The sequence below is a fragment of the Heloderma suspectum genome, chromosome 5 (assembly GCF_057233095.1).
Source record: "Heloderma suspectum isolate Gila_16-S chromosome 5, 16-S_ref, whole genome shotgun sequence".
NCBI classification, from domain to species: Eukaryota; Metazoa; Chordata; class Lepidosauria; order Squamata; family Helodermatidae; genus Heloderma; species Heloderma suspectum.
Genome location: NC_139462.1, coordinates 149,569,572 through 150,723,004, shown reverse-complemented (window position 1 = coordinate 150,723,004; position 1,153,433 = coordinate 149,569,572). Strand labels below are relative to the sequence as shown.

The 1,153,433-nt window shown below is 43.2% G+C and overlaps 11 protein-coding genes, 1 long non-coding RNA gene and 2 pseudogenes across 35 annotated transcripts; 6 read left to right on the top strand and 8 right to left on the bottom strand.

Annotated features, from left to right (window-relative positions):
• The first annotated feature begins 126,527 nt into the window (after nt 1-126,527).
• Nucleotides 126,528-132,069, top strand: LOC146344645 (uncharacterized). The gene is made up of 3 exons (XM_084857804.1): nt 126,528-126,894; nt 127,557-128,096; nt 131,336-132,069. Exons 1-3 carry the CDS (start codon nt 126,840-126,842, stop codon nt 131,338-131,340), a joined length of 600 nt encoding a protein of 199 aa, XP_084713930.1. The 5' UTR covers nt 126,528-126,839; the 3' UTR covers nt 131,341-132,069.
• Nucleotides 128,152-155,250, bottom strand: C5H7orf25 (chromosome 5 C7orf25 homolog). Of its 4 annotated transcripts, XM_084857799.1 has the most exons (3): nt 147,462-147,525; nt 143,028-143,215; nt 128,152-138,025 (listed from the first exon to the last, which is right to left on the bottom strand). In XM_084857799.1, exons 2-3 carry the CDS (start codon nt 143,105-143,107, stop codon nt 136,765-136,767), a joined length of 1,341 nt encoding a protein of 446 aa, XP_084713925.1. In that variant the 5' UTR covers nt 143,108-143,215; nt 147,462-147,525; the 3' UTR covers nt 128,152-136,764. The 4 variants fall into 4 exon arrangements, with proteins under 4 accessions (XP_084713925.1, XP_084713926.1, XP_084713928.1 ...); XM_084857800.1 differs by lacking the exons at nt 143,028-143,215; nt 147,462-147,525 and adding an exon at nt 149,593-155,250; XM_084857802.1 differs by lacking the exon at nt 143,028-143,215 and having other exon boundaries at nt 147,425-147,525.
• A 101-nt stretch (nt 155,251-155,351) lies between these two features.
• On the bottom strand, nt 155,352-170,283 carry PSMA2 (proteasome 20S subunit alpha 2). Its single transcript, XM_084857803.1, has 8 exons — nt 170,213-170,283; nt 164,889-164,965; nt 163,287-163,419; nt 161,806-161,928; nt 160,687-160,768; nt 159,064-159,137; nt 155,823-155,880; nt 155,352-155,736 (listed from the first exon to the last, which is right to left on the bottom strand). The coding sequence occupies exons 1-8, from the start codon at nt 170,251-170,253 to the stop codon at nt 155,620-155,622; spliced, it is 705 nt and encodes a 234-aa protein (XP_084713929.1). The 5' UTR covers nt 170,254-170,283; the 3' UTR covers nt 155,352-155,619.
• A 390-nt stretch (nt 170,284-170,673) lies between these two features.
• Nucleotides 170,674-176,305, top strand: MRPL32 (mitochondrial ribosomal protein L32). The gene is made up of 3 exons (XM_084857805.1): nt 170,674-170,876; nt 172,623-172,804; nt 174,645-176,305. The coding sequence occupies exons 1-3, from the start codon at nt 170,780-170,782 to the stop codon at nt 174,897-174,899; spliced, it is 534 nt and encodes a 177-aa protein (XP_084713931.1). The 5' UTR covers nt 170,674-170,779; the 3' UTR covers nt 174,900-176,305.
• Nucleotides 176,306-275,344: 99,039 nt separating this feature from the next.
• Nucleotides 275,345-566,768, top strand: HECW1 (HECT, C2 and WW domain containing E3 ubiquitin protein ligase 1). Of its 2 annotated transcripts, none has more exons than XM_084857788.1 (29): nt 275,345-275,857; nt 338,069-338,126; nt 361,649-361,976; nt 372,667-372,774; nt 407,482-407,576; nt 419,089-419,164; nt 427,912-428,081; nt 451,379-451,521; nt 453,734-453,834; nt 464,543-465,964; nt 472,210-472,311; nt 479,351-479,501; nt 495,069-495,199; nt 497,602-497,723; nt 501,771-501,956; nt 502,457-502,591; nt 504,653-504,758; nt 506,832-506,928; nt 509,457-509,540; nt 513,136-513,245; nt 517,289-517,409; nt 520,481-520,594; nt 524,676-524,828; nt 545,731-545,829; nt 547,279-547,408; nt 551,960-552,106; nt 554,521-554,635; nt 555,916-556,114; nt 561,152-562,247. In XM_084857788.1, exons 2-29 carry the CDS (start codon nt 338,100-338,102, stop codon nt 561,261-561,263), a joined length of 4,884 nt encoding a protein of 1,627 aa, XP_084713914.1. In that variant the 5' UTR covers nt 275,345-275,857; nt 338,069-338,099; the 3' UTR covers nt 561,264-562,247. The 2 variants fall into 2 exon arrangements, with proteins under 2 accessions (XP_084713914.1, XP_084713913.1); XM_084857787.1 differs by lacking the exon at nt 338,069-338,126 and adding an exon at nt 566,228-566,768 and having other exon boundaries at nt 275,642-275,857; nt 561,152-561,293.
• A 7,235-nt stretch (nt 566,769-574,003) lies between these two features.
• On the top strand, nt 574,004-601,683 carry STK17A (serine/threonine kinase 17a). The gene is made up of 7 exons (XM_084857790.1): nt 574,004-574,438; nt 588,196-588,408; nt 593,401-593,545; nt 595,355-595,481; nt 595,814-595,862; nt 595,954-596,130; nt 598,735-601,683. Exons 1-7 carry the CDS (start codon nt 574,278-574,280, stop codon nt 599,060-599,062), a joined length of 1,200 nt encoding a protein of 399 aa, XP_084713916.1. The 5' UTR covers nt 574,004-574,277; the 3' UTR covers nt 599,063-601,683.
• Nucleotides 601,684-604,545: 2,862 nt separating this feature from the next.
• On the bottom strand, nt 604,546-712,789 carry COA1 (cytochrome c oxidase assembly factor 1). Of its 7 annotated transcripts, XM_084857793.1 has the most exons (8): nt 712,731-712,789; nt 706,268-706,388; nt 647,201-647,284; nt 617,376-617,498; nt 614,623-614,726; nt 611,210-611,361; nt 607,659-607,735; nt 604,546-606,397 (listed from the first exon to the last, which is right to left on the bottom strand). In XM_084857793.1, the coding sequence occupies exons 4-8, from the start codon at nt 617,420-617,422 to the stop codon at nt 606,307-606,309; spliced, it is 471 nt and encodes a 156-aa protein (XP_084713919.1). In that variant the 5' UTR covers nt 617,423-617,498; nt 647,201-647,284; nt 706,268-706,388; nt 712,731-712,789; the 3' UTR covers nt 604,546-606,306. The 7 variants fall into 7 exon arrangements, with proteins under 7 accessions (XP_084713919.1, XP_084713920.1, XP_084713921.1 ...); XM_084857794.1 differs by lacking the exon at nt 647,201-647,284; XM_084857795.1 differs by lacking the exon at nt 706,268-706,388.
• LOC146344639 (fidgetin-like protein 1) lies at nt 667,950-668,625 on the bottom strand (annotated as a pseudogene).
• Nucleotides 669,461-671,212, bottom strand: LOC146344638 (fidgetin-like protein 1; annotated as a pseudogene).
• Nucleotides 712,790-714,525: 1,736 nt separating the features above from the next.
• On the top strand, nt 714,526-749,029 carry BLVRA (biliverdin reductase A). 8 transcript variants are annotated; one of them, XM_084857778.1, is made up of 8 exons: nt 714,577-714,815; nt 730,702-730,836; nt 733,344-733,470; nt 736,054-736,173; nt 736,783-736,880; nt 738,802-738,909; nt 740,648-740,819; nt 744,997-749,029. In XM_084857778.1, exons 3-8 carry the CDS (start codon nt 733,352-733,354, stop codon nt 745,268-745,270), a joined length of 891 nt encoding a protein of 296 aa, XP_084713904.1. In that variant the 5' UTR covers nt 714,577-714,815; nt 730,702-730,836; nt 733,344-733,351; the 3' UTR covers nt 745,271-749,029. The 8 variants fall into 8 exon arrangements, with proteins under 8 accessions (XP_084713908.1, XP_084713904.1, XP_084713902.1 ...); XM_084857776.1 differs by lacking the exon at nt 714,577-714,815 and adding an exon at nt 730,399-730,441; XM_084857777.1 differs by lacking the exon at nt 714,577-714,815 and adding an exon at nt 730,399-730,517.
• Nucleotides 749,030-750,489: 1,460 nt separating this feature from the next.
• On the top strand, nt 750,490-862,669 carry VOPP1 (VOPP1 WW domain binding protein). Of its 4 annotated transcripts, XM_084857783.1 has the most exons (7): nt 750,490-750,663; nt 754,919-754,974; nt 755,153-755,310; nt 843,898-843,956; nt 851,937-852,014; nt 854,750-854,886; nt 858,744-862,669. In XM_084857783.1, the coding sequence occupies exons 1-7, from the start codon at nt 750,584-750,586 to the stop codon at nt 858,923-858,925; spliced, it is 750 nt and encodes a 249-aa protein (XP_084713909.1). In that variant the 5' UTR covers nt 750,490-750,583; the 3' UTR covers nt 858,926-862,669. The 4 variants fall into 4 exon arrangements, with proteins under 4 accessions (XP_084713909.1, XP_084713910.1, XP_084713912.1 ...); XM_084857784.1 differs by lacking the exon at nt 750,490-750,663 and having other exon boundaries at nt 754,805-754,987; XM_084857786.1 differs by lacking the exons at nt 750,490-750,663; nt 754,919-754,974; nt 755,153-755,310 and adding an exon at nt 755,421-755,562.
• Nucleotides 862,670-870,479: 7,810 nt separating this feature from the next.
• LANCL2 (LanC like glutathione S-transferase 2) lies at nt 870,480-905,754 on the bottom strand. 3 transcript variants are annotated; one of them, XR_014792270.1, is made up of 10 exons: nt 905,516-905,754; nt 897,002-897,119; nt 888,338-888,545; nt 883,504-883,651; nt 882,191-882,337; nt 879,910-880,092; nt 878,011-878,187; nt 875,886-875,958; nt 871,191-872,463; nt 870,488-871,130 (listed from the first exon to the last, which is right to left on the bottom strand). XR_014792270.1 is itself a non-coding variant. In XM_084857772.1 (9 exons), exons 1-9 carry the CDS (start codon nt 905,735-905,737, stop codon nt 872,348-872,350), a joined length of 1,392 nt encoding a protein of 463 aa, XP_084713898.1. In that variant the 5' UTR covers nt 905,738-905,754; the 3' UTR covers nt 870,480-872,347. The 3 variants fall into 3 exon arrangements, 2 of the variants coding, with proteins under 2 accessions (XP_084713898.1, XP_084713899.1); XM_084857772.1 differs by having other exon boundaries at nt 870,480-872,463; XM_084857773.1 differs by having other exon boundaries at nt 870,488-872,463; nt 878,082-878,187.
• Nucleotides 905,755-905,913: 159 nt separating this feature from the next.
• LOC146344633 (uncharacterized) lies at nt 905,914-908,544 on the bottom strand. The gene is made up of 3 exons (XR_014792271.1): nt 908,103-908,544; nt 907,462-907,952; nt 905,914-907,280 (listed from the first exon to the last, which is right to left on the bottom strand). It is a non-coding gene; the product is annotated as an uncharacterized LOC146344633 (long non-coding RNA).
• Nucleotides 908,545-922,213: 13,669 nt separating this feature from the next.
• Nucleotides 922,214-1,144,929, bottom strand: EGFR (epidermal growth factor receptor). 2 transcript variants are annotated; one of them, XM_084857770.1, is made up of 29 exons: nt 1,144,820-1,144,929; nt 1,144,549-1,144,715; nt 1,000,330-1,000,481; nt 996,527-996,704; nt 995,546-995,698; nt 992,167-992,235; nt 990,921-991,039; nt 989,136-989,277; nt 987,463-987,579; nt 983,721-983,841; nt 983,547-983,620; nt 981,219-981,309; nt 978,091-978,290; nt 975,921-976,053; nt 968,655-968,754; nt 965,562-965,719; nt 956,401-956,436; nt 953,513-953,654; nt 952,498-952,620; nt 952,047-952,145; nt 945,971-946,156; nt 942,545-942,700; nt 941,434-941,509; nt 938,141-938,287; nt 933,701-933,798; nt 932,317-932,484; nt 931,766-931,816; nt 931,462-931,564; nt 922,214-929,162 (listed from the first exon to the last, which is right to left on the bottom strand). In XM_084857770.1, the coding sequence occupies exons 2-29, from the start codon at nt 1,144,670-1,144,672 to the stop codon at nt 928,786-928,788; spliced, it is 3,693 nt and encodes a 1,230-aa protein (XP_084713896.1). In that variant the 5' UTR covers nt 1,144,673-1,144,715; nt 1,144,820-1,144,929; the 3' UTR covers nt 922,214-928,785. The 2 variants fall into 2 exon arrangements, with proteins under 2 accessions (XP_084713896.1, XP_084713895.1); XM_084857769.1 differs by having other exon boundaries at nt 1,144,549-1,144,929.
• Between the last annotated feature and the right edge of the window lie 8,504 nt (nt 1,144,930-1,153,433).

The following is a 1,153,433-nucleotide window of genomic DNA, read 5'->3' as shown; positions in this document are numbered from 1 at the left end:
GCCTCACCTGAAGTCGGAGCCGCCACAGAGGATAGAGAGGGAGAGGGTGTGCCTGTGGGTGTGCTGGTTAGAAGGACAGGGAGCACGGGGCAGGGGGCTGAGGATCCATTGGATCCAAAGCCCTTTCAGGCCCCAGCTCTGCTCCTGCTTCCAGCAGCTAGACAGGCTCAGAGGCCCATCCAGCAAGAATTATTGAAAAGGGTGACAGTGTGGCTCTAAAAGCCTCTGCCGTTATTATCGTCCTGCACATCTCTGGCTGGCAGGGCATTGGATGAGCAGAGGGCTCCAGTCTCACAGCTCTCCACCTAAAGAGCGGCATCCTTCAGCATTGCACTCTAAGAGATAAATCTACTGTAAGTTGCAGCCCTAATAGCATGTCCTATTAAGCACCTCTCTCTCACACACAAATTAGTCTGTGAATTGTATTTTTTTTGTTTTCAAATGGATAAAGACCATGTAAAGATATGCTATATTACGCATATTTTTATTATGTTTCTTTTTCTTTTGCACAGTTATACAGCTCAATGTATAAGGGATGCTTTGAATGAACATTGCTACAAGCAGCACTGCCTGTTTTTCTGAATCCCTCCAAACTTCTTCCATCTTTTTTTCTCAAGAACCGAGGCTGGAACAAAGCATAAAGCCACCTTCAAAATGCTTGTGGAGTAAAAGAGCTAGAAAAGGAGATGAGAGCCACTGGGATAGCAGCTGGCATTCTCATTTGCTGTCATTAGCTTGGATCACATGTCCGTATGGGGAGAATTGTTTTCTAACTCTTACTGGGAAGAGGAGAAAGCCGGGAAAGAGGGGCCATTCATCCCGCGTCATTCAGAAAAGACCTTAAAGACCTTTTTATTATGCTGCCGTCTTCAGGGAGTTTGCTGGGAGAGTCCGATTTCCACTGTGATATCCTAACTAGTGATGGAAAACAAGATTCTGAATAAGTGCTCTCCCATCCTCCCACACTGCGCGTGCAGGCACACACATACACAGAAGTCTGATTTTCAGGTTAAATGGCATTCTTCTCAGTTGCGCGGGAGTAAGCTCATTTGGTCAACGTTAAATCCCATTGAACTCCAAACTTAGTTCTGGGGAAACATGGACAGGTTCACACAGGCAGGCACTGGTCCTCCTTCTTATTTCCACAAGAATTGAGGCAGAGTGGTCCGCACAGGTAAAACACTGCCAGTGAGGCCAATGGGGAGAGTTATCCACTATTTTGTATGCTGAAAAACTGATCTGCTGCACAACAGTGCCGTTGAACAGCTACTTGCCTGCATCTTCAGCTGCTAGGGTGCATGTGGAATGCTACATGCACAGACCTAACTTTATGTTCTGTGAGTCAGCTAAGATGAATTCAAGCCTGTCTACGTGAGGTCAGACCCCTACAGCACTAGCCCCAGAAGGGTTTGCTGTCTACGGTGGAATTGAAAAGAAACCAAAAAAGAAGCAATGCGGCTATTTAAGAGTAATCGAAATTCTCATCACCTGAAGTGGATGCTTCACTTTATGTCATGACTGGGCCAGCCCTGCCAATGTGCTTTTGGATTAAATCCCCTGATCTTCGGGGTGGATGATTTCCTGTAATACATGAACTGGTGACCAGTCATACAGCAAACATGAAGAAACTTAAAATGATCACCACACCTAGGCAACCACCAAATGGTTCTTCCTCTTGCCCTGGGACAAAATGGTAGGCCTGGGCCAAAGTACAAGTGCAACAGGGTGAAGGGTCGGGAGGACAGAGCCTGCACAACTCGATGATGTTATACCTTGTCAGTTTCCTGCATGAGACAGTCAAGAAGTATGGACTCAAATAGTGTTAATTAAAATCCTGCAGCCAAAGAATTAGCTGGTTAGTTCAAATCATTCTCTAGAATTCACCACCCCACTCCACTGCCTCTTATCCTTATCATTCCCTTAGAACTGGCAGGTTTGAGTGTTGCAGTGATGGGCGAATTCCCTCTTCTGTGCAACTCTTTCAACCAAACCAGATGTGACATAGGATACCCATAGTCAGGATCTCCTGCATTAAAAATAAAGAGCAGTTATGGGGGAGCATTTGGAACTAGTGGTTGGAACTGCATTTGGAATTAGTGGTTGGGGAGAGGTGTTACAACTCTTTCCCCCATTCCATTTTCCTGATCCAAAGCCCCCCACAGAGCTGCTATTTGTCCCATGGGGAAAATGTACAGGTACCACATGGGTACCCATTCTTTCCTCAGTCTAACATACATCAATCCACTATTTGCTCTAATGTGCCCCTTTCCTTTAGCCACTTTGCTTATGGGCTATTTGCTGCTTAGTTTTCGTACCTTCCAGGACCTCATCCTAGTCCGCTTTCTAGTTTGTAGCCTACCACCATAGCTTCTCCTTCCATAGGGTCTATCTGATTTATTAATCCCAGCCAAATCGACAACTGTGCCTTTTCACAGATGTTGGACTTGAAATGTTTTGTTGCTGTCAGTTTTGATCCTCAAGTAGTTGGAATGTTCATGGACACCCCATATAATCCGCCTCAACCGATCTGTGCCTGAGCCTTCACAACCACAAATACAATACAATACAATATAGAAATAGTGGCCTAAGACTGCAATTTTGGCTGATAGCCTAGTCCTCGGTGTCCTGAAAATTATAATTCAACATATTCCTTTCTGTATGTAATCCCATCTACATATACATCTTAACAGATGTAAATCAATGTAGAAAAATACATTTAAACATGGAGAAGAGTATAACAGTAATATGGCATAGCTTAAAAAAATATTATTAGGCTTATGCTTTTCACTGTCCTTCTTTTTGTGGGTCAGTCCTGTAGGCCTGCTACATGTCAAAGGTTCATGTGGCCATCTAAACTGTCTGTTTATGCCATAGGAAATTGCAGTGGTGAAGGCATGGCGCATGGGTCACATGGGCCTACACCAGGCTGCTACAGATAGAGAGCTATTCCCAATTTAAATAACCACCACCTCCATGCAGGAAATCAACCCTCCTTTTTTTCTTACTATTTTCTGCTGGCTTGGTTATTTATGTATTTATTTCATTTCTATACCACCCAATAGTCGAAGCTCTCTGGGCGGTTCACAAAAATTAAAACCAAAAAGCACACAATAAAACAATACAAAATATAAAAACATTAAGACCACAGTATAACAATACAACCAGAATAAAAACAGAATAAAACTTAGCAGCAATGCAGACATTTAAAAGACAGATTTAAACAGCAAAGCTAAAAGTCTAGAAAGCTAAAATGCTAAAATGCCTGGGAAGATGAAAAGGTTATAAGGACGCCTCCTCTCTCTTTTCAGCAGGGCTCCTGTTCTTTTAAAAGCAGCTTGACTAACAGAATTGGAACAGGTACATCTCTTCTTACTGCAGTCCCATACTGGGAAAGGCTGCAGCTGTTACATTTCTGCCTGCCAGGCTGCTTTTTCAAAGGCACAGCAGCCTAGCAAACACTCTTTTCCAACAGCACAAGAGACGACTCTACACATGGACATCACCAGATGGTCAATATCGAAATCAGACTGATTATGTACTTTGCAGCCAAAGATGGAGAAGCTCTATACAGTCAGTCAAAACAAGACCTGGAGCTGACTGTGGCTCAGATCATGAGCTTCTTGTTGCAAAATTTCAGCTTAAATTGAAGAACGTAGGGAAAACCACTAAACCATTCAGGTATGACCTAAATCATATTCCTTATGAATATACAGTGGAGGTGAGGAATAGATTTCAGGGATTAGACCTGATAGACAGAGTGCCTGAGGAACTATGGACAGAGGTCCGTAACATTGTTCAGGAGGCAGCAACTCAATCCATCCCAAAGAAAAAGAAATGCAAGAAAGCCAAGTGGCTGTCTGATGAGGCTTTACAAGTGGCTGAGGAAAGAAGGGAAGTGAAAAGCAAGGGAGAAAGGGGAAGATATATCCAACTGAATGCAGAGTTCCAGAGAATAGCAAGGAGAGACAAGAAGGCCTTCTTAAATGAACAATGCAAAGAAATTGAGGAAAACAACAGAATGGGAAAGACTAGAGATCTCTTCAAGAAAATCGGAGATCTCAAGGGAACGTTTTGTGCAAAGACGGGCATGATAAAGGACAAAGAAGGCAGGGACCTAACAGAAGCAGATGAGATTAAGAAGAGGTGGAAAGAATACACAGAAGAACTATACAGGAAAGATCTGAATGCCCCTGATAGCCATGATAGTGCGGTCACTGAACTTGAGCCAGACATCCTTGAGAGTGAAGTCAAGTGGGCCTTGGGAAGCATTACTAACAACAAAGCTAGCGGAGATGACAGTATTCCAGCTGAGCTATTTAAAATCCTAAAAGATGATGCTGTTAAAGTGCTGCATTCAATATGCCAACAAATTTGGAACACTCAACAATGGCCGCAAGACTGGAAAAGGTCAGTTTACATTCCAATTCCAAAGAAGGGCAATGCCAAAGAGTGTTCAAACTACCGCACAATTGCGCTCATTTCGCATGCCAGCAAGGTGATGCTCAAAATCCTACAAGCTAGGCTTCAGCAGTATACGAACCGAGAACTACCGGAAGTACAAGCTGGGTTTCGAAGAGGCAGAGGAACTAGAGATCAAATCGCCAACATTCGCTGCATCATGGAGAAAGCAAGAGAATTCCAGAAAAACGTCTATTTCTGCTTCATTGACTACGCTAAAGCCTTTGATTGTGTGGATCACAACAAACTGTGGCAAAGTCTTAAAGTGATGGGAGTACCAGACCACCTTACCTGTCTCCTGAGAAACCTGTACGAGGGTCAAGAAGCAACAGTAAGAACCAGACATGGAACAACCGAGTGGTTCAAAATGGGGAAAGGAGTACGACAAGGCTGCATATTGTCACCCTGCTTATTTAACTTATATGCAGAGTACATCATGAGAAATGCCGGGTTGGATGAATCAGAGGTCGGAATTAAGATTGCTGGGAGAATTATCAACAACCTCCGATATGCAGACGATACCACCCCAATGGCAGAAAGCGAAGAGGATCTCAAGAGCCTCTTGTTGAGGGTGAAAGAGGAGAGTGCAAAAGCTGGTTTGAAACTCAACATTAAAAAAACGAAGATCATGGCATCTGGCCCCATCACTTCCTGGCATATAGAAGGGGAAGAAATGGAAGCAGTGACAGATTTTACTTTCTTGGGCTCCAAGATCACCGCAGACGGTGACTGTAGCCATGAAATTAAAAGACGCTTGCTCCTTGGGAGGAAAGCTACGGCAAACCTAGACAGCATAGTAAGAAGTAGAGACTTGCCAACAAAGGTCTGTCTAATCAAACCTATGGTTTTCCCAGTAGTACTGTATGGCTGTGAGAGCTGGACTATAAGGAAGGCTGCGCGCCGAAGAATTGATGCTTTCGAACTGTGGTACTGGAGAAGACTCTTACGAGTCCCCTGGACTACAAGGAGGTCCAATCAGTCAGTCCTAAAGGAAATCAACCCTGAGTGCTCATTGGAAGGACAGATACTGAAGCTGAAGCTGAAATATTTTGGCCACCTAATGCGAAGAGAAAACTCTCTGGAAAAGACCCTGATGCTGGGAAAGACTGAAGGCAAAAGGAGAAGGGGACGGCAGAGGATGAGAAGGCTAGATAGGATCACCAATGCAATGAATATGAACTTGAGCACGCTCCGGGAGAGAGCGCAGGACAGGAAGGCCTGGCATGCTATGGTCCATGGGGTCACGAAGAGTCGGACATGACTGAACGACTGAACAACAACAACAAAAGGAGCAAGTTGGGTTGCCACACTTCTGCAGCAGATTAGCAGCAGCTGAGGCAAAGCAAGGGTTAAACCACCACAGCAGGGGTGGACAACCTGTGGCCCTCCATATATTTTGGCCTACAACTCCCATCAGCCTTAGCCAGCATAGCCAATGGTGAGGGCTGATGGGAGATGTAGACCAAAACATCTGGAAGGCCACAAGTTGTCCACCCCTGCAATGCAGACTGGAGGATCTCAGCAGCATCAATTTGATTTAATGGCTTTTCCTTGGTCCTGGCTTGAGATTTTGGTGGGAAAATGATCTGCGAATGTTCTGGGGTCCTTCGGACATTACTGCAGTCAAAGAATGCTGCAGTCAAAGAATGCTTCTTTGACCCCAAAGCTGGGGTCAAAGAAGGAATCAGATGGGAAGTCATATGTGTAAACCAGGTATTTCGGGCAATTCCAAATATGCCAGGATCTTGTTTGGCAGCCCACCACCCACAAAGTCCCCTTCGCTTACTTTAGGGTGGTCATATCATTATTATTATTATTCCTCCATCTCCTCCTGTGTCTGTGAGATACTGAATATTTACAAGTGAAGCTTTTCCTGGCACGCAGATAAGTAGTGGGGGAAGTTTTACATGCTAAACGTCACTGTGTCAAGCTGCTATCAGAGGCTCACGAATAGGTCCAGTAAAAAGATGCCAAACTAGGGTGGCCATGTGTCCTGTTTTAAAGAAGTCTGTCCTCTATTAGAAAGTGTCCTCTATATGAAGGGCTGTCCAGCCCAAGTCAGAGCAAAAGATAAAGAACCCTAAGAACTACTGGATGGCGGTTGTTTTCCCGGTTCAATTCAAGGTCTTGGGTTTTAACCTTTAAAGTCCTAAATGGTTTAAGACCTAGCTGTCTAAGGAACTGCCTGTCTCATTATGAACCTGCCCTGTTATTAAGATCTACAGGAGAGACACCCTTACCCACAGAGGTCCTCTTGAGGACCCCCTTACCTGCAGAGGCCCATTTGTCAGGTACACATGAAAGGGCTCTTTCCTGTGTTGGTTCCAAACTATGGCGTGTGCTCCCTCAAAATCTATGACTGCCCCATCCTCTCTTTGCTTTTAGAAAGGACATGAAGTCACCTCTTTTAATTTCATAGACTAGTAGGGTTGGAAGGGGCCTATAAGACCATAGGAAAGGAAAGGTTCCTCTTGTGCAAGCACCGAGTCATTACTGACCCCTAGAGGGATGCTGTTTTTCCTTGGCGTTTTCCTGGCAGACTGTATAGTGGGGTGGCTTGCCATTGCCTTCCCCAGTCATGACTACTTTCCCCCCAGCAAGCTGGGTACTCATTTTACCGACCTCGGAAGGATGGAGGGCTGAGTCGACCTGAGCCGGCTACCTGAGACCCGGATCCCACTGGGATCGAACTCAGGTCATGGGGAGAGTTTCGGTTGCATTACTGCCACCTACCACTCTGCACCACATGAGGCTCATAAGACCATGAGTCCAACCTAAAACGAAAATTTAGCCTTTTAAAATTTGTCATGGTTTTAATGTTTTACCATTTTTAATGTTCTTTTTCTGGTGTTACAGTTTTATTGTTTTAAATGGTTGTTCACCACCTTGATGGCTTTTTAGCAAATAAGGCAGTATATAAATGTTAATAATAAATAAAATAAAATAAATAAGAAGGGAGAGCTGGATCTTGAAGTTGCCCATCGAAGTTAGCACCTGGACAGCAGACTGAGCAGGCACACAGGTCACCTGTTTAGTCTTCCCCAGTATGGTGAAATGTAATGTATTTCTATTTAGAGTATAGTAATATATAGATATATAGATATAGATAGATATGGATATGGATATGCAGGTTTTATACCACCCTAATGCCAACTCTATGCTAGCCACTCTCCATTTTGACTCCCTGCCCAGCTTACATTTCAATGTCACATGTTTCATTGAGGGATTGTGATTGGAACAACCCCATCCCAGAACTTGCTCCTGTGTACTCTGTCTAGTTCAAATCTATTTGTGAAATGCAGATCTCCCCCCGCCCGCCCACACCCACACCCAAACACACCCACTCACCCCCAGCTGATGGCAGCATCTTAGGTCTATTTTCTCCAGAATATCAAACCTAGCTAAGAATAAGATTCCACATAGACATACATGAATAAATGAGTGCAGCCTTTGAGTATGCATGTCTAAATGTTGAACACATTTGTGGGTTGGCTCATTGGTTGCACCTCTGCTTTCCCAGATGTGTCAGGCCATCTCTCTCTCACCCTCAGCTCCCTACCCTTCTCACTGTATCACTTTTCCTTAAAAGCTAAGAGTAGTGTAGAAGAATATGCCAGTGGGGTAGATTATGTGACAGATTACATGTTGCATGGAATTCTCCTCCTGCTGCAGTATCTCTGATCTATTGCCTTTTAGCAAAAGCCTGAGACAAAACACAGCGCTCACTGTTTTAAAAAAATACAGGGGGGAAACAGAAATAAAACAGAAGTGACAGAAGAGTGCTCATTCACTATGGGGCTTAACATAATATTTTATGTGATCTCAATCAGTTCTACAGGGTTTCCCCTTAAAAGGCCATTATGGTACATTAATTGTGATTTCTGGCACTGTGCCAGTATAGCCCTCTCCACATTTTCACATTCCTGAATACAGCAGATGTCTCAATGTAAAATTAAGCTTTAATAAAGGCATTGAGAATCAGCTTTTTGGCTACAGAATTTCATTTCTTCTTTCTGATTCTGATTCCTTTTTTTGGTATTCCAAATCTTAATCTGAAGGATTAATAAAAATGCTCGGAACCAAATTCTGCCTATTAGCCAGGCATTAGTTCTTATTAAAAATGCACCTTCAAATTGTCAGGTTGAGAGACAACTGTGTGGAATCAAGCCATTGAAAACTAGCACCATGGCTCTATCTTGATTTCAGCTAATGTAGGGCACATTTATTGAAATGGAAGAATTACAGGGAAATGTCAACCTATTGGGTCATTTATTTGTAAAACAACCCTCCTAGGTTGCCACCAAAGTTTGTTTGCATTGTCTTGGAGTTCTGGTTGTGGGGGAAATCATTTTAGGGTTCAATCCTATGCATGTTTAGACAGAAGAAAGTCCTACAATTCCCAGCATTCCACAGCTAGCCCTGGCAGCTATTCATGGAAAGCAGTGATGTTAGTGTCCTCTTTCCAGAGACTTGTTGGAACTACAAAAATTTTATGTAAGACTGTTCCCATCTTTTCTGAAAAGGCTGCTTGGCATTTTTTATTTTTTTGCTGCAAACTGGTTGAAATTTTAGTCTATGTATGAATCTGATTTCTTTTTATTCTTCTTCCATTTAAAACTTGTCAAGAGTCCAGAAGCTCAACTAAAGCACTAGCCTAAAGAGAGACAAAAATTCCTTTGCAGAACTGGGAGAAGAATCCTTCAAGTGTCAGCCTTATCAGAAAATCCAGGGAGGCTTATCAGATGATATCCATCCAGATCCCCCCCCCCTCCTTAGCTTTTCTAAACTTCTTCTCCTTAGGCTTGAAAGTCTGATATCATTGCAAGGCATTTCCAAGGCAGAAGGAACAACAGCAGCTTAATCATTCCACAAGATGTCAATCAGTTTCAGTAATTATCATAATAGATGTTTAGCTCATGTATTCTTCCTGGGCAAAAAAAAAAAAATACCATGTCCTATAAATTCTACAATACTAACATCAAAGGAGCAACATTGGAATGCAGATTTGGAAACGATGCTGATATGTCAGGGTACAGATTTGATCTACACAGATTTCTTGTGAAACACTTGGAATCTCAAAAGTAATGTGTGAAACTCTGTAGCTAGCAAAAAAAAATGCCATTAACTTTAAACAAATCTACAAGAGATCAGGGTTGAAGTTTGAAGGCTGAAAGTGGCATAATATTTTTTTCCCCCAGCAGAAATGCTTTATGGCAGAATGCTTCATTCCAGCACTGCTAAGTTCAAACAGTGCAGGTCTGCAGCACTTGGATTTCTTACATAGTTTTCAGGCAGGAATTAGTTTCTGCATCATGGTTTCATGGTCACAGGAGTTTAAACCAGGTCCAAAGACAAGATGAGACCAAAAGTGAGAGAGAGGGAAAGCACCAAAGATAATTTTGTGTTAATTGTACAAGTTTCATTTATTTATTTATTTATTTATTTATTTACAACGTTTGTGTACTGCTCCACATCTAAACAGATTCTGGAGCAGTGAACAAGAAGACATAGAATGAACAAAAGATAAAAAAGAAGAAACGCAGTATTAAGATTGTTGTTTAAAAAACAGAGAGCCAATAAAACTGAGGCTGGCCAACCTCAGTTTCTTTTCCTGGAAAAGAGCTGTTTTCAGAAGGCACCAAAAATAACTCAGTGTTGGCGCCTACCTGACCTCCAGAGTCAGGGAGTTCCATAAGAAGGGGCCACCACACTGAAGTCTCTTCTCCTGGTGGACTCTAATTGGGCCATAGGTCCATATGGAACCACCGCAAGCATGCCCTCTGATGACCTCAGTGATTGGGCAGGTTAGCAAGGAAGAAGGCACTTTCTGAGGTATCATGGTCCCAAGTTGTTTAGGCCTTTGTACGGTAGTACCAAAACCTTGCACCTGGCCCAGTAGTGAATAGGCAGCTAGTGCAATTCTTTCAGCAAAGGAGTTGCATGCTGCAAAGGGGCAGCTCCCGATAACAGCCAAGCTACTCCATTCTGCACTAGCTCCAGCCTCCGGAGCAGCCTTAAGGGCAGCCCCACATAGAGCACATTGCAGTAATCTAGTCTTGAGGTTACTAGCACCTGGACCACTGTGGCCAAGCTATCCTTGTCCAGGACAGGTCATAGCTGGTGAACCAGCCAAAGCTGATAAAAGGCACTCTGAGCTGCCATGGACACTTGGTCCTCCAGCAACACTGATGGATCTAGGAGTACCCCCAGACTACGAACCTGATTCTTGGAAATAATGTCCTCAGGGGTCTACACATGCTTATTAGCCAGACATGATTTGTGGTAATCACTGACCACTCTCTTCCCCAAATCCCATGGCATGTGCAGAGAACTCCAGGGAAGGGAGGGGTGTCTGCTCTGGTCTCATGCTGGGCTTTGGCAGCAAGCCTTCCCTGTGAATTCGCCATGGAGAAAGCTCATTGTGCTAAGCTTTTGCAGAAGGTAGTGCCAGCAGGACCTTACTGCTGCTGAATGTCCTACAAAAGCCCAGCATGAGGGAGAGAAATCACCCTTTCTTCCCCCAAGCTGGTCTAGCATCAGCACCTGGTATCCTTGAGCATTTGCTGGGGTCCCAGCACCTTGGTAGGGCCCACTGGCACTGGCACCTGCTTTGGGATTGGGCCCGCCCGCCCTTAGTTCAGTCTTACCTATAGTGGTGGCAGCAGTGCCAGGCAACTCTAAGCCACCTTCCATTATAAATCACCCACAATGCCTCAAGTATCCTTTCTTCTCATCCATGTGGGAACAAATGATACCGCCAAGCGGAGCTACGAAGAAATCACGTCAGACTTTGAAGCTTTGGGAAGGAAACTCAAGAACTTTGGGGCCCAGATAGTTTTCTCATCCATCCTTCCAGTAGTTAGAAGAGGGATAGAAAGGGAATGAAAAATACTCCGGGTGAATGACTGGCTACGAAGGTGGTGCTGACGAGAGAGATTTGGATTCTGGGACCACGGGCTATACTTCCTGGAAGATGGGCTGTTGGCAAGGGACGGGTTGCACCTCACAAAGGATGGGAAGAATGTGTTTGGCCACAGCATGAAGAACTTCATCAGGAGGACTTTAAACTGAATCCTACGGGGAAGGGAGATGTAATGTTGGGGGTAACAATGGACATAGGTGCATGCACTGCAACGGAGAGAACAGCTCTGATAGCGCCCAATAATAGTCTTCAGACACATGTAGGAAGAAAGCCAGACTATGAAGCACATGGTCTTCGATGTCTATATAGTAATGCCCAGAGTATGGGAAACAAACAGAACAAACTTGAACTCTTAATACAGGAGGGAAATGATGACTTGATAGGTATAACTGAGACTTGGTGGGATGACTCTCATGACTGGAATACAGCAATTGAAGGATATAACTTGTTCAAAAAGTACAGGAGGAACAGAAAGGGAGGTGGGGTTGCACTGTATGTGAAAAATACATATCTCTGCACAGAAATACAGGAGGAGGAGCTTGGTAGCCCCATCGAGAGCATCTGGATCAAAAAAAATGGAGCAAAGTATAAAAGGAACCTGATGGTCAGAGTCTACTACCGGCCACCCAACGAAGGAGAAGACGAGGATGAAACTTTTGAAAAGCAAATAGCCAATGTTTTAAGGAAGCATGATGTAGTAGTAATGGGGGACTTCAATTTCCCCGATATTTGTTGGGAGACAAATTCTGCAAAACATGGCCCCTCCAGGAAATTCCTGACTTGTGTGGCGGATAACTTCCTCCTACAGAAAGTAGAGGAAGGAACTAGAGGATCGGCTATCCTTGACTTGATCCTAACCAACAGAGATGACTTAGTGGATAAAGTAGCAGTTACAGGAACTCTGGGGGAAAGCGACCATGTTGTACTTGAGTTCTTGGTTCTAAGGGAAGCAAAAGCTGAGTGTAGTCAAACACGTACCCTGGATTTTAGGAAAGCTGATTTTAATAAACTCAGAACAATGATCAGTAAGGTCCCATGGCAAGCGACGCTAATGAGAAAAGGAGTCCAAGATGGGTGGGAGTTTTTAAAAAAGGAAATTCTCAAGGCACAATCACAAGCAATTCCAACAAGAAGAAAAGGTGGAAGACAACAGAAGAAGCCAATGTGGCTTCACAAAAAGCTTAGGGATGACCTGAAAACAAAAAAGGACACATATAGGAAGTGGAAAGAAGGCCAAGTAACAAAGGAAGAGTACAGGCAGGTAGCACAGAATTGCAGGGATGGTGTCAGGAAGGCTAAAGCTGAGAACGAGCTGAGGTTAGCGAGGGATGCTAAAAACAACAATAAGGCTTTCTTCAGCAACGTGCATAGTAAAGGCGGATGAAAAAAATGGTTGTTCAGCTATTAAATAAGAATGGCAAAATGATAACAGATGACAAAGAAAAGGCAGAGGTGTTCAATTCCTACTTTGGCTCAGTCTTCTCCCAAAAGAGGGTCTATGACCCCCCTGGCAAAGGCGAAGTACAGGCTGAAGGGGCAGGATTGCAGCTTGAGATTGATAGGCATATGGTCAAGGAACACCTAATTACTTTGAATGAGTTCAAATTTCCAGGGCCAGATGAACTGCATCCTAGAGTAATAAAGGAACTGGCAGAAGAACTCTCAGAACCGCTGTCTATTCTCTTTGAGAAATCATGGAGGACGGGGGAAGTGCCAGATGACTGGAGGAGGACTAATGTTGTCCTTATCTTCAAAAAGGGTAAAAAGGAGGAACCTGGGAACTACAGACCAGTCAGTCTGACATCAATCCCTGGGAAAATTCTGGAGCAGATGATAAAGCAATCCATCTGGAAGCACCTTGAAAACAATGCCGTGATTACTCGAAGCCAACATGGATTTGTCAAAAACAAGTCCTGCCAGACAAATCTGATCTCATTTTTTGATCAAGTAACCTCCCTTGTAGACCGTGGGAATGCTGTAGACATCATATACCTCGACTTCAGCAAAGCTTTCGACAAAGTGCCCCATGATATCCTGATGAGCAAACTAGCTCAAAGTGGGCTAGATGAAACAACGATCCGGTGGATCCACGGTTGGCTACAGAATCGGACTCAAAGAGTGCTTCTTAATGGGACCTTCTCAAACTGGGGAGAGGTAACGAGTGGGGTACCGCAGGGCTCAGTCCTGGGCCCAGTGCTCTTCAACATTTGTATTAATGACTTGGAGGAGGAGGTGCAGGGAATGCTGATCAAATTTGCAGATGACACAAAATTGGGCGGGATAGCTAATATTTTGTAAGACAGAAACAAAATTCAAAGTGATCTGGATAGACTGGAGCGCTGGGGAGAAAACAACAGAATGACATTTAATAGGGATCAATGCCAAGTTCTGCACCTAGGAAAAAGAAACCAAATGCACAGTTACAACATGGGGGATACGTGGCTCAACAACACTACAAGCGAGAAAAATCTTGGAACTGTTGTCGATCACAAGCTGAATATGAGCCAACAATGTGATGTGGCTGCAAGTTCCCCTCTACTCAGCACTGGTTAGGCTTCATCTGGAGTACTTGTGTCCAGTTCTGGGCACCACACTTTAAGAAGGATGCAGACAAACTGGAGAGGGTTCAGAGGAGGGCAACCAAGATGATCAGGGAACTGGGAACAAAGCCCTATGAAGAGAGACTGAAAGAACTGGGCATGTTTAGCCTTGAGAAGAGAAGACTGAGGGGAGATATGATAGCACTCTTCAAGTACTTGAAAGGTTGTCACAGAGAAGAAGGCCAGGATCTCTTCTTGATCATCCCAGAGTGCAGGACACGGAATAATGGGCTCAAATTACAGGAAGCCAGATTCCAGCTGAACATCAGGAAAAACGTCCTGACTGTTAGAGCAATACGACAGTGGAACCAATTACCTGGGGAGGTGGTGGGCTCTCCCACACTGGAGGCCTTCAAGACGAGGCTGGACAGCCATTTGTCAGGGATGCTCTGACTTGGATTCCTGCATTGAGCAGGGGGTTGGACTCGATGGCCTTGTAGGCCCCTTCCAGCCCTATGATTCTATGATTCTAAGTAGCCCTTTTCTTTGACACACCTCTTACTGTAAATCTTAATTGGCACATTGGAGGAAGGATGGGATTTTTGTGCTGTGTGTTTTGAGGAAGGGGGTCCTTACTTCTGGTGAGCAGGCATGTGGACTTATAGGATCCTGTTTGCCTTAAATCCCTCACTGTGTTTTTGTAATGTTTAATAAGAAAAGGAAGAAAAGACTTGGATGCTTCTAATGTCTTCTGCTTGCACTTGAAAGGAGGAGGGATAGGGCCGAAATAGATGATAGATAGATAGATAGATAGATAGATAGATAGATAGATAGATGATAGATAGATAGATGATAGATAGATAGATAGATAGATAGATAGATAGATAGATAGATAGATAGCTGAAATAGATAGGGCCGCTGACATATGGCCCCAAAGGCAGAAATGTATCACCCCCAAAAGTGGATGTTTACATACATTTTGCATATGCTAAGTTATATGCACTGAGGCAAATATAGAATTCATTACTATAATTTTAAGAGCAAAACATTACATTTTACCAGAGTGGGGAAGGCTGTGATCAAGTGACCTGGGTGCTTGCTCAAATTGTTGTGCAGGTGTTAACTTTTGATGGGCAGCTTGAAGGCTCCTGATCTCCTTTCTTATTATCTTTAAACTGGACTTGGGCTGGTCAGCCCTTCAAATAAAAGATGCCTTCAAATAGAGGACTGTCCTCTATAAAGTAGGACACACAGTCACCCTAGGGGGGAGCGTGTGAGATCAAGGCTTGCTGCTTCTCGTTTTTGAAAGGATAACACAGTACATCCAAACTCAGCCATTGTTGCCAATAGTACACATACTTTCCTCTTGCTCTAATCTCTAGACAACCAGAGTTTTGAAGTACTATAAAACCTGTTTGACCAGAGGTGATAGTGGAATGGGGGTGGGGGGTGGAATTGTTTCATGGCACTTTAAACTTTCCGGGAAAGTGATCTCTCTCCAGCCCAGGTATACTGAGGCTTTGCAGAATCCAGTAGTTACTATGCTGTTTTAAATAAGTCAAAGGAAATGAAGGATGGGAAAGAAAATGGGGAAAATACTGCAAAAGAGTATGCAAGAAAGACAAGGTAAAAGGAGCATGAAATCTATCGTGCTAAAATCTGTACAATAAAAATAAAGCACCATTTCTGACAGCTAATGAATTTCAAGCTATCATTTGGATCCTCCAGGTCACGTTCAAGCCCAATCACACTGTATAGCAAACTATTTGTAAACGTTAGGTTTATATTTATAATGTTCACTCAGGGGCTTATTTTGGTTAATGAAAATGTAGTAATAATAATAATTGTGATGATGAAAAAACACCAAATATTATTTCAAATCAGCACCTCTATGATGACATAGGTCACATTTTCTCTGTGCCTCTCCATTTCCCTTGTCTTACAGCCTCCTCCCTACAAACAGCACACAGACCTTCCTATCATTTGTTCCTCAGTTCTCCTTGACATTGATCCAGCTCTCCTCAGTACCCTGATTCTCTGTGCAGTTCTCTCTCTGCCCTCTGGCTTTCCTTCAGGTCCCTGTTTCTCAGCTCATTCTGCTCTGTCACATTTCTTCATATATGTGCCATCTGGGCCCTCTTACCCTCACCTCTGAAACCTCTTCCTACTTAAAGCTTATCTCCACAAGGCTGTTAATCCGCTGTATCTACTTCCTGTTTCATCACAGAATTGAGATCCAAGTGCTACAAAAGAGCATTTCCTGTCCTGCTTTTCTGCTACATAACCTGTAGGTGGCACAGAATAGCACAAATATACAAGTGAAAAAATGGTTTATTTCGCCTTCACAATTAAATGCCACATTTTCTCTGCTCTTAAAAAACTCACCAAAAGTGCTCACTAGACACAGAAACAAAACTGGAGGGTTATAACATCATCTAAAGAACCCATAAACAACTGTGAGTAAGGAATGACAAATGCACAATAAATGCCTCATGTAGAAAAGCCCTTAACTTCTCATCCCATCAGCATCCCAGAATATCTGCACAAATATTTTCTTTGCAGCTACACTGTTAGTCAACATTATGTGACTATCTCTTTCTCTACCTCTGGCAAAATTAGAAGATTTGTGAGCATCCCATAACATCACATAAAGTCAGCCCGTGACTAGGGAGGAACAGGAAGTCAATATTCCACTTTAAGACCATTATTATATATATGATGTCTTGCAGGTTCTATGATATTATTTTTAAAATTACTTATCATGTGAGAGAGGGTTGTATGGATATCAGTAATATAGATTCTGGGGGGATTTTTTCCTAAAAAAAACTTATCAGAAAAAATGTGGACAACAGGATCAGATCAATGGGAAACAAATTTAAGAGGATAGGAATTGAATTTAATTCTGTGGGGTGGGGGTGGGGGAATAAAAAGTCAACAGCCATTTTAAAAAGGAGAGTCATATGCTAATGATTATATTTTGCTATTATTGTAAGAAATGCCAAGATCTTCAAACTACTTCAAGAACAGAACATAGCAATGAAAAGAGGATCTTTGGCCAGCTTGAGAAACATTGCCAAGTACTTGTACCTCAAGCACCTTACTCCTCCTAACACAGATTCCTGCTTTCAAATGTATGGTGTTTTGGGAAAAAATAGCATTCCTCCCCTGCCCCCAGTACCATCAAGGTGTATCTCTGCTGAAACTAGAGCATCACAGTGGGGTGATGAAAAATGCTATAACTGAAACTCTAATCTACAAGCACAAGCATTTACTTTTTCAGGGACAAGGATTATATTGCATTTGTTGAATTGCTAAAAGGTGCACACACCACTCATATTCAAGAATGGAATGAATTCTAACAAGACCTTCCCCCCAAATTTTTAACATCTGTAATGAAAATAGGTCCACAGTGGAAGTACCCCACTGAACAACATGCGGATTGCATAATTCATTCTCTTCTAGTAATTTTGTGAACAGGCAAAGCATAATGGTGACCATTTTGGCAAACTAATGAGAAAATTAGTTGGATACCTCCTCATCTGAAAGCAAGCATCTTACAATAGCTGGTGCTAAACTCCCATGATAGTTAGCAGGCCTGCAAGAATTAATGTATTTTCTGAGGATCAGATAGAAATATGTAAGTGACAGTCAATGGCTTTATGGGGAACATAGGAAAAAACACTACTTCCCATACCTAATTAATCAGGTTATTGTTCAAATAATGGATCCACAGAACCAAACTGGTCCACAATGAGCTCAGAAAGCCATCATAAATCAACCACCAAAAGAAAATGGAGGCCAACCAAGAGGCCAGACATATTTGTTTACAACACCTATTGGTTTTAGGCACTTTAGAAAGACTAAATAAGCAATGAGGAAGAAATGTTTCCTGCTTTTACTCTCCCTCTCCATTTCACCACTCCATTTCTTAGTTCCACTGAAATGGTTGTGAATGTTTGGAGTTGTAGTCCAAAAGATCTGGGGGGTACCAGGTTGGAGAAGGCGGTGCAAGAGAAATGCTGGCAATATGTAGGGCTAGAGATCTGAAAGCCCAGGGGAAAAAAATGGACAAATTTGGGGAAGTTTTTTTCCATTTTTCCCCCCCAAGGACTGTTTTTGTTCCCCCCGCCCCCCGAAAAAAATGAACAATTGAACAGTTTTGGATTATGAAATATTTTCTTTTCAAATTTAAGACAAGGCATTTATATATAGTTACCCAGCCTTTACTCTCCCCCAAAATGATTTCTAAAAACTATGTAATAAGACAACTTTTATAGAAAGACTAGAGATGTCAAATGTCTGAAAATAATGATGCCATTGGGGAAAATATTTTTAATCCTCTCTGTAAGATTCCCAGCATAGTTAGTTTTTTCATTCCTTATTAAAATTATTGATTTAAAGTATATTTTACTGATACACATTTATGCTCAGTTTCCCAAGATATGAGTAGAGTCACCATTGTGCATTCTTGACAGCTTGGGTTTTTTTCTATAGAGCCCTGTGTTTCTGATGCTGTAGCAGTCAATTAACATAGTTCTAATCTATTCAGACAATAATTACAAATTTACTAAGTGAGTTTACTTTTAAAGTTTATAAACATAATGTTCCTAAAGCAGCCCTCCCCAACCTGGTGCGCTCCCCAACCTGGTGCCCTCCGGATGTTTCAGACTACAGTGCTCAGCATTCCTGACCATTGGCCATGCTGCCTGAAGAAGATGGGAGCTGAAGTCCAAAATATCTGGAGGGTATCAGATTTGGGAAGGCTCTCTTAAAGCAACAACGTGATGTTAGATCTGTAAAGTGCACTTTAAAAAGTATTTCTTATTTTTCAATTTTTCCAAAATGTCCAATGTTTCCACCCCCACCCCCACCTGGAAAACACCGTTTTTCTTCCATGGCCTCAAAATTTCCAGAAATTTTACATCTCTATGTCAGGCTCATCAAGGAACCTATCTTGTTCTAACTGTTGATCTACTCTTCAGAGTTCAATTGTTTTGAAAATAAACAGGGGGGTCAAAATGTCTAGTGTGGGCACATGATTCTACTAATACTGAGCTCATTTGAAAATTAAAATGGAAAGCTGAGAGAACTTTGGGGCAATGCATAAGCAAGTATGAAAAAAAGCAAAAATGGGAGAATTAATATTTGTCTTCAGAGATGCAAGGGAGGTTGGCTAATTATCTGCTTGGCATTTCCATGACTCCGCAGGCGTACGCACGCAACACTTAACTTTGGTGAACAATCAGGCCCATCAAGGTACTTGTTATGTTATAATAATTGTCTTCCCTGGGTATATTGTCAGACAGCGATCATAAGGCCAAGTGCAATTTGTTACCTGATAAATGTGATAATGATTCAACAAGGCATGCCCTGTTGAGCCTTACTGCAATTACACAATCTGTTGTTAGGAGCCTGGGGAAAAGACAAAAGTGATACATTTAACAGGCCATGGAAGTTGAAGATGTCACTCCTGCTGCAAAGACAGAGTCGTAGCCAATCAAATGGCTCAAGTACCATTTGAATTATTAAACACATGCAGCTTACCTTTATGTTAGAATTATGCACAGTGTGAAGAAGTACTTATTTTTGTCTGTCCTGAATCTCCCACCACTCAGCTTCATGGGATGACCACAGGTTCTAGTATTAGGAGAGAAGGTGAATTATCTCGTTTCTCCACACCATGAATAACTTTACAGTTTTGTCCTTTGCATTAGCGTGAAAGCATTAAAGCTTATTTTAGCTTAAACAATCAGTAAATTGGGATGCTGGTGACATGTTGATATTTCCTAAGTTTATATATGATTTTATTTAAAAAGATCACCGGGATAACAGGCAGGCATGGCCTTGGTGTACAAAATGAAGCAGGACAAAAGCTAATAGAGTTTTGCCAAGAGAACATGCTGATCATAGCAAACACTCTTTTCCAACAGCACAAGAGGCGACTATACACATGGACGTCACCAGATGGTCAATATCGAAATCAGATTGATTATGTCCTTTGTAGCCAAAGATGGAGAAGCTCCATACAGTCAGTAAAAACAAGACCTGGAGCTGACTGTGGCTCAGATCATGAGCTGCTTCTTGCAAAATTTCGGCTTAAATTGAAGAACGTCGGGAAAACCACTAAACCGTTCAGGTATGACCTAAATCATATCCCTGATGAATATACAGTGGAGGTGAGGAATAGATTTCAGGGATTAGACCTGATAGACAGAGTGCCTGAGGAACTATGGACGGAGGTCCGTAACATTGTTCAGGAGGCAGCAACGAAATCCGTCCCAAAGAAAAAGAAATGCAAGAAAGCAAAGTGGCTGTCTGATGAGGCTTTACAAGTAGCTGAGGAAAGAAGGGAAGCGAAAAGCAAGGGAGAAAGGGGAAGATATACCCAACTGAATGCAGAGTTCCAGAGAATAGCAAGGAGAGACAAGAAGGCCTTCTTAAATGAACAATGCAAAGAAATCGAGGAAAACAACAGAATGGGAAAGACTAGAGATCTCTTCAAGAAAATTGGAGATCTCAAGGGAACGTTTTGTGCAAAGACGGGCATGATAAAGGATAAAGAAGGCAGGGACCTAACAGAAGCAGATGAGATTAAGAAGAGGTGGAAAGAATACACAGAAGAACTATACAGGAAAGATCTGAATGCCCCTGATAGCCATGATAGTGCGGTCACTGAACTTGAGCCGGACATCCTAGAGAGTGAAGTCAAGTGGGCCTTAGGAAGCATTAGTAACAACAAAGCTAGCGGAGATGACAGTATTCCAGCCGAGCTATTTAAAATCCTAAAAGATGATGCTGTTAAAGTGCTGCATTCAATATGCCAACAAATCTGGAACACTCAACAGTGGCCACAAGACTGGAAAAGGTCAGTTTACATTCCAGTTCCAAAGAAGGGCAACGCCAAAGAGTGTTCAAACTACTGCACAATTGCGCTCATTTCACATGCCAGCAAGGTGATGCTCAAAATCCTACAAGCTAGGCTTCAGCAGTATGCGAACCGAGAACTACCGGAAGTACAAGCTGGGTTCCGAAGAGGCAGAGGAACTAGAGATCAAATCGCCAACATTCGCTGCATCATGGAGAAAGCAAGAGAATTCCAGAAAAACGTCTATTTCTGCTTCATTGACTACGCTAAAGCCTTTGATTGTGTGGATCACAACAAACTGTGGCAAAGTCTTAAAGTGATGGGAGTACCAGACCACCTTACCTGTCTCCTGAGAAACCTGTACGAGGGTCAAGAAGCAACAGTAAGAACCAGACATGGAACAACCAATTGGTTCAAAATTGGGAAAGGAGTACGACAAGGCTGCATATTGTCACCCTGCTTATTTAACTTATATGCAGAGTACATCATGAGAAACGCCGGGTTGGATGAATCAGAGGTCGGAATTAAGATTGCCGGGAGAATTATCAACAACCTCCGATATGCAGACGATACCACCCTAATGGCAGAAAGCGAAGAGGATCTCAAGAGCCTCTTGTTGAGGGTGAAAGAGGAGAGTGCAAAAGCTGGTTTGAAACTCAACATTAAAAAAACTAAGATCATGTCATCTGGCCCTATCACTTCCTGGCATATAGAAGGGGAAGAAATGGAAGCAGTGACAGATTTTACTTTCTTGGGCTCCAAGATCACTGCAGCCGGTGACTGTAGCCATGAAATTAAAAGACGCTTGCTCCTTGGGAGGAAAGCTATGGCCAACCTAGACAGCATAGTAAGAAGCAGAGACATCACCTTGCCGACAAAGGTCCGTCTAATCAAAGCTATGGTTTTCCCAGTAGTAATGTATGGCTGTGAGAGCTGGACGATAAGGAAGGCTGAGCGCCGAAGAATTGATGCTTTCGAACTGTGGTGCTGGAGAAGACTCTTACGAGTCCCCTGGACTGCAACGAGGTCAAATCAGTCCATCCTAAAGGAAATCAACCCTGAGTGCTCATTGGAAGGACAGATAATGAAGCTGAAGCTCCAATATTTTGGCCACCTAATGCGAAGAGAAAACTCCCTGGAAAAGACCCTGATGCTGGGAAAGACTGAAGGCAAAAGGAGAAGGGGACGGCAGAGGATGAGATGGCTAGATAGCATCACGGATGCAATGAATATGAACTTGAGCACGCTCCGGGAGAGAGCGCAGGACAGGAAGGCCTGGCGTGCTATGGTCCATGGGGTCACGAAGAGTCGGACACGACTGAACGACTGAACAACAATTTAAAAAGATACGTTAGTCATGTATTACAGACTTCGGTTTATTTTCAGTAGTACAAATTCTCTCAGCCATTATACGTGGGCATGTCTCATTGATGTGAGTAGATCTAATCCATGAAGGTAGGATAGGATCCCTGAGACACAATTCCCTGTGACAAAGAGCCCTCCAAAGTTGTCTTTGCTATTTAGCCATTCAGAATGTAAACCTAGGAAATCTATCTTGGGTGATGTTGGCGTTCCCTTCCTCTGGTGGGGAGAAAGATCTGGCTTTTTGGGGTGCTGAAAGAAAAAAGTTTGACCAAAGGTGTGCTCTGAGCTTGCTAGTCAGTAGAACCTGCCTTGATTCTGCCTGGGGGGTCACATTGGTAAGATGACCAGATGCCACAGGGGACACATGGCTCCGGTACGGTACCTTCAAAAGATCTGCAGAAGAGGGAATTTTGACAAGTACAGCTTGCTATACAGGGGTAAGAAAAAGCTGCGGTCAACAAAATCCCTTCTTTTGCATAACCTCTTTCAGCCTGGGGGCCAAATTCAGTTTTGGAGAAGCACTCAGGAGCCACACCCCAGGGGTGGGTGAGGCAAAGGGTGGGGCCATAGGGAAAGGGGGCAGGGCCAAATACCAAAAATGCCAGCATATGTTAGCCTAAACCTCTTCCTCCAGTAACTGAGCCCAAGAAGAGGCATTTCAACCTTTTAAAATGGGGGTGGGGGAACGAGGAAAAGCTGAAAACCACCAAACAATCAGCAGCCAGGACAAAGGAAGCGTGGCCTTTGGGGGGGGGGCAGATTTGGCTCCCGGGCCTAGGCATTTGCACCCCTGACATCACTAGAATAGGAACTAGTGCTGTGCTTAAAATTTCTCCCATATGTTTGTTGACCATTCTCATTCAATCTGATAGAAACAAAGTGGCTTTTGAAAATAAATTCAAAGGAGGAGAAATTTCAGAGAAATCCTCATGGCTTGGGTTTGGGGTTCTTGTCCTTCTACCTAACTTATGAAGTGGACGAGGAGCGTGCATGAGTGTCCTGTCTGTCATCGTACAATAATCTCTGTGGCAGCCTGTAGCCTCCTCGGCTTCCTTCAGTTAAAGCTGTCATGAGGAAGACACCATGATGAGGCAATTCCTCCCATGGGGCTTTTTCAGTTCAGGAAGTGCAGGTGGCCCAAGAGGCTGCAGAGTAGTGGAAAGATGTGTAATAGAGAGAGAAAACACACCCAGCACCCTCAGCCACCTTGTAGGGATTAGGCAAGCTCAAAAATACCACCAAAAGAAATTCAAGATTCTGCCTCAAAGTAGTGGAAGCCTCAACACAGTTGAGGCTGTTGCCAGCTACAAAAGCAGTGCAGTAAAGCAAAAACCCTGAGGAAAAAAGAAAGAAGCTGTGCTACAACCCCTGCTGACAGTGAGCCATATGTGTGAGAAACTGTGGAAGCATTTCTCCTCCCTTAGGAGAAATTCAGTGAAATTGTCCCCCCAATTTCTCTGCCCACAAATAGGCTGGAGGATTTTGAGGGGCCATTTGCGCACGGCTCCAACAGGAACCATCAGCAGCCTGGCCAACGCAATCCCCACAGTAATATTTTGGGCCATGCATGGTATCCTTTCTCCCGCTTGCTTACCAGTGTGAGGTTCATTGGCCTGCATCCCCAGTTGGGGTAGTGGACTAGAAGCTTCTCTTGGGTGTTTGGAGGCAGAGTACCTATAGGGTTTCAACAAGACAAGTATTAGCAATCTGCATCTCCTACATTCTGAGACCTGGCTCTTTATGTAAGGTGCCTTTCCACCATGGTTCCAAATCAAATGTGCTGGAACTGTTCACCAGGTGAGTCCCGAGAGTGATGGCCCCATACTGTGCACCTTACACTCTGGGTTGGGGCTCCATATCAGGGGTTTATATACAGGGGTTGGTGTGCTTTGATTGGGCGCCATGTTAGTTGGAGTCATATTCTCCATGACGGCTGTGGAGGTAGAGCAGAGGAAGATGGGGACAGTGTATTTTGGCTCCCCATCAAGTTCAATGGGAGTGTTTTGACTTGTATGCTACCCCAAATTCTGGTGAAATATTATACCAGTATAGGGGCTGGGAGCAAAGTCTGAGGGAGCTTAGGATTCAGACTTGGGTTGCGATACTATGCAAACTTACATGGGAGAAAGCTTCATTCAACACCTAGGATTGTGTTGTAGGTCTTACAGCTCCCCTAATATGCTCCCAATGTTGCCCACTTTTGAACCCTCCACTAGAGTGGGGGATTTGTTGTTCAGTTGTTCAGTCGTGTCTGACTCTTCATGACCCCATGGACCATAGCACGCCAGGCCTTCCTGTCCTGCGCTCTCTCCCGGAGCGTGCTCAAGTTCATATTCATTGCATCGGTGATGCTATCTAGCCATCTCATCCTCTGCCGTCCCCTTCTCCTTTTGCCTTCAGTCTTTCCCAGCATCAGGGTCTTTTCCAGAGAGTTTTCTCTTCACATTAGGTGGCCAAAATATTGGAGCTTCAGCTTCAGTATCTGTCCTTCCAATGAGCACTCAGGGTTGATTTCCTTTAGGATTGACTGATTGGACCTCCTTGCAGTCCAGGGGACTCGTAAGAGTCTTCTCCAGCACCACAGTTCGAAAGCATCAATTCTTCGGCGCTCAGCCTTCCTTATAGTCCAGCTCTCACAGCCATACATTACTACTGGGAAAACCATAGCTTTGATTAGACGGACCTTTGTTGGCAAGGTGATGTCTCTGCTTCTTACTATGCTGTCTAGGTTTGCCATAGCTTTCCTCCCAAGGAGCAAGCGTCTTTTAATTTCATGACTACAGTCACCGTCTGTGGTGATCTTGGAGCCCAAGAAAGTAAAATCTGTCACTGCTTCCATTTCTTCCCCTTCTATATGCCAGGAAGTGATGGGGCCAGATGCCATGATCTTCGTTTTTTTTAATGTTGAGTTTCAAACCAGCTTTTGCACTCTCCTCTTTCACCCTCAACAAGAGGCTCTTGAGATCCTCTTCGCTTTCTGCCATTAGGGTGGTATCGTCTGCATATCGGAGGTTGTTGATAATTCTCCCAGCAATCTTAATTCCGACCTCTGATTCATCCAACCCGGCATTTCTCATGATGTACTCTGCATATAAGTTAAATAAGCAGGGTGACAATATGCAGCCTTGTCGTACTCCTTTCCCCATTTTGAACCACTCGGTTGTTCCATGTCTGGTTCTTACTGTTGCTTCTTGACCCTCGTACAGGTTTCTCAGGAGACAGGTAAGGTGGTCTGGTACTCCCATCACTTTAAGACTTTGCCACAGTTTGTTGTGATCCACACAATCAAAGGCTTTAGCGTAGTCAATGAAGCAGAAATAGACGTTTTTCTGGAATTCTCTTGCTTTCTCCATGATGCAGCGAATGTTGGCGATTTGATCTCTAGTTCCTCTGCCTCTTCGAAACCCAGCTTGTACTTCCGGTAGTTCTCGGTTCGCATACTGCTGAAGCCTAGCTTGTAGGATTTTGAGCATCACCTTGCTGGCATGCGAAATGAGCGCAATTGTGCAGTAATTTGAACACTCTTTGGCGTTGCCCTTCTTTGGAATTGGAATGTAAACTGACCTTTTCCAGTCTTGCGGCCATTGTTGAGTGTTCCAAATTTGTTGGCATATTGAATGCAGCACTTTAACAGCATCATCTTTTAGAATTTTAAATAGCTCACCTGGAATACTGTCATCTCCGCTAGCTTTGTTGTTACTAATGCTTCCTAAGGCCCACTTGACTTCACTCTCAAGGATGTCCGGCTCGAGTTCAGTGACCGCACTATCATGGCTATCAGGGACATTCAGATCTTTCCTGTATAGTTCTTCTGTGTATTCTTTCCACCTCTTCTTAATCTGATCTGCTTCTGTTAGGTCCCTGCCTTCTTTGTCCTTTAGCATGCCCGTCTTTGCACAAAACGTTCCCTTGAGATCTCCAATTTTCTTGAAGAGATCTCTAGTCTTTCCCATTCTGTTGTTTTCCTCGATTTCTTTGCATTGTTCATTTAAGAAGGCCTTCTTGTCTCTCCTTGCTATTCTCTGGAACTCTGCATTCAGTTGGATATATCTTCCCCTTTCTCCCTTGCTTTTTGCTTCCCTTCTTTCTTCAGCTACTTGTAAAGCCTCCTCAGACAGCCACTTGGCTTTCTTGCATTTCTTTTTCTTTGGGATGGATTTCGTTGCTGCCTCCTGAACAATGTTACAGACCTCCATCCATAGTTCCTCAGGAACTCTGTCTAACAGGTCTAATCCCTGAAATCTATTCCTCACCTCCACTGTATATTCATAAGGGATATGATTTAGGTCATGTCCCAGGTGGTGGTGTATCTTCAAGATATGCTGGTTTAGGGGACTTAGATCAAATCCTAAAGTACTCTAACCTCTAGCCAGCATAGCTGGAGCATAAGATTGCACGGTTAGTCCTCCTATCACAATGTGCTTCATGTCCTTCATGTTCTGACAGCAAGAGTTAAAAACCAAGCAAATGGCTCATGTTGGTTGCTAGCCAATTACACCTCTTCTCCCCCACACACACACAACTCCTCCACCCCCTCATTCATTGATGAATTCCAGAAGATTTATAACATATCTTTGCTTGGGGACTGAAGTTCAAATGGCTAAAGAAATGCATGTGTGCCAAGCAATGGAATCCACAGCCTAACCCCAACAAAGCATTTTGTTTATAAATAGGAAGAGAAATTCCTAATAACAAGAGGCAGATGTGAAACATCTTGATTCACTTCAAATGTACGCTGTCTCACACACAGAATGGGAAGTCTAGGAAACGTGGACAAGAACAGCTTTCTTTCCATCCTTGAGGGTCACATTATCATATATATGTGTGCATGTGTGATATCTGCAGAGCCCATGAGCTGACTGCAAAACAGTTTGGAGCAAATCTGAGAGAGTTAATATGCCAAATGAGGACAGTTATATATATTACATCATGTCCTGATTTTCTGACTTGTTTAATAGTATAAAGAAATCAACATAACAAAAACAAAAGAGAGCATTGGCCTTTTTTTTTTTTTAACTACATTGATCATGTCTTCTGTACCTTCCAAATAATCTCGCTCCCATTCAGTATGAGTACATAAGTTATCGAATGCATTTTTGCGGCTTCAGTTGGTTCATGGGCCATTTAGACTTCCATTTCTGCATTTGTAATACATTTTTGCAATTCTGTATGGCAGAGCTGGCTTTGGGAATTGTTACTGTATATCCCAGGAAAGAGCAGCAGATGATGGGGCAGTGGCAAACGGGCCTGGCGTCAGAACCTCGGCCAGTATGGGCATGCTGGCTGCAACCAGGGCTGGCACAGCTCAACACAGCATCCTTTCTGTCTTTTTATTTTGAAAAACATTAAATAGCCAGGGTGTGGCCAGATGGGCATAGGTATTACAGAAGTGTATTTTTTTATCGTTTCTACTTTTACAATAAATTATGCTTTTCTACAACAAAATGGTGCTTATCCCTATCAGGGCAGCAGAAGCAAATTCCATTTTATTCTTGTACTCGTAATGGAGCTATGATTTAAGTGAGTTTAAAATGCAAAACTCTTGAGTGTCAGAGTATTCCTTTTCTTTTTATCCTGGTTAGCAAACAGGGTCCCCTTTCTTTGCTCTAACATATTAGGAATGTAGAATTAGTTATAATTTGTGAGCGGCAAACTTACCCCAAATGAATGTGTAGTTCCCCAGAAAGTAGCAAGTTCACCTGTGCAAGCTTGGACAAGGGTCTCCTTTAACTCATGTTCTTGTTTGCTGTATGCACATTTTTGCACATGTACAATATCAAACTGCGTCTTGGGAGCTGTCCTTTGTAATTGCATAATGCGTCATGACGTCATGCATCACGCATTATGTACACCTTCCTGCCTGGTTGTTTTCTCATGGTGTTCCTCTGTAATGTTTGCCTGCCATTGCCAACTGGTATATGGAGGAGAGACAACGGCACGTCCGAGTAACATCAACACATTTCCTCCTGAAAGAAAAGGCTTAAACCAACCGATTCAGTGCATGCACAGAAATGCTGTAGTTTAGAGGCAGACAGCACATGCTCCAAAGCTCATAATCTGTTCTGAAATTAATAATCAATTTGTAAGAAGCAATCCAAGCTCACAACAAAGGTGAACATTATAGTGCATGAGTTTCAACCAATGAGTGGATTAATTCGAAATTCGGCGGCATCACAAGTTGTAATGCATGGAGTGGTGGGGAAGGAGGTGTGGGGGAAGAGAAATTTTAAGTGTGTGCTTCACAGCTGAAGTGTCATCCACATGGCCACTTAAAGTGTGGCCCCCATAAGGCCATTAAGTCCAGAGTATAAAATTACCTAACTGCACCGCTGACCCCCACTCCTAAGTGACCTCCCAGCATGCCCTCACCTTCTGGGTCAGCATGGCTGAAAACCCGAAGCTGTACCCTAGCAACAAAATATCCACAACTGCTACTTTCCTATAGCCAAACCTGGACCTAGTAGCTCCCACCTTCCCTCTCTGTCGTGCTTTAGCCTTTCCTGGTGTTGGAAGTGATGGCCCATAATGTCCTAGTGCCAATAGTATTTATTCATGCTACGTTTCCAGCAACAAATGCACATGAAGCTTGGGTGCTGGAGGGTTTGCTGCTGTGGAAGATCTTTGGGGGCTCTTTTTATTCCATGCGCTACAGCCCGTACCGAATGCTCTCACAGCTGTCCTTAGGTCCGGATGCAGACGGTGAAGCTTGCTAACTTTAGCAGAGCATGCCATTCCCCCTGCCTTTACAAGACTGGGCAACACAGCAGACAGTCTTCACTGGCTCTGCTTTTTGTATGAGCCCTTGTTTCAAGGCACCTATTATCCCAGAGAAGCTTTGAAGAGGCTCGGATTTCATCTCAAAAGTCACACACAATCACTTCAATTGTAGGAAGTTATCTTCCCCATTCAAGGTGAAAGAGCCTCCTCAGCATACATGACACATTTTGTTCCTGCGGTTTTTGGCGTGAGTGTCAAATGCCTGATATTCCTTTGCTATTAGTCTCTGGCCCCGCGATGGTTCTAATGAGATTTTGTGTTGTTAAACAGACGTCTACTGTGAAGTCTTTCCTGTGGCAACCAAAACAGGAAATGGCAGTGTTTGTCTTTTGGCAAAACAGAATAGGGGAAATAACTAGGATGCATACGATGAAACGAACACTAATTATTAAAAGAATGACATCCAGCCATGAGCAACCTGTGACACTGCTCTACAGTTAGTTGGAGCATCAATCAGTTTTGAGAAGTCTTAACCTGAGCTCAGCAAACTCTAGTCCATTCAACACAGAGTTGAACCTCCCAAAGCACAGGTACTAAAGAGCCAATGAAGTTGGTTGCATCTGCCATCTCCCTCCACAATTATATCCAGGCAAACATGATGATTCCTCTCAACTTTGCATATTTTGCAACTTTAAACATGGGTGCTTCCATACTAGGTGTTTAGTGTGGAATTGCCATGCTTCATTGACTAACCTTTTATGGGGCATTCACACAAACACTGCCAGCCAATCATTGTCATCCCATATTTTCCCTATGGTTCTTCTGTCTTTTCTTAAGACCACAGAAAGTCTTATTTTTTTTCCAGAAAAACAGAAGAGCAGCAAAATTTCCACAGGTGTAAATGCCTGTAGAGCACCTTTCCATCTTTTTAAGGGGCAGGGTTTCTGAGGTGGGCACTGACATACAGGGCAGGTGAGCCTATCAAAGCTCAGCTCACATTCACTATAACTTTTGTTGTCAGCCCGATTGTCTCACTTCATTAATTTTTTTAATCAGTCTTTCATTAACACTAAAATGCTTTCCTGGCTATACTTTAAAAAAAAATTAAAATATTAACAAAATAGAACAATTGCTCCTCACTGTAATGCCTTTTGAGGCCCTAACTCTGTATTGAACTGAATATTGTAGTCTGATGCACCTTTACTCATTATTATTCCATACGCCAAAAAGATTGACTAGCCCATTTTAGAGCAATTTAGCACTATGGAGATTGTTGTGTTCTCATTTGTAATTTGTTTATTTGAACTGATTGGGTATCATACACACACACACACACACACGTGTGTGGGTTGGATCCAGATGTAATCATACTTAGAGAATACCCAGGAATTAAGTTAGTCATGACCTATTAAAATGGTCTGCCCCCAGAGGCTAAGGGATTTCGATGGATTCCAGAGGGCTCTGGGGGATTTTCCTGCTGGTATGGCTGGTGCTGCTGTCGAAGCCCAGGTCGCTCTGTGGAATGCAGAAATGACTCAGGCGGTTGACACAATCGTGCCCAAGCACCCTGTCCCTCTGAGCAGAGCCCGGCCAGGTCCTTGGTATACACCTGAGCTGAGAGCAATGAAGCAAGAGGGGAGACAGCTAGAACGCAGGTGGAGGAAAACTTGTGCTGGGTCTGACCAAACACAGGTAAGAGCTCACTATCGAGCCTACTCTGTGGCGGTGTGGGTGGCAAAGAGATATTTCTTTTCCACCACCATTGCACCTTCTCATTGTCATCCAGCACAGCTTTTCTGAGTGGTTTGTGGCCTGCTACACCCTGGGCCAGGTAGAGATTCTGTGGAACCCTCAGTAAAATGCTTTGACACGTTTGCATGGCACTTTGGAGATAAAGTCGCTCAGATTCATCATGATTGGACACCACGATTAACGCAGTTCCATTGGTAGAGGCATTCAGAGCACCGTCTGGTCCAGTTTTATTAGATGAGTTTCAGTTATTGAGGCCTGAGGATGCAGACAAGGTGCTTGGCCAAGTCCAGTCGACCATCTGTGTGTTTGACCCTTGCCCTCCATGGCTTAACACATCAAACAAGGAGGGGAAATCCAGGAGGTTGTAAATTTCTCCTTGAGAGGGCGTGGTGCCAGCCTCTTTAAAAGCAGTGGTAATTAGGCCACTCCTGAAAAAGCCTATCCTGGACCCAGAGGACATTAACATCTATAGGCTGGTAGCTAACTTCCCCTTCCTAGGCAAAGTGCTTGGGCAGGTGGTTGCAGGACAACTCCAGGCACTCCTGAATGAAACAGATTATCTAGATCCATTTTAAGGTCTGGTAATGGAATGGATACTGCCTTGGTCACCCTGTGGGATGACTTTTGCCAGGAGAGGGACAGGGGGAGTGCAACGCTCTTGATTTTCTTGGACCTCTCAGCAGCTTTTGAAACCATCAACCATAGTATCCTTTTAGATAGATTGTCTGGGTTGGGAGTTGGAGGCACTGTGCCACAGTGGTTCTGCTCCTAATTGGATGGTCAGTTCCAGAAGGTGGTCCTGGGGGATTATTGCTCTGTGCCTTGACAACTATGCTATGGGGTTCCACAGGGCTCTATTTTATCCCTCATGCTGTTCAACATCTACATGAAACTGCTGCGGGAGGTTATCTGGAGGTGTGGGCTGAGGTTCCATCAATACGTGGATGACACCCAGCTCTACCTCTCTTTTTCATCAAATCCAGGTGAAGCAGTGGCTGTTCTGAATCAGTGCCTGGGCACGGTAATGGACTGGATGAGGGCCAATAAACTGAGATGCTTGGACCCAGAACTGTCATTTGAGGCACAGGTAGACTCAGTGGCATGGAGCACCTTTTATCAGCTTAGGCTGATATACCAACTACGCCCTTATCTGGTCAAAGATAGCCTAGCTACAGTTGTCCATGCTCTGATAATCTTTTGTCTGGATTACTGCAATGCATTATACATGGGGTTGCCTTTGAAAGTCCCAAAACTTTAGCTGATCCAAAACAGGGCAGCAAGATTGTTGATGGGGACTGGCCAACGTGATCATATTAAGCCAGAATTTTTCCAGCTGCACTGGTTGCCTGTCGATGTCCAGGCCCATTTCAAAGTGCTGTCATTAACATTCAAAGCCTTAAACAGCTTGGGGCCAGGTGATCTGAAGGAGGAAGGCTTTTTAGTCAATCAATGTTTTTAAAATTGATTAATCTACCATTTCATTGACTAAAAATGTCTGCCCTAGTATCAAGAGTATTAAAGTAGTGAATCATTAAGTAACAGCTGGGGAGTTTATTGTGTTTATGAAACACACATCTGAACAGAAAGTACAATGGTTGGCACCCTGTGAGTAGAGAGACCACTAGGTTTTATATTAGTGGTGGACCGCCATTTTGATAATAGTGCTACAAGTCAAATCTGAAGTATAAGATAGTGTCACTCAAGTGCACTCAATAGTATATATGCAGTCCCGCCTGACTGTAGGCCATAGCAAGGCACATAGGCCTTCCTGCTCTTGTCCAGGAGTACCACAAATTCCTTTTGCTCCAGGCTCCAGCCTGTAGCACTTATTGATGGCAGGCTGGCCATCAATATGTTTGTTAAATAGAACTAAAAACAGTTGAGCTTCTCAAAATGGCAAAATCAAATTCAAGTTGCTCTTTCTTTTAAGACACCTATCAAATTGTCTGACACCAAAAATGGAGAATTAATTCTCTTTGGAAACTTTGATGCTCATTTAATTTTCTTGGCCTGCTATATCTAAGTCAGAAAGAAAAACTTTATTAGGAATTGTTGGTGCTGTTCCAGCATATGTGATGACAGCTAAAATGCTGTGCTGTTGTAAAATAAGACATACATCTCTTAATTCAGACACGCTACAGTGGTATGAGAAAATTTAGAAATTACAAAAACCAAATTGTGAGTTTGCAAAAGAAAAGACAAAGGAGACAAAGCTGAAGGCAAAATTTGCAAAAGTAAAGAGAGCTTCAAATTCGAACTGTATAAATGGGATCTGCAAAAACCAAAAACCCCAAATGTCACAGCTGATCTCCACTTTCCAACAGGAGTGCTTCTGTTCAAGGTTCCAGCCAGCTGTTTCGTCCAACAAGAGCACTGCACCACTCCCCCCAGTTTTCCATTTTTCTTTTGGTTACTGTGCATTCTTGGTCTTCCTTGAATTGTGGGTGGGGATATCCCCCCCCCTAGTTTTTCTTAAAGAGTTTTTTTACTTCCACAAACCTCAGGGTTCCTCCAAATTAAACTATGGAATTAACTACCATAGGAATTCCTGTGGCCGCCAACTTGGATGGCTCTCTCTTCCAGAGCCTTGATGCCACCTCCCAGCATCTTCTCACTGAGGTGACCATTGTCTAATGGTGGGGCCGGCCCTGATCTTGTCTCATTTTTGTTCCTGAGCATATTGAACTGGTTTACATAAGCTGAATCTATGAACTTCTGTCTAACTTGTGTAGCGCTGTGCCGAAAATTTCTCCCACATTTTTTTCAACCATTTTCTTTCAATCTGATAGAAAAGAAATTGGTTTCAAAAAGACATTCAAAGGAGGAGAAATTTTGGAGAAATTCTCATGGGTTGGGTTTGGGATTCTTGGGCTTACCTTACTTATGAGGTGGCTGAGGAGTGTGCATGAGTGGCCTGTCTGTCATTGTACAGTAATCTCTGTGGCAGCCTATAGCCTCCTCAGCTTCCCGCACTTCAGTTAAAGCCATCATGAGGAAGATGACATGAGGCAATTCCTCACATGGGGCTTTTTCAGTTCAGGAAGTGCAGGTGGCCTGGGAGGCTGCAGAGCAAAGGAAAGGTGTGTGTGTGTGTGTGTGTGTGTGTGTGAGAGAGAGAGAGAGAGAGAGAGAGAGAACAAACACACACAACATCCTCGACCACCCCACAGTGATCAGGCAAGCTCAAAAACATCACCAAAAGAAATTCAAGGTTCTGCCTCAAAGAAGGGGAAGCCTCAACACAGTTGATGCTGTTGCCACCTACAGAAGCGGTGTAATAAACCAAAAACCCTGAGGAAAAAGGAAAGGACCTGTGCTACAACCCCTGCCAATAGCTAGCCCTATCTGTAGGAAACTGTGGGAGAATTTCTCCTCCCCTAGGAGAAATTCGGTGAAATTGTCCCCCCAATTTCTCTGCCCACAAATAGGCTGGAGGATTTTGAGAGGCCCTTTGCGCACAGCTCTAGACTTGTGTGAGCCTTATGAGCAGTGCGGCTGATGGGGCAGCGCAGAACACAGTACTCAGCGACCACCACTACAGAGCAACCAAGAGGAAGTGAGCCCCATGCTCTTCCTGCTGGGCATCTCATGGCAGCAGTGGAGGCAGGAGTTTGCTGGGCCAGCACCGTGCAAATGTGCAGCTGGTGACTGTCCAGCAGCATCCAATATCTGCCAGTGAGTGACATCAGTTGGCAGTAATGGCCAATCAGCAGCCATACACATGGATGATGCTGAGCTAACTGCCTCAAGACACTCCTTGCTTAGCAGCAGCAGCAGTCAAAAACTACATTCTGCTGCACCTCACCAGCTGATACTGCCTGCAAGCAATTCTATTATTTCCCACTAATTTGTTAAAATCACATGCTGCAACAAAGAAGTGAACCAAGGTTATTTGAAACAAAACCTAGTAAGGTAAACATTCTCAAGGGAGTCGAAATAAGAACTTGGAATTTTTAATAAAACTTGAAACAGGCATCTTATATCCATCAAGTGTATTTCAGTCATTCCCCTGACCTTACCACCGCTACCACCATCCCGCAGAATTCAAATGCTTGGGGTCTCGACATTTCTCTAAGGAGGAGAAATTTCCTATGTAGACAAAAGAGGGGAATGTGCTGGCCTTAAGATAATGTCATGTGGTTGTTCGAAACTTTCCTGAACATTTCCAATCATTCTCTATAGCAAAAGTCAGCAGCTTCTTCATGTGAATCTGCTTTGTTGAATCCCAACAGGTCAGCTTCTTTTTCTCCTATCTCCCTGCCTTTTTTCCTCCTCTGTTTCAGCCACCTGCAGCTGCAGTCCTCCCCCCCCCCCCGCCTCCAGGGTCTCCTCAGGTCTGGAAACAATGAGCTGTTTGCCTCAGTAATGGGCGGTTTTTACTTTCAAACTCCTTACGGAAAAGGGTGTCAACTCACTGCCTAGTGAAAGTCATGACAGGCAGTCACACACACTCCAAACTCAATTTCACACTGGACTCAGACATGCACCATACAATTCCCAAAGTTCTCCCCCTACCATCCGCCACCATGGTCAAGCTGCACCAAGACAGCTGCCTGTTGCTACTCAGTAGCTGGTCAAATCCCACTAAATGCTTGTCAGGCTGCTTTAAAAAACCCTGAAAGTGAACCCCTTAAATTACATTTGTTGAAAGATCCTTGATATCTGTTCCTGCTTTCCATTTTATTCACAGCTAGGAAACACTACTGTAAAGTTTTCCCAACCCTCCTCATCCTACCTAATGGCCGGTAGACATTAACTTGATTCCAGTGAGTCTGCCCACCATATGTTTTTGAGGAGTGCGGTACTGTTTTCTGTCTGTACAGTGGAGACTGAATGCCAGTTCACTTCTATATTCATTCAAAGATGGGCATTCTCTTCTGGGTAGAGAGAAGTCTGTGATTGTTTTTTTTTAAAAAACTACACTTAAAAATCATGCCATACATTGGGGTGGGGTAGGGGGCAAACAGTTTTGAGAAACCCAGGACCCACCCGGTTTTTCTAGAAGCCAGTGTAAGAGCACATGCCTGGACATGCTCAGTAGACAACTGAAGTGTGGGGCACTCACTGTTATGGGTGGGGAGTGAGGAGTGAAAAAGGAAAGTAGACTCCATCCTCAGTGCAGTTAGGAGTTGGTGGCTAAAGGAGAAGGCGTGGCTAGCTAATTCCATTCTGTAAGGCCCTGAACCCCTAGGAGCAGGGCTAGAAACCGTCCTTTCTGTGTGAAAATGACTGGCAGCCATTTTCTCAATAAGATTGTTCTGTAAAAGGCAGCACATGACACAAACTTCCAACAATAATGTCTTCATAAAGCAGCATGATAAAGCAGCAGAGAATATTGCTAGAGAAAGAGACAGCTGTAAAGGAAAGACTGACTTAAGTGGACAGTACGAAAAATTTGGTTTTGGATCTTTCAGATACTCTATGTGATAGTACTTAGGTTGAAATATACGATTCCACACATATATGATTAAGCAAGACATTGTATTTTGTAAGAGACTGGTAGAAGTTATTTGTCTTTGCATAGATTCCTTTGCTGTGAGCCCCTCTGGAGCCCCTATATTAGAATCCTTGATTTAAAATACATTAAAAAAAAAGCAGAAAAGAGAGTTGGTTACCTCATCTTGGAAGAAAACTGAGGATAGATTACATCAGTGAGAAGAAGGCAACCTGGTCTCATTAGTGAATTCTAAGCCCCTACCCTCCCTACTTTTCCTTTTCCAATGCTCTGCTTATGCTCACAACCATCATTATAATTACCAGTGCTTCATAACTTCCAGAGCTGGGCCCTAATACTGAACACAGCTCTGGAGATGTACCCCAGGATGCCACAGTTAAAATTATAAAACACAGGGTGTTCAATGAATTTAAGATGCAGCAATCTTCAGGTATTTTCACCCACCCACTCACACACACACACACACACACATACACGGCTTAAAGCAGCTCTTGCTTCAGTGGGGCTTGTAATGGAAATATAAGACCTGCATTTGGCCAGAGGTTCATTCATATTACAAATGTTTCTCCTTTACTTTTTCTTCCTCACAAAAAACCAAAAACCAGACATCAACATAGATTGCATGGGAGGGGCTAAAAGGCAACTTGTATGGAAAACATCCCCCACTTACTTAGCATTACCCTCCTTTTCCACTTCATCTTTGTGACTTGGACTGTCACCTGTAAAGCAATTATATACAAATGAGGATCAGACAAATTTGAGGGAGAGCAGATTCAACAATGACAGCCAAATTTTTCAGGTACCATATTTTCAACCATTTGTAAGGTGACACTAAATCTCTGGAAATCAACAGGCCACCGCCCTAAATATTCTGAATGTGACAGGTTTTCCCATAATGGTATTCAAAATGCCTACCCCTTCTACATTTGCATCTAGTGTATATCTACTTTTTCTGTTTCTTCCCCAACTTGTGCTGCAGACTGCATTCCTGGATATTGACTCCAGACTACCTGACTATTACAGTTACCCCAGAGATTTTGGGCTACAACTTCCATCAGCCCCAGCCAGCATGGTCCATGGTCAGGGATTATGGGAGATGTAGTCCAACACATCAACCCACCCCTGGCTTAGACCAATGTCAGCATTAGGCAGGTGCAATGATGCAGTTGCTTTGGACCACCAATTCCAGATTGGGGTGCCATTCCCCTACAATGTAGGTAGTAATATGGACCAAATCCCAGCCTCAAACTTGCCTGGCACTGGCAGCCAGGCTCCTAGTTGAAGACCATCATGGTAAGTTTACATAGGGCTTCCAGCCTGTTCAAATACTAAACAAAAGGCCGAAGAGCAAAGAAGCATATCTGCTTTATGATAGCACCTTGAAAAGCAAGAAGGCTCTACAACAGGACTGCAAAACCTAGGACCCACCAGGCCAAATTTCACCCAACCTGCCTGATGTCTGACAACCCACTGGTGAACCTCCCTCCCACACACCCATTTTCCCTCCAATGGAGGCTTTTTTTCTTTTTAACCCCCTCCCCCGTGGGGGAATTACAGGGGGAAATGGGGGTGGAGTTTAAGCCCCCCTCCCAGAGCTCCATGGTCTCGATCCAAATTGGGGCCACACGCCCTTACATGACAGTAAAAAGTAAAAGAAGCCTCAGCTACACACTGCACAATTGGAGTAGCATGGAATTTGGCCCTGACTGAGTGAACCGATAGATATCAGGGGAGGAGAGTGAATGGCTAGGTGAGTGGTGGCTGCCACTCACTCCACCACTCTCCCAGTCTGCCGCCTGATTCATAAGGCTCACTTTGTCTCTTGGTCAGGTGGACCCTGAGTGCTGCAGGGCAGGGAGATCGCGTTATACTAGGGATGGACGAAAGTCCCTTACCTGGTCCCGCAGCTGTTTTCGGTGGGGGGGAGGCACTCTGTTTCTCCCCCCCAAAATTCTTGGCGGGTGGGAAGGCACCCCGTCCCTCCCCGCCGAAATTCTGGCCGGGGGGCAGCGCCCCGCCTCTCCGGCCGCGAAAGAAAAAAGTTATGTAAAAAAAACATGATAGGCTACGTAACGATTTACGTAGCCTATCACGGCTGACTTTGAAAATCTAGCCGTGATAGGCTACGTAAATCGTTACGTAGCCTATCACGTTTTTTGTTTTTATTTTACTTGGAAATGGTGGTGGCGGCAGCCGGTCAGAAGACCGGCCTCTGCCGCCGCCGAACCACTGCTGGGGACCCGCCGCCGAGAGGGACATTTGCACGAGGTAAGTCCCATCCCGGGGGGAGCGGGGGGGGTCAGAGAATTTCCCCACCAATTTGGGGGGGCCAAATGCGTTGGCATTCGGCCTCCTGGAGATTCGTGGAGAAATTCTCCGACATCCCTATTACTCAAAGCATTGCACTGTGCATTGACAGCCAATGTGATTTACCTTCAGCATCCTTGTGGGGCAGCTGGCAAAACTGAGAAACCACTGTGTATTCATTGTGAAAAACAAAACAAAACTCAAAACCAGATCACCTGAATAAGCCTGCATTACAGTGTGCTGAAAACAGAAGCAACTAAAATGTACCACTCTGGGGGTGCCTGCAGGGAACTGGTAATTTTAGTAATTACACCTAGATATCTCCAAGCCAGCTCTGCCAATATCCACCAATTGCTTACTTTTTGCATATAAAATAAAGAGAAGAGCTGATAGCATCTAACTGGAAAAACCAAACTGGAATATCTGTACGGGCACCTGCTAAATATATCCATGGCATTAATTTATTGAGGTGTGCTTAAAAGTTGCCTCTCCCTGGCTCCAGGCACATATAAAACCTTAAAAAGCAAGACACATTCAACATGGATTGGAGGAATACCAAAGGCCTTTCTCTGCACACCCAAACATGAATTCTTCCCGCTCTGCCACTCTCACTTAGTCAGCTCTCTCTCCACCAAAAATGCCTGGGGAAATAAATAGGCTTATATAGGAAATGTATAGTCGGGCAGGCTGCAGATGCTTCCATTATAAAAAGTTACCAACCACAACAACAAAGAAATATTGCTCCCAGACTAAAGTGTGTCTGCCAGCGAGATCTTGGAGATAATTTTTATGGCTTGGTTACATAAACCTCTAAAAAGGGAAGGTTAATGATGGAAACACTGACACAACCCTAATGAGAGCAATAGAAACATGTTGCCATAATGTTGTGAGCTAGGCCGTTGGAAGAATGTCGGGCTTATTGAGGAGAGAGGAGAAAGACAGGCCCTTACAGAACTCCTCCCACATTGAGAATGCTTACTTCAGAATTATTAGCTTGCTGTGCTTTACTGCTGAAGCACCTACAGTAACTAGGCGCTCTAAATACATTTAAAAAAAGAAAATGAGCATTGACCCTGCCCGCATACTCATTCTCTGAAGGCCAGACTAGAGAGGCAGTGCAGTATAGTGGTTAGCACGTAGGGTGGCCACTAGTAAATCATGGAGCAAGAGGGCATGCATCATAAAAAAGAGGACATCTATTTGCATAACATTTGCATATGCTAATTTATAAGCATATATTAAATTAAGAAAGAATTAAATTATTTATATTTAAATAGAAATATAGTGTCTCACCATAGTGGGGAAGGCTGTGACTCAGTGACCTGTGTGCCTCGCTCAGTCTGCTCTCCAAAGGCTAACTGTTGATGAGTCACTTCAAGGCCACTTCTGCTCTCCTTTCTTACGGTTCTTTGACTTCCAACCAAACTTGAACTAGACAGCCCTTCAAATAGAGTTCAGAACAGAGGACCATCCTCTGGCAGGCCTTCAAAATAGAGGACTATCCTCTGTAAAAGAGATATATGGCCACCCTATATCAGACTAGAACCAGGAAGACCCAGGTTCAAATCCTCCCTCAGGCATGAAGCTCAATGGGATAGTCACTATCTTGCAGGGCTGCTGTGAAGATAAAATGGGAGAGGAAAACCCTATGCACCACCTTGAGCTCCTTGGAGGAAAGATGGGATATGGCTTTAATTAATTGATTAATTAATTAACCAGACATGATGACAGAAGAACTATTCTTTCATGTGCCTACAAAGGGGAGGGGAAATGGGCAAATCAGGCTATTTCTGATCACTTTCAGGTTATTTCTGATCCTTTTCAAATATGTTCACCTATAAATCCATTCTATCCTATTTCTGCCCTGACCTGAGATTCTGGTTTTAATCCACACTAAAATTAACATTTGAATAATGTTTTTGAATATATTTGCTCTCAAAATGTTTTTGAAAGCATTTTTTAAGATGAGAACTGCATTGGAACATTCAGGAAGCATGAAAAGCAGAGGCTAACAAGTTTTGATCTGGATGTAAATCCCAGAGAGGTGGGTCAAGTCAGTTCATATCAGAATTTGCAGAGGGGGGGGGGAGCTTTAAAGTGCAGCCCCAGTAAGTGTGAGGATGAACTGAACTCTTTCCCTCACCAGCAATTTCCCATCAAGACCATTTTCCCCCTGCTGTTTGTCTCTCAATGGAGCTTCTTGATCAGAAGTAAGTGGTGCTCGGGGGAGAGCACCTGGGGAGAAGCTCTTTTGGGGGAAGGGTCAAGTTCCCCCTTCTGACTATGAAGCATTTTAAAGCTCCCCCACCCACTTTATTTCATTTCATTTATTATATTTCTGTACCGCTCCATAGCCAAAGCTCTCTGGGTGGTTCACAAAAATTAAAATTAAAAAATTAAATTATAGGAATTTAGTGAGACCAAAGTTGGGTTATGCTGCCACTGCATCTAGTTAGACTATGCACAGCACACGAGGGAAGGTAAAAGGTCAAGGCAGGAGATCAGTTTGAAAATGCCAGAATGAAGATGCAAGTTTCTAACAGGGATCTAAAGACATCAACAGAAAGAGGCAGGTGGATAGCAGGATGTAAACTTTTCAGTGAAAGGAGGCAAAGGCTGGATCTACACTTACCGCCTTTTTTCACTTCCAATGAGGTTTCACCGTCCACCTTTCACACTATGCAGTAGCCGCCTCGAATTGGAACCGGAATTTCCCACTTCCATGTTCCTGCTTTCAATACCCTAATATCCCAGTATTTCCCCTTAATGTGCTCTGATTTTCCGCCTTCGCTACCATATCCAGTCATAGTCAGCTCCCCCGCCTGTCCATATGCAGCGGTGTTTGTATTTCCCTCCTGTCCAATCACAGCTCTCGACGGCCCCATGTCTTCTTCCGGCTACTGATCGCATAGCTTCCTCAGCAGCCCCCATTTCCTCAGCAACAAGCAAAGGGCTGGATGTGCGTGCGCTTGTCTGATCTCGGAAGCTAAGCAGGGTCGGTCCGGGCCAGTGCTTGGATGGGAGACCATGGGAATCAGGCTTCCTGCACTGAGCAGGGGGTTGTTGTATCCCCTCAAATGAGACTAAGTTTTACCCCCTCCTATCCCCCACTCCGGATGTGTTTTTTTAAATTCAGGCATTATCCTCGCAGAATCGGGGCTTCTCCGCGATGTTTTTTTTCCTAATTCAGGCATGATCTTCGAAGCTTCGAAGTTGTGAAGCACACGCAGACAAGCAGGAAAACAGACAAGCGCGCGCTGGAAAACAGCAGGAAAACAGCACAGCGCTCGAGTGTGAACCGAGCTTGCGCATTCGATGAAGCACTGCAACGGGGAAAATGGGGGAGTGTGAATAATCACGTTTTAATGTGAGAGCATTTAATCCGACAGGACACTGAATTCATTGCGATGGCAGGTGCAATGTAGATCGGCCCAAGGTGTAAAAAAGAGTGAAAAGCGGGAAGGGAGGCAATATCACACAAATCTGCTCATTATGATCTGAAATAGGCCTCATTCTCTAAAACCTCTCTAAAGAGGCCCAACCCTCAGACCAAATATGAATTTCTTTGCAGCACATGTTTTCCAAAGGACCCCTTAAAGGCACAACCCCATCCTCTCACTTGCAGACACATAAAAGGGAGTTTCAGTTTGACCGTTCCAGAGTTAACAACTGCACCCTCTCTCCTATGACAATGTACAGGCTTGCTTTATAGGTTCATGGTTGTAGTTAGGCTGATCCAGAACTACCACAGAATCCATCGGTTTGGGGGAACATGATCTTTTGAGAATTGTTACACATTTTGTTCCTTTATAAACCCACATAAGCAATAGTTCGTGTGGCTTCATATGCCCAGCCTTTAAAAATGGAGACTATTTATTTATGTATTTATATCCCATCTTTTTTCCTCCTTAAGGAACCCATGCAGCATACATAATTCTCCTCCTCCACTTTATCTTCACAAAAATAACCCTGTGAGGTAGGTTGGGCTGAGAGAGAGTGACCGGCCTAAGGTCACCCAGTGAGCTTCATGGCTGTATAAGGATTTGAGTGTTGGTTTCCCTGCACCTAGTCCAACACTCTAACCACTGCACCACACCAACTGCAAACAAGAAGTAAGGGTAGGATAGAAATGCAGTACGTATGCAGTACACTGGCTCTCACAAATTTGTGCTTGTTTCTTCTGATCATGCACTGGGGGTTAAGGAATATTAAAGATAAAGGCCTTAGTTCTTCAAGAAGAAAAATCATCATTTCAATTTGTTCTTTTAGCATTCAGACAGTGTAGATTTTTGAAGGAGGGGAAGCAGCGAACAGGGCTGAAGGAAGCCTATCTATCCACCTATCTATTTTAAAAAATCTAAGCTGCATCTTAATTTTTTTTTACACAAAACTTCCCAAGTTCAATACAATAATAGTAAAACAACAAACATCAAAACATCGTAACAATAAAACTGAGAGGAATTAAACAAAGACTATACAATCAGCAACAATGCAATCAATCTAAAATAAATCTAACATGCCTGGGCAAATAAAAACATTTCATGCTGGGACCTGAAAGAAGACAATGTCAGCGCCAGACTTTCAGGAGGGTATTCTAGGGCTGCTGCCTAGAAAAAAGTCCTCTCATTCATTGATGCATAAAGCACCTCACCCACTGATAAAACTCAGAGAAGGGTCTCATCTGAGGGTCTTAATGCATGGGCAGGTGGGTATGGGAGGAGGCGCTCCATCAGATATTGGGTCCCAAGGCATTTAGGCCTTTAAAGGTAAGCACCAGCACTTTCAAATGAGTTCAGAAACAAACAGGCAGTCAATTTAATTCCTTCAGGATTGATGTAATATGGTTCTACCTAGATAAGCCAGTAAGAATTCTAGTATCAGAAGGTGAAAACCAGACTTCTTTCCGCTCATGCAGTGTGTGACTTCCCATGCCACCTCATCCCTGCCCCAAATCTGCTCTGGAGTGTCCCCCAACACTCCAGAGCAGTTTTTGAGCATGTGCAGGGGGGACACAGACTCTCTCCTCCTCCCTCTTCCGCTGACAGCAGTCATTCCCATTAGCAGGAGGATTCACTGAATGCCACCCAGAATTCTGCACTAGTTGAAGCTGCCAAACTATCTTCAAAAAGCAGCCCCACATATAGCACATTACAGTAATCCAACCTGGAGGTTACTAGAGCACTCATCACTGTAGCCCAGCAAAGGCCAGAGCTGATGAAGCTAGTAAAAGGTATTCTGAGCTACCGAGTCTACGTACTGTGTGGGTGCGCAAGAGAGACAGAGAAAGAGACACAGAGAGAACATGCTTGGGGGTTAATCCTGAAAAAGATAAAAGAGTTATTAGGGTAAGTGGATCCTTTGTGCTGGGAGTGTGGGGTGAGAGACAGAGTGTGGGGGTGAGGAATACTGACTGACTGAGAGAAATCTGGATTCAAAGGAGCATATTTGTGTTTTGCAGCTCAGACCCCAGCTCTGCTATGTATTCAGGATCCGGGCAAGTTGCTTGTCTTGTAGTCTCACCAGTTTGCCTCTCTGCAGAATAGGGTTCTGTTGGAGCAGAAAATGGGGTTCAAAAGAGTGTGTTTGTGTTTAGGGGCTTAGACCCCAACTCTGCCTTGTATACAGATTCCTGGCAAATTACTTGTCTCGTCAGATTGTATTTTTTGTGAAAAATGTGTTTTGTGACTGACCCGTGGCCCAGAAAAGTTGGACACTCCTGGTCTATCATATGAAGCACTAGTTTCCAGTTTGCTTCAGCAACAGCCTCCTTTGCCAACAGGGATATGCTGTTTTAAGCAACTATGTGCAGCTGCTAAGTAGGTAAGGAGAGTAGACATTCCTCCTACTCCTTTTAACTCTCAGAGGCTGAATCTACACATAGCAGTTTTACCTTTATCATACTGCAGTGATAACTACTGGTGCCCATCGGTGTCATGTGCACCAAAGGTTATCATTGCAGTATGAGAATGGTAAAACCGCTATGTGTAGATTCAGTCCCAAAGTGCAGGTTGAGGGAACAGTAAGCCAGCCTCCCGACCTTCTCCTGCATTGGCTGATTGGTCTAAAAGCTGATGAAACAGCATTCCCTTTCTCCCTCTGAATTCCAAACAGCTGGAAGAGGACTTCCTTTCAATGTGTGGACTGCACCACAGTGTGCCACATGACATAAAATACTCTTTCCAGAGAATAATCATGCAATTTCGTGCAATGCAAAAATAAAAGTCTTTAACAAACCTTTCAGTTCTTGTTGTGGTTCTGATAATTTTATATGGTTCTAAGAATTATCTATGGTTTCTGGTCATTTCTTTTTCTAATATTTTCAGGATGTTGTCCAAAGGACTTCATGTTGTTGACATATATGCACAATTTCTGTTAAGAGCTGGATTTTCCACAAAAAAAGCCACTTTAATTGCTCTCTGGTGTTTTCTGGGATATCAATAGAGTCTTTCACCACTGTGACCAACTTTGGTATACTTGCATGCCAAAAAAAGAGTGGATAAGAATAATATTAAAACACATTTTGTATATTGGCCAATGCAAATCCCATCTAATGTTGCTGCCTATTTCCTACTTTATGAGTAGGATTTGTTTGATTTGTTACCGTCACCTTAATGATGAAATGCAGTTAAAACACTGAGAGTGATTAAGGCCACTTCTACACGAGTCATTTATTGTGTGCTTGTGATTGGCCACCCATAGAAGTTTGCGGGTCCTGTACACAATGCTGTCAAGCTCCAGGATGTCTCTCGAGGTTTTTCCTGGTTATCCTGCCTTAAAAAAGACTGGAGATAAGATGAATATTAAAAAAACAACCCACCATTTCCACAGTGTGTAGTGCCAGCATACCACAGCAATTCCACTACTAGATGGCGCTGTTTCCTTGAAAAATATAGAAAGCCCCAGTAAGGCTGCTGAGAAAGGGTGTTTTCAATTCCATGTCACGTTCGTCATGTAAAGGAGCCAATCCTAATCGCACTGCAGAAATGGAAGCAAAATGCTCCAATAGGGCTGTGGGATTTTCCGTTAATCTAGAGACACCCAACGAATGATCAAACTGCCCCTTAGGGCAGCCTTCCCCAACCTGGTGCTTTCCAGATGTGACACTACAGCTCCTATAATCCCTGATGATTGGCCATGCTGGCTGGGTCATGCTGGGAGCTGTAGTCCACCAGGTTAAGAAAAGCTGCCTTAGAGCATAACTACATGGGATGCTCCCTCCCTTCCAGGTACATGTTTTAGTCAACAGTTAGAAGTGTAAAGAAACTGGCACTGGATTGTGCTTAGCCCATACACAACCAACAACTCCCTGCAGCTGTCAGGCTAACAAATTATAAATAAGCTGGCTGCCTCTGAGCCTCTGTCTTGTGTGCCCGGTGCCTGAAACTCCAACAGAAAATCTCCATTATCACAGGGAAAAAAAGAAGAGCTACCCATGTTTATGTCAGAGCTGAGGAACCTGTGGTCCTCCAGATGTTATTGGACTCTAGCTCCCATCAGCCCCAGCCAGTATGGTCAGTCATCAGGGGTTATAGGAGTTGTAGTAGCTGGATGCACCCAATCTCGTCTGATCTCGGAAGCTAAGCAGAGTCAGCCCTGGTTAGTACTTGGACAGGAGACCGCCTGGGAATCAGGCTTCCTGCATTGAGCAGGGGGTTGGACTCAATGGTCTTGTAGGCCCCTTCCAACCCTACTATTCTATGATTCTCCACCCCAAGTTTATTTGGATTTTTATAAGTCACCTTCAACCAGGTGCAAACATGTAATGTTAGTGTCAGATTTGGTAATTATTTACTTACATAGCTAGCACATTTAACACTGTTTAGAACATATACATACACACACATACACACACACACACACACACACACACAAAGCTACATGGAAGGCACTCATTCAGGAAGCAAGGAAATACAAACTTGTGCTTTTAAGTATCACTAGAGACCGTCAGCCCAAGTTTTGACTGGCTATTCCTTTCTTTAACTGTTGCCCATTCTTTCCTCCCCCAGACTTCTCCCTTTGGCCATTTCATATTCCCCTCATTCCCCTGGACCACTCCATCTACTTTCATTTGCTATCAATTTTCTCTCTTTCCCCACCGCACCCCTACCAACCCTCCCCCTTTGACCTGCTGACTTCTTTGGCTTCTATTTTCTTAAGCCCCTGTTTCTTTTAGTTTTTCCCTTTGCAATGTTATATGGATGTAGTGGGGGTGGGGGATCATGCTTGCCCAACCTCAACATATTCATAATAAAGGTCTGAAAAGAGTCTTCACGTGTACAACTGTATACATGCAGGACTTCTTCTTCAAGAAATCATGACCGTTTGCATAGAGAAAGTAGTGCTGTGCCGAAAATTTCTCCCATGATTTTTTCAACTATTCGCATTCAATCTGATAGAGAAGAAATTGCTTTAAAAAATAAATTCAGAGGAGGAGAAATTTCAGAGAAATTCTCACGGGTTGGGTGAGGGGTTCTTACTTATGAGGTGGCTGAGGAGTGTGCATGAGTGGCCTGTCTGTCATTGTAGAATAATCTCTGAGGCAGCCTGTAGCCTCCTCAGCTTCCTGCACTTCAGTTAAAGCCAGCATGAGGAAGATGACATGAGACAATTCCGCGTATGGGGCTTTTTCAATCCAGGAAGTGCAGGTGGCCTGGGAGGCTGCAGAGCAATGGAAAGATGTGTAACAGAGAGAAAAAACACACCCAGCACCCTCTGCCACCTCGCCATGATTAGTTAAGCTCAAAAATACCACCAAAAGAAATTCAAAACTCTGCCTCAGAAAAATGGAAGCCTCAACACAGTTGAGGCTTATTGCCACTTCCCAAAGTAGTGCAATAAACCAAAAACCCTGAGGAAAAAGGAAAGGACCTGTGCTACAACCCCTGCCAATAGTGAGCCCTATCTGTGAGAAACTGTGGGAGAATTTCTCCCCCCCCCCCAAGAGAAATTTGGTGAAATTATTCCCCCAATTTCTCTGCCCACAAATAGGCTGGAGAATTCTGAGTGGCCAATTGTGCAGAGCTCTAAGATAAAGTATTACATGCATAAAGTTGTAAATGCAGGGGTTCTTTCTGGATGTAATCCCCTGCCCCACTTCTTCACATGTTACATGAAAGCCCCCTTGCTCTCAGATCTGAGCAGTTCAGACATCAGAACCAAGGCCTTTCTGCCCACTCTCTGAGACATTAAGTGCAACACACCCAATCACTGCCAGAACTTTAATCACCACCATTACAAAACCCCTTATCCCATTACAATACAGTTGGGATGTTACACCTCAGGACTGTGGGCCAAATCCAGCCGACTTGGCTATGCCCGTTCCCTTGGCTCCACCCTAGGGATGTACGAAAGTCACTTACCTGAACCGAAATTTGCTTTGCGGTGGGGGGGAGGCGCCCCGTCCCTCCCCGAAATTTGCTTCGGGGGGGGGCAGACCGTTTTGCCACTGATTTCGGGGGGCCGAACGCTCTGGCATTCGGCCTCCCCGAGATTCATGGCGAAATTCTCTGACATCCCTACTCCACCCCATTCCCCCGATTGTTTGATGGTTTTCTGGTTTTTGCACTCCCCACCCCAAAAGTCTGTAACGTCTGTGCTAACATTTAGCTACTGGCAGTAAGACCTTTAAGCAAAAATATGCTGGCATCGCTGGCATTCTGCCTTGCCCTCTTTTGCCTTGGGCCATCCCCCGTCACTGGGATGCAGCCCCCACGAACTTCTCTGAGATTGATTTCAGCGCTCAGGCTGAAAGAGGTTCAACACCCTTGCACTACAGACTGTTTGACAATGATTGAATTAATATGTTGCGTGCATTCCAACAAACCAAGATTTTATTGTACATTTTGTTAGCAAGTCTTCCAAGAATTTTAGTGTCCTCAGGAGGCAAACTTTGGATTTAGCTATAGCATGCACACAGCAGGTTAGTGTACTCTTGATCTATCCAAATGGCCGTGACAGATTATGTACTGCTTGCATATATGTCTGATCTACCTTAGCTTTTGAAATCCAATAAATCAAGTGACTCTGTATGTGGAGCATTTTGCTTTTATGTGCATTCTCCATGTCATTGGGATTCCCTCCCCCTCCCCCCCTTTTTTTAAAGTAAGGCAGTAGTTAGTTCAGTAGTCTCCCTGCCTCATTGTGCTAGAACTTATTAGTGCTGCCCCCTTGCACTGTTTCTTTCACTGAAGCCTGACACCAAGCGCTGAAATAAACTGTTTTCTTAGGATTTCCTGCTGCACGTATTTCCTGTGGTATCTTGTTTAAGCTCCTAGTTGGCTTTCCACCATGTTGTGATGTGCCTCTTTAATCCCCCTTTCCACTTCTTTTTATCTTTATGCACCACAGAGCTGTTCAGACAAGTTCCCTTTCTACCTCCTCTTCAAGCCACTGAATGAACAAATGCTTCGTTACATCCATCCAGGGAGAAATTAAGAGGTACAAAAAGGGGGCTTTTTGTGGTTTATGAATAATACTCACATTCTGAAACTTAGTGCCAGATCTTCTGCTTCCTTTTCAGCCCACCTCTTTCCTAAGTTTTATTTATATTAACTCACCTCAGTTAATATCCTAGCAAATTATATTACAAGAGCATGTGGATAGATCGTGTCATAGAATGGGCTGCCCACAGCACATTTGGAATACATGAGGTCCTGGATCAGAGAGAGCCAGCTGGTTTAGAAGGCAAATTCAAAGTGGCAGATAACTATCAAGTATTTAATTTATTAGCAAAATATCTATCATTATGAGGAGTAGGATATGTTTGGAGGGAGGGCTTACATAGTGTAGGGACATACATTAGATTCATCTAAAACCCAAACCAAACTGGGACCTTTTCTGGTCTCTTCAGCGACCAGGACTGAAGCTGGGCTTGGATGAGGCGTCATGTCAAGATTTGGTAATGCAGCCATTCTGTCTCCTCTCCAAATAGCATCTTTTGGTTTCATTTCTCTACAGTGCTGAGAAGGGGGGGGGGAGTCAGGTTGAGGTAGATGGATGGGTCTGCCTTCTAATACCAGGACATGTTTTACCAAGGGCTTCCAATCACTGTGCTATGGGGGGTGGGGGAGGATGGCAGAATTGTGCTTTCTAATAAAAATTGTGTCTACGCTTCCATTTCTCAGTTGCTCCTGCTACCTTTAGCAAGCAAGTGGAAAGTGAGAGGTTCTGGGATGGGTGGCTGCACATTTAGCTTGTTCGTTGATTCCTTTCACCTTAAACTCAATCCTACTGTGATAATTTTTCCTACAGTGAAAAATCTTTTTCTGTTGTACTTTCTCAGTTGTTCCATATTGTTTTCTGTGTGTGTCTTTGTGTAGTATTAGGCAGTGGATCATCTTCCCCTCCCCTAATTCAGGAAAATAAATTAAATAATGTATTTGAATTTCATTCCTGCTCTTGGGGCTGGGGGAGAGAGAGAGAGTAGTATTCCCTTATTTGTCTGGGTATTGCTTTGCTTTCTCTTGTGAGTCAGGGAGTAAACCACGCCTTATTTTTTTCCCGTTAGGAATTTGGGGGGGGATTTAATTCCCAATCCATTTGGTTCCATTCTCCTTCTGTTCCTCATTTCATTGAGTTTATTTTGCATTACTTGCACATTATTATTATTATTATTAAATATTATATCCCAGTTTTTCTCCTGAAATTCTTTCCCTTCTAATTTGGGGCGGGGGCTTTCTCTTGTAGTCATGGGAGGCAGGCAGTTCAATCTGAGCATGAATCAGAGCTTCAGCCAAGGGTATGGAGAAGAAACAACGGGTTTTTACAGTGTTTCACAGGGAAATATGTAACATTTAAAAGAAAGCCAAATACCAACTCTTTTTAAATGTTGCTTTTCCAAGGGTTATCAATACAATGCAAGCACAGATTTGCTTGCACCTGCTGCTAGCAATCTGAGTGTTAACAGGCAAAAAAGAAAGAAGGAAAATGAGCACTATTCCTGTGAAATCTGAAAAGTCAGCAGTATAGGAATAAGGTAAGAACACTGGCTTGACAACATATCCTGAGGCAGTGAATTTGAATCTATTCCTTGATCTGAAAGGACAGAAGGCTCTCAGCCTTTTTGATATGCTTGGGCTGAGGCAGCTTTTACTGAAGCTAAGGGCAGAAGAACAAAAGGAAGTGAAAGGTATCACATCTTTGGCAGTTGATTGTGACTTGTGTTGTTAAAATATTTTGATGGAATGCACAAGGGCAGGTGATGAAGCTATAATAATAATTCTCACAGGATTTTTAGTGCCTCATGATTTATTGGCCATTGTTACTAAATGCTGCTCTTTAAGAAGCCTTCCTATTGTTGTTTTCTAGCAAGTAAGTTGTATCTTACACCTGTGTCACATGCTACAGAGATTATTCGCCTGGGGAGTAAGGGACACTGAACTCGGTGCAGCTTGCTTCCAAATATATACGTATACGTTTGAGCTCTTATTTAGCTCAGAGGTACTTATGTCTGCAAAAACATGTAAAGAACTGGGCTTTAGGTTACATGAATGCTTTGCACTTAGTTCTTGTTTAGTACCTAGAATTTTGCAGGGAGGATTTATGATGCCCTGATTGGACATTTCAAATTAGCAACCTGTTTTCAGGTTGCAATGCATTTGCCACATATAGAAGCACACATGTAGGTTTGAAATCTAAAGAAAATTCTGCCTTCACATCTGGCCTAACCTAATTAGTGCAAGAGACAATTTGCCCATAATGTTTGTCTCATCACTTATGAAGGCTTTGAGGGCTGGGGCTACTCCTTTTTCTTTCCAGGCCTTCATCAGCTTCTTTCGCTAGTTGTCCAAAGCGATCACAGCCTATTCTACTTCCTGGTGTCCCCATGGTGCCACTTCAGGGAAGTGGGGAGCTTTTTGGAGTTGCTTCCCCATAGCTTTGGAATTGGATCCTGGGCAAGCTGCAGATTGCCACATTGTTATTGTAATCTCACAGAACACAATTTGCCCGGCTTCTCAGAACTATCCTAAAAAAAACCCTCAGGCTTGTCTTCACAGGTGTCTTGTGTAACGACTTGGTTAAATGCAACAACAGTTAATGGCGAGGAAAATCCATTAGCTGTTAGGTAGGATAGAACGGGAGTCAACCTGATTTTTATTGCCAGCATTTTTATGGTAGCCTGATGCCAGAGCCTAAGAGGAAGCATGTCTGAGAATAACTGAAATCTATTTTTGCTTGTTAGTTACACTGGCTTTTTTTTTTACAGCCAATTATTGTGATCCCCTTAATATAGTTTTATATAAGGTGCATCATTTTACAAAGCAGGAGAAAATTCAGTAGGGTTTAACGTATTAAAATGTTCACCACTAATGGAGGTCCATGATAGCCTCTGCTAAAATATGCCTTCTTAGGCAATTCTGGGGGGTAGCAAAAATATGGATGTTTTCCTATTACATTACTTAGAGTAATGCATAAGGATAAGAGACTGATTCCGGTATTATTTGCCTCTGTTTGCTTTGCATTTGGGGCTTCAGAATGGAGAGAGTGTAAGAAATGTATCAGTTTTTTTAAAAAGATATTGAAAAGTGTGTGTGTGTGAGTGTACACACACACACACAAACCACACTTTGTGTACTATGTACTGTGGTACTCCAGTATTTAATGCCAAATTTTTCACACTTAAAGTCTCTTGCCATATTTTTCCAGGAATAATTTGCTTCGTGCATAATATTAATTAAGGTTAAAATAGGTTTGGTTTTTTTCATAGCAGTTATATATAGGTGCCCTTTCAGGAAAAATGTATGTTGCTTCAGTGATTCTCTTCCTTGGCTTTTCTCTACACATTTATTTTCTATGCACCAATCACATTTAGCAACTTTTAAAAACCATTTTGTTTGCCTTACGGGTGTAAGTGTGGGTCAAACATTTTACCACAACTTTATTAAAAATTGGTCATCTGAGGGAGCCCTTTGATTCGAGCAACTGCACTGGATGGTGATTGTAGCAGTTGATCTTAATGGTCCAGGTTTTGCACATGTGCCACCAATTAGTCATCCTTGATATAGGGCATTTATCCCACACTTTCCTCTGAAATGCTATTAGCACATTATTATTAATAAGCTGAACTATTAGTGCACAGTTGGCTAGATTTAGCCATTCTTTCCATTCTAAAAGGGAGAAAACATGAGATGAGAAGAAAAGTAGTAAGATCCAAATGTGATTGTATCCCTGTTCTAAACACAACTATTTGCAGTAAGTCCCACTGACTTTCATGCTGCTTAGTACAATTTGAAAGCATAAAATCAATTGCTAAAGTTACCATCCAGTGCAGTTGCCCAAATCAAAGGTCTGCTGCAGAAACTATTTGTGAAAATGATTTCCTTTATTAAATCAAGCTTAAAGTTTGGCCCAACAAACAATATGAACTGAATGGTTTTAGCAACTACTTACAACTGATCCATCATACTCCCTACAATTATTTATGCTTATCATGAATATATATAAAAATGCAGGATTAATTCATAAGTTATTTACTTAAAATGGAGCTAGATGTTCTCTAGTGAATTGTTGTGGGTTTTATTGGCTTCCTTTAATAAGATGTTAAGTCGAAAAACAATAATGAGTAACTGTGCTGTCTTATGCATGTTTCTCAGATGTAAATCCCACTATGCTCAATAGAATTTATTCCCAGGCAAGCATGTGCAGCACTGCAGCCTTTATCTCATAGCAATCAGTGGTACCTGTTCATGATTATGTATATATAGTGTCACAGACCTAATTTAGGCTGCAATCCTATACCCACTTACCTGAGAATAAGTCTCATTTAAATCAATGTGACTTAATTTTGAGTAGACATGTATATGATCACACTGTAAGTAATCTTTGGCATACACTCAGCAATTGCCATCTTCTGACAATTGTCATCATCTGACAATAGCGAACAAAAAATCTTAAAACTATTGTACCACTGAAAGCAATGGGACTTACCTACAAGTAAATGCTTTCAGGAATGTCCTTTGCTTTATTGCTGAAACATAGAACTTCCTTTCTTTTTCCCCATACAAATACGTTGTCTCCTCCTTTTTCCACACTGGGGGAAAGGTTCCCTTTGTAGCAGCATAGCATGTAATGGATTTCATTGCTCTTGGGAGCCAAGGAATTTGACCCTTAAACAACACATCACTAAGTAAAAAATATGTTCCAATCGCAGTTAAGTTGAGCTAACAGTACTGGTGGCTAGGGACCACTTTGAACATTGTTCCTATGACCCTGCTGTAACATCACAATGATCAATGTTTTTCTTGAGGGGTGTGTGTGTGTAAGAAATAGTAACCATTGTGCTGGGTGAACTGAAAAACAAGTCCTTACTTTCCCATATATTTTGTGAATGAAAAATGCATGGGGTTCCAGTTGGTCATGAATAATACCTTTCCTTTGGCATTGTGAACATTCAGATGATCACCAGGACTGCAGCTATAATTGGTTTAATAATCATAGGCTTATCAACTAAAGCATATGGATGCAACTGGATGTGACAGTGACAGGACCCTAATGGAGTCCCACTGATTCCCTATAAGCAGAGGGTAGACACAATTTAAAATGCAGGATGGGAAAGCAGAAAAGGGAGCTGATCCCCATCCCATGCACTTTTCCTTCTGCACTTTTTAAAAAACTAACTCTTTTCCTGCCACTGGTTACTTCTAGTCTGGGAGCCCTGTGAATGAAAACACTGTTGAAGTGAAGCTTCAGCATTGCCTCAACCTGCCCATGCTTAAATTGCTCTGCACACAATTTCTTTATAGGGATTTTGCTGCACACCTGATTCAGCACACAAGTCTGCCAGCATCACATCTAGTAATTGGCCTTGATAGCAATATACTGGGGAAATTTACTGAGAAGTAACTGCATAGGATTACACCCTCCATTGGCTAATCGTTGGGGGGCAATTTTCAGTTGGTGAGGACATTTTTAAGTTAGTGGCACTTAGATTTAAACATATGCTTGTTTCTTAATGGTTTTTAGCCTGGGCCTCTCAGTTTAAAATTCCATGTTTTTACTCTTAATAGTTTTGCTATATTAGATTAGATTTTAATGTTGTCTTTGTATGTGAGCTGCCCAGAGAACATCTGTGTCAGGGATGAGCCTAACCACTTTGAAATGTCTGACAGCTCCAATTCTGAATCAGAGTTGGAGCAGCAGCTAGATCAGAGGCTGGGGGAGGGACCCTCCCTAGTGAGCCAAAATGCTGGAAGACAGTCCTCCCAAGATCTTGACCAACAATGGCCTAGACTGAGTCTCTGCCCCCTCCCTCCACCGTGAGAATGCAAATTTCTGAGGAGGAGGAGGAGGAAGAGGGGCATGACTTGACAGATGCTAGGGCACAACACAAAGCAAAATGGGAAAAGTTAGGGGCAGGGCTCAGACACTCCATGCGGATAGCCACTCTTGGAAGCCAACATAGGAGGGAGCCACCCTGAGGGGCTTTACCGCAAAGCTAGCTCGGCCAAGAGGTTCATACCCCAAACTGCAGGCAACTTTCTCTCCCTCTGGTTCATCTCCTCTGCTTAGAGATTGTAGATTAGATGTACAAGATGTACAAGATGTTTAGAGCCTGGGGCAGCCTGAGAGTTTTCCTTGAATCTGCATTTGTAGAGAGACTAGGCTCTAGCGAAATAAAGTCATATTAGCCTGAAGCTTTGTCTATTGAGGTGTTGATTAAGAAGGGAAACAACAATCCAATTCTGACAATCTGTTATATAAATACAGTAAACAAATAAACATTTTTGTTATGTGTTACAGTATTTGGAAACGAACAAGAAAATATTAGACGTGACCTTGCCTTCAAACAATGTGATGCCTTTGAAGGGTGTTCTCTCCCACTTTCTTCAATACTCTCAAAAAGACATTTATATTGATGTTTGGGTGATATGCAATTTTATACACATTTAATTGAAGAAATGGTTTTCTTAATGCTTAATCATCTGCCTTTCAACTAATTAGTTTAGAGCTCAATTCTATGCATGTTTAGGCAGAAAAAAGTCCTACAATTCCCAGCATGCCCCAGCCAGCCACCCTGGCTGGGGCATGCTGGAAATTGTAGGACTTTTTTCTGTCTAAACATGCACATGATTGCACCCTAAACTAATTGTTGCGCCCTTAATTTATCTAAGGATTAATTAATTAAACTAAAGATTGTGCCCTTAATTCATCATCTAATATGCCAAATAGTCACCAAGGGTTGGATCCAGGATCTGCCTTCCATGAGAGGAAGGGCTCTGCTCATGGAAGGTCCCTCGGCCTGATTTTGGGGGATCCCTTTCCCTGTACACCATAGGTCACCCCATTCAGCAGGGTCTCCTGATTCTGTGTAGCATTTTCAGGGGACTGGAGGGGCTGCCGTGGGAAGGCGGTAAGGAAATCCACTTCCACCAGTACAGCTGATCCAGCATAAACTTGGATCTAAGCCCAAGTCTTAGTCATGGTAAATCTCTGTGAAAACAGAATTTGGACAATTCGTTCAGAATAACAGTTCAAAATGTATAATGCCTCGTTCTGTTTAAAAGTCTGTATGGGTGTGCCTTTAATCGGTACACTGCTGGCAGTTGTTTGTTTTTAAAATCAGAACAAACTAATTGAGCGGCGTAGAAAAAAATCAGATAAACTGTTCAAAAAGACATATATGTTGAACATCAAAAAAAAGTTGACCAGTCTTTATATGCTATGAAAAAATCCCCTCAAATCAGGACTTACATGAAAAGGCAATCCTTAACTCCAAAAGAGGGGTTTCATGCAGAATGAACATTCATCAAAAATTAATATTTATAATCAGTATAATTTACACTGTTTCAGATAAGTAATAACAATAAGAGGAAATATTTCCTAACCACTCAGCTGGCCCTAGATAATTAGCTGGCTTAAACATTTCCTGGTCCCACATGTATATTGTAACCCAAGCTGTTAAAGGTTCAACATTTTTCATGCTTGCTGTCACTCATTCCACAGGTTGGCAGCAGCTGAGGTGATCTGTAATAGCCTCCATGGGAGGGGCAACACTCTCCACTCTGAAAAATAAACACTGGGGAGATGACAGCATTGATTGGTAAGAGTTTTGTTTAGATTGGCTTTCCAAGTTTAGGTTTTCATTTCACCAGCTATATAACTTAGTTTGCCTGGGGTATCATTTGATTGGTGATAGATTAGGGATGTGTGTCACAAAGTCAGGATTCAGTGCCATCATCAGTGAGCTGAGAGTCGTAGGACTTAGTTTCACTTTCCCTATGCAGGAGCTTATTAGAACCAACCATGTATTTTGTTATGTTTTCCTTTAATTGCTTATGGCTGCAATCCTTTGCCTGGAAGTAAATCTCACTGAACACAGTGGGACTTACTTCTGAGTAAACATGTATAGGATTGCACTGTAAACCATTTTACTTTGATTAAGATCTGAGATCTTGGTGACAATGGGTGGTTCCAGACAAGGCTTTTCATGTGTTTGGAAGTGCCCTGCCTCATTCACAGAATTTTACAGGGGATCCCGACAATGGCAACTTCCTCTCGTAGCCCTCCCATGTTTTCCCACCACTCCTTTCATCTCTTTCTTTACCATGGAAAATCTGTTAAGGAAAAAAAAAAGACAGAATTGCTGCACGATGCTTTCTTGATCGTTAGCACTAGGAGCCCTTCAGCTGGAAGCACCCAAATACACATGGGCCACCACATTTCATAAATAATTAATATTCTGCCATTCTGATAGCTGTGTTTCACAAATCCAAAGAAGATGCACAATGTATATGAGATCCATCAAAAACGTCTCTGTACCTTTGAGGGGGGATTTCTCACAATCTGCTGCTACCCCAACTGAAGTGGGGAAAGCATTGTGCAATCACCCACCACAGTGATTCTCAAACTGGCCTTTAGCTGCGGCCACAAGTGAAAGCCACAGAACATTCATGATGGCTACAGGTGCGCAAATAGCCTCTTTTATATGTTGCTGTTAGGTGCTAGTGGAACTTGCTGTTCTGTTGCATGCAAGTCGATTAAATGAATACGCTCAGTTGACTTGAATGGGACATGGAAAAATGGCTGGATGCTGGCATCAAAAGCTGTTTGTGAAACCATGGCCTTGTAACAACTTGACATTACCCTGCTCTGCATTGCCCCACCCCAACCAGCCAATGACAGAGAGAGGCATATAGTATGATGATGTTACATCATACATTGTTTGATTTAGATATTACAAAGAATGGAATAAAAAGGCATCAAGTGGCAAAGCTCAGCATACCTTGTACCATCCAGTTTCATCCATGCTTTCCAAACCAGAACCGGTAAATCAGTGATCTAGGCCTGGAACTCCACAGTAGTGGGACATGCATTGGTAATGTGGCACGCCTCCATTTAGTCCTCTTATTTGAGGTCTCACTCATCCTTTCCCTGGTCTTCTGGGATAAGAGGCCGCTGCCCCACACACAACCCACAGGAGGCAGTTTGGGAAATGTGTAGAAAAGAGTCAGAATAGCAGGTTGAGCCTAGGAATGGATGAATCTGTCAATTTCAGTTTCTCATTTTTCCAGTCTTAGGTTTGGTTCACCTCAAACTTTGAGAATTTCTCCAGTCTTAAGTTTGGTTTGTCCCGAAAGTTGAGTTGCGGTTTTTAAGTTTGCATGAAGTTTCATAAGCATTTTTGTGCATGTTTCTCCTAATACATGCAATTCTGTGTGCGTTTTTGATTGGAAAACTCCATTGCAAAAAGCAGAACAGTGCGAATTTCAAAGGATACCTGAGTTTCAGTTCGTATAGTGGTTCAAAAGTGTGACATTAGGTAAGTTCACATTAAAATGAGAAGTGAACAAATTTCTCCCCCTTCTCTAATTGAGTCTTAGATGTAATCATCAGATCAGGAAGATGCTTGGTTTTCAAAATGAATGTAAAATGATCACATTCATACCAGCTCTACTGATTGGAATATGAAAACTTAATTCTTAGCAGGCTTGTTCCACTTAGGCTGTACAGAGAATCCAAGACAGCTGAGTTTGTACTGTGGTGTAAATCCGACAAGCATAGCATGCAACATGATTTATATAATGGCTAGTGGTCAGCCAGGGCCTGTCATTTTCACTGGTGTGCCTTTTATTTAGATGTCTTCAGACCCATTCTTATGGAGATGGGCTTTCTCCCAGCACCCTGTGGTAACTCTGTTGTCTTAGAGATGCAAAAGCCAGATTCTCTCCCCCACCCTCTGCAAAATTTCCATTTCCCAAGGTTAAATCAAACAGTGAAATGTCAGTTTTTCCTCAACTCCTTTACTCTAACAGAATAATTCATCTGCCAAGGTGACTTCTGCTGGCCAACATAAATACATCCTGTGGTGATTTTTAAAAGCACATGTGTAATTGTTTATGATTGGTATCTGCTTTTATTTAGCATATGATTGCTAGCACTGTCTTTTGGCCAGGACAGCCTTCCTGGAGCAAGAGATCTGCTCTTCAGGGATCTATATACTTTATGTACCTGCCCTCTTTGCCAGCCCAGCTGTAATAGAATCGATGTATCAAAGCAGTCCATTTGAAAAAGCTAAGGCAGCCTATCAGTAACAGAAAGGTTTTCTAGCACACACCGTTGACTGTCAGGAAGGGATTAATGCGCATTTGCTCATTTTCCTTTCCCGCTCTCCCCTCCTGCCTGCCCTCACCCTCATAAACAATAAGAGAGATGGGGGAGGGGCTGTCCCCTATGTTTCTTTTGTTGTTATTGTTGCTTAAAATGTTGAAAACACTACTGTGAAATTCAAGATGGCCAGCCTGAAGCCATCCTAAAGTGAAGAAGAAGAAGAAGAAATAAACAGCTCAGAACTTTAGTTCTCCTCTCCTCAGTTGACACGGAGAGAGATCATCTAATAGCAATACACAAGAGCCCCCTCCATTTTATTTTTCCCTTCACCGAATCAGGAGCCCTAAGTATATATTTTGGAGCCACTACTCGAACAGTTCGTAACTGTTCAGTCCATTCTCTCCCAGTCTGAGTGGAAGTTAAGTGCTCAGCCTATGCACTACAGCAAGAATGTAAAGGGTGGGGAATACTTAGACACCGTAGACTAGAGAATGGCTGGTTTGTTGTGGCATGTGGCTTAGTTTCATCAGCACTGGTGCGATTAGCTGAGGTGACAGACAGAGGATGAGGGAGGCCCCTGCCTGAGGCACAACTCTGACTAAGTGAGCAAAGGTAATGCAATATACTTACAGTTCCTGAAATAACATTAAATTATGTAACATTTTCTTTTCAGTTTGGAATAATTAGACATGGTTATAAGAAGCCAGATACCAGCTTGCTCAGTGGCTTGGGGAGCAGAGCAGGCCAGACAGAATGGCATCCTTGCAGCTTCTCCTTGCCCCAGACTTGCAGCCTAACATGGTATTTTATTACATTTTATTTATTATATTTATATCCTGCCTGTTTTTCTCTAGCAAGGAACCCAAGGCAGCTTACATGGTCCTTCCATCCATTTTATCCGCACAACAACCCTGTGAGGGAGGTTAGGCTGAGAGCCAGTGACTGGCCCAAAGTCACCCAGTGAGCTTCATGGCCGAGTGGGGACTAGAACCTGGGTCTCATGAGCCCCAGTCCAACACTCTAACCACTACACTACATGATTCTTCCTCTCCCTGTTTCATCTTCACAACTCTATGAGGTAGGTTAGACTGAGGGAGAGTGACCGGCCTAAGGTCACCCAGTGAACTTCATGGCTGTTTAAGAATTTGAATGTTGGTTTCCCTGCTCCTAGTCCAACACTCTTAACCACTACACCACACCAACTCCATACTAGAAGTGAGGGTAGGGTAGAAATGCAGTATATATATCAAATATTTCCTGACAGAGATGGTGGCCAGCAGTAAATTTTGGAGGATAATATTTCTGTAGTTATATCTGAACCCTTGCGTGCGTTTTCTCTTTTGCCATGTAAGTCCATTTTGTGCAACTGATGATGAGCAGTGCAGTTATTTCTTCTCCCAGGGCTGGCTGCGCATTCTGTGCACCCATGCCTGGGCTGACCTCGTTGAAAAGTTTGGTAAAACCTAGGAAGAGTCACACATAGGGATGTATGAATTGTGTACCTTCCGTGCCGCTTGACTTCCGCAGTTTGCGGCCAGTGCTCCGTACCGTCGTTCGCAAGACCCCGGAATTCTCCTCTTTTTTTCCGCTCCAAGAATTACGAAGATAAATCTGTACCAACAGCCATAATTCCAGTGCCCAGCCATCTCCGTGAGTCTGCATAACTTCCATAAGAAAGGCTATTTTTCGTAGATATTTACGTATTTTTTTCCCTGTCCTGAGACGTGCAGTAATTACTTTCAGCCAAAACACTTCCTCCTCCTCGGGGCTTCCCAAAACAAGGCTGCCCTAGGTGTGCCTGAGCGATGCACTCTTTGTTTAAAGCAACGCTGTTTGAAAGAAAAAAAGAAAGAAAGAAAGAAAGAAAGAAAGAACCTTTTAAAATGACCATGCCGGTCTGGAGCCCTGCACGAGTACTGTTCTCCGTGCTAGGCTTTCTATTTCCACATCCAGCATTGTTGTTGACGTTGTGAGGCTAAAATGGAGAGGAGAACCAACTCTGTGCATGTCTACTCAGAAATAAGCCTTACTGAGTTCAATGCGACTTACTCCTACACATGTCAGCACCTCACTTGTCCCCAGCTCAGCTTTGTATTTCCACATCCAGCTCATTAGCAAACCTCCCGTTAGTTATCTCACTGAGTGACTTTGGGCTGGCCTCTAACCACTACATCATACTTCTGTTATATGAAACTCATGAAGAAAAAGAGACAGTATAATGGAAAGTTCTTTCTGAAGCAGTCACACTTGTACAAATGCAGCATGAAGGGAAAGATCAGCAACCTTCTCTTTGTTTGAATAAAAAGCACACTCTGCACATGCTCAGGGAATAGACAAAATGAGGAATAAACATACCAGGGAATATGAAGAACTATATTCTTCACGCGCGCGCGTGTGTGTGAGTGGAATCTCCCTCAATCCAGCTGTTCCCTGGGGAAAAAAAACCCCATTCACCCAAGGGTCTTCTGAGATAACTAACAGGAGGTTTGATAATAATAAGCTGGATGTGGAAATACAAAGCTGAGCTGGGGGCAAGTGGGGTGCTGACATGTGTAGAAGTAAGTTGCATTGAACTCAGTAAGACTTACTTCTGAGTAGACATGCACAGAGTTGGTTCTCCTCTCTGCTCAGCTTTGTATTTCCACATCCAGTTCATTATCAGACCTCCTGTTAGTTATCTCAGAAGACCCTTGGGTGAATGTTTTTTTTTTTTTTTCCAGGGAACAGCTGGATTGAGGGAGATTCCACACACACACACACACACACATATAATGGAAGAATATAGTTCTTCATATTCCCTGGTATGTTTATTCCTCATTTTGTCCATTCCCTGAGCATGTGCAGAGTGTGCTTTTTATTCAAACAAAGAGAAGGTTGCTGATCTTTCCCTTCATGCTGCATTTGTACAAGTGTGACTGCTTCAGAAAGAACTTTCCATTATACTGTCTCTTTTTCTTCATGAGTTTCATATAACAGAACTATGATGTAGTGGTTAGAGGCCAGCCCAAAGTCACCCAGTGGGATAACTAACAGGTTTGCTAATGAGCTGGATGTGGAAATACAAAGCTGAGCTGGGGGCAAGTGAGGTGCTGACATCTGTAAGAGTAAGTAGCATTGAACTCAGTAAGACTTACTTCTGAGTAGACATGCACAGAGTTGGTTCTCCTCTCCATTTTAGCCTCACCATGTCACCAACAAGACTGGATGTGGAAATAGAAAGCCTAGCAAGGGGAATAATACTCGTGCAGGGCTCCAGACCGGCACAGTCATTTTAAAAGGTTTTTTCTTTCTTTCAAACAGCATTGCATTAAACAAAGGGTGCATCGCTCAGGCACACCTAGGGCAGCCTTGTTTTGGGAAGCCCCGAGGAGGAGGACATGTTTTGGCTGAAAGTAAACTGAGACGGAGGAGTTCAATTGAACAAGGCGGTGAGCACAATTCATTTTTTTAAAAAAAACGTACATATTTATTATCGGAATATACTACCTTGCATTTTTATTTACGAAAATTTCACGACTGTGCGGATGACCAAAAAAAAGCCACATGACTGCTGGCTCCGCAGGACCTCGTGGTGCCATTCTGCAGAGGATTCCGTGGCACAGAGTGAAGGGAATTTGATCCCATTTCAGTCCATGGCAGAATTCTCTGACATCCCTAGTCACACATCTCCAGTTTATTTCCACCCCTCCCACCAGCAGTATTCAGTGGCTGAAGGAGGTGGATCATGTGCCCCGCCTTGTGCTCATTGGAGGAAAGGTGGGATATAAATATAACAAATAAATAAAAAATAAAATGTATGTCACTCTAAGCTCTTTGGAGAAGAGTATGGTATAAATGTAATAAAATAAATATTCCATGAGTTGAGCTATCCCATGTTATTCTTATAAACTTGTGAGGCAGCATAGGCTGAGAAGCAGTGACTTTCCCCTGGCTAAGCAGAGCTCTCCTTAGTCCATTACACCAGCTAGCAAGCATATAGACTCAGGGTATTCCCTGCCCCTCTCCTCCCCGCCTTGAGACCAACCTGTTTTAGGCAGTGTCATCATTTTCTAGTTGAACAAAATCATTTCAACCTGACCTTGCTGCTATGTTTCCTGGAATAAAGAAAGAATTCGTTGCTGGCTACTCCCAAACAGAACAGTTGGATGCTGTTTTTCATCACCGCATTAAATGTTCTGAAAGAAGTCACTGTCTGTCTGATTGTGCAAATGAGCTAACAATTATACAAAGTAAGGGTCTAGGACTACTGGATACACAAGAAGTGAAAATGAACACCCTGCATTCGAGAAGTTCATTAACAGGGTCGTGCAAAATTGCAAGACGATTGCAAACGTTGTGAGATATCTGTCTACCTATCTACCTACCTACCTACCTATCTATGGTGCCAGACAAACTGAGTCCACATTTGCAAGTGCAAAGGGTCTCCCTTACCCTCCTAAAAATTCGAACATCCATCCTAATTTGAATCCCTGTGGGAAATAATGTATAGGCCCTTGTTGGCTTAGTCCAACTGGGCAGAATCTTTTTCAGTCTGAGGGCTGAAGCCCATTTCAGAGAAGCCCTGCGGGCGGGGGGGCTGCATTCCAGGGGTGGGGTGGGGGCCTAAGTCAAAAGGCAGCTGTGGCCAAAACTACCGGCATATTTTAGCTTGAAGCTCTTTCTGCCTTTGTGAATGGGACGAAAAGTGCACAAAAGCCAGGAAGTCAACAAACCATCTGTCATCAGGAGAAACAGGTTGGGGCCTGGGGAAGAGGGCCAGATTGGGACCCCAGGCAGAATGGATTTGGCCCCTGACCTGAGGTTCTGCACCCTTGGCTTAGACTCAGGGCTCCTGCACTTGCAGTATTCACTTAATATCATGTCCAGTAAGGTAGTTACGTACACACTGCCAAAACAGGAGGACAAAAGGGGAAACTATTTTGCATATGCTGATTTACATGTATAAATTTGTGCTGATTATAGTTTAACTAGAAAAACAACACGCCTCACCACATTTATTTCTTGGATTTATATTCCACCTTTTTTCCTCCTTAAGGAATCCAAGGTGGTATACCTAATCCTCCTCTGCTATTTTATCCTCACAACAACAACCCTGTGAGGTAGGTTGGGCTGAGAGTCTGTGACTGGCCCAAAGTCACCCAGTGAGCTTCCATGACCAAGTGGGGACTAGAACCCAGATCTCCTGCCTCCCAGTCTAGCATTCTAGCCACTACACCACACTGTCTCACTACACCATACTGGCTCACCATAGGAGGGAAGAGTATGACCTGGAGGGTGTTTCCACAACAACAGAAGGAGAAGCAAATGGAGGAATACCGGATTTTTTAAAAGGAATCAGCTTTGCTGCACTTTGGTCCATGCAGGTGTCCATGAGCGAGTGCTCTGCACCAGTAAAAATTGCTTCACAGAACATACTTCCAGGTAGGGGTTGGGGGTTGGAGTGAACGTCATCTAACTGGCAGGGGCTGCTCCCAATTAGAGAGGCTTCCCCCCCGCTCCCCCCCCCACTTTTTCCCTTTCCCTTGAAATTCCAGATGCACCTCCATTTTAAGAGCAAGACTCACTGAACACAATGGGAGTTACTTCCAAATAGACGCACACATGCTTGTGCTGGGAAAGGATGGGGGACACAGGGATGGGAAACCTGCCCCCTTTCTAACCTGATGCTGTGCAGGATTTCTATAATGAAGGTGCGAAGTAGTTGCTTCCTAAAGCAATAAACCAAACAACGGAGAATTGGAGCGTCAAGATCGCGCTTTAGAGCATTTAGGGAATTTGTGCTTTAAACTGTGCCATTTCAGTTGAGCGGGATCTCTGTAAATTTTGATGTGGGCATTCAGGGGACAAGCCTCACTGAGCACAATGGAAGTGGACACTACTGAGTAATTACACTAATTACTTCTGAGTAGACACTAATTGGTTTGTGCTGGGAAACACAGGGACAGGAAACACCCCTTGACTAGGTTCATGGTGAAAGGCACACCCCTGGCCAGGGCTAGCAGACCCAAGGTCAATGTGAGGGTTGGGGCACACAGCAACTATACTGCTGAGAACCTGACTTGAGGAAAAGAATTGGACTTTAAGCACTCTCAGAAAATCTGGTTTTTCCATGATAAGTTCCAGGGTGGCTGCTGGATGGCCATGACATCATGTATCCCTAACAACCCCCAAACGCAGCCAGCTCAGAGTAAATCACTTGTGGAGGAGTTAGGCCCTGGTGACCTGCTTAGTCCAGGGGCTAACTCTTGATGGACAACTTCAAGGCCTCTGCTCTCCCTTCATATGGTTCTTTGGAGTAGTCAGGCCTTCAAATATGGTTCTTTGGAGTAGTCAGGCCTTTGGAATAGTCAGGCCTTCAGGCCTTTCAGCGGCTTTCGATACCATCGACCATGGTATCCTTCTGGATAGGTTGTCTGGGTTAGGTGTTGGAGGCACTGCACTACAGTGGTTCCGCTCCTACTTGGATGGCTGATTCCAGAAGGTGGTGCTGGGGGATTATTGCTCTGTGCCATGGCAATTATGCCATGGGGTTCCACAGGGCTCTATTTTATCCCCCATGCTGTTTAACATCTACATGAAACCGCTGGGGGAGGTTATCCGGAGGTGTGGGCTGAGGTGCCATCAATATGCAGATGACACCCAGCTCTACCTCTCTTTCTCATCAAAACCAGGTGAGGCAGTGGCTGTTCTGAATCAGTGCCTGGGCACGGTAATGGACTGGATGAGGGCTAATAAACTGGAACTCAATCCAGACAAGACGGAGGTACTGTTAGTGGGTGGTTCGTCTGCCCGGCTAGGTGATATTCAACCTGTTCTGGAGGGGGTTGCACTCCCCCTAAAGGATCAGGTTCGTAGTTTGGGGGTGCTCTTGGATCCAGAACTGTCACTTGAGGCACAGGTGAACTCAGTGGCATGGAGCACTTTTTATCAGCTTAGGCTGGTATACCAACTACGCCCTTATCTGGACAGAGATAGCCTAGCTACAGTTATCCATGCTCTGATAACTTCTCGTCTGGATTACTGCAATGCATTATACGTGGGGCTGCCTTTGAAAACGGTCCGGAAACTTCAGCTGGTCCAAAATAGGGCAGCAAGATTGTTAACAGGGACTGGCCTGCGAGCTCATATTACGCCAGTACTTTTCCAGCTGCACTGGCTGCCAGTCCATTTCCAAGCCCGATTGAAAGTGCTGGTGTTAACATTCAAAGCCCTTAACGGCTTGGGGCCAGGTTACCTGAAGGATCGCCTCCTCCCATATGTGCCTGCCCGGACCTTAAGATCATCATCAGCGGCCCTTCTCCGTGAGCCCCTGCCAAAGGAAGTGAGGCAGGTGGCTACTAGGAGGAGGGCTTTTTCTGTTGTGGCACCCCGGCTCTGGAATGAGCTCCCTAGTGAGGTTCGCCTGGCGCCTACATTGTATTCCTTTCGGCGCCAGGTGAAGCCCTTTTTATTTTCCCAGGCATTTTAGCATTTTAGCTTTCTAAATTTTTATCTTTGCTGTTTTAAATCTGTATTTTAAACTCTTGCACTGCTGCTAGGTTTTATTGTGGTTGTATTGTTATATTGTGGTTTTAATGTTCTATATATTTTAAATTGTTTTATTGTGTGTTGTTTGGTTTTAATTTTTGTGAACCGCCCAGAGAGCTTCGGCTATTGGGTGGTATAGAAATGAAATAAATAAATAAATATATATAGGACTATCCTCTGACAGGCCTTCAAATAGAGGACTGCCTTCTGCAAAGTGGGACACAAGGTCACCCTACGTGCTCCACTGTAGAGTTTGTTAGCACTAGGGATGTGTGAACCCACCCCCATCCGGGTTCTCCGGGCGCCCGCCTAGCCCCTGCCCCTGCTCCCCAGTCCCCGGACCGTGCTCGAGCCCTTCCTGCGCTTGGCGAGCAGCCCACACTCACCCTGACAGCCTCGTCAAGCTCTGTGGTCACCATTTTTTGAAAAATAAAATGGCGATCGCAAAAATGCATATATTTGTATTTTTGCGAATGCACATATTTGCATGTGCTAAAATGCGCATTTTTGCAAAAAATACGCATTTTGCACATACCCAAATAGGCGCATTCACAAAATGCACATTTTCGCACATACACAAATATGCGCATTCGCAAAATGCACGTTTCCGCACGTACGCAAATATGCGCATTTGCAAAATGCACGTTTTCGCACATACGCAAATACGTGTATTTTTGTGATGGCCATTTTATTCTTTAAAAAAATGGTGACCGCGAGGCTCAATGAGGCCGCTGGGGTGAGTGCAGGCTGCTGCCAAGCGGGGAGAGAGGGCGAGCGGGGGAGGGGCTTGGTGAGTGGGGCTCGAGGGTGCAGGCACCAGGCAGGGGGGTTTCTGCCGGATTCCCGGATGGAATCAGGCCCCCACACCATCCCTAGTTAGTACTACATTGTAAGCCTGCGTACACAGACTATGCTGCATTTAAATCTTTGTACAGCACATAGAAAATAATAGTAATAATATCTAATAAAATAGATGGTCTCTTAATTACCATTCCGAAAAATATTTTGCTAGACTTCACTCCTTTTTCTTTTCTTTCTATTTAAAAATCTGATTGTACATTCTCTTCGGCAATAGATAGCTCATTTCATTTCTCTTTTGCTGCCTTTTTGCTCATACTGGCTGGTTCACAATCCCACACAATGGTGTCAAGATTTTCCCTTTCTTACTTATATTTCACATGCTCCAGCAAAATTAACAGTACCCAAAGAGAACACGCAGCAATCTGTGCATAGTTCTGGTTTGTTAAAAAGCCAAAGGCCAAAACAGACCTTACCTTAAAGATGTAGCTGCTATGTCTTTTCATTTTTGAGTAGGTGCAGGGGATCTGATCCAGATCAGGACCCTAACATGGGGGACAGGGGGCTGCAACCCTTTCTCCCCCCACTGTGGGCCTGATCCAGATCAGGGGGCTCATACCTGCAATTTCTAGTCCCAAAATACTGATTCATATAGCGAATGCCCTGTTCCAGAATCACAAAGAATGTTTTAACAGAAAGATGCAGCACATATATACTGTAAGTCATCCTTTCCCAACCTAGTGCTGTCCAGATGCTTTCGACTGCAACTCCAAGAATTTCTGACCATTGTCCATGCTAGCTAGGGCTGATGGGAGTTGAAGTGCAAAACTTCTGGAGGGCACCAGGCTGAGGAAGGCTGCTGTAAGCAAAGTTATAATGGGAACATAACAACATAAAAAGATCCCTGCTTGATCAGACCATCTAGTCCAGCATTCCGTTCACACAGTGGCCAACCAGCTGTCAACCAGGAACCCACAAGCAGGACACGAGTGCAACAGCACCCTCCTACCCATGTTCCCCAGCAACTGGTGTACATAGGCTCACGGCCTCTGGTACTGGAAGTAGCACACTGCCATCACAACTGGAGCCATTGATAGCCTTCTCCTCCAGGAATTTGTCTGACCCCCTTTTTAAGCCATCCAAGTTGGTAGCCATCGCTACATCTTGTGCTAGTGAATTCCATCATTTAACTATGTGCTGTGTGAAAAAGGACTTATTGTTACCTGTCCTGAATCTCCCACCAATCAGCTTCATGGGATGATCCTGGGTTCTAGTGTTATGTGAGAGGGAGAAAAGAAGTCTCCCTATCCACATTCTCCACACCATGCATAATTTTGTACCCCTGAGCTTCTGCAGTATTCAGGTACTTTGCTGCAGAGAAGAATCAACCATTCATAAAGCAAGAGTTTTTAAAAATTAAGGATAGCAGCACCTAAGGTGTTGATACAGGCACAGCCAGGGCACCATTTTAGAGTGGAGGAGGAATAGAGATTTTGGTGCAGGAAGGGAAAGATTTAACCAGGTGAAAAAGCCCACTCATTCGTACATTCAGTATGGTTGCCAAACAACAACAACAACAAACCACCACAGTTTGAAACTCTTTTGTCGTGTTTACTTCTTAAAACTTTATAGCTGGGAGATAAAATCCAGATTTACTCTGAAACACTGCCGGGATGCGGGTGAAAAGCCTGCCTTTACCATAGCCTCTGTGGAGCCCAGCTTAAGTTTGTTCTTTCTGAAATGTATCTCCCTTGGAAATCTTTTGTCTATCCGTTTCTAAGAGTCTAGTTAAAGGCCTGCCTGGTTCTCCACCCTCATTCCTTATCCATATCCCATGACTTCTCCAGATGGCATCACCACAAAGAGAGAATCAATACCTCCTGTTGGTAAGAGCAAAAAAAGAGAGCTTGGTTTCCCCAGTGTAAAAATATTTCATGAGAGAGATTTTTTTCTCCCCTAAAGAGACAAGTTAAGGATGGAACAAGTTGTCTGATCTAAACTTTTGCCAAGAGAACAAACATTTCTTTATGTTGTGGCGTTAGCACCCTCTGGGGGACAACTTGTATCATAGCACCCACATTAGCACTGGATGGTTTCTTTACAGGACCCTAATTCAAGCAAATTCGATTTAAAAAAATTTTTTTAAGCTTCCAAAATAGAGCAGTGAAATGGCAAATAACTCATCCCTTCTCTTGAACTATCTGTATTGCCCTTTGCTTGGATGCAACTGGAGCCCACTATTTGCATTACTGCAGCTGTGTATCGCTACTTCCTAGAGAATGGATCTCATACCACTCTGCTGTTTGAAGAACCGAAATATCTGGCATGGACAAACAACGTGAGTACTACTCACATCCGCTTCCTCCAACACCACCTCCAGTCTAGGCATGGGTAGTGCCCATATGATCCTGGTGACCCCACATGAATTGGATACTGAAATATTACTGAAATGGCATGAAGTGTAATCATGCTACCTTTGTGACATACATACCTGGCTTTATTTTGAACACCGCACTACATCTTGGGTAGATCTTACTTGTTCTTGTAGCTCAGTCCCTTATAACAACTGATAAAGTCACAAGGACACCTGTGGAAGGAGTTCCATCACTGAAATGTTGGGCGGGCTGGCACAAAATGAACAGGCACTTCTGTGATTTTTGTGTCACTTTTGTTGTTTGGCGCCTCCCTATTTTGGGCTGAACTCAGCCCCGTAGCCATTAGGCTATCCCACATCAGCTGTCTGTATCCAAGTGATCTAAAGCCTGATCTTACAAATCGGCATACCTACATGTTTATAAAACATCCCATATAACTTGCTAAATGTGATGCCCTGTCATACTTGCACAAAGGGCCATGGTGTGGGTCAGAGGTGGGCAACCACTGGTGTCCAGGGGCCAATTCTCCCCTCCCCCCAGCACCAGGTAGTCAGGGGCCATAAGGTCGGGGGGTGCACGTGGCCTGTATGTTGCCCACCCTGGTATAGGTGAAAGAAAGAAAAACGTTGCTGGTGGTGCTTACTTGCTAGTGATATGTGGACCCCCTCCCCTAGTCTAATTTTTATTTTAGATGACGAAACAGATTAATTAACCAGACATCCATTTGATGTTTCCCTGAGTCAATTACAAGTTAGGCTGGCCTCTCTGTATGCCCAGTGACACCACTGGGCACTTGAAGAATCCTAGCTTCCCTTTACTCTGTACCCTGCTGGCTAAATCAAGCTCTGACACCACTCTTTAAGGGCGCAATCCTATGCATGTTTAGACAGAGAAAAAGCCTACAAGCAATGCTGGCTGGGGCATGCTGGGAGGTGTAGGCTTTTTCTCTTCTAAACATGCATAGGATTGCGCCCAAAGTTCTTATAAGAATTCAGGGAAGCCCGTAGGTCACATTGAGCATCCAACAGTATTATGAGGTACACAAAGGACCAGCCTCAGGGAGAGCTGAGCCAATTCATTCCTTACAGGTCTGTTTAAAAGCATGGTCATTTTACCAGGTTTTGAAATTATGGGTCCCCCTAACCCAGCAGCATGACCTATTAACTGTAGGGTTTTGCTATCGCTATCACTTGCTCTCTGGCCAAGAGGGAAGGTAAATTAAAGAAGAGAGGGAACAGAGCCTTTCAGGGCCACATCATGTTTTACACTGGATGCAGAATGGATCCCAGGACAGTATGGGGAAAACAAGGTGACCTCAACTGGCCCCTTGCATTAAACACAATAAAAGTGTTATATAGGTGGAGGAAATGACTGTAAGACTCAGCAGGCCTCAAACACAACTGTCCTTTATTGATCACACACAGAACTGCAGAACTTAGCAGAAGCTCCACCCACTGCCACTTCTCCCAACTCTACAGGAGCTGCCAAGGTTCCAATCAATAACTACCCCACAGTTCCCCCCAACACAGTTTGTTGGGTTTGAATTGTAATGCAAGATTATCTGATTTGAATCCCACAGACCTGAATGCAGACCCAGATGCAATTTGCAGTTGGAAATATATACATTTTTTAGTTTTGCATTTCACAAAACAAAACAAAACCGTTCAACACAATCCACACTTTTCAAAAAAGCACAAGGAAAACACATACATTTCTAAAATGCACATCCTTTAGTCAATGGGTGCATGCATACATAACTGGGTACATTTGAAAAATGCACACAAAAATGCACACTTTTTGAAAAATGTGTAGAAAAATACGCATGAGTTTCTGTGCGTTGGGTGGGGGGAGCTCGTATGGAATTGAGATTGAACAAACCTAGTGTTGGGAATCTGAGAACCTGAATGAGATCAAACTTGACAGATTCACCCATCTCTACTGGAAGGAGTCAGGGGCTTTCCATCCCCTAATACTAAGACAAGTGCATTTCTCCTTACAAGGCCATGCCTCATATTTTAAGAATGATGGGTCTAATACTGTGACCTTTCACAAGAATCTTGGGACTCAGCACTGCTAACACCATAGCTTATGGGCTGGTTCATATACACACATGGTCATCATACAAGGACTGCAGCACTGGGTGTTTAGCATGTGATAACATGTCAGATGATACAATTCTGTTTGAAATGCATGTATGAATGAGCCATCACACAGATCAAACACTTCAAACAGAATTTTATCATCCAGTGTCAGTCAGCCCAAATATAATGCTCTTTAACGGGCACAATTCACACATACAGCTACAACTCTTAAAAGTGACACACATGCATAACTTATCATTGAGACTGCAGTGTTCAAGGAACAGAGCAGGACTGAGACCCTTGCACCACAGTATGTGCTTTAAAAAAAAATTTTTTAATGTCATGTTGTACAACTGGGATCCTTTTTCCCCTTTTGTAAATTTCTAAACTTGATTTATTTCTGAATTAACTCCACCCTCAAAACCTTTAATTCAGAAGCAGCTCCTCCCTTCTCATTTTTTTCATGCTTTTATAGTTCGGCATCACAAATGAATGCAGCCATTGATAATTTTTTTTTTTTAAACAGCTAAAAAATGGCCTAAGAATTGGAATGCTGGGATGGTGCCAAGACTTGAATCACACTAGCTCTTCAGTCTGGTACTGCTGAGCATCAAGTGCCAAGAAAGCAATCTGAATGCCATAAGTAAAAATAATAACATTCAATGAGCAAATCTACCCTGCAGACTTTAATCTTTTGAGATGTATACTTGGGCCACTTCCAGAGACACCACACACCTAATTTCATGTTGGAAAAATTATTTCAGGTAAACACAGAGATTATGAAAACAGGCTTTTTATATGAATATTTATTTTAAAATGAAAAACGTTGAACAAGGCCGATAACTTTGTTTTGGGACTAAATAGGTTTTAAAACACACCTGCACGTAAGTCCACAAAAGTTACTGACCCAATTTCACTTTATTTTTTATAGGCCTGCCTTGCAAAACATGCCAATGTATTATTTGCCATCTTTTATTTCATCAATTTATTTTTATCCTGAAAGAAAAAGATGTACTCAGGGAGCAATCCTATGGCCACTACCCAGCAGCTAGACGGCCATAGGATACATCAGTTTCCGGGAACCAGCCTTGAAGCCCGCACTCCGAAGTTGGTTCCCTGAGAGCTGACCTTCCTCCTCTCCCACGCTGCCTCGCAGGCAGCGTGGAACAGCCCTGTGGTCCACGCTCAGGAGAAGAACATGGAGCGGCAAAAACAGGGCATTCCTGGGGGCATCCCGGGGTGGGGAAGGCAGAAGTGCCAGTACAACACATCCTGTGTGTTATCCAGCAGCCGCTTCCCCCACTCCGCTTTCCCGCAGCTAAACAGCCAAAATCGGCTGTCTAGCCGCAAATGCAGGGCAGCTGAAGCGTGGAGAGGACAATCCCCTCCGCACTTCTCCTGTCCTGCATTGGATAGACGGTCGCCTCCAAGTTCGGAGGCGGATGCCTATCCCGATAGGATTGCACCCTTATTCTTCTAATTTACAAAATATTGTATGTCCTTCCGGGCGAGCTGGAAGCACTTCTTACCCACCTTGCCACAGGCAAACAGGCAAGTGAAGTGACTATTAACAAGACTGTTCTACAATGCTGGTGTAAGCAGTTATTATCACTAGGGTAGCCACTTATGCATTACCAAAAAAAGAGGACAAAAAGGACACAGATTTGCATAATATTTGCATATAGTACTTTATATGTGTCGATGCAAATTTAGGTATAAGTACTATAATTTAAATATAGATATTTATATCCTGCCTTTTTTCCTCTCTCAAGGATCCCAAGGCAGCTTACATTATCCTCCTCCTCTCTATTTTATCCTCACAGCAACAACCCTGTGAGGTAGGTTGGGTTGAGAGTCTGTGACTGGCCCAAAGTCATCCAGTGAGCTTCCATGGCTGAGTGGGGACTAGAACCCGGATCTCCCAGCTCCCAGTCCAACACTCTCACCACTACGCCACACTGGCTCTCTAGTGAGGAAATTGAAACTTCTGAAATGCAGAGGGGACAAATCTCTTGTCCCTGTTTCATTGGATTAGAAACCTTATTGGTCTGTTATAATCAAACTCTTAAGATTGAAAGAAAAGAAAGTAATTCTTGAGGGGAAAGGCAATATAATATTCAGCAGAAAGGAAGACAAGAATACAGAAAGGTTAGGAAGTTCACATTTTCTTCAGTGAAATTAAAAAGAACTATAAGAAGAAAGAAGCTCCTGAATTTGGGGTTTTAATGCTAGGGCCAGCTCTTAAAATACGGGATTTTGCAACCTACTACCCTTTGTAATAAGAAGCAGGTAGCAGCAGCAACGATGTCAAGATGGTATGGCACTTGCTGCCAGTTGGATTAGGAGTTTTATATATGACCTTCAGCATACTGAGGAGACTTCATCTACATTGAATAAAAGTAGATGAAGGTAGATAGAAAGGTATTGCATTTAAGGCCATTTTACCCATTGGAAGTCACTTTTGTGCAGGACCCTGCATGAATTCCAGACATGTCATGAATGCATATCAAAGAATCATAGAATAGTAGGGTTGGAAGGGGCCTATAAGACCATCAAGTCCAACCCGCTGCTCAGTGCAGGAATGCAAGTCAGAGCATCTCTGATGGCTGTCCAGCCTTGTCTTGAATGCCTCCAGTGTGGGAGAGCCCACCACCTCCCTAGGTCATTGGTTCCACTGTCGTATTGCTCTAACAGTCAGGAAGTTTTTCCTGATGTTCAGCCGGAATCTGGCTTCCTGTAACTTGAGCCCATTATTCCGTGTCCTGCATTCTGGGATGATGGAGAAGAGATGCTGGCCTTCCTCTCTGTGACAACCTTTCAAGTACTTAAAGAGTGCTATCATATCTCCCCTCAGTCTTCTCTTCTCAAGGCTAAACATGCCCAGTTCTTTCAGTGTCTCCTCATAGGGCTTTGTTTCCAGTCCCCTGATCATCTTTGTTGCCCTCCTCTGAACTCTCTCCAGCTTGTCTGCATCCTTCTTAAAGTGCAGTGCCCGGAACTGGACACAGTACTCCAGAATAGGCCTAACCACTGCTGAGTAGAGGGGAACTAGTACTTCCTGGGATTTGGAAGCTATGCTTCTATTAATGCAGCCCAAAATAGCACTTGCCTTTTTTGCAGCCACATCACATTGTTGGCTCATATTCAGCTTGTGATCTACAACAATTCCAAGATCCTTCTCGCTTGTAGTGTTGTTGAGCCACGTATCCCCTATCTTGTAACTGTGCATTTGGTTTCTTTTTCCTAGGTGCAGAACTTGGCATTGATCCCTATTAAATGTCATTCTGTTGTTTTCTCCCCAGCGCTCCAGTCTATCAAGATCCCTTTGAATTTTTTTTCTGTCTTCCAAGGTATTAGCTATCCCACCCAATTTTGTGTCATCTGCAAATTTGATCAGCATTCCCTGCACCTCCTCCTCCAAGTCATTAATAAAAATGTTGAAGAGCACTGGGCCCAGGACTGAGCCCTGCGGTACCCCAGTTTGAGAAGATCCCATTCATAAGCAGTCTTTGAGTCCGATTCTGTAGCCAACTGTGGATCCACCGGATCGTTGTTTCATCTAGCCCACTTTGAGCTAGTTTGCTCATCAGGATATCATGGGGCACTTTGTCAAAAGCTTTGCTGAAGTTGAGGTATATTATGTCCACAGCATTCCCACAGTCCACAACGGAGGGATCAGATTCGTCTGGCAGGATTTGTCCTTGACAAATCCATGTTGGTTTTGAGTAATCACGGCATTGTTGTCAAGGTGCTTACAGATGGATTACTTTATAATCTGCTCCAGAATTGTCCCAGGGATTGATGTCAGACTGACTGGTCTGTAGTTCCCAGGTTCCTCCTTTTTGCCCTTTTTGAAGATAGGGACAACATTAGTCCTCCTCCAGTCATCTGGCACTTCACCTGTCCTCCATGATTTCTCAAAGATAATAGACAGCGGTTCTGAGAGCTCTTCTGCCAGTTCCTTTATTACTCTAGGATGCAGTGCATCTGGCCCTGGAGATCTGAACTCATTCAAAGTAATTAGGTGTTCCTTGACCATATGCCTATCTATCTCAAGCTGCAATCCTGCCCCTTCAGCCTGTACTTCACCTTTGCCAGGGGGGTCATAAACCCTCTTTTGGGAGAAGACTGAGCCAAAGTAGGAATTGAGCACTTCTGCCTTTTCTTTGTCATCTGTTATCATTTTGCCGTCCTTATTGAATAGTTGAACCACCATTTTTTTCCTCTGCCTTTTACTATACAGGTATCTGAAGAAAGCCTTTTTGTTGCTTTTAGCATCCCTCGCTAACCTCAGCTCGTTCTCAGCTTTAGCCTTCCTGACGCCATCCGTGCAATTCTGTGCTATCTGCCTGTATTCTTCCTTTGTTGCTTGTCCTTCTTTCCACTTCCTATGTGTGTCCTTTTTTGTTTTCAGGTCATCTCTAAGCTTTTTGTGAAGCCACCTTCTTTCTGTTGTCTTCCACCTTTTTTTTCTTGTTGGAATTGTTTGTGATTGTGTCTTTAGAATTTCCTTTTTTAAAAACTCCCACCCATCTTGGACTCCTTTTCTCGTTAGAGTCGCTTGCTAAGGGACCTTACTGATCATTGTTCTGAGTTTATTAAAATCAGCTTTCCTAAAATCCAGGGTATGCATTTGGCTACACTCAGCTTTTGCTTCCTTTAGAACCAAGAACTCAAGTATAATATGGTCACTTTCCCCCAGAGTTCCTGTAACTGCTACTTTATCCATTAAGTCATCTCTGTTGGTTAGGATCAAGTCAAGGATAGCCGATCCTCTAGTTACTTCCTCTACTTTCTGTAGGAGGAAGTTATCCGCCACACAAGTCAGGAATTTCTTGAAGGGGCCTTGTTTTGCAGAATTTGTCTCCCAAAAAATATCAGGGAAATTGAGTCCCCCATTACTACTACAACATGCTTCCTTGAAACATTGGCTATTTGCTTTTCAAAAGTGTCATCCTCGTCTTCTCCTTGATTGGGTGGCCGGTAGTAGACTCCAACTACCATATTCTTTTTATTCTTTGCTCCATTTATTTTAATGCTCTCGATGGGGCTACCAAGCTCCTCCTCCTGTATTTCTGTGCAGAAATATGTATTTTTAACATATAGTGCAACCCCACCTCCCTTTCTGTTCCTCCTGTTCTTTTTGAACAAGTTATATCCTTCAATTGCTGTATTCCAGTCATAAGAATCATCCCAACAAGTCTCAGTTACACCTATCAAGTCATAATTTCCCTCCTGTATTAAGAGTTCAAGTTCGTTCTGTTTGTTTCCCATACTCTGGGCATTACTATATAGACATCGAAGACCATGTGCTTCATAGTCTGGCTTTCTTCCTACATGTTTGTGAAGACTATTATATTGGGCGCTATTAGAGCTGTTCTCTCTGTTGCGGTGCATGAGCCTTTGTCCATTGTTAGCCCTAACTTTACATCTCCCTTCCCTGTAGGATTCAGTTTAAAGCCCTCCTGATGAAGTTCTTCATGCTGTGGCCAAACACATTCTTCCCAGCCTTTGTGAAGTACAACCCGTCCCTTGCCAACAGTCCATCTTCCAGGAAGTATAGCCCATGGTCCCAGAATCCAAATGTCTCTCGTCGGTACCACCTTCATAGCCACTCATTCACACAGAGTATTTTTCGGTCCCGTTCGGTCCCTCTTCTAACTACTGGAAGGATGGATAAGAAAACTATCTGGGCCCCAAAGTTCTTGAGTTTCTTTCCCAAAGCTTTGAAGTCTGACGTGATTTCTTTGTAGCTCTGCTTGGCAGTATCATTTATTCCCACATGGATGAGAAGAAAGGGATACCTGTCAGTGAGCTTTATGACTGGAGGCAACCCTTCAGTCACATCCCTAATCCGTCCTCCTGGGAAACAGTATACCTGGCAAGTCCACGGGTCTTCGCGACATACTTGGGTTTTGATCCTATGCAGCAAGGAGTCTCCCACTCCTACAGCTACTCTTCTCTTCTTGTTGTTGTAGGCCTTAGTTTCATTGCCTCTGCTTGACTGACCTTCAGCCTCTTGCTCACTCTCATGCAGGTTCCCCTGTAACTCTTCCTCTGCAGGCTGTCCTCCAGTCTCATCCTCAAGTATCTGGAATTAGTTCCCTAGTTCTACTGCCTCCACTGGTGCAGAGTGGCTTCTAGTTCTTCTGCTCCTGTCACCCTTTTCCAAGGAGTATCCTCTACTGCACTTTTCCTCAACTCAGCATTTTCTTCTTCCGCCTCAGCTTTCTTTTGCTCTTCAAGCTTCAGTTCTTCACTTTGCTTCTGTAGTTCCACCATTCTGTCCAAGAACTCTTCGTGTTGTCTTATTCCCTGGAGGGTCAACAGTCACCGCTGCAGTCCTCTTACTTTTTCTTCCAGGAGCAGTGTGATCAACTTGTTGCACGTGTAGGCCATGTTGTTTTCAGGCGAGAAAACAAACATTGCACACACTTTGCAGGTCACCACCACTGGAGAGTCTTGTCCTTCCATAGCCTCTTTTCCCTTTTTGTGTCTAGCTTTCTGATTGTTCTAGAGTAGCCTCTGCTTGGTTCTCTGCTCACTGGAGGTTAAAAACAGAGTCCCACTGGTATGGAAGTGTGTGTTACAAGAAAAAAAAATTTAAAAAAAAATGTGGCTGGAAACTATCATCGGCCCCTGTCGTGTGTCGATGCAGTGAAATAGATCCATCATTAACATGCAGGATCCACATAATTTTCTAGATGGAAGTGATTTCCCTGTAACTAAATGTGTTTTGTTTGACAGAAGAGTATCATGATGGCTAAGAGATTAAATTGTGAACTACGAAGTCTACTGTTCTTCAGCTCTTGTCTTCTCCAAATACGTGGCTTCAGGCACCTGTGTCTCTCAGGCCTTCTCCACATTAATGGAAAATCCCACTGCTTTACCGAGGCTTTCTGCTTCCAGATTCTTTGCAGGATTATGATTGGCTCTATTACATGGGCAGACACAAGCAATTATGTGGTTTGAATTTAAACCTTCCGTTTCAGCACTTTTCCAATGTTTTCCTTTAGACAGCACCATCTATTGGCTGAAATGTAGCACAGTGGCATTACACACTACCGATTCTGCACATTTAAAAAAAATACCGGATTTAGTCTGAGGGGGTTTTACAGCAAGATAAACCTGAAAAAGTGCAGGAGGGGCCCTGGATGTCACTGACATAATGTAATGGACCCGCACATTTCCGTGAATGGCCAATCATGAGCATGCAATAAATTGCTGGTTTAGAGAAGTTCTCAGTCTCATTTCCCCCCTCTGCAATATGGAGATAGTAATATTTGCTGCCTTACAAATCTGTTTTGCAGATTACTGAGATAACATCATTTGTTCCCGCTGTCTCCATTTGCCAAGGAAAATCCCTATTGTCCAGTGCTACCTTTGGGGAAAATATTGGGTGTGCTTTCTACATTTTTTGTTAGTGCGCATGCAGATGTGCTAGAGTTCTTCAGGTTTCAGCCTTCCTCCCTGCAGCACTGGAGGTTACATCTCTGTGTGGTGATAGTGGACCAGCTTGTATCTTGACTCTAGTCCACATACATGCAAATATTCTTACATGGACACAAAATGTGCACAGACTCCCTTTCGCCCCCTAACAACCTTGTATTCAAATAGTAGATGTTTGCTGAATATCTTTGAGTTGCAGCTATCCTATAAAATGCAAGCAGATCTATTTTGAGATCCATAACCATGATTAGGAAACCATTATAGTCAATTTAGTAACACCCCCTGTTTCAGAAGCCAACACAAGATAAGGTATTGCAATAAATGAATACAATGTTCAGCAGGCAAAGACAGAAATAAGGTTTTTAGCGATCTGTAATGAAGGAGTTCAGGTAGCAATGCTTGGCGTGAGAATATGCATGTTACACATACACTCATCTGTGAAATGTTAGAGATTTTGTAATGTTCTGTTTTCAACTTCATAGGATGTACCTTATTATTTCTAATCTCTTATTGTAGCACACCGTAGTCTGGAGGTTGTAGGTTGATCCCTTTGTGGAAGGAAGGGGATTATGAATGGGGTTAGACTTGACTGATCTCTTTCAAACCCTCAGTGAATTGCACAGAATGGGATCCCCAAGTAAGACTAGGGTCTAACAAACATACGCTCTCTTTTTAACTTCAGCTGGTGTGCGTTTTGCTCTGGTTTTTTGCTCAAGAGCTTTATTGGCAAAGTGTTACCCAGAGGGTGTCTGGCAAATGTTACACACTGCATGCAAGTGATATAGCCAACATAATTTTGTGATGACCTAATTTGTTTTTCTGCCCCTATATTAATGAACGGGCTATGACCAAGTGTGGCTGAAATAGCCTTTCAGCAACAGCTTAAATGACTTGTTTCTAAGTTTCCAAACTGTTAACCATTACAGAATGTGTTTGGTAGTGTTACTACACTTGAAGGTGTGAGATGTTACTTTTCTGTTGTTTTATGTGCACCCTCTGACTACAGGCCCATAATCTGCACCTGGAATTGCTGGTGTGTGTTCTGTATGGAATGGCTGGGTTCCAAAAAAAAAAGGCAACTGTTAGGACTTGTTTCTGCATGGCAGGGAGGGAGAGAGGAGATGATGGAGCAACATTTACTTTCCTTTCTCCCTTCACTCTATGAGCAGTGATTGAATTTTAGTTCTGGTGGTGCCGCTGTTGCTGTGAGGCACTCATTTAGTAGTGCCGCTGTTTCAGTTCAGCCATGCATCTCAATGGTATGTGTGTGTGTTAAATAGTAGTAAATAGTGGAAAGGGTGAATTGCAGTACATGTTTGTAGGATTGTACCCTTAAGGGTACAAGTGTGGATTTTAATCTACATTAGAAACTGAAAATTTGAACCAGGCAGTAGTAATAATTATTCAGGATTAAATTATGATAGAATACAACAGCCTTTCCCAACTTGGTGCCTTCTAGGTGTTTTGGACTTCAGCTCCCAGTATTCCTGACCTGTTGGCCATGCTGGCTGGGCTGATGGGAGCTGAACCCCAGAACGTCTGAAAGGCACCAGGCTGGGGACAGGACAGCTGGAATATAAAGTGGAACTTGCATTTGTGTATAAGCACTCAGGCCCAATGGCAGCCTTGAGCAATCTAGAAGCAAGTAGCCAGGCCAAAGCCCAAAGGCCCAGTGGAGGGACCTGGTGGCATTCCTCAGCAACACACAGTGTGATGGAAAGCTGCAGAAATGAGTACTTTATGTCAGACATGTTGCAGCAGATTGGGTCAGGAGGATTCTGGGATCTTGTGAGAGCATCCCAGATGGAGCCAGCTGCAATCCCCATCCACCTCCAGTGATCAACCCTCCTGGCAAAGGTAGTAGGGAGTTCCACAGGACTCTTGGTTCAAGCCCCATGCCACCTAGCAATATGGTGGTGGGTGGGGTGTCACTCATTCACAGTATGCTCATGCAAAAGAATTCTCTGTTCTTCAAGTCCCTTCTCAGCTGTAGGAGCTGTCCACATGAGAAGTCTTTCTCACATACATCCAATGGGTATGCGTCAGGGGGTCAGCACACAGTACCAGTGGTAGGCAAAGCTGGCCTACATGGCCTCGGGACTCCTCCATCTATTCACTGAACATGCAGAGGGGTTTGTGTAAACCCCCTTATGTGAGCTAACATACACACATAAACACATATCACAACCCTATGCAAATTACAGTTATCATGTGTGTATGGGCTATCACAGATACATCACCATAACTAGAAAGCATGCACTGCTTCAGGCACAATGCTTTTCAGTACAGCCCATCCAACATTCACCTGCCACTCATAAAGTTTAGAGAATTCAGAAGTGAACTACATATCTTCAAGGAAAGAAACAGTCTGCTTAGCTGTCACAGGAATGCTTCCAGATGGAGGTCTCCTGGGTTGGGGTACGTGTTTAATAGTTAGTCCAGATCATAACATATGGATGTTATGCCAGCAACATGATATAATAACTGGATTTTATTTTGTTTTCCGCTCATACAGGTCCCTAGCTGGCATCCTTCTTAGAAAACAGCCGGGGGATCTTCACAACAATGGAATGAGAAGAGCATTGAGGTTTTATCTGAATTTTCATGGAATCGGCTTTGGTCCTTCAGGAACACATGAAGCAAGATAAGCCAAACGTACCGTACTTTTAAAATCCAGTTTTCAGGGGTCACACAGTGCTTGAAAGGAACATAGTTCTGGGTGGGGTGGGTGGAGTAGAAAGGAACATACTTCTGGGTGGACCCGAAGTAAGGAAAAAACCAGACTAAAAGTAGTCTCAGAAGATCCGGCTTTTCCATTGGAAATCTCCGGGGTGGCTGCAGATTGGCCATGATGTCATCTGCTGCCAACAACCTTGAAATGCTCCCAATTCGTGGCAGATTCCCTTTGAGGGCAGCCCCCTCATCTCTGGACCACGCTCAGCATTACCTTTCTAAACAAATAAATTTGCCTTTTGGCCACTAGGTGGCAACAACATGAACATACCTGACCTTAATCTGGATTTGGAAAACTGTAGGGATGGCAGAGAATTCCGCCATGGAAATCTGTGGTGGAACGGCCTGCCACCCCCCCACGGATCCCCCTGGGACGAGACTTACCTGGGGCGGATCTTCCGGGTGGTGGCAGCTGCAGCGGCTGGTCTTCCAACTGGCTGCCACTGCCGCCATTTGCAGGTTTTTTGTTTTTTGTTTACACCCACGTGATAGGCTACGTAAGTTTTTACGTAGCCTAAAACATCTGGGTAAAAAAAAAAAAAAGCGTACGCAAATGGTGGCGGCTACGGCTGCCACCATTTGCATTCCTTATTTTGGGCCATCTTAGTCTACATAAATAATTACGTAGACTAAGATGGCGAAAATAAGGGGAACGCAAATAGCGTCCACTACGCTATTTGCATTCCCCTTATTTTCGCCGTCTTAGTCTATGTAAATATTTACGTAGATTAAGACGTCAAAAATAAGGAACGCAAATGGCGGCGGCCGTAGCCACCGCCACTTGCGTACATGGTTGTTGTTGTTTTTTCCCCAGAGCCCTCCGCGGCCGGAAATCCGGCTGTGGACGGCTCTGGCCTGGCTGGGCCTGGCTGGCTGCTCCGTGGAGCCGCCGCGGAGCACAGCCGGCCAAGGAGGATTCCGGGGGGGGAGGAACGGAGCGCCTCCCCCCCGTCCAGGATTCCGGGCGGAGGGACGAAGCGCCTCCCCCCCGTCCAGGATTCTGGGGGGAGGGACGGAATGCCTCCCCCCCACCACCATCAGCATAATCCGCGAACAGGTAAGTGATTTTCGTACATCCCTAGAAAACTGTACTGGGATATTTCGAATGTGGCTCAGCTTTCTAGAAAGGATCTGCCTGTGGAAGGCCTAAACTATCTCCTCATAATAATCTAAGCCAGGGGAGTATTGGTGGACATTTTCAAAGGGGTTGAGTGTTTCTTAGGATGTCTAATTAGTTGCCTATTCAAATCAGAGAGCTGCTGACAGGAGGAGGCTAAAAGAATCACTAGGATAGAGGATAACCCTTTAGAGATGATTCAGCAGTTGACAATCTGTTTCTCAAGAGCCAGCAACAGAAGCTGGGCAAACTCCCTGCAGAGGGAAGGTAACAAGGGGAGGATAACTCAAGTGGAACTGTCTCTTTGTCAAGCGACAGAAGAGGAAGCTTGCAAACCCAAGCTGCATTCTCAAGCATGCACTCCCCACATGGTGGATAAGCAACACCCAGGTGGCTGAGCTCTACCACCTGGATTGCTGCAGCTGCTCGCTTGCAAGAAACATATAGACACAGGGACACCTGGGGGGAATGGAATTGTTCTTAAGTATTAGTAAATATATGATTGAGATGATACTCCTGGTGAAAGAGTGGTGTGGCAAGTCACACCATGAAAATTGGTTTCCAGGTTTTCTAGGTGGAGGCTCAAGCAAGTGAAAAGAGCCTCTTGCAGTTCATGAACCTGGCCACTGGGTAGCCCAAGGCCTCCTTTAGGCCTCCAAGGCAAGAGCAGAGAAAGCAAGAATGCATAGGCTTAGCCCCAACAACGTCTTGCTTAATTCAGCCGATGCATCTCTCTCTTCAAAGCCTACATCCTGGCATGATCCATTTACTCAAGGCGATATACATTGTTGGGCTTTAACAGGGACCAGTTTATGGTAGCCAGATCATGCTGGGTTAGGACATAGATTCATACAGAGAGACTGAAAAGGGGGGTGGGGGAGCAAGCTGGAATTTCCTATACAAAGGAAAGGTCGTATATGGAAAAATTAAGATTTAAAATGTGCATGAGGTAAGAGCAGCTGTTGAAGAAAAACACACTTATTTTTCCAGGAATATAAATTATTCCTTCCTTTTCATTCCCCAAAGTCTTTAAAATGATACAGACACACATGACATAGTGTGTGTGTGTGTGTGTGTGAGCGTGCGTGTGTGTAATATATAGTATATATATGTATGTTATAGGAAAAAATACAATGCTAAAATAGAACCTCATGAATCAGAATGCCAAGTGAAAGAGGAATCTGAATAAAGAGACATCAAAAAGGTTCAGATAGACATTTGCATTAACCATAGTATCATGACATAGGACTATGCTGGGCTGTGCTACCGAGTAGGTGAAACAGTTCTATTACAACTGTATGGGGTCTGGAAGTTAGTATCATGGGGTGCTACACATGACTTCAGCATGGAGTAATCCAACAGCTATGGCAGCATCTCAAGAATCCTTGCTTTAAATTAAAAAAAAAAGGCTTTGGGCATGGTCTTTGTGTGTGTGTGCGGCACTGCTATTGTAGAGTTGCCCCACCCTCCTAGTGTAGGCTGTAGGGTGGCCACTTACGAATCACCAAAAAAGAGGAAATGCATCACTAAAAAAAGAGGCCAAGAGAGGACACTGATTTGCATAACATTACATATGATAATTTATATGTATAGATGCAAATTTAGAAATAGTTATTGTAATTTGGAAAGAAATACAGTACATCTCCCTATAGTGTGGAAGACTGTGGCCAGGTGACCTGTGTGCCTGCCTGTTCAGTCTGCTGTTCAGATGCCAACTGTTGATGGGCAACAGTTCTTAGGGTTCTCTATCTTTAAACTGGAATTGAACAGGACAGCCCTTCAAAGAGAGGAAGCCTTGAAATAGAGGACTGACCTCTGGCATCCCTTCAAACAGAGGACTGTCCCCTATCAAAGAGGACATATGGCCACCCTAGTTTCAAGGTCACTAAGCTACTTTTTATTTATTGCATTTTTATGCCAACCTTCCTCAAGAGTTCAGGGTGACATATATGGTCTGAGGCGTGTTAAAACAGCTACCCTAAGGTAACCCAGTGAGCTTCATCGCGGAGCAGGAATTTGGATCCAGTCAACACTCTAGCCCAGGGGTGGTGAACCTGTGGTACTCCAGATGTTGTTGGACTCTAACCATTGACCAGTATGGCCCATGGTTAGGGATTATGGGAGTTGTGATCCAACAACATCTGGTGGGCCACAGGTTTCCCACTCCTGCTGTAGCCATTATTTACTTTTAAATTTTATGTTCAGCCTTTATAGCTCATCTTTCTAACAAATATTCAAGGCGGCTTACAATCAGAATAAAACAAGATGCTATAAAGCACCACGCTGGCTCTCTACATGCACTTTCTTAAACTGTTATGTGTGAATTCAAGACCTACTGCAAGGATGAAATTGACAAGTGGCAGTTTATTGGCAAGTGGGAGTTTGGTGGGAAGGATTGGTAAGTGACCTACTCTACTTCAAACTCCACCTGCTCCACAGCAAACTCCGAAACCTGTCAAGGGAAGCCTGGAAGTGGAGTAGATAATTTACAAAGAAATTGACAAGATGACTGTACTACTGCAGACAATACATAGCAACAGACGAATCTGTGCAGTTGCGAAGGACCAAGGGGAAAAAAATGAAAAAAGATTACGTACACGTTTGCACGGTTGATAAGCACTGGTGGGGGGGCAGGTAATAAGAAAAATTACAAACCCATTTGCATACTTCCGAAGCGCTGAAAAACAGTTCTTTTAAAAGGCTGCGAATGAGTTATGTACGTGTCCAAGTGCCATTTCCATATCGGTGGAGAGATGGACATCACTGATGAGGGAGGGGGGAGGCTGGAGGTGGCACTAGCAAGATCGCAAGGAGCAGCCGGGATTTTCGCCACTCTTGCCAGGCAGCTCTGTAGCCCATGCCGAGAAACCACTGACAAGCCATGTCATGACAAGCCACCCTGAGAACAAGCCGTGGATTCTCAGGGTGGCTTGTGTATTGTTAACAACACAGCGCTGAATTGTCTGCACCAGGTTCAGCCATCACAATAAGCCATGCTGACACAAACCAGGCTTACAACCCAACTGTGGCTTATCATGACCTGTGAACTAGGTCTTAAAGCTCTTGACCCTCAGAATCCCTTATCAGGTGTACAGGTCTATAGTGCCACCAAGTGTGAGCAAACTCTTTTGAATGATCCTAGACTATTCCTCCCTTTCACTCTAGATTGCAGATGGTTGTACTCCCTGTGTGCTGCAGTTCGTTGTGTTTTGGGGGTTGTCTTTTTTTCTTTTTTTTAAGAGTGAGATTTAACTGAAGTTGGAAATTTCCATCTGTTACTCCTAGAGCCACAGGCAATACTTTGTTACATGGGAAAGTGCCTCCAGGCAATTTAGAAGCTGTGGGCTTCTGAGTGTTATATGGATTCTCTAGATTCTTCCTTTTACATCCTTAACAGCTGCTTGCAGGAGCGGCACTGTGTCCATCTTGTCTCTGTGGAGCTATTGTGTCCCTCAATAAACATCTATTGCTGAAACGATACACACATGTCAATTATTTCTTGGTAGACACAATGGAACTGGAAAGGGCTTGGAATGTCATATTTCATTAGTGACACTGTGCTACATACATGGAGCAAAGCTAGGGGGCAGCCATGGGGCTGCTGCCAAAAACAGCAGGCCCACCTCCCCAGAGCATAGTATGAAGGCACATGAGGCAGCCACCTTGCTAAAGCTAAGCAGGTTTGGGTCTGGTCAGTGCTTGAAGGGGAGACCACCTGGGAACCACATGTAGCCACCTTGAGTTCCATGATGGAAGGAAGGTGGGATATAAACGTAATAAATAGATCAGCAGTGGTCTAGTTCAGGCTTCCCCAACCTGAGGCCCTCCCAGGTTGGGGAAGGCTCTTCTAGTTAATCCAAAATATGTGCCATGGCATCATCGCACTCTGACATTCCCCTCCTATGCAAGTAGCAGCCAATGACATGGGATGGGGGGCCGGGGCAAGAAAATCCACAGCAGAATGGTGTGTGTTTGTATTTGTAAATGCTTCCGGGGGAAAGGGAAGACTGAGACGTGGGGCGGTTCTTTTTGTGGCTGCCATGCAACTGCAATAATATATATGCTCTACTCTAGTCAATCTAGAGTATTGATTGTAAACTAGAGTAAACTCCTGCCGCAATTTCCTTTCCTCATAATTTTTATTTGGATGAACACCTCCAGTAAATATCGACCCACAAGGAGCATAAGTATGGGGAATCTATGCTAAATTCCAACATCCAGACTCCAAACACTTAGGGTGCTTCCAGAGAGACAGCTTCTAATGCTACCAATCAAAAGACACTGTGCAGCTATTCTGTCTTCCTCTCAACAGATTTTTGTGGTAAGAAAAAAAGATGGAAGACGCAGTGGGAAAACATGGGAGGATTTCAAATGGGAGACATCATCGTCTGGATCCCCTGTAAAATTCCATGAATGAGGCAGAGTGTTTACACAATAAAATCCTCACCTGGAAGTACCCTTAGACCCAATTTAACATAATGCTACCACATGAAAAGCACTATTTATGTGGACACTTCAGATGGCTAGAGTCTTTAAAAGGATCCTACTCTGTTTGTAGTGTATTTGCATGCCTGTGCAACATTTGCTAGGACCACAGAGCATGACACACATATGGGGCAGCATGTGGCATAAAGCAGGGCTCCCCAGTCTTCATCCAGTGAGCTCATTTGGGATTTTGATAGTGTGTAGTGGGCACTCTCATAAAATGTCTGCCATGGTGGGCATGGCCAGTCACAAAACATCCTTTTCCCACAATGCAAACTAGAAGGTGAGGCTAAAAGAAAAGTAACTTGCCCAAGAATTTGAGTACAAGGTGGAGTCTGAGCTCCAAAACACAAAAGCACTCTATTGAAACCATAGCACGCTTTCACAAAAGGCCAGCTAATGAGGCCCAGACACAAGTAACTTAGCCAAGAAACTGAGTATAAGGCAAAGGTGGGGTTTGAGCCCCAAGTCTTGTTATTTGCCTCCAGAACGCACGACAAAATATTTATTTCACAGAAGGCAACACACACACACGCAGGCAAAATCCCAATCCATCCCAAAAGACCCCAAGTGCACGCACACAAATAAACCAGCTCACACACACATTACATGCAAAAACAAAAAGCAAAGCAAAAAACAGGCCACACACACAAAGACCGCAGGCACAGACCACAGGCCCTCTTGCCCCACACCTTCCCCTCTAGCCACACAGGATGCTCCCCATCCATCACCCCCTGTGTTATGTATCCTGGGGGGCGGGGAACTGTGGGGTAGTTATCGACTTGAACCTTGGCAGCTCCTGTAGAGTTGGGAGTAGCAGCACTGGGTGGGCTTCTGCTAAGTTCTGCAGTTCAGTGTGTGATCAATAAAGGATAGTTGTGTTTGAGGCCTGCCAAGTCTTACAGTCATTCCTTCTACCTATACAACACCCAGCTTACCTTTTTCTTCTAGGTAGCTGAGCACACTTCAAAATGTAGTGTCAGGCTGCAGCCATCCACCATTTTTATTTTCTAAGAATGCCTCTGGAGCCCACGTGGGGGCCTACAGGCGTTCTTGGAAATAAAGATGGTGCTAGAGGTTGGCATGACACTTTGCAGCACACCAGCATCCTAGTTTTTAAAAAAATAATAAGATAGATAGATAGATAGATAGATAGATAGATAGATAGATAGATATCAAGAGGGGCAGAGAGGCAGGCACCACATCCCAGGTGTAAAGTATCTTTCAAACCTGAAACCAACTACGTGGAGTTTTCTGCATAGTTCAAAAGCAGTGCTTAAGCCTGTAATGTGCAGCTTTTAGAGTGAGATGAACTTTTCATTAAGTGGGTTGACACAGAGAATTCTGGCCAAAAGTGGTAAATGAGAGACTCAACACATCATTCCTCCTTTATGCAAAGGGACAGCACATTCCAAATGCCTCTGTGAGAGCTCCAAGCTGTGTTCTCACCTTGGAGCTCACTATCGAACTTTAAATCTGGCTGTTTGGGAGCACAGCTTCCCAGCTTGATTTAGGATCACCTCCTCCTGTATGTGCCTGCCTGGATCCTAAGATCATTCTCAGCGGTCCTTCTCCATGAGCCCCTGCCAAAGGAAGTGAGGTGGGTGGCTACCAGGAGGAGGGCCTTTTCTGCTGTGGCACCCCAACTGTGGAAAGAGCTCCCTAGAGAAGTTCTCCTGGAACCTATGTTGTACTCCTTCCAGCGCCAGGTGAAGACCTTTTTATTCTCCCAGAATGTTAGCAGTTTAGCTTCCTAGTCTTTTAACTTTGTTGTTTTAAATCTGTATTTTAAAACTCTGCACTGCTGCTAGGTTTTATTCTGGTTGTACTGTTATATTGTGGTTTTAAGCTTTCATATTTTATATTGTTTTATGGAGCGCTTTATGGTTTTAATTTTTTGTGAACTGCCTAGAGAGCTTTAGCTGTTGGGCAGTAAAGAAATTAATTAATTAATTAAATAAATAGTTGGCTATCCCTGATGCAGACTGAACGTGACTTCTCTACCTTTATCTTCATTTCCTCCCTATCTCCCAAGATACTGTGACCTGCTCAGCAAAGACTGGGTCACAGCAACCTATTTAGTGCAGAGTGGAGAATCTGTGGTCCTCCAGTTGTTGTTGAATGCCAACTCCCATCAGCCCCAGCCAACATGGTCAATTGGTTGATGGGAGTTGTAGTCCAACAACAGCTGGTGGGGCACAGATTCCCCTCCCTAGCTCTGCAGCAGGAGTGGGCAGCATGTGGGCTGCATGCGGCCCCTGGCCCTTTTTGAGGCCCACATAGGCGGAAGGGTGCTGTTGCGCTCACGTCCTGCTTGTGGTGTCCTGATCGACAGCTGGTTGGCCACTGTGTGAACAGAATGCTGGACTAGATGGACCCTTGGTCTGATCCAGCAGGGCTCTTATGTTCTTAAAGGTTCTGGAGAGAAGTTGGGCCCTGGACGTTGCCCAGCCCTGCTCTACGGCATGCATGAGTGTGTGAGTTTTGTGTTTGAGAGGGGGCAAGAGGAAGGCTGTGCATGTTTGCCTGTGTGTGTGTGTGTGTGTGTATGTACGTGCATATCTGTACATGCATATGTGCATCCTCCGACCAGCACTCAGCACCACATCTGGCCCTTGGGGCAGATTGCCCACCCCTGCTCTACAACTTGCCTTTCAAACTTGCCTTTGTTTCCCAGAAACAAACTGGAAGCCAGTGAAGTTGGTCTGGTGTAATGTGGCCCACAAAGCTGGTGTAATGTTGTTGACAAAGCTGACTCCTGACAAAGGTCTAGCCACCATATTTTGCACTAGCTGTAGTTTCTGAAGACATTTTAAGGGCAGTCGCATGTCACGCGTGCTACAGTAATCTATATCTGTTATTGGGCAAAGTCACTTTGTTGCCTCCCTCTTGGTTTTCTCCATCTAGATCCAGTGGCTTCTTTCTTTGCCTACCACCTGACAAGTAGTCGTGGTGGGTCCATTAGGACACAGGGTGGAGACCCGCTACGTGTGTCCCCCTCCTAAAACTCCCAGCCTGACCCCAAACAGAATATTGTTTTGCTGATACATGCACTGCTGTGTGCACACCACACAGCCCCCCCCCCCAGGCCACTGCTACTGAGTGCAACCTGCCAATGATCAGGGGAACCACAAGGATAGGGAAGAAATGGGCAGGAAGGAGACCCTCCAGAGGCCATCACATTAAAAAAAAAAAAACTGCTGCACACATGTGCAGAGGGAACAATTAGGGCATGACTATTCAGTCAGTCATCTCCTTCTATTGTCGTTGTTGTTATTTACATTTCTATACTACCCCATAGCCAAGGATCTCTGGGCTGTTTACAGACCTTATAATACAAATATTAAAATACAATATACAAAGTTTAAAATCCATTTACATAAAAGCACACAGACAATACACATAAACAACATATAACTGCAAACAACTTTGAACAGTCAGTCATAACTAAAGACCCATTCAGGACCGATTAAAACTCATCACATGCTGCCAAATGCTTGGGTAAAGAGATAGGTGTTAACCTGGTGCCAGAAAGATAACAATGTTGGTGCCAGGCGGACCTCATCCAGGAAGTCTTTCCACAGATGGGGGCCCACCACTGAGAAGGCCCTCTCCCTCATTGCCGCCTTCCAAGCTTCCCTTGGAGGTGACACCCGGAGGAGGACCTTAGATTCTGAGCATAGAGTACAGGTAGATTCATTTCAGGAGAGGCATGCTGTCACGTATCACGGTCCCAAGCTGTGACACAAGAGAAAGTATTGCAGCTGCAGCATAAAAGAGTGTGTGTGTGTGTGTGTGTGTGTGTGCACTCCTGGGGGTGTGAGTGTATGTGAATGCTCACTTTTATACCTGGCTCCACCCATCCCTTCCTGGCTCCACCACCGGTTGGCTGCTCTGCCCTCTGCCCCCCAGCCACAATGGGCACCAGCTGCCACAGGACAAGACCTCCTTAACTCTCCCTTTTCATTACATTCAATACAGACCTCGCTGTAGTTAAACTCTGTTGTATGGCCCACCTCACCCTCTTCACAGCCCTCATTGAGACCAGGGCCCCAATAGGCTGCTTCTCATCTAATTCTTCTTCACTCCTGTCATAAAGCCCATGGGAATCTTTACCTACCTCCTTCCATGGCTTCCTGTCCCTATGTCATCTTCCCTGTCGCCCTTCCTTTACTCCCCACTGATCCTGAGCAGGAGAAGCATTATGCACCAAAGCTGCTGATCATGGAAAGTCTCTTCAATGTGCCAACAGCTGTCTTAAGTGATCCAAGGCCAGCCCTGGCCAAGCAGCACCATTAATAAAACTCTAGGGATCTATTTCATGCCACTACCCAAGCATAAGGCTCTCTGCCTTGTATGGAGATTGATCACCAGTGTGCCCAGTTTCAGACACTGCATATTAGGTTACTTGTAGATGCAAACCAGAAACAGACCAAATATGCCCACTTAGCCAGACCATGGCCAGGTTTTATGACCAAAATAATATGACAGGCTTGTGAAACCGGCTCCATATGCATCTTGCCCAATCTTTCAGACAAACTGGAGGAAATTGGGAATAACTTCACTGAAATCAATAAATTTACACTAGCCTAAAAATGGAATGAAACAAAACAGACTCTTAAATGCATGATGTATGTGGCTAGACTACAAAAGTGCCCTGTCGAATCCCCAAAATTTGTTTAGAGGTTGCGACTGCCATTATGGTTAATTAGTGCCCCTGGGGCTTTCATGCAGCCAGCTTCAAGTTAAAGATAGCATCTGGTTTTAAAATTGAATTAGTTTCCTCCTGGCTTGCAGAGCCAAGTTGTAAGGTAGAAGTGTGGCTGTTAACATGGGATTATTTATTGTATCCTGCCTTTTTTCCAAGAAGCTCAGGATGGCAGACAAGGGAGTTTCCTATGTTATCTTCACAACAACCCTATAAAGGATGTAAGGAGGTTAGACTAGTGCTGGCCTAAGGTCTCCTGGTGAGTTTTATAGCTAACTCCCTGGTTCCATCCGTGCATACTATTCACTATAACACAATGGCACTCAAACTGAGGTTGTGATACATGGAGGGACCAATCCTATCTGGATCGAGAGTCACCTCTGAGCCCGGGGGCGACCGCCTGTCCAGTGCAGGGTGGGAGGAATGGTGAGGAGTGGATCTCCTCCTCGATCCCCCTGCCTGGCTTTTGCAGCTAGACAGCCAATGTTGGCTGTCTAGCCGCGGGACCTCAGAGTGCGGGAAGCGGCAGTCAGACGACACGTATGATGTGTCATACCAGATTTCTGACATCCCCACCCAAGCCTGCCCCTGGGAATGCCCCATTTTTGGCTCCGCACTGCTCTTATGAGTGCGGAGCACAGGGCCAATCCATGCTGCCTATGAGGCAGCTCAGGAGAGAGTGCGGGTCGGTTCTCCGAGAACCGACCTCAGAGCATGGGCTCTGAGGTCAGTTCCAGGAACTAACCTATCCTATGGCCATCTAGCTGCTGACTAGTGGCCTTAGGATTGTGCCCTAAGAAACATTTATTTATGGTCAAAGATATTTGGATATCCAGTCCTCAGTTATGTAGATTTCAAAGACTGAATCTAGAATAAGTTGACATGCTAAGAACAGGCTTTTAGTATCTTGTACATATGAGGTGCAATCCAGTGGAAGTTAGCTGTGCTTAAGTCACAATGATTTCAATGGGTCAAGTTAATCGCAAATTATCTTAAGTCCCATTACTTTCAATGCGACTTAAGTACAATACAGTTTCTCTGGATTGGCGCCACAATATCAGGCATATTTGTGGAGCTCTATTCATGGCTTAAAGATACATTGCTTTGTCTACATACTCAACTTCAGTTCTATGTTGGATAGAACACAATTGGATCCGGAATTAGTCATGCTTACAGTAGACCCACTGAAATCAATGGGACAAATTATACTGCTTCCAATCACCCCTCAGCCAGTCTTTGGCTGGCTTTAGGATTGCTCCATTATTTTTTTAAAAACTATTATTCCTAAGAATTGCCTTTCCTAAGACTTGCCAAGGGCCAAAATTCAATTTCAGAGAAGCTCTCAGGGACCACATTCCAGTGATGGGTGGGGACAAAGGCAAAAATGGTGGGCCCAAAAAATACCAGCATATTGTAGCCTTTGGCTTAACCCCATAGTCTTTGAATCCTTCTACAGAAACTAAGGCTAAGTACATGTATAACTGTATTTAAACACAGTCTCCTGCAGTTTACTCTTACATGCTTCTGTCAAGTGTCATAGATACTGATAGCACAATATAAATAACAGGAACAATAATATGCCAACTTTTAAAACAGATGTGTTTTTAGAAATTACTGGGGGGTATTTTATTTATTAAATTTCTATACTACTCTATACTGAATCTGAGCACAATTCTGGTAGTGTTGTGGAGGGAGAAAAGTAATTATTTTAATTCCAGGACATTGCTTAGGATAAAAGAATGTTGATGACTTCCTAAAGCGTGTTGTGTATATGTCAAGTGACAAACTACAGGGGCAAGTAGGATCGGGAAAACAGAGCTCTCATCTCTATCTCCAGTTTTGTTTTGCATTTGGAAGGGAGGAGAAAGGGATTTAAGTTTTAGAGGATCTGGATTCACTATTCACAATGTGTAAAACTATTTGATATCGAGGCCAGTGGAAAGTGCTAATTTCTTCTTGAAAGAACTGACGTGTAAAAGTGAACAAAGGAGAAGACTGAAAATGCAATGCATATTTGTGCTGGGCCAGTGACGGACTGGGAGCCGGGAGATCCGGGTTCTAGTCCCCACTTGGCCATGGAAGCTCACTGGGTGACTTTGGGCCAGTCACAGACTCTCAGCCCAACCTACCTCACAGGGTTGTTGTTGTGAGGATACAACGGTGAGGAGGAGGATAATGTAAGCCGCCTTGAGTTCCTTGCGAGAGGGAGAAAGGCAGGGTATAAATGCAATAAATAAATAAATAAATAAATATTGAGCATAAGAGACAGACACAGCAGGACGGAATCAATGACAATACAGCTGGGGAGAGTTTCTTTTTCATAAGAACCTAATCTTCCCTGTTCTGCTTCTTTTATTAGAATGCCTTGCACCCTTTTCTTGCTGTCTTCCTGACACTGTAAGTTATGCTCAAGCTAACTGTGACACTTGACAGAGCAGATCTCATTGCAATTCTGATAGATAGTGTTCTCATTCCCCTCATGCTGGAACAACATGTATACCCTGACAATTCCTGCAGCCATTGTTAGCGAAGATCTCCAATTGCCATTAAACATTCAAATCTGCAACAATTGCTCCAAGACCCCAAGCCTCCAACCATTTCCTTCCTAATAACTTCAGTGAAAAGAAGAGAATTCCGAGTAACCTGAAATTCATGGTGGTGACTGAGAAATACTGCTTCTATTGTAGTCTGACTAAAAGTCATATGTAATATTAAAGATAAAAGGCCAAAAGTTTTCAACAGGAAGTTTCATGCAGTCTTAGATTCTAAATCACCAAGATACATCCAAAAGAATACCTTTGATATATCCAAACATTGCTCTTGATCATTCAGCCCCTATAGCAATGATGGGAAGACTGAATGGAAGCTAAGCCACTGAAGGACCCTGAAGCCACCAGAAGTTGGTTAAAAATAGATTTGGATGGAGAGCTTTGCCAATGGGGCTTCTCCTGAGAGTTTCCAGCTGGATTCAGAAATTATGCATTCAACTCAAGACACTGTGGCAGCTGCTTCCCAAGACCTGAAGCTCATCTTCCTTGGACTCAAAGCTGACAATTCACATGGAGGTTACAAATTGTCTCCATGGTCTCACAGGTCAAAATGTGTTCCTGCACTTATGAAACTTGCTTTGGGACTCACTGGGCACTTTACCTGGGTTCGCAAAACATTCTCTCTGGGTGTACAAGGTAATGGATCTCCTCAGGCAAACACAGCAATAAAGTAGAAAGAACAAGGAGAAACTCTGGCCCTGGAATCTTGGGATGGGTGTCAGAGTAGAACAGAGAATCGGGCTAGGAAAAGGTCATAAGGAATGATATTAAAACCAATTGGGCCCAGGTTTATTCTCAGAGCTAAGACAACAGTGTGAGGGATGCCCAAGCAAAAGGAATGAACATTGACTGCTTGAACTCCAAGGCCATTGTTGGGTTTGAAACAAAGGGAATGAAGAGTTTGCTGGCTCAGTGGTTCAATCCAAGATGGGTCAAAACAAAGATAATAGTTTGTTTCTGGCAACTGAATAAAAGGTTCAGGGAGGTTCTTTGTCTCTTGATTAATTTTTCATCTAGCTTGCTATACAGAGTAGCATAGCCCACTCTTCAAAACAAAAGGGGTCATGAATGGTATCTGGGAGGTGGAGATGCTTCAGGATTGGACCAGATTTCCTGTCAAGGCTTTCTAGATTGGCCAGTTCAAAAGGTGCCATCATGACAATACCTGGAAACAGGCATCTGCATGTTTTCCACAACCCTCTGTAATTGAATCAAGGAAGAAGCAATATATGTAGAGTGGCCACTTAGGAATAATCAAGATGACGCATGGCATCCACAAACTTTTCACCAGGCAGGCAAGTCACCATGTGGTCTACATGCCCATCCTAAACCAAATTGTCTATGTCACTAATTATTAAATCACCCAGGACCAGGACGTTGCCACACCATGGAGTCATATCTCTGGCATGACAGCATATTTGTTCATCCCCAATAAATAGGTCCCTTCTATGGGAACACTTCCCTCTTCCTTGAAGTGTCACTCTCTTTCCCAGCACCCTTGTTCTCTGACAGCAGAGGATGCCACAATCATCCCCAATGGCCTCATACACCAGCCTCTCTTTCTCTCTCAGCTTTTCCAGGTCACCTATCTTGGCCTCAAGGGAGCTAACTTGTTCCCTGATAGCTAAGAGCTCATTAAACTGAGCACACACCCATGACTTCTGTCCAACAGGCAAATAGTTGCATACCAGATAACCCCCACACATCTGAATGCTTTCTACTTTCATTCCTGGTTTATTTTTTTAATTGTGTTTGTTTACCTGGAAAACTAACATTTTACTCCAAATCAACTGATATGAAGGTGATGCGATGCACATGACACTGTACTCCAAAACAAAACAAATGACCACCAATAGCACATCCAGCTTATAAATGTTTATAGATTTAAATGTCTAAATAAAGAGATTTTAAAATGTGAAAGGTTTTGGTATAAAACACCAGCTTCAGTAACATGACTGAAGCTAATGTTTTATACCGAAACATTTCACATTTTAAAATCTGTTTGGATAGATAGATAGATAGATAGATAGATAGATAGATAGATAGATAGATATTTTTAAATCTATAACATTTTAAAATCTATAAAAAAATTAAACTGGATGTGCTACTGGGGGTCATTTGTTTTGTTTTGGAGTAGCTTTTTACTTCAAAAGGGGAGACGGGTAGAGTGCCCTGACCGCCTTCCCCTGTTGTGAAATTCACCTGTCTGCTTAACTTCTTGTTACCTTTTGTCACTGGGCCTCCCCCTTAAGACCCTGCCCCTTTAAAAAGACTGAATAGTAATACCAAAGGCATCTACACCTGTGCAGATTGCGCTATTCTTCCATTTTGGGGGGGCGGTGGGAGTCAGACTTACTTGGTGAGAGGAAAGATAGGTGAACCACATGAAAAATGCTGGATGACTGTGATGATGCTGTTATGTGGATGCCATGTAAAGAGTGAGTGAATAAAGCATAGCAATTCCACACTAAACACCTAGTGTGGAAGCACCCTAAGTAGTTTGTTCCAGTCAAGCTGAACGTCTGTGAGGTGTTAGGCAAGGTCTGAGAACTGGTCTGGGTCAATAATAAGCAATAAGGGGAAGCATGTAGGAACCTATCTACACAAGGCATTTATTGTGCACTTGTGATTCCTCAATTACAGTAGTTTGTGGATGCTTTACATAACGTCATCATCCTCTATAGCCTCTCCCATTCTTTTAACCATTTCGGGGTGGGGGGGCTATCGAGGAAAAAAAGTCTGATATTATCTGGAAATGGTGAAATGAAACCCTCATGTAGTTGCACAATTCTGCTATACCACAGCACCACCTAGTGGTTGTGTAATGGAACATATAGAAAGGCAGAGAAAGAAAACCCATGGAAATAAACACATGTAAAGGATCCGATCTTAATCCCACAAAGAATCTGGGGGACGGGGATGGGGCACTTGGAGATGTAGGGGCAGGGCAGCATGCTTAACCCTGTCCCAGTACACACTTAAAGCCCTCATGAGTTCAGGTGAATGCCTGAAGGTCTTGAGAATACAAGACCTGTCCATCCTTCTGTGAAAAGGCGATGTATGAGAAGGACAGCCCAGAAGCATATAATGCAATAATGAGAAGAAACAAAAAGTACACAGGCAAAATCCGGGGAGTATTCTCCATATAGCATCTGGGTGGGGATGAGGAGTGTATTTCGCCACACAACTCAATCTCCTCAGCTGCCATCAAGCTCTGCAGTATGCGCTTGACAGCTATGGTGTGCTCCATCAGTTATAGGTATCCTCACTTACACATATGCTCCAGCACATTTATAAGTGAGCATTACATATGAAAAGGAGATCCAATGAAGTGTGGAGTATCACTCTCTCACTCTCTCACCACTTGAAAGCATTTTTTTTCTTTTTGATACAAGTGAAACCATGGGCATTTATGTTATTTTTACCATACCATATTAGAATTCATCAGAGCTCCAAGGGGCTGGATAAAACAGCTTCAGGGGCTGGATCTCGCCTGAGGGCTGCGAGGTGACCACCCCAGTCTAACCCCTGAAAATATTACAAGGCAGACCAATTAATATAGCATAATTTTCAAAATCAGCATACATACAACTGAAAATAAAAACAGGAAATGTCAACTTCCTTCTTATTCCAGCCACTGAAAGCATGTCAAAAGAGAGAAATAATCTCACACTGCAATATTTGGCAACAGCTAGAAGAATAAGTAAATACAAATGGTACAATTCATCTAGAGGTTCTCTGGTGCAATTAATGGGAGCAGACACTGCCAGTTCCAGGTTTCTGAGGACCCTTGGCAAGACACCCTCAATGGGCCCACTCCCTCAGCGAGTCTGCCTTCTCACCGCCATTGTCTCCAGCTGTTATTACTCCTCATCCTCTTACTCATTACTTCCCTTCTTGACAGGCAGAGAGCAAGTGAGCAAGTAGGCAGTGGCATCTACTGCTCCTCCTTCTCACTGCCACTGTTGCCTGGGCCAGAGCGAGAGACAGGTGAACAAGCAGGTTTCAAAGGTGAAGAGTAGCAGCAACTCCAGGGGACCCTTGTCAGTGGGCTCCTGCTGAGGTGTGGGCCCTTGGCAGGTACCCAACCATGCCTACCCTTGATGCTGGTCCTGGGAGCAACTCCCACTACTGTTACACAGTTCTCACCCTGGCTTGGGCAGGAAAATTTCCTAGTAGATTAAGTAGCGCAGGACTTGTGAAGCAGCACCATGCAAGCTTGAGCTCCAGCACGGACAAGCGTGTGTGTCCATTTTGCATCTACGTGAGCAAAAGATGGTTTCATGAGAGAGTTAGCTTGTACCCTGATCCCTTAAAAGCCAGATTGCCAAATGTTAAAGGAGCCGTAAAACATTTCCTTTTGGAAGGAAGCCATGGGATAAATCTTTGAAGTAAAATTGACTTTTTGATAGAGTTTAAGTCCTTCAGCTTTAATATGGCAGGGTTTGAGCTCATTTACTCACTCTGGCAAGTTACCATTTCAAGTGATTTTTTTCTTTAAAGAAAGCCTTCATCTAGTTACTTTGTTAAAGTGAGGAAATTCATCACATTGTGCATAATTTCTCTTGGCTTTTTTTTTTTTTAAACAGCGTCAGGACAATCTTGAGAGGATATTAAGGATGTTATTAGTACATGCTTCCTGACTGATGGTTTTGGTATTCTACTCACATGATAAATCAAAACAGTTATGTGTAGGCACTGTTGAGGACTGAGATGGCCACAGTAGAAAAGGAGCGGATAATGTTCTGGCAGATCCTCCTAATACACAATTGCAGTTGAGGAGCATGAAACAGTGAAAGTCAAAGCTGCATCTACTTAGAGAGCAAGTCATTTCATTTTATACTTAATAGGTTTACATTTGTGGGGGGGGGGATTGCAAAAGCATGCCAATTGTTCCCACCAAAAAATGAGACCAGGTTTCCAATGAAAACAGGCGCCAGTTCTCCAGCATTAAAGAGCTTGCTTGCACATTTAAATAAAATGAAAGCTTATGTTTTGGCAGAACCTTGATTTTAAAATAGTGAATGTGAATGGAGCCAAAGCCCAATTGCAAATATATAAATAGTGTCCAATTGGTAAAGCACATGGATTATTAATTTTACATTTTCCCACTGGAAGCCTGCTCTCCAAAACTGACAGGGCCCAACTGGTAAGTTAAGAAGCTAATGGTTCTTCCTTTATATTTCAGTTACATATCCAAGGTTAGAAATAGTCATTTTCTGCACATTGTCTATCAAAACCTCGGTGTCTTCCTTCTCCTATCTATACTAAACCAGCGATTTTCAGGCTTTCTGCCTTCAGGGAAGTCTTTCCACATCAACCTGTCCACCAAGGAATTTGTGCATATCTTCCATGAGATCTCTGCACATTGCAGAAGATTCTGGAGAGTACTGTAGGCCAAGGAGGAGCAGGGAGCTAGTCAGGCCTGTTGGGCCTCACAACTGTCGTGCATACACTGCCTGAAAACATACCTGTGTCTGTGCAGCAGGGGAAGAGTGACTGATACTGATCTTCTAACTGAGGAATTCATGTTACACTTCCAGGGGAAAAAAAGGGTCCTCAGGAAATATGATTAGAAAATCACTGCTTTAAACTATACCCTAAAACAAGTGTAGCAACTTATGGTCCTCCAGATGTTTTGGCCTAGGGTGGCCATGTGTCCCATTTTACAGAGGACAGTCCTCTATTTGAAGAGCTGTCAATGGACAGTCCTCTGTGTGAATGTGTCCTGTATTTGAAGGGCTGTCTTGTCCAAGTTCAGTTTAAAGATAAAGAACCCTATTAAGAAGGTCAAGCAGGGGTCTCTTGAAGTTGGCCATCACCCTAGCCAGGAGACTGAGCAGGCACACAGGTCATAGCCTACTCCTCTGCGGAGAGATGTATTACATTTCTATTTAAATGACAGTAATGATTTCTACATTTGCATCTACATCTATACATTGGTATTACATAGCACCTTGGAGTGCTACCTAGATATTAAAATATTTAGACAAGTGACACAGGCCCTGGCCCCATTAGTATTAGGTGGGACTATGTCTAAATGAAAGCAGTCCTTAGGCTCACTGCTTTAGTTGGATTGGGGCTATAGTGTTCATGAGATACAGCGCTGAAAGAAATTGAAGTCTGCATGCTCAAACAAACCAAGGACCAATCCACACGGCCAATTTAGTGCAGAGCGAGAGTACATCAGGGTTGTTCATGACAGATGACACTGTCACCAATCTGCAGTAACCCCACAGCTTCCCTCTGGAATCAGCGCATTTTTGCAAAGTCGTTTTAGTGCACTGTTTTCCTTAAATGCGGCTCCCATGCAGTTCCTCTCCCTCTACATTAAATCCTGGGTGTGCCTAGGGGTGTTTCCGTGACCTGGCAGTGACAATCAAGGGGTGGGGCTGCCCCCTTTTTCCCCCATTCCCTCTTTTGCCCATTTGATGTAGGGTGCTTTTGGACACAGGCTTCCTTTCCCTAGTACTTCGCAGTAGCACTGTTTTAACCATTCACAATATCGCAGGAGCCTGCTTTACCCATTCATAATATCACAGTAGCACTGTTTTATCCATACACAATATCACAGCAGTGCTGTTTTTCCATTCACAATATTGCAGTAGCCTGCTTTAGCCATTCACAATCTGTAGCTGCAGTGTTTCAACCATTCACAATACTGCAGTAGCACTCTTGTAACCTTTCACAATATCCCAATGGTGGATGAGAGGGGAGAGGTGGGTAAACTACAGGGGCTTAATTCAGTGATTCTACTAAACTTCCCTGAGCAGGGGAGTATGGACACAGGCAGGGAACAAGCCTCTCTCATTGGCTGAGCAGCACCTACACAGTTGATGACGTTCAGTTCTACTTGCTGGACTCCACCCACCCAACCCCAAAGTACAGCAGTCTCAAGTGCTGTGTGACCCCTAAAACTAGAGATGTACGAAACACTTAGCTGGTTTCGTCCAGGGACATCCGCGGTGGGGGGGAGGCGCTCCGTCCCTCCCCCCAAAATCCTCAACGGGGGGGAGGGGATCTGTTCCTCCCCCCCGGAATCCTGCCTGGCCAGCTCCGCTCTGCAGCCAGGCCGCAGAGCCACCGGCCAGGCCAACCCGCAGCATGGCCTCCAGCCGCTGCTGGGCTGGTGCGGACGCAAATGGCGTCCTGAGTAGAGGACGCCATTTGCGTCCCTATGGTAGCCCGTGATAGGCTACATAAATATTTACGTAGCCTATCATGGGCTACCATAGGGACGCAAATGGCGTCCCCTACTCAGGACGCCATTTGCTTCTGCACCAGCCCGGCAGCAGCCAGAGCCGCCGCCAAAGCCGGAGCCGCCACCAGAGCCTCAGCCAGATAGGCTCCATTTCGCGGGGCTTTCGCGGGGTGGTGGGGCAGGTTGCTCCATTCCGCCACGGATTCCGGGGGGGGCGAATTCACTGGAATTCGGCCCCCATGGGATCCGTGGTGGAATTCTCTAACATCCCTACCTAAAACCATTTTTTTAGATAGTGTATACTCCGCTTTTCTTGCTTAGTGTGCCACTGATGGACCAAAGCAATTTCATGAAAATCTGGATATAACCACAAAACACTTCAGAAACTGTTGCCATGTAGATTCCCGCCAAGTCTGTCAATTATGTTAAACTATGCAGTCCCACAAAATTGGAGTTTTGGAAATAAAATTGTCTTGAGAATATTTTTCAAAATTTCATTCTGACCAGGCCAGAAATATAGCAAACCCAATGTCTTCTGTTGCTCATAAGTGTGTATCTTGATTCCAAACAGAGTTAAAACATTTTTTTTAAATAGTACAAATTAAAAAAAAATAGTGATGGAAAAATATTAACCAGACATTTCAGAACCAGGGCAATTTTTGTTCTAGATATACCCCAATGCGTTAGAATAGCTCTTATGTTTTCCATATCAGTGCTTAAATCCTTAAAATGTACAGTATATTGTATAATATCCTTGATGCCAGAAATAATTTTCTTTGGCAAGGTAAATGGAAATTTAGCTTTTAATGAAAACGATAACAGTGCCAAAAATCATAAATGCAGTCCTATAATGTCTATACACTTGTCCTTTAAAAATATAAAGCAGAGAACCTTACAGGATGGGCTTTTTTCCTATTTTGATTGGTCTGGAAGCTGAGTTAAGAAGTGCCCAGTTTAGTTGCTCATATTTTCTGAAGAACAGAATAGGGAACCTCTTAAAACGAAAATAGGTCCTTGTCAAACAATTTTAACAAATGAAAATGGCATGCCCATTATGCTGGTTTTCCAGACATTCATCAACTTCTGTTGAATCTGTGCTCGGAAGAAGGCTTGCACTGTTTATTCTCCACTTTGCATTTTGAGATCAAAGAGCTGTGAACAGGAAGGTGTCTGGTATCTAAGAAACACTTTTCTTATTATGATATTATGATGCTTAGCTGTCTTTATAAGGCTTTCAGAATGGCAGTACGTCTTGTAGGGCTTTATTAACTGTCAGGCAACATTCTGCAAAGGCCTGGGGTGGATCAAGGTTTTTATTTTGTTTGCTACCCAAGCCAGGATGGGGCATAGGCAGAATAAGGGCATCCCTGTATGAGGGGAAAGTGTGTTCCAGAACCTCATATTACATTACAGAGGATTCTGAGGTCCATGTGGGCTAGCCTGCTGTGCTGAAAGAAACATGAGAGCTTGCATCTTGAATTCTGCCTAATATATATGTATGGTCGAGGTGGCACTGGTAAAGGCTTGCTCACAGAGTGCTATAGGTGTCTTAGCCCTGATGCTTTCAAATACATTAATTTCAGGAGCAAAAGATTTCCCTTCTGTATTGCCTGAAATGCCACTTAAGCAGGAAGTAAAGTACTGCAGCTCCTCTCAGCAGTGCCCCCTGGCTAAGAAGAAAAGGGGTGACTATTCTGTATATCTTTGCATTAAGTAAGGGATTATTGGCAATAGTGGATTGGTTCCTTCCACTAGAGGAAGATTTTTGGACCCAGCCCATTGTTTTCGAAACGTTAGTCAAACATTTCTGCCCAAGTGGGCAGAATGTATCAGGCTTACAGGGAACCAGTACATAAGGAACTTGGGGGCAACACAGACATGACGTTACTCATGCAGTTAGCAATTGCATGGATTTTTTTAAAGGGCTTTGATAACCTTTGGTAACCAAGGGTTCCTTCACACGGAGCTTACATCCTGCGATTGAGATTGCTCCTTCACGGAAGTTTGCAGGCTCTTTACATGCCACTGTGAACCTCCAGGGCATCTCCTGCACTAAATGTCCTTTGTTCCTTTTTTAAATAGATCGCAGATAATGAGCTATCAAATTACCCCATTATGTTCCGCTTCAGTTTCCTCCGTGAAAAGAGTTAAAGCGGCAAGAAGAAGAACGAGATCAATGAAAGATAATGGAAGACTCAGAGACGGGGAGGAGGGGGAAGGGGAGGGGGGAAAGGAAGCACGTGTAAAGGGAGTCAGTTGTGATCCTGCATTTAAAATGGAAGTAGAAAGCTGGACTATAAGGAAGGCTGAGCGCCGAAGAATTGATGTGTTCGAACTGTGGTGCTGGAGAAGACTCTTACGAGTTCCCTGGACTGCAAGGGGGTAAAATCAGTCCATCCTAAAGGAAATCAACCCTGACTGCTCATTGGAAGGACAGATACTGAAGCTGAAGCTCAAATATTTTGGCCACCTAATGAGAAGAGAAAAGTCACTGGAACAGACCCTGATGCTGGGAAAGATTGAAGGCAAAAGGAGAAGGGGACGGCAGAGGATGAGATGGCTAGACAGCATCAGCGATGCAATGAATATGAACTTGAGCACACTCCGGGAGAGAGTGGAGGACAGGAAGGCCTGGCGTGCTATAGTCCATGGGGTCACGAAGAGTCGGACACAACTTAATGACTGAACAACAACAAGAGATGCCCCAAAGCCGGTCTTTAGGTATGTGAAAAGTAAAGATCTGAACCCAGTCAACTGCGGTCAACCTTGCCATTTCATTCAGAATTTGAAAGTTGATAAAAAGCTCTAAAGATACAAAATTTCAGATCTTTCCGTGAATATGGACCTTTCTTCTCTTCCTGCCCAAACTTGTCCCCAACCAATCCAACCTTTTCCTTTTTATGAATCCTTATTCAAAAGTGAAACATTTGTTCAGTTCAGGAAGATTTTCTCTAGAGAAGCAGATAATATTATCAGTGAGACTCCCTGGTGATCAGGTAGACTTGGAACTGCTCTTAATCAGCCTTTTTGACATGGTAACTTAAATATCACTTCCCATGATGCTTTGTGTGTCTAGCTTAATTCTTTGCTTTTGAACTCACCATGACTTGTAAGTGTCTTTTTTTCTCTTTGTATGTCTGAAGTTATCCCTCTATTAACTTTAATTGGAAAGGTACCTTTTGTTCCCCCAGAGCAGTCATGCACTGAGCACTGAACTCCCTAGATATAAATTTCTGGGGTAGCAAGAGTTCAGTTTTCTGATAACTCGAATGCAAAAAAAAGGAAAGGGAAAAAATCCTAGCTGATAGATCTGATAACTTTATCATTTCTGTTTAAAAAAAAAAGAGAGAATATTTTCACAAAGTAAAAAATGTTACACATATGCACACACACGTACAATTTAGGCCTTAAGTTCAGAAGTAAACAGAGCAAATATGAGCACAGACTCATATTACACATATTGGGCTGATTTACACAATCAAAATAAGCTGTTGTGGGGTTTTTTTTAAGTATGAGAACAAAGTCATTATGAATATGAGCTTCTTAGTTCCTTGGTGCATAAAGTGTGTACAGTTTTCATTTGTATTAACTTCTGTTTTAAAAGTTCGGTGGTCTGCTCTCCATACCATAGTACTACTTTAAGACACCCCTCCTGCACCATCAATTATTTATGTATTTATTTATTGTAATACTGATACCTTACAAGTTTGTTTACCAATGTGTTTCATTAGTGTGTTTTCCATATACCATTATCCTAAGTCAAAATAAGGTCAAGAATGCTTCGGTAAGTCACTCCTGCGTCACCTCATGTCACGTTAACATGCATTAAAGAGTGTGGGGGTAAGTTGCTTGAAGGCAATTTGGGGCAAGGAAACAGCAGGAAGGGAAAGGGTCTCCCATCCAAATCCACCCCCATCTTGAAACAATTTCGAATTAAAAAAAAAAAAATCAGTTGCAGGCATGCTTACACACATTACCATGCAACATGTAGCTTGCCTCTTAACTTGCTCGGATTTGGATATTTCTATCGAAAACCTATTCAAGTACCTCCTGTTACACATATTAAATGTGTGTAGTTTTTAATTGCAATATGGAAAAGGGCCTGAAGGAGAATCAGTAAGTAGTGTTTCCACTTGTAGTAATCTACTGAAGACATATCATTTTGGAGGCTCCATCCTAATACTAGAGATGGTTCCAAGAACAGAATGAAAATGGGAAGGAGGAACAGGAGAACATTTTCTTGTTTGAAAGCCTTCTTCCCAATGCACTGGTTTATTCTCTGCAAGGACAGGTTTCATTCCACAGAAGATCAGTTAAACATGCAAGCCTCATTGCAGCTTGAAGTTATTCCATTCCCATTAGGTGTGATGGCTCATCCATACATGCAAGTCATTACGCAATGCTCAATGTGATGTGTGTGTGTTGTGTGTATATGCTGCCCCTTAGGATGGAGGGCTTGAAACACAGGTCCATTATTATTGATCAGACCAGGCGGGAAGAGGATAACATGGTTTTGTTTGTTCTTTGCAATCTGCATCTTTTAAAAATATAGTAAATTCCACCCAGTGAGGGCATTGTCGAGTTCTCTTTCGGTTTTAGTATTTTTGAAGTTAACCAATCATGTGTACTTCAAGAATATTCTGAAATATTAAGCATGCCAATCCATATGTTTTCAACTTCTGATCAGCTGCTTATGATCAATTTTCAAATGCATGTCACTTATTCTGTACCTTGATAATATCACAATTCCATCCTATCTTCATTTATTTTATTTTATTTTATTTTATTTTATTTTAAGCGGAGGTGATTCCAGACCTTAAACGTGTTTTATCATCTCAATAGTGCACCTCTAGAGATAAAGGGTTGAGGATTGAGTTTAAAAGTCTTTGATCACTATCAGGCCTTGCAAGTCTCATACTTCATACTCCTGCAGCTGTATGTTGAACAGGCAATATAAAAGAAAGTTAAGGCCAAAATCCCTAAGCACTTAAATCGCAAGTAGTCCACATTAGGTCAATGGGGCTGCTACTGCAAAGGAATTTGTTTATCATGGACGGCCATCTAATCATCCTGTCTACCAAATCCTATTTACAAACTGATGTGAGAGCTTGAACAGCTGGAAAGATGTAAAGTGGGTATAATTCCCCTACTTATTTATAATGCATGTGTATCTCCCACCAAATCTTAAGAATATCAAGCAAGCCCAATTTGTGGCATATTCATATATCTAGTGCTTGTTTTGCTGCTGACTTTCTCTGCAAATCTTCATTCCTGTAGTAGGTCAATAGAAAATGTCTAGCATAAACAGATGGACTTTTAAAAACTCATTTAGGGTGCAATCCTATGCATGTTTCATTTAGATAGAAAAAAGGCCTACAACTCCCAGCATGCCCCAGCCAGCAATGCTGGCTGGGGCATGCTGGGAGTTGTAAGACTTTTTTCTGTCTAAACATGCATAGGATTGCACCCTTACTCACCTTAATGGCAGCAGCAATACAGAAACAGTTGTAAGAAGAGGAAAGTAATGGCTGGTATTATGGATCCCAGTGGGAAATGTAGCAGGTGGGCCTATCCTGAAGGCAGAGGGGAGAGAGAGAAAGAACCTGTAGCCATGTGAAACCCCCACCAAATTACACAAATATGGAGGCAAAGACTCTCAGGGTAAAAATGCTCAACAATCATCAGAGTTTTGCAACAGTAAATACTTGAACAGTAGAACCCTGCAAATGACATTTGCATGCTATAATTGTTTTATGATTATAAATAAAAAACAGCCTTTGATGTAATTGAGTGAGACTGTTCCAGATGAACGTCAGAGATGCACCAATTTATAAGTGCAGCTTCTTGGGCCCTTAGCCTATTGAGGACTAGAATGTGCAACCTTGGGTTTAGTCCATTATTGTGAATGTTTTCGCATGTAAATATTAAAAAGGCCGTTTTGACAATAGCAACTATTTTAAGCCAAGGAACACAACATATGTCAATCTAAGATGCATTATGTTTCCCATATCTAGGGATTCTTTATTCTGAATAGTTCCATACAAGCAGCTTTCTTAATCTCTCCAGTGCAGTTCCTCTATAGATTCTGTATCTAAAGGAATGATGCACAGCTTTTCTCAATAGATGTGTCCTGTATTTACTTTTGAAAAAGCCAACCAGGCACTAGGAGGAGAGAGATTGAGGTCTGTCTTAGCATTTACTTCTCTGGGGCTTGATCTGTTGTGGTACAAGACGTTTTCTTTTTCTTTTCTTTTTTAGAAAAGGCTTTAAGAAAAAAAAGCATTTGGTTTTCATTTGTCTGAAACTGTTTTGTAGCCTTGTAAAAGACCGACAAGTTTTATATAAGGAAGTTAACTGGTTGTCTTTGGGCAATAGAAAATTCTTTCATTTATTGCTGGGTTTTTAAGGACAATCTCATGAGCTCTGTCAGAGCAGAAACATGGCACTGATTTCATTTAGATTAAAAATAAAACTAAGCTGCATTTTTAGGAAAATGTTAACTATTAGTACAAAGGCACTGACTGTATAACCTTTTGTTTATTGTTGTTCCAGTATGGAATGGAAAGAATTCTCCATAAGCCATCAAGTTCTGTCCTTTAGGGACATCCTGATGCATGATAATCATGTTTTGAGTGTCCACCGTTCAAACTGTCATCCAGCTAGCTGGCTTCCTTCGCCCTCTCTGTCCATCCAATGGGAAGTTAATTTACCAATCTAATCTCTCCCTTCAGTACTAGGCTCCAGGCAACAGGCAATTTGCCTGCCAAATCTTACATTTGGCAGAGCTTTGACAGAAATAGTAACAAATCCCAAAGTAGCCTTTCCCTTTGTAGTATAGAGTAGCCTTTCCCTTTGTAGTATAGGGCTCTCACTTTCTAAGGTAAGCCTTATATTTCACCTAATCTGCAACAATATTAAACCCCTCATGGAAACCACTGCCCTGAAAATTGTCATAGGATCATCAGCTGCAGAGTGTCAAATCCATCTTATATCTATTCCACGTACTTTCCTATCAGCTATTTATATTATTGCTAGGTACTACAGGAACAGGCACTTACCATAAAAGTGTAAAATAATGAAAATTCAAATTGGCCAATTTCCTCCAAAGTACACATACACTAAAGGAATGTAGTTTTAAATTTTAATTTCGCAGTACCTCGGTAAAAACCAGATTCACCATGCCAAGGAATGTTTCCTCATATATTTTATGCGTAGGCATGTAAGTTATAGACCAGAAAGGCCTGAATGAATCTTAATATAATGGTCATCGAGTTCAACCACCATCACCAAGGTAGAGCCTAACACATCTAAACATTAGGTGAAAAGGGGTGTCAATCCAGTTCAGACGTTTGGAAATCCTACACACGCAGCTGCCCTTTGGGTTCAGCTGCATGGAGGAGGTAACATCTGTCTCCATGCATCTATGGATACAGGTACCACTTCCTGGCAACAATTTGTGCAAACCTTTCAGTGCTTCTTCACACATCCCTGCAACAATTTAGAGTTTCTTCATCATGGTGCAGTTCCACGTGGCTGATATATGTATGAGAATATCAGGAGCATAATTGCCCTGCCCACCCCACCCCCAGTCAACTGGCCACAAACATATGGGAACACTCAGTTGATTGGCCCTGCCCATGAAGCTCTGGTATTCACCTACACACCACATCGGCCTGAGATCACACCACAGGGAAGTGGCTGTCATGCTGCTTCTGCTGCATATGAAAGGGCCTCAACTACCTCACCCTTGGAAATCACCAGCAGGAAGTGATATATTCATGGACATGCCTGGCAATGCTGGTTCAAGTTTTGGAGTGCCCTTGGGTAAGTTGTCTCCTGCCCCTGAGTGTGTCCACCTCTTCACCAATTCACCTCCGGGACCAATTCACACTGCCTCTGAGACTAGCGGGTGAGAACAAGGCATGCAGAACTTAGTAGTCTGTCCACTTATGCATCACAAAAGAAGATGACAAAAGAGGACAAAGATTTGCATAACATTTGCATATGCTAATTTGTCTGTAAAGATGCAGATTTTGACATAATATAAGTAGAAATGCAATACATCTCACCATATTAGGGAACACTGTGAACAGGTGACTTGTGTACCTGCTGGTGCTAACTCTGGCAAGGGAAATCCCAGGCCTTGCCCTGCTTGCACTGGCACTGAGAAGGAAAACTCTGGACGGGGCCCCCATAGTTCTGCACCGCTGGCTTAGATAAAGGGATGGAGGGAATGCTTATCAAATTTGCAGCCAACACAAAACTAGTGGGGATATCCAGTGGAGGCTGGAGACTCCAATTTCATTGGGGCTGTGAATCCATTTGGGGATCAGGTTTAGCACCTTGGATAGCTCCTTTAGAGTTCTGACTGGTGGCTGCAGGACAACTCCAGGCACTCTTGAATGAAATGGATTATCTAGATCCATTTCAATCAGGCTTCAGGCCTGGTTTTGGAACTGAAACTGCCTTGGTCACACTGTGGGATGACCTCTGCCAGGAGAGGGACAGGGGGAGTGCAACCCTGTTGATTCTCCTGGATCTCTCAGTGGCTTTTGATACCATTGACCATGGTATCCTTCTGGATAGGTTATCTGGGTTGGGAGTTGGAGGCACTGCACTGCAGTGGTTCCACTCCTATTTGGATGGCCGACTCCAGAAGGTGGTGCTGGGGGATTATTGCTCTGTGCCATGGCAATTATGCCATGGGGTTCCACAGGGCTCTATTTTATCCCCCATACTGACCAACATCTACATGAAACCTCTGGGGGAGGTTATCCGGAGGTGTGGGCTGAGGTGCCATCAATATGAGGATGACACCCAGCTCTACCTTTCTTTCTCATCAAACCCAGGTGAGGCAGTGGCTGTTCTGAATCAGGACCTGGGCATGGTAATGGACTGGATGAGGGCCAATAAACTGAAAGTCAATCCAGACAAGACGGAGGTACTGTTAGTGGGTGGTTCGTCTGCCTGGATAGGTGATATTCAACCTGTTCGGGAGGGGGTTGCCCCCTAAAGGATCACATTCGTAGTTTGGGAGTGCTCCTGGACCCAGAACTGTCACTTGAGGCACAGATGAACTCAGTGGCACGGAGCACTTTTTATCAGCTTAGGCTGGTATACCAACTACACCCTTATCTGGACAGAGATAGCCTAGCTACAGTTATCCATGCTCTGATAACCTCTCGTCTAGATTACTGCAATGTGTTATACTTGGGGCTGCGTTTGAAAACAGTCCGGAAACTTCAGCTAGTCCAAAATAGGGCAGTAAGATTGTTATCAGGGACTGGCCAATGAGATCACATTACACCAGTACTTTTCCAGCTGCACTGACTGCCAGTCCATTTCCGGACCTGATTCAAAGTGCTGGTATTAACATTCAAAGTCTTTAACGGCTTGGGGCCAGGTTATCTGAAGGATCACCTCCTCCCATATGTGCCTGCCCAGACCCTAAGATCATCCTCAGTGGTTCTTCTCCATGAGCCCCTGCCAAAGTAATTGAGGCGGGTGGCTACCAGGAGGAGGGCCTTTTCTGCTGTGGCACCCCAGCTGTGGAATGAGCTCCCTAGAGAGGTTTACCTGGCACCTACGTTTTATTCCTTCTGGTGCCAGGTGAAGCCCTTTTTATTCTCCAAGGCGTTTTAGCTTCCTAGTCTTTTAGCTTTGGTGTTTTAAATCTGTATTTTAAATCTCTGCATTGCTGCTAGGTTTTATTCTGGTTGTATTCTTATATTGTAGTTTTAATGCTTTTATACTTTATATTGTTTTATCCTGCGCTTTTTGGTTTTAATTTTTGTGAACTGCCCAGACAGCTTTGGCTATTGGGCAGTATAAAAATGAAATATTTTTTTTAAAAATCCAGAATGGATTCACAGCCCACCGAAATCAGAGCCACCAGCCTCCACTGGGGATAGCTAACACCTCAGAAGACAGGAAGACCATTCATAATTGCCTTGATAGAATGGAATGCAGCCAAGGCCAGGGTCAGCCCATGACATTTTGCTGCCTGAGGCACTGCAGCAAATGGCACTCCCAAATCTATTTCCCTGGGCATTTCCCTGACCTCTAGCATTGTTAGCTACCCTTGGTTATTTTAGTGAGATGTTTTACTGTTTTATTGATTGGTTTTATTGTATTTTCTCATGATTTTACTTTGTGATCCACTTTGGCATTTTTAAAAAATGAAAAGCAGTATAAAAATTTCTGAAACAAACCAATGAGCTGACTTAAGAAATTCTGGAGAGTAGGCCCCGGTGTTTCTGCCTGGGGACTATTGCTCTGCCCCATGGCCACTGGCTAATAGAGTGCTGCAGGGTTCCATCTTGTCCCACATGCTCTTTGACAGCTACCTGAAATTGCTGGGTGAAGTCAACCAGAGATTTGGGCTGAAATGTTATTAGTTTATTAGTAACATTAATAAAAGTTCATTAACTTTGGAGTGGAGAGTAGGCATTATCATGAATTTCAGACAAGGGCAAGTTTACTGTCTGATTTGATAGAGGGCTCCCTCTTCTGGATTTTTATTTAATTTCATTTGCTGAAAGAATTGTTACACTTCCTAAAATAGACTTAAGATGAATTCACCTTGGTCACAGATTCTGCTGAAATGTGCCACCCTGTCCCCACAAATATGAGCTCCTCTCCACCATCTTCAGGTAGTGACAACAATGCTAGTTAATGAGGAGATGAGCTCAAGACTTCCTCTGCTAAGGCAACTTCAGAATCAAGCCCTATTGGAAGGCCACAGCCGTGCAGAGTCGTCCAGTCTGGATGAATGACTACTCTGTCTAGGAGGAAGGGGTGTTGTGTACTGCGTCTTTAAGAGGCAAGACCAGAAGGCCTCAGTAAGCCACGCGAGAGGTACGTTTTCACTTTTGGCCGAAGTCTCCGGGAGCAGTTTGGTCTACATAATCTCCTTAGAGGCCAAGACAATCCTGGCCTATATGACTGTACCAGTTACAAGGTTGTTCTGTATTTCTGTAAGTTATAATAAATAGCTGTTGAGTTTGGAGACATCTGGTGTGTGTTGCAGTTTCCCATATAAAAAAGTAGACTTGAGATGAATTCACAAGACTGATTTTTTCCCCTTCCTTCCAACACAAAGCATGTTTTTTTCTTTTTGATGACAAGAGTCACTGTAAGAACTACAGTTCAGCCAATCCTAGCACTTCGAAGTCTTGTTGAATCCGAGTTAAGTATGGGCTTAAGCTTTCTGCATAAATTAGGAGTGCAGAACAGAGACCCGGGATCCAAATGCAGCATTCCCAGATGACCATGCCCGCTTTTTTCCAATCACCAGTCGTTTGATCGTTTCCTGGTTTTTGTGCAGTTTTTTCCCTATTCTGAAAGATTGAAATGTTGCTCCTAATCCTTAGTTACTGGAGGTTAAGGGGAGACTGCGTCTTTAAGAGGCAAGCCCAGAAGGAGGTCTACATGATAGAGGTCTACAAAATTATGCACAGTGTAGAGAATGTGGATAGGGAGACTTTTTTCTCCCTCTCTCATAATACTAGAACCCAATGGAGTCATCCCATGAAGCTGATTGGTGGGAGATTCAGGAGAGATAAAAGGAAGTCCTTCTTCACACAGCAGCACATAGTTAAACTATGGAATTCACTTCCACAATATATAGTGATGGCCACCAATTTGGATGGCTTTAAAAGGGGGTTGGACAAATTCCTGGAGGAAAAAGTATCAATAGCTACTAGGCTTGTGGGCTATGTGCTACCTCCAGTACCAGAGGCAGTGAGCCTACATACACCAGTTGCTGGGGGAGAAAACTATCAACGGCTACTAGTCCTGATGGCTAATGCTACCTCCAATATCAGAGGCAGTATGCCTATGTACACCAGTTGCTGGGGAACATGGGGGGGTGCTGTTGCGCTCATGGCCTGCTTGTGGGTTCCCGGTTGACATCTGGTTGGCCACTGTGTGAACAGAATGCTGGACTAGGTGGACCCTTGCTCTGATCCAGCAAGGCTCCTCTTATGTTTTTTAGTAAGAGCATTAAGCTAAAATATGCTGGTGTTTTTTGTATTTTGACCCTGCCCCTTTTGCCATTGGCCCTGCCCACCACTGGAACATGACATAAGAAGAGCCCTGCTGGATCAGACCCAGGGTCCATCTAGTCCAGCATTCTGTTCACACAGTGGCCAACCAGCTGCCCTCAGAAAACCCACAAGTTAGACACTGAGCGCAACAGCACCCTCCCGCCCATGTTCCCCAGCAACTGGTGTACATAGGCATTCTGCCTCTGATACTGGAGGTAGCATTAGCCATCAGGACTAGTAGCCGTTGATAGTTTTCTCCTCCAGGAATTTGTGCAATCCTCTTTGTCCAAATTGGTGGCCATCTCTACATCTTGTGGAAGTGAATTCCATACTTTAACTATGCTGTGTATGAAGAAGTACTTCCTTTTATCTGTCCTGAATCTCCCACCAACCAGCTTCATGGGATGACCCCGAGTTCTAGTATTATAAGAGAGGGAGAAAAATGTCTCTCTATCCACTTTCTCCACATCATACACAATTTTGAGCACTTCTATCATGTCTCCCCTTACTCACCTTTTTTCCAAGCTAAACAATCCCAGCTGTTGTAACCTTTCCTCATAGACGAGTTGCTCCAGCCCCTTGATCATTTTAGTTGCCTTTTTCTGCACTTTTTGAAACTCTGTCCTTTTTGAGGTGTGGTGACCAGAACTGTGCACAGTATTCTAAGTGTGGCTGCACCATAGATTTGTATAAGGGGAGTATGATCTTTGCAGTTTAGGGGGCCAAATGTGGACCCCAAAAGGTTCTCTGAGATGGAATTTGGCCCACAGGATGAAAGTTGTTCTGCATTCTTGGCATAAATCAATAGGACTTAAAAGGGCTTTAAGCTATATTATGCCCTGCGTTTCTTGACAAGGCAAGCACTCCTTCAGTTCCTATGCACTCAGTAACCCCTGCTTTCTGAATAAGACAAAACTGGCAATAGCCCTGCAAGTCATGGAAGAATTGCATGGCTATTTGAATGCTGAGGGAAATGGAATATCTCCAAAACATGACTGTACATTTATCACACTATTACCTAATCATGGAAGGGTTTTGTAGCCCTAGGTTACAAAACCCAGCAAAGGAGAAGAAACAGGACATGCTTGAATTAGTCATATGCAACCCTGCAGGAGAATTCCATTTTCAGCTCCATTTTCTCAGGTCCAAACAATAGATTTTCATGGAGAATTCACCAGTTTCAGCTGATTCTGATTGTGTTTCATATACTTCTATACTATAACAATTGTCTGTAGGTAACTTTTGACCATGGTTACAAAAAACCATGGGGTTTAGTCTTAAAGCTGCATACATATTGGGTAGGATCCAGACTAAGGGCACAATCCTATGCATGTTGAGACAGGTCAAATGGCTGGCTGGAGAATGCTGGGAGCTGTAGGACTTATTTTTCAATCTAAACATGCATAGGATTGTGCCTTAAATTAGTTGAACTGTGCTCCCACTGAAATCAATGTGTCAAGTTAATCATGACTTAATTCCCATTTATTTCAATGGAAACTACATGCCAGTAACTTAGTCTGGATCCAACCCACATTGTTCTCCCACATATAGAGCAGCCATGTATCCTTTGTACAGAACAGTCCTCGACTCAAAGGGCTGTCCTCTATTTTGAAGGCATCCCCTATTTGAAGGGCCGTCCAGTCCAAGTCCAATTTAAAGATAAAGAACCATCGGAAGGGAGAGCTGGGCCTTGAAGTTGCCCATCAACAGCACCCGGGAAATAGACTGAGCAAAGTACACATGTCACTTGGTCAGTCTTCCACGCTATTGTGAGATGTACTGTATTTCTCTTTAAATTATCATCAGTCTTTTAAAACTTGCATCTATACATACAAATTAGCATATGAGAAGTGTATGCAAATTGATGTCCTCTTTTGTCCACTTTTTTGGTAAGACATTTCCTCATTTTTTGGCAATTCGTAAGTGCCCTACCCACATACATATTTGCTCACGGTTTTGTAGTGTTAAGGTTTCCTACAAACACAGTAGATCACTTTGCTGGCTTGGCATGAAAGTTAATTTTGCAGGATTTTATTAGATGATAGCCATGGAGAGATTAAAATACCCTAAAAATACAGATAATTTGGTGCTAAAATGTTTAAAAAGCACTATGATGCAGATATTGTAAGAATGCATCATTCTCATTTGACACAAGCATGACATTTACAGTTTTCTGGTCCAGAGTAAACATGCAATGGATTTGTCAGAAACAGCAGATTTCAGCATAGTTGTCAAGATGGGATCCAGATTTGCAAATATTGGCAGTACATCTAAGGGCCAAGTGACATGTTGCATTGGAGCCCTATTTTGGGGAGCTTCTGACGTAATTCTATTTTTTGTAAAAATTATGGTGGGCTCCATGGCTCACAGCTGCTCCAGGTGGGACAATTTGGATATGGGCACACCCTGGATTAGACCACCCTCTCCCTGCACTGCAGGCAGGCGCTGAGCAAACAGGAGGAATAAAAGGCAGTTATAAATACCACCTGCTACATCCAAGCAATGACCACTACCAGCTCCCCTGAATTACCAAAGAAGGTCATAAAAGTGGTGGTGATAGAAAATTCATTAGCTTGGATATGGAATCTGTAGCTGGTCCTCCCAGGACTGATGTGATATAAAACAACATGAATTGTTGCTTTGGATGGCTAGTTCCAAAGCAGACACTATTTTCCTGTCTCTGACCTCCATCCCTGAATATATTTTATAAAATGACCATGGAAGGATTATGGTTGTGATTTTTTTTTTTTCACTTCAGGTGCCAAAATGGCTAAGAAAAGGAAAGGAGGAGCATTGGCTCTTCCATTTTTCCTCTCTCCCATTCTGTCCCTGAATTGAAAGTTGTGGTGACATCAGCGCTCAGCCCAAGTAGTTCCTCCCATTAGTCTTGGCAACCAGCAAGGGCATTGCTAGGCATGTAAAATATTCTGGGCCCAGGCCCATAGGATATTCATCTGCATAAAATTGGCAATATATTTAGAAATAATTACTAGGATTTATTTAAATTTCATAGAAGGCAAAGCCAGCCAATTAAGTTCTCATCCAAATCACCGCAGATAAAATAAATTCTTCCATTAATTAGCACATTGTCCCAGATCATCCCAAATCACAAGACCGGGATCTAACACACACTTGGAGTTCTTGGAGAAGGACCTCCTGCCAAGACTGTTTAACCAATTAGGAGGGTAAAAAACACTTCTTTCTCTCCTTCTTGCCCATTCATCCCCCTGCCCCCTCTTCTCTCCCCTTTCTCTCTCTCTTCCCCTCCTGGAGGGAAACTGGCCCCACCCCATGCAATTAAGCTTAGAAAAAAGCTTCCATTGGCACCAATGAACACCTAGGCTTATGGGTAATAGTCTCTGAAAATAGACTGGGTGCAGGGCCTGATGGGCTCAGACCTATCCATGCTAATGGCAACCAAGCATCTGACTAGTTGGGGGAAGTAATGATAGGATGAATCTCAGCTTGGTGCCTGAGCCCATACAACTCTTGTTTGCCACCAGCCAGAGCTCCCTTCCCTATTGGTCCAGGGAGAGAAGGGATGGTACTGAACCAAAATGTATGAGGCCAATTGCGCTGGTAGAAGGGATCCCGTCAGTCAGCTGTAACTCCCCAAATCATGCCAACAGGGAAGAAGATTATTTGTTTGGTTGAACTATCATGTGCAGCTCCACCCTAAGATATTTTTTTAATTGGGAAAAAGTGCCCCAGCCTTCCTGATCATTAATGTTTCTATACTGTTGTTTGTGCACAAATGTATCCATTCACACAAACAGCCAGCTATGCTTTTCCCCCTCTGGGAAACCAGATGGAAGTTGCTTTTGTACACACCACCGTTTGCATGAGAGCTTGCATATTTACATACTCAAAGAGGCTACACCTATTCCTGACTGTTCTTGCTATAATGTTACATGACAACACTGCAACTAGAAGTACTTTACCCTGCCTTTGCTATAATGGTTTGTAGCAGTTGCAAGGTACGTATAAGCTAGTGGAGGCTGGTGGCTCTGATTTCAGTGGGGCTGTGAATCCATTTTGGGATTTCGTCAGAACTCTAAAGGAGCTATCCAAGGTGCTGCACCCAATCCCCAAAATGGGTTCAGCACCGTGGATAGTTCTTTTGGAGCTCTAGCTGAAGCCCAGAGCAGAGTCACAGCCCAACTGACTGACATCAGACCACCAGCCTCCACTGGTATAACCCATTCTGCATCCAGTTTAAGGTGCCCTGACTTCATCTTGGAATCTCAGCATTTGAGAACAGAATGAAGCGGCTGCTTCACACAAACTACTCTGCTTTGCCAAGGAGCAAAACACTAACATTAGGAAAATCTGCTGAAAGGATTAACAAAACTGAAAAGGGGTCAGAAGCCCCAGAGGGAAGGGCAACTGGCTGGCCTAAACTCCATCTGCTTTGGGGGAGTATCTTGAGACAAGAAATTGGCCAACAGTGACTGGAAAGCTCTGAAAGTGCTGGAAGAACCAGACTTACAAGTGAAATTCATTTTTTTCCTTATTCGAGAAACATTCCTGTACAGGGGAGGAAGGCAGATAACTACTTATTCTAAGTAGAACAGATAAGAATAATATGTGGAGTGTAAAGGTCTGATACTAAAGTGGCATTCATTGCTTATATCTAATTTTTGAGGAGTGGGTTCAGGTATGACATATAATGATGGACTAATCCTGTAGTACAAGAAAGATTACGTGTTTCAGAACCTATCCTGTTTCAGCCAGGCTGAGCACCCATCAGATCAACAGGAAGGACCAACCTGGAGCAACCAGATATAGGATGGTGCAACGAGTAGACAGCCAAGAGGCAGTTACAGGAAAGCTCTGAGGCATAACAGGAACTGACCTAACAAATGTCCAAAGCTTGATTCAATCGTTATCTCTTCAAGAGGAGTCTAATAACTACCAGAGCCCCATCCCAAGGTGAAGTTGAAAGGGATTTAAAGCAGCAGCATTCTGATTAAGAACACTGTACGCTGTACCTCTGTGGTACATTGTTTGCAGAGAGAGCAATCAGGGTTACACACACTTGGCCTAAGCTGCAAGTTCCATGTGTTACTACGTTTGCAGAGGAACCTATGTGTGTGTAGATCCCCTGTGTTCCATCCATGCCTTCCATTTTTCTAGGCATGTTTCCATGGCTCCTCTGCAAATGTTGGCTCCCCTGCAAATGACACAGTGAATGCACTGAGGTCAGGGAGTGGAGACAACAAGGGCAACCCTGATCTCCCTCCCCACACATTCATTTTAAATGGTTCAACAGTGCTTATGCCATTGCTGAAAGTCCCCACATTGCACCTTTTGCTTTCTCTTGAGGAGAGAGAACAACTCTGGGACCAGTAATGTAGTGGCAAATTCAGAAGTGCAGGGTCCCTTCGTGACAGTCACAGCACATCCCCTCACAGCCACGCCCCCTCCTAAGAGTATACAGCCTTGTAAGAAATACAGCCTTCAACTGGGATGCAAAAACAGTGCAGCTGAGAGTAAGGCAGTGGTATTTCAATTGGACATCTGAGAAAAAAGGCAGGGGTGTTAAAATCTTTTTCACTCACTCACTCAGACACAAACATTTTAGGTTTTCAAGATATGATACTCTATGGAAGCTTCACCCTCTCAACTCAGCCCTCATGGACAGATCCCTTCTCATTTAAACAGCCCCCTTGCACACTCCCTTAGCGCCTCAACATTACCCATTAGCCTTCCCTAAGCTCCTTCATTATATCTCCCACCTCCCCCTCCAACAGAAACGTCCACACACCCAGCTGGATTGAGCTACACACACACACACACACACACACACACACGCACACACACACTGGTGTAGAGGCAAATCCGGAAATGCAGGAGCTCATTGTGACAGTCTCCAAGGGCAGTCCAAAAATTTCAGGCAGTTGTGTCGATCCATATCAACAAGCCAGTTCTAGGAGTTTTCCTCTCTACCAGGAGCACATCTTTGGTAAAGCGAATAGGTCTTAACTGCCCATTCCAGACCAAGTCATCCCAAACACTTTGCATTCCAACATGGAACACTATACTGTTTCTTGGAAAATTCATTCCTGCCACAGCTACAGTGAGGATCGCAGCTAAGCTCAGAGGGAACAGGGAATTCTGAGGGGGGTGGCAGACGACATCAGAGTCCCTGCTAATGAAAAAGTTCTGGGGCTGTGTCCCTGCAAGCCCTGCCTCCAGTACACCACTGTCTGGGACTTATTTAGACTCCACATTTGAAATATTTGAACAGCTGTTCCCAGATTTAGAGTCTAGGAACTTCTCTTGTTCCTCCTTCTCTGAGAGGTTGACGGGAAATTTTCCATCTATGTTACAGTGAATGCAGGCAACATTTGCCAGTGTGAAAAAACAAAATAGGGACAATTGGCTATTCCTTGGGAGCAGAATGTCTATTAATTTGGCTTCAAATTTAATGTTTTCTTGAGTGTAGAGCACACGCCTACAGTCCTATCCATAACCCCATCTATTCAGACCTATCTATAGCACACCAGATTTTCCCCACCATTCCAAACTTTGATTAAAAGGTTATGCCCAAGTATGCATTGTATTGGTCCCATTAAGGGTTATCTGAGGAACTATGGACGGAGGTCCGTAACATTGTTCAGGAGGCAGCAACTCAATCCATCCCAAAGAAAAAGAAATCCAAGAAAGCCAAGTGGCTGTCTGAGGAGGCTTTACAAGTAGCTGAGGAAAGAAGGGAAGCAAAAAGCAAGGGAGAAAGGGGAAGATATATCCAACTGAATGCAGAGTTCCAGAGAATAGCAAGGAGAGACAAGAAGGCCTTCTTAAATGAACAATGCAAAGGAATCGAGGAAAACAACAGAATGGGAAAGACTAGAGATCTCTTCAAGAAAATTGGAGATCTCAAGGGAACGTTTTGTGCAAAGACGGGCATGATAAAGGACAAAGAAGACAGGGACCTCACAGAAGCAGATGAGATTAAGAAGAGGTGGAAAGCATACACAGAAGAACTATACAAGAAAGATCTTAATGTCCTTGATAGCCATGATAGTAATGTCCTTGATAGCCATGATAGTGCGGTCACTGAACTTGAGCCGGACATCCTCGAGAGTTAAGTCAAGTGGGCCTTAGGAAGCATTAGTAACAACAAAGCTAGCGGAGATGACAGTATTCCAGCTGAGCTATTTAAAATCCTAAAAGATGATGCTGTTAAAGTGCTGCATTCAATATGCCAACAAATTTGGAACACTCAGCAATGGCCGCAAGACTGGAAAAGGTCAGTTTACATTCCAATTCCAAAGAAGGGCAACGCCAAAGAGTGTTCAAACTACTGCACAATTGCGCTCATTTCACATGCCAGCAAGGTTATGCTCAAAATCCTACAAGCTAGGCTTCAGCAGTATGCGAACCGAGAACTACCGGAAGTACAAGCTGGGTTTCGAAGAGGCAGAGGAACTAGAGATCAAATTGCCAACTTTCGCTGCATCATGGAGAAAGCAAGAGAATTCCAGAAAAACGTCTATTTCTGCTTCATTGACTACGCTAAAGCCTTTGATTGTGTGGATCACAACAAACTGTGGCAAAGTCTTAAAGTGATGGGAGTACCAGACCACCTTACCTGTCTCCTGAGAAACCTGTACGAGGGTCAAGAAGCAACAGTAAGAACCAGACATGGAACAACCGAGTGGTTCAAAATTGGGAAAGGAGTACAACAAGGCTGCATATTGTCACCCTGCTTATTTAACTTATATGCAGAGTACATCATGAGAAATGCCAGGTTGGATGAATCAGAGGTCGGAATTAAGATTGCCGGGAGAATTATCAACAACCTCCGATATGCAGACGATACCACCCTAATGGCAGAAAGCGAAGAGGATCTCAAGAGCCTCTTGTTGAGGGTGAAAGAGGAGAGTGCAAAAGCTGGTTTGAAACTTAAAATTAAAAAAACTAAGATCATGGCATCTGGCCCTATCACTTCCTGGCATATAGAAGGGGAAGAAATGGAAGCAGTGACAGATTTTACTTTCTTGGGCTCCAAGATCACCGCAGACGGTGACTGTAGCCATGAAATTAAAAGACGCTTGCTCCTTGGGAGGAAAGCTATGGCAAACCTAGACAGCATAGTAAGAAGCAGAGACATCACCTTGCCAACAAAGGTCCGTCTAATCAAAGCTATGGTTTTCCCAGTAGTAACGTATGGCTGTGAGAGCTGGACTATAAGGAAGGCTGAGCGCCGAAGAATTGATGCTTTCGAACTGTGGTGCTGGAGAAGACTCTTTTGAGTCCCCTGGACTGCAAGGAGGTCCAATCAGTCAATCCTAAAGGAAATCAACCCTGACTTCTCATTGGAAGGACAGATACTGAAGCTGAAGCTCCAATATTTTGGCCACCTAATGCGAAGAGAAAACTCTCTGGAAAAGACCCTGATACTGGGAAAGACTGAGGCAAAAGGAGAAGGGGACAGCAGAGGATGAGATGGCTAGATAGCATCACCGATGCAATGAATATGAACTTGAGCACGCTCCGGGAGAGTGCACAGGACAGGAAGGCCTGGTGTGCTATGGTCCATGGGGTCACGAAGAGTCGGACACGACTGAACAACAATGAAATTGGAAACCACAGTGGGATAAGGAGAGGTTCACAAAATGCAGATCTCGCTATAATTCTTATTTTCTTTTTAAAAGACAACAACATTAACCAACTGAAATCCGAAACTCGTTTATAAACTATCTGAGGTGAGTAACCAAACTCCCTCTGCCGGAGCCACTTTACCCCTGCAGCGGATGTTTTGGGCAGCAGACTGTCCTCATCTGATAAGAAAGGAATGAGATGCTGTCATCACCTTTCTCACCTTTCCAGAAAAGCTGGCCTGTGATGCCGAATCTGTTAAGACAGCCCTCTCCCCCACTACCCCGGTGTCTTTTTTGTGCAGCCCAAAGGGAGCTACATACAAGTGAAACTTTCTCTTAGTGAGCAACCTCCAATCTCTGAATCGGAAATCTGAACTCACTCATCTGTTTTTGTTTTCTTCAGTGGGTGATTTGTTCCCCACTTTATAGAACAAATATGGTAAACTCTTCCTTGTTCGTGTTGTGTAGACTGGACTCATAATTCCAACTATGGTTTCTGCTCACAATGATAATTCCCCACAATCTTTTTGTGAACAGCAGGCATAGGCTGCTATGTTGCCTGTGGCTACAACCCTAACCTTATTTAGGAGGGCGCGGGTTGCTGGCAGCTAGTCTAGGGCATCCCCTAATCAATATTACTTTAAAACATGTGCCCAGAAACCTGGGCAGATGATTTTGCTTGAAAACGAGGTGCGCACTTCCCACACGCCTTGTTTTAAAATAAAATCATCCCTTTTTTCCACTGTCATTGCTGCACCGCTGAATTTCAGTGATACGTTTGACGATGCAGGGGCAGCGGGGGGCAGGAGTGCAGCCCCCAGCGGGGTCCAGGGAGGCAATGGGGCCCCTAAGCCCTGGAAGTTGTACATTGCTGTAGTAGGGAGTAAGCCCTACTGGATTTACTTTTGAGTAAACATACATAGGTTTGTGCTGTATTTTCATTTATATAATTATATGCCACCTTTCAGGGTTTCAGCAGTAGCCATTCCAGCAGGCTTCCAAAGGGAGATGAGAAGGGAAGCAGGAACGTTCCACCAACCCTGCTGAAAGATTACTTAAATGTTTTCTCTTCCCTCCCCATCCCTTTTTCCTTGTGTGCTGTGTCTTTTTAGATTGTAAGCCTGTGGGCAGGGACTGTCTTGTTTTACTGATTGCACGTAAGCCACTTTGAGAGCCTTTTTGGCTGAGGAGCAGGAGGAAAACACTTTAAATAAATAAATTAAAATACTTTAAATGCATATTCCGAGGCGACTCACAACGTATTAGAAACATAACATTCATTATACAGTGTTACCAATTATAAAACCACAAACACTGAAACATCTAAAAATATTCTAACAGCAGCAGTTAAATAATACCGGTGGGGCGGGGCAGGGGGGAAATCAAGCTAAATATATAAACAAGCAGCAAAACATGAAGAATTAAAACAGCAGTAGTTAAATACAGAGCGCTAACAAATCAATTAAAAGAGCTTGGAACAGAAAAAGTCATCAACGTAGGGATCATACATACCTGCCTAGGGAGGGAATTCATAAGCATGGAGCCACCAGTGAAAAGTGCCTATGTCTAGTGTCCACCAGTGTAATACTTCTTGATGGCGGGCTTACAAGCAGGGCCTCAGCGATCCAGGCAGGTTTATATGTGTACAGGTGGTCCTTCAAATACTTTGGTCCCAATCCATTTAGAGCAGGGGTAGGCAACACATGACCTGTGGGCTGCATGCAGTCCCTGTCACAGCAAATCTCCCCCCCGCCTCGCACGCCTAATGGCCACATTAGCACCACTACAGAGTGCTATATGAGTCAAATTCAGCTTCAAAACATGACCATTTTTGTGAAAAAGCATTTCAGGCATCCCACAGAGTGCAGCCCATGGGGGCCCTGAGGGGGGGGAGGATAGTCCCCAGAACCCCCAAAGTTGCCCACCCCTGATTTAGGGCTTTAAATTACTACCAGCACTTTAAATTGTGCCTGCAAGCAAATTGACAGCCAGTGCAGTGGATACAAAATAGGTGGTAAATACTGCAGTCGCCTGGCTCCCTGGAGCAACCGGGCAGCTGAAGCTTCCAAATGGCCTTCAAAGCTCACCCAACATGGAGCACATTACCATAATCTAGTCTGGATAGAACTAGGGCATATATGGCTGTGGCAAGATCCACTTTCTCTAGACAGGGTCACAGCAGGGTCTCGGGGGGGGGGGCGGTTGGCTCTGTGCTAGAGCTCCTGCTCTACATGCCAAAGGTCCTAGGTTCCTGGCATCTCTAGGAAAGAATCCTGGAGAGCCTCTACCAGTCAGTGTCGACAATACTTGGCTACATGGCAAATCAGTCTAGCTGATAAAAGGTCATCCTACCTACCTGAACTACCAAAGCCACTGACAGCACCAAGTCCAAGAGAAGCCCCAAACTGTGAATTTGGTGTTTCAGGGGAACACTATCCCCTGATGATGCTCCATCAACCCCATCCAGAACTGGTTGGACACCTCCATCCAGATCAGCATATTTCCCACCCCAGTAGCGCCATCTTATCTGGATTAAGTTTGCCCTCATCAGTTCCAAAACTGATCAGCCTTTAGACACCAGTTCAGGGTTTCCACAGATTCTCTAGAGCCCCTTTGCAGGTGTGGACAGTGGGGTGTGTGGCCGCTGCGTGCATCAATAGCAGGGTTAGTGCCTGCACCCCAGGAATCCCATCACATGTTTTTTCAACACATGGGGGTGGTCATCTGAACTGTCCAAATGATCAGATATATAGATAGATGTGACTAGTTTAAGAATGAAGAACAAGCAGTTGGGGGAAAAGGAGGGTGACACCAGAGAGGAGGTAGCAGCCAAGCAGCCAGTGGCACTGAACAGGATCAAACGAAGGTTAATATTGGCGTGGCCTAAGTATTTTCCAGGAAAAATAGCTACTTTTGACCTGAAAATCAAAAGTGGAGAAGTTTAAGCACAGCCCCTATCGAAGTCTAAATTTCCTTTGGTCCTCAAACAAAGCATGAGAAATGAATGTGAAAATAGGGTTCTCTGAAGACATATAAAGGAGCCCCGAAAGAACACATTAGGATAGAGTTCTCATCCCCAGAGACAGCCCTAGACTAGCTGCCAGCAAATGATGCCCTTGCTGAACCATGCAACCAGTGCCCCCACCCCCAAAACCCCAGGGGAACTCCCCCATATACATCTTCAGAAGCAGAAATAGTATCATTTATAATAAAACACGCCCAAAATGTTGTTGTTGTTTTACTAAGCACTGTATCAGCGCAGAGGGTTTGATAAAAACAACACAGGAGACAAGCACAGCCCTGGAAGAAGGGTCCTGGTTGCATCCCTAGGGCAACATGGCCAACTCAGCCCTCCGAGGGCAAAGGAAGCTGCTATTCGGGGAGGGGCTCTCACTCCCTGCCTCCAACTTGGAGCAGCAGCACAGCAGAAGAATATCCCGCATCGCCTGTGGGAGGACCGGGTCCTGAAGGTGGGTGGGCAGTCTGGCTTAGCCCCACCATCCCCAGTCGGTCTCTTGCTCAACTCCACAGCCTTAGTCATATTCCCTCTGTACACGCATGGGATCTGAATTAATGACATCTTCATTATTTTGTTTGTATTTTTTAAATTTGTATTTGTTTCCTCGAATTTGGCACCCTGCTTCACTTGCTGACTGCCTGGTTCGCCTGCTCCTCCCGAGCTCGAATGTAGGGCTGCAATTCCAACAGTGCGATCAACGCCTTCTTATGACACTGTGCCGAAAATGTGCAGCAATCTCCACTGACTCTTCACCTGTCACCGACTGCCCAGAGGCACTTTCTGTTGGTCAATTCCCACCGCAACAGTATCGAACACACTCCGCCAAAGAGTACCCAGATAGTTTGCCTTGAGAAATCTACACTGCCAGAAGCAAATTGTTCTGGGCTTTGCTCTGTTGTAGACTCTTTTCCATGACTGTGCCTGTTACCAAACACCTGCAATTTTCCTTCAAGCTTAGTGTCTAAAGGTTATCTTTCTCTGAGATAGTGAAATGGAATTTTACCAGTGGGAATGGTGATCCCTAATCCCACTTTGAGTCTTTACCATAAGGGGTGGAGGGTTTTTATCTTGCAACTCCTTTTGAGGGTGGAGATACATTTTGAAGTGAGTAGAGGCCAAGGGTTTGCCTCAATAAATACAGCCAAAACTCTCTTCCCATGGGATACTCCAGGCTGCTTCTCTCTTGCTTGCAATCACAAGAGGTAACAAGACAACAATGCTGAGCAAAAAATCAATCCTCTCAGCTCTGACACTGATTCTGATTATGCAAGGTAAGTAAAACATATTATAAAAGCACAAGTTAAGGGAATATGATTGTTATTACTATTCATCATGATATATTTCTCTAATGTTAGATGAAAAAACAATAATGACTTTAGTCAATTAATTTCAAAGCAATGATTAAAATGGAGGGATGATGATGTACCATGGCATGTATTCTGTCTGAACAACTTCATAGCTAAGACTGCCATATATTTCAAAATTTCATTGCAAAAAGGTAATATTCTAATTCAGGGGATGAGCACTGGCTGATTTCCAATGATTTCCAATGGACTACCTAGCAGCTTTGGTCCTGAGGATTCTTACAAAGAATTATGAACTAGGTAGACCTTGGCCTGATCCTGCAAATGAGTTCTTACATTCTTTGGCAAAAATGCATATTCACATTTAGTTAACACGGATCAATATGCCTTAACTGTTAGAAAATCCTGCATATGCGCTCTTGCTTTATAAATTTAAAACACATTGATGGACCACAGGGTTGGTTTGGGGGGGGGGGACAAGGAAGATTGCACAGTCCTGAAGCCAAGCAACCTCTATTCTCAGGCTGCCATCCTACTGTACTACATGCTTGTATTCAGGTACTTGATATTCAGTAACAGACAATAGGAATCTTGCACACTATTAAAGTGCATTATTTTTAATTTTCCAGAGGCATCTCTTGCCCCAGTGACCCAGGAACCAAGCACTGAACCAAGCAAGGTACCAACTGTTGAGTCAAGCAAAGAACCAAGCAACGAAGAAAGCGGAGAAGAACCAAGTGCTGAACCAAGCTTGGAGCCAAGTGCTGAACCAAGCTTGGAGCCAAGTGAGGAGCCAAGCTTGGAACCAAGTGAGGAACCAAGCTTGGAACCAAGTGAGGAGCCCAGCACACAGGCAACTGAAGACCTGAGTGGGGAATCGAGTGGGGAAGCCAGTGGAAATTTCAGTTGGGAATTCAGCGGGGAAGGAGTACCAAATATGGAACCAAGCCCAGAGCCAACTATAGAACCCACTGTAGAAGCAAGTGAAGAGCCAACTGAGGAATCAAGCACAATGCCAAATGGGGAACCCAGCCCAGAATTCAGCCTAGAACCAGGAGACTTTTCAAGTGTACCGCCAAGTGAGGAACCACATGGAGATGTGAACAAAGAGACAAGCACAGAATCAGTCCTTCGACCAAGATCAAGTACAGAGCAAACAGAGATGGATAGTAAGTTAATTCTGCAATTACTATTGCCTTGTTAGTAACAACTGTCCTTCTTAGAACTGGTGTGTGTGTGTGTGTGTGTGTGTGTTTTGCATGAGGATTGGCATCCTCCATCTGGTCCATTTAGGACAACTCACCACATGGGTTAGGGCCATAACAAAGTGAGTGTCCCAGAGTGTTGCAGTCTCTGTCAATGGTGTTCACCAGTAGGCTACATAAACTCAGTGTAACATTACTGTGGCAAATATAACATATAGACCAACTCTTATACATTTCCTGAACAGATACAGGCAAGTATGAACAAAAGGATCTGTTCATTCTTTGCATCAGGAAGAACCTCACATTTGTTCATAATGGGAGAGCAGGTGGACCTCTTCCAAATGATCAGATATTGTTTTCTAATACAACATGCTCTTCTTAATGACATGATAAGTTGACATGACGTTCATTCCTGTTAGTAATGATGTATTAATTATTCTAATTTGGAATTTATTGGCTCATGCAAATGTGTTCAGAGGCTTTATTCCAGAGGATCTATGGATTCCTGCATACTTTCCAGCACACAGGAAAACGCTGCCCATGCTCACCTCCAGACTCATCAACCCACTATTAAGTGGCCATCTCTAACTCCTAGCACATTGTGCACATGTACAGAATTTGGCTTTTACATGCCACATTTAAATGTGGACTGGAAGTGGCATGCCGTAAATTAAACTATATGCATGTGAGCAAATACACATGACCAACTTATAATTGGCTGACATCCCAGAAGTCAGCAATCGCAATGCTTTTTCCACAAGGTTGTATACATGGGAACTAGCTGTGTACAAAGCAATATAAAGCGGGGACTTCTAATCCTATGATTCCCCTAGACACATTGAAGAAAAAAAAGAATTTTGCCAGAGTCTCAGCTAATCAAGCTGATGTTTACATACTAAAATATAGGCACAGCAACTTACAGTGGAATCTTCAGCATGTTTACTCCGAAATAAGTCCCTCTAATGGGATTTACTCTTTACTCTAAACACTCTTTTGTATTTAGAATTGCATCCTTAAAGCAGAATCCTATACCAAAGTAAGTCCCACTGAGTTCAAGAGACAGTGTTGCAGCGAGGGCTAGACTTTTGGTCCAGGGCCCCCCAAATGACTACAGAACAGCAGATACTGGCATGGACATGCCAGCCCAGCCCACTGGGGCTGATGCTGCTCATCGCAGCATCCTTTCTTTTCTTACTTTTTAAAAAAATTATAATCGGGGTGGTCAGGCATGGTTACAGATGCTCATTTTATTATTTTTATTTTAAATATATATTATCGTTTTCTACAGCAAGAAGGTGCTTATTCCCAAATAAATGGTGTTTGGCAAAAGAAAACTCCATTTTATTCCTGTAATCATGATGGTGCTATGATTTTAAGTGAGTTTAAAATGCGACCCTGCACATGCTTTAGAGTATTTCATTTTTTAATCAGGTGTGGAAAAGAGTGTTTGTTTGGGGGGTTTGCTCTAACATATCAGGGATGTAGAATATGTTGTAAAGCATGGATCCAGGATGGGGGGGGGGGCGTCAAGAAATGTGAGTTGTGTGCTTCACAACTGACATAATACACATGGCCAACTGTAAGACCATTAGGTCCAAGGCCTAAAATTACCTACCTGCACCACTGCCAAGAGATCCAGTCAAGGATCTCTTGTGCAACATTCAAACTGGCCCTGAATGACCAAATGGACAAGAGAAGGCAACCACACCATCTCTATCCCATCCCGCCCCAGGTTCTGTCACCTTAGGAACATAGGAAGCTGCCTTCTGCCGAGTCAGACCCTGGGTCCATCTAGTCCAGTATTGTCAACACTGACTGGCAGCAGCTTGCCAGCATTTCAGGCAGGAGCTTTTCCAGCCCTACCTAGAGATGCTGGGAATCAAACTTGGGAACTTCTGCACGCAAGTGCTTTACCACTGAGCTACGGCCACTCCCCCCTTCTGCTCACCACAGCAGGCTGAGAGTTGTAGTCTCACACATCTGGAAGGCACCAGGTTGGAGAAAGTTGAACTAGCACCACTTAATAACCACCTTCTTTCCCTTTAAACTGACTTTTTGGAAATGTTATTTACACTTAGGTACTAGGGCTGCCAACTTCACCCAGGTGATTAAGTCTTGAGTTAACTAACAGTGTTGCCATTGTTTTTTTTCTGGCAGAGTTCTTGTGCTTTTAATAGCTTCAAGACAAGCAGAAGTTCTGCAGGTGGAACTCCTCCCATATTGTACCTGCATGCCAAGGAAAGCTGGTTGCTTCTGAACTTCTAGTTGTCTTGCAGCTGATAAACGTACAAGTGTCCTGCCAGGGGGCCAGCAAAAGAAGAAGAATGGCAATTAGTTATGTAACTAATGCCTTATTTACTCACCAGAGCACATCAGGTATGTTAGCAATGCAGAACAGTGAGATCTCTCTGGGCAGTTCATTTTTGTGAACTGCACAGAGAGCTTCAGCTATTGGGCAGTATAGAAATTAAATGAATGAATAAATGAATGAATAAATAAATAAATAATCGATCTCACACTCTCACCACCACATCACGTAACTCAAACAATATGTTAGTAAAAACACATATGAGAAAAACTCCCATTTGAAACTAGCTTTCAAATTTATCTGCTCCTAACTCATTTTTCCCTAGGAATTATACGTACAACATTTTGAGCAGTAGTGTAGTGGTAAATTTGGAAGGGCAGGTGCTCATCATGTCAGTCTCCATAGCCACGCCCCCAAGGAGAATCCAAAAATTCAGTCTGTTGCGTTGATCCATATCAACAAACCAGTTCTAGCAGTTTTCATCTCCACCAGGAGCAGACCAAGCCACTACAAAATACTTTGCAATATAACAGGGTACACTTTATTGTTGCTGGGAAAATCTATTTTCCCCCAGCTGAGAGGATTGCAGCTAAGCTCAGAGGGAGCAGAGCATTCTGAGGGGTGGATGTAGCAGATGACGTGTGAGCCCTGGCTCCTCTACCCCACTGATTTTGAGTGCTTTTTAGTGATAATAGCAATAAATACGCCAATTATTTTTGGATATGTGCTCCAATGTTGTGCATAGCCCTGAACCAAATTTTGGAAGGGAAATCCTCACTTTTGCAAAATTAATTGAATTTGGAAGCTATGTACAATTTCATTTCCGTTGCAATGGTCTGCTATGCAATCTTGCCTCTCCCTGTTCTGTAGCTTTATTTCGTGTTTTTGTCTTTAGAATAGAAAGAACATTAATCCAGAAACAGAAGTTGCATTGATGTCTTCTTGATGACTTTGGCTTGACTGAAGCAGCTCTCCAGGAGATGGGAATACCAGAATTCTCTGTTGTTTTCTAACTGGCAAGGCTTAAAGCTAATTGATTTGAGTTTCAGTGAAATTCAAATCAATTCATCCCCCCTTCCCCATTTCACTTTATTTATTAAGGTGTGACACATCAGAAAGCTCACAACTGACTTATCTACCTGGGGTATCCAACAACCAGAGTGCCCACAGACACCTTTCTTGGTGCCTGCTGGGCTCCCTGCCCAATTTTTATTTCATTTCTTAAGAGTTGTTTAATTGCATTTTTGAGAGGCTGGCATGCTGCAAAGCAAAGTATTGCCCTCCAGTACCATCTTTATTTGTGTTTTGGAGCTCATCCCAGACCTCTACCTTGTACCTCTGTCCTTGGGCAAGTTACTTTTACTTTCTTTTAGTTTGCCTTCTGGGAAATAAATGTTTTGTGATCAGCCACACCTACCCCTTTTATGAATGGGCAAATCCCACCACCATGGCAGCCATTCTACAAGAGTGTCCACAACACTCTCAAAATTCCAAAAGGGTTAGGGACCCTTGAGTTATACTGTATTAATGCTATTCACACTTCTCCCTCCCATCACACTCCTCCACTTTGTCAGCAACGGGCTTCCTATACTATATGTAATAAGTGTACCCTCTGCTTTTAGAAAACTTAAAATAAAAAAGAATGACATCATAAACTTTTGTAGTTTGCTTTGCTACTGTTGCCAATTAATTTCTGTTTCTCTTGTCCTTTCATCTGGATCTTATCTATATGTACTTGGAATAAAGTACCACTGTTTGGTACTTGTATGACTTTTTTCTGTCTAAACATGCATAGGATTGCACCCTTAGTTGCGACTAAGTATACTTCAAATTACTGGGTTAAAGTTCCATTTTTAAATGTGTATGGATTATGGCAGGGCTGCAGAAACTGTGCCCTCCAACTGGACTCCAACTTGTGGCCCTGTAGTTGGACTCAAATTTCTATTAGCCTCAGCTAGCCTGACCAACAGCAAGGGATAATGGGAACAGTAGTTCATCAAGCTCTAGAGGACCACAGGTTCCCAATCTCTGGCTTATGGAGAGACAAGAGATATTATATAAATATACTTGCACCTTACTGGTATATTGACTGCGCAAACCTTCACATGTTTACTTGGGATGAAGCCCCACTGTGTTCAGTGAGACTTTCTCCCATGTAAATGTAGATAGGAGAGCAGTATCACTTTCTTACAAGGGTATCAAAATTGTTAAGGTCATTCTTAATAAGCCAAAGCCCTAAAGTGTGGTATAGATGTAGTCCAAGGCACTCCAACTATAACTAACTATACAAATATAGGAGGACACACCTGCACGCCTCCTCCTCGAAACAGAGGATCCAAATGGTTCAGATACTTCTGAGCCACCCACAAAACTCAAAATTGGCACACAGACATGCACACCAAGACCTTATTCCTCAACAAATATGAAAATTGGCCATTTTTGCATCTAGTAGCTGAAACATGAGGCACGAAGTTTACCTCATAACGTCGGCCAAGCTGCATGTGGGATGGAATGATGGCCTGTGGGCATTCCGTTGCTTCTTCAGGGTTGGATTTGGGGAGGGACCATTCCAACAGAAGCAGGGCACATGGTGCAACATGCACAAAATGCAAGCTTCATTTACCAATGTGTGTCTCAGAGATGCATACACACACGATATGGTGAGCTGTGAAAATCCAGACACATTTTTATTGGCAGAACTTTCTGTGTTTTCCCTCATGTACATGCACTCCCCCACCCCACCGCCAAACAAACAAGCAACGGTACTCGCAAAGTTAGGGCTGTTCAGTTCTATCCAGAATAGAGTGTATCTTTAAACATTCTAAGGCAATGTGGTATTTCACAGGTGAAGTTTCCCCAGCTCATCACATTTTCTCATTATAATGAGAAACGCTACCACCTGTAGAACTGCTATCTTTCCAAGTAGGGTGGCCACTTATGAATCGCCAAAAAAGAGGAAAGGCATCACCAAAAAATAGAAGACACTGATTTTTATAGCATATGCATGAGATAATGTATACATATAGATGCAAATTGAGAATTATTATTGTTGTTGTTGTTATTTAAAGAGAAATACACTACAGTATATAGTGTGGAGGACTATGACCAGGTGACATGTGTTGACGGGCAACGGTTCTGATGGTTCTTTATATTTAAACCAGAATTGGACAGGGCAGCTCTTCAAACAGAGGACACCTTCAAATAAAGGATGGTCTTCTGGCAGCTGTTCAAACAGAAGACTGTCCTCTGTAAAGAGGACACATGGCTACCCTATGTTCTTAAAGAAACAGGAGTTGTGTCCCAGATAATATCACAAACCTGCATGCCAAAATGCCCAGCTGTCTGTAAAATATTAGAAATTGGTCTTTTTACGTTTAAATGAAGAAAACAAAATCAATTCCTTGCCAGCTCTGCTGGCAAAAAACACCAGTTGATGGTGCAAATTTTAGTAGTTCATAAGAGAAGATACTGGGTTTTGCCTAAAAAAACTGAGATAAGGGAGAAAGGGGCAAAAATTACTCTGATAACCTTCAGATCCAAATCCGCTACTACTGTTGCATGTTACATTTTGTGGAATGCCTGTGAGCTAGACGTGATCTGAGTACAAGCATTATAGACCAAAGTAAGTACAGCCATCAGGCCTCAATGTTGAACAAAGAGCCTCAAGGCTCTCTCCCCTTTGCAAACACACCACTTAAAATTGTGCAACTGAACAGCAGTAAGTGAGCCACAAAAATGAATGGGAAGTCAAGTTTCCACAGGAGAATCATGGAGCGGTTTGGCTTGAGAGCTCTCGACTTGAGTGGATGATCGCCACACAAAAGAAGTGTCAAAAGCTGGCTGCATTGAGGGGAATATTTGCATATTCTTTGTGTGGGGAAGAACGCTTGGAATAAATCAGGAAGCACATTTCAGAGGGACCAGAGAAGGAAAATGGGGGGCTTTTCTAGTAGAGTGAGCACGTTCCACTGAAGACTCTCAGAAAGGCTCAGATTCCCGCCCATATTCCACCCAGCTTTCTTCAGCGAGTTGCACCTACAATCCTGCACAAATTTAGCCTGCTTAAAATTCCAGCTACTTCAATGGGAATAAGCAGCCTAACTTTGTGCAGGATTGCCATCATACAGTGCACCTTTCAGCGTTTTCCCCTTTCTCCTATTTTTGAAAACTAAATACTTTTATAACTACCACAGAAACCCAGTCTTAACAACTGGCATAAACTCCGGCAAATGGTTGCTGTACCAGAGGAGTGTTGCATGGAGTTCTGAAGCCATGTTTGGCAGCAACGCACGGTCTCTACATATTCTATTTAAAAGCACAACCCCCTCTAACATTTACAGACACACACACACACACACACACACACACTACGTTTCTAGGCCTCAGGGGTGCCAAAAGCAGCTTGCTAACATGTAGGAAAGCGCTACAGAAGTTTCCCAACGCTGTCGTCCTATACATGTTTACTTGGAAGTAAGTTCCTCTGTATTCTGTGCAGCTTATTCCTAGGTAGGTGCACAGAGGACTGCAGCCTAAGTCACTAGGCAAAGACTTTCGTCAGTCAAAGATGTGGCTGCCAAGCAGTCTGCAAGATCCCACCATAGCCATACACCCATTTTCTGTACTCAAGACTTACTTCTTCAGTCTCTATACTCTTCTATATCTGTTCCCCACTCCATTTGCCAAACATATCAGGCAAAGTACTGCAAAATGTCTCTAGCACATGGCGCCCTTGGGGGAGGGGGGGGGGAAGTGCTTTATAAATATGATTTTGATTGTTACAAATTTTGTGATAAGGAAACAAGTGCTGTATTCAGGTGTTGCTCTTTTTAAGCCCGCAGTAGACATAGGCCTGATAACCACGCTGAACAAGTAGCACAGCTCATATTTGTGTTAGAATGAACACAGAATGAGTTTGCAATTCTTCAACTTTTACCACAGTTTCTCATATTTAATTCATAAATATGTTGTGTAGATTGGGGGGGGGGGGGAGAATGTTAAGGGAATGTTTAAGGAAATGACCTATTTCCTTTTCCTTGTCAGAATGGGAATCTAAACAATTGACCTAGAACACTAATAATAGGGCAGGGTATCTATCTAAATATAATAATTTAAGAGCTTTCAGAACAATCCTAATTCCCTCAGTCAGCCATCCAGTGGGGGTTAAGATGCAGTGGAGGTACCTTTGCGCTGGCATTAGGGTAGTCCCATGTAAGCCCCAATTACATCCACAGAAAGGCCAACCAGTGTAAATCTACCCCGCCACTAGTACACACACAAATATAGAGTTCCTTCCCCAATTCTCCAAGCCACATAAAGATTCCAGCAGCTAAATCTAAAAGTCTTAAAGTCAGCCTCCAAGTACTAAGCCTACACAGACAGATTCTGTTTGAGCAGTAAAATTGTAATGATATATTGTACGATATCAACATAATAATTATCCCCAGTAAAGTGTTGGACTAGGAGCTGGGAGATCTGGGTTCTAGTCCCCACTCGGCCATGGAAGCTCACTGGGTGACTTTGGGCCAGTCACAGACTCTCAGCCCAACCCACCTCACAGGGTTGTTGTTGTGAGGATAAAATGGAGAGGAGGAGGATAATGTAAGCCGCCTTGGGTTCCTTGCAAGAGGAAAAAAGGCGGAGTATAAATGCAATAAATAAATAAATAAATAAAGAAAGAAAGAAAGAAAGAAAGAAAGAAAGAAAGAAAGTAAATTACAGTGGAGCCATCAAATTGAGAATCAGGAAGATTCCACAAAAATAGAAAGTTTACAATCCAACCAAAGCAAGCTGCTGCTTCTTTTTTTTTAAAGATCCATCATTTTCAGTGGGAGAGTGTACAATGTGCTTAAACCTTTCACATTTAAATCAATGGGACTTAAAGGTGGTTAACTTTGATTAACTCATGGTGTATTCTGCAACTTATTCCATCTCTTCTTTCCCTGTATTTTTTATTGGAAGATAGATCCTGGAAAATATAAGATTTTATACCAAAAACAGAACTTTGGGGCACAATCCAGTCAAATTTAAGACCTTGTAGTCCCACATGAAAGTTAAGCATGCAGTTGTTACAATGGCAGAAATCTATGCATCTTAAAAGTGCTTGACCCAGGGCAGAACCAAACTTTGTAAAAAATACTGGGCTACCACCAAAGTGGTGGAACTCAACACAGGGTTCATGCTTCGGTGTTCCTTGTCAGGTTTCGTTCTGCCCTTTCGATGGATTGTGTCTATAAATTTTGTTTATGAAAGTGCTTCTGCTACAGACAGTGCAAACAATAAACCATCACCTGGGAAGACAACTCGTATGCACTCTTAGGACCCATCTCAGTGCTTTGGTAAAGGTGTGGCAGAAGATTCTCTGCTTTCTGTTAACGCCCTTGGCTGATGAATGAACACACTAAATCTAACTCCCTGGTTAGCTGCAGCCCTAACAAAGCCACTGTTTGCGGTCACAGTGATGGCCTTTAAAGCATCTCCTGTCCCAAAGATGGTCAGAGAACGACTATTGATTTTGGAACTAGGCACTAATCTCAAGGCACGCTCTGAGGGCTGGTCTGGCACCACATTGACTCTCTCCATGAGTAGTGTGGCTCGGCTTTTCTCCGTTGGCCCCCCTAAAGTTTCTAAGATGACTTGAAAGTCTTTGATTGCAGATTCACATGCAAACAGCTCCTTGCCCTTCATGAATTTCTCCAAGATTGGGAGAACACTCTCTTCTCTCTCCTGCACTGCCTGCTCAGATAAGACTTTCTCCTTGAAGATGAAGTAACAGCCCCCATAGCTAAGGGCCGAAACATACGTAATCAGTGTAGTTATATCCAAGTTAACCCTACTGCACATGTCTACTCTGATTTCTGTAGGAAAAGCAACACTGGCTATTAAGGTGTCCCGATCGACTTTGGTCACCTGGAGGCATTCGCCTTCATCATCAGACCCACTAGAATCTAAGTGGAGGTCTTCGTTAGCACACTCCATCAATGTGTTCACAGCAACTATGTCCCCCCGCACAGATGTGCCCATCTCTTTTAGCCTCTCTGCCATTGGGCAGGACACGCCATTGTAGAAAGCAAAGATAATGTGCGGATTACTGAATTGCACAGGTTGCTGGCTGCTTGCTTGCAGGAAGTCCTCTGCCTGCTCAGTGATGCTCTTGTCACCATACTGGCCCCTGCCCAGCCAGATGTTGTGCAAGGCTTCGGCCTTTCGGCCAATCGCTTTCACCCAGGTGTGACCACTGTTTGCAACTACATCCACCATCAAGCTTTGCTTTTCACCAAATTTGTCCTCGTAAGTAAAGACATGGAGGACACCAACAACCTCCTCCAAGTTCTCCGCTGACTCGATGATGGCTTGCAGGTGAGTGAGATTCGTACTTTGCAGGTGAGACTCTTTGATGCCCACCTTACCGGCCTCCACTTTGTGCAAGAATTTTAGCTCTGCCTTTAGTTTGCTGCAGAGTTTTGAGCCCCCTTCTATGCCACCTTTTCGGGACCTGCAAAGGACTTCTGCCCTCTTGATTAGCTCCTTAGCAAGAGTAATTCTCTCGCACAGCAAGGAATGAGCAGACATGCTGGTAACATTATTCCTGAGAAAGATAAGAAAAAATATACTGTTACTTCAAGCTGTAAAGACATTGATAAAGAAGCTTCTCAAATTAGGGCAATAATTCCTTTTCAAAAAATGTTTTTTAAAAGTCAACAAGCAGAGAAACAAAACTCAGTACTCCAAATAAGCTAAACACGTTTAAGGTGCAATCCTATGCACGTTTATTCAGAAAAAAGCCCTACAACTCCCAGCATTTCCCAGCCAGCCATGCTGGTTGGGGAATGCTGGGAGTTGTAGGACTTTTTCTGTCAAAACATGCATAAGATTTCCCCCCCTTTTCACTTTATCAAACATAATCATTTAACAAAATAAACAAACTTGTTACAAATCTAAGATTTTGTAGAACTAGGGCTATACTTTCTGGGACTGACAAAGGATGTGAGAAATTTGGGGCGAAGACACTTAGAAATTAGGCATAGAAAATCTGAGGAGCAGGGACTCTTCCACAGGATTATTTTAGGAGAGTTTAGCGATCCTGATTTAAGATTACTTCAGCCAAGATAGCTAAGGGTTCTGAAAACGGGTTATTAAAAAAAAAATCATGTACAACATCATCCGCCCAGACGTCAGCCCTCAAATACAATTTGCATTGGTAATGTGGGAAAAAGTGAGGCTTTCATGCCACGTAAATGCATCTCAGCCAGGTTGTACAATAGTAAAAAGTTAGATTACAAATGACTGCCATGGTAGTATCCTATAATTATGATAGAAATGGGTTTAGTTACGCAAAATACTGCCATCTGCTGGACTGATAGTAGGATAGCAATGGAAATACTTTTTAATTTTGGTCTAGGGCAGCCTTCCCCAACATGGTGTCCTCCAGATGCTGAGACTTGTAGTCCAACACATCTGGGGGACACCAGGTTTGGGAAGGCGGATTTAGGGATAGGCAACTAGAGGCCCAGGGTCCAAATCTGACGTTCTGTTTGACCCTCTGCATAGCTTCTGATCCTAAAAGAACCTGCTCCCCCACCAGCAAAAAAAACCCAATTGTGCATCTCAGCCCTCTTTCTCCAAAGCTAAGATTTAGGCAAAGGGCTCTTCAACTTCTACTTCTTCCTGCCACTAATTAAGCCTAGGGAGAAGCATTTCAACCTTTTAGAATGGCGGGCGGGACCCTGCAGCACAGCCAGGAGACCATCAAACAACCAGCAGTTACAGAAAGGGTGCGTTGCCAGAGGAAGGAGCGGGGGGCTCTCTGGGGAACCCTGAAGAGCCAGATTGGGACTCCAGCTGGGCCGGATATGCGGGTTTTGTACCTCTGGTTCAGGAGAGACACCCCTAGTCTAACATACTTTGCAAGAATCCCAGCAACCAGCAGGTGCTATATTTGTTGTTGTTCAGTCGTTCAGTCGTGTCCGACTCTTCGTGACCCCATGGACCATAGCACACCAGGCCTTCCTGTCCTGCGCTCTCTCCCGGAGCGTGCTCAAGTTCATATTCATTGCATCGGTGATGCTATCTAGCCATCTCATCCTCTGCCGTCCCCTTCTCCTTTTGCCTTCAGTCTTTCCCAGCATTAGGGTCTTTTCCAGAGAGTTTTCTCTTCGCATTAGGTGGCCAAAATATTTCAGCTTCAGTATCTGCCCTTCCAATGAGCACTCAGGGTTGATTTCCTTTAGGATTGACTGACTGGACCTCCTTGCAGTCCAGGGGACTCGTAAGAGTCTTCTCCAGCACCACAGTTCGAACGCATCAATTCTTCGGCGCTCAGCCTTCCTTATAGTCCAGCTCTCACAGCCATACATTACTACTGGGAAAATCATAGCTTTGATTAGACAGACCTTTGTCGGTAAGGTGATGTCTCTGCTTCTTACTATGCTGTCTAGGTTTGCCATAGCTTTCCTCCCAAGGAGCAAGCGTCTTTTAATTTCATGGCTACAGTCACCGTCTGCGGTGATCTTGGAGCCCAAGAAAGTAAAATCTGTCACTGCTTCCATTTCTTCCCCTTCTATATGCCAGGAAGTGATGGGGCCAGATGCCATGATCTTCGTTTTTTTGATGTTGAGTTTCAAACCAGCTTTTGCACTCTCCTCTTTCACCCTCAACAAGAGGTTCTTGAGATCCTCTTCGCTTTCTGCCATTAGGGTGGTATCGTCTGCATATCGGAGGTAGTTGATAATTCTCCCAGCAATCTTAATTCCGACCTGTGATTCATCCAACCCGGCGTTTCTCATGATGTACTCTGCATATAAGTTAAATAAGCAGGGTGACAATATGCAGCCTTGTCATACTCCTTTCCCAATTTTGAACCACTCGGTTGTTCCATGTCTGGTTCTTACTGTTGCTTCTTGACCCTCGTACAGGTTTCTCAGGAGACAGGTAAGGTGGTCTGGTACCCCCATCTCTTTAAGAATTTGCCACAGTTTGTTGTGATCCACACAATCAAAGGCTTTCGCATAGTCAATGAAGCAGAAATAGACGTTTTTCTGGAATTCTCTTGCTTTCTCCATGATCCAGAGAATGTTGGCAATTTGATCTCTAGTTCCTCTGCCTCTTCGAAACCCCGCTTGTACTTCCGGTAGTTCTCGGTTCGCATACTGCTGAAGCCTAGCTTGTAGGATTTTGAGCATCACCTTGCTGGCATGTGAAATGAGCGCAATTGTGCGGTAGTTTGAACACTCTTTGGCGTTGCCCTTCTTTGGAATTGGAATGTAAACTGACCTTTTCCAGTCTTGCGGCCACTGTTGAGTGTTCCAAATTTGTTGGCATATTGAGTGCAGCACTTTAACAGCATCATCTTTTAGGATTTTAAATAGCTCAGCTGGAATACTGTCATCTCCGCTAGCTTTGTTGTTACTAATGCTTCCTAAGGCCCACTTGACTTCACTCTCGAGGATGTCCGGCTCAAGTTCAGTGACCGCGCTCTCATGGCTATCAGGGACATTCAGATCTTTCCTGTATAGTTCTTCTGTGTATTCTTTCCACCTCTTCTTAATCTCATCTGCTTCTGTTAGGTCCCTGCCTTCTTTGTCCTTTATCATGCCCATCTTTGCACAAAACGTTCCCTTGAGATCTCCGATTTTCTTGAAGAGATCTCTAGTCTTTCCCATTCTGTTGTTTTCCCTTGCAAATCTGCTAGTAATTGTCCTGTGGGCCACAACTTCCTTCTGCCCACCCCTGATTGAGACCATGCTCCAGCAAACATTGAGCACATTTAATTCCCATGGATTTTAGTGGGAGAGTTAAGGATGTGCTTAAGTCTAGTCCATTGAAATGGCACTTAACATGCCTCATTTTGGCTGTATCGTGCTGTAATTGGATGCCCAACGCAAGACCTGCGGGCTGAAAGTGCCTCCATCCTTTTTAGTGGCCCCCTCTGCTCCCAAATGTCTGCCTTGCCACTGAATTGCGCATGGTGGCAAAAAAAAAAAATCTGGATTTTGCTTTCAAACAAGGCAACCTCCCCACGCACCTTATTTTAAAGGGAAAATTTGTATATTTTGCCAAAATTCAGCGGTAACTTGGCGGAGCTTTGGGGTGGTGGTGGAAATTGGCCCTTGGCCCCTCCAGCATTGGCCACCCTTGCTCTAAATATACCATTTCACACCATTTGCTGTATATTTACTGAATACAATAGCATGCTGCTATAAGCAGGGCTTGGTTTAGGTTCAGATTCACCAGAGCTTAGCTCTGTAATTTGTTCCCAGCACTAATGCATGGTTCCTGAACATGTGTGGAGTAGTAATAAAGAAGAGATTGCCTTTGGGAGTGTTCTGAGTGCCCCACACATCTGGGCTTTGGAGTAAATGTAATTTATTTATAAGCCACCTTTCTGGACCAAGCCTGGGACAGTGTGTGATCATCAGACAACGTTCTTGGGAATTAGGAATGGTTGTAAGCCTTTGTACAGATGAATCATCATGACACTGGCACCAATTAACACAATTTGCAGAGGTGCTATCTTGCTTTCTCAAAAGGGAGCTGTAGGTTGCTTTCATATGTAACACGATGAGAGGAGGGAGAGAAAAATAGAGAGACTCTATGAGCATCTCTACACCAGCCTAAAATCCCACATTTAAAATGGAGCTTTCTGCTTCTACAACAGACTCCCTTTCCATGAAATGTTAATCATATAGAAATGTTAATCATCAACATCATCTTCCATGAGTGAGCAATCTCAACAGAGGGATAAAAGCTCTGATTGAAGAAGCCCTATTGGTCTGTGAAATGGGGCTGTCCACAAGGTTAGAAACAGGCATTTGGAAAATATATGGCCATCTGGACTTTGCAAGTTTCATAAAGATGAGATGAGAACTGAGAGACAGCAATCCCACACTAACTTAGTCGCCCACACCCCACAATGAGAGAATATGGGTGATTTTAATGGAATGCTTCCTCCTGTCAGATATATCCATACTGTTATCATTCCTCGTGACCTAGACTTGAATTCCACATGGGATTTCTTTAGATGTGTGGCCAGTAGTGATTATTACTATTGAGAGCTTCGGCTATTGGGCAGTATAGAAATGAAATAAATAAATAAATAAAAATATTATTTAGAAACAAATGGTCATTATTAAAATTTAAAAAAAAAAATTCTTGCATTTACTGAATTAATCTGTCATTTGTGAGCATCACATATATGAGTTGGATTCAAATTTACGCTGGATCAACTGTGCTGATGGAAGTGGACTTCCTGTCCCACCCCTTTACATGGCAGCCCCTCCAGCCCCCTGAAAACGCTACACAGAGAGCCAGGAGACCCTGCTGAATGGGCTCAGTTGTGGTGTGGGGGGGACCCCAAAATTGGGTGGAGGGATCTTCTACGAGTGGAGCCCTTACTCTCATGGAAAGCAAGGTCCTGTCTCCAACCACATATCCATATATATGGACATAGCTGGGTTGACATTTAAAAAAAAAAAACCCACCTCAATATAATTAAATAATTCATATACTATGTAATATTCATTATTCCTCTAATAAGATCTTCAGTAATGCAGCTAGTTATGCAGCTGTTCCTGTCATTCTGTCTTCAGTACCTTGTGCTGTGCAATTTCTTCAGAACAAAAGGATCAAGATTCTTGCCCTTAAGCCCATTCTTGAGGATGGTCCCCAACATGGTGCCCGTGGTACATGCATATCCCCAACACAGCGCCCGTGGGCACCTATGGATGGGTACCCAGCATGGTGACCATTGGCACCCATGAAAGAGTCCCTAACATGGCACCTGCGAAAGATACACACATGGATTTGTATGAAACGTATGCCATTTTCTAGCAATTATACACAGGTTTCAACAAAAGTAGACCAAATATCCAATTAAGTATTCATTTGAAGGGGGCAACTAGATACCAGTCTTTTAGCTGTCAAAAGGGCGTGGAGAATCCATTTACGCTGATAATTTGTTAATTTCCATGAAGCAGGTAAATAATTTTCAAGAGCATGTACATCAGTGAATATTAAAGACTGGTCCAGTACAACATTTATCTGTGTAACTACCACCGCCCCAAAAGAAGCAACTACCGGACATGGCCAAAACATATGTGTCAAAGAAGCATTAGTTGTACTGCGCTGCAACAGACACGAAGCAAAAGGTTTTGCTGACTAAGACGCAGCCTAAGATCCATAGACGCGACAAGTCGAAGCCAAAGCAGCAGTCCACTGATGAGGCATTTTGTGGCGGTGCCCACAGCATGGCCACAAATCCCCAAATGTGCCCACAGGTCCAAAAAGGTTGAGGACACCTGAGCTAATGCGTCTTCATTGCCCATGCAAGACAAAGCTGCCACCCCCACCCCCAATATTCTGCATTACAACAGGGATAGCTCACAACAACATATTGTTGCTAGACGAATCCGTCCTGCCCCCCCAGCAAATGTGAGGACCGCAGCAGAACTCAGAGGGAACAGGGGAACCTGAGGGATGGGTGGGGTGGGGGTGCGGGTGGCAGATGATGTCAAAGTCCCTGCTAACAAACAAGTCTGGGTGCTCTGACCCTGCAAGCCATGGCTCCACTCACACTTCTATTCATTCAACTAATCATCGGAACATTCCAACTAATCACGCAGTCATTTAAATGATTAGTTGAAGAGAGTATGGAATATGTTAGATATCAGCCTTCTTCCAACCTGGTGTCTTCCAGATGTTTTGAACTACAACTCCCAGCATTCCTGACCATTGGCCATGCTGGCTAGAGCTGATGGGAGCTGACGTTCAAATCATCTGGACCCACCAGAATGGGGAAGGCTGCAATATTGCAAGAGTGCCAGCGCACGTAATGTGGTTTAGAGAAGGGAGGGAAAGGGTCACTAATGTAAGGGATTTTATCGGGGAAGAGAGCTTCGGCTATTGGGCCGTACAGAAAAGTAATCAATCAATACATTTTAGATTGATTGAACTGAAGTCATCTTATGCTGCTCCTCAGATAAACAAGCTCCCAGAGTAGCTTAGCCAGAAATATCCCATGTGATCTGAAACACAGAGGGGTCTACAGGGCACCTGTACTATGCCACAGAAGAAGTCTAATATATGGTTGTGTTGTGACGAAAGGCGCTGGGAGTGGCAGCATTCGATGAACTTCTAAATGCAAGAGATCTGTATAAATTCAAGGACAGAGCTAGAAACCCTACAACATAAGAAGAGCCCTGCTGGATCAGACCAAGGGTCCATCTGGTCCAGCATTCAGGTCACACAGCGGCCAACCAGCTGTTGACCAGGAACCCACAAGCAGGGTATGAGTGCAACAGCACCCTCCCACCCATGTTCCCCAGCAACTGGTGTACATAGGCTCACTGCCTCTGGTACTGGAGGTAGGATATAACCATCAGGACTAGTAGCTATTGATAGACTTCTCCTCCAGGAATTATGCAAGATCTGGGCATACAGCAGGGATGGGGAACCGGAAGCTATCCAAATGTTGTTGGAATACAACTCTCATCATCTTTGGCCATTGACCATGCAGGCTGGGGCAGACAGGCACTGGTGTCTAAAACATCTGGAGGGCACCAGCTTGGGGAAAGTTGGCATAGAGCCCTGGTAGGAAAGAAGCTGTAGGCAAGCAACGAGGAGATGCAGCACTAGACACTCTTAAGGGTCTCCGAGGCTGCATGAAAGCAGCTCTTGCTGCACACCGTTAGGCTGCTTAAACGGCACCCATGAAATAAGACAGGATTTACAGTCCTCTCCTACACATGTCTACTCAGAAGTAAGTCTCACTGTTTTCAATGGAGCCTACTCCTGGGTAAGTGTGTACAAGGATTCCAGTGTTAGCATCTTAACTGTATGCAGGATTACAACCTTCCATTTTTCTCTAGAAAAGAACAACTCGGCCTTCCCCAACCTGGCGCCCTCCCGATGTGTTGGACTACAATTCCCAGCAACCCCCCCAGGGGATGTACAGGTGGTGTACATAATCCTCCTCCTCTCCTCACAGCCACACTGTGAGGTAGGTTGGGCTGAGAGTCAGTGACAGGCCAGAAGTCACCCAGTGAGCTTCATGGCCCAGTGGGGACTTCAATCCAGATCTCCCCTGTCCGAGTCCAAGACTTTAACCACTACATCACACTACACCCCTGGGGGATGCTGGGAGTTGTAGTCCAACACATCTGGAGGTTGAGGGAGCCTGGAGGTTGAGGGAGCCTGAAGCAGATGAGATGAAGTGAAGGTTGGGAAAGTGAGGCGAAGTGGAGCTACGCATACAGGAATGCAAAGGGGCATTTTCATCTGGCCTTTTGGCAAATGAAGTACCCCGAAAGCAGAACTTTCCCAACAGTGTCCTTAACTCCAGTTCTGAGAGAGGCAGGATGTGGCTTCTATGCACCCAAGAGGCATCACAGGAGCAAAGTCTACTCCACCATGTTAACCGATGGCAGCAATAACCTGGAATAGCCTTTTGCCCCAGCTAAGGCCTCCATCACACGGGCGGAGAATTCCACATCAGTGCCGGTTCTTTCCCCATCCGGTATCATTGCAGGACTGGGTCGTTCTCTTTAGATGGCTGTCTCCAGCCGCATTATTTTTCGTTTCTTTCCTTCTCGGGGGGGCAGGGGGGGTGATGCTGCTTAGGATGTAGTGATAATTCCTCCCTGGTTCCTGCCCCTTTCCCTTCCCTCGCAAGTTACCGGTGGATGGAGATTGACACGCTGTAAGTCTGCAACCCTCAGCACACTTACTAGGGAATAAGCCCCATTGAACTTAATGGGGTGCTCTGAATCAACAGAGGACATTGCTTCTGAGCTTGGTGGGGTGGGGGATCAGATCTGTCTCCCTTCATTGCAGGGAGGCATTTTACCTGCTTCTCCCTCCAATCAAGAAATGTGCTCAAGCATTTACTTGGCAGACATGTGGTTTGAGAGCAATGCACTTCTTTGGCGCCAGTCTGGTGCTGGTGTTGCTGAGCGGGCGCTGCGTTGCACTGCAGCCAGGATTTGGGCAGTTTGGCAGGGGGGCCGCCTTGAAGCGAAGGCAGAGGGTTGGGCGCAGATCTTTCCTTCCTCAGCAAGACTTGAGTGGAGGCAGGAGTCGCCCTCAAACCATGCGCCCTCCTTGCAAGGAAGGGAGAGAGCACAAGCCCTTGCGCCTGTCAAATCTGCCCGCAGCCCATTCTTAATGCCTTCGTCATCCTGACTGCGCCCCCAACAACTGAAAACAAATGCCCACAGCCGGTTTCTTCTGCTTTTGGAGAATTTCACGGGGAGGTCATGGCACTCCTGTTCCGTGGGCTGGAAAAAATACCACATTTTTTGCGTTTGGGGAAAACACCGGATAGGCCAGCGGAAATGGAGGGAGACATCCTGGAGGGTAACAGCTTCATCTAAAGAGCCTGTAAACTTCTGTAACAGAGCTATCTCAATAGTGGGATAAAAGCTCCATGTGAGGAAGCCTTAAGGTTGCGATGGATTTTAAATAGCCCTTTGGGTTATATTTTAAGAATTTCAGGGAGAGGAGGAAAAAACCCCAAGCCCAAACTCTTCCACAATCATTGGTTAACTCACGGCGTAAACAAACCACGGCACGTGAATGCAGACGTGTGGGAGAGCTAACAAAAGCTTATTCCATTGCTTCATCTGATGCAATTGCAAGCGCAAGGACTGCTGGTCCGGCAAACACCACAATCTCTACATCAGAGCATGCACTCTGCATTTTGCTGGGCTTACGTTTCTCATCTAAGAGCAAAACAAAACCCGGACTTGCCCCGGCGCCTTGAATTAAAATCACTGGGCAACTGACACGTTTCCTGGAGGATGCTTAGATCTTGGGGTCTTTCTCCTCTTTTCATACCATGTTTTAACGAAAAAGCAGCCTGGTTTTCTCACAGCTGCTGAACCAGACGCACTACTTACACATTTTTATGCAAGAAATGTTCGGTCCTGTCTCTCCCCCACCCCCAGCACAAAGCAATAGCTCCCATAACTTGGAGTTTTAAGCGCGCACTCACACATATTCTTCTGCTTGCAAGACCGACCAATACTTACAACGAAGCCGAGCGCTTCTACATCACGCTACCGCCCGATGGCAATTTCAGCTACTTCCCCCTTTATACCATAGAGAGAAAGACATGACAGGCTCATTCTGGCAAGGAGCAAACTGACAAGATTTCCGGTTCCGATGAGACTCCTCCATCTGCGGGGCAGGAGCAGTGGAAAGGGAACAGAGGGAGAATCTTTGTTTCGTTGCAGTGCTTCGAAACAATCAAGTCCTCGACGCAGAGCGCAATCCTATCCATGTTGAGACGGAAAAAAACAGTCCTACAAATGGCTGGCTGGGGAATGCTTGGAATTGTAGAACTTTTTCTGTCTAAACATGCATGGGATTGCACTTTTCAAAATGTTATTTTGTTCACTGTTGAATAAAACTCGGGGTTAAAAAGAAATAAATGGAATTTGGGAGCTTGGCGAGAGAGAGAAGGGAGAAGACAAGGCACTGAAGCCGTTAAAAGCTGCCTTTCATTGTATAAGATTTGATTTGCTTATTTAAAAATTTGGAAATTCAGTGTCTATCTGGGAACTGTCTCCAGCAAAGGAGATCGTTACCTTGTCGTGGTGCTGGAGCTTGAGCACCTCAGTGACGTCATGAGCTAAACCGTGAAGGGACACCCGAGACTGAAAGGTCATGGCAGAGAGGTCAGACTAAATATGATCCTTGGGGAAGGAAACGGCAGCCCACCCCAGTATTCTTGCCATGAAAACTAAATGGATCAGTACAAAAGGCAAAACTGAAGTACTTTGGCCACATCATGAGAAGACAGGATACCCTGGAGAAGATGCTGCTAGGGAAAGTGGAAGGCAAAAGGAAGAGGGGCCGACCAAGGGCAAGATGGATGGATGGATGATATTCTGGAGGTGACGGACTCGACCTTGGGGGAGCTGGGGGTGGCGACGGCCAACAGGAAGCTCTGGCGTGGGCTGGTCCATGAAGTCACGAAGAGTCGGAAGCAACTGACCGAATAAACAACTGGGAACTGTAGGCCAAAATATATGGAGGGCCACAAGTTGCTCACTGCTGCTGTAGGGAAACCTCCTGTGCCTCCAGAAGGCTGCCTAGCAGACAGAAATTCAACCGATGCAACCTCCTTCACTGATCTATATTCATGGTAAGGAGGAAGAACGTAATTAGCAGTTTTCTTCCTGTCACACAGGGCTTTGGAAGGTGCAGAAGCCCTCGTCCCCATTTTTAAACTCTCGAGTATCTTGTTTTCTGTTTCTGGATAGAGGACATGATGCTTTGAGAATCCTGTGCCTAAGTTATGCCCTTGTGCCATTAAAACAGGGCCAGTTCCAGGTTTCAAGAGGCCCTTGACAAAGTCTGTTGGGGCCCCTCCTACATCAGTGGGCCTCCTTCGGGCTGCCCGGTGGCAATACCAGAGAGCTGAGTCCAGACGTTACTATTTAAATTTTCCCCAATGTAAGTATCCTTCCAGGGCATTGTGGGAACTTAAAATAGCACATCCCAGGCCCACAGGCCAGGTGTCTGCACTGGCTACTACGCAGGGATGCTGTGTGCTGATAGCGGCCTTGCATTCAAATTTAGATAGCAGAGAGAAATTAAGACAGCAAGGCCCCTCTCATCACTGCATCTATGCATGCTGAGTTTCTGCTTGTCACAAAGCATTTTCAAAGCACAACAGCCCTGTGGGGTGGTTGGAGACATCTTTGTGTAGCTTCTATTGTACATTATTAGGCAGAAGCCATAGCACTTCCACAGCATCACAAAAAGAGGGCTTAAAACAACACCACCACCATTCTACTGCTTTACTTGAGTTCATTCTTATAGAATTCCAATGCTCTTGGCAGTGATTGCTACAGACTGCAATCAGGATCCAGAGTTGTTACTAAAAATCATTATGACTGCAGCCCTGTGCACTCTAAATCCATCCCAATTGGCCAGACAAGTCTGCACTTCCTCACCTTCCTGCAGCTGAATTTTCTCTTATCTCCAACCGACAGCGCCACTATGTGGGCAAGGTTTCCAAGGTAAGGAAAAGATACCGCTCTTTTCCTTTCCCATCAAATGTGTTTTTTTGCAGCAGCCACACATACGATCAGCCGAAGGGCCGGTTCATACACACATGTGCACTGCTTGTTTTCCCAACACTTGATGACTCACCTAAATTCATAAACTAGACCCATACTGCACATGGCAATCAAATTTTATCACAGCAATCTTGAAAGGTAGGTTAGGGTAGAGCAGTGGTCTCCAAACCTTTTTGATCATGCACCCCTATCAATACAAAAAAAAAAAAAAATGAGCATGCACCCTCAGTAGATGTATATTTATTTATAAATGATATACATGTACTACTGTACTAATATATTTGGTACATTATAAAATATATTCAAAAATAGAAATTAAAAAAGGATGAGATAAAGATAAAATAAACAATACTTGTAAAATAATCTATTTTATTTATTAACAATATAAAAACCCTTTTTGCTCTCACTAAAGAAAATTCACTAAAAATATTTTAATTTTTTTTTAGTGAGAGCAAAAAGGTTGCGTCTACATGGCACTGATTTCATTGTTCGCTCCATCATATCTGCACAGTATTAGCCCTGCCAATTAACCACTGGCACGGTACACGGCAGTTAATGCGGACTTCCCAAGCTGGCAACTCCGATGTGCGACAAGCCCCTCTGCTCTCCCTCCACCCCACGCTACTTTCCCTTCCACCAATCAGCACCATTTCTACCGGCCCGCTTCTTCATGCCTCTGTAACTGTGCAGCTGTGAAGGAGGAACAGGGAGGGGCGACACATAGTGATGCCATCACTAACAACACTGCATTGTCAATCCGAGGAAGGGACAGATAGCTCAACCCCCATGGTGAACCCTCAGCAAGTGAAGAATCCACAGCAAATGAGGAAATCCAGATTTTCTCTGTGGAAACCATGATGTGGCTTTGAAGAGGTGACTGTGTTATATGTCCAGAAGAACTTCCCTTCAAAGTGGCACCGGAGCAAATGGCTCATGTAGATGGGACCTGGGGTAGAGGATGGCAACTAGCCCAAAATCACCCAGTGATTTTCATGATGGAGTGTGAACTCAAAACTCAAGGTATGTTGGTCCAGGTACAGCAGTCTACTTACTATTACAACACAAACATATATCACTTTAACAATGGATGGTGCACAGCTTAATGTGTGGAGGGTTTTGAAGGAGATATTAAAGTTCTGTACTTGAGCAGAAGAAGTCACACAGACAAGTCACCACTCAAAGCTAGTTATCAGGTGATAAGCACGCACATCTGCACCAGCTTCCAAGCCTGGCTCGCTGTTACCTGTTATATCAATCTGAAATGGTAGTTGGTTTTAAATATGTTAATAATTTTAGTGCCTTATGGGCAAGCACTGCAATCCTGTGGATACTTACCTGGAAGTACATCAAGTTCAAAGCTATGAAATTTACCTCCAAAGAAACATAGATAGGATTAGAGTGCACGCTCTCTCTCTCTCTCTCTATATATATATATATATGGATTTGTACTGTCTTACATTGGACCTGCAAATTTTCTCATCCCCTACCTAAGGAATGGACCTCCAGATGTTGAACACCAGCTTCCATCAGCCTCTGCCAGTGAAGTCAATAGTCAGAGATGATGGGAGTTATAGTGGCCTGGAGGGCTATAGGTTCCTCTACTATCATAACCAAGCCAAAGTATGTGTAAATGAAGAAATACATGTTCTTTCGTTCCTGTCCTCTTCCTCACCTCTGTTGCCCTTCCTTCAGTAGAATTTTAAGATTAGCTCCTTGGGCAGCAAGCTGTTATTTTGTTTCTCTGTAATACACCATTCACATTGATTATGCTATATAAATATGTCCAAATCAATCCAGACCAATAGAGGTACTGTTGGGTGGGGGACTTCTCCACACTGAATGGTATTGTCTGTTCTGGAAGGGGTTACCCCGCCCCCAATGAAAGATCAGGCCCTTTAATATTTTTCTTAGCCACCCAGAGAACATAGGCTATGGGGCATCCCATCTAAATTTAGTTCATAAAATGAACAGAGCAATCCAAGGGTTCAGACTGGGAGAGTCCATAGCAAACTGCCACATCAGAGCCCTGCCAGGCTTGCGCCACCAACACAAGAGATGACAGAGGCCTGTCTCTTACCCTTTTCACTATGCCAGGGCCAGGGCTGGGTTAATTTGTTTCTTGGGAGCATCTTTGAGGAACAAGGGAGCTTTGAATCTTGTAGATCCAAGGCCTCCCTCAATCTGCCCCAGCACATACACTTTTTCTCCCTACTGCCAAAGCATCCATTGTGGAAGTTTTCCCCAGTATCAGACTTAAAGCAGAACACCTCCACTTCCAACTGCAGACATCTCTCTCAACTGATAAGGTCCACACAATCCTATGGTCCCTGGGACAACCTCCCAGGGTCCATATGATTGCACTCTAAATTACTCAACTTTTAGAAAACCATTAAAAGCCTAAAACTCAACAGAGCATGAATAGACACAAGTTTTGTCTTTAGCATGCAGTCCTAAAGATTGTCTACATCCTGCTTGATAAGAGCATCGACCTGCATCCATGGTCCCACAACCGAAATAATGTATCAGACTGTTGTGGGCTTGGTGGGTTTTGGTAGACTTAGAGGGATTCTTCCTTTTCCCCAGAGACCATTTGTTTCTGCAGAGTCCCACTACTTTGGGAACACTAAAGCATACCAAAGAGTTGCTCTTCCCTTTTCCTTGTACATTTATTCATGCATCTCCATCTATGTGGTATGGAGAAATTCCTCTATTTTAACAACAGATACAGATATTTAGCATCCCAGTGTCTTTGTTCACATAACAGCATGATAAATTAATCAACATTATAAATATTGTTGTTTTATACTCTTAAAATGCAATGTCTACATTTTAGCAGCGAGGAAAGGGCTATACCTGCAGGAAGATGGCTGGGGAGGGGTGGGGGGTGTTTCCCTCTATTCAAGACAGAAGTCAGCCACCAAAATTACACATCTAAGACCTTTTCTAGACACTGGAACCAAACACATACAAATTCAACTGTCACATTTCTAGGACCTATAGGATGAGCGTTTCTAATTAGTGTTGAGACAAAAGGGCATTTGTAGTAACATGTACAAAAAAGCAGCTTGTTTATTGAATTATTTAAAATTACTTTTAGGCTGCCATTAAGGGTAAAACCCCTTAAGGCTTTTCCAGATGTCATTATCATCCCATTGATGTGTAACATGCAGTGAAATCTTCTGCTGTTTGGTGTACCTGAAGTAAACGGGCTTTAGGCGCACCTAACTTTGCCTGGCATCAGGCTACAATAATATGTACACATAGGTGAAATCAAGCCTCATTGAACTGAAGTTTATTCCCATGTAAATATGTGTAAGATCAGACAGCACAGTTATGATTGTATGCAGATGTACTTGAAAGCAAGTCCCACTGAATAAAGTACGTCTTACTTCTGAGTAAATAATGTACATGATTGGCTGCACTCATTACTTGGCTAGCAACCACTACAAGCAGTAAAGGAAGGTGACAGAATAATCACACTTGGTAGCAGATCAATATATTCAACTCTGTTATAACACACCATATAAAATGGATTTTAGACAGCTCTACAGCTGCTACAATCCTCATACGTTCTGTGTTCTATTACAGGAAGAGGAACTGTCACCTTGGAGGAGGAGCAGGGCTTTCACTGCAATACTCCTCAGCTCTGGAATAACCCAACTGAGGTCAGAATCTCTCTTTCTGATGGCATTCCAGACAGTGTACAACACTAATCTATTGCACATGAAAGTGATTGATGCCCACAGAAAGTAGCTTTCATTGGTAAGCTGTGGACTTCTTAAAAATAAAGTTTACTGAATCTGGACTATATTGCTTTTAAAATGGCATAAAAAAGTAAATGGTCTTTTATTATGAAAACTACCTTGAGCTTAAGAAAAGCAGCGTAGGTATATAAATGTCAAATAAAATTACTCAGGCCTATATGCTTAACAAAAGCAGCATTTTAGGTCCTGGCCTGAACTTGCCCCTCATTTTTATTATAATTATTTTAGGAATTTAAAGCCTGCCCTTCAGTCTTGAAAAGACACCCAAGGTTGCTATCATCAAAATATGAAAACACTCCAGAATGTTTATTCTTCTTTGCTGCCCAAACCCAACCCACCCTCCTGTTCTGCAGTGTGTGCCTAGATCCTTGCAAGCAACGATTTGCAGGCTCAAGCACTAATCCAAGAGGAATAGGACATCTCCAATCTCCTCTTAAATCAATTCAGAGAAATATTTTAACAGAGGGAGCAATCCTGTCTGGACCGGAATGCCCCATTTTCACTTCTCCACACTGATCTTCTGAGCCCGGAGCGTGGGCCGATCCGCGCTGCCTGAGGCAGTGCAGGAGGGGGAGTCAGTTCTCCAGGAACTGACCTATTCTGTGGCCGTCTAGCCACTGACTAGTGGCCATAGGATTGTGCCCTAAGTAGTATATCTTCCTGGGCTCCCATCTTCCTCAATCAGCTTGGGATAATGGGGCAATAGAGGAGCAGCTTTCCCTCATAAATCCAGTATGAATGAATTGTGGTCCTCTTTCAAAGGACACTGAAGTTCTTGGCTGGTGGAAGGCCAACGAAACCAATCCCTCACACATCCCCCATTCCCTCCGTACTTGTAAGCCACAGTATAAGAATCTAAGATTAAATGTATTAATAAAAGTGCAGACAGTCACTGGAGGGATCCTGGGTAAAGGGGCTGTTATTAGTGCAAGAATGCATGCATTAGGATCAGGGACACGGGCAATACAATCACAAATATATACCTATAGCAGTTTTAATGTGCATTGCTGTGTCTGTTGTGGTAAGTTGTCTGCACTACTGACCACAAATAGTGGGTGCAATTCAACTCCATTAGAAATAACATCTGTTGTACCTTCTCAGTGGGTGCTACGAGCTAATAACCATTTTTTCATTTTCTGCAAAAGACAAACATTTATCACAAGCACCAAAGTGATTTCCCACCCTCACCCCATGTATATAGTTACATCTTGCAGCAAGTGAAAGAAGAGGAACAGCCGCTTTTCCTTGCTGCCCTGTTACTTGAACCCAGTCCATTCCCCACCATCAAAAACGACGAAACAGGCTGCAGATGAGATAGTGAGGCATTGTGATTAAGTCACTGCATTTGAATTGTTGGCACACAACATTGCCATCTAGTTTAGTGCAGAGAACTAGATGCACAGAAAAACTCAGCATTATCCAAAACTTCAGTAGTTTTTTGTCTGCTCATTTAGATTTCCTAGTTTTAATCTAGTTATACAACCATGCCTCTGCAACATATAAATGATTCTATCAGGGCTGTGGTATTGTAATTCAGATGGAGAGCAGAAATCTTGGGAAAACGGAAGGCATTTCCTGGGGTCTAGCAGATTCTCTCATCCAGCCACAATTATAAGGCACTAAACACACACCATAATGAAATTCAAGACTCTCCATATGGTAGTAGGATCACGGTTCTGACTGGTAGCAGCCATCTTAACAAAAGGCCTTCAGTATATATGCAATTTCTGCTCTGAGCTACAGCCCCTCTCCCCAGTATAACTGTTCCCATGCATAACACTGTAAGTTCTCAGTCACGCTTAACTATACATTTAGAAAGCTTCTAAATGCACATTAAGAATGCAATCCCATAAAAGTCTAGATGGAAGTCCTACACCTCCCAGCATCCCTCCAGCCCTGAGAATTGTAGGACTTTTTTTCTGTCTAAATATGCATAGGATTGTGCCCTAAGAGTGTAGGGCCAAAGGATTGAAAATCCATGTTTTAAAACCATGTTCTTCTTAACAAAAACTGAAAAACTAGAAGTAACCTGTTACAGTTAAAAGCCTTTTGAACTGTTACCCAGAAATTATGTCACCATTTGTATGTTTATTTTTTTCAGATTGTGTAAACTCCTCTTATATTCGTGTACAGTGTTTAATGTTTTAAGAACAATAATTCCACATCTTAATATTAGGACAGTAGCATTTGAATCCATAATATTTCTTTTAAAAAATCTATCGGATAAACAAAGTAGAAAGGAGAGTGCAGAAGCCAAATATTTAAATGGCTGAAGTTAAAAAAAAAGAAACGAGAGATATCTTTGTATATATCCTGGCAGTTTTCCTTAACCCACGTTAGGCAATTGCAGCCAGGTAATCTTTAACTTCAGTTGGAGTAAGTCTTCGAAATCCTGCCTCATTACAGATGCCAACCTCTATGTTGTCTTCTGTCATTTGTCCTTCAAAACTTTCCTAGAGAGGCAAAAAAAGAGTTTCCTTAAATAAAAAATGTATCTACATATTAAACCTTTAACAAATTTGCTGGGAATATTTCTCACCTTTAGCGTCAAGATAGCAGTATGAATTGCATCTTCAAGCTCTAAATCTTCGTTGTACCTGCAAGAAGAACAAAAATTTCTCTAACAGCCAAAATCCACAGAACTGAAAAACTAGTTCTATATGTGCATGTGTTGTGTTTCTCAAAGAACTTCCTATGTTACATGGCAAACTCCTTTTGAAACCTAAAGAGTCTCAAAGCATTTTGTGATAGGGAGTAGGGTCTACACAAACTCCTGGACATGCTTAAAGTATCTTTGGATGCTATCAAAAGCCTCTGAATGCCATCCAATATACAGTCAGGGCCAGAAATATCAGAACAAGGATAACTGTTTTGGCAGTTGGCCTCTGTATACCACCATATTGAAGTTGAAAGGAAACACACCTAGATGGGAGCGAAGTCAGGACTTTCAGCTGTAATTCAAGGGGTTGGACAAAAGTGGGGCACCAACCATTCAGGAAGGACAGCCAGTGGCATACACACACACCCATCGTTGGTGGCTCATAAGTAATGGAACAAACCAACATCATTTCAAACTTAAGGGTCGCCTTTAATACCTGGATGAAAATCCTTTGCAGTCAATGACTGCCTGAAGTCTGGAACCCATGGACATGACCAAATGCTGAGTTCCCTCCCTCGAGATGCTTTGCCAGGCCTTTACTGCAGCTGCCTTCAGCTGCTGCTTGTTTGTGGGTCTTTCTGCCTTCAGTCTTGTCTTCAGTAAGTGAAAAGCATGCTCTATTGGGTGGAGATCAGGTGACTGACTTGGCCATTGAAGAACATCCCACTTCTTTGGCTCGAGAAACTCTTGGGTAGCTTTTGCTGTATGTTTTGGGTCATTATCCATCTGCAATATGAAGCGGCATCCTATCAGTTTGGCGGCATTCGGCTGAATTTGAGCAGAAAGTATAGCCCTATACACTTCAGAATTTGTCCTGCTGCTTTTATCAGCAGTCAGGTCATCAATAAACACCACTGACCCGGTTCCATTGACAGCCATATATGCCCATGCCATAACACCGCCTCCACCATGTTTGACAGATGATGTGGTATGCTTTGGATCATGAGCTGTTCCTTTCCTTCTCCATACTTTTCTCTTCCCATCATTCTGGTACAAGTTAATCTTGGTTTCATCAGTCCAAAGAATCTTATTCCAGAATTGGGCAGGCTTTTTTAGGTGTTTGCTGGCAAAGGCTAATCTGGCCTTTCTGTTCTTGAGCGTTACCAGTGGTTTGCACCTTGTTGTGAAGCCTCTGTATTTACATTCATAAAGCCATCTCTTGACTGTAGATGTTGACAATGACATGCCTACCTCCTCAAGAGCATTCTTGACCTGGCTAGATGTTGTGAAAGGGTTCCTCTTCACCATGAGCAGAATTCTGCGGTCATCCACTTTAGTTGTCTTCCGTGGTCTGCCAGGCCTTTTGCTGTTGCTGAGCTTGCCAGTTCATTCCTTCTTTTTCAGGATGTTCCAAACTGTTGTATAGGCCACTCCCACTGTTTTTGCTATCTCTCTGATGGGCTTCTTTCCTCAGCCTAATGATGGCCTCCTTCACTCGCATGGACACCTCTTTGGACCTCATGTTGGGAGTTCCAGTGAACAGCTACCAAATGCAAATGTAACACTCAGAACCACCTCTAGGCCTTTTATCTGCTTGATTGGTCATGGGGTACCCAGGAAACAGGCCACACCTGGCCATGCAGCTGCTTGTCAGCCATTCGTTCCATTGCTTATGAGCCACCAATGATGGGAGTGTGTGTATGCTACTGGCTGTACTTTCTGAATGTGTAGTGCCCCACTTTTGTCAAACCCCTTGAATTACAGCTGAAAGTCCTGACTTCACTCCCATCTGGGTGTATGTCCTTTCAATTTCAATGTGGTGGTGTAGAGGCCAACTGCCAAAACAGTTATCCTTGTTACATTATTTCTGGCCCTGACTGTATTTAGAGAAATTCAAGTTTACCAGAGAACATGCAGCTTCTATACATTCCTAAATTCCAGAAGGCAGTTCTATAGCAGACGTGAGTGTCAGAGGCCCTAGACACCTTTGTTCTGAGAGGACACAAAGACACAGTCCTTCGACCACTGGGTAATACCATCACATTGTACCTAAACCAGCTGTTTATTTAAGTGTAGAAATTGCTTTCTCTTTCCCAACTTACATGAGTCCCAGAAAGTCTGAGGATTACCAGAGGTGAATGCCTGAAACTGTTTTGCCCACCTACCCTGAAGGTGAAGCAAGCATATCACTGGCACCTCTTGAGCAGTGTCCAGGCTTGGCAGTAAAGTCACAACTATGTGTGAGTAGACTTTCCCTATACATGAGAGTAGTGTGGGCTGCCTCCCTTTTTTCTGGCTCTGTGGTGAGTGGGCAGGTTTGGAATGAGGGTTTCAGTGTCTCATGGCTCTTTGTAGCCTGTGCTCCTACTGTATTGATCAGCTGTATCTAGTTCTTCTCTTGGCTTCAACTGGCTTTGTCTGCTTTAACAGTACACCTGCATAATCTAATATATCAGCTGCTGGAGTAGGGATAGAAGTGCATCTGTCTTTTGTAAAATATGGGTTGTATTTTATTATCCCCTTGTTTACTGATTAATGAATTTGTTATTCTCAATTGGCATATCGTTAACGGAATTTATGTTTTCTGTACTGTGTAAATGTTTATAAGTTTACTGTAGTATTTTTGTCTGGTAATTTTTCACACTGTACATCTTTTGAAATTTATTGTATTTGTTTTTGTATGGCATTAGCTGCTTTGGACTTTCCTTTGGAGGGAAATTGGGGTACAAAATAACTGAATAAATGAAATTTACTTTCTAAATTTTTCATGGCCTTATATAATTGTGTAGCATTTCTAAATCAAATTAACATGGAATACAGAGTTTTTGTTTTGAACGCAGATGAAGAAGAATCCCATGTATCTTGGAAACTCACTTTCAACATCAGTCCAGTTTACACTGCACTTGCTTTATATGTCTTGTTCTATGGGATCACCATGCCGACCCAAGCCACACAAACACAAGCTTGTACTGAACAAGACAAATTACTTTCTTGTCCAGTTTTCAGATGTGTTTCTAGCACTGTTAGTCGCTTCTAAACTGTAACCCAAGAACTAGAAAAGGGGCATGCTAGAAATTGAAAACTACTAACAAAAACACAGGACTTCACAGAATTCTCTGTTATCTTGAGAATTTTTACATACTGCAATTCAATCACAGGAAAGGTAAAAGAATATTATTACCTCTTTTCAAGGAATGTCTTTCCATTCACATAGTTTTTCCCCATCGCAGTTGCTTTCCATGCAAAGTAAGCCCCCTGGAGAAATGAAAAATACACATAATAATGAGAATGTAGTCTTAAGCTGCAATCCTACACTAATTTACTGAGGAGTAAGCCCATTAAACTCAATGGGGCTTAGTTCCAAGTAGACATGCATTGGATTGCACTGTAGAACTATCTTCTATTCACTGACAAAAACAGTGAATACATAGTCTTACATAAGACTATCTATCGACTTGAAGATATTTAACTCCTCACACTATTTCAGTGTTGCAGGCTCTGGAAAAAATAAAAATAAGTTGACTATAGCCTCAATCCTGAAGTATGACTCTGCTAGATCCATTTATACCAGATGTTCCCTTTTAACAACTCTACCTGCTGAACTCCTAAACTGCTGCTTAAGCCTTGAGTTAAAAAACAGTTTTAAAGATCTGTTGTGCGACTTGCTGAAATGGAAAAGGAAACATGCTAATGCACATATATCAATGCCTATATATTAACATTTCTTCTGTTCTTAAAGTATATATATTCTTTTGTATGGAAAGTACCATGCGGCTTTAGATGCTCTCTCCCCCCACCTCATGCCACAAAAAAGTTTCAAAAGCAGACTTTATGCAGATCAGATGTTCGAAGACGGTAGGGAGAGTCAAACATTCCACTGGCTGCGAAGAGTCTTGAGAACAGTCAGTTCTTTCCAACTGCCAGTTGGTAGTAGTGGGCTAGACTGACCAACAATCTGATTCAGTAAACGGAACAGATTCTAGCTCAGGCCCATCTCAGCTATTACGATTTGATTAGGTCAAAGGGGAGAAGAGAGGAAGGAGTAGTCTCTTTAAGACAGTATCCCTAATGGTTACAGCAATACAAAGTGGCAGAAGACCTGACAGAATCTAGTAAATTTTACTTCACACTGGAAATAAAGGCAGGGCATAAACTGAATCAATAACTCTGTAATCTCTAAAGTTATGAATCACACGGAGAAAGCAGGGAGAGAGGAAAGTATTGCTCTTTTATAATACTAAAACTCAGCGTCCCCCGCAAAAAACTGATTACCAGCAGATACAGGACAGAGAGAATGAAGTACTTCTTTGAACAATACATAATTAATTTATGGGAAATGTGGTGATGGCCACTGGCTTAAATGGCTTTAAAAGGGGATTACACAAAATCATGGAGGATAGGCCTATCAATGGCTATTAGCCATGATAGCTAAATAGAACTTCTAAGTTTGGAAGCAGTATGCCTGAGGGTGAGCAGAAGGAATTGCTGAGGTGAGAGGCGGCAAATGGTGGTGGAAGATTCCGTTACCTCATGTCCCCTTTATGGGCTTTCATGTTGGATAGTGGACTGGACATACCCTTGGTCTGATCTAGCAGGTCTCCTTTATGATTTTAAAACTGATCAGCCAAGATGTCTTGAACCTTATTCTATTCTTGAATTGTTTACCATCCACTCATTTGTATTAATTAAATACAACTAATTCACAGAAAGAGAGCAAGGGAATATTTAAGAGGTATTCAAGTTAATAACTACGTTAGCTTTGTTAAGTTTACATTTCTCAAGAAACCTCAATTTTAATACTTACAGATGGATCAGACTGGAATAAATACGGTCGTCCTTCATTCCACCCACATATTAGCAATGATACTCCAAATGGACGTACACCTCTATCAGGCAAAAGATTTGAAAAGGGTTATCGATATCAGAAGTTATCTGGGAAGCCCTTAAGATCACCATTAAGGATGCTACTGACACACTGATTAATAAACACACTTTGCCACAAGCATGTTCCCCTCCTCTTTCTGAGAGTTACGCAATGTCTTATGCAAGTATCTTGTGCACTTTGGTTCTCAATCATTTAAAGCTGTCAATTGTTTTGCTGGTTCTGCTCCTACGCCTTTCAACAGCAGCCTGACATGAAGAAATTACCCAGGTGATGATTTTGCTGGCATGGAGATAGAGTGATGAAAAAAGATGCAGCTGCTTAATTTCAGCAAGCCAAGCTGCTGTTAAGGGTACAGGAGCAGGGAAAAGTTAGCAATTCTACCTTTGCCACTCAAAAGATTGGCAAAATGCTAAGTACTACTGGTTACAAATAAAGCCTTAGCACTAAAAAAGGCATTTGTTATGGGCAGTGAGAGAAGCTGGCCTCCAGAGGTGCAACAGTCACTGTATTTCCTGCTCTTCATTTGCCTTTGCATGAATAGCTACCTAGGTCATAGGTGGCCAACCTGAGGCAAACGTAGCTCAGTCAGCAAGAGATTCTGACACTGCAGTTGAGGCCGCAGCAGACTCAGTACTATCCTAGATTAAATGAACAAGGCTTTTCAAAAGTGTGCAGAAGAACAATTGGAGCAGGAGAGTCTATGAATCTGACTATGGCATAGAGATGAGACTATACTCCTGCCTGCTTGTATGTCCAGAATTATTTTGCTGTGTGCCCCCCAGCTCAGTAGACGGCGACAAAGATCTCAACCAAGGCACGGGGCAGGGCAACTACATAACAGTACAGTCTAATCTTTGTACAGTCCTTAGTAAATTTCAGTTTAACAAGAACAAGAATGACAGTGTATCATGCTTCGACCTTAACTTCTGGCACACTTGTCAAAAAGTATGGGCACTACTGTCTTGAGATGGAGAGTGCAAGAAGTAAGTCAAGCAAAAATTAATCTGAGACTGGTAGGATTTAGGAAAAATAGCATACCCGGACTGTGTGTATTCTTGCATCACAGAAGCAATCCTCTGTACTAGCTGAGCAGTTGGAATAGGCTCATGATAAACCAAGTAGTACTGCTGGGCCAGTTTACGTGCTCTGTGAACAAGTACTCTGACAAAAAAAATGAAGCAGTTAGAATATCCATTAGAACTTAAGATCCAAAGCAATTTGGAATGATTAAATTTAAGGATTCACCAATACCAGTTAATGAAAGAAAATGGTTAAGATATTGTGCTGGAATATATCTACTCAAAAGCCATCCCAAACGCATTTTCAGCTGTGTTTTTTGACCTGAACACTGGTGAAGCTTAAGCACTCACTGGCAAAACTATGTATTTCATATGCAATGCAAGCCACATATTCATTCTGCTAGATCAGAACGAGGACACATCGAGTTCAGCATCTCATTTTCAAAGTTGACAGCCAAATACCTCTAGGAAATCTGGATCCTATGTGTAGTAAAACTCTGCAAATTTAGTGCTAAAGTGCTCTGTACCTCACACTGTCTTCCAGCCTTCCTTGTACTTGTCCCTTTTGTGTGCATGAACTGAAGATATCCAATACTGGATAAGCAACTACTCTAAGCCCCATAGTATCCTGGGAAGTGGTAATCCACAAATCTCCAAGCATGATTCAAAAACAGACATTAGCCCATGAACTGATATCATGAACCAAGCTAGTTGGCAAACAGACCTAACACGAATGGGACTAGAAAAAACACTCAACCATGGTAGGTATGGAGCAGGTATTTCAGAATACCCCAACTGTTACTGAGTGAGGGTCTTTTATGCCTTCACTTCTATCTTGCTGCATGCTAAGGAAGAAGCCACAGCTGGCCACAAAATCTTGGGAGACAAGAGACCTGCCCAAACTTGCAACACGAAGGGAAATTAAGTGTAGAATGGTGTTGCAGGACCATGCTACTGACCCTGTCCCCAAGGCTGCACATGCGTTAAGCGTGGACATGTGCAAGGGAAAGTTTTCACACAGAGATCTACGCATGTAAGCTTTCCCTTGCAGATGTCCTAACCTCTTAGAAAGAGTGGATGTGTAGCTCCTGTCCAACTACACTAGTTAAGTCTTGAAATGACATCACGGGCCTGACACTGCTCACTGAAGAACAAGACCAACTGTGGTCCCCCATGGGTGCCCTAACTCCCATCACTGAATTCCTCCATCCCACCCCACGTGCCTGTGCTCTCCACTTCCTCCCTCAAACATTTTCATTCAGAGCACTCTTTCCCCACCACTGCTAGCAGCAAGGAAAGAGAAATCTGTACTGGAATCACCAGGAAGTCCACGCGCACGTGAGTGTGTACAGACATATGTTGTGTGTGCATGCCTCAGTAGGTGTATGTGCATACATATGTGTGGGTGTGGCCCTGACACAGAATCACATGCAGTCCTCAGGGGTTGTGTACCATACCCCGAAAAGGGTATGTACCATGTTATTTTTTCCCACCAGGTACCTGTAATCAGGGCCCATGCCGCTATATACCAAGCCTATGTGTTTGGTAATGGATTCCACTTTGTGTACGCTCCGTTCATCATACAGAATGGATTTCTGCTTTTTCTCCGTTGCCAGTACCACACCATTTGCAGCTGCGTAAAGAAAATAAACACTTTACTCAGTGTAGCTAGGCCTTCTTCCTCTTTTCCTTGCAATCCTTTAAATCTTCCCTGCTTAAAGCCAATAGCTAGAAGAATTCATTTACCTGTACATTTTTTACTGAACATACCATATAGATCCCAGAAAGTATTTTATATTGATACATAATATAAGAGCCAGTGTGGTGTAGTGGCAAGAGTGTTGGACTAGGAGCTGGGAGATCTGGGTTCTAGTCCCCACTTGTTCATGGAAGCTCACTGGGTGACTTTGGGCCAGTCACAGACTCTCAGCCCAACCCATCTCACAGGGTTGTTGTTGTGAGGATAAAATGGAGAGGAGGAGGATAATGTAAGCCGCCTTGGGTTCCTTGCAAGGGAAAAAAGGCGGGGTATAAATGCAATAAATAATAATAATAATAATAATACATATAGAATCTACTTCAGTCTTGTACTTGTACTTAGGTGTACTTATTATGTGTTACCATAACATCACTAGAAGTACTGTCTTAGAGAAAAAAAATCTTCAGTTAAATTAAAAATATCCCTTTTGTATATAGATTTCTAATTTCTTACAGACACAAAATGCTATTTAGAACCCTGAATATATTTTCCAATCTGAGAGATATAATTCCACACATGAAATGCTTATGCAATGCAAGACTTTCCCTCTCATAAAAAGGAAAACCCTTGCATGGGAAAAGCTCTGTATCTTTCTCTACGCCTTAGATCTGCAAGTGGCATACATATGGGTCCCAGGCAATCTTCCATCCCCAAACTAGCCAAGCTGAGATCTGCCTAGCTTTAGAGCCAAAGCAAACATGACAGTAGCAAACCCTATGTTAGGATTTGCCACTGCTGAACGCCTACAATGCAGGAGTGGTGGCAGAGGTAAGACTTAAAGAACTGCTTAGATGGGCAAGAGGGGAGACTTGAAATGTTTGCAGAACCCCTCCACTTTTCAAGCACAGGAAGGGGGACCCGCGGAAGAGTTCATCCCCCACCCCCACATCCATTTTGTTCATTTCTTAAATTTGTACCCCGCCTTTCCATCAAATAGTGCTAAAGGCAGCTTACAGTGATAACGTACAAAACATATAATAAAATACAAAGCAAAGAAATAAAAATAAGACAGGTAAAACATTGATAAAACTGATAACAAATAAAATCACCAGCACCACATAGACACTGGAGAGATTTACCACAGCACAGATTAGGTCAAGCCATGTTAAATTGAGTTACAGCCTGAGCAATGGTACTTTCAAATCATTTTCCAGCCATCGCATTATAGCAGACTTAATAGCTATATCCCAAATCTCCTTTGGCAAGTAGGAATAGCTTCTAGGAAACCAGACAGTTTTAGAAGTTCACTCTTTTCAGCCACAAATTGTCAAAGTAGGTACATGCAGGCATAAAAGCTACTAAGGTTTTTGTTGTCTTATTGATCATGTAAACACTTTTTGTACCTTTAATTCCAACTGATGGGGCTCCTGCTGCAACAGCTGCCAAAGCATATTCAATCTGAACAAGCTTTCCAGAAGGGCTGAAAGAAAGCAGTTTATTCGTGAGACAATTTGGTAAGAAAATATTTTCAAGTCTGAAAAATCCTAACAATTACTCACTTAGCCTCTTTTCAAAAAGATACTGAGCACATTTTAGAAACTAACAATACATACAAGCAGAACGGAGCAAAATTCACTCTCTTCAAAATAATTGTCTATGGCTGCAATCCTATGCACACTTTCTTGGGAGAAGGCTCTACTGAATTAAGTAGAATTTTCTTTGGAATAAACATGTTTAGGATTGCACTGGATGTTTCATGCAGTCACGAGCTTATATCCAGCCAGGCAACAGGCTCCTGTTAATCCGAAAGTTAAAACTTCCAAGAAAAACGCTGAAGATAACTTCACTTTCATTTTTGATTTCTGGAGGAACATCAGTTCATAATGCTTTTTTAAAGACACAGCTGTAACACTAAACACACTTACTACAGAGTTAGCCCCACTAAACACAGTGGGACTTCTTTCCAAGTAAACATGCATAGGATGGCACTGTAAGGCTGCAATCTGAATGAAACTAATTTGGGATTATCTGTAAATCCCACTGAATTTAATGGGACTTATTTTCAAAGGCACACCTCACAGGATCTGAATAAAAGAATTGTTCATAAAATCGTCACATGTGTAACAAGTCAGTACAGACCTGCATGTTTGTCAGTCTACAACCAGAGAAAAGCTGAAAAGCTCTGCATGAGTGCTATTAAACATGACTGTATTAGTAGCTAGAATTAAAGACTAGGATCCAGAGAACCAAGAAACTACTGAACACAACCAAAAACTGTTACACAGAATTAAAAGTGATTGGCTGCTGCACATATTGTGCAGTTTTCAAACTATTTTTGTGCTTATTAACTAACGTGAGCTTTTAAAATAGCAAATGAGTCATTACTTTCAATTTTGATTTCCCCAGTTCTCCTGTATATACTGCAACCTAACTTCACTTTGGAAAAATCAAACAGCATTTCTGAATAAACATAGGATAGGACTACTCATCAGTCACTCTTACTAATATTTCAAATATGTCATATTACTCTGACATATTATGGACAGTCCAATAATTCACTGTGTCAGTGGAATAAAACAGTAGTAAATCAAAGTGCCCCTTCATGGATCACTGCCTTGTTGTGGCGAAGGGGCTTGAGTAACTCAGTGAAGCCATAAGCTATGCCATGCAGGGCCACCCAAGACGGACAGGTCATGGTGGAGAGTTTTGACAAAATGTGGTTCCACTGGAGAAGGAAATGGCAACCCACTCCAGTATTCTTGCCAAGAAAACCCCATGGAACGTATCACAAGGCTAAAAGACATGACGCCGGAAGATGAGCCCCTCAGGTCGGAAGGTGTCCAATATACTACTGGGGAAGAGCAGAGGGAATTTCCAAGTAGCGCCAGAAAGAGTGAAGCGGCTGGGCCAAAGCCGAAAGGACACTCAGGTGTGGATGTGTCTGGTGGTGAAAAGAAAGTCCGATGCTGTAAAGAACAATATTGTTTAGGAACCTGGAATGTCAGATCAATGAATCAAGGTAAGCTGGAGGTGGTCAAACATGAGATGGCAAGATTGAACATTGACATCTTGGGAATCAGCGAACTAAAATGGACAGGCATGGGCGAATTTAATTCATTAAATAATGGTGACCATTATATCTACTACTGTGGGCAAGAATCCCTTAGAAGAAATGGAGTAGCACTCATAGTCAACAAAAGGGTGGGAAAAGCAGTACTGGGGTACAATCTCAAAAACGATAGAATGATCTCAGTACGAATCCAAGGCAAACCATTCAACATCACAGTAATTCAAGTCTATGCCCCACCCACTGAGGCCGAAGAAGCTGAGGTTGATCAGTTCTATGAAGACCTACAACACCTTCTACAACTAACACCAAAAAAAGATGTCCTCCATCACAGGGGACCGGAATGCTAAAGTAGGAAGTCAAGACATAACCAGGATAACAGGCAAGCATGGCCTTGGTGTACAAAATGAAGAAGGACAAAGGCTAATAGAGTTTTGCCAAGAGAACATGCTGATCATAGCAAACACTCTTTTCCAACAGCACAAGAGGTGACTCCACACATGGACATCACCAGATGGTCAATATCGAAATCAGACTGATTATGTACTTTGCAGCCAAAGATGGAGGAGCTCTATACAGTCAGTCAAAACAAGACCTGGAGCTGACTGTGGCTCAGATCATGAGCTTCTTGTTGCAAAATTTCGGCTTAAATTGAAGAATGTAGGGAAAACCACTAAACCATTCAGGTATGACCTAAATCATATCCCTGATGAATATACAGTGGAGGTGACAAATAGATTTATGGGATTAGACCTAATAGACAGAGTGCCTGAGGAACTATGGACGGAGGTCCGTAACATTGTTCAGGAGGCAGCAACTCAATCCATCCCAAAGAAAAAGAAATGCAAGAAAGCCAAGTGGCTGTCTGATGAGGCTTTACAAGTAGCTGACGAAAGAAGGGAAGCGAAAAGCAAGGGAGAAAGGGGAAGATATATCCAACTGAATGCAGAGTTCCAGAGAATAGCAAGGAGAGACAAGAAGGCCTTCTTAAATGAACAATGCAAAGGAATCGAGGAAAACAACAGAATGGGAAAGACTAGAGATCTCTTCAAGAAAATATGAGATCTCAAGGGAATGTTTTGTGCAAAGACGGGCATGATAAAGGACAAAGAAGGCAGGGACCTAACAGAAGCAGATGAGATTAAGAAGAGGTGGAAAGAATACACAGAAGAACTATACAGGAAAGATCTGAATGTCCCTGATAGCCATGATAGTGCAGTCACTGAACTTGAGCTGGACATCCTCGAGAGTGAAGTCAAGTGGGCCTTAGGAAGCATTACTAACAACAAAGCTAGCGGAGATGACAGTATTCCAGCTGAGCTATTTAAAATCCTAAAAGATGATGCTGTTAAAGTGCTGCACTCGATATGCCAAGAAATTTGGAACACTCAACAATGGCCGCAAGACTGGAAAAGGTCAGTTTACATTCCAATTCCAAAGAAGGGCAACGCCAAAGAGTGTTCAAACTACCGTACAATTGCGCTCATTTCACATGCCAGCAAAGTTATGCTCAAAATCCTACAAGCTAGGCTTCAGCAGTATGTGAACCGAGAACTACCGGAAGTACAAGTAGGGTTTCGAAGAGGCAGAGGAACTAGAGATCAAATCGCCAACATTCGCTGGATCACGGAGAAAGCAAGAGAATTCCAGAAAAACATATATTTCTGCTTCATTGACTACGTGAAAGACTTTGATGGTGTGGATCACAACAAACTCTGGCAAATTCTTAAAGAGATGGGAGTACCAGACCACCTTACCTGTCTCCTGAGAAACCTGTACGAGGGTCAAGAAGCAACAGTAAGAACCAGACATGGAACAAGCGATTGGTTCAAAATTGGGAAAGGAGTACGACAAGGCTGTATATTGTCGCCCTGCTTATTTAATTTATATGCTGAGTACATCATGAGAAACGCCGGGTTGGATGAATCACAGGTCGGAATTAAGATTGCCGGGAGAATTATCAACAACCTCCGATACGCAGACGATACCACCCTAATGGCAGAAAGCGAAGAGGATCTCAAGAGCCTCTTGTTGAGCGTGAAAGTGGAGAGTGCAAAAGCTGGTTTGAAACTCAACATTAAAAAAAAACGAAGATCATGGCATCTGGCCCCATCACTTCCTGGCATATGGAAGGGAAAGAAATGGAAGCAGTGACAGATTTTACTTTCTTGGGCTCCAAGATCACCGCAGACGGCGACTGTAGCCATGAAATTAAAAGACGCTTGCTCCTTGGGAGGAAAGCTATGGCAAACCTAGACAACATAGTAAGAAGCAGAGGCATCACCTTGCCGACAAAGGTCCGTATCAAACCATCAAAGCTATGGTTTTCCCAGTAGTAATGTATGGCTGTGAGAGCTGGACTATAAGGAAGGCTGAGCGCCGAAGAATTGATGCTTTCGAACTGTGGTGCTGGAGAAGACTCTTACGAGTCCCCTGGACTGCAAGGGGGTAAAATCAGTCAATCCTAAAGGAAATCAACCCTGACTGCTCGTTGGAAGGACAGATACTGAAGCTGAAGCTGAAATATTTTGGCCACTTAATGCGAAGAGAAAACTCACTGGAAAAGACCCTAATGCTGGGAAAGATTGAAGGAAAAGGGAGAAGGGGACGGCAGAGGATGAGATGGCTAGATAGCATCACCGATGCAATGAATATGAACTTGAGAACACTCCGGGAGAGAGCGGAGGACAGGAAGGCCTGGCATGCTATGGTCCATGGGGTCACGAAGAGTCGGACACGACTTAACGACTGAACAACAACAACAACAACAAATCAAAGTGGCGTATTAGACAAAATTTGCAGATAGCCATGTTTATCCATCACAACAAACCCAAAAGAACAGTAAGATCTTTTATTAAGACCAACTGAAATGTTACAACGTACTGAGGAAAACTTCCTTACTGTGACCACAGTATAATCACAAGTCACAAAATTTTTATGATTTAAATTAAATCATTAAATAAACGCTAAAGTTGATCACTAATGTGGCACTTTAACAACAAAGAGGATATTGATTAAGGACATAATCCTAAACAGCTACCCACAGAACTCAGCAGGACTTGCATCCAAACAGACACATGCATAGGACTGCACTGTAATTCAAGGAGGCATTACTTGCGCGCTATTTATCGTTTTCCAACCGGGATTTGGTTTCTCAGGAGGGATAACCCACAAGGATAAAATATATGACTGAATTCTACCCCAAAGGGGTTTTCTGGGTATTGTTTTGGGAGCGCTGTATGTTTAGTCTGTAAAAGCTGTGAACAGGAGGCGAGCCCTGTTTCTACCGGGAAGGGAAGCCAGGCCTGTCTTGGGTCAGTGACTTGACCGAGGCCGCTCCAGGCGTCTGTGACTACACTCGAGTACTGAACCCAATTCTCATATTTCATGGGGATCACGTGCTCATGGGTGCAGTTTGGGGTCTTACGGCGATTTCCGCGCCACTCTCCCCTGCGTGTCGCTTCAGCCAAGCGGTGCGTGCAGGACGAGCAGCGACGGTGACTCCACAAAATCCCGACCTTCCCCGGCCCAACGGGGCAGAGCGACCCTGGCCGGCCTACAGCTCCCCCCCTCGATACTGACTGTGTGTCGCTCGGACCGCTTGGGCCCGCTCAAGCGCGCGCGCCTCACAGGGCTTCTCCCCGAAAGAGCATTTCGTACCTGAACGTGGTGAGGGAGAAGCTGTAACCGCGTTCCGCCATCTTGGTCCGCGCGATCGCACACCCTCACTCGCCCCTCCTCCTCCTCCTCCTCCTCCTCCTCCTCGCGACCGGCTCTCGCCTCTGAGGCTGCGCACGCTCGAAGCTTGGCGCGAGCGCAACACCGGCGACACAGACGGGGAAAGCGAAGCTGAAGACGACGACGCATAGACCGAACTTCCGGCGAACCCTGAAAGCCGCAAACGACCGTGACTCTCTTAGGCCGCCACTCTATCCCTTGGCGCCTCTATGGTGGAACCCCTCCTCTCCTTCGCACGGCTTGCAGTCTCGCCTCAACGCGAGGCGTACGGAGCTCAAACATGAAAGAGACCGGTAGCGTAGCGGGGCTGCTGGGAAGTGTAGTTCAGCTCCTCCGCAAAGAAGTGGTTTAACGGAGAAGGGCCGGAAAGGAGGGAAGATACTGGGCTTCCCAGCATTCTCTGGGGCCGGCGCTCTCTTGTGCTTTCAGGCTCCGTCGTTGAACGGCAGCGCGGCGAAAAGGGGCCCAGAAGGCGAGCGACCAGATACCATGGCAGTGTTGCTGGTGTTCCCGTCCCCCTTGCCGAAGCTCCGGAGCTTTCTCCGAAACTGCTGGGCGCAGCTCGGTGGGCACAGCCCTCCTTGGGGTAGGCGTCTTTGTTTCGTTTGTCGTGTGCTTGCCTTTAGTGCAGCAGACTAGTCCTCAAGAGGTCGGCGGAGGCTGCGTGCGGCTCCCCTTCGCCGTCACCTCAGTCAGGCTACTCGGTGGAGGTTCCCCGTGAGCGTCGTCAGTCCGCTGTAGATTCGCTTCAAGTGGTAACGCCGCCCGATCTCTCGAGTAAGCAGCCCGGCCTGATCGCTGGCATAGGAGGCCGTGGTTCTGCTGCTGCTTTTTTCCGGTGCAGAAGACATCTTCCAGAAAAAAATATGGCATGCGCCGAACGGCGCAGGGAGAGAGTGGTTGCGGTTATTGAGACAAAGGAGAAACTGGGTGTTGGTTAACAGAGCAAAGCAGTATGGTGGGGATTGGGGGATTCTTAAAATAGGCCTCTACGTTTCTGAGCTGTTTATTTGTTACTTATTTAAAATATTTTAACCCACTTTTTCAGGGCGTAGCGAAGGCTGATTATAATATTATAAAAACAGGAACATGCAAATTACAGCTACACACACGTGCAGTGTGCAGAGCAGTAGGGGCAGCAAATGATTTTCAGGCAACAAGTGCAGACTGGAATAATTGTGTTTCGAAGTTAAAAAAAATAATAATAATAGTGATGAGGCTATATATATATCTTTGGGGACAGAGTCGCTGGTGGGCCAGAGAGTAGGGCCTCCAATGCTGATCTTAGTGTTTGGGCAGGCTCATACAGGTGTATGTGGTCTGAAACCATTCAGGGCTTTAAAGAGCAAAACAAGCACCTAGCTCATTGTCTTAATCTGCGAAGCTGCAAAACACAGAATCAGTAGAAAGTTCTGGAGGAGGAAGCAAGAAAGGATATTTAATTCCTTCTCTTAGAAAATAATTGGATGGTGTGAGCATACCCTAGGGTGTAATCCTGTGCTTATTTACTCAGAAGTAAGTCCCTTTGTGTTCATTGGGGCTTACTTCCTTGTAAGTGTGTTTAGGATTGCAGCTTTAGCAATAAGCCCCATTTAACATAGCAGGATTTATTTATCAGTAAGCATGTATAGGGCAGAGCTATGTATAGCTAGCCCTAGATGTTATTTGTTCATACTCCTCACCCCAATAAATCAATGGAAGACTTGCATTGAACAAAACTATTCCGTGTAGCATTGCATCTGATTGATAAAGCTGGAGTACTGTGTCCAGTTCTGGACACCACACTTTAAGAAGGATGCAGACAAACTGGAGAGGGTTCAGAGGAGGGCAACAAAGATGATCAGGGGACAGGAAACAAAGCCCTATGAAGACAGACTCAAAGAACTGGGCATGTTTAGCCTTGAGAAGAGAAGACTGAGGGGAGATATGATAGCACTCTTCAAGTACTTGAAAGGTTGTCACAGAGAAGAAGGCCAGGATCTCTTCTTGATCATCCCAGAGTGCAGGACACAGAATAATGGGCTCAAGTTACAGGAAGCCAGATTCCGGCTGAACATCAGGAAAAACTTCCTGACTGTAAGAGCAATACGACAATGGAACCAATTACCTGGGGAGGTGGTGGGCTCTCCCACACTGGAGGCCTTCAAGACGAGGCTGGGCAGCCATTTGTCAGGGATGCTCTGACTTGGATTCCTGCATTGAGCAGGGGGTTGGACTCGATGGCCTTGTAGGCCCCTTCCAACCCTACTATTCTATGATTCTATGATTCTAAGCTTAGCAAACTACATGTACTGGGTTATTTGTAATGCAGTTGTCTGTTGTAATCCTTAAGCTCCTGCTTTGGCTGTGCAGGCTCCAGCTTTTTTGCCTGAGCCTGCGGAAGAAAAAACTTTAAGTGATGAGACTTCAAGCTTTTTAGACAGCATATTTTGGATGGCAGCTCCAAAGTCAAGGCGGACCATTGAAGTGAATCGCTGCAGGCGAAGAAATCCTAGGAACCTTATAAAGTTAAAGGTAATTTGTTACATTCTATTGGTTTTTTCATTTTCCTTGTTGTAAGTTTCCTTCCTTGTGATGTTCCCAAGATGTTTGTAGTTTTTTAAATACTAATAATAGTGTTGTAAGATTACTGTAATATCATGCAAACTTCTTTAGCAGTAGTTCTGCTGATTCTAAAGTAACCTACACTCATCATTGGCCTTGAATGCATTGCTGCCTGCTAACTTTGAGCAAAAAATATTTAAGGGAAGTGCTTTTATTGGACCAAGGTCTTGACGTGTAGGAACATAAACTTTAGAGTTCCACAAAACACTTCATTAGCTAGTTAAGGATGTAAACATTTTTACAGCCCAACACAAAAACTTACTGGATTGAATGCAAATCTATTCATACATGGGCATAAAACCTATTCATTTCAGTGAATCTGTGTTTGACTAAATCTGGAAACAACCCACTGTGTTGGAATAAGTATTTTGGGTTTCCTATACAAGTACATCAGGACAACCTATAATACAGTATGCCTCACAGGTGTAGCTGGGGCATTATAAGTTTGTTACTGAGCAAACGTTTGGTGTGTCGCATATGGAAACCCTTCCTAACCAGGATTAGTCATACAAGGTATGCGTGCAGTTTTCTAACATATATGTGCTGGATGTAGCAAACCACACTAAATGTGACATCTGTTATGGGGCTACAGATGATTTCATTCTTGTACATGGAATAGTGTAAGGTTGTCAACTGGGACAGCGTTACAGCGCACCATGTATTTCATCTAAAACCTGCCACCAGGTAAGGGGATTTTTAAAAACTGGTTGAAGTATAGCTTCAGCACTGCGAAGTGGGAGGCACACAAAGAACAAGAAAAAATAAAAGAAGAAAATGTGTGATTGTGAACTAACTCCCTTTTAAAATTAGCTAATTTTTTCTCTTCTTGAGAAGGAAACAATTTGAATAATAAAATCCTATTTACACCAGAATGTCAAGCCAAAACTCTGTAGGCAAGCAATTCCCTCCTTCCTTACCTGTCTTCTAATATTGAAATGCCCATTCTTCAAAGTCTCCTATTGTCAGTTTCATTTCTCCTCTCACATGCTCACACATACTTTGACTTTTTGCACTACATTTTACTGCCTTTTTTCAACATTATTTTAACTCTCCATTTTAATCTATTTCTTCAACATTATTTTATTTGTGTGGTGTAGTGGTGAGAATGTCGGACTGTGGGCTGAGTTCTAGTCCCCACTTGGCCATGGAAGCTCACTGGGTGACTTTGGGCCAGTCACAGACTCAGCCCAACCTACCTCACAGGGTTGTTGTTGTGAGGATAAAATGGAGGTGGAGGAGGATAATGTAAGCCGTTTTGGGTTCCTTGCAAGAGGAAAAAAGGCAAGATATGAATGCAATAAAATAAATAAATAAATAAATAAATAAATGTGATGGTGAACCAAGATAAGAGCACTCAGCACTCCACATGTAATACCCTGATAATTCAGAATATGTATTCTGTAGCATGCTAAATAGATTTATGATAGGTATATAAATCAATAAATTGTGAGATTATCTTGCATATTGTGAATTTTACATGGCACTGGGCTATGCATGAAGATAAAATATGAAATCTGTCTCAGGCTCCTGTGCCAAATCTTCATTTTAAAATGAGATGGTGCTGCACTTATTGGAAAACGTAAAACTTTGTGTTCTAATTGACATGAAAGCTATCCCAGCTTGCTGGAAAACCATGTATTAAAGTGGTAATGAGATTCTAATAGTTATCGTCCTGCATATCTTGTAACATTTGTGAAACCTCTTTTATCATACATTTTAAGATTGTGTTCTCTCTTTTTTTGTCTTTTAGAAAAATATAGATGTCTGTCCTCAATGCGGCAACTTGAAACAGAAGCATATTCTTTGTGGTTATTGTTATGAAAAGGTTAAACAGGAAACTTTTGCCATAAAGAACCAAATCAGGGCACAGGAAGGAGGACCACATAAGGCTCCCACTGTAGAGACTATTGTACTGTATGAAGGAGAGAAGCCCAGAGATAAAGATGAAGGCAAGCGGATCATAGAGAGAAACAGGAAACGTCCCTCTTGGTTCACGCTGGACTGACTTTGTAGCACAGTGAAATCTCCAGTTACAAATACCAAAAAAAGTGTCTGATACTACACAACCCCAAGATGGGTAAAAAAAAAAAAAAGGACCATTACAGTATGATGTCATTGCTATGTTTTGAATATTTTTTAAAAAATCTAAAGATAGAATCAAATACAATCAGACAATAATTGTGCATTTGGAATATACCTGGATAGCTAAGTTAGCTACTGTAAATTTAGTCCATCATCTGCATTATTAAAGTAGGCTGGGTGAGTATTTTGCAGGAGTAAATTCTTAGTTCATACATCTTGGTGTCATGACACTGCACCTTCTTTTAAGCTAAAGCATGGATTTAAAATGCATTTGCAGCAAAAATAAAGCATATTCAGCTCTGTAACGAGTGCTGTGTGTTGGTCTTTGAAGTTGTAGGCACTTCTGAGGTATGAGGAATATTGACATTGTACTATATGGGAATGTATGAAGTCAAGCAGACTAGTAGAACCTATGAACAATGCACTGAGTTGACGTTAGGCTCTAATGCGATGATAGTCCCATGGCTGTGTGGTGCTTTGTTCTTTCATTGCTAGTGACTGCATCTGCATGTGACAGCCCCTTAACACTGGCTTCTACTCTGAAGTCTGTAAAACACCTAGTTGCATTTGCAGCATTAAGTCGCTGAGAGGCCCTTTGAGATCCTTTCATGACAAAGGCAGCCACATTAAGAGTTTGAGCCAGAACATGGGTAAGCTGGAGTACTTAAATTTAAGCTAACTTCATCTCATTGATTCACCATCTAGTGGCACAAGTTTAATCTCATTGATTAAATGACAGTGTGACTGAAATACCATGTGTTAATTGGGTTGTGGGCTTGTAAAAAAGCTGTAAGGTTTTTTAATGCATTCTTGGAAAATCAAATTGAGCTTATCAGCTACCACCTCTCATGTGGACCTATTTTTTTTCCTGTGTTAAGTCAACAAAGAGTGCATGTTTATCATGCAAGTAAAACTTGTTTGCCTCAACAAAGTGAAATTGTATGCTTTGGCAGTTGCACACTTTTTAATGTTATTATCCATCTTTTCAAAGAAAAAAGTTAGGCCTGTATGTACTCCTTTCCTTGGGGGGAAATTAAGAAGTGCCCAGAAAAAAACAAATTCTGTGCTATGTATTATGATTGCATTGGTCAATGTTTTGCAGAATTTGGAGTTATTTAGCTAGAATTGGGTATTGGAGGACTCCAAGGAGGGAGAGATGTGAGTCATTATGGGGCAAGGCCAGAAGGTGAGGGGATAACTACAGGTCCAAAGGAAGCCTTTGCCACCCCACCCCCTTTCTGATATTTTCTGTTTTAAAATTCTTCTCTACAGCCCTAATGATTAGAAATTTGTAAAAAAAAAAAAAAAGAGAGATTCTCAGGTGAGACCTTTATGCCCAAGTCAGTGAGGAAGAGCACAGAATCACATGGAATATTGTAATATGAAGCTATAGACAACATGATGTTGGTCTTAACAAGGAATGCTGGTCAGTTCATCAGTACAACAGAGCAACAGTGATGTCAAGAAACAATAGATGTTCACTGTATTACCCTCTTAGTGTACAAGTGCTTGAAGTCCTGTTTGTGTACAATGGCTGGCCATTGATCATACTTATGAAACACTACAGAACACTATTAGTGGCTAGATTGGGACTGCAGATAGCAGATAAAATGAATATAATTACCGAATGTTTGAATAATCCTAGGGGCAATAATCTGTTGGTTGTGGAATGCCCAGTAAGGCCTCTGTCGATTTCGGGGATCCACTGGGTGTGTATAAAGGAAAGTGGTCAGCTAGGTATGAGGAAAAGTCTTGATAAAAGCTTTTGTAAGGGCTACTGTGTGATAAGTGAAGTACACCTTTCAGATCGATAGGTGGCAGTGAGTCTCTAGTTTTCTGAAGATACAAAGTCAGGCCATAGCAAAGAAAGATGTGTACATGTGATTTCAATGGATAATGAAGGGAAAGCATGGTTACTTGCTGCAAGCCTCGGTTATTGTAACAGATTGATCAGAAGTCCATACTGAGAAAGGTGACTGGTTTCAATTTTACATGTCTTTTCCATTCCTTCTGCTACTGGGTGATTTAGTCAAGCTATGATGAGTGGTATGGTCAGCTGGTGGCCTACAGACTGGACCTTGTCCCTGAGGCAATTTCATTTGGGTCTGGTGTCCATCATTTTTAATCAAGGTATGGTAAGAGGGTCACTCAGTTTTGCTGGTAAGGAAGAGACCATTGTTTTCAAAAGGTGGAGGAGATGCAATGTGTTATGTCCCTCGCTTTGATTCTGTAACTTCCCCACCCTGTTGCAGAGCCTAACCACCTACGAAAGAATTGGGCTATGTGGCAAAATACGCTTCCTGTTCCCAGAAGGATGAAGCCCACAAGAATGCAGGAGTTGGTCATCTCTCGCACAGATGTGAACCTGAGGTGGCGGCGGCTGTTGCTGCTCCAGTTGCTTTTTCAAGAGGCTTGCAAATACTCAGGAATCCATAGAAACAATGAGAGAATACACAAATATCCCACTGAGAAAAGGCATAGGGAACTTCCTCTGAAGGTCATACGGCGTTTCCAAAGATAGACGCGTTCATTACAATGTTAATGTTTCCCCCAGAATTTGAGATACAGGTGTAACTCCTGATGGTAGATTTGTCTCTCTATAAACAGCAGGAGAAATGGCTCCTACTGCTAATGATAGGGGTAGTTCAGAGTACACTTGACCTTTGATGGACCACTGTTCAGAGGTGATGGAATGTAATATACTTTCATGGTGCAATCCTATGCATGTTTAGATGGGAGAAAAAATCCTACAACTGCCAGGATTCCCCAGCCAGCATGACTGGCCAGGGAATCCTGGGAGTTGTAAGATTTTTTTTCCCTGTCCTTGAAGAGCAATGATTTTAAAAAGTACAGGGATTGTCATTTCTAAAATGCAGCTATATTGTACATGGGAGTTGCCAGTTCATCTAGAATTTAAGTGATGTTCCATCAAGGAAAGTTCTAACATTGGTTTTTGGATCTCATGAGTGAGAGGAAGCATCTTAAACTGGTTTTGGGAGCTGGCTGCGTGTCTAGCTCAGCTTTCCCGAACCTTTTACTGGCTGGAGGTGATCTAGAGGGCAACATGTTCAGGAGTGCTGGTCTAGTATATGGGTGAGAATCATGGTGCATATTTGCAGGGCCGTGATTGAGCTAGCAGAGGGGTTTTACATTTTTAAATAGCTCAGTAAAATTTGTATTGTTTCAATGAGTTATTTTAATTGGATTTGTTTGTTTTTAACCTGGCTTAAGCCTTGGGAATGGGGTGGCCTATACATTTAATTAAGTAAGTCCAGTTTTACTTGCTTGTTTCATTTTAAACTGCCTAATGACTTAAATTCTCTGGACGATGTACATATTAAAAACAAAATACAAATGGCAATAAAAGCAATGATCAAACAAGTTGGATAAAAACAGGATTAAACAAGTTGGATAAAAACAAGATTAAAACTAGCAGCAGCGCACAATAAAACCAGCAGCAAGGATAGAACAGTGTGAAGGTTTATCGGCAATAAAAACATTCCTAAAATGCATGGGAGAATAAAAAGATCTTCACCTAGTGCCCAAAAGAGCATAAGGTAGGTGCTAGGTGAGCCTTTCTGAAGAGGGCATTCCACAGAGAGGGTACCATCACTGAAAAGGCCTTCTCTCTTCTAGTCAGTCACCTCACCTCATTTGGCAGGGCACCTGGAGAAGGACCTCAGATGATGAACATAGGGTCTGGGTAGGTAAATATGGGAGGAGGTGTTTCTTCAGGTAACCTGGACCAAAGACATATAAAGCTTTAAAGGTAAAAATCAGCACTTTGAATTGGGCCCAGAAAGGGACTGCAGATAGCAAAGTGCTGATGTAACGTGATCATCTCACCCAGTCCCCTTAACAATCTAGCCACCCTGTTTTGTACTATCAGAAGTTTCCAGACCATTTTCAAAGGCAGCCCCATGGATAACACATTGCAATAATCCAAACAAACATGAATAACCCTAGCTGTACTCAGAGGCAGCAAAATAGTTGGGAATTGGAGGGATCTGTGAAGAGAACTGACACTGTTGTTTCTTCTTGTATTCCTCCTGATTAAATACATGAACTCTGTTTTCCAGCCACTCAAGTATATACCTCACCATACAGATTTGACAAGTGCTGGGGTTCCTGCCCCTGTCAAATATGCTGTATCACTGTTCATCAGAATCAATTGGTAACTGCTTTCAGTGGGCTGGTCTTCATTGCCAGTAATTTAATTTAGCCCACTTTATTGATTACTTTTAATGGCTTTGATTATAATGACATTGTCTTTCCAGCAGCATACAACTGAGCTTTTTATTTCCTCACAATCATTTGTTCTAATAATCATCCTGATCCAGCAATTGTATTCTACATGTGGTAGGTGTGTTGAATGTACAGAACTGCTGTTCCATGCATGCAGCCCCACTCCATACTAAGGACCCCTGCTATATGCAGGGCAAAACAGATGGCCGCATGGTTCATCTGTTTGGACATCGAAACCCACAAGGGGTCCCGTATGAGGAAAAAAAGTCATCTTGCACAAATAGGTACAGAACATCTGGTCTTCTGTATGTGCAAGGTCTTGCACATGCAGAGGTAATCATCACAGCAATACAGCACGCATAGTTTGAGAGCCTGGGAGCAGCCGCCAAGAAGGTCCTCGGATGATGCCTTTGATGGTGGCAGGATAGAGATATACACCTCTCTCAAGAATCTTAAAATGCAGGCTGGCTTTTCTTTTAATACGTAGGCCACTTTTCGGCAGCTGTCTCTAAAGAAATTGCAATAGAATAATTAAAATACATTAAACAATAGCAGCAGACACAATGTAAACAAGAGTCAGATAAATACACTATCTGTGTTTTATTTTTATTTGGGAAATGTAATTTATTCCAAAGTGAAGACTCAACCTAAATATTCTGAAAAAACAAACAAAGGAGACTAGGTGAGCTTTCAGGGGTGGAAGTTCCAGAGTCTGAGAGCCAAATCTCAGAATATCCTGTCCTGCATAGCCATCAACATACGTCAGATGGTGGTGGAAGATGGAGCACGGTCTCCTTGCCAGACCTTAATGGGTGAGCAGGATCCTTCATTGCCATTCTTAAAAGCTTATAACCTACCATGTTAGAAATAACACACTTATTAATAAACATCTTTCTTTAGATAGTGTCTGAACATGAGGCCTATTATGCTAGGTCTATTACAGAATATTCAGCCTTTAATTTCTAGGCATATAGGAAGCCAACATGTGCCAGGTCAGACTATGGCCTGGTTCACACATAATGCTAGCCCATGGTTTATTTAGCCCATAGTTTGTTGTCCTAGCCAGCATTTGTTTTGCAGACAATTGAAAAAAATGTTTTTTTTAAATCCATGGATTGTTTGTTTCCTTCTTCCTTTACTTGCTCCTTCCCTGTACCTCAAACACCTTTGCAACACTGTAATATTAGGCAAAAGGAGAAGGGGACGGCGGAGGATGAGATGGCAAGATAGCATCACTGATGCAGTGAATATGAACTTGAGCACACTCCAGGAGAGAGCGGAGGACAGGAAGGCCTGGCGTGCTATGGTCCATGGGGTCACGAAGAGTCAGACACAACTTAACGACTGAACAACAGCAAATATTGGCATGTAGAGTGGGTGGGGGTTTTCACCCTTCTTGCCTACATCCTCTGTGATGAAACAACCCCTGAATAACCCATCGTTCTAGGTTCATACAGAATGACAACTCATGGTTTAAACAACCTAGAGTTCGTAACCCAACAACAAACCATGGGTTCTCTTTCTGGTTTGTTTGTGGTTAAAAAACCATGGTTTTTTAGTCCAGCCACAGTCACACATCACGACCCAGGGTTCAACAGCCCAAATCATGGATTATTACATACAAACCTGATGCATTTGTCCATCTAGTCCAATATTGGCTACTCTGACTGGCAGCAGCTCTTCAGGGTCTCAGAGGGGAGAGGTCTTTCTCATCATCTGCTACCTGATCCTGTAAGTATGGACTGGATCTGGGGCTTTTATCATGGATACATGACTGAGCTGTGATCCTCCATTTCTAAAATGAAAAGGGCCAAACTCCACCCACCCCACCCTGCTCAGAGGGAGGTCCTCTGATCTGGAAACAGAGATCTATTGCACCTTTAAGAGTTGAACTATTATATGAGATAGAGCTGAACCTAACAACCCCACCCGCACCCTGCCGCCACCTCCCAAAGAAGATTGATGGCTGTGTAAAGAATGCAAATACAAGGTGACCCCCGTCTCCCCGCTGCATCCCGAGTTTCAGCACTCTGCTTAGCAAAGACTTTCATTCTTGCCTGTTGAAGAGCTTATTCTCCCCCAAGGTTTGTGTGAGGGAGAAGGGAGTTGAGGGAGAAGAGGCGGGGTGGGGTCATGTGAATCCCTGGCTAGCCTTTCTAGTGATGGATGGCCCCAAGAGTTTTTCCCCTCACTCAAGCCTCAGTTTCCTTAGTCCTCATCTGAGAAGCGTTTAAAAGTACAATTGTTGTTCCCTTGCTGTTAAGAGCCCTGCAGTTCAAAACTGCCCTGTAACTCTAAGTTTACTTTTGCAAAGGGGAGGGGATCATAGCTGATTCTGATTCAATAACCTCTGGCAACCTCGTCTCCCCCTGTATGGTGTGTAGGTATACGTGAAAAGCTTTTAGAATGACAGCCAATGTCGAGCTCTCCTTTTCTCCTTGCAAAAGAGATTGTTTTATTGTTTCTAATGTGTTTGTATACTCCCCCCAAAACAGCTAACCCTTGATAACACACCTCGACTTCTATAGACATGAACCTGGCCTTCTGGCCATAGCAGTTTTTGCTAATGGACATTGTTACTGTTAAATCTTGCTTCCAAGGTTATACCCCACTTTGTACTAGTACATTTGTTTGTTAAGTTAATTTGTTTAAAGTCCTAGACCAGACTGTTTGCCCCAAATCTGCCTTTTAAAGATTCTAGCCATAAGCTGAATACTTGTAAATTAGAACCTTTTGAAAATGAAGCTTAGATCATTAACACTGTGTTGGTGTTAGCTTTTCCCCTGTTAGTTTCACCCAGTTGACATGTTTTCCAAGACCCTTCCTGAGCTACACCACTACCTGTGTTCTTGAACTATGCAGTAGTGGGGGAGTGTTTGAAATAGCGTATTTAGATTTCCAACTAGACCCATTGAAAGCTCAGAAGCACTGGCAATGTCTTTGCAAGCTCCCTAGTTAGACAGTTGCTTCCCCTCAGCAATCTCCGAGCAACCCAGCTGGGAAAGTGTGAGGGGAGGGAACTCAATTTTTAGGGTGGGGAGGCATTATGGGAGTGGGGATCATGTCAGGGCCCAACTTCATTACTGCAGTGGGCCTTGTAGGTTATAGCCAAGATTTGATTAGAATTAAGATTGCCGGGGGAATTATCAACAACCTCAGATATGCAGACGATACCACCCTAATGGCAGAAAGCGAAGAGGATCTCAAGAGCCTCTTGTTGAGGGTGAAAGTGGAGAGTGCAAAAGCTGGTTTGAAACTCAACATCAAAAAAACGAAGATCATGGCATCTGGCCCCATCACTTCCTGGCATATAGAAGGGGAAGAAATGGAAGCAGTGACAGATTTTACTTTCTTGGGCTCCAAGATCACCGCAGACAGTGACTGTAGCCATGAAATTAAAAGACGCTTGCTCCTTGGGAGGAAAACTATGGCAAACCTACACAGCAGTGTAAGAAGCAGAGACATCACCTTGCCGACAAAGGTTCATATAATCAAAGCTGTGGTTTTCCCAGAAGTATCGTATGGCTGTGAGAGCTGGACTATAAGGAAGGCTGAGCGCTGAAGAATTGATGCTTTCGAACTGTGGTACTGCAGGAGACTCTTACGAGTCCCCTGGACTGCAAGGAGGTCAAATCAGTCCATCCTAAAGGAAATCAACCCTGAGTGCTCATTGGAAGGACAGATACTGAAGCTGAAGCTCAAATATTTTGGCCACCTAAATGCGAAGAGAAAACTCTCTGGAAAAGACCCTGATGCTGGGAAAGACTGAAGGCAAAAGGAGAAGGGGATGGCAGAGGATGAGATGGCTAGATAGCATCAGCGATGCAATGAATATGAACTTGAGCACACTCCGGGAGAGAGCAGAGGACAGGAAGGCCTGCCGTGCTATGGTCCATGGGGTCACAAAGAGTCAGACACGACTTAATGACTGAACAACAAAGCCTGGAAGGGCTTGGGCCTATCAGTTTCTGGAATGTCAGCATCTCTGTGAGCTTATCTCTGTTGGTGTTCTCAGAGCAGAGCCAGGGGGAGTCACCCAACTGCTTGTCCACCTTCTGGTCTGGGCTTGGCAGGCAGGCAGGGAGGCTGGAAGCTGTCCTTGAGAACCTGACAGAGGTGGGGTGGGGTTTGCAGAAAGGTTGCCCAGGTTGAAGCATCACTGCTGGAGGGCTGAGCAGTGCCACCCTGTTTAGACAGGGGCCTTGCTGAAAGGCTGAAGGCCCATGTCTGTCAAGGGATCTGGAGGGGGTGTCCTACAGTTATGCCTTCCCTTTTAAGCTGATGCAAAGGTGAAAAGCCTTTGCTAGGAACATCTCGTCTTCATTGCCTGAAGCCTTCTCTGTTTGAATCCATCATCATCTGGGCTTTTGGAGGCATTCTGCACATGGACTCGAGCTTTGGATTGTTAAGGACTTGCCATGAAAAGTACTGTGAGGCTTTTCATAGACTTGAACTCTCGTGCCTGTGAATTGTGTGTCTGTGTTTGTAGTCAGCTCAGCGTACGGCAGGCTGGGTTTGATCTACGGCTTTTGGGCTTCCCTCTGCCAGAATCCATGCAGCGTGGAGTTGCCAATGCAAAAGTGGTGGCCTGGAACTCCTTGCATGTGTGGGTATGCCCTTCCCTTGATCTTGATGGGCCTTGACCATGTAGCCTGGAGTTATCAACAAAAGATTCAGAGTTGGACTCTCTATGGGTGTGGTTTTGTGTAGGCCTTTCAAGAAGTTATCCCTTGATTGCCTGATGGGTTCATTCCAGGAATAATTCCCTTTCCATGTCTGGGGTTGGAACCCCATGAAAAGATTATCTGGGCTAGGTACCCAGGAATCCAGAGTTTCTTCCCTTGTGTTGAGAACCATGGAGATGGCAATGGAGAAACCACGCTGATGATAATCTCAGTCACGGTAGTAGTGTTTAGCTTTGGACTTTTCTGGAATTACATAGAGCCTATAGCTATTGACCATCATCTATAAGACTTCTGAAGAGTGTAACCATTAAGCTTTTGCCGTGGGATTCCCTGCAATAAAAAAATCTCACTGATTTGGGTGTCCAGTGTCATATTGCCTGAGCGTCTGTGCTGGGGGGATCGGGAAACCTGACACAAGGTGTGTGTACATTTGTACTAACAAATGCCAGGCTCACACGTGACATCTTTCATATGGTGCTGTGTGCCCATGTGCTCCCAAGGCCTGCTACTCACTATGCAAATGAGATTCCCACTGGGCTAAATGTCTGAGCCAGTCTTTAGTCTTGAAGTGATTAAACGGAACCATTTTCCCATTCTTACACGGACAATTGCCACACGATTCAGAATTAACTCTAGTTAGAGTTTCCAGGGCCCATCTACGTGGACATGCTCTACGATGAGATTCCATTTAAAGCTGGATTTTCATGAATTCAAATTTGCTCCTACCATGGCACATGTAGCCAGTAAAACAGTGTATACATTAAAAACAAAACACCCTGCTTTCACATGACAAACAGCACTGAACCTCATTAACTGGGGGTGGGTGGGCAGAAGTCCCACGAGTTAGGACGGAACATCATCAACTGCACAGGTGCTGTGCAACAAGTGAGTGGAGGATTGCTCCCTGCCCCTTTCTCTGCTCCCGTGCTCAGTGAACTGCAAGTGAAGGCAATGCATTACTTCCAAGTAGACATGTTAGCCCGCTCTCTTGTGTCTACCCTTTCTCAGCAGGAATAAGGGCCATTTGGGGGCAGTCACCTCTTAAACTCATTAAACCTATGTGCACCTTCCCCTGACAGGTCTCCTGAGCCTTTAATAGTTACTCATGACCAAATTTCAAGCTTTCCCCAGCATAGAAATAAAGAGATGGGGAAAAGCTTTGCCTGTTGAATTTTTGCCTGTCAGGCGGTTCTTAAAGCTCAGAACCTCTGTCAGAAAAATAATTTGCAATGCTAGCCTGGAGGTACGTTAATCTCACTGCCAAAGCATCAGACAACAGCAAGGAAACTTCCTCCCACAAAGCTTATACCAAATTAATCAGAGTTGGACTATGTGTCAAATAATCATCTTGCTAGCTTCCTCTGAAGCCCTGGGGCACTTTGTATTACATGATTTAATGATGGAGGACAGTAATCCTTTGCAGTTAGCTGGGCTTCAAAATTCTTTTGTCATAGGTTTACCTAAGACATTTAGTGGTTCTGAACTAAAGTGTTCAAGAAAAAATAGCAATGGGCAAAGTTCAGTGGGACTTTTCCCAAGTAAACATGCATAGGATTTCAGCTGTAGGCTTACTAGCTCCTGTTGAACTACACCATATTAAATCTATGTATTGTTGATTTGTGGATCTAGATTATACTTATACTGGATATATTTTTAAGGGTGTGTTGCAGTTTCCAGTAAAGCTGTAAGAGAATATTGCTATCTTGAAGTTTTGCTGTTATTGACTGGCTACAAAAGATGGGGCTTTGGACTAAAATAAAGCTGTAATGCATTACTTATTAAGCTGTGACTAATATGGCTTTATGTCTTATTTTAGCTACAGATAAAACCCTGGGACGATGAGGGATTACCAGAAAGCAGTAGTTTGAGAATAGGGACATGAAAAGGTAGGAGCTGGAAAGTGTCCAGTGGTAGATTTCTATAGGCACAATGGCGATCCATGGAGCCATTAATTGCTTTTAAATTGAGATACAAGTTGTGAATTAGCCTATACAGTTTGCCAATTAACCATGGAACTGGCCACAAATTCATTTCATACAGTAATAATCTGCACCAATGTGTGGGTTGTCTTTGCTTTCCTTCTGTATTTTAATGCTATCTGGCTCCAGTGTTTTGTAATTAATTCCTCTTTTATTTCACTTTTTAAAAAATTGCACACAGGAGTGAGTGTGTGTGTGTGTGTGTAATCTATTCAGTTGTGTGAGAACTTTAATTTAGTTTGTTATATCTGTTAAGCATTTTCTTCTTTGTGATGTACACAACCATGGATTATTTCAGAGTTGTTTAATCCTCAAACAACCCCAGCTGCCAGGATTGACACAACGTGACAACCCACGGTAAGCCAGGCGCCTTGCAGAAATGGCACCTGTGTGCACCCAGCACGATACAACAGCGCCCACAGGTAAATTAACCCGTGGTGTCATGCTGTGCAGATCAACCAGTGGAAGGATTTCTCTCAATTCTGAATGTTTGCCCTACGTAAATGCTAAATTACTAATAGTAGCAAGAAAATATGCATATGAGTTGATAGCTCCTGAGATCTCAGCATATTTGGGCAGTTCTCATGAGCAGACAATGCATATACTGTTTTCACCTTATGATTTTAATCTAGCATGACTTTTGGCAGTGACCGAAAACCAGGGGTGTAGGAAGGGTGTAGGATAATACAAACATTAAAACCAAGTAACCAATTGCTAAGTAATTGTAGTCATTTGCGATTCAGAGTTCACTTTCTCTTTCACTTCATTATACCTTTACCAATGCATGTTTGGTCAGACGTAAGCCTCACTGTGTTTAATGCAGTGGTGGAGAACCTGTCCCTCCAGATGCTTTTGGATTACGACATTGCACTGCTGATTGGAGAGAAGAAATTTTCCCTGCTGGGGAGAGGGAGCAGGGCCTGGGGAAGAAGTTGCCAAGTGATACAGTCCGGCTTACCTCTGAGGCTTGCCTGGCTAGTAGACATCCTGCTCATGCTTATGCTTATTTAGACATGCAGAGGTGTAACAGTTTGGGTGCTCTTTGAAAGTGTTGCTGGGTGATTTAGTCCTGCTTATTTCTGAGTAGACATGCATAGGCTTGGTATTCGGTGTACCCCTGAACTACAAACCCCATCATCCCTGACCATTTGCAATGCTGGCTGGGGCTAATGTGTTTTGGGGATCAACATCATCTGGAGGGCAAGAGGTCCCTCACCCCTGGTGTAATGATGCTAATTCCCAGGTAAGCTTGCAAAGAATTGCATTCTATCTATGGCCCAATTTGGGCATAATGGTGAGCCATAGTTTAGTGCCTTGGTGGACAACATGCCTCCCATGAGCTGTATGTGTCTCCCTTTGGACTTTTTTGTGGCCCCCACTGACACTGCTGCTAGTTTTTCTGTGACGGTGGCAAAAAGGGGCAATTTTCTTAAGAAACATGCTCCTTGCACACCTGGTTTTGAAACAAATCACACTCCTAGAAGCCTCCCAGGAACACAACTTTGCTTCAAAACAAGGCATGTGCACCCTCCTTATCTTGTTTTAAAGAAAAAGTGCCATTTGTTTGCCACCATGCCATCAAATTTCAGCAGAAAATTCAGGGGTGTGAAGAAGGGGTGTGGCACCAGTTGGGTTCTGGGGGGAATTGGCCCCCAGACCCTTAGAGGTTGCCCATTCCTGCTTTAGTGCTACATAAACAAGCTTGCTCAAGCTTCAGGTTCAAGTATCCCCCCCCCCTTTCCTCCTCTGGTACATGGCAGAGAAGGAGATTGGAGGCATCCTCTTCCTGGCTTAAACTAACCATGGTTTCTTGTTGCATCCAAACCAGGAGTCTGGATGGTTTAAACTAGCCTTCTCCACCTTGGTGCCCTCCAGATGTGTTGGCATAAAACTCCGACCATCCCCTGCCAACATGGACATTCTGGCTGGGGGTGGTGGGAGTTGTATGTCAACACATCTGGAGGGCACCAGGTTGGGGAAGGCTAGTAAACTATGGTTTATTGGAACAAGCCAGGATCAGAAACCACAGTTTTATCTTGGCTTCTTGCAGTAAACCATAGTTCACAGTTAGTCCAACCACTGTTAGTTTAAAGCCAGATGCGGATGCTTCCATCTTCTCCTTTGGTATGCACCAAAGGGGAGGGGGAAGGGGAGCAACAGCACTTGATCCCAAAGCTCAAGCAGGCTCATTCATGTAGCATGACTAAACAATGGTTTAGTATTATGTCCAAACTGAGCATATGATTTTAATGTTTGCCTGAATTACAGTCTAGAGTAGGGGTGGGCAACTTGTGATCCTCCAGATATTTTGGTCTACAACTTCCATAAGCCCTAGCCAGCATAGCCAATGGTGAGGAATGATGGCAGATGTAGGCCAAAATTATCTGGAGGACCACAAGTTGCCCATCCCTAGTCTAGAGAGTCTTGAAAACACGCAACCCATTTCCCCAACAGTTAATGAACAAATAAAATGCTTCTATCGTGCCATGAGTCAAAGCTTTCTTCAGTTTTTACAATGTGGCAGATAACTTTTGTCACCTGCATTGACCTGTCTCTTTAGATCCAATATTTGCCATTTGTTTATTTGGCAACCTGACATTTTCTGTGTAAACCCATCTGGACTAATTGCTTCGGCTTAAGAACCATTGTATAAAAAAACAGAGTGACATTTAATAAAGGACTGATACTGCTGAAAGGAGGGTTAACTCTTACCTTAACTCCAGACATCAGGGTAAGACACCAACATCATAAAGGCTGCAGGAAAGTAGATAGTTTTCTTCACACTTCACAAATTTTTCAACAGGCACAGATTTTGTCATGCCTGCAGGCTCAGCCACAGTTGTCAAACTGCCATCTTCTACACAACTATAAAAGGATATTGTGGGAGACATCGGCTCAGTTCACGTCATTGTTGCAGCCCACCCTGGCTTATTTAAGCCATGGTGGGTTATGGTATGTGCCAGTGGCCATTTTGAATATTCAAGCTGCGGTAGGTGGGCACTGTGACTTACAGTGACATTCGAACCCAGTGAGGGTGGGTTGTTGGTGTGGTTAACAGCCAATGGGTTGTGGGTATTTTGTTAACCATACCAATAACCCACTCTCACTGGGTTCAGAGGACACGATAAGACACGGCACCTGCTATGGCTGGCTGCCAGCATGCACTTAGGTGGCTTAAATAAACCATGGTGGTCTGTGGTGATCATGGAAACTGGGCCATTGTAGGCGCCATTTGATGTAACTCACAAGCCTCCCCTCCTGACTCCCCCCAATTTTAGTCAAATCATGCTCCCCTGTAGTCTTCTCAAAACAGTAATGAGTGGGGGCTGCTGCCAAAGGGAAGGGAGCAGCTCCCCTTTGCCCCTCTGCAGTTCAAGCACAGCTGTGTCAACAGGGCACCCTAAAATGCTGCTGCTGCTGCTGCATTCCTGTGCCTGAAAATGTGGTGTGCAACCTGCATAGCAGCAGGACAGACCTAAAACCTTTCCAAAGGTCTGGATGCACCCGATCTCAGAAGCTAAGCAGGGTCAGCCCTGGTTAGTACTTGGATGGGAGACCGCCTGGGAATCAGGCTTCCTGCATTGAGCAGGGGGTTGGACTCAATGGTCTCGTAGGCCCCTTCCAACCCTATGATTCTATGATTCTACCAGTTGTGGGAAATTAAATGTTATTGAGCAAGAGTGGGCAACTTGTGGTCCTCCAGACATTTTGGCCTACAGCTCCCGTCACCACCAGCTAGCATAACCATTAGTGAGTGGAATTGTAAGCCAAAACATCTGGTTGCCCATTCCTGCCCCAGAGCAAACGGAGGGTCAGGGAGGTGGAGGAAAGACTAACCAGGCATGGCATCAGCAGGCAGCATCCTCTATCAGATGCCAAGGGGCCACTGATGCCCTGGGAATCTTTTTCTGGCACTCCAAAGACACCAGTGCACTGTGGGCAATTACAGTGGCAGTTGCCTGGTGCTCACTGGAAGAGTACCACTATCACTGCTGTTGTTCTCCTAATCTTCCTTCCCATCCCTACATCCTCATGTCTGGTGAAAATAAATGGCAAGAGGCAGTGGGAGGGTTTGCCCATCAACATGTGTGTGTAGGGGGTCCTTACTAGCATAAGGACCCCAGCCTGGGGATCACCAGAGTGCCTCGTGCCGAAGGCCTCCTCACACCTCATTGTAACATTAGAATCGAGAATGATGTGATGCGAGATGATCCAAATGGGCAAACAAAACTCCGCTGAACGTGCAAGAAACCAGCCATACAATTGCACACAGCTCACACTGCAGTCGCGTGGCACAGTGCAGATAATGAGGGTCAGTTGCACATCAACACAGGTTAGTAGAGCCAGGTTAGAGGGAACAAGCAGCGTATGCTGGGTACTTCTCAGTCCATCATCTTGATCAAGTATTTATTCATACATCCTGAATGTACCCCAAGAAAACAAAGTAATGCCTCCTCACTGTAAAGCAAGAACACGCTTGAAGCTGAGCTTGGGGCATGTCTTGAATTACAGAGACTCTTCAAAGCCCTTTACAAACTTGACAGAAATGCAGGCAGCTGGTGCCAAGGGGATGATTTGTGTTTCATAGCCTATGTCTGTGGAATCCCGTAATCACTTGTTCAGGTTTGGGGCATTTGCAGTGGCTCCATCCATCCCCCCACCCCAACCCGCTAGGTTTAGAAACAGCGATACAAGAAACAAGAGCCTCTAGACAAGCCTTCTTCCATTCACCGAGGGGCTTACTTACTTGTCTCTAATCAGGTTCAGCAAACCTCTTCCAGCGGCACTAACATCACATACACAAATCAACGCAGGGAAATCAAAACAACTCTCTCAGCTACTGAGCAGCTTACATGAAAAATTGACTTTAGGAGAGGGAAGGAAGGAAGGGAAGATTGCACCTTATCAGGAATCTTTATTGTTCAATTTGGGGCAGGAGAATGAGTGAAAACAAACTGATTGTCAAAGTTCTGGTTAAATAATTGACTGAGCTGGATAGGAGGGTGGGTTGGAAATTCACTGGCACAACATGTGGAGATGGTCACTAGCTTAGAACTGGATTGTGAATCTTGCAGGTACCCACAGGGACTTTGTGTTTTTTATTCATGTGTCATTCCTATTCATGAACCTTAGGTGCTTTTAGAAATAACACCCGATGATGATTATACAAATGCTATACCACCCAATAGCTGAAGCTTTCTGGGCAGTTTACAAAGATTAAAAACATCAAAAATACAATATACAGAGATTAAAAACCAATGAGGACTGCAAGTCTGAGGAACACGACTGTTCCCTTCTGAGGCCTTTGATGCTATAGATCGGTGGTATGAAGTGTTGCAGTGTGAACTGGAAGATGTGAGATTAACAGCACCATCCTATGCATGTCTACTCAGAGATAAATTCTGTTGAATTAAATGGGACTTAGTACCACATAAGTGTGTATAGGATTGCAGTCTAAATCTTAATAGTGGCATCTTTCCTAACACCTGGTCAAATGTCATTATTCCTTGAATAAATATTTTCACTTAAAATATATTAAGGCAGTAGGGAAAAACTGAATGCAGCACTTGGTATCAGCTATAAATTCAGTACAAATATCCCTGCATACTTTGTGCCTGCATTCTGAGCCTTCAGTAGACACTACCCACACACTTTCAAACTTTTCTCGGCACTCACCAGGGATTGGTGTGTGTGTGTGTGTGTGTGTGTGTGCGTGTGCACTTTAGGAAAAAATAGAAGCTGACATCCTCTGAGAGTTGAATTCCGCACTACACTCTACAAAGTTGAAGCAGAATTCTGCACATAGTCTAAAGAAGCTGAGTTAAATTAAAAGAGAGCTATATTGTGGGATTTAGCAGTCTGGCCTGACAAATGGAAGAACAAGAGCAGAGGGAGGTTTTTCTGATTGAGGACGGTGGGAGAGAATCTGTAAAGTTATTCAGCAGGAAACAATTTATACTGATCATATTACTATCACAGTCTCTGAAGCAACTCTTTTCTGGAGAGAAAAAAATATTCAATCATTCAATAAATTATGGGGTGCTAATGTGTTTCAATACATAGCTCCTTCATAGTAGTTGGCGGGGCTGTGGTGTCTGAAGATATTTCAATGCATTTGTTACTGAATAAGTATTTCATTTTCCAACAAAAATCCACAGCTCTTTTCAACTCAGACATTATTTTTCACACAGCGGGCTTAATTTATTGAAATCATCTGCTATCACATCTCCATCTTCATATTAATTAGTATTTTACTATCTGTATGATGGAACTCTATTTCATCAAAGTCTCTGTAGAAATTAGAAAGATAATATCATTGAAGCCAACACTGCTATTCATCTGTAAAATTGGAGCTGGGTCAAATTTGGGTTGTCAGCATTTTGAGAAGGCAATTGTTTGGTAAAATCTGACACACACACTGCTCCCCAATTATGGATTCTATCAATCTGATTTTGTATTATCATAGATGAGCAAAATTATTTCCATGCTATTGTGTCTGGGTGGTGTCCCCCCGCCCCCCGCCGCATTTATAAAGCTGATTTGACAACATATAGATGAGGATGGGATTTCTGGTTCTGTGAAGATGAAGAATCCAAAAGTCTGGCAATATTTTTTGTCCCAGACTAGACCCAAACTCAGTTTGGAGTGATGGATTTTCCAGTAAACAATGAAACCTGGTAGACATCATTGTTCACCTTGTTTGTGGAATTTTGGCCATTTTTTCACCACTATCCAGTAATACATTTATTAACAGATCTGGAGGCAGAATACAAATACATAGTGTCAGGGCAAGGGACAATTCTTATTTTCTTCATAGAAAATATAATATAAAAAGTGGCTACAGAATGTCCTGGTGCCTTCCCTAAATTGATGGAAATTTATCATGTAAGTGCTTAATTTTGTTTATTTGTACATATCTGTGCACTTTTACATAGATAATGCTTAAATATTCATTATGACTCCTGGATAGCCTTATCATACCACCTTCCCTTTACCTAAACTAAACATTTGCTGTTAATTTTGGATGTCTCCTTCAGCTCTTGGTTGAATCAAGTTGTAATGTTCCGTACATTTATGATCTTCAGAATTACATGGATACTTTACGAAGAGGTATGTTTGGATTATATGAATAATGTATAAGAATGAATGGTTTTAATCCATATGAACAGATGTACAGTTATTATTTTCCTTTTGACTTCAGATACTTATTTTGAAGAAAGCTGTAGAGATCTTTGGTAGTGATGAAAAACCAGCCACTGTAACTTGTATTGTTTGGGAACTAGAAAATGTGGGACTCTCCCAACTTCAAACCCAGAATTATTGGGATAGTGGGACTCTGAGGGAATATCCACACTACAAATGTATACAAGTTTTGTACCAGTTTAAATGTCATGGCCTTTCCCAAAGAATCCTGTGAAATCTAACTTAGTGAGGGTGCTGAGACTTGGAAATCCCTAGCCCTACGCACAGAACTACAGTTTCCAGGTGAGAACAATGACTAACTGCAATCCTATACTTGTCTACTCAGTGGGACTCCGACTTACTCCCCCAAGTAAGTAGGTATAGAATTGCAGCCTAAGCCATTTTAAATCTGTGATATAGATTATGGTTACCAACTGGCAGATATTTAACCTTGCTAGTCAGTACTTTTGTCTCAGTTTCAATATCAGGTATTTTGCAGAAATACACTACATATTTTTAGCTGAAGAAGAGGTACTTTTTTTTTTAATTGACCCCAGACACCATGATATATCCGGCTTCACTCCTGACCAAAATGCACTAGGTTCAACCTTTTGACTCCCCAAAACTGCCAGATTTTGCCCTGCATACTGTCCAGGGCCAGTGTCAAGGGTAGGCATGGTTGGGCACCTGCTAAGGGCCCACATCCCAGCAGAGGCCCACTGACAGAAGCTCCCTGGAGTTGTTCCTCCTCTTCATCATTGCAACTTGCTTGTTCACCTGCCTCTCACTTTGGCCCAGACTTCAGAGGTGGTGAAAAGGAGGAGCAGTAGATACCACTGTTGACTTGCAAGCAAGGGGTGAGGAAGAGGAGGAAGAGGAGGAGTGACAATGGTGGTGACAATGCAGACTCACTGAGGGAGGGGCCCATTGAGTGTGTCCTGCCCAAGTGTCCTCAAGAGTCTGAAGCTGACACTGAACCTGTCAGTAGGATAGCAGGCTCTCCCCTGGTCAAAGTTTCACCAGGTTCCATCCTCTCTGACCTCTCAAACCCAGCTCTGTCTCCACCCACAGACTATATGTGTGTGTGTGTGTGTGTGTATGTATTTATTATTACAGTTATATCCCGCCTTTCTTTCTCTTGCGAGGAAACCAAGGTGGCTTACACGGTCCTTCTCCTCTCCATTTTATCCTTACAACAACCCTGTGAAGCAGGTTAGGCTGAGAGTCACTAAATGGCCCAAAGTCACCCAGTAAGCTTTATGACCGAGTGGGGACTAGAACCCAGTTCTCCAGAGTTCCAGTCCAACACTCTAACCACTACACCACATTGGCTCACTTATGCCTTAATATGCCTGAATTGTGCTGACATTTTTCAAGGTACCAGATCGGCAGGAAAAAAGAGTTCACCATTCACTAGCGGCCCAGACAGCTTGTGTGTTGGTAGCAGCAGCTGATGCACTTGATCAGAGTGATACCACCTTCCTTTCCTTTCTTGCTCTCTCTGTTCATTATCTGCATGCTGCATTTTGTCTTCATGGCTGTAAATAAGGGAAAGGTCTATCTAATTTGTAATGCTTCCTAGGGGCTTCTCTGCACCTGCGATTTATCACATGTTCATGGTTGGCCGCTCACGGATTACACAACGTCATCATCCCCCAGTGATTTTCCCACCATTTTCCCCTGCCTATCCCATATTATCCCCAAACGGTATTTTTTCAGCCTGTGCAACAGGAGCACTGTGGCTTGCCCGTGTACTTCTCCCGTAGCACGACAAAGCCGCTTTGTTGGGGGTTGTTGGGGGTGCAGTCATGATGATGCCGGCAGTGACGTCAGCGTGGTGGGCGTGTTGGCATACTGACCTGCCGGCTTGCTGCCATGCTGGCTTGCCGCTCTGCCATGACTAAATGCAATGCACCAACTTTTGCTCCCGACTTTGGTTGCTTACTCCACAACACAGAATGGCCGGCATGCCGGCACTACAGCAGTTCACAGGGAAACTGGTGCCTGCAGGGGTGGGTTTGGGCAGTTTGGCGGAGGTTGCCGTCCACCTGCATTGCATGTCAATCGCAACCAAACCACCAGTAATCTGTGAAGGGAGGGAAAGGGGCAGGAACCAGGGAGGAAATTTCACGAAGCCCCTAATGCGTGTAATGGCTTTTTGTGGAAAAGTAGCCACCCCGTGAAAAGGTAAGGAATGGAATATAACAAGATAGAAACAACTGTGTAAAGGAGCCCAATCTAATCCTGTGATGAAACTGAATGGAGAAAGCCCTGGTGTTGATGCAGATCTCTGCCCCCACGTGATGAATCCCTGAGAAGATACAAAGCAGCTGAGGAAGAACAAGTGTGTTATGTGTGCTTGTTACAGTGGCCACTTACACATTGCCAAAGAAGAGGAGAAAAGAGGACATATATTTGCATAACGTTTGGATGTGCTAATTTATATGCATAGATGCAAATTCTGAAATAATTACTGTCATTTAAATAGAAATACAATACACCTCATCCCAGTGGGGAAGTCTGTGTGCCTGCCAAGTCTGTTGTCCAGAGGCTGACTGTTGGTGGGCAACGTCAAAGCCCCTGCTCACTCTCCCTTCTTATGCTTCTTTATCTTTAAACTGGACTTAGACTGGACAGCAGTGGTACAGTTAGGACTGGACCTTAGGGCACAGCCCTCCCCACCACACCCCAAATGGCTGCCCAGACAGTAGAAGGTAATCAGGGCAGCAGGAGCAACCTCCATTTTATTCTTGTAGTTAGGATGGTTCTATGATTTAAGTGAGTGTAAAATGTAAAACTTCACATGATCAAAGTAATTTTAAAAAATCAGTGCTGATAAACGTTTTTGTTGTTGTTCTAACATATCAGGAATGTAGAAGCAGTTGTAAAAGATGGAATGGTGGTTGGGGGATGAAGAGAAATGTGAGTAGTATGCTTCACAACTGAAGTGATACATATGGCCATCTAACCCCCCCCCCCTTCATTCCATGGTCTAAAAGTACTAGAGCTGTGCACAAATGGCCTCTCAAAATTCTCCAGCCTATTTTTGAGCAGAGAAATTAGGGGGACAACTTCACAGAATTTCTCCTAGGGGAGGAGAAATTCTCCAACAGTTTCTCACAGATAGGGCTCACTTTTGGCAGAGATTGTAGCACAGATCCTTTCTTTTTTTCCTAAGGTTTTTTAGTTTATTGTGCTGCTTTTGTAGGTGGCAACAGCATCAACTGTATTGAGGCTTCCACTTTTCTGAGGCAGAATTTTTAATTTCTTTTGGTGGTATTTTTGAGCTTACCTAATCACTGTGAGGTGGCTGAGGGTGCTGTATGTGTTTTCTCTCTCTATTACACATCCAGATTCCAGCTCAACATCAGGAAAAACTTCCTTACTGTTAGAGCAATACGGCAATGGAACCAATTACCTAGGGAGGTAGTGGGCTCTCCCATACTGGAGGCAATCAGGATGAGGCTGGACAGCCATCTGTCAGGGATGCTTTAACTTGGATTCCTGCATTGAGCAGGGGGTTGGACTCGATGGGCTTATAGGCCCCTTCAAACCCTACTATTCTATGATTCTATCTTTCCATTGCTCTGCAGCCTCCCAGGCCACCTGCACTTCCTGAACTGAAAAAGCCCCATGCGACAAATTGCCTCATGGCGTCTTCCTCATGATGGCTTTAACTGAAGTGTAGGAAGCTGAGGAGGCTACATGCTGCCACAGAGATTACTGCACAATGACAGACAGGACACTCATGCACACTCCTCAGCCACCTCACAAGTAAGGCAAGCTCAAGAACCCCACACCCAACCCATGGGAATTTCTCTGAAATTTCTCCTCCTTCGAATTTCTTTTCAAAAGCCATTTTGTTTCTATCAGATTGAATGGGGATGGTTGAAAAAAATATGGGAGAAATTTTTGGCATTGCACTAAAAATTATCTAGCTGCACCACTGCTGGTCAGCCCTTCAAAGGATGCTTCTAAAGAGAGAAATTTCCCCTTCAAATAGAGGCTTGTCCTCTGTAAGTTCTCTAAACTTGTGTGACCAGTGGAATATTAAGCTCCCCTAAACCACCTCTACAGAACTCCCTAATACATATGTCAATATGAATGCAGCTTGTGCCAAAACTTGAGCCATTTTGGTATGTTTTCATAAGCTAATAAGCACGTATGCACGGTAGGATGAAAGCTTGGGAGAAAAAATCCAAATATCACCTTCCTTTTGGTTAACAACAGCTATATATTGTCCCATATTAACACCCCCTTTTTTTTGTCCTCAGCGGGCCCTGCCCTGCAATTCTGGCAAATTAAACATTGGCTTCCTCAGCCCCTACTGCTTTCTTTGCATGATATAATCTGGATGACATAAGACTGGGGGCAATGTAAGAAATGTGATATGTTATTTACCTTCTGGCTCCCAAACTCTAAAAGATACAAATTACAGGTTGCATGGGGTTGACAGTTCACAGCAATATTCAAACTCCCTTTCTGGAAAGCCTGTGTGTGTTTGCACCTATTTCCTTTTGTTACCCTTTTCTTGCTGCTTCTCATGCAAATATGCATGCATTTAGAAAGGTGAAGAAAATTAAGCCTTTTCAACCCTGTTCACACAGAGAGTTCATCTTTAGCATAATGCATGAAACTGTCCCATTATAAATAGATTTGGAACTCTCTGTCCCCATCTGTGTTGCACCTAATGCTTGCTTGTAATAGCATAGCAACTCTCTTTTCATTTCCAATTAGGCTTAAGTGTGTGTGCGTGTGTGCGTGCGTGCGTGCGTGTAAGCAAGTGCATCCCCTTCCATTTCACAACTCATTGATACAAAACAAGAGCACAGGAAGTGAAATGACACCAGGCATGTTAAGTGCTGCCATGTCACACACTCTCAGACGAGCACAGATGGAGTAATCAGCTGCAGCAGGTGCTGGGAAGACAACTCGAGCACAGAATTATTGTGAATCATCTGTATGGGTCTATTGTCTGGGGCCATCTAACTCTGTCACATACTGCACGAGGCAGCGATGGCACCAATAGGAACTAATTGAATCGCTGCTTTTCATTAGGAAATGGCAAAGTTGGCCTCCCGTTCCTGCCTCCCATGATGATGATGTGATGCTCGCATATTGTTTGCACCACTGGCTCCATCTACAATCAGCCTATGCTTGTGTATGAAGTTATTGGAGGGAATAGTGATTGGAATGGATTGACAGTTCTCCACTCTACTGTATCTGCTAACCTCCTCCTAAGAGGATCGCTGCTCATTTATATTGAAGCTAAGCCAGGCTGAGAGGGTAGTTGCTGTCGTCGTGCCGGCTTCATTGGAACACTGTTTTGGTGTGCCTTAATTAAATGTGGTTCAGACAAAACAATGCAGAATTATTGTGAACTGGTAAAAATGCAAGCAAAAGTGCACCAAGGATTTCAAATGGGAGTAAGAGTACAACATTTACAGATAAACTGAATCTTCTAAGAAAGTTAATTTTTTATGGATTAAATAGACCTAATTGATCTGAATATATAGTTAACAAATTGTGCTCATGAAATTGCATGGAAAATCCAATGTAAAGTACTGAATCTAGAAATTACTAAAGGGGTTGACATAGAGCAAAACACATTATGGGAGCAATCCTATGGGCGGTAGTCAGCAGCTAGACATCCATAGGATATGGTTCCTGGGAACTGACCTCAGAGCCCATGCTCTGAGGTCAGTTCCTGGAGAACTGACCTTCTTCCCCTCCTATGCTGCCTCTCAGGCAGCTCGGAACGGCCCTGCACTCCGCACTCGGAAGAAATGCCCATACTGTAGCAAAACTACCCATTTTAGGGCACAATCCTATGGCCGCTAGTCAGCAGCTAGATGGTCATAGGATGGGACGGTTCGCTGAGAACTGACCTCCACCCCCTCCTGCACTGCCTTGTAGGCAGTGTGGAATAGCCCCACGCGCCGCACTCAGAAGAGGAGCATGGAGCAGCAAAAAAGGGGCATTGCGGGGTGGGGAAGTTGGAAATGCTGGTCCAACATATCCAACGTGTCATCTGGCCGCCACTTCCACCGCTCCGACTTCCTGCAGCTAGACAGCCAAAATTGGCTGACTAGCCGCAAATGCAGGGCAGCTGAAGTGCAGAGGGGACAACAAACCCCTCCGCACTTCTTCTGCCCTGCAGTGGGTAGGCGATTGCCTCCAAGTTCGGAGGCGGCTGACTACCCTGATAGGATTGCGTCCTTAGAGACCTATTCTAGGTTATGATGGGGGGGGGATCAATTCCTGTGCTGTTTATTGTTTTACAATATTACGTTGTATTTTATTCTTTTCAATATTTGTATTGTACTTTAAGTGCTTTATTTATTTATTTATTTATTTATTGTACTTTAAGTGCTGCACTCAGTATAACAACAAATCTGGAACACTCAACAGTGGCCGCAAGACTGGAAAAGGTCAGTTGACATTCCAATTCCAAAGAAGGGCAACGCCAAAGAGTGTTCAAACTACCGCACAATTGCGCTCATTTCACATGCCAGCAAGGTGATGCTCAAAATCCTACAAGCTAGGCTTCAGCAGTATGCGAACCGAGAACTACCGGAAGTACAAGCTGGGTTTAGAAGAGGCAGAGGAACTAGAGATCCAATCGCCAGCTTTCGCTGGATCATGGAGAAAGCAAGAGAATTCCAGAAAAACATCTATTTCTGCTTCACTGACTACGCTAAAGCCTTTGATTGTGTGGATCACAACAAACTGTGGCAAATTCTGAAAGAGATGGGGGTACTAGACCACCTTACCTGTCTCCTCAGAAACCTGTACGAGGGTCAAGAAGCAACAATAAGAACCAGACATGGAACAACCAATTGGTTCCAAATTGGGAAAGGAGTACGACAAGGCTGCATATTGTCGCCCTGCTTATTTAACTTATATGAGTACATCATGAGAAATGCCGGGTTGGATGAATCACAGGTCGGAATTAAGATTGCTGGGAGAATTATCAACAATCTCAGATACGCAGATGATACCACCCTAATGGCAGAAAGCGAAGAGGATCTAAAGAACCTCTTGTTGAGGGTGAAAGAGGAGAGTGCAAAAGCTGGTTCGAAACTCAACATTAAAAAAACTAAGATCATGGCATCTGGCCCCATCACTTCCTGGCATATGGAAAGGGAAGAAATGGAACCAGTGACAGATTTTATTTTCTTGGGCTCCAAGATCACCGCAGACAGTGACTGTAGCCATGAAATTAAAAGACGCTTGCTCCTTGGGAGGAAAGCTATGGCAAACCTAGACAGCATAGTAAGAAGCAGAGACATCACCTTGCCGACAAAGGTCCGTCTAATCAAAGCTATGGTTTTCCCAGTAGTAATGTATGGCTGTGAGAGCTGGACTATAGGGAAGGCTGAGTGCCGAAGAATTGATGCGTTCGAACTGTGGTGCTGGAGAAGACTCTTACGAGTCCCCTGGATTGCAAGGAGGTCCAATCAGTCAATCCTAAAGGAAATCAACCCTGAGTGCTCATTGGAAGGACAGATACTGAAGCTGAGGCTCAAATATTTTGGCCACCTAATGCGAAGAGAAAACTCACTGGAAAAGACCCTGATGCTGGGAAAGACTGAAGGCAAAAGGAGAAGGGGACGGCAGAGGATGAGATGGCTAGATAGCATCACTGATGCAATGAACATGGACTTGAGCACGCTCTGGGAGAGAGCGCAGGACAGGAAGGCCTGGCGTGCTATGGTCCATGGGGTCACGGAGAGTCGGACACGACTGAACAACAACAACAATTGTACTTTATATTTTAACTGTTATATGGCATTTTAGTTTTTAAGGTTTTTTTAGTTTTAAGTTTTTAGTATTTGTAACCTGCCCATAGAACATTAGTTACTGGGCAGACTAGAAATGTAATAAATAAATAAATAAATTCTGTGGGAAACATGAGTGGGGCACATATACTTAACCTTTCTACTGCACACCATTTCTTTCCTGCAAGTGTCCTCCCCCCCACCACCAATTTTTTATTCCCTCCGCCACTCCAGCCAGACTCTGAAACTGGAGCTAAAATGAGGCATGGGGCAGGGCTACTGTATATATGGATGCACAAATGATGGGACTGCTGGTTGTTTTGACTGCTAACAAGTGACATGATGAAAAAAGAAATCTCCGAGAGCTGGGTTTCTCCCTTTCCTTCTGCTTTCCCTACTTCTGCCAATTAAATTAGCTGCACTTGTTCAGAGAGAAGAGAATTTATTATTTGCTTTGCTCCTCTGTTTTGTGCCTTTAGATTCTAGAAACATCTCCCTGAGACCAATTACAGGTTTCTTACATGAGAAGAAACTCACTGCTGCTTACTTTCTGGCAGTATTAACCAGGTGGTATGCCATCATAAAAGGAATACCAAGTGAATAGCTGTATGGAGATTAATACTGCTCTCCCCCAGCATGAAAGCCGGCATGCAAAACCAAACATCAGTTAGACTGTTAAAAACAATTTAGGGTGCTTCCAAACCAATCAGAGATAAATAAAATAATAAATAAATAAAATCACTCTTAGCGCTACCAGTCAAATGGCATTGCACAGCTATTTGTCTTTTTCTTCTTAACTGATTTTTTGCAGTAAAAAACAAAGATGTAAGAAGTGGTGGGAAAACAGAGGAGGATTACAAGTGGAAGACAACAGTGCTGTCTGGGTCCCCTGAATGAGGCATGGTGATGGAATGATAAAAGCCTCACCTGGAAGCATCCTTGCTCCCACTTGATGAAACACTGGTTTGGGTGGAGAACATGGGAGGACAACGAACAATGAGGTGAACCTCAAAATGTGCTAGAGAAAATTGTTGCATTTATTTGCAAAAGCACTCCAAATTATTATTTTACCTAATTGATTTCTAGGAGGATGCTAGGAACAAAATGGCTTCTCAACTTCAAGTGCACTTTTCAACCCAGACAGCAAAACGTCCTGACAAAGGGCAGACTTGGCAGCGATGGCAGCAACTCACTCCACACTTTTCAATATTATGCCAATAAAAATGGAGGCAAACTGGTGTACCTCTGTTCTCTCAGTGACTCCACGGATCCGCTCTATACACACTGCCCGTGAATGAAAACATTGATGAAAACAGGGACAAACTCTTGTACTTGTAATATTTCTGTCCCTCACACCAATCACTGCCTGAGCTCCACATGCGCATCCATTACACATTACTGAAAACCCTTTTGTACCTGTTGTATATTGTCTTCATTTTGTCTGCAGTAGTTTTTCCTGCAGTGGGTTCTGAAGCAAAATGTATAACCTGACCATATGTCTTGTCCCATCACCTTTCTGCCAGGACAGCCCTGGAACCTGAGGGCACCTCGGAAGAGGAGGAGGATACTGTCGCCAGTCTTCGTGGTCGCAAGGGTCAGGGGAAGTCGAAGGATGCCATTAGCCTTCCTGAGACCACCAGTGGGAGCAATACTCCAGTTGACGAGGCTGTGGCATTGGAGGAACCTAAACTAAGAGGTCCCATCCCCTGCTTGAGATTCACCAGGATCACCCCCAGGACCCCAGGAACAAAGATGGCAGTGTGTATGGACAAAAGCCCAAAGCTGGAGATGCAGTGCCCATCTGGCAGCATGTCAGATATCCTTGAGCCTACTCATGAGATGGAATATGCTGTAGATGGGGGACAAACTGACAAGCCAAGAGTGGGGCATTGGCATTCCTATACAGCTGCTCAGTTGGAGCCTAGTGTATTGGCCCCAGGCCTGGAACCAAGGCACCTGTGGTGTTAGAGGGGCCTAGAGATCCATAATGCTTTGCTTAAGTTCATTATTAGTGCAATTCCCTTGCTCATGGGCCTCTGAGCATGTGAGATGAGTCAAAGGTCGATAGTGCAGCCTCAGCACATTCCATGCTAATGAAGGCTAGTATCAGGGCCTAGTATGTGCCTGGGAAGCGAGGCTATGTTTATGCCAAGCTGCAGGTGTCTGTGCTAAGAAAGCTCCGATTGTTTTCCTTCTGAAGAAGCACTGTGAATCTATGTTGGGAATGGAATGCTAATTAACACTTGGTGTTGTCATGCTGCCTCACTGCTAACATGTATGGTATAAAACCCATTTTACCCCATGGCTCTGGGTTCAGAGAACCTGTCTGATCCAACCACTGGGTACGCCTGTGTGCTGATTGTACTCGATAAAGTATTTCTTTGTAAGTAAACCTGGATCTGATTTATCACTATCTTGGTGACAGTGTTCTAAATTAAGAGTTCGAAGCCTACTGCAGGGGCAATACACCTAGTCCTTGCTGAAGCAACATCTTTCACACTGTGCTTGCTGTTGGATAGCTCCCCCGCTAGCCTGTTCTTCCTGGTCTTTGAACTATAGAACTGTTCCTGATAAGCTTAGGAACCGACTGTCATGGCAAGGATGGCAGGAATGGGACACCTTATTAGATTGTGTGGTGTGTGTGTGTGTTTTAACTTAAGAATGTTTAATGGATCTGGCTGTACTTACACAGTCATTGCAACTTGATCCCCTTTGTTAGCATTTACTACCTGGATGGAGAGAAGCAATACATCTACACTATGTGTGCAGAGCTGGCTCCATGACTTTGGAATATCCTCCCCAGAAAGGTCTGCCTGTAGTCTAGGCTATCCTTCAGGCCCCAGGGAAAAATATTTTTGTTTTCTCAAGCTTTTAAAAATTGTTAATTTTTGAACTTTCAGTGGGTGTTATTTACTGGAGTGCTGCCTGTTCCTGTAGTCTTATGGGGTTGGATCCAGGATCTGCCTTCCTTGAGAGTAAGAGCTCCACTTGTCAAAGGCCCCTCTGCCTGATTTTTGGCAATCCCCCACTCCCACCACAGCTCACCCCATTCATCAAGGTCTCCAAACTCTCCGTGTATCATTTTCAGGAGACTGGAGGAGCTGCCATGGAAAGGAGGAAGGGAGGGAGAAATTCCATTTCTGTGTGCACAATTGATCTAGCGTAAATCTGAATCCAATCCATAGTTTTTATTTTGTATCTTTTTAATATTGTTAATGTTGTATTTTAATTTAATTTGTATTTGTTAGCCACTGTGTTAGTACAAAATGGCTGTTGAAGGTACGAGAAAGAAATTTGTAAATAAAATTAATGGCCAGACTAGACAAGATGCCATTCACACAGTCAGCAATTGCATGAATGGCTTTAAAAAGGTAAGTAGTGGGTGACAGGGCCCTGATGCAGTTATGGGGGGCCATGTGCTTGTTTTACAGAGGACAGTCCTTTATTTGAAGGGGTGCCCAGAAAAAAAGTCTTGGCTGTGGCATGCTGGAAATAGTAGCAGGACTTTTTTCTGTCCAAATATGTATAGGACTGTGCCCTTACTTATTTTCTAAGGCAAAGAGAATTTGGGCAGGTAGTTTGTTCCTATGGTTTCCTATCACTGCTGAATTAGACCACAACCATGACGTTTCCCAGGAACACATATTGTGATTGTGCAGGGGGTAGTTTCCAAGCCCTCATGCTAAGCACAATCAAAGGCATGTACTTTTAGGGCAGAGCCATAAGACAATGGTTGATCTGATGCATTTCATATAAAATGTTCACAGGTCAGTCATGGGTTTCTCCAGGTAACAGGATTTCCAGTAGCAAACTCAAAAAAGGCCTCTTTCTGAGGGCATGATGGTGGCCACTCAGTGTGTTTAAAAATTACATAAAAGGTGCTGCCCCAATCATAGATGATACAGGACATGATCTCAGCTGGACAAAAATCACTTGGGAAGAGGGACTGTGGGGAGGGGGAAAATGCTATGTGCAGGTTCAGCACCCCTCATCTGAATGCTCCTTTGCTGTTAAAATTGGAACCCCCCCCTTTTAATATGATAGGGATGGTTCCATGTTTAACACAGTATAGCTGTGATATATCCCTGCTAGAGGAATCCTCCTCAGAGGAGGAACTGGAGGTCCCAAAGAGCACCCCAGATAAGCAGGTCAGAAGACCAGGAGGAGCCTGGGCCCTTGGGGGAGATGGCCACACGTCCATCCCCATAAGTGGTGGAAGACTCCACCTTTAAGGTGGAGGCTGGACGACCCCCTGGCCCCCAGTAGGGTTTCTTTGAGAAGGAATGCTTGATTACAAAGGAGGACTCATGAAGAGGAAAGGAATCCTCATGAGCAAGGCCGTTCTCATGAGTAGGATTTTTGCCAGAGGGCTATAATGAACTGCAACTGAGCCCTGGGTATGGCTCAGGAAGCTCTGGCTATATAAGCCTTCAGTTTCAGTCTAGCTAGAACAACATTGTTTTGTTGGCTCCAGTGCCATGCATCCCTGACCTTGCTTTGTGGCTGAATCCATGCTACTGACCCTTGGACTCCTGCTGGACTCTGCATCTTGGACTGCATTTTGTATCTGACTGTTTATCTGTGTTTTGACCATGGCTGTGCCTCAGACCTCTCTTCTGGAAACCACCGACTTGCCTGGTAATTCTCTGCTTGACCATTTGTCTGCTTAACTGACTTGCCTATTGGTAATTCTGGTAATAGTAGAACATGCCCTCATATTTAATGTGTCCCTGAGATTATGGAGAGTCACAACCAGACAGTTGGTGATCAGCCAGGTGGACCTGGTCTGATTCAGTATATGGCTGTTTTAAATGTATTCTGATGCTGAGGGCTGCTTCATGCTTGATGATGTTCCTGTTGTAATGATATGACACCCAGGAAAAGGTATTTTATTTAATAGATTTCAGCCAAAGCTTCTGAAGCAGCTTGGAAACATTCTGAATTGGAATGTGTAAAACAGCCCCTGATTACTGGCAAACTCCTGCAAAAAACATTGTAGTGGCAAGACTTTTTCAAGAAACCAGATGTAGAATAATCTAACCCAATCCCTAGAAAATGGGTTTATAGCTCTGAGGCATGAGTTTCTTTGTTCTCCCATAGTGGCATTAACTATAACAGCCTTGGACTTCTCTTCTGGCAATAGTGCAGATGTTAAAAGAATCCATCACTGAAAAATTCACTTCTAAAGGTTGGGTGATTGCTACATTTTGTTACAATTAATTACTCGTGCTTCTCAGCACTGACTCTCCCCAGTTCACAGCTCAATCTCTTAGCCACCATAGTAGCTGAACTCTCAAGAATGAGGCATAATTTTTATTCTTGCATTATATTTATAGGGGGCTGCGGTGGCTTAGTGGTTAAGATGCTGAACTGCAGACCGGAAGGTCGGCAGGACAGCAGTTCGAGACCCGAGTGCCACGTGACAGAGTGAGCTCCCGTCTTCAGTCCCAGCTCCTGCCAACCGAGCAGTTCGAAAGCAAGAAATTGCAAGTAGATAAATAGGTACCGCTTCGGCGGGAAAGGTAACAGTGTTCCGTGCACCTCGGTGTTCAGTCATGCCGGCCACGTGACCACGGAAGCGTCTTCGGACAGCGCTGGCTCTTCGGCTTAGAAATGGAGATGAGCACCACACCCTAGAGTCGGACACAACTGGTTGGGGACACCTTTACCTTTACCTTTTTATTATATTTATAACCCACCTTCGTTCAACAGAACTCAAAGCAATATAAACAAGGCTTCCCAGGCGGCCTCCTATTTCAGGACCAGATCCAGACTTTCCTAGCTTCATCAAGGTTCTGCTGCATCAGGTGCCTTTAGAGCAGGGATGTTTCAGTCTACAACCCCCATCGTCTCTCACAACTAACTACATTGGTGAGAGCTGATCAGATGTTCTGGCCCGCAACTCCTGAGTGCCACAATTTGCCTACCCCTGCTTTAGACATAGTTCTGCCCCAATGAGGAATGAGAAGAGTCACTGACTAGCGACCATAGGATTGCACCCTAAAGTTATGAGACATAGGCCAGACCTAGACCTTGTGTCATATCATTATGTTCCCATCATGGTAACACTATATCCCTCTTGCCCATTTATACCTTGTAGGACACAAAATGACATTCGTTGTGGTATATTGGATAATGTGGAATAAAAAGCAGGAAATGATACTACAATAGCAGTATATCGATTGTGTAATGTGCCCCAACAGTTATTGGTGCACTTCAGTACTGCTATAAAGCAGTAGTGTAGAACTGTGCTCTGCCTATCAGCAAGTCCAGAGTATCAAGCCAAGCATCCAGACCTATCCTCAGGGAATCTGTAAGGCAGGCACGCAAGCATCTGGGCCCTTTCCTAAGGGATCTGGTATTCAGCCTCAGGAGATGCTATTAAGATTCCACTAATAATGAGGCAACTTGTTAACATTCATGTTGCTCACAGTTCTGATTCATTTGCATCCAGCTTGAAAAATAAATCTTAACAGAGATATTCCTGCAATGTTTATTTTGCATTAATATTCCTCATACAGTTGTATTCAAAAAGGTTTAATTGAGATGTCAGTCAAATGACATCATTTCAACCATTAGCAATGAGCAGTAGGATAAAAGCTCAAAACCTTGTAGAAAACTTTTTTATGTAGGCAGTAAGGCTGCAAGCATTCGTCAATGAAGTGGTATAGTTAGTCCACTAAAACTTTAGTTACAGATTATATTCTGTCTCAGACCATGTGCTTTATTGATCACTGGTGTCTCCAGGCAGAGCTGTGAAAGTCCCCTATCGGAGACCTTGGAGACCTACTGCAGTCAGTGTAAAGGAGGTATGTTGAACCTCTTTCAGCCAGAGGGCCAAATTCCATTTTGGAGACACTCCCTAGGGCCACATTCCAGTGGCAGGCAGAGCTGACAGCAAAAGGGGCAGGGCCAAAATTACCAAACATACCAGCATATTTTAGCTTAAAGCTGTTACTGCCAGTAACTAAGGCTTGGGAGAGGCATTTCAACCTTTTAGAATGAGGAAAAAATGCACAAAAGCCAGGACATCACCAAAGAATTGCTGGCCAGGGAAAGGGGTTAGGGTTGGGGGAAAGGGGCACAGCCATCTGGAAAACCTTGGCGGGGCAGATTGGGACCCCAGGAGGGTTTAATCTGGCCCCAAGGTCTAAGGTTCCACACCCCTGGTGTAAACAATAACTGAGCTAAATGGACCAATTGTCTGACTCTGTAGAAGACAAGCTCATATATGCTCCCACCCAATTAATCAAGAGTGGGCCAAACAATAAACCAATGTTTTGGGGTGTGGGATTCTTGCAGGACTTGCCACCATGCAGATCATCCCGATGTGCTGTCTTTGTCTTTCTTGCTCAAATTTGAAATGTAAAGATGGCTTTTCCCTTATGTTTGTGCTCAAAATTGGCAATAATTTGTTCTTCATCATGAACCTTCTAATGGGCTTTTCTTCAAACAATAACAATCAAAGGCTCCAAACTGATCATGTCAGTCTTGTCTGTAAATTGTATACCTTAGTAAGTACCCGAATCAACCATAATATACATCCATCCATCCAAGCTCCACATAATATCCTTTAATTGCAAAGTTTGTTTGCTTCTGGGAGGTTGGAACAATCAATCCAGCTGTCAGACACATCTGCTTTTCATATGGCAGGATTGGCATGTGTCCATCTCTTAAACAGTAGCTCAGATCTTGTGACTCTGCTTACGTTATGGGTAGAAGGTTCCTTGATCTGTTCCATGAAGCCAAGTGCAACCACTTTGTGGTGGGCAACATGAACATCTGACATTAGAAACCAGCTGTAATGGGCCAGATCTGCAGGCAGTTTAAATCTGTGTAACATGGACATCAATAGAACTACACAGATGGCACCAGCTGAGGATGTGGTCTTTGGAATATTAAATGTTTAACACTCTTCAGTACAGAAGACAACTGTATTAGTTGCTGCTAAAACAACAAAGAGTCCTGTGACCCCTTAAAAGACTATCACATTTATTTCTGACATAAGCTTTTATGGACTATAGCCCATTTCATCAGATTCATGGCTATTAGTCCATAAAAGTTTGTGCCATTCCAGAATTAATTTATTAGTCTTTAAGGTGCCATAAGACTCCTTGTTATCACTGCTTATGATTTTGTAGCAGATGAAAGGTTTAATTTGAGGTGGAGGTGGGCAGCAAAAGCAGGAAGGAGGAGGACCGGGCAGGGGCATTTTGTGGCACCATGCCCAATGGCACTCAGAAGTCTAACACCAGCCCTGTTCTCAGGCCTAATTCACACATACATGTACATCACTTCATTTCTCTATAGTCTATTAATGTACATTTTACGACAGTTTGCCTGCAGCTGGTGAGGATGAAACTGTATCTCTTGTGTTTTTTTTCAACTTTTGATGCACTTCTATATTTTTATTATGACCTTCTGGGTATTATTGTTTATTAAAGTCCAGTATTGTTTGTTAAAGGCTGTGTAAAATTAGTGCAATTTAAAACAACAAAAGTAGGCACTCCAGAGTCCCATGGAGAAAGTAAGAGTAATGGAAATTGTTCCAAAAACACAGGCTTTCACTTCAAGGGCAGTGAGGAAGGGGATATTTGTGTTTGTACTGTTTTCCCAGCCCTGAGCTGATGTATCTGATTAGATGTTCTCTTCTGACTGGATGGATGGCAGATGGAAGAAAGCGTCCAGTATGTCTGTTGATGAAACAGTGGGAAAAGCCATGGAAGTAGTAAGACGTAAGTATCCCCTTCCTTCAAAATGGATGCAGCTGTTTCCCCCTGAACCTTGTTGAATCAAATATACCTTCATCTTAGCCAATTAGCCAGATTCTTGGCACCCTTGTAACAATTCCCCTTGGGCCCTGGGCATCTCCCCATCTCAAGCATTAAATCTGCTTCTATCCTTCTTTGGGGCATTTAGCCTCTCAATGACTGGGCTGGAATTGAGCTGGTGCTTCTGGTGTTTTGAGAGCAGAAAAGATGTAGTGCTAATAATGCACTATTTTGATGTTGCACTTTTACACCTTACTTTTTAAAAAAGTTAGAGGCTTCCTGATGGAGCATACCTATACTGTGAGGATGGCCACCAGAGTTTAGCGGTAGGCAAGGTGAAGTAAATACCATGAGATAGCTCAGAACTACTGAACAGCCAGCTGCGAAATGGCAGAAACATCAGGGGAACACAGGCAGGGAAACATTGGGGAACACCCCTTGACCAGGATCAGTGAGGTCATAGCCAGGTGAAAGACACACCCCTGGGCAGGGCTATCACGCCAAAGTAAATGCAGAGGATTGGTGCACACGGCAACAGAAGCCCAGACAAGCTGAATTAAGAAAAACAATCGGACTAAAAGTATCTCAGAAAAAACGGTTTTTCAGTGCAAAACTCCGGGTGGCTGCAGGATGGCCATAATGTCATGTGCCCTGAATGACCTCCAAAAGCAGCAAACTCACAGCAAACTCCCTGTGGGGACAACCCCCAGGGGATGAATTTTGCACTTTCTTCAGCAGCCCCAGAATGTGTTTTATTTCTCTCCTTCCCTGCAGACCAGTCATCTTTGGGAAGAGAGGAGTCCTCCAGGGTTCAGAGGATTCTGCTGGTCCAGCCTTGCCAGTCTTCTTTTGGAAAAGCTCCCTCAGCTTTTCCAGCCTAGAAAAGAGTGGGGAGAAAGTTGGTTTGCAATGTCTTTGTGCTCTATATGCCTACACTGAGCTGGAGCCACTTGAAACCTCCAGGCTTAACAGGATTTTGCTGCCATGTGAATCTTGTGCTGATGCTTCAACATCTACATTGATTGCTATTTAAGTACTAGAACTCTCTCCCGGGGAAAGTTCTCCTCACAACCACAACCGTGGAAAGTTCTCCTCACTAGCAGAAATGGCAGTCCTGGTTTCTAGTCCCTGTCCAAACCTCTATACTTGTCTGTAGCTATCCAACAGTTGATGGTGCCACTAACTGGACACACTCTGGCTTCTGCCATCAACCCACACACCAAGGACCGCTAGGAGGCTGCACCCCAATTCCCAGGAATGACATCAAGCCTAGGGGGTGTCCAGCCTGGCCCATCCATTGGCAGTTGCAGGGAGCTCGCTTCCCCCTCCCTGCCAGAATGAACACTCAGCTTCTCCAACTGCCAGTTGCCGTGGGACCGCAGAAGGAAGTGGAAAGAACACTCTGCCCCCACCCATCAGCCAAATAGCCACGAATTGCTATTCAAGCAAGACCACTAACAAGGGAAGGCCACCCTGGCCCAATGTACATTTACAGGCCCACTTATTGCCCACCACTTTGCTCTGGCCTTGAAAAACGTATCTCCCTTCTCTTCCGTTCCCTCGACTCCCCTTTCCTTGAGTGTCTTGTCATTTTAGTTTGTAAGCCTGATGGGCAGGGCAGGGCCTGTCTCCCTCTCTGTTCTTCATTGATATGAGCAGCTTTGGGAGACAATGGCCTGAGAAGTGGAATAAAAATGCCATAAATAAAATAAACGGTTTATTGTGTTTTCTTCATCTTTTGATGTGCTTCTATAATATATATTTTTATTATGACCTTCTTGGTATCATCATTTATTAAAAGCCAGTATTGTTTATTAAAGGCAGTGCAGATGAGTACAGATTTAAAACCACCAACTGCCTGATAAGTACTGTGCCAAAATCTCTCCCATTTGCCTAACTTTGCTAGTGTGTTCACAGGCTGCACTTTTCTTTTCTTTTTTGTGGAGTGGGGGCATTTTCACCATTTGGGAAGGACACAAACAGGGGAGAAGTATAGGGCAAAATCCCCAGTGATGGGCTGCTGTTGGGTGCCACTTATTATTTTTTTTACAAGTCTTCATGCTGGAGAGTTGTAAGGTAAAAAAGCCCCAATGGTGTCACCCACAAACAACCAGAAATAGGATTAGTGTCACTGACAGGCGAATGACGCAGGCAAACAAACTGAACTGGTGGTGGTGGAGGTTTTGTGATTTTTTTTGCCCAGCCTTAGGCACAGCTCCCACTTTAAAGTTAGCTTAAACAACAACAAACAATAACAACAACAACAACTTCTGGCTCAGTTCTGTGCCTTGGGGCTTCAGAATAAAGGTCATGGGACCAAAAGGTCAGTCCAAATTCAAACCCTCTAGATGGTGACCCACTGCTTGATGTTTTTATTACATTTATATCCTTCCTTTTGTCTATGGAGCTCAAGATGGTGTACATGGTTCTCCTCCATGTACATTTTACCTCATAATAACCCTATGAGGTAGGTTAGGCTGAGAGAGTAAGTGGCCCAAGGTCATCTAGTGAGGTTTGTGGCTGAGTGGGGATTTTAAACTCTAGTCCCTCGGCCCTAGTCAGACACTAACAAAAACACCACAAGGCTTAGTTCACATTTCTTGGGCATAGTATCTCTGTTACTTTGTCCTCTCTCTGTTCAAACAGTGGGGAGGCAGTTTCTCAATCAGATAAAACCATAGATACAGATTCTTTTAGGGTACCTCTCCCAATTTAAGACCACTGTCCAAACGCACTCCAGGACCTGGCCCTGTTCTGAAGCCATTCACAAAGGAAAAGTCTAGCCCTTTTACTTGAATCATTTAACCTCATCCTGAGGATATAACCTGGCAATGGCTAACCACTAAGAAACCCTAATCACAATTTTGTTTCTCTCTCATCCTCTCCCTCACTCTAACAATTATCTCTCTTTAACTTCTTAGGGCAAGTTAGAGAGTTGTTAAAACTCACTCTTACCAGGGCTGGCTCTGGCATTAGGAAGAATGAAGCAGTTGCCTCAAGTGGCAGATGTTGGGAAGTGGCAGCAAGGTGTTGGTAGAATGACCTGTGTACCATGTTGTCTGCTCTACACCTCTTAAATTAGCCTGTTGCCTTCAGAAGCAGTGGAGAATGCTCTCCCATCATCAGTGTTGAAGACAGATTCATCTGCTAGTCCAGTTGACTTTTTGTACATGGAATAGGAGGGGCTGCCATCTTGTCCTTTACTTCAGGCAGCTCTCTAACTCACTCCAAGATCTCTAACTCTGTCTTCTTACTCCCCTCAAAGAACTACTTTCACACAAATACCAACCAGCAGGGGACATGTCATAATGGAGGACATGTCACCATTGCTTTAGCAACCTTGCTTAACAATGGACATTGCTCTTAATATTAGCTTAGCTTTTTAAATGGCTTTTAAGCCATTAAGGACACAATCCTATGGCCGCTAGTCAGCGGCTAGACAGCCATAGGATAGGTCAGTTCCCAGGAACTGACCTCCACCCCCTCCCACGCCACCTCATAGGCAGCGCAGATTGGTCCTGCACTCTGCGCTCAGAAGACCAGAGTGGAGCAGGGGAAATAGAGCATTCCCGGGGGCGGGCCAGAGTGGGGATGTTGAAAGTGCCAGTATGACACATCCTATGTGTCATCTGGCTGCCTCTCCCCACACTCCAAGGTCCCTCAGCTAGACAGTCGAAATCGGCTGTCTAGCTGCAAAGGCAGGGTGGTGGGAGCAGGGAGGAAATTCGCCCCTCACCATTCCTCCTGCCCTGCACTGGATAGGCAGTTGCCCCCAGGCTCGGAGATGACCATCGATCCGCATAGGATTGCTCCCTACGTCTGTTATATATTACATAGGTGTTCTGCAGGAGTCCTTAGTTTTGGGCTGGCCATAGTTATGGTCACCAAGTTTATCTCCCTCTTCGTACAAGGAAGCATGCTCCCCACCATCCTTTCCTATGGGAATGGCAAGAGGGGAGTGTGCTGTCATGGGCACTGGTGGGAAATTTGGAGCTGAGGGCAAGATGGGATTTGTTGTGCAGATGCTGGGATACTTCCTGCCCACATCTGCAGCTCCAGAGTTGGGAGGAAGGCTGGTTGCTTGTCATGCTTGCCAGAGGATAACACCATACTCTTTGTGGCAAGCATTGCAAATGTAAAAATGGAATCATGGCCATTAATGCTTTTCACAATCTTGGAAATGAGAAGGTTCAAAATTTCATCCAATTAATGATGGGAAATAGAAATTGCCTGTGGAACTGACTACGTAGACAACCTGCACAGCAGCCTGGGTTTATTTATATGTTTAGCTCTAGAACAGGGGTGCACAATATGCAGGCTGTGGGCCGTATGCAGCCCCTGGACACAGGTTGAGTGGTCTGCATTCTTCCCCTCCACTGCCAAATCCCCCCCTGCCAATCAGCATTGCTGCTTTCATACCGCTAATGGAAGAGTGAAAGCAGTAATGTCAATTGGCAGCATCAGGCTAAAGCATTCCCCACCTCCTAGCAACCCAGAAGCTGCTGCTACCACTGTGTCCAAGCTGCTAGTGGTGGGGAGAAAGCAGTAATGCCCACTGTGACTGTGGGGATGGAGGAGGCTTTAGCCTCTCTTTCCCTCAGTTACCCTGCAGCACCCATGCCAGCAGTGTGTATGTGCACACACAGCCGCTGCCCCGCCCCACTGCCAATGCCCCATGTAGCCCTTGGGCCCAAAAAGGTTGTGCACCCCTGCTTTAGAGACAGACACAGGAAGATTCCTCTAGCAATACAGTAAAGCACAGGTGCTTCATGAAGCTATACGGGATCAGCACAACCATCTTTGCTGAGTTTTTATGCTGGAGAGAAAATCTAGTGGATTCTATGTCCAATGCCTATTACTTTAGTTATAGAATGTGACCTCTCAGGGTCAAACTGCATATTACTGCACATACGAGGAACCTAGTGTAGGAGGTGCAGTTCTCTCCATTGTCTTCTTCCATTGTCCTCTCCCACTCTGCTTCAGATATGCCTCACAAAAAAAAGTCCTCCTCAGAATCTCTTAGGGAAACTTATCAAGGCCAAAAAGCATGCTCAGAGTTAGGAGGGGGAGAGAGGGAGCTACTGAATCTTCTACTTCTGAAAGTCTACCTTCTTTCCAATCCAATTTTTCTCCTTTGCCTGAAACATACTTGAGGAACTTTTAAAAGGTTAAGGATAGCCCTATCCACAAACACAGTTGGAGAGCCCCCTAAACCCTACTCCTGGGTGTTACATGCTTCCTAACATCATTTTGCAAAGAGAAAAGTCACTGGAAAAGACCCTGATGCTGGGAAAGATTGAAGGCAAAAGGAGAAGGGGACAGCAGAGGATGAGATGGCTGGATAGCATCACCGATGCAATGAATATGAACTTGAGCACACTCCGGGAGAGAGCGGAGGACAGGAAGGCCTGGCGTGCTATGGTCCATGGGGTCACGAAGAGTCAGACACGACTTAATGACTGAACTACAACAACAACATCATTTTCTTAATGCTAAATAGTTTTTATGTGGGAATAATCTTTTGCTTGGCAGGGCCAGCCTTTAAAATTGCTTTTAATCTGGCCTTTTAAATTGTTATTAGTGGTTTTAATGTGGCTCTAATGTTGAGCATGGTTTTATTGTTGATGTTGATGTCTTTTATAATATTATTGTCTTTTTATGTGATTTGTTGTACTCCACCTTGGTGACTTGTATGGAAAGGTGGTATAGAAGTATTATAAAAATAAAATAAAAATAAAATAAATAACCACACTTAATGGCAATATCTTCAGTTGTGGTTCACTGCCAAACAGGAGTAAAGCAGGTTGATGGTGGGTGGATGCAATTTCCAGCAGATGGTGTAGGGGATAGAAGGCGGGTGGTGAACCCTTATCTGACCCACTTTTTCTTTGCAACCCATCTCCTAGGATATTGTTCTCTCAACTGGGCTCATTTCCATTCGCAAAGCCCAGCTGGGAGAAAAATGGCTAGGAAGTGATGGTTGCAGTGGGAAAGTGTTCAGCATTCGTTCCTACTTGTCACTTCATTTCTGGAAATCTCTCCCAGCCCATGATTTATCTGCATTCAAATACCTCTGTAATTCTTCTGCCTTCTTTTTTTTTTAATGGGAAGGAGAGAATCTTCTGTTTTGCCTCTTGCCACACAGCTACTGAATAATTATCCAACAGATATTGCACCATGACTATTAACTCAGATATATTGCTTTTAGATTTGGATCATCAGAGAAAATGGCTTGCTGAGTATTGATTTCTGCAGAACACCATTATTGAGAGGAAGATTTTGTTTTAAAAATCTGGAGTTGCTTCTGCGATTAAAATACTTTGGGGAGCAATCCTATGGCTGCTAGACAGTGGCTAGATGGCCATAGGATATCCTGTTTTCTGGGAACCGACCTCGGAGCCTGTGTTCCAAGGTCAGTTCCCAGAGAACTGACTTCCCCCAACTTCCAACTTCCACACTGCCTCAGAGGCAGGGCAGAACAGCCCCATCCTCCGCGCTCGCAAGAGGAGCATGGAGCGGCCGAAAAGGGGTGTGTCTGGGGCATTCCGGGGTGGGGAGAGCAGCAATGCCTGTATGACACATAGGGATGTACGGATTCCCCACCTTCCATTCTGGTGGGGAATCCGCCCGGGGCGGGCGATCCGTATCTCCCCCCCCCCCGGATCCTCCGGAGCACTTCCTCTCTGCGAGGATTCTGCAGAGCCGCCCGGCTTGAGGGAGGCTTACCTGGACCCGTTCGCCTCCACACCAATTGCCATTTTTCTTTCAGAAATGGTGATCGGCAGGATGTGCCCATAGACATATACACAAAATAGAGCCATGAATCTTGCGTGTAAGTCTATGTGTCCATAGATCGTTCCAGTCTCCCCTTCCCATTCCAGGCCAGCTACACAGGGGCAACAGCTTGACAAGATTCTTGACTCTTGTGCCGTTCCGGCCAGAATCATCCTGGAGCAGAGGTAAGTGGGGCCGTTCTGCCGCAGATTCCAGAGGCCGGATTCCAAAGAATCCGGCCCCATTTGAATCCACGGCGGATTTCTCTGGCATCCCTACCGACACATCCAACGTGTCGTATAGCAGCCTCCTCCCCTGCTCCGTCCTCCCATGGCAAGACAGCCACAATCTAGCCAAAAATGCAGGGCAGGAGAAGTGCAGAGTGAACAATCCCCTCTGTGCTTCTCCTGCACGAGAATAAGAGATAGATAGGAGGTCACCTCCAACTTCAGAGGCAGCCGCCTATCTGGACAGGATTGCACTCTTATAGTGCTTGAGGTGTTTCACCTACTACATTCTCTCAGTAAGCCTTACAACAACCCTTTAAGGTAGATCAGTATCATTATCCCCATGGTGCAGACGAGAAGGCAGAGGAAGAGGAAATAGTAGCTTGCCTAAGGCCACTGAGTGAGGGGTGAGAGCAATCCTATGGCAACTAGACAGTGTCTAGAGGGCCATAGGATTTTTTTGGTTTCTGGGACCGAGCTTGGTGACATGGCTCTGAGCTTGGTTCCTAGAAACCACGCTCCCCTCCCCCACATCCTCCTAGCTGGTGCAGTTCTCTCCATGCCGGCTGCTTCTCCATGCTCACAATCAGAGCATGGAATGGGTGGAAAGGGGGTGTTCCCAGGTGTGGGGAGGGGAGAAGACCACCAAAGCTTCTTTACAAGGCTTCCTATGCACTGCGCAGCCTCCCCCCCTTCCCGCTCCGACGTCCCCAGTTAGACGTGCAGAATCGCGCATCTAGCTGAAAATGCAGGAATTCTCTCTGTGCTCCAGCTGCCCTGCTACCTGATTTCAAAGGCTGATGTCTGTCTCCATAGGATTGCACCCTTAATTGCTAAGACATGATTTGAACTAGGAACTTCCAAACTTACAACAGGCTCTTAATTACTGCATTATACCAACTCTCTATTAACTGATAGCACCACTGTGTTCTTATAGCCCTGTTCAGTTGTGTCTCTCCCCCACCCCCTGCACATATACCTAACACATACGGAAGTGGGATCACATCACTTCCTTCACATGTTCCATTGAATGGGTGAAAAGGGCCTCTATGTGCATATTGCTATATGCACATTGGGGTTTCCACATGATGAAGAACCCTATGTGATCAGGATTCCAAATCATGTAGAAGCTCTTACGCACAGAAATTGGGGGCATGGCTAGCAGGCGCTGCTAAATCACTCCCCTCTCCACAAGTTCAATGAATGCATGGAGGGAAATGAAGGAACAGGGGTGGTATTCCATTCATAACTTAGATGAAACATTACAGCAATTTTCAACTTATTGTAGTGGTGCTCATTATTTAAATTCCTGCATTAAACTAATTCCTGGCAGAGACTGTTTACTGCTCTATCTTAAAGCAAGTTGCCATGGCATCATTTGTTAAGGTTATTATTAATAATGCATTTTAGTAAACAGTGTTCATTGTAAGAAACATAAAAATCAGCTGCCTGGATTGGTGGCCTTCCAGCTACAAACAGAGAATTTCTAAGTCGCTAATCTGAGTGACAGCAATGCTTTGCAGTCTAGCTGTGCCTTTAGCCTGCAGAACAGTCTCCAAATACTCATGTTTTAGAAGCAGTTCAATGAAGTCAGTCAGTCAAGCCAAAAACAAGATAATATATATATGGACATACATTGTCTATTCTACTTATCAGAAATAAAAGAATAAGAGAGCGATCCTATGGCCTCTAGACAGCATCTGAGGGGCCATAGGACACAGCGGATCTCCCTCTCTGATGCAGGAGACAGAGCTCTGACCTTGGAGGAGGAGATCCAACTGTGGTGGATCTCTCCCCACCCCAACCCTCTCCCAGAAAGCTCTGTGGCAGTACCCTCCCCCAAGGTTGGAACTCTAACCTCAGGAAGGAAAGAAATGGATGTGTTGGGGATGAGCCAGTGGGCAGGGAGGTGAGAGGGCATGGATCCACTGGATCTTGGCCCCTGTCCCCACCTTCAGCAGAGAGAACAAGTTAGACAGGCTCAGAGGCTCATTTAATGAAAACTGCTGCAAAGAGGATGGAGAGGCAAAATCAGCCTCCATCACTCCTCCTGCTCTGCTGGCAAGAGCCTGTCAAGGCTTAGGATGGTTGTTGTTGTTGTTACATTTCTATACCACCCCCCCATAGCCAAAGCTCTCTAGGCGGTCTCTAACACTAGACCCCTCAGTCATTGGGGCTAGATGTCCATAGGATTGTGCTCTAAGTTTAATTTATACAAGATCTCACTTTTAGAGTAGCATAATCAAAATTAGCTTTGCAATTATTAGTATTTGAATCTTTCCCTCCAAATGAATTACAACCCAGGCATCTGAAAGAACGCCTCTCCCTCTGCCTATGCATGTTCTTAGATCTGTGCGGAATGCCTGTCTTGTCCCATTACCGGGGGAAGTACATCTAGTGGTGACACAATAGGGCCTTCTCCATGGTGGCAACCCAACTTGGGAATGCCCTCCCTCAAGTGGTACACCTGGCACCAACTTTACTAACATTTCAGTGCCAGGCTAAGACCCATTTCTTTACCTGGACATTTATGAGTGGTTAGTTGTCGCTGCAGTGAATAGGACTGGAACTATTGTCAATTATTTGTTTTCTCTGTGACTGTTTATTGATTGTATTATTTTTTCATATTTTATTGTTGATTGTTTTTAATGTTGTTGTTAACAACTCTGAGGTTTTTATGAAGGGATGGGTATAAATAGAAGAAAATAAATAAACCTTCTCCAACCAGTGTAATTATTATATTTATTCAGGATAGGATAGCAATGCATTGCCCACTTAGCTCCTGATAGAGAGGATAATCCAAAATACAATGTCATAGAATTTTAATGTCCACAGTACAACAAATATATAATCTCAATTCTAGATGTTATTTTTAATGTTGACCTTCCAATACCTTTGAACACAAGGCTAAGACTACATTAAATTAAGGGAGCAATCCTACTGGGTTAGGCAGCCGCCTCATTGACCACAATGGGAGTTACTTCCGAGTAGACACACATATGCTTGTTCTGGGAAAGGGAGGGGGAGAACACAAAGAGGGAAACCAGCCCCCATTTTAACCCAGAGTACCTCACTGACCACAATGGGAGTTACTTCTGACAAGACAGTAATAGGTTTGTTGTAGGGATGTATGAAAGGCACTTACCTTTTGCGGATTATGTTGATGGTGGGGGGGAGGCGCTCTGTCCCTCCCCCCCCCAGAATCCTGGCCGGCCGGCTGTGCTCCGCAGGGATTCTGCAGAGCCGCTGGCCGGCTCCGCCAGCAGCCAGACATCCAGCCACTGGCTAGCAGGGACGCAAATGGCGGCGGCCATAGCCGCCACCGTTTGCGTCCCTGCAGTCAGCCATGATAGGCTACATAAATGTTTACGTAGCCTATCACTGCTGACTTAAAAAACAACAACAATGCGAGTATGCAAATGGCGCCGGCCACGGCCGCCGCCATTTGCATTCCTTATTTTGGCACATCTTAGTCTATGTCAAGATTTACATAGACTAAGATGGCGAAAATAAGGGGAACGCAAATAACGTAGTGTCCGCTACCCTATTTACGTTCCCCTTATTTTCGCCGTCTTGGTCTACGTAAACCTTGACGTAGACTAAGACGTGTCAAAACACAAAGACAGAAACCAGACCGCATTGTAACCCGCAGGATATCTATAAGGAAGCTGTGAAGTACTTTCTTCCTAAGGCAATTCATCGGAGCCTTGTAATCCCACTTGGTCGCTTAATTGCATTTAAAGAATTGGGCTTTAACGTGTGCCATTTCAATTGAGGGGGAATCTCTGTAAGTTCTGATGTAGGCATTCAAAGGCAAGCCTCATTCAGCACAATGGGAGTTACTTCTGAGGAGACACTAAAGGGTTTGTTGTGGGAAAGAGACTAGTAAACACAAAGACAGAAACCAGCCCCCATTGTAACCTGCAGGATATCTATAACAAAGCTGTGAAGTACTTTCTGCCTAAGGCAATTCATCGGAGCCTCATCACTTGGTCGCTTAAATGCATTTAAAGAATTGGGCTTTAATGTGTGCCATTTCAATTGAGGGGGAATCTCAGCCTCATCCACCTCAATGGAATTTACTTCTGAGGAGACACTAATGGGTTTGTTGTGGGAAAGAGAGTAAAACCAGCCCCCCTTTTAATGCACAGGTTCTCTGTATGGGAGCTGTGAATGAGTTGCATCCTAAGGCAATGGACCGAAGCTTCGAGATCGCGCTTAATCGCATTTAAGGAATTGAGGGCTTTGATATGTGCTGTGTCAATTGAGGGACTTCTCTGTTATTTCTGTGGTCATTGAGAGGGCAAGCCTCCTTCAGCACAATGGGAGAAAACACCCCTTGACTGGGGTCATGGGCTGTGTTCTAGTGCTTATTTTCAATTATGTTTTAAAGGTTGGTCCCTCGGCATCCTGCTCCAAAACAGTGATGAAACTTCCGGAAAACAGGGAGGGAAAGGGTTGGGTCACTGAGGTCAGAGTGACACACCCACAAAGGCTGGGCTACACACCCATGGGCAGGATTATGATACCGAACCCAGTGTGGTTGTGGAAACAAATCACTAATGGAGCTGAAGTAAGCTGGAAAACCCAGACTATAAGCAGTCTCAGAAGAAGCGTTCTTTCTGCATTAAAATGTGGGCCTGGTGCTGAATGGCCACGATGTCATGGAAACACAGAGACCTCACCACACAGCCAGGTTGGAGTAAATCGCTGATGGAAACTCAGCCCAGGCGGTGGAGGAGAAAGCACCAAAGCTGCAATCCTAGATCCACTTACCTGGGAGTAAGCCCCATTGAACTCAGTGGGTTGGATCCAGTCTTAAACATACTTAGAGTAAACCCACTGAAACCAAGGGACTATCATGACTAACAGAAGTCCCATTGATTTCAATGGTTCTGCTCCAAGTATTACTAAATCTGGATCCAACCCAATGAGATATCCATGTAGATATGTAGATGATTGTGCTGAAGGCTGACTTTCTGTTTCTTTGAAACTTTTAGAGTTGGCAAAGAGATAAAATGTTGGGAAATTGCTATTTATATGTAGAAATGGTGCACAACGGCACCATTGGGTCGTGTTTACCATGCATTGTAAACATGTGATATAGTTGTGGGCTATAGCACAATTGAATGCTCATTATGCCTCAGAAGGTATCTGCTAGAGTGCAGGATAATGAGCGTCAGATGAAAACCAATATCCACTTCCAATGCAGGCTGTAGTCCATTAATTGTCTTCTGCAACATGACCACAAAGCCTACAATAGCAGCTTGGATTCCAGCACAACTCGTCCCCCCAGTATGGCTTGACCTTGAGTGAAGCAAGCTCCTTGACTGGTGGCTGCTACACCAGCAGCAGCAGCAGGCAGCGATGTCGATCGCGAACCTCCAAAACTGCCGACCCAGCGCTAAATTGAATGAAATATCCATGAAGCAAAAATAGTTAAATGTTACCCTTTTTAAAAGTCCAATAATATCATTTTATTTTCCTTTTTTCTGATGCTATGGCAAAAGATGCTTCCAACTTGGCTTGCCACGTTCCATTTCTGATTGTCTCAGCAAGCTGCTGGACAGCTATGTCAGCAATCAAACTAAGGAAATATTTCAAGTTAACAGTTACTGGTGAGCAACTCTTGTTGAGAATCGTAAACAGGAGCTACAGGGATATTCCACTGGGTGCCCTCGTAAATTAAAGGGTATGGTTTTGAGCACATCGCTAGAACCAGTCTTTAATTTTTACACTGGAAGCCCTGCTTTCCATTGAGAGCAAAATCACACAATCTTAGTGCGCAGTCCTAAGCATGTTTAGACAGAGAAAAGGCCTACAAGGCTGGCTGGAGAATGCTGGGAGTTGTAGGCCTTTTCTCTGTGTAAACATGCATAGGATTGCACCCTAAAGCAAGTCTTTAGAATAGAATAGAATAGAATAGAATAGAATAGAATAGAATAGAATAGAATAGAAGCCCAGTCTTGGTAAAGGTCAAAGAGTTAGCAAATGCCTGATAGGTTATCTCTCACAAACTAAGGAAAGGAGAATCAATGGGAATGCATGTCACTCTGCCCTGAAAGTTACTGTGCTTTTACCTTGTGGTTGGTTTTTAATTCAATACATCTGTAGCAGGTCTTTCTATTCCTTATGACGCTCCCCTGTTAAAACCACATCCTGTACTCTGCATACATTGAATTATTCTGAAATATAGTGCCCTAAGTAATGCATGGTTTTGGTTTGCAGTCCAAGAACCCCTACTCCACCCCACATGCATATACACACTTGAAGTGTCCCATCAGGCCCCTATTATAGCCCATGATCCCAAGAACCACCCCTTCTTCTAATGCACCTCAGCAGTTTTCTAACACATGAACAGAGATGTGGGCTAAAGGCTCTTGACTTTATTATTGTTGATTTATTGCATTTGTATGCTGCCCTTCCTCCAAGGAGCCAAGAACAGCATACATGGTTCTCTCCCTCTCCACCCATTTTATCCTCATGAGATGCTGAGAGATAGTGTCTTGTCCAAGATCACCCAGTGTGCTTCATGACTGAGCAGGTATTTGAACCTGGGTCTTACCGCTCCTAATCCAAACCTCTTCCATCCCTGGTGTGTGAATTATAGCACAGGCTGTGGCTGAACCCTCATTTTATTATGCAATAAGCTTTGTTGCTCCTCCCTCCTCAGGTATGAAATAGCAACAGGTATGAAATAGCAACAGCCTCTTTCAGAGTTCTCCTATCTATACCTCTCATCCGCTGACTTTCATTCACAAGCCAAGAAATTGGCAAATAGGAGTGAGCATAAGGGAAGAACTCTGACAGAGCTTCTTTTGCTGTTCACGTTTGGGATGGAGAGCGCTGAGGGCGGCCTTGCCTGTCTCTCAGCTTGCACATGAGTGATTCAGGATACAGAACCAATAATACTGGCAATTCAGCCTCTGCTTCCTTCAAAGCATAGCCTTGACTAAAAAATCGTTGTTGACCAGGAGCATATGAAATGTGGCTAAAATATGGAGCTTAATGAAGGCCTCTCTTTCTCATAGGAATGAAGCTGGCTCCATCACTCTGCTCCGTCAACTTCCCGGCACAGCTTCACTGGGGAAATAGCTTCACACAGCCGACTTATAGAATCATAGAATCATAGAATCATAGAATCATAGAATAGTAGGGTTGGAAGGGGCCTACAAGGACATCGAGTCCAACCCCCTGCTCAATGCAGGAATCCAAGTCAGAGCATCCCTGACAAATGGCTGTCCAGCCTCGTCTTGAAGGCCTCCAGTGTGGGAGAGCCCACCACCTCCCCAGGTAATCGGTTCCATTGTCGTATTGCTCTTACAGTCAGGAAGTTTTTCCTGATGTTCAGCCGGAATCTGGCTTCCTGTAACTTGAGCCCATTATTCCGTGTCCTGCACTCTGGGATGATCAAGAAGAGATCCTGGCCTTCTTCTCTGTGACAACCTTTCAAATACTTGAAGAGTGCTATCATATCTCCCCTCAGTCTTCTCTTCTCAAGGCTAAACATGTCCAGTTCTTTGAGTCTCTCTTCATAGCGCTTTGTTTCCAGTCCCCTGATCATCTTTGTTGCCCGCCTCTGAACCCTCTCCAGTTTGTCTGCATCCTTCTTAAAGTGTGGTGCCCAGAACTGGACACAGTACTCCAGATGAGGCCTAACCAGTGCTGAGTAGAGGGGAACTAGTACTTCCTGGGATTTGGAAGCGATGCTTCTATGAATGCAGCCCAAAATAGCATTTGCCTTTTTTGCAGCCACATCACATTGTTGGCTCATATTTAGCTTGTGATCGACAACAATTCCAAGATCCTTCTCACTTGTAGTGTAGTTGAGCCACGTATCCCCCATCTTGTAACTGTGCATTTGGTTTCTTTTTCCTAGGTGCAGAACTTGGCATTTGTCCCTATTAAATGTCATTCTGTTGTTTTCTGCCCAGCGCTCCAGTCTATCCAGATCACTTTGAATTTTGTTTCTGTCTTCCAAAGTATTAGCTATCCCGCCCAATTCTGTGTCATCTGCAAATTTGATCAGCATTCCCTGCACCTCCTCCTCCAAGTCATTAATAAAAATGTTGAAGAGCACTGGGCCCAGGACTGAGCCCTGCGGTACCCCACTCGTTACCTCTCCCCAGCTTGAGAAGGTCCCATTGATAAGCACTCTTTGAGTCCGATTCTGTAGCCAACTGTGGATCCACCGGATTGTTGTTTCATCTACCCACTTTGAGCTAGTTTGCTCATCAGGATATCATGGGGCACTTTGTCGAAAGCTTTGCTGAAGTCGAGGTATATGATGTCTACAGCATTCCCAAGGTCTACAAGGGAGGTTACTTGATCAAAAAATGAGATCAGATTTGTCTGGCAGGACTTGTTTTTGACAAATCCATGTTGGCTTCGAGTAATCACGGCATTGTTTTCAAGGTGCTTCCAGATGGATTCCTTTATCATCTGCTCCAGAATTTTCCCAGGGATTGATGTCAGACTGACTGGTCTGTAGTTCCCAGGTTCCTCCTTTTTACCCTTTTTGAAGATAGGGACAATGTTAGCCCTCCTCCAGTCATCTGGCACTTCCCCCATCCCCCATGATTTCTCAAAGAGAATAGACAGCGTTTCTGAGAGTTCTTCTGCCAGTTCCTTTATGACTCTAGGATGCAGTTCATCTGGCCCTGGAGATCTGAACTCATTCAAAGTAATTAGGTGTTCCTTGACCATATGCCTATCTATCTCAAGCTGCAATCCTGCCCCTTCAGCCTGTACTTCGCCTTTGCCAGGGGGGGCATAGACCCTCTTTTGGGAGAAGACTGAGCCAAAGTAGGAATTGAGCACCTCTGCCTTTTCTTTGTCATCTGTTATCGTTTTGCCATCCTTATTTAATAGCTGAACCACCATTTTTTTCCTCTGCCTTTTACTATGCACGTAGCTGAAGAAAGCCTTTTTGTTGTTTTTAACATCCCTTGCTAACCTCAGCTCATTCTCAGTTTTAGCCTTCCTGACGCCATCCCTGCAATTCTGTGCTATCTGCCTGTACTCTTCCTTTGTTACTTGGCCTTCTTTCCACTTCCTATATGTGTCCTTTTTTGTTTTCAGGTCATCCCTAAGCTTTTTGTGAAGCCACATTGGCTTCTTCTGTTGTCTTCCACCTTTTCTTCTTGTTGGAATTGCTTGTGATTGTGCCTTGAGAATTTCCTTTTTTAAAAGCTCCCACCCACCTTGGACTCCTTTTCTCGCTAGCATCGCTTGCCATGGGACCTTACTGATCATTGTTCTGAGTTTATGAAAATCAGCTTTCCTAAAATCCAGGGTACGCGTTTGACTACACTCGGCTTTTGCTTCCCTTAGAACCAAGAACTCAAGTACAACATGGTCGCTTTCCCCCAGAGTTCCTGTAACTGCTACTTTATCCACTAAGTCATCTCTGTTGGTTAGGATCAAGTCAAGGATAGCCGATCCTCTAGTTCCTTCCTCTACTTTCTGTAGGAGGAAGTTATCCGCCACACAAGTCAGGAATTTCCTGGAAGGGCCATGTTTTGCAGAATTTGTCTCCCAACAAATATCAGGGAAATTGAAGTCCCCCATTACTACTACATCATGCTTCCTTAAAACATTGTTATTTGCTTTTCAAAAGTTTCATCCTTGTCTTCTCCTTGTTTGGGTGGCCGGTAGTAGACTTCGACCACCAGGTTCCTTTTATTCTTTGCTCCATTTATTTCAACACAGATGCTCTCGATGGGGCTACCAAGCTCCTCCTCCTGTATTTCTGTGCAGAGATATGTATTTTTCACATACAGTGCAACCCCACCTCCCTTTCTGTTCCTCCTGTTCTTTTTGAACAAGTTATATCCTTCAATTGCTGTATTCCAGTCATGAGAGTCATCCCACCAAGTCTCAGTTATACCTATCAGGTCATAATTTCCCTCTTGTATTAAGAGTTCAAGTTCATTCTGTTTGTTTCCCATACTCTGGGCATTAGTATATAGACATAGAAGACCATATGCTTCATAGTCTGGCTTTCTTCCTACATGTGTCTGAAGACTATTATTGGGCGCTATCAGAGCTGTTCTCTCCATTACAGCGCATGCGCCTATGTCCATTGTTACCCCCAACATTACATCTCCCTTCCCCGTAGGATTCAGTTTAAAGCCCTCCTGATGAAGTTCTTCATGCTGTGGCCAAACACAGTCTTCCCAGCCTTTGTGAGGTGCAACCCATCCCTAGACTTCACACAGCACAGCTTCACACAGCACAGCTTCACACAGCCGACTTCACTCCTCCATCACCTTCCCTGCACAGTGCTTCAATGAGCTTTGCTCCACTGGGGAAAAGCCCCAGCAGAGTGAAGTTGGCTCCCTGACTGAAGTGGTAGCTGGAGGAGCATTTCTTCAGCCAACCCCTCCGTCAGGGAGCTTCACTCCCCCTGGGCTTTCCCCAGCTAGGAAAAGCCCATGCAGAGTGAGGCAGGCTCCTTGACTGAGGCCAGGGGTCCCTGATGTCATGGAAGGGCCCACACCTCCCAATGTCATCTGGCCCATGGAGGCGCCAAGTGTGTGTGTGTGGATCCAGCACCCCCCCTCAAATGGTTTGACATCTCTGCTCAACAGAGTTTATGTCTAATATTTAGTTCTGACATTAAACACACACACACACACACACACTTGCTTCTACAGTTACTTTCCCATCCATTTCAAAGTGTAGGTAGAGACATGTATTTAAATTTAAATGTATTTACATAACTATTTATTTTTTAACAAACTTACATCTTGCTTCCCTGCACCCCCGCCACACCCAGAAAGCAACTCAAAGTGGCTTACAACAGGAAAAAAATAAAAAATAAAACCAAATCCATACAATACATTAAACAATCACCAGAACATACCAATGTCATAATTCCCCCCCCCCAAAATATACAAATTAACAAAAGCAGCAACATAAGCCTAGAAAACCAAAATGAAGGCACAGACAAAGGAAAATAGCCTTAACGTATTCATCATGAGGAGAGACATGTTTTTCAGGTGAACAGCTTCCTAAACAACCAAGTTTACTTTGAAATATAGCCCAAACAAAGCTATTCTGCAAACCCAGATAAACATTAAGGGAATTACAGTAGTGCTAATTTACCTGAGGATTGTGTTTGTTTACTAATTTATTTATCACATGCCACTTTTCAGTTTTACAGTTCTCAAAATACAACAAAATAAAAGCAAGGATCAACAATCAAGCAATAACCATGAAATGTATAAAGAGCAACAGGAGATGGTACAAAGCACATACAACCAAAGATCAGCAGCTTGAAGGCCTGACAGAATAACAAAGTATGTAAGTGCTGAGAGCAGTTAAAAGAGCAAGGGCACTGATCTGGCAGATTGCTCTTGGGAATCCCACAAAACAGAAGTTGCCACTGAGAAAGCACATGCCCTTTTTAAGGGAGGGGTAATGGGGCTGTGCCCCTAACTCCTAATCCCTACAGGTACATACTAATGCCTCCTTTAATGTAGATCAAAACTCCCCTTCCCTCAGTGAGGCATTCTTCTCCACCACACCCCCACAACAAGCTACCACTAGGCAAGATGAGCATGGATCAAATGAGCAAAGTGTTGTCATAGATGAGGACTCTGAACCCTCATCTTCAGAGGATTCTGACGCCCTGTCCTCAAAGGAAGAGGCTTCAGACTCAGAGTTAATGGTTCAGGGAGAAGACTTGGCTACAAAAAAGTATTATGAGACTTCCACCTCCCTGGGACCCAGTTCTCCAGAAAGGTCACAGGGGGCAGCTCCCTTGCATCCAGGGGAGGTTGCATTACCATCCTCAGACTCTGAGGACTCCAGACATGAGGAACTAGCATGCCACAGCATTCCCATGTTGTCACCATCTGAGATTGCTAAAACAGGCCAAGCTCCTTTAAGAGACAAAGCCTCAGTCAGGATGGAGGCGGGGCCAACCAGCCTAAATCCCGCAACACTTCTATTTAAACCTCAGTCTTGCACTGCTCCCTTTTAGAGATTGGTCCATTTTAAACTCTGTCTAGTTTCCAGCAAGGCACTACTTGGAGCTTTCCATGGTGCTGATCTCTTTTCATCTTGTTTCCTGAGAAACCTGACCCAACTTGACCCCTGCTCTACATCTGACCCATAGCAGAACTCTGCAACCCCAGCCACATAACAGAGCATCATCAGAACCCATGGCCTGGAATGGTACAGGTGTTTAGATGAAAAGATGATTATACTATTTTGATGTAATTTATTTCTACTTTAGGGCTTTGGTGTGTGCTGAATGGTTTGTGCAGCAAGGGTTGTTGCGATGCTCCTCTATTTATTGGAGATGTTGGTCCTGCTAGACCGTGTTTAAGAAAGCCAGAAAGGGTGACTTTTGTAGGTACCTCAAGGAAGGACAAGACAACTGATTGATTCTGCCAGTTTGACATGATAAATACCATATCTGTCAGGGACAGTCCTCTGAAAATGTCAGTATCTTACAGCTAATTTGACTCCTTATTTTGATCAAGGGATAAAGTGACAAGCTACAGATTTTCAAACATTTAGGAGGAATATTTGCAGTTGAACATAACTATTAGTAGCACACAGTTAATCACAGCATTAAAGGGAACCCAGTGGAATATGTAGTCCAACCTCTGCTAACAGCTAGGTCACATGTGTATGTACCTAACTTAATTTACTGATGATTGATTATTGTATACCTGAGGACGGGCAGCTTAAAATTGTTAACCTATTTCCTTTGACAAGCATTGTGTTTGAGTTGATGTGAGATGATCTGCAAGTACTATCTGTTCTGTTATGTATAATAATCGCCCATTCACACATGCAACTCATTACTTGATGGCTGCAAGTGATGGAACATGCCACGTGTCAGAACCAGACTTGAGACATCTGTACAGTTACATCCTCCATGGGCAGCTGCTAAAAATGTGGTGGGGCTGTGATTCCATTCTGGGCTTTAGTCTGAAGGAGCTGTCCGAGGTGCTGAACCCTAGCCCCCAAAATGGGTTCTGCACTTTGGATAGCTAATTTAGAGTTTTCGCTGGTTCTCACTGAAACCCAGAATGGAATCACAGCCCCACTGAAATCAGAGCCATCAGCATCCACTGGATTGAGGGAGTTAATGGGCCACGTGTGTGTGTGTGTGTGTATCACTCAGTGCCTCAAGTCTCATTTACTTGCACTTGAGGAATATGGATGGCTAGGAAAAGTCAGCTTGATTCTCAGACGTATGCTGAAAAGAGCTCAACATATCATTCTTGACTCTCAGACAGATATTTTAAATTTTTAGTACCTGCCTGTGGAGGATGTATCTCTACAGATACTCCTCTCCTGCCCAGCTTCTTTTATCCTCCAACCACTTTACAATGAATTTCTGTCTTGGGGAACTGTACAGGTTACGCTGTAACACAAAGTGTTCCAGGGTCTCCACCTCAGACTGAGCACATAAGTACAGACACTCTTTCAGGGGAATCCCTCTATATTGTCCCAGTGTAACAGCAGAAGGAAAGTTATTCATTCTTGCTAAAGCGATTGCCCTTTGGAGTTTGGGGTATGTAAACTTATATACATAGGGAGAGAATACTTGATATCCAATCTTGGGTACAGAGAAGATGTTCCTTCCATGTTTATCTTGGGCAATGGTTCATGAAAGTCCAGTATCCATTGCCTCACCTGATCTGGTCCTGTGTTAACAGAAAGGCAGGGGAGAATCCTAACATGGCTGTCCACCTGGTAACAGATTTAATCCAATCACTATGCAGAATACAAGCCAATACTAGCATGGAAAGTTTCAAACTGCTTCCAAATCTAATATGCTATCATCCTAAGATTTACCAAAGGTATCAGCTTTGGTAAACTAGTTTCAGCTCATAGCAAGGAAGAAGATGTACAAAATGGAACCTGGACTATTATTCTAAGAAATTGATTTTGAATGGTCTCAATCATTCCCAAATCCATAATGCTCCATAGTTGGGCCCCACAGAGTAGCTGCCCCAGGGCCTTTGTACGGCAAATCTTAAGTACAGATGGAATTAATTTGCCTCCTATGTATGTATGTATGTATGTATTTATTTATCTACCAGTCCTCTGATTGTTTGGCCTCCATTTTCTTTGGCCGGTACCATGTGGGTTTTAAAGGATCCTGAGCTGGCAAAAATGATCCCCAAATATTTACACTTGTTAACTTGGTAAATCTGGTTCCCATGCAAAGTCCACCTGTGATGTGTCTTATCTTTTCCAACAGACCTAATTTGTGTTTTATCATAATTAATAGTTGATCTGGATTCACAATAATTGCAAACATTCCTCATTAGCCTTCTCAACCCCACCTGTGAAAAGGACACAAGGACAGTATCATCGGCATTCAACAAAACTGAGATTGGCCTAACCCCTAAATATACTGGGTTGTACGAATCATTTGATAAGATGGTAAGACTGGGAGGCTTTCTACATGAGGCTTTTATTGTGAGCTCATGATTGCTCACTCACAGTATTTTGCAGGTTCTTTATCACGGGGGTGGGTTTAGATTGAAGGAAGTGCAGTATTTTTCTGAATAGTGTTATATTTATAGTATGTAATTGCACAATTCCTCCATACCACAGCACAATCTAGTGGCTGTATAATGAAACATATAGAAAGGCAGAGAAAGAACACCCCCCGCCCCCCAGAAAAAAGCATGTGTAAAGAAACCAATCTTAATCCTGCAAAGAATCCAGAAGAAGAAGCCCTGGTAAAGGTGCAAGATAAAACCCTCATGTAGAAATGCCCTGGGTCTCACTGTCTTTCTCAGGCTATGCTGAGGTGACTATTCACAGGCACTATCCCACTACTGAATGGCACCGTGGCACGGGAGTTTTGCTCTGCTCCATCTCTGACCTGGGCTGGTTCACCCCTCCTTAGGCAATCTGGTATCCCCTGGCTCCCTGGGGATGCATGTGTTAAAAAGTTGCCTAGCTCTATTATAATGTGTTGGGATTTTTCCTTAGTTTTGAGATGCACTTACTTTCTTCCACAGTCACAATATGTCAAATGTTCACAGTCACTGCAAGATAGCCATCCTTTCTCAACAGATTATTTAACTGAGGAATGTCAGACTCAAATGATTTCGAAGGCTGAATTTCCCATCCAGCATCAGGCACCTGGAAACTGCATCAATAATTCTTCACCAGCTCATCAATTCCACCTAAATTAGAAAGTGTTCCTTTTGTCTGGCAAGAACTTTCTCCTTAAAATTAATAGCACAGATAACAACACAAAAGGATTTTGTATACCCATTGAATACATTTTGCTATGGCCTAGGGGCTCCTAAAGTGTGTTTCCTTCCCTACAGTGACCTCTACAAGTACCATGTATCTGGGATTAGGGGGCAGGATTTCTCAGACAGAGTTTGCAGCAGATGAAACTCAGGATCTCACTTTTTAGAAATTATGCACTATGCCAGGGCTGGGCAACACATGGCTGTTGGGCCAAATGTGTCTCCCACTACCCTCCAGAATGGCTCCTGCTGTAATTTGTGGTGGTGAAGAAGAAGAAGAAGAAGCTCTTTACTTATAGAGCAGTAAAAAGTTCAAATTTAGCTTGAGAACAAGCTAAATTTGATTACTTACTTCTTTGCAGCAGTTTGCTGCAGAATTTCAGCAGCAAACCGATGGCTTTTTTTGCCACCACCACCAGAGTCCCGCAGAAATTCTGTGCGGTGCCAGCAGCAGTGGCAGTAGCAGTGCAGCCCACAGGGTGGGAGTTTGGGAGGGAGCAAAAATGGATCCTAGAGCCCCACAAAGTTGCCGACCCCTGCACTATGCCACGCAGTAGAAGCAACTTTGCCTTACTACAAGCATCAGCTTTGTAGCCCACAGTTTGTGTAGACCTAGTATAGCCAGGTTCAAAGCCCGTTCAATACCAGTCACTAGGGAAGAACAGGGGGAAGAGGCTGTTGCCCTTATGTCCTGGTTGTGGGCTTCCCAGAGACTTCTGGTTAGCCACTGTGGGAAACAGGGTGTTGGAATAGATTGGCTTGTGGTCTGATCCAGCAAGGCTCTTCTTATGTTCTTAGAGTGGGCTACTGTGCCATGGGCTACCTTGCAGACCTACCAAAGGGCATGATAAAGCAGCAAAGCCTTGCATTTGGCATCCCTAGCCAAGCCTACCATGCTTCCTAAAAAACAATAACCTTCATTTCAGTAAAATGTGGGCTAAGAGAATGCTAAAAACAGCGTCTGTGTTCTTGACCTTTGGAAGGAAAATGTGAAGGGAAACAAACACAACAGTGAAATCGTCCATCACAACCCAAGAAACCAAATTAGAGCTTGCTTGCTGTTTGCAGTTTTTTTGTTTGTTTCTCATGGCAGTAACTGCTGCCTCTGGTTTCTTTCTTGCTTTTCCTTATTCTAAATAGTTTAACTGAAACAATGAATCATTCATGCTGTTTTTCTGGAAGCCCATCGTTTTTTTCATGAATGTCTAGAGGTATTAATTTTAAGGCTTGTTGCTTCAGCAGCAAGTACCAGTGTGAAATCGTTATAAATGAGCCTAAAGTCTTGAACTTTCTAAGTAATTACTCGCTGATGAGTTACTTACAAATAACTCTACTTAGGAAAAGTTGCCAGCAACTCAGAAACTTGCCAACTGAACAGTTATGTGGGCTTGGGAGTGTAGCTCTAAACCAAGAGATGGGTATTAGGTCCTTGTCACTGTAAGAACATTCTGCTTTAAATGTATTACTGGGTGACCCCTGAGAAGCCTCGCAGCAGGAGGCCATCTAGCTGAAGAAGCACTTAAAGGATTTATCCCCCACCAACAATTACCTCATAATTGTATAAATAGTAAATACTATAACTAAACATTAGTTAACAATAGCACTGTAACTACAGGTCTACCGTAGTCATTCCCAAATGGTCTACCATGAAAAGTTAATCAATTAATTCATTTATTTATGACCTTTGCACAAGCGCAAACTATCCAGAGAGGAAGCTGCCCTCTGTAAGTCTGCTAGTCTGCCTTTGCCTCCACCCTCTCATCCTCTGCTGGAGGTGGAGCATTCTGCCACATCTCTGCATTGTGACTGGATCATTTGAACCCTCTGCATGTAGACATGCCACAGAATTACTCACCCATACAGGAGGCTGTCTGTTGTGTAGCTGCAGGAATGTATGCTCTGGGCTTGCCTCCTTGCAAATCAGGAGGAGTGTCCAGAACAGTGACTCATGCAAAAACATGGAGGACAGAATTAGGTTTCTCTGAGGCAGAGCCATTCTTACTCTTACACGTTCCAAAAGTAAACCCTTTGGAGAGTAACAGTGAAGTGCATGTTCTGCTTGTGGGCTTCTCATATTTATCTATTTCAAGCATTTTTAGCTTCCCTTTTTCTTCAGCCGAAAAAGGCTCCCAGAGCAGCGTATAAAGATCAATAATAAGACCATCCCTGCCCTCAAGGCTGGTTGGCCACTGTGGAAAACAGGATGCTGGACAAGACAGGCCTTTGGCCTGAGCCAGCACAGAAGCTCTTATATTCTTCAGCATGTCATGTCCTTTTAATGCTCTCAGAATCTAAGTTGCAGTAAACCAACTGATACACTTATTTATTGAAGACTGAGGTTCAGTTGTAAGTAACTATTTACACAATTATTACCATCACGTGAGGGGGGAAAGCAAGGCCATGCTTGCCAGCCCTGTCCCCTCAGTCATGTGCCCATTGGCCAGTCGGAGGATATTATAAGGGGGTTGGGCCAGTGATTACATGGTTTCACTGGCAAGGAAGAATGACTGAATTGCTATGCCCTCGCCAGGGAACTGGGTTGGAGTAATAATTACAGTTCTTTAAGCAACTGCTTCTTCTGCTAGTCCTTTTGAGAGGCATCTCCAGGATCACACAATAATACAACCTTCCCCAACCTGGTGCCTTCCAGATGTTTTGGACTACAACTCCCAGCATTTCTGACCCCTGGCAATTCTGGCTGGGGCTGCAATCCAAAAGAGTTACACAAACTGACCCTTTCCACTGCTGCCAATTCTCTTTGAATACTTTATTTATTTATTTATTTATTTATTATTGCATTTATATCCCGCCTTTTTTCCTCTTGCAAGGAACCCAAGGCAGCTTACATTATCCTCCCCCTCCTCTCCATTTTATCCTCACAACAACAACCCTGTGACGTAGGTTGGGCTGAGAGTGTGTGACTGGCCCAAAGTCACCCAGTGAGCTTCCATGGCCGAGTGGGGACTAGAACCTGGATCTCCCAGCTCCCAGACCAACACTCTTGCCACTACACCACACTGGCTCTAATTTTTTAAAAAGTTTTAATACTTTAAAACCTCCTCATAGCTTGGTATAAGAGGCTTACGTGTGAGATGGGCACCAACACTAGACACAGTATGAACTGTTAAACAGGTTGTTTATTAAAGAGGTGTTTTGTATATAAATGAAGAAGGGCAATGCCAAAGAGTGTTCAAACTACTGTACAATGCACTCATTTCACTTGCCAGCAAGGTTATGCTCAAAATCCTACAAGCTAGGCTTCAGCAGTATGTGAACCGAGAACTACCGGAAGTACAAGTGGGGTTTCGAAGAGGCAGAGGAACTAGAGATCAAATCACCAACATTCGCTGGATCAAGAGAATTCCAGAAAAACGTCTATTTCTGCTTCATTGACTACGCGAAAGCCTTTGATTGTGTGGATCACAGCAAACTCTGGCAAATTCTTAAGGAGATGGGAGTACCAGACCACCTTACCTGTCTCCTGAGAAACTTGTATGAGGGTCAAGAAGCAACAGTAAGAACCAGACATGGAATAACCGATTGGTTCAAAATTGGGAAAGGAGTACGACAAGGCTGCATATTATCGCCCTGCTTATTTAACTTATATGCAGAGAGTGCAAGAGCTAGTTTGAAACTCAACATTAAAAAAACTAAAATCATGGCATCTGGCCCCATCACTTCCTGGCATATAGAAGGGGAAGAAATGGAAGCAGTGACAGATTTTATTTTCTTGGGCTCCAAGATCACCGCAGACGGTGACTGTAGCCATGAACTTAAAACACGCTTGCTCCTTGGGAGGACAGCTATGGCAAACCTAGACAGCATAGTAAGAAGCAGAGACATCACCTTGCCAACAAAGGTCCGTATAATCAAAGATATGGTTTTCCCAGTAGCAACGTATAGATGTGAGAGCTGGACTATAAGGAAGGCTGAGCGCCGAAGAATCGATGCTTTTGAACTGTGGTGCTGGAGAAGACTCTTACGAGTCCCCTGGACTGCAAGGAGGTCAAATCAGTCAATCCTGAAGGAAATCAACCCAGACTGCTCATTGGAAGGATAGATACTGAAGCTGAGGCTCAAATATTTTGGCCACCTAATGCAAAGAGAAAACTCCCTGGAAAAGACCCTGATGCTGGGAAAGATTGAAGGCAAAAGGAGAAGGGGACAGCAGAGGATGAGATGGCTAGATAGGATCACCGATGCAATGAATATGAACTTGAGCACGCTCCGGGAGAGAGCGCAGGACAGGAAGGCCTGGCATGCTATGGTCCATGGGGTCACAAAGAGTCGGACACGACTGAACAACAATATTCAGACATCAGTTTTCCACATTATCCTCAACTTTTTCCTGGTCCTCCTCTCACATTACACTCTTCAGAACTCTGACTGTCAACTTGCACTGTCGACCCCTTCACTGTCATTGAGCTCTACTCCTACACGGGCCTGCTACACAGTAACAAAGCTAGACCTCAGGTCTACTCAAATTACAGCTTCACAGAGGTCACACACAGTATTAAAACATTACAAAATATAAATTATAAGTTACATACAAGCATTTCTTCGCATACATTCACACATTGTAAAGGTAGCCTCAGAAAATAAAAAGAATAGTTGGGGGGGGGGGGAACCTGGAAATGTTCCCAGATACAGCAGAGAGCAAATAAAATGGGCATTAACAAAAGTGTCTTTGGATTCTTTTCTCACCTTTCTATAATGTTTTGCCTCTGTGGAAATGAACAACTAATTACACCCCTCTGTGTCCTGTCAGATGGCTGTCATTCCAATTAGATCTGGAGTTCTTTATTCCTACTCGCTGAGTATTTGGTGGCAACAGATTCAATTTTCTGCTTTATTTACCAGTTAAAATGCATTACATTTTCAAAATAAACATATATATATATATATATATATATATATATATATATATATATATAATTCCAAGTTCTGGAGAGAGGTGACTCACCTTGCATTTACACTAATCAATATCAGTATCCTAGCTAATGACTTAGTTTGCCTCTTGATGCCTATCAGCTTGTGTGACGCTACCCTCCCTCCGGTCCATCTGCCTCCACTTTGGGACAGCTGTCCTTACTGTCCTACAAGCTTCAGCCCCTAAATTCACCAGGTAAAAGAGACACGCTACATGCCTAATTGGTTCCCTTTAGCCAACCAGGAGAAGTACTGAGGAAATATGAACACTTTTGGTAGTGCAGAAAGATGAACAAGATGTGGGACTTTATAATTTAAAAATGAACAAATTAAAGCTTATTTAATACAAGAGATGTTATATCTTATAATTAATCACTCAGTTCTTGGTCTTACCCCACCTACTTTACCCCTTCTAACTTGTATTCTCACAACCCCACTATCTAGATGTAGCTTAATCAAACCCCAAGGTCACTAACTAACTAACTAACTAACTAACTAACTAACTGTCTGCTCCTACCTTTTATAAACTCAGCCTGCACGCACGCCCTTCCCACCTTTCACTCAATCACTCACTACCGAACAGTTAACCCTAACTTAAAAAGGTAAAGGTGTCCCCAACCAGTCGTGTCCAACTCTAGGGGGCGGTGCTCATCCCCGTTTCCAAGCCGAAGAGCCAGCGCTGTCCAAAGACGCTTCCGTGGTCATGTGGCCGGCATGACTGAACACCCAGGTGCATGGAACGCTGTTACCTTTCCCGCCGAGGCGGTACCTATTTATCTACTTGCAATTTCTTGCTTTCGAACTGCTAGGTTGGCAGAAGCTGGGACTGAAGACGGGAGCTCACTCCGTCACGCAGCACTCGGGTCTCGAACTGCTGACCTGCCGACCTTCCAGTCTGCAGTTCAGCATCTTAACCACTAAGCCACTGCGGCCCTAACCCTAACTTACCTAGGTTCTATTTAACACAGCAAACACATATTAACATTCATATAAACTTCACATGGCAAGCATTGTGATTTTGTCACAATGCCTATCAGCTGAATATGTGTAAACAGCTTCTGCTGAATGAAAATGTTGCCTTTGGAGTAATGTAAACACTCTTATACTTAATATGATGGCTGCAAGCTGCCACTTGATCTTTCAGTTGTCAAATGATGAGCAGACATTTGTGAAGACACCTTGAGAAAACAGAACTGAGGTTAGTTAAAGGTAAAGGTTGGTGAGGGGTCAGAGTACTCATGCTATTCACTGACTTGAATGGTTAGTGCTGTTCAACAGTCTTCCACCAAAAAGGTCTTACAGAAAAATGGTCTCAAGATGCACCTCATCTGTCACATTATTTGCCAGTGACCTAGGGTAGAATTACACATTATGGAAGACAACACAGAATTCCTATTCACATGTGACTCGAGCCCTATGCAGGGGTTCGCCTGCTTGTATGTAGGGCTAAAGTGTATAGGGAATGTGGGCATGCACTTAAGCTCTGCCCCCAGCATCCCCATGTGCCTGGCTTCTGGCTAGACCTTCATGCATTGAGCATGGAGGTCTAAAGAGGCTCTGGAACCTCATTCAGCCGAACATGCTTTCAGAGTTTTCACAATCATGAACCTTGCCTTATCAGGGTTTCTAATAATGGGAACTCGGTAAGTGCATTCAGTTGAGCATGAAAGTCTAACTGGGTGCATGGGGATGGTGGAGGCAGGACTTACATGTGTACCCACGTCTCCCTCCACATTTTAGCCCTACATGTGAGCAAGCAATTGCCTGCATAGGGCTTTGCTTGAGGGGGCATTGTGTGGAGAAAGGGCAGCAGGAGAAGTCAACATGAGTGCATAGATGCTTCATGCAATTGGGATGCCTGTATGAGTGGAGGTCCAGTTGCATGGAATACCTATGTGCATTCACTTATTCACACATAGGTGCCCCTTGGCAGATGTCCACGGTGATTGGGTGGCTGTTGAAGGGGCAGGGGCAGCTGCTGTCCTACTCCCCTTCAGTAGCACATCAACAGGGCTAGAGCTGCCACCAAAAATAGCATCCCTATGTTGAATTTTCCCACCCCATAGTGTGCATATTATGTACCCTGTATCATGATGGTATGACATGTGTTTCCCTAGAGATCTGGCCATGGTGACACATGGATGAATGTTTAATTACATCACGTCTGGATTATGAGCTCTGCATCAGGCTGCCTTTGAAGAGTATCTAGAAACTACAATTGGTAGTTTGGTAGAATGTGGAGGTCAGGCTATTAATAGCAGTTACCTATTGGGAGCATGTGACTCCCTTATTGAAACAACTACACTCTAATTTGTTTTGGGCCCCAATTCAAAGTGCTGGTGATGAACTTTAAACACCTTCATGGTTTGGGACATGGATATCTGAAGGACTGCTTTCTTCCGTAGGATGGAGATCTTCAGTGGAGGCCCTCCTGTGTGTCCCATGTCCCCAGAAGGAACTCTGATTGGGACCAGGGGAAGGAATTCTGGAACTCCTTCCCAAGGATAGCATCCGGGGCACCATCGGATGTTGCAGATCTCCTCCTCTGTGTCCTTAGACAGAGCTACAAGAGTGGAGGAGATCTGGTCATGGATCTCCCCCCCCCCAATTCGGCCACCACTGCCAAGCTGCTGCAGAAAGCCCCACAACAGCTCCTCTTTCTGAGGTCATAACAGTGACCTCGGAAGAGGTCGGGGAGGAGACAAGCCAGTTGGCAGGGAGGTGAGGGGGAAGAAGAGGCATAGATCCACAAGATCCAGAAGCCTCTCTGTCACCTGTCCCCACCCACTGGAAGGTAGGGAAGCTAGACAGGCTGAGAGGTCTATCTAGCTCAAAACAACAAAATTGGAGGAATGAGAAGCTGTAAACACCTCCATCTTGCTCCTGCCCTGCCTGGCTCAACCGACAGAGCAATTCATAGGACTCCACTCTTAATTTTATTGTTGATAGCTGTCTTGAGCTCTGCTGAGGGAAGGCAGGATATAGCTGTGTTAAATAAATGAATATAGCATATCAACAGACACATCACATGCAGCTTTATCCCAGATGTCCGGCAGTGTTCCATACAATAGTATCCACTGTGTTTCAAGACTGGTGATTGAAGCAGTTATGATAGAAGGCCCTCCTGAGGGGGCTCGGCCATGGAAGCTCACTGGGTGACTTTGGGCCAGTCACATACTCTCAGCCCAACCTACCTCACAGGGTTGTTGTTGTGAGGATAAAATGGAGGAGGAGGATTATGTACGCCACCTTGAATTCCTTGGAGGAAAAAAGGTGGGATATAAATGTAATAAATAAATAAATAAATAAATAAATAATGATAGTAGAAATTCTCAGTCTCAGGGATTGCAAGTGTGACTTTCACTCCATATATTTAGCTACAATGGAGATAGCTGATTGCATTCAGGCAATAATGAGAAGTTTAAAAAGAAAGAAACCTCAGCCAGAAGAAGGCAGCTGTCTTTGAAGTCACTGAAATACGTGTAAGAGATGCACTTGGCAAGCTTTTTAAATAGACTTTAAATCTGCTTACAGCCAAACTGCAAGTAGATTTAAATGCTATTTTTAAAATCAGCTTCCCCTTTTCTCTGTTGTGAATTTCTTCAGACACAGATGCTTTTGGAGTTGTTTGCAGGAATACTCCAAAGCCTGACCCAGAGAGCATGACCAAGGAACTTTTTAATTCTTTATTAATTGAGCTTCTAATATTTTAATAAATAGAAAATTGCTAGGATTTGCATCTATTATTGAAGTATTTGAAAGCCACTTTTTAGGGCTCTGCCCTCCCCAAGCAATGTACCAATTACAGGTGATCATATCAGAGCAGATGTACAAAAATTACTTACAAAGCCGTTTGCTGATATATGTATTATTATATTATTAATACTTAAATAATTAAATTTATGCATCACTTCCCACTGCCAAAAAAAAAAAACAGTCTCAAAGCTACTTACACATGCAATACAGAAATCCATGATTAATATAACAGGAAGAAGAAAAAAAGAAAAGAAACCCCAAAATCAATATAAATCATAATCAGCACAATAATGCAAATAAAAACAAAAACCACAAAAATATAATTTAAAAACAATACAGTATGAAAAATGTTCAGCCACAAATACACAATCTTCCCCCACTCACAGCTCAGAATGAACACCACAAGAGCAGCCCACAATAACTGGGCCATAACTAATATCCAAATGCCTGGGACAATAAGGATGTCTTTGCCTGGCGCCAAACAGGCTTCCTTGGGAAAAGCATTTAATAATCACAGGGCTATCATACAAAAGGCCTGTTCCTGTACTGATACCCCCTAGGAGGGGGCAATCAGAGAAGGGCCCCTGAAGCTGACCTCAGGGACCAGGTAGTTTCATACAGGATAACATTTTTGCGATCTTTTGGTTGGCCTAATAAAGATATTATTCTAATAAGTAGTTTGGTATTTTGCTTATGTCCAATGCAGCTACCTTTGCTTTTTGTGTTCCTACAAAACTTCTCTGCCTCCCCACCCAACCTGAAACAGTGCCCCTGCTCCTGCAAGGTGTCACTACCATGACAAGAAGTGGTTGCTGAGAGGCAACAGAGCACTCAAAACTGCACACATTAAGTTAACTGAGCATGTACAGGGATGTGTTATGATCCATGCTCACAGGGTGTGTTTGAATGCATCCTGTTGTCCATAACTTGCCCATCCAATTTCACAGACGGTGTAGCTTACCATCAGTGCTAGCAGCAGCTACCACACTGGGAGATGGTTGTGAAAATGGGCCTCAAGGTTTGCAGGCAAGCAGATTTCCACCTTGCATTTCCACAATGAGTCTTAACAGCAGGAAGTTGTCCTTCTTCAACTATGGCTTGATAATTATGCATAACACACTGGCTTCCCTCAGGCCAAGATTAAGAACCCCTGTCTCTTCAGAATATACTCAGATAGAAGGAAACAACATGTAGAAAGATGAAAGAGCACAATTTTCTTGGGCCTTTTATCATCCTTCCTAGTCCTTATGATTACTAGAACATTTTACCAGGTAGTACACAAATACACACGCCTATCTAATGAAAGCAAGAAAGAATGGACACAATTTTCATAATAAACGCAGAGGGGGCTGAGGAGATTAGAGTTTCCTGCTGTTTCAAAGAAGTGGTGCCCTCATATCATTTTGTCCACCTTGGGCAGTGACACTAACATGGTACTGCAGAGCAAATAGCCATTCAAAACACATTGTTTAAATTTCATAGCAAGTAACTTAAATCACTGCTCTGGAGCATGGTGAACGGAATATTAAGTTGTCATAATGTACTTTGGCTGAGGAAGGTTTCAGCCCAGGAGAATAGGAGTCCAAACTATTAGCTGCAGTAACAATCCATAAATGGAAAAAAAAATAGTTCAACCTTTTAGCCAAAAGAAGGAAGGACAAAAAATGTGGATTTTAAACACTTTGGCACTGAAGCAAGTGCATTTTGTCAGTGTAAAGGCTCAGTGTCCCTATAGCATAAAAGCATAGATCATTGTCTCCGTGTCATTATCTATAATTATTTTCTCTGTTAATCCTGAAGAAGTGGCACACAAAAGGGAGTCATGGCGGTGGAAATCTACTTAAGCAGCTAAAAATAACAGTTCTATTCAGCAAAGTGGTTGATGTAAATAATTGAGGAGTGATGTTATCGTATCTTGGTGTGCCACTGGGGTGAAATTTAGGCAGCGTCCAAACAGTTTCATCTTGAATATATCCAAGAGCAGGCCTTTGACATTTCTGGGGTGGGGGTGTAAGATGAGGCTTTCATCCTGCAAGTGTCTTTCCTCAAACATGGAATGTTCTGGCACAGTCCAGACATGGTTTTCTATTTCTAACCCTCCTGTGCTTTCTCACAACTTCTATTTTATTGCGAGATAAAAAAATCATTAAGGAGGAAAAGACAGGATAGGTGCACAATGCCTTCTAATTATTAGTACTAGGAGCCCCCCCCCCCCCGCCATCTGGAAGCACCCTGACTCTTGCCTTCCATAGAAACCTGAAATAATGATGCCCCCAGGCGGTAGTTTCCTCCTCCATCATCATCATCTAATTAATTTAAATGTATGCATTGCTTCCTACCACATAAACCAGTCTCAAAGCAACTTACACATACATCCATAAATCCATAATTAATAGAACAGAAAAAACCCAAATCAATATAAACCATAATGAGCACAATAATACAAACAAAAATAAACACCTTAAAAACTTAATTGAAAAAGAAAAGTGTTCATCCACAACACACAAGGTCTCCCCACCCTGTCCTAGAATGAACACTACAACGGTGCCTTGCTCAGCAATTGGGCCATAACTAATGTCCAAATGCCTGGGAAAATAAGGATGTTTTTGCCTGGCACCAAGAAGATGACGCTTCCTTGGAGGGAACGTTCCATAAATGCAGAAAAGGCCTGTTCTCAAACTGCCCCCACCCCCCGCAAGCTTCTCTCAGAGGGAGCACGCAGAGAAGGGCCTCTGAAGCCAATCTCAGGGACTGGGTAACTTCATCCACAGAGAGGTGGTCCTTGAAATATTGAGGTTCCGAGCCATATAAGGACAGAATTATTTTTGCCTTTCCCCAGTCATAGATATATGTGTTTTTTAGGAATAAATGTTCTCTCTAAAATCTTCTCACCAAGCTGCAGGGCAATTTTTCAGAAACCTCTTTCTACTTCCTTCTTTGGTACTTACTTAGAGGGGTTGTGGCCAGAAGGTCCCAGCATCTCCAGGTCGTTAGGAAAGAAATCCTGCCTGAAGACCTGGAGATCAGGGCTTCAGTATTCAGGGCTTCAGTATACTGGAGCCCAGTATTGTCAGCATCAGTGTTGACAATAATGGGCTAGATGGACCAACAGTGGTGTAGTGGAGGCAGGGCTCGCAGGGACGCAGCCCCAGCACTTTTTCATTAGCAGGGACTCTGATGTCATCTGCCGCCCCCCTCAGAATTCCCTGTTCCCTCTGAGTTTAGCTGCGATCCTCACTGTAGCTGTGGTGGGAATGAATTTTCCAAGCAACAATATATTGTTCCATGCTGGAATGCAAAGTGTTTGGGATGACTTGGTCTGGAATGGGCAGTTAAGACCTATTCGCTTTACCAAAGATGTGCTCCTGGTGGAGATGAAAACTCCTAGAACTGGTTTGTTGATATGGATTGACACAGCTGCCTGAAATTTCTGGACTGCCTTTGGAGACTGTCACAGTGAGCTCCTGCATTTCCAAACCTACCAATACACACCACTCTCTCTCTCTGTGTGTGTGAGTGTGTGTGTGTGTGTGTGTGTGTGTGTAGCTCAATCCAGCTGGGTGTGTGGACGTTTCTGTTGGAGGGGGAGGGGGGAGATATAATGAAGGAGCTTAGAGAAGGCTAATGCGTAATGTTGGGGCGCTAAGGGAGTGTGCAAGGGGGCTGTTTGAATGAGAAGGGATCTGTCCATGAGGGCTGAGTTGAGAGGGTGAAGCTTCCATAGAGTATCATATCTTGAAAACCTAAAATGTTTGTGTTTGAGTGAGTGAGTGAGTGAGTGAAAAAGATTTTAACACCCCTGCCTTTTTTCTCAGACGTCCAATTGAAATACCCCTGCCTTACTCTCAGCTGCACTGTTTTTGGATCCCAGTTGAAGGCTGTATATCTTACAAGGTTGTATAATCTTAGAAGAGGGCGTGGCTGTGAGGGGGCGTGGCTGTGACTGTCAGAAAAGGACCCTGCAGTTCTGAATTTGCCACTACACTACTGTGGACCAACGGTCTGACCTCAGTATAGGGGTACAAGGAAGGAGCCTCCTCAAAGATTGTTGTTCGATTGGGCATACCCATTGCACCGGCTGATCCTTCTACACCTGATCGAACCGCAGCTCAGCGGTGTGACGGTAGCTACATTTTGGCGGAGCAGAGTTTGGTCTGGACATGACACCACGACGACCTCGGTATAAGGCAGCTTCCATATGTTCTGTATACTTTCCTTATTTGGGTCCCGCCACTGTTGTTCAATAGACAGTGTTTGGATTAAATCTGAGAGATAAATATTTATGGTTTTGCTAGTCTTTGAAGCACCTAGAGAGCTTTGGGCAAATCACTCTCACTCCACCTAGCTACAACTGCAGGGATAAAATTTGTTGCCACCAAGTGGAAAATCAATATGCAGAATGAATTAGAGCCATGCCCTGATTGCTAGCTCTCCTTCCCATGCAAAAGACCCATTTCCCTCTGTGCTAGAATTTTGTAATCCCCATCACCCCTTAAAACTACTCTCCATATCAGCAAACGTCAGAATGAATTATTTTCTTTCTTGCATGAAGCAACGGTTGGCATAATCATTCCACAAACCAGTTGTATAGCCACCCATGTAAATCTTCTTTTTTGTTAATCGGGTGCCACGTATCTAAGAGTTGGGCTACTACCTGACCTGGAGCTGCAAAATATAATGACCTCTTTCGAAGCTCTCAGCAGCCACCAACTCTGGGAAGGTAGTAAGAGGTCATTTGACTCTGTCAGAGGAAGGATATATATCCAACACCCAGAAGCATTGCTTTTATAGTGTTCTTTATTATTTTTCAGAAGAAGTAACCACATTAATAAAAAAAGCTAATGATAATTGACAGTGATGACATCTGGTTAGATCTGTCCTCAAAGATGCTCTTGCATCAGGTCAGGGATTGCCTGCTTTGTTGTTGTAGTCTCATTAGCCGGTGACCTCACCATGTTTCCTTCTCCTCATGCCCACTGCATTTTCCAGTTCAAAACACTTATTTAAATCAGGGGTGGGCAACATGGAGTGCACAAGCCACATGTGGTCCCCTAGCCTTTCCCCTCCACCCCACTGTGTGGCAGCACAGTGGCAGTAAAGCAGGCATGATTCCACTGTTAAACAGTGTTGGTGTAAACCAAAACCATGCTCCCCAGAGGCTTCGCTCTCTGCGCACCTGGTTTAACAGCAAAATGGCCTCTTTTCTGCTCTTGCTGGACCACCAAATTTTGGCTACAAATTTGGTGGCATGGTAGCAATTCCCACAAGGGTGCGGCCCTCTCTGAGTTCTGGGAGGAGTTCTCCCCGGACCAGTAGACGTTGCCCACTCCTGATTTGAATATTGTGGATGCTCCTGCATCTCTGGTATGAATTGTACTGAAAATATCGGATGGGCTTCTTCTCACTGCAGCAATCCTGACCTAAGCATGAGGACATCATGGAACATAAAGCTGCTCTCTATCCTAGCGATCTGCACTGGCTTGGAGGGAGGGGAGAGTAAATGGGCAGCCATGAAGTCACAGTATCGCTGCGCAGTAAAGAATGACTTCCATGCAGCTTCTAGAGCAGGGGTGTTGAATGGCCCACCTGTGGTCACAATCTGGCCCTCCAGGGTTTCCCAGATCACAATGCTCCCTTCCCCTGGCCTCACTGCCTTTCCCAGGGCCACCAATCATTTGGTGCATTCCCAGCTTTTGCACAGGTTTTTTTTTTGGGGGGGGGTATTCTAAAAGCTTGGAATGCCTCTCCTAAGGCTTAGTTACTGGCAGTGAGAGCTTTAAGCTAAAGTATGGCGGCATTTTTGGCCCTGACCCTTTTGCCATTGGCCCCGCCCACCACTGGAATGCAGCCCCCAAGAGTGTTTCTGAAACTGAATTTGGCCCTCAGGCTGATAGAAGTTCAACACCCCTGTCCTAAAGGTTTTATGCATCAGGACTGCGGGCGGGGGGGGGGGGAGCTGTGCACTAACTATGAGTATGGTTATTACTGCTATTCCATTGATTCTTGCACCCCAATTCGTGTGATATCCAGATACAGGGCTATTATGTGGAGAAGGGGGGTAGAACCATGCTGCTGGCCCCACCCTGATGCTATGCAGCCTACTAGTCCTGCCCCCTCAACACCTGCACATTCAATGTAACATCTCCAAGGGGAACCCACACTCAGTCAGGAGTCTTGATGGTCCCATTCATGTGGAGTGCCCATTAGCTGGTCACGGGGTATAGGCAGCCCTTTCCACATGCTGAATGACTGGACACCGAAGGGATGCGGCTGGTGTAGTGTGGGTGGGGGCAATGCAGTCCCACTCCTCTTCTCCACACACAAGTTTGTTTGTTTGCTCTGTGGAGACAGGTGCAAGGAGCAGCAGCTACCATCATGGCAGAATCACTGGACAGGGCTGCCCAATTTGCAAGATGGGCAGGTCCAATTAACGTTCATGCTTGTGAAGGAGTGCTAGAGCTAACCCCAACATCCCTACAAGGTAGGACTGCACAGACCTGGCCTCAAGCCCCAAAAGGCACCCAGTAACTGCCCTCTCCTGCCAAGAGGCACTGAATTTAGCTCTGAGGTTGAGCAGAAAGGATGATACCAACTTGGAGTTGGTTAACTGTTTATTGTAGGGAGAGGGATAGAGGGAAGGGGAGAGTTAGAGGTGGTAGGTTGTACAGAGGGTTACAAGGCTGAAAACCTGCAAGGAAACCAAAACATACACTGAGAGCCTTTATGGCGCTCCCCCACACAAAATAACCAAACTAACTAGCCCATCCTTCCACATATCTAGGTACGGGCCTCTCAGGATAGCATCCAGCTGTCAGTAGGTCCAGAACCACCAAGATGAAGGGAGACAGCCCGCCTGTCCCTCGACCTCCTTTTAAGGCCCAGCCTCAGCAACCCAGGGCAGATTTCCCTCAGCCAATCACCATCTCAGCCCCCAAAGGGGCCACCTTCATCCAGAAGAGGTAGGTTCTTCCCACCAAGTCCAGCTGTTATCTATTTCCCAATTAGTGGGGACTGAGCATGGCCTTGAGCAACAGGGCCAAGGGGCTGGCAGATAACACACCGTTCCAGGTGGATGCCTGGGACATGAGGCCGAGGCCTGGTCTCATGGTGGGAAACAGGCTGTTGTTCGTGACAATGCTCAAAATATTTCGAAATACTATATGACTGGCCTCTACTGTACTGATACAGAAGTAAACTGAGCCAGGTAGGCCACTGATGTAAATGCACTGCTTCATGTGATCCACTAACTGTTTATGACAAGGGCACCGAACCTCTTTCAGCTGAGGGTTGAATTCAGTTTTGGAGAAGCTCTCAGAGGCTGCATTCCAGTGGTGGATGGGGCCAAAGGCAAAAGCGGATCGTGTCAAAGTATCCAAACCACTAGCGTATTTTAGCTTCAAGCTCTTACTGGCAGTAACTCAGCCTTAAGAGAGGCATTTCAACCTTTTAGAATGGGGAAGAACATGTAAAAGCTGGGAAGCCACCAAATCGGGTCTGGAGGATAAGCAGAATTCACCCAGTGATGTGGGGAAGGGAATGTGGCCTTCTGGGGACCCCAAGAGGGCCTATTTTGCCCCTGGACATGGGGTTCAACAGCCCCTGGTTTATGATGAGTTCATATTTTGATCTGATTGCTATCAGTTAAGGAATTATTGATTGACCCCTTCTGTTCCCAATCTGTCAGTCAACCTTTCCCATACTGTCTCAAATGTGTAAGGGAATCTCTGTAAAGGGTGGTAAACATGACTGGTGTTGGTCACAAATCACCAAAATGGCAATTCAGTCACATGGTCATATCCTTGGTAAACAAACAAATCAGAAGTGGGAAAGAGCACCATAGATTGACAGTGAAGAAGGGGGAGACAGGCTCCCATGCTCAAGAAAAAATTCTCTCATCGAGACAGCAACAGACCTCAGTAATAGCGTTTGCAAGTTTCCAGAGGAAATATTTCGGTTGTAGCAGCCATATCAGGGGTCAGACTAAGTAGCCTCATGCAGTCTCATGCTTCATGTTCTTGCTGAGCTCTTGCTCTCTAAAATATATGTTTGTAAGCTGACGAGACACAGAAATTTCTTATCTTGTCAACAAAGGCTAAGGTCATAGAATTGTATATCATGTTCTCTGCTGTTCTCTTCTGTTCTCTGCTTATCATGGCTACCCTATAACCCATTTCTTGTATTATAAACAATGGTGATAGGAGAAGAAATGTTGAGGACTGCAACCCCACACGGGAGGGAGAGGAGGAGCCGTTTCCTATGTGTCACAATATCTATAAAAACAACGTGCTGATGTAAATTGGGGCTTTTGGCTCTTTGGAAATGATTCCAGCCTTAAGCCCGCGCGTTAAATAAAGAAACTCTTTTTCCTTCACTCCGTGGTCTCTCTGACTCTGAGTTCTGCAACAGGTATTTCAGAACAAGAGACGAAACAGCTGTTAACAGCTCCTGAGGAAGGAAGTAATCCGAAACACATAGAGCACAATAATAATAATAATAAAAATTCTCGTGCACAGAGCCTGTCTTCCCCTTCTTCACAAACAAACAAACAAACAAACACCATGATGAGCTAGAAGAAGCTAAGGGGAGGATAACTGGGCTTCCTCTATCTTCTCTGTTGATTGTTTTTATGACAGTGTGGAAAAGGTACAACACACAAGCACCACTGTAGAAAAATGTTTGCCTAGAAGCTAATCTACTTGCTCAGAAGTGTCAGGGAAATTCTGACTTATTACTGCAGCTCTTGTCAGAACTGATTACTTGTGAATGCCGCCCATTCACACACATCTCCCATGCACAGTTGATGCACCATAATTTGTTTCTCTTTGTAGAGGGGAGGCATTTCCATACGGTGTCTTCCCTTAACTATGGATTTAAACTGCAGTGATGGAGAACAGAATTGGCCTCCAAGTATTGTCACAGCATCCTGCCTTTCACCTTAAAAGACAAGCCCTATATTTATTTCTCTATTATGTATCATAAATCACAGGAAGATGGTGTGAAAAGGCACCTGCTTAGGTTAGTCCAAAGGAGACAGATACTTTTTTCAATGTAAAGGACAGTGGTTATTCTGCTTCTCAAAGTCATGGACATAAGGTGATCAGTATTCAGTACTGCCCAGGATTTAGAATTGGTACGTCCCAAAGATTTAAAACAGCCCTATCTCCTCTTAATTTAAAAAAAAAAGCCCCCAAATCCTCTTGATTAAAAGCAATAATTTAGTTTTGGGGGTTTTAAATTTTTTTCCAGACTTCATGGTAAAAGAAAGACTAACAATAGACTGGTTCCCATATTACCCTGCTAATGTAGGAACATGATTTATTACGTGTTTATTTGTAACAGTAGTCATAGGCCATCATTTAGAGCGTAGTCTCGCAACAATAAAAAAAAAAACATAAAATAAAATCCCTGTAATGGAGCCCACTCCACCTGTCCTGGCCTGTGGAAGAAGTGAGTAGTCTTGATCAGTGTTAAATTAAGGTGGCACCTGGAATAATCATGAATTGGCAGTGACTCTTTCCAAGAGCATGAGTCAAGGAAAGTGCCAGAACAGGGAACCTTCAGCCACTGCCTCTTTTGGTCACCAGTGAAGAGAGCCTGCAACCTTCTTCAGGAGGCCAGTATGGGTGGACAGGGCCTTAAGAGGTTAATGTGTGAACCTGCCCTTTGTCATATCGCCACCACTCAGGCCAAGTGTCAATACTCATCACCCTCAGGAAGCTACTGGAGCCAAACTCCAATGCCTGCCCTGGGGCACTCTTTTAAAAAAATAAAATTGGCCCTCAGCACTGGGTGACAGTTTTAATTTCCCATGATTCCTCCATTGCTCTGGAGCACTCTGGGAAATCAAAATGCTGACTGCTCCCAGTACCCCTCAGAGAAGTGCCACTTCTGCTAGGCAAGCCTGCGGGGGGGGGGGGGCTGACATAGGCAGGGACCCAACATAAGGCACTATCCCCAGGACCCCTTTCTGGCCCTCAGCCTTGGTTCCTCAAACGGCGGGAAGGAAAGAAGAAGCATCTACTTGACAAAGTTGTTGGAAGACTAATGAAGTAAGCATCAAGAAGCTCTTTGGGTACTATGAGCTGTTTCCTGAAGACAAAAGTGCCTGATAAAACTCTGAGAATCTAATGCAGCTGTTATTGGGCATGCTGTGTGTGCGCTTTCCCTTGCAACCTGAATCAATCTGATGCAGTTTTTGATCTGAAAGTAGTGTCATGAGTGCAAGTCCTCTTGAATTGGATTGGGCCATCCTGAATGCCTCTGCTTTAAAGAGGTAAGTCCACTCAAAAGTCTTCTTAATCTTTGCCCCCCCTTCTCTGAAATCCAAATATCACGAATTTCAGCTATACCATTTTGTGGTGGGGGCAACCATCTGTTGTGCTGAAGACGTTTGAAGAAGGAAGACAAAGAAGAAAAAAAAAACAGGCCCTGAAAAGTTTGCTAGAAGGCTGAAAGTGAACAGAGCAAAATAAACAAGTATTTGGAGAATCCACATTGCCTTTTAATTCCATGTGTGAAAAGGTTTAGTATAAGATAGAAAAAGTGACCGATGGATGGATAGATTGAAAATGTTAATAATAAAGGGTAAGTGTAAATTGACATACTGCAGAACATGCTCCGTTAGAGGAGGGATGAAGCCAAAGGTGGTAGATCTCCCACCTGCTGCAGGGAGTGGGGGATCTGAATCTGGCATGCAGTGCTGGGGTGGGAGGTGGGTTTCCCCCATGCAATTTTTATGATTTAAATTGCGCCCTAAAGCAGCTATTACCTGTATATTGTACCTGCTTTTTCTCCCTTCTGCAGTTATTAACAACGTCAAAGGGTGATTTAAACTGCGAAAACTGCATTGGGGAAAGAGTTAATTCCCCTCCCTGGTGCCCTGCAGATACTTTTTTAAGAAAGAAAAAGTGTTGTATAGGTAGAGCGAATCACTGTAAGACTCAGCAGGCCTCCAACACAACTGTCCTTTATTTATCCACAGAGAACTGCAGAATTTAGCAGAAGCTCCACCCACTGCCACTACTCCCAACTGTACATTAGCTGCCAAGGTTCAAATCAATAACTACCCCACAGTACCTACCCCCACCCCCCAGAATACATAACAGAAAGACATTGGGAGACGTGGTCACTGAGATCTCATGTCATATTTGTTTGGCTCTATGCCAGAGAGATCATACCTTGTCTAAGTCCACCCAGTGCATTGAACCAGGATTTCCAGGATTCAGCCATCGGCTGAAGAAAGCTTCTTTTTTTTTTTCTCCCTCTCTCACAACACTAAAACTCAGGTTCCCCTTCTCTTGAATCTATTGCCAAATGGATTGGCAATAGATTCAGGACAGAGAGTGTATTTCTTCACACAATGCACTGTTCGTGCAGTAGAATTTGCTGCCCCTTTAAAGCAGGGGTGTTGAATCTCAGGCCCATAGGCCACTTCAGGCCTGCCTGCCTAGGGCCCCAATCCAGCCCTCCAGGGTTCACCAGATGGCCATGCCCCCCCTCCCCTAGTCCTGCCCCCTTTCCCCCAGTTGCTGATTGTTTGGTGGTTTCTTGGCTTTTGCCTGGGTTTTCCCACCATTTTAAAATATTGACATGCCTGTTCTAAGGCTTAATTACAGGCAGTAAGAGCTTTAAGCTAAAATATGTTGGCATATTGGCCCTGCCCCTTTTGCCTTTGGCCACACCCCCTTTGCCTTCAGCCCCACCCACCACTGGAATGCAGACCCCAAGAGTTTCTCTGCATTTGGTCTGTGGGCTGGAAGAGGTTCAACACACCTGTTTTAAAGGGAGAATTAGACAAATTCATGAAGGCAGCTCTTTCATCAGCTCTTAATCATGATAGCTTCAGGGTCAAGTGCCTTATACCTGGTGCTGAGGAGAAGCAATGGGGGGGGGGGCTTTATGTCTTCTTGCTCTGCTTGAGGACTTCCTGCAGGCATCCAGCTGGCCACTGCTGGAAACACTGTGCTGGACTAGAGGGGCTTGGATTTTTCCAAGAAGGCTTCAGTCATCATCAGACATCACCACCACTACCACCACTACCGTCACGTTCCTTCGTCCTTCCCCTTCGCAGTCAACACACTCCAGGAAACAAGGCTTTGGGCTCCACTACTTTATTAGTTAACAACTAGTTTCTTTACAAATGCAGATTCTAGGAAACTCTCAGACTGCAATGAAACTACTAATCCACACACTTACAGATATCAAAAGAGGAACCGAAGTGGAAGTTAGAGAAGTTGCCAGCAGTTTGGGCAACAACTTCTCGCCCAAACCTGTTTGGCAGGGATGCCCCTCCCTTAGGGTGGCTCCCTCCTACATTGGCTTCCACAAGTGGCCGACCTGGCAGAGCGTCAGAGCCCTGCCCCTAACTTTTCCCACTTCACTTTGAGACGGACCCTAGCATCCCTCAAGTCACACCCTTTGCTGTGCTCCGAAACCTAGGTTCTAAGGGTAGAGGAAAGGGTGGGCATTCAGGCTGGGCCATCTGTGTGTCAAGGTCTTGGGAAGAAAGTCTTGCCGTATCTGAGCTCACTAGGGAGGGTGCCTCCCCCTGTTCTGGCTGTTCTCCTTCCGAATCTGAATCTGAGTTGCCAGACATCTCTATACACTCAGATTCATTCTTGACAAGAACCACCTGAAATCTTTTGTTTTCTTTCCTTAACATCTTATTCTTTTAAAAAATATATTGTGAGTTTCAACAAAACAAAACAAAAACAAACCCAGAATTTGCAATAGCTACATGCTTTAAAGGCCTCAGTTCCAAATATTACAATATTCTTAAAATAAAAAGAATAAAGAAGCAATAGATTATACATAAACTTCAGTAAAAGCAGACCAAATTTCCAAATATAAATCGATTTGCAGGTGATGCCTATATACCACTCTTTCAAATGTTGCTAGTGTTGTTAGGTCTTCAGTCTATTGCAGAACCTTATTCTTGATACTTCAAGGATCTTGTTCTTCATTCTCAATTAGGGGACAATTTATGAGCAAAAGTATTTATAGAACTTTTATGAAATCATTGACAAAGATAAAATAACGCATTGCTATGTTATTTTGATCAGCAGTAAGAAACCTGAAGGACAAAAAGGGAAAGAAATCGCAAAATAAAAAACTGCATGTGTCTTTTGGCACAATATGTAACATGTGATTTATTATGTATCATATGCAACTTGAAGCAATGGGAAAAATACATCCATGTGACTATTACTTTTTATATCATCACATTATTCCAGGGATGCAAACACATCATTTCCTTTTTACCAAGACTCTACCTAACCATTTCAGCGCTGGAATGGCTCCACAGGATTTTGGACTTGCAGAATAAGGAAGATGCAGTTCTCTGGGAACTGAAAATCAGCTGAAAGCCTAGTGATATAATCCTAGGAGCAATCAATGGGTCAGGGAACAATCTCCGAAATTAACTGAGCAGATGCTCTAGGACAGGGATGGGCAACTTCCAGGGAAAGTATTAAGCAGCCCTCTCCCTGCTATTTTTCTGCTCTGAATTCCCCTTTCTGCTTTCTGTTTTTAAATGGCGGGGCAATTGTACATGCGTAAAGGATACACGCTGCTGGACCAACCTTTGAAGTGTATGGAGAACTGTGCTCCATCAGGAATGCTGTGTGTGCATTGGAGTTTCATATGGAACTCTGCATAGTCATGCAGATTATTATGTTTATTCATCCACCTTGCCCCCCCCTCCCCTATTTATTTATTTATTACATTTATATACTGCTCAACAGCTGAGGCTTGCCAGGCAGTTCACAAGAATTAAAGCCATGAAATACAACAAGATAAAACCTAATATAAGATGTTAAAAGTTTAAAAGCAGCATGTAAAAGCAGAGTAAAACCCAACAGCAGTTACAACCCAGGGAAATCCTGGGTGAAAAGGTGGGTTTTTAGGAGGCACTTGAAAGAAACCACATTTTCTGCCTCCCAAACTGCATGGGAGAGGGTTTTCCAGAGGGTGGGTTCCGCTACAGAGAAGGCCCACCGTCGGGGTTCTTCATGGTGAAATTCCTCTCATTTTGGAATGACCAGCAAGGCCTCCTCTGATGATCTTAAATGTCGCCTGGATATATATAAGGGAAGGTGGTCTGCTAAGTATCCTGGTCCCAAGTAGTTTAGGGCTTTACATGATAATAACAGTGAACCTTGCAATGAACCTTGTTTATAAAAAGTGCTTGTGCTATTTATAACAGCTTTCTATAGTACCTATAGTGGCTTAAGATAGAAAGTATGTTGATCCACATAGGTTAATATTTTATGCAAATGGAAATGTGTTTGCTGCCAAGTATGATCATTACCAACCTCTGTCTGTTCTCCAATGCATAGGTAGGCAGCTTTAAAACAAAAGGAAGTTCAAGGGAAAGAGATGTAAGGGAAGAAAATTTAAAGGTACTGCATTTTCACATAGAAAGCAATTTTTAAAACTAGGCTATGCAAATTATTGTAACCCTGGGGCTGGAATTAATTTGATCAAGATGGGATAAGGGCTCTCATAATGTAGTGCTCTGGTAACACACTCATGTCGCCATACACTAGGTAGAATGGAACAAGGGTATGTTATACAGTATGTGTACTACATTATATTATGTATGGTTTTTGTTTCCCCAGACTATAAATAAGCTGCATTTTTATTTTCATTTTTAACATGATAAATGCAGTGTTTATTCCTTCTCATCAATTCCTTGTGTTCCACAGCAGTAAGAAATTTACTGAGCATCATTCTCATGGGTAACCATAACTTCAGCCTTCCATCTTCATAAATGTTTGATGTGATATGGCATCATGAGAAATGTGGGAATAAGTGTGTACTGTTGCTGCAGAGAAGTCTTTTGTAATTATCTGTAGATTCAGAAGATTGAATGCCACGACATCACAGCACTCCATGAGCATAGCAGCCAATTAAGTATAAAGGGCGCTTGGGGAACAGCCATGTCCCCAGAATGTCTCCAGCGCTTCCAAATTTATACTGTGTTGGTCCTGCCAATCAAAAATGTCAAAATTTGCAAAATAAACCCCCCCCCTAACATTTCAATCAGAATATAATTTATTTAAATATAATAAATACCTAACAAATGTGTTTATACAGTTTATTCTTGTTTCTGGATTAGAGCTGTGTGTGGTGAATTAAGGATGAATTCCTTAACAACCTTAATTGGCTTTATAATCCTAAATGGTGATGTGTGTGCAAGCTCTGAGAATGTAAATGTTATGCCCCATGCCCCGTAGAGCTGTATCTGGAACTCTGCTCACAGCTTTGATTGAGCATCAGCTATATTATAAGTGTGAAAGACAGAAACTTTGCATCCATATTGTGGGTTTGAAACTCTCCACTTCACATTAGGATATTCACTGTCAGGAATGAATCTGAGCATGTGGAGATGTCTGGCAGCTTGGGGCATGACTTGCAGGATGCTAGGGTCTGTTGCAGAGCGAAGCAGGAAAAGTTAGAGGTGGGGCTCAGTTGCTCCGCCAGGTTGGCCACTCATGGAAGCCAACGTAGGAGGGAGCCACCCTAAGGGAGGGGCATCCCTGCGAAGATCCTTGCCCAGACTGCTGGCAACTTCTCTAACTTCCACTTCATCTCCTCTATTGATATTTGTAGGTGTGTGGATTAGCTGTTTCATTGCAGTCTGAAAGTTTCCTAGAATCTGCATTTGTAAAGAAGCTAGTTGTTAACTAATAAAGTAGTGAGCCTGTAGCTGTTTCATGGAGTGTGTTGATTGTGAAGGGGGAAGACGAAGGAACCTTGTTCACACCACAATAGAAGTGACTCTTTCAGCCTTCTTAAGCATTTAATTCAGGGGTGCAGTACTTCAGGCCTGGAGCCCAAATCTGACCCTCTGGGATTCCCCTGAGGGCCATGCCACCTTCTCCTGGCCCCCACCCCTTTCTCCCAACCACTGAATGTTTGGAGGCTTCCTGACTTTTATGCAGTTTTCCTCCATTCTAAAAGGTTGAAATACCTCTCCCAAGGCTTAGTTACTGGCAGTAATAGCTTTAAGCTAATGTATTTTGGTGTTTTGGCCCCATGACTTTTCCCTTCAGTCCCACCCATCAATGGAAGGTGGCCCCCCAAATCTTCTCTGAAGTAGAATTTGGCTTTCAGGCTGAAGGAGGTTCTGCTCCCCTGATTTAATGTACCCTCAAACACTTCGAGGGTCATCACTGACTACAAAGAAGTATAACAAATACAGAAAACGTTTCTACCTAAGCTGTGCCATTTTGTACTCCATGTGTTCTCTTGCCTGTGTTCCCAGTGTTCTTTGTTGTTTCAGCCTGCCGCCTCTTTTCATTTCAGGGGATTGGATCTAGATTTAGGTGTGTGGAACTGGGCTGGTAGAAGCAGACTTCCCCGCCCCCTTCTCACCATGGTAGGCCCTTGAACCCCCCCCAAAATGCTACACATAGGGTCAGGGGACCCTGCTTAATGGGGTGAGCTGTGATGATGCTGGGGGGTGGGGAATTTGAAAGATTCTCAGAAATCAGGAGGAAACACTTTTTGCGAGTGGAAGGCAGATCCTGGGTCTGACCCCAAGTTCTATTGAAATGGCATTGGGGTCAGTTATCCCCAACTAAGAGCGCAATACTAAGTAGATAGGCGGCCACCTCCAACCTCAGAGGTGACTGCTTATCCAAAGCAAGGCAGGAGAGGCACAGCAGGATTGTGCCCTCCATGCCTCTCCTTCCATGCCCTTTTTCTCTAGACAGCCGTTTTCAGCTGTCTAGTGGCGGGGGGGGGGGGCTGGGAGAGGAAGCTGCCGTACGACACACAGAATGTGTCATATGCACAGCTCCGCTGTCCCCACCCTGGAACGCCCCCCAGCCATGCCCATTTTCAGTCGCTCCGCGCTCATCTTCCGAGTGCCGAGGCAGCATGGACGAGGAGGGAGGTCGGATTTCCGGGAACCGACCTCGGAGTGTGGGCTCTGAGGTCGGTTCCTAGAACAGAGCATATCCTATGGCCCGCTAGACAGTTTCTAGCGGCCATAGGATTGCTCTCTAAATGAATGAAGGAAAATCAAACATTTTACATCCAAGTATGGGAGGAGAGCTAAAAGACCCCAACATGGTGCAAGCTCCCACTTAACAGCACAATAATTATTGATGTGACGGTTAAAGTAGTTATTGAACCAATCAGTAACTTTTTTTAGGAGGTTTTCCATTTAATGAAAAAGTACATGAACAACAAGATATCCGGGGTCTGTTAGACCCTATGAGAATTAACTTTGGAGATTGTGACATTACACGTCTGTATATAACGAGTAATGCCTTCTTGTTATATCTCTGTCCTTTATGGTGAGTATCTCTGATGTGAGAGTGAGATGTGTGACAGGAGGAATGGTGGATCGGCATATGTGTGATGATTGGCTGAGAGAGTGAAGGGGGTGAAGTGTATGTGCTGTATAAAACTGTGTTCTGTGTTGAGAGAGTCAGATAGAGATAGTGAGGGATAAGATCAGAGATAGTGATGAGATAGGTCCGAGGGATGGTTTAGATCAGAGCTAGGATTTGTGAGGGGCAGGATTTTAGGGTTTGAGAACAGAGAGAGACAGACAGAGAGAGAGAAAGTCTGTGGTGATTTGGGAAGCGATTGTTTGAGAAGGTGATTTAGAGAACAGTTCAAGAGAGAACCTGTATTAATCAAGCCATTAAGAGTTACCTGTTTATTATTGGACAACTTATTACTGTAATCAATAAGGCTTTCCTTGTTTATAAATCCTGCGCCTTCTGCACTTGGCTATGTGAGAGGGAGGTAATAAAGGGAACAGTACAAAGTTATAGACAAAAGTCTGTGTGTGTCCAATACAAGGATAGAGTAAAAGGTTGGGCCTGAGCCTTAAAGGTCCTGGTGGCAGCAAACCCCAGTGTGTGTGAGAGAATGTGGTTCCTGCTAGGGGTGAGAAAGGCCTTAGAAAAGGAGAATTCTCACTGGGAGAAGGCAGGAACACCACTGAGATCATTACAGACCCCAAATGGCATCCCTCTATAGTTGATTTAAATATTCATTGGATTGAATCCATACCGAGTTGGTTGCAATCAGCAACAAAATATTTAACCAGATAAAAACAGAGCTTATTTTATTTTATTTTTTTTAATTATAAACCAGCCTTAATTCACAATTGTTCCCAGGGCAGCGTATCTAACAGTACAAAAGGGAAAATACCACATAATAATAAAATTATGAAATAAGTTGTGACTTCAACAGTTTGGACATTGTTCATATTATGCCAAAGCCCAGGTCACTCTGTGGAATCCAGAGATGACTCGGCCAGTTGACATGATCACGTCTAAGCGCCCTCTCCCTCTGAGCAGAGCCCAGCCAGCTCCTTGACATACACCCGAGCTGAGGGCAATGAAGCAAGAGGGAGATGGCTAGAATGCAGGTGGAGGGAAACTTGTACTGACCGAACACAGGTAAGATCTCGTTATTGAGCCTACTTTGTGGCAGTGAGGGTGGCAAAAAGAGAGTTCTTTTCCACTAGCATTGCATCTTCTCAGTGTTGTCCAGAGGAGCTTTTCACAGTGGTTCACAGCCTGTTATATTCTGGGCCAGGGAGAGAGACTTTGGAATCCTTGGTAGCACACTGTGATGAGTTTGCATGGCACTTTGAAGATAAAGTCGCTCAGATTCATCATGAATTGGACACCGCGATTAATGCTTTGGTAGAGGCGTTCAGAGCACCATCTGGTCCAGTTTTATTGGATTAGTTTCAGTTATTGAGGCCTGAGGATATCGACAAGGTACTTGGCCAAGTCTGATCGATCACTTGTGTGCTTGACCCTTGCCCTCCATGGCTTATTACATCAAACAAGGAGGGGATGTCTGGCTGGGTCCACAAGGTTGTAAATTCCTCCTTGAGAGAAGGAGTGGTGCCAGCCTCTTTAATCAGACCACTCCTGAAAAAGCCAAACCTGGACCCAGAGGATGTTAACAGTTATAGGCCAGTGGCCAACATCCCCTTCTTGGGCAAGGTGCTTGAATGGGTGGTTGCAGGACAGCTCCAGGCACTCTTGAATGAAATGGATTATCTAGATCCATTTCAATCGGGCTTCAGGCCTGGTTTTAGAATGGAAACTGCCTTGGTTGCCCTGTGGGATGACCTCTGCTGGGAGAAGGACAGGGGGAGTGTGACCCTGTTGATTCTCCTGGACCTCTCAGCGGCTTTCGATACCATCAGCCATGGTATCCTTCTGGATAGGTTGTCTGGGTTGGGAGTTGGAGGCACTGCACTGCAGTGGTTCTGCTCCTACTTGGATGGCCGACTCCAGAAGGTGGTGCTGGGGGATTATTGCTCTGTGCCATGGCAATTGTGCCATGGGGTCCCACAGGGCTCTATTTTATCTCCCATGCTGTTTAACATCTACATGAAACCGCTGGGGGAGGTTATCCGGAGGTGTGGGCTGAGGTGCCGTCAATATGCAGATGACACCCTGCTCTTCCCCTCTTTCTCATCAAACCCAGGTGAGGCAGTGGCTGTTCTGAATCAGGGCCTGGGCACAGTAATGGACTGGATGAGGGCCAATAAACTGAAAGTCAATCCAGACAAGACGGAGGTACTGTTAGCGGGTGGGTTGTCTGCCTGGCTAGGTGATATTCAACCTGTTCTAGAGGGGGTTGCACTCCCCCTAAAGGACTACGTTCATAGTTTGGGGGTGCACTTGGACCCAGAACTGTCACTTGAGGCACAGGTGAACTCAGTGGCACAGAGCACTTTTTATCAGTTTAGGCTGGTATACCAACTATGCCCTTATCTGGACAGAAATAGCCTAGCTACAGTTATCCATGCTCTGATAACTTCTCATCTGGATTACTGCAATCCATTATACATGGGGCTGCCTTTGAAAACGGTCTGGAAACTTCAGCTAGTCCAAAACAGGGCAGCAAGATTGTTAACAGGGACTGGCCAATGAGCTCATATTACGCCAGTACTTTTCCAGCTGCACTGTCTGCCAGTCCATTTCTGGGCCTGATTCAAAGTGCTGGTATTAGCATTCAAAGCCCTTAAGGGCTTAGGACCAGGTTATCTGACAGATTGCCTCCTCCCATATGTGCCTGCCCAGACCTTAAGATCATCCTCAGCAGTCCTTCTCTGTGAGCCCCTGCCAAAGGAAGTGAGGCGGGTGGCTACTAGGAAGGCGACTTTTCTGCTGTGGCACCCCAGCTGTGGAATGAGCTCCCTAGTGAGGTTCGCCTGGCACTTACATTGTATTACTTCCAGTACCAGGTGAAGACCTTTTTATTCTCCCAGGCATTTTAGCATTTTAGCTTCCTAGTCTTTTAGCTTTGGTGTTTTAAATCTGTATTTTAAATCTCTGCATTGCTGCTAGGTTTTATTCTGGTTTTATTGTGGTTGTATTGTTATATTGTGGTTTTAATGCTTTTATATTTTATATTGTTTTACCCTGTGCTTTTTGGATTTAATTTTTGTGAACCGCCCAGAGAGCTTCGGCTATTGGGTGGTATAGAAACGAAATAAATAAATAAAATATATATTTTTTGGTCTTGTCCCAAGATTGAGAAATTTTGGAGGTCAGTCCTGGTAGAGATTAAGAACATTACGGGGATGAGCTCCCTTGGGATCCATTAATAGTTTCATTTGGTTATATAAAAGAGGTGGTGAGTTCAGAGGATACTGAGTTGTTGATTTATTTATTAACCACAGCATGTCTGTGTGTAGGTAAAAAGTGGAAAGAGATCAACCTGCCAGCAGTTGATGAACGGTATTCGAAAGTTTGGGAAAAGATTTTCATGGTCAAACTCACTTATTTAGGGAGGGTTAGATAGGGAAGGCAACAAACAGATTGGTTCACTGAAAGATGGATTTAGTTTATAGTGTACTGGAATGATAAGGTTCAAGATGACCTTCAGCCATATATTGTCAGTGCCCAGATTCAGTACTTCAGTAGGCCTTGTAGGTTATAGCCAGGATTTGATTGGAAGTAGCCTGGAAGGGCTTGGGCCTATTCAGCCTCTGGAATGTCAGAGTCTGTGTGAGCTTATCTCTGTTGGTGTTCTCAGAGCAGAGCCAGGGGGAGTCACCCAACTGCTTGTCCACCTGCTGGTCTGGTCTTGGCAAGCAGGGAGGCGGGAAGCTGTCTGTGAGAACCTGACAGAGGTGGGGTGGGGTTTGCAGAAGGGTCGCCCAGGTTGAAGTGTCACTGCTGGAGGGCTGAGCAGTGACGCCCTTAGACAGGGGCCTCGCTGAAAAGCTAAAGGCCCGTGTCTGTCAAAGGATCTGGAGGGTCTCACAGTCACACTTCCCTTTTAGGCTGATGCAAAGGCGAAGAGCCTTTGCTAGGAACATCTTGTCTTCATTGCCCAAAGCCTTCTTTGTTTGGATCCATCATCGACTGGGCTTTTGGAGGCACTCTGCACATGGACTGGAACTTTGGATTGTTAAAGACTTGCCATGAAAAGTACTGTGAGGCTTTTCATAGACTGGAACTCTCATTGCTGTGGATTTTGTGCCTGTGTTTGTAGCCAGCTCAGTGTACAGCAGGCTGAGTTTGATCAATGACTTTTGGACTTCCCTCTGCCAGAACTCATGCAGCGTGGAGTTGGCAATGCAAAAGCGGTGGCCTGGAACTCCTTGCATGTGTGGTATGCCCTTCCCTTGATCTTGATAGGCCTTGACCATGTAGCCTGGAGTTATCAACCAAAGATTCAGAGTTGAACTCTCTATGGGTGTGGTTTTGTGTAGGCCTTTCAAGAATTTATCCTTTGATTGCCTGATGGGGAAATTCCAGGAATCATTCCCATTCCTTGTCCGGGGTTGGAACCCCATGTATGGATTGCCTGGGTTAGGTATGCCAGGAATCCCGAGCCCCTTCCCTTGTGTTCAGAACCGTGGAGATGGCAATGGGAAACCACATTGATGAGGATCTCAGTCATGGTAGCAGCATTTAGTTTTGGACTGTTCTGGAATTACATAGAACCTATAGCTACTGCATCAGCTATATGATTTCTGAAGAGTGTAACCATTAAGCTTTTGCCATGAGATTTCCTGCAACAGAGAAATCTCACTGATATGGGTGTCCAGTGACAGATTGCCAGAGCGTTTGTGCTGGGGGGATTGAGAAACCTGACATATATATTGTTAGGACTAATACAGTTGTTTTTCTCTTTTCCTTTTTGGTAAATTTAATTCAATTTATTTAAGGATTACTGTTATGAAATATCATCTTATTTCTATTTTGTTAATTTGTAAATTTATTTTGTAAATGTGTAAACCTTTTAAAATAAAATTAAAAAGCAATTAAAAATTACAAAATAGGGACTTCCGGTTGGAACCGATGTCACTCTGGCAGCTTCCCACGGTTTCTCCCGTAGGAGCTTTCTCAAACAGCTTTTTAAAAGGTTGAAAAACCTTTTCATCTCCCCCTTGGAATTAAAGGGGGGGCAAGGCTGTATCTGGACAACATATTAGAGAAAAGTACCCCCCTGGAGATAGTGGGGGGGGGGGTGGATTCTAGGATTATCTCCCCAGAGCTTTACCAATGCAAAAAGCTGTGATGAGACTCCTATTTCATAGGAGAAAACAGGGCTGATGTGTTCCATGATAATATATGCTTCAAGAAATATCAACAACTCCTATGGGATGATTTAAGAAATATTAACAACATCTGAGAACATCTGAGGACCTGTAAGATCTGTTTGAGAGAAACATGAATGCACTGAAGAGAAGAAAGGGGATGGCTTCACCGCCAACTCCCCCCATACCTCCTGTGTCAAAAATTTAGAAAACAGAAGATTTAGGGGAATTAGTTACTCGGATAAAGACTTTATCTTCGCAATTTACAGAGCAAGCTAAAGGTTGGATTTAATCCAAAATTCCATCACCGCCTTGCAAGGAGCCGTCGATTTAATTAATGCGTCATGGCAAAAAATGGAGACAAGAATTAACGAGCTAGAAGCCCGAGTAGCAGGGAATGAAACTTCGACACAAATTTGTTTTAAAAATACCTCTGACAGAATTTCTCAACTGGAGGCCTTCACGAGAAGATACAATGTATGTATTATTGGGATTAAAAATCTGTCTAATGATGTAAAATTGCCTATTTTTGTGGATAAACTTTTGCATGAGATACTCCCTATCCCATCTGATTATTTACTTGATATTGAGCAGGCATTTCATGTGCCAAATGCGAAAGGGACTGACTATACCATCATAGTCCAATTTGCAAAAGTCTCCACAAAGAATTATATCCTGTGTTTGGCAAGAGAGGCTGGAAGTCTTTCCTGGGAACAAGATAAAGTTATGTTATTTCCAGATTACATCAAAGAGGTGGCGAATAAAAGAAGCCAATTTATCAAAGCAAAAAATATGGCAAAACAAATTAACTTACAATATTACTTAAAATATCCTGCTACACTTTGTATCGTGTCTGAAGGTCAGATGAAGAAGTTTATAAATCATGAAATGGCGGAGGCATGGCTGAACGTAAAAATGCGTGAGATTCGTGTTACAACCCCATGAACTGGAATCTGTAAACAAGCTTTGTTAACTGTTTGTGTTTAGTCTACATGATCCAGGCTAGATCAGAAGATAAATTATTTATATATATATATATATATATATATATATATATTCATTTATTCTCTTTCATCATTTGTTCTTTCTTGCTTTTCTTTATATTTTTTATTTCAAAATAGATATGGTATGCTCTATTTAAATTAATTGTTTGAGGGTACAATGTGTACTTATAGATCCAGTATAAAATATAAAATATATTACTGACTGTTGAAGGTTTATTTTAAGTTTTATTATTATATAACACTATATTCCTTTTAAAAGAATTATTATTGTTAGTAGTAATACTCTACGCTACTGGGAATGAACTGTAGACCTGTTTCTTGGATATAAGTTTGATGATATGATATTGAAATGTAAGGTTGTTTATTAAACTGTAAGATTGTTAAGGTTGTAGATATAGTTTGTAAAATAGAATGGCATCGGAGGCTGGGGGGTATTGGAGTTTAATTTAATTCTTTAAGGGGGAGGGAGAGGGAGAGGGGGGTGAAGGGGAAAGAATCTTCTTCCTTTTTCTTCACCTCCTTTCCTCCTCCCTTTGCCTTTTTTTCCTTTTTTCCCCTTTTTCCTTCTCTTTTTGTTATTATGATGTCCTCATCAGAATATTCTATTGTTGGGAAATTCTAGTATTGATCAGGTTGTTGGTATGTTTGGTATTGTATATTTCATTTATAAAGATAAAATAAATAAAAATATATTTTTAAAAAATTACAAAATAGGAGGCATAACAACTATTCAATCAGGAAAGAAACGAATGAATCAATTAGGAAAAAACATTTAAAATTTAAAATGCCTGGCGGAAACAGGAATGTTCTGATTTGGCACTGAAAAGAAAGCAATCATATCTTCCTTGGGAGGACTAGGGATGTTGGAGAAATCCACAAATGAATTCAGCTTTTGATTAATCCAACCATCGGATTCCACAGTGGACCAGCTTTTCCCCTATCGGGAGGATTCCATAGACTTGTGGACCATTTTTCTAACTTTCCCAATTTGCACAAATTTTGACAGAAAAATATGCAAAAAGTACCCCCCACACACAAAACCTGGCCAAAAATGTGCTTTTCTGCATAGCCTAAAGCGTAAAACTGCACATTTTGGGGATGTAGCGTATTTTGGAGACATTTGTACATTTTTTGCATGTGTGCATTTGCGCTAATGCGAATTTGCCAAATTTGGAAACTAAAAAAAAAAATCCAATTTCATTGGACAAAAGGTGCCTGACAATCTGTGAAACGCAGACGGAACTGATTTTACATAATCCATACATCCTTAGGGAGGCGTTTCAAAGTAATAAAAAGAGCCCTGCTGGATCAGAGCAAGGGTCCATGACACCAGCACAAAGAAGGCTCTCTCTTTTGTAAGTGCATAATATATTTTTCCCACTGGTTTTACACTGGCCTCCTCTGAAGATCCTAATTTATAGGCAGGATAATATGGGAAGAGGCGCTCCTTCAGGTGTATGGGCTCCAAGCCATTTAGGGCTTTAAAAGTAATAACCAGCACCTTGAATTGGCTTGGTAGCAAATAGGAAGCCAACGTAATTCCTTAAGAATTAGCATGACATGGCTCCAGCTAAGTAAGCCAGTCAGAATTCTAGCTGTCAAATTTTCACAAGGTGAAGCTTCTGAACCATTTTCAAGGGCAGTCCCATGTATAACACATTTAGGGATGTCAGAGAATTCCGCCACGGATCTCGGTGAGGCCGAATGCCAGTGCATTCGGCCCCTCGAACTCTGTGGCAGAATGGCCTGCCACCCCCCCGCCCCCCGCGGATCCCCCCGGGACGAGACTTACCTGGGGCGGATGTTCCGGGTGGCGGCGGCGGCTGCGGCGGCTGGTCTTCTGACTGGCTGCCACCACTGCCATTTGCAGTCTTGTCTTTTCTTTTTCTTTTTTTTTACAGAGATGTGATAGGCTATGTAAGTTTTTATGTAGCCTATCACGTCTCTGTAAAAAAAAAAAAAAAAAAGACGAAGAAAAATAAGGAACGCAAATGGCGGCAGCCGTAGCTGCCACCATTTGCGTGTGCGTTTTTTTTTTACCCAGACGTGATAGGCTACGTACGTTTTTACGTAGCCTAAAACGTCTGGGTAAAAAAAAAAAAAGTGTACGCAAATGGTGGCTACAGCCGTCGCCATTTGCGTTCCTTATTTTTCTTCATCTTTGTCTACGTAAATATTTACGTAGACTAAGACCAAGAAAAATAAGGAATGCAAATGGCGGCGGCCGTAGCCGCCGCCATTTGCGTATGCATTCCCCCCCCCCTTACCCAGAGCCCTCCACAGCCGGAAATCCGGCTGCGAATGGCCCTGGCCTGGGCCTGGCCGGCTGCTCCGTGGAGCCGCGGCGGAGCACAGCCAGCTTTCGAGGATTCCGGGGGGGAGGACCATGGATCATGATGGCAAGACTATGATGAGCCAGGAAAGGCCACAGGTGACTAGGGATGTATGAGAACTCCATTTTGGAGGTGAAATTTTGACAGATTTTACTGGTTTGGTCCTGGTGGATTTAATTCCATTTTCTGCCTTTGGCATTGACTCCATCTGTAACAAGTCAATGCAATACATGGATTTCAGATTTTTTAAGTGTTGGTGGCAATTTGCACAATTGGGATCATGGGTTTTTATTTTTATTTTTTGGGGTCCCGTGATTTACGCAGAATATATCAGGAGGATGGACAAGGATAAATAGCTTTTACTTCCTCCTCAAAAACAACTTCCCCATGTTAACATACCTTTAAGTAATAAATGTAGGAAGAAATGAGGAAACCACCACCTCTTAGCTCATCGCCTGTTGTTTCTACAGTTCCACATGTTCACGCAATCAAGTAATAGTTACAGTTATTAAATGGATAATGTATCATATGAAATAAGGTAGAAGGAAAGGGAAGCACCTTAAATGTGTGCTTGATGCAGCTTTTCATAAAGTTGGGCCTCTTTTCTCTTTTCCATCTAGTTTATTTCTTACTCTGCAAAGAGTCACAGCCAATAGCAAAGATACTGACAATCTGGGCACTCTTTGAGAACTGTTTTCCTAGCATATGGTATGCTCTACCTGGTGTGACCCGATAAGAACTCACACCTCCCTCCATTGTTCCAACTCTGATTATTTGAAACTCTTTGTTCTCCACAGACTTCCTCTCATGACACAGAGGACAAATCTCACAGTGATTCTCGTGATAGCAGGCATGAGATGCCTTCTTATGGGACTGTCTGCCAGGGCTGGGGCATGGGCAGAAGGCTCTAGCAGGCCAGGAGTTGAAAACCAGGAGCCATGGACAACCCAGGAGTCAGGATTGAAGAGTGTGACCCTGTTCAGATATCACGCTAAGCCATGATGGTTAGGAGTTTTGACCTAACCATTTTGGCTTAGTGTGATGTCCGAACAGGCATCTGTCACAACCATTGTGGTTTATTAACCACAGACTAACCATGTTCACTAATCACTTGCTGCAAGATGGTTAGTGGGCTCTACCATGGCTTAGCATGACATCTGAACAGCCTCAGTAGTTAATTGACAGCTGCCATAGAGCTCCGCAGCAAGAGTGGCCAAAGAATGTGTTGCCAAGCACCAAAAAGGCCGACAGCACAAAGACCACTGGGATGCATAGCCACCCATCTGGAGGATTGTGGGAGAGAGGGTGGTTGGAGAATGGTTAGTCTAACCACATTACGGAACATGGGTACCTGCATGTGTGGCAGTAGCACTTGCAGTTGTTAGTGGTAACCACCATTCAGCATGGTTAACCTAACCACCCTTCCCCAATGTGCGTCTGAACAGGGCCTAAGGGTGCATCCAGGCTCCTAGCAGTACTGATCAAAATACATTGCACAGTTATTGCATCTTTTCCTCCTTAATGGTTTCATTGTGGTGTGGTGTGGTGTAGTGGCTAGAGTGTTGGACTGGGAGTTGGGAGATTCAGGTTCTAGTCCCCACTTGGCCATGGAAGCTCACTGGGTGACTTTGGGCCAGTCACTGCCTTTCAGCCCAACCTAGCTCACAGGGTTGTTGTTGTGAGGATAAAATGGAGAGGAGGAGGATTATGTACACCGCCTCGGGTTCTTTAAAGAGGAAAAAAGGCGGGATATAAATATAATAAATAAATAAAATAAAATAATAAAAAAGAGGGAAGAGGTGTTGAGGAAACATGGGAGGGTTGCAAGATGAAGGCAATGCTGTCCAGACTCCCTGTGAAATTCTGTGAATGAGGCAGGGCAACAGCATGATAAAAGCCATGTCTGGAAGCACCCTAAGTCAGAACCAAAGGACATATCAGCAAGCAGGATGGAGGGGCAGCAAGCTAGAAATCCGGACTGAAGAGCAAATCAGACAAAACAGGAGGCAGGAGTTAGAAGCAAGCCAGAAGTCAGGACAAACCAAAGGAGGCAAGTACACAACAGAACTTAGGAAGACCTTGTGCTCAAGCAAGGCTTAACTGGAATGGGAAGCCCCCTTATACTCCTTCCTGTCCAGGAGGATTCAGTGTCCAGCCTGAATGGGTGGAGTCAGTCCAGGGCCTGAGGATACTAAACTGTCTCGAGGCAGATGCTGCAACATGCCATTCAGTGGCTCTCTACGTGGAGCAGTTTGAGCCATGTTTTGGCCATGGCAGTTCCTGACAATGGCTCAGATGTCCCATTTGCTCCACCATGATCCTGTGAACATCAAATCCAATTCTAATTAATTTACCATTTGAGTTCTCATCAGGAACAGATGGTATGTCAGAGCCATTCCTACTACAGAGTAATCTAGGTTCCCCATTACCAAACTGTTCTGGTGAATTATTACTATCATTGTTATTTATTCAATTTATGAGGTGCCCTATAGCCAAAGCTCCCAGGCAACATAAGCAGTTTCAAAAAAATACAACAAAACCAATGATAAAACAAATCCAAAGAATTATTTACCATTTTAAAAGCAGCAACGATAATTAAAATAATGTTAAAAGAATAACACTAGATTCCAATGTGCTGTCTTGGTCCCTATTGCACAGTCTTCCTGCACTGTAACTCCATGGGCACATAGTTAATATGACAATGTCACACCAACCATCTTACCAGCATATTCATAGCATAACAAAAGGGCAAGTATTTCCCTTCTTGAAGATCCTAGCTGCTTTTGTGACTGATTGTGATGGTCAGCTCATATAGTAGCTGAATGGCATAAGAGCCACCTAAAAAAATTATTATTAAATTTATATCCCACTTTTCCCGCTCCAAATAACCCAAGGCAGCTTACATAGTGCTCTTTTCAATTTTATCCTCAAAGCAACTCTCTGAGGTAGGTTAGGCTGAGAGTCAGTGACTGGCCCAAAGTCTCCCAGTGAGGTTCATGGTTGAGTGGGGATTGGAACCTGGATCTCCCAAGTCCCAGTCTCTAACCACTATACCACACTGGCTCATCACACTTCCCCTTGGTCTGGTCCCACCTTGCTCCAGCAGTGTCTGAAGAAAAGCCCTCATAGATTGATCAGGTTTCCTACACTGACATGGGAAGGAAACATATAATTTGAATCAACCAGGTGTTTCCAGTCCACAGTTGTTTCCGGAGCAGGAATTATGAGAATTCTGTTTGGGGTGTGTGTGTGAAAACTCAATAGATTTTTCCGGTTCAGCCTTGGCAGATTTTGTTCTGTTTCCCCTCGCTGGCGTCGACACGATCTGTAGCAAGTTGATTCAATATGTGGATTCCTCTGTTTTTTAATGGTGGCGATTTGTGCAAATTGTTTTTGTTTTTTGGTGTGTATCTTGACATTTGTGCAAATGGGGTCATATCTTTTAAAAGACAAAAACAACAGTCTTTCACAACACTGCAAATGTAGCTGTCCAATATGTGTAGTCTTGCAATGTTAATTTCCTTGTATGTTTCAGCTGTCCACTGGAGCACCAAAGTGGAGTTGGTAACATACAAGGAAAGTGATGAGGCAAGACTTCATATAGCCTAATTTGACTACAGGGAAGCAGTTCCCACATCTTTCTGGTAATATAAGAATCAGGCGCGAGTAGTTAATCAGGGAGTGGTAGTTTTTTTTAATGGATGAATCAATGTAGAGTACAATATGGAGTACATATGTGTATATAAAGATGGGACATATGTAAAAAGTGTCCCATTTAGCTAAGCTTCATATTGTCAGAATGCTTTGGACATCTCAGAAGTCACTTCCAGCAACTGCCCTACACTTTCCTCCATGTCCAGGATATGGTCCAACCAGAAGAGTCAGCAGCAGTACATAGTGAGATAAGGGGCATGAGGGAAGATGCAGGAGTTCTCTTCCATCAAGGAAGGAGCACAGTACAGGGGAAGAAGGGGGCACAGTATTGGGTGGGGAAATAAAAGGACAAGAGCACAGGACTGCAATGAGATAAAAAAAGGGATACAGAGGGGCAGGGGCGTTGCTAGGTTCTTAAAAGATCCAGGGCACATCTCAGAAGGTCTGGGGCCCATACTCAAGTGGGCCTTCTCTAATAACGCTCCTACAGAGGAGCAATGCTGTAAGTAGTCATTTCTATATCTGTGGCAGGCTACCAGTTCTACTGCCTTGGAGAAGTTTACAGTGGATGCTTTGGGAAGTATTAGTAAAATCTAGAGCAGGGGTGTTGAACCTCAGGCCTGCGGGCCAAGCCTGGCCTGTCTGCGGTTACAATCAGGCCCTCTGAGGTTCCCCAGATGGCCATACCCTTTCCCCTGGCCCCACCCTCTTTCTCTTGACTGCCTGATTGTTTGGTGGTTTCCTGTTTTTTTCAGTTTCCCCCTATTCTAAAAGGCTAAATGGCTTTCCTGAGGCTTAGCTACTGGCAGTAACAGCTTTAAGCTAAACTTTGCTGGTATTTTTGGCCCCTTCCCCTTTGCCTTCCACCCCACCCACCACTAGAATGTGGCCCCTGAGAACTTATCAAAAGTTGAATTGGGCCACTGGGCTGAGATTCTGCACCCCTGATCTAGGGTGTGCGCACATCACGTCTCACATCTTCTCCTCTCCCCCACAGTATTCAGTGGCTGAATGTGATTGATTGTATTAGGCTGTAGGAAAAGAGCCAATAAAATGTTGCAAGGATGCCATTCTACCTGCCCTGATGGCTTCACCAAGCTCCTGCAAAAGTGGGTATCTGGTTTTTCACCTACCAGCTTGAAAACATATTTGATTATTCCAAATTGAAGAGAAAATGTTACACAACAACCTTGTCTATTATATGACGCCTGAAGCCCATTTTGCACTGTTGACCAAACTGTGCTTGAGACAAATGCTTCTCTTGCCAGAACCTAGTTACACCGGTTCAGACAATCCTGTCCTGGGTACCCTCATGGGGCTGTTCTATCTGGATCTTTGGAGCCTGTAAAAGTGATTGACTTTTGCTTACCAAATGAATATGAATTAGAGCTGTACACAAACGGCCTCTCAAAATTCTCCACCCTATTTGTGGGCAGAGAAATTGGGGAAACAATTTCACCACATTTCTCCAGGGGGGAGGAGAAATCCTCTACAGTTCCTCACAGGTAGGTCTCACCATTGACAGGGGTTGTTGCACAGTTTCTTTCTTTGTCCATAAGGGTGTTTTTGTGTGTGTGCTGAACCAACACCAGTTGTGTTGGGAGGCCTGTTTTGCATCCTTCGCAATACAGGTGTGAGCGGGGCGGTGTTGTGTCTAGCTCCTTAACTTTTCTTCCCCCATGAAAGAGGCTTCCATTGTTCTACCTCATTCTCAGGGTGTTTTATAATTTACTTCTGTGGTATTTTTGAGCTTACCTAATTGCTGCTAGCCTCCCAGGCTGCCTGCACTTCCAGAGCTGAAAAGACCCTAAGGGAGGAATTACTTCATGATCCCTTCCCCTGGGCTTTAATTGAAGTGTAGGAAGCTGAGGAGGCTACAGGATGCCAGAGAGATGATCATACAATGAAAGACAGGGCACTCACACACACACCTTGGCCACCTTCTAAGTAAAGTAGGCACAAGAACCTCAAACCCAACCCACGGGAATTTCTCCGAAATCTCTTCAGCACTGAATTTCTTTTCAAAAGCAATTTCTTTTCTATCAGGTGGAAGGAAAATGGTTGAAAAAATGTGGGAGAAATTTTCGGCACAGCACTAATGCAAATACATCATCCACTTTTTCTGCAGTACATATACACTGCAGCCTCTGTCCCCAGCAGCCATCGCCCCCATCTATGTTTGGCCAGTTGATTTATGAATGAGTCAATCCTCATACAAATGCAAAATCTACAGGAGCGCAGCACCTTTGTGCAGAGAATTAGCTGCAGTTTGCAACATGCAACTGAACTCCCTCCCCTTTTCTAATGGGAGATCACCACATTTCTTTTCTACAAACCAACCAACCAACCCTGCCTATATGCAGAGAAAGCAACGGGGTGAGTAGAGAGCAGTGACATTCACCGTTAAATAGAAAGGAGGCCGGGTGGCTGTGTGTTCTCCCAAGAGAGCGAAGTACAGCTGTGAAAGCGGTAGCAGGACCTTCCTGGGCTATCGTTTCAATGAGGTCCCTTTGTGTGTGAGAAGAAAATTAACGGCAAAAGGCCATAGAAATAAACGGCTGGACTGGGAGAGAACACTGGCTGTCTGAAAACCACACAACAGTTACAGTGCTCTGCTGAGGGCAGTGAGCTGAAATCAGGGGGATCTCATTTAATTTACTCTGCATCATTAAAACAACACTGACTTTAGAAATCTTATTCCTAGTTTAAATCATTAAAATAGCGAGGAACAGAACCAATATCAATAGCAAAAGCTATAAGGGAGAAAGAAAAATGCTGTTGTTGGACCATACGCATGGCATTTTGCGTGTGCAGACTCCCATTATTGCAGAAGCTGAAAAGAGGGGAAATCCATGCCTGTTTCTTAGAGGAGAGAGAGAATTTCATCACACATATGTGTGATATTTCTTCAGTAGCTGAAAGAGGGGGGAAAGGAATCTACATACTCACAAATGGGAAGGAATTTGGTGTTCTATTGGAATATTCACCTATTAATTGGCTTGGGAATGTATTCAGTCTTAAATCTAGCTTGTTGGGTTATTTGCATATATCCCTGAGGATGTTGCATCTGAAACCTGATTGTGAGTGGTTAGAATCTGATGCTATTAATTAAAAACCCACCAGTTATTTGGGTTTTGCAAGCTATTTCCAATATTTGAAAAAGTTAGTTGTGAAAATTGTTTTGGGGGTCCTTAACTGTGTTACTTGAAAACAGTTTGCTGTCCAGGTTTATGGTCCTGAATGTACAATTATGCTGCTAGAATCCAAGAATGAATGCTCTGGGAGGTTGGGGAGAGGATGTTGTCTCAGCAGAAGCTGTAGGGGAAGGTTTTAGCCCTTTGATATATATTGCATATGTGCAAACAGGGGAAGAATTCATCATGTGCTTTGGGTTGTGTGCAAACATTGTATTTTTTAAGGAGGGCCTGTAAATTGCAGGGGCTCATCTCCTATGCTTCCTTCTTTCTTCCCAGAGGCCCATTTCAAGCAAAAGCACCATTCTTAATTCATGGCGCTATATTCTTTTAGGCTCTGGCTGCCTTCCAGACCCATAGCACAGGCAGACAGGCCAACAAAACATGTTTTCACCAAAACCTTGGTAAATCTTTTCCATCTCTCTCTCTCTGTCTCCCTCCAAGGTAGTAAGGAAGGTACTAAAAGCCAATTCAGGATTCTGAAAAGTAAAATGACATTAAAATAAAAGGTCCATGTTCCACTTCAGCCAGGGGACTGTAAATTGAGTGGTGCTACTCCAGTTATTGGAAAATACAAAATCTTCCCCCAAACTTGCATTCACTGAAGCTGGACACCCACCCTCCCAGCCTATCTAATGAGGAACAGCAATCCTGCAAAATAAGTGGGTGGTGAACTATTTTCCATTTAGTGGGAAAAAGATGCTCCCTACCTTGCAATATCATATTTGGAACCCCACAGGGAGGGAAATTGTGGGGTGGGATGGGAGTTCAAGCAGAGAAGAGGTGGGCAAGGAAAGGGTTAAGCATCTTCCCTCCCTGATGCTTTACTACTCTATATCATGCCCTCTGATGCTGCTTTGTTGCAGAGAAGTGGACCACTGAGCTTTCATTACAGGTGGAATATGTTTTTAGACCCTGGGTTGGATCCAGATATATGCTGGATCAACTACATTGGCAGAAGAAGTGCATAGTTAAACTGTGGAATTCGCTACCACAATATGTAAGTGATGGCCACCAATTTGGATGGCTTTAAAAGAGGGTAGATAAATTCCTGGAGAAGGCTATCAGTGGCTACTAGTCCTGATGGCTATGCGCTACCTCCAGTATCAGAGTCAGTATGCCTATGTACACCAGTTGCTGGGGAATATGGGTAGGAGGGTGCTGTCATACTTGTGCCTTGCTTGCGGGTTCCTGGTCGACATCTGGTTGGCCACTGTGTGAACAGAATGCTGGACTAGATGGACCCTTGGTCTGATCCAGCAGGGCTCTTATGTTTTCTTCGCCCCCTTCTTCCCATGGCAGACCCTTCAGCCCTGTGAAAATGCTACACAGAGGGCCAGGAATGGGGTGAACTGCGGTGTGGGGATCCCCAAAAATCGGGCAGAAGGACCTTCCGGGAGCGAAGCCCTTCCTCTTCTAGAGACAGAACTCTAAAGGAGCAATCCAAGGTGCTGAGCCCATTTTGGGGATAGGGTTCAGCACCTTGGATAGCTCCTTTATGGTTCCGGCTGGTTCTGGCGGATTCCAGAATGGAACCATAGCCCCACCGAAATTGGAGCCGTCAGCCTCCACTGGAAAATGCCCCCGATTGCGCACAGAGTGCCTTTCTCTCACTCTCCAGCGGCTCATTCGCGAGAGCCCCGCGCACATCGGTGACGAGGGAGAAAGGCTTGCCAGCGCGTGGCACAGCACAGGGCATCCTTCCCCCCAGAAACGAAGCATTGCAGAACACAGCATTACAAACAACCGCCTTCGACTATTGGGCGGTACAGAAACGAAACGAATCGTTAAAAGAAAGATCTGGCCGCAAAAAAACAGAAAGCAAGGCGCTCCAGCTTAGCCATCGTCGCCAGCACCAACGAGGACCCTTGAACACGGCGTATGCGGAGAGACGATGAGCACGTGGACGGTGAGATGCTCTGGGTCCCTTGCGGAGTTTCCGCACATGAAAGCAGGGGAGGGGCGATGTCCGAATGAAGACAAAACTGCGGGGAAGGGCCTGAGGAACGAACGCGGCCCCCGCCCCCGCGGTGCGAGCGGCGGGTCCCCGCCGCGCTGTGGGATCGCGCGCGGGCGTCGGGGAGCCGCGAAGGAAGGATCCCGCTGGCACAAGCGACAGCGCGGCGCGCCTCGTGGTTGGCTCCTCGGGCTCGGTACCCAGAGAGGGGCGGAGCCGCGCCGCGGGAGCCGCGGCGGCAGTCTCAGCATAGGCGTAGGAAGCGCCGCCGCCGCTTCTGCTGTCGCCGCCGCTCGGACTAATGGTGGTGCCGCCGTGAGGGTGGAAGGGGCGGGGGAGGAGGAGGGCTTGCCGCACGCGCGCCCTCCCTCGCTCCCTCCCTCCCTCGCTCGCGCGCGCGCCTCTCTCCGGCGCTGTCGTGGAGGAGGCGGAGGCGCAAGGGCAGAAGGGGCTGGAGCGGAGCGGGGAACCCTGGAAAGGCCGGGGCGCTCCCTGCCTGCCGCGCGAGAGCCTGGCCGGCGCCCAGCCATGAGCCGCACGTGGGGGATCTGAAGCCTGCCCTTGCTGCCGCCGCCGCCGCCGCCGGGGAAAGAGCATGCTCTGTGCCCAGCCCGGCTTTCTCCAGGTAAGGCGCCGCGAGAGCCGCCCCGCTGCCGGCTGCTGCCTCACTCCCTCGGCTGGCCCTTCCCAATGGCACATCTCACCTTGGCCGGCGCCCCTCGTCCCCAGCCCCCCGCCTTCAAGAGCGCCGCACTTTTCTCCTGACTCCCACGAAAGCAAAACGCGCCTTTTCTGCTCCATCTCCAGCACCCCTAGGAAGCCTAACTGGACTCTTGGCAGAAGTCACAGGGTGTTGTGGTGGCTTTGGGTTCCTCTGCAGCATTTTCTCTCTCTCTCTCTCTCTCTCTCTCCCTCCCCCGCCCCCCTTCCTATGCTGGGCTTTTCTGTTGCTGTGGGTTTGGGTTCAGGACGTATTATTCTGGGTGTTATGAAATGGATCCCAGTGGAAAGCATCATTCTGCTGGGCTTGGGGGCGGCGGGGGGGAAGAGAGGCTGTCTGGTCTTTGCTAAGTAGAGTTTAAAAAACACACCTGATTTCCTGTGAGCAGGAGGAACCGAAATGGGCCTTTGGTTTAGTGAGTTATAATAAGGGTGATAGTAATGGGCCAGACGTTCTCAAGTCATAAAACACCCAGCCCTCCCTCCCTTCCTTCCTTCCTTCCTTCCTCCTTTAATTTCATGAAAATATTTCCTTATTTTTGTTTTGTAACAGAAAATGGATGAGTGCAGAGTGACAGCAAATGTGTGGTTTTTTTACTCACTTGCTGGCACATGACTGAAGATGCAGCGGGTGGGAGGGTTGTGTTTATGTGTACGATACAGCATTTGTTTCTGGGCATCTTTACACGGTGCACATTCCCCCTCCCTTTATTTTGCCCGGCTGTTAAGGGAATTGGAAGTCCATCTGCCTATGCAGGAAGAGCCTTCTGTTGCTGGGAGGATGGGGGAAAGGTGGTGTGCGTGTTTTCTTTGCATTCAGCATCTAGATTTGGTGTGGTGCATATAACTGTTGGCCTGTCAGAACTAGCAATAAAATAACATAGAAATGTATGAGAAGCCCCATGCTATATTGGTAGTTCACGTTTGACAGGGTTGCTATAACCCTGTATTGGATTTCTGATGCTTGGATTTCTTTTTTCTTTAAACAGTCCCTGACTTAGTGTCAATGCAGCAAATTCTTAGTGATGAGTTGTTTGCTTCTCTTCTGTCTCCCCCTCCCCACTTTCCCCCTGCCTTGTTTCAAGTTAATGAAAGACACATTTCAGTGACTTGGGTTAAGCACCTTTTCTGTTTTGTTTTCACATGCAGTTGAGGTTTAAGATCAGTGGTGCAACTGTGAATAATGCAGGTTTTTTTAAACAACAACAATCTTTTCCTAGCTGCATAGCACAAATGCACACACATACAGAGCTCACTGAGTTTCAGTTTGTCCCTTTCAGCCATGTGTGGTGTTTCCTCAAATTAACGCAATTATTTATCTGGCCTGGATCTACCTGTTTACATTCTTTCTTTTTAGAACTGCAGAGGCACCCCTGTTATGCTGCACTCAGCAGAAGTGCAGAGTCGCTGTACAGCAGTTACTCAGGCTAGAAGGAGAACCTTTCCCCTGATTCCCTTTGCTGTTTGTCCGTGTTTTTAATAATGTGCCATCTGATTCAGTGGGGCACATCCCTGGTCAGAAGAGAACAGCATTTGCCAAACAGAAAAACTGCTGCCTAGAAGATGTAACATAGCAGGTGGTCAGCTGTGCCTTTGTTGAGCAGTGAACATAGGAGGATTCTGGTTATTACAGTAATTCATTGTAGCTGAGGGATTCATTTGAAAATTTGGATTTTCCACTAAGAAGGGATTATCATTTTTCTGCTGGCTGTGTGTGTGTGTGTGTTGTAAAGAAACGGAGTACAGCACACTATGTGTCTTGGCTGCAGTCTATACTTGTCTTTGCTATTTCCTCTAAAATACAGACATAATTATTCTTAAATAGTGTGCTACTATTTTTATTCCTATTCTGAGTAGAATTATACTCAGTGAGTGGTGTACATTAGTTAAAAACCTTCCAATGGGTTGAAAAGACATGAGAAAAATCTGGTTTGAGAACATGCTGTTTGAGTTTCCAAAGAGAACATTTAGTCATTTTTCTTTGCTTTTTTGTTAAGTCTTCAAAAACAAATAGCTGATTGAGAGTGCCTGTTTTATTAAAATAGCAGACTGATGCTAATCAGACTTTGAAAAGTTTGGCAAATGAGATTGGGACAAAGTCAGACTTTATGTATATGTACCCCTTTTTGGTTTTCTGGTCTCTAACTAGAAAGGTTCATGCACATTACAAAAGGCAATGTTTTCTTCTCCACCGAAAGCTTATGGTTACAGTTAATTCCCGTAAGTGCTATTACAGTTTTTCATTAAACATATGTCACGTGAATATTGCAACAGACACTACTAGATACCATATGCAGTTTTCTTTTTGTCACCAAGGTTTCCTTTGGGCTTCAAAGCAGCTGGTAGATATTCTCTTCAACTCTCTTTGTATATACATGATTACGTCAAAGCCTAGTGAGCAGAGTTGTGTGCTGATATGATGTGGAGAACAGTTTTAGATCTGTGGTTTTCAAATGTGTTCCAGGGAATCCCGCAGCTCCTGGGGGAGCTTGATGAGAGGGGTTTCTTGATGAGAAGATTGGTAATGAAGAACAAACTTCCCTGAAAGACATCTTTCAGGAGCCTGCCTGCTCCTTGCCAATCTTCCCATGAGATATGCAGCTGCAGGGGAAAGTTGGGTGTGTTTTAGGGCACACTCCAGGTCATGTTGTCATGATCCCGAAACCCAGCAGCAACTCTGATATGGACACAGATATTAATTTAAAAATAGGTAAGGGTACAAAGGGTGAAAGCCCAGTGGTGCTGATGGAGGAGGCACTGAGCCTAAGCTCCGCTGTTCATCCTCAGCCTGAGCCAGACAACTATGGACCCCCAGAGTCTTGCGCTCCACCAAACCTGCTCACCGATGCAGGCAGCATGTCCAGCATGAGGCCATGGAGAGGTGACAGAGTGCTAGACGCCAGGCCAGAAGACTGCCCCTTTAAGGCTCTGTACTCTTGAGTGTGGGGGGTGGGGAATGAAGCCTGAGAGGGGTAGTCAGGCTCAGGGAGCACATCAGAGCTCAGTTCAGACTACGCTGCTGTTAGAACAAGCCAGCTGCTCCTTGGGTTCTGAAAGGCCTACCTCCAACTGCCTTTGCTTTCAAGAACTGTGATCCTGCCTGAACCCTGCCTGTCCATTTCCTCCCAGTCCTCTTGTTCCATCCCAGACCGCTGGCTAAAGCTGTACCCCCCTGACTTGCCTGTGGCTCTGAAAGCCTGTGGGAAACTCATTAGGTCTGGTCAGTTCTCCAGATGAACTGAGTGTGCACCCTAGAATATGCCCCAGAATCCTCTGCCGTGCTTAGGGGTTCCATGGCAGACAAGTTGATGTGGACTGTTCCCTAAAGATAGAAAGTTCGGAAACCACTCTGTTAGATTAAAGGGTGCATAATTACACCTGTCGAATTTGTCTTTCTCCTACAAGCCCTTTACCACAAGGAAAATGTGGGCACTGCGCAGCCCCCAGATGTTGTTGGACTCCAACTCCCATCCGCCCCAGCCAGCATGGCTAATGCTCAGGGCTGATGGCAGCTGGAGTCCAATAACATCTGGAGGAACGCAGGTTTGCCACTCTTGGGGTAAATGAAGCATGGCTGCTTCAGTCAGCTGTCTGATTAGAATTCTGTGGCTTCTCCAAGATTAGGTTTGGGTTATTTGCTGTTCCACAGTTCCTAAACTGTGAATCCGCATCCCATTTTTAACCAGGGCTATCTTTTGAATTGGGCAAGGTTTGGAAGACCAGTGACACTGGCATTGTTCATTACTTACTCCTGTGGCCCAAGCCAAGGTGCAGGCAGATTACTCTTTACCCCCTTCAGCTCCTCTATTATGAACAGCAACAGAGACTTTGATAGAGAGCTGCTCATACACATTTGCCTGTGTCTTGGCTCACATAAAGAAGGCAGCATCTGAAATGCATAATGAGAAAAGTCTGCCAAAGCTTCTGTTGCTGTTCAAACTATGGGGAGGGTTTTAAAGAGCCATTTGCGTGTGTCTTGGCTCAATCCAGAGAAAATGGGTGAGCTGCCTAACAAGGGGGTCCTTTCTGATTGGGAGCTATGCTGGGCACTGCATTGGAAGCCTTTAGGGGGGAGTGGATTGAGCCTTCAGGATGCCAGTTGCATATCTCTGTTCCAAATCATACTGAGGCTGGAATCCTAAGCATATTTACTTATAATAAATCTCATCATTTCAGTGGGCCTTATCACAAAGTAAACATGGCTAGGATTTGGCTGTGTTAGCTATGAGCCAGGAAGCCTCCTTCAGATTCATGCTTTTTAGTAAGCTGCACGTTCTTTTAAAGGAAGCAGTCTCAAATGAAAGTTGTTAACTCATGTGATAGGATTTCTTTTGTTTGTTTTCAACACAGCAAAGATCTTGCTGACCCAACTTTATGAGTTTCATAATATATTTGTTTCATCTTAGCTGGCTTTTTATTATAGACTGACATTACAGATATTCTCTTCTTACCTATTTGTTCTTTGTTCCAATGTGTTTCTTGTGGCCTTTTCAAGTATATGCATCAATTAATATCTTTGTTCTGCCTTCTGTGCCTTCTGTAGTTTGTCAAGGCAGTGATGGGACACAAAGGTATTATAATAGCCGTTTGAAATATTTCTTTCTAGAGTATTAACACAAAAGATACCACTTTTGGGAACTGCATTTCAAACGTCTCTGTGCAAGCAAGTCTACCTACTCTTGAATCACTTCACTAGCATGGGAAGAAGGGAGGGAAAGATAATACTAGGGTATGGGAAACCTGTGACTTTTTTCACCTGGATAGAGCTGACCAAATGCTTGATCCCCTTAAGTATAACAGTAAGGAAAAGGCTATCTCAATGCATCCTCTCCCATCCTGGAACATTGTGCCTTCTCCCAGGTCCCCCCCCCCATCCCCTGAAGGGCCTGCCAACAGTTTGAGAACCTAGCTGTAGGGATTACTTGTCCCCTAGTAATGGGGAAGAAGATAGGAGGCTTAAAAGTTACTCCAGTTGCTGAGTGGGGTGGGGTTGGAGTAACCAAGGATCAGTGTTGTTTGACGTGTATGAGAGATGTGTCTCAGAAGCTTGTGAGATGGAAATTATAAATCTTAAGAGGGGTTTGGGGGGGGTTGGAAGGGAGGATTGTCTTTCAAGCCATTTCATCTTGACAGATCTACCACTCCTCTCTGCCAAATCCATCATATAATTTTACTTGTTCTTTGTGGAAGTGAAATGGTTCAGCTTAGCCTTTTTGAATCATTATTTTCCAAGATTTTCTCTGCAGCACTGAGGGTCAGAAATTTACTTCTTTATTTAAATGAAACAGTTTCATTTGATGCTGTCAAGAATCTTTGAACTAAGGAAAAAATTGCTGTATGCTGTGTGTCCTCATTCAGGAACCTACTCACTTCTGAAATATGAGATGAGCCACCAGTAATGACATTATTGGATGGTTTTGGAAGACAGAACTTTGGGGGAAATATCACTATTTGTTCCAGACTACACAGAAGACACAGTGCAAGCTGTCCAGATTTGGAAAGGTGGAAGTGGAAGAAGGATGGATATGTCTCCTGAATAAGCAATTGTAGGCTTATGCACACATACTGTCTTACTGGTTGATTACCATACCAAGTTAGTGACTGCTGTATTTTTAGAGGTAATTTTCCAGAAACAAGCAAGTATCTGCAGAATGTTTCTAAAATATATGATGCTGTGGCATGCTTCACTCTTATAACTGAAAATATTTTCTGTTAGAGTAACTGTTTGTGTGTGCTTCCTCAGTATCTCAATAAGGCACCTGTGCTGAGGTTTTGGTAATATGCAAACTTATTTAAATTGACCAATTGACTGATTATTTGTTTAAAAAGCAGATAATTCATCAGCTAAGGCTCCTTTAATTGGCTGGCAGTCCTAGTTATTTTCACAGCTCCATTTCTTGGATCCCTGTGAATCCCAGCATCCCCCATGGCTGGCTGGGGGATGCTGGGAGTTGTAGGACTTTTTCTATCGAAACATGCATAGGATTGTGCCCAAAAATGATCAAGGGACTGGAGCAATTCCCCTAAGAGGAAAGATTACAACATCTGGGGTTGTTTAGGTTAGAAAAAAGGCAAGTAAGGGGAGACAAGAAAGAGGTGTACAAAATTATGCATGGTATGGAGAAAAGTGGATAGGGAGACATTTTTCTTCCTCTGTTACAATACGAGAAGCCAGGGTCATCCCATGAAGTGGATTGGCGGGAGATTCAGGGCAGGTAAAAGGAAGTAGTTCTTCACACAGCACATAGTTAAACTGAATTCGCTTCCACAAGGTGCAGTGATGGCCACCAATTTGGATGGCTTTAAAAGGAGATTGGACAAATTTCTGGAGGATAAGGCTCTCAGTGGCTAGTAGTCCTGATGGCTATATGCTGCCTCCAGTATCAGAGGCAGTATGCCTACGTACACCAGTTGCTGGGGAACATGGTGAGAGGGTGCTGTTGTGCTCATGTCCTTCTTGTTGGTTTCCTGTGGGCAGCTATTTGGCTACTGTGTGAACAGAATAATAGAGTAGATGGACCCTTGGTCTGATCCAGAATGGCACTTCTTATGTTCTTATGTAAGCTTTTGTTTTACCTTTGCCCTTATCAAGGAAAGCTTTTTAAAGTTCGCAGGACTGATAAGTAGTTGAATGTAACATTTTTTGCACTGTGTTTAAGGCAATTTAGGGAGGTACTACTACTACTACTACTACTACTACTAATTCTGGAGAGCATGCTAGAGTGCCATATATGCCATTAAACAATGCGTCATATACTAAGATTGTGTGTCAAAGCAAGACAGGAAATGGGTTCAGTGTATATTAAGATGAAACATAGGGCACTTTTTTCTTTTTCTTCTATTAGCCCTGATTATCTCCCTTATATTAAATAAATAATGTTCAAGAGGCTAAGTAATGGTTTTATGAGTCATAGAGTTTTGTAACCTTTCTGTGGTTAGGACATCATGCACTTGGACAAAAGTATTTATTCCTGAGAGGTGTTCAATTTTGCCAATACTCTATAAGGGGAAATAATCTGGCAAGAGATGCTGCAGCGAAAGCTGTTGTTTTGTTCCTCTTGTGCTTGCTTCATCACCACCTTGGACAAAGTGGATACAGTGCTACCAAACACTATCTATTCTTGGTCAACAACCAGCTTTACAGGAGGGCCACTAAGAGGAGAGGATTAAGGGTGGTGGACCATATCGTACCGCATTCCCGAAATGGACTGCCAAAAAACCTCATTCCGCAGCCACCACACTCTCCATTCACTTCTCTTGCCTCCGGTTGAGATCTGGTGGAGTAGACCAGTCATTGGCACTGGGTCCTCCCAACTTTTGGTCCACATTATATATAATAGGAGTGATGTAGCTACACAAAGAGCACATGGTCTTAGAGAAGAAATTTTAGCAAAGTATCTCAAACTGAATTTGATTCCGGGGCCTCTTTTCAGTCAAGTGCCCTCTGACTTAAGTGGAGGTTTATAGCAGGATGCATCCCAAAATAGTGGATGCATTGGTTCAGTAGCAGTAACCTTCTATGTGTTGATGCTTTGCCAACTCAACCATGAAAAAGGGAGATACAGTTCCACATCTGTTAAAATGTACGTTTATGAAATAAGTAGTGAACGGACCCGGCTTCGCATGGGTGGGAATAGCATTGATACACTGAGGCCTTCAAGCAAACGTACACAGCTCTCAGAGTTGGACACATTGTTCCCACCCCATCTGAGTGAAGCCACACCCACTGACACCTCTAGGCAAAGCCCCTGCGTTAGTGCACCCCTATAGCCCCCTGCAGAAGGGGTCTTAGGGGGTCTTCCCCACAGCAGGGGGAAGGTCAGGCATATAACTGTGTCCCTCAACCTACTAATCTGCTGTGATTTGAAACTGTATGGAGTGCAAGGCTATGTGCTAGTGAAGTCTGCCTCTAGAGGCTGAAAATGTAACTGCAGGTTTCAACCACATGGACACACTTGAATTAATTAAAATAGATTTGCTTTAAAAACAAAATAACCCTGAAGTGCACATTCCTAGGGTCCCCTTAGTATACATGCCACATTTCAAGTGTCTAGCTTTCACGGTCTTGGAGCTGTGGTAATGACAGACAGACAGACACATCCTCTTTTATGATTATAGGTAATCTTATCGTTAAAAGTATGATTAAAATTTGCTTGCTGCAGTGCTGAATCATCATGCCAAGTTTGGTTGAAATTGATCAAATGGTATTGAATCTGTAAATCTTTAAAAAATTTGATCGGCCGCCATTTTGTGTCAAGATGGCAGACCAAATTTTCGCTGTGGCTAAAACCATCCCAGATAAAGGTGGAACAAATCCTAAAAGTTTCATAACAATCGGATGTATGGCTTTTGAGTCCCTCAAAAACATACAAATATTTCCTTTTATGTATATATATATCAGTAAAATAATTCTGGAATTAAATCCCTAATAGTAATCTCAATGTTCTTATGAACACACTCTACATTCAGTGTTCTCTTAATAGACATCCAATAGATGTCCATGGGAGAAAATGCATACACGTAAGAGGCACTGCTTTGACAGTTATATCTTTAGTTATATTTATATTGGTTATATTTTTAGATGATTTATTTAATAAGTGCGTTTTCTTTCATTTAAAGCATTGTAGATGTTTCCTATAGTTTTGTGCAGCTGCTGGTGGGGTACCGCCACCACTTGTTTTGAAAAACTCCAGTTTATAAACTGATCTAGGCTGTGAGAGAGGCACATATGTCTCACAACGAAATGGAACGCAGAGTGTTCCCTGCACTGATTGTTTCTTTAGTCTTGAATTAAAGAAGGCAGTACTCAATTGCATGCAGTTGTGTTTTCCCTTCATCAAACACAGCACCCATTTACAGTTGTTGTGCTCTGCTCTGCTGTCAAGTAGGGGTGTTTATTCCAGGGGTGGTGCCCATCAGAGGGCTGGGTGGTCACTGCTTTGCCCCCATGAAATAATTAAATGTAAACTCTTTGCCACGGCACCGCTGGCTTCTTCCATTGTGACAGGCAGCTGCTGCTGCATTTAAGGAAATATTTTGTGAAATAATTAAATGTAAACTCTTTGCCGCAGCACCGTTGGCTTCATCCATTGTGACGGGCAGCTGCTGCTGCGTTTAAGGAAGTATTTTGTGTATTTTTGTGTATTCTGTGTATTTTGTGACAGTGTTACACACACAATAGTATAGCATGCACAAGCACTGCGTTAGTGTAGACTTTCAAATTTCAATAAAGTATTAACCACTCCATCAAGGATGAAACAGGAATGTGACAATGCTTGTGTTGCCCCCAAGGCACTTTCTGGGTGGAGAAGAAGCAGCAGAAGTAGCAAGATTAGTACTCTTTCCTCTTCAGCCAACCTAGCACAAAATACCTTGTATCTATCTATTTGACATTTGTCAGGTTTCATTTGGCATAGAAGGGACTCCTATGCCTACAAAATTCATCCAATTTTGACAAAACGATGGAGACTTTTAAAATATGTTTTTCTTTATTTATCCCGTTGCAGGGGGGAATTTTGGGGAAAACGTTCAGGTGGGAGGAAGGTTTAACCCTCCCGGAGTGTGGTGGTCCCAGTCTAAATTGGGCGCACGCATTTACTCTAGAAGTGCAAAGGACTGGATGCACCCGATCTCATCTGATCTCAGAAGCTAAGCGGGGTCAGCCCTGGTTAGTACTTGGATGGGAGACCACCTGGGAATCAGGCTTCCTGCATTGAGCAGGGGGGTGGACTTGATGGTCTTGTAGGCCCCTTCCAACCCTATGATTCTATGACTGTGACATCTATTCTAGGTGTGACACTGCTTTGGATTGGGAAAACAAAAAGAAGACACACCTCGGCTACATGCTACTTGATTAGTATAACGTGTAGTTTGGCTTTCAATTTCTGGGAGAAGAGATCTTCCCTATGTTCTACTATTTTCTGAGTGCTCTGACACAGGGGTGTCCCAAGGTAGTCCACAGGCTGAGTCAGGGCAATACAGAATATTATCTCGCCCCTGGAGGTCCTGCCAAATTTTAATCAAGGTGTGAGAAAACATTTGTCCACATTGTTCATGTAAGGGAAAGTAAAGTAAATATTCTCAAATTGTAAGAAGTAAAGAAGAGCCTATAGCTTAAAGATCTGGTTTGCATGTCATGGCATCATTCTGTGGCAAGTTGTGTGTTCATAAACTCACAATTTGCGGGGATGCACACTGCATGTGAGCTGCTTCCAGTTTGCAGGAACAACCTACGAACGTCCTGTCTATAGGCTGTTAGCATGACGTGCAAACCCTGACACTTTGGCTTGTTCGTGGGTTAAACAACCCAAAGTTAACCTCTGATTTGTTCTTAGGTTAACTTTGGGTTGTTTAACCCTCAAAGAATCCAAAGTGTCTGGGTTTGGAAGTCACTCAACTACCTGTGACTGGGCTGATTGGAGATTGAGTGTGCAAACTGGAAACAGCTCATGCGTGGTGCGCATCCCCTGAAATCATGGGTTAATTAAGCCACAATTTGCTGCCAAACACTGCTGTGACATGTGAAAAATCCCACTGTTATACCACCCTTTGTTTTTTGGTATGAGACACCCCAGCTATACCATAGTACATGTGGTTAAATGGTGTCATCTTTATTATAGAACTTGATTATTTTGAGGAAGGTGTGTGGCAAAATATGTTTCCAACTCCCTGGTCATATTCTGGAGAATAGAATAGCCCTGAGGATACAGAAGTTGTCTATTCTTGCTTTGACCAATGACTTGGCAGTTCTGGTCTTTTGAGGGATTATTTACATGGCCAGATTGCATGGCAATGTTTATGATAGCTGCCTTCTATTGCACACACAGGGTGAGAAGAGTCCTGGTCCTTAGATAAGTTTTATACAAACTATTTATATAAACTAATATATCATCTGGTAGTTGCAGTTATCTCTCAGGCAATATGGTTTGGTGAATCATCCCTGACTGAAGCCTGGCTTTGAAGGAACTCAGCCCAAGTTTTAAGTTTCTCTGAGGCAAGGCTGGGCTTTTCAACAGAGCTTTCTGTAAGACTGTAGCTTTCTGTAAGTGGTTCTGTGCATTATGGGAAAAGCTATTTATGTGAACAGCATGCTGCAGTGGGGAAATGGGAGACTCCAGGAAGAGCCTGTCCTGTCTAGACAATGTTAGCATCTAAAATTATTGGGCTTACTGGTGGCTACAAAAGAGAAAATCACTTCTAAATCTTTCAAGATATATGTGTAGGTATATAGCCAGCTGCAAGTATTTGTGGAACTAGACTGAAAAATGGGAAATTTTGGTTCACATTCTCATTTGGTGATAGCAACTGTCCAAGCTGCTTTGACACCTTTGGGTAGTATTTGGCATCAGGTCATATTTGGTGCCTCCAATATATTAGTTACTGATATCAGAGTATGGGCCAAAATTGCCTGTCCCTAAAACTTGGGAGCTAAAAGGATGCTTGCCCCCTGCCTTCTTCCACACCATCCTGTGACATGGAAGGGGAGAGAACAAGAAGAAAGAAAAAGTTAAAGATGGAGGGGTGCTTTGGCAAATTCTGCTATCCTGTGTTCAGCATCCAAAGAAAGGACATTGAACAGATGAATAGCTGATTACATGCAGAAGAGCTATAACAAAGAAGGCCTGAGTAGCAATGGGTTGGCTGGATTTGTAATTGGGTTTGGTGAGTTGAACCATTCCCCACCCCCACATTGGAAAATAGTTGGGTTATTTCTGAGCAAAATCATGACCTCCTTTTTGACGCTGTTACACTCTCAGTGATATAACTGGAAGCAAGACAGGGCCCTAAACTTTCTCTCTAGCCCCCTGTGACCCCACTCTCCTGCCCTCACAACAACCTTCAAGCCTCCTACCCTAGTGGCTGCTGTGGTAGCAGCAGCAGCTACAGATCTCCCTCTCCTTGCCTTACCTGGTTGCTGCTATGGTGGCAGAGGCAGAAGGCAGATCTTTCTGTTCAACTCTGGCGGGTGGGTCAGTGCTGTAGGAGTGGTTCATGTGCCAGGGGAGATGGGCCGCTGCTTTCTGCCACTTCTGCCTCACAGCCACAGATGCCATACCCGCTGCAAACAGGTAAGGGAAAGGGACAGAGCGGAAGGAAGGGTTAAGTGTATGAGTGGGTGTAGGAGATGAATGAAGAAAGACTGAGTTGACGGTAGAAGTGAAGGAGGAGTCCTTATATGGCTCGGATTGCAGTCCAAGCTGGAAAAGAACTCTGAGTTCATTGTGTTTGCCTTGGATTGCAGGAGAGACTATTACAGATTTTGGTGACATCACAAGAACTGAGTTTAGGATGCGAAATTCCCCAAGAGAAATTTCACTAGTTTTATAAAACCTGTCATTTCCATCAGAATTGCTTGAATAGTTTCCCCCCAAACAGGAATCTTCAAACTTGCCTTGAAAGTACACTTCAGGCAAAATTTGGTGGCAGCTCCTGCCCTGGTTCTTGTATCATCACTGCCCATTGTGTAGAGACATTCTCCACCAGCCACAAATTCCTGGCAGGTCATCCAAAGCTGTGGGAAACAGATGAGCCCCACAGCACACCTTGAACTAATGTTTTTTGCAAATCCCAGGTGAAGAAGTACAGATCTCCTATAAGACATTTCACTGGTTTTAATTTTTTTTAAATGTACTTTGAAATTCATGAGATGTTTTGACCAAACAGGGCTCCCACAATTTGCCTCAATATTTTTCTTTAGGCAAATCAGCACACCTACCTTGGCTTGGGATTGGCAGCTGAATTGTTTTCTTATATGCGTTCTGTAATCTGACAGCATCTTTGCACAACATGTTCTGTGAGCTCATCATGTTCCCAGTTCAACTTTTCATTATGAGAAGCTGTGCAGAAGCAGAACAAAATAAACTTATTTCATGTATAAATTTATATCCTACCCTTTTGGTGCTTATGCAGCATTCAAGGTGGGTAACAACAATTAAAATGAGCAATAAAAATACAATAGAATTCCAAAACAGCAATGTAATAAAAACATAACTGTACTAGATAAAACAAAGACATTGGATAGAATTTACCCATCTGAGAAAACTAAAACCTGTCTAAACAGGAAAGTCTTTGGCATGTGCTGAAACACTGTTAAAGAGGGTGCCAAGCTATTCTCCTGCAGCAGAGAATTCCACAATGTAGGTGCAGCCACAGAGAAGACCCTCTCTTTTGTCCCCGTCAACTATGCCTCCATCATAGTTAGGAAATAGAGAAGGGCCTCTCAACAGAACTCCAAGGTTCTTGGAGGCATCTCTAGTGTGATGCCTTGGAGGCATCTCTACTGTGAGGCTCAGTGCAACCAGCAGATGTGGATATTTGCAGATGTGACACCCAAAATTGTTTTTGTGCAGACTAGCCTTTGCAATAGATAGGGATGAAGCACTGAAGCAGGACAAAAGGAGCAAACATGAGTCTAGAGCTGCAGCTGGCTAGCAGTTCTCCTGGCAGCTTGGGATAAAGAGATGACAGTTATCAACAAAGGCATTTGTGGGGATGTGGTGAATCAATTGATGGTGCGAAATATGTGAGGAGCTCTTTCCCTTTGAAGATAGGTTGATGTCAGAGGATTGTAGCAGAAAGCCCAGGCGCCTGCCGGAAAAGCCAATTCTCTAGTGTTGTCAGCTGAAGACTCATCGGAGGCAGTCATTTTGACACAAATTATGATCTGTACTGGCTGGGTTTGGGAACCACAAATGCCCTATAGCATGTGGTTATTTCTTTTTAATATTCATAATTTTTATTTAAGTTTTACCTTTCCAAATATAACCAAACTCATACAGACAAAATAAATACATACAGTTTTAAAAATAAAGGAACTATAAATATGTATAGACATATACATATACAATGAAAAGAATAAATACAATTCAAAATCCAAATCCATATAAAATGTCTCCTAGTCCAAATTACTCATAAAGGCTGAGATATGCTGACCATATGATAGCATGTTTGTCATGGCAATGCTATCTAGAGTAAAATACTCTCTCAAAGGAGCCAAGAGCTGTGAGATCCTCAGTCCATTGCATGGTGGAGGGGGGTACCTTATCCTTCCACCCCGTAGTATGAGTCTCTTAACCACCATGAAAGCCCAGTCTGTGGTTATTGCTGAAAGTTTAATCAGGCAAACTGAGTGTCCCTCCTACAGTGTAGAGTCAGCATCATGATTCAGCAATAATGCACATATACTGAGTCATGGTGGTGACTGACGCCAGGATAGAGGGTGCATTCTTGAAACTAATACCATGGTCCTGATGTAAGCAAAACTATTATTGAGGGTTGTGTATTTATTAGTCAGGTCAGATTTATTTATTTATTTATTTATTTATGCTATCAACCAATTCCCCTGGGAAGTTTGCAAACTTATAAAACAATAAAATACAAAATGAAATGAAATGACATCACAATTTAAAAGACTAAAAAGTTGCTCAGGCTGAGGACCTGACTCTGAGGCCAGGATTTATAGGGTCTGGCATGCCAGGATTGTCCCTTTGTTCAGCTAAATAAAGGCTCAGGCAGTCTGGTACACCTAGACAGCACCCTTGAAGCCCAAAGCTCAGCTTAGTATAGGCCCCATTCACATGTAAAGGTGGCAAATCCAGGTTGATTAATGCAGGATTTGCCATGTTATGTGCCATGTGTGAACCACTTCCACTTTGTATAATCAACCTCTGATCGGCCCAATCATAAGCTTTTGTATGACATGCAAACCTGGACACTGTGATTTGTTTGTGGGTTAAAGAACCCAAAGTTAACCTAAGAACTAATCGTAGGTTAACTTTGGGTTGTTTTAACCCACAAACAACCCACAGAGTCCAGGTTCACACGTCACGCAATAACCTACGATTGGAGGCTGATTATACAAAATGGAAGCAGCTTGCCATTAAATTAAAATAAATTTTAAAATATTAATTTTAAAATTAATTGAAATTGACTTTTAAAATTAAAGTTAAATTTAATTAATTAAACCATGTTTTGCTACCATTACATGCGAACCAAGTCATAGCACAGTGGTAGTAAATTGCCAGAGCCTAACTGATGGGAGCCCTGACTTGAGGCTGCTTCTAGATCAGGCATTTATTCTGCAATTGCTCAGCCTCAAACAGAGAATTTTACCAGCGGTCCAGATGTTATTGTCTTCCACTTGTAACCCTGCTGTGTTTTTCCACCATGACTTGTGTCTGTTTTCTTACCACAAAAATTCTGTTAAGGAGGGGAAGATGGAATAGCTGCATAATGCTTTTTAATTGATTGCCGCAAGAGCTGTTTGGAAGTACCGTGAGACCTCACTAGGTGCCTTACACTCGTGTGAGCCTCTCCATTTATTACATTTGTATCTTACACTTCCCCCAAAGATGTCAGGATGGCATATGTGAGGTTACTTCATTTTATCATCTCAGCAGTCTGTAAGGTAGGTTTGTTTGCGAGAGAGCCCTGGTCAAAGCCTCTCTGTTCCATGACTGAGCATGGATTTCAATCCAGGTATCTCTTTCAAAGTCCAGTGCTGTATGCCTTACACACTGGTTTTTTTGGGCTCAATGCAGCCTGTAGCCAGTCACCAATTGACTTCCCAGTTGACCTTCACCCATATCCTTGTAGAGACTAAACAGAGATTTTGAACCCCAGCCAACTTTCTTGTTATAACTGGCTAAAGTTCTCTTTCCCATTGCAGGAAGCATACCAGTTTCGAGCTTTTCACTTCAGCCAGCAGTGAATTGGCTGACACCAGAATGGGGAGAAGAGGAGATGGGAAGGATGGGATTCGCTCCTAGACTGTGCCTCAGAGTGACCTGTTGTTCAGTCTAGCTGCTAACCCTAAAGTTAAGGAATACTTGCCATTTCAAGGCTGCAGTGGCTGATAACATTTATTTTAATCTGTTAAGTATTTGCAGTGCCAAGTCAAGATTCTACAGTATGATCTCACAGTCAAGGCCTGGTGAATCTTCATTAAAAATTCTCCAGGCCTTCACTCCTTCACAACCTGCAAGTTTACTTTGCTTCAGTGGAGACGATGCACTGCTCCATGTTTGTTCTTCCTAGACTTATTTCTAAAGTACTGCTAAGGTTCTACCCTTGAGATTTTCCTCGAAGCTGACGTATCATTCTCTATTCCGTTAATAGCTTTGATAAAGAAAAAAATAAGTGGGTAATTGCAAAGTGTCACAGTTATCTGCAGCATGGTTAAACGCAGTAATTTCTAGGTCACATAATTTTCTTTATATCCCACACAATGGGAACATAGATTAATAATTTTCTTAGAATAAGATGTAGCCTTTTCAGAGCTTACTCATATGATGTAGGCAAAAAAACATAATGTGTGTGTTTGGACAATTATACCAAGACAGTTGTAATTACTACTTTCCCCCAAAAGATACTATGTCAGATATGTTAACTGAATGCTAAAAAACCTCTGAATCTGGATGTGTGTGCGTGTCTAATTGGGCAAAAGACAGAAGCAGATGCAGAATTCAAAATACTGGCTATACATATCTCAGGAAGTGAAAGGTGAGCGATTTTCATTTTTGGTAAGGTTTCCTTTTACCTGTGGTAAGAATGGTGTTACCCAAAGAAATATAAGTGGAGTTATAGTAAAGATGAGGGTGAATGATAACAGTGCCTTACACGTTATTCAGCCTGAATAAGATAATGATGTGGTTCGCATGACATGACAGCCCATGGATTAAACAAACGATGGGCTGTTGGGGAGGAGCGAAAGAGAGTGGACATGCTGTCTTCAGTGTGTCTGCCACTTCTGCCTTTACTCAGCAACCCACAATTGGCTCCTTCATAAGTTGCTGAGTGTCATGTGTGAACCTGGACCTCTGGGTTGTTTAGGGGCTAAACAACCCAGTGGATAACCCATGGTTTATTGCTGGATTAACTGCTGGGTTCTCATGTCACACTCAGCAGCCTAGGGGCAACAATGGCGGGTTGCTAAGTAAAAGCAGAAGTGGTTGTCTCTGACAGCCCAGGGGTTGTTTAACCCTTGGGCTGTCATGTTGTGTCATGTGAACTTGCCGAATATGTGTTTTCTTTCAAAGGGAGACACCAGTAACCAATGTTGGGGGAGAATATGACTAGCTGAGGTGTCTATAAGAGCTCCACTTTGACTTCCTTTTAAGGGCTGGTGCAGTGGCTTTGCCATAATTGGCCCAACTCCTTTAGGACTATCTGGCATATGGAAATAGATTTTTTCTGCACCATTATATCTCTGTCTAATGTCTTTGCAGTGTATCAGCTAGAGAACAATGTTTTTTCAAGCTTTCAACCCTATCCACATGAACTTGTCTTTGGAGGAACCACCACACAGCTGCCAGAGAACCCCTGCTCATTGCAGATTTCCCTCAAACCTGACACATCATTCTCCATTCTGAGGAGTGTTCTAGATTGCAAACTCACCATCGTTTTCCATGAAGTTGAGAGAACTGTGCTGTGGGACACAGCACTTCTCCGTAGTGTTGCACTGCAGGGAACAATTCATAGTGGCGAGCAAGCTGTGTTTCAGGGAAGTTTCTCTGCCATTAGTATTGAAGAACCTCTGTTAAAGTTTCTGAGGAATCCCAGGGTTGCTTGAAAAGCAGTTTGAAAACCACTGAGGTAGAAGATAATGTAGATCATTGTGGCCATATCACCCCACATCGCCTCAAACACAATGGGCCTGTTCAGATGTCACGCTAAGCCATGATAGTTGTGGGATTTCCACTAACCACAGTGGCTTAGCATGTCATGTGAGGGGAGGAAACCATGTTCCCCATGGTTAGTAAGCCACTCCAACTAGCCACTCCCCTGCAAAATTGTTAAGGGGCCCTGGGGTGGCTTACTGTGTTGTCTGGCAGATTCTCCAGTGGTTTAAACAGGCTGTGGAGGACTTCCAGGCTGCGACCATAGAAGCCGTCAGCTTCCACTACTGCAAGCGACTCTGTAGCCACTGTGGACTTACTCTATGGTTGTGCAGCCATTTGGGATGCTAGAGTGACCACCAGGGGCAAGTTCGCACTGCGCACAAGTTAGAGTGACCACCAGGGGCAAGTTCGCACAAGTTAACCACTCTGGTAAGATCACCAGATAACTATGGGGGTGAGGTAATGGAACCACACAGTGCCGTGTGGATCCCAGTCATATGACAGGCCCGCACGTCATTGTTTTGCTAACATCCCCCCTCCGTAGTTACCCTAACCACCCTTCCCCCGTGCACAGGTGAATAAGCCCAACGGGTTGCATCCAGACGTTACCTCCCTCCACAGGAAGGAGTCTCCCTTTGACAGAGAGTCTCCTCTGTCCTCTGGAGGAAGGTAACCTTTGGATCCAACTCAGTGCTTTTTCAATGGAGGTGTGTATTTCACACATTGAGCTATACTATGAATCATTGAGAGGATGGGCTGTGGGTCAGAGATAGAGCACATGCTTTACAAGCAGGAAGCACCAGTGTGGTGGCTCCCTTCCTATGGAACTCCCTGCCTCTGAAGGTCAGGCAAGTGCCAACATTGGGTTGTTTTTGGTGCCTCCTGAAAACAGCTCTTTTCCAGGAAGCCTTCCTTGGTTAACCAGCCTCAGTTTTAATGGCACTCTATGTGGTTTTTTTTTTTAAAAAAAGAATAATATTAATACCATGTTTCTCCTTCTTATCTTCTTATCTTTTGTTAATTTTATCTCTTGTTGTTCATGGCTCCGGAATCTGTGGATGTGGAGCAATATACAAATGTTGTAAATAAATAAGTGGATCATTTAGAATGAAGAAGCAACTTGTGTGTGAGTATGTTCGTGCCTCTTCCTACCCTGCCATTCTCTGCTCCATATACTCGATCAACCATGTAGTTTTTCTTCCTGTGGAGCTCAAAAAGCAGTTTTCAAGAGGATATAGCAGGAGGAGAGTGGCAGCAGATTAGGTAAAAGTGGGAGTGGCATCTCAAAATCGAGATTAATCCTCTATAGCAGGCCTGCCTGGTTGCCTGTGGTAAATAAGAATTGCTTCCAGGCAACCTGGCAGGGAAACTTTAGAAATGTCAAAGAGTTTGTTCATTTTTTCTTACAGGATACTGATATGCTACAATTGTATATGTGGGCTGGTCCCCTGCAAGGCATGAAAAATGCAAGTAGGAAGCCTGTGCTGCATGTGTGGAACCTGGCTTTGAACTCAATGGGTGCTTTATCAGAGGTTAAAACTTTCCCTCTGGGTATATACGGCAAATGGACCTCTCTGGGGAAATGATGAAACAAGGTGGTTCAGGAAGAACAGTGGGGGACTCTGGCCCTAGAAACATAGGATAGGAGCCAGAACTAGGGATGGGCGAATCACTTACCCCGTTCCGGGCAGAGGGGTCCGGGGGGGGGGAGATGATCCATTCCTCCCCCCCGGAATTCATCCAGGCTAGCTCCGCTCCGCCTTGATCCTGCGGAGCTGGCCACCAGCTCCACTTTGCTGGCAAATGTCGATACAGCCGGCAGCCATTGCTGTGCCGTATTACGGCTGCATTTAGGATAATCTACCAGCTTTACGGCCGCAAATGGCGCCCACTACGCCATTTGCATCCGGAGCCTGATTTACAGCGATACGGCACAGCAGTGGCTGCCGGCCGTATCGACATTCGCCAGGGATGTGGCCGGCTCCGCAGGATCAAGGCAGCGATGGATCCAACCTGGAAGGATTCCGTGCGGAGGTGGAGGTGAGTGCTCCGTTCCACCACGGGCCCCAATGGGGCCGGATTCTTGAAATCCAGCCTCATTGGGGTCCATGGCGGATTTCTTCCCCATCCCTAGCCAGAACACAGTGCTAGGTAAGGATCATGAGGAACAACTGAACCCTGGGTTCATCTTATAGCTAAGCTAGATCAACAAGTGTGAGGGATGATGCCCAAGCAAAAAGAAATAACATCTGCCTGAACTCCAAGGTAGTTCTAGGTTTAAGAACAAAACTACAAAGGACTCAGTGGCTCTGAGGCTGGACAGAGGATGGGTCAAAACAAAGAGAACAATAGTTTGGCCTTGGAGAATGAAAAGGAAGCCCAGGAAGGTTTCTGGCCACTTGACTGATTCAAAAGCTAACTGGCTATATGTGGCAAGAGCACTTTAGTAGATGATAACCAACACAAAAAGTATCATGATGATTGCCCAGGTAGTTGACCTGTCTGAGGAGTGAGAAAACTTCAGGATTGGGCCATTTTCCCACCAAGGCTCTGGACTGGCCGATTTAAAGGTACCCTTCTAGGTTCGCTGGCTAGGCAGTGGCTTGGCAATCAGGTTTCATGTTTTTATAGTTACATGGGAGTGACTTTCTTTAATTCAACTCAGCCTTCCCCAACTAGGTGCCCTCCAGATGTGTTGGACTGCAGTTCCCACCATGCCAAGGCAGCATGGCCAATAGCCACACTGCCTAGAGATGGTGGGGATTGTAGTCCAACACACCTGGACGGCACCTGGTTGGGGAAGGCTGATCTAATCAATGGAGGAAGCATGTACACAATTACTGTGGTCCTACAGAGACCATTTAAGGCCTCATCATAGTTCCTGGCAGCTTTCCATGCTACTTGCTTCCAGAACAAAATGGATTCTTGAGCCAAAGTGTCAGTGTGATGTCAAAGAGCCAGCACGAGCTCTTCTGTAACAAGATGGAGAGAAAAAGAGGGAAATACCAGTGTACATGTAGAAGTGCTTGCATGTGCATGAGAGTCTCTTTGGATCAAGGCCCACATTTTGAGGTTCTCATTAGACTGGTGGTTTCAGCCTTTGCCATGTTGATTTATTTGCCAAGAACCTTGCATACTGGCCACAGGACCTCTGAACATTGTACAGCAGCCTTCTCCAACAGGGTGCTCTCCTGATGTGCTGGACTACAACTCCAATCATCCCCAGCCAGCATGGCCAAGAGCACAGTTGTGGGGCTGTTGTAGAGGATTCTGGAATGTGTTCAAGGCCGTATTCTTGATACATGTGGGCTGCCATGCTGGTCTGTTAGGTGCTGCTCTTGTCCTGTGAACTGTGACTGCACACTAGAATGCACCCAGTACTCCCTTGAAGCTGTGTGATGTAGGGGATGCTAGGAAGTAATGGAAAAGCTGTCTTTCAGGAAAGCTTGTCTGCCATTGCTGATGATCGTATTGAAACCTTACCAGAGTTTCTTGAAGGAACCTCAGGGTTCCTAGGAACAGTTTGACATTTGTCTCACCCAGTGGTTTCCAATCAAATAATTATATAACAACTACTCTGTTTCAGAGGTAAAGAATATGTGTGACATTAAGAGGCTGAATCTTCTAGTACAATTTTATGATGCTGTGGGACATTTTTAAATACCTGAAGTGCTTTGTGCATATGCAAAATAGATACAGGGGAACTGTATTTAATCATATGAATGTGTATATAATACTGCTGCTAAAAGGCTCAGAAATCCTTTGAAATTTTGAGAGGTATATTTAGCGTAGTTTTTTTAAAAAAGGTGAATTGACTTGGGTTAATGAAAGCCTTTCAGTTCATTAATCCAATTCAAGTGTTTGTTGCCTCTGACTTGAGAGAAATTTGCCTTTGATTTAAAAATAGTTTAGTTGATCTTGATTTTCAGTTAATGCATCCTTGCAAAAACCAAACCCAGACTATTTACTTGTTTACTATAAAAGTTTGCTTGCAGGCAACTGCTCCTGTTTTATTTATTTGTTTTGTGAAATTTTGGTAGTTGTCACTCTTTCTTATCTCCCCCCGCCCCTTTCAGTTAAGGAAAACATAAAATCTTAATAACAAGGAAAGTCTTGTTATTAAGTCTGATTTTCTTACATTAGTCTGATTTTCTTACATTACAGCAAGATGGACATTCCACCCCTGGTATTTTCAGCCCTAGGTGGCATCATACATGTTCTTTGGGTTTGAATGTTGTGCTTGCGGCGATGGTAAAGTCACCATAAAATGAACACAACCCAGTCTCGTTCTGCTTAAGCCATGGCTCTTGAGCTGTTTAATGTAGACATGACTTGACAGACCAAGACTAAAGAGCATGGTGGGTTTACTAGGGTTGCCAGGTTGCAACCTGTTACTTAATGCAGGACCGGATACATCAGGAGGATGTGCTGACTCTGCCATCTCCCATCCCATTTCTTCTTTAGTCCCGCTCCTTTCCATTGTTGTGGGGCTGAAGTAAAGGCCTGCTTGTTTCAAGCAAGAAGAGGGTGGAATGATAGTATCTGGAAAGGAATCAGGCAGGAGGTGCACTAGTGGCAACCTGGGACCCAGTCCACACTGGTGGTGGCACCTGGTAGTCTTATAGACAGGGAACTCTGCAAGGCAGAAATAAGAACTACCAGTTCAGGAAGGACTACAGTAGGGGTGGGCAACTTTGGATGGTCCAGGGGCCAATTTCCAGCCTCCAGACCTCCCTGTGGGCTGCACTCCTGCCGCACTGCTGAAATTTGGTGGTGCCGCAGCCCCAAAAGGGGCAGTTTTCTGCCAAATGGGCTTGCGTGCAGCCCCTGCCACCCCTGCACTGCTGAAATCTGGTGGTGCAGTGGCAAAAGAAATGGGCAGTTTCCTGCCCAAATTTGGTAGCAAACCACGGTAGTTCGCTGCTGAATTTTGGCATCAAACCTCCGATTTCTTTGGCCACTGCACCACCAGATTTCAGCAGTGCATAGGTGGCAGCAGGGATAGCAGGGGTTGCATTCAAGGCCATAGGGTGCCACATGTTGCCTACCCTGGTCGAGAGGGTAGGCGAGGTGAGGAATGCAGTTGGATTGGCAGGGAACTGCTAAAGTTCAGGGTAACCTGGAAACACATTGTAAACAGTTAGGCAAGGAGGTCCAGTCACAGAGCTGGGGGTAAAGCTAGTTGAAACTATGTCAGGTGTCCTCTGCTGATGGAATTAGCAAGTTAGGCTAGCTCTTAAAGGTGGATGGCTTGTTAGGAAATTACAGGGTTTCTGATTTGAAGCCCACCAGGCTTGACAAAACTATTCTGTTACTTCTCAACTTCTTAGCTTTCCTTTCCTCACACCTTGTGAGCCTGGACCCATCTTGCATCTTTCTCCTGTAGTGTTCATTCACAGTGCTATTGCTAGCATCTGAATTCAGACTGTTTTTAAATTGGCAGAGTAGCTATTTTCTCACAGTAGGTTCCTGTTACTACAGGATGTGTACCTCATAATGAAGCACATCCTCCAAAAGGATCCATCTGGCAACTAGACTACCAGTTTTGTTCTCCTTGTAGACCTGGATTGAACAACTTTTCCTAGTGTAAACTGATTTCTGAAAATGATAGTATAATATTATTTATTTATTATTTATTTATTACATTTATATCCCGCCTTTTTTCCTCCAAAGAACTCAAGGTGGTGTACATACTCATCCTCCTCTCCATTTTATCCTCACAACAACAACCCTGTGAGGTGGGCTGGGCTGAGAGTCTGTGACTGGCCCAAAGTCACCCAGCGAGCTTCCATGGCTGAGTGGGGACTAGAACCCAATCTCCTGACTCACAGTCCAGCACTCTAGCCACTACACCACACTGGCTCTCAATATGGTGCTAAATTGGTATGACGCACTGAGTAATACATAGATTTTGCTGTCAGGAGGTAAGGATGTGTTTTGTAGGGGGTAAAGGAACTACATTTTGAAATTACTGTTCAAGAGATTTTGAAGAGGTGTGTCAGCAAAAGAGGCCCACAGGAAGCAGTGTGTGTGCGCCAGTACCATTAATTGTAACCCCACTGAGATCCTCTTCTTACGTTTGTAACAGAGGAGCCCCTCAATGTGGCTTCTGTCTATGCCACAGAGGTAACATCAGAAGCCCTGGGCTGCCTGAGGGAGCACACACTTCAGCTTGTCCCATGTCAGTACTGCCCCAGTTTCCAGGATGGTTTCTGGTACAGGGGAAACTGCAAGGTGGCCCTGGGCTTCTGACATTTTCTTTACAGTACGGGAAGGAGTCACTTGCACAGTCTGAGAGGGCTTTAGAGGATCTATTCTTGAAACTGGTAACACTTTTTGTAATCTAAGCAGTGTTGAAATTTTGGAGCCGGAAAAACACTTTGGCTCACATGGTAAGATTTTGAGCCCCTCCCCTGTATGTAGGAATCTGGATGGGATTCTGGGCTGTAGAATGCACAGCTGGCAAGAGATGGGGAGCATTAGGAGAATGGAACTCAGTAGTCATCATGGGACAGGTGGCATCATGATAGATCCGTGAGTTGGCTCAGCCAGTAGGGAGATAGGCAGGACAATGAAGTAAAGCTTTTCCTGATAGGGGTGAACAAAACATTCCCGGAAGAATATTTAGAAATGTCTGCATTCCCCTATCGTCTGTCTTTATTAAAATGAATGTTTCTGGCATTTTGTAACTAACAAAATGTCAGGAACAAGTTTCTCAACTAAAATACTGACCCAGCTCTACTTATAAGCATATATGTGGGCAGATACTGTGTGTGTGTGTGTGTGTGTGTGTGAGCGAGAGAAAGAGAGAGCACAATTTGATACGCTGTCATTCTCACTGTCTTAATATTCTTCCACTGTGGTGTGCATCTTATTGTCCCTTTATTCTCTTTTTGCTTTCAATTGATTTTTATATGAAAATATTATTGCTCCCTTTTAAAAATCTAGCTTTACTGGTGTCATGCAGAAAAGGCCAGCTGTCTGAAAAAGGAGTGTTCAAAATGAACTTAATCAAGAAAGAAATGTATTATTTCAACTTCTCATTTCCCTTGGAAGTATAAGCCAGAATTCATTACTATGAAGGGGAGAGTGATGATAGCTCTTTACTTTAGAAAAGTCTTTTTAAAGAACCTGTCTTTCATTTGATCTGTGACCAGTGGTTTTTGTTTTTAATATGCAAAGGTTTTTTCTTACCTTGCCCTGCACGTCACTCTTATTGTATTATTGTGAACAACTGTTGACATTGCTGAATCAATTGAAATTGTGAGGCGAATAATAAATATAAAGGCATATTTTCCATAGAAGATTTGCTCACTCATTCATTCCTGTAGATAAGGGCTTGTTAGAAAAATATGTACAGGAATAGGTTGTAAAGGTACAGCTTTAACACTTCATATGAAAATACTTATAAAAGGCAGAATTGAATGGCTTTATATGTTTAGTGCACATCAGTGTCACTGAAGCAGAATACATGCATATCTGTATTTTAAAGGAAAGGATTGGTTGTTTTTTTAACCAATCCATGTAGTATGATATGACTGGACGAATCGCATTTGTCTGACTCACCTTTAACATGTGGCCCTATAATTACAAATAGCTACTACAGTTCCATCAAGCTATCCATTAAAAAATAGAATAAATAGCCAAAAGTTATTATGTACAGATACATCTGCCTTATTGTGTCCTAGAGCTACTGGGCTGAAGCATTCCAGAAAGCCAGGTGTCAAAACTAACTAATGGGTGCAAGAGTGAAGGCCATTTCAGTCTGAGGCCAAATTCCATTTTGGGGAACCTCTCAGGGTCCACATTCCAGTGTTAGGTGGGGCCAAAGGTGAAGTGGGTGGCACCAAAGGCAAATGTGGGCAGGACCAAATATACATACATATACACGTACACCCATGCACACACAAACACTCACATACACCCACACTCCCCCTCCTCAAAATGCCTTCCACCATGTTGCAATTAGGCTTTTTTAAAAACCCTCCTTTGTTCAATAATGGAGGCTGTTTAAAAGCCTAACTGGAGCAGGGGAGGGGTGATTTTCCAAGGGGGGGTCATAGCATTGCGAAGGGAAGGTTTGCGTCGGCAGTGATCCTGCCCAATCAGCCTCCCTCCCTCCCCCGCCCGCTGCAATTAGGTTTTTAAAAAGCCTCTATTGGCATCAATGGAGGCTATCTTAAAGCCTGATTGCAGCAAGGGAGGGACAATTTTTGAGAGGCATTACAGCATTGGGTAGGGAATGGCTACCCCTTTGCTCCCCAGCAGTGCTCCCACAAATGCCCCCCATGCTGCATTTAGCCTTGTAAAAAACCTAAATGCAGCATGTAGGGGAGGGGAAGCAGGGGAAATTCTTATCTCCAATCAGTGATCAGAGGTAGATTTTCTGCTGGGAGGTCCACTATGAAAATCTCTTATCTCTGATCAGCTGTTGATTGGAGTTAAACATTTTTTAGGTTAGGGGAGATAGGGGCTGCGGGCTTGTGAGAGGGGGTAGGACCTGCAGAAAGGATATAGGGTTGGGGGGAGAAGCTTGGGGATGGAGGTGGACCCTTTGTGAACCAAAGGTTCTCCATCTTTGGTGTACAGGGTGTTTATGTATATGCGTGTGTGTTTAAGATAATGAATTTCTGTTGTCTTTTCAAAAGGCTGTTTTCTCCAAGTCATTCAGTTATGGCAACGTAATCTAACTTAGGGATGGGCAGAAGACAGACCTCCAGTTGATTTACACTTCAGCTCCCAGAAGCCACTGCCAACATGGCCAATAGTCAGGAATGCTGGGAGTTGAAGTCCGAAACATCTACTTTCTGCCCAACCGTGCTCTAACTGATGGAAGAAAGAGTAGAAGTTTCTACTCCCTAGCCTGTCTGCTCTGAAATATAAAATGCAATATTCAAATTGAAATAATCCCCAGTGATGATGCCTCTGGGAAGACTTAATTAAAGGGATGAAATTGAATTAAAAATGACCCTTTGTGGACTGCCAGAAAGCCATCCCAGAAAGCCATTTAAAAATATTTGAGAAATGTCTTTCTCTTTGTGAGAAATTGGCCATTGCACAAAGTCGACTTATTTTGATGATGGGTGGAAAGGGGAGAAGGACTGGCATTTTGGTTCGAATTATCCAGATGACCAGAGGATTTCATAACTATTGTATGAAAATATTGAGAGAAATCAGTGCATTATAAAGCCAAATACAGAAGGTATTGCAAGCTTTGGATGCCTAGGAATTTTGCAAAGTCAAGTTTTGGCTGCTAAAGTTTAGATTATTTTAACCATCATTATGGAACTGGACTTAAAGTGTGAAGTAAAATCCAGTTCTGTAGTGATCTAGTCTGTTACACCTTTTATGATGTGTGTGTATGTGGGTTATATTGGCAATTAAGCTTGGTTCAGATGCTTAATGTATTGTTCTTCCTTGTGGTGGAGTAGTGGGAATGTGCCCCCTCCTTCACTTTTCACAAGGGATAGGGGAGAAATTTGTTCAGTTTGCATTTTAATGTTAACTTACCTAATTTTGCATTTTTGAAACACTATGCAAACCGAAACTCAGTTATCCTTCGAAATCCGCACTTCTCCGAATTTGGCAATAGCATCCTCCAATGTTTAAAAATGCACATATTAGGGAAAATAACATTAAAAAATGCATTATATGAGGGAAATTGTTTACAAAAGGTGTATTTTTTACAAAAATGCTTACAAAAATGCATGCACTAGGAGAAATGTACATAAAAATGCATATGAATTTTCATACAAACTTTTCAAACTTCAGGACAAGCCAGACTTAAGACTGGAGAACTGAACTTAAGCTTTGGGAAATGAAAAACTGAGAGAAACCAAAATTGACAGATTTGTCCATCCCTACTTCTCACCTGACATAGTGTGTGATTCAGATACTGTTGGTTGGATCCAGATTTAGTCATACTTAGAGCAGATCCATTGCAGTCAATGGAACTTAAATTTGTCATGTGTACCCGAAGTCCCACTGATTTCAGTGGATCTATTTTAACCGTGACTAAATCTGGATCCAGCCCTGTTTGTGAAGCCAGTGTGCATGAAGGTCAAATTCATGTGAACTTCTCCATGCTCCTCAAAATATTTCATCTGTGTGGTTTTCACTAGTTGAATTGCTTTTATTTGTGTTTTTATTATGTTCAGAAAGAGAAGCATGTGGGGTCTGTAGAACAGAGTCGTATTTCGAGGCCGAGTTTCAAAGCCCAGGGCAGAGTTTGTGACCTTGGAAGAATTCCTGTACCTTGGACTCAGTTCATCAACTGTAAAATGGAAATAATAGTTACTTATCTTGCCGGCATGCTTCAATTACTCATGTGCACCATGAAGAAGATTCTGGGCCTCAGGAGCAAAAGTTAGGTTAGCATTTCTCAGACTTCTCAGACTTCTTCCCTTATGAAACGTCCTGCTCTGCTTCTGTCCCCCACTCCAGTTCCTCTGCTCTCCACATTGCGTTATCTCCATCCTGAGATAATTGGGCCCTCAGCAATCTGTGCCAATCTTCATGTGAGAGTGGAAGATCTGTGTCTTCAAGTAAACCCTATCATATGTAAAGTGGGTGGGGGAGCAAATGAAAGCAGAAAAGAGTAATGCAGGTAAGGGGTGCTGAATTCTACCCCTGCCCACTGCTTTTCCCCTCACAGTCCATCTTCTGAAGCAATGAAAGTTAGGTCAGCAGCAATAAAAGTAGCACACCCCACTTGCATACTCCTATTGTGCTTTAAATTGCACCTCCCACCCCACACACCACATTTCATATGTGGTTTGGACACACCTGTGTTTGATGAGATACATCTACCATTATCACACGAAATGTGGCCCTTAGGAACTTTTAACACATGAGAGCTTATTTACATAGGTTAACTGTGTACTTCGTGAATATTGTATTTCGCCACATGACCATTTTGTTACAAAGCAGCAGTTGGCACCAGGTCCCCAATAAGTTGAACATTGTCAGGTAATGGATTGCCCTTCCCCGTCGCAATCAACACCACAAAGACACAAAGCTTCAGGCTAATATGACTTTATTTTTCTAGAGACTAGGCTTTCTACAAATGCAGATTCAAGGAAGCTTTCAGACTGCCTCAGGCCCTAAACTAATCTGCGATCTCTAATAAGGGAAGATGAACCGGAGGGTAGTGAAGTTGCTGACAGTTTGCCTGTGAACCTCCCGGCCAAGCTTGCTTCGCAGTGATGCCCTTCCCTGAGGGTGGCTCCCTCCTATGTTGGCTTCTAAAAGTGTCTATCCTGGTGCAGCATCTAAGCCCTGTCCCTAACTTTTCCCACTTTGCTTTGCGATGCGCCCTAGCTTCTCTCAAGCTACGCCCCTTTTCCTCCTCTTCCTTGGAAACTTGAGTTCTTACAGTCGAGGGAGGGGGCAGCGACTTAGCTTGGGCCATCTCTTTGTCAAGGCCTTTGGAGGAATCTCTCCCAGTGTCTTGGAGCTCTAAGGAAGGTCCCTCCCCCGGGCTCTGATCTAGCTCTGATTCAAAATCAGAGCTGTCAGACATCTCAAGGGGTTTGGACTCATCCCTGACAAACATATGGCAAAATAAACTCATCACAATGTACATGAGCCTACACATTTTCCTCCCATACATCCATGTAGGTCAAAAACAGCCTGTATTGGGTTTGTTAGTACATCACTATGAATGTTTGTGTTTCGTAAAGGGAGCTGTTTCTTGCTGGCAGTTCATCCTGTGGTGAAGATGCAGTAGTAAATTGTACATAGTAATTTCCATGGCAACCCATGATAGTTTCCATGGCAACATAAGATTTTCACAACCAAGGGATTACAACTTTACACTACACTGTCAAACAATGGGGGAAAGCCAACGTAGATGGAACAAGGTTCCAGCCATGTGTATTATTTGAGCTGATGCGGAAATATTAAAGAGCTTACTTTACCCATTTAATTCCCTTTTAAAAGATCATGTTGGTATTCAAGTCCCTCTTTCAAAGCTATTGCTAGCAAGCCATGGCTCTCTCATAATGCCTTGTCCCATGTGTATCTGTAAAGGGCCTTTTAGTAGCTCAGGGATGCTTAATCGGGGCAAGCTTCTTTGTCTGCATGATACATGGGTTACTTATTTTGGTTTGCATGGCAAAAGTAAATTGTGTTGGAATTAAATGGTTTGAAATTTCCATTGTTGGCCCTGACCTATGATCTGTGCAGTGTTTACTTTGTGTGTGCCAGGCAGTCCAAATACTTTCCTGGAAAAGCTTAATTCTGTAATCTGCAGAAATCATGCACATTTTTCATATTGGATAATTTTGCAATGTTTGCTATTTCTTCATAATTTAATAATTTAATAGTGGGATGGGACAAGGAGCTATGCAGGACACTGATGCCCCCCGCCCCTGAAAAGCTTATCCGGTAACAACCCCGCTCAGCTTCCTGAGATTTTAGCATGCACTTTCAAGTACCTCTTACAGCTATAAGGGCTAGAAATGTGAAATGATGAATTAGATTCAACTGTTTAATATTGCTATTGATTTATATTTATTATTTAGTACTGCTTCATACTGTTGTTTCTTTTTTATACTGTGATTTATTTGTGGCCTTTGATTATTGGGTTGGATCTAGAGGAAATTACTCCCATTGAAATCAATGAAACTTGAGTTAAACATGACTAACATAAGTCCCAAGGACTTACGGGACTGATTACTGAGGCCTCAGTGACTGAGGCTGCAGTACTATAAACACTTACTTGGGAGTAAGCTGCACTGAACTCAGTGAAACTTCTGAGAAAATAGGATTGCACAGTAAAGCATTACTAACTTCCTCTGGGTCGACCCCATTGTTGTGGATCTATTCTTTTGATTGCTGTTCTGTTATTTATTGTTCTGTTTTTTGTTGTTGTAAAGCACTTTGAGCATGATATATATGGAAGTGGAATAAAATAACAGTAAGAATTTGCTTTTTAAATGAGATCCTCAGGAAGGCCCATACCACATTCTTCATTTTCCCTGCATTTCTATAGAATTGCAGCATACGTGCAGCCCTCTGTCAAAGGAATATTTATTTAGCACCTAGCATTCAGTTGGTGCTATAAGGAACAAAGAAGTGATGTGGTCCTGCATTCCTAGGGCTTCCAATCAAAATCAGTAATGGAATAGTGAGGATAGGGAAAAGTTAACTGATAGCTGACAGCACAATAGAAGAGAGATGGTTGTGATAGTTCAGGAAAGTTTGTGTAAGGAGAAATGGTTTTTGAAAGAGGATGGGAGGGAGGGAGGTGGCTTGCAAGAGAAAGTGGGTTAGCCTGTTCCAAACACATGCAGCCATATGGCAGAAGGCGTGAAGAGGAGAGTTGGAAAGCATCTGCCAACAGCACATGAGTTAGGAGCAGAATGAACAAGAAGGGAAATATGGGAAAATCAAAGAGGAGGTGTGCACAGGGCTAGTCCATTTTAAACTTTCCTCAGTCTTGCTAGTTAGGCTGGAATGAAAGAATTATTTCTTTATTTATTTCATTTCTATACTGCCCAATAGCTGGAGCTCTCTGGGCGGTTCACAAAAATTAAAACCAAAGAGCACACAATAAAACAATACAAAACATATAAAACATTAAAACCACAGTAAACAATGCAACCAGAATAAAACCAGAATAAAACCTAGCAGCAATGCAGGGATTTAAAATACAGATTTAAAACAGCAAAGCTAAAAGTCTGAGGAGCTAAAATGTTAAAATGCCTGGGAAAATAAAAAGGTCTTCACCTGGCACCGGAAAGAAAGTGGCCTCTAGTGAGCATCACAGCTGAAAAGGGATTTAAATTCAGGCTTTTCCTCCCCCCACCCTCTTCCGGTGCAAGTCCAACAATCGACTCCTCCACATTGGCATTTTTGTGTTCCAGTTTTCTTATTTGTGTGTGTGTGTACAGTCTAAGGTCCACTTCATTGGCATCAGCTGCGTGTACTGACCCAAGCAGCCCACCTTTCTCACCCACCAGTATTCATCCCTGAGGAGCGTCTTCAACAGAAGCAGCATTGTTCTGCCTGCTCCTGTTGCATGAAACCCCAGCTGTTCCTTGAGGTCATTGTTGCATATGGCACAGGTGGTACCTTGATGAAATTGGATGGGATTTTCAAACATATGATGATGAACAACGTGCTCAGAAGAGCAGAGAACCCTTTAGTGGAGGGCCTATACCTTGGTTTCAGAGCACGTGCTCTGCTTGTATAAGGTTTGAGATTCAAGCCTAGTTTCTCCTGTGCAAGCACCAGGTCATTGCTGACACCTAGAGGGACGCCACTTACTCTGGCATTTTCATGGCAGACTATAGCGGGGTGGTTTACCATTGCCTTCCCCAGTCGTGACTACCTTTCCCCAGCAAGCTGGGTACTCATTTTACCAACCTCAGAAGGATGGAAGGCTGAGTCGACCTGAGCCGGCTACCCGAGACCCGGCTTCCGCTGGGATCGAACTCAGGTCATGGGGAGAGTTTCGGTTGCAATACTGCCACCTACCACTTTGTGCCACACAAGGCTGTAAAGGAAAGGTTCCTCTTGTGCAAGCACCAAGTCATTACTGACCCCTAGAGGGGTGCTGTTTTTCCTTGGCGTTTTCCTGGCAGACTGTATAGTGGGGTGATTTGCCATTGCCTTCCCCAGTCCTAACTACCTTTCCCCCAGCAAGCTGGGTACTCATTTTACTGACCTCGGAAGGATGGAGGGCTGAGTCAACCTGAGCCGGCTACCTGAAAACCAGCTTCCGCTGGGATTGAACTCAGGTCGTGGGGAGAGTTTCAGTTGCATTACTGCCGCCTACCACTCTGTACCACATGAGGCTCTTTCAAGCCTAGTGCCTCCAACTAAAAGGATCTGAGGTAGCAGGCCTAGAAAGAATTCTGCCGGAAACATTAGAACAGCCTCTCCCAATCAAGCATCCTCCAGATACGTTGGACTGCAAGTCCCAACCACCCCCAGCCAGCATGGTCTGGGGGTGATCGGAGTTGTAGTCCAACACATCTGGAGGGTGCCCTCTTGGAGGAGGTTGCATTAGATAATCACTGGCAGTTAGAGCAGGTGGTCTGACTTCATATGAGGCAGCTTTAGAAGTTAATATAAACACTAATGCAGTTAAAAGTACCCAATTTCTGCTTACAATTGACTCCTAAACATGTTTGAATCCTTCTGTCAATTCCTATGTCACTGTATAGTTAGATTTGCTAATCAGTTCATGTACTGTGTATGCTGGAAGAATGTTATATTTTAAATATTAAAATATTTTAAAATTAATAAAATTTAGAAAATAATATACTCATTTTGTGCATTCAATCTCCCCCTCTCTCTTTTGGTAATTGCTACTCTTCTCTGTGTTGAAGTTTCATGTGGGTTGAGTGTTACAGACCAAGAAGTAGTCAATAGATCTGTTGGAATGAAAGCTGTGATTCAGTGTTTCCATGTGTTGTGAGACAGCAAAACCTCCAAGAGGATAGACTGAAGTGAGGTTGCTCATAAAGATTTTCAGTCATTCAACAATCCACTTGTAATTGCTTCTAGGGTACCATTATTCTTTTGTTCTCTTTGTTTGGAAGGGTAGAAGTTTTTAAACAATAGATGGTGCAGGTGGGGTACCTTTAACCTGCTTTGTAAGTGAAATCTTAAACTATTCCAGTCAGTGTGGAGTACTTAGTCTGAAATGTTGTATTGTAGCCAAGGACTTACATAGTTCGTGGCCAGGAACCTTCAGGCTTTAAGTCTGAAGATTCTTTCAGAAGAAGTTTAAATGTGCAGCTATCACTTATAACTCAATATAACCTTTTCTGAAAATATTCAATAATCCAATCTGCCATTTCTCAGCCCTGGTTCCTTTCTTCTTTCCTTATCTCTATGTACAACCTATCTCTGTGTATAACCTTTCCTAAATATAGACTCCATAGATAGTTGCTATCTGCATTTTGAACAGCTGTAATATACCAAAGGGAATATCTGTAATGTTGATCTTATATGCCAAATTTTGATGTGATTTTTTGTTTTCGCTTTCCACAAAAAAAAAAGACAATTCACTGTTACAGAAAAGCAATGGATGCGCCTTTATAGAAATGGAAAAAGTAACTTAAGGCGCAATCCTATGCATATTTAGACAGAAAAAAGTCCTACAACTCCCAGTATTGCCTTTCTAGCACGGTTGGCTGAGGCATGCTGGGAGTTGTAGGACTTTTTTCTGTCTAAACATACATAGGATTGCACCCTTACTAAGAATAAACTAGCAATGTAGAACTATTTCAGCTGGATCATACCAAAGGTCCATCCACTCCAACACACAATATCCTCTACTGACCAACCAGATTTATTTATTTATTTCATTTCTATACCGCCCAGATGTCCCAGGGAAGCTTATAAGCAGAGCAAGATGAATACAGTGGCCTTCTGAGCCCTTTTCATTCCCACTCTGGCACAAATTTCTCCCACCAACCTTAACTAAAGTTATTACATCAGTACCTACATTAACTGTGTTGAACCAAACCAAGGCTTTGCTAAACAGCTTTGAACTCTGGTTTCATATCCTGGTCAAAAGGAATACTGATTATCATTAACCATGGGTAATACTGATGCCAATATAATGCTTAACTGTAGTTACAGACTAGGAGGGAGAGGGAATTTGCATCTGATAGGAGAAGGAGCACGGGGTCCCATGGCTAATTCTGAATGTATTTTTTTTGTAACTATTGTTAATAGTTTTGCTGGTTTAATAGTTTAATACCAGAGATTGCTGGTATTAAATCTGTGCAGGCCTGATTGAAGTAGACACTCTGTAGAAATTTGTCTTGGAAATCGTGTTCCATATTTTCTAGAGACATTAGAACCCCAAAATATATCCTCTAACTAGAATGTCTGTGGTCTTGTGCTGTGCAGTAGCCAGCTGCAACTGGCATTGATTTTTGCCACTGGGTTTCAAAAATAACATCAAAATGTTTTCTTCAACTGTGCAGATGCACAATGGGATTTCTCCTGCTCCCCCCACCCCAAGTTAATAGTACCCCAGAGAGATATCATTGGTGTGGGGTTTTTGGGGAGGCAGCCAGTTAACAATATCACATTCCCTGGAGGGTTATATGCAGTGTGTCAGCAATTCAAGACACAATGAAAGCAGTGATTCTCCATCTTTATCATATGAGATCTTGTTAGGTTAAGAAAAGAGACTCTCTAAATCTAGATAGAAGGTCCACCTGGTAATACTCAGTCTTTTCCTTAATGTATAGGCAAATTGTTCAAAAAGTTTAGGCAATGCTCAACATGAGCACCTTGCCCTGTTATATAAAGTGGCAGGGTAAAAAAAGAAAAAGTTGGAAAATTATGTTGAAAACAATGTGTTTGTTACAGTTGATCCTTGATTTTCACCCAAGGATTGGCGCTCTGCTTCCTGGGTAATCAGCAGACCATTGAGGCAGGGGAACCAGAAATGAACTGGAGCCTTCCATCTCATGTCATCTTAAGTCTTCCGTTACACTTAGAGGTCCACTGAACCTGAAGGGGAAGGACAGAGTAGATGAGGAAGTGGAGTAGCACCCAAAGGCCTCAGTCAGGTTCAAGTCAAATAGGGTTGCCAATCAGTTAAGAATGTTTAGGGTGCAATCCTATATATGTTTAGACAGAAAAAAAGTCCTACAATTCCCAGCATGGATGGGTGAAGGGATGCTAGGAGTTATAGGACTTTTTTTGTCTAAACATGCATAGGATTGTGCCTTGAGCTGATTAAGCTCCTGCCTTTCACTGGTTAATTAATGCACTAATTTGCATATCTCACACATTAGTATGAATTTTCTTAATTACAACAACACACCAGAACCCAAAAGTTTAAGAATAAAGAAGCTTGTCCTTAAGTCTCAGCTTTGCCAGTTGAAATTGGTCCTCGCTAATTAAAATTAGCCCCTACCATGCAATCAACTAAAGCTTTAGTTGGTTAATCTAACAGGATAACCAATTCATGTTTTATTTCAGAAAACGAAATCTCAAAGTTTTCAGCCCTAATTTCAAAGACATCACTACAAATACACCACTACAAATAGAATGCTGTAAGGAGCTTACCTTCCAAGTATAATTATGTAATTAAAATGTTTATATACCACCCTTCAGCAAAGCTATCAGGGTAGTTTACCAAAAACATAATAAAAAATCAACATAAAATATAATACATTGCAGAAAGAGAGTGCAATAACAGAAGAAACTGTATGTGCATAATGGGGATGGAGACAATAGTGTGATCAGTTAAGAACACACATGAATTGAAACAATTTCTCCATGGCAAATTTACCATTCAGTGAATGCAACATCAAGAGATAATGTCCATATGTGAAACCACCATCCCAGAGATTAACAAGCACAGATAGAGCTTTCATGTCAGTGGGCATTGCCTCAGACACAATGGAAATCGTTCACATATTTGGCTGCAGATTGACTGGCGGGGTATCAGTAGCATACATAAATATGTGAATCAGCCATTAGTATCTCTTAGAACTTATTATTATGACTCTAAAATTCTTGAGCAGAAAAGCTTTTGAAGCAATTACTCTTGCCTTTAAAAATGAGGTATACGATAACATACTTTCCTGTATGAGACATCACTTTGCAAAAGTAATTCCTGCTAATTTGCCCCATGTTTTGTTTGCAGCTAAGTGATTATGTAGTAAGTAATTTTGCAAAAGAGCAGAAAAGACAATGGACATTAATTGCTGCTACAGCATCCCAAAGAAAGAGTTATATGCCTGACTTCGTATTTTTAAAGATCTATTTAAAATGGTGTGTTTTTAGAGAGAAAAAGAGTAACAAACATTCAAATGTATTTGTGGTTTCAATCCCTTCTCCTTCTTTTCAGTGCCAGCTGCTCTCCTTCGCATCTGGCTCCAGTCCCCCTCCCAGGTCTTTCCTGGTTCTCTCTTGCAGGGGATCAAAAGTTTATCTTCTATGTTAGCTGGGGCATGGGAGTGCAGGGGGCAAGGAGGCAGTGATGAATGGTTCATTTCTGACAGGGTCAAGGAGCTCTTACCAGGTTCCCTGGAACATCTTCTTGTTACCTTTCCTGGGGGAATAGGTTGTTTTCCCCGCTCCCTTTGCAGCCTTCTCCAGGATGTCTCTTACCTATTGTCAATTATCGTATTGCAGGGATGGACAACATAATGCCTGCAGGCCGCATGTGTCTCTCCTGGCCATTTTTGTGGCCCCTGCCACCACTCCTTCTGCTGTGCCGCTGAACTTGGATGGTGCAGCAGCAGCAAAAAAGCCACCATTTAGCTGTTAAACAAGGCATGTGTGGAGACTGCACACCTTGTTTTAAACCAAAATCGTACTTGCCAGAGGCTTTGCGGAGCATGGTTTTGCTTTAAGACAAGGTGCACATGTCCCCATGCTTCTTGTCTAAGAGCAAAATTGTATCTTTTCTGAGGCAACACTTGGTGGCATGGCAGCAATCCTGGGAAAGTTGCAGCCCCCTCTGGGTCCTGGGGTTGCGGGGAGGATTGTCCCCTGGACCAGCAGAAGTTGCCCACCCCTGACTTACTGTCTTGTTTTAAATACAATGCAGAACTTATCCTTTGGTAGCTTGGCACAGATTTCGCTATTGAAATCTAAGAGCACTGCCATTCCCAGCAGTAACTACTAGGGGAATGGTTGTCATTCCCTAATTTGTTTGGAAACCTATTGCCACCCCTCCTCTTGGTTTTTCCATCCTCCATGTTACTATTCTGCTACTAGTTCCCCTCCCAATTACCTTGCTGACACCAGGTACTCTGCCAGATGGTATCCTGGCTTGGGATAAGCAACAGGAATAAGCCCATATGCTGCTTCTAGGCAGTGCAAAGGAAACTACAGGTCTGTCACTCCAGTTCTTCTAAACCAGGCATGGGGAACCTCCAGCTCATGTGCCAGATATGGCCCAGAGGAGTTCCCCAGTCAGCCTTCCAGCTTCTTTCCTAGGCCCCATCCCCATCTCAGCAGGGAAAATCAGTACCTGAGGGATACAAAGCGCATATCTGCTTTAAAATATAGGCTTGGAACCCTGATGACAGTAGAACTGATGCCACATATTTTTAGATTGCTTAATATTTAAGGTTGATTAAAGAAAGGCTTTTGGGGTAACTTTAAGGCCATGTGGCAGGATAAAAATGTAAATAAAAAGTATCTAAAATAAACAGAACTGCAGGTGGCTCTAAATTAGTTGTCTAGATCCTTCAAAAACTGGGAGAAGAGGATGCAGTTGATGGCTTCTAATTGGCAAGCAGCCGCACAGTCGCTGCCTTAATTATCTGCAGCTTCCAGGAATATTAACATTTTCATTTCAGGTCTGTTTGAAAAAGAAGCTGTGTAACTAGACATGCCTTGAGTGTGAAGTTCCTTCTATCCAGCAACTTTTAATCTACTTTCTACTGAATAGCTAAGTATAGCACTACTTATTTTTCACTCCTTTCCCACATTTTGATATTGTCTGTGGCAGTTGCCTGCGCGCCAAAGCACAGACACACACTGCATAGCAGCAGTGATGCTATGAATCTAATTTCCATTGTGGATACTACAAGTATCCCCTTTTGCTCTATTTTGTCACTACAAAATTCCCGTCTTCCTAGGTTGGGAACATGGGCTGAAATATTAAACCTTGTGAAGCATACTTGAAATATACATGATATGTCAGTGGCCCTAGTCAATATCAGGGGTTACCAAGCCTATATCTACAGGGTGGCCCAGGAGCAAGACTGTAGTGAAGAAACAAGCTTAGAGTGGACCACATCTTGTTCATGTTTATTAAGTCTGTGAGTGTTTTGCTTTTGAGGACAAATATTAGGAAATCTGTGTAAACAGATGGTTGACAGTGCAATCCTGTACATGTCTAATGAGAAATAAGTCCTATTGAGTTCAGTGGGGCTTATTCCCTGGTAAATGGCTATAGGTTTGCAGCCTGAATGGTGCGTGTTGTCTCCCAGGGTATTCTGGATTTGACACATTATCACTCAACCGGAAGCACTCTGGGGAAAATGTAACCCTTTACTAAGGTACACACTGTACCAACATAGCAAAATTAACAATGGGATGGTCCTGCAGTTGTCCTCATAAGTAAGGTGACTAATAGAGGCTGGAATCGTAATGCATATGAGCTCTAGGGATTGGGGCCCTATTGGATGGAGATGGTGACTTGATCTCCACAGCGGGCATTGAATGTCCACATATTATTCCTCCTCCTGACCCTTTCTTGGTGTGCATTCGTTCTTTCCTTCATCTTTCTTGCCACACTTTCGGTGCCTTTATCATCCTGTTCTTCTTTTCCTTTCTTGCTTGACTCACAGCTCCATGTTTTTCAAATCATCCATCCTTCCATTTTTACTACTGTTCATTCACATTTTAATTCATGCCATCTTTTAGAGCCACCCCCCCCCACCCTGGTTTCTCCTATCCTTAAATCAAGAAAAGGAGCCTTGATTAAAAGGCAAAGGAACCTGCTGTGAATACCATTACTAAACAATTGTTCTTGTTGAAGAAAATGAGGTGAAGTTCTCTGGCTTGTTTGAGTGGAACCAACAATGGCTTCTTTGCTGAAAAAGCAAGGAGGGATTCCCTTGTCTGTTTTATAGATTCATTTGCTCCTAGTACTCTCTGACAGAAGTCAAGAGAACAATGTAAAATGTAGAGATCTATTATGTCTAATTTCACTTCTCTTTTTTCTCTAAACACTGAAATTAAGATTTAAGGAAACAAACTTTACAAAATGAAAAAAGAAATAAAAAAACGAAAGGAAAAATGTTGCAATAGTTTAGACTAATGTAGCTTTAATTTCTCACAATATGTCAGTGACTGCCTTGGGAGCAAAATTGAACAGGGACTGCAAATACAACCATTTACTTTCCCCAGAGTCAGATTTTAATTATCTTATTCATTTGTATTTGTGCAATCAAAGGTTCCAATTTGTGTGCCTCACCAGCCATACTAACAAGCACATCAGCATAAGATGGCAAAAAAGCTACAGCATTTTCAAGTACTGCAGACTGTAGTAAATTGAAAAGACTCAGGCACAACATTTACATGTATTAATGGAAGCAAGTGTAAGGATGAAGCCATCTGGATGTAAGGAGTTAGTGACTGTTCTCTAGCTTAGGGGGAGAGGTTTGTGTTTTGCTTGAATGAGCATTGCTAAAATAGCAATTACTATATTGTAAAGCTTTTGCTATCCAAGTTCAAAGCCAAAGGAGTGGTATCAGCAAACCAAGATATAGATCTTGGGCTTTTAAATGAACATGCTCCATGTATTTGTCCGGGAGATCTTTGAGGAGAGGCTTAGTCCAGTGTGTTGGGGTGGGGTGGATCTAGTCAATCACAGCAGAACTGGCAGAGTGCTGCAAGTAGTAAGTAAATTAAAGATTCCGGTGAACTTGAAGCATTCACCCTCAGAATAAGCTGTCCATGAGTGGGCAATTCTGAGTCATGTCCCTGTTGCATCAGTCGCTCTTGCAGAGTCAGTGTGGTAGTCTTGAGTAGGGATGGGAAGACCTGGATTCAGATCCCCAATTATCCATGAAACGTACTGGTTGACCTAGGGCCATCCTCTGTCTGCCTGCCTGCCTGCCTAATCTTATCTTGCAGGGTTGTTGTGAGGGTAAAAATGTAATAAAATAACTCAGACATGGTTTGCTCATCCAATCACTCTAGGTGCATATCTGATCTCTGGGGAGGTTGCCCATTGCATCTTTGCATTAATTTTGCACTTGTCACTGCTCTAGGCTTGCCTCCTTCCATCCAGGAGTTCTAAACCATATCTTGAACATTTAAATACATAATATATTGCCAAGGATCAGCAACAATGCTCTAGTTCCATGTCCAGATTAATTCAGATGAAAACAACAATGAAGCTGAGGATTTAAAATACTCTATACCACGCTTGGGTACTCTTATATTTCTTATGTTGTGATCAGTTTGTTTTAAACATTGCCTTTTAAACAATCAAAGGTTTATGAGCATAAAGTGCCCACCCATAGAAGAGACTGCCCACTGCAGCAGTATATAAGTTAGCACGCTGGACTTCTTCCAGCGAGGAGGAATATCCAGAATAGTTACTCAGGGATAAAAATACAGAGGCAGGTTCCTCTGAGGGCAGGTGACTTCCTTCTTCACATTCAGAAATTCAGTCTTTTTTAGTTGTAAGAATGCACTGTGTCCATAGTTTTAATTTACAAGGGAAGATATCCAAAAGGTTGTGTTTTTTTGCAGGGGCTGGGGGAACAGCCTTAGCCCTCATAGTACGGCTAAAAATGTTGCTGCTTTGCTTGTATAATACCAAGGAATGTACTTTTATAGCCCAGAGCTTTCAACACAAACTGATCTCTCTGCTTAAAAGCTCTACTGAGGAAAATGTGCACCTGAATTATCAAAAGAACAGATCCTTGTTGTTGTTCAGTCATTCAGTTGTGTCCGACTCTTCGTGACCCCATGGACCATAGCACGCCAGGCCTTCCTGTCCTGCGCTCTCTCCCGGAGCGTGCTCAAGTTCATATTCATTGCATCAGTGATGCTATCTAGCCATCTCATCCTCTGCCGTCCCCTTCTCCTTTTGCCTTCAGTCTTTCCCAGCATCAGGGTCTTTTCCAGAGAGTTTTCTCTTCGCATTAGGTGGCCAAAATATTTGAGCTTCAGCTTCAGTATCTGTCCTTCCAATGAGCAGTCAGGGTTGATTTCCTTTAGGATGGACTGATTTGACCTCCTTGCAGTCCAGGGGACTCGTAAGAGTCTTCTCCAGCACCACAGTTCGAAAGCATCAATTCTTCGGCGCTCAGCCTTCCTTATAGTCCAGCTGTCACAGCCATACATTACTACTGGGAAAACCATAGCTTTGATTAGACGGACCTTTGTGGGCAAGGTGATGTCTCTGCTTCTTACTATGCTGTCTAGGTTTGCCATAGCTTTCCTCCCAAGGAGCAAGCGTCTTTTAATTTCATGGCTACAGTCACCGTCTGCGGTGATCTTGGAGCCCAAGAAAGAAATTTACTCCTTTTATTGCCTTCAGGAAGACCATTGAAAATGGTATTGTAAAAAAAAAGAGTGGAATGAATTACAATTAAAATCTTGAAAACATTTTTTTCCATTGAGGGCTTGCATGAATTTCAGACACATTTGTTAGAAGTGGTGGTGGTGCCTTCAACACTTCTCTCCTTTCTTATCTTATGCCCTTGATATGACCATATGTTTTCTAAGAGGCTATAACCTTTACTTTTAAGTAGTATGTCTGCTAATATGGTTGGCGACAAGGAGATTAATTATACCATAATAATACTAGAAGGAAAACCATAGATAGTACTGAGAAAAAAATAGTTTAACATATTACTGCCATATGTAGAATTGAGTTTGGGCAGTTGATAGACTAAACGTATACTTTGTACACAGCAAGTGGGAATTCAACCCAAAATCTACCAGCAAGTATTCAAACAATGCTGAAGAACCAAGAAGAAGGCTCTAGGAAGGCAGGTGAGATGGAGATGGTGACTTGATCTCCACAGTGGGCATTGAATGTCCACATATTATTCCTCCTCCTGACCATGACCCTTTCTTGGTGTGCATTCGTTCTTTCCTTCATCTTTCTTTCCACACTTTTGGTGCCTTTATCATCTTGTTCTTCTTTTCCTTTCTTGCTTGACTCACAGCTCCATGTTTTTCAAATCATTCATCCTTCCATTTTTACTACTGTTCATTCACATTTTAATTCATGCCATATTTTAGAGCCACCACCCCCACCCTGGTTTCTCCTATCCTTCCATTCTTCACTCTTCTTTTTCAGGTGTCTGCATATCGTGTCTGTATATATGAATATGTGTGTGGGCATATTGGGATCAACCCTCTAAAAGAAAAAAAAGTATGTGTTGTTGAGAACAACAAGTATGCATTGTCTGCTGTATGAAACATGGATACAATAGCACCTGCCGTACAGTAGGATAATGGTCTACAATATTAGGTGAATTTCTTTAAAAAAAAAAACAAGGGAAGTTAATGGAATATAGTAGTATCAGATCAGACACTGGCTGTTAATTAACAGGGTTGGAAAAGGCCAACTCTTTCTGGAGCAGTAGTCTGCTTGAATATCTGAGAATACACTTCTTATGACATATTCAACCAGGAAACTGTTGAAGGAGAGGATAATAAGCTAGATGATCTGGCCTTACTGATTTAGAGAGCAATCCTATGGCCACTAGACACTGTCTAGAGCGCCATAGGATATGCTCTTTACCGGGAACTGACCTCGGAGCCTGTGCTGTGAGGTCAGTTCCCAGAAAACTGACCTGCCCCCACATCCCCACTGCCTAGGAGGCAGCATGGAGAAACCTCGTCCACGCTCAGAAGACGAGTGTGGAGCGACTGAAAAGGGGCGGGGCTGGGGGCGTTCTAGGGCGGGGAGAGCGGAGCTGCATGTATGACACATCCTATGCCTCCTCTCCCAGTCAGCCCCCCATGGCTAGACAACCGAAAATGGCTGTATAACAGAAAATAGCAAGGCAGGAGAGGCGCAGAGGAAATTATTCTCCCCCTCCCCAGTGCCTCTCCTGCCTTGCTTTGGATAGGTGGTTGCCTCCGAGTTCGGAGGCGGCTGTCTATCTTGATAGGATTGTGCCCTTAAGTTCTTAAAACTTTCTTGTCATGATGCTTGGATCAGACCCCACCTTTGGGGGATGAGGTTGCAGATTCTGAAGAAGGTGCAGAGCAGGGAGGGATTCACCCTCAGTGTAGGAAACCCCACTTTCTCCCAACGTACTGGAGCATGAGGTCATCCTAGAGCTCATTTACCAACACCTCCCTGGTCTGAAGAGGTCACGTTGCCATCACCTTTGTATTCCATGGACTCCAGTACTGTCGGAGCTAGTGTTTACAAAACTGGACAAGGCCCCTTTAAATGAAGGAGGCTTTTCCTTATGAGGCCAGAGCTAGCCACTTAGACTGAGCTGCAGCCTATTTAAAGCCTTTGTGAACTCCAGATTGCTGCTGAAGCAACATCTGAACTTTGCTTGTGCATTAGCATCCAGCCTGACCAGCCCTGAAGTCGGCTTTGAGCTGTCCAAGGTCCTGAACATGCCTGAGCTGATGCATGAACTCCCACTGAACCCCCACTTGGGCTTGAATCCCAACCTGGCTGTGCTCATTGTCTGGAACAGGATATCTTGTCAGCAGCACTCTTACTCTGTGGGGCAGCTGTGCAAACACTTTTTAAGAGAGCTTTTCCCCACCTTGGCAGCTTTACTCACGCAGGATGTTCTTAGCCCTTGTACCCCAGCAACACTTCTGCTCTCTTCTGCCTCTTCTCCCCACTTTCCAGGACTCACACTTTCAACCAAAAGCTCAGGAAGTTGTTACATGATGGGCATATTGTTGCTGATTGTTCTGCATATTTATGTATGTGAATTTATCTAGTTTTTTTCTTTGTCTTTGGTCATTTAGATTAATCAAAAGATATTTGGAATAAGTCTTCTCTGTCAGTATTTGGAAGGAATTGAGCCTATAGGAAAAGTTAATGTCAAAGAGGAATACATTAATGATGGTGACGATGCATTATTTAATATGCTGACCTACTTCTTAGAAGGGGACTATATCATTTTAAGGATATTGTCAGACAATTAGTTTAGCATCATTGCAGGCAGATAGTGGTAAGGTAAAAACACGAGAAGCTCTACTGGAACAGGTTAAATCCATCTTCTGCAATATCATGTAATAAATTTATTGACCCCAAATATCTCCACACACCCCATCATGTAATATGCTTTAAAAATTATAAGGAAACATAGAGTACTTAGAGAAACAGAGTCCCAATTAGTGGAGAGTTTCAGATGATGCATAGACAGTGAGTTCCTTGCTACTTGGTTCTTCGGCTTTTCTGTATCTCCCCACATATTGATATCTAAGGAACTCAGGGCATGGAGTAGGATGTTCATACTTATCATGAGGAAACCCTAAGATAATCTATACCAGCCTTCTCCAACCTGGTACTTCCCAGATGTGATTGGAGTTGTAGTCCAATACCTCCAGCCAGCATGGCCATTGGATTTGGTGAAAACGATATGGAAGCGATAATACGTAAGAGCTTATTGTATGAATATTTGAGATTGCTTGGAGAGTGCCAGCCACCACCAGGAATGTCTAATGCTGGTATAGACCCTTGTGCAGCTCTGGTAATCCATGTGGAAAGCAACTCTTGAAGATTGTGGCTTGTCTGCAACTGCTGTGGAGAATCATTTAGAGTGGCCTCTTCTCAACGCCAGCTCTCATTGAAGTGTCCTTTAGCAGTTCAAAATTGCAAATGCTCTCAAGAGAAATTGATTGTTTACTGTAATTCTTGTCTGTACTTGAAACATGCTTCTTAAATATCTTTTAATATTATTGGGGGTGGAGATAAAGAGAAAGAATACAAGTAGCTTAATAAATAGGCTCTTAGGGCGCAATCCTATGGCCTCTAGACAGTGGCTGGACAGCTGTAGGATTATTCGGTTCCCAGAAAACAGCCTCCCCGCCGCCTTGTAGGTGGCATGGATCATCCCGGGCTGTGCGCTCATAACAGCAGTGCAGAGCGAGAGGAAAGGGAGTGTTCCTGGGAGTGGGGAGGGGCAGGGACCTCAAAAGGGCCGGTATGACGCTTCCTAGGTATCGTCCATCCAGACCCCCCTCCCTGGCTCTGAAGTGCTGCGGCTGGACAGCCAAAATCAGCCATCAAGCCACAAATGCAGGGTGGCCAGAATGGGGAGAAGATCCCCTCCGTGCTCTGCCCACTCTGCATTGGATAGGCAGTCGCCTCCATGTTTGGAGGCGGCTGCCTGTCCCCATAGGATCGCTCCCTTAGTTTGTCTTTGCCAAAAGGGCTCCTTTTGACGTCTGTATGCCAGATAAAACTTCGTGAGAAGCCTTTTGCTTATGGCTAGTCATAATGAATTCATGAGTAATTAAAATTGCAGCTGGTTTTGAAAAACTAGAACCTTTTACTCTTGGAAACAAAGCTGATGTTTTGCCCACTGCAAAAGTGAAATGCGTGATGATTTTAACAGTCATGGTTTTCTACTGTAGTTTTCTAGTTTCTCATTAACATTTGGCTTATTTCAACAGTGAATACAGAGTATATCCCAATAACCCAACCAGAGAGGCCAAGTGTAGCCTTATTTGGATGCATCTCCCAGTATAGGAGTTCCAGTATTTATACTTAGCAAGGACAGACATTAAGTAGAGAACAGAGACTGGGAGGCTGACTCTCTTGGGGCATCTGGGTGAGTTCACTGTGAACCAGGATTTAAAATGAAGACGTACTAATCTTTCAGTACTTTGCTGTAGCCACCAAATTTATATGCACCATTATGATAAAGATGCAATTATAAATTTGGTGTCACAGGGGTGGGATTTGCTTTGATTCACATTCCTTCACTTTTTCAATAAGAACATCTGAATTGGTCTCAAGTACTTTGTTGCCTAAAAGTGTAGTTGACTACATTTGATGTCCATTTCTGCTGGGGGCTGTAATCCTAAATGTAGGATCAAGTTGCTAGATATATAGGGCAGGCTTGATGCTTCCAACTCCAGGTGCCCTCCCCTCATCTAACATCGGGATTTTTTTTCATTTGAGTTTATATTATTACTACTATTCAGAGTGGCGGGGGGAGCCACATGCAGCCCCTGCCAGGCCCCAGTATGGATTCTGCCACCACTGCCCATCATGCCGCCAAATTTGGCAGCAAAACAAATTACAGTGAAATTTGCACCTTTTAGTGCAATAGAGCACTAAAAGGTTGAAATTTAGCTAGAGACCGAGCTAAATTTAAGTCTTTTAGTGCTATGGAGCACTCTGGAGTGCTACAGAGTCATCTGTTGCCACATTTCAGCAGCAAACTGATGATTATTTCCCCAGTACTCCACGGACTGCATGGCACTTTGCAGAGTGTGGCCCGTGGGTGGGGTTCAGGGCAGCAAACATAGTCCCTGGAGCTCCTGAAGTTTCCCGCCCCTGATTTAGTGGCTCTGGTTGCTTTTCTACCAAAACAAAAATAGTAATCAAGTAAATTCACATAAAAATAGATAAAATCACAATAAAACAACAAAAGATTTTTTTTAAAAAAATTGAACTTGGCAAATAGCAGCAGCTATAAAAATACTAAACGATGAGAGGAAAGTACAGGGAAAAGGTAGGTTTTCATCTGTTGGCAAAAGGAAAGTAATGATGCTTCTTAGTAGGTCTCCCTTTGCAGGGCATTGCATAAAGTGGGCACAACCACAGAAAAAGCCCTGTTCCCTGTCCCCATTAATCTCTCTTTAAAGAAGGAAGGTACTTAGAGCAAAGCAGCATCATGACACCGGAAGGATAATGTATGTTGTATGACAGGGGGTCAGGAAGAAGGTGATTTGGGATCTACTGGTAGATGTCGCCGTGATTAGTAGTAGATTGGCAAGAATTTTTGACTTCCAGTTTAACGATAGCAAAACCAAAAGGCTTTTTTCCCCTTCTTTTCTTTCTATTTGGCCACTGAAACATTCGCAGGGAAAACTAGGAGTGTATTTTTGTGCGATAGGATTGTGAACTCATTTCTTGAGCTGAAAACAAACCCTGTTCCTTAATTTTAAGTGTATATCTGTCCCCAGCTACTGTTTTGCTCCTGGCTCTTTTTGGTGGATCTTGGAGTTTTTGTGGGAAAAAAAAATCCCACAAACTTTAAATCTGCCTCCCCCTGGTGTAAAATGTGTATGATTTTATGTTAAAAGGGATGCACAGGTCAGTATTTAGATACTAATTCCTTGGTAATTAGAAAAAAATCTGAGTAAGTTATCTTTAGAAGGTGTTAGAAGACAAGCAGGATTTGTACCACCACAACACAAATGAGGATGTGATCTCCCTAGTATAATGATGAGGTAACACATTTTAAAAATGCAATGTTGCAACTTTTCATTCCAAAAAGCAGAAGGCACTAGAGCTTTCAGCAAGAACAGATGCTGTAGGAATATGAATGTGAATGGAAGTGAAAGGTTGGTGCATAAATGAAATCTCATCAGAGCCCACCCATCTGGACACTCACTACCATTTGGAGAAACAAATTCATATTCTCTAAGAAGGAGGTGAGTAAATATGAATATCTGTTACAAAGACACACATCATTTTAACAAGACACTAACCAAGGAAGTACAGTGGGTGTCAGGCTTTCTACCTTCAGGGGAAACCCACCTCAACTCATCTGCTGCAGAACCCCCGCCACACTGTTTCCCCACATGAACTAGTAGTGTGGCTTAGAACACACCCATCACTCTCCTGTTGCTACACTTTGTAAGGGAAAACTAGTACTGATAGATAACCTATCTTTTAGAGAAGCTTGTTCTCCATGCTGGTCTTCTCAAGGAACCCAGGTGAGCTTTTAAGAAACCCTAGCATTCCCTAGAACACAGTTTGAAAATCACCAGTCTGGACAGTTAAATCTTGCTGGCTGTAATGTTGTCACCCTTTCTGACTAGTAAGAGTATTTTCAATTAATCTTTATGCCCAAACTTTTTTCAACAGCAGACAATTCCAAATATAGTTCTGAATCAAATTTTGTACATTAAATTGGCATATGAATTTCAATTTGGTTTTAAACAATGAAATATGGAACTTTGATTTCCAATGCCATTTGACATTAAAATGCATGTATATATTTTCAGTTTTATATCGTTGGTCATGACGTCTTGGCCATGATTACATGCTGATCATAAATATCATACATTTTATCATAAATAAGATTACTAGAAGTACAGTGTGTTCTGGATCAAAGAATCCCATATCTTCCCATTCTGCCTCTCCCATGAAACCAGGCTGGCAGATTTATTTATTTATTTACAGCATTCTTTACCCTGCTCTCCAGCCACAAAAGGTTCCCAAAGTGGCTTACAGAGATTAATATTAAGAAATTCCTTTCCCTCAACTTACACTCTAAAAGACATGATACAAAAGGAAAAGGGATTGGGAGGGAGGAGGAAAAAAGCAAAACTCAGGCACCAGTTCTTAGTTTCATAGTTCTTATAGGCGTTCTTTCTGGCTTGGAGGGATGAAGCAATCTCCCTGCAGCTGCTCCCTCTCTGGCTGATGTATGGGGGCAGGTTGGTCTCCCCCATACCGTGATGTTCTTCCTGGTAGGCAGGGAGTGCAGCCTCCCAGTGGTCCTTGGTTCCCTAGTTGATGGATGAGTTCTCCTATGTTCAAAAACACGTAATCTGAACATCTGCATAATGGCTGTATCAAGCTATGGCACTTGCCTCCCTTGTTGAATTTTCCTGGCAGGGGGCATTGGGAGAAGGGAATGTTGACATATATGCTGCTTCTGAACTATCTTGTATCTCCTGATACCCCCCACTTTGAAGCAGATGTTTTCAGGGACTGTGCTCCCCCTTACATCCTTCTGCAGCCTCACTGAAGCATATCTATGAGCATCCTCTTTTGCATTGGGGAAATTCCTACTAGATCATAGTGAACTGATCTCAAGTCCTACTTTGTAGAGGAGTTAATGTAGTGGAGGGGTGGGGAATCTTTTTTGGCCCGAGGGATGGATTCCATTTTGGAGAAGCTCTCGGGATTGCATTCTAGTGGTGGATGGGGCCAAAAAATCCACCACCCCCAATTCCATGTTAACCAATTCATAGTAGGAAGCAGGTCTACTCACAGGTAAGAAGGAAAATTCTCTTCATCTCTGATCAGCTGCTGATGGGAGATAAGAGCTTTTTCCTCCATTGCAGAGTGGGCTGGGCCAGGGGAAAAAGCTGCCAAGCCAGATGGGGAACCCCTGTGGACCTAATCAGGCCCACTGGCTGGAGGTTCCCCATCTGTGGTGTAGTGGTTAATCAGTCCAGTTACCAAAGATAAGCATATTGATGAAGTTAAAAAGAAACACTGAAAATGCTTGTGATGATCTATTTCACACTTTCCTCCTTTACCGAAAAGAGCAAAAATGGAGAATTAGTCTCTGTAGCTAGAGCTGATTTCATGTTTTTAGTTGTTAATTTGTACAAGGTGCTCTGCCATCTTTGATTACAAAAGCAAACCATCACCATCAGGTACTGTATAAAGAGAAAAGGAATTAAGAAAATCTATTCTGAAGTGCGACTATTTGTAAGTGTGCTCTTTTTCTCATTTACACCAAGTCCACTTACATCAGCAACCACGGACTATGGTTTCTCTGTTGCCGAGAGGATTTGTTTGATTCTCCTGATTCACATGTAACACATAGTTTAGCGCTATGTGAGTGAGCTTGAACAAGCCCCAGTGAAGGCTTGGGCTCACATGCTCTGCCTCCCCACTCTTCATCCCTTGTGGCTGTGAGAAGGTCTTCAACAGTGTTTAGTTTCACTTTCTTTGCATCCTGCCTTGTCATTACGTAGAAACCAGAGATCATGGTTTAAAACAAACAGTGGTTAATTAAAACAAACCAACTTTACAAGCCATTATTTGAAGTTCACTTGTTTAGGAACTGACCAGTTTTTGATTTAAACCACAATGTCTGTTTTTTTTTTTTAATAATGGCAAGCCAGGATTTGTGGAAAGTCACACTAACCTCTGCTGAAGCCCTCCTCAACCTGAGGCTTTGCTCAGGTTTGTTCAAGAGCAGGAATGTAGAACCAAACCATGGTTTAGTGCTATGTGCTAGCCAGCTCAGTGTATGTGAGATTGAAATGAAACTAAAGTAAAAACAACAACAAAAACCTTCCTCCTTTTCATAAAATGGTGTTAATGTGATATATATTGCACTTTGTTTTCTGTGGAATTTCATTAGAAAAATTGCTGTTTCTTCTATTTCTTCCTGCTTGTAGGACCTAGGGATTTAGGAGTAAGAAACTAGCATGAAATACTGTTCTTTTAAACACAGATGTCTCCAGATATAGGGACTTATTTGGGATGCAGTCTCATACACATTTACATGGAGTAAGCCCCACTGAATTCAGTTCCTCCCAGGTTCAGTTCCTGACATTACTATTTAAAGGAGCTCCAAGTAGGGCTGAAAGACTTCAGACTAACAGCATAATTCTTCTATGCATGTCTACTCAATGGGACTTACTCTCAGGTAAGTGTGTACAGGATTGCGGCCAATGAATTTGAAGAGCTGCTGCTAGAGGAGATAGTACTGGGTTAAATGGCCCATATTTGGCTGATAATAGCTCATTTCAGCTGTATTGAAGGTGAACATCTTATTGAGAAATCCAGACTTTTTAAATGGCTATTCCCTTCTTTGTGTTGGATTTTATCACCACATTATTTGGCTTGAACGTGTGTGTTTGTGTGCGTGTGTGGGGGTAACAACACACACTAATTACCAAGTCTTTGTTTGCCCTTCACAACTGCAGTAATTAAATGTCTATGATAGCTATTTAATCATTTGTAATAAAGATGTAAAAGCTTCCCCACTTCCCCATATTTTTGATATATAATGGATAAAAGGGCCAGCTTTATTTAGATCCACAATGTTAATTCTGCTATTAAACATTTACCCTGCCAACAATACTGTTTTGAGCTATGGGAAAAGCTATATATAAATGTAGTAAATAAAGAGATACTGTCCAGAAGTGAGACATACAGATCCTGAAGGAAGAGAGGTCTCCTCCCTCCTCAGTATCTGTCTCCAATTCTGTGATAATCTAGTGCAATCTTTCCCAACCTGGTGGCATCCAGATGTGTTGGACTAAAAACCCCATCATCCCCAGCCAGTATGAATGGCACCAAATTGAGGAGTTCTGCTCTAGTGCTAGTGAAATGGAAATGATGAGGTATGACAGAATGTCACTTTTATATGATATATTAGCAAATGCTGTTATAATGGGTGGCACTGTGTGTAAAAAATTAAGCATAATATAAAGTAGTGGGGGAAATGAGTATGCACAACATCAGCAACAATACCTCTTTCATACTATTTTCACAAATCTTAAAATATATTGCCTTTCTCAGCAGAAGTGTCCTTTGATATCTTTAAAAATGATGCATATGCTTTCATGTGATAGATCCATTTTGACAGATGCATCTGAAGCCCCCTTCACACATGGCTACTGTGGCATGGAGGCCACTTCACAGCAGCGTGATCTCGTGTCTCTGCATGTGAATGACACAACCATGTAGATAGGATCAACCTTGCAGGTCTTTCCAACTCATTTGGCACCTTCCCTTCTGGCTGGGTGCTGATAGAGTTGAAAGAACCAACATGATTAGTCCCACTCCCACCTCTGCAGTTGTGTCATTTGCCTGTAACCCATCCTAGAAGCAAATTGCTGTGAAGTGGTTCCCATACCACTATTGCAACATATGATGGAGGGCCTCAATCTTTTTGTCTTGCTTACAATGTGCTAACACAGCTACTGTTCTGGGGAGGGATAAGCTGGTGCAAAATACAAATCCGGTGTATTTACCCAATAGATACAGAATAGATCTCACAACAGATCCCCAATAGATATATATTATGTATTAATCAATGTGTTTATTGTACTAGTACATTTCTGGTTAAGGGTGACTTATTTTACTCTAACTTAAAATAATTCAGCGTACAAAAAGAATTGGGTTTTTAGCTGTCAGTTCTGGTAGATGTCTCAAGCACACACAAATGTCTATTGATCAAAATGTACAGAATGGCCAAGAGAAGAGACATACAAATATGTTTGCAGTTGTGACTAGAAACAATGCTCATGAATAGTTGACCTGAGGATAGTTAATTGGTGTAATTTTAACTACAGCTGTTAATTGATTATGTAAATCATTTGATCATAGATTCAAATGTGGAATTTTAATTGGATTATAACTTGGAGGAGGCTGCAAACCTGAAGCTATGAAAAAATCTTGGTTCAGATAAACTGAACTGGTGGGGCACATTAGAAGACATGCAGGCCGGTCATGTGAGTGGTTCCAGATGGACAGCTCCTAGGACTACTAGTCAAAAGACATTATTATGCTGCTATTCCATCTTTCCCCCCTTAATGGATTTTTGTGAAAAGATCAAAGATGGAAAAAAATGGTGGGGAAACATGGTAGGGTTACAAGCGGAATATGACATCATCTGGACCCTTCCACCCCCATGGTACAATTCCATGAAAGAGGCAGAGTGATTGCACAATAAAAAACCTCACCTGAAAGTACCTTGGTCTTACTGTTTACGTATTCCATTTATTTTTTAAGGTATATACTGCTCCACAGGAAGGCTCTCTGAGTGGTTTACATTAAGATGCAATAAATAAAATACATAAAATAAATAACGGGAAGAACAACAAAAAATAAAGGAAAAGGACCCCAGCTAAAAATCAAATTAAATTAAAAGCTCTTTGAAATAAAAAGGGGTTGACTGGTCATCTGATGACCAATCAGGAGGATGCAAACAAACCTCCCTGGACAGGAATTTCCACAGCTGGTGTCACCACTGAGAAGGCTTTGGACCATTTATAATGGCTTATAATTTGTTAAATTTAGGTTCTGGGTTTGGAACCATAAAAGAACTTTATGACAGCTGACATAAAAGTAGTTAAACAGTTTCTAATATATCATAAAATATTAAATTCAGTGGGATTTACTTTTTGAATAAACATGTGTGGAGTCTAGCTTCAATCCTGAACAGTCTTACCAGGAAGTGAGTTTCTGTTACCTCAGTGGAACTTATATCTTAGTAAAACTGAGAGGTTGCAACCCTTAATGTATGTACTTGGAAGAGGTAAATGTCTCTGCATGCAGTCTCCTCTCCTAAACACCTGACCAGCAGAATTTTAGCAGTTTTGAAAGAGCTCTGCATATACAGCCATGGCTGTTGGATCACACAAACACACAATCGTTTGTGTATGAGGTTTTCCATCCAACTGAGGATATGCATGTGGGAGCCTACTCTTGTAGTACCCCTACATGGACAGGGTTGAAACACATTTAAGATCAGGGTGTGAGGACTGCTCTATACATGACAGTTCATTTCCCTATAAGGAAAAACACACATGTATGTGTTTTGTACACCATCATGTGTGAAAATTGCACAAGTATAAACCTTGCTGTGATTTTGCATATCCCACTTTGAGATTGTTCAGATATGATGCCAAACCATGTTTTTCCATATAGGAACAAGCAGTGAGGAGCTTGGGGGTGGGGGTCACACACATCCTCTTGCCCAGCCCTTGGCAATTCCATCTCTCCAATCCTGGTTGGAGGCTAAACCTATTTTTCAGTTTCATCAGAACCAGCAAACTATAGTTTGCACTAGCCCTGCAAACCAGGAGCCAGGTGCTAGGATAAAATACCAGTTTCTGATCCTGTTCTGTGGGCCAAGCTGAAACTGTTGTTTGATGTTCAGATGAAACAACCAAATATGGTTTTCCTCCAACCAAGATTGGAAGGATGGAGTTGCTGTGTGTGATGGGTGGAGGGGAGTGCAGGAGCCCAAGGCTCTTCATTGGTCATTCACGTATGACCAAATCATGGTTTGGACATGTATTGGAACCATCCCTTTGATATTGCAATCCCTGTAATCACCTTCTCTAGTGTGTATTAATTAATTCTGGCCCATATTTCACATACAGCTGCATCGCTGGTGAAGGCTAAAATATGCCTTGACAATAAAAGCAGACAGATAGAAGGCCGTCGCTTCATCTTTTTTCCCGTACTCCAAGTCAGAGTTCCAACACATCAGCTTTAATAAGAGTCTTACAAAATGGATTAATCAGGTGAGATTGGGTAAAGTTATTTCCCATTATCTAAAAAGAGAGAAAGATCTCCCATTAGACAGAAAGTGGATTTTGTATAGTGAGTGTAGTGTCACGTAAGGGAAATAACTTCTTTGTCCAGGATCCTTTTTTTGCTTTAAAAATATTTAAAGCTTATTACATTGCAATGAAATAGCAGTGCTGTTTTTTAATTATATTCTGCTTTTTCTTAGAGGAGCTGCGGTGGCTTAGTGGTTAAGACGCTGAACTGCAGACCGGAAGGTCAGCAGGACAGCAGTTCGAGACCCGAGTGCCGCGTGACAGAGTGAGCTCCCGTCTTCAGTCCCAGCTCCTGCCAACCGAGCAGTTCGAAAGCAAGAAATTGCAAGTAGATAAATAGGTACCGCCTCGGCGGGAAAGGTAACAGCGTTCCGTGCACCTCGGTGTTCAGTCATGCCGGCCACATGACCACAGAAGCGTCTTCGGACAGTGCTGGCTCTTCGGCTTAGAAATGGAGATGAGCACCACACCCTAGAGTCGGACACGACTGGTTGGGGACACCTTTACCTTCACCTTTACCTTTCTTAGAAGTTGAGAGCAGCTTATATGAGCTTCCCAGTGACCAGGCCCTCATCCACTTAGGTTGAGCGGTGTCAAAGTTTCAGGTGCTCATGAGCCATGCAGTCTTTTGGCTATATCTTTTATAAATAAGTTTTGAACAGGCCAAGTTATATTTTCTACTTCCAGTTGATCTGACCTTTTGAAAAGATTCATAAAACATTTGCCCCTAAAAGAATAATGAAGATGATGATGATCAAAGTTTGTGTCATACTTTATCATTCAAAGCAAACCTCTCAAAGCAGCTGACATACAGAAAAATTGGAATTAAATGCAGTATGTCATTGTAAAAAAAAAATTAAACACAAAATATTAGTCGGCAACAGTGTTTTAAAAAAACAACAAAAATTACAGCAGCAGATGCAATAGCCTTCTTGAAAAGCTTTAATGAACAGCCTAGTTTAAAGCACCTTCCAGAATGTTAGGGAAAAAACCTATGAAGCACATTTCTTTGGGTTACTTGCAAGTTTGTGAATTTTTCCTGCCTGTTGGTATATAAGCCTGTGTGGGGTCATAGAAACCTGGAGGGTCAGAGCTCCAGCTTAAACCCCACAGCTGAGCTGCTGTGATGTCATGGAATGTCCACAAACATTCTGACTGAACCAATAAACTTTTCTGCAAGTGTCCACATCTTAGAGTCTTATCTGCTGTTTTGAATTCTTGTCTGTATTGGTTTTAGTATTTTTAGAATTGTTTGTATTTTATATCTGATATGCATACAGTCATTGTGTATAAGAAATCATTTTCATTTGCTTATTGCTACATCCTACACTTTAGGAGATAGCTCAGTTCTGAAATGAATAAAAATTAGTGCCAGTTAGCAGCCCCTTTTTGATCATCTCAGCTGGCAGGCCAAAAGCTTGCAAACTCAGCTGCCTTAATCAGATGGAGGGAGGACGATGGTTATTGTGTCACAAGAGCAGCATATGGAAATTTGCATTGCTGCTTCTCACAGGAAACCTCAGAAGGTTTTTGAACGTATATGCAAATTACTCCATTCTACCATTCCGAGCAGCCTTGGCCTATTACCATCATTCTCACAAATTCATATTACCTTCGGCACTATTTCTCAACCCCTGGCTGATAAGGGTGTTACTTCATACTTATATTTTTCATACGTTCTTCCTTCACTTTTTGTCATTGTGAACTAAAAATGAAGCCACCCCATCTAGTGCAGCTGGAGAAGATACAGAAAAGGGCAATGAAAATGATCAAGGTATTGTAGGATTTTCCCTATGAGGAAAGACTTAAGAAAGTGGTGCTTTTTTGTTTAGCAGAAAATGGCCTAAGCTGGAGGTGGTTGCATGTGCGTGATGTAATGTAACAGAGGTTATAAAACTATGAATAGTGTGGTGAATGTAGATAGAACATTCACCTCCTCACATAGCAATAGACCTTGTAGGGGGGCAGGGAGATCACCCAGTGAAGCTGTTAATGCTGGTAAATTTGGGGATGGGGGTTCATGGTGCTTAATCCCTTTTCCCCTTCTAGCTAGTGTGTGCAAAAGGTGGGATGATGTGTGTGAGATGCCCATTCACTCAAAAGGTTAAAAAAGAAAAAACTGACAGCAGCAGGGATGGAGAAGCCCAGCCAGAGCAGTGGGTGGGGTGGGAGAAAGTGAGGTGGCCAGTGGATTGGGGGTTCTAACATGGGCCCTCTGGTGGATGCCCTCAGAGCCCAATTCCTCATCCCCAAAGGATTTTTTGTGGCGTACAGGGCTTGCAAGCGGTGTGAGAACACCTGGTGCTATGAGCTTTACTGAAGCTAAGTAGGTACAGACTCAAGTCAGCAATCTGGATGGGAGACCACTGGGAGTTTCATATTAAAATGAAACTCTTACAAGTTCGCAAAAGGCAGAAGCCATGGCAGCAGTGCTGGGGGAATGGTGTTGCTCATCATTAGTGATGACAAGAGCTAATACGTGACTTTGACACTCAGCTTTGTCTAGTCAGATACTTGGTCAACCTTGGGATTAATCTTTTAAGCTCTCTTTCAACCCCAAAGGTGGTGATTCTTTTTCATTACTATCAGCTTCAGTTCAAATCTCAAATCAACGCATGGCCTGTGTAAATCAAAGGTGCTTCTCCCCTCCACCCCCAAATTGGCACAATCTTTAAAATCACTTACTGGTTTGCCCCCACTGCCTGCTCAGCTTGTGACTAGGGGAAGAGGGAGAGAAAAGCAGATCAACCTGGGTAGCGGCAGCAGTGCGTGTGTCAGTTCTGGGTAAATCTGGGTACATTTTCTGAATAAATCTGATATTATCTTGCTTATAGAAATGGCTTGCAATTAGCTACATGCATTAACTTATAATTACGACTACGTTCCATGTTAAATGGTTTCTGTATGTCTTCTAAATATTGTTGCTCAGCACTCTTGGGGGTACAAAAAAATCCTCAAGGGTTTCTGCCAGATTTTAGAGCAGTTGATTAGAACACAGAATGAACGGGAAACATAAGCCCATATGGGTCCAGCTTCCTTTCCTGTAAATGAGGATCAGCACTTCTACAGAGGGATGCAGCTCAATCTAGCATGCGTTACAAGCAGAGAGCAGGTGCACTGTAGAACACACTTGGTGGGTAAAAAAAATCCAGCTGGCCCAAAGCTTTGGATTTTGTCATCACTAAAACACATTTGATACATTTCTAATGTGAGTAGCAAAATACCCATCATTATGATGGATGGGATGTTTATGGAGGTAGGGCTTGTTTATTGCAAGAACTTTGGTGTGTGGTGGGATAAATCTATGGATCTCCCCTGTCAGTGGGGACTGGGTCATCCAAGGGCAGATTTTGACTTCAGTGCAACAGTGTCTCCAAGCACATTGCTTTACTTTTTATCATACGGGTGAATGACAGCCATTTACTTACATGGGAGAAAGTAAACTGGTGCACCTGGGCACACTCTTCCAGTGGAGGCGAAACCTTCTCTTGGTGATCCCAGCCACTGTGCTTCAAGCCTGTGCTTATGTAAATAGCTCTGCCTCTTCATCTACATTGCTCCATCCTGGATTCCGTGTCTTGGTCATATTAGGTATGTGACAGAATATTGAGAAATCTATTAGTTCCAAAACATTTATTTTGCTTGGGAAAGCCAGAAATAGAAATTTGGTTTGTTCAACATCTAGCTTTCACCCTTACCTATTGGTAATTCTAAGACTCCTAGTAGGCAACTAGGAATAAAAAATCCATACTGTGATGTTGCTGGGTGCCTGTTTCTGACAAAATGGAAATCTCTGTGGCAGTAATTCCCTCTGAATCACGTGGTCCTTAATATCTTCATTTTTAATTTTGTTCCTTTGTGCGTAGAAGAAGTAAAATTACACCCACACTCATGCTCATTTACTTCTTGCCTTCACCCCTCCAGTTGCCATGAGCTATATGGAAATTATTTCTGCATTACAGGTAGGCGAATAATCTAGCTTGCTTTCAACCTGGAGCATAGGCAGTAGTACTTGTCTCTCTGATCCTCCTATTGGCTCAAGTCATTTGGTAGCCCAACAGTGGTCTTCTCCCCCCCCCCCCCACACACATTTGAAGCCTAGGACAGTAACCTTTAAACATATGCTTGGTAGTGAACTATGTAAAAGAAGAGGTAAGGGCCTCATAATGTAGAGAAATCCTCAGTCATTGCTGTATTGGTATCATGGCTTACCTTTGCTGCCTTCTGTCTTCCCAGTCCCATAACCAACTTTTCCTGTACCCACTTCCTCCCTGTCTCTTATGCAGCTTCCTCTTTGTTACTGCATCTCACTTTATCTTTCCATTCCTTCAGACTCTTCACATCTCTCCTCGCCTCTCTTTACTTATACACTCTTTTTTGCCTTTCCATCACAAATAATTCTATATTGCATAGTCATTTCCATCTTAGTTTTATTCAAAGTCTCATGGTAAGTCCCTTTTCAGTGTGGCAATTAGGTCCATGACAGGCAGACAAGAATATGCCCAGAACATGCAATCAGGATGGGAAGCCTGAGGGCTCAGACAGGCTATGGGGGTGTCTCCATAGAAATGGAAGGAGAAGCCAATCATGCCTTACCCGGATTTTTCAAGGAGCCAGCTTTGGTCTGTGCAGGGCTCCAAAAATGAGTGAACCGTACCATTCTAAGTTCCTTCACAGGAACATATTTCCAGGTGGAGTGGGGGGATTAGAGTGAATGTCATCAGACTGGCGGGGGCTGATCAACCAATGCGAGAGGCTTCCCTCTCCAATGCAAGAAGCTTTCCCTTCCATCCTTACAGCTGACAAAGCTGAGAATGATAGAAGTTTAGCATTAATTACTCTAAAGCAAACATTAAAGAAACATAGGTGCAGCCTTCTTTCTCCCCTGAAGCTCCTGATGCTGCGAATGATCGAAGCTTCGAAGCTTTGCATTAATTACTGCCTTATAGCTGAGACAGCAGCTTCGACATAGCACTTCACAACCTTTAGGAGAGTTTATCCTCTGAATACTTGAAGCACCATGGCCCTAACCAGCCCCCTTTTTAATCCCCTTTCTCCTTTCCGCTGAAGCTCCCAATGCTGCAAAGGATCAAAGCGTCGAATTAATTACTTCTGAAAAGCAAGGAAGCAAACATGAAAGACATGCAGCTTTGACATTAAGGCTCCTAAATGAGTTATTTCGATGTATGGGAATCTCAGTAACTTCTGGAGCGCATTTTGGGATCAAGCCTCACGGACCACAATGGGAGTTACTTTTGAGTAGACACACATATGTTTGTGCTGGGAAAGACAGGGGCAGGAAACACAGGGATGGGAAACCAGCCCCCTTTCTAACCCGATGCAGTGCAGGGTTGAAGGTGCTAATTAATTACTTCCGAATGGTAATAAACTAAACAACGGAGAATTGCAGCTTCGAGATAGTGCTTTGCAGTCTTTAGGGAATTAGTGCTTTAAAATGTGCTATTTCGATTGAGGGACTCTCTGTAAATTCTGAAGTGCACATTCAGGGGACAAGCCTCAATGACCACAATGGGAGTTACTTCTGAGTGGACACTAATTGATTTTTCTGGGAAACACAGGGATGGGAAACACAGGGTCAGGAAACACCTCTTAACTGGGGTCACAGTGAAAGGCATACCCCTGGGCAGGACTAGCATACCCAAGGTAAATGCAGGGGTTGGGGAACACAACACCTATACCGTGGAGAACCCGACTTAAGGAAAATAATTGGACTTAAAGTAGCCTCGGGAAATCTTTTTTCCACGAAAAACTGTGGGATGGCCATGATGTCATGTGCCCCGAACGACTGTGAAACAGAGCCAGCTCACAGCAAATTGACCGTGGAGACAACCCCTAAGATTCTGAATGAGGGCTCAGACACAAAAAATCAAGAATGAGCTAAATTGAGGGGAAATTATGTCGTGACAGTCTTTTTTGTAATCTCTGGCTCATTGGCTCTTACGTTTGTTCGATGCTGAAAACATCAAATGTAGTTGGAATGCAGTGATATACTTTAAAAATAATTTAGAAGTGTTAGGAAGCCCATTTTTAAATTTTATTTTGAGTTGTATTTATTTTGAAGGCTCCCTCCAGAATCCATTGAATGTCATTAAATGGAATTATTTTTGTAGCACAGTATTTCAGAACACTGTGAGTAGCTTATTCCTTTTTCCTTCTGCTTAGATCTTGGCATTTTAATTTCATGATTTGTCAAATAGTTACTTTCAGCTTCAGTCCGCTGGGTGGTTGCGTGCTAAGACAGGACCATATTTTTATGTCATTTTTGTAGTATCAACACTCAAAATGTATTGCCATCATTAATACTCAGAGGAAAACCCGAGGTAAAAATGACTATTAGATCACATACTGATATTCTGAAGGAATTCCACAGGCTAAAAAAAGAGATTTAGGAGATATTGTCAGAGAACTGAAACAAAGTAGGGCCATTTAGCTGAGAGAGATGCTATGGGTTAAAATGGATTAAAGCCCTAAATCAAATAGAATGTGGTCATTAGCATATTCTATGCTAATATGTTGAAAGTTTATTATGGCAGAAGGTTTCATGGGCCAGAGTCCATTTCATCAGATGCATGGAATGTCATCCTAAGCTTGCAGATATATACGCATGGATGTAGGGACAAAAGAAAAACATTGGCTCTGAGGTCAGAAGGGAATGCAATGGAAGAAATTAGAAACAGTGGGTTGGTTCCAGGATCTGTCTTCCATGAGAGGAGGTGTTTCACTCATGGAAGGTCCCTCTACCTGATTTTTGGCCATTTCTCCCCCACCCCCCAAGCACCACAGCTCACCCCATTCAGCAGGGTCTCCTGACTGTCTGTGTTGCTGGAGAGCTAACATGGGAAGGAGGGGGTGGGGAAGTTTAGTTCCATCAGCACAGTTGATCTCGTGTAAATCTGGATCCAACCCAGTAATAACAGCATAGATATGTGCAAAATAATTACAGTGACCATTCACAAAATAGTGTTGATAAACATCCTGGCATTGGTAAGGTAACACTTGTATTATAAAAACCTGTAATCTTGATTCAGGCCAGGGAACCTGTGACATACTGAATTGTTGTTCCCATGGGCATTCCGGCCCAGGAACTCAGCAGGGTTGGTTCAGAGAGCCGAGCTGATGACTGAAGTAGCAGCAAGGCTTATATTTTTAGTAAAAAAAAGAAACAAAAGAAGAAATAAAAGTCTCTGCCACCTCGTATTTAAAAGGTAAGACTTCCCTGCCCCTCTGTTCATAAAATGGCATTCGCTTTCTCCCGAATGCTTTGGATGTGGGGCGGGGGGAATGTTTTCACCCTGCCTCCATACCACAAAATGCTGGGCGGCAGGAATGGGCAAGGTATTTTGACCCAGCAGTACTAACTTTGTCTTAATTGTGCTGCTCATCAAGTGTAAAGCTTAAGGATCATAGATTTAAATGAAAACTATATTCTGATGCTATCATCTTAAACTCTGTCACGGTAACTTCTTACATCAAATGAATAACGTGGATTTATTTACAAGCCCTTCTTTGGCTAAATGAAGTACATTTAACGATGTATTTTTCAAGATGCTTTCAGGTTACATCAAAGTTCTTCTTTTCTTTTTAGCAATGCAGGTTTTATTGGTTTATCACTCACATCTGCAGCGACAGGTTAATGGGAAAATGCTAAAAATATGTACATGAATACACATTGGCATAGCAAATTATATTTTGGGGTGAAAAAAACATGTTCTGTTTTTCATATATATAAATATATGTCTCTGTATTGATATGTCACTTTGGGATACATACTGAGTTAACCTCATTGAACTTTTCCCCAGGAATTGATGCACTTACAATTGGCGAGTCATTATGCTGCTCCACCTGTGTAGTGTTAAGGTCAGTGTGCTTTTCTGATTATAAAAACCATCCATGTCATTCCATTATAAATCCACAACCATTCATAATGGAATGGGCCATAGCCCAGAGCTGGCTGCAGGTGCCCCAGTTACACACTTTGCAGAGATCTGATGCAAGCACTCAATTTAGACAGTTTGGGTCCGATGAAGCAGGGGTGGGGAACTTTGGGTTTGGGGGCCACATTGAGCCTTCATGTTTCCACCTTTTCCATTGCAATTCCCCTATAGCTCTTGTTAACATTGGGGTGGCTTCTAAGGGACATGGAAAGGGTCTGGCTGCAGTGGGCTCCTACGTGAGAAAAGGGTCTGGTTAACAGGACCAAATTATACAAGCAGAACGGAAACTGCAGGGGGCATATGAGAAGTAGCTTGGCCCTGGGTGAAGAGAAGCATGCATTCTAAAGTATGGATGAACTGGTTTTGACATACATGATGTTTATCCGGCTGAACGTCAGGAGAAACTTCCTGACTGTTAGAGCAATACGACAATGGAACCAATTACCTAGGGAGGTGGTGGGCTCTCCCACACTGGAGGCATTCAAGATGAGGCTGGACAGCCATCTGTCAGGGATGCTCTGACCTGGATTCCTGCATTGAGCAGGGGGTTAGACTCGATGGCCCTGTAGGCCCCTTCCAGCCCTACTATTCTATGATTCTATGATTTGCTGCATTCTGAGGTGTTTGTTTTCAGGGCAGACGCTGAGTGAAATCCACACATTATGTGTGTGGACTTTTGCTCGTGCAAAGGGACTTCCCTGTCCTCTCATCCCCCCTGCAGCCCCCCATGCACACCCAAAATCTGTTTGGGAGGGTTCCCCAACCCCCTGGAGAAAATTTTGATGGGGCGTGGGGGGGGTGTCTGTAGGGGGAAACGGGAATCAGCTCCACTGGCAAAAAGTTCCATCAGGGGACTGTCACCATTGGATTTCACCCAGTGTGTGTTTAAATGATTTCCACCACCCTTAGAATGTCTGTCTGTTTTCACCTTCGATTGTTAGGAGAACTCCTACCCTCCAAAATCCACTCCAGTTGTTTGTAAGTTTCCCCCCCAACCAACATAGGGCACTCTAATGTTAGGGGAGGACCATACTTGGCTCTCCTATGAATCACAAAGTCAGCACTAATGCTACAGTCTGCCCCAGGGGATAATATGCCCAGCATGTTTCCTTCTTATTTCAAGTATATCTCCCACTAAATTGAGGTTCTTGGGCTGACATATCCTGAGTACATAAACTAGCAAGCCAGAATGCATGTGTGTGTAAGAGAGATAGTGTGAAATAGAACATAAATTTAGCGGCACAACTGTACAAGACCATTCCAGTGCGTTTTTCAATATCACCCACTAACAAATTTAAAATTTGCTCCATGGGAGAACCTTGTATCAAAAAGATTCCCTACCCTTGCATTATAGAGAAGACTAAAAAAACTCTTCATTTTAAAATGACATTTTTAAAAGTCTTCTTATCTTAACTGTATAAATGTTAAATTGTTAACCTTGACTTGATTCAAAGTCATCACGGTGCATAAATCAGCCATCTCGATGTGCACGATATATGAACTTCGAAGTATATCAAGCTTGGCATGAGTAATGTATATATGAGAATCTGGGAGATGCAGAGCATGCAATAGATGCTGGTTCCCATATACAGATTTTTGCCAAGCTTAGTGCTTCCAGATTATGGTGCATTTGTACAAACTCAAAACATGTGGTAGTGTTTTCCCTGGTGCTGTTTCTTTCTCTCAGATAAATAAAGTATTTTGTAGTTTGTTACTTACTGCATTCTCCTTTGTTGCTGAATTCACAGAACAGTTTCATTTCCGAGAAAAAAACAAATTTCCAAGAACTTCCTTGTGTTTTATAGATATGAACAGCTCATTATGTTCTACAATTTCAGGGTGATATGTCTTCTGCTGGGCATGGACTTTTTCAGTCTGACAGTCGAAAAAACACCTTGCAAGTTCTCTCTCGTTGTGGGGGGTAGTATTTGCAGCTTGTCTTTCTGTGTCGGGGTGAGGAATGTCCAGGGTTCGAGGAGGCAGTTTCCTTCCTTGGAACACAATGAGGCCATATCCCACAACTGCCACCATGCTTCCTAATTTGCCAGAGAAATTAAATGGTTGTGGGACAAAATGCCAATTTTCCTTTAAACAAATGGCATGGGGAGTGCACCCTTTGTTTTAAAGTAAAATCGTGCTCTCTGGACAGTGGAGCAGAATCCTGGGAGCGGAATTTTACTCTAAAACAAGGCGTGTGCTTCTCATGCACCGTGTTTAAAGGGAAATCAGTGGCTTTTCCCTGCCGCCGCCATACCACCAAATTTCAGCAGCAGATTTGGTGATGCAGCAGCGAGGCAGTGGGGGTGCATGTGACCTGTGGGCCATGTGTTTCCCACCTCTGGTCTGTGTGAACAAGACAGTGCTGTAATGGTTGAAGAAATGCATGCCCTCACTTTGCAATAACTGCATGTATATTTTTCCTAAAATCTGCACAATACTCATAGTTATTCATATGGAAGGATCACTCTTTGAATATACATTGAAAGGAAGAATCTGTGTACATATAACAACCGTCCCAGCGTAGTGAGGAATCATTCTGCTACTTTCTTTGCTGCTATAGTGTTCTGCAGCAGTGGGCAGTGTGGTGTGCTCTGGGAAGTCAGAGGTCATTGCTACTGAGCTGTGACCACGGGGGATCCAGCACCCTTAACAGCACCAGTGGAGGTACACAGTGCAGGTACACAGCTGCTGACTGACTAGTAGTGTTCCATGTGAGCCCCTGCCATTGCGGCCCATGCTCAGATGATGCTGACCTTGCAGATCCTCTGCTTCCGCCACTGCCTTGTGACATCCGCTACTAAGGACTAAGTTCCACTCCTCCCAGTCAGCACTCAGTAGTGAATTCTCACTTCCCACTGGACTATCTCAGTGATCGCCTCTGGTGGCCTCATCTGCATTCCGGATCACCCCCAGACATTTCTTATCTACTCCTTACTAACACATCAATACCTCTGTTTTACCCGATACATTTCTGTATGCACATCTGAATGTACCATACCTGTCTTTCCTACATACCCACATTCAAGGGTACCCTGGGCTCAAGGAATACTATGCCTTCCACATGTCATGCAAAATAGAAATGCCTTTGTAGGTAATAGCTGTAATACATGACAGTAAACCCCTCCAAAATCAGCGGAACTTAATTCTGAGTAACCTGATTAAAATCAGACCGTAAAACTACCCCAGCATTAACCACCTTAGCTGGCTATAATAAAACCATCACAAATATTACACGCACGAACGTGCGCACACATACACACACAATATCACCAATATATTTTAAGCTAAGAGTTTCGGCTTCCTCCCTTATCAGTAGCTGTGCCGTTAACTGGGTATCAGGGGTGGCAGTTCGGAATGCCTGGGGATGAAAGTTCCTTGGGAGAACAAACAGAGGTATGATTGGTGTAATGCTTACGAATTATCCTCCAGATTAAGGCCATTGGAACTAAGCATTCTGAGTCTGTAGATCTAGAAATGTCCCCTTTTGTCAAGCATATCAGGGTCTTTTGTTTGTTCTGTTGGAACCAACTGTAAATCTGAGAGACTATATGCAGGAGAGCTGAAATGGCTTGCAACAGGCCGCTCCAGTTTTTTGTAAGAATTGCAGAATTGTGGTTACAGAATCTTGTTCTACTGTGGATCCAGAGTCTCCTTGTTGCTCTGCTGTAGTGCCGCTTTACACCAACCTCTCTCTCTCTCTCTCTCTCTCTCTCCCCCCCCCTCTAAATAACTATTGATTCTGCCTTGCAAGTAGCCTGACAAGAAATTCATCTGAGATTGGTGATAAGGGGGCCACTTAGGACCCATTAGTTTCTATGTGGGAAGAAACATGTTCTTCCCATTGGCTAAGACCTCAAACTTGCCTCAAATCCAGCTCCAGTGGCAATACCTGCTGAAGAAACTGCCAGGAACAGACCAAGAAATGCTGCTTTCTCCCCCGCCCCCCGAATCATCTGATTGGAAGTAGAGCTATTCTTTGGTGAGCTCTGCTTGTCTCTGGCTTCCATTTAATTCCCAAGTATGTGTTTACTTTCTCCATTGTCAGACCCAGCTACTAATTTGGAAGGAAGCAAGGGCAGTTATAATCCCCCACCACTTTCCTGTCAGGATCAGACCAGAACTGAATAAGGCCTCCCCCTTAGAGGTGGATGCCATCACTAGCCCTAACATCTGTGGGGATCAAGGGAAATCTTGGACAAGCCCCCCCCAGCCCCCCCAAACAATGACTGCCTTGCCGAGGCTGCAGATTCCAGCCACCTGAATGCATCCTGTATTCTGACACAATGTATCCTGACAGTGTTGAGTTCCACCCCCTGATCCATCTTATCCAAAAATTACTTCTAGAGCCCCAGGAGCAGAGACAGCAGCATGTCCAAGCAGAAGCCAAGACCAGAAGGCACAGTGCCCGCCTGTCAGTACTAGAATTCCCTTTCCTGAGCCCTGCTTCAGAAGATGATACCAGAACCAACATGTGCTCTGGATCCGGGCCCCGCCAGTGTTCCACAAAGGGGTGAGGCAGCAGGGGCACCTATAAGGCTGTGCAGTTGGTGCCTAGTAAAAACTCATCTGGCCGAGCTCCACTACTGTTTTGCAAATCTTGGCTTTCCTAACGAAATCGTTCAAAGGCGATCTTTCATTCACTTGTTATCTCAGGTTTGGGGTACCTGCTATAAGTACCTGCTATAGTGTGTGTTCACCTCTCTGTAATTTGATATAGTTCTACTGGATTGCATTCTGGATTGCATTCCTTCAACGCTACCAATTCAGATGGTTTCAAGTAGATTTAGCTACTCTGGCTATCAAACAAGGAGCCCTAGAGATTTTATTTCTGTGGTGGGGCTAGCGTTGGTAACCATTAATTCTTAGCATCTTTACATGGTTACCATTCATAGGATTTGAGCCCAGGCAAGGGCTGGAAGCCATGATAACTAAAGTGGTTTCAAACTGGTTTACATTTGTTAAGTGTAGAAACTAAGCTAACAAAGAATGCCTGGCACGTTCAGGGATTCCTATGATTCTCTGGGGAAACCTGATGAAACTGGTTTCAAATCATTTTAAATGTATAGTGGAGCCACGTCCCAAGTTGTATTCTGTCTTAGCAAATTAATCGGAGGCCAAAGATGCAATAACACCCTGCCTAACTCAAGGTCAGTGGAAAACACTTGATTGCATATAAAAGTCCAGGTCTGTGTACTTGGCTCTCTTGATTCATAGCACCCCCATCCATATCTGAGCAGGCAAGACAATAACCCTTCTGTTCAAAAAGCCAGTGAAAAAGTGTAGCTCCTTAACACATAATTTAGGAAATCCCAAACCCAAGCATTTAAAGCAAGGCAATGAATGGCTAAGGACATCATAAATCATCTCCTGCCAGCCGAAAAAGCAAAAGCGTTGCTATTTATCGAGCATAAAGGGAAACGTCTCCTTTATCACAACAGAACACGGCTGTCGGAAGAGGACATTCTTTCTCACTGAATTCTCTGACATAAATTGGGTTGCCACCCATCAAGATAATCCACATCAGCTCAGAGAGCATTGCAATGATCAAGAAATGTCTCAAGATTGTCACGCTACGCAAGAGCACTAGTCTTCCCTCCCTCCTGCTCTGCTCTGGAGAGCCAGGGAGCTAATTTAAATACTTGCTACCGCAGCATATGAGAGTCGTTAGACACAGATGATGCACTGGGGAAGAGAAGGGTTGATGTCACCTTGCCTCTCCTTTCATTTAATCCTCCTTATAGCCTTGCACTGGAAGGGAAAGAGCATGAATCAGCCATGGCCTCTGTGCCTTGGGCTTTCCCTGGTGCTTTCTCCGAGGATTCTTACATTTTGGAAGCATGCACTTTCCCCTTCCTTTTGACTCCTTTTTGTGGAGTAGAGCCCATGTGACATGTGCTTTGTTTCAGGGATGTAAGGCACACTCTTGCCACCCTTATCCTCCTACAGTACCTGCTAGATTTAGAGTGCAAAAGAGGAGGAATTCAGGGTGGAACTCCATGTGATGGTGGCAGACCTGGGTCTTCCAAGGTGAGTTTCCTACAAACAACAGTGAAGTGGTGGGGTGGGTGGTGCAATTTACAGCAGAGAAGCGGTGGGTCAAAGGGGTTGCTGAAATATTCACCTGCTCACTGCACTTACTGACTGACTGACTGACTTACTATTTTTAAGATCCCTTCTCTCAGGGTGTCTCTACATTAAGCAAAAAACCTACATGCTGACCCTGGTTTTCTGCTTTCAGATTCTTTGTGGGATTATGATGGGCTCCTTTACATGGCAGACACGTGGTTTGAATCAAGGGAGCGCCTCCCTCCCTCACTCCCTGCCTGGCAGATGTGCAAAGGAACAGAGGATACTGGAGGGTGTGTGTGTCTTGTTTTCATCAGAACAGCTTAACTTGTGCTGTACTGTTTCCTCACAGCCCCGAGGAAATCTATGGCTTACTTCTGAGTAGACGTAAGATTGTGCTGTAAATCTGCAACCTTCGGCACACTTACTTGGGAGTAAGCCCCATTGAATTTAATGAGGTGCTCTGAATCAACAGAGGACATTGATTCTGAGCTTGGTGTGGTGGGGGATCAGATCTGTCTACCTTTGTTGCAGGGATGAATTTTACCCTCTTCTCCCTCTGATTGGCCTGTGATCGAAAAATGTGCTCAAGCATTTACACGTGGCTTGAATCGAGGAAAATCCTTCCTCAGCAAGTTCATAGTGCTATGCTGGCATCACACACTGCCGATATGGCGCCATTAACTTTTATTACTAGCTCATCTCCAGTCTTTTTGAAAGCAGGATAAAGGGGGAAATGTGCAGGAGACGTCCTGGAGGTTGACAACGTCATGTAATGGACCTGCAAACGTCTGTGAGTAACCAGTCACGAGTGTGCAATAAATCACTCGTGGAGAGACACCCTCAGTCTAGCAGTGCAATTCTAGACACGACTACTCAGATGTAAGCCCCAATGAGTCCAATGGGGCTTACTTCCATGTAAGTGTGTATAGGAATGCAGCCTAAAGGTTTCTTAAATGCAAAATGTATTAAAAGCACAAATAAATAAAATGATACAATATTAACACAGTCGATAGCCAGCAATAAAATCAAATACCATTAAAAGCTAGAAAAAATTAATGTATTTGCCTGTCACCTAAACCTGTGGTGGGCAACTTGTGGTGTTCCAGACGTTATTGGAATGTAACTTTCATCATCCATCATCACTGACTATGCTGGCTAGGGCTGAAGGGTGTTGCAGTCCAACAACATCTGGAGAGCCACAGTTGCCCACCCCTGACTTAAACACAGTGAAGGTGGATGGCTAACAAATGGATGAGTAGGGAGTTCCAAAGATGAGATGCCACAACCAAGAAGGCCCTGCTCTGCATAGCCAGGCATTAGAGGGTAGTTGGAAGAGCATCTTAAAGGTCGGCAGGTCCATATAGAAGCAAGCAGCCCTTCCAAGTATCCTGGACCTGTGCTGTTTAAGGCTTTAAAGGCCAAGATCAGCACTTTGAATGAAATCTGGAAACAAAGTAGTAGTCAGTGAAGCTCTTCAAGCACTAGTAGGATGTGCTGTTTCTAATCTGCACCAGTTATCCACCTTGCTGCTGTTGTGCAATATGGCAATCAAGCCTTTTCTCCAGGCATTGAGGTCAGAAATGAACCATCTTGGGGAGGAGAAACAGTCTGGTAGGAGAGACTGGGAGGAGGAAAAGCAGTGGGCAGACAAAGGGTTCAGCACCCGGCTACCATTTCTCCACTGGAAATCACCTGCCCAACCTGTTGTTTTACTACTGTTTTGCAGCCATCTCATCTGAAGATATTGTTTGGTTGCCATCACATGTAGTTCCACGCTTGGGCTTGAAACTGACCGCCAAAACCTGCCCTTGTGCCTGCTCACAGCAGCTGCTAATTGGGCTTCTCCCACTGTTCTGCTCCCCAGCTCTGACCACTACTGCTCCTTCAGTGACATCCTCTCTCATACAGCATTATCCCAGCAAATAATGGATCATTTCATTAGTATTATGCCATCTATGCATAAGCAAATCTGATTGGCAACAGGCTGTCATCATGAAGTCAGAATGAAGGCAATACTTCCTGCCCTGATTCAGAACTGGCTTTGTGATGTTGCCATATAGTAGTCAGCCAGATTGGCTGTGTGATGATGTCACAAAGCCAATTCAGAGTGAGAACAGAAGGCATTTCTCTCACTCTGAATGGGTGAATGAGTGTTGGGGCATGTGAATACTTTTTACAGCCCCTCCCTGCAATTGCTGAAAGAGAGTAACTTTTCAAAAGAAGCAAAAATGTTCATAAAAATTGCCCTCCCATTTTGGCTCAGCCCTAGCCACAATAATTGTAATGGGTGTGGGGGTGGGAATATTCTAGGACATTGTGGCCACAGTTACATTTTCTGTAAAACCAAGGAAGCTAGGAATGTATGAGCCAGATACATCTGCTCTGTTCTATCTTCTGGTGTCCTGATTTATGAGGTGGTTCAGTTATTCCTGTAAAGGTTTGGTTAGCATTGATCAGATTTAATCAGCATACTCTGCCTTTTCCAAGGCCATTAGTAGAAAATACTGAATAAAATATTTTCCAAAACAACTCTGCTGGATGCTTCAGTCCACTTTAAAATTGGCCTTTTGGCTAAATCCTTTGTCTTCTTCCCTTTTATCTAGTTCTTTAACCATCTGAGTGACTCGGTTCACATGTCACATTGGCAGTTCCTGGGTTGTTTAATCCCTAAACAACTCAGAGTTTCCAGGTTCAGATGTCATGAAACAACCCAGGAAAAGGGGGTTCCTGGCTTGTTAATTAAAAGTGGAAATGGCTTATGCACGGGTTGCACACTCCGCTCATTCCTGCAATTCCTGGGTTAAATAACCCAGGAATTGCCACCATGACATGCGAACCAGGCCACTATATTGATGGTCATCTTTTCCAGTGTAACTAGTAACCTTCATCAGAATCACCTCAGATATTATGTGCTAATTGTATATTTGAATTAACTATGACCCTTAAGCTTTGCCTCAGCCTCGGATCTGTAACCTATTTCTCCCACTGTTGAGAGTGGGATCACACTTGCTAGCCCTGCCCTGCCCTCCCTGTACATTCAACAAAAGCTGTAAAATGTGCCTCTCTATGCACATATGAACATAGAGGTCCCTGTGTGCACATAGAGGTCTGCTGGCCCCCAGGCTCCATGTGTTCCACTGAACATATGGAGGTTGGGGGCTGAGGGCCAGCAGATGCACAGAGGTTGTGGTGGGGCCAGCGGACACAATCGTGCCTCCCTTCTACATGCTCAGTGTATGTGTGGAGGAAAGTTCTTGCCTCTCTTCTTAACAGCTGTTTTCTCTAAGAACTGGGAATTAGCTGCTTATGCAGGGAGACTAAACAGTGGATGGTGATTTCTATCCCCTCCAGCTTTGTTTTCCGGTCAGGTGGCAGAGGCTTCAGAATTATCAACAGATAATGCTGACCTCCATTGCCTTTTTATCATGTAATGCCAAATAAGACCTGATTCTGATTTAATGCAGTTTTTTCCTCCCTTGCCCTGTCTTTAGGGCTTCAGGTGCATTGCAATATAACCTTGTTTAATTGCATCTTCACATCCCTGTGAAATATATTCAGGTAAGAGTTGTCCAGGGTCAACTAGGAAGCTTCTTAGCAGGACAAGGATGTGAATTTGGATCTGCCAACGTCCCCTGAGAGTAATTTTGAAACAGGAAAATAATGGGTCATGTCTAAGGGCTGAAACATCCCTCAGTGAAGTCAGTGTGAGTACAGATCATTTGCAGAATCAGTCTTTTAACACTAGTGCCTATTTTGGCATTAATTAAAAGAATTAGCTTTATGTGACAGAAGGAGGAAAATGCCATTGATTATCAAATGAACATAACATGATTAATGTTGTTGTAAAGAGTACCAGAAGAATTAATGAGTAGATTGTTATCCCAGAGCATTAAAATGTATCAACGTACCATGCTAAACAGGGTCATAGGTTTGCTATGAGTCAGTCCAGTATCCCAGGATAGCTCATTGCATGTACTAGTATTCCTGTCATTTGAGCAGCAGCTTGCCACATTTTCTGTATCACTCAAATGTGGAAGAATCAAAAGTGGGGCAGAGGATGTGTCTGCCTTTAGAATGAGAGAAAAACTATTTTATTGAATGGTAGAGGTTTGGGAGAGGTTTCATGGTACGGAAGAATAAAGGAAATCCTTTATTTCCCCAGACATTGGCAAGGAGTGTAGGCCAGCTTTTCCCAACCCTGTCCCTTCCATATGTGTTGGACTGCAACTCCCATCATCCCCAGCACATGGCCATGTTGGCTGGGATTGAGGGGTATTGCAGTCCCACACATCTGGAGGTCACCACATTGGGGGAGGCTGCTCTAGGCTGCATGTTAGAAAAATACACGGACAAAGCCAGTGTTTTCCAAACATCTGATAGCTGAGGCACAATTTGTTTCTGAGTTAAAATTGGGAGCACACCAATTATGTTGTGTACACCAATACACAACCCATAGATACACTGAGGATGCAATCCCATGCATGTTTAGACAGAAAAAAGTCCTACAACTCCCAGCATGCCCCACAGCTGGCTGGGGCATGCTGGGAGTTGTAGGACGTTTTTCTGTCTAAACATGCATAGGATTGTACCCTACGAGTTTTACTTTTAGAATGTGAAGGAGTAAGAATTACCTGTCTCTGGAGGAGCCCACCCCCTCTGCTTCTGCTGTAGCTGTAGCAGCTGTAGCTCAGCAGCAGAGCACGTGCTTTGCATGCAGAAGGCCTCAGGTTCGAGCCCTGGCATCTCCAGGTAGGGTTGGGAAAACTCCTTCTTGAAACCCTGGAGAGCTGCTGCCAGTCAGTGCTGACAATACCGGGCTAGATGGACCCATGATTGACTTATCCTGATTGACTCAGTATAAGGCAGCTCCCTGTGTTCCTATGTTCGAGGATGCATCATGATTGGAGTAGCAGAGATTCTGGCAGAGACACAAGAGGCATTCTCTTCTGCAGGGAATATTTCTGTAGCATTGGGAGTGATGCATGGCTTCATTCAGTCGCATCCAGTGCAAACACATGGCAGAGGTACCCACCCACCAGTACAGGCTAATTGGTGGGAGGAAAGCCCAGAAGACTGAATCCTGGAGAGATGCAGTGGGTGGTGGCACTGGGCTCAGCAGCCTTCCATTATTTAATTCTGGGGCTGGCATTGCAGTTCCCATGGGCATTATCGTGCCCCAAGACACACCTCAGTTGGTGCCCACTGAGGCCCCCTGCCCTCCCAGTTTTTTCTTTGAAAAAATGGAATTAAAAATTTAAATAAGCATTAAAAAATTACCTTGGGTGGCTGGAAAGCATCCTCTGAAATTTTTAGTTAATTAGTACATATTATTCAAGAATTAAAATGTAACAATTAAAATGTATCTTAATGTTTTGTACCAATGTACACCAAAACTAAATGTTTTGGTGTACATTATATATTATTTATCATGTATTTTAGATTTTGTATTCTTCAGTTCCCTTGATAAAGACCAGTGTCGAAACGCGTTGGGAATTCAACTGGTGCAGCTGTTTCTTTTTTGATTTTGGTTTCCAGCCTTACAGCTGTTTTTTCTGGTCCCTGTTGCTGGAAAGTAGCATTGCTGCAGCCACCCAGCCCTCCCCCTTTCCTCTCCATGGCATACCTTTGAGCCCCAGAGCATCCCTCAGAAAGGAAAGTGGGGGGTAGCCGGAGCCTGGTGCTCTGCTCCTTCCCAGCCACCCACCAGAACGAGAAGGGAAAAGGAAAAAGCTGCTGCCTGATAAGCTGGGTGGACTGGGGAGGGAAGCAGAGAGCGACCTGAGGGGCTTTGGGCAATTAACAGGAGGTGTTGGGGGGGCGGTCTCCAGAGAGAGTATGAGTGTATATGTTTTTAGGGGAGTGAGAGAGAGAGAGAGAGAAAGAGAGAGAGAGTGAGTTTGGGGATGGGAGGTGAACAGGTGTGTGTGTGTGCGTGTGTGTGCGTGCGTGCGTGCACACATGCTTTGGGAAGGGGGTGATCAAGAGAGAAGTGAGTGAGTGGAGTGACTGCAACTTTAATATGGGGAAGGGGGGAGAGAGTTTTGGGGGGATGATCCTGAATGAGGGACAGAACTCTGGGTCCAAAGGAGTGGGTTTGTGTTTGGGGGCTCAAATCCCACCTGTGTTGTGTCTTGGAGAAGTTACTTGTCGTTTAGCATCACCAGTTTGTGTGTTTCTGTGAACCCCCCATTTTGTGAAGGGACATCTCCCCATGGCATCCCATGACACTTTCTCTCAAAATTCCACATTTGCCCACAAAAGGTAGGAGACCCCTGTAATTTATCTGTTTCTCACAACATAATGGTGGTTCTCTTGCAGCATGCTAGCCTGTCTGCTACGTGATCTGGGAATTAAAAAAAGGGTGTTACATGGATTAGTTTATGGATGATATATTGTGTGGATTAGCAAAATCCATCCTAGTTATACAAACAATGTTCCAGCTTCGGTATTTTCAGCTCTTGAGGAACTGAAGTACTATGGCTCTTGAGGGTTTGTGAAACTTCTCAATCACTGAAACATATATATATGAATCTATGAAGAAGACTGCTCCTTAAGGAGGCTTTTCTTTGTAGCTCCCAGTGTTCAAAAACATTCCACCATAGAATGTGTTCTATGAACCTTTGAGAAGTGGATTGGCTCAACCAGCACCTTTATGGTTGTTATGTGCTGCGTGGATTGCTGAAGTTCTGCATGCAATTTGGCTTTTGATGAAGATGTGCTGAAATGGGTTAACCCATTGAGCCTCTGTATTTTTCCATGCAATTTCTTTGGACATTCTTTCAGTAATCTTTAGATTTCGAGCCCTTGTTCATATACTTTGTATTGTGTTTCATACTGATCTGACATTTCTAAAACTTTGTCCCCTGGCACCTCTGCATTATTAAAATATTATTTTTACTTTATGTACCTTTGACTTGTTATACTTAGTGGCTCCCTCCTTCTGTTTCCTGATTAGATAACCCCTTCCTTGTTTGTTCATGCTTCCATCTCTATATTGTCTGCTCTGTTCATTTGCTTTCCAACACAGGTATGATGCTGCTGCAAGGTCAAGGCATTGAACTCCAGTATTCACGTACCTCCTGCTTCCTATAACCTCCCAGCAAGCTTACTACTAAGGTACCAGGGGACAAAGTTCTAGAAATCCTGCATTATAATTTTCTTGTCCATTGAACATTTGTCGCACTCTCATTCTCTCATGTGCACACACTTTACCTTATATTTTCTGTAATGACCCTTGATAATAAAAATGTTTCCTTTTCAGCTTTGAACTTTACACTCACATAGCTCTGAACAAGTTTTTTTTGTCTGCCAGGTATTTTTGAACACCTGAATGGATTAAGGAGCCACTTCTGATTTATAAGATTGATCTGTCTTTTTCTTTACCTTTTACACCTGACATATGTGTAGGAGTGAAAGAGAGGCAAGAGTGGGTAGCAGCAATACTACACAGATCACTGTGAGTCAAATAGGTCAGTTTCTGCTCTCATGTACACCCACACAATTCTTCGGCTTGCAGGGATATATTCTTGGTCTGTAGGGTTTTAATTAAATTACGAACGTAGCTTTTGATATCTGTGCCGACTTTTTCCCTTTAGATTTGGAGCATTATAAATAATAAACGAGGCCTGTGCATATCTTGCATGCGTATAACATCTCTATTAACCCTGCAGGGCTTGCAGATATGGAGCATAGAACACCCGTCACTTGAGCTTTGTTCTTGATCAAGGAAGTTGTCAAGCAGAAAATTTAGTTTTAGAATGAACTTTGAAGTTTCAGCAGGGTTACAGTTAAGATTCTGCTGCACTGACACCTCCCATAATATACTTCTCCCCCCCCCCCCCCCAGTTTATGAAAAAAGGAGACTGTCACTTTTGGCAGATAGAAAACTATGGACTAGTGGGATTATGTTCCATCTTGTATATTCTCTGTTTCAGTGATTTTCAAACTCTGTACCCTCGAGGAATCCTTTCTGCATCGATTCACCTTCTAGGAAACCTCTGCATGGGTTCCACAGTATGTCGAAGAAGGGTGTGGGACATATTCTGGGTTGTGCACTCATTTCATGTGAGACAGTACAAAGCTTATTGAACCTCACTGCTGTGAATTCAGAATATGGCCAAGAACACACTGAATTTGCAGCTGTGCATTGTAGGAGAAGATGAGAAGCGGTAGGAAACTTGACTGATCTTCTCACTGAGGAATTCCTGATAAACTTCCAAGGAACCTCTAGGGTTCCCTGGGACACAGTTCGGAAACGAGTGGCACAGGCGTTCCTGGACAGAAGTACACACACTCAATAGTGTTCCAGATTCTGCAGGCCCACACAATTTGTAAGCCACCAAACCAGATGCAGCCCACCATCTGCAAATAGAGACCCACTAGGGGCTTAATAAGCATTCTCCTATTTCTGCTGCTTGCCAGGAATAGCAGAAATGAAAGAGTTGTGGGAGAGACTGTCCAGCACCTGGCAGTCCACAATAAATGGCTGGTGGGCTGCATTTCGTTTGGTAGGGCACATGCTGTGTAGTCCTTATCAAGGAGGAGGAGGAGGAAGAAGAAGGTTTTAGACCCAAAGGCTCCCTAAGTGGTAAGCAGCATATTAATACAAAAAGATGCACAATAAAATATAAGCAAGCAAGCAAGAGTCAATATAAGATAGCAAAACCACAACATTGGGAGACAAGAATAAAAGAAGGCCTTCCCAAAGTAATGGATTAAAGCTGTCTTCTCCAACCTGGTGCCCTCTAGATGTTTTGGGTTACAACTCCCAGCATTCCTGACCATTAACTATGCTGGCTGAGGCTGATGGAAGTTGAGGTGCAAAACCTCTGGAGGGCACCAGGTTGGGGAAGGCTGGATTAAAAAGTGTTCTCACCACCCCTACATCCTCCACACACACTTAGGGGCTAGAAACGTGAACAGAAAATGATATACTAAAAAAAAAAACACCCCACCTTACCCCAACTAGAGGAATGTTTTTTTCCATCATCTGCTCATTGATGGAATTGGACTTTTAAATTGGAATCTCATTCTACTTGTGCTAGTCCACATTAGCACAACTGTGCATTAGTACTAATGTGCACTTGCCCTAATGCACATTAGTGCAAATCCCCCCCCCCCAAGTGAAAAACTGATCTGCACTTCCACAGAATCCACACTGTAAATTCGGTCCTGTTTAACCTCAGAACCTGCACCAAATGGGTCCGAAGCACCCCAGTGGGTAACCAAGCAATCCCAACAGGTAAACATCAACCCAAAACACCACTACAGACAAGATTGTAACTTGAAACCATATTTATGGCTTTATTGCTGAAAATTCAGGAGAAATGCAAAACAAAGAAAATAGCATGGTGGTTATATGAGCGTTCGAAATTCTCTCTCCAATTACAGGGAAAGAGAATGCAACAAAAACAGAAGATAAATCAAAAGAATTGCAATTGCCAAAGTTGGTACTATGAACTTGGCCAATAAGATAACGGCTTGAGCTTCTAACATTGTTTTGACTCCTCTTTCTAACTTACTCCTGTTTACTACTTGCAGTTCAAAGTTAAACAAAAACCATTCAACCTGTGTGTTAACCTGCCTGTGGCCTCCTCCTGCTTCTTACGTGAATACAAAACTTATGCTGAAGCATTACTAAGTTCCTCTAGGCATAGGAAGAGTAGAGGAAGGAGTTGGGGTGAACAGAAAACTCAAAACTTGGGAATAATTCCAGTTCTCACCTTTGAAGATGGGATTCCAAATCCCCTCTTCAGATACAACCTCCAAGTCTCAAGCTTAGAAAACACTCCAAGTCCCAAATCCAGAGATCACTCTTAAGTGCCAAACTCAGAAATTACTCTAAGTCCCAAAGTCTAAGAGTCTAAAAAGGTCCATAGTTACCTAAATCCATGGGTCTGGTGGCACAGCAGAAAGAGGGAAGTGGAGCAGCAGCAGCAGCAGGAACAAAAAAAGCACCACCCTGGAGCTCCCATTGCCTGGGCTTTTATACCCCCACTCTGGTCAAAGGTGGGGCCCAAGGAGCAATGAGACAGTCAGCCTCCAATAGGAAATGGGGTGCACGTGGTTAGAGCATTTGCTCACCAATCAGAAACAAGGTGTCCCATCTATCTCTCATGATTTCATGTGTCTGGGGAATGTGTTTGGCACTATTTCAAACGGGCTACTTTAAATGTCTCCACATATGACCCAAAGTCTGCCATCTGGGCATGCTATCTTGATTGACACATTGCTCTTCGGTATATCTTCTTTGAACTCCCAGTCATCTTTGGCCATTTTTGGTCATATCCACCCAAACACCTCCTCCTAGTTGTTGCTCGTGCTCAGGGCTACACTTCCTCGCCCAACTAGTGTTGAGTAGGGACATTCTCTTATCAGCAGGTGTACACCACGGAAGTCAAAACAGTACTTTTCCTCCTCTCAGTAGGCATCTGAGCATGCTCAGTTCTGCTGTTCATCTCATTTAGACACTCTGCCGGCACGTTGTGGCCTTGAGCAAGCTCTGTGAAGCCGCTTGTAAAGACTGCTGCATTTTTTTTCCTTCTTCAAAAACAGTCCTGAAAAATCTCAGAGTCTCAGTTAGTGAAATAACATCATTTAGTATAGAATCAAACTTCATGGTCTTCTCGCCCAGGGGTCAAGAGTCTGGAATACAAAGCTGCTTATGAGTCTGGGGTCTTCTAGGGGCTCTTCTTGTAGGCCTCTCCCAGATTAAAACAGCCATCTTTACTCTTGGTTAACCCTTTTCAGTACCAGATTAACACACACAACTCAGAAAAAGATGGTCCACTGTAGAATCTGCAGGTCAACTTCGTAGAAATCTGAACTGATTTGAATCCATTGCAGATTTCTCCAGCATCCCTCCCCCAGTATTGGATACTGCCTTTGGATTCCTGATGACTAATAATACTTAGAAAAATCCTATGCAACAGGCTTCATTGCCTCAGCAGGTTTCATTTCTCCTCTCTGACCTCGTCCGTTCCTCCTCCATCCACCGATGACTTCATCCATCCCTGAGTGAACAGAGATAAGAGAGGCCACTGGCCTTGAGCCCATCAAGCTTCCTGCCCACTTCCTCAGAGTCCTCTCTTGAGGCCAGCTGAAGCCAGATTGTACTAGGTTGGCAGTAAGGGGATCCTTGCCTACTACTTACTAGCAAAAAAGCAATGTCGTGTAGCAAAGATTAAGGCCTTTATTGAGCAGCATCTGGGTCAAGAAGACCCAGAGAAGGAAAGACCAATTTCATGGGGCTGCCAACCAGTCATTCCAGCAGGGCTCTTGTGCTTTGGACAGTGGTTTGACTGACAGCAGGGTGGCAGGTGTAGTGTCCTTCACAGTAGCAGCTCCATGTTAGGTACACATTCACCTGTTGCATAACTGCCATGGAGCAAGGAGGTTGTCAGAGGATCATCCTGGTCTCTGCTGCTGGCTGTGGTGTGGGCCTGCCTGGTGGCCTGCCTGGAATGGGATGTGGGATGGATCCTGTACCTGTGGAGAGCAAGGGGAGGGAGAGTGATAGCAGTTGAAGCACATACTGTCGTCCCTGAACCTGGATGCACAGTAGGGGGTTTGAGACGGTGTGAGAATGAAGCGAAGAGTGTTGCTACCTGAGTGGTCATGCTTCAGCCTCCCTTCCCACCCCCATGAAGGTGGGGGATATGCAGTGACTGTGATTAAACTCTCCCCTTCCCCCTTGGGGGGCATGCCATTGAACTCTGAATGTCTAGGAACAGTTTGTTCTGTGGCATGCCTCTGCCCTGCGATGCTCCCTGCGTGGGGTTGATATACTGACGGTGGTGTGCTGCAGTTGGGTGTTGAGTTCCACCATATCTTATGATCGGTCATTGTGACATGGATGGGGAAGGGGCAGCAGCTACTTTTGTGGGGGCAAAAGTAGGGTGGGGTGGGAAGCAGCTACTCTATATTGTTTCCCCCCCAGACTGAAGTCAACAGGAGGCACAATTCTTGTGCCTGGTCTGGGACTGGTGTAAAGTTGTGTCATTGGCAAGGGCAGGGAGGAGTCTAGGACATGGTGTAAGTGGCATGTCTTCGCCAGCGGAACAGCTGCACCAGGAGACTGTTCTGCTAGCGTAGCTGATGCATCCCACTAATGTTTCCGCACTGCTGGCCCCACATTTCCAGGTTGTGCTACCATGCCCTGCTTCATCATTTTCCCCCCATTAATCAGATGTTTTGCTTTCTCCTTTTTCTGCTAAAGCACAAGAGCACAAATAAAACATAATTTTTAATTGTAGTTTTAATTTATTTTTTCCTTCAATCTCAATGGAGTGAAGTTAAATAAAAAAAAATTTTTTAAAGGTCAGTGATCAAATGATGGCATTGCTCAGGCTATGAAGAGGACATGAATAATTTTTTGAGTCAACATGCTGATGATCTTGCCTCTGGGGACAGGTACTATGGGACTGTTGTGGGGAACATAGCACTATATTAAGTGTCATGTGGAACCACTGTGATTTCAGAAGAGCAGCGCTGCAGCAGTGCTCAAGGGCCTTGGTAGGGAAAGGACCTTGATTGTCGCATTATTTCCTGTGGCACATTCCAGGTGGATTCACACATACAGTATTTGATAACTTGTTACTCAGCGACTCCCAGCTGAATGTGTGAGCTGCCTCCAATTAAAAGCACAGTGTTTCAAGTAATGTGAGACTATATAAATATAACTTCCAATAGCATATTGCCCTTATAGAAGTCTGTGGTACAACCACACTTGGAATACTGTGCACAGTTCTGGTCACCACACCTAAAAAAAAGATATTGTAGAGTTGGAAAAAGGGCAAAAAGGGGCAACTAAAATGATCAAGCAACTGGAGCAACTCCCCCAGGAGGGAAGCTTACAACACCTGGGATTGTTTAGCTTGGAGAAAAGGGGAGTGAGCGGAGACATGACAGAGGCATACAAAATTATGCATGATGTGGAGGAAGTGGATAGGGAGACATATTTCTCCCTCTCTCATAATACTAGAACCTGGGGTCATCCCATGAAGCTGATTGGTGGGAGATTCAGGACAGATGAAAGGAAGTCCTTCTTCACATAGCACACAGTTAACTATGGAATTCACCACCACAAGATCTAGTGATGGCCACCAGTTCGGATGGCTTTAAACAAAAAAGCTTAGACAAATCCCTGGTGGAGAAGGCTATGAATGGCTACCAGTCCTGATGGCTATATGATATCTCCAGTATCAGAGGCACTATGCCTGTTTACACCAGTTGCTGGGGAACATGGGCGGTTCTGTGTGTGTGTGTGTGTGTTCTGTTGCACTCATGTCCTGCTGATGGGTTTCCGGAGGGCAGCTGGTTGTCCACTGTGTGAACTGAATGCTGGACTAGATGGACCCTTGGTCTCATCCAGCATAGCTCTTCTTATGTTCTTATATGAAAGCTGTTTCTATAATTTTGGATCTGAAATGTCTGTTCTGTACAGGCATTTAATTGCTTGAAGTTCCATTTTTGAGCGATGAACATGTGTGTGTAAGTTTAGCTTCAGGGCTGCTTCGCAAATGATGCTGTGCACACAGGTGTTGAGGGAGGACACATTTGCATCCACATACACTGCTGTGTGTGAAGATAGATGCATGTATTTTGCTTTGCTGCTTATACCTTTCATTGGGAATTCACAGCCAATTGTGGCTTTCCAATTGATGAGTATTGGGTAAAAAACAACAACAGAGATGTGTACAATCTTCACACACGACAGTGTACACAGGCATATATCTTTCCTTTCCTACACTCTCCTGTGTGAAGTGGCTAACAACCAACTACAAAGGGAGTTTAGAAGGGAGCAAGTTCTGTCCTGTACAAGGTGGACTGTGGATCCATAGGGATGTACGAAAGTCACTTACCTTTTCGCAGGGGTGCTTCGCGGTGGGGGGGAGGCGCTTCGCTTCTCCCCCCGAAGTTCAGGCGAGGGGGTGGAGGCGTCCCGCCTCGCCCGGCCGAAATTCAGGCCAGGGGGGGAGGCGCCCCGCCTCGTCCGGCCGAAATTCAGGCCGGGGAGAAGCGCCCCGTCTCCCCGGCCACGAAACAAAAAGTAAAAAAACAAACAAACCCGTGATAGGCTACGTAACAATTAACGTAGCCTATCACGGCTAGATTTCCAAAGTCAGCCGTGATAGGCTACGTAAATCGTTACGTAGCCTATCACGGGTGACTTAAAAAAAAAAAAGTGCGTACGCAAATGGCGGCGCCCTATGGGTGCCGCCATTTGCATTCCTTATTTGGTCCCGGTAGTCTACGTAAAGATTTACGTAGACTACCAGGACCAAATAAGGAACACAAATGGCGGCGCCCATAGGGCGCCGCCATTTGCGTACGTGCTTTTTTTTTTTTCAGAGTCACCCATGATAGGCTATGTAACAATTTACGTAGCCTATCATGGCTGACTTTGGAAATCTAGCCGTGATAGGCTACGTTAATCGTTACGTTGCCTATCACGGGGTTTTGGGGTTTTTTTACACTTTACTTTGTAATGGCGGCGGCGGCAGCCGGTCAGAAGACCGGCTGCTGCCCCCGCCCCCGACGAAAGGCTGACGAACCGCTGCTGGGACCCGCCGCCGGGAGGGACATTCGCCAAAGGTAAGTCCCATCCTGGGGGAGGCAGGGGGGCGGAGAATTTCACCGCCGATTTCGGGGGGCCGAATGCGTTGGCGCTTGGCCCCCCGAAGATTCGGGGAGAAATTCTCCGCCATCCCTATGGATCCAGCATTGAAAGAATTGGTCCTTAAGCTTTCATCCATTGGCATAAAAGCCCCAGAACATCCGTGCCCTTCATACTGCAGGGAGGACAGAAACAGTGGAAAGGGAATGGAGATTATAGTTTCTGGTCATTGGCAGGTGTGGCATCGCCCTTCCTATGGGCTGTAAGTGGACTGCTGTCCCCCTTCAACAGGGTTAGACACAGTGGTGCTGTCAGGGAAGGACTTTGGGGCAGAAGTCCAGTGCCAACTCAGCAGAATGGCCAGGAGGGCCCCTAAATACAGCAGGCTTGTCTTCCCACATTTTGAAGCAAGTGAAGTAATATACATTACCATCCAAAGCTCCCCATAACACCAGAGTCTAAGATTACCTAACTGTACCACTGGGTGGACAGCATAAGACACATAGCCTGTATGTAAGTGCCTACCAAAACCTTTTGTCTGGTCTTCACAGCCTTGTGCTCCTCCCCATTTAGTTACTCAGATTTACATTGCCTACCATAATGTTGTACAGGGATCCCTCTGACCAAAATCACAAAATGGGGAACAGTGGGAAGGGAGGGAGGAGGTGCATCCATTGGCTTCAGGTTTCATAGTCCTGTTTCGGGCAATAATAGTAGATCAATAATAATACATGTCTGCAGTGTGGAGGCCACTTGAGCTCGCATCCTCAGGGAGGCTCCACTCAGCAGTTTGTCTGTGTGCAGTTGCTCAGCATGTGGACCAACCTTCATATAGCTTCCATCACACCACTGCAAACCACCAACTGGAATGTGTTGCTGCAGTGTGGAAAGCAAAGCCCATGGCAGATAGGTGGCGACGTGCTGCCACATTCAGCTTGTCCCGGGGATAGGGATGCACGAAAGTCACTTACCTGGTCTCGCAGCTTGCTTCGCGGTGGGGGGGAGGCGCTTCGCTGCTCCCCCCGAAGTTCAGGCCAGGGGGGAGGCTTCCTGCCTCGCCCGGCCGAAATTCAGGCCGGGGGGGGGAAGCTTCCCGCCTCGCCCGGCCGAAATTCAGGCCGGGGAGAAGCGCCCCGTCTCCCCGGCCGCGAACTTCAAAAGAAAAAATAACGCCCCTGTGATAGGCTACGTAACGATTAACGTAGCCTATCACGGCTAGATCTGCAAAGTCAGCCGTGATAGGCTACGTTAATCGTCACGTAGCCTATCACGGGTGACTTTGAAAAAAAAAAAAGCGCATACGCAAATGGCGGCCCCCATAGGGAGCCGCCATTCGCGTTCCTTATTTGGTCGCTGTAGTCTACGTAAAGATTTACGTAGACTACGGCGAAAATAAGGGCAACGCTATTTGCGTTGTCCTTATTTTCGCCGTAGACTACGTAAATCTTTACGTAGACTACAGGGACCAAATAAGGAACGTGAATGGCAGCTCCCTATGGGGGCCGCCATTAGCCGTACGTGCTTTTTTAAAAAAAAATTTTAAAGTCACCCGTGATAGGCTACGTGACGATTAACGTAGCCTGTCACAGCTGACTTTGCAAATCTAGCCGTGATAGGCTACGTTAATCGTTACGTAGCCTATCACGGGGGTGTTTTTTTTTTTTTTTAACTTTTCTTGTAATGGTGGCGGTGGCAGCCGGTCGAAAGACCGGCTGCCGCCCCCGCCCCTGATGAAGACCTGCCGAACCGCTGCCGGGACCCGCCGCCGGGAGGGACATTCGTGAAAGGTAAGTCCCATCCCGGGGGGGGGGGCGGAGAATTTCTCCCCGAACAACCTTTGGAGGACCGAATGCGTTGGCACTCGGCCCCCCGAAGTTTCGGGGAGAAATTCTCCCCCATCCCTACCCGGGGAGCAGGTCCAATATGGAAGTAATTCCCCATATGCGAGGAAGGCCTCATATTTTTAAAAGGCCTGTTACCCTGGCTGCTACTCTCCTTTCTCCCCATCTGGGATGATGATGCTTGGTGGTTGCTCAGAAGCACTCTCTGCATAGGAGCAGGTAGTAGAGAGCCAGCTATGGCAACAAGGTAGCTCAGCATTCGGGCACCAAAGGGATTCAGCTGAGATGCTCACCTGTGGTTCAGTATTACTACAGAGCAAGGAACTGAATTGTCAATAGCAACAGCCTAGGAGCATCCAGGGAGAGATCTCAGCTGGCAAACACCAGTGATTTTTGTCAAGGTGACTCTGCATCTTCTTGCTGAAGCGGATGGGCCAAGCAATGAAAAAAAAGATGCCTGCAATAGGACACAGGCGAAGATACTGCCTTAGCTTCCAAAGGCTGGTTATTATCGGCCAAATAAAAGAGTCAAATGGGAATGTGTTTTGCTGCTGAAAGTTCTGTGTCTCATTAAGTCATAGTGCATTTCCAGTAGAATGAATTCCACTTAGGTAAAACATGTTGGTACGAATTCATATTGCTTCATAATAAGAGACGGACAATAAAAATAGTAGTCTTAATAACAACCAGCTAATGGCAAATTCTTACCAATCTTTAATTCGTTAGATGCAGCTGTCTGTAGTATGCATGACGTGTGTTGCGCTACATCCAAAAGTTGTTAAGGGGGACGTTGCAGTCATGCAGGAAGATTGCATTCATTCACTTCCTCATTTTTATTTCCTAAAATGTGGATATATGTCAGATCCAGCAAAAAAGTAGTTTCTGAATCTCAGTGACTCCCCTCTTTGATTTTGACAGAATCTGTATCAGAACAGGTTCCTAAGCCTGGCTGCCATGGCGGCGTCTCCATCTCGGAACTCGCAGAATCGGCGCCGGTGCAAAGAACCTCTGAGGTACAGCTACAACCCAGACCAGTTCCACAATATGGACATCGGGAATGGTCCCCATGAGGCAGTCACTATTCCACGCTCTACCAGTGACACGGACTTGGTCACCTCAGATAGCCGATCAACCCTCATGGTCAGCAGCTCCTATTATTCCATAGGACATTCGCAGGATCTAGTGATTTATTGGGATATAAAAGAAGAAGTGGATGCAGGGGACTGGATCGGCATGTATCTCATTGGTAAGTCAATCCTGCGCTTCGGATTTTTCATTAATTCTACAGATATAAAGTGCATCTAAAGCAGGTCTGCACAGCATATGACCCATCAAGCTGAATACAACCCACAACCTACGTATTGTGTCCCAGTCCCAGTGTTCAACCCCAAATAGGCAACTTCAATAACAGAAGGTCTGTCAAACAATGACAGCAACAGGAGGTTTATAAAACTTTTTTTGAGCTGCCTTCAGCTTGGTGATGGTGAATGAATGCCTTGTTCTGATTTACAGGCAAAGATGTATATTTACAAGTAATTTAATTCAAGGAGACTTATATATGCTGCTTCTCATGTCAGATTAGTGGTGGTTTTCTCTGAAAAGCCAACATAACTCAGTGGCTGTTGTTTGGCTCAGGCTTGAAAAAGATGGGTTCAGATACCAAGTCATCCATAGATACAGTGGTTTTTGGTAAGTTACTATCTTCCAGGCTCCAGTTCTTTTTTCAAAAAAAGGAAATCATTGTGATGCTGTTGTAAGGACAAAATGCAACACATTTACACTCTGTGGTAAAGTACATTGCAAGTGCTACAGAAAGGGTAAACAATAAAAGGCTGCACAGCTTAGAGCCAAAGGAGACTTTTTTTCTTTTTTAAAATCCCCATGTGGCATTTTGGGAAGCAAACGGGTGTGGGAGGAAGGTTTAATCCTTCACCTCCTGGTGTGTGATGGTCCCAATCTGAATCAGAGCCAACCACACTTACTCTCCAGTAAAGAAAAGAAAAACGGATAGGCTCAGCTACACACTACACAATTAACATAACATGTCGTTTGACCCTCAGTCACCAAAACCGACAGCAAAAAGCTTGCTATCATACATTCCCTGGTAAGGAGCATAAGGTATGAATTGGCTCTCAGTTTATCCGCAGATGACACACAGCATCTAAGGGAAAGCACGCGCAAATCAGAAGTATCCACCATACGTTGTTTGATCATTTCATAGAGTGATCTCTTGCCTTGCCTTTTGTTACATGGCTCCACGTCTTGGGGGGAGGGCAAGGGGATGATGCTTGTCACAGTGATCTGTCTTGTTGAGCCGTTATCTCTGGGTCTCTGATATCAGTGCAGCACTGTCAGTATTCCTTTATGCATTCCTGGAAGTTAGTGAGTCAACCTGCAGAAAATTATGCTTACCACTATCTATTACATCTACATAAGCTTGCTGAGAGTGAGCCTCTGTTCTGGATTTCTGGGTGCCACCTCCCATTCTTAAGACTCTAAACTCTCTTTTAAACTACTTGAAATGGACTGAGGGATAATGAACAGTATAATATCTTGCAAATTGCAGAAAATGGTGAAACTTACCATTTTATTGGATTTTGAGAGGGAGATCAAAAGGGAACTGTTTCAAGTTGAATTATTGTTAAATAACGTATTGGAATCCTTGTAATAATATTGCATGATCTTTCTCTCTATCTCTCGTCTCTCTCCCACTCATAAAATATAGGTCTATCTTTCATTGCAATTTACTTGTGGTATATTACTTTTAGTGTGTGTATGTATTATTCTTTGGTTTGTGTTATTCCCTATAACCAAAAAAATGTGTGTATATCAGTGCTCAGTACTGGCAAGTAACTGATGTAGACAGCCTGTTAGCAGTTGAGTGGTATGGGGTGATCTCCCCACACAGCAGATTGCCCAGACTGAGGGAGAGCAGCATGTCTGGGAGCTTTATAGCAGGCAGTGACACAAGATTGGCTTTCTGGGATCACCTGATTTTCCAGGAGGTTTCTGTGTTGTGATTCCTAGTGTCCTAGAAACCGATACCTGACGCGCAAGGTTTCTGGATTAATCCCTGCAGGGCATGACACCATGAAACTGTTAAGAGTTTTTCTTCCTTTTAACTTAATTTTATCTTAAACCCCTGTCTGAATGTTTTGAAAATATATATATCCTATACAGAAAACATTTTGGAGCTTGTCAAACATAAGGCCCCATACTCTTTAGGGGTCCCCAGTTAGCCTGTGGCATGCCTTCTACACACATTTTTGAACCATCTTCAGGGCTAGAAACCAGTTGCCCTTAGTATCAGCCTACTCTTCCCCCCACTTTCCCTCTAACCTTAAGCTTAGAGTCAAGGGACACGTCAAGTACAGGAGAGGAGAGGAGAGGAGAGGAGAGGAGGGGAGAGGGCGGCACAGCAAACCAGAGGAGCAGTGATAGTGAATTCAGATGGAATTGACATTGTCCATGGGAAAAGAAATGCAAGAAAGCCAAGTGGCTGTCTGATGAGGCTTTACAAGTAGCTGACGAAAGAAGGGAAGCAAAAAGCAAGGGAGAAAGGGGAAGATATATCCAACTGAATGCAGAGTTCCAGAGAATAGCAAGGAGAAACAAGAAGGCCTTCTTAAATGAACAATGCAAAGAAATCGAGGAAAACAACAGAATGGGAAAGACTAGAAATCTCTTCAAGAAAATCGGAGATCTCAAGGGAACGTTTTGTGCAAAGATGGGCATGATAAAAGACAAAGAAGGCAGGGACCTAACAGAAGCAGATGAGATTAAGAAGAGGTGGAAAGAATACACAGAAGAACTATCCAGGAAAGATCTGAATGTCCCTGATAGCCATGATAGTGCAGCCACTGAACTTGAGCCGGACATCCTCGAGAGTGAAGTCAAGTGGGCCTTAGGAAGCATTAGTAACAACAAAGCTAGCGGAGATGACAGTATTCCAGCTGAGCTATTTAAAATCCTAAAAGATGATGCTGTGAAAGTGCTGCATTCAATATGCCAGCAAATTTGGAACACTCAACAATGGCCGCAAGACTGGAAAAGGTCAGTTTACATTCCAATTCCAAAGAAGGGCAACGCCAAAGAGTGTTCAAACTACCGCACAATTGCGCTCATTTCACATGCCAGCAAGGTGATGCTCAAAATCCTACAAGCTAGGCTTCAGCAGTATGCGAACCGAGAACTACCGGAAGTACAAGCTGGGTTTCGAAGAGGCAGAGGAACTAGAGATCAAATCGCCAACGTTCGCTGGATCATGGAGAAAGCAAGAGAATTCCAGAAAAACATCTATTTCTGCTTCATTGACTATGCTAAAGCCTTTGATTGTGTGGATCACAACAAACTGTGGCAAATTCTGAAAGTGATGGGAATACCAGACCACCTTACGTGTCTCCTGAGAAACCTGTACGAGGGTCAAGAAGCAACAGTAAGAACCAGAGATGGAACAACCAATTGGTTCAAAATTGGGAAAGGAGTACGACAAGGCTGCATATTGTCACCCTGCTTATTTAACTTATATGCAGAGTACATCATGAGAAACGCCGGGTTGGATGAATCAGAGGTCGGAATTAAGATTGCCGGGAGAATTATCAACAACCTCCGATATGCAGACGATACCACCCTAATGGCAGAAAGCGAAGAGGATCTAAAGAGCCTCTTGTTGAGGGTGAAAGAGGAGAGTGCAAAAGCTGGTTTGAAACTCAACATTAAAAGAACTAAGATCATGGCATCTGGCCCCATCACGTCCTGGCATATAGAAGGGGAAGAAATGGAAGCAGTGACAGATTTTACTTTCTTGGGCTCCAAGATCACCGCAGACGGTGACTGTAGCCATGAAATTAAAAGACGCTTGCTCCTTGGGAGGAAAGCTATGGCAAACCTAGACAGCATAGTAAGAAGCAGAGACATCACCTTGCCGACAAAGGTTCATATAATCAAAGCTATGGTTTTCCCAGTAGTAATGTATGGCTGTGAGAGCTGGACTATAAGGAAGGCTGAGCGCCGAAGAATCGATGCTTTCAAACTGTGGTGCTGGAGAAGACTCTTACGAGTCCCCTGGACTGCAAGGAGGTCAAATCAGTCAATCCTAAAGGAAATCAACCCTGAGTGCTCATTGGAAGGACAGATACTGAAGCTGAAGCTCAAATATTTTGGCCCCCTAATGCGAAGAGAAAACTCTCTGGAAAAGACCCTGATGCTGGGAAAGACTGAAGGCAAAAGGAGAAGGGGACGGCAGAGGATGAGATGGCTAGATGGCATCACCGATGCAATCAATATGAACTTGAGCACAATCCAGGAGAGAGCACAGGGCAGGAAGGCCTGGCATGCTATGGTCCATGGGGTCACGAAGAGTTGGACACGACTGAACGACTGAACAACAACATGGGAAAGGAACATGCCTGTGTCCTCCCTCCTTAAGCATGTAACTCAGTGGTAGAGCACAAGCTTTGCATGCTGAAGGTCTCAGGTTCAATCCCCGGCATTTCCAGGTAGGGCTAGGAAGGAACCCTTCCTGAGACGCCAGAACCACTGCCAGTCAGTGCTGACATTACGGGGCTAGATGGGTCAATGGACTGACTCAGTATAAGGCAACTTCCTATTTTGCTAGGCAAATCGTGGGTGTAGAATTTTGGCTCTTCTGTTTTAGAGTATTTGGATCCAAACTCTGTACCCCAAAAATTCCTTTATTGCATAAAAGATTAGCCATATTTCTACATTGTTTTTATGTGAATGAACAGCGTTATCACAAAATTGGTTCTTGCTTTCTCCAGTCTGGACATCTGTAGCTGCAACTGCAGCTTTGCCAACGTGTTTTATGCTGTTACACAGAATGAAGTGAGAGATGCCCTTGTACAGATTAATGTTGTTGGCAACTATCTGTTGATGAAGATATGCACTTTTCAGCTGTCACTGACATTTCTTTGTGGTGCAGCACAGCAGTTGAAAAAGGCTGGACAAGACCCTTTTTGTGGCTTCGTACACAAAGTTCTGGCTACCAGCGATACAATCAGGCTCATGTTCTCAGGATCATGGTGTTACAGAGGCCAGGTAAAACTGGGCCAGTTTGCATAACCACGCCAGTATCAGGCACAGTGTAATGCAATGGAGCCTAGTGGCTCTGATGTTAGTGGGGCAGTGGATCCGCTTCGGGTTTCAGTCAGAACCAGTCAGAACTCTAAAGGAGCTATCCAAGGTGCTCCGCTACTTTAGAGTTCTGCCAGAAACCCGAAGTGGCTTCACTGTCCCACTGACATCGGAGCCACCAGCCTCCACTGTATGTAGTTTCTCAGTAAGAAAGGAAGGTCATTCTACACCTGCTTTGTTGCACTGTCATTTAGATCCTATAACTTTGTTAGCATAGCTTCACACCTTGGATAGCAACTTTAGAGTTCTGACTGAAACCTGGAGCAGACTCCTTGCCCCACTGACATCAGAGCCACCAGCCTCCACTGGTTTAAACATGATTCCAGGTGTGCTGAAAAACATGGTCCCAAGATATGGTCTGAAGGCATATGAAGCAGCCACCTTGCTGAAACTAAGCAGGGCTGGATCTGGTCAGTGCTTGGAGGGGAGACCACCTGGGAACCAAATGTAGCCACCTTGAGTTCCACAATGGAAGAAAGGTGGGATGTAAGTGTAATAAATAAATAAATGGTGTCGTGTTTCAATTTGGGCATCACCATGGTATGGCATCCTGGCCGTAGATCCCTTCTGTGCCACCGTTGACCAAGTTTAAATGTGATACTAGCCATGTGGTTGGGTAAGTTTTTTTTGTTGACATGCCCAGCATGATGTTTAAACCGTGCTTCAGAGACTTTGGATCATCTTTTCCTGCATTTTACCGGTTCAGACTATAGGCAGCTTTTGTTTGCCCTTTTTTTGTTTATTTGTATGTTTGAATGTTCCCCCACAGAGGAAAAAATATCCTGTGCATAGAAAATAGCATTTTCTATAGAGAGAATGGGTCTTGAACAAAAGGAACAGAATAGGGAGAAGAGGCCTTAAACAAAAAAGAACTTCTAAATATTGACAACAATGAAAGTAATAGAAATATGCCATACAAGGAAGAAATATGCCACAAAATGTTTTTTAAAACTTTGTTGGGCATGCCTTTTTGAATATCAGCTGTAGTGTTAAGCCCCACTCTGCCTGGATACCATTGGGTAACTTAACATAGGTCACGAATGTCTGTCATAGAGTCCAGTACATAAACTATCCTTTCATGTGCCTTGGGGCGCAATCCTATGCATGTTTAGACAGAAGAAAGGCTGTCTGGCTGGGGCATGCTGGGAGTTGTAGGACTTTCTTCTGTCTAAACATGCATAGGATTGCGCCCTTAGTCCATGATTGCATGTGAGGATAATATAACACTGTGCTTATTGATTTACACCGGGCTTTCTTCTACAGTAACCTTCTGGGAAAGCCAAAACATTTTAAAGGGTATCTGATAAAAGTTCATTATGCACAGAACCTCTAGGGTCCAATTTTAGGCTGTATTTGTTCTTCTTCTTCTTCTTCTTCATTATTCAACCATTTCTTTTAAGTTTGTCAAAAATATTCTTGACCTAATTAGCTGCTGAAACTTTGCTTCAAAAATCGCATGCTTCTTTCTCTTCTCTCTTGCCTTTACTTTTATTTTCCCCCTAAAAGGCAAATCTCTCTAAAGCTATATGCAATACAAACCCCGCTCTAATTAGTGAGGTTTTTCTCAATGTACAGTTTACTTGCATAAAAACCCTGATCCCAAGTCCACTGAAGTTCACAGTAAAAGGAAATTAATGAAAGATCAACTTTGGACCAATGTTGTATTTCTTGTAGAAGGGCACAGTATGTACCCCTATAACACTGATGTACAGCTATGATTTTTTAGAGAACATTTTCCACATCAGTTTGCCAGCCATGGAACCACTGCACATTTCAGAGGATCTGTCCTAGAGCAGGGGTGCAGAACCTCAGGTTCAGCGGCTAAATCCAGCCTTCCTGGGGTCCCAGTCCAGGCGCTCCGGGTTTCTCCAGGTGGCCACACCTTTTCTCTCAACCACTGATTGTTTGGTGGTTTCATGGCTTTTGTGCAGTTTTTTCCCCATTTTCAAAGATTGAAATGCCTCTTCTCAGCCTTAGTTACTGGCAGTAACAGCTTTAAACAAAAAGATGCTGGTATTTTGGCCTCATCCTTATTGCCTTCAGCCCACCGCTTTTGCCTTTCACCCTTCCTACCACTGCAGTGCGGCTCCCAAAAACATCTCCAAAATGGAATTTGGCTCCCAGGCTGAAAAAGGTTCTGCACTTTCAGTTCACACAGAGCATGATGACCAGATCTGTTGTGCTGACCATTGTTCCATTTGAATTGAGTGTGTGTGCTCAGTTCAAATGAACATAAGAGCCCTGCTGGATCAGACCAAGGGTCCATCTAGTCCAGCATTCTGTTCACACAGTGGCCAACCAGCTGTCGAGCAGGAACCCACAAGCAGGGCATGAGCACAACAGCACCCTTCCACCCATGTTCCCCAACAACTGGTGTACAACAACTGCCTCTGGTACTGGAGGTAGCACATAGCCATCACTAATAGCCATTGATAGCCTTTTGCTCCAGGAATTTGTCCAACCCCCTTTTAATAAAACATACCCAACATTTCCCTGTGGCTGCGCATGGATTGGTCGTGGTGCTCAAACTAGTTGCCTTCACATATGAATCACATAAGGGGGCATCACACAATTACTGGGGAGCAGGGCTGCACTGCTGGTCCTGCCCCCAGACCTGCCCCAAGAAGACATGGGTGTCTGGGGGTGGGGGGAGCAGCAAGGGCCTGCTCCCTGGTTAGTGCATGTTGTTAATTCCCTTCCTGATGTTCGTTCCCTACCGTCTTTCATGGAACTTAGTCTGCCATGACTGACTGAGGAATTCCTGACAAACTTCTGAAGAACCCCAGAGTTTCTTTGAACATAGTTTGAACACTACTTATGTATATAGCATTACTTTGATTCCTTTGGCTGTTTTCAGCCTCTTGTTAATGGCACTCATTGCATAGCATGTTGCTGAGGGCTAAGTTTTTCTTTACTCTGTTGTAACGGAGCATGGCCCTGATGTGGATCAGGACCACCACCCACTGGAAGGGGAGGATGAAACCTTCCCTCTCCCACTGTTTTTTCACCAAAATTCCTCCTCTACAGTGGGGAAGAAACAGAGGGAAGGTTTCCATTGGTGTCAATGGGAGCTTTAAAAAAAACCCATAGGGATGGGGGGAGGGGGAGATTTAATTATTTATTTTATTACATTTCTATACCACCCAATAGCTGAAGTCCAGGGAAAAAATAGTTGTGGGGAAGATTTCATTCTCCCCTCTTGGTGTGTGGTGGTCCCAATCTGAATCCGGGCTGTGCGCACTTACACTATAGTAAAGAAAGACCTAACGTTCAGCTACACGATTAATGTCATCTGTAGTTTGGCTCATAGATTCCATATAAATAAAGGTTTGTGATTTGCTTTTGACTTATCTAAATGATCACTGGTGGGAAGAGAATAGGGTCCATGTGCCTCAGTCCAGAGAATTGTGGGAATTGCCCATGGCTGGACACATACTGTTGCATGTCTGGCTGCAGAGTGAACTGCATGGAGGCTTCTAAATGGAATTATGGAGGAGGCTGTATAATGTGTTGCTGGACATCTGTGTGTGTTCTCTTCTGGCCCCATATAGTGGATAAAGTGGAGATTTTGCCTATGAAGCAGATCCACTTCTGATGCACTGGTGCATTTGTTCCCATCCCAGTGATTGTATATCGAAGCCCAGAAAATCCCAGAAGCAGGTTCCAAAGGGGGACAGTTTTCATACCTCTCATGTCTACTGCCACATTTAAACAAAAAAGGAGCTCAAGTTCAGAGTCAGGGGACACCTTTTGCTTCAGGTGCAAAAAAGTCCAAAGCTGGCACTGCATATGCCAATTAATCTTAATTTGTCAAGCTAGCAATCTTGAACTGTGTAGCCAATATTGTGTTAACATTCTTTTTTTTAACTTATGGGAAAAATTACAACATTGGTGTTTAATGAAGAAATGGAGCGTGTGTGTGTGTGTGTGTGTGTGTGCGTGCGTGTGTGACTATGATCAGATCCATGCATGCAAATATATTTTCTTATAGGTCAGTGATAAACCATCCATGCAGATCATGCATCACAATTGTGAAATTGGCAAAAATACAATAAGAAAATGAGGTATGCAAAAGTTGAACCAATGGAGGGGGCATTGAAGATGCTCCTTGCTTGATCTAAGACAGAGGTGGGCAGCTATGGGAGGTCCAGGGGCCATTTTCCATGTATGCTGCCCTGAGCTGTTTGGAGGAAGAGTGGATTATACAAGTTATTAATTAATTATGACCTACAGGAGTCTGAACTTCATTTCCTTTGAAACTAATTTATTGTTTTTGCCTGAAATAGGATGGAAATGTCACTGTGTATGTCCATCACTATATATTTACAACGGCTAAAATTTGCCAACAGATTAGATAAGCCAAATGTCTCATTTTTCCTGTATGATTTTTAACTTGTCTATAACTACACTGGTGTCCCCAAACCATGTCTCCAGCTATTTTTGCCATTATGTTATGTCCATAAGAAACTTCAATAGCTGCTGGTTTTCTCTGCCAAAAGGCATTTTCTGTTTCCCTCAGGGATATGAAATTTACTCTTCAAAAATTATTTTGTGTGGGCAAGATTCAATACCTGTCTTGCTAATACTAACTCTGGAAGTATGGTGGGTTTAAAGTTCACCAGAGCGCATGTGCCTGCTATATCGCAAAATGATAGCTGTAGTTTTGTTCTGAGGAACTCCCAGCTTCCCTTGAGGAGGGAACCTTACTCTTAATATAGCCTTTCTGAAATCAATGGAACAATTTGTGAAGCAAATATTGTTTGAGGAGAATTTTAAGTTAACAATTTTAGATCAGTTGGAGATGTGACAGTACTATAAAGTATAAAATTGAAATACACTGGGAGACAGGGCTGGAACCTGTGCTTGTATGGTGCAATGCTATGAACCCAGACAAGTAAAAGGATCTTAGATAATTAGTATATGATGGAATGCTCCACCATGAAAAAAGGTTTCCTGCAAACATAGAAAACTCATGTGCCAGAGTTAGGAAAAGGCTGAGCTAGAATCTGTTACCCTGATGTCTAGTTTCCTATGTGGAGAAATTTATTTATTTTATAGAGTAGTATTCGGCATGGGGCAGGGGAAGGGAACATTTCCTGTCATGAACTTCCTTAAAGGTACAATCCTATGCATGTTCAGACAGAAAATGTCCTACAACTCCCAGCATGTGGTATGCTGGGAATTGTAGGACTTTTCCCTGTCTAAACAAGCATAGGACTGCGCCCTAAGTTAACTTGTTTTAGGAGCCAAGCGAATGTCATATTGTTGCCCAGAAAGAAATTACACAAATGATAGTAGGCCATGCTTTCAGACCTTAATATAGGAACATAAGAAAAGCCATGCTAGACCAGACTAAATGCCTTTCTAGCCCAGTATTCTGTCCACACAGTAGCCAGCTAGATGACTATGAGAAGCCCATAACAGAAATTGAATGCAATAGCCCCTCACACTTATGTTCCCCAGTAACGGGTATTGAGAGACATACTGCCTCTGATACTGGAGGAAATATATAGCCATCATGACTAGTAGCCATTGATAACCTTATCCTCCACAATCCTGTGCATATTTAGACAGAAAAGAGTCGTACAACTCTGTCTAAACCTGCATAGGATTGCGCCCTAATTTGTCTAATCCCTTTTTAAAGCTGCCCAAGTTGGAGCCATCACTACATTTTGTGGTATTGAAGTCCATAGTATAAGCATGCACTGTGTGAAGAAGTACTTCCTTCTCTTTACTCTCAAATAATTGGACCTCTTCTTTTTTTCATTTTGTTAACTTTGCAGATGAGGTCTTGTCTGAAAATTTCCTGGACTACAAAAATCGTGGGGTGAATGGCTCTCACCGAGGTCAAATTATCTGGAAGATTGATGCCAGCTCATATTTTGTAGAGCGTAAGTATTTTACAGTGCAGTTACACTATAGTTCAGTAAAAGCAGGAAGAGCTGAGCTCCTAGTGTTTTGCGGAGGGGGGGGCATTTCATGTGTGCGACAAAAAAAAAAATTGATTGCATGCCAGAGCTGTCACTGCTTTGTGAACGACAGCAGCTATTAATGCGTGAATGCAGTGGGTGGAATTGCACCCGTAATTCTTTTTATGTAGATGTAATTAAGCATGAACTCCTTATAACATCATACAATGTGAGGATTTCACAACAGGTGCTAAATGCTTCCATGTTTAGAGACAGCCAACCTGATTCTCATTTTCACTTATGCTTATTTGACATCAGGATAATTAAATCAAATGGGGCTTTTATTCTTATCCTAAACTTCTCTAGTTGGGATCAGTTTCTGGTTGAGCAAGTCTGCAGTTCCACTGCTTGTGTGCCTCTATGGTGTGTGTGTGTGTCTAGTATTTCTCATGCACTGGAAGTATCTGTATTGAAATAAGCACCTCTCCCTTCCCTGCTTTTGTTGTTTCTGCAAATGTTGAAATTTAGATTGTAGGCTCTTTGTGAAGGGACCTTTCCTTTTTTGTGCATGCTTATATATATGTTTTATAATGTATTTTTAAGGTTTAATCTTTTGTAAGCTGCCCAAGAGAGCTTTGGCTACTGGATGATATAGAAATGTTAATGATATTGATGTGCCATGTATACTGATGGTGCTAAATAATACATACACACATAAAGATATATACATTATAAAAGGAGTTCAAAGAAAATAATTGAATAGAAACATTTTGAACAATATATCCATTCTGAGATATAAATCAGGAATTTAATGTAATCTGAGACAAAGTAATTTTAATTTATATCATGAGGAAATAGAGGACAATCTAAAGCCACATGATTTTAGATTCTTTTACATCCTTCCTAAGAACTGGCCCTACATATAGGTCACAGCAAGAGATTGGTGCTGCTTCACCATCCATTACTTTACAAGTGCAGTAGCTGACCCTGCTATCAAGACTTTGCCAGAGCAACAGAGTACCAGTTGAAAGGCCTGGATTGTGAGTTTTCACTAGTCTTCAGCTATTTATTTATTTTATATTCTGCCTTTTTTCCTCCTTAAGGAATCCAAGGCAGCGTACATAATCCTCTTCATCCATTTTAGTCTCACAACAACAACTCTGTGAGGTAGGTTGGGCTGAGAGTCTGTGACGGGCCCGAAGTCACCCAGTGTGCTTCCATGGCTGAGTGGGGACTAGAACCTGGATCTCCCAGCTCCGAGTCCCAACACTCTAGCCACTATACCACACTGGCTCTCATTACCTAAAGACCCCTGGGCCCTTCTTGCAGGCTGCTTTTCCACCAAGCATATGTCAGTGCTGCTTCTAACTCTAGTGTCCTAGAGGCTTTAAGCCAGGATGACTGGGTGATCTTGAAGAAATAAGACCCAAGACACATAGGGCTTTTGAGATAATCACATGAAACTTAATAGGGCATCATTTTGTGTATACAGAAATGGATGGAATTCACAATTAAATGTAATCGTAGTGACCTGAAAATGACCCAAGGGAGTTGCATATACGTGGTGAGTTCCTAGGCTCGTAGTTCAACTTTGTAGATTACAACCAGGATGGGATAGCTGGTCAGACTACCGAAGAACACCTGGGGACAGATAGAAACAACCCTGCTGTATGAGCATCTTGGGCTTCTAATAAAAAGCATACCTGGATTCTCAGGAAACCTGCTAAGTAGCCCCAGCATACAGTCAACTTGCAGCAAGTCAGCAAGCAACTGGTGGGATTGAGGCAGTAGAAACTATCAAGACCAGAAAATTCCAGCCAAGAGACTTGATCCGGATGTGCCTTAAAATATCCTAAGACACCTTGCTCATGTAAACATGTACATTTCTGGATGACAACTTCTGAATCAATCTCTGGAATCTCTGAGGCTAACCTTGAGCAGTTTTAAATATAGGAATTAGTTGTGTGTTGGATGTGTCTGTCTCACTCTGCACAACTCATTTTTGATGGTGATGGGAGACCAAGGTGCACAAGGAGAGTCAACCCCATGTGAGTCAACCCCACGTGCCTTCCTCTCCATGTATATCACGATTCTCCCAGCCCACCAAAGAGCTGTTGGTCAGGCTGGGAGGAGCCCGCTGGGGTGGAGAGAGCTTCTGTCCTTCTCCACCCCAGCAGGGAGAACCATTGAAAGCCAAGATCATGCTGGCTGACACCAGTGCAATCCCTGCTTTCAGAGGGATCTCAGTGCACAGGGAGAGGCAGTTTAAGCATTTCCTTCCCTGCATGCTGAGATGGGGGGCGGGGGAGAGGAAGAGTGAAAGTGTCCCCTGTCTGTGTGCGTTTGTCTGGGTATGGAGAAAGACTGTGTGTGTGTTTCAGAGTGGGGAGATGAGGGGAAAGCCTGTGTGTGTGTGCACACTTGCAGCCCCCAACCCACCATCCTTTGGCAGAAGTGGCCCTCAGGAGGAAAATCAGTTGCCTACCTTTGCTTTTGTTAATGTAGAAAAACGTGCCAATTTACATTGCCTAAATCTAGAAATGTGTCTGGTTTGTTTACTACAACGTTGGCGTTCAACAGTTTCTAGCAGCTTTAAATTGCTGTTAAAAAGGGTCAACTGCCATTATGCAAATCTACATTTTTTAAGTCTGGAATTAATGAATTCATCATTTACTTACTTACTTACTTACTTACTTACAATATTTATATACCGCTCCCCATCAGATTTCAGAGCGGTGAACAACATGGTAAAAGAATAAAACAACAGGTTAAAAGAGTTAAAACATTTTTTAAAAAGACAAACCCCAGCAAAGTGGAATTTAACAAACCACGGCTGGTCATGCAAGGAAGGCCTCTTGAAATAACAACGTCTTCAGGAGGCGTCAGAAGGAACACAATGTTGGCACCTGCCTGACCTCTAAAGGCAGGGAATTCCACAGGAAGGGAGCCACTACATTGAAGGTTCTTTTCCTGGTGGACTCCAACCGGGCCATGGGTCCATGTGGAACCACCAGGAACATACCCTCTGATGACTTCAGTGACCGGGCAGGTTGGTGAGGAAGGAGGCGCTCTCTCAGGTATCCTGGTCCCAAGTTGTTTAGGGCTTTGTACACTAGTACTACTACCTTAAACCTGGCCCGGTAGCAAATAGGCAGCCAGTGCAGTTCCCTCAGCAGAGGAGTTACACGCTGAAAAGGGGCAGCTTCCGACAACAGCCGAGCTGCTGCATTCTGCACTAGCTCCAGCTTCCGGACCAGCCTTAAGGGCAGCCCCACATAGAGCACATTTCAGTAATCCAGTCTTGAGGTTACTAATGCCTGTACCACCGTGGTCAAGCTATCCCTGTCCAGGAGAGGCCATAGCTGGTGAACCAGCCGAACCTGGTAAAAGGCACTCTGAGCTGCCACGACCACTTGGGCTTCCAGTGACAATGATGGATCTAGGAGTGCCCCCGGACTACAGACCTGATCTTTCAGAGGGAGTGCAACCCCATCCAGAACAGGCAATGAGCCTATCTCCTGGACCCGGGAACCACTTACCCACAGGGCTTCCGTCTTACCAGGATTCACCTTCAGTTTATTGGCCTCATCCAGCCCATTACTGAGTCTAGGCACTGATTCAGGCCTTGCACAGCCTCTCCTGATTCAGATGTTACAGGGAGATAGAACTGCATGTCATCAGCGTACTGATGGCATTTACAGTAGCTCCAAATCCCCTGATGACCGCTCCCAGCGGCTTCATATAAATGTTAAACAACATTGGGGACAAGATGGTGCCCTGCAGCACCCCATAGTTCAGTTGCCAAGGGGCTGAGGAATAGTCACTCAATGTTACTTTCTGAAATCGGCCCTGTAGGTAGGACTGGAACCACTGTAACACAGTGCCTCCAATACCCATCCCACAGAGTCGATCCAGGAGGATACCATGGTCGATGGTATTGAAAGCTGATGAGAGATCGAGCAGAATTAACAGGGTTGCACTCCCGCTGTCCCTCTGTTGATAAAGGTCAACCATCAGGGCGACCAAGTCTGATTCAGTCCCATAACCAGGATGAAACCCAGATTGAAATGGGTCTAGGTAATCAGTATCCTCCAAGGGTGCCTGCAGTTGGTCCGCCATGACCCTCTCAAGTACCTTCCCTAGAAAAGGGGTATTTGCAACTGGGCGGTAGTTGTCTAATACCGTTGGGTCCAGAGTGGGCTTCTTCAGGAGTGGCCGCACTACTGTCTCCTTAAGGACAGCAGGGACCACTCCTTCCCATAGGGAAGCATTCATCACTCCCTGGACCCACCCAGTCATACCACTTCAGCTAGCTTTTATTAGCTGGAAGGGACAGGGATCAAGAGGGCACATGGTCAGTCACATTATTGCAAGCATCTTGTCCACATCATCAGGCTGTAATAACTGGAACTGATCCCACAAAATCAGGCAGATGGTGGCATCAAACACCTCGACTGGTACTGCACTAACAACAGCATCAAGGTCACTGCGGAGACAAGCGATTTTGTCCTCAAAGTGCGATGCAAAAAAGTCACAGCGGGTCCTCGATGGGGCCAGGGCCCCATTTACTGGGCAAGATGTTAACAACCGCCAGACCACCTGGAAGAGCTCCGCTGGATGGCTACTTGAGGACGCAATGGAGGCAGCAAAATAAACCTTTGCTGCCCGCACTGCCATGCAGTAGGCACGATTATGCACTCTAGAGCGTGCTTAGTTGTCTTCACTTCGAGTCTTGCGCCATTTGCGCTCTAGCCGACATCCAGCCTGTTTCATTGACCGCAGCTCCCCAGTATACCAGGGAGCAGAACGAGCTCCACAGTGCTGGTGAGGGCACTCATGTGCAATGAAGTCGATGGCCCTCTGCATCTCACTGTTCCACAGTGAGGCTAGGGCTTCGGCTGCATCACCAGCTCTCTCCACTGGAAAATCCCCAAGAGCATTCAGAAATCCATTGGATTCCATCAGTCACCTGGGGCAGACCATCCCAATAGGTCCCCCACCCTGCAGAAGGAGAGTAATGCTGTAAGTTCAAATCTCACCAGGAAATGGTTGTCAAGCGGTCGCCCCTGCCGCCTTCTGAAATCCTCAGGTAGCCAGAATCAACACGCAGACAATAGGGCTCTTTTCCAAGGCTTTATTCCCATTCAACCTAATGATGCTTACAGATGCTAATTGCTTGATCCTATCAATGAGACTTAAGAGAGCTGCCTACTCGGGGGTTCTAACCTTAGGAATCAGTTGATCTCCGTTTGGAGGGGAAGGCGGGAAACCTCTGTACTTTTGAGATAGGAGGAGAGAGTCCACTCTTTTCCTGTGGGGCATCGGGGCGCCACTGTTGCTGTCGCGCCAAGTGGGCTGAGCGCCTCCTCTCAGCGCCCGCCATGTCCCGCTTGATGCTGCGCCGGTACCTAGCGTCCAGAAACTGCTGTTGCGCCTCCCTCTCCCTGCCAGGGTCACTATCACTCTCAGGAATGTGTACCGGGAGGGGCTCTCCCCCTGGCTGCTCCTCTGAACAGCGCACGGGTTCCTCTCCTGGGGTTTCTGTCTCTTCCTCAGAATCAGAACAGCTTTGGGGCTCTCTGGGCTCCGATCCAACCCTGACAATGGTCTGACCATGACAATGGGGTTACTCAGAGCCCCCCAGTCTTCAGACTACCCATCTCACAAATTGGAGCAAAAAGCAAATCAAGGGTGTGCCCTGCTTCATGTGTTGGGCCGATGACATACTGAGACAGCCCCATGGTTGTCATGGAGGCCATGAAGTCCTGAGCTGGAACTCTGGAGACAGCCTCAGCATGGAAGTTGAAGTCACCCAGAACCACCGTCCTGGGTTCCTCCAACACCACACTTGTGACTGCCTCTGCCAGCTCAGTCAGGGAGGATGCTGGGCAGTAGGGTGGGCGGTACACCAGCAGCATCCCCAGTCTGTCCCTATGGCCCAACACCAGGTGCAACCCCTCAAGGCCCGCTCCAAGGTGGGGTGGTCTCCTGGTGATAGAGATGGAAGTTCTATGAACCATGGCAACTCCCCCCCCCCTACCCAGCCCTCCAACCTATGTTGGTGCTGCACTGAGAACCCAGGTGGGCAGAGCTGAGTCAGGTTGACTCCACCCAGCTCACTCACCTAAGTCTCAGTAATACATGACAGGTCAGCCCTCTCATCCACGATTAAATCATGAATGAGTGCGGTCTTATTTCAGACCGATCTGGTGTTAAATAGCAGCACCGCAAGACAGGAGGGCACAGTGGAAGAGCTACCAGCTACATGAGAGCTAGAGGAGGGGGGTAGAAGGGGAACAGTGTATAATCACCTGTGGCTCATTTTACTTCGATGTCCCAACCCCCTCCTCCTGCCATATCTCCTTCTGCCCCAAGTCACTGGAATAGTGGTGCCCCCTCCATGGGTCCCTGTATCAGAGTGTCCTAGGCGCATCCTTACCACTGTAAAAATACCCACACACTCTCAACAGCCACTCACCATTCAAATATACAATCAACCATTCAATACATACACTCCTCTCATCCAACAGTCACTCCCAACCAAACGAACACAGTCACAGTTTGTAATTTGTGGTCATCACCAGCCGCTGGTCACAGTTAGGACATCAGGCTTGTTAATCAGCCAAATAAAGCAGAGAACAAGTAAAGTGCTTATTTCTTGATCATACCAATCAATCAGTCACTGTTTTGAGTATTAATTCAAAAGAAGCATCTTATTTGGCAAACGCACAGCAATGACTATTCATTTATTGTGTTTATCAGCACAGATGTTAATTTTGTGTATGCAGGAAGGTGTATCCAATTCCTGCCTTGTTTGAGTCTGTATCTGTAACACAGCTAATTTGGGCGATGGGTGCGTTTGTGTGTGTGCTTGCTAATTCTCATGATCTTGCTGCAATAAGTACATATGTTCCCTCTTCCATGTACAGATATCCTGTCCCCAGAGAGACTAATGGATCTTTAGTTCTGTTTTGTCTTGTGCTGTCAGATGCTTTGTTGCAATTTACTTCTCAAGAGTCAGAGTCTTTCTGGCTCACTGAGTGTGGGGCCGTGGGATACCCTTGACTCCCATAAGTCCTGGTTTTGAAGCTGCTCATCCTAGTCAATTCCCACTGAAGTCAGTCTGAAGCGCTCATGGTCACCTGCACCGGTCTCATAGTGCAGGCCGTCAGCTTCAGTAGGCATCCAGGTGTATCACAGACATATTCAGCTTTGAGCCAAACAGCAAGCTATAAAAACAACCACAATGGATTAAAACAGGGAAAAGTAATGCAAAGTCCCTGCCATTCTGGAAGGTGACCAGGAAGACCAGCTGTGGTTCTAGTGGAACTCTTAAGCCTTAACGAAAACCAAAGGCCTGTGTTTAAAAACACATCTATGCAAGGGTATTGGGAGGAAAGTTGTACAGATATATGTTTAGGCTAATACTATGCCACCCTTGCATAATATCAGCCCTAAACATAAAACTTTCCAGATGGCAATGCTGTGTGGTAACACTTTTGTAACACTTGCGGCCTCTTACTCATGTTTGTCAACCTACTTGCAAGCATCATCTCTTGTTGTTGTTCAGTCGTTCAGTCGTGTCCGACTCTTCGTGACCCCATGAACCACAGCACGCCAGGCCTTCCTGTCCTCCGCTCTCTCCCGGAGCGTGCTCAAGTTCATATTCATTGCATCGGTGATGCTATCTAGCCATCTCATCCTCTGCCGTCCCCTTCTCCTTTTGCCTTCTCTTCGCATTAGGTGGCCAAAATATTTCAGCTTCAGCTTCAGTATCTGTCCTTCCAATGAGCACTCAGGGTTGACTTCCTTTAGGATGGACTGATTTGACCTCCTTGCAGTCCAGGGGACTCGTAAGAGTCTTCTCCAGCACCACAGTTCGAAAGCATCAATTCTTCGGCGCTCAGCCTTCCTTATAGTCCAGCTCTCACAGCCATGCATTACTACTGGGAAAACCATAGCTTTGATTAGACGGACCTTTGTGGGCAAGGTGATGTCTCTGCTTCTTACTATGCTGTCTAGGTTTGCCATAGCTTTCCTCCCAAGGAGCAAGCGTCTTTTAATTTCATGGCTACAGTCACCGTCTGCGGTGATCTTGGAGCCCAAGAAAGTAAAATCTGTCACTGCTTCCATTTCTTCCCCTTCTAAATGCCAGGAAGTGATAGGGCCAGATGCCATGATCTTAGTTTTTTTAATGTTGAGTTTCAAACCAGCTTTTGCACTCTCCTCTTTCACCCTCAACAAGAGGCTCTTGAGACCCTCTTCGCTTTCTGCCATTAGGGTGGTATCGTCTGCATATCGGAGGTTGTTGATAATTCTCCCAGCAATCTTAATTCCGACCTCTGATTCATCCAACCTGGCATTTCTCATGATGTACTCTGCATATAAATTAAATAAGCAGGGTGACAATATGCAGCCTTGTCGTACTCCTTTCCCAATTTTGAACCACTCGGTTGTTCCATCTCTGGTTCTTACTGTTGCTTCTTGACCCTCGTACAGGTTTCTCAGGAGACAGGTAAGGTGGTCTGGTACTCCCATCACTTTAAGAATTCGCCACAGTTTGTTGTGATCCACACAATCAAAGGCTTTAGCGTAGTCAATGAAGCAGAAATAGACGTTTTTCTGGAATTCTCTTGGTTTCTCCATGATGCAGCGAATGTTGGTGATTTGATCTCTAGTTCCTCTGCCTCTTCGAAACCCAGCTTGTACTTCCGGTAGTTCTCGGTTCGCATACTGCTGAAGCCTAGCTTGTAGGATTTTGAGCATCACCTTGCTGGCATGTGAAATGAGCGCAATTGTGCGGTAGTTTGAATTGGAATGTAAACTGACCTTTTCCAGTCTTGCAGCCATTGTTGAGTGTTCCTAATTTGTTGGCATATTGAATGCAGCACTTTCACAGCATCATCTTTTAGGATTTTAAATAGCTCAGTTGGAATACTGTCATATCCGCTAGCTTTGTTGTTAGTAATGCTTTCTAAGGCCCACTTGACTTCACTCTCTAGGATGTCCGGCTCAAGTTCAGTGACCGCACTATCATGGCTATCAGGGACATTCAGATCTTTCCTGGATAGTTCTTCTGTGTATTCTTTCCACCTCTTCTTAATCTCATCTGCTTCTGTTAGGTCCCTGCCTTCTTTGTCCTTTATCATGCCCGTCTTTGCACAAAACGTTCCCTTGAGATCTCCGATTGTCTTGAAGAGATCTCTAGTCTTTCCCATTCTGTTGTTTTCCTCGATTTCTTTGCATTGTTCATTTAAGAAGGCCTTCTTGTCTCTCCTTGCTATTCTCTGGAACTCTGCATTCAGTTGGATATATCTTCCCCTTTCTCCCTTGCTTTTTGCTTCCCTTCTTTCGTCAGCTACTTGTAAAGCCTCATCAGACAGCCACTTGGCTTTCTTGCATTTCTTTTTCTTTGGGATGGATTGAGTTGCTGCCTCCTGAACAATGTTACGGACCTCCGTCCATAGTTCCTCAGGCACTCTGTCTATCAGGTCTAATCCCTGAAATCTATTCCTCACCTCCACTGTATATTCATAAGGGATATGATTTAGGTCATACCTGAATGGTTTAGTGGTTTTCCCTACGTTCTTCAATTTCAGCCGAAATTTTGCAACAAGAATCATAGAATCATAGAATAGTAGGGTTGGAAGGGGCCTACAAGGCCATCGAGTCCAACCCCCTGCTCAATGCAGGAATCCAAGTCAGAGCATCCCTGACAAATGGCTGTGCAGCCTCGTCTTGAAGGCCTCCAGTGTGGGAGAGCCCACCACCTCCCCAGGTAATTGGTTCCATTGCCGTATTGCTCTGACACTCAGGAAGTTTTTCCTGATGTTCAGCCGGAATCTGGCTTCCTGTAACTTGAGCCCATTATTCCGTGTCCTGCACTCTGGGATGATCAAGAAGAGATCCTGGCCTTCTTCTCTGTGACAACCTTTCAAGTACTTGAAGAGTGCTATCATATCTCCCCTCAGTCTTCTCTTCTCAAGGCTAAACATGCCCAGTTCTTTCAGTCTCTCTTCATAGGGCTTTGTTTCCAGTCCCCTGATCATCTTTGTTGCCCTCCTTTGAACCCTCTCCAGCTTGTCTGCATCCTTCTTAAAGTGTGGTGCCCAGAACTGGACACAGTACTCCAGATGAGGCCTAACCAGTGCTGAGTAGAGGGGAACTAGTACTTCCCGGGATTTGGAAGCGATGCTTCTATGAATGCAGCCCAAAATAGCATTTGCCTTTTTTGCAGCCACATCACATTGTTGGCTCATATTCAGCTTGTGATCGACGACAATTCCAAGATCCTTCTCGCTCGTAGTGTGGTTGAGCCACGTATCCCCCATCTTGTAACTGTGCATTTGGTTTCTTTCTCCTAGGTGCAGAACTTGGCATTTGTCCCTATTAAATGCCATTCTGTTGTTTTCTGCCCAGCACTCCAGTCTATCCAGATCACTTTGAATTTTGTTTCTGTCTTCCAAAGTATTAGCTATCCCTCCCAATTTTGTGTCATCTGCAAATTTGATCAGCATTCCCTGCACCTCCTCCTCCAAGTCATTAATAAAAATGTTGAAGAGCACTGGGCCCAGCACTGAGCCCTGCGGTACCCCACTCGTTACCTCTCCCCAGCTTGAGAAGGTCCCATTGATAAGCACTCTTTGAGTCCGATTCTGTAGCCAACTGTGGATCCACCGGATCGTTGTTTCATCTAGCCCACTTCGAGCTAGTTTGCTCATCAGGATATCATGGGGCACTTTGTCGAAAGCTTTGCTGAAGTCGAGGTATATGATGTCTACAGCATTCCCACGGTCTACAAGGGAGGTGACTTGATCAAAAAATGAGATCAGATTTGTCTGGCAGGACTTGTTTTTGACAAATCCATGTTGGCTTCGAAGAAGCTCATGATCTGAGCCACAGTCAGCTCCAGGTCTTGTTTTGACTGACTGTATAGAGCTTCTCCATCTTTGGCTGCAAAGGACATAATCAATCTGATTTCGATATTGACCATCTGGTGATGTCCATGTTTAGAGTCGTCTCTTGTGCTGTTGGAAAGGAGTGTTTGCTATGATCAGCGTGTTCTCTTGGCAAAACTCTATTAGCTTTTGTCCTGCTTCATTTTGTACACCAAGGCCATGCCTGCCTGTTATCCCAGTGATTTCTTGACTTCCTACTTTAGCATTCCAATCCCCTATGATGAAGAGGACATCTTTTGTTGGTGTTAGTTCTAGAAGGTGTTGTAGGTCTTCATAGAACCGATCAACCTCAGCTTCTTCGGCATCAGTGGTTGGGGCATAGACTTGAATTACTGTGATGTTGAATGGTTTGCCTTGGATTCGTACTGAGATCATTCTATCGTTTTTGAGATTGTACCCCAGTACTGCTTTTCCCACCCTTTTGTTGACTATGAGTGCTACTCCATTTCTTCTAAGGGATTCTTGCCCACAATAGTAGATATGATGGTCACCTGAATTAAATTCGCCCATGCCTGTCCATTTTAGTTCACTGATTCCCAAGATGTCGATGTTCAATCTTGCCATCTCATGTTTGACCACCTCCAGCTTACCTTGATCTGACATTCCAGGTTCCTAAACAATATTGTTCTTTACAGCATTGGATTTTCTTTTCACCACCAGACACATCCACAGCTGAGTGTTCTTTCGGCTTTGGCCCAGCCGCTTCACTCTTTCTGGCGCTACTTGGAAATACCCTCTGCTCTTCCCCAGTAGTATATTGGACACCTTCCGACCTGAGGGGCTCATCTTCCGGCGTCATCTCTTTTAGCCTTGTGATACCTTCCATGGGGTTTTCTTGGCAAGAATACTGGAGTGGGTTGCCATTTCCTTCTCCAGTGGACCACATTTTGTCAGAACTCTCTGCCATGACCTGTCCGTCTTGGGTGGCCCTGCACGGCATAGCTTATGGCTTCACTGAGTTACGCAAGCCCCTTCGCCACAACAAGGCAGTGATCCATGAAGGGGTCATCTCTACCTACCAGAGCATCATAGAGCATCATCTCTACCTACCAGCTACCAAGGATATCCAGAGCTAGTCTAGAGACGCTGCACATGGTGTGAAATATTCTCCCCTTCATCCCTGTGCTTGTTCCAGAACTACAAATGTGAAGACATTATTATTATTTTTAAAAAAAACATTTATATCCCACCTTATATCATTACGATCTCAAGAGCAATTGAACGAATCCTTCTTCTTCCCCTATCATTGCATTGGCATATTTGGATTCAGTTGGATGGAAGGATCACTTATAAAGTTTCATACATATTGATGGTTTGTAATTGCCAATCAATTTCCAAATTAGGGGCGGGTTACTTGGGACTATTTCTATTTTGGGGAGCTCTAATCACCTGCACAAGGGCCTCCAGGACTAGAGCTATAATCTGTAAAGTATCAAACAGAAGACACCCCAGTAGTGGAGAGACATAGCAATTGTGTGCTATAAATAGCTTCTCAAATCTTAAGGTCAATAACATGACTTCCCACAAAAACACAAAAAGTCCAGTAGAGCCTTATGTTACAAGGCACCTAGCACGACTTGGATCGTAGAAGATACACAGTTGTACAGAGCATTTTCAGTTCATAGAATAAGGTCTGAACTTTGGATAAAAGATGTTTCTTTATTCAGTGATAATTTTCTGTAATTGTTTCTTAAATCACTCTAAGGGGGCTCTGCCTTATTTTATACAGTGTGACTTCATTGTGCTGCTTTCTTAAATGGACTCCTCACAGTATAGTCATCTGACACCTGAATCTGCTTCCAATAGCATCTAATTCTTTTTAAGTTCACACATCCCTCCATGTGTGCTGTCAGTCCCCGGGAGATGCACCATCATGCCCCATTTGGGGCTGTATGGTTTATGCTTAATTACCGTTCCCCTATTCACAGAGATAAAATATGGCTGTAGCCACTGAAATTTGGTTTGCCATCTTTTTCTTTCAAGCAGAGTCTCTGCCTTTAACAGTTGTACGACAGGCAAAATTCAGCAGGCACAGCTCTTATCCATTATTGCATTGGATAAGCATCTTCTAATGCTAGGAGAAGTTGCATCCACTGAGCAATGTGCTGTCAGGAAACAAAATGTGGCAGCCCTGTTTGAAAATGAAGAATTTCCTGCACATGTTCACTCTCTGCATATTGCTTTCATAGAGCATTTTTGTGTGTGTGTTAATTAATTAATTAATTAATTAATATCCTGCCTTCCTGTTAAAGAATGGCACTCAATGTGGCTAACAATAAAAACTGTTTTTAAACAAACCTGAATTGAAACAGCATAAAACCCAATACATTAAAAGCCACAATTTTAAAAACTTGTATTGTTCTTGCCTGACTCCCCAATTTGGATTGTAAATGTGATTATCTTGGATTCCTCTAGTATTGTCTGACATGAAGACAATCTGAATGCCCACATTAAGGCAACCTCATTTGCGTTGCTTGCGATCATAGCTTTGATTAACTAGGTGGCTTTGTGGACATGTAAGTACTTTAGAGATGCTTTAGGAAGTAGATCTTGCAGATTCCTATTTGAAATGAATTGATCCACATCTCTCAGATTAATGGGCAGATTAGAATTTGGATTTCTGCTTGAATGTTGCAATGTAGTTTTTTGCAGTTTGAATGTATCAGAATACACATTTGAATGTGTATTTTAAGAGAGAATAAACATTTAAATAAACATTAAAATACATATTCAGCCTATTAAAATGAACATTCAGTACATATTCAACTCCCATTTGAAGAATCAGGTTTGCAGTTTGGGGGTTCTTCTGGACTCAGGTGACACCTGTAGCCAGGAGTGCCTTTGTTCTTTAGTAACATGGCACATGGCTTAGTCACTTCTAGATTGGATTATTGCAATGAGCGCTACATGGGGCTAGCTTTGAAGAGTCTTCAGCAACAGCACTTGATCTGAAGTGAAGCAGCAAGGATGCTGATGGGTATTTGCTTATGGGATCATATCACACCTGTCCTGCAAGAGCTGAGCTAGTTACCAAAGGGCCAGTTCACGTGTCATGATAAGCCTCACTGAAAACAAGCCATGGTGGATTGCTTAATCGACTGCTAACCCACGATGCAGCCAACAGACAATCAAGTGCTCTCCAGCTTACCTTAGTTTGTTTCTCCCTTTGGGGCACAACTTGTATCCCTGGAGCCTTTGAAACTTCATATTAGCAGCCTTTTTGCTGTTGGTTGGCTGTGTGTGCCAGGCATGTTTTGCTTTATCCGGCTCCAGATGGAAACTTTTCCGCTGCTCCCTCCCCCCCGCATGCCACCTGCAAAGCCATTTTCTGAGTGAAACCAAATATGTTACTGGGTTTAATTCAAAGTGTTGGTGATTACCTTTAAAAGCCCTGAATGTCTTTCATCCAGGGTACCTTTGGAAGGATACTTCCTTCCATATCATCCTGCCTGCTCACTAAGATCTAAAGCAGAGTCCCTTCACTATGTCCCAAATATGGTGGAAGCTTGGCTGATGGGGATGAGAGACAGAGCCTTCTCTGTGACTGCACCTAAATTGTGAGATTATTTGCTTCCAGCAGGTTTGGTTGGTCCTCTCTTTTGGCATTTCACCATATGGCAAAAAACTTTCCTGTTTAGACAGGCATTTCTTTTATTGGATAGATGAGTTTTTATCCGATGCCTCTGTTTTATCTGCCACACCTGTCTGATGTATTATATTGTTTTGTGTGTGTATGTGTGTGGGGTGGTGTCTTTTGGAATGTTATTGTATTTGTGTCAGTTTTCATTGTTGTTAGCTATCCTGAGTAGTGTGTGTAAGCCCCAGAAAAAGTGTGGGAGAAATATAACTTTTTGTATAAATGAATAAATAAAACAAATACTTAAGTATTTTGAGAGGATTAAAAATGCAGTTTAATGTGAAAATGGTATGGAATGGGTAAAACTAGAGCTGCGTGCAAATGGCCTCTTGAAATTCTCCACCTTACTTGTGGGCAGAGAAATTTGGGAGATTTCCCTGATGAGGCCCCCTGGCGCCAACATTGTTATCTTTTCGGCACCAGGTTAAGACCTTTCCCTTCTCCCAGGCATTGAGCAGCATATGATAAGTTTTAATCGATCCTGGAATGTCTTATGGTTATGGTTGTTTGCTTTTGAGATTGTTTGTTTGAAGTTGTTTTAGATAAATGTTTCTTTTGTGTTTATTGTCTGTTCATGTGTTTTTATGTAAATGGTTTTTAATCTTTGTATATTGTATTTTTAATGTTTTTAATTTCTGTAAACCGCCCAGAGAGCTTTGGCTATTGGGCAGTATAGAAATGTTAACAACAACAACAACAACAACAACAGCTTCACCAAATTTCTCCAGGGGGAGGAGAAATTCTCAACAGTTTCTCCCAAGTAGGGCTCCCCATTGGCAGGGCTTGTAGCACAGCTTCTTTCTTTTTTTGGCAAGGGTTTTGGGGGCATTTAATGCTGCAACAGCATCAACTGTCTTGGCAGGCTGGCCCACCACAATGCAGTGCTGTGTGTAGCTCCAGGGATGAGGTGGAGCTGGTGCTCTGCCAAAATCTGTCCTCCAATTTCCTGAAAGTTTTCTCCCCCTATGAAAGAGGCTTCCATTGTTCTGCCTCGTTCAGGATGTGTTATAATTTATGTGTGTGGTGTTTTTGAGCTTCCCTAATCACAGCTAGCCTCCCAGGCTGCCTGCATGTCCTGATCGGAAAAAGCCCCAGGGGAGGAATTACCTCATGGAGCCTTAAACGGGGCTTTAATTGAAGTGTAGGAAGCTGAGGAGGCCACAGGTGGGCAGAGAGATGACTGTACAATGAAAAACAGAACACTTGTGCTCACTCCTCATCCACCTCCTAAGTAAGGTAAGCCCAAAAAACCCAAACCCAGCCCATAAGAATTTCTCCAAAATTTCTTCATTTTGAATTTCTTTTCAGAAGCGATTTCTCTTCTGTCAAATTGAATGAGAATGGCCAAAAAAATGTGGGAGAAATTTTTGGCGCAGCACTAGATAAAACATGCAAAAATGGCACAGACCAGAAATAGACAGATCCGCCCATCCCTACTTGTAAATTGGTATTTTATTGCTTTAGAATAAATCAGGACGGCAACACTGCATTGAAATCAGAATGGAAATTCTACCATCTTTTATATATCAATCCTGAATACCATTATTTTGCACAAATGAGGCTCTTTTCTTTATTGGAGTTACTAATGATTTACAGAGAGGCAAATAGCAGAAGTACTGAATCTGCTGCCTGCTGTAGAATAGAAGATTTTAGAATAAGAAGGTTTAAGCTTTAACAGCCCATGTGTAGCATTCTATGTCTAGCATTTCTAAGCGTAGCATTTCCATAATCCATGTGCAGCATTTAACAGCCCATGTGTAGGATTTCCCCGTGTGTCACGAGGCAGGCAGCTTAAGGGCCAGGGTCTTGCATGCTGGGAAGTTTAAACGATATATTGCCTTTAAAATTACTCAGCTTCTGTCTTTGGGATTTTTTGTTTTGTTCATCCCTAACTTAGATGGAGTGGGGTAAAAATTCAGAACATATAAAAATAAGGGGGAAAATGATTTGAGTGTGATTTTCTTTTCTAAAAAAATGCTGGCTTGAAAGCTCCTGCGTGTATACTTTGAGGCTGAGTTGGAAGACCATGAAAACTGGGATAATAAAGGAATCCTTGACAGCTGCACTCATCTATAATTACTTCCTCACTCTGGAAGCTATAATGATATTCAGTAGTATTCAAAGTTCTATGATAGCTCAGAAACTTCATAAAGCACTTCTTTTAAAAATAGCCTTTGAAAATCTCATTTTTAACTATGCAATGAGTGCAGGTAAATTTTGGATTAACCTATTTAACTACTAAACTCTAGTCGATGAGAAGCCTAATTGGGAGTCAGACTTATGATGGGAAGTGGTAATTAACAACCTCTGGTTCAGTGACTGTTACCTGGTTGATGAATGGATAGATGCAGCTCCCATGGTTACAGTGAGCTTTCATTTGTGTATGCCAGGAAGTTATTATTTGATTCATTCAGTTTCTCAGGGAGCTTTCCACCAGCTGGTAATTTCTATGTGGGAGGGAAAAAAAATACTGTAGAAGAGTTCTATTTTCTGCTGGCTAATTAACGCTAACAGGAGTTACAACATACGTCATCATACTATTCTAACGCTCCTAGAATGCAACATTCTGGGAACAAATGAAATACCAAATTTCAGGGAACACCAATAGCGTGATAATTACAGTAAAGGTGTGTGTGTGCTTGTGTTCATGGGTTCCCGTGCTGAATAATGTGGCTTCTGTTTAACCTGTGTTGGGGTGTACTGATTGTTTCCAAACCAGACAGAAGTCAGTAAAAATGACCTCCATAGAACAGCCAGAACCACCAGAGGCTCAAATGCGTAATTAGGGACGTGTGACAATTCGTTTTAGTTTGTTTCTGATGAGGATTTACCCATTTCTTCCAGACTGAAGTCCAAACATTTCCAAGCTTGCAATGTGATTTGTGGACCAAAGGATAAGCAGTTGACAGCGTGCATACATTTGAAAAATGCACATGAAAAGAAATGCATACTCCTGAGAAATGTGCACAAATATGCTTCAGTCAAAGGGAGAAGTATGCATACTTTTCAAAGATGTGCACAACTCGAGTGCATTTGGAAAAATATGCATGGATTTTCATGCAAAAAACAAATACGTGAACTAGCTAGTAGAGTGAGAGGTTATAGAATTTTCACGAAGACTTTAGTATGCCAGAGATAATTTTTGTTGGTGGTAGTTGGTCTTTTGTCACCAACCTACCCATGAGTAAGATGAAGAACAGGCCAAATATCTTCACACAGAAAGAAAGGAACAATATGTGTTCCATATTAGTATCAATATAGAAGCCTTCTGTCCTTTAAGAGCTTGGTGCCCAGTCCAGGAAGAAAGCACTTACGATGAAGGTGGGTCTTGATCGTCTGTTACAATACCAGAGGAGTTTGCTGGAGTGGCTGTTGGGGATCCTGCTAGGGATAAGAGAACCAGGAATATTTGAGCTTGCTGAAATGCACAGGGAAGCCCCTTTCCAACCCAGAGTTCTGTTGGCAGGTCTTCTCAGGTTTAATGGCGAAGCCATCGAGGAGGAGGAGGAGGCAACTAGTGAGAAAGATGTCATGGTGTAAAAGAGCAAGGAAGGACGTAGAACGAATGGAGGTTTAAAGAAGGAGGAAGTTCATGAAGGCAGTAAGGAGAATTTAGTCAGATGGAATAGAAAGGGAGAGGGAGAAGAGGAAGAAGTAAAGTGTGAATGTACAAGAGAAGAGGAGAAGCAGTTTCAATCTGGGGAGCTCCATCACTGTATCCTTCAGCTCAAAGAAAGTCTGCATTTTTATAATCAACCAATTCTCCTAACAAAGGGGTCTCAGGTCTGCAGGGTCAGGGCTGGGAAGACGTAATTGCACTCCAATGCAGAAGCAAGGGGAGAAACAGGAATCATATCTCATCCCAGGCTTGCGTGGCGGCATTTGCCAGAGTCATACCCACAGACCAGTGAAAGGTTTACCTGTTGGATACTTACCTGCTGGGATGTGATCTTCTTTACTTTAGTGACAGTGGACAATTTAAGACTAAAAATCAGTCATAGGAATGAAGAAGAGTAATTATGTCTATAAACAAAAAGGATATTTACCTTTTTGTAGAAACACTCGGGTGAGAGTGCTTTACCACAGAGAAGATGGACCACGGGGTTTAGGTGCTCCCCCCACCTGCCCAAGAACAGGTCACATTTCCCTTTCTGGTGCAAAATGAAGAAAAAACAAAGGCATGCTGTTCCTGCTTGCAGACTTGGACTAAGAGTTTTAACTTCCTTCACAAACATTAGAATCCAGCCCAAGTGTTTTATGTTCCCTTGAAGATTTGAGGAAACCTGAAGTGAGATGGCTTGAGACGTGCCTGATTTTGCATCCTGGTGCAGTTGAGGCATTTTGCCTTACCAGTAAAGATGGTCCTTTCACAAATCTTTTCACAAATCAAATACAAAGAATGTAGGAGTAACATGGAATCACCTTGCCTGACTTAAAAATAGAAAGGGACGTAAACCTTTAATTCATTATGGTTTTTGCCATGCCTGTATTTCTGCGAACAAAAAGCATAATAGAAGTGGCCTTTAATCACCCCACCCCACCCCAAATGCATTTATTTTTAATCAAAAGAAATAAGAGCCAACAAATGACTCTATGACAAAAGACTGGAAGATGCAGTAAGTGCTGGAAAACAGCTTAGTCCACTCTTTTGAATCCCCCAGCTACATATCTCTGACACATCTGTCTTCTCAAATGGACGATTCTTTGCCTTGTTGCCATGGAAATATTAGGCTAAAAATATCATAAGATGTGTAGTTGAGATAAAAGAAACATATGCATACTGTTTCTGAAATGTGATGAATATACAATGATTAACAGCGCTGGCCTCAGTGTGTGTGTGTGTGTGTGTTTAAATGGAAATATCCATGTGTTTATAAATCATACCTGATGACATAAAGTTTGATGTTGTGCACATAGCTTTTGACATGGTATATCTAAATGCAAAGCCACTCTTGGCCAGAACATCCATCCTTGACAAATCTGTTCAGTATCCTAATCAATGAAAGACAACACTCTTCTAGTATCAATATACAGGAGGAAAAAAATATGCCTGGAACCAGATTAAGTGTGGTTGCATACATTTTAAGTAGACTTCTACTATTCTACTGTCCCTTCTCCAAAACTTGAAAACACTTTTTAAAATAAATTACTCAGTGATGGTTGAGCCATATATATATATATATCCAGTTGGCATGTCACGACTAATCAGGCTGTTTAAGCTCTGAGGTGTCTCTCCCCAAAACAACTCACAATTCCGGGTTTGGACGTCATGCTAAATGTCAACATTCCAAGCCCTCCGACTGAATAGTGATGCAACAGAGACTTGCTGTGCAATTTACAAAGTCTTTATTCAGTAAAAGCACCTCTTCACACTTGCAGCATCTGTACAGTCTAGGAGTTGTCCTCTAAGCCTAGCTAAACAAAGCAAGGCAGTTGCCTATCAACTAAATGGATGGTTTTTGCTGTGCCTGACAGGCTTCTTCTCTGACTCCTAGAGAGTCTTAGAGAATTTCCTCCCCCACTCTCTGTCTCGACAAAGCTTCTGCCTCTGAATCTGCCTTAGAATCTAAAACCAAACTAGAGAACCTAAGTTCCATCCTGACACCAAACAACCCAGGAATGGAGCATCCCTGGGTTGTTTAGCTCTGTGGGAGTGGGGGCTGGATGGAGCCAGCACACTCACTCACTCCTGCTCATTCACGACTACCCAGAGTTAGTCGTGAATGAGGAGAGTTTGAATCTGGACAGAGCTGAGCAACTACCAATGTTTAATACAATTCTTGACAGTGCCAAAACATGCCTTCCCTTTTCAGCAGGGTTTTTTTCACCCTCCTTGTAAAAACGTTCACATTCATTTAAATTGCCCTACACTCATTTACCCACAGTGATGTCATTTTATATTTATTTAATAATTTATTTATTTATTTGATTTATACGGCACCTTTCCACCAAGGAAATGGTGCTCAAGGTGATTGCTAATAAGCTTGTTAATTGTCATGATTTCTTTACCAGTGTCTGGTGACTTCATCATGTCAGATGTGGCATTGTAATGTAACATTCTGGTCACTATGTAGTTCCTGATTGGGTGGGATCTCCAGTGTGACTCATTCAGGAAGGTACAGCCAAGAGAAAAATGGTGTCAAAGAAGCAACAGCCAGGAGAAACAATGGAACTGAACAGTACTGAAATATTCACACTATCATTCTAAGTGTTTTCAAGGGGGGAAATGACTTCACTGAAATGTCTCGTTTCTTTCAACTTCAAAAACCAAAATGAGTGAAAACTATGTGCTGCCCTAGTTTTAGCTTGCTGTTTGGTGTTCATGATTTGCTTTATGATCAAATTCTTTAGCATTAATTGCTCTAAAGCAGCGGCCCCCAACCTTTTTGGGACCAGGGAGCAGTCCGTGGAAGACCATTTTTTCACGGACCGGGGGGGATGAGACCGGGCTGCAGTAGGGGTGTGGGAACCCTCCTTACCATGGGTCCTCAGGGGGGGCGAGCTGTCCCTCCCCCCCCCGGAATCCTCGTCGGCCCTGGACTCACCGTGGAGCTGCTGGCTGGCTCCGGCCGGGGGCGGACTTCCAGCCGCTGGGACGCAAATGGCGTCCACATAGCGGACGCCATTTACGTTCCTGTTCTTTGCAGTAATAGGCTATTACTGCAAAGAACAGGGCCGGATCCAGCCAGCAGCTCCGCGGACTCGCCACGGAGCGGATCCAGCCAGGGCCGGTGAGGATTCTGGGGCAGGGGGGAGGGACAGATCGCCTCCCCCCCCCTGCGGACCCAAGGTAAGGGGGTTTCCCACACCCCTACTGTGGCCTGGTCCCTAACAGACCACGGACTGGTACCTGTCCGTGGCCTGGGGGTTGGGGACCCCTGCTCTAAAGGATCTCTTTTTCTTCCAGTTCCAACATACGTCGTGAAAAATCCATAGCTTACATATTTAGAGTGCAAGTTTCCAAACTGCATATTGTTCATTATTGGTGAGAAAGGAACTGAACACTGATTATTATTATTATTATATTTATTTATATCCCACCTTTTTCCCAATACTGGGACACAAGGCGGCTTTACAACATTAAAATCTGTACAATTAAAACCTATAAATAGAAGTATAAATAGAAGCATACAAAAGTTAAAAATATAATTAAATCATCAATAATATTAAAATTGTATAAAATACCAAAACGTTAAAAAACAACAAGAAATATAGTATCCATCCATCCTATTCTCACAGGTCCAGACTAGCTGTCCCCAAAGGCCTGCCGGAACAAGAAAGTTTTTACATGCCTGTGAAAACAAATCAAGGAGGGTGCCACTCTCGCCTCCCTGGGAAGGGAGTTCTTGGGGTAATGTCCACTTGGAACTCCAAGTGGACATTACCCTCCACACATGACCCCTTAGAGCTGAATAAATGTTAGTTCTGAAATATCTTAAGAAAACGATGAGCAATCAGATAAAGACTGAATTGAAAGGAAGCACTAATTTAATCACATAGTAGTGATCAGTGTCAATGACCACTATATTTAAGGAACATAAAATAGTAATTTGATCATACTATATTATCATAAGGTTGCATACAGTGCTAAATTAATTTATGGCACTCCTGTATGGAGCAGCTATCAAGCCGAAATGCAACTATTTTTCTTTCCCCTTTAATTCAATTTGCACATATATGCAAACCACTTCCTGATAGTTTCCATCTTCATATGAACACTCAGCGTATGCTTTCTGCTTACAAATAGAGCTTAAAATCTCCACCCCACCCTGAAATGGGCAAAATTGATTATCAAGAGGCTTCGGGTGATGATACTCCATCTTCCCTTAGTATTATTTACAAGAAAATGCTTAGCTAATGATTAATCAGCTTGTGGCTTTATTGAAACAAACAATGCCATAAAGTAAATTGCAACCTTATTGTAATACTATCTGCTGCCCATCAAACCTTCCTTGATGAATTGCAGGAAAACACTGAATAGTAAATACATGAGCTGTGTTTCCAGATACGATAGGTTTTAGCTATTAGAGGTTTGAGAGGGTTTGATAATCCAGGAGGGGGAACTGGCTTAATCTTGGCATTGTTGCTTTTTATATCCAAGATAATAAATCTACCCTTCTAGTGAAAGTTAAGCTCCTAAGGCCAAGCTGACCTTTGAGCAAAAGAAGAGCAGAGAGGATTATAAAGAGCAAGTAAAATTCTGAGCGAGAGAAAAAGGAGATCAATCTTGATGAACTGAGGTAAAGAAATGGGAGAATGGCAAGGATATGAACAGTTCTGGGAAATGATTATATCTAAATGTGGGAAATCTTACCTTGAGTTAGGGAAAAGGATTCCAGGTTGATTCTTTCATATCGATGGACATCAATCTGCTATGCCCACTTATGGACGTCTTCTTTTTTCTTAGATCTAGCAGGAAAACTGCACGGGCAGAAAGAAAGATATGCACATTTATGCAGACCAGAAATGGGATCATTGTTGGGATTTTTTCATGTTGTTATCTTGCATTTAATGTATTTGATATGTGTTTTATATTTTAAATTGATTTTATGATGGTATGGTTTTAAAATATATTTATTCTATTCTGCTTATATTACAAGCCACTGTGAGGAGGCTATTTGCCTGGAATAGTGAAAAATAAACAAACAAATAAACAAATGTTATTATACATATACCACTATCAATGTACAATGCACTTTCCAGAGTAACAAAAGCAAAGCAAAACACACACCCACACCCCCCGCAAACCCTGCCCCAAGAAACTTACTGTTTAAATCAGGGATGGGTTGTTTCCCAGCTGCTAACAGCAATCTGCATCTGAATTGCTGGGGATGGTGGTGGAAAGGTTTAAGCAATTTGCAGTGAGAAAACAGTGATCAGGATCACTGTGAAGAGGGTGAGGTTAAAGTCTTACCGCAGTGCTCCTGATTAGGGATGTTGGAGAAATCCGCAATGGAATCAAATGAGTTTGGATTTCTATGAATCCAACCCATCTATTCTACAGCGGAGAAGCTTTTTCCGAGTCTCATGGATTTTGCAGAGTTGCAGACCGTTTTTGTTTTACTTTCCGGAATTTTATGCAAATTTAGTAATAAAAAATACATAAAATAAAAAGCCAGCTCAAAATGCACATTTCCCACATAGGCTAAAGCATGAAAATGCACATTTGGGGGGATTTGCACATTTTCACAAGTGAGAATTTGCACAAATGTGAATTTGTGCAAATTTGGGAAATAGAAAAAACTATTCCACCAATGAGCGGGCAATGGAATGGAAGGCAGCTGATAATCTGTGAATTATCTAGTGATGTACGAAAGTCACTTACCTGGTCCCGCAGCTTGCTTCGCGGTGGGGGGGAGGCGCTTCGGTTCTCCCCCCGAAGTTCAGGTCGGGGGGGGGAGTCGCCCCACTTGCCCGGCCGAAATTCAGGCCGGGGAGAAGAGCCCCGTCTCCCCGGCCGCGAAATTAAAAGGTGAATGAAAACACACACACACACACACGTGATAGGCTGCGTAACGATTAATGTAGCCTATCAAGGCTGACTTTGGAAATCTAGCCGTGATAGGCTGCGTTAATCGTTACGTAGCCTATCATGTATGTGTGTTGGTTTTTTTTTTCATTCACTTTGTAATGGCAGCGGCGGCAGCCGGTCAGAAGACCGGCCGCTGCCCCCGCCGAAACGCCGCCGGGACCTGCCGCCGAGAGGGACATTCAAGGGAGGTAAGTCCCATCCTGGGGGGGGCGGGGGGTGGAGAATTTCACCAACAATTTTGGGGGGCCGAATGCATTGGCATTCGGCCTCCCCAAGATTCGTGGAGAAATTCACGGCCATCCCTAGCAATTATCCAGATTTACAAAATCCATGCATCACTACTCCACATATAGATTCCTGTTTCCTTGCTGCTAATAGCAGCGAGGAAACAGCAATCTCTGCACTGGGATCTCTGGGAAGAGGGAGACACCTTCCTCCCAGTGATCCTGATGAGGATCAGCATTTATTTACTACTAATAATGATCCACCAGCTAGAGCCATTAGGCAGGCAGGTACCAGGGATAGGGTTTTCTCAGTGCTGGCCCCACACCTCCCGAGGTGTGGCCTCATCAGTGCTGGCTTTAAAAGAACATGCACACCTGAAGACACATTTATTCCAGTCTGCATTTGGTGCTTTAAAATCTTGGGCAGCGGCAGCAGCTGCTTACTCACGCATGCGCACTCTCTCTCTCTCTCTCTCTCTCTCTCTCTCTGTCTTTCTGTATTTAATTGTACTTTGAGCGTTCATGTTTTTGTAATATTGTAAGCCACCTTCTGAGGGCAATGTGCACTGAAAGGCAGGTTAAAAATCTCATATTTAAATAAATAGAAGCAGGGAAACCACAATCTATATGAGAATTGCTAGTGAGTTAAAAGGCTTAAACCTCTCCACTTGCCCCCCCCCCCCCAGTGATTCTGATACAGATTGCTATCAGCGGCAGGGAAAAGGCTGTCTTTTCCTCATCCCCCAACTGGACAGTGGGGAAAAGTGGGTGGAGCACCCTGCAGCTCGGGGAGCTGCGTGTGTCCTACGGGCTGCAGGTTGCCCATATATGGTTTAAATGTTGAGAATGGAGCTGACGCTGGGAGGGAGGAAGGAAAGAGCCTGGCATGTATAAGTGACACCAATATGGCCTTGCTTTCAGAACTGCTAGCTGTGTTCATCCCAGCAGTGTACTCCTGGAACTACCTCTATAAGGACTTACACTTTACCAGTGGTTCATTGTTTAAGGGCACAATCCTATCAGGATAGTTGGCCGCCTCGGAAGTCAGAGGTGGCCAACTATCCAATGCAGGGCAGGTGGAACACAGAGGGGATCCTCTCCTCCACGATCTGCCCACCCTGCCTTTGTGGCTAGACAGCTGATTTTGGCTGTCTAGCCAGGTCACTTTGGAGCAGGGCAGGGGGAGGCCGCGCATTGCATAGGAAGCTTTGTAACAGAGCTTCCGTGGTCTCCTCCCCTCCCCACCCCCAGAAACGCCCCTTTTTGCCCTCTCCGCACTCGGTTTACGAGCACGGAAAAGAAAGAACCGCGCCGGCTACAAGGGGGAGAGGGTGCGGAGCATGGTTTCCTGGCTCTGAGCTCTGAGTGCTGTCTACAAGCTCAGAGCCAGTTAACCAAACAATCTAATGGCCCTCTAGACAGTGTCTAGTGGCCATATGATTGCTCTCTAATCAAGTTGATTACTGCTGCAATAGCAGGCTGAAGCATCCCAGGGAAAACAGTATGGAAGTCCCAACAAATCCTCTTCCACATAAGATTCAAGTGCTTTTTTTTTCCTTTTGGGGGTGGGGTGGGGGTAATACTAGGGATGTACGGAAGTTCTGCCACGGATCTCGGGGAGGCCGAATGCCAGTGCATTCGGCCCCCCGAAATCGGTGGCGGAACGCCCCCCCCCCCCGGGATGGGACTTACCTTAGGCGGATCTTCGTGGCGGCGGCGTCTCTGGCCATTTCCAGGTAAAAACAAAACAAAAAAAGTGATAGGCCACGTAAAGATTTACGTAGCCTATCACGGCTAGATTTTAAAAAAACACCGTGATAGGCTACGTACATGTTTACGTAGCCTATCACGGCTGATTAAAAAACACACACAAAAAACGCGCATACGCAAATGTCGGCGCCCATGGGTGCCGCCATTTGCGTTCCGTATTTTGGCACGTCTTAGTCTACGTAAACATTTACGTAGACTAAGACGGCGAAAATAAGGGGAACGCAAATAGCGTAGACGCTACGCTATTTGCGTTCCCCTTTTTTTTGCCGTCTTAGTCTACATAAATGTTTACGTAGACTAAGACGTGCCAAAATAAGGAACGCAAATGGCGGTGCCCATGGGCGCCGCCATTTGTGTACGCGCGTTTTTTTGTTTTTTGTTTTAATCAGCCGTGATAGGCTACATAAACATTTACGTAGCCTATCACGGCTGACTGCAGGGACGCAAACGGCGGCGGCTATGGCCGCTGCCATTTGCATCCCTGCTAGCCAGCGGCCGGATGTCCGGCTGCTGGCAGAGCCGGCCGGCGGCTCCGCAGAATCCCTGCGGAGCGGAGCCGGCCGGCCAGGATTCTGGGGGGGAGGAATGGAGCGCCTCCCCCCCCGGCCAGGATTCCGGGGGGAGGGATGGAACGCCTCCCCCCCCCAGCATCAGCATAATCCGCAGAAAGGTAAGTGATTTTTGTACATCCCTAGGTAATACCAAATGCATTACAGGGTGTAAAATGACCTGGTGTGGCTGCAAACTGAAACACATTCACTCTGAACTTGATATTTTAGAAAGGGTCAGGCTAGTATGATAAGTGATATGCACACAAGTACTTTGACATTACATCATCTCCAGGTTGATTAGCAGAACTTACATAAGCACTAGTTGAAAGAAGACAATGACCTTGGTTACCTGATCTACTAAACTCTTATTGAGGAGAGAAAAATGACAGCTGTAAATTTTTGTACAAAGAATGGAATAATTGTCAGGATTTGAACTCGGTTTTGAACTAGGAACTTGGGAATTTGAGACTGGGACCAACTCTGGTGAGCCACCACTGAGTATCATGCAGAAGGGGAGAGAGGTATGCAACAATGGGCTCCATGATTGGCAGGCAGTGTGAAGCCTCTGAATTGGGCAGGACTGCTGTCAATACTAGGACCCTGGCCATGGGCTTTGCTTAATCAGCAGAGCAGTACCTCCTACTGGCTGCACTTCAGGTTTCAGCTCAAGCTGAGGGGCCCTGAGCTAGAGAACACACTGTCCATGTCGAGATGCAGGTATGAACACCCCTGGCCTGATATTTATTTTGGACCTATAGATAAGAAAATTCCAGTTAAAATGAGCAACAACCTGTATGATCAGTTTGCTGTATTCTAGGAGACGCTAAGCAGCAACATTTTTTGAAATGCAAGTGGTTCACTTGCTTAATTTAGAGTACCCATGGTCTCAGAAAAAATTGTTGGAGTCTGTAGTTCTAGATAAAGCCCTTGTTCTTTTATAATGGCGTGTTTCTTGTTTGTTTGTTTTCCGCTATTTAAAGCTTCTGGTTTGTCTGGATTTCCTGGCTGCTTATTTTAATAGGAGATGTTTAAACATAGTACGGTCCTTTAAAAACAAGTACTTAGAAGTCCCCCCCTCCTCTTTTTCACTGATATTCACCTCAAATATATTCATTTTATTTGTTATTTCTGTAGCACTTCAAAATCCTATGGCAGGATCCAAAGAACATTGCAACTAGTTCTGTGTGACTGAGGGCACAATCCTATGTGTGTTCAGACTGAAAAAAGTCCTACAACTCCCAGCATTCCCTAGTTGTAGGACTTTTTTTGGTCTGAATATGCATAGGATTGCACCCTAAGGGAGGTTTGGATTTCTGTTTCTGAAGTACAGCATGAGAATCTGCTGTCAAGGAAAAACAGTTAAAAGACAAAAAATCCTATAATTTCTTAGGCTCACCTAAAGTGGCTGTTTGGAACCAGGCCTACGTTACTCATTCTCACAGTAACATCATGAGAAAGTGGATTAGCAACAACATTTCTCACAGTGGCCAGGATCCAAAGAGCCTCTTCAGACTTGCCCCGGGGCTCATGTGTGCCTGCAAGGGCTTTTTACTTTTTTCAGTTTCAAAAGAAGTTTGCCATGTGGGATAAGAGGTTACTGTTTGAGTAATATGCACCCAGAACCTCTTTGGGCTTGAAATAGCTTGTTTGAAGAGAGGTCTTCTATGTTCACTATGGACACTCTGTCTGATACATTAGTTCAACCTTGCTGTCTTGACAAAATCTAGAAAAGGAGCTCCATGCAAGCTTTTTTGCTACTCAACAAAAAGAAAAGATTAAGGCTGAAATCCCAAACACACTTAATAGAGAGAGTGCCTCACTGAGCACAGAAGGAGTTACTTCCTAGTTAACGTGCATAGGATTGCACTGTAAAGTTTGTATTTTGGTATCATTTTCAAGTCAAAGAAGATTTTGTGCACAAAAATGAACCTGCATGGTTCAATTAATATTGGTTTGATTTGTGGATATGCCCCTTTGGGCACAGAGACAACCTTAGATTTCAAATATTTATTTATTCAGTTCAGCTAAAATTTCCAAATAGCTAATAACATAAAAAGAATAATCTAAAACACAATGCTTAAAACAACAGGACCATAAGACCCGAAGCCACAGTTAAGGAAACTGGGGCACTCTGGAGAGCAGGGGAGCTGTTTCTTACCACCTTCCAGACCCTTACCCTACGTGGTTTTCCTGCTGTGTGCTGGACTGTTGCTCCTGCTATCTGGGAGAAACTAGCATAGCCGACAAGAGGAGAAAGTCTCCCACAGGCTGATTGAAAATGCAAGCCAGCTGCGCTCGATCCTGGCGAAAGGCCTTTATTTGCAGGGCCAGAAGCAGGGCAGTGGTGACCCCAGAGGGGACGATGCCAAAGGTGGTCGCCCCTTTGGGGGGAGTCGCTTCGGGGGGATGCAAGGGCAAAGACCACCCTCCTAACACCTCAGCCATTTTGGTAATTTAGTATCTTCAACAGGGGATTGGTTGCCTCTTAGGGCCTGATTATGTGTCTGGGAGAGAGGATATGGGGCCAAGTGGGGGGACCTGGGGGTCAGGGTAGAGGGAGATATGGCATTGGGAGGGCTAGCCAGGTAAGGGGAATCCAGCCCAGACAGTTAATGGCTGTGGCATGTTCCAGTTCTCCTCCCACCAGCAGGTTTGGGGGTTACCCTATCAGCCTGCCCTCGGGTTTCCAGATTCTGTGTCTAAATGCCAGATCAGTGCATAATAAGATCTCCCTCATCCATGGTCTATTAGTGGATGAGACAGCCAATCTGGCATGTATAACCAAGACTTGTATAGGCAAAGAGGGAGGAGTCTCTCTCAGTTGTGCGCACCAAGATACTTGATTCAGCATCAGGGTAGAAAGGAGGGCCAGGGAAGTGTGTGTGTGTGTGTGTGTGTGTGTGTGTGTGTGTGGAGGGGGGTTGCCATGATCTGTAAGAATTCTATCTTGCTGTCCAGGGTTCCTGTCTGTCTGACTACTGATCTGGAGTGTTTCCATCTTGTGTTGGGCCAGCAGGATAGATTGGGGATTCTGCTGATGTAGCGCCCACCCTACTACCCAGCAGTCTCCCTACCTGAGCTGACAGGTCTTGGATATGATGCTGACCCCCCCCCCCAGCTTCTGCTTTTGGGGGACACCAACATTCATGCCAGGGGCACCTCCTCTGGGGCAGATGAGGATTCCATGGCCTCCCTGACAACCATGGGACTGTCCCAACATGTCATCGGCCCAACACATGTAGCAGGGCACACTCTAGACTTGGGTTTTTTCAGCCAGTCATGGAGACAGTGATCTGAAAATAGGGACCGTGAATCAGGCCCTTCGTTGTGGTGAAATCACCTCCTGCTGAGGTTTAGATGGATGGTAGCTTTTTCACCTCTGCAAGAGTAGGGGACTTATTAAGATGGTCCACCCCCAGAGGCTAATGGATCTAAATGGTTTCCAGAGGGACCTAGGGGGGCTTCTAGCTGATATGGTTGGCTCTCATGTCAAAACCCTGGTTGATCTATGGAATGCAGAAATGACCTGGGCCATTGACACAATTGTTCCTGAGTGCCCACTCCATAGTAGGGCTACTTTGGCTCTATGGTATACCCCGGAGCTGAGAGCGATGAAACAAAATAGGAGAAGGCTTAAGTTCAGATGGAGGAAAACTCCAAGCGGATGTAATCAAACATTGGTAAGTGCCTATACTTAAGAACACTGAGGGGCAGTTAAGGTGACAAAACCAACATTTCTCTGCCTCTACTAAGTCCTGTGTGTGCCAATCAGTGGAGCTTGTCACAGTTGCCCAGGGATTTTTTCATGCTGGCTCTAAGGACACTGTGTATCCATCAAAGGCCTGCTGTGATAGGCACTTCCAAAATAAAATCTCTTGCATTCACTGGGACTTAAACTCCAGTGTTATATCAGGTGAGATATGCAGAGCACAGCCTTGTCCAATTTTGTTGGATGAGTTTCGGTTGGTACAACTTGAGGACATTGATACGGTGCTTGGATAGGTTCAAGCAACCCCTTCCATATTGGATCCTTGCTTCTAAAATCCAGCAGGGAGGGAACAGCTGGCTGGGCCAGGGAGGTGATTAATGGCTTCTTGCAAGAGGGAGCAGTCTATCTGAAAGAGGTGGCAGTGAGACCACTCCTGAAGAAATCCTCCCTGGACCTGGAAGTTCTTAACAACTTTATGCCCGTGGCAAATTTTCCTTTCCTGGGCAAGGTCCTTGATTGGGTGGTGGTAAACGAGCTCCAGACACTCTTGGATGACACCCATGGCACAGAAAACAGCCCTGGTTGCCCTGTATGATGATCTATGTTGGGAAAGAGACAGGCATCTGTGTGACCCTGTTGATTCTCCTTGATCTCTGTACTTTGCATGCAAAAGATCCCAAGTTCAGTCCTTGGTATCTTGAGGTAGGGCTGGGAAAAATTCCTGGCTTAAACCCTGGAGACTGCTAAGCAGTGTAGACAGTGCTGAGCTAGATGGACACATGGCCTGACTTGGTATAAGGCAGTTTCCTATGCCCTACCCTTAAGTCCCATTAATCTCAGAAGGAGTGTTAGGAATGTGCTCCCATGCCACTCTCTGAAATTAATGGGATTTCAAAGTTCTTAGCTTTGGTTGTATGGTGCGCTTTTCTCCCTCTGAATGTTCTTTAACACACCCCATTGAGGCCGTTATAAAGAATGTCACATTAAAAAGGTCTTTTTGACTCACCCCCTCCTTCCCATCTTGTCATAACTTACCCCCTTTTAATGAATATGCCATCCCTTCTTAATAGGCACCTTACTGATGGGCCCTCTGTGAAATACTACATGGGCTATTCTGTCTAGCAGCCAAGAAAAGCAAGCAAAATGCCTGCCAGTAGACTTTCTGTGGTTCTTGGTTCTTGTTCTCATCTTTTAATCCCCCCCCGCATCATCAATTTATTAAGTTCTAATTATAATACCTGAAACATGTCATAACCATAGTAAGGAAAGCAGCCTTGTAAACAGGTGCTTCTCTCTCCCATCAGTTGCACCGCTTCCTCTTATCTGGTAAGTTCTTTCCCCCTTCACAATGCTCATACTATAACCTTGCAAAGTTAAACTAAAATCAGTATCAGAATCATGATGGCGATGATGATGATGATGGAAATGTGTCTGAGGCTAGCAAGGCATGCCTTAGCATAGTGGGTGTCAAGCATCTTATGTTCGGAGAACCCCTTTCAAATGGACATGACTGCTTAGGAATCTTCTGGGCATCTACAATGGAACCCTTCATGCTGCAGAGGATTCTGGGGCATGTTTAGGACATGCGCCCAGTTCATGTTGGGCCTCCCAATCACCCTAAGTCAGGGGTGGGCAACTTGTGGCCCTCCAGATCAGTGGCTCAGCCAGGGCCAGACCACAGGGTGCAGATGCAGGTCTAGAGCCCTGGAGGGCCCTCAAATGATCCCCTGAGCTTCCTCCAATCCTGGCCTGGCCCTGGATTGAAGAAAAACAATCCTTGCAGCAGCCACCCAGGGAAGCCCCAAAGCCCCATATCACGCCATTTAAAAAGTAAAGTTTTTCTACATTTTGAATAGCGGCGATCTGATCCAATCAGACGTTGCTTTTCAGGGACCCAGCCAATGAGGGCACAGGGGTGACATAAAGACTGTCCCTTCTCCTGTGCCCTCATTGACCGTGGTACCTCAAAGGCCGTGTCTGATTGGTTCAGTTTGCTGCTACTCAAAGCTTGAATTTAAAAAAATCACTTTACTTTTAAAATGGTGCACCAGACTAGGAGGAGGAGGTGCTGACACCGCCACCACTGTTGCCAGATTTGTTAGTTTTTAAAAAGGAGGGAGGTGGTGGTGACCCCCTCAGGAAAGGAACTTGCCCAGAGCGCCCTCAAAGCTAGCTGTGCCTCTGCTTGAGATGTTTTGGCCTATAACTGTTACGATTCCCTCACCGTTGGTAATGCTGGCTAGGGCTAATGGGAATTGTAGGCCAAAGCATCTGGAGAGCGATAAATTGCCACACCTGCCGCAATTCAACTGAGAATGCACCATGGAACCCACCCAGTGCCCTCTGCGGTCTTGGGTTGCAGGAGATCATTCGTGTACTTTCAGGGAAGCTTGTCCACCATTACTGATTTCTTATTGAGAAACCCCTTGATAAACTCCCAAGGAATTCCTTGGCATACTATTTGAAAACTACAACATCTGCTGTTACTAGAGATTACATTTTAAATCCTTCATTTCGCCACCCATTGTATAGCAGCACATTGCTTACTCAAAGACATTTCAGGAAGTTAAAAGGGCAAGGTTCTTTTTCTTCACGGCATCTTGCTGCTCAAGCAGGTAAGGGGATTTATTTGAGTACAGCCTGTAGAGAGGGGTGTTTGCAAACATTGTCCCAGTCCTGGCTGCTCCAGACTACTGCTTGGGTGGGAGGATCAATTTTTATTAATTCAGAGAACCTGTCTCATCTCTATTGTGTGTGATGCCGTTATTTTGATACCATCAAGTTTTTTTTACAGTGCCTGGTGAGTGAGCCTTAGCTGCTGAGCTGTTAAAGTTCCTGTAGCGAAAATAACAAAATCAAAATGCTCTCTGAGCTTGCGGTTCAGCTGCTGCCTGGCATGATCACCCACCTTGATTGCATTCTGGAATAGACACAACTCCTCTTGCTCCCACAGTATGGTAGGATAGATAGCTCTGTAACTTAGCTGCCTCTGTGCGACTGCTGTTTTCACAGGGCTGAACCTAAACTACTTACTCCATTTTGTGCTCTTTTTCAGCTGCATAGAAAAGCACCTCTCACTTTGGGTGATTTTTCACCACCCAGTCGCAAACACTTTTGTGTTGTTTGGTGCTGCTCTTACAGTGTAATCCAATACATATTTCCTTAGAAATAAGTCCCATTGAGTTCAATGAGGCTTCGTCCCGGATCTAGGATTACAGCCTGCTGCTTCTTTGCCTTGTTTGCCCACAGTGCCATTTGATCCTGTTGGCTGTGGTGACTTTATATGGTTTTGTCCATGATGTCATGCCTCAGTGGCTGATAGGATGGTGTTGTGAACCCTTGCCACATCTAATTGGATTCAACAACATTGTGGGCAAATTCTGTGGAGGAATGTGAGAACAAAAAGAAGAAAAATGGTATTGAGAAGCAGCAGCCAGGGGAACAAAAGGGCACCAACAGTAACATGGATGTTGGGCAGAATGAACGTTTTTTGGCAGCTTGCTTGGTTATGCCAATCAAATGTACTACTTTGAAAGCAAAGACCAAAATTAGACCATACTCGGCAGAGCACTATGTTTTAATGACCAAGAGCCAGTAATTTCGAGGCAGGTCACTTCTCCTCTAAAAAATACTTTTCTAAATCTAATCACAGCTCTAATCTAATCTATGGATATCTGTTGGGAACAAGTTCTCCCACCGTCACTCCCACACCATTCTGAAATCAAAAATTGTATCAATGTGTCCATTCTTCCCTTCTCTACTATGGTTTTGATCTCTGTTTAGGTGTGGCTGATAACTCAGAGAAGTTATGTCTGGTGTCAACACTTATTAGACTTAGAGTCACAATCCAGAAAAAGTCATAGGAACATAGGAAGCAGCCTTATACGGAGTCAGACCATGGGTCCATCTAATCCAGAATTATCAACACTGACTGGCAGCAGCTCTCCAGGGTTCGAGGCAGGGTATTTCTGGGGATACCTGGGATTGAATCTGGGACTTTCTGCATCAAAGCACATGCTCTTTTATTGAGCTGTGATGACCCCTCCTCAAAGTCAGACTTGTTCTGCTGCTATCATGGGACAAGTTAGCGGTGATTTACTAAAGTCACCATCATTTCAGTGGGCTTTAAACACAATAACATTTATTTAAATGGGGGCCCTTGTTACTTATATCTCATTCGTGTATGACAAGAAGAAACATTATAATCTCAGAACTCACAGCAAAATATTCTACAACATGATTGATTGTATTCAACAGGTGAAGACCAGTAGCTACATATTGTTAATCCAAGATCACTCTTTCTTTTAGCTGAAACAAAGATCTGCTTCAAATACTACCATGGAGTCAGCGGGGCACTGCGTGCAACGACCCCCAGTGTGACAGTGAAGAATAACGCAGCTCCTGTAAGTTGTATGCCTGCTTCTTTACCGTGCCCATTAAAGAAACTTTGTGCTGCCTTTTGCTTATGAGTTTTGGTTCTAGGGGATCTGTGGTCCTCATCTTTAAACCTTGGTTTGCTGGATTGTTGCCCTGTGTTATCTACCCAAAGGAAGCAAGGTTGGCCTGCTCTCTGTTGTGCTTCCACTGACAGGCAAAGACATTTCGGCATTTCGGCTGATTTGTGGCTGAATGGGTTTTAAATTGGGTGGTGCTGCTTATTTCTTTCACTGTTGTGTTTTGAATTGTGCTTTTAATGTATGCTATGTTTAAATTAAGATTTTGTTTTAAATCTGGATTTTATCGTTAGCTGCCTTGAGTGCCTTTTTTGATACAAAGATGGGATGGATGGATGGATGGATGGATGGATGAAAGATCACTTGCTCTTATAGGTACAAAGATACGCTCAGAGGTATACAGCTAACCTCAAACCAGAGGGGTAACTCAATAAGATTTCAGGGAATGCGGAGGTTCAGTATCCTGCATAGATCCTTGCTCCTTCACATGATTAGCAGAATTCATTATGAAAAATAAACTTAGGCTGCAATACACACTTATGTGGGAGTAAATCCCACTGAATTCAATAGGATTTCCTTCTGAGTAGACATGCATAGGACTGCACTGTTAATTTACATACTTTCTACAGCTTGCAGAGTTCATCTTTCCTTGCCAGACATATTTGTTTTATCATTTTTTAGCACTGAGTACACACATCCCTGCTTCAGGCATTAAAGAACTACTTTACTGGGAGTGTTTAAGGCCCAGACCTGTTAGTCAGGAGTACCTAGATTCTAGAGTGGTTTGGTATGAATTAATGAAATCATTTCCAGGCACAGAAGAACAATAGGTCCCATGTTAAATTTAGAGTTCTCACGTCAGGTTTCAGCTGTTACATTTTGCAGGATAAATGATGAGTTGACCTGCTGATTTAAAAAGGAAATAGAATTGATTCACCCCTGAGCCTTTGTATGTGGAAAATGTTTATAATGTGTGTTTGATACATGCACAATAGGGGGAGAGGGTGAATGAGCTAAGGAAATGGTGCTGCTAAACTAAATTCCTAGATTTTGCTGCAGAATAAGGGAGCAACCCCCCCCCCCATATACAAACCCACATGGCCATGCTTTTACACTGAGTATAGTACATAGATTTCCCTCTCCCACTCCTGTCCCAGAGTGGGCCTAACGTCTGCAATCTGGCTTTTAGCCCTTGCCATGAGGCTGCAGCACCTGGCAGGTGTGGAAGAAAATGAGAGAAAAGTCACCCCCACTCAAAGTTAATGAGCTGAGGGTATATGTACTTTGTTCTCCTGGTCAGTGGGCTAGCTGCCTTCTGCTGCCAGCCACATTTGGCCCTGGAGCTATTAGTTGTTTTTCTAAAGCTTTACAGTTCTAGTCTTCCTAGGGTCTTGATGTCATCAGACTCATTTAGCACTGTAGTCAGCATCTTGTGACTTAGAAAAAATATTGAAACAAAAGAAATGAAGCAGACCTTGTCCTTGCCCAGCATTGCTGGCATATGGCAGAAGCAACTGTCATTTGCTGGATCGCGTGCTACCGCTTGACAGTAAACTGATCTTCTGCTTAGGTCTTCCTGTGCACTCCTGTAAATATTTGCACTGCAGCCTGCTGTATTACAGTGCAGCAGGCAGGTAAGCACTTAAAATCATTATGTCTGTGCCTTCTTCTCTGGCACCCTCTCCTAATTCAACTGTGGGTGGCGTTGAAATACCATGGTGGATATGAGTGGTGTGAGTCATTCCCTTCCAGCATAGACAGCCTTCGGTGTGAACTGAAACCACTCCCGGAAGAATCACATCAATGAATCTGGCCTAGGGATGGACGAACGTCCCTTACCTGGTCCCGCAGCTTGCTTCGCGGTGGGGGGGAGGCGCTCCATCCCTCCTCCCGAAATTCTGGGCGGGGTGGGAGGTGCCCCATCCCCCCCCGCTGAAATTCTGGCCGGGGGGGAGGCGCCCCGTCCCTCCGGCCGCGAATCTCGTCTTCTGCCGGGATGCAAATGGCAGCGGCCATAGCCGCTGCCATTTGCGTCCCTGCAGTCAGCCGTGATAGGCTACGTAAATGTTTACGTAGCCTATCACAGCTGACTTTGGGGGGGGGAAGCGCGTATGCAAATGGCGGCGCCCATGGGCGCCGCCATTTGCGTACGCGCTTCCCCCCCCCCAAAGTCAGCCGTGATAGGCTACGTAAACATTTACGTAGCCTGTCACGGTGTTTTTTGGAAATCTAGCCGTGATAGGCTACGTAAATCTTTACGTAGCCTATCACGTTTGTTGTTGTTGTTGTTTTTTTACTTGGAAATGGCGGTGGCGGCAGCCGGTCAGAAGACCGGCCGCCGCTGGGAGCCACCGCCGCCAAGGACATTCAACAAAGGTAATTCCCATCCCGGGGGGGGGGGCGGACCGTTTCTCCACCAATTTCAGGGGGCCGAATGCGTTGGCATTTGGCCTCCCGGAGATTCGTGGAGAAATTCTCTGACATCCCTAATCCGGCCTCTCCGCAATCAGCTTCTTACAAAGAAGACTTGGTTCACACTGGAAGCTCTTTCACCATACTATTTCAGTGTCACCCCAAAGATGAATATATGAACTAGAGGCATGGAAACTGTACTGCAAGCAGGGGCCTTCTGGAAGTGGGGGCAGGGAGAGAGAAAAACCTGTCACCTCAGAAATAACACACCTTCCTTTGGCTTGTGTTTCAAATATGTTACATCTAAACATTCTGGTTAAGTCAGGGGTTTTAAAAATCATCACCAGTTTTAAATAATAAATGCACATTTTGCTAGGTTCAGCCAAGATTCTACACTGATTTATGCTAACTGGAAGACTTGGTCGGTGTGGCTTTCACATTAATGAGGTTTAATATGATGCAGTCCCCATTGTTAGAAGGCTGATATGGAGGAATTCCCATTGCGTTAACACTCTGCCCTTGTGATTCCGGGGATATTGAAACACTGATACATATGATGTTTTATTATAACTTTTATCGGGGTCCAGAGCAAAATTGATTCAGTCACATCCTAGTTGTTCAGATGTGGTGCTACTTCTAATATGACTGGAGGGGCATGATGCCGGTGTTATCCAAACGGTTGCAATGTTTTAAAATGCAGTTTTAAAAATTAGACCAAAAATGCTTGCAAATGATGATTCTTGACTTTGCTCTTTTAACCATAAGTGTATGCAATTGTTGTCCCTATACTGTTACAAACATACATTTTGGTCTGTGTGTGCATTTTCCTTTTATTTATAAAGAAATATAAATGGTCTGTGGACTGATTTTAAAGGAACGGTCTTTTATTTCAGTGTGGCATCACTTTAACTATCTACATAACTGCTGTCAAAGACTGTGGCACTGGAGTTAAATATACAACAAAGCAAATAGTGCAAGAAAGAAACCAGGATGATTTTTTTTGTCCCTAAGAGCACTAAGAGATCGTTACCAAGGCCATTTGTTTGTTAATGGTTTTGATGCACACACATCTTTTAGCTGCGGCACTGCTCAGATCATGTCTTGCTGTTATGACCATATAATAGATGCACTAATAGCCTGTACATAATAACACTGTAATCTAACAAATTATACAAAGATACGCGACTACAAAGTACATTCGTAACCTTGCATGCTTCAGTGGCTCCTTCTGAGCTCATTACGTACATCAAGCAACAAAGCTCTTCATTCAGATGGCGCCGGTCAATTGCAAAAGTGCCACAAATCTTAATATGGCTCTGTTTTAACAGCTAAAAAAAATATCAAAGGAAGATTAACGACTGACTAAATGATAAGCATATGGGAGGGGAAACGCCTGATGATTGAAATGCTTTTAAAGTGGTTGGAGCTGGGTGAGCTCGCTTTGGGGCTAAAATGGAAAAAGAAAGGAAATGCCACTCTCTAAACAGTGCAATGTCTTCATGGAGGTAAGTCCCATTGAGTGCAGTAGGATTTACTCCCAGGTAAATGTATAGGATTGGAGTCTCAGTAGCCATTTTAAGGTGCAATCCTATGCATGTTGAGACAGAAAAAAGTCCTATAATTCCCAGCATTCCCCAGCCAGCACCACACCCTTACGGTCTAAGAAAGCTACCCAAAATCTGGGTGCCCCCCAACTCTCGAGGTCATTTTACTGGAGTTTTTGTTGTAGTATTTAATTATATTCCCGTGACACAAAAAGGGTGTGTGTGTATGTCTATCCACAGATGCACGATGGAATAGATCTATTGAAATACAAATCTGGATTTAATTTTGTTTGCAATCTGTGGAATTTGAAGGACTGTTTTTACTTGAATAAATATGTTTCGTCTTGCGAACAATTTCCCTCTCTTTTTTGTGCCTGTTAGTGGGAGTGGCCCTCCATTTCTACATTCTTTTGTGAGTCAGCTTGGCTGCCTCTCATAGGTTGAAAGATAGGCTTTATTTATTTATTTCTTATTGAGTATCCTATGGAGCCCAACAGTTCACGACTAGAGGAACTCTTACCCTCCCTATATCATGCCCATGACTATAGCCAAAGTAGCTTTCAGTGCTTGTGAACCATGGTAAAGTTGGAAAAGAATCCTTAAAAAAAAAACAACAACTACGAAGGGATACCTATAATTATGTTGTAAAACTGATTTCACCTTACTCAGAATTTTAAATAAATATCTATGTAAATACATTTATATAAGTTTAAATGTGTACAGTTTAGTAAAATAAATATATTTACCTGGGTTTACACACATACAATTGATGTCTCACAGCATTTGGAAGGCTGAGCTCTCTGTCTATTTCTGCTTCATCTGGCCAGTTTTAACCCACTTGGATTGTATTAAACCCCAAATACTTAACTGGAGCAAAGGTTTAAGCATAAGCAATTATTTGTCCTCTATTATATATTGCTTATTTGGTTGGTGTTCATGGTTATCGCATTTGCAGCTGCCTGATTAGTACATTGTTAAATAACATCCCGGGCTGGCCCTGCCATTAGGCAGAGTGAGGCAATCACCTCAGGCGGCAGATGCTGGGCTGCAACAGCAGCAGCTCTCTGGCCTTTCCTCCAGAGCATACCCAGCCAATCCCTTCCCTTGGAGAGCAGAGCTGTATGCCACATGTCCTGTCCCCCCTAAAGTAGCCTGTGTGGTGGATGATGTTCTCCTGTTGCCAATGCTGAAGTAAGATTTAATTTAATTTAATTGCAATTTAACTGAATAGAGGGTGGTGCCATCTTGTCCTCTGCCTCAGGCAGCAAAATGTCTTGGGCTGGCCCTGATAACAGTGTGAATTCTTATTGTTCAGGCATGCAATATAGTCAGCAACAATAGCACATTTCCTGTAACCTGGCTAAGCTTGAGACATCAAGAACCAAGTGGCCAAAAATATTCTTCAGTGCCCTTGCTTGTTTGTTTGTTTGTTTGTTTGAAGTGCTGCTCAGCCAAAAAGACTCTCAGAACAGCTTACCATATGATCTATTAAACAGGACAGAACAGCCCTGGCCTGCAGGCTTACAATCTAAAATCTAGAAGAGCCACTGGAAGAGGAAGTGGTGCTAGGTGCCTAAAAGGGATTAGAAATGCCACAGCAGGAATCCCTCAGGTTATCACAACCTCAGTTGTCTAATGGACATACCAAAGTCAAGGGCCCAAGAGTGACCTTGATGATGAGTCTAAGACTCCAGGGAGATCTTGAACAGAGATTCCCAACAGTCAGTCTCCAGTTCTCTGTTCTTAGCTAAGCCTGGTACCCTGACCTCAGGCCTTCAAGGGTGCCATCTAGGCTGCTTTGCCAGCTTGCCTGAGCAATCAGGTGAACCTGAGAGCCCATCCCAACACACCAAGCCTTTATAGAAGCCCTGGCCTCAGAGCCAGCCCTTCACTTGGAGCAGTTCTCCACTAGCATGTGCCTGGCTCCTGCTCCCTCTTCCTGATCACTATTGCGGATCTTTAGTGAGGGGGAGGGGGCTGCAGCTGCTTTTTGAAAGAGAAAAATATACTAGGAGCTCCAGGCATGGAGCTCCCCCATTACCCTTAGTTTGACCCAATGTTTCCCTACAATTCATGGACTATAGAACAGCTCGGGCTTCTTGTCTCTGGTCTGGTTCAGTGATGTTCAAATTATGCTAAAATACATTGCTTTCCAGTGCCTAGAAGTTGCCTTGAGAGGGAGAAACCCAGCTGGCTTTTAGCACCCTCTCCTGTTGATTAAGAAATAATTTTGATGATGCCAGAGGCAGGGGCTGTTTTTTGCCCACCCTTAGATGGGAGGTTGGTGGCTGTCATGGGGAGCACTCTTCATTTTCCCTAAGGCACTTTGCACTGTTCCATTAGATCAGTTTCAGAAGGGCTCACTGGTTGCCTTTAAATTGATTTACATTGAAACTGACACACACAATGAAAACCACTTACGTGGATGGTAAGACATGCTTTATTTAATAACACATATGAGAGTTGCATTATCATGCATTTCACAACTAATGATTTCTTGCTAAAGAAATAACGAGTATTTTTATATAGCATTCCTTGGCCCACCCTCTCTGTCTCTTATCACACAATATTTTTGTTTTGTTCAGAACATCCTCTTCCTTCAGATTATCAAGCACAGCAAATTCTTCTTGATGAAGCTGATGGTTCTTCATTTAATACAGTTAAGAGGCACTTTGGGCTTCTTCACATGGGCTTTTATCCTGCTATTAAGATCGCTCACTCACAGAAGTTTGCAGGCCATTTAGATGATGCCGTGAACCTCCAGGGCGTTTCCTGCACTAAATGACCTTTATTCCGTTTTTAAATATATTGGAGATAATGAGGTATCAAATTACCCCACTTGTGTTCCGCATGAATTTCCTCCGTGAAAAAGGAAAAGCCACAAGAAGAGGAGCTAGATTAATAAAACATATGGAAGACTCAGATAAGGGGGAGAAGGGGGGAGGGGAGTGAGGAAAGGAAGCACATGGAAAGGGAATCCATTTTGATCCTGCATTTCAAAAGGAAGCAGAAAGCCCCCTTTTTAATGAGGGATTTTAGGCTGGTGTAGAGATGCTCTCTAAAAGTAGTTCGGGGATGCTCAGAAAAGAGATCTCTTTCAATTCCTTAGGAAAGGTTTAAATGTAGGGGTCTGAATCAATGTTTCTCAAACTTCGGAATCCCTGCAGCACATTGTGATGATACTTCTCTAGAATTTCCCAACTGTATTGTTGCAGAACTCAGAGTCAGAGAGACCACGGAGTGAAGGAAAAAGAGTTTCTTTATTTAACGTGCGGGCTTAAGGCTGGAATCATTTCCAAAGAGCCAGAAGCCCCGATTTACATCAGCACATTGTTTTTATAGATATTGTGACACATAGGAAACGGCTCCTCCTCTCCCTCCCGTGTGGGGTTGCAGTCCTCAACATTTCTTCTCCTAGTACCATTGTTTATAATACAAGAAATGGGTTATAGGGTAGCTATGATAAGCAGAGAACAGAAGAGAACAGCAGAGAACAAGATATACAATTCTATGCTGACCTTAGCCTTTGTTGACAAGATAAGAAATTCCTGTGTCTCGTCATCTTACAAACATATATTTCAGAGAGCAAGAGCTCAGCAAGAACATGAAGCATGATACTGCATGAGGCTACTTAGTCTGACCCCCGATATGGCTGCTACAGTATCATCGATGCGCAGCAAAGATTTGGATTATGTGTATGCATGTATCTATGGTGCATGTGGCCTTCCTACTCCAGCAACCATAGTGGTGGATGCATGCAACATTGCGGCCAAATTTTTCAAGGTACATAGGCCCTTCTCTCAGCGCGCGAGTAAGCCTCAGCACATGGTTTGGGAATCATTGGTTAAATTCTTTGTAGGACTGCCAGTATCACATACTCAGACATCAGTGACAGAATGAATTTTGTCAGCATGTGTCATTTGGCAAAACAATAGGAATACAAAATGGAGAGAATAAGATAAAGCAGGGGTGAAGGACCTCAGGCCCAGAGGCCCAATCTGGCCCTCTGGGATTCTCTGGGTGGCCACACCCTTTCCCTGACCCCACCCACTTTCCCCTGACTCCACCTCCTTTCTCCTAACCTTGGATCATTTGTGCAGACATCTCAGCTCTTGTGGAGATTTTTCTCCATTCTAATAGGTTGAAATGTCTCTCCCAAGGCTTAGTTACTGGCCTTAAGAGCTTTAAGCTTCAGCATACTGTTATTTTGAGTATTTTGGGCTCTGCCGCTTTTGCCTTTGGTCTCATCTCCTTTACCTTTGGCCTCACCCACCACTGGAATGTAGGGATGGACGAAAGTCCCTTACCTGGTCCCGCAGCTTTTTTCAGGGGGGGGAGGCGCTCCGTTTCTCCCCCCGAAATTCTTGGTGGGTGGGGAGGTGCCCCGCCCCTCCCCGCCGAAATTCTGGCCGGGGGGGAGGCGCCCCATCCCTCCCCGCCGAAATTCTGGCCGGGGGGGAGTGCCCTGCCTCTCCGGCCGCGAAAGAAAAAAGTAAAGTAAAAAAAAAAACGTGATAGGCTACGTAAAGATTTACGTAGCCTATCACGGCTGACTTTGGAAAGAAAAGAAAAAAGCGCGTACGCAAATGGCGGCGCCCATGGGTGCCGCCATTTGCGTTCCTTATTTGGGCATGGGTAGCCTACATAAAGATTTACGTAGACTATGGCGAAAATAAGCCATAGTCTACATAAATCCTTATTTTCGCCGTAGTCTACATAAATCTTTACGTAGACTACCTGTGCCCAAATAAGGAATGCAAATGGCGGCGCCCATGGGCGCCGCCATTTGCGTACGCGCTTTTTTTTTTCAAAGTCAGCCATGATAGGCTACGTAAAGATTTACGTAGCCTATCACGGCTGACTTTGAAAATCTAGCCGTGATAGGCTACGTAAATCTTTACGTAGCCTATCACGTTTTTTTTTTTTTAACTTTACTTTACTTGGAAATGGCGGCGGCGGCAGCCAGTCAGAAGACTGGCCGCCGCCGAATCGCTGCCGGGACCCACCGCCAGGACCCGCCGCTGCGAGGGACATTTGCACAAGGTAAGCCCCATCCCGGGGGGGGGGTGTGTCAGAGAATTTCCCCACCAATTTCGGGGGGCCGAATGCGTTGGCATTCGGCCTCCCAGAGATTCGTGGAGAAATTCTCCGACATCCCTACTGGAATGTGGCTTCTGAGAGCTTCTGTGCAATGGAATTTGGCCCTCAGGTTGAATAACACCTGTGCTGTAAAGTATAAAGAAGAGACGTGAAAACTATAAAACCAGACATTACAGAGCCTCAATACCCCAGGACCATGGAGTCTGTATTAGTTCATGGTGTTAATAAAGCATCATTCTGGATGGCGTTGGTTTCAGAATCATACAAGAACACTCCAAATACCATCAAAGAGCATTCTAGGTATGCTGTCTCCTCCTACCCCCAAGTGCTTATGTGTTTGTCAGTCTAATGAAGTAAGTGGGAATTGTGCTAGGAAAAGATTGCTAGAGAGTTAAGCTTTTTTAGTCTTTTAAAATACTCTTAATATCTGATTTGTTAGTCTTAGTTCTGATCATTATATATAGTGAAGTCGCATTATCTGGGCTTTGATTATTCAGTGTTCTAGGCTAGACAGATTAAATGTGTGGCCCTCACCCAAACCTTTTCTAACCAAGGGCGCAATCCTATGCATGTTTAGGCAGAAAGAAGTCCTACAACTTTCAGCATTCCCAGAGTGCTGGGAATTGTAGGACTTTTTTCTGCCTAACATGCATAGGATTGGACCCTAAATTGCCCTGCAAGTAATTTGGATGAACCGGGTTCACAGTACTGTCACAGTAAAGCACACACCAACTTGAAGGCAGTTTAAAATTGAAATAATCCACAATGCTGGACTTGGAGAGCAACATTGGTCAAAGGCAAGTAACCAGACTTTGTAAGTTGCGCTGCACGTAGAAATCCTCACAGAGAAATATCTGGCCAAGTTTTCCAAAATGCTGATTACCTGGCCTCGATTGTGCTTTGCTGGCCCTAAAACCTCCAGCAAAGCACAATTAAGGCCAGACAATCAGACATGGAGAGTAACAAAGGCAAGATTACACAGAGTTCTGTCCCCAAGATTCCAACGGTCTAAAATAGGCAATGGAGAAAACAACAGAAGGTGAGGAAGCAGAGATAAAGCTAGGGAATAATGCCGGGGTAGGCAACATGGTTCCTGTGGGCACCAATTTGCCCCCAGGCACTTTTCTTGGTGCCTGCCATGGCGCCCCCCCCCATTTTTCTTTTTTTATTAACACATTTCCTTACCAGCAGCTGAGATCACTGTGAAGTAGGTTTTCTTGCTGCTGAAAACTGTGGGTTCAAAGCAGTTGTTTAGTGGGCTCGACCCCTCCTCTGCCATGTACTCCACCTTTTGGGCATGTTACCTGTCCTTCGCCACACCTCCCATGACAGCATTTTGTGGTGATGTCCAGAACACTTTCTCAAATGGCCAAATATGCCCATGGACCCCCCCAAAGGTTGCCTTCCCCTGTTTTTAGGGGACAAAATGCCCATACAAACAGTTCTATTAAAGTAACAGCAAAAGGTTAAAGTGAGTCAAGCCAAGTGAGTCAAGCCAAGCAGTTCCCAGTGAAATCTGGCACTGTATCCTAATCTCACCCTGCTGCACAGCCAGGGTCGCCAGGTTGGCAAACTGGAGATTCCCTTTGCTGTTAATGTTGCTGACACGATTGGTCAGACTTCAGGCTGGAGGTAGCGCTTTGCTGCCATTTACATGAGTAGCAACCGAGATGGTGGAGGGGCCCATGCCCTTACTGGCAGGCTTTGAGAGGCACTGTCCGAGCAGGCTGTTTCAGCATTGTGTGACTACCGAATGGCTAGCAGCATCCTGCATGCAATTTCCCCTTCCTGATGCAGCAGCTAGGCCTGCCTGCAAGTAGCCTTCTTTAAAAAGCTGTTCAGGAGAAGGAGTGACGGAGATTGGATCCAGTCACCCCGGTTCCCCCTTTGCTGCTGAAATTGCTGGTTTTGCCTTTTTGGAAAAGGGCTCCATGTGTCCAGCTCTGTGGGATTGTAGCCAAGAAATGCAAAGATATTTTATTCATTTGACATCCAGGAACCTTATATTTCACTTTGTTACCAAAATAGTTACTCCCATCCCAAACAATATACCTATTCTGGCAGGTGGATTTGTTTTTCTGTAATAAATACATGCTGTTTACAAACAGTAAAGATAAGAGAATGTTCTTTTTATCAACACATAGAAAACACACTGATAAGATTACAGTAATTCCTTGCTTTGACTTCAACTGCTCCGAGAAGAATCTCTCCCGTGGCCTCTATTTCCCCTTTACTGTTAAAAGCGTTGACTCGTCAAATAAGTGTTTGATCAATAACTGCCTAATGAATGCTTGTCATTGATTTCTACTTGATTGTGGCTATAGGAATAATAGTTATTATGCAGTGTTATTCTTTTTAAAAAGGCATTGATGGCAGCTCTCCTACTATTTTTCTCTGTCCGACAGATTTTTAAAAGCATCACCAATGAAGATTCGGTCCAGGGGCAAGGAAGCAGACGACTGATCAGTTTCTCATTGTCAGGTATGCCTTGCTCTAACATTTAACAATGTGGCTACACTTTTGAACAGAAGATTTAAGCAACCCCAAATCATTTGACCTGGATTTTACAAATCATGCTTGCATTTTATCCCCCATGCTGTTCAACATTTATATGAAGCCATTGGGTGAGGTCATTAGGAATTTTTGGGTGGGGTGTCACCAGTACGCTGATGATGCTCAACTCTACTTCTCCTTGTCGCTGGAGCCAGCAGGGGCAGTGAAGATGCTGGACCAGTGCCTGGAATCTGTATTGGGCTGGATGAGGCCAATAAATGGAGGCTGAATTCTGATAATATGGAAGCTCTGGTGGATTAGTGGTTCCCAAGTCTGGGAATTGAGTAAGTGACCTGTCCTGGATGGGATTTCACCCCCTCTGAAGGAGCAGGTGCATAGTTTGGGAGTACTCCTAGATCCATCCCTGTCACTGGAGCCCCAGGTGAACTCTGTGGCCCGGAGTACTTGAGGCCAGCTTCAGCCGATCCACCAGCTACGGCCTTTCCTGGACAGGGATAACCTAGTCACAGTAGTACATGCAATGGTAACTTCCCGATTAGACTACTGCAATGCACTTTATGTGGGGCTTCCCTTGAAGATGACTTGGAAGTTGCAGCTACTGCAACATGCAGCAGCTAGATGGCTGACTGGAACATCATGTAAAGAACACATAACACCAGTCCTAAAGGAATTGCACTGGCTCCTAATACATTTCCGCTCGGAATTCAAGGTGCTAGCGATGACATTTAAAGCCCTAAGCGGCTTGGGACCTCAATATTTGAGGGAGTGCCTCCCCCTATATATACCTGCCCGAGGATTGAGATCTGTTGGAGGAGCACTCCTCTGCGTCCCACCAGTGCAAGTCATACGCTACGGTGGGACGTGGGAGAGGACTTTTTCTGCTGTGGCACCCCGGTTGTAGAATGCACTCCCCTTGGAGGCCCGATTGGCTCAGACACTGGTTTTATTTCAGCGTCAAGTTAAAACATAGCTTTTTAACCATGTTAAAGCCTTTGAGCACTAACTGGATTCCCTGAGTTTGTACACTGGTTTAACTGTTTTATTGTTTTAGATTTTAAACTGGTATTAGCTAGCTTAATGATTTAATATCTTTTAGCTATTTGAATTATTTATTGTTTTACACTGTTTACATTTATTTTATCTGTACGCCACCCTGATATTTTAATGATATAGGGCGGGATACAAATGTTATAGATAGATAGATAGACAGATAGATAGATAGATAGACAGACAGACAGACAGACAGACAGACAGACAGATCCATCTTGCCCTTCCATAAGCGCGGGACAAAGCACAGACACCTATATCCCATGTTTACATCACTATGCATTAATATTAGGTGAAAGATGGTGACTTGCCCCAAACCATCCAGGAAGCTTCACAACTGCAGGAAGATTTCAACCCAAACCTCCCCTGTCCAAGTCCAGCCATCTATCCACGACGCCAAATTCAGTCCTCTTGTGTTGACTGAAGGAACAAAAATACCCTTTTATTTTATTGGATTGAATAAAAATCATGAACATTTCAACAACGTTTTGAATTTTTAAGAGAAATCACAAGATGACTGCAAAGCTCTCAAAATTTCACAGTTTTATGTTTTTCTTTCAGAGCCAAATAGCTATTCATTAGAGCTGTTATTCCTCACTGAGGTCTGGAAAAGTGAATGTTATTGGCTTTTCCATGCTAGCTATGCAGCTATGGGTCATCCTCTTCCTGTTAACTAGTAAATCATGCTCTTCTAAGAAGATAGGAAGGGGCACAATTCACATATCCTTCTAGCAAGGTACCTCCTGAGGTACCACATGCGACTTCCATGCCATTTTTGGGCATTGATAGGTTTAGTTACCCGTTACAGTAATATCTGTTCTTTTTCGTAACTGCCACTGCTAAGTCTCTGATCCATGGTTTGGATTATTTCCTATTTTCTTGATTATTACCATCTTATCATTGTCTCTCCATGTGCTAATCTTAATCCATTTATCTCTGTTCATCTTTTGTGCTTAGGAAGTTATCTGTACAAATCGTAAGGAAAAATGTTTATAGGCATCTAAGAGGCCATGATATGTAGCTGGCACCTTGCACACCTTCTATATGAGTAAATATGATAAGCTTAATACTTTCTTTGACAGGCTAATGAATAGGTTTGGGGATAGAGTGGCCACTTATAAATTATATAAAAAAAGAGGACACTTGTCACCAAAAAAAGAGGACAAAGAGGGCACCATAATATTTGCATAAGCTAATTTATATCTATAGATGCAAATGTAGAAAGATTTATTATAATTTAAATAGTACATCTCACCATAGTGTGGAAGACTTTGACCAGGTGACCTGTGCGCCTTGTCAGTCTGCTGTCCAGTTGCTGTTGATGGGTAACTTGAAGGCCCAGCAGTCCCTTCTGAGGGTTCTTTATCTTTAAATCAGACTTGGGCTGGACAGTCCTTCTAATACAGGACTGTCCTCTACAAAGGAAGACATATGGCCACCCTATTTTGGGAATGTAGTATTATTTATTATTTATGTGGTGTAGTGGCTAGAGTGTTGGACTGGGAGTCGGGAGATCCAGGTTCTAGTCCTCACTTGGCCATGAAAGTTCACTGGGTGACTTTGAGCCATTCACAGACTCTCAGCCCAACCTACCTCACAGGGTTGTTGTTGTGAGGAGAAAATAGAGAGAAGGAGGATTATGTATGCCGCCTTGGGCTCCTTAGGGGGGAAAAAGGTGGGATATAAATGTAATAAATAAATAAGTAAAGAGACAGCCGATTTAGGCTGTCTAACCAGGGCGCCTTGGACTGGGGGGGGAGGAGGCCGGACGGCACATAGGAAGCATTGTTCTGGCACTTCCGTGGTCCCCTCCTTGCCCCCGGGAATGCCCCCTTTTCAGCTGCTCCTCACTGCCCTTCTGAGCACGGAGCCGGGGACGAACCGCGCCTCTTATGAGGCGGTGGGGGCGGGAGCAGGGAGCTGGATTTCTGGGAACCAAGCTCGGAGTGCTGGCTCCAAGCTTGGTTCCCAGAAACCGAAAAATCTTATGCCATCTAGCCACTGTCTAGCGGCCATAGGATTGCGCCCTTAAACCCTTTTAATGAATTATTTTATGATGGATACAGGTGATCAGTAGCCACGTGGTAGTTGCTTAAGTGGCTTTGTAATAGAAGAGAGTAATTATTAGAACAGTTAACTGGGCCTGAAAAATCACAGCCTGTCTAATGGTCAGTTTATGGAACACAGAAAGCTCCTCTTGGGTGAAATGTTTTACCTTGGCTTTTTGATCACCTCTGAGACGGAATTATTTATTTGTTACATGTGTATCCACCAAGAAGCTCAGGGTGGTGTATATTAATCCCCTTCTTTATCCTCACAGCAAACCTGTTTAGGTAGGTTAGGCTAAGACAGTGGGGTTTTTAAAAACTTTCTGTCCCATCACTTTGTCTGCCAAGGAACCCAGAGCATAGGCCATGGATACATAGTCTGTTTACCCCAGGCTCTAACCAGTCATGTTGTTTCACCGTCACCCTGTGTGAACTGAAAGGCTGCCCTAGAATTCACACAGCAGCACCCCTATACAGCTGTGTTTTTGCAGGGGGAGACCAGCAGTGTCAGATAAGCTGTCCTTCGGGAAAGCTCGTCTGTATTCCTGACCTTCTGAAGAAGCCCCAGTGCTCCCTGAAATGCACTTTGAAAACCATTGGGCTGCCCAGTTTGCCTCATGGCTGAATGGGGAATTGAACTTGAGCCTCTGTGCTACAAGTCTCACCATTCTTTCCAATGTTCCATGCTGGATTTCACTGGAATGTGCATATAGAGTCCACTAGAACCTTAATTATCTACTGTTCTCTTTCATTCTCTTTGAAGACAATTAAGAAATAGTTTTCCCTGTTAGCAATACATGAATAATTAATCTTTTCTCCTCTTATGCTTATGACCCAAACTTATTTTTCACCACTACTGCCCTCAGTATTAATCGATGGTCCTCTTTCCCCCATGGCTGTAAATGTTTTCCCTGTAGACTTCCTTGAGCTTTCCTTGTGATCCTTTTTCTGTCCTTTTAGCAAAAGCTGGAACTTTACAACTTTAGATTGCTCTGCTTCATTTCCTTATCCCACTTCTGAGTGGGATTTTGTTTGGCACATGCTTAATGTGGAAAAATACACCACCCCACTATATTTTGCCACAATCCCATACATCAGACATTGGGAACCTCTGGTCTACAGGCCAGATACAGCCTGTGGGGGTTCCCCAGCAAACCCACCAGCTTCTTCCCCAGACACCACACCCTCTCCTCAGGCAAACGGTCTTATCTCTGATCAGCAGCTGATGGGAGATAAGACCTTTTTCCTATCCAGTGCTGAGAGATCAGCTGCTGATCGGAGAGCCTCTCTCAGTGCTGGGCATGGAGAATCCCCCCTCAGCTGATCTGCATAGGTATCAGCTGAGAAAGAGGTGCTAGGAAGAGTGTCTATGCGTGTCTGTGTGAATGGTGTATGGCAAAGTGGGATGGCATGCCCACTTTGAGCTCTGGCCGTGCTAACTGCTGGCAGGCAGCCCCAGAGTGGTTTCCTCGATGGAAAAGTTTCCACATCTCTGCCGTATGTTCTCTTCCTGTTCCCTATGCCGTATATTACTAAATCCATTCATATCTTGCTACATCTCCCTGAAAGTCTTTCTGCCACATCCATCTGAATGGTCTTATTACATCTCTCTGCTATAACTTGATACACTCTTGTTAAAGAACTTGGTATACTGTTCCTGAAATTCTTCCCATTGTATTTTGCTACTCTTGCTGCCATATTTTGCTACACCCAGTTTCATTGTCAAGGCTACATCCACCCACCCACCACCCACCCTAAAATAATGGCAATAATAGTTTGGTGACACTGCTGAAAAATCTCTCTCAGAACTGCTTTTCTTGTTTAACTTGAATGTTAAACTAGTTTATGTCTATAGTTTAAATAAACCCTCAGACTCTAGTGCTGAATTGACTAGTCTCAAACTTAGTTTTAATAAAGGCACAACCAGAGCAATGGTTTTTTGTCATATGGTGGTACGACTTAACCCCACAGTTATGCATGCCCTCGTGACATCCTGAATATACTACTGCAATGTGTTGTATGTGGGACTCCCTTTGAATTCTTGGAAAGTATAGCTAGTTCAGAATATGGCAGCCAGAGTGTTGATTGCGACTCTTTGATCAGAATGTATCTTGCCAATGTTAAAAGTTCTCCACTGGCTTCTAGTCTCTTTCTGGACACAGATCAAAGTGCTAGTTTTGACAGCTTGGGACCTGGGTTTTTGAAGGACCACCTGCCCCTATATGAGCCTGCTGTTCTCTCAGATGATCTTCAGATGATCTTTAGAGCTTAGGCAAGTAGCAACCAGAAAAAGGGCCTTTCCCCCTGGAATACCATCAGCAGAGACACTCAAATGGGGCCAACCGTATTGATCTTTAAGTGCCATGTCAAGACAGTTTTATTCCCCTAAGCTTTTAATAAAGGGATGCTTTTCTGTTTTTGCTTTATTTATTTTTATAGAGATTGTATTGTTACTGTCTTATAGTATTCTCTGTTGGTAGTCCCCTTGAGTCTATGTTGAGCTGAAAGTCAGGATCTAAATATTTTAAATAAGTAAATAAGTACAATATGTACATTTACATGCTATGAATGCTCTGTGTTCTCAAGCTGCCAGATGAAGACATACCAGTGATCACTATTACCCAGTGCATCTGATGAAGCAGCCAGTAACTGCAAAAACTTATGCCAGAAGAAATTTGTTAGTCTTTCAGTGTGCTACAAGACTCTTTGTTGTTTTTATTCCCCATGTGTTTTTGCTGATTTTTTCCTCTCCTGAAATTCTGTTTCCCTCTTGAAATTTTTACCCACTGTCTTCTCCCAATTACCTTTTAAGATCTCTCTTCCTCCTGCGTTTGTTTCTTCTAATGATGTCCAAACTCCTTTGATTCAGATTAGGGCCTTTTCCTAGCCTATAGCGTCAGGAAAGTTTTCCGTATATCCGTAGCTTATTTTGTCCTCTGTAGGATGGATTGAGCAGAGAAATCATGATTTGTCCAAGACCTTTTAATAAGTTTTATGCCTTTTGGGTGTCATTTTTGCATCCAAATCCAACACTCTGTCCTCTGTAGTACTCTGGCTGTCTTCTATCCGCTATCCTAAGGATGCCACTTTTGTTACATACAACTGGCCATATTATGGAACTGTTCAGTTGCTCTTTATTATTTCCCAAGCAGGTATAATTTCCTCCAAATAAGTCATCTAGTTTCCACTTCTAGTAATTAATTTACTTCCAAGAAATGATCTACTCTATCATTTTGTTATGGGCTTCATGCTAGTTTTTGAATGACTGAGAAAATATATAGAAAAATATGCTTGCTCTGCCTTCTGTTTCTTCTGTGCTCCAGTGATCTGTTTCTGAGAAATTGCCTGGCATTTTCAAACAGATTGATATGCGCCACTTGTTGTAGGGAGGGCTATGATTTATGAGCAATCAGAAATGATGTATGGTATATTAATGTTGTTCATCAGTAGGTCCGGGTATAAAAATATACACACAGAATGTTAACTGCTGTCTTGACTTCCTTCAATTCACACGCGCCCAAGAAATGCCTTGGGAAAACCAGAGCGTACCGAACTGCTTTGCATTTTTATTATTAATGAAAACTTTAGGAATTTAGTAGCCATGGTGAACATATTTTCAGAGGCATTGTGATGAGGTGAAAATATTTTCATTTGGGGTGTCCTAGTGGATAAGGCCACAGTACTTCTCTGGAAATAGGGTAAGCTGGCAGCGAAATACAAAGGGTGCAGAAGGAGCTTGCCTGGAAATTCCCTGATTTGGGTTTGTTTCTTCAGTTCCAGAACAAGAGAGTAAACTAACGTTTAGGAAGTTCTAATTGTGTATTATTTGGGTTGGAAGAACATGGAGATTCGCAAAGCCCATGGAGGTAGCTGTTCCCCTAGCTTGGCTTGACCAGAGCATCAGGAAAAGAGGGAGGAAGTTGCCTTTTTTATCCTTGTCCTCCTCCTCCTAGCAGCCCTTTTATCTGAGCTCCCAGAAACCATGGAGGACTTGGTCATGGTTCTTTCAGGCTCTTATTCATCTTCTCCCCCAAAGTTGCTTGTTCAAATGGGGCTACACAATCTATGTATGCCTCTCTCCTCTCCCTTGCCCAAGCTTTCATATTGCTGGGCCTAAATCTTATCACAGCTGCTTGCTGGAGTGGTGGTGGTGGTGTCAGGATTGATTCTGAGTGCAGGGAGATAGTTATCAGCTCAGATTCAGAAGAGGAACACCTAGAACCGGGGGATGCATTTTCCGAAGCCAGTTCAGATATGGGTAGGTGTGCTTCTCAGGTTACTAACTCCCAGACGGCTAGGCCTGAAGCCCCCCCCCCCCCCGAGAAGCTGGGAGGAGGAGGAGGAGAGTGGGGGCTGTGACCTAAGAGATGCTAGACGGCGGAGCTAAGAGGGAAACGTCGGGGTGGAGCTCAGATGGTCGACCCGGTTAGCGTTGCATGAGAGGCGACGTAGGGAAGCATCACTGGAAGAGTGGGACATCCCTCCCTAAGTTAGTCTAGCCAGCTGGAGGCATTCCTTTGTAGTCTGAGAGTCTTCAAGGATTTGCATCTGTAATGAACCTGTTGATAATGAATTAAAGGCGTGAGACTGAAGCCTCTATTTGTGTGTGTGAGTGCAAAAGGAAAGAGGGGGGCCAATGGAAATGCAACAGGGGGCTTATGAATTGCCAAAAAAAGAGGAAATGCATCACCAAAAAAGAGGACAAAAGAGGATAGTGGCTTGCATAAAATTTGCATATGGTATTATAATTTAAAGAGAAATACAGTACAATTCAGCATAGTGGGAAAGACTGTGACCAGGTGACTTGTGTGTAGAGACATTGGAGGAATCCATCCTGGGGATGGATTTTGCTGAACATCCATCAGCTTGGCCCCCCGGACTTCAGCTCATTTCCCTGCAAGCTGGCCAGACTCAATCTGCATTGAGTCAGGCCAGTTTGCAGAGTCAGGCCCCCTGGGGAGTGGGGTTATTTGCACAAATAGAAAATTGCACAAATTTCAGCTGCAATTTGCACAAATTTCGGGGGGAAACCATGGTTTGGCTCACAAATGCAAGCTGAGTCAGGAGTGCTGCGGAAATCCAACAAGCCCCCAAAGGGATGGTTTTCCCGGTGATGGACTTCCATAGTTGTGTGCCTGCCTGTTCATTCTGCTGTTCAGGTGCTGTTGATGGGCAACAGTTCTTATGGTTCTTTATCTTAAAACCAGAATTGGAAAAGACAGCCCTTCAAATAGAGGACTGCTTGAAATAGAGGATTGTCCCCTGTAACAGACACATGGCCACCCTACTTCTTGCATGATTTCGTCAACAGCTGGGAAGTTCTAATAATCTTTGGAGCCCTCTGGCCAATCTTGTCCCTTCCCCTCATGGTCTGTTCCCATGAGGCCATTGCAGATTGTAGCCGTGATCTTTAAGCTACTTCCATGCAGTCAAATCCCACTGCAGTAACTGGAACTTATTTCACTCATTCTGGATGTTGCTTTCGGTGTTCTTGTGGCATAGAATATGATTCATACATTTTAAAATAAAATGTTATAAATATTATGAAGAGCTGGGGGGAGGCTAAAAAATGTGTGATGGCTAAAATGAATGCTAATAGGAATAATCAACCTTCTGCAGATTTCCAGGCTTTTGGTCTGAAGAAAGGCATGTTCTTCAATCCGGACCCTTACCTAAAGATTTCGATCCAGCCCGGAAAGCATAGCATCTTCCCAGCTCTTCCTCACCATGGACAGGAGAAGAGATCAAAGATCATGTGTAATACCGTCAACCCCATCTGGCAAGGAGAGGTAAGCCATTGGCTTTCAAAAAGTTAAATAAAGCTGATCTACCCTTCGTAACAAATGCACAAACTGATTAACATGGGTGCACATATTTTTTAAAGATTTGCCAGGAAGGAGCTTGGAGGGAGGTAGAGGATGCACCTGTAAAAGGAGAGCCTTTTCTTGCTGGCGCAATGTGATGCCCCCTACACATACACACGCGTATATTCTAGGAGTGCCTAATCGAGAGATTGCATGTCTCAAGCCTACCTGGATTTGTAGCCACTGACTTGGGAGCTCTTCCTCAATGGGTGGACACTGTTTGCGATGACTCAGGGACAAGGCTTTCTGCCCATGTGCACAGCTGCTGTTCTTCTACTTCATATCTTCTAGAGCTGACCTCTGATACCGAAAAAAATTCTGAAGCTGTGCCCTGGGATGTTCTGGCTCAAATTAAATTCTGTTTCAAAGGATGTCTGTTGGAAGAGAGGGGGTATTAAAAGAGAAAAAGGCAAGATATTGAGTGGAAATAGCAGAGAAAGAGTGCTTTGGGTCTAATTAGGATGTATAAAAGAGACAAAACTATGGTGAAAATAAAGAACAGGGAGAGAATGAGAAGAGAGGTAAGCCCTATTCAGGTGTTCTGTATCTGAGTAGAATAAACATGTGAGGAGGGGCTAGTGTGAATAAACATGTGAGCTAGTGTGCTCCCCCTAGCCCTGCCCTGCCCTTCTTGTGGGTTCACATTGTCCTCTACTCATGGAGGGCAACTTTCTGAAGGGGAGAGTGTCCTGTATCGGTGGAGGCCCTGTATGTGATTGAGAATGCTGAAAAACCAGGGTTCTCAATTGTGTGGAGGCTCTCCCCTTCAGAAAGCTGCCCTCCACGAGTAGAAGATGATGGAAACATGCAAAGGGGGCAGGGCTAGTGCACTCCTCTTCCTTGTGTGTTTATTCTACTCACATATAGAACACCTGAACAGGGCTAGAGGTGTGGGGAAAGAGGAATATAAGAAGTGCTGGCAGCCAGGACATGTCGACAGCACATATGGGAGAAGCAAAATGTTGATGGCAGCTCTTTCCAGAAATCCAAGTGCTAGTCAATAGGCTCAGTTTTTAGTTTCCAGGATTACTGGGAACCTGGATTTTTTCACCCTTGCTGAGTAATGTATTTGATTTTATGTATCCTCCTTGTCCAAATAATCATATAACTAACTGATCACACTTCATCCTATAGCAACAACTTTATTGTATAAGCCATTGGCCTTGACAACTTCCAGGTAGACTTTCCATACAAAATTTGTGTTACAAAAGTTGCAATGAAATAAACTATTAGCCATTCAGATTAAATAATAAAAGTTAAAATAGGCTGTCTTTTACCTCATACAATAACAATCTTAACTTAAACTAAGAAGATCTGTTCTCTATTATATCAAAGCATCCCCTTCACTAATTACACTGATCCTTTACATTTCTTCAGCCTGGAGTTTCCTTGCTGCTAACACATACCAAGCTGTTCTATAAGTCACAAAAGCTTGAGAGTCTTCTGGTAAAAAAGAAAAGAAAAAGATAATTTCCTGATTGCAACATGTTGTTAATTTAAACAATACATTTTCTAATACTGTTTTTCTTGGCCAATCTTAAGGGGTATTTCAGTATGTAATGCATTATAGTCTCCGTCTGATTCAAATTACAGATCTGATGGGAGACAGGATCTATTTGTATCTGCCTTCCAGCATGGCAGAAGGCATAATCAGTAAGCATAGTTTAGTGGTGCCAACGTCTGGCCCTCCAGATGTTTTGGCCTACAACTCCCATCAGCCCTAGCCAGCATAATCAATGGTGAGGCATGATGGGAGTTCTAGACTAAAACCCCTGAAGGGCCACAAGTTGCCCAGCCTTGGCATAGTTAACAACAAAAAAAAGCACTATGCAAAATAAATAATGTCAAATCTTCAAGTTATCTAGCTGTCTGATGGTCCTTCTTAAAAAGTCAGTGCCATCAAGGACATTTTGATTGTTGCAACAGCCTTGTATCCTTTCTAGCTTGACCTTCATAGAGCCTGTCTCTTAGTTCTTTGTTGCCTAGACAGTCCCACCATACTTCCGGCAAATGATATACTTTGAACAGATTATGAATAATACTACCTCAAGTTTCCAATCTCCTTGAAGAAAAATATGCCTGTTTTACCAACCACTCATCTGGAATCATGTGCATACATTTATGGAATTTGAATAATACATGCATCTTTAATTGCGGACCAACCTGCTTCTGCTCGAATGACGAGCATGGATACACTGAGTTCCTTAAATTTCAGCCATAACAGTTTAATTTGCTACTAAAACAGATGCTAGATTAGTCTTTTGGTACACATTGTACTACAAAACTGTTATTTGTAGGGCTGGTAATTATTAAATAAAAGCATAGTTTGGCATTACAAGAGCATAATTAAGGGGTGGTAGGATGCCATTGTTAGGTGCCAGAAAGTCTTGTAGTGTTAACAGGGAAAATGAGAGAACAAACATTGTTGGGCGCAAGACATTTAGCAAGGAAATGCAAATATATTTGTTTGAGTAGTGACAGGAGAATAAGAGGACATCCAAAACTTCATGATCCAAGCATAACTCTAACTCCTGACATCCATTGCTCTCTCTGATGCCCCCTATTAATTATTTGCAAAGCTCTGATACCACTGGGATTCAGATTAAATGGTATAGCTGTGTTAATTTGGAATATTGTCCTGAAAATTCAGATGTTACTGAAGTGTGCAATGCTTTAATTGAATGTGCTGAAAATTCATCTATGATGTTTTACTCTTTGATTGAGCTTTGCATGCAAAAGGTGCCAGGTTCAATCCCTGGCATCTCCAGTTAGAAGACAGTTTTGGATATTCATATGTAACTGCAAGAACTATGAACCTTAATATTTTTATTTACGGCAAAAAACATCAATACTGTTTAAACCAAAAGAACATTAATCTATGGTGTTTTACTCCTTGATTGACCTTTGCATGCGGAAGGTGCCAAGTTCAATCCCTGGTATCTCCAGTTTTTTAAAAACAATCTCAGATAGCAGAACTGGGAAATAGCATGGGCTCTGTACACTAGAAGGCAGAACTTGGAAATGTATTAATTTATTTAGGCTTAGCATTTCCTTGATATTAAACCAGTAATTGGATATAATTGTTCATACACAGTTACTACATTAGTGTATTTAGTTTACATCACATATGGTGAGTTATTTGGTTTGTATAGTTTTTTCTGTAGTGAAGCTTAAGTATACCCAGGGCTTCCACTCATGCAATGGAAAGTTGGCCAGCAAGAATCACATAAACATTAAGGAAATCAAATCAGGGAAGGTCACTAAACGGTCACTAAAAGACACAGATGGGCAGGACCTGGAATTTATGAACGAGTGGATTTAGATTGCCAGTCAGGATGTGAAGGATGTTTAGGTTCCAGGATGTGAAGGTGTAGGTGGGAGCTGCTGAGAACTGTGTCGGTTGGCCTCTATGGAACATAAGAGCTTGGTGAGTTTTGTGTGCAACATTATGGATGGTTAAAGCCTGTAAGAGGAAATTCTGACACCCCTTCTGTTTTCCAAGTTTCATGCACACCTGCATCATTCACTACTCTTTCTTTCCCCTGTCCCTTTTGGTGCACAATTTCCTTTTGCCAGCTTTAAGGTTAATATCTGATTCTGGGTGAAGCAGCTTAGCTCTAACTGTAGTTAAAGGGCTGGATTCAGGTATGACCTAAATCATATCCCTTATGAATATACAGTGGAGGTGAGGAATAGATTTAAGGGATTAGACCTGATAGACAGAGTGCCTGAGGAACTATGGACGGAGGTCCGTAACATTGTTCAGGAGGCAGCAACTAAATCCATCCCAAAGAAAAAGAAATGGAAGAAAGCAAAGTGGCTGTCTGATGAGGCTTTACAAGTAGCTGAGGAAAGAAGGGAAGTGAAAAGCAAGGGACAAAGGGGAAGATATATCCAACTGAATGCAGATTTCCAGAGAATAGCAAGGAGAGACAAGAAGGCCTTCTTAAATGAACAATGCAAAGAAATCGAGGAAAACAACAGAATGGGAAAGACTAGAGATCTTTTCAAGAAAATATGAGATCTCAAGGGAACGTTTTGTGCAAAGACGGGCATGATAAAGGACAAAGAAGGCAGGGACCTAACAGAAGCAGATGAGATTAAGAAGAGGTGGAAAGAATACACAGAAGAACTATACAGGAAAGATCTGAATGTCCCTGATAGCCATGATAGTGCGGCCACTGAACTTGAGCTGGACATCCTCGAGAGTGAAGTCAAGTGGGCCTTAGGAAGCATTAGTAACAACAAAGCTAGCAGAGATGACAGTATTCCAGCTGAGCGATTTAAGATCCTAAAAGATGATGCTGTTAAAGTGCTGCACTCAATATGCCAGCACATTTGGAACATTCAACAGTGGCCACAAGACTGGAAAAGGTCAGTTTACATTCCAATTCCAAAGAGGGGCAATGCCAAAGAGTGTTCAAACTACCGTACAGTTGCGCTCATTTCACATGCCAGCAAGATTATGCTCAAAATCCTACAAGCTAGGCTTCAGCAGTATGTGAACCGAGAACTACCAGAAGTACAAGCTGGGTTTCGAAGAGGCAGAGGAACTAGAGATCAAATCGCCAACATTTGCTGGATCATGGAGAAACCAAGAGAATTCCAGAAAAACGTCTATTTCTGCTTCATTGACTACGCTAAAGCCTTTGATTGTATGGATCACAGCAAACTGTGGCAAATTTTGAAAGAGATGGGAGTACCAGACCACCTTATCTGTCTCCTGAGAAACCTGTACGAGGGTCAAGAAGCAACAGTAAGAACTGGATATGGAACAACTGATTGGTTCAAAATTGGGAAAGGAATACGACAAGGCTGCATATTGTCGCCCTGCTTATTTAACTTATATGCAGAGTACATCATGAGAAACGCCGGGTTGGATGAATCACAGGTCGGAATTAAGATTGCCAGGAGAATTATCAACAACCTCAGATATGCAGACGATACCACCCTAATGGCAGAAAGTGAAGAGGATCTCAAGAGCCTGTTGTTGAGGGTGAAAGTGGAGAGTGCAAAAGCTAGTTTGAAACTCAACATTAAAAGAACTAAGATCATGGCATCTGGCCCCATCACGTCCTGGCATATAGAAGGGGAAGAAATGGAAGCAGTGACAGATTTTACTTTCTTGGGCTCCAAGATCACCGCAGACGGTGACTGTAGCCATGAAATTAAAAGACACTTGCTCCTTGGGAGGAAAGCTATGGCAAACCTAGACAGCATAGTAAGAAGCAGAGACATGACCTTGCCGACAAAGGTCCGTCTAATCAAAGCTATGGTTTTCCCAATAGTAACGTATGGCTGTGAGAGCTGGACTATAAGGAAGTCTGAGCGCCGAAGAATTGATGCTTTCGAACTGTGGTGCTGGAGAAGACTCTTATGAGTCCCCTGGACTGCAAGGAGGTCAAATCAGTCCATCCTAAAGGAAATCAGCCCTAACTGCTCATTGGAAGGACAGATACTAAAGCTGAAGCTCAAATATTTTGTCCACCTAATGCGAAGAGAAAATTCACTGGAAAAGACCCTGATGCTGGGAAAGATTGAAGGCAAAAGGAGAAGGGGACGGCAGAGGATGCGATGGCTAGATAGCATCACCGATGCAATGAATATGAACTTGAGCACGCTCCGGGAGAGAGCGGAGGACAGGAAGGGCTGGCGTGCTATGGTCCATGAGGTTAACGACTGAACAACAACAAGAAGATATATCTTCCCCAATTCAGCTCTATGTGTGGAGAGGAATGGGTGTGTCCTGATCTTCCCTGCCCACCCAGAGCACCATCCCCAGATCTGCCTTCCCCACATGTGCACACAGGGTCAGAACATCCAAATGTTGCCTGCACATGAAACCAGGAAAAGAACCATGCAAATGTTGCATTCGTTTCACATGTATGTGTGGGGATGGTGGAGGTATGGGATGGTGTGACAGGAAAGAAGCTGTGTACAATTATTTCTTTCCTGTATACAATCACTTCCTTTCTGTGTACAATCGCTTCCTGTACAATTGCTTCCTTTCTGTGTACAATTGCTTCCTTCCATGTGTTGGGCCAGATTGCCGGGGACATATCATCTGATTTGCCCCAGTGTTGCTACTGATCTAGTTGTTGTTGTTGTTCAGTCGTTCAGTCGTGTCCGACTCTTCGTGACCCCATGGACCATAGCACGCCAGGCCTTCCTGTCCTGCGCTCTCTCCCGGAGCGTGCTCAAGTTCATATTCATTGCATCCGTGATGCTATCTAGCCATCTCATCCTCTGCCGTCCCCTTCTCCTTTTGCCTTCAGTCTTTCCCAGCATCAGGGTCTTTTCCAGGGAGTTTTCTCTTCGCAACTGATCTAGTAGCTGAATATAATTTGACCTGGTAGGGGGTGTTTATGCTCCAGAGGTGGGGAGCTTCTGATTACTTAACCATGGTTAAGCAGCTGGGAGTATTATGGCCACACTGGCCCATCAAACTGGTCTAATTTCAGGTTTTAGACTACTGGGATATGGGAAGAGCTTAAACTTGAAAAAGGTGGAAGAGCATCAGCTTTTTAGATCCATCCCTATGGTTCTTGTCTGATCTTTTGAATATGCGCCTCGCTAAAATGGTTAGATAAAATGGCTCCAAATGTGTTGCGTATTGCATATTGCCTAATTAAGAAAGATACAACAAGTGGGAAAGCCTGAGGGCAGCTAAAAGGTTCCTGTGTTGAAGTTTATTTTTCGGAAAATGTATTTTAGTTTTTTGTGGAATCCTTTGGTATGGGTTGTTTATTGTAAGATCTCCTGTTGTTACTTTGGACATGTTTTAACTTAACTAAATGACAATTCCAGTATGAATTACATGTTTCCCTTTCCTTTTCCTGTAACAGAAGAGGGGGTGGAAGGTGAGGAGTTGGGACTACATATTTGTAACTACTTTGTGCAGTAACTACATGGGGCTACACATTTGCAGCCCCTAATATACAGACACGTCCTTGCCAGTGTTGTGAATGAGTGAACTGAGGAGTTGCTCAGACCATCCTCCCATGCACACAATTTGGGTAGATGAGAGAAGTGGAAGAAGAGTGGGGAAATTCAATGTGGCTTCAGAGTTGGGACCAAGCTAGATGTACCATTAAATACAGGAATGCATTTGGGGTGCGATCCTATGCATGTTTAGACAGAAAAAAGTCCTGTAACTCCCAGCATTCCCCAGCCAGGCTGGTAGACTGGAGCATGCTGGGAGTTGTAGGACTTTTTTCTGTCTAAACATGCATAGGATTGTGCCTTTAATGTATCTAGATTTGCCTGCCTAAATACCAGCCACCATGGGGGTCCTGACCAGGATTGAGAATATGACAGATGAGGAGGGGATGGCTTCATTCTTCCTCTCTCATGATCCTAATGAAAATCTACCCCCAACCCCCCCCCCCAAGTCACTGTTTGCCCTAGGAGGAAAACTTCATTGGTGCCAGCCCAGTAAAACAGAGCCAGCCAGCCTGCCCACCTAGAATGAGAGTTTTCTTTCTGATGTGGAGTTACTCTGATTCAGAACAAGATCGAGGAGAGGGGGATGCACAGCAGTGTGCTTTCTATTCCCTGCCCATATTTCTTTGTAAATCTGCTTATGCTGCCAAGGTTCAGGGCCAAACCAGACATTACTTTCAGTCGCTATCTAGCAGCTATGTCTTTTTTCATTATTGTTGTTGTTGTAATTGTTAATTTCATTTTTGTACCACCTCATAGCTGAAGCTCTCTGGGTGGTATAGAATAATCCATAAAAAATACAACAGCAACATTTTTAGGCACTTACCCGCCCCCCACACACACTCACACTCAATAGGGCCCTGAACTGAATTTGGCCCCTGAGCCTACTCTAGAGTAAATATAAAAATAAGATGTAGCTGCTAGACACAGATTGAGAATGAAGTCTGTTTTGGCCCTCAGAGAACTCCTGAACAAAGAATTTCAATGTATTTCAGCCACATACCCTTCACTGACTAGTTGTATCACTTCATAGAGCTGTGAAATGCACCCACCACAGAGAGCTCTCCTGCTATTGTTTATATGACCATTTATCTCAGAAATGAAAGACAGGTGAATAAAGAGTCTTTGATCTTGAGAAGGGACCACAGACTTCCTTTCAGCTCATTTCAATCTGCAATTTACCCACTGATTGAATATGAAAACAAATCAAAGGTTGAAGTGAGCTCAGCTGGAATAAGTGATCAGATAAACAGACCCATCTGCAATAGCTCTCTGATTCCAATGAATTTAGTATTTTGGTGCTGACTTGATATGTGGTGTACAGCAATCTATAAAATCATACAATAAAAATAACCAAAACCAACCATTTATGTGAATTCCTCACAACATCAGCAGAGCCACATTGGAAAGTACAGGTTAAGAACATAAAAACTGAAAAATGTCAGTTCAAATCATGAACTTACTAGGTGGTCCTGGGCAAATCATTGTTCTTTATGATCTCTGTGGCTTTGTCCTAAATGGACTTATACAATGCAACATATTTTCAAAAGACACTTGTGGGAATTAAAATGCATTGCTATGTTAAATTCTGTGGACAGTGTTGACCAGTCTCTTTATTTGGTGGTTTTCAAACTATGTTCCAAGGAACTCTGGGGTTCCTCGAAAGCTTATCAGGGCTCCCCACTGAGGAATGTTTCCTACCCTTACTCTGAAGCAGTGAATATTTTCACCCCATTGCACAAACTTCATTAATGGGGCGGGGGGGAGGTGTTGCTTTTTGCAAGGCATGAAATACTTTGCAAAACATTCCCTGTTTAGGCTAAGCCTTCATTGTATTTAACAGTTTGGTTTGTTGAAGTCTCTTGGCTGAGGAGCAATTTGCAAATGACTGAAGGCTTTTCCATTAGTGAGCAACCTCATTCTGTATACTACTGAGAAATCTTTCTCGGAACCACAGTGCTCTGCAGCAGGACGTATGGCTGTAGGCAAAAAGGAAACCAGGCCATGATTACAAGACTGCATAGCCCAATTTCTTTTTAACTGAAAGGCCAGTTAACTGACAGGCTCCTATTTCCCCAGAGCATGGAGTCTGCACCGGACATATACTGGAATGTGGTAAATAAGAGCAGTATAGTCAAAAGGTAGGCATGTGTATTTACTACAGATTTTTCATCTCAACTTGCCGTGGCATGGAATGCCATAGTTATCAGAATAGATGTGTTTATATGTCAGCTTACATTTTTGGCTGGAGACAGGCAATAGTTTGTAAGAGAATGTGGCTGAGACAGGCTTTGGTTCCCAAGGTGCATATACCAGTGGAGGCTGGTGTCTCTGATGTCAGTGGGGCAGTGAATCCACTCCTGGTTTCAGTCAGAACTGGTCAGAACTCCAAAGGAGCTATCCAAGGCACCATCCCACTGACATTGGAGCCACCAGCCTCCATTGGAATGTACATATTTCATTTGCCCCATCCTTGCCTCTGATCAAACCAGTTGCACAGAGGTAAGCCCCACCCCACCTTGCCTGGCAGAGCAGGGGAGGAAAGTGTGGTCTTTACTGCAGTGGCCAAGCTATGTGAGGAATGTCAGTTTGGTATCCCAGCAAAAAGGATGACAAACCAAGCAGCGGCAACAGGGTGGGTTGATTTAAATCAAGGCAATTTAAATCAGCAAGAAAAAAGATTGATTTAAGTCACTGATTTAAAGCAAGTTTCCCATTGAAACTTTTTGCATATATTTCCTGAACAATTATGCAAATCTGACCACTATCCCATGTTAATTTACAGCTAAATGGAGTATTGTTTACATGGTTTCATTCTTACAAGCAGGCTTTACATTTCTTTGTTTTACTGTATATTTGCATGCTTTATTCTTTTACGTACAGAGAGAGGTTAACAGGACTATCCTATACATATCTATTCAGAAATAAGTTCTATTGAATTCAATTTAGTCCCAGGCAAGGGGTTATAGAACTGCAGCCTAAGTATGGGAATACAGAAAGATGTACACTGGACAACATTGTTTTCCTTTTTCCTTCCCAGTGTTGCTCTTTTCTGCTTCCCTCCGTCTTGGTGCAACTTTGCCCTCGGAAAAAACAAAATAGCAAACAAAACTGAAATGCCCATGACAGAGAAATGGTCAAAGCAAGGTTGATAGTTACTGGCAGGAAAAAAAAAAACTAATTTAAATTTCTTTAAAAAACGATTTTTAAAAACATCAATTTTTATCCAGCCTACTAAATTGTCTTTCTGTCTTAACTAAGTCATCTGCCTATCTTGGCCTACCTCCTCCACCACATTAGCACAGAAAAACAATCCTCTCTACCCTGTGTCTTTGCACATGTGACTTTAGTCAGAGAAATGGAAACTTTCAAGAAGCAAGAGCTGGTATTAGGTTGGACAGAGACATATTCATGAGATGAAAAACTGAAATGAATGCCCATGTTTGATGGGTTAGTAACTTCATTTTTTATGAGACTGTATATATAGGTTTAGCATGTGTGTGATGAGATTTAATTGTAATTATGTTCTTTTCAAGTGAGAGAGAAATTTAGTGTTTTATTTATGATTTAAAAAAATAAAAAAATCTGATTAAAAAAATATTGATTTTTATTCACCCTGGTGGCAAGAGTTGTGGGATTTCAATATGCATGGAAACAGCATGTGTCACCATGTGACTAGCATATAAACCTTGCCAGACTGAAACTGAAGATGAATCCCCATGACTTCATTTTCACAAAATGGAGAGCTAAGGAAAGAAGGAATAGGATGTTGGAACAACCTTCTTTCTCCTAACTGAGGCCTTCACACTTGGATGGCCTTAGTGGATGGCTCAACAATACAAAAACCTGCAAAACATGTTCACCGAGGATGAAAATGGGATGAGTGTATGCATCATAAATAATGATCCTACCACAGACTGCCTTCAGCTTTCTAAAAACAGAATGTTGTTCTATTTCTGACCCGCCCCCCTTTTTTTTTGCTCCATATGAGTCAGGCAAGCATAATTCAGGACAAAGTACCCAGGTGGACATTAGAAATATCCTTTGTTGAGATTGGTTGAGAGGAGCGCAATAAATATGCATTGAGATGCAAGATGGTGTGAGTTAAAGAAACTGCATCATCACCACCCAATGCACCTACATTTGCACTCATTCAGCATCACCTTGAATTCCAGGTAGTTTGTGCATATTTATTTTTACAACAAGAAAAAGTGGTGGTGCTGAATCTCAACCTTTAACCGACAAAAATCTTGCTCAGTTCCTGCTGGCTTCTGGTATTTCTTTCATCCTGAAAAGAACTAGGAGCTTGTGTGGTTTTTAAAAATGAAAACTGAGAGATAGTCAGAATGCTAAATTCTCTGCCATATGCCAGATTCTGTGACTACACAGCAACCCACACTCACAAAACAGACAACACTGCATATACTGTTGTTGTTGTCGTCGTTGTTGTTGTTGTCATCGTCATCACTGTCGATGTTGTTATTTTAACTGGAACGCTATCTACTGAACAGGAAACAAAAGCGGGATGGCAAAAATGGCACTTCAGATTACAGCATGACTTCTTCCAACAATGATAGCCAGTCGTATTTTCCTTAGAAATTACATTAGATTCTTTGAGCCAGCTTCTTCCCATTCAATTTATTTCCTTATCAGTGATATCCTCAGCGAATAGGTTCCAGGGGAGCATTAAAAATTGGCTGGTGCTTTCAATGTGTTTAAGATAGTTTTAAGTCCTGTCTGTTTCATGAGATGCTCAGCTAAGACCTTGCAATTTATGATTCTTCGAAGAAGGGCAACTGACCATTGCTTACTCCCCAAATTACAATGCCTCTGTGTACCATCTGATCATTGTTATAGTTGCACAAGACCACTCTTAACCTCATTCCCATTCTGTTAACAGCCAGTTTGCAACACTTCTAATGCAGAAGGGTAAAATATTTTTCATCCTTTGAAAGTGGAAAGCAAATTTAGCTGCTGAGTATGTGAGAATGAAATGTGTGTTAAATGAAAAGTACAATAGAATGGCAGTGCCCCCCTTTGACACTGCCCCTCCAGATAAGCCTTACTTAGGTTTGAATGAGAAAACAATAAATTAAGCACTGCTGAACTTGAAATCTTCTGTGGAAAATTAGGTGTCTTATCAGAAATCTAGGTCTACCTTTCTATACAGGATTTTGTAGACTGGGACCTCATTTATCGCCCATAAACAGCCACATAAAAGACACCATATTTATATTCAGTCATACACAAAGAACTATAGTTTGCAACACAGGAACTTCTGAATATTTGATGAAATATTCCCTTCAGTATCCTCCAGGATCTGGTTGTTTATTTATTTCAATTAATTATTTGTTTATTTCTATACTGCCCAATAGCTGAAGCTCTCTGGGTGGCTCACAGAAATTGAAACCTAAAAGCGCAGGATAAAACAATATAAAATATAAAAGCATTAAAACCACAGTATAACAATACAACCACAATAAAACCAGTATAACAATACAACCACAATAAAACCAGAATAAAACCTAGCAGCAATGCAGAGATTTAAAATACAGATTTAAAACACTAGAGCTAAAAGACTAGGAAGCTAAAATGCCTGGGAGAATAAAAAGGTCTTCACCTGGCACCGGAAGGAATACAACATAGGTGCCAGGTGGACCTCACTAGGGAGCTCATTCCACAGCCGAGTTTGGCAGGGGCTCACAGAGAAGGACCACTGAGGATGATCTTAAGGTCTGGGCAGGCACCTGGGCAGGAAGGAGGCGATCCTTCAGATAACCTGGCCCCAAGCCATTAAGGGCTTTGAATGTTAATAACAGCACTTTGAATCGGGCCTGGAAATGGACTGGCAGCCAGTGCAGCTGGAAAAGTACTGGTGTAATGTGATCTCGTTGACCAGACCCTGGTAACAATCTTGCTGCCCTATTTTGGACTAGCTGAAGTGTCCAGACTAGGGGTGGACGAAAGTCACTTACCTTTTCTCGCAGCTTGTTCGCGGTGGGGGGGAGCGCTTCGCTGCTCCCCCCACGAAGTTCAGGCCGGGGGGGAGGCTTCCCGCCTCGCCCGGCCGAAATTCAGGCCGGGGGGGGAGGCTTCCCGCCTCGCCCGGCTGAAATTCAGGCCGGGGAGGAGGCTTCCCGCCTCGCCCGGCCGCGAACACGAAAATAAAAACAAAAAACAAAAAAAATGTCCCCTGATAGGCTATGTGACGATTCACGTAGCCTATCATGGCTACATCTGGAAAGTCACCCGTGATAGGCTACGTGAATCGTCACGTAGCCTATCACAGGTGACTTTAAAAAAAAAAAGCGCGTACGCGAATGGCGGCCCCCATAGGGAGCCGCCATTCGCGTTCCTTATTTAGTTGCTGTAGTCTACGTAAATGTTTACGTAGACTACGGCGAAAATAAGGCAATGCAAATAGCGTTGCCCTTATTTTCGCCGTAGTCTATGTAAAGATTTACGTAGACTACAGCGACCAAATAAGGAACGGGAATGGCGGCTCCCTATGGGGGCCGCCATTATCCGTACACACTTTTTTTTTTTTTAAAGTCACCCGTGATAGGCTACGTGACGATTCACGTAGCCTATCACGGCTGACTTTGCAAATCTAGCCGTGATAGGCTACGTGAATCGTCACATAGCCTATCAGGGGACGTTTTTTTTTTTTTCTTTGATTGCAATGGCGGGGGCGGCAGCCGGTCGAAAGACCGGCTGCCGCTTCTGCCCCGCTCGAACACCGGACGAACCGCCAGCCAGACCCGCCGCCGGGAGGAACATTCAGGGAAGGTAAGTCCCGTCCCGGGGGGGGGGGTGTGGTGCGGGGGGGGGGTGCGGAGGATTTCTCCCCGAAACTTGTTCGGGGGGCCAAACACGTTGGCGCTCGGCCCCCCGAAGTTTCAGGGAGAAATTCTCCGCCATCCCTAGTCCAGACCGTTTTCAAAGGCAGCCCCACGTATAATGCATTGCAGTAATCCAGATGAGAAGTTATCAGAGCATGGATAACTGTAGCTAGGCTATCTCTGTCCAGATAAGGGCATAGTTGATGTACCAGCCTGATAAAAAGTGCTCCATGCCACTGAGTTCACCTATGCCTCAAGTAACAGTTCTGGGTCCAAGAGCACCCCCAAACTATGAACGTGATCATTTAGTGGGAGTGTAACCCCCTCCAGAACAGGTTGAACAGGTTAAACCAGGGAATACAATCATCAGATTGTTACCATGTTTTATTTTATGTCAGCCCTCACCCTAGTGAAGTGTGGTGGTTGGTAGAGATATTTAAGACAAGCATCAGTAGTCTCCACAGTCTGGCATTTAATCTGTGAAGGAAGAAAAGCTGTGAAAGAGATGCTTAGATGAATGAGAGTGCCTTTATTTACTGATGAAGCAGTGCTGTCGTGACGAAGATTGCTATAAATAAAGCAGGCAAATAGCAGTTAGAAAAGCTTTGAAAAGACGGCGTTTATCAACCAGCTAAAACAGATTTTATTTTAAAAATTGTCAGAAGTATGGGAATGATCCAGTCTTCTTCAACACTACTGTGCCCATGGAGGGGTTCACTGTAGTGCTCAGTGAACACACACATGAACACATGTTGACAACAGTGAACTAGTACAAGAGGAGGACAATGTACATGTCCCCTGTAAAGATCCAACCCTCCCTCTTGTTTCCAGAGTCCTAGTCCTCAAGTTGTTCCTGTTCAAGGTAGGAGTCACTTGAGGAATTTGGCCCTGGCATCAAGTGATAATGAAGGCTCATAGATGGAAGAGGGTGAGCTGGTCAGGTTTGAGGATGCATGCTGATAGGGGGGAAAGACCCATGCAATCAGCCCCTGCCACATGGTTGAAGTGTTATTTTATATAAACAAGAATCCTGTTTGTGGTAGCAGTATCCGTTACAGAACTGCATGAGCAAAACTTAAAGATGATCAAGGTGCAGGGCAGGCAACCGAGTGGATCTATGCAAGATGATCCCTAGTTGCCCTGTTCCATGTTAGAGGAAGAATTGTAAGATACATTTATGAAGTATTATGAAAATGATTGTCTTGACGTTTAAAATATTTTAAATTGGATATTAGGTGTGTGATCCAGTTGATTCGGCCCTGTGCCGAAGCTGACATGTTCCGTTGCTGGCAATACTGGGAATGCACTCTGCATTGAACACCTTCTGCAATTAGCAGTGGGAGTCTCATTCACAGCTGGAACTTTGGATCATGGACTGACTCTACAGCTTGTATCTCAAGACTACCTGCACTTATGGGAAAGTAAAGTATACCATAAAATGAAACAACTAATTTCTCCAGGGCTGGAAGATGGAGTCATTTGTTGTACTAAAATGATACTTCAGCAAGGGCCCTGGGTTTGGTGACAAAAGTAATGTTGCCCTGGGGTGCACTTTATAAACAGTCAGCAGTGGGAGGGGAGAGGGGCATGGATTCCTGGGTTCCTGCAGCTCCTAAATGCCTTGAACTTTGGTGTTTACTTTTGTATATTCCATACATCACTTGCAGGTCAATTTCCATCAGTCACAACAAGACTAAGTAGGAGATCAAGAGTCAGCTTTCTTTTATTAGCAAGTGCTATATCTATAAATAGACTGCTCAAGCTGGATTTAGTTCCCAATGCAATGCAAAGCATTTTGGACAGGGGCCCAGTTTTTTCCTCTCTCTTTTCTTCCTCTTAGTTTCCCCCATATGCACATACCTGTGTGTAAAAGCCTTTGACATCCCTTCTGAGAAGATCAAACATGACATGAGTGTTGTATTTTCTGTGGAACTGAAAGTAGGCCACGTCAAGTGGCTGCAGTAGGGACTTGCAGGCTTAGGTGTTTTTTCTCAGCTACAGCTGGGGAAAGCTCACATCCTCCTTTCATGGCAGCAAGGACCTGCCATTAATTCCAAAAAAAATAAGAACAGATTGATTACCTCTATGTTATTGTTCATTCCTTGGCAAAGATATCACTCAGCGGTAAATGTGTAGAAGAATTTATATACTGTGCTTTGTATTTTGGGACTCTTTTTTTTCAGTAGCCCAATGGATGTGTCTGAGGCAGCTGTGCACCTGTACAAGCACCACTAACAGCTTTGAGCTCTGCAGTATCGTTTTGAAAAATGGAATCATAGCAAACAGTGTGATTTTGCAATGGGATTAATTAGGAGCTATGCGTGGTATTTGAAAGAATGTAAAGTAGTATCTAGTGGGGATTGGGGAATAGATGGATTTGCTCACAGTTAGACTTTATGTATCAAATTTATATCCTGCCTTTCCACCAAAAATAGCACTCAAGGCAGCTAACAATAATACATTACTGATTAAAACGGCAAAGAATCTTGTGGCACCTTAAAGACTAACACATTTATTTATTCTGGCATTAGTTTCATCGACACCACCCAGTTCATCTTATTTAAAACATAACATCAAAACAAATAAATTAAAAACAACAATAAATGGCACCCAACCAGTTAAAAACTCTATAGCAACAGAACAATTTCCATGCCAAAAGCCTGCGTGAATGAAAATGTCTTTCCCTGTCAGCGGAAGGATAAGAAAAAGGGAGTCAACCTAGCCTTCCTTGGCAGGGAATCCCAGAGCCTGGGAGTGGTCATTGAGAAGATCTTCTCTCACATCCCTCCAAACATGCTTCCAATGGCAGTGGGACCAAGAGAAGGCCCTCCCCCAAAGATCTGAAAACCCAAACAGGCTCATATGGGAGGATATGGTCTCTCAAATGGCTTGGTTCCAACCCAAGTCAATTTGAAATATTTTTAAAGCCCCCATGAGGGTGGGCATGGGGGTGGATGTGATAGTGGCTAGGATGAGGGTTGTGGTAAAATGTCCTTTTCATAACAAAAAGGGATATTACATTAAAGTTAGTGTCTGTTTTAACATAAAATATCCTGAAAGGTACACACTTGTTTATGCAAGACATCAGAATGGATACAGACTGAACAATCGATTCACAGGGCAGTTCACATGATCAAACAGCTGACCCTGGTTTATTTAAGCCACAGTGGGTTGCAGCACATGCCAGCAACCATTTTGAATAGTCAAGCTGCAGCCACAGCTTGTGTAACCCTAAAAAAGCCCATGGGTTCTCCGAGGGTTGTGTAACTCTTGCAAAACACATGGTCCCTGGGTTCAGATGACACAACAAACTACAGCTTGAACATTCAGAATGACACCCACAGGCACTGCAACTCATTGTGGCTTAAATAAGCCATGAGGAGCCACAGCGATTGTGTGAGCCCAGTCACAGTGTTTACAGGACTGAATCATGTGAGATTGGCTGGCGTGCAGACATACTGAGTCCATCAAGGGGCTACATTCAAATTGGGTAGGGCTCAGCCGGTGCCCAGCAGAGCCCTGAAAGCAATTTTATCTTGGTGAGGCTATCAAGTTTTAATCAAGCTGTGGTAAAGAGTTGGCCCACCATTTCACTCATGAGGAAAATAAAACTGGTTTTAGGTTATAAGAAGCAGAAATCTGACGGGTCACTTTTGGAAACAGGATGGTGGGCTATATGGTGCCTTGGTCTGATCCAGCAGAGCTCTGTTGTCCTTCAGTATGCCACACAGCTCAGCATTACATCTCTCTTTTGGATTTGCAGCCAGTGCCCTGGCTGTACTTGAGAACATGTACTCCATAATTTTGAAGCCCGTCATGCTACAGGATGTCAAGAGCAGCTGGATCTGCATGCAGCACCCCTGTGCAGTGAACCTTTGAACTGCAGGTGGCAACTTCCCAGTGAAGAACCTTCTGGATGGATTCAGCACACCCAGGCTGATCACTGGATCCTTCTAGTTAGGAAGGGCTTCCTGTTCCAGCTGAGTCTCACTCAAGCAGCAAAGTCTTTCTGAGCTCTCGTGGTTCTGATGGTCTCTTTGGTTTTGATTCCTGGTTTGCTGCTTGTCCCTCTACCTGGTTTGTCCTCTGTTCAGACTTGGTCTTCAGGCCCTGCTTGTGGCTTGCTCCTTGGCCCTGCCTCCTGGTTTGCTTTGCTCTTCAATCATGACTATGGCTGGTCCTACAACTCCTGATTCCTGGCTCCTGGTGCACCCCAGATTCCTGGCCATGGCCCATCCCTGACAGAGGGCAAGAACTTTAATCTAGATCTTCCAGGGCCAGCATTAAGGGCAGGCATAGTTGGACACATGCAGAGGGTGCACAGCCCAGCAGGGGCCCATTGACAAGATCCCCCTGGAGTTGTTCCCCTCTTCACCACTGCAGTCTGCTTGTTCACTTGCCTCATGTTCTGGCCCAGACAACCATGGTGGTGAGAAGCAGGAGCAATAGGTGCCACTGCTGACTTGCTTCCTGGCTCCCTGCCTGTCAATCAAGCAAGTGGTGGCAATGATGAGAAAGAAGAGTGCTATGGCAGCTGGTGACAATGCATTGAGAAGGTACACTCGCCGAGGAGGGGCCCATTGCAGGTGTCTTGCCCAAGGAGCTGGCACTGAGATCTTGATCATATGTGAAAAGGGTCACCGGTGGTTTTTGTGTGACAAGGTATACTTCTCGCCTTTGGACTTCTACTTGGACAATAGGGTGGCCCTGTTTCTGGACTAGGGTGTGAAGGTGTATGAGTTTACATCCTAGCATTCATGCCTACAAAGTTTTAAAAGCCACCCCTTTTCTTAGAATCATAGAATGGTAGGGTTGGAAGGGGGCTATAAGACCATCGAGTCCAACCCCCTGCTCAATGCAGGAATCCAAGTCAGAGCATCCCTGAGAGATGGCTGTCCAGCCTCATCTTGAATTTCGAACATCTACCACTTAAAACGATCACTTTAAGGAGCTGACATCCAAATTAAAGGGATGTTGGAACCTGGACAATCTAAGAGGCAGAAGAAAAGCACAGAAGAACTCTAATGTTTGCTTCATGAAGTCAGTTCTTCTAATGTCACAGCCAAGCACGCACAAGCACACCACACACACAAAGGTCTTGGTATGAATTATTCATCATAACATAACTCAGCGTGCACTCGAGGGTGCCATATAATTCTTAATTAGTGTTTTGTTTTGTTTTTTTAAATTGGAGACAGGCAACCTGAACTGTCATAGCAGCTACAGCGGGGAAAAATGGACTGGATATTTGATCTGAATTGGCAAATAGGCAAATTTAAAAAAAGAAACTTGGCATATTGCAGCATGCAGTGTTAACTAGATATTTGCATTAGCCAATAAGCAGCAGAATGTAGCATGAGAGCCTCAAAACATAGAGCCATATCAGCTGCTCTGGTTGGAATCAAAGGACAGGACTCTGAGAGTCTGAGACATGCAGAACTGAGGAGCAATTGTACAGCAAACATGGGGGTCCCTGCTAATATAGGGCAGGTATTGCCAAGGCAAGTGCTCCCCCGCCCCTGTCCAGTTCCTATGAATTCAGGATTTTAGTTTCTAGTCGGCCTTTGCACACTTTTTAACCCAGTGTTTCCTCTTAACATCAAAGGCTTGCATAATCATGCCTTTGTAATGAACATTGGACATTAATCAATACCTTGGAGAGCTCCTGCCTGCAAGAGACCCTCCTATCATTAGCCTTGATGCCTTGTTTATCTGGCCGTGAAGGAAATGGTTGGAATAATTTAAAAAAACAAGCAACAACAGGGATGCGGCAAGCTCTGAATTTGGGAAAGTTCAGCCACTGGATTGGAGACTGAGTCCCAACCATTCCGGAGTAAGAATTCTTTCATTCTTCATTCTGATCAGTTTTGAATTTATACTGTAGTAATGGGCTTAAAAGGTAGATATAAGTATGATAGTCAGCTTGTCCTTTAATAATACTTAGCATGTTGACAGTCTCACAGTGCTTCAGATATTTATTTAGATATTTATACTCCACTTGTTAACCTCTACACCAGAAGTGGGGAGCCTCAGGCCTGGGAGCCAAATCCAGCCCTCCTAGGGTCCCAATCCAGCCCTCCAGGGTGCCCCAGGTGGCCCCTTTCTCCTAACCACACCCACTTGCCTCTGAGCATGAATCATGTCCTGGTTTCCTGGCTTTTGTGCATCTTTTCCCCATTCTAAAAGGTTGAAATGCCTCTCGTAAGGCTAGGTTAATGTCAGTAAGAGCTTTAAGCTACAATGTGCTTGCATATTTGGCCCCACCTCTTTTCCCTTTGACTCCATCCCCTTTTCCTTCAGCTCCCACCACCACTGGAATGCAGTCCCCAAGAGGTTGTCCAAAATTGAATTTGGACTCAGACCAAAAGAGGTTCCCCATCCCTGCTCTATACCACTATAACTCTTCCTGTCTGGGTGTAAAGGATTGGTGTTGATATTGTGTGTGAGTGGGTTGTCCCTTAAATTATTATTTTTAACCAAGAAGAGCATCATCTTTTATTTTGTACCAAATAACAATGTGAGGCATTTAATTTGATGTTACTCATTAGCATGATTCTGGTTCTGCATTATATGGCTGTTGATTTATTTTTTTTGTATGCAGTTTTTAACTGTACGTTTTGCAGTCTTTTATTTGATATGGTGGTTAAGTCTTGACAGTAACTAAAATCTGAATATTGGTGGCCATAGCCATTAAGCTTTACCAAGCTATTTTCATGTATTCTAAGCCCATGACTGAATTTAAAAAAAATCACCCTCAGAGTTCATACCATTATCAACTTTACAAGATTTTGACTTTTGATAATACACTGCTACACAACATGTAAAAACTGAGGACAGTATTAAGTGTCGACATGTCTTTGGATTTGATTTCTTTGTTTCTCCATATAACTTTACAAACAGTGGGTTGGATCCAGACTTCAGTGGGCTTCTCAAAGCATGACAAAGTTTGGATCCAACCCAAAGAGCCTAATAAAGGCAAAAATTAAACCTACGTTAGCTTTTCAGTATAAGAAATCATTGAGAAATACACACACACACACACACACACACACGCTCTCTCTCTACCATATTATTTGCCGACAAGCTGAGAGTATTGTCATTTGCATCCATTTCATATGAGCAGGCCCACAGGTGATGATTTGTGTGGTAGGGCAGAGACAAATGTTTTCAGATGACAAATTTCACATCAAAATTGGTAAAGGGGCATAAAAGGGGACCAAAATCTCTATCAATTTTTGAGGGAATAACACAGCTGGAATTGGCATCTTACCCCTAGAATGCACCTAGAGCAATGCTACATGATGGCATAGCATTACTATAATTGGTGCTTCTGGGTTAAAAAATATGACACTCCCTAGCTGTCTTGTTTTGTTAACCCGGAAGCCCCCAGCAGAGAGATGCTGTGTCATCATGCAGTGCCATACTAGGCACATTCTCTGTGTGCGTGCGCATGGTGGGGAGGCGTAGAATGGCAGGTGCTGGGAAGAGCACTACTGTTATGGGTGAGTTTTGGCCCCCAATCCCAGTTTTACTGACCCTTCCATGAAAATTCCCACAGTGGCCCACCCCAATATTGCCATCTGCAAATAGAGAAGTGAAATGGGGGTGGACAGGGGATCTCACAATGATCAGTAATAGAAAGCACACTTTTAATTGCCTTTGGAACCTTTCCCATTGTTTTTGTGATAGTTTCCTCATCCTCTGACATCTTCAATCTTAAAATTTGCTTCTTGGCTTTAGACTTCCCTGTGTGACCTACGTTTCTTTATGCCATTGGCCTAGCTGCTCTAGTATCATAGAGGGCCTAGATAGTTTTGGGCTAGGCATCTGAGTGCTAAGGGACTGTTGAGACAACTTGAACTATTTGGGCCAAATTCCATTTTGGAGAAGGAGTTGGGAGATGCGTTCCAGTGGTCAGGGCTGGCCCTAGGATAAATAGCGCCCTGGGTGAGGAATGCCATTGGTGCCCCCCCCCCCCCGTCAGTTTTGCAGAGCTACCTAGAGCGATTTATGGGGCCTGGTGCAGATAATCGAGAATGACATTGCTCAAAGCCTTGATCTCTCAGCCACTGCTACAGTTTACACAAGCCACACCTCAAAAGGTACATTCTGAGCAGTAGTAGTGCACTATGCAACACAGCAGAACTACCATAGCTTTTACTTACATTTTTTTTTGTATTGTAGCAGTTCCTATATTTTGGTAAGCATTATTTATTTTAGAACATCCCTTATTTTTATCTTTAAAAATAATAAAGAGAATTTATAAATAAAAAGGGTATCCAGCTGGCCTCTTACAGCTTACGGCTTAATTTTATTATTATTTATATAGCGCTTATAGGATTTACAATATTTGAAATGCTAAGCGCTCGCTAATGTTGCCTCGAAGTAAAGCTGTGTTCCACTGATTTTTACCTAGCGCAAACGATATCAAAGTGGAAGCTGAAAAAGAAACATACTTTCAAGCTCATTGAAGGGAAATCATTTCTGTAGTTAGTACCCAAACAACCTGTAGAACTTTGAAAGAAACTTTACAGATACTTGTTTTTGCCACCCCAGCTCAGTCCAGTCAGTACATTAAAAAAAAACACAGCCGCTGAGCTCAGCTTGGCGCCCCCCTCAACTCAGCGTCCCAGGTAACCCCCCAGCTCACCCACCCCTAAGGCTGACCCTGCCAGTGGTAGGAAGTGCAAAAGACTGCGGCTGAAGTACTAAAAATACCAGCATATTTTAGCTTACTGCTAGTAACTAAGCCATAGGAGAGGCATTTCATTCTTTTAGAATGGGGAAAAACCTGCACAAAAGCTGGAAACCACCCAACAATTGGTGGCCGGGGGGAAGTCGGTGGGGCCAGGGGAAGGCTGTGTGGCTAAATTGGGACCCCAGGCAGGCCTGATTTGGCTTCCAGGCCTGAAGTTTCTCAGCCCTGGCCTACACTATCTGGCAGTGACTCTCCAAGGTTTTAGACAGGAGATGTTCCCAGCCCTACCTGAAGAAGTCAGAGACTGAACCTGGGACCTTTTGAATGCAAAGCATGTGTTCTGCCACTAAGTTACAGCCCTTCTCAAAGGTTCCACCATGTGTGCCAACATGTGGGCGCTTCCTGGTTGCCGCAGCCCCTGTGCATTCTTGAGGCGTTTGCTTCTGGTCTGCATAAATGCAATCTGGCCTTAATTGTAACTTTGTGAACTCTCCACATCAGAGATCAACGCCTGAAGCATTCTGGCAATTTTGTGAGAGGCATTGGGAAGCAGCTGCTTTTCAGACTCTTTCTGGAAATGTTCAGCTGGACCATGTGGTCTGCTTTCATTATTTCTCCAGGGATTTATTCAACAATTGGAAGGGGATACCTGGACATATGCCCTGGGTGTAGTAGGATCAGAACCAACGCAGCACTTCTCTAACCTTTTTTCCCCCTTTTCTGTGGGATTTTTTTTACAGCTGTTCAGCTTTGTTTCTCTGCCCACTGACGTCCTGGAAATAGAGGTGAAGGACAAGTTTGCAAAGAGTCGGCCAATCATTAAGCGTTTCTTGGGGAAGCTTTCCATGCCAGTGCAACGGCTGCTGGAGAGACACGCCATAGGGTAAATCTTTGTGGCATTGCTTTCTGTCCTTTAAGAGTCACTGCCATAATGAAAAGGAGAGTGACAATTTCAACTCAAATGACACAATGTTTTAAAAAGAAGTTATAATATAAAGCTGGTTTATTGCCTTATGTTTTTTTAAAAAATAATGCTGAATATTTTGTGATTCATAGAATCATTGAGTTGGACACCTTGGAGGACATCTAGTGCAACCCCATGCTCAGTTCAGGATCTGTAATGCAGGAGGCAACTACAGCTGTTGTAGTTGCCTGTCAGATGGCCTTTCAGCCTCTGCTGAAATACCTCCAGCCAGGAAGAAACCACACCCTCCTAAAGCAGTCTGTTCCATTATCTTACAGTTATGAAGTGTCTCCTTCCTTGAAATTTCCATCTAGGAAATTTCCATGTAATCAACATAGGACCAAGACCAAGCTAGACATGCTGTTAACATGTGTAACAATTCACTGTACATGATTTTTGTTCTGTAAATAGCTGAATGGGGATGTGGGGGCAAACAAGTTTGGGAGCACAGCACATGAGAATGGGGGCTTTAACCTTTTATCCCATGCCATGGTCCTGCCGAAAATCAGCCTCCAAACTGTCACAGGAAACGTGGCAAATGATACTGTTAACGGGTCTGGGATAGGGGATGAATTTCTCTACTTCTTTGCCATTGTTCCTCCAAAAAGGAAGGACTAGTAGGCTGTCACCAGTAGGGTTGAACCTCCTGACATACCCTAGTATTCCCAGCTGCTTAGGGAATTCTGAACCCTATTGCCAAGGACCCCTCCCTTCAGCCCAATCCTAGGAAAAAATAGAAAGAAAGGTGCTTTGGGTTTTCTTGCTCAAAGCCCAGAAACACAGAACTTAACAAAAACCTTGTGAAAATCCTAAGAATGCAAGTGGTAGTTTTATACCCATGCAGTCCTTCATGTGGGATTAAGGTTTTGTTGAGAAACAGCCAATTGCCCAAATATTTTTTGGGGAAAGGGGAAAACAGGAAGGACAACAGAATGCAACAAACACACACACGCACACACACCTAAATACAATCAATAAAGTCAGTCTAACTTAGCTAGTTAGATATTACCTATTTGAGTAGAGCCTTGGGTTTCAGAGCTCATGCAGAGTTCCTTGCAGAGAAGATAGTCTGAGAGAGACAGAGAGCACATCTTTGGCCTCCTGATAAGATGTTACTTAGGAAGATGACAGGGAATAAGCAAGCTCTCTCTTTTCTGAGAATCTGAGTTCAGTAAAAGCCAGTCTTTTTGTGGAGAGTAGAGATGGGTAAGAATGTTGTTTTACTTCATATATAGATATCTAAAATAAATTCACAAATGTCTTCATATTTGGGGGCGAAACCAAAACTGGCAGATTCATCCATCCTGGCACAGGGCTTTGAGAGGACATAGTTCTCTCCATGCTGGGAAGGGCTGTACCTATTGACTTTGGCTGGTGCAGATGGGTGAGAATTTCAATTTTGGTTCTTTTTTTTAAGAACTTAAACAAAATTCACAGATTTCGTCATAGCTGGGTTAGAAAGAACTTGAGATTTTAAAATAAATTGAATGCAGGAGAAAGTGGAACTGACAGATTTGTCCACCTCTTGTGGAGACTAACTGTTGTTTTGTCCAATTGACACCACTCTTAACGATGTTTAAGCTCCTGTTGAAAACTTACCTGTAAGCGTTTGCTGATTTTAATAACTAACTTAACAGATTTTCTTCATAGTTGTTCTTACCTTTGTATTTTATTTACATTGTTGTTTTGATGCAATTTGTACACTGCCCTGTGATTTCATAATGAAGAGTGGTATATAAATAAACAAATGCCCTCAATTTCTGATGTCAGTGATCTAGCCAGCAAATCAGACAATTACTTAGCAGCTGGACCCACCTTCTTAACAACCCTGCCTATACTTGAATTATAAAACAGCCGGGTAGTTCTGACTTGCCAAACTATTGTACAAAAGAGCTCAGGTATTGGATGATAATACTACACCTTCCAGTGCAAAAAGGTAATATACATTCTCACCTCCAGACAGTTTACAGCACCAGGGCTGCTTAGCTTCAACAGTAGAACTACTTTGCGTGCTTCGTGATTATTCTCTTGACTGAATTATTGTAATAAATATTATTAGTTATTTGTAATGTATTAATTTGCTGTAGTAGTAAATAAAATAATTATAAATATGCTGCTTGGTTTCTTACAGGGATAGGGTTGTCAGCTACACTCTGGGACGTAGGTTGCCAACAGACCATGTCAGTGGACAGCTGCAGTTTCGGTTTGAGATAACTTCTTCAATCCACCCAGGTATTCTCCTACAGTTCTGCTTTCTATATCAAGAAGTGTTTGAATTTAGCTAGGCTTGGTTCAGACATGGTTCAGGTGATTGGGAACAAGCCATGGTGGGGTTTGTGGGCTCCCCTTCTCCTTTGCATAGTAGAGGAGGAGAGAGAGAAAGCTTCTGCTTGCACTTGAGAATAAACCACAGTTTCTCATTACGCATTAATTCAGGGGACGGTGGTTTGTTCTAAACAAAGTAAGTTAACAAACCAGGATCTGAAATCATGGCTTGGCTCTAGTTTGTCTTAATGAACTTTGGTGGGAATAAGCCACAGTTCATCCAGTTCGTATGTAACATGGAACTGTGATTTGTCTTCTTGCACTCTCCTCTGGGAAAGGAAGAGAAGAGGGGAAGGGGAGCATTCCCAGTCACCTAAGCCAAGGCTTAAGTCAGGGATGAGCAACTTCCAAGGGTCTGTGGACCACATGCCCAGCAAAAAAGCAGCATTTTACATTTAAGACAAGGTGCATAGGGTGCTCACACTTGGTTTTGTTTTAATGCAAAATCATGCTCTTGGAATTGGGCAGCAATTCAGTGGCATGACAGCGGCAGCAATTTGGGGGCGGCAGGGGCCACAGAAAGATGGGCCTGCATGTTGCCAACCCCTGGTTATGTGATTGTCTGAGGTGGGCAAGTGATAGACTTACTTCTTGTACTGAACCACAAGTAATTATAATAAATAGTATGTGTGAGGGAATATATTGCCTCATTAGTGTGTATTATAAATCACAATAATTCCTGAGTTTTCTTTTTGCTCCATGAATGCAGTACACAGGATGGCCTACATTATTTTACTGAATTACTGTTGTCTTTTTTTTCTTTACCCTGTCTCAGATATTTTTGTTAATGAGTCAAAAGTTACAAGCAGTTTCTACAGTGCCTCCTCCTGTGGTACCAATGTATTCAAGTCTTGTGCTCTGAGAGCCAATGTGATATGGACAGAGTGTTGTAAGTGGATAGGGAAGACCTGAGTTCAAACACAGCTTAGCTGTGGAGCTCACAGGGTGGTCTTGGGAAAGTCACTGCTGTGCAGCCTAACTTTCCCCACAGGACTATTCTGAAGATAAAATTGGAAATATCAGTCAAGTTTGAGGGACTGTGGACAGAGTGTCCTCATTCGTTGGTGGGTCCTGGTGGACTTACTTGGTGATGACATCAGCAGAATGCCAGGTTGCTGGGTCTAACCACCATTTAATTGCCCAGTTTAGCCCTATCCAGGTGTTCTGTATGTGGAGATAATCAATATGTGAGGAGAGCTAGCACAGTAGCCCTGCCCACTCTGTCACCACATTCATCATTTTCTACTCATTCTACTCTACACAGATACAGGAGGCTCTCCTCTTCAGAGATTCCACCAGTAGAGAGCAACAAACGTGATGACAGAGGGGTCTGGGCTAGCATGCTCCTTCTCTCGTGTTTATTAGCCCTACGTACAGGACGCTTGAATAGAGCTAATGTTTCCTTTAAATAGCAGCTACACTCAGCCATTCAAGCACTGCTTGGAGCATGGAGCTGGAAAAAAAAGGGGGCACGGGGGGCAGGAAGTCAAGACAAGTGTCCATGGTGGGCCCTGCCATGGCTCTGGTGCTCCAACAGCAGCCTCATGCTGCCAGATGCTGACACCAGACCTGATATCAGTGCACCCCACCCTGAACTTCTTCGGAGAAGCATGAGATGCAAACATGCAGACCAAAACAAGAGCATTCACTGATTGGAACAGAGCTGTCAGGAGCGCTCTAGCTGCCTCTTAAAATCCCCTTCAATAGCCAACTCAAGACACAGATGAAAGAGGTTCTTTCCAAGGCTTTATTCCTTTACCACTCAATGACTCTTTCAGATGCTAATTTCCAGCGACTAAGCAAGGAACTGCACTGGGGTAGTTAGCAGAGTAGCCTAAGCTCCAGGTAAGGCAGTTGGTCCCCGTTTGAAGGAGTACAGCGTGAAAACTCTGAACTTATGGGCTGTGGAGAGGTCCCCATGGGTCCTCGGGATGTGACCATTGTCGTAACGCCAAGCGGGCAAAGCACCTCCTCTTGGCGCCCTCCATTTGGCGCCTCTCCCTGCATTAGCGCCGAGCGTCCACCAACACCCCATCCCCCGCTCTTTTACTGCCAGGGTCACTGTCTCTCTCAGGAATGCAGGCAGGAGGAATCTCTCCCTGCAGCTGCGCCTCTGAGAGATGAGCAGGCTCCTCTCCCACGGGTTGTTGCTCTTCCTCAGAATCAGAACTGCTTTGGGGCTCTATGGGCTCAGTTTCCACCCTGACAAGAACCATATAATTTATATGTACATTGTAAGGATAGTAAAAGAAAGACAGAGCCAAAAGGGTCAAAAGTATTAGTGCTGTGCACCGCTTCAGTCCGAAGCCCGAATAACAAGGTGAAGCAAGCTGATTTGGAGGTGCCTCGGCGTTATACGAGGCAGATCAGAACATCACCGAGGCTCCGTGAAGTGAAGCAGCTCGTTGACGAGGTGCCTCGTCCACCTCGGAGATTCGTAGCTCTTCTTTTGCCTTCTAAGCAGCCCAGACAGGCTGTCTCTAAAATGTATCAACTTCTGAAAGATCGCATGGAGGGGCAGGAGGAGAAGGGAGGGGGGAAGGGGAGAGGATGCTGAGGCGCCAAATGTATCAATTTGAGAGAGATCCGGCCACTGGGAGGGGCAGAAGACAAGGAGAGAGGGGGGAGGGAAGAGGAGGAGGGGGAGGAGGATAAGGCAGTGAGCTATCCTGCAAGTCAGCCTCCTTTCGCTCATTGTGAGAGAGGCAGTGTTACAGAAGAAGACTGTCTGAATGGTATTTGGCTAGAGCAGTGGTCTCCAAAGTGGGATGTGCAGAAGACGATCCATTGGGGTGTGGAGCTGCCTGATAATTGAGCAGCCTCCCGCTGCCCTGACGAGCTGCCATTGTGTGCAGTTGTGGTGGTGGTGGCGGCAGCAGGATGGGATGGGAGCCAAAAAGGAAGCTCCATGGCATTAGTCTCTTGACTCCAGTCATATCCTGCCTCTGCTGCAGCCACCGAGAGCAACTGCGGCAGTCTCTGCCAGTCATGGCAGGAGAAGCCATGGCACTGGAGCAGCTGCCATCCTGCTGAAGGAGAGTGAGAAGGAGATTAACCCTTTCCACTCTTCTTTGGTATAATGAAGCCAAGAAGAAAGCACGTGCTATGACAGCTATGTTAGTCAGTCCCCACCCTTCTGTAATAGGTTCTTACATTCATTCTTGTTGTTCATTCATTTAAAAATACAGAAAATTTCACTGTAGGTGCTTATCTCTCCCCCCCCCCCCCCGCACCTTTTAGTTTGCCCTTACTTTGGTTGTGTCTAGATTTTATTTATATATATATATATATAGAGAGAGAGAGAGAGAGAGAGAGAGAACTTTCCTTTCCTTGTTCTTGGCTCCCCTCCCCTCCCCTCCACCCCACCCCCCATCTCAATTCCTGTATTCTTTCCCTTCCCATTTTTTTAATCTCTTTTCCCTAAAAAAAAAATAAAAAAAATTAAAACCCCTTTCTCTTCTGTCAGGATTATAGTTAAAAACCCCTTTCTCTTCTGTCAGGATTACCGTTAAGTCCCCCTCTCCTTTGCTTATAGTTCAGGGTTTGGTTTGGTTTTGCTCTTGTGTGCGTGCACATGCTTGTGCTATGTGGACAAGCAAGCAGTGTGTGTCAAAGGACTACAAACAGTCCACATTTCCAAAAACAGTGGGCAAAGCACTGCACACATTAACAGCTATTATTTAAATAATACGCTGTGTGTTGCAAAACAAGCAAGCCCAATATGAGGCATCTTTGGGGTCTTGGCAGGGGAAGAGGTGGGCAAGGTGCTGCTGTGCCCTCTTGGCAGAGTTGCTGTGTTGCTTCCTGCCTCTGTCAGTCCTGCAGACAACTGTCGTTGCTCTTCTTTCAAGTCAGTGTGCCCACCTGGCAGGGATGCTTCTTTGTTTGCTTCTTGCCTACCAGCGTTTTCCCAGGCAATTCAGCCAGAGACCCTGAGGTTATTGACTGTGAATAGGAAAGTTATACTAGGGGAAAGGGGTTATTTGCACTTCAAAGAAACCTACAGCAGAGTTTAAGGATAGACTTCCTCAGCGCTTCAACACCTAATTTGATTATCCGTTTCTGAATTTTGGTTTGAGTTTCTGAGAACGGCACACTTTACCTGTGCCTAGCACAAAAACTCCAGGGCCAAACTGTCTGAAATTTGCCAGGTGGGATACTCTCCAGGGGGGCTGAGAGTGCCATAAATATCACGCACTTCTGTGCAAGCACTGGGAAGTTACAGCTCTTTGCTTTGAGAGTTTTTGTGGAATAAATCAAATGTCACCTGTGGCTAGCACAAAAACTACTGAGCCGAATTTCCTGAGGTTTGGCATGTGGACCCCCCTCCATGGCAGCTGGGAATTCCCCAAATTTCATGTCTGTATCCTGACAACTGAAAAAGTTATGGCTGTTTATGTTTTCCCATACAAGTCAATGGGAAAATGTCAAAAATGAGTGATTCGGATGTCTGAATCTTGCTTTAGATGTCCAAATCTCTCTTCTGATTCGGATCCGAGTCAAAGCGGATGGGGTCTGGATTGGTCCGAAGTGAAGTGGGGGGGTCCATGCACAGCCCTAGAAAGTACATTTGTACAGAATTATTTACAGCTGCTGCTGCTGCTGCTTCTTATTCATTATTATTTTGGTTGAATTTAAAGTTTGGGGAAGAAGGTAACTCTGGGTCAGGGCGTTCCATCCATTTGCCAAATGAAAACAAGGGGGTTTGTATAAAGCATATTATATTATAAACATATAAAATATTATACCAAGATCTAATATGAATGAAATGAAGCCAAGATTATAAATAATGCTATATCACATGTAAATTTAAAAATAATAATATATTCACAAAACATTTTAGCCAACATCTTTGGATTTTAAGATGGCATGCAGTACAATCCTGTATGTGTCTACTCAGAAGTAAGCCCCATTGAGTTCAAGAAGATGGCATGCAGTGCAATCCTGTATGTGTCTACTCAGAAGTAAGCCCCATTGGCTTCCAGATAAATGGATATAGGATTGCAGCTTTAGTCCTATTCAGGGCAAGTGATTTAAATCACCAAGATTTAAAAGACGAATTTTAACAATTAATTTAAACAAAGTTTCCTCTTTGCATTTTAGATATTTCCTAAAGAAAAGTGTATAGTAATTACTTGATCTGGCCATTTAAAAGGTTGATTTACAACTACTTAGGCCATTATAGCACCTAGAAAGGTATTATTTAGTGATACATTATTTCACATCACATTTTTACTATTTTAAAAAATGGTACATGACACACTGCATATTTAATTGTTACCTTAAGCTGTGCTTATGTCTTGTGTCAAGCTGCATTAGGATAGTAACAAGAAGTTAACCATACACATAAAGCAAATACAAATTGTATTTCATTTCAAAATTATAGATTTTTGTTTGCCTGTCTTGAGAAAGAACATTCTTGCCTTAATAAATATAGTATGGAAACATTTGTTGCTTATCATACTTTGACTGCCGTTCTTTACACATTTACCTGGGAGTAAGTCCCATTGAACTCAGTTGGACTTACTTATGAGTAGTCATGAGTAGGACTGCACTGCTTACCTTAAAAGGTTGATATTTTACCCATGGATTCATTTATTTCTTACTCAGTCAATATAATCTTAAGTGGAACTCACAACGTAAAAATACACTCGATTCTGCAAATTGCAGTGCATCTGCAGTTGTCCATCTTTATTATACACCAGGTGGTCATAGTATTCCCCAGCTCTCCGGGTATTTAGGGCCAAGTTGCTGAATCGTTTATTATATGGTATCTCCGTATGGATTGAGATGACAAATTCTGCTCTGGAAAAAGTTCAAGTGTTTTTCTTGCATCGTATTTGGGGGTACCTAACTGTGTAGGAAATGCAGCCATGTGTTTGGAAACAAGAGTAGGATTTTTGGAAACCAGAGCATGGGCCCAGGCACTAAAATTCTGGTTTCATCTACATTTTTCTTCATCAACATTAGCTTTGTATATCTTATGCTAACAGATTCACACTCTAGTAAATGGTCCCATAGAATTTTACATAAAATTAGCTTAATTGGTGTTTCGTTTGAATCCCTTTTCATGCTTGAGCAACAACAAGCCTCTAATCTTCTGATTCAGAGATTATATGATATTGAAATACAGGATCCGTACTCTCTGGCTAACAGAACTTGTTCTCCCATTGCCCATGGGATTCTGCCCAGTTATGGTAACTTACTTTCTTATCTGACATCTCTTAGAAATATACAAGCTCATGGAGCATTCGTACTTGCAAGACTTAATGTTCTACCAATAGTAGTACTCCAGGGCAGATTTTTGAAAATCCCACTTCAAAGCAGATTGTGTCCATGTAAAGAAGGCCTTGGTGTACAAAATGAAGCAGGACAAAGGCTAATAGAGTTTTGCCAAGAGAACATGCTGATCATAGCAAACACTCTTTTCCAACAGCACAAGAGATGACTCTACACATGGACATCACCAGATGGTCAGTATCGAAATCAGATTGATTATGTCCTTTGCAGCCAAAGATGGAGAAGCTCTACAGTCAGTCAAAATAAGACCTGGAGCTGACTGTGGCTCAGATCATGAGCTTCTTGTTGCAAAATTTTGGCTTAAATTGAAGAACGTAGGGAAAACCACTAAACCATTCAGGTATGACCTAAATCATATCCCTTATGAATATACAGTGGAGGTGAGGAATAGATTTCAGGGATTCGACCTGATAGACAGAGTGCCTGAGGAACTATGGACGGAGGTCCGTAACATTGTTCAGGAGGCAGCAACTCAATCCATCCCAAAGAAAAAGAAATGCAAGAAAGCAAAGTGGCTGTCTGATGAGGCTTTACAAGTAGCTGAGGAAAGAAGGGAAGCAAAAAGCAAGGGAGAAAGGGGAAGCTATATCCAACTGAATGCAGAGTTCCAGAGAATAGCAAGGAGAGACAAGAAGGCCTTCTTAAATGAACAATGCAAAGAAATCGAGGAAAGCAACAGAATGGGAAAGACTAGAGATCTCTTCAAGAAAATCGGAGATCTCAAGGGAACGTTTTGTGCAAAGACGGGCATGATAAAGGACAAAGAAGGCAGGGACCTAACAGATGCAGATGAGATTAAGAAGAGGTGGCAAGAATACACAGAAGAACTATACAGGAAAGATCTTAATGTCCCTGATAGCCAGGATAGTGCGGTCACTGAACTTGAGCCGGACATCCTCGAGAGTGAAGTCAAGTGGGCCTTAGGAAGCATTAGTAACAACAAAGCTAGCGGAGATGACAGTCTTCCAGCTGAGCTATTTAAAATCCTAAAAGATGATGCTGTTAAAGTGCTGCATTCAATATGCCAACAAATTTGGAACACTCAGCAATGGCTGCAAGACTGGAAAAGGTCAGTTTACATTCCAATTCCAAAGAAGGGCAATGCCAAAGAATGTTCAAACTACCGCACAATTGCGCTCATTTCGCATGCCAGCAAGGTGATGCTCAAAATCCTACAAACTAGGCTTCAACAGTATGCGAACCGAGAACTACCGGAAGTACAAGCTGGGTTTCGAAGAGGCAGAGGAACTAGAGATCAAATCACCAACATTCACTGCATCATGGAGAAAGCAAGAGAATTCCAGAAAAACGTCTATTTCTGCTTCATTGACTACGCTAAAGCCTTTGATTGTGTGGATCACAACAAACTGTGGCAAATTCTTAAAGTGATGGGAGTACCAGACCACCTTACCTGTCTCCTGAGAAACCTGTACGAGGGTCAAGAAGCAACAGTAAGAACCAGACATGGAACAACCGAGTGGTTCAAAATTGGGAAAGGAGTACGACAAGGCTGCATATTGTCACCCTGCTTATTTAACTTATATGCAGAGTACATCATGAGAAACGCCGGGTTGGATGAATCACAGGTCGGAATTAAGATTGCTGGGAGAATTATCAACAACCTCCAATATGCAGACGATACCACCCTAATGGCAGAAAGCGAAGAGGATCTCAAGAGCCTCTTGTTGAGGGTGAAAGAGGAGAGTGCAAAAGCTGGTTTGAAACTCAACATTAAAAAAACGAAGATCATGGCATCTGGCCCCATCACGTCCTGGCATATAGAAGGGGAAGAAATGGAAGCAGTGACAGATTTTACTTTCTTGGGCTCCAAGATCACTGCAGACGGTGACTGTAGCCATGAAATTAAAAGACGCTTGCTCCTTGGGAGGAAAGCTATGGCAAACCTAGACAGCATAGTAAGAAGCAGAGACATCACCTTGCCGACAAAGGTCCATCTAATCAAAGCTATGGTTTTCCCAGTAGTAATGTATGGCTGTGAGAGCTGGACTATAAGGAAGGCTGAGCGCCGAAGAATCGATGCTTTCGAACTGTGGTGCTGGAGAAGACTCTTACGAGTCCCCTGGACTGCAAGGAGGTCAAATCAGTCAATCCTAAAGGAAATCAACCCTGAGTGCTCATTGGAAGGACAGATCCTGAAGCTGAAGCTCAAATATTTTGGCCACCTAATGCGAAGAGAAAACTCTCTGGAAAAGACTCTGATGCTGGGAAAGACTGAAGGCAAAAGGAGAAGGGGACGGCAGAGGATGAGATGGCTAGATAGCATCACCGATGCAATGAATATGGACTTGAGCACGCTCCGGGAGAGAGCGCAGGACAGGAAGGCCTGGCGTGCTATGGTCCATGGGGTCACGAAGAGTCGGACACGACTGAACGACTGAACAACAAAAGAAGGAGTCCCTGAAACACATGTACTCTTATATTGCCATTTTTACTTCAATTTGAGATGTCGTTTAATTTATCCTCTTCTGACTAACTTTCCAGGGCATCCAGATGAAAAATTGGTAATCAGTTGTCTTTTGGATAAGGTCCCACATACCATTGAACAGGTGGCTAATTTCTTTCTAATCGCCATGTAAAGAAGAGCTCAGCTGATTGACTGTATTAGCTAAATTGAAGAAATTGTAGCCTGTGTCCTGATATTTGCGACTTTGTCTTTGATTTATTTATTATGTATTTATTTACATTTATATACTGCTGCACATCTAAACAGATTCCAGGGTGGTGAACAATAAGAGATAAAATAATAAAAAGAGTAAAAGAGTAAAACACCACATATATATATTTTTAAAAAACACAGAGTACAAATAAAAACTGTGGCTGGTCATTCAAGGAAGGAATCCTGGAACAGAGCTGTTTTCAGGAGGCACTGGAAACAACACAGTGTTACCACCTGCCTGACCTCCAGAAGCAGAGAGTTTCATACAAAGGGGGGCACTACACTGAACGCGTCTAAAGAACCGTAATAAAGAGAGAGAGATTAAAAAGAAAATTACATAGGAATGCAGTCCATAATTCACAGTGCAATCTTATGCATGTCTACTCAGAAGTAAATCCCAATGAGTTCAGTGGGACCTACTCCCAGGTAAGTGTGTATAGGTTTGCAGTCTAACAGTGCAATCTTGTGCATGTCTGCTGAGAAGTAAGCCCTACCAAGTTCAGTGGAACTTATTCCTAGGTAAATGGGTACAGGTTTGCAGCGTAAGTGTATTCAATACTGGATCATGGACTGAGTTTTAAATTATAGGAACTATATACTTTGCTTTAATATCTTAAACATTTTAGCATTTTAAACCAGGCTATTTTTTAAAAGATTATAATTAACATTCAAATATCAAAACAGTCTGATTTAAATAAAAAATATGTTTCTAATTTTAATTTTTTTTAAAAAAATTAAAAGTTTTTTTAAACTGCCCTATTATTGGCATATGTGATGTACTTCCAGATAGAGGGCTACCAATTAGAAGGCATTGTGCAGCTATTCCATCCTTTTCTCCTTAACGGATTTTCTGCAGAAAGAAAAAAGACAGAAGAAGTGGTGGGAAAACACAGGAGGGCTACAAATTGAAGATGACAACATTTGGCTCCCCCATAAATGTCCATGAACGAAGCATAGCGATGGTGCAATAAAAGCCTTGCCTGGAAGCACCTTTAGTTCTGGGCATGGCTAAAGTGAAAAGCATCTGACAGTAGTGGAGACAAGATAGAGGTGTACAAAATCATGTGTAGTGTGGAGAAAGCGGATAGTGAGACGTTTTTCTCCCTCTCTCATAATACTAGAACCCAGTGGGGTCATCCCATGAAGCTGATTGGTGGGAGACTGAGGAGAGATAAAAGGAAGCGCTTCTTCACGCAGCATATAGTTGCCCTATGGAATGCACTTCACACGATCTAGTGATGTCCACCAATTTGGATTGCTTTAAAAGGGTACTGGACAAATGCATGGAGGATAAGGCTGTCAGTGGTTCCTAGTCCTGATAACTGTATGCTGCCTCCAATATTAGAGGCAGTATATCTATGTACACGAGCTGCTAGGGAACATGATTTGGGGTGGCGGGGTTGCTATTGCACTCATGTCTAGTTTGTGGGTTTCCTGTGAGCAGCTGGTTGGCCACTGTGTGAACAGAATGCTGGACTAGATGGCCCCTTGGTCTGATCCAGCATGGCTCTTCTTATGTACTTAGCTCCTGTACATTTCTGTAGTGTTGATGACAGTAAAAAGCCCATGTTATTTATGCCCCTGAGTCAGCAAATGGCACCATTTAGTGAAGTCACTCCTTTTTCCTTTTGTTTCCAGCAGATGATGAAGAGGTCTCTCTTACTGCAGATCCTGAGTCAGCTGAATTCCAGGAAAGCCCCGTGAATATCTCGGCAGAGGAGATCCTCGGTGAGCCTCCGTGCACCAGCACAGTGACCTCAGAAAGTGCAGCTCCAGAGAAGCCAAACGGATGCCCAGTGATCTGCATCAGTGTTGATAGCTCTGGTGCTGGGGAGCTCAGCCTGAACAGCTTCTTAAAAGAAGAGCTAGCAGGAAACGTGGAGGACGATGCAGTGCCAGCAGACACGGTTGACCCCTCGGAATCCATCCCAGGGGAAATGATGCCTTCCCTGAGTGCTATGGACCTCACTGAACAACTGGCTCTGTTGGCATGCACGCCCTCTGAATCTGAAGTTAGGGAAAATAATAAAGTCAATTCTGTTACTCAGGGAGGCAGTGACATCTTTACCAGCATAGAAGCCCTGTCTATTGATGAGGTGAGTGGAGATATCCAAGTTGTCAAGGATCTAGAGAAGAGTCAGGATGATGAAGGAGCTTCAGCCCAGGAGGAGGAGGAGGAGGAGGAGGGGGATGATGACGAAAAGGAGAAGAGCGAGCTACAGCTAAGGACGATGGTGAAAAGGAAGAACAGGCCTTGCTCCTTGCCTGTGTCAGAACTTGAGACGGTGATAGCATCGGCCTGTGGGGAACCGGAGACTCCTCGTACTCACTACATAAGGATACACAATCTCCTGCACAGTTTGCCTTCAGCCCAGATGAGCAGTGATGATGGCGAAGGAGAGGAGGAACCAGGCAGTGTGATAGAGAATGATGACGAACTGACGGTCCGTGAAGTGTCAGAGAAGGACCTAGTCAGCGAGTCTGAAACAGTGTTGGCAGATGCCCCTCAGGAAAACAGAGTGGAAGAGAACTTCGCCCAGGGAACTGTGCTTCGCAGCACCTCTGTTGAGCACCTTGCCAACTTCAATGAACAGCTGCTCAATGGCGAAGGGCCTAGAACTGAAAGTGAGAGTGAATTGAGTCCCAGGCCTCACAGTGACGCTGAGTGTGAAATGTGTGACACTTCCTGTTACAGCCCATCCTGTTATAGCACCTCCTGCTATAGCACTTCCTGTTACAGCACCTCCTGCTATAGCACTTCCTGTTACAGTACTTCTGGTCCAGAGAGCACCAACCGGTTCTCAAGCCATACCCGGTTCTCTTCTATTGACAGTGCAAAGATTTCTGAAAGCACAGTGTTTTCTTCACAGGATGACGAGGAAGAAGAAAACAGCGCTTTTGAGTCAGTGCCCGACTCGGTGCAAAGCCCCGAGGTGGACAGGGAGCAGGTGGATGGCTCTGTCCGCTGGCCTGAGGAACTGGTAGCTCATGCAGTGAATCTTCAGGGAACAGAAGAAGGTATAGAGTCTCCAGTAGCAGGCCCAAGCAACCGAAGAGAAGGTTAGATTTGGAGAAGCACTACCATGATTATATCTATCTTAGGCCTTTTGAGAGATACCCAGTAATCAAGGTCTGATTGTTCCAGGAATGTTCAGTTTCGTTTGGAAAGTAAGAATTAAAACCCTGCTTAAGGGGAAAAATGGAATAAGGATGCAGCGTTTGTGTAAAAAGTCTATTTTTGAGATAACAACAATGATAGGCACAACAAAAGATGTCTGCATTGAACTTCCTTTTATTGTGCTTTCAGTGCAATCCGTAAAGGAGGAAATGAATACATACATACATATCTGGATGTAATGCAGGTCACTGTGGGGAGATGCAGAATTTTTTGGTTGCCACTTTGCAATCCAAAGATACTCTTCAAGCATGCTATGAAACCACCTGATGCTGTGGGGGGCAAGGCAGCTGTGTCACCTCTTCCAGCCACTTCTCCCCACGGTCTTAGTGGCCACCTTTGCTTCTTCACCTGCTGTGTGATACACTTGGAATCTTGCTTGCAGTAGCAGGTGGGTGATGGGACTAGGGAGAGAAGTAGTAGGAGGATCTATGGCTGCTTCATCTCCCCAGCCATCAGGAGATCTCAAAGTGTGGCAGGTCAAGGATCAGTAGGCCCTCCAAACTTTATTTCACTGGGGCTTTTCCCTGTTTATATATGATATATTCCATTTCATTTCAGCTGTGTGTGTTGTGTAGGGGTCAGGAAAAGAGAGAGAAAGTGTGTGTGTGTGTGTGTGTGTGTGTGTGTGTGTTCACATGAAGGGCTACATCCTCATCTGGTGTATTAAGCTGCTACAGTTTACAACATGTGAGGATTTCGCTCAATAGTATGCTGTGTGCCAGTGTCTTAAATTCTTCCATATTCAGTCATTTCATTTTTTCAGCTACAGTAAATTCTACTAATCCCATGTCTCTGGCTTCATGGAAATAAGTATAAATTGCCTTCATGGAGCAGTGTAAGGAGGGCTTAATGTGGTGAATTAAGCCTACCATCTGTCATTGTGGTAGAATACCAATATCCCCAATGAAATGGAAATTTGCATTTTTAAGCTTCACCTTTCAGCCTCCCTCTTCCTCCTGTCCCATTTGTCTTCCAATCTAAGTTCACCAGCAGTACAAATTACCTCCAGTTTCATTTGCTTTGATCTTGATTTTTATTTTATGTGTGCATTGAGCTCCTTTTTTAAATGTTTTGTAGATTTTGTTAGCTACCTTGTCTTTTATTTTATGGAAGGAAAGGTAGGATACATATTTTGCATTGGATCCAGACTTAGTCATACTTAGAGCAGACCCATTGAAATCAATGGATCATGATGAACTCAAGTCCCATGGATTTCAGTGGGCCTATTTTTAAGTAGGACTAAAGGCCAAAACAGGCATTACAAAACAGGCACAGGCCCCCCAATATGGATTGGGATGGGGGGTAGGAGGGCTTTAACCCTCCCCCTCTCAAAGCAAATTGATCACTATTTTGCTTTATGGATCACTAGGGGCTTAATCCAGATTGGTGGCCCTGTGCCTAAGCTAGGGTAAAAATGCAAGAAAAACATAGCTGCTAGCTACATCTTTTAAGTAATGTCTCCTTTGGGTCTAAGTCTGGATCCAGCCCTTTAGAAAAAAAATGAATTAACAGAGACTGCAAGTTTTGCTTTTCGTTAGTGACAAAATACATGAGCTATATCATGTTACATGTTTTCATCCATTAATATCTACACCTGATTCACACATCACATTTTTCAGCAATGCACAAGCAGTCCCATCCTTCCTTGGGCATGTGCTTTATGGACAGTCATAATGTGCAAGCCAGGTAATTGGAGAGATGAACAGCCAGAACTCCTATGATCATGTCAGCAGTGGGAAGCTGGCAAGAAACTAACTGACCCCAATTGCATGGAGCTGGCTATTATTGGCTATTACTGGATTAGATTAGTGCTGTGCTAGAAATTTCAATTCTTCCATTTTCAGCACTGGGGGGGTGGGGGGCGAAATGAAAACTCCGGTGAAAGAGGCTAGGAGAGGTGAGGATTTCAAATAACTTTCTCCTTGAGGAGGAAATTGAACAGGATTTCAGCTTATCTTTTTAAGTGTAGGTGGAGGCTGAGGGGACTTCTTTCAATTTTTTTTTAAAACACTCCCTGCACTTGCAGGAGCCTGGCAGCTCTTTCTGAACTCCCAGGAGACCACGTGGTCTCACCCTCTCCAATAGGCATTCAGGAAATGCTCGAGGGCTGCAGAAGCTTCTTTGCAAAGCATGAGCAATCAGGGATTTTAGAGCTTTAGAAGAATTCTGCTCTTCCTTGCAGCAACACAGAGCAAGCCCAAAACCCCATTTGTTCTTTGCAAAGAAGCTTTTTGCAAAGAAGCTTCTGCAACCTGGGAGTTCTTCCTGAATGCCTGTTGGAGAGGGAGAGGGCACGTAGTCTCATGGGAGTTCAAGACATGCCGCCGGGCTGGAGAAGCCTCTCAGGGCGTTTTTCAAGTAAAAAAACAAAAATGTAAAGAAGATCCTTCAGCCACCTCCCAAACTTAAAAAGGTATGTGGAAACTCTGTCCCCTCCCCAAGGAGAAAATTCTCTGAAATTCTCCCCCTCCCTTTTCTTTTGTGAAAGAAGCAGAAAAAACAATCTCTCTTTCACACACAGAGAAAAAAATTCCCAAAAATAGGGTGTAGGATTCAGCACAGCACTAGACTAGATGGTCCTTTGTCTGATCTACCAAGGCAATTCCATTGTTCTTATTTGCCATCATGAACACAGGAACTGATGCTGGCAATGACCAGGATCACCTGGTTCATTCATTCTGTTTGCCCACATGAAAATATGCCTGGGACAGTTTAGGGCTGTTTGTATTTATGAATTTGCCCTGGACCTTTTGTGCAGCTACTCCCCATACTATCATTATCCCAGTTCTCTGAGAGCTAACCCATAGTGTATGGAGGAGCTCTAACATGCCTCCTTTTGTAAGGGTCCAACATTTTCAGGTTATCCCAATGCCACAAGAAGGAACAGCACTGCTCCAGAGCCCACACCACTGAGATCAGTGCCAGTGCCAGTTTTGTAAGGGCTCTTGGGCAAGATGCTCTCAGTGGAGCCCCTCTCTGACTTGGCCCACCTCCTCCTCTCCTCCTTGCAGTTGCTGCTGCCTGTTTAGTTGCCTGCCTCTCTCTATATGGACTCAATCCACACTAGAGAGAAAACAAGGTTACTGTTTACTGGAGAGGTTACTGCTAATTCTAGGCCAGTCAGAACGGGCAAGTGAACTGATGGCAATGGTGAGGAGGAAAAGGGCAACGAGGCTTCAGGGTTTAGAAGTGGATCAGATGCACTGGCCCTCTGGCCTGGGGGACAAATCCAGCCTTCCCAGGTTCCCCAGATGGCCACACTCCTTTCCCCCTATCAGCGATCATTTGCTTCCTGGCTTTTGTGCAGTTTTCAAATTTATATTTGAAATAGCGCTCCTAAGGCTTAGCTACTGGCAGTAAGAGCTTTAAGCCACACTATGCTGGTGTTTTTGTTATAGTTGGCCCCATCCCATTTGCCTTTTGCCCCACCGCTTTGCCCACCCACCATTGGAATATGGCTGCCAAGAGCTTCTCTGAAAGGAAATCTGGCCCTCAGGCTGAAAGAGGTTCTGCACCCCTGCTGTAGTGGGGTGTGGGCCTTGGCAGGTGTCTGGTGGTGCTGACCCTTGCCACTGGCTCTGCCGCAGTGCTGAAAGGTGCTATCCAGGGTGCTGAACCCATTCTGGGGATAGGTTTCAGCACCTTGTTGTTGTTCAGTCGTTCAGTCGTGTCCGACTCTTCGTGACCCCATGGACCATAGCACGCCAGGCCTTCCTGTCCTCCGCTCTCTCCCGGAGTGTGCTCAAGTCCATATTCATTGCATCGGTGATGCTATCTAGCCATCGCATCCTCTGCCGTCCCCTTCTCCTTTTGCCTTCAATCTTTCCCAGCATCAGGGTCTTTTCCAGGGAGTTTTCTCTTCGCATTAGGTGGCCAAAATATTGGAGCTTCAGCTTCAGTATCTGTCCTTCCAATGAGCACTCAGGGTCGATTTCCTTTAGGATTGACTGATTTGTCCTCCTTGCAGTCCAGGGGACTCGTAAGAGTCTTCTCCAGCACCACAGTTCGAAAGCATCGATTCTTCGGCACTCAGCCTTCCTTATAGTCCAGCTCTCACAGCCATACATTACTACTGGGAAAACCATAGCTTTGATTAGACGGACCTTTGTCGGCAAGGTGATGTCTCTGCTTCTTACTATGCTGTCTAGGTTTGCCATAGCTTTCCTCCCAAGGAGCAAGCGTCTTTTAATTTCATGGCTACAGTAACCGTCTGCGGTGATCTTGGAGCCCAAGAAAATAAAATCTGTCACTGCTTCCATTTCTTCCCCTTCTGTATGCCAGGAAGTGATGGGGCCAGATGCCATGATCTTAGTTCTTTTAATGTTGAGTTTCAAACCAGCTTTTGCACTCTCCTCTTTTGCTATGGTTTGCTATGGTCAGCATGTTCTCTGGGCAAAACTCTATTAGCCTTTGTCCTACTTCATTTTGTACACCAAGGCCATGCTTGCCTGTTATCCCGGTGATTTCTTGACTTCCTACTTTAGCATTCCAATCCCCTATGATGAAGAGGACATATTTTGTTGGTGTTAGTTCTAGAAGGTGTTGTAGGTCTTCATAGAACCGATCAACCTCAGCTTCTTTGGCATTAGTGGTTGGGGCATAGACTTGAATTACTGTGATGTTGAATGGTTTACCTTGGATTCGTACTGAGATCATGCTATCGTTTTTGAGATTGTAACCCAGTACTGCTTTTCCCACCCTTTTGTTGACTATGAGTGCTACTCCATTTCTTCTAAGGGATTCTTGGCCACAGTAGTAGATATGATGGTCACCTGAATTAAATTCGCCCATGCCTGTCCATTTTAGTTCGCTGATTCCCAAGATGTCGATCTTGCCATCTCATGTTTGACCACCTCCAGCTTACCTTGATTCATTGATCTGACATTCCAGGTTCCTAAACAATATTGTTCATTACAGCATTGGACTTTCTTTTCACCACCAGACACATCCATGGGGAAAAACCCAGTTCAGTTTTGTGTGATGCTTTATTTAATTTAAAAAGAGGCACAAATATTTGTATTACATTCTGGCTTAAAATTGTGTTTATCTGTAATTAATTTTGTTTTAAATATTCTTGTTTAAAGGAATAAGAAACAACTGTGGTGGTTTGCATTTTCCTTTTGATTTTGGCTCATTTTGGCTACAGTTCTAAAAGCACCTATGTTTGAGTGAGTGGTATTAAGTACTACAATCTCATTTATTCTAAAAAAATCTCAGTATATAAAATCTCAAGTCTGGAAAGTTTCTGACATAAAGAATGTCTAAGCCAGCCATCTTTATGCTTTACATCGATTAAAAATATTAATGTAAAGCTCTATGGTGATGTTACAACTACTTAAAGCAACCTCCCACTTCTTTATGCTGTTTTCTATGTACATTTGTTTTATAACATAATTAAGCTGGGGCAAATGACAAGCAGTGGGATCAAATAGGTTAACGTTTGGGGTTGGAAAAATATTCACAGAGTCCTTTTATCCAAGAAGCACTCGGTTATGGGTTTCAAGTTCTCACAGCACCTTCTGGCATAAAGAATGATGTTTTACCACAAGATAGCTGGAATATCTCAAAGCGATTCTAGTGATATCTGAACTTTGTGAGTGACAGTTTGTTCAGATCACAAAGGCAGAAGTAGCTTCACCAAATGTTAGCATTCAGAAAGTACTTCCACTTCTCTGTTGGCTCTGTATCTCATCTCTTCTGTATCTCAGACAACCTCTTATTTATCTCAAGTCCCTCTATGTGCCTTTTTCTCTATTTGCTATCTTTCTCCCAGCTTGCTCCCTCTTATTCCCTGATCTTTCTCTCATTTTCCTCTCTCCGTTCTCTTACATAACACCTGTGTATAACTGGCAAGTTTGGAGACTGAATCAAACCCATCATTGGGATTAGATTGTAAACTGTCAGTCCTTAACGTGTGTTGAATCCCAAGATCTTCCTTTTGACTTCATATTTCAGCAGCTCTGCCATGTAAATTGTTTTTAAACAGTGCTTAAGGCAGCTAATACACCAGATTTCTGTCAGCCATTATCTAGAGTCCTTCCAGTCATTTATGTTTATAGCAGTGCATTTATAACCACTATGTGACATCCGTGAATGAAAATGAACATCTTGACTGTCTTATCCATAGGTGATTGCCCTTTACTCCATAATTCTCAGCCCGTCAACCAGCTTCCTTCCCTGAGGCCTGACCACCAACAGTACCCAACCATTGATGAGCCTCTTCCGCCAAGTAAGCTTTAGTTTCTTAAAAATATTTTACTTTTCTCCAACTCGACTTTTCCTGTTTATCTGAAGGGTGCAGCTCAGTATTCCTCTGCAATCAGTTGGGGATGTGTAACCCCCCCCCCTGAGAAATTTCACTAATTTTTTTGAAACGATTTTGATTCCCTCAAAATTCCTCTAATGGGAGGAACCTCCAGATTTGTTTAAAATTTCACCTTAAGCAAAATAAGTTCAAACTGAAGAGTCTGGCCTGAACTAAGAGTGTATAGGCCCAAGCGGAAACCCATTGACCCATCCTGTCACCTGACTCCTGCTGAGCTAGTAGCATGCCAGGGCTTGAGGACTGTTGGCTGTGGACAGTTCAACCAGTGGTCAAGCACCTGGTGCAAAATCCTGCTGCCTGTGTTTTTTTTAATGTGCACAGGAAGGCATGAGCCACCAGTATTGTGCCAGTTGTACTGCCTGCTTGTGTTTCTAGGCTCAATTCAAGGTGTTGCTTTCGATCCATAAAGCACTCCACAGCCTGGGACCTGCATACCTGAAGGACTGATATTTTTCTATATCAGCCTATAAAGTAGTTGTGTTCAGGTGGGCAAGCCCAACCAGTGGTACAGGTAGGTAACTGCAGATCCTGGACTTAATGGTCCCATAGGGCTCCCCTTTAGATGGCCATGTGTATTATGTCAGTTGTGATGTGCAGAACTAACATTTCTATTTATTACATTTATATTCTGCCTTTTTCCTCTTGCAAAGAACCCAAGGCGGCTTACATGATCCTCCTCCTCTCCATTTTAATCCTCAGAACAGCCCTTTGAGGTAGGTTAAGCTGATAGTCAGTTACTGGCCTAAAGTGCCCCAGTGAGCTTCATGGCCAAGTGGGGACTAGAACCCAGATCTCCCAACACCCAGCCCAACACTCTAACCACTGCACCGTAATGGCTCTTTTCTCCCCACCCACCAACCCTTTGCCACCGTTTCTACATTCCTGATACATTAAAGCAAAAATCCCCAAACTGTTTGCCAAGTTTAAGTAAAAAAAGAAAAACTCTGAGCATGTGCAGTTTTGCGTTTTAAACGCACTGAAATCACAGCACCATCAAGATTAGAGGAATTAAATGGAGTTTGCCCTTCCTGCTAAACACATTTACTTTGGAATAAACACAATTTTACTGAGATTAAAGTTTAAAATTTTAAAATTTAGTGATTTTACATTCACTGAGGTCATCAGAAGGCATGTTCCTGGTGGTTCCACATGGACCTATGGCCCAACTGGAGTCCACCCAGAGAAGAGCCTTCAGTGTGGTGGCTCCCATCCTATGGAACTCCCTGCCTCTGGAGATCATGCAGGTGCCAACACTGGGTTGTTTTTGGCACACACACCCCCCTGCCGAAAACAGCTCTTTTCCAGGAAGCCTTTCTTGGTTAACCAGCCACGGTTTTATTGGCACTCTGTTTTTTAAAGAATAATCTTAATATCATGTTTCTGCATTTTCTCTTTTGTAAATTTTATTTCTTGTAGTTCACTGCTCCAGGATCTGTTTAGATATGGAGTGGTATACAAAGGTAAATAAATAAATAAATTTTGCTGTAGAAAAGGATATTATGTTTTAAAATGAGCGCCTGTAACCAGGTACATGCCTGGCCAGCCAGCCCCTGACTGTAAAATGTGTATTAAAGAAGAAGAAAGCAAGGATGTTACAGCAACCAGCATCAGCCCCACCAGGCCCTGGCCTGCCCATGCCAGCGCAGGCACTGACGCCAGGCTTCTGTCCTACTGCCCATCACCTGCTGGGTGAGCTGTGATTATTGGGTTGGGGGCGGGGCCCGGGACTTCTGCCCCAAAGTCCAGCCCCAGCTGCACCAGCTTCCTCTGCCTTCAGTGTGAGCAATCAGAACCGTGGTAGTGAAGATCAAGCCTTTCACTGCAGTGGCCCCTTGACTTTGGCTTAACCAATGAGGTGGAGTACAGATTCATCAGGCTTTTTGGTCACTGTACAGTTTTTATAGTTACTGTTTGCTGTTTCGTGTTATGATTTTAGCTGACTGTGTGCCTTAGAAAAAGAATTGTATGCTGCTTTGAACATTGGGAACGTGGCCTATAAATATTTTTAGGTAAATCAATAAACATACATGTGGCACTTCATAGTTTTTTAAAGGCAGGCCTGGGGCATGGATAGGCAAGACCTGCGGATTGCCAAGGTAGAAGGGCATTGGGCTCATGCTGCAAGTGAAAAGCCCTCTGTGACTTCACTTTTCAGGCTTTGTCTGCCTTTGCCTCATCAACATATTCTCTAAAGGCACTCGATGCACCATCTACTGGGATGTTTTCCTGAGCAGGCCCTGTAGAACGGGAATTGGAGCTCCCATTCATTTCCACTGGGCTTCCAGGAGAGTGTCCTGGTGGATTATGGGCTTGATGAATTCGTTGAATCATCAGCTGCTTTTTTTTTTAAGCGAGGAGGACAAATATCTGGAGAGAATGAATTCTATACTGAGGATCCTGCCTAGTCCAAAATGTCCTGCTTAGTTAAGGTTTGCCGTCTTCAGACAAGTAGCATGTGATTGCAGATTGGTGAAGCTCCTGGAGCAGGAGTCGAATATTTCTCGTTTGTATGTTTGAGTCCTTTCAAGAAAATGCAGTTTTGTTTTTTCACCACTTTTAGGGCGCAGTCCTATGCATGTTTAGACCTTGTAGGCCTTTTCTCTGTCTAAACATGAATAGGTTTGCGCCTTTAAGGTGCTTACTCCTAAAGGAGTGTCTCGTGACTGGCTTTAATATAAATTGTCCAGTAGAGGGCATACTCTGACCTGCAACACATAACGCTGTTTGGTTTGAGTTACTGCCGCTTGGTTGTAGAAAAATTGTGTCTACAATGTGTCTTAAAAATTAACAGTGCAATCCTATACATGCCTACTCAGAGGTAAGTCCCACTAAATTCAGTGCGGCTTACTGCCTGGTAAATGGGTATAGAATGTCTTTCAAAGCAAGGTTTGAAAAGCAAGCTTTATATTTCTGTTTTGCTTCAAGTGCAAAGAGTGCAGTTGCCTGGGGTTTTGTGACCTTTGTCAATAATTCATACACCCACTGAGCTCTGGGTATTCCCTAACCTCATCACTGGATGTGATTCTGACCTTGTTGACGCAGTAGAGGCAAAAGAAGCCTTCAGTCTGCTAGAGCCCAGAAGTCTTATTTGAAGCCTGCTGTAGATTAAGACAGAACAAAGAAATAACAAAAGTTTGCATAATAGGCAAATATTTTCCTCCTCCATAACCTTTTCCAGCCACTTTGCAAGTAAGGGCAAATTGGATTTCAGATTATAGCCAGATGTCCTGCTGTTAAGTTATTTAAGAAGAGTATGAAATATACTCTGTGTAGACTCTGTATTTAATCTATGAAGGTTTCTATGGATTCCACAGTTACATTTAGCCCCTGAGGGAGCTTTAATTTACCCTTCCACATTTTCATCCAAGTATTTTATGGACAGACTTATTGCAAGTGTTTATTGTGGGGTTTGATCGATACAAAACACAAAGCAGTATTATTTATCAACTGGAGAACAGACAGCTGCAGAGTCTCCACTGCTATATTCACATCACTGTAACTCCAGTAACTATATATTCTAAGCTCCTGAGCATGTTTGTCTTTAGTGTGCCATGCCAATTGAAAATTTGCTGCAGAAATTGAATTATTTAATTCTCCATTTGATTTGAAAGCCATATTGGAACATAATTCTCCACAGCATGAATTTTTAAAGCATCTTTTTTTAAACTACAAGCTGCAGTCTGATCTAAAGATTTTTCATTTTCCTGCTTTTGCAGTGAGATTTCCCTGATGCCTGCATTGCTTCCTAACACTAAATAAATCACTCTTAAGCAGAGAGAGGCAGCTTTTAAATCTGAAGGTGTAAACATTGATTATTGTATGCTTGATTTGATGGAGAAAAATCTGTGCCTGTCTTAAGTTATTTTCCCAGTAGAAGCCGCCTAGGAATAGTGGTTAGCGTAAAGTAAAATCCTCCTGAAGTGTCTCAGGTATGAGATTTGGGGAGAATACACTGGACCACAGAATAGTCACACTAGCTATTCTGGGACGGATGTCTGAGCGCGGAATCTTATCTCTGTCTTCAGAACAGAGCAGCCTGATATTGACCCCAATCCAGCTAAACTTAGGTGCTCTTGAAACTACGGATGACCAACATTGTGAAGCTCCATTTCGCTCAACTTCTCATTTTTCCAGTACGAAGTTCGTTCTGTCCCAATTCCACACCGGATTGCAATAGATAGATAGATAGATAGATAGATAGATAGATGTCCGCATGAAAAAGTCGTATGCATTTTGTACACATTTTTGAAAAATCCACATGTTTATATGCATTTTTCCAAATGCCCACATTTGTGTGTGCACTTTTCCTAATGTATGCATTTACTCCATTGAATAAAGTATTTATGTGTGCATTTTTGCAAATATACACATTTAAGTGCATTTTTTGAACTATGCACTTCTTTGTGCATTTGTTAAAAAATGTACACATCTTTTGTACACTTTTTTTGGCGAATTGCATCACAGACTTTGGAAATGTATGGATTTGGGCAGCAAACTACATTCTGGTTTGTGTTTAATTTTGGGAAGTGTGAATTTGGTAAGTTCACATTGTAATGCAAACCGAACAAATTTCTCACTCATTCCTTGTTGAAACACTCCTGCAATCCTAAAGACACTTACTAGAAAATAAGAGCCATTGAACGTAGTGGGATTTGCTTCTGAGTAAATATGCATAAGGTTTGGCTGACTTGCTGCAATCCTAAACACACTTACTTGGGAACCATGCCCATCTGATTCATCAGGACTTACTTCTGAGTAAACATGGATTAGCTGAACTGTAGCTGGATTGATTCCACTTTCCGTCACTTTCCATCATCTTGACATGGTGTTCTCCTTCTTAATACATGGGTACATGTCTGGCTGCTAGTATGTTCTTACTTCAGGTGTTTCACTGGCTGTGCAACTTCATACGTTTTACCTACATACAGACTGTCTCTATGTCATACATGAAATGGCTCTAATCCAGAGGGTATTTTATCACAAATGTCTGTGGGTGCATTGTAATGCATTATCCATATGCAATGTTGTACAAGTCTTTAGTATTTACTGATTTTAAATACATGGGTACATGTACCATAATGTCTGGAGTGTATTTACAATCCTTCCCCACTGCTTGTCATGCCTGTGTGGAGCTTTCCAATTAAATTGAGCAATTTCTGGCTCTAGGCTTTCCAGTTGACATTAACCATTGTATGTGATGTGTGAAGGCTTTCCACATGATTCATTGGATAATTACACAATGTTGCAGGCTGGCTGGCTGTAATAATTCCACATTGCTTGCATTATAACTTGGGTATGGAACGGTGGGTGTCAGTGTCCAAAACACTGCAGTTTGTTTTTGTGTGCTTTTAAAAAGTAACTTATGGCGCAATCCTATGCATGTTTAGACAGAAAATAGTCCTACAACTCCCAGCATGCCCCAGCTAGCTTTGGTGGATGCGGGATTCTGGGAGTTGTAGGGGTTTTTTTTCTGCCTAAACATGCATAGAGTTGTATGGTTATTGATTGGGGGCGCCAAACATTTCATCTTCTGGTTTTTTGCTTTATATGCAAAAACCATATGTCGCCAACCATATGTCATTTTCTCAGCTATTGCTATGCATGCTCTCAGTCATCTGTAAAATTAACCACTTGATTTTTAGAATGTATTGTCAAGAAACTTGGGGCATTTATGGATAAGGTAAATATGGAATAGAGCAGGATTTCCTAACCTTTGTACCCTTAAAAAATTATGTAAATGTTTTTGAGACAGACTGATCTAGAAACCATTTTCTACATGCTGGAACTCTAGGATGCATATAGAGATTTCTTGTGTACAAGAACTTCCCAATTAATTTCATTGGATGAGACAGCTCCATCACCATGCACCATTTGATTATGGCTTTAAGATGTAGGATTGATTAGGAAGCCTAAGAAGCAACATTATAAAAATGGCATTACATTACAGGAGATAGATGCATTGTCCAGTGCATCTGAACCTTCTCCCATCCAAACCCTTGGGCAGCACACGGTCTTGGAATTTGGGCCTTTGCTGGACCCCCCCCCATTTGTCTGCATTGTAGATGACAGTAATGGCAGAGTCAGTGCAAGTGAGGCAGTCCACACAATCCAAATTTGATCATCTCTGCTTCTTGCAGGGGAAGAATGTATTTATTTAATCATTTGTATGTTGCCTTTTTAAGGGGCCGTGGTGGCTTAGTGGTTAAGACGCTGAACTGCTGACTGGAAGGTCGGCAGGACAGCAGTTCGAGACCTGAGTGCTGCGTGACGGAGTGAGCTCCCGTCTTCAGTCCCAGCTTCTGCCAACCTAGCAGTTCGAAAGCAAGAAATTGCAAGTAGATAAATAGGTACTGCTTTGGTGGGAAAGGTAACAGCGTTCTGTGCACCTTGGTGTTCCGTCATGCTGGCCACATGACCATGGAAGCGTCTTCGGACAGCGCTGGCTCTTCGGCTTAGAAATGGAGATGAGCACCACGCCCTAGAGTCGGACACGATTGGTTGGGGACACCTTTTACCTTTATGTTGCCTTTTAGGACCAAGTCCTCAGAAGGTAGCTCACATAACCAAACATTTAAAGTATTAATTTGTATTATATTTATGTTATATTATATAAAAGTATATTTTCCCCTTACTCCTGGATTAATGTTAAATCACTGAACTGTAAATATAGAGTGCTCCTATGCTGGTATGGCCAAACAGTGACTTTTATGAAGTTATCTGCCCTTTCTTAAAAACTGACTTTTATTTAGGGCTGCCTGTTGATAGGAATTCTATGCAATAGATGAAGTATCTTTTCTTTATTATAAATATGTTTGCATAATACTATACTGCAGGGAACATGTGTATTCATATCTGGATTTCCCTAACAGTTATATTTTTGGATATGCCCAGACAAATGACCTCATTTTCTGTCTTTCCTAAAAATATATATATTTAATGGAAGATTGGGAAGCTCGAATAGACAGCCATGGACGGGTATTCTATGTGGATCACGTGAATCGAACCACAACTTGGCAGCGTCCTACTGCAGCAGCTACTCCTGATGGAATTCGCAGATCAGGCTCAATCCAACAAATGGAGCAACTCAATCGGCGGTGAGTTATCCTGGACCAAATTCATATAACAGCTCTAGAAACCTCCTATCTGCTTCCTATCTGTCTACAGAATCCCGCAAGCTTAGCATGTAGTCTGTCAAAAAGAATATGAACAGACGGGCATCACAACTGTATATTTCTACTCAAAAGTATATCTCACTGACTTCAGTGGGGCTTATTTCCAAGTAAGGGTATAGGATTGCAGCTTACGAGCAGCTTAAAAACCACTTACTGCTGAGACTGGAGGGAGATAGCAGGGTGTTTTTTTTTTAAGAAAGTTGAAAATGGTATGGCAAAGATGATGTTCCCTGAGAAGCACATAGTCATTTCCTTTGTCCTACTGTTATCTCTAATCTAGCAGAATATGCAGGTTTTTGAAACACTAGAAAAACTTCCAAAACTGTTTGACAAGTGATGATAGCAGAATGAGTGTGCACTCCATGGACAGTAATGTCTTTATCATATTACTGTCACCTCTCTGGAAAAATAATGGTGTCTCCCAACTAGGCCTACACACACACACACACACACACACATATATATATATATATATATATATATATATATATATATATACTCTGTGTATGTGTGTGTGTGTATATATATATATATTCATCCAATCAATACGTTTTCAATTTTCCTAAACAATGATCATCTCCTTGTGGGTGAAACCATGCATACCATTTTGTGTGCAGTTGGCACCAATGTTTACTTTGCCACAAATATACTTTATTTTTATTTTATTATTACATTTATATCCCACTTTCTTTCATCTTGCCAGGAACCCAAAGTGGCTTATATGCTCCTCCTCTTCTCCATTTTGATCCTCACTACAACCCTGTGAGGTAGACTTCACTAAGAGTCAGTGACTGGCCCAAAGTCACCCAAGTAAGCTTCATGGATGAGTGGGGACTAGAACCCAGATATCCCGAGTCGCAGTCCAACACTCTAACCGCTATACCATATATGTGTGTTTGCAGCATTTATTATTATTATTATTATTATTATTATTATTATTATTTATTTACAATATTTATATAATGCTCATCAGAAGATTTCGGGGTGATGAACAACATGATAAAAGAATAAAACAATGGTTAAAAGAGTTAAAACATTTTTTAAAAAAGACAAACCCCAACAAGTGGAGTTTAACAAACCATGGCTGGTCATGCAAGGAAGGCCTCTTGAAATAACAATGTCTTCAGGAGGCGCCGGAAGGAACACAATGTTGGCGCCTTCCTGACCTCTAAGGTAGGGAATTCCACAGGAAGGGAGCCACCACACTGAAGGCTCTTTTCCTGGTGGACTCCAACTGGACCATGGGTCCATGTGGAACCACCATTTAGATGATTGCCCTTTCATATAAATGCAGACACACAAAAGATGCTCACTCGGGGCAGAACAATGAGGATGGGATGCTGCCATAAACATCAACCCCATGTCAAACTGACCTTCTTTAACATCTAACACAACTTACTCAATGACTTGACATCATTACACTGTGTGTTTCCCCACCCCTGTTCCATATCACTGGCTACTGCTCTTGGGAGCAGTGAAACAGTAGGGATGTCAGAGGGATACATCCAGAGGGTGGGGCTTGCCAAGCTTTCATCAGCTTGGCCCCCCAGACTGCAGCCCTCTTCCCCGCAAGCTGGCCCACTCGATCTGCGTCGAGTCAGGCCAGTTTGCAGATTTTCTGTTATTATTTTATTTTCATAAACAGACATGTGCACAAATTACAGCTGCAATTGCACATGTTGCGCAAACTGCAGCCGCAATTTACACAAATTTCTGTTTACGAAAATAAAATTTAAAAAGTGAAAAAGTTCCCAGATTTCAGAAAAAACCCATGGCTCAGCTCACAAATGCAAGCTGAGCCAGGGTTGCCACAGAAATCCAGCAAGCCCCACAAAGGGCCAAATTTCCTGGTAATGAACTTCCCTAGGAAACACACCACTTAACAGTGTAATCAGTGGTGTCCACATTGATTATGGATATGATCCTGACAGTGATTGAGGATTCTGCTTTTCCTGTTGCTTTGGATACTTTTCAGTTTGTTCAGCCTGAAGATGTAGACAATATCCTTGGAGAGGTGAGACCCACAACCAGTGCTCTAGATCCATGTCCATACCTCCTAATCAGATCTGCCTCCAGAAAGTAGAGTAGACATAGCAAATACTTCTTTGAGGGAGGGGGTGGCTCCCTTGATCTTGAAAGAGGCCATGGTGAGACTTCTCATAGAGCCTTGACTTCGCCTGGCTGACCTTAACAACTCCTGCCCAGTCTCAAACCTTCCATTCTGGCACAGAATTTCAGAATGTTTCGTGGTGGCCCAGCTCCAGAGATTTTTGGATTTCACAGGAGGTCCTGCTGGTCATTCCAAACAGAGTGGAATGTTCTTCACCATGAAGAGTCCCAACAGTGGGCCTTCTCTTTAGTGGCACCCACCCTCTGGGTAACCCTCCCCCGTGGAGTTCGGGAAGCAGAAAATGTGGCATCTTTCAAGCACCTCCCCAAAACGCACCTTTTCACACAGGCTTTCCCTGGGTTGCAACTGTTGCTGAGGTATTTATTTATTTATACATTTCTATCCTGCCCTATATCATTAAGATATCAGGGTGGTGTACAGATAAAATCAATTTAAACAGTATAAAACGATAAATAATTTAAAACATATTTTTTATAACACCTAAAAACATATTAAACGATTAAACAAGCTAATACCAGTTAAAATCTAAAACAATAAAACAGTTAAAACAATGTGCTAGGGAATGCGTTTAGCCCTCAAAGGCTTCAGTAAAATGCCATGTTTTACCGTGGCTTTACCTGGTATTTTAAAACTTTTAATAGTTTTATGTTGTGTATTTAAATTTGTATTTTATGGTTTTAATTGTGAACTGTCCAGAGAGACTTAGCTATTGGGCAGTGTAAAAATCTAATAATAATAAAAATAAAAATAATTCTACCTATGGGTCCATTCAGTCACACTACTGGTTCTGTTAGATCGCTTAACAGCTTTTGATGAATTGACCGTGGTATCCTTATGGATCACCTGGCTGAGGGCAAAACTTAGACGTTCACCTAATACACGTAGCGGTGCTATGCATGATAATTTTATTTTATTTGCTTTCATATGAGAGCACACAGCCTCAATTTGGATCAGGACCATTGTGCTCCAAGCGAAAGGTTAACCCTCCCCTGCTTTGGTCCTGAAACCCTGCCCCCAGTAGGGGAATTAAAAAAGGGGGGAAGCCTCTATTGACTCCATTTCAGACTTCTTTTCTTTTTGCGGGGGATGGAGATGCAGGGGAAGGTTTAACACACACACACACACAGAGGACCATGGTCCCAATTCGAAATAAGGTCCATGCACACTTACTTAAAAGTAAATAAAACTAGTATGCATACCTCCACTATGCATGATTAAAAAAACGTTTATTTGGGCCCTGAAATGTGACCCAGATCGATACAGTGTTGCATAGGTTCTGTTACTTCCTGAAAGGCAGATCACAGAAGGTGATACTGGGAGACTGATGCCCCACCTCATGGGCTTTGGCTTACACAGCATGTAAGGTTCCATATTCCCCCTGTGCTATTTATCATCTACGTGAAACCACCACGTGAGGAAACTGGGAGATTTGGTGTGTAACTGTCATCAGCTGATGACACTTGGCTCCATCTCTCCATTCCATCTAAGCCTAAGGAATGGTTCTGAATGGTTAAAAGTTAAAGGACTGGTTAAAGTTCTGAATGGATGTCTTCAGTGACAGACTGGATGAAAGTGAAGAGGCTGAAGCTTAATCCAGATGAGATGGAAGTAGTTTTGGTTTGGAATATGGTTGATTTTGGAATAGGTGTGCAGCTTGTTTTGGATGGGTTTCCACTCCTACTCAGGTTCACACTTTGGGGGTGCTCTTGTTTGCAGTGTACAAATACAGTGATCCATACCTACAGTGATCCATACCTCAGTTACATTCAGACTGGATTACTGTAACATGCTGTACCTAGCGGGCTGCCTTTGAAGTTGAGGGCTACAGAGGGTATATTACTGTTAATTCTGAAATAACTGTATTGGCTTCTCATTGGTTTCTGAGCCCAATCCAAAGTGTGAGTGGCAATCTTTAAAGCCCTGATGGTCTATGTTGAGGATATCCGAAGGACCACATTTTCCCATATGAACAAACCTGTTCTTTTAAGATTTTCTTGTGAAGGCTTTCTCCAGATTCCTCCACCGGCCATGGTCTAGTGGGGCATTGTCTGGGACTAGGCTTTCTCAACAGTGGCACTGAGACCCTGGAACTCCCTGCTGGACTCCGCTCCACCCCCTTCATCGCTGTCATTCCAGCATCAGGCAAAGCCTCTTTGATGCTGACAGAGCCCTTCTGGGTTTTCTGTGATGCTGGCCAGTATCTTGTAGGTTTAATTTGATTTTGGGGGTTGGGGACTCTGCTGGTGGTTTCCTCTCTCTTTTTTCTCGTGTGTGTGTGTGTGTATATGTATATATGTAACGTTTATGTATTTTAATTGATTGTAAGCTGCCTTGTAGGTGTCACTGGATCTACACAAATATTCATTCACTAACTCCTAAATGTGTATAAGATATTAAAAAAAAATAAAAATAAAACAGAGATTACCCAGTATTGTTGTAAAATGTTTTGATGCTCTTCAGTCTCATGTGCTTATACAGCAAGACAGCTCTAAAATCTATATTGGATCCATTGTCCTCCAATATAAGGCCAGAGAACTGCAGTGTATTATTGAGTCAAGTGTGCCTGTTTGGAAGGTGTTTATGCTAAAAATTGTTCTTTTTTTAAAAGAAAAATTACTTGTACTCATTTCAGGTTCCACCAAGCAAAGAAGTCCCAAAATCAATATACATACTTCTCTTTCTGTTTTTACATATACTTTAAATTTCACTTTACATTGTACCACAGTAAAAAATCATTTTTCACCACGATCTCAGGAAATGTTTTTGTTTTTCTCTTCCCCCAGCTTACTATAATGGTACCTTTTTCAGTTGAAACAACCGGGTCTGGGATGCCTATTCTCTAATTATACACCTTAAAAGAGCATGCAGACTAGTTGGGAGTTTTCTTGTTTTTAAAAAATGTGCAGTGGTTATCTTTGGTGTGCCAAGTGGGCAGGAAGCAGCCGCTTCAAAGCTTCTTCCTTCCAAGATGGCCAAACAGGATGGGAGTTCCTTAGTACGATTTGCAGGGAAAGAGGAGGACTGTAGAAATCAGTCAGCTGCCAGATGACAGCCACCATGAATTGTAGTAATTCCCTAAGGGCTGTAATTCTTCTAAAAATGTATGTTGTGCAGGAGGGATCATAAAACCAAAAAGGGCCCATAAGGTATTGTCCCAAGCATTCTAGCCAGTGTGATGTAGTCATTAAAGTGCTGGACCAGGGAGACCTGGGTTCAAATTCCAGCTCAGCTACAAAGCTCACTGGGTGCCCAGCAGCTTAATGTTGAGTGTAAATGGAGTTATGTCCTTGCTAGAACCATTACTTTGGTTTCATTTTCTAAGAATATTTCTTTTGAATGTGCTAACTTCGATATTAATGCAGCCTTGCAAATGTGTTTGGCCCTGCATCCTTCTCTTTCGCCCAAGTATGCTTTCTTCTTCCCTCTCTCCTTGTCCTGCATACTGGTATAATTTGGGCCATATTCAGAGAAAGCTAACAGTTTGGCAAGATCCCATGCTACTGCAGTAAGTGTCTGAACGCATGTTCATTTGGACAGAGTAAATCAAAGGGTTCCTTCTGCCTGGTCATGAGGCAGTGCAAATGTTCACATTGACAGGACTCATACTATTGGTTCTGCCCATATGGTTTCTGTTTCACACTCTTTCCTGTGTATGGTCATAAGTATGGGAAGAATTTTGGATTGTTCAAGCTGAAATAAAGGCAACACAGTGGGCTGATTTACACATGTATTTATATCATGTGATTTATCTCTGACGTCATTGAAGAGCAGTGTGTTTGAGATGATATGAAAATTAGATCTGGGTGTTAGATCTATGATGACCCAGTCACACATACAAGTTAGCGCTGCTTGTTGCAGTCAACACAGACAAATATGAATGTGTGTACCAGCCCTATGTCAAATGTTCTTAAGATGTGAATCTGCCTTTGTATAGGTAGTGAAATACGTTTATCCAGATGTGGGCCATTTCACACATGTCATTTTACCTACTGAGATGTAGATAGGGGAAAAGCACATGCCACCATCATAACAAAAGAGGATCATCTGCCTGTCTCTCTTTCAGTGCCATAATGCTAAGACTGTGAAACCTAGCACCTTAAACTTTGCATACACATTAAGGGGACCATAAAGGTGTGCACCCCAGGGTTAGTTGTTTTGAAAACACATTAAGTATTTTTTATTCCTTTTAATATATCCGTGTGGTTGAAGCCTGCAGTAGCATCTTCAGTCTCTGGGGGCAGACTTCCTTAACCAGTACATAGCTTTGTAGTTGACACAGTTTGATACCATGAGAGATTTGTAAGCCAAGAGCAGAGTTAGATTGCTTCTCCCTCCCCACTGCTGTGGGGCAGGCCCCCTTCAGGGGAGTGGACAGACCCCTTCCTCGGGGTGCTATAGGAGTGCACCATGGCAGGGGCCATCTCTGGGTGCTGGCAGGCATGGCTTCACTCAAGGCACGGTGGGCACAATGCATCCAACTCTGACAGCTGTGTGACTTTGCTTGAAGGATTTGCTTATCAAACTAAGGGCTAGTCCAACCCATGTGAAGCACAATCCATTTGCTAGTATTGCACAAGTCATCTTTATTTTATGCTGGGGCTGCTTCATGCATGATCATTTCCCTAAATCCACGCACACATGGACATGCATCCATGCGGAGACTGCATTACATGTGTCAGGAACCCGGAACCAATTGTAGCTTCCCAACAGTAATAGAAAATGTATCCAGAGCTAGGCTAGGCCATCCTCAACAGATGACTGTCGAATCTCTGCTTGAAGACCTCCTGCAAGGGAGAGCCCATCACTTCCGTAGCTAATTGATTGCATGGTCAAACTGTGTTTACCATCAGGATATTTCTCTTAATTTTCAAGTGAAATCTACCATCCTGGAATTAAGCCCATTAGATCTTGCCTAACCTTCTGGGGCAGCAGAGAACAAGTCTTTGCCATCTTTTTTGTGACAGGTCTTTGGGTATTGTAAGGGTGCTATAATATACCCCCCTCAGACTTCTCTTCTCCAGGCTAAACATACCCGGTTTCCTCAACCTTTCCTCACAGGATTTATTTTCGATACAACTGACTAACTTCATTGCCCTCCTCTGAGCCCATTCCAGTTTGCCTACGTCCTTCTTAGTGTGGAACTCTGAATGGGACACAGTACTCCAGATGAGGTCTGATTAGTGCAGAACAAAGTGGAACTACTACTGCCTGTGATTTGAAAGTGATGGTTGTATTAATTAAGGTGGACTTGTTTTTATTTCTTAAACATTTTTCCATACATAGTTTTATTTTGCCCATTTTGCTTTATTGCAACGTGATTTACAAATGAATAAAGTGTGATGTTCAATGTTTTTGCTGAAGATGTGTCAGGGATATCATTTTGTTGTGGCTTCATTTTGGCATACTTTTCTCATGGCATTGAGAAAGGGATATTCATTAGTGGCTATTTCTCCAGACTGGATGCCCCGATGGAACCTAAGCACATTGTTGTTGTTCAGTCGTTCAGTCGTGTCCGACTCTTCGTGACCCCATGGACCATAGCACGCCAGGCCTTCCTGTCCTGCGCTCTCTCCCGGAGCGTGCTCAAGTTCATATTCATTGCATCCGTGATGCTATCTAGCCATCTCATCCTCTGCCGTCCCCTTCTCCTTTTGCCTTCCGTCTTTCCCAGCATCAGGGTCTTTTCCAGGGAGTTTTCTCTTCGCATTAGGTGGCCAAAATATTGGAGCTTCAGCTTCATTATCTGTCCTTCCAATGAGCACTCAGGGTTGATTTCCTTTAGGATGGACTGATTTGACCTCCTTGCAGTCCAGGGGACTCGTAAGAGTCTTCTCCAGCACCACAGTTCGAAAGCATCGATTCTTCGGCGCTCAGCCTTCCTTATAGTCCAGCTCTCACAGCCATACATTACTACTGGGAAAACCATAGCTTTGATTAGACGGACCTTTGTCGGCAAGGTGATGTCTCTGCTTCTTACTATGCTGTCTAGGTTTGCCATAGCTTTCCTCCCAAGGAGCAAGCGTCTTTTAATTTCATGGCTACAGTCACCGTCTGCGGTGATCTTGGAGCCCAAGAAAGTAAAATCTGTCACTGCTTCCATTTCTTCCCCTTCTATATGCCAGGAAGTGATGGGGCCAGATGCCATGATCTTCGTTTTTTTAATGTTGAGTTTCAAACCAGCTTTTGCACTCTCCTCTTTCACCCTCAACAAGAGGCTCTTGAGATCCTCTTCGCTTTCTGCCATTAGGGTGGTATCGTCTGCATATCGGAGGTTGTTGATAATTCTCCCGGCAATCTTAATTCCGACCTCTGATTCATCCAACCCGGCATTTCTCATGATGTACTCTGCATATAAGTTAAATAAGCAGGGTGACAATATGCAGCCTTGTCGTACTCCTTTCCCAATTTTGAACCACTCGGTTGTTCCATGTCTGGTTCTTACTGTTGCTTCTTGACCCTCGTACAGGTTTCTCAGGAGACAGGTAAGGTGGTCTGGTACTCCCATCACTTTAAGAATTTGCCACAGTTTGTTGTGATCCACACAATCAAAGGCTTTAGCGTAGTCAATGAAGCAGAAATAGACGTTTTTCTGGAATTCTCTTGCTTTCTCCATGATGCAGCGAATGTTGGCGATTTGATCTCTAGTTCCTCTGCCTCTTCGAAACCCAGCTTGTACTTCTGGTAGTTCTCGGTTCGCATACTGCTGAAGCCTAGCTTGTAGGATTTTGAGCATCACCTTGCTGGCATGTGAAATGAGCGCATTACAACTGAGTAATTTCCAGGGGCCATGGTTCCTTTGGACAAAGAGCTTACTGCTAATTCTTTCATCTGTTTTATTTAATGTTTAACTAAAAATGCCAAGTAGACCATCAAATCTTAAGAGAGCTTTACTTGGAATTGTGGAGAATTCCTACGGTTTATGTCTAGGGATCTCATATCTGCAGACTGCATCAAGCACTACCAAAACAGGTATTTTTGGTACATTGGCAAAGAATTATCATAGAATCATAGAATAGTAGGGTTGGAAGGGGCCTACAAGGCCATCGAGTCCAACCCCCTGCTCAATGCAGGAATCCAAGTCAGAGCATCCCTGACAAATGGCTGTCCAGCCTCGTCTTGAAGGCCTCCAGTGTGGGAGAATAATAATAATAAATAAATTAGTTATTTATTACAATAAACTATATCCTACTTTCCACTTGCCAGACTAGCACTCCAGGTGGCTAACAACTTTCCAAAAAACAATTTAAAATTGTCAGTAATTAAACCATTGAAACAATTGAAATCTAAAAACAAACAAACGGCAAAGGTGATGATTAAAACATCAGAGTCATATTTATTTATATATTTATTTATTTGAGCCATTTCCGTACTGCTCCATATCCAATAGATTCCAGGGTAGTAAATAGCAAAGATATCATAAAATAGTAAATAGACAGTAAAACAGTTATGTCAATAATAAAATGAGACTGCAACTAAAAACATATGGCAGGTGAAGGCATTTCTCGAATTAAAATGCCTGGAAGAATAAAAATGTTTTAACCTGGCACCAAAAGGAATGTAACATAGCTACCAGGCTCAGTTCTTTCAGGAATGCATGCCATAATCGGGGCATGACCACCAAAAAAGCCTTCGCTTTTGTTGCTACATAGTGCACTTCCAATAAAGAAGGCCCTTGGAGAAGAGCTTCATCAGAAGATCTCAAAATACTAAAGTTGAGAAAAAGAACACCTGAACAAAAATATGTAGGACAGGTGGATGACAAATGGGAAATGATCACATCAGCACCGTAGCTTTCTGTAAGGATATTTTCTATTATCCACCCATCCCATAAGATTCCTTCAGCCACATGTTACAAGAACAGTGTGGGATCCACAGCAACCACCCCAATAACATATGAACTGAGCCTCACTTGATTCAGCCAAGTTGCAGTCAGACCTGGTTATTAGGTGAAAACACCTGGAGGCTGTTGCCTAGGCAATTTCAGTCCCTGCTTTTTGTGAAATATGTTTCATGTTTGCTATTGAAGTATGCTGTCCTGGAGTTTTTTTTTTAATCCAAAACTGCTCCTGGATCCCTATGTGATGGCTGTAGCAATGTGGAATTTGCAATCTTCTCAGGTATACGCTTCGCCACAGTTGATCATTCTCTTAGGCTTCAGCTTGTTCTTTTGAAATGCTATCTGCTTGGGTCAGTAACTGTCAAAACTAGAGAAGTAGGGAACCCCTTAAGAGCAGCTCCAACTTGGCACACAGAGCTAACAGTATATGAAGAAATATGATCTTTCAACATTTTTCTCCAAAACTCAAGCCCAGTATTATTTTTTGAGCTTTAGAAAGTACAATAACAGGTTTTAGCATTAATGTAGTTTCTCTTCACCTTTTATGCCCTTTCGCCTAAGGTAGGAAGTGGAATGCATCAATGCCATAAGTACCATTGTATGGTATTTTCAGCCCAGCTAAATTTAGGATGTAATGGAAATCTGTATTTGTTTGAATTTTCACTTCAAGTTCCTGCTGAGTAAAACCTTCATTTTGGTGTTCAAAGAATGCATAGGGAGTTCCTACATTTTGTTTTTATCGGAGCTAAAACAATCCAAAATAATTATTCAGAACAAGACAATATTTTTAAAACTGCCTGTCAGTTTTTTTGTTTTAGGGTGACCATGTTGCTCTTGCATTCTTCCATCAGCTCTAGAGTGAGAAGCAAAATTTTTGTGTGTGGAAAAGACATTATTAAGTGACTTCCCTTCTCAATTTACATTAATTGAAGTGCACTCATGGAAGCATACCAAAAATACAAATTACCACCTCCTGAAAATTTCTACTGCCTACTAACATCGATGAAGAAGACATGGCCCCTTCTCAAAGCAATGTTGCCCTCTCTGGGTCTGGTGATGCCGGCATAAGAAGGAACCCACATGGGTCTTTGCTATTTGCATTAAAAGAGCACCGTGGAACAGAAAACTGTATTGCTCTGGTAACATATGAATAACATATACATGAAGTATGTTACTTATAGACTACCAAAAATGGCTGTGTTAGCTGCTTGGAGTAAATTATTGAGGCCCTCAGAAAATGGTTGACATCAGCTGAGTAATAAGGCCCAGTGCAGAAGTAATGTTTCTTGATTTCTTGACCATGGTTAAGAAATTGTGAGTTCCCCACGGATGTGCATATTTCTTTCTTCTCCCCTGCCTTGTGTGAGTCCCCCCTCCTGTGACTCATGGTGCAGGTTAATTTTAACTAGAGTTTGAAAACAGCTCCAACTCTTGGTTTCAGACTCTGGTTTAAAATTAACTTTGGTGCATGCATGATGCTGAACCATGGTTAGTTTCAAACAGAGAAGAAAGGAAGATATTTGTGAGAGGGGGGAGGGGAAGGGAGTGAATCTGCCAGTTGTTCCTGCTCTCCTGTAACTTATTAAGTGATTAGGAAGCATTACCTCTACACTAGTCCTCAACTGGGATGAACTGGGTGGTATTTGTGTAGCAACTAGACTTTTCCTCACAGGATAATGAACAAAATGCAAAACTTAGACCACTCTTACAATGCATTGGCTTTGAAACTATACTGCAAAGTTGTTCTGAGGCTTATCAGGGTTTCTCAATGAGACGACCAATGGTGGCGGAAAAGCTTCCCTGAATGACAGCTTGTTCACCACCACATACTTTCCCTTGACAATGAGCAGCCATAGAAGAGCATTGTGACAGCGAGACCAAAGAGGCACACAGTATATGCCCCATGTATCTCCATCACAGCATGCTGGTATTCAGTGGCAGATGAACTTAGGTTCCATGAAAAACTAGTCATTTCATATAGGGTTCCTTGAAGGTAGAGAGTTTAAGAGCTATTCTTATAACGCATATGGTAACTATAACCTCCGTCTCAATTATTTTTTGAAAACCGGCTTGATTTTTCAAATCTGTCCATGTAAGTGTTTTTAAAGGTTTTTTTAAAAAAAATTATGTTGGCATTTTTTGGAATTTATTGAAGATCATTCTACATAATTGAGACTAAATAGTAGCAGTCTCTTGGCCCATTGCTTCAGTTCCTAGACATCATTTGCCAGCAGGGGGTTTTCTACCGTCTAATTAAATAGAAAGCTTATGTATATATCCCCCTGAATAGATGAACTACTTTTTTCTGTTCTGCTGTTGCATCAGGGGGTCATAAAACTCAGACTATATTGGAATGGAAAGTTTGTTCAGTCAGCCTGCTGTGAAGTGAATAAAAATGTTTATAGGTTCTTATAAAAGAGAGAATGGGAAAAAGTCGAGCTGTGTTAATAATATAGTTGTGACGTCTAATATAATAATTTGTTTGTAAAGGGCATATCTAAAGGCAAAATAACAAATCTTAAGTTCTGTTAGTGTTTTTTAAACTTAGTTTTATTATTTACCTTCTCTCTCTCTCTCTCTCTCTCTCTCTCCGTCTCAATCGTTGATTATTACAGAAATGAATAACTCAGGATAAAAATGTTCAACTCTTTCAGTCAAACATAAATAGGTTAAATTTTCACACCTTCATTTCTAATCCTACTCAATTCTACTGTGTATACTTTTTTTTAGCTTTGCCTATCTTAAACAAACAAAGGTAGTCAAACAACCAATCAAACCAAACCAAGCAACAACAATATGAAAATGCATAGGAATTCCTATATTATTTAGTTACTTACTTATTTATTACCGTGCTGATTTGCCTAGAACCAGGACCCCAGGGAGCCTTAGATCATAATAATACAAAGATCATAAAGATCTCAGAAACTTAAAGCATCAGTCAAATAAACCTAAGTGTACATATCAATTTATCATAGTTACAGTAAAACATCTGATGGCCTTCACATGTCCTAGAAGATTTGCCAGAATAATTTAAAAAGCCACATCATTTTTCTGGAAGCTCAACAAAGTTTCTTGCTTATGTGCTCGACAGCAAAGGTGCCTGCTTTTGTACTTCACCAGGTAGTGCATGTCAAAGTGTCAGGGTCCCTGCACCAAGAAGGTCCTACACTATTCTGCATCTGTTTTTAGTTCCATTTCTGAAGAGACCCTGAGCCAAGGCTCTCTCCCAAAGAGGAATTTTATGCATGTTGACTTGAAGTAAGTTCCTCTGTGTTCAGTGGGACTTACTCCGCGGTAAGTATGTTCTGGGTTGCAGCCTTAGTCATTGCAGTTCCCATTTTGTAGTGTGGTTTGATCTTGGTTGTCGGTGCATGTCCAGACATCTGCCATTTTGAAGACTGGATGCCCTGTTTTAGCTCTTCAGAACCCTTCAGTTGAAATGTATGGGGTGCCTCATATGGCCCCTTTAATAGTATTCATTTCTCAGGAACCATGAGAGTAGATGGGTGCAGCAATTTTGGTTTCTCAGCTTATGTATTCTCTTATGCATATAGTTTTCAGTCCAAGACCTCGCTCTAATAACAGCATCTCTTATGCCTGATTATAGCTAAGCATAGGAAGTTTCCTGGAGAATGACAAGTACCTTTTCCCCTAGAACTGACTCCCCAATTCTTGCAAAGAAGAAATCTCTGCATACTGTACAGGCCCAAAGTAGTCACTGTACAGGCCCAAAGTAGCCCTTGGCCTGAGGGCAGCTTGGTCTGAAACTCCTTGTGGCATTTGATATCCTCAAAGTCTTGCTTCTAGTCCCTGTCATTCAAGCTGCCTGAGAGTGTGCTGAAAATAGATATCAAATAATAGCCAATGCATACGTTGTAACTCTGAAAAGCAATGGAAACTGTGACTGCAAAGATTTTGAGCCACTTCTTAATTTAAGAAAAATTAACATCATCAAACTCTGGGCATCTGACAGGCCTTGAGAGAACCCCAAAGTGACTGACAATCCGTGTGTTGAATAAATCTGTGAAAACTGTTTCCCCTGCTCTGGTAGTGTAGCAGCCAGCTGACCAAGGAAGAGGTTTACAAGCTGTTAGACGATTAGCACTCAAATGGGGCATTAGTTCCTTAATCGGGCCCTATTCTACGAAGTTAATAGTGTGTAAGTATTGGATTCTATCATTACTCGTTCTTCTCCGAAAAACCATTGATCAGATTTCAGCACCAGACTAGTGTTGTACAAAATACGCAACATCTGCTTAAGCTGTTGATACATGAAGACATTTAGCAGCTCCTAGAACTGATCTGTGTTGTTGTAACATGCATTTGAACTGGATTTTCCCCTGTCTTGCACCTCCTCTACTCCATCTTTTAGGACAGGGATGGGCAACTTGTGGCCCTCCAGATGTTGCTCAACCACAACTCCCATCAGCCCAAGCCATCATAGCCAATGGTGAGGGATCATGGGAGTTGCAGACCACCCCCTGCTTTAGGAGAAATAGCCAAACCAGACATGACTGTGACAGACCCATCTTGTTAAATGTGGGTCTATCCCAATCACATAAAGCAAGGGATGGAGGTGTGGGTGAAAGAGCAAAAGGGGTGCAGGGCAGGGGGATGCTGAACTCTCCCCCTGCCCTCAGTTTATCTCCCTATAGTCTCTGTTCCTCCATGTCACTTTAGTCTCAACCAATGTCTGATACTGAAAGTGAGGCCAGCTGGGAGAAAAATGCCAATAGGATGGGATGTAGGACATTTTTGCTGGTGTAAATGACACTATAAGACACTTGGCAAAAGAGAGCTTGGAACAATATTGTTATTTTTTGGGGAAATGTTAATTCTTGCTGTCCAGTAGATCCTTTTATTGTGGTAAGATTGTGCAAATGTTTTGATATCAAAGTCCAGACAAACCTACAGTTAAACTGCTGTGTAAAATGACTACTGTTGAGAAATTTGATTGAACCAGCTAAAGAGCAACCTCGAATCATTTTGAAGCTAATAATTCTAAATGCACCGTTCAGCAGAAATGGATCTCCCTCCTGCTTGTTGGCTCTCTTGTTGGTTTGCTGAGACTTGATGATACTCAGACTCCACAGTTGTTGAAAACATGACTGGTTTATTGAACAGAGCTTAATGTATTTGTTTGTTTGGATAAAGATTTTTATCCCACCCGTCTAGTGCCCGCACACCACTCAGGGAGGCTTACGGCCACTTAAAATAACAATATCACAATAAAAATATATACAAAACTGTCCTGTAGCAAAGTCTCTGCTAGACCAAGGAAAGAGAGGGAGGGTAGCATCTGGACAGTCGGCTGTACTTGAGGGGGTAGTGCACAGTTAATTCCCTGTGCCAGAATACAACACAGTAGCATCAGACAATGTGTGTGATTTGCTCATTCTGCCTCATGTGTTAATTCATCTGCACTGGTTGCCTATATGCTGCCAGGCTTTGGAGCTCTCTCTTCATTTCGGAGGTATATTTGACCAATGTATTTTTCTTCCTCTCCTTTTTCAAAATGAAGGTACCAAAATATCCAGCGAACGATTGCTACAGAGAGGACAGAGGAGGATAGTGTTGTCACCAGTAGGGTAGAGAGGCTCCCTCCTGGAGGAGGCAGTGATTCTGAGGCAGATCCTTCCCAGCCAAATTCAGGTAAAACACTTTGACGTGGCTCAGTACTGTTCCAGATGGCATTTGTCTCTTAGCACAGTAGATGCAAGCTTCAGTATTTTACAGCAGAAAGGGCTATGTGGGGGGAAAGGCAGCATAGAACAACAAATGTTCTTCCAGTTATGAACTGGTTCTCACTGAGGCGGTAAACCTGTGTCAGGGCTGTACTACTTCAGACTGCAAATGCAGGGGGCAGTGGTCCCAGGAGTAGGGATGTATGAGAAATTCATTTCTGTTCATTTTTATCAAGATTTACCCAGTTCACACCTTCCAGACCAAACATGAACTCAGATGCAATCTGAGGTTCATGTCTGTTAATTTCTGAGCTTGCAGTGGGTAGTATCCACTTCCATGAGATCTAGGCCTAAGGACCAGTTGACACATGTGACCATGCTTGTGAATTTTCTATATGTGAATGCTGTTGCCCTTGCCCACATTCTTGTGTAAGAAGTACATTCTGGGCGGGAAGTCAATGTGTATCCAGTTACACATAATTACATAAGCCCTATTCAGATATTATCCTGATGCGTAAGCTCTACAAGCAAGGTGGGGTTGCTGGGACAAGCCCAGTAGCCCACCACCATCACCCTCTACATGCCTGTGAGGAGAGTCTCCTCTTTCCATGGAGGCTGTCCCTAAGATTTTAGACCCTGGAAAATCAGGGTTCTAAACCTTCAGGGAGAGCAAACCATCACCTTCCACATGTAGAGGGTGATGAGAATAGCAGGGGGCATAGCTAGCATGATTGTCCACACTCCCCACATGTAGAGCTTACAAGCGAAGAGAATGCCTGAACAGGGCTACAGCTCTGGTGATTAAACCAAAAAAGCTTCCATGATCACAGCAATCATGGCAGTCATTTCTAACTTAATTGTTCACACACCGGTTCTTCCATATCAGTGTGGACAGGAAATTGAAAGGCACCATCACATGGATGATCTAGCCCCATGAGCATTTCTACATGCTCCTTTTTTACACAATAAAAATCTGTATATGTTGCCCAGTTGCTGTATCTTCCCTGAAGGTTGCACTTCTGTTGTGGGGAGTATCTCGTTTTCTGTATACCGCAGTTGCAGTGTTTTGCACACTGAAGAAAATGTTATACTTCCCCAGATAATGCATTCATTACAACTGTATAATGGTTGCTACTCAGATTGCAAGTGACAACATGTAGGTGCCTGTGACACATGTGAGCATTTACTAGATATTGTTTGGGCTGCGATTAGTGACCAGTGACATAATCCCATCTCCATACCTGCTTTATAACTACACCATTTTGAGAACATTTTTCCCCCATGGGTTTTATGTTACTTTAGTTATTGGAGTGGAAACTGGGCATGCACACACCTGCTATACAATTCCATTTCATGAGTGGTGTTTATGTAGGTGTGTGTATGTGTGTGTATGTATACACACACATACACATGCACACATGTGCGCATAATGACCAGCAGCCACAAGCCTATGCTCCAAAAGCAATCTGACACCATTCTGTAAATGTTTGTTTAGTTTTATTAATGTTATATTTTCTGGACATTCTGCACTCCCCCTCTCCAGTGTTTGATTGCAGATGTAACCAGACATTTAAAAAAGTGGTTTATTTTTTAGTTTTAGTAAAAGGCTATTTTTTCTTCCTCCATGTGAACAAATTATTACACTATTGATAGTGAATAAAGACTTGTGGGTGCATTGAACAAGGTGGTTGGGGCATATTTAAGCACTCTTCAAGGGGGAGACTGCACTTGTGAATGCTCTCTCAAGTAAAAAGAAAATCATGCATACTGAAAACTAGTCCCTCAGGAAAATAATTAGGCTAGAACCTTACTTCCTGATGTGTCTGTTTTCAAGAGGCTTTCTTTATGTGATAGGGTGTATACACAAATGCTCCCCACCCCCACCAAGAGACTGAAGTGGCACGATACAAGAAGGACTCTACCATGCGATTTTGCTCAATGTATAATTTGGCTCCCAGATCATAGCAGATAATGTCCAGCTTTTTAGTTATTTTATTATGAATGGATTTATTGATTGAAGATACTTTTGTAATTGTTGTCCACTGAACAGCAGTGGCTGTCGAAGATGAAAAGCTCAACCTGATTTTATACTGTGAATTTACTTATAAAGCTATGGTTAGCAGCAGTAGGAAAGGAGCCAACACCAAGCTGAAGAAATTGAACAGTGAGGAATGAAAAACACAAGAAGCACAGATTGGCTGGAGAGGGTTGTGCCACAGATTAAGAAGCCTTTTCTGTAGCCACCAGGAAGTTGACAAGAATTCATGCAAAAAAATGGGAGTACCAGAAGAGGAAAGGCCCGGGATGATACAGGTTGTAACGCAACATGTTCTTTAGCTGTATTTTACATATACACTATTCTACTTTCAGAAATTAGAAGAGAAGCACCTCTCTCCCCTGTGAATTCTCAAAAAATCACTTTGCTACTGCAGTCTCCGGCTGTAAAGTTCATCACCAATCCGGAGTTCTTCACGGTGCTGCACGCAAACTACGTAAGTGTTTGATATCAGCTATCTTGCAGATAGGCAGCCTACTCTAGTAGCAGCATCCAGGCAACATTTCAATTCTTACTCTGTGATTCAGGCTTAGTCAAGATGTTTAGCGTGGTGACCTTCCTCGGTTCACTTATTAGCATTTTGGTTACACACACACACACACACACACACACACACGATTTGTGTCTTTCCTTTTCCCCTTTCCAGGCCATCTGACTCATTCCATCTCCCCTGAGTATGGCTTATTTAACTGTGAGCCTATATGGACATTCCAAGGGGACCAACACAGCTGGACTATTCAAGTGATAGGTTCATGCCCGCTTGAATTTGTTCACCTGGATCACATCTGTGTTTCCCATAGAAGTCACGTGGCTTCACAACAATCCAGCAGCATGGCCTGTGAGCCCCACTACATGTGCCTCCTTGGCCAAGGAGTATTGGGTGTTTTGTAAATGGACAAAAATGAAACCCTATCATGAGATATAGCTACGCTGATCTGTGTAGTCATTGATCCATGATGCAGGCTTGCCCGTGTCACAGGGAATCACAACACACAGAGGCAGCTTTTTTCATCACTAAACCATTTCGGAAAATGTAGCATAATTATCTGTGTTTATCAGTTTCCACCACCTGATTCGGTCGATCTGGATCTACGTTGCACCCCTTGAGCAACACTTTAGATAGGAAGAGCAGTGGGGTTTTCGCACATACAGTTTGTATTCTTCTCCTGTCTCTGAGCTGGGACGTTCTTACTCCTTTTCTTTGTAGCACCATCACTAAACTCATGTTTAATCAAACCCGGGCCAAATGTCTCAAAGCCTGGTGTGTGTTTGGGAAGCTTTGCATGGGGTCCCTCAAAAGGAAAATCAGTCGTGGCAGAGACGTCTTCCGCAGAGCGAGCTTGCGCAGCATGACTGACCTTCCCCTGCAGTGTGCAGCCAAAGGAGAATACTGTGCATGTTCTATGTTGAGTCTTCATTCATGTAAGGCAGGGACTGGTATCTGGTGGCCTGGAGAACACATGCACCCTCCCCTAGCCTTAAGTAAGTGTCACCCCCCTGCCACCACCAACTTTGGTGCTGTGGTGGCAGCATGCAGCAGCAAAATGTTGGTGGCTTGTTGCTGAATTTCGGTGGCCTAAAAAGGCCAAATTTAACTTTAAAGCATTGGCTTAAAGTTCAGTTTGGCCTTTTTAGGACACTGTAGCCGTTTGCTGTCAGATTCAGCAGCAAGCCACCAAACGTGCTGTGGCTGCCGCCACTACCACAACACACCAGCAGCAGCGGAGATGTGCTCTGGGGGATTCAAGGGAGCTGAAATTGGCTCCCGGGGCTCCACTCACAACTGATGTAAGGCCGTTGTGGGGCCCAACCTCTGGCTGGTGCCCTAGATAAACTGGGTACATGCCCCCCAAATAATGTGCAATGCTCTAGGTTCTGTAGTAGATGCTCAGGGTTTCTTTAGTGAGCAAGCTGACATAGAGAGGTTTTCCAGAAACCCCAAGTTTGAAAACCAGACTGTCAGAGGATCACGAAAGTGTGTATAAATCTTCTCCCCCACTGTTTTGACAGATGTGTACTTTTTGCTTATAACTGGCTAAGTTATAAGCAAATGAAATACGGTTCTAAAAAATCATTTCAGGCTTTTTCAGAGCAGGATGTTTGAATGCCTCATGGAGACACACTCTATTTCCTTAAGATCCAAGGGATTCAAATCATATTCAGAAAACATCTAATGTTCATCTGAATATATCTTTCTGAGCCCCCTGTGGCTTGTAACTTGTATTAGTAGATTTTGCATCAAAGGGAGTGACAAATTAATTTGAACAGAGCAACACCTTTTCTTTTAGAACGATGAATCTGGATTCTGCCAAAGAAACCAGAATGACCTGCTGAAACATCTGTTAAGGCAGTCATACAAATTCCACTTGTGTAAAAATAATATACCGCATAGATTTGGGCTTAATGTGGTTCTAATACTTTAACCGCAAACTCCAATTAAAATTTAGAAGCATTAATTATGGCTGTGAAATTCGAGTCGGAAAATATTATCCAGCAGCTAGAGCTGAAATGGAAAACAGATACCTTATTTCTTTGAAGGGTTTAAAAAAACCTGTGAAATTCTTCATCTCTTTTAAGGTCACAGAGGGCTACTAAAATGGCCATTTAGTTGGTAGTGGAACAACAGAGCTTGTACTTGGTAACCCACAAGTTTCTACAATCCCAAATTCCTATAAGCCCAAGCTAAATAGGAAGTGGCCATATATATAAGACTATTCCCATACATTTCTAGAATGTAATAATTAATTAATTAACGCATTATTTAAATTATTTATATATCGCTCTTCATCTTATAGTACCATGTTAGTTTATGTCCTGCTCAGCTCCTTGCTATGCGCACACACACGGTTAATTGCAATGGAGGAGTCCATTAAGCAGGCCAAGAGGCTTTTTCCAAGATAAGTCAGAGATGGAGCCAAGGTCAAGCATATGGGATAACAGGCAAGTATAATCAGAATCCAGAGGCAGTGTCAGGCAGCAGTCCAGGATCAATAATATGGAGGTCCAAACATGAGTTACGGTCAGAATAAAGAAACTGAGAACGAGTGTTTCCAGCAAAGTCCAGAGAGAAAATCCAGGCTTATATTCCCAGCACCTCCTGAGCCCCACCCACAGCTCAGTTGCCATATATTATCCTTTGTCTTAAAGGAGCCTTGCTGATCTGACTCTTAAGACAACAGTGCTCTCTGGGACCTGGAGGACGCTCAGCCTCTGCCTCTGAAGCAGAACTCCCCTCTTCAGGCAGGGCAGAGCCATGATCTTCTCCCCTGAGGGTCAAGACTCCCCTGTGTCTCCTGACAGAGGTGGATTCATGGCTTCATCTGTCCCAGGGAGCTCTAGCTCCTCAGAATAAGATCCCTCCAGCGGGGGCATGACAATTTTGAAAATGCAATTAAAATATTTTTTGAAATCCTAATAAAACCAAAACAAAAAATGCAGAAGATACATAAAAAGGCAGCGACACCACCCTCCTTCATAAAGCAATTTAAAATGCCCAGGCAAACAAATCGGTTTTGATCTGTAACCATAAAGAATATGTCAGCGCCAGTCACACCTACATTGAGCAGGGGGCTGGACTAAATGACCTCTGAGGTCCCTTCCAGCTCTGTGATTGCTGGAGTTAAGCAGGTGTGGACCTGATCATCAATCTGGGCGGGAGGCCACCGGGATCCCCATGTAAGATCAGGAAATACAGATAAACAAAATAAATCCTTAATAACATTTTAAAAATGAACAGAAGAAGGAGCAAGAGAACAGTAGTAGTACTCCATTTATATCACACCTTTTCTCCAAGGAACTGAAGGTGACGTGCTTGGTTTGGGAGGATTGGCACCAGTGGAAGCTTTCCACCTGGGGCACACAGCAGTGGCAGGGGACATTTAGAAAGGATTCAGCCTTCCCCGTATGCCATGGCTTTGATGGTGTCTGTCCCCACTCCCACCCCCGGTGCAGTTGCTACTGTTAAAGGGAAAAAAGGACAGGTTAAATGAATTCACATATTTAACATCATATCTTTTTGAGTCCTCAGCTAAACAGCAAGCAGACCCTTCTGTAAACTGCAAGCCAGACTCTGGAGCCTTGCAGTTCACAGATCTCTTAGGGTGCAACCCTGTGCATGTTTAGACAGAAAAAAAGTTTACAATTCCCAGAATTCTCCAGACAGCATAGCTGGCAGGGGGATGCTGGGAGTTGTAGAAGTTTTTCTGTCTGATCATGCATAGGACTGTACTCTTAGTCAACCGTCGCATGCTTTACTACAACTCCCAGGATCCGTGATTATTGGCGATGCTGTCTGGAGCTGATGGGAGTTGACGTCCAAAATATCTGGAAGGCACCAGGTTGGGGAAGGCTGCTTTACTATTTTAGACAGGAGAAATGTTTTACATGTATGTTTCATGCTTGTTCTGCAAAAGATCTTATTAGAGTTGACTTAACGTTTGCAATAATGTAAGCTTTGGTTTTTCCTCCTGCCTGTTGCATCCAGAGTGCCTATCGGGTTTTCACCAACAGCACCTGCTTGAAGCATATGATTCTGAAGATCCGCAGAGATGCCCGGAATTTTGAGCGATATCAGCACAACAGGGACCTGGTAAATTTCATCAACATGTTTGCTGACACACGGCTGGAACTTCCACGAGGCTGGGAGATCAAAACTGACCAGCAAGGCAAGGTACAAGAACATAATGAAAATAATATTGAGTACTGTGCATGTTTATCTGGCCGTGATTTTATCAGGTTGGCAAAGAATGCCAGGGGTGGGGGGAGCTGGACTTAGCTGTATTGACTTCAAGGGCTTGCCTTGTCCTCAGATGTCCTCTTCTGATGTAACGTTTTATTCAGCAGCATACACATGAAAATCGTATCCGCATAGCTTTTCTGAGCCTGGATACATGAGCAGGGCTGGTGATCTAGTGGCAAGCTGGCAGCCGAGCAAGCACACAGGACAGGTGGTCCTTACAAGCAGTTCAGTCTGCATCTGAGCACCGAATAGTTCAAACTGAGGAGCCAGGCCAGAGTCAGCAGCGTTATCGGATCATGTGGAATCCTTTTGGCTGTGTTTTTTACTCTCATTAATATAAATGCATGAACATTAATATTAATGCATGAATTATAATTAAGTATACATTAATTCTCATTAATATAAATGTTTTTATCATCATTCTCTTACAGTCCTTCTTTGTTGACCACAACAGCAGGGCTACCACTTTCATTGATCCCAGAATCCCACTTCAAAATGGCCGCCTACCCAATCATTTGACCCACAGACAGCACCTTCAGCGTCTCCGTAGCTACAGTGCTGGAGAGGTAATTTTTCCTGCTCTACTTAATTCATTGGTGTTGCAGGATAAGTGGGTATATTCATGATCTAGTGATCTTTTCATATTCATCTTGGAAGCCTTATCCGTTGAAGGAAACAGGATGGGCATTCTGAGGTCTGCAGTGTTTTACTGTGCCATTATATAATAACTCTTGAAGCACCACACTCCTGATTTGAATCAGGGCTGTGCGTGCTTGCAAGAGAGTAGGGAAAACACTATGCATGATTAGGAGACCATTTAGTTTGGCCAACACAAAATGCAGATACAAAGGCTCCTCTACATGCCTGGGTCTTGATGGCCATGGCATAGTAGTGTAATGTGTCATACAACAGCTCTAGTATGACCCAGGCCAGTTTACAAGGGAGCTGGAGCCAGGAAAACAGAATACTGCTCCTCCTTCTATATGGAAAATATGAAGCTGCCTTCTACTGGGTCCATCTAGCCCAGCATTGTTGACATTGACTGGCAGCAGCTCTCCAGGGTTTCAGGCAAGAGTCTTTCGTAGTCCTACGTGGATATGCATGGGATTGAACCCAGGGCCTTCTGCATGCAGAACATGTGTTCTACCACTGAGCTATATTCCCTACCACTTCGGGGAGGTGGTGTGTATAGCAGGCTTTGTTTCTGGTGAAATGGCCAGTAGGAACGGGCTTTGGTAGCTGTGGTGCATTTTTTCAGAGAACCTCTTAGAGCTGTCCTTCTGAAGCAAGCTCAGCATCATCCATCATCTGGAACACGCAGTTCTTCACCAGCCCTGACTGACCGTACAGGGTGGCCTCCAACTTCTGTTTGGAGTTCACAGATTCTAGTTTCGTCTGTGGAGTTCGAAAAAAGCAGAAAAAGATTTTGTTGGGAGGCCTTAGTTCTCATGAGCTTTGCAGTCTTTGTTGTTCAGGAGAGCTATCTGCTTTGTGGATGAGCTTGTTGTGCAGTCTTTCCGCAGAGGTTTCCACCTTGGTTTGTTCTTACCTTGAGTCCTGATCTTTTCTATAAATCTATCCAAACACAGCAGGAGTAACTCCTCTGAGATTAATATAATTGCAGCTATAGCATAAGGAAGAGAAGGAATCAAAAGCAGGCTATTTTATTTTATTTTGTTAGCACTAAGTACACAGCAGGTCTATGTTTTCAGTAACTAGGCAACTTTAATTAATGCCTTTCATTAGTGTCAAGCTATTTCTTATTTAACACAAGTATTGGTATATTGGCTGGTTCCTCATTACCTGTGTGCTACTTATATGTTCTCCTTTTCAGAGGTGACTTGTAGGTCAATTCAGCTGCTGTTGTGCCTTTAAAAAAATTGTAGCCAATTAAAAAGAGCTGGCCCTCGACTGTGGTATTTAAATTGAATTGGCACTTGACTGAAACCTTGGATTCAACCCTAATTCCTAGAATAGGCATTTTCCCATTGCAATATCACTCAAACACTATATATAATAAGTAATAGCTTTCTTTTAATAACAAAAAAATCAACTCATTATACACAAAATGAGTGGCCTTGATCCAATGGTACACTGCACAGCTATTGAGACCACACACATGAAATCCTAGTCAGAAAGCAGTAATCTTGGAGATCATCTGGTTGGCACAGAGAAAGGGGGAGGGGACACTAAACACCCCCAGTCCCTTCCAAACAGATGGAAGATGAGGTTAGTGCATTTTGAAGCGAGTTCCATGCACACAATTCCATCCACTGGAAATTGTGTGTCCTGGGTCCATTTCCTAATCCAACTAGGAACACACACGTATTGCACGTACATGGATTAGTATGCGTGGGATTTAAGGGCAGGTAAAACAGGACAGGACAGGATTGCAGCCTACACTGGAATCATGACTAAGATTCTCTTCTGATTAATAAAATAATAATACTTATTAGATTTTTTAAATCTTCGTTCAAAACTGGGTTCAATAACCATCAAACACTTTCCTACTTTATCTGTACAAACTTGGCAGCTGAAGATGACTTGAAATAAACATGTTTTTTTAAAAAAATCAAACTTTTTTTTTTTACTAACAACTTACTTACAATACCGCTTTTTTATTCTAGGCATCGGAAGTCTCTCGAAACAGAGGAGTTTCTTTGTTAACTAGACCGGGCAACAGCCTAGTAACAGCCATTCGAAATCAGCACCATCATGAATCTTTGCCTCTAGGTATGTACGATTCAGTGAGTGTACGCAATGTCCTTTTACAGAAATTTCTCTCCACAAGATGAAACATCTCTGTAATTTCCTGTGTTTATGTGTTTTTACTATGTGGTTTGTTTGTTTTTAAAAGGATCCATGTTGAAAGAAGTCTCTCAGCCTCATCTGGGGGAAATTAGTTGGTGGGGGAGAGGGTTATCAGGAGAAAATTGTGGGCAGGGAAGGATTAAGCACCCACTCCTGCTTTCTTTTTCTCCACTGCAAATCCCTCCCTCTTCATTGCAGTTCTTGAACAGTAACACAGGGTCTGCTCCTGGATGTCTAGTTCAGCCTTTTGTAAGGGTGCAATCCTATGCATGTTTAGACTGAAAAAGGTCCTACTACTCCCAGCATTCCCCAGCCAACCATGCTGGCTGGGGAATACTGGGAATTGTAGAACTGTTTTCTGCCTAAGGGAGCAATCCTATGTCCCCTAGACAGAATCTGGGGGGACATAGGATTGTTCGGTTTACTGGCTCCAAGGCTAGAAACAGGGCTGTGACCTCAGAGCCAGCAAACTGCAGTCCCTGCCCCTCCCCCTCGTAGCCGGTACAGAGAGAACTGTGCCAGCTACCCCTCCGCGCTCAGAAACCTGAGTGCAGAGATGGGGAAAAGGGGTCGTTCCTGGGGGTGGGGAGGGGAAGAGACCAGGGAAGCGGCCCTACGCAGCTTCTTATGCTCGTCCCAGCCTCCTTCCCTCCCGTTCCAAAATGCCGCCTTTCCAAAATGCCGTGGCTAGAGGGCCAAAATCGCCCATCTAGCAAAGATGCAGGGCTGCTGGAGCACAGAGGCAAGGATTGCTTTATGCTGCAGCCACCCTGCATTAGAGTTATTGGAAGCCTCCAGCTTCAGAGGCTGCTGATTCTCAGCATAGGATTGCGCCCTAAACATGTATAGGATTGCACCTTAAGTCACTTCAAGCATTTTTAATTTACTTAATTGTTTATAGGCTGCCTTTCAGATTTACCCCTTCCATGCTGGCTCACAGCATATTAAAACACAAAATATTAAGACCATAAAATCATAATATAAAACACCACACATCTAAAAATATAAGTGGCAGGAGACAAATGTTTTAAGCAAATAAATAAACTGCTGATTTAGGTGGGTTGGACTGGGCTGCTTTAGGCATACCAGTGAACTTTTAAAACTATTTTTTTTCTTGGAACAGCAATGTAGAGATGGAGTGAGAATTGTTTCATGTTGAAGAGTGGGCCCAGTTGAGGCAGGCACAGCTCTCCCACCCAAGCAGGCCTTCTTCCATTGGGCTTGCACCCCACCACTCCTCCAGTTGTTAAGTCTCTTCCCCTTCCCTGAGAATGATGAAAATGAAAGGGGGAGGCTAGCAGGCAGAGAAAGGCCCCCAGATGGCTGGAAGTGGCCATTTGGCTGCCCAACAAGTGGCAAATAATGTGAACAGCATCTTTTTCCCACAGGGGAATCATAGGCTGACTACAAGGCCTTTGGTTCCATGGCAGAAAACAAGATGTACAGCATCATTTGCAGCCATAGAGAGGTGTAGGCATTCCAGGGTGTTCTGTACAATGTCTTCCTATAACGCACTAAGCAGCAGTCATGTTTGCACAGAATGGTAAGCCAAGATTCTCATGAATCCAACCCAGTGTTCACACTTTTTTCCTCCCACTACTGCAAGCTAGTTTACTTGTTTACAGTAAGCCAGGATTCACTAGAATCCTGGCTTACCATTCCACGCAAATGCAGCCAGTGACTGTTTTGTTTTTTTGTTTTTTATAGTGCACAACATATTCTGTATCATCATGGTCTGAAGAACCATGGTCAGCAGCATATCTGTTATAATAGGTTTCATTACTTGTTAAATTAGATTGGTGGATGGATGGATGGATAGATGGATGGATGTGCCTACTTGCTTACGTACTTACTTTGTATACCACCACTCTGTCAAGACATTCAAGGTGGTTTACAGTTTAAACATTCTAAAACAGAACAAAAGACAAGACAATAAACAGAAGAATTATTGCAGATTGAGACTTATTCATGTTTCCCCTCTCATATTTGTTTCAGCCTACAATGACAAAATAGTTGCATTTCTACGCCAACCCAACATTTTTGAAATGCTGCAGGAGCGTCAGCCAAGTTTGGCAAGAAACCATGCACTCAGGTACTATATCCTGTTGTGAAATTACTTCATACTTCTGGTGCAGGTAAGATGGGAGGGCCCATAGGTCAGTGGTAGAACACAGACTTTGCATGCACACAGTCACAGGTTTGTTTGCTGGTATCTCCAGTTCAAGGATCCAAAATGGAAGGGCTGTGAAAGTTCTCTGCCTGATACGAAGAATTTATACTTAGAATATTGCTGATCACTATTGCAAACATTTTAGTTACTTCAGACAGTGGCAAAACATTATGGGCTGATGTTTATAATAGCAGAATAACCCCCAGTCACAAATATGAATCTCTTGACCTTGGTGGGTAAATATGACTTTCCTTTTACTGAATGATGCTTGCGTCTTTGAGTCACAATTTGAGACCCACCAAGCCAATCACACTCCAGCCACCACATACTGTGGCTGGTGCCAGGTGCTTCACACAAACCCATGTGCACAAACCCACAAATCCCACTGTTGCAGTCCTGGGAAGGCAAAAAAACCAGGAGGATTTTGGGTTTGTCAGGTAGGGCCCAAGTTGATAGATGTCCACATTATTTAATTGTCATCAGTAAAGGCCGTTAATTTGTACCAACTCTATTGTGGCCTGCGCTATCAATACATTCTGCTTCATCATTACAGATGTAATGCAACAAACAATATCCAAACTGTCTCAGTGAGATTTTGTCCTCTTCCCCACCCCTCCCCTCCTTCTGCTCTCTTGGGATTTTTTTTCCTGGCATTGTTGACTTGTCTTATTTATTTCTGAGGACTAGACAGAAGAGTTTTTAGTTGAAAAGGATTAAATTTTTCTCTAGGATAAATAGAAATCAGCTCATAAAGGCATAGAGGGTCGGTATGAGGTGAGACAATGCCTGCTGTATTTAAAATGCAATTTTCTATAGGTAAGAATTTTTATCAGCATCAAATTATTCAGTTGTTGTTTTTATTGCTGTTTGTACTTCAGTAATAGGAGTACTCCTACCTTAGAGGACAGAAACCCCTTTTATCTGATTTTTAGCAAGCCACAGACTTGACTATTCCAAGGCGGAGACAGTTAAGTGGATGTGTAATGGGATTTATAACATGATCCATTTATCTTTAGGTCATTTTCTTTAACTGACATCTTGGGCCACTGGTGGCCAAAGGCTAGCCATCCCCTGGTTCCCAGGAGATTGGTTGTAATGACCATTCCCACTGACTCATTCTTCCATGGGGCACAGCATGTTAATCCTGAATTAAGTAAGCCCATTAACTCTGGGTGCCTAATGCCAAGTGCATTCTTGATAGTTCAGCAGACATGGTTCCAAATTGCTTGCTAACAGATTATATTGCTCTTCCCAAGTGAGCATTTCAAACTAAATCTTAAGTCAAACTACATGTTTCATTGCAGTTATGTGTAACGTTAGCCTGACAGCTATTTTTCCAGACCCAGGCATTCCAATGAGGGGGTGATTTGTAGCAGAAAAGCAGCAGGGAATGATGCTTAACCCTTCCCTACCCACTACTTTTCCTTTGAAAGTCCCCCAGTCTCTTTTCCCCCATGGAGAAAAATGTATCTGGAACTTCAGTGGGGGTAAAAACAGTTGGGAAAGGGGAAGTTTCAAGGGAAGATTTAAGCAGTCCACCCCACCAATTCCCACTGCTTTTCTTCTGCAAATCCCCCTCTTCCAAGAGGGGATATTTTAGAATGGAAAGTTAGCTAACGTTGCATGCAGTATTGCATGTAAAGAGCAATTTGACCCTTACAGTTTGGACACACAATTCTATTTCTGAAAAAGAAAAAAAAAGTTGCCCATATTGCCCTCTTTGTTTTGCCAGGTCACAATGGTGCAGAGACTGAAAAAAGCCATGACTCACATCTCTGTCTCTGCCTCCCACCCACCACCCATACCCAACAGCATACAACACCTCCTGACTTTAACCTGTGTTAATTTTTTTACAGCCCACCTCTCACCTCAGTTCCCTGCCTCTTCTGGTGTTTTCTTCAAGCCTCTTCTTCACCTGCCCTTCCCTCAGATTCTTCTTTTGTTTTAGCCCATTGCCCACTACAGCCTTTCTTTAGCCTCTGAGCTCCTTACCCCTTAACGTCTCTCCTCCTGAGGACTTTCCACAATTCTCATCCTGCTTAACAACACCAATCCTGTCTAGGCTTGCATGAGGTTTTAATCTCAGACAGCCTGACACCTTCCTCTTCTCTCACACTATCTGGACTGCAGACAGTCTGACAGCTTTATTCCCTGAGCAATTGTAAACCAGCTCAGCCAGTTGTGGTCAGAAGACTCACCACCACAAGTTGATCTGTATCAAGACATGTTGTTGTTGTTGTTGTTGTTGTTGTTGTTTATAATTATAATTATTATTGATTTATATACCACTTTTTACTTTAAACAAAATATAACTGACATATTATGTCTCAGTACTAAAAAAATTGTTTTGGCTTTTTGAACAGAAAGGAAACTGGTTTAGTAGAAAGGAGATGAATATGTGTTTTACCTTAGTAGTACTGAAACTTCTTTCTTTGTTGTTCACTTTCTAGGGAGAAGATCCACTACATTCGGACAGAGGGCACACATGGGCTTGAAAAGTTGTCGTGTGATGCAGATTTAGTAATACTACTGAGGTAATAAAACTGATGATAATTGGATGCTTTGGGTCATATTTCTGAGCCCTTTCTTCCAAACGTGGCTGCCCCATACTACTCAACAAGCCACACCTAAGGAAATTTCTATGCATTTATCAAACGTACTTGAGAGGATTTCAATGCTGAGCTCCTTATAAGAGAGATCTAGGTATTTCTGGAATTAGTGCAAATTGTAAATGCAGAAAAAGGCAACTAAAATGATCAAGGGGCTAGAGCAACTCCTCTATGAGGGAAGGTTACAACAGCTGGAATTGCTTAGCTTGGAGAAAAGGCAAGTGAGGGGAGACATGATAGAGGTGTACAAAATTATGCATGGTGTGGAGAAAGTGGATAGGGAGACATTTTTCTCCCTCTCTCATAATACTAGAACCTGGGGTCATCCCATGAAGCTGATTGCTGGGAGATTCAGGACAGCTAAAAGGGAATACCTCTTCACACAGCACGTAGTTAAATTATGGAATTCACTACCACAAGATGTAGTGATGTCCGCCAATTTGGATCGCTTTAAAAGGGGGTTAGACAAATTCATGGAGGATAAGGCTATTAGTGGCTACTAGTCCTGATGGCTATATGCTATGCCAGTTGCTGGGAACATGGGCTGGAGGATGCTGTTGCACTCGTGTCCTGCTTGTGATTTCCTGGTCGACATCTGGTTGGCCACTGTGTGAACAGAATGCTGGACTAGATGGACTCTTGGTCTGATCCAGCATGGCTGTTATTTTGTTCTTATGTGAGTACAATTTTTAAAATCTAGATCTACCACAGTAAATGAAAATATTTGGCAAAATATTTTGTGTTACATGCTTAATTGAATTCATAATGGCCTACTTTAATAAACATTTTCTTAATTTACAAAGGTTTCATAGGTCCAGTTTTCAAACATGGGCAGCCTGGGGCTTGTGCCCAACCCACAGGGCTGGCCCTAACATTAGGCACAGTAAGGGAACTAGCTCAAGTGGCAAGTGCTGAAGGCAGTGGTGGCAGCCTCCCAGCTCTGCTCCATGAACTCTCCAGCTGTTCCCCTCTGTTGGAGGAAAGAGCTGTGTATGCCACACAGCCTGTCCTGACTCCCCTAAACTAGCCTGCTGCCTCACATATGGTGGAGGATGCTATCCCATTACCAGAGTTAAAGTAAGATTCAATTGCCAGTCCAGTCAGCTTCTGTAAGTGGACTGGAGAGAAGGTGCCATGTTGTCCTTTACATCAGGCAGCAAAATGTCTTGAGCCGGCTCTGCCAATCCATATGAAATGACAGGGAGCTGGGAAGCAAGATGAGCCCAGCAGGTCTCTGGCCTTACTTATTAAGGTGCAATCCTATGCATGTTTAGACAGAAAAAAGTACTATAACTCTCAGCATGCCCCAGCAAGCAGCATAGACTTGCGTCCTAAGGCTGATTGTGGAACAGACTGAGGAAGAAGGAAATAACCTCTGCTCCCTCCCTCTGAGGCCCTTCTCTTTGCTTGCCATTGAGGCTGACTACTTAGGCTGGAGGAGACTTGAAACTCTCATAATAAATTATAATTAGGTAAGTGCATATCAATAATTCCTAATGGTAGGGCCGGCCCTGTGGATTGGGCACAGGCCCCAGGCTGTCCCCCACCCATGTTTGAAAATTGGACAAAAGGAACCTTTGTAAATTAAGAAAATGTTCATTAAAAGAGGGCATTATGAGTTCCATTAAACATGTAACGTACGTATATTTTGCCAAATATTTTCATTTAATATGGTAGACCTAGATTTTTAAAATTTGTTGGAGAGGTTGCAATACAATAGGTTCTTTTATGCATATGTGGTGGGCATGTAAGCCAATAAAAAAAGAGTTGGGAAGCTGTTTGGGGAAAATATTCTGACATTATAGGGCAACTGCTGTCTCCTATTCCAGCCCATGCTCTTTTGTCCCTTACTGACTACCTAGGTGTTCCTATAATCCACAGGAGTTGGTCACTGTGTTATTAGTTGCAGCGCGTATGGAAATTGCAGCTCAGTGGAAAACTGCTAACAATCTTTCCTTACAAAAGTGGATGGTGAGAGGTTGGGAAATTGCCTTGTCAGAGAAATTAATGCAATACAGCAAGTTGTACATGGCTTTGTCTAGTATAGACAAGTTCAGTGAGGTATGGTTCCCTTTCATCACATATATTAATCAATCCTTAAAGCCTTTGATTGTGTGGATCACAACAAACTGTGGCAAATTCTTCAAGAGACGGGAGTACCAGACCACCTTACCTGTCTCCTGAGTAACCTGTACGAGGGTCAAGAAGCAACAGTAGGAAGTGGACATGGAACAACCGATTGGTTCAAAATTGGGAAAGGAGTATGACAAGGCTGTATATTGTCGCCCTGCTTATTTAATTTATATGCAGAGTACATCATGAGAAATGCTGGGTTGGATGAATCACAGGTCGGAATTAAGATTGCCGGGAGAATTATCAACAACCTCATATACGCAGACGATACCACCCTAATGGTAGAAAGCGAAGAGGATCTCAAGAGCCTCTTGTTGAGGGTGAAAGTGGAGAGTGCAAAAGCTGGTTTGAAACTCAACATTAAAAAAACGAAGATCATGGCATCTGGCCCCATCACTTCCTGGCATATAGAAGGGGAAGAAATGGAAGCAGTGACAGATTTTATTTTCTTGGGCTCCTAGTTCACCGCAGATGGTGGTTGTAGCCATGAAATTAAAAGACGCTTGCTCCTTGGGAGGAAAGCTATGGCAAACCTAGACAGCATAGTAAGAAGCAGAGACATCACCTTGCCGACAAAGGTTCGTATAATCAAAGCTATGGTTTTCCCAGTAGTAATGTATGGCTGTGAGAGCTGGACTATAAGGAAGGCTGAGCGCTGAAGAATCGATGCTTTTGAACTGTGGTGCTGGAGAAGGCTCTTACGAGTCCCCTGGACTGCAAGGGGGTCAAATCAGTCAATCCTAAAGGAAATCAACCCTGACTGCTCATTGGAAGGACAGATACTGAAGCTGAAGCTCAAATATTTTGGCCCCCTAATGCGAAGAGAAAAGTCCCTGGAAAAGACCCTGATACTGGGAAAGATTGAAGGCAAAAGGAGAAGGGGATGGCAGAGGATGAGATGGCTAGGTAGCATCACTGATGCAATGAATATGAACTTGAGCACACTCCGGGAGAGAGCGCAGGACAGGAAGGCCTGGCTTGCTATGGTCCATGGGGTCATGAAGAGTCGGACACGACTGAACAACAACAACCTTTTTTTTCTCCTCCGCTTACCCATGTTTCCCTGTGGTGGTGTTTAATAGGACAACTTGACATGGATGGTTAAAAGATTGTGTTTTTATTTTTAATACTATGGATTGAACCTATTTAGTATTTTAGACAAAATAAATTTAATTTTTTTTGTCACATCATGACTGCGTAACGTTGTACTTCCGTTTTGGATTTCAGTTTGTCTTTTAGTCTGTTAAAAATAATTTTTAAAGTAAGTGCATGCACCCTATTAAAGACATAGTGAAATGGTGAGCAAATTCTTATCATTCAGATTTGCCCTCAATAACATTCTTGTCATGGAAATGAACCACGCTTTCCCCATTTCTCTCTCTGTCAGCCTTTTTGAAGACGACGTTATGTCCTACATCCCCCTTCAAGCAGCATTCCATCCTGGCTACAGTTTTTCCCCTCGTTGTTCTCCCTGCTCGTCACCTCAGAATTCTCCAGGTAAACACACCAGGAAATAATCCATGGCCCAATTCTTGTTTCCTAGGGGGAAAATGGTTTTATGGCAATAGAAGAAGAGGGAGGGGGGAATCTATCTTTTTGTCTTTCTCAAATGGCTATCTTTGAAGGTGTGATGACAGAGATTTTTTATTTTATTTTATTTAAAATTAATTTTAGGCCACCTTTAAGGGTAAAACCCATAAATGTGTGAACAGATAGCAATTCAATATTATCAGCTTGCCATTCATACATTATTATTTGGGGGGGGGGGTGTAAGCTGCCACAGGGAATATAAAGGAAATGAAACTCTTAGGGGGCAGTCCTGTGGCCCCTAGACATTGTCTGAGGACCCATGGGATACTGGGGATTCCCTGCTGTGAGGTTGGAGACAGCGCTCTGACCTCGGAAGGGGGAGTCAGAGATCCAACCCCTCGCCCCCTCACAGCTGGCGTGAAAAGAACCACACCGGCTGCCCTGTGAGATTGGAAAATCCACCTTGGAGAGGGGTAAAAGAGGTGTTTTGGTGGGCAGGGAGAGGAGGACACTGGAGGAGGACACAAGATACAAGCTGTCCTGAAGTCTTCCCAGCTTCCTTCCCTCCCACTTCAAAGGGCCATCACTAGGCGGGCAAAAAAAGCCCATCTAGTGAAAAATGCAGGGCGCGAGTACAGGGAGGCAAAGATTGTTGGAAGATTGAAAGCCTCTAAGTCTGGGAGCTTCTAATCATCAAGGGCGCAATTGGTAGGATTCCATCCTTTTGCTATTTAGGGTGCAATCCTATGCATGTTTAGATAGAAAACAGTGGTAAGACTTTTTCTGTCTAAACATGCATAGGATCGCACCCCTAGATGACCACCTTGTCTTCTCAAAGGGACATGCACGTGATGGGAGCTGAACCCTCCATCAACTCACCTTCGAGGATTCCATCAATTTTTATTTATTAATTGATCCATTTATTTATTACATTTCTATACTGCCCATTAGCCAAAGCTCTTTGGGCAATTTACAAGACAAAAGGTGGGATTTGGAGAAAAGTGCTTGCAGCAATGAAGTGGGGGAAGCTAATGTGGGGGAGAATTCTGCACCCCTCACCTCCATGCCCCTTTGGGTTTAAAAATCAAACCCTCAGCTCCCACTTTGTGTCGGGAGCGCCCTTGCTGCCTTCTGAAATCCTCAAGTAGCCAGAATCAACATGCAGATGATAGGCCTCTTTTCTAGGGCTTTATTTCCATTCAACCTAATGATGATTACAGATGCTAATTGCATGAGCCTAATGAGGGAAATCTAACAGAGCTGCCTACTAGGGGTTTCTAGCCTTAGTGAATCAGTTGATCTCTGTTTGGAGGGTAAAGGCGGGAAGCCTCTGAACTTAAGGGCTAGAAGGCGAAAGCCTACCCTTTTCCCATGGGGCATCGGGGCACAGCTGTTGACGTCACGCCAAGTGGGCTGAGTGCCTCCTCTCAGCGCTCTCCATCTCCCACTTGTCCCTGCGCCGGCGCCTAGCATCCTGAAACTCCAGTTGTCCCTCCCCATGCCTGCCAGGGTTGCTACCACTCTCAGGAATGTGATCAGGGAGGGGCTTTCCCTCCAGTGGCGCCTCTGAACAGTGCGCAGGTTCCTCTCCCACAGTTTTTATCTCTTCCTCAGAATCAGAACTGCTTTGGGGCTCTATGGGCTCCGATCCAACCCTGACACTTTGTACACCAGCAGAGCTAATACATGAGCAATAAAAACATGGCTCCCCACCGTACCCCACAGTCTAATTTGTTCCTAAAAATCAGAATAGAATTGACTTGATGAGTCTCCTTGGGAAAATAACTCCTTGGACATTTGAGGTTGCCTCCAGTGGTGGTTGACATTTTCCAGTACAGGCCACCCTAAGCGATCGTCAAAATTCACCCATGGCCTGGCGCTGAATTTGGAATATGTGTGCAAATTGGGACACTTCTCCCCACCCTTTCATTTCCGAAGAAGTGCTTTGCAAGCAACATTGCGCTCAAAATGCCTTCTTTTGTGAGGCATAGAAAAAAATGGACAAAACAAAAGAAGCTTTGCAAGGGGCTCTGCTTGCACAGAGTTTAGTTGTTTCTTGCTATTTTCCAAAACAGATTAGCAGCAGCCTGCCATTCTCTATCAGAAAATGAACCTTCTCCAATACTTTGTTTTTCTGCCCACTATCAAGGCATACTTGATATTTTGCCTTCCTGTGGAGAATACTCTGCCAAATATGACTTGTTTTCATCATTTTCTCTAGATGAGATGAGGAAATGGGATTTGAAGGCTCTCGATCTCTTACCCTACTTCAGTGCACTGTTCATTTGCAGGAAAGAAGACATCGGCTGCTTTCAGGGTGTTGATTTCATAGCAAAACGAGTCCCAATTGCTGAAGATTTCCTCTTAATGAGGACCATGTTAGGAAAATGTTTTTCACGCACAACAAAATCCTATCATGACACAAAAGGGGTTTTGTGTGTGTATGTATGTAGCTGAACCTCTGCCCAAAACAAAGAAAAATGTAATTAAAAACTCCTATCCCCAGATACACAGAAGTGTTTTCTAGATGACACAAGATCAATTAGTTCAAACAATATTATATCCCTTTGTCCATGTAATGTGTTGTATATCTAGTCTGTAATACCAGAACCATCCAATGAGTCACCCAGTGAAGCTGGATGCTCTTCATACAGAACATAGTTAGACTATGGAATTCACTTTCACAAGATGTGGTGACGGTCACCAACCTAGATGGCTTTAAAAGGGGATTAAACAAATTACTGGAGTAGCAGGTCATCAATGGCTGCTGGTCATGATGGTTGTATAGACCTGTGCAATCCCCAGTAGAGATGCATGCGATCAGTGAGATCATCGGAGGAGGCCTTGCTGGTCACAGACTGCCATCTGGCAGCAGTCTGGAAGCAGGACTTCTCTGTGGTGGCACCGACCTTGTGGAATGCCCTCTCTTCTGATATTCAGGAGATACCAACTGTGGCATGCTTTTGGCACCTGTTAAAGATCTATCCTTTCACAATCTTTTCTGACTGATTGTGCTGCCTGGTTTGCTAATTGTTAGTTTTCTGATTTTAAATAATTGAGGAGGAGGTTCTGCATTTTAATCTTGTGTTGTAAACCACTTTGAGATATCTTTTCAGATATGCGAAGCAGTCTACAAATTGATTGATTGATTGATTAAATAAATAAATAAATAAATAAGAGACGATAGGTGGACAGGTGTTTGGTCTCATCCAGCAGGGCTCTTCTTACGTTCTTACTCATGGCATACTGTCACCGTACTGTGCATTTCCCTGCCACACTCCACTACCAGCAGTGAATGTTCTGGCCATGTTGCAGTGAATTAGCTGGGTAAGTGATGCACCAGACACACAGCTGGCACGGAAAGAGAAGGAGAAAGTTGTGCTCGAGCCCTGTACGAACTATTTTGCAACCTGCTATTTGTGCTATTCTTCTGCCATTCGAAAGCAAGAAATTGCAAGTAGATAAATAGGTACCGCTTTGGCGGGAAAGGTAACAGCGTTCCGTGTACCTCGGTGTTCAGTCATGCCGGCCACATGACCACGGAAGCGTCTTCGGACAGCGCTGGCTCTTCAGCTTAGAAATGGAGATGAGCACCACACTCTAGAGTCGGACACAACTGGTTGGGGGCACCTTTACCTTTTCTTATTTGTGCTATTGCAATTGCATAAACAACAGCAGCCGTTTTCAGAGCCCAAGCTATATAGATGTTGCTTCATATGGTCAGGAGCTTCACACAAGCCCAGACCGGTCACAAGCCCACCAATGTGCCACATGCTCCCTCAGTTGATTATGTGGGGCCTTCCGAGCATCTGAATCAGTCCCATACACTCTACATAGGAAACGCATGTGCACTGCCTTTTAAATCCAGTGGTTGTGCCATAAGACCCTCCATGAATCTGTTCTAGTAATACCAAAGATAAGATTTCTCAGCAAATGTTGGTTGAAAACACTGAGTTCTTAAAGTAGCAAAGCCTCTTTAAATACTATCTTCTGTTTCCCCCACCCCTCAGGCTTGCAACGTGCCAGTGCGAGAGCACCCTCTCCTTATAGGAGAGATTTTGAAGCCAAGCTTCGCAATTTTTACCGAAAACTAGAAGCCAAAGGATATGGCCAGGGTCCAGGTAAAATTAAGTGAGTATTTATTATTGATCCCAATCAATTATAATATATTATTGAAAACCTAATACAATACAATAAAATACTAACACCAGACAACAAATAAAAAAAATACAAGGCAGACTGAGGGATTATGCAAACTGAAATGCGTAGGGAAATAAAAATGACTTAATCTGGCACCAGAAGATTGCAAAGTAGGCACCAGGCATACCTCTTTCGGGAGGGTGCACCAAAGACAGGCCAGCACCACAGAGAAAGCCACTTTCCTTTGGGATCATGTAGTGCACTTCCAATAAGAAAGGCGCTTAGAGTAAGGCGTCCATGAAAAGCTGGTATGGAAAGAGGCATTATCTCAGGTATTTGGGTCCCAAGCCATTTAGAACTTTAAAGGTAAGTACCGGTACCTTGAATTGAGTCCAGATACAAAGAGGTAACCAGTGCAGTTCTTTTAACATTGGAGTGATGTGAGCAAGTCTGGCTGTATCATTTAGAATTCTAGCAGCTGAATTCTGCACTAACTGAAGTTTCCAAGTCACTTTCTTAAGGGCAGCCCCATGTATAATGAATTGCAGCAGGGGTGGGCAACTTGTGGCCCTCCAGATGTTTTAGTCTATAGCTTCCATCAGCCTAACCACATAGTCAATGGTGAGGGATGATGGGGGTTGTAGGCTAAAACATCTGGAGGCCCACAGGTTGCCCATCCCTGCATTGTAGTAATCAAACCACAAGGTTACCGGAGCATGGATCACCATGGCCAGACCACCTGTCCAGAAATGGCTGTAGTTAACAAAGCAATCAAAGTTAGTAAAAGATACTCCATGCCACTGAGGCCACTTGGACATTTAGTGACAAAGGTGGAGCTAGGAGCACCCCCCGTGCTGTCAGCCTGCTTTTTCAGGGGGGGGGGGTGCAACTCTGTCCAAAACACATTGACACCACTTTCCCAGGCCAGATTTCTAGAAATTCTGACAACTGGCACAGAGGTTAAAATACACAGTGTGTTTATTGGGTTTTGTTACTGCTCAGGGCCAAACTATACATTACACACAAGTAAGGTGAGATGAATGCATTTAAATCTGTATAGATGCTTCTTCTTGGGAGTAGTTATATCAGGGAGAGAAGAAGCAGTCTTTGGGGTTTAAAGACATGCATTAGGGCAAGGCTGTAGAACCTCAGGCCCAGGGCCAAATCTAGCCCACTGGCCACCCCAGTCCAGCTCTCTGTGGCTCCCCAGTTGGCCCTGCCCCCCGCCCCCTTTCCCCTGACTGCCTGATTGGTTTCTTGGCTTATGTGCAGGGTTTCCCCCCATTCTAAAAGGTTGAAATGCCTCTCCTAAGGCTTAGTTATTGGCAACAAGAACTTTCAATTTTAATTTCAATGCTAGTATCTTGGCCCTGCCCCTTTTGCCTTTCCGTCTGCCCACCACTGAGCTTCTCTGAAATGACTTCAGAGTGCCCCTGAGAGCTTCTCTGAAATGGACTTCAGCCCTCTGGCTGAAAGAGGTTCAACACCCCTGATGGTGTACTTGTGTTGGGTGGCCCTTATCTACCCCCTCTTTTGGGATTAAATTAGTTATTTAGGCATCCACCCGTAATGAAAAACAAGCTTTTTATTCCTCAGTATTTCTTTCCATGCTTCCTGAATGTTTTGAGAGCTGACCTCTATAATTTTGTGCTCCTGGGCTGTGCAGTTCACATTCCGAGTGGTTTGGCAGCTGACTTGGCTCTCTACGCCCTTTTCCAAGGGACAGTTGGAAGTATACAGTGCCTCAGCCTATTCTTCTAAGGCATTTTCTGGGCATCTGGCTGACTTCAAAGTTCAGGTTGGCTTCCGTCCAAAACCACTTTTGTTGTGGAAATGGATCTGAAATCTAAGCAATTTAATCCAGACCAGCGTCATCGGCAGAATATGCTACTATGCCAAGAGAAGCCCTAACTGCTGATTATTTCTTCTTGGCATCTAACCTTGCAAAGGAGGTGCATCGGGAGAATCCAAAAGAAGACTAATGGCCCGCTCCAAAAAGTGCTGCATTGACTTGAAATAATATTAAACTGTAGAGTGTTTCTTCTGACAGGAAGCTGTAAAGCATGGGAACTTAAATATCTATTTCCTTTTGTATTTCAAAATAAATATTTGCCTGTACATAGAATATTATTCAAATACTTTTCTGCAGTCCCTAAAATCTTTGTCCATTTCTAATATATTTGTGAGAATCTTTACTTTGGGGGCATATTGTGGGACAGTTCAGGCATTATAATCTGGGGAGAACTCTCAACCTGGTAGAAGTTGTGGGGATCTAAATTACCTTTCTTCCTCCCCCTCATCATGGGAAGGAGATACTACATGAACTGGCTATAGAGCATGTATTTGAATATCTCCCTAAGTACATGGTCTGTGCTCCAAAAGAATTGGAGTTTTAGATCGGATGGCCAGCAAGCACCATGTTCAAATATCAGCTCAGTTCATACTTTCTCTCCATGGTGAGTGGGGTATGGGGGTAGAATGGAAGGCCATGCGGTCCTGAAGATACGCCCTGTTAGCTTATCATTCATAATGAATCCATGAAATTCCATGACTTTCATCAATGGAAAATCCAGCAACACTTTAAACTGGATTTCCACAAGGTAAACAATCCATGGCCTGAGCACAAAAGTTCAGTTGTTTATTTTAAATATCTTATGTACTATTTTTCATTGGTTGGTAAGCTGCTTTGAGGGGTTGATGATGCAGCGTTATTCATGGGGGCATTCTGGGGAGAGGGGCAAAATGGCTGCTGGAAGGACTGCAACTGCCACTGCAAAACTGGTAGCAATCAAAAAGGGAAGCTGATGAAAAAGGTGAGCCCTTTTTGCCCCCTAAGCTCCCCCAAAATTCAAGGCAAGAGTTCTCCCCTGTGAACATTTGGCTCAGCTCTAGTGCAGATCATGGTGTGGCATGGAACTGAGCCACAGTCTGCCAGGTTTTTTTTAATTTTTATGGAACTTTGTTATATTACATACATGAAAAAGAAAGATCGGGTCTTATTATTATTATTCCCAACAGTCCACATTTTCATACTTGGTTGTCATTCCTCTGTCCCACTGAAGGTTAATAATAAGGCGTGACCACCTGCTGGAAGGCACTTTTAATCAGGTGATGGCTTACTCACGGAAGGAGCTCCAAAGAAACAAACTCTATGTCACATTTGTTGGAGAGGAAGGGTAGGTAGCCATAAAGATGTATTGTGAATTGTGGACACTTGTTTTACTAAACACCATGGTCAAAGCTGCTCGTCTTCTGCAATTCCATATGGAATGAACTTCAAAAGGAATTTGGTATACAAAACAGTTGGCACAGGATCTGAATATTTAAAACCAACTTTCTAGTTTTCAGCATTGTAGAGATGATGACAGTAATCATGATCTGCCCAATCCAGAGATCATTATACGTGTGAGAGATCCAGGGCATATTTGGAGTTCCCACAGCTGTGGTATCTTCCCCATTAATTTCAAAGGAAGTTTATCTATGCATGTAAATAATCTGTATGTGCAATGCAGTTCCTCTTTTCTTTCTTCCTTTCCAATTACATGGGAAAATAGACAGAACCTCATGGGAAATTGCTCACACAAACAACATCCTACGTAGTGCATCTTCATGTGGTTGCATTTTTATGTAGCTATCCCATCAGTAACTTCATAGTGAATCGAGCCTTAGAATGCAGCAGCCATGCAAGGACTCATAAAATGAAGTAAAGTTGAAATAGTATCTTGGCAAAATGACAAGAATGTAATATAATACATTTAGTTATGATCATAACTTTTCATCCAGGAAAGACTATAAAACAGGTTCAAAAGGATTTTTAAGCTATTATATTTCACTTTATGAGACTGAACATCCCAATATAAATGATATAAAGAACTTGTTGGATCATATCAGTTACATACATTTACTTTTCAGGATAATCAAAGTTTTTCTAAGTTAATAACAGAAAGGGAAAATATATTGTATATTTACAAATTAAAGAGAAATGGGGGCCCTGGAATTAGACATGGGAGCTGAATTTTATCAAAGTTTTACTGAGAAATTAATGACAATATTAAAAGATATTTTTCGTTATTATTTTATGGAAGAGGTGATTCATGTTAGCTAGAATCAGGCTAAGAAGGGAAGGGAAAAAGTTAGTGCACCCAGGAAAAAATCCAGTAGACACAGATTCTTCTAGGCCCATTTCATTATTCAGCTCTGATTATAAGATCATGGGCAGAATTCTGGCCACTAGATTGAATAGTGGAATTGGCAGTTATACTAACTCTGTTCAAGCAGGTGGACAATTAAATACTAACATTAGGAATGCCATTAATATTATTAATAATGCACAAATAAGCAAAATATACTGTGCTGCTTTTCATAGAGGCAGACAAGGTATTTGACAGTGTGTAATGGCAATTTTTGTTTGATGTAAAGGAACTATTTCGTATTACTCTGATATTTAGAACTTGGATTAAGGTCATTTACTCAACACCGGAAGTGAGGATTATGGTAAATAGTAAATTAACAAAAAAGTGCCCCTTAAAAGGAGTACAAGGCAAGGATATACAGTGTCTCCATTATTATTTGCCTTGACTATTGCACCTTTGGCTGCTGTAATTCACAACAGAACTCAAACTCACAACATTCAAATAAACACAACACAACTTAAAATATTACTATATGGGGGTAAAGTGAGATCTATAGAAGATCCAGAGCATTCTTTACTTTCATTATTTCAGTCCATAGAAAAATATGGCTTTTATATCAGGATGTACGTTATTCAGAAGTTATCAGTCAGAAATTATTGAAATAGATATACCCCTGTAGGCACACATTGGGCAGAAATCAACTGCGACCGCTACATGCGGTCAGCCCCACTGATTCTGTTCCTGCTGCTTTCAAAATGGAGATTTAGCAGTTCCAGGGGCAACCCAGAACGATCTCGTTTCTGGGACGGGGCTGGTCGGCAGAGCTTGCATAAGGGACCTCCGCTGACCTGCTCCACTCCAGAAATGAGTGTTTCTGCTTGTTTCAGGGCTTGCCCCCAGAAGTGCTAAATCTCAGTTCCACAAGCAGTGGGTGCTGCTTACGGAAGGGAATGGGCAGGGTGGGCCCTGCTCAGGGATGGGCAGCATTGGATACTGCCCACTGCAATTAAATGTTGTTAATTTCAGCAAATAAACCAGTACAATACTTGTGAGTAAAATGACCAGAATTACAAATATTGGGGGTCAGATTGAGTTGGGAGGCATCCCAGATGGATACATTTGACACACTGATAGGTAGGAGTCAGTTATTGTGCAGATAAGACATAGATTTGAAAACAGGAGTGATGCCCCCCTTGGTTTCAAAACTTTCAATTCAAAAATTTTCTTGCCTATATATTAGGCTCTGATTTTACACTTACAAAACTAATTTTTTGCCTGGTATGTCGTATGGGCCCATTCCCGAGTAGTGTCAGGTTCTCCTCCTTAACCACTGCGATCCATTCACAGTGGGAAGATGCAGCTAGCGCAGCATGCTGCAGCAAGGCTGAGTGGAGTGCCTGGCCAAGCACACATAACGCCTCTGCTGATAGAGCTGTAGTGGCTGCCACTTTGCTACCAAGCCAGGTTCAAGGTATTATTACTGACATATAAAGCCCTAAACGAATTAGGACCAGATTACCTGAAAGATCGTCTCCTCCTATATAGATCTGCAAGACCACTATGATCTTCAGGGGAGGCCTTGTTTTCTGTGCCACATCCTGCAGAGTCCTATCTGGCAGCCACATGGCAATGGGCCTTCTCTATGGTGGCCCCCTCCCACCCTCTGCAGGCACCGATGATTATGTGCTTTCGACAATTATTAAAAACATACTTGTTTACCCTGGCTTTTCCCAGCCATTAACTTGTCTAAATGTTGTGCTTTTATAATGATGTATTTTATAATTTGCTGCAAACCACCTCAGGATTTTTAAAATGGGAAGCAGTATAGAAATATTTAAAAATAATTAAATAAATGAAATAACTATGTGGAAAAGGCTGGTAACAAGTCCGGAAAAGAAACACTTCGGAACCCATGCTCTGAGGTCAGTTCCCTGAGAACTGACCTTCACCCCCTCCCGCGCTGCCTCATAGGAATGGCCATGTGCTCAGAAGAGGAGCATGGAACAGCGAAAATGCGGCGTTCCTGGGGGTGTGCCAGCGCTGGGAAGTTGGAAATCTGGTGCGACGCATCCAACATTCATTCAGGCGCCACTTCCCCTGCTCCAACTTCCTGTGGCTAGACAGCTGAAATCGGCTGTCTAGCCGCAAATGCAGGGTGGCTGAAGCTCAGAGGGAACGATCCCCTCCACGCTTCTCTTGCCCTGCATTGGATAGGCGGTCACCTCTGAGTTCAGAAGTGGCCGCCTTTCCTGGTAGGATTGTTCCCTCCAGTGCTGAAAATATAATGCACCTATTATCTTCCACACATGTTGTAGGGATGTCAGTATGTGCAGGATTACTGGAAACTTATATTATTCAGTGCAATTCAAATCATGGGTCACACTTTGGGTTTATTAATATTATTTAATGTAATTAAGGAAAATATACCAAAAATAATGAATTAATTGCTAATGAACTTGTTGATTGCTGCTAAGTTCATTTGGTCAAAGCACTGGAAAGACTCCCACTCTCCATTAATTCGGCAATGGTTAATGAAATGCTTTGATTTAGCAGAAATGGATAACTAGACACAATTAGAGCAAATAACAACATTTAAACTATATAGCTGATAAATGGATGAATGTATCTCCAGTATCAAATGGATGAATTCGGACGTTCAGGTGCTAAGAAAATGTTGTTGAGGCTTACGGACAAAACCAGAATCCACCTGTTGCCTGGGGAAAAGACCCAGGACTGACTGGGTCTTATTAATGGCAAGGCCAAGCCAAGCCAGGAAGAACCTATGGAATACCTGCATGAACAAAGCAGCTTATCAGACTAGAAAGAATATTGCTTGTGCAGCCTTTATTTTGTTATGTTTTATTAACAAGTTTCTGTTGTCCCTGTTTTCTCTGTATTTATAATTATCCTTGATTATTGTTTATGTAAATATGTTTTAAAATAAGAATAAAATGGAATTGTGGGTTGCTCTTTTTGCTTCTGCAGCTTCTCTGAGCAGCATTAAAATCTTTCCAAACATATTAAAAATAATACTTACTTGCAAAGAGTTGATTAGGAGGCAGCAGCTGTGTCATGAAATGTGTATGACTAGTAAAAGCGTTCGTGCCATGTGTTTTCTTTTCAGCTTGGACTACAGTGGCCCATCCCGAGAGTTCTTCTTCCTTCTATCTCAGGAGCTCTTCAATCCATACTATGGCCTATTTGAGTATTCAGCCAATGACACGTACACTGTACAGATCAGCCCCATGTCAGCATTTGTAGAAAACCACCTGGAATGGTAAGTTTCCTAATTCAGCGCTACGTGTAATAACAATTCTAATTTGAAAAATCCAATGGGATGCATGTAAAGATTTTATTGCCCAGTCGAAGATTTTATCATTGCATTGCTACTGTACATGAGAACATGTCTATATGAGAACATGTCATAGCAACCGGTCCTAGGACATGGACAGCCAGGAATGCGGGATGGCTAGAGATACACGTCCCAGCAGAATGGGACCAAAGCTTGGGGAATGATTCAAGATAGGAGCAGACAAAAGAGACAGCTACACCAAGGTTTATGGTTCCCAACACATTTCAGGAAGGTCTCTTTATTTAGTTCGGATGTTCAGGCGCTAAGAAAGTGTTGTTGAGCCTTATGGACAAAACCAGAATCCACCTGTTGCCTGGGGAAAAGACCCAGGACTGACTGGGTCTTATTAATGGCAAGGCCAAGCCAAGCCAGGAAGAACCTATGGAATGCCTGGGTGAACGAAGCAATGCTGGAACCTGGAAGGATAATATAACTGATTTAGCCTTCTCTTTAAGAATATCAGAAGAGCCGTGCTGGATCAGACCAAAGGTCCATCCAGTTCAGAATCCTGCTTCCCATAGTGGCCAACCAGGTGTCTCTCAGAAGTCCACAAGCAGAGCATGGAAGCATCAATAGCCCCCTCCCACTGTTGTTCCCCAACAACTGGTATTGAGGGCATGTGGCTTCTGAACCCAAATTTCCTCTAGCTAACAAATAAATATCCTAATAGCAAACTCGGTTCTCACAGTGCTGCTCCTTATGCAGCCAAAACAGCACCAACTGTGCACAAGAGGGAGGTATCAGTAGGCAGAAGTACAACAACAACAAAACTTTAGAAAAAAACCTAATGGGGGGAACCCCAAAACTGGCCCAGTGAGGACTGAAGTACTCAATGGCTACGGAATCCTGATTGATTGTTAAGACAGAGGGAGGGGGCCTGGAATGCAGTGGCTGGAAACTGAACAGGTGCACTACACACTGCAACATTTTGTTGCAGATCCCCTCGTTCTTTCCATTTCCAAAGTTCAGAAGTGAGTGTGGATCCTTGTGTAGCCAAAATAGCACCACCCATGCACAAGATGGAGGTATCAGCAAGCTTGGGAAAACCCCAAGTTTTACAGAAATACATCATCATCAACAACAACAAAATCCTAAGGGAGGAATCCCCCCAAAATGCCTAACAGAGGACTGTGCTTGCTCAGTGGTCACAGAAATCTGACTGTTGAGATGTGGGGAGAATGAATGGAATGGGGTATCGTGGAGAAGGTCATGGCTGGCTGGAGCAGTGAACAGGAGCACTCAGTGGGTTGTATCTAATGTTAGTCAACCCAGTCCTGTTTATTTCAGTGGGTCTATTCTAAGTAGGATTAACACTGGATGCAACCCCATGATCCAAAATTTTGTTGCAGGTCTCAATTGTCATGATTAATAGCCATTGATATACCTATCCTCCAGGAGTTGGTCTCATCCCCCTTTAAAGCATTCTAGTGTCCATCACCACATCACGTGGCAGCCAGTTCCATCTGTTACTTTTGTGCAGTATCAAGTGGGTTGCCACAAGATCCAGCGGATCAGGAGCCCCTCCATAGTTCTTGTTCTGGTGACTCCTGAGAGATAGGCAGAAAGGGAAAACATGCAGAATGAGGGCCTTTTTTAAAAAAGTGTTGATAAAAGGCAATTTGCTAAAACATCTTATTGTTATCATTTTATGTGGTAGTTAGCTCAGCAGTGTGCAACAAATTATGGGAGACAAGACAAAGAACTTTAGAGGTGGTGGCTCTTGAAGAAATCTTTCACATTTCAAGTTCAAGTTGTAATTATTCTAGCCCTCCTTAGGAGCAGAGCGATAAAGCAAATGGAAGTCAGAAACCTCCCTTTATCAGATAAAAAATCAGAAACCTCCCTTTTATCAGAAACCTCCTTTTATCAGCAGTAAAGCAAATGGTAATCAGAAACCTCCCTTTATCATTTTCCCTTTTCTCTTTCAGGGCACTTGAGGTTTTTTCTGCCCCCCCCCCCCGAGAAATTAAATCACTCACAGCAGATCACACACTACTGCTCTGTATCCCATCCTATGCATTCATCACAAATCATCCCAACGCATCCAGTATCTATGCCTCATTTGCCTGTGTGAGTACAAGCAGAGGGGACAGGTCAGCAGTTTGTTCAGGCTGTTTTGGTACCTCAGAATATAGTCCAACTTTTTACCTCCTTTAATGCAGCAATGTGCAAACACATTCCCAGCATGCATTGCCGAACTACCTCCTCCTATTGTCTGTATTGAAAACTTGCATAGTCAACTAGACCTGGCATCAAAATAACTCTGTGTAATGGGATCTTGTCAAACTGGGGAGAGGTAACGAGCAGGGTACTGCAGGGCTCAGTACTAGGCCCAGTGCTCTTCAACATTTTTATTAATGACTTAGATGAGGAGGAGGTGCAGGAATGCTTATCAGATTTGCAGATGACACAAAATTGGGTGGGATAGCTAATACACTGGAAGACAGAAACAGAATTCAAAGTGATCTTGATAGGCTGGAGTGCTGGGCAGAAAACAACAGAATGACATTTAATAGGGATAAATGCCAAGTTCTGCACCTAGGAAAAAGAAACCAAATGCACAGTTACAAGATGGGCGATACTTGTAAATGCACAGTTACAAGATGGGCGATACAAGCAAGAAGGATCTTGGAATTGTTGTAGATCACAAGGTGAATATGAGCCAACGATGTGATGTGGCTGCAAAAAAGGCAAATGCTATTTGGGGCTGCATTCATAGAAGTATAGCTTCCAAATCGTGGGAAGTACTAGTTTCCCTCTACTCAGCACTGGTTAGGCCTCATCTGGAGTACTGTGTCCAGTTCTGGGTACCACACTTTAAGAAGGATGCAGACAAACTGGAGGGGGTTCAGAGGAGGGCAACGAAGATGATCAGGGGACTGGAAAGAAATCCCTATGAGGAGAGACTGAAAGAACTGGGCATGTTTAGCCTTGAGAAGAGAAGACTGAGGGGAGATATGATAGCGCTCCTCAAGTACTTGAAAGGTTGTCACAGAGAGGAAGGCCAGGATCTCTTCTCGATCATCCCAGAGTGCAGGACACGGAATAATGGGCTCAATTTACAGGAAGACAGATTCCAGCTGAACATCAGGAAAAACTTCCTGACTGTTAGAGCAATACGACAATGGAACCAATTACCTAGGGAGGTGGTGGGCTCTCCCACACTGGAGGCACTCAAGATGAAGCTGGACAGCCATCTGTCAGGGATGCTCTGACTTGGATTCCTGCACTGAGCAGGTGGTTGGACTTGATGGTCTTATAGGCCCCTTCCAGCCCTACTATTCTATGATTCTATGAAAAATGAGGATGCAGCTTTTGCGAGAAGAGACCAACGAATGGGTCCTCATCACCCACCATTGATCTTCAGATCAGGACTAGCATGCACCAGAAGTAGAGGATTAAATCTTCCTCTCCCACCCATTTGCTTTCCAAAATTCCATCCCACCCACCCCAGTATGGAGATCAATAAAAGAAAAACCTCCATTGATTCCATGCAATGGGGAGGAATTTGGGAAAGGAAGGAGGTGGGAGGGAAAAATTTTATCCTCCCTTCCGGGTGTGCGCTGATCCTGAACCAAGTTGGGGTCATGCGCAATTACTGTAAAATTAAAAAAAAGGGAGGAGCTCTGTTACACGCTACACAATTAACATAATATAGTTTGACCCTAACTTATGGGATATTCTCCTTGTCTTCCCTCCCTCCTTCAATAGAAATGATCTTTAGTAACTTGGTAAACTTTTTCTGAGGAGAATGTAAAGAGTGCAGCACTTAAAGCTGATGCTCACCTGTGGACTGGGTGCTGGATTGCAACCAGATGTGGTGCATTTTGCATGTTCTTATATACATTTATCTCAGTATTATTACCCTCGGCTCTGTGACAGGAGGAGAGCATCATAGCAATGCGCCATCCCAATCTGATGAAATTGCTGGACGTTATGCGTGACAGGTTTCTAGCCACTAAAAGTCCAGCTGAATAATTTAAAAAATGAGATTCCACCCACTTCCTGAAAACTGTTTAAGCACTGGCCTTGAAGGCTCCCAGTGGGAAGAGAGTTCCTGAGGGAAGGCACCATGATTGAAAAGACCCTGATCCTCATGCACACCACTTCGATGGCACTGGAGCACAGAGGAAGTACTTCAATGCTTGGTAAAGCCAAGATTAAACATCCCGACTAAACATTCACTTTGCCTGTGATCGAAGAACTGGAAAATAAATGCACTTTCTTTTTTCCCTCGACCTCAGTAGTTCATGCCTTGGTCTTTGTTTTTTTTAAAAAAGCACTCCAGTCCCAGAATGAACAGATCAAAGCACTGAAAAGTCTGCACAAGCTGAGTGAAAACAGAGACATAATGACTGGAAAATATTTTGCTTTTATGGAGAGGCTGAGATTTAACACCTTTCCTGCAAGATTCCAATGGAAGAATAACACAGCTTTCACTTCTTACACTATTACATTCAGCTTTAAAGATGAAATATGCATAACACATTTGTGTTCAAAACCTACATCTTTGAAAGGGGAAAACATTTTAAAGTAACGTGATTAAAAAAACAACAATACCTCCCTATGTTTAACAGGTATTATGAAACCATCTCTTATAAGGCATGTCCAGCCAGTCCTTGTCCCACAGTCCCTAAATCATCTGCTAATTGGAATAAACTGAGTGAATTAGACATGAGCTTGTTGCTTAGCTTGTAAGGCAATTTAGTGAATGAAAATAATCAGCAAACACTGCCCATCATGTACATTTTAAATGGAATGCACTATATTCTTGCTGGATCCATTATCTTATCAAAGTGATTATGTGCCCTGAAATCTTTTTTTTTACTAGATATGTAGGAGAAGTGTGTGCTGAGGGTTATTGGTTTTTCTTCTCCTGGCTTAAAAAAATAAAGTAAAAGCAAATTGGGGGTGGGGGGGGGATGAGATCAGGATGGTTTTACTGTGGGAGAAGGTGTTTAAGCTTTTCCTATATAAATTGCCCCTCCCCAAAGGTGCTGTTAGTCCCACTAGGGGGGAAAAGACCTATATTATGCCTATATTCTTCCCCAGGGAGGAAAGTACTAATGGTGGGGGGGAGGGGGAGAGTTCAATTGGGAAATTAGTGTGGAGGAAAAGGGTTACCTCCCCCTTTTCCAGTGTTGTTGCCCCAATCTAATTCACCATCCCCCGTGGCTCTCATTAAAGGGGGGGGGGGGTGGCGGAAGATCCAGTCACAGATCTCCCATGTCAAGTCTAAGAGATGATGCTTGAGATCAGTGGCTATGCTTAGGATTGCATGGGAAGCCAGTGCTGGTGGAAGGGGAGGGGGGGCAGATGTGCGTAGGACTTACTCATTTATCATTTTTATAGCACCCTTCAATATACATTAATTAGGGTGGTTTACAAAACTACAATAAAACACCAACAAAACAGCAAGATAAAAGCAACAGTAAAAATCCATAATAAAAAGTATTTCGGATAGTAGAAGTCCAGGAAAATATGATAGTCTTTCCCTGGTGCTGAAAAGAAATTAAAATAGAGAAGTCAGGCAAGCCAACCCAGGGTGCTGGGCAGAGAGAGGAAAGCTCTTCTTGGCCCTATCTAACCTTTTGTCATTGTTTAAAGGAGAAATATTATCCAGAAATTATTTACTGTATGGTTTTGTAGTAGTCTATTTCTGAGAAATATAGCAGCAGCCTACTAAAAGCTGGTTCCAACTGAGCTATTTTTACTACCACCGTTATTGCTAACATTTGACGTACATTTGGCACTGACAGTATGGGAAGACAAAAACAACCTTCCCCTCAGAAAAAAGTCATTGTTGTGCTTGATAGTATTATTACTCCTGTTCCAACTGAGTCCTTATGTTATATTTTTCACATATCTGTGCACATCTCAACTTGGTATCTGTGACTTACAGCTGTGTTGCTATAATGGTACTGCTGTACCATTTTCACTTCTGCAAAGTGCATTTCACTCCCAGTAACTGCTGAAATCTTTTCAGAAAATGCCAGAAGTTTCCAATAAAACTCAAGAGAATTAAAAATTTCTCAGTTACAGGAACAATAAGCATCATCCCAGGAAATATTGTGTTTCTCCTATCTCAGCGTTGGAATAAAATAGATGGGCAAAACATAAGGACAAGACAGGATGTTGAAAATATAATTTTCTTAGTAAAGTTTCTTTTAATTTATTGGCTAGCCTGAAAAAGTGTTGGAACCTAACATTTGCATAAACAAGATTTTACCACTGTTGGTTAAACAAAATCCACCACAAAATGTTCACCACAAATCCTCAAATTTAAATGGCATGCTACTTATTTGATATTACAGAGTGCCTATTGATTTGTTTCCAACAATGCAGTCCCCAATCCCACAAGAGGACATGTGCATGGAAAAAGGTGCTCCCTGTAAGATTCCCCTGTCTGAAAAGCCCAACAAAAGATATGTTAGGGGATATATAGTTCTCCTCCCCATTCTGAAGAGCAGGCAAGTCCTAGGAAGTGAGAGTCCAGGTAGGAGTCGTGCAGATGGGATCAGGACTAGAATGAGTCAAGGAATTCAGGACTGCATGTCAAGGTTGTTGTGCAAGCAGCTCTCTCATTCCACCCTCCTTCCCAAAAATAATGTGGTAATAAAAGCAACATTGGTCAATAGGGTTGTTATGTAAGCACCTCTCTCAATTAAAGCTGAAGAATAATCACCCTACATAAAAAATGGCCACCTGGCCTGGTAGATACCGAAGGTGCAGGCACAAAAGTCTCACAATACAACTCGCTTTTCATTGTGATTTGAGTAATAATTTCAGGCTAAGAGGGCTTGCCTCACAGTAAAAGCAAGCATTGCAAGCAGGGAAACATTTTACTGTGATGGAGTCAATTTGGGTCTTCAGCATTATTACTCTTATGTGAAACAGTGTCCCACTGCTGCAGGCCCAAATGAACACAGAGGATGCTGAAATCTATTCCCCCCTTCCATGCCACAGCCAGTACTTGGATCGACACTGAGTGCTCACACTGCAACTGGAGGCTAGGAGTAGGCATTCCACAGGTTGGGGCAATTCCCATTGTATTCCCAGTTCCAGCTTTGCAGTGGGCATTCAAGAGGGAAGGAGACAGTGAAACTGTCCCCCTCTGTGGTAGAAAAGACTGAACCCCAAATATGTAGGTTCAGTATCTAAACTGGCCTCCTCCAATCCAGCGCCCCCCAGATGTCCTTGGACTACAACTCCCATCATCCCCAGCCAGCACAGGTATTGGCCATGAAGGCTGGGGATGGTGGGAGGTGAAGTCCAACCCAATCTGAAGAGCACCAGGGCAGGGAAAGCTGATCTAAACTATTTGACTTCATTATTGTAGAGTTACAAAAGAAGAGGGGAAAAGAAAAGGGATGGAGCCCAGCAACAAGGTAGGTAGGTAGATAGATAGATAGATAGATAGATAGATAGATTCATTCCTTTCTCTCTCTCTCTCTCTCTCTCTCTCTCTCCTTTAAAAAAGAATTTTCTTTTTAAAAAACATTACAGAGATAAAGCAGACAATTAACAACAGAAGAAATGCCTAACACATTGTTATTCTTCCATGATAGTTTAATCCAGGGTTTTATTACCTTAGAGCCAGCTGTTAATAATCCCTCTCTGAACTGTGGCATGCTGCATAACTTCATTGCAGAGGTAATGGGGAAATGTTTTTAAAATCAATTTTTGCTCATGATCTGATTGCATTTCCTGTGTACTGGCTGTTACTGAGGACTTGGATATATGTCCAAAAATTCCTCAGTACTGCTGGAGCTAAAGGAAATAAGATTGGGAGAAAAGAAGTTTATTTTTATTTATTTAATAGGTGTACATACGGCTTACCATATTTTTAAAATATCAGTTTTGCTACTGAAGTTGCAACCTTATGGCTACTAGCCTGGGAGTTGTTCATCATGTCCGACTCTTCATGACCCCATGGACCATAGCACGCCAGGGCATCCTGTCCTCCGCTCTCTCCTGGAGTGTGCTCAAGTTCATATTCATTGCATCAGTGATGCTGTCTAGCCATCTCATCCTCTGCCGTCCCCTTCTCCTTTTGCCTTCAATCTTTCCCAGCATCAGGGTCTTTTCCAGTGACTTTTCTCTTCGCATTAGGGGGCCAAAATATTTGAGCTTCAGCTTCAGTATCTGTCCTTCCAATGAGCACTCAGGGTCAATTTCCTTTAGGATGGACTGATTTGACCTCCTTGCAGCCCAGGGGACTCGTAAGAGTCTTCTCCAGCACCACAGTTCGAAAGCATCAATTCTTCGGCGCTCAGACTTCCTTATAGTCTAGCTCTCACAGCCATACGTTACTACTGGGAAAACCATAGCTTTGATTATACGAACCTTTATCGGCAAGGTGATATCTCTGCTTCTTACTATGCTGTCTAGGTTTGCCATAGCTTTCCTCCCAAGGAGCAAGCGTCTTTTAATTTCATGGCTGCAGTCACCATCTGCGGTGATCTTGGAGCCCAAGAAAGTAAAATCTGTCACTGCTTCCATTTCTTCCCCTTCTATATGCCGGGAAGTGATAGGGCCAGATGCCATGATCTTCATTTTTTTAATGTTGAGTTTCAAACCAGCTTTTCCACTCTCCAGTTTCACCCTCAACAAGAGGTTCTTTAGATCCTCTTCGCTTTATGCCATTAGGGTGGTATCGTCTGCGTATCTGAGGTTGTTGATAATTCTCCCGGCAATCTTAATTCCAACCTGTGATTCATCCAACCCAGCGTTTCTCATGATGTATATAAATTAAATAAGCAGGGCGACAATATACAGCCTTGTCATAATCCTTTCCCAATTTTGAACCACTCAGTTGTTCCATGTCTGGTTCTTACTGTTGCTTCTTGACCCTCATACAGGTTTCTCAGGACACAAGTAAGGTTGTCTGGTACTCCCATCTCTTTAAGAATTTGCCACAGTTTGTTGTGATGTGATCCACACAATCAAAGGCTTTAGCATAGTCAATGAAGCAGAAATAGACGTTTTTCTGGAATTCTCTTGGTTTCTCCATGATCCAGCGAATGTTGGCGATTTGATCTCTAGTTCCTCTGCCTCTTCGAAACCCCGCTTGTACTTCCGGTAGTTCTCGGTCCGCATACTGCTGAAGCCTAGCTTGTAGGATTTTGAGCATAACCTTGCTGGCATGCGAAAGGAGCGCAATTGTACGGTAGTTTGAACACTCTTTGGCATTGCCCTTCTTTGGAACTGGAATGTAAACTGACCTTTTCCAGTCTTGTGGCCACTGTTGAGTGTTCCAAATTTGTTGGCATATTGAGTGCAGCACTTTAACAGCATCATCTTTTAGGATTTTAAATAGCTCAGCTGGAATACTGTCATCTCCGCTAGCTTTGTTGTTAATAATGCTTCCTAAGGCCCACTTGACTTCACTCTCGAGGATGTCCAGCTCAAGTTCAGTGATCGCACTATTATGGCTATCAAGGACATTCAGATCTTTCCTGTATAGTTCTTCTGTGTATTCTTTCCACCTCTTCTTAATCTCATCTGCTTCTGTTAGGTCCCTGCTTTCTTTGTCCTTTTTCATGTCCATCTTTGCACAAAACCTTCCCTTGAGATCTCCAATTTTCTTGAAAAGATATCTAGTCTTTCCCATTCTATTCTTTTCCTCAATTTCTTTGCATTGTTCATTTAAGAAGGCCTTATTTTATTTATTTATTTATTTATTACATTTATATCCCGCCTTTTTTCCTCCTTAAGGAACCCAAGGCGGCTTACACAACGATCCTCCTCCTCCATTTTATCCTCACAACAACAACCCTCTGAGGTGGGTTGGGCTGAGAGTCTGTGACTGGCCCAAAGTCACCCAGTGGGCTTCCATGGCCGAGTGGGGACTAGAACCCGGATCTCCCGACTCCTAGTCCAACACTCTCACCACTACACCATACTGGCTGTCTTCTTGTCTCTCCTTGGTATTCTCTGGAACTCTGCATTCAGTTGGATATATCTTCCCCTTTCTCCCGTGCTTTTCGCTTCCTTTCTTTCGTCAGCTACTTGTAAAGCCTCATCAGACAGCCACTTTGCTTTCTTGCATTTCTTTTTCTTTGGGATGGATTTCGTTGCTGCCTCCTGAACAGTGTTACGGACCTCCGTTCATAGTTCCTCAGGCATTCTGTCTATCAGGTCTAATCCCTGAAATCTATTCCTCACCTCCACTGTATATTCATAAGGGATATGATTTAGGTCATACCTGAATGGTTTAGTGGTTTTCCTTCGTTCTTCAATTTAAGCCAAAATTTTGCGATAAGAAGCTCATGATCTGAGCCACAGTCAGCTCCAGGTCTTGTTTTGACTGACTGTATAGAGCTCCTCCATCTTTGGCTGCAAAGTACATAATCAATTTGATTTTGATATTGACCATCTGGTGATGTCCATGTGTAGAGTCGCCTCTTGTGCTGTTGGAAAAGAGTGTTTGCTATGATCAGCGTGTTCTCTTGGCAAAACTCTATTAGCCTTTGTCCTGCTTCATTTTGTACACCAAGGCCATGCTTGCCTGTTATCCCGGTGATTTCTTGACTTCCTACTTTAGCATTCCAATCCCCTATGATGAAAAGGACATTTTTTTGGTGTTAGTTGTAGAAGGTGTTGTAGGTCTTCATAGAACCGATCAACCTCAGCTTCTTTGGCATCAGCGGTTGGGGCATAGACTTGATTTACTGTGATGTTGAATGGTTTGCCTTGGATTCGTATTGAGATCATTCTATCATTTTTGAGATTGTACCCCAGTACTGCTTTTCCCACCCTTTTGTTAACTATGAGTTGTTGTTGTTCAGTCGTGTCCGACTCTTCGTGACCCCATGGACCATAGCACGCCAGGCCTTCCTGTCCTACGCTCCCTCCCGGAGCATGCTCAAGTTCATATTCATTGCATCCGTGATGCTATCTAGCCATCGCATCCTCTGCCGTCCCCTTCTCCTTTTGCCTTCAGTCTTTCCCAGCATCAGGGTCTTTTCCAGGGAGTTTTCTCTTCGCATTAGGTGGCCAAAATATTGGAGCTTCAGCTTCATTATCTGTCCTTCCAATGAGCACTCAGGATCGATTTCCTTTAGGATGGACTGATTTGACCTCCTTGCAGTCCAGGGGACTCGTAAGAGTCTTCTCCAGCACCACAGTTCGAAAGCATCAATTCTTCGGCGCTCAGCCTTCCTGATAGTCCAGCTCTCACAGCCATACATTACTACTGGGAAAACCATAGCTTTGATTAGACGGACCTCTGTCGGCAAGGTGATGTCTCTGCTTCTTACTATGCTGTCTAGGTTTGCCATAGCTTTCCTCCCAAGGAGCAAGCGTCTTTTAATTTCATGGCTACAGTCACCGTCTGCGGTGATCTTGGAGCCCAAGAAAGTAAAATCTGTCACTGCTTCCATTTCTTCCCCTTCAATATGCCAGGAAGTGATAGGGCCAGATGCCATGATCTTCGTTTTTTTAATGTTGAGTTTCAAACCAGCTTTTCCACTCTCCTCTTTCACCCTCAACAAGAGGCTCTTGAGATCCTCTTCGCTTTCTGCCATTAGGGTGGTATCGTCTGCATATCGGAGGTTGTTGATAATTCTCCCGGCAATCTTAATTCCGACCTGTGATTCATCCAACCCGGCATTTCTCATGATGTACTCTGCATATAAGTTAAATAAGCAGGGTGACAATATGCAGCCTTGTTGTACTCCTTTCCCAATTTTGAACCAATCGGTTGTTCCATCTCTGGTTCTTACTGTTGCTTCTTGACCCTCGTACAGGTTTCTCAGGAGACAGGTAAGGTGGTCTGGTACTCCCATCCCTTTAAGAATTTGCCAGAGTTTGTTGTGATCCACACAATCAAAGGCTTTAGCATAGTCAATGAAGCAGAAATAGACGTTTTTCTGGAATTCTCTTGCTTTCTCCATGATGCAGCGAATGTTTGCGATTTGATCTCTAGTTCCTCTGCCTCTTCGAAACCCAGCTTGTACTTCCGGTAGTTCTCGGTTCGCATACTGCTGAAGCCTAGCTTGTAGGATTTTGAGCATCACCTTGCTGGCATGTGAAATGAGCGCAATTGTGCGGTAGTTTGAACACTCTTTGGCATTGCCCTTCTTTGGAATTGGAATGTAAACTGACCTTTTCCAGTCTTGTGGCCACTGTTGAGTGTTCCAGATTTGTTGGCATATTGAATGCAGCACTTTCACAGCATCATCTTTTAGGATTTTAAATAGCTCGGCTGGAATACTGTCATCTCCGCTAGCTTTGTTGTTACTAATGCTTCCTAAGGCCCACTTGACTTCACTCTCTAGGATGTCCGGCTCAAGTTCAGTGACCGCACTATCATGGCTATCAGGGACATTCAGATCTTTCCTGTATAGTTCTTCTGTGTATTCTTGCCACCTCTTCTTAATCTCATCTGCTTCTGTTAGGTCCCTGCCTTCTTTGTCCTTTATCATGCCCGTCTTTGCACAAAATGTTCCCTTGAGATCTCCAATTTTCTTGAAGAGATCTCTAGTCTTTCCCATTCTGTTGTTTTCCTCGATTTCTTTGCATTGTTCATTTAAGAAGGCCTTCTTGTCTCTCCTTGCTATTCTCTGGAACTCTGCATTCAGTTGGATATATCTTCCCCTTTCTCCCGTGCTTTTCGCTTCCCTTCTTTCGTCAGCTACTTGTAAAGCCTCATCAGACAGCCACTTGGCTTTCTTGCATTTCTTTTTCTTTGGGATGGATTGAGTTGCTGCCACCTGAACAATGTTACGGACCTCCGTCCATAGTTCCTCAGGCACTCTGTCTATCAGGTCTAATCCCTGAAATCTATTCCTCACCTCCACTGTATATTCATCAGGGATATGATTTAGGTCATACTTGAACGGTTTAGTGATTTTCCCTACGTTCTTCAATTTAAGCCGAAATTTTGCAAGAAGCAGCTCATGATCTGAGCCACAGTCAGCTCCAGGTCTTGTTTTTACTGACTGTATGGAGGTTCTCCATCTTTGGCTGCAAAGGACATAATCAATCTGATTTCGATATTGACCATCTGGTGACGTCCATGTGTAGAGTCGCCTCTTGTGCTGTTGGAAAAGAGTGTTTGCTATGATCAGCATGTTCTCTTGGCAAAACTCTATTAGCTTTTGTCCTGCTTCATTTTGTACACCAAGGCCATGCCTGCCTGTTATCCCCGTGATTTCTTGACTTCCTACTTTAGCATTCCAATCCCCTATGATGAAGAGGACATCTTTTTTTGGTGTTAATTCTAGAAGGTGTTGTAGGTCTTCATAGAACCGATCAACCTCAGCTTCTTCGTCATCAGTGGTTGGGGCATAGACTTGAATTACTGTGATGTTGAATGGTTTGCCTTGGATTCGTACTGAGATCATTCTATCATTTTTAAGATTGTTCCCCAGTACTGCTTTTCCCACCCTTTTGTTGACTATGAGTGCTACTCCATTTCTTCTAAGGGATTCTTGCCCACAATAGTAGATATGATGGTCACCTGAATTAAATTTGCCCATGCTTGTCCATTTTAGTTCACTGATTCCCAAGATGTCGATGTTCAATCTTGCCATCTCATGTTTGACCACCTCCAGCTTACCTTGATTCATTGATCTGACATTCCAGGTTCCTAAACAATATTGTTCTTTACAGCATCGGACTTTCTTTTCACCACCAGACACATCCACAGCTGAGTGTCCTTTCAGCTTTGGTCCAGCCGCTTCACTCTTTCTGGTGCTACTTGGAAAATCCCTCTGCTCTTCCCCAGTAGTATTTTGGACACCTTCCAACCTGAGGGGCTCATCTTCCGGCGTCATGTCTTTTAGCCTTGTGATACGTTCCATGGAGTTTTCTTGGCAAGAATACTGGAGTGGGTTGCCATTTCCTTCTCCAGTGGACCACATTTTGTCAGAACTCTCTGCCATGACCTGTCCGTCTTGAGCGGCCCTGCATGGCATAGCTTATGGCTTCACTGAGTTACACAAGCCGCTTTGCCACAACAAGGCAGTGATCCATGAAGGGGAGCCTGGGAGTAAGCCCCCTTAAACCCAGTGGAACTTCTTCTGAGTTAACTTGCTTAGAATCAGTCTGTACAAAAGGAACCATCAGAAACGCCTGCATAAAACTGGCCAATGTAGTTTATTGACAATTCCTGCAAAGTGCTGAAAGAGCAGCATTATGAAAGAAAGGGAGCAGGTGTGCGCAGAGAGCTTTTTGACTGGATTAAACATGTCAACAAGCAGTCAAACCAGAGTAGCAGTTGTGTTCATTAATTGTTCATTCCCTTCCTTGCTCATTTTTCCTCTTGCTTCTGGTAGTTCAGGTGCTTGGTTAGTTTTTTACTGACTTTGCTCTTGGGTCTTTAAGGACAGCCTTGCCACACTCAGAAATGTAGCAAGCAAAGCTTTTCCTGGCCTGGTGATAAAGTGATAGCAGAAACATCACCTGTCAAGTTTCTTCATATCAGGCTGGCTGTTGTTAAAGGCACCATAGCAGAGCCAGGAAAAAAAGGTTGGTTGTTACCCTCAGAGTCACATGTGGGGAAAGATTCATGCATAGACTGGCCCCAAATCACCCAGTAAGCTTCATGGCCGAGTGGGGACTAGAACCAAGATCTCCTGAGTCCCAGTCCAACACTCTAACCAATACACCACACTAGCTCCCACCATATAACACCACACCTTCTCTAATTTTATCTGTTGGAAAACAAACACACACACACACTTTCCCCATTGAAGGAAATATCAATTGCGCATGGAGTTCCAGTCCTTGGGATCTTGGCCTATGTGGTTGAAGTTGCAACTGCTCATCTACTGCATCTTTCAAAAACGAATGAATAGTGATAAAAAGGGACAGAGGGGGGAATACTAATGAACAAAAAGGCCAGAATTGGTCCTCATAAGAACATACGACCTCTCCTGGATCAGACCAAGGGTACCTGTATCCAACAGTGGCCATCCAGTTGCCCCAGCAAATCTGTAAACAAGACATCAAGGCAAAAAAACCCTGCCCTGCTCCATCATTTGTCTGAAGCATCTGATATTCAGAGGTATGCTGCTGCATTCTCCCTGGTTAAGAACATAAGAGGGGCTATGCTGGATCAGACCAAAGACATTACTAATCTAGCATTCTGGGCAGAATCCAAGGAGATGCTTACGGCCCCACCAATTCCTTTCCGCCCCACCAATTCCTTTCCGCCCCACCAATTCCCTTCTGCAAGCAGTGTGTCCCGCTGATTCCATTGCGAAAGCAGGACCCACCACTTATGCAAGGGAGATTTAGGGCTTCATAGGGAAAGGCCCCAAACAAGTGGAAACTCTCATTTCTGGAAGGAGGCAGGTCAGCGAAGCTCCCTTATGTGAGCTCCACTGACCTGCCTCCTTCCAGAAACGAGAGTTTCCACTCATTTCAGGTTGCCCCAGAAGCGCTAAATCGCTGTTGCGGAAGCAGTGGAAGCTGCTTGCACAACGGAATTGGTGGGGTGTAGGAGAATTGGTGGGGGCATAAGCACCTCATTGGATTCTGCCCTCTGTTCACACAGTAGCCAACCAGCTGCCTGTGGGAGGCCCACAAGTGGGACATGAGTGCAATAGCACCCTCCTGCTCATGTTCTCCAGCAAGTGGTATTGAGAGGCATACTGTATATAGGTGGCATATAGCCATCAGGACTAGTGCCATTGATAGCCTTATCCTCCATGAGAGGTTTTTCTCTCTTTTTCACAGAATCCCCCCATCCCCCATTCCACTTACAGTTACTTAGGAAGATAAACAAGAATCCGGTTTAACAGAGGTATTTGCCCTCCAGGTAGGGTTTAATGTAATGCTGTTTGTTCTTGTATATAAGTTTTATTTTACCTGAAAACCACAGCTTACCAAACTATATCATATTTAAATTCCTTGAGAGAAATATCTCCCCTAGGTTTTGTGATCATTTCATTTCATTAGACTTTTTTTTAAAGCATTCCATTCAAGAGCCAAAAAAGACACACGCGCACACACACACACACACACATACACACACACAGAGGCTAGTACAAGGACAAAGGCCCCTGTTCTGTGCTGATGGAGTACTCGATAATAGAGTTGCTACAATACTTTTGGAAATAATCCTGTATCTTTAAAAGGTGCATGTCAGGAAAAAAATCAACAGGTGAAGCTCTTCCTGGCATGGAGTAGGGTGGCCATGTGTCCTCTTTTATAGAGGAGAGTCCTCTGTTTGAAGGGCTGCCAGAGGACCATGCTCTATTTGAAGGTGTCCTCTGTTTGAACGGCTGGACAGTCCAAGTCCAGTTTAAAAGTAAAGAACCATCAGAACTGTTGCCCATCAGTAGCTGGCATCTGGACAGCAAGCTGAACAGGCAGGTACACAGGTTACCTGGTCACAGCCTTTCACACCATGGTGAAATGTACTGATTTTCTCTTTAAATTATGATAATGATCACTAAATTTGAATCTATACATATTAATTAGCATATGCACATTTTATGCAGATCACCTTCCTCCTCTGTCCTCTTTTTTAGAGATGCATTTCCTCTTTTTTTGGCAATTCATAATTGGCCACCCTAAGTAGAGTGCTTTGCCTGTTAATTAATTAATTGAAATATTTATATATTGCCTTTGAGAGCTATACTGCTCTCTCAAGACAGGTTACACACAGTAAAATCGTCACAAAATCAAATAGAAAGCCAATGTAAATAATTACAACTTTCATAAATTACTGCCTGTCATGCATGTGCTAAAACAGGGGTACGGAATCTTGTTTGGCCAATAGCCACATTCCTTGTTGGCTAACTTTCCAGGGGTCCACATGCCAGAGATGGGAAGGCCCCCTCCAAAAGTGGGTGGAGCTCTCTCTCTCTCTCTCTCTCTCTCTCACACACACACACACACACTTTAAAAAGCCTAAGTGCTATGTATGAGATTTTCTTGTGGGATCACAACTGGGTTAACGCTTTCCTTTCAGCTGTGACCACCCCCACCCCAAAGTTATCTGCAAGGGCCTAGAAGTCCCTGCAGTGTGGTTGCCCCAAGACTACTACAAATATTTTAAATACAGATATTTAAAATGTTTTAATTGTTTTAACATGGTGTTTTATTCTTTTATCTTTGTTGTTCACCGCTCTGAAATCTTTTGATGTGGAGAAGTTTATTTATTATATATATTTATTAAATATAAATATTTAAATAAATAAATAAAATATACAGATAAACATATACACTATAGATATAGATATATATCTCAACATGATATGCACTACAGATATACATATATATGTCTGTAGTGACTTGATCATATGCTTGGGGCCATTCCTGTCAAAAAAGATGGTAGCAACTCTATCCCTCACCCCATCCTTGAAAACAACAACACTAATATGGGAAGTATCCACATCATCAGTCTGTTTGCCATCCTTCACATACTACTGGCAGTGGTGTGGAAGTAGCTATATCAAAGCAGTTCCCATGCACCTACAGGTAGTATATGTCTTGAACCCCAGAGTCTCTGGGCTTCTCCACACAGAGGCATTTTGTCCCGTGATTTTACTGGGGCTTCAGCTTCTGGATTCTTTCTGATATTAAAATCGCCCTTTACATGCGCTTCCTTCCCCACTCTCCTCCCCCACCCCTTTATTTCCGAGTTCTATATGTTTCATTTATACAGCCACTAGATGGCGCTGTAGTCTAGCACCTCTTACTGCAGGATTTCCTCTGTTCACGGAGAAATGGAAAATGGATCTTTTTGCTACATTATTTCTCTTTCAAATTAAGTCGCAAAAATGCTTGGAAAGTATGAGAGAGGTGCTGGAGGTTAACGACATCATGTAAAGGACCTGCAAACCTCCATGAGTGACCAATCTCAGTCACAGGGTAAAAGCCCCATGTGGAGAAGCCCTCTGTCAGTAAAAAGAGATAGTAATTCTACCCATAAACATTCTTGTTTTTGACAGATCTTTTTCCCACAGATTTCAAGTATAACCTGATATTTAGATGGAACAATCTAAACTCAGTAAGGCAATATTTCTTATCTGGCTTGCGTCATCTCATTACAGAAAACAGCCCATCAAATATAGACCGAATCTTTAAAAGCATATAATTTAATTGCATTATATCCAGCTGTAGATGAATCCATTGTCTGTTACGCATCCTTTATTAACTAATTTCTGTCTTATTTTCTCAACTATCCTTGTAAATGTGCCTAGGTAAAAAGCAAAATCTAATTAAATTAATGGAAAATATTAAACTACCTTAAGCAGAGATGTATTTGCTATAAGCGGCAGAAGATATAGAATTATTATCATCATCATCATTTTGAGTGTAGAAATATGATCAAAAGTTTAATAGGCAAGGGATTCTGATATGCAAGAGCCTCTTCCACAGAAGGATGATTAATGAAGAAGGAAAATTAATCTGGAGCTGTCAAATAGAGAAGATTAGAAGGTTATCCACTTGACAGTTTTCAAGATAATCATAAGCCAATTGACTGGGAAGTTCTTTTATATAAGCTCCATAAAACTAAATGGGTGCAAGAATCTCCTCTTGTATCACAGGCGTTTAGCTATATATTTCTGCCATTTATCCATAGAATGGGGGGGGGGGGATCTCATGTTTCATGAAGATCTTGCTACAATATCTGTGTTAAGAGTTGAGAGGGATATTTTACCCACCCTGACTTACATACTTGCTTTCAGCATCTCGCTTTCATTGCTGAGATTTTTAATCCTGCTCACTCTCCTACTGATCCGGTGTAATGCTTTTCTCTGCAACACATTGCACGGCAACACAAATGAAGTGAAGTGGTTTTTCCAAAATACCGAACAATTGTCTTTTGTCTCTAGTATGGAACCACCTGTAAGAGTCACATAACCCCTTCGTGTGTTAATGGTCATCAGAAGAAAATAAGCACTTTCTCTGGAATTGAGAGAATTTACAGTTAACTCCGGTAGAATTACAGCAGGAGTTCAGAACCTCTTCAGCTCTATGGCAAAATTCCATTTTGGGGAAGCTCTCAGGGGCCGCATTTCAGTGGTGGGCAGGGCCAAAGGGGAAAGGGGCAAGGCCAAAAATACCAGCATATTTTAACTTAAAGCTCTTACGACCAGCAACTAAGCCTTAGGAGAGGCATTTCAACATTTTAGATGGGGTAGAAACTGCACACCAGCTGAGAAACCACGAAAAGATTGATGTTTGGAGGAAAGATGGTGGGCCAGGGGAAGGGGGTGGCTTTCTAGGGAACACTGGAGGGCTAGCATACCCCAGAGGGCTGGATTTGTCCCTTAGGCCTAAGGTTCTGCACCCCTGAATTACAGGAACACAAATAATGCTGTTCTGTGTTGAAGTGGATGAAGTTATCCTTGTGAGGGGATCACAGTCAACCAATAAAGTTAACCAATAGGGAGGAATGATATTTTAATTAGAATTCATCAGGTCATGTCAAAAGGATTAGCTATGTTTCTTAAAGAATAACCAACCTGGCCTTAGCAGTAATTCCATATTTCGGATCTTTGAGGTGATTCATACCTGTATGTTCATCACCTGAGACTGCAATATCAAATGATTTATGCATGTATTTAAAATATTTTTTATGCCACCTTTCAAGGCAAAGTCTCCTTAAGGCATTTGCAAGGTAAATTTTTAGAGCAATAAACTATAAAATACAATTTCTTTTCCCAGGCATTTCGTAGCACATGATGAGTTTTAATCGGTTCTGGATGTGTCCTTAGTTATGACTGACAGTTCAGAGTTGTTTTTAGTTATATGTTTTAGTTATATGGAGAGCCAGTGTGGTGTAGCGGCTAGAGTGTTGGACTGGGAGTCAGGAGATCCGGGTTCTAGTCTCCGCTCGGCCATGGAAGCTCACTGGGTGATTCACTGGGCCAGTCACCGACTCTCAGCCCAACCCACCTCACAGGGTTGTTGTTGTGAGGATAAAATGGAGGAGGAGTATGTACACAGCCTTCGGTTCCTTAAGGAGGAAAAAAGGCGGGATAGAAATGTAATAAATAAATAATAAATGTTGCTTGAGTATATTGTCTTTGTGCTTTATGTAAATGGCTTTTAAACGTTTTATATTGTATTTAATGTTTTAACTTCTGTAAACTGCCCAGAGAGCTTTGGCTATGGGGCGGTATAGAAATGTAATTAATAATAATAATCTAAAACAGCAGCATTAAACATTTAGAAATAACAGCAACAGTAAAAACTCCAGTTCTTAACATAAAAATGGGCATCCATTCATTGGAAAACAGTCTGGAACATCCAGGTTTGTAAAGTCCACTTAAAAACAGTGAGGGAGGAAGCCAAGTATGTATCCTGTGGTGGGGCACTCTACCTGACGACGTGCATGTATGAATGAGCTATCATGGATTTAATATACAGATATACAATTTTCATGTCACGGCACATCAACTTAAATGCACCACTTTTCCGTGGATTACGTTCTTACATCCAGTTGCCAGTCATCTTGCATTGAGTATTCTAGTGATATAATGTTTACATGCCTTAATATTTTTTAAACTGGCTCAAAGCAGTTTTGTATTTACAAGACAGGGATTAATTTAGGCTGATTTTGTGGTTTCTTTTCTTTTAAGTATCTTTTTGACACAGGTTAGTCAAATTGTGGAGCTGAAGGAAATAGCTTTAGAAAATGAGGACAGATCACATGAAATGAATCTTATGATAAATTCACCATAACAACTTGTGTATGTCGGGGGAAATCCCTTGGTCCTTCCCTGCTAGAGTTTTAAAGAGTGGGACAGCAGCCCTCAAAAAGGAAAGAAGAAACCCTCTTGAGAAATGTAGGAGTGTGTGCTCCACGTTCTTATCTCCTGAATTGCTCGTGATTTATTGCATGGTCTTTCTGTGGCAGGTTCCGATTCAGTGGGCGTATCCTTGGCCTTGCTCTTATTCATCAGTATCTTCTGGACGCTTTCTTCACGAGACCATTCTACAAAGCATTGTTAAGGCTGTGAGTATTTGCACATTACAATGTGGGATTGATCAAAGATTACATTTTCCCCTTTTGTGGGGGGTGGGCGGATGATGACAGAGATGATGATTTAAAGTTCTTAGACACCTTTCTCAGAAAAAAGACTCAAAGTGTCTTACAATGAAAACATGCCATTTAAAAAAAAAAAACAGCTAAAAACAGTTAATAAAATACCACATCCCGATAAAACAACTAAATTAAGAAGCCCATCATATGCAGTCAAATGCCGGGGAATAGAGGAAAGTCCTAACCTGGCGCTGAGAATATGAGCATGTTGGCATCAGGTGAACTTCACTGTGGAGAGCATGCCACAACTGGATTGTTTTTAAAGGATTTTTTAAAGGAAACTTTTATGTAAGCTGCCTAAATACTTTGTGTACTAAGGCTACAGTGCTGTGCGCACATACCTGTGCATAAGCCCCGTTGAATACAGAGGGACGTATTCCCCAGAACATGCGTAGACTCAGAGCGCAGGATGCAGCATGTGGCATCCACTTCCAATACGTCATATGAAACATAGAACATGCAGTCCCGGTGAAGCGGGGGGTTCTTCAACTTTCAGAGTGCTTTTAGCTTTGTGCTAAGCCCCATGGCTCACAGGTGGCAGGGGGAGCATGCGAGAGGGAGATGTGCCGATGACTAAGGGCATAGAATATGAGGCCAGCACAGCCTGTGACAAAATTAAGGACATATGCAAAACCATGCTGGATCAGACCAAGGGTCTATCTAGTTCAGCATTCTGTCCACAGAATCGTCAGCCAGCTGAGTGCATGAGTGCAATGGCGCCCTCCCACTCATGTTCCTTAGCAACTGGTGTACATAGGCATACCATCTCTGATAATGGAGATAGTATGTTGCCATCATGAATAACAGCCACTGACAGCCTTATCCTCCATCATGAATCCCCTTTTAAAGTCATCTAAATTGATGGCCATCTCTACATCTTCTGGTAGTGACTTCTGTCATTTAGCTCTGCAGTGTGTGAAGAAGTACTTTTCTTAAACACTTCTTTTTATTGTAAAATTTCAACAGACGAAAAGGAAATAGAAAAGAAACAAATGTGGCTACATAGATTTGAATATATCAATTCCAATGCATACATATGTGTATGAGGTACTCCATCTGCCATAGACAGGACAACAGAAGAGCCCTGATGGATCTGACCAAAGGTCTATCTAGGCCAACATGCAGTTTTCAAGACTGCCCAGCCAGATGTCAGCAAGGCAACAGATTGTCCCCAGCATCTGATATACAGTTCCTGACCAAAGAGATTCCATTTAGCTACCATGGCTAGTATTCTCCAGCCAGCTGAGCAAATTTTTACAGATGCTGGACTTAGAATTGCAGCCACTTCATGTTATGTGCAATAAGCCGTCATTCTAGAAGCCAGAGGGTTGCGACATTACCTCTGTTCTGTTGTACAATCAGGCCTTGTGATCTTAGCGATTTGGAGTACCTGGATGAGGAGTTCCATCAAAGTTTACAGTGGATGAAGGACAACAACATCACCGATATCCTGGACCTCACTTTCACTGTAAACGAGGAAGTGTTTGGACAGGTAAGCAAGTATGTGTGTGTGATAAACTACCAGAGATATGGAAAAACAGGGGTGAAACAGGTATAGGAAGAACATGATTACCTGGACTAAATGAGGTGGCGGTGGGATATGAAAGGAATAGGAAGGTAAGAGATGACTGAGGTTGGAAAAGAAGAAAAGAAGCAAGGCAAATTGGTAACACATCAGTAGAATTTGAGGGTATTGGAAGAAAAAAAGGAAATTGGCTAAACTGAGCCAAACGCCTGCAGGGAAACCCACAAGGAGGCAAAAGAAGAAGCAGATGATGAGATTCAATAAGCTGCTTTTGCAGCACAGAGAACTATAAAGGGATGTAAAATAGTATTGGCATGTCTACACTACAGAGGTAAAGTGTTTTAAGGATCATTCCCTCTGCAAACCATAAGGGGGAAACAGAGAATTTGTACCCTGCCCTTTCTCCAATGAGTTTGGGATGGCATACACGAGGGTTTTGTTGTTTATTCGTTCAGTCGCTTCCGACTCTTTGTGACTTCATGGACCAGCCCATGCCAGAGCTTCCTGTCGGCTGTCACCATCCCAGCTCCCCCAAGGTCGAGTCCGTCACCTCCATAATATCATCCATCCATCTTGCCCTTGGTTGGCCCCTCTTCCTTTTGCTTTCCACTTTCCCTAGCATCAGCATCTTCTCCAGGGTATCCTGTCTTATCATTATGTGGCCAAAGTACTTCAGTTTTGCCTTTAATATCATTCCCTCAAGTGAGCGGTCTGGCTTTATTTCCTGGAGTATGGACTGGTTTGATCTTCTTGCAGTCCAAAGCACTCTCAGAATTTTCCTCCAACACCACAGTTCAAAAGCATCTATCTTCCTTCTCTCAGCCTTCCTCATGGTCCAGCTCTCACAGCCATACGTACTACGGGGAATACCATTGCTTTAACTATGCGGACCTTTGTTGTCAGTGTGATCTCTCTGCTGTTCACTATTTTATCAAGATTTGTCATTGCTCTCCTCCCAAGAAGTAAACATCTTCTGATTTCCTGGCTGCAGTCAGCATCTGCAGTAATCTTTGTGCCTAGAAAGACAAAGTCTGTCACTGCCTCCACGTTTCTTCCTTCTATTTGCTAGTTATCCATCAAGCTGGTTGCCATAATCTGGGGGGGGGGGGGGTTAGGTTTAACTGCAACCCAGCTTTTGCTCTTTCTTCTTTCACCTTCGTCATAAGGTTCCTCAGTTCCTCCTCACTTTCAGCCATCAAAGTGGTATCATCTGCATATCTGAGATTGTTAATGTTTCTTCCAGAGATTTTAACTCCAGCCTTGGCTTCATAAAGCCCAGTATGTCGCATGATGTGTTCTGCGTACAGGTTGAATAGGTAGGGTGAGAGTATACAACGTACTCCTTTCCCTATCTTAAACCAGTCTGTTGTTCCGTGGTCTGTTCTTACCGTTGCTACTTGGTCATTATACAGATTACTCAGGAGGCAGACAAGATGATTTGGTATCCCCATACCACCAAGAACTTGCCACATTTGTTAAGATCCACACAATCAAAGGCTTTAGGATAGTCAATTAAACAGAATTAGATGTTTTTCTAAACCCCCCTGGCTTTCTCCATTATCCAGCGGATATTGGCAATTTGGTCTCTAGTTCCTCTGCCTTTTCTAAACCCAGTTTGTACATCTGGCAATTCTCGTTCCATGAATTGCTGGAGTCTACCTTGCAAGATCTTGAGCATCACGTTACTGGCATGTGAAATATGTGCCACTGTTCGATAGTTTGAACATGCTTTAGTGTTTCCCTTTTTTGGTATGGGGATATAAGTTGATTTTTTTCCAATCTGATGGCCATTCTTGTGTTTTCCAAATTTGCTGGCATATGGCATGCATCACCTTGACAGCATCATCTTACAAGATTTCAAACAGTTCAGCTGGGATACCATCGTCTCCTGCTGCCTTGTTATTAGCAATGCTTCTTAAGGCCCATTCAACCTCACTCTTCAGGATGTCTGGCTCTAACTCACTGACCACACCGTTAAATCTATCCCCGATATTATTATCCTTCCTATACAGATCTTGCATATATTCTTGCCACCTTTTCTTGCTCTCTTCTGCTTCTGTTAGGTCCTTGCCATCTTTGTTTTTGATCATGCCCATTTTTGCCTGAAATTTACCTCCAATGTTTCTAATTTTCTGGAAGAGGTCTCTTGTCCTTCCTGTTCTATTATCTTCTTCCACTTCCGCGCATTGCTTGTTTAAAATTAATTCTTTATCTCTTCTGGCTAACCTCTGGAATTTTGCATTTAATTGGGCATATCTCCCCCTATCACTGTTGCCTTTTGCCTTCCTTCTTTCTTGGGCTACTTCCAGTGTCTCAGCAGACAGCCATCTTGCCTTCATGGTTTTCTTTGGGACGTTTTTTGTTGCCGCCTCCTGAACAGTGTTGCGAACTTCTGTCCATAGTTCTTCCGGGACACTATCTACTAAATCTAGTCCCTTAAATCTATTCTTCACCTCCATTGCATATTCATTAGGCATATTAGTGAGCTCATATCTAACTGATCTGTGGGTCTTCCCTATTCTCTTTAGTTTGATTCTAAATTGTGCAATAAGAAGTTGGTGATCTGAACTACAGTCAGCTCCAGGTCTTGTTTTTACCGACTGTATAGATGTCTGCCACCTTTGGCTACAAAGGATGTAGTCAATCTGATTTCGGTGTCGACCATCTGGTGAAGTCCATGTATAAAGTCATCTTTTAGGTTGTTGGAAGAGAGTGTTTGTTATGCACAGTGAGTTGTCTTGGCAAAATTCTATCAGCCTATGTCCCACTTCATTTTGTTCTCCCAGACCGTGCTTGCCTGTAATTCCAGGTATCGTTTGACTACCCACCTTAGCATTTCAGTCTCCTGTAATGAAAATAACATCTCTTTTTGGCATATTATCCAGTAGGTGTTGCAGATCCTCATAGAACTGATCTACTTCTGCTTCTTCAGCATCTGTGGTTGGGGCATATATTTGGATCACTGTGATGTTAAATGGCTTACCCTGAATTCGAATTGAGATCATTCTATTGTTTTTTGGATTGTATCGAAGCACTGCTTTAGCCACTTTTTTATTAATTATGAAGGCTATTCCATTTCTTCTGTGGTCCTCTTGTCCACAGTAATAGATCTGGTGGTCATTTGATGTGAAGTGGCCCATTCCAGTCCATTTCAGTTCACTGACACCCAAAATGTCTATATTTAATCTTGACATCTCCCCAATAACCACATCCAATTTGCCCTGGCTCATAGATCTTACATTCCAGGTTCCTATGGTGTGTTGATCTTTAGAACATCGGATTCGTCGTTCACCACCAGCACCATCGGCTGCTAGCCATCCTTTCATCTTTGAGCTAGCTGCATCATCACATCTGGGGCTAGTTGAACTTATCCTCTGTTCCTCCCCAGTAGCATTTTGACCATCTTCTGACCTGAGAGTCCCATCTTCCGATGGTATACCAACATTTTTCTGGTTGTACTAATCCATTTAGTTTTCACGACAAGAATACTGGGGTGGGCTGCCGTTTCCTTCCCCAGGGATCGTATTTAGTCTGACCTCTCTGCCATGACCTTCCCGTCTTGGGTGTCCCTTCACGGTTTAGCTCATGGCGTCATTGAGGTGCTCAAGCTCCAGCACCACGACAAGGTAACGATCTCTTTTCCTGGAGACACGAGGGTTAATGCGCTTTTATCTCCAAAATACCCCATAAGGTCGTTAACATAAGACTGAGAGAAAGTGACTGACCCAGTGAACTTCATGGGTCCGTGCAATTCAAATCCATCTCCTTTGTCCAGGTCCACAGTGCATCACACTGGCTTTCAAGCAATCTGAAGTTTAAGGCAAGCAGATACTTAAAGACAAACTCAGTAAGATGAACACAAATATGGAGACGACTGTTTTAAATAAATACGTGTAGCTTTCCAGTTTAAAGGTTAAACATTGTTACCTTTCCCCCTTTTGTGATATGCACAATTAAAGCATTAATTGTGCATGACATGTATATGTAAATATGAAGCTGGAATACTTTAAATATAATTCTCATTATGCAATCAGCCATTTGTATACCAAGATCGTGTACATGGGGATTGTCCCATTTTATCTTCACAACAACCATGTAAAGTAGGTTAAGCTGAATAGCCTGCAGGTCACCCCGTCCAGTGAGCTTCATGGCTGAACAGGGATTTGAACCCAGACCTTCTTGGTCTCTCTTTTGTCCATTGCAACACGCTAGCAGCTGACAAAATCACATTATAAAACAATATTATTTGAAAACAATGTTTTCAAACATTGTTTGAAATATTCAAAATCTTCATATAAAATATTTTATATGAAATGTAAATATTCAATATAAATATAAATTGAATATAAATATTCAAAAGTTCATATAAAACAGCATATGATAATAATGTAGCTATTAACAAAACATAGTTTGAAAACTCTTATTCTTTGGTCGTATTTGAATGTTGAAACTTGTTGCTATGGTTACTTTTGCACAATTACCCAGTATTTATTTTTCTGTGATTCATTTGTTTGCTAGGTAACAGAAAGGGAGTTGAAATCTGGGGGTGCAAATACGCAGGTGACTGAAAAGAATAAGAAGGAGTACATTGAAAGGATGGTCAAGTGGCGAGTGGAAAGAGGTGTTGTTCAGCAAACAGAGGCCCTAGTCCGTGGTTTTTATGAAGTAAGTATCGGTCAAATTGTCAGAGTCATGGGCACAATGGCAGCCAAATGACAATAAATCAACTGCACTTTCTGGCCAGAGAAGTAAAATTCATATATGCACATGCATACTAGGGATGGGGGAGAAATTTGTTTGGTTCGCGTTTGGTTCCATGTACCTTGGAATCTTAATAGGAAGCACCTATATTGGTTGAATGGGCATGCTAATAGCTAACTAGTATTTGATACTGCACTGTGGTTATTGACCAAACTGTGGTTGACCGTAATGTTACTGAACCACATGGATACTTTGTGTCAGTTAATGTAGACCAGAGGTGTAGCTTAAAAAGTAAACTGCATGGTTTATTGTAGGGTTTGGGGGAACACGTGAAACTACAGATATTGGGGATTGAAACTCTTTATTTGTTAGAGTTGATCATTAATATTGCTTTGCGAAACTAGAGTAGCAAGAAATGTTCTGCTGAATAGAGTAGCTCTGATCTAGGTCAGGTTACCACAACTAGTAGCACACAAGAACTAGCAGCTACCTATTCCCTTCTAGCTACATATTCCCTTCTACATCAAAAGATTGTTACGGATGAGGGACTTTGTTCAAGCTATCTGCCTGTAGTTCAGTACTTTGACAGCATTTAGTTGTCTGTTTACCACCTAATCCCAGATTAAATACTTCTAAATAAAGTGTACACCTAAGATTGTCTTGTGGGTTACAATCTAGGTTTTGTACAAACAAGAATTAGTACAGGAAAATCTTTTTTGATCCATTTACTATTTTTATTAGAAATATACTTGTAGCATAACATCAAAATATAACTTGCATATAACAACATAAAACACTTCTGCTGTTAAACAGAACTTTGCTAAATAATAGACTTGTAGTCTTAATACCTTAAAAAGAGAGATCTCCTTCTAAGTACCAAGTTCCTTATTCAATACTGAATAAACTATTCAGCTAACAGGTACAGAGCAGGCCTTATGAGCTTCTAAGAAGAAGCTCCCACATTCTAAAATCAGCACATATTTATACTCTTTTTGTGTAGAAATTACCTCATAGCTAATATTATCAACTGTCCCATAAATTAGGGCTCACAGTCTTAATTATCTCACTATTAAACATTGTTAAAAATTTAGAACATACATAAAAGGCTTACATGTACACGTTTCAGGCTAGATAAGATCAATTTTGAATTATACCTTAGAGAAGATAACTCCTTACTCAACATTTGCCAATTAAACCTGAGTACATAAATTTTTCTACACAGCTATATGTCAAACTTTTTGACATGTACACCTTACACAATATTTTTTGCTCATTAATTGATAAGCAAAAACTTTAAGTACACTTTTGACCTGGAATATTACAGCCTCACACCTGTTCATTACTCAAATAAAGTTTTGGCCCAAATGATAGGGCTGCTTTAAATCAGCATTTTCTCTTTGGATACTATCCACATCAACTTGACCATTATTTTTATGCCAGTTACCCAGAATTCATTGTGAACCTGCTTGTATCTTTTCTTTAATACAGTTTAATACAATACGTCTTATTTATTTACATTTTCAAATTCTTCATAATCTATCATTGATATTTAGCATTCGCATTTCATAATAAGACATCTTATATTGTTTTAAAACAGGTGGATTAGCATTTTTTCAATAGTCTTCCCAGCAAGTCTAATAAAGCAAAGGCAGCTATTTCCTAAACTCCATGATAAGATGCTGACTACTCCATGGTGCCCAGATGGAGTGGAATGTGGATATGCATCCCAGTGCACATCTTCTTACACATGCAGTTATCTCCTTGTTGGTTCAGCTCACAGTTGTTTTTTCTTTCCTTTTATTCCATTCACATCTAATATTTTCACTGGTCAGCATTGTTTATGCCAAAAATCTCTTAAGGGAACAATCCTATGCATGTTTCGACAGAAGAAAGTCCTACAACTCCCAGCAGCCCTGAACCAGCTATGCTATGCTATGCTGGCTGGGGAATGCTGGGAGTTGTAAGACTTTCTTCCATCTAAACATGCATAGGATTGCACCCTAAATTAGGTTACTGGTAGCTAATCAGTATAAGCATTTGTTGATGTGTTGTTAATGCCAAGGAATAGGATACACCCAAATGGTAAACTGATAATGTTGTTGGAACAATGTCTCTGGGTAAAAATGTATGCAAACAAACGGAGTTAACCCGCAACCTGATGTATCAACCTGTATGATCTAAAAGTTTGCAAACCCTTACATAAGAAGAACTTGCTTCAGATCCCTGATGCTCAGAATGAGGTTGGCAGATAGCTGCCAATGTGCTCAGCCTCTGTAGGACAGTGAAACCTGAAGCTGTTGTTTTTTGTTTGACAAGTCTATTTTCAGAGTTTTATTGCGAGTTGCAAAAAATTATTAAAATGCATGTTTGTCTTTCAGGTTGTAGACTCAAGGCTTGTCTCAGTTTTTGATGCTAGAGAACTAGAATTGGTTATAGCCGGCACTGCTGAAATAGATCTTAATGACTGGCGCAACAACACAGAATATCGGGGTGGTAAACTATGCAGTTGTTTTTCCTCACCATCTTCCATTTCATGTTGTCCTTGCTCGCATCTCCCTGTTGGAAATCTTCGCTGATCTCTTTAACAGAGGCTGGATATAAAATTATTTGTTGTATAGACTGGCAGCCTTCCCCAACCTGGTGCACCCCACATTTGTTGGACTACAGCTCCCATCACCTGCAGCCAGAATGGCCAATGGGGGCTGTAGTCCAACACATCTAGATGGCATTAGGTTGGAGAAGGCTGGACTGTAGGTTGGCCCACATGTCTAATAGATTTCACCCCCCCACCCCCCAATGATCATAGTAGACTTGCTTGCACTTGTCCTCAGGCTCACACACACCCCTACAATTTCTTAAAAGTACAGTGGAGGAAGTACACATATACCAGGATACTATAGGGCTACAGCCACAGATTGTCCTTTGTGGACTTGTGGCTAACACATGAATATTGAAGTTCAATACGCATCTACTGCTTGTCCTCTACATCTGCAATTGAGTATGTGTCCCAGCTTAAAGATGGGCATGCAACAAACCTGATAAGAGGAAATTTGACAGGGCTGTGTCATAGTTTGATCTAGTCCTAGGATGCAGAGTAACCAAAGATAATTTATAACCGTCCACATATCGTGTCCTGGGATTAAACCCCTGGTCATTTCGAATTTCAGTATAAAAAATAAGTTTCTAGCACTCCTTACAATCTTGGAAGCAAGTCCTTTTGGGCTGAAGGAGGCTCAACGTCCCTAGTGTAGAGCATTGGGAGCTGGCTATAGTGATGCAGCTTGTCACACCCACTTGTCACACCACTGTGTTCCAGGGAACCTATGGTTTTTAGGAAGCTTATTAGTGGGTAAGCTTCCCTGGAAGACCACTCGCCCACTATTATTGAACTCCCCTTGAAATGCGCAACACAGAAGTTGAGCATGTTCTAGGGTGCGCTTCCAATTCATGCAGCGTGACAGCGAGCCTGAGCAGGCCTGCAAAACATCCCACATGAAATGAGTATGCGCCCTAAGATCCATCTCAGAATCCTCTGTAATGTGCAGGGGTTCCACGGCAGGCACACAGGACTCCCTTGGCACCCCAGTTGAATTGGAAAGTGTTCCCTGAAGGTAAAAAGTGTGAAAACCACTTACCTGTAACATTAGCTGGAGCTAGAACAAAAAAGAGAGCAAGAGAAGACAGCAAATCGTATTACTTTATTTCATCAGCAGCAGCAATTGTGGCTTCTCTTGTTTCTAATGCATTTCTCAATTACACACTTTCTGTTTTAGGTTACCATGATGGACATATCGTAATACGGTGGTTCTGGGCAGCAGTGGAGAGGTTCAACAATGAGCAAAGGCTAAGGCTGTTGCAGTTTGTCACTGGAACATCGAGTGTGCCATATGAGGGCTTTGCAGCCCTTCGAGGAAGCAATGGACTACGGCGCTTCTGTATAGAGAAATGGGGTAAAATAACATCCCTTCCAAGGTATGCTTGCATTTGAAATAAGATCATAAGTGCTGTTGCTGAGATTAATTCTTTTCTTGACATTCATTTCTAACGTAGAAATGAAGGAGGCATATAGCAGATATGTTTATATGATGTGTGCAACATGAAAATAATTTTAAATCACTTCTTAATTTTCTAATATAATGCATCCAGTGCAAAACCAAACTGAAGAGAGCAATCCTCTGGTCCCTGTGAGAGTATCCCAGGGCCAGAGGATATTTCAGATTCCCCTGCCCATGGCTGTAGGCACTCCTATGACCTCGGGAGGGGGAATCCAACATCGATCCTTCTCCCGTCCCCGTGTGGAAAGAACTGCACCAGCCGTTTCCGAGGCTGCAACAGGGACTTCAGATGACCTTGTAGAAGTCAAAAAAGGGGTGTTCGAGCGGGTGGGGAAGGTGGGAGAGAGAAGAAGCCAGGATCCACAGAATCCTATGGCCTTCCCATCACTCATCCACTTCGACCACTGGTAGTTGAGCTAGATGTGCTCAGAGACCTCTCTAGGTAGTAGTCTTTTTTTGGAGGAGGAGGAGGATCCAGAGGCAAAATCACCTCCATCCTCCCATCCTGCTAGCAACAGCCTGGCGGGACATAGGATTTTCATTCAGTTTGAAGCCACGGGAGATTAGTAGGCCGAGGGACAGGTTGTATGCCTGCCCTCTTCCCCTGGCTGTGGGGCAGCCCCCCCTCAGGGGAATGGGGAGGACCAACTGCTCTCTTAAGTTGCTATGGGGGTGCACCTGGTGGGGGCACCAGTGGGTGTGGCTTCACTTAGAAAGGGTGGGCACAATGAATTCAGCTCTCCGGTATCTGTGTAAGTATGCTTGAAGCCTTCGCTGTAACAAACTAAGGGCTATTTTGCAGGCTAAGGGGCAGAGATATATGCCTGTTTCCTTCTCCTGCTGCAGGGCAGCCCCGCTCCAAGGCATGGAGCAGAAAGACCTCTTCCTCAGGGGGCTACAGGGGTGCACAATGGCAAGGGCCACACCCAGGGATTCCAACAGGAAGGTGCCCAACTCTGACAGCTGCATAAGTTTGCTTGCAGCCTTTTCTGTATCACCGTAAGGGCTATTCCCACCAGCATGACACCAGGTTTGTTCACTAATATTTAGGGATGGGCAGGTGCCCCCCCATCCAGATTCCCCCGATGCCCGCCCAGCCCCTGCCCCCACTCGTGTGAACTCAGACCTGCACTCAGGCTCCTCGCCGCGCTGCTCGCACTCACCCCAGTGGCCTTGTCGACCTCTGTGATGGCCATTATTTCTGCAAAATGAAATGGTGATCACGAAATGCACTTATTTGCATATATGCAAAATGGGGCTGTGAATCACCATATAGGCAAGATTACAGGCGTTTGCCTGAATCTTGCCTATATGGGCTATTCACAGCTCCACTTTGCATGTACATGAATACGCGCATTTACATATTCATGCATATACAAATGTGCGCATTTGCAAAAATGCGCACATTCGCGTATATGCAAAATGGAGCCATGAATGGCCCATATACACAAGGTTACAGGCAAGCATACAGCCTATATGTGCTGTTCACGGCCCCATTTTGCATATAGGCAAATGTGCTTTTTCATGATCGTCATTTTTTTCTGAAAAATGGCAATTGTGGAGCTCAACACCGCTGCCTGGGTGATTGCCGGTGGCTTGAAAAGCACAACCAGGGGGCAAGCGGGGGCAGGAGCTCAGCGAGCGTAAGTCAGGGAGGCTGGGGGAGTCTGCCAGATTCCCGGATGGAATTGGGCGCCCGCACCATCCCTACTACTATTATAATAAACGAAATAATTTACCATCTTCTGCTCTTTAATGATACTCCATACCTCAGCACCTTCAACAGGCTGCCTCACTCTGTCTAAATGTAGGGCTGGCCCTGAAAGGAATGATTTGCCAGCATACTTAGTGCCTGTACAACATGTGGCAAACTCATAGTGTGTCTTTTGACCTTGTCATGCCACTCATGCAACTACAACCATTATGCTTCACAAGGTATGTTTTGGTCCTATAATTAAGGGAAATGACCAAGCTATACTACCTACCAGCATTACCTCAACTTGAAGTAGCATTCACTATACTTAGTTGACATGTTTGGAGAAGAGATTTGTCTCATTTTCATCTCTGGGCCAGCTTCAGAGGGTAGTGAGGTTGGGTATTTGCCAGGGCCCTACAACCACAACGGGCTAACTACCCCCAAAGCACTGCCATTCTCTATTCCGACAAGAAGGTTAGCATCACTGTGAAAGAATTCTCAGTTTCTTCCATGTTAAGAAAGGACCTGTTGAGAGTGTCCTGCCCAAGAGCCCTTAATATCTTGAAGTCAACACTAGTTGCCTTTCTGGAAACTCCAGATTCAGTTTGTGATTAATGCTCAGGTATAATCTTCTACTTGTCTGTGGCTTCCTTTGGGAGGGAGAGTGCCCCAGTATATCTGGAATCACTCCAAATCCACTGGCAAGACTGGTTCAAGCTTTTCAAAAGTAAAGCCTTTGAATCTGCCACAGCCCAAGCTGAGTTCCTTTCAGGACACTCTACAAGCACCAACTATTTTCCCCAAAAAGCTTTTGGAGAAGTGCAAATATTCTTCACAGAATGTACTTAACTACAAATTGCATGGAATTCCTGTAGAAAACTACTGCAGTTAACTTACTGGGTAGAAGAAAGGAAATAAAAGTTTTAGAGCTTTTAAGAGATGCCTCAGGCTTTTGGCCTATTGAGTACTTAATAGGTACTCAATAGTACTTAATTTTTTGAGTAAAAAGATAATTGGACACTTTCTGTTTGCCTAACTTTATTGTTCTCCTAGATAAGATTTATGGTCTATATTCAGCTAGTCTGAAGATATTAATATTTGCTATCTTTCATACATCTGCTAAATACTGAAGTCTTTGCCCAAAGAGGCTTTCTTTCCAAAATTAGATTTTTGGGACTTTCCGACATTTGGGTTTAGTTAACAGAAGCAATTTTTGCTTTCTTGTTCCTGAGTTAAAAGCATACTGTTGTGAGTTTGTTGTCTGATTATTGTGAATGGATATAGCACCACAGTTTTGCCTAGAGATGCTGATGAAGTTTGCAGAGCTCGGGCCCAGATAAGAGCTTTGCGAGCTTGTAATGCTTGCCTTAAAAAAGAGATAAGCGTTACCAGTCCCCAAATCCATATTTGGCTCAGATTAAAATCCAAGCAGGAGAAGAATTCCTATCTTACCTTCTCCACTCTGCCATCCCCCAAACCTCCTCCCTTCTTCTCTTTAAAACCCACTGACCTGTCTTAGCTAGTGGTGGCAAGCAGCTGCTGGGAGAAGGAAGGGTCAAGGGAGCGCCTTCTCCCCTAGTCCCAGTCCGCCACCTAAAGTCCTCTGAGGGCTCTCTGCTGCAGCTGCCTAATGTGAGATGAGCAGCCACACGCAAGAGGACCTTTTCCTTTGCCACCCCTCAGTTGTGGAATGACCTGCTGGTTGAAATGCACCTGCTGACCTCTTTGAAGGTTTTTAGGCAGGAATTAAAGACTCTATTATTCCGGCAGGCCTTCCCTTTTTAGAACTCTTGTTCCTCTTTGTTGACTGTTACAGACTGTTTTTATGCCGTGTTGGTTTTTTGTTAAATTGTTTTTTTACTTTGTATGCCACGTAGAGTATTTTGTATATAGGTGGGTTATACACTGAATAAATACATAAAAAATACGAAATAGTCTGCACTCCCCACAAGCATTGGTGGTGAAAAAGTACCAACCACTCCCACCTCCACCCACTGAGGACTCTTAGGATAAAGACTATATTGAATAGCAGAAGGGGCAAGAAAGAGGGAGTTGGCAGTTTTTCAATCTGGAGATGGAAAGGAACAGAGGGAGTGGTGAGTCAACTAAAAATGGAGCTCCCTGGAGTATAGGTTCTCTTTGTGGGGATTGGATGCAGATTAGTGGTTCTGCTGCCTGGTAAGAGTGCCTGTTTGTAGATTTGCGAATAAAGCAAATAATATGAAAGCACTGCCCAATGCTCTCGTATCCAAAGGAAACCAAACCTGGTAGCAGTGAGCCTGGAACTTCTCGCCACTTTAGGAAGCGGGGACTGTGTAGCAATATCTTTTGGATACTTGAGTTAGGAAGTATTTAGTCCAGAACTACTCTTCATTGACAAATACAGGATTTCCAACTTTCTGACAGACAAAGAGGCAGTGAGGGTGGCACTTGCAGGTGGGAAGTGGTGGGGGGGGCTTAACCCTTGCCCCAGCTGACACTTTTCCTCTACAATCCTTTCCCTAGCTGTTCCTCCCTCAGCCAGGATTTTGGGATGTGCTGTGATGTACTGGAGCCAGAGCAAACAGTAATGCAGCACCGGCACTTTTTGACTAGCAGGGAAGTTGATGCCATCTCTCCCGCACCCCCCTCTGAATTCCCAGTTCCCTGGGAACTGTTCCCCTCAGTGCGGTGTGTGTGTGTGTGGGATGCATTTTCTCAACAACAATATCTTGTTGCGAGCTAGTCCTGTTATAGTATAAAGTATTTTGAGGTGGCTTGCTCTTGAATGGGCAGTTAACACCCATTAGCTTTACAAAAGACCTGCTCCTGGTAGAGATGAAAGTAGTTAGAACTGGATTGTTGATATGGATGAACATACCTGCCTGAATGTTTGGACTCTCCTTGGGGGCGTGGCTGGGAGGACTTTCATGATGAGCACCTGCGCTTCAACATTTACCACTACACCCCTGTAGATGTATTTACTGATCAAGTGCGGGAAAGTGTCTAAGGGGAAAGACTGCAGAGGGAAAACAGTGGTCAGGGAAAAGGTTAAGTGCCCGTTCCGACTCCTTCCCTACAAATCTTCTCCTCATCCCACCACTACTTTACATAACTGATGGCAAACACAGCTTTGAAAAATCTACATTTGCCTCCAGACATATAGTTTCAGGCTTGCTATATTTGGAAGCTCAGCGTTTAGTTTATACAATTGGATACGTATTTCTGACAAGGTTGCTAATACTTTAGAAATGTACACATGGTGTTTCTGTTTTGCAGGGCACATACATGTTTCAATCGCCTGGATCTTCCACCCTACCCTTCATATTCTATGCTATACGAAAAGCTGTTGACAGCTGTTGAAGAAACAAGCACCTTTGGACTTGAATGAGAAAAATCGGGCTTTTCAAGTGTTTTCCTGGTCAGTGACATCACTCCCTTCCCTGCTGCCATATGATTTTGGTTTTCTGTGTTTTTATTTCCGGGGGTGGGGGAATCAGGATTGACAAAAGTTGTGCATGAAGAAGAGCCTTCCTTTAAGAACTAACCTTCATGCTTTCATCTTTGGTTTCCAATGGACAACTAGCCTGTATGCAATATAAACAACAGTCTCAAGGCCTCTGTGTATCTTCACATACCTCCCATTCATAACAGTGAAAATATGAATGCAAGTTACGCTACACTTGACCAAACGTTAAATGTTTACTTCCACCGACATTGATTAAAAAACAAACAAACAGAAACCCATCAAGCTTTTATATGCCCATCTCTTCTGGATTACACCCACAGTCCATCTTGCGTCTTAACAGCTGTATCTGCTAATGGGAGCTAGGCAAGAGTCTCTGTCATTCTTCCTTGACTTTCTTGTACATATCACACATAAGTGAGAGACACCTGTGAGCAAAAGTGATTTTTTTTTTTTAAATACATGGACTCATAATCCAAATCAGCTACATCCGCTGGAGCTGGGCCAGATATATGGTGCAGATAAGACATTCAAAACAAAACAAACCTGTAATGCAATGCAGAGTGTGTCAGTGATAGTTAACAATTGTTAATTGCCAGTACTGGAAAGATCTTTCACTTCAGAGCTATTGAGGCATGTTTGTTTTAATAAGAACACACAAGAAGTGGACATTTGTGCACTCGAGAAGGATGTCTTATTATGTAGCATAACAGACAACACCACCTTACCGAATTATTGTACATAGCAAAAAAAACAAGATTACACTCTTTCTTCTTAATATCTTCTGGTCTTGCTTACCGATTCTTTGTTTTTTGATGTTTAAACACTTCCTTACAGAAAACAAATATAGACAATCCTGCACCGTGTATTGAAAGCCGTTAATTATTTATGATATATCGACTGACACAGAGTTGTGGGTCCGTGTCATTCCTCTTTGATCAGAAATTACCCCATTCATTGCAGAATCAGTTCTACATGGAAGGATTTAGCCAAAATTCAGTTACGTGTGAAGCTGCAGAAAATGATGGTGCTGAAATAGTATGTATGAATGAGAGTGTTATCTGTGTAGCTTTTTAGTTAAACATTTGAACTAGTTCCTAAAGCCCCATTGGTCCACTTAACAAATTAGTTATTAGTGAATTGAAGAGTCTAGCCTGTTATAAGCAGGTGAAACAATGAATGGCTTGGCTTTGTGGCTTTACCTTCCATCGTCAAAATCAAGACAGTAAAACACACTGGAACATGCATACTTTGATGGGTACTGCTGAAACTAACTTGATGGGGGAAGGGCTGAATCAACCATAATAACACTTCTACTTTTCTTCACTTCTGCGGCCCTAATTTTCCAAGCCTAATCTGAGAATAAGGCTGTAATTCTACATGCACTTACTTGGAAACAAAGCTCATGGAACTCCATAAGTTTTATTTCCAAGTAAGCATACGTAGGCCCAAGCTGAATGTGTATTTTGTCTTCACCAGGATTAGTTCTTATAGATGTAGAAATATCTTGAAAAAGTCAAATTAATACAGATAATGCAGATGATCATAATATCATCACAGCAACAAAGAGACTAAGAAACAGTGATCAATTAAATGTCATATTTGAAAAGGACATTCTGTTGTTCCTGGGGTGGGATCAGGAGCTGAACTTGTGCTTGAGCAGTCTTTCCTCTTTTCCTCTCACCACGGAGAGAGAAGTTAACAAACACTGGCTCTCTCCTGCGTGTGGTGAAGGCTATGAGTGAGGTGTAAAGAGCGTGAGATGGGCTCAGGCGCATGAGCCCAAATTCTTCTCCCCAGGTATGATCCTCAGGTCAAGGAAGTGATGAACAGCCCCAGGGAACACCAATAAATGTAGCTACACAGTAGTCACTTGAGGAAGACTGCTACAAACATACAGGCCAAAAGCATTTTCAGGACAGTCCCTGACCCAAATTAGGACAATCCAGACATAGTTAAAAATGTTTAGGTTCCATATTTCAGTCGGAGATGTTTAAGCACATGTTTTACTCTCTCCCTTTGAAATCAGTGAGACATAAAAGTCGTTAACTGTGGCTGGCACATGCCCTAATTAGGCTGTGACTGTATCTTTTGGGGAACCTATACAATCTTTGAAGAGGAAAAATGGACAGAGTAAAAGTCATTTACAAGGCTCCATGGGACCTGAGAACATCAAGTGGGCACATGAACGGCAAATATGCATTATTAGTTCAGGTCTGAGCTACAGAATAGCTGGCCCAGGCAAATGCCTTCTATTCTAAAAGATATAAAAATGAGCCTTAAGTAATCTGTTTTTGCCTGATGGACTTTCTAATCCAAAGGAATTTAGTGCCTCTTAAAGCTTTGTCCAGCCATCACTATCATGATGCATATCCCTCATTCTGTAAGAACAACAAGGCAAATGCAATATAATGTTTAAAAAAGAACATTTCAGGCAAGCTGGTTGAATGAAAATAGAGTTTCTTCCCATGGTGACATTTTAGCTTAAAATTACATTAAATAAACCACTCTAGCATTTTAGACTGGAATGCCAATTTCAATTAAACCAATTAATTTGGCCTCAGTTGAAAAAGCAACAATACTTTCTTTTTTCATGTCCATATCAACTGTATTTAATAGACATTTTTGAAGCACACACCTTATGGCATATATTATAATTGCTGCAGAAAGCTGATTGATGACCTTGAGCAGACTCCAACGTAACTGGCATGCGGCCTCTTGTTTGTTCCAGTGAACTTCCTTGCAAACTTCATTGAAACAAATGAAAGAAGTACAGCACAAGCATTTAGTGGATCACACAATATATCTCCTTGCGGAACCCCAAAGGATTCGTCTAAAAGCAGTTGTCTAGTACACATTATTCACAGTCTTCTGTGCAGAAAATCCTAGGGAGATCATTGCATCTTGGCATGAGTTCATGTTTGTAAGATTGCAGCCAATGTCATTACAATGTCATATGCATGGTATTAAAGATGGGGTGTCATCTTAAAAAAATGGAATACAGGTCTAATTGGTTAGTTCAGGTGAGCCAAATATAACAGCATACAAGAGCTACCTTACTAATGAACAAATCCATTCTTTATAATGCTGTATAGTTAGGATTTTTAAAGACTGTAAAAGGTATATTTTATTAAAAATTAAAATTATTTTTTGTAGTGTGGTGAAAAATTTGTATATGCAGCGAAAGCATCTGAGGCACGAGAGACATGCTCCTAAATTCCACTATACAGTTGTGTTCTGATGCCAACCATATTCTGGGTACTGAAATAGGGTAGAGTAGCTTCAGATTTGGCCCTCCAAATCTTGTCTGATCCTTTCTAAGACAACACATTACAGTTTTTGTTCTCTAGGTCTCAGGCAAAAACAACGTTCTAAATATCCCAGACTGGAAGCTGTTTTCTTATACCATTTCTTTTTGATGGCATCTAAACAAAACCACCTAAAAAAACATTTTTCATCTTTTCTGCAGCATTGACTTCTGTAGACTCATCACAGTATCATAAACTACTTATTTGTCCAATTTAATATCATCTATTTCTATTTGAATTATCATATTGGAACGTTACGTTATGTTGGCATTGTATTGGGCAGGCTCTGATATGCATGAGAATAAAAGGTAGAGGGGAAAGCCTTGGAACTAAATTTGGAGAGAAAAATAACATTTTAGAAATTTGAGAAGAAGGAATCTTTGAGATGCTGATTTTGGCAGGTGGTAGGCTTGCCCTCACTGGAGGTATTCCAGCGGACACTGGATATCCATCTGTCAGGGATGCTTCAGACTGGATTCTTGCAGTAAGCAGGGGGTTGGACTTGGTGGCCCCTTTCAACTCTGTGATTCTGTATTTATGCGGCAAGGAAACCTCTTTTTGTCACCATCTGGAGAGATTGTATTGAAAAATGCAGACATTATGGGCCCCATTCACACACGTAGCAGCATGGAAGCTGTTCCTGTGTGATGCTGTCCCATGCTGCAGGAATGAAGCAACCACATGGGTGTGGCCAATTTCACTGGTTTTTCCAGTTGTTGATTCTGGCTGGACAGTGAGGAAAGTGCCTTCCACACTACTGAGAGTGCATAAAATGGAGTGAAAGGGGAAATCATGCACCTTGTTATGAGGTCATTCAATAGACAATTTGGCTGAAGCCTTTCTAAGTTTCAAAATCGATGTGACAGTAAATTAAAGCCACCTTATATAAGCAGGTTTTTGCGCTCTTCACAAACTCAAATCCTGATGACCTCAGTAGAGTTGAAAAGATCTGTTCCATCAGTTGTAATCACTACCTTCATTGTCCCACATTATTGCTCGCATTCATTTGGGCCATAATTTCATGTAATCAATACACTTTTTCATCTGTTTGGTACTTTCAAAGTTTTGCTTTGGTGTGGCAGATCCACAAAAGTGGATTTCACCCAGTTTGGTATGAAATAGTCATGGATTTTGCAATATTTCATCAGAAAAAACTCACCATTCCCACTTCATTCAAGTGCCAATGAATGTTTACTAATGGGGACCAAATTTGGAGTTCACAACCAGGTTGATTGCTTTCGTTTCTGCAGGTCTCATCATAACAAAAGTTTGGCATTGCTCCAGTTTGAGACTAGTTGCTTAATCCTAAAAATTAGTTTCTAGATGCCACTTATTAATTTGGGTAAATTCCACTTCCCAGTAAACATGTTAAGATCATAGTCTAAAACTATGTAAGCACACATATTTGGCAATAAATTCTATTGAAATCAATAAGATTTCTTCCCACATTCACAGATGTTTGGTAATCTTAGAAGGCAATCCAATTTCAGTGAACGGAGTTTCTGGATAACAAATATGGCTTTAAAATTCTATGGTTAATTTTTCTTAAGTGAAATGTATCTCCCCTGAATTAAATCCTAGGTCTATTGAAGTCAATGGGAGTACTGCCATTAACTTCAACAGTGATGGAATGTCTCAGGAAGGAATTCCCAGCAAAGATCCACCTTGCTCAGTCAAACACATACCAACAAACCTTTCTACTTTAAAGACGGTGCTTTTTACAGTTATTCCTCTTCCTGTACCTCAGTGTTTTAAAAATTGACTGCAATATGCCACAAATCTGAGATAGCTTTTCCAAGGTCCAAAAAGGTTGTATTATTACTTTCTCCCTAGTATGTCATAGTTCCTTTGATCTAGTCAACTGATGCCTGTAGATAGTAGATACTAGGTAGAATAAGAATTGAAACATTAGCTGAATTCCCTGCAGCTTCCAATTTACCTAAAACCAAGTGTCTATTATGGGTTCATTAAAGACTTCATATAAGTCAATGGCAGGAAAGGTCCTCATTATTGGGCTGATTTTGCTTATATTGACAGGAAAATGTCACATGATACTCAGGCTGTGCTTTCTATTCAATCATATCACTGTAAAGGAATGTCAATAAAATCTCTTTGTTATGGCATCAAGTGGTGTGGTTATTAATAGTTTCTTTTCTGTAGCTTGCTCTATAAATGGGGCCTGTTCTGTACCGTCCAACTGGATCAGTTTTTCTCACGTTTTGTATACTTTTGTGGGTACATACAATATTTGCTCCTATTATTGGAGTACATCCTCCAGGTGCATTTAACTTGGCAGAACTGGACAGCATTTGGTGGGGCATTATGCAGCGATGGCAACTAATAATTATGGACTAACTAGTCAGGCCTGCTGTAAGCAGGGCTGTTTTACAGGTGAGGTGTGGGATTTGTTTTCACAGGTGCAGCGAGGTACAGCAATGCAAGGTACAGCAGTGGAAGGGCTGTATCTCAGTGTGTCTGACAATTAACCCTAGCATGCAAAGACCATCCCATTTGCAGTCAAGATATATGCTTAAAAGCACATTTATCCCTGACAGATGCTTGTTTAGCATTTCTCTGATAACCTCCAAGCAAAGAAGAAACATAAGAAAGAAACTTTTAATGTTCCATACATAATCGTTGGTCACGAAGAGTCAGACACGACTGAACGACTGAACAACAACTGTAAAAGTGACTAATAATAATAACAGTAATAAAAACCCAAAGATGTTTGATTAGAGTTGAATTTTGTATTTCTATTGTAGGATATCCATCATCAAACCAATGCACCAGTGGAAATCCACTTGTGCTTTCAGGGAAGGCTATAGATTAAATCAGTGTCACACTTCAGGATATAAAATTATTTGTTATAATTGGAGCCAGGAAGGAGATTTCATCTGTAACAACTTACGTAAAACAGCAAATCTGAAATGCTGGAAGTTCAATGACTTTGAAATATCAGGTGCTACCTGCTAGCAAACCATACCAGGTACCTTAAAGAGCCAGAGTTAAAATACTTTGCAAATTGCTTAGGCAATCTCTCAAGGTCAGCTCTAAAATCAGGCTTTCACCAGTGCATGCAGAACATAAATCAGAGAGGACATTCTGCAAGGCAAAACACTAGGGACCATTGTCCTCCACTCCTCAACTTTCTCTATTGCTTGCAGGCCAAGAGTGTCTCGCTGAAGAGAGTGCATTCCAAAAACATCTGACTACAACTGCAGCAGGAGGCTAATGCGATTATTCCAAATGCCTGCCAATGCCATTTGAATATGAACAAACATGACAGTGTTTCTCTAAACTGTAAGCAAGCCACAGGTGTAAGGAGGAGGATGTGTGCCATTTTCAGTATTTGCAGGACAGAAATCCACCACAGTGGCCTGCTTCCCGGTTTCCAAGCAGGTAAAATGAGGCTTGCAAATGGGGGCTGAACAAACCGTGCTAGGGAGAAAATATACAATATATGGTTTTGCAATGCCTGAACTTCCTAAGAGCCCCTGAATAGTAAGGAGAATTTGTCAGTGGGATTTCATTCATTGCATTTCTATATCACCCCAACACCAAAGCTTTGTGCTGTCACTGCCATCCAGTGGGAAGCGATCCCTGCCGAAAATGCCTTTCTACCCAGGAGAGACAAAGTCCAGAGCTACATATGCTGTTTATGTTGCTGCTATGGCATGGTGGCCTCCCATTTTCTACCAGCACATACACAGATCCTTTCTTGCTTTGGTATTCCAAATTCTCTTCTTGCCCAATCTCATCCCTCTCCCATTGGCGTGGAAGGTGACTATATGCAGAAGGGCTCCGCAGGCAAGAACATTTTGGCAGGTGAGTTTGTCATGCAATTATAAGAAAAAAATGTACCTGCTGAAACGTTCTCTTCTACACATATCTGAAAGGTACAGGAGCTCTGTGTTCCTTGGCATCTAATCACCCTACCACAGAGGTTCCACATCTGGCCCATGGAGCCTCCTTGGGTTCCTCCAGCAGGCAGGGTTTGAGACTGGAGATAACAGTGGAGATGCAAGCAGGCAGTGGTGGACTCAGATGGCTCTTCCCAGAGCTGGCTGAGTCCCTTTCTGTGTGCCTCTCCTAGCCCCGAGAAAGGCAAAATGCCGGATGAGGGGTTGATGATGTCCGGTGGGCACAGCAGTGCCCACTGACATCATCTGGCGGGTGGGGTGGGGGGCTCAAATTGCCCAACATAATCCTGCACCTCTGCTCTGCAAGTATGTGTGCAGACAATAGTTATAAACACAAATACATGTATCTGTCTGTCCTGGCAAAATGACTACTTCATGGCCATTCCTTCATTGTGCTGGTGTGATCTGGGCAATCTCAAATTTCTGCACTAGTTGACTAGAGCCCCATACAAATGGAAGGAAGCCACTTTCTGCGTTGACAGAGGCAGCAGTGACTGTTTCAGATTTCAGACCCTCCCCCCCCATTCTAAACACATCATGGCTACAACCCTATGCACGTTTACTTGAAAGGAAGCTTAATTGAGCACAGTAGGCGCTCAATGAACACGCATAGGTTTGGGCTACACAGTTGCAATCTGATCCACAATTAAATGGGAGCAACTTTCACTGATTGAACTCAGTGGGGATTCTGAGAAAACATGCTTAGACTCAATGAGCTTACTTGCTTCCTTTTTTGGATCAGAATGCCAAGGTTCCAAAGTTGGGCTCCTGAAAATATGGCACTGATGCCTTTGCCGATAGTGAATCCTTGAATCCTGCTACACATTGTCACTTCGCATGCATATTATGGGCTACTCCACTACAGCTAGTCTCGTTCCACATATACAGTACTGTACAAAAGTCTTGGGCCACCACTAGATTTGTTGCTTTAGCAATGGTATAATGACCATACATAATTATTTCTCAGTCTCTTCATTAGAATACAACCAGAAAATACAGGAAATTTGTATGCAGTATTCAACAATAGAAAAAAATCAGAAAAAACAGCTTCCACAGGCTAAAGCGGCAAGTATTTAGTGTGACCTCCCCTTACACTAGAGTAACAGCAGGTGCCTGGCCAGGAATGGTCTTCGTGGAAGGGTAGCAGCCAAGAACCCACATTTGCAGAAGGGGAACAGGGTGAAAAGGCTAAGATATGTTAAAGCTCACGAAGATTGGAATGAGGATCAGTGCAAAAGAGTATTATGGAGTGATGAATCCAAGTTTGAAATTTTGGGGTCCAATCGTCGACAATATGTGAGAAGAAGAGTTGGAGAGAGATGGACGAATGAGTGCTTGCGGCCTTCAGTGAAACATGGTGGAGGGTCTGTCCTGGTTTGGGGCTGCATTTCTGCCAGTGGTGTTGGTGATCTTGTCTGTACTGATGGGATCATGAATGCTGAAAAGTACAGACAGGTTTTAATTCAGCGTGCCATTCCTTCTGGAAAGCGCGAGATTGGGAATGGTTTCATTTTTCAGCATGATAATGATCCCAAACACACTGCTAATGCAGTGAAATCATATTTAGTGAGGAAAACAGCTGATAAAACACTGACAGTCATGGACTGACCTCCACAGAGTCCAGATCTGAATATTATAGAGGCAGTATGGGATCACCTGGACAGATAAAGAAATAAAAGGCAACCTACATCTAAAGAAGAATGCTGGGAAGTGCTGAAAGAAGCCTGGTATAATATACCAGAAGATTACTTCAGAAAACTTCAGGATAGTCTCCCTAAAATAGTTCAAGATGTGCTTAGAACCAAGGGAGGTCACACTAAATACTAACTTTTGCCTGTACATATTTTCTGTTTGTATCTTAATACAGAGACCGAAAAATAATTATGGATGGTCATTAAAACTTTGCTAAAACAACAAAGCTGGTGGTGGCCTAATACTTTTGCACAGTACTGTACGTATGCTTAAGATGGTAGTGGTTAATCTGATTTTCAATGCACTTTATTGAAGAGAATGGAGTTAAGACTGGTAAAATAATGTAAGGAACATGCCACAATTCACAATTATATCAAGATCACAACCTATTCTAAGGCAGTGATATAAGTGGTCGTTTTTTTAAACCAACAGTAGCCATGTTGGCCATTAAAAAATTCCAAACTCTGTCCACTTCTACTTGGATGGCCGACTCCAGAAGGTGGTGCTGGGGGATTATTGCTCTGTGCCATGGCAATTGTGCTATGTGGTTCCACAGGGCTGTTTTATCCCCCATGCTGTTCAACATCTACATGAAACCGCCAGGGGAGGTTATCCGGAGGTGTGGGCTGAGGTGCCATCAATATGCGGATGACACCCAGCTCTACCTCTCTCATCAAACCCAGGTGAGGCAGTGGCTGTTCTGAATCAGGGCCTGGGCATGGTAATGGACTGGATGAGGACCAATAAACTCAATCCAGACAAGATGGAGGTACTGTTAGTGGGTGGTTCATCTGCCCTGATAGGTGATATTCAACCTGTTCTGGAGGGGGTTGCACTCCCGCTAAAGGATCAAGTTCGTAGTTTGGAGGTGCTCTTGGACCCAGAACTATCACTTGAGGCACAGGCGAACTCAGTGGCATGGAGCACACTGTGCCCTTATCTGGCCAGAGATAGCCTAGCTACAGTTACCCATGCTCTGATAACCTCTCATCTGGATTACTGCAATGCATTATACTGTACATGGGGCTGCCTTTGAAAACGGTCCACAAACTTCAGCTGGTCCAAAATAGGGCAGCAAGATTGTTAACAGGGACTGGCCAATGAGCTCATATTACACCAGTACTTTTCCAGCTTCACTGGCTGCCAGTCCATTTCCAGGCCCGATTCAAAGTGCTGGTATTAACATTCAAAGCCCTCAACGGCTTGGGGCCAGGTTATCTGAAGGATCGCCTCCTCCCATATGTGCCTGCCCGGACCTTAAGATCATCCTCAGGGGTCCTTCTCTGTGAGCCCCTGCCAAAGGAAGTGAGGCAGGTGGCTACTAGGAGGAGGGCCTTTTCGGCTGTGGCACCCCGGCTGTGGAATGAGCTCCCTAGTGAGGTTTGCCTGGCACCACCATTGTATTCCTTCCGGCACCAGGTGAAGACCTTTTTATTCCCCCAGGCATTTTAGCTTTCTAGTCTTTTAGCTTTGGTGTTTTAAATCGGTGTTTTAAATCACAGCATTGCTGCTAGGTTTTATTCTGGTTGTATTGTTATATTGTGGTTTTAATGCTTTTATATTTTATATTGTTTTACCCTGTGCTTTTTGGTTTTAATTTTTGTGAACCGCCCAGAGAGCTTCAGCTATTGGGCGGTGTAGAAATGAAATAATAAATAAATAGAGTCCAAACTCCGGAAGTGATCATCCCTTTATTAGGCCAACCAAAAGGTCACTGAAAACATCCGCGCTTTCAAGATGTCCAGATCTCTTCATCAGTGAAGATGTTAGAGAGGAAATAGAAGAAAACCATGGACTTGATGGTGGAGTCCTGGTGTCTGTATGATCAGAGTCCCAAGATGGAGCGGGGGAGGAGGAGTCTGTAGACATTCAAATTAGGCTCTAACAGAACAGGCCTTGTGAGGGATGCAGGTAGGACTTGGAGCTGCCCCTAGGACCGCTGGGAGCAAGAAGGGATAATTTTGATCCCATTTTTGAAAATATAAAATCCAGGAGTTACTCAGAAATGTCCCCATTCTGGGCGAGGCACACAGGCCCTTTTGTAAGGGGATGCAGAGAGAAACGGAGGGAGCAATCCTATCTGGATTGACAGTTGCCTCTGACTGCCTATCCAGTGCAGGGCGGGAGGAGTAGTGAGGAGCCGATCTCCTCACTCCCCCTGCCCTGCTTTCGCAGCTAGACAGCTGCTGACTATCAGCCATAAGATTGCGCCCTAAGCAGTCTTTATATTAACAAAGCTGGAGATCATTTTAAGGCACAATCCTATGCATGTTTAGACAGAGAAAAGACCTACACCTCCCAACATGCCCAGCCAGCATCGTGCCCTTAGAGGTTGTACTAGGTTTTTAAAACAGTAAATGGAAACCAAATTGGGTAGGTTTACCTAGTAGTTGGAGGGGATGAACCCTCAAAGAACAAATTCCTTGCTTTAGGTGGCATATTTCCTATTTCCTCCCCCACCCTTTTGTAACATCTTGCCTGATTAAGCGATCTGGAGATTTCAAAAGCTTGCACATTTTTGGTCACCTTTTGGTTGGCCTAATGAAGGTATTGCATTAACATGAAGTTTGGAATTTTTATTTTTAAATCTCTTGAAGGTAATGTTGATTTTGTAGCTCCATCCATTATAATTTAACCATAATTTAGTACCATACCGTCTTAAATTGTCCCATGCTTGACCAAACCACAGGGAAAACATGTTCACTGCACCATGCAGCAACTCTGCTTATGTGGGCAAGAAAGGTCAGTGCAAGAATAACCACGGCTAGATGACAGAAGGCTGGTAATGATGCAGCTGCATGTTGGACAGGTCTGACTGCGCCCTGCCCAGAGATTTTAAAATGATGCCACCATGGCTCTGCTTGAACACCCAGTCAGAGTTCTGCACCACCACCAAAGTCAAAATGGTTTGTTTTTCTGGCTTTGTATCTCCCAGTTCTGGAATCCAACCAAAGGCGATACTAGCGGGGGGGGGGAGTTGCAGGCCAAAACATCTGGAGGGTCACAAGTTGCGCTTCTGATCTATGCTATAGCCAAGCCAACACACTCTCATCCTGTACTTGTTCACATGTGCCACAAACATGTGCTGCTGGCTCAGCCACCTGTGGCACATATACTACAAGATTGGCCACCCATGGGTCTGAGGAGCTCAGGCACCATATGGGGGGTGGGGGCGGAAAGCCCACGTTCTTCTCACCATCACTCTCCCAGGTATGATTAAGCTGAGGAACAACTCAGCTTAAGTTGTTAAGAATTCCAACCCAGGTCTCTCTGGTCTGGTCCATATTCACCACACTGGCCGCTACACCAGTTGTGTACGAGTAAAAGTCTGAACGTTGTTTTTTGTTTTAAGTCGCAATTATTTGCAGTTGCAAACAGTGTAATGCAAGTAACACTTGAACCAAAGTGTTGCAGTGTGCGGAGTGCTCCTGTTCCAGGGTTCCAGCCGGTCATGCCCTCTTCCAGGACACTCCATTCCCCCTCCTCCTAACAGCCAGTCTTCCGTGCCCACCGAGCATGCGCCGGCTTCATTGGGCTGATTGGGGGTCGCCCTAGGCGTCGTCTCCCCGCAGCGTGGCGAGAGGCGCGTCCGTGGCGCCTGCGCGCGCGCACGTGCTCAGCCAAGCCGGCAGGTGGCGCTGATCCACCGTCAAGCCGGAGCTCTTCCCGCTCCCGTCCCCCACCCCCTCCGCTTTTCTTCCCCGCAGGTAAAGGCGGTTGGGTTACGACGGGGCGAGGATGTAGCGGGGCGGGGTTGGGCGGAGGGGCGGGGCTTCTGCTTGCTCCTCTCCAGCTGCCAGTCAAACGAGCGCGTGCGGCGGCTCCTTTCACAGCGCTGCCGCCCTCCGTCCCCGGCTGCTGGTTCGAATCACCTCGAGCGAGACGCCGCCGCCGCCGCCGCCGCCGCCCTTGCCTGGTCGTAGGAGCCGGACGGGCTCCGCTTCTCCCGCAGCGGGCGGGGGAGGGCAAAAAGGAGAGGGGCTGAGCGCGCCGCCTGTCCGCTTCGACGCCTTCTCGCCATGAGTCCCGAGGAGAAGCCGCCGCCGCCGACCCGCTCCCGGGGCAGCCGGGCGCCCCACCAGCAGCGGCGCGGGGGGCTGCTGACGGAGATCCGCACCCCCATCCTCAGCGAGCCCTTCCAGGAGCGCTACAGCCTCAGCCCCGGCCGCGAACTCGGCAGGTGAGCGGGCGAGCGGCAGTGGGGCGGGGGACGGTTCCGACGGCCGTCCGGCCCCCGCTCGTCCCGCCCGCGGCGGGGCGGGCGCGCGCGCGCCTCCGTCTGGCGGGGGGCGCTGCGGCTCTTGCGGAGCGCGCGGGCCGCTGGTGGCGCCCTGCGGGCCGGCGGGAACCTGCTCTCGAGGTGCGGCAGAAGGTCGGCTCCCCTTCGACCGTGCGAGTTCGGAGGAGCCAGGGAGGGGAGGGGAGGGGAGGGGAGAGGTGGGGAGGGGAGGGGGTGGCGGAGGGGAGCCGTCGGAAGGGTGAGCGGGAGAAGCCGCGGCGAGCTTCCCCCGCCTCAAGGGCGATGGGGAAGGAGGAAATCCCGAATGGGCCCGCCGCACGCGGCCCCGGCTGTCGCCCCGCTGCCAGCAAGTCTGCAGCGTCAGCGGGCTGCCTTGGCTGCCCTGCCCGCCGCCCGCCCCAGCAGCCCTTTGGGCGACCGGTTCGAAGTTTCTGCAGGACGCTGCGTGTTTCTCGTGAAGTGGCTGGGAGCGGGCAGGAGGGCGTTGACCGCACGCGGCCCTTTCTTGGCTGCCTCTCACTCCCGTCCCCCGTTCTGGGGGGGCACCACGAAGCGCCCGTGACCTTGATGACGGCAGCGGCGGCGGGGTGTTCAGAGGGGCGCGCTGCGTCTTCGTATGCGCTTCCTCTTCGTCTCCTACTTCCCTCGTTTTCTTTTTTTTGCCCATATTGCAAAGTTGGCCCCGATTGTGACACTTGACTTCTTCCCCATATGAGTTGCTATCAGTCCACTTATATGGGAGAAAGTAAAGGAATCCATTCAAACGCTGTTTGAAGTAGGGGCTAACCCTGCCCTCTGTGAGTGCAGTATCCCAACCATGGAAAATCAAGCCTGCCCTTATCTGTATAGCCCTGTTGGCTGTGCTAAAGGAAGAATGTTAGGAAATGGCTTTTTTTAATGGGAAGGAAGAAAAATGTAACTTGGGTGTGGTGTATAGCATTCAACATCAATAGGACCTGAATAGTTCAGATTGGTTTACCATCACAATGGGAGTTTTAGCTGTCCTTTCAAACCATACGAATAGCATGAAACATGCAAGCATGGAGTCACTTGAGGCTGGTTTGTCAAATTAGGATCGAAAAGTAAAGAGTCCATTTGTGTGATAACTTACTAAATACATATTATACGTACGATTGTGTGTGCATGCTTAATGTCAAACTAACTGATGAAGCTTGTGTATGAGCTAAAGAGTACTGGTCTTAGGAACTTGAATGACATCTCAGTGACAGTGATTATGTCTGAGTTTAGAACTCAGTCTTGTCCATCTGAAGTATCTTGTCAGCCTGAAGAAACTACATCTTAATATCACCTATTTTAACATTGCATTTGTTCAGTCTTAATCACTAATTATGTACGTTTTCTGTGTGATCTGTATATAAAAGCAATTGTGTTTAAGCATAGAAACATAGTAGAAAACTTTTTCTCTCAGTTTGAATCTTGGGACATTTTTTTAAAAGGGACATTTTTAAAAGTGATGTCACAAGATATAACAAGCTGATGGTTAGGGACTTGCTTTAAATAACTAAGTTTGAAGGTATACTTCACTGATGTTAGATTTTGACTTTGTGCAAGTCTTGACTAATTGCCGAGTCATTAATGTTTATGGACCTAAGACTGTTGTAAAGATAGAGACAAGCTTGGGAGCATTTAGTCTGAGTCAGAAGGCATAAACAACCCCAGTGTGTTATTCTAAAAAATTATTTGTAGGGATCAAAGCTGTGACTTTGGACTGTTTTAAGGATAGACCACTGTGACTGAAGTATGCTCAACCTTGAGGAATTTTAATTTTTAACATATCTGGGTTGTAAGTCTTTCCAAAATGAAGACTTAGGTTACTTATAGTACAGGCACTCTTCTCCCCTTGCAGTCCTTGCTATTTTTTTTTTAAAATAGAGCTGTATCCTTTTACGGTAGATTGCATCACCATATTTTCATGCATCCAGAGTCACAGTTAATAATATAGAAATTTACTAAAATCTGAAAATAGACCACTTCTGGAGGTACTGAGAAATGTAAGTCCTTGTCCATGGAACTGAAAAATAAAATATTAATTTGCATTATACTAATGCCTCCGGAGAAAAATAATATTTAAAAAATAAATAGTTGTGCCCTTTACTTGCAGTTCCCTGATTTATTGGTGCTGATCGCTTTTAAATAGTTGGGCCACTATCCAGCTGAAGCTAGGCCTTTCCTTCATTTCAGTGGGAAAGTTAAGTATATGCTTAAATATCTCCTGTTGAAATGAGTTTTAAAATGCTTAGCTTGGGGTAGATAGTGGTCATGGTCTGCTGATTAACATGTCTATGATTTTCTCCCCCATTCTGACATCTGTCAGAAAGTTGATCCTGCTGATGAGAATCCCATTTGCAGGATTGTAGCCGAAGTATTTTTGCCACTGGAAGTTCAGTTAGAAATTTCTGAACATGAAGATGGGTGGCAAAGGAGAAATTTTCCTAACTTTGGTGGTGGCTGTGTCCCTACACTGTGGTCATCAAGTCTTGTCTCTGCAATTGTCCATAATGAAATTAAAAGTAAATAAAAAGAAATACAGTCTCAGAATTTTTAAAATCAAATAAAAGGTACATTTATCAAATGCACTTGCATATCAAATTCTGTTCTCATTTATACCTCCCAGGTTTTTGAGGTTCAAAAGCTTGCATTGTGTTTTGCCAGCGGGATACAGCCCAATAAAAGGAGTATATTCTAGGGTATATTGTTCTCTGGAAGCAATACTGCTATAATTAACTGTACATACATACGTATGTTTATAGTATTATAAAGTATGCAGAGTATAATTTATCAACCCCTTGGAAACATCTTAAGGACTGACCTGTATGTTGCTATCAAAGAGTCAGTTGAGGGATGTAATGCTAGGTATAGCAAGTCTAATGTTACTAGGACAACAAGGTGGGCTTGTGCCTTTTGTGCTGGTAACTAACTACCTGTTGTAAGATATGACATAGTGGAAATCTTCTCCATGGGACAGAAATAAGCAGAGGCAAAAAATGAAGACTTGCCTGTCTACCATCCCAAAGGATTTTCTTTCACTAAGGAGCTATGTTGGTACAAAACTACATACATGATATATTGTAGTAAGTTTTCATTCTGACATTGTGGAAGAACAGCAACGTAATAGAGGCAATAGAGGCTGTTTAGGGATGGAAGAGTATCGGTTAACGTTTGTTTAGTGTGACACAAACATTGTTTGACAAAGCATTTAAGACAGGAATGGGGAGCCGCAGGCCTCCAAACTGTATATGGCCCAGTAAGTCTTTGCATTTGGCCCACCACCTCTCATCCATCTTCCCCCTCTTCTGCTGTAGTATTCTCTTTTTCTTAGCCTGGCAGGCATGAACGTGGAGGAGAATGAGAGAAAGTGGTGGCTGCTGTGAGAATGAGAGACACCAGGAGGCAGATAGGTACACACAAGCTTGGAGACCTGACCACAGAGTGTGGCTATACAATTGCATAGAAAGGCTCTCCTGACTACCACATTCTGGAATCAGGCTTCCAAGCTCGCATGTGCTCCTGCCTGGTTCCTAGCATCTCTTTCTCTTCACAGTGACCACCATGTTCCATCTCTTGATATTTGGTTTGCACCTGCTTGAGAGAGGATGAGTGTGTGTGTGTGTGTGGGGGGGGGGGGATGGAGTGTGTGTGAAAGAATGAATGATGGATGGATGAGTGCTTATGTGTGCGCTAGAGAGGGAGAGATCACATGGATGGCTGTGTGGACTGAGAGAGAGAGAGGATGGATGACGAAGGGGAGAAAGTGGGGAGGAGAGAAGGGGAATCTCCACACACTTTTGACTTTGGTCCAACCGACTGCTGGTTTCCACAGCCACTTTTTCCCAAGGCAAGGCAGCCTTCGCCTTAAAGGTTCCCCTTCCCTGGCTTAAGGAAAGCAGGTGTATTTGAACCAATTTTTGCAACTATCTTTAATTATGGCTTCAAGTTGAGCAGATCTTCCTATCTAGTTATTGTTTGATTATGGCTGAAATGAATCAAGCTTGGAAGTTGCTCGTATTGCCTTTATGTCAGAACTACTTCGATTTTGACAGCTATTGCAAATGAATACGTTGTCATTCTTCTTTAATGTAGTGGTTTATTGTCTGCTTTCTTTACATTGGGGGTGAGAGCATACATTGTCAGTTATGCTGCCTGCCTTGCACAGGTTATTTCTCCTGTCTGGGCCTTGAAGGTAAGCAATAGGATACCATTTCAATCATTTTTAATATACAATAAATTAGGGTACTAAAATTCACATGGTATCAGTTTAAAAGAAACTTTATGTAACACTAGCTATTGCAGAAGTACAGACTTGAATGGTATGTACAATACCAGGGGGAAATAGCATCAACAACAAAGAAACTGAACTGTTAAGAACACAGCTGATAGTACCAAACTAAAGAAGCTTGTGGTGGATTGTGTAGGAGTAGTTGGCAGTGATATCACTTCAGGCAAGAATGGGAAAGGGAGACTCTAGTGTAAGGATGGGAAGTTTTTGGACCTCCAGATGTTGGACAATAACTCCCATAATCTATTGGCTGCGCTGACTGGGGCTGATGGGAATTGGAGATCAACAATTTCTGGAGGGTCAGCGTTTCCCCATCCCTGGTCTAGGGTAACTAGGATTTGCTAGAGAACATCAGGTTAGACCTTGGAGGAAATAGTATTAGTCACTGCATAATAGTAAATGGCTTTAACTTCTCAAATATGTATAGAAAACAGAATGACACCAATCGTAGCACTCCAACCTTATCTGAATGTGCGTGAAGATACACCTCATCTTAGATAGGATGCCTCTGCTGTTGGTTTACTTTGGTTTGGTTTTGTAGCACACAAAGCTATGGATCACATTGTTCCTGCGTCTTGGGCAGCACACAATACATTGGTGCACTACTGATCATTAGTGAAGATATGATAAATAGGTTGTGGGGAACAACATCCGTTTTCGTGGATTTATGTATTTGCTTATGCCAAAATCTACATATTTTTCTGAGACATGTTATGCCGTTGTATAGCAAATTGTTTTAGTATATATATAATCTTAGGAAATCAGATCAACATGGAATGCAACCATGCAAGAGAGAAGATATTACTAAAAACAGGGATGAAGTTCATATTAGGTATAAGGTTCTAGAAGTCAAAAGTGTGTTCCTAAACTGTATCCAGGAGGCAGGGGCAGCCTTCATTGACCTCAAGCACATGATGTTCAAGTACAAAGAAATATAAGCAGAAGAATTTCAAAACAGAAACTGGAATCCTGCCCTTTAATGGGGGCAATCAGTAAAGATTGGGGAGGGATTGACCACTCCATTCCTGTGATATAAACCAGTCAGTCCATTACAAGACAGGGCCCTATCAGAAGCCAATTAGGGAGTGTTAGTGCAGGAAAGCTTTCCCATTGTCCATTTTAATTCAAATTGCTGGCAACAGGAACAATATTAAGTTCCCACGTTTCCCAGCTTGTCTGGTTGGAAATTGGGAAATTCTGCTTAAGTATTTAATTATTATTACTATTATTTATTACATTTCTATACCGCCCAATAGCCAAAGCTCGCTTGGTGGTTTACAAAGATTAAAAACATTTAAAAATACAGTATACAGAGATTAAAGGCCATTTACATAATAATCACACAAACACAATATACACAAGAGAACATATATCTAAAACAACTTCAAACAAGCAATCCCAAGCAAATAACCATAACCATAAGACAATTTAAGAGTGAATGAACAATCTAATAGAAAAGGGATGATCATGTTGTCTAGGTAACAGAGAAATACAACTACAGAGTTAAATAAACTACCCTTGCTGACTCCCAGAATGGGATTTTGGCACAGTAAAATGACCAGACCTTAGCAATCATATCCAGTATAAGGCAGGATCATCACACTGTAATGTTTAGATATTAGCAAATGTATTTTATTTGTTTATTACATGGATATTAGTAAAGCCTCATACTACTTTGAGAACGGCTGCAGTAGAACAAAACGCTAAGCCATGGAGAATCCTGGCTTATAGTTCATGAGCAAGTGTGAACCCCTTGGCTCCTCCTGCTAGCAGAAGTTGCTTCAGTAACCAAGAACTCAACAGCAAAAAAACGAAAGCTTAGTGTTATGTCCCAACACAACTCCTGGCTTGTCGGCCCCAAACAAGTCAGGAATTGTACGACACCTGGTTTCAAACTCTGGCTTGTTAGGGGAGTGACAAACCAGGATTCCCCGTTTGGACATAACGTCAAGCCTTTCCCTCCTGGTGAGTTCCTACTTTGTAGGGGGTAAGCCGCATTGAACTGAGTGAGACTTGTTTTGGAGTAAAAATATTTAAGATTATGCTCTGAAAGAACACAGGCAACTAAACATTTATTTGAGAAGGAAGAAGAGATAAGATTGAGAATAGAAGAACTGCTTGCAGTAGAGTGTATGACTTTTTAAAAATCTTTTTTTCTTTTTCTCCAAATACAGAGTGTATGGGCAGATCGTGAATATACCCCATACAAATAGCTAAAGTCTAGAATTAATTCTTACTTAATCGAATGCAGTTCCATTGCTTTCAAACTCCCTTTCACCCCTTCAAAAAGATTAATTTCCTTACTGAAGTTACTATTAATAAGTATAGCATTCAAAATAGTGACAGGACGTTGTAGATTACTTTAAGAAACTATTATTTGATATCACATTCTCCGTTGTTCACTAGCGGAACCCATGACAACCAGAAAGTGGGTAAACATATGACGTAAAAGCATTTTGCTTATTGAGCTTGACTTGCAATCAGTAGGCCCTTTGTTTCTTTTCTTCAAGCCAAGGAGGCATGCCAACTTAAACCATGCCTCTGAGGTTGGTAGTCTCAAGAAATGACCTTGAGCTCTCTATTACAACTTTGAATTCTAGTAAAACCATTCAGTTTTTTAGTCAGCACCATACTGCAGCCATCAGATTTGGGTAATGAAACCATTTAACTTTACCAAGTATTTTCTTCATTTAAATAGAAGTAAATAAATAGTCATAGCTCATGCCCAACCAAGGAACACCCTCCTTTCCTCAGAAGAAATAATTTGTATTCCTGTAGTGCTTCAAGCTTCTGCTTCCTCCTGATATGCCTCTTAAAAGTAAATTCTCACGCCCTGCACTTAACCAAAATTTATTTGGAACTAATTACCATGGATTTCAATGGAGCTTGTATGTCCAAGTATGTATGTGTTGAGACTACAGTCTTAGGGGTTAAGTACAGAAAAGATTTGATGAATGTGGGGTTTTTAAAGACTAATCTAACCCTAGTCTTAAGTAAGTTTGACCTGTACTAAATATATTAATAGTATACATTTAGGTTTCCTTATGATGTTTCAGTTTAAATTGGATAGCTCTTCCCTTGCCTGTGCAGGCAAGGGAACTCGGTAGTTCTAGACTATGGAGAGTTAATAAACTAACATTTCTTCTGCTTTCATAGGCCAAAGCAAATCCTACATAAATTTGAGGAGTAGTAATTCTAATCCATAACAGTTGAGAAACCAGGCAGACTTTTCTGTGGTGTTGAATTAGAAATTAATATTTCTAAGTAGATCAAAACTATATTATTACAAATCTGGATTTGTGGAGTCCAAGTTAATTGGTCATGGTGGTGTTATGCCACATGTGATTTTCATAAGGGCTGGCAGGGTGCATACTTGAGTGCGTTGTCCTTCCTTGTCAGAAATAGATTTCCCCATCTTTTAAGCAGGAAAAAATAAAGATTTGACTGTTGCAGGTAAGAATGATTTTGAATATTGGGATTAGGCATCACATTTTGCGGGAGTGGGGGTGTAGATATTTACTGCATTAACAAGTAAATTGCAAGGTAAAGGTAGAATCATAGAATAGTAGGGTTTGTTGTTGTTCAGTCATTCAGTCATGTCTGACTCTTCGTGACCCCATGGACCATAGCACGCCAGGCCTTCCTGTCCTCTGCTCTCTCCCGGAGCGTGCTCAAATCCATATTCATTGCATCAGTGATGCTTTCTAGCCCTCTCATCATCTGCCGTCCCCTTCTCCTTTTGCCTTCGGTCTTTCCCAGCATCAGGGTCTTTTCTAGACAGTTTTCTGTTCGCATTAGGTGGCCAAAATATTTGAGCTTCAGCTTCATTATCTGTCCTTCCAAGGAGCACTCAGGGTTGATTTCCTTTAGGATGGACTGATTTGACCTCCTTACACTCCAAGGGACTCGTAAGAGTCTTCTCCAGCACCACAGTTCGAAAGCATCAATTCTTCGGCGCTCAGCCTTCCTTATAGTCCAGCTCTCACAGCCATACATTACTACTGGGAAAACCATAGGTTTGATTAGACGAACCTTTGTCGCCAAGGTGACGTCTCTGCTTCTTACTATGCTGTCTAAGTTAGCCATAGCTTTCCTCCCAAGGAGCAAGCGTCTTTTAATTTCATGGCTACAGTCACCGTCTGCGGTGATCTTGGAGCCCAAGAAAATAAAATCTGTCACTGCTTCCATTTCTTCCCCTTCTGTATGCCAGGAAGTGATGGGGCCAGATGCCATGATCTTAGTTTTTTTCATGTTGAGTTTCAAACCAGCTTTTGCACTCTCCCCTTTCACCCTCAACAAGAGGCTCTTGAGATCCTCTTTGCTTTCTGCCATTAGGGTGGTATCATCTGCGTATCTGAGGTTGTTGATAATTCTCCCAGCAATCTTAATTCCGACGTGTGATTCATCCAACCCGGCGTTTCTCATGATGTACTCTGCATATAAGTTAAATAAGCAGGGCGACAATATGCAGCCTTGTCGTACTCCTTTCCCAATTTTGAACCAATCGGTTGTTCCATGTCTGGTTTTTACTGTTGCTTCTTGATCCTCATACAGGTTTCTCAGGAGACAGGTAAGGTGGTCTGGTACTCTCATCTCTTTCAGAATTTGCCACAGTTTGTTGTGATCCACACAATCAAAGGCTTTAGCATAGTCAATGAAGCAGAAATAGACGTTTTTCTGGAATTCTCTTGCTTTCTCCATGATCCAGCGAATGTTGGCGATTTGATCTCTAGTTCCTCTGCCTCTTCGAAACCCAGCTTGTACTTCCGGTAGTTCTCGGTTCGCATACTGCTGAAGCCTAGCTTGTAGTATTTTGAGCATCACCTTGCTGGCATGTGAAATGAGTGCAATTTTACGGTACTTTGAACACTCTTTGGCATTGCCCTTTGGAATTGGAATGTAAACTGACCTTTTCCAGTCTTGTGGCCACTGTTGAGTGTTCCAAATTTGTTGGCATATTGAGTGTAGCACTTTAACAGCATAATCTTTTAGGATTTTAAATAGCTCAGCTGGAATACTGTCACCTCCGCTAGCTTTGTTGTTAGTAATGCTTCCTAAGGCCCACTTGACTTCACTCTCTAGGATGTCCGGCTCAAGTTCAGTGACTGCACTATCATGGCTATCAGGGACATTCAGATCTTCCTTGTATAGTTCTTCTGTGTATTCTTTCCACCTCTTCTTAATCTCATCTGCTTCTGTTAGGTCCCTGCCTTTGTTGTCCTTTATCATGCCCGTCTTTGCACAAAACGTTCCCTTGAGATCTCCGATTTTCTTGAAGAGATCTCTAGTCTTTCCCATTCTGTTGTTTTCCTCGATTTCTTTGCATTGTTCATTTAAGAAGGCCTTCTTGTCTCTCCTTGCTATTCTCTGGAACTCTGCATTCAGTTGGATATATCTTCCCCTTTCTCCCTTGCTTTTTGCTTCCCTTCTTTCGTCAGCTACTTGTAAAGCCTCATCAGACAGCCACTTGGCTTTCTTGCATTTCTTTTTCTTTGGGATGGATTGAGTTGCTGCCTCCTGAACATGTTACAGACCTCTGTCCATAGTTCCTCAGGCACTCTGTCTATCAGGTCTGATCCCTTAAATCTATTCCTCACCTCCACTGTATATTCATAAGGGATATGATTTAGGTCATACCTGAATGGTTTAGTGGTTTTCCCTACGTTCTTCAATTTAAGCCAAAATTTTGCAACAAGAAGCTCATGATCTGAGCCACAGTCAGCTCCAGGTCTTGTTTTTACTGACTATATAGAGCTTCTCCATCTTTGGCTGCAAAGGACATAATCAATCTGATTTCAATATTGACCATCTGGTGATGTCCATGTGTAGAGTCGCCTCTTGTGCTGTTGGAAAAGAGTGTTTGCTATGATCAGCGTGTTCTCTTGGCAAAACTCTATTAGCCTTTGTCCTGCTTCATTTTGTACACCAAGGCCATGCCTGCCTGTTATCCCAGTGATTTCTTGACTTCCTACTTTAGCATTCCAATCCCCTATGATGAAGAGGACATCTTTTTTTGGTGTTAGTTCTAGAAGGTGTTGTAGGTCTTCATAGAACCGATCAACCTCAGCTTCTTCGGCATCAGTGGTTGGGGCATAGACTTGAATTACTGTAATGTTGAATGGTTTGCCTTGGATTCGTACTGAAATCATTCTGTCGTTTTTGAGATTGTACCCCAGTACTGCTTTTCCCACCCTTTTCTTGACTAAGAGTGCTACTCCATTTCTTCTAAGGGATTCTTGCCCACAGTAGTAGATATGATGGTCACCTGAATTAAATTTGCCCATGCTTGTCCATTTTAGTTCGCTGATTCCCAAGATGTCAATGTTCAATCTTGCCATCTCATGTTTGACCACCTCCAGCTTACCTTGATTCATTGATCTGACATTCCAGGTTCCTAAACAATATTGGTCTTTACAGCATCGGATTTTCTTTTCACCACCAGACACATCCACAGCTGAGTGTCCTTTCAGCTTTGGCCCAGCCACTTCACTCTTTCTGGCGCTACTTGGAAATACCCTCTGCTCTTCCCCAGTAGTATATTGGACACCTTCTGACCCGAGGGGCTCATCTTCCGGCGTCATATCTTTTAGCCTTGTGATACGTTCCATGGGGTTTTCTTGGCAAGAATACTGGAGTGGGTTGCCATTTCCTTCTCCAGTGGACCACATTTTGTCAGAACTCTCTGTCATGACCTGTCGGTCTTGGGTGGCCCTTCACGGCATAGCTTATGGCTTCACTGAGTTACGCAAGCCCCTTCGCCACAACAAGGTAGTGATCCATGAAGGGGATAGTAGGGGTGGAAGGGTCCTATAAGCCCATCGAGTCCAACCCCCTGCTCAATACAGGAATCCAAGTCAGAGCATCCCCAACAGATGGCTGTGCAGCCTCATCTTGAATGCCTCCAGTGTGGGAGAGCCCACCACCTCCCTAGGGAATTGGTTCCATTGTCGTATTGCTCTAACAGTCAGGAAGTTTTTCCTGATGTTCAGCCGGAATCTGGCTTCCTGTAACTTGAGCCCATTATTCCGTGTCCTGCATTTTGGGATGATCGAGAAGAGATCCTGGCCTTCCTGTCTGTGACAACCTTCCAAGTACTTGAAGGGTGCTATCATATCTCCCCTCAGTCTTCTCTTCTCAAGGCTAAACATGCCCGGTTCTTTCAGTCTCTCTTCATAGGGCTTTGTTTCCAGTCCCCTGATCATCTTTGTTGCCCTCCTCTGAACCCTCTCCAGCTTGTCTGCATCCTTCTTAAAGTGTGGTGCCCAGAACTGGACACAGTACTCCAGATGAGGCCTAACTTTCTATTTACACTTCCTACATAGAAAAAGCCAGTCCTGTGGCACCTTAAAGACCAACAAATTTATTATGGCATAAGGTTTTGTGAACTCTGTCCACTTCTGTTTTACGGATATCGCCGTCATCAGCTTTCAGCAGAGACCAACCAAATGGAAAAGAGGAGGAACTCCTGCCCCTATTGCCTAGGCAAGCAAAATAGCATAGGAAGTAAGAAGTTTTTCCATGGCCATTTACTTTGAGTGAGGGCCAATACAACATTGCAGCCCCCACATTAAGATCTCTGATACATTTCCGCATAAAATGGTAGCATTTGAAAATAGCTTAGTGTATTAACACCAGCGATTGCGTAGAGAGTCTTTGCACCAGGGGGGCACTATTCTGAAGACTTTGCAAACGCTATAGCCTTAAGGTTGAATGCCAGGATATAGGTGTCTTTTAGGAAGCTTCCTGATGGGAACTGTAACATTTTAGTTGGTCCTGAGCTATTTAGGAAGTCACGCATCAGCTGAGCTATGTTCTGACTAGGATCTCATTGCACTTTGCACTCATGTGCGGCTGAGTCACATTCAAAAGAATGTCTGGACCAAATTAGTAAAGAGTCACAAAGATTTGGAAGAGCTGCAAGGAGATATGGTAAAATCTGGATTTGGTTTATGGCTGATGTTTTAGCACCTGTGATAGGTATGAAAAGTAACTGTCATTTGACCTTTTGGCGCTGTACTATCTGCTAGAGCTGATGGCCTCCTCTTAAACTATCCTCAAACTTAGTAGTTCTTCTTCAAGCTCTTTTGAATTAAATATTCTTTGTCCTTTGTGAATTAGGAGATGGCCCTTATGGGGAGAGCTGTATGAAAAAAATAATGACAGCCATTGTCCTCCCAAGCCCATCTGTGCTACCAAAGGAACTGGAAACTTGTTTTAACAAAGAAGAAAATAAATGAAGACTGGAATCCCCAAGATGCTAAATTGTGCACCCAGTTCCAAATGTTGCTTCTGTATTTGCACAGAATTATGAAACACATACAACCCTGTGTATCAATTGTAGTGTTGAGCCATTCAGTAAAGCAAGTCAGTACTTTCCAAATCTTTGGTCCACACATGCCAGTGTTCCTGTTGAACTGATATTTAGATCGGTGTCTATAAGAGAATAGGATTTCAATATGCATGCTTTTTATTTTTTAGGTAATATTTCCAGTCATAGAATACACAAAAGCCAGACTTTGAATCTTTAAAATGATAATGAATTATTTTATGAAGACATTCTTGCAGCTGTGTAGCTGCATTATAAGAATTACACCAGGTCTTGGCTTCGTAATTGGGAGGGTTTTCTCAAGGTAATTGGTGAAGAAACTTGGCATCTGTGGGTATTTCTAAACAAGGGTTTTATTGTCCAATCACCCCACCTCATTCACATTTTTATGGAAGGTCCAGACAACGTGTCCCGTGTTTTCCCACTGCTTCTTCAGTTTCTTTACTGACCAGAAAAAAATCAGGTAAGGAGAGAAAGATGGAATAGCTGTCCAAATGCAATTTGATTGGTAGCGGTAGGAAACCTTTTGGGGCATGTGGGCACATTTGGCAATATGAGAAACTGTCCTGGGCACCACCACAAAATGCCTGCCATGGGAGGTGTAGCTAGTTGCAAAGGACAAGTAAACTGTCCAAAAGACTGAGTATAAGGCAACAGTGAAGTCTGAGACCCAACCCCACAGCTCAAGGTCCCCTTTTCTTGTTGCCCTTCTATTTTTTAATGGCAGTGTGTGCTGCAAAATAAAACATTGCCCTGCAGCCGGCTGCCATCTTCATTTCCTAAGAATGTATCTGAGCCTTACGTGTGGCCCAGATGCATTCATAGGAAATGAGAATGGCAGCAGCTGGAAGCCCAGATACTGCTTTGAAATGATCCCAGCTGTCAGTAAGAAAATTTAAGAAGTAGTGGGAGGGGGTAGGGCACCAAGAAAGGTGTCGTTAGTGCACACTGCCTACTTGTGGTCTAGCAGCATCCTTAGACGCTCGCAAGTGTTTGGGTTGCGTTTGCTGAATAGCAAATGTAGTCTAAATTTGTATCCAGCTTACCTTTCTTCTTCCTCCACTCTAATTCTAGGGGGAAATTTGCAGTAGTAAAGAAGTGTGTGAAGAAAGAGACTGAAAAAGAGTTTGCAGCAAAATTCATGAGAAAAAGAAGGAAGGGACAAGATTGCCGGATGGAGATCATTCATGAGATTGCAGTTCTGGAACTGGCACAACGCAATCATTGGGTTATTAACTTGCATGAAATATATGAAACACCAACAGAAATGATTTTGGTTTTGGAATAGTAAGTATTAACTTCATTATGATAAGATGTGTTTATAGAATGACGGGCTTTAATAAATGACTTATGTTTTATTGAAAATGGCACATTTTTGATCGATGGACCAGTTTATTATTTATTCTGATAATCTTGCCATATCTTTGGAGCTCTGGGTAGGTTACATTTTTTTAAAAAACTACACATATCCAGGTAAATATTGGGCTAAACACAGAATGTACACTTTTTAACCTTTTATGAATATAATACTTGCTTGCAAACACAAACCCCAAATAAAAATCTTTCAGCCATTCTGAAAAATGACTCAGGCGTTACCAGTCTTCCAGGAAAAGTGAGTTCATAGCTATGAACTATATACCAAATATACCTCTTTATCTGCCATATGTTTTGAACTTGGTGCACAGACTGATTAATTAAAGAGTGTGTTTTGTAACTGTGAATTACAAAACTGAATACTTGAAATGCAGTATGTAAATGATGAGCACCTAGCATTTAGATAGTACATGTCAAGTGTTTTAAATGCTCCATATAAATGATCTCAGTAATCTATTTAACATCTTGGTGACATGAACTGATATTACTACCTCTATATTGTGAATTGGAGGTTGATGCTGAGAGAACAGAGATCGCCTTGTAAAATCCTGGCTGAGGCAAGATTTCAGCTAGGGACTTCGCAGCTCACATTCTTAGCCCCTACATTAAAAATCTTGGCTATGAGCGGGGAAATCCCCAGTTCAGTGAATGTAAATGGTTTAGGAGGTGCCTCAGGCATATAAAGTTCAAACCATTTAGGGATTTACAGTGCAGACCTAAGAATGTTTACTCAAAACTAAGTCGCATGGATCTCAGTGGAGCTTATTCTTTAATAATAAGCTTAGGATTGCAGCTCAAGAGTTGAAAACTGAAAACCTAAAAGACCATAGGAAGCCAGCGCAAATGCTGAATCCCTGGTAGTATGTGCACAGGACCCCAGCCCTGTTGAAGAAAAAGACTGCTGGTTCTCTGTCAGTTGAAGTTCCTAACCAGTGTTTAAGAGCAGCTCCATAGTGCCCTGTGTTCTTGAGGTTGCAAAGGCATGTGGTTTACAGCAGATTAATAGTCAAGACCAGTACTTTGGACTGTTATCAAATATTCTGCCTTTCAGCATGTGTTATTTCAAAGCACATAACTATAGACTGCAAAAAGACTCTTGTTGCTGACCAGATTCCTAATGTTCTTGGAATGTATTGACTCATTGAAACATGACAGTTATGAATCTCAACAAGTTCCCAATTTGATGTTAAAGTGGGTGACTGGCATTGCTTCATTTGCTCATTCTCAGAGTTTTTAATATTGTATTGTGTCTTTCCACCAAATGATACTGAAGGTGGCTAGCAATACATAGGGTCTAGGGCATGGAACCAAATTTAGGTAGATGTGACTCAGCTGGTGGAAACAGATTTCCCTGCCCTTTCCTTTCCACAAGAGCCCTTCCCTGAGGGTCAAGGGACCCTGCTGAATGGGATAGACTGTGGTACGGGAGGGAAGGAGGATCCTCAAAAATCAGACAGAGGCACCTTCCGTGAGCAGAAGGTGTCCTTTCCCAATTTTCAGGGGTTTTCCCTTTCCCTTTAAGCTCCCCACACCATAGCCTATCTGTCCCATTCAGTAAGACCCCCTGATCCTCTGTGGTATTTTCAGGAGGCTGGAGGAGCTGCCATGGAGAGAAGGATGGGAGGAGTCCATTTCTGCCAGCCCAGTTGCATACACCTAAATCTGGATCCAACTCATAGCAAAATACAAAATAACAATTAAATCATAAAAACAAGGCAGGTAAAACTTGCCAATAAAATTAATAAAACAAATAAAAACAGCAGTCTTCTTTTTTCAGAAAGAGGATACGGTGTCTTTAATAGAGATCATTTTTAATCGTAATTCCTGCATTACGGCCTTGCAAGCTAATAAACATTGACTAGTTTAGGTCAAAAACAAAGGAAGATGCATCACTCTGATCCAAATGGTGCTAGTTTCAAATGCACTGACAGCCAGTGCAGCTGTGTAATATGATCCAACCGTCTATCCCCAACAAGGGGCTAGACATGAGCAGCCACATTCTGTACCAGTGGAAGTTTCTGAGTCATCTTCAAAGGCAGCCCCACATACAGCATATTATTGCTATCTAGTTTCGACATAACTAGGGCATGCATAGCTGAGGCTAGGTCTGCTTTCTCTAGATAGGATTGCAGCTGACCTACCAACCAAAGTTGGTAAAAGGCGCTCCTGACTGCTGCCACTACCTGTGCTTCCACAGTCACCAAAGAATTTGGTGCATCTCCAAGCTACAGACATGGCCCTGTAGGGGAAGTGCAACCTAATCCAATGCCAATTGAATCCCTCTATTCAGATAAGCAGATTTCCCCACCCAAAATACTTCTGTCTTGTTTGCCCTCATCCATCCCTAAACTGCCTCCAGGCACTTATTAAGGAGTTCCACAGCTTCCCTAGAATTAGTAGGTGGAAAACAAAGGCAGAGCTGTGTGTCATCTGTATACTGGCGACACTGCAGCCCAAACCTCTGGGTGTCTTCCCCCAGTGGTTTCATGTAGATGTTAAATAGCATGGGGAACAAGATGAACCCTTGTACCCTGCAAGCCAAAGGCCACAGGACAAAACAGAAGTTCCCTAGCACCATCTTCTGAGACTAACCAGGTATGATTGGAGCCACCATTATACCGTGCCTCCTAAAGCCAGCCCAGTCAGGCAATGTAGAAGGATACCATGGTTGATGGTAAAAAGCCACTGGGAGGTCCTGGGGAACTAAAGTGGTTGCGTTCCCCCTGTCTGTTCCCCAGCATAAGTCATCCACCAGGGCGACCAATGCTGTTTCTGTCCCAAAACCAGTCCCGAACCTAGATTGGAATGGATCCTAATAACCTTTTTCCTTATTATGAATGCTTGCATAGAAGAATGGCAGCTGAATATGTTAACATCGTTTTTTATTTGCAAATTTTAATTGCTTTTTTTTATTGCCCCTGGATCATCTGGCTAATTCTGACACAAATGCCACTCCTCCTCATTTTGACATACATTCCTCCTGTTTGACATACATTTTTTAATTAAATGTAAAGAAAAACCCTTACCAAGCAGTAGGTGGAAAAGCAACTGTTTTCAATTACTGTTAAAGTGAACATGTGAATACGGGATGGGATTGCATTTTAAAGTTTCCAAAGTGGCATACAACACATTTTAAAACAGTGAAATCAAAAGAAATAGCAGCAATAAAACAATAAAATAGCAATTTAAATAGTAGATAAATAACAGCAAGTAAAACCAGTTTTCTTACCATCCAATTGTTCGTTTGAAAGGCTCAGGCAAATAATATGGTTAAACCTGGCACTTAACATTTGCTAATGATGTGTAGATCCTTCACCCTGCCTGAGCTACAAAGGCAGGGCTACAAATGGTAAGTTAACGCTGCCAACATGACTGCTAGATTAATTGCAAATGTTTGCATACATTAATGAGAGCTGGTCACTTTTTTATTTGCAAATTTTAATTGCTTTTTTTTATTGCCCCTGGATCATTTGGCTAATTCTGACACAAATGCCGCCACTCTATCAGGGTCACATTAATTTCTGCATTAATTTCAGGGATGTTTCGTAGTATTGCTAGCAGATGTACAATTGCGTGTGTTCAGAATCGTAGTGATTAAGATGTATTGCATACCTTCTTTCTAGTGAAAGCATCCAGTTTACAAAATCCCTTTTTATATGAAGGAACTGGATCAGAGCCCAATCCGAAACATGTTTACTTAAAAATAAGTCCCACTGCTTTGTAATGCAGCTCCATAGTATGTATGCTTAGGACTGCCTTAGGCTTTACATTTAGTGCTAAGAAAAAGCCTGAGTCACAGCTACCATGGTCACCATTCCTTATTAAACGTTTTGGGCTGAAATTCTGTACCTCAGCTGATTAAATTCCTTTGACTACAGTGGGATTTCACCAATCTCTGTGCAGGATACAGCTTTTATGTCCAGAAGAATTCTCATTTTGAAGATAAGTGATATGTGACTCAATACCTGTAGTTTCTTAACACATTAGTGGTGCAATCCTATGCATGTTTAGACAGAAAAAAAGTCCTACAACTTCCAGCATGCCTGAGCATGGCTGGCTGGGGCGTGCTGGGAGTTGTAGGACTTCTTTCTTCTAAACGTGCATAGGATTGCGCCTTAAAACGAGGAGGATGTTTGGTCTATGAAAACTTTTATAAATATTTACTTAACAGAAGAGTACTTTATCATAAGATTGTTGCCATTATTGTTCAACCTCTTGATTCCTCCTACAATGTAACTTTTGCATAGTTCTTTGAATAACAGCTGAAATATGAAATGTTCTACATAAAAATAGTAATGCATATATTAAATCTAATTAAGAGAGCCAGTGTGGTTTAGTGGCTAGAGTGTTGGACTGGGAGTCAGGAGATCTGGGTTCTAGTCCCCACTAGGCCATGGAAGCTCACTGGGTGACTTTGGTGCAGTCGTAGACTCTCAGCCCAACCTACTTCATAGGGTTGTTCTTGTGAAAATAAAATGGAGAGGAAGAGGATTATGTACGCCAGCTCGGGTTCCTTAGGGAGGTAAAAAGGCAGGATATAAATGTAATACATACATAAATAAATTATACATCAGATTAATCTTGTATTATAGAAAACATTTAAGTAGAAAGAGTGTAAACATTTTTGCTGACATCCATTGTTTCTACCAAATCAAGTGTTGCATATACATTTGGCGGTGGTTTTCATGTTAGATTTGGTAAAAACATAGGTGCCAGTGTACAAAAGTTGCTGAGTGTCTAGGTAGGTTACCAAAATATTGAAAAGCTGCTTGTTTGCCTGTTAATCTTGTTTGAGACTAGCATGCACATATACTCTACGATCTAAGAATACAACCTATTAGAATGAATAATTGGATGGGGTGTTTCTCTTCCTGGAAATTAAAAAATAATTGTGCTTTTCTTCAGTGCTGCTGGAGGGGAAATCTTTGACCAATGCGTAGCTGAAAGAGAAGATGCCTTCAAGGAAAAAGATGTTAAGCGTCTCATGAGGCAGATCTTGGAAGGAGTTTCATTTTTACATCGAAATAACGTAGTTCACCTTGACTTGAAGGTAAGGTTATATGGTTCTGTGGAATTGAGAAAATATTAAGAACTGAAACTTCTATTTCTTTCTAAACTCCCTATTGTTAGAAGGTTCTTACTTTTTTTTAAGTGTTCCGATTTCACACACCTATGGCCGCTAGACAGTGTCTAGATGGCCATAGGATTTCTCTGTTTCTGGGAACTGAGCTTGGATCCAGGACTCCAAGCTCAGTTCGCCCCCAGCTCTGCGCTCATAAGAGCAGCGTGGAGTGGGCGAAAAGGGGGTGTTCCTGGGGGAGGGGAGGAGACTGCAGAAGTGTTGTTACGTTAAGTTGAAATCGGCCATCTAGCTGCAAATGCAGGGCAGCTGAAGCGTGGAGGAGAGGATCCCCTCCGTGCTCCGCCTGCCCTGTGCTGGATAGTCAGCTGCCTCTGAGTTCGGAGGCGGCTAACTATTCCCATAGGTTTGTGCCCTTAACTGTGCTTTTTCTGTGCTTAGCCGTACTACTGGCTTCTTATGGAGTTGATTTTGATCCAGCACTTGTGCCAAGCTGTTCTTCAGTTACGCTAACATCCCACTCTCCCAGGAGTTACTGAAAGCTTTCTGGTTCTTGATGCCTCCCCCACTTGTACTCGGTCCTTGGGCTCTGTCCCTACTACTAGCTTGTGCTCTAATTGTGACATGCTTATAGATATAGGTGGGCCTGGAACACCGGTGGGTGAATCATGTGGGACACAGATACCTTGACATGTCTTAATGAATACTAGTCCTATAACCAGTCAAAGCTCATGATTTCACCATGAGCTTTGAAATGAATTAATTTCTCCAATTAATTATTGAAAGGAGTGTAGGTGGTCATGAAGTTAACTGCAATTACCTCAGGTTGGGAGTGAGGCTGGAGAAATAGTGTGAGGAAATGGAGTTTATAGGAGCTAGAGGGAAGAAGCGATGCAGGGTGGGTAAAGGAACTGTGTCGCAGTTTATAGGAAGGAGTCTGTTGGGCGAGGAAGAAATCATGCATAGGTTGAACAGGTGTCTCATGAGATCCTGTATTGGGGGTGGGGGAGAGCACCACAGAAGACCTGGTAAGTTGGTAGTAGATAGACTATCCATAAAGCTTAACTGAAGAAATACTGCTCAACTGAACTTCCTTAATTTGTTACTAATAATGTATTATATTACCTGATTTCTTTAATGGATTGCAAAACAGAAAATGGTGGGCTTCATTGGGCACATAGACTTCATGTAGCCCACTTGGTTTTGTGTGTGTGCAGTGTGTTTTTTTATTTAGTTGTTCCATGCTACTTATTTTTCCCTGCCCCCGTTTCTTTTCCTTTCCTCTGCTATCTCCCTTGTGTCAATCTCTAGATTGTAAGCACCTTGTGATGGTGATGTCCTCTCATTTTGTTAAGGGTGCTGTGTACAATGCTATATAAATACATTTGATTCAGCACTGGAGTTAAACTTCAGCACAGTGTATTATATTAAGTTTCATAAAATATTGCATAAAATATTACTGACTTCCTTTCTTAGATGTTAATAATGCAATATTGTTGTAGTATGCACATCCTTTTAATGTTTTGATATACAGCATATAATCTTACTTGGAAGCATTGTTTGGCTTTTATGGAAGCAGCTGGATTGAGACTAAAACTCCCTATTGCCCTGTCTTGAGCTCTTTCGGTGTAGGCACTTTATTCTTGTCTTGATCTTCAGAACATTTCCAGCCCCTTTCTGTGTTAAATGGGCAGGACTCAAAGCAATTGGGACTGCTATGCAGTTTTTAGTGGTTCAACTCCTGTCACAATTGCCTTATTTCCATTCACTTATTTTCAGCCCCAGAATATTCTGCTAACCAGTGAATCACCATTGGGAGACATTAGGATAGTTGACTTTGGTCTTTCCAGAGTAATGAAGAATAGTGAAGAACTAAGAGAAATTATGGGAACACCTGAATATGTGGGTAAGTTCTTTGCAAGTCATTAATGTGATCCTCAGGGCAAGTAGTATAGGGATGGAATATAGATTCTTGGATTACATTAAAATAAAGTGTCAAAGTCTCACATCTGCACATTACCTTCAGATCTTGGTTATTAATCTGTGACAGTGATTCAGAGGAACCAAGACACTGCAAGGAACACTTACAACCGTTCAATTAAGTACAAGCTACATTGATTAGTTCTCAAGCTCCAGTATCTTCATTAGTAAAAGCTGCAGAAATATGATGACATTTCTGTATACTATGTTTGGCATTGGAGCATCGCAACAAGCTGTATTTTGTTTTCTCTGAAATAGCTCCAGAAATTCTGAGTTATGATCCAATCGGGACTGCAACAGATATGTGGTAAGGAGAGCTCTTTACTGAACAGTTACCTTAAAACTACAAGTTTTCCTCCTATGGAGCTTACGTGTTTTATTTCTGTTTTTCAATTTAGGAGCATTGGAGTGCTAGCATATGTCATGCTAACAGGGGTATCGCCTTTCTTGGGAAATGATAAACAGGAAACATTCTTAAATATATCTCAGATGAATGTAAATTACTCTGAGGATTTTGATCTTATATCTGAATCTGCTGTGGATTTCATCAAATCTCTTCTGGTTAAAAAACCCGAGTAAGTTGTATTTAAAGGTTTTTCTTTATTACTGTAAAATGACGAAAGGTGCAGATAAAAGTTGCAAATGTGAATTGCTGATTCAGTTCAGATGTAACATTGCCAGGAATCAGCATTGGGTCCCATGTGCATCTCCCTCCCTCCTTTCCTCTTCTCTTCACATGCTGGCTTTGGCACGTGTATTCTGGATCTAATTCTAGTTTAATGTTGGTTAACCAAACAGGATATTAAGTCAGGATCCTGGTATTCCTTCAGAACATTTTCCTCCTCCTTGAAATATGACAATTTTTGGTTATTTCTCCTGGTTATTTCATATTTTCCTCTATTAATGTTGCAGTATTATTTCTTGTACTGCAGGAGCGAAAGCAGCGTCCTAAACGTAACAAGTGATACAGAGAACCATCCAGCTCTGCCCTATTTGTCATTTGAATAATTGGTAAACTGTGTAATTTACTTTTAATACCCAAAACACCAAGCCAACTAGAGGTCCCTCATTTCCTTATCCTGCTGTTTAAAAAGCTACTGGCTGCCATTGTACCAGCACTGGTGATGAAATCAACCTGTAGCACAAGGGATGGGTTGTCTTTATAACACATTGACCCTGTTCAGACACACATTGGGGCAGGATGGTTAGGCTAACCATGCTGCAGGGTGGCTAGCACTAACCACTGCGAGAGCCCCGCCACAAATGCAGCTAACCATGGCCCACAGCATGGTTAGCCTAGCTACTCTCTAGCCTAGCCACTCTCTAGCCACCTCCCTCTTACAATCCTCCAACTGTCTGTCACGCATCCCAGCAGCCTCAGCAGCACACGTGGCCATTACAGGAGCGGGGCTGCTGATGGCTGTTGGCGACCATTTTCTTCCTTCCTTCCTTCCTTCCTTCCTTCCTTCCTTTCTTTCCTTCTTTCCTTCTTTCTGATTCTGTTACAGAAATAAGCAAAAAATAAATTAAAAGGGCAAAAAATTATGCAAAAATTGCCATATCGCCAAAATGCGCATCATCCCCATATATCACTAAAACGTGCATATGTGCAAAATTGCCATAGCGATTCTGCATATATGTGAAAATGCGTGTTTTAGTGATATACGGGGATAAGGCACGTTTTAGCAGTATACAGCAATTTTGCACAAATATGCATTCTAGCAATATGGACATTTTTGCACAATTTTCCGCCCTTTCATTTTTTGCTTATTTTTGTAGCAGACTCAGAAAGAAAGAAGAAAATGGCTGCCAACAGCCATCAGTAGCCCCCCTCCTGTAATGACCATTTTTGGCTGCTCTTGCTGGGAAGCGCTCCATTAACAACAGAGCCTGTTCAGACGTCACGCTAAGCCATGGCTAGCATTGCTAACCATCTTGCAGCAGATGGTTAGTGAGCGTGGTTTATGCATGGTTAGTAACCCAGCATGGTTGGGTCTGACCCTCATTCAGACGTCACACTAAGCCACCATGGTTAGCTCAAAACTCCTAACCATCATGGCTTAGCATGACGTCTGAACAGGCTCATTATGTAAGTTGCTACCTTAGACTGGGATATGGCTGCCAAGATATTTATAATTTGATGCTAATAATCTAACTTCCCTCTTCAGGGAGAAGTTTTTGGAATATTTGAAATTTTGGGAGCTGATTTATCTCCAAGTTTTGTGGATTCATGTTCAGTGCTACTGTGACTTCATCTAATCACTCTACCCCAAATTCAAAAAAGAATTCTGGTGAAAAACCATTCTAAAAAAATTTGCAAAGGACTTTGTCACAATATGTGGAAAATTCAAAATAATGGCCCACATTTATATACACCAAAGTGAAATTGTTTTGAAATTTAAGATGGAACCCTAAGGAGCCATTTGCTCTTTAGTGATCCAAGTCCTGAGCCACATAAAATAGCTCCCATACGGTGGCTAAAAAATTGCATCTAGATGCACCTTGTGTGCAACCACACACCATGTGGATTGGCTGCCGTCATGTGGCTTGTCTTCACACTGCTGCAAAATATTCCTTTGGGTTACATGCAGCAGGTTCTTAACCAGTCCAACTCAGAAATTATTGCATGAGAAATGCTGTCTGCATGGTGTAGCTACTATATAGATGCCATTTTGAATAGCCAGCCCCCCGACTGCCATTTTGTGTAAAGTGGGCAGAAGCCTTTCCTGTGTACATAACTTATTGTAAACAAGTAATTTTGGGGGTTTCCTAGCCTTGTGTATAAGAGTGGCGTATGATATCAATTTGATGATGGTTTTAGCGTGTAAACCACCTTGAAAGGGCTGTATAGCTCTTAAAGGTGTCATATAAATTTTTAAAATTAATGACATTAAAACAAGTTTTCTCACTGCATGAATAGACTTTGCAGTGATTGTGGAGATCATTGTGAAACTATTTCATGGAAAAGGTTAAACATGGCATTGACAAGATTGACCCGATGCTAATGTGCTTGCTGAACTTGCATCTTAACACATGCCCACAACATTCTAGTTCAGTGTGTTTGTTCTCCACCATGAGGTAATTACTGAAATTATGAGAAATTCATCCCGAACTGGATTTTTAGCCATGAATTGTTTTGGCCAGTATCTTTAAGCCAGTTTCCCCACTTTTCTGTCTAGGGAACGGGCAACAGCAGAAGAATGCTTGCTGCATTCTTGGCTAGCACAAAGTGATGTTCCTGATACTGTATGCTGGATTAAGGACACAAAAGAGGAGGCCAATATCATTATCGTAAATGAAGAAGATTCTACTTCTGAAAATTCTACAGATGGAGAAAAAACAGAAGAATCAGTAGTGACAGAAGAGCTGATTGTAGTAGCTTCATATACACTGGGCCAGTGTAGGCAGTCAGAAAAAGATAACATTGTTGAACAGAAAACTATTTCCAAGCGGTTTAAATTTGAGGAACCTTTGCTGCAAGAAATACCTGGAGAGTTTATTTACTGAATTGCAGCTTGCTTCTGCTCTTGTGACTTTGAAACTCTAACTTGAGAGACTGGCCCTTTTTCCCCAGACCAATTTATGCATAGCCAAACACCTATTTACATGCAAGAATCATTCTAGATAAACTAGGGGGAAATGTTGAAAAGCCAACTACAAAACTGTGCCAAACATCTCTTTTTTTAAATGGAGTATGTCCATTTGGGAAGTGTCCCATCTAGAAAAGTGCAGAAAACTGTAGATCTCCCCCCTCCCCCCCTTCTGTTGGTATGTGTAAAATATTTGTACTATATCTTCTGTTTAATAAGTATTTACAGTTGTGGGCTATTCCTGTACAAGTTACCATTGATAGATATTTCAGTTGTCCGGACAAGCTGATAAGCATGCTTTTTCACCTGGTACGGTAAAAGACCAAGAGTAATTAGTATTTGTGCACAAATTTCCCTTAGCTATACTAAGCTGGATTATTTTCTTCAGGCTGGTTTCACCCTGACAAAATGTGTTATGATCCGCCTTCCACGTGTGGTTGTCAGCTTTTCAGACTAACTCACAAGATTCAAATACCGTAATTTAAAGTTCGAGGACGAAGCAAAACTGCTAATTGACATTTTACCTAGACTAGATTACATGGACTCATTCAATTTCCATATTACATTATGAATTACTTGGTTTTCTTGATGGTGTAAAGAGCCTTTATATATAATCTGGCTTGAACCTCAGTGCTTGTAAGAAGCACTAAGCAAATAAATGACTGATGTATGTCAATGGGAGGGAGGGGTGGCCTTTTTAGAACAAGTTCGTTTGTCTGGCTATCCAGTCTAAATACCTGTCATTCTATACCTAACAAGTGGCAAGGAAGGCTGTTCCATAATTGTTGGGTAAGTCTTTTCCATAGTCATTAGATTAAAATATAATGCTCTTTCAGTTTCCAGTTTACATGAAATCACCTCTTGGGTTCAGCTTGGCCAGTTGGCTCTTATTGCTCCTGCCCCAAAACATGCATTGCTCCTGCCTAAAGTTTTCTTTTACAAAACTGGATTCTTCACATATATTTCGTTGCTGCTATTTCTGCTGTGCAAGATTTTTCAGAGCTGCTTGGTCGTCTACGAAGATTACCAGATTCATACAGGAAGAAGTATGCTAAATTGCAACTAAGCAGATACACTTTTTCCAATCTTGCTATAAAATACACAAAGATACTATAGTTTATGGAAAAAGAACACAAGGAAGCCTAGTGACTTCCAGAGTGTACATTGTGTAGCATTCCTTAATTTTGTGTCAGTTATCAGTTCATTTGTTTGTCTTTAGCAGAAGCTGCATTGGTCTTCAAAAACAACGTAATCCTAAAACAACGTAATCCATCAATAAAACTGCTTTGTTCCTGCCAAATTGGAAATATCGTATTATTGAAAAACCTGTTACATTTATTTATTTTGTGAATGATTTATTTCTGTAAAATAATTGAAATCACCTAGAACACTAGAAAATCTGAAAAATTAGCCAACGTGAAGGCAACATGCTAGTTTTATGAGGAGCAATGAAAGTTTGTGCAAGTGCACAAGTAGTCTGACTTCATGTGTTCTGTAGATCTACCAGTGCTTCTTACTGTTAAGTGCTACTTTCAGAGGTTCACAATGTGTATATCATTTATGAAGGCTGAGCTAAAACAAAGCTGCTGTGTGTGTGTGTTAGAATGCACAGCAGGTGCAAATCACTTTCACTTTTTGACTCAGAAATGGAAAGGCATAGTCCTTGGTTCTTGTTTTCTTGTCTAAACAGATGAGTTCAGTGAAGGGATGAAGTTCAATTCATGTTTAAAATTATACCTCTGAGAAGCTAATAAAATTATGAATTTGCAGAGCTCCTCAAATTTAATTGTGTTTGCTAGCTCAGCCATTGCATAGCATAAACATTGATTTTTCAACACAAAAGTTTAAAAGGCAGGTTTTCAGCTGCATAGTGGGGGGAGGGAGTTCTAGTACATTTTAGTTTGTATTGTACAATTGTAGCTTGTTAAATATTTAATTTGTGAATTTTTAACGTACTTCTAACAATGCCAGCTTTTGGGGTTGGCTGCTTGGTGACTTTTCTGAATTCTATTTTGTATTAACTTGCTGTGCCTTAAGGTGGGTTTTTGTACAGTTATCAAATTGTTTCAAATATGTATAATGTTACAGAAGTCTAACATAACTTATAAGCAAAGCCTATGTTCATCTGTAATGGAAAGAGTATGTGTGTAGGGACACCAGCTAATTTTATAAACTGAATGCTATCAATTTCTACTATAATTTGTAAGCGTGCAGTTGTAAAGTAAATATATAAATTGATGGCTCTATTGCAATGACTTGGAACCAAATAATATACCTTCTAGAGCCTTATTATTCCAAGATACAAATTTGAAGTCATACAGCAGAAATATTAACCTTATGAAAAATGTGAAGTAGTGAGTGTATATAGTGGGAATACTGAGAAAATTCTCCAAATGTTCTCCGAATTCTCCAAATTCAACATTCTCCAAATGTTGAATGAGAGAATGCAATCTCCACAATGTTTCCTGCAATTGCAGTTATTAGTGACTCTTTTTATGTTCTAAAATGGGCAGCCCTTACCCTAACTACAAGCTATGGTGCTAGTCCTAAACCTCCTGCTACAGGAGCACTTGAGCCTCTTGATTTTTTTTTTATGAGAAGGTAGAAGCAACAGATGTAGATGACCTGCTGATAACCACCTCTAGGGATCTGGTACTTGGAATTACAGAGTTAAGCTTGTGGTCTGAGCAACACCTTGTAAGTACTCTACATTCAACATAAAGGGAAAATTAAAAGAAGGTGTATATCGGACAATCTCTAAAGTTACTTGAGTAGCAAAGAAGTGCCATGCCTCCAAACATTTTTTCAGAATCCTGGCAGTTGTACACTTACTGTGGTTATAGAATTATTACCTTTAAACACAGAAGGCCTATTATGCTCTTCTGTTGGCCAATGCAAAACTGTTTGCTTTAATGTGGTAAACTGGTTTTTCCAGTTCTTCAATGTTCGTTAGTAGTCACATATCATAAATTTTCATCCAAAAGGAAGTGGGGGAGCTAATACAATCAGGTTTTAGGAAGCTATTCTCAGGTGGCTTCTTGTTTCCCATAGGAGCTAAAGAGAGCTAGCTGGCATCCCAAAGGGTTGTCATCAAGTAGTGCAACTGGGGCTTTAATTACTTCATTGCCTGTGCTGTGCCTTAACTGAAGAACAATTCCCTTCCCATTGTAGCTGACAGTAGCACTTGCTTCACTAGTGTCTTCTAAGAAGCCAAACGTTGCGCTTTGAAGGTAGGGAACAAGTATTCAGTTGCCATCTGCAGCTCTTCTGTTCCGCAGTAGTTTCCATGAAGTTCATTTGAAGTCAGAGACTGATCCAGAACTACTGTGGAGGATTGCAGTTGCTGCCAGAAATCAATCTGTTTCATGTAGTGTGTTGCTACAACAGAGAAGAGTTTTCCTCTATTATGGAGGGTTACTTTGTGTTTGACATATCACTTTCTTCGGTTGACACACCAGTATGAAGGAGGAGCTCAGTTTATAAAAGTGTACTGGCTAAAATTCAACTTATTAGCTCTGGCTTCAGCAGTTTAAATTCTACCTGCTGTGTTTCCATTACCATATTCAGCAAAGCTGAATATCAAGCAGAATATTTGTACTACATTGTACTGCCTTCTGTTCATGGCTAGAAATTATTTTGCCACAATTAGGCTTAATTAGCTCCTAATTCAACCAATAATGCTACTGAAAGGTCAGCAGTTGAAGTTTAAGACTGTGATGAACTGTCCACTTATTACTTTCCTCAATGTTTGTCACATCAATGGTAATATAGCTGATGAGAGCAGTACGTGTCCTCTGGAATATGTATGTAACATCTTGCTTTTTCACATTTTGTAAAGAATATATCTCAATGTTAAGAGGGTTAATAAATGGTTTCACCTTTATAAAAACTTTTAATCTTTGTCTTGATGCATATGAAAGTAATATCTCTAGTTTGTCGCTTGAGAGAAAACCTCAAATAACTTCAGCGTTGCCTTGATTAAAGATTCATTTTGCTGCTGTAAAGCTGCAAGTTAACAGCTTCATGAGCCACCTAAAGTGAATGGGGATGCGTATTTAAATGTATGTTCAAACATGCCTACCATGAAAACCAAAGCAGTGTAAATTGACAACATCTGCACTCTACATTAGAGGTATGTCCACGATTCCCTACTTAGCAAGTGCTATCCATATGTGGCAGTCTGCTTCCATATACATTTTCTGGGTTTCCACTGCATAATCCTAAATCTTTCCAATGGTGCCATTATGTTTATGCATCTGACTTTCTTTAAAGTGGGGAGAGGCAGGGAAATTATTTTATTTAATTTTAAATCAAATACAAGACAGTAAATAAATCTATGGATAAACCAGACAAAGCAAAAAAAATTAGAGAGCAAGAGAACAGCTTTACAACTATAATGTTCTCTCCAATCTAATATGACCAGAAAGAATTCCTATAAAGAACAAAAGGCATCCCAGTTTTATCGATCTGAGTAGGGCTATATATTCAATACAACTGGCAAAGATAATGATGAAAACTACTGAAAGGGGTACAAGACAGGGGTCCCTGTTGTTGCCCTTATTGTTTGCTTTAATAACTGAGTTTCAAGCCGATGCAATTTGGGAAACACCACAAAGCAAGGATGTTGAACTTTAGGCCTGGGGTCCAAATCTGGCCCACCTAGGTCTCAATCCAGTCCTCGAGGATTCCCCAAATGGCCATGCCCTCTTCCCCACGTCAGCTGGAGTATTCATCTTTTTCAGAGGTCTCTGCAGGCAATTTTGTAAATACCATTGAAAAAGGCCCATATATATCCATATAATTCAGGACTGGGCTACTTCTTGGAACAATACAACATTTTTTTGAGCATCCTGTGACATTTTTTTATTCCATTGGGAATTTTGGATGTTCTCCAGTTTTATTTGATCCCCTTCCTCAGGTGGTTCCTATATTTTATGGCCAACTACCTATCAGTTGGTGGTTTCCCAGCTTTTGCATAATTTATTTCCATTCTAAAAGGTTGAAATGACTCTCCCAAAGCTTAGCTTAAAGCTTTAACTGCCAATAACTAAAATATTTTTATATTTTTAGTATTTTGGCCCTGCCCCTTTGGCCCACTCACCACTGGACTGCAGCCCCAGAGAGCTTCTCTAAAATTGAATTTAGACCTGGGGGTGAAACAGCTTCAACACCCCTGAATTAAAGGAACCTAGGAAAATATATACCAATGCAAAACTGCACTATGTGGATGATGTCATGATCAAACAAGTATCTTTACCAGGCTTAATTTTTGTGAACCACCCAGAGAGCTTCAGCTATTGGGCAGTATAGAAATGAGAAGAAATTAAAAAAAATAACTAAATTATACATGTCATATGAAAATATAAACTGAAGGATACAAAATAGACAGAAAACCTGAATGCATTAGAATTAATGTTTATTAGCAAAACTCCAAATAGCATTACACTCTGGGATTAACATTTCTTGTAAACCAGTTAGCTGTCTTGGGGTAAACATCAAAGTGGCCATCAAGGATTTGTTCAGTTCAGGAAATCAAGTATTGAAATACTGATTAAAGATGCAGACCCTAACGGGTTGTTGGCAAAGCGTTACAATACAAATTGATACTTAGTTGCCATTTCAACTCCAGCAAGACTTAACAGGATGTTCTAATTATTATTTTCAATCCTGGAAGTGCAAGGCATTCAGAGCAGCTATTCACCATATGTGGTAGTGTGTCAATTTGCATACATATATTAGCATCATTTATTACATGTATCACAAATTGTGGGATGCATAATTGCCCTGACTTCTTCACTGATCCAGTCTACCAACACCAAGGTTATTGGTATCAAACTTATTTACTGGTGTAAAACTAAGTCTGGCCAAGACATTGGAAAAAATCTCAGCCACCAACAATAAGGGCATGGCTGTTGAACTGCTTAGACCTGGCAGAAATGAGGAAATCCATAGAGAGGATCAACTGTGCTGCATATGATACACATTTGCTAATTTATATCAAAAGATGCAAATTTAGTCTGGTTTTCGGAGGAAAAAAAACTGGCTCTTGCTGTCACTATGGAATAACAGGATTCTCTGGCCACAGTATGATGTATATCGCTTGCATCCTCCAGATCCCCATTCCCACCCTACTAGTAAGAATTGCTGCTTATGAAATTAGAGTCTTGTCCAACATGATTTCAGATTTACTGTAGTGGGGTAACTGGCCCACAGTCACCCAGTAAGCTTCATGCTTGAGGGATTTGGGGAAGTGTTAATACATTTAGATTGCAATGCTGTACACACTTACTTAGGAGTACGCCCCATTGAAAACAATGGGACGTACTTCTGAGAAGACATGTATAGGATTGCACTGTTCCTGAAATGAGTTACAGAAGTTTGGCTCTTAAAACAAATTGCATGTTACATGTTTTCAAGCATATGTCTACAGTACGGATGTCAGAGAAATCTGGTTAGGGGAGTGGAGTTTGATGAGTTTTCCTAGGTTCCGTCCCATAGGCTTCGTTTTGGTTCCTGCTGCAGTGCTGTACTCAATCTGCAGTGACTTACGCCAGTTCATGGATTTTCTGGGAATTTTGCACTGGGGGGGTTCTACAATTTGCAGAAATTTCTGCGCAACTTACACAAATTTGGCCATAATTTGCACACATTGCTTGGAAATTTGCACAAATTACAGAACCTAAAAAAAATGTGCAAAGGAGTTCCCAGAGTTTGGGGAACAGCTTGCAGCTCAGCTCACAGAGGCAAAGTGAGTTGTACACGCCAAAACAGAAGCAGGCTTCCCATCAATGGACATCCCAAGTCTACAGTAGTTTCAGGCTCAGAGACTAAAGGTATATGGAGTTCTGGTGTTGAAACAAAGTAGCTCAGACCTTCTAAGATGCCTGAGGGAAGACTGCCTGCAAATCATTTCTGTCTTGAACGGTTTGGAGGAAGGGTGGGGTACAAAAGTTCAACCAAAAAGAATCCAGCCACTCCTTTTCCTCATCCAGTAAGGCCTGCATACTTTCTGGCCTTTACCACCCCTACCCTGCTTCACTGTGATCCTCAGTTCACTAGAGATACAGCAATATAGAATACAAACATTGCTTGTTTTGAGGGTGTTCATTAGACTGTTCATTTCAGAAGAGGATATTCAAGTAATAAGGTAAAGCAGCGACGTTATTGCGCAGTAGCGTTCTTCACAGAATGGAGGTACACTGGAATACTTTGGCCACTGCAGAGTTGCAATGTGACTTCCTGCAAATGCCAACTGATACAAATAGACATGCAACTTACACATTTGATGCTGAGCCCAATCATAGAAGACAACAGTAGAAATCCAATAATTAAGGTTATAACCTGGGATAGGTTCCGTTGATTTTCTGACACATCACAAAGTCTTTCAAAGGTCTGAAATTGCCATTATGCATGAACCATTTAGGATGCAATGCTATTGGGATGTGCATCAGCCTCAGAACTCGGAGGCGGAGGGGCATCCCATGCAGAGTGAGAGGAGTGCAAAAGCTATCTTCGCCTCCATGCTCCTCCTGCTCTGTATTTTTGCTAGACGGGCTTTTTTGCTCATCCACAGAGTGGGAGGGAAAAAGGTTGGAGGATTTTTCATAAGCCAGCCTCCCCATCCACAGAACTGCCCCTTTCCCTCCTCTCCAAGGTTGCCTTTGTGACCTTGGAGAGGCAGCCCGTGCAGCTCCCTCCATGCTAGCTGGGGGGGGGGGGGGAGCTCAGACTCCTGGATCTAAGGTCAGAGCACTGTCCCTGACCTCAGATCCAGTAATCCAAACTATCCTATCCCCCCCCCACCCAATGCTATCTAGGGACTGTAGGATTGCCCTTTTATTTTATTGTAATAAGTTTGTGTCTTAGGGAACTGGGATGTTCCCTCTCTAGACAATAAGATGAGTTAGTTTTCTTACCTGTATTAGTATCACCATTCTGAAGCTCATCGGGCTTTTAAAAAATCTAATTTGCACCTGTGTATACTCCTGTGTACCTAGGGAGCATTCTAAGTTGTTAGCTACTCTACCTAATTTTTGTGTGGTCCCATTTTGCTTCCAAACAGATCAGTACACACTACTCATAGGAATGATGCAATCTTTGGGTAAATCAGCTGAAACCTGGGCCCAATTTATTCATGCAGGTCACATGAATACCTGCTGGCAATGCAACTGCATCTACATGAGACAATAGCAACCTGCTTCACAAATGGCCATACCATGTGAAGCAGCATCCAAACACTGATGCCTGTGTGAACTGAACCCAAGTAACATACAGTTCTGTAGTTTCGTAACAGCTTTGCAAGGGGATGATCAAATTGCAAAGAACTTACCTGGAGTTATTCTACACAACAAATAATGCAAGTTAATATCAACAAAGTTAACATTTGTTGACTTGAAATCACTTAGTCATGCATGCACTTCATGCACTTATGAATCTCCTAAAGACTGCTAATATAATGATGAACAACACATCTAAGCATTTTTTCAAGCACTGTCTTTTTTTAAAATACCCACCTGTTGAGGGAGAAGTCTTTTTCTGAATTGACAAGAAGATAACCACCTGACTTTGTTCCAGATACTGGTATCTTTAACTGCAAATGCAAAAGTCAAATTCTTCTGATGAACATGCATTAAAATGATCCCTTTTGCATGGAACAGTCTCACAACTTAGAAGCTATCCAATGTCTTGAAATCCCAAATTATCATCGTATGAGTTTGACCACCATTCAGGCCTATACATCTGTACAGCAACCATCCCTCCTTTGCACACATACGAAGTAATGCCTTGAGCCAAACGTTGGTGTAAGCCTTTATTACAGAAGAATGGGTAAATTCAATCTAGGTGTCCAATTCTGTCAACTAGCTGCTGGAAATGTTCCTGTTCTAACAGAGTTTATATTTGTGAGGTCGTTTGATGACTGGGATATCTACCCTTACTTTTAATGAGACTTTGAAGTGTGATTAAGGGCCACTTCCCATTTTACTGCAGCAGTGCACAAATTGCTTCCCTGTAACTCCATCCTACACCATCCAAAATTTTGCAGGCCAAAACAACATGGGTGAGGCCAGTTGCACATCATGTATTCCCCACACTTACTGCCATGTTCAAGCGCAGTGGAATTACATAATGGGCCCTACTCCTTTTATTCCTCTATATAGCCATTAATGGAGGAGTGCCTATGTCATCGCAGTCATATAGGAAAGGGGCCCTAAGCTGTGTATGCTGTTTCTCACATCCTTAGATCCTGACCTAGTAAAATCAGCAGTCAATTATGCTGTTACCCCAATCAAGCTCTCATTCTGCTTTCTTTCATGTGACTAGGGCCCTGGGTTGAGAGAGTCATTTCCATCTACAGCCAAGTCCATCCACCTGAACTGAAAGCAGGTTAGCATAAATAAAGATGCCTTACACTAAGTCAGACTGTTGGTCCAACTAGCCCAATGCTGTCTAACATTCAGGGGTAGTCAATCCACAGCCTGTGGGCCACATATGGCCATCAAGGGTTTTCCCCTGAAACCCACAGGCGCCCTAGCCACCTCCCATTCCCTTCCCTATACCTCTCCTGCTGTGCCTTTGAGGCCTAAAATAGTATTTTTGTCACTTTAGCCCACTGAACTCTGTAGTTTCTCTCTCTAGAACAACATTATTGAGAAGGCAACCATGAAGTATGGAGTGCTAGAGAGTCTTTTGCTACTCTAACCTGCTGTACTCCATGGTTTGCCTCTCAAGGATAACTCAAGAATGCCACCCCATCACCACTTGAGGCCCTCAGGGGCACCCCTGAGTCTAGTTCCACTGCCCAACCCTGGTCTAGTTCCACAGCTCTTCAAGGTCTAAGGTAGGAGTCCTGCTGCTACTAGAGATCCCCCCTTTAAAAATAAACAGACTGGAGATGCTGGGGAGTGAAGCCAGGAAAGCTGCATCTAAAGCATAATATACTCTGTTGTTCAGTCGTTCAGTCGTGTCTGACTCTTCGTGACCCCATGGACCATAGCACGCCAGGCCTTCCTGTCCTCCGCTCTCTCCCGGAGTAATATACTCTACCACTAAGCTAAGGGCATCTCTAGCACTGATGTATATCCACATCAACTGCACACTCTGATCTCTTTGCTGGATTGGGGTGAGACGTTTCGATAGATCCAGGTCCATTGAACAAAAATTCACAAATCATTTAAGCCAGTGCCTATAATCTGCACCACATTAGACTCTATCACAATTAATTAGACAAGGCTTATTTAAGTGCAGATATTTATTTATGTATTACATTTCTATACCGCCCAATAGCCAAAGATATGTTAACAGATAATTTCTGGATCTAACTAGGAGACTCAGTTCACATGATTACTGCAGGCCATGGTTTGTGGTGTACCAGCAGCCATTTTGGATATTCAAGCCATAGTAGGCGGTTGTTGTTGTTGTTCAGTCATTCAGTCGTGTCTGACTCTTCGTAACCCCATGGACCATAGCACGCCAGGCCTTCCTGTCCTGTGCTCTCTCCTGGAGCGTGCTCAAGTTCATATTCATTGCATCGCTGATGCTATCTAGCCATCTCAACCTCTGCCGTCCCCTTCTCCTTTTGCCTTCAGTCTTTCCCAGCATCAGGGTCTTTTCCAGAGAGTTTTCTCTTCGCATTAGGTGGCCAAAATATTTGAGCTTCAGCTTCAGTATCTGTCCTTCCAATGAGCACTCAGGGTTGATGTCCTTTAGGATGGACTGATTTGACCTCCTTGCAGTCCAGGGGACTCATAAGAGTCTTCTCCAGCACCACAGTTCGAAAGCATCAATTCTTCGGCGCTCAGCCTTCCTTATAGTCCAGCTCTCACAGCCATACGTTACTACTGGGAAAACCATAGCTTTGATTAGACGGACCTTTGTCGGCAAGGTGATGTCTCTGCTTCTTACTATGCTGTCTAGGTTAGCCATAGCTTTCCTCCCAAGGAGCAAGCGTCTTTTAATTTCATGACTACAGTCAACGTCTGCAGTGATCTTGGAGCCCAAGAAAATAAAATCTGTCACAGCTTCCATTTCTTCCCCTTCTATATGCCAGGAAGTGATGGGGCCAGATGCCATGATCTTCGTTTTTTTCATGTTGAGTTTCAAACCAGCTTTTGCACTCTCCTCTTTCACCCTCAACGAGAGGCTCTTGAGATCCTCTTCACTTTCTGCCATTAGGGTGGTATCGTCTGCATATCGGAGGTTGTTGATAATTCTCCCGGCAATCTTAATTCCGACCTGTGATTCATCCAACCCGGCGTTTCTCATGATGTACTCTGCATATAAGTTAAATAAGCAGGGCAACAATATGCAGCCTTGTCGTACTCCTTTCCCAATTTTGAACCAATCGGTTGTTCCATGTCTGGTTCTTACTGTTGCTTCTTGACCCTCGTACAGGTTTCTCAGGAGACAGGTAAGGTGGTCTGGTACTCCCATCACTTTTAAGAATTTGCCACAGTTTGTTGTGATCCGCACAATCAAAGGCTTTAGCGTAGTCAATGAAGCAGAAATAGACGTTTTTCTGGAATTCTCTTGCTTTCTCCATGATCCAGCGAAAGTTGGCGATTTGATCTCTATAGTAGGTGGTAGCTGTGGCTTATTGTGTCATCCGAACCAGGCAAAGGTGGGGTCGTTGGCGTCCTTAACAAACCATCCACAACCCTAAAACAGCCCATGAGTTGTGGGTGGTTTGTTAACGAGGCCAACAACCCACACTTGCCTGGTTTGGACAACATGATACGCCATGGCAACCACCCACTGCGGCTTGAATATTCAAAATGGCTGCCAGCTCACACCACAACCCACCATGGTTTAAATAAGCCATCGTGGTCTGCGGCGATCATGCGAAGTGGCCCATAGTGTCCTAAGGCTTCAGGGATCCTACCCTTCTAACACAGAGAACATAAGCATTTAAAGATGGTGTATATAATCTCTTATGCCAACATAAAATGACATTATGCTAAGATGCTTTTGTGGTCGAGCTGTGATTTACTCTTGTAGCTTGCTAGAATTCCCCCTCCCTTTTGTTTCCCCTTCTCCACCATTAGGTCTCAATCCATCTGGCTGTTACCTGAGCTCTTGACGCATCCACGCAATTGCTCTTGTCCATCAGTCTGAGGAAATGTACTTTAAGAGGAGGGGCACCAAGAGCCTCCAGGGCTGCTGGGTCTTTATGAAGCTGCTCAAGAGCCTTCTGATAGTATTGTGTTCTGGAAAAATTCTCTGAGTCAAAAAAACAAACAAACAACCCTACCATTTTGGAAGTTGTCCAGCGTAAGCAAAGCACATCAGAAAAGGAACATTGTTAAATATTAATCTGATACAGAATGGGGTCTAATTGTTCTGATAGAGCCCAGAGCCGAGAAGATAAAAGAGCTATACCCTTCCCATTTTTTCTTCCCCTCTGCAGACTTCCTATGGAAGTTTCCCCTATATGTCAAAGTATGTTTTACCATAACTAAAGGAGAGAGTTGACTATATTATACTCATCCATTCCAATATAGGTCCTGTTTAAAATGGATCTGCAGTGACTAAACTGCCTGATTTTCAATGTTGTGTAGGTAATGCTGGTATTGGGAGCTAGACAGCATTATCCAAAAACCAGTGGGGAACCTGAGACAACTAGCCCCTTGTGCTGGTGAAGATTCTGCCACGGGTCACTCTACCCTACAACCATCCTTATCAACAGCAACCCCAGCTACCATGTGCATTAGACTTCTCCATTTTAACAGACAGGACTATGAGAATGGCACAATTCGGTGGGAATGCAGAAAAGGAGCATAATGTGGTATTTAGTGCTGATAACACCTCCTGAGAATATTGGCTGTTTTTTAAAATCAAGGTTCTAGCCCTTATGCCTGTGAAGATATGCTAGAAAGACTGTGAGCGGTGACTGCTGATATCTTAGAAGCCTGGTGGCTGGCTGAATAAGCTTTCCCCTATAAGGTGCCTTAGACTTCTTGTAAGTAAGTAAGTAAGCAAGCAAGTAAATAAATAAATAAAACATTTCCAGAGGTTAGGGCCAGGGTTTAAGTGTCCTGCATTGCTCTGTCCCTCCTCATGACAGGAAAACCTGGATATTGATCAATCGATTGCATTTCTATACTGCCTTTCTGGAACCAACTAAGGCAGTTTATAAAAAATCCAGAAAAAAATAATAAACAAAGGTAAAATGTTAAAAGCAACCTTAAAAACCACCACAACAAATTTTAAAAGCCAGATTAAAAAGATGTGTCTTGACCCCCTTCTGGAACACAAGAGGGAGTGGGGACCAGTCACTACTGCAAAGGGAGTGCATTCCAAAAAGATGTGTCTTGACCCCCTTCTGGAACACAAGAGGGAGTGGGGACCAGTCACTACTGCAAAGGGAGTGCATTCCAAAAAGATGTGTCTTGACCCCCTTCTGGAACACAAGAGGGAGTGGGGACCAGTCACTACTGCAAAGGGAGTGCATTCCAAAAAGACTGGGAGCAACACAGGAGAAAATGTGAGAAGCGGGCCCCTGTAAGTGAGGATGTCTTCAAAAGGGACTCGTCTGCTGATCTTAGTAACTGAGCAGGTTCATAGTGAGAGAGATGGTCTGTCAGAGAGCCAAGCCCTTTGCTGTTTAGAGCATTAAAAGTTAAACCAACACCTTGAATTGAGCCCAGAAAGCAATTGGCAATCAGTGAAGGTCTTTCAGAACAGGTGCAATATGGTCCCTTTACTGTGCACTGGTTACCAGCATAGCAGCTGCATTTTGCACTAATTGAAGCTTCCGGGTGCTCTTCAAGAATAGCCCCACGTACAGCGCATTGCAAAAGTCTGACAGTGATGTAACCAAGGCATGGATAACTGGTGCCAGATGGGAATGTCTTAGGAAAGGCTGCAGCTGGTGCACTGGATGCAGATGTGCAAACACACTCCTCGCCACCGTTGCTACCTAAAGATCCATCGACAGCATAGGATCCAGGAACACTCCCAAACTGTGAAGCTGATCTTTCAGGGGGAGCACGACCGCATCCAGAACAGGGTAAATCCCAGTCCCCAAGTTATGCTTTCTACTGACCAACAACACTTCTGTCTTTTGTGGATTTGATCTCAGGTTGTTTATCCTCTCCCAACCAATGATAAAACTTAGGCAACATTCAAGGGTGTCACGTGCTTCCTTGGAATCAGCTACATCTTTGCTCCCCTCCCCCCTTGGGACTTGTTCGTCTGTACTGTAGCCTTTGCACGCAACCAGCGAGCTGGATTGTGCCTCATGTTTTTAATGTAGCCTTCCCCAAGGCTGAGAAATAGGTAAGCCAGGCAATGAAGCCTTGTCAGTTCGTGTTGCTGCTTCAGTGTCAATTTGGTAATGCATCATTTTGGCTTTCAATAACAATTGCCCTTTCGTAAATAACAGCCCACTTGGCTTGCAACCAAAATAGCGAGCAGAACATTGTGAAGCTCTCAGTATCACACCAGAGCAGGAGCTTCAGTGACGTTTAGAAGCCACGAAGACCGATTTGATTGTTCGGCAATATGTCTCAGCACACTAACAGCCCTTCTTCTCCCACTAGGCTAATGAAAACAAATCACCACAGAAAGGGCCTATTTTGATAGAGAAAATGTTAACATCTCTGTGAGAGCCAGCTTCTGTATTTTAGACACGAGGTTTATAAATCTGTCACAAGCTGAAGCTAAAGTGCATGATTTTTCTGATACCCTACACAAACAAGCGAGACTCAGGATGTTTAAAAAGCATGTGCAATGAAATCAAGTTTTCAAAACTGCTCTGAGGATTTTCAAAAATGACCTCTGCTACAATGCTACAATGGCCAGAGCTCTTTACATTCCGCACCACCAAAATTAAAATTCTGTGCCAAAGGAATCAGAATTCTGCAACCTTATGGAAAAATCAAGCTGCAAGAAAATAAGTCTTATGTTTAGGAAAAACAATTGCATCTCAAATACTCTAACAGTGTCAATCAACCTCATATGTAAAATGTAGTTTGAACATGGAGATAACTGCAAGGGTGCTTTACAACAGTGCACCATCCTTATGTTAACAGAAAGCAGCATATATAAAGGGAACATTTTTTAAAAGCTTGAGGGTCAGAGCCAGCTCATGCATCTGTTTTTATCAGAATTTGCAATGGACTTAGCTGTGAACAGTATAAAGGAGGAAGTTGACAAGAATTGCGGCTGGTCTACACATACAACAGAGTGGACCATAATACTCACTTTTGAATGCTCCTCTCTGTAAAAAAAACAAAAAACTTTCAAGCAGAAAACTAGCACCTCAAGGAGGATGGCTCTAGCCCAGCCTTTTGCTTCCTATGCTGGTGTTCTATTTGTAAAGAGTTTTTAGTATGGGGGGGCAGGGCGGGATTCATGAACGTGATCCTCCACCTGCAGCCTGAATTGGTGCAGTCCATTCTACCACTGTACAATTCTGCCACCTCAGTCTGGTGAACATGTAGATGAGATTTAAGTTGCTATAACTGAGATGGAACTTACTTTGCATGTAGTAATACATCAGAGCACTTCCCCCAGTAGATAAAACTCCCAGATAAATAGCCATTTGCTGAAGTTTTCTCAAGGACGCTGGCATGTTTCGTTCCCTAAGGGGAAAGAGGGGGAAAAATAGACTTATTGTATATGAGAAAAACAAGGGAATTTTGCCAAAGCTCTTTCAATATTCCAGCAAAAGAGGCCTGAATGGAAGCCCTACATGCAGCATTCAGCTCTTTCGGGGGCCCTGTGGTTCCCTCAGAGAAAATCCAGGATTTGAACTGAGCAGGCTGGACACCTCAGCCCGAATATGTTTATTCGTTTCTTTTAGGGATGCCACTGCTTCACTAATTGCCGAGGAGAAAATGACCTCCCTGGTGTGGCGGACAGCCAGAAACGGAGAGTATTGTTCTCGCAGCTTCCCATACACGCTGAATAACACTGGGGGAATATTATTCAGGCTTTGGGGTGGGTGGGGGATAGATTTACCTCAAAGTGAAATGCCATACTGAAGTAAAGAGTAAACATCATGGGTGAATTTGGCAAGGAGGGCATGAGGGGTGCACGGAGCCAACCAACTTCATTACCAATAAGTATATGGTTGCTACATTTTAGTAGCTTTCAACTGCGCACACACAGAGAGACGCACAGTAGGAAGTGATAAACAGGAAGATTTTGCAATAGGCTTTCCTTCACCCTCTCCGTCTCTGCCCTGCCTATTCGTGAGACTCAAATATTTGTTACTTTGCTCTGTCATTGAGACAGATTACAAATACTACAGAGAAAGCAAAAGGGCATGAGTCTGGCTGGTAGAAAATACCACTAAACAGCCTGGAGTCAAGGGTTTACAGCTTTTTCCTTCTTCTGTCTTTTCCCATATCACCAGATTACTGAAACTATTTTCTTCATGGCAGAATTTTATGATCCACTTTATGCAATTTGTAGACAGGTAGGGCTTGGATCTCTATGGGTTTCAAAGATTTCGATTGATTTTGTTGTTGTTCAGTCGTTCAGTCGTGTCCGACTCTTCGTGACCCCATGGACCATAGCACGCCAGGCCTTCCTGTCCTCTGCTCTCTCCCGGAGTGTGCTCAGGTTCATATTCATTGCATCGGTGATGCTATCTAGCCATCTCATCCTCTGCCGTCCCCTTCTCCTTTTGCCTTCAGTCTTTCCCAGCATCAGGGTCTTTTCCAGAGAGTTTTCTCTTCGCATTAGGTGGCCAAAATATTTGAGCTTCAGCTTCAGTATCTATCCTTCCAATGAGCACTCAGGGTTGATTTCCTTTAGGATTGACTGATTTGACCTCCTTGCAGTCCAGGGGACTCGTAAGAGTCTTCTCCAGCACCACAGTTCGAAAGCATCAATTCTTTGGCGCTCAGCCTTCCTTATAGTCCAGCTCTCACAGCCATACATTACTACTGGGAAAACCATAGCTTTGATTAGACGGACCTTTGTTGGCAAGGTGATGTCTCTGCTTCTTACTATGCTGTCTAGGTTTGCCATAGCTTTCCTCCCCAGGAGCAAGCGTCTTTTAATTTCATGGCTACAGTCACTGTCTGCGGTGATCTTGGAGCCCAAGAAAGTAAAATCTGTCACTGCTTCCATTTCTTCCCCTTCTATATGCCAGGAAGTGATAGGGCCAGATGCCATGATCTTAGTTTTTTTAATGTTGAGTTTCAAACCAGCTTTTGCACTCTCCTCTTTCACCCTCAACAAGAGGCTCTTTAGATCCTCTTCACTTTCTGCCATTACGATGGTATCGTCTGCATATCGGAGGTTGTTGATAATTCTCCCAGCAATCTTAATTCCGACCTCTGATTCATCCAACCCGGCATTTCTCATGATGTACTCTGCATATAAGTTAAATAAGCAGGGTGACAATATGCAGCCTTGTCGTAGTCCTTTCCCAATTTTGAACCAATCGGTTGTTCCATGTCTGGTTCTTACTGTTGCTTCTTGACCCTCGTACAGGTTTCTCAGGAGACAGGTAAGGTGGTCTGGTACTCCCATCACTTTCAGAATTTGCCAGTTTGTTGTGATCCACACAATCAAAGGCTTTAGCGTAGTCAATGAAGCAGAAATAGACGTTTTTCTGGAATTCTCTTGCTTTCTCCAGGATGCAGCGAATGTTGGCGATTTGATCTCTAGTTCCTCTGCCTCTTCGAAACCCCGCTTGTACTTCCAGTAGTTCTCGGTTCGCATACTGCTGAAGCCTAGCTTGTAGGATTTTGAGCATCACCTTGCTGGCATGTGAAATGAGCGCAATTGTGCGGTAGTTTGAACATTCTTTGGCGTTGCCCTATGAATTTATGGGGTCAAAGCAAGGGAGTGCCCCAAGCCCACTGGCCCTTATTTTTGGTCTCCTTTAAAGGTTAATTAACTGTGATAACTGCTTACTTACAAAATAGTAACTAAGCACAGTGTGCAAGTAACTGCTTTATAAGCTGTTTGCCTCTGTGTCTTGCTATGTGGTAAGTCACATTACAGCTCTGGACCTAAAGCTGTGTGAAGGGTGCCAGCTGAGTGGGATCAGCCTTGCCTGCATAATGATGCACTGGAACCAGGGTGATGAGGGTGGAAGCACTAGGCAAAATTTCCTCAACCCTTCTAAGATAACCATATACAACCTTCAGTAGAATATTCTGAGGGAAATTAAGGATGCAATAACCACTCCTAAATATAATTTAACCTTCTTCTGCAGGCATCAGTGAGGAAAATACAATGGTATAGTGGTCTAGAATGGGGTTGTGCCATACCTTTTCAAGTTCTCCCCTTGATCTTCTTGACCGAAAAGAATTAACATGAAATCAAAAAGACACAGTATTTTTTAGCTCCTTTGGAACAGCTCTGAAACGGGAGTATCGTATCTCCCTCCTTTCCTATAGAGGAAAAAAGAGAAGCAGATGATAAGAGGAAAGATTACACTAGGAGCAAAGAAAACTTCTCTGCTTCCAAATCATACACTCAGATGAATTGCATATCCTTCAACCTCCATGCCTATTTTATCCCCTCTTCCAGACCTTTTATTCTTTTCCTTTTATTCCCTCTTCAAATCAACCCTCTCAATCCTGACAGTTTTCCCCCTTCAAAATTCGCATCTTATCCATTCATAAACAACCCATGCAAGATGAGGACAGTAAAACATTTTTCTTAGGGGGAAACAGAGGCACAGAACGATGAAACATTTGACCCTACTAGCAGGGGTCATAGAGAAAGTGAGGGGATTTGTCTTCTAAAATTTTATTCCAATAGGTGGGCAGCAATGGTGGTGTTGAGACATAGGACACCTATGGGTAGGTTGGGGTACAGAGATAATAAGATCATTGTTATGTTAGCAGAAGATGTTTTGTAACAAGTACCGCAGGAGCCGCAAATATATTTATATGCGTTATTACCTCATGTTGTCTAATAGAGTCCCCTGTCACACCCTTTCTCACGGAATGCTTCCTCCAATCCGCTTGGACTCCATCATTATCATTATGTGTTCCCCTTATCCCTTTTGGCTTTGACATAAGTATGTGGTAAAATTCAGTGCTGTATACATTGTGAATTGGCCTTGAAGAGTCCTCATTTACTTTGAAGAAGCACTAATCAGCATTCCTGTCATGCAGGAAGACTCTGGCAAAGCTGGGAATGAGATAGGGAGCTTCTGAAATACTAATTTCATCACCATAACCACTAAATGTCCTTGCTAAACAAGACAGAACATAACCACCCTCTCTGTATTTTTTATCCTTTCCTCAACGGGGACATTTCGCACAGCTTTTCTACACTCTCTGTGGTACATAAACCTAACTCTTCTCCTTCTCACACTTCTCTTTTCTCTACAGCCACCTTTCCCAACTGGAGCCCTCCAGATGTTGTGAACTTCAACTCCTATAAACCTCACCCAGCATGGCCAGGAATCCTGGAAGCTGCCATCCAAAACATCTGGAGGGCACCAGGTTGGAGGAGGCTGCTCTACAGAAAGGTACCATCATGGATTCCCTGAGAGAAGGGTAGCTTTTTGCAGAGGTGTAAAAACTGTCCATTAGTTAGGAAGACAAATAAGATAGAATACAAGTCCTTTTGAAAACTCCCTTTCCTAGTAGTCTGACTCCTTTTTAATTGCTTCCGCATAAAACAACACATAAAATACCCACATCCAAAAGATCCTCAGTTTGTGTGTTTTGGCCTCCAGACTTCCTTCAACAATGCTAAGTTTGTGCCTTCCCTCAGGCCACCTCACCTATTCAAATTCACCCCGCCCTGATGACTTGGGCACTTTTGAAAGCACTGTATCTCTGCTGAGGAGCTCAGGCTGCACTGGGCTACAGGAAATCTTAGTTTTCTTTATTTAAAAAAAAGACTTCAGCATAACTTCTCTCAAACACCTTCCTGTGTGGCATAACTGAAACTAATGCCCCCGAGTAGGGGGTAGAAATAAGTCATTTCCTTTCTTTAGTCTATCTTGGAATCTTTCTCAAGTGACGCTATTTGCATGTCTAATGTTGCTTCCTCAACCAGGCATAAGATACAGTTACAGATACCTTTGAGACATGTCACAACCTCCCAACTGTGCTGTGACCCCAGGCACTTGTTATGTCCCTTTTCAAACACATGACCTAGAAGTGCCACACAACATTTGCTTCTTCTGAGTAAAATTCAAGGTTAACAGTTCATGAATGTCTACTTGCTGGGGACCACTGACAGCTTGCTGAAAAAAAATGAAATCTCACACTCTGGGAAACAGCACAGGTTATTTACTCCAGTCTTGCATATAATCCTGAACACAAGCAGGAATCAAAGATTTCTCTAAAGCTCTAAATGTCAAGCTTTTCAGAACCAAGAATCATATTTAAATCTAACCTGTAAAATGTGACTCACTGTTAATTTGATATCATGTCTGTCTGTCTCTCCCTACCCCGACCCCCTTATCTTTAGAAATCTTGAATTGCTCTCCAGCAGTTCATAACCAATGTTCTGGGGTGTATACGTGTGGATAGTTGTATTTGTCTAAAAGGGGTGTGAATATGTGTGTGACTTGGGCCTCACCTACTTTCGGCTTTGGCCCTGCCTACAGCTGGCACACTGCCCCCAGAAGGTTACCCATGAGGTAACGAGGCCATCATGCTGATATCATTGCACACCACTGTTCTAAAGACTTGGACTTTAGCATTTTTGACAAAGCAGCATCATATTTAACTTGGACCCTTTTGGTATATTAAGTTTGTGGGCAAATAATCCTGAAAAGGCTTACATTACATTCCTGGTAATAGCCCTTGCAAGACTGTTTGTGGTTAAAATTGTTTTGTGGGTAGAAACCACGGACATTTGTGACATAAATGCTGCAAGCTCACTGGAAGGAACTACATGATACTATGTGGACTTGCCAGCTCCTCCTTACTCAACACTGCCCAGAGCAGTGGGAATTTCAGGTTTAATTTTCTTTGGAGAAAGAAATCTTAGAGACTTACATAGCGCATTTGTGAAAACACACTGTAACTATCCACTTCTAGATCTACACATGTTCCATTGTTCTCCCATGCACATCTCCTTCCATGGACGAGTGAGGGATTTGAATGGGGAGGGTAAGAGTTGGTATAAGGAGTATTTCTTTCTTTCTTAAAAGCTATGCAGCTGTAAGAAGATCAATGTTTTTATCTTTTGAGTCAGAAGTTAAGATGTGGGAGTGTTTTATGCCATGTCTAACTGGGTTTTGAGTTATAAAGTCATTTTAGGTTGTGGAATTTTAATATAGATAAGTTTTTTGAACTTTTGTAATATGGAATAGGGTTTTATCCATAAGATATTATTCTTAATGTAAATGTTTTATTTGATTTATAGCTCCTGAAGGAGACATCTCCGAAACACGTACAGCACAATAAATGTTCCTTTTTTGAGCACCAGAGCCTGCCTCCCTCTTCTTTGTCGTTAGTCCATGGTGCTTCTTCCCTCTTCACTCCTGGATTGGATTTAACCCAGTGTCAATATGGTTTAGTGCAGGGGTGGGCGGAACATTTTCCAAGCCCTTATGAATGCAGGAATGTGTTTGCAAGCGTTATTTATTTATTTAGGCTCTTGCACAAGAGCGAAAGACCACCTGCCCACTATTTAGCCAACCTTCCCCTTAACCCCCTCTTTTCAATGTCCTCCACCTTGGCACTTCCCTTATACTGAAGTAAGAGCACCTACGGGAAGGCATTGGCAACCTTTAAAAAAAATTTTTTCCTGCCATGACATTTGCACAAATTTCCCCTCCATTTTCACTAGTGCCGCCACCATTCCCCCTTCATTCCTTCTCAGTCTCAAGATGGATTTTTAAAACATTGTTGGTAGGGATCATGAAGAAATGACACCAGAAAGTATCCCAAAGACCTTCAATCCTTTAAATTATTTGTTATTTTCACTCATGTGCAAGTGTGCAGGAGTAATGACCGCTGCTGGGAATTTTGCACAAATTTCCCCTCCATTTCACAAATTTGCACAACATCTGCTCTGTTTTACTGCCCTGCTATGAGATTTGCATAAATTTCCCCTCCATTCTACTGCCTTGCCATGAATTGTTTGTAATTTCCTCATACTGTCAATATTCTGGTCTATTTCATCCTCCATTTCCTGTGTTTATCCCAGCACAATCATATACACATATTGTCAATTATGTTTCACTGACCTTAACGCTAAATGGAAGGAATTAAAAGGCCAGTTCAGCCTCTCTATATACTATTGCGGAACCACTACGAGAGCACTTTCTACAACAGGACTTAGTAAATCTAAGCACTTCTGTTGACGAACAAACTGTTTTTCAAACCAGGACTTCAAGTGGGGCAGCAACCTCACAGCCTCAGGCAGATTTTCAGCCAACAGATTTGGCCTCTTTCAACAACATTGGATTACAAGTGTCCTGTAGCACAGAAAGCACCAAGGGCCTCAGAGTCATTGATACATCAAATGGAACAACCGTCACAGTTACTATCATCCCCTGCAAGTGATGAAAACCTAACTCCACACAACTTTTCAGCTGTCTCTCTGTTATCTACTTGCTTGGATGCCACCTCAGTTCAACCAGTTAAACCATGCCTGCATAGTAGACCTCCTTCCAGAAGTGATTTACAAGGATCTAAGGATAGTCCTGGTCCTTCCCTTTCTATTCTCCAACCGATGACCATCAAAGACAACATACAGCTAAATACTGTATTTACAACATACTGCTTCTGCCCCCACCCATAGGTACTTAAGGCGGGGCTGCCAGAGGCTGCTCAGGAAGGAGCCTGGGGAAGGAGGACCAGCCAGCAGCTGCACCAGGTGGATCCTGAGCCTGAGCCTGCTTCTGCCCCCACCCACAGGTACTTAAGGCGGGGCTGCCAGAGGCAGCGCCTCGGCATCGCGCCAAGTGCGACGCTAAGTGCGCACTTAGCGTCGCACTTGGAGTCGTGTAGGATCTGAAGACCTACCCACCTGCCTCTCCAGAGACACCAGCAGCCACAATACCAGCAGCAAATAGCAGCAGTAGAGGGCAGCAGGTTTAAAGACAAGGGGAAAGGGGCAAACGTGGACTTTATCTGCTCCTTCTTAGCTGCTGTTCTCTTTTATCTCTTTTATCTTTTATATTCTTTTAAACTGTTGTGCATTTTATATCCTAACATTTTAATATGTGCCTGGGAGGACTATTGGGCAACTCAGGGGGTGGGGGAGGTGCCACCATAACTGTGGTCACGGGCAGGGGGAGGTATGGCGTTGGGGGATTAACAGGCCAGCTGAGGAGAAGAGGGGCTAGACACCTTACAGCTGTCCCCTCTTCTAGTTCTTCCCCCAACCTGATGGTTCCTGGCGGCCTTACCAGTCTGCCCTCGGGTCTGGTGGTGCTGCTGCTGAATGCCAGGTCGGCCCAAAATAAAATCTCCCTCATCCATGATCTGATTGTGGATGAGGGGGCTGACCTGGCATGTATTACTGAGACCTGGGTGGGGGAACTGGGAGGGGTCACTCTCTCCCAGCTGTGCCCTCCTGGGTACTCGGTGCAGCACCAACACTGACTTGAGGGTTGGGGAGGGGGGGTTGCCATGGTCTATAGGAATTCAATCTCCCTCTCCACGCTTCCTGCTCATATGAGTGCAGATCTTGAGTGTTTGTATCTTGTGTTGGGTACCCGGGACAGATTAGGGATTCTGTTGGTGTACCGCCCACCCCGCTGCCCATCAGACTCCCTGCCTGAGCTGACGGAGGTGGTCTCGGACTTGGTGTTGAGGACCCCCAGGATGATGGTCCTGGGGGATCTCAACTTCCATGCCGAGGCCGCTGTATCCGGGGCGGCTCAGGACTTCATGGCCGCCATGACAACCATGGGGCTGTCCCAACATGTCATCGGCCCAACGCATATAAAAGGACACACGCTTGATCTGGTTTTCTCAACTGGGCAGGAGGATGGTGATCTGAAAGTGGAGGAATTAACATCTGTCCCTTTGTCATGGTCAGATCACTTCCTGCTGAGGTTTAGACTCCTGGCGGCCTTTCCCCTCTGCAAGGGTGGGGGACCTATTAAAATGGTCCGCCCCCGGAGATTAATGGATTCCGATGGATTCCAGAGGGCTCTGGGGGATTTTCCTGCTGGTATGGCTGGTGCTCCTGTCGAAGCCCAGGTCGCTCTGTGGAATGCAGAGATGACTTGGGCGGTTGACACGATCGCGCCCAAGCGCCCTCTCCCTCTGAGCAGAGCCCAGCCAGCTCCTTGGTATACACCTGAGCTGAGGGCAATGAAGCAAGAGGGGAGACGGCTAGAACGCAGGTGGAGGAAAACTCGTGCTGAGTCTGACCGAACACAGGAAAGAGCCCACTATCGAGCCTACTCTGCGGCGGTGAGGGTGGCAAAGAGACAGTTCTTTTCCACCAGCATTGCATCTTCTCAGTGTCGTCCAGGGGAGCTTTTCCGAGTGGATCGCGGCCTGTTACATTCTGGGCCAGGAAGAGAGACGGTGGAACCCTCGGTAGCACGCTGTGACAAGTTTGCACGGCACTTTGAGGATAAAGTCGCTCAGATTCGTCATGAATTGGACACCACCATTAATGCAGTTCCATTGGTAGAGGCGTTCAGAGCACCGTCTGGTCCAGTTTTATTGGATGAGTTTCAGTTACTGAGGCCTGAGGATGCGGACCAGGTGCTTGGCCAAGTCCGATCGACCACTTGTGTGCTTGACCCTTGCCCTTCATGGCTTATTAAATCAAACAAGGAGGGGTTGTCCGGCTGGGTCCAGGAGGTTGTAAATTCCTCCTTGAGAGAGGGAGTGGTGCCTGCCGCTTTAAAAGAGGCAGTAATTAGACCACTCCAGAAAAAGCCTAACCTGGACCCAGAGGATGTTAACAATTATAGGCCAGTGGCCAACATCCCCATCCTGGGCAAGATGCTTGAGCGGGTGGTTGTAAGACAGCTCCAGGCACTCTTGAATGAAACGGATTATCTAGATCCATTTCAATCAGGCTTCAGGCCTGGTTTTGGAACGGAAACTGCCTTGGTCGCCCTGTGGGATGACCTCTGCCGGGAGAGGGACAGGGGGAGTGCGACCCTGTTGATTCTCCTGGACCTCTCAGCGGCTTTCGATACCATCGACCATGGTATCCTTCTGGATAGGTTGTCTGGGTTGGGAGTTGGAGGCACTGCACTACAGTGGTTCCGCTCCTACTTGGATGGCCGATTCCAGAAGGTGGTGCTGGGGGATTATTGCTCTGTGCCATGGCAATTATCCCATGGGGTTCCACAGGGCTCTCTTTTATCCCCCATGCTGTTTAACATCTACATGAAACCGCTGGGGGAGGTTATCCGGAGGTGTGGGCTGCGGTGCCATCAATATGCAGATGACACCCAGCTCTACCTCTCTTTCTCATCAAAACCAGGTGAGGCAGTGTCTGTCCTGAATCAGTGCCTGGGCATGGTAATGGACTGGATGAGGGCCAATAAACTGAAACTCAATCCAGACAAGACGGAGGTACTGTTAGTGGGTGGTTTGTCTGCCTGGCTAGGTGATATTCAACCTGTTCTGGAGGGGGTTGCACTCCCCCTAAAGGATCAGGTTCGTAGTTTGGGGGTGCTCTTGGATCCAGAACTGTCACTTGAGGCACAGGTGAACTCAGTGGCAAGGAGCACTTTTTATCAGCTTAGGCTGGTATACCAACTACGCCCTTATCTGGACAGAGATAGCCTAGCTACAGTTATCCATGCTCTGATAACTTCTCGTCTGGATTACTGCAATGCGTTATACGTGGGGCTGCCTTTGAAAATTGTCCGGAAACTTCAGCTGGTCCAAAATAGGGCAGCAAGATTGTTAACAGGGACTGGCCTGCGAGCTCATATTACGCCAGTACTTTCCCAGCTGACTGGCTGCCAGTCCATTTCCGGGCCCGATTCAAAGTGCTGGTGTTAACATTCAAAGCCCTTAACGGCTTGGGGCCAGGTTACCTGAAGGATCGCCTCCTCCCATATGTGCCTGCCCGGACCTTAAGATCATCGTCAGCGGCCCTTCTCCGTGAGCCCCTGCCAAAGGAAGTGAGGCATGTGGCTACTAGGAGGAGGGCTTTTTCTGTTGTGGCACCCCGGCTCTGGAATGAGCTCCCTAGTGAGGTTCGCCTGGCGCCTACATTGTATTCCTTTCGGCGCCAGGTGAAGACCTTTTTATTTTCCCAGGCATTTTAGCATTTTAGCTTTCTAAATTTTTAGCTTTGCTGTTTTAAATCTGTATTTTAAACTCCTGCACTGCTGCTAGGTTTTATTGTGGTTGTATTGTTATATTGTGGTTTTAATGTTCTATATATTTTAAATTGTTTTATTGTGTGTTGTTTGGTTTTAATTTTTGTGAACCACCCAGAGAGCTTCGGCTACTGGGCGGTATAGAAATTAAATAAATAAATAAATAAATCACATGGAGGTGCTGTCCTCTATGATGCAGTCTCAGACTACAACTCCCTTGTATGTCCCGCAGAGCACTGGTTCAAAAGATCATCTCTTGGCTGAACATGACATTACAGAAATCGTTACAGAAATCATTACAAAATCATTTTCAGGGAGGCTAATCCTCACTATGGAGTCTTCCCTGAACACTAAGATTGACTGCCGACCTCTCAACAAAATTTTTCTGTGCTTTCATGGAATATTGCAGGGTGGAAAAACAAGAGCAGTTATTATTCCTTTATAAATTACATCTCTAAATTTGACATTTTGATGTTACAAGAGACCTGGGCTCTGGATGATATAGAGCTAAATGGTTTCGTTGGCTACCAACTTCACGCCTCCCCTAGTAATAAGAAGGGACAGCCTAGGGGTGGCCTAGGCATTTTTGTCTCTACACGGCTTCGCACGTCATTGACTAATCTTCCCTCTCTTAATCAGTTTACAGTTGCAATAATAATTAAATTCAATCAGTCTAATATGTTACTCTTGAACGTATATCTTCCTCCTCAACGACTCCGTTCAGATTAACATGCTATGGCAAGATCTAGAATTGTATATTGGAAATCTGATATTAACCACCCAGACTACACAAATACTTATTGGGGGTGATTTCAATGCCAGATTGGGACCAGACGACACTGTCCTTTACGCTCATCATCATCTCTGTCCTCCTGAAAGGCCGACTTCCTTTCCTACAAATTCCCGCCTTTCAAAAGATACTAACTGCAGTTATGCTGGACTATGCCTGGCCCAAACGTCATACCGTTTGAATTTATGTATTCTAAATGGAAGTGTTACCGGTGACATCCCGGGAGAATACACATTTTGGTCAGTTACTAGGATGAGTGATATTGATTACCTGATTTCCTCACGTAACCTGTTAAAACTTGTGGATCATTTGGTGATAGACAACTGACGTGACAGCGATCATCTTCCCTTGACCTTAGCCCTAAAGCCCCTTGAGTGCCATATGTACGTCATTGCTGGTTTTCAGCCTAACATTGAGGCTGATATCAGAACCACTAAGATCAAATGGACTGAGAAGGTGGACATGTCCATTAAGAAGTTGTTAAATGCTGATCGTTTCCACAACATTCGTTCTTCCATTCTCACAACGGGTGCAAACTCTAGAATTTTAGATATTTATGAGATTTTAATCAATGAATTCAAGGCTCATTTAACAGTTAAAAACCCAGGGAAGCATCAGACTACCCAGTTCAGATCTAAGAGCTGGTTTGACCAGGACTGCATTTGTGCTAAGAAAGGCCTGACTACTAAATTCAGGGCCTACAAGGAAAACCCCTTAGCAGTCTCATTGGCTGATTTAATATCACACAAAAAATGCTATAAAAACCTGCTTATGGCCAAAAAGGACTGTGCTCAAAAAGCAGGGTGGGAACAACTCATTCATGCTGTGAGGTCCAAAGATACGGCCTCCTTCTGGCGCTTGACTACACTGCTTCCTACCTGTGGTCCAACACGTCTGGACTGCCATATTTCGTCTGAGATATGGGAGACACATTTTTGTGCCTCATGCAGAAGAGGAGGCACCTACTTTCCAGATGGAGAGTATCTCAGGACCACTTATTGAATGGCCTCCTGTCTCAGTCTCTAGATCATTGATCTGGTAAACCAACTAAAACTTGGCAAGGCCCCTGGCTGTGACTATATACCTCCAGAGCTAATCAAAAGAAATATTGATTGGTGGGCTCCTATTCTGGCTACTCTCTTCACATACATAGATCGAACTGCCCATATTCCTCCAGATTTGGGCTTGGCTATCATCATCCCCATCTTTAAAAAGGGAAGGAAAGATGACCCAGTCAATTACCACCCAATCAGCTTACTTACCATTATTAGCAAGGTATATGCCAGGCACCTCTATTGGAACTTTCAAACTTGGATGGAACATTAAAACATTTTCAGATCAGGCCAATCCACTATGGACCAAGCTTTAATCCTTCAACATCTTGTGGAGAAACACATTAAAAATTCCCTGTTTGCAGCTCTTGTAGATCTTAAATCTGCCTTTGATTCCATCTCCAGAGATAAACTTTGGCATAAACTTGAGGCTACTTTGGTGGATCGCCGCTTACTACTTCTTATGTACAAGTTACATGAAAGCACCACTTTAAAAATTAGATGGAACCTGGCAGGTCTGTTGTCTAGCCCTGTTTCAACAATCAAAGGTGTAAAGCAAAGTTGCATACTTGCTCCTCTGTTGTTTAACTTTTACATAAACTCATTAGTTAAAGCTCTTGACCATCTTGATATCCACCCTCCCAAGCTAGCTGATAGACACCTATCGGTGCTACTTTATGCTGATGATGCAGTAATCCTGTCTCAGTCACCTATAGGCTTGAAGAGAGCCTTGCGGGCCCTGGCCCAATATTGTCATGATGAACATCTGCAAATAAGTTATCAGAAGACAAAGGTCATGGTCTTCGCCAAAAGACCGAGGACATACAGTTGGAGTGTTAATGGCCATAAGACTGAGCAGGCAAAAATCTTTAAATAGCTGGGTGTTGTTTTCCAAGCCAATGGCAGCTGGAAGGTGCACGCAGAATATGCCACCCAGACAGCCCAAAGAAGTTCCACTGCTGTTTTAAATTTCTTCCATTCAAGAGGAGTTCACTATGTACCGGCAACAGTAAAGCTGTTTGTGGCCAAATCATTAGCCCAACTCTTGTACGGCGCACAACTTGGCCCCTATCCCAGTTTTGGAAGCAGTACAATCAAAATTTCTGAGGGCTATTCTCCAGGTGCCCCGCTGTGTTTCCAATGCTGCTTTGAGAGTAGACGTTGGCCTCCAGAAGGTTGAAACTAGGGCCTGGCTTGCCATTTTTAACTTCTGGCTAAAGTTAAATTTTTCCCCAGCAGGCCTAGCTCCATTAATCTTTTAGGATATATCTCAATCTTTCTGGACTAAAGTTTTATCTCAAAAGCTTATGTCTCATGGACTCTCCCCTAGTTATTTGATTTCTCTGGGGTATGAGAAGGACAGAGCAATGCTCAGGCAACGCCTAGCAGATATCCAATATCAAGTTGACTTGAGTCTAACCGCAAATTCCACTTTAATTGATACTGCACTTTGAACTTCACAAACCAGCACATTACTTCTATTCACTCTCAGTCCAGAAGTACCGCAGAGCTTTTACACTGGCACATCTCAATTCCCTCCCCTCAGCTGTCTTGGAGGGCAGATTCCACAAAACTCCCTACTACGAATGGAAGTGTCCCTGTAACTCAGGAGAGATTGAAACAGTGATCTCTGTTCTTCTGTACTGTCTCTTTCATTGTGAAATTCGTAAAACTTTTATCGATCCCATTTTATCTAAATTGCCAGGATGCTCGGATGCATTTTATGTCCTTTTATTTCTCGCTGATAAAAAAGCATCCATTACTCTTATTGCTGCCAATTTTTTTGCAGCAGCAAGCAAAATCCGCCAAGAATTCACTCAACTCACTCAATATATATATATATATATATATATTCTTTGAAATGTTTAGAAGCTTTCTGAAATGTCTAGAAATTTTATAATTTTTTTGGTTTTATACATATATAGTCTTATTTCTTATTATTGGTCAATGTGTTTTATGTTGATTATTGTGTTATTCTGGTCATTTGACTGTAATAAAGAGTGATTGATTCATATTGTCAATATCCTCATCTGCTTTGTCCTCCACTTTCAGCTTCCCCCACCTTCATGCTTTGTTACATAGCAGTGTTGGTGATCAGTAAACATACACAAAGGTAAAGACTGGGCAGTAAACAGAGGGGAGATTTGCACAAATTTAAAGGCTGGGAGCAAGGGGGCTGAGGGCACTGACATGGGATGAGGGAGAACTGGTTGGGGGGAGCTGTCAGCGCCATTCTCCATCATCCTATGTCAGGAGAGAAGGTGCTTTGGGGTGGGTGTACTTACTTGAGCATAATATCAAAAATAGAAAGGGGTTTACTAGCAAGGGACATGCTGAGGTGGAGGACATTGGCAGTGCAGGGGTCAAGAGAAGGCGCTACAGGAGAGATGTTTTGGGGTGGGTGTCCTTACTTCACTGTAATGTAAAGCAGACTTTAAAAATAAAAAGGTGTTCACTAGCAAGGGAAGCGCCGAAGCAGAGGACAGAGGGATACAGGTACACTTAGCTAAATAGGGGAGAGGTAATCTTTCGCTCTTGCACAAGAGTGCAAGACAACGAACAAAAACAAAAAAGCTTGCGACTGTGTTCGTGCATTCCGAAGGGCTCAGAAAATTATTTCCTTTTTGCGATCTGATGGGGGGGGTAGTTTCCTTCATCAGCCAGCAACCACAGCGAACCAATTGCTGAAAGGGTGCTTCCCTTGTTTGTGAACACTTCTTCTAAAAAATAGACTGCTTCACGTTACACTGAAGTAAGCATCATGCTTATAAAAAAGCTCCGTGACTATCTGTCAGATGTACATGAGGGCTACAGAGCAGAGAGAGGGACTGCAAAAATTACATACAATTCATAGCAAAGCAGTAGCGTGGAGGGGGAATTTGCACAAATCTCATGGCACAGCAGTAAAACAGAGGGGAAATTTGAGCAAAATTCATAACAGCAGTTATTCACTCCTGCGCATTTGCACAAGACATTAAACAAACAAACAAATAAATAAATACCGTGCGAACATGTTTGGAATGTTCTTTGGTGTCGGTTCTTCATGATTCATACCACAATTTATTTATTTTTTTGCTCTGCTGGGTTCGGACGTCACACTAAGTCATGCTGAGAACAAGCCACCCTAAACAACCCTAGTACAAGCCATTGGTTCTCAGGGTGGCTTGTTTGTGAAAAACTACCCATGAAAGGAAAACCACTCTGTATTCAGACATTACTCTAAGCCACCCTGCGACCACTCACAGTCACAACCCACCATGGCTTAGCATGAACTGCAAACCTACTAAGAGATATCAGTCCTTTTCCCAGCATGGGTCCCTGCAATGCTTAAAGTGTTTAAGATTCCTCATAAAAGGAAAGTCTCTTAAGAGCAAACAATAGGCAAGAATAAGCAAACGAATGCCACAGACTGTTACATAAATACTACATATTCAATTCATGCTCCAAAGGGGAGGGAACTAAAAAGGTCAGACACCATAATAGTGGGGTGCATTATACAGAACAAAAGTGCAATTATATCACAGTTGCTGCTATTACAGCACTGACGTTAAACCTTGTCAGTGGTGAATCACCATCTTCATGCCTCCTCAGGCAGGTAGAGTGAAGCAAGTCAGTCCATCACATCTCTTTGGAAGGCTAATAGGTTTGTTTTGCATCACTTGATACCTATTTACTTCCTTTTCAGCTACAAACTGCATCTCATTGCTGGAGCAATTTATAAGAACTGCTTACAACTGCTTATCAGCTTAACCAAAAAAATTCATTGGTCATGTGAGCTGATACAACAAGATCATATGGACCATGCCGTCCCTATCAGAACTGATCCAGAATTATGGATCTACACTGAGATAATGTGGAGCCCCTAATAAACAAGGCAGCCACATCTCTATGATTGAATTCTACAACATACAGTCAGGCCCAGAAATATTGGAACAAGGATTACTGTTTTGGCAGTTGGCCTCTGTACACCACCACATTGAAGTTGAAAGGAAACACACCCAGATAGGAGCGAAGTCAGGACTTCCAGCTGTAATTCAAGGGGTTTGACAAAAGTGGGGCACTAACCATTCAGGAAGTGCAGCCAGTGGCATACACACACACCTATCGATGGGGGCCCACCAACGATGGGTGTGTGTGTATGCCACTGGCTGTACTTCCTGAATGGTTAGTGCCCCACTTTTGTCACACCCCTTGAATTACAGCTGAAAGTCCTGACTTCGCTCCCATCTGGGTGTGTTTCCTTTCAACTTCAGTGTGGTGGTGTACAGAGGCCAACTGCCAAAACAGTTATCCTTGTTCCAATATTTCTGGCCCTGACTGTACACAGGAGCTTGCAAATTCATGCATGGATACAATGAATACGTTTCCATCTTGTGAATCACCCTTGCACTACTTAGTGATGTGGGTTTTCCTATACAAACTGGGCTAACTTGCATTGGGTAATTTGCACTGGAAGATTTTCTGATGCTCTAGAGCAGCGATCCTCAACCTGGTGCCCTCCAGATGTTTTGGACTTCAGCTTCCATGATACCCAGCCAGCATGCCCAATAGTCAATAATGCTGGAGGTTGTAATCCTCTGGAGGGCATCTGGAGGGCAGCAGGTTGGGGAAGGCTCTCCTGAAGAGTGATCTAATTTAGCATGTTTATTTTACTTGTATCTAGTAAACAACAGAGCTAAAAAATAGAGTACCCATGTTAATTTGTTGTCCCAATATATCACAAGATTTTACCTGAAATATTGGGGTGGGGCAGGGGGAATAAAGCACACTTAATGAGATTTCAAATGTTATATTTTATAGAATTTTTATTGGAATACTTGTAAACATTTAAAGACAATAGAATGTACTTCACTTAGATTGTTTAAATTTAAGAAAAAAACCCAAAGGTACTAAAAGAGGTTGACACAATAAATTCTAGCAACCCAAAGAACTGTGCATGATATGCTGACAACGACTCATCTGCCACTTTAAAACTGCCAAGTTTGCCTAATATTGTATTTGCAATTGGCATCTATTCACTGTGAGTATTAAATGGAAATTTTTCTATGGAAAATATGCACTGGAAACAACCCAGCAGTTAACACAACAAACCATAGGTTAACCACTGGGTTGTTTAACCCCTCAACAACCCAGCGGTCTGGGTTCACAACCTACGAAGGAGCCAATCATGGGTTGTGCAGAAAAAGCCGAAGAGGTACGTGCACCCGTGCACAACCCATTGGTCTTTAAGCTGATGGGTTGTCATTACATGTGAACCAGGTCATAACTATTCCCAGAATTATCCACTACAGCTAGTTTCACTTAACTATGTTTTTCCTGTTGAATTATGACCAGAAGGAGGAATGCTGGGATACCAAAATACATCTGCTTAAGATAAGCAATTTACATGACAAGCACATAAGTAATTATGTAACACATTTTCTCTGATGTGTGTGTGTGTGTGTGTGTGCGTGTGCACACAAATGCATGCACGTGTAAGTATGTGTAAAAGGCACATTAAAATCATGTACAAAGTTGCAGAATGATATATTATAGTATTAGCTACACTCCACTCAGACTAACTTCATACAACAACCAACACAAAAAGACAAAAACAAAGTTATCTTATTACATTTATATCTGTCACATCATTTTACTACACAATTTCTATACCTACCACATATAGATATATAATTGGGTTAACATGATGGTATATAAGGTGGCATATATGATGGCATGTATGATGATCTCAATATGCCATCATATTAACACAGTCACTTCAAGTGAAACCCTGGTTTTTTTCCCCAGTAATGGAAAAATTAATTTACTCATCCATACTTCCTATATTCTTGAAGTTTAACTGAGACTTAGGGTGCTGGGGAATGCTGGGAGTTGCAGGACTTATTTCTGCCTAAACATATGTAGGATTACACCCTTAGTCATATTTAGAGCATTCCCACTTATTTCAATGGTCTCCTCTAAATTTTACCAAGTCTGCATCCAACGTTTTGTTTTTCCTCTCCCATGTTGCGCATGGATACTCTCTCTCACATTATTGATTTCATTTTATTTGTATCCTGCCTTTCCGCTCAAAAATGGTACTCAAGGCAGCTAACAATAAAATACAGATTAAAAGCAAAATCTGTATTAAAATAGCACACTAATAAAAGAAGCTGTTGTAACAAGGGAATCACATGCTTTCTGTAAACAGCCCCAGTCAACAGTCTGGCTGTAGCATTCTGGACTGGCTGAAGTTTCCAAACACTTTTCAAAGGCAGCCCCACATAGACTGTGTTACAGTAGTCTAAATGAGATGTAACTAAGGCATCTGTGATCATGGCCAGATCAGACATCCTTAGGAATGGGTGCAGTTGGCATATTACCCTCAGCTGTGCAAACGCACTCTTGGCTACTGCCAGAACCCAGGCATCCAGATTCAGGGCTGAATCCAGGAATACATCCAAACTGCGAGCCCGAGTCTTCAGGGAGAATGTAAACCCATCCAGAGCAGGTTGAATCCCTATTCCCTGGCCTGCCTTTCAACTAATCAAAAGCACCTCTGTCTTGTCTGGATTAAGCTTCAGTGTTCACCGTCATCCAGTCCATTACTGACATAAGACACTGGATATATAGATACACACACACACACACACACACACACACATTTCATAACAAACTATAATCTTCCATTGTCTAACGGATGGAATCTCTGTTCTTTTCTAATGCTGAGCAACAAGAATTTCAGCAGCATTTAATAGATTAATTAATTACATTAACCCAACTGTATCCCACTCGTCCAAATATACCACTATCACGACCTCAGAGATTAACGCGATCATCACTGCAACAGTTTCCATTACTGTAGACAAAACGTCACTTCAGAAAAATTGAATTCATGGACATCTGAGGGAGATCAAGGCAACATACAAATGTTTCCCCTCCCTTTTTACCCCTGTAAGAACCCTGCGAGGCAGAGGTTATGCTGAGAGAGAGCGACTAGTCCAAGATCATCCAGTGTCATGGTTGAGACAGGATTTGAACCTGGGTCTCCCCAGTCCTAGTCTGACATTCTAACAATGCCAGACATTGTATAAATGGTAGTTTTTCTGTGGAAGACTTAATTTACTTTCCATTTTGTTTGGATACCTAAACAGCAAAGTTTACTTGCTTTAAAAAAAGGGGAGGGGGAAGGAAATAAAAAAGGTTGGACTCATGCGCTTGAAAACAAATGCCTTAAAGTCAAATATAGGGCATCAATGCATCTTTTGGATTCAGCTGAAGCATATGAAAACCCTTCTTGGCTCTGCTCCAATTATTCTCAATACTGTCAAGTTCCCTCCAATGAACCACTGCCTTATAACCAACTTGACAGCAAATATTGTTCTACATTTATTAATACTCTGTGCTGTTTGCAGAATGATATGTTCCAAAGTTTGGGCCTCAGCTGTCCTCAGCTGTCCCTACAAAAGTTTGTCAGATAATTGCCCTGGCTCTCTGTTGATAATACATAAATATGTGTTTTCAGTGTGCTCCTGTCATATCCTTTTGGGTTCAATCTTCAATGCGCAGCAGCTCCTGCCAAGCGGCTTCAAATCCCAAGCATGCTTTTTATTTGCTCTCAAAGTAAACGGTTGCGTGTTCATTTTATAATGCAAACCCTGCCTACCCAGAAACTTGCATTAACAAAACAGGTTAATCACATTCAGAAATTGTTCTTGCCTTGCTCTTCTCTTTGAATATAGGTGCTTTTCTACCCTTCTCCTCACCCTCCACCTCTTGTGTATTTTTATACTCACATGTATTTTTAGGTCACTGAGTGGTTTTTACTTATTAATAATATGTCGACTATGTCCATCACTGAACCCAAAAATATTTAGTTAGCAGGCAGAGAAAAAAATCAATAAAGGGAAACATTCGACAGCTTGATATACAGGAAATGTATTTGCATTCTCAGCTTCAGATCGATAATCTTCTTTCCTCCACTGCACCAACAGGAAATTATAACCTTTGTGAACATGACCTGGGAAGTTATCTTCCTATTAATTCTGCAGATCTTTTTTTTCCTTTGAAAAATATAAAAAAAGAGTACTCTGGTGTTGACAGTTTAAAAAGCCTTTATTTTCTGTTCTACCAAATATCCATTTCTACGTTCTTGGCAGCAGGTCTGTACTTGTCATGCCGACGACTCCGCATATATTCATTCTAAACAGGGATATCTCAGGGCTGTCATCACCATATGGTGGTCGTATCACTCCCACCCTACACACAATTTCCTCTATTGCCTGACTATGCAAATTGGCTCTCTCCCCCGCCCTTCCCGTATTATTATTAACCCCTCTTCAGTATTATTGTTAGCCTATGGGAAACAGTACCCCTATTTATCCAGACATGTGCATTTGCAGAAGTTCCATAGTCAATTGGCATAAATTAGATTGTTGTTCATACTTCTTAAAAATACATACACACGTACATACATACATACATACTGTACACAGAGACACACAATTCAAGATTTGATCTAGGATTTTAATCATAAGCCTCAGTACTTTTTTGAGCTGTTCATAATCCCTAAAACCTAGAGCCCTGATTTTTATCTTACTATTTGATATTATTTCAAGCTCCTCACTTCCCAATGTACCTGAGGTACCTGAGAGAGGGCCTTCTCCCTCATCAACCTGCCTCACCACTGAGGCCATCAGATGGCATGCTGTTGGTGGTTCCACATGGACCTATGGCCCAACTGGAGTCCACCAGGAGAAGAGCCTTCAGTGTGGTGGCCCTCTTTCTATAGAACTCCCTGCCTCTGGAGGTTAGGCAGGCACTAACATTGTGTTGTTTTGGTGCCTTCTAAAAACATCTTTATTTCAAGAAGCCTTCCTTCATTGACCAGCCAGTTTTTATTGGTTCTGTTTTTAAAAACCAAATTTTTAATATTTTATTCTTTTTATCTTTTATTGTTCACTGCTCTGGAATCTGTTTAGATGTGGAGCAGTATATAAACGTTGTAACTAACTAAATACATAAATGTAGTAGGAAGTTCCTAGGCAGTCTTTCATTTGGTTGATTTCCTTGAAAGGAGTATTAAGAGGCCTATGATATAAATGATAATATCTATGTACAGCATGAGCATGAGAGAGCCAGTAAGCGCCCAGACTGACAATGCTAGCCTTTAAAGCAGCATTGGCTCTCCAAAAGCAACTGCATGCCGTTAGATGCCCTCCTAGGCCACTACTTGCCAGCTAGGTGTAAAACAGACTTCTGTCTCCTTCAGTGGACAAGATCAGAACTGGCAGCCGTTTCCTTCACAGGGATGTGCACACACACACCAAAGCAGGCAGGACATGTGCAATAGCTAATAGTCACCAACAATTAAAGGCTAATAAGACTCATTAAGGTATTAATGTCCTAGAGTGAAGGTCATCTTCTCAATCTGCATACCTATAACATTATTTTAAAAGCTAACTGATGCTTCACACATTGCATGAGTAGAGAGCCACAATCATGGTATCTTGGAACATGTTCCTATGTCACACAAACATTTGTTGCAAGCACTAATCACATTTTTACATGTACTTGTAGAACATTTCACGTGTACACATACAAAATATAAAATATGGAGCAGCTTGAAGCAGGAAATCAGTGATGCTCTCAGAACCTTGCATTAGCGTTGGGATAAAAGCTGTAACATTTGCCTGAGAAATATAAATAACGTTAAGATTAAGAAAACATATGTGTTTCTCCCTATACTGAGCAAGCCATCCTTTTCTAGGAGTATGCAGAACAGCCTTGGTGTTGGTGTCCAGATGTGTTGGACTATTTTATTTTATTTATTAAATTTCTTAATCGCTCATCTGGCTGGTCATCCAGCCACTCTGGGCGATGTACAGTAGTACAACAGTTTAAAACAATAAAATTCCACATTAAAACATCGTATTTCTAAAAATACCCTAACCTACCCCAAATGCCTGCCTGAACAACCATGTTTTTAATGCATGGCGGAAACTCATTAAAGAGGGGGCATGGCGGAGTTCCCTAGGGAGGGAGTTCCACAGAATGGGGGCCACCACAGAGAAGACCCTCTCCCTCGTCCTCACCAGTCTAGCTGTCCTGGCTGATGGGACAGAGAGAAGGCCATCCGAGGCTGATCTTGCTGAGCGGCCTGCCTGTGTTGCTGGAGGCACTCCTTGAGATAGGCTGGGCCGGAACCATATAGGGTTTTAAAGATCAAACAGCACCTTGAATTTGGCCGAGAAAACAACTGGTAACCAGTGCAACTCCTTCAGCACTGGAGTGATGTGATCACGTCGGCAGCTGCCTTTAATCAATCGAGCCACCGTGTTCTGCACCAGCTGCAGCTTCTGAACCGTCTTCAAGGGTAACCCCACGTAGAGTGCATTACAGTAGTCTAGACAAGAGGAGACCAGGGCATGTACTACCAATGGGAGCAGATGGTCAAGAAGGTCGGGGCGCAGCTGCCGTATCAGATGGAGTTGGTACAGTGCTGTCCAGCTCACAGCTGACACCTGAGCCTCCATGGACAGCTGGGAGTCTAAAATGATCCCCAGGCTGCGGACCTGGTCTTTCAAGGTAGTCTTACCCCATTCAACACCAAGTCGACATCCCCCAACCTACTCTTGTCTCCCACCAAAAGTACCTTGGTCTTGTCAGGGTTCAGCTTCAGTTTATTCCTCCCCATCCATCACCGTCTCCAGACATTTGGACAGGGATTCTATGGCCAACCTTGGTGAAGATCTGAATGAGAGGTAGAGCTGTGTTTCATCTGCATATTGATGACACCGCACCCCAAACCTCCTGATGATAGCCCCCAGCAGCTTCACATAGATGTTAAATAGCATCGGGGAGAGAATGGAACCCTGTGGCACCCCACAAGTGAGTGGCCACGGGTCCGAAACCTCCTCTCCCAGTGCTACCCTCTGGTACCTGCCGGAGAGGAAGGACCAGAACCACCGTAATACAGTGTCTCCAATGCCCAACCCCTCCAGGCGGTCCAGGAGAATACTGTGGTCAATGGTATCAAAAGCTGCTGAGAGGTCAAGGAGAACAAGGAAGGAGCATTCACCCCTATCCAAAGCCCTCCTCATATCATCTACCAAGGCGACCAAGGCCATTTCTGTCCCATGCCCAGACCTGAAGCCCAACTGAAATGGATCTAGGTAATCGGCTTCTTCCAAGTGTGCCTTCAACTGCATTGCCACCACCTGCTCAATCACCTTGCCCCAAAATGGCAGATTCGAAACTGGGCAAAAGTTGTTCAGGACTTGGGGATCCAAGGAGGTCTTTTTTAAGAACAGTCTTATCACTGCCTCCTTGAGAGCTGATGGCATCACTCCCTCCTCAAGGGAGGCACTCACCACCACCCTGATCCCCTCATCCAGCCTCTCTCTGCAGCTCATAATGAGCCAAGATGGGCAAGGATCAAGTACGCAGGTGGTCATCTTTACAGATGCCAACCTTTGTCCATTCCATCAGAAGGAAGAAGCTGGAACCAATCCCACAAAACCGGTTTGCCACAGACCGCCTCTTGCTCACTATCTGTATCCATGGTGCACAGAATAACACTCCTAATCCAAACAATGTTATCCGCACAGTGCCTTGCCAAGGCCTCACAGGAGGCCTTAGAATGCTCCAGTGGTTCCAGAGCAACTAGACCGACCAGGCTCTGGACCACTTGGAACAGCCTCCTGGGACAGCACTCTGCGGACGTGATAGACAGCATAATATTCCTTTTTTGCTGCCTTCACTGTCACATGATAGGCTGAAGATACAGCTCTAGCCTGTGTCTGATCGTCTTTGGAGTGAGACTTCTGCCACCAGCGCTCTAGCCACCTTACCTCCTGTTTCAGAGCTATAACTTCCATGACCATGCTGGTTGGAGATGATGGGAGTTGCAGTCCAACACATTTGGAGGGCACTCAATTGGGGAAGGCTAATGTAGAACATTCCTCCTTTTCCCCCTCCTACTATGCAACTGGAAATCACATTTCTATAGCTAGATACCATAGAACAAAAGTGGGGAACCTCTTTCAGCCCGAGGGCTGGATTCCATCTTGGAGAAGCTTTCGGGGAAAACATCCCAGTGGTGGGTGGGGCCAAAAACACAAAATATAAAAGCATATTGTAGCTTAAAGCTCTTACTGCCAGTAACTAAGGCTTATGAGAGGCATTTCAACTTTTCAGAATAGGGGAAACCCCACAAAAGCTGGGAAATCACCAAATGATCAGTGGCTGGGGAAAAGGGTATGACGTATGGATATCTGGAGAACCCCGGAGGGCCAGATTTGGCCTCTGGGCCTGAGGTTCCTCACCCTTGCCGTAAAACATCTGTCACATCAGGATTTCAAAACAAAAACATCCTCCAGAGTTGTGGAATACTGTGCGAGACCCTCTAAGGAAAAAACTGTATATACTTCAGTTAGATTCTTACCCTTGCCAGTGCTTCAGCACTAATAAGTTGAACAAAGGTATGAAGGTATAGTTACTGCAACTCTTGGGTCATACGCGAGCATATCCAGTGAGAATTTTGACCTTTTTCCCCTTTGGCTCCCAAACTGGATTGCTCTGCAGTAGTGTGGGAGGTTCTGTGCATCGTGGCCTTAACTATTAAGAATTGCACCAATATTCAACAGACCACCAGACCATGATATCCATAGGGAAAACTTCATCTCTGAAGGGCAGTAGGCCTACCCAAGCCTGGGAGATCTCTGAAGCCGATGCTCAAGGAGCATTACTGCAGCTTGATATGCACCATACCACGCTAGTTTTGCTGGGCTAACCTCAGCAGCTCATGACACTGCACCTGAGAAGAGCTCCTGTCTGTGGAAAACATGTTTATCATTTTGGAAGCCCTTTCCATTGAACAAATATCCTGTCACAAGATTAATTAGATTAATTAATTGTTCATCATAGGTGTACTGGTCTCTTGTGTGTTTGGTTGGCACACTGCTAACTCTTTCATCTTCTTAGTTTACAGAACTCCAGGTGCACTCCCTAAGTGAGCTATGCCAAATAGAAAGGAGGGGAAAAACACACGCACTGGGAGGGGTTTGAAAGGCTCTTCTACAACTCTTCTTCCCACTCACATGTCTTGCTTTGTGGCTACTGGCCCTTAGCTAGAACACCTTCTCTTGCCAGTAGGGTTGCCAAATAATTTTATTGGCCCGATCTTAAGCCTTTAATAAGCAATTTCATCTACAGACATTAGCAACTGACAAACATTTCAGTGCCATTAGAAGCAGCTCTGCTGATTTCTGCCGATCAAGCTGCTTGTTAAAAGGGCACAGGAAATAAAAATTACCTAGCTAGGCTATAGTTTTCAAACCACATTTCCTGGAGTTTCATTTACATGACTGAGATTACTCAGAAGCAAATGAGTTCAGAATAGGTTAGCACCACCACCACCAAGCCAGCTGTTTGCTGGTCAGCTGGCAACCCTACTTGCTCAAGTCCCAGCTGTGTTCCCTAGCTACAGCTTTTAAGATTCTTTTTCCATCCTGTGTTCTCTGTCTATAGGTTTTGAAGCTTCCTCCACTGCATCCGCTGCCCCTGACTTCTAGCAGAAAGGCTGGGCCATCCTTTACCGCTCCCCTGACATAAGAGCAGTCCTCAGGCAGTGTTGCTGCCTTTTCTCTTGGCAGAGCTCTTTTTGTGCCTTTACGAGCTGCACAGCAGGCTGAAATTCAGCAAGTGAAACTTTTCCTGCCATGGAGATAGGGTGATAGGAGCTGCCCACCACATAAAGTACAGAAGCTTGAAGGGGGTGGAGAGTGCCAACCTTTCCCAAAACCATTTGCTTCTGAGTGGTCTCAGTTATATAAATGAAACTCCAGGACAAGCTGTTTGAAAACTATAGCTTAGCTAGGTATTTTTTTCTCTCTAAAGGAGACAGACAAAAGAACCCATTCCATAAAGTAGGTGAGGCCTGATAGGTAGCATTGTAGAGGGGGAGTGATTGGGATACATAAAGAAGAGGCTCAAAAAAGCCACAAAGTGATGGATGGCATTGTGTGCACAAACAGCTCCTGTTCTACCCAGTACTGAATTAACCTTGATCTTAGTCTTGAGGTGGTAAAGGGTGTGTGTTGTGACTAACACTGTTCAGTAGGGCAGGACAAGGAACTTGAATGCGGTTTGAGTTTTAGACGGCAACTCATTACAACTGTTGCCAGGGCTTGTGCTGTTCTTCCCCTTAAAGCTGTGTTTCCTGTGGCATGTGTGAACTGGTAGTAATGAATAATTTGTTTTTTAAAGTGCTGATAAACCTAGAAGTTGCCCTTAGCTTCAAAACACAAACTGTGCTCTTTAACCTCATCCTTTAAACCTTTTCCAAACGCACTAGCTTCCCATGTGAGTTATGTTTACAGACAGGAAAATGGAATCCAATTCCACATTTGGGGGTGGGGGGAGAGAGCGAGAAACTCGATTATTCTGCAGGAGGGAAGTTTTAGGGCAGCAGAGTTACCGCTGATTTAAATACACAAAATAAGGTCACATACTTAATACAAATTCAGGGTAAATCATTTGCCTCAGTGCTCCTGTTAAGATAGGAGGTTCTTTCCTTTAATTGCAACCATGGGATACAATTGAAATGAGATTGTACTAGATTCACCGTATTTGGATTAACTGGTAAATTGTTGACTTGTGGGCAGGATGGTCCGAACTTTTATACTCCTTCTGGGATTATCATCTAAAATGGGAGATGGAAGAACACCTCTGTGTACATTGTTCTTTGTAGCTATTATGTATCAGAATGAGACGGGTGTGAACACAATATGGCCTCAAGTTCAAAGGCAGCTGGTGAAGCACTTTCCTTCCAATTAACTACCTACCATTTTGATGGGAGTCAGGGCAAAGCAAGAGCCCATATATTATAGTGAACCTTTGTTTGGGTGGTGGGCGGGGGAGTTGTTGTTGTTCAGTCGTGTCCGACTCTTCATGACCCCATGGACCATAGCACGCCAGGCCTTCTTGTCCTGCGCTCTCTCACGGAGTGTGCTCAAGTCCATGGGTGGGGGAATACTCAATGTTAATTGTCAAAAAGTAACAAGGAGTCACTCACTCACTGGCTGCTTATACACCTCCTGTCCTCCAGAATCAACAAAAGCTCCAACTCCACAGCAACTGTATTGCTGTCTGGCAGTCTGTCCCTCCCATTATTTGCTGCTGCAGTCCTCCTCCCCCTCTTACACATAGGTGACTGGCCTTGGAATGAGTCACTCAGGAATGCAGCAACCTCAGTGATTGGGGGCATCATTTATGAATTAACAAACTGCTGTGTCCTGATTGACTCGAGGTGTGGTGGGGAGAAGCAATCAGAACAAAACTAGGGGATTGAGATGAGCATCCAGGAGGAAAGCTCTGCCTAAAGTCTATGAAAGACATCTAGAAGTCACTCTAATGGAGAATCCTGAGCATGTTCATTGTGCATTAGGGATGAGCTGTGAGTCACGAAGCAGGCATGGATGTGTGCACAGCAGCCAACAACTGACAATGGAAAGACAGGTGATTTCACTTGCTTCAAGCTGAAGAAGCTGCACAATGCGAACATGTGAGTTTGGGGGGGGATCTGTAGACAGGCAAAAGAATGTGGGGCTCTGGGGAGGATGCCACTGCCTACTCTTAATAAGAAATTGCCTCTGTTCAGGAGTCAAAGGATTGCTGCCCTCTCTGTGCACAGAAAATCTATGAGGTGTTGCGAGGAGTGGAAGCAGTAGACAGATCTAGGCTCACCCAGGTAATTTACTCCACATCACCACCAGATTTAAAAATAACAAAACAAAAACACAACACCGCCTTTAGAGATGATGCAGAGCAAATGACCCAATCCATGGGGAGTGCCACCACAAACAACTCACTAATAGTCACCCACTAGCCTGTGCTGTGCTAGTCTGACCGGATAACCAGTTCTGGGGTCAAAAAAGCCATTACATGCACAATTATGACCCTCCAATTGTGTTGGGCATTTGGATCCACCCCCAATGTTCCTCTTTTAGGAACCAGCATTTTTTTGAATGAAAAGCTGGCAAGCCTATTCACACGACAACTGCCACATGGAACAATGTGCAGTTGGACCCTATGCATGTTTATTTGGAAGTGCCAGCAAGCTCAAAGGGGCTTACTCCCAAGTAACTGGGAAAAGGATTTAAGCCTTAACAGAGCATCCTATATTTGCATATACTGATATTCTAATTACAAGCCACTGCTGTAGACTCTGGCTACACAGCAAACATGGTTAATTGTGTGTCATGCTCACATAAAGGTACCATGGGAGGGTAGAGGGAAGTACATGCAACCTATCCTATCTTAGAAAAAGAGGTAATTTATTTTCACAGACAACTGGCCAAGATGTGGACATCTTCAATTTGTTTAAAATTGTATTAAATATATGTGGGTGTCTGGGTGTGCTGTTCATTTATATGTTTTTATATATACATGGTTTTTATAATGTATTTTTAAGGGTTTATCTTTGTAAACTGCCCAGGGAGCTTCAGCTATTCGCCGGTATAGAAATGTAATAAATGAAATGAAATGAAATCTTGTCTCTTATTCAGTTTGTTGAGTACTTCTATAGGATTCTGAGTAGAAAGAAGCCAATAATCTTAAAGTATTAATCTTTGGGCATGCATGGGAAGAACCTCAATTTTAACATCAGCTGATTATTCCCAACTCTGTATGGGTCATTTGTGATTTAAGGAACTAAGAGTCCTAGCTAATTTACTGCTGTTAGACAGAAAATGCTTATTAAAAATGGACGGGGAATGTTTTAATTAGTCCCATGGTCACAATAGTGAGGCAAATACCTGTTTTGTCTTTTATTAACCAGCTATTATAAAGGTGATAAGTGTTGATTATTTGGTAGGAAGAAAAAGAAGGTTGAGAAATAAGTCCATTGCCTTACAGTAGATTAATATATTTTGTGATGGACTAAGGAAACAATTTAATATGAAAAAATTGCACAGACTACAGCATCTTCCAAAACCCCTGTTTTCTCCAGCTGTAGCACTTCAATTTTGAGGTGCTTGGGCAATCGGACAGTTCAACAAAATGCTCTCTTTAGATAAGTGGTTTTGTGTGTGTGAACAACTTAATCTGAAAAGTCATTGGCTGGATTCACACATAATGCTCACACATCATGGGTCGCATTCGGAAGTGAACCACAGTATCCGCGTCCCCCAGGATTGGTAAATTACCCACCCTCATTATCCACCCTCTGCTGTGGGGGTAAGGGGCCCTGGGGTGGCTTACCATGTCATCTGTACATCGATGCATGGATAAATCCAGCAGCTCCGTGGATAAATCCTGGTGACCACAGAAATGGTTGCCTAGAGCGTCTGGAACTTCTGGCAACTCTCTAGCCAGTATGGGCGATCTCTATGGTCACCGTCGCATAGCAATGGCTGGAGTAACCAGTACAACCCAATTCCCACCACCACCGCTGCTGGGATATGCAGTTGCAGAGGCAGGAGGCCAGCACAGGAACCACACTGCCCTGAGTGGTTCCACAATTGTGGGTGGGGTACATGCGTCGTGGTTCCCTTACCCCTCCCCGCAGAATTGGTTCCGCTATCCACCCTCCTCCCATAACTGTGTGAATGCACCCACTGAGATTTATAGAAGTCGCAAGAACAGGAAATGTCAGGGTTTTCTGACTCCAGCAAAGGAAACCATTTAGACATTAAATTACAGATTATATGGTTTGGTTTGGGTTCGATTATTTTACAGCTATTGCAAGGGTGGGGAGCCTCTTTCAGCCAGAGAGCAGAACTCTGTTTTGGCGAAGCTCTCAGGGACCGCATTCCAGTGGCAGGCAGGTCTAAAGGCAAAGGGGGCAGCACCAAGGGCAAAAGGGGTGGGGCCAAAAATACAAAAAAATATAAGCACACTGTAGCTTCAAGTTCTTACTGCCAATAACTAAGCCTTAGGAGAGGCATTTCAGCCTTTTATAATGGGGGGAAATTGGCACAAAAGCTGGGAAACCACCAAATGACTGGTGGTTGGGAGGATGGGGCGGGGCCAAGGTAAGGGGCCGTGGCCATCTGGGGAAACCTAGAGGGCCAGATTTGGCCCCAGACCTGAGGTTCCCTATCCCTGACCACTTAGTAATAGCCTTTTAGGAAGTGGATGTGTGTGTATCGGGGGTGGGGAATTAATATACTGTGAGGAACATTAAAGAAACAAGGCCGGCTTCAGGCACCACTGCAGGTGACAGCAGGAGCTGGTGGCTGAATACTGCAGCAAGAATTGTTTAAAGTGTTGGCCCTGACAAAGGGAAAGGCACCATTTTGGCTGTGCTCCAGGCAGAAAAATGTTTTGGGCCATTACTGATTGAGTGTTTGTTTCAACAAGTAAGAACAAATTATTCATTTTGGAATCTAAGCTGAATTAGTCTATTGGCATTTTTTCCCTCTTTCATTAAAAACGAGAATACACAGGGGGTGTCTATATAAACACACATCAATTTTTCTGTAATTATATTGGCTTGCAAAGGTGTCATTTGGGTAGTTTAAAAAATCTTAAAACATTAAACGCTGGAAGTGTCTGGGGTTGTTTGGAGATGCGGGGCTACTATGCAACGACGTTCAGTGCTTGCGCTGAGCGTTGCACCCTAGAGATTTGACTTGTTTCTTCTATGAGAAGGAAATTCCTTGGGGCATGCAATGAGGTGCTGCTGTACACATATGGAACATTACCTTTCATAGGAAAGAACAGGAAACCCCTTTGTGGGTGATGGCAGCACCAGGGGGGAAAAACACATTGGGAAGGGCACACAGGGGGCAAAGTGCATTTCAGGAAGCATTTGAAAAAGTAACTTTCCTTCAGATACCTATAGGGATTCAGCAATGGGGTGTGTGTGATCTAATTGTTACAGGAGCACTTGCCCCTCTTCCCCTCTGGCACCAACTATGGCAAGTCCATGAAATCTTTCCCTCGAAAAGCATTACTCTTGCTTATTCTATGAGGAATCACTTTGCAAAAGGGTACTTGAAGAACGAAGAGCACAGATTGTCTTTTACAGCGCCCCAGGGAAATGTTTATTTGAAATGTGTTGAGTCTAATAAACAATAGTATTTCATGCATGTATAGGTTTCCTCTCCTGATTTCTCCTTTTCTTCTTTATTCTACAGACAAACAGAGACTGAAAAGGGGGAGAGCAGGAAGAGGGGGAAAGAGTGGATGAATGCAGAGCACCCCCATGCCCCAAGGTTTATCGGATCATCCCATAATCTGATTCATGGGATGAATCCAGATTACCATTTACCACTTGCTATTTTTAGACTTTAAGGCGATATTTCCAAGTACTTTGCCATTTGTTTGTATAATATTTCATTATTTTAGCTTTATGTAGCCCACCAAGAAAACTTTTATTATTGAGTGGATTGAAAATATAGGGTTGGATCCAGACTGAGTCATACTTAGAATAAATCCACTGAAATCAATGGGACTTAAGTCAGTAAAACTTAATTGCCCCATTGATTTCAATGGGTCTACTTGAAGCATGACTACATCTGGACCCAACACAATATAAATAAATAAATAAATAAATAAATAAAATCTGCCAAATGGCGAGAATTCTTACCATGCCTCTGCTTCCACAGGTGTCTGATCAGGGATGTAAATATGGTAAACATCTCCTTTCCACTTGGCAGGAAAATCCTATTGATCAGTTGACCAAATAGTTCCCTGTACTCTATACTTGGGTCATAGGAAGCCGCCTTATACTGAGTCACACCAGCGGTCCATCTAGCCCAATACTGCCTGCAATAACTGGCAGTGGCTCTCAGACAGGGGTCTTTCCCATCCCTGCCTGGAGATGCTGTGGATCAAACCAGGGATATTTTGCATACAAAACATGTGGTCTGCCACTGAGCTCTGTCCATTCCTGTAGTATATTAGCCATTGGTAAAGGCTGTCATAGTCACAGTTCTGTAGAAAACATGAGATTCTCTAATATGGCTATAAACAAACAGGTGATTGCCAAAGGAGGCACTGAGTTTCCTCAACCCTTTAATTGTAGTACCCAAATACCTTTAACAGATTCGCCATTTATTCCAGATTATATCATGCCAAAACTAGATAAGGAATAAGCAAGATGCATTATGCCACAGGAACCTATAAAACAAGAAAATACTGTAAGGAAACTTGAACTTAGGCCCAATTGTGATAAAATGATTGATGATCAAGAAATGAGGACTTTTTGAAGCAATTTCATGATCACAGATATTATTTTTTATGTATGTTTCCCAGGGATAATCCTATGGGCAAAATTTAACAGCTCACAGGACTGGCCCCAGAAAAGATATGTGTATAAGCCTTTCTGAGTACACTCACCAGCTATACACACTAAAGGGAGCAGGTCTAGGGCTCGATGTGCCTGATCTTGTCTGATCTCGGAAGCTAAGCAGGGTCAGCCCTGGTTAGTACTTGGATGAGACCACCTGGGAATCAGGCCTCCTGCATTGAGCAAAGGGTTGGACTTGATGGTCTTGTAGGCCCCTTCCAACCCTATGAGTCTATGAATCTATTTCAACAACAAAAAATCACACTGCAGGCACCAAACGTTACATTAAAATTAAGTCATTAACCCAAGTTCAAGCAAGTAAGCCATAAAATTGTTCACAGGAGCCATCAGACAAACTGACCTGGGAGATGCTTTCCTAACCCCAAATTCGGTTATAATTAAAATGGGCTGTAAGCCTCAACTGGTAGAATGATCAACTAAATATTCAATTGGTGGAGGCAAATTTTTATTGGTGTATCTGCATGTTTAGGGAACACCTGTTAATTTTTTTTAAGGCTACATTAGTTCTAGTATGTTACTGTACTAGGAAATGAAATAGAAAATATTGAAGATGGTATTTCCTTCTAATAGTTAGTAGTAGTTGTTAAACTAAGTTCTCCCCCGTACTTTCTATATGTGAGAAAGTCAAACCTGTATTGAGGTTTTAGTAACAAGCAAATTTATTTAAATTTAATTTATTAAGTAATTGATCAATCTGCCTCTGAACTAGTTAATCAACTAAACATTCTTTAAATTAGCAGAGGCTGTAAAATTAAGACTTATGAATGAAAACAAAATCTAGGTACTGGCTGTCTGCAAAAGAAAAATCTCATAAGCAAACATCCATCTCACCCACCTCCATCAATGGCCTTCTACTGTGTTGTAGAGAGGAATAAAATGAAACCTAAAGCCTTGAGGGGAACAGGTGGAATGTCCCACTAACAGAGAAGGCATATCTAATGCATCTGAAGAACTGTGCTGATTGACATACACCCATTCCTTCCTCAGGTAAATGCTGAAAAATCTGTAGAAGTAACATGTATCCTATACTGGGAATTTGCATGTCATCCACTACAACCTGCTTGGCCACTTGTTGCAACCACAATACAACTATTTAAGCTACAATGCAACCCTGGCTAACAAAACACCACCAGATTTCAGGGTAACTCCATCCTTCAGTCAAGCGGTAGCACCAACAAGAGAGCAACAAAAGTGAAAGTATCAGCCATTAATCAGGGACATAAGCACACCACTCACTACCTCCTGATACAAAAATAAATGGCTGGTTTATAGTGGTATTTGTGCCTAAGCCACAAAAATGGATACATTGTAAATGCATTTTATGTACAAAGGTTTATACTTGAGCTAAATCTCAACAGATGTCCACAAGAACTGCCTTGCTGAATCAGACAAAGATCTAGTATTCTTTTTCTAGCAGCAACCAGCCAAATACAGCTGACAAGCAGGGGACAGAGGCCATCTCCAATAGTTTGTCCCTAGTATGTGACACTCCAAAATACACTGCTGGTAAACGTGCAGGTTCCATTCCACTGTCGTAGCTAAAGACAAGTTGCTTACCTAGAACGGTAGTTCTTTGAGCGGTCATGTGCATTCACACATATGGGCTCTGCGCCTGCACAGAGACTCGTTCGGGAAACTTCCAAGCTGAGCAAGTTTTTTGGTGGGAATCCCTCCCCCACCATCCATATTATATACCATGCGGGTTCCCGCCTTCCCCTCAGTTCCTTGAGACCGCAATCACAATCTTGAGACTGAGGAGAACTAACACCTCGGTACCAATAAGAAAAGACATTGACACCGAAGTGGAGAAGGTGGGAGAGTTGTGTGAATGCACAGATGACCACTCAAAGAACTACAGTTACAGGTAAGCAACCTGTCTTTCTTCTTTGTGGTCTCTGTGCATCACAGATATGGGCAAATAACAAGCTGACTTACCAGAGGTGGGTCAGTGTCTCACTGCAGTACCAATGACAGCACAGTCCTGCCAAAGGCTCTGATTGAGGCCCAACATCCAGCCTATAGTGCCTTATAAAAGTAGAGGGTTTAGACCAGGTAGCCGCCTTTCACAGTTATACCAGAGGCACTCCTCTTGCAAAGGCTGTCAAAGTCGCCACTCCCTGTGTCAAATACGCTTGGATCTGAGGTGGTAGGTCTCTTTGCGAGATTTGGTACGCTAATCAAATAGTCTGTACAATCCAGGATGCTAGTCCCTGGGAGGATAGTGGCAAACACTTACTATGCCCTCCGTAGCATATGAATAACTGCTGTGACTGACAGAATGACTCAGTCCTTGACTTATAAAAAGCCAGGGCTCTTCGGACATCTAAAGTATGTAATCTCTTCTCCAAGTCTGAAGTTGGAGAAGGAAAAAAGGCAGGAAGGACAATTTGTTGGTTTACATGGAAGTTAGTCACCACTTTCGGAAGAAAGGCTATGTCCAGCCTGAGTATTACCTTTTCCTTGTGGAAAATGATATAAGGAGAGTCTATACGTAACACAGAAAGCTCGCTCACTCTTCTCAAGGTTGTAATTGCTACCACAAAGGCAACCTTCCAAGAGAGGAGTCTCCAGTCTATGGTAGCAAGAGGTTCAAACGGGACCGATGTGAGACTGTTAAGTACCAGTGATAAGTCCCATTGCGGAATGAAGTCTGAGGAGGGGCTAAGTTCCCAAGTCCCCTTAAGAATTGTTTGCCTAAGCGGTGGGTGAAAATCAAAAAACCCTGTGGATTACCTCTCATCGCAGATATTCCTGAGGCATACACTCTAACAGAGGAGTATTTCAGACCTCTACCGTATAAGCATTGGAGAAAACATAAAATATCTGAAGGTGAACAATTGTTAGGATCACAATTGTTTGCAGTTGCAAACCGTACAAAAGCTGCCCATTTGGCAGAGTAGGAACAGCATGTTGATGGCTTTCTTGCTGCATCTAGTATTGACTGTACGTTTGTCAGTATTGATGAAGGCGGTCTGTGGGTACCAAATCCTCCATGCCATGAGCTTCAAAGTGTGGAGATTGGGGTGCTGAATCCGACCTTGGTCCCGAGAAAGTAAGTTGTCTATTTGTGGAAGCGGAAGACAATGTCCTTTTGTCAAGTCCCTCAGGATTTTGAACCAAGGTTGTCTCAGCCACCACGGGGTGATTAGGATGCAATCTGTGTTGTGTCTTCCCTGATTTTTGAAATTACTCTCATGAGGAGGGGAAATGGAGGAAAAGGGTAGAACAGAGTTCCTTTCCATTGTAGGAGGAAAGCATCGCCGAGTGATCCCTGAGCAACTTCTGCTCTGGAACAAAACATGTTTGCAAATTACATTCCCAGGCATCATGAAAAGATCTACCTCGGGTCGACCACACTTTTTGAAGATAATTTTTAGAATAGTCTTGGCTAGTTTCCATTCGTGGGAACACTGGTGATGGTGACTCAGAGAGTCTGCTAGGACGTTGTTTGCTCCAGCGATATGGAGAGCTGTCAGACAAATGTCTCTCACAACGACCCAGTTGTAACTGGCCATGGTGAGATGAAGGAGAGCTGGGGAATGCATCCCCCCTTGCTTGTTTAAGTACCATAAAACTGTATTGTCCATGAGAATCTGAATATGTCGATGTAGGAGATATGGCTCGAAGGCAGGCCTTCCAAACTGCCATTAACTCCAGGAAATTTATGTGGAAGGTAGTCTCTGTGGAGGACCATAGGCCTTGCGTTTGTAGAGGTCTGCAGTGAGCTCCCCAACCTAGTAAGGAAGCATCTATCATCAGGACCCTGGAAGGAGGAGAGGGGAGGAAGGGAATCCCCTGGATCAGATGTGTGGAATTCATCCACCATGTCAGGCTGGAAGTTACCTCCTCCGGTACTGTGAGGGTGACCATAAAGGGATTGTCGGTGATGTTGAAAGTCCAAATGAACCAAATTTGTAAAGGCCTCATCCACAGTCGAGCCCATTCCATGACTGACACCGTTGCTGCCATGTGGCCTAGCAGACATTGAATGGTACGTGCCATGGTGTGGTGCTCAACAAATATTGACATGTCATGATTGATCAAGTCTATGACATGATTTGAGGGGAGATATGCCCAGACAGTCTTGGATTGAGAATAGCCCCTATGAACTGTACTCTTTGTGTGGGAGTCAGATAGGATTTCTCCCTGTTGATCCTGAGTCCTGGTGCCTGAAGGAGGTTTAGAACAACCACAAGAGCTCAAGATAGGGCTTCCTGGGAGACATCCACCAAAAGCCAATCCTCAAGATACCGGTAGATTTCTATGTCCTTGATACAGAGGTAAGCACAAACCATGGCCATACACTTGGTGAAGATGTGTGGGGCTGTCAATAAGCCGATGGAAGAACTTTGAACTGGAAGATTTCTGGGCCGATGGCAAAATGGAGGAACTTCCTGTATGATTTTTCTGTTGCTATGTGGAAATATGCATCCTTGAGATTGACTGTGGTGAACCACGAGCCCTTTCGAAGGAGTGGCTAGTGTTGTCATTCTGAATTTCTTGGTAGTGCTGAATTTGTTCAAGTTGTGAAGATCTAGAATAGGACGAAGGCCTCTGTCTTGTTTGGGAATGGTGGAACACCTGGAAAAAAAGCCCTGAGCACCGAGCTTTGGATGAAGGCGCTGAATAGCTCCTTTCTTTATCACGTTTCTTCCTGTAGGGCTCTCAAGGATGGTGTGGTCCATACTGACCCTAACGGCAGAAGGGTGTTGAATTCTATTTTGTATCCTCTGCAAATAATCACTAGTACCCACTTGTCTGATGTTATTCCTGCCCAAATCGGATAAAAAGTCTTCAGGAGATCCCCAAAAGGTAGGTTGTAAGGGTTGGTGCACAGAGGAAAAAGACCAGAGTCAAGGACGACATTTAGCGGATCCATCACCCTACGTTTTTGGTTGAAACGTAGTAAAAGGATAGGTTTTCCTTTGCTGTTGGTGAGGTTGATATCGAGGTGCTTGATCCCCAGATTGCTTAGGGGCATATGGTTGGTGTTGTCGGTACCAATGACGGGGACGGCAAAAGGTATGCTGCTGTTGTTGTTGCACTTGACCAATTACCCATTTTCCAAGCAGTAGTTTTTGCTTTCTGTATGGAATCCATTTGATCATCGGCTTTCGCATTAAATAATCCCTCTCCATCAAAGGGTAGATCTTCTATTCTCGACTGGGCCTCCGGAGTCAAACCTGCAGAGCAAAGCCAAGTGTGTCGCCTTAAGGCCATGGAACTAACTATCACCTTCGCATTGCAGTCAGCCTGGTGATGAGCCATATTTATCTGCTGGCGAGATAATTTGGACACCTCCACAAGAAACATTCTTGCTAATTCTCTTTGATCCTCAGGGAGGTAGGCACTAAGTGAATCCATCTTTTCCCAAAGGAACAATTGATATCTGGCCATCATAGCCTGGTAGTTTGAGACTCAAAGTCCCAATGCTGCCAAGTAGTAGAGACAGCATTCCACCAGATCTAACTTACAGCCCTCTTTATCTACAGGGGAAGCATGTGATTTCTGAAAGCAGCCCTGAGTAGACTCCACAATTATCGAATTCGGTTTGGGATGTGAAAAGAGGAAAGGGACATCCATCTCTTGAACCCATTAAATGGATTCGAACCTCTTAGAAGTCAGGGCCATGGATGAAGGTGTTTTCCATGTCTGCTGAACTGTGTGTAGAAGCGTTGGAAGAAAAGGAATGGCTACGGGACTAGACACATCCGTCATGACGGCATCAAACACCAGATCATGGAGTTGTTCTGCAGGTTGTTGTACCTCAGTTCCCAGGGATTGAGCCATTCTAACCACCTGCTCAGAAAAATGCCCCATATCCTCTAATGGTGATGCTCTATCTCTTGTTCCAAGTACCTCATCTGGAGAAGAAACGGAAGGAGGAACAGAGGAATATGAGGAGGAATCTGATTGATATCCTCTCCGGATTCAGGCGATGGAACTGCAGGTTGTGTCTGTGTCACTTCTGCAGTACCCTGGGATGGAATTGGAGGAGGAGCTGGACGATCCCGACGGGACTCTTGTAACATTATGGAGGTAGTACGTCTCAGTATCGGAGGAGGAGGTAAGAAAGCATCTTGCATTTCTGACTGTGAAACCTGGTCAGGTTGAAAAGGAGTAAAGGATGGAGAGGTTGCTCCCAAAAAATGAGAACAATCAAGGAAAAGGTCTCAATCGCTTCTAAGTCTCCAATCCTCATCTCACCGCGATCTACATGGGGAAGAAGACCAATCAGGATACCGATCCCATTCACGGGATGGAGAGCAAGAACAATGTTGGTCATATTGTCCACACCAGTAGTCTGTATGGTATCAATCTGGAGATCGGTATCGAGAAGGCAAGGCAGTTTGTCGAGGAGACAAAATAGGCTGGTACTGAGGAGACTATATTTGTGCATCCTGACAGCCCAGCGTCAGAGACCAAGATCTTTGTGCTCAAAGTGGTGGAGCTGGACGGGGTGGAGGCAGCGGCGTGTCCCACACTTCACCCTCAGAGGCCGTAGAAGCCGGGTCCAAAACCACTATTTGAGTGGTACACCACATATGTACTGTGGTGAGGCCACAGTACATATAGGAGATTTAAGCAGAGGAGGAGGAGGCGGAATGTCCCTCTCCTTCTCTGACTGTTTAGAGGCTTTCTTCTTGTTTTCCCTTTCCAGTGCGTCCGTAGCTGGTTTGGAGCACCTAGCCTTTTTCCAAAGTTTTCTGGCCACTGAGAGAGTTAAGAGTCCTACCTGGTGTAGGTGGATCTGTTCTAACCAGCTCCATAGTTAATGGAAGGGGACAGGCTTGAGTCGTAGAAGCCGTCCCCTTCATGCTTGTTGAAAGAGCAACAGTGGACTGCTAACGAGGTGTCTGGGCCTTAGGCATGTCTACTGCCTGAAGGACCCTCTGCCAAAGGATCTCTTTTAATCAATCTGCCCTATTCTTGCGAGCCTGCTTTGATAAAGATTGGCAGTGATGGCAAGACTCCACTTTATGGGAACCTAGACAAAGCAGGCAGAGAGAGTGACTGTCTGAAGAGGGCACTTTACTGCCACAAGTAGTACATTTTCGAAAAGGGGGCTTTGGGGCCATAGGCTGCGAGGTGCATCGTGGCTGAGGAGATCACAATTGTCATCCTCTCTAACCTTCTTCCTTTTTTCTTTTTTAGATAGAAGCAAAAGAAAGGTAGAAAGAGGCAAAAAAAAAAAAAAAGACTCAGCGCTGACGAAAAAATTGTCGAAGAAGCTCCCTACGAAATAACCCTGAGGCAGTTGAAAAGGAACTAAGGGGAAGGTGGGAACCTGCACAGTATATAATATGGACAGTGGGGGAGGGGTTCCCACCAAAAAACTTGCTCAACTTGGAAGCTTCCCAAACGAGTCTTCACGCAGGCACAGAGCTCATATATGTGATGCACAGAGAGCACGAAGAAGAACCATCTGTATTTTAAGCCATCTCTAAAAGTCTGTATTTTGCACTTGTGTAGTTTAGACCTGAGGTACTTAGGGAGAAATTCTCTATGTTTTCCTTTTGATTTAAATCGGGTTAATACTAATCAGGTTTGCATATATCTCCCTTTAAAAAAAAATTAATTTAAAATTTGCACATTTGGTATTCTGTGACAAGAAAAATCCATCCATAATGAATTGGCTATTCATGACCATTGTCTGTCCTGGCTGGAGATGATGGGAGTTGTAGTCCAACACATCTGGAGGGCACCAGGTTGGGGAAGACTCATATAGAAGAATTAGAACTCAACTAAATATCACATTGATAACTTTTTTTAAAATCTAAAAATCACATTAGGTTCTATAATGTGTGGGCAACCTGCAGGCCACAGGCTGCCTGCACCCTGCTCCCAAATTTACCCGAATTTGTTTTTTTAAAAAAAGGCATCCATAGCAGCTACAAAGCACCAGAAGGGTCAAAATTAGCTTGTTTGCAAATGAGCTAATTTTTACCCTTTTGGTGCTCCACAGTTGTTAAAGACACATTTTTTTTAGAAACTGACACTGCAGGATGGGGTTCCAGGGGACTAAAATGGCCCCCAGACCTCCCAAAGTTGCCCACCCATGTTTTATCAGGAAAAACAAAAGATACAAGTGACTTCAAAACATTCTTCAAAGATAGGAAAATAATGAACATATAATAAAATTGTATTTTATATGATATACACAGCCTCCACTCCTTCAAGACTGAATACTAATTCCAGATCCATTCAATACACTAGAAATCTTTCAACAGTTTCTTAGCAATTCTGAATCAGACCTTTCTATACAGCTGAAGCCCTTCTATAGAGATGATTTACAGACATTAAGCAATCAAACCTGAAAATTGCTTGGGAATATTTACTATCAGCCAGAGGCATTTTCCATCAGTGCTCCTGGAAACAGCTTATTTTAGGTCTGTGGCTTCAATTTTCAAAGGGGGGGGGGGGCTTCTGACATTTTTCAGCTTTGAGGATCACATGATATAAAGCAAGTTCCTGAACCAATGGAACATTTCATACCACATGGACAGCAGGCAGTACATCAACATCTCAACAAACTTGCCTGAACAGTTCCCCTTCTCTCACTTTGTTTTTCATACTGTCCTTTATGTTTCTACTTTAGTTGATTGCAATTAAGAAAAAAGGGTCTGCACAGGTTTGGAGCAAAAGCATGCTGCCCAACTCTTACCCAAGGTCAAGAAATTGGAAATGGACCGAGGGTCCATGCAGTCTTCCTCCATCATCCTGTACCTCTCCCATGAAAATCCCCCATCCTCAACATTAAGCATGTTTTAGCATTATGTCTACACTGTCTACACTGACACTAATCAGGGTTAGCTTTTAAATGGATGTTGAAGCTAATGTTTGAAACTGGTTTGCAAACCCTGGTTAATATTAACTATGATTAGCATCATGCAGGTCTAACATTACACCATTATTAATGCTGACAAGATAAGAGAGAAGGAAATCTATGCAGGGAAGAGGGAGGGAGGAAAGTTTTTATCATTTCAGATCAAAAATTAAGAAGTTGTTCAGGCAGTTTAAGACTTAATTAGAAATACAATGGGAGTTAAAATATATTTTAAAAACTTAGATAGAACTAGCTTGCTGGTTCCTAGGCTCTCAAATTTTTGAAGTATTTTGGCTTATGACTCATAGATGTTCTCTCTCCCTCCATTTGGGACATCAGCGACTGTCATGATTACAGACAGGATGTTGAATGGACTAGCACATCAACAGAAGACCTGAGGCTGGCTTAGACATACATGAGCATCACTTGATTTCTCATCACTTGATGAATGTGTGAACTGGCTCCATTTATAAGCATTGTATTCAGGTGATGTGAAAACTCCTATCTGTGAATGCTCATAGAAGACCACATAAATATATGTAAACCTTCCTTGCTTTTGTAGGTTTGTATTTTGAAAAATACAAGCACCAAAGTATGTGAGTTTCCCCCACAATTAAAAAAAACCAAAAACCCAGGAAGAAGCATCATCATAGAATGCAAGATTTCTGTTCAACTCTGCCAGTAAATTTGTTTATATCAAAAATCCACCAAATCTACACACCTCTATTTATTTGTATTCAAAAAGGCTTCTTACAAATGTTTTGAACATCTGAACAAAAGTTATTTTGTTTGGCTTCAGTAAATTTTGGGGACAATGTTATAGGTGATTGGACCAAATCACATAAAGAAAGAATATTTCACTTATTTCAATAGACCTTAGCTCAGGCTGCAGAAAGGCACTAGCACGTATTTGTTTGTTTATTGGCAGAGTCTAAAGAATTTGAAGTGAAGACCAGGAGGAAAGGAAAATTAAGAGGTCATAGTTGATTAGAACAGGGCTTCAAATATTTTGAATGTATTTTCTCCTTCATTAACCCAGTTTATGGATTCACTGATCACCAAAGGTAAATTTCAATAATTATCTTCCACCCATGAAAAGGAATTTAAATTTGCGATATGCAGGTTTGTAACATTAATTTAAGTTCTACTGTTACGTAATGTAAGTGCTTATATTTGCAGGACTTGGCAAGCTTGAAATACCATACAATACACACAAAAATTAGCTGCTTTTGAAGAAATTCCACCATCCTGAGTCAGTCACAACTCTAGATCAAGGGTCAAAAACTTTGAAACAAACAAAGTAACTGGTGGTGGTGGTGTGTGTGTATGTTCATATATATATATATATATATATATATACGTGTGTTTGTGTGTGTGTGTGTTGTGTGTGTGTTGTGTGTGTATAAAAATATATGTTGAGAAAGTCAATTTAAAAATAGAAGGTAGATCACTGCAAGGGCAGAAATATAAACAGGAGCTGCAATACATACCACTGTCACTTCACATCTGGTTGCTCTAATACACTACCTGCTGGTGCAGTCAGAGAGAGGGACGAACAGCTTAAGTTGGGGGCCAGGGCCTATATGTAGAATCCAGCTCCTTGGAGCAGAAACCTGCTGCAGACCTCCTTGTTTAACATGGGGTTGTGAGGGCTGAGGGGGTGGGTCTGCATCCCTTGTGCTTGTGCTAGTCCACCCTATTCAGACATATCATAATGCCTGAATAGGGCTCAGATCAATGCAGAATTGATCACACCCCCAGCTTCCAACTCCATCCACATTTGCCATGCCATCTCAAAGCTACCAATACTGCACTGGAGCAGTGGCATGGTAAAGCTATGCTGAGTTTTGAAGTGGGTGTGAAAGCGAAGCAACTACATGAACACGCTGAACACTGCCCAGATCCACTCAATCTATGTTCTAAATGTGCCAATTTGGTCAGGCAGATCAGCTTTCACATACTTTCCATTCTGGAACTGGCATCAACAGGAACAGCAGGTGACTTTAAGAAGAGGTCTGGTCAATTTATATGGGGTTTGACTGTGTTCCATTTGCTACATGTTTAATTAGAGAAACTAGGTTGTATTATAAATGAAACATCCTGGACAGAGGACATACGCATCCTCAATTAACTCTGATCTTTTTCAAGTAAATGGCTGTGACAGACAACTGAAGAGATGCAATACCAGATACTGAGCTGCTGTATTAGTACATCAGTCAGTGCCTAGCTATATGGTAGACATGGTATAAACTATCATGCTCAAGGAAGAGGAAATTATTCATTGTAGAGGGGGAAGGGAACACCATGTTGACTGTTTAGCTCAGACCAATGAGTAGGAAGCAGCTAATGAGGCTTCATAATGAACGCAAGATGCACATGCAAGCAGGGACATGTACGTTGGGGTGAATCTTTGTGATACACTTATGGAAGACAGGAATTGTTAACCCTTTTCATTTTCAAGGGGTTTCCTTGCACAAAAGAGAAATAAAAGGCCCAAGCCAAGATAAGCATTTTTAAAATGGGGGTTGGACTCGATGGTCTTATAGGCCCCTTCCAACCCTACTATTCTATGATTCTATGAAAACTTTGGAAACATATGCTTGTGCCTACTTAGCTTGCAGACTTACCAGCTTAATATTGCATTTCTAATCTTAGAAAACAGCAAAATGTCAAAGAGATTAGAAGTCAAGGATTGTCACAGGTTAACCAACTTCACAGAAAGAGTCAAGAGAGTGTCACCAAAATAAGAAGCCTCAATTACAGAAGAAAGAAATCTAATTCCTCGTTAAAGCCTCATGGGGGCAAATAAATCTGTAGAAAAACATCAAGGATCCTCAAGAAAAGAATAGGGAAACAACTCTGTACTATTAGAAATAAAAAAACTGGGTACCCCATTAATAAGTCATTTTATTGAAAATGATAGTACAGTATTGGATGTGATACTGTAGAAACACAGCAAATGATAAGATCTTATGCAAAAAAGAAATTGAGTAGATTTTGATGTTGAAAGCTGTAAGTCCTCACTGAAGGCCTCAATGAGGAATTTGATTTCTTTAATCTAATTGAGGCTTCTTACTTTGGTGACACTCCCTTGACTCCTTCTGTGAAGTTAACTCAGGACAATCCCTGACTTCTTATCTCTTTGACATTGTTAAAGCTTGTGTGAGAGATTGCCAACACCTGTATGTAGGTTATTTAATCTGCCGTCTTCAGCAAGAATTTTGCTTGCCAGTTATTGAATGTATGAGACATATGTTCCAGCGTTCTCTGAATGCTATTTTAAAGAACTTAAGTTTATATAAGCAATCATGCACTTTGTATTAATTTTGTGTGTTTTATAGCACCTGAAAAAGGCCCTGAAGAAAATTTGGGCTGAAACGTATTGGACTTTCTCAAGAATAAAGCAATTTTCCCAGCATCCTGAGACGTCTTCTATCTTTATGGATTGGAAAGGGTTTCAAGACTGACTTTGGTGAGTCTCCTTTTGATTCAAATAGAGGGTTTTCTACTAAACTTATGGGGATCCTTCATACATTGCTGCAGATGCTGGGAACCTGGCTTCCCATGGCTCCTTCTCATGCCAGTAACATTTAGAAACCTGGGCTGGATCTGTACAACAACGGAATGAGAAGTGCGTCAGGATATTATCCAGATTTTCATGAAACTGGCTTCAGTCCATCAGGGATGCACGGAGCAAGAAAAGTGGACTATACAGCACCAAAAAAACACTTTCCAGTCACACAGGGCTTGAAACTTCAGGGTTGGGTGGGCAGAGTCTGGGAGGAGAGCTGAGTGTCATCAACCTGGGAAGTACCGTTCAGCGAATGAGAGAGACCGGTTTCCCATCCCTAGCTCCCCCGGTTCTTATGAATCAGAGAGCAAGTAACAGCAATTCTGTAACTAGCCTGCCTTGCAGATTCATCAAACTGCTTTTCCTCCCAGTCAGAATGGTAATTTACCTTAATGGGACTAACTAGCCTGCCTTGCCCAGGCATAAAAGCACCATGGAGCTATTCCTCCCCATCAGAATGGTGATTTACTTCCATGGGACTTGCCACCCTCCTGTAGGAGGGGGGGATGGTGGCTTCCTCCTCCCCTGCCTGATTTATGAATGAGAAACAGCAGAGAGTGGAGCTGCTACTTTGCTCCCCAATACCATCATCTCCACTGCCTCTCGCTTGCTCCCTCCCTGGCTTGCAGATTACTCCAGAAAGACAGGGTGCTTGCTGTGAATGGGCAAAGAGGCTACAGTGGGAGGTGGGAAAGGAAGCCTCCAAAATCTCTTACTGCAATGGGAAAAAAGGGAATGGGGGGGGAGTGGCCTGACCCCTTAACCATGTCACTGCCAGGTCACAGCCACGTCACAGAGGCACACCCAGGATTTAATGCAGAGGGGACAGGCCACACAGCAGCAGGACAGCTTGGGGGCCATTTTAACTTTAAAAGCAAGAGTAAAAGGAGTTTCCAAAAAATTGGCTTTTCAGGATGGAAGCTGCTGGCTGGCTGTGGACTGGAGATGACAAAATGTGATGTAAATGACTTCAAAGTGCTCCCACTCTGCGCTAAATTGATTGTGAAGATGGCCCCTTGGACAATGAGATTTCCCAAGTGGTTACATGCACACTAGATTAAGTTGCCGCTTAGTAGACACTTGGGATCTGTATTTACTTGGTGTAAAACATTGGGGGAAAGGGTGAATGACGTCAAAGGCCACGGCAGACCAGTTGGTTGTTACTCTAAGACAGAAGACCAATGAGTAAGACAGTGAAGAGAAGTATTTTGTTGTTTTCTATTCCCACCCAGTCTGAGGCATCTAAAATTAAGTACATTCTCCAACAGTTACTTGAAAGTGTTTCCTGAACTTCTGGCTTGCTGATCTTTGCTACCTAAATTCTGGATTATCTAATGTAATGTTTCTCAACAGGGCAATGCAAGGCATTTAGCTGCTAATTTAATTGTGTGCATGGCGACAATTCACTATGGAGGAAAATGACTAACAGACATTTTCCAGCACAGGGTTAAGTATTTATGCAAACAAGCTCTCCATGAAGGGACTATTATTGTGGTTTCTCTTTTGGACTTACAAGATGCATATGGCACACCAAACAAGTAGACAACTTTCTCCACCACAGGACTAAGGTACTAGGGATCCCACGTTACCCAGCATTCAACCCACTGGTAGTTTTTTCCTCAGTTAGGAGTTTTGGAGTGCTGTGTGAAACGTGATGAGTGTCACAGCTACTTACTGGATATTGGTTGCGACATCACCAAGGACGAACAAATCCCCATGCTATTTTGTACCCTTTTTTCAAGGTTGATTTTTGCATCTTCCAGACTCGAGAACATCTGTTGTTCCACTTAAACGCTGGAGTGTTCCTGCCCCCCTTTTAAAATGAAACAGGTATACGACCTCATGAGGCAGTATCCCAGATTTATAAAATACTACTCCAATGAACTTTAAACAGAAGTGTGGAGGGGGGATATAGATTTATATACCACCCTTCCATATAAATATTTCTGGATGGTTCAGAAAAAGAAATAAAAACAATGAGTTCCTGCAATAAAATGTTGCAATGTGGAGTGCTTCTCTTCAGGGATCCAGCCACTCCATTCCACTCCCTATCCTGTATCCAGTTTTCCATTGTTTTCCATCCAAATGTCAGTCAGGATTCCACACACACTAATCATGCTCAGCCTTTTACGTGGAGTTTTCACATTCATTTTGGTTTTTCTCTTCCATCTGGCATTTAATAGGGTGCGTGTGGACAGACCGGCTGTAGCTTAGTGGTACATCACATACTTTGTATGAGGAAGGCCCCAGGTTCAAGTACTGGTATCTCCAGTTAAAAAGATCAGGTGATGGGAAAGACCTCGACCTGAGATGCCATTGAACCTCTGCCAGTCACAGTAGACAGAACTGGGTTGGATGGCATAAGGCAGCTTTCTCAGTTTCTAACCTCTTTCTTCAGGTCCCAAGCTGTAGCACCAGCACTCTGAATTGTGCTCGAAAGACCACTGACATGCATCTCCAACTAGCTGGTCCCAGTTAGTAGCCTAGTAGTTGTGTTTTGGAATAACTGCAGTTTTCAAAGCAGACACATGGTACAGTATATTGAAGTAATCTAATCTGGAGGTTGCCAGGTCATAGATAACCATGGTCTTTGTTATTACACAGGACAAGGTCTTTAAATCATTCTAAATCATTATTTATTATATTTTATCTGAACATATCTCTTATCAAGAAACTAAGGGCAGCATACATTTTAAAAAGGGGAAAAAAACACCCTGAAAAAAGTGTAAACCACCAAAGCTATTCCCCCTTGCAACAATACTCCCCCCACACCACTTTTTTTTAGTTTAAAGTGTTCTTTGAATTATATGTTCTCCCTGCCCAGCACTGCAGCATTAAATCTCCCCTTTTACTTAAAATAAATAACAAAAATGAAAAGGATATACTGTTACCCTACACCCTCTCCTCTAAATAATATGCAGACGGAATATCATGTTACCATAAATAAAAAGGTACTTTTAAAAAAATGACCGGGATAAGTCACTATTCCTACACATTTTCTTTCTATTTGTTCATATTTTTGTTTTCTATTGTGTTTGACTGCGGAGCATTTGTTAAGCTATTCAGTTGTGTTAATGGCGCAATGCTCAATTTTGAAACATGAAGACACATTATCAAGGAATGGCAGCAGCAAAAATATATTGCCCAAGGGCAGGGCCTAGGAAATAGAAAAGATAATTTCAACAAGAGCCAAGGGCAAATGCTGACAACACGTGAACTTTTTAATCACAGGTTAGTACAAATGACTAACACTAATGCAAGATAATTGCCATTCAATACTAGGAGGTTTGGCCCCTCCCAAAAATTGAGTTCAAAATATAGTGCAACTCTTTCAAATTGAATCCACTGTTTGATGATGGAGATAATTTTAATATAAAGAGCATTGTAAGTTTCTTTTTCTTTTCCTGTTAATATAGGCAGAAATTAGTGCCATGAGCAGGACTGGGTGTATGCTGCAATTCTATGGGCACAAAGGAAAAACACGGCACAGGACAGGTGCAGAATTCAGCTTGCCAAGACACAGCTTTCTTTTCTTCTTTTCTTTTAGAAAGCAAGTTGCTAGCCCTCATGGCTGTGAATAGATGCTTTAAAGCGTTTGGGCAATGACAGCTAAAATATCAGAAGCCAAAGAGGGTGGGTGACTAAACTTTCTAGTGGTTGAGGATGGGCTTTAGTGCCCTTCATAGTTAAATGTCCTTTCTCTGTAATGAGCAAAAGCAGACTTATCAAAAACAAGATGAAACTATGCAGATTTATACAGATTCCAGAATCTAGTTTTTCTTGATACAGAATTTGGACTGGCAGTGCAGTGTAGAAAGGCAGTCTAGCAACAGGATACTAGCCCTGAGCAAGTCCCCAATCATTTTCTTCATTTTTCCATCTTTAAAATGGTTCTCATAATGATCTACCTTTCAGGAATATATGAGGTAATGATTATTCCAGTCAATAAGGGATTGTCATACAAAGGATATGTCATGCAGTGCAATCCTATGAATGTCTATTCAGAAGTAAGCCCCACTGAGTTCAATGGGATGTACTCCCAAGTAAGTGTGTATAGGATTTAAGGATGGATGGATCAGTTCATGTCAGGTTCACATGTGTTCATAAGTCCCTTCTGTCCCACTTCTCCATCATAATGGCAATTCTTTAAAACGTTATGAAAATTCACATAATTTTAATGCATTTTTCCCAAAATACAGTTTTGTATGCATTTTCTCCTAACACATTTCTGCATGCATTTTGGGATGCTGTTTTGAGCCAAGGACGATATTCTAAAATTCAGAGAAGTGCAAAAACCAAAGGCTACCTGCATTCCATTTGAGAAGTGCAAAGTGCAAATCTGCTTGGTTCACTTTAAAATGCAGACTGAACAAAATCCTCAAGCAACCCTAATAAGATTGCAGCCTAAACTGCCTGTATTTCCCAGGATATGTTCAAACTATATGGAGGGGAAGCCATGTAGTCCATTCCTCGCCTTGGATGGTGTCCCTGATCAGGGCTGCATTCTTAACGGTTCCCCATTAAAGAGATATTAATTTTCAGTGGGTCAATACAAGGAGCACAAATGGAAATGCTCTCCCCATTTAAGTGAAGTGTGGATGGCACACCTGAAAAAGTTATGGATCAAGGACAACATCTTTCTTTTCAGAGCAAAGAGCTGTCTTCTAATATTGGGAAACAACGTCCAGCACCTACAATCTGTTCCACAGTCAACTGTGCAGAGAATGTTGTATGCCGCAGCGTATGTACAACAGTCTGCTACTGCATGCAAGAATCCATGGATTGGAGTAGCATTAACCTCCTCGTAATCCTACAAGCTAGGCTTCAGCAGTATGCGAACCGAGAACTACCGGAAGTACAAGCTGGGTTTCGAAGAGGCAGAGGAACTAGAGATCAAATCGCCAACATTCGCTGCATCATGGAGAAAGCAAGAGAATTCCAGAAAAACGTCTATTTCTGCTTCATTGACTACGCTAAAGCCTTTGATTGTGTGGATCACAACAAACTGTGGCAAATTCTTAAAGTGATGGGAGTACCAGATCACCTTACCTGTCTCCTGAGAAACCTGTACGAGGGTCAAGAAGCAACAGTAAGAACCAGAGATGGAACAACCGATTGGTTCAAAATTGGGAAAGGAGTACGACAAGGCTGCATATTGTCACCCTGCTTATTTAACTTATATGCAGAGTACATCATGAGAAATGCCGGGTTGGATGAATCACAGGTCGGAATTAAGATTGCCGGGAGAATTATCAACAACCTCCGATATGCAGACGATACCACCCTAATGGCAGAAAGCGAAGAGGATCTCAAGAGCCTCTTGTTGAGGGTGAAAGAGGAGAGTGCAAAAGCTGGTTTGAAACTCAACGTTAAAAAAACTAAGCTCATGTCATCTGGCCCTATCACTTCCTGGCATATAGAAGGGGAAGAAATGGAAGCAGTGACAGATTTTACTTTCTTGGGCTCCAAGATCACCGCAGACGGTGACTGTAGCCATGAAATTAAAAGACGCTTGCTCCTTGGGAGGAAAGCTATGGCAAACCTAGACAGCATAGTAAGAAGCAGAGACATCACCTTGCCGACAAAGGTCCGTCTAATCAAAGCTATGGTTTTCCCAGTAGTAATGTATGGCTGTGTATGGCTGTGAGAGCTGGACTATCAGGAAGGCTGAGCGCCGAAGAATTGATGCTTTCGAACTGTGGTGCTGGAGAAGACTCTTAAGAGTCCCCTGGACGGCAAGGAGGTCAAATCAGTCCATCCTAAAGGAAATCAACCCTGAGTGCTCATTGGAAGGACAGATAATGAAGCTGAAGCTCCAATATTTTGGCCACCTAATGCGAAGAGAAAACTCCCTGGAAAAGACCCTGATGCTGGGAAAGACTGAAGGCAAAAGGAGAAGGGGACGGCAGAGGATGAGATGGCTAGATAGCATCACGGATGCAATGAATATGAACTTGAGCACGCTCTGGGAGAGACTGCAGGACAGGAAGGCCTGGCGTGCTATGGTCCATGGGGTCACGAAGAGTCGGACACGACTGAACGACTGAACAACAACAACAACAAAGCCATGCAGAGGAAAACATAATCAGTCCAAAGCAGCTGCTCTTCTTCCCAAAGCACATTGGGATGACAAGTCAATAAAGGTATAGTCAACCCCACAAATGTAATGTGGACCACTGAGAGGTCCATACCAGAGGACATTCCACCTCCCCAGGCCTTGGCTGGTGAGGGAGAAAGGCACTACCTGCCTCAAGTTCCAATCCTTCTGGAACTTCATATCTACCTTGCAAACGTTTTATGTTGCCTGAATGAGCCTGTCCCACAGTTTGAGAACCATTACATTAAATTGTTAATGTCAATTGTGGGGTACACGAACGGCAGGGTGCTGTTGCGTTCATGTCCTGTTGTGGGTTTCACATCGGCATCTGGTTGGCCTCTGTGTGAATCAAATGCTGGACTAGAAAGGCTTTTGGTCTGATCCAGCTCTTCTTATGTCTTTAAAAGATAGCTTATGCTAATGTTCCTTTGTTGAATGAGTTACAAAATCCACCTACCAGTTTTCCACTGAGAGCACAGGTCTTATATGCACACAATGTAGAAATGAAAATTTTATGAAGCCATTTAGGCAGCTGGTTCAGGAAAACTGTTCAAAGCAACAGCTTTATTTCATGTACTTCCTGAAAGTAAGACTCTTTTAGAAAAGAAATTGCACTTCTGAGGAAAGTGTTAAGACAAACTATTCCTTCTTTACAAATAACAAAGGACAACCGTATTTTAAATTCAAGGAATTTCCACATGTGCTTGTTTTACTAAGTTAACACTCTACTGAAGTGCATAGTTTGCCATTAGCCGTCTCAAATGTGGGAGGAGGAGGAGGAGGATATACGTACTGGAATGAAATAAAAATAAAATAAGGATTACTTTTATGTGATCGAACTGCTCATGTGTTTGAAAAACCTGGCAATATATATATAGAAAGATCTCTGAGGAAAGTGCTTGTTCACATTAGATGCTTGCCTAGACGCTGTTCAGTAACTTGCACTAAAATTTCATACTTACATTGAACATTAAGATCTTTAAAATTTCCCATTTAGGTAATTTCTATATTTATAATGGGTGAAGTTTGTTTATTTACTGTCAATATATTTTCAAACTTACACTGATACATGACAACATATCATCAAGGAGTAAGACTGAGATGCAAAAATGTTGGTCCCTACCATTCTAGGTCCTTAATCCTCAAGATAAAAACATTATTAATTTGGGAAATTGATTATAAGTTTCTTAAACCTAACACTTACTAAACAAATAGTAATTTCCCCCCCTAAAAGGCTCATATGTCTCATTTCATTGCTAGGACAACATAATTAATGTCATCAGGGATAACTGCTGTTGGCAGCAAGTTACAGCAATATGGAGTTTAAGTACTTCCTCAGCTCACTGTATCAGTCCATCATAGAAAAGTCTTGTACATGTATTTATGCCCTGAGGTACAACACAAAAAACCTAGACACAAACAGCCTGCTACACAGAGTTCCACAACTCTCATCAGCTGAGAGTGAGATAACTCAAAACAGCCTAGGTAGACAGCAAGACTGAGTGGAGGAAAGATGCCTGGAAAGAGGCTGCCTTTTATAGAGAGTTTGGAGATATCAAATGTCTCCAATTAACGCTGATCCTTAAAAAATAATCAGTTGGAGATTTGTACAACTGTAGCAAAAACTTAAGATCACTACAGATTCTTTTTATGATTACGATACACTAGGTTTGATGGAGCACATCTGATAATTTTACACTATACATTTACTGCAGGGACATGCATGCATGTTTTCTCATTAGTAACTCCCAATTAATTCAAGGGGATTTGCTTGCTAATAATTGTGCCGAGGATTGTAGTATTAAGTGACAAAGAGTGTCTCTTGCTAAGCATTCTGCACAGAGGGCGTAGTAGCTCAGGCAACAAAGCAAAAATGCACACGTCAACAGTTTCCTCACATTTATTGGAGTATCATGAACATTTTAGAAGTCAATCAAAATCAAAGTTAACACAAAATTTAGTGATGCAAATTATTTCCCCCTATCTTCCACATCCAAATTTTCAATTCCAAGTATCATACAATTACAGATCTTTGGAGGACATACTGTGGTGCACAATTTTTAAAGCATTGACAAAATCTTGAAAAACAATAAATCGTATTTGCTCTGGTGTAATAGCTGCAATGTCAACAGACTGAATGTTGCGGATTGGACCTAGAGCAGCCTCTCGACAAGGCTGTGTCATGTCAGCCCCAGAAAACGTGTCTGATTTTTTTAACAATGAGATCCTCTTCTGTTAGGGAGCAATGTTCCTTTGACATCATATAAGACACTATCTGCCTTCTGGCAGAAGTTTCAGGCACTGGGATGTACAATCTCATCGGCAGTCTCCTTCATGCAGCCTCATCAGTCTCTTGTGGCTGATTGGTTGCTCCTACAACTAAAATGCGGTCTTCAGAAGAGGTCATCGCTCCATCTAGCTGGTCCAGGAACTCAGTTTTTATTCTTCTGGAAGACTCATGTTCACCATCTCCACATTTGGGACAAGAGAGAATCAATTTCATCGATGAAAATTATTGCTGGCTCTGGCATCATGCCACAGCAAACAATACACAAACCATCTTTTCTCCCTCACCTACCCACTCAGAGGTCAGTGAAGAGGCACTGATGCTAAAAAAATGTGGCCCCAGATTGGCAAGCAGTACATTTGCTACTATTTGCGTCTATTTCTGCTTCATTGACTACGCTAAAGCCTTTGATTGTGTGGATCACAACAAACTGTGGCAAATTCTTAAAGAGATGGGAGTACCAGACCACCTTACCTGTGTCCTGAGAAACCTGTACGAGGGTCAAGAAGCAACAGTAAGAACCAGACATGGAACAACCGAGTGGTTCAAAATGGGGAAAGAAGTATGACAAGGCTGCACATTGTCGCCCTGCTTTTTTAACTTATATGCAGAGTACATCATGAGAAACGCCGGGTTGGATGAATCACAGGTCGGAATTAAGACTGTCGGGAGAATTATCAACAACCTCAGATACGCAGACGATACCACCCTAATGGCAGAAAGCGAAGAGGATCTAAAGAACCTCTTGTTGAGGGTGAAAGGGGAGAGTGCAAAAGCTGGTTTGAAACTCAACATTAAAAAAACTAAGCTCATGGCATCTGGCCCCATCACTTCCTGGCATATAGAAGGGGAAGAAATGGAAGCAGTGACAGATTTTATTTTCTTGGGCTCCAAGATCACCGCAGACAGTGACTGCAGCCATGAAATTAAAAGACGCTTGCTCCTTGGGAGGAAAGCTATGGCAAACCTAGACAGCATAGTAAGAAGCAGAGACATCACTTGCCAACAAAGGTCCGCATAATCAAAGCTATGGTTTTCCCAGTAGTAATGTATGGCTGTGAGAGCTGGACTGTAAGGAAGGCTGAGCGCCGAAGAATTGATGGACTGCAAGGAGGTCAAATCAGTCCATCCTAAAGGAAATCAACCCTGAGTGCTCATTGGAAGGACAGATACTGAAGCTGAAGCTCAAATATTTTGGCCACCTAATGCGAAGAGAAAACTCTCTGGAAATGACTCTGATGCTGGGAAAGACTGAAGGCAAAAGGAGAAGGGGACGGCAGAGGATGAGATGGCTAGATAGCATCACCGATGCAATGAATATGGACTTGAGCACACTCCAGGAGAGAGCGCAGGGCAGGACGGCCTGGCGTGCTATGGTCCATGGGGTCACGAAGAGTCGGACACGACTGAACGACTGAACAACAACAACATTTGCCAATGAGAATCTTCCCTGTCCCAGGAGGACCAAATAGAAGAATACCTTTTGGAGGACCCTGTAAGCCAGTAAAAATGTCAGGTCGCAACACAGGCCACACTACTAACTCCTTGATAGTTGCTTTTGCAAACTCGACTCTAGCAATGTTATCCCAGTTTACTGGAGGCCCATGATCCATGATCTCATGCATAATAAGTTCTATCATTTTTGGTTCTATATTCTTTAACCGTTCATCTGTTAGGTAAGCCAGCTCTATAGTTCCAGTCCCACCAGGTTTGCATGGCATTCCCATGTTTCCATTTCCATCTTGTTTTGGCACTGGAGGGACAAACTTTCCAAATGGACCCTGAGAACTTTCCGCTCCCAAAGAGGTTTTTATACCTCCATAAGATGGGAATGGAGTATGCTGGGACTGGTTTTGGTATTTCCTCTGCTGGTCCACCCAGCGCTATCTTTTGTAGTTTTGAAGCCAGATGCTCTGTCCTCACTGTTTTTCCTTCCACTCCATGTAAAGTTCTTTGCTTCTATATTAGATGACTTATTAGGAATGAAACCAGAAGATTTTCTTCACTGTACACAAAAAAATGTTTTCCTTTTTCCCAGGTTGCCCATCCCTGCAGATTGAGTAGAGGATGATGAATTTTTCCCCAGACCTGAATTACTCATGGGTATCAGAGAACTATTAAATGCTGATTCACTATTTGCAAATAATGGGGCTGTGCAAGAGGTAATACTGGATACTTCACTTATAGACACAGATGAAAAAGAATGTGCAACTCCTGCCTTGGTTGGGGAAAGCATAGTACCATTTTGATGAAAGTTCAAAGCTCGGCAGCTCCCAAGGATATCTGGTCCCTGATTTATACAGTTTGATGAGCCAGTCCCAAGCACAGATTCACCGTCACTACAGCAGAGAGTGAGTTTGGGAAGACTTGAAGACACAGAGGCAGCGACCTCCTTATCAATGCTTACATCTCTTTGTGTCTTCAGAGAGCTTTGGAACTTTTTGCCAGCCTCCATCATGTCTCGCATAAAGTTCAGTTCCATCACATTACTTGTTGTCAAAGCAGATTGCCACTTGACACGGTCATTTTGCTGACATCTTGCCAAAGTCAAAACGTTTTTAGCATAGTTATTCAAGCCAGTCTCTGCACTGTCAGAGTCAAGCACTGCAGAGTATTTTTCAGAGTGTTTTTTGAACAGGTTAGCAGCACAAACCTGGGAGATCTCAGAGTTTGTCCCCTGCTTCCTCAATGCGTAAAATCGGTGCACAGTATGCATCTGCCTTCTGCCCTGGTGTACAAGTCTCAGAGGTAATAATAAAGTAATTCTTTTGCCATTCACTCAAGTGTATGCCACTGGGGCTATTAGTCTGCCTGAACGACAGAGAAATGGACAAAAAATGGTTATGAGAAGTCGAGGACTTTGCCTCTAACATTAGCTCTAGCTAGAGGAGGCAGTCATATGACGGTACTATATAAATTCATTACCCCTTAACCACCATGATGTATTTGACAAGTATTTCAGATAGATAGAAAAATAAGTATCGTATCTCTTGATCAACAGCATACAGAAGCCAACACAAACGTTCACACACTGCAGATGCATGTAAGACAGAAATCTGGAACACTGTCCAATAATACGAAAGTGATTTCTAACTCTATTATGAATCAGTCTCTAACTACTGAATGTTATCCATGTGGCATTTCTACTCCCACATTTCATTTTTCAGAATACAGTCATTTACAGTGCAGACCTGTACTCCCAGGTAAATGGGTATACTTACACAATTAGTAATGAGTAATTCTCACTGACCACAGTAGTACTAACATGCATAGGATTGTTCTGTTACTACTATGTCCAATGCAGCTTACTACCAGATAAGAGTGCATAAGATTACACTCCAGTGAAAAATAAAACACTGATTTTCTCTAAAGGAGAAGTGAACTGTCAATTGTAATTTGAACAGGAATCATAACATATTTTTAACAAGCATGTTGGTACAACATCTAAGAATGTTTAAGAAAAAAACAGGTTACAAAATTATATGTAAAGCCAGAATATGTTATATTTTTATTGGGAGGTAAAACAATGGACAAGTTTTAGCTGGGTCCCCTTGAAATTCTTTCCATGAGTCCGGAGCCTGTTTTGTACAACACCAACCATTAATTTAACAAAAACAGTAAAACCCCTAACAGAATACTGAATTCTAAGCACCTACTCAAGGGTAAGCCCCAATACAACAGCTCTCATAACTGCAAAGTGCAGCTCAATTCTATGCATGGTATTTAAAGTTTAACTGCCTTTAAATACCATCTTATCTCCGGTAACTGACTGGAGATAAGAGCACAGAAAGCTTGCAAGCCAGATGAGGAAAGCCCATGGACTGCATCCAGCCCGTGGACTTGAGGTTCCCCATCCCTCCTCTAACAACTCATATTGGGGCAAGAAATCCTAATCACATAATAGGATTAGAAATTAGATTAGAGTAGGATTAGAAATCCTAATCACTAATAGGATCTGAGCCAGCAGTGACTGACCAGTTAAATGATCTTCAAGTTGTGGTGGATAGCGTGATGAAAATGTCCACACCATGTGAGGCTACTGTGGAAAAGGCAAATTCTATATTGGGGATCATAAGGAAAGGAATAAAAAATAAAACTGCCATTATCATAATGCCATAATGCCATAATCTATTCTGTGACCACACTTGGAATACTGCGCAGAGTTTTGGTTACCACAACTTGAAAAGGATATTGTAGAACTAGAAATGGTGAAGAAAATAGCCTTCACTGTACCCACCCACCCAGTCAATGGAATGTTCTGCCCAGGGAGTCTCCAGGGACCTGGAGTCCTCACTGTATACATTTAGATGCCAGGTTTAAGCCCTTTTTCTTTAAGCCATCATTTAACCTTTAATCTGTTGCTTAATTAGTTTTAGTGCTGCCTCCTCAATGTTTTTAATATTTTAAAAACATTTTTAATGTTTATTATTGTATTATTTTATATCTGCATTGTTGTATTTTTTATTTTTGTTGTTGTTTGGTCTTATGATCATAAACTGCCCTGAGGGCATTTGCCAGTTGGGCAGTATACAAATAAAATCAAATAAATAAATAAGCAACCAGCATTATCAAGGACTGGAAGAACTTGCTTATGAGGAAACGTTACAACATTTGGGGGCTTTTTAGTTTAGAATAATGGTGAGTACGGGGCGGGGGGGGACATGACAGACATGCATAAATTATGCATGGTGTGGAGAAAGTGGATAATATCTTTCATATATTATATGAAATATAATCCAGGATCATCCCATGAAGCTGAATGGTGAGAGAGTCAGGACAGATAAAAGGAAGTATTTCTTCATACCGCACATAATTAAGCTATGGAATTCACTTCCACAAGATGTAATGATGGTCACCAACTTAGACAGCTTTAAAAGGGGATTAGACAAATTCATGGAGTATCAATGGCTACTAGGTACAAAGCAAAGGCCACATATTACCTCCAGTATCAGATGCACCATGCTGAGGAACACAAGTGGGAGGGTGTTATTGTGCTCGTGTCCTACTTCTAGGTTTCCCATAGATATCTGATTGGCTTCTATTGGAACAAAATGTTGGAACAGATAGGCCTTTGGTCTGACCCAGTAGAGCACTAATGTTCTTATGTCACTACTATGCAGAAGAATTGCAGACACAGACATTTTCTTGGCTGCACCCAAAAAGCTCACTTAAGACAGAAAGCATTAATTAAAATTTTAATTCATAAAGTAAGAGCTACAGAATTAATTATAGCTATTTAAAGGGAGTGGATGGGATTTTGGAAAGCTAGGCTTGTGGTGTTTTGCACAGTGATGTCTCTTGCTCTAAAGCTCTAATTCGCTGGCTTTTTTGATAGACAGCTTCTACAGAATTGCTGAGTTGCTTCCTTTTAGGTTCTCAGCAGTTCCCTTACACAGCTGTTACTGGAGGTGTGTGTGTGGGGGAGATCTCTTTGTAGTTTTGCCTTTTTAATAATCGCTGATTATGAAAAACAGGCAGCAGATAATAATATCCAGCAAGGAGTGAAAAATATTTTATACAAGGAAACTAAACACCTTTCCAGAGATTATCAATGTCAAGCACAACACATGTGTAGCATTTATCATTTGCTGTGAACTGTCCAGCTGTCTTCCATTGAGACCAGGGCTGGCTCTACCATTAGGCACAGTGAGGCAAGCGCCTCAGGCTGCAGATACTGGGGGGCAGCAGTGGCAGCCCACCAGCTGTTCTTCCTGAGCCTCCTGGCCATTCCCCTCTCTTGGAAGACAAAATTGTGTGTCCCACACAGCCTGTTCTGCACCCCTTAAATTACTCTGCTGTCCTCAGGTATGGTGGAGAACGCTACCTCATTGCCAGTAAACTGCTAGTCCAGATTTAACTGCCGGTCCAGCTGGCTTCTGTACGTGAAGTGTGTGTGCATGCGCATGTGTGCCAGGGAGGGGGATATCTTGTCCTTTGCCTCAGGTAGCGAAATGTCTTAGGACAGCCCTGACTGAGACTGTACTTCTGTGGCAGCAATATCACATTTTCCCAGCACTGGATGCATATCAGAGAAAATGTAATTCTTCCCCTGTATAGCACATTCATTGATGATATGGATTAAGTTATGGAATGTGGGTGTGCAAGTGTCACAGGCGCTCACTGGACATTACCTATATAACACGAAGTGTTATAAATAACATGGCTCCCCCGCCCCCAGTCTCATTATCTTTTTAGAATTTGGGGTGCTATTGTTTTCCAAGTATTAAGAGACTGAACATTCCCACACTGCAACACTTCAGCATGATAATGGTAATCTAGCCTCATTTACCAAGTCTGCTTGGATCGCCTCACAACATCAGCACAATTTATGATATTGTGCCGGCTAAGCACTCCTGTATACTCCTTGGCTAGACAGCACACAAGAGTAGGCCTCTACATCTGAGAGAGCGTATGTTCAAATAAACAAGGACACTGTTACAGAATAACAGGCACTTCTGTTGTATTATATGCCAACTGGTTTTACAGCCCAAAATCACTGAGAACGCAGAAAGGCAGTTTACAACATTACCACCATGCCAGCTGTACCACAATTAAAATTGTGCATGCCCACCAGAACTTAGTTGCCTCTTCCACTTTCTCCCCTTTCAGCAATCCCATAAATGAAATGGTTAAAGAACCATTATTAGTTGGTTAGACAAACCTGTGTATACTGAAGAGCCGTGGGTTGTTACTTTGTATCAAACTTTTTTTAAACCTTATTTGTCAGAATATCTGAGAGGACATATTCAATGCAGATTCATTCCTTCTCAACACCCTTCAACTGCCCTATAGTACTGACAATCACTGTGGTTAAAAACTGTTTTCCTTCACCTTTTCAATGCAGGTTTACAGGTAACTTGAGCGTTTAAGCTATGCTAGAGACTGCAAAGACACAGTCAAGAGGTGGTGACATGAAATACAATGGTGTGATATTGTTTACCTTGGCTTGCTACCTCCTACTATTCTTGGGTCACTGTGCGGTTGTACTCAACTATGTACTACTCCACCCATCTTTACATACTGTACTATAATTGTTTATGCAACCCCTTATCATCAGGATGAAAGAAGAGGTGAATCAAGAGCTGCACATTAGCCAAAGGTGTTTTTTAGGGCTTTCAAACTCAAATTAACTCCTTGCTTGAATAAAGCTAGCCAGAAACAAAACAAAACCAACAGCTCAAGAGAAAGAGCTCATGGAAACAAGCTATTACAGACACAGCAATTCACTTTTCAACAGGTTAACAATTTATTAGGAACTCTGCTTAAACATTAACTATCAAAAGATTTCTAGTTATTTGATACACTTTGTACAATATGAAAAGTTGTAACAGATGTAGACCAGCAGTGTGGCATTTCCTGAGAGGAGCAATTTAAGATCTCATAAAACATCTATCAGAAGTTAGATAATCACAATGTAACATTAGGATAAAGCAGAAAAACTTCCTTTTCAGCTAATATCTCCCTAAAGAAGACTAAACTGATAGGAATTGTCTGTAATAAGATGCTCGCTGATGTATCAATGACAGATACATGGAGAAAAATATCTTTATTTTTATTTTTTTATCAACACAATCTAGAATTGAAGAGACAACACAAGCAGTCAAATCTAACTCTTTGTGCTCTGAGGACCAAGTGAACAATGATCATCATCATACAAAGTAGGCATCAGCATCGATTAGGTTAGCTACTGGAGTTCAAGAGTAATACTGCCACCTGCTGGAAGAATTCAGCATCTTGTTTCCTTTCCACAGAAGATGGCTAGACTGACAGTTCTTCCCCACCTAGCATTTTTATTAAGATTTTAACTCATCCGATTCCCAACCTCACCCCAAGGAGCTTGGGGGAGTGCTATAAATAGTGTTATCCCTTTTTATCCTTGCAACTCCCTTATGAAATCGGGGACCATGCAACAAGCTCCATGGCTGTGGCAGAGATTTGAACCCACATCTCCCCAGCTCCAACTGTGGGCTATTTATTAATTTCATATATACCCCACCTCTCTTCCATGGAACTTATGGCAGAGTATGTGAGGCTGCCAGGTGGTCTTTTAGGCACTGACCAGCCCCATGACCACTTAGCTTCATCAAGGTGGCAGTATATTGGGCCTTTTGATCATGCCATGATGTATCTAGCAGTTGCTTATATATACTAGCTGATATACCTCCTAACCTGAAAATGTCTTGCCCCCCACCCCCTCAAAAGCAAAAGATCTCCAAGCAAATCAAAAGCTTCCTCTGCTCTCTTTCTTTTCTCACCAACTGTGGAGTGGAGCTGAAGGAGACAGCAAGAAGCTGGTCTGATGTTCCATTATTGAGGCAGGAAAAGACACACCTGTAAACTTATCTCTGGTTTGGACCAAGCTAAACGTGGCATTAGATAGATACGTTATTGCATCTAATGGGGACTGGTTTGTGCTTTTCTTTTTTTGGCAAGGGGGAAGAGTAGGAACAAGACCACAGCAGAAGGGGGACGTGGAGTTTAACTCTCCCCAACCACAATCCCACCAACTCCCCCCCCACACACACACACGCTATTTGCATTGGCATCAATGGAGCTTTCCTCCCAATCTACACATTTAACATCATATTTTAGGAAGGAGGCTGGATGCAAAAGCAAGGCAGTCACCCTAGATCCCTCTGCCTTAAAGAAACCACATCAGAAGATGCCAGGTCAGCTAAAGCCTGGTAATGGAATAGCATCAGTAGGCTTGGTTAGTTGGGTTAACAGTCACAATTTTATTTTCCAGTTGCAGATAATGATAACAAACTTGCAGGATTTAATTACCACTGACAACTAACTGAAGCACTTTTGGAGATAACTATTAACTTAGCACTGTTGGACATGTGGTTCTGTATGAGAGTCTTTGGTCACAGTCCTTAGGCACTTTTTCAGAGAAGAATTTCTTTTCAGTACGGGCTGCCCTGGATGTGGAATGCCCTCCCCAGAGAAGCTTGAATGGCACCAATGTTATGATCTTTTCTGCACCAGGTGGACTCGATGGCCTTTTAGGCCCCTTCCAACCCTACTATTCTATTCTAGGTGAAGACCTTCTTCTCGCTGGCATCTTTAGATGATTTAAAGATCTCCGGTGTTTTTAGCTTGTTGTTCTAATGTTTTGCTGCAGGTGGTTTTAATTTTATTTATTTAGTTTTGTGCTGTGGTTGGTTTTTTATTATGTTTGATTTTGGGGACTCCTGTTTATTTATTTATTTTTTTATTATTGCATTTATACCCTGCCTTTTTTCCTCTTGCAAGGAACCCAAGGCGGCTTACATTATCCTCCTCCTCTCCATTTTATCCTCACAACTACAACCCTGTGAGGTAGGTTGGGCTGAGAGTGTGTGACTGGCCCAAAGTCACCCAGTGAGCTTCCATGGCCGAGTGGGGACTAGAACCCGGATCTCCCAGCTCCCAGTCCAACAAGTTTATTGTTTTTATTTATTTATTTACAATATTTATATACTGCTCCGCATCAAAAGATTTTGGAGCAGTGAACAACAAGGTAAAAGAATAAAACACCACGTTAAAAGAGTTAAAAAAAAATTTTTTATGGAGCTGGATCCAAATTTACATAGAGTGGGCCCACTGAAATCAATGGCTCTTTAGACTTATTTGTTCCATCGATTTCAATGGGACTACTCTAAGCATGACTAAATCTGGTTCCAACCCGTGAGGTACTATTCAACTATCCCCCAGTGCTACTGCTAACAACATTAAAAAGGTAAAGGTGTCCCCAACCAGTCGTGTCCGACTCTAGGGTGCGGTGCTCATCCCCGTTTCTAAGCCGAAGAGCCAGCGCTGTCCGAAGACGCTTCTGTGGTCATGTGGCCGGCATGACTGAACACCGAGGTGCACGGAACGCTGCTACCTTTCCCGCCGAGGCGGTACCTATTTATCTACTTGCAATTTCTTGCTTTCGAACTGCTAGGTTGGCAGAAGCTGGGACTGAAGACGGGAGCTCACTCCGTCACGCAGCACTCGGGTCTCGAACTGCTGTCCTGCCGACCTTCCAGTCTGCAGTTCAGCGTCTTAACCACTAAGCCACCGTGGCCCCGCTAACAACATTACATGAGGGTAAAAAAAGCATCAGAATAGGGCCAGTGGGTAGATCATTAACCTGCCTCTAAAGGTTGTTTCAGTTTTTTTACTTTGGAGATGCTCTTTGGTTTTTGTCGGAAATTAAACCACCACTTTTTTACACTTCCAGTAATAAAACACATATGGAATATCAACTGTATACTACAATTAAAACTACTTATCTGTGCAGCATTGGTTGCTGCTTCTGATCTGATCCCATACAACATCGTTCATTCTGTAGTTGGGAATCACACTGATAACATGATTACTTTCCACTTTGAAGGTGCTGGCATTGGAAGTCACTACTTAATTCACCCAAACCATGTGATTTCCCTTAAATTATTACCAATACAACATGGAACTGGCCCAGGTAATGCTTTAAATTGGGCTAAAGAAAGAGCAGGGTATAATTTTCCTTAAAATAGCACCCTATGCGTGAACTAGGCTTGCCATGTAAAATGTTCATACTTTGACAGTCAGCAGATACGAGGCATCCAAAGGGCAGTATCCAGTGCTGTCACAACATTAGCACTAATAACGTTGTGTTAGCATAAACCTATGCTGGCACAACGTCATTAGCACTTACTAGGCGAAGGGGCAAAGTGGCAAACGGCACTGCTGAAACTCGGTGGCAAATCACTGCCTTTTCCTTTTGCCTAGCAAGAGCAAATAACGTTGCACTAGCATTGCTTCACACTAGGCCAATGTCATTAGTGTTAGTGCTGTGACAACACTGCAAACTGCCCAAAGACTCCTTTTTTATGGATAAAACCAGAGGCAAAGCCATGAATTCTTTAAAGTACTTTAAATAAACTACTGCGTAGGTACATATATCCTCCAGAATCAGTATGGGAGAAAGAGTATGCTACTAGAAAATTCTATGTCCTTGACTAGGTAAGTCTTAATAATTATAAATACTAACACCCCCTGGGATTATAGTTCCTTTGGCATGAAACATTTTGACCCGGATCTCATTCCTCTCAACTGTCACATAAAATTACTATCTGTCTGGTTATCAAGACAAACAGCTTCCAGGCTTGTCTCATGTGCATCAAAGGCAAAATGGCAACATAAGCAGCCATCAAAAGCACTGCACTGAAGACTAGATATAGGAAGGATGTGAAAACAATGATTTAACTAAGAGACAACTTTGTTTTTTTCCAAATGATGGTTTGGGGTGGGGGGAGGTAAGAGCTAGGGCAACTGTCCCCAACCTGGTGCCCTCCAGATGTTTTGAACTACAACTTTCATAATCCCTGAACATTGGCCATGCTGGCTGGGGCTGATGGGAGTTGTAGTCCAAAACATCTGGAGGGCATTAGGTTGGGGAAGACTGAGCTAGGTATAACAAGGATAAAAGAGCAAGAACAAAGTAATTTCAGGGGTTAAAAAAATCTAAAATTGTCAAGTTTTTCTTCTCCCCTATGAATTAATTAGACTGTGTGCCCTTCATGATGTGCACAAGTGCAATGGGGAAATTCATGCCTCCAAAAAGAGCCTGTGGTGGTGGGCTATCTGCCAGGGAGCAAATGGCCAATCACAATGACTCAGTGCATGTCTACCATGGAGCTGGAGACAAGGTCTCACCATTACACCTTCCACCAGTGTTTTGTGCTGCAAACATCACTGTGCACATGATAAAGTCTACAAAGCTTTAAATGAGCTGGAATGCTTGGGTGGAGCACAGGCGTAGCAGGTTTGCCAAGCACAGCTGAAGGTGGGGGCAAAAGGGGCCTGAGGAGTGGCAGTGAAGTGGTGCACTACAGAGATCCATCAGGAAAGAGGACAAGAAAGGTCACTAGAGAAGAGCAGGCGGTGAGAGGTTATTCTAGATGAGAGGGTGAATGTGGAACAAAGCACCATGGGGGTAAGAATTGTGACAAGGAAATGATTCTAAACTGTAAACAGAAAGATAGTTGTGGTTTCACAACTGTGGTTCCAGGGAGAAATTTGAAAGCAAGACAATGGGCATCCTTCCACTAACTGTTAAAATACCCATTTACCAAATTTTAGCCTGCAATCCCACGCCCACTTACCAGACAGCAGGTCCCACTGAACTCAGTAGACGTGTACAGGTTTGCACTGTTAATGAATCTTACCTAGTTTTTAACACGAGGGTACCACAAATGTGAAGGGTGCAGTACACACTTTAAATAAATGTGTATTTGCACAATCTCAGCTACTTGAAAAAGGGCAGTCATAATTGCTGAAATTATGGCAGCCACCTATGCAGTTCTCCCTCCCCACCCTTGAAGCACAAATTCATATGAATGGAACCTTAGCATGAGTGCCTCCCAGTCACAAGTTCAGCAGCAGCCCCACATACTTCTTCAGTTCCAGATGGAGCCACCAGATAGTGAACCAACCTAGCCTGGTTCAGACATACTAACGTTGGGCCAATAAACCACGGGCTGATATTTTGGATTGTAGTCAAGATGTTAAACCACAGTTTCCCAGCTTGGATGTAACAGGAAACTGTGGTTTAACAAATCACACACATTTTTCATTACAGTGTTTGAGAAAAAGGGACAACAGAAGGGCAGTAGGCACTACAAGCATTCTCAGTCCAATAAACTATGATTTAGTTGACTCAGTTCGTTATATCTGGAAATCGATAGGGAGAGCGCATCCCTGTTGATTCTTTTGGCTCTCAGTGGCATTTGATGCCATCGACCATGGTATCGCTCTGGATTGCCTGAGAGAGTTGGGGGTTGGGGGCACTGCTCTGCAGTGGTTCCGCTCCTTTCTCTCAGGACGGTTCCAGATGGTGTTGCTCGGGCATAGTTGTTCCTCGAAAAAGTAACTATTACGTGAACTCCCTCAAGGCTCCATTCCATCCCCGATGCTGTTCAATATCTACATGAAACCACTGATAGAGATCATCAGGAGGTTTGGGGCTGATTGTTATCAGCATGCTGATGACACCCAAATCTATTTCTCCTTAACATCTTTATCCAAGGAAGGTATGACTCCTCTGAATGACTGCCTGAAGGTGGTAATGGGCTGGATGAGGGAGAACAAGCTGAAGTTGAATCCAGGCAAGTCAGAGGTGCTCATCGTGAAGGGTCCTAATTCAGATATTGAGGTATGTCAACCAGTTCTGGATGGGGTTGCACTCCCCCTGAAGGAGCAAGTTCGTAGCTTGGGGGTGCTTCTTGACCCAACCCTGCTCCTGGCACCCCAGGTGGAGGCAACGGTGAGAAGTGCCTGCTATCAACTTCGACTGATACACCAGCTACGCCCATTCCTGGAACATGTAGACCTGGTAATGGTGGTACATGCACTGGTAACCTCTAGGCTTGGTTTCTATAATGCGCTGTACTTGGGGCTGCCTGTATATTTAGTTCAGAAACTTCAACTGGTACAAAATATGGCAGCCAGGTTTGTCTCTGTGGAGACCATATTACACCGGTTTTAAAATCTTTACACTGGCTGCCAATTTGTTTCTGAGCAAAATATAAAGTGCTGGTTCTTACCTTTAAAGCCTTACATGGTCTAGGTCCAAGGTACCTTAGGGAGTGCCTTCTCCCTTATGTCCCAGTCCACCACCTAAGGTCCTCTGAGGGTTCTCTGCTGCGGCTGCTCATGTGAGACTGGCAACCACATGCAAGAGGGCCTTTTCCTTTGCCGCCCCTCAGTTGTGGAATGACCTACCGGTTGAAATGCACCTGCTGACCTCATTGAAGGTTTTTAAGTACGCATTAAAAATGCTATTATTCTGGGAGGACTTCCCTTTTTAGAACTCTTGTTCCTTTTGCTGACTTTTGTATATTGTTTTTAAACTGTGTTGTTTTAAGCTGTGTTTTATTGTTGGTTTTTTAAAATTGTTTTTAATTCAAAGTTTTTAGTTCAAGGCCAGAACCCTATACGGTTCCGGCCCAGCCTATCTTAAGGAGCGCCTCCAGCAGCACCAGACAGGCCGCTTAACAAGATCAGCCTCGGATGGCCTTCTCTCTGTCCCATCAGCCAGGACAGCTAGACTGGTGGGGACGAGGGAGAGGGCCTTTTCTGTGGTGGCCCCCACTCTGTGGAACTCCCTCCCTAGGGAACTCCGTCATGCCCCCTCTTTAATGAGCTTCCGTTGTGCATTAAAAATGTGGTTGTTCAGGCAGGCATTTGGGGTGGGTTAGGGTATTTTAGAAAATGTTTTTATGGTAGAATTTTATTGTTTTAAACTGTTTTATTGTATGTTGTACATCGCCCAGAGTGGCTAGGTGACCAACCAGATGGGCGATTAATAAATTTAATAATAAATAAATAAATAAAGTTGTTTTTAATTATATGTTGGTTGTATATATTGTCCTATGCTTTTATGTAAACGGTTTTTAAACTTTGTATATTGTATTTTAATGATTTGAGTTTTGTAAACTGCCCAGAGAGCTTCAGCTATGGGGCGGTATTAAAATGTAATAAATAAATAATAAAAAAATGTCTGAACTGGCCTTCTATCTGTGATCTGCTAGCGGTTCACATGCTGCATTTCTCCATGCAAATATGAATTTGTGGAAGATCTGAACTGCTTGTTGGTGGCGGGGGGGAGAGAGAGAAATGCACTGTGTAGGTTGGCTCTAAACTTGCTGTGCCTATGAGTGAGTACTTCAGATGAGCCGAACTGCCTACAGTACCAACACTGCAGGGAAGTTACTCTAAGGTTGCAGACATTCAACACCAGAACAAATATTTAGGGTCAGGGCACCAGTGCCTTTTTCATGACTTTACTGTTACTGAAGCTTTATATCATGAATGCAAGCCTGTGTATCCACCACTTTCTTATGAATATTATCAATATTTGGAGACTAAAGCACATTATCTATACAACTATCACAATACTGCAAGGATAAAACCAAGGTTAAGACATGATACACCGATGCAATGAATATGGACTTGAGCACGCTCCAGGAGAGAGCGCAGGACAGGAAGGCCTGGCATGCTATGGTCCATGGGGTCACGAAGAGTCGGACACGACTGAACGACTGAACAACAACAAAGACATGATAAGTTCCCAACTCCCTTCTGTACCCTTAGCAATCAGAGGCTTACAATAGTTTCAGAGTAAACAATCACACTGGATTAATATCACAACGTGACATAAAAACTCAAGCTGTTTTGTACACTGTATTCACAGACTAACTTTTTTCTGTATTATACAAGGCTCATCTATTAATGATCTCCATCACGCTTTTATTTTCTCATATTGAGGCTACAGACAATAAAGGTTCTTACATGGATTTCAGGGAGAATAAATTAAGCTGAATGGATGCACTCTTACTGTACCATTAGACTTTCAAACCTAGATATGAACTGGCTACACAGCATTACATTATTGCAGACAAACTGCCATTAAATCTTCTGCGCCCATCATGTCAACATTAATAGAAGGCAAATTGCATGTCCATTCATCCCCACTTCTAAAATTATGAGTGTCCAATCTAGTAGCAAGGTGTATATATTTATTTAGGTCTTCAAGGCAACTGAAAATCAAGTCTAAATAAAACTGTTTGCAGTTGCGGCACGGGTAGGCTACCCTATATAGATCTTTTGCCTCAGAACAGACTTTTTCACCCTGTGCCTGATGTCTGCTCAGTTTGGGCTGGCTTGGCCTTGGCGGTGGGCAAAGAGCAAGCCCTTCCTGGAAGCATCGTCTTCCCCACTCCCACAAGCAAACCCAGGAGCAGAGCAGATAACAATGTCTGGGTCAGAAGGTCAGGGTTGCTCCTGCCACACAGTTCTTCCCACAGACAGCTGGCCTGATGGCACTGAGTCAACCCTGTGATAAGACACCTCCTTCATTCGTGCTGTTTACATGTGGTACACACTAATTGGGGTGAAATGGATTAATATGAGAGGTTTAATATGTGGACTGACATGTGAAGAATCCTGCACTAGGGCAGTGGGATGTCTCTTTCCACCCTTACTATTCTATGGTAGAGAAGGGCAACTTCAGGTTTTTCTTTGAGTTTATACTGCAGTTTTGAACTTTTAAAATGTTTATATGGTGTTTTATCATGTTGCTGTATTTTATGGTTTTAACTGTTGTGAACCACCCAGAGAGCTTCTGCTATTGGGTGGTATAGTATAGAAATGAATAAATAAAATGGGGTGGGTGGGATAAACCACCCCCTAGAGGACTCCTACATGCCCCCCAGCAGAACCTCTGCCCCTCTCTCCCCTCCGTTCTGCGCCTGAGTACATCCTGCACTAGCACTTCCCCCATGAAATTAAGAGAGGAGCAAAGGGCCGTCTGACCACCATCCTCCCCATCATGAGCAGCGAGAGAAGCTTTGCCAGCACTTGTCACTTGAACGCTTCAGCCACTGGCTTCTGAGCACAGAGCCAAGATACAAACAAAGGGGATTGAGCCACTAAGGTGCACAATGGGAGGACTTTGCCAAAGCATCTGTTGCGTTCACACTCGGAGGGTGGGGAGGGCAAGTGTTTAAAGAGCCTTTTGTCTGTATCTTGGCTTGTGTGGGAGTGAGAACCGTGGGCAGAGCCAATGTTTCTCTCCCTTCAGCCCTGACTGAATTAAAGCTCTGGGCTCTTATTTATACAACATCACCAGTTTACCTAACGCCTTCAAAGAATGATTTAAGGGCACATCCCGGCTCTGACAAGCTTACAGGAGCTTGCCAACCAGGGGTCTGTGGTTTGGGATTTCCCTGCACCAACATCCTTCAGATAAAGGAAATGATGAGCAGAAGTTACTAAACTTAAAGCAGCCTTCCCCATGCTGGCTCGGGGATGCTGGGAGTTATAGCCCAACACATCTGGAGGGCAGCCAGTTGGGGAAGGCTGCTGTAAACAAAGCAAGTCAGTTAACATGTCTTGCAGGATTTAAGAATGTTTGCTACAAGAAAAAAGCACTTTAAGCCCTTGATGTCAGGAGATGCTATAGCCTTAATTCTGAGTCCCCAATAAAAAGAATTAAAAGTTAATGCTTTACCCATGTCAGTATTACCTGATATGACCCCATGAATCATTTAAAAGCCGAGCCAGCAATATGCCTTCTGGGTTATCAAAGTGAACGAAGCAAGGAAGGAACTGGAAAACTACCAGGCGGTCCTTCCCACCCATCCTTCTCCTCCATTAGAATAGATTGTATTTATAAGTCCCTTATACCCTTGGTCCACCAGCAGATGTTCAGTGTATTTTGATCCCAACCAAGTCAGAGCACACTTGCATTAGTATTCCCACTAGCATGTTTGTCCTTTCGTGTCTATGCATTAAAGCTCTATTTAAAATCTGCCCATGTCCCTAATCTGCCCATGGACCTCTAATGAATATTCAAGACTAGCCTACAACCTCCGGCAAGGGTGGGGGGAGGAGGAAAACAGCGTCATATGTAAGTCCAGCAGCTTTCTCCCTCTCTCTCTCTCTCTCTCTCTCACACACACACACACACACACACACAATCCCTACAAAGCGTGGCATTTCCACAACAAAGACAGAATAGGGGCCAAGACATTTTCTCCAAAGAATATGCTACAACTGGTGCCACTAAGCTCAAAAGAAATCCAGCTGCTCTCATTCAAAAAACCAGGTCCATCGAAACTATGATACAATATACCCTCTGACCCTCTACATCAGTTCTACGGAACCACCAGACAAAAGCACAGTGATGCACAGTCTGTTTTAACTGACAAATTAGTATCCAGACCTGATTCCGGACTGCAAGTATTGGCCACGCCTCTGCTTCTTTCTGCGCACTTCTCTGTAACTCTGGCCAGCTTTAAGCACTGTCGGATTCGATAAGCCATCTAGGAAATACCCCCACAAATAGATGCTGCCTTAGAACATTGTGGTTATTGCACTGCTTCGTAGCAGCTTTTCCATTTACTGGAAATTAAAAATGCCAGACAATACTGATTGCAGAAACAATACACTGAAACATATATTTCAATGTTGCACAGGGCTCTCTTAAGGCATTTTCACAAGTGACCTCAGAGTTGTAAACTAGTTGCCATAAGTAAGTAAGAAATGCTTCCAGCAAAGCAAACAGAGAAGCTCGTTCCTTGGAGGGAAAAGGAGATCTTGAGGGGGTGGGTGGGGGGTGGAATGGCAAATGAAGTCAGTGTCCCTGCTAATAAAAAAGTACCAGCACTGTGTCCCTGTAAGCCCTGGCTCTGCCATACCACTGTGCATGTGGGGAAGAACAAACTGACGGATATTTCTAAAGGAGGCATAAGAAGGCCTTGCTTGATGCAACCGCTTGACCATATCAGAGCACGCTCAGATGGTAGAGGTGGAACCAGCACCACAGTAGCTTCTCAAAGGAGAGGAAGGCTGTAACAGAGATCTCTGGAAAGCCATTCTATACCCTATTCCCCATGGGTGCAGAATTCTCATCTGGAGTAGCCACACAAAGGAGTCTTCTCACTACTGAAAAGGCAGTACAAGTGAGTGTCTTTGTACAGCTGCATTTCTGTATTTTGCCTCTTGCTAAAAAGGACACATCCTACTATATTCTAGTATCATGGTTCGTAATTAATTATGTAGTCTTAATTTTCATTATTCATAGTCAATAGTATCAGGTGTATAGATATGAAGACAGAAATATAACCATGTCTCTTGTTCCCTTGTCAGTTACTCATTCTGTTTGAGTTACACTTTAAAGTGTGAAACCAGCTTGGAGTTGCTTTTTCTTACTAATACAAGTTGAAGTGACGGTTGCAAAAGCCTGAGGCTGTTTTGGATTTGGGGTTAGGGGTTGATTCCTCCTTGGGAATTGAATTATTTGAGATGCCTTTAAAGTGCTTTCAGGGTCTCCCAATTGAAAGTGTCGGCTAAGAATTATTGATGATTGAGACTGGCTCCATCTTTGCAGGCATTTTGATCAACCAGCAGTGTACATTTTCCAACTGTAGGTCAAAACATGCTTGGTTTTGTTTCTCCTCGCAAAGGCACATCTGTAAATTGCTAGTAGGAAGTTGCCTCATGTTTATGATTACTCCATGTTGCCCTTTTATCATAGGAGGCTACTGTTCCAAATGCAGCCATAAAAGTACCACTTTGGGAATCCCAAAGGCTGTAACTCATTTACTAGGTGAACTCGTGCTCTCTTTTTAAAGCTACAAATCAAGACACAGTCCTTTTCATCGACTGACCCACTTTATGAACCATAAGACCCTCAGGGTGCTGCTGAGAGATTTTTCAGAAATAAAGCTCCCCTTGTCAACTACAACCACCTTTCCCTGCTGGTTAATTACAAACTGAAGTGGAATAATTGTAGAATTACACACATACACACAGATTCATTTAACTCTCTCTACACGAAACAGCTTTGAGATGTAGGCCACTTTCCAGCAATGGTACTCACTTATTTAGAAAGTGTGCCCTTCTTAGAGGTTTACAATCCATAAAGTGGGTGCTCAGATCCTGTTGATATCTTAAGAATGTATTTTAGGCTGCAATCCTATATGCATTTACCTGGGAATAAGTCCCATTGAACTCAATGACTCTTACTTCTGAATAGACATGTACAAGATCGCACCCTAATGCTTGGATCCACCATAAGTCCTACTTAAGAGTAGACCCATTGAAATGAATAGGACTTCATGACTAACTTATGTCCCATTCATTTCAATGGCTCTACTCTAAGTAGGGCTAATATTGGCTCCAACCCTTAGTCAGTAGATTATTCACATTCAAGATTTGAAGGATTAATTGTAGGGGACATTTTTATTGTGAGGACAAAATTAATTGGGGCTACAAAATTCAAGCCATATTTTGAGCTTCCCATGAGTTACTGCAATAAACAAAGAAAATATTAAATCTGACTCTTCCCACCCCACCCCCAAAAGAATGAGTGGAAGTTTTTGGTTAGTAAAAACTCAATAGTTGATACATCTGTTGACATCTACAACAGATACATCTAGGAGAAGGGCCAGCCCTGGTTAGTACTTGGGTGGAGACCGCCTGGGAATCAGGCTTCCTGCATTGAGCAAGGGGTTGGACTCAGTGGTCTTGTAGGCCCCTTCCAACCCTATGGTTCTAAGTATTCTAAGACACACTTTCTAAAACAGTGGATCCAGCAAGGATGATTTTCATGTGTGCATCTGGACCAACCAACCTTCACAGTACAGTTCTGCAGAGGGTAGAGACCTGTTGCACCCAGCACATGAGGATGTAAATGCTGGCACATTAAGATATGAAACAGCTTTATACCAAGCATTGGACTATTAAGCTCAGCAGTTGGCAGTAGCTCTCAAAAGATTTCAGGCAGAAGTCTTCCCCAGCCCTCCTACCCTAGCCATAAAAGCGATGAGAGAAAAATCATCCAACAGTGGTTTTAGTCACGCAATGACTATTCTATCCATCACCCCATTATTACCTTCCCTTTTTCTTTTCCATCAACTGAATCCCTGCAGACCCCCCCCCAAATTGGAAGTCTGCCAGCACCCCCACCAAATCATTATAGATTATACAAATTAAGGCTGCAATCCTATGGACACTTACTCAGGACAGGGTAAATTCCACTGAACAAAGTGAGAATTACTTGAAATAAACATGCATAGGATTGCTCTGTAAGTAATTGACTCTGACCCCAGCATAATTCTTTGCTCCTACAGAAATGTTGTAGTAGGTATGGTTTATGAAGAGGTTTTTGGTCAATCAGGAGGGTTGTCAACTTTTGATTTAAAAATTATAGGCCCACAGGATATGGCCTGGGGCAGAGCCAAGTAGAACGTATGTAGCAGGTCAAAAGCAGAGTCTCATAGGGTTTACTGACTTTTCAAGCCTTAAAAAACAGTTTTAGGGGCCAGACCAGTAAATACAGGCTGATTTGATAGGGTTGCCAATTGGTGCATGTTTATTGGTTGTATCTGGGTAAATTAACTTATTGTTCAGTTTGTACTTCAGTAATACGACATAATCCCTCCATAATACACAACGGAACAATAAAAATGCATATTGATCCCCTTATTGAGTTGGTAAAAAAATTACTCTTCTTGAAGGCAATCATACCAATGTAAACTGTAAGTATTTGATTCTCAGATTTCAGAGGCTTTTTTTTTTTTAAGTTATTCATATAGAAAGGAGGAAGAAAAAAATTCCAAATAGTCGGGTGGTGATCCTTACTCAGATACATTATCCATTCTCAAAGCACACATCAAACCAATGAGTAAAAGTTTTTTTTCACATGAAGTGCTTTGCCCAGATCATAAACTTCGATGGACTTTTAAGGGATTACAGATTTTCTTGTCAGCCACTCTACCATTTAATAAGCCTCTTAATGTCCACATTCTACCTTGACAAGGGAAGCATGCATCAATTCAGCAAAAGGCATGGCTTTCCAAACCCATGTCCTATAAATATATCATCATGTTGCAATATATTTTGCTTTCTTCTTCCTCTAAAATAGTATTTAATGGATGTTACTTTCTGCAGTTACTGATGTCCGTTTTAAAAAGAGTTTGGCATCTTCAGGGTAGCTGAAAACTGCTTCTGAAAGCTATTACTTCTGCTGTATTTATGATTTTAACCTTTTGTGTCCATCCTTGAAGCAAGCTTCTCTTAAAAGCATATTAACCCACAGGAATAACATGTCCAAGATAATCAAATGCAACTTCACTCTCTGAAATATGCCTATACAGATCTGTCCAGCAGTGCGATGTTTGCTACTTAATGTAGAATCATGGAACATAAACTCTTGTTGTCTTCATATGCAAGCTTCTAGTCTTCACTGTTGTAGGGAAAAGCTTAGAAACATGGGGAGAGTGATGCAAATGTATTGTAAGTCTGTTTTGTAATTGGGGCTATCAGATGTCACAACATAAAGGGCACTCCTTATTTTAGAATATAAGGTATGCCTTTCTACCACATGAGCCTGCCCAAATCATACAATCTTCATCAGAGGCCTTTCTCTGCGTCTCACTGCTATCTGAAGTTAGGTAGGTGGTGATCGGAAGGAGTGCCATCTCGGTCATGGCATCTTGCATTTGGAATGCCTTGCCCAGAGAAGCTCACCTAGTGTCTTCTCTCTGACTAGGTTTGGATGACACGATAACCCACAATGGGTTAATTAACCCACGATGGTTTATTTAACCCATCGTGGGTTATCGTGTAATCTGTCGGGATTTTTTTTTTTTTACCCATGATGGCTTATTTGACCAAAATAACCCAGGCAGATAACCCACAGTCTGCAGTAGGGTTTATTTAACCCACTGTGGTTTGTCGTGTCGTCTGGTGGTCACCGTGGGTTATTTTGGTCACCTACCAAGTTCCATGGCAAGAGGAGTCAAAACCGCTGCTACTCTGCTCCTCCTGAGCTTTAGGAACACTAAATGGACTAAGCTAGCGATGTTGTCTCTGCCAGGAATGTCTATGGGGGAGAGGAGGAAATGCACACTTTCCTATTATCGCGAAAGCGCTATAGCACTTTAGTGATACAGAGAACAGAAGTGTCCTTCTGTTCCATAGCCAGCAATGAGGGGAGAGGGGGGAAATCCACACTTTACTTTTATTGCAAAGACACTTCTATTCTGAATATCACTAAAACGAAAATGCGCCATTCCCCCCGCCCTGGTTTATTGCTGGCTACAGGAGGACTCTTCTCACTTCTCTGGAGTTTTTTCATTCCTCTGGAGTAAATGCACAGGGTTTTGATGGTGGATCAGGTGCCTCCCAACTAGGAGAGGCTGTGTGTGGAGTTTTGTCCCAATCCTGCAAACCCCCAAGGTTGTATAACCACATCCCCCTTTTTGCTGCACTCAGGATTTTCACTGCTTGGTGAGGGATCGCGCAGGGTTTTGATGGTGGATCGGGCGCTTCCTGACTGGGGGAGGCTGTTTTGTCTGGATCTTGCAGACTTCCAGTGCTTTAGAGGTAAAACAGCGCCACTGCTCAGGTGGGAGGACTGCAGCCGGGGGTGGGGGGTCAAATTACACTCAGTAGCTTAATAAGCTACTCACAGTAGCTTATTAGCCCAGTCATGTGGTAGGACATTGTGGACTATTTAAAAAATAAGCTACAGTGAGTAGCTTATTAAGCCACCATGGGTTATTGTGACGTCCGAATTGCAGCCCCTGTCTTTTCAATATTAGGCAAAGACTTGTAAAACCTTTGCTCATGTATCTCAGCACAGCTGATTTTAAATGCTGCTTTATGGCTCAGCCTCATTTCCTGAATGGATGCTGCTGTTCCTGCATTTGTTGTTGTATTGATTTATTCTTTAAAAAGTATGCTACCCTGGGAGCTTATGCTGAAAGGTGGCTCATACATTTCCTAAACTAACATCACAGTTCCATAGAACAGCAGTGGGCAGAAAATAGATCTCCAAACATTTTGGACTTCAACTCCCAGGATTCCTGACTGATGGTCATCCTTCAGAAGGTGGTGTTGGGGGATGCCTGTTCAACTCCGTGGACATTAGCTTGCGGGGTCCCTCAGGGTTCTGTTCTGTCCCCCATGCTATTTAATATCTACATGAAACCACTGGGAGAGGTTGTCCGGAGTTTTGGAGTTCGGTGCCACCAGTATGCTGATGACACCCAGCTCTGTTACTCCTTTCCACCAGATTCCAAGGAAGCTGTTTCTGTCCTTAACCAGTGTTTGGCATCAGTAATGGACTGGATGAGGGAGAACAAATTGAAACTTAATCCAGACAAGACAGAGGTGCTCCTGGTCAGTCAAAAGACAGATCGGGGAATAGGGATTCAGCCTGTGTTGGATGGGGTTACACTCCCCCTGAAGACTCAGGTTCGCAGTTTGGGGGTGCTCCTGGATTCAGCCCTAAGCCTAGATGGTCAGGTTTCAGTGGTGGCCAGGAGTGCTTTTCAACAGTTAAAACTAGTGTGCCAACTGTGCCCGTTCCTGGAGATATCTGATCTGGCCACAACACATGCCTTAGTTACATCCTGTTTGGATTACTGCAACACGCTCTAGGTGGGGCTGCCTATGAAGAGTGTTTGGAAACTGCAGTTGGTTCAAAGAGCTGCTGCCAGACTGTTGACTGGGGTTGGTTACAGGGAGAATACAACTCCCTTGTTAAAACAGCTTCACTAGCTTCCAGTTGGTTTCCGGGCACAATTCAAAGTGCTGGCTATGACCTAGAAAGCCCTATATGGCTCCGGTCCAGGTTATCTGAAAGACCGTATCCTCCCTTATGAACCTGCCTGTGTTCTGAGATCTTCTGGGGAGGCCTTTCTCTCAGTCCCACCACTGTCACTGGCACGTTTGGTGGGAACCTGGGAGAAGGCCTTCTTGGTGGCTGCCCCACAGCTGTGGAACACCCTTCCCAGGGAGGCTAAGATGGCTCCCTCCTTGATGTGTTTCCAGAGGCAGACTAAAACATTCTTGTTCCAGCAGGCCTTTGGGACATAGTTGGCACCTGGGGGTAACATTTAAAACAAATGTTGTTTTAAAATGCTATTTTAATGTTTTAATATAATTTTAATTATATTGTTGTTTAATTTACATTTTAACTTTTGTATATTTTCATGTTTTAATTGTATATGTTTTAATTTTTGTAAGCCGCCTTGTGTCCCAGTACTGGGGAAAGGGCAGGGTATAAATAATAATAATAATAATAATAATAATAATAATTCCTGGCAGGGGCTTCTGGGCGTTGGTCTAAAACATCTGCATGCAGGTGCATGCAACTAGGCATGCAACTAGGGGCCATAGTGGCCCCTTCAGCCACCTTAAAATGGTACACAGCGGGTCAGAGGACCCTGCTGAAAGGGGTGAGCTGTGGTGTATGGGGAGGGGAGATCCCTAAAAATCAGGCAGAGGCACCTTCTGTGAGCAGAACCCTTCTGTCAATAGAAGACAGATCCTGAATCCAATGGAAATCCAATGGAAATCCCTTATGACTCTCAGCAACTCCTGAATCCTTATAGTTTGTGTCTGGCAAGCCTGATTTCAACTTCTCCACCTTGCCTTCCACACTGTAAGCAGTCCATAGCAGACCTACAGTTCAGCTTAGTGGGGAGGGGGGAGGAATTTAAAACTGAACAAATTCTAGTAAGCACAGGAAAAAGATTTACAGCCTGCCATGCAAAAGTGTATATTTTATACTACATGCCTTTGATATAGTTCAGTTCGTCATCCCTCATTTGTGTATAGGAATGAACAAATTGCAAGAGGAACACTCTTGGAATCAACACAACTGCATTTAAATTAATTTGGTCTGGGATATGCCTAATGTGACACACTGGCAGCTTTTTGCTTTCCCCCCCTGCCCTATTCCCATTAGAGATGAAGGGGAATATATTTTCCAGAACCACAGAGGAAATGTAAACATTCTATTTAGTTGCAAATGGAGCTTGGAAAAAGCAAGAACAGTACCGGTGAAAAGGAAAATTCAAGTATATTCTACTATATCTCACATGATCTGCCCTGCCAAACCCCAGTCCCCATTTTCCAAAGCTATACATGTATACAATATGATTTGTGTATACACTTCTGCAAAATGAAGTCTTAAACCTGTCATGCTTGCTAAAATCTCAACATCTTAGCAGGGTGGTCAACAGTGGAATGTTTTTATGGCTTCCTGACTACAATGCTAGTATGTTCAAAGAATGAATTAAGAGACTAACTGAAGCTTCTTCATCTACAGTGTAAAGTCACATAATTTGATTTTATACCAGTTTAACTGCATGGCTTCTCCAGCAGATTCCTGGAAATTTTAGGGTAAAGATAAACATACTGTACATTCTAAATATGATGGAAAAGATGACGTTTTTGCCCTGGAAAAAGACGTGCCTCGGAACGCAGCAAATACGTGTCAAAATGACCTTTACTGCATTCTAGTCTTTCTTAACCCATACTTTGATGAGGATACAGAGAATTCTCTGTTAGACAGTCCCATTCATTTCACTTCATAAGGGAATGACCATTAAATAAGCTCATGTCTATAGTGTAGATACAGCGTAAGGTTATAAACAATATCACAGGTCTCTTAGCTCAGGATTCCTTTCTTGGCTCAGGGATGCTTTACACATTACCAAATTCCTATCCGGAGGAGCCCTGTAGAAATTAACACAAAAAATATGTGTGGTCTGTAATGTGCAACAATTCTACTTGCATGTTTCCCTCTGTATATATTTAAAGCTGAAAAGCCACAGCTACTCACACTTTCTTAGCAATGTGTTAACTGGATGTACACACTATGAAAAACCTGCCTATTTACATTTTTCTCTCTCTACAGCCATGTGTATAATAAATGACTGCCAACCAAGGATAATACTTCATATATCTGATAATATGGACTCTAGTCTGTGAAAGCTTCTGCTTCTGGCACAAGACTCTTTGTTCCTTTTGTTGCATGTGGAACTATTGCATTACAATTTATTTATTTAGAAATTGTGTAAACCCTTATCTAATTTAAATCCCATTGAATTCAAAGGGACCCAAGTCTTGGTCTAGATCCAACTCCAAAATATCAATCACACATCAACAATAGCACTTTGAGCTAGGGTGGAAGCAAACAGAGAGCCTGTGCAATTGCCACTATGTTGTTCTTTGAGGAGTGAGCTATACGTTCTGAACCAGCTGAAGCTGTTCAAGGGCAGCTCCAAGCTGAGTGCATTACAGTAGCTAATCTTGAAGGTTACAAAGGCATGGGGACCAGTGACAAGATCCTCATTGTTCCACAAAGGACACAAGAAATGCACCAGACATAACTGAAAAAGGCACCCCTACCCAGAGGGGACATCTGATTTTTTCCTAGCACAAAAGTCAGATCCAAGAGCAATAAGTAGCCCTCAGACTACAAACATCCTGTCTTACAACAAGCCTGTCAGGGATGAGTCCAAGCTCCTTGACAGCTCCGATTCTGAATCGGAGTTGGAACAGCTACATCAGAGCCTGCGGGAGGAATCTTCCCTAGAGCCCCAAGATGCTGCGAGAGATTCCTCTGAAGGCCTTGACAAACAGATGGCCCAGGCTGAGTTGCTGCCCTCTCCCTCCACCATGAGAACTCAAGTTTCCGAGGAGGAAGAGAGGCATGACTTGAGAGACACTAGGGCGATTGCAAAGCAAAGCAGGAAAAGTTAGGGACAGGGCTCACTCTTCCAGGATAAGCCACTCGTAGAAGCCAATGTAGGTGGGAGACATGCAAAGGGAGGGGCCATCACTGCTAGGCAAGTTTGGCCATGAGGTTCACGGGCAAACTGTCAGCAACTTCACTACCCTCCGGTTCGTCTCCTCTGATTAGAGATTGCAGATTAGTTGTTTAGGGCCTGAGACAGTCTGAGAGCTTCCTTGAATCTGCATTTGTAGAAAGACTAGTCTCTAGCAAATAAAGTCATATTAGCCTGAAGCTTTGTCTCTTTGTGGTTTTGATTGCAAAGGGAAAGAATGATCCAATCCCGACACAGCCACTCAATTTCCTAAGATCGCACAGATTCTCCACTAAATCACTTCGATCTTCTCTGGAGAGGAGATCCGACCATTCATTTTAGTTAGCCCTCATCCATGCAAAAATAGCCTCCAAATGGATTTATATACTGGTTTCAAATATCAATTCCTATAACGGAAGCATCTTTCATATAAGAACTTGGTAAGGTGTGGCATGGCCTTCACCCAGGATCAGTCACAACAGATTTTTCCTCAGTGGTGGCTAGAATTCATAATTTCCAAAATAATTAGTGGATCAAACATTCTAGAACTGAAAGTTTGATTCAGTTAAAGCTGGGGCTCAGTCCTAGAACTTACTTTCAATTATTCTGGCTTTCATAAATAGACTTGAGAGCTTCAACAGACTTTAGCATAGCTTTCCCCCTAAAACACAGGCAGAATGGAGGTTCTCCATTTTGACTTTGCCAGCACTGCAGGTGCATTCGGCCCCCCAAAATCTGTGGCGGAATGGCCTGCCACCCCCCTGCCCCCATGCGGATCCCTCCCAGGACGAGACTTACCTGGGGCGGATCTTCCGGGTGGCGGCGGCTCTGGCGGCTGGTCTTCCGACCGGCTGCCGCCACCACCATTTGCAGTCTTGTCGCTTTGTTGTTGTTTCTTTACAAGACGTGATAGGCTACGTAAAGATTTACGTAGCCTATCACGTCTGGTTTAAAAAAAAACAAAAACAAACGCATACGCAAATGGTGGCGGCTACGGCCGCCACCATTTGTGTTCCTTATTTTTGGCCATCTTAGTCTACGTAAATATTTACATAGACTAAGACGGCCAAAAATAAGGAATGCAAATGGCGGCGGCCATAGCCGCCGCCATTTGCGTATGCATGTTTGTTGTTTTTCTTAAGCCAGATGTGATAGGCTACGTAAGTCTTTACGTAGCCAATCACGGCTGACTACAGGACGCAAACGGCGGCGGCTATGGCCGCCGCCATTTGCATCCCTGCTAGCCAGCGGCCGGATGTCTGGCTGCTGGTGGAGCTGGCCGGCGTCTCTGCGGAATCCCCATGGAGCGGAGCTGGCTGGGCAGGATTCAGGGGGGGAGGCGCAGAGTGCCTTCCCTCCCCAGCGAGAATTCCAGGGGGGAGGGACGGGGCGCCTCCCCCCCGCCAGCGGAACCCGGCAGAGCCAGGTAAGGGGACTTTCATACATCCCTAATTAAAATGCAATGTCACAGTTGCAGTCTGAAGTAGTATAATCCAAATACGATGCCAACTCCTTCTATAACTGTTCTGTGTAACTCAAGGGTAGGCAACCCTTTTCATATTTGCAAATATGAAAAACTGTCCTGGACACAACCATAAAATAGCTGCCATTGGTGGGCATGGCTGTTCACAAAGGACAAGTAACCTTCCCAGAGGCCTTCATGGAAAATTAAGATGGCAGCAGTTAGAGGCTCTCACTTTGCTTTGGCACGATCCCAGCTGCCAGCAAGAAAATATAAAAATACTTTTAAAATAAAAAATGGGGGAAATGTTTCTGGCAATAATACTAACATATCTGGGATATTTCAATATAGGTTCACTTTTCTGCCAGGGTTCCTGTTCTTTAAAAATGGCCCAACAAACAGGATTCTACATGGGAAACTATCCTCATATTGTATTTCCATGCTTCATGGGCTAAATTTCTTCCTTTTGTTCAGCTGTTATAAGCAGAGGAGCTCAAAGACTTGTGAGAACAGAACAAAACCTTCTCATGGCGGGTATCTCGGATTGTATACAGGCACAGCTTTCACGAAAATGGCCTCATGCAGCCCCTTATAATACAAAAACATGAAAATTCATTAAATACAATAAAAAACAAACTGCAGTATAAAAGCAACAGATCAAATGGCAGTATAAGCAGAAAAAACGCAAATAAGAGTAAAAGTAATTACATAGTGGACTTTTTACATTAACTTATCTCTATCAAACAATGGACCACAGAGATATGTAAGCATTCATCTTCCTGGTGACGTAAACACAGATCTTTGTGCCAGTATTTTGTGACTCTCAGCAACACACTCATCAACACTACAACTTAGCTTAAGCCATCTTGAAAATGAGGCTATTACTATTGTAAACGGGATGCTTCAACTGCACTTTAATTATTGTTTATACATTGGACTGAACATTTTAAAAAACTGAAATGTTATCAGTTGATTATACGTTCAAATGTGTTACAAAACTAGGCTGGCTTTGGATACCTGAATTAAAAGCAGTGTCCTCAACCTCCACAAAGGACAAGTATCACTTGTGGGAATATGACTTCTAGTAATTAAAACGAAGCATTGTAATACATACTCAGAGAAGATCAAATTAAGGTATTATGAGTACCTTTTAAACCATCATTTCCTAACTTTGGAGTGTTCAACTTTATTGACAAAATGATGACTTCAAAACATTTTTATTACACGTTGGTCAAAATCCCAGACCTGTCCTTGCAGAAAACACAGAGACTAAATGCATTAGGTACATCATTAAGTTCCTTGTCCTTAGTTTCAAAGCCCTCCATCGCCTTGCTCCTTCTTATCTCTCTGTGCTTATTTCCCGACACATCCCTTTTTGGGGTGACCTTTCATCCAACTCCACCATCCCCAGCCGTCCAAAGATCCCATGCTCCCTGAAATGACTCCAACCATTTTTACTTGCTGCCTCTTATGCCTGGAACTGCTTCCCAGAATGCCGCTTTGTGACCATCTCCCTTTTTCCTTTAAGTCTCTCTTTTAAACTCAACTTCTCCAGGAAGCTTTTGGATCATCCTCCCAGTCCCTATACCTTACTGTAAATAAGTCAAAGTATGTGTCATTGATGCACTCACATATTCTTCCTCTACTTACCCATGCCTCCATTTCTCCCTTACTGTTTTTTCTCTGTGTCTGTGTTAGATTTTAAGCCCGTTGAGTTGGGGACCTATCATACCTGTTCTCTGTAAAGCACCATGTACATGGACACTGCTATATAAATAAATCAACAAGAACTGGCTTCTCTGGAGTCACAGGCATTTTTGGTCCAGGCACTGCTTGTAACGACACTGAAAATGTGTTAAAGAGCAGATGAGAGAGCAATGCATAGCCCGGTGCAGATTCAACACTTAACCACGGTATACTAGCCATGGTTCGTTTTTCTTAACTTTGGTGAAAATCCCAAGCATATAGTGGGATGTATGCTAAGCTCTGCCCACAGAATGCATTGACAGGGAGACATCAGTGAGACCGACCTGGCACAATGCAAGCAAAAAATCTTGAAAAGCAGGGAAACTGCCTTAACTATGATTTGCTCAATATGTAATGCTTAACCGTGGTTAAAGTAAACCATGTTGTGCAGATCTGCTTCAAACCATGCTTTCCATTGTTGTTGTTCAGTCATTAAGTCGTGTCCAACTCTTCGTGACCCCATGGACCATAGCTCGCCAGGCCTTCCTATCCTCCGCTCTCTCCCGGAGTGTGCTCAAGTTCATATTCACTGCATTGGTGATGCTATCTAGCCATCTCATCCTCTGCCGTCCCCTTCTCCTTTTGCCTTCAATCTTTCCCAGCATCAGGGTCTTTTCCAGGGACTTTTCTCTTCGCATTAGGTGGCCAAAATATTGGAGCTTCAGCATCTGTCCTTCCAATGAGCACTCAGGGTTGATTTCCTTTAGGATGGACTGATTTGACCTCCTTGCAGTCCAGGGGACTCATAAGAGTCTTCTCCAGCACCACAGTTCAAAAGCATCAATTCTTCGGCGCTCAGCTTCCCTTATAGTCCAGCTCTCACAGCCATACGTTGCTACTGGGAAAACCATAACTTTGATTATACGAATCTTTGTCAACAAGGTGATGTCTCTGCTTCTTACTATGCTGTCTAGGTTTGCCATAGCTTTCCTCCCAAGGAGCAAGCGTCTTTTAATTTCATGGCTGCAGTCACCGTCTGCGGTGATCTTGAAGCCCAAGAAAATAAAATCTGTCACTGCTTCCATTTCTTCCTTCTATATGCCAGGAAGTGATGGAGCCAGATGCCATGATCTTAGTTTTTTTAATGTTGAGTTTCAAACCAGCTTTTGCACTCTTCACCTTCACCCTCAACAAGAGGCTCTTTAGATCCTCTTCGCTTTCTGCCATTAGGGTGGTATCATCTGCATATCTGAGGTTGTTGATAATTCTCCCGGCAATCTTAATTCCGACCTGTGATTCATCCAACCCGGCGTTTCTCATGATGTACTCTGCATATAAGTTAAATAAGCAGGGCGACAATATGCAGCCTTGTCGTACTCCTTTCCCAATTTTGAACCAATCGGTTGTTCCATGTCCGGTTCTTACTGTTGCTTCTTGTCCCCCGTACAGGTTTCTCAGGAGACAGGTAAGGTGGTCTGGTACTCCCATCTCTTTAAGAATTTGCCACAGTTTGTTGTGATCCACACAATCAAAGGCTTTAGCGTAGTCAATGAAGCAGAAATAGACGTTTTTCTGGAATTCTCTTGCTTTCTCCATGATCCAGAGAATGTTGGCAATTTGATCTCTAGTTCCTCTGCCTCTTCAAAACCCAGCTTGTACTTCCAGTAGTTCTTGGTTCACATACTGCTGAAGCCTAGCTTGTAGGATTTTGAGCATAACCTTGCTGGCATGTGAAATGAGCGCAATTGTATGGTAGTTTGAACACTCTTTGGCATTGCCCTTCTTTGGAATTGGAATGTAAACTGACCTTTTCCAGTCTTGTGGCCACTGTTTGAGTGTTCCAAATTTGTTGGCATATTGAGTGCAGCACTTTAACAGCATAATCTTTTAGGATTTTAAATAGCTCAGCTGGAATACTGTCATCTCTGCTAGCTTTGTTGTTACCAATGCTTCCTAAGACCCACTTGACTTCACTCTCGAGGATGTCCAGCTCAAGTTCAGTGACCGCACTATCATGGCTGTCAGGGACATTAAGATCTTTCCTGTATAGTTCTTCTGTGTATTCTTGCCACCTCTTCTTAATCTCATCTGCTTCTGTTAGGTCCCTGCCTTCGTTGTCCTTTATCATGCCCGTCTTTGCACAAAACTCGTTCCCTTGAGATCTCCGATTTTCTTGAAGAGATAATAGTCTTTCCCATTCTGTTGTTTTCCTCGATTTCTTTGCATTGTTCATTTAAGAAGGCCTTCTTGTCTCTCCTTGCTGTTCTCTGGAACTCTGCATTCAGTTGGATATATCTTCCCCTTTCTCCCGTGCTTTTCGCTTCCCTTCTTTCCTCAGCTACTTGTAAAGCCTCATCAGACAGCCACTTTGCTTTCTTGCATTTCTTTTTCTTTGGGATGGATTGAGTTGCTGCCTCCTGAACAATATTACGGACCTCCGTCCATAGTTCCTCAGGCACTCTGTCTATCAGGTCTAATCCCTGAAATCTATTCCTCACCTCCACTGTATATTCATAAGGGATATGATTTAGGTCATACCTGAAAGGTTTAGTGGTTTTCCCGACGTTCTTCAATTTAAGCCGAAATTTTGCAAGAAGCAGCTCATGATCTGAGCCACAGTCAGCTCCAGGTCTTGTTTTTACTGACTGCATAGAGCTTCTCCATCTTTGGCTGCAAAGGACATAATCAATCTGATTTCGATACTGACCATCTGGTGATGTCCATGTAGAGTCACCTCTTGTGCTGTTGGAAAAGAGTGTTTGTTATGATCAGCGTGTTCTCTTGGCAAAACTCTATTAGCTTTTGTCCTGCTTCATTTTGTACACCAAGGCCATGCTTGCCTGGTATCCTGGTGATTTCTTGACTTCCTACTTTAGCATTCCAATCCCCTATGATGAAGAGGACATCTTTTTTTGGTGTTAGTTCTAGAAGGTGTTGTAGGTCTTCATAGAACTGATCAACCTCAGCTTCTTCGGCCTCAGTGGTTGGGACATAGACTTGAATTACTGTGATGTTGAATGGTTTGCCTTGGATTCGTACTGAGATCATGCTATCGTTTTTGAGATTGTACCCCAGTACTGCTTTTCCCACCCTTTTCTTGACTATGAGTGCTACTCCATTTCTTCTAAGGGATTCTTGCCCACAGTAGTAGATATGATGGTCACCTGAATTAAATTCGCCCATGCTTGTCCATTTTAGTTCACTGATTCCCAAGATGTCAATGTTCAATCTTGCCATCTCATGTTTGACCACCTCCAACTTACCTTGATTCATTGATCTGACATTCCAGGTTCCTAAACAATATTGTTCTTTACAGCATCGGACTTTCTTTTCACCACCAGACACATCCACAGCTGAGTGTCCTTTCGGCTTTGGCCCAGCCGCTTCACTCTTTCTGGCGCTACTTGGAAAATCCCTCTGCTCTTCCCCAGTAGTATATTGGACACCTTCCAACCTGAGGGGCTCATCTTCCGGTGTCATCGCTTTTAGCCTTGTGATACGTTCCATGGGGTTTTCTTGGCAAGAATACTGGAGTGGGTTGCCATTTCCTTGTCCAGTGGACCACATTTTGTCAGAACTCTCTGCCATGACCTGTCCGTCTTGGGTGGCCCTGCACGGCATAGCTTATGGCTTCACTGAGTTACGCAAGCCCCTTCGCCACAACAAGGCAGTGATCCATGAAGGGGATGCTTTCCATACTTAGCCATAATTTAGGTATTCAGACACGGACACTTAACCATGATGAAAGAAAACAATTATTAGTTGTCTGAATAAGGCCCCCAACTTGCTACATAAGGCTAGGCAATTCCCAGTTCCACTTTGCTGGTACTGACCTCACCTAAATGCCAACAGGATCTGAACTAGCTTTGATTAACCAAGAAACAGATCTGGGGGTTCTGGGGGACAACTAATTAAGAACATCAGCATGCTGCAGTAGTGAAAGAAGGTGAACTCACTAGCTGCATTTGCACAGAACGATAAGCCAGGATTCTGGAGAATCTTAGTTTATTGTGAACTAGCTGCGTGTTCGTTCACTCCCACCTGGTACCTTCTCTCTCGCAACAGTCTAAACCAGGGATCTCCAACTTGTTGCGACCTGTGGACACATTTAGGAATTTGATAAACTGCTATAGACACCGCCACAAAATGGTTCCCACAGAGGATGTGGCTAGCCAGATAATGGCTGCCATAGGGGCCTGGCTAGTCAAAAGTAAGTTAAAGAGGTGGTGGTGGGGAGAGATATAATGAGTCTAGAGGCAGGGAGGGAGAGGAAATAGCAAGGCAAGAGAAAGAGCAAGTGTAGAATCTAAGAGGGGGAGAAACAGTGAGCTAAAGAGGTGTGAGGGATAGAAATAGTGAGGTTAGAAAGGGAGAGAAAGAAGACTGCTGCAACATTTTCCAAAGCTTTTATTAAAAAAAAAAACATGAAGGAGGCAGGGAGAGGGAAGCTTCATGGGCACCCTTGGAGGCCCCTGTGAGCACCATGGCACCCATGAGTGCCACATTAGGGACCGTTAGTAAACAAACCAGGAAGGATTTGTTTAGCCATGTGCCATCCAAACTGGGAATCTTGGTCTGTCACTCCCAAACAAGCCAAGAGTTGTAAATCAAGAACAAGCCCTAGTTTGCAATCCTGGCTTCTTTGGGCGTGGTAAGCCAGGATCCCCAGTTTGGACAACACAGTAAACAAACCCGTCCTGTTCTGTTTAGCCAGTGGAAGAAGCCAAGTAGGAGTGAACAAACTGCATGCGTTTGCACACAACTCATTCACAATAACCCAGGATTCTGCAGAACCCTGGCTTATTTATTTAAAACATTTCTTAGCTGCCTCTCAGGGCAGAAGCCCTCCCAAGGCGGCTCACAGCAATAAAATACAGAAAAACAGTTAAAATATTAAAAGCGATAAAAACACAAACACAATAAAATAGCAATAAAAACAACAATAAAAGCTAACATTAAAGCCAGCAACAACAGCAGCCATATCAAGGGAAAGCCATGGTAAAATAATACGTTTTAAGGCCTTCTTAAAAGCCTGCAATGATGGAGCATGGCAGACCTTTGTTCCAAACGTGTGGGGCTACTGGAGAGAAGGCCCTTCCACATGTGGTCACCGACCTAACTGCTCTCATGGTAGAGCAAATGAGAAGGGTCTCTCTTTCTGATCTTAAAGTGTGGGCAGGCTGACATGGGTGAAGGCGGTCCTTCAAGTACCTTGGTCCCAGACTACATAAGGCTTTAAAGGTCAAAACCAACTTTAAACTGGGCTCGGAAACACACCACTAACCATCATTCTCCACCAGAATGCAGCCACTGTTGGGAACTATTAGGAAAGGAAATACTAAAATATTTATATTTAACCTCACTTTTTCTTGTTGTAGGGGGAACTATTGATGCGGGGGAGGGGAACAGTCTCAGGGCCTCAAAATATTTTGAGGTGTTCCCAGCCTACCAGCCTGACACTCCCTGAAAGGATGTAGTGGGAAAACCAATGGGCAATGTAACAGAACGTGGAGGGGCAGTGGGAGAGAAAAACAAGGATTTGTTTATCAAGGAGTAGGAAAAAAGGATGAAGAGCACGAGAAACAATTCAGAATAAACACGCCCTTTAAGGTAAGCCTTCCCCAACCTCATGCCTTCAGATATTTTGGACTTCCATCTCCCATCAACCTCAACCAGTATGGCCAACAGTTTGGAATGCTGGGACCTGTAGTTGCCTTGAGTGCCATTTTTTGGTAGAAAGACTGGGTACACATCAAATCAATCAATCAATAATAGGCAGTCCAAAACATCTGGAAGGCTCCAGGTTGGAGAAGGCTGCTCAAACAAAACAAAAAATAGGAAGGGAAGGAGTCCAATAATTCAGTGATCCATAGGTAAACAACTAGAGTCCCTCAGACATGCCTGGGCTGGGCTGCAACAGTAGGCCTCTGTCTCTGTCACTCCCTTGGCCGTGGAGATGCTGGATTAACACTGAGAAACAGAAAGCTGCTCCCCTCTCTTCCATGGTCCTCTCTAGAGGACTCTTCTTATTCACTCTCTCACTCGCGTGCTCTCCTCTCCCAGTGTCTTTTCCTTCCTCAAATATTCAGCTTTCCCTCTCTGAATCTCTTCAAATGTCTCCTCAGAAAGAACCCCTCAGCTCCCAAGGGACAAAAAGGGATCAGGTATCCGGCAAGAGGCTACACTTCACGGGATTACATACATAATGCCATTCAATACATCTTTGGTCAGCCCCATTTAGAATACTATGTACAGTTCTAATCATGTCATCTCAAAAAGGTCACAGCTGGAAAAGCTCACAATTACTAAAGGGTTGGAGGCCCTTCCCTCCAAGGAAAGGCCTTTTCCATTTCAGGCCTTTTCGCTTTATTATAAAAAGACAACTAGGGGAGGGGCCATAAGTTTATAAACCTATAACTGGTGTGGAGAGAAAAATCTCTTCCCCTCTCTCATAATACTAGAATTCAAAGTAATCCAAGGAAGTTGACTGGTTATAAATTCAGGTCTGACTTCTTAACACAACATATAAGGGTGCAATCCTATGCATGTTTAGACAGAGAAGAGGCCTACATCTCCCAGCATTTCTCAGCCAGCCTTGCTGATTGGGGAATGCTGGGAGTTGTAGGCCTCTTCTCTGTCTAAACATGCATAGGATTGTGCCCTAATTAACTTTTGGAATTCACTGCCAAAATATGTAGCAATGGACACAAGCTTAGAGCAAAACTATCTGTTACCTCAGAATACATCTGTTCCAAACACATGTTTGCAGAGGTAACACAAAATGTGGAGACACGAGCATTTGCAGGGAAGAATTGGCAGCTAAAAAGAGAGTGCTTTACCCTTCCCACAACTGTCAAATCTCTCCTGCAAATATGCAGACATCATTTTCCTCTAGCCGGATTTACTTTTGGTCTCACACATCAGACTTGTGAAAAAACAGGCTAAAATGGCCAGAGCACTGTAGGGCAGAGTCAGAGCTGAGAGAGAGGTTATGCTCCCCACCACCATTTTATTCTACTTCTTCCCAGAAATGTCCCCCTCCCCGCTTCATTAGCATTATGAGGCAAAGTTGGTGAGGAATCCCATTCTGTCCTTAGACAGCTATTCATAGAGGAAAAGTAAGACCTGCAACAAAATGTTGCAAAGCGGAGCGCTTGATAATCCAATCCCTGTAATTAAGTCCCAGAAAATTTTCTGTTCTGATTTGTTGAACCAACAAAGCCACCTAGTATGCATGTAAGAAAACCAGAAAAACTAGACATCACCATAGTCTGGAATAGATTTTCTAAATGCCATCTTTCAAAATGCCTACTGCCAAATTTTAACTGCACCTATTTCGGCTCCTAGAACACTTACAGACATCATTCTGGTGTCTAAATATATGTTTTCTTTCAACACTCATAGAGAAAGCTTATGTATGACAACTATTCCATTGGGTTAGAGTAGCCAGAAGCCACAAAAGGCCATTAACCAGAACCCTATTGTCCGCTATTAATCTAGGGCAGCCTTTCCCAACCTGGTGCCCTACAGATGTTTTCGACTACAAGTCCCAGCATTCCTAGCATCTAGAGTGTACCATGTTGAGGAAAGCCGATCTAGTGCCAGGATGTTAAAAGCTGTGGGGGCATTTTTTAAAATCAAAGAACACACATTACTGTCTCAACAAAAATTGTTGCTTGATCCCTGCCAATTTGTACCATATTCATTACATGAAAACTAATACCAAGGTGCCTGCTTTGATGAAATTCCAAAAAGAACTCTTCTTGTTCTCCTTAATTAGAAAGTTGGAGCTAGAACAGATGGTTTATCTTAGTGTTGCTGTTCGGCCATGAGAACTGCTGGACCTACAAAACATAGGGATGGGTTCGTTAGAAAGAGGGGCACTCTGTTCAACTGTAATGGGTAAGACAAAGTTGTCCAGAAGCAGCAAGTCTAAACAGAACATAATGGAACTTTTAATGCTCCAACCCAAGCCAAGCATGACCAAAGGATTCAGTATAGACAACCAATGGATGGGAAATGCAAAAGATTAGCACGTTAGCTCCGAGGTTTTTCCTGTCGCCAACAGTCGTGATTGGTGGTGGAACTTGATACTGTATTTAAAAAAGTATTTTTAAAATGTGAAATATAATTTACCATTTCATAAACAAAGGCTACCACTTTTGAAATAAAAGGCCATCACTGATATTTAGTGATGAATTTTTTAGTGAATATTTTTCATCAAATATTTGGGAACACAAGAAGTATTTACAGCAACACCACAGAACTGGCATACCTTTTAAAATAAACATGAAAGCCCAACAATATTGTAGAAGATCCAGTTTTCAACGTCAGTAAATCCTATTTCAAGCGAACACGGCTTTCATATTACATTTTCTGTATTTAGATCATTAGAAGAAAATGTCATTTACGCAAACCCTAAGCACCCTGATTTACTATGGAGTAAGTCCCAATGATATCAATGCGATTTCCAAGAAAAATGGATAAGACTGGCCTGCTAGTTTGCTTCTCAGGGTGAAAGGCTTTGGATACAAACTGGAACAGGAAAATGCTTAAGTTTCATTTTTAAATTAAAAAAAGAGAATGCTAACTTGTCAGTGCAGGCTTTCAGAAGTTCTCAAGTTCTGGACTTGTTTGTTTTCCAGTTCCACTGATTAATCAGTGGGATATTTAATTTGCAATTGGTCCTTTACTTGTTTATTAATTGATGTGATACACAGCTAATACCTACTATATCTGTGCTTGATCAACAACCACTAATGGGGATGCCAATCTGACTCTACCCAGTAGTATATTTTTAATAAGAAGTTGGCAATCCTATGCACAAGCCAACACTTTCAGGTAAACATGCAAAGGAAGTCTCACTGAATTCAATGTTACTCCCAAGTACACAGGATTATGGTCTTGTAGCTATATTTACTGGTTCAGCAAAGACAGAGGAAGAGTTGCGTTGGACCAGTTTACACCATCAGCAGAATCATATACATAAGCTTTTCCTACAGGCAATCACTTTAGGCTGCAGGGATATGTGCAGGGGTGGGGGATCAATATTTGAATATAACCCCCCCCCTCAAAAAAACAACCTAAAATATCAGGGAGAATATTAAGCTGAAGCCTTCTCCCTGACTATTGCACTGACTGATAAAAAGGGGTTTGTAAAAACATACTTTCAAGATGTCTTAGCTAACATTTTTCAGTATACAGTAGGAATCTATTTTACATCTCAATGGAGCCAACATCACGTCTCTCTCCAGTTAAAATGGCATATTGGACATTCTGAGTAGGAGACCACCTCTAAACTAAGTAACATGTCGAAATGTTGACTCAACCAATCCAAGCACCTTCAGTTTTGGCATTACGAGAGAACTGCTTAAGAAAGAAGTGCTAAGGGATACTGATGAGTGGATTTTTATCCCTTCTAATCCCAAATGAACCTGAATTGCATCTTCCACATATTTTCTTTCAGTCTGATTTTAAAATACATTTGATAAGAATGAAGTCACATTTATGATGCGCTGCCACACTTTTGACCCCTCTATTGCAACTATTTCAGAACAAAGGGGAAATAAATAATATGCACATTAATCTGAAACCAAAAATATATATTTAAAAACCCTTTTAGGATGTGATCACTAAACTGCAGAAGAGGCAAATAATACCTGAAAAAAATAATTCTTATCACCAGTTCAAGAAAGAAGAAACAGGTGGCCTTCCTACGTTTAGGAAATATCTGAAGTGAGGCCCCAGTGGCTTAAGCTTTTCCAAGAGACTTTATTTTAGATGTAAATACAAGTACAAAGAAAAGAGAAACAAAGACTTAATAGGGCAAACAGGGAGGAGGAATCCCTTGCACCAATACAAGGAAAACGTAGTAGTCGACATATGGTGCATAACAGGCTTTACAAGATTAAAGGCTGCAATCCTAAGCATACCTACAAGGAAGTAAATCACACTGAACTCAGTAGGACTTATATCTGAGTAATCATGTTTAAGATCCAGCTGTAAAACAGAAAGAAAAATCAAGTTTGTGTTTTGCAGTAGAAATCCCCCTCTAGTGGTTATATGCTAGAGTTTTAATAACTAGCGTGGCTAAAGCTCACACACTTCCTTTTTACCTTGGCCACCTTTCTTGAAAATTGAAAATATAACTATGCATCTGTATTCCTAAACAGAACTCAGTAATGTGCTGGGGAAAATACTAAAACATGGTCTATCGCCATTTTTTAAAAAACTGTTCAAATTGGTCTGGTATCTCAGTCTATAGGGAATATTTAAAACCCTACCTGCTAGAATGTAGAGTTTTCTCCTATGTTATATCCCACTTTAACAACATTCATATGTGGCAGATACAATACAAAAGAGGCTTAGATTTGTATTTGTATTTATTTATTTATTTTATTGAAAACAGTCCCTGTTTAGTACCACTTTTCAGCAGGGAGTGAGGGAAAATCAGTACTATTGTTGATCACTTTACAGCTCAATCTTATGCACATTTATTCCGAAGTAAGTCCTATTATCTTCAGTCGGGGTTGCTCCTAGGTAAGTGTGCATAAGATTGCAGCCTTGTTGTCTTATCTAAGACTACTATTTTGCTCTGTTTTGTTCAGCTCAATTTAGAGTAGGGGGAGACAACCTCCAGATTTTTCAACTACAACTCCCATCAGCCCCAACCATCATGGCCAATGGTCAGGAATTATGGGGACTGTAGTCCAAGACATCTGGAGGGCACCAGGTTGCCAGGGACCAGGTATCCCTGATCTTGCACACCACACTTCTTTTTAAAATTCTTCAAATATGTTCTCTAAACAAGAGCAGCACTAAACTAATCCTGAAGAAATGAGAAAGAAATTAATCCACAGATATTTAGTAAAGCCTTGGTGCAGTTTTAAAGATTATTTAATATACTTATATCCCATGCTTCCTTTGGGTTGCTCAGATTGGCTTATATAAGACTTCCAGGCAGCTTCCTATCTAGGCTCTGACATGTATTAACATGTTTGCTTTTAACACATCTTTGGGAATGTGACATGAATGCAAATACCTGATGAAGTTCTCACAATAGTTAAAGTGATGGAAAAAGACACAAACACAACAACAGGCAGCGACTTCCATGTCAAGCCAGAATTTAGATCCAGTCCTCTAAGAAAAAAATAATTTTGCTTATATGCTGGTTGCAGCCTACTTCTGCCTTTTCCAAACAGCGCCTGCAAGCCCCCCTACCTCCAACATTTTTTTTTTCTTTTTTTATTGGGACAGCCAGGCATACTGCAAAGTGAAGCGCCCGTCTCCAGCTGCCCACCGTCTTTATTTCTTCAGAATGCCTCTAGGGGTCAGCTCTTTGCTCTTGTGGCATACCCAGCCACCCCCTAAAAATGCTTAAAAGAAAAGCTCCCCATCCTTGTAGGCCCCTTCCAACCCTACTATTGCAGGGGCCTTGTAGGCCCCTTCCAACCCTACTATTCTACTATTCTATGATTCTATCCCTCCCAATGTCTGGTAAGCTTGGGGTGGGAGGGGATGGCAGCGGGGAGTAATTGGGGGGGGGGATTTTATCTGTATTTTTGTGTGTGTATCTCTATGTGTGTTTTGTCTGTGGGGTTTTTGGTGTTTTACAGAAAACACACACCCAAAGCACAGACAAAATACACACAGATACAAAAAACACTATTTCTTCATCATGGGGGGTGGGGTGGGCTCCCAACATTTTTGTGACTAGCCACACACTACCATAGCAGTCATTTTATGGTCCTGCCCACAACACTTTTTAAAAATTGTGACTCGGCCATAAAAGGTTGGGAACCTCTATTCCCTAAGCACCAGAGTAAGTAAAAACAACAGAATCCTATGTGGCACCTTAAAGACAAACAATTTTATTGTAGCATAAGCTTTCATGGGCCAGAGCTCATTTTAGTTGGGGACATTAAGTGATATTCTGAGTTGGCAGATTATACATGGGTACAGACAGAAAAGAGGGAGGGGGGAATGTTATTACAAAGTGAGGCCAGAACGCCCAGCAATATCCTATTACTATGTAGAGCACAAATGCAACTGAGATCCAGACAAAAGAGTAAGGGCGCAATCCTATGCATGTTTAGACAGAAGTCCTACAACTCCCAGCCATGCCACCTAGGGAATGATGGGAGTTGTAGGACTTTCTGCTGTCTAAACTTGCATAGGATTGTGCCCTAGGAGAACCAATCAGAGCAGATACTAGTTACTCCTAATTGGTAACAAAGCAAGGTGAATAGTGAATAAGAGCTAGAAAAAGTTCAGAAAAGGTCAACCAAAATGATCAGAAGGGTTGGAACACCTCTTCTACGAGAAAAGGTTACAAAATTTGGGCCTATTCACATAAGAAAAAGGTAAGCTAAATGGGGACATGATTGACGTGTATAAAATTATGCATAGTGTGGGGAAAGTGGAGTGAGATGTTTTTCTCCCTCTCTCACAACACCAGAATCCAGGGCCATCCAACAAGGCTGAATGGAGGGAAATGCAAGACAGACAGAAAGAAGTTCTTCAAACAGTGCATAGTTACGTTACAGAATTTGCTGCCATCTAAGCTAGTGACGACCACTACATGGCTTTAAAAGGGGATTATAACGGCTACTAGTTATAAGGTATCCAGGAGCAAAGGCAAAATGCTTTCAAATACCAACTGCTGGAGAACAACAGTGGGAGAGGGCTATTGGCCTCATGTCCTGTTTATGGGCTTCCCAAAGGCATCACGTTGGCCACGGTGGGAAACAGGATGTTGGACTAGATAGGCCTTTAGTGCAGGGGTGGGCAGAAGGTAGCTCTCCAGATTTTTGGACTTCAGCTCGCAGAAGCCCTTGTCAGCATGGCCAATGGTCAAGAATGCTGGGAGTTGAAGTCCCAAAAAATCTAGAGATCTACTTTCTGCCCACCCCTGCTTTAGCTTAATCCAGTAGGACTCTGTAGTGTACAAAATCACATAAAAAGGGACAATAGCTTTCGGCACTGAGCTAGCTGCTTCCAGAGGGATAGCCCTGTAGTCTGTCACAGAAAAACAAGAGTCTGTGGCAGTTTAAAAACTAACCTTGAAGACTCTGTTAGTCTCTAGGGTGCGACTACGTGCTTTGTTATTCTAGGACACACCCACTTTCCTTCTCTATCCCGCTCAAGTCTTATGGTGTTAAATATGCAAATGAATTCCAACTCAGGAATTTTGCACCAGAATCTTCCCTTTGCTTTGTTTGTTTGTTTGCTCAAGTATGACAATTTTAAGTCTGTTGTACCAGGAAGAGTACATCAGCTTTCCTTGAAGTGTAATCCGATACATTTCTACTCAGATTTAAGTCACATTGAGTTCAATGTGGCTACACTCGCAAGTAAACGGGTACAGAACTGCAGCCCTAATAATCTTTTTAACGGACTTGTAAACTGAGTCATTCTTACTCCTAATTAAGACGTGGGAAACTGAGACCGACTGCCGCAACTCCATCCAATGTCGTTTGATATTGCTGCATCACGTTGTTACGTTTTCAAGACCATATCATAATTGGGAGGGTGAGGAGAGTTTTATCTTCATACCCTATGCCACTTTTGCATCCGAGTAAAACATGCTGATGCTCAGACTTAGAACATTAGACCTTTACATTCATTACTATGTCCTTCCCCGGGGGAAAACGGGAGAGGGGAAAAGAAGAAAGGGAGCTCAGTTGAACACGTCAGCTTTTATTACTGAAACCCCTATTAAACCCCATGCGTCACAAATTTAGGTTTCTTGCAGTGCAATCCTATGCATGTTGACTCAGAAGTAAATTCTACTATGTTCAATAGGGCTTACGATGTTTAGGACTGAAACCCAAGGCTGCAAGCCAATATCTACTTACCTGGAAGCAAGCCCGATTGAACTCAATGGAGTTTACGTCTGAATAGGCATGCGTAGCATTGCGCCTGAACTCAAAAGAATACCTGCTTCTTGAGAGTAAATATTTAGTTCTCGCGATCGCACAAGGCGCGGAAAGGCTCGCGTATCAGGAAGCGAACACATTGAGTTTGTCCCCCCCGCCCCAAAGGACATCCCTCGATCTTTAGCGAAATCTTTGTACTTAACCCCCCCCAAAAAAAAAAACCTTGGAGTTGGAATTGGGAGATGCTTGTCTAGCTGAACACCTCAGCCTGCTTGCTATATAATTGTTGAAAACATGTCTGAGACTCACCGGACCAGAAGAACGAGATGAAAATGCCGGAATACGAAGGTCGCGCGGCACACAGACAGGAAGAATCACGCCTCTTCCCTGGGCGCGGCCATGTTGCAATTCCTTACCGTGAACAACAACTTTATTGGAACTGCTAAGCGTTCGTCAAACAGAGGATGGCTAGTCTGGAGAAAGGGGGGGCGATTCCTGCGGTCCGATCCCATTCAGATTTAATCAGAAGTAAACCCCACTGATTTCAAAGTTCCACATGTCTAAAATCGGGCTATTAATCTTTTCAAGAACGCATTGCTCATTTTAAAGCACCAGGGTTTCATGCAGCTTTATAACACCTCCCGGAAGGATGGGGTGCGATCCAGCTGTGCGAGTAACGTTTAAAAAGTCAAAACGTTATACCCAGAGAGGTATTGTTATATTGTACAAGAGCATAGGAATCTGCCCCGCGGAGCTACCTAGGTTTGTAATGTAATTAATCAAATGAAGTTAAAATGTGGACTTTCGACTGGAATGTCCCAGGTAGTAACCACTGATGAAACCGGTGCAAAGATGGTAACATTCTGGCAACAAGCTGTGGATAATTTTCTAAACCATAATGGCAGCTTCCTTCCTAGGGCGAACAGCAATGTGTGTGTGGGGTGGGGGGTCATTGAAACATCGGCCCGGCGGAGGCTTAAAAAAAAAAAAACTCCCCGAGCGCACGGTCCTGATCACAGTGAAGGCAAGGAGCGTGCCTGCTACGAGGACCAGGGAAACTCAGGTTAAAATCCCTGCTCGGCCACGAAGCTTATTGGGTGACCTTGGGCCTCTCATTTAACCAGCTGGTAGGTGTCACCTAGCAGTGCAATATTAGACATAGAATTATAGGGTCGGAAGGGGCCTTACAAGACCATCGAGTCCAACCCCCTGCTCAGTGCAGGAAGCCTTATTCCCAGGCGGTTTCCCATCCAAGTACTAACCAGGACTGACCCTGCTTAGCGTACGAGATCATCGTTCGGATCTATGCCGATCACCCCAAACATGTGATGACAAACTATGCAGTTTGTCCACCAATTAATTTAATCAGATAAGTTATTAATAGACAAAAAGTAGAGTGCTGATACTGAAGATGACAGGGCATTATTTGTGTAGAAGAATGGAGGTTTGGCAGGGGTGGAAGTGTTGTCAGGCACTGTGGAGAAAGGCTCCATCTGCTAAAATTCACTTTTCTCTATAATACAACCTGTGGCGTATAGGAAGTGGAGTTCTGTTCGCCTTTGCGTCTGAGCATCCTAACCAAAAATAATCTGCCAGTCATTGGCAGCTCCGCAACTTCTTTCAACTCCTGCTACAGCAGTAGGACCAGTTGCCACACGGGCACGATGCGATTAAGTAGTTTGTGGAATTTTGGTTGCTCCTAATAAAGATATTGACCAACGGTGGATTTTCGATTTCTTCCCTTTCGTGCATGGATCATCACTGCTTTTTTAAAATAAATGTGTTATAAATCCTATGCCAGTGGCTTTATGCCAGCAACATCTTGCACAGAAATAAAAAAAAAAAAAATGCCGGCATGGTTTCGCAATCAGGGTGAAGAGTAGCCATTCAAGGGATGGAGTGCTGCACGTGGCGAGAGCTGCAGCACATTTTGGTTGGAAACTTCCCGGGCACACCTTGTATAAACAATCAGCAGTTCAGAACTCAGCGGGCTTCAGTTTCAGGCTGCCTTTGCCTCCAAAGCTCGGGAAAAGCAGCGCCCAGTCGCACAGAGTATCACTCAGGACGTACCGTTCCTCCCCCAACCCCCGAACAGCCCCCGCCCGTTTTATTGTCTCCAGCGCGATCGCTTTGTCCCAGGAGTCGCTTCGCCTGCCCTTTAGAGATGTGGCCGCCTCCGGCTTCAGCTCACGGATCGGTCTGCCCCGGCCCCTGAATCCCCATTAGAGAACGGCGGAGGGGGTGTGGCCTCGTTGACAGCAGCCGGGACCTTCCTTGGAGTTGTGGAAGGGGCTGGGAGGGCTGCGAGGAAAGCAGCGGCAATATCGATACAGCGGAGCCGAGAGTTGGTTATATAAGCAAGGATCTGCAGAGAGCCAGGAGGCAGAGAGAAGGGTAAGCAAAACATCCCTTCCTCTCTGTTAAGTAAAAGGGACAGCGTTGCTAGGACGGTCTTTGTTACTCTGTAAAGCACGTCGATTGGTGCTACGTAAATAATACCCCCGTGACAAGCATTAGCATCGTTTGGGGATGTGCTGCTACCGGTGCCTTAATCATGGTGTCCAATCCATCCTCTCCCAAAGTGTTTTCCACGATCATGTTCTTTTCATTTTGGGTGTTTTCTTTCGGCTGCCAAGGTTTCACCTCTTAATTTTTTTTTTAAAAACTATTTTATTACATTTCTATACCACCCAGAGAGCTTCCGCAATGGAAGCTACCACCCCATAGCGGAAGCTCTCCGGGTGGATTACAGAAATAATTATTTTCCAAGAAGACCCAGCATGCTCTAATGCTTGTGAACCCTGTAAATTAAAAACGGGTGAGAATCCCCACCCCCTTTTAAGGAGGGGAAGCAATGTGCAACTTTTACAAGCAGCCCAGCAAAGTTAATTTCTTGCATATTTGAAGGGAACACCCTGTAAGCATGGGGAAAGAGGTAAGGTAGATAAGGAAGCAAGAATGGGAAGACAGAGCGGGGCGAGTCTTGTTCCTCGATGTGTAACTCTGGCTAGATGTCTATGAGCTTACTTTAAGAGAAATTGCATTTCTATCAGAAGCAGCTGCAGATGATGAATTGTTCCACTGATGAATTCTATTGTACATTAGTTTATCTAAATCAAAAATGCGGGGAGGGGGAAGAGTCATTAATAACTCTGCTTACTTCGATGGGCACATTGTGAGGTGCAATTAAATTCTGCAAAACTGTTAGGTCACGTGGAAAATCTCTTGGAGCTATGAAAGATCTGCCTTTGCAAAAGCAGTCCTTAAAGTACACAGCCCAGAGGAAAACGACAAAGGTTCTTTTACAGATGTTCATGTCAATGTGCCTTCTGGTGGAGAAATACAGAAATGCCTCATAAACATTAATAAAGGTGGTACATATCATTCCCTCTGTTTCTAAAGCTCCTGCTTATATAGCCCAAACAGAACCACCCGTACACAAGAATGTTGTCTGACTGTTGTGGTGGGTGTGGGGGGAGCAGAAAGTGAGTGGGTCGTGGAATGGAGTGCTTGGAATCCCAAACAGCAGCATTCCACATTGTAACATTTTGTTGTAGGTCCCACTTGTCTATATATACAACCCTATTGCTAAGATTCCATCACACTGTAGCATGATCAAGAAAGAGGATCCAGGATGGATCTGTACAGATAGAAACAGGCTTGATTCTCAGCAGCCGGAATCACCAGAAGTTTCCCCAATTGTCAACGTTTTGCCTTTTCTCATAAGATAATCGTTGTTGTTTACTTATTTGAGGAAAAGTAAAGTGCTGCGCTTGGTTGATACTGCTGTGTTGAGTCCAAAATCTGCCCTCCATTCTTGACACTGGGAGGCCCAGCCCCTGCAGGCAGCCAGGGGTGTTCATGTATTCAATGTGCAGGCTGCAAAGAGATGCACTGCATCCCTGAGGGGGATTTCTCCTAGAGCTGTGAACAAATGGCCTCTCAAAATACTCCAGTCTATTTGTGGGCAGAGAAATTGGGGGGACAATTTCACCACATTTTTCCTAGGGGAGGAGAAATTCTCCAACAGTTTCTTACAGATAGGGCAGGATCAGCAGGGGTTGTGGCACAGGTCCTTTCCTTTTTCCTCAGGGTTTTTGGTTTATTGAACTGCTTCTGTAGGTGACAACAGCATCAACTGTGATGAGGCTTCCACTTTTCTGAGGCAGAATTTTGAATTTCTTTTGGTGGTATTTTTGAGCTTACCTAATCACTGCAAGGTGGCTGAGGGTGTTGTGAGTGTTTTTCTCTCTCTATTACACATCTTTCCACTGCTCTGCAGCCTCCCAGGCCAACCGCACTTCCTGAACTGATAAGCCCCCATATGCGGAATTGCCTCATGTCATCTTCCTCATGACGGCTTTAACTGAAGTGCAGGAAGCTGAGGAGGCTACAGGCTGCCACAGAGATTACTGTACAATGACAGACAGGGCACTCATGCACACTCCTTAGCCACCTCCTAAGTAAGGTAAGCACGAGAACTCCAAACCCAACCCATGAGAATTTCTCCTCCTTTGAATTTCTTTTTGAAAGCAATTTCTTTTCTATCAAATTGAATGAGAATGGTTAAAAAAAAAAAAAGTGGGATAAATTTTCAGCACAGCACTAGTTCCTGCAGTATATAAGCCCTCCTTCTTTGTGAACATGGGCTTGTTGCTCATGCATTTATAAATATAGTCTTGTACTGCAGCTATGCAGTTTTTGTGTTTATGCAGTTGGAGTTGTCTCCAGTTTATACATTGGCAACTGAAATGACACAACACTGCATCTTTTTTCTGACATTGGTCTCAGTATTTCTGTTAGTAAAAGTAATGTGAGAACCAGGCCTCAGTGAGAGCGCAGTTGCCGCGTGGGTCAAAGTGACTCATGCTGCAACCTAACACCCAGGGTTTTTGGCTATCGTTTCCAGACAGCTTCCATGGACACATTCTTCCATTTACAGCAATGGCGGCTGCGTGTTCCAGCCTTGACCCAAGTCAGGGACAGGGTAGTGTGTTGACATTTTACTTCTGTTCCAGGTATATGTACAAAGTCGTGGCTTTGTGCCCGTGGGCTTGTGGGTTTGAACCCATCATAGAAAATGTCATATGAGGGCCCATAGCTGAGGGAGAGAGCATGTGCTTTGCATGCACAAGCTCCTGGTCCGTTCCCTGGTATCTTCAGTTAAACTTTGTCTTCAGCTCTCTTCTGTCATCACTGTGATTGTCTGCATCGCTTCCTGTGTCCACCCTTTTTCTGTGTTCTTATGTGAGACACTCTGGCAGGCGTCTCTCACAGGTCATAATGTGCAGGAGGACACTCTCTTGCTCTCCTGCACCATAGAGCTGCCCTTGAATTCCCACTGAAACTCCTGCGAGCTGTTGCCATCTAGTTTTGCTATATGGGTACTTGGAGCTGCTAGTGTTGCTCCTGCTGCCGCACAAATACATTGTCCACTGAGAGGGGATGGGGTAATAAAGTGGAAAAATTAATTATAGATTTAAACAATAGTGTACAATAGAAGGACAGATGGGCATAAAATTGATAAAGGCTATAACTGAATTTGGAAACTGCAAAAAGACTATTATTATGGCTCAATGCTTTTTGGCATGGCCCCACCCACTCTTGCTTTGGCCCCTCCCCTTTCAGATGTGTGGGGCCCCGGCCAGTTGCCCGACATTAAAAATGGCCATTATCTAGAGGAAGTTGCCCACCCCTGAGTTAAAGGATCTTGGATAGCAGGGGTGAAGCAGACCTCTGCCTGAAGCTCTAGAGATCTGCTGTCACTAAAAGTAGACAGTACTGGTATATATGGACCATTTGTCTGACATACTACAACACAGTTTCACATACATTCATATGAAAGCATATACTTTGTGTGTCCCAAATTGGAACCTGTGGCTTATAGTTCCATGGCATATAATTTGAAGTTCATCTGTGGCCGAACAGACACATTTAAAAATTAACCTCTTGGCCTTTTAATTTCAAGCTTCTATCCTTCATGAATTTTGTAAAGAAATTGTTGTGTGACAGCAACATGTCCCCTTGAAAGCATATCTTGGTAACATTGCTAAAAGGGATTTAAAATTCAGCGTGTTGAAACAGTTTCACATGTGGTATCTGAACAAATGGGGTTGGCAGCGTGAAAGGTTTCAGTCATGCTAGCTTCGTGTACAGCCTGTCCTATAACCCTAGTCTTTGGTCCCTGCAGTCTATTTCTTACCCCTGCCCAAGTGAGCACCACAGACCAAAAAAGTTCAGGAATTTGTATGGCTTTATGTTAATAGTTATGGACAGAAAGGAAAGGCTTTTCTGTTTTGAGTTTCTATATTAAAATGTGTGCTCATGTATTCTGTTCAAGGATGTTTTGGATTTTAGTCCTGTGTACCAACATTGTGACAGTAGTTCAGATGTGATAGGCTGGAAAAAGCCTTGCTACATGAAAAAAGCCTATTTACCCTTTTTTTCCTTTTACTTTATTGCTGGCTTGAGTGGGGACAAGAGACATGCACTCTAGTCCTGGAAAGGCTGAGCAAACATCCTTCATGTATTTCATATAATGGTTAACATGTAAGCCACCCTGACAGTGTTGCACTAGAGCCAGGTCTCATAGAGTTGAAGCACCAGGACTTTTTGATTAGCAGGGATGATTTATCTAAATTAATTTTTAGATCGATCTCATCTGCCACCCCCTCAAGCTTCTCTGTTCCCTCTGAGCTTAGCTGCAATCCTCACAATAGCTGGGGAGAACTGGATTTCCCCAGCAACAATATATTGTTGTGAGCTATCTCAGTTGTAATGCAAAGTGCTTTTGGGAGCCTGGTCATGAATGGGCAATTAACACCCACTAGCTTTGCAAAAGACCTGTGCCTGGTGGAGATGAGAATGGCTATAACTGGTTTGTTGTTATGAATCAACAGGGCTGCCTGAATGTTTGGCCTCTCCTTGGGGGCGTGGCTGTGGGGACTGTCAGGATAAGCACCTGCACGTCAACATTTACCACTATACCCTGATAATTCTGATTGAAAAGTGGGGTAAGATGCCTAATAAGAATGATCCTTCAAAGGAAAAAAAGGGAGCTAAAATATTGGCATGGCGCTCAGTAGAGAGAAAGTAACAGCCTTGCACCTGTTTTGTTTCTCTTTAAAGGATTGATGTAGTATGGCAGATAAGCTCTCACCCTTTGACCCTTCGTCGTACCAAAAATGAGTTCCAAAACTGCACTTGGAAGTCATAGACACTCTGCAGGAAATGCCCATAGCAGTCAGTCAACAATGGTACATACTTCCTTTCGCTAGCACTGGTTGTGCTTCTTGGGCCTTTTCAAGGCAAAGCTTTGGGGCAGGGGAGGGCAACCTGCAGCCTGCGGGCCTCATCCAGTCTGGCACCCGTCTCCATCTGGCCTGGGAAGCTTTCCCGGGTTGCCCGCCCTCTTGTCAGTGTCACCACCCACTTACATTAATTGCTGCTTTGATCAAGCATGAGGAGTGTGGGACACTGTCCCCCCCCTTTCCCCCCTTCAAGTTTGCCAGATTAACCTCCCCACCACCACCAGAATGTGAACTGCAATGCCTTCCGACTTTTCCCCCTTTCTTTTCAGAAGCCCTCTGTAAAACCCAGAACTCGTGGGAAACTAAACATGACCTCAGGTCATTTCTGCTGCCATCCAAGGTCCTGTCCTGCTCTGACCTGGCCTCTCTTATTCTTCCTGCTCTCTGGCTCTCCCAGTTGCCATTAAGTGTTACTTGGGGGGATGATGTTGGTGTAGGGGTGGATGTGGATTTATTGGAGTCTTGAGTTTCCAGTGCAGTTCTGCTAAAATGTCCTTACTTCAGAGTAATCATGCAAGTAACTAAGGAATCTGCCTGTTTCTTGCTTTATTTGACCTGTGCTGTTTGTGTCTGTTAACTTACTTATAAGCCAGGAATCCTAACATCCCGAGTTAACATGCATAAAATCTTTCTATGGCGTGGGGGGCTTGGGGGGGGGGAGGCTTGCCTACACGGAATCCTTGCATCAGAGTAAACATGCATGAAATCCTATGTTGGCGGGGGTGAGGAGGAGGCAGGTCACCTTCAAGGAATCTTTGCATCTAAGTAAATGTGCATGACATTGAGCTTGCATTGCCAGACTTGTTACTTCTAAGTAGCATGCATGAAATTGAACTGAAATGCTTCTGGGGTGTTTTTTTTTCTTTTTTGAGGGCAGGGAGGCTTTCATTGCAGGACTTGTTACTTCTGATCAAGCATGCTGTAGCAATCATGTTATCCCCATACACCTCAGATGTGGGAGGGCTTGTGAGAGAGCTTGTGTTATAATTTATTTATTTTTTACAGTTATAAAAATGGGCCCACCCACTGTGAGTAGCACTGCCCCTTTACTTTTACTTTACCCACCCACCTTTGTAATGTGACCCCTGATACCCTTCCAAAATTTCAGTTTGGCCCTCTGGCCTGAAATAGTTGCCCACCCTTACTTTAGGGGAAGTGCAACCCCCTCCAGAAGAGATTGAACACCACATGGCCATCTGTGTCGGCATTTGTGTGAAAGTAGACATCTCTCTAAAACAGGGGTGCAGAACATCTGGACCAGGGGCCAACTCTACCCCTCCTGGGGTCCCAGTCTAGCCCTCTGGGTTTCCCCAGATGTCCACATGCCCTTCACCTGACCCAGCCCCCTTTTCCACAACCACCAGTTTTTCCCCCATTCTAAAAAGTTGAAGTACCTCTCCTAAGGCTTAGTTACTGCCACTAAGAGCTTTAAGTGAAAATATGACCATAAGAAGAGCCCTGCTGGATCAGACCAAAGGTCCATCTAGTCCAGCATTCTGTTCACATAGTGGCCAACCAGCTGTCAACCAGGAACCCCACAAGCAGGGCATGAGCGCAACAGCATCCTCCCACCCATGTTCCCCAGAAACTGGTGTACGTAGGCTCACTGCCTCTGGTTCTGGAGGTAGCACATAGCCATCAATACTAGACCTGCTTCTGTAGGTGGCAACAGCATCAACTGTGTTGAGGCTTCCACTCTTCTGAGGAAGAATTTTGAATTTCTTTTGGTGGTATTTTTGAGTTTGCCTAATCCCTGCAAGGTGGCCAAGGATGCTGTGTGTGTTTTCTCTCTCTATTCGATATCTTTCCGTTGCTCTTCAGCCCCCCAGGCCGCCTGCACTTCCCGAACTGAAAAAGCCCCATGGGAGGAATTGCCTTGTGATTGTCAAGCCATCCTTATGATGGCTTTAATTGAAGTGTGGAAAGCCGAGGAGGCTACAGGTTGCTGCAGGGATTGTTGTATGACGATAAGACATTCATGCACACTCCTCAGCCACCTCACACGTAAGGTGAGCATAAGAACCCCAAACCCAACCCATGAGAATTTCTCTGAAATTTCTCCTCCTTTGAATTTCTTTTCGGAAGCAATTTCTTTTCTATCAAATTGAATGAGAATGGTTGAAAAAAATGTGGGAGAAATTTTTTGGCACAGCACTAATTTTAATCTTGGGATACTGAGCACTGAAGAGCACAATATACAATTTCTTATTGCCCATGAAAGTCCCATAGAATTACAGTCACAAAAAAGGGGTTTGGGGGTAAAATAACCACCAGATGTAGAAAATCACAATAAAACTGTAGACTACACTACACTGCTGTTTTCTAGGTTGAGAAAAGTGGTGGGGGCGGGAGTTTAAGGCTGTTCTGCTGAAAAAAGTAACAGTTACGTTCTTTCATGCTAATTTAGATGAGGCCTGAAAGGGTATGTGAAATGAATATGAATGAGTCACAGTCAGCATTTGTGCCAGAAACAGAGTACTCAACTGGCAACCAAAGATATAGAGTAAATATAAGTAGAGATAATGGGCTTTTTAACCAACAAAACCAGAATATGTTTGTAAAATACCTACTTGGTAATATTTGGAATTCTGAAAGTGAAAGTCGAATCCCATGTCATGACCTAGAGGTCACTACCGTTTGTTCCATGTTGCAAAATAAAGCCAATTAAACTTGGTCAGGTTCAAATCTGGATTAATTGACATCATATCCATAATGACTCTCCTCTCCCCCCCCTGCCCCCGGACACTTCCATGTCAAAATCTTTTCAGGTTTCAAAACTGATTGAAGTCTGATTCTACTCTCAAGCTTGTAATACGTTTTGCAAATTATATTTATTTTAAATTCCTCCATTTAAATTAGGGTACATAGTATTACATAAGCCTTGCAAATACATCTGCAAAAGGTAGATGAAACCCATCAATGGCCTAGAAGTTAAAAACAAAAAAAACATGAAATCAACTTTTGCCAATCTTCCTTGCCTGCTTGCTTGAAATTAGTTTTCACTTACCACAGACAATCATGTGAGTTAATGTTCTGAGCTTCTTGATATACAGAGGGGATGAGTTCTTGCTAGGAATTCTGATTGGATTCAGTAATTCTGTTCCTAGAAATGCTGTCAGACACACATTCTTATCTACTTCCAGAGAGGTTTATTTTTTTTTAACATGAGAAGTCATTCAGTCATGCAATGGCCACCTGCATTCTGAAATGGTACAATTCCATATAGGCTATACCATGTGCTTTTTTAAAAATGTGTTGATTAATTTCTAGGGTGTCCCTGTGGCCTACTTTAAAGAAGACTGTTCTCTCCATTTGAAGGGTTGTCAGAAGACAGCCCTCTGTTTGAAGGCATCTTCAATTTGAAGAGCTGTCTAGTCCAAGTCTGGTTTAGGCTGCAATCCTATACACACTTAACTGGGAGAAAGTCCCATTGAACTCCATGGGGCTTACTTTCCAATACACGTGAATAGGTTTGCATTGATAAAGACTTGAGGTGTCTCTACATTAAAGAAAAAACTGCAGTCCTACCGTTGTGGAGCCTTTCCGCATTTACAGAGGGCTCCCAGATGGCAACCACCAGATTGCTGAGAGACAAAGTTTTTAATTTTCAGTGCTCCATAGACCTCAATAAAGCGGCGCCATCTAGTGGCTGTTTTAATAGCACAACACTATACACAGGGCTTCTTCACATGGAGCTTTTATCCTGCTATTGAGATTGCTCACTCATGGAAGTTTGCAAGCTGTCACCCTCCAGGGGACATCCAGAGGTATTTCCTGGTTATTCCATCTCAAAAAGATCTAGAAGTAATGAACAATAAAGTCAGATTGTTATACTATTAAAACAGCCACTAAATGCTGTTGTTTCGTTGATATCTATGGAACCTTAAAAATTAAAAACTTCCCCTCTCGGCAATCACATGGTCACTGTCTGGGAGCCAGCTGTAAAAGCAGGAAGGCTCCACAACGGGAGGACTGCGGGTTTTTTCTTTAATGTAAAGGCAGCCACGGTAAGGAAATCCAAGATATTTTATTAGCTCATTATCTCCAGATCTTTTTAACATGGAATAATGAGGAAATACTGCTGGATGTGCCCTGAAGGTTGACAACATCATGAAAAGGACCTGCAAATAGGGATGTCAGAGAATTTCACCACGAATCTCAGGGAGGCCGAATGCCAGCGCATTCGGCCCCTCGAAATTGGTGGCGAAACGGTCTGCCCCCCCGCCCGCCCCCCCCGGGACGGGACTTACCTTGTGCAAATGTCCTTGGCAGTGGCGGTTCCGGCGGCGGTTTGGCGGTGGTGCGGCTGCGGCGGCCAGTCTTCCGACCGGCTGCCGCTGCCGCCATTTCCAGTAAAAAAAAACAAAAACCAAAAAAATGTGATAGGCTACGTAAACATTTACGTAGCCTATCACGGCTAGATTTTAAAAAAATACCGTGGTAGGCTACGTAAATGTTTACGTAGCCTATCACGGCTGAGTGCAGGGATGCAAACGGCGGTGGCTACGGCCGCCACCATTTGCATCCCAGCTGGCAAGGATTCTCAGCGGGAGGGACGGGGTGCCTCCCCCCCGGCCAGAATTTCGGGGGGGAGGGACAGGGTGCCTCCCCCCCGGCCAGAATTTTGGGGGGGGAGGGACGGAGCGCCTCCCCCCCACCGCGAATCAAGTTTCGTGAAAGGTAAGGGACTTTCGTACATCCCTACCTGCAAACTTCCATGAGTGACCCACCACAAGTGCACAATAACAGCTTTGTGTGATTCGTTTAAAGAACCATAATTTCTGAACCTAATTGCTGATGGGCCTTGAAGTGGGTCATCAACAGTTGGCATCTGGATAGCAGACTCAGTAGGCACACAGGTCACTTGATCAGTCTTCCCCACTATGGTGAAATATATTGTACTTCCATTTAAAATACATTGGTACATGTAAATTAGCATATAATATAGCACAGCCCTCTGCAAATCTGCATTGTCTTTTGTCCCCCCCCCTTTTTGTTGCTGATGTATTTCCTCTGTTTTGGCAATGCTTAAGTGGCCACTTTCTTGGCTTCTTCCCGATCTTCAGAGTGATTTTGGCAGCTAACCACTTTATGGGAATGGAATTTGCACCAGAGGAGGGTTTTGAGGATTAGGCCCTACCCCACTAGTAACCTGCACTGAACACAGCGGGACTTCTGAGCAAGTATGCATAGGCTTGCACAGTTAACGTTATGCCACTTTAATTGTCAAGGCTTCCTCCATGCCAGTCCTGGCAATTGTAGTTCACTGGTGTTATGAGAATTCTCTTTTAAGACCTACCCAACCCCTCCCTCACAGAGCTATGATTCCTCCTGTTTCCTAAGAGGAAGAAATTATTATTAACCAATTTTCAGCTGCAATCTTAAGCACACTTACTACAGAGTAAATCCCATTGAGGTCAGTGGGACTTACTTCTGACTAAACACATGCAGGATTGTGCTATTAAAGTTTGTAGTGTGGTTGTGCCCTTACTTTAGACCTGCCTTCCCTAACTTGGTACCCACTGGATGGGTTGGACTGCAATTCCCATCGCCCCAGTAACCATGCTGGCTGAGAGTGATAAGAGTTGTAGTCCAACACATTTGGAGAAGGTGCCAGGTTGGGTAAGGCTGCCTCAGACTGTAGCAGAATAGCTGCCATCCAATGCCTACTTAGTTAAAAGTAAGCTTCCGTGGGATTTCCTTTTCAGCAAACATTCGTAAGATCTGGCTACATATCTTACAGGCTTGTTAAAATGACACTGACTTACAGATACCCACAAGTTCCCACATGCTGTGAGTGCAATTTCAGTGCTAAGTTACACAGTTTGGCTGGCATTCTCATTCTCCGTTGCTCCTGTCCCCGTAATAAATGTAAAAAGAGACACTCGGTGAAATGTAGCATGTACTGGCAAAAACTAGGAGCTACTGGCCCACTGCCTGCTTTGGTTATGCATGACTTAAATAGTATAATATAATTACACTATCACGTATGGTGTTCTTAGTCTGTGTTGCCAAGTGCTTTGTTGAAAGAGTCCACTTATAAACCACTGGGGTCAGGTGGGGTGGTGGCGGGGAGGAGAGAGAAAAGTATAGCAAACTATAAAGGATGCAAAGCTGGTTTAATCAATAAACACTGGATGTTTCCACTTTTTAAACATCCTTGTATTTTACATGGGGAATCTAAACATTACTTTGGAGAATAATATGCATCTTCTTGTGTTTAGTAAATCTTCTGCGAGAAGTGGGCTTTTTTGGATGGTGGGAAGGAGGGAGGCATAATTGTTACTGGCAAAAAGACAACAATAATTGCCAGTTTGCAGAAGTTTAAACCAACAAGTGCAATTAGCAATAGACATTTTTTCCTCCCAGAGTATGTAGCAGCCTTAGAGAAGTACATGTACAGAACAGGCATTTTGCAATAGAGCAAAAAACACGTCATACCGGGCAATCTTGTACAAATACTGAGGATCGTTCCTCGTTTTTTTGTTTTCTCTCCCCCCACCCCATATTAATTCTCGGTGAAAGAAGTTACATGATGCACACCAGTAATACCATCTTTGCCAAATGGTCTGGCATGCTTAATTCTCCAATAGTATAATCCAATACATATCTACTCAGAAGTAAATCCCATTGAGTTCATTGGAGCTTACTTCCAGGTAAGTGGGTATTGGATAACAGCCTTTCCCTCTGAGCTTTTGCAGTATACTGTATTTTGGATTTAGCTGCACAGATTTGAAGGCAGGCGAGGGCGCCTGTGCCTCGAATCATTATGCAAAAGTGAAAATTTTGGCAGGTGCCACTTTCATTTATTTAATCAAATTTATTACTTTTTTTAAAAAAAAAGCCTGCCATACCTTGAAGGAACTCAGGGCAGCATATGTAGTTCTCCCCCATCACAACAACCCTGTGAAGTAGATTTGGCTGAGAAATACTGTCTGGCCCTAGGTCACCGACTCAACTTCATGGCTGGGGGAAGATTTGAATCCAGGTCTCCCCAGTCCTGTTCCAACCATTACATAACACGGGCTTTTCTCTCTGTGTGGCAAGTTGCACCGGTCAAAATTCCCTCCGTTAAGCAGCTATTAAGGGTGTCCTGACTGCCTTTGCCTCGGGTTGCCCTCTGTGTGAATGCAGGTGAATGGGTAGGAGAACCCAATGATTGGTGGGCCTGTGTATGGTTGAGTCTAGGGCATGGAGGCTTCTCTCGTTGACTTGTTCTTTATCCAGCTATCAATATCCCACACGTGTTAGGCTCCATATGTCACGTACCACATTGTCACGGTGTTGCTTCCAAGATATTGTAGGGGTGCAGAACCAAAATAGGGTGGGGGGAGGACAAATTGCCCCCCACCAGGCCCTCCCCAGGCTGGATGACATCAATGGCTGTGGCTTTCCTCTCTGCTGAGAGAGGAATGGACCTCCGTGTCTCTCTCAGCGTGGAGAAAGGGACTCGGCCGGGGCTGGGAGGAGTTCCAGCCAGGTCCCCAGCATCACGTGCCACTTCCTATCTCCATGGAGGGGGGTGGGGGCACAGGAAGCTAGTCAGCCAGCACAGGGAAGAGCAGCCCCTCTTCTCAGCACCACCCAAATTCCTTGCCGCCTGTATCCCCGACCTGAGGTTCCCCTATTCGCTGTCCCCCCTTGGAAAGTTCCAAGCCACCTTGGAAAAGAGGAAGCTGCGTTTGGCCTCACCGTCCTCTGGAGCCAGCCTCGCAATGTCAGCATGAATGTTTGTGCTCACAGAGAAAGTATGTGCAATTTTCATCTGACGATCAAGCAACCAGGTTTGGAAATGTAACTGATATGATGGGAGGGAATAAATGAAAAGTCATACTAGTAGGCACTTGTTACAAAGCAATCTTGGACTCGATGGCCTTGTAGGCCCCTTCCAACCCTACTATTCTATGATTCATGGAGAACACTGGTGTCTGTCACTTTAGAACTGGGGGTGGGGAAACTCAGTGAGAACAGATGGCATGAATTAAATCCGAATAATTGTGTTACCCCCTCTGGGAAATAGTGATCAGAAAAATCATACATTCTTTAACAGATGTAAACAGGAACAATTAAAGGAGCATTTGTGAGCTGCAATACAAATGGGCTTTAAGTTGCATTCGTGTGGCCAAGTTGGAAGAGAACAACTCCTTTTTGCAAGATGCATCTTGATGGATAGTAACATTACTGCTTAATTATTTTTGAGATGACATTAAATTGAACACCTGTCCTGTGAAGATTATAATAGACATGACTATCTGTTGCAATTTGTGCGTGCTTTTTCAATTTAAAGTTTGTGTTAGTGTTGTTAGTTTCAATTTTATTATCTTCTGAAGGCAGGAATCACATATATAAGGTCTTTCTATTACTGGCTATTTGATGCTGAAGACTTTTTAATGTCTGACAACTGTCTTCTGCATATGGACATTTGTGCTGTGTCCTCAGTGTGGTGTTCAAGATTGTTTGCCCCTATCTATGAGGCAGCTTCTTATATGTATAACTTAAAAATAGCTATCATTTGCGCCCCTCTCATTGGTGAAGTTGCTGTGTTGTCAGTCACAGACTGTTAATAACCATTCAAACTGCTCAGGGTAAAGATACTAGCAGAATGTTGACCAACACTGCAGTTTCTGTGAAGGAATTCAAAAGATGTTTTTTGGGGGGAGGGGTCTTACATAAATTTTGGAATAGCTCTGACCTTTTGGCAGGAAGTGATGCCATTTCTGTGTCGGAATGCTCAGTCTAAATGCTCCACCCAGTATCTTCTCTCCAGAATGGTCCAGTTAAAGATAGACAAGTATAGTAAGGGTAAATCCTCCCCCTTGTTTTCCTTCCCAACTATCAGTTATATATAAATATTGAGAAATATGAGTATGTCCTCTCATAACTTCGATAACAGATATCATAGATCTAGTCTTTGGCTAGTCTCTGTTATTTTATTATATCATGGAGGAACAGTGGTCCATAAACGAGTGCTGATAATATGGAGTGCCAGAGGAGGAGGTTATGCCTAAATAAATATTTGAGGTGCTAAGAGTTCCCTCTGGTGGCTGATGTACCACATAGCAAACATCCTGTCACCTGAATTCAAAATAGACTGGCTTCTCTAGGTTCAGTTAAGAGTATTATTAAAACTATATAGAATTCTTAATCAGACAGGAATGGTATCTAATTTTCAAATAGCAAAACAAGTATCCATTTTTAGAATTGTCTTGAAATTTTGGATCAACGTAATTAAAGCAATAGAAGAAATAATAGAATATACGTTGTTAATATATGCCACAGTTCTATTATTAGTCAGATTGGATGGGTTGATCCTGAATAAATTTAAGGAAATGGTGGGCAATATGCTAATTTCTCCTTGAATATTAGTCACCAAAACCAGCAAGAAACAACAACTTCCATCAGTAGAGGATTAGATGAGAAGTGTATGGAACAAAGTGTATAACATATTATAAAAAGATACGGGAAGGAGGTGTAGCAAAAAAACGTCCAGTTAATTAGGTGGTTGGTATAAGTTTATTTAGCACTGGAAGCCAAGAACAAATTATCAGAATGTTGGAAAAAATATATTTGGAAATAATGTGAACAAATAACACAACAATAATAAACCTAAGTGCAATAGTATTTGGCTGGAACTATATAGAGTAGACCTATTAAAATCGGATAAGGGCTTGGGTGTAGCATGTCAGAGACTCTGTGGCCCTCATGAAGAATCAAGGGCTACATGTGGGCTGCAAGTTGCCCACTCCCTACATTAGAGGATTGGCTTGTTCAGTATAATGCACCAGCAGCCTCTGGATCAGAGTTTGGAGAAAAGAATGGCCCGTAAGGATATAGAAATGGGCTATGCCTGTCTGTTTTAACTGGTTTGTGAATCACACCCTTCAAAGTACATGAAGAATGCATTCAGAGCATCAGACTGTCCCGTCAATTTGTGAGATGTCTGTGGGTGCAATCCTGCCCTTACAGAAAACCAGTGGCAAAATACTCATTGATCTTATAAGAGCAGAACTGAGACCCCTGTGTGCTGACCTAAACTGCCTCTGAGCCCATTTTATTTTGTATATTGGGACTTTTCCTAAATTAGTAGCATAATTCTCTCTGATCATAAGACTTTTTTGCTGAGTCATAAACGATGTTCCACATTTACCAGTCAGAAATTTCATGCTGTTCTCTCTCCCACCCCTCCACCCCTGTGCAATTAACAGTACTTCCTGAAGGTTTCCCAGTGAGACAAACCATTTTTAACAAACTGGAGAGAGCTGTTTTAGCAGGGGGAGGAGTGAAAGAAGCCCTCTGAAATGTTCCTGGTTTTATTATAGCCAATATTACTTTATCAATTAGTTGGAGGAACAGAATTCCAGGATTTAAAAGAAAAAAGGGAGATGTTGTTATTTAAAGCATTTCAATGAATTAAATTAAACTTTAAACTTGCCTCTGTTTTGCAATTAAACTTTCACCAGACTTTAAAAGAAATGTCTAGTTTCAATTTGAGCCAAGAATGGTTCCCGTGCAATTCCTATTTGACACCCAGTTACTGTTTCTGGCTGATAACAACGTAGTCAGTTTTATCTTGAGTAGTCAGAAGCATTTAATGCCTTATCTCTACGATACAGAAAAGGTGGAGAAAAAGAAGAAGAAATTCTTTGCAAAACAGAGGCAAGGCACTCAGTACTGTGACTTTCATGACCAGCTCCTGGTATGCTTCTATAGGTAGGAAGGACACTTTTTGTTGCCTTTGAACTCAGAGCCCTGTGAAAGATTCCTTCCCTTTCCCTCCACTTCCCAGGTATGTACTCTGTTCCATCCCTGGCTTCTGATTCTGCTGGAGGAATGGATGGAATGTTACAGAGGCTAAGTACAGACAGTTATTTACGGGACTGGTAACTTATATTGTGCATACTTCTGACCATTTCACTGGAGATTTTAAGTTGCAGTAAAATGGTGATACAATCCTCCTTATCTCTTGCCAGGATGATACAGGGAACTATACATTCTCAGGCAAAGTGAGAAAGTAAAGAGAGTACAGGAGAACCTTTGATGTGTCTGCTTAAAAAGGCTACTAGCAAATAAACTGAGAAGTTGTCTTTAATCCATTAATACTACAAGTAAGTGTCTGGGAAAGGGAGGTTTCCTAAATTAAAAGGGAAAAGTTACTTTGTAGGTATTATTAATGGAATAGGAGGGGGAAAGATGGGTTAAGAAGCAATGAGAAAGATATTCACAGTCTAAGAGAATATAGTGGGCATAATCCTGCTAAATTTCGGGTTTAGCAGAGTTGAGCAATTTTCAGTCCCATTTATTTAAATGGGGGAGACAATGGCTGCAATCCTAGATGCACTTACCTTGGAGTAAATTTCATTAAACTCAGTGGGACTTAACGTTTGAGTAAACACACACAGGATTGCTCTGTTGGACTGCAGCCCTAAACACACTTACTAGGAAATGAGCCCCATGGAACACATTGGGACTTGCGTCTGAGTAAACATGTATAGGATTGCATTGCATTGTGACTTTTGTTTATAGACATGGGTTTCTAGACAGACTGCTGAACTGTCCATCCTAGGTCTCCTGAAAGTAGTCGCAGAGAAGTCCATTCTTAAAACAATTCTCCCCAAAGCAAAGGGCCAACTCAGGGGGACCTGAACATGCCAATCTAGCCTGTGGGAGCTAGCTTGCGACCATTGCTGTCCCTGGCTTGGCCATCCACACAGGGACGACCCATCTGAGTACAACCTCTGTGTGTAAAATCCAACATGCATAGGTCTCAGTGGTGTGTGTGATTCAGGAATCGATTATTCGGGCAGCTGTTGTGGGACTGAGCCCTGTGAGTGTTAGACTCTACACACAAAGGGCATATTCACATTGGCCATCCCATGTGGATGGGCAGGAACAGTAGGTGGTAGTGAGGAATGACATGCCTCCTCCATGCAAGTGGGACAGATTGTCACTTTCAGGGTTTGTCTGATCCAGCTCATGGTGAGTTGCTATGGCAAGAGCTCTTAGTCATATCTCTTCTCAAAGGTAGAGAACATCTGGAGTGAGACCTGTGGTTTAGTAAAAGGAGGCTACTTGCTAACAGATAGTACTTAAATCTTCTATGTCTATAATAGACATTGTTTTAAAAAACTAAAATTTCATATTCATAGCGTACAGATAGGAAAAGCATGGTCTGTACATTACGAAGTATAGGAAATGGTTATTAGTTATAAACATTTGGGGAACTTTATTTGAATAATATATAATTTAAAAGAGAAGTATAATTTTGTTGTTTCTGGACATCAGCAAGATAACTCAGTCTTCAAGGAAAGGATATTTGAAATTGATCTAATACTTTAAAAAGCACAAACATGTATTTTTTAAAGGTTTGTTTAAAACTAATCAATTTTCTTTGTGAAATAGCATACATAGGTGGTCCATAGAAGAGAATTCAAAATTTTGGTTGGCCCTAATAAAAGTATTTCCCTAATGTACGGTGTGTATGTGTGTGGGGGTGGGTGTTTCTTTGTGAATAAATTTATGTAAGAATGCTAACAATGCACTTTCATAAAGGTATGAACATGTCAGTCTCTTATAAAATTTTTGTTTATCTTAGAGATAGAACCCTATTATTGATTAGTATTTATTAAGTAATATATAATATTTTAAGGCTGCAGCCCTATGCACACTTGCCTGGAAGAAAGCCCCATTGAGCACAGTGAGATTTTCTTCTGAGTCAATTTGCATGGGATTATGCTGTAAGTAATATTTAGTAGCAGGGGTATTTAACCCTTATAAAGCACCTAAAATGTTCTAAGCAGTGTACAGATCTTAAAAGAGAAGACAGTTCCAGCCCAGGCTAATAGACATGATACAGAAGGAAAACAGACTGGGGATGGAAGAGGACAGTAAACACTGGAGCAGATGAACCTTCACTGACTGATGGATGGGGCCAGGCTGATATCCCCCTTGCCATGTTATTCTTCCTGGGAGGCAGGGGGTACAACCTCCCCATGGCCTTGACCCCCTGGCAAGTGGTAGAGGCCAGAGTGTGCTTCCTAGGGCAACTGGCAGTTGGAACCAAGTATTATTTGTGGCAGGGAAAGGGGAAGCAAGCTCCTTCTTTGCTAATATATAGGGCCAGTCTTGTCTGCCCCAAAAACATTTTGCTGCCTTAGATGAAGGGACAAGATGGCACACACCCATTCCATGTGCAAAGGCCAACCAGACTGGTAGTTGAATCTTAACTTCAACACTGGTGACGGGGCAGCATCCTATAATACACTTGAGGGCAGCTGGCTACTTTAGGGAGTGCAGGACAGGCTGTGTGGAACTCAAAGCTTTGCTTACTCCCCACCCCTTGGCATCGGCCTCACTCTGTCGAATGGTAAGGCTGGCCCTGATGCCCCTTGCCATGAAGTTCGGTACTTCCAGATATTAAGCAGAATTGAATGTAATTAATTCATTAGGTATCTTTAAATGCAGCTCTGTAAACAATTAGGGCATCTCGATAGCTGCCTGCAAATGCTAGCTGCAGTTCTATGATAACGCAAGGATAATGGGAGAGTGGAACAATTTTGTCGTAACATTTCCCATTTCATTCAATTTCTGCTCTCCCCTTTCCTATTTCATGTAGGATTTGCGATGTTTGGGACTGTGGTGATTGGGATTGGAATTGCTGGATCTGTGCGGATCAGAGACTTGCTGAATCCTTTGCCTTCCAGCCCTGCAGAGCATCTTAAACTATTGGGCTTTGTGTCTAGGTGAGAGAGCTTCATTAGGTGGTTTAAGAACAATTTTATAGTAAGACAAATGTATACATTGTAGTGAGCCTGGCTTCCAAGGATTTAGAACACGGGTGCAGAATCTCTTTCAGCCCAAGGGCCAAATTCCATGTTGGAGAAGCTCTTGGGAGCCACATTCTAATGGGGGGGGGGGGAAGGCAAAAAGGGCCAAAATACCAAACTTTTTAGCTTAAAACTCTTGCTACCTGTAACTAAGCCTTAGGTGAGGCATTTCAAACATTTAGAATGGTGAATAAACAGAACCAAAGCCAGGAAAATTCCAAACAATTGGTGGGTGAGGGAAAGGGGGGAGGGCCAGGGGAAGGAGGGAGGGCTTCCGGAGACCACTGGGGGGCTGGATGTGGCCCATTGGCCTGAGGTTCTGCACTCCTGCTTTGGAACACTGCAGTTCTTCCCTGATTGGTTGGTTTAAATGTCAAGATTCTATCTTGGAACTTGGGGCTAGTGGAGGAGAAGAAGGAGGGAGGGAGCTGGACTGAGAGGGTGTTGTAGCCATAACAACTATTCTGTGGAAAATCTTATTAGTGGTGCTAAATAAATATCAGGTATTTAATGCAAAGTAGTCTCTTGCTCCTGAAATCTTTGCACTAGCCACATAAAATATTACCTCCTGCATTTACACCTCCATTGAGAGCATCTCTTACTAGGATTCACAAATTCCATTTTTTTCCTAGCAGAAATTCTTAATGCGCCCCTTGCCATAAGAGTACCAGAGTGTCTGACTGATGCTGCTTAACCTTCTCAAAAGAGTGAGGAATATATGAGTGAGGAGGTTTATGAGTATTTTTAGGACTGCTGCCTTTTTGCTACAGCACCGTTCCCAGCTTTGAAATACTAAAACAAACACATGTTACAAAATATAGGTCAACAGAGTTCCCTCAGGCTGATGGTTCCTTCAGGAGCTGACAGCATGAGCTCCTTGCCCTGGGCTTCTTCACTTCTGCCTTCCTTCAGGGCACACAGGGGTTAAGCAGCCCCAGGAAAGCTGAGGAAGAAGCTGCCCCAACAGTTCTCCCAAGCTGAGTCAAAGTCCCTTCAGGAGTTGATGACACAGGCTCCTTGGCCTGGGTTTCCTCACTTCACTAGAGTTTACATGCATTTCACTACACTCTCTCCATTGCCTGAGCATCTGAGCTACTTCTGCAGGCCCAAGCCCACATCTGTTGTTAACTGCAAAACTCCATAGGTTTAGTATAGGCTATCTATCTATCTATCTATCTATCTATCTATCTATCTATCAGCTCTATATACCACTTAACGTATTTTAAAATATTTCTAAATGATTTTACAAAGCAAGATTAAACTACATCATAATAAATACAGTAAAGGAAGGCAGTTTATTCATAGATCATACTTGAACTTTCTATGTCTATAATGGGTACTGGGCCCCCTTGGGGTAGATCAGCATTAGTTAGTTAGTTTGTTCAAATATTATTGTTTATAGCTAGTGCCCATTACAATATAAACACAAGAAAACATTTATAAAACATTGAACAATCAATCCAATAAAACACAAATAGGGCCTTGGAAATACAAATAAATAGTTTTAAGCATATGTTTGAAAAACAGCATTATGAATAGGTGGATCAGTATTATTAACATTTTCCTGGCTGTTCGGATGCTTGAGGTAACTGACATACATTTAAGCTTGTAATAAAGCTGTCCCCAACCAGTCGTGTCCGACTCTAGGGTGCGGTGCTCATCCCCGTTTCTAAGCCGAAGAGCCAGCGCTGTCCGAAGACGCTTCCGTGGTCATGTGGCCGGCATGACTGAACACCCAGGTGCACGGAACGCTGTTACCTTTCCCGCCGAGGCGGTACCTATTTATCTACTTGCAATTTCTTGCTTTCGAACTGCTAGGTTGGCAGGAGCTGGGACTGAAGACGGGAGCTCACTCCGTCACGCAGCACTCGGGTCTCGAACTGCTGACCTGCCGACCTTCCGGTCTGCAGTTCAGCGTCTTAACCACTACGCCACCACGGCCCTTAAGCTTGTAATACTGTAAAGCAAAAGAATGCAAAACCTTGCATTGCTACAATAGTAATTAAACAGTAAACTAATAGAAAAAGTGAAAAAAATCTAGACACAGTCATTACCATCTGAAAGTTTTCCTAAATAAATACCTTATAACCTATTGTAAAAGCCAGGAGAGAGAGAGAGACCCAGCCAAACCCCTCCTCAGAGATAGTTCCATAGCCCCGGAACTACAGTGGTAGATGCCTCATTCTTTGTTAAAGACGTCTTAACTTCACGCAGTTAAGGGCCCTTGAAGCTGATGTCAATAGGCAAAGGGGCATGTATGAGGAGAGACATTCGTTTTCCACATTATGTGGATTGTAGCAAACTGATTTGTGCAGGAACACCCAGTGAATCCATGACTGAGCCAGAACGTCAATGTGGAGCTCTCAGTTCTGGATGCTTAGATCTGGATAATTCTTTTCCAGGAGTTCTCATTGCTTTCTTTTTGCATGTTTGTTGTACCACATCAATGAAGTTCACCGTGGGCATACTTTGATTCGCTTTTGTTTCTGCTGAAACTAGGAGATCTCTAGACGATGTTCACAAAGTCAAGCAAATTAGTCTACAAGAAGCTCTGGACAACAAGGAGGTCCATGCTGCCATCATTAGCACAGATAACCGAAACCACGATGAGAATGTTAGGTACTGCCTTTTGCGTTTTCTAGCATCAAAATGCCATTAGAATGTCCATTCATTCTCCATCATTCCAGAGAGTATCTTATGAAATGGATTGACTTGGAGTCAAATTCTTTTAATATTTTGTATTGAGGCGTTATACCCAACTGCAAAATACACATTTCCTCATCAGTTGACATTGGTTCATGTGGATTTAATTTGTACCTTTTCTCAGCTTCCAAAACTATAGAAGTGGGATTTTGATTGTTCCTTGTCACCTCTTCTATGTATTTCATCTAGAAAAACAGCAATATAAATGTGGATGTACCATTCTCAGTTGATGAGAACTGCTTGTATGTATCATTTATTTGGGTCCTAGAGTACATAACGTAAAAATTGGTACACTGGTTCCTAGAAATGCTCCCTACTTCCATTAACGTTCACTCCAAATGGTAAACCTGTTTGAAATTGACTGTACTATAGTGGCTACAAGTTGGGGGGGTTTAAAGAACCCTGGGAGGTGTAGTTTTGCAAGGCTGCTGAGAATAATTTGGGAACACCTCAAAGCTGCGTTGAGATTCTCAAAGGAAGTGCAAGATATATAATTGTAACTTATATCCATTTCCCTTCTGTAAGGATGTTCCTAGAGGCTGGAAAACATGTCCTTGTTGAGTACCCTATGGCCCTGTCTGCAAAGACAGCACATGAACTCTGGGAGATGGCGGAGCAGAAAGGTAATATGTGAAAATGAAGTCATATTTAGGGCACAGTCCTATCCAGATGCCCGTCAACCTTGGAACTCAGAGGTTGATGGGGATCCTATGCAGAGTGGGAAGAGCACGAAGGCAATCGTTGCCTCTGCACTTCTCCCGCTCTGCATTTTTGCTAGACAGGAGTTTTTGCCTGTCTAGCTAGGGCTGTGCAGAGGGGGAGAGAAGGAGGCTGGGGGATGGCTCATATCCCCACTTCCCAAGTCCCTTACCCTCCCTGCCCACACAACCACCCCCTTTCCCTCCTCTCTGAGGTTGCTTTTATGAGCTTGGAGAGGCAGCCGGAGTGGTTCTGTCTGCGCTGACTGCGAGGGGGAGGGGGTGGGGAGCTCGGACTCCTGGGTCCGAGGTCAGAGTGCTGTCTCTGACCTCAGATCCAGAAATCTGAACTATCCTATGCGCCACCCCTGATGCTGTTTAGGGGCCATAGGATTGCTCTCATAAGGTGCAATCCTATGCAAGTTTAGACAGAAAAAGGTCCTACAACTCCCAGCACTCCCCAACCAGCTATGTTGGCTGGAGAATCCTGGGAATTGTAGGACTTTTTTTCCATCTAAACATGCATAGTATTGTGGCCTTAGTTACTTAAAATAAGTGTTGGGCACCATGGTTTTGCTGCCTTGTAATTTAGAGTTATGTCCCAGTGTGGCACAGTTGCAAAGGTGCCCCATCCTGTAATGATAACTGTATGGAAAGATGAATTCGGCAAGTATTGCTTTTTCTTTCATTGCAGCATCCTAATGTAAGAAAATACATAGATACTCCTCTCTGTGAAACTGTTCACAGGACCAAGGATCTTGTCCTGTTACTTCCATAATAGAACCTGGATATCTCAAATGGAGAGTTCCTTTTTTTTAACAGTAGGGAGAAAATTTGTCACCTATTGGGTGATGATAAATATGTTACATATGAGGTGTCTATGTTTGCCCTCACAATCCAATGGATTAGAAACAAATTGATTATGAAAACTGGGATTCAACGTGCTGGGGATCATCCATCTTAAAATATATCAATCTGGTTATGTTGCATGTTTGTGATGATCAATGGTTTTTAGCAAATACATTTTACCGACTGACTGACTGATTGGATATCTCAAATGGGGAGTAGGTGTGATACAAAATGGATAACGAGAGCACACACCATACTGCAGAAAGATCACACTCTGGGATCTAGGCAATTCTTCTTTCTGTTTTTATTTCTAGGAAAGGTGAGAAGTGTATTTCAGCTTTCCTAGGAAATAAACACAGAAAAATATTGTATGATGAGTGGGTCAAGAAGCGGTGTTTGTTATTTTCATGTCTTCCTTAGCTAACATATGCTGTACAGTTTCTTGTTTTTCACACAAGCAAACCTCAATGTACAGAATATCCCATTCTTTTAAAAAAAGTGAAGGGGGCAGATGGAGCAGTTCAAGTGTGGGCACATCATATTTTGGAGCAGGCCTGCACAACTTGTTACCCACCAACCATCTATGGTGGACCAGTTGATAAGCCCTGTGTGTTTGCTGCCCGCCTGGATTCAAAAACAGGGAAGTTATCAAGCAGCGGATAGGGCATCATTTGTGGCTGATGGGTTATGTTTGGCATGGTGGCTCACAAGTTATATTGGCTTCTTCTGGAGTGTGTTGTTCCTCAGCTTACCGAAGCAATAAAATGTGCAGCTACTGCCCCATTGTAGGGCTGCCAGCCTTACCCAAAGAGACTTTACTAGTGGTGCGGCGAGGAGAAGTTTGAAACATACAGCTTCTTCCATGCTCTTGGACAAAATCAAGAACACTGACAATCATGCCTTGGTGCCCATTGCTATTCCTAAGTGTTGATCAGTTTGTGAACCTCACTTGGCACAATATGTAATCCCATTAAATCTGCATTCATTTAAATGGCAGGTAAAATCCTCCATGTGGAACATATTGAACTACTGACAGAGGAGTACAAACAGCTGAAGAAAGAGGTGGCAGGGAAGGAGCTTGTGAAGGGAACATTACACTTCACAGGTCAGTTGTTAGAGACTGTCTGATTTAATGTGACTCTAATCTGATTAACGGCCAGTACTTCAGACTTCATTCATCCATCCATTTCCTGAAGGGATTATCGTGGGCCTGTTCTATATTCTTATCCAGTTCACCCAGGTGTTCCATCCTTCCTCAAGCTCTTTCCATTTCTGGCCACGTGGAAATGATCTGCTGTCAAATACCTAATGTCTTTGGAGAACATACTGGGCTGTTTCATTCTAGGCCCACAAACATACAAGCATAGTGGCATCTGAGTGGGTTTATCTGAATGGCAAAACCCAACTTGATTTGCTAGATCAGAGTTATCCATTGAATAGGAGTCTGAACTAGGATAATGTGACTGCTACAACTTCCAAAGGCTAGTTATGTGGCCTTGGGAAAGTGACTATGATTCTACACAGATGAAACACTTTACCATGGTTTGCTATGATTCTACACAGATGAAACACTTTACCATGGTTTGTTTTCTGTACCGTGGTCAAGCATTATATCTGAATATCTAAAACATAGTTTAACAGACCAGGATGTGAAACCATGGTTCGAAGTGTGTTTGTAAGCAATGGTTTGTGTTATCTGTAACTAAGACTTAACACTTGCACTTAGCCAACCATGGTTAAAACAGTTTCCCCACCTCTCTGCTTGTGAGGTGACAAGTAGGTCTTGCTGGTATCTCCCCATGCATGCCCTCCATGGACAGGGCTTTGTTCTGCAAGCTAAACCATAGTTTCACTCTATGGCTGTGTTCGGATAAGCAGTTTAGCAATATGTGAACAAGCCTCAGGCTCGTCAGCTCCCCTCTCCTACTTCAGTTTGGCTGCAAGGAGAAGATCAGAAGCTTTCACTTCCATTTTTAACTAACTGCATTTTAATGTTAAGTCTGAACCCAATCAAATTACAGTTAGACTTAACTATGGTTTCCTGAAATAAGCCAATTTCAAAGTAGTTTATTAAGTTAGCTTGTTTCAATAAACCATAGTTAAGATTAATCACAGTTTTGTGTTTGAACATAATGCTAAACTGAGGTTAACTGAAATGTTTAGTGTTACATCCAAACCGCGCTTATGTTTGGAATCTCAACCAGTGTTAAGGCCATAAACCAGGGCTAGTGTTAACGATGGTTAAGGCATTACATCTGCAACAGGCCTACAACTGAACCTCCATTCCTCATTCATAAATGGTGACCTACTACAGAGAGTTGTTGGGAGTGAAATAAACATGGTAAAACACTTTGCAACGTATCAGCAGCAGCATAGCATTAATTGAGAATAAAATACACTGTTCTTGAACATCTTGCCTCAGTGCACATAGGCAGGGTATAGACATGCAGCAGAATGTGGCTGTTCAATGAATTGCACCGCTTCAAACTACAGATGGTCGAATAGGATGTTTGAATGCTCTCCAATGTAAAAAGCAAAACATCCCTGCAAATAGCAAACTAGGACATCAAGGAGAAAAATTATAGTCTCATCCCTTTGGCAGCTGTGCTAGTTTTCTGTTTGCAAATAAAATTTAATGTAAGAGAACATTCAAAAATGTACCTTCCTCCACCCCCACAACTTCAGCCTGAAGTGGTGAGTCCATTCTTCCACCTGCTTTATGTGTAGATCAGGCCTTAGAAATTCATCTGTCCATTTTAAAATATAAGCATGTCCACCCAAAGATATTTTAGAAGGCTTTTTTTCCAGCCATGCGTTCCAAATCCTTTTTCTCATTTCTAAAGGTGGCCCATTGGATGAAGAATGCTCAGGGTTTCCAGCTTTTAGTGGAATTGCCCGCCTATCTTGGCTGGTTGACCTTTTTGGGGACCTCACTGTCACATCTGCCACGAGGGAAGAGCAGAAAGAGAAAAATTACTCCAGAATGACTGCACATTTTCAGACTGCAAACAAGAGGTTGGTCTCATGAAGTTATAGAAAATGTCGATTAACCATAACCTTCTATTTACTGCTAATAGATAACACAATCCTAGTGAAAAGAAATTATTTCCTCCTTCTTCTGTGGCATAGACATGACTGCAACTGGGCATGATTCTAGCTCAGTAGCAGTTTCTGGGAGTCAGGAAACATTTAGCTTTGATAGTGTGTAAAATTCATCTTTTATCACTGAAAACCATGATTTTCCACACAAATTAAATTAGCTGTTCTTCATACTTTTCTTGGTAGCACATGAACAGTTTTGTTTACTTGAGCCTTCTGCCTTTTTTTAAATTTTTTTTTACTAAAATCCCATGTTCCGTGCACTTCTACCATGTGTATCTCGGTAGCTTTTGTCCTTTATTTACACGCTATCATTGGACAGTAAGGCCAATCTGTTAGGAATAGTAGCAATGCATAACCATCTAAATATGTTGGCTAACATCCTATCCAAGCTCCACTGACTTTATCAGGGAGCTGAAGCCAAGTTGTCCCTCCAAGAAGGTCATTTAAACTGAACCTTAGAATAAGCAGCAGCAGAATTTCTAAAAGGACACTCATTGTGTCAAATAGCATCAATAAAATAGTGTGCATCTGAAAAGGTTGTGTTTAAATTCTAAAAAAGAGAGGGTCCAGTCCACATGAAAATTATACCATCTGACCTAGAAAATTAGAAGGTCTTTTCCTTCCAATCCCAGATGTATATGGGCTAGCAATGAAGGAAGCCCTGAGCACTGCTGGGCTGGGTGGTCTCTCTATCTCTGGTGGTGGAGGTGGTCCTCAGTGTGTGCAGTAAGCCCCCTCGCCACTCTAGTCTGAACAAAACAAGGACAAAGAGGAAGTGAAAAGGGGCACTCTCCCTCAATAAACCCAGGTAGTACCTCCACACCCAAGTTCTGCAAATGATCAAGCAGACAGACTAAGCAGAGTTCAGGTATTCCATCAGTATCTGTGGCCAGGAAGGGCTGAGCGTAGGCAAGCGGATGAAATAAGTTGGGGTGAATGGCAATGGATAAAAAGAGGGAGGCAGTATGTTTTCACACAGGTTTCAGGACAATGCATGCCCCCCCCGCCCCATCACTTGCAAATAAGGTTGCCAAGTCACCAGAAAAAAACTGATCTGATATGCTGCTGTGCCTTTAATAGCAGCCTGCTTTACAGATACTACCAGATTTATCTCCATGCTGTGGAAAGACTCCCCTGCCAACGGCAGTGACTTATTGAAAAGTTGCCTCTGCTGAGTGTTTGGTTTCATTGGATAATTAAGCAGCTGTTCACAGAGATCCATCAGGATTAAATCATGTTATTAGGTCATCTGTATTATACAAGTGGAACCTGCAACAAAGTGTTGCAACGGACCTTCATTTCCTTTCAAGCACGTTCCTGTTCAGGGTTCCTGCCAGTAAGCCAGCCATGCCCGCTTCCAGGGTACAAGGCGCTTGAGCAGGGCATTCCGCTTCCCCCCTCACATTTTTCTGTTTTTCTTTTCCAACTGAAAAGTCAACATTTCATGACTATTGAGCATGCTTAGCCCCTCAATGAGCTGTTTCTATTTTTGTCATTTGCATCATCATCATCTTCATCATCATTTATTACATTTCTATACCGCCCCATGGAGGTTTACAAAAGTTAAAACATTAAAATACAGTATGCAAAGTTTAAAAACAATTTACATAAAAGCATACAGACAGTATATACAAACAACACATAGTTAAAAACAACTTTGAACTAAAAACATTTTTTTAAAAATCCTACAATAAAACAACACAGCTTAAAAACCATATACAAAAGTCAAACTTTTTATGTCTTTATTTGTACTACTGTAAACCTTGGGGTTCCCCCCAGGCACATGGATACCTCCTTGTTTCTCGGGGCCTACAATCCTGTCAGCACTCTCTGCCAGAGTTCACTATTAGGCGGAGTGCTAGGCTCTGAATCCTCTGATACTGATTCGTCTAGCTAGTACAGAGGCATGGAGTGTTCAGTCACTAAATGCTCTATAGGCCAAATCCAGCCCGGCTCAAGCTCTGCTGCCGCCACCTTGTACCTCACACCCCTTCCCCTTCCCTTGTTGTGTCCCCCCCTTACCTTTACCTCATCTTGTGCATCTCCTTCCCTTGTTGGGCACCTCCCCACCCCTTCCCCTTGTCACGCCCCCCACTCCTTCCCCTCCTAGTGTGGACTCCACCCCTTCCCTTGTCACCCCCCATCCCTCCCTCTTCCCTTTCCCCCCGCCACTGTGTCTGCTCTCTGGAGAGCTGCATGGCTGGAAGAAGTGGTTGGTGTGGCTCTCGCAAGAGCCCAGCCAGCTGCCCCAGCCAGCATCTAGCTTTCGCTGAGAGTGGATGTGGCGGTGGTGGTAAAAGTAAGAGGAAGGGATGGGGCGTGATGAGGGAAGAGGTGGGATGCATACTATGAGGGGAAGGGGCATGTGTAACAAGGGAAGGATATGCAAACCAGAGGTTCAGTGGCTGAGAGTGGCTGACTATCCTCTGTTTCACTCTGAGAATCCCCTCAAAGTGAAACGGTGGGTGGATAGCTGCCCCAGAGAGTCCCACTGGCTGCTCTCTCATAGTGGCATTTGCCAGAGTGGGACTGGCAGGGCTCTCTGGAGCACCCACTGGAGGTGAGGCCGGGGAGGGGCACAATTCACGGGGGTCTCACCCCAGGGGACCTTACCCCAGCCCTGGTCCAAATTCCATGAGGGAAGGGTAAATTGCCACTTTGGGATGACGACCTCTTGCTGGGCAGGATAATGACTGGGAAGAAGTCCTGGGTAAAATTGCACCTAGGACCTAGAGACTGAAGGGTCTGTGAACTATTGGCAAGGAAGAAGTAAGCAAGCAAGGGAGGCTTGGAGAGCTGTGGAGTGTTGGCCAGAAAGCTAAGACTTGCTAAAGCTAGACTTGAGACCCTGGCAGGGGAATTCTGCTAGCTATGACTTGGATTGACACTGCCGCATTGTCACCTTGCAACTGAAAGGGGGAAAGAAGAGCCAAAAAGGCAGTGGAGAGTGGTTGGGGTGAATTTCATGTCTTGATTTTGCAAGCTGCAGGCTTCTAGTTTAAGTATATTTTCTTCAGTAAAAGGCAGCAATTTGGTAACTTTTGATAAAAGATAAAGAACACCAGTAGGTGGTGCTAAGAAGTGGCAACCAGCATCTAGCATGCCATGTACTTGTGTATTTTAATAAGCCACACATGATTTTTCAAAGCAGGTCTTTAAAAAGGCTGCATACACCTGTGGCAAGCTTGTCTAGGACAGGGAAATTCCCAGTGTTGTCTTTTCAAAGCCTGTAGAGCTCTATGCAGACAGTTTCTGAATGTCATGCTACCCTTTTTAGTATTTGGCTGATATACATAGTGTTCTGGGTCTCTTCTGTTGCTGGGCCAAGTTTCCCACTGGCATAATTCCAGTGATGTCAAGGCATTTGCATTAGCAGAATATTTGGCCAGCTCTCACTGATGTCCTGAGTTTGTTTTATGTGCCTGGCTGTGACAGAGCCCTGGATTTTGACAAGCTGAATACAGGTGTATTTTATTTGAGAGAAGGGAAAGCATTTGTGGTATATTCTAGAATGATTTCAGGAAAATTGATTTGCTGTGAAGTATTCTAGCCTGGGAGAAGCTACTATTGCTGCTTCTTGGTGTCGTGGGAAGGTGTGTGGCAGAAAGGCAGCCAGGTTTTGTGGATTTGTTTCTAGAAACTGTCATCAGTAAAGGGGCTGAAGGTTTCTGCCATCCCTGTGGATAGAGGTCTACGGATTTTATGAAATCCATTCCATCTGTGTTTCGTGGATTGTCAGGTGTTTTTTGTCCCATCATTCACTCATTGACAGAATCAGATATTTTAAGGGATGTACGAGAATTTCGTTCCACTTGTGCAAGTGCGCAACCATGCAGAATCGCATGGATTCTGCAGACCGCAAAAAAGGTCTGCAGAATCCATGCGACTAGGAAAAAGCTGGTCTGCTGCGGAGTCAGATTCATAGAAATCTGAACTCATTTGAATCCATTGCTGATTTCTCCAGCATCCCTGTCTGTGGTATTATGACAAATACATCTTATTTAGATGCCTTTGTTATAAGCAATTCTTTTGGATGTTGCAATTTCTTCATCTTTTTTTAATCCTCCCTTTTCCTTCTTGTTTAATCTAGGCCTCTGACTTGGATTGAAGAAAGGGCACCCGGGCTGAAACGGAGTAAGACAATCAACTTCTGCTTCAAAAGTGGATGCTTGGAGAGTCTCCCTGAGGCTCCCCATTCATCGGTTGGCCTCTTCATGCAAGACCTGATCCTCTTTGCCAAAAAGCTATTGGGTCAGGTCTCCAAAGATGATCTGGCAGCTGAGAAAAGGCGGATTCTGCTATGTCTCGACCTTGCTGAAGAGATTCAGATGCATTGTGAGAGGCCAACAAAAATATACTCTTGAAACCGCTTGAGAATATCGGATTGGCCACTTAGAAGTGCTGCTTATTGTGCTGCAAACATTTTTCCCCTACAGTTTTCTTCTAATTTGCCGGCCTTCCATTATAACCAGTCAGGTTATCTAACAAATTTGGACCATTTCAAGTGTTCCATGTCCCTCACAGGTTTGTTTTAACCTGGTGAAACAGGATAGTATACAAATATTGCCCTGCTTTTGTGTGTGACATCTTTCTAATCAAAAGCTGGATGCATTGCTTCTGCTAGAGATGGAACAGGAGTAGTGTGCCCTTTTTGTGAATTATATTCTCATGGAACAAAGGCTTTGTGTGGGCTTCCTCTACAAATCTTCCTTATTTCTAAAATATGGCTGTGAAATGTTTGGATTCTGCCTGTAGGCTTTTCTACATATTGAATTTAGAATCTAAACCTCTTGCACAGTTCTAAGCCTATTGTAGTCAGTCTTCTCAATGAAAGAGTATAAGAGCAAGTCACTCTCTTGTCTGAAAACCGCTTCTGATGGCAGAACTACATGAAACATGGCAGTCCTAAGTTGAGTTTTTCTGTCGCAACCTGCATAATGTTTAGTCAAGTCTGTTCATGTCATTTCCCCAGACCTGCCCTGTATCATTCACTGTTGCTAGGAGGGGTGGGGAATTGATACTGATGCATCTGATGGGGAAAGCAATCCTATGGCCACTAGATGGCCATAGCATTTCTCAGTTTCTGGAAACCCTGCTCCCCTCCCCCGCCCCCTCGTAGCTGGCGCAGTTCTTTCCTAAACGGAGCGTGGAGAGGGTGAAAAGGAGGTGGTCCCAGGGCAAGGACGGGATCACAGAAGCCACTGTACCCAGATTCCTATCAGGTCTCCAGGCCCCTTCCCTCCCCTTCCCCAAAGCCATGGTTAGACGCATGAAAACACATGTCTAGCCGCCAATGCAGGGCAGCTGGAGCATGGAGGAGAGGTTCCCCTCTGTGTTCCATCGCCCTGCATTGGATAGGTATAAGCCTCCGAGTTCAGAGGCTGACGTGTATCTTGATAGGATTATGCCCTAATTGTTGTGGAGAGTGACAGGAGAGCTGTGAATGGAACTGCTATTTTTGTGGCAGCCCTATCTCACATTTCATAGTGCACATGTTCATAAAATACAAAGTTATGCCTCAGTTTTAACTTGGCTTAGAGATCAAAAGTTGTCCTCCAACTGGGTTTTACATGGAATTGCTTAATTGCTTTATGCCGAATTGAAGCATGAAATTACAGAAACCCATGTTTTGATCCATCTCATTTCCTCCTTGGGGCTAATTCAATCTTAACTTGGTAAAGCTCATCATGAGACAATGTGATATAGTCCATATTTTTTATGAGAGTGCCTCCACATGGCGGCAGGTGGGAATGATTGCATCAGGCGTCCTGACTGTTTCCAAGCTGTTCCGCTAATGTGATAAATACCAACTGTCACCATGTGGAGACATATTTGTACAAATCACCACACAAAATTGATCAGATAGCCTTGTGATGACTGTCACGTTCTAAATTCGGAGTGCCCCTTGGTTCCTTGCTTTTCCTTAATATCTCTTAGAATCACACAGTAAACTCTGCTACTGTGAGATCTGAATTTGAATGTATTGAGGGTGGGTGGTCTAAGAAGCATGTATGAAACACATTTAAACTCTTGGCAATGATAGATGTTGTTGCACTGACTACATAGATACGTGAGATCTAGCTCAGCTTTAAAAATTGATATGCATTATATAGCTCTGAAATTATTTTTTTATTATTGTACACTAGTGTTATGGTCTCAGCAGGTACAAGAGGGAGATTCACTTACAGTCCCGAAATATACTGAACAAATAACGTATGCTGAAATGCCTGAGATTGTGCCTCTCACTTTGCATGGTGCTGTGTTCTTTACACCTGTTACAGCCTTGCTTCTGTTTTGTGCTAGTGAAGCATCTTCCTTAAGTGCTATCATCAAAATATGTTTTTTTGGAGAAAGTAAATTACTCAGTTCCACACAGGAGCCTGACCCTATATATGTGGAAGACGGAAGAAAACTTCCCAGTCCCATTGAGTTTGAACTCAAAATGAATTTAGTCACAAGGTGGAAACCTGTGTGCGTAATATACTATTCTGGGTCTGTGTAGTTATTCTTTTTTTTAATTGACTTTTGTGTCAAAAGAACTGCACAGCTTCTTTGTAAAGGGAACAGGATCAGTTGTTTTGCTTCTGTGAAGTACATGTGGGAGCCGATCTGTGGGATTGCCATGCAGTGGAAGAAGTAATGACTGCCATGCCCAGAACAAGACTACCTCCACTGTAGGGTAGAACACTGAAACTACGTTAATACGGCTCTTGCCTTTTACATTACTTCTGACTGAGATCAACCCAAGTGCTGGAAGCAAAAATCAAACCAGCACCCACTCTTCGCTAATTATGATGGGGCACAATCACTGGGATGTTCTTCTGTTCAAGTCTCACTGAAATGCTCAATAACATTACTGTGTCCCACAGGTGAGATCTGCCTGTCTCCCACTCTGTTGCCTTTAATAATGCCCACACTCTGTGCCTCATGGTAAGGCTACCTCTGCTTCTGACTTAAGGGAAAGCCTACCTACATTATTGTATGGATGGATGTCTCTCAAAAATACATTAACTGAAATCTCCCTTGCTGGAGTATCTTTGGCTACTCTTTTCATTCATAGGAATGGCCTACAGGTGTGCAGAGAGTAACATGAAAATTGGAGGACCATAAATCTCTGTTGCAGAACATTCTGCAACCTAAAAGGTCTATTTTGGAGATCAGATATGTTTCTTCACAGTTGATGCTGAAATGTCTGAGCTCCTAGTTCACACAGTATATGTCAATGCCAGCAGATAGATCTTGCAATTTTTTTTTCAAATGGCCAGAAATGCTACAAACCCTCCCTTAGAGTAAATGTTATAGAGTCAAAGTGAAAGCCACTGATCTGAACCTCACTGACAACTCCGTTTCACAAAGGGATTTAGTTTTCAGAACAGAGTCCTGTTCTGCCACCATGAAGTGAAGAAAATGGGTTTCTTGTTTTGGAAATTTGACTTGTGTTACCCTGACAACATTAGTGTGTTTAGGTTGGATCCAGACTAACCATGCAGTCTTATACATGTCCACTCAGAAGGGCTTACTCCCAGGTAAGTGGGTATAGGATTGTAGCCTAAGTTAGTTGAACTTGAAATCAATGAGACAAATTAGTCATGACTAAAGTCCCATAGCAGAATCCAAACCTTTGTATTTTGAAATACTGTTAGAATTCTGTTTTTTAAATCTCTAGAAGGCTGGGGATGGGGGGAGAGGCATACATGCCTGATTTATTTAAAAAAGAGACATGCATAGGATTGTACTGTCAGAGTAAACACACACACACGTGTATGTGTGTGTATGTGTCTGTCAAATGTTGTTCACTTAACATTGTTATTCATTAAATGTTCACTTAACATTGTGATTAATTTCAGTGCCACTGAAATCTGAAGTTTTGCAATGTATTTTATTGCTGAGATGGATGGAAGTGAGGCAAATTGATGGCTACTGTAGACCTTTAATGGCCACCTCTTCATTGCTATATTTTCTTTTTTCTTGTTCCTTTTTTTTAAGACACTCCTGTTTTCTTGGAATTCTTTGTTATGTGATGCCATCCTCAGAAACATGACCTTCGTGGTGCATTATGCTATAATATATGGTGGTGATATTGTATACGCTGCTTTGACTTTATTAAAGTTGTCTGAGCTCAATTTGTTTTTATTTTATTTTTTGAACCTCATAACTGATATGCCTTGCTTAATAAGTGCTTACGCTCTGAAGTGCTATACAATTTCCTATACATTTTATACAGAACCCACCCGACTCTAGACTTTTCTACCTTGCAAGAGAAGCTAAGGGCGCAATCCTAACGAGATAGGCAGTCGCCTCCAACCTCGGAGGCGACTGCCTATCCAAAGCAAGGCAGGAGAGGCACGGGGGGATCGTTCCCTCTGCGCCTCTCCTGCCTTGTTATTTTTCGCTAGACAGCCGTTTTCGGCTGACTAGCGGCGGCGGTGGGGGGCTGACTGGGAGAGGAAGCTGCTGTATGACACATTGGATGTGTCGTATGCACAGCTCCACTCTCCCTGCCCCGGAATGCCCCCCAGCCCCACCCCTTTGCAGTTGCTCCATGCTCCTCTTCCGAGCGCGGAGGACAGTGTCTAGTGGCCATGGGATTGCTCTCTCCATGTCATTACTGATGCATCACACTCTTCCTTGATGACTCTACAAGTACTGGGGTTTAGTCATGTGATTTGCACCATTTTTCTTTTCTTTTTTAAATCATTCTTAATCATCTGGCATTCTTCATTCTTCCTCACTCTCCCACCCCTGGCAGTCCCAAAGTGGGTTGAGTGATATGTTTTCAATACATTTAAGACCAGATAGTGTGTTAGCTAGAATTGTGCAAGTACAGTATAATTTGTATAACTTAACTTGCAAAAGTTAAGTGCAAGGTATTTGGGTAATTATGCACTGAAGTCTTATCTGCTCTTGGTTCTGCAATCACAGTTATCATTTCAGAGCTGCTAATCTTGTACACATGTAGTGAAAGAGTATTAAGATGGTTCCAGTCATAGAACCCCACTACGGTTTGCCACTCTCTCAGCTGACATTTTTAATATGGTTTCCATGTTGGTTCTAGACAGAACAAAATTTGTGGTACATTTAGTGGAGACAATATTGCTAGTTAAAATGATCAATCTTCCAGCCTCTACAGTGTCTTTACTTTTTTTACCCAGTTCTCTGTTGCATTTTTCTTCCCAACACCGGGGTGGGGGGGATTAGTGAAGCTCCTGGGAGGCAATAGTTTTGAATAAACTTACTCACCAAGTCCAGTGGGTTAGGAATCCTACTCAAAAGAAAAATGTCGTAGCATTATCATTTCACACACTGAGCCTTTGCTGGATAATAAATACGTTCCACCTAGATGCAGAAGTGTGTACTCTTTGGTTTAATATGCATCACCTTTCCTGTTCCTCCACTTCTGTCTTCAGTTAGACTTGAATTTTCCTATGTTTTGATTCTCCCTTCTCTTCACTTTGTTCAATAGTGCATTCTTTTGATTCTTAACTTGTGTTTGTGTATGAACTGTTGTTCTGTGTACTTTGATATAAATTGTTGTGAGATCCAAGTTAAGAAATGGTGTATCTCCAAAGCTGACCTCTAACAAGCAGAATGAGTTTAATTAGATTCACCACCTGATGTAGGCGGTCTCTTTCAAATTGTTGTTTGTTTTTATCGCTGAATTATGTATCACAGACAACATGGCAATGCAGTTTCCCCTTGGTGTCTTTCCAGAGTCCATCTCATTTGACCTGAAGGATTACCCACTAGGGAATATAGGGTCAGTGATTTCCATATAAATTGGATTTTTCTGCCGTTGCTGGACCTTGTATTGTCAGATGTGGTGACTTATATTTTTCTGTGTAATAGAATGGCTCTCCAAAAACTGGGCAGAATTCACCAAAGAGTCTTAGCCTGTAATTATTTCAGATCACCTTAAGCTTGACTGGCATAGGAGTAAACGACTAGGTAGCAAGGATCGGCATTCCATTTCCACTGCCTCCAACCAGGAGTGTTTTTTGTGAAAGGAAAGGAAACCAATAAGCCACTTGCTCCTGGCTTCATATCTCTCGGATAATAGAAAGGAAGGTCCCAATCCTTGTTCCTGCTCTTTGCTCCATGTAGTATGTCCACAATATGTGGTTTTCTTTCTTTACGATGTCCAAATGTTTTGGACTACAACTCCCATAAGCCCCAGTCAGCATGACCAATGATCAGGAATTATCACAGTTGTAGTCCAGAACATCTGGAGGGAACCAGGCTGCCTACCCCTGATCTAGATCATTTAACCATCATAGGAGTGCATGAAAGCCACTTACCTGGTCTCGCAGCTTGCTTTGCGGTGGAGGGGAGGCGCTTCGCTGCTCCCCCTGAAGTTCAGGCTGGGGGGGGAGGCTTCCCGCCTCGCCCGGCCGAAATTCAGGCCGGGGAGGAGGCGCCTCGCCCAGCCACAAAATAAAAAGTTAAAAAAAAAAAAACGCCCCCGTGATAGGCTACGTGACGATTAACGTAGCCTATCACGGCTATATCTGCAAAGTCAGCTGTGATAGGCTACGTTAATCGTCACGTAGCCTATCACGGGTGACTTTTAAAAAAAAACGCGTACGCAAATGGCGGCCCCCATAGGGAGCCGCCATTCGCGTTCCTTATTTGGTTGCTGTAGTCTACGTAAATCTTTACGTAGACTACAGCGAAAATAAGGGCAACGCAAATAGCATTGCCCTTATTTTCACCATAGTCTACGTAATCTTTACGTAGACTACAGCGACCAAATAAGGAACGTGAATGGCGGCTCCCTATGGGGGCCGCCATTATCCGTACGCGCTTTTATTTTTTTTTTAAGTCACCCGTGATAGGCTACGTGACGATTTACGTAGCCTATCACAGCTGACTTTGCAAATCTAGCCGTGATAGGCTACGTTAATCGTCACGTAGCCTATCACGGGGGCGTTTGTTTTTTTTTACTTTTATTGGAATGGCGGCGGCGGCGGCCGGTCGAAAGACCGGCTGCCGCCCTCGCCCCTGACGAAGACCTGACGAACCGCCGCTGGGACCCGCCGCCGGGAGGGACATTCGGGAAAGGTAAGTCCCGTCCCGGGGGGGGGGTGCGGGGGGCAGGGGGGTGCGGAGAATTTCTCCCCGAAACTACTTCGGGGGGCCGAACACGTTGGCACTCGGCCCCCCGAAGTTTCGGGGAGAAATTCTCCCCCATCCCTACCATCAGCCTCTTCCCTGGAAAAAAACTCTATTTTATTTATAATTTTTGTATGATTTATCGAAAGAGCCCAGGGTAGCTAACTATCTCAGTAAATAAGTCCACATTAAAACAATATTTAAAATGCAGATAAAATCACAAAACAATAACAAGTATAATAACATCAACCACTGTCAACTTTCACTGAAACCCTACAAAAAGGGCATATTTTTAACTGATGCCTAAAATGCAAACACTGTTTCCAATATTTTCCATAACAGAAGTGCTAATCTTGACATGTAATTTATATGCAGGGCATTCCTCTTCTGAATAAAACCTATTACCAGAAAGTTGTTACAGAAACTCCACCGGTTTTCTAAAACACTACATAACACATAATGGCTAAACATCTAAAAAAAAATAGTTTAAATAATATAGCACTATTGTTAATGTTTTAGAGGCTTCCCTTCTAGGAAACTACAAGCTATCCAAAAAACTGAGAAGACTTGGATCCCTCTTTGAGCGCTAGAAGCTGTGGTTAATTGAGCCTTTTAGAACTTAAAGCTGGTTCCTTTAAGGGCACTCACCAGAAAAATTCCATCAAAGTGGTAAAGTCTGCATTACCAACAGTCAGGATCCAGGATATTTTAAATTAATATTCTGAAATTTTTAAAACACCCCACACAAACCCCTAACCAACCCCATATCCAAACCCAGGCAGCTCACCTACCACACACATCCTGTTTTTTATTTTTTGTGTATATTTTATAATGTACATAATATATTAGTACAGTAGTACACATATATAATATATAAATTAAATATACATAAATTGGGGGTGCATGCTCAAAATTTTTTCACTGATAGCGGTGAGCAATCAAAAAAGTTTGGAGACCACTGCCCTAGAAGGCTGGGGGTGGTTCTGTGTGATATAATAGGGTCAGGGGAATTCATCAGTTATGCTCAGAATTAAGGACAATGAATGTCATCTTTCCCATAGGCTGGGTGGGCAAAGCTCTCACATTCTGTTCCATGAAATGCTAGAGGAAACAAGTGACAGTACATTAACTTTTATATTATTTATTCATTCATTCAAACTCATCATCTTTTAAATTGGTTAACGAGCCTCTCAGAATTCATCTCAAATGACAGCTGGTGGTTTTCCTAACAAACAGGACACATACTTCTCAAAGACTGGTCCCAAATGTCTATTATTCATTTCTTTACAAGCTGCCCACCGCAAAATTTAAAATAGCTTCATATCAGAATCATTAGGAAGGATTTAGGACCCAAGGAACCCTTTTAGGACAATATTTGACTGGAATTCTGTGTCTATACCACTGAAAGCTCTGGTCTGGATAACCAAGGCCACATTATATTTGTGCACAAGAATAAAACCACCGAAATCTTAGATAGTTTTCACACAGGAGGCTTAAATCTGCATTGATTAAAATAATTTAATACGAATATAAAAACTGCATCAGCTGGAATACACATTCAGTTTTTCTTCCAAGTTCTGCCCTGCATTAATAGTATTCATATGCAACACAAAAACATGATGAGGCTCAAATGCACGTCAGTTATGAAAACAGCCTCAGAGCCTGAAATGCATGATACATCAGCTGATACTCCCAGGTAAGCGAGTACTTATTGCTGGACTGTGCTACTTAAAAAAAACCCACTTTATTGTCAATGTTCAGTTTTATACAAATCCACAACAATAAACATATACACAAACGTACCAGTACAAGGGCTCAGTCCACTAATATTGTATAATTGCATTGACAATAAGCAACAGATGGTGATATAGAGCAGAATGGAGGTGTGAGGAATTAGAGGTAAAGGGTAAGCAGGGAGTTTGTCATACAAGTAATATATTGATCAGGGCTTGGGGGGTGGGATTGCTTATCCCACTGTATGCATGGCATTCTTTATCAGAAAAAAAAAATCAGTCCCCTACCCACAGCCTGACATGGCTGGCACAACCAAGCAATGGATACCTCAGAAGCTGCTGATCACATATCCTACCACTGTGTATCTAACCATTGGAACAGGGATGGCCCATTCTGTTAAATGCTGGAGATGGCTATATTTGTTCAATACAGGAGCATGAACAGAGATTTTCCAGTCATTTCAGAGAATAAGGACAGCCTCTTGTTTGTAGCATAGTGGTATAGTACATCCTGAATAAAAAGAAATAAATTACTTCAGGTCAAATGACAGCACAATCCTATACATCTCTACTCAGAAGTAAGTCCCATTGAGTTCAACAGAGCTTATACCCAGATAAGTGAGAGCCTAAATTGCAGACTAAATTGGCTAGAAGAAACAGAAGTAGTTACAATGAAATTGCCCTGGGAGTAGAATCAAATCAAATTACTCCACAGAGATAGAAAAAATGTGGTGAATGAGAACACCACTTATAATACAGTCCTTGTCAGTTCTTGCTTCCGCTGTCACTGGCGGGTAAAAACCAGGGAAGGTTCTGGTGCCCATTTCAAAAGGACAGTTAATACTTTGGCGGTAAACATTAGCTTCGATGAGTGAAATTATAGTCATAGTCCCATTACAGAGGAGAGGAGATCCTTAACGTTATCCTGGTGGGTAATTGGAAGTATCTGAAAAGAATGACTACTTGAAGGGGGCTGTTCTGGATCCTGACTGAGGCAGAGTGCAGCTGCTCATCACACATTAGTTGCCTGGCAATTGATGTGAAACTTATCCCACGTGTCCACAGCATCCTCCGATCTGAGGGAGTGGATGACAATTAGCACACTCATGTAGAACTAAGTGGCTTTCCAAGGAACAACAATGTCTTTGTGCTTCTTTTGTGCCTCTGCAGCCGAGTGTCCCAGATCTTTCCGAAAAAATCTGGCCATCCTCCATGTTCTGAAGGCAGTGAATCTCTCTGGTGGGGTCCCTTTCTCCTCCTTTCTGCATGTAACAGTCTAAGTGACAGTTTGAGGTCTGGGGGCGGGGGGTGTTGCATGTTGTGCTGCTGCTATGGCAGTCAGAGCCAGCCCAACCCAATGGGCTCTTGATAGACTGACTTCCTGTGTTTTTTCTTGCTTTTCAGTTAATTATTGTCTTCCAAGGTGGCTCACATCAATCAAAGACAGAGCAAGAGCCCTGACATCAGGCTCACAAACTAAAAAGAGCAAGATGCACAAGGGAAGGGCCGTGGAGGGAAAACGAAGAAGAGGGAGATTAGTCTTTCAAGGCCAGAACAAGATGGTGAGCAATAAGTAGGCCTATGCACTTTGGGCTAGGCTGATCTTCCTTTGTTGCTGTTCTTGCTGAAATAGCAATTGGTGACTCTTTTCCTTAGGCCAGTGGAATGGACCAGAGCATTCTTTCCCCTTCCTTCTGCAATCCAGACTGGAGCCAAGTGTTCTTTCTGGCAGGGAGGGAGAAGTGGCAATAAGTGCCTGCAACTGCCAGTAGATGGATCAGGATGGTCATCCCCTTAGCTTGACGTCGTTCCAGGTTATTCTGTATTAATAAGTGAGGTTGTCTCTGTCGTTCAGTTTCCTTGTTCTATATGTTCTCTCCTTTTGACCCAGGCCTTAGGCCTAGTTCCTACTGAGATGGTAAATCTGCGTGTGAGCTGTACCACTGCAGGTGGGGGACTCATATGTCTGAATGCTCCTCCCTAGGGGAAGAAAAGCCCCCCACAGAGAAAGTAAACATGTCAGGAGGATGACTAAGCTAGAAACTTTCTCGTAATATCTACAACTGTGTCTACTCTTCTGTAATAAGTTACAATGCTGCATACAGGCAATCCAAATTCTGTGCCAAGAAAAACTGAATTCTGTGATCTGTACAAACGATGCACATTGAACAATTTTGTCTATTTTCTCTTATTCTGAATAATTTGGCCTGTCATTTTTTTACTGTATTGCACTATTCTTGCATCGGCATGGGGAAAGACATTGAGGTATGCAAAGTACTGAACTAATCCCTCAAGAAATCTTGAGGGCACATAATGCACCCACCTTGCTGAAGATCTGGGTAGGTCTGAGTCTGGTCAGTACTGGGATGGGATGGGAGATCACCTGGGTCCCCCATGTATACCACCTTGAGTTGCATGATGGAAAGAAGACAAAGCATAAATGTAATAACTATCTAACTAACTAACTAACTAACCAACCAATTCTCGCTTCAGAGGTTTCAGCATGCCATGCCTATATATTTTCAGCTTCATGCATATCCTCATAGTAATAAGGACTAGAGACTTTAAAGAAAGGAAGATGAGATTCTCAGAAAACTGGATTTTTGTGCCCCACACCACATTCTGTGTTTGTTCTATGCTCCTGCAGAATAATAATATATACACAGTCCTAATTATTGTAGCATCTTGCACTCCCATAGATCTCTGTCAATCATTTTGACTTGTCCTAATCGCCCCCCGCAAGTCTTGTGACAAGCATATCTCTCATCTGCCATCTTAAATATGACACCAAGTTAAAATCTGTGGCGTTTCTAGATAGAAAGGTCACCAGGCAGTGAGCATTTCAGTCTTCTAAGATCCTTTTCTTTTTGAGGCCCATGAGGACAGATGATGCCCTTTTCCATCTCATTCTTCTCCATTTTAATCAAAGCTTAGAGATGTTTTTTCAGGGTTCAAATGGTGTGTGTGTGTCCCCACCCCACCCGGTACCATTTCCCTGCTAGGTAGAAATACAGCCATCTGCTGTGGGGAAGATAAAGAGCTTAACTGAAACTCGCCAGAAATATGTTCCCAATTTGATTGTTGCCATGGATGATTGAGAATAAATGGAGGGACCGCTTCATTTCTTTATTGCATGGGAGGTTTGTGTCAAGATGTCCAGGTCAATAACGTTGTGCAAAAATGCTCTAATTTGGTTGACTTACTAAAATCAGTGCAACTAAAGTCACTTAAATAACACCTCCACTTAAATAAGTTTTCATGGCTGGAGACAGAGCATACTTTTTTCAGAGTGCTGAAAACAGTAGAAGAGAGGCATCATGGCCTGTGTGTATGCAGTCAAAAGTTGCTGTCAGCTGTGGGAGAGTTTGGCATTTTCTGGGACCCAGACGCCCCCCCCCTCCATTCCTGCCATAATCTATCCTTGCCACCATCTTTGCTGCTAGTGTTCATATATGGACAGTGGTTTCCTGTGCACCCAACAGCAGGAATCTCTGATGCGACCTACAGACCCAGATTTCCTGAACATACTTAATGAGAGCTGCTGCTTTGAACTAACTTTTTTTTCCTGCAAGCGCCTTCCTCTAATCCCAGATATTTTGAGGACAGTGGTAGTTATGCAGTGGTATGGGTGAGTGATTTGTACATTCTAAAAAGATTTGTACATCTTTTTCACATGTCAGGGAAAAGCTGGAAACAGGAAGCCCCATTGATAGCTCTTGCACAAGTTAGGTGGGCAAGAATTTACAGAGCATAGTCCTCTACTTTGAAGAGCTGGCAGAGAACATTCCTCTGTTTGAAGGTCTCTTCTATCTGAAGGGCTCTGACTCCAGTCCAAGTCTGCTTTAAAGTCAAAGAACCATTAAGGAGGCAGAGCAGCAGGGGCCTTGATGTTGCCCATCAACACTTCACACCTGGCCACAGTCTTTTTCACTATGGCAAGATGTATTGTATTTTTGTTTAAATTATAGTCATTATTTCTAAATTTGTACCTTGATGTATACATTTGCATATGGAAACTGGTGTCCTCCTTTGTCTTTTTGGTGTTTGGGTGATGCAAACCCTCTTTTTTTGACACTGTGTAAGTAGGTGCCCTATCCCAAGGACACACAAAAATATGTTGCCAGATCTAGGCACAGTTGGCCTAAGCCAGCCTTCCCCAGCCTGGTGTCAGATGTTTTTGGACTTCTATTCCCATGGGTTCAACACATTTAGGGCTTTACAGTTGATCATAAGCACTTGGAATTGAGCTTGATATAGCGATTTTGCACAAATGTGCAAATGCGCATATTAGCAATGTGGCAATTTTTACTCAGTTTTCCACCTTTTGTGCTTATTTCTGTAATGGAATCAGAAAGAAAGAAGAAAATGGCCACCAACAACCATCAGCAGCCCCGCTCCTGTAATGGCCGTGTGAGCCGCTAAGGCTCCTGGGATGCTTGATAGAGCTGTTGGAGGACTGCAGGAGGGAGGGTGGTTAGGGAGTGGTTAGGCTAACCACGTTGCGGGGCCATAGTTAACTGTGCATGTGGCAGGGGCTCTTCCAGTGGTTAGTGCTAACCACCCTAAAAAAAAGGTAAAGGTAAAGGTGTCCCCATCCAGTCGTGTCCGACTCTAGGGTGCGGTGCTCATCCCCGTTTCTAAGCCGAAGAGCCAGCGCTGTCCGAAGACGCTTCCGTGGTCATGTGGCTGGCATGACTGAACACCCAGGTGCACGGAACGCTGTTACCTTTCCCGCCGAGGCAGTACCTATTTATCTACTTGCAATTTCTTGCTTTCAAACTGCTAGGTTGGCAGAAGCTGGGACTGAAGACGGGAGCTCACTCCATCATGCAGCACTCGGGTCTCGAACTGCTGTTCTGCTGACCTTCCAGTCTGCAGTTTAGCGTCTTAACCACTAAGCCACCGCAGCCCCGCTAACCACCCTGCAGCATGGTTAATCTAACCACCCTGCCCCAATGTGCGTCTGGACAGGGTCATTATGTTGCAACAAAATTGTAATTGTTCATGTATTTATTGGGATATTTGTATCCTACATTCATGCTTAATTTCAAAAATATCCAGGCAGCATACATCACTCACAATAAAACCACCCTAAAAGTATAATAAAACAACAAATATTGATGCAGAAGGACAAAGCAAAACATGGCAGATAAAAACAACCCTGGGAGATAATGTAGCATCAACCAGCTTGGCCAAAGGCTGGCTGGAACAACCAAGGCTAGATCTACACTGCTGCTGTATAGTGGTATGGAAGTGCACTGCAGGGGCACATTACACATCTGATATACCGCTTGTGTAGTGTTATTTCCTGCTTTTTATTCCACGTTATCCAAAGTACCACAACCAATGTCATTGTGTGTCCTACGAGATATAAATGCACAAGAGAGATATAGCGTCATCATGACGGGATTGTAATGATCTGACACAAGGTGTAGATCTGGCCCAAGTCTTCAAAGAGCACTAAAGTGCCATCCAAGAGGCAATGATGGGGATTTCCCTGGGCAGGGAGTTCCCCATCTGGGACGCTACCACAGAAAAAAACCTTTGCACAAATTCTAGCTAGACTTGCTCTGACAAACTGGGAAGTACATGCGGGACATGATGTTTCAGATAACTTTAGTCCAACCCATTTAGGGCTTTACAGACACTTCTGAAAATCAGAAGCCAGTATAGTTGATCCAACGATATGGTTACATGTTTCCGCAAACTGGCTGTGGTCACAATCCTGGCTGCACCATCTGTAGCTTCCAGATGCTTTCAAAGGCAGCCCCATGTCAACATTGCATTTACCTAACATTAATGTAACTGAGGCATGCTGTGATGGTTTGAGGCCTACAAGGCCTGGAGTTTTCTTTTGGGAGAGGGTAACCCTGAGAGGAATAGTTTCAATTCTGCAGTGAAGTGTCAGTTTCATTTCTCCACTTAAGTTTCATTTCTTCAGCTTCGAAACAGTACTTTCAGTTTTGAGGGAGGAGGATATATAAAGAACATCAGCCCCCACTGTGCAAAAGCACACCTGTCAAGAGCCACGACCTGAACATCCAGAAGCCAAGCCAAGCCCAGGAGCACATCCCCAACGACACCCCTGATACTTCAAGAGGCATGCTAGCCCATCCAGAATAGGCTGCATCCTATCGCTGGATCAGTTGTCCCACTGACCAAGAGTACTTCAGTGTTTTCTGGATGAAGCTTTGTTTGTTAGCCCTCATTACCAACCTGAGACACTGATTTAAAACCTCCACAACCTCCCTAGAGCATGATGGAAAGGAGAAATAGAGCTGGGTGTCATCACCGTATTGACAGCACTACACTCCAAACCTCCGAACAACCTATCCTGGAGGATTCATGTCGCTATGATTATTAGCAGCTGTTGAAAGACCTATCCATAAATTGGATAAAATCCATAAATTGATCTATTACTAGCATCCTCTTTTTTATTGCACGTAGATATGAATAGGAAGACAGCTTACATGTAATGAGTTTACCACTAAGTGGGTGGAATGTTATGTCTTGTAAGATACAATGACTCAGCCTTCGCCAACCTGGTACTTTCCATATGTCTTGAACTACAACTCCCATAATTGCTGAGCATTGGTCATGTTGGCTGGGTCTGATGGGAGCTGTAGTCCAAAAATCTAAAAGGCACCAGGTTGGGGAAGGCTGCGATAACTTGTCTCAGCATCATGAAGCCATTGCAAATTTCTTTTTCGAAAGATTCAGTTCCTAGGACGTATATTCGTAGTGTTTGCTGACTTCAGTGGTGGAACAGGTATTAGATTAGAGAAGAAGGGCAGCTCAAAGACAATTAACATGACCAATAAATTGGGCTTCTTTTTCAATCCATCATATCTTTTTGTCTGCTGATACAGCTGATGATTTCTGTGGTATACCGGCTGTGTGAATCCACCGCTAGCAAGACTCACTTGAGTCATCTGGATTGTTTTACTAAGCAAGGCCTCAAAATGGGCAGGCATTTCCACCATGAGTCATCTTGTCCACTTCTGTTGTCATGGCACACTATAATCAGGATGTGATGGATATACATGTAGGGTGGCTAACAGAGTGTGGCTTAATGTATGGCACTTTCTGCCTTATAATTAAGGGTGGAGGGTACTGTGGTCTTTTATTTATTTATTAAATTTATTAATTGCCCATCTGGCTGGTCACCCAGCCACTCTGGGTGATGTACAAAGTATATAATAAATCAGTTTAAAACAAAATTCTACAGTAAAAACATTTTCTAAAATACCCTAACCCATCCCAAATGCCTGCTTGAACAACCACGTTTTTAATGCGTGGCGGAAGCTCATTAAAGAGGGGGCGTGGCGGAGTCTGTTCCAATCTTGTGATCCTTTCCCTATCCAAGTACTTGAATTCTGGCTAGCTGGCTAGCTCAGATGTGATCAGTGTTTCAAATGCATAACTTTGCCCTCTGGTATACATTCAGTAATGGAGATAATTCGAGAGACAGAATCCTTATTAATGACGTGATACAGATTGAGAATACGAATGTTTTGATGCTGTTCAGATTATGGGGTGAAATAATAATCCAATAAATTAAAAAGAAATAACCAATAAATTATCTATCTGTCAGGCAAGAATTACTAAATCTTTTTAGAAATAATGACAAGAAATCCAGAATTAATAGAGGCTCACTGTACAGGAGCACAAAACAAAGGAATTAGGTATTCCAAACTTAAAATGGTACTGTGAAGCACACTAGATAAAGCAGTTTTTTGCAATCATTCAAAATGATAAAGAAAAAATATGGACCCAAATGAAATACGCAAATAATATTCTAAACCATATTTGTGGACTACCTTTTCTGATACATATGGTCAGTTCTGGGGCGGGGGTGGGGGAAATCCCTTCCTAGAATGTATATTTCAAGTATGGAAGAGATGGTATACAAAATTACCTCCCCCCATCCCATCCTGGTCTTCTCACCTCTCATCCCTTTCTTAAGTGGCCCACTGTTTTACAATATAGTTAAATAACTTCAATAAAAGAATGGGACTCAAAAGACTATTTACATTAAAAGGTTTGTACCAGGGGTAAAAAGTAGATTAGGGGAACACATAAAAGAACAACTAGGGGAAATCAAACCAAATTGGATTCAGACGTATCATATTACATATTTCAGCACAAAATCCATAATATGAAGTCAGACAACTAGACCCCTTACTGAACTTGAGAAATTATTGCTACATTGCAAGTCATGCTCTAAAGGCCTGCTTTTGAACATCCGTAACAAATATCTTGGAGCTATGGAGGGACTGGCTGGGGCATGTTGGGAATTGTAGGACTTTTTTCTGTCTCAACATGCATAGGACTGCGCCCTAAATCAGTGTCAGTAAAAAATAGAGAAAATACAATGAAAACACTCCATAGATGATACCTAACTCCTTTGATATTAAGTTGTACATGTAGTACAGTTAGTCCATTATGTATCATAGAAGTATCAGAGTCATAGGGTTGGAAGGGGCCTACATCGAGTCCAACCCCCTGCTCAGTGCAGGAAGCCTGATTCCCAGGCGGTCTCCCATCCAAATACTAACCAGGGCTGACCCTGCTTAACTTCCAAGATCAGATGAGATCAGTTGTTATGAATGTGGAAAAATTGAAATTTTCTTTCATATGCTGTGGGAATGCAAGGTAGTTTAAAAAAAAAGTTGTTCCAATTTTTTGAAGAATGCAGTACAATATTGGAACAAAAATACATGGTAATCCCAAAATAGCTTTACTTTCAGTATTCAGTGGACCCAGTAAGGACTTGCCATATAAAGAAATGTTAACATCTCTGTTGCAGTGAGACATGTAATTGCTAAAAACTAAAAGTGAAGTATAGAAATATTTATAGAGCACTGGCATAACGAAAATTGGTTATTGCTCTAGCCAAAAACTAACTAAACAATTACGAGCAGCAAAGGGAGAAACAGAGATAGACAATATTTTTTGAAACATGGTACCATTTTTATTAACTTTGGAAACAGATGGATGTATGAAACCTTAAAATACATATGTAATATTATGGAAGGAACATTATGGAGTCACTTTTGGTTGACTCAAACTGCTTATTCAATACCCTCCAAGCACAATCCTATTGTTAGGGTTGTTGTCTGTTTGTTCTTTTTGAAAATTACATAGAATAATATATAATTGACTGGGAAGACACAGGTTCAAATCCCACTCTGCCATGAAACTCACTGAGTGATCTTGAACTAGTCGCTATCTTTCAGTCTAACCTACCTAAAAGGGTTGTTGTGAGGATAAAATGGGGGGAAGTAGAAGAACCACATCCGCCACCTTAAGCTCCTTGGAGGGAAGATGATATAGAAATGTCATAAGTAAATAAATATTGTGATTCAAGATCTGCCTTGAGCAATACTGCAATTAAACTTTGCAATACTTAACATTTATGACATAATTCTCTAACATTTGGACACTAGTTAAACCCCCAGGGCCTACTTTTAATAGAAGAAAGAGGCAAAGTGCATCAAAATGGTGTATCTAAACTGAAGTCTCCCAAACATTGCTAAATTTATTATGCACAAAGGAAGGTTCTCCTTTACATCCCATCAACATCTGAGTTGTGTGTGTTTGTGGCACAGGAAACCGTCTTCTCTATGGCTGTGCAACTCGGCTCCCTCCTTAGGGAGGCACACCTTGCCCCATCTCCGGTGGTCTTCCATTGCAGTGCAAAGATTTTACTTCTCTGGCAAGTAATCTGCCGATATGTTTGGTTTTTGTCCTGGCCTTTTAATTTGAATGTATAAGATCGGTTTTTAATCTGTTTATTTTGCTCTATTATTACTTCTGTTGTTCTTTTAGTGTGTGTTTATTATGTTGCAAACTGTCTTGGGCATTTTGTGTTGTTGTTGGCTTTTGAAAATGTGTTCCTTCTGCACTGGAGAATACAACAGGTTTTCCCTGGTGGCCACCAGAATTAGCTTTTTGGCTGTCACTAGCAACTGTTTTTGTGGAGCCTTAGTAATGATATTATTTTCCACAGGGAGTTTCGCCCACTCTCTGTAGATACAGCATAATCAAGATCATCCTGAAAATCTCACAAGAGTATCTAGTTCTCCCCCTGCCCCTGCCAACCACCACCCTAGCACCATGGATAGCTGTATGCCTAGTGAGATTTTCTTGTCTTAGACAGATATGCAAATACGGTTGCGCCCTACCGGAGCCAGCTCCAGCTGTAGCGCCCCATTGTCCAGGAGATCTAAGACGTGAATAAGGGGATAGAATTTAGCCAAGCTTGCCTCCTTCCACTGGCAATTCCCTCTGCTAGTAGAGATCCTTTTTTAAACTGGAGATATCAGGAATTGAACCTAGAACCTTCTGAATATATGGCATGTGAACTAAACTGAGCCACAGCTCCTTCCCTAGCAAACTTTAGTTCCCTGGCACATGACCTATAAACTTTCCTTATCTGCCCACTTCGTTCCTGCCAGTAGTGTACTATCACTACTGTGTACTGCTGCTACCTCCTTTGCTCTTCTGCTCTTTAATTTAATGTCGCCACCACCCATTATTTTTCTGGTCCCTGCTTTTCAGGCCGCTGTTTAATCTATCCTGTTTCCTTTAGTCATCCTAGATCTTGACCAACCTGTTTATGACTCTCCCCCCTGCCCCCATCCCATAGTGTACAACTGCACCTGGCCATAACTACTATAACATTCCTCCAAAGCTCCTTCTCTGGTTATTCCTTTCTTGCCTTAATCCACTACCTTGTCTACCCTTCTCCTCGAGACTCATTCTCTACCTACCCTTCCTTCAGGTTTCTCTTTTTCAGTCCATTGCCTATGTTATATATTCCTTCACCCTCCTTGCATCTGGGCTCACTGTCTCAGCTTCCCTATATCCAGGACTTCTTCCCTCAGCTTGCCTTTGTTTGAGCCAAACTGATGATTTTCCATTCCCTCACAGAAGTGAGACTGCAAACTGCTTAGCTGCTTCCCTGACAGCTGAACATTCCAAGCTACCTCACCAGCTCAGCCAATTAGTATGAAAGGCTTCACTGCCCCAAACGCAATACAGTATAGATTGCATAGGGTAGCCAAAGGGAATAAGAGAAGGTAAATGCAAGGGTTGTGAATGAGGTCACCCCCTCATGCTCTCTTTATAGATTGACTTTCTATTTTGTGTTCAGGACAGATACCTCAATCTCACAGGTCATTAGAAGAATGTTGAATCCAGAGTCAATCTTTCTCTCTCACATACACAGATCTGATTACACTCAAGCAATCTTTTGCTGCCGAATAATTATCTATATTAGAGGGGAAAGCCAAAGCTAAGATTTGAATACTGTTTTCACTGGACAAGCAAACATTGCAGAAAACACTGGCATACACTGGGAGAAAGAAGGGATAGCCCCTATGTGCATTTTGCCCTACTTCTGGCAGCAGTAGCTTCACAGATTATGTAATTAACTTATATATTGTCTGGCTCTGTTACCGTTTCCATTCCTTCTCAAAAGCCAGGAGCAACAACTGCAGTCAGGGTGCATATTAGTAATGAGCCTGAACTGGAGGGTGGCATGTTTAACAACATGGCTCATTTGGTGCAGGAAAATCAGTTCATTAAAAACTGTAGAAGCTAAATGGAATGCAGCTTCATAGATACCCACTGCAAATAAAATTAAGTGAATTAAATTAACAATCCATTTCTCAGCGGAAACAACTATTGTTACTAGCCCTGCATCCTGACACACCGAAATTTAGCTTCACTTATAACCAGTGAGGTGACATTTTGGCAAATTTTGAAGTGCAGGTACTTATCATGACAGTCCCCATAGTCGCACCCCCAAGGAGAGTTTAAAAAAAAAAGCAGGCCGCTGTGTTGATCCAACTCTCTGTGTGTATCATATAAGTCTTTTCTAGGTCTTTTGTAAAGACAGTGGATCTGAATTACCCACTCAAGACCAAGCCACCCATAAATACTTTGCAGTACAACAGGGATAGCACACAACAATATATTGCTGCTTGGAAAATCCCCCCGCCCCTCCCAGCTACTGTGAGGGGAGGTGGCAGATGACATCATTGTCCTGATCCTGCTAATCAAAACGTCCCAGCATTTTGACCCTTGGACTTCACTACACCACTGCTTGTAACTACAACAACTAAAACTAGTGCTGTGCCAAAAATTTCTCGCACATTTTTTTCGACCATTCTCATTCTATTTGATAGAAGAGAAATTGCATTCAAAAATAAATTCAATGGTGAAGAAATTCAGAGAAATTCTCATGGGTAGGGTTTGGGTTTCTTAGGCTTACCTTACTTAGGAGGTGACCAAGGAGTGAGCAGAAGTGTCCTCTTTTTCATTGTACGATCATCTCTCTGCCCACCTGTGGGCTTCTCTGCTTCCTACACTTCAATTAAATCCCAGTTTAAGGCACCTTGAGGTAATTCCTCCCATGGGGTTTTTCAGATCAGGACATGCAGGCAGCCTAGAAGCCTAGCTGTGATTAGGTAAGCTCAAAAACGCCATGAAAATAAATTCTAAAACACCCTGAGAATCAAACAGAACAATGGAAGCCCCTTTCATGGGGGGAGAAAACTTTCAGGAAACTGGAGGACAGATTTTGGCAGAGCACTAACTGCACCTCATCCCTGGAGCTGGACACAACACTGCCCCCACCTGCATTATGGTGGATGCAAACTGGGGGGCAGCCTGCCAAGACAGTTGATGCTGTTACAGCATGAAGACCCCCAAACCCCTTACTAAAAAAAGAAAGAAGCTGTGCTACAAGCCCTGCCAATGGAGAGCCCTGCCTGTGAGAAACTGTTTAGAATTTCTCCTCCTCCTGGAGAAATTCGGTGAAATTGTCTCCCAAATTTCTCTGCCCATAAGTAAGGTGGAGAATTTCAAGAGGCCACTTGTGCACAGCTCTAACTAAAACTGGCTGAGCACAATTTTCTGACAGATCTTTCTATTTATCAGAAAAAAATTCCATTTGAATGGGCTGAACCTTTTTGCTGTGAATATATGCCCCCAACTTACAGAAAATCTGCTTCTCATTCAAAATTTTGGGAGGCCCTTTTAGCGCAGCACATGCTTTACCTGCAGAAGATCCCAGGTTCAATCTACAGTGTAGTGGTTCAAACTGGTACCAAGAAGTAGAGGGAGAACAGTGGGGGTTGTACCAAATGGTAGCATGACCAGTTAGAGGTGTCCACATGCATAGCCTTGCTGACTGCTGACACCAAGTCTGAATGACATTTATTTCCATTTTCCATAGCTGGAATCATATGGGTCTATGCAGCCCAAATGGTATACAGTCGGAAACACTGTGGCACGTAGTGATGTGTGACATAGTTATGTCAAGAGAGCATCATGGGTGTCCAGACTGCAAATTGCATCCTGCGTTTGGACCGACATGTTGTAGCCATCATGTACTTGTGCGATGATGACATTGTCAAACACACAATTCAAAATATTGCATGGTGGTCTCTTTATATGCACGAGCCAAGTCAAAGCAGTTTCCACAATCAAATATACAAACAAATGAGTATGAATGATGCTATAAAGTTCTTAATATATAGTATACAGCAGTTAAGAAAAGAAAGATCATTCATAGACCACAAAGTAATAGTCACAAATGAGTTTCCCTGATAATTGCATTGAAGGGCAGAGTATACATCTGCATAATGAATGAATGAACAAAATCGTATATACTGTATTTATGTTTATTTTCTGCAGTTGCAATTAAAGCACTGTAAATATCTGTATAAATCCAAAAATGCTGTGATGATTTTGATTTCCCTCCCCCCATTTATCTATTTTAATTACAAGTTTACAATAGCAAGCTACATAAAACTAAATAGCGTGTGTGTGTGTGTTCGTTCCTGCTTATAACTTTATTTTTTTTACAAGGAACTTATGCAATTGTTCATGTAAGACCGCTTAAACAGTAAATGTTACAGAATTGCATATGGCAAAACATACATGCTGCTATGAGGATATAATAATTGGGGAGCCACCACCGAAAAGGCCCTCTCCCTTGTTGCTGCCCTCCAAGCCTCCCTCAGAGGAGGGAGGCTTGGAGGAGGGCCTTAGATGCAGAGCATAGTATACAATATTAAAATAATTGTAATAATTATAATTATAATTATTACACTATAATTTAATCTAATTTAATATAATATTTATAATTTAATATAAACTATAATTTCTTTCTTGTTAGACCAACTGGTTCGTCTACACCAAGGGTGTTGAACCTCTTACAGCCCAAGGGCCAAATTCCAGTTCAGAGAACCTAATTCCAGTGGTGGGGCACAGCCAAAAATACAAAGCATTAAGGCATTTGTTGTTGTTGTTCAGTCGTTCCGTCATGTCCGACTCTTCGTGACCCCATGGACCATAGCACGCCAGGCTTTCCTGTCCTGCGCTCTCTCCCGGAGCGTGCTCAAGTCCATATTCATTGCATCGGTGATGCTATCTAGCCATCTCATCCTCTGCCGTCCCCTTCTCCTTTTGCCTTCAATCTTTCCCAGCCTCAGGGTCTTTTCCAGTGACTTTTCTCTTTGCATTAGGTAGCCAAAACATTGGAGCTTCAGCTTCAGTATCTGTCCTTCCAATGAGCACTCAGGGTTGATTTCCTTTAGGATGGACTGATTTGACTCCTTGCAGTCCAGGGGACTCGTAAGAGTCTTCTCCAGTACCACAGTTCGAAAGCATCAATTCTTCGGCACTCAGCCTTCCTTATAGTCCAGCTCTCACAGCCATACTTTGCTAATGGGAAAACCATAGCTTTGATTATACGAATCTTTGTCAACAAGGTGATGTCTCTGCTTCTTACTATGCTGTCTAGGTTTGCCATAGCTTTCCTCCCAAGGAGCAAGCGTCTTTTAATTTCATGGCTGCAGTCACCGTCTGCGGTGATCATGGAGCCCAAGAAAGTAAAATCTGTCACTGCTTCCATTTCTTCCCGTTCTATATGCCAGGAAGTGATGGGGCCAGATGCCATGATCTTAGTTTTTTTAATGCTGAGTTTCAAACCAGCTTTTGCACTTTCACCGTCAACAAGAGGCTCTTTAAATCCTCTTCGCTTTCTGCCATTAGAGTGGTATTGTCTGTGTATCTGAGGTTGTTGATAATTCTCCCAGCAATCTTAATTCCGACCTGTGATTCATCCAACCCAGTGTTTCACATGATGTACTCTGCATATGAATTAAATAAGCGGGGTGACAATATACAGCCTTGTCATACTCCTTTCCCAATTTTGAACCACTCGGTTGTTCCATGTCTGGTTCTTACTGTTGCTTCTTGACCCTCGTACAGGTTTCTCAGGACACAGGTAAGGTAGTCTGGTACTCCCATCTCTTAAAGAATTTGCCACAGTTTGTTGTGATCCACACAATCAAAGGCTTTAGCGTAGTCAATGAAGCAGAAATAGACGTTTTTCTGGAATTCTCTTGCTTTCTCCATGATCCAGCGAATGTTGGCGATTTGATCTCTAGTTCCTCTGCCTCTTCGAAACCCAGCTTGTACTTCTGGTAGTTCTCGGTTCACATACTGCTGAAGCCTAGCTTGTAGGATTTTGAGCATAACCTTGCTGGCATGTGAAATGAGCGCAATTGCACGGTAGTTTGAACGCTCTTTGGCATTGCCCTTCTTTGGAATTGGAATGTAAACTGACCTTTTCCAGTCTTGTGGCCAATGTTGAGTGTTCCAAATTTGTTGGCATAATGAGTGCAGCACTTTAACAGCATCATCCTTTAGGATCTTAAATAGCTCAGCTGGAATACTGTCATCTCCGCTAGCTTTGTTGTTACTAATGCTTCCTAAGGCCCACTTGACTTCACACTGTAGGATGTCCGGCTCAAGTTCAGTGACCGCACTATCATGGCTATCAGGGACATTAAGATCTTTCCTGTATAGTTCTTCTGTGTATTCTTTCCACCTCTTCTTCATCTCATCTGCATCTGTTAGGTCCCTGCCTTCTTTGTCCTTTATCTTGCCCGTCTTTGCACAAAACGTTCCCTTGAGATCTCCGATTTTCTTGAAGAGATCTCTAGTCTTTCCCATTCTGTTGTTTTCTTCGATTTATTTGCATTGTTCATTTAAGAAGGCCTTCTTGTCTCTCCTTGCTATTCTCTGGAACTCTGCATTCAGTTGGGTATATCTTCCCCTTTCTCCCTTGCTTTTTGCTTCCCTTCTTTCCTCAGCTACTTGTAAAGCCTCATCAGACAGCCACATTGCTTTCTTGCATTTCTTTTTCTTTGGGATGGGTTTAGTTGCTGCCTCCTGAACAATGTTACGGACCTCTGTCCATAGTTCCTTAGGCACTCTGTCTATCAGGTCTAATCCCTGAAATCTATTCCTCACCTCCACTGTATATTCATAAGGGATATGAGTTAGGTCATACCTGAATGGTTTAGTGGTTTTCCCCACGTTCTTCAATTTAAGCCGAAATTTTGCGATAAGAAGCTCATGATCTGAGCCACAGTCAGCTCCAGGTCTTGTTTTTACTGACTGTATAGAGCTTCTCCATCTTTGGCTGCCAAGGACATAATCAATCTGATTTCGATATTGACCATCTGGTGATGTCCATGTGTAGAGTCTCCTCTTGTGCTGTTGGAAAAGAGTGTTTGCTATGATCAGTGTGTTCTCTTAGCAAATCTCTATTAGCCTTTGTCCTGCTTCATTTTGTACACAAAGCCATGCTTGCCTGTTATCCCGGTGATTTCTTGACTTCCTACTTTAGCATTCCAATCCCCTATGATGAAGAGGACATCTTTTTTTGGTGTTAGTTCTAGAAGGTGTTGTAGGTCTTCATAGAACCGATCAACCTCAGCTTCTTCGGCATCAGTGGTTGGGGCATAGACTTGAATTACTGTGCTGTTGAATGGTTTGCCTTGGATTTGTACTGAGATCATTCTGTCGTTTTTGAGATTGTACCCCAGTACTGCTTTTCCCACCCTTTTGTTGACTATGAGTGCTACTCCATTTCTTCTAAGGGATTCTTGCCCACAGTAGTAGATATGATGGTCACCTGAATTAAATTTGCCCATGCTTGTCCATTTTAGTTCGCTGATTCCCAAGATGTCGATGTTCAATCTTGCCATCTCATGTTTGACCACCTCCAGCTTACCTTGATTCATTGATCTGACATTCCAGGTTCCTAAACAATATTGTTCTTTACAGCATCGGACTTTCTTTTCACCACCAGACACATCCACAGCTGAGTGTCTTTTCGGCTTTGGCCCAGCCGCTTCGCTGTTTCTGGCACTACTTGGAAAATCCCTCTGCTCTTCCCCAGTAGTATATTGGACACCTTCCAACCTGAGGGGCTCATCTTCCGGCGTCATATCTTTTAGCCTTGTGATACGTTCCATGGAGTTTTCTTGGCAAGAATACTGGAGTGGGTTGCCATTTCCTTCTCCAGTGGACCACATTTTGTCAGAACTCTCCGCCATGACCTGTCCGTCTTGGGCGGCCCTGCACGGCATAGCTTATGGCTTCACTGAGTTACGCAAGCCCCTTCACCACAACAAGGCAGTGATCCATGAAGGGGGATCAAGGCATGGTTTAACTCAAAGCTCTTTCTGCTGATAACTAAGTTTCAGGAGAGGCATGTCGACCTTTTAGAATGGAGAAAAAACTACACAAAAGCTGGGAAAACACCAAACCATCGGTGGTTGGGGGAAATGGGGTGTGGTCCAGGAGAAGGGGCGGGACCATCTGGGGAACCCCGGAAGGCTGGATATGGTCCCTGGGCCCGGCATTCTACACCCCTGCGCTAAGCTGTTGAACAATCTTATGCATGTTTACTTGCATATAAATCTTACTGAGTTTAGTGGTGCGTAAATGTGCATAGGGTTACAGCTATGCAAGACCATCCTAGCCATATTTCATAGAATCATAGAATAGTAGGGTTGGAAGGGGTGTATAAGACCATCAAGTCCAACCCCCTGCTCAATGCAGGAATCTAAGTCAATGCATCCCTGACAGGTGGCTGTCCAGCCTCATCTTGAATGCCTCCAGTGTGGGAGAGCCCACTACCTCCCTAGGTCATTGGTTCCATTGTCGTATTGCTCTAACAGTCAGGAGGTTTTTCCTGATGTTCAGCCAGAATCTGGCTTCCTGTAACTTGAGCCCATTATTCTATGTCCTGCATTCTGGGATGATTGAGAAGAGATCCTGGCCTTCCTCTCTGTGACAACCTTTCAAGTACTTGAAGAGTGCTATCATATCTCCCCTCAGTCTTCTCTTCTCAAGGCTAAACATGCCCAGTTCTTTCAGTCTGTCCTCATAGGGCTTTGTTTCCAGTCCCCTGATCATCTTTGTTGCCCTCCGCTGAACCCTCTCCAGATTGTCTGCATCCTTTTTACACAGCACTCCAGATGAGGCCTAACCAGTGCTGAGTAGAGGGGAGCTAGTACTTCAAGTGATTGGGAAGCTATATTTCGATTAATGCAGCCAAAAATAGCATTTGCCTTTTTTGCAGCCACATCACATTGTTGCGTCATATTCAGCTTGTGATCTCCAACAATTCCAAGATCCTTCTCGCTTGTAGTATTGTTGAGCCAAGTAGCGCCCATCTTATAACTGTGCATTTGGTTTCTTTTTCCTAGGTGCAGAACTTGGCATTTATCCCTATTAAATTTCATTCTGTTGTTTTCTGCCCAGTGCTCCAGCCTATCAAGATCACTTTGAATTCTGTTTCTGTCTTCCAGGGTATTAGCTATCCCGCCCAATTTTGTGTCATCTGCAGATTTGATCAGCATTCCCTGCACCTCCTCCTCCAAGTCATGAATAAAAATGTTGAAGAGCACTGGGCCCAGGACTGAGCCCTGCGGTACCCCGCTCGTTACCTCTCCCCAGTTTGAGAAGATCCCATTGATAAGCACTCTTTGAGTCCGATTCTGTAGCCAACTGTGGATCCACCAGATTGTTGTTTCATCTAGCCCACTTAGAGCTAGTTTGCTCCTCAGGATATCATGGGGCATTTTGTCGAAAGCTTTGCTGAAGTCGAGGTATATTATGTCCACAGCATTCCCACAGTCTATAAGTGAGGTTACCTGATCAAAACATGAGATCAGATTCATCTGGCAGGATTTGTTCTTGACAAATCCATGTTGGCTTGGAGTAATCACTGCATTGTTTTCAAGGTGCTTACAGATGGATTGCTTTATAATCTGCTCTAGAATTTTCCCAGGGATTGATGTCAGACTGACTGGTCTGTAGTTCCCAGGTTCCTCCTTTTTGCCCTGTTTGAAGATAGGGACAACATTAGCCCTTCTCCAATCATCTGGCACATATTTATTCAGTAGCAACATACTCTCTAGTAAGTATGTTTAGGATGGTGGCTTTACTGCTTCCGAAATCTTTCTTTCCACCAGAATAGCGATTCGATAGGCACACAAACATGAATGAACAGCATGCTAAAAGCTGGATACAATTATTACTTATGACAAAGATAAGACAAAAAATAGGTGAATACCTTTGGCTCAATTATACTTAAAGCCTTTTTTTCGTTAAACTGTTGTGAATGTCTCCTTGGACAATGTTTATCTTCTTTCTTTCTTTTTGTCCAGCTGTTTCTTCAAGCCTATTTCCTCCATGTTTCCCTATAAGGGACAAGAGCATACACCCCTGGCCAATACCGAAAACATCTGAGACCCATTCACTTCAGACAAATGAGCGATGGTTGCCAGGTTTTGGTGCAGGTCTATCCTGGGCGCCTCAGTGCTTATAAAACTGAAAGAAAATGCTGCAATAGCTAGTAAGGGGATTTAGTATCTGTTATTTAAAAACTGCCAAGAGTGTCCCCACCCCCACCCCCATTCCCTGTCTTGGACTGAATTCAAAGCAATCTTGTTAATATTTGCTGAATGCTTTGAAATTCAAATTGAATAACCATCAAAATGAACACCGTACTAAATTATATATTCAAAGTTTGAATACCTAATTGAGGACATGGTTCATTATGACATTTACTCTGTCTCTTACATATACATTCTTGTGTTAATTAATTGCTTTATGTACATTTAATAAGAATTAGTACAATAAGAATGGAATAACAGCTTGCACCAGTGGAGCAATTTGAGTGTTCAAAGCCCCTGACACACATTCTCCCAAGGATCGGTATGAAAAAAGGTATGAATGTAAGGTACATCAGTGCAACAGAGGTGTCGCAGCTGGGGTTTTTGAGGCTGAGATTGTGACTGGGACAACATGATAACCCACAGTCAAGGGTTGAGTGTGGGTTGTCATTAAACAGTGGGTTGTTTTGAATCATGGGTTATCGTGTTGTCTGAATCCAGCTACACTGACAAACCATGGTTTGTTAACCACAAACAACCCATGCAGAGAACCCATAGTTTGTTGTTGGGTTGTGAACTGTGGGTTGTTCGTGGTTAACAAGCCATGGTTTGCTATTGAAGCTGGGTTCAGGCAACATGATAACACAATGTTTCAATAGTAACTCACAGTTCAATGACAACCCACACTCAATCCATACTCAACACTTGAGTGTGGGTTATCATGTTATCTGAACCCAACCAATGACCCGATTTGCATGATTGCTGCAGCCCACCATGGATTATTTAAGCCACAGTGGGTTGTGGCATGTTGTGGCAGCCATTTTGAATATTGAAGATGCAGCAGGCAGTCGCTGTGGCTTATCATGATCTCCAAACCTGCTGAGGGTGTGTTCTTGGCATGGTTAACAAATCACCCACATCCCTAAAACAGTCCATAGGTTCTGGGTGGTTTGCTAACCATGTCAACAACCCACCCTCACTGGGTTCGCCCTCCGTGGCTTGAATATGCAAAATGGCTGCCAGCAGATGCCACAACCCACCATGGCTTAAATAATCAGGCTGTGGTTATCATGCAAACTGGCCCACTGACTAGGGGGCAGTGGGTTCTTCTCCCCATTTTTTTACAGCTGCCTTCATTACTGTTCCTACAAGGGCATCATTTGGCTAAAATTGGTGGAGAGTCAGAGCTTATGGGTCTTCTTAAGTCCCCTAACCTTTCCCATCCCTCGTTCAAGCATGACTAAGGCCACCTACTGTGGTGAGATTTGCACCAGAGATTTTCCAGAGTTTCCAGGCTGCAGCTCAGTCTCTTAGCTGCTGCGCAGCATCCTCCCCTCTCTCCCTCTTGAGTTCAATGGTACATAACTCCCATAGGATGAACAGGGAGCCAACACTATTGCTTTTCTATTCATTTACAGTTCTGGATGCAGATTTGACCGTGCCTCTGGTAAAACATCATCTCGTTGGCCCCCTCTGACATCAGTAATCCCCTCCAGTGGGCTTACTGGTTGTGGTGGGTAGCAGTGTTGTGATCTGCAGCTGGCAGTTTGAGCCACCCATCATTTTCATTACCCACAATGCCCCAACACAGTAGCCCTATGAAGCCGTTCGCCTGCAACACAAGTATAGCTAAAATGGGGCATGATGTGGGTGAACATGCAAGCCCAGTTCCCAAACTTTAACACAACTACTTGCAGTGTTAAAGATCTTGATGTGTTGAGCACGAAGATGACCTGAATAGGGGCATGCAAACATTTAGCTGAACACACTTACAGAACTCCTGAGATTGGGAACCCTGATAAGGCAGGGTTCACAATTTTTGGCATTTTTTAAATGCATCCATCCAAACCTGCTTACAAGCCCCTATTTGCTTAATGGGCAAAGATCTTTAATACAGTCACAGGAAGTTTGGGGCCAGGGCGTTTGGGGGAAAATGCCCTCTTCTCCCCATTCTGCTGCCATCAGTGGGAAGTGCTAACAATACCTGATGGAGCGCCTCTCCCGAAATGAACCTACCCATATACTACATTCAACATTTAAGGTTCTCCTCCGGGTGCCTCCTCCGAGGGAAGCTTGGAAGGTGGCAATGAGGGGGAGGGCCTTCCCAGTGGTGTCCCCCCACCTATGGAACTATCTCCCCATCGAAGCCTGGGTGGCGCCAACACTGTTGCCTTCTCCCAGGCATTTGGCAGCATGTGATGAGGTTTTAATTGGTCCTGGATCTGTCTCTGGTTATGATGACTGACCTAAGTTGATTTTAGTTATATGTTGTTTGTGTATATTGTCTGTGTGCTTTTATGTAAATGGCTTTTGAACTCTGTATATTATATTTTAATGTTTTAAGTTCAGTAAACTGCCCAGAAAACTTTGACTATGGGGCGGTATAGAAATGTTAATAATAACAATAACAACAACAACAATAATAACTGGATACAACCCACTGTACATTTTTTTTACTCATATAGAAAAAAAGCAAGAAAGGATGAAGTGGTTTTAAGTACTTGCCAGCGAAGCCACCCTTTATTATCTCCACCTGTTCCCCATGTCTATGTTAGATTGTAAGTTCTTTGGGGCAAGGACCTGTATTTTCCTTAACTATTTTTGCAATTTTTTATGCAAAGTCAGGTCAAGGCTGCCTGAGGCGATTCCACAAACTTATTTATTAATATAAGGAAATGGTGCTCAAGGCTATGGATGGGTGTGGGTGTGGGTGCCCCCCACAACCATTCAAATCAAAGTGCATAGTATCCAAAGCTAGGCAATATATTTTGATGCACAAGGCAGAAAATTCCACAAGTTCTACATCCCTGATGTAAAAGTACAATAACAGTCAATCAAATAACTAACCATTTCTGCCCTTACATAAAATCCAAAGCTAGTGCCTGAGGCAGTCGCTTCAGTCTACCTAGAGCCTTTCTACATGAAGCTTTTATTGTGCGCTCATGATTGCTCACTCGCAGTACTTTGCGCATCTTTTATACAACATCGTCATCCTCCAGGGCCTTTGTGACTATTATCGTGGTTTTTTCCCCCTTAATGGGGAAAGTGTGGCATTTTTTTCTGAATGGCTTCTACAGGATTCTTGTGTAATTGCACAATTCCACTATACCACAGCACTACCTAGTCGTTGTGAAATGGAACATATAGAAAAGCAGAGAAAGAAAAACCTCGGGAAAAGAAACGTGTAAAGGAGCAGATCTTAATCCGCAAAGAAACTGGAAGTAGAAGCCTTGATAAAGGCACGGGTTAAAAGCTTCATGCAGAAAAGCCCCTAATGGTAGGGCCGGCACTGGTTCTTTGTATACTGCTAAAAGAAGAGCAGTAACCATCCTGATCATACACTACAGGTTTTATGTGCATTTTTACCTTCCCCTCTTTAATAATGCTAGTGTTTTATATTATCTTGACTTGGCAGAGTGATTTTTGGTTGTGGTTTCATAAGTGTGCTGATCTGATTAAAATTAAGGGTCATCATCCCAAAGCAGATTAATTTGGTCTGGTTATTTGATGATGATTCATTGTGTATGCTCTGTTTTGTGTATGTATATGTGTATACTTACCATCTTTTCATAACCATGACTGAGTGAACAGGCTAACATTTATAAATACAGGGGGTGGATCCAGACTTAGTCTTACTTAGAGTACACATATTGAAATCAGTGGGGCTAACTTAAGTCCCATTGATTTCAGGGAGTCTATTCTAAGTAAGACTAAGGAGGTGTTTCCACCAGCGATTTACCCTGAGCTGGTTGCAGGGAAAAACCAGATTTCCTGAGACTGCTTAAAGTCCAATTCTTTTCCTTAAGTCAGGTTCTCCGCAGTATAGTTGCTGTGTTCCCCAGCCCCCCTTATTGACCATGGCTATGCTAGCCCTGACCAGGGGTGTGCCTTTCACCATTACCCCAGTTAAGGGGTGTTTCCTCCCATTGTGCTGAATGAGGCCTGCCCTCTCAATGACCACAGAAATAACAGAGAAGCCCCTCAATTGACACAGCACACGTTAAAGCCCAATTCCTTAAGTGCGATTAAGCACTATCTCGAGGCTCTGATTCATTGCTTTAGGAAGTAAGTACTTCACAGCTTCCTTATAGAGATCCTGTGTGTTAAAATGGGGGCTGGTTTCCATCTCTTTCCCACAACAAACCCTTTAGTGTCTCCGCAGAAGTAATTCCCATTGTGCTGAATGAGATTTGCCTTTGAGTGCCTACATCAGAACTTATAGAGGTCCCACCTCAACTGAAATGGCACTTAAAGCCCAATTCCTTAAGTGTGATTAAGCGCAATGTCGAGGCTCCGATTAATTGCCTTAGGAAGAAAGTACTTCATAGCTTTGTTATAGATATCCTGCGGGTTACAATGGGGGCTGGTTTCTGTCTTTGTGTTTAATGGTCTCTTTCCCACAACAAACCCGTTACTGTTTCCTCAGAAGTAACTCCCATTGTGGTCAATGAAGTCCCATGGGTTAAAACGGGGGCTGGTTTCCCTCTTTGTGTCCTCCCCCCCTTTCCCAGCACAAGCATATGTGTGTCTATTTGGAAGTAACTCCCATTGTGGTCAATGAGGCTTGCTCCTGAAATGCAGGTGCATCTGGACTTTCAGGGGAAAGGAGAAAGGGGGGGAGAGGGGGAAGCCTCTCTTATTGCTTGAGCAGCCCCTGCCAGTCAGATGACATTCACTCCAACCCCTACCCCCACCAGGAAGTATGTTCTGTGAAGCACTTTTTACTGGTGTGGAGAATCTGCTCGTGGAACTGTGCTCACAGCAAAGGCGATTACTTTTTAAAAATCCAGTACTCCTCCATTAGCTTCTTCTTCTGTTGTCATGGAAACATGGCCTTAGTCTGGATCCAACCCAACCTTTTAAAAAGGCATTTTTTCTTCTTCCTGGACCCTTGTGCTTTTAACACCTGCATATCATGCTGAATTGCAGTACGCAAAAGCTTTTGTCATGTCTCCTGCTCCATTTCAAGAGAATTTCTGCTGCTATACAGTTGTTTCATAGCACAGGAGCCCTTTTGAAAAAAACATTGTCGGTCTTCGCTTTTTTGTGTATTAAACCTAATTCTCAAATCCATTTTTAATGCACAAAAATGGCAAGGGTGGGGTAACATAATGTGATGCTGCTGCTGGGTCATGTGGCAAATGCTTGTACAGGTTACAGCAGATGCAGGGATCACTCGCCATGGGCATGTCATTTTCAGCAGCATCTCTATGGCAGGTATAAAGGGTGGGCTGGCTCACACAGAAAAAGGAAATGAATCATGTCCCAGAACAACAAGTGATGAGAAAAGCTACACTGCCCTAATTTTTTTGAGTGAGGTTCCTGTTACAGGCATAGGAGCAAGGCCAGAAAAAAGAGTGGCAACTCTTTTTTAAGCTGTTCATTTCTTTGATAATCAATGAGCTTAATGAAAGATTGCTGGGTAACACCTTAGTGTATTCACAGGGTGCTAGACCCATCACTGAAGCTCATTTAAAAATATTAATTTAGCCATAGCATATGCTTTGCATAGATATAGCAATGCTATGCAGTTCATTCCTAGTTTCCATCTTTCGAGAGCAACTTTTCTGGGATCAGTTTGCTTTAGAGGAGGGAATGTAGGGGACTTATTATGTCTTTGTAATATCCATTTATTTGCAATTATGTACAGGGTTGCCACACCTTTTAAACTGGTGCTGCTCCTGTGTTCTTAACAGCTGCGCACATCAAGCAGGATTAAGCTTTCCCAGGCACAAAAATAAACTAATAGGAAAAGCTTTCTGTTTACTTTCCTTGTACCATGCTGTTAAAGGCACAGGAGTACACCAAAGATAATCAGACAGCAGCTCTCAATGTACAGGCTCAGCAGGTATTGTGAGGGTGCAAGCAGCAAGCACACAGGTAGGCAATGCTAGTTCTGTAGAAAGATCAGTGCCTTCTCCTAATCTTAACTAGCTATCATAGAACCAGTAGGAGTTTCTAGATTTCTTACACATTTGAGTGCAATCCTGTTTAGACAGGAAAAAGTCAGTAGTGAAAGTGGGTACCTCGCATCAAACTCTAAACCACGCCCTCTTTTCAAAAGTGACAGGTGCCCTGTCCCCTTAGGGAGACCGGATGTCCCGCCCTAGCCAGGAGTCCCACCTCCGGAACTCCTGCCAGTCATGTGACCATCAGGTGACCCTGACGGGGGTCATGTAACCCCTCTACGAACTCATCATGCCACCGTGGACCAATAGGATGAGGTCTTAGAGCCCTTACAGGTACGGGTGCGGAAATGGCGCAAAGACCTATTTCCAAACCCTCTGGGCCAATCCGGGGAGGGTTTGGCCCACTTTCACTACTAAAGTCCTACAGCTCTCAGCAAGTGGGAATGAAACCCTTTTTATTCTCCCAGGCCTTTTAGATTCATGTGCGTATGTTTTAAACCCAGCTTTTATATTATGTTGCTGGTCTGCTTTTGTCTATTAGTTGTTCTTAAGTTTGTTAGTGGTTTTAATGTTATATTGGAAGCCACTCTGAGAATTTGTATTGAAGAGTGGGATACTAAATATCCAGTATCCTAAACCGGATATGCAGAAACTCTGGCCCACAGGGCAAAATGAGCCCTTCTGGGATCCTAATCTTGTCTTCCCCATAAGATCCCACCACCTTTCCCCCAACATTCTATTGGTTATTTCCTGGATTTTGAACCATTTTTTCCCATGCAAAAACGTTTACATGGATCTCTTTAGGTTTCGTTATTGGCAATAAAATATGCTGTTAGTTGGGGTATTTTGCCCCCAAATCACCATTTTATTTGCTGCCACCACGGCTGGATTTAGCAGTGGCTGGAATGTGGCCCGCAGCGGGGTCCCTGGGGTGCACAAATGGCTCCCGGAGTTCCCAGAGTTGCCCATCCCTGCTCTACATACCGCCATTATGGCACTGAGATTTCAGACAATGCCTTTTCAAATATCTATCAGGTTGTTATTGTAAGGTTCCATTAAACCAAGCACTTATGTGTTTATATCTGTCATTTGTTACACTGCAATATTTATTCAGCTCCCAGGAAACAACTGTTGTAAGGTCTGTTGGTGAGGGTAGCAGAAGCAAATGACCTAGGAACATGAAATGCCTGTTGTACAGCCATGACAAATCTGCTACTTATAGGGCAACTCAATTATTATAGCACAGGGGAGGGCAACCTCCAGCCTGCGGGCCAAATCCAGCCCACACTAGGGACCAATCCGGCCCACAGAGGGTTAAGCACCCTCCACAGGCCCTGCCCCCTGCCTTCCCCCCCCCCTAAGTCCAGCCCCCTGAGGGTAAGTGGTGCAAAAAAGGGAATCCCTTTGATCTCTGATCAGAGATAACCTGGAGATTCCCCTGCACCACTTCCTATACTGCCTGAGCCCCAATCAGGATGTGAGTGGCATGGGAAGGAGCAGCACAGCTCCTGCAAGCCCTGGCTGAGTCCCTTTCTCAGTGCAGAGAGAGACATGGAGCTCCATGCCTCTCTCTGCATGGAAACTTTTTAAAAAGTGGGCAGGGGCAGATGAATTAATGGGAAGGGGAGGGGCTACAGGGGTGAGGGCCCAACCCCTGATATTCTCTGGCTTCCTGGCTTAAGGGGGGGGAGGTGTAATCTGACTCCTAGAGAAAAAGCGGTCACCCTTCCCTGCTATGGCAGCATCAAAGTTGAGAGGAGCATCTATAACAGACAACGTGGTCAACTGCTGTAACTATGTCCCAAGGCTTACATTACAACCAACTGTTTTTATTGGTGTTGTACAGTTTTATTTTTCTGTGTTCTATGTTGTTTTATAGATGGTACTTGGGAGGTAGAATCTCTTGAAAAGTCTGACTTCTTGGGACCAAATGGTATGTGCCAGGCAGTTCTGTCATTCTTCTTCCTCCTCCTCCTCTCTTTTTTAAAACAAAGTATACCCGCAGAAGACTGAAATCAGGAACAGAGGACACAGGTGGGGCTGGTGTTGAATTCTTTTCCTTCTTACTGTTTGGCCACTCAGTATTGTGGCCAAACAGCACAATACCTCGCACCCCATCCACCCATAGCTTTCTTTTTTAAAAAAAGCATTAGTGCTAATACGGTTATATAGTATCTGTAGCACTAATAGTGCCTGGTAATGCCGCCTCAAAGTAAAGCCATGTTCTAGATTGTGATCTAGAATGAATGACATCAAACTGAAAATGGAAAAAGAAATGCTAATTCATTTTCCTGGTTAGGTTATATTTTGGGGTTATTTTAAGCAAACAGCATACAGTAAGAATGCCAGCCTATAACTGCATGTATTTGAAATCTGAGGGCTTGATTTTCAAAGCCCATCACAGACGATGGAGGCACAACTGCTTGATTCACTGCTCAAGTCCAAATGCCTGGATTTAGCCAATTTGCTTTTACAGAAGCCACATTCACCAAGACCGATCATAGGATGTTTCTTCTAATAGGAACATTGTGTAAATTTTGTATTGCCCGTTATGTAAAATGTTAAGAACTGGAATCTCAGATGGAAGCATGCTTAATACTAGAGCGCGTGGTCAAGTTTACTGAAAATCCATTATAACATTACAATGTAATATTTGTACTAAGAAAGGTAAAATTGCGTATATAGATTTGATTTTATGGGAAATTCATATGCTAAATGAGAGCATGTTCAAGAGCTATACTGAATAGGCCCCTATTCTGGCTTTAATATTTAGAACTCGATTGTTGGCATCATCACAAGAGTCTCCATTCTTGACCAGTTTCTGACCTTGGCCTGGACTACACACACAGCAGATCATGTAGTAAAACACTTTCTGGACTGCACCATCTCAGACTGCAGGTTGGAAGTTTGAATGTTCCCCTGTGAAAAAAACCTCCACCTATAGAAAAGTAGTACTTCGGGTTGTGTTCTCCCTAATAACTAGGTATCTATGTGCAGGGACTTTTAAAAATTCTTTGGGGGACCATTCATTGATTGTATTTCCCACCTGTCCATCTGACGTGGGACAAATCCGATGTTTTACCATGCCATCTGCTGCTTCTAAAAACCATCTGAGGAAATCCAGAGGAGCAAGGGGGCATGGAAAGCAGTTCTAAACATTAAATCAAGGGTAGAGATCAACTGCCATAGAGATACTGGCATCCCCCATGGTGAGTATAGTATGCAAACTGCATCTGAACTGTTCAGTTTCTCAGGATATCAGCAACTCTGCCATGCGCACTGGCAGTGTTTGCACACAACAGTGTTCACACAGCCTGTTTGCTCTCCATGGTCTCCTTCCGTTTCTCAAGATATCAACAACTTTGCCATGCGCACTGGCAGTGTTTGCACACAACAGTATTCACACAGCCGGTTTGCTTTCCACTGTCTCCATCTGCTAGCACTGGGGCCTCCAAAGTGGTGCCCATTTCTTTTGGCACCCACCTCTCCTGAATTTTATTTTACTTCTTAAGATGCTTTAATTAATTAGTTTTTAAGTGGGAGGCATGCTATAAAGTGAAGTGCTCCCTCCAGCACCATTTTAATTTGTCTTTAAAACAGCAGTTTTATGTTTTGGAGCTCAGACCTCCACCTCTGTCCTGTACTCAAGGTCTTGGGCAAGTCACTTTTCTTTTATTCTTACCATCTGCCTTCTGGGAAATGAGTGTTTTGTGACTGGCAATGCCCACCATGGCAGCTGTGTTATAAATTGGCAAGCCCCACCATGGCAGCCATTTTGTGAGCGCAGGCCCAACACTCTCTCAATATTCCAAATGTGCCCAGTGATCCAAAAAGGTTGGGGACCCTTGCACTAGCACAAGTGGCTACACCAGCCTTCCCCAACCTGGCACCCTTCAGATGTGTTGGACTGCTTCTCCCATCATTCCCAACATGGCCATTGCTGGCTGGGGAACGATGGGAGTTGCAGTCCAACATATCTGGAAGGCACCACTTGGGGAAGGCTGGACTAAATTAACCAGAAAACTATTGATGTCAGAACCTGAGATCCTGGTTTGTTACACCCAAACAAACCAGGAGCTTATGAGCCAAGAACAAACCCTGGTTTATGATCCAGACTTGTAAAGCATGTGACAAACCACTTGATCGCTATAGTGAGAGGAGCCAAGTGAGAGCACTCGGGCTGCATGCACAAGAATGTCACTCGTCCATGGTAAACCAGGATACGCCAGAACCCTGGCTCACCATTGTTTAAGAACGCTGACGCACAAGGCTCTCTGTACCACCCTGTTCCTTCTTTCTGGTTCCACGGGGTCTAATAAAACAGTGTCAATAATAGTTTGTTTACTGTAAGATAACATGGTTTGGTGGTCAGATTTGCACGATTGCTCAGGAAATATATGAAAAAGTTTCAATAGGAAACTGGATTTAAACTAGTGATTTAAAACTTTTTCTTGCCAAGTTAAGACACGATTTAAATGAGTCCATCCTGTACCCTGTCACCTTGATTTTAATCAATCCACCCTACCACAGAACTCCCTAAAAGTAGAAAACTAGCACTGCAACGGCTGGGCTACAATCTTTCTGCTTGGTGTAGTCTAAAGTGGTATAGTGCGCTCTGCCACCTCAAAAGACGCTGCCACCTCGTTCTTTCTGCTGCATGCACAGATGATCGGGAAAGGTGTCCACCCCCTCTCCTCCGTGGTTATTAACAACGATTAGAAAAGTCAGCTCGCAGCCGTCTATAATTACGCAGCTTCTGAAAGGCTGGAAACAATTCCGTCTTTTTAAAAAAAAAACAAAAAAACCCCCACTCTGTAAACCCGACGGAGAGCAGGCCGTGGCCGGTTCACGGGTTCTCACGAGGAATTGACCCGTGTTAAAGAGTTCCAAAGCGGCAAACGGCGCATAACACCGCCCACCCCCCCCGTCCGCCCACAGAGCGCGCCTCCTTCTCGGCTTCTTGCGCCCCGCCGCGCCGCGCCGCGCCGCCCCCGGTGCGCGTCGTGCGCTTCCTCCCCTGCCCATGTTTGGAGCTTCCCCCGCCGAGGTAGTAGGACCAGGGCTCGGATGGGCGGGGGTAGCAGCCGGGCCGAGGCGGCGAGGCGGGCCCGGGGGCGGGCCCTCCTTCCAGCCTGCAAGCCCTGCCCTGCGATTCCGCCGACTTCGCTCCGGCCTCTCTTTGTGCTCCTTCCAGGCGAGCGCGCTTGGAAGAATCCCGCCTGCCCGGGCTGGGCTCTGGGAGAAGAAGCGCCCGCCTGGGCAACAGCCACGTCCGTAGGCATCAGCACCGGAGGGAAGAGCGATCCGGCTCACCGTGGGTGCGCCTCAAGCAGCTGCTCAGCGGGAGCTGCTCGCTAGCTGTTGGGGAAGCCCTCAGCCCTGGCCTGAGTCCCCATGTCTGTGCCTGGGAAGTGGACGACCTGATGCGTGCATAGCTACTCCGTCCAGAAATCCGTCTCCTGGCTGTCCTCCTCCATTAAAAAGAGGGAAGGAAGAAATCCGGGGATTCCTGTGTTTTGAGCCTCTGCCCCCGACCTTCCCTTCCCCTCTCTCCCCCCTCCAAAATCAGGAGATTTGTCAACCCCCCCCCCCTTTCCCTTCCCATCAGACCACTAACTGTAGTGCCTGCCTCCACCATCATATTCACTTCTTGAACCGTCCCTTCTTTTCTACGCCCCCGGAGAGGCAGGATGCTTAGGGGGATGTTTCTCCTTCTGACAGCTTCTAAGCGCATCTGAGAAAGCAAAAAAAAGGGGTGGGTGGGTGGGGTGGGGACGCCGTCTCGAGAAAGGGAGAAATGAACCGTTTTCAGCAGGGGATAATACTGCTGCTCTTCCTATTCCTGGAGGTAAGCTGGATCATCATATTTTAAATGCAGTATGTTTTAATGTAGAAATACTCTTCTTGAAGATTTGAGAGAATTCTGCTGTTAAGATGTGTACTCCCATGTAGTCACACTGGAGTCCTGTTGAGATCCGAGAGATTGGGATTACAGCCACACCATTATAGACAGTGCCTAGTTCTCTGGGTGGTAAGCTGTGTCTGGGCTGTACCACTTCAGACTGGAGGTGGTGGTGGCGGTGGTGGCTGTCATGACTCAGCGCTTCACCACACAAAAACATCCATGAACCCAGAAAACTTGACTCCAGGGAGAAGAGTTTTAGCCGGTGTTCTCCCTGGCATCCTAAATTACCTATGGACAGAGACTTGCTTCTGTTTGTAGGAAGGAGCATTCAATCATGATTTAGCCCCCTCACCAGCAGTCTGAAGTCACTGACCTCAGATACAGGTTCGCCACCTCAAACTGGACATTACATGTGATTGTATGTAACTTTCCACAGACTCTCTTTCCCTGTTAATGAAAGGTAGCCATAGGGAGGTGGGAAGCTTGAGCAAAGTACACGGTGGAGTGGGGGAGAGAAAGAGCTGCGCACAGGCCATTTTTCTGCTCAGAACACTTCCTCTACAGGGAATAAGATAAAACATATATTTTCCCCCTGTAGGGAGAAAAGCAGTTTAGGGGCGGGATTGCACTCATCATTGCATGAGATGATTCTAAGTTTCCCATGACTACTTTTCCTCATTGTTGTATTTTAAGTTGTGTGCAGTTTGGCCCTGAGAACCAGGCTTACAGCACAATCCTATACATGGCTACTCAGGCATCCCACTCAGTTCAATGGGGCTTACTCCCAGGGAAGTGGATATAGAGTTGCATCCTTAACTACTTTGTACTCTGAAGTCATACTTTCATAGGTGGGGTGACTGACTCTTACCCTTATCAGTAATTGCTGATGTTTACCTCGCTAGAGATCTAACTGTGGTGTGTGTGAATTCTCAGACTCGATGGACCTTAAGTACATTTTCATTTTTGAATCTACAGTGAAATAGTTTCACTTTTTAAAAAAATTGTATAATTTCGCTGGCACTGGCCTTACTTTCCTTCTCCCCCCACCTTGTGCTGTTATGCATCTTTATTTATAGAAAAAGATATGTAAAACACTAGCTTACTGTAGTTTGCAAATGAATCTAATGCAAGCTTCTTGAGTCCTCAGAATCCATTCTTATTATGAAATAATTTCCATAGTACATCTTGGTTGAAGTGCTTTTTAAAGGGAGGGTCACATGAAACCCCCTCCCCATATGTGATGTGGGGAGGGGCTGCAGGCTAGACCCTGGTTGGTCCAGAGTCCCTCCTCATATGGAGGAGCTCTATATGTGCATGTCAAGTAGGCATGCTGAGCCCTTTTCCAGACTGTCTGAATGTGCAGATGGCAGGGAAGCATTTCCACCCCGGCAAGAGCTGCTGGGAGTGTGGCCACGGTGTGCCGGGGGGGGGGGGCTATTCTGCATGACTCTGCTACCTCCCCTCAACATGTGGAGGGTTTTCTTCATGTGAATCTCCCTTAATTCTTGCCTTGTGGTTGTTTCATTAAATAGAGATGCCCCTGTCCAAGGTAACCGTAGATTGTGGTAAAGGAAATGCACTCTGCGTATACTCAGAGACACACTTGTTCTTTTGACATATTCCAGAGTCATATTCCATTAGAAGGAAATTTCTGAGCTAAACTGATACCACCCAGGAGGGGTAGTGAGCTGCTACTCAGTTTGCTTTGTGGTTGAGTGTGCTGATATTTTTGGAAAAGTAGTTTATAGGGGGCAATCAAGAGTGGAGGAGAAGGAACAGGGAAAGGGTCATCAAGGCTTCCCTTGCCCACTCTTTTCCCAAATCAAATGACCCCACATGCTTCTACCCATGTGACAGAAAATAGGGTGGGGTGGTGGGAAGAGAGAGAGAATCAGCTCTTGGCTATTTAACAAACACTTCCTGGTTGCCTGAAAGTTATTCTTACTTGTCACAGGTTACAAGTCAAGAGTCTATGCACAAAACTATGGTAATTTAAAGGTGTCTTTTAAAATACAAGTGGCAATTGTGGGGAGACAAGGGGGAAATGACACAACAAATAGCCTGCTGAGTGATGATGGACTGGCTCGGAGAAATTGCTTAGCTTTTGCATTGTGGATCTGAGGCCTGACTCAAATGAAGACCTATACAGCATCTCTTTCTTGTTTGATAGGGCAGTAAGCTGATCAAAAGAAAAAACAGGAAAGGCCTTTTTTTTTCTTTTCTTTTTTTTACTGCAAGGCCAATTTGGGTATCTTTATTTGCTGTGCTTGAGAAAGTAATTTTCACATATCTTCTCTGGCTACATTGCCATGCTGTTTTGTTTCTGGGGTTTTTTGTTTTAAATTGCCATGTCTTATATTGTTTGTAATTGGGATCCCCCCCCCTTCTATTTGGCTTTTTGCCATCTGGCTTTGTGAAGCACTTAGAGTATTTTCCTAGATTAGGTAATGAATAATTTGTTGTTGTTTTACTTAATGGAAGTAGCGTACAAATACGATAAAAATCCCATGTTCAAGTAATTAGGTAGGGTAACCTAATCTAACCTCCCACCCCACCCCCCACCCAGCTCAGATAATAGTGCGCCTTAGGAAAAGCCCTGCAACATACCCACAGGTTTTAATGGAACATTATAAACAAGGTCTGTTTTAGGACTCTAGCTTTGACACGTCTTGAAAGTTGGGCAGCCACATTGAATGACACCCAAGGCAGGGGTGGTAAACCTTTTTCAGCCTAGGGGCTGAATTCCAATTAGGGAAGGGTTTGGGGGTGCATTCTAGCAGTGGATGGGTCAGGGCCAAGGACAGATGCAATTCTTACCTGTTTGGACATTTTCCTACCAAGCATACAAACACAGCTCAATTCAATGCAGGTTTACTCAGGAGTAAGCCCCAGATTAAGAACTTTCAGGTCTACAAAGCATAGCTCAATTCTTTGCAGGGTATCTAAGGTTTAATTGCCTTTAGATACCCACTTATCTCTGATCACTGATAAGAGATAACAGCAAAAAAGGCTTAGAACGATGTTTTCTTAAGCCTGGTTTTTCATAGAGTTAGCTGCCTGGAGCACCTAAGCCAAATGATTTCAACAGTTCAGCAAAGGGCAACTAAAATCATCAAGGGGCTGGAGCATCTCCCCTATGAGAGAAGGTTACAACAGCTGGGATTGTTTAGCTTGGAAAAAAGGAGGGTAAATGGAGACATGATAGAGGTTTACAAAATTCTGCATGGTGTGGAGAATGTGGATAGGGAGACATTTTTTCCCCTCTCCCAAAATACTAGAATCTGGGGTCATCTTATGATGCTGATTGGTGGGAGATTCAGGATAGATAAAAGGAAGTACTTCTTCACTAGGGATGTACGAAAGTCACTTACCTTTCGGGGATTATGTTAATGGTTGGGGGGGGAGGCGTTCCTCCCCCCCCAGAATCCTGGCCGGCCGGCTCCGCTCCACAGGGATTCTGTGGAGCCGCCGGCCGGCTCCGCCAGCGGCCGGACATCCGGCTGCTGGCTAGCTTGGACGCAAATGGCGGCGGCCATAGCCGCCGCTTGCGTCCCTGCAGTCAGCCGTGATAGGCTACGTAAATGTTTACGTAGCCTATCATGGCTGATTTACAAGAAAAAAAACGTGCGTACGCAAATGGCGGCGCCCATGGGCGCTGCCATTTGCATTTCTTATTTTAACACGTCTTAGTCTACGTAAACATTTACGTAGACTAAGACGGCGAAAATAAGGGGAACGCAAGTAGCGTAGATGCTACTCTGTTTGCGTTCCCCTTATTTTCGCCGTCTTAGTCTACGTAAATGTTTACGTCGACTAAGACGTGTTAAAATAAGAAATGCAAATGGCGGCGCCCATGGGCGCCACCATTTGCGTACACGCGTTTTTTCTTCTTCTTTTAAATCAGCCGGGATAGGCTACGTAAATCTTTACATAGCCTATCACGTTTTTGTGTGTGTGGGGTTTTTTTTACTGGAAATGGTGGTGGCGGCCGCCAGAGCCGCCGCCACCAGGAAGATCTGCTCCAGGTAAGTCCCGGGCGGGGCGGGGGGGGCAGACCGTTCCGCCACCGATTTCGGGGGGCTGAATGCGCTGGCATTCGGCCTCCCCAAGATCCGTGGCGGAATTCTCTGACATCCCTATTCTTCACAAAGCACATAGTTAAACTACTACTGACCGCTAGAGGGACTCCGCTTACGCTGGCGTTTTCATGGCAGACTGTAGCAGGGTGGTTTGCCATTGCCTTCCCCAGTCGTGACTACCTTTCCCCCAGCAAGCTGGGTACTCATCTCGCTACCAAAGGATGTAGTGATAGCCACCAATTTGGATGGCTTTAAAAGCGGGTTAGACAAATTCCTGAAGGAGAAGGCTATCGATGGCTACTCGTCCTGATGGCTGTGTGTTCCCTCCAGAACTAGAGCCAATGAGCCTATGTACACCAGTTGCTGGGGAACATGGGTGGGAGGGTGCTGTTGCACTCGTGTCCTGCTTGTGGGTTTCTGGTCGACAGCTGGTTGACCACTGAGTGAACAGAATGCTGGACGAGATGGACCCTTGGTCTGATCCAGTATGGCTCTTCTTATGTTCTTAACCTGTTGCAGTCTTATGCTATAACATATAAAGCAGCTGCTAGGAAGTTCATTTTGAGCTGTGCTTTGAAGGAAGGTCTCCTGGGTACAGATGAACTACACTAGCCAATGAACTGCACTGACTCATGAGACAATATTTCACAGCATCCCAGCAAGACAGGATTGTATTTTATTGTTATCCTACTCAACCACTTTGCAAACAGAGAAGCAGGTGGGTTAACTCTCTCTCCTTGGCGTGATCATAGGAGGTACATAAAATGTCAGCCTCTTGTTTATAATGGACTTTCAGTTGATACCTTCCTGCAGTGACAGGCAAATACTGCACAATGTGTTAAGGAGTGATCACAAGCACAGTTGTCAGTGCAGATTCTGGATTGGTCCACTATGCATAGGTTTCTTTACACAATGAGCAGAGTTTACCAATGAGAGCATTGTCAGTTTGATGTGTGTGTTGTGTATATGGGTGCAAGCGGAGGAAGCAAGTTGTAGCTCCTCTGTAGTCAGCATGGAAGCCTGGATTTAGATGCATGGCCTAGATGGTTTTTCCAGTGTGTGTGCCTAGGCTAAGCACGTGATGCATTAAAACATATGGTAAGAGATGATGAGGGAGCTCTAATCTACTTTTTCTGATTTCAGACACTGTCAGGATAGTGTCACATTAGTATTTGTTAGTTCCACTGCTTGAGATACTGAGACCCAAGTTCTGCTTTTAGCTTCTGATAACCAGAGGTGGTTTGTGGTTATCCATGTAGCTTTTTTTCTGTCACAGCCACAAGGTTTATTTCTGGTCCTAATCTCTCTGATCTTGAGTTTCCTGTGTAATAAAACCGAAACCAACACTTGTTATGTCCCTAGAAACATTTGCTGTAGTTCAGTTCCAGAGATGTCCCGAAGTCCAACCAGGAACTTAATATGTGTCAAACTGCTTTTTTTCCTTTTTATTTATTTTTTTTAATTTAAAGAAAGGCAGTCTCTGGACTGTAGAGCAAACCACATGAAAGAGCAAAAGAAGATTGAAGTTGCAATGTACAATCCATTTAGGCTGAAGCCCTGCAGTACTCCCATAGCTTTAATGGACTTTATAAATAGGGTCTTTCAGCATCAGTTGTTAATACTTCATGCCCATGTTTTGCCTTTTTGTCTGCTGTAGCAGAATCTCCTTTGATCTAAGAGTCTAAGTCCACCACACATCTGGGGTTATTAGAAGGTGAAGCTTTTAGGTCAGAGAATATGACTTCCAGGCAAACTCTAGCATCTGTTTTGTATGTTAGCATGCTTTTTATAAACTATTATTTATTTATTTATTTATTACATTGCTATACTGCCCCATAGCTGAAGCTGTTTGGGCAGTTTACAAAAGTTAAAACATTGAAATATAATATACAAAGTTTAAAAGCCATTTACATAAAACCATACGGACAATATACACAAACAACATATGACTAAAAACAACTTTGAACAGTCAGTCATAACTAAAGCCACATCCAAGACCAATTATAACAGTGAAGCTCTTCTGATAAAAGCTACAACTTCCTCCATTCACTTCTGTTCACTAAAGTCATAAGTGCTATGGGATGAGCACAGGAACATTCTCAAATGTGATCTCCTATACAGAGTCTTCAGTTCTGTTCACTCAAGTTACTAGTCCCATGTGATAATGGTGCGGAAGGAGGTAGGTAGCAGCAGCGTCTTTGCTGTTTCCAATTTCTCTATTCCTCAGGTTCAGCAATGGCTCTGGAGACCAACTTCAGCTGGATGAGCTTTTTGGGTTGCAGGAAGCCCTTGGTGTCCAGTTCCACTAAACGCTCATTTGGCTTTGACTGAGTATGTTTCATGAACTAGTGTATGTTTCATGAACTGGTAACTATTCACTTACATCAGAGAAATGTAAGGAGTGCACATAGGGGAAGGGTTTAAACTCTGTCCCAATGACCTCAGACACTGAAAATCAGCCTTGTACCGACCTACATAGCCCCATCACTTCATCTACATAACCACGGCCAATTCAGTTCAATTTCTTTGTTACTATAAGGCAGAAGTGTTGAACCTCAAGGCCTGTGGGCCAAATCTGGCCCACCGGGGAACCCCAGGAGGCCATGCCTGCTTCCCCTGGCCCAACTCCTTTTCCCCAACCACTGCTTGTTTGGCAGTTTTCCCACTTTGGTGCAGTTTTTCCCATTCAAAAAGGTTGAAATGCCTGTCCTAAAGCTTAATTAGGGGCAGTAAGAACATTAAGCTAAAATATACAGGTGTTTTTGGCATTCTGGTATCTTGGCCTTGCCACTTTTTCCTTCAGCTCCACCCACCACTGGAATGTGGCCCCTGGGAGCCGTTTTTGTAGTCCCCCACTGCTCCATTACTGTGCCATCGAGTTAAAGCAAAATAGCCCCCTTTTCCCACCGCTCCTGTGCTGCTGAATTTCAACAGTGCAGTAGTGGGACAGGGGTGTGGCCCTTGGTGGGGTCCGGGGGGCAATGCATCTCCCCCACCCCTGGAAGTCACCCACTGCTGGTTTAGCATAACACAAGACTCCATGGTGCCTGTGGAAGCCTAATGGGAAAGGGAGCACCTCCTTCAGGCCCAGTGCCTTCATGGGGGCTTGAGCACCTTGAGCTCAGGAGGTGAATATGGCTCACCCAATATAGGAGGCTTGCCCCATTGTTCATGCTAATTCAAATTAATGCTTATAGGAAGAAGAGTAATGCTAACAGGAACCTCTCTGGGCTGGTCTGACCAGAAATTGCTAACATTTAAGGGTGATTAAACAGGAACAATCAGCTACTATATAGGCAATATTGAGAGAAGGAGACTATGGGTTTGGTTGCCTAGGTGACCAACAAGGAATACGCATCCCAACAAAGACACAACTGCCCACAAGAGTTTTGTGACTGGGTTCACGGGCTTTGTTGTTGTTGACAAAGTAAATGATGAAATTATGTATGTCTAAGTTAAATATTATAAAAAGGCAAGATAACCTGCTTGAGGGGAGGGGGAGGGGGAGGGGGAGGGGGTGGGACAAGATGGCTACCTGAACCCATGTTACTTTCTGGTAGGCATCTGTGCTGGGGAAGTTGCAAAAGTGGGATGGCACTGTGAAGGTGACTGGGGGGAGTTCTTACAAGCTTGTGTGATAGTCATTAGGAAGCCAAGGCTGGGACTAGACACTAGTATCATGGCTACCACTGAAAACAGCAGCCCCTCACCTTGACAGTTCCAAGGAGAGTGGGAAATGTCTACTAATGTACAACATTGATGATTTGACATTACCATGCTCTGAGTTTCCTCCCTCTCCTCCCCCCCCCCCAACAGCAGCCTAAGAAGTGGAGTAATGATAGAGAAACTCTGAGTGTGATGATGTGTTTTTATTTATTATTGCATTCATATCTCGCCTTTCAGGGGAGGCCTGCAGCAAAGGACAAGATAGTGCCCCCTCCCATTCCATGTAAAAAAGCTAACTGGACTGACAGATGGACCTGTCTTGGATGACAGGACAGTATCCTCCACTGCCCCTGAAGGCTGCAGGGTAACTCAGGGGGTAGAGAGCAGGCCCCATGGCCCACAGCTCTCTCCTCCAACACCTTGCTGCTGCCTCCCATCATCTGCCACCTGAGGTGACTGCTTCATTCTGCCTAATGGTAAGGCTGGTCCTGCTGCCTTTTTCCTCCAAGGAACCCAAGGTGGCTTATATGATTCTCCCTCTCTCCATTTTATTCTCACAACAATCCTGTGATGTAGGTTGAGCTGAGAGTCAGTGATTGGCCCCAGGGTCACCCAGTGAACTTCATGACTGCGTGGGGACTAGAGCCCAGTTCTCCTGAGTCCCAGTCCAGCACTCTAACCACTACACTGACTCTGATGTCAATGTGTTTTTCATATTTATGTATTTCTATACCGCCCAATAGCCAAAGCTCTCTGGGCGGTTCACAAAAATTAAAACCACATTGTGCAGCATAAAACAATATAAAATAGGAAAGTTTAAAACCACAATATAACAGTACAACCAGAATAAAACCTAGCAGCAATGCAGAGATTTAAAATACAGATTTAAAACACCAGAGCTAAAAGACTAGGAAGCTAAAATGCTAAAATACTGGGAGAATAAAAAGCTCTTCACCTGGCACCAGAAGGAGTACAACATAGGCGCCAGGCGAGAACGTACTCCACAGCTGGGGTGTCACAACAAAAAAGGCTGCTCACTTCCTTTGGTGGGGGCTCCCAGAGAAGGACCCCTGAGGATGATCTTAGGGTCCCAGCAGGCACATATGGGAGGAGGAGATTCTTCAGATAACCTGGCTCCAAGCTGTTTAGGGCTTTGAATGTTAATACCAGCACTTTGAATCGGGCTTGGAAATGGATTGGCAGCCAGTGCAGCTGGAAAAGTACTGGCGTAATGTGATCTCATTGGCCAGTCTCTGTTAACAATTGTGCTGCCCTGTTTTGAGCTAGCTGAAGTTTCCCGTCCGTTTTCTAAGGCAGCCCAAATATATTATGAGGAGCAGAGGAGGAAGAGATGTAGGCTGCAACATTTGTTGGCATCTATGCGACTCTTGATATTGTCTAGCAGTTCTTCCAATCCCAGAATACCTGAAAATCAGGCCATTGCAAGTTTATCACCCAAACACTAATGATCAAAACTAAAAGACAAAAGATTAAGATTTCTGTGTACTCTTCTCCCTCCCCGCCCCTGCCCCCAGGCATGAGGGTATGTGTTGTATCTGCTTCTTAAGTCACGCTCATCAGGGTTTTTATATGCTCAGATCTCTGTCACAAGAGCTAAGTAGTGTCAATGGGAGGGGAACTTGCAATAAATTCTAGCCAGCAAATGAGAAATAAGAAATGGAGGAATATTCTGGGCAACTCATAATTCTGGGAATATTTCCTCAAAGCAGAAAGTATGTGATACCTCTAGTCTTTGTCCTTGCTCTGCCATTATTTGTGCAAACTTAGGGACTTCATCTTGTGAGGTAAATCTAATGGCTCTGGCTATCCAGCAGATTTCTTATCTTGCTTGTGTGCATGTCTGTAATGCATTATTATGTACTGGTAAATCAGGTGAAAAGCTCTTTTAGTTCATTTTGATAGTGTCAAAGCCCTGCCTTGCATTTTTCATTTGTTCCTTGAAGCATCACTGCCATGTGGTTCAAAGCTTCTTGTACAACTTATAGAAAGAAAGAGAGATTTCTGCTAAGGCAGTCTATCAAACTGAAATCAGATCACCTCCATTGGAGTGGTTTGCACATTTTGCACCCATGATATCTCCCTCTGGGTTCTTTCTCTTCTTCTAATCCCTTGGAAATCACAGAGATCAGTGGATGCTGCAGGTGGGGAAGTGAAGATGGGGGGGGCACTTGTAATGTAAAAATTCCACTCATTGTCCTGGTGAAAAGTTTGGGGAAGTTTGCCTTTTCTTGTTCTTTCCCTGACTTTTTATGATGCTTATATTGAAAACTCTTCACTTAGCTATATTGTCTTCTGTAAGCTGTATTGCTGGTTTGTAGCCATTTGCCTGGTCTCCTGTGGCAAGAAAGAATTAACTTCAGGTGACTAACCAGGAAGGTTTGAGTAAATTAGAGAGGCAGTTCTTTTCTTTTGAACTCCCCATATGCCATTCCAGCTCCAGGTGGGGTTGGGGTGGGGGTAACAGAAAGGAAGAGGAGGAGCTGGGCCAGGAGGCTCTCAAGATTGACAGTGGACCCCTTGCAAGGGTATGGGCCTTGGCTGGTGCCCAGCAGTGCCTACCGGCGATCCTGGCACTGCCAGTATGCCACAAATGACTAACATATGTTTGTGTGGGCAGCTAGTAAAGTGGTTTTGTGGATGACTAAAAACTTTTGGGGATTTATTTTTGAGATTGGTGACTATTATTATTAAGTTGGTGACATCATGGGTGAGTTTGGATGATTGTATCTTGGCTTAATAAATTGAGATTCGAATGAGGCTGCACACGCAACCCCTTTCCACAAGTGAGCAAGCAAACCAGGAAGCTAACTAGTTTCCCATTTTATCCAAACCAGGAAACTATGCTTAACAGCTTCAGAACAAGCCAGGATATTAAGCCAATGTTAGACCATGGTTTATTATCCTGCCTTGTTGCAAAGCTGTTAATCATAATTTCCCAGTTTGGATAAAATACTTGATGAGGTTAAGTTGTCAAGCACCTGGGAGGCCTGACTGCAAGCCTGATGGGCTGTGTTTGACTTACTGGGTCATGCACTGTTCAGGCCTGAGAATAAGGGGTGATTGGTATACCAATCATACCTAGCGTTATGGAAGATCCTAACATAGCTCCTTTGCTACAGCCCCCTTGATCTTAATATCCCAGGATTGCACAACATTTTCAGTTAACTGTATATCAGATATATTGCAGAGCTTTTCAATAACAAGAATAAGATGAGGGCTCTTTGGGTGTGGTATAGAAATAAAAAATGCAAAATATAGATTTGAATAACTAGGCTTGTAGGATGAACAGATTCTACAACATAACTTTTCTGTACCAATTTTTTTTTTGAGAGAGAGAGGGATTGTGGGGTTGATAGTGATGGGATGGTAACTTTGCCATGTGACTTTATTTGCTTTTCTTGTAGAAGGCTCTTATTTCCCTCTGAACTCAATATTCTAAATTCCTTTTTTTGTAGTTTTGTTTTTTATGGTTATGCAAAGCACGTAAGTGGAATAAAGAGGTCAATGTATTCTGCTGTAGAGCTAATACATTATTACAGGGCACTGAATGTTTCAGTTAGAAATAATGTACATTTGTAATTTGTAACTCCGGGAGAGAGCGCAGGACAGGAAAGCCTGGTGTGCTATGGTCCATGGGGTCACGAAGAGTCGGACACGATTGAACGACTGAACAACAACAACATTTGTAATGTCTTCCATGAAGATCTCTTAATGCACTGTAAAAATGTTAATTAAGCCTGATCACATGGTGATGACACACAGGGATAGAGTTTAGATGGGTTAGTCAGGCACAAAGCAAGCAAGTGAAGCAGGATTATAAATGCAAGCTGTTTCCTTTAGAGAAAGTTGGGTGGGAGGAGAGACACAGACTACCTGTGGAATTACACTTTGGCAAACGTTCCTAGTGTTTCCATAGTGATTACCTTTGTAGAATTGCCAGTGCCCTGTCTTCATTGACTAAGTTTGGTTACATTTCTTTAAGATGCTATGAAATTAGAATTAGATCTTAGAGCTATCTTGCTGGGTTGGCTTTAGAAGTCGGGATGGCTAAGCTCTTGCCATGATCCAGCAGCTAGTAACAGGTTCACTGAACAGTGTTGCCATCCTCACTTTGCATGGGTGCCCAGGCAGTAAGAGAAGGGTTCATTCTGTGGGACTGGTTCTTCCTAAAATTCTAGAACTTCTTTTTTTTAGTCACCCCCCCCCCAGCCCCCAGGTTATATCTCAATTAGTATGCCACAACATTACATACCTTTGCCCAAATCTTTTGCTTCAGTAACCATTTGAGATTAAATGTTTGTACATTTTCCCAAGCCATGAATGAGACTGAATATTAGACTCTCTTTATTATTTTGAAATGGTAATTTATTCCTTTAGCAGTTGTGCCTTAGGAAATGAAAGAGAAATATGATGGAACTCTTTAAAGACAAGCACTTGGATTATGAGTCTCTGAAGAAATGGGGTTGATTTGACAAGTTCTATATCCCCAGGAATAAATCCAGTTGATAATTTAATACAGTGGCATTCAGACTTTCATCCTTCTACATTGTTTGCTAAGAAATGTTGCATATTACTCAGGGTTCCGAGGTATTTTTGAGGGTTCTTAGAGTACACACCCAGTTCATGTGTAGCACTTGGCCAGGCTTGTTGGCCTCATGGTTGCCCTGTTGTGAATTGAGAGTTGTGGGTATTCCTTCAGTTGCAGGTATTCATTCAGTTCTGGCTCCAGGTTTGGGGATGGGGCATGGGCAGGCTGCTGTCAGCGGGCAGCATGCCCTCCACACCATCAATGTTCCTCCTACCCATTCATTTGCCTGTCCCTCTGGCCCCAGTTGCTTGTTCTTCTCACTCCTCTTACTGTTGGCACATGTACAGGGGGCAGATGAACATGCAGCCATAGTGAGGAGGAGCAGCAGCAACAGGAACAGGAGGGTCCAGGGATTGGTAGTGGGCCTCTCCTGGAGCATGGGCCTTGGCAGGTGCCCAGCAATGATGACCTTTGATGCTGGCTCTGTATTAATTGCAGGGGAAGGTTGCCCTCCACCGGCTATCAGTTTTTTTTAGAAGTGTTCGTCCAGCATTACTGTTCTTATCAGTGAGGAAACCCTGCTAAGCTGAGAAAGTGTTTTTTTAAAAAGAGAAGAGAGTTTGAAAATAGCTGAGAAAGTGAAACCTTTGAGAGGCCTCCAGTTCCGCAGCGGTGTGTGCATTGATTGATTGATCGATTGCATTTCTATCCTGCCATTTTTCCTCTTGCAAGGAACCCAAGGCGGCTTACATTATCCTCCCCCTCCTCTCCATTTTATCCTCACAACAACAACCCTGTGAGGTAGGTTGGGTGGAGAGTCTGTGATGGGCCCAAAGTCACCCAGTGAGCTTCCATGGCCGAGTGGGGACTAGAACCTGGATCTCCCAGCTCCCAGTCCAACATTCTCACCACTACACCATGCTGGCTACAGACATCATGTGCGTAAATGGCAGCCTATTTCTTGTGTTTCATTTTCATTCTAGTTTTAGGAAATTCCAGTGGCCTTCATTCAGTATTCTCTGTATGCCTGGACCTCCCACCAAAAATGAAGCACTGCTGTGGATCTTGAGTGAAACCACAGTGTGGTTCACTCAGATACACTCACAGCCATGACCCATTATTTTAACTAGTATTACTGGGATGCCACCCCTGTCCTCAATCGTTGTGCTTCCTATTTTCCAGAAATGCCTTTAAAAAATAAACAATATGTCTGAATTCTGGAAGCTGCTTTAAATTACGTAAAATCCACAAACTAATCTCTCCCACCTTCTCTGGGACTGTGCTGTTATACCACCTTTTCAGTAAGAAATAGTAATAAGAATCAATATGACTTTAAGCACATGCTGTTCTATTCAATTTCTCCAGCCTATTATAGGACACATACCATTAAAGAGGTGTCTGAAGAACAGAGAGCTTGTTTTTATAGCGCCACACTCATTGTCAAATGTATCATACTGCAGAGGTGGAAAGCCACCAAGTCCCATGATGCTGATCCATGGGTGAAAGACCTCCTGGAGCTTGTAGTTCACAAGTGGATAGTTTACATAAAAAGAGGGAGGGAAGATAAATTCCAAGATGTCTGGCAGAATTTTTTAGAATTCTATGTGGACTGAGGCATAGAGGACATGTTCTTCCCCCTCACACCGCCCACCCCTCTGCAGTGTCAACACTATAGTTTGTTTTAATTCTTTTTTCTTCCCTTCCTTTCTTTTAAAAAATTTCCTTTTCTTTCCATTTCCCCTCAGTCTTTTGTTTTCTTTAAAATAACAACAACAACAACAACAATACCATGATAGGCAAATTAGCGGGTGTGAAAGTGATAACTGTAAAGGATATAATATATAAGATACAGAACTTAACACACACCAGCAACCGGAAGGGAAGGCAGTGTGTGTGGCGGGGAGGGAACCAGGGGAAATGGAGGCTTATTCTTATATATCTTATGCCATCAACTATATAATTGGGAAGGAGGAAGGGGGGTTCTTTTATTGTTAAAAAAGAAGAAGCTTTCAAACCCTTTCAATAAACAATAAAAAAAAACATATACAGAAAGTGTGCCTGTTTTGACATAGAATAACAGAGTATTGGAGTGGTACTCAGGAGAAAGTGCCCAGCACACTTAGTGGCATATGGTGGGGCACTTAGGTCAGCTGTCTTGAGCAGGTCTGTTATTGAAATAGTGTACTGAAATTGTTTTTAGCTATTTAAATTGTTTTAAATGTTGAAAGTTAAGAATTTTTAGCTTGTGCTTTATTATAATGTTGTATTATGTGATGTTGTGTGCTGTTTATAATGTTGTAGTTGTATTTTTTGTGAGTTGTTGTGAACCACCCAGAGAGCCTCAGCTATTGGGCAGTATAGAAATGAAATTATCATCATCATCAACTTGAAACAAAGATGTGGTAGACGTTTGGGCCTATGTGCCAAATCAGGCCTCCTTTATCTGACAGGATGACCTTATACCAAAGGGGGCAGAGGTTATATCCTATAAACCGGGGTGGGCAGAAAGTAAATCTCCAGAAGTTTTGGACTTCAGCTCCCAGCACTCCTGACCATTGGCTATGCAGGCATGAGCTTCTTTGAACTGAAGTCCAAAACCTCTGGAGATCTACCTTCTGTCCACCCCTGGTATAAACTATAAAGAAAGCAAGCATTTCCTTTGCTAAAAGAGGCATAGGAATTAAGGCTTTTCTTTAGAAGAATTAACAGCATGCAGCACACAGGGTGGGGAGGCTTCTCTTGTCCCTCCCCAACATGATCAGTCCTGTCTATATTGCTTAGATAACAAGTTCCCATTGGCGCCAAGATGGAACTATCAGTAGGCTTTGGAGGAGCCCCAAGGTTTGCTGAAGTATATAAATCTTTAGGAAAAAAAACTAGCTAAAGAAATATTGATTGCAGATGCATGACAATACAGTAGCATTGATAATGGCAAAATAATGGTGGTATGTTTTACTTACTGGGTATGCAGACACTCAACTGCTTAAGGTTATTTCTCATTGAGAAGAGCATTGGAACTCAGTTTGAACAGTTGCCTAAAATATAATCAAGGAACCAATAAACTTTACCTTTTGATGACACAGTGGATTGATAGGGCTGATATTAATGTGAGGGCTGTCTGATTTGGGGGCATTTGCAAAACATGTATACACACCATTATTGTTGTACATGTTGCTTTACAGAGTAATGTAAGCAGATCCCTGCCCCAAGGAGCTTTCAGTCTAAATATTGACAGAGGTAACAAAAGGAGAGAATGAGGAAGGGAACAGTGGAGGCTGGTCTTTCCGATGTCAGTGGGACTGTGAATCTGCTCTGGGTTTTAGTCAGAACTCCAAAGAAGCAGGTTGGATAGCTGCTTTAGAGTTCTGGCTGGTTCTGACTGGACCCTGGAGCAGATTCATTGCCCCACTGACATCGGAGCCACCAGCCTCCACTAAGAAAATGTGTGTAAATACAATGACAGATATTTAGACTTGGTTTCTTTAGGGACTGAGGACTAAGGCTTTAAGCCCAAGGCTTTATGGAAAAGGTGGGTTTTGAGGATGGATCCATGGGAAGAGAAAGATGTAGTAACATATAGGTGTTTGGGGGGATGCAACAGAAATATGTTCCTCTTCAAGCGGTACAATTTTCAGGGTAATATCATTGTGCACATATAATAATCCTGTTTTATTGGGCAGCTTTCTGTTACTATGCAGTTGAGGCAAGTTACATGCAAGTCACAAGTGACTCTAATCATCACTTGTCATCAGTACACATCTTTAATGTAGGCTGCAAAATCCAGAGGCTTTCAAATGGCACATCCAGAAGAGAGGCAGAGTTATTTTCGACAGCCATCCCTCCCTCGTTGTATTTAATGTTGCAAAAGGAGATTTGCACGGTAGAGATTATGTAAAATAGATTATGTAAGAAAAGTGCTTCTATAAATCTGTTCGCTAGCAGACATATAGTCCAGTTTTGGAAGGTGAGAGTGTTTTGTTGATACCAGTTCTTTAAACCCTGCAAACATATAATGGAGAGGACTGATTAATGGCTGATATAAATTGTGCCAATGTAAGGAAGATTTTCCTCCAGTGCTTTACTAAAGTGCCAAACATTCCAGTGGGTTGGGTTGGGTTGGGTTGGGTTGGGTTGGTGTAGCTGTAGCTGCAAAAGTCTGTTCAGCTAGGAGAGTTGAAAAGTGGTTTCACCCAGTAGCTACTGCTTGTTTTCTTAGTTAACCCAGATTGCATACTGCATGGCTAGCAGCTCATGTAACATTTCCAATCTGCTAACCATGGTTAGGAGATCAGTAATGCATTGCCCTCTCATGTGAACCTCAAACACACACCCATTCCATGATTTGCTTTTGCCATTGTGTAGTGCAGGAGTGGGCAGACTTCTGGCTTGCAGGATCTACTTTATTCCTCACTAGAACCCCAAGATCCACCAAGCAGAGCCTGGTCCAAAAGATACGCACTTTTAATTACAGAATTCTGAGCCCAGTAATTTGTTTGTGGAGTACCAGAACTGGAGCTCTCAGGCCTTCCATGGTATATAAGTAGTTAAAATAAATTCAATAAATTTCTGTTTGCAGCTTCCAGAAGAATCCTCCCAAGTTATAAGGCTCCAAATATGGCACTGAAACAGAAGAGGAAGAACTGCAATTGGTTTAGCTGTCAATGTATGTCAATAGAATTTGGACCTGGTGAGGTCTTGGAGCAGTGTGGCCTGACTGACCATCTCTGGGACCAGCATGAAAGTATTAGTTATGGACTACTGGAGCAAACCTGGAGGCAGTGTTGGAAAGCTATGATTGGCTTCCATAGGATGCTGTTACACAGGCTTTGGCAACATCTTTTGGCTAATGACATTGCCACTGGTAGTAACAGGCTTTTAAATAGCCATTGTGGCAAGTAGCAACCAGGCAGGGAAGCTTCTAAGTCAGTAATGTCTAACACAGCCATGTGAGGGCAAGCAGGCTAGTAAAAATTCTTGTGGCTTAATAGGTTTTGTGCATGCCTGGGTAGTAACATAATATAATATAATTAAGCTGAAGAGCATCAGGGTGAACAGCTTGATGGAGAAGAGGAAAAATGTCACTTCCATGTTTCTATACACAATATAGCTTCCATTCAGTGTAAACTTAGGTGATTACTGAGTCACATAGATACCTTGCTGTGTCCTGGAGGTCCCACAACCAACCATTCCCATACTCCCAAAGCCCAGCTGTCCAAATCAGCGGTTTTCAAACTTCCTTCCTTTTCTTGCAATGATATCTTGCCAAGAAAAGTTTGTGCACCTGCCTAAGAACCCCCACCAACTGCGGAAGATTTTGCAGTGTCCTGGTGCTAGGGGTGGGTGACAGATTTGTTTGGTTTAATGTGAACATACTAAATTTGCACCTCCCAAACCTACACACAAACTGGAGCACAGATATACAGCTATGTCCACACTCTTTCAACTTTGACAATGCAGTTCTCAAATTAAAAAATGCATACAAAAATGCATAAAATAGAGAAAGTTGTGCACAAAAATACATTATATTAAGGGAAACAGATTGCCAATATACATAGATTAGGAAAAGCACATACATAAATGGTGTCGATTAGGAGAAATGCATCCAAAATATGTATGAATTTTCATGAGGACTTTCAGAAGGAAAAAAAAAAAAGAATGGTTGCAGCAACAAGACGGAATGAACTTAATGTTGGAAAAATGAGAAACTGAGCAGAATCACATTTGACTGATTTGCCCATCCCTGGCTTTTGCACATACTTGTTTACACTGGAGCATTGGCTAGGCCTGTTGGGCCTGGCTGTCATCTTGTGTTAACTGACACTGACCCTTGAAAACACCCAACATACCCCTGAGTTGCACGCTGTGTGGAAAGATTGAAAGGGCAAGCTGTCCTTCAGGAAAACATGTTTGCTATTTCTGATCTTGGATTGGAACCAGATTTAGTCATACTTGGAGTAGACTATTGAAAACAATGGGATTGTTAGCTATGACTAAGTTAAGTCCCATTGATTTCAGTGAGTCTCCTCTAAGAATGACTAACTAAATCTGGATCCAACCCCTTGTTGGCAATGAACTCCCACTAAACATCTAAGGAACTCCAGCACCCCCTGTAACACAGTTTGAAAACTAATGCCCTAAATTATTATGTACCATGAACTCTTGACAGGGCTGTCAGATATAGTTAGAAATTCTTTAAACAAGGAGCTTGATTCTGTTTTCTTTTTTATAACGCTTGAATTAGTTCCAAATTATTAGGTACCTGACTGAGGCTATTTTCTTGGTTGTGATCCAAATCCTAATCTGTTCTATTTCAAGGAAAGGGTTCTATTTAGACATCTAAAGCTTCTTAAAGTAAGATAAGCCAATCATATCGATCTCTCTAGTTAACGAAGCACCGCATTTGGGAACTAAGCTGCAATGCAACTAAGCTGAAAATGATGCATATTAACAAAAAAAAATCACACAGACCCCCGCCCCCCAAGCCTGGTGAAATGGAAGAACTTGTGTGTGAAACTTGCCCATGAAGTATTATGAATATAGCATCTTGAAATATAGAACTAGAAGCCTTTGTAGTCCAGTTCAGACGCAATGCTGCCCAATCTCTATTGTTACTGTTACTATTAATGTTACTGTTACATTTATATCCTGCCTTTTTTCCTCTTTCAAAGAACGCAAGGGGGCGTACATGATCCTCCTCCTCGCCATTTTATCTTAACCATACTTAAGAGATTGCAGACTCCTTTCCTCTTCCCCACCCCACACAAATGAATTTCCCCTTTCCCTTTCATTTTTTGTAGCTAACCATCTTAATGGTTACATCTGCCTTTGTGGTGTTCGTTTGTTTGTTTTGCTAACCATGGCAATAACAATAGTTTGGAAACCTGCTTTCTAGCCCTGGTTGCAAACTGATTTGGAGCTAACCAAGGTCACTGCCAAAAAGGAAAGGGAGAGATGAATTCACTTAATAGGAAGTAGAAGAGCATAATCATACAGGCTGCGGTTGAGCTCTCATTCATTGCTACTGTTACTTCTGCATCATATCCACAGGCTTTCTCCAAGCACTAGTATCTACTGAAACTGGATCTCAAGGTAATGCAAATAAAATAGATATTGGGTTTCATCACCTTCCTTGTGAATCTTTATAAATCTAGTACATAGCAATTAGAGTGATGGTTGTAACTATGCTGTTAACCATGCAATTATTCCTGTAGCAACAGCAATGAAGCTGATATAATACAGCTTGAAGGAGTGATACTCTACAATGCCAGCAGGGCATGGATTCTGTTTTGAGGAACAATCAAGTATATAGTGGTCATTCTACTGTACATGTTGGAAAGCATTTCAGTGGAATCAGGGTCAGATGGCACATTTCATTCCCTTCCTATTTTTAGTCTGGTGAAAATTTCATAGAATCATAGAATAGTAGGGTTGGAAGGGGCCTACAAGGCCATCAAGTCCAACCCCCTGCTCAATGCAGGAATCCAAGTCAGAGCATCCCTGACAGATGGCTGTCCAGCCTCATCTTGAATGCCTCCAGTGTGGGAGAGCCCACCACCTCCCTAGGTAATTGGTTCCATTGTCATATTGCTCTAACAGTCAGGAAGTTTTTCCTAATGTTCAGCCGGAATCTGGCTTCCTGTAACTTGAGCCCATTATTCCATGTCCTGCACTCTGGGATGATCGAGAAGAGATCCTGGCCTTCCTCTCTGTGACAACCTTTCAAGTACTTGAAGAGCCCTACATATCTCCCCTCAGTCTTCTCAAGGCTAAACATGCCCAGTTCTTTCAGTCTCTCCTCACAGGGCTTTGTTTCCAGTCCCCTGATCATCTTTGTTGCCCCCCTCTGAACCCTCTCCAGTTGGTCTGCATCCTTCTTAAAATGTGGTGCCCAGAACTGGACACAGTACTCCAGATGAGGCCCAACCAGTGCTGAGTAGAGGGGAACTAGTACTTCCCGGGATTTGGAAGCGATGCTTCTATGAATGCAGCCCAAAATAGCATTTGCCTTTTTTTGCAGCCACATCACATTGTTGGCTCATATTCAGCTTGTGATCGACAACAATTCCAAGATCCTTCTCGCTTGTTGTGTTGTTGAGCCACGTATCGCCCATCTTGTAACTGTGCATTTGGTTTTTTTTCCTAGGTGCAGAACTTGGCATTTATCCCTATTAAATTTCATTCTGTTGTTTTCTGCCCAGCGCTCCAGCCTATCAAGATCACTTTGAATTCTGTTTCTGTCTTCCAAAGTATTACCTATCCTGCCCACTTTTGTGTCATCTGCAAATTTGATCAGCATTCCCTCTGCACCTCCTCCAACAAGTCATGAATAAAAATGTTGAAGAGCACCGGGCCCAAGACTGAGCCCTGCGGTACCCCACTCGTTACCTCTCCCCAGTTGGAGAAGATCCCATTGATAAGCACTCTTTGAGTCCGATTCTGTAGCCAACTGTGGATCCACCAGATTGTTGTTTCGTCTAGCCCACTTTGAGCTAGTTTGCTCATCAGGATATCATGGGGCACTGTGTCGAAAGCTTTGCTGAAGTCGAGGTATGTGATGTCTACAGCATTCCCACAGTCCACAAGGGAAGTTACTTGATTAAAACATGAGATCAGATTCGTCTGGCAGGATTTGTTCTTGACAAATCCATGTTGGCTTGGAGTAATCACTGCATTGTTTTCAAGGTGCTTACAGATGGATTTCTTTATCATCTGCTCCAGAATTTTCCCAGGGATTGATGTCAGACTGACTGGTCTGTAGTTCCCAGGTTCCTCCTTCTTACCCTTTTTGAAGATAGGGACAACATTAGCCCTCCTTCAGTCATCTGGCACTTCACCCGTCCTCCATGATTTCTCAAAGAGAATAGACAGTGGTTCTAAGAGTTCTTCTGCCAGTTCCTTTATTTCCCTAGGATGCAGTTCATCTGGCCCTGGAGATTTGAACTCATTCAAAGTTCAAAGTAATTAGCTGTTCCCTGACGATATGCCTATCGATCTCAAGCTGCAATCCTGCCCCTTCAGCCTGTACTTCGCCTTTTCCAGGGGGGTCATAGACCCTCTTTTGGGAGAAGACTGAGCCAAAGTAGGAATTCAGCACCTCTGCCTTTTCTTTGTCATCTGTTATCATTTTGCCATCCTTATTTAATAGCTGAACCACCATTTCTTTCCTCTGTCTTTTACTATGCACATAGCTGAAGAAAGCCTTTTTGTTGCTTTTAGCATCCCTCGCTAACCTCAGCTAGCTTTAGCCTTCCTGACGCCATCCTTGCAATTCTGTGCTACCTGCCTGTATTCTTCCTTTGTTGCTTGGCCTTCTTTCCACTTCCTAGGTGTGTCCTTTTTTATTTTCAGGTCATCTCTAAGCTTTTTGTGAAGCCACATTGGCTTCTTCTGTTGTCTTCCACCTTTTCTTCTTGTTGGAATTGCTAGTAATTATGCCTTGAGAATTTCCTTTTTTAAAAGCTCCCACCCATCTTGGACTTCTTTTCTCATTAGAGTCGCTTGCCATGGGACCTTACTGATAATTGTTCTGAGTTTATTAAAACCCACTTTCCTAAAATCCAGGGTACGCGTTTGACTACACTCAGCTTTTGCTTCCCTTAGAACTAAGAACTCAATATAACATGGTCACTTTCCCCCAGAGTTCCTGTAACTGCTACTCTATCCACTATTGGTTAGGATCAAGTCAAGGATAGCCAATCCTCTAGTTCCTTCCTCTACTTTCTGTAGGAGGAAGTTATCCGCCACACAAGTCAGGAATTTCCTGGAGGGCCATGTTTTGCAGAATTTGTCTCCCAACAAATATCGGGAAAATTGAAGTCCCCCATTACTACTACATCATGCTTCCTTGAAACATTGGCTATTTGCTTTTCAAAAGTTTCATCCTCATCTTCTCCTTGATTGGGTGGCCGGTAGTAGACTCCGACCACCAGGTTCCTTTTATTCTTTGCTCCATTTATTTTGATCCAGATGCTCTCGATGGGGTTACCAAGCTCCTCCTCCTGTACTTCTGTGCAGAGATATGTATTTTTCACATATAGTGCAATCCCACCTCCCTTTCTGTTCCTCCTGTTCTTTTTGAACAAGTTGTTTCTTTCAATTGCTGTATTCCAGTCACCAGAGTCATCCCACCAAGACTCAGTTACACCTATCAAGTCATAATTTCCCTCTTGTATTAAAAGTTTGTATTTGTATTAAAAATAGACTTCAGCAATTCATGGAATGAGAATTGCCAGATGTACAAGCTGGGTTTAGAAAAGGCAGAGGAACTAGAGACCAAATTGCCAATATCTGCTGGATAATGGAGAAAGCCAGGGAGTTTCAGAAAAACATCTATTTCTGTTTTATTGACTATTCTAAAGCCTTTGACTGTGTGGATCATAACAAATTATGGCAAGTTCTTGGTGGTATGGGGATACCAAGTCATCTTTTCTGCCTCCTGAGGAATCTGTATAACGACCAAGTAGCATCAGTAACAACAGACCATGGAACAACAGACTGGTTTAAGATTGGGAAAGGAGTACGACAGGGTTGTATACTCTCACCCTGCCTATTCAACCCGTACGCAGAACACATCATGCGATATGCTGGGCTTGATGAAGCCAAGGCTGGAGTTAAAATCGCTGGAAGAAACATTAACAATCTCAGATATGCAGATGATACCACTTTGATGGCTGAAAGCGAGGAGGAGCTGAGGAACCTTATGACGAAGGTGAAAGAAGAAAGTGCAAAAGCTGGGTTGCTGTTAAACCTAAAAAAACCCAAGATTATGGCAACCAGCTTGATGGATAACGGGCAAATAGAGGGAGAAAACGTGGAGGCAGTGACAGACTGTCTTTCTAGGCGCAAAGATTACTGCAGATGCTGACTGCAGCCAGGAAATCAGAAGACGTTTACTTCTTGGGAGGACAGCAATGACAAATCTTGATAAAATAGTTAAGAGCAGAGACATCACACTGACAACAAAGGTCCGCATAGTTAAAGCAATGGTATTCCCCGTAGTAACCTATGGCTGCGAGAGCTGGACCATAAGGAAGGCTGAGCGAAGGAAGATAGATGCTTTTGAACTGTGGTGCTGGAGGAAATTTCTGAGAGTGCCTTGGACTGCAAGAAGATCAAACCAGTCCATGCTCCAGGAAATAAAGCCAGACTGCTCACTTGAGGGAATGATATTAAAGGCAAAACTGAAGTACTTTGGCCACATAATGAGAAGACAGGATACCCTGGAGAAGATGCTGATGCTAGGGAAAGTGGAAAGCAAAAGGAAGAGGGGCCAACCAAGGGCAAGTTGGATGGATGATATTCTGGAGGTGACGGACTCGACCTTGGGGGAGCTGGGGGTGGCGACAGCCGGCAGGAAGCTCTGGCGTGGGCTGGTCCATGAAGTCACGAAGAGTCGGAAGCAACTGACCGACTCAACAACAACAACAAGCAACAACAACAATTAAAAGTTCAAGTTCGTTCTGTTTGTTTCCCATACTCTGGGCATTAGTATATAGACATCGAAGACCATGTGCTTCATAGTCTGGCTTTCTTCCTACATGTTTCTGAAGACTATTATTGGGCTCTATTAGAGCTGTTCTCTCCATTGCGGTGCATGAGCGTTCATCTACTGTTACCCCCAACTTTACATCTCCGTTCCCCATAGGATTCAGTTTAAAGCCCTCCTGATGAAGTTCTTCATGCTGTGGCCAAACACATTCTTCCCAGCCTTTGTGAGGTGGAACCCGTCCCTTGCCAACAGCAACAACAATTTCATAATTGTTTTTCTTTCTGTAATGTGCTCATGCAACATTGAGCATTCTTTTTAACAACTTCTGTTTCCTTTGAGCTTACTTCATGGTGGGGGATCAAGGTAACTATCCATTTTTTCCTTATTTATTTATATTTCTACTCTAACCTGTCTCTAGGGCTTGGGATGGCTTTTAGTAAAATAATAATAATTTCTGGGGGCGGGGGGGGGCTGTAGCTGTGCTAGTCTGTTGTAGCAGAAACAACAGAGAGTCTTATGATACCATGAAGACCAACACATTATGATGCAAGCTTTTGTGGACTACAGTCCACTTCTTCAAATGCATGAAGTGTTATCCTGGGTTATAGGCATATATACACATTTGTTGGAGGAGAAGTCACATTTTGAAAGGCTACTAAAAAGTCCTACTTAGAGTACACCCATTGAAATAAATGGGACTTAAGTTAGTCTAAGAAGGACTTGTGTTAGATTTTTACCCCTTACTTGCATTTATATCTTAAGTCACTTCCAAAAGCCTCTCTGGATAAAAACGTGCTCTTTGATCTTTGTTTCCGTTGGTAACATCCTTCACCTACGAACCATTTTAAATTGTCCTGGTACAAGCCACAACTATTTTTTTTTATCTATAGCATTTTATACCCCGGCCTTTAGCCAAAAAGGCTCCCAGAGCAATTTCCAAAATGAAGTAGCATGACAGTTCTTGCCCTTACACTTGCGATCTAATTTAAGACACGACCCACAAGGAATAAAAGATGAGGAGGCAAGAGGGGAAAAAACAAGTTCAGGTTACAGTTCTTCTAATGACCAGCTGAGGGGGAAACAGTTCAGGTAGCTTGCTGGAATGGCTGCTGCTGTGATAATATTCCATTTCTATTGTAAGTAAATTTGGTTATTATTTTAAGAGATAAACATTCACCTTCCCCAACCTGCTACACTCTTCATGGCCATGCTGGCTGGGAATAATGGAAGATGTAGTCCAACGCATCTGGAGGACCCCAGATTGGGGAAGGCTGATATAAGTAATAACTGAACTGAACTCATGAAGACTTTGGCCTTTTCCTAAAATCTTGGGGAAATGTTTATATTCAAATAAATGTAATAAAGCACAAATGTTTTGTGAGCTGGAACACCGAAGGTCTTGTTGAGTGGGGCCCAAGACTGGAGAGGGGGGCTTAAAGGGCAGAATCCAGTGGGGTGCTTACATCCCCGCTGATTCCCTTCTGCAAGTAGTGAGTTCTGCCAATTCTGTTACACAAGCAGGACCCACTGCTTATGAAAGGGAGATTTAGCACTTCCTAGTGAAAGCCCCGAAATGAGCAGAAATGCTTATTTCTGGAAGGAGGCAGGTCAGTGGAGCTCCCTTATGCGAGCTCCGCTAACCTACCTCCTTCCAGAAACTAGCTCATATCTGCTCATTTTGGGTTGCCCGGGAGCACTAAGTTGCTGTTGCACAAGTGGTGGGGGCTATTTGAGCAACAGAATTGGTGGGGCAGAAGAGAATTGGGGTGGTGGTGGTGGAAACACCTCATTGGATTCCGCCTATTGAGTCAAAGTTAGTTTCCCTTTCCACTGGATCTTCCATTAATTCATCCAGTAGTACCAGTTGGTTCATGGGGAACATTTTGCTCAGTAACTCCCTGATTGATTCTTAGCCACAGTTTTGTGTTTAGCAGAGCAGCTGTCCTGCTGTGATTGACTGAAAGACAACTGTCAATACAAGCTGCAGTGCCATAGAGCCTTAGCTGGCCCCAGATATTTGGGTTATATGAACCAGTGTAGAAACTCAGAGTTGAGCAGCATGCTGGCTGGGGTTGCTGGGAATTGTAGTCCAACACATCTGGAGGGTTCTAGGTTGTTGAAGGGTGGAGTAGAGCATGGCTGTAAGGAAGACATCTTTTTCCCATAGTGCACAGCATGTTTTTCAGATGTTGATTTTTAGGGCTAATCTTTCCCCGTTTTGTGGTCGATAGTCAACAAAGACCAGTTCTATGCTGATAGATGAAAGGCAGCTACAATATTTGAGGATTCTTAGTTAATGCACACTCTTCTTCCTCCTATTAATCCCTGGTAGAAACCAAGATAGAACTGTTGTCATGGTTTTGTTTTGGCACCTCTCACCTTCCTAATCTCCTTGTAGATTTACTTATCTTTCTTAAATTTCATTAACAGTTCCAGCAGGAAACTTGCAAGTAGACCTTTTGTAATTTTTCTCAGCAAAGAAAAATGATCCTTAGTGCAGAAGTGTTGTTCCGCTTTACCTTTTGCACTGTTTTGCCTTTTACAAAACCAGTGGTATACCTCAAGGGTTTTTCAAACTTTCTGCCTTCAGGGAATAATTTCCACATTGTCATTTGAAGAATCCCTGGGGATCTGTTACAGAATCCCTATTCACTGCAGAGAGTTATGGGGCACATACCCACTCAGGGTACATGTTGTACGTTATGGTAAGCCCACATTTTAAAAAGTGTACCTAGAAGTGCCCACTTTTTTCCAGAAAAAGCAGCTGTGTGGGCCCCCAGTCTGGATTGGGACCATGGTGTGTGCGTAGAGGGGGTTTAACCTTTTCCTTCCTGCTACATTTTCTTGCCAAAATTGCCCTCTCCAGTTGCTGTTTGCCCCGAAGGGTGCTATTTGCAGCAGGCAGCATATTTGGGGGAAATAGTTGGGGAGAGGTGATTTTTGGCAGCAATGCAACATAGGCAGGAAAGGGTTTAACCTCCTCCTCACACATTGCAGTTTTGGTCTGGATTGGAGCCCTATGTGACTGTTCTTCCTGAAAAAAAAAGGAAGACGACTAGACACTTCTAAGCATGCTTTTAAAAATGTGTGCTTAACATGAAGTTTCATCTGGGGCAGTGGACAGGCCTGTTGGTCCTCGCTGTCAACTCATGTGAGCTGAAAGCCTGGCCTAGAATACACCCAGTGCTGATCTGTGGCTGTGCATTGTGGTAGAAGATTGGTAATCGTTTGTAGGCTGTCTAATAGAGAAGTGTATCTGCCATTACTTAACTTCTCAATGGGAACCTCCTGTCAAGCTCCCAAGGTTCTCTGGAACCCAGTTTGTGCTGGTATCAGGGCTGGTTCCTTGAGGGGGCCCTACTATTCCAGCTCACTGGGCTTACCTGCTGCCAGTGACATTACTTTACCAGGCAGCAAATATTCCAAGTGCCCCCAGTGTAGTATTGCTCAGGGGCATTGGGGGAAGTTAACATCGTGGCTGCCTGGTGCTGAGCACCAGGAATGAATGAATGAATGAATGGGGGGCCTGGACAGGGATGCCCAGGGATGCTGAGTGGTGATGCCAAGCCTAACTGGTATACCCTGAGGTATATTTTCTGTGCTTGATATGCCATATTTCACACATTATGTACAATGTTTTTTCCCCCAAGAAAAAAATATCCCCAAAGACCTGATTTGTCAGAGTGCCCTGCTGTTACCTTTTGCTCAGACATCCATCAGTCCGTGTGAATTTCTCATTTGACTGATTGGCGGCCGAGTGGGATGTACCGTACTTGTGATGGTTACACAATGGAGTTGCTTGCTTTCCCGTCAACATGCAGTGACACAAGCGGCTGAGTTATGAAAGCTTTTTCATCAGCTTTCATTTATTGCAGTAAAAGTAATTAGCACTTGAGACCGCTGACTTCGAGGTTATGGCAGTCATTTGCCAGCTGTGATTACTAGTTCCTGGAGAAGGCTTTGTTACCTTGGTAATTCCCAAAGGAGAAGAGATCATATCATTCTTCGTATATATATATCAATATAATGGTTATGTTGCCCAAGCTTTGAGATATACATCCATATAAAGTCAGGGTCATTATTCAAGTTGAGTTAATCACCGTCACTTTGGTGGAGAGCCTTGTATGTTGTGGCTCAGTTGTTGTGGCTACTTTCCTCATCATCCCTTTGGGGTTTTTTCCTAAATACAAATCTGAATTGGTTTGGTAACATCAGCCCATTTGACTCCCCCCTCCCCTGCTCCGGTTAAAATATACTGTATAAAGGGATAGGCCTGTGAGCACATTTGGCTATTTGAAAACTGCCCTGGGCACCACCACAAAATGATTGCCATGGGAGGTCTGGCTAGTCACAGAGACAAATAACGAGCCCAAAAGACTGTGTACAAGCCAGAGATGGAGTCTTAGGCCCAAAACACTAAATAGCTCCTTTGAACCCACAGTTGTCGACAGCAACAGAATTCTGTTTCATAGATGGCAAACGCTTTTTCTCTCCCCCCAGGCTCTGCCAGCCAATTCATTCCCCTCTGTCTCTTTTTCTCTCCCATTCTGGATCACTGAGCACCCCTTTATTCACCCTAGTATGAGTTTGGTCCTTTATTCATGTTCAAAGAAAGTGCCTGCTACCATTTCTGTGGTTGCCACCTTCTCCTGTCCCTCCCACAGGACCCACCAAACTTAACGAGGGCAGAAGAAGGAGGAAGTGGTGATAACAAGGGGAAGAGCCTTCTTGGTGGTGGTTCCACGCTTGTGGAACACTGTCCTAATGAGGTCTACCTGGTGCCAACATTGTCATCTTTTCGAGCCAGGTTATTTGCTCTATTTCTAAGCCTTGGTGGTTTTTTTTTTACATATTAGTTGTTTCACTGAGCTCTGGTATTTTATTGTTACGTGTTTCAACTGTTTTGAATGGTTTTTTAAAAAATTGTGTTAAAGCTTTTATATTTTGTATGTTTTATCATTCTGTATTTTAGGGTTTTAATTTTTGTGAACATCCAGAGAGCCCTGGCCTTTGTATGGTATAGAATTGTAATGAAGGAAGGAATAAGGAGTCCCAGCTTCTTGATGGAGTATCGTTTCCTGCTAAGGAAGGCAATGGAACTAGAATTCCCAGCAGGAAAGTGATGCTCTCCACATCAATTTCTGCAGGCAGAGACCCTCCATTGGTGGGAATTGTGTCACTTTCCTGCCAGTGATGCCAAGGCTTTTAGTTCCAGTGCCCTGTGTAGTGAGAAAGGATGCTCTGCTAAAGAGTTGGAACCTGTGCCACCCCCTGTGGGTGGGCTATTGGAGCTGGCAGAAGAAATGGGGAGATGGCAACTCTGGACATAGCAGGGTGAGCTTGAGATGCAGGTGAAGTGGGTTGCTTGACTCACACCTACTCATGAGTAATCAAATAGGTTCTAATTTTTACAAGCGCCGTAGTTTGATTACTTGCAACATCCCTTCTTTGTCAATACAATTTGTGGAGCTTTTTCTGTGTAGGATTTATAGGTAGATATGGAAGAGCGCTATGGTCGATTTTACTTCTTACTTACAGTCAGGGCCAGAAATATTGGAACATGGATAACTGCTTTGGCAGTTGGCCTCTGTACACCACCACATTGAAGTTGAAAGGAAACACACCCAGATGGGAGCCAAGTCAGGAGTTTCAGCTGTAATTCAAGGGGTTTGACAAAAGTGGGGCACTAACCATTCAGGAAGGACAGCTAGTGGCATACACACACACCCATCGTTGGAGGCTCATAAGTAATGGAACGAATGGCTGATAAGCAGCTGCATGGCCAGGTGTGGCCTGTTTCCTGGGTACCCCATGACCAATCAAGCAGATAAAAGGCCTAGAGGTGGTTCTGAGTGTTACATTTGCATTTGGTAGCTGTTCACTAGAACTCCCAACATGAAGTCCAAAGAGGTGTCCATGAGAGTGAAGGAGGCCATCATTAGGCTGAGGAAACAAAATAAACCCATTGGAGAGATAGCAAAAACAGTGGGAGTGGCCAATACAACAGTTTGGAACATCCTGAAAAAGAAGGAATTAACTGGCAAGCTCAGCAACAGCAAAAGGCCTGGCAGACCACGGAAGACAACTAAAGTGGATGACCGCAGAATTCTGCTCATGGTGAAGAGGAACCCTTTCACAACATCTAGCCAGGTCAAGAACGCTCTTGAGTAGGTAGTCGTATCATTGTCAACATCTACAGTCAAGAAATGACTTTATGAATGTAAATACAGAGGCTTCACAACAAGGTGCAAAACACTAGTAACGCTCAAGGCCAGATTAGCCTTTGCCAGCAAACACCTAAGAAAGCCTGCCTAGTTCTGGAATAAGATTCTTTGGACTGATGAAACCAAGATTAATTTGTACTAGAATGATGGGAAGAGAAAAGTATGGAGAAGGAAAGGAACAGCTCATGATCCAAAGCATACCACATCATCTGTCAAACGTGGTGGAGGCAGTGTTATGGCATGGGCATGTATGGCTGCCAATGGAACCGGGTCACTGGTGTTTATTGATGACCTGACTGCTGATAAAAGCAGCAGGACGAATTTTGAAGTGTATAGGGCTATACTTTCTGCTCAGATTCAGCCGAATGCTGCCAAACTGATAGGACGCCACTTCGTATTGCAGATGGATAATGACCCAAAACATACAGCAAAAACTACCCAAGAGTTTCTCCAGGCAAAGAAGTGGGATGTTCTTCAATGGCCAAGTCAGTCACCTGATCTCCACCCAATAGAGCATGCTTTTCACTTACTGAAGACAAGACTGAAGGCAGAAAGACCCACAAACAAGCAGCAGCTGAAGGCAGCTGCAGTAAAGGCCTGGCAAAGCATCTCGAGGGAGGGAACTCAGCATTTGGTCATGTCCATGGGTTCCAGACTTCAGGCAGTCATTGACTGCAAAGGATTTTCATCCAGGTAATAAAGGCGACCCTTAAGTTTGAAATGATGTTGGTTTGTTCCATTACTTATGAGCCACCAACGATGGGGGTGTGTCTATGCCACTGGCTGTACTTCCTGAATGGTTGGTGCCCCACTTTTGTCAAACCCCTTGAATTACAGCTGAAAGTCCTGACTTGGCTCCCATTTGGGTGTGTTTCCTTTCAACTTCAATGTGGTGGTGTACAGAGGCCAACTGCCAAAACAGTTATCCTTGTTCCAATATTTCTGGCCCTGACTGTATTTATGTTTATTTTCTGCAGTTGCAATTAAAGCACTGTAAATATCTGTATAAATCCAAAAATGCTGTGATGATTTTGATTTCCCTCCCCCCAGATATCTATTTTAATTACAAGTTTACGATAGCAAGCTACATAAAACTAAATAGCTTGTGTGTGTGTGTGTGTGTGTGTGTGTGTATGTGTATGTGTGTTTGTTCCTGCGTGACAGCGCTTATAACTTTATTATTTTTACAAGGAACTTATGCAATTGTTCATGCAAGACTGCTTCTCCAAAATTAACATTAAACATTACAGAATTGCTTATGGTGACACATACATGCTGCTGTGAGGAGTTCCAGAGTTCATTCCTAAGAATTAGTTCTGCATGTTCAGAATCATGGATTGTTTTAAAATGCATGTGTTGAAAATTCTGTCTTAAATAAGATTTAGAATATAAACATGAAAATAGACTTCCTAAATTGTTTTAATTAAGATGCAGCTGTGAATTTAAAAATAGTGTTCTTTTGCCAATGGTTCCTTAGAACCATTAAATTTTTTTTTATTAAAAAAAAGAAAAAGAAATTAGCAATGCAGCCTCTTCAGTGAAGTCTGTTCCAGCAAGGCTGAGTTAAACATCTCTGAATACATGCCTTTTGAGCAAGGCTGAGTTAACCATTTGCACAGATAAGCATCGCTGAACATACATGGCTTTCAAGAGCCAGATTGTGATTATACAGATCTCTGAGCAATAGGTTATTAAAAAGAAAACTAAGCCTGTTGCCAAGAGACCCATCTCTTGTGGGAATCTGTGATCACAGTCACTCAGATATATTGCAAGTATTTAAGGGCGAGTTACTGAGAGCTCTCCTGCTTCAAAGGACAGTGAGTTGGACTTTGAAACTACCCCTTACTCTCAGATCCCTTACAGATGCCCAAACTGCCTGGAGGTGAGGTTTCCTCCCTCCAAGATAGCTTGGTCATCTGTGTCATCCTGACAAACATTAAGGAGAACATCAGATGAAGTTGTGTAAAAGGATATGTATTTAAATGGTCATCTGTTTGGTTTCACTGTATGGGCTTGTCATGCCAACAGTCTGATTTGTATAGTTAGGAGTTTTATTGGCGACCAGTGATTATTTCATTCAATTTTTATTGTTGTATTTCAGTGGTTATACTAATACTGTTAACTGCTTTGATAATTCACTGGAAAGCAGTGTATAACCTTGTGCAATTTTTTAAAAAAATCCCTTAGGAGTCCGCTGTGGCTTACTGCTTTGAGGATAGAATTGCTCATATCCACAGCGACTTGAACGGTATTCTGTCTGAATATTCTGTTGTGGGATACCTTTCTGTTGCTGACCTCCAAGGATGTGGACAAGGTGCTTGGGGGAGTGCTTCCTACCCCTTTGGTCTGCTCGATCCTTGCCTCCCCAGACTCATTACACTGGTGTCGACTGGCTGGGTCAAAGAAGCCATCTCTGCTCCTGGGCTGATGTTCATCCTCGGCCCCATTTAATTTTATTCCAGTGACTGCTCTATCCCTCCACCTTGCCTTCCTCTCCAGCCAGTACAGAAGCCCAGCAAGCTGGTGGAGGAGGCTGCCCCTTTTTGCAACAGTTTGCTTGGCTTCTGTACTGGCCGGGAAGGAAAAGAAGCCCTTGCCTCTGTGGCCAGGACAGAAGTGGAGTGAGGGAAGTGGGACAGGCTGCTCTGTCCCTCCTCCAGCAGCCCGCTGTATTTTTGTCATGGCTGGGAAGGAAAAGCAGTGTGTGTGTGTGTGTGTGTGTGTGTGTGAGAGAGAGAGAGAGAGAGGAAGAGAGAGAGAGAGAGCCCCCCTTTCCATTTTGGCCTGACCCAGAGTGTGCTCCTCCCCTGATTTACGCTGAGGGAATGAAGCTTCCTTTGGTAAAAAGGTTGCCCCCACTGTCCTGCTGTACAGTTTCCTTTCCTTTCAAGGGCTCTCTGTAGCCAATCAACAGTGCAGCTTGATTAGATTGGAACTGGGCTGAGATTGTGCATTTTTCATTCTCCCGATGTCCCATACTGGTAGAGGGCAAATATAATTCCTGCCAGCCTTGTCACTAGAGGAAAGCTGGTTCACATTTACATTCTGATTTGCCCTGTAGGGCCTGTTCTGTTCTAGCTCACTCTTTGAGGCAACATGGACATTTTTGGAGAGAAGATGCTGATAAGACAGTCAAAAATTATGGCAGAACCTAGCTCTCTCAGCTACAGCATCATCACTGTGCAAATGACACCCAACTCAATTGCCACCTCACATCGGATTCAGGTTAAACTGTTCAGATGCTAAATCCGTGTCAGGGACTGGTAATTGACTGGATGAGGACTAAAAACTGAGGCCCATCCCAGTAAGACAGAGCTGCTGTTGATTGGCAATTTATTATTATTATTATTATTATTATTACTACCACCACCATCACCACCACCACCACCAGAAGACTGTGATTGACCTATTTTGGAAAGCTCTGCAGTCTCCTTGAAGGTCTTGGTGGGTGCTGTTAGATCTTGCTCTGTTTTTGGAAGCCCAAATGGCCTTGGTGGCACAAAGCGCCTTTTGCCAGCTATGGCTGGTCCAGGCAACTACAGTCTGTCCTAGACAGGGACATCTTGGGCATGGTCATTCACACTCTGGTAGCATCCCTTTGGGATTACTGTAATGTGTTGCATGAACATTAGAAAGTGCCTTATAGTGAGGGTCAAACTATGCGTTGTGTTAATTACATCGCTTGCAGCTCTCCCTCACTTTTTATTTAAAGTAAGTGTGAGAGCCCCCAAGTTAGATCAGGACCACTTATCTGTGGGCAGAGGCCATTTACTCCTTCCATTCCCAGCCCCTTCTACTCCGTAATTCCCCACCACCATTGCATGACAGTTAAAAGAAAGAGGGGGAAAAAGCTCCCATTGGACTTAATTCTGGAATCTGGCTGTTTGTGCTCCACAGTTTTAAAGCAGTTAATGTTGTTTTTTGAAAAATGGGGCTAGGCTGTACATGGAACTATGAAATCTTGTTATGCACAAGTCTTCTCTGTCAGAGGAACGTGGGATGCAGTCCAAACCAGACTGTATTCAGTATTTAATGGAAAATGCATGACAAACTCTTCAGCTGAGCTGATGGCAAGCATCTTTTATTCTCCAGGATGCTGAATGTGCTCTAATCCCCATCTCTATGTTTCCTTACTATGCTTATTGTCCTGCATTTACAGTAACCTATTGAGAGCTTTGGAACTAGCTTAAGGGTCTCATGTGGGCTGTGCAGCACACCATGTTGTAGTTGGTGCTGTGTTATGATAAATGTTGTTTGGTCTTGAGCTTTGTGGATGGAATAATAAGCACTTTAAACAACAGTAAGTGGAGGAACTGAGTGTGTTTAGCCTAGCAACCAGAACATTGAACAGGATATTATGAAAACTATGGAGATATACTGTTACATTATACCTTCAGGACTCAACTACTGCAGCACATGCTATGTGGGATTCCCTTGAAAACTCTTTGTGAGGTTCCAGTCCTGCACATCACAATCTCTGGCTTCCTGATCAGGGACAGGAGTCCTGGGGACATGTTATATCAGTGCTGCAACATCTGTATTGGCTTTCTGCAGCATCCAAGGAAGGATCTATCCAAAACTCTGCTTTTCATCTCTAAAGCTTTAAGTAGTTTGGCAGAAGAACCACAAAGAGCTGGTTTGTGCCCTGGAAAGGTCCCAGCTTGGGTACCCAAGAGATTTTAGACTTTACAATGCTTCTGTTGAAGTGGTGTGAGGAACTCTGCCATCTACCATTATGTGGACTATAATATGTGGGCAAGGGCACATGTTGGCCAGCCATAGATATGTTATTACAGCTTGGGGTTCTACATATTTACAAGATCACCTCCTCCTCCATATCACATTGTAATGTCTCCATTCTCCAGCATGTCACTTCCAAATGCAGCACATTAGAAAGCAAAGGCTGCATTGCAATGAATTTACACACACGCCTGCTTGTCAACATATGCGTGTTCTAGTCATTTGTGGCCTGAAGTGGGTGGGAGTGGGGGAAGAGACAAACTTCTATAAACCTTCCCTGCCTGGTAATGTAGCTCACAAAGGCATAGTTGGAGAGCCTGCGCTGCAGTGCAGGGACCTTGGTCTGTAATCCATAGCGTTGTGGCCAAGAGCTCTTCTTGAAACATCCAGTGGGGCTTTGCCAAACATTCTACAGTTTTTCTTTTTTAAATAGATATTTCAGTGAGGTACAAATATTTCCTGGATAATATGTTAATTGTGCAAATATCCACTTTCTTTGATCCTGTTCAGTGCCTTTGTTGTTTTATTGGATGCTTCTTTTTTCATCTTCCTGGCTCAGTCGCATGGATGATCTCAGCCACTGGGGGTTCATTTGTAAATGGGCTGACAACCTGAGAGCCAGTGTGGTATAATGGTAGAATGTTGGAGTTGGACCAGAGAGACCTGGAGTCAAATCCCTGCTCTGTCATGAAGCTTGCTGGGTTATATTACAGGTATTGTAGAGCAGGAAGAAGTGCAGCAAAGGGCAACTATAATGATCAAGGGGTTGGAGCATCTCCCCTATGAAGGAAGGTTACAACAGCTGGGATTGTTTAGCTTGGAGAAAAGGAGGGTAAGGGTGTACAGGTGGTATGTTGTACAGAATTCTGCATGGTATGGAGAATGTGGATAGGGAGACATTTTTTCTCCCTCTCTCAAAATACTAGATCCCAGGATCATCCTATGAAGCTGATGTATGGGAGATTCAAGACAGATAAAAGGAAGGACTTCACACAGTGCATAGTTAAACTATGGGATTCGCTACCTCAAGATGTAGTGATGGCCACCAATTTGGATGGCTTTCAAAGCGGGTTAGATAAATTCCTGGAGGAGAAGGCTATCAATGGCTACTAGTCCTGATGGCTATGTGCTACCTCCAGAACCAGGGGCAGTAAGCCTATTTACACCAGTTGCTGGGGAACATGGATGGGCAGGAGAGCACTGTTGCAGTCGTGTCCTGCTTGTGGGTTCCTGGTCGACAGCTGGTTGTCCACTGTTTGAATAGAATGCTGGACTAGATGGACCCTTGGTCTGAGCCAGCAAGGCTTTTCTTATGTTCTTATATTGGGCTAAACATTCTCTCTTAGCCTAGCCTATCTCACAGGGTTGCTTTGAGGGGAAATGGGACAATCTGTGTACACTGCTGTAAGCTCCCTGGAGGAAGGGCAAAATGAAAATGAAAATATATGAATAAATAACTAAATGATGCTATATGTGAGGGCAAATGATGGCAATTAAGTCAGTTCAAAACTTCTTGCATCTGTGGCATGGCTGACAATCAATTGGGGATCATATAGTGAATGGGATGATGACATCATACTGCTATATAGCCAATCAGATTCGAACAAGTGATGGCATTGTGCCAAGCAGGTTGAGTCATCTGAGAAATAAGATTTATTTATTTAAAGTAATTTTATCCTGCTCCTCAACCAAAAAAGGCTCCCAAGACGGCTTACATTCAATCGCAAAAAAGGGCATGAGAAATAAGTTGTCTGTAAAGGTGTTTTGGAATGCAGTAAAGTAGATCTTTTTCTTTTTGTATTAAGTGTGATGTAAATGATTATTGTACATGGATATGTTTATGATATGTTCTTTCCTTTCTCTCTTCTCCTTTCTTTTGTGGTTCCCCCACTTCTTTGTTATTGTTTTTTGTTGGTTATTGTTGTATTTGCAGATAACTTAAAAAAAAAAGACATGAGAAATAAGAATGAATAAGTCAGAATGAGAATGAAAACAAGTCATCATCTTATATGTATCAATCAGCCTTTACCAGCCTCGTGCCCTCCAAATGGCCATAATTGGCCATGCTGGCTGGGAATTATGGGAATTGCACTCCAACACATCTGGAGGGCATCAGGTTGGGGAAGACATACAAATTTTGAATATTTATATACCGCTTCTTATTTTAAAAATCCTGAAGCGGTTTACAACAAATTATAAAACAGTTATAAAAGCACAACATTTAAACAAGTTAAAGGTTGGGAAAAGCCAGGGTAAACAAGTTTATTGTAATCTTCAAAAGCACATGATCATCAGTGCCTGAGATATCACAGAGAGAAGGTCATTCCTGAGGGAGAGTGCCACCACAGAGAAGGCCATTGAGCTGTTGCTGGCAGATGGGACTCTGCAGGATGTGGCACAGATAGTGAGGCGTCCCCTGAAGATCGTAATGATCTAATGGGTCTATATAGGAGGAGATGATCTTTCAGGTAGCCTGGTCCTAATTTGTTTGGGGCTTTATATGTCAATAATAATAATAATAATAATTTGAACATGGCTTGGCAGCAAACTGGCAGCCAGTGCAGCTTTCTCAGCACAGGTATTATGTGTGCATGGCAAGGCATTCAAGTGCAGTGTGTAATTACTACTCCTGGGCCTGTAGGAATTAAATGTTGGCTGAGGCTAAGCAAATACTGCTCACTTAGCCTCAGCCAGCACTCCACCCCCTTGCTGGATCCCATTGTCCTCTGGGTCCTCTCCATAGAGCCGATGCATGAGAGGAGTCTCTGCCAGGCTGCATCCTCATCCTGAGCTCTCCAAGTTGTTCCTGCCACCTAGCCCTTCTTACCTTCTGGCTCCATGGCAGAAGAGGCTGGAGGGTTGAGAGGGGTAACCAGTGACTGGTGGCAGAACTGGAGGAAATGATGGGAAGGCAAGAGAGCCAGTGAGGTAGAGTAGTTAGAGTGTTGGACTGGGACTCGGGAGATCCGGGCATGAAGTTCATTGGGCAACTTTGGGCCAGTCACTGCCTCTCAGCCTAACTTACCTCACAGGGTTGTTGTGAGGATAAAATGGAGAGGAGGAAGATCATGTAAGCCACCTTGGGTTCCTTGTAAGAGTTAAAAAGGCAGGATATAATTGTAGTAATAGCAGATAAATAAAATAGAAGATTTGTCTTCCTTTAACTTGCCCTTTCTAATTTTGACCTTTTTGTAAATATGTGAATCTTAACCTAAGCATTGGTTATGTTTTTCCTGACAAGAAATATGAATATTTTTGTTCTGTTCTCTGTCCTAATTTATTTACTAAAAATAAAAATGCAGTGCTTCGCTTTGAATAGAGGCTATGCTCAGTGCCAGAAATATTCAGATCTGAAAATAGAAGAGCTGTAAAAATGTTTTTCATTTCATGTGTTCTCATTATATTCCGCTCTCTTTTTGTGCTGCTGTACTTGCTAACAAGTCTGCAAGTATGATTTAATCAGCTGGCGCATTGCCTGTTGAAATGAAAACAAAATGGCAGCGTTTTGTGGCTTTGGACATTCTATGCGGCCCACCTGTGTATCTCAGAGCTAGATTAATCAGGAGGTTAAGTATGCAATAGAGTAGAGCCCCAGCCAAATTTTGACCAGTGCCATGAGGAAATTGATCAGAGTGTGCCTCTGTGTGGAGAGTGGAATGTTCCTATTCTGGTCCCTTACTGGGTTCCTTTCCATATTTCCAAACACAGCGGTTATTTCTTTTCACAAGAGATTAACTCATAAGGATTTTGGGAGAATAATTTTAACATTGGGGGCTTAAAAAACATATTGCTACTAGCAAATAGCAAGTTCAAGTGGGCTGTCAGTGGCTAGACATGCATCATACCAAATCAATACAAAATAGTTTCTGTTTGAGGCGGGCAAGGTTGGGGGCACATATGCAGTGCCTCGATAAGGAAACAGTTGTGTCTGTCCAGGGCAAGCTGCTTCCCCAAGATAGGAATATGTTCCCACTTGCTTTGACAAAGCAGACGGTTTAATGCAAGTTTCCTATACAAAGCAAACAAGCCCATTCTGTTCGGGCAGTAGGCAGACTGGTATAAAGTTTATCAGGTCATTTGTATGCTGCCAGCCACTGGAGTCCAGGCAAAATATTTGACTCCTGCTAAGGTAGTGTTAACCTGCACAGTGCAAAGAGCAGGAGGACCATTAGTGGTGTAAAAGATAGTAGGATAAATTAATCACACCCCGTAAGTTCCCTTTGTAACTGTGTGTAACTGCCAGAAGATGAGATGTTACCCAAGTCTGCCAGTGGTGTTGTGGGGGCAATATGTGATTCCATAAATGATTTCCATCTTCTTTAACTTGTACATTCACAGTCTCTGCTTTTAGGCGTTAATTCTGGCCAGGGCAGGCCCTACCGTTAGGCAGAGTAGGGCAACTGCCTCAGGTGGCAGGTGCTGGAGGTAGTGGTGGCAGCCTCTTAGCTGTACTCCCTGAACTCTTCAGCTGTTCCCCTCTGTTGAAGGAAAGAGCTGTGAATGCCGCACGACCTGTCCTGGTCCCCCTAAATTAGCCTGCTGCCTCAAGTATGGTGGAGGATGCTATCCCAGTGCCAGTATTAAAGTAAAATTAAATTGCTGGTCCAGTCAGCTTCTGTATGTGGACTGAGGAGAGGGTGCCAACTTGTCTTTCACCTCAGGCAGCAAAATGTCTTGGGCTGTCCCTGAAACTGGCTAAAGCAGCCATCTCTTGTGTATATAGCTTTTCTTGCCAAGGGTAAAGTTGAAATTAGAGCTGTGCACAAATGGTCTCTCAAAATTCTCCAGCCTATTTGTAGGCAGAGAAATTGGGGGCACAGTTTCACCAAATTTCTCCTAGGGGAGGAGAAATTCTCCAATAGTTTCTTACATATAGGGCTCACTATCAGCAGGGGTTATAGCACAGGTTCTTTTCTCCTCAGGGTTTTTGGTTTATTGCACGACTGCAGGTGGCAACAGCATCCATCAACTGTGATGAGCCTTCCACTTTTCTGAGGCAGAATTTTGAATTTCTTTTGGTGGTATTTTTGAGTTTGCCTAATCCCTGTGAGGTGGCCGAGGGTGCTGTGTGTGTTTTCTCTCTGTATTACATGTCTTTCCATGCTCTGCAGCCTCCCAGGCTCCTGCACTTCCTGAACTGAAAAAGCCCCATGCGAGGAATTGCCTCATGACATCTTCCTCATGATGGCTTTAGCTAAAGTGTGGGAAGCTGAGGAGGCTAAAGGCTGCCAGAGAGATTATTGTACAACAACAGACAAGACACTCATGGACACTCCTCAGCCACTTTCTAAGTAAGGTAAGCCCAAGAACCCCAAACCCAACCCATGAGAATTTCTCCAAAATTTCTCCTCCTTTGAATCTCTTTTTGAAAGCAATTTCTTTTATATCCAATTGAATGAGAATGGTCGAAAAATGTGGGAGAAATTTTCGGCACGGTACTAGTTGAAACATCATTTATTTTTACTGTTCACCATTCAGGAGTCTTTTTAGCTCTAGAGTAGGTTATAAATTTTGCAAATAAATAAATAGGTACAGATGAAGGCTTTGGACATTAATGGCAGCTTCAAGTTCTTCAGTTATCTCCCTACTCCCCCTTCTAGGTAATTTGTGAGAAAGGGAAATTTAGACCTAAAGTCAGGCATCGCCAGATCTATTCGACCGCTCACCAAAGGTGAGTGCCTCTTGCCTTCTGGTGAGAGAGCCTCCCAGCACTTCCAGAGAGGCTGTCACTCCTGCAGTACTTTGACTAAGAAAAGCAACAGCAGGCACTTCTCCTGCTGTTCTACCCTTTTCCAAAGGTTCCTGCAAGTCAGGCAAAACCCCGCCTGAAGAAGGCTGGAAGGGAAGGAGGGATCTTTGCTCTCTTGCAGGCAGCTTTGGAGCAGGATAGAAATAGTAGGATAAATGCCCATTTATGCCCTTGGAGCCCAAAACACCAGCATATTTTAGATTGAAGCTTTCACTGTCAGTAACTAAACCATAGGAGAGGCATTTCAGCCTTTTTGAATGGGGAGGGGGTGCACAAAAGTGGGGATTCCACCAACCAGTTGGCGATTGAGGGAAGGGGGTGGGACCAGGGGAAGGGGCGGAGGTTCTGCTGCTCTGCTGTATCAAGCACTGAAGGTTTGAGGGATGGGCAGATTCTTGCCCAACTTTCAGCAATGAAAAGAAATGGTAGGTGTTTCTCCTGCTGTTTCTGCCCTCCTCCAAAGCTTCTTACAAGTCAGGTAAACCCTCGACTCTCCATCAAAAACTCTGTGCTTGCTAGAGGATTGGGGGGAGAGGCAGATCTTTTTTTCCCCTGTAGGAAGCTTTGCAAAAGGACAGAATCATCACGGGGGGACACTTGTGTTTCTTTCCCTTGATTAAGTTCCACATACTGCAGCACGAATTAGCTTCTGCATACTGTGGTACAAATTAGAGAAACCCTGGCCTTTTCCCATAGCCCTCTGCACATGTCCAGAGTGGTGGGGTGGAATTGGTAGGATGGACCGAGGCTTGTCTAGTGAGCCAAACAGATATGTGTAGAACTCTGCCTGGAGAAAACCTTTTTTTTAATCAAATTGTTTTGAAATCCTTGGTCAATGTAATTGTGTTCTGATAGTGTTTTTTACTTTTATTTGCTCAAATTGTTTAGATTATTGCTTTCACACTTTTAGTACTGTATAGCACCTTGTATATGCTTTAGATGCAAAGGCAAGATGAGACATTTCCCACACAAATATCTGTCTTTCTTGCTGGAAAGCAAATCTGCTAATATAAAGGGGGGGGGGGTCCACGTTTCCACTTGCCCCGCTCGCCATAGCAAGTGTTTCTTTATCCTCTGGCAAGGATGATCAGAGGAGGGTCAACCTCTAGCTTGGTCCTGGAGTGTTGGGGTGGGAATAATCCCTGTAGCTGTACTGAGCTTTGAAGGGTTAAGCACAACAATGGGGAAGTTTCCCACCCCTGTTTGTGTAGCTGAGGTAACCAAAACAAAATTTGTGGACCTCTGAATATAAGTGTTTGTTAAAAAGCAGTGTGGGGAATGTACTCAGTGTTTGATGGCTCCCTTGCTCTGATTAGTTATTTATTATTTATTTCATTTCTATACCGCCCAATAGCCAAAGCTCTCTGGGCGGTTCACAAAAAATACACATCACAATACAAGGGAATAAAAATATAATATAAAATCATCATAATAAAACATACAAAATTTAAAACAATTCAAACTGCTAAAACATTTACAATAAAATACTGGACCTGATAGAAACACCTGACATAATTGCCAGATGGCCCCTCATATATCATTATATGGCATCAAATGCTGGGGAGTAGAGAACAGTCTTAACCTGGGGCCAAAAACATGTCAGTGTTGGTGCCAGGCAGACCTCAGTGGGGAGAACATTCCATAATTAGGGGGCCACCACTGAGAAGGCCCCTTTCCTTGTTGCCATCTTCTGAGCCTCCCTTGGAGGAGGCACTTGGAGGAAGGCCTCTGATGTTGATCATAGTGTCCAGGTAGGTTCAGGTTGAGAGAGGTGTTCCATCAGGTACTGTGATCCTGAGCCATGTAAGGTTTTATAGGTTCATTATCCCACCCACCCCCCCGCTTTTATTTTTGCTGTCTAGGTGTGTTCATTCTTTTTTACCAATAACTTAATTCATAGAATCATAGAATAGTAGGGCTGGAAGGGGCCCACAAGTCCATCGAGTCCAGCCCCCTGATCAATGCAGGAATCTAAGTCAGAGCATCCCTGACAGATGGCTGTCCAGCCTCGTCTGGAATACCTCCAGTGTGGGAGAGCCCACGACCTCCCTAGGTCATTGGTTCCATTGTCGTATTGCTCTAACAGTCAGGAAATTTTTCCTGATGTTCAACCGGAACCTGGCTTCCTGTAACTTGAGCCCATTATTCCACGTCCTGCACTGGGATGATAGAGAAGAGATCCTGGCCTTCCTCTCTGTGACAACCTTTCAAGTACTTGAAGAGCACTGTCATATCTCCCCTCAGTCTTCTCTTCTCAAGGCTAAACATGCCCAGTTCTTTCAGTCTGTCCTCATAGGGCTTTGTTTCCAGTCTCCTGATCATCTTCGTTGCCCCCCTCTGAACCCTCTCCAAATGGTCTGCATCCTTCTTAAAATGTGGTGCCCAGAACTGGACACAATACTCCAGATGAGGCCCAACCAGTGCTGAGTAGAGGGGGACTAGTATTTCCCAGGATTTGGAAGCTATACTTCTATTAATGCAACCCAAAATAGCTTTTGCCTTTTTTGCAGCTACATCCCATTGTTGGCTCATATTCAGCTTGTGATCGACAACAGTTCCAAGATCCTTCTCACTTGTAGTGTTGTTGAGCCACGTATCGCCCATCTTGTAACTGTGCATTTGGTTTCTTTTTCCTAGGTGCAGAACTTGGCATTTATCCCTATTAAATTTCATTCTGTTGTTTTCTGCCCAGCACTCCAGTCTATTAAGATCACTTTGAATTTCGTTTCTGTCTTCCAAAGCATTAGCTATCCCGCCCAATTTTGTGTCATCTGCAAATGTGATCAGCATTCCCTGCACCTCCTCCTCCAAGTCATGAATAAAAATGTTGAAGAGCACCAGGCCCAGGACTGAGCCCTGCGGTACCCCGCTCATTACCTCTCCCCAGTTTGAGAAGGTCCCATTGATAAGCACTCTTTGAGTCCGATTCTGTAGCCAACTGTGGATCCACCGAATTGTTGTTTCATCTAGCCCACTTTGAGCTAGTTTGTGAATCAGGATATCATGGGGCACTTTGTCGAAAGCTTTGATGAAGTCGAGGTATATGATGTCTACAGCATTCCCACGGTTCACAAGGGAGGTTACTTGATTAAAAAATGAGATCAGATTTGTCTGGCAGGATTTGTTCTTGACAAATCCATGTTGGCTTCGAGTAATCACTGCTTGATTCATATGACTTGCTCAATTCATTTGACTTGCCAATTTCTCACTTCACAGGGCTACTAAAGAAGGCTGGTACCTCTACGCAGACGGTTCTAATGGAGACTTTGAACATATTGCTGACATTACTACACTAGTAATTTCTCTAACTGGACCCAAGTGCAGGCAGGAGGGCGGGGGGTGGGGGAGGGAAGCAGTTAACACATGACTTCTTGTTATCAGATACCTCATGGATACTTTAGTTTTGACTTGAAGATTCCATGCAAGAGTAGAAATGGCAAAGATTGTGTCACTAGGCATGGCAGATGACTTCCATGAGAATCCCAGCTTTTTTTTAATTTTTCTTTTAAAGCAGGTTTTTAGTCCTTATGGCTATAGAGGAAGGTTTGGCAGGGTGCAGCCAATGCTCAGTGAATTTTGGACGCCAAAGGCATGTCTGAATAAGATTTCCAGTGCTCAAGGGATGTGATTATATTGTCCTGTATACCTGCCAGCTCCTCTCTGTGATTAAGCAAAAGCAGAATACATTATATACAATGAGCACAAATGTACACCTCTGCATAATTTATACAGGTCACAAAATGATCAAATTTGGATTGAATTGGTGCAGAATTTTTATTTATTTTTTTACTATAGCATAATTCACACATCCTGGACTTAAAGATATACTGTATATGCTCTTCTGTCATTCATTCTTCAAGTTTGTGTGGTTTGTATTTTTCACTTGCAGAGGAAAAAAAAGTACTGCCTTCAGGAACAGGATTTTTAAACTCCAAGAGTGCTTGTGGTTTCATAACTGGAGTTTTGAAATAAACATTTCCAAAATCATAATGGGGTAGGTGGGTGGATGGATGGAATCCTTCTGTGATAAAGGTGTGTTTTCCCTTTGATGCAAAAAGAAGCCAAGGACAAGCATGGATAATAAAGGGGAAGATATACAGTACTAGGAGGAAAGGGGAAAAAACATACTATAGAGTAACATACAATGACATCAGTTTTCTCTCTTTCTCCAAACAAATGTAGGGGGAGAGAGAGAAATGTGTGTGTGAGAGAAGGAGCATGCAGTGTGGAGGGGTGGAGAGAGCAAGAGAATAGCTCATGAATGGAACAAACCCCTTGAAGTCCTCTGCTCAAGCTTTTCTGATTCTTAAGGAACATCAAAGAAATCGTTCCACTACCACCCCACTTAACATTTGAGGGGTTGTGACACTGTAACTAGTATCTGATGGCTTTTTCGATGATTCTTGAAGCTTGATTGCTCTTCTGTAAAAGGTCAGGGAATAAGAGAAAATATCAAGAGATGTATCAGTGTATTCCAAGGCAGTTTTCTTCATCTTTCTAGTTTTGCCTTTGTGGTATATAAAAGGAAATCCTTGAGGACATAGCTGAAATGCATAGTAATAGGCTATGTGCATCCTTGTGACTTCAAAGGGGTAGGGAGGAATCACTCTTGGGCAGGCATGTCCATTAAATTGTGTATGTGGCCTATATTTAAAAGAGCTGAATTGTGGCATTATGCAGTTTGTTTGTCTATTTATTTACTATTTTTTGTACCACATTTCCAAAGAGTGACGAGTGAACCTGCCCAAGTCCACTACAGAAATGGTCCAGCGTAATCTGATTAATTTGTTGGACATCTGCTGGGCATCTGGAAATTTAATCTGGACTCCAGGTTGGGCCTTAGGCCCTGGCATATGCTGATGACATCATTGCCACATGCCAGAGCCTAATGGTCGTAGTCCCTGCTGTGGTGTTCCCTGAAGCCATATGCATGCTTCAGTTGATCAGTCTACTGATTATGGCTGCAAGCCTTAATAGACTTAATTAAAATCTGTGGAGCTTTTGGGGTTAATTTTGGGGGTGGGGGTGGGAAGGTACTGAGGATGCCATCCTAACCCTATAGAAACTAATCCTTGAATTCACATAATTTTCAGTAGTGGCACTTTTACACCATGATCCAGAACTCACTCTGATGCTCCTACTGTCTGTATGGAGTGCACCAAACATTGGTGTGAATAGGTAAGCCTCTGCTTGTGCAGAGCTTTCTGTACTCATTGAAGCCACCATGCAAACATTGGTGTGAATAGGTAAGCCTCTGCTTGTGCAGAGCTTTCTGTACTCATTGAAGCCACCATGTGTGTACCTGAGTTACAATGCTAGTTTGATCAGTGTATTAAAATGCTAGCTTTTAATCTTTTTCTTCATTAATTTTGAAAGCCCATAATTAAATAGTGGAGGAATTTGCTATATGTCGCCATCGATTGGCTGAAGAAGAAGAAAACCAGAGCTATTTCACCTGATCAGAATCCGGGCTTATCTCATTCCAAATCATCTCTCTGCGTCCCCCCCTCCCCATGCCTGTATTTAATGTTCACAAGGCAGCTTGGTTGTATGAACTGATTGCCACAAGCACACATCACCAGCATTGTCATAATCAGTGAACCGAATGAGAGAATTCATATGGCAGACTAAATGCATGCCAGTGATCGTGACAGCTGATTCTCAGGATCGGTTTGTCACAAATGTGGAGAGGCCAAAAATATATATATGCATGGGTTGAACAGGAAGCTTTATTTGTGACGTGGTTAATCAGGCCTAATCCCTAATTAAAGCCTTCTTCATATAACTTCAAGTTTGTGGTGCCCCTGCCTGGTACCAGCTGGTTGTGTGTAGCCATTGCCACTTGCAAAATCTGTTTGATCATTGCAAAAACTATACATGTCAATATGATATTATTAATTATATATTATTATCATAAAGTATAATATGTATAATTTATAATATTTGTATTTATTTTAATATTATTGGATATTTTAAATAATACATAATATATAATATTAATATTTAATAATATTGATAATATTAATTAATCATTTTATAATTATTAAGTAGTATATATAGTATATGTGCAATTATAATACATTTATATGTTATAATTACTAATTAATTATTAATCATTAATATTTAATATTAAACAATAAATACATTATTTTAAATAATATTTATTATTTTAATAACATTTATTATAATGTATAATTATTATAATAAATAATAACAACAATGCACAGCATTTATATAGTGCATTTGGTGCTTTACATACCTTGTATTAGTAATCTTTACTACAGCCTGTAAGGTAGGTCAGAATTATTATCTTTGTAATGGAGATAGAAGCTGAGGCTGATCGAATGACTTTTTGCCTAATGCCATGTATTGATTGGTTTACTGAATTTATATCCTGCTTTTCCGCAAAAAAATGGCACTCCAGACAGCTAACAATAAAATACAAATTAAAAACAAAATCTTAATGAAAACATAACAAATAAATTAAAAATACAACAATAAAAAAATAAACAGCACCCAACCAGTTAATCCCACCCCCACCCCTTTTAGCAACAGACCAGCTTGCATCCCAAAGGCCTGCCTGAATAGAAATGTTTTTGCCTGCTGGTGGAAGGAGAATAGAAAGGAGGCCAACCTAGCCTCTCTTGCAGGGAGCCTTGGAGCGGCCACTGAGAAGTCCCTAGAAACATCTAGTGTGTTTGTGTCTGAAGGGAGAGTTCCACTGAGGCTTCCTGCCTCACAGCTGTGCTCTGAGCTACACCAGCTCTCCAAAAAGAGTTTCACCCCCCAAAAACCTGGGGGATGCTTTGCACTCACAATCAAATGGCTTCATCCTGCATGTGATGAGCCATGGGCATGGTGCCCATGTATGCAGCAACTGCAAGAGCTCACCAGCAGCCTGATGCCCTTATGAGCCTTTCAGAACAGCCAAGCAACCAGCCAAGGCTGGATCTACTGCATTTGTGTCCTTGTCCAGGGTCCTGAACATTGGATTTACAGATACCTTTTAAAGGCTGCTGTGCTGGAGCTGGAAGAAAATGAACTTAATTGGAGGGGAAGTGGATATTGACAGGATTCCTTTGCTGTGTACGTCAGGTGCTGTATTAGATGTGTGAATTGCCTTTGTGCAGTGCGGTGCCTTATTCTATGACAAATAACACAGAGAGAGCAATGATCCCTTGCAAACACCTCCATCCCCCTAAAAGCAAATTGTGGGTTGTCTTTGACTCCAACTGGCATGTGTGCCTTAAACTAAGAGAAGTAAACTGTTTCTCCGCATGTAACTTCATTTTTGAACATTTGCTTAGTAGCTTGGGTATTATCTATTCAAGAGGCTATACTTTCTCTAGCTGATTTTGGTAAATATGAATATAGTTTTTTTCTGGAAGAGTGAGAAAGGCATTAGGCTCAATTATAGTCCCATTGCTTTAGGACTGAAATATATTTATCATCTACCATGTAATGACAGAGGCCCAAATGATTCATTCTTTGAAAATGAAATTGCATTTTGGAGCCGTTAACGGCCCTTTTATGGAAAAGGTTAATAGACCCAAATACAGTGTAATGTCCTCTAATGGGATCCTGTCCACCGTTAACCCACATTAATTCCTAATAAAACAGGATAATTAATGTTAGCCTTCTGAACAATCAAAGAGATTAAAAAGAATGGTTAGAACTCTATTGTCACCAGCTGTGACAGAATCTCTTCTACATAGGTTTATGTGATAATGCCAGATAAATTACTCATATGTGTGAATATCAAAGGAGACTGTCTTACAGTCACAGATCATTTTTTAAAATTCTTTATGCCTTTTTAAAAGAAACTCCTCCAACAAGAAAAAAGAGCAAACATTACCATCAACAAATGAGACATTCCAATCAAATACAATCTCAGATCATAAATTAAAAAGAAAATTTCATGCACCCACCCATACATTAGCTTACATCAATATCAAATTAAATATCTCCCATATACTACTACATCACAAGATATGCAAATTGTTAACACCATTATTTCTCAAGCACCTGCATTTAAAGGTTGTTGTTGTTGTTGTTGTTGTTGTTATTAATTACATTTCTGTACTGCTCCAGAGCCAAAGCTCTCTGGGCAGTTTACAGAAGTTAAAACATTAAATACAATATAAAAAGTTTAAAAGAGATTTACATAAATGCACACAGACAATATACACATACAACATATAACTAAAAACAACTTTGAAGAGTCAGTCATAACTAAAGACACATACAGGACCAATTAAAACTCATCATGTGCTGCCAAATGCCTGGGAAAAGAGATAGGTTTTAACCTGGTGCCAAAAAGTTAACAATGTTGGTGCCAGGCGGAACTTATCAGGGAGCTCATTCCACAGATGGGGGGCACCACTGAGAAGACCCTCTCCCTTGTTGCCACCTTCCAAGCTTCCCTTGGAGGAGGCACTCAGAGATAGACCTTCGACGTTGAAAGTAGAGTATGGGTAGGTTCATTTCAGGAGAGGAATGCCGTCAGGTATTGTTGTCCCAAGCTATGTAGGGCTTTATAGGTTAAAACCAGCACCTGGAATTGAGTTTCAGGGTTAACTCTGTGACCAGGTTTATATGATCAAAACAAACCACCATGGTTTTAAAGAAGCTGCAGTGGGTTGTTGTGAGCCACGGTGTGTGCCAGGCATTAATCACTGCCTCGCCACAGCTTGTCGTGTTGTCTGAACCCAGGTGGCATGGGTTCAAGGTCTACAACAGCCTTTGGGTTATTTGAGGGTTGTTTAACCCTGCAACAAGCCATGCCTCCGGACAACATGACAAGCTGTGGCTGGGCAGTGATTATGCAAATCATGCTTGGCATCACCAGCACCAGTCTTGTCTGAACCACAGTGGCTTATTTTGATTGTATGAACCAGCCCTGTGTACTACAAATGCTGCCACAAACATGCCTTCTAGATTTGGGGCCTTCAGAATTATTTTCATATTGCCCTGTTTTTCTATCATCAGGTTCACATGCTCAAGTGAAAGCACTGGATGCATTAAAAATAATGAATCTTTGGATGGCTTGGCAGCATAGCCTTTGCAGAATGGTATTAGGAAAGGACACAATAAGCAAACATTAGTGAAAGAAATTCATGGTCTCCATGGACTGTTCCAATACGAAATTTAACCTTCACCGTGATGCTGTGTTAAAGTTCCCTTGAAGAACAGCATCGCTAAAAAGTAATGGGTGTGATAAAGACCCTTACATTATTTGGCCATTAGAAGCTACAGAGCTTCTAATCCACGGGTGGGAAAACCATGGCCCTCTGGATGTTGTTGGACTACAACTCCCATCAGCCCTAGCCAGAATAGTCAGTGGTGAGGGATGATCAGTCCAGTATCTGGAGGGCCACACATTCCCCACGTCTGTTCTCATGGCTTCCCTCCCTTATCGCGTGGAGAGCAACATTCAGAGGGGTGTTTGCTCCCATAGGGCAGCATCTGGATCAGACCCTAAGTATGATGATCATTATACTGTATGATTGTCCATAAGTATGATTTTCATTGTGGGTATATCATTGTAATTTGTAGGCTGAATTCTCATGTTACAGTTACTCACGCGATCCTAGCAGTTCTTACTTGATAACTTGAACATTAGCCTGGCACCTACATTGTACTCTTTCCGGCGCCAGGTGAAGAACTTTTTATTCTCTCAGTATTTTAGCATTTTACCTTCCTAATCTTTTAGCTTTGGTGTTTTAAATCTGTGTTTTAAATCTCTACGTTGCTGCTAGGTTTTATTCTGGTTGTATTGTTATATTATGGTTTTAATGCTTTTATATTTTATATTGTTTTATCCTGCAATCTTTGGTTTTAATTTCTGTGAACTGCCCAGAGAGCTTCGGCTATTGGGCGGTATAGAAATGAAATACAAATAAATAAATAAAACGTTGGTATAATCCATTCACAGCAATCAGTCATCATGAATCATTACCTCTCGCCACCTCAGGCAGTTGCCTGGCAAGGGTGGTGGAGAGGTGGCAAAATTACAAGCTGTGATAAAGTCTGTCACTTACACTGAACATGTGAACTTGCCATAGGAGTTGCTGTGCATCTACGGACTTTAGGAAATCCATTCCTCTTTTAAGTCTTGCATCCATGTGAAAACGTTGCAGTAACGGGTGGCTGTCAGATTCTATAAAGTTGTAGGGTCTGTTTATTTTGCAGCTATTTTGTGGAGGCGCCTCAGCATATCGTGCCTCCATTCATGTCCTTGAGTCTTGGCTGGTTGTTTGTGTGAGAACTGTAATACTGCTTTTCTTGCTGTCTTCACCTTGTCTGGCCTCTGGCCAAGAAAGACAGGCAAAATCTTTAGTTGCCGTAAATTTGTACAGCTCTGTTGACTTTTATTGGCAACAGAACAATGTTGATTTAAGTAATCTAACTCAAGTGTAGGCAACATGTGCCCCTACCAGGAAAAACAATTACAAAAAATGACATTTTAGTGCTACAAAGCACTAAAAGGGTCAAATTCAGCTTGCAAACAAACTAAGTTTAATCATTTAATGTGATGGTGTGCTATGGAATGGTTTGCCACCGAACAACTCCCTAAATGGTGCTGAATTCTGGGGGCAAAGTGGTGATTTTTACTTTGGGGGGGCAACCTGCAGACTGCAACCCATGGGGGCATGATTCTGGGGGCAAAGATGGCGTCCTGACTTCCCACAGTTGCCCACCCCTGGTCTAACTCATACTAGAAGCCTTCCCTGCCCCATTCAGCTCTTAGAAAGGAGAGCTGAACCAGCCAGGCCTCCATGTCTTGGGATGCAGAGGAGCTCTTGCGCACTCTTTCCCCTGCCTCCCCAGAAGTAGGTATGGACTGATATCCCTTCCCATGCTCTCCAGGTAAATTGTGCAAATGTTGGAGCTCCCAGAGAGCCCTTCCCGGAGGCCCTTCCTTTTCCCTTCCTGTTCAACGTGCGGAGGAGCATTTAGCCAGTGTTAAAATAATTTCATTTTATTTATTATTACATTTGTATCCCACCTTTTTTTCCTTCCCGGGGATCCAAGGGTGGCTTACACAATCCTCTTCCTCTCCATTTTATCCTCACAACAACCCTGTGAGGTAGGTTGGGCTGAGGTTCAGCGACTGGCCCAAAGTCACCCAGTGAGCTTCATGCCCGAGTGGGGACTAGAACCCAGATCTCCCAAGTCCCAGTCAAACACTCTAACCACTGCACCACACTGGAATCCTCTATCTAATAAGTGTGCAATGCACTGAGTTGCTGTACAGTTTTGCAATATGCCCATCAAGAACTAATGGAGATTGTGTAGCAACTATGCCCAGCAAATTATAAGACGGTAATAAAAGTCACATGGAGCTCAATGGGACTATTATTTTTACCTTGTTCAGTTGTAAAATTGCAATGTCAGGTTCATTTGGTCTGGTCCCCAAAACTCTGTTGGGGCTTTGGGCTACATCTTTGTCAGGTCAGAAAAATGGATAACAGAGTAACACTTTACCCCCAGCAATTGGTAAGTAGTCAGCTTAGGCTAGTATGCCAGGTGGGCTCATTACTAGTTGGAATGGCGGAGAATTCCGTCCCGGACCCAAATGAGGCCGGATTCTTTTGAAAGGATCTGCGGCGGAATGGATCACTTACCTCCCGCTCCCAAGTATTCCCTCCGGAACGGCACGCCAGCTCCGGACTGCTTGCAATATAGTAATGGCAGCTGCCATTACTGTATTGGAAGTGATATGGAGCCGGCATGCGGCTCCGCAGAATTGTCATGGAGCGGAACTGCTCTGGAAGATTCCGGGGGGAAGGAATGGATCGCCTCCCCCCCCCCAGCAGACAGTGTTGCGGAATGGACTGTAAGCAATCCGTCCATCCCTAATTACTGGACAAGGACAGCTTGGCTACTGTGATCCACACATGGGTAACCTCAAGGTTGGATTAATGTAATGCTGTCTATGTGGCATTAGTCGTAGGGCTCGTTTGGAAGCCTGAACTAGTGTGGAATGCAGCAGCTAGGTTGTTGGCTGGGTTGCCTTACCACACACATATTACACCTGTGCTAAAGGATCTACGCTGGCTACCAGTCTGCTATCAAGCTAAGTTTAAGATGTTGGTATTAGCATACAAAACCCTGGACAACTCAGGACCTCAAGGAATAACTCCCTCTACACCAGCCTCTCAGGCCACTGCGATCTTCAGGGGAAGGAAGCTCTGTTGCACTGCAACCTACAGATTTCCGTTTTGGGGTGACATGTCAGGCCTTAACATTGGCATAATATAGGTGTTTATTGAAAAATGTATCTTTTTAACTTTGGCTCCCTGCCCCCCGCCCCCAGGCATGACATGTTTTATGCAATCCCCAGTATTGTATTATTGTGTATTTATTGTTCTATGGTATTGTCATAAATCGCTTTGGGATTTGTGCAAATGAAGAGCAGTATAGAAATATTGCTAATACTAATAATATGGGCAGGTGCTACACATGGTAGCCACATCTAGGTCGAGAGGTGGCCCAGAGCTACCCAGTATGCCAACCAGAGACCAGATTGAGCTCTTAACAGAATCAGGAAAGAACCATTAGAGGAAATCTGAATTATTTCCATTACTGCAGGAAAACACACACACATGCACGTGCGCGTGCACACACACGTGCACACACATGCATGCCTGGATTTAATCTCGCTACTTACACCCCTAATGAAAAGCATTTTTGCAATATGGCAAGAGTTCAGATGCCATTTTCTGTGATTACCCCATCCCCTAAATCTAAATACAGAGCATTGAGCAATTGTTCAGTATGGCTATTCAGTGGAGAATTGCATCTGTTCAAACGTAACATTCCAATTAAAATGATGCCTTCTATTTTATACTTCAAAATGGAGCTTATTTATATTTAACAATAGCATGGTGGAGGGAGGAAAATCAACAGGATGAGCAAACTAGGATTGAAAAGGGAGGTCTTGTTCTAAACAAGCAAATAAAGTCCAGACTCCATGTAACTGGAAATACTGCTATGGAAACAGCAGATAGGTATTTCAGGCTCTGAGGCTGTGCAGAAAAACAGTGGATAAGGGCCAGACTAGACCATTTATTTTAAACCCAGGCCTGCCCCAGTTGCGTATAAAGTGAGGGGAGCAGGGTGGCCAAAGAACAAAAGAGGAGCTCAAGTGAGGGGAGCTGACCCTCCCCGCCGCTTATCTCCACATTACAACCCTACCCAAGTCCATTTCTTCCAGCCCACACTTCCACTATCACAACTTGGCTGAGGGGGTGGGGAGGAGAGCTGTGGTTTGGGGGCAGGGTTCAGCTCTCTCCATCCACACATCCCTTTTGCTCTAATAATTGGACCTCCATCCATTCTCTACCTTTTATACATGAAGGGAGCATACCTGGGTTTAAACAAATGGCCTGCCACCATCCTATTTTGTTTGGCCATAAGACGACTTTAAAGGAAGAGAAAAGTGCACAGTGCTACAGATGGCATAAGCTCCAAGTGTCTCTATTTTTCAGAGACAACCCCTATTTTTAATGGGTCCTGGATTTGTCTTACAGTTATGGTTGATTGCTCAAAGTTGTTTTTAGATATATGTTGGCTCTGTGTATACTGTCTGTGTGTTTTTATGTAAACAGTTTTTAAATTTCATTTACTGTATTTTAATGATTTCTCATCTTTGTAAACCACCCTGAGAGCTTCAGCTATGGGGCAGTATAGAAGTGTAAATAATAATAATAATAATTTTCTGGCACCTGCCTCTGCTAATTGGTTGGCCATCCTTTGTTCCTGTCATATCTTTTGCAGAGATTTTGGGGATGAGTTTTAAGTTATCCTCAGGTTGGTTTGGTAGAGTTATTCCTTTTGTCAGCCCTGCTCCCTGCCATCCTCCATGTGTCTCTTGCTGGGTGGAGAGGCATATACATCTAAACTCCTTGTATAGAAGTGCACCCATGATTTTTCATGGAATGTTATTTTATTTTGAAATAAAGGTTAAAAAAGAAAGGGTTGGATCCAGATTTATACTGGATCAACTGCACTGGTGGAAGTTGACTTCCCCACCCCCTCCTTCCTACAGCAGCTACTCCAGCCCCCTAAAAATGCTGCACAGAAAGTCAGGAGACCCTGCTGAATGGGGTGAGCTGTGTTTGTGTGTGTGTGTGGGACGATCAGGGAAGGGGAGATCCCCAAAAAATCAGGTTGAAGAACCTTCTGCAAGTGGAGCCTTTCCCCTCAAGGAAGGCAGATCCTGGATCCAACCCAAAGGCAACAAAAAAGAAGAACATATGGAATAATATAACAAACAAGGAAAACTAATTCTTAGTCTATCACCAATATGTTTTTGGAACAGGTAGAGTAAAATTGCTAGAGTAGACGCTCATTATGTAATGAAAGAATGAAAATACAAGTTATATACCATATATATAAGGGATATAAGTGTATATTAGTCAGAAAAAAAATCTAGGCAACTGTTCCTGGTTTAAATTTGATCAGAGGGCTTCAATGTAGGAAATAAATGGAAACTGTGGTGTCATAATATCTTTCTTAAATTAGGATTCCTTGCTTGCTGCACTTGCTGTGTAAGTTTATAGATAATCGGAGTCTCCCAATTTTTTTCAACCCACTGCCATTTGGTTGCTTTGGAGACTTCCAGTTATGCACTATACATGACTTTGCAACTGTATACAATTGCTTAAGGTCTTTATGCAGGAATCCCTGGCCTTTAGGGGCAGTATCCAACTGTGTCATTATGTTAGCACAGAAACTAGGTTCCAAACTATGTGCAAGAGGAGAATCCAACTAAAGTTATATTTGTACCAGTGGTTGTGCATTATGTTTGTGCAACCCATTGTGCAACCGCTTGCACATTCTGCTTGCGCAACACGTTGTGCATCCAGTTGCACAAGCATAATGTACAATCACTTGCACAACTGAAAGATTCAGTGGAGCTCCATTAGCAGTATTTGAGTTTGTGGAATGACACTGTTGAATACTACCCATGGTTCAAAACGATGAAGAAGCCTAGCTTTAGGAGTTACCAGTGGTTTAATGTGGAGAAATTCCTGACTATAATCAGCAACCATGTTTCAAAACTCTTGCACTGTTGAACATTCCCACCAATGATGAAATATGAACCAATCCAACCACACCCCTTCCAACAATGTTGATGATAGTTTGGATGTATTAGGTCAAGCCTTGCAGGAGTAATTATCACCTACTGAGAACTTTGTATTGTGCTTCCTTTATTATTAGTGTTGATCATTAAAGATGCAAAAGGTATCCAGATACACTGCCAATTGTCTTCTTTCTAAGACTCACCTAAGTCAGCCCTGCTCGAGGAGAGGATAGCATGAATTTCAGGAGGTCTGTCTTCAGTACAACCAGATCCATTGTGAGATTAAGGTTGCAGTCCTAAACACACTTACTAGGGAGTAAACCCCACTTAAAATAATGGGAGTTACTTCTGTGTCAACATGGATAGGATGTGAAGGGAATGTACTATGATGGGAAATTTGAATTTACTGAAGGTTGTTTTTGTTTTTTGTTTTTTTACAAACCTTCAGTTTAGAATTTATGACAGGTTCCCATTTCCTGTCTACTAACATTTAGCATGAAGTGACTGCCTTGATGCTGAGGTGTGCTGATTTCCACACCCACGGACAACAGTTTAAATAATATAGAATGCCTTTATTAGGAAAAAGTAACATGCACACACACCTTTCATACTTAATACAGAAATAGAAAGAAAAGAGTTACATTTCCAACAAATCTGCCAGCAGAGGCTCTGTGTGTGTGTGTATGCTGCAGAGTCAGAACCAGCCAGAACTCTAAAGAAGCTATCCAAAGTGCTGCACGCTATTCCCAAAATGGGTTCAGCACTTTAGAGTTCTGGTTGGTTCTGACTGAAACCCAGAAAGTAACTACAGCCCCACCAAAATCAGAGCCACCAGCCTCCACTAATTCCAGCCCTACGACCAGTACCAAACCTGGTAATCATTGCTTTAAGCTTACTGATTGGTTATTATGAAGTGGTCTGGCTTCATTTAAGACCCCTCTTGCAAATGTAATTACTGACATCTTAGCTAATTGCAGAGAAACTTGAAAAGTCCACAGCTTCTCTTTAAGCATCCTATCTCTGTATCCTGTGGTTGGCAACATAACTAAAAAGGTGCATTAACCAGCAGCTTTTCCCTATATACCTGTTTCTTTTGCAAAGGAAAAAGATGACTCTGCTATCCAAACAAACACTTCCCAAAATTCCCTTCTCCTCAAACTAGGATTACAGAACCAATCTTTTATCAGGCCTGCCAATGTTTGGTTCACTTACACCTAATTTAAACTATCTGTGCTGCTCTTATATGTAAGCAAAAGCTTATGGCAGGTTTATATAGCCCTTTGCCTTAAAATAAGCTCAGTTACGCTGCCTTATGTGCTTCCAACAATTGCCTAAGTTTTATTGCGCATGCTTATGTTTTATAAAAAGGAAACATTATGGTAAGCTTAATAATGTACATCCTCCCTCTGAATCAGTGTAGTGCAGGCCAGTTATTGGAGTAATTCAATACAACATATTGCAGACAGAGGCTTCAGCACTGTGTAATAGCGTGGAGGGGAAGGCTCTTCAGATAGCGAATAATAATGACCTGCTGTAGTGAAATGCGCAGTAATAATACCCTTTGCTTACAGGGCTACTAATATATGTTGACTAATGGGCTTGTAGTGAAGCACGGTACAAACTCAGGAACTTCCCACCTATTTCGATCACGTCTTGCAAGATGACTAGAGTGCCTAGATGCAAGGGGGGAGGGGAGGGCTCCTGTACTTTTTAATCGCTGCCATTAAAATACTTCTAATAGATTAGGGCATTTTGGTAGGGGTGGCTTGTGAGGCAGGGTGGTGGTCAGAGTTGCAGCTAGTGTAATTCCCTCTTCTGTGTGACAGTTAGAGGTACCTGAGCCTTGGGGAGGAAATAGAAGAGCTGAGGGGCAACAAAAGGTCCCCCAACCTCATGTTTCCCTCTGAATGCTGATGCAGGGGCCTGAAGGCACTTGAAAGTAAGAATCAGTGGATAAGAGGAGATGTGTAACTTTTCCCAACCCACCAGTGGTAATTGCCCACCCATGAGAGCAGTTAGGTGGGTGACCACACATGAGTGAGACTCCCCTACAGTGGCCCCATGCCTTTGGAACAAGTTGCCATCAGATGTCCACTATGCTGCATCATGGCAGGCTTTTAAGAAGGCCTTGAAAACATATTATTTTACCTTGGCCTTCTTGTGATATGACTGCTGTTGCTGCTGCTGCTGCTTTTATTGTCAGCTTCTATTGTTGCTTTTTTGGTATTGTATTGTGTTTATGTTTTTATCACTTTTAACACTTAAACTGTTTTTATGTATTTTACTGCTATGAGCTGCCTTGGGAGGGCTTCTGCTCTGAAAGGTGGCCAAGAATTTCTAAAAATAACATAAATACAGTTATTTATTTAACATATTTTTAACCCCACTCTTCAGCCAAAAAGTCTCCTGGAACAGCTTAGAGATTTAAAAACAACAATAGCCCTTTCCTTCAGGCTTACAATCTAAAAGATGTGGCACAAAAGGAAAAAAGGGAGGGATAGAGAGGGAACAAGGACAGGGATTCTTCTCCTGCAGATATCCCCCAAGTCATTTTAGTTGTGCCCCCCATCTCACCCCACAGCCAGGCTCTGAAACTGGAAGAAAGCTTGGTAGGAGGGAAATAATCATGTGTGCACGCACGTATGTGTGTGTGTGTCTGTAGCATTTGCACGGAAGACTCGACATGAATGGGAGGGATGAAGCACCTGCCCAACTTCCCCTGCAAGCCCCCCTCCCTCCCCAATCCCTGCATCCCCATTATCAGGTTTGGGACTGTGGCATTTGCCAGGATTATGAGTAGCTCTGCCTTTGTCCTGCTTTGCATTTGACCACCCTGAATATATTCATTTGTGAACTGGGCCTGTTTTTTTTTCCTCTTAAAAAGTCTGTTGCATGTAGCTATAGTATTGTGTTTTATTCATGGTTCTTGCTGTACATGATGAACAATGCCATCTTTTTTCCCCTTTCCTTTCAGTATTCAGAGGCCAAAAAGCAGTGCTGGTACTTTGAAGGGGTGTATCCTACATATTATATGTAAGTGATCCTCCTTTTCTCTCTGTGTTCCTGTGTGTGTGATGCATGAGGGTGTACATCACGGGTTTCGAGCCTCTTTTAGCCCAACGGCCAAATTCAATTTCAAAGAAGCTCTTGGGGGCCACGTTCCAGTGGTGGGTGGGGCCAAAGCCAAAAGGGAGTAAGACCAAAGGCAAAACGGCTGGGGCCAAAAAAAAACAAATGCCCCCAATACCAGCATATTTTAGGTTAATTCTCTCACTGCTAGTAATTAAGCCTCAGGAGAGGCATTTCAATGTTTTTGAATGGGGAAAAGACCTCACAAAATCTGGGAAACCACCAAACGATCCATGGTTGGAAGAAAGGGGAGTGGCCATCTGGATTTCCGAGAGGGCCAGATTGGCAGGCCAGATTTGGCCCACAGGCCTGAGGTTCATTACCCCTATTGTACATGTTGGAAGACATATTCACGTTCCCTTCAGGTTAGCCTCGGGAAGGCATTTCAGCCTTTTAAAATGTGGGGTGTGGGGAATGCACAAAGACCAGGAAATCAATATATGATTCATGTTTGGGGGGAATGGGGTGGGGCCAGGGTAAGTGGGTATGGCCATTTTGGGGATCCTGGAGGGCTGGATTTAGACCTCAGGTGGGCCAGATTCGGCCCCTAGGCCTCAGGTTCCCCATCCCAGGTCTGCTGTGACTGGCAGCAGGTCTCCAGTGTCTCAAGCAGAGGGTGAACTAGATAGGCCTTTAGTCCAGTGGAGGCTGGTGGCGCCAGTGTCAGGGGGTGGTGAGTCCGCTCCAGGTTTCAGTAAGAACTCTAAAGGAGCGATCCAAGGTGTGGAAGGTGTTCTCGAATTCATCGGAGCCACCAGCCTCTACTGCTTTAATCTGATCAATGTGTGAACCAGCTTTAAATTAAATTTCCCTTAATAATGGACCCAATCAGTTGCCAGCTCGTTGTTGTTAAAGCAGTAAGAGAAGCATTGATACCTAGATTGCTTCTCCCCCAGTTCAGGTAACTGTAATATTCAGAATGATTCACAGACTGCTGGCCTGAACAGATGGATTAATTTAAATAAGATATTTTCTTCGCCTCTTCATCAGAACACACTTTTGTTACATCAGGGCTTCATTTTCGGCTTCCTGGCAGGAAAGACATTGTGGTGACATTCTTTGACATTCACTTATTATGTGTTCTATGCCATCGCAACAGGGTTCCTGTTCTGTTTCTGCCTACACACATTCATAACAAGGCAATCTTCCCCCTTCACATAAGGTTTTATGCCTTCAGTGGCAGGCAATAGATCAGCCCTACTGTTACAGCACAGGTTAAAAAGGGGGGACACAGGTAAGCATGTGGGATGCATACCCAGGCCAAACAAATAAGCATTTTTCTGAAATAATGAGATCTGCCAGATCTGTTATGTCCAGAAGTACTCCCTCACATTATCTCTGCTAGACAACCAATATGGCCTCTTCCTTGTAGGCCCAAGATTGATTGATTCTGTGCAGAACTAATGGATTCATATTCCAGTACATCAATGAGATGCATTGGACTTGGACAGCACTCACACCCAAATACTGAAATGGAGACAACTCATCTATTATGTTGAGCATCATGAGCAAGAGTCTGCGTTTATGGGTGTCCTTATTGACAATGGCAAATGAGGGGCTGAGTCTTGCCATTTTTTTTTTTTAAATGTGGCCTTAACAATGGAAGCGCAAATGGGTGCTGATGGGAGGTGAATCTAGTCAACATAATGGATTTCATGCCAAATGATCAAAGGAATTGATTTATATTCTGGAAGCTACAGGCATAATATATTGTCGTTGCCTTGACCTCGATACCTTTCCTCCAGTGTTGCCAATTTGCAAAATGTTTAAATAGCCATTGTCTCTACTGTAAGCAACCCAATTGTACCCAAGCCAAATTATGTCTAACTGAATCTCTTGCTATTTTTGTCCCTCAGTGCCTTTCCTCTGTTGCTTTCACCACCTCCTAAATTTAGATTGTAGGCTCCTTGGGGTTGGGACCGGTCTTGTTTTGTTTTTGTTTTTTGCTTATGAAATTGTGCATATTGATGGTGCTGAATAAATATTCATTTAGTTTGTCTGTTACATTTTTAGCCTCTATGGATTTCAGGCTGGCATATACAGCCCCTCACCCCCTGCTGTTTTATCTATATGACTGTCTTTCAGGTGGTTTAGACCGGGAGAGAATAACTGGCCCACGTTTACCCAGTAAAGTTTGTAGATGAATGGGGATTTGAAACTGGATCTTTCTAGTCTTGATTCCAGTACTAACCACTACACCATACTGGGTTATAGGACTAAACTATATGTAATGCTGAATTGCATATCGTTTATTCCATACCCTTCCTTCCTTCCTTCCTTCCTTCCTTCCTTCCTTCCTTCCTTCCTTTGTAATGGAGGATACCTTCTTGGTGGGATCAGAGATATCAGAGGTCTTGTCTGTGGTGGCTTGGAATAGGGCCTTTAGTAACACAGGACCCACTCTCTGGAACTCCCTACTGGTACAAATTAGACAGGCACTAACCCTTCTGGGTTTTGGGGGCCTACTGAAAACTTACTTGTTCCAGTAAGCTTTTCCAGAATGGTGATCTTGTCTCCTTGTTATCATGCGATTGCCTTTTCTAAGTTTTGTACAGCATTTTACTATGGATGTATACTGTATTGTTAATATATTGCTTAGAAACATCTTTTTAATGTAAGTGAGATAAATAGATAGATAGATAGATAGATAGATAGATAGATAGAATGAATAATGGGAGGCAGGCAACAGAGAAAGAGGCTTTCCCCCATTTGGTGTTTCTTCTCCCCCCACCCCCATCTTTTTTTGGCTAAAAAATGATACACACACCCAGCTGATTTATCTCCCTTTTATCAAGGGAGCAGCTTGGAGAGGATTTTTAGCAGGAAAACTACTAACGGGGGGAAAGTGAAGGACCCCCCCCCTTTTCAGATCTTCTGTTGCAAATTGCAGCCTCTGCAGCTGGAATTTGTGAAAATGAGAGAGACAGACAGACAGACAGACAGAGAGAATGAATGAATTAATTAATAAAACGTCTGGGAAGAACTATACCTACCTGAGCATCACATGTATTTTGTTCCCTTAACATAGCTGTTGTGAATTCAGTTTCATGATGACAGTACGTTCCTTGCTAGAGGCTTTTTAAATTGATAAAATATGTTGACTTTAATAATAATAATAACACACACACGTATGTATGTATGTTTATCTTGGTCCACTTCCCTTATCTTGTGTGGACCCCAGGACCCCATTCTTCATGAATATCGGGCTCAGTCTGGATTTGGTAGTTTGTGCTTCTTTGCTTTTCTTATGCCATGTCACTCCTAGTGCTTCAGGAATGGTTCTACAGGTCCTGTCTTAGCTGCCTAAGATGTACCTCTTCAGGCCAGAACAGTCACAGTGCCACAATTGCACTGTGGACCATACATGGGTTACCGTCAGACTCCTGACCCAAGCCCTGGGGAGACCTCTTCAGAAGAGGAGGATTTGGATGCCTCAGAAACCCCACTCCCACAGAAGACATGGGGCAGCCTTAGAAGTCTTGCTGCAGGGATGCCTTGCCTGAAGTTTCAAAGAACTCACCTCTGACCCCAGTGTGAGTCATGCTGAGGTTCCTACTTCTCCTCATCCCATGGCTCTCCAGAGCACTGGCGGCGATGGACCAGTGGAACGCTCAGAGTTGTCATTGGAGCACCCGTTTGGCTGCCAGAAGACCTTTTCTCCCAGGGTTTACTCAGGAGAAAGGGTCTACTTGGGAGCAAGGGCCTGCTCACAAGGAGGAAAACCCAGCAGTAGCCAATAAACAAGTAAACCGAACTGCAACTGGTGACCTGGGACAACAAGTATGTAAGTCCTCAGTCTCCTCCTAGACCTTTGCTGGGTCAGCAGCTTTCATTGAGGTGCCTTGGGGCAGCTGCGTGCTCAGGACAGTCACAAGTTGTATCTTCTGAGATGTAAATACATGGTATCTGGCATGTACCTGAGACTGAGCAAATTGCACCCTGTGCCCCAGACACTACTGCCAGCATTGCTAGAAATATATGGGCCCTCTCTTCCTCCTCTTGCTTGCTTGTCATAATGAGGGGCATTTCACTATAGTGGATGATTAAGAGCTGATTTGGTGGTGTTATTATGAAGTGTTGTTCATCTAGAAATGGTTGTATTTTCATAGACCACGTAAATGCTGTTGTCCCAAATGCCTTCTGTGTTTATGTGATCCTGGTTCTGACCTGTCATAGGCAGGAGATTTGGTCTTGCTCTGTTGTGTTATTCTAGTCTATAAATGTTGGTTGAATTGAATTGTCATAATAAAGATTTTCCTCTTGGTTTTGTGCTTTTGTTATGTCTAACCAGTGACAGATTGAAACATGATGTTCTCCAACTCATTAAGCATGTAGTATGCTTGGTCATTGTTCAAAGCTGTCCAATTACTGCTACAAAGAGTAATGAAGTGTTCTTAACATCCCCTCCCCCCGCAAATGTGTGTGTGTGTGTGGGGGGGACATTTCAAGCCCCTATAGTCCTGATGTATGTCTTCTTGGCTTTGTAATATATTTGACATATGGCCAGACTGAACAGTAGAGATTGGTTTGGGCTGAATTCTGAGAAATCTATATTCCAGATGCTTTTAATACTGTCAGGGGGCTCTGGGGCTTGAATCAACACCTCATAATCTGAGGCTGGGATCCAGCCTAGAGAGCTAGCTAGGACTGTGTATGTTCGGGTCTCAGATCCTTCATCCGGAAAGAAGAGGAACTGGGGTGTATGCAGCATCAGCCCCTGTGGTTGGCAGGCAGTATGAAACCTCTGGATTGGCCAGGTCTATCTTAAATATTATTTTCCCTAGGATGCCCACCAATCATAATCTAGTCAAACTTGCATCCAGACCCTAAAGTGTTGTGCTGACATATATATATTTGCAATACTGGAGTAATATGCCTGCAACCCCCACACAATAATGCTTACCCCAAACATTGCCTGCTCCATCTACTCCACCTTAAGATCCTCTTCAGAGGCACTGCTCTATGTACCTCCACCAAGTGAAATGAGGAAAGTGGCTGCCAAGAAGAGGGCCTTCTTAGTTGTGGCACCTCAGCACCAGAGAGGCTAGTCTGACACCCTCTTCAGGTGTTCTGCATCTTAGTACAGTAAATATGGGAGGAGAGGGAGCATGCTAGCCTTGCCTGCTTGAGCGTTTCCATTGCCCTCTAGTTGTGATTCAGAGTGCTGGAAAATTAGCCTTCAAAATTTCATGAAAAGCCTCCATGGATACAAGAGGTTCTCCTCTTCAGAAAGTCGCACTCCACAAGTTGAGGGTGATGGAAATGTTTGAGGAGGGGTGGGATTAGCACACTCCCTTTCCTCATACGTTTACTATACTCAGACCTGGAACATCTGAATAGGGCTTAAATCTCTCTGCTAAATGTGTGCTCAGTTGCATATCTAGGCTTGATGCCATATAACGTATTGCAGAACCTTTCCTCTAACTCTGGAGCGCTGTCGTCCCTTCCTCTCTTGGAAATCCTTCCGTTGCCTAGTTCTGAAGATCCCAACCAAAGCCTTACTCAACAATTAAAAGCTAGCACAAAATATTCACGGTCTTCCACATTTATGAGCAGGTTCCGACATGCATGTAAATGACTTGATTTCTCGGTAACTCAGTGCTGTGCTTGTGGTAAATGCAAAAATATAAATTGGTTCTAGTTTGAAAAACTTTGGTCAGGCAAGGAGCCAAAATATAAAGCTACTACCAGAAGCTACTTCCGCATTCAAGAGAATCCATAGTCTGCAATGTAAAAATAATTCCAAAGATAGTTTGGCACAATGAGGATTGATTGACATTAAACGTAACTTAAAATTACATGTACAAAATCTAAATGCCGCCTTTAATGGAAAATCTGATGAATGCTTCTGCCGTTTTATTTCAGAATTGTCTTTCATCCCAGAATTGGCTTTATCCTACCTTAAATATATTAGAGATCTTAGATCATGGGTGTCAAAACTCTTTCAGCCCAATTGCCAAATTCAAGTTCAGAGAAGCTCTTGTGGGGCAGATAAAGAACATAAGAAGAGCCATGCTGGATCAGACCAAGGGTCCATCTAGTCCAGCATTCTGTACACACAGTGGCCAACCAGCTGTCGACCAGGAACCCACAAACAGGGCATTGGTGCAACAGCACCCTCCCACCCATGTTCCCCAGCAACTGGTGTACATAGGTTCACTGCCTCTGGTACTGGAGGTAACACATAGCCATCAAGACTAGTAGCCACTGATAGCCTTTTCCTCCAGGAATTTGTCCAACCCCTGTTTAAAGCCATCCAAATTGGTGGCCATCTCTACATCCTGTGGTAGTGAATTCCATAGTTTAACTATGCGCTGTGTGAAGAAGTCCTTCCTTTTATCCGTCCTGGATCTCCCACCGATCAGCTTCATGGGATGACCCCTCATTCTAGTATTATGAGAGAGGAGAAATATGTCTCCCTATCCACTTCCTCCACACCATGCATAATTTTGTATGCCTCTGTCATGTCTCCGCTCACCCCCCTTTTCTCCAAGCTAAACAATCCCAGGTGTTGTAAGCTTCCCTCCTAGGGGAGTTGCTCCAGCCCCTTGATCATTTTAGTTGCCCTTTTCTGCACCTTTTCCAGCTCTACAATATCTTGTAGATTCTAGCAGTGGGCAGGGCCAAAAGCAACAGGGATGGAGCCAAAATGCCAACTACATCAGCATATTTTAGCTTAAAGCTCTGAGTGCCAGTAACTATGCCTTAGGAGAAGCAATTCAACCACTGAGAATAAGGAAAAGGCTGCACAACAGCCAGAAAACCATGAAATGATCAGTGGTTACGGAAAAGGGGGTGGGGCCAGGGAAAGAAGGCATGGCCTTCTGGGGTACCCTGGAGGGCTAGATTGGGACCCCAGGCAGGCCAAATTTGGCCTGTGGGCACCCTTGTCTTAGATATTGGGTACCTGAAGGGCTTGAAACCATTCCCACCATGGAAAAAAATAGTAGCGTTGTCAATGCAGTTCTTATTGCACTTGTTTAATTTTGTGCACTTGTTTCACCAACACAAGGAGGATTTACACTACCTGTTGAGGTTCACTTTTAATTTGGCACCTGGTGACCACCATCTCTGTAGAAACGTCCACGAATGACTACCCGTCAGCCATTATTGAGTTGAGTCTCCTTTGAATTTAGTGGAGTTCCAAATGTATCTGCTGTTCGATTGTATATTATGACATTTTATTGTTCAGGCGTTGTACCTTAGTTTAATCCTTATTTCCATTCGGTGTCTCTGGTGTTTTCCACCTTTTTGAGGTACCGTTTTTCTAGAACAGCTTCCCTTTTTGTTTTTGTGGGCCTGTATTCAAGGCCCTCGCTTGACGCTGCAGTCACGTGTGAACCACCCTGATGTTATCTGGTTTAATCCATTTTAGATCTTTCTCCTGTTTCAGAAATTATGGGAAATAATTGTATGTCCATGTGAAGTCGTGCACATGTGTCTTTTATGCCTCCTAGTGTATCCCAAGTGTACCCCCATGAATATGAATGAGGTAAAAATCAGTTGTATCAAAGGCCGAGGACCTCTCTGTATTCCTGTCTGTGACGGTAGGTCATTAGTAATGCTAGCGTCTTTACAGGCCCAAATTAGCATTGCTGTCAGTCTCAAGGGAGCGCCCCATCTGTGATTTCAGCAGCCATAGCAACGCCATCCAGCTTTTGCCTCCAGATGTATAAGTGACACTCTTAGAAGTAAATTTCCTGACATCAGAATCATTGGATCTTCCATGCCTGTTCTTCAGCTAATGTGTTGACATTTAAAACAATGAGGTTTGATGGAATCATAGCCTGCTGAGATTTTGCTTTCCTGCCAGCTCCTTATTCTGACAGGCTCTGTCTTTGCTTTGTAACTCCCCAATGTCTTCTGCTTCCTATTCTTATGCAGATGTCGTTCCTATGAAGATTGCTGTGGTTCAAGGTGCTGTGTAAGGACTCTGTCTATCCAGCGACTATGGTATTTTTGGTAAGTCAACGGTAACAATTGTTAATGTTAGTATTACGCCCATTCATTGCATTCTCCACCATTAAATTAGCATTAAAACTGATATAAGAGTCTAACAGGGCAATCCTGTGACAGTGTCCCAGGGGCCATAAGGCAGATCAGAAAGCCCCCTCTGAGGTCAGATACAGAGCTCCAGTCTTGGAGGAAGAGATCCAATTGTGGATTCCTCCTCCCTGCCCCCATGGAAATTTGTTTAATTAATTTACTTAACATTATTTCCCAGCCGCCTTTAAGGGTGAAACAGAAAGATCCATGGCCCTCACCAATCCAATGTCAGAGCTCTGGCGTCAGAGAGGAGGAAAGGGGGAAGATCGGGGACATGGTATGAGTGGGAAAGGGGAGGCTCTGGATCCAAAGGATCCAAAGTCCTCCCAACTCCTAACCATAACCCCAACATGGAGAAACATTTAGAACATTTCCCTGCTCACAATGGGAAGGGAATAGTTTGTTTTGTTTTTTTAAAGGAGGAAGACCCCCTGGTCCTGCACTTCTGCCATGCCAGCAGGAGCCAATCAGGGCTTTGGGAATATCAGAGCACTCCAACGCAAAGATAGAATTGTGCCCTAAGGCTGTATCTACACTAAAAACATATATCAGTTTTAATAATGATTAACTGTCATCACCTTCCCTTGGGCATCCTGGGAAGTGAGGTTTGGTGTGAGTGCTGGGGGTTATCTGTTAGAGATCCTCAGCCCCCCTCCCCCAATGAACTACAGTTTTCAAGATCCCTTAGGTAAGAGGGAATGATAAACCTGGTTAAGTCTGTAATGTAGATATACTATCTACTCCGAAACGTTTCTATTTGAAGAGGAACATCCTGCATTTGGCAAATGCCCAGCATTGTTTTGCAAGGTTTAGTAATGTGGGAGGTGTCAGCAACCAGGGAGTGGCAGGGAAATGTATAGTAGAGAAAATTGTCTCATTTATTATTTGAAAACAAGTACATTGTGGGCATGGTGCAGAAATTAAATTTTTGCCTGCAATTACAAGTACTTAATTTGAAGTTTATGGGACAGTAGCATATGGGTTTAAATTCTTAAGCATTTGATCACAGGGCCTCTGTTTTCAGGGAATGAGTCTGGATCACTGTCATCTAACCCTCTCCACAACAGTCTGATGATTAATCAAACCTCCTGTACATACAAAAGAACATCCAACCCAATCGCCTTTTTCATTCAATTGACTATCACACAAATGCTAAACATGTGCTGGGAAATAGATCCAATTACAATCAAATCCTATGGAGCGTTCTTTGTTTGGGTATTGGATTGGTAGAGAGGGGCTTAAGGCGCAATCCTATGGGTTGTGCCCTTGATGATCGCAAGCCCCTGAACTCAGAGGCTTCCAAGCATCCTATGCAGGGCAGGAGGAGCGACAGAGGCCATCTTCCCCTCCCTGTCCTCCCGCCCTGCATTTTTTGCCCATCTAGCTGGGGTGCTTCAGAGGGGGAGCGGAGGAGGCTGGAGACACCTCAGGATAACTCATATCCTGGCCTCTCCAGTCTCTTCCTTTCCCCACCCATCAAAACACCCCCTTCTCTGAGGTCGTGTTCCTGACCTCGGAGAGCAGGCGGTGCATTTCTTTCCACGCAAGCCACAAGGGGGAGAGGAGGGGGGCCAACCTCTGATTATCCCCTCTGAGGTTGGAGCGCTGTCTCTGACCTCAGATTGGGGAATCCAAACTATCCCATGGCCACTCAGATGCTGTTTAGGGGCCATAGGATTGTTCCCTTAACCGAGAAACTGCATGACCGTAGGAAGTCTGATAGAGACAATGAGATATGACTAACATCAGATACAGACTTGTAACCCAATCACGTGAGCATGGGGTTGCAACCTTAAACTTTCTCTTAATTGAAAGGTATAGAGAAGAAACGTTGACACCCTTTTGAAGTTAGTGATTGCTGTTTGTCGGGCTGAGTTCTGCTTATAGTTCTGTGCACAATAGAATGCGCATTGTTTTGATGTACGTTTAATAAGAGTAGAAACACCTACTGTTTGCCCCAAGCCCCCACTATCTCTGCTTGCTTGGAGAGAATAACAATTGTAAAGAATCTCAATTTAATCCTAGTGTTTTAAGTTGGTAGATAAGAACGGGAATTTTGCTCTTTGGGATGGCCACCTGTTGGCCACATATTTTTAAAATGATTCCAGAAATTGGGGAGTGGGAGGATTATATACTGCTCCAAAGTTGCAAATAATTCCAAAACTTACTACTCCACAAAAATACTAGCCTGCCTGCCCACTTATACCTATGTTAGTCATTTGTTATATAGTGATAGACTAACAGAAAAAGTGAACCAACTTACAAAAACTAACCTATCAGTTTACCTGGTAGCAGCTTTTATTCACCACAGATCACTAAGTGAGAGCTCTATGTGCAGGCCTCAAAGTGGATGAATGCAGTGAGTGTCTTTCGACCAGTGTTTGTGCAACTCAAAGCTGAGGCAGTCAGTGGTGGAATATACTTTTTCTCATAGGAAGATTAAATTCCATGTCTGGCTAAGTCAGGAAATCCTTCTGATTCTGAGCCATCTAGGTCCACTGATCCAGGAGCTTCAGATGAATTTTTTGAATTAATTGATTGTGGGTTACACTGGGATCTGTAATTAACCAAAGAGCATATCCTCATGGTGTTATTATATTGTGCAAGCTCAAGACTAAATCAGCCCATTCTCTCCTTTTCCCTTTGCTCAGGTTTCTTCTGATGATGGGAGTTCTCTTTTGTTGCGGGGCGGGCTTCTTCATCCGAAGGCGGATGTATCCTCCACCGCTGGTTGATGAAACGACTTATAACGTGTCGTACACCCGACCACCTAACCCCAGTGCAGCAGGTCAGAGATTACGACTGTCCTATCAGCCTGTGTCTGCTGCTAAATAATGTAATAAGTCTTGACCATAGACTATTATCACATTGTCACTGATTTGAAGATAATGCAGTCTGACTTTACCACACAGGCATTTTCCTAGGCAAATAAATGAATACAGTATTCTATAGTCATGGATTTCAAATGTATAGGACACCCTTCTAAGGGTGACATGACATTGAAGCCTCCCACCCTAGCTCAGTTGGTGTGTGTACACTCTGTTGGATGCAGTGCTGGCCATCTGCCAGTGGAATGGAAACTGCCGGTGGAACAGATTTTCCCTCCCCACTACAGCCTCCCATGTGACCCCCCCCCCCCAATCTGCTTTAAAGGGTTGGGGACAATAGGTCTGATCCATCTTCCACTGCTCTTTCTGATATTTGCATGGCTGCTATTATGTCTTCCCTTCATCTTCCCTTCTCCAGGCAATACATTGGATTCAAACAACATGACAAGCCAGAGTACAGGTTGAGCATGGGTTGAGTGTAGTTGAACCATGGGTGGTTGTGTTGAATCATGGGTTGTTGAGTTGTGTGAACCTACTCCTGAAGAGAACCCATAGTTTGTTGTTGGGTTATGAATTGTCAATTGTTCATGGTTAACAAACCATGGTTTGTTAGCATGTCTGGGTTCACACAACACAACAATCCATTATTCAACAGCAACCCATACTCGGCCCATACTCTGGTTTGTCATGTTGTGTGAACCCAGCCATTTTCTCCAGCTCTTTCAACCTTCCTCATAGTATCATTCCATAGACCTTGCCAAGACAAGAGTGTAGTATGAGAGAAAAGTCCAGGGCCGGGCTTGGCAAGGGCTTCCACCTGCTCTTCTGGAGCAAGTTGAGAAGGAAGCTGTTGACAAGTCAGTTTCACACTGTGGGATCATGGGGTGCAGTCACTGTGCTGAGATTTCGCAAGGATTTGGATTATGCTGCACACTAGAAGCCTGTCGCTGCATGTGTGGTGTCCAAGCGCTCACTCAACAACACCATGTTATGTTTATTATTCTCTCCTGCCTCCTCTTTCCTTATGCCTGCTGTTTTCTGTGACAGGAGATAGGAGAAACAGCAGCAAGTACTGGGATGTTGTGATGTAATGATTAAGACACATAGAAATGGTCAAGTCACTGGTCTGACCCCAAACATCTTAATCACCGGCTGAAGTTAAAATTTAAAATGATTGAATTCCATTATTGTGTGAGGATCGGTGACAGAAATGAAGTGAACCAGGAACAGGGATGCATGAACTCCCCCAGGTTCAGCTCAGAAACAATCGTTTGTTTGGCAGGAGTTGGCGGTTGTTCTTTGTAAGCTTTCCCTTTGAGTACTTGCAAAAGCTGTAGGACTTTCGTGAGTACCCGAAAGGAATGCTCACAAGAGAACCCACAACTATTTCCTGCCTCCCTTGCCCCCATGGAGGGCTGCTCTTGTGGAAATTGCTGTGGGGTGAGAAAAGCCCACTTCCTGTGAAAGTTCCTCATGCTCCAAATGTCCCCTGCAGGGGGGTGGGGCTCCCCCTTCCAGTGGCAGTTTTCCCACAAGTTGCCCTTCAAATCACCTTGTACACAAACCAATAGAGAAGTTTTCTTCAGGGTGTGATTTGGCAACATGCCAAAATAAATACTTTGGATATTTATTAAATACTAGAAATAGCACAGCAAATTTTTGGCTGCCAGTCTCTTCTAATGCGATATTTTATTTTGGTGGGCCCCTGAGACCCTGCAAATATCAAAATGGCCCAAGGAACGCAATTTAGTTACAACTAAGAGATGTTCACTGCTGAGAAAAAGGGCAGCAACACTGTGGAGAGGACCTTCTGCCCTAAGTTAACCTCCTCATGGAACGGGAGAGACCATTTGGCATAATCAAAAAGACAGCCTGTTTCATTGTCAAGAGGCCTAAAGCAACTTATGGTTCCTTCAGCCATTAAGTCAGCCAAAGACAGTTAAATGCATTTTCATTCCCAGTGTATCTTTTCCCCAGTGTCATGGGATTTGAGCAGAATTCTGTTTGATCTTGCCTTTCCATGAGCTGGTGGAGAGCTGAGGTGTACTTTAATCAGGTCTGTGATGGTTTCATGCTAAAAAAAAAAAAAATTCTTCATCAAAGAAAATGGATTTTGCAACCCCCATAAATTATGTAAACTGAGAACATTTGCATGATTTTGATTTCTCTTAATTTACATGATTCCAGTTTTGCTAATAACACAGAGGTGCTTATTAGAGAGATGCAGGGAGTTGTGCTAGACACTGAAGCTCTGAACCACCCAACCACTGGAAACCATATCCAGCAGGCATTGCTCACGCATTTTCTATCATATCCTCAGAGCCACAGGGGCTACAAACTTGCTCCTATTTTAAATGAAAGCCGAGATTCTCTGTGCCGAGTACCAATTTCTGTGCTCCCTCTGTAGTATGTACTGTATCATCATCATTATCATCATCATCTATATACCACTTCATCTGCTAAAAAGCCATCAAGCCCGTCTACAACAATTTAAAATAATAAAACTGTATAGCAATAAAAACAAGAACGTTAAAATGGTTAAACATTAAAACATTAAATTAGACATTTTAAAAGTCAAAATTGAAAAGATGTGTCTTCACACCCTTTCTAAAGACCAAGAATGTGGCCAGTTGTAGCTCTTGAGAGAGCACATTCCATAGTTTGGGGGCAACACAAAAGAAAGCCCTTTCATGCATGCCCAAACAAATGGGCCTTTGCTGATAATGGCACCCTCAAAAGAACCTCCCCTGCAGATCTTAATACTGGGACAGGTTCAGAGCAAGAAAGGCAGTCCTTAGACAGCCAAGCCCCAAGCTGTTTAGGGCTTTAATGGTTAAAACCAACACAGTGAATTGTGCCCGGAAAACAACTGGCGACCAGTGCAGGTCTTTCAGGACAAGTGTAATATGGTCCCAAAACCATGCACCAGTTAACAGCATAGCTGCCACATTTTGCACCAATGGAAGCTTCTGGATGCCTTTCAGGGCTAGCCCCATGTAGTGCGCATTGCAATAGCATAAATGTGATGTAACCACGTATGTCCTTAATGTTGTCACATGCTTAGTATCGGAGGCTGTGTGCATTTAACGTTTCTGCAATCACACAAACTCAGAATTTGGCACAGGGTGAAAATTTTGGCTTTTATTTTAAAAGAAATTATACAGTCTTACTGCAGCTTTGTATACACAAAGTATACACAAGTGCTATTAGTTTTCTAATAATGGAGGGCATGCCATTGCACTAAGGGCCATAAATAGTTATTTAAACATGTTTTAGTTGTAGATATTACCAACTGGCTGTAGTAGGGACATTATCTTGAATTTGTAGCTCAGAAGAAGACAAGACTCCTACATCATTTCCTACCAGTTGGTCAAGGGTAAAGATCCCATTCAAGTTGCAGAAATTGGCTTGTCTGGGTACAGCTGTATTTTACCTAGAGATTTCTTTGAGGCACACAACGCTGCACATCCCTGCTGGTACCCTGAAGATCATCTCATGCTGCTTTCAAACAGGACCACACAGGCCAGGGCCAGGTATTGGGATGGATCTAGATCTGCCTCCCATGAGAGGAAGGGATCTTCCATGAGGGGAAAGGCTCCGCTTGTGGAAGGTCCCTCTGCCCACTTTTTGGAGATCCCCCACAGTTCACCCTTTTCAGCAACATCTCCTGACTCGCTGTGTAACATTTTCCGGGGAGGGGGGACGGTGTGGAGGGGCTGCCATGGGAAGGATGGGGCAGGAAAATCCATTCCCACCAGCACAGTTGATGCAGTGTAAATCTGTATCCAACCCACTGTCTTTCGTCTACCTCTTTCAGGAGCACCGCAGCCCGGAATGGCATACTACACGGATCCAGAAGGAGCAATGATGAACCCCATGGCTATGACTTATCATGTCCAACCTAAGTCTCCACAAGTGAACCCAATATACCCGCCTCCGCCCTCCTACTGCAACACCCCACCTCCACCATATGAGCAGGCAGTGAAATCTTCCACATAACCTCTCAGATGCAGCATATGGTGACTTGGACAGGAAGGGTCAGGATCTGCGAGCAGCGGAAGAGGTGTTAGTGCTCCAACATCCTTTGCTCTCCCTCCAATTAGCATTATTCGGGCAGGAGTGGCGGATTTGCAGAAGGGGGTGAACTATCTTCTGACCTCTTCCAAGCAGAAGCAAAAGTCATTTTTGGTGTGCTTTTTATTGGAAGTCTATATTTAAATCCCTTCTGCTTTCCCTTTTAATTTATTCTCTTTGTGGTTCCAAGAGGTACATTAACACATCATGGTGTGGCACAGTATGGTAATAAGCACAAAACCATGTCCGCCAGCCTAAAAGTCCTAGAGCTGGCTGGTTGTGGTATTTTAAATATGAGAAAGACGGGGAGAGACGGCAGAGACATGGCACAAGAGGAAGCCACTGAACCAATTGAAACAAGTAGGATGATGAGCTGTGTTTGTTAATAAAGCTCAGAGAAGTAGGAAGGGACTGGATGAAGCAGACTTGAAGGAACTGTGGTAAGATGACAATGGAATAAGATCCTTCCCTCTGTTTCCCTTGTACAAACATAGGGTGGAATAGGATTGCACCATCTTCACCTTCGGTCCACCCTGCCTTCTTAAACCTGGCTTCATTTTTTTTTCACTGACAATTTGGAGGTGTGTGTGGGCGGTGTTGTTGCCAAGAATAAACATTGTAGTATACTGCTGGTGATGTGAATGTCGTAGCAAACTGCTGATTTTGTGTGGGAAGAAAACTTACTAAGGGCCAGCACTGGCATGCCCAGGTCTAGCAACAAAAAACCTGGTTGCTTAGAAAATACCTCTTACCTAAAGAGAATCTTAAAAATAAAAAAAAAGAGGTTTGGTATTTGCGCTAGGCCCCTTCGCACGACACTCTTTAGGCATACACCGAAAATGTTTTATGTCACTCTTAAAAATGTGAGCGTGACAGGTATACTCACACTGGTGCACTCAGCAGGGAGCCATGATTGGCTGTAGTGGCCTGTTGAGTGTGTACGCTTGCTAACAAACCTGGCCCTTGTGTAATGTGTGAAATGGCCCTTAATTTAGGCTTGATACAGTATCTACTGTATCTAATTTAGATACAGTAATACAATGTTTACTGTATCTCCTCCATATTCTTTTCAGTCTTATATTCATTTTTAACATAGTACAATCTCCTCAAGGTGACTTTTGCCTTTTCTCCTGGTGACTTGTTTATTCAAAATGAACTAAATGTAAGATCAGAGATTTATCAGGCATTGGGGAGTGACTGCACGTTCTCCAGGATATGACGAACACTTCACATAGAAATTAAGACCACTTGAAAATGGCAGCAATAAATCCCCGCTTGAAGAGCTTATTCATCAAAAATGAATAGGAACTCTGTCCTCATTGTTCCGCTTGTGAGAAATGGCCTATATTTGTCTCCTGTTGTTCTGCCCTTGACATTACAAAGACTTACTTGCTCCTACTTCTCAGTCACTTGGTCTGTTGTCATTGCAGAACAGAAGAGATTTTGCAAGGATTGCCAGATTTCCCCTTTAGTGTTATATCTGCTGTTGAACTAGGAGACAAGGTAATGACAATGCCTCTCCCTGGTCCTTTTGTTCACTAGGTAGCAACTGGGTGTGCTAGTTGAGACTGCTTTATAGCAGGCAGAGGAATGGCTTACAAAAGGAAGGGGAGGAAAACCAGGTCCCACTGTTGTGTTTCCCAGTCTTCAGTTAGAGGTAAATGGGGAATCTCCAGGTTGCAATATGCAGAATGTTTAGGGACATTTGTGAGCGAAATGTCCCTGTTTTAGAATATCGTACAGTTACTGTCAAGGGTGTTGAAGACAGTATTCAAAGCAAACTTTGCTTTTAATGCGTTCAGAACCTTTTAATGAACTCAGAGCACATGTCAATTCTACTCTTTTGAAGAAAATAAAGAGTTCTTCACACCTTACATTTTTAGGCATATATCTAGGCTCTCTTAAGCATCTACCTAAAACCTGTAAAGTGCTTTTACCAAACCCATGTAGTTGCCAGTACATGTAATTATACAGGTACTTTCACCAAGAATCCAGAACCAGCTGACTTGTCAGACCCAGGTTAGTCCTGTGTAATGTGTGAAATTGCCCCAAGTCTGTAATCTTAAAGCCAATAATTAGGGAGCAAGTTCCCCTGAACTTAGGACGATTTGCTTCTGAGTAAAATTGTTCAAGAATTGTTCCATTCTTCATGAAAGATGATGTACAAGAAGTAGAGAATGTAACTGTGAAGTCACAGTCAAAGCATGCATTACTAATGAGTATTTGAAGGTAACAGCAACCACTGAATAACTATGGATTGGATCCAGATTTACTGTCGATCAACTGTGCTGACAGAAGTGGACTTCCCCACCCCTTTTCCATGCCACCCCTCGAGCCCCGTGAAAATGCTACACAGAGTCAGCTGATCTTGCTGAATGGGGTGATTTGTGGGGTGCGGGGAGGAGGGAACCCCCCAAATTTGGGCAGAGGGACCTTCTGTGAGTGGAGCCTTTCCATGAGTGGAAGTTCCCTTCCTCTTGCAGAAGGTAGATTCTGGATCCAACCCAAGGCAGATATATTAAAGTGTGTGCGGAGAAGCTTCTGTCAAAAGAGTAGGCTGGACTTAAGTACAGCTCCTGTTCAGAAGAATATTTTGAATGAGGATCATCAGATTTTTCTGTGTCCTTTGGAAATGAGACCAATATTGTTGAGGCCTTCTCCAACACAGAACTGATTGCAACTGGAATTTGACTTCCTAGGTTTTGTGTAACTTCAATTAGATTCTTCCTAAGAGCCACTGAAAGAATGTTGTGACAACAGTGAGCAAACCATAAGCAGCCAAACATCATCAGAATAATTTGGCTCAATGGGAACTTTGGGTATGATCCCGCCAAAATTAAGCACTATTAAGTACCACTGATTTCAGGTAGAGACTTAAGCCTGTGCTAAACATTCTTCCCTTGGCTAGATCACATCCTTCGGTAACATGTACATTTGGATCCAAATTTTGCCCAAAGTAAAGTGAGGTCAACCCATTTAGGAAACAAGTAAGAGGTAAATTTAGGCCATGCAATGTGGCCGTGACTCTCAGATCTACTCTTGTTGTTAACTTCTACATCATACAACATTTGTTCGTGGTTGCCCCCAGGAAGAAATGCAAGGGAGAAGGATTTCAGGTTCAAATGAGAAGTAGCAAATTTGTAATTGTGTAATACCGTGGAGAGCATGGTTCAAAGAGTGTTTTATGAGAGAGGGACGCTATTTGATTTGTGGTACCCAAAATTAGAAAAAGGCTGCAGACCTTGAAATGAATGCAGTGTGCACATTAAATCATCTTTTACCCTATCTTACTAATTGTGCTGTGTTGCTAGTGCTGTGATATTCATAGATCAGATCTGTTTAGGATGCAAAGACACACCACCAGCCAGCCATCATTCCTTAATTTTGTAAACGTTTGTAGTGAGTGATAAATCTCATGTTGTGCCATTGTACATACTGATCCCCGAGTCTGATTTTTTGTGTATTCCTATGGGTGAGATTCTGGATCCATAAATGCTCCATTGCAGCACATGGCATTATTTTTCATCTTTCTTGTATCCTAGTTGGCCATTATGATTTAACTTAAGAGCACAGTTTCAATCTTCAAGTCATAATGAAATTTTGCAAGCATTTTAGAAATGTTGGATGACATCTATTAATTGTTTTTGATTAAAAGCTAGTCTACACAAACTCTGGAACACGTGGCATAATTGTTCCTGGACTGTACATGACTCACATGGAAGACATAACCATGCACATAGAGTATGAGTCTGTCAGGGAGAAGGCTAGACTAGAATGCGTCTCTCTGATACCTCGTTTTTCTCCATGCAGGAAAATGTTTATGTGCAGGCAGGCGGGGTGGCGGTGTTGAGTCTGAAGTGCTGTAGCGCAGGAGTAATTTTACCATATGTAGACTGGTCCCAATAGCTGTTAACACATGAGTGAGTTCCAATCTGAGGTATTACGTCGGCTATGGAAAGTTCCACCTCTTTTGCTTCCCATAAGTCAATAGGCTGTGTGCAGAGACTTCTGTCAGACACAATAGCTGCGTATAGCGGTATCATTTCCCAGAGTGTCAACATCTACATTTAGTCTGAGATTCATAACCCATTTAGTCCAGGGCTGCCATACTGAAATCACTGGGGCCACTTGGGATTAAGTCATATGCACCAGTTAGACTTTCATCTCAGTCCAGAGACTACTTGCAAGCCGGAGCTCCAATATTTGCACCGAGTTCCCCCACCCACCCCCAACTTCCCCAGTCTTTTCTGCAGCAGGTCCGAATCTGCATATGAAGCTATCATGGGTCAACCACGGGTACCTGAGCATGCTGCTGAAACAGACTGAGCAGGAGGAGGAGGAAGAAGAAGCTGCTGTGAGGGCCATACGGGTAGTGATGGTAAGGGGCTTGAGCTTGCTGTCCTGGAATAGCTGCTGTCAAGGCTGTTGCTAACATCTGTAGAACATTGCTCTGCCTTTCCGTCGTGGCACTTCGGTCCACCATTGCTCATTGAAACATGCATGCTTTCACGTAGAGCAGGAGCTACTGACTCCATAGATGTGCATATGACCTATGTGACTTGTGCCTCACGCAGACAGGAGATGATCATTTGGTTTACGCCTCTCCTCCCTGGCATCCAGTTCAATGAAAAACGTGTATGTGTGTTCACCTGACGCTTTGGTGGCGCAAACCAAGTCTTTTGCAAGCTGCACATGATCAGTTCTGCATTTGTTCCTCAAGCATGCCACTCTCTATGCACTAGTCAGTGGTGCATTTCCTTCGGCACCCTCCTCCTGCTCTTTGGTTGTCTCTCACGGAGCAGGTCTCCGCTCCTCCTCTCGTAGCTGCTGCTGCTCTTCAAATGATTCCCCTTCATCTGCTTCAAATTGGTGCTGTCCTGCCACTGTGGGGATGAATCCGGTAAAGGTGAGGTCGCTCTGTTTGGCAATCAGACCAACCAAGTCCTGTTCCAGAAGTGGCATTTCACCCCCCCCCCCCACAAACTCATGGAGGCCTGTAGTTCCCAGCATGACCCCTTCTTGGAGAGAGATGTGCCCGTAGGGCTGGCAGAGCACATCACTAACTCTTTGAGATCTGCTATTGTGTGGAGTGTGAACTACTCCTCCTCTTCCTGGGACAGTTGCCACACGGGGACCCTCGGGAGAACGGTGGGATCTGGCATGTCAGACCTGCAGACCTCCATATCGGCATCCCCAGAGAGCTCAATCTCGGATAGCAGTGTCCTTGGAAAGGAGGCCTAGTCCACTTCACAAACGGTGCAGTCCACATCCAGCACTTGGGGGAGATCCTTTGATGCCCTGTGACTAGTAGGGGCTGGGTTTTTCTGCACCTTTTGAAACCCGTTCGTGCTGGAGGAGTAGGTGAGGCTGCTGGTTCCTGAGGCAGAAGTGGTAGCTTGTTAGGCCAATGGCGATGGGCTCCCAGAGCAGCTGACACACGCTCTGTCTCTCTTTGCCCAAGCACCTTCAACCGAAGTTGCATGAAGCCATTTTTTCTGGGGGTGCAGCATCCAGCATTGGGCACATCTTTAGGCGACTACTACAGTTCTATTTACAAAGGGGGGATGACAGCACGAGGCTTCTCCAAGCATGGGACAGTGGGGAGGGATGCAACATGGGTAGAAAAGAGGAGTTGTTTAGGAGCACTTTGGATCCAGACACAGCTAAACTTGGAAGCACAGCCACCTTCCTGCAAGGTTGTTCGGTGCAGATGAGAGCAGCTTGGCTGCATGCAAAAAACATTACACCACTATTGTGGGAAGCACTTTCCTGGGAAGCGCTGAACCGCAGGAGGGAGCAGGGAGGTGTGCCTGTTGCCTGGCAAGCTTTGATGGCTGGGAAATGCCTAGCGAGATTGCAAGGCAAGCAGAGAGGCTGGCTTTTTTCCACTCTTGCCACAACGACTCTAGTCTTCAGGAATGAGCCATGCACAAGCCACAGGTTCGCATGACCCGGCAGCCCATGGCTTAACTCATGTCCAACAACCCATAGTTTCTCAGCATGGGCTGTTCATGGTTAACAACCCTCGCTTAAACATCGTGCTGGGTTCACATAACACAACAGCCCATAATGACAAGCCACCGTGGCTTGTTTTATCATGGGTTGTCATATAGCGTGAGCCAGGTCACTGGGTTGGATCCAGCTTTAATCATTCTTAGAACAGACCCATTGAAATTAATGAGACTTAAGTTAGCCAGACCTGTTGTATTGATTTCAGTGGGTCTAAAGCATGACAACATGTGGGCCAGTCAACATGCACATATTTGCATGCACCAAAAGGTGACTAAGGGTGCAATCCTATGGCCATTAGACAGTGTCTAGACGGCCGTAGGACTTTTCAGTTTCTGGGAACTGAGCTCGGAGCCAAGGTTCCCAGAAACCTCACTCCCTGCCCCCTCTCCTGCTGCCTCATAGGTGGCGCAGTTTGTCCCTGGCTCTGCACTTATGAGTGCAGCACAGAGCAGGTGAAAAGGGGGGATTCCTGGGGCTGGGGAGGGGAGGAGACAGCAGAAGTGTCTACGACACTTCCTATGCACCATCTGGCCTCCCGCTCCGCTCTGACACACCCCAGCTAGACAGCTGAAATCAGCTGTCTAGCCACAAATGCAGGGTGGCTGGAGCACAGAGGGAGGACCTAACTATCCCCATAGGATTGTGCCCTTAATTGCAAATGTGAATGAGCTACCAGGGACAGAACTTCCATATCATCCAAAATCAACTCCAGTTCAAGATCCATTGTTGAATTTCCAACACAGGTAGTTGGGACATTTAGATGGGCATCATCAAAAGTTGCATAATCAAGTGGTGAGAGGTTAAAGTGATTATTACATATTGGACAGTGCTTGAAGTATAGTCCCCACCAGTCCCCCTACCTTTAGTGACGGACCCCTTAGCTATTGTTTTAGGAGGTTATGGAGGAGGTAATAATTTGGCCAAAACCTTGGGGAGTCCTTGAGCAGGGCTTGTGGATTTCGTTAAGTGCCCCCCCCCACTTCAGAATTCAACCCCTGATCCCAGCCCATCTACTTCTCTGTTTGTATCAAAGTTCCACTAAATGGCTCAGTGTGGAGTTGAGCAATTGTCCAGTCAAACTTCCCACCTTCCTGTACAACAGGCATGCAGAACCTCTTTCAAACTGAGAACCAAATTCCATTTAAGCGAAGCTCTCGGAGGGGCAGGGGCAGGGCAAAGGCAAAAGGGACAGGGTCAAAAACAAAGAATACTGGCATATTTTAGTTTAAAGTTGCCTGCCACTAAGCCTTAGAAGAAGCATTTCAGCCAGTTAAAATGGGGGTGGGGAACTGCAGGAAAGCTGGAAAAACACCAAATGATTGGGGGAAAGAGTGCAGGGGCAGGGGAAGGAGGTGTGGCCTTCTCGGGAACTCTGGAGGGCAGGATTTGGCCACAGGCTCTGCATCCCCGCTCTACAAGATGATCGTATATATTTTCTAAAATAGCATAACTTCAGAACTGTGTATACACTAGTTGACTGATAAACGCAATTTCTCTTCCAATGCTCTGGGTTCTATGGTGTTAGCAGATAAGTGTTGTTCAACCATTTTATACTATTCAGTGAGTTAAAGGACTGGACATTTTCTTTCATTGTCGGTTAGAACCTATATTTACAGTCAACTTTGATGCTGTACATTGAAATTCAGCTTAGCATGAAGTATCCCCTCTGCCTCGCCCCGCAATCTGGTTGTTTCTTACGTTATTGTTGATGGATCACACCACCCCTTATAATGAAGTCAAACTGCTGTTCTAGTGAAATTGGTCATCAATTGGAAAAAGAAGCAAAGTTGTGAATAACTACATCAGTTACTTTGTGACTGCTTGCATGCTTTAGTTCAGCTACTTTCTGCTTTGTTCATCTGAGGTGGTGGTTGGTTTTTCTTTTTTTTAAGAAATAAAACTTTTTCATAGTATTCTTAAAAGCCAGGTATATTTTAATAGGGTTCTATTTACTGGGTTGACCTAGATTTAGGTAGTGTGCAACTGGGCTGGCAGAACCAGATTTCCACACCCCTTCCTCCCATAGCAGCCTATCCATCCCCCTGAAAATGCCCCCTGAAAAAGAGGATCGGGGGGCGCTGCTGAATGTGGGGGGGATACCCAAAAATCAGGCAGAGGCGCCTTCTGTGAGCAGAGCCCTTCCATCCATGGAAGACAGAACCAGGATTCGGCCTCCTGTGCACAGAAAACTGAGGTGGGTGCGCATATAGATCACTTTGGTTGCCCACCATAGGTGGAGGCTATGTGTGTGCACACAGATAAGTTTGCTCATGTGCACAGCTTACTAACATGCACAATATAACAGAGGAGCCATTAATTCATGTGTGATTTTAGCTCTGTGTGGGCATCCTGATCCCTCGCACAATTAGAATTGTGCAAGAGAGAGCAGGGATGAGCACGCTGGCATGCCTACACTGAAGCACCACTCCCCTCCGTGAGTTGGAGAGTGAATGTCTGCAGCAAAGTGCCTGTTCTGCGAATGTAGGTTCCCCACACAAGTTAGAACCCGGATCTTCCAGGGAGGATGACTAGGGTGGCAACAGCACTGTTTGGCCCAGTTCTCTATCAAGCACAATACAAGGGGCAGGTTATAATACTCGAATCCATTAACCTAATCCATAGGTTAATGGATTTTATGAGTCAGAAAGATCACATCGGGGGATTTCCCACTTCATGGAAGCAAAGGGTCCATCTCATGAGTTAATACTCAAATGCATAGACTGCTTGTGTGAGCAGTTCCTCACCTTACACCAAGTAGTGTCTGAACTGAATGCAAGGAAGTGCTAGTGCCTTTACAACACAGGACGCTGAAAAGGGCCATGTAGGATGCATTCAGAAGACAGATCCAGTGAATTCAGGGGGACGTGATCAGCATCTTGATGCAAATGTACAGCAGGATGAGCACCTGCCTGCCAAATTCCAATGGGAGCATCACGTATGTGCTGGAGCCAGAATGAACAGCCTTTCCTGCCACCTAAAAATAACATGCTGTTTCTAGACCATCCTCCACCCGTTATGATCTCAAAGCCCATCACATCTTAATTAGCCAAATTCTAATCGATGTGTCTGGAATGGCAGCTAAGCGCCAGCAGCACATCGGGTAATGAAGGCTTGTCGCAAATGGAGGCTTCGTTAATATTTTGCCTTTGCCTCACCTTTATAGACAGCAACGTACCTCTTTGAATTAGCTGTCAAGCCTGAAATAATTCATGCACCTTTGCCAAGGAGGAGAGCGCCTTCAGGGCAAGGATGCTAACAGGATCTTGTGAACCAATTGGCAGGCATGAAGCTACGATTGCTAATGAGACCTGTCATAACACAACTCTTTGTCTTGGGTTATTGTCACGTCTCAATTCTGTTATCTAGCTTCCATTATCAAAGGGTCATGACAATGGAATGGGGCCCCATGTGTCATCCTATTCACCCACACCCCAGGCAACAACCTTCATTAACAGAAGCATCATCCCCTCCACCAAAATTAACCCACATTATCCATAATTCAATTATGGGCAGAACATGTGTTTCTTTTCAATTAAGAGCATGTAAGCAATAGGACCGGTTGCAGGATTTTATTGTAAAGCAATGGCTGGAACTGCTGTTGAAAAGAGCAGGAAAAATCCCTCCTAGTGTGAGTGTTTCAGACAAAGCAGCAGCACCCATTTTACAACTTCAGTGTTTCAACTGGGGGGTGGGGGAATAGGAACCTGAAACCTAAAGGACGTATCTCTAAATCGATATTCAGGGATTCAGCCAGGGATTTGGTGAGCCGATCTTCATAATCAATGCTTTCAATGTTACCCCTAGAGGGCATCCCCAAGACAGAACTAAGCTTAATTTCAAGACTCTTTGAACAGCTTTAGCATTTGGATTTAGACCGGACACATACATTTTCTATTGGGTGTGTACACCAATGCTACAAAATGGTTTAAAATCAGTCTAACTTTTGGGACTTTCTGGGAGGAACACTGGCTTTGTGAGTGTGCTGAGGATTGTCTCTTAAAACAGTCGTCCCCCAAATCCCTTCAATTAGGGCAGAGCAGGGGCAAAGTGAGATGGCAGCAGACCTGATCTAGATTTCTAGTGCAGGTATCCACAGTCCACAGATGTAGTTATCACTCAAGAATTTTACAGGTTGTGTGTCGTTGCATCTAGCACTCAAGACAATTGGTGAGTCGTGATTTTAAGATGTATGAATGTGCTCCCATGCACATCCCCTTCTAATATAAATGACTGTGCCATGAGTTTGAAGCAGCTCTTGGAGAAATTGTCTTAGACTAGAGCAGCCTTCCCCAACCTGGTACACTCTAGATAATTTTGAACTTCAGTTCCCATCAGCCCCAGCCAACGTGGCCAATACTAAGGAATGCTGGGACTTGTAATCCAAAGAATATCCGGAGGACACCAGATGGGGAAGGATGGGCCAGAGCCTGAGACAGTATTTATTATAACAAAAACTAATTTGTCTGGATAATTTTCTGATAAATAACTATCCATTAACTAAAAAGTAAGTCTCAGTAAATTCAGTGGGTCTTAGGGCTTCTCGACAGGAGTGATTTATTGTATGCTTGTGACTGGCCACTCATGGAAGTTTGCGGGTCCTTTACACGATGTCATCAACCTCCAGGATGTCTCCTGCGCTTTCCCCCAGTTATCCCACTTTCAAAAAGAATAAGTTGTATTAAACCTTAATTGCACAATATTGGCAGTGTGCAAAGCTGTCATAGAACTATAATTCAACCACTAGATGACGCTATTTCATTGAACATGTAATCCATTGCGGAGAAAGGAAATTTTCAATTCCACATCACATGCTCACTCTCTAAAGGAGCCCATTGTAATCCTGCAAAGAAAATGGAAGCAGAAATTCCTGGTAAAGTTGCAAGCTTTTAGCCTGGTGTAGAAATGCTCTTAATTCCATATAACTTGCTTAGGACTAAGCTACAAACATACTGAGGATTTTAAAAGGAATGAGTTAAGTTGGGTTTAGTCAACATGCTGGCATTTACTCTACTCAACTCTAGCCATTTCCTAGTGGTAGTCTTAACGATTTTAATCACATCTGTCACGAGATCAAACTTCTTTTGCACAAATGCCTTTTCATGGTAAGGCTACAATTCTACGCATACTTACTTGAGAGCAAGTCTCCCTGAACTCAGTAGGACTTACTTCCAAGTAAACCATGCAATAGATCAGGCTAGAAGCTCGCAGCCACATGTTACAAATGATAATAATTGGGATCTCCTCCCTCATGTTAATATGTCATCATGCTGCCAATGTCCATGGCCCCACCGGCCAATGTGGAACCGGAGTGATGATAAAGTCACAGCATGTGTAAGAGAACTTACACAGAGCTGCCACTTTTGATGGCAATAGCTGCCCTGTGTCATATGTAACATGCAGTTTCAGCCTAATGCTCTCCGGAATTTCTTGTTAACCAGCAGGTAGAAAATAACTGTTCAGAACACTTCCATATTTAGCTAAATTTATTTATTTTTTTGGAAAACAATCTGAACAGCAAAACGTTGTGATACCCAATCCTCACCCCCGCCCCCAATTCACCATCCCTTCTTACAAAAGGCTCCCATATACTCTGAGAGGCCGTCCTTTTTCCGTTAAGACTAAAAACACTTCAACAGCCATCACAAAATCAGAACATATTTGATAACAACCTTTAAACATCTCATTTTGAAAGTGGGGTTCATTTCTCCACTCACAGCGACTGGAAGCCGTTGGGTTTCTTTTGAGCCAAACCTCTCCCATTAAAAGGGACAACCTGTGATGCACACCTTAATTTTTGTTCATATGCAAAACAGACGAATGCAAAAAAAGGAAGAGTAACACCCTACTTGTTGAGAACTTTGGGCACGAGAATGACACATTCACTGTGTAGCTCTTTAACAGAAGAATACCAAAGAAAACTTGGGATTTCAGAGGATGGAACAATAAAAATGAGATTGCCTAAGTCACCCACCAGGGACACCTGTAGTTTTGTTGTTAATTGGAACAGGGTACTGCGGCCCCTTTTGAGAAGCTTTAAACAGCAGCAGCGAGCCATATAATTTCCTGTAGACCAGTGGTGGCAACTTGTGGGCCTCCAGCTATATAGTTGGGACTGCAACTCCCATCCGCCCGAGCCAGCGCAGCCACTGGTGAGGAATTGTGGGAGTCGCAATGCAACAACATCTCGAGGGCCATGCATTGCCCGCCCCTGCACCTTCCCTTAACGGCTGGGCTGAGCCTGCCATTGCTGCTTACGTGAGGTTCTGCCTACTTTTGTCAGTATAATACAAGAATGCTGAAGGGGTGGTTTTCCTCCTGAAAAAAGGATACAATTACCATCATGGCCAAGCCATAGCAAGCTGAAAAACAGAGGAGAGCAGTCTGCTGCGGGTTTACACGGTGCCCCCTTCCGGCATTAAAAGGGTCGTTTTCAAAAAGCGCTTACAATTTCCAAAAATGAAAACTGGTCTCATAAAAAGAGGGGGGGCACTGCACGCTGATATTGTGAAGACCCAGAAGAAAGTGAGGAGACACTGAGAGAGAGAGAGAGAGAGAGAGAGAGAGAGCGCTACTCTATTCAACTTTAATTGTGCACAAAACATAAGGGCACAATCGCGTCCCACCGATTTCATAGAATGAAATGGGATGTTAGTGCTTTCCTTTGGATGGACTGAAAGCTTTAAAAGAGAGGGAAACAACAACAACTTTGGGCATAATTCAGACAGAAGTTGAGTGCTTCTAAGTCCTACTGATTTCAGTGGGAGAGATTTAGGCACATGCTTAACTTTTTCATGGAAATCAATGGAGCTTTAAAGTGCTTCACGTGACTGGATTTCTAAGACCCTTGAAGTCTTAGAAAAAAAAAAAGTTCAATGACCTGAAAGTTGCAAGCCTGGAAGATCAGCCAACTTGATCCTCAAATGTCCAGCTGCAGAAAGAGAGATGTGCTGTCAGTACAGTCATGCACAGAAAAAACAACAGGACTGGATGTCACAGAACGGTTTTTCAGCTTTTCAACGAACAACAGAAAAAGGTCATACTTTACAGAAAACACCAAGGAACATGCAAACACTCGAAAGACCTGAAGAGACAACTGTGAAAACCAGAATGGGAGAGTCCCAACAAATTTAAGATTGCTCTTTGCCACAGCTAAAAGCATCTCTTTAAATGAAATATCGAGGTGTGGTATTCTCTTGTTCATGCGGTAGTGATACAGGTAGTCCTTTGGAGAACAGGTGAGCAAGCGTTCACTCTTTGCTTAGACTCCATCATCGGTTCAGTATTCTTTAGGCACTAAGCAGCCTTGTTGCTTTTGGCATCATCTTCAGTTACTACTTAGCTGCTGTACTCCTCTTTGTCTTCTTTCCTTTGAGGAGCGAGTTCGAATGCTGGGAAGCGGGACTTCTCAGGGACTAATATGTCAGAGAGGAAGTGAATAGCTCCTGCCATACCTGAAACAGACAAATCAAATCCAAGTTCAAAAGCCTACAAAAGCAGAAGCAATCTTGAAATACGGATCCTTTGTCCATGACCTTATGCTGACATAGAACTGTAAGGAATCCCCTGGAACAGCCATGCATATTAAGTGCACACACACATGAAGTTACCAGTCCACAAGGAAAGAAAAAATTCTTCCCATCTGCTATCACACAGCAGCACAGTGCTTCCGAACACAACGCAGCATTAAGATCTGTCAGCCTTCCCCAGCCTGGTGCCCTCCAGATGTTTTAGACTTCAAGTCCCATCAGCGCCAGTCAACCTGGCCAATGTTGAGGAATCCTGGGAGTTGTAGTCCAAAACATCTGGAGGGCACCAGGTTGGAATAGGCTGATTTATGTAATCACATTTGTATCCTCCTTTTCCCTCAAGGTTGGTGTAGACAGGGTTCTCTCATTTTATCCTCTCAATATCCGTGCAGGAAGTAAGTGGCCATGAATTGCTCCAGACCATCTAAGTAGGTGCCATGACTAAACAAGGACTAACACTCTAATGTCCCCTCCCCTTTGTGGGCCATTACCACCAACTGCTCTGGGGGGAGGATCCCAGAACAGGGAGGAGGCAGGGAGGCAGGTGAAAATCACCTCACGTCCTCACTCTAGCTGGACTGTTCCCTTCCACTGGAAGGCCATTACTACCAACTGTCCTGTGAGAAGGTTTCCAGGAGAGAGAAGTTGGTAGGTAAAGATCACCTCAGACTCCTCCTCCAGATGGACCGTTCCTACCTTTCCTCACAGAGCTTTCCACCACCAATTGCCACTGTGGGATGGACCCTTATGAGTTGTTATTTCAAATATTGTTTTATTATGGTTATTATCAATGCATTGTCTTACATGTATGACACCTTGGTAAGAACATAAGAGCCATGGTGGATCAGACCAAAGGTCCATCTAGTCCAGCATTCTGTTCACATAGTGGCCAATGAGCTGTCAACTAGGAACCCACAAGGAGCACATAAGTTCAACAGCACCCTCGCACCCATGCTCCCCAGCAACTGGTGTACACAGGCATACTGACTTTGATACTGGAGGTAGCACATAGCCATCAGGACTAGTAGCCATCGACAGCCTTCTCCTCCAGGAATCTATCTAATTCCCTTTTACAGCCATCCAAATTGGTGGCTATCACTACATCTTGAAGTAGTGAATTCCATAGTTTAACTACGCTGTGTGAAGAAGTTCATCCTTTTATCTGTCCTGAATCTCCCACCAATCAGCTTCATGGGATGACCTTGGGTTCCAGTATTACGTGAGAGGGAGAAAAAAGTTTACCTGTCCACATTCTCCACGCCATGCATAATTTTGTACACCTCTATCATGTCTTCCCTTACCCTGAAGTAGAATTTTATCCCGAAAGGTGGGATATAGATCATTGTAATATGAAATAAATAAATGATGGCTAGGCATTACAGCACATTGATTCAGATAAAATATCTTATATTCTAGAAGGAAAAGCTATATGCTTTTGCATTTGTAAAGTACCTTCAGCTTTTTTTTTACTGCTGCGACATAACTAATTTAAAAACAAAATAACTCTAATTAGCTTACATGTGGAAATGGGGGATAAAAGATCCCTGCCCCCACCTCCCAGTCCCAGGCTACATTATAATCCTGCTTCTGGAGAATATTTCTGTGAAGGATAATAGAGGCTTACTCTAAATGTGTGAAATGCAGTTAGCATTACTGTGGACGCTGGCAAATATTTTTGCAGTTCCATGTATTAACAAAAGATGGCAAACAAGAGTCGTTTTCTGAAAAGAGCTCTTTCAGAGTTGAGCCTTAATTGTGTATTTGCAAAATATAAAAGCCAGAATTTCTATTAGAAAAGTGAGACACACAGACTACACACTGCTGAGAACTACTATCCGAACTCTACCCTCCAATAGATGACAGTACTGGGCAAATCAGTCCCTCCAAGCAACCTTGTAATTCAGTCACTTTGGTAACATGTGGAAACATCTTTCAATGGAAAGAACACCAGGCTATAGATCTCAAAATGGCACAATCCAGCAGATCTGTGCTAAATTTTCTAGGACTTTGGGCAGTATCCCGAATACTGCTACTCTGCCTCAGCTGGTTCCGTTGCGCTCGCAGGACCCACTGCTTGCGTAAAGAGGGAATTAGCGACTCGAAAAGTAATCCTGGAGATGCTCATTTCCAGAATGGGTCTGATCGGCAGAGCTCCCTTCTGCAAGCTCTGCTCCCTTTGGGAAATGCGGGCAGTATTGGATATTGTCCCTTAGGCTGTAATTCTGTACACACTTACCTGGGACTAAGTCCCATTGAACAAAATAGGACTTGCCTCTGAGTAGACACACGGGGGACTGCACTATTTATCTCACTGAACTGAGATTTAAACATGGATATGCTGGGCTGCCTGTCTCTTTCAAAGCAATGGAATGGGAGTTGCTCTGACTTGCTTAAATCTCACTAATATCAATGAGACAACTAATGTTTGCTGGATTGTAGCAAAAGTGAACACCGTGAAATGCACAATTCCCCTCTCTACGGCCTTCCATCCATTAGGAAAAATTGGTGCCGAAGCCTAGGAGGAGGCCAGTCCTCTGAGAGTTCCTGTGGTTGGTAGCACTGTCTGCATACACTGTCACTGTGCACAAGCACCTTCCACCACTGGTGTAATGCCCAAAGTTGCTACGCGCTGTCAAATAAAGCTCTCTGAGCAGGTGGTGGTGAGCAACAACAAAGCACATATTGAACAAATTCACAGGAACAGATTCCACATGAATATCAACCATAAAGTAACAACCCAAAGATCAGCTCATGGTGGGTGAATGTAGCTAGAATCGTTCTATAGTTGGGAGAAAGAGGGGGAAGTTAGATGTTAGAAAAAATGTTAGAACTGAGAGCTCGAGGTTGATGTAGAAAGTGTCAGGGACATAAAAACCCTTTGTGATATGGAGCGAAAACACACACACACGCTTTAGCATAAGCATGTCAAGTCTCTGTTTCACCAAGAGTATTATACAGACACAAAACAGATACCATTAAACAGGCTTGCAGTGCAATCCTATACAGGTCTACACAAACACAAGTCCCAGTGTGTTCAATGGGACTAACTCCTTAGTAAGTGTGTTTAGGATTGCAGCCTTTATCAGTTTTAGGTCAAGAATAGGCAACGTGGTACCCTCCAGATGATTTGGACTACAATTCCTGTAAGCCCCAGGCAGCATGGCCCATGATCAGGAACTATGGAATTGAAGTCCAAAACATCTGAAGGGCACAGGTTGCCTATCCCTGGTTTAAGTGAAATTCCCTTGAACCTCAACAAGGCCACATAGGTTGGAATTCAATACTAAAATGATCACCACCATCATCATCTTATTGAATACCGAATTCAGTAATAAAAATCGTCTTACCTTCAAAGAGTGAGTAGGGCCGGTCAGGAATACGACACCCATGTGCACCATACTCCAGACACCACTCTGCAAACTAGGGGAAATAAGGCAAATGAAGGAGATCAAAATAAGGACTAACCTGACAACCAATATAAATGAATAAATAAATACATCCATGAAATCTGCGACATGCAAGACGAGGAACACACTGCAGTCAATCTGTCCAGATTAAGAGGTCTAACTTCAGTCCTAGTTAAGACCATGATTAGATTTCTGGAAACTGGAAGCGCAGATTAAGCAAAAACCACTCTACACTGATTAACGTTTGCATACCAAGGCTGAACTGACCTTCCTCTCTCGCTGGTCATAGTCAGACAAAGAGATAGTAGCAACATGTCAGTTCCAAGGAGAAATGCTCACCAGCTTCCATTAGGAGGCAGTGGTGAGCAATCAATGGCCCACAGTCTGGAATATTCCACTGGTGGCCTTTTTACCTGCCAGAAGGGGAGGGGGAGACAGAGGGCCCTTCCCCCATCGGCCTGTTTGGATCAACATTCAGGTCAACAGCAACTGATAATTTTTATAGGGCCACACTCATTGCCAAGCGTATCATACTGCAGAGAAGGAAAGCCACCAGGTCCCCTGACGTGGATCAATGGGTGAAAGACCTCTTGGAGCTTATGAAGGAATTATTTACATAAAACAAGGGAAGGAAAATCCATTACAAAATGTCTGCCAGAACTTTTTAGAATTCTGTGTGGACTGAGGCATGGAGGACATGTTCTTCCTTGCACCAGCAACACCATGTTCTCTTTTACTTTTTTCTTATCTTCCTTTCCTTGTCAAATCCCCCTTCCTTTCTCCTTTCCCCCCATTCTTTTCTTTTTGCTTTTAAGAATACAATACCATAATAGGCAAATTAACAGATGTGAAAGTGAGAACAGTAAATGGTCCAGTATGTAAGACACAGAACTTAACACACTCCAGTGACCAGAAGGGAAGGGAAGGGAAGGGAAGGGAAGGGAAGGGAAGGGAAGGGAAGGGAAGGGAAGGGAAGTCTCCTCCCCTCCCCTCCCCTCCCCTCCGGAACCAGAGGAAATGGGGGCTTATTGTTATATGTCTTATATCATCAACTGTATAATTGGCAAGGAGGGAGGGGGTTCCTTTTATTGTTTAAAAACGATCTCAAAAAACCTTTCTATGAACTATAAATAACTAAAAAACCCAAGAACTAATAATACCATGCAAATGAATATATATGTATGGAAAATAAATGTTATTAATATAAAGCAGCATCTTGCTCCTGAATTCCACACCCTACAAGTATAATGACTGAATAAAGACAGTAAACAGATTTTTTTTTGGTTTTTACGTGGTTTTTACGGGTAGGTTATAGAATTCAGGACCAAGAGATTGCTTCACGTTAATAGCAATAGATATTTCTTTTCAAGGTTTGCCACAGAAGTGCCATTGCTGTTCCAATTCAACCTACATCACCAACTGCTTCCTATAGTTAACCGTCACCAGGCCTTGATTCAGTGGCAGAATCTTGGCATTTGAACCAGCCCGTCAGACCAAGCCAGCTGCAGTTTCAGCCTTGGAAGTCAGTCTCACTACACTCTCCTATATATATAAATATGTATTTATTTGTTGTATTTTTATCCTGCTTTTCAAACCATTATTATCTCTCAAAGTAACCCACACCAATAACAAAAGACAGGCCCTGACAATGTGCCGACAAACTAAGGAAGACCAGACAAGACACAGGAGTGAAGGAGAGTGGATGGAAAGCATAGAGAAGGGGAATTCTCCAAAGTCAGAATGAAGCAGTGAGCTCTAAGCGGCAATTTACATCTAGTTTGGGCCAGGCTGATCTTCCCTTGCGGCGTTTAGACCGTAAAACATTCTAGCAGGGACCTCTCTATTTTATTGTTTATACAGCATAGGATATAATTTCAAGACCTTCAAGAAAATTATTATTATTACCCTTAACTGTAATTATTTTTTACGATATACATATTTGTGATGGAAAATTCCTCTCCTTCCTTCGCAGTATTTATTAATGGTCAGGGCAGAGGAAATCTGCCTTCAGTAATAAACCCATCAAGAGTATATAGAGAAAGAGAAGAGGGATGCAACAAGATACCTTGCAAGCTCGGTAGAGGTACTTTTTATCCTGAGTGAGGTGATAGAGTGATAAGAAGGAGTAGCCATTACCCGCTGTGCCGTGGCAGATGCCATACCCTTTCCTCAGCAATCCTCTCTGCCAAATGACATCGCTGCATTCCATGGCATCCTTCAAATATTTATCGTCTTTGAAAACCTAGGGAAATTAACAAACACAGAATCACGGTCTTGGAGGGGGACCTGTAGGCCATCTAGGCCAAACTCCTGCTCAGTGCAAGAAACTGTTTAGTCCTCCGGGTGGCTCTGAACCCGGAGCATGTTTGTGCCTGCTTTGCCGACTCCACCACAGGCTTAGCCACAGCAGTCATAGATTCATAGAATAGTCAAAGAATAGTAGGGTTGGAAGGGGCCTACAAGGCCATCGAGTCCAACCCCCTGCTCAATGCAGGAATCTAAGTTAGAGCATCCCTGACAGATGGCTGTCCAGCCTCGTCTTGAATGCTTCCAGTGTGGGAGAGCCCACCACCTCCCTAGGTCATTGGTTCCATTGTCGTATTGCTTTAACAGTCAGGAATTTTTTCCTGATGTTCAGCCAGAATCTGGCTTCCTGTAACTTGAGCCCATTATTCCGTGTCCTGCACTCTGGGATGATCAAGAAGAGATCTTGGCCTTCTTCTCTGTGACAACCTTTCAAGTACCTGAAGAGTGCTAGTCAACCAGCAACCATCATTATAATGTGAACATTTCTGCCCTAAACCAGTAAAGCAGATTCCACACACACAGCTGATGCACGTTCTCATCTGCCCTGGGAAGTTCACCCACATTCCACTGAACTGGCTGGACGCATCTTTTGATGCGCATGCAGAGGTGCACTCCCATCCAGGTGTCATGACTATCTCCAGACTGAGGCCTTTGTTTTTATACACCACATTCCAGGTGTTCAAAGCGTCACACCGATTCTCTTGGTAAACCTTGAAAAAGCCCTGTAAGGTATGCCAATATTATTATCCTTGCGGCGCAGAGGCGGATGCTGAAACTGGGTGAACAGAGCCTGCTAAAAAAATTCCAGCGAGTTCCTGGGCGAGATGACCTTTGAGCCAAAGACAGTATCCTAGACTGCCACTGAGCCTCTGCTTGTTCTGTTGCTCCAGCAGAACAGGCCACTCACGCAACGCAAACTAGCGGTTCCTGAAACAGCCCCGGAAATTGGTGGAAACACTTATTTTCAGAATGGGACAGGCCCGTGGAGCCCCCTTCTGAGTTGCTGACTTCTCCCTTTCCACTCGTTCCTGTTGCGCTAGCAATCCATTCCGCTAGTGCGTGGGCAGTGCAGAATACTGCTCCAACTCACAGAGCATTCCTCTGTTGTCTTCCTTCCCATCCCAACTGTCTCAAATTAGATTACAAGCTCCTGTGACCAGGAATCTCTGTCTTTTGCTTACGTTGCTCTTGTACACAACACTATATCGAGTTGAGAAATACCAGTCAGAATCCTAAGAGACACTTAAGGTCAAGCTACCCAGACTTTTTTTCTTCGAACAGCTGATTTCCCCTACCCGGCCTCCCAGCCATAACACAAACTGCTTTTCAAAGTGATCAGATTTTCAGCTGATAATCTGATCATTTTCAAAAGCAGATTGCCACATAGGATGGGGAAGAGGGTGTTTGCCTTCAGATGTTTTATTTCTCTCCAAGATCCCCTTGGATGTATAGAACTAGTTTCCTAGTTCTTTGGATCTGGGTGAACAATAACACTTCCCTCAACCCAAGCAGCAAAAAACCCCTCACTAGACCCTGAGAAGGATGCATCCATATTTTAGGGCAGCCTACAGGCTCTTGTTAAAAACCTGAAAACTCAGCTTTCATTTTCAAATATGCATGTTTCCATCCCTCATGTGTGTGCAAAACAAGGACACACCTTATATGCTTGCATGAGCATATGGATCACTCCTGGAGCACCATGACACCAGTGCACCAGCCTGTCAGTTTCGTTGCTTAAAGACGACGGATAATTCCCAGATCGGAATTTTTTATGCCGCACGTAGTCGATGCTTGGCTTCACCAGCTCTGCCAGAGTCTCCTGATTCACACTGGATGCTGGCTAAAAAACAGTAATAATCATACGGTAAGATTTCACTCTCTGAAAAACAAAATGGTGAAGTCTACAGAGTACTATGAATCCACGTTCATGCGCATTCATGCTGAGGAATCATTTGCCTTCAATTATGCTTGTTTAACTGGGTCACAGTGAAGGTGGGGCATGACTGTGCTGGCAGAAAATGAATTTGCCCCTTGGTGGTAGTGGTGTATTTAGAAAACAGCTTTGCGCATTACAAAGAAGTGCATGACATATGAAGTGGTGCCCTGCGCATCTCCCCTACCCAGAGACTCATCCGAATTCTCTCATTTGGAATGTGCACATTGCGCAACGGGGGGAAATGCTTATTAAACCAGGAGTGCAAAAAGAGCATGCATGCATCACACGGGCCTCCCTGATCAGCACTTCCTTGTCATAACCTGAGAAATGGCTCTATGACTCAAGCCTCCCTTGGATGGAGTATGGGAAAAGATGGCAGCCGTTTCAAGGGAAAAGGCACAAAGACATGGTACGTGTACAAGGACACAGAAAGGAAGCTCCGCTGTAAATGGAGATGCATGTTCCCCTCCTCTAAATGAGCCAAGCACAAGTCAAACTCAGGCAAATCCACATCCCTTAAGTGACACAGGAAACGTGGCTATTTGAGAACATTTTGGCTATCAGCCTGGCAGCACCACTGACCCCTTCCACAGTGGGGCACTGAGGAAATACTTGGAAGTGCACCGCCATCTTTGTGTCAGGAGACAGGAATTATACTGACTGCACTGGCACATCGTCCCAGCTTACCATGAATGAACAGCGTGCTTAGGCAGGCAGCCCACTCACTCCCATGAATGACCTGAGGTTCAACACCCCTAATTTAAGGGATGCTAGAGGCATGGGCGGTTTCCTCAGAAGCCAACACTGTTTGCATACACTGGCTGCACGCAGATGAGAAAGGAAAGTTGCTGAATTATTGTGAAACAGGTGCAAAACCCCAGTTGCCCCCAACTGCTGCTGCTTGAATGTGGGATTAAACCTGGGATCTTCTGCATGCAAAGCCCATGCTCCGCCACTGAACTATTATGCCATCCTGCCCACTAGTAAGAGGGGCTTAGAACACATGCAAGGAGCCTTCCCCCCAACCAGTGGTCATTTGGTGATTTTCCAGCTTTTGTGCAGTCTTTTCCCCTTTCTAAAAGGTTAATTTATTTATTTAATTTAAAACATTCATATCCCACCCTATATCATTAAGATCTCAGGGCGGCATAGAGATAAAATCAATTTAAACGGTATAAAACAATAAATAATGTAAACAGCTAAAAACATATTAAACCATTAAACAAGCTAATACCAATTATGCTCTAAAACAATAAAACAGTTAAAACAGTGTGCTGCTTTAGGGAATGCATTTAGCTCTTAAAGGCTTTGGTAAAGCTATGTTTTTACTTGGTGCTGAAATGAGACCAGTGTCTGAGTCATTAGGGCCTCCAAGGGGAAGGCATTCCACAACTGGGGTACCACAGCAGAGAAGGCTCTCTCCCACGTCACACCACAGTTTATGTCTCGCATTGGTGAGACGCAGAGGAGTGCTCCCGCAGCAGATCTCAGTCCTTGGGCAGACATATATAGGGATAGGCGCCCCCTCAAATATTGAGGTCCCAAGCTGCTTAGAGCTTTAAATGTCATCACCAGAACCTTGAATTCCAACCGGAACCATACCGGCAGCCAGTGCAATTCTTTTAAAACTGGTGTTGTATGATTTTTACAAGATGTTACGGTTAACAGTCTAGCTGCTACGTTTGCACTAGCTGAAACTTCTAAGGCTTAGTTACTTTCAGGAAGTGCTTTAAGCTACAATATGCTGGCATTTTGGCCCCACCCTTTCCCCCTTTGGCCCCATCCACCACAGGAATGCAGCCAGAGAATTTCTCTGAAATGGAATTCGTCCCGCGGGTTGAAAAAGGTCCCACAGCCCTGGCCTAAAAGCCAAGCACGGCAGAGAGAGAGAGCGACTCCTGCTGTTAAAGATCATTCACCTTGGATGCTGCAAAAGAAGGGTGCTCCTGGCTAAGGACCATGAATGGAGGCTAAGCTGGGTAATCAATCATGGAATCATTACCTGCATAAGCATGTAGTAGATGCCAGACACACCGTGGGCTGCACCAACATATTGCTTCCTGTGCCACTGGTACAATAACGGGCAGCGTTCGGTCTTCCGCTCTTCTCTGGAAAAATTTTTGCCCGATTCAATGATGGAGTCCACCACCTAATGCAGACAGACAGAACGGAAGACAGACAGAACACACCTGGTTGGTACCAAACACACCTGGCTGGTATGTTCAATACCCCAAGTCATTCTTGTAAAGAATTTAAAGAAATCCAGAAACAAACTAACAAACCAAACAATACATGGAACTACGTGTGTCTTAAAACAATATTTCTCAAAGGCAACAATTACGTTTTCACATAACCAGTGAAAATTGTTCTTGGAACAACAATCTTGTCAGAGATACTCCTTGGTTGCATGGAGCTCAGGGGTTCCTTCAGGTACCATTTCTGTTATAATATTGGTTATAATGTTATAATATTCCTGGTAAAAAAAAGGAGATTCCCACCTCCCCCCACAGCCAGCAGATCCACTGCAATAGTGAGAGCTGTGTAGAAGGTGACTGCACAAGTGTCAGGCACCTATTGGACAGTGCCCGTAACATCACTAGAGTCGAATGGTAATTTCCCTCCTGCTTGCACCATTTTGGGAACTTTTTAAAGTTGTGCTTTAATATTATCACTTCTTCATGGCTTTTTAAGAGGGTGAAGTGCTAAACATCTGCAGGCCTATCCCCCACTCCAGACACATGTGTGGCCCGGCATTTGGGGAGATCCTTCATTTTATTTTATATCGTTCTCCAAAAGCTAGGCACTCTCCCCTGTCCCCCTTTGAAGCACACATCTCCTCTCCCATTTTTCTCCTGAAAGCAGGAAACAGGAGTACAGCATCCCCAGCTGTCTCAGCCTATGCATTCTATTGTGCCTCCAGACAGAATATCATGCCTTCCTCTGACTTGAATTAGGTTCTTGGCCAGGTTGCTTTTCTTTTGGTCTCTCCAGTTTGTTTTCTGGGAAGTGAGTATTTTGTGACCCACCATGCCCACCACGGTAGCCATTTTATGAATGGGCAAGCCCCACCCCATGGCAGCCATTTTGTGAAAGCACCCATGACACTCTCTCAAAATCTGGAATGTGCCCACTGACCCAAAAGGTTTGGGGACTCCTGGCTAAGAGGAAAATGTGGGGACAAATAAAAGGCACCATGGGTTCGTGGTGAGGTCTCCTCCTAAAGGAACCGACTCAGTGGAAAGCTGACCCTCTGGAGTTTCCCACCACTCAAGGAAGCAGAGAACACAAAATCCTGGAAACTGTGTTCTGTCTTACCTCTTTGATAACAGACTGCGGCACTGTCTCGGGACCAATTTCAGTATTCAAATAAAGCAAGGCATACAGGTAACCTGCTCTTCCATAGAGCAGCTCATCTGGAAGGTCAGAATCGGTGGCAAGGACTATTCTCTGGAGCTGCAGAAGTCTGGGCAAAACAGAATTGGGAAAAGAATTGAAATGCTTTCTCAGTTACACACTCTCCCTGGATCACACCAAGTTCTCAGTCATGATTCATGGAATACGATCCAATCAAGGCTTGCAAACAGCGACTCGCCTGGTTGCCATGGTGAGCAAGAGCTGCCACCAGGTGACCAAGTGGAGAAGCTCTATTTCGACGGATGAGAATTGACTCCCTTTGTCTCAGGCTGTGGGTGTGCCATCAATGACTAACATAGTAGGTTTATGTGACCTGGTGAGCTGGTAAAAACCTTTGCAGACTAGCATCTTTGGGGAACTTCCTTGTAAGGATATTTCAATCTGAGGCAGCTCTTAAGGCTTGTCTTGATCAAATGTTTGTGCACTTTTTTCCCTGGCAGGAGAAAAATAGCTTGGAATAAAACAACGAAAGACCATTTTCCTCAAGGTGCTCACAGCTTTTTCAGAAAAGGTACCCAGACACACAGAACATGGGAAGCCATTGGTCTCTCTTGCTCAGTATTGTCTGAACTGAAAGCAGTAGCTCTCCAGTCTTTCAGACCGAGATTATATGGAGATGCCAGGGACTGAACTTAGGGTTTTCTGCACGCAAAGTGTGTGCTGATCTATGGCCCTTCCTGTAGAAAGCGCGCCGAATAAAAATAGTGGGTTGGATCCATACTCAGTCATGCTTAGAGTAGGCACACTAAAATCAGTGGGACAAGTATGTCATGGCTATCTTAAGTCCCATTGATTTCAATGGGTCTACTCTAAGTATGGCTACTATGGGAACTAACCCCAAATCTCTACAAATTACAAGCAGGCAGATCACCCTCCAAGCATCCAAAACCACACATGCCTCCAGCATCCTCTCATTCCTGACATCAGGGGTGCTGAACCTCAGGCCCATGGGCCAAATTTTGGCCCTCCAGGCTTCCCCTTCCCATAGCCTCAACCCCTTTCCCCAACCGCTGAAAGGTTGAAATGCCTCTCCTAAGGCTTAGTTATTGGCAATACGAGCTTCAAGCTATTTTTTTATTTTGGGTCCCAGCCTTTATGCCTTCAGCCAGCCCCTGCTTGAATGCAGCCCCCGAGAGCTTCTCCAGAATTAAACTTGGCCCTCAGGCTGAAAGGGGTTTGATGCCTCTGCCTTACATGGAGCAGATTGTCCAATGGAATATTATGTATTGAACCGCACATGGTGCTGTTCAGTGGACTCAGTTCACGCATTTAGCCCTCAGCCATCAAGTGTACCAAGTAAACCAAGTGATGAACATTCCTGTGCGAACGAAGACATCCGGAGGGTTTTTCTTTTTCTTAGCAGCAGCAGCCCCCCCCCCCCCCCCCCGCTGTAAGCTGCTCCAAGCTGCTCCACAGCCCTTGCATGTCAAAAGTGGCTTATGGTGCACTCATTTGGAAGGGGACAGTGCAGGGCTGTTCAGAAACAGGAGAAACATATCCAGATGCGCTTGCAGATGTGCCCCCATACCGCTTTCTGGATGGCAGCCACTTCCTTTGGAAGTAAGCCCAATTGATTCCAATGGAATTCATTTCGCATTAAGCAGGCTTAAGATCCCAGCCGTAATCTTATTTTACTCATCGCTTCCACTCCACAAAACAGTCTGGCTGTGTCCAAATCTGAAAAAATAAAATACATTGCCTCCCTGGCTTTATCCCCCCCAAAGAAAGGCCTTCTATTTCAAATGGAAATATTCATCTCAAAAGCCGTGGCAGGGATTAATAGTGCAGGGGGTGTGGATTAGGAGGAGACTGATTAAACATTCTAAATATAAATGCCACTGCAATGGCTGTAGGCAGAGTCCTCGAGACCTAATCTGCGTGAGCAGGCAGGGCCGAGAAATGCTGCTGGAATGCTGATAGGTACGGCCACAGGAGAGTGACAGCAAAGCATCCCAAAAGCCTCTGGATCCAAAACTTATTTCCTGGGATGAAAACATTAGAGGAAACACAACAAGTGAGATGGATCTCAATCATGCTGGGGGGGGGGGGTTGATTTCTACTAGCCACAGGCACCTAACTGAGTCAGTTATTTATAACCCCTGCATAGCAGCTCACTTTGCAGGTGTTTTTGCATCCCTCAGGCCTTTCAAGCGTTCCATGAGGTAAAGAGACCCTGCTCCATGGATGTGCCCAGCTGATTTCTCTCTGTTTGTTTGTTTTTAGTTACACTCAGAGCGCAGCACAATCCATTTGTCTCCTAAACTGTGGCCAAGCTTAATGCACAACCCACAATGACTTCCAGCGTGAAATCCAATGGAAGCTGAAATTGGGGCTTGAAAGAAACATATTGGGATATCAACAACTAGCAGCCAACCCTCTATGTGCAGAGATAGGATTTATCAATTTAAGGCTCAATCCTAAACGGACGCCCATCAGCCTCTGAACTCAGAGGCTGACAGGCTTCCTAGGCAGGGCAGGAGAAGCGGCGGAGGCGACCTTCCCCTCTGTGCTTCCCCCACTCTGCATTTTAGATAGACAGGCATTTTCGCTGAGGCGTCAGGAAGTGGGAGGGAAGGAGGCTGGAAAAGGCTAGGGGTAAATCGCATCCTTGCTTTCCCAGTCCCCTCCCCTTCCCACCCACCGACACGCCCCCTTTCCACTCCCTCTGAGGTCCCTTTTGCAACCTCGGAGAGACAGCCAGCACGGTTCTCTCCATGCTGGCTGTGAGGGGAGAGGGCGAGGAGCTCGGACTCCTGGGTCTGAAGTGGGAGTGCTGTCTCCGACCTCGGATCCAGGAATCCAAAGTATCTGATGCCCCCCCTCCCAAGCTGTCTAGGAGCTATAGGATTGCTCTCTTAGATGGTTTAAATATTTCGGAACTGCTACACTGATAAAATATCACTCATCGCAGCATACACAGCCGCAATCGTAAATATTCAAGACGCAATAAAAGCGTGTAAAAATCATCACTGCATAAAAATATTAAAATATACTGGGTTGGATTCAGATTTACGCTGGATCAACTGCACTGGAGGACATGGCCTTCCCTGCCCTCTCCTTCCCATGGCAGCCTCTCCACCCTCCTGAAAATGTTACACAGATAGTCAGGAGACGCTGCTGAATGGGGTGAACTGTGGTGTGTGTGGGGGAGGGGGGCCAACAATCAGGCAGAAGGACCTTCCGTGAGTGGAGCCCTTCTTCTTGCCCACCCTGGGTACGCAGAAACCCCCAAACTCGGAGGCTTGCGAGAGCCTTGTGCAAAGAGGGAGGCACTTCCTGGCCTGCATCTTCGCTAGATGGGTGATTTCGTCTGTCTAGCAAAGGTTTTGGGGAGAGGGAGTGAAGGAATGAAGGAGGCTGGGGCAGCAATAGGAAACGGCGTAAGCCAGCTGCCCTGCCTCTTCCCCTCCCCGCCTCCAGGAATGCCTCCTTTCCTCCGTGTCCATTTACCGAGCACAGAGAGGCAGCTGGCGCAGTTCTCTCCATGCAGGGGAGGGGAACGCAGTTTCCTAGCTCCGAGCTTGGAGCCCTGTCTTCGAGCTCAGAGCCAGGAAACCAAAAAATCCTATGTCCCCCAGACACTGTCTAGGGGACATAGGATTGCTCCCTCACTGTATTTCTAGGACAGCAAAAAGAATGACGCAGGAAACTATACCAAGTCAGACCAGTCTTACACCATTTAGCCCAGTGTTGTCGGCATGTGTTCAGGCAAGCGTTTTTCCAGCCCTATCTGGAGATGCCGGGGGTTGAACCTGGGACCTTTTGCATGCATAGCAGGCGATCTACCACCAGCGACATGGGGCAGAAATATTTTTGAGTGCTTCGTTCTTCGCAGAAAAATTTCCATTTCGTAAGTGCAGTATTAACAATGAATGGATGCCAATTGCCAATACAATATTAGGCAACCTTGGCAGTTTCAAAGTTGTAGATGAGTGGTTCTCAGCCTATCATGAACAGTTCTTTGGGTTGCTAACATTTATTAGTATGTTAACAAATTTTTAGTACCTCTGTTTTTTCTTAAATGTGAACAATCTAGAGGAAGTACATGTATCGCCTTTAAATTTTTACAAGCATTCTGATAACAAAATCTATGTAATACAACAAAATCTATGTAAGACAACATTCAAAGCACATTAAGTGTATTTATTTATTTATACAGCCTATTTATACAGAAAAAGGTCCTATAGTTCCCAGCATGCCCCAGCTATCATGGCTGGCCAGAGGGACGCTGGGAGTTGTATGACTTTTTTCCATCTAAACATGCATAGGAATGCATCCTAAATGTGCTTTAATTTTCCCCTCCAATATTTCATGTCAAAAACCTGAGGTGCATTGGGACAAAAAAATTAACATGGGGTACTTTTCTTAGCTTGCTGTTCACAAAATACAAGTAGAATAAACATGTGAAATTAGACCACTCTCTAGGGCATCAGAAAATTTTCCAATGCAAACTGAACATTTTCCCTATCCGAATTAACTTAATTTGCATATGAAAATTTTCCAATTCTGAACGTCTGGAACACCCACATCACTATCTACCATACATATTCAAGGGCAGGGTACAAATGTGTAAAACAGACACGCTTACTTAATTCACGCCGCTTTCTTCCCTTGACCTCCCAAGGTCAGCCAGCAGACAACGTACCCTACTGCTACCAAACCCATGCCAACCCCCAAAGAATGTTTCGCTCATGCACAGTCTTGGTCCCCAAGCGAACCGCACCCAGCCACTCACTTCGTCACACACTCCTTGGATTCGCTGTCATTCTTCAGCCTGTGGTACACCACTGCTCCCACTGCCAAGGGCCCCGCATCGCCGCAGAGGAACGTAACCCGCCTTCCATTCAGGTTGCGCAGTATTCGCTTCACGTAATCCAGGGATCGCTGCAGGTGGCTTTGCTCCTCCGTCACACGGTGCAGCTGAAGGTACAAGAGGGCTGTCCCTGGAGTCGCCACACAAAAGAGAAATTAAAGGCCCCGGTCTCGCGTTTCGGCAGCGTCAAGAATGGTGGACTGTTTTCTGTCAGGAGATGAGGCTGTGTTGTCCCCTCTAATCTAACCGCCTGGGATTGTATGTTATCTCGAGGCTCCTTGGCCCTTTGCTCAAGGCCAGGCGCAGTCCCTGTTAATTGGGAAGTGCTAACAGCTGGAGCTGGTGGGGAGTTCCTGGAGGCCAGGGTGGTCCTCCCAGGGCTGAGCCGGTGATTGGCTAAAGGAAAATCTGTCCTGGGTTGCCAGGGCTGGGCTTTAAAAGAGGGCTGAGGTAGAGGCATGGGGTCTCCCTTCGTCCTGGTGGTTCCGGGCCTGCTGATGGCTGGTTGCTATCCTGGGAGACCCATACTTAGGTATGTTAAGGATAGGCCAGGTAGCTTTATTATTTTGCTTGGGTGTGCACTTGTCAAGCTCTCAGTGTATGTTTAAGTAATTTGGCTTTGTACCCTTTTGTCCAATTTGCTATTTCCATTCTTCCCTTTCCCTCTGCTCCTTTATATTTATCTTAATAAACCTTTATCCAACCTTTATTTGGTGCAATTTCTCTGCATAACCACAGCACCAATTTCAGTGCCCCTTGGCTTAGGAGGGTGGCTACTAGGTATTTTGGGGGACTGGAAGGCCACATTTGGTCAGTCCTATTTTGGTAGGAGAGCTGGAATCAGTTCCAGAGCAATCCTACCTTGCAGGAACACTGGAGCTGGTTCCAGCGGATCCTTCACAGGCAGCATCCCAGTAAAGCGAGGATGTTAAACCTCTTTCAGCCCAAGGGCCAACCTCTACTTCAGAGACGCTCTCGGGGGCTGCCAGTAGCTAGGGCTTAGGAGGGCTGTCTTTTAAGAATGAGGAAAAAACTGCTAAAAAACAGGAAGCTGCAGCTTGTGTAAAATGCAGCAACCAGAATGATAACAGGGACCAGAAGGTCTGAACATATAAGATCGATTCTGGCCCGCTTGCACTGGCTACCTATATGCTTCCAAGCCCAATTCAAAGTGCTGGTTTTGACCTATAAAGCCCTACGCAGCTCAGGACCACAGTACCTAACAGAATGCCTCTCCCAGCATGAACTGACCCACGCTACACTCTGCATCTAAGGTCCTCTTCCAGCAGCCTCCTCCAAGCCCTGCTTGGAGGGTGGCAACAAGGGAGAGGGCCTTCTCGGTGGTGGCTCCCCATTTATGGAATTATTTCCTTGACGAGGCCTGCCTGCCACCAACATTGTCATCTTTTGGGCGCCAGGTTAAAACTGCCCTCTTAGGCATTTGGCAGCGTATAATGAGTCTCTTGATTGTCTCTGGCTGATTGTTTCTGTTTTAGATATATGTTGTTGTTGTCTGTGTTATTTGTTCTATGTTATTATGAGAATGGTTTTATATTTTATATAATGTATTTTAATGGTTTTTAATTTTTGTGAACCCGCCCAGAGAGCTTCAGCTATGGGGCACGATAGAAATATAAGAATGAATGAACGGCCAGGAAACCATCAAATGATCTGTAGTTGGGGGAAAGGGTATGGGGCCAGTAGAAAGGAGTGTGGCCATCAGGGGACCTCAAGCAGGCCAGATTTGGCTCCTGGATCTAAGGTTCTACACCCCTGCAATAATGAGAAATACATTTTTAAAAGAATAGTTTTAAACATTTTCTGAGCCATTCACCTTTTATTACAAAAAACATGGGATTCATCCAATTCTTTACCATATCTCTTTCCCCTTCTAGTTCTTCCTTTCTCCCCTGACATTTCTCCTCTTAAAAGAAATCCTAGTCTTCCTGTGCATGGAACTCTGCTCACAGATGCTGCGGCTGGTGCGGGCAACTTGTAGCCCTCCAGGTGTTTTGGCCTACAGCTCCCATAAGCCCTAGTCAGCATTACCAATGGTGATGGATTATGGGAGCTGTAGGCTGAAATATCTGGAGAGCCAGAAGTTGCCCATCCCTGGGCTGGAGGAAGGGGAGGAGATGATTTTCACCGATTCCCCCTTCGGCCCCCTGAAAAGTTGCACCAGAAGGTTGCAGGAACAGTGTGGGAGATGGCGCTGGGGCTAGTCCTCCCTCCTCTTCTTCCTCCAGCAGTGACCCTCCCTCTGGATCTTAGTCCTTTCTGCAAACAGGAGGCGTCTGGATCCATCTCCAGAGAAAGAGAAAATAATGCTTCTATGACCCACCATGGGGACAACCTTCTTGTGGGTCCTGACCCACCAGCTGAAGATTTTTCTGATGCAAATGATGCTGGCCACTAAATGACTACCCAAAACCCTTCACTTGGGGAATGCAAATCACACTGTCGCTCAGATTCAAGGGCACGCACCAGTGTGTCCTTCAAAAAACACCAAAAAGGAAAAAATCCAAAAGCACCGCTGAGTATGGACTGTAATGATTATTTACAACCAATTTGTTTCTTGCTATATATATTTTTAACTGTCTATAATATAAAAAAATGTCTGTCTAAAAAACATAATGTCAATAATGTCTAAAAATTATAGGAAGAAACAAATGGGTTACATACCACAATTTACCTAAAGTAGCTGGTAAAGTAAGGATTCGCAATATGTTTGTCATTAATTTGATATATGTTCGAGATACAGATTAAACATATATTTCAATTGTATAATCATTACATTCAATAGAAAGAATATAAGGAAGTATGTCTCACTCATTATTATATGATATGAGTATGGTTTTCATCAAGTGTATATGCTGTAGAGGAAAACAGCTCTAAATATTACGGTGGTGAATTAATTTAAGATTTTTAGAGTTGTGTATGTTAATTCTATTGTACAACAAAAATATTATTTTATATATTTTAAAGAGATCAATAGCTCCTGAGGAAGAGACAGTCTCAAAACGCATTGAGCATTTTAGTGTTCTGCCTAAAAAATAAATAATTTTTATATAGTCTGTGAAGGATTGTTTGTCTCACCCCCAACAACCCTGCAAGGTGGGCCAGGCCCAACTTGGCCACAGGTTCCCCCGAAGTTGACCCAGTAGCTCCCTTCCGAGGCCAAAAGGCACTGTATTTAGCACTGAAGTTATACAGGACACACCACACCAACTAGAACTTAGATAAAAGTTTATTAGGAGAAAGGAACAAAGAGGAAGGAATGGGGAGAGGTGGTAGGTTGTACAGGGAATTACAAGCAAGGTAAAATACTCCAAGCAAAACCAGAAACACCAACACCAAGGCACACACTCCCAAGAGCAAAATAATAAAGCTAGCTAGCCTATCCAAAGCTACCAAAGTATGGGCCTCTCAGGATAGCCATCAACCAGCAGCACATCCTAGTACCGTCAGGGCCAAGAAGAGACATCCGCCCCTTCTTTGGCCCTCTTTTTATTGCCCAGCCCTAGCGACTCAGGGCAGATTTGAAACACCCAAGCCCAGTCCCAGGACACCCCACTCCACCCCGCAAGGAGGCTGAATCTTCCCACCAGGCATGGCTGTTATTATTTTCCCAATTAGCCGGAGCAGAGCTGCAGGGCTGCGAAACAGCCAAAAGACAATCAACCTCCAGGTGGCTACTTCGTACGTGACTACCCAAGAGGCCCTCATGGCTCCCGCTTCTACTATCCCATTCTTGACATAGTCCATGAATATTTTAGAGATCTGCACAACAAATAAACAGTCATGACAGTCTCAGCAGCGTTTCTGGATTTTTCCCTTTTTGGTATTTTTTGTGTAGCGCACCTTCCCTCTCCGTTTTTCACCCATGCGTCCTTGGACATTTTTCTTGGCACCCACTTGGATGTTCTACCTTTCCTACTTCATAGAAAAAGCAAAAAAATCTTACTGGTAGCTGCTGCTGCTGCTGCTATTTTAATTTCCTACGAATGCTTGCGGGCCACATGTGGTATCCAAAGACAGTGTTTGGATGGCAGGGGGCTGCACCATTTTGTGGTGTTGGCCAGGACAGTTTCTCAACTTGCCAAATGTGCCCAGGGCCCCCAAAAGGTTGCCTACCTCCACTGTGAGTATAAACACGTAGCATGATCCTGTAAGATGCAAGTCCCACTGGGTTCCATGGGGCTTTATGCCCAAGTATGCACTCATGTGATTACAACCTTAATGCAACTGTGGTGTCAAACAGGACGGTTCCAGTCCGCCCTGCTGATGTGATTTGGAATCCCACACACACATATGGGGCAGAGCCTTGGGGACAGGACTCCCATCTAGCCCGGGGAGTATGGGAACATATTCATGCATGTGTAGGACCGACAAAGGATAGTGGCTGTAAGGTGAAGAGGGCAGGTGACAATGGAGGAACAAGCAAGGTATCTGCAAGTTGTTTTGTTCTTCCACAGCATGCATTTTTTAGAAAGTTTTTGTGCTGTGTCACTGCATGACATTAAAACATCACCACGCTGCTTTACCCTCTGAAAATTACCTGCAGAAGGCAATAAGTAAGGGTGCAATCCTATGCATGTTTAGACAGAAAAAAGCATAGCTGGCTGGGGAATGCTGGGAGTTGTAGGACGTTGTTTCTATCTACACATGCATAAGATTGCACCCTAAACTAAATATATAGAGAAAGTATTATTTAAGATGAATCAAGAACGCTTCCCAAGTGCTTTTGTAACTGCATCAGCTGTCAAACAGGTATTCTCCGAAACTTTCTGAGGAGAAGCCAAGTTAGCGCCTTGCTGCTGGGGGACACACTAGGAAACATCCTTGGCATTTCATCCCTCTTTTGTGTTGTATTTGAGCATTCTTGCACAAAGCCTGAGCCATCCTCCACAGGACTGATATTACTCATCCATCCATCTTGTTGTTCTAAGTGCGATTGGTTGCATTGCACTTGACTAGAATGAATTAGCAATGAATTGTCTTCTGCCCAGCCTCAGAATTTTGCTCTCTTCCACTTCTAAAGACACAGCTAGTGAGAGGCGGCAATTAAAACAAAAAACAGTGCTGCAAAGCTGCTCCCATTTTTAGATTTTTAAAACAAACTAATCATAAATGCCACAATTTTCTCACCTCTCCACCTACAGAATCATCTGCCCAGAACACTCTGAGTCCTTCCAAAAGCTTTTAAGGAGGAACAAGCAGAAAAATAATTACTTTCCACTTTCAGAATTGAGCATGGGCCAGTCCTCTTTCAGATTTAATTCTTGCTAGGGACAACGCTGGAAGAAACTTGAGGAACATCTAACCCAAACATCTGTGCTCCATTTCCATCAGCTCTGCTACCAGCTCCCTTGCACTTCTCCCTTCCTCAACTGTTACCTGGCAGCAGCAGCTATTATTATTATTATTTAGATTTATTAGTGGCCCACCCGGCCACTCTAGGAGGCATATAATACAAATAACACAAAATACAATATAATCAACGGAACAAAAGAACATCGCTCTAAAAAAAAAACCCCTAACCCACCCCAAATGCCTGCTTGAACAGCCAGGTTTTCAAAGCCCTGCAGAAGCTCATCAAAGAGGGGGCATGGCGGAGGTCACTAGGGACGGAATGCCACAGAGTGGAATATTCCATCAGGCTGCAGCAAAGGGAGAGATAGGAAGTGAGGCTACTTCATCAGCTCTGCTGAGAGACCAGCTCCTTTCAGCTCCTCCTTTCCTGAACTGTCTCCATTCCCAGCTGGTGGTTATACGTACTTTATAAATTTAAGAACTGATACCTGAGTTTGCCTTTTTTCTTCTTCTTCCCTCCCCATTCCCTTTTATGTCATGTCTTTTAGAGTGACTTATGACTGACCGTACGTAACCCACTTTGGGAGCCTTTTCAGCTAAAGAGTGGGGTAACAATGCTTTAAAGAAATACATCATTCTAAAATACAAGTACAGTATGCCATAATTACAGGATTGGAATGAACAAGAGTCCCATACAAGCAGTACCCAGTATTATGTACACTCAGTACAAATAAATACATGAATTCTGCACTCTGGAAGTACAAATTCAGTGCCAGAAACACCCCTGTATTCTGCAATCTGATTCCATTATAAAAATTAAGCAGATTTGCATAAATCTTCTATTTTGCATATTTTATTATGCATCATCATTCTTACTATCATGAATTATTCTGGCTGGCCGCTCTTGGGGATAAGCAATTTGCTCAGCACAGCACTGAGCCCCTGCACACAGGCGTTGAAGACTGTTCATCTTTATGGATGTAAGAGAGCAATCCTATGGTTCCTGGGTGAGTCAGGGACCATAGAATAGCATGGAAAACCCCTTCTAAGGTTAGAGGTAGTAGTCTAACCTCAGAAGGGAGATTTGGAGATCCTGCCCCTGCCTCCTCACAGCCAGTACCGAGAGAATCATGCTGGCTGCCTCTCCGAAGTCAAGTTCCTGACCTTGTCAGGATCTGCTCAGTCTGGAAAGCTCTGCAGGTCCACCTGGGGGCCAGACATAGAAGGCAGCCTGGCTCACAGTATTTGCAGGATTAGGCCCTGGCCCTGCAGGTGCTCCCAGGTCCTCTAATGCAGACCAGCTGGGAGCCTCAGGGAGTCCTATAAAGAGCTTTCTCTTCCCTTCAAGCCTTGCCACGGCAACATAAGTCATCATGGTGGCCCAGACTGCTCATTCCTGACTGTTGTGATACCTTGCTGGTTCTTGACCCCTGCCTGTTTAGACTCTGCCTTCACCTCTGGCCCTGCCACACCTTGTTTGGGTCTGACCCTTGCCCAAGGAACCTCTGCTCTCTGCCCACCTCCATCCCTCCTGGTCCCAGTGTTCTCGCCAAGGATGCCTGCTACCCACACCCCAGATCTGACAGACCTTGGAGAGGGTATGGTGAACTCGACCTCGGAAAGATGGAAAAGGGGGCATGCCGGTGGGAGGAGAGAGGAGGAGACTGGAGAGGCCAGGCTACAAGCTACCGTGAGTGTCCCCCAGCCTTCTTCCCTCCCCTTCCAAAGCGCCCTCGTTAGATGGGCTGTGTGATGTTATATGTACGTATATTATGAATCTATAGTTATGTATTCCTGTTATGAGTCTGTATTTTATGGTGTGTATATCTAGGGTGAAAGTGGTATGAATAACAGGAGGTATGGTGTATCTGCATATGTGATTTGATTGGCTGAGTGTGGTGTGTGTGTGAAGGGTGTGATATATAAGCAGGGAGCTGTGTATGTGGAAGGCAGACAGGGAAAAGTTTAGATCATGACAGGGCTTGGGGAGAGAGGATTTGGATAGGGGCTGTGAAGGGGGAGAGGGTGAAGGGGGAGAGGGTATACATAGGTGCTTTTAAAGTTACTTATTTACTGTTCAACATATTAATGCTGTACTGAATAAAGATGTCTTTGTTTTATAAAATCCTACGCCTAGTGCTTGGGGCTACAAAAGGGTGAAGTAATAAAGGGAATAATACAGGTTAAAATAAAGCCAGGGTATCCACACAGCTCACAAAGTAAAAGGGTTGGACCTGAGGTAAAGGTTCTGGTGGCAGCATTACTGTGTGGGGGTGGGGAGGTTTTGCCTGCTGTCCGAAAGGGCTTATAGAAGATATATTCTCACTGATAATAGGTAGGAACATCACAGGCTGAAAAGCCCCTCTAGCAAAAATACAGGAGATCGGAGGACAGGGAAGCAAATATCACCTCCACTGCTCCTCCCGCCTTGATGGCTTCAGCCCAGCACAGCATAGGTATCTGGAAGCCTCCAAGTTTGGAGGCTTCTGAGCAGTGGGTAAATCTTATTCAGCCACACCTTGGGCTTCAGAGATTTTAGTAAGCATTGCCCACATACGCACAAGCATGTTCTTGCAGAGATTCTCAGAAAGATTATTTCTATGCCCAAGACAACATCTAGCGCATCGTCTGTAGTCGAACAGAATGGTCACACATACACTCCAAGTCTGTTAATTAAAGCAACAGGTTCTTCTCTTCTTTTAAAAATCCAGATGGCTCACTCCACCAATCAGTCAACCCATCCAACTCCCCCATAAAAATACAAATAATAATGGAAATGTTTTTTAATGTGAGTTTTCAGCGCTTACCCCACCTCCTTGTAATACTACAAATATCAGCCACCATTCAGATAACCCGGCCAAACAGCAGTAAATGGAATGAGTATTTGTTCTGAATGGGGAAAACCAGCTACGTGGTTTCTTAGGTGAGCAAGGAAGAGCTGTCCTCTCCGTCTAATCATTCATTGTTTTTACTGGAAAAGTAAGCCGGAAGAGCCCAGTAGGCATTAAATAGGCCCCCACTTTCTCCATCCAGCAGACAACTGGGTTGGAGGTGGAGATGCACAACTTTCCTTCAATATTGTCAAACACTCTGGGCATAATTCTTAGAAAAGCAGCATAAAACATTATGAATGAATGGGGTTTCAATGCAAATGAGGCATGAGACCAGAATCCAAGATTTCATCACAGAAGAAGTGTAGCATCTCTGAAGATCTTAAAAGCCCCACCTCCAAGGTAACTCTATAATTACTGTCAAGTAGTTCAGGTACCTCACCTGTCCAGCCAGTATATGCAGAGCAGTCATGAGGATCTGCCGTCTTTAGCCCTTCTTCCATCTGCTGCAACAGATCCTTAATTTTAGTTGTGACCCTTTTAATGAAATAAGGGCTGATCTGCAGAAATTAAGGAGATATATTATATAATACACACACACACACACACACACACACACACACACACACACACAATATATATATATATATAGAGAGAGAGAGAGAGCGCGCGCGCATGTGCATTAAAAGGGCCAGGGAAAACCAAATCAAAGCTAGAGTTCACTGATATTTCACACTGTCTTTAATGACTGTGGATCAGGGGGATCCAGCTGTTCCAGCTTTTCTAAGGATGCTTCAGCAGTCCTCTCAGCTACCCTTTTTCTTCTGCATGTTAGGATCCAAAATCAGCATCCAATATGATACCCTAGAAAAGGGGTAATGGCAGCTAGTCAGGAAGATGAAAAGATGCACCTGTTAGCTTTCTCCTTATTACTGAACTATTTAAGACAAAATAAATTCACTGTTTTTGTTTGTCTTTTTCAGTTTCGGAAACTGGTGCACCCTTGGTTTTTTTTAAAGCTTCTTTCCAGAACCATGAGGACTTGTAACTTGCACTCCATTCTAAAAATCTTATCTGCATTCATGCCTTATTGAAGTAAGGCAGTAATGACAGGCTTGCACAGGGTCATGTTCATTGCTATATAATACTGAGGAAGAAGACAAGATACAGTTGCCAACACAACACATGTCACTATGTCCTCTTTGTGCCCAGCAGCTGTAACAGCAGCTTTCGGGGAAAGAAAGAGTCTTTAATAATTCTGGGAATGAATGTTCTTCCTTATCAGACAAAAGTGTTGCTCTCAGAGTTTAAAATTTTGACTTTCCATCCAAACACCAACTGATTTTGGGCCTCCCAGATAACTTTGTTATGGGGCAGCATTCAAAAGCTGTTAAATAAATAAATAGATAAAGTGATCAGGCACCTGGGATTCTGTCAAACCTGACAAACAATAGAGGAAAATAACACCATGATCCTTTTAGCTGTTTCCGTTATTCTTCCCATGAATCTATGTATATATTTCTAACAAATCTGGAACTGCAAGGAAACAAACAGAAAGACAAATTTTGGCAGAAAAAGTGTTCTAAGCCACAGTGCTGCATGATGCAGCCAGGCTCCCTCTTGCAATATTGAACTTAAATACAAGAAAAGAGGACTAGATCGGGGTGGGCAGAAAGTAGACCTCCAGGGGTTTTGGACATCAACTCCCAGCATTCCTGACCATTGGCCATGCTGCCAGGGGCTTCTGGGAGTTGGCCCCAAAGTTCTGTAGATCTACTTTCTGCCCACCCCTGGGCTAGATGATGTAAACATTTAGACCCTAAGTAGCCTAATCCATAACTGAATTAAGCCAATTACACACACACACACACACACACACACACGTTTTACCTGGGAAAAGAGGGTCGTCATTTCAAGTTATTTTGTTCACCCAGAAGAAAACTACATTTTACTACCCCTGCCAGCCTTGGTGCAAGCTCTCTCACCGGCTGAAGCAAAAGATAACACACACTACTGTTGCTGCTGCTGCCGCCAGCACCACATTGCACCCCTTCTTCCCACTTCAGCCTCACATCCCCCACTCCTTCCCTTTATAGCATCATGCTCCCTCACTCCCTTCCTCTTGCTTCATCGTGCCTCCCTTCCCTCTCTCTCCATGCACCCCGTTCCCTTTTCTTCATTGCCCCTTCCCCCCTTGCGCTCCTCCATTCCCTTTACTGCCACTATCCCATCAGCTCTCTGGACAGCCCGCACACCTGCTGTCTGGCTCTTGCCGAGAGGATTCTCAGGATGACCCAGGGGGCGCATGGCTGAGAGCAGCTGCCTGTTCTCTGAACCACAGGGCGGGTGGCTGTTCTGGAGAGCCCAGCCAGCCACTCCCTCACTGCAGCATTTGCCACAACAGGAGAGTGCGACTAGCAAGACTCTCTGGAGTACCCACTAGCATCACCAAGTGGGCAGCTGCTCCAAAGAGCCCTACCAGCCCCACTCTCCCACTGTGGCAAATGCCACGGCAAGAGAGTGGCTGGCAGGCCTCTCTAGTGCACCTGCTGGAGGCAGCAGTGGCAGCGGACCCTCCTGGAAGGGGCGAAGCAGTGCAATTTGCTGATCTGCCACCTGAGGCAGAGGCATCACCCCACCTCATGGAAGAGCTGGCCCTATCCCCTGCATCACACTACACCGTGTGTGTATGTGTGTGTGCGCGCGCGCGCGTGCATGTAAGAACTGTGTTTCCTCTTTGAAGAATTTTCATGATTGGAGTTCATTTTTCTTGTGTCATTGAGAACACACTTTTGACTCCATTCAACTGAATACAACGAGAGAAAAGGAACTGTAATTGGAGGAGGGCACAATTGCCCCCACACATCAGAGACTATGAAGCATGGATTGCAATCCCTAAAGAATTTTCTTGATTAGCCTGGCACCTCTGAAATGTGGCTGGCTCAGGCAACTACCTCTACTGGTTATTAGATTGGGCCAGCCATGCATGGAAATTACAATCAAGGTGAAGTGTTCCAGTTTGTATGGATTTAAATTTTAAAATATCACCAAAGCTGCCATCCTATATCCACTTACCTGGAAATAATCCCCATTGAACTCAATAGGACATACTTCTGAGTAGACAAGTATAGGAACCAGACTGAACTGTCAGTCACCCTTTGAGCTTCTCTGTTTTTGTAAATGGAATTATTTTCAGTAAAAGCCAGACAAGTTATCAAATTAAGATAAGCAATCCTTGGATTTAAATTAATTTACAGTTGAATACTATACATGTCTACTCAGAAGTAAGTCCCATTGAGTACAATGGAGCTTGCTCCCAGGTAAGTGGGTATAGGATTGCAGCCTGAAATCCCATCACAAGACTAGAAGATTCATATACAACTACTTAGATTCATATACAAGTAATCCTGCTCTCACTGGAGAAGGAATCCTTTTGTTTTATTTGTGGCTGGATTGGTCACTAGTGTGAGCATTAACAAGCTATATAACAGGGAAGTTAGGTGAACATAATACAGGGGAATTATTTTGTTGATTAAAAGGCAAAAAAAAAAAACCAAAAGAGGAAATTAAACTAGGTTAATCCACACTGTACTTGATGTAGAGTCTTGCTATCTCAACTTTCCAAGTAAGTCCAAAGATGTACTAGCTCACAAAAGGTTTTACTAGCAAATTTGTTAATAACTTGTGGCATATTTATGGACTCAAGGAGAAGAGACCCAACTATCTTCCAGTTTGTAAAAGCTTCCCTGCCTGATCATCTAGAAGCAATTGTTACTTGCCACAGGTGACCAAACCATGTGACTTACATGTAAGTTGCAGGATTTATCCATCTCTACCCTCTACTAGACAGCCCTGACCACACCAGATTGGAGAGCTAGTCTGATGGTGCTGAGAGAAATATGGCCTATGGTTCAGGTTCCTGCTCAGCCATGAAGCTCGGTGTTTGACCTTGGACCAGTTACCATCTGTCAGGGTTTCCCTTATGACCTGGACCTCTGAGCAGCTCCTTAACTATCTCTTGCCTCCTTAAGAGTCCCACCTTCATTCTTTTAAACATCCCCTTCCCAATATCGTGAAGTTTAGGCTATAGACATGGGGTGATTGACACTCCAGACACCTGGGATTTAACACAACAGTTTACTTGTAAATTAAAACAAGTAAATCAAAACTAAAGGTATTTTCTCAATAGAGCTGAGTGATACAAAAGGCATTGAGAGAAAATAAAAGTTGCAAAAATGCAAGTTCCTCTACTCCAGCTGCATTTAGACTTCTCCAGGCTGCTTCTTCATGCTCCAGTCTTCCCAACTCTGGTCTTACTGGCTCGCTCTCTCTTTTTATCCCCTCCTTCCCCAACACCAAAAGTACTGTTTCAAACGTGAAGAAATGAAACCTAACTCAGGAAAATGAAACTTAATCGGGGAAATGAAACTACTCTTCTCAGGGATACCCACTTGCAACAACAACAAAAACCCAGGGCTCTTGGCCTGACCTTTGCCTTTTCCTTGCCTGTGCAGGCCTCAAGCCTTCACACCATCCTTCAGTTTATTCTACTTTATGGACTTGTAAGGATAAAACGAGATAACCCCATATACAGCTCCCTGCACTCCTTGGCACAAAGGCGATATACAAATGAGAGCCAGCATGGTGCAGTCACTAGAGAGCTGGACTGGGAGGCGGGAGATCTGTGTTTTAGCCCCCACTCGGCCATGGAAGCTCACTGGGTGACTTTGGGCCAGTCACAGACTCTCAGCCCAACCTACCTCAGAGGGTTGTTGTTGTGAGGATAAAATGGAAAGGGGGAGGAGGCTAACATAAGCCGCCTTGGGTTCCTTGCAAGAGGAAAAAAGGTGGGATATAAATGCAATCAATCAATCAATCAATCAATCAATCAATGTGACAAATCCCGTTGTAAATAACACAAAGACAGGCCAAAATTCTTGATCTCATCTCCAGATCAGTGACATCCACATGTTACTCCACAAGCTAAGCATAAAGTCTGTGGCTATTTAAACCATGCCATGCAATTTACCAAAAAGATAACCATAAGTATCTTTACCACAAACATAAAGTGTGAGCAACTCCCAAAGTGATCCACCAAGCAATCAAACACCACTAAATCATCTGAAGGTGTCCTAATTAACTATTCCCACTAACCAGCAAATGTTTGCCATTAAGTATCATTAGGCTTCAATTGGCTCCCAGGGAAACAGAGTTGAAAATAAACCTTAATTACATGGTGTGTGCAATGCAATCCACAAATATGTCAGAGCACATACAAACAATCCATTAGTAGTTAATATTAATGGCTTGAGTACATTCTATTCCCTGGTTTTTGGTTTCAAAACAAGCAGATACATACAGTCATAAAGACTCGATGGCAGCTTTTGATTATGCTCTGCAGTCACCTATCATATCGTTTGTCCTCAATTTAAGGCTGTCAAAATATTACGATTCTGGGCCGATGATGCTCCCGTGATGTGAGGCAGTCAAGGTAATGACTTGAATGAAATGGAAGAGCAGCACTTCTCGTGCATGTTCTTTCAAGACTAGCTTACTAATCAGAAGACAAGGCATCAGCTTGGGGAAGAAAAAACACACAACCTGGAATGGCTGCAGAAATTTGTGCCATGGGAAACAAAGGAAGAACCAATGCTGGGCTTCCATACATTGGCTCATCAGGGCAAGTGACCTGCCCCTCGCCTCGCCTGCTTCGAATCTGGAGGACCACACCAAGTCCCCCTGGGGCTTACTTCTGAGTAGACATGTCTCAGATTGCACTGCATAACTGGGTATTTCCAGTCATCTGCATTGTAACAACACACCAAACTACATTCTCTATTTTCCAAAATTAAGCCTTTCATTAAACCTTTCTTTTCAACTGTCCCTAGTTACTGATTTCCATTGCTAAACATGGGACTACTCTCGTTAACTTTGGAGATATCTCAAAGCACTCTCCATCATTAAAAATGGGCTACTCAGGATGCCTGGGCATACAAATACTTCAGACTAAGCTGGTTTAGTTCCCTTTTATCAGAAACCAGGGGAATTTAGTTCTTGGGAGTGAGGGGTGAAGAACAGAGATTCCTAACAGAAAATTCTCAATACTTTACCAAGCTACAATTTCCCATGATCCTTTGCGTGAAGCCACGACAGTTCCAGCAGTATAAAAGACATAAATGTGTACGGAGGCCTGTGGCCCTTAGGCAATTGTTCCCCATTTTTTTGTCCCATTGTGACTACTCAACAAAGGACAGGACTTTCTCTGTGGCAGCCGCACAGAGGAGGCTTGCCAAACCCAAGGAGGCGTGCCTAGCGCTCACTGTATTATCTTATAGGTGCCAAGTTCAGATATTTTCATTCTCTCTAAAGGATGCTATATTTTAACACATTGGAATTGAAGATTTTTACTGCTGTTTTAATTGTGTATTGTGCTAATTACATTATTTGCTGATTACCTATAACTACTTTATTGCATATTTTATTACTGTTTTGTTTTAAGTTCAGCAGTTACTTTAGCACTACCTCCATGATTTCCCATAGTGCTATGATAGAATACATCAGCAAGCTGGAATATACTATTTACACTGCGTGTGTGTTTGTGTTAGGATGCAGGTATTCTTATGGTTGGAAACTCTCAAAGTGAAACTCTCACATCTCCAAGGCCAGGAGTGGGAAACACCTTTCAGCCTGAGGCCGAATTCAGTTTTGGAGATGCTCTTCGAGGCTGCATTCCAGTCATGGGCACAGCCTGAAGGCAAAGCAGGCAGGGCCAAAGGCAAAAGGGGGTGGAGCCGAAAGTACCAGCAAAGTTTAGCTTAACACTCTTGCTGCCAAGAACTATGCCTTAGGAATGGGATTTCAATCTTTTGGAATGGGGAAAAAACTGCACAAAAGCCAGGAAACCACCAAACAATCAGTGGTTGGGGGCAGGGGCTGTTACTGTCTGGGGAACTCCAGAGGGCTGGATTGGGCCCCTGGGCCTGAGGTCCCCCTCCCCTGTTCTAGGCCACTATATCACAACATTTTATTTATTTCATTATAATCACAGCACATGTCACAACACTAGTCTAGGATTACCAGCCCTTAATGAAGGACCTGAGTGCAAGCTTGTGAAAATTCAGAATGAATGCATTAAGTCACTGCCACATTTGCCCCAATTTTACACACAACAACATTTGCCCCAGGAGTCCCCAGTCTACTTCCCACAGAAGTGGTCAACCTCTTCTATCCGGGCTGGATAATTTCAGACCACAGGTCCATTAAAAAAAACAAAAAAAACACCTTGTATATCGAAAACTAGATATCAGGAAAAGGCGTGAGCACGATTACCCCCTCTGACATGCTATTTTTCTATGGGAGGGGAGTTGCTTTTGTATGGAGGAGCATTCAGTCATGTGAGCTCTTGCCTGCAGCAGTCCAGGTGAGGCAAAGATCCACCTCCTCACTGAGAACTAGCTGCCCCACGCCATGAGCAAGCAATCTGGTGATGCATGAAAGATCCCTAAATCCTACTTTTTGACATAACTCTCAATGATAACAGGGAAGACTACAGGCTCCTATACAGCTCCCAAAGTTAGTCTGATTGTATTGGCACGTTTTTGCAACTTCTTCACTCTCGGGTGTGCAGAAGAAGGAGCAGCAGCAGCTCAGGCCTACTGGGAGGGTCTAAGAGCGATGCAAACAACAGGGGAGTGGGGCAAGAGAATATTTCCTAAACTATGGCAGAAAGAGAGACACAGAGAGAGATCCAGACACCACAGTTGCTCTTTTCCTCCGGGCAGTGGGTTGTATCCTCCTACTTAGAGAAGGCCCACTGAAATGAACGGGACTTAAGGCTAACAACCCAGGTATCCCCAACCCTCCCGCAGGGCCGAGTGCAAAGAAAGGTTGTAAATATGAGAGCCAGCGCGGTCTAGCGGCTAGAGTGGTAGGCTGGGAGTTGGGAGATCTGGGTTCTAGTCCCCACTTGGCCATGGAAGCTCAGTGGGTGACTCTGGGCCAATCACAGACTCCCAGCCCAACCTCCCTCACAGGGTTGTTGTTGTGAGGCTAAAATGGAGAGGAGGATTATATACACCGCTTTGGTTCATTAAGGAGGAAAAAAGGCAGGATACCAATGTAATAAATAAATAAAGCACTGAGACCTGCCCTGCCCCACCGCTGTGGGCAGGTCCCCAACAGTCGCACCCTCGAGCGGGCCGAACATCGACATCTCGCGAATCCCGCAGCTCTAGACTGGGATCCCGCGTTCCAGGCTGGGAATCCCGTGCCAGTTCTAAACTGGAATCCCGCGTTCCAGGCTGGGAATCCCGCTCCCGTTCTAGGCTGGAATCCCGCGTTCCAGGCTGGGAATCCCGCTCCCGTTCTAGGCTGGAATCCCGCGTTCCAGGCTGGGAATCCCGCTCCCGTTCTAGGCTGGAATCCCGCGTTCCAGGCTGGGAATCCCGCTCCCGTTCTAGGCTGGAATCCCGCGTTCCGGGCTGGGAATCCCGCTCCCCTTCTAGGCTGGAATCCCGCGTTCCGGGCTGGGAATCCCGCTCCCGTTCTAGGCTGGAATCCCGCGTTCCGGGCTGGGAATCCCGCTCCCGTTCTAGGCTGGAATCCCGCGTTCCGGGCTGGGAATCCCGCTCCCGTTCTAGGCTGGAATCCCGCGTTCCGGGCTGGGAATCCCGCTCCCGTTCTAGGCTGGAATCCCGCGTTCCGGGCTGGGAATCCCGCTCCCGTTCTAGGCTGGAATCCCGCGTTCCGGGCTGGGAATCCCGCTCCCGTTCTAGGCTGGAATCCCGCGTTCCGGGCTGGGAATCCCGCGTTCCAGGCTGGGAATCCCGCTCCAGTTCTAGACTGGTATCCCGCGTTCCAGGCTGGGAGCCCGGCGTTCTGGGACGCCGGCGCTGCGATCGGCAACCCGCGCGGCGGCGGCGGCGGCGGCGGCCCCCCCGGCCCGGGACTCACTCACCTTCCCGTCGCTGCCGAAGGGGAGGGCATCGTCTCTCTGGGGCGAAGCCGAGCGGCACCGCTTGCCTTCCGAGTCGCTGGGGGAAGGCGGAGCGGCGCTGGCCGAGGAGGCGCCGGCCCCACGGGGCGAGTAATCCGGGTAGGGGTTGCCGAACGCCCTCTCCTCCATCTCCGCCTCGCCGCCCAGCTGCGCCTTCAGCCTTTTGGACATGCCTTCTCCCATCTCAGCCCTGCCCCCTCGCCCGCCCACCGCGGCACGGCGCGCCGGCGAGGACACACCGCCCCGGCAGGGCGCAGAATAACAGCAACGCGCGCCGAGGCCGCAGGGCGGCGGCGAGGCGGCAGCTGCGGCGCCACCAATCAGCGGCAGCGGCAGCGGCAGCGGCGCCACGGGGTCGGGGCGCTCGGCGGGTGGCGCAGTCGCGCGCGCCGCGCGGAAGGGCGGGGAGCGCGACCTGCTTCAGAGCCGAGCCCGGATCGGCAGCGAACTCCCGCGGCGGCTCATCGCCTTGCTCCAGTCCTGGCACGTCTGGAAAGTATCGGGGCGGATGTGCGGCTTTTGGTGGCCCCCCTTTCTGCCATGCAGCCGGCAAGCTTGCAGTGTGCGCGCACGCGCGTGTGCATAGGCGTGACTCGTTCCCACCCATCCAGCCTCTCCCTCCCTTTCTCCCTCCCCGGGGATACTCCCCGCCCCGGGTTAAACGGGCAGAGGAGCACCACGCCCTGCGCGGTGATGGGGCAGTTTCCGAGAAATCCGACGGGCCGACCCACGAGGGGCTGTCGCAGCCTCCCTTCCCTTGGATCAATCCTTAACAGCAAAACCGGGCAGAGAGACTAGAAATCCGCGGAGGATCGAGGACATCCCCAGTTCCCCTGTTCCGACGGTCATCCTGCCTCCCCCCCCCCCCCCCCACGATCGAGAGAGAGATCAGGCCGCCGCCGGTGCTGCTGCTTGTACTGCTGCGGCAGTTGTCGTCGATCCCCGAGGCTGCAAAGCTGAGCTCGTTCCCAGCGCCTCTCCGCGATCGCGAGAGACAGTCCCCGAAACCATTTCAGATCATAAGCATCAGGACCATCAGGGGGACAGAAAAGCCGAAGATGAGAAAGTAGACGAGCACGTCCTTGGGCAGCGACATCCGAAGCCTCCGGCCGGCTGGAACCATCAGGAACGGGGGGGGGGGGGGCGGAAAACAAAAGCCACCCGCAGCAACACCCCAGCGGACACCTCCGTCGCCCTCTTCTCTTAGTCAAGGAGCGGCTCCCTCGCCTCCGCCGCCTCCTGCGAGCACCGCTCTTCAGCTGTCATTCACAGTCCATCTGGCCCATAACAACCTGATCCGCCTTCAGACAGGTTGTCCGAGGAATGGAGACGACAAAGACGCGGCTAGATCAGAGAGGCAGCCAGGCGAGGTGGGGCAGCCTAGCCACGGATGATCGCTGGCCCTTTCCCCACTCTGGCCTGCGGTGTCCTCCGGGCAGCTCCCGTCTCCCCTTGGTGGCTGTGGCATCGGTGCGCGTGCCTGCCTTGCGGTGCCAGCGGATGAGCGCACACAATCGAAAACGTAGGCGCAGGAGGGAGGGCCTCGGCCGGCTTTCCTCGCAGCTGTCAAGAGTGTGCAGAAATACACCGCGTGTCTAGAGAATGCAAAAGTGCTCCTTAGAAGGGCTTTCTTCCCTGAATAGCGAAATGAGCTTCCAGGGCATCTCTGTCATCCGAATCTCTGTCTCCCTCCCTGCCCCCCATTTTATATAGGAAGCAGCAGAGGCTGGTGGCTCTGATGTCAGTGGGGCAATACATCCCTTTTGGGTTTCAGTGAGAAGCAGTCAGAACTCTAAAGGAACTATCCAAAGTGCTCTGCTCTGCACCTTGGGTAGCTCCTTTAGACTTCTGCCTGCTTCTGACTGAAACCTGGAGCAGATATATTGCCCCACTGACATCGGAGCCACCAGCCTCCACTGATAGGAAGCTGCCTTAAACCAGGTGAGAGTAGTTGTCCATCGAGACCAGTACTGACTGGCAGAGGCTGTCCAGGGTCTCAGGCAAAGGCCTTCCCCATCATCCTTTCAAATGGAGATACCAGGGCTTGAACCTGAGACCTGCATGCAAAGCATGTGGCCTGCCATTGAGCTACCCTGACGGTTTCCCTCTTTTGCTCCAAACATGGACTAATTGTAATTACTGTGCTCTGCCCCACTCTCCTGTGCTATATACACCATTATTCTATACTCCCCCAAACTCCTTGACACCCACATTGTTACTTTAAAGGGAATGGTAGGAGAAGCTGATGCTGACACATGAGGTAGTAGCCGCTGGCAAATCATCTCTACTGAGAGGGGATCACTTAATAGTCCCGGAGATAGTCTAATAATTGTGTGGAACGTGATAGGTGTATTACAGGCCACACTGGGGATCCTTCAAGGCCTTATATTTGACAGCCCTTCTGTAAAGTATAATTTGGGTTGGATCGAGATTTAGCAATACTTGGTGCACACCCATTCAGATCCATGGAAATAAGTGAGTCATGACTGACTTAAATCCCACTGATTTCAAAGGGCCTATTCTAAATATAACTAAATCTGGATCCAACCCAGTCTGATTCCCAAAGATAACAAACTTTTGGAACCCTTGCAAGCTCTTACTTTCTAGCCAAATGCAAAACCTAGACTTCCTTCTTCCCTGACTACACTGAAATAGCTAAACTGTTGTTTCCTTCAGCCCTCACCCAAGCAGATGGGATGTGTTCAGTAGCCACCCCCACCAGCCATCAAGCAAGTACTTTCTGCTAGCAAACTATGTAAAACATTTTGCATATGCAAAAAGGATACTTCCGGACCAGAAAGCAATGCCAGCTAGAGACAAGACCCATATTATATGCAGGGGGGAAAGGAATTAGAATATCTGGAGCAAAAAACCAGGTGGAGGGGGCAACGTTAAAGAGCGCTGAACTGCAACTACTTCAGATGGCGATTCGGGAAATCACATTTTCAAATGTATATTTCTCTATATTAAAATATCTGAAGTGGTATTTGATACTTTAGTTTTGTTATGACTTACAGCATAATAAACAAATGAAGATATAGATATATAGTCCAGTCCAGAATTAGATGCATCATGTGAGACTGGTGGTGATTACATCTAGTCGATCCTCTTCACAGATATTTGGTGCAACAACCAAGATAACTTGCATATGCAGAATGCAAAGCAAGAAGATAAGCTTTGGCAGGAGACAAAGGGAGTGAGTTCACTTAGGGCTGATTTCCACACCTATTCATTTAACCGACTGAAAGCAACACAAGTAACTCTTCCACAAATTTGAATACTGACTGAGTTTTGTGAACAGTTCAACCCATGGTTTATTTACTTATACCAACTTTTGGCTTATAGGCCCCCGAAGTGGTGAACAATATACAACAATACAATAAAAATAATAGCACCAATAAAAACCATTCCAATCTGTATTCAGGTTGTGGCCATGATGGTCATGAGAATTACATTTCCCTTTTTGCAGTTTTGATCTTGCTTTTTTAAGACCTTGGTCTTCTTAAGGCACGGCTTGTGACATCCAGATAATTTCTATCACAGCATGACCATAATTGCTCATCATAATCAAGAAAGACCATTCTGTCAAGAAGCATCCTGATGTCTGGGTGCCTAATTAACTTTCTGTCTGTGCCCCTCCTCCCCCCGCTTAGGCTTGTGAAAGAAGGAACAGCATCATCAATTGCTGGTCCAGTCTTGGCCTGATGGATCCTCACTAATAAGAAATTATAAGCCTGAGTGGTGCTTGCTGAGCTTCCATCTATTTTAGCTTTCTGTCTGTCACATATTTCCATTTTCTTGTCATCTCCATCATAATGCGTTCCAAGTTCACATCATGAGGAACAGCACTGATAATAACGCCACCCAATGAGGCCCTTAATCTCATCATCTTTGTATTTTGTAAACCATCCCACTGAGCAGAGCTGCTTTGTGAAGTGGAGAGCTGAGGGCAATGAAGCAGGCAGGGAGACAGTTGGAACTGCAAGTGATGTAAAACTCCTCCAAAGCCTAACTAAACCTAGTAATAGCTCATGATTGGACCTACGCAGGGCCAAAACAGACATTACCTTAAATGTATGTCTACCAGTGATGTCTTCTTTCCTTTTTTACTCTAACCCCCCTAACCCAGTGTGTGTGTGTGGGGCTGCACCTACTCTAGAGTAAAAATGAAAACAAGATGTAACTGTTAGATGCACATTTAAAGTACTGTCTGTTTTGGCTCTGAGTGGCAGTGATGGCAATGAAGAAGCGGGGAGGTCGAGCGGAGCCTTTCCAAGAGGTTCAAGCAGGGCCAGCCCTCCCACGAAGCAAGGTGAGGCGCTTGCATCAGGTGGAGGAGCAGCAAATTGTGCCCCCCCCAATCAGGAGGCTTTTGGGAGCCCCGCAGCCGCTTCTTCTGGCCATGTGGCTATTCATAGAGCTGATAGGGCAGTGGCAAGCGTAAGGGGATGGGGGGAAGCAGAAGGGGGTGGGGGCACAATAGGGCAGGTGGAAAAGGGCACGATCCGGGGGTGGCAGTGCATGTTCTCTCCACCGCCCCAGGTGGTGAGAGAGCTTGCGCTGGGGCTGGGTTCAAGTGTGAGTTCTCTCCCAATCAGGCATGATGGTGAATGCTGAAGCACAGTGCGACCTCTTTGAGAACCACTTTTAGGATAAAATATCTCACACCTATCGCAACTTGGATGCCACTGTCGATTTAGTAGGAAAGGGCTGCAGTTCAGTGGCAGTGCAAAGGCTGTGCCTGTGGATGGTCCCAAGTTTGATCTCTGTCATCTCCATGTAGGGCTAGGAAAGAATCCTGTCTCAAGGGCCGCTGCCAGTCAGGGTTGACAATACTGGGGCGATGGACCAGTGGTCAGATGCAGCATCAGGCAGCTTCCCATGATCCCATGTTCCTGTTCTAGTCAGTCAATGCAGGTGGTTTTGATGGCATCCACTTTTGGGTGATGGGGTGGTGGTAAAATTTCACGCTCCCCTGGGGCTCCAGAATAATAGCCGTGCAGCTTTAGGGAGAGAGCGTCTTCTGATTTCAGTCAGTGGCAGCAACGTCCCATCATCCAGAAACTGGTTCAAGGTCTCAGAGGCCTTTATCTCAGCCAGTCTCAAGCTGTGTGTGATTCCCATGAAAATGATACAAAACCAAAGGAAAACCTTGCATGTCCTAGGGAAACGGCAGCAGGCAAAGGGGGCACCGGCATTCTTCAAGTAGCTAAAGCAAAACAAAAACAAAACCTTTCACATCTCCACTGATCACTGCTAATTTCAACAGGAGCCCCAGGGGCTGCTGGCAGTGATGTGCAGGCAAGCCCAGTACATCTCTCTCTTAAAAAACCCACACCACTCCATTTGTTACAGCATCCTTCTGACATGACGCTGTGTGCATCTCTCAATGGAAAATTTCAGTTGCCTGTATTTCAGAAGGAAACGCAGCTGTTCAGCTCATCGGTAGTGGTGCTGGCACTTGAGATGACATATTGCCATCTAGAGAAGATTCATGGCTCTTCAGGAATAATAATAATTTATTAATAATGTTTTATTATATAATACAATTAAAATAAGTTCAAGTCCTAAAGAGAATCCAGCTGCCTAAACACATTCTCGTGGGGATGCAAATCAGGCTTACAGTATATCATCATCACCCCACCCTTCCTCCGGGGATCTCGGTACACGGTGTCTCCCTCCTGTTTCTCCTCACAATTCTGTTAGGCAGGCTAGGCTGAGAGAAAGAGTGTGACTGTTCTAAGTTCTGTTCTAAGTGTTGGAAAGTCTGCTGTGACTTACAGCAGAGATGCTTTATATAAAGAGAAAATGTGGCAACGCTGCAGTTAGTATTCGAGGCAGTAAATGCAGGCTAGAGCCAGTTTAAAAACAAGTTCAAATCAACTTTATTAGTGCTTTTACACACATCCTGGTCTGTGTGGTTATTGCAAAGGCAAGCAGGAGAAGGAGGAAAAGGAAGCTACAGGACAACAAAGGCGATGGACTAGACAAGCCATTGTTGATGGAACACATTCTCTGTTGCCCCCTAGTGTCTGGAAAGCATGCAGAGCTGTTCGTATTATCCAAAACTGAGGGTACTCAAGTGAGCTATATGACTGAGTAGGAATTTGAACCCAGCTCTTTTGTTCTAAGTCCCATGCTCCAGCACAGCCTGGAGGCCCAGTTTGAACCTGGGGTTCCCCACCCCTGTTGTAACCAATAAAGAGGTAGCCATTTTTAACCCATTTCCTGTCTTATCATTCTCGCTCTCCTTGCCCCCCGCCCCATTTTGTGCTGCAGGTGCTAATGGCCCTTGGGTGGGTTTATAAAGGGAATAAATGGATACCATGTCTCACAGAACTTGTCATTCTTGCTTTTTCCCTCGGAAAGACTATTTTCTTGGGTGAACTCAGCTACAACAATCCTCCACATGTATTCATCCCATACAGAGCTCCCTATGGCTGACTCCAGTGCAAGGCTATTGCCTGAATGGCTGCATCCAGCAGGCACAGTATTCATTTTGTCAGTGATCTGAGGCAAACTAGATTAAATGCAAAACAAGGCTAAATTCTGGTCACATGCACAGTAAAAGCATTATCATCAAAGCCTTAAAAAAAGTTATGCCTTTGCAGAATATTCAGGAATTTAGAGAACAATACTGACTCTTACAGTGCAACCTATGCATATTTACTCAGACATAAATCTCACTGAGTTCAGAGGGGCTTACTCCCAAGTAAGGGCTGAGAAAACCCTGCAGAAACCCACCATTTGGTTTTGTAGTGCTCATCAGATAGGTTCTGTTTGCCATGGGCACATTTTTTATTTCATCAGAGGACAACCTGGAACTCACACCGCAAATGTACACATCCAGGACTAAGGCTGCAATCCTATACACACTTGGGAGTAAGGGCTGCTGAATTCAATGGGTCTTCTAAGTAGGCATGCATAAGATTGAGTTATAAATCTCCCTCGTCCCTCCTTTCCAGTGAACTAATGCAAAAAGATCTGGATTGCAGCTCCGATGCTGGCCAGGTAACTGACCCAGATAGACCCATTCCCACTGGTTCTGGCCATAATGTGACTGCAAACATAAAATAAAATACAGATCACCTGCTGACAGGAATACAACCTGTCCTCGATCTCAGCAGACATATCCTGGACAAGGACTGCAGGCCAGATTTTATTAGTTTTTTTTAAAAATAGCGTTCAGCCCAAGAATGCACTAGATACTCCTGCCAGTAAGGAGATTTATATTTGAAGAAAATCTCTCTCTCTCTCTCTCTCTCACACACACACACACACACACACACACACCACCTACGGACAGCTTTGTGATATGCATGATTCTTACTCTGCAGGTTATTTAGCTTGTACAAATGCTTCAATCATGCTCAGCTGAACTCCCAGGCCTGAACAAAAGATGGGAAAACAAACAGCAGAAAATGTGCAAATAATACTGTGCTGGAAGCTGTTTGAGTCATCATATCACGAAACTGCAGAGCTGGAAGGAATCCGAAGGTTGGGTAAGGTCACACATCCTTGGGATTGGATCCAGGCGTAGTCATATTTAGAGAGTAGACCTTTTAAAATCAATGGGACTTTTATTAGTTATGATTAACAAGTCCCATTGATTTAAATGAGTATATTCTAAGCATGCCTAAGCCTGGCTCCAACCTGTAGGCTGCAATCCTATTCTTATTTGGGGGTAAGACATACTTCTGAGTAGACATACATCAGATTGTGCTGTTAGAGCTGGAGTGCAGATTTAGAAATATCACCCTCCAGGGACTGTACTGCAACACTGTAGTAGTAAATACAAAATGCATCATGTTCAAATTCTCCCCAGGTAAACACCTTGCCTTTGGAAAGCTTGCACATGGGAGAGAAAAGTTGAGCTAAGCCTTCTCTCTAATATGCCAGTTTTCTATGTGCAGGAAAATTTAACATGAGGGATAATTTACATAGGCGGGTCTGCATTCTGAAGCGTTAACAGTCCCACAATGGATATTTCTGAGCATGTAGTCTGGCATCAAGATTACTTAACCCATAAAACCAAATAATGCCAAAAGAGAAATAACAAAAAAGTCTTGTTTGTTGGCTTGCTTATTTATTACATTTCTATATTGCCCATCCGCTGAAGCTGTCTAAGCAGTTTACAAGACAAAGCTTAAATCCATAAAATACAACAATGAAGTAAAACATAATGATAAAAATTCGTTTAAAACAATAAAACCAAAGAAGTAACCAAGATAAAAGCCAGCAACAGTGCACAGATCTAAAAATGCTCCAACACATTTTTTAAAACTGAAGGTCTAACGGCATAATCCTATGCATGTTTAGACAGAAAAAATCCCTACAATTCCCAGTATACCTCCAGCCAGCCATGCTGGCTGGGGCATGCTGGCAATTGTAGGACTTATTTCTGTCTAAACGTGCATGGTGACTTCTTCCCATGAAGCTGCTGTGGAAGGGCAAAAGGAAGCCAGGCTATCGTGTGTTTTTTCCTGGTTAGCTGGCATCTCTAGGCATCATTGCTCAAAAATATGATCAGATTACATGCGTGTTCCTGGCTCTACAGGTTGGTCCCTTCTGGGTTTGGTGACTTGAGCAAGCTGTTTAATCAGGATGATGATAATAGATGTCTGTTTGTCTTTTTCTAGAGGGGTAGCTGTGTTCATCTGTTGCAGCAAAAACAACCAAAAGTCTTGCAGCATCTTAAAGACTACAAATTTATTATGGCACAAGGTTTTGTGGACACTGTATACAGACAATATAGAAATTAGCTCTCAGAAGTTTATAATGCCCTTTTCTCTGTTTTGCTACAAAATTTATAGACTGCAGTAATGAGACTAAAGGCTTAGTGATGAACCAATTGCTGATCTTTTTACAGCCATTGCTTTAGTATGCCTCTCAGTCTGACAAATGGCACTCACCGTAAGGCAGCTACCAAGGTGACAGACATCTTGGGAGATATCTTGAAATGATCCTAAGACAGGGGTCTTTTACATGAAGGAGAAACAATACTGTTGTTGGGCATATGGTAGGGGAGGCAGACATTTCCAGATCTTAGGGATAAATTCGTGCCCCTCCAACTCAGGGGCAGTGAATGCCCCTTTGGAGGGTGCAGGACATCTGATTAGGGGGAATGGTGCAAATGTCAAGGGAGGCATAGGATGAGAGAGGTAGAGCCTTAAGCCTCCCAGCAGCCTGTGTGTGTTGAGTGAAAGGCCCCTTGCAGAGGACCAGTACTGATTCACCTTGGATTTGTAGGAATAAAAATATTTCCAATGATAAATCATTCCAATCTGAAGAGTTTCTTCTTAGAACTAACTCTACCACTGAGGAGAGTGAGGCAGCCATCTTAGGGAGCAGATGCTGAGGGGGCGGAAGTGGTGGTGAGGTGTTGAAGAGCAAAACTGTGTGTGACAGGCAGCCTGTGCACTGTACCCCGTCCCCCTCCCCAGCGTGCTGCCTTTAGTTTCAGTAAAGGAAAATGTCTCATACTGCCAGTCAGTGCCGGCTCCAGGTTTTTGAGAGTACTTGGGCAAGACACCTTCAGTGGGCCCCCTCCCTCAGTGAGACTACCTTCTCACCGCCATTGTCAACAGCAGCTATTGCTCTCCATTGTCTTTCTCATCATTGCTACCATTTGCTTGCTTGATGGGCAGAGCCAATGAGCAAATATACACTGACATCTACTGCTCCTCCTTCTCACCACCACTGTTGTCTGGGCCAGAGTGAGAGTCAAGAGAGCAAGCAGGTTGCAATGGTAAAGAGGAGGGGCAGGTCCAGAGGGCTCATGTCACCTGCTGGGGTGTGGGCCCTTGGCAGGTGCCCAACCATGCCTACCCTTGACGCTGGCCCTGTTGCCAGTGTTGAAGTAAGATTCGACTGCCAATCTAGTTGGCTTTCGTACATGGAATGTGTGAGGGCGCCATCTTGTCCTTGGCCTCAGGGACCAATATGTCTTGGACCAGCCCTGCTTCTGCTTTTGTTCAATGATTGTTCCCCCTCATGTGTGGTTTAAGGAAGGGGCCAGGGATGTCCTGTTCTATCACTCTATTTAATGCTGACTGAAATGGAGACAAAATGGGGCCACTGAGAAACAAGGGGGCAGTATCAGCAACCCTGAGGCTCGAAGAAGTAAACAGCAACAAACCTTTAAAAGTAAATCTATGAGGGTAACGCCTCCAAAAAGCAGCCTGTTGAGGACTGAATATGCTCAGTAGCCATGGAATGTTGAGTGTCAATTAGAAAATAACATAAAATATGGGGTGGGTAGACAGTTGAATGCCTTGCTTGAGCTCCTTACAGCTCAGAGGATGGAGCTAGAGGATGGAATGGCTGGTTAGAAACTTGAATAGGAGCATTCCTGCTAGAAAGTGAGGATACGCTACAACTTTTTATTGGAAGTCCTGCTTGTTCTTCTCCTAATCAGGGCTGAAGCATGGTGGGGGAAAGGTACACTTTACTGGGGCATGGAGGTCTGAAGCGGGGTGGGGGGCGGGGCAGAGCCCAGGCTGCAACCCCATTACGATGAGGAAAAAATAAATACATTGTAGAACATGCTTGAGGAAATTTATGGCAAATTTCCCCATATATATGTACCTATTGTCCAGATCTTGCGAGATTTGCTGGAGCCAACCAGAATCAGTGTTAGAGCAGAAGAAGCAATTCTGAACAGTTAGGTGCTGGCTGAGGTTCTTCTCTAGAACAGAGAAGGTGTGCTTGCGCAGCTAAACTAGGACTTGATGTTTGAGAAGCAGAGAGATTTGTGCTTCCTTATGTGACACGCTCCCTCAAGGGAGTTAGCAGACCCAGAGTTCCTTGCGCATAGGCAAGAGGAAGGGACAAAGCACCATAATAATCAGGGACACTAATCCCAAAGACAGTGGGAGCCAAAGCCACTGGTAGGATTCACAGGACCCAGACATTTGTGAGTAAATGTCTAGTATACACCAGACACTACTGCCATGTCTGGCTACAAATATAAATCAGGCAGGCAGAAATGTAAGGAGGTAAAACAAAAGGAGTTAACAGAAACTAAAGGATATCAGTTAATTGTCCGGTTTCTCAAAACAGACAAGGCCTTTCTGCAGCCTGGCTCAAGCAATACACTAATTAGAGACTATAGAGAGAGACAGATGATGAAGAAAAGCTGCGAGATGGATCATGCAACTCTGATCCAAAGCTTTCAGAACATAGTTAGGTAATATCACAATAAGCACCACCACATTCAGAAGACGTTTTACAAAAAGCTGGCAAGAGTAGTGCCATGGTATCGGACCCATGTTTTTTCTAAGCTCCAGGCTTGTGGTCTAAACACATAACAAAATCTATCCATCAAAAAGTTGTTCCATCTGACATCCTGGCTTTTCAAGAAATGCAGAAGCTAGCAAAATCAATGCCCGGAGACCTTGGTGGGCATACTTTTCCTGAATTCCTTCTCAGATGTAAGACTTCCTACCAGAGGCAAGAAAGGTTAATCCACCTAAGCTGTTTTATTTACTGAACACGAACTTGCAAAAGAAATTGACTTTGGGGGAGTCAGTTCATGGTTTTGCAATGAAAAAGGCAAGAAAAATAAAGCTTTAAAGTAAATTGGTCTCTTTATAAAGAGTTTGCACCCACATTGGTCCATTAGAATAATAAAAAAATCAAAACATTGTCAGGATAATATGTTTATTGGGACCAACCAAAAAGTTACAAAATAGTCACCATGCTCTGTAAGACTTTTCTTCTGTCTGGATGTTATGTTAAACAAAAAGAGCAAACAAAAAAGAGGGGTGTTTGGGGTCATGGTAGAAAAAAATCCCCAGTGTGTCCAATGACCTTATTTCAGAAAGGTAGAAAATGTAATTTCAGGAGTAAAACGGAAAGATTTTCTTTCATGGCTCGTGAGATTATATTTCTAGGATGGGATTGTGGTACATGTATGTGGAAGGAGCCCCATGTGACTAATTTGTACTGGGCCCCAAAAATGATGCTTCAGATCTTCTTCATGGAGGATAAAGCTATTGATCACTATTAGTCATGATGGCCAATCGATATATTACCACCTGCACCTAAGGCAGTATGCCTCTCCATACCAGTTGCTGGGGAACATGAGTGGGAGGGTGCTATTGTGTTCATGTCCTGCTTGTGGGTTTCCCATTGGCATCTGGTTGGCCACAGTGGGAACAGAATGCTGGACTAGATAGGGCTTTGGTCTGATCCAACACAACTCTTATTGGGTTACATCCAGATTTATGTTGGGTCAATTGCACTGGTGGAAGTGGACTTTCCTGCTCTCTCCTTCCCACGACAGCCCCTCCAGCTCCCTGATAATGCTACACAGAGGACCAATTTGGACAACATGACAGTCCATCTTGGGTTAATTCATCCTTGAAGGGCCATCCTCCATTATGAATATGCAACCCCCAAGTGGGGGTTGCCTGGCTTGTCATCTTGTGTGAACCTGGAAGGTTATTTGAGGTTTAAACAACCCTGGCATAACCCACTGTCTGTTTTAGGGTTAAGCGAGGGCTGTTTAACCCTTGAATAACTCTCCCTGGCCCAGTTCTCACAACATGACAAGCCATGGCAATCCCTCAGCTGGGGGTTGCATATTCATAATGGCAGATGGCCCATGCTGCAGCCCCTTGAGGGTCAATTAACCCATGTTGTGTCAGCTGAACCAGAGAGTCAGGAGACCTTGCTGAATGGGGTGAGGTGTGGTGTATGGAGGGGAAAGGGGATTCCCAAAAATCAGGTGGCAGGATCTTCCACAAGGAGAGCCCTTCTTTTCATGGAAGGCAAATCCTTGATCCAACCCCATATGTTCCTATGTACCCCAGTCCATAGTTCCTCCTTTGCAGTCGTCTTCTTCTTCTTCTTCTTCTTCTTCTTCTTCTTCTTCTTCTTCTTCTTCTTCTATCCCATCTTTTCTCCAAAACTGGGACTCAAGGCGGCTTTACAGTCTTAAAAACTTGTACAGTTAAAACATATAAATAGAAATATACAAAAGTTATAAATATAATTATATCATCAATAATATTAAAATCGTATAACATTTTAGAATTTTAAAAAGCCAGGAACAATATAAACAATAGTCTCAATCCTTCATATTCTCACAGGTCCAGACTATCTATCCCCAAAGGCCTGCCGGAACAAAAAAGTTTTTGCCTGCCTGTGTAATCATACCAAGGAGGGCGACACTCTTGCTTCCCTGGGAAGGGAGTTTGAGAGCCTTGGGGCAGCCACTGAGAAGGCCCTCTCTTGCGTTCCTACCAGGTGAGCCTGTGATGGTGGCGGGACCGCGAGAAGCGCCTCCCCTGAAGATCTCAGGGCATGAGCAGGCTCATAGGGGAGAATATGGTCTTTCAGATAACCTGGACTCGAGCCGTATAGGGCTTTATCGGTCATGCACTTTGAATTGTGCCTGGAAACAGACTGAGAGTCAGTGAAACTGTTTTAGCAGGGGAGTGGTATGCTCCCTATAGCCAGCCCCAGTCAACAGTCTGGCAGCAGCTCTTTGAACCAGCTGAAGTTTCCGAACACTCTTCAGAGGCAGCCCCACGTAGAGCGTGTTATAGTAATCCAAACGGGGTGTAACTAAAGCATGTGTCACTGTGGCCAAGTCAGACATCTCAAGGAATGGGCACAGCTGGCGCACTAGCTTTAACTTTGCAAACGCACCCCTGGCCACCGCTGAAACCTGGGCATCCAAGCTCAGGGCTGAATCCAGGAGTATACCCAAGCTGCGAACCTGTGTCTTCAGGGGGAGTGTAACCCCATCCAGCACAAGCTGAATCCCTGTTCTCTGATCTACCTTTCGACTGACCAGGAGCACCTCTGTCTTGTCTGGATTAAGCTTCAATTTGTTTGCCCTCATCCACTGCTGAGTGCTGACAGACAGAGGTTTCGCACTGGAACAGCTTCCTTGGAAATAGTTGGAAAGGAAAAGTAGAGTTGGGTGTCATCAGCATACTGGTGACACCAAATCCCAAAACTCTGGACAACCTCTCCCAGTGGTTTCATGTATATGTTAAATAGCATGGGGAATAGAACCCTGAGGAACTCCACAGGCCAATGACCAGGGAGTCAAGAAGTCCCCCAGCACCACCTTCTGGGTCCACCCCTCCATGAAGGAATGGAGCTACTGTAAAACAGTGCCTCCAAGTCCCACCCCAGTGAGTAGCAGGCTGCATGCTGTCTTGTGGAACAGATTATGAAGTTGCAATCCTGCCCCATTGAACGCAATAGGGCTTTCTTTTGTGAAGACATGAATAGGATTGTATTGTTAGTTTTGGGTTGAGGGGGGAAGAAGGTAAAGGAAGTTCAAAAGCAAGGCCCATGTTCAAAGAGTGTGAGAAACACTGGGTTAGAGAGGCAATGACAGACTGGGACGTAAATGACTATTAGAAGATGGAATCTCCAAGATTCATAAGAATGTAGCATCTTGGAGATGAGGACCTTGAGCTGGTATATACAACTTCAGTAGCAAATTGTTTCAGACGTTATAACTGTATTATCTCCAATCCAACTAAAACTATTTATGCTTAATTTTCATTGAAATCGATAGAGTTTAAGTGCAACTAACTTCACTTGGATCATGGCCTTTATCTTTATCCCTCTCGCAACTATTCTAAATGTGCGTATTTCCTCTTGAATCCATCCTATGCATGTTTACTCTGAATAAGTCATATTGAGCAAACTCCCCAATAAATATGCGTAGGACTTCAGCCTTAGATTATCTATGAATTAGTTTTGGATTTTATATCCTTGCAGATTAATTTTTTAGCTACAGTTCGAGATCAGGGGCTTCTCCACATGGAGCTTTTATCCTGCTACTGAGATTGGTTACTCATGGAGGTTTGCGGGTCCTTTAGATGACATCATCAACCTCCAGGGCATCTCCTGCACTAAATGACCTTTATTCCATTTGTAAAAAGATTGAAGAGCTATCAAATTACAGCATTTGAATTCTGCTGGAGTTCCCTGTGAAAAGAGGAAAGCTCACAATAAGAGGAGCTAGACCTCAGCACCATCTAGTGGTTGCATAATGAAACATATGGAAGACTTTTTGCTTGCTCCGTTTCTAGGGCTTTGGGCAGTTTACAATTTTTAAAAGTAACATAAAATAAAAATGAGCATTACCATCTTTGTGCCTTGCTCAACCTTTCCCTAGTGTGATAAGAAGTTCCAGGACAGCTTGTTACAGGGCCAGTTTTACGGCGCCTTTCATCACGAGCCTTTTATTTACAGAAATAAAAGTCGAGCTGGTAGCAGACAAGCAGGCATGTCCTGTTTGGAGAAGATGGTCAGCTTTGGGTGATCAAGCCACACCAAGGCTGCTGAGAGAATGTTGGCATAAGGGCCAAACTACAAGTTCATGTTAAATGTATGATAACTTCTAACATGCCTGTTGTTTTCCTAAAAAACAGAAATGAGTGGCGGGGCGGGGGGATCAGGATTGGAACTCCGGCATGTGTGGAGCTAGCTTAACCCTTTCCTTGTGCTGTGGATCTGACACAAAGCCCCTCCCCCTGAAACTTCTTTTTGCTGTGGGTGGGAAGCTGGAATTGGCAAATAGCCTCAAAGTGGCAACTGTTGGTACTGTGGTACGTGTGTTGTGGGGGAAGGGTTAACCCCCTCCTCCCTACCTGCTTTAGTCCCAGTCCTGATCCCTCCCACCCTGGCTGCTTTTTTAAGACACTCCCCCCCCCCCCGACACGTTAAACATAATCCACACATCTAATGTAACCTGCAGTTTGGCCCTAAGGGCCTAACTACATATGACACGAACATGATTAGCAATCACATCACTGGTTTAAAAACATTAAATACGCAGTGTGTGCATCTGTGTGTATGGGGGTGATAGTCATCAACACAGCAGCATGTGAGGAGGGAGATGTAAGCTTTCCTTCCCCAGCTGTGATATCAGTAAAAAAAGTGTCTTTCCCCCTACTGCTAATTGCTGTGCCTGTGTGTGTGTGTGAGTGAATTTTACTGAAATTGCAGCTCCTGGCACAGTACGGTGTTGCTAATGATCACCCCCTCACCCAAGCCTGGCGGTTAATTAAAACCCCTGAACATGATTGTTAACCACATCATCAACATGTCTGGAGGGCACTAGGTTGGGCTGTCAGGCTCTCCATCAGTGCCCGCTGCAGATACTTGCCAGCACTTGCCTGACATTTTCACAATTCTTCACAAAATGGGACCAAAGACGTCTTTGTTCTTATGGCCCTGCCCAGTCAGTGAACCTCCCCTTGTCAGCATAGCTTTGCCACGGCCAGGACAAATGCTGGCTATTTTAGCTGCTTTCCTGGAAGGAGTGATGCTGGCCCCAGATCCCACAGTGCCAGCACGTGCGCACCCCCAGGACCCCAGCACCCAGTGCTCCTGAGACAGTCGGATTCTTTACCAGCTCCATCATCCCTCTTCTCTCCAGCTTGTTCCACTTTAAGTGGAGATTTAACTGAACATCTTGGGAAGCTTCTGCTGAGATACTAGCGGTCTTGACAGTGTAACGTGCAAGGGCAATCCGTGCAACAGGGGACTTGGTGAATGGTGTCCACCAAGATTATTTTACTTTCATTTCAGCAATGAAAATGGTTACCTGCCCCCACCATCCCAATGGTGCTGTGTGCCCACTGATCTGAATCTAAAATAACAGATATGCAGAAGGAGATGTATTTCATAGGTTTTATTAAAATAAAACAATCATGCTTCAAAAACACATTACAGTCATTTTTGAAAGCAAGGAATATAAAATTTAAGACTACATTATGTATTGCATAAAAAGAAAATCTTGGTACATTATGCTGCCTCTGTTTTGGAAAGGATGGACTAAGAGAAAAACAAAGCATTCAAGTGGCTATTTCCTTTTGTACAAATTTCACCTATGAAACAATTTTAGCAAAGGTTTCTCTTTTAGGTTCAGCATAACAGGGACTTACTCAGACAATAGCTTCACTTCATGGATTCATTTCTACTTTCTCTGCCCTTTACAAGACATTGCTTATATATAGACAATTAGAACAACAAATTTCCCAAGTGATGCATTTGCCTTCTTATTGCCAGTTATTGTTATCACCCTAACCCTATACACACTTTCTTGGGAATGAGTCTCATTGAGCTCAGTGGGTCTTACTTCTGAGTACACTTGCATAGGATTATACTAGGAACCCTGGGAATTGTAGTTCTGTGGGGGGGGGGGGCAAACTAGGGAATGCTGAGCACCTTGCCAAAGAGGATTCTTTGGGCAGCGGGTTGACAACAGCACCACACAAATAGTGTAAAAGCAATATAAGCTTGCACTGTAAATATCCTTTTGGCTTTCCTGATGGTCTATTTTTTGAATTCCCACTGATCACTCAATGCTTTTAAACTCACAGCACAATCCTATACATTACTCAGAAGTAAGTCCCATTGAGTTCAATGGGGCTTACTCCCAGTTAAGTGGATATATAGCACTGCAACTTCAGAAACCTGTATTTCCTAGATTCAGTTGATCTTGGATTTGATATTTATTTCCCCCATCCTTTATCAATAGTTTCACTGTGGAGACTATTGCCAAGATGTAGCTTTTGGAACATCTTTATGTAGCTTCTCCAGAAACCATATGTGGAACCTTAAAGTTGTCTAAGTTGGTGCAAGTGAATTTCACACATTGGTATACGTGGACACTTATGTGCACTGGACAGGACCACAGGAATAAAGATCTTAGAAAGTAAAGTGGTGTCGTATTAGTAATTCTTATTACCACAATTCTGAGCCTAATATGTTGAAGCAAGTTCTATTCATCTGGATGGAACATGCTTCCAGGTGACTAGAGTCAGGGGAAAAAACAGCCATAATTTCCCTAATTTCTGGTTAAGTCCCCTTAAACAAAAAGAAAATGTTCTTTTGACATTTTCAAGTGTCAAAAGAAACCCCCCAACGACCATTCATCACCAGTACTTCCACTAAGCTTCAACTTACAAGCCAGTCAAAATGGTCCTTTTTTCTACGCAACGTAATACACTGCATTACAATATTTATTATCCTCAAAAACATTAACGAACAACAAAGATGGAAAAGAATTATGCACATCTTATTTTTTCATCACTTAATATACAAATATTTTTTTCTTTTATCAACACTAAATAAAAAAAACAATTCGGCAATACAAAATGTGGTGTTTATTTGTACAAACTGTGCTTAGAGGAATACTTTTAAAATGCTCAAGCTATTGGACTCGGGGTTGGACTCGATGGTCTCATAGGCCCCTTCCAACCCTACTATTCTATGATTCTGTATGTGTCTGTGATTCTATGTGTCTGTAGCATAGACACATGCCCCACGAGTCCTGCATAACCTCCATTTATTGCAATGGGGTCTAGACAAGAATGACGCTTGGTGGTTTGAACCCTATAGCTAAAGATAACACTACGGATTCGTTTATACAACCTATCTTAATCTTCTCTACACAAAGCTGATTGCAACTTTAGAGACCTGATACAAACTTGGCACATGTTCCACAGGATCTTTACGCACCCAGCCCCCAATTCAGCTCTAGTCATGTGAAACAAGTAGAGGCTATGGCTGCAGATGTGCACCCCATCTTCATCAAGAGATACAAGTCAGCCAGTTAAATGGTGCCTAGATGGTATCACCATGCAGACCTGTATCTACATTGGAGGTAGGGAAATTTGCTTCTGCATGCAGATTTCCATGGTGTGGATCAGGACGCAGAGGCTGGGCTCTTCCCCCCACCCCCTAAGTGGTACACAGGTTTGACCTTATACCATTTACATTAAATCTATTCCAAGACTCATTGGATGGAGTGAGATGAAAATTAAGTTTCTTCTGATTACTAAGATGATGTAAATAAGGATGTGCAAAGCTCTCATTTGTTTCCATGCAACTTGTATGGGACACCATCAGTGGGTAGATTGTGCCCTAGATGGGATACTTTCTTTTTGCATGAGGCTAGCTCTAGGCAGGCATGGGAGCAGGTGGAAACCTGATTCTTGAAGCTTTCACAGTTCATTTCATTTTTTAGCCAAAGTGCAGCCAAACATATACTAAATATTTCTGATGGCCATGTGAGTTTCATTCTTTTGCCTCAGTGAAACCACATTACTAATGGTAAAATACATTTATTAGTTATATTTTTACTGTACCTTTCTGCGTATAAAGGCAGCAAATTTAGTTTTCATACAATGGATATTACCAACCTATGCATTTTAATGGGAGTTTAGCTCCCAGATGGCTTTTGTTGTGTTGGTCCCACATGTTGAAAAAACAGAGACGAACAATGTGCCCTGCTCTGTACTGTGCTCTTCTTGAAATGAAGTAGTGCTTATGAAACCCTTTCTTTGGCCTTGACCCTACTAATGTTTAGTTGTGCTTTATGAATCTCACACACCCTAATAGTCTGTGTTCACGGCTGCTATATCAATCACAGACAGATTGTCACTGAAGAGTGTGTGTGTGTGTGTGTGTGTGAGTGAGAGAGAGAGAGAGAAGTTTTATTGCTCAAGTGGGAAATCCCAAGTAGAACTTCTGGGACATAAATAAAGAAAAGCAAAGCAAAAGTATGTGTGTAGAATCCATAGTCAATGAAGAATGTGATGCAGATGCAGGTGGGTAAATGCAATCATGTTTTCACTACGTCACCCATTATCAGAATAATATTTAAAATTAAATCAAACAGTAATATGAATACTAATAGGGCTTCTTATCCAAGTATACCACACTCCTGGAGATTTTCAGACTAGTCATAGTTTAATGCTGAAATTTGTATTCAAGCAGTACTTAAACAGGAAAAATGCTTGCTTTAATGAGCATTTGTTTTGTCCCTTGTGGTTGATGTTGCCCCAGCCACACCTTAATCCACATTTTTAAATTGGGGTCTAGCGATAGGTCCTATGCCAGTTCCCAGTTGGTGGTATTTAAAAATTTACAGTAATGAAAACCTATAAAAATTGTGATAAATGATCTTTTATTCATGTGTTTAAAACAAGAAAATGAGACAATATCTTTGGTCCCAACAGCCCATTTTTATGTAAAAAGATAATTAAGGTATGTATCTTTAAAATATATATTATTATTTTTTCCAAAAAAGGGGTCTTAAAAAGTCAAGTGCTAGAGCAAAAGAACAAAATGAAAAGAAATGGAAAGTTATTGGGACTATAAAGACAGAATCATAGGATTTCTGTAAAAAAAAAATCACAATTAATGCTGATTTAAGAGTATAAAAGCTTAAAAGTGTCTCCCCTGGCAGTGGAATTCTATATAGTTCACAATATTTCTACTACACATTTTAACAAGAATAAGGAGGTGCAATTCTCACTTTGCCCAAACTAAAATATTTTCTCACAGAGAAATATAAATTATAGAAAAAATAGAGCAATGTTAACAAGAGCTGACATTGAAGAGGTAGGTCAAAGTTTTGTGTTATTGCCCAGGCTGAACTTCTAAATCCCAAAAATGAAATGCTTGTCAGGAAATGCAAAGAGTCTTACACTTAGGGCTGCTTCACACATAACCAAATTTCTACATAGACTTTCAGGGTAGGAATTCTTATGAGAACCCAGTGTAGGAATTATTGCATGTAATGATCCTACATGTGGTTTTTATGCTGCCGGCCCTACAACACATTGATGATATTTCATTCACTTGCAAAACTGAACAGCTTTCATGCACCTGGCGTGGAGTTGTTGTATATACAGTAGGGAAACTGTGGCTACTTGCAAAACCTATCAGGAAATCTGCAAAAGTTGTGTGATAATGTATACAGGCATTTTTCAACCTGCAAATAGGCTAGTGTTGTGTGATAATGTATACAGGCATTTTTCATTATGGGAAGCAGCCTTTTGTCCTCCATCTGCAATGCACATGGAAAATATTTCAGTCGCTTGCAGAACTGAATTGCTGTTGTGCTTCTTACTATGATGTTAGTGTTAAAAAGCACATCAAAAACTGTAATGAAAATGGGGCAGGTGAATGCAACCTATCTGGGTGTCATTGGTCATTTGTTTAACAATTTCACAGACGCAATTCTCACATTCAGTAACAAAGAGATTCACACCCACCCAATGAAGAATTCATGGTGTAGCAGATCTACATGGTATGTGCATGTGCTGTTTAAGCTCCAGTATGTGTGTGTAAACCATTCTCCTTCACGAGGAGCTGGTCTCTTCACACAGAGCTATTAGAATATTACCCAATTTCTGAGAATAGATTTATGTGACTCCCCCCACCCCCACCCCCATGTAGTGATTTTTGCCTTTGGTAGCCCATTGGACTTTTATGTGAGATTGGTTTCCATACTCATTTTATCATCAGAGGTTTGTAGTAAATCACAGAAGGGAAGGGAAGCCATTGTACAAATGCACCCCAATTGTGTTAAGGAGAGGTGCATTGTGTTAACTACTTTATACAGAGTGGTCTCATTAGGTCTTATGGTATAATGACCATATTGCATATTGTGCCTCAGATATACATGCCAAATGGGCCAGATTTTAAATTTTGTTAATTTCCCCTTTTCCTTCAATGCAAATTTGACATGAGCCTGATGCATGATCAGTGCATGTGTTATGAGACGAGGTAATTTTAACAACAGCTCGGCTGCTGCTTTTCCAGCCACACTACAGCAGGTGGCAATTAATCCACACATTTACAAGACTAACCCTGGAGTCCTATATCAATTTGCCATTAAATTCAATGGGGCTTAATTCTGAGTAGACATGTATAGGATTGTGCTGTAAGCCTACACACACTTACCTGGGAATAAGTCCCATTAACTCAGTGGGGCTTAATTCTGGGTAGACATGCACAGGATTGCACTGCAATACCACTTTCATACATAATAACTGGATTGGTTTGGAATTCTTCCAGTATCAGTGTGTTTGTGGGTTAATTTCTGTGATCAAGACCAGCTGATTAATAGTTGTTTCTGCCCCTCCTGCTTTCCTCATGTGATTGCTGTGTATTAATTGGTATTTTATTCATCATGTACCAGCCAAGACAATTCTCATTGTAGGGCTGGATTTCAATATATTTTTCCTTGGGTGTAACTACTTTTAGCATGTCAGTCTGAATCCCTCCCACCAATCCAGTGAATTACAGATGGATGGGAAACTCTCCTACACAAACACCATTAAAACAAATGGGACCTGAGCAAGAGCATACATTTCTACAGAATTTCACAGATTCTGCTGTTAGTTTGCGTTCAGCTGTGCCCGTATTCATAGCCAAATTGCAACCTTTGCATTTCCTCACTATTTAAATTCACAATAATGTGTCCAAATGCCTTCAAGGCAGTGGGGTGGACATTTTTTTTAATGCATATTGTCATCTTTTCCATGTATGGCTTTTTAGTTAAACATTTAAAATTGATTTTTTTTTACAACTCTAGAGAAAACAGTACAGCCAAGAAACAAAAAAACCCAAAATGCTATTCAGGCTTAGAGTGAGCATTTTAGAGACGGTCTAGTGAGTACTTTATAAGCATTTGTGAACAATGTCTTGTTCACAGAGTTCTGGCTTCCTAACAGTAGTGGTCAGTTGGCAGTGAATGCTTTAGGAAAGTCCATCTGCTAAATGGACCAGGGCTACTCAGATTCTCCCCAATCTATTCAGTTTCTCTAGGAAATATTTTAAGCAGAATCCCCACATTTTTCCAGTTGCCCTCTTCTCCTCATTTGTACAAAAAACTATTCAATGACGCTGGTGTTTAAAGAGCTGGACCAATGCATAGAAACAAAGTTTTCTTTAAATTTTAAGGGGTTGGTCAACTCTACTCAGGAGACACAGAAAACTGTCCTGGGTTTTGCTTCCTTTCCTCATCTTCCCATTAATCCGCTTGGCATCAATAGTTCAATATCTGGCCATCTTGATATCATAAAAGCTCTTAAAATACCAAAAATGTTTTATGAAATACAAAGCATCAAAAGGATTTAAAGTGGATGCTAATCACAGCTGCTAACATTCATCCAGAGGCTGTAATCATATATAGCTTGTTAAGAAAAGAATGAATGCAGCAATGATTTCTTGCTTGCTGGATGCTGTCTCTTTGTATCTTCTGTATAGACAAAGATAAGGGAAGCCCTAAGCAAGCTGGGTGAAATCAGCACACATGCTTGGAGAAAAAAGAATGAAAGCTGGTGTGTTGTGACTGCTCTTTTATCTCTCCATAGTTTGTTTCTACATGAGCCAGCAGTATCACCTGCATTCCTGTCCTTGTGGTTGGTGCTACAAAAAGTCTCTTTTCTCAGTGGTCATGCTGAGGCTTCAATATATTCACTTCTTGGTGCTGCTACCCTTAGGTATTCTGGATTCTCAGCTGCAGGAAGTTTAGAGATGCCATTAGGTTTGGTCTCCTTGGGCAAGAAGTCTTGCTGGTAATCAGGATTGTCCAGGTTTATTTGGTGGTTGGCTGGCTTGTCCCAATAGGGGGAACTGTCAAAAACTGTGTTAGCAAAAGGAGAGAGGCTTGTGTTGAGATATTCTGGGTTATCCAGTGCTGTGCTATGGGGATTCTGATGGTTTGAATCAGCCATAGGCTTTGGATCAGTGGGAAGGGAAAAATTGTTGTAGACTGGATTTTGCAAGATGGGAGCAGATGGTTTTTTGTTCGCTAGCTGGTTCACGTATTCTGAAATGGTTTAAAGAAAAGAAAAATAATAATACACTTGACTTTATCACATTGAGAATTAATTTCAACTGAACAGGCATGGCCCAGCAATCAGTGGTGGGCTGATAGAGCATTTTGGAGAGCAACCAGGGAGATAATGCTTCCTTACTGCATTTGCTGCATTTCGAGACTGTTCATATGAGGCACACCACAAACTCGCAACTATCGCAGTTTCCCCCTTCATTAAAGATGTTTCCCGCCTTTTTTGGAATTATTTTTCATATAGTTGCAAAGTATGTTATTGTTATCATTTTACATGTTTCCTAATACCACTAAGGGTGCAGTCATATGGGTTGCGCCCTGGGTACGTGCAAGCTCCGGAACTCAGAGGCTTATGAGTATCCTGTGCAGAGAGGGAGGTGCCCCATGCTGCATTTAAGCTAGATGGACGATTCTGCCTGTCTAGTGGAGGCTTCAGGCAGTGGGAGGGGAGGAGGCTGGGGCGGCCTTAGGAAAGATTGTGGGATGCCACCCCGGTCTCCTCCCCTCCCCTGAGAACGCCTCCTTTCTGTCATCTCTGTGCTCTGTTTGCCGAGGGCAGAGAGGCAGCCAGTGTGGTTCTCTCCTGGTTCCGAGCCCTTTCTAAGAGAGCGGAGCCAGGAAACCAAAAAATCCTATGTCCCCCAGAGCCTGTCTAGTGGACATGGGATTGCTCCCTGCATGTTGTACTAGATTAAAACAAAGACAGTCCCTGTTTATACACAGGGCTGCCCTTGAAGATTTCTAGGAACTTCAGTTCCTGCAAAAGGTGGCTGCTAATTACTCTCTAGGGTGGTTCTTTAGGGAACATGAGCCTTCCAAAACCTTTGTTCTTCATCTAAAGCCCCCCTCCAGATCCCCCTGCCCCCCACTAGAGATGGGAGAATCAGTGAGGCTCGGCAAGGTTCTCAGAGTTCCACTTCAAAGCTCAATCTGCCTCGTTCCCATTCCCAATTGTGAGCTTCCTCCTACAGTTCAAAAAGGGAAAAGTATGCATTTGTGTGCACATTTTTTTTAAAGTACACACCCAAATGTGCACTTTCCCCCAACTGAATAAAGTTTGAAAATGCACATTTCCCCAAAATTCACATTTTAAAAGTGCACCTTTTTCTAAAGTATGCATTTTGAGAACGAGTTCCACAAACTCCGGAATGTGCAAACTTTGCCTGCGAAATGCACTCGTACTCACATTCAGGGATGTGAACAGGGCAAGTTCTGGTCTTAAACAAATGGAAACAAAGTTCTCACACATCCGGAGTCAGCTAAGAGGTGACCATAGAGAAGGCCTTCTGACTTGTGATATCTCTGAAATGGAATGCCCTCCCCAGAGAAACTCGTCTCACACCAACTTTGGAACAAGGCAAATACGTTTTTTTTTAAATTGCAACGGCTTTCATCATGTTTTAGCACTTGTTTAATGTTGTTTGTAGCTTTGATGGATCTGGGTGGGTTTTGCTGAGGCTTCTGTGATTTATTTTTGTTTTTATGATTTTAGTATAAGTCCCCTTGAGAGATCTGTTACTGAAGGGTGACTTATAAATTGTCAAAATAAACTAAAGATTTAAATCTCCCTTCCTCATCTCAGTAGTAATTAACCCTAACACTGAATACCGAAACATAACATATTAATTCATTATGTTGCAGAACACAGAGTCAGAGAGACCACGGAGTGAAGGAAAAAGAGTTTTTCTTTATTTAACGCGCGGGCTTTATGGCTGGAATCACCTCCAAAGAGCCAAAAGCCCCGATTTACATCAGCAAATTGTTTTTATAGACATTATGACACATATGCAAAATCTCCCCCGCCCCTTTCTGTGTGGGTTTGCAGTATTCAGCATTTTCTCTCCTAGCACCATTGTTTATAATACAAGAAATGGGTTATAGGGTAGCCATGATAAGCAGGGAACAGCAGAGAACATGATATACATATCACTGTGACCTTAGCCTTTGTTGACAAGTTAAGAGATTCCTGCGTCTCGTCAGCTTACAAACATATATTTCAGAGAGCAAGAGCTCATCAAGAACATGAAGCATGAGACTGCTTGAGGCTACTTAGTCTGACCCCCGATATGGCTGCTACAATTATAGAAGACATGTTACTCTTTCTTGTTGCATTTTCACCAGGTTGCAGTAGAAAGCAAGGAAAACATGGAACTATTGGGGGATTGTCAAGAAGAGACATAGGAAAAGTTTTGATTTTGCCATGATTTTCCAGATATACAACAGCAAATCTGCTTGTCAAAGAATGAATACAAAGATGCAGTAGTCTCTGTGTACTCACCTGGAGCAGGCAGAAAGCCATCATCCAGGCTGTCATCTAGGACAACTCCAGTTGGGTCTGAACTGTACCGCTGGATAAAGCTGTCTTCTCTCACTGGATGTCCCTGGTTGTTAAGACAAAGTGCAGATGAAAAGGGGAAATGTACATCACACTGTTTCTGATAGCAAGATATGGCCATTCTGATGCTAGAGCTTAACCTGGATGGCTTGTGGAGTGGAGTTTCTTTTAAGCTCTCATTAATGGTAAAGAGACCCACAAAACATTTTAGCAGTTGCTGCATGTGGTTTTGAATTGTCCAACTTACCCCATTCCTATCAAAGCAGGTTACAGCTGTAGAATTATTGCTGGTAGAACTCTAAAACAGAAGAGGGAAAGGTTTCATTATTTTTCTTTTAACAGGGAAAGAATACTAGACTATCTGGCTGCATTGCATACTAAATGTTTTTGAACAAACGTGCTTGGCAGCACCTTAAAGACTAACACTTATTGTGGCATAAAATCTAGCCCAGGAAAGCTGACATTACGGTGTATTTGGAAGTCATAGAATCATAGAATCAAAGAATAGCAGGGTTGGAAGGGGCCTACAAGGCCATCGAGTCCAACCCCCTCCTCAATGCAGGAATCCAAGTCAGAGCATCCCTGACAGATGGCTGTCCAGCCTCATCTTGAATGCCTCCAGTGTGGGGGAGCCCACCACCTCCCTAGGTCATTGGTTCCATTGTCATATTGCTCTAACAGTCAGGAAGGCTTTAGGGTGCTATCAGACACACTGTAGTTTTTGCAGCAACAGCTATCTAGCATGGCTACCTTTCTGGAATTTGTCAAAATGGAATATTTGGGGGAACAATTCAGTACCAGTAAACTTAAGAGCGGTGTCCGTGAATTTGATGGGCTTTTGAAAAATCCCTGGTGTGGAATGAGGTATTCATCTGCATCCACAATGTCCTCCATATCCTCCTCTTCCATCAGGCTCCGGTAAAATTTCGAGTCTGTTGGGCTTGGTAAGTGCATTCTATCATCTCCCTGTCCAGAGGCAAATCACAATGAGAATCTGTGATTTCAAGATGCACCATTATAACAGGTAGTCTTTCTTTGATAATTTCTTCCTACAGTATGAGCTGTAAAATATGGATTCAGACTGAGATGAGGAATGGCCAAGGTCTGTGTTCTTGGGAACATCTTGACTATAAGCACATCAGAACATAAGAAGATCCTTGCGGAATCAAAGATCCATCTAGTCCAGCATCCTGCTTCCCTTAGTCCCACAGTGGTCAACCAGACGCCTTTGGGAAGCCCACAAAAAGGACTTGAAGACAATAGACCTCTCCCCGTGTTGCACCCCAGACAGCTGCTATTCAGTGTCCAGACAATGGTCTGGGCACGAGAAGCAGAGATGCGTGGAACCCACCATGGGAAATTTCCCTATTCTTACTAAAACTCTTTTTGTTTCCCCTCAAATTCCTCAGACATGTTGCCTGAGCAGAAAACGCCAAATTCAATTTGGTGACAACTTTAACCAGAATAAGTTATTTCCGCTACTTAATCTGACCCCTTCAGAGGTGGTCAGGCTTTATAATAAAGTGGGTGCCACCTTGTAGTAAGAGATTCTCAGTACATAGAGGACATGTACTTGGGCATTACATATAGAATCCAGAGAGAGAGAGAGAGAGAGAAAATGGAAGAACTGAATAGCTTTATCTGAAACACAGCTTTTAAAATAAATGTTTATTTTCCTTACAAGTGCAGCTGTGGCCAAACACTTTTGTACAACATTATTAGAAGTTTGTAGGGTTTTGGGGGGTGGGGTGGGGGAAAGATACTTTGTGGTCCAAATCTGACCTCTGACCTGACAGGTGATCATCCCTTTATTTGTACAATATACAATATCATGTAATATCTGTTATTCAAGGTGTTCAAGACCTAATTAGTATTACAACGCACGGGTTTATAAATCCAGAGCTAATACATCAAAATCATGTTGCTTGATTGTATAATTGTGTTTAATATAAAATTGTGTTTAATATAAATTTGAGCCATTCAATTTTTTTGCTTTCAGTTTTATGGATGATTATTATTTTACTGTGGTTTTCCATCACTCTGGTCGTTTTTCAGTGTCAGAGAAAACAATACATAAATTCAAACACAAACCAATAATTTTAATCTAGATTTATTTCTAAGTAGTTCTACTCATATTGTTTTCCTAGAAAAAAGTAACCATCACATTACTGATGATCAGTACCTGTATAACTAGGTAGCGCTGGGGGTCTCGAGCCATTTTGGAGAATTCTGCCATCAGTTCCCGAAATTTGGGGCGACTCTCTGCATCTATCATCCAGCCTGAAGGTGGCAACACAGAAAACCAAAATGAAGAGACAAAGAGGGCTTAAAATGACACACTGAAAGCAGGAACACTTGCTAGTAAAAGAATAAACTACAAAAGACCTTCACAGTGTGGTTCATAATGCTGACCACTAAACAATCACTAGAAGTACCCATATAGAAATGATAAATTGTATGAGTGCTTGGCTACATGTCACAGTTGGTCACATGGAAAGCAGAATGTTTAGACTGTCCTTCCCCAAATTTTTCCAGCAGGCAGGAAAGGCTGGACTGGCTTGAAGAGATGGATTAACTCTAGTCCTTTCTCTGCCCACCCAGGAAGGAGAGAGACAGAGACCAGGGCAAATCAAGAGAGCAGGGAATGGCTCTTCTGGAGTTTATTGGTGGAGGAGCAGGGAAGATTTGCAATTTGAGAGTTAACTGGTGCTCTTCCGATAAACATCAGAAGATTTTAAAGTAAAGGCTAAGCAGAAGGTAGGCAATGACATGGCTCCTTCCCTTAGGCAAGTAGCTATTTCCAGTGCCTTTGATTTGCACAGGGATAGTCAGGGGAGGAAGACCTCTAAAAAGTCAGTTTTCCAATTTGAGCGGCTGTAGCATGTCTGTACCAGTTAGTAGAAATCATGCAGCGATCCATACAATAATGTATATCATCATATCATACCTATACCTATATCTCACATCACTTTGTCCACAACCTTAGATCAGGGCCAGTGATATATTTGCCCTATAGAGCTACAGCAGGTAAAAGCATGAAACTGAAAATGTAAATTCCAGAATTAACTATCTAGTTAGTTGAAGATGTAGAACTTGCAAAAATCCCTCTTTGCAAAATAAGGCTGGGCTAGATGGAGGAATGGTCAGACTCAATATGTATACCGCCCTATCTATCTGTTTCATATTTTGGTCTAGCATTGCCAGTCATGCGGCAATGGTTTCCATGTTGTTCAGGGAATATTTATTGTGAACTGTTGAGGGATTTGATTATATTCAGCAGTATATAAGTGTCACTAACTAACTAACTAACTAACTAACTAACTAACTAACTAACTATGCACCAGCCCTGAATTAAGTCAAGAGGTGAGACACTGTGGTACTATTTGCAGGTGGTGGTGGTAAGAGATACATCTACTTAGAGTACAGGCTGTCTATCTCAAATGGATAAAATAATATGAAATTATTAACTGTTAACAGGCTTATTAAAGTCTCATTTTTAGGCTACAGCCCTGCAAAGAAACAATTATTCAACTCAATAGGAACTCCCAAATCGTGTCTGAGGCTTTACCTTTCAAATGTATAGGCAGCAAAAAAACTAGGGATAGCCATCGCAGGGAAATCTAGCATTTTTGGACTCATTGGATTTCCCCAGAGCTGCTGGGCTTCCTCTTGAAATCCAGGAACTTAATTGTTTCCCCCTCTAAAAGCTCCATTCCCCAGTATCCCTAACGTGGCGCCAGAGGCCACCATTTGTGCAAATTTCAGTCACAATTTGCTTGATTTGCACAGATTATGGCTGTAATTTGTGCAAATTATGCAAATCTGTGCAATTTACAGCCAAAAGTTGCACAAATAATGCAAATTGTGAAATTTGCTGCCATAATTTGAGCAATTTCTTTTTATGCAAAATTTTCTTTTAATGGAAATTCCACCAGTTGGCTTGACTCATTGCATGCCAAGTTGGGCCAGCTGGCAGAAGATGGAACAGAGTCCAGGGTGCCAAGCCACCGAAAGCTAGTCGAGATCCACCCCACAGCCAGATTCCTTTGACATCCCTAAAACAAACTGACTGAAATTCAAAGTGAAGTATTTTAATGCCATCTAGTGGGCTATTTATGAATATCTTTTCATATTCAGGAGGAAATGTTACAATAATTTGGAAAACATTAATCTTGTAATGTTTTCCTTCCCCTTAAAAACCTATTATTTAAATGTACACAGAAAAAAATAAAAATGGGTCAGAACTAAGTTATATGGATACAGCTCCAGAACAATCATTCCCATGAAATCATGGATTTCAATCTGGTTGTGTAGAGGTGTAACCCTGCTTTACATCTTTACCACAATAAGGTGGAAAAACAAGTATAAAAAGTCACAAGATCTCAATTCAGAATTGGTAAAAAGGGCCCCCCAAAGCGTCAGAGGGTGCTACCATTTGACAGCAGCCCCTTATCTTGCTTTCCCCTTTTCTTGTTTACCATTTTTGTCATTGCCACAAGTTGTGGCAGAGATCCTTGTAGTGGGCACCTCCTAACACTCAACATTTCTCTCCCCCAAATGTCCTCAAATGGCACTTTGGTATGTGGCAGAGTTCCTCTGAGGGGGAAGGAATGGCAGCTGCCAGTGGGGCTGCCATTCTTTCCCCGGAATGCCCCTCAAAATGATGTGATGTCATGACACAACATCATTCTGGGGCATTATGCGGGGAGAAATGGTGGATCCTTGCAGCCCCCATTTCTCCCCTCAGAGTGCCCCAGAATGATACTGTGTCATGAATCACATTGTTCTGTGAAAAATGGCAGCTGCTATTTTTCCCTCCTCAGAGAAATGTCTTCATTTCCTTTTTTTTTTTGCTACTGCCACAGGCTGTAGTGGAGCTCCTCATGACAGCCACATGCATGCTTGTGGCTGTCATGAGGAGTTCCACTGCAGCCTGTGGCAGTGGCAAAAAAGAAAGAAAGAAAGAAAGAAAGAAAGAAAGAAAGAAAGAAAGAAAGAAAAGGGAAACGGAAAAGCAAGTTAAGAAGCTGCCACTGTCAAATAGTAAACACCCTCTCAACAAGTTTGCAACCTTTGGTACTGCTGGAAAAACTCACTGAAATGTCCCCACAAATTCACTGCCTGTGAGTGGGGAACTTTTTCAGCCCTAAACCTTGCCACCCTGTTCTTTGGTTGCAGATTTCTGGTTGTTCATGCAATACGATTTCAGTTGGTGTACAGTACAAAAGGCCACATTAATTCACTAATGGCCAGAAACATGCTGCAGTGTTATTCCAGTGTTAAAGGACTTTCACTGGCTTCTGGGTTGTTTCCAGCCACAACTCAAAGTGCTGTTTTTGACCTTTAAAGCTGGCCTGGGTATCCAAAGGACTGCCTTCTCTCTTATGAAGCTTCCTATCAGCCAAGAGCATGTTTTATGGCGTTGTAATGGTATTGACCCTTGTATGTGCTATTTCATTTGTTTTGGCTATTTTATTGGGGCTGGATCCGGGATCTGCCTTCCGCAAAAAGAAGGGCTCTGCTCATGGAAGGTCTCTCCACCCAATTTTTGCAGTATCCACCTCCCTCACCCCCATAGTTCACCATATTGAGCAGGCTCTGCTGACTCTCTGTGTAGCCCCTGGAGGGGCTGCTGTGGTAAGAAGCAGGCAAGGAAATCCACTTCCGCCACCACAGTTGCTTCAGGGTAAATCTAGATCCAACCCTTGATGTTTTAGATGTTGATATTGCATATTTATTGTGTTTTGTATTGTGTTTAGTTGCTTTATGTAAGCTGCTGAGGGCTTTAATTTGAAAAGTGGGACAGAAATGACTACAAGTAACAACCAAACAAAACCACCAAGCAACTTTCACATTTTCTAGGGTTCTCTTGAACCAGAGTCAAGTCCACCTGACATGTATTACTGGGAACCTCACACTACCAGTGTTCTCTCAGTTCATTTGAAAAAATAATTCTTAAAACCAGGCCATATTAGTGTGTGTGTGTGTGTGTGTGATCACTTCCCACTTTTATCCTAGTAGGCATTTTCATTCTTCCTAAAACAAATGGGTCTCCTGGGTTTATTATTATAAATAATCTGATGTGCTGAATATCTTTGCAGCAGGATAATCATTTGAGCAGCTCTCCCTCTGCTGCATTTCCCCAACCAGTCTTGAGAAAACTAATCTTAAAAATGGATGGCGCTTGTGTATAGATAAGCCACTCTTCACAGGTGTGGTTTCATCACTAGGCATGACAGCCTGCACTTCTGCACTCAGTATATACAGATGTTCCCAGGAATATAAAATGTATCTTGCACAATGAGCCATACGATAGACAGTGAAATGAACGGGATTTGTGCATGCATAACTATATACTAAGTTATATGCAAACAAAAGATATGCATACAATCCTTTTTGGAGAGCATTTTAGTGCAGTTCACCAGCCTCTTATTCTGGAGTGGTCTACCTTGCTTCCCACTGATATATGTGGCACTACTTGAGAATATCTGCCTTGTGAATTGTAACTGTGGTCATATTTTCAGATGAACTGCAAGATTAAACACAACATTTAAAAAGGTATACTGTAACCTCCCTTCTTACTCAAATGAATCATATTTACATGTACAATAAACTGACTTACATTTGACCATGATCATGTAGACATCAATTGTACAAATGGGAGGTTGAGGCAATCGTTCTCCTTTCTCCAAGACAGATGAAATTTCACTGGCTGGGATACCATCATATGGTTTTGATCCAAATGTCATTAATTCCCAAACTGTGACACCTGAAATGCCGTAGTAGGAGAGGATGTTAAAAGACTCATCCATTAAAACTAGAAGGCCAGATATTCCCAGGACACAAAGGAACTTGCTTGTTCAGTGGAGGAATAGTCTTCAGAGGTTGGAGACATTATTAATCTTGGTTTCAGAGCAGTAAGGACTCTTTTAAAGGGTCATTACTACTTGTTTGTACTCAGGTCACAACAGAAGAATAAGTTCCTTGTTAGGGAGGTAGTTAATTAAATGAAGACAAGTTTTACAGAAGTCCTGTTGACTCTTAATTTGTTTCCAGAACTGTTCAACGTCTTAAAAAGTATGCATTGTTATTGCTTGCATCCAATGGAAGCATACTGGGAGGGCAAATTAAAAGACAGTAATGTAGAACTTAAACTAATCTCTTTGAAGATAAAACAATAAACTAAAACATTTGTTTAGTCATGGTAGATGCAGCCTAAACCCTCCTCCTTGTTGTCGCTTCTATGGTATATGTGTGTATCTTAAGATACTTGGATGAATACACTTGATTTGAGCTAGACTACAGTCCCTTTTGGAAATTGTTTAGGAACTACGTTTCACAGTTCCTATTGTCTTGTAAAGGTTTACATAAATCCTTCTGTGTGGAAGAATGTGTTTTTATATATGAAAAGTGATAGACTGAAAGTCAACACAGATGAGAAAGTTGTGGTTTTGTCAGCCTACAAAAACAGTGCTCATTCCATAAGCACAGATGTCTTTGGAGGAAATATCCACATATTAAACTTAAGAGTTGACTAGATGTGGATTGCTGGTGCATGTTGGGCCAAGCAATGTAGCTACAAGCTTGCAAAGCTGTATACCTTATGGCTGGGAGGCACTTATTTACTGACGAGGGCCCTGCAAGATTTTGTGACAAAGCGGCATTAAACAGAGGAGTAACTGCACATTTTCTGAATGTAGCAGAAGATGGAATAGGGATGGCGTGGGCATCCGATTCAGTCCAGGAATCCGGCGGAACTGGCCCTGCCTGCACTCCTGAGCTCTGCTCACCGAGCCCCTGCTCGCCTCCTGCCCATGCTCTGCGAATGGTCTGCACTCACCCTGGCAGCCTCATTGAGCTTCACCGTCACTGTCTTTTGCGAAATAAAATGGTGATTGCAAAAATGCACAAATTTGCACACATGTGGAAATGTGCATTTTGCGAATGCGCATATTTGAGTATGCGTGAAAATGCATATTTTGCAAAAATACGCATTTCGCACACACAAATATGTGCATTTGCAACATGCACATTTTTGCGATTGCCATTTTATTTTCCAAAAAAAAATGGCAACTGTGGAGCTTGATGAGGCTGCTGCAGTGAGTATGGGCTGCCTGCCGAGCATGGGAAGGGTTTGAGCATGGTCCGGGGACCAGTGAGTGGGGGCAGGAGCTGGGTGGGCGTCCAGAGTACTGGATGGTGGCGAGTTCACACATCCCTAAGATGGAAATGCAGTGAGAAGCTGTTGGGAGTCAGACTAGTTCTTGTAAGGAACATGGCTGTGAGGATGAAGACATATCCACTCTACAATTAGTCTTGCTCTATCTGAGCTAGGCATCGGGAGGGTACGTTGCTAGATTGATAAAAACAGCATATGGATCGACTGTTAAATTTCCTTCCTTCCGTTTCAGGTGTGCAGAATTACTTTGTGCAGAACTACTAAATCACGTGTGCGGAACTACTTTGGGGTGGGGGAGGGGCAGATGGCGCTTCCCCACCCAGCCCTTCACAGGCTGTATGACGACAGGTGTTGGGACTCGCCCACACGTGGGGAAAACAGCTACTTTCCCTGGGACAGATAAGTCCCAATGACATGCCAGCAGGGAATCCTCACTATTACCTCTGACCTCAGATCGGAATAGCAGCGGGGGGGGGGTACCCTCCAAGGGGATTCCTCCAGGGACCAGGGCTTGGAACCTAAGCCTCACCCCCTGGAGGAACCCCAAGAGGCTGCTCAGGCCAGATCAGGGTGCTCAACAGTCTGGAGGTTCTGCACCCCTGCTTTAAACATTTTAGCATTACAATGGTGTATTCTGTGTATATTATGCATGTGTCTATCCCAAGTGATTTGGACAAACAGACCTGCCTACTTCTCACTAAGATAGTATAATTCTCATTAAGATAATAAACCTGTGCCTAGGTTGTAATACTTCAGACTACAGATGGAGGCCCACATAACCGAATGCTCCTCCATACAAAAGATACAAATAAAAATCCCTCCACATAGAAAACTAGGTGTTTGGGAGAAGGATACTTGCACTCCCTGGTACATTAGTTTTCAATACAAGATTTTGTTTTTCTGGTATGAAGGTGCATTCCATCATGTGAACCCCTACCTATAGTGTGAAGTGTGCAACCCAGACAGGTTTACAGCCTCAGAGCAACAATCCCTTTTTCTGGATCACTCTTCTTTTGAGGGATTGTTTAGAAATTGAAACATGAAGTTACAATAAGCATCCGAGGAATCCTTATTCGCCCCAAACACATAAAGAGAAATTTGGCTACATTGTTTGAGTGTAATGTTGAGTGTATTTTATAATCATTTTATCTTCAGTTAGGTTGCTACTCAAGCTATTATTACAAACTAGAACTATGCTGAATCTTTTGATCTGTTTATTTTCGGTAACGCCTCACTCAGGTAACAGAGTAACGCCTCACTCAGGTAACTGAGTAACTCCTCACTCAGTTACCTGAGTAACTCCTCACTCAGTTGTCAGGCACTCAGCAGGCAGCCATACAAGGGAGGAAGTCTTGCTGAAGTCCTCTAGGTGGCTTTCAAAGAAGCTGAAGCAGCAAGAGATAAAATGGGGAGAAACGGTAAAAGAAAGTGCACACGCACACATACCCCTCAGCCACCTCCTTATAGTAAGGTAAGCACTGAAGCCCTGCACCCTGAGAAATGTCTCCGAAATTCTCAGCAACCTAATGAAAGAAGCAGAAAAATGACTGCCTCTTTTGCAGGGAAACAAAGAGGCTGTGAAAAGGCAGGTAGGGTTTTGGAACAGCACTGTTACAAACCTCATGAAAAGAAGAAAGGGTCTCTTATAGGAGATTATAAAAGGAGAGAGAGAAAAATCATTGCAGATCAGCTCAATTGCCAATCCAGGGTTAGCACTGCATTTCTTTGAGACTTACCATAACTCCAGACATCACTTTGGTGGGTATAAATGCGGTGCAGAATAGACTCCAGAGCCATCCATTTAATAGGAACCTATGAAGAGTTGCAATGCAGTTGCTAAATCTAACGGAAGGTATTGAGCCCTGAGAAACACTTGAGAGGAGGGCCATGGTTTGAAAAATTAGTAATATATTTAATTAATTTAAAATATTTTCATACCACTTTCCCACAAAAGTCACCAAGGTGGTGAACAACAAATCAAAATAAAACAAAAATTCCACCCCACCAAATAGAAATCCTAAATAAAACTTAAAAATAAATGTTACCGTGTCATCTGAACCTGGCATGGTGCATGGTGGGAGTGGCTTCTTGCCCACCCCACAACGCTTACTACAAGCCATGGGTTGTGAGGCGGGTAAGAAGCAACCCCCCTGTGCAGTGTGCCGGGTTCAGAGTCAGACGACATGGTAACTTGCACAGCATCGTAGGTTACCGATGACTGGCAAATGGTGGTCATGCACACAACATGTGCAGGGGCCGGGGAAGAAGCCATGGTGGCTTCTCCCCCACACCCATGATCATCCAAACCCAGTCAGTAACTATCCCAGCGCTGCGTTTCCCAGTTTAAATTTCAATGCAATGTTCTTTCTGGGATAAGGCAATAGATTTCTTCAGGGACTGTTTGGGAGTAGCTGAAAGGCATTTGGGGCAAGTGATGCATGAGATCAAATATGGTAAAGTTTAGAAGTAAGTAGCTACAGCACACAATTTCTATTCATATAAAGCTATGAGCTGGTCTAGATGTTACTTTATCTTCACCCTATCTGCTTTCGTCTATGAATTTGCACTATAACATTTACAAGCATTTGCCATATAGTGTGGGAGTTACAAGCTTCCCTACTCCCACCAGTAGCTACTGTTGATGCTGATGCAGAACAGGGGCACTCAGAACTCACACAAGGAAGTGGATCAGATGCAGATATGTTCACAGCTAGACTAGCTCCATATGGATTTTGGAATCTTGTTTTAACCTTTCCCTGCTCCTCTATGCATAGAGATTCTAAGTATGTGAAAGCATCTGCTTCCTGTCAGACAAACCAAGGGGAAGCACCCTATTATCTTTCTTACTTTTCCTCCTTCTGCATGGTACTCCTTCTCCTCTGCACCAAGCAATTTAGCCAATCCAAAGTCAGTGATCTTCACATGCTGAGGAGTCTTGACAAGGACATTCCTGGCAGCCAAATCACAGTGTACCAAACGACGTTCCTCCAGATAATTCATCCCCTAAAGCATATATGCAATGAACAATTAGAAAATCTTTTTCCACCACCCGACACCCCTAGCCACATTGCAAAGAATGTAAGAGAAAGGATGATATCTTTATAGAATAAAGGGCCAATTTCAGTAAAATTGCTGCAATTTTACCACAGCAGAAAATGGTTGCATGGGCAGCAGAACATGATTATATCCTTTTAGACACACATTATTTGAGTGTATATTGTTGCAAAGATCCCTCCAACATCTATGAAGACAGCATTTCATCAGTAAGTTTTGCATTTCATGTATTAGTCTATTTTCCTACATGACCAATCTCACATGGAATCATTCCAACTCTGAAATGATCATGTTTGCTATATAAGGACTAAATCCTCACATTGGTGTTTTGAGAACATGGGTTAAGTGAACGACCATGCACAGTTTGGTATGAAAAGAGGCTCTTGCAATTGATTCACAAGTTTGCCACTCAAGCCCCATTTAGAGTTTCACCAATCACTTCTGGCAGGCTTACAATAGCCCAGTAGTGTTTAATCATAGTGTTAAATTCTGGGCACATGGAGAAACAGTCATAGGAGTGTTTCTCCATGGGCTAAAGTCTGCTCAGATCTACTGAGTCACTATTCTGAACATGGCAATTAAAATGTGAATTCATCTTATGTGGTCATAATATTATACAGGCATATCACCAGACATGATCCAGACAGTTAGTCATGCTTTAGTCCCATTGACATCAACAGGGCCTAAATCAGTCATTACTAACTTGTCCCATTGATTCCAGTGGGGCTAAAGCATGACTTAGTCTGAATCCAACCCTCTGTGTACAGCTTCTTTCAATCTGACATCTCATAGAGGGGGAAGTGAAGATTTAAGTGTCGGTGGTGGTGGTGGGAGACACTGCATTTCTGGGCTGAGTGGGAGCTGTGCAGGCAGATAGGGTAAGATCCAACGCTGCCCTTATGTGGGCGGCCCAGGTGTGCTGGCGGGGGCACGTGCGTAGCCCCTACTGCTAGTGGCCATAATGTAGCGCTTCTGGAGGGAAGTGCGCAACGAGCAGGAATGATTGTTTCTTGAAAGGGTGCGACTTGCCCCTTCCGGAGGTGAGTATTTCCACTTGCTGCAGTGCTACCAGTGGTGGGGCTGTGTGTATGCAGCTGCTGCCATGCCTGGGCCATCCACGCAAGAGTAGCATTGGATACTACCCATAATCTCCATCTGTTAACAAATGGCTAAGATCACATTAGCGCAACAATGCACTGTCTTCCATTTAAAAGGAATAAACTGCCAACAGTGTAATATATATTAGTGCTATTCCACTACTACAACTCCTCTTGCTTGTCCTTATTATTAGTACACCAAACGTAATAGCTATAGCCAGAGTATTTACACAGACCACTGTGAAACCACTGGTGGAGTGGCATGACTAAATGACTGAATTCAGTCATGACTGAATAACATTCAGTCATGAAAGAGATACAATCACTAAGGGTGCAATTTATTTATTTATTTATTTATTGCATTTATATCCCGCCTTTTTTCCTCTTGCAAAGGAACCCAAGGTGGCTTACATTATCCTCCTCCTCTCCATTTTATCCTCACAACAACAACCCTGTGAGGTAGGTTGGGCTGAGAGTCTGTGACTGGCCCGAAGAGTCTGTGACTGGCCCGTCAATCCTATCAAGATAGGCACGGGGGGGATCATTCCCTTCGAGCCTCTCCTGCCCTGCTATTTTCCGCCAGACAGCCATTTTCTGCTGTCTAGCCACGGGGGGGTGGGGGACTGGGAGAGGAGGTGTACGACCTTGGATGTGTCATACATGTAGCTCCACTCTCCCCACCCTGGAACGCCCCCAGCCCCACCCCTTTTCAGTCACTCCGCGCTCCTCTTCCGAGCGTGGAGGATGGGGCTTCTCCGTGCTGCCTCTGAGGCAGTGCGGATGTGAGGGGAGGTCGGTTTTCTTTAACTTTTCTAGTGGCCATAGGATTGCTTCCTAACTGTTTCATTTGTAATATAGGCCAACAGAGGGGAAAACATTTAGTGTGTGAATAAAGCCACCAAATTATTGTGTGTGTTTTTGCTAAAGTGATGATGATGCAGCTTTGGGAAAATGTTTTTATCCCAAATGTTCACCTCCATTGTTTCTCCATTAACCTTGGACCAACATTATAGCATCTACTAAAGAGTTTCAGATGAACTCCCACAATGTACTAAGGGCTTCCAATGTTGCCAAATTACCCCAACAAATTGGCAGAAGGCCACTATACAAGCTGCTTTCATTAAATAAATGTAGCTTTAATGAGCTGCTATTCTCAAACAAATGGAGTCGGCAACCACAATGCAATCCTATTAACAGTAGCCTCATCTGTCTAGGCCTCACATACTTCCAGTTTATTAAATCCAGCTATTTTTCCTACAATTGAGAACAATTTTTAATGTTACAATATACCTGAAATATAGACATGGCTTAAAATAGCATTTAATTATTTTTAAGTTGCTAAGTTTCAAACATATAGGATGCAACTGTGTACATGATGCATTTTAATAATAATCAGTTGGACTCTCTTTACCCCAGGGATTAGTCCCACTGAAATAAGTTGTTGCTGACTCTCCATGAAGACAAGAGGATACTTTCTGTAGAATCAGAGGCCAAACACTTCCTTATGAACTTCCCATAGTACTCTGATATCCCACCTCAAAGTCCCATTTTTTTTAGTTAGGAAGTTTATGATCTGCCTCCTGAGACAGTTTAGTGCTGAGAAACATTCTGTGTTGCAGATAATTGAAGATAACATCCATCAGACAGAAGAAAAAATTACTATTTCAAAGTCATAGAAAGCCAAAAAAGAAAAAGAAAAAAAGAACGAACTCTATAGCATAGTACCTTTGGGATCTGGTTTCCTGTTTGTGAGTTAGTAAAAATGAGAAGATTTGCTATGGCTTCTAGATAAACAGTGTTGGCTTTTATCAACCCAGAGAACTGCAAGACTAACACCACTTACCTAAAGTGGGTTTTAATTGAAAAACAAAATAAGGATGCAACAGCACCCCATGTTCTATAGCAAGATTTTTAAAAACTCATCTGAGTTCTCAAAAGCAATTTGCAATGTGCCATGGAGGGTCCAAAAATTCAGACATTTTGGTGGGCATGACATGACCATCCTTTTGTGTACATTTCAGCCAGCTCTGGATTGTGGCCCAGGTTAGGTAGGCAAGTCTGAGGTCAGTTCCATAATGCTGCTTATTGTCAAGCAACTAGATGGCATTTGCTGTTAATTTACCTTTGCAATCTGCACACACCAATTGAGAAGATACTGGGATCCAATGTTATCCTTGTGCTCTCGGACGTAGTCAAGAAGGCAGCCATAAGGCATAAGCTGGGTGATGAGCTGAACAGTGGATGTGAGGCAAATTCCCAGTAAACGGCACACATGGGGGTTGTCGACACTCGCCATCACATATGCTTCCTAATCAGGAGAGAGAGAGAAGAAACAAACACAGATTTGAAGATGTTAAATTTATTAGGATGTAAGAAATGGCTTTGTTAATCAGACTCTTTGGGTTGGATCCAGATTTAGGCGCATACCACTGGGCTGGTGGAAGATCTCCCCACCCTCCTCCCCATGGGAGCCCCTCCAGCCCCCTTAAAATGCTACAGAGGATTGCCCCCACCGAATGGGGTAAGCTGTAGTGCAGGGGAAAGGGGGGATCTCTGAAAATTGAGCAGAGGCACCTTCTGCTCATGGAAGGTGCCTCCACTCAATTTTGGGGGATCCCTCCTTTCCCCCACACCACTGCCTACCTGCACATAAGCCACGTTGAGTGTCTTATCAGGCTGAACAGTAAGCTATAAATTAAAAATAAAGTAGCATAATTGTAACACAGCAGGACATAAAGAGATTTAGCTATGGTATCCATGTTTTGCTATGCAATGTTTTCTTGCATGTTCAACTAATGGCTCCAATGGTTTTTAAAAAAATATATTTATTATATTTATGCATCACCTTTCTGCCAATTCACTCAAGGCAGTTTACAACTTAATATAATGGTTTACAACCTAATAGATGTGATAGAAATGGAAAAAGCTGGGTGTCCACCCCCCCCCGAAAATACATTAATTCACATATCAACTCTTACACAGTTTGATATGATAGTTGGTTTGGATGCCTGCTGATGGGAGAAGCCAAAATGGAAGCTGGTCCCAGACAAGTCGATAGAGGGGGCCTCACTGTCTCACCTCTTCCTCTGATGTTGTCAGGTGAAATATTATAGGGGATATGGCTGAAAATGACCTCCCAGGGAGTAATCATATCCTACCTTAGCCATAACATGCATAACAACTAATCATCATGTTGCCAGTCTCCAGGCCCCTGTCTGCAATTGAGCGAATGTGGAGACTCAGAATGTGAAGGGCCTGATACCCATACCGAGTATTTCTACACATTACGGCTGTTTCAGAGATGATTTACTATGCTAAAGGAGGTATTTTTCAGCAGCATCCCCTTAGCTGTAACACGTGCTACAGCTCTAAGTATTCTGTATGATGTCCTGACACTTGGCCAAAGACAATTTCCACTCCTCAAACAGTATTTTGTTTGGTAAAGAACAGACTACAGTGTGTATGGGAGAAAAAGGCAATTAGAAATTATCATTAAAAATGGAATAATATGTGGGTATGTATGTGAAATGTACTGTACTTATAGTATAAATGCTTACATAAATAACTTCTTAAAAAGTAAGTTTTTAGAAAGATTGTATTCTGATTCATTACAATAAACTGCAGTATCATAAGGTATGATACAATCGTAAAGCATGTCTACTTTATTGATTTTTAGCTAAATCAATAATCCCCAAACTTCACCCCGATGACTTCCAAACTGGGAGTTTGATTGTATGGGCTGTGTGCCGTATGTTGGCCACACAGAATAGGGTGCTGTTCCAGCATTTGACAGATGCTATTAAATTTGATACTGCAAAGTGAAGCAGCCATCAACTCCTTGAAGAAAGAATAATGAAGCCATTGTGCAGTCATATGTTCATTAAATGCTTTGAGAAATTACAGCAAACCCCTTGTTTTTAAACTTTATCTTGGAAATCTCTGAGGTACGCCATGACCTGCTGCAAGTATGCTTGGCATTTGGCAGCAAACCTCCTGACTTAGCTCTTATCCTAATAAAGCCATTAGGAGCTGTGGTTGGAGAATGAACTGGATTAGATTACTGCTAATATTTGCAGCACACAAAAATTCTAAAACAGCAGAGCTAATGGGAGATCCTGCTGTTCTATGAAACAGTGGAAAAGGAAGAATGAGGGATGAATGCTGTCCCTGCTCTATGACAGAACTGCTACACATAGGCGCACAAGACTGAGAGGTGGAATTAGGCCCTCTTAATAGGATTAGAGCTTTCTAGAAAGATCCCCTACTGAGGGCTGTGCAAGTATGACTGTGGAGACCACAACAAAATAATAATTATGTATTTGGGACATGTATACAAAATTATACAGTCATGTATAGATCCATTTTTTCTTATTGTATTCAGAATCAACATGCATAAACCGAAATACATAAACATGAGACACTGAAGTAGTGGGGTTTGCTTAAAGGAAGTGTTAGTTGTTTTTGAGTTTTATAAGCCTATAAATGGCTTCAGAATCAGATAGGGCATAGCTTCATCTTCTATCTTTAATAAGGTAAGAAATAAATTTATGTATTACTGTACATTAATGTTGTGGGCTAGTTACACATGTGAAATGGCTGTTTTTCCTTTCTCTATGTGACCCCTCCCAGATAGAGATTGTATGGTGAAACTTTGGTGCAAGCGAGACAGGGGTTCCATATTTGCAAACATCAGCTTATCACTGACAAGTATCTCTTTTAATCTTATTTAAGGGCTTTCCTTGGCATTATACTAAGCTTTGGAGACACCCGCAAACTAGAGACATGCTTTGCTGCTTCCCAAATGTTTTTTCTGCTGTGGCACCCCGGCTGTGGAATGAGCTCCCTAGTGAGGTTCACCTAGCACCTACATTGTATTCCTTCTGGCGCCAGGTGAAGACCTTTTTATTTTCCCAGGCATTTTAGCTTTCTAGACTTTTCGCTTTGCAGTTTTAAATCTGTATTTTAATTTCCTGCACTGCTGCTAGGTTTTATTGTGGTTGTATTGTTATATTGTGGTTTTAATATTCCATATATTTTATATTGTCTTATTGTGTGCTGTTTGGTTTTAATTTTTGTGAACCGCCCAGAGAGCTTCGGCTATTGGGTGGTATAGAAATAAATAAACAAACAAATAAATAAATAAATAAATAATAAATAAAATGTTTTCAACTCTCTGCAAGAAGTCAGGGAGAGATCACATCCTTGTCCTGGCTCTGAAAAGGAGAAGGCTCTCCCTGATATTGTGCAGGGCCTAAGAGACTGCCTGCTGAGATTAAGAGGCTGCAGCATCTTCCCTATGAAGGAAGGTTACAACAGCTGGGATTGTTTAGCTTGGAAAAATGGTGGATAAGGGCAGACATGATAGACATGTACAGAATTATGCATAGTGTGGAGAATGTGGACAGTGAGACTTTTTTCTCCTTCTCACATAATACTAGAACCCGGGGTCATCCCATGAAGCTGATTGGTGAGAGATTCAGGACAGGTAAAAACTATCCACGCAGTGCATAGTTAAACTATGGGATTTACTACCTCAAGATGTAGTGATGGCCACCAACTTGGATGGCTTTAAAAGGGGTCAGACAAATTCCTGGAGGAGAAAGCTATCATGGCTACTGGGCTTGAGGGCAGTATGCCTATGTACACCAGTTGCTGGGGGACATGGGTGGGAGGGTGTTGTTGTGCTCATGTCCTGCTTGTGGGTTCCTGGTTGACAGCTGGTTGGCCACCATGTGAACACAATGCTGGACTAGATGGACCCTCAGTCTGATCCAACATGACTCTTCTTATGCATCTCTGAAGCTAGTACAATAAGGACATCTCCCTGCTGCCTTCTCCAGTTCAGAGTTGGGGAAAGAGGGATGAGCCCTCTTTATGCAGTGCTGTGGCCTCCGAGGCACTCTGAACACTGAATAGTGATATGTCCTCTGAAGGAGGGGCAGGGCCTTCGACAACCTCAAGTTTTGGCTGTCTATCAATGCAAGCTGAAATTTGTAGACCTCTGGAATCAGGGTATATGCACAGAGACAAGCCTACAGGATTGTGGTAGTATTTTTGGCAGTCAATATCATGGATATCACTGTGGACTGTGTCCACAAGCAGCCTAGATCATACTGCATTTATTCTACATGATTCAGAACATGGGAGAGGTTGTGTGGAGAAAACAAACCTGGCAGTCCACAAACATGATGTGAACAGCTTAGCACCTGCATACCTGAATGGCCGCCTACATCCAGACAAACTTACTCGACGACTTCATCAGAGGCCCTGCACAGACTGCACCCAACTTTGGAAGTGAGCTGTGTTATACAAAAGACAGGGCCTTCTTGGTAGGAACTGCTTAATTGTGGAACATCCTCTCTTCACCCATAAGCTCATTGCCTTCCTCAATGGTTTTAGGTACCAGTTTAAAATGCTGTTTTTTATTCAAGCTTTTAATGGAGACTAGAATCTTTTAAAGTATTTTCTTATTGGGTCTGATGTATTTTAAGCTTTTGATGTATGTTGCTACTATTCTGTTTTTATTATTTGTTTATGATATTTTGCTTTCATTTTGACTACTGTTTTAGTTTTAATTCTTGAAAGGATTTTTAAATTTTGTGATACGCTGTCTCAGGAATGGAGGTTGCGAGGCAGGATATACATACTTTAAATAAATGACAAATGTGTGAACTAGTTCCAAGTCTTCCCTTTATTCTTCTGGTTAGTTTAAGGTCACCATTATGCCATAATAGATAGAACCATCGACTAGTTCACCATGGTATGAGCCAGAAGAAAGAAAATATCAGGGTGTTTATGAAGTATTCAGGATGTTTGCTGCTCTCCATTTTGCTCTGTAACCCAATGATTATAAATTGAGTCTATTTGCTAGAGTGCTAACACCAGCCTAGACCAATAGTTACTACACTGAAGTTACTGAAATGCCACCCTTTCCTTAATATATTTCATAATTTTTTAAGCTTTAACTATAGATGAATGTAGCTGCATCATACATGCTGTGTTACAGCAACTGTTGAAAGCCATTATATAAAATCAAAATTTCAAAAGATCTCACAATGTGCATTTGCTTTTGTTTTAAATATCACAAACACTTAGAAAGTAATATGATTGGGTCATTATCCAATTAAGGATAGTGGAAAAAAGAAGAGGTGACATTGTTCTGGTAGTGTACATTTGGTAACCTGTGGCTGCTCTCCATGCAGCCCAGGGGCCTCACTGTACAGTTTCAGGCTATGGGTTCAGATATAACCTGGGTTGTGGGGTTCTGCTATGGTCCAATGTTTAGCAGGTATCAAGTTAGGACAGGTTCCTCAGGGAAGCAAGACAGGGAAGAGATCAGCACCATAGATAGCTTTGAGTTGGGCTATGCACGTGCGTGTGTGTGTGTGGGTGGTCCCTGATCTGCCACCACATGCAGCCCATGGGCCAAAAGGGATGCCCACACCCTTCACTAGTGGTTGGGCAAGCACTAGCAGAACAAGTAGTGCAACTAAGTGAGCAAGCGGAATAACTATGGGAACTGCAAATATGAAAATGGGGTTTTCATGAGCAGTAGAAGCTTTGCATGAGTGGAATTACACTATTGGATATAATCCACTATTCTTTTCTTACAGTTCTAATGAACTTAGAAGAATCATGGGGAAAACTGTAGGGCAATAAGTAACAGTACCTCCTACTAGACAAAATATCTCTAGAAAAATTCATTTTCCTAATAGTTAATAGGTCTTTATAAAAGTACTTGAAAGATAAAGCAAATGCTATAGATTTTTATAATACTAAACACAAGCATGAATGGCTAATAACCAACCTGCCTATTTGAAAAAAAACAACCCTTTGAAATCACTCCCAATTTTGTCCAGGTTAAGAATTCGTTTTCTTTGAGCTGAATTTTTCAGCTGATCCAAAGGAAAATTACCTAAGTATTTATAGACTAAAAAGCCTAAAGTTTTGCTGGAAAATGTAAAGATGTCTCCGCCACCCCACTGCCCCCTAAATGAAATAAAAATCAGTTCCAGGCTGTGTATATTTTTGAGAACAGGAATTGTAGTCAAATCAGCAGAACTACTGAAGGAATTTCAGGAGAATTATGTAAATATATCTCATTCTCCAAGAATGCCTTTATATTTGTCTTCATACTATAAAATCCCAAGAGCCAATATTTCAGTGCTTCAGAATATAAAATAAAAATGAAAACTCACATCAAGAATTTCTTTGTTAGCTTTGGGAGATGTGGCCTCTCTCAGCTCCTTAATAGCCACAGGAATTTTAACTCCCTCCCCTTCTGGAATCCAGATCCCCTGTAAAAAAAACCCCAAAGGGATAAGTTTAATGCAGAAATAAAGTGCAAAGTTTGCATGTAAAGTATATGGAGCCTTCAGAAAGGATGTGAATGCACCAGCCAACCAGTAGGCAATCTGCCAAGTTAAGTATATATCACATAGTTTCTGGAAATGATGAGTGGAATTTGAATAACGCAGTAACTCTATAAACATAGATTTAAAAAAAAATCACACAATAGAATTCAACTGTGTAGCAGCCTAATTCTGTATATGTTTACTTGGAACTAAGTGCCACTGATTTAAGTGGGATCTACTCCCAAGCATATGTACATAGGATTGCATCTGTGCATAAAAAAGGTTGTGACTTTACCTTATAGACAGTGCCAAAAGCTCCAGAGCCAAGAACTTTGACCTTTTTAAATTCTGTTTCCTTTAGAATCCTTAGAAGTGCTTGGTTTGGTGCCTCCCCACTGGGCGTCAAGGGTTCAACAAGCTATTGAATACCAAAATAACACGGCTTAAGAAGAGATGTTTCCTTTTTAAATACAAGACAGCTTAAGGTAACCTTTTTGAGAAATACGAACAGGTGACACACATTATCTGTGCTCTACTGTTCAGAATAGGTTACTCTGGCAAAACATTGCAAAGAAACAGAAACAAAATTGAGTCAAGCCTACCTATTTGCAATGCTACTACAGTCTGCCACTTAAGGTCCTCTAAGGGTTATTTGCTGTGACTGCCTAATGTGAGATTGGCAGCCACGCGCCAGAGGACCTTTTCTTTTGCCGCCTCTCAGTTGTGGAATGACCTGCCAGCTGAAATGCACCTGCTGACCTCTTTGAATGTTTTTAAGTGGGAATTAAAGACTTTATTATTCTGGTAGGCCTTCCCTTTTTAGAATGTTCATTCCTTTTTGCTGATTGTTATATTTTGTTTTAAGCCCTATTGTTTTATTGTTGGTTTTCTTGTTTACATTGTTTTTAACTATGTTTGCTGCCTAGAGTATTTTGTATATAGGCGCATTATAAACTGAATTAACAACAACAACAACAAATGGCATAGATGTTGAAGGGGGCATTGCATTCCTCCTCATCAATAATCTCATGGGAATTTTCATTTCACAATGGCCCTGGCTAGCATGGAAAAGAGTTACACGTACCTAGAAACAATATACTGTTGATCGAATGGTAGAAAAATGTGGAATTTCCCCAAACAGATGTGCCTCCTTGAGGGAAGACACCTGGATTCCATCCAAGAAATACAGAATAACTGCATCTTTGTTCTGCTATAACTGATAATTTGGAAAGGCCCCGAAAGGCTGGTAGTACATTGACTGTTTGAGTCAGTCTCAGCCAGTACATTTCAGAATAATTTTCTGTACTTACCTCTCTTTCTTGTAGCAGTCTGCGCAAAGTACGTTTCCTAACAATGCGACGCCTACGCACATAGAGACCAATACCCAGTGCTATCACAACTAAGCCAAGGATGCTTCCAACAACTCCAGCTGCAATGGATGGGACCTTAGAGCTAGAAGACAAAAACAGCAGGAAATATCACTGAGCTTATATTAGAGTGATGAAGCCGACTCACTGTCTACTGAGCATTCAGAAGAGATAGCTTTGTTTTTAAAATAAAGAGGGACAAAATAGAACTAGGTTATTCTTCTGCAAATGAAAGCAAAAGCTGCCCTCAACTGTGACATGAGAGGCCCACATGGGGGGCTAGAAAGTGTCTTGGCACACAGAGGATGAACTGGATCTCTCACTCTATCTGTCATAATGAATGGTCAGTCACAGCTAGTAAATAATAGGATCAGTTTACACTTTGAGATAAACCACTCCTTGAGAAATATTCTATAGATAGCTCAAATGCTTTCATAGAAATAGCAAATAATGTTGGTCCAATCAAAGATATAGGCTTACATACATTATAACATGCAGTTCTGACTTGGGATAAACAAGAGATCCTTAGCCCTTCCCCTGCAAATCCTTTCCAATGTTTTTTTATAATCCCCCTAGCTGGGCTCTGAGCCTGGAAGAAGATGGATTCAAGGAAATATGGCTTGGAGGGGACATTTGCTGGAAATAATTGGCACACACAGCGAGTATTGCACAATTTCCTGCCCACACTCTGAGCCTACTCTACAAATCTCTCCCCCGGTCCCTCCATTCACATTAACCAGTAGACAAGGCATTGAACTGGTTCGCACATCATTGACAGCCCATGGGTCAAATAACCCATGGGCTGTCAGGGTCAAATGGGAAAGAGTGGACATGCTGCCTGTGGTGTGCCTGCCACTTCCACTTTTACACAGCAACCCATGAGCAACTCCAACATAATTTGCTTAGTGTGTCATCTGAACCTGGACCGCAGGGTTGTTTAGAGGAAAACAACCCAGCAGTGAACCCATGGCTTGTTGTTGGGTTAACTGCTGGATTGTTTACCCCTGGGTTGTTTATCCCCATCTTTGGAGCTACAAGACATCAAGGCATTAGTGATGTTCTAAACAACATATAAAAACGAAATACTTATTTATTAAGTTTATATACTGCCCAACAGCCGAGGCTCTTCGGGAAGTTCACAACAGTTAAAACCATAAAATACAACACAATAAAACCTAACATAAGACTTTAAAAGCAGCATGTAATACCAGAGTAAAACCCAACATCAGTTACAACCCAGGGAAAGCCTGGGTGAAAAGGTGCATTTTAGGCTTGAAAGATGCCACATTTTCTGCATCCTGAACTGAGTGGGGGAGAGTTTCCCAGAGGGTGGGTGCTGCTACAGAGAAGGCCTGCCACCAGGGTTCTTCATGGTGACATTCCCTTAGTTTTGGAATGGCTTTATATGATAACAGTATAACCTTTTACGTAGCTCGGTAGCTAATAGGCAGCCAGTGCAGCTGTTTTAACACAGGCGTATGCGTGCATAGCTAGGTGTCCCAGTGAGCACCCTAGCTGCTGCATTCTGCACTAACTGCAGCTTCCGAACCATGCATGAAGGTAGCCCCACACACAGTGCATTGTAGTAGTCTAATTGTGAGGTTACTGTGGTTAGGCTATCCCTACCCAGGAATGGGCATAGTTGGCATAACAACCAGAGTTGGTAATGGGCGCTCCAGGCCACTGAGGCCACCTGAGCCTCCAGTGACAAAGATGGATCCAGGAGAACCCCCAAACTATGGACCTGCTCCTTCAGAGGGACCGCAACCCCATCCAGACCAGGCAAACGCCGCAATGCCCAGACCTGGAAATTGCCAACCCATAGGTCTCTGTCTTATCGGGATTCACCTTTAGTTTATTGGCCCTCATCCAAGCCATAACTGTATCTAGGCTCTGGTTCAGAACATGCACCGCCTCTCCTGATTGAGATGTCACAGAGAAATAGAACTGGGTATCAACAGCATACTGGTGACACCTTGCTCCAAATCTCCTGATGACCACTCCCAATGGCTTCATGTAGATATTAAATAACAATAGGGACAAGAGATCAAATTCTGCTCGTCATGACAGCTCTCCCTTTGGAGCACTATGCTGTATTACTCAAAGAAATCAATTTCAGCATCTACTCATTGCTAAAGATTAACCCTGATGAACAAAAAGTCAGTAACAGTGCAATCCTATAGATGACTACTCAGAAATAAGTTCTATTGAGTTCAATGGGGTTTACTTCCAGCTAAGTTGATATCAGATTCCAGCCTAAATCTGTCAAGTGGAGGAGGAGAGAAATAAGGGAATACAGAATTTTTGCTTTAGACTCCAGGTGTGTGTGTGTGTGTGTCACATAATTAAATGATACTACATGTACACACACCCTGTATACAGAAAACTAGAAACCATGGAGTAATCTAGCTTATCCTTCTACCTGACATACTAGCATTGTAAGCCAACAGGTTTTTGGTTTTGTTTTGGTATGGAGGAGCATTCAGTTGTGAGCCCAACTGTAGTCTGAAGTGCAGTTAGCCAAACATAAAAAGGAGGAAAGCAAATGTATTAAATAATGGCTTGAATCCAATGGTGTCATTCTGGAATCTGCTGGCAGAAGGGTTTTCCTCTCCCCGCTGCAGCCACCTGTGCACCCCCAAGTCTGCTCCAGGAGGTTGGGGGACTCTCCAGAGCAGATTGGGGGGTGGTGCATGGAGGGCTGCAGGGAGGAGGAGCGGCTGGGAAAGTCCACTTGCACAATGGTGGTTTTGAGCCAAAGTGCGTACACACACATACACACACACACGTTATGTTATGCTCACTATAAATATATACTTAGCAATAATTACCCATTAGGACAACCTTCAAGTCCTGGTCCTTTGCATCTGTAAAAAGAAAAGAAAAAGAAAAACAGCCACAGAATTAATAAGATTGCGGCTAGATTCTTCAACTGACATTTTAATTTTTCTCTCTGAACACCAATAATTTATTTGTTTGTTTGTTTGTTTAAGACAAAGTACTTGCTAAATAAATAAAAGACTTAGGAAAATATCAGGAGCCTTGAACCAGATGCCTTTGTCCAGAGGGCAGAGTATGCTGTATATTCTGCTGAAATAACAGCTTCAGACTTGAATGTCTCTAACTTTATTGAGAAGAGAGCCGGAACACTATTCAAGTCCATTATTCAATGCACAGAACTTTTTACTCCCCACCCCCCTTCCAAGTACAAATTCAGTCTCTTAAAAAGTACTGCCTTATTCACTGACTTCAAAAAGACTGTTCATCCTGACCACACAAAGCAACCTATCACAAAGAGACAACTGTTTGCTGGCCTACATGAAAGGAACCAGCAATCTTGCTGTGAGCGGACAAAATATTCACTTTTAACAATCTTGGTAACAGAAAGGTAAATGGCTGAAAAGCTCTAGGGATGGGGAAATCTCTCAGTACCGAACCTCAGGCCAGTGCAGCTGCTCACCCTATACAATAGTACACTTCTGTGTTTACAGGAAAAGCACTGACCTCGATGACTTGACTTGTGACTTAGGGCTAATATTCAGCAACAGAGATTTCATCACTGAACACTATTAGGCAGTAATATTCTACATTATTTGGCAGTAATATTTTAAGATTCATTGTCCTAAATAAGAATCAAACATGGATTCCCCCCCTGATGGATGCAGTAGTACTGTTTCAACACTAGCAGAAGTGTGGTATGGCTGTGCTTGCCAAGACTTAGGAACTGTTTATGTGAATTCATTTTCAAAGGGCTTCTCCTTTAGTCCATTTATCTCATGTGGAATTTTATGGTAACACTCTGCAGAAGTAAACTGTTTTAAAGAATCAAAAAGATCATCATTGACATTTTGGAATGGTTTCCCAGTGCTCCTTCAACTAAACTAAAATAAGAAATGTGAACATAATTTAGTTGGGCTTTGTCACTGCCAGACTTTGAAATGCATCTCTTTGCCCTCTGTTACTGTAAAAGTGAAGCCACATGAAAATCCCCAAAACTATGCTGTCATTATCAACACAGGTTTTCATCTGCACATATATAAATAATAATTCATTTTAGAGAGACACAGCTGGTTAGGGTCAATTTTCCATCACAATTTTAACAAGGTTTTTCTCTTGCAATTTAATCTACCACAGCCAGGTTGCTTAGAAGTTAGTTTAATTTAGTTCAATGGGAATTACTCCCAGGTCTCCTGAGAAACCTGTACGAGGGTCAAGAAGCAACAGTAAGAACCAGAGATGGAACAACCGATTGGTTCAAAATTGGGAAAGGAGTACGACAAGGCTGCATATTGTCACCCTGCTTATTTAACTTATATGCAGAGTACATCATGAGAAATGCCGGGTTGGATGAATCAGAGGTCGGAATTAAGATTGATGGGAGAATTATCAACAACCTCCGATATGCAGACGATACCACCCTAATGGCAGAATGCGAAGAGGATCTCAAGAGCCTCTTGTTGAGGGTGAAAGAAGAGAGTGCAAAAGCTGGTTTGAAACTCAACATTAAAAAAACTAAGATCATGGCATCTGGCCCTATCACTTCCTGGCATATAGAAGGGGAAGAAATGGAAGCAGTGACAGATTTTACTTTCTTGGGCTCCAAGATCACCGCAGACAGTGACTGTAGCCATGAAATTAAAAGACGCTTGCTCCTTGGGAGGAAAGCTATGGCCAACCTAGACAGCATAGTCAGAAGCAGAGACATCACCTTGCCGACAAAGGTCCGTCTAATCAAAGCTATGGTTTTCCCAGTAGTAATGTATGGCTGTGAGAGCTGGACTATAAGGAAGACTGAGCGCCGAAGAATTGATGCTTTCGAACTGTGGTGCTGGAGAAGACTCTTACGAGCCCCCTGGACTGCAAGGAGGTCAAATCAGTCCATCCTAAAGGAAATCAACCCTGAGTGCTCATTGGAAGGACAGATAATGAAGCTGAAGCTCCAATATTTTGGCCACCTAATGCGAAGAGAAAACTCCCTGGAAAAGACCCTGATGCTGGGAAAGACTGAAGGCAAAAGGAGAAGGGGACGGCAGAGGATGAGATGGCTAGATAGCATCACGGATGCAATGAATATGAACTTGAGCACGCTCCGGGAGAGAACGCAGGACAGGAAGGCCTGGCGTGCTATGGTCCATGGGGTCACGAAGAGTCGGACACGACTGAACGACTGAACAACAACAACAACAAAGTGGGTATAAGATTGCATCTTAAGAATATAACAGTTCAGGTTTCTTTACAAGTCATAAAGGAAATGGGAAGCCATGGGCTTTGCAAAAAGAAAACGAGAAGTGTCTCTGGTTGGACCTCCTCCTGACTTGGAAATCTAGATACCAAAAACAATTCTGTCTCAGAGAAGCAAGGGTTGCAAGCTTCTTTCCACAAGCCCTATATTTAAAGTCTTTGGAATGTAGAGAACAGCAGCTAGATTTGTTCAGACAATCTATCCAAGATAGAGGCAGAGGTCTGCTTCTCATCTTATATGATATTTGGTGCTGCTACCTAACAAGAACAAATAATAAATATTTTACATTTATGTAGTGCTTTGTCTCAGCAGTCCTTACAACAACTCTGTTAGGTAGATTATTATTATCATCCCCGTTTTACAAATGGGGGTGAGTGGGAGCTGAGGCTGAGAGATATTTTAATTTTTACATGTTATTTATTTATCATAAATATTTTTATACTGCCTCGGATTATATTCCCAGGGTGGTCACAAAAAGAACAGAACAATTAAAATGTGAATTGCCAAAGGCAAACCTAGTGATTTCACAGCAGAAGAGAGATTTCAACTAGAAACTTCCTGGTTCACAGTTTCCTCACTTAGTCACTATGCCACACAACCTTTCAATCTTTTAGATAATTTACATTAAAGAAATCAAACCATGGCACATCATATTACACAATTTCAAATCTCACTAGAAAGGCAACTCCAACGGTTTGTGAGGAAGTTTTAACACACCTTAAGGCAGATTATCAAGCTATTTTAGCCCTATTCAGGTGCTATTTAACCTGCTTAAGCTCAACTTGGGGATGGGGCCATACTGAGTAGCCCTGCCCATGACATCGTGTACACTGAGTAGTTCTGCCCCCTGTGTTATCTAGGTTCATGCTTGCATGGACTCCTCCACATGTGCAAAGACCTCCTCCTGCAGATGTTTGCGCTGTATGTACATATCTCCAGGGATGGAGCTACTTGGTACATGTAACATCAGGAGTCCGCCCCACTTGTATGTTGAACTAATCAGGTTAAATAATGCCCGAATGGGGCCCTTTTCAGATATTAGTCCTGTAAACCGTATCCACTCTTGCATATACACAAACAGTACCTTCTGAAAACAAGTAGCTCAAATAAGTAACATCGGACCTCAACACTGCTGAAGTCTTGCAAGTCCCATACAACTTACTCACGTCGTTTATGCATACCTGGAGGCAAAGAAATGACTCACAGGAGTCATCCCACGTCTAAAAGTAGTAACAAGGGTATGTGAAATCTAAACAGTACTGAAGGCTACAATCCTAAACACATTTACTAGGGAGTAAGTGCTATTGAACATAGTGGGGCTTATTTTTGAGAAAGTATGCATAGGAGTGCACTATACAACACTGAAAATGATAGAACAGAATAAGGGAAAGAAAATCCCTTGCAGCTCCTCTTCTCCCTTCCATCCCTAATTTGAACAAAATGCTGCCGAAGGGTCCAGCAAAGTATGGGAAGATGAGTCAGATAAAATGTAAGAAAAGGAACCTAGTATAAAATGGGAGCAAACACTAGAACGAAACAAACCCCTCTGCTGCTGGAACTACTTTAAAGTGAAAAGAACTGAGGGATCAGGCACATAAATTTAGGTTGTAAGCCTATGGGCAGGCCTCCATTGCTGTCAATTCTATATTTTACATTGTATAACACCTTAGTTTTCTTTGGGCACTTAAAATGAATAAATGACTGAGACTGGAAAAATTGTTTTTTAAAAATTTAAAAACACTCTCAATTTTGAAAACCAGTTCTCAAGATTTCCATGTTACGATGACTAATTCCTGCTACAAACTTTGAAATACATATATCTTCCTTATCATGAAACAACATGAAGTAATGACTCCATTACATGATTCTAGAGCCAGTGCAGGCGGCTTTGCTGCTGCCAATCTTCAGATCAGGGGTGGGGAACCTGTTGCCCTCCAGATGTTGTTGGACTACAACACTGACTATGCTGATTGGGCTGATGCGAGTTGGAGTCCAACAGCATCTAGAAGGTCACAGCTCCACCCCCCCCCCTTTGATAAACTTTCCATTTTAAAAAAAATGAGGGAGAGATTTCATTAGATTTTGTTCCTGGTGCAAAAATGCTCTAAGAGTGGTACTTCTCTCTGTTTAATGTAAACAATTTATCAGGGTCTGCATATAGTCTTTGACATTACTGAGTCTGGGTACTTGTCAGAAGCAGAGGGCTGCTTCTCAATAGGGATGTATGAGAATTTTGGTTTTGCTTGCAAAACGTGAGCATGCCCTGTTCATGGTTCCAAACACAACCTCGAGCATATGTCTGCCGAAAATATTAGCAAATTGTTGAACATGTGCTTGCATTCGTCTCCTCCTGAACCCCAGTTCGACTTGTGCAAATTTCCTCTGTAGATTGAATCAGCTCTGCTTTAGCCTATGGAGGAAAGTCGCACAAATTAAGAAATTTGCACAAATTTCCAGTTCGATCGCTGCTCGATTTGAGCAAATTTCCCTCAGAGTGAGCAGTGATCGTGAACAGGAATCAGGCACAAGAGTGGCGAGATGATGCTCAGAAAATCCTGATGATCTTGAACATCACTCATTCGCCCATCCGTACTTCGCAATACACACACCGTTGTACATTTATTGTGGTGAGAAACAGCTATGGGGGAAAGGCTCATAAGTCTACTTAGTTAACATGCCAGGTAATTCTTCTGCATGGGGGTAAAGAGCAGGGCTGGCTTTAGCATAAGCCTCAAGTTGTGCCTGTGTAGTATATGCAGAACACAACTTCCAGGAGTGTTTCATCTTAGAGGAACATACACACCACAGGAAAAATTCATGCTAAATGCTAGGAGAAATAAAAGGGGAAAGCAAACACTTCTATAGGACTCCTGGCATTTCCTTCCTACCCTTTGCTCTCCAAGCCACTTGCAGGGATGAGGCAGGGAACTCGAGAGTGAGATAAAAGAAGCAAGAAAGGCCTTTGTTACACTCTTTGCAAAAAGAGCAGGGAAAGAGAACAAGCTCTCCTGTTCCGCTTCTGCCTCTGCCTCCACCCCATGGAGCGGAACTAGGAGAAAGGAGAAGAGGGGGAAAATAACGGGGCTTTAGGGCCCTGGGGACTTCCTTCCTACTGCTTGCAGCTCACAGCTCTGCAGAGAATATAGGGGATGGGAGTCCAAAGCAGAGGGAAGAGGCGTGTGGGGAGCTTTACACTCCGCCTCTGAGTCCTCCTTCCCTCCTGGAGGAGCAGTTAGCAGGGCCACAGCCGCAAGCCCTGTAACAAGCACAGTACAAAGGCAGTGCTTGGGGCAGGAGGGGGCGGAGGCAGGCCCAATCCTTGCACTGCCTCATGTGGGTGCCTCACTTTGTATAATGGAAGGGTTGGCTGTGATAAAGAGCAATGCATCCCAACTCCCCCCCATACACACTTCTGTTTTGTTTAGCCTAATCATATAATCTCTTTTATAATACAGATGTACTACCCTATCTTAGGGTGGCCAGGTATCTTACTTTACAGAGCACAATCCTCTATTTTGGCGAGCTGGCAGGGGAAAATCCCCTTTTTAAGGTGCCTTCTATTTGAAGAAGTGTCCAGTCCAAGTCTGTTTTAAAACCAAAGAACCATAAGGAGAGTAGAGGCCTTGATGTTGCCCATCAAGAGTGAGCACCTGGACAGCAGGTTGAACAGGCACCCAGGTTAACTAGTCAGTCTTCTCCACTATGGTGAAATATATCGTATTTCTATTTAAATTATAGTTACTTTAATTAGTTATATTAAATTTCCACCTTTACATATAAACTAGCATATGCAAATGTTGTGTAAATTTGTCTCCTATTTTCTGGTGATGCCTAAGAGGCCGCCCTACTGCTGTTAGATTCCACTGGGGTGTTATAGTCTGATGGGCCCAAAAGGCCCATAGGAACTGGAGGGCGCCTTGTGTCCTTTCCCTCCCTGCCTTGTTACTTTGCCACTGCACAGACTGCCAAGGTGGACAACTACACTATTAATCTGTGGACATTTTATACTGGCAGATTTTATGCTGGAAAACTGTAGCCCGACACATCTGGAGGGTACTGGGCCAGGAAAGATTATCTAAGAGGCTACAGAATTTAAACCTAGACATAGCCTCAATGTGGAGGAGGGGGATGGCTTCTGCAGTCACATACTAGACTATAAACTGCTGTTTTATTCTGGATGAACAGTGGCAAACATTGTATTAGCCTTGAAAAATTCAGCACATATGATCCTTTTGTGATATTATAGCTGTATAAGGGCATATCTACACTGCGGATGTTCATACAATGGTATAACAGTCGTTGCCTCTTCTTAGGGAACTTGTGAGGGGGAAGCAATAGGGTTTTCTTGTAGAGGGCTGACAGTGCTGACACCAACTCACAACTCCCAGGATTCTTTAGAGCAAGTCATATGCATTTGATGGCATTTGGTGGGGCATTTATGTCAGTTGTTTTTATCAGGTCCAGTATCTTATTGCAACAGTTTTAGGTCTTTAAATTGTTTTAAATTTTGCATGTTAGAGATTTTATATTATGTGAACCACCCTGAGAGCTTTGGATATTGGGTGGTACAGAAATGATGATGATGATGATGATGATGATAATTTGGCATAAAACCAAGACATTTGTTGTATAGGTATCTCTTAAAACAGAATGGATGTTCCTTATATGAGACTGTAGCTTCAGTGTATCCCCATTCTAACGGTCTGAAGGGGCAATCCTGTGGTATTATTAGGGAGCCCTTAGATACATTACATCAACTATCCACCAGGTGTCATTATAGTTCCAACCCAAGAGGTTCTCAAAATTAGGGATGTACGAAAGGTACTTACCTTTCGCGGATTATGTTGATGGTGGGGGGGGAGGCGCTCCGTCCCTCCCCCCAGAATCCTGGATGGGGGGGGAAGCGCTCCGTTCCTCCCCCCCCCCCGGAATCCTGGCCGGCCGGCTGTGCTCTGGATGGATTCTGCAGAGCCGCCGGCCAGCTCCGCCAGCAGCCAGACATCCGGCCGCTGGCTAGCAGGGACGCAAATGGCGGCGGCTGTAGCCGCTGCCGTTTGTGTCCCTGCAGTCAGCCGTGATAGGCTACATAAATGTTTATGTAGCCTATCACAACTGACTTAAAAAAACAACAACAACGCGCATACGCAAATGGCGGCGGCCGTGGCATTTGCGTTCCTTATTTTGGACGCTACGCTATTTGCATTCCCCTTATTTTTGCCATCTTAGTCTGTGTAAATCTTGACGTAGATTAAGACGTGCCAAAATAAGGAACGCAAATGGCGGCGGCTGTGTCCGCCGCCATTTGCATATGCGCGTTGTTTTTTTTTTTTAAGTCAGCCGTGATAGGCTACGTAAACATTTACGTAGCTTATCACATTTTTTTTTTTAAACTTAGCCGTGATAGGCTACGTAAATCTTTACGTAGCCTATCACGTTTTGTTTTGTTTTTAACTGGAAATGGCGGTGGTGGCAGCCAGTCGGAAGACCGGCCGCTGCCGCCGAACCGCCGCCGGAGCCGCCACCGCCAGGAAGATCCGCCCCAGGTAAGTCTCGTCCCGGGGGGGTGGCAGACCGTTCCGCCACCGATTTCGGGGGGCCGAATGCGCTGGCATTCAGCCTCCCCGAGATCTGTGGCAGAATTCTCTACTCAGCATCCCTACTCAAAATTGGAGCTACTTTGAGGCCTGCCTCCATGCAACTACAGATGCTGGAAAATTCGAGATGGATTAAAATGAGCTCGGATTTCTAAGAATCCGACCTGTGGAATCTATTGCAGAGTGCCCCCCTCAGGCTGTGTGGATTCTGTGGACTTTCAGATAGTTTTTTTACTTTCCCGAAATTTACACATATAAATCCATAGAAAAATACGTAACTTTCTGCTGAGGAAATATTGAATGGAATGGGAGACAATACACTAAATGTTAAGTACTGAGGTAAATTATGTAAATAATTACATAAACACTTACATAATTATTTACGTAATTATTTCCGTATTTTCCTGCATGACAAAAAAAAAAAAAATACTCGCATCCGTGTGTGAGGTGATTATGGAACGATAAGCACCTGACAATCCGTGAAACACAGACAGAGAGGATTTTACAGATTTTACAGTCTGTACATCCCTACATGCAACTAAGGAGGCAACTAGACCTGGTGTGATTGAGAACTGTGATGAAGATGTCCCAGGCTTTGAAAAGCATTAACAGCTGTGGGAATGGAACTCAAAATCAGAACAAGACTGCAGCATTGGGGGAGGGTTTTTTTACCCCATGATTAAACCCTGTTTTTAACCCTTGATTTTCTTGATTAAAAGCTCCTCCCAAAAGCAGTTATTTGCCACATGGAGAAAATCATACAGGTTACCATATCATGAATAAATCCTAATGAAAGTTAAAATAATGGGATTTCAACGTGACAACCATTCATAATATTTTGTGTATTCTGCACAGCAACTTTAATGGTTCCACTCTGGACTACTGTTCCCTTTTAATGATCTGTTTTTGTGTGTGTGCTAAATCTACTTTCTACCCTTCTTTTAAAAAACGCTTCACCAAAAACTCTAGGACATTCTTCATATTGCAGCTCTTTACAATCTGGCCGCTGTATTTGTGTTTTGATTGTACTTTGTTTTAATATTTATGAGCTAGTTAAGTTTCCACTGTTTTCTGTTCACACGGTGAAAATTCACAAGTTAAAAAAATGTTAAGCCCATTACTTCAATTTGTTTTAAAATCAAATATTTCTACTCACCCGTGAATACAGTTTGGATGACATAACTGACACACTGAATTTTTATCTGCATATTTCCAGACTAAGGTATCATTTTCACCCGCAACGCCAGCAGGGCAAGATTTAACACAATGAGGACCATCTTTGGCATGGGCACACTTTGTGCAGTTATTTGGACCCTGGTTAAGAAACAAGACATTATTTGTGGATATAAAATACATTTGTCTATGAGCTGACAAATGTCGTAAGTGAATAAACGTGGCATAAATGTTAGCATTGGCCCAGTTTGCACATAACAATGATCCTGTCTTACTGTGATTGAGCAAGCGTGCTTCTGCATGCTGCCTGATCACTCCCACTTGGCTCCTTCTGCCAACAGGAGCAGCTAAAGAATCCACTGATCCTCCATCCCTGGTTTGTTATCATGATGTCCAAACAGGTTGTCTCTCCCTAAACAAGCCAGTCATAAGCCATGGTTTGTTGTTTGCTTATGGCTCAACAAGCCAGCGTACGATGTGAACTGGAACACTGAGTTTTCAAGAAGTTCTCATATGGTTTATTGTTTCATTACACTGCTGATTTCTGGCCCTTGCACAAGAGGTATACCTGGGATTCACATTACTTGTTTATATGCATTTTTCTATATTTTGTACTATATTGTTCCATATTATGTACTAAAGATTTTAAAGAACAAACTGATTATTCACACTGCTGAGTTGTGGAAACATGGACAAGTTGCTCCACTTAATTACAATTACACGGGAGTCCCAAACAGGCTGGATCTTTCTAGGTAGCTAATCAAGATGGCATTCAAATGCCCCATGAACTCTATCCTTTCTCACCACCCTGAGCCAAACTCTAATTTCCTACCCAGGTTATGCGTGGGGATGGGAGAGATGTTTATAAAAATGCACCAGTTATACGAATTACTTGAAAATGAAAACACACATTTGCTGCAGCTCTTCAAATATTTCAAAGCTGATCTAAGGCTAAGTAATTTGCCCTCTTCCGTTAAAAGGAGTGCCTGAATTTTTCAGAAGCAAAAGGATGCGGGGAGGGGAGGAATCAGTTTCTTGCTTAATATTTCCCAGCAATATCTGGAAGTGTTTAGAAACTGTCTATGAGTTACCAAAATTGAGAAGCAAGTCATTAATTCAGCATAATTCACCATTCCGAGCAAGAATAAATTATTAGTAGTATGATAACCCTTTGACACATTTACCTTATGTAATAGAGTTACATAGCTTCCTACTGAAAGTGTTGCGCTCACAACCCCTACAGCAACACACACTCTCACACACCCAAACTCTCTCTCTCTCAATCTCTCTCTCACAGACACACACACACACACACACACACAGAGCAGCCCCCCATAACACACAAAACAGGCAAAACATACACAATAAAAACAAACTCTTCTCCCCCCAAATGAAAAAATAACCCCAGGCAACACACATAATTGCTCCCCAACAGGCAAAACACCCCCCCCCACACTATAAACCACCCCCCAGAACCATAACATGCAACACCCTCAAGAAAATACCCACTGCCCTCCCCACTCCCTCAAGCTTACCAGGGTCCCCCCTTGGTTTCTTCTTTTAAAAGGCAGCTCAGTCAGGTGGCTAGAAAGCCAAGTATGGCTTGCAAATGCCCTGCCTTGCTCTCTTCTTTTCTTTCCTACAAATGCCTCTGGGCCCAGACTGCATTCTGGAGAAAGGAGAGGAAGGAGGCAGGGCATCTGGGGGTCTGCACGTCCCTTTCCAGTATGCCCAGCCACTGTTCAAGGTTAACAGTTTGTTGGGTGGGGGAGGAAGGGAGGAGCAAGGGCCTTTGGCGGGCACCAAGGGATGTGCCTAGGGATGTAGGTGGAGACTCCAGCTTTAAATGTTTCTAAAATTGCTGTTGTCAGTTAAGCCTCTTTTATCTGGGCTTCTAGATTATGAATTCTTGACATGATCTATATCTTTCCCTGTTCAGTGCATCTTCTAGTACTGACAAGTTGCATGTCTTTTAGGCATTTTAGATATGGGGAATTATATTGCATGGACCTTTTGGTGGGGGAGGGGGAAGGAGGATATTTTATAAAGAACTGCGCTTACTTCTTTCACAAATACATTTTTGTGAACAAATACTGACCACTGTGGTGCCAAGGATTATAACTGAATATTCACCAAAGATTAAATTGCTTTTCTTTTTTGCAGGAATTACATTGCATGAATTTTTTGCATCATCATCCATGAGTATCATGTCCCTTATCCCAAATTTCTAAATATAGTCACTTAAGGGCACAATCCTATGGCTGCTAGACAGTGGCTAGATGGCCACAGGACTTGTTGGTTTCTGGGAACAGACCTTGTAGCCTGTACTCCGAGTTCGGTTCCTGGAGAATCGCCTCCCCACCCCCTCCCCCTCGTAGGCAGCGCGGATTGCCTACGAGGGGGCTCTGTGCTCATAAGAGCAGCATAAAGCGGGGCAAAAGGGGGTGTTCTTGGGGCAGGGTGTGCAGAAGTACCAGTACAACACTTCCTATGCATTGTCTGGTCTCCCCACCCTGCGCGCCGACCTCCTGTGGCTAGACAGATGAAACTGGCTGTCTAGCCATGAATGCAGGATGGCTGGAGCGTGGAGGAGAGGATCCCCTCCACACTCCTCCTGCTGTGCATTGGATAGGCAATCGCCTCTGGGTTTGGAGGCAGTCGACTATCCCGATAGGATTGCTCCCTAAACCCTGTTATTTTTCAAATAGATGTGGGAGTTCCAACATGCAGATGGAGCTCAAGCACCTACCAAAGCTTCCTCTTTCATATCAGTGGAGGGATCTGCTCTGCACATGCAAAGGGAAAGGTACTTAACTTCCACTGAAATGAACAGGGGGGGCATGTGTGCAAGTGACTAGTACATCTCCCAGGCAGAAAAAAAGGACACACTGGACTTGACTGGGGGTGGGGTGTGGATTCACCTAGCCATGTGAGCTTTCAGCCCCCCACAACAGATTTGTCTGTACTCCTCTCTCTGTTGCTCAGTGTATATTTGAGCATACACAATTTTCTGAATTGAGACAACTGTACGTTAAAGCACTGTTGGGAATAAGTTTGCAAGATAATATGTACTTACCGATCCTTTGCACGTTAAAATGGATTCAGTTGAATTTTGCACCAGGCATTCCGGATGGCATGGAAGACATTCAGAATGACTCAGAAATTCCCGAGGCTCCCTGAAATGGGTAGGAAAAGGAATGTAAGACATAGCCAGCAACATATCACACTCTACATTTCTGAGCTCTGACTTTAATGTAGCATTTTAGTTTGTCTGTACCGGAACAGCTAATGACACAACAGAAGAGTACAAGAGAACTATGACGTAGCACTGTGAGGGCAAACACCAGAAGAAGCCCACTCTGTCACTTCCAAAACTTGCTAGGACACTCAATCACCCCAACAATTATGAGAGGATACCTTCTCACAATGATACCCAGCAGAGAATCTCATTACCTTCAAACACTAAGAGGGTGATAGTGCCAAGGTGGTCTGTTATTCAGGTTCAGTACCAGGCATGGTACTGAACCCTAACCATGTTACACTGTTAGAATAAGGAGTGGTTATGAAACCCCTAGCCCCAAACACCATATTTCTAGTTAGCACATTATTGGAAGGAGAAACAGGGAGGCAGAACTAAAAGGCCTAAATATTTGTTCTTTGTTCTTTTTTGCTTTCTTTCAGAAGCAAAAGATGCACATAGAGGCTTTTAACGTTCACTGTACACTGTTCCAACACTTCATAGCTTCATTCTAGTAATTTTGGAGAATGGTGCTAGAGCCAACTCCTCCCGCTATCCATGGTCAGGAAAGATACCAAAGTGCCCATGGCTCACAGATTTGAGCTCTCTCTCTCACCTATATCAAACTTTCTCTTCAGCTTTTATCAGTAATCAGGGATACATAATTTATTACTTAAGGGTAATGACTTATGCCAAAAAACATTATTGGCAGTTATGGAAAACAAACATAGTTTGGCCAAATAGAGAAAAATTGTAAGAAGAGTGAAAAGTTAGTTGAATATGTAGTGTATTACTACTCAGGTTATATGCTGCAGTGGTCGATTCACATGCTTTATGCCAGGGCTAAACTAAATACAAGGCAAGGTTACTATATGTTCCTATTTCTACATCTAGGCTCTCATCCAACTAGCTATGCCACAGTCTTAACTCGGGACACACAGGAATGCCTGTTAGACACTTTCCATTCTAACAAACGGGAGAGTCAGCTAGTTAGGATGACAAGCAGGATTTAGGCCTGATTCACACGTGGCTCCACCTTGCAGCTCATGTAACTGAATGCAACACACCGGGGCATCCTGTTACTGCTGCTTTCCTAGGACAGGAAAAGCAGGAGGGTTGTTAAGCACCTGGCACGGCACAATATATGACTGGCTGGCTGAGTTTGGCTTGGTGGATCACTAGAAGTGGCCTCATGCCAGGTCAGATTATTTGTCTGTCAAGGCCAGCATTGTCTATTTATTCTGACTGGCAGTGGCTCTGCAGAGTCTCAGGTGGAAGTCTTTCACATCACCTGTTACCTCATCCTTTTAACTGGGGATGCCACTGATTGAACCTGGGACCTTTTACATGAAAAGCATATGTCCTATCACTGAGTTATGATTCCTCCCCCATGTTCTATCATATATGCAGTGGGGTGTGAAAGTGAGCTTCAGTCTCATACGAACTCCACTACCTCATATAAAACCTTTCAGTCTGCATCTGTTAAATGCCTATGCAAGTAGGTCTTGCTCAAGGTGTATGTGAGCATAGAAATTTATGAGCATAAGGTTTGATTCACATTATGAGATTCAACACATGGAAGACACATGACCCCAAGAATCACCCCCCTATACTTTGCCACATTTGCATTCTGTTTGCTGAGGCGACATGAAACCCCAGCTTTGGGGGTGCAATTGTGTTTGAACAAGGCAATCAAAATGTATTTTAAAAACACACACCACGTGATTGAATTATTTAAGTTAAGCAGAAATCAGCTGATAATTAAATTCATACATTCTCTGAAACATACAGTATATTATTAAAATATGAAAATTGAGAACAGATGGCTTAGCTACTACAAGTAACTTATCACTAATTAAACTATGTCTGCTCATAATTTGATTTGAAGAGACCAAATTTGCCAAGTAGGTCAAACCATTATCTGGAGGTAGTTTACTTTAAAAAGGTGAAATCTGCTGATGGATGAAGTCCTTTAAAAGTGTACACACTGTGTATTCTGTTTTAGGGATTGCTTTTAGGCCAGCCACCCGACTTTGGAAAGACATAGCAGGAGAGAAAGCAAGGCAAATATTTTCCATGGCAGGTATGTGGAGGAGTCAACATAACACACTTGACATTAGAGAACAATAACAAGCTGTTCTTGTTTCAGGATCACAATCCTTGGTCCAGATTCAAAGAAGTTCACAACTAGGTCCATGCTCCCAAGGGGTCTTTATATTTGTGTTACTTGAACAGCAATCCCCATGCCAGCATTGCAAGTTGCTTTTGAAACTGAGGGGACTTTTGAAATCTATTGTGATGTTTCATACTATTTATTTGTGAATAACTTATGGTTTGTATGTGTTTTACTACATCTATTTTTTTTTTTAAATTAAGAACCGAATGGTTCTTTCAAAAGCAGTTTGTGATATGGCATGGGGGTCTGATACTAAAAAGGTTAATCAGCTCTTGAGTGCACCTGAAGTAGCTTGTTAAGACTTCAGCCATTTTCTAGAATATAGGTGATTTGGTTTAGAGATTTATTTATTTTAAACTTCCCCAAAACCAAAGTTCTCTGGGTAATGTACAAGGTATTAAAATATACGATACAAATATTAAAATAAAAATAAAAACTGCACAGAATAAAACCAAGATAAAATCAGCAGCAAATAATAAAACCATTACAACATCATTAAACTAGATTAAAACCACCACTAGCAGAATAGAGTACTAAAAGCAGTTCTTAAAATGCTTGGGAGAATAATCAGCACTTTCACCCAGTCCTGAAAAGGCTATAACAAAGGCCACCATTCTAGCCTCTCTGCATCTCTGCAGAGAGCATTTTACAAACAGGATGCCATGACTGAAAAGGCCCACTCTCTTGTAGCCACCCACCTCCCCTCATTTGGCAGAGACACGTGACATAGGGCCTCAGATGACAATCTTAATGTCTAGGTAGGTACATTTGCAACAAGATTTGTAACAAGAGGGAGAAAAGACAACTAGGGTGAAATCTTTAATTTGTTAACGTAATTGGGATAAACAATACCAATTTTCATTGTTTTAAGAATTCATCTTGGGCTGAATCTACACATAGTAGTTATACCGTTATCATACTGTTATCATAACTATTGGTACACATGACATCAAAGGGCACCAATAGTTATGATAACAGTATGATAATGGTATAACTGCTATGTTAGATTCAGTCCTGGAAGTGTTTTTCAAGCATAGCTAAAGAGATGTTTTACAAGAAAATAAAGTATTTCTATGGCAAAAAATCCCCTTCATGGATAACTGCCTTGTTGTGGCGAAGGGGCTTGCGTAACTCAGTGAAGCCATAAGCTATGCCGTGCAGGGCCACCCAAGACGGACAGGTCATGGCAGAGAGTTCTGACAAAATGTGGTCCACTGGAGAAGGAAATGGCAACCCACTCCAGTATTCTTGCCAAGAAAACCCCATGGAACGTATCACAAGGCTAAAAGATATGACGCCGGAAGAGGAGCCCCTCAGGTCGGAAGTTGTCCAATATGCTACTGGGGAAGAGCAGAGGGTATTTCCAAGTAGCGCCAGAAAGAGTGAAGCGGCTGGGCCAAACCCGAAAGGACACTCAGCTGTGGATGTGTCTGGTGGTGAAAAGAAAATCCGATGCTGTAAAGAACAATATTGTTTAGGAACCTGGAATGTCAGATCAATGAATCAAGGTAAGCTGGAGGTGGTCAAACATGAGATGGCAAGATTGAACATCGACATCTTGGGAATCAGCGAACTCAAATGGACAGGCATGGGCAAATTTAATTCAGGTGACCATCATATCTACTATTGTGGGCAAGAATCCCTTAGAAGAAATGGAGTAGCACTCATAGTCAACAAAAGGGTGGGAAAAGCAGTACTGGGGTACAATCTCAAAAATGATAGAATGATCTCAGTACGAATCCAAGGCAAACCATTCAACATCACAGTAATTCAAGTCTATGCCCCAACCACTGAGGCCGAAGAAGCTGAGGTTGATCGGTTCTATGAAGACCTACAACACCTTCTAGAACTAACACCAAAAAAAGACGTCCTCTTCATCATAGGGGATTGGAATGCTAAAGTAGGAAGTCAAGAAATCACCGGGATAACAGGCAGGCATGGCCTTGGTGTACAAAATGAAGCAGGACAAAAGCTAATAGAGTTTTGCCAAGAGAACATGCTGATCATAGCAAACACTCTTTTCCAACAGCACAAGAGGCGACTCTACACATGGACATCACCAGATGGTCAATATCGAAATCAGATTGATTATGTCCTTTGCAGCCAAAGATGGAGAAGCTCCATACAGTCAGTAAAAACAAGACCTGGAGCTGACTGTGGCTCAGATCATGAGCTGCTTCTTGCAAAATTTCGGCTTAAATTGAAGAACGTCGGGAAAACCACTAAACCGTTCAGGTATGACCTAAATCATATCCCTGATGAATATACAGTGGAGGTGAGGAATAGATTTCAGGGATTAGACCTGATAGACAGAGTGCCTGAGGAACTATGGACGGAGGTCCGTAACATTGTTCAGGAGGCAGCAACTCAATCCATCCCAAAGAAAAAGAAATGCAAGAAAGCAAAGTGGCTGTCTGATGAGGCTTTACAAGTAGCTCACGAAAGAAGGGAAGCGAAAAGCAAGGGAGAAAGGGGAAGATATACCCAACTGAATGCAGAGTTCCAGAGAATAGCAAGGAGAGACAAGAAGGCCTTCTTAAGTGAACAATGCAAAGAAATCGAGGAAAACAACAGAATGGGAAAGACTAGAGATCTCTTCAAGAAAATTGGAGATCTCAAGGGAACGTTTTGTGCAAAGACGGGCATGATAAAGGACAAAGAAGGCAGGGACCTAACAGAAGCAGATGAGATTAAGAAGAGGTGGCAAGAATACACAGAAGAACTATACAGGAAAGATCTGAATGTCCCTGATAGCCATGATAGTGCGGTCACTGAACTTGAGCCGGACATCCTAGAGAGTGAAGTCAAGTGGGCCTTAGGAAGCATTAGTAACAATAAAGCTAGCGGAGATGACAGTATTCCAGCCGAGCTATTTAAAATCCTAAAAGCTGATGCTGTTAAAGTGCTGCATTCAATATGCCAACAAATCTGGAACACTCAACAGTGGCCACAAGACTGGAAAAGGTCAGTTTACATTCCAATTCCAAAGAAGGGCAACGCCAAAGAGTGTTCAAACTACCGCACAATTGCGCTCATTTCACATGCCAGCAAGGTGATGCTCAAAATCCTACAAGCTAGGCTTCAGCAGTATGCGAACCGAGAACTACCGGAAGTACAAGCTGGGTTTAGAAGAGGCAGAGGAACTAGAGATCAAATCGCCAACATTCGCTGCATCATGGAGAAAGCAAGAGAATTCCAGAAAAACGTCTATTTCTGCTTCATTGACTACGCTAAAGCCTTTGATTGTGTGGATCACAACAAACTGTGGCAAATTCTTAAAGTGATGGGAGTACCAGACCACCTTACCTGTCTCCTGAGAAACCTGTACGAGGGTCAAGAAGCAACAGTAAGAACCAGACATGGAACAACCGATTGGTTCAAAATTGGGAAAGGAGTACGACAAGGCTGCATATTGTCACCCTGCTTATTTAACTTATATGCAGAGTACATCATGAGAAATGCCGGGTTGGATGAATCAGAGGTCGGAATTAAGATTGCTGGGAGAATTATCAACAACCTCCGATATGCAGATGATACCACCCTAATGGCAGAAAGCGAAGAGGATGTAAAGAGCCTCTTGTTGAGGGTGAAAGAGGAGAGTGCAAAAGCTGGTTTGAAACTCAACATTAAAAAAACTAAGATCATGGCATCTGGCCCCATCACTTCCTGGCATATAGAAGGGGAAGAAATGGAAGCAGTGACAGATTCTACTTTCTTGGGCTCCAAGATCACCGCAGACGGTGACTGTAGCCATGAAATTAAAAGACGCTTGCTCCTTGGGAGGAAAGCTATGGCAAACCTAGACAGCATAGTCAGAAGCAGAGACATCACCTTGCCGACAAAGGTCCGTCTAATCAAAGCTATGGTTTTCCCAGTAGTAATGTATGGCTGTGAGAGCTGGACTATAAGGAAGGCTGAGCGCCAAAGAATTGATGCTTTCGAACTGTGGTGCTGGAGAAGACTCTTACGAGTCCCCTGGACTGCAAGGAGGTCAAATCAGTCCATCCTAAAGGAAATCAACCCTGAGTGCTCATTGGAAGGACAGATACTGAAGCTGAAGCTCCAATATTTTGGCCACCTAATGCGAAGAGAAAACTCCCTGGAAAAGACCCTGATGCTGGGAAAGACTGAAGGCAAAAGGAGAAGGGGACGGCAGAGGATGAGATGGCTAGATAGCATCACGGATGCAATGAATATGAACTTGAGCACGCTCCGGGAGAGAGCGCAGGACAGGAAGGCCTGGCGTGCTATGGTCCATGGGGTCACGAAGAGTCCGACACGACTGAACGACTGAACAACAAAATGGCAAAAAATGGTGGTGATCTTAACTTTGTTTTATCATATCTGTGTGAGGGATGCTTCAATATATTCGAAACATTAAAGATGCACCAACCTTGTATAAGCGAGAGGACAACCATTTATTCTGGTTTAATCAGAATAGCGAGACATAATGTCATATAAATGCGCATACAAGTGAAATGAAAGAATGGAAAACATCCACCCTTTTATCATTTGTGTGAACGAACAGGATGTTAAGAAACCCCCCCAATCTCCATTAAGGTACCTTCAATCCACTTCCCTAAATACGTATCGACATACCTATGCTCTCAGTGGAAAATATTCTCAAGTGAATCAGAGGATGTCTTGACCTTGAGACTAATGCTTTGGCCTAGCATGACGTCTGCAATGGGACTGCTACCATGGGCAGATAAGAAGGGCATTGTGCTCCATGTGCAATGCAATCCTCAGCATATTTACTCAGAAGTAAGAGTTCTTATTTTCTTAGAAGTGTGCTTAAGATTGCAGCTGAAGGAACATATCACTGAACATATACTGGTGCAAGCTGCTATATCCAACATTGTGACTATACACACCTATATGATTAGTATTCTTGTATCTTATTTAAATAGAATGGAGGGAACTCTTACCCTTGCAAAATGTTGCACTCTTTTATACACTCCCGTTGACGACTAAAGTAACGGCAAGAAAAGCACTGGAAGGGTCCTGGGCCCCAGCAGCCTACATCTGAGCAGAGGGGATGACAAACCTGTCCTGCAGCAGCTAAGAGACAAAAAAGCAAAAACAAACCACCCCTAAAAATTAGTATCTCAACACATTTAAAAAAGATGGAGTCAAAGTCACTAGAGAGCAGAAGCACTGAGGACATGATGATTCACACTGATACTTGTTTAAATAAATTACTAAAATCCAGGAAATCATCAGTCCATCAGCTACTCATAATGTCTTCACTCTACATCACACTCTCTGTATTCTCAGCCAGCCAGCTGATCTCTACAACACACTTCCTTTTATAAGCAAGTTATCAATAAGTTATCAGCACAGCAACTTTTCCTACTTTTCAGTCACACAGAGCTTTTCTACATGAAAAATCAGCTGTTAATGTTAATCGGCTGTTAATCCCTTTTGATTTTGTCCTGGAATTGAAATCTGAGCACTATACGAGGAGCGTTTCCTTTCCTGCTTTTCTGCTACATAACCTCTAGGTGGCAGTGTGGTATAGCGGAATAGTACAAGTACACAAGAGCAAATCACATTTTCTTTCGCTTTCACAATCAAATGCTGCATTTTCCCTGCTCTATAAAAGCTCACCAAAGTGCTGGTTAGACAGAGAAGTGAAACTGGAAGGTCACAACATTGTCTAAGGAACTCATAAATAACTGTGAGTAGGGAATGACGAGTGCATGATAAATCCCTTATGTAGAAAAGCCCACAACCTTAAGTCCCACTCTTCAGAATCTTTCAATGCAGATGGTGTGGAAGGCCACATAGGTATTCATTTGACCTTGCAGGTGGCATTTCTTACTTGTCAACCCTGGTAGTAATGAAGCTGAATGGATGGGATGCTCAGATGCATCATAAACTATTTATTCTACTGCTGTGCAAAACTCAAACACCCCAAACAAACCTGGTATAGGGTGATTTGGAAGACTGCATATTTTGCAACATGGACAGCTCTTAGAAGGCCCATATGTTGCAACTGCACTTAGTGCACTTTCACCTATCTGAAAGTGTATGTAGAAACTGCAGGAGACCAGGGCTAGATCTACACTAGCGCTTTTAACTAGTATTGAAGTGCACTGATGTTGGGGCACATTACATATTCTGCATACTGTTTTTCTAGTGTCATTTCCCACTTTTTATTCCATATTGCCCAAAATACCACAACAGATGTCATTGTGTGTGCTATGAGGTATAAATTCGCAAGAGGGATATAGAAAGGAAGACGGGGACAGGAGGCTGGTAATGGAATGCAGTGGCAGCAGTGAAAACCAGTCAGAGGCTACCATTAATATGTAGCCTCTGACTGGTTTTATGGTTAATATGTCAGAAGCTACCATTTTAAAGTTCTGTGTAATCCATCAAGATGTCTGGCCCTGACTACACTTATGTGACACTTCACAAGCTCAGTATCCTTGTCTTAAAATACTTCAAGTATTTCTATCCTATCATTCAGTTTGAAAACGTTCAAGGTAGCTAACAAACAACTAAAACATACAAATCAATTAACAAAATAAACCAATAACTTTAATTTCTAAGAATAATATTCTTATAAATAAAACAGCAGTAACAGCAAATTGCAACAGCAAAAAACAAATAATTAAAAGCTCAGGTCAAAGTTGTCTTGGCCTGGTACCAAAAGCTGGTGGCATGCAAGGGCCTTTGGGAATGGTATTTCTATTCCACAACTGAGGTGTCACCACAGAAAAGGCTCTCTGACTGTGATCCAGCTAACCACTTGAAATAGGAACATGACAGTAGGTTCTCTGAAGGTAATCTCAAAAGATGAGGAGGTTCACATAGGAGAAGGCAGTCCCCATGTCCAGCTGTGTCTGATATGCAGGTGAGACAGCTCAAGAGTTAAAGAGAGCTGCAAAATGCACACTTGTGAAAAAGCAAGGTATGTAAGCAGTGTATACAAGCAAGGTATGTAAGCCCAGTCTGATGGGGGTTGTACTGATAAATGCAGAGATCAATAATGTGAAGAAAATGTAAATGGCCATTACAACAACAATGTAAAGTCAGTTTTCTGAAATGTACACATATTCCCAGTCAAAAAAGTGGACCCTATTAACTTACCACATTGACTTTCATTTCTGTTTTTGTCAATTCTTGTTTTCTGCTTTTCTGTTACAAAAAGTTTCTTCCAATCAACTTTGTTACCATAGCAGAGCTGGTAGTTTTTCAAAATGGCAACATCTCCATCACTTACTTCCCTGAGAGAGCGCAATCCCAGAGAACTTATATTCAGGTTAGTGATGGCAAGAGCATATTGGCCCCTAAAATGGAATAAGAATGATAAAAAGTAGGAAAATATACAAAGAAAAGCACTGACCCTCTGTGTAGGAAGCAATTTGTTCAGTTCACATTTTAATGCAAACTTACCTAATTTGCACTTTCAAACTACTATGTGAACTGAAACTCAGTTATCGTTCAAAATTCACATTTTTCTGAATTTTGCAATGGAGTTTTCCAATCACAGAATGCATAGAAATGCATATATTAGAGAAAATAATGTTCAAATATGCATTATATTAGGCCACTTGCAAAGAAGTATATATTAGGCCCCCCCAAAAAGCATGCATTAGGAGAAATGCAAACATTTTTTCAAAAAATCTCAACATTTCAGATGAACCAAACTTAAAATTGGAAATATGAGAAACTTAGAGAAACCACTACTGGCAGATTTGTCCATCCCTACCACTGTGTAGCATGAGGTACTCAGACTTCTGGAAGGTGGAGGGGCTGCCATGGGAAGGAGAGGACTGGGAAGTCTGTTTCCACCAGCCCAGTTGCATATGCCTAAATTTGGGTCCAGCCTAGTAGGACTTACTTCTAAGTACACATGCCTAGGATTGCACTGTTGGTTAAAAAATTCTGTTTGATATTTAACTATAGCAGTTTTCTCAGATTCGAAGCAGAAGTAATGTCCACAGAGAAAAACATAAAAATAATTTTGGAACCATTTTTAAAATCCCCACCCCACCCCATACATACAGCCCAAGCATGAAATTATTGTCTTAAAGGCTCCCGCTAAGTAACAAACATTAATACCTAGTTTGCATGTAATGACTAACCATAGATTAATTAAGCCATGATTGGTTGGGGCTGCATTGGAGCAAGTGAGCTGCCTCCTGCCCACTTGCTGCTTCCATTTTGCATCCAGTTTAGAAAACTGGTGAGATGTATGAACCTGGAACTCTGGGTTGCTGAGGGGGAAACAGCCTAGAATTTTAACACAACAACAAACCATGGGTTTTCCCTCCAACAACTCAGAGTTCCAGGTTTGTATGTCATGCCAAACAACCCAGGAATGGGGCATTCGGATGCCAAGTGGAAGTGGTGAGTGGGCAGGAGGCAGTGTGCTCCTTCCCTCCTGCACAGACCTGACAACCCATGGGTTAAACAACCCCTGGGCTGTCATTACGTGTAAGCCAGGTCTCTGTTACTTCCTAAGTGTTTTTTTTCTTTTAAAATAATTTTTAGAAAGCACTCACTAGAGTGGGGCAAGGAAACTGACAAAAGTAGTCCAGTGCAGTTTTTTAGATGGCTTTCATTCTGAATAAATATATAGTCCCTTCTGTGGTGCAGAAAGATAACAACCCAAAGACAGCATTAGATTAGGAGAGCAGACTGACTCACCTAGTCCTTAGGTAATTTGTAATTAGCATGGCATGGCTAAGATGACTATGGAATTCCTTTCTTTTAAATATTCAAGATTCAGTGGAAAATATGCAATTAGACATTGGCTGCAGTCGCATGCAGCAGTAAGCTAGGATTTCGCACTACATGTACAAGCCTCTGTGATCCCAAGCCTCTGTGATCCCAAGCGAAGCTTGGGCTCATGCGCTCCTCCGTCTCCTACTTACACGACTGGGAGGAGAAATTAACTAGGATTCTGTTTCTATGATAAGCTGGATTGTTGTTATGTATGAAACAGGAGTCATGGTTTAAGACAAACTCTGGCTAAACAAACCAGCAAAGCTATCCAGGGTTTGTCGTTGGCTTGTTTAGCAATTGACTAGAGCTTGTTTTAAGCCACAATTCCTGGTTCCTGGTTATGCCCAGGTTTGCAGAGGTTTATCTACATAATGCTAAATCCTGGCTTAGTGTTATGTGTGAAGCAGGGCGGTCTTATTATCCACTATATGTCATGAACTACCCAGATTATACCTATTTTGAATATTAGGTATTACTGTATTTATTGGAATTTTGGTTGCCAGAGAAATTTAAGAAGGTTTTGTAAACTTTGCCGGCCTTGCCTATTTCACTTGCAACCTTGGGACCCTTTCTTAACTGAAATTTGCAGTATGGGACCTACTTTTTATGTTTTTCCCATGTTATGTCCACATTTCTCTCTCTCTTTTCACCAGTGGAGATGTAAGATTTAGCCACAGTAAGTCGTTTGTTGCCTTAATCCTGGAGAGGATCCCAAACAAGAAGTGAAGTTATGGTTTAACTTGCCAAGATAATCCCCTTTCCAGAGGATGTGTTGCCATATACTTGGCTGGCCAAAAGGCATGGATGGTGGGTTGTGGCTAGTTTGGTGAGTTGCAGGCCTCAAATGTGGGGAAACACCAGTGAGACCTGCTTGTGTTATCATTTAAATAGAGAGTCTGGAAAAGCAGGGAAACTGTCTTAACCATGGCTTGCTCAACTCATATATAATGCTTAACCATGGTCATCACAAGCCATAGTTACAAGCCCCCTTTGAACAACTGGTTTCTCAGCCTGGTTTATAGTGGATCCTTAACTCTGGTTTAGGTATTCAGACATAACATTTAGACATAGTTAAACAAAACAAAAGTATAGTTAAGCTGTATGTCTGCATAGGACCTCTTTCTCTTCTATCTCCTTTTCCTGAAAGGAATTTTTTAAAAAACTTAACACAAGGAACCCAATAAAAGAAATGAGAGCGCTCGCTGTGTTCTCTGTGTTTGCTGAAGCTAAGCAGATACTGACATGATAACCAACCTGTATACATAGAAGAGTGCATTAAATACATATATTCTCCTTTGGTAATACCTTAATGAAAAAGAAGGAAACATGGTGGCAGTGCTGCTGGTATATCCCACCTTAAATCAGCCTGCAATCTATTTGTAGTTCATGATCCAATCAATGAAAGACCAATGGTCTAGCCATTTTTTTTAATATAAACAAACACAAGTATACACAAGTACAAGTTTTTGGCACATGGCCATACATACATTTGTTTTGTTCTGCCTCGTATAACCTCCAGATTTTCAAACACACTTAAATCGGTGAAATTTTCAGGCCAAACCTGGATCAACAAAAACCCTGAAACAAGACAAATAGCATTAAAAACATTTACAAAGCGTTTTTGTCAAGCAAGAATGCCTTTCCTCTCCTACTTTTATAAGAACATTAAAACGAAGAATGACATTTCAGGGAGCTTCAGTATAGAACTATTTTTAACACTGCTTTGTAAACAGTTTACATGCAGGTCACCAAGACAGCTAAACATTATAAAGGCTGGTGTCTACAGACCTGAGCAGCTTGAGACATGACAGAAAATTTTACTTTCCTTGAAGTTCTGTTGCAAATCTGTACATTTAAGTGTGGCATACACATAAACCATTTCCTGCACCAGGGAAGACCTTTTTTAAAACGTAGGAAATGTGAAAGGCAGAAAAAGCAGAGCACGATTTAACAATTACAGCTATGCCCATGGAGCTGACTATAGGTTTGCCAATTTTTGACATGGAGGGTCTGTTCAGGCATTATGTTCCAGAGAGAACACTCAAGCCATTAAACATCTTGAGCTGTGTTTTGCCCCTCCTCTCATGTCACTGCTGGGAGAAAGCAACAAATGAAACACCCCATTTATTTGTAATATTCTATTTGAAAGTGACTGGTTAACTGGGCTGTACTACCCAAACAGAAAGTATAGGGGTGCATAGAGAGCTAGCATATTAAAATAAAAGGAGCACAGCCCAATTCAGTTGTTACTTTCCCCTTGCTGTGAGGGCCCATTTTAAAGGGGGAAGGATTGCAAGAATCAGGCCATCATGCATTCTGGCCTTGACATGGAGGACTTACCTCATAAGTGACAGTGGCCCTGTTCACACGTAATGCTAAGCCATGATGGTTAGGGAATTTGTGCTAACCATGGTGGCTTAACATGTCATGTGGGGGGAGAAAACCCTGCTAACCACGGTTCTGGAACCACCCCGGGTAACCACACCCCTGCAGTGGGGTTAAGGGGCCCTGGGGTGGCTTACTGTTACATGTGGCAGGCTCTCTGGTGGATAGAACAGGCTCCAGGTGGTTTCTAGGTTGCAACCACAGAAATGATGGCCTAGAGCATCCTGCACTTCTGGTGATGCTTTGGCTTTCTCTATGGTCACTGTCACATAGCGATGGATGGAGCAGCTGGTGTGTGCATTTCCACAGTGCAAGGGCTGTTAAGGTTACTGGTAGCAGGAGGATGGTTATGGTAACAACAGAGGGGAGTGGTTATGGGAACCACATGGTGCCACATGGTTCCTGGTCATGTGACAGGTGTGCGCATTGTGGTTTTGATCTCCCCCCCCGTAGTTACCCTAACTACCCTCTCCCCTCATGCATCTGAACAGGGCCGTTATGTGCAGGGGTCATGCCTGTCCTTCAACGTGGAAATTAGAACGCTGGAAACTATCTTGCTAAGCTTTCTAGAACAATGCAAATCACTCTACAAGACACTTCAGCTTTGCAACAGTCTTGCTTGTTTGAAATTCAGATAACTTTGCTAGAACCAAGTTGCTAGATTGCTCTGAGTTTTTAGAATTGCAAATATTAAAATAGCTTTCTGGAGGTCCCCCCCCCCTTTGCTGTGCTTTCATCCTAGAACACATACTGGAGGGATGGAGTAAGTAATCCACTGCTTTCCCCCTAATATTAGGAGGCAAAAATTTGCAGGGCAAGAGAGGGTTGTGCCAAGTTTCTGGTAAGGCTGTCATGTGAGAGCAATTGCTCAAAGAGTATTTGAGAAACTAAAAAGATAGTTCTGAAAGAAAATTGTTCTCTCTGAACTACACAGCAAGAGTAACCAAGTTCTGGATAGGTCATTAAAGTAAAACTTGCCCCCCCCCCCCAATAGCTCTTCTCTCTTTCTTTTACTATATTTTGTCCACCTCTGTGCTCCGTACAAGTCAGTTCTCCTAGTTAGTTGCATTTGCAGACACTCAAAAGGTTTTCTGTTCACTTTAGGGAAAACCATTATTATGAAATGTGGGAACTCCCGGTGTAAACATGTTTCAGTTCTATTTCTTCTGGTGTCAGACACCACCATGGAATTAAACAGCTCCTTTGAGACCAAAAGTTGTTCCAACTTATATGCGTGTAAACGTAGAGTTGACGGTTCTAAGTACATGGCACAGTTGGCTCTATAGCATAGCACAGTTTGTTTTATTGGTATATATGGGGATAAAATGTCTTGCTGTTTCTTAACAAAATCAGTAAATGCTAGTCTCCTGCAATCTTAGCCCTTTTTAAACCTAAACGATTAGGTTTTAAAATAACTTGATATTACTAACCTGTGATTTCTTTAACAGTTTTAAAAATTTCCAATTTCTTTGGGTCCAAAGGAGGTGTATTTGTGTATTCATCACTAGAAGAAAGATAACAATAGAATCTTTGGCTGTTGATCTAATAGAAGAATCACCTTGAACTCTTTTCTCACTCCCATGTTAGATGTAGCAACAACTTACCCTAAAAATGATACTTTCAGAAATGTGAGATCTCCATTAATTGTGGTGCAGTTTTTGAAATGGTCAATATTGGATGCATTGACAGCGAGAGCACCTTTAAATTCACCTATCCCACTGCACACTGGTAAAAAGGAAACAACATAGCATTAGGATTCAATAAGGGCTTCAGGTATCAGTAATTAAATCAGTCTTATACACAAACACATACATATGCAGTAGGCATCCACAATTGTCAGTCCTTGAGGACAGAGAAGTTTGGGGATGGGCAGCAAATGTAACAAAGAAACTTGGTCACAGGTCATGTTGTTTTTTGTTTTTGTTTTATTTAATGCATGAATCAAATCTTTACAAGAAAATCATCATAGAGGGTCGAACACAGATAAACATAATTCAGCAGCATACAACAGAAATTTAGTTCATTCTATTTTAAAATTTAACACTAAATTCCTTTTAACTGTTCTTAACCGAGCATAATGCTTCACACTGCTGTGTACTTGATCCATAATCAATAAATTCTGTTGTCTAATCATTATCCATGCCTTCCCTCTTATATTTTTTAATATGTTAGTAAATTTCACCATTCATGCCATGTTCCTAATTCTCAGTAGCCATATGCAATTTGGAACTATCTTTGAACATTTCCAAAAAAGATGGAACAAATTGACCCCTCTGGTTCCAAATACAATTAAGAGCATAATCCTATGTATGTTTACTGAGTTCAGTGGTACTTGCTCCAAGTAAATAGGATTGCAATGTTATGTATATAGGGCGGAATCTGAATGGTGTAATATAACATGTAATCATCCTTTTATAAAAATTATGTGTTAAGACTCACACAGTATATAACCTGGGGAAATTGGACCAAACCCAGTTCTATGCCTTGTCAGACAGTACAGTCCCCAACTCTCCCCCATATATACTCTGGTAGACACCAAGCTTTATTCCTAGCTCTACAATCATCACATAAAATCTTCTCAAAGTTTCTGATACATTCCCAGAAAGTTAAAGTTCACAATTTCAACACTTGGGATTGTATCCAATAGCTAGCAGAACAGACTGCTAGTGCAACTAGAACTAGCAATTTCTGAAATGATTAGAAACAAGCATTCCTGCTAATTTCTGGATCAGGGCAGGTCAGCAGAGCTCACGGAAAGGAGCTCTGCTGACCTGTCCTAATCTGAAAACATGTGTTTCTGCTAATTTCTGGGGTTGTTTGAAGAACCACTAGTTCCTATTGTGACAGTTCCTGTTGTGGGTCCTGCTGGCACAACAGAACTAGTGGAAACTCAGCAGCAGCACAGGATACTGCCCTATGACTGTAATCCTACTTACTTGGGAGTATGCACCATTTCTTTCTAATAGAGACACGTTTTCATAGAAGTATTTGGCATATGACAGATAAAAAATGCTTTAACATAGGCAATCTATGATGGTGCATTAAATTAGATAATTCTTTATCAAAAGTCACTTGTTTCATCTATTATTACTTTTCACTAAATCTGCTTACTCGTATTCATTCTGAGATCAAATATGCCCTGAAATATCTTAATTCTCTGTTCCTTCATTATTATAAACCACCGTTAAGGGAGACAGACAGGGAGTAACTGAATTTTAAACTTACAACAGGATGAATAAAGAATTGTTGTAGATGCATTATATTTAATAGCTAGCAAATCTGATTTACTACAGTGCTATAAAATGTACCTTAAAGTAGCTGAGACTCTCTTTTCTAATGTTAAAGCTCAATCCTGACTATAGCAAGCTGTCAGATCTCTGCGTTTTAGTAGATTTGGATAATATATTAGCAGCTATTATTGTATGCTTATCAATCCAAATCAAATCTAGCATTATTTTTTACCATTTCATTAACAACAAAGGAGGGACTTGCAATAGGATGTTCAAGAACAGAAATAACAATCTAGGCAATACTTTCATATATCTTTTTATAGATGTCCTTCCAAATCATGATTTTTAAAAGTTGTTCCATCGTACTAATTTCGTTTTATTTCACGCAGAATTTTTTCATGGTTATTTTGAGGTCTGGGGCTTCTTTCTTTTCACTCCCCTTCTTGCTTAAGCATCCCTGGGCCAACAGTTGCTGATCAGAAAGAGCAGACATTCATTTTATTACTGTAAAATTATATATTCTGCCTTTCAGCATAAAAGCTTCTACCTCTAAGGTGGCTTAATGATAAAAATTAAAACCATCAAATTAAAAAAAAATACAGTTTAACATCAGTAAAACCAGAAATCACTGGAATGAAAGGCACCACCACCAAAAAGCCCTGTCTCTGGTCACCACCAACCTTGCTTCTGAAGGTGGGGACACTGAGAGAAGGGCCTCTGATCAAGAACAGGCAGGTTTATATGGGAAGAGTTGGTTCTTCATGCACAAGCACACAGTAATGAGCACAGTATTATACATTATAGATATAAGGGGTTAACTGATGAATTTATTGATTTACTTGATTGATTGATTTGATTTGCATCCCACCTTTCTACCTAAAATGGCGCTCAAGGCAGCTGGCACTCAGTATATCCAAAACTGAAGTGCTGTGTGTACCAGATCACGGTTAAAGTATGTGATATTTTGTTTCTTAATGTATTGTCACCTGAACTCCTCAAGTATCAGTATTAAATGGTTCTTGTACATTTTACCATTTTTACAGTACTCATGTGTGTCCACTGGTGATATGTTTCCTCTGATAATTAGAGCGTTCTTTTCATTTCTGGGGGTGAAATCTTCATTAAATCATATCTAGTGCTATGTATTGCCTAATGTGCCCGCTTTTAAATATAAGCTTTGTTGAGGTGCACAACACTTGGTGGGAAAGTGGTGGTGGTGGTTGTGGATGATCTTCAAAACAGGTCTTTGTAAGGAATTGTGAAATAGGTGGGCATGTTCAAAATCTGAAAAACTAAGGAATGGTCTCTATGAAAACAGAAGAATATGTGGATATGCACATGATTGGATTCACACATTAACATAGAACTTATTAAACCCTGGAAAAATGGGGAGGAAGAGAGGTAGCGAAGGACAGAGTTGTGAAGCACTTATTTAAATAATCATTGCTACCACATGGCACCTTTCAGTACTGACACTAATTTGTACTAAATTAGTTGAACTATAACTCTATCCAAGACTCACCTCTTCATTACTACTACTGGATATTACCTTAGTAAACTTTTAAAGGTTTTATATTATGTTGTATTTTAGGGTTTAAATTTTTGTGAACTGCCCAGAGAGCTTTGGCTATTGTGTGATATAGAAATCTTATGAGCCTTGGATAGAGTCTGAGGGTTTTTCCACATAAGGCATTTATCATGCACTCATCATTCCCTACTCACAGTTGTTTACGTTTTTTTAGACGACGTTGTGACCATCCAGTTTCAGTTCTATGTCTAAAGAGCACTTTCAACAAGTTTTTTTTAGAATAGGGAAAATGTGGTTTTTAATTGTAAAAGTGAAAGAAAACTGTTCCACTTGTGCATTTCTACTATTCCACTATACCACCCACAGCAGCATCTAGAGGTTATGTAGCAGAAAAGCAGGAAAGGAAACACACTTTGTATAGTGCTCAGACCTTAATTCTGTGACGAAACCGAAGGTAGATAGAGTAGATTAACAGTTGATTAACAGCTGCATGTAGAAAAGCTCAGTCAAAACTGAAAGGCGCCATGTATTAGCAATGATCCTTTGAGTAAGAGTGCATTATGCAAAGTGATTCTCTAGTTGTCATACCTTTGCTACATGGGCCATCACATTTTTTACACTTTCGAATGCCATTTTGCTCCACCTCAGTAGAGTCCGGACCACATGACCGGACACATGAGCCATGGTCTGTTACAACGTAATTATCTGGAAAAGATAGGAAGGGACAGGGAAAAGAACAACAGGGGAAAAAAGGGGAGGTATCTGCATATTTAATTGACTGATACAACTTGCCTTTTCAATAAAAAATGACAATGTTCAAAAAAGATATTCAGATATACAACAAAAAACCCATAGAAAAGGAAAAGCTATAAACTAATCAAGATGAATAGCATGCTATAAAAATAGTAACAGCAAACTTATATCTAAAAATCCATAGTAAGTTTAAAAAAGAGAAAGAATTCTAAACCTCCAACTGGAAGAACATGAAAAAGAGCCTCCCCAGATTACTTGAGAAGGTAGGGATACTCTTATAGAAGACAGTTCTCCCTAGTATACATTAGAATTTCTGCAGTATATTATGAAATCACATTAAACCTTCATTAAACTTTTTGTACCAGGTGCTTAATGTAAAAACAGGATTTCAGTGCTTCTTATTGGTTCCCTCAAGAACCAATCTTTGGATAGCTGAGGCACACTTTTTCCCCTGAAATAAATTGGCAGAATATTGACACAAGAAAAACCCAGGAGTAGTAACTCATACAAAGTTTTAATGGGCCCCAGGTTTGCTAATTCAAGGTGCTGGTTTTAACCTATAAAGCCTTACATGGCTTGGGACTGCAGTACCTGATGGAACGCCTCTCCCGACCTGAACATACCCGGACACTATGATCAACATCTGGGGCCTTCCTCCCAGTGCCACCTCCAAGGGAGGCTTGGAAGGTGGCAACAATGGAGAGGGCCTTCTCAGTGGTGGCCCCTGACTGTGGAATGAGCTCCCCACTGAGGCTCGCCTGATGCCGAAATTGTCATCTTTTTGGTGCCAGGTTAAGACTGCCCTCTTCTGGCAGAATGACATATGATGGGGGCATGTATGTCTGCTGTTTGAACAGGTCTATTAAAAATTGTTTACTGATATTATTTTTAGCTGTTTAAATTGTTTTTAAATTATGTATGTTAAAAAAAATAAACTATGTTTTTATCATAATGTTGTATTGTTGTATAATCCTATCCTTGTATTTCTTATAAATTGTTGTGAACTGCCCAGAGAGCTTCGGCTATGGGGTGGTATAGAAATAAATAAATACATAATTCTGCCGTATCTCTTCATCAGCAGTGATTTCATGACCCAGCCTGACCAGATGGAAAGTGCAGGAGAATTACTCACCCCAAGAGGAGGCTGATTGGAAGGACACAAGGTCATTCAGAGACACAGTGGTCAGACTCCTCTATGGGTAGGTCTTCTGGGCTCCCAGGAGGGCCTTCCATTATTTGATTTCTTTCGCACAGCATAATACAGCCTTCCCCAACCAGGTGCCCAGAGGCCGCCTGGATGGAGAAGATGGGCTTAGTAGCATGCCCCAGCATACACGGTGCTTGGGAATTGCTACTCTAGAAGGAACAGGTGGGGTCAGGAGAACATCTCCATGAGACACAAGCCAAGAATTAATGTGACGTAACTTGAATAGAAGGCAGAAAGAAACAGACCCCCTTCCCCTTCCCAGACAAACTAGCATTGCAAAGTAATGTTTAAACAGACTTACGTGGACAGTTCCTTACACAGGTTGCTCCAAAGCTGTATTTTCCACCTGGGTTGTCTTCCAACTGATAGGTGATAGGATTATATGTATGCAATAATGGGCAAGCATCCTTGCAAGTTTCATCATCCCGAAACCTGCGACATGCCTGTCAATAAATAAGGCAACAATAATGCAAAAACAAACTATCTGCTAACATGATAGGAACAGATCTTAAGCAATTTAAGAACTTTGAAACCAATCTTGAAAAGCATTCACTAAAGCAATCTTGGCATTAGAAGCTCCCATTTTATTCAAGGGCAACAGTCTAATGCTGAGATGGATCCTGATCCTAAGGTTGGAATCTCAAGTTTACATACCTGAAATCATGTTCGATTGAAATGCACAGGTCTTACCCATTCAGTTCAATGGAGCTTATTTCCAGATAAATGGTTACAGGATTGCAGCCTATACATAGCAATCGTATGGCCCCCAGACAGTGCCTGGGGAACCATAGGATGGTGCACATCCCCTCCTCTGTGGCCATAGACAGAGCTACAACTATGGAGGAGGAGATCTGATTGTGGATCTTCCCCCCTTCCCAGTACCACAGAAAACTGTGTGGTAGCTTCGCTCTTGAGGTTGCAATGGTGACCTTGGAAGAGACATTAGAGACAGAGAAAAGGGGGAAGGTGGGGAGGGAGGAGGGCTGGCCTGGATCTGCTTGATCCAAGACCCTCTCTATTGCTGTCTCCGCCCACTCTGAGAGGCCTGTCTAGCTGATTTTTATTTTATTTTAATGCAGGACAGAGAGGCTATAAAGGCCTCTGTTCTCCTCCTGCCCTGCCTGGGTCTTGTCAGCAGGGCTTTGGATGGACTGAGGGACCCAAGATTGGCATCCTCTGTCTATTGAGCAGCAATTGCACATTTGTTTTCTAAAAAATACATTTTTGCAGACCACACATAGTATTTGAGAACTATCTGCTTTGAAATAGATCTAAAGCAACTAAAGCTAAAGGATTAGTGTATAAAATATATCAGACCTTGAAATGAAAAGTGACAAAGAAGAAGATAAAGCTAAAATTAAGTGGGAAAGTGATGTAAATAAAACCATCCCTATGAAAGACTAGTTTTATTTATGTAAGATAGCTAGCTACCTTTCAGTTTGTGTTAACATAAAACAGAATTCTGTTAAAATCATGCACAAATAGTATTGAATTCCAACTACATGAAGCAAGATCCATCACTCTTCTAATATTTGTTGGAAGTGCATATATCTTTACGTATCTGGTGGTACTGTATTGATATTCAACCTTATTCAGCAATTGTAGTAGATATTATATGTTTATTGTCCAATATAACTTCTTTCGCTACCAAATGCAATTATGCAGTGTCTGTTAAAAATTATGTGAATAAGGAACAGCATATTTGCTATGGAATCCTCTAACACAAGCCTGGATAATGGTATCTAAAAAAATTGAGATCAATAAATTTGTCATGTCATTTCAAGTTGTTTATTAAAGCATGGGATATGTGCATGAATAAACTGAACTGAGTGACAAGGAAAAATAATAGTATAGTCTCTGATGGATGTTTAGCAACTTTCTGTGTTTTCTGGAACAACATGTAGACAAAATAAAAATACACAAGATTTGATTTCTGTAAATCTGGAACAAATGTGTTTCTCTTTACAGTTTTGCTCTGGATGTATTGTAATAAACACTTAAATCTAGGCACTCCAGCTTAATTGGTTTTTGGATTGGTCTGTATAAAACTAGCAGAATTTTATTTAGGTTTCTGCAACCTTCTTACCAAGCAATCACTCTCTTTAGGACCTGTACATCCTGCTGCACACTGGGTATGACAACAGTCACTTGGCAACCGCCCCTTGCACCGGCCTGAACACTGCGCTGCACAGTCAACCTTCGTTACTGAAAAACAAAAATGCCCCAGATTAAACTATGTTGTTGTTACAACCAAAGAATGTGAATAGAAAGGGGTGGGAGAAATGAAATACACATTCAGAATCACTTAATTTCTCTGAACAGCTTGGGGGGAAAACACACAAAATATCTCGATGATCCATCATTTTGTTAAAGAAAAGTCCTTCTTACAGGGGACTACAGGGTAGGGATGCTGGAGAAATTCACAACAGACTAAAATCAGCTCGGATTTCTAAGAATCCAACCTGCAGAATCTGCTGCAGAGTGACCCCTCAGGCCGCACAGAGTCTGTAGACTTTCGGATTTTTTTTTCTTTCCCAAAATGTACGCATATTTATTCGTAGGAAAATATGCAAGTTTCTGCTGAGGAAAAGTTGAAAGGAATGGGGGACAATACGCTAAATGTTACATACTAAGGTAAATTATGTAAATTGTTACAAAACCTCCTACAGACTTATTTGCGTATTTTTCTGCATGATGGAAAATAATATTCGCATCCATCTGTGAGCGGGTGATGGAACAAAAGGCACCTGACAATCCACGAAACACAGATGGAGCAGGTTTTACACCATCCGTACATCCCTACTACAGGGTCACAAGTTTATGGAGATAACCCAGTGAAATTTAGGCTATCAGGAGATTTCGAGGGGGAAGTAACGGTAGATCTATTGTGATGGAATTTCTCATAGGCTAGAATCTATGAAACCAGAATTTGTCTCAAATCCTGATTAAATTGGAATCCTGCGACTATCATCAGTGCTGACATACCCCTTACACAGTTAATGTAGAAGTGGAGGGACTACAGGAAGAGGTCTTGCAGCCCAAAACTGATCTCTTAATGAGAACATTATGTCTGCACCATCCTCCAGTGGTTGGGATTGAAGTAGGTTTGTTACGTAGGTTTGTTAGCCGAATACGGCTCTGTTATGGTTTGTTATGTTATGAAAAAAACTTTCATAGCACATAAGGTGTTGTGTGATCTACTGGTCTATTTGGTGTATAAGAGCAGACATAACAGAGCCGAATACGTCAAAATGAAACTTTGGCCAGTTGAAATATTACATTTTAAGTCATAAACATATTTTAACACAAGGAAAATCAATGTATATACTTACGTGTTTGGCAGTTGTCTAGGCCGGCACCCCAGCAGTGCCCTCTTGTGCAATTGGGATGACACTGGGGGCCTAAGAAATGGAAAAAGTTACATTTACAAAATACCTCTGAACATAATATATTGTTTCGATTACGTTTTTAGGGAAAAGATGAAGAGGAACCCCCCCGCCAGGGAATTGTTGGATGGGCACTGCCAGTATTGAATTGTGAGTCTTGACTATCTTAAGCTAACTGGGAAGCACAGAAAACATAATTGCCAAATCTTTCATACTTTTCAATGGACCTCCAATTCACAGGCACTCCCAACTAATTAGTGATATCAGGCAAGTTCATAGCACGTAACTAGGCTCCAGAGCAGAAGTGGGGAACTAGTCTGATGACCCCCCATCCTTTGTGGGCCAAATGACATCAGGGGCTATGGCCACACCCCAAATGTAATTTGGTCCCAGCTGACATGCTGGGTGTATCACCTTCAGCTAGGGAAGCACTTAGCATGTCACTTCCCCTCCCAATTGGGCAGTGTGCTAATTAAGGGGAATCTCTACTATTCTCTCTGATCTGGGAGACTGGAGGGGACAAGGAGCGGAAAGGGGAATCCCTGCTTTATCTCTGATCACAGAGCAGAAATAACAACAGGGATTCCTCTCTCTGACTCCTCTCCAGTAGCCTCCAGGGCTTAGGGAGCAGGGAGGGGAAAGACCACAGAGGGAGCCCAAGCCTCCACAGCCAGATGGCGAACCTCTGCAGGCAGGATTAGGCCCACATTCTGGAGCTTCCCCATCCCTGCTCTGGAGAGTTCTTAAACAACAGGAAATAGGAATTCATTATTATTATTTCCAAAAGAGTATGTCCCATCCTCTAAATAGGTTCTTAAGCATGCTTACAAATATTAAAGGGCCACAACATGCTTACAAGTACTGTAAAGGTATTACAAGAGTGCTTGCAAGTATTATAGGGCACAGAAAACAATGGAGATGCAAACTGTTGCTTATGACCAACAATGTGAACCTGGGGGTAGTTATAAACAGGCACACAATGTTTCCTGTTAGAATAACAGCAGCAAGCCTCAGACTGATTTGCTCCCCCACCTCTCTCTTTCATAGACAAAGATGGAAGGCTGAGGCTTCCACATTTGGCTTTGAATAAACCAGTTTCCCATTACATATTAAGTTGGGAAATGGTGATTTATTCCAACTGTGTTGAGTTCAGACACATCAGGAGCCAAAATGATGGTTTGATCTTGGTAGCAAGAGATGAATGTGAGCAAATGTAGCTAAACTTCAGCTTGGTTACAATGAGGATTAAGGGCCTAACCAAAGGCCTCCTGGAAAAGCATTTTGAAGATGGATCTGACAGAGGTGACACCCCATGTATATTCAGAGACTCTGGGAGTTCCCCATATAGGAAACACCAAGGGAGAATGAATAGAGTTGTGATAGAGAGCAAGAGACCTTAGGGTAGCTGAGGACTGTAGGGCTGGAGAAGTGAGGTCTTGGGCAGGGACATAAGAAACAAGGGCTAAAACATGGGTTAGGGAAGACTATGGAGAGCTTTAATGTTAAGGGCAGGGATTTGGAAGGGCATGGCCAGTGAAGGGATTTGAAGAGAGGCATCACATAAACAAACAATGGGAGATTGGTGATTTTGGGAGTGGCCCGCGCATGAACCATAGTTAAGGGGGCAGGCAGGAACGGGTAGATTTTTTACAATATTATACAGGAAGAAGGATCATGACTTTACAAACAGATTTAATGCAGGAAGAAAAACAGTAGGAAGCATGAAAGAGAGAGCCATTTCTACATGTCTTAAGACATTGGTTTTGGGGTGCCCAAAACATAACACCAAAAATGGCCCTAAAATGCTGGCTACCTCTCAACCAGCATATCCAAGCAAAATAGAGGGAGAATCACAGTCAAGGAGATAATGTGTCATGCATTGTGTCAAAGTTAGAAGAAATTGGTAAAATAATATTTTGATTAATAATAGTAAAACTCAGTGAATTAGCAAACAACAAACACTTCCCACACATTTATTACATCCATTGGCTACTTTGTATCCTCATCCAAGTTTTGCCAAAGTTTGCCAGAAGTCTGGCTCCATCCTTTAGTCAGAGAACCAAATGTACACACACAGAGATGCAGAAAATATGAGGGTGCAAAAAACCAAGGGATATAAAAAGTTAACGCTGATTCTACCTTACCTCTTCTTATTGAACTAGGAAAACATGTATAGAAAGTGTTTTTTGTTCCACCCCCTAGGAATAGTCACTGGTGCCCTTAGCCCCAGACATCTGGGCAAAGGTCCAGGGCCCTGCAACCTAGAGGGCCCCCAACAGCCCCAGTGGAAGTCACTGCAATGTATTTTTCTTTCTTGTTTTAGTTTGTATTTAAAGAGATGAAGTTGGGATGTGCCACGGAGTGAAGCTCCAGTCACAGCTCTGGGCCAAAGAAGATGACAGGCACAACTGCAGCTTTGCTCTGCAGTGTTCCCTGTGTGTGTGTGTGTGTGTGTGTGTGTGTGTGTGAAAAAGGAAGGAAAATCCTTTTTAAGCCTGCTGCTGCTGCTATCACTACCACATGGTAGGAAAAGAGACCAACCAGGTGGCGGGAAGAAGGGATTTATCAGGTCCAGTTTTCTTTTTTCTAAACTTTTTACAGAGGTTACAGAGTGTGCTGGATAACAAAGCTCCAGCATGCCTGACAACCTCTGTAAAACTTTCTAAACATTTTACAGAGGTTCCCTTTATATTCCTAAAATATGTGTAAAGGGGTAACACCTTACATGAGGGTTTGCCATTGAGTGTACAGTTAGAAGACAACACAAACTTGACTTCTTGATGAGTTCCTTATGATACCAATTTGCAAATACATGTTTGCTGTCCTACATAATATATTTTAAGGAAGTGACACTATAGATCAGAAGGAAACTTGTGTCCCTTGAGATGTTTTGGCTTATAACTCCCATCTTCCCTCACTATTGGCTATGCTGGCTAGGGCTGATGGGAGTTGTAGGCAAAAACATCTGGAGGGTCAGAAGTAGCCCATCCTTGCCTTAGATGTACTGCTTCAGTAAATGTGTGAATTAGACCTTCATCTGTATACCATGCGAATATTGTACAGTATAAACAAATTGTAGTTTGTGACTAGGCAAGAACAATTAGTAACTTGGGCTGATCATATTTTTAAAAAGTGCCTATATATCATGCTGCTATTGAGACAAACTCCTGTAGTTACTATACAAATACTGGAGATAAAATCTGCATTTTTTTCCCCTTTGGGACTTCTCTAGTTTAAGAAACAGATTTGCACTCCAATGGGCCAACAGTATTTCAATAGGCTTGTGTAAATGTCATGAATAGTTTATTCTTCAGAGCATACTTACAAATTTTATTGTCAGGCCTTGACAATGTGTCTGGTCTTTCAAAATGAACAAAAAATATGCGATTATTTTTATCAAAAATGTCATCCCACAGAATGTTATCCATGTTGCAGAGATAAGGGTTACTGTTGAATTTTACTCCTCCATTTAGAATTTCTGCCAAAAGAAGTTAGAACAAAGACATTAAGAAATAACATTGTTTTTCAGTCTTAAAAAAGGGGGGAAAGGGAATAATTGTTTTAATTGTTTATAATGAAATACAGCTACAGCATCATCCTGCTGACAGTACTACATTTGTGACTAGAAAACATGCGTTTTCAATTCTACTTCATACAATTCTACTTCTACCTTGGTGTCACTATGTGGTGAAGACACTGGCTTCCCAGTCCCAGTTTACTCATCTGTAAAATGGGAGTAATACATATTCACTTCTTAGGGCTTTTTGAATTAAAAAAATGAGGATACACTCAGCATGCTAAATAGAATGTGGCTAAAAGCCTGAACCAGGAAGACCCGATTCAAATTTCTCTTTTGTCATTAATTTGTTGGGCATCTTTAAGCAAGCATCTATCCTTCAGCTTGAGTATCATCATCTGCAATATAGGGATAATACTACTGGTTTCATTTACAGCATTGTTGTAAGGTTTATGGAGTTAATGTCTGTGAAATGCTTTGAAGACTCTAAAGCACTATGTATGTGCTAATAAACAATAGCAATAATGATAACTGCAACAACAAATACAACTGTTGCTGTTGAGAAATTAACAACCCTCACTTGACAATTCATGTATTGTAAGAGGCATGCTGTTCCGTCCATGTCTCAGGAGTGAATTAATGGAAAGTTGAGTAGTAAGTACTGGGTCAATTCCAAATGTTCAAGACCATAGATTACAGGCACATGTCCTGCTACAGACTCAAGGACTTTTGATGAATAATGTAACAGTTTGCAATGATGTTTGCACCCTTCCCTCCCAAATATCTCACCTGCTAAATGTCTCATTGGCAGCTCTTCGAGTCCCCTCATATCGACATAATTTATTAAAACTGCCAGTGCAGCATTTTCATAAAGGTTGTTTCCTCGGATTATCTGGAGATTCTCCAAAGGAATACTTCTCACTGTGTTCATTGCTATAAGCACATAACCACTCACCTCTTTTATGCTCTGGAAGGTGCACAACAGAAAGACAGAGAATGTTAGCCTTTTTTTTTTTTAGACTGAGGAAGCTGTTAATCTCCAAGGTTGCCCCACCCACCTTTCTGGCTTTATATTGGCTAACAATATTTAGGAAAAAAACAAAACAAAAATTCAGTAAGACAGAAATAAATTACGTTCTGTACTTATTTCAAAATGATACACGATAACTTATGAGAACAAATTCCAGAAAGGTAATTCGTGTTAGTCTCTATAGACAGATGACATTTAAGTTAATCAGGGGAGACCTTGCTGGTCATTCCAAAATGAATGCCACCATGAAGAACCCCGGTGGTGGGCCTTCTCTGTAGCAGCACCCACTCTCTGGAAAACCCTCCCCCCCTGCAGTTCGGGAGGCGGAAAATGTGACATCTTTTACGTGCCTCCTGAAAATATACCTTTTCACCCAGGGTTTCCCTGGGCTGTAACTGCTGCTGGGTTTTACAACGTACTTTTAAACTTTTAGAAGTTTTATATTATGTTTCATTGTGTTGTATTTTATGGTTTTAATTGTTGTGAACTGCTCAGAGAGCTTTGGCTATTGGGCAGTATAGAAATGTAATAAACAAACAAACAATAAAAGTCCACAACATCCTCTGTGAATTGTTGGGAGACACACTAACCCTGGGGTGGACATATTCTGTGGCTGCAACATTTGGGTTTTTTATATTTTAAAAAATAACACAGATCGCGAATTAATGTATTGACTTGAGATAGTGCTCCTGAACATTATTCCTGATTCCTTATAACTTTTGTTCCATAAATATGTATTTATCTAAAATCTGTCTATGCCTCTTTTCCACTTTCCAGGCTGCTAAGTGGCTCACAAACAATAAAAAGCCATAACAATTTTAAAGTTACAGCATAACAACACAACAAAATGCCAACCGAAGCGACAGTCAATAAGGGTGCTACCAGATGGAGGGCTCCTAGTGCTCCTAATCAAAAGGTACCATGCAGCTATTCCATTTTTTTCCACCTCAATGCATTTTTTTCTTGTAAGAAAAAGATGGGAGTAGTAGTGGGAAAACACGGGAAGGCTACAAATAGAAGATCATGGCTGTCTTTACATGAGGCATTTATAGTGCACTCATGACTGGCTACCCACGAAGTTTGTGGGCCCATTACATGATGCCGTCATCATCCAGGGCCCCTCCTGTGCTATCCCTGGCAAAAAGTGTAGTTAAAAAACCACACAATTTAAATGAGGTATTTAAATACAACGGGGTGCACTGCCATTTTTCAGCCACGAGATGGTGCTGTTGATAGATATCATTGAAAGATATACGGGCTGGTGAGAAAGGACGTTTGATCGCGTTCCTCGTCTAATGAGCCAATTCTCATCATGCCATGGAGGTGGAAGAAAATGCTCCGAGGCGGGGGGGGGGGGATCTCGGATTTTCCTTTAATGCAGAGAAGCCCAGTGTTGTCTGGACTCTCTCTAAAATTCCAGGAATGAGGCAGGGTGTTTGCACAATAAAAGCATTACCTGTGAAAGTTTATGTTACAAGTTATTTGTTAGTTTTTTTTAAGGTGCTAAAGCACTCTGGCAAATATTTCTGCATACATTAAAAAAACACACCACAACCCAAATCTTTAAAGTTTCTCTTAAATTTAGTAGATATGAACTTATAACTTACTCTCTCAACATGTCCCTCTGCCAGACTGGCAGAACCCTAAAAAGGACTTGAATAACTGGCATAACACTCGCTCACACCGCACATGGGGTTTGGTGTCCAATTTTAACTGGGTTTAAATTCACATTCAGGGCCAAACTTTAATCACAAATCGCGGAGCTATGCGTGATCGTCTCCCCTATCCTCCTGCAAGTGTGCTGATTTGGATCAGGACTGTGGCACTTCTGGAGAGGAAGGTTTAAAGTTCCTCTGCCCCCGTTTTCATCCTGAAATTCCACCCCCCCACACACACAGGGGTATGTGTGAAATTGTGGGACAAAATTGGGGGAAATGTAAACCCTCCTCTCCCAAAGTGCCAGGACAACACGTGCCTCTTTGGGACATTTGAGACCATGACTGACCAGAAAGTACTGTATTTAGCACTTTCTATAAAACCACGGATGATTTATATTCTGTCCTATCTGATGCATGGTCCTCTGTCCAGTCTCCAGTATTTGCATCTTCTGTAGGGTATGATGCTGTAATGAAGCACCTCTTCCTAATTCTGGCAGAGGGGCATGTTGAGAGAGTAAGTTCTGAGCACATTTTATCAGCTTAGGCTGGTATACCAACTACACCCTTATCTGGACAGAGATAGCCTAGCTACAGTTATCCATGCTCTGATCACCTCTCGTCTTGATTATTGCAGTACGTTATACATGGGGCTGCCTTTGAAAACGGTCCAGAAACTTCTGCTAATCCAAAATAGGGCAGCAAGATTGTTAACAGGGACTGGCCAATGAGATCACATTATGCCAGTACTTGTCCAGTACTGAGATCACATTACACCAGAACTTGTCCATTCAAAATGCTGGTATTAATATTTAAAGCCCTTAACAGCTTGGGGCCAGGTTATCTGAAGGATAACCTCCTCCCCTATGTGCCTGCCTGGACCCTAAGATCATCCTCAGCAGTCCTTTTCTGTGAGCCCTTGCCAAAGGAAGTGAGGTAGGTGGCTACCAGGAGGAGGGCCTTTTTTGCTGTGGCACCTTGGCTGTGGAATGAGTTCCTTAGAGAGGTTCACCTGGTGCCTACATTGTACTCCTTCCGGTGCCAGGTGAAGACTTTTTTATTTGCCCAGTATTTTAGCTTCTTACTCTTTTAGCTTTGGTGTTTTAAATCTGTATTTTAAACCTCTGCATTGCTGCTAGGTTTTATTCTGGTTGTATTGTTATATTGTGGTTTTAATGCTTTTATATTGTTTTTATTCTGTGCTTTTTGGTTTTAATTTTTGTGAACCACCCAGAGAGCTTCGGCTATTGGGCAGTATAGAAATGAAATAAATAAAAAAATAAAAAAATAATTCGCATTAGCTAGAAATTCATGCTCAAAGCCTGAATTTATATTATTTCCAAAACATTTCATTCCGAACAGAGTTGCTGCTCTCCACACTTCTTCAGCATTTTGGGAAAAATGTTATTTCTGCCACCAATAACCTTAACTAAAGGATACCAGCAGCCTCTTAGGCTGCCTAGAACATGGTTGTTTGCACAGACTCACTATTTCCAGATCAGGAATTCCTAGACCTACAATGTAAAGTACAAGCTTGCTTGAAGTGCAACAGTTCTTAACTGTTGCAATCTCTCTTTGGTGAGAGATTTTTTTCAAAAAAGGTGTGTGTGTATGTCTATAGTCATTCCTGGAAAGGTCCTCCAAGTTGCCCATGCTGTATTACCCAAGGACAATTGCTAGCCCCAAGGACAGAAGAGGAATGCAGACAAGCAGCACCTGTAACAATAGGATGTGACAGGATGGTACTTTAGGAGGTGGGACAAGAGGCACTGGGTCTGCTGACAGCTCCTCTTTCCTTAACGAAGTGGCCCGTCAACAACTGGTTGTTGCTTTCACAGACTACCGTGAGCATGCATCTTCCTTCTCATCTTCATCTGAGTCAAAGCAATAAGATTCATCACACTAACCCTTAAGAAACTGAGATTGTAGTTGTGATCCACATAAGTGATCTCCAGATTGCCAAGGACCACCTCACAGTCTTCATACATCCTCTTTAGGAGGTTGTAGTGTTCGTCCACGCTTGCAAGCTGTGTTAACCTGTTGCTGGTTCCTTGGCAAACTGCAATGAAGAGAATTAAAACAAGTAGTAATACATGACACATTGCACAGAAAACAGCAAAAGAAGTCGGTTTGATCTAGGGTCTGTCTTCTGTTGATGGAAGGGTTTTGATAATGGAAGGTGCCTCTGCTTGATTTTTGGATTCCTGCCACCCTCCCTCCAATCAGCATGACCTTCTATGTAGCATTTTCAAGGGGCTGAAGGGACTGCTGTGGGAAAGGACGGAGATGGAGGAGTTTGCTTCTGCCAGCCTAGTTGCATGCACCTATTGGATCCAGCCCAATATGTGTAGAGTTCGACTACTGCTCAATTCAGGAACATTTAATTACATCAAAACAAACAATTTTAATTCCCCACTTTCTCATCCTGAGAATAGGAAACATTGTAGAGGTTCAAACTATAACTTGTGATGAATAGCATGAATTAGGGAGGACAACCACAACCAGAAGAAGCATCATGTCCAGTTCTACTGGGGGAAGCAAACATGAATATGATAACAGATTTCAACTAAAATCCCTTCATCAAGTCATCAGATCATCACAACTTTATTTAAACTATTTTAAGCTCTATCAAACAGTACTGAAAAGGACTTACAAAAATTCACATACTAATATACATGTATAGAAACAAGCCACAACAAAATAAGAATAAAATCCTTTGGCTGGTATCCTATACTTCTGTTGTGCCTCTGCTAGTTCTTTTGCTCCAGTGGAACTAACTGCTAGCACAACGGGAACTAACAGTTCCTAAAATACTCAGGAAATGAGTGGAAACATTCATTTCCAGAATGGTACAGGTCAGCAGAGCTCCTTTCTGTGAGCTCCACTGATCTGTCCCATTCCAGAAATTAGCATTGCTGCTTGATTTCGGTTGTTTCAGGAACTGCTAATTCCTTTTGTGCTGGCGGTCTGTTCCGCTAGCACAGGGGCAGTGTAGGATATCACCCTTTATGTATTAAGATGGATGGGAGAGATTAAATTTAAATAGGAATGATATCAGTATCAATATATCAGCAGTGGAACTAAAACAACTTAAAGCCATTTAAAACCCCAGATAACAAAATGTCTTAACTTGTCTTCTAAATGATGAAAGCGCTGGTGCCTCCCTTGCATGTTGGGTAAGGGCAGTCTACAACCAGGGTGCCACCACCCTCTTCCCAATTGCTACCACCTGCCTAAAACACCTGATGTTTTAACTTTGCTATTCCCCCCCCCACCACCTTCCCCTTAATGTACAATATACTGAATGACTCAAGTTCATAAAAACTAAAGATTTTCTCAGCAAGCTTGCCAAGTCTGTACCCCTCCCAATAATGGCAAGCCAAAATTACGGGATGCAGACTGGGACATCTCTCTACCCTTGTGATTTAAATCTGCCAGGGTTTATATACCAATAACCAACATAAAATTCAGGATGCCTCAAATGTATGGGTATTCTATTGACTTGGTCTTGGCTGGGAACCTAGAAGTACTTCAAAAGGCCTAATTACGCCATTTTCAGTAGGGAAAGACTAATAGCTCCCACATAGAGGACAATTAAGGTTATACAGGCTTATGGTTGAGTAATGGGGGAAAATTAGTGTGTGTCTTACATTCTATTGTCACCCACAAACAATGAATGTGGCTATTTTTAACTTATTAAAGAAGAATAGCACTTAAAAGTTCATCTGTGTGAAATATAATTTGTATATGACCTAACTAACTCTTCAAGGCACTTATTCTAGAAAAAGGAAAAATTACCAATTCCTCCCATCATGTCTAGGTTATTTTTATCGAGCTAAATTTAAAACTGTGTTCCATGCTATGCCAACAACAATAACAGGACAAAACTATGCATAACCACTGTCAGGTGCCCAGCTCCAACGGTTGGTAAAGGTCTCCCACTGACTTGGGAGGCAGCAGGTATCTGCAGCATTGCTGATAAGATGTCAGGCAATGCAAAGTGAGACCCCAATTGCTTGCCTCAGCAACAAGTTGCCCAGAGTGAGCAAGTGCAGCAGATCTTGGAGTTTTATAGTAGGCAGTGACACATAATCGGGTCTCTCGGATCACCTTTTCACCATCCAAAACTCCCAGAGGCTCAGGGAGCTGAGGATAAATGCCTAACATGCAACAAGGCTTCTGGTTTGAGCTCCTGATACATGAGTGCTCTATTGCACTGAAAGAGGCCATGATTCAATGATGCACCAGAGTGGAAACTTGCAGGAAAAAATAGTATGCAGGTATGTGCGTGTGTATGCATGCACATGACCACACATACACACATTTGTGCCAAATCTACAAATTCCTCGTTATGTTTTGGTGACTAACAGGTGACAGTTAAACGATGGAATTCACTACTAGAAGATTTGGTGATGGCCACCAACTTAGACGGCTTTAAAGGTGGACTAGACAAATTCATGGAGGATAAGCTTATCACTACTTGTTATTATGGCTATATGCTACCTCCAGGATATGAACACCAGTTTCCAGGGAACAACAGTGGGAGATGGCTACTGTGTCCAACTTGTAGGCTTCCCAGAGGCATCTGCTTGGCTACTGTGAGAAAGAGGATGCTGGACTAGATGGAATTTCAGACTGATCCAGCAGGCCTCTTTTTATGTTCTTATGCTTTTTAAACTTGAAAGAACTCATCAAGCAAAACTATTAAACTTTGCTTCTAGACTGCAGTCAGAGGCCAGATACAGATGTGCTTATTATTTATCATTCTTGTTGCACTTTCAGTATGCAGAACACTTTACAATCTTTACCTAAGGCCAGAATGTTTACCTAAGTTCTTTTGCTCAAATGTGCTCAAGTTCATTTGCTTAAACGTGCTCACGTGCAGCCTTGAACTGACTAGGGACAAACTTTCAGAGAAAATAACAAAATGTTTTTGTTGTTTCTTTTTGAGATGACATACAAGGTCAAAAAGATACTCTTTGACGTAGGCTCATGGGGCTTTGGGAAATTTCTCTTAACACAAATGAGCTCTTGCCTTCCTTGCTGGTGCTGGACAGAAGGCTGTATCAAAAACGATAGAACAAAATAGAAATTCCATGATATAGCAGAGGGGGTGTCTATGATGGACAACTTGCCAACCTGGAGAAGGGCTACAATTAATATGTGTGCAATCACCTCTGAGTGCTTTGTCTACACCACCAGTTACTATGGAACAACCAATCTTTAATCTCCTTCATTCTCAAGAGATAACACAGGAAATGCCTTGCCGGATCAGACCAAAGGGCCATTTAGTCCAATTATTTGTTTCCAACAGGATCCAGCGAAATGCCACTGGAATCTCCCAAGCAGGGCAGGTAGGTGATGCCCTCGGTATCTGGTATTCAGTGGTATAGTGCCTTTATACATGGAAGCTCCATTTAGGTATCATGACCAGCAGCTGGTGATTAGAACCATCATCCATGAATGTGTAATCATATTGTTAAAGGATCTAAGCTAGTGGCCATCACTAACTGTAACAGCAATGATTTTCACAAATTTCCATACGTGCTAAATGTAGAATTACCTTTTTTCAGTCCAAAACCTGCTGTCCATCAGCTTTGCTGGGTGACCCCAAGTTCTAATACCATGAAAAAGGAATAAAAATGTTCCCATTGATTAATATTGAAAGACACAGCTTCTTTCATTCCTTGGGTAACAAGGCTGCAACAAGATTTGGACTGGTGGCCACAGCAATACAGAGCAGCAAAGGATTTATGATGTGCCACATTAATCAAGCATTCTATTCAGCAAGGGCAGGGAAGGGCCCACTTACTGTTATAAACAATTAAATTACTCTGTGTGTAAAACCAGTGAGCTGGACAGAAACATAGGTTTTCCCGAGGAATAATCATTATAATCATTTAGACAGAAACATTAGCGTACATGGTGCTTTACAGATTTTCATAAGCAAAAACCAGACAAGTCACTGACCCATAGTAGCTTACAACCTAAAATCACATATGACCTGAAAACACTATATCTGCATGTCCCCTCCCCTGCTTTCCTGAAATAAAATTGCTGCTGACGAGTGGTTGTGTACCTTATGAACTCTCACTATGTGAAACAACCACAGTTCATGCAGCTTTTAACTTTAAGACCAACAATATCACCTGATTAGAAACAGCAATAAAGAAACTAGATCAGAGCATGTGAACAACAACAGGGCTTGGCACCTTGTACTAAGAGAAAGATATATGTTACTGCAAGCTTACACCTATTTAGTACATGGAATCTCAGCAATAGTTTTGTGTGTTTAACCTGTTCTGGAGGAGGCTGCACTCCCCCTAAAGGATCACGTTCATAGTTTGGGGGTGCTCTTGGATCCAGAACTGTCACTTGAGGCACAGGTGAACTCAGTGGCACGGAGCACTTTTTATCAGCTTAGGCTAGTATACCAACTATGCCCTTATCTGGACAGAGATAGCCTAGCTACAGTTATCCATGCTCTGATAACCTCTCATCTGGATTACTGCAATGCGTTATACGTGGGTTTGAAAACGGTCCGGAAACTTCAGCTGGTCCAAAATAGGGCAGCAAGATTGTTAACAGGGGCTGGCCAACGAGCTCATATTCTGCCAGTACTTTTCTAGCTGCACTGGCTGCCAGTCCATTTATGGGCCCGATTCAAAGTGCTGGTATTAACATTCAAAGCCCTTAAAGGCTTGGGGCCGGGTTATCTGAAGGATCGCCTCCTCCCATAAGTGCCTGCCTGGACCTTAAGATCATCTTCAGAGGCCCTTCTCCGTGAGCCCCTGCCAAAGGAAGTGAGGCAGGTGGCTACTAGGAGGAGGGCTCTGCTATGGCACCCCGGCTGTGGAATGAGCTCCCTAGTGAGGTTCGCCTGGCACCTCCCAACGCACTGTATTCAGCTAATGATTATATCTGGGCCCACAAGGAAGAGTTAGTTAGCCAATAACCTCTACCAATTTTTCACATGTATAATGTACTAAAACCATTTCTAATTACACGTAAAAGCAGCAGAATCTGATCTGAAATCACCAGGATAATTTTCAATTACTTTGGTTTTGAACTATGGCACGAGAGATATGTAGACGCAGGATCTTAGCCTATTGTCTCTGATCCAGGGAACAAGGTGTAGGATACTTTGTGAACACAGAAAGATATAGAGAATTGTTTACTGCAAATAGAGATTGGTTTTTATTGAAATCAAATCTGATATACAAAGAAATGTAAGAGCTGGGCAATACCAGTTCAACCTGTGGAGAGTTCGAGCTATAATTATTCTAGAGATTCTGGCACCCCAGAACTACTACAAAACATGGGAACTACTACAAAACATGGACTCAGGATACTTGAAATGGACATCCAAAAATTGTTTCATAATCTCACTGCTAACCTTATGACTACTGAGAACAGGATTGCTGTTAGGAAGCCAAAAGAGATAATGCATGCCCTTCAGCATGAATTACCCCATTGATATATGTCAGTTTCCTGTTTCCACCCATGGAATGGGGTGACTTTATACAACTTAAGGCACAATCCTATGCATGTTTAGACAGAGAAAAGGCCTACAACTCCCAGCATGCCCAAGCCAGCTATGCTGGGGCATGTGGGGCTGTAGGCGTTTTCTCTGTCTAAACATGCACAGGATTGCGCCCTTAGCTAAATACAGTGGTGCAGCCAGCACTGGAACTTGGAACCAAAGTCCAGTGCCCTGCATCCTGGGGGTCCCAAAATCACCAACCAGGAAATGTCAGGTGACGGGGCACTGGGAAACAAACCTGGTGTCATCACCTGGGCCAGCATGGGCATACTAAAGCCGATGATGGTCACTGCAGACTCCCTTCTTAATTTTTAAAGCATTTTATAACTGGGGGTGGCCAGCTGAGCATGTACATGGTTACAGAGGCTTAGTTGTTACGTTTACTTTATAAATATATCCTTTTGTACAACAAAACTGTGCTTATTCCCACGTAAATGTGCTTAGCAGCAGGGAAGCACAGCAAACTCCATCTTCTTTCTGTGGTCATGATGGCGCTATGATTTAAGTGAGCTTAAAATGAAACTGGGTTTTTGTTTGCTTGCTCTAATGTATCAGGGATGTAGAAGCAGTTGTAAAGCATGGAATGGTGGGGAGTGGGGGAGAGAAATGTTTGCTGTGGGCTTCACAACTGAAGTAATAACACACGGTCATCTAAAAGATGGGGGCTGTAAAACTATTAAGTCCAAAGTCTAACATTACCTAGCTGCAGCACTGGCTAAATGTTATTATCTATGTAGCATTTGTAACAGAGCCTTTAATTATTATGGTGCATCAGCTGAACATAATAAAATACACTGTTAACCAATTTCATACTTATTTATAAAACTTAATATTACACAGACACTTTGAAAGCACTTATTCTTCTAACCTGGTTTTGATTTCAAATATACTCCAGTTCTAGTTTAATACCCAAATAGAAACATATCTAAGCCACCATACTTAGTTCTAAACCTAAAATCTCCATCTATCATCTTGGGAGATTCTAGAAATCTAACCTTGCCATTCTGTTATTTTTATTAGCTGTAACAATTCCAAAGAAGGGCAACGCCAAAGAGTGCAATTGTGCGCATTTCACATGCCAGCAAGGTTATGCTCAAAATCCTACAAGCTAGGCTTCAGCAGTATGTGAACCGAGAACTACTGGAAGTACAAGCTGGGTTTCGAAGAGGCAGAGGAACTAGAGATCAAATTGCCAACTTTCGCTGGATCATGGAGAAAGCAAGAGAATTCCAGAAAAACGTCTATTTCTGCTTCATTGACTATGCTAAAGCCTTTGATTGTGTGGATCACAACAAACTGTGGCAAATTCTGAAAGAGATGGGGGTACCAGACCACCTTACCTGTCTCCTGAGAAACCTGTACAAGGGTCAAGAAGCAACAGTAAGAACCAGACATGGAACAACCGATTGGTTCAAAATTGGGAAAGGAGTACGACAAGGCTGCATATTGTCGCCCTGCTTATTTAACTTATATGCAGAGTACATCATGAGAAACACCGGGCTGGATGAATCACTGGTCAGAATTAAGATTGCTGGGAGAATTATCAACAACCTCAGATACGCAGATGATACCACCCTAATGGCAGAAAGCGAAGAGGATGTAAAGAGCCTCTTGTTGAGGGTGAAAGAGGAGAGTGCAAAAGCTGGTTTGAAACTCAACATTAAAAAAAAACAAAGATCATGGCATCTGGCTCCATCACTTCCTGGCATATGGAAGGGGAAGAAATGGAAGTAGTGACAGATTTTATTTTCTTGGGCTCCAAGATCACCACAGATGGTGACTGTAGTCATGAAATTAAAAGACGCTTGCTCCTTGGGAGGAAAGCTATGGCAAACCTAGACAGCAGAGTAAGAAGCAGAGACATCACCTTGCCAACAAAGGTCCGTCTAATCAAAGCTATGGTTCTCCCAGTAGTAATGTATGGCTGTGAGAGCTGGACTATAAGGAAGGCTGAGCGCCGAAGAATTGATGCTTTCGAACTGTGGTGCTGGAGAAGACTTTTATGAGTCCCCTGGACTGCAAGGAGGTCAAATCAGTCCATCCTAAAGGAAATCAACCCTGAGTGCTCATTGGAAGGACAGATACTGAAGCTGAAGCTCAAATATTTTGGCCACCTAATGTGAAGAGAAAACTCTCTGGAAAAGACCCTGGTGCTGGGAAAGATTGAAGGCAAAAGGAGAAGGGGATGGCAGAGGATGAGATGGCTAGATAGCATCACTGATGCAATGAATATGGACTTGAGCACGCTCCGGGAGAGAGCGCAGGACAGGAAGGCCTGGCGTGCTATGGTCCATGGGGTCACAAAGAGTCGGACACGACTGAACGACTGAACAACAAGTAAGTTAGAGAAAAAGAAAAAAAAACCCAGCTGAAAACATACACATACACACAAAGTGAAAACTCGGGAGAAGAAAGGCAAATGTAAATGAAAAAATTAATGTGACATAGAAATCACTTTGATTTCTATAAATGACTACAGAAACTCACTGTTCCTATGCCAAAACAGTATCAAACAATGCTGCAGATTCCTAAGCACTCGTTTTAAATTTTGTCATTAACTATATACATTTGAGACTGCACACATACAAAACTAAAATTCTTAACATAACTGGCCTCCAAGTTAAATTAAAAACCCTCCCAAGTTCCCCACAGATGGTGATGAAAGCTGCTCCCTCCTCAATCTCTCAGATAAGCATTCTTAGGCTGGTCCCATCCCTGATAACAAATTGCCACTTTGCTTAAAAGTTTTCCAAGAGCACTGCTGTACTTGAGTATGTTCAATGTGTATTGTTCAGCAGGGATGGGCAGAAGTTAGATCTGGATCTACTAGTATATCTTTGGGTGATTCGTAGTAGATCAGCAAGGATTTTTGACTCCTAGTTGTTTAACAATAACAGGAACAAAATGACTCCCCCTCCACCCCATCCTAAAGTATACCATTGACATGAAGAAAGCTTGGGGTAACCAGGAGTGGATTTTTATGTGGAAGGGCTGTGAGATCCATTGAGTTTTGGTACCAAATTCCTGGGCTATGAATTCTTCAGTTGCACCAGACTTTGGTTGGTGGATCTTGGGGTGCTAGTAAAAAAAAAAAAAAGGAGATTTTGCAAGCCCATCAGCCCATCCCTGCTGTACAGTATATACTACTTCAGAGCAGGCAGCAGAACATATATGCCTGGGGTTTAACACTACCAGTGATCTGACCAGATGATACCTAGCCTGATGCTACTGTAGAAATTCAGAGCGCAGAGGAGAAGGGGGGATACTGTTACTATTTGCCAAGCCATAAGATGGAAGACAGGCTGCCAGGCCCAGGAGCTCCAGTGTCAATGCCAGGGAGTTGAGTCATTTAATATTTTTGCCTAAGGTACTTAAATATTTGAGACTAACTCTGCATTTCCTCAATGTAGTGCCATTCTGCAATGCAAGATGCTGTCTATTATAATAAAAGAGTATGTGTGTCTGTTCATCTGTCTTTCCATCACTGCCACAGCGACAAGACCATGAAATCTAGACACCTGAAACTTGGCATGCATACTGAGGGGACTCTAAGGGGGTGCAACTTGGGTTATTTAGTTTTTATGGTGGAAGCCTGTAGTAACATCTTCAACCACAAGGGGAAGACTTCCCTTACCAGCATATAGCTTTGCAGTCCATACCATTTGAAGCCAGGGGAGATTAGTAGGCAGGGGGTTAGAGTTATTTATACCTCTGTCCCATTCCCCCCCCCCCGCTGTGGGGCAGCACACTCCACAGGGGAATGGAATGGACCAACCACTTCCTGAAGGGGCTATAGGTGTGCACCTGGCAGGGCTGTGGCGAGCAGTGCCTGTGGCACAACTTCACTCAGAAGGGGTTGCGTACAATGTGTCCAACTCTCTGACAGCTGTGTAGGTTTGCTTGAAGGCTTCGCTGTATCAAATTAGAGGCTATTCAAACCTGGCTGAAGCTGGGTCCATTTGGTAGAATTAGAAAATAATTTTCAATTAACAGATTTGAAAGTATACAAGTAAGTCTACTGCTGTGTTTTTCTGCCCTTGGCAGAAGGCATCTTGAATAAAATATATAAAACATATTTTACTTGTACAGCAGTTTTCGTGTGGCTACATGAAAACCTAATTGGGAAAACAATCTGATCCAACGCTGCACCTGCCTAATTTATTTTGTTAGTGTTGACTAAACAAAAAAGATTGCATGGATTTAAATTAGCATATAATCTGCACAGAGTGATCTTGAGAGCAAACCTTTTCAGCATATTTTGTATTTCATTGCTTTATATATAATTTTGGAAGCCACTTCGGGTGCCATTGAGCAAGAAGGCAGCCTAGATATTTCACAAAAAGTACACAAGATATTTTTTAAAAAGACAGACGCATACATGGAATTAGATCACTAAACTAGAAGTTGTAATCTTGTATTAATGAAACAATTTCTCTCTGTTACAAATTATGCAACCAATGTCATGTGTTGGTGTAAAAAGACTACATTTAGGCCAGAAATCATTTAATAGAGATGTTTGGGGGCTGGGGGAAGCAAATTACACCAAGCAAGATGGTTGGAATATATGCTGCTAGCTCTTATAGGTACTCCAGTTAAATGAGGCATCTATTGTAGAAAAATGTTAAGATGTTTTATAACATTAACTTCCATTTTTTTCTGTTATTATTTTGTACAGTTATTTAGGTTAAGATTCTCCCATATCTGTTGATATTCACTTATTTCAGATGTATCATTAGCCCTGTTTGGCTGTTCAGAAAATAGCTTACTTTAACATGAGAGCAGGGAGTGGGGTGCCACCGTTAAGCCTCACCCTCCATCATGCATGTTGCATAGCTACCCCACCATACAGCATGAAAGGCTGAAGGGAGGGGGCCTACATCCATACAGCTAGTGGTTCTGAACCACATGGAGGCCTACGCACATATACCTATATGCTCATAGGCCCTCTCCTGGCAAACATTTGCACTGTATGCATGGGTTCCAGGAGGGATGACTATGTAAACACACGCAACATTGTGGCCACGCCATGTAGCCCCCACTGCCTGCTTGCATCTCTCTCTTTTTCACTCTCTCTCTCTCTCTCTCTCTCTCTCACACACACACACACACACACACACAAACACACACACACACAAAATGGATGGCTACTACTCTGTCTAACTTGGGGGCAATATCTTCTTAATTTTCCACACAAATTTTCAGGTTGTCACTATTTCATTACACGAAATAAAGCAAAATTTAATCCAACTTCCTTTTAATAGAACTGGACCTTTAAATAATGGAAGGAAATATAGGTGCTATAACCAGTAGAAAATGACTTGCTGGTAAATGAATTATCTTCAAACAGACCTCATGCTAATTAAAAAGGCCATGATAAAAAACTACCCAAAGGGAAATCTGGTTCATGTTTTGAAATTTTTATATGGCACCAGGATGTATTTCAGATCATGTTTTTTTTCTCCCTTGTATGCCCCTGATAAAGTCTTGCAGTCAGGTCTCTGTTACCTCATTTAAAATAGTATTGTAAAATTTGAGCATTGGAAATCTATGCCAAATATATTTCTACAATATATTTCTACATTTTACAATATATTTCTAGGGACTATTTTAGTGTAGGCTAGAAATATTTATTCCATTTCACCACCCTCACTGCTAATAAAAAATAGTACCAGCTATTGACTTGGCAATGTGGACATACAATAAGTGATTTGCTGCCAGCATTGGGCTGGATCCAGAGTTAATCCATTGAAATCAAAAGGACGTAGGTTAGTCATTACTAACGCAAGTCCCATGGATTTCAATGGGTCTGCTCTAAGTGCGACTAAGTATGACGAACTTTGAATCTAACCCACTGTCTTATGTTTGAAGTATCACTTACATGAAAATACTCAGATCAGGAAAAAACCCTTTGGTCATCATGTACTATCCTACAGATATCACTGATACTAAGATCTAACTCCATTTTCAAACCAGTAAAGGAATAGGGTATTAAAGAGAGCCTGTTAGTCAACTGAAATATATTAACTGGATGACATCAAACAATGCAGCTTTTAAAAAGTTTGACACAAATGCTCTTGTCTATCTTCACGTCTCCAGTAGTTCAAAAAGGATGTGTGTAACCAGGCTAAAGCAAATATAATAAGGCTATGACTGAGAAGTCAGCCTATGAGGAGTGGACACTGAAGACTCTAGGCCATAGGGTCAGGAGGCTGGGATGATTGATGGTAATGAACAAAGGCATCATTTCATCTTGTTTCCTATTTCTTTTAGTTTCCCTTTGAAAACACAAGAGGAATTTCAGATGCACAGAACTATTCGTACTTCAACCCTCCTGAGTGCTTCGGCTACTGGCTGGTATAGAAATGAAAAGAAATGGAAAAAAAAAAAAAGTGCTTTCATGCCCTTTTCTCCATACGATTTACACACAAATAATTAATGGGGTTATTAAAGGTAAAAATTTGCTCCAGTTTAAATAATAGCAGGTGTCTACAAAACCTACATCCCATTCTTTACCAAATTCGGGGAAATTATATTAATTGGATTCAATAGGACTCCAAAGAAATATTTTTTGTGGTTATGGTGGTGACACAAGATTGATGTGAACCAGTGATTCATTTCCTTCTTATTCAGGTTCATGGTGTTCTGGGCATTACAATTTCCTGTTGAAACATCACCTGATCACACCCTTGTGCAAAGCTATGGGAGGTGTCCTCTTAAAACTCAGTCAATTCCAAGTGCAAATACAATAAGACAGCAAACCAAATCAAACCTGCGTCACAGCCTGCTCTATGACCAACATGTAGAGGCATAGTTATCATGATGGGTTGAGTATCTCCAAGTATTCAGCATTCAGCTCTCTGAACATCTTGCTCTTAAACCTCTGCTTACTTTCCTGCCACTGTTTTGCTAATAATTAATCACAGCTAATCTGATGGACATAATATTGTATTTATAAGGAAAAACATTGGCAAACCAAATGCAAATATTGGCTCAGCCAAACCAAGGATAGGAGGGAAGACGACATGCTGCCACTGATGAAATGGTCAGTTATCTATTTGTTATTAACTTTTAATTACACGTGTGCTACAGTGGCCAGGTGTCCTACTTAATAGAGGACAGTTCTTTACTTTGGAGAGCTGGCAGAGGACAGCCATTTATTTATTTGAAGGTGTCCTCTATTTTAAGAGGTACAGAGTCCAAGTCTGGTCTAAAGACAAAGAAACGTAAGGACGGAGAGCCTTGAAGTTGCCTATCAACAATGAGCAACTGGACAGCAGACTCAGCAGACACACAGCTCACCTAGTCAATCTTCTCCACTATGGTGACATATCCTGTATTTCTATTTAAATTGTAATGATTATTTCTACATTTTCTCTGATACATATAAATTAGAATATGCAAACATTATGCAAATATATGCCATCTTTTTTGGTGTTTTGTAAGTGGACACCCTACAAGTGTCAGGTAGCTACACTTTCTTCCATCAGCATGTGGCTTCTACAAGCAGCAAAATGCATTCATTAAGTACCTTTATCCTTGCATATACCTATGAAAAACAGGGACTGCTAACTTGTTTTCTTATTTCTATGCAGTATCTGTCAATGCCTATCTTTATGATGCAGAATGGCATTGTTCTATTCCTTTCCATTTCTATGATGAGGTAACCTTTATACATTTTCTTTGGAAAAAAGTGGGGTTGGCATTACCCATAGAGAAAGAAAAAGTAAGAGCTGTCTATTGCTGGAACTACCTGGTTGCTTTTGGTACTATTTTTTCCCCTCCCTGGGGTGCAAGTAGGAGCTGCCCATAGAAAATAATGGAGAAATTAGGATTTTAGTGTAGCTGTAGTTACAGAATTTGAAGCCTACCTCATCCTAAACTAGCAGACAATGTGCTGAAAAACAAAACACTTGCATATGCTTAAACCTCTATCCCTGTACTACCTTATTCCTGGCCACATATAGCCATAGTCTTAAGTTACTTCCAGAAAATGTGAAGCACGGTTCAAATGAAATATGATGGTAGTGGAGTAGCAGCTGCCAAAAACTGCTTCTATGTGAATCACATTTGTAAACGGTGAACCTCACAGATTGCAATTATTGCCTGGAATATTTCTATGATAGCAGCAGTTGCCCTTCCACCTGAATTGGGCTTTGGCAAGCCTTTACCGCAGGGATGGAAAACCTTTTTGAAATTGAAGGCCATATTCCCTTGGGGGAAGTGGCTGGGGGCTACATACCAGGAGCAGGAGGGGGCAGTGCCCAAAGTGCCTGGAGCCACCACTTCTCTCTCTGTTCCCTTCTCTCTCCCCTTCATTCATTTGTACATTCCCTCCCTTCCCCTTCATCCCTCCCTTACTCTCTACCTCTTCCTCACACACACAGGTTCATCCATATCTCAACCAGCCAGTCTCCCTCTGAAACCCTCATCTCCACTCGCTCCCCCCAGCCTGCCAGATCGTAGTTTTAAAGTATAAAAAGTATGCCTTAATCTGCTTTGGTGAGATACTTTCATATATCATGCAATTACTCTGGCCATCATAGGAGTTCAGCCTGCTAATCTGCCTGCCCTGTCTTCCTTTGTGCTCCCCCTATCCCCACTGCCAATGGCTCACCAAAGACAGAGCCCAGTGCCACCACAGCCACCACAGAAAGAAGAGCCAGTAGGAGGCACCTGGCTGCACGTGTGAGCAGCTGGGAGGCCAAACCATGGAGCACAGTGTCAAGAGAAGGTGTGGGCAATTTGTGACCCTCTAGATATGTTGGCCTACAACTCCCATCATCCCTCATTACTGGCTATGATGGTTAAGGCTGATGGGAGGTATAGGCCAAAACATCCGTAGGGCCACACGTTGCCCACCCCTTTCCTTGAGTGTTGTTCCAAAGGGCTACTCTGGCTGCTACACTCTGTGATTTGGGTTGCACGTGTGCATGATTGCCTGACTGTAATTCTCTTTCTCTGGAAGCACAGCACCATTCTTATTCCCCGATGGCAACAGCAAGAAGGTGCAGGAAGGTGTGTGGGGCACTGGGGGCCGTACAGAGAGAGAGTGAGGGCTGCATGCAACCTACAGGTTTCCCACCTCTGCTCTACAAGGAAGAGTGTTCCTGTTTCACTCACTGCAGGTTAATCTTCATGTGTGCAGGGATGAGGAATGCGTGGCCCGCCAGATGTTGGACTGCCCTTGCCACCATAGTCAATGGCAAGGAATGATTGCAGTTGCAGTCCAACAACATCTGGAGGGCCACATGTCCATCCTTGCATTATGGCTTCCTCTGAGCTTGGGGTTTTTAAAGTATGGGTCCAGTGTCTAACTGGAGGCAACTGGAAAACTTCAAGTGCTACTTCAAACACTGTAGGAAAGAACTCACAGAAGTTTGCTTTCCCTCCCATGAATCATGGAGGAGAGAAACAGTCTTCTTATGTTACACTGATTGTATGAGCAGAGCTCTCACATGAGCTGTTATTTGTACTGGTGGGCTTGTACCAACTCATGGCATAATATAAATATATAAAGAAGATTTCTCCTCACACCCTCATAAATGAAACAAATAATTTGAACACAGTGGCTGTATGGACCTTGCATTTTCCTCCAGAAAGAGGTTGTCAGGGAGGGAGAGTTATGACTTCAAAGTACAGTTGATCACTTTGTAGACTCAACAAAAATGAAGATATTCCTTCAAGTTTTACTGTGGGTTGCTGATTATCTGCACACATGGCAAGGTGAACAATGAGTCATCTGGGAAAGAGAAACCACTTAAAAGAATTCTGCAAGTACCTGGGCTCTTAGTTTTATAGCTATTTACTCAAAAGCAGGAGAATCACCATTAACCAAGCAGTACAGGCCTTACCTTTCAGTTAAAAGCGACATCAAAATCACAGTTCAAATGAAAAGATGTGTGCTGATTTACAGGTACAAAATAGCCATTTGAAGTTGTTATGCTCCAACAGCTGGTTAGGTGATCACGAATACTGGTTGGTACTGGCCCAAGATATTTTTCTGCCCGAAGCAGAGCCCACCATTCAGACACCAACTGTTACCTCCATGTATTCTCCCTGCCCTTCCCATCGTGCCATCTGAAGCAGGCTGCTTCACCCCGCGGCATAGCAGCCTGGCAGGGCTGGCCCTGATAGATGCACAGGACATCTTGATGTTTGCCTCCACAGAGAGGATTTTAACATTTTGAAGGAGAAAAAAAAGGCATGGTCTACAGCTTTGTACTTGTAGGAGGATCAGCTGTAGGAGATTTGTGTGTCCCTCTACTACATGCTGCATTCTGCAGCTATCGCTGTCTTCTGCCGGGCCCTGGCTTGCACTTCACTCAAGTTCAGGCCTTGAATAACCTGTGGGCTGGGACTCCAGAAAAGAAAGTAAGTGGTGTGCGTGGGCCTCCTATTCTGTGTAATGGCTGGTGCATATTGAGGATTGGATAGGACAGGAGAAAGAGAGGGCTCTACTGAATCCTAAACTAATCCCTACACATGCAGGAATATATACTATGCTCTTAGTTTTGAATGGTGTTCTTCTTATAAAGATACTAGCAAATGTCTCCAGCTTCACATGGGTTGCAATGGCCCATAGTTTGGTAAAGCATTCAAGCAAAGTTAAACAGCTGTCAGAGTTCGATACAATGCATTTGCCTTGTCTAAATGAAACCATGGCTGCTGGTACCCTGACATGGTGTACCCCTGTAGCCCCCTGAAGAGAGACTGTCCCACAGCAGGGGAAGGAGGCACCCATATATCTCTGTCCCTCAGGCTTCCCACCCCCCGCCCAGCTTCAAAATGTATCAATTGCAAATCTCACTCGTTACAAACATCTGCCACCTAGTGACTAAAGATGGTACTGCAGACACCAAACACATGAACACACTTAAATTAATCTATAAATTTTAACAACAAGTAACCTTGAGGTGCACACCCCCAGGGTTCCCTTAGTAAGCATATCAAGTTTCAGATATTTAGCTTTCAAGGTCTTGGAGCTATAGTGCTGACAGACAGACAGAATCCTCTTATTACAGATAACAAGAATAAGGCATCAGACATGAATGCAAGTACTATCACATGGATGCTGCATCTTTGAGATTATTAAAAATGAAGACAAATAAGTTAAGAGAGTAAGAAAATGTGTTAAGAGATTAGTAAAAAAATTACACAACAGGTATGTACAAAATAAAGCCCTGTGTTAATAGTTAAGTGACTGCTGTACTAAGGACAATAGAGACTGTGTATTTGTCATGCACCTCAGTTCAGATCCCACCTATTGCCTATGGTAAGTTGTTGCATCAATTACATTTTCTTAAATATGAAAAAAGAGAATACTTGCAGCTTGGGAGGGCAAGGTAAAGTTTAAGGGTACAAAAATGCCATGTAAGTAATGGGTAAAATAAATGATTATGTTGTAATCCATTAAAGTAATATGAAGGCTGCACTGGAAAAAAATCCTAGAGTTAATGAAGAGTCACACACAGTCACAATATGCTGCTGCTTCTCTGGCTATCTCCTGTGTGTTACCTTAATAAAAGACCTTTAGGTAATGTTTATGTGATCACTTTAGTTCCTGCTCTACCTTCTATGGCGTCGTCTGCATCGTCCACAACATTAGATCTACTTTTAACAGACAAAGATAGGTATTTCACCAGAAGGCAAGTACATCTCTCTTATCCTAAGATAATAACCAGCTATCTTGCTTGGGTCAGTAACTAACAGAGCAATTCTCTACTTGCATTACTGGAGATTCACCACTGCTATGCTGGCAGAACAGATACTGTATCCAATGCATGCTTGGTCCAGGACAGGAGAGGGAAACATGGGAGAAAGAAAAACAAAAGCTCTGCAAAAATGCCAGCCACACCCCAAGCATCCTTGGCAACCATTGCCCACCAATCTCAGGACATGGTAGAGAGGATACCCCCACACTACCCAGAAACAAATGGAGGGAGCCAACCCATGCCAGCTGATCTGAGTTCATGGCCACAATGATGCCATGCCCCCTCAATTTGCACAACACACTCAATTATGTTCTATAGTACATAAGATTGTTTTTTAAAGACAGTGCTGTCTGGTGAAGGATCTGGGGGGAAGATAATGGAAACTGCCCACTCCAGTATCTATCTATCTATCTATCTATCTATCTATCTATCTATCTATCTATCTATTTCTGCCAGTACTTGGGCCTCAGGACCCAATCAGCCTCCCCTTGGCAACTAATGAGACCAATCCCCATGACACCCCCAACAGTTCACCTGATAGGTCAACCAGCATCCCAGCACGATCCCCCCACCCCGTTATATCTGGGGTGTTCCACTGCCACATCTGTAATGGCAGCAATGTATCTAGCATAGCAGGGTTTCCACCAAATCCTGTAGCCCCTGAGCTGGCAGATGCTCAGTACAAGATTGTGCTCCGAATTAGACCCCCCCCCCCAAAAAAAAGAAAGAAAGAAAAGAAGTCTATGCATGCTTTAGAGCATTTTCCACATTTTCTTCTTCAGATAAGTGACCTTGTAAATAATAGCATAGTCATTAGCTCAGGTTGGTCAAGATCAGTATCTTTCTAAGTTCAAAGCAAGCAACTGTGATCAATGAGCCAAGACAGTGAGCAAAGATGTGTGGCTGACACATCCTGGCATGCAAGGGTTGATCATTCAAAATTTGTTTGGACCCCCTAAAGAATTCTACAGCACTTGCTAAATGTATAGCACAGGCTATCTAGCCTAGTAAGGCTAGAGCTCAAAAAATTCAGAGAAGGAAGTGTATTTTCTGTAGATTCTATAAATGCAAATTCAAATATTTCTCCTAGGGCCAAACTAGGTATTAAGGTAAATGTCTAACTGCCACACAAAACAGCTACTATCTTAGTTCTATTCACTGCACCCCCTAGTAACATCAAGAACAACTACACAGCTAAGTCTAAGGTATTGTTAACATATAAATCCCTAAACATCTTGGGACTAGGCTACCTTAGGGATTGCTTCACCCCTTATGTCCCTGAGATCATGTGAAGGAGCACTTCTGAGGGTGCCACATGAAGCAGAGCATTTTGTGTTGCAGCGCCCATCCTCTGGAATGCTTTACCAACTCACAATAGACAGGCCCCTACAGTTCTGACATGTAGATATCTTCTCAAAATCCATCTTTACACAGGTTTCCCTGAAGTGTGATCCAGCCAGCTAAGGTCTGTAGCACATAGCAGAGTGTGTGGTTCTACTGCTGACTAGTATTTTTATTACTGAGATGTTTTATTGTTAGACTTAGTTGTTGCTTTGTTGATATATTACATATTCATCACTTTGCTACCTCTGTAGAAAGTGGAATATATATCTGAGTAATAAAAATAAATAAACAAACTTAATTTGTATGCTAACATTATGATCTGTGTTTTCCTATCCCCCCCAAAATCCTCAGCTAATGATGCTGAGCAGCAAAATGCAGAAAACTATGATGTCATGACATGCTGCAGGTTCAACTGTACATTATCTTTCAGGGGACAGGGGAAGGAGAGAATGAGAAAATTTTGTTAATTCGGTCCTTAGCTTACAAATTATTCATCCCAAAACTATTACTAGATGCTTCCATGAGTAGTTCTATATTTTTCAAATATTTTCTGAAGTTGAGGCTGTAAAGGAGGATAGAGGGTTACATCCTCTAATATGATTTTGCTATCAACACTAATGAAAAATGTACTAGGTAGCAGGAAGCAAAAAAATGCATAGCCTCTGTGGGAACCCAATGTTTACTTCTCTCTCTCTCTCTCTCTCCCCCCTGCGCCCCAGCCCCATTTTACCATGATGTTGCCTTGGTGGAAGAATTGCATCTAAGCTATGAAGTACATTTCCACCTGAAAAAACAGGACTTGTTATTGTTTTTGCAGGGTACATGACTTGCTAGCAAAAAATAATGTACTTAAAATATTTAAAAAATGCTACTTCAGTCAAGCTGGGTAACCTTACAGTTATATTCCCTCATCAGCTCTCTCAGGGCCATTTCCTTATTAGTGCTCCTTTGATGATAGCTGCAACTATCACACTCCTTTTTATTTTATGCCAGAAAGACTATTCTTTCCTTCATGCTTTGATGGGAATCGTTACAACACTGGGAGGGGGGATAATTTTTCCTCCAGGTGGACCCCTTCTTTATGTGAGTCCCCCAGAAAAAGCATTTCTGATAGGCTGCCACCAGTCAGGACGAACCTTTTGACACACCCTAGTCTGTCCAGCTGCTTGGGGAGTTTCTGAGCCCTACTGCCAAGGACCTCTCCCTTCAGTGCTGAGCCAGGAAAAGAAGAAAAAGAAAGGTGCTTTGGACTTTCCTTCCCAAGGCCCAGAAATCGAGTACTTCCCCAAACACTTCAAAAAATCTTAAAACACAAGTGGTGGCTTTGTAACCATGCAGTCTTTCACACGGGGAATTGTTCAGTGAGAAATCCCTTTTAAAACAACACAGCCAAATGTTCAAATATAAAAAAGAGTTTATTTAGGAAAAAAAGAGAAACAAGGGGAAAGGCAACCATCACACACATACACAGAAATCCAAATAAAACCCAAAAGAGCAAGTCTAACTTATCTAGTCACATTACCTACTTGAGTACAGCCTTGGGTCCTAGAGTATAGCCGAGTTTATTGCAGAGAGGATGGTCTCAGAGAAAGCCAGTGCCTGGCTTCCAATTAGATGGGATATAGGAAAGCTCTAGAAGGACTGAGAGGATCATTTTATGGGGACCTCCCCTCAGTAAAAGCCAGCCATTTGCACAGACTGATGGTTGGTAGGTCCAATACTGCAGTACCCTCCATTTCCATTGTCAGTGGTCTAGTTAGAAAATCAGAAAATTAACTAGTGGCTGGACCCACGTTCTTAAGAACGGTAACGTATAAAAGCCCAAGGTGGTTGGAACCAGTCAGCCTACCCACGAAAAGGGATTAAGGTTTCGTTCATATTTTGGAGGACAAAGAAGTGAGATAAGGCTAGATCAAACTATTCAGGTTGCCCAGCAGGGCAACTGACCAAATGCTCTAGAGGGCAATGTGGATCAGAAGTAGGATTATTCGTCACAGAAATAAAAAGGAAGAGTCTTCCATAGTGCAATATACCACAGGGAGAACTATTAGTTTGATGTGTGTGTTTTCACAATGTGAACTACATTGCAAAAACAAACTAAACAAAAACAAAACCCCAATGAATTCTCTCTTTAATTTGAGGGATTGATGTTGGGTTTATGGGGGGGAAATACCCAGGGGATACAGATATGTCTGCTTCAGGCCATTCTACTACTTGGTTTTCCCAGTACTCACACTTCAACTGGAGACTGTTAAATGTGGTTCTTCCTCCAGGTAGTACATCCATTGCCTTCTTAAAACTGTGTTAGTGGGTACAAATATGCACTAGAGTTCTTCAGGCTTCTGCCTTCTGCCCTGTGTCTCTTCCCCTGCTAGTATACAGAGGTATACTGCCTCTGATATTGGAGGTAATATAAAACCATCAGGATTAGTAGCCATTGATCACCATGAATTTGTCTAATCCTCTTAAGCTGTCCAGGTAGGTGGCCATCACTACACCTTGTGGTTGCAAATTCCATAGTTTAATTATATGCAATGCGAAGAAGTACTTCCTTTATCTGTTCTGGATCTCTCACCATTCAGCTTCATGGGATGACTCTGGATTCTAGTATTATGAGAGAAGGAGAAAAACCTCTCCCTGTCCACTTTGTCCATGCCATGCGTATTTTTATAAACCTCTGTCATGTCCCCATTTACGCACCTTTTTTTAAAGCTAAAAAGCCCCCAAACCTTTCCTCATAGGGGAGATACTCCAGTCCCTTGATAATTTTGGTTGCTCTTTTCTGCACTTTTTCCCAACCCCAATATCCTTTCGAGGTGCAGTGACCAGAACTGTACACAGTCGTCCAAGTGTGGCTACACCATATTCGTATATAAGCATTATAGTTTTATTTTCTATTATATGCTCTGAATGATCCCCAGTAACATGTAATTTGCCTTTTTCTCAGCAGTTGCACAGTGGGTCAACATTTTAATCAGCCTGTCTACTATAATGCCAACATCTCTTTCTTGGTTAGTCACTGCTAGCTCAGATCTCATCAGCATATATGTGAAGTTAGGATTTTTTTTTTTGCCTCAGATGCTTTGGAGAGAGACTTTTGGAGTGATCCTTTTTTGTTTGAGCAACCCAAAATAATTTGGTGTTGTCAGCAAACCTGGTCACCTCACTACTCACCCTGAACTCCAGATCATTTATGAACAAGTTAAAAAGCACTGGTCCCAATACAGTTCTTTGGGGGACCTCACTGTTCACCTCCTTCCATTGCGAGAACTGCCCATTTATTCCTACTTTCTGCTTCCTGTTCTTTAATTGGTTACACAATATTTAAGAGATCAGCCCTATCTACATGCTTCTTGACACTCTCAAAGAACTCTAAAAGATTATCTCACCTTTGCAAAAGCTATGCTGATTCTCTTTCATCATGACCTGTCCTTCTATATGCTTGATAATTTTATCTTTTTAAAAAATCTGTATTATAATTTTATGTTTATTAGCATTGTCCACCAATTTACCCAGAATATATGTTAAGCAAACTGACCTGTAATTTCTTGGACAGTCTCCTGGATCCCTTTTAAAAATGGGTATGACATTGGCCACGCTCTAGACCTCCGGTACAGAGGTTGATCTTAGGGACTTTACATATTTTTATTAAAAGATGATCAGTTTCACATCTGAGTTCTTTGAGACCCACTGATGTGTTTGTTTTCAATTAGGTAATAAGGTCTAGAACCTCATCTCCTGTCACCACTATTTGCCTCAGTTCCTCAGAATTTCTCCCTAAAAATATTAATTCAGGCATGTGTCCTGTATTTTTTGCAGTGAAGACAGATGCAAGAATTCATTCAGCTTCTCTACAATCTCTTTATCCTCCTTTAGTACTCCTTTAAGCCCATTGTCATCCAATGGTCCAACTGCCTCCCTAGCCAGTTTCATGCTTCTGATGTATTTTAAGAACGTTTTATTATTGGTTTTTCTGTAATGAATTATATGCATCCCTTATTGCATTCTTGTATGCCTTTTGTGCATGTTTATGTTCCTTCTTGTTCTTTTTTGGGCAAGACTTCAATTTTCTGAAGGAAGCATTTTTTTCTCTAATAGTTTCCTTGACACTGCTAGTTAACCATGCTGGTGAGCTCTTGGACTTTGTGCTACCGTGTAAATGCACAGACTTGGGCACAAAATACCAGAATACTATTCCTTCCATCCTTCCTCCCCATTACAGCCTAACTGGATAGTAAATGTTGCTACCACACAACTTGGTATTTTTGCTTCACTTATTTTTAAGTTAATAAATTACCTTTCCATGAATACAATTAAAATCATATAGCAACCACCATTTTAAAATCAAAGTACATGCCATTGTTTTGAAGCAGAACACTTGGATGAAGCAAATGGCATTTTCTTTCTCAGTATAGCTGCCAAATTCTGTGATTATTTCTGCCACTAAACCCTTAACGATAAATACAGGAGAAGGCAAAAAAATAAAAATAAAATAGAAATCTCCATGTAATAAAATAACACAGAGAAAATGGTCATAACTAAAACAGATGTTCCAGAATAATAACTTTCCTAAATGTTTGGAAGGAAGACAGAATTGACTATATTTAATATTTAATCTTCCTGGACAAAGGTACAGATTATGAATAATTATATGGGCCATTACCGTGGAGCAAGCAACACTACAGTACATAGAGCAAGCGATACACGGAGCAAGCAAACACATATAGACAGTTGCTTTTTCCTGCCTTTAAATACATCCTTCTTGGGAAATGCATTATAGAACAAGAACTTCAAAATGGCATCTAGCTGAGTTTTCAAAATATTGGGTTAAATCCAACATCATGCTAATGGATGTCTGCTTGTGCAATAGGACTGTTTCCATCTCTCTGTGCTCTGTTGGATGGAGGTTTATAAGGAAAGCACCATATTTAAGGTCTCTGACCAAAGCAATATCTCAAAAGGTCTGTAAAGTCATGCACTGCTACTTTGTGAATAGAACAGCTGCGACTAGGTAGCCTTAAGATTCTCATCTCATGGTTTACAAACAGAAGCTGTCATGTGTAGAAAGTTCTTGTAGTGTTCAAAATCTGATTTATAGTTATGAAATTCTGGCCAAGCTAGTCTCTTGATTTATGCCCAAGTAGGGCAAAAAGTGTCCTGTGTCAGGTCCACTGCTTGGGAGATCTGCTGAGATGCATGCAGCAAAGATATAGGAAGCAGGAAATCCACACAATAACATTCCTTGGATTTTTAGTTGTGTTGAAAGTGGGCTTAATGACATTTGTACTGGACTATCCACAAAAGTTCACACAAACGTAGAGAGTTTTGTGGTGGCTAGGGGCTGGATCCAATGCTGTGTCCTGCCCCTTCCAGATATGAGTGTTTCCGCTCATTTCAGTGCTTGCTATATTTATGCTGAAGGGCCCTCTTGCCTTGAAGGAAAAAAAAAACACCTTTGCTGCACACAGGGTAAAAGCAAAGATGCCTAATTGCTAGTAGTGCTCAGGTACTAGCTGGGACTCTATGGGCTCCTGCAGGGACACAGTGGATGGGTTGTTATCTGAAGCAAGGAGACCTACCTGCCCACTGTTATGAGCCACAGCATCAGGAAAATGTGTAATGTTTATTAGGACTTGTTAATGCTCTGTTGGACAACTTGTATTTTCTCTCCAGTTCTGCTCTGAGAAATTTGGTATCATTAACATTTCATACATTGACCATTCAGGATACGTCTGCTGCAGCTGCATTTTTCAATGTCAGAATAAAATGTTCCATTTTCCCTTTGCTCAAGTGACTACATTTTGGATACCTTCAAGATGATTATATAATTAACCACAGTATTAGCATCTTTTGATCATTAATCACTGGGTGGATTAAAGTAATAGGAGTCACCTAAGCCTTTTAAAGTTAACTCAGGTTTGAAGGAGAAAAGAGAACTGGGTAAATACACACTCTCTAATCACCTCAAGGGTATGGTTTACCATTGCTTGTTCTTGGGAAGAATAAAAAAGCTTCTGTCACCATGTTGGCCTTCCAACAGGATTAAAACAAATTCAGAGGAAGTAGACCTATTTCACATAAATGTTTTATTCAACAACAGAGAACATGTTCAATTCCAGGAAAATGTACACATGTGTTTATACTTTTTCCTGGATGGTTAAATTAACGAAAGCTTTTATTTAGTTCTATTTACTTCTGATGTCACCTCTGACAGGCAGAATCATCATAAACACTGAAAATCCACAGCCAGTGTGGAATAGCAAAATAGAACAATGGTACTGCTATTTAGTAGCACATTACTACAATAAAGTATTTGGCAAAACAGACATGGTAAGAAGCCAAGTCTTCCTGAAAAAGAGTCAACATGGCTTCTGCAAAGGTACGTCCTGTTCACTAACCATTTAGAGATCTTGGAGAAGGTCAACAAGCATGTGGATTGGGGTGATCCAGTAGAAATTGCTTACTTGAACTTTCAAAAGGCTTTTGACAAAGTCCCTCATCAAAGACTCCTGAACAAACTTAGCAGTTATGGGATAAGAGGGGAGGTGCTCTTATAGATCAGTAACTGGTTAAAGAACAGAAAGCAGGGAGCAGGAATACAACAGTCAGTTCTTGCAATGGAGGAATGTAAACAGTGGGGTTGTCTGAAGATCTGTATTGGAATCAGTGCTTCTTAACTTGTTCATAAATGAGCTGGTATTAGGAGTGAGCAGTGAGGTGCCAAAGTTTGGTGTTAACACCACATTATCTGGTTTTCGGGTAATGTGTTCCAGTAGGACCACTGCAGAAAAGGTCCTTTCCCTTGCCAGACTGGGGAATGGGTATTAAAATGGCTAATCTCATTCAGTGTAAACAAGTATAAGAACTGTAAAATGATGTATGCTGGGGCAAAAAAAATCTAACTTTGCATATATCCTAATGAGATCTTAACTGGCATTGACTGGGCAGGAAAAGAATCTTGGGGTTGCAGTGGACAGTTCGCACCAAGACCAGTTTAAAGACAAACAACCTTAAGAACTGTTGTATGTCACCAGTTAGCTCCTGGACAACGGACTGAACAGGCAGGCACATGGGTCACCTGGTCACAATCTTCCAAACTATAGTGAGATGTACTGTATTTTTGCTTAAAGTATAATAATAATTTCTAAATGTGCACCTATACAGATAAATCAGCATAGTATATTTTATGCAAGTCACTTCCTGCTTTTGTCCTCTTTTTTGGTGATGCATTTCCTCTTTTAGGGAGATTCATAAGTGGCTACCCTACTTGATGCCTGTCCACACACAGGTCTAAGCAGCCCATTAGTGCTGGCCTTAACCTCAGGCAATGAGGTTTCAGTTTGAATTTCTGACAAAGAAGTGGGAACTGATTCAGAACCCATATAAAAGAAGCTTAAAATCTGGTGATGATGATGATGATTTTTATTTTTAGCAGAAAGTATACCAACACTGTTGGTCTGTAATGCATTAAACACACATCTCACTTTGCTGGAGGAAATATAAAACAAATTTAAAATTTTCACTCAAAAGGTTAATCAACGATCTTGTTTTTGCTGAACTATATAGCTCTATGAGCTGTGCTGTGCTGTGCCTCTGTATTACACACGCCTTTTAAAAACCATTGCCAAAGAAACCATTTCAGAACTTCTGTATTCATTAACTTTGATGAAAACAATGCTCCACTAAATTAAGTCAGGTGGTGTTTTATTAGGTCATCAAGTGATTTTCCAGTTATAAAAGACTCATTGGTAATACACTTGGATACTGCTCTAAGCAGAAAAGAGAGTGTATTTTAATTAGGTGAGCAGGTAATTGTTCAAAACTAGGCTCAGTAACATCAAATCAATCAGTATGCACATTGCTCCAAGTGCCTCCAACACAGGCCAATTATTTTAATATTTGTGTTGGGAGCATTTTGAGCAGTGTATATGTAGACTGATATTCTTTTGTACATATATTAAGGTGTTATTTAGGGTGCAATCCTATGGCTGCTAAGAGACTAGCCAGCCATAGGATAGGTCAGTTCCCTGAAAACTGACCTTTACACCCTCTTGCGCTGCTTCGTAGGCAGCAGGAATGGCCCCACACTCTGTGCTCAGAAGAGGAGCATGGAACGGCGAAAATAGGGCGTTCCTGGGGGCGTGCCGGGGTGGGGAAGTCAGAAATCTCGTATGACACATTTGATGCATCGTCCGGCCGCCACTTCTCCCACTCCGACTACCTGCGGCTAGACAGCCAAAATCAGCTGTCTAGCCACAAATGCAGAGTGGCTGAAGCGCAGAGGGGACAATCCCCTCCGCGCTTCTCCTGCCCTGCATTGGATAGGCAGTCACCTCCGAGTTGGAAGGCAGCTACCTATCCGGGTAGGATTGCTCCCTCTGTCTCTTTCTCAACTCTCCCTACAAGTTGTTACGCTACTCATTCAGACATATTTTATTTTATTTATCTTTCACCTTTCCTCCAAGGTCAAGGCAGCGTAAACCGTTCTCCTGCCATTTTATCCTCACAACAATCCTGTGAGGTAGGTTATGTGGAGAGAGAATGACTGTCCGAAGGTCACCAAATAAGCTTCAGTTTTTCTCATTCACAGTACTTATAACCAAGGCTGTATGTGCTGTGTTAAATAAAATAACTGTGCCAAAGTAATCTACATTCTGCACCAAGAAAAGCTGAATTTTGCAGCTTTCAAGTATTGTAGAAATTGAGCACATTTGTATTCACCATTCTGCAATATTTTGCTACTTTGAATACTTTCTTCCAGTTTTGGTAGTCATGAGAGAGACACCAACATTGAAACCCTTCCATCAACCACTAGGAATCAACAAAATTCCCACCTCAATTCCCCTCTTGCCAATGGGTAAGTGAATTTCAGGAGCTATACAAACACAAACACGCAGCCACAATTATAAACTGTGGGGCCAAAAGGTCATGAAATGCAAGAGGTTTGATCTGTGACATTTTGATGCGAAGCTCAAATCATTAAGAATGGCATGTTTTACTCCTTGGACCCTCTGCTGCTGACCCCACTTCGACATTCTACATTATTGCAATCCTGCAGAATAACAGATACAGCATTGCCTATAACTCAGAAATAACCAGCCCACGTGCCATGAGAAATACATTAATTATTTATTAATTAATCTTTAATTAATTAATTTTAATTAATTTTAATTAATTAATTATTAATTAATTAATTTTGATTAATTAATTAATCAAATCTTCCTGTGACCTCACAGCCCCTGTTTACTTAAGTGGCTGCCCACCATGTCCATGTAAGATTTGTTGTTCCAGCCTTGCCTCCTCCTGGACAACCTCCATTGCGTGGTGGTGGTGGTGGTGGGGAGACAGGTGAGTGGTGGTAGGGAAGATAAGTAATCCTGCCCTGTCTCTGCACTGAGTGTGACTGGTAGATTCAATCACTCCTTGATAGAGATGCAGCTGAATAATCTGCCTTTAGACAGGGCTACCTGTTACAGATCCACATGTCTGGATCTGTTTTGTTTTGTTTCCTCCTTCCGATCAGTAGATGCTTCCAGAACTATGACTCATGCAGAGACACAGGGGTGGGCTGTTTTGAAAGAAGACAGTTCTCTTACACACTCTAGCAGTAAACCACTTCAGGTGTATGAATTAAGGTGTTCCTTCACAAAAGAAAGTATGTGCCTCAGCTATCAGAAGTTTGAGAAATAATGCTGTAATTGGTGTAAACAATGACATTCTAATAAGAACATAAAAAGAGCCCTGCTAGATAGGCCCTTGATCTGATCCAGTCTGGCATCCTGTTTCCCACAGTGGCTAACCAGATGCCTGTGGAAAATCCACAAGCAGCAGGAGGCATGAAGGTAAAAGACCTCTCCCGTTGTTGCCCAGTGACTGGTATTCAGAAGTATGCTTCCTCTGATCCTGGAGGTATTATATACCCATCATGCTATTGATAGCCTTCTGTCATGCATTTAGTAGGGACACACTGAATTCAGACTTCATTGAGAGGCTGTCTAAGAATTTGGATGCTGTACAATGTAGTCCCAGAGAAAAATTGCATGGAATTTTCAAGATAAACTGAAAAATAAATCAAATTGATTTTGTTGTCAGCTTCTTGGTTTCTTATGTGCTTCTGGGACTTAATGTTATAAGACAAGATAACACACATTCTAGCTGAAGAATAGGTACTTCATGTTTTTCTTTTAAATTATTCAACTTAATAAGTTCTTCTGGAATACATATTCAACAAACTGCCCGTCTGTCTATCTTCTTGGGCTAAAACAACAGGTCCCATGAGCAGCTATAGAAAATAGGGCTGCAAACTTCCCTGGTAGATTATTCAACTCAAGTTCATTGATTCATTGATGGGGGCAATTTTAATCACTGAGGGGAAATTTTTATTGGTGGGGCTGCTGATTAAAGGCATACTTTGATTCTGATGTGATATTGTAACAGAAGGAAAGGTATTAAAGATGGTTTTTTCTGACTGGTAGCATGTTTTTATTAAATTTTAACTTATCACACTTCCTTCAATATTGGAGGGAGATATTTCTGTTGAGATTTTGGTAACCTGCAAATTTATTTCAATTTTTAAGTTACACATAACTTAAGGTAGATGATTATTTCTTTAATCCAGAACATAAAAAGGCAAAAATCATGCTTAGTCCTAATTTTTATCCAAAAAGACCCCATCAATGCTGTTTTGATCTTGCCCACAAATGTTCTATGACTAAAGCAATACATTTTGGAATGAAGGTGAGTAGCCTCACCAACCCCAAACTGTTGTGAGTGGGTGGAGAAAGAGAATGGCTTTGCAACAGTAGCAGCTGTACAGAGAAAAATGTTCTTCAAGGAGCAGATGCAATGAAAGGCAGATGCTCACTGAGTCCAGAATCCTTTAGTCAATTACTTATGACTTATCCAGATGTTACTCTGTTATACACCAAGTACAATTTCTTAGATAGCTAATGGCCAGACAAGGTAGCGGAGAACATTATTATTTTAACAGTGATAAAAACCCTAATGCCTTTGAAGAATGAGCAGATTCTCCGGAAACTTCACAAACTAGTTTTCCTTTCATTTAAGGTAACACACATAAAGAGTTTCAACAATAAATATTTTTTTCTTGCAAGCTTATTGGTCAAGTTCAAGAAGAAAGAGGAACAAACCAAATCTTAATGTGAAATGTATTTCATCAACACTGTGCATACCAAAGGTCTCTTCAACAAATGGCAGTTTAACACAATAAGAGAGGTGGTGTCTGCACACACGTACCCTATCTATTGCATGCAGGGGTGAGCAACTTCTGGGCCTCCAGATGCTTTGGCCTACAACTCCCACCATCACTGGCTATGCTGGCTAATGGAAGCTGTAGCCCAAAACATTTGGAGGGCCACAAGTTGCCCACCCCTGCGTAGTGGAAGGGATACAGAATGTCCTTTCAGTTTTTCACCCACTCTAATAATCAACCACTGTGCAATGAAGCCTCAGATAAAAAGCAGTCTCAACAGACTGCATATATCAATTGCTACACTGAGCAAATTATTCCAGAACTCTCCTTAATACTTTACTAGGATCAGATTAAGTGCTAAACTAGCTACAGGAGGAGGATTCTTCAGGTGCTGCAATTTTGCTGGAATGTAGCATTGCAATACAGATGGGAAACTACACCTCTGAATAATGTTCCTCCATACAAAAAACTTTCTGCGCACAGAACAGCATCATGTCAGGGAAAAGCTGGAAGCACAGCATTCCCCAACTTGCTACTTTTTATGTGCAGAGTTTTTATTTTTAAAATGTGGGATATGTTTGCAGTTTGAAGTGAAACTGTCCAACAAGAGCTGCACCATGTGATTCTCCTGCAGATTGTGTACCTCAGTACTCATTTTGAAAACTAGCTTGAACCAAATCCTGTTACTGTGTTGACAATTTTGAACACAGTTTAGAATTAAGCAACTCAGACCTCTTAGTCTGTCTGTTTAGCCGTGCATTGCACATCTCTGCAAATGTCAATGAACTGGAGTCTGCCTCCTTCTCCAGCAGCAGCTATACGGGAGTTCTGACTAAGATTATCCGAAGCCCATTTATTTATCTGACAAAAGAATAAATACTGAATGCTCTTTGACTGTCTCTTTGCAAATGCAAATATATTAAAAGGCTGAAGAAAATCAAAGTTAGTGGCTGTATATGAAAAAGAGCTGGCTATTTGCTTATGGATTTTCATACTATATTGCCAATTCTACTACACTGAAGTCTTGCCATTTGCAAAATAGCCTTAAACAAAAATGACTTTGTCACTACAGTTAATGTACTGAATGTGTAGACCTAGCCATCCAATTGTTGCCATTACTTTTTTTTTTTTTTAGAAGTCTGAAAGTCAAACAAATGCAACTGATTTGTACAAAAAAGGAAAAGTGTTTATACTAAAGTGTTCCATGAACAGCAGGGACGCAGGGAACCTTTCTAGGCAGTATACAAAGGCTTAGGTTCAATTCTTGGCTTCTCTACTTAAAAAGGATCTCAGATAGCAGAATTAGGAAAGACTGCACAGAGCTGTTGCCAGTGTCAGTACTACATAGTACTAGGCTACATGAATCAGTGGTCTGACAGTATAAGGCAGCTACACATGTTCAAACCTGTTGATCAGAAATTGCAGAGGGACGGGGAGAGGGAGGAAGTGAGCACACCATGGGCAATTACGCTCATGACACCATACCACATTCAACTCTGTTTTTCCCCTACGTGCTGCCACCAATTGTTTGCCTGAAGCCTTTGAGCATGGTTTCAAAATTTGATCACCCCAGGTAAGTAAACATCCTATGAGCGACTAAGAAATAGCTTTATAACAAAGGAGGATCTTGCAGTGTCTTACTAAAGATAATATTAATACTTCTAACAGCTAAAGCAGTGGCATTTGCTGTTATGGCAAATTATTTGCATAGGACGCTAGGAGGTAATACCGGGTTTAAGCAATAATTTATAGGTGAAACCATTTCCTGATTAATTTTAGAATGACAAGAACCACTGTGACATGCTAAAAACATATTTCCCTACCAATTTTTGTCTTGGATTCAGAAATCATGTTTCCATAGGTAACAGGAGCAGAACTCATCAGGGAAAGGATTTCCCTAACCTGAAGCTGAAAAGTCTGAGGATTTATTCCCATAATCCTTTCCCCTCATCTGCCTGAGGGGAAATTCTGCATTGTGAGATGTATAACACACTCCCACAGAGCCAAGGTTTCAGTCTGGTCTGGGAATGCAGGTGGAAGAGAGTAGATGCTGGTTGTGTACTGAACCTAGAAATGCCAAATATAAGATAATTACTTATGGATGTATACCTCAAAAGGGACTACCAAGAGTCACTTCATACTGAGGAAGTGGTTGTGTGAATCAGCCAATGGGCACACAAGGTGTAATGAGAAACTGCTGTGCCACATGGCCTTGCCACCTAGGTGTAGTTTGCTCTGCCTCCAGTGATGCCTTGGCTCCACCTCTGCTGGTCCATCCTCTGCTCCACCAATCAGATTGGCCACCAGCTGCCACTGCACAAGGGAATTATTCTAGAGTTCTAGAAGGTGCCACTTGCCATTTGGCAATGGATATCAAAGTGATCTCCCTTTTAATAAAGGAGAATATTGCTCCTCTTGTAGATGATATTATTATTATTATTATTATTATTATTATTATTATTATTTACATTTCTATACCGACCCATAGCCAAAGCACTCTGGGTGGATACGGACAGGATCCTCCAACTACAAATAGTATCTTACCTCATGGCAATTTGCACAACAATGTCAGGGTTCACCATATATTAGCATGTTTTGCAACACACTCCTTAAAAGATAAAGGGCTTCTTCACACAGAGCTTTTATCCTGCCATTGAGATTGGTTACTCGCAGAAGTTTGTGGGTCCTTTAGATGAAGTCATCAACCTCCAAGGTGACTCCTGCACCAAATGACCTATATTCCATTTTTTAAAATATCTGAGATAATAAGCTATCAAATTACAGTGCTTGAGTTCCACTTGAGTTCCCTCGTGAAAAAGGAAAAGCATAGAAGAGGAGCTAGACCATAGTGCCATTTAGTGGCTGTATAATGAAACATATGGAAGACTCAGATAAGGGGGGAAAGGAGAGGAAAAGGTGGGGGGGAGGTAGCATGTGTAAAGGGAGTCCATCATGATCCTGCATTTCAAACAGAAGCAGAAAGCCCTGTTTGGTGTAGAGATGCTCAAAATCTGAAGCTAAGTGTAGTGGATGAACTTAGAAATCCCCCCCACCCAGAAGAACATTCAGCAGTAACAAGCCCTAAAATCTACGTGACCACAGGTTCCACCTGGATAAGGTGAAAAGACAAGCATTTTGGAGATGAGTATTTTCCCTTTTATATTTCTGCTGCAGGGCTAATAGCACCATTGGGGGTGATTTAGATGGGGAAAGAGGGGCACCCTCACCCAGTACGACTGATCATATCAAAGTGGGAACTACGGCTGCTTTAAAGGAAAAACAACAACAACAGATGATCTGTATCACAGAGAATCAGTAATGGAGGAAAGCATCTTAATAGGATAAATGTTTTTTCGAATTGGATTGATAGTTGGGTGGGATTCAGTTACTGCTTCTATTTAAATGATGATATATTTTGTGATTGGTTTAGGCAGACATTTGTGTTTTGTTGTATTACACTGTTCTTTTACTTATTGGATATTATGGAATTTTAAAGTGGTTTTAGTGTTTTATTGTATTATATTAGTTGTAACTCTTGTGATTCGTAAGCAGCTTTGAAAGAACATTTTAGTTCTGAAATGTGGCACAGGGATCCTACAAACAAATAAATAAAAACTAACATTGGTCCAATGCAAAAAGCTGTTTGAAACTCAACATTAAAAAAACTAAGATCATGCTGGCCCTATCACTTCCTGGCATATAGAAGGGGAAGAAATGGAAGCAGTGACAGATTTTACTTTCTTGGGCTCCAAGATCACTGCAGACGGTGACTGTAGCCATGAAATTAAAAGACGCTTGCTCCTTGGGAGGAAAGCTATGGCAAACCTAGACAGCAGAGTAAGAAGCAGAGACATCACCTTGCCGACGAAGGTCTGTCTAATCAAAGCTATGGTTTTCCCAGTAGTAATGTATGGCTGTGAGAGCTGGACTATAAGGAAGGCTGAGCGCCGAAGAATTGATGCTTTCCAACTGTGGTGCTGAGAAGACTCTTACGAGTCCCCTGGACTGCAAGGAGGTCAAATCAGTCAATCCTAAAGGAAATCAACCTTGAGTGCTCACTGGAAGGACAGATACTGAAGCTGAAGCTCAAATATTTTGGCCACCTAATGCGAAGAGAAAACTCTCTGGAAAAGACCCTGATGCTGGGAAAGATTGAAGGCAAAAGGAGAAGGGGACGGCAGAGGATGAGATGGCTAGATAGCATCACTGATGCAATGAATATGAACTTGAGCACGCTCCGGGAGAGAGCGCAGGACAGGAAGGCCTGGCGTGCTATGGTCCATGGGGTCACGAAGAGTCGGACACGACTGAACAACTGAACAACAACAACAACAACAACACTGGTCCAATATGGAGGATAATATCAAAACACTTTCCACAAAACTAGTTTGTACATGTGGATATGGGAATTTGCACTATAATCCCAGTTCTATTAGTTACATTCACCCATCTGTCACTGATTATAATCATCAGTGAGACCCACATACCGAGTCAGATACAGTCCATGCTAAATCATAAATGAAAGGAAGTTGTTATTCAAAACTAATTGCTCACAAAACAAGTTAATCATATGCAGCAACAACATTCAGTCTTACGCCCAGTCTATGAGACCACAACCCAAGAATGGGATGGTCTCTTCTATTCTGTTTTGCTCATCTTGAATCAATTTCCTGGAAAAACACTTATTACACTGTCTTAAAGACATCTTATAAATTGTCAGCTGCTGCAGTTATTTTCTTAGTGCTCACCTTACACTTTACTTCAGGCAGGCAAGATGGAGAATCATGGACATTTTATCCTATTTGAAATGTAATATTCAGAAACATATACAGAATAAGCATTATATGTAATCCTAAGGAGGTCAATCCCCTTCATGGATCACTGCCTTGTTGTGGCGAAGGGGCTTGCGTAACTCAGTGAAGCCATAAGCTATGCCGTGCAGGGCCACCCAAGACGGACAGGTCATGGCAGAGAGTTCTGACAAAATGTGGTCCACTGGAGTAGCAAATGGCGACCCACTCCAGTATTCTTGCCAAGAAAACCCCATGGAACGTATCACAAGGCTAAAAGATATGATGCCGGAAGATGAGTCCCTCAGGTCAGAAGGTGTCCAATATACTACTGGGGAAGAGTAGAGGGTATTTCCAAGTAGCGCCAGAAAGAGTGAAGCGGCTGTGCCAAAGCTGAAAGGACACTCAGCTGTGGATGTGTCTGGTGGTGAAAAGAAAATCCAATGCTGTAAAGAACAATATTGTTTAGGAACCTGGAATGTAAGATCAATGAATTAAGGTAAGCTGGAGGTGGTCAAACAAGAGATGGCAAGATTGAACATTGACATCTTGGGAATCAGCGAACTAAACTGGACAAGCATGGGCGAATTTAATTCAGGTGACCATTATATCTACTACTGTGGGCAAGAATCCCTTAGAAGAAACGGAGTAGCACTCATAGTTTAAAGACAAGGGGAAAGGGGCAAACGTGGACTTTATCTGCTCCTTCTTAGCTGCTGTTCTCTTTTATCTTTTATATTCTTTTAAACTTTTGTGCATTTTATATCCTAACATTTTAATATGTGCCTGGGAGGACTATTGGGCAACTCAGGGGGTGGGGGAGGTGCCACCATAACTGTGGTCACGGGCAGGGGGAGGTATGGCGTTGGGGGATTAACAGGCCAGCTGAGGAGAAGAGGGGCTAGACACCTTACAGCTGTCCCCTCTTCTGGTTCTTCCCCCAACCTGATGGTTCCTGGCGGCCTTACCAGTCTGCCCTCGGGTCTGGTGGTGCTGCTGCTGAATGCCAGGTCGGCCCAAAATAAAATCTCCCTCATCCATGATTTGATTGTGGATGAGGGGGCTGACTTGGCATGTATTACTGAGACCTGGGTGGGGGAACTGGGAGGGGTCACTCTCTCCCAGGTGTGCCCTCCTGGGTACTCGGTGCAGCACCAACACCGACTTGAGGGTCGGGGAGGGGGGGTTGCCGTGGTCTATAGGAATTCAATCTCCCTCTCCAGGCTTCCTGCTCATTCGAGTGCAGATCTTGAGTGTTTGTACCTTGTGTTGGGTACCCGGGACAGATTAGGGATTCTCTTGGTGTACCGCCCACCCCGCTGCCCATCAGACTCCCTGCCTGAGCTGACGGAGGTGGTCTCGGACTTGGTGTTGAGGACCCCCAGGATGATGGTCCTGGGGGATCTCAACATCCATGCCGAGGCCGCTGTATTCGGGGCGGCTCAGGACTTCATGGCCGCCATGACAACCATGGGGCTGTCCCAACATGTCATCGGCCCAACGCATATAAAAGGACACATGCTTGATCTGGTTTTCTCGACTGGGCAGGAGGATGGTGATCTGAAAGTGGAGGAATTAACATCTGTCCCTTTGTCATGGTCAGATCACTTCCTGCTGAGGTTTAGACTCCTGGCAGCCTTTCCCCTCTGCAAGGGTGGGGGACCTATTAAAATGGTCCGCCCCCAGAGATTAATGGATTCCGATGTATTCCAGAGGGCTCTGGGGGATTTTCCTGCTGGTATGGCTGGTGCTCCTGTCGAAGCCCAGGTCGCTCTGTGGAATGCAGAGATGACTTGGGCGGTTGACATGATTGTGCCCAAGCGCCCTCTCCCTCTGAGCAGAGCCCGGCCAGCTCCTTGGTATACACCTGAGCTGAGGGCAATGAAACAAGAGGGGAGACAGCTAGAACGCAGGTGGAGGAAAACTCGTGCCGAGTCTGACCGAACACAGGTAAGAGCCCACTGTCGACCCTACTCTGTGGCGGTGAGGGTGGCAAAGAGACAGTTCTTTTCCACCAGCATTGCATCTTCTCAGTGTCGTCCAGCGGAGCTTTTCCGAGTGGTTCGCGGCCTGTTACATTCTGGGCCAGGGAGAGAGACGGTGGAACCCTCGGTAGCACGCTGTGACTAGTTTGCATGGCACTTTGAGGATAAAGTCACTCAGATTTGTCATGAATTGGACACCACCATTAATGCAGTCCCATTGGGAGAGGCGTTCAGAGCACCGTCTGATCCAGTTTTATTGGATGAGTTTCAGTTACTGAGGCCTGAGGATGCGGACAAGGTGCTTGGCCAAGTCCGATCGACCACTTGTGTGCTTGACCCTTGCCCTTCATGGCTTATTAAATCAAACAAGGAGGGGTTGTCCGGCTGGGTCCAGGAGGTTGTAAATTCCTCCTTGAGAGAGGGAGTGGTGCCTGCCGCTTTAAAAGAGGCAGTAATTAGATCACTCCTGAAAAAGCCTAACCTGGACCCAGAGGATGTTAACAATTATAGGCCAGTGGCCAACACCCCCTTCCTGGGCAAGGTGCTTGAGCAGGTGGTTGTAGGACAGCTCCAGGCACTCTTGAATGAAATGGATTATCTAGATCCATTTCAATCGGGCTTTAGGCCTGGTTTTGGAACGGAAACTGCCTTGGTCGCCCTGTGGGATGACCTCTGCCGGGAGAGGGACAGGGGGAGTGCGACCCTGTTGATTCTCCTGGACCTCTCAGCGGCTTTCGATACCATCGACCATGGTATCCTTCTGGATAGGTTGTCTGGGTTAGGAGTTGGAGGCACTGCACTACAGTGGTTCCACTCCTACTTGGATGGCTGATTCCAGAAGGTGGTGCTGGGGGATTATTGCTCTGTGCCATGGCAATTATACCATGGGGTTCCACAGGGCTCTGTTTTATCCCCCATGCTGTTTAACATCTACATGAAACCGCTGGGGGAGGTTATCCGGAGATGTGGGCTGAGGTGCCATCAATATGCGCATGACACCCAGCTCTACCTCTCTTTCTCATCAAAACCAGGTGAGGCAGTGGCTGTTCTGAATCAGTGCCTGGGCACAGTAATGGACTGGATGAGGGCTAATAAACTGAAACTCAATCCAGACAAGACGGAGGTACTGTTAGTGGGTGGTTCGTCTGCCCGGCTAGGTGATATTCAACCTGTTCTGGATGGGGTTGCACTCCCCCTAAAGGATCAGGTTCGTAGTTTGGGGGTGCTCTTGGATCCAGAACTGTCACTTGAGGTACAAGTGAACTCAGTGGCACGGAGCACTTTTTATCAGCTTAGGCTGGTATACCAACTACGCCCTTATCTGGACAGAGATAGCCTAGCTACAGTTATCCATGCTCTGATAACTTCTCGTCTGGATTACTGCAATGCGTTATACGTGGGGCTGCCTTTGAAAACGGTCCGGAAACTTCAGCTGGTCCAAAATAGGGCAGCAAGATTGTTAACAGGGACTGGCCTGCGAGCTCATATTACGCCAGTACTTTTCCAGCTGCGCTGGCTGCCAGTCCATTTCCGGGCCTGATTCAAAGTGCTGGTGTTAACATTCAAAGCCCTTAACAGCTTGGGGCCAGGTTACCTGAAGGATCGCCTCCTCCCATATGTGCCTGCCCGGACCTTAAGATCATCATCAGCGGCCCTTCTCCGTGAGCCCCTGCCAAAGGAAGTGAGGTGGGTGGCTACTAGGAAGAGGGCTTTTTCTGCTGTGGCACCCCGGCTCTGGAATGAGCTCCCTAGTGAGGTTCGCCTGGCGCCTACATTGTATTCCTTTCGGCGCCAGGTGAAGACCTTTTTATTTTCCCAGGCATTTTAGCATTTTAGCTTTCTAAATTTTTATCTTTGCTGTTTTAAATCTGTATTTTAAACTCTTGCACTGCTGCTAGGTTTATTGTGGTTGTATTGTTATATTGTGGTTTTAATGTTCTATATATTTTAAATTGTTTTATTGTGTGTTGTTTGGTTTAATTTTTGTGAACCTCCCAGAGAGCTTTGGCTATTGGGCGGTATAGAAATGAAATAAATAAATAAATAAATAAATAGTCAACAAAAGGGTGGCAAAAGCAGTAATGGGGTACAATCTCAAAAACAATAGAATGATCTTAGTACGAATCCAAGGCAAACCACTCAATATCACAGTAATTCAAGTCTATGCCCCAACCACTGAGGCTGAAGAAGCTGAGGTTGATCGGTTCTTTGAAGACCTACAACACCTTCTAGAACTAACACCAAAAAAAGATGTCCTCTTCATCATAGGGGATTGGAATTCTAAAGTAGGAAGTCAAGAAATCATCGGGATAACAGGCAAGCATGGCCTTAGTGTACAAAATGAAGCAGGACAAAGGCTAATAGAGTTTTGCCAAGAGAACACACTGATCATAGCAAACACTCTTTTCCAACAGCACAAGAGGCGACTCTACACATGGACATCACCAGATGGTCAGTATCGAAATCAGATTGATTATGTACTTTGCAGCCAAACATGGAAAAGCTCTATACAGTCAGTAAAAACAAGACCTGGAGCTGACTGTGGCTCAGATCATGAGCTTCTTGTTGCAAAATTTTGGCTTAAATTGAAGAACGTAGGGAAAACCACTAAACCATTCAGGTATGACCTAAATCATATCCCTGATGAATATACAGTGGAGGTGAGGAATAGATTTCAGGGATTAGACCTGATAGACAGAGTGCCTGAGGAACTATGGACGGAGGTCCGTAACACTGTTCAGGAGGCAGCAACGAAATCCATCCCAAAGAAAAAGAAATGCAAGAAAGCCAAGTGGCTGTCTCATGAGGCTTTACAAGTAGCTGAGGAAAGAAGGGAAGCGAAAAGCAAGGGAAAAAGGGGAAGATACATCCAACTGAATGCAGAGTTCCAGAGAATATCAGGGAGAGACAAGAAGGCCTTCTTAAATGAACAATGCAAAGAAATCGAGGAAAACAACAGAATAGGATAGACTAGAGATCTCTTCAAGAAAATCAGAGATCTCAAGGGAACGTTTTGTGCAAAGACGGCCATGATAAAGGACAAAGAAGGCAGGGACCTAACAGAAGCAGATGAGATTAAGAAGAGGTGGCAAGAATACACAGAAGAACTATACAGGAAAGATCTGAATGTCCCTGATAGCCATGATAGTGCGGTCACTGAACTTGAGCCGGACATCCTCGAGAGTGAAGTCAAGTGGGCCTTAGGAAGCATTAGTAACAACAAAGCTAGCAGAGATGACAGTATTCCAGCCGAGCTATTTAAAATCCTAAAAGATGATGCTGTTAAAGTGCTGCACTCAATATGTCAACACATTTGGAACACTCAACGGTGGCCACAAGACTGGAAAAGGTCAGTTTACATTCCAATTCCAAACAAGGGCAATGCCAAGGAGTGTTCAAACTACCATACAATTGCGCTCATTTCACATGCCAGCAAGGTTATGCTAAAAATCCTACAAGCTAGGCTTCAGCAGTATGCGAACCGAGAACTACCGGAAGTACAAGCTGGGTTTCGAAGAGGCAGAGGAACTAGAGATCATATCGCCAACTTTCACTGGGTCATGGAGAAAGCAAGAGAATTCCAGAAAAACGTCTATTTCTGCTTCATTGACTACGCTAAAGCCTTTAATTCTGTGGATCACAACAAACTCTGGCAAATTCTGAAAGAGAAGGGGGTACCAGACCACCTTACCTGTCTCCTGAGAAACCTGTACGAGGGTCAAGAAGCAACAGTAAGAACCAGACATGGAACAACCGATTGGTTCAAAATTGGGAAAGGAGTACGACAAGGCTGCATATTGTCGCCCTGCTTATTTAACTTATATGCACAGTACATCATGAGAAATGCCGGGTTGGATGAATCACAGGTCGGAATTAAGATTGCTGGGAGAATTATCAACGACCTCAGATACGCAGATGATACCACCCTAATGGCAGAAAGTGAAGAGGATCTAAAGAACCTCTTGTTGAGGGTGAAAGAGGAGAGTGCAAAAGCTGGTTTGAAACTCAACATTAAAAAAACAAAGATCATGGCATCTGGCCCCATCACTTCCTGGCATATGGAAGGGGAAGAAATGGAAGCAGTGACAGATTTTATTTTCTTGGGCTCCAAGATCACCGTAGACGGTGACTGTAGTCATGAAATTAAAAGACGCTTGCTCCTTGGGAGGAAAGCTATGGCAAACCTAGACAGCAGAGTAAGAAGCAGAGACATCACCTTGCTGACAAAGGTCTGTCTAATCAAAGCTATGGTTTTCCCAGTAGTAACATATGGCTGTGAGAGCTGGACTATAAGGAAGGTTGAGCGCCGAAGAATTGATGCTTTCGAACTGTGGTGCTGGAGAAGACTCTTACGAGTCCTCTGGACTGCAAGGAGGTCAAATCAGTCCATCCTAAAGGAAATCAACCCTGAGTGCTCATTGGAAGGACAGATACTGAAGCTGAAGCTCAAATATTTTGGCCACCTAATGTGAAGAGAAAACTCTCTGGAAAAGACCCTGGTGCTGGGAAAGACTGAAGGCAAAAGGAGAAGGGGATGGCAGAGGATGAGATGGCTAGATAGCATCACTGATGCAATGAATATGGACTTGAGCACGCTCCGGGAGAGAGTGCAGGACAGGAAGGCCTGGCGTGCTATGGTCCATGGGGTCACGAAGAGTCGGACACTACTGAACGACTGAACAACAACAACAAGGAGGACAATAAAGGCTGAAACCTTTCAAGAATAGGAAAGTAAGTAACCTTCCCATTTGTGGTGGAATGTGATCAAAACAAATAACTTGTCAAATATCTAATTACCATGAGATCATAATTTTACCTTAAATAATACAATATGCTATGCAGTAATGATATTGCCATTAATAGGGCTTACCATGTATGTATTTTACTGAAATAAATAAAATATTTACACCCTTTTCAGTGCAACAGCATATTATGTCATTATTTTGTAATTATTCTACTGATATCTTGAAACATAGTGGCCCTGTTCAGACATGGTTGGAGAGAGGTTGGTTAGGGTAACTAGAGAGGGCGGGGGTGAGAGAAACTATGATGTGTGTGCCCATCACATGACTGGGAACCACACGGCGCTACATGGTTCCGCTAACCCCCCCTCCATACTTACCTAGAGGTCTTCCTGGCATGGTTAGTGCACATCCTGTTATCCTCCATGGTGCAAATGAGCTCCTGGTGGCCTCTCCAGTGTCCGAAATGGCAACACAGCCATAGAGAAAATCTGTGGCAGCTAGAACATAGCTGGCAGTGGCGGACACTGTAGCTGGTGATCTCTATGGCTGTGGCTTGGAAGTCCTCCAGAGCCTGTTTTAACCACCGGGGAGCCTGTCAGCTGACAAGGTAAGCCACCCCGGGGCCCCTTAACTCTGTTGCGGGGGGAGTAGCTGGGGTGGTTCCTGAACCATGGTTAATTGGTTTTCCTCCCCCACACAACAAGCAAAGCCACCGTGGTTACTGGAAATTCCCTAACCATCACGGCTTTGCGTTACTTGTGAACAGGGCCAATGTGTACTGGGTAAAAGCAGGAACCAAACATCCCAGTTTTGGTGGCTTGTACAGTTCTTCTATTCTGAACCAGTGGAATTTGCAGAGTGTCTTCATAGGCAAAGGCAGGGGATGCTCCAGTCCTTATCCTCCCAGATGGATCTGCAACATCATACACAGAGGCTAGGGTGGGGGTTTGTAAAGTATTGGGGTACCCCACTGGACAAGGATAGCCTCAGGCAGCAGTGATATAGCAAGCTCTCCTTAGGAAAGACACACCCACCATGAAGCTTTCCACTGGGTATAGCATTCTCAGTCTTACTCTCACAGCTGGTTCCATTTCCCATCCCAAACACATTGCTGAATCTAGCAATTTTTGGCTGAGTTCAGACATACCACTAAACCATGGTTTAGCGTTACCAGAATGAGCCTAATCTTCTCCTCGGTTTGCACACTCCACCACTCCCATCTCCTACACTGACGCAGCCACAATGAGATCTGGAGCATTTGCTTTCATTTTCAATTAATTTAGTTTAGTGTTATGCCCAAATCCTAAACTGTGTTTAATCTTAACTATGTTTTGTTGAAACAATCCAGCTTCTTAAGCCACAATTTGAAGCTGTCTTGTTCCAACAAACTATAAATAAGACTAATTACAGTTTGTTGGGTTTGGACAACATAGCAAACTGTGATTAATTGAAAATGGAAGTGAAAGCATCCAAACTCCTTCCTGCAGCTGCACCAGAGCAAGGCGGGGGGGAGTGTGTGAGCTCAGGGTTTGCAGTGGCTCATTCCTGTAATGCTATACTATGGTTGGGTCTGCAACGGGCCATTATCTTCACTTCCCAGATTACTTTCTTCATTGAGTCCTGCCTATGCAGAGGAAGATGCCCAACTAACGCAGATAATTTCTCATTAAAATTTGATAAAGCATTTCTCTAACACAAGCCTCTGAAAGAAAATTTTCTGTTGCTATAGATTTAAAAGGTCAGCATGAGAACATGATTTCTCAGATGATTCAAAGCAATTAATTCAAAACTGTGCTAAAAGAAAGTTACCACCGTTTCCAATGGAGTAGTTAAACCTTGCATAGGAACATCACACTAATACCTGCTGTCTGCATTTCATTCAAATGCCAGGAATGAGGTCACTCAGTGAAGTAATGTTGTGGTTGTGGAAAAATATTTGTAGCTTCTGGATTACTATCATACCAGGACTGGGTTTGGTCTGGATCAAACTGATCTCTGAGGCACTCTTAACATCAAGATCTCCTAGGGTCAGCAGCTAGTCACAATCTTAGGAGTGTTTCAGACCATTATTTTCTTTGACTGCCATCAACACAGCTGAGTTGTTTAACCCAATAAAATCAGTGCAATTTGTAACCATTGTGGACTGCTGACCTATATTGGCTCCATATTGGTAAGAGGTCAATCATGTTAGTCAGGATCATGTTACACTCTGGTTAACTTGGATCAATAGCTTTAACTGAAAATAGCAAGTAGACATCCTCCCTAATTCTGTGTACAAACAGATGTAGAATAGTGAGCTCCATCTGGGGATATTTTGATGCATTCTGGATCTAAATCCTGTGTCTGCTTTAACACATTGATATACAAGATTTGCAAGCTTCAATTTTATCTCCATGAACAGAAACATTTCCCCCATTAGCATGGAAGACAAGATATATCTGATTTAAATTAATATTTTATTGAGTTTTGAACCTACAATAGCTATCTCACTAAAATATTGTGTTGTTATTGTTAGCCACCGTGAGCACCATTTGGTGGAAAGGCAGGATGCAAATGTAAACAAACATATATTTTCTTCCCCCGCTCTTACGTACCCTTCCAAGGAGAAAGAAAGAAGACGAGGAAAGGGGTTAAAGGGAAGGGGAAAGCAGACAGAAAGCAAGAGAATCTGGTATTGAACACAAACTATGGACAGAATACTTACAGTGCAAGCCTATGTATGTCTACTCTGAAGTAAGTCCCACTAAACTCAATGTAACTGTATACAAGCAAACAGAATCTGTTCCAAAGAGAAAAAAGTTCATTGAAAGATAGAGACGTGCAGGTGTGGAACACCCTCTACCAAACAATTCCAAATTTCTTCTCTGCTCCCACCCAGTGGCCTGCAATGAAAACTGGGAAATTTGGGGTTCAGAATTTATAAAAGCTATTAAATAGTTTGTCTTTTAGACTGACAAGTGAAATATTTTTAAAATTAGTGTTCTAAAATAATATTTAACACCCCACCCCCCAAGATAGCCCACAAGAAAAAATCCAGAATCCAAAGTTGGGCAATGCCATTATTATTTATGTTGCCTCTATCGCATCTGCAGAGTGCTGTCTCAGGAGGCTGTTCCAAGAGGTCCGGAGCCTGGTCGGTCCAGTGGCTCTGGAACCACTGGAGCATTCTAAGGCCTCCTGTGAGGCCTTGGCAAGGCACTTTGCGGATAAAATTGATCGGATTAGGAGTGTTACTCCATGTGCTGTGGATACAGTTAGTGAGCAAGAGGTGGCCTGTGGCAAACCAGTTTTGTGGGATCAGTTCCAGCTTCTTCCTTCTAATGAAGTGGACAAGGTGCTTTCATCTGTAAGGCCGACCACCTGCTTACTTGATTCTTGTCCATCTTGGCTCATTATGGGCTGCAGAGAGAGACTGGGTGAGGGGATCAAGGCGGTGGTGAACGCCTCCCTTGAAGAGGGAGTGATGCCATCAGCCCTCAAGGAGGCAGTGATAAGACCGCTCTTAAAGAAGCCCTCCTTGGATCCCAAAGTTCTGAACAACTTTCGCCCAGTCTCGAATCTGCCATTTTGGGGCAAGGTGATTGAGCGGGTGGTGGCGATGCAGTTGAAGGCACACTTGGAAGAAACTGATTATCTAGACCCATTTCAGTTGGGCTTCAGGCTTGGGCATGGGACAGAAACGGCCTTGGTGGATATGAGGAGGGCTCTGGATAGGGGCGAATGTTCCTTCCTTGTTCTCCTCGACCTCTCAGCGGCTTTTGATACCGTTGACCAGGGTATCCTCCTGGACAGCCGTTGGGCACTGGAGACACCGTATTGTGGTGGTTCCGGTCCTTCCTCTCCGGCAGGTACCAGAGGGTAGCACTGGGAGAGGAGGTTTCGGACCCATGGCCACTCACTTGTGGGGTGCCACAGGGTTCCATCCTCTCCCCGATGCTATTTAACATCTATGTGAAGCCGCTGGGGGCTATCATCAGGAGGTTTGGGGTGCGGTGTCATCAGTATGCAGATGACACGCAGCTCTACCTCTCATTCAAATCTTCACCAAGGTTGGCCGTAGAATCCCTGTCCAAATGTCTGGAGACGGTGAGTGGCTGGTTGGGGAGGAATAAGCTGAAGCTGAACCCTGACAAGACTGAGGTACTTTTGGTGGGAGACAAGAGGAGGCTGGGGGATGTTGACCTGGTGTTGAATGGGGTACAGCTACCCTTGAAAGACCAGGTCCACAGCCTGGGGGTCATTTTGGACTCCCAGCTGTCCATGGAGGCTCAGGTGTCAGCTGTGACTGGACAGCACTGTATCAACTGCATCTGATACGGTGGCTGCGACCCTTCCTTCCCGACCATCTGCTCCCATCGGTAGTACATGCCCTGGTCTTCTCTCGTTTAGACTACTGTAATGCGCTCTATGTGGGGTTACCCTTGAAGATGGTTCGGAAGCTGCAGCTGGTACAGAACACGGTGGCTCGCCTGATTAAAGAGTATTTTAGAAAATGTTTTTATTGTAGAATTTTATTGTTTTAAACTGTTTTATTATATGCTTTGTATATCGCCCAGAGTGGCTGGGTGACCAGCCAGATGGGCGATTAATAAATTTAATAAATACATAAATAAAATAAATATTAGGACCAACCAAAATTCCACAACAGTGTGCAAACTTTCACGTTCTCCAGAACTATTCATCAAGGTAAGTGGTACATCCCCTTCTTTTTGTGAAGAATTATAGCCTGATTAAAGAATTATACACATATATTAAATTATTTCCCCAAATTTCTGTCTGATTCCCCCAAAGTCCTTTTCCTTGTGTCTTCAAAGATTTCTGCAAATTTGACATCTCTATTGCAGAGTACTGGCAAATTTCATATATTCCATTATAAGAGATAAGCATCATGTAATAAAATACTAAATTTGTGAATATATGCATTATTCCATACAAACTTAACATGATTACTATTTTTACATGCCACATATTCATAACCTTTCAATTAAGAAACTACACTGGACTACAGTACACTGGACATTTTCCCACAAGTGTGGGATGAACAGATGTGAAATAGGCAAACATTTGCCAAAGTGTTCCATACTTAATCAACTGTGAAGTAAACCCAAAGGGCAAACATTATAAAGAGCAGGCACATACAATTTACACAGTTATCATTTAAATGTTATGAGAGATGCCTTCTTTATCAGCTCATGCTAGCAGGGAACTGCTTGTGCACTGGCCTTTTAAAACCAAACAGAAATGGGTGTAAGTTGAAGCATTGTAGAAGTCGTAGTCATTTCAGAATTCAGTCCTATTCTCTAAGTAGCAAGTGAAGAACACATCCTTAAGAATACACAGCAAACTCACCCAATTAATATCACTGTAACTAAAGCCAGAGTTGAGTGAATTTTACAATAACTTGTTTTGACATCTGCTTTAATTAAAATAATCACATCTGCTTTGATTGCAGCCTGTTTCATACAGGAAGCATCTCTGATATAATATATGAGTGAGTTAAGGACGAGTGAGTTAAGGACTATGGTGGGTGTTTAGTTGATACAGTACCAAATTGTGTGATGTGGGCTTTTTTCTTTTTTATACTAGTCAGTGGAAACTGTAGTTCCAAATGAATAAATGTTATCACCAGATGTCATCCTGTGGGACACACATTAGGAATTAGGTTTTCCCTAGTAATACAGAAAGTGGTTTAGTGCGTGGTGGGCTCAATGAAACAGTATGTTCTTTCTTATTAATGTGAAAAACAAAATACTTATTAGAAGACAAGATGTAAACTATTAAATGGTAACTGTTTTCTACTTCTTAGACACAAACACTTGAATTCTGCCATATTGCTCAAAAGGCAACACAACTATGAATATGTGTGTAAAGATTTTACGCAATTAATAAGAAAAATATCTGAATGGGTTTCAAATCTTGTACCTTCAGGGAACACGTTCCAGGTTGTGTTTCATGTAATGCTAAACCATAATTTAGCATTATGAAAATGAGCTTAACTCCTCTTTCAGTGCAACTGTGAGGAGACTGGAAGCTTCTGCTTCCATTTTAGATTAGCCACAATTTATCATGATGCCTGAAACCTAAATTGTAGTTAATCTTAACTCTGGCTAGCAAAAATAAGCCAGATTCAGAAACTATGGTTTAAAATTGGCTCATTTCCACTATCCATAGTAAATATTAATCTCAGTTTGTCTGGATTTGGACGACATGGCAAGCTGTGGTTAATCAAAAACAGAAACAAAATGTTCCATACTCCTGTGGCTGCTTTGGGGGGGGGGGAGCGCACATGCCGGGGGGCTGGGGCTAAGCTCATTCTCATAATGCTAAACTATTGTTCAGCATTATGTCTGAACCAGCCCAGCAGCTTGCTACATCTATTTTTGAGAGGTTTTGCTATTGCCTGATAATAAAGCATAAGCAAGCCATAGACAGAGGATGAGATGGCTAGATAGCATCACGGATGCAATGAATATGAACTTGAGCACGCTCCGGGAGAGAGCGCAGGACAGGAAGGCCTGGCGTGCTATGGTCCATGGGGTCACGAAGAGTCGGACACGACTGAATGACTGAACAACAACAACAAAGCCATAGACTCTATCCTGCTCCAACTTTTTCAGGTAATTTCAGGATCAACTGGTAGGCAATTTAAGAGTTAATGTGCTTAATTTCCATTTTTATCATCAAACAATTTGCGTAGTGTGCAAATTAGGTTGTCTATCTTGCCAAGGCTCCAATAACCCCACAATTTTAAAGCGTTTAAAGCTAATTCATACAGTTCAGAATTGCACTCTGGCTCACAAAGAAAAAATAGGTACACATTATTAGACCACAACTTGAAGTGCTCCTGGTAACCTCATCCTAGTCATTATAGCAGCAATGCAACAAATTTCAAGTATGTAAGAGTGTACTTGGATCCAAATCTTATCTGATTAAGTATAGATGGCTTGTAAAGGGGAGAAGGCAACACTGCTTCTAACTTGGCTGGAACCTGCCTTTACAGCTGTTTCCTGTGTGCAGAATAATCATACAACAAATGAATATGTGTATACAAAGTGTAAAATCATATTTGCACATAATTATTGTATTGAAGAGTCCAGTTTTTTTGGGGGGGGGGAATTACCACCCATGGTGAATCACTGAAAATGTAAGATTAACATCCCTCCAAATTACCTCAGCCCCTCTAGACGCTGCACAACTGCACCTGGGTCCTTCTCCTCATGAATCTTTAAAAGTTGTTCTAGGTTTGGAGAGCCTCTGTTCCCTTTCTCATCCTTTACTTTATAATGCAAAACTGATAGAAGGTTCAAAACATACTGGGATTTCTGAGCATTTTGAATACATATTAAAAATGTCTGCAGTTGGATCCATAGTTTCCCCCATCATATTGGATTTGTATTTTTAGACTTTTCTTCTCTTTACTGGTATGAAGCACTGCACTCATATTATTTTGTTATGTTCACTCTTTGTCTTCGATTAGAGTATTGAAAGTTACCAGACCTATAGCTCACAACAGAAGGAGTAAAATGGCTTCCCCCCTTTTCTGCCAATATCCCTTCAGCGTCAGGGTCATCGAGTGCTCTCCCACCATCATCTCCAACAATATGCTACCATGTGAAAATGATTCAAATAAGGCCAGCCTCAGCAGTTTACATCCATAACTTGTTCTGACAAGTGATCAATCCCAGAGCTCCTGAATTAATACTTTATTATGATTGAACTAAGGGCAAATTTCGGTGTTTTGCAACTATTTGAATTAGAGATGCAGGCATCAATTATCATCTTATTTTTAGATCTCCTTTTCATCAAGAACTCAAACCAGTGAACAAAACAGAAAGTATTTTAAAAATCAATCCCTGTATCTATGCTAAAAAAAAAGTAACCCTATTATCTAAAAGTGCTGACACCCAGACCTCATCCATGATCAGATCCATGTACTCCAAAGTGCATTTCTAAATACACATCTCTCTTAAACAACTAAGACTTGTCAGTATTTTTCCTTTGGTTTTGTATTGCAATTTATGTGAAAGTCAATGAACCTGACTTTGTCACCAGCAGTCACCATGACATGGATCATCTAACAAAAGATTGACTGAGTTACTCAATTATTTATCTATCACATTAAACAAATATTGGATGTTCTTTTGACAGTGGTTTGCAAAGTTAAGCACACTAAAACACTAAAGGAAATCAAAGCTGCTGAGTAAATATGAAAAAGAGCTATTTGTTTATGGATTTTCTTGCTATATTTCCAATTCAGAGTATATCCAAGCCTTTAAAAATGATAGTTTGCCATTCATCTGAGGTGCATGTACAAAGCCACAGAAGATTTGGAATCAGGCTTGCAAATACAGAAGGGACTTTTATTTCTAGACATATACATTGCAGACTTGCACTCTTCCAATGTCAACATTAAATTAATTTAATTAAAAGCAGATTTAACACATCTCTTATATCGGCATTGAACGTGTCTGAGATTTCCTCATAATGGCAGACTTGAAAATACTTAACACAGAGTCATATAATAAAAAGCAGTGTTTTGAAAGAAGCAAATCATCACCCAAAATATGATTAATTATATTATGCTCAGTGGAGAAATGTTTGCTGTATAGATGCCATGTCAGTCTCAGAAAATAAAAGCATAAGTAGGCAAGCTTATCAGTGTTTCACAGATACCTAAAGTCTTGCATGCTCTAAAAGAAGTCTTACTATACATATCCAAATCCATTAAACATTAAATTTAATGCATTAATGCACCATACTTTGAAACCTTGAAACTTTCATAGCTGCCTGAAGCTTTAGAAAAATGGTACTGGTAAACTGGACAATGATATACCCATAATCTTAATGCTATAGGGAGTTTCTGCTGTATATATTCATGAAGATTAGGTTATCCATATAAAACACTTGTGAACTCAGGGAATGACTACCAAAGAATAGGGTTTTCTCTTTCTAGTACTTCTCTTAGCAGCTGACATGTCAAACTTCTTAACCTTTCTTGAGCGTTTCTTCCATGAAGGGTAACTACACTGGAATAGCATTTGTGAGTCACTACACCTAAAGATACCTTTACTATTGGGAGAAAGATTCAACAAAGGTTAGGCTGCAATCCTGTAACAGTTACCTGGGTGTAAATGCCATTGAACTCAGTGAGGCTTTCTTCTGAGTAGACATGGATGGGATTGCACTGTTAATGATCATGCAGAACACAAGATTGATGGTCAAGGATTTGGGGTGACTAGCATTACTTTTCAGTAGTGAGTAACAACTGCAACTTATTCAGTGTGTGTGTGTGTGTGCGCGCGCGCGCGTGCATGTGTAAAAAAGGTAAAGAGGTCAGAATTAATTTTTGTATTGACCAACAAGAAGTCAATTTTTCCCCCAAAACATCAACATCAATAAAACATTTAAAATGCCAGTGCAGGTTCTTCCTCTTATTTCAGGATCAAAAATAAAAGATAAATATTCTTTTATAATTCCATTGTATTAATGAAGAAAACATATGTATATGAAAGCATAATGTGTGACCTAGGGCATGGAGTCAATTCCCATAATGTTTCCCCTTTTGGAACCAAGGATTGCAGGAATCAGATATACGTGCATCACATATGACATCATATGCACTGTTTGGCATGCATACATGTGTTGTCATGATGCTCTACATATATACAGGATCATTGGTTTGAAAAAAAAACACCATAAACTTATATCTCTCTGATATGCAAGTAAAAGAAATTTTATTCTCCTTTGCAATATAGCTAGTTTTTAGCTGTAAAATTCCCACAAGGGTTGTTAGTTTGTGAAAGATATGCATACTTTCTGGTATTTTTTAGAAGATGTCTTTGTTTTGTCAACTCCATATATTTCTCTCCCCTGCCCTAGTCAATCAATGTATTTTAGAAAATAATATATTTTGATAAATTCATCGCTTAGGATGTTGCCTGGTATTTAAACACAGCAACAAAAAGGGACCAGAAGAAGAAACCATATTCCTCCCTTATGTATGATTCTGTCCAGAAGCATAACTATGACCTCCATTAATTTCAGAGTAACTGCATTGGTATATTTCAAGGAAATGCTATGCACTGTATTTCTGAAATTCTTTTTGTGCCTTAGGACAAAATATGCCATACGGTGCTATCAGTACCAATCCCAAAATCTTGCAAATACCCATGCCAAGTTCTTACGCGCCACTCCTTTTGTTCCAAAAAGGAAAAAAAAAACCTTTAAGATATAGCTTCTAGTTCTAAATAATAAATCAACATTGGGGGGAGGGAGAAGGAGGAAGAGGCATCTTAAATGCCCTGCCATTTGAAGTGCCAAGGAGTCATTTTAAGGGACAAAGACTAAAAAGAACAGGGTATCTGATTGTCAAGAAAATTAGCTAAATTTTAGCATTATAAAGACCCTTATTTAGAAGAAATCCGGGATCTTTTATTTTGGCTGTCAAGAGATAGCAGAAGATATATTTTAAGTGCCAGTTTGTTCGGTAATCACAGGGATGAGATAGCCCTAAGCGTCGTGTGCACATGTCAAACCAAAGGTGTTCCACTATATTGTAATTTGTACTGTAAAAATGTACTATTAACCCTTAACAAAAAAATGCACATTTCAATTTGCATCTAAAACTGCCTGGCTACTGAATTTGAAATGTCACTGAAATTATCATGGAGAACAAATAAATGCCCACAAGATTTCTTGATCCATGCATTCTTTGAATTCATTTAGTTGGTTTAGCCATTGCAAATGAAAGATTAGGCACACAGAACTGGTTGGTATAAATTACAGAGGTGCAGTTCATTCTTTCAGAATTTTCCTATTAATATATTCCCAGCTTGATAAGTGAATCCACTGAAATCTAAAATCATGTATATCACCTGACATAATAGAACTCCCAATGTTTGATTATTTTTTGTATAAGGATAGGAGTAGCATCTAGAATAACCCCTTTAGCTAAACAAGAAGCACATTTTAAACAACCCTCACGTTACTGTCTTTCACCATATCTGTGGAGTAACCCTTGTCCCATGGATGGGAAGGGTATGGAGGCTGAGAGATGAGGCTAACAAAATTCAGACCACGGCTGAAAGGGTCTAGAAGATGCAAATTTGTGTGCAAGAGAGAGAGAGAGATGGACCATTTCAAATTCAAACTCAGTATTGGCCCCAATCCTGGATTTTTATGTTTTTTCAATCCCTTTTCTTCTTTCCTTTTGATTGGAAGATAAGGAACATCATAGGAAAATTATCTAGTTTGCATGGGCTTGCCTCCAATACTTTCCATTTTCTCAGTGGCTAGAAGGAAGCTAATTTGAAGACAATCTGGGCCATAACAATCAAAACCACTGCGCAGCTCCACAGGAGTGGATGCAAATAGCCTACAGCTTGGGCTTCTCAGGTTTCCCACTACAGTATACTTATTGAATCCCTTTGCCATATCAAACAGCTGTTAAGCAGATTAATTTTCTCCCAAGATAGTATTGTCATTGCTCATATAGTTCATAAAATGCCTGTGGGACCCATTCCAATGCAATGGGAATAAATCTTTAGAATAGGACCATCAATGTCTGCTTTGGGAATTCAAAGTCTACAGGATAATATAAACATACTTTAAAGCAAGCAGCATGAAGTAAAACATGAAAATGAAATATATATTTCCTCAGTGTTTGATGACCTTGCTCCTCCCTTCAGCAACCTTAGCCAAAATATGTATTTAATTTTTGCTGCTCTAAAATAAACCATGCTGACTAATTTTGAATCGACTTCATGAAGAATTGCATGCAAAACTTGCAATATGGCTATGGGGAGTGGACTCATTTTTTTATGACAGCCAAGGAGTGGGACTGGGTGGGACTGATTAGTTTCCTATTTATATCTGTTGTCTCTTTCTTTGTCCTCTTGTTTTCATCTACTAATATTGCTTTGCAAACCTTTAGGTCAAGGAACTGGGCCTTTTCATATTTAATTTTCCATTTGGTATATTGCCTGCCCTTTCCTCTGTATTTCAGGCAGGTAAGATCATTTAAAAAATGAAAAAAGGAAATGCAACCTTCATCTCCAAAAGGCCAAATTACATTTAAAAGGTCTTACCCTAGAAGATGCTCAGGCCTGATTCATGTATTACCTTCACTGCATAGCTGCAGCTTAGCTAATGCTAAATCCTATGCACCTCCTGTAACATTTAGAAGGAGGACTTGTGCAGGATGGTGGCTTACATGAGGAATAACCACATCCATGATGCATCTCCCCAGGAACAGGTATGGTGAAATATTTTGTTATAACTGCTAGTAGTCTTAGCCCTTCTACTGTAACTACTGGGAAATGACAAGCATGCTGCTATGGTAAGTTATGAATTGAACCCCAGACTTCAGCTTTGCAATTCTTCAAGTGAATGGTGGACAGGTACAAGGGCTGTTACTGAGAGTTCACCTTCAAACACCCGTTGCAGTTATTATTTATTTGATTTGTACCCTGCCTTTCTACCAAGAAAATGGCACTGAAGGCAGCTTGCAACCATAGATAAATAAAAACCTCATTAAAACAAATACATTAAAATGCAATTAAAAACACAACAATAACAGAATACAAACAGCACCAACACAGCATATCCACTTACATGCCAAAGGCTTGCTTGTTATAAGTTGACGCATGGATGATTAAATTAAGGCTGCAATCCTGTGCATGCTTACATAAGAGCAATCCCCATTGAAGACAGTGGAATTTATGTTCAAGTAATGATGCATACGATCAGGGCTGAAAGAGGACAGTGTCAGGTGATCGTGTGGATCCTGATGGACTGCAGTGATGGTGGCAGCCAGTGCCCACTCCAGGTTTTTTTGGCCCTGGACAAGACACTCTCAATCCCTGAGTGATTCTACCTTCTCACTGCCATTGGCACCAGCTGCTATTGCTCCTCACCTCCTTTCTCATGACTGCTGCCATTTGCTTGCTTGGCAGGCAGAGGGCCCATGAGCAAATAGGCAGTGGTATCTACTGTTCTTGCCAGGTGACTCCTGTTAGTGGGCCCCTGGTGGAGTATGGTCCCTCAGAAGCTGCATGTCCATGCCTACCCTTGATGCAGGCCCTGGCAGCAGCCCTTCAGGCATGCTAGATTCAGGCTGGACCCATTTAATACTTTATAAATAATGACAAGACCATTGAAATGGAGCTGGGAAGGCAGCATCTATCAACCCACACTCAACAGATGTCAAGCCACAGCCACTTCAACAGTATTTGTAATCAGCCCTAGGACCTTTTCAAAGCACACTTATGGGCAACGTGAGTTTCTAAGCTACATTATATGTCTGCATATATGTGTAGACATATGGCAGAAAGGTTGTATTACGGAACACAGCTATACCTCCATATAAAATAAGAGTTCATCTTCAATTTTAATTCCTTCTTTAAACAAAAAAGGATTGTAAAAGCAACATATAACATGATAAGCAACAGCAATAAGGAAGCAATTGTTCCTTGTTATACCTTTTAAATGGGGGAGGGGTAGTTTCAGTTTAGTCAAAACTATATATATTTTGCAATCTTCTTCTCCACCAATGTGCCATCATATATGGTAATATTAGGGATGTATGAGAAATTCATCCTATCAAGATTTTTATATGACTTTACCAAATTTGCAACTCCCAAGCCAATAAAGAAGCTGAAACGGAGTTAGTTGCCTACAGAAATCTGTATTTTCCCAGTTTGTTGGAGGGAAATGCATTAAAAATGTACATATTACTGGAAAGTTGCACAAAATACATTTATTAGAGAAAAGTACACACAACTGCATTAATGGAAAGTACTTGGGAAAATGTGTATATTTGAAAAATGCGCAGAAAAAAGTGCAAATTTCCATGCAGACTTAAAAAAAAAAGTACCTCACAAACATATGCAGAAATGTGATTGAAAAAGCTTGAGCCTGAAAATCTGACAATCTTGGTGAGAATGAGATTGACAGAGCCATGCCATCCATACATAGCTAATACTGAGAGCTTCTCTACACCAGCAAGTTATTGCACACTCGTGACTGGCCACTCACAGAAGTTTGCAGGTCCACTACATGACTTCATTGACATCCAGGGCCCCTCCCGTGCTTTTCCAGGTTTATCCTGTTGTAAAAAACACCGTATTAAATCAGGTTTTTTTTTTTAAATCTGCAGAATCGGTAGCATGAAATGCCACAGTAGTGCTATATTCAGCCACTAGATGGTGCTGTCTAAAGGAAACCATAGGAAAAATGCCAAAACAGAACATTTCCATTCAAACCATGTGATCGCCTGTGTCCGCCCATGTAATGGAGCTTATCATAATCCCTCAAAGAATCCAGAATCAGAAAGCCTCAGTAAGGCAGCGGGATTTTCCATTAATGTGGAGAAGACCTGATTCAAATATTTTGATGTCTACACTTATATAGGCAAAACTGCATCACCCATGCACAAGATGTATCAGCAGACCTGGGGTAACTCTGAAGTTTGCAGAGTACCAGAAAAATCTGCAGGAAAAAAATCCTAAGGAGGTGAAACCCCTCAAAAACAGCCCCATAACAACTCAGTGGCATATGATGTTGGGTGAGAGCAAATAAACGGATAACTAGGTAGGACAAGAGAATAGAATGTAGTAGCTGAGACAGTGGGACAGAGATACACAGATACATATAAAGGGTAGGAAGAACCAATGTCTGGACAGGCCACTTTTTCGTTCACACAGGTAAGCTATTTTTAAAATGTCACCAGGGATGGAAGTGAGAGCTGCCAATAGAACTCAGTGGAGAAATAGAAGATTTTAACATCGATTAGCAGTGAACATAAGAGTTCCTGCTCTTTCTAACTCTGGTTTTATTTAGTGTGAAACATTTTTTTAAAATAATAACCCTGCTAAAACAAATTCCAAAGTAAATGCAGTTCATTGTCCACATGATGCAGGTTAGAAGGGGCTGTGGCTGGGAGAGAGTGGTGTATGACAGCCCTGCAGTGTAGTGCACACTAAATACCGGAGGTCAAGCTCTGAATGGCATACAATAACCTGCAATGTTACTTAGAGGTATTAGACCCCTATTGCAGATTGGGGGTCCAGCTGAAGCTGAGAGAGTGAAACAATGCTGCACAGTTATCCATTGTTCTTATCCCCAATATTGCAGGTTGGGCTGAGAGAGTAATATACAACAACCTTGCAGTGTAGTTCACTGTTATACCCCTATTGCAGGCTGGAGGGCTGTGCTGAGAAAGAGAGAGACTTACAGCAACCCTGCAATGTAGACCAGTGTTGTATTTCAGGCTAGAGGTCGGCTACCTAAATTGTCCCCTCAGACCTTGACACTCCTAGATTAAAGCTAAAAGCCAAATCAAACAATTGCATGCAGAAGCCTCATGTTCTACTGGCTTGCAAGTAGACTGGTTACACTTTTTAAATGTTCAAAAAACAAAGAAACTAAAATCATATATCAAGACAGACCCAAGTCAGACCAGGGACTCCTCTCTTCAATGCTAACTTTTATTTGTAACCTCCTCGGGCAGCACATGCAAACCAAGGATATAATGCGGTATTTTGTTGCTGTGCCCCACTTGTCCATTCTAAGCTGATTCCGGCAGCAATAGGGGTGGGAGTGATCCTGGTTGTTTCTTTTGGGCAGTGGAAATGGTAAAAGCCTAAGTAAACTATGACCGTTAGATAACAGGGTCATTATTTCACTGTACAACTTCCTGAACAGCCTAGAAAAACAGACACAGTCTCGTTACAGCGAGAAGGAAGTATAGACTGAGGACTAAGTATGTAGGCAGTTAAAACACTTTGGCTGTGTTATTTTAGTGGGTATTTTTAAGAAAGAGATGCATTTTGTGCAGTTGAAGGTGAGGGACAAGACGCAAGCCTATTGTGGGCCTGATGAGTCCCACATATTTCACACATCACCCTTAGTCAGCACACCATCTGCTTTCAACATTCCTTAGAGGCACTGCAGTGCATTCCACTAATGGTGCTGGCAGCATACGCTTAGGGATGCTGTAAAAGCAAAAGGAAACAGCCAGTCGCAACTCACTCCTCATTTTCTATGCCTTCTGTCGGTGTGAAGGGGGCAGTCGGGGATGGAGGAAGCAATAGCAGAAAAGTTATACGCAAACACCTCTGTTTATGAAATTAACTGGTGGAAGTAAATGTCTGTGTGGAGAAATAATTATTCAAGCCCACCTGAAACACACCACACCAAGAACTACATAAAAATGGAATGCTTTGACACTCCAAATAAAACCTTTAGCTTTAAACAATAGCTAACAGGAACTTTCAGATACTTGCCTGTATCTTTTTTAGTTTTTAATAGTACTAAAAAAAGCTACTGTGCACAGTGGCTTTACGCTAGTAAAAAAAACCCCAAACACTGTACTGAGTCACACTAATATGTTGTGAGAGAACTGATAATGAGCTGTGAGAAAAAAGATTAAAGGCTGCTAAGAGTCAGAAGTACCCATCCATGGAGGAAGCTGACAAATATACTTTGGCCTTCCCTCCTTCCAGTTGTCTGGTAGATTCACACTGTGGAAAATAAAAATGTCTTCTGCACAATTCAAGATCCAACAATAGAGTTTTGGGTTTGCTGTAGATAGCAAGGGAAGTTTCATGAAACCACTAGTCCCTGAGGGTTTTGCTTTGTTTAAGGAAGAAGAAAGCATATCTCCCCTCCAAGTAGGCTGGAGGTACATTACTCAATACAACATTCATGAGTGTATGTGTTTTCAGTTTTGGAATTCTGTGCCTTTCCCCGCCCAAGGCTGTGCTTTTCTCTTTATATTTCACTTCATCCTCTGTACTCAGCCCTCTTCTGTTAATCCACATGGTCTTGTCCCAAATTTACATAGAAAGCTGCTGCCCACATTGTATTGCCAATTTGTTTCTTATACTACACTACAAATTCATGTAAGGGTTTTTGTGTCAAAATGAAACATCCTGTCTAGGATGTTTCATTTCCATAACATTCTTCTAAGACCACACCACACACTAGTCTTATTTCCTCCAACTCAGTATTTGGTTATTTATAGTTCTCTGTAAGTTGTTTACCTAAGTTGCCCCTTTTTATTGTTTATTTAGATTTACAAGCCTCCAAAAAGCTGATTTACATGGATTAAAATGTAAAATGTTAAAATGCAAAACAAAAGTTCTTGAGCATGATTCAACAGAAGAAGGTATGTGAAAATTACTTCCCGATATGGGAATGAAGCCAACGGATAGTTCCTAAAAATGATATTCCACTGATGGGTCTGCTTAGTGAAGAGGCTATGTGGTATAATATTGTTCACATCATGAACACATGAAACAGCTATATAGGAACATAGCCAGCTGCTTTATACTGAGTGAGACCCTTGGTCCATCTAGCCCAGTATTGTCAGCACTGACTGGCAGCATCTCTCCAGGGTTTCAGGTAGAATTCTTTCCTAGTCCTACCCTGGAGAAGCCTGCATGCAAAGCAGGGGCTCTATCACTGAGCCACAGGCCTTCCCTTTTTCACATCATGAACACATGAAACAGACTCATAGGAACACAGGCAGCTGCTGCATTCCAGGTCAGACTATTCCTCTGCCTAGCTAAGCATTGTGCACTCTGTCTGTGGTGGCAGCTCTCCAGGTTCTTAGGCAGAGGTCATCCCACATCACTTGCTAGCTGATCCTTTTTACTTGGAGATGCCACAGATTGCATTGCTGCTTGCATCACTGGACACTGACAGCTGCTTGTTTAACCCTGTTTATCTTCTATTTGCAAGGCACATTTGTGTTCTCTGTTTGTGCTTTAGTACACTAATGGAACATGCAGGAAGCAATCACTGGTTTCCGGTTCATTACAGGGCTCTATTCAAAGTGCTGGCTTAAACCTACAAAGACTTTCAACGGCTTGGGGCCACAGTAATTGAAGGAGCGCCTCTTCCCATATATTTCCACCCATGCCCTCAGTCCCTGCATACCGAGGTGGGGTGAGTGGCTACTTTTGAGCAGTCCCTCTCACTGGCAGCCCCCGGTTATGGAATGCCCTCCCCCAAAAGTCCAACCTGGGGCCTATCCTAATGTCTTTTTGGCACGAGGCAAAGCTTTTATTCTCACAGGCTTTTCCAAAGTTGTGTACTCTTTGCTGTCCAGTTTGAATCTTAATATGCTTGTATCTCTGTGAAACTTTTTAGATATTTTTAAAGTGCTGGCAATCAGCAGCACTTTAAATGCAGCCCAGAAATACACCAGCAACTAGTGTAGTTGATACAGAATAAGAGTTATACGTTCCTATTACTTTGCCCCAACATGTAACTGAGCAGCTGCAATCTGTAGCAGCTGACACTTCTGAACAGTGTTCAAGGGAGCTCCAGACAGAGCACATTACAGTAGTCTAATCTGGATGTAACCAGGGTTTGAATAATTGTGGCAAGGCCCTCTTTCTCCAGGTAATATCACAACTAGCAAATCAGCCAAAGCTGATAAAAGGCACTCTAGCCAACTCCTCCCACCTGCACCACTATAGATAGCACTGAGCCCAGGATGACTCCTAAGCAGCATATTTGGTCTTTCAGATTGGCCATGTTGACTGGAGATGATGGGATATGTAGTCCAATACATCTGGAGGGCACCAGGTTGGGGAAGGCTGCCGTGGTCAAAACTACTGAAAGTCACTGAGAGATCCAGGAGAACTAACAAGGCTGCACCCTCACACATTCATTCCCCAGTCTAAGTAATCCACCAGGGTGAGCAAAGCTGTTTCTGTCCCCAAACCAGACCAAAACCAAGTTTGGAATGGATCCAAATAATCAGTATTATCTAAAATTACTAGGAGTTGAGAGGTCACCACCCACTCCGCTATCTTACTAAAAAAAAGTGGAACATTAGACACCCGGCAATCGCTGTCCAAAATTGTAGCATTTAATTTAAATAAAAATAGGGCTCTAACTAAAAGGTAAAGGTGTCCCCAACCAGTCGTGTCCAACTCTAGGGTGTGGTGCTCATCTCCATTTCTAAGCCGAAGAGCCAGCGCTGTCCGAAGACGCTTCCATGGTCATGTGGCCGGCATGACTGAACACTGAGGTGCACGGAATGCTGTTACCTTTCCCGCCGAAGAGGTACCTATTTATCTACTTGCAATTTCTTGCTTTCGAAATGCTAGGTTGGCAGAAGCTGGGACTGAAGCTGGGAGCTCACTCCGTCACGCAGCACTCGGGTCTCGAACTGCTGTCCTGCTGACCTTCCGGTCTGCAGTTCAGCGTCTTAACCACTAAGCCACCGCGGCCCCATGCAGGGCTCTAACTACTGTCCTTTTAAAAGGACAGCAGAAACTACACACTCCCTCAGAGAAATATTCACCACCTCTTAGATCCAGTGGTAAGCCCAGGTCTGGCAGATTTCAATATCCAGGAAGACAGATCCAAAGAGCACAATGTGAGTCTCAGACCTCCGAGAACCTTGTCCACATCCACATGGTGCACAAGTTGAAACATATTCAACAAAACATGACCAGATGCATCCATCCGACTCTGTCAAGACCATGGCATCCAAGTCAGAATGAATGGGAGTGATTTTATCTGCAAAAGGTAAAGCAAATTGGTCACAGCTGACCTTTGAGGGTTCTACCATCTCATCAACTCAGCCTACAGAAAGGAGGCTCCTCACCACATGAAAGAGCTCCACTGGCTGATATTGTGCAGCTGCAATGGTGGCCAAGAGGTAAGATTCCTTTGCTGCTGTCATTACTGCAAGGTAAACCCCAAGATGATTTCTCACCTGTGTTTGGTTCCATTCTTCACGAGTTTTTTGCTACCTGTACTCTAGCTGTTGATCCAACAACGTCACTGCTGTCAGTTCCTCAGAACACGGAAGTGCTGGTATGGATCTACTACTGGGTTGACGACACTCAGGACCAATCATACTGATGGCCTGGGTCATCTCCCCATTCCATGCAGAGACCAGCAGGCAACTGCTGCAGGCAAATCCCTAGAGGTCTCAGGAAACCATCTGGATTCATCAGCCTCTGAGGACGGGCCATTAAAACTGGTCCCCGATCCCTGCAGAAGCTAGAATTGGATTTGTTCTTTTTGCAGGAGCAACATGAGGTTTGCAAGTCTTGGATACATTGAATGGGTGTGCTCACATTCTGGAGAAGCCCGTCCACTGGCAGATGTGTCTATAACCTGCTTGAGATAAGCTAGCTTATTTTATTCCAGAGCCTAATTTGTTCTCCTGTTTCTCTCAGGATTTTGATTTTAACAAAAGACAGTCGGTGTCTGACCACAGACTATTTTCTTCCTGTTAGTGGCCATCTAATCTTGAGGATCAACAGTTATTAAACAAACACAAAAGTTCATACATAAATCAGGCCATGTTTCATGCTTTAGATGAAGGAGCATCTGTTCCAGGATTGTGTGCAATGAGTAGCTACAAGAAACATCAGGATGATGTCGGAAGTGAGTCATGGGACAACACATTCTTTTAAGGCTTTATTTACAGAATTTGATGGGCAGAATGCATACTTAAAATAGTCACTTTTGCCAATAAAAACAATGTCTTTGGAAAACAGGGAGAAACACAAACATATTGAGGGGGAAGTTATAATTACTCAATACAGTGGTTTACTAAGGGGAGCATATTAGAAATGTAAAAAAATACTTATAACTATGATAAATAATGACCGAACAACAACAACAAACAGTTCCCAGCATATGAAAATGAAACTGCTTTCTCGTTAAAGACTCTATTAATGGAATAGAATAGACCACAGAAAGCATTTATGGTTCAGTTCTAACACTATCAATAATAACAGCATTCGATTATTGATTATTTCCATAACCTTTAAATATTTTGTAAAGGCAAGAAACTCATTCACAATTCACCACTATCATCTTTAAAGCAAATTCTGTAAATATCACTTTACATAGCATCTGTTTTTGCTATAGTTACTCTGGTATGTGCTGCGGAAAATACACAACATGTGGAAAGGAAAGGGGAAAGTGGAGTTGTCCTATCCATGTTTCCAAAAATCCAGTTCCTTGCTTACCAGGAAGCTGCCATTGTGAGTGTGTGCAGGTCCTGTGGCGATCAAAACGTTGGTTGTCTCCACTGACGGGAACAGCGGCAGGCAGGTCCCTCTCTTGGCCGTCTGGGGCCCATAAAAGAGCAAAGACTCATGTGTTGGCTGGTGCCTTTGCTGTTGCTGGCTTCCTCACCCACCCATACCTAGTACTAGTAGATCTTGCAATGGACAGAAGTCAGTCGCCAGTAACGGGGCTGGGAAGGAATTATACACCTGCCTTCCAATTGGCAAGAAAAGGGGGCAGGGTTTTCGCCTTCCTCATTGCAAGAGTAACTATTTGAGTGTGCTCTTGGTAGAATTGTATTGTTTGTGTCACAACTTTGCGGGGTGTGATAGGCATTGGGCTGAATCAATTTGGAAGGGAGAGTGGGATTGGGCTTCCTGCTTCCCTGCGGTGGGATCTCCTTAAAGGATCTGGGTGGGTGTGGCACCAAGACCAGGCCAGCGTGGGGGCTGCAGGCATGCCACATCCAGGGTGGAGGGAAAGGGTTCACATTAGCGGTCTGCACCATGGTGGGCCTCTGACCCTTCCACCCAACACCAACGCTCCTAGCAGGCGGGCCAGGAAGCAATAACAGGCAGCAGGTAGGCTGCCCGATGGAGGACCCACGCCCTATGCCTCCGCCAATCCTATTCAAATCAATAAAGTTGTGGCCAATTTAATAACCCACTTAAGTTGGTGCCTGTGGTTTGTTCCTTTCATCCGACACATGGACACAATTAGACGCTGCACCACACAATGCACATATCTCACGCACACTTTACGTAGCACCCAGCAAACACTGGTATAGCCTTGGCAAATGTGACCGCTACGTCAGATGCAAAGCAACTCCAAGATTCACACTAGAGGCTATGACTTATCTTGCAGTTCATCCTGAAATTTTAAAAGGAATTTGTTCTAACAATATTGGGCCCATTGCTTATGAGTAACAAATGTATACCCCTCACTGTATTTATTTACATAATACGGTATAGCATCTACGGCACTCATATTATGTACAGTAACACTATCTGAGATACTAAAACATCACTTTGTGCCTCCTGGTTCAACTTCAAATGGAAAATTGAGTAGAGAGTGGTTCAAGGTCAGGCACTCTTTCTGTAGGGCTGTTCACATCAAATCATTGACAACAGAACTATAGCAGAAATTTTTGCCCATGTGTGCAGCTCAAAACCTCAAGGGATGCATTGTAGCTCTCATTCTCAACCCAATTTTAACCTCTCTTTTAGAAAAGTCCAGAAGAATACTGTGTCTGCAGTGTAAAAAAAATGCACTAGTTGCTCCACAAATGCTATACTGTACATTTAAAGCCAATGTGACATGAAAAAATATGATGGGATGACAGTGAGTATGATCCAATTCTTTTTGAGGAATTAAAGCAAGAGGATATACATTTTATCCAAACTTCAATTACACTTTTATACCCTTCAAAAAGTTCTGCTTTTTGAGTCACACAAAATGCCACTCCCTACCCTGTATTCGCAAGCCACACAAAATCAGAATCCTCTACCCTGAAGGAAGGGTGGGACACTAATATGCCAAATAAATGAAATAACATTTTAAATACTGTACAGTCAAGAGTGGCTTAGAAAGAACTGTGCCTTATTTACTGCTGAATGCATTTGCTTATATGGTACATAATATATGTGTGAGTGTATATATGCATGCACATATACACACATAGAAACAGGAAGACAGAAGCCATATTCAGGCATTTAAAAAACAACAACAGCTATTAATGATCATGTGGAGGGTGGAGAGCAGGGCCATGGACCTGCGTTGAGGGAGGAAACCCATCTGTAAAAGAGGATCTGCTTATGTGCATAGTCTTCCCCCCATGATTTGGAACAATGCATGGTCAGGGTTCCAGATCATGAGAAGAGCCTATTTATGTAGAGCACTCTCCCCTCTGCAGACAGTACTTGTACAGAAGCATGGGTGGCAGGGGGTGGGACCAAGATGTTGGGGGCAAGACCAATAGGCGCAGCTCTACTTCCCCATAATTATTAATAATGTGGAGTGGACGCTTGAATAGAAGCACAGTAGAAAAGGAATATACACCCTAGTTTGTCGAACTGCTCTTCCTCGCTATTACTGAAAGCAGTTTCGTTCAGATCTCACAATACATTCAGATTCAATTTGTTTCATCCTCTCTCTCTCTCCGCACTCCATCTTTGCTTCCTTTTTATATTATCTTCTAATATCAGGTCCCATCACTCATTCTCTTATCTAAAAGCAGTGATGTGGAACAGGCATGCCTGCGTGTCAGGAGAGGGATACTGTGTCTTGGATGCATTGATTTGGCACACCTGGAACTTATAAGGGTCAAGCTATGGTTAACAATTATTATTCTAGGTACAATAGGGAACATAACACAGAAGGAATCAGTATGCCTGTATATACCAGTTATTACACTCATATCCTACATGTGGGCTTCCCACAGGCAACTGGTTGGTCACTGTGTGAAGAGAATGCTGGACTAGATGGAACCTTAGTCTGATCCATCAGGAATCTTCTTATGTTCTTAAAGATAGTGAGCTTGCAGGCAGAGACAAAGTAAATTCATGTAGAATACCCAAGGAACTCTGGGATCAGCACCGGTATTCACTGAAGTGATAAACTGGAATACTGGAGGCTCTTCAGAATTACCTTGTATACTGCACAGCCAAAGCCTTACTAACAGTGTGGTATTCTATTCTTTGCTGGGTGGGGGATGCTGGGAGCTGTAGACCTTTTCTCTGTCTAAACATGCATAGGATTGAGCCCTGAATGACCTAGGTCTGTTTTTAAAAGATGCCAGGTGTGTAAAATGTACCTGTGTGGTGGTGTCCCATGCACCCAGCATTACATCTCAAACATATCACCTTGCTGACAGGTGTAGCAGTTGGCATCCCAAGGACCTATGCCCCAGGCGGGTGTCATGTTAGCATAGTTGTACTACATGCTTAGGAGCCAGTGACCCAGTTTACTTGCAATGGTGTATGGAATACAGCACAGGTATTTTTTTTCAACATCACATTAAAAAATTGGGTTGCAATTATATTTATTCACCAATTCCATGTTATGTTTTCTGGAATCCTTGTTTTCTCTCTTGTCCACAAAGCCAAATGAGACCAAAACAGTTTCTGGACAAATGTACACAATATACTACATTTTTATCAACTGAAATCAGATAGAGAGAAAACAAAAAGAACCTTTCCTCTTTCTGTTACATTAAGCAAGAATTTGCACAAATAATCATTACAGTTTTATAGTAGGATATAAATAAAACACCTCTTTCTAAGAAGGAAAAACTATAGTTATAACCCTGCACTCTGGTTCATACACATTTATGCAGCAGCCAACTGGCTTAATAATTAGCACACCATTAATTCTTTGAAAATAAAACTACTTTTCCTGTAGAGTGTTTACTTTGTTCCCCAAACCAGTCGTGGTAAGAACAGATGATACCATTCAAAAATTCTGTTTAATTTTACTATAGCAGAAATGAGTTTAAAATAGTAATACTCACTAATGTTGCTGACCCTGATATGTGGACATGCTTTACAAAACTGATTTTATAAAGCTGCATTCCATCTGTTTTCCCACACTCCCTTCAGCACATGTACTGAACTTAGCAGCTTACTTACACCAGGGCTACATTATGCTCAGAACTTTCTGCTTGCATACCAGAACAGCAGTACTTGTTCAGAGACTTTTGTGGGTATTTCAGTAACATAGAACTAGTGGGGGGAGGGAGGACATTTTTTACCCCAAACGCCCACAGTGCATGAAATTGCACAGAGAGAATATTTCTAGAATTTTTGTTTTGTATTTAACTTCCTCTAGGCTTCGAATTAAAACTCCCTTGCATCTCTGCATGAGCTGGATTAATGGCTGCTGATCTGTACACTGGCTCCTTATTTGGCTCTGTGGGCAAGAGGGAAGCCAAAGATCACTTTTCATGCTGATTCTTGAAGACGTAAGATGGAATGGATGAATAAATAAAACAAGAGCCAAATTTTAAACATGTCAGATATAAGAAAACAACGCAACTTTGCTGCATCCCATCTACTTAACACTTCATTTAAACCAGCTATTAAGCTTGCAGCATTTGCATACCAGTATGGCATCCACATCCCTTCTCTTATTCTTATGCAACAAATCCCATAAATGAGAAAAGCACAGTGAGAATGCCTTTATTCTATACACTGTTTTTAAAGATCCACCATTAAAAAGTCACCATGATTTGCCAAAATGCTTTGATCCAGTTCCATAGGCTCTGTTTAGACATGACTTCACCTCCCACATCTCTTTGTTCAATAAGATCAGGAGTGCGTATCAAGCTTGTGCATGTTCTCCCTGCCGCAATTTCTCACTGTGCACTGCACCTCACTGTACCTCTCACAGAAAGTAACACCTGAACTGAGACATCCCCTGCCTCTGTGACATATAGCCCAAAAGCAAGTGGGGGGAGCAAGTGCATGAATCCAAAACCTGCTTCTGATCTCACTCTACCCAGAGGTGGGGGAAGGGGAAATGTCCACACAGGCCTATAGGGAAATGCTGGGAGCTGGTAGGACTTTTTTCTGTCTAAACATGCATAAGATTGCACCTTAAGATAAATAAATGCTGTTGTGCTTCCTAAATTATAGTTCTTATGACTAACTATATATATGTCTTAACCATGTCCTTTTTGACCACCTGCATTTCCATTCCCGGTTCACCACGTCTTGACCATGCATGAGATTGTGCCTTTAATAAGAAAACACTGGCACTGTTCAGATGCATATTGGGGAAGGGTGGTTAGGCTAACCATTGTGCATGGCGGTCACAGCTAACCACTGCGAGTGCTACTGCCACACATACAAGTGTTCCGCAATGTGGTTAGACTAACCATTCTCTAACCACCCTCCCTCCCACAGGAAACTGCAGTCCTCCGGATGGGCAGCCAAGCATCCCAGCGGCCTTTGCACTGTTGGCCATTTTGATGTTGGTGCTGTTGGCCATTTTGGTGCTGCCAGCCATTTTGGTGCTCAGTGGCTACTCCTTCTTTGGCTGCTCTTGTTGTGGAACTCTATGGCAGCTATCAATTAACAACAGAGGATATTCAGACATCATGCTAAGCCATGGTAGAGCCCACTCACCATCTTGCAGCAAGTGGTTAGTGAACGTGGTTAATCCGTGGTTAATAAACCACCATGGTTGGGACAGACGCCTGTTCAGACATCACACTAAGCCAACATGGTTAGCTCAAAATTCCTAACCATCATGGCTTAGCATTATGTGTGAACAGGGCCATTAACTTAAGGTGAAGGTGATTTTTTCCTTCCTGCAGTTCCTACTTATTTGTTTAAGACTCATAGGATTTTCCAAATGGACTTCATTCTAGGTTCTTAATCTATGGGTAACTGAAGGGGTCAGCACCTCTCCCGCCAAAGAGTATTCCCAGTTATCATGGCAAGATCTTCACCCAATGCTTTATTTCACACACACAAGCATGTACCCCCCTATAAATAAGAGCATTTATTTTGAAGGATGGACTCCATTGAAGTACCTCCATCTATAGGAAACTGGGGCAGGGAGAGAACCACATTTAAAAGTACATTTGTGAGACAAAATACTTTGGTGTTTTGCCTCATGGCTTGCTAATGTATTTCACCTAAAATATTTATTACATTTACTTCATATGCAGGTTGTCTTGCAGACTAACATGTAACTCTTAGAGACAAGCATGTATATTCAGCAGCTACAGAAAATGCACTAATGCAATCTATGTTTCCCTTGATCCAACAGGGGAATGAAACATACATTATTAAAATATTTATACAAACAGGCATATATGCAATGCTTTCAGCATCCCATTGAAGCTATCCAATCAAGCAACCTGGTAGAACTGCTGCAGGAGCAATAAATTGTTTTGTTTGCTGTTGGAGGGAGTCAAAAGTTTACTTGACAAAACCCAAATGTGAATAAGATATTTTAAAATATAGACTTTTATTTTAAATGTCAGGAAGCTTCTGATACCCAATATATTTTATTCTTATGCTGATCCCTCTGTGGTTACTAATGTTAATTGCACCAACATTAGTTGACATTCAATGTGTATCAATCCCACTTTACCCCAGTGTTACCTGAGTAACTTCAGCAGTTAAAATTAATATAAAATGAAAGTAACAGAGCAATATCAAAATAAAATAGCAATCAGGGATCTTACTATTTCCACCCAGAACAATGCCAAAAGTTAACATGAAAAGCTATACATGGTTGTAGCCATGACATTCCTAGACTTTTAGGGAAATGCTGTGTTCCTTCCATGAATTTTCAGCTTTCATTGATTAAAAAAAGTCTCTAAGCACTTGAGCAACCAAATTACAGGAAAAATATGTCGTCAGGATATGAACAAGCTTTGTGCATCCACATGCAATCCCTTTCTCCCACTTCACTCCATGTTCACACAAGCAGGACAACATGCCAGGAACCCACAATTAACCACAGCTTGCTATTATGTCAAAACTGGTAAACTATGGTAATGGCTTCCATCAAGCCAGGATTTGAAGCCACAATTTAAAGTTGGTTTACAAATCCTACCTAGTTTGGAAGCCATTACCATAGTTTACCAGTTCTGATGTAATGGGTAACAATGGTTAACTGCAGTTTCCTGGCTTGTTTGCTCACACAAAGGGTGGAACAAAGGAGGAACAAATAAGCTGCAATATCCTGGCTTATTAAGGCAGGATTTGATTGTCCAAACATGACTATTGAGTCTAAATATTAAACCTGCATTTGTCTTGTAGTCTTCCAGCCAATCAGTGCAAAGGCACTGGCATGATTGATGAGCACTTTGTTACCTAGCACTTTTAAAATGTTTCTACTAAAATTTAATTTTACTTTTATTTAGGTTGCTGTTTCATTCATGATGATTTACAATGCCCTGTCCAAGGTATCCTTATATGCCCCCCATCCCCAACCACTTTGAAATTCCTGGCTATGGGCCTGCATATTTATCAGAAAGCAAATCATTTTAGAGTGTTCATTGTAAAATTCTTCTATAAAAAGGGCATGTGGCCAAGCTAAGAGAGACAGAGAGACTAGTTTTTATTTTTTGTGGGAAAATACGCTTTGGGGGTAACTGTGAATACATTGACAAAGGTTAGTGTGGGTTTCATTAGTTCCTAATGTAGCTGCCATAGGAAGATCGTTTGAGAGGAAAAACTGCCAGAACAACCCTCTCTCGTACAAACGTTGTTAACTTTAAAATGTGCGAGCAATTATTCAGCCCACCATAGGATGTGTGTGTTCAGCAGTAAAAGAAGTGCTAATGTGAGTGCTGGAGTTTATATAGTGTTGCTGTGACTTTTTTTCATAACTTTTTATGCATTACAAGCCACTACCATGAAGAAAAATCTGTGTAGGCTCATAAAAAAGTTGGGGAAGTGCTATGTAAATGTAAAGTCCCCCAAGAATTTTTTATGCAGCTGGTCTTTACTATTCCCATTATGCTCCAAGAGTGGACATTTCACCACAGTGGTTCATATTAACACACAGGAGATCTGAATTGAACCATACTGCAAAGGTCATTAACACTCACCAAATCCTTTGATGAATGACAAAATTCCTATATGAAAGTGAAATGAAAAATAAAAGAGAAAGTAAGTAGTGTTGCTATTCCAAGCTCTAGTATTTATGCAACTCAAAATACCAGGATGCCATTCTCAAACCCATTTTTGAAGTGCGGAACTTTGCCCATAATTTTCTTTTCAACAATGGAATTTTCCACAATTTGGGTAATGTTGTAGCTTAAAAAAAAAAAAAAAATCAGTGTGGGTAAATCTCAGATCTAGGGTTGCCATGTACCCTCTTTTCTAGAAAACTGTCTACTTTTTATGTCAAACATTTAACATCCACTAGAATTTGAAGGCCATATGACTTGTACCTCTATCATATTTCAAAGAATACTAACTCCTAGTTTCTGAATGCCGAGCTCACATTGGCTGCCTGGCCTGCCACTTTGGCATCTGTAGTGTCACAATGTTTGTAGTGACTGTGTTCCACAAAGCAGGAAATTTCAATGCTATGTATAGTTGTGCAAACTGTCAACACCCAAATTGGAGCACAGCTTAAAGTTTAAGCCTTAAATAGAACTCCCTCATACTAGAAGCATGAATGCATACTAAAAGCAGAAAACCTCCCTCATCCATGACATGATCCTGGATGAGGGTGCAGACCTGGCATGTATTACGGGGACCTGGCTGGCCGAGGCCGCTGCTCCAACTCTTGCGGCCATGTGTCCAGCTGGATTTTCGTATACATGCAGCCGAGGGCTGGGGATTGGGGAGGGGGAGTGGCTGTTATCTATCAAGAGTCCTTGGTCTTCACCAGACCCCCTCTCCGGGAGATCAAGGTTGCTGAGTACATGTACTGGAGGTTGGGCCTGAAGGGCAGTCTGGGGATTCTGCTCGGGTACCGTCCACCCCACTGCACGACTGACTCCATGGCCGAGGTGCTTGAGGTGGTCTCTGATGTGCGTGTGCAGTCCCCTAACTTGTTGGTGTTGGGGGACTTCAACGTACATTCGGGGGCTGTCCTCACAGGGGCACCTCGGGACTTCATGGAGACCATGGCTTCCTGGGAGCTGCACCATATTCCAACTGGCCCCACCTATGTAGCCAGTCATGCATTAGACCTTGTGTTTGTTTCTGGAGAAGCGGGGAGTGATTTGGAAGTTGGGGGTATATCCACCACCCCCTTGTCATGGTCAGATCACTACTGGGCTTCTCGGTTCCATCTGGCGGGTAGCTGGAATGCCGCAATCACTGGGGCATTAGATCGGGTGGCTCCGAAACACCCTCTCCCCCTGAACAGGGCTCGGACTGCACCATGGTTCAATCCGCAGTTACGAGCTCTGAAACAGGAGGTGAGACGGCTAGAGCGCCGGTGGTGGAAATCTCGCTCCAAAGGCAATCAGACACAGGCTAGAGCTGTATCTTCAGCCTATCACGTGGTGGTGAAGGCAGCAAAAAAGGAATATTATGCTGCCTCTATTGCATCCACAGAGTGCTGTCCCAGGAGGCTGTTCCAAGTGGTCTGGAGCCTGGTTGGTTCAGTGGCTCCAGAACCGCTGGAGCATTCCAAGGCCTCCTGTGAGGTCTTGGCAAGGCACTTTGCAGATAAAATTGTTCAGATTAGGAGTGTTATTCCGTGCACTGTGGACAGTTAGTGAGCAGGAGGCGGTTTGTGGCACACCGGTTTTGTGGGATCGGTTCCAGCTTCTTCCTTCTGATAAAGTGGACAAGGTGCTTTCATCTGAAAGGCCGACCACCTGCTTATTGATCCTTGCCCATCTTGGCTCATTATGAGTTGCAGAGAGAGGCTGGGTGAGGGGATTGAGGTGGTGGTGAATGCCTCCCTTGACGGAGTGATGCCATCAGCCCTCAAGGAGGCAGTGATAAGACCGCTTTTAAAAAAGCTCTCCTTGGATCCCCAAGTTCTGAACAACTTTTGCCCAGTCTCGAATCTTCCTTGTTTTTTGGGCAAGGTGATTGAGCGGGGGTGGCGATGCAGTTGAAGGCACACTTGGAAGAAGCCGATTATCTAGATCCATTTCAGTCGGGCTTCAGGCCTGGGCATGGGACATAAACGGTGTTGGTCACCTTGGTGGATGATATGAGGAGGGCTCTGGATAGGGGCGAATGTTCCTTCCTTGTTCTCCTCGACCTCTCAGCGGCTTTTGATACCATTGACCAGGGTATCCTCCTGGACAGCCTGGAGGGGTTGGGCATTGGAGACACCATATTACAGTGGTTCTGGTCCTTCCTCTCCAGCAGGTACCTGAGGGTAGCACTGGGAGAGGAGGTTTCGGACCCGTGGCCGCTCACTTGTGGGGTGCCACAGGGTTCCATCCTCTCCCCGATGCTATTTAACATCTATGTGAAGCCGCTGGGGGCTATCATCAGGAGGTTTGGGGTGCGGTGTCATCAGTATGCGGATGACACGCAGCTCTACCTCTCATTCAAATCTTCACCAAGGTTGGCCGTAGAATCCCTGTCCAAATGTCTGGAGATGGTGAGTGACTGGATGGGGAGGAATAAGCTGAAGCTGAACCCTGACAAGACCGAGGTACTGTTGGTGGGAGACAAGAGGAGGTTAGGGGATGCTGACCTGGTGTTGAATGGGGTATGGCTACCCTTGAAAGATGAGGTCCACAGCTTGGGGGTCATCTTAGACTCCCAGCTGTCCATGGAGGCTCAGGTGTCAGCTGTGAGCCAGACAGCACTGTACCAACTCCATCTGATACGGTGGCTGCGCCCCTTCCTTCCCGACCATCTGTTCCCATCGGTAGCACATGCCCTGGTCTCCTCTCATTTAGACTACTGTAATGGGCTCTACGTGGGGTTACCCTTGAAGACGGTTTGGAAGCTGCAGTTGGTACAGAACGCGGCGGCTCGCCTGATTACAGGCAGCCGCCGGCAAGATCACATCACTCCAGTGCTGAAGGAGCTGCACTGGCTACCAGTTGTTTTCTGGGCCAAATTCAAGGTGTTGGTTTTGACCTTTAAAACCCTATACGGTTCCAGCCCAGCCTATCTCAAGGAGTGCCTCCAGCAACACCAGATAGGCCGCTTAACAAGATCAGCCTCAGATGGCCTTCTCTCTGTCCCATCAGCCAGGACAGCTAGACTGGTGAGGACGAGGGAAAGGGCCTTCTCTGTGGTGGCCCCCACTCTGTGGAACTCCCTCCCTAGGGAACTCTGCCATGCCCCCTCTTTAATGAGCTTCCGCCATGCATTAAAAACATGGTTGTTCAGGCAGGCATTTGGGGTGGGCTAGGGTAATTTTAGAAATGTGATGTTTTTAATGTTGAATTTTATTGTATAAACTGTTTTTATTGTTGTACATCGTCCAGAGTGGCTGGGTGACCAGCCAGATGGGCGATTAATAAATTTAATTAATAAATTTAATAAATAAAAATAAATGCCATAAAAAGTACAGATGGGAGCAGGGAGGGTGCTAGAGGGGGAAATGCTTACATCTAGTGTGGTGTAGTGCTTAGAGTGTTGGACTGGTACTGGGTAGCAGGCCTGAGTTCAAGTCCCCACTTGGCTATGAAGCTCACTGGGTGACTTTGGGCCAATCACTCTCAGCCCAACCTACCTCACAGGGTTGTTGTGAGGATAAAATGGAGAGGAGGAGGAAGATCATGTATGCCGCCTTGGGCTCCTTCAAGGAAAAAAGATGGGATATAAATATAACAAATACAAACTGTAAACAAACAAATGTCCCCCACCATTTCTCTTGCAGTTCCCCCACCAGTTTTCTAGCAACTGTGGAAATTATGAGATGTTAAGCTAGCAGATGTTAAGCTATTTTAACTACAAATTCTGAAAACATAGACCTCAAAAGAAGTGTTAAAGGAGGATACTCTTTCCTTCACCTGCTGTGGTCTAGGCAAAACAACATGGAGAGGAAACACACTAGTGAAGATATTTAACACTGCTTAGAACTGTAAGGGTGAAGGTGGGCAGGCAGGCACTCTTAAAGTGTGGAAGCAGTTTGAATAAAATTCAGTACATTCTGAGGCATTTATTTTCATGGTAGAGAATATGTGTTCAAGGTATTATCGCCGCATTTGATTTCAGAATGTCTCTCCTCAGTCATTTTGTATTTTCCGAAACAAGTATGTGTTCTAAATTTAGGGACAATATCGAATGCTTTCATAATACTCCAAGGTTGGGAGGATGGTTTAAGAATAACTCTTGTATTTAGGACTTGCAAGCAGAAAGAGGCTGCCTCAAATATATTTGTGGGGAATGTAGTGCTACAGCATTCACAGACAATCCGGTTGGGGGGCTGAGTTACATATGTAGCAGAATAGCTCCCTTGCTGCAGTCCTTTAAAAGGACTCTTATACAGAAGTACCTCATCGATCTGTCTGTCTGTCTATCATACTTACAAACTGTTTTATATTTAAAAATTCTAAGTGGTTCACATATATAAATATTAAAAATCACATTTAAATACACTATTAAAAGCAACTTCAACTACAATAATAATACAAAACAATACAAGGAGCAGTAAGATGGAGCAGGATATGATTAACTGCAATTAATTACAAGTTGGAGAAAGCCTGGGTGAACAAGTGTGTCTTCAGGGGGCATTTGAAACATATCACATTTTCTGCCTCCTGAACTGAACTTCAGAGAGCTTCGGCTATTGGGCGGTATAGAAATGAAATAAATAAATAAATAAACTGCACGGGGTGTGTGTCCGTGTGTCCCAGAGAGGGGTGGTGCTACCGAGAAGGCCAACCTTCGAGATATTACATGGCGACATTGTGTTGATTGTAGAATGACCAGCAAGGCCTCCTCTGAAGATCTTAAAGGCTGGCTGGGTATATATAGGGGAAATTTCCTGGATATCCTGGTCTGAAGTTGTTTAGGGCTTTGTATGTCAACAACATTACCTTGAACATGGCTCAGTAGCTAATAGGCAGCCGGTGCAGTTCTTTTTAACATGGGTGTTATGTGAACAGAGCTGGGGGTCCCACTGAGCACCCTAGCTGCTGCATTCTGCACTAGCTGCAGCTTTCAAACCAGGCACAAGGGCATCCCCACATAGAACGAATGACAGCAGTCTAATTGTAAGGTTACCAGTACATGATTATAAATGAGGACTGTAATAAAGAAGTCCCTTGTCTTCCATTTTTTCTTGAATTTTTTCTATTCCTTTAACTTTGAAAGAACTACCAAGAACTACCAACTTCGTTCAAATTTAAATATAATCCAACGGTACAAGGAAATGTTAAAGGCATCCTCACTATGGTTACGATGACAAATTATACTGCAGCATTCACAATGGAATTTGACCAGGCTGATGTAGTCGGTACTGCAGACAGAACCATCTGCCGTTTCATAATTAAATTGTTAGAATCATAACTCTAGAGCATTTTCTCATTGTTTGGGGGTGGGGAAGGGAAGTGGAATCTCTTTATAAAATGACAAGTAACATCAGAACTATTTCCCCCTCTAAGTAGGTCACAGAATACCAGAAATTTTAAATCCCTCCATCCAAGCAGCCCAGTTAAGTACAGACATTTTGCCAAAGAAAGAATTGATGGAGAAAAAGAAAAGAAATTTCTTACATCCTGCTGCACTTGTTTCATTGGTTTGTTTGGCTCTGGAAGCTGATACTGTCCTTATTTATGAAAACACATGGGAAACTAGGGGAAAGGGGGAGAACAGAGATGTAGGCTCTCATATCAAAATTTTCACGCACACACATACACTACTAGTCATGATGGCTGTATGTTACCTCCAGTATCCAGCCTCTCGATACCAGTTGATGGGGACACACGGACAGGAGGGTGCTATTGTGTCCTGCTTATGGGGTATCTGGTTGGCCGCTGTTGGAACATAATGCCAAAATGGATAGTCTTTGGTCTGTTCTAGCAGGGTTCTTCTTATGTTTTTACACAAAATGACAAAGTAAAGCTATGAAAATTGGATCCCTTGACATTCTATGGGGATGTGTGTCTGAACAGAATTCTGTGAAATCCTGGTATTTCTATTGAACAAGCTTCCCTTAAAATATGGAACATTTGCTAAACCTAGTGGGGCGATGCGTTCCAAACATCAGCAGTGGAAAGAACACAGTCCTTGTCCTCCTTTACATCTGGTCACACTAGTCACAGATGTAACGTTTCCACATTTTTAATTAACCCTTTTTCCTTGCGTGGAGCTAAGTGATGGAGAATGCTTTATCTAATTTATTTCTGGGTCAGACTGCTGTTAAAGGCATGGGTGCAGAGCTCTATGGACTTACATGACACCTAAATCAGTTCTCTCTCTTCTGCTCAGTCACTGATCAACCCCTCAGTTGTTTCGGAACTCTAGGAGTACATTTTACTTGGTGTTGCCTCGTTTCTCCAAGCAGAATATTTGGAGCAGAAAGCGGGGTTGGGTTAAAAAAGGAAACCTTGTCTTAAGTGTTTCCATAGGGGACTACTAAACACAGGTCATTGAGCACAGGTGCTTTTTAGGGGTTTCTATGAAAGAGCTACTGCAGCATGGTTGCAAGTGAAACAGGAGGCTCTCTGTGTAGATCCTTCCCATGTAACACCATCACTCTTTAAGGACTTTTATGGAAAGCAAGGTTCTTGACATTTCAGTTTCTCATCTGCTTACAAGAGCAATACACAAGGCCTGAAAAAAGGTAATGGTTCAAGATGCATATGCTCTGCCCATAAACTCATACTGTAGGCCTAATTTTAGAGTTACTAGCCTAGATTATGTCATTCTTTAAAACAATGACTGGGTGCCTTATAAGAGTTTAGTCTTTTTGGCTGCAGTTGTGACTTGAAGACAACTCAGCAATAATTTCTGATTTCAGTAGTGATGGGGTTCTGTAACTGATGCCATGCCAATGGCCAAATCTCCAAAGTACCAGGTATGAACACACTGTCGATTGAGTAATAAAGTACAACATCCAAGCTCATAATTGCACCCTACATTAAGATGTAAGATATACTCATTAAAATCCATGCATCATAACCCACAAAAGATACTGGAGACTTAGGAATTTTCCACAACAACCAACATAAGCTTTTTTTTATATGTTGGCTAAAGGGAGCCTGAGGTTTACAAGCTTCTTAAGGGCCTATTTAATTCAGGATTCTGTATAGCAGAAAAACATCAGGTAGTTGCTTTCAAAAACAGAATACAATGACACCCAGTATCAAAATCAATGCTGCATCTTAACATATTAGACTGAGGGAAAGGAGTAATAAATTCCAACATTGTTTCAGAAAAATAGATCATATATGAACCTAGCACTAAAGTATTTGTATACTTGGATACAATATAAAGAAGAAAATATTTCCTTTCTCTCATAATATTAAAGCTTGTGGTCATTGATCCTTACTAATTTAGTTGAACTTTGGTCACACTGAAATCAGTGGGATAAGTTAGCCCTGACTTCAGTTAAATCCCATTGATTCCAGTGGGAATAAAGTGCAACCAACTTAGACTGCATCCAACTCAATATACAGTAATTATTCATTACTATAAAATATGCTGACAGACATTAGTTTTTGTTTTTTTAAAAGGATTAGACAAAGTATTGGAGGACAGATCCATCAAATGCTATTAGCCATGGTAATTAAAAACGGTACCTCCTTGTCCAGAGCCAACATACCTTTAAAAACCAGCTGCTCAGGACAAACAGGAGGTCTATCATCACCATGCCTTGCCAGAGAGTTTCCTAAAGAACTAGAATGTTGGAAGACTAGCTGGCCATTTGTCTTCCTGGATCAGAGCATTCTTACGTTCCTATGTTCTTACATTAACCCATCCCAGTTTGTATGCATCCATGCAGTGTTATTCAAATTGTCAGATGGTGTGCCCTACCCTGACCTGGTTTTTCTGGGGGATTCGCCTGTCATATACAACTGCTGGTCACAGTGACCAACTGCAATTTGCTTAGGATATGGAGCATGCCAGTCAGGAGGTTCAGAGGATCAGATGGACATAATGGTCTTCCTATTTAGGAATAAGAGATTCAGAGTTGAAAGGGATCATTGAGTCCAACTTCCTGCTGAAAGGAAGTCTGCTACTATAGCACCCCTGATAAGGTGGCATACAGCCTCTGCTTGAAAACATCTATCACTGGAGAGTCCACCACCTTCTAAGGCAGTCTGTTCCACTACTGAACAGCTCATACCATCAGGAAGTTCTTCCTAATGGCTTAGCCTAAATCCTTTCTCTTATCATTTGAACCCATCGGTTTAGCACCTACCCTCTCCAGCATCTTCCATCTATGTGGCAGTGTGAAGGTTTGAGGCCTACAGGTGCAAGGGAAAGAAAAAGGTCAGGCCTGGAGGTTTTTTTGTTGGGAGGTGGTATCCCCGAGAGGAGTAGTTTCATTTCCCCAGTTAAGTTTCAGTTTCATTTCCCCAGTTAAGTTTCATTTCTTCAGGTTTGAAGCACTACTTTTGGTTTTGAGGGAGGAGGGTATATAAAGAAAATGAGATTGCTGGGAATAGTACAGCTGGGAAGACTAGAACCTGAAGAGGGAGCAGGAAGAAACAGCCTGGAAAAAGTCTAAGTACAGCTAGGGTAAAGGAACTTGCATTTTTCAACTTTTATTTTCTCTTAAGGCCACTCAGCTCCATTATGTAAACACATTTAGTTGTAAATTGCTTGCTTTAATTTACCAGAAAACTGTTGTGCTTAAACCCTGTGTCTAGAGCATCGATCAACCCAAGTTATTGGGAAGGTGAAAGAAGGAAGGTGGGACTCTTAAGGAGGCAAGAGATCCTTAAGAAGTTGGTAGGGGGTCCAGGTCATAAGGTCCTGACAGGCAGCCCTTCATATATCTGAAGATGGCTAACATAGTGCCTCTTAATAATCTCTTCTCCAGGCTAAACATACCAAACTCCTTCAACCTTTCCTCATAGGACTTGGTCTCTAGGCTCCTCACCAACTTTGTCACCCGCCTATGAACACATTCTAGTTTGTTACTATCCTTCTTAAACTGCAGTGCCCACAATTGGACACCATAATTCAGGTGAGGTCTGATAAAAAAAGAATGTAGTGGTATCACTACATCTCGTGCACTATACTTCTGTTCATGGAACCTAGAATTGCATTACGTTTTTTGGTTGCCACATTGCACTGCTGACATATTTAGCTTCTGTTCTCCTAAAGCCCCTAGATTCTTTTCACATGTACTGAGGGAGAAGCATACACAGTTGATCAAGAAGTATCATATTATAGCATAATATGATCTCTCAAAGCTGATGTTGAAAAAGGGAAAGCAGAAGTAACTATTGCAAAAAGTTACAGAAGTAACTATTGGTGTTATGCAGACAGTTTGAACAAGTCACAGGTATTACCCAACTTTTTGTTTTTTATTATTATGCTAAGAAAAGAGTGAAACAAGTTCTGTTTCACCCTGATCTTAATAAAGCAATTCTTTCATAGACAAACCCAGTCCACCGATAAACAGGTACCTGTTCTTCAAGAAAAGAGAATCCAGAACAATGTGTTTTCTTCTATGCATTCTCCAGGGGGAGAGAGAGAGTGAGAGAGTAAGAGAATTCACTAATGCCATTACCAAAAAAGGTCTGTGACACAAAGTAGCACACACAGACACCTCCGGTTTAATTAGGATTAGTATGTCATGTGTTTACAAAATTGCTGGAAGAAGAATATGCAGAAGCTTGTTAAAAGCACTGCTATTTGAAAGCAACAGTGCCTAGTTTAATAGCCTTAGCAGATCAGCAGCACAGCTTTAAAAAGTTGATTTGCATGGATTTCAGCTCAATCCTATTTACTCATGCTAAACCTCAAAGAGCTGGGGAAGGGAGGGAAAAAAATAAAACAAGATTCCAATTCCAAGTACATTCTATTGCAATCAGGGCTCCAGAGGATACAGCTGTAGTGTGTGGAATCAATTCTGGAAGCATGCTATTTTTTCCAATATGGTGATTGGGATGACAGAAAATATTTTATACATAAGGGCACAAAGGACTGATATGCAGTGAAGTACGCTTCAAACTAAGAGCTACTAAACTGAGAAATATCAAATCCAGCAAATCTTAGCAGCAAGCCAGGCTAAATTATAACGTTTGTCACTACACCCACTACCTCATGGCAGTGAAGACTTACACTGTGTGAAATAGTATTTGCTTTTGTTTGTACTGAGCCTACTGCTAATCAATATCACTGAGAAATCCACTAGAATATGAAAGACAGAAAAAACTCTACTCACCCTCTGAATTACATATCAAAACATATCAGTAGTTTTTTTTAATAAAATTCTTGTAGTGAAGCACTTTTTAGCGCCCAAGGGCACTATCCAATGCATGTTTAGACAGAAGAAAAATCATACAACTTCCAGCATTCCTCAGCCAGGATATTTTTCTGTCTAAACATGCATAGGATTGCGCCCTTACAGAGAAATGGGGGCTGGATGTGTAATAGTTGCTATAATTTTACAGCACAGACCTATACATGCTGGCTGGGGAATGCTGGGAATTGCAGGACTTTTTTTCTGTCTAAACATGCCTAAGATTGCGCCCTAAGTGTTTTTGAATTGTGGATTTGTTTTAAAGTTTCTTCTCATATGGCAAAACACTTTAAGCTACCAACTTTTCAAAGCCTTACAACTTCATGACATGCTATAACTGGAAACAGTTCACTTCAATGCCACTTCCTCATTACTCAGACAGCAAAACTGGTAGTAGACAACCAGTTCACTCTGTACCCTTGAGAGGGTGCATTTCTCATAAGCATATATCAATATTATTCAGACACATTATTCATGAATTATTACTTATTCCATATTTCTTTAAAAATGTGTATGTATAAGACATATATGTTATGTATCTCACACATGCACACCAAAAATATAAGTATTTGAACATATGTGAAACACCAACATCGTTTTAAAAGGATGAGATTTAAATTGTATTCTGGAGAGAACTTGTGGGAAAAAGACAGTACTATTTTTTGTTTCCAGAAAAATAGATTCCAGATAGAGAGACAGAGTTCCAATTACATTTTAGTTATGGCTAAACACAAGCCTTTGTGGGGGAAACAAAAAGGAAGCAGGACAGCCTCCAACAAATACAGACTAAAACATAAGACTCGAAGAAATGGAGGCAGGGTGTACCCAAGCAGATCCAGAACTGAGGAAAGTGAAGAACTGGGAGATCATATAAAGCGAGGAAGCTGGGAAGAGCAGGAATAGGTGCAGGAGTAGAGGAAACTATCAGGCCAGTGTGTGTGTGTATGACTGGAGCATGGCAAGTTGGAAGGAGCAAAGCTTGACAGCTGTGCCAAGAACAAGAAAGATGAGAAACTGGGAGCAAACTAAGTGATGGAATAGAAGTATAGATGCCAGCTGTAGCCAACGGCTGTAGGAAGAATGGCAAGAAAGTGGCAAAGATGCAGAGGATAGGTTGAGTGAGAAAACATCTGGGGTACAAGGAAGAGTGGGGTGGCTGTCATCCTTGCTTAAGGCCTCTCAACTGGTATTTCAACTGGTAAAAGTTAATAACCGAAGTAAATATTATTGCGGTTGTATTCTCGGTAGGTCAGGAGAAGAATCTCACTCTTCTCAGTGTATTTAAAGAGGTTAAGGTATAGAGTCTGCAGATAAAAGGATTTCAAATTGTATATATAGGCAGCTCCATAAAGAATCGTCTGTTTAGCTGACACACTGTAGGGATTCTGCACAGTAAATGGAAACAAAAGGAAAGCATGCTTTATAAGAAAATTGAAATCAGAGTTTTGTCAACCTGGAAATCATTTAGTGGGCTCCCACACTGTGTGGGATCATATGATGTCACCAGCTATGCTGTTCCTAATTTGTACAAATGGACTGCAAAAAGGAAGCCAGTAGTGGTGGGAAACAGATTTGAAGGCAGTAAAAACAACAAAAAGGGTTTTAAAAGCTGACTTTGTAATTGGTAACACACAAGAACTCAAAATGTGGTTCATCAGCTCTAGTGAAACTGTCAAGCTCTCAAGAGGTGGCTCAGTCACTGAATTCAGCATATTTGTAATTCTTCACATGTCCTAGATTACTCCCCAAAGCTGAGATGGATTGTGATATAAATTGGTTCCAGTGGCTATTTCATTGTGCTGGTGCTGCCACTGTATTTGGGAAAATATCAGAAACACAAAAAAGAAAATCAGACTAACACAAAAGCATAAAACTAGTGCACTGGTTTCCTGCAACATCATAATTGGGCCATAAACTGCCAACCTGAACTTCCAGCATATTATCCTGTGCATCCAACCACATACCTGTGAAAACTCACTTGATGACCTTGTGCCAGTCACCATCTCTCAGCTTAACCTAAACCACAGCGTTGTTGGGAGGATAAATGGGGTGATGACAGTGGTGGGAAAACAGTGTATGCAGCCCCAAGTTTCTTGGAGAAAATGCGGGAATAATAATAATAATGATGATGATGTTTGCAGTGAACAAAGAGTACTTGTTCATTAGAGCAACTAGAACTGGCAACATTTTTTTCTCCCAAGGGCCGCATTTCTCAGAGGTAATCTTACGGGGACTGCATGCCAGCAGTGGGTAGGGCTGCATGCCACTATGCGCTCTCTCTCTTTCTCTCTCTCTCTCTCTCTCTCTTTCTCTCTCTCGATCAACACCACACCAAACAGTCTCTTGAGAATCTCAAGAGAGAGAAAAAAGGAGAAAAACAATGTTGAGTGGGGACGATCTTGAGAGAGAAAGAGTATGGGGTTATGATGAACTTCAGTTAAGACCATCACCCCTCCACACTCCTGCCCCTCTCACACACTATCCAACCATCAACACACATACACACACACCATTCATCCTCTCTTCCTCTCTCTCTCTCTTCAGATGATCAGCTAAGAATTGTGGTGGTTAAAGCATCTTTCCAAAGAATACTCTAGCTGCCATAATATATGCTCAGGCCTCTGAGCTCTTTGTCTCCCCAACTTGTTTCTTGTTCTCCTCACAGCAGCAGTGGCTAGATCATTCTCATCTGACCTGCTGTTCCAGCCACCAAAAACATAAGGAAAGTGAAAGGGAAAACTAGGAGACAACGCTTGGAGGCCCAAGCACAGAGCACAGTGGCTACAGCATGTTTCCAACTGATGCTCTAGCTGTCGTGTTCCATGGTTGAATCTTGCCTCATTCACTCATCTGTCTCTCTTTGTCCTCCCAGCATCTAGATTGCTGCAGACTGGATGAGATAAGCCACATTAAGGAAGGAATGGGAAAGCTGGGGGCTGTAAATATACTTTCATAGATACCTGTTCATTAGCATAGTAAGGTGTATGATGATAATGAGGGGATCAAAACTGAAAAAAATCCTGGAGGTCTAGCAATATATAACAACTGTTCAAAATAAAATTAGGTTTTAGCACAAATTATAGAAAGCTTCTCTTCTCTCCACTGTTCCCCATTCCTATCTATAACAGAGTTCAAAATAAACCACCTTACATTTCAAAGTAAGTATCAAATTAAAAGAACATTCACTAACTTCATGCATTGGAGGAACATTGACGAATACTGCCAATTTGCTAGAAAAGCTATCACAGATCCTTCTGATCAGTTTCTGTGATCAGTTTTTTGATACATAAAATTATACCCCCTAAAAGCATCACACTATATACCTCAGAGATTCTCACGCTGTTCTTGAACAGAAAATAGGACACGTAGGTTCAATATTTCCATATGTTCTAAGAGCTCAAAACATACTCAGATAAATGTAGTTGTTGCCAGCTTATTTGTGTGCATATTGTGGTGACTGGCACCATAATTATTTTACAAATTACCACTGAAAATTAAAGCATCACTTCTTAGGCAGACCCAAGCTCTAGGCTGCCCATGAGATATCTGACAGACATATTTTGATTAAAAGCATGCATCCTGTCCAAAAGTAGAACATACAGCTCCTTACAGAAACTATTATGACATCTCTCATACAGTATAGCAAGGGTGGGCAAGACATGGCCCATGAGCTGCATGCAGTATGGCCCGCACAGCCCTGCTGAAATTTGCAGCAGCAGTAGCAACATGAATTGGTGGTTTGCTACTGAATTTCAGCCGCAAGCCACTATGGGGGCTTAAGAAGGCAAAATTTAACTTGAAAAGAAGTTAAATTTGTCCTTTTAAAGCTTCTGTTGTGGTTTGTGGCTGAAATTTGGTGGCAAGCCACCGATGTTTTGCCACCACTGTCGCACAAATTTCAGTAGCACAGCAGAAGGGGTGCAGCCCACGGGGAGTGGAAAGTGGCCCCCAGACCCTGAAGTGGCCAACTCCTGCAGTATAGAAAGCTGGTATTGGAAGAGGAGGAACAACAAAAATTGCCTATATATTACAGTGGCTACTGACTTTATTAAAGCTTAAAGGTAGAGACCAAGAGAGCGTTATTACTCACCCTTTTGGGCCAGAATCTGACTCACTGACCATTTTTTATTTCCTGTTCCTCATGTGTGGTCAAGGGGAATGTAGAAGTTTTGGCCACAACAAGTTAACATGTATAAAATGGAAATCTCAAATTTGAGCTTTCTTCATTATCCTGATTTGATCATATGTCTAACGAGATATCTGTACAAAGTTTCAAAAGGGCTGGGATGAATTTTGAATGAACATTTGATCCCTGCATTGTAACAAAATGTCTGAACGGTTCACTTAAAAATATAAAAAACATACATTTTCTGTCTCCTGAATTGGATGGGGGAGCTTTCCAGAGGGTAGGCGCCCCCACCAAAAAGAATATCCACCTTCGGGATATTTATTACATGGCAACGTTCTGTTGGTCACTGAACGACCAGCAACACCTCCTCTGAAGATTTTAAAGGTTGGCTGGGTCAGGAAACAAAACAATGCCTTGCTTACAAATGGGATCTTTCAGTTATTTGAGCTGACCATCACTCCCAGTTCTGCTGTCTATCAAATTCATGGCCCACAGAACAGGATGGGTTTAAACGTTGTGAGATTTTAGTTGTGATTTCTGCACCTTGAGCAAATAGTGTCGCCATGTTTTCAAGGTTTTCAACAGTCCCGGGGGCTAGCAACTAACTCTGAAAAGAATCTGTGCACAGCAGCTTATAAGCTACTTTTTACCTATCCCTCCTGTAAGATCTTGGCATGTTATTATCAGTACAGATATTTAACTGTCTGTCACTTTAGAATGCACAAGCAACTACTTAAGCATTAGTCCCCACCCAAACTACCACAAGGTGAAGAATAAATAGGTAACTGTCCATGCAGTAACAATAGGTAGTCATAATTTCAAACAGTAGGTCCTCCATATTTCAAGAGACTAAGTTTTCCATGCTAAATTCTCCTCCCATTTCCCCCCTAAACCAACCCACAGTGATAGTTGAATGATTGACATTATACTCTCTTTTGTACACATGTGGGTTTTATATTACACTATTTTGAAGAGATGATGACAGTTAATTTACTTATTTTTTTGCTCCCACACTAAGTAGACTACAAAACTGAACAAAAACAGATAATTTGTCATTAATCTGCCAGTGCAGATGGAACCACTGGGCTATGATAATAGCATTTACTCTTGAGTGGTAAAGACAGTAGAATTATGCTGGGAAGAGAATGAACTGAACTGCCATGAGAAAAATAGCCGTCTCCTGGTGAGATTCTCATGCTGTAACTTATGTTTAGAAAAGAGCCTGCCCATCACAAAGCATTTGAATTTGAGACTGTTGGTGCACCTGGGGCTTAAAATCCCTGCTGCAGGAGAATTTAAGATTCTAATTATAGGAGAGAGCTAGTGTCGTTTAGCAGGTTGACCTCTTTGGAAAAAGGGTAGGATCTAAATGCAACCATAAATAAATGATAAATGGTTCCTAAATACTAATGCAGCATACAACACAATTAGATCAGACTAGACAGGTACCGTCATGGAATGAGGCAGGGGGGTGCCCTTCTTGCAGGGTCAGGCTAAGATATCTAACCAAAAAACAGGGCAATAATCAATAAGGAGGCAGGCAGAGTTATGTTCCCAAAAGGCAGCCTGCACAGGTAAAGCAGGTATGGAGAGAAAGAGAGGAGATGGGACTGGAGGACTCAGAAAACCAGGAAAAAACTTGTAGTCAAGGAAACATAGCAGGAATACATAAAGGCAGACTGAGGAACAGATGTGGTGAGCTCCTTTGTTGCATTAAGATTTCCAAGAAGAGGAAGTTACAGAAGAACAGCAAGAACAGGGGGATGTCATGCCCCGCTGAAGGAATCCTCCTCTGAGGAGGAGCTAAAGTCCCCAGAGATGGATGAAATGAAGGAGCTGCCCATGTCAGGAGACCTGGGGGAGCCTGGGTCCTCAGGGGAAATAACCTTTGCATACCCACGGGAGGAGGGGAGTTCCATCTCTGAGGCAGAGGCTTGGCGACCCCCGAGCCCCCGAGAGCATTGTCACTTCAGAGGTAGGCCAGTTGAACTCCTTTGTGAAGAAGTGCTTGATTACAAAGGAGGAAAGGGTTCCTTGGGAGCAAGGCCCTCTACCCAAGTAGGACTTTTGCCAGAGGGCCTGTAATGAACTGCAGCTGAGCGCTTGGTGAGGCTCAGGGAGCTCTGGCTATACAAGTCTTCAGTTTCAGCCTAGCCATTGCTGGAACAACATTGTTTCTATCAGCTTCAGTGCTCTATATCCCTGATTTTGCTATGGAACTTCTGTGCTATTGACCCTTGGACTCCTACTTGACTCTGCTTCTTGGACTGTGTACTGTATGTGACTGCTTATTTGTGTTTGACCTTGGCTATGCTTCAGAGTTCTCTTCTGGAAACCACCTTGCCTGGTAATGCTGTGCTTTGACCACTGCCTGTATCTTGACCATTCCTGCCTTAGTCTGATCCCATACTGGACTGAAACCTTTGTGCTTGACCATTTGCCTGCTTACTTAAATTGCCTATTGAACTTGTCCCTACATTTGCCTAGCATAGAGTCTGACCCAGCTAGAGCAGGACAGGGGCAATCACAGTGGGGACTGGTGGCACAAGGCAGAGAGCCTATAAAGCTATATGGGCCCCAAAAGACCTATGGTGGGGATGTAATGACTCAAGGAACAGGGTTCCTGCCCAGCTCCCTGAAGTATGCAATTCAAGTTCATCTGTGGATGAGCAAGATTTGATACCCAGCAGGAAAGTCTAAAATGTAGCCCCATCTTGTTCTGTAGTTTAATCCATTATTGGAAGGCCTTTGTAGATGTGCTTTTGGCTTTGGGAAATAAAGGCAAGGAAAAAGAGAGAAATAAGTGCTCTCCAAAACATAGTGAATGGAAAATCTACAACCCAGCCAAATTCCCCGTTTGCTCAATAGTTATGCCGGCTGTTAATCCTTCTGATTTGCTAAACTCCTTTCTTCCTCATTTCCCGCTCTCCTCCTCTCTTTTCTTGGCACCGAATTTACCTGCCTACGCAACTTGAATGGCATGTTTAATCTGTGCACCCAGGTTGCCATGAAACAGAGAAAAACTTCGCAGTTCACCAGAATTAAAATAGATACTCTCAAGATGTGTCACTTCAGTACTTTTTTTGTTTTGTTCCCCTGCCTCTTAAATCTTCCTCCCCTCCCCTCTTCAAAACAGTGCAAGGACTGTGAAGTAAAACATGTAGAAGCTGCTCACTTGATAGGATATTTACCTTTGTCATTTAAGCATTACAGGACTGGCTTATTAAACACTTCAACCCAACATGTTTTCACTCTGTGCTTCATTCAGCCTAACTAAATTGGCAAACTGCATTTTGCAGACAAAAATCATGAGTGACAAAGTGGAAGGGGAGGAATTTGCCAGCTACATTGTTTCATACCTTAGCTTTTCTTGGAAATGGTTGACTTTTTATTTGAGCAACCTAAAACATCTCCTTGAAAATTTAACTATTACTGGAAATACAATCCCCAGTTGTTGATTTAACCCTTTAGGTTCAAGAGATGGGGAGCATACCTCAATTATCCTGCTTTCCTTTACCATGGTTTAGCATTGCTTCTGACAAATGTTAAGCATGGTTAATACAAACACTGGGGCACACTACCTCTAGCTTTTGTCATTCTTGATTTCAAAACAAAAGGAATGTACACTCCTTAACAAAACGAATCAACCCTTCAGGCACTATGCCAGACAAAACACTCCTTGATTATGGAAGCCTGAAATAGGGTGCCCTACATAATTATCTGGGGCAGGATTTGTAGAAGCTAGCCCTGTTGCTGGAGCAACAGTGCTTTCTGGGGCTTTCTTCCTTAGCAATGCCTTAATGAATATTTTTATTTATTTATTTAAAACATTTATATCCCGCCCTGTATCATTAAGATCTCAGGGCAGCGTACAGATAAAATCAATTTAAATCAATAAAATCAATTTAAACCGTATAAAACAATAAATAATTTAAACATCTAAAACATATTAAACATTAAACAAGCTAATACTAATTAAAATCTAAAATGAGAAAACAGTTAAAAATAGTGTGTTACTTTAGGTAATGCATTTAGCCTTCAAAGATTTGGTAAAAAGCTATATTTTTACTTGCTGCCAAAATGAAACCAATGTCTGAGCCAACTGGGCCTCCAAGGGGAGGCCATTCCACAACCAGGGGTGCCACAGCAAACTCATTAAAAATGGTTTAATTGATTGTTAAATGAGAGAAGCAGTGGGTCACTAAAAAGTTGAAGGGAAATATATTGTAAACATTAACATACAATTAAATCATGATGCGGGCAGCATAACTGATTTAATCCTGTAGTATGTAAAATCTGTGGTAAAAAATGAAACACAAGCAGGTGACAAACTGCGGTATGTAAACAGCATCCACATTGCAGTGAACCTTTTACATATAAATCCTTTGTTTACGCAAGCTGAATGTCTGAACTACAGCTGAAGTGACAAGGGGATACAGAAGATTTGGTTATGTCGCCACAAGCTCATTTTTGTGTAATCTGGTATGGAAAAATATAGCTGCAGGCCAGGAGCCTGTCCACAGGCTATTTCAGATTCCAGAGTCAAACTAGACATGATGGAGGACAGCTAGATTTGTTCTTCACGTGTCTGCCCCTGTGAGGGTTTTCCAACCTAACATTTAGAAGAAGGGGAACTAAACCACCTGCTCCTTATTCTACCTCCCCATACTGTGTCATTGTATGCACTTTTCCCCCCAGACTGGATCAGTTATTATTGGCGCCAGGTTTGGAAAATAATGCCTGAAGTGATTGAATGCAGCAAGGTAAGGCAGGGCTCAGCTCTTGTCATCCTCATGCACATTCTGTTGGAAAATTAGATCTCTACCCTGCCTTCATTTTAAATGTGAATGAGGCAGACATGTGAACAAACCAATGTGGCTACCATCATCAGCTCTACTTCAATTGGTTATGGTTTTTATTGGCATTGTGTTTTTAAACAAGTATAATTTTACTGTGGTGTTTTCATCTTTTTATTCTTTTACTGTTTTTTGTGTGTGTGTGTTCACTGCTCCAAAATCTGTTCTAGATATGGAGCAGTACATAAATATTGTAAAACAATAAATAAACAAACAAATAATCCTTGGTGTTCCATTTCCTGGTTTCCTCATGTGAAAAGTAAGATACATATGTAATTTCCCCTTCTCAAGCAATCATAGTGCTTTTGGGGTAGCCAACAGGCTAACATGTCAGATGTCAGCTGCTGCAACCCCTGTGTTGATGATCACTGCTATTCCAAACATAGTAGAAGGATCAGCACAGGAAGAAGAGCAGCAATTACAGAAAACATGCAATGGTATTTCCAAATCCCCAGGGTAACCAAGAACTTCTATTGGGTACATTATGTTTTACATCCAGTTTTGGGGCTAATATCGCTGGGGAAACCAGATGTCTTGAAGCCTTGACAGTAGCCTTCAAAGAGATACTAACTTTTATTCAGATTAGTTTGGACAAATGTTTGAAGTTCATCATCCCAGCCATCGTCTTGCCCCTTCACCAATTTAGGGTGCAATCCTATGCATGTTTACACAGAAAAAAGTCCTACAACTCCCAGCATCCCACCAACCATCTCCTTAGTCTGCAAATTTCTTTAGGAAAATGTAGTTATTTGTTAATCTGCTAAAACGCATGAAGATGTTATGAAGTCCCCACCCCCACCTCAATGTCCCACGTATGATTAACTGGTGTAGCAGTTTGCAGGCACAGGGATATCAATGTACATTCAGCATTACTTTTTAAAAACTAAAAAATATGAGCCTATATTCTTGAGAGGATGAAGCATTCATTTATAAGAAACTACGATTAGTACTACAACAAATGTGGCAGAGATGGACGAAATTAGAGAAATGCGTCAAAAAGTGCTGATTCAGTCATACACTTAGGGGTAAAACTAAATGTTATATTAAATCCATCGCATGCAGCTGCCCCTCTACTTCTTATTTACTCATCAGTGCATCTGCAGGCTCCTATTCTTATTGGCACCACCATGCAGGGGAGGGGGTTAACCCTTTCCACCCATCTGCTTCCCTCCTGATATCCCCCTCCCCAGCCCCTGGGCACAGTATTTACACCGGACTTCGAGAATTTCAAAAGCAACTTAAAAACATTTTAAGATGAATACTATTATTTATACAGAGCTACTAGAGATTTCTGAATTATTTGAAGAGCTTAGAGATTTCTGAATTATTTGAAGAGCTGTATTTCTGCTTGCTATTTCTCTACTACATTTTTATATTGTATAATTTTACAGCTTCCTTTCCAACTACCAGTTGGCAGAAGAAGGGCTGCCATTTTCCACTCCCAATAGATGCTTGTATTTTCACTTATGGAATTTCCATCTTGACGAGAAATACCTAGGAAGTGCTTTGGTGTAGGAGACGTGCAGTATTTTTCACACCCCTCTCTTCCCCATCCCAATTATTTTACTTCTTAGTTTTCAAAAATAGCCATTACACATTTTCACAGCATACTGTACCATACCATATATTTGAAAGTGCCATTCAATGGCATATCTTTTGTCTATACTGTCACACGGTGCACACATACAAACTTTGACTTTTCAAAAGCAGCAGTGCACACACTTGGGGATAGTAAAAGTGAGAGGGGGAGGGGTGGAAATGAGAATAGCAAAGATCTCAAATATATTGGGCCCGCTGGTTGTTTCCTGTTGATTTTTTAAAAAAAAAATTTACTCATGTGAAACTTGACACCATCTGTTTTTAATATCTACTCTTTGGCTGGAGTCTCCATCCTGCAGTTTAAGCAGCAACAATGCTCCCATAAGAATTGAGCACTGAGAGAAGTTTAAAAACTCTGCGTACTGCAGAGGAAGGAGGCACAATACATAATTGGAATACCATTACAACACTGTCCTGAGACAAACCACAGCTGTTTCAGAAAAGAGTTAGGGAAAAGGTTAATTTGACAACTTCAAGTTGATGTGAAGACATCCCAGATGGAACTCAAAGCAGGCTACAGTGGAGGAAGAAGCCCTGATATAAAATTTAAATTGGAAGAATTTATTGTTAGGGCAAGATATTTCTGCTATTGTTAAGATTGTTGTTGTTTTAAAAAGTCATGTTTTTCCTATGTAATTTAAACTACAGTTTTAATAGGAACAAAATAAAATTGGCTTCATACACTACAGCATGGGTGGGGAACCTGAGACCTTGAGGACCAAATCCAGTCCTCCGGGATTCCCCTAGCTCCACCCCTTTCCTCCCAACAAGTGATTGGTGCTTTCCTGGCATTTCTGCAGCTCTTTTTCCCCCACTGTAAAAGGTTGAAATGCCTCCCCTAAGGCTTAGTTTCTGGCAGTAAGAGCTTTAAGATAAAATATGCTGGGTTTTTTGGTATTTTGGTCACACTCCCTTTGCCTTTGGCCCTGCCCACCACTGCAGTCCAGCACCTGAAAGCTTCTCCGAAACTGAACACAGCCCTTGGGCTGAAAAATGTTTCCCATATAGGAAATAGTGAGGAGCAGTAACTTGCTTATCCTTTTTGAACTTTGGTCTGACAACCCAAGGAAGAATTCATGCATCTGGCAAGAAGCATGAACATATCTGGAACTCATACATATTTTAATAGAGAAGGTGCTTGGGTTACTTCTGACGTTACATCAGAAGTGAGAAAAAGGAGACCCTTGACTCATCCACACATCTGCCTGCTGATGGCAAGAAGAGGTAGACACAGTGCTGGGCTTAAATAGGTCATCACTTCTATTAATTTATTAACCTGTTAACACAATCAAACAGCAATTAGACCAGTAATGAGAGCTGCCTAGATAACACCCTATGCCTGGGAGGACTGGTCTGGCTGTCTAGCCACCAATATCCCCTGGGCCTCCCAGCTCAAACCAGAGCCAGATTTTCCTTGAGCAAGCCTACTCTCCCTCTAAGGATGAAGGGAGTATCAGGAAGCAGCTACCGCCTAGGTTCTACCACCCAGATGTCACCCTGCTCATCCTGCAGGTGGTCACTACATCCTGAGATCATTCACCTGGTCTCTGGCCTATAGATCTACTCAATTTAAAGAGGCCCTCCTCTTGATTTGCCCTCTAAATACCTCCTCCTCCATTGCTGGTCCACAGTCAGCGTTTGATTCTAGAAAGAACAGACTTGCATCTTATTACAAATTTCAGCAGCAGGGGTGCTTAACAGCAGATCGCTTCATGTCAGCACTACTGAGTTTGAGCAGTTTTACTACAATTTTCCTGGACTTTGATTCAATTAAATTTACACCTTGCTTTCAGACAGTATTTAGGTGCTGCTACCATATCTCAACGAAACAGGAGGAGCTAAATGCAAAAGGCAAGCTGAGATAAGCTACATGTTTTGTTTCTTTATTGTACCAGTCTAGGTTTTGCCTGGAAGCTCCAGAAAGTTTGCATAGTTGAGGGCCAAACTACACATTGGCAACACATGACTGCATTTAACATGCTTGTCTGCAACAGCCCTTGGTAGAACTACATCTCCCAAAGCCAGCATAATAGGCAAGAGAGAGATGGAGGGTGGAAAAAACACATTTTATCTTCTCTCCATGCAGCTTTGCTGCTGCTGCTGTCACTGGGTGAAAAAAGAGAAGAGGAATGTGTTTGTGTGGTGGGAGGAGGCTGGCTGAGATGGACATTACCCCTCCATTTGGTTTAGGAATTCCCACTCATAAAAACATAATAAGAGCCATGCTGCATCAGACCATCTAGTCCAGCATTCTGTTCACACAGTGGCCAACCAGCTGCCCCCAGGAAACCTGTAAGCAAGACATGAATGCAACAGCACCCTCCCACCCATGATCCCCAGCAAGTGGTGTACATAGGCATACTGTCTTTGATACCGAAGGTAGCATATAGCCATCAAGATAGATGTCATTGATAGCCTTCTCCTCCATGAATTTGTCTAATTCCCTTTTAAATCCATCCAAATTGGTGGCCATCTCTACATCTTATGATAGCAAATTCCATAGTTTAGCTATGCGCTGTGTGAAGAAGTACTTCTTATCTGTCCTGAATCTTCCACTAATCACCTTTATGGGATGACCCATGATCCTAGTATTAAGCCAGATAAACTTGGAAAAATCCCAGGCAAAATCAAGGAGAGCTTCAGAGAGCCCACCTTTAACTTGGGCCCACTGGTGGTGGGGACGATATCTGGGAATAAAGGACAAGAAGTTCCCCTCTTCTTTTAGGGCAGGATTGAGGATTTATCGGCTCCCAAAGTTTGATTTTGACCCAAACTTGTAGAACTTTGCTGGCACCTCTAACTCAAGATTTGTGCTTTTTGTTAGTGTTTTTAAAGAGCAGCCATGTTGCATTAAAGTACTTTCAAAAGCCATTTCCAAATAGCACCACTATCTAAATGGAGATGGAGTCAAAAGTACTGGTGGATGCATGCAAGGCCTTTGGTCTCCCTAAAGTAATTTCCTGAATTGTGACCTAATTGAGATATGAATTATGAGCAATGTAATAATTGGAAAGAGGAGAGAGAGAGAGAGATCTTATAAAGGAGGAAACACAGAGCAAGTTCAATTCAAAGTTATTTTGACACAATTGGTTTTTGTCACAGCTGTCATTTTCTTTAAATCCTCACAACCTTTTCAATATGCCCTTTAACTATAATGCTTAAATCTATAATGTATAGATTTAAGGAAACATTAGTGAATGGTCTCTTAAGCATGGATACATGTTATCGATTGTTCCTTTAAGCAATTACAGTTTGGCAGCACTGTTTACTGGATATTGTCAAAACAAAAAAATTGCTGGTGTTTATTGTTTCAGTGAATTTGGGATACATCCTGTACCTTGTTTAAATAGTTCAAAGAACTTGCCCTTTGGAGATACAGAAAAATCTTGCATGTACTGGTATAATTATACTTTAATATGCACCAAGTGATCTTAAGAACCACCGTTCAAAGTCAAACAGACTAAGGGCTTCTTTACACAGACCTTTTATCCTGCTATTGAGATTGCTCACTCACGGAAGTTTGCAGGCACTTTAGATGACGCTGTGAACCTCCAGGGCGTCCCCTGCACCAAGTGACCTTTATTCCATTATTTAAATTATTGGAGATAATGAGCTATTAAATTACTGTGTTTGTGTTCTGCTTGAGTTCGCTCCATGAAAAAGAAAAAGCCGCAAGAAGAGGAACGAGATCAATGAAACGTATCGAAGACTCAGATAAGGGAGAGAAGGAGGGGGAAAGGGGAGAGGGGAATGGAAGCACGTGTAAAGGGAGTCTATTGTGATCCTGCATTTAAAACGGAAACAGAAAGCTCCATTTTAAATGCAGGATTTTAGGCTGGTGTAGAGATGCTCTAAAGTGTACCCAAGATTCTAAATGGATGACTCTGAAACAATTTAATTTTTGTTTAAGAGATGTATCTGAGCCAATCTTCCCATATTACCTTCTCATCTCAACTAACAGATTTCCTAAAGAGACCGAACAGATCAGTTCCACAGAAATTAAAAGACGATTTACAGTAAATGACTTCAGCCAGGACCCACAAATTAAACAGATTTGAGGACACCAATATGGCTCAAGTCCACTTGTGTGAAAGAATGATGGTTTATTGATGGAAGATGAATGCAGAGAATAAAAACACAAAGAAAACTTACACCCCCCCCCCCTTAACTCTCAGTTCAGTCATTCCGGTTCTCAGAGTAGTGATGGGAGACATGCCATGGGGCTAGTTATTTGAGCAGGTGGCATGCCTTCCCCCTCTCAGAAGAGAACAGGTAGCAGGCCAATCTGCTCAGAACTTTATAGGGCCTAGTCTTATCATTTAGTTCAAACTGTCAGAAAACACATGCCCCTCTCTTCACCCAGAAGGAGAAAGGGGGGCCCTTTCTCTCTTGGCAGCAAAATAAGTTTCTCACAATACAGAAAGAAACATCCCTTATCAGTTAGAAGGTACAAACCGTACAATTACTGTGCAAAGCAGCTGTGTATTATTTTAGCTTCTGTTAGTAGCAAAAAGCATGGCCCTCACTGTTTGTAAATACAGAACCAACTCTAAAATCATAAAAATTGCCAACTGCTCTACCAAATAAGTATACTTGTGCCATTAAATACTGCACATGACTCAGAAAAAAATCATACCTGATCCCTTGGCATTCTTTTGAACCAAATCCAATACAGTAAATATTTTCTGAAATTAAAAAAAAAATCATACACCTTCCAAAGGCATAACATTTCCCAATAATTATTGTACATTCTAGCTTAAATAATTTGGTGCCAGTGTAGTCTCTGTCTGACACACACGCGCGCGCGCACACACACACACACACACAGAGGCTTTTTTTCTTTTAAAGGACTTTTCCCTACAGAAAGGCTTAGGTTCACCTTCAAAAAGGTGGTTGGCCTGTATCTGAGATTGCAATTATGATATGGTTTAGGACAGCAGTAGCATGTTCTTTGCAGGATTTATATAATGAGTCCAGACTTTGCACATTGATAGAGGAACGCTCAGTAGTAATAAAATATTTGCTATAGCAATCATAAAGTAGAGGTCTGCGGGATGGTGATAGTCTGGAGGCACAGACTGTCTTTAGAGATCTCTGCATTTTTGTTTTACATAATGTACTATGCCAGCCTTATGCATGCCTACTCAGAAATAAGTCCCATTGAATTCAACCTGATTAACTCCCAAATAAGTGCACATACGATTGCAACCTTATTCTGCATACTTCTGTATTTTGTATAATTCTATCCACTTCTGCTAAACATTTTTACAATTTATATTAAGTATATATTTGTCAATCAATAAAATAAGCTTTAAACAGCATATATATTACATAATACATATTTTCATCTGCACTTGAATTCCCTAATCTCCTCTTTCCTTCAGCATAACCCTAGCAATTTAAAATCCTACATAAAGTTCCTCCTAATTAAAAACTATGTAGTTTAGCTCAGTGTGGGAGGGACTGGTACTCCAGCTTTGAAAATGCACATTTAAGTTTTATTCCTGCCCTTTCCTAAATGCTCAGTGCAACAGTTTATCTTGACAATAATATTGCAAGGAAGGTTACTCAATATGTTTAATGGCTAAACTAGGACTAGATAATTAGAGCTTATTAGAGCTTAGGGCTGCTTCATATATGGACTTTTTCCTATGAATACCATCATATGTGAAGATCACACAAATGTCAACTTGACTACAGGTTATAGAACTTTGTCCAGACAGGTGGTCTATAAATACTTAAAATATAACAAAGCATTTGGAAGCCACAATCAACAATTGTGCACAATCAAACATGTTGACACTACTGTACACAATTGACAGTAAGTTCTTAATGCATGTGATTTTTACACACAATCGTTTACACAGATGTTTCCCCTTATACCTGGGTAAGGAAGTGAACATTGTGTGTCATGCCCCTTGCAGATCTGGCCCTACAAGCGATGAAGACATACACCCCTTTCCCTAGGCCTGCGTAAAGAGATCTCTTGCTAAATGAGGAAGATGAGCCAAAACCAACAGGTGTCGTTCTGCCTTTCCAAATGAGTCTTAAGAGGAGACCAAAAAAATGCTATAGGCATTTTCCCAGGGAATAATGGCAACTTAAGTGGAGTTGGTCTATCAAGTCCATTTCCTGCTAGCTAGAGAAACTATCCAGGGAAAAGAATACTGCATTAGTCCATTCTATCAGATCAACATGAACTGAATGATAACAGCTGACTTCAGGTTGCACATTCAGCAATGCTCTTCTTAGCGACAAAGTATTTTAAAAATTGTTTTGGGGAAGGGAGAGTGGTTTACAAGTAAGGGAGGTAACAAACTATTGCAATCTATTAAATAGCATGCACACAAAGAGCTGGGTTAGAGACAAAAATTGTTTTTTGTCTGCAATCATATAATGAAATGTATATCTATGTGGAAAAACATTTCTGTGACTAAGGCAGCCTGAAAAAGGATGGCCACAGTCAAAGCAATGACCACAGCTGTCATCCTATATGCCACTACTTCACACTAAACTTTCTCTGCACAGTCATGTTCCCAAATACATGATTGCATCATGAAAATACATGCTGGCTAGGAGTTAATTGATCCATTCTTTTTTAGTCATTTCTGAATATCCAAATACGTCCTGGAAATTAGTGGGTTAAGGGTCTAATCCTTGCATGTTTAGACAGAAAAAAGTCCATGGCTGGCTGGGGCATACTGGAAATTATAGGACTTTTTCCTGTCTAAACATGCATAGGATTACACCCTAAGATTCCTAGAAAAGGTGCAAGAGAGGACAGAGAGACTGTTTGCATGTAATGGTAAGCATGCGTTAATTAAGCCATGAATTATCAAAATTTAGCAGGAGCGAGTGTGCAGCCTCCAGAGTCCAGCATGCTAATCGCTTCCCTTTTTAATTAACAACCTCTGATCACCCCTTCCATAGAACATTAGCATGATGTCCGAACCCAAGCACTCTGGATTGTTTAGGGGTTAAACAACCCAGAGTTAACCCAACAACAAACCATGTGTTAGCTCTGGGTTGTTTAACCCCTAAACAACTCAGAGCGCCTGCATTCAAACATCATGTTTCCTCTTGCTAGTTTTCAGCAATTTGTGGGTTAATTAACTCATAATTGCCATTATTTGTGAACCAGGTCAGCATAAGGTATTCTTCTAGGCAAAAACACATGTACATCCAAAACAACAAATCCTCCAACATTATTTAATACCTGAAGCAAAGAACAAACATTTCTTAAGCAAAAGAGAAAAAAAATCTTCTTTAGACATGGTCTGACATGCAAGAGTAAAATGGAAAGACTCTGCAATCCTTAGGGGGGGGGAAGTGTAATTAACAGTGCAGTCCTATAGATCTCTATTCAGAAGCGGTCTCTCTCTCTCTCTCTCGCACGCGCGCACACACACACACACACTTCAGTCTACTCAATGGATTTCATTCAAATAGTTTGGCATATTTTTTCTCTCTCCAAAGTTGGTTTACTATTTTTCAGTTTTACTAGAGTAAAGCCCATGTCACCATGGGTGCTAGTAGTCGGAGGGAGCAATCCTATGGGGAGAGGTGGCCACCTCCAAACTCAGAGGTGACCACCTAACCAATGTAGGGTGGGCAGAGCACAGAAGGAATCTTCTTTCCCATGCTCCAGCTACTCTTTATTTGCAGCTAGATGTCTGATTTCAGCTCTCTAGCCACACTGCTTCGGGGGCGGGGGCAGCCAGACAATTCATAGGAAGTGTCATACCAGCCCTTCCAAGGTCCCCTCCCCTCCTGTCATGCTCTAGACTGAGCCTTGGCTGTTTGCAAGCAAGGACAGGGAGCAATGCAATAGAGTAGTCAAGTTGGCAAGCAAATGGTCAAGCATGCATGCTTCAGTCCAAGGAGGTTTAAGCTAAGGCAGGAGGAGTCAAAATCCAGGCAGAGGTCAGAACACAGGCAGTTAGTCAGGCAACAAAGATCAGGCAGCAGCAGGAGTAGTCAAGATAACAAGCAAGAGGTCAAACTCAGTAAATCAGTCAGGTACATTGTGCAGTCCAAAAGGTCAGGAAACAATGCATCAGTCACAGGGCACAATTCAAGAGACAAGGCGCAAGCAAAGTCTGGATGGACCAAGTTCTTCCACCACTGGCTAAGTTTCCAGGGACGGCTTTTAAACCCAAAGCCAGCCAGACCCTACCCAGAGCTGTAGCAATCAGAGCTTCCTTTCCAGAGCCTATTCCTGAGGAGTCCCTTTCTCCTGAGGAGTCCCTTTCTGGAGGCAAACACTCCTTCGCACAGGAGCCCTGCTAGCCTCTCACTTGAGGCGACAATTCTCCTGGGCATCAGCGGGTGGCTCAGCCTCTGCCTCAGAGGTGGAGTCCCTACAAGGATGGCCCTGCAGCCACTTTCCCCAAGGGTTCAGGCTCCTGTGGGTCTGGTGGCAGTCCCTGGTTTGGGGTGCCCTGGGCTTCTGGGGCCTTCAGCTCCTCCTCTGAGGACTCCTCCAGTTGGGGCATGACACCTCCCCACCCCCAGGAATGCCCCCTTTCCTCCTGCTCTGCACTGATCTTACAAGCCCGGAGCCAGGGATGATCTGCGCCACCTATGAGGCGCCAGGGGCAGGGGCGGGGAGGTGGTTTTCTGGGAACTGACCTCAGAGCACGGGGGCCAAGGTCAGTTCCCGAAAACTGAATAATCCTATGGCCGTCCAGCTGCTATCTAGTGGCCATAGGATTCACCCTAAGAATGACTGGATGAAAATCTGTTTGGCCGCTTCCCTTGCAACTGGAACAACTTTCAGGGGTTATTTCCTTCTTTCCCTCCCTCTTCCTTTCTTAACTTCCCAATTATATCTCCCATCAGCTTCCCTTCAATGAGCACCCCAATAATACAACCTCTTGCCACTATATTAAAGCAAGCCTCCACCCGCCATAGCAAATGGGGTGTTCCAACCCACCTCCCTCCCTCTCATTCACTCACACAATTAGCCACCCTCCTTCCAATAAGAACCCCCTCCTATTACATGAAAGCACAGACAGACCACCTCTCTGTTGCAGGGAAAGGGGGTGTTCCAAGCCCCTACCCAAGAAGCCCCACTTTCACCTAGGCCTGAAAAACCAAAGGTGAGGTCGGGGGAGAGAAGAAAAACTACTGCCTTTTTCTCACATCCCCTGAGCCAGAGCCATCCAATATGGTGCTGGTCTTGCACCCCGCCCACTCCTGCTGTGTCACCCCGCCCACTACCCCTGCTCTCTCTCTCACACACGCATACACACACACAAATACACACACCCCACCCACATGCGGGGCATCACGGGAGGAGCAGCAGCCCCTCCCTCCTCACTCTCTGATTTGTCCCATTCAAGACAATACAATTTAAGGGGGGAGCATGTCCGTTGCCCCTAGCAACCATCCCAAGTCCTAGCAGTGCCCTGTGAAGCCTGCCTGTGAAGCAAAACAAATAAAAACAAATCCCAAACAAAAACAAACAAAAAAAGGAATGTGGGAGGATGCAGGTAATGGAGATAAAAAAAAACACATGTTAAAAATCATTTAGCATTTCTTTAAGTTTCAGGTTGAAAACACATGATGTCAGATCTGGGGATGTACGAATCCCTTACCTTGCTCCACTGAGGGGCATCCGCAGTGGTGGGGAAGCGCTCCGTCCCTCCCCCCGGAATTCTCCCCGGCTGGCTCCGCTCCGCAGCAACTCTGCGGAGCCACTGGCCGGGGCTGCCGCAGCCGGACTTCTGTCCGCTGCTGGGCTGCGCTGGCTGCAAATGGTGGCCACCGTAGCGGCCGCCATTTACATCCTTGCTGATGCCGTGATAGGCTACGTAAGTATCTACGTAGCCTATCACGGCAAAAGGCAGGAACACAAATGGCGGCCGCTACGCCATTTGCGTCCCTGCCTTTTGCCATGATAGGCTACATAGATACATACGTAGCCTATCATGGCCTCCACAAGGATGCAAATGGCAGCTGCTATGGTGGCCGCCATTTGCCACCGCAGCCAGCAGTGGCCAGAAGCCAATCTGGAGCCGCCGCCGCCAGGTAGGCTCCGTCCTGGGGGGATTCTACGGGGTGGCGGGGGGGGATTGCCGTGGCGGAATTTTCCAACATCCCTAGTCAGATCAGGTGCTGTTTGGCAGGGAGCAAATAAAGCGGTACTGAACCGTAGAGCAATAGGAGACTGGCATGGAGCAAATAAACATTCTGTTTTGCTTTAAAGCTCAAATTCTGACCTTTTTTGAAGTTTCAAAATTTTCTGCATGTCTGGCATGCAGAATAGGAGACTGGCATGGAGCAAATAAACATTCTGTTTTGCTATTAAAGCTCAAACTTTGACCTTTTTTGAAGTTTCAAAATTTTCTACACTACTCAAGCTTCAGTTTGAGAAAAAAGTGAGCAAAATCTACTCTATAGTAATAAGCGTTACACTAACATATTCTTAAATTGATACCGTGTAACAGACATACTCCCTTTCATTGATCACTGCCTTGTTGTGGCGAAGGGGCTTGTGTAACTCAGTGAAGCCATAACCTATGCCATGCAGGGCCACCCAAGACGGACAGGTCATGGCAGAGAGTTCTGACAAAATGTGGTCCACTGCAGAAGGAAATGGCAACCCACTCCAGTATTCTTGCCAAGAAAACCCCATGGAACGTATCACAAGGCTAAAAGATATGACACCAGAAGATGAGCCCCTCAGGTCAGAAGGTGTCCAATATACTACTGGGGAAGAGCAGAGGCAATTTCCAAGTAGCGCCAGAAACAGTGAAACGGCTGGGCCAAAGCCGAAAGAACACTCAGCTGTGGATGTGTCTGGTGGTGAAAGGAAGTCCGATGCTGTAAAGAACAATATTGTTTAGGAACCTGGAATGTAAGGTCAATGAATCAAGGTAAGCTGGAGGTGGTCAAACATGAGATGGCAAGATTGAACATCGACATCTTGGGAATCAGCAAACTAAAATGGACAAGCATGGGCGAATTTAATTCAGGTGACCATCATATCTACTACTATGGGTGAGAATCCCTTAGAAGAAATGGAGTAGCACTCATAGTCAACAAAAGGGTGGGAAAAGCAGTACTGGGGTACAATCTCAAAAACGACAGAATGATCTCAGTACAAATCCAAGGCAAACCATTCAACATCACAGTAATTCAAGTCTATGCCCCAACCACTGAGGCCGAAGAAGCTGAGGTTGATCGGTTCTATGAAGACCTACAACACCTTCTAGAACTAACACCAAAAAAAGATGTCCTCTTCATCATAGGGGACTGGAATGCTAAAGTAGGAAGTCAAGAAATCACCGGGATAACAGGCAAGCATGGCCTTGGTGTACAAAATGAAGTAGGACAAAGGCTAATAGAGTTTTGCCAAGAGAACACGCTGATCATAGCAAACACTCTTTTCCACCAGCACAAGAGGTGACTTTACACATGAACATCACCAGATGGTCAATATCAAAATCAGACTGATTATGTACTTCGCAGCCAAAGATGGAGAAGCTCTATACAGTCAGTAAAAACAAGACCTGGAGCTGACTGTGGCTCAGATCATGAGCTGCTTCTTGCAAAATTTCAGCTTAAATTGAAGAATGTAGGGAAAACCACTAAACCATTCAGGTATGACCTAAATCATATCCCTTATGAATACACAGTGAAGGTAAGGAATAGATTTAAGGGATTAGACCTGATAGACAGAGTGCCTGAAGAACTATGGACGGAGGTCCGTAACATTGTTCAGGAGGCAGCAACTCAATCCATCCCAAAGAAAAAGAAATGCAAGAAAGTAAAGTGGCTTTCTGATGAGGCTTTACAAGTAGCTGAGGAAAGAAGGGAAGCGAAAAGCAAGGGAGAAAGGGGAAGATATATCCAACTGAATGCAGATTTCCAGAGAATAGCAAGGAGAGACAAGAAGGCCTTCTTAAATGAACAATGCAAAGAAATCGAGGAAAACAACAGAATGGGAAAGACTAGAGATCTCTTCAAGAAAATCGGAGATATCAAGGGAACGTTTTGTGCAAAGACGGCCATGATAAAGGACAAAGAAGGCAGGGACCTAACAAAAGCAGATGAGATTAAGAAGAGGTGGAAAGAATACATAGAAGAACTATACAGGAAAGATCTTAATGTCCCTGATAGCCATGATAGTGCGGTCACTGAACTTGAGCTGGACATCCTCGAGAGTGAAGTCAAGTGGGCCTTAGGAAGCATTAGTAACAACAAAGCTAGCGGAGATGACAGTATTCCAGCTGAGCTATTTAAAATCCTAAAAGATGATGCTGTTAAAGTGCCGCACTCAATATGCCAACACATTTGGAACACTCAACATTGGCCACAAGACTGGAAAAGGTCAGCTTACATTCCAGTTCCAAAGAAGGGCAAAGCCAAAGAGTGTTCAAACTACTGTACAATTGTGCTCATTTCACATGCCAGCAAGGTTATGCTTAAAATCCTACAAGCTAGGCTTCAGCAGTATGTGAACCAAGAACTACTGGAAGTACAAGCTGGGTTTCGAAGAGGCAGAGGAACTAGAGATCAAATCTCCAACATTCGCTGGATCATGGAGAAAGCAAGAGAATTCCAGAAAAATGTCTATTTCTGCTTCATTGGCTATGCTAAAGCCTTTGATTGTGTGGACCACAACAAACTGTGGCAAATTCTTAAAGTGATGGGAGTACCAGACCACCTTACCTGTCTCCTGAGAAACCTGTACGAGGGTCAAGAAGCAACAGTAAGAACCGGACATGGAACAACCGATTGGTTCAAAATTGGGAAAGGAGTACGACAAGGCTGTATATTGTCGCCCTGCTTATTTAATTTATATGCAGAGTACATAATGAGAAACGCCGGGTTGGATGAATCACAGGTCGGAACTAAGATTCCTGGGAGAATTATCAACAAACTCAGATACGCAGACAATACCACCCTAATGGCAGAAAGCGAAGAGGATCTCAAGAGCCTCTTGTTGAGGATGAAAGTGGAGAGTGCAAAAGCTGGTTTGAAACTCAACATGAAAAAAACGAAGATCATGGCATCTGGCCCCATCACTTCCTGGCATATGGAAGGGGAAGAAATGGAAGCAGTGACTGATTTTATTTTCTTGGGCTCCAAGATCACCGCAGACGGTGACTGTAGCCATGAAATTAAAAGACACTTGCTCCTTGGGAAGAAAGCTATGGCAAACCTGGACAGCATCGTAAGAAGCAGAGACATCACCTTGCCGACAAAGGTTCATATAATCAAAGCTATGGTTTTCCCAGTAGCAACGTATGACTGTGAGAGCTGGACTATAAGGAAGGCTGAGCGCCGAAGAATCGATGCTTTCGAACTGTAGTGTTGGAGAATACTCTTACGAGTCCCCTGGACTGCAAGGAGGTCCAATCAGTCCATCCTAAAGGAAATCAACCCTGAGTGCTCATTGGAAGGACAGATACTGAAGCTGAAGCTCAAATATTTTGGCCACCTAATGTGAAGAGAAAACTCCCTGGAAAAGACCCTGATGCTGGGAAAGATTGAAGGCAAAAGGAGAAGGGGACGGCAGAGGATGAGATGGCTAGATAGCATCACTGATGCAATGAATATGGACTTGAGCACACTCGGGGAGAGAGTGCAGGACAGGAAGGCCTGGCATGCTATGGTCCATGGGGTCACAAAGAGTCGGACACGACTGAACAACTGAACAACAACAACAACAACAGCACAGACATACTATCATTCTCACAAAAAGATGACTTGATTTTCATGGTAAGGCATGGTCTCCTAATTATATAATATTTACACCTTGAATTCCTTTTTTTAAACTCCTAAAATCTTGACAGTCTGGACCACAGCTTAAGACTATTAAAGAATATCATTGCAGGAAGGAATCCCTCATACTTTGAAGTAGAATTTATAAAACAAACAAACAAACAGAAAATAATTCTGAAAGCCCAAATGTCATAAAAAATGCAGATGGATCTCTAGGGCAAGGAAGGGCAACTGGTGAAGCTCAAGAAAAATAAGGAAATTTTGTCTGGGCCCTGACAATCCTATCAAATCTTTAATTATGATGGTGAAAGCAAAAAGTTGCCCCCAGTTCATCTCAAAAGAGAAATCATTTCAAGTTGTAAAAAACAGAGATAATGCACTTTTTAACGGGGCATCTCTCATATTGCTAGATAGCACTAACTTCATTATTATGACCGCTTGTGAAGGAATCAGTTTATATGACAAAATACATTTCTAGTCCCCAGACCACTATCTAAAGAAGAGAGCAGCCCCTGAGAATTAAAGACAGAAGTTAGCCATCCCTGTCTCAACAGTATAATTTTGGAACGAGTGCCATCATGAAATGTAAAGAGTGGCCGCAGAGACAAAAGAGAACCTTCAGTTTAAAAATAAGCTTCATCCCAAACCTCAGATTCAAGGCTCTGCATTTCCCTCATTTAAAGGCTTGCAATATCAGTGGAATTCTCTGTAAGAGCCAAACTACACATTACACTAATCACATAGCATGTAGTTGAGGGTGAGTTTTTTATTTACTGTACTAATGCCAATGGACACTCCCCCCTCTTTTTTTTAATCCTTCTCCAGGGATACGAAGAGGCAGATTTTGCGGGGGGAGGGAGTGTGTGTGGAAGGGAAAGGTTTAATCCTCCCTTCCCATTGTACAATGGGCCCAATCTGAATCAGGGCCATGCACAGTTACACTAGAGTATGAAAAGACAAGCCTCAGCTACACACTGTGCAATTAGGATAGTATCATGTACTTACATCTTATAGGCCCAATGACATAGGGAGATCAATATTCAGTGCTCCTGTTCAGTGAGAAATTTGAGTTCTTGTGTCACTGTGCAACTTCACTGTGTTCTTGTGTAACTTCAATGACATAAAATCAGTCCTCCTAACACATGCTTTCAAGCTGAACTAGGTTGCCAATGCATTCCTATAGACGACTCTCTTAGGTGCAAGTGGTGTTGCCATGGAAATCACTGTCCTTTGTACATAAACTCTGGTCTATAATTAAAGAGCCACAGGAGAAATAAAAGCACTAGCAATCATTATGCTGTTAGTGCTTCTGGTTTCAAATTTGTAAAGTCTGTCCCAAGTCATAAGCTGGAAGGGGACCTATGTTTTGTCCATGCCTTGCATGAAAGACATAATTATATAATTTCTATAACTAAATTAGCAGAATGCTCTACAGTCAATTGGACTGCACACACAACACACTAACCCACACTCAGTGGTTGAATGTGGGTTGCTGTTGAACCGTGGGATGTTTGTTGAACCGTGGGTTAGTGTGTTGTCTGAACCCAGGACATTTTCCACAGGGTGGCTTGTTAACCATGCAGTGTGGTTTATCTTTCTTGAACAAGCCACCTTGAGAACCCATGGTTGGTTAACAAGCCACACTGCATGGTTAACAAGCCACCCTGTCGAAAATGATAACACACTAACCCACAGTTCAACAAACAGCCCATAGTTCAACAACAACCCACATTCAATCACTGAGTGTGGGTCAGCATGTTGTGTGAACCCAGTCAATGTCTAAAATTCTCTCTAAGATAGACCACTGCTGTTGTGTGATGGCTATGAGATTGCAGACACCTAATGAGTGTATATATGAGCTGGTATTTGAATCAGTCTTCCTGGAGTTGACTTGACACAATCTGTTCTGCTCACTAGAACTGGTGGAAACACCAGTTTATCTGGTGGAAACACCCCAAAAGCTATGTTGTCTTCAACTGTTGGTTTTAGAAAAAAGGGTGGTGCACAGTGACTCTTCTGCAGAAACTAAACATTTCTTGTACCAGTAAATATCTGTGCCTTTCCTGAAGCACAATGTAGATGAGATTCTTAAACATCTCTAATAAGCTGATCTAGACTATTCTTGCGATACACCAGAAAGGAAAACACATCCGGAGTATAGGTTATGGAAGGCTATAGTTCTGGCAACCAAGTAGCTCACCTGGAGCCTACATGCTACCAAAATGTTTAAAGCCTATCCAGCTTATTCTAACTGACCCACTGGCACCCATTTCTACAAATATGCATAGCTCTGAGGATGACCTAGCAAAGCAAATGAGGCAGACGTTTTGCTTTGCAAGATCTGTCTTGCTATGTTCCCTTTTACCAACAAAGTCCTTCTTGACCTTTCCAAGAATGTTGATTCGACTAGCAGCCAGACTGCTAACACCCTGACCCATTTTGTCCTATACTAACTGCACTGACTGGGATGGATATGTGCCCCATCCTTTGCTTTCATTGGAAATTCTAAGGTTCAAAGGTTAGCTCTCTAGTTTCAGCTGTTATATGCTTTCTTGAGGTTCCTCCTTTTTGGAAACATTCAAGTATGTACTTCTCCCTCCCACAAAACCTGACACACTCTTGTCCCCAGGCAAATAATAAAAGCTAGCATTGCCAGGCTTTGCATTTGAGCTGCCTTTCCAAATAAAAGTTGGAAAAAAGTCACCATGGCAAAGTTTGAGAATACCTATCCAAATGGAATAAAACATCCGTGACAAGGATTTAACTTTCCCATAGAATCAGAATTCCCGTTTCTTTCAGTCATTAAAAACAAATGTTTTCCAGATTAAACTTTGAAAGGAATCTTCAGTGCCAGAGCTGATGTTGCCAAGCCAGGGGACTGTTCTTCCTGTTGACGGGACAGTAGTGATAGGCCAGCCAAAGCCTGTGAAGGAGATTTGACGGATCCAACACACCACCCTACTGGCAATGCATCAGAGGAGAAGTACTTGGTCCTCAATGACACACATTGGCAGAAACTACCATAACCAAAGGCAAGCCTAGGGAAAATACCACCTCTGCATAGCACTCTAGTCCTGGAATTACATTTTTAAGACAGAAAGAGGAAAGAGGCAGTAGCAGACAGGTATGTCCACTGATATGCTCTTTAATTATGCTTGCATCAACTTGTCCAACGTATCAGTAAGCAATTACCAATGTGAAACTAAGGCTATGAGAGACAGACAGTTCTGAAAGAATGGAATGGAACTAAGAAAATGTTATCATCAAGGGTTGAGACATCCCAACATCTGGCCAGGGCAGCCTTTCAACTGCATTATCTGATATTTCAGCAAGAGCCATCTGCCTCTGGGGAAGAAGCATGCCAACATGCACAGCTGCAAGCATCCAACTCTCACAGGGAAATAAAGCTGAAGTGAAAGAATGACAGCATGGAAAACGTTCTTAGTTGAAAAATAAGAGAGTCAGAGCTCATGTTCTAGAATAAACTTTTTAGCCATACACCTCTCCACTCTATACTGGCAATGATGCTATCCAGGAAGATGTTGCACATCATTTTGATTTGCTCGGTTTATAGCCTGGATCTAGTTCCTGTAGAATTAGAAAGGCACATAAGTCAGTGACAGGGCACATGCTTGGAATATGCAGAAGGTTCCAGGTTCAATCCCTGAAACCCCCAGTTAAAATAATCACAGGTAGTTTGGTTGTGAGAGACCTCTGCCCGAGGCCTGGGATATCTGCTGCCAGTAGGGTAAAACAGTATTGGGCCAAATACACCAATGATCCAATCCCATAGAAGCCAGCTTCATTTGTTCACAATCAGTTTTCTCATTCATTTTTGTGTGACTTTAGTTAGGCAACATATATGGCATAGGGATGGGAGAACCAGGGATGTTCCAGCTCGCTAGGATTCTCTGAACTCCACTTCAACGCTTGGTTTGCCTTGCTCCCATTTTCATTTGCAACTTGTTTTTCTTTTCATTTGAACTGGGAAAGTATGCATTTTGAATGGGAAAAGTGCGCATCTCTGTGAGCATTTTTCAAAAGTGTGCACTTTTTCCACATTGACTAATACATAAAAAAAATTAATGTGCAATTCAAAGTGTTCATTTTTCAAAACACATATACATTTTTCTATTGTGATTGCAAGTTTGGGCTTTTGAGCAGGGCAATTTCTGATAATTTGTGAACGGAAACAAAATTCTTGTACATCCTCAGTGGATCCACTTCCCATTTACAAGAATCCCAAACTCTCATTATTTTTAGATGTTGTTATCAACATTTACCTCCTACCCTATATCATTAGGATCTCAGGGCGGCATACAGATAAAATCAATTTAGGGAGTATAAAACAATAAATAATTTAAACAGCTAAAAACATATTAAACCATTAAGCAAGCTAATACCAATTTAAAATCTAAAACAAGTGGACCCCCTGTGAAATTCTGTGAATGAGGCAGGGTGATTGCACAATAAAAGCCTCATCTGGAAGCAGCCCTAGATTCAATAAAAAATGGTTCCAAGCCATTATCTTTGTGGAAGACTGTGAAAATTGCAAGTAGGAAAAGGCTAAATGCTAAATTCCTCCTTCTGAGATGTAGGAGACATGATATGGATTCTGCCTGAGTTGGAAATACATACAGATGAACTCTACCATCCACTGTTTGCTCTTCTTAGAAGGCTCCTCCTCATGAAGTTGTTCATAATAACAGCAAAATTAATGCATATGCTAGGTTTTTAGATATGTGCCACACAAAAAATTGTGATCTTTATTCATATGCCTGTGTGGACCAACTCAGGCTTTGCAACCCGCATAGGCAGGGGTTGGATTCAATTTTTGAAATTCACTTATCACATGGGTGAATTCTATTGCATGGAGGAGGGCTAATGTTGTTCCTATCTTCCAAAAGGGTAAAAAGGAGGAACCTGGGGACTACAGACCAGTCAGTCTGACATCAATCCCAGGGAAAATTCTGGAGCAGATGATAAAGAAATCCATCTGTAAGACCTTGAAAACAATGCAATGATTACTCAAAGCCAACATGGATTTGTCAAGAACAAATCCTGCCAGACGAATCTGATCTCATTTTTTGATCAAGTAACCTCCCTTGTGGACTGTGGGAATGCTGCGGACATAATATACCTCAACTTCAGCAAAGCTTTCGACAAAGTGCCCCATGATCTCCTGATGAACAAACTAGCTAAAAGTGGGCTAAATGAAACAACGATCTGGTGGATCCACCGTTGGCTACAGAATCGGACTCAAAGAGTGCTTATCAATGGGATCTTCTCAAACTGGAGAGAGGTAATGAGCAGGGTACCACAGGGCTCAGTCCTGGGCCCAGTGCTCTTCAACATTTTCATTCATGACTTGGAGGAGGAGGTGCAGAGGGAATGCTGATCAAATTTGCAGATGACACAAAATTGGGCGGGATAGCTAATACCTTGGAAGACAGAAACAAAATTCAAAGTGCTCTTGATAGGCTGGAGCACTGGGCAGAAAACAACAGAATGAAATTTAATAGGGATAAATGCCAAGTTCTGCACCTAGGAAAAAGAAACCAAATGCACAGTTACAAGATGGGGGATACGTGGCTCAACAACACTACAAGTGAGAAGGATCTCGGAATTGTTGTAGATCACAAGCTGAATATGAGCCAACAATGTCACGTGACTGCAAAAAAGGCAAATGCTATTTTGGGCTGCATTAACAGAAGCATAGCTTCCAAATCCTGGGAAGTACTAGTTCCCCTCTACTCAGCACTGGTTAGGCCTCATCTGGAGTACTGTGTCCAGTTCTGGGCACCACACTTTAAGAAGGATGCAGACAAGCTGGATAGGGTTCAGAGGAGGGCAACAAAGATGATCAGGGGACTGGAAACAAAGCCCTATGAAGTGAGACTGAAAGAACTGGGCATGTTTAGCCTTGAAAAGAGAAGACTGAGGGGAGATAGGATAGCGCTCTTCAAGTACTTAAAAGGTTGTCACAGGGAGGAAGGCCAGGATCTCTTCTCGATCATCCCAGAATGTAGGACACAGAATAATGGGCTCAAGTTACAGGAAACCAGATTCTGGCTGAACATCAGGAGAAACTTCCTGACTGTTAGAGCAATACAACAATGGAACCAATGACCTAGGGAGGTGGTGGGCTCTCCCACACTGGAGCCATTCAAGACGAGGCTGGACAGCCATCTGTCAGGGATTCCTGCATTGAGCAGGGGTTTGGACTTGATGGTCTTATAGGCCCCTTCCAACCCTACTATTCTATGATTCTATGGAGAGTTTCCATGGCAGTGCAACAATAGCCACCTCATGGAACCATTTTTCAGTGGACTCCCAATAGAGGCTGTAATCATAGACTCCTAGAGTTGGACATCATCAAGTCCAATCCCACCGCTCAATGAATACTAAAAATAAGGCAAGGAAGAAGACATGTTTATGGGGAATAAGGCTGTCAATGGCTACTAGTCATGATGACTATGTATTAACTCTAGTATCAGAGGCAGTATGCCTCTCAATACCAGTTACTGGGGAACACAAACAGGAGGGTGCTATTGCACTCATGTCCTGCTTATGGGCTTCCCCTAGGCAGCTGGTTGGCCAATGTAGGAGCAGAATGGTGGACTAGATAGTCCTTTGGTCTAATCCAGCATAGCTCTTCTTACTGTCATAAGATTGAATAACATGTCTCACAAGTAAATGTTTCATATTGTCCCTATATTGCAAGCAGAAGTGTCTGCCATGAAATTGCAAAACTTCCATAGAAGCATCCTAAGTAACTGATGACAATAGTCTTCCATCTATCTTCAGGTCTCTCAGACTGCTCTGTCTTTTATCAGGCTATTCAAGCAGCAAGGTACACACAGAGCTCATCTTACAGTCCTCTTGAAGGTTGTGTCAGGATTCCATTGTAGACGATCATTCTTCTAACTTCCCCCTCAACACACACAGATGTATAACTCATGCCAATTAAGATCTCTTTTGCAGCACAAATTCGATCAAAGATCAAAAAGTAACCATTCTGTATAGGGTGACTGAACCTTGAATTTCTATTTACCTGAATATCAAGCCATTTAGTCTGGACTCCAGCAGTTTGCAATTAATGCTTTAAATTGAGACCAATACTAAGGTATGTCAAGGGACAAAGATAGGTTGTGTGGTCAGGGACAAGCCACTCACTCTCAACTTTAGTCTGCTATTTGTAAAATGAGGACACAGCAAACTACTTTACAAAACCCTGCTGCTTTCCCAAGACTTCAGGGAGTTTCATACTTTCTGTGCATGACAGCTATATAAATCTTGTAACGTAACTAAGGAGCTAGCCCCAGGTTGGGGAACATGCAGCCCTCCAGATTATGTTGGACTCCAACTCCCATCAGCCCCAACAAGCATGGCCAATGGCTGGGGGTGATGGGAGTTGCAGTCCAACATAATCTGGAGGGCTGCAGGTCCCCCTCCCCTGCCTTAGTCCAATTTCTTCAATAGGAGTTGAAGTGGATAAATTTTGGAATAAAGCCCGAGAAGCCACATTCAAAAGGACACCAATACAGAGATATAGTTTTTATGCATGAGAATTAAGCAGGGCCATCCAAATATACAACATTGGGATGAATGATAGATTTTTATGCTGGGGTTAAGCTCAATTAAAGATGAATTAAAAAGCCAATATGTAAAAGCATACGCCAATACCAAGTTTAATTCATGGTTATTCTATCTGAAGAGCTTATTCACACATGAATGTCATCAGGATCTCATTTGATTATCAAATGTTTGGACTGCCTCAGTTGAGAAGCACTCAGACAGCACCTTGAAGAACCAATTAGGAAACACGATTTGTCCTTATTTCCCTGGGTGAGTAGATTTCACAATTCAGATCAAGGGCTTTCAGTCTAAAGCGAAACTCATTGCTTCTGAGAGGAAACCAATGTTATATGAAGTATGTCATTTGGTTGCGTGTGCTTGCTTTTTAAAATTTAAAATAGTACAGAGTGGTGGGGGAAATGAAGACTGGATCTGTAATGTGCAGCATTTCCCCCTGTACCACTATTCCACCCAATCCCCCCCCCCACATTGTCACCAGGGGCATCTTTTCTCCCATGCCAAATAATAGCACCTTCGGGGGATGGGGATTTTCAGCAGGGCCATTGTGCAGGGGAAAGAGCTTAACCTTCTCCCGCTTCCTGCACTTCTCCCAATCCTTTATTGTACCCTCCCCCCCTTCTCCCAGGCTGATATTTAAAGTTCAAGAACCAAGCATGCATCACCAAACTATACATTTAACATAACCTGTAGCATGGCCCTAAATCACTCCTTTATAAAATACTCTGACATAAGATGCAACAGACACGAACGAAAGTGCACTCTAATCTTATGAAGCAAATCTAGATGTTTACTTCCATTCATAAATCTGTATGCAAGAAACCCTATTAAATTAATACTTTTTATATGTAATTAACTTTTATATGTAATTACCATGAAATTAAAAGTAATATTATTAAAAGCCATTAAGTTTATATAGATCTTACTTACTTGCACAGACTCAGTAGAAAAACGGGATGCTTCCAGTACTACTACATTTCCACTGTAGTTGATAGAAACTGTATAAATCAACCTTTGGGACCTTACTCTGATTTTTTTTTTTAAAGAAAATTCTGGAAGGTCTTTTGCAGGATATATGCAAATCTCAATCATGCACAAATGTACAATGTGTCAGATAATCTAAGAAAAACAATACTCTACTGTCTGGGACTTTTTGTGTTCTCTTGAAATGCAGATGAGCATTGTCAGTGCTTAGAAGGACTTGATTCAGAAATGTATGTTTTACTTTGCAAACTGGTAATGCAAACCTGCACCAGGGAACTACTTCTAAAAATTTATTGTGAATTTTGAATTAAGTAGAGCACTATGATAAAGGAGAGTCTTTCCTTTTTTGTTTCCTTGAAAGAAATGTCTTTGCCTTTCCATTTCTAACTCTAGTATAAAATCTGCTACTCTTCTCACAGACTTTTAGGGAGTGTTACATTTAAAAACCTTTCCACTTTTAGTTGAACTTTTGTTGCAAAGTTAAAAAAGAATTTGCCTTCCAGTAAATTTATGATGTTTCTGCTGATGCAAAGGAGCCAACTTGGAGATTCTTAATAAACAAAAGTTTGATGGGAGGGTATAATTTAGTAATTGCACATTCTTTTTCTTGGAAGACTTTAGATTATATATGAGCTACTGTCTGTAGCTATGAGGAAGACTACTGGGGAGCATGGGGCACTGCAGTTGACAAATCAATAGCACACCGCCCTGTTGTTCAGGCACACTAATCGACTCTTGAAGCTACAAGAAAATTAGCAGTCCCACATAAGTTATTATGTACCATAAAATGCTGTAGTTGTGAATCAATACACACAAACTGCACACACAGAACAGCACATGTGATATATCCCAAGCACATATGATATGGATTATAACTGGTGTGAAGTCCCAAGAAAAAAGAAGCCTCTTCACATTTCCCTCTTCAATACAAAATGATTCCACTCCTCACCACAGCCCAGCAGGAATTCTCTACATAGGTAATAGTTCCATACTGTATGTTAGTGTACAAAAGAGCTGCCAAGTTAAAGACTGCATATTTAATTTGCAGAGAGCAATATCGCCTTAGAAACAGCCAAAGCAATACTGTATTCCCATGCAGTTACTGGACCATAATAGGAAAGGCAGCCTAATTGTTTTCAAATAAACACTAGAAAGAGCTAACTAGCTGATTGGCTCAAAAGGTCCCATTATTTTCTTTATTAATATTTTAATCATAAAAATAATCAATACCAAAAAAATTACATTGTGTTAAAGAAATTGCAGTATGATGGTTGTACCTCTTATTTGAAACTATGCAAAAGCAAAGAAAGCAATTCTATGGTCCTGGGTATTTGTCCCTGTGGTCATAGGATTGATAAAAAAACACCCTCCAATGTTTTAGAAAAAGCTCAGACCTCAGAGAATTTTAACCAGATTTTGGAGCCACCCTTTTGGCCCCTCCCAGCCATCACGGACATTTCCACAGTGTCTCCCTTTAGGATATCAGAACTCTGACCTCACAGAGAGTGGGAAAGAGGCATGTTGTGGGTGTGGCAGTGGGCAGGGAGAGTAGCTGCGGATCAAACGGGTCTGCAGCCCTCTCATCCCCCAACATGATGGGGAATTTAGACCAGCTATGAGGTGGGTCTTAAATGGATTCCCTCCCATCACTTCCATTGGGAGGGTATTATTTTCTTAAAGTTTAAAAAACCTAGAGAGGAGAAATAAAAAACAAATGAAAATGCCTCTTCCATTCCTTCTGCCCTGCTGGCAGAAGTATAAATAAGAGTATAAGCGCTATTGATAATAAAAGAGTTTTTCCATGCTGTAATATCGTAATTTTTATATGATAGTTAAAAATAGATTTCTTTAATTTTCTAGTATGTGTTACATATTCATATTTTTTTCTTACTAGTTGTATACAATTCATATTATGTTCAATATTAGTTGTATAAATAAAGAGATTTTTAAAAAAAATTAAAAAGAGAAAAAAAGGAATTCTTCTTTTGGCCAACATGGCTTCCTTTTGATTTTTAAAAAACTCTTTATACTGCATCTTTTCTTTTCAAAAAACAAAGCAATCCTATGGCTCCCAGACGTTGTTTGGGGCCCCATAGGATTCTGCAGATCTCCTCCTCCATGGCTGGAGACAAGGCTCCAACTGGAGGAGGAATCCCAAGCATGGATTTCCTGCCCACTACCCCTCCCAGCCACTGTGGAAAGCTCCACAGCTACTTTTCCAAGGTCGGGATTGCGACTTCAGGGAAGGGAGGGAAGGGAAGGGATGGGGGCATGCTGGTGGGCATGGAGGGCAGGATAAAGTAATCTGATGGCGTTCCAGCTCCTGGCCATGTCCCCGACAGGGCAACTCCAATAGATGGGCTCAGAGGCCCATCTAGTCGGAAATGCTATAAAGGAGGGCAGTGAAGTGAAAATCACATCCATCACTCCTCCTTCCTTGTTGGCAGCAGCCTGGCTGGGCACTGGATACTCAGAAGCCTCTGAGATCAGAAGCTTCCATCCTTCAGCCCTCAGACAGGTTGGATTGCTCTCTAAGGGCTTCATCACACAGGTGGAGAATTCCACATCAATGCCGGTTCTTTCTCCATCCAGTATCATTGCAGGACTGGGTCATTCTCTTTAGATGGCTGTCCCCGTCATGTTATTTTTCGTTTCTTTCCTTCTCATGGGGGTGGTGATGCTACTCAGAGGCATCACCACCTTTCTGCAAAAAAGCATCACACATGCTTGGGGTGTAGTGACAGCTCCTCCCTGGCTCCTGCCCCTTTCCCTCCCCTTGCACATTACTGGCGGATGGGGACTGACATGCAGACAGTCCCCCCCCCCAGTCTCCCTGGGCGCCCCTGCCTCCCCGTTCAGTGTTTTTGACAAGCTCTGCCATTTACTCAGCAGTTTACTCGCTGGGAATGCACAGCAGGGGGTGTCCCAGCAGGCCAGCACGCTGCTCTGCTGCCCTGCCGCCTTGTTTAGAACGCTGCAGGCTGGAAATGGCAAGGACCCAAAGTGGTGCCAGCAGGGGAAGGCGACACGCCCCACAGCCCATTGTCATTGCCTTTGCCATCATGACTGCACCTCCAACAACCCCAAACAACCGCCCACAGCTGCCAACACACAGCGGTTCATTCATGCTAGGGAAGAAATACACGGGGAGGTCATGGCGCTCCATTTGCGCATATTTTGAAAAATACCACATTTTTTCCATTTGAGGAAAACACGGGATAGGTGGGTGGAAATGGTGGCATAATGACTGGACGATGACGACGTTATGTAACGGACCCACACAACTCAGTGAGCAGACAATCATGAATGTGCAATAAACTGGAGGTTTAGAGGTGCCCTAAGTAGTTAAATCATCAAAAAAATTGTCCAGTGAGGAATGAGCATGCTCAGTGTTCTTCAGGTGTCACAGAATGTTGAGTGTCAATTGGAAATGAAAACTGGAACACTGAGGGAAAGGCATGGCCTTCTTGAGACCTTTCCAGCTAATGGTAGGAGGTTATGGCAGTCTGGCACTCAGAACAAAAGCACTCCTAACAGTGCAGGTCCTAATTGCTTTGTTTTTTGCATATCCTGTGACTTATTCTCTGCACCTCCCTAGAGAAGTCTGGTGAACACTTTAAACTGGAAACTATCTTCTACCTACTAACTTGGTGGACTTGTGAATACAAAGAGTAGATGCCACTTTTTATAATAAGGAAGATCTTGCTGAATTTTTCATAATACTATAGTGTAAACTTCCACTTGCCTGGTTACTTTTGGCAAGGAAGACAGCAACCAGACAAGAAAATGTTTTGTAAACTGGAGAACAGCTGGCTCTCGTCTACCTTCAACCTTCTCTTTTCTTCAAATGACTAAAAGTGCAGTCGTATATGAATTCTCAGAAGCAAGTCCCACAGAGTTCAATGGGATTTATTCTCAGGAACGTGTAAATTTCAGCCTAAATGTGGTGTATAGCATAAGTAGCTAATAGCATATGTGCAACATACTATGATTAGTGTTGGTAAGAAGGGTTAGTCTTATGAATGTGTAAAACTGTAATGTCCTGCTTGCAGTTCTGTACATCAGCAAGCTAGTAGAAAAATTCACAGGCTACTAACTTCTTGGAGCTTATAGGGCTGCCATAAAGGAACTCAGAAGGAAACAGGATAAGCGGCTGAACAGAAGTAAAAACTGCAGGAGAAGGTAAGTCATGAGAGGGGAGATTCAATGCCGCTCTCCCATGTGCTCCTTTTACTGTTGAAGGTTTTCCCCTCCACTTTATATGTGAACAGGGCAGGCACATGGAAAAAAACATGTCTACGACCATTATATCTAGTTTGGCCCATACTTGAAAGCAAATCTCACTGAACTCAGGGACTTGCTTCCAAATAAACGTATATATCGTTGGGCTGCAGAAGCAACAGATTTTATCACTCCTGATCCCAGCACAGAGTTTTCTGGAGATATCAATGGCAGTGAACAAACAAGAGAAGGAGTAAGAGATTAAGCAGGAGAGGCCTGCTGTTTACAAACCAGTTTATTTGTCTCTTGATATGCACATCCAACTCTCATTTGTGCATACCAATTGCTAAAGGAGAACAGCCACAAATCCTTGAAAAGTTAAACCAACTTCTATTTAAACAATATCCTTTCAGCTTACTGCACACACACTTTAAAAAGGCCTCATATCAAAATCAAAAGAGATCCCATGAATAAAACTGGAGCTCTGTATGTTCTCATGGGAGCTGTTAGCAAGTATGTCAGTTTTCTCTCATTTGTATATTGTACAGCCAAAGATGTGTGTTGTGCAGCCTTGACTTCAGCCGAGGGGAATAAATTATTGTAATCCTTGGGATTCGTTAAGTGTACTAACCAGACCCGCAGACCCTTCAAAAAATAAAAAGAATGCAAGGCACCTTCTCACATGACTTTAAACTTGCGAAAAAATAGTCTTAAATACTTTTTTGTCCTGTCATGTTTTTTTATTGTCATCTTCATCAGATTAAGCACAATAAAAATTACTAGGTTGAGAGCAGGGCTATCAGAAAAGTTTATAACTTTCCTTATTCTGTTGTATGCAGCCCTTTCCCACAACACTTGAAAGAGCTTGCCACTGTCAAAATCAGGGGTTCTGCCAACCATGACTCCATACTTTAAAGTGCTAAGCCCATAAGAAGCCTTTAGAAAGCAGTGTTTGAGTCTGTCACTGAGGAAGTGGCTGAAAGCACATTCACAGCACCACATAATTTGAATAACTTTTCAGGGTAAATAGAGCTTTTAAAAGGTAGGGTTTGCCTGTCAACACTCTCTATGTACAGACAGTGAATCTAACCTACACTTGCAGCTGTGTATAAAACTTACTGGTGCTAGTTACTGAAGATAAATCTAGAATAAAACATGTGGATGTTTCCTTGTGGATAACGGTTCCGTTCCATTAATATCCCCTGACCCCAGTGCTTATCCTCAAAGAATAAGAGCAAATCCTGACAATGTGCTATCACTTACAATCACAAGTTTCAAAAGATGCGCTGTTTATAAAGGTGATCTAGACTGTGGAATATTTCTGGTCCATCAAACAGAGAAAACTGTCCAAGACTCTGATAAATTAATTAGGCAAATTAATGGGGATAGGTCTAGCAATGGCTATCAGCCATGACAGCAAAATGGAACCTCTATGTTCAGAGGCTGCATACCTCCGATTCCAGAGGATGGGGACAAAACAACAGATGCTGGCCATCTGTTGTTATTAATGCCCTTCTTGAGGTCTCTCAGGGGTATGAACCTGGCCACTGCAGAAGATAGAGCTTGGCTGGATTGACCTTGTTCTTGAGTGTTGCTTTGATGATCAAACCAATTGATCCTTTATATGTGGGGTCAGAATAGGAGTAATATATGTGACCTGTAGCAAAAATGCTTATATGTGGACTGCTCCTGTTCATGGGGTTGTTGAAGCCAGGTAGCTGTGTCTTCTTCCAGGAATCAGATATTCCACTGCATCTCTTCCTCTGTTTCCCATTTCCCCCACAACAGATGCTTAAGGCACAATCTTATAAATGTTTAGACAGAAAAAAGTCCTACAACTCCCAGCATTCCCCAACCAGCATGGGTTCTACCTCTTTATGAGTGCTGATGTCATCGTATGTAACCAAAGTAGGGCCACTGAGAAAGAAGAATGAGGTATCAGTGTGCTTCATTCAGGGAACCACAAGGTTTAGAGAAGTACAAACAGTCTTCAGGGGAAAAATCATGAGGGGGCCACCCGTCCCCCACAGCTAAATGAGGACTGAGTACGCTAAGCGGCCATGGAATGCTAAGAATGCAATCCTATGCATGTTTAGACAGAAAAATGTTCTTCAGCTCCCAGCATTCCCCATGGCTGGCTGGGGAATGCTGGGAATTGTAGGACTTTTTTCTATCTAAACATGCATAGGATTGCACCTTAAGTGTCTGTTGCGGGGAAACTGCAGGCAATATGGACTGATGCAAGCAAAGCCAAGGGCCTTGTAAGATGTATGCATCCTGTCAACTTAACAATGGAAACTGCTTGCAAAAACAGAATGCTGAATTCGTGCGGAGATCCAGCCATAACAAAGGCTTAGATATAATTTGTTTTAACTAGTAGGGAAAAAGCAAAAACATACCACATGTACACATTTAGTTAATGACATTCTTGCCAAGCAGGCAACTCCCACAGGACCCAGCCCTGCAACTTGCTCAGTATTATCAGCTTTGTCAACAGAAGTTCAGGTTGCTCAGCATCTTGCAGGTTCTCAATCTTGGGTTCCAATTCTCAAAGCACTAGGCTAGTGCGGCAGGCACAAGGTCCAATTTGTAAATAGGAAGGTCAGCATTGTGATGCAGAACTGTACGGTCATTTCCAATATTAAGACAATTAGACACCTTTGCTGCTAGTTTAGCTTTAAGAAACCTAAGCAAACCCTTGACTTAGAGTCAACATTATTTATTGTTTATAAATGCCACTGATATGCCTGGCACCATACAAAGAAATAGAACAGCTCCCTGCCTCAAACTAGCTTCTATGCTACACAAGAGAAGAGAAGGGATAGACAAAATGGAACTTAAGTAAAGATGTCAGAAATGCAAATAGAATTATGATAGACTTGAATGCCTATTGAACATGCAGAAGTTTTTTGTACACACACACACACACACACACACACACACACACCAAGCCTGTAGGCTAACTTCTGGGGAGTCCATTACGCAAGTCAGGAATAGGGATGCTAAACCACTGAAATCAGCTGCTTTCTGTGGCATGGTGGCCATCATATTATCAAACCATACATGTTTAACATGTTAATATAGCCAGGTTTTTATGTATGTGAATATCCACCTTGTGAATTATTTATATCCTGCTCTTTCTCCAAAGAGCTCTACATAGTTTTTTATTTGCTTCTCATGTTGGTCCCAACCGAAGCATGCTTAATTTCAGCAGTAGAACTGCATTGTATGTCTTTAGAACCTTCTCTGAAGGACTAGTACATGGATAACCTGAGGATCAGAGAAAAAGCTAGGCAGAAATGGAGAGAACATTGCAGATGTGGTCTGGAAGACATTCCAAGCATGAGATGCAATAAGGGAGCAGTGCAAAAGTTATTCACGAAGTAAGAAACACTGGGGCAAGGAAGTATTGTGGAGTACAATGAACTGAAGCTGCAGGAGGGGACATAATGGTAATGGGGGCATTATATCCCCATATCATGTGGGTTCAAGCACTCCTTTAAAGAAAACATCTCTTAACAGAAATGAAACTGTTTGACTTCTATAGAAATTACTCTGTTCAGTTTTATAGTATCAAGAAGAAATAGAAACTGAAAAAGTAAGGGTCAAAGTACATGTTACATACATTACATAGCATGTGCCTGACTATTCTCTTGCTTTCATACAAAACAGTAAGTGTATATGTCCCCAATTTGGATTGGGACCAGCATGCACTGGGAGCGGAGGATTAAACCTTCTCCTCCCAAGCCATTTGCTTCCTGTCCCCCACTCCATGTGATAATCAAGAAAAGAAAAAAGCTTCCATTGAAGCCAATGGAAACTTTTTTTCTTTTTAAAACCCACACATGGGATGGGGGATATTGGGAAGCAAATGGCTGGGGAGGGGAGGTTGAATCCTCCCCTCCAAGTGCATGCTGGTTTTAAGCTGAATTGGGGCCATGTGCACTTATTCTTGAGTAAAGCAAAAGATGGGTCAGCTACGTGCTACAGAATTATCATAATTTGTAGTCTGATCCTTAGCAATGAAGCTGATAGAATTTGAATCCTGCTGCTCTTTCAATCAGACTGAGGGCATTTCTACACCAGCCTAAAATCCTGCATTTAAAATGGGGCTTTCTGCTTCCATTTTAAATGCAGGATCACAACTGACTCCCTTTACAAGTGCTTCCTTTCCCCCCTCCTTCTCCCCGTATCTGAGTCTTCCATTATCTATCGCTCCTCTTCTTGCCACTTTAACTCTTTTCATGGAGGAAACTGAAGCGGAACACAATGGGGTAATTTGATAGCGGCGATCTATTTAAAAACGGAACAAAGGGCATTTAGTGGAGGGTCACGGCAGGGTCACAGCATCATGTAAAGTGCCCACAAACTTCCGTGAAGGAGCAATCTCAATCCCACGATAAAAGTTCAGTGTGATGAAGCCCTGAGGGATTCAGTTTGAGGACAAACTACAGCTCAATGCTGAAAACTGCATTCAGTATCCAAATATATGCATTTAATAATCATTAAATGGGGTTATCCAAGAATGAAATCTGTCCATGGAATGTACAGCTGCCCCTCCACTAATGGCTTAAGAACATTAGTACTATACCTTGTCTCACTTTGGCTCTGATATCTTTCAGTTAACAAGTAGAATACAGATGGTATCTGCCCATGTAAATGTTTGCTAACCCTTCCTATAAAAGGAACCTCCCTTTATCAAACCCAAAGAATTGTTCCTTTTCACTTAGTTTAAAGAGGCCTTGAAAAGCATGTCTATGGTTAAAGCAGAAGGTTTAATCTCTTTCATGTCCCCACTTGACATATAATCAGGAAATTCAGTCATTAATTTTTCTAACAGGGTGGACCTGGGACTATTGCTAAATGTTTCCTTATAGTGTTGCCTTAAAGTATTGAAATATCTGGGCAGAAAAAAGCAAAATAAAGTGGGAGAGGTTAGCACAGGAACCCATGGTTTAAAGAAACACCTCCACACACCCCACCCCTGGCAAGATATACAAATATAATCAAACATATTGTCAAGAATAAAAGGTTTTAATTATATCCACTATCCCCAAATACAAATATTTGTACAATAATTCTCAGAAAATGGTTAATCCCACCACACTTTTGCACTCCTGAAGACCCTTCTCTGTTCACTCTCCTCCTCCTGTTACTTCTTCCTGCTTCTTTCTCATAGCACCACTGCAGCCTGCACAGAAAAAGGGAAGAGCCAACAGCCCACTGCATTTCAATGCTTAACAGCACAGTCCCATTGCCCAGCTGAAACCCTCATAGCAATGGGGTGCAAGGAGCATACAAAGACAGCCAAAGGCACAGGAGACACTGGGGATTCATTAAATAGGTCTGAGAGTCACCGGCAGGGTCCTCAACTGTGCTCTAGCTAGCAAGAAGCTGGGTGGAGGTAAAGTTCTGTATGGTCCATGAATTCAAAAGTCTGATATCATTGCTTTGTCACTCTGCATCTTCAGCCTGCTTGAAGCTGTAAGAAAAGAAACAACTACTAAAGGACTGTCTACTGGTGATGCCTCCTCCATAGTTCTGAGAGAACATGTATACATTTATGCTTTGGAGGAAAACCTCAATTCTTCTGTTAGTTTTTCCTAATCAAATTCAAGCTCCCTCTTGCTTTATTCCTAAATGGAACACTTCAACGAGCAACGATAAGTCAACCTCAAATTAGCTTTCCTGATTTCACGAGGGACAGAGGTTCTTCTCTCCCCATTCCACTTCACCACAGAGTAGAACCTACTCACTGTTCCTGAAAATTTCCAGAACTATAGCAGGTACCATGCTCTGTATCAGCCTTCCCCAGCCTGGTGCCCACCAGATGAATGGACTAGAACTCCCATAATCACTGGTCACTGGGTATGCTGGATGGATTGATGGGGGTCGCAGAGCAAAACATCTGGAAGGTGCGAGATTGGGGGCAGCTGGGCTACGCTACTTTGTTCCCTCAAATTAGTTACACTCATCAATCTCCATGGTTTCTTGAGTGATAAAACTAACATCTGTAAGCATGATTATCTAAAACCCTCCCCCCAAAAAACTTTTCAACATTTGCAAATATTATTGCTCAACATCATATACAAAAACAATACAATGAATAAAACACATTATGGGCACAATCCTATGCATGTTTAGAAAGAAAAAAGTCCTACAACTCCTAGCATCCCCCAGCCAGAATGGCCAGCTGGGGTATGCTGGGAGTTGCAGGACTTTTTTCTGTCTAAAGGTCCATAAGATTGGGCCCTAAAATACAAAAATCTAAAACATTTTTAAAACCAGGGATTTTATGTAATTGACCATCAACAATAACGTTAAGTGAAATTGCATTTCAGTAGGAAAAACAAAACAACCAGAATTTCTACCAGTATATGAAATATAAAGTAGCTTGATTTTATATAGCATTAAACTAACTTCTTCTTTGAAAGGCAAGACAGCAAATGGCATTCTTCAAATCTCTAACCTGAATGACTAAGGGTGCCATCCTATGGGGATACGCAGCCGCCTCTGAACCCGGAGGTGACCGCCTATCCAATGCAGGGCAGGAGACGCACGGAGGGGATTGTTCCCTCTGCACTTCTCCTGCCTGCATTTGCGGCTAGACAGCTGATTTCTGTCTAGCCATGGGAAGATGGTGCAGGGGATGAGGCTGCCAGATGGCACATAGGATGTGTCGTACCAGCATTTCCGCCTTCCCTGCCCTGGAACACACACCCCCGGAATGCCCCATTTTGGCTGTTCCGCGCTCCTCTTCTGAGCACGGAACTGTTCTGTGCTGCCTACAAGGCAGCACGGAAGGGGGGGAAGGTCGGTTCTCCAGGAACTGACCTCGGAGAGCAGGCTTTGAGGTCGGTTCCCGGAAAAGCTCATATCCTATGGCCATCTAGCCACTGAATAGTGGCCATAGGACTGCTTCCTAAAGGTGTAATCCTATGCATGTTTAGATAGAAAAAAGGCCTACAACTCCCAGCATGCCTGGCTGGGGCATGATGGGAGCTGTAGGCCTTTTTTCTGTCTAAACATGCATAGGACTGCACCCTTAATGTGCTTTTAATTCTTAAGTTGAATTGTAAAGCTATGATTAATTCCATCCAAATGCTCTCTTTTTCTACTAGTACTGAGAGGATGCTTACTTAGTCCAGTGACAAGATAATTACTATTATTGAGTTCATGAAGTGATTGAGCAGGAGCACCCTAAAGGGGAAAAAGCGGAGGAGGAGGAGGAGGAAGTTGGCAAAAGTAGCTACTCAAAAGCTTTATCAGCTGACCTTGTATCTCCAATGTAGTATTAATGACGGTGGCAATGGGAGGGAGTTCATTATCAAACAATGGGAGTAGAGGGGCTGAAATCCAAAGAGCTTCTCACCTTTACCTGCCCTGGACTGCGTAAACAATTGTCACTCCCCACTTCCAAAATTCCCACCATATCAGTGTTGTGATCCTAAAAAACACTGGCTTGGAGCGTATCCTTTTCCTGTGAATAGAATAGAGTTCATATTCACTCAATAGGGGTTTCCCACCTCTTTTCTCCCTGCTCCCCACCTTAGACACTGTTCCTGGGGACTGGGAGACCCTTGGGGGCAGTATCAGCCATTGCATATGTATGGGGGAGTCGTCCAGAGGGGAGTCCAAGCAATTGTTATTTACTTATTTTATTTATATCCCACTGTGGAATTCAAGGCAGCATACATCGTGTTCCTGCCCCAGGCAGCCTCCCATCCAGGCACTGATGAGACCCAGACTTTTTGGGTTCAACAAAGTTGTTTAGCTTCAACAAGGTTGTCCAATGCTTTGAAATAGGAAGGAAGGGACATTCATTCCACACATCTATCTATCTATCTATCTATCTATCTATCAACACTCTTCATTACCAAATCACAGGGTAGTGTATGAAATTCATTAAAACAAACTCTTTTTTTTAAAGAATAACAAAGCCGCAGTAAAAGCCAGTGTGATGTAGTGGCTAGAGTGTTGGACTGGAAGTTGGGAGATCCAGTTCTAGTCCCCACTCAGCCATGGAAGCTCACTGGGTGACTTTGGGCCCGTCACAGACTCTTAGCCCAACCTACCTCACAGGGTTGTTGCTGTGAGGATAAAATGGTGAGGAGGAGGATTGTGTATGCTGCCTTGGGTTCCTTAGGCAGAAAAAAGGTGGGATATAAATGCAATTAATAAATAAATACATACATACATACCAGAAGTCTACTAAGCTAGGCTAGGCCAAGCTGAATCTTGGTTTGCTATATATAAAGGGCTGAAGCAGATGAGACATGAGAGATCTGTGATTAGATCCCATGTTGAATGCAGCTGCAGGGAACACTGCATTTGACTAGATGAGCAATGATGTGGGAGGGGAAATTTAATTCTTTCCCCTGTGCCATTTCTCAGATCTAAATCACCTCTCCCGCACACATACAAAGCTGCTGATGGCCTTCTGTGGAAGACAGAAGTAGCTACAACAAAAAGTTAATGGCAGGTTTGGGTACGGAGATTTAGATCAGGGAAACTGAAGCAGTGGAAAGAGTTAAAGTTGCCTCTCCCAGTGCTTCTCTTTCCAGTCAGATTTGGAGTTCCCTACAGCTGCTTTTATGTGAAGTGTAAAGAAAATGTCAGGAGAACAAATCATAGATCTGCATCTTGTTTGACCTCGAGTACATTTGTTGTAGCTAATCCTGGCTCTGCGATGCATGTACCTGCATGATGCAAGTATTTCCAAACATGTATTTGTGTCATTCAAACATTACATCTTTAAGTGTGCACCTGAAAAAAGTGTAAAGTAACCCATAAATGTGCTTAGTGTTTGCAGTAAGGAAGGATCTAAAATCTATTTTAAAACTTAGACAATTTGAATTAGAACATACATACCCTTGAGAACTGAAATAGAAGGGCAATTACTAAATACAAAGAAATACGTGCAGGACAGTGGCATCTACCTTGCAACATGAAGAATAAAGGGAGAAATGGCTCCCTTTGCTTCAAAAAGGGAGAAATGGCTGTGCATCTTTCTTCTCACGATGACAAAATAACTCACTCGGCCCCTCCAGTTTTAAATACAAAGCTTTAAAGCACAAATTTCCTTTTTACCAATTGCTCAGCTGGATGTCCATGTACCACACAAAGCTGCCTCTCTACAAACCTCATTTTGGAAGAGAAGTTTTCTTTACAGAACAATTCATAGAATCATAGGGAGGAGTCCAAGGATCAACTAGAGCAACACCCTGCATTATGACTTTATTCTCGATAAGCAAAGGTTCCAAACAGATAAGCCTATGTAATAGAAGACTACAACCTATGATCATCCTGATTATGGTGTGCCACACACAGAGCGCAATAGTGACCCAGGTGTGCCCCATTCCAGAGGAGCTACTAGGGCAAGGAAATAATTTATAAGACAAATTCAGAAGCCTCAAGCAAGTGCACAGTGTTATAGCGAAAGGCAAAGAAATAAGATGACGAGGCAGTTGAGAAAGAAAAGCCAAGTTTTATTCCTTATCAGGAACTTCCTTTGTGAAAAACTGTATTTCAAATTGGGAACTGAGAGGTGACAAGAGGAACAGAAAATGGAAGATAAATTATTAAGGGCGCAATCCTATGTATGTTTAGACAGAAAAAAGTCCAACAACTCCCAGCATTCCTCAAACAGCTATGCTTCCAGAATGCTGGATGTTGTAGAGTTTTTCTGCCTAATCATGCATAGGGTTGCACCCTAAGAAGTTCAGCATGCTTCTGGACAGTACAAATCATGACCATATCAATTAATATGAAGAATGTATACAATTACTGTGATGTATCATCAATTGCTTAGCAACTTTAGCCTTTGATCTGGTGGCGGTTGACAAAGGCCTGGTTCCATGCATATTCTTCACTTGATGACTGTAATATCAATGGTAGCTCAGATCTATGATGGGCTACTCACGTATGCAACATCACAGATATAACTTCCATATAAGTTCAAATGCAATGTTTCACATATGGAGTCAAGTCATACATTTAGCTACCAGTCGTCAAGTATAAAGTAGTCAGGTGCAGATAAAACAAGTGATGTACATGCATGTGTGAACAAGTCCACAGTTGTGGAGAAATTCACACCACAACATACACATTTTATAGCCATTCAAAATGTATGGAACTAGTGATGTGTGAAGGTTTAGCTCCTCAGGTTCTAATCTCTGCAATGAAGTCTTCAGTGCAGACTCAAATCTTCTATTGTCCACAACAATTCTAGGAGATAGTTTTGTTATTCTTCCTAGTTGAACAGTCAGGAGGTACCAAAACAGACACTTCCCAGACTCAGCAATGCAGAGTTAGAGTATGCTCAGAAGTCTTCATTGCGGAGGGAGGAACTGATTAGAAAGAGTATTTGACTTAACTCTTGGAACTGTATGTTTTTCTTCTGGTCAATGAGTCAGGAAGAATTAAAAACTAGAGGTCAAAATGGACACTACTTTTTCCTCATTTGTACTCTAGAGTAGGACAGAGGGCTCAATCCAGACCCTATTATGGGAGTAGGGGCTTTAATCTTCCCCACCACTATGGGTCCTGAAATTTCTATTGCAAAAAAATGATTGATTGGCTTTATGGATTTGGCCTCCTGCACCTACTCTATAGAGAATAAAAATGTAAGAAGACGTATCTACTAGTTACGTCTTTAAAGTAATGTCTGTTTTGATCCTTCCCAGCCTCAGCAATGTAGAGTTAGAGTATGCTCAGAAGTCAAAGTGGGGAAGGAGGAAAACTGGCAGATGAGAGGGCTGATGCTGAGCCATTATGAGCCAAGGTGAAACGTGTGTGGGGGGGGGGGGAGAGAGAGAGACTATGTGTGAGTGTGTGTTGGGCTTAGCTCATAACGGCTTCGGGACTTCCCAATTGGTTCCTGAACACCCTTTCCCATTTTTGAACTTCCTTTTGAACCTTCCCTATGATTCTTACAGTTATTTAAATATAATCATATTTAAATATATTCGTTCAAAATTCCATACTTTACTGTAGTTAAATAAACACCACCACCTAAGCACGCAATATATAAAGGTCATGGAAGACAAAATAATGTGCAACTTGTCACGTTATACTTCTGGATGCTGTGTTATTTTATTACTAGTCACCCTTTCATTTTAATGTTGCTGTAATATGCCTCAGCCTGACTCCAAGAAACTAGTTACTAATTTAAGCAATGCCTTATTTCTTTCCTGAAGGCAATGTTGAAATATCTGGCCAAACTGCTACAACAAGTTATTTACCATAACTCTGTCTCCACCCTTTTATTTTATATACTTTTCACATTTACATTTACTGAGGAAGGGGGGAATGGGAATATGCATTTGACACTTATAATACATGCACTGGAGCACACACCCTATGAAGGACACAATTCAGCACAGAGTTGTGGGAGCTTAAACTCACTGATGGGTGTAAATATGCTTAACTTTGTTATGGCTTGATTCAGTGGCCCTGAATAAAATGAAGTATCTCTGGTGGCAGTAGTTTAAATGTAATCAAATAATATAAACATTGAGATTACTATAAAAAGCAAGTCTGAAGCCTATCAGGATTTGCACCTGAGACACGCAGAAGAAATTGATATGATAAAACATGACAGTGACAGTCTTCCAAACCATAGTTTGGAGGATTGGGAATGAGCAGCTGTGAGCCTTTGGGCTTGTGCATGCCTTCCCCTCCTTCTCCCTCCTGCAAGGGGATGATATAAGAAACTGCAGCTTCTGGTTAAGGGCACGCCACAGTATGCCATTTTGTTTGACTGGGGCAAACTATGGTTTCCTACATTAAAAGGAAATGGCAAACTAGAAGCTGAAGTATTCTAATTCCCTCCCTCACATGCAAGGGATGGGGACAAGGAAGCATGCAAGCCCAAGTCTTAGCACCGCTCACGTTCATAATGACAAACCATGATCTCTTGTTACATTTGAACTGAGCCATTATGTTTTGTCACAGATTCAAGAGATAAGAATAGAAGAAAACGTTGCTTAAGATGCTATGAACGTCACTGATTCATTAACTTGCCATCAAGGTGTCTTGCTACCTCACCTTTTTCATATCGGTGCTCTGATTATTATTTTTGTCCCTGTGGCATTGATGGTGGTTTTAGTTTCTGTATTGCCTGGTTGCTTTTAGTTCCTGTGACTTGACTTGTATTTTTATTGTACTGAGAATGTATATTTGGGGGTGTTTGGTGTATTGTTGTAAGATGTTCTGTTGTTGGTTTTTTTTTATTGTATTATTGTTATGTTCTAATCACTTTTGTATGATACCTAGATAATTTGTTTATCTAACATCTAAGAAGTATAAATAAATGAGTAAAGTTCATGGAAGATAATGCTCATGTGCCTGGGTATCTAAATATGCCAAACAGTGCTGTGGTCCTCTAACAAAGCGAGAAGTTAATTTCTGGCAGCCTAATTCCTTGACAAGATCAAAGGTTATGAGCAGGCTGGATTAACAAGAAGGTCCACAGGGGCCGTGTCCAAACCTGCCCCTGAACACTGCTAGGAAGTATGGGGTACAAGACTTTGGCCAAAAATACACATGCATTTTCAAATATTTTAATGCTCACTCAGGAACTTTCTCCCAATTGAATTAATGCTGAATTTCACCACTGTGTTTTCCTTCTTTAAAATGATACCCACTCACCTCATTAGTCAAAGCTGGATGCTGGCCTACAGAAGCATGCAACTATTATTTATTTATTTATTTCATTTCTATACTGCCCAATAGCCGAAGCTCTCAGGGCGGTTCACAAAAATTAAAACCAAAGAGCACACAATAAAACAATACAAAATATATAAAACATTAAAACCACAATAAACAATGTTGTTGTTGTTCAGTTGTTAAGTCGTGTCCAACTCTTCGTGACCCCATGGACCATAGCACGCCAGGCCTTCCTGTCCTCCGCTCTCTCCCGGAGTGTGCTGAAGTTCATATTCATTGCATCGGTGATGCTATCTAGCCATCTCATCCTCTGCCATCCCCTTCTCTTTTTGCCTTCAATAGCCTTGTGATACATTCCATGGGGTTTTCTTGGCAAGAATACTGGAGTGGGTTGCCATTTCCTTCTCCACAATAAACAATACAACCAGAATAAAACCTAGCAGCAGTACAGGGATTTAAAATTCAGATTTAAAACAGCAAAGCTAAAAGTCTAAAGAGATAAAATGCTAAAATGCCTGGGAAAATAAAAAGGTCTTCACCTGGCGCTGGAAAGAATACAATGTAGGTGCCAGGCAAACCTCACTAGGGAGCTCATTCCACAGCTGGGGCGCCACAGCAGAAAAGGCCTTCCTCCTAGTTGCCACCTGCTTCACTTCCTTTGGTAGGGGCTCATGGAGAAGGGCCTCTGAAGATGATCTTACGGTCCAGGCAGGCACATATGGGAGGAGGCGATCCTTCAGATAACCTGGCCCCAAGCCGTTAAGGGCTTTGAATGTTAATACCAGCACTTTGAATCGGGCCCGGAAATGGACTGCAACTGGAAAAGTACTGGTGTAATATGAGCTCATTGGCCAGTCCCTATTAACAATTTTGCTGCCCTATGTTAGACCAGCTGAAGTTTCCAGACCATTTTCAAAGGCAGCCCCACATATAATGCATTGCAGTAATCCAGACGAGAAGTTATCAGAGCATGGATAACTGTAGCTAGGCTATCTCTGTCCAGATAAGAGCATAGTTGGTATACCAGCCTAAGCTGATAAAAAAGTGCTCCGTGCCACTGAGTTCACCTGTGCCTCAAGTGACAGTTCTGGATCCAAGAGCACCCCCAAACTATGAACGTGGTCCTTTAGGGGGAGTACAGCCCCCTCCAGAACAGGTTGAATATCACCTAGCTGGGCAGACGAACCACCCACTAACAGTACCTCCATCTTGTCTGGATTGAGTTTCAGTTTATTGGCCCTCATCCAGTCGATTACCGTGCCCAGGCACTGATTCAGAACAGCCACTGCCTCATCTGGGTTTGATGAGAAAGAGAGGTAGAGCTGGGTGTCATCCGCATACTGATGGCACCTCAGCCCACACCTCCGGATAACCTCCCCCAGCGGTTTCATGTAGATGTTAAACAGCATGGGGGATAAAATAGAGCCCTGTGGAACCCCATGGCATAATTGCCATGGCACAGAGCAATAATCCCCCAGCACCACCTTCTGGAGTCGGCCATCCAAATAGGAGTAGAACCACTGCAGTGCAGTGCCTCCAACTCCCAACCCAGACAACCTATCCAGAAGGATACCATGGTTGATGGTATTGAAAGCTGCTGACAGGTCCAGGAGAATCAACAGGGTCGCACTCCCCCTGCCCCTCTCCCGGCAGAGGTCATCCCACAGGGCGACCAAGGCAGTTTCCATTCCAAAACCAGGCCTGAAGCCCGATTGAAATGGATCTAGATAATCCCTTTCATTCAAGAGTGCCTGGAGCTGTCCTGCAACCACCTGTTCAAGCACCTTGCCCAAGAAAGGGATGTTGGCCACTGGCCTATAATTGTTAACATCCTCTGGGTCCAGGTTAGGCTTTTTCAGGAGTGGTCCGATTACCACCTCTTTTAAAGCAGCTGGCACCACTCCCTCTCTCAAGGCTGGGAGTGTGATGGGCAGTGGTGTGGGCGGTACACCAACAGAATCCCTAATCTGTCCCGAATACCCAACACAAGGTACAAGTACTCAAGATCTGCACTTGAAAGAGCAGGAAGCCCCGGAGAGAGGAATTGAATTCCTATAGACTCAGAGGGCAACCATGAGGTGGTTTGCAACATCTTACAGTACATAGTCTTTTCTAAACTACCTGCTTACCCACCTCACTACTATTTCCTTTACCCTCTCCTCTCCAGTGAAACTCACAAGGTCAGGGTAAAAGCTTTTGTCAATTTGACCAATATCTTAGGGGACGTTTTAAACAACAACCCTGAAGTATTACTATATGCACAAGTGCTGGTGCACAAACATGCCATTTTGAAGGAGAAAAAAAAACCCTAACCAGAACTGACAAGGCATTTTCCTGTACAGTTTCATTAGAAACTGTACAGCAGGAGTTCCCAACAGGGCTTCCGAGGGTGCAGGTGCACCCTTGAGGCCTTTAACTGCGCACTTGAGGTGATTTCTATGTATACAAGGCATGTCTGCTAACTTCCTGGTTGCACTACATTTTAAAGTCTACATACCTGGTTTCTCTGTAATTTTAAGTCTATGTACCTCAACTTGCCATTTTGAGACACCCCCCTACTGGCCAAAGTAATAAGTTAAAAACCAGTGTCCTTACTCCCATTTTGTGCCTGCTACGAGCAGGCATGTGCAGCGGGTGGCTATGTTGGAAGGGACAGTTAAGTGTTCCCCTTGAATGAAAACTGGCAGTAAGGTAATGGGATCAAGTGGGCTGGGGTCTTTTATATCTGAGAGGGGAGCACAGGCAAAGAGAGTGCATTTCCTGCCTTCTTGCTTACCCTCCTATCTACATTTTTGGGGGTGAGGGGTATGGCGCTTGGTCTCCAACCAAATATAACACTTCCCTCTGCACTCTTTGGACAGATAACCCTAGAATGATTAATCCACCACTGGCTATAAGATTGGAGGAAGATTAGAGGAAGCAGAGGTTTTGCAGGGATTTATGCTCCTTTAGGGGATTCTGCTACAAGCATCCACATAAAGGGACTGAACCACTGGAAAATATGGTTTACTAAATAAAAGGAGAAATCTGTACCTGGTGCTGTCCCTGTCTCAGGAACCTAACTGCCTCTTACTGCTCTTATTACTGCCACTTATATTCACAGGTTCAACCTCACCAGTTTGCTAGAGTTTGGGAACAAAGATTTGAACTGAAAATTGCACTCCCTAGCAAACCTTACAGTCAGGGGTGGGGAAGACAGTTGCATGCATATCTTGAGACAGGAAGGGGTGCCAAATGAAAGAGGGAGAGATGGGCCTAAAGTTTGCAAGCCTAGGTTTTTCCCCTGGATGCCAACATGCCTACAATCAAGTTCACCTGCATAAAGGCGCATATACTGCACCCTAAACTAGGAAACATGAAAGCACCCAAGGGGATGTTTTAAACTAAGCCATCCAGATGTTACTGGAGATGTGTGTGTGTGTGTGTGTGTGTGTAAGATCTGTGTTTTTTTCTTAAAATGCTCACCCACAAAATCAAGCCAGTGTGATGAAAAGGAGGGAACATGTATATTTAGGAGCTAATTAATTTGAATAAACTGTTGTAATATTGCCTAAATTGGTATAGAGCCAAGATTTCAGTAAATTTAAATATGCAAATGAAGGATCCAGCCTTCAGGGGCATCACAGGAATATGCAATGCAACATTCCTCCATGGACTCCCTTTTTATAGATAATTGCGATATTCTTGTATTGCAAATACAAGGGCAGGGATCTTGTTTTCTGACTCATCTTAATAAATACCAGAAATATTCAGGTTTACTCTATCATATGTCAACTTTCACAATGAAAATTCTTTATTTAGGGCTCCACAATATATATAAATAATTACCACCCCAAGTTCTATAAAGAGGAGCTATGACAGCAGCAAGTGACTTATGCCAATGTAACTACAACAGTATTCTCAGCTTAATATGGAGGGCAAAACCTGTCCTGCCATGCTGCCTGCCTATAGCAACCCCAATTTAAGATGCTATTGTGTATTACCAAATGTAAAGAGCATAGGATTACATCAAATGTAGCTACTGGGCAATGTGCGCTAGATGCTACATCAGTGATTTGTCCCCAGTTCCACATACACACAATTCTGTGGTGTTCAATTTTTTTTGTGTCATTGCTTCGATGCAGTAGTGGCTGTTGCTAACATAGCAGTATTAACTGAGGCTGCTGCATTGCTATATCCTAGGATGAGCTTGCAACATCAGCATAATGTCAGAGTTACACATATCGACTTCAAGCAGGAATCTTTGGCTCCATTTTCAACACATTAGTTTGCACAGCAGCTCATAGGATCAGGCCACAAGCATACAGGACTTATATTCTGATCATTTTGTCAGAAGCATAGAACTGCTTCACATGTTCTGGGAAAAATGTGTTCCTGTTTGTCCACCATGGGTCTCTGCATGTGACAGGGAGATGTGGGTCTTAAATGCAAACTTGGTAAACATACACCTCAGAACCATGTCTGGCCAAAGCTCTGGGTTTGTGTTTACTGTGAATTTCCAGATACGCATCTCCCTTCCCTCCATGCATTACAGTACTAATTACAAATACCCACTGTGAACAAAGGGGTGCTCATCTTTATTATAACATGCGAAGGGGTTCTCAGATAATCAGAACAGCAATCAAGGGGACTGTCAGAAAATCAATCCTGTTGCAATGCTCCTTATCCACTTTCCCCATCTTCTCATGCCTGGTAAGTAAGTCTTAAAGGCAATTAAGGTTTTAACACCAAAAACTGGATTAAGATCCCTTTTGCTGTTTTAGAAGACGTGTTTATCTGTAAAACACTTTGATATTTAATTAAGTTTTAAAAATTCAAAGCAGTGTATGAAGTAACAAAGAAAGTATTTCCTAATATAAGCAAACAATGCTTCATCATAAAAATGCCTATTAAATACAATAGAAGTTCTGCAAGGCAATTGGTCCTCAGAACTCCCCTGGAATATGATAAAGCACAATTGCTGGGCAGAGACATAACATGGACTAAGACTGGGAAGGCAACCTATTTCAAATGGTTTTACTTTTATAGAACTGTTTGCGGGCAAGAATAAAATAGCATATAGTGTGATGTATACAATACTATATCAATATGCATATCACAGGCTCCTTGAAGATACTAAAAGATAATAATAGCCCTAACTGGCTACTAAAATGATAGATGGAGGGAGCAATCCTATAACCCCTAGACATAGGGGCCACAGGATACTGGGGATTCTCCCCGCTGAGGTCAGAGACAGCGCTCCCACCTCAGAAGGCAGAGTTGGAGATCCGACCTCCCTTCCCCACAGCTGGTGCAGGAAGAACCACACCGCCTATCCTCCAAGGTCAGACAAGGGATGCCAGAGAAGGGGAAAGAGGCAGTGAGAGCAGGAGATCAGAGAGGCCAGGATACAACCTTTCCTGAGGCCTCTCCAGCCTCCTTCCATCCCCCTCTGAAGTGCTCATCTAGCAAAAAAAAAAAAAAATGCAGGCAGGAGGATGGGGAGGCCACGATCTGCTCCTCCCCCCACCCTGCATTGGATGATTAGAAGCCCCTGAGTTCAGGGGCTTTCGATCATCGAGGGTGCAATTGATAGGACTGCACCCTTAAGAATATATGCTTATTTGAGAAAACCTTAAGAAATTGCTGATGCATCAATTTGCAAAGGAAAAAAAGATACAGAACACCAGAACATAAGGAAAACCACATAATTGTTCCATGCTTTGAGCTGTACAATATAATTTCATAATATTCCAAAAGTACAGCACTAATTTTCATAAATGTTTGATACCAAAGTGAACACTGATAGCATATAGTGGGTATGATACAATTACATGAACTATATAACAGTTGCGAAGCTGATCAACTTCAATGGGCAGGTAGTAGCATTGCTCAGCTAGACATATTTTTAAAGAACCTGTTCAGTGGGTCAGATCATAGTTTCAGGGCCAAGCCAGCCACTGCCTTCCCATGGAAACTGTCCTTATTCATAATATGTGAATTGGTGATACATAGCTCTGGACAGCTGACTTGATTCATGAAATCTAATGATCCAAATGATCACAGAAGTGCATGAGCCTCTCAAGTCAAACACCTTATGTGATGCATTCACATTGTGCAACCACAGGGGGTGCCAAGACATGTGAATTTCTCCCAAGTCTGCAAAATGGCAATGCTTGCACTCGTCCCTGGGGTCCCATTTCAGAAGAGGCAGAACAAAAAGGTAAGCATTCATGAGTGCGAGGCACACACACAGAGGGACCCGGTTTGCATGTCACAGCAACCCAGCTTTTAAAAAACAAACAAACCCTGGGTTAATGTGAATGAGACAGTGTCCTAGTTTATGCAGCTCGATCACTCCCACTGCCAACAGGAGCAGTTAAACAACCCAGGAATACTCCATCGCCGGATTGTTTAGCCTGATAATTGAACCTGGAACTCTGGTTTGTCTCTTCCCCAACAAGCTAGAGCTGGAATCCAGGGTTAAAGCCTGGGTGATGCATGAACTGGGCTAGAGACAGAAATTTTCAGCAAGGCATTATTTTGGATATACTCAAGATTAAATTGCAGGAAAAGTGTTACTCCTTTTTTTAAAAAAGAAAAACAATGTGTGCCTTTGTACAGTACACAGACATATTTAATTGTTTATAATATTCATTATGTATAACCAATCTCTTATCCAGAATAATAGGGGAATGATCACTTATGGTCTAACACAGGGAAATTGCTCTTTCTAAATTATTATTATTATTATTTATTATTTATTTCATTTCTATACCGCCCAATAGCCGAAGCTCTCTGGGCGGTTCACAAAAATTAAAACCAAACAACACACAATAAAACAATTTAAAATATATAGAACATTGAAACCACAATATAACAATACAACCACAATAAAACCTAGCAGCAGTACAGGAGTTTAAAATACAGATTTAAAACAGCAAAGATAAAAATTTAGAAAGCTAAAATGCCTGGGAAAATAAAAAGGTCTTCACCTAGCGCAGAAAGGAGTACAATGTAGGCGCCAGGCGAACCTCACTAGGGAGCTCATTCCAGAGCCGGGGTGCCACAACAGAAAAAGCCCTCCTCCTAGTAGCCACCCGCCTCACTTCCTTTGGCAGGGGCTCATGGAGAAGGGCCGCTGATGATGATCTTAAGGTCCGGGCAGGCACATATGGGAGGAGGCGATCCTTCAGGTAACCTGGCCCCAAGCCATTAAGGGCTTTGAATGTTAACACCAGCACTTTGAATCGGGCCCGGAAATGGACTGGCAGCCAGTGCAGCTGGAAAAGTACTGGCGTAATATGAGCTCGCAGGCCAGTCCCTGTTAACAATCTTGCTGCCCTATTTTGGACCAGCTGAAGTTTCCGGACCGTTTTCAAAGGCAGCCCCACGTATAACGCATTGCAGTAATCCAGACGAGAAGTTATCAGAGCATGGATAACTGTAGCTAGGCTATCTCTGTCCAGATAAGGGCGTAGTTGGTATACCAGCCTAAGCTGATAAAAAAGTGCTCCGTGCCACTGAGTTCACCTGTGCCTCAAGTGACAGTTCTGGATCCAAGAGCACCCCCAAACTATGAACGTGGTCCTTTAGGGGGAGTACAGCCCCCTCCAGAACAGGTTGAATATCACCTAGCCGGGCAGACGAACCACCCACTAACAGTACCTCCATCTTGTCTGGATTGAGTTTCAGTTTATTAGCCCTCATCCAGTCCATTACCGTGCCCAGGCACTGGTTCAGAACAGCCACTGCCTCACCTGGTTTTGATGAGAAAGAGAGGTAGAGCTGGGTGTCATCCGCATATTGATGGCACCTCAGCCCACACCTCCGGATAACCTCCCCCAGCGGTTTCATGTAGATGTTAAACAGCATGGGGGATAAAATAGAGCCCTGTGGAACCCCATGGCACAATTGCCATGGCACAAAGCAATAATCCCCCAGCACCACCTTCTGGAATCGGCCATCCAAGTAGGAGCGGAACCACGGTAGTGCAGTGCCTCCAACTCCCAACCCAGACAACCTATCCAGAAGGATACCATGGTCGATGGTATCGAAAGCCGCTGAGAGGTCCAGGAGAATCAACAGGGTCGCACTCCCCCTGTCCCTCTCCCGGCAGAGGTCATCCCACAGGGCGACCAAAGCAGTTTCCGTTCCAAAACCAGGCCTGAAGCCCGATTGAAATGGATCTAGATAATCCCTTTCATTCAAGAGTGCCTGGAGCTGTCCTACAACCACCCGGTCAAGCACCTTGCCCAGGAAGGGGATGTTGGCCACTGGCCTATAATTGTTAACATCCTCTGGGTCCAGGTTAGGCTTTTTCAGGAGTGGTCTAATTACTGCCTCTTTTAAAGCAGCAGGCACCACTCCCTCTCTCAAGGAGGAATTTACAACCTCCTGGACCCAGCCGGACAACCCCTCCTTGTTTGATTTAATAAGCCATGAAGGGCAAGGGTCAAGCACACAAGTGGTCGATCGGACTTGGCCAAGCACCTTGTCCGCATCCTCAGGCCTCAGTAACTGAAACTCATCCAATAAAACTGGACCAGACGGTGCTCTGAACGCCTCTACCAATGGAACTGCATTAATGGTGGTGTCCAATTCATGACGAATCTGAGCGACTTTATCCTCAAAGTGTCGCGCAAACCTGTCACAGCGTGCTACCGAGGGTTCCACCGTCTCTCTCCCTGGCCCAGAATGTAACAGGCCGCGAACCACTCGGAAAAGCTCCGCTGGACGACACTGAGAAGATGCAATGCTGGTGGAAAAGAACTGTCTCTTTGCCACCCTCACCGCCACAGAGTAGGCTCGATAGTGGGCTCTTACCTGTGTTCGGTCAGACTCAGCACAAGTTTTCCTCCACCTGCGTTCTAGCCATCTCCCCTCTTGCTTCATTGCCCTCAGCTCAGGTGTATACCAAGGAGCTGGCTGGGCTCTGCTCAGAGGGAGAGGGCACTTGGGCGCGATCGTGTCAACCGCCCGAGTCATCTCTGCATTCCACAGAGCGACCTGGGCTTTGACAGGAGCACCAGCCATACCAGCAGGAAAATCCCCCAGAGCCCTCTGGAATCCATCGGAATCCATTAATCTCCAGTGGCGGACCATTTTAATAGGTCCCCCACCCTTGCAGAGCGGAAAGGCCGCCAGAAGTCTAAACCTCAGCAGGAAGTGATCTGACCATGACAAAGGGACAGATGTTAATTCCTCCACTTTCAGATCACCATCCACCTGCCCAGTCAAGAAAACCAGATCAAGCGTGTGTCCTTTTATATGCGTTGGGCCGATGACATGTTGGGACAGCCCCATGGTTGTCATGGCGGCCATGAAGTCCTGAGCCGGCCCGCATACAGCGGCCTCGGCATGGAAGTTGAGATCCCCCAGGACCATCATCCTGGGGGTCCTCAACACCAAGTCCAAGACCACCTCTGTCAGCTCAGGCAGGGAGTCTGATGGGCAGCGGGGTGGGCGGTACACCAACAGAATCCCTAATCTGTCCCGGGTACCCAACACAAGGTACAAACACTCAAGATCTGCACTCGAATGAGCAGGAAGCCTGGAGAGGGAGATTGAATTCCTATAGACCACGGCAACCCCCCCTCCCCGACCCTCAAGTCGGTGTTGGTGCTGCACCGAGTACCCAGGAGGGCACAGCTGGGAGAGAGTGACCCCTCCCAGTTCCCCCACCCAGGTCTCAGTAATACATGCCAGGTCAGCCCCCTCATCCACAATCAAATCATGGATGAGGAAGGTCTTATTTTGGGCTGACCTGGCATTCAGCAGCAGCAGCACCAGACCCGAGGGCAGACTGATAAGGCTGATTCCCCCAATGGCCCCTTGGTTGGACAGTGATGAAAAATCTAAGACAGCTACATTGTTGAGTTACTCCGCATTTATACTGGCATGTCTCTCCCTCCCTCTCCATCTCTCTGTAATAATAATGTGCTTAAATTAGTGGAATTCTTTTTTATTAACTTCAGCAGCAGAGCAAAAATCCTATCTCAAGTGTTTGGATTTCCAAGGACCTGTATTGGTTTGTTTTGAGGAAGTCTGTATTGAAAGTTCTGTGTAGTTATAATGGTACTTTCAGATGGAGGACTCCTAGCTCTACTGATCAAAAGGCATTGTGCAGCTATTCTGTCTTTTGCACCTTAACACTCTAGCAGTTTTTTTTTCTGGTAAGAAAAAAATCAGAAGAAGCAGTGGGAAAACACAGGACAACACATTACAAGTGGAAGATGACCTTGTCTGGACCCCCTGAAAAATTCCGTGAATGAGGTAGGGCGATTGCACAATAAAAGCCTCATCTGGAAGCACTCTAAAACTCTGCCTGTTTGCACTTTTTCAACAAATATTATACTGGCTGTAAATTTATTTTGAGGTATCAGTGCTAGTAAGAATTAATACTTAGGTCCAAATTACACCCTCAAGGGAGATGCATGGGTATTGCCAATCTGTGTTTTCTCTCCGCTGGATCTCATAGCTAATGTGAAATGGAAAAAAAAAAAACAGGACATGGTCATTATATTAGCATTTCCTCCCCCTCGCTTCATTGGCTGCAAAATAACATCACACCACAGAGTTTTTCAATTATACATTGCTGGGGTGACTTGGGTTGGCAGCACCATGATCTCCTCATAATGCAGGGATGGACAACTTCAGGAACTTCAGGGTCCAATTTCAACCCCTCAGAACACTCTGGTGGCTGTATCACCACTGCTGTTGCACACTGGCAAATTTTGGTGGCAGTAACATTAAAAGTAAACAGCAGTTTGCTTTTAAAGCTAAATTTTAAAGCTTTTTAGGCCACCATCATGGGTTACTGTTGAAATCTGGCACAGAACCAATAATTGTTTTGCCACTGCAGCAGCACATTCGGAGGCAGAGGGTGCTGCACTTGAGACCAGGAGGGCTGCATGCAGCCCATGTGTTGCTCACCTCTGTCATAACATGCTGGAATGAGAATGGCAAGAAGTACATTCAATTCTTCCTTTTATTAGAGTTTGACCTACTGTTCTTTAAAATATTTGTATTGGGATCAGTGACTTCAAAAAGGGCAATACACACACCTGAACAATGGGAAATATTTTGGAATCCAGTATAGGCTGCATTCCCAATATATACCTCATTGTCAGTGAATGTGAATTTTTCCAGCCTATAAGAATCCTCTTGCTGGGCCAGACCAAAAGTTTCACCTGGTACAGAATTTTGTTTCCAACAGTGACCAGCCATATACCTCTGGGAACCTCATGAGCAAGGCATAAAGGTGATAGGTATTTCCTCCCTGTCCCCTGACATCTGATAATGAGAGTTATACTGCCTTTGAACATGGGAGCTCCATTCAGCTATCATGACTAAAAATTACTGATCGACTTCGTCTCCATCAAATTGTCTCAGCCTTTTTTAAAAGCCAGCTAAACAAGTGGCCACTGCATTACAGCCTCTTGTGGCAGTGAACTACCTACATCAATTATGTATTGTGTACAGAAGTACTTCCTTTAATCTCTGTCCTGAACTTACTACCATTCAGGTTCGCTGAATCTGTTGTTTTTATGAATCTTTAGAAGAGTTATGCCATGTACAAAATGTCTATGGAAGCAGGGTGAAGTAAAAGCAGATATACTTGCTCTTGACCTTAACAGTAGACAACACTGGGGAGTGAGCAAACAATTCATATTTCCACCAACACATGAAAAACTGCATTTGCTTTAAGATGTTTATCCACATTCAATTATATTACCAACCCAACTATTATCAATAGACGTCACTGAGTAATTACCCCTTAGTAGCATTGTATCAAATATGTATAATACTAAAAGCTTTGTTTCCAAGTTCTCTTTTTACACGTTTATCCTTTACAGTGCAATCCTTTACATATCAACTCAGAAGTCCCATTGAGTTCAATGGAGCTTACTCCCAGGTAAATTGGCACAGGATTGCACCCTCAGGGACTTAACTCTGATTAGCCACATTTCAAAATGGTTTTATCTGAACCAAAGGTATTTGGGAGTCTACTAAAAAGAAAAGAAAAGAAAAGGAAAAAAAAGCCCTGCCCTGATTACATCATCCACAGGTATGGACTTGCTCTTTGAAGGGGGGAGAGAGAGAGAGAGAACACTGATTTTTAGATTGTGCAATTAGCTCTTCAGAGAGGCGTTTCTCCTTTTCAGGACGGTTTTATTGTCTGGAGTCATGAAATACTTAAATTACTTTTGCTCAACTCATGTATAAGATTTTCTAAGCTACCAAGGGTTTTTTCTCAGGAAAGGGGCAATCAGAAGCAAAAGAAGGAAAGATGAAAATCTTAATTTTCTCCTTTTGGCAGATTTCCAAAATAATGATTTACTTGGAACTGAAGCTTGCTTGCTCTCAAAACTTCACAAAAGTTAAGGAAAGAAAGAGGCAGAGGGAAAAACCATCTACTGGCCAGAATTAAATCTATCAAAATCCTTCCCACAGTCCCCACTGCAACTTTCAAACTGGTTTCTCAACAACAACAAAATAAAACATTTACAACAGTTATAAAGCTAGGTGAGGGGAGATGGAGCTATGGGATGAAACACCAAGCAACTCCAGGTGAGGGTGACATGGCACTCAGTCATAACAGCTGAGAAACTATTTAGACTGGGAACAGCACATATAACTCTTTAAAAAAAGAAGGTTGGCAAGGAAATGGCCTCACAGTGAACTGTTCCTTGTGATGTTTAACTACACTGTGCATATGTTGGCAGAAAAGATAAACAGCACCTAGTAGCTGAAAGGGCTTTAAAACACACAGAGAGATCATGCAAACAAACACACACAATGCACTTTTAAGTTTCAAGTCCGTACAGAACGCTGGTCACTAGGTTTGGGCATTCCTATGAATCACTGGTGGTTTCCCCCACGTTACAGGAAGAGGGTAATAATCTTTGGGCTGTAACCTCTTTGTAGGGTATTTGCGCTCTTGTGAAACTAACACATCAGCCTGTTACAGGGGCCATGTAAACAACAGACTTCTTTCCTCTGCCAAATTGTTGGTTCTACTGATGCTTCAAGGGCTTGAGAAGGCAAAAAAGAACAGCAGTGCAACTTTGACACTTTGAGGTACCTCTCCATATTTTAGAAGGAAAGCCACAATCTTGCAGCAAACACACTAGAGAATCCTCTGGCACCTTAAAGGCTCATAACTTCACTGTGGTATAACCTTTCAGGGGCTAGAGCCCACTTCATTAGGTGAATGAAGTAAGGAAGGTCTCTAGGAAAGATTCCGGGACAAATTCTATGTTAGGACATATGACATCACCTCATGTGTGCTTGGCCTTTCCAAAAGAGGAGGGTGTCACCCTAATTGCAGAAAAAGTCTGCTCCCATTCTCTCCAGATCCTCTTTTGAGTTGATGAATGGCTAAGGATGTGATTGGAGAGAGTGGGTGCCCTAAATTTCTTCTGCTGTTTCGGTCCACCTGGCTCCATGATTTAAAATAAAAATAAAAATGAAGATCACATTCAGAAAATTTGAAGTCACCAACCATCTTACCAGGAAGTGGGGGAAGAAATGGAGACATTTGTACAAACTCCTTCCCCTGCCCAATTGAGCTCTTGCTCCAACACTTAACCACTAATAGCCACCACGATCTGCTTTCTCCAAGCAAGAATTACTTGGAGCAAATGTTATTATTACTAATAAATGCCATCTGCTTTTTGGTGAACCAGGAGCCATCAGGTGTGCTTAGCTTCTGTGCAAAGGAGGTACAGCCACATATAATCAGTCAATAGCAGGGAGACGAGACCCAGGAAAAGCCCCAGAAGTAGCTTAATAATAATAGCAATAACAACAACAACAACAACAATAATATGCCATAACTTTGCTAGAGGTAAAAACAGTGGAATTACAATTATGAATTCCCCCGAGCACATGCATCATAGAGAAGATAAAAAGAGAACATCTCTGAGCTGGCTCAGCAGTGTGGGAATACTAGTGAACCATGGGTGTCCCTGGGCGTGGGCAAAGTGATTCTAGTGAGGTCTTCTCCTAACCAGAAGCAGCACCCATGTACCCAAGATGCAGCTCTCGGGTAGACTTGAGCGCCGGCACCTTTCCTGGTTGAACTTAAAGCAAACTCCGCACACGACCGACTCTCTCTCTCTCTCTCTCTATTTTTGCCCCGTCCTCCGAAACTTACCTTTCTTCTCGTCCACGGCGGCGCACAAGCTGCTGGCCAGCAACAGCCCGAAGAGGGCGGCGGCGGCACGCCTCGCCCAGAAGCGTCCCCCGCCGGCTGCCGAGGCTCCTCTCCAGTGCCCCATTCCTGCGCTTGTGGCTGTAATCCGGAGGGCGCGCGCGCGCGCGCTTCTGCTGCCGCGGCGGCGGCGAGGCGAAGCTGTGTGAGGGGACAGCGGCGCGAGAGTGCGACTCCGGTCGGCCCGCGTTTTCGCGCGCGCGCGCTCGCTCGCTCCCCTAGCCGTCCTCAGCAAACCCTCTTCGCGCCTGGCTTCCTCTCCGCCGCCGTCCTGCGGAGGACCATGCCCACGGATTGCTGCTCTCGCTGTTCCCAGATGACAACTCCACACACACCAAAAAAAAAAAAGGAGGGAGCGAGGGAGGGAGGAGCGAGGAGAGGCTCTTCCCCCCCCCCCCCGTCGTTGCTGCTGGCTGCCGCGCGCTCGCTCGCTGATTGGGCGAGGGGCGCTTCTCACACACAACTGGCCCCTCTCCACACGCGCGCGCGTCGGGGTGGTGGGGAGCTCGCGCCCTTCTCCAGCTGCGGGCCGGTATAAGTGGCGTGTGAAGAGCTGTCAGGCGAGTTGAGCTGCACGCGCGGCACGGAGGAATGAGAGGGCGAGCTCGGCGCTCCGCCACTCCTCTTCCTCCTCACAAGCAAAACTTTCCTCCCCACCTTGTTCTGCCCTGCGCGCAGCTCTCAGGAGCTCCTTCGGCGACGGCCGTGAAACCAATGCGGGGTGGGGGAGAAGGCGGGAGGAGAACCGAACCAAAAAAAGTGTGGAGTGGGAGGGGCTTCGTCGGCGCTGCCTTCAGGTGGAGTTTTGTACCTGTCCAGCGCCGCTGGTGGGAAGGGCGAGAAATTCCCGTCCAGCTGGCTGGGTTGAGCAATTCGTGCGTGCTCTCCCCTCCTCTAGCCGCCGCTGCCTGCGGTTTACCTTATCAGCTGCTGCTGCTCCAGCGACTGCCCCACCTTAGTTACCTGCGGCTGCAGCTTTCCAGCCCTTGTGAGAAATCAGACTGAAAATCAGGCCAGCGACGACGAAAACAACCCGGGATCCCGCAAGAATATCACGTCCTGCGGGGGGCTCGGGGTCTGGGGGCGAGGCGAGGCGAGGCGGGCGCCCTGCCCAAGGCCAGGCTAAAAAGAATGGCCATTGGAACGCATTGACTCCTTCCGAGTGGCCATGGCTGTTCCCAATGCATCGCAGTGGCCATTGGGGAACAGAGGAAGCTGCCTTATAGTACGGATTGTCGGCAGTGACTGGAAGCAGCTCCCGGGGTTTCAGGCAGGATTCTCTCCTAGCCCTATCTAGGTTTCATGCAGTTTTTCTAGCCTGGAGATGCCAGGGATCGAACCTGGGATCTACTGCAGGCAAAGCATGCACACTACCACTGAGCCATGTGAGCTAGTTGGAATGGGTGGGAGGATTAGGGAGTACGCTATGTCTCTTATTCTGGCCACTGCAATCTGTGTTCAAAGACTGAAAGAAATTTCCTTCGGTATAAGGATTGTGGTAGAAAGTTGGTGAAAAGTAATTCTCTTCTTAAAACAGAAATTTCTTAGGAAGCAGCAGGCAGGTGAGCAGCCTAGTTTTGCCAGTTTAGCAATAGCTGCAGTTCCTGTTCCTGTTTCCTGTATCTCCCTAGTGGCTGCAAAAACATATTCTGAGATTATTCTTTATTCACAGTACATCTCCTTGGCTTCATCACTTGCCCAAACTTAGCAGTCCTGGGCTAAGAGGTCATCATATGTGTCAGTTAGGTAAAGAACAGGAGCTAAGGAGTAGGAATAAATGGATAGTTCTGCCAATGAAGAGATGTAAGAAGTAGGGTCACCCAAAGATCTGTTTGGGGACCAGTGCTTATTAATTTGTTCATAAATGACCTAGAGTTGGGAGGAGCACTGAAATGGCCAAATTTGCCACCAAATTATTCAAGGTGGTAAAATGAGGATTGGTAAGGGCTCCAAAAGGATCTCTCCAAAGTGAGTGAATGGGCATTAAAATGGCAAATGCAGGTCAATGTATGTAAGTGTAAAGTGTTGCTCACTGGGGGACAATCCTAACTCTACATATACATCAACGAGCTGGCAGTGACTAGCCAGGAACGGATCTTAGTAGGGATGGGCGGATTCCCTGTCTGCCGGTCCATGGGGAATCCACCCGCGGGGTGGGGAGGGAGGCGATCCGTTCCTCCTCCCGGAATCCTCTTTGGCTGGCTCCACTTCGTGGCAATTCTGCGGAGCTGCTGGCCAGCTCCAAAGCGCCAGCGATACGGCCACCATGCCATATTGCTGGCTGAAGGGGACTGACTCCGTAAATGGCTGCATTTAGCTTAAACTAAGACCTTTATGGCCGCAAATAGCATCCTGGATGCCATTTGCATCCCTGCTTTTCATTCACGTGATAGGCTACGCAAATATTTTTTATCGCGTGAAAAACAGGGCCGCAAATGGCATCCAGGATGCCATTTGCGTCCGCAGTCAGTCCCCTTCAGCCAGTGATATGGCATGGCGGCCATATCGCTGGCAATCCAGAGCCGGAAGGTCTGGCCAAAGAGGATTCCATGGGGAGGCGGAGGTAAGTGTTCTGTTCCGCCACGGACTTCGGGGGGCCAGATTCTTTAGAATCCGGCCTCATTGGAGTCCATGGTGGAATTCTCCTCCATCACTAGATCTTAGGGTCATGGTGGATAGTGACTTAGTTGTTGACTTAGTGTGCAGCAGCTCTGAAAACAGTGAATTCCATGCCAGGGATTAATAGGAAAGGGATAAAAAATGACATTGCTGATATTGTAATGGCTTTATACTATGGCACGACCACACCTAGAATACTGTGCACAGTTCTGGTCACCATATCTCAAAAAAGGACATTGTAGAGCTGGAAAAGGGCAACCAAAATGATCTGGGCACTGGAGCAACTCTCCTGTGAGGAAGGGTTCCAGAGTTTGGGCTTTGTAGTTTAGAAAAAATGTGAGGAAGGGGGGACACGGTACAGGTTTAAAAAAACTATGTATGGTGTGAAGAAAGCCAACAGAGATTTTTTTTCCTGTTCTCAAAATATGGGGGGAAGGCATCACCCAATGAGAGTGAAAGGTAGGAGTTCCTGGACATACATAAGGAAATACTTCTTCACACAGCACATAGTTAAAGTATGGCATTCACTTCCACACGATGTGGGGATGGCCACTCACTTAGATGGCTGTAAAAGGGCATTAGACAAATTCATGGAGGATACGGCTATCTGTGCTACCTCGAGGATCAGAGGCAGCATGCCTTTGAATACCAGTTGCTGGGAAATGACAGCAGGAGGATGCTAGTGTGGTCATGTCTGGCTTGTGGGCTTCCCATGCACTTATGGCTAGCCACTGAGGGAAACAGGGTACTGGTCCAGATAGGCCTTTGGTTTGATCCAGCAGGGCTCTTCTGATGTTCTTATGATTCATAATAGTGGATGTGCAAGCCAGGTTGCATACCTTATGATATGTAATGGTGGATATGCAGCTCCAATCTCACATGGGAAAGCCTGTTGGTGCATATCTGTGTGAAATCAGAAAAAATGGCCACAAACTGCCAAAAAAAAATGGCCACAAAAAAAGAGAGGAAGACAGTGGAATGCAACAGTCTGGCAGCAATGTTGCCTGGATTCTCCCGAATAACTGAGTGAATGAATGATGTCTGTTCCAGAGAAAACAGCTAGTGTGGAAACAACCTTTGTTCTCTAAAGCAAAACTCTTATGCATGTGGAGGGAAATTATATACACAAAATCTATGAATGTTGTCTACAGTGCCTTGCTCTTTGCTGCCCAGTATGGCAGTGTCTTCTGAGAAAACATAGAACAAATAATACCCCCTTCTCAATTGCTGTACAGTGGCATGCACATTGCTATTAATATAAGAAAGTGTTTTCTATGACCAAACACCACTTATGGTGTTTAATAATTACCTCCCTGTGTAATGACTACACTATTTCCCTCTATCAGTTTTACAGACATTCAGTTCACTGGAACTTGGTGGAATCAAGCAAGTATGTTTCAACCAAGTAAACTGAGATGACAGTCTGCCCCAGTTACATGGGCTCTGAAAAATGTTATTTGTTAGTCTTAACTTGTTAAATGAATAGAAATGAACGTGTTTGTTGAGACCAACAGTCATAACAAGTCATCGTAAACACACACCAATAGAATAATAAAAAGGACAAAATCATGCATCATAAAATCATGCAGGCAACAACACGTTCAATACAATTTTTTTATGTGCATTTGCTGTAGCATAAGCAAAAGAAGCAGCTTTCTCAACAATATACTTGCCATAATTATGGGCAAAAATCCAATCTTTTGATGGTTGGAACGAAGGGAAGATAACTTTTTGGATATGCGTTCTTCTAGAGGTATAATAGCTGTGTTGTAGCAAAACCAACACCAGAGTCCTGTGTAGCATGCACACTGTGTGGCATACAATTTAAAGACTAATTGGTTTATTTTGGCATAAGCTTTTTGGGTTTAGACCTTTCTTCTTCAAATGCAAGATGGATATGTAGAATTATTGAAGTAACTTTGTTATGTAAAACTATAGCACAGAATAGAATTATTTCTGTCCCACCCACCACAAAAACCCTGATCTAAGTAACCTTATTTGGAATAGGACTATAATCTGTCTCCCCTTCATTGCTTTCAAAATGTTGCAAAATTTTCAATTAACTAAATGAAAAATGAAATTAAAAAGTTTCAGTGAACTATCAGCTATAAGTAATATAGTATGTTGAGCAATAATTACCTTCCAAAGTTGATGATTAGAAAGAATGTTAGGACAGAACGCTCAATTTTCCTTATCATAGCTAGCATTTCACCACTTGTATTTTTGCAGCTGGGCTTTTTTCTATTGCATATGTGGCTTAACCAAAGACAATTTAAAGTGTTTTCCTTTTATTGTGTGCACCTTAAAATGTTCTTGAGAGGGAGAAAAATAAATAAGTTACTTGATTGCATCAGGGACTTTCTGCAGAAATAACAGTTATTTTGTGGTTCATTTGAGCCTGGTTGGGAAGTTTGAATTATTTTATTTTAATTTTATTTTATTTTACATTCTTGGTTACTTGCTTAAGAGGGAGACTAAGGTTTGGGCGGGAGGGGCACTGTATAACCCCAAATAGCATATTTAAATCTGATTGACTTCAACCAGTATTCCATTTATTAAAACAAATGGAAGTTAAAAGTGTTTAACTGTGGTTGGATTATGTTTGTGCTTTCATGGGCTTTTCTTCGTCTGTAGAAAGATGTCTACAATTCCGCCATTCAAAAAGTGTTGTTTTTTTTTACAGTGCAGTCCTATACATGTCTATTAAGAAGTAAGTCCCATTGAGTTCAATCAAACTTACTCCAACATAAGTGGTTATAGATTGTAGCCTTTGTTCAGTCGTTAAGTCATGTCCGACTCTTCGTGACCCCATGGACCATAGCACGCCAGGCCTTCCTGTCCTCTGCTCTCTCCCGGAGTGTTTTAATATCCATCTATTGTAGTGATTTCGCTGGAGTCAGACAATAGTTTTTGAGCATGTCAAAGTGATTTGAAAAAGGCTTTATTTCTCATGGTCTACACATATTCTTTTTCTTCCATTACCATCAAACAGACATTTCAAGGGTTTTGAAATGATACAAAAAAGCTGAAAACCCCAAGTTTCCCAGAATTCCAGCAGTATGGAATATATATTGAAAAGTCTTTCTCTAGCCTTAGTACCCCCTCCCTTAAGAGTTGAAGGTAGTTTAAAGGAGGGCTTGCTGCTCTTAGGCCATTTGTCCAACTTGTGCCTTTAGTAAAGAGGTTTTACAGGTTTTGTATTTTTTTTTCAAAAAACTGCAAAACCTACTTGATTTGAGCAACAAAAGAAGTGTGTGTGTGTGTGTGTGTACAAATGAGGAGAAAGACCATTCTGAAACCAGTTTCAATTATCTTTCAGACTATTGTCTGTCTCCAGCCTCAGAAGCAGTCTATTAAAAGAAACTGATTTAGACTTTGTATTGTGTCTGCCAACAGTAGCGTCAACAAGCAAAGCCTGGAGAAGAAAAACACTCCAAAGATTTATGATTATTGAGTTCCTTAGAATTTGGGACAATGTTAAACGTTAACTAGCTGTGTTCATTTAACGGAGTGTGCACAACTTCAACTCCAAGCAAGTGTGTGTCTGATTCCACATTGATCTCCATGTCCCCACTTAAGCTAGTCCTGCTCTCTTTGTTGCCTGACTTCTATCCAGTTTCATACCCTGCAGTCCAGTCTTCACAGAGTATCAGGCTGCTGCACAGCCCCTTTCCCTTAATGCTCCTTTCTGGGGATAGTTCCAGAGAGAGATGCAAAACTGAGCATTTGCTAGGGCCCTATAACTGGCAAAGGGCCCCCCTTGCCAATAGCACCACCATTATCACTTTGCATGAAGCATGCAGTAAGGTCAGAGGCAGAATGAGAGAATTCTCCATTTGCATGCACCACCTCATTGAGAGTGGCCCCAAAATCCTGGTACCAGCACTGCTTCAATCCACTTCCTATAGGCCCCAAGTTTCCCATCTCCCCAATACAAGTAGCATCAGCCGACCTAGTCCCAGTGCCTTCTGAACTCTCTGTTCCCTGCCCAAGAAAGCTCTGCTCCAAGCGCTTAACTTTACTTCCAGTGGCAAGACCCTCAACTGTTAGGATTCTGCCTGGGATAGGGATAAGGCAGCATCTCTGTCATCCCCCATTCAAAGTGGCACCCTCCACGGCTCCGTGAAGAAGGAGGATTTTTGTTCTTCAGTTGGAGAAAGGAGACCAGAATTATTGCAAGATGCAGCATCCCTGCAAACAGAGGACATTGGCCAGGGTGATAGCTCTTTAAAATGTTTCTGGCAGCTTAAGTATTAAGCAATAGCTGCTGACTGGAGCATGAGAAAGCAACAACAAAAAACTTCCTCCTCAATGCGAACAGCATGATAATAGGCTTGTGACGTACTGGCAGATCATCAGAGACAATCCACTCACTCTTGTTGGATGATAATGCACTCATTCCACATAAATCATGTGCCATTTATACAGTGTTTCTGAGCATTCAAAGCAATTCACATATCCTATTATCTCAACAACCTTGTCAGGGTGCATCCCTATACTATCATCCCTATACTGAGGGGAGGGGGCTGAAGTTCAGAGAATACTGGCTTGTCTTTAAGCCACCTACTGCATTCTTAGCTGATGTGAAAGTTGAACCAGGACTTCCCGGCTTACAGCTCACACTCTAAGGGCACAATCCTATGCATGTTTCAACAGAAAAAGGCCCATAGCTCCCTGCATTACCTAGCCATCACACTGGCTGGGGAGTGCTGGGAGTTGTGGGACTTTTTTCTTTCTTTCTAAACATGCATAGGATTGTGCCCTTTGTTGCTATAGCACAGCTTTCTCACAAAACACAATCTGTGCTTCAAAAACAATTCATATATTCTGGGCATGGATGAATTTGTCAGTTCTGATTGCTCTCAGCTTCTCATTTTTCCAATCTTAAATTTGGCTCATCCCGTTTCTGCATTTTTTTTAGTTTGGGTTTTTTTTTTAAAAAAAATTGCATGAAAATTCGCACACATTTTTGTGCACATTTCTCCCAATATACACTTTTTTGTCCACAATGTCACCTAATATATGCATTTTATTACAAGCAATTTCCCCTGATATAATGCATTTTTAACATTATTTTCCCTCACATACACATTTTTATGTACATGTTCTCCTAATATATGCATTTCTGTGTGCATTTTCTTAAACTGGAGAAATCCACCACAAAAAAATTTGGAGAAGTGACACCAGAGTTTTGTTTTGTATATAGGTTCAAAGGTGCAAAATTAGGTTTGCATTAAAATGAAACAAACTGAACAAATTTCTCCTCAATCTCTGCAGTCCACAGCCAGTTCGCTTATTTATCTCTTCTCACCTGATCTGTATGCGTGTTTGAACAGTTGGAGCAAGGGCCAAATTACATTACCTTAGTACAGGGATAGGGAGTTCCAGGGGCCATCACCTCCTGGACCCCCTCGTGGGTCACACTCATGCTGCTGCCAGCATCCTACAGATTTCCATGGAGTGCTGGTGATAGCGGCAACCCTGCCCCCCTGATTTTCAGCAGATTTTCAGTGTCAAATGTTTAGCCAATGTATTCCATAGTGGCTTGCTGCCAATTTTCAGTGACAAATTGGTATATCTTTTTTTTTTTTTTGCTGAATTTCGGTGGAGCAGTGGGGGAGGGGCTGCAGGGGCTGCACCGTGTGTGTGTATATGTGTGTGTGAGAGAGAGAGAGAGAGAGAGAGAGAGAGAGGGTGGGTGGGTGTATGCAGCCCGTAGGCAGCGTGTTGCCAACTCCTATCTTAGGACATGTTTAGGACTGGAGATTGTGTTCTGAAGCCTGGGACCCTTCGAAATTAGACTCTGGATGCAGACTCAGTTTAATAGATGTTTAACTTCATAGTTCCTCACTTGCATGGCCTCTTCCTTAACAAAAAGGAGTTGCAGCCCTTTCCCCACATAAGGACCACTGCATGGCAGGAGGGGGATTAACCCCTTTGCCTTGCTTTCCTGCCAAACGTCACAGCTCTGAAGGCGCTATTTGTTGCAAATGGCAAGTGTGGGGGCAAATGACAACTTTGGTGGAATTTTGGCCGGAAAATAGCAGGAGAGAAAAGGGTTGAGTCCATCTCTTTCTTCACATTGCAGTCCTGATCCAGATCAGGCGAGGAGGAGGAGGGGGCCATGGCTGCTTTTTGTTAAGAAAGCCTCCAGACCAGTCCCAAGCACACAATTTAAACATGCAAGAAATGTAGTGTGTAGTCTGACC

Bases quoted from the DNA above. Each gene is read 5' to 3' on its own strand.
- LOC146344645 (XM_084857804.1), top strand. From the start codon at position 126,840: ATGCTGAGCAAAAAATCAATCCTCTCAGCTCTGACACTGATTCTGATT. The intron at 126,895-127,556 runs GTAAGTAAAACA...TTAATTTTCCAG, and splicing joins ACTGATTCTGATTATGCAAG to AGGCATCTCTTGCCCCAGTG.
- EGFR (XM_084857769.1), bottom strand. From the start codon at position 1,144,672: ATGGGGCACTGGAGAGGAGCCTCGGCAGCCGGCGGGGGACGCTTCTGG. The intron at 989,278-990,920 runs GTAAGAAGGTTG...ATTTATTGACAG, and splicing joins CTAAAGAGAGTGATTGCTTG to GCATGTCGCAGGTTTCGGGA. The intron at 952,621-953,512 runs GTAAGTACAGAA...GGTATTCAATAG, and splicing joins GACTGCTACAAGAAAGAGAG to CTTGTTGAACCCTTGACGCC.
- MRPL32 (XM_084857805.1), top strand. From the start codon at position 170,780: ATGGCAGTGTTGCTGGTGTTCCCGTCCCCCTTGCCGAAGCTCCGGAGC. The intron at 170,877-172,622 runs GTAGGCGTCTTT...GTAATCCTTAAG, and splicing joins TGGGCACAGCCCTCCTTGGG to CTCCTGCTTTGGCTGTGCAG. The intron at 172,805-174,644 runs GTAATTTGTTAC...TTTGTCTTTTAG, and splicing joins GGAACCTTATAAAGTTAAAG to AAAAATATAGATGTCTGTCC.
- C5H7orf25 (XM_084857799.1), bottom strand. From the start codon at position 143,107: ATGTTGGGGACCATCCTCAAGAATGGGCTTAAGGGCAAGAATCTTGAT. The intron at 138,026-143,027 runs GTACTGAAGACA...TATCTTTCTCAG, and splicing joins AAGAAATTGCACAGCACAAG to GAATAATGTTACCAGCATGT.
- BLVRA (XM_084857774.1), top strand. From the start codon at position 731,641: ATGACATGCCTCCTCCATGCAAGTGGGACAGATTGTCACTTTCAGGGT. The intron at 731,708-733,343 runs GTGAGTTGCTAT...TATTTCATGTAG, and splicing joins TTTGTCTGATCCAGCTCATG to GATTTGCGATGTTTGGGACT. The intron at 740,820-744,996 runs GTTGGTCTCATG...TGTTTAATCTAG, and splicing joins TTTCAGACTGCAAACAAGAG to GCCTCTGACTTGGATTGAAG.
- HECW1 (XM_084857787.1), top strand. From the start codon at position 275,828: ATGCTCTGTGCCCAGCCCGGCTTTCTCCAG. The intron at 407,577-419,088 runs GTAAGTTGTATG...TCTGTCCGACAG, and splicing joins TGAAGAATAACGCAGCTCCT to ATTTTTAAAAGCATCACCAA. The intron at 419,165-427,911 runs GTATGCCTTGCT...AACCTTCTGCAG, and splicing joins GATCAGTTTCTCATTGTCAG to ATTTCCAGGCTTTTGGTCTG.
- STK17A (XM_084857790.1), top strand. From the start codon at position 574,278: ATGAGTCCCGAGGAGAAGCCGCCGCCGCCGACCCGCTCCCGGGGCAGC. The intron at 593,546-595,354 runs GTAAGGTTATAT...ACTTATTTTCAG, and splicing joins TAGTTCACCTTGACTTGAAG to CCCCAGAATATTCTGCTAAC. The intron at 595,482-595,813 runs GTAAGTTCTTTG...TCTCTGAAATAG, and splicing joins GGGAACACCTGAATATGTGG to CTCCAGAAATTCTGAGTTAT.
- VOPP1 (XM_084857783.1), top strand. From the start codon at position 750,584: ATGGCAATGCAGTTTCCCCTTGGTGTCTTTCCAGAGTCCATCTCATTT. The intron at 750,664-754,918 runs GTCAGTGATTTC...GTGCCTCTGCAG, and splicing joins TACCCACTAGGGAATATAGG to CCGAGTGTCCCAGATCTTTC. The intron at 754,975-755,152 runs GTGAATCTCTCT...CTTGCTTTTCAG, and splicing joins TCCTCCATGTTCTGAAGGCA to TTAATTATTGTCTTCCAAGG.
- COA1 (XM_084857793.1), bottom strand. From the start codon at position 617,422: ATGTTAATTCTTTTCGGTCAAGAAGATCAAGGGGAGAACTTGAAAAG. The intron at 614,727-617,375 runs GTATGGCACAAC...CTTTCCCCTTAG, and splicing joins CAAGGGGAGAACTTGAAAAG to GGAACGAAACATGCCAGCGT. The intron at 606,398-607,658 runs GTGGGTATTTTA...TATTTGTATCAG, and splicing joins AAAGACTTCTCCCTCAACAG to TTGGCATTTGCAGGAAGTCA.
- PSMA2 (XM_084857803.1), bottom strand. From the start codon at position 170,253: ATGGCGGAACGCGGTTACAGCTTCTCCCTCACCACGTTCAG. The intron at 163,420-164,888 runs GTACAAAAAGTG...TTCTTTACGCAG, and splicing joins CCCATCAGTTGGAATTAAAG to CTGCAAATGGTGTGGTACTG. The intron at 159,138-160,686 runs GTAAGTATTAAA...TCATTTCTCCAG, and splicing joins TATTCCAGTCTGATCCATCT to GGGGCTTACTTTGCATGGAA.
- LANCL2 (XM_084857772.1), bottom strand. From the start codon at position 905,737: ATGGGAGAAGGCATGTCCAAAAGGCTGAAGGCGCAGCTGGGCGGCGAG. The intron at 897,120-905,515 runs GTGAGTGAGTCC...TAATTTCTGCAG, and splicing joins CCTTCGGCAGCGACGGGAAG to ATCAGCCCTTATTTCATTAA. The intron at 880,093-882,190 runs GTAATGATTCCA...ACTGTTTTTTAG, and splicing joins TCTACTACATGCTTATGCAG to CCAGCATCCAGTGTGAATCA.